This window comes from Eulemur rufifrons, chromosome 3, assembly GCF_041146395.1.
Source record: "Eulemur rufifrons isolate Redbay chromosome 3, OSU_ERuf_1, whole genome shotgun sequence".
NCBI classification, from domain to species: Eukaryota; Metazoa; Chordata; class Mammalia; order Primates; family Lemuridae; genus Eulemur; species Eulemur rufifrons.
The window spans coordinates 56,325,906-57,479,338 of NC_090985.1; the positions used below are offsets into that span (position 1 = coordinate 56,325,906).

At 36.5% G+C, this 1,153,433-nt stretch overlaps 7 protein-coding genes, 1 non-coding gene and 1 pseudogene across 49 annotated transcripts; 2 read left to right on the top strand and 7 right to left on the bottom strand.

The window, feature by feature from the left end:
* Positions 1-29,461: 29,461 nt before the first annotated feature.
* On the bottom strand, positions 29,462-670,099 carry RIMS2 (regulating synaptic membrane exocytosis 2). Of its 36 annotated transcripts, none has more exons than XM_069466111.1 (30): positions 669,644-670,099; positions 558,936-558,968; positions 558,460-558,546; positions 535,892-536,102; positions 508,131-508,142; positions 460,038-460,348; positions 360,482-361,407; positions 337,002-337,210; positions 335,400-335,519; positions 332,942-333,041; positions 332,007-332,130; positions 329,923-329,969; positions 326,545-326,657; positions 316,750-316,880; positions 311,672-311,843; positions 308,752-308,905; positions 279,950-280,018; positions 266,190-266,346; positions 263,690-263,806; positions 240,553-240,732; positions 239,561-239,670; positions 212,847-212,879; positions 187,570-187,670; positions 162,867-163,039; positions 121,635-121,876; positions 39,177-39,318; positions 35,160-35,272; positions 34,739-34,840; positions 33,120-33,259; positions 29,462-32,333 (listed from the first exon to the last, which is right to left on the bottom strand). In XM_069466111.1, the coding sequence occupies exons 1-30, from the start codon at positions 669,817-669,819 to the stop codon at positions 32,115-32,117; spliced, it is 4,824 nt and encodes a 1,607-aa protein (XP_069322212.1). In that variant the 5' UTR covers positions 669,820-670,099; the 3' UTR covers positions 29,462-32,114. The 36 variants fall into 36 exon arrangements, with proteins under 36 accessions (XP_069322212.1, XP_069322217.1, XP_069322222.1 ...); XM_069466116.1 differs by lacking the exons at positions 337,002-337,210; positions 558,460-558,546; positions 558,936-558,968 and adding exons at positions 255,639-255,704; positions 320,397-320,444; positions 337,337-337,404 and having other exon boundaries at positions 32,115-32,333; positions 669,644-669,819; XM_069466121.1 differs by lacking the exons at positions 240,553-240,732; positions 337,002-337,210 and adding exons at positions 238,733-238,765; positions 337,337-337,404 and having other exon boundaries at positions 32,115-32,333; positions 669,644-669,819.
* LOC138382300 (small nucleolar RNA U13) lies at positions 45,912-46,013 on the top strand. Its single transcript, XR_011233387.1, has one exon. It is a non-coding gene; the product is annotated as a small nucleolar RNA U13 (small nucleolar RNA).
* A 13,219-nt stretch (positions 670,100-683,318) lies between the features above and the next one.
* Positions 683,319-723,812, bottom strand: LOC138381376 (ribosomal protein uL30-like; annotated as a pseudogene).
* A 4,436-nt stretch (positions 723,813-728,248) lies between these two features.
* Positions 728,249-756,681, bottom strand: DCAF13 (DDB1 and CUL4 associated factor 13). Of its 3 annotated transcripts, XM_069466151.1 has the most exons (12): positions 756,548-756,649; positions 753,078-753,180; positions 752,408-752,607; positions 751,748-751,855; positions 746,953-747,042; positions 745,954-746,109; positions 742,816-742,893; positions 740,489-740,571; positions 737,258-737,422; positions 731,416-731,551; positions 730,088-730,251; positions 728,421-728,817 (listed from the first exon to the last, which is right to left on the bottom strand). In XM_069466151.1, the coding sequence occupies exons 1-12, from the start codon at positions 756,578-756,580 to the stop codon at positions 728,730-728,732; spliced, it is 1,404 nt and encodes a 467-aa protein (XP_069322252.1). In that variant the 5' UTR covers positions 756,581-756,649; the 3' UTR covers positions 728,421-728,729. The 3 variants fall into 3 exon arrangements, with proteins under 3 accessions (XP_069322253.1, XP_069322254.1, XP_069322252.1); XM_069466152.1 differs by lacking the exon at positions 753,078-753,180 and having other exon boundaries at positions 728,249-728,817; positions 756,548-756,681; XM_069466153.1 differs by lacking the exons at positions 751,748-751,855; positions 752,408-752,607; positions 753,078-753,180 and having other exon boundaries at positions 728,249-728,817; positions 756,548-756,681.
* Positions 756,682-757,142: 461 nt separating this feature from the next.
* SLC25A32 (solute carrier family 25 member 32) lies at positions 757,143-777,264 on the top strand. Its single transcript, XM_069466154.1, has 7 exons — positions 757,143-757,296; positions 761,573-761,723; positions 763,921-764,006; positions 765,502-765,662; positions 774,278-774,391; positions 774,663-774,808; positions 776,093-777,264. Exons 1-7 carry the CDS (start codon positions 757,143-757,145, stop codon positions 776,229-776,231), a joined length of 951 nt encoding a protein of 316 aa, XP_069322255.1. The 3' UTR covers positions 776,232-777,264.
* An 11,826-nt stretch (positions 777,265-789,090) lies between these two features.
* Positions 789,091-800,241, bottom strand: CTHRC1 (collagen triple helix repeat containing 1). Its single transcript, XM_069466155.1, has 4 exons — positions 799,970-800,241; positions 795,857-796,078; positions 793,656-793,872; positions 789,091-789,617 (listed from the first exon to the last, which is right to left on the bottom strand). The coding sequence occupies exons 1-4, from the start codon at positions 800,117-800,119 to the stop codon at positions 789,475-789,477; spliced, it is 732 nt and encodes a 243-aa protein (XP_069322256.1). The 5' UTR covers positions 800,120-800,241; the 3' UTR covers positions 789,091-789,474.
* Positions 800,242-832,223: 31,982 nt separating this feature from the next.
* Positions 832,224-870,975, bottom strand: FZD6 (frizzled class receptor 6). Of its 3 annotated transcripts, XM_069466157.1 has the most exons (8): positions 870,881-870,975; positions 869,629-869,763; positions 869,429-869,513; positions 846,397-846,593; positions 839,205-840,222; positions 836,686-836,834; positions 834,708-835,136; positions 832,224-833,715 (listed from the first exon to the last, which is right to left on the bottom strand). In XM_069466157.1, exons 3-8 carry the CDS (start codon positions 869,507-869,509, stop codon positions 833,547-833,549), a joined length of 2,043 nt encoding a protein of 680 aa, XP_069322258.1. In that variant the 5' UTR covers positions 869,510-869,513; positions 869,629-869,763; positions 870,881-870,975; the 3' UTR covers positions 832,224-833,546. The 3 variants fall into 3 exon arrangements, with proteins under 3 accessions (XP_069322258.1, XP_069322257.1, XP_069322259.1); XM_069466156.1 differs by having other exon boundaries at positions 869,429-869,763; XM_069466158.1 differs by lacking the exon at positions 846,397-846,593 and having other exon boundaries at positions 839,205-839,649; positions 869,429-869,763.
* A 55,781-nt stretch (positions 870,976-926,756) lies between these two features.
* On the bottom strand, positions 926,757-992,269 carry BAALC (BAALC binder of MAP3K1 and KLF4). Of its 2 annotated transcripts, XM_069466159.1 has the most exons (5): positions 992,110-992,269; positions 974,163-974,171; positions 947,922-948,017; positions 938,185-938,351; positions 926,757-926,867 (listed from the first exon to the last, which is right to left on the bottom strand). In XM_069466159.1, the coding sequence occupies exons 1-5, from the start codon at positions 992,267-992,269 to the stop codon at positions 926,757-926,759; spliced, it is 543 nt and encodes a 180-aa protein (XP_069322260.1). The 2 variants fall into 2 exon arrangements, with proteins under 2 accessions (XP_069322260.1, XP_069322261.1); XM_069466160.1 differs by lacking the exons at positions 947,922-948,017; positions 974,163-974,171.
* A 61,977-nt stretch (positions 992,270-1,054,246) lies between these two features.
* On the bottom strand, positions 1,054,247-1,095,972 carry ATP6V1C1 (ATPase H+ transporting V1 subunit C1). Of its 2 annotated transcripts, none has more exons than XM_069466162.1 (13): positions 1,095,838-1,095,972; positions 1,078,713-1,078,881; positions 1,077,625-1,077,692; positions 1,073,298-1,073,383; positions 1,071,480-1,071,574; positions 1,069,922-1,070,013; positions 1,068,739-1,068,837; positions 1,066,668-1,066,736; positions 1,059,557-1,059,649; positions 1,059,379-1,059,472; positions 1,057,810-1,057,907; positions 1,056,750-1,056,876; positions 1,054,247-1,054,617 (listed from the first exon to the last, which is right to left on the bottom strand). In XM_069466162.1, exons 2-13 carry the CDS (start codon positions 1,078,842-1,078,844, stop codon positions 1,054,522-1,054,524), a joined length of 1,149 nt encoding a protein of 382 aa, XP_069322263.1. In that variant the 5' UTR covers positions 1,078,845-1,078,881; positions 1,095,838-1,095,972; the 3' UTR covers positions 1,054,247-1,054,521. The 2 variants fall into 2 exon arrangements, with proteins under 2 accessions (XP_069322263.1, XP_069322264.1); XM_069466163.1 differs by lacking the exon at positions 1,095,838-1,095,972 and adding an exon at positions 1,095,508-1,095,736.
* Positions 1,095,973-1,153,433: the final 57,461 nt, after the last annotated feature.

Here is a 1,153,433-nt window from a genome sequence, read left to right on the forward strand (position 1 = left end):
AAATAAATTTCTGTTCTTTATAAATTATCCAGTCTCAGGGATGCCCACAGCATGGATTAAGATAGGCTTTAAAAAATCCTCCTCACTTCTCATCCCTGGGAACATACCTATGCCCTGTCCTGGGCTGGGTTCCCTGCTTGGCAGTAAAACTTTCCCACTCAGTGCTTAGTTTTTGGTACCTTAGATTTTATTTTCTTTTTACCTGGCTTCACCTTGTTCAGTGTACTTGGAGCAAGATAGTTTACCATAAAAGCAAGACGATGCACACCTCTGATATCTGCACAAAATTGAAAAGAAGATAAATAGGCTTGGAAAATAAGCTCTGCAAGGGCAGGGACCTTTGTTTTGTTCCCGCTGATGAATTCTAAGCACCTGAGTGAATATTTGTTGAGTATGCACTGAATAAAAATTTGTTGCATGAATAATGATTGATAATTGAGAAAACACATATGTATTCTGAGCAGATCTCAAGAATGAATCAGTAAAGTATATAGAACTTGAGCTGTTCAAAGTGGACTGGTAGCATTTCAGATATGGGCAATCTCATTTTAAAGAATGAACTGATATGTTTTAAAATAATTTTTTTTTGCATTTTCCCCTGAATTTACTGCTTGCCCTGCAGCCCTGTTAAGTGGTGGATGCTTTTCCCCAATAGCCCTCACACCACTAAACCTAGAGGTGGGGTAGGAGCCCTCCTATTTCATGACTGTTTTAACTCCGGCTGTGCTATCATTCTCTACAACATGTGCCACTATTAATTTGTGTGGATTTACTTAAAGATGATTCTTCCATCTCCCCAGAGTCTCACTTCTTTGAATTTCTCTACTTCAAAAACCATCTTCCATTCTGCCTTACTTCTTTTTCTTAGATACATTTATGACCAATAATTGACACTACTCATAATCTTACACATCCCACTCGGCCACATTTAATCGCGCCAGTTCACTCCCTCCAGTCCCCCAGTTGCGATAATCCTTAGAGCCCACCAGGATCTTCCATCTATTGACCCTGCCACTTTTCACCACTCCTCGCCCACTTGACATCCTCTTTCGTCACCTTCCCCTGCTCGAATTCCATGATTAGTCATTATACTCACTCCCTTCCTACGTCCTCAACTCTCTTCCCTCTCCATTTGTCATGCTGGCTTGGCAAAGAAGCAATCTTGGTTAAATGGAAATCTCTGTTTCCCTTATGCCTGCTTTTGTGTGGTTGAATATGGTTGGGGAAAAAAAAATACGCAATCTTGCTGGTGGGTCTCACTTTCAATTTATGACCACAAATCTCAAATGGGCCTTCGATGCCCTGGGGCAGTTGTATTGTATTCCCCTAATCCATTCGCCCTTCCACTTTTCTAGATGAGAATTTCAAACTCTTCTTTTCCCCAGACCTCCAGCATCTTCCTCTCATCCTCTTAGCTGATGATCTTGCCTCCTACTCCACTGAGAAAATAGAGCATCAGAGGGGCTTCTACCTACTCTGCGGCCACACCTGCCCACCTGCCAGCGCCTGCACCTGCGCCTCTGTCTCTTCCCGGTTCCCGCAGGAGAACCGTCCGTGCTGCTATCTGAAGTCCCTTCCTCCACTCCTGCCTTCATCCCAGCCCTCTTATCTGCTCAACGGCATCGCTCCATCAGTTCTTTCCTCTCTCTTGCATCAAGAATTTTCCTTACGTATATTTTTCCCATCTGAGGAGGTGGGGGGAAACAAATAAAAACGTGTGACCTGACTGCTCTCAGCAGGCACTGCCTGTTTCTCTGCACCGTCTACACTCACTGCCCCGAGTTCCTTTCCTCCCTGGGTCTCAAATCTCCGGTCAGGTGTTCACCTACACCAACCACCAGAACTGCTCTTGTCAAAGTCGTCGATGTCCCCGTATTGACCTTATGACAGTGTATGACCTGTAGCTCCACCTTTTCAACAATACTTGGTATTGCCAGACTTAAATTTTGCAAATGTAGTGGTGAGAAATTGTATCTGTTTGAAGTTTTAGTTTCAATTTTCTAAGTAGTAACGAGGTTGATCATTTTGTCACGTGATCGTTGGACTATTTGTACTCTCGCTTCCATTATGGGCATGTTCATTACCTTTCCCATTTTTCTATTTAGTTGTTTATCTTTTTCTTATTGATTTGTAGATTTTCATTTTATATTATGGATCCTAATGTTTTATCATTTTATGTGCTACAAATATCTTCTCCCCAAAGAGATTTTTTTTTGAAGCTTGATGGCTTCTTATGAATTGAAAATCTTAATTTTAAGACAAAGTCGCTGTTGTCTATGTTTTCTTTTAAGTTTAGCACTTTTTGTGACTTGCTTAAAACTTCTTTATCCTGAGATCATAAAAATATTGTCTTACTGTAAAACTTGCAATGTTTTATATTTCACATTTTAGTCCTTGATCCATCTGTAACTATCTTTGTGTATGGTGTGAAGTTGGGATAGATTTTCTTTTTTTATATATGAATAATCACTCGTGTTAGCATTTATAGTGCCTATATTTTTCTCTTGGTCTACACTGCCACCACTGGTGTGCATGTCAGTTTTCATATATGTATGGGTCTGTTTCTGAGCTCCCTTTTCAGTTCTGTTGGTCTATTTGTTTATTCTTGCACAAACACCACTCTTTTAATCACTATCGTTTGAAAATTAGTCTTTGTGTCTTGTAGGGAAATCCCTTCTCAACCTTTGTTCTTATTCAAGAGTGTCTTGGCCATGGTATTGATACAGATTTAGAATCAAAAAGGCCCATGAAGTCACCTACTGAGACTGGAGTTATATTTCTTTTATTGGTCAGTTAGGGGAAAAAATGACATCTTTTTATATTTAAGTCACCCTATCCATGAACATATTGTCTTTCTAAATTAGTGTAAACCTTTAATAGCTTTAAGTAAAGTTTTTATCCATGAAGATCTTTCACATCTTTTGTTAGACTCATCCCTAGGTTTCAGTTATTTTTGTAGTATTTTAAATAGTAAGTAGCCTTTGAAAGTTATATTTTCTAAATCTTTGTTGCAAGGTATATAGATTTGCTAAGGATTTTTGCATTTTGAGTAGTAGCAGCAATCTTGATAAACTCTCTTGTTAATTCTCATAATTAGTCTGTAGATTTGGGGGAGTTTTTCATGTAGAAAATCCTACTATAGGAAAATAATGATAGTTTTGTTTCTTCTATTCCAATCATTATGCCTTTTGTTATTTTTTTTTTATTTCAGCTTATTATGGGGGTACAAAAGTTCAAGTTACATACGTTGCCCATGTACCGCCTATCCCCCCGAGTCAGAGATCCAAGCGTGCCCATTCCCCAGACAGTGCGCATTGCACTCATCATGTAGGTATACACCCATCCCCTCCTCCCATCCCCCCTCCCCGAGTCAGCACCTTCAAGCGTGATCATTCCCCAGACGGTGCGCAACGCACTCATCATGTTGGCATACACCCATCCCCTTCCCCCACCCCCCACCTCAGATATTGGCATGGATGTGGAGAGACAGGAACACTCATACACTGCTGGTGGGACTGCAAACTAGTGCAACCCCTGGGGAAAGCATTATGGAGATACCTTAAACAGATTCAAATAGACCTACCATTCAATCCAGCAATCCCATTATTGGGCATCTACCCAAAGGAAAAAAAGTCATTCTATGACAAAGACACCTGTACCCGAATGTTTATAGCATTCAGGTTTATATCATGTTTATAGCAGCACAATTCACAATTGCAAAGATGTGGAAACAACCCAAATGCCCATCAATTCATGAATGGATTAGTAACTTGTGGTATATGTATACCATGGAGTATTACTCAGCTATAAGAAATAACAGTGATACGACATCTCTTTGGTTCTCCTGGAGAGAATTGGAACCCATTATATTAAGTGAAGTATCCCAAGAACGGTTATTTTTATTTTATTATATAGTCAGGGCTACTCTGGATACTGTACAATTGGACCACAGTCGTTATAGCCAGTGCGGGATGGGACAGCATCCTTCTATTTCCAATTTTTCCAAGGAACTAACCGATGAGCACACATGTGCACAAAGGGAAGTAGAACTCAGTGGAGAAGGTGAGGGGTGGGGAGAGGCAAAACCTACCTAACGGGTACAGTGAACACTATTTGGGTGATGGGCACACCTACAGCTGGGGCTCAAGCATTACAAAAATGATCCATGTAATCTAAAACATTTGTACTCCCTAAATATTTTGGGGAAAAAAAGAATAATGAAGGACAAAAAAAAAGATGCTTCCAGTGTTTCACTAATGAACCCTTAGATTTAGATTTAGGATTATGTTTTTATTAGGAGTCCCTTATCAGATTGAGAAAGTTTGTCTCTATTCCAAATTTGCTAAGAGATTTAAAAATTTTTTTTAATCTTAAAGGATGTTAAATTTTATTAGCTATTTTAACTGCATGTACTGGGCATATCCTATTTTCTTTTCCTTTAATCTATTAGTGTGACAGATTACATTATTTGATTTTTAATAGTCAACTACCATTGCATTCTCAGAATAAACCCAGTTCAGTCATGTTTTATTATCTTGTTATATATTGCTGGACTTGATTTGCGAATATTTTGTATAGAACTTCTGCTTTTATGTTCATGTGTAAGATGGGCCTTAATTTCATGTATTGTACTGTCTTATCTGGTCTTGGAATCAATATTTTACTAGCCCCAGAGAAGGAGTTGAGGGAATGTTTCACCTTTTTTATCCTCTGGAAGAGTTTGTGTAAGTTGAAAAAAATTGTTCCTTGAATATTTGATTGAATTTACTTCTAAAAGGATCTGAGTCTAGCGTTTCCTTTTTGGGAAAGTTTGGGAACTTTTTGTTTGTTTTTGTTTTTAATGAGTTTTTTTTTTTTTAGAGCAGTTTTTGGTTCACAGCAAAATTGAGCAGAAGGTACCGAGAGTTCCCATACACTCCCTGCCCCCCCCAACATGCACGGCTTCCCCCATTATCAACACCCCCCCCCCAGAGTGGTGCATTTCTTACAATTGATGAACCTACATTGACACATTGTCACCCAAAGTCTATAGTTTCCATTAAGGCTCACTTTTGGTGTTGTACATTTGATGGATTTGGACAAATTTATAATAAATGTGTATCCACCGTTAAGTATCATACAGTAGTTTCACTGCCCTAAAAATCCTCCGTGCTCCACCTATTCATCCCTCCTTTTAGGGAAGGCATTAAAATACTGATTCCATTGTTCTTCATGAGTTAGTTTTGGTGAATTGTATTTTTCAGATAATTTATCCATTTTTCTAAGTTTGCAAATTTATTTATTCAACAACAGCGAGTCCCCACTGTGTGTGAGACCTGGGGACAGGGTTCTATTACCAGGATGAGCAGGGAGCAAACACAGGTGAAAATCCTATCTCAGCAGGGTTACAGGCCACGCATTACAGTGTTCCTATTATTTTGTCATTATCTTTCATTTCTGTTTTATCCGTAGTTATAGACTCTTTATTTCTAATATTGTTTTTGTATCTTTGTCTCTTCTTCTTTTCCTAGGGAAAACTCACCAGAAGTTTTTCTATTGCATTAACCTTCACAAAGATCTAATGTTATTTTGGCTTCAGAGTTCAACATATCAAGTGCATTACATGTTTTTGCTTATCAATTACTCTTTGTGATTCTATCAAATTTCCTTTCTGTATTCTAAACTTCACTAATAGATTTATACAAATTTAGAATTTTTATATTTTGCTGAACTCAACTTTTTTTATTATATGCTGGCCTTCTGCTATTTGTCTCAAAGTTTTTACTGATATGAGTAGAGCTACAGTGACTTTATTTGGCTTAGTATTTGCCTAAAATATTATTGGCTTTGTCTTTTTATTTTAAACCTGTCTATGATTTTATGTTTTAGGTATGCCATGTCTTAGAATATAGCAGAATATTGTTTTTGATGATTCCTATCTTTTGAGTAGATAATTCAGCCTATTTTCATGTTTTGTGGTTACTGACATTTGAATTTACTTCTAACATTTTTTTATATGCTTTCCCTTTGTTCCAATTTTTTATCTTTTTTTTTTCCATTTGTCCCACTATTTCATCTTTTTTTGGGAACAGATTAAATTTCTCCTTATATTCTAGTCTTGTCTACTTTCCTAACTTGGAAGATATCATACTATTTCTCTTTTTCAAATGGTTATTCTAAAAACTACAACATGCATTCTAAAAGAATGTAGCATTAATATATTTAAGTCTCTTTTCAAATAATACAGGACCTTAGGAAAACTCTAATAAGAAATTATCTGTTGTGCTCTTTTTTTTGACCCCACAATTTAGGTATTATTTTTTATAACATCGATTTTAGATTTTTCAAAATTTACAATTTAAAAAAATTTAGTTACCCTTTTCTCTGTATCTCAGACCTACCTTCTCTATTTTTTGTTTGTTTCTTTTCTCTTTTTTAGTAAAACCTTTAGATTTTCCATTAGTGAGAGTTTGGAGTTCAATTTTCTCAGTGTATCTGAAAATGTCTTCATTTCACCCTTGTTCTTGAGAACTAGTTCTCCTTAGTGTATCAATCCAGGTTGACTTTTGTTAATATTTTACCTCAGCATTTTCAAGATAATTTCCTACTGTTTTCTGACTTCCATCATTGCTGCCAAGTCAGCTGTCAAGCTAATTGTCTGTCACTTGTTTGTAGTTGTCTTTTGTTTCTCACTGGCTGTAGTAAAGATGTTTTGCCTCTGATGACCTTTATAGATTCGAGTTACCACTGTCCCTGTTCCTCTAAGTCGCTCTCCAATGCTCAGAATGAATCTCTTCCTCGCTCTCCTAACAGCCCTTTTCACACATACACCTGCGCATGGGCTGCAGTGTTGACTGCGGACAGCCCAAAGAACAAGACTTCTCTGTTCTTCCTGGGGTCTGTGAGCCCAGCCCAGCCAGGCAGCATGTGGCTAAGGTCTGTCCGGGTGCTCTCTGGGAAGAGGAAGTGGATACCTGTCCCTAAAATGGAGTTAAATGAGAAGAAAATTGCTAACAGGATAAGTGAGTGTGTTTAGGTGTTAATATCTAATGTCTGGGGATACAATGGCATCATATCTTTCTGTGTGAAGAAAAGATGTGTGATTTGATGTCAGCTTGTCTTTGAACGGGGAAGGTCTGAAACATCACTGGAGCTGAAACAAATTCTGTGTTTACTCTGAGCCATCAAGGAATACACATTCAACTCGTTACTGTTGAAAACACTGGATCCCTGTGATAATTAACAAGGCTTCATCGTGGGCAGTGATTAGGAAGCTCTGACATGGTGGCTACGACCCACAGCTTTTGTCTCCACTGATGGCGTCTCAAAGCCGAGGAGACCCTGAAGAACTTGTCCTCTTGTTTCTAGGTCATAATGAGGAAACCCACAGTGTAGGTAACTTCGAAGAGGTAAAATATCTCAAAAGAATAAAATTCTTTATCTCTTTGTAAAAGATTTTACTCAGAGAAAAGTATCTTATTTTATGAAATCACATCATAAAATAGATTATGTTATAATAGAGATAAAAACAGACTAATGGCAATAAAAACACAAGCTTACTTTAAGACACACAATTGGAGATCCCTGGATTAATGATGCTGAGTCCTTTTTGGACTTTAATGATGCTGCATCCAACCATCTAGCCAGCTTGCCCAAGGAACTCACGGTTCACAGGCAGGAGGTTTATCATTTTTGAAATCTTAGCAAAATGAGATTGTCTCAGCAGCAAGTCAACTGACTAGGGCAGGGGTCCTCTTACTTATCCGTCTGTCCTCTGACCATTAGCTAGGTTATAGGCTCCCAGAGAGCAGGGCCCTAGTTCATTCATCTTTGTATGGTGCCCAGCACATAATAGACATGCTCAGGTGAGAACAAATCTAGGCATCTCTGCCCGTGATTACCTAAGTAGCTCTCTGTGTAGGTGAGCAGAGATGTGAGCAGGTTTGTGTATTGATGGTGTATACCCAGGCCTTCCTTACGTGTTTTTTGGCCACTGATGGAGTGAACATCAGCAGATCTTGCAATTATTAATACATGCTGGCTTTAAAAAATATATATATTTAAATTTATATACACACAACTAATATATATTAATTGTAGAAGAAAACTCAGATACAGGTAAGCAAAAAAAAAATTATAACTTTTCAACCCAGAGAAAACTAATAATATTTTGGCTTACATTCTACTAGATTTTTTTCTAGGCACATATATATTTAACTGTACAAATGGGATCCTATTTCACATGCATTGGTAAAATTCACACAACACAGAAATATAGAGAGAGTAAACCGTTCCTGTGCCTTTTACCTTGTCTAATCCGACTCACCCCACAAATCATCTCCTATGCACCTTGCAGTGGGCATCCTTCCTGATTTTGAAAAAGCTCATTTACATACATACATTTATGTATATCCACCACATTCCTGCTTATATATGATCCTTTTGCTTGTAAGAAATGCCAAATTTCATGTACCACTAAGAAAGAAAAAAACATTGCCAATTAATCTATGTCATTGATTTTAAGGTGCATCCAGATTTTAGATGTTCAAAGTGGGGGAAAAAAGTATCTTATAATCAGTGCAATATTTTAAAAGTATACATATGTAAGTGAGACCTTGTGTTGTTCTGTCTTGCTTTTCTCATTTAATGATATATCTTAAAGAACTTTCTGTGTCTTTTTTTTCTTTTAAGGCTCTGCATATGAATAGATCATCATTTGTTTAACCATTCTTCTATAAAGATACTTTAGGTTGTTTTCAAAAAACAAAAGGTTGTTCTCTCAAAAAAGAAAAGCTGCAGCAAACATCATTGTTTATATATAATTTTTATTGTACTTTTATTCTAATTTGGAAAAAATGAACATAAACTTACTGAAAACATAAACATACTGAAAGCATAGAGACCTTTGTCTATACAAAATAAATTGTTAAAATTTTATCCTATTTTCCGCACATTTTTGAAATAAAAGAAAAAGTATACACATAAAGTTACAAACATTTATATGTCCTTTTTGTGTCATTTTTCTCTTTCCCTTTCCCGAGGCAACTGCTTTTCTGAATTTGATACTTATCACTCCATTCTATATTTTTACACTATAGCTACATATATACATGAAAATAACAATCTTGTTGTTTCATTCTGTAAATTTTTTTTTGCATTTTATTTTCATTCTGTAAATTTATATAAATGGTTTATATTACACATATTTCTCCACTTTATATGCAGCAATTTTTTGAAATCTACATGGATAGTTTATTTTTTTTTCTGTTTATACTCTTCTTGGACCCCATACGGAATTAAGGGTAAATTTTAAGAAGTAAAATCCTGAGGAAAGGGTGTGTGCATTTACAGTTGTGTTAGATGTTGTGTGATCATCCTCCCAAAAAGGACCAGCAATTTACACTTTCTCCAACAGTATATGAGGAAATCTTCACAGGCTCACTGACAGTCAACCACTTTAAAATATGTCGAACCTACTGACAAAGAATAGATTTTCCCATGAACACTTGTAAGGGTTCACATTTTTTCATGTATTTATTGGCCATTTGTAGTCTGTAAATTTTCTGTTTATGTCGTTTTATTTATCTTTTTTCTTTTAGATTGCCTTTTTCAAAATTCATTTTTCTTATTGATCTCTATGAGTATCAATAATATTCTCCTACTTGGTGGCTTTTAAAAAAAATACTTCTTTTTCTTTACTAAAGAAGCTTTTGGTTTTATATGCTCAAATCTGTCAATCTTTTTCTTAATGGCTTCTGGGTATTTTTTACTTTCTTAAGAAGGCCTTTCTTACCTCCAGAATGCAAAGAGAAGTTCTATTAGTTATGTTGGTTTTCTTTTTGCATCTTGACTTTTAATCCATCTGGAATTTATATTTGTATGTGGATTGAGACAGAGATCCATTTCCATTCCATTTTTCCCCTTATAAATATCCTTCATTGCTTCTTAATGACCTAACTGGCTGCCTTGGAAAGATACGGCTGGAAATTATCGGCCCACAATGTATTCCCGAGGTCAGCAGTAGGATTGTGTTCTCTTCTAGCTGCATAACTTGTGGGGATTTTTTCAAGTGGAAAAAGTGCAAGTGAAACCATCCAGGAATGCCTGGTTGTCACACACATGAGCGACTCGCTGTTTTTCTCCCAGAAGATGATCTGACTGTAGCACTCTACCTCCGAAAATGCATTTCTTTTCAATTTCAGAAGGAGTGTTCATAGATTTGCTTTATACTCTGCACCTGGTGAATTACCACGGAAGACACAGCGCCTACTCTCAGAGTGCTGAAAGTCTTATGAGAAAACCGAGTCTCATATAATGAACATAAAAGTGTCCGCATGCAGAAGGGGTGAACACTCTAAGGCAGGGTCTGTCAGGGCACTCTAAGTGCTCTGGTGAGTGTTTGTCCCCCCTCCACCTCTCCAAGAGAGTAGGACCTTGTCATTGTCATTTTCCTTTGCTTGTAAAAAAGTAGGGGCTTGGTAGATGTTAACTGAGTGGATGAAATAATAGGCAATGTCAGAGTAGCGAGAGAGAAACCCACAGGGTCAATGAAGGTTAGAAAACGTTTCCCAGAGGTGGGGCTGTGCTGGCCCTAGGATTTGCAGAGACGGCAAACAGGAGGGAGGGCCCGCCAGGTTCATCTGCCCCAAGGATGGACCTTCTGGGAACCAATCTCCGTTCTCACGTGTTGGCTCAGGTTGTCCGGGAGGGAAGGAAAAGCTGCGCACACGGTGTTGATCCCCAGTCATCCTGTTCAAACGCTCCCAGAGCCCCGAGTCTTTGCAGACGCAGGGAAAGCGGGGCTCTGGGAGCCCTTCCCTGGCCACCGGGCCGGCTCCGCGAGGTCCCCCGGCACAGCGCTGAGCCCGACTCTCCTCTCAGAGCCGGTTCGGCGTCCGTCACCAGACAGCAGCAGGTGTTCCGTCCACGCACAAGGGTGACATAGCCGTGAAGGAGCTGACCCTTCCAGTCAGCACTGAGGGGGATAAAGAAATATTTCAAGGTCAAAAACAAAAACAAAAAAAGGACCCCAACCCTGTGCCGGAGCGGCCTGGATTTGCCTCGTGCATCTCCTGGGACCTTGGTACTTGGACGAGGGGGCAGGTGGCGGTGCCATCAGCAGGGAGGATAGGACCGTGGGGACAGGCCCCTCTGCGTTGTTCCTTGCTGCAGAGAACACGTGCGCCCTCCCGGGCGCACAGAAATGCAGAAAAGCCAAACACTCTCCTTGCCGCCGTGAACAAGAGCGTGTTTGATGGCGCTTCAGGGAAAGATGAAAGTGTCATCCTCACACCCAGCTCTGGAGGGAAGGGGTCTTATCTCCAAAATGCCCGTTCATAACTTTTTTGTTTTAAGTTGGAACTAGCTGAGTGGCTTTTGACAAACCACTTGCCCTCCTCTGTTCTCTGTTTTCTGTTTTCTTTTCCTTCGCTCTCAGTGATGGACACTTTGGAGCAGAAAGCACGTCACTGTTGGCAGCGCTTTCTGCCCCTGGGGATGAGTCCCCACAGCTCTGAGATGTTGTTCCTGACTCTTCCGCGACCACGGTGGCTCCGGCCTTTCCTCTCCAGGCCACAACGGCCACCACCAGCTGGAGACCAAACCACCCTCTCTCTACACTGAACTCATCTAGCGCAGGGTGCTTTGGAGCCAGGGTGGCACAGCGTCTGTGAAGCGTGCACCAACTGTGGCCACCTCCCTGAGCTTGTCATCTCACTCAGGCCATTATGATTTGGGCAAGGAAGTTTACAGCCTATGTCAATCAGAATGATAGTCCAACGCTCTGGTCTTGCAGTGCCTTTGGGGACTCGTCTTCCTCCCCTGGCATCCTGCCAGAGACCCCTCCCTGTCTCTGGTGTTGCAGAGACCCAGGCGAGGGCCCTCCCCACTCCTCCTGGCACTGCCCACCTCTGCTGCCCTGAGCCCAGGCTGCTTCTGGGTATCCGGACCAGGGCTTTTGAAGCCTATGGAACAAAGTCTTTAACAAGCCCTCAGACCAGTAATCACAATTCAAACAGGAACCTGGCCACCTTCTCGAGACTGGCTAGAGAGAAAGTCTTGCTTCCTTCCAGGGCCCCATGGCAAGTGGAAGAGACACTAATTCACTGTGTGTTTACTGAGCACCTCTTCCACCCTACACTGGTCTAGAAACTGGGCATATATCCTGGGACAACACAGAGAAATATTCCTGCCCTCTTGGAGCCTGTTAGAGCAGGAGTGGGCAGTGGAGACAATAAACAAATATTATGAATACATCAAAATAAATAACACAAATTAATCTTTTGTTAGATTATCCCACCACATCAGCAAACCCCAAATTTAAAATATATGTACTTTTTCCTAGTGGCAATTTAATTCAGACCATAATGGCCATAATGATTGCTTTCATCTGCTAAGGCTACTGGGGCTGGTCGTAGAGTTCTGCAGAGGTTTAAGTTTCTCTTTTAAAAGCTCACATGGGTAGAAGAGCAGGCCCAGGAAAAGCCTTCCTAAGTCTCACAGTAACATAGGAGAAAGGTCAACCTTATACAAATATATGACTAAATTCTGCAAATCTGAAAATAGGGAGAATGCAAGTAGAAAAGGCATTGCATGTTAAGCCAGTAAGGGCTGGTTCAAAAACTTAAAAAAAAAAAAAACTTAAAAAAATCTAAAACTATGAGAGAAGAATCTACCTCAGCAGCTCTCTACCATGCAGCCACCGTTTCCTGACAACTGAAGGTGGTTCTGTGGCAGGGTTACCGAAAGGAGAAGGCATGTGCTTCCAAACTAATGGATACTATGCATTGAGAACTAAATGCCTTCTAGAACCTTCATTTACTATAGATATTCATACACACACACACACACCCGGCCATTTAATATGTCCTTCCAGTCCCTATTCTCTATGAGAACTTGATCTTGCCATCAGAGGTTTTGCATGCTATAGAACACTCCAGCTCCAAATCTGTGCTTGGCTGAGGTTTCTTGTCCTTTGAGAGTCAACTTATATGTCAGCTCCTGTCGAGAGCCCTTTCCTGACTAGTCTAGCCTATACCCTTCAGCCCATACTCCCCACCCGCCCAGCCACTTCCTTCCAGAAGGCAAGGAAGAACTAAATATAATTTATTTAGTTTTATCTGAACTAAATATAATTGCAAATGATCTCTTCACTCACTCATTTCTTTGCTCACTTGTTTATTGTGTGTCTGCCTCCGCTGGAAGATAAGCTCCATGGGAACAGGAAACTTATCTGGCTTGCTCTCTCCCAGCTCCTAAAACGGGGTTTGGCAAGAGTGAATGCTTGATGAATATTCACTGAATGGACGAAGAAAAAACTGTCAGGTTTTAATTTAACAAAGCAGCTTTGATTTTGCTTTACCTTCAACAACCATCTTGTTTCCTTTCCTTTGTTCCAAAGTCCAGCAGTCTGCCTCCGTTTTGGATGGTTCCCTCCTCAGTCCGGCTTCGTACCCAGCCCCGTGGCCTCGCTGGAGCAGCTCTCTTGAAGGCCAACCGTGTCTCCTTCCAGGTCAGACCCAGTGGCCTTTCTCAGCCTCAGCTTCTTTGACTTCTCTCCAGAGCCAGCACTGGGGAAACGTCTTGAGATGCTTCTCATACTTGTGACCTGAGACCGAACCGAGCCTTTTGCTTTTCTATGTGTTTTTATTTTGCCTTCTTAAGTATGTGTTCTTCCTACTGCCCTGTAAATAAGAGTGTTCTGTGAAGTTCGATCTTTACAGCTTTGCTTTTCCCCCTCTCCTCTTTCCATCAAAGATTTCACCTGCTGCTCTGTCTTCAGCCTCTCTCACGTGGATGATGCCTGTGGAAGTTAGCACAGGCCCTCACAAATGGCTGGTCTTTTTCCTAGGCACAGGTAGAATTATTTGTCTGCATTCATCTGATCTCAGGGGTGATCATGTGACTGACTTTTCCCGAAAAAATGTGATATGTCACTTCTGGGCAGAAGTTTTAGGAGGCAGTGCTTGGTTTGCCCTGTTCTCCTTTCCCTGTCTCTGTCATCAGAGGGAACATGTGGCGATGAGCATGCCTTAAACTGAGTCCCTGAGTGACGAGGATGGACAGAGCCCCCTGCTGAACAGCAATGACCATGGAGCGAGAGTTATAAATAAACAGCATTGTTTCAAGTCCCCAAGATAGTCACGTAGCTTGTGACTGTAGCATAACCTAATCTCTCTCTACTCATACAACATCACATGTCTTTTTTCTGAAGCTCAAGTTCTACTTTTCTAGCTGCCTTCAACATTCCCATCTGAATTTACTTATAGAAGTACAAGCCCAACATACCTATATCTATATTCATTATGTTTCCTCCCTGATTCTGAAACATAGCTCTCTTCTTGATTTTTCTATTTTGGTCAATGATACCAACACTCTTCTGAAAACCTAAGCTTTGTACAGTCTCTTACAGTCATGCCTTGCAAATCAACACTTCAGTCAATGACAGATTGCGTGTGCAACAGTGGTCCCGTAAGATTATAATGGAGCATATATGAGACCGGATATACAGTACTTGACATTGGCATTGCAGGTCAAGTAGAGGAAATGATTGATATTCAGTAATCGTGCTGGAACATTTGGTTTTCCATATGAAAAAACATATAGAAATAAATATATCTGTACCATCACAAATTTGCCTAATGACACATTTCTCAGAAGGCATTCCCATGGTTAAATCATGCATGACTGTACCACATTTTGTCCCTACTTTATTTACAACTTGGCTGTGTGGTACCCACAGGTGCCTCCTTGGTTCTAGCCGTGGTGCCTTCATTCCTGAACTGTTAGACCTCTTGCGTCATTTTGCTGCGTCCATTCTCCTCCCTTTTATCATCAGTGATTCTTACTTTGTCATGAGCCATCCACAAAGGTGATAAAGGTAAATATCTAGATTATATTATTCTTTTGCTCAAAAACTCCAATGTGTCCCCATTGCCTACTGAGTAAACTCTTAACCCTTGATGTGGCATCTAAGATCCTATTTTTTTTCTCACCTCTAATCTCATCTTTCTTACCCCTTTGCATGGATCTTACGGGAGCACTAAACCACTAACTCATTGTAGATAGAATATACCCTGTGATGGTGAATTCAGCCAATTCACAGAAAGGCTGTATGGCTTAGCAAAGAGAATTCATGTGAGAATTTCACATTTTGACAGAGCAGAGGGCTACATCAGGGCTAGGCAATAATTAGTGTTGTTGTTTTAGTTTTGCAACTAATAAAAAATGATCTGCCCTTGGGCTATGAAACTTCATTTTATTTAAGTTAGAAATGTACCTGCTGGTGATAGTAACCACCTAACTATTAGAAACATCTGTAGTTCACCATCATTAGCTTTTCCCAGTACAGTATATTAAAGAATATTACCAGCTCCCAATTGTATACTTATAGTTGTTTATTGACAGCACTCTAAGTTCTGGAAACTCTCAAATCTCCCTGCTATCTCATTTCTTCCAGGGGAAAAAAAAATTATTAATGTAATGGCTTCTTTGTGACTTTCTCCTTGCTCTTGGCTATAATCTTCCAACCTACCCATCTAACCCAGGGAATATGGATGATATAATTTTTGTGAAGTAATGAGTTACCAAGGAGTTGGTGACTCTCTAAAGGTGGGAAGCATAAACACAAACAAACATTAACATAAACTTGCTCTGAGAACTCTCCATATCAGTGGTTTTGAAAGTGGGGTCCCCAAACAGCAATTGTTAGAAATGCAAATTTGGGGGCCCATCCTCAAACCTACTGAATCAGAAACTCTGGCAACGGGGCCCAGACATTTATATTTTAACGAGAACTTCTTGGTGATTCTAATGCACATTCAAGTTTTAGAACCACTGTTTTATATCATCTGTTAATGCCCAAAGTCAAGAACACTCATGTAAATTCCATTATCTAATATGGTCAGAAAATGTCTTTGGGTCTATGGCCATACCACCGTGAACACACTTGTTCTCATCTGATCTCAGAAGCTAAGCAGGGTTGGGCCTGGTTAGTGCTTGGATGGGAGAAAATGTCTCTGGGCTCCTAGTTGCTCATCTGTCCTTAGTATATCATGCCTTTCCTGCTCTGACACAGTGCTCAGATTTCATGCAAGTATTGGTGTCATGGTTTGACAAATATTCTGAATTATAGATTTTGTTACAGTTTTAGCTTGTCTTTTTTGGCTAAATAAACAGACATCTACTCAAGCAAGGGTGGTGGGTGTTTATTGTGAGGAATCACATGACACGATTAGGAGAATCTCTTGGATAGCTAAACAGAGGAGGTCTAAAATAAGGCTGGACCTCACGCAGTCTGAGCTGAAGGATGGTTCAGGATTCATGGTGGTTCTAAACCTTTTGACAGAGAGTTAATGATACACCATGATTGTGATGTAATTACAGTTTTATATGTCTGCTTTTTTCCCCCTGCTGTCAATTCCTCTGTTTAATCTAATCGTGTTTCTGATCCTCCATAATTTCGGGTTGCAGGGCTAATTCTTTAAATGTTTTTCAATGACAGAAAGAGTGTCACAGGTCCAGCTGTATGTTTGGGGTGCCACACTATTGGTATTTGTGTTGATAGTCAAATAGTTAACAATTGATACAGAACAGACATCAACCAATCTGAGTGAGGAACCAACTGATTAGAACAGAGTGTCAACCAATTAGAATGGGTACTGGCTTTACAAACCTAACATGGCCATGCCAATGCATATCTGCTGAATATTGACCTGAAAAAACGGCAGTTTAGGTTTGCCCTTTCAGGAGGGACTATGGGCGCAGCAAAAAGATTTATACAGGCAGAATCTATGATTTTTTTTTTCCTGACATCATATCCATGAAGTTCAAAAGGGTGCATGGCACATAGTAAACACTCATTAAACATTTAACAGGACATATTTTGGAAAACTTATTCAAATATTTGCTAATGTTTAAATAATAACAACAAATATATTTAAACCCCAAGCTCTGAACCAAATTGAATATGTTATCCTCCTCTTGCCCCCACTCCTGCCTCACCACATTCTCGTGGACCATTTCAACAACCTCCTAATTCATCTTCCTGCCTCTAGAGTCTCTTTTTCTAGTGCAGCTTCTATATCATCTCCAAAGCTTCTCTCTATTCCAATGTTTAAGTATTCTGGGTACTTATTCATTCTTCTGTTTGGGGATAAGTTCACGAACAGGAAAAGTAAAAAGGCATACATAAAAGTGGTAAACATAAATACAGGATTAGTGGTTGCCTCTGGGGGTATAAGGAGAAGTCAGAGAAAGGTTTAACTTGGTGGTATAATTCTTTAGATGGTTTTAAATTAAAAATTAATCTTTATAAAATACACAAAAATTGTTATTATGTTACTGTTAGTAGTGTCACCAATAAAAATAAATAAATAAATATCATTTCTGGCAGATTTCTGCTTCTAACCATAAAAAGTAAGTCCTGGACTTACCTTTCTGCTAAAAAACAACTATCAAACTGAATAATACATATGAAGCAATTGTTTTCAGGCATGAAACAGTGCACACAGTTCAGTACTGGGATCCTGGAAGTAGGAAACTCAGGAGGTGAGCCCATGGGCACTCTGGCTTTCTGTCTGGGGACACTTTCCTGGCACAATCTAGGGAGGTGCACACCGGGCAGAGTTGTTATTCTGCTCAGTGAGGAAGTCAGAAGGAAGAGCTCTGGGCTGCCGAAGCAGCTGGAATCCAGAGTATCTGAGAAGGGGGAGCTGTTCAGAGTGGTGATCTCCGAAGTCAGTATTAGAATTCACCTCAGCTGATGAAGGATGAATAGACATCCTCCTGATGTTGGTATTTTTAGGTCCACTCCTTCGGGACAGACTAGGAGTTTATCTCTGGATGAACCACAGCTGGAATTTCTACAACCACTATTACAAGATAGGGACAGACCCTCTAAAGAATATGCCCTTACTGCATAAGATTGTTAGCTAAAGGTCTACAACACCGTTGGTGGAAACGGCATGTATACTTGGGGGACTGTGATCCAAGCAATCTGGGAGGCTCCATTGCAGTTTCCGTGGTTGACGGATGTGACAATGTGTGTGTACAGAGGAAACATGAGTGGTAGCTCAGAGTAATTTTTTTTAAAATAAAAGAGTGTCTTATTAAAAGCTAAAAAAAAAAAAAAAAAAAAAAAAAAAACAAGAATTCACCTCAATTCTTTGGTCAAGGGCTGGACTGTGTATGAAAAGGCTAGACTCCAGAGATCAACTATTTTGAGGATACAAGGTGAAAGGTAATGCTGGGAGATGTTGGAATTCCACACAAGCCAGAGTGGAGACACTTTATTGAGTGCTTCAGATATTCAGATGTGACTCCAGAAAGACCAGGCCTTAGGAATAAGGGCCATGCTCTAAGGCTAAGTTCAAAGCTGAAATAAACCTGCCCTAACAAAGAATGAAACAAACCTGACAGGACCATAAGAACACACCATGAACTTAATAGTAATTTAAATACAAAGAGAAACATACCTATATATAATGTATCAAACCACTGAAAACCAAAGATAAAAGAAAATCTTGAAAGCAGCCATGTATGTTTTTAAAAAGTTATGAAAAGAGAAACAATGGTATGACTGATGGCTGACTTTCATCAGAAATAATGGAGGCCAGAAGACACAAAATTCTTTACCCATTAAAAATAAACTTCAAAAATTCAGTTAAATAAAGATATTTTCAGAATAATAAGTCTACTGAATTTTTTGACAACAGATCTGATTATAAGAAATGCTAAGAGAAATTCTTCAAACTGAAAGGAAATGACACCAGATAGAAACCTGGATCTACAGGAAAGAATGAGAGAATCAGAAAAAGTAAATATTATTAGAAATATAAAAGAATATTTTTCTTCTCTTAATTTCTTTGAAATAGAGTTGATTATTTAAAGCAAAAATAATGCATTGCATTATAGCATTTTATTATTTATGTAGACAAACTAAATGACAACAATAGCAAAAACAAATAGGCAGGATAAATAAGGTTTTGCTGCTGTAAGGTTCTTATATTTTATGTGAACTAATAAAATATTATTTCTAAGTTGACAGTAATAAGTTAAGGATGTACTTTGTAATCTATCTAGAAGCAACCACAAAAAAATAATGAAAAGCAAATAGAGAAATGAAAAAGGAATATGAAAAAATATTAACCCAAAATACAGCAAAAGAAGAACAGGTACACATAAGCAAATACAATAACTTGGAAATAAATACCAAGACGGTAGGCTTAAAACCCAACCATATTAATAATTTCATTAAATGTAAATGAATCAAACATTCCAATTAAAAGGCAGAAACTATCAGACTAGATTAAAAAGCAAAAGCCAATCTGCCTGAAAGAGACAGAAACAATTTAAATACACTGGCACAGATAGGCTTACAGTAAAAGGATGGAAACAGTAAGCATAAGAAGGATGGTAGAAGTGTATCACCAAAAAGTAAACTTCCAGACGAAGAATATTACCAGCAATAAAAGGATACTGAAAATTATAAACAATTCAACAGAAAGATACAGCAATCATATATTTTTTGCAGTTAATAACAAAGGTTCTAGAATACATGAAGAAAAATGCTGAGAGAGCTAAAGGAAGAAATAGACATATTCACAAATATAGTTGTAGATTTAAATAGTTCTCTCTCACTAACTGATAGAATTAGACAATCAGGATATAGAAGATTTTAACAATAATGTCAATCAACTTGACCTAATTAATATTTATAGAACACAGACACTAGACCCAAAGACTGCAAAATGTACATTCTTTTCAAGTATACTTGGAATGCTTGCCAAAATAAGCATTTTGCAAAATAAGTCTCAACAAATATCAAAAAATCAAAATCTTACAAAGTTTTTTTCCTAGCCCAAACATAATTAATTAGAAATTATTAACAATAAGAGCTAGAAAATGCCCAAATATTTGGAATTAGTGCATCTGTACCATAGTTCATGGCCCCAAATAGCAATCACAGGCACGATAAAACATTTTAGCTCAATGATAATGAAAATACAAGTCAACATTTGTTGGATGCAGCTAAAGCAGTGCTTAGAAGGAAATGTATAACTAAAAAGATTACATTAGAAAAGAAGAAAGATTTAAAATCAACGATCTAAGCTTCTACCTTATGAAACTAGAAAAAGAAAAAATCAAACACAAAGTAATTAGAAATAAAGAGTAGAAAAGAAGGAAATAGAAAACAATAGAGAAACATAACAAACCCAAAAATGAGTATGTTGAAAAGATTAATAAAATTGATAAACCCCATAGCAAGACTGATCAGGAAAGAAAGAAAATTACCAGTATCAGGAGTAAAAGAGGGGTCATCATTTCAGATTCTACAGACATTAAAAGGATGATAAAAATATTATAAATGCCTTTATAATGATAAATTTGGTAATATATAAAATTGACAAATTCCTTGAAAAATACAGCCAAAACTGACAGATACTCTAAACCTTTTACTTACTGAACAAATTTAATTGATAGTTGAAATCTTCCCACAAAGAAAACTTCAAGCCTAGGTGTTTTCACTGGTGAATTCTATCAAATATTTAAGGAAGAAATAATTTCAGTCTTAAGTTCATTCAGCAAATAGAGGAGGAAACAATTCCCAACTAGTTTTCTCATGAGGCCATCATTACCCAGTTACCACCCTGACAAACACATTAGAGAAAAGAAAATTGAAAACAAATCTCTGTCATGAATATAGACACAAAAATCCTTAAGAAAATATTATCAAATTGAATCCAGCAATATATAAAGAAGATAATACACCACGATCAAGTTGGGTTTCTTCCCAAATTTTTGAATGGCTTAACGTTGGAAAATCAATCAATGTAATTCATCGTATTAACAGAAGAGAGAAGAAAAAACATACAATCATCCCAATACAAGCAGAAAAAGCATTTGACAAAATTTATGACCCATTCATGATTAAAAAGGAAACTCTCAGCAATTTAAGAATAAAGGTAATTTCTTCAGTATGATAAAGACCATCTATAAAAACCCTGCAGCTAGCATTATACTTAATGGTTAAATATTGAACCACTAATATTTCCCCCCTAAGACTGGACATCTCAAGCAATACTTTCAGGAAAGCTTTAAAGGTAGCTGCCCAGCTGACTGTTTCCCTTTGCTCTTCCCTCTTCCTCTCTCTTTTTTCCTAGGATGTTATGATAGCAGGAGCTGCAGCTACTATCCTGTAACCAGGAAGTAACCTTGAAATAAAAATAAGCCTCTATAATTTTAAGCTACTTTTATGGGGGACCCTATTACCTATGGCTGAATGCCATTCCTGATTGATACAAAAAATAAATTTGATTGAGTACTTGTATGCTGGGCTGTATTGGATTTGATCATTTCTTTTGTCATTTAATTTCCCAAAGTCCTTTGATGTGGGCATTATGTACCCCCATTTTCAGATGAGTAAACTGAAACAGAGGAGTAAACAGGAAACAGAAAAGCCCACTATACTTTTTCCTTGGGGCAGGCTTTCTAAAAAAAAAAATTAACCGATTCTTCTATGCTCCTGTCTAGCAGATCTTATCTAGCAATTGACACATTATATCTTCGGCATAGAAACATACAGCCTGGTCATATTCAAGTAGGCCCTTTATGGTCTGAAACGATGTCTTAGTCACCATGTCATTGTTAGTCCTTGAACAGAATATTTTTAAAAAATATGATTCAGGGAATGTACTGTCTTGCACTGCATTATTCAGAGTTGTCATTATTGAGAAGACCAGTTCCGTACTGGAGATGGGAGCAGTTGTCAATCCGTAGAGAGTTTCACAACTTGGACACCAAGGACTGAAAAGTTCTGGCAGTAGGTGGCTCCTTCCAGGTACTTGCTGGTACCCACCCGTACGCGTTCCTTGGATCCTTGAGCCCTACCCTGTGCTTTATGCCTTCAGATCCTACTTCACAGGTGCCAAATTATGTGTTTGAAATCTAGCTGATTAACTACCCAGACCAACAGATAAGAAAAATATACTTGACTGAGCAGACTAGTACTCTGATACTTCTGTACTGAAAGAAGAGAAAGGAAAAACAATGGACATGTGTTCTGCAATAGATGACTGCAGCAACCACAAGGTGTTCCCATTGCCACTTACCGTGTTCTCAAAGGAAGACCTTTCCATGGCACTATTGCTGTGGGCCTGCTTTCTGTGGGTGTGGTTTGTCTATTCCCAAGCCTATCCTGCCCTAGACTTTAAGTGTCCTCTTAAAGCCATGACCCCTCTCCGTGACATTCAAGGTACCCTCAGTTTTTCAGGAAGACGCTGATATAATCATGTAATTAAAAGCAGCCTCCAAGTGTTTATTTCTGTTTCCATTTTGTCTCTGGTTTTCACCCACATTCACCTCCTCACCTGCCTCACTCTGAGCTAGGTCTGAGAAAACCGGGACCAAATTTGAGACAGGGAGATCAAACCAAATTCTAATTAAGGGGTAGGGTGTTTTGAGACATTTTCTCCCCAATTCCCTCTTTTTCTACACTCTTCTTCCCTCCCTTCTCCTGCCCCCGTTTTCCTCTTTGGAAGATGTAAAAACAGTGATAGTGTTTGGGGTTCAGCTTTGAATATAGAGCCCACAATACTTACATCTGAGAACCAAAAGGTGATCATCCTGAGAACAGAAAATATCTAAGACAGGGAAGATGTGCCTACTAGCTTCTAGACATGGCTACGGAAGGAAGGCCTGTCCATTTGGAAGTAAAATGATTACTCAACATTTTAAAAGCCTGTCTCCTGCATGATTCTAAGACTTCATGCTCTGTTTGTGGTGCCCCATGATTTCTCCTCTCTGAGAAAGCCTTGAAGAACTGGATTTCTGGTTTTTTGAGTTCGGGATTATTTCCCTAACAGTCTTTAGGCACCAGGTTTATAGATAAAGGTTGACTGAATTAACTTTTACTGCTCAGCGCTCGTCAGAACTCAGAACATTCTGAATGAGTAACTTTTACTGCTCACCGCTCGTCAGAACTCAGAACGTTCTGAATGAGTCAACCCCCTTCACCACCCCGATGCCACCAAAGCTTTAGGGGTTTTTTTTTTTTTTTGGCTGTTTGTTTTTTTAATATGTCACAAACAACTTACATAAGTTTTATGGATGTTAGCACTCAAAAGTTCTATAACAAATCAAGAATGAACTGAGCCACATGGACCTTTTCCGACTACTTCCAATATTTCTCCAGCAAGAGCTTGAGATTTGCTAAGAAAAGCCAATGATTGCCTGTCAGACAGTTTCCTGCTGCCATGCTGTTCGTCACCACCCAGACAGGGCCCGATTGCCAGTGGGTCAGGATTTGGGTACCTCCATGTGTCATCAGGGTCCATTGTAGCCCGCAGGGGCTCCACAGTCCTTGGCTGACTATGAGCCCACCCAAGAAGCCTGTTGTCCCCAGCAGCCCACCAGCCAGACCTGAGACACAGGGGAGCCCGGATTCTGGAGGTGAACACTACCCTGACCTAGTTCTTGCTTAGGAAATAACCAGAGAAAGCGCATGATAAGGAACTTCCAGCGGGCTGAGACTTCCTCCCGCATCCCTGGCTCTCTGGGTCGCACAGAGCCAGCCCACATGGAGTGAACCTCCCCAGGGCATTTTTCAAGTCCTATCTTTTGGATGACTGCCAGATATCTGTCTGCCCAGCTGCTCCTTTCTGAGAAGGCCCTAAACTGCCTTGCTATTTGGGATTCCTCACTGGTGCCTTTCTTTTACGTAGCCCTGGGCAGGGGACTGTTGAACCTGTCGGAGATACATTCCTCTCCAGGAAAGGTCTGCTAGGAGGGGCTCAGCAGAACTACTTCCAAATCCAGCAGGGGGTGCCCTAGCTTGGCCCTGAGATGTCCAGAGGGAACTCTGCTTCCTTTGGAGGACTTGTGCCTTAGATGAGAGGGACCAGCAAAGGACAAAATGGCTGGCTTTCAAGACATTCTAACCTGTTACTTATGCCCTTAATAGTTGGCATTTGTGAGCATGAACACTTTTTTTATACTATGCATGGTGCTGTGTATTCTATACACATCATCTCATTCAGTCCCCATGACAGCTCAATGAATAGGGTAGTTTTACGATTCCCATTTTGCACATGGGGGCAGTGAGACTCAGAGAATATAAATGATATTGTTAAGGCTGAACGGTGAATAAATGGCAGTTCAGGGACAAGCCAATAGAGTATAATTCTAAAAGAAACAAAAACCAAAAAACTATTTGTGGTGCAGAAATTAGTCACTTATACACTTGGGAGTAAGTCACCATTTCATTTTATAGTCATGACAGTGAGAAAAATGGATGCTGGTCATTATCAGAAATGTGTCCTAGAGTTTTCATTTGATGTGTTGAAGAATTCAGATGATATAAATATTAGTCCCTGGCAGGAGTCGTAATGACCAAAGAGGCATGGAAAAACCTAGAAAAAAATTAAAATTATCATTTTAAATTTCTAATGAGAAAGAAAAGGGAAACAGGTAAAAAAAAAATGTGTGTGTATAAACAAATACATAAACAAAACCAAAGCGAAATACAGTGTAATTACAGAAAGGCACCACTGATGAACTCAGATTTTAACATATAAGAGGAGGAGGCTGGGCCCATAAGTGGGAGCAGCAAGGACCAGGGCATGTGCCTGTAGGAAGAGAGGCTGGAAGCTGAAGGTTAGATTCCATAAGGCTGGAAAAATGCTGAAGGTAATAAAGATGACCCTTTTAGTTCTTTTGAGTGCAAGGAGTTGTCAAGGAAGGAGCAGATTCCTTCTACTCCTCAGAGGTAATGGTGGGGAGAAAATGCCAAAGCATTTTCTAATTACTTTTTTCTTCTCTTGTCTGCAACTAGAATAGTCTTTAACTGGAAATGGTAAAACAAACTAACTAAACTGAAGAACAGGAGTTGAAGTTCACAATAAGAAAAAGAGCTGTCATTGGTGGGTGACCATTTTATGCTGAGCCCTTATACCTGATCTAGTCAAATCCCAATAATTCAGAAAAATAGGTATTATCATAACCAGCAACTTCTTCCCCCTTCACCACCCTAACCTGCCTCCCATGCTTCCTGTTAGCACCCAAATTGCTCTACAAGGAAAATATAGTAAATGTAGTATATCTGTATTTCAGCAGATTGTTTGAGAACAACCCTAATGAATTCTCTGTGGATAAAGTGGGAAAATGTGGTTGATTACAGTCAAATGAAGTGGTCTCACAATTGACTGAATTGTCAGAAGACATAGGTTTGCATCTGGATATGCCACCTCTCAGATGTGGGACTGTGGTCACATATTTGAACTATATGAACTATAGTTTTCTTATCAGCAAAATAAAGATAATACTGCTACTTATGTCATAAGGTAGTCACAAGGATTAACTTAGATCATGTATATTAAAGTCATTTTGTAAACTATAATGTGTTAGATTATAGTAACCACTATGGATACCAGTATAGAATTACAAAGCTTAGATCTTGGCCCTATTTTAGCCAACATTTTATCAGAGACATGCACGAAGATAGACAAAATGCCCTTATCAGATTTGTAGGTGACACAGAGCTGGCAGTGACAGCTAATATGTTTAATGAATCTTAAGCTTTCAGCATAATTTGGAGTGAATGCCAGGTTTAGTCATAATGATTTTGGCAGGAATCATTGGACAAATGAATATTTGGACTACTGGACAAAACCAAGAAGAAAAAATTTAGCAAGAATGAACTTTTATATCTGTGCTTGGCTAGAAATGAAATTCCACTAGGGCAGAATAAGGAAGCAATTTACGTGGAGGATATGAAGAAGTTAGTGGCCCACCAGCCCAGTCTGAAAAAGCCATGTGAGGTAGCTGCAGAAAAAGGCAGTGGAATCATAGCTTGTGTCTAGACAAGCAGACAGAGTCCATAGTACTCTTCGTGGGCTAGTACCCATCTGGAGTTATTTGCTTAATAACCCTGGAGAAGGTATATAGAAGACGAACAAGATGACATGGTTTCTGGTAAGTGACAGATGGTTGAAGGGATTAGAAGTGGCTGGAAAAGAGAATAAATAGCGGTAGTAATAATTACAATCACCATCACCACAGCAGTAGCTGATACTTATTAATTATATGTCTGGTGTTGTGCTAGTCCCTTATCTATGTTATTTCCGTTAATCCTCTCAAAAATCTTGTGAGTCAGGTGCTATTATTGTCCCCACTTCCCCATTTTACAGATAAGAAAACAAACTTAGAGAGGATAAATGGCTCATTCAATGTTATATAGCCAGTAAGTGAGGGAGCGTATATTTAAATTTAGGCATTCTTACTTAGAATGGGTATTTTTAACAAAGATGCTATTCTGCTTTCTAAAAGTTGGAGATAAATAAGATAGATAACATATTTGAAGGATTATCTTGTGGAAGAGGGATCAGCGCTTTGCTGTATATTTCTAGAAGGTAGTGCTAGTCCCAGGAAGTATAAAACGCTGGAAGGGAGATTTAGGCTAAGTGTTAGGAAGGAGAGTCTAACAGAGACTATGGAATGGGACACATTGCAGGGTTTATTTCTCCATCCACCCAAGCAGAGGTTGGATGGCCACTCATTAGGCTTTCCTTTGATGCTATAAGGTTGCCCTAGGTAACCTCAGTGACTCCTTCAAGACTCTACAGTTTCATTAGACTTGTCCTTGGCCAAATGTATTAATTAGGACTCATGACCTCAAGCAGCAGGAACCCCAACTCACTACAGCTAGAATGTGTGAGCTTTCTTGAAAGAATAAAGATGCAGCTGATCCTCAGTTATATGGAACCAGGAATGTGAAACCTGTAGGACTCTCGCTTCAATTCTTGACTCCACTTGGCTTTGATCACTTTCTTCTCTCTTATTGTAAACCAACTTCCATCATATTAGAAAATAGCTCCCAGCCTTCCAGACTTCCCCCCCCCCCATCCCCGCCACCACTGCCACTGGCATCTAATAGCTTCTGTCGCTGGTCTCAGGCAAGGTACAGATTGACTCAGTTTAAGAATTTACACTTCCTGTACCACCATCCATTGTGGCCAGGGGGAATGGCAGGTCTCCAGAAACAATATGGATGGATCAGAAAAGGAAGCATAGGAAGTGATAGTGTCCTGCCCCAAGGCAAAATGACAGGAAGCTGGTACTCAAAAGGCATTAAGGAAATCCTGGGTTTTGGGTCTTTTTGACTCATCCATATGCAAACTACAAACATAAATTTCAGGACTCAGGAATCTTAGATGTTGATGACAAGTATCTTTCTGAGAATATTTGAGAGGTGCCTTCACTGTTAAGGTGAAGTATTTGGCACCTATAATTGTGCTCAGCACTGAGCGAGGTGCTATGCTGAGTACAGAATTTCAGGCTTTGGTTTCTATTTTCAAAGACCTAACAATTTAATGGGATTAAGGATTCTGTAGCATTCTGAGAACCATTTTAAACATAACTACATAGAGCAGTAGCCTTTATCAATGATCTAATTTACAAATAGATCTCACATCAAATTTAAACCAAAACCAGCTTCTTAACAAAACTCTCAGTGCTTTAGACATAGCCCAGGATGCAGAAATCTATATTCATTCATTCACTCATAAGCACTTCTTATGTGCTCATCACTGTTTTAGACACTATAAGGTAATAAAAGTGGTAATGATTTCTTTCTCTCAAATTTCTTACCTGTTGCTCTCTCTGCCTGGAATATTCTTCATCTTATTCCTGCCTCTCACTGCCAGCATCTCCTTCTATTTAATTCCTGTTCATTTGTTTAGATATCAGCGTTCACCAACTGCGTAGGCTTGGTTCAAACATTTTGCTGTATACTCCCATGGTATCCTGCGGGCTTCATTTTCCGAAAGTTATCACACTTGTAATTTTTTAACCAATGTGTCTTCATTAGTAGAATGAAAGCCCAGGAGGGCAGGGTCATGTTTGTTTTGTTCACTACTATGCCTGAAATAGTGCCTCAAAAATAGCAGGGACTAAATAAACATTCATTGGACAGATATTTATTGACCCTCTATGTGTTTAAACATTGTTCTTGGCATTGAGGATACAAGAGAGGAAAAAAATGGAGCCTACATGTTAGTTAAAGTGTTGATATAATGATAGAAGAGTATCTAGCTTAAACTCTTTATTTCCCAGGTGAGGAAATTAATGCCCCAGAGATTAAGTGACCTGAATCAGTCCACATGGAAAATTTGAGTGGCACAGATTTTGTTTGTTCATTTTTAAAATTTCCCCTTGCATACTACTTCCCAATTCACATTTCACTAACTAAAGGTGGGTGTGTGAACTTCTGTTCATTCAGTCCATGAATGCACACAGAACACTGAGGACATCATGAGCTGAGTGAGCGGAAACAAACATGGAGAGCACATGATTTTTACATGTACAGAATGTGAAAGCTTAAGTCGGTAACAGGTAGACAGCTTTGGTGATTTCTTGCCTGATTCTGTCATAGCCCTTATAAGACCAGCATGTCCTTAATTGTTGCTTGTGGAGCGTTGGCATCAGGAGTCCTTGGGAAAGTGAAGGTGTTGCCATCAACAGCGGCCGCGTTGTCAGGGTTTGGTCAGGAACTGCTGAAAGAACTAAGTCCTGAGCTGGGAGCTGTAAGAAGGGACTAGTATGATCATTCTTGAGAACAGTAGAAGGGCTTTTCAGGAGAGGACATATAAGGAAGGCAAGGGGATTTTTATAATAGGATTGTATTAACATACTAAGGGCAAAGAAATAGCTCACCAGAGTAGGGGGTATATACTGAATGATGAAAAATATTATGGGATAGATATGGGGGATTGGACTGGAGTTGAGTCCTTGGAAATGGGAGAGAGCAGCAGGCTTATATTTCAGTTGGATTACGAACTAAGTGTGAATCCAAACTAGCTCTTAAGTATAGAGCTGGGAGATCTACCATGAGAACTCTTCTTGGGTTCTCTTTCTCTCAGTTTGAGGAACTGCCCCAGAAGGATATGGAGGAGTTCGTTCACCCATTTATACTCACAAAATAGAAGCCAATCTCTGGACAGGTTGTTATAAGTCAGGTTACCGTGTTTCCCCAATTGAAAACGCACCCTCCACTTCCCACGAAGCTGAACTGACCTGAGCAGAAAGACACGTGCAGAAAGCCAACTGCCACCTTTGCCACCTTTGCCCAGGGTCTAGCAGAGCCTGTGCATGAGTCTTTGTGATTCTGCGATCAGTGACAACCATGACTAGCCCAGAAATCTCACTCACATCACACATAAAACTGTGAGTTGCTGAGTCATTTAGTCAGAAAGCACCTCAATCCAAAATAACAGCCTTTTTAAAAAACAGCAACTTTTAATAGTGTGATCAGAAATCCTTTGGCATTTTAAAGAAATGTTTTCTGAGGGCTAATGCTAAGACACAGAGCACTTATGTTACTGAGAGGTAGGAAACAACAATTTTGCTGTCTTTAAATGATATGTGAGTTTAGGGAATGGGCTTGGCACTGTGTGGGGAGAGAGGTCAGAGAAGGCACTGTGGACAACATCTGTAAAGAAAATGTTTTATTTAAAGTGTTAAATACCATCACCAGAATGAATTTGATTTACATTAGTTGGTGTTCATTACAGGAATAATCTGCCCTTTTTTTTTCCGACTGGAATTCCCTTTACTTTTAAAACATACTATGTACAGGGCAGCAATGGTCACTGGCATAGTGCTATTTACATGACGAAACCACAAGTCAAGGTGCAGACATGTGAAAAATAAAAAAAAGAAAACACCAACTTTTAAATAAATACTGCATAATGACAAGTATGTACAAATATTCCATACAGTCATGTCCTTCTTATTAAAATTAGAAATAATTTGTATAGGAATATGCTCAAAAGATTATGTGACTGCATCTTAGTATCAGGAAAATCGTAAACGTTTATTCTAAGGGATAGTATGCTATAGGTCTATGAAATCAATTGTTGCTGGTACACAGGTGTCTAAATGATTTCAATAAAGTTTTATTCATTCTTTTAACAACTTTACCTGGGTCCATCATAGATCTCAGAATGTCAAGACACAGTCTTGGTGTATTTCATATTGCACCACATAAAGAGAAGGCATTTTTAGTGATACTCATTTTAACTTTTGCACTGTATCAAGCATGATAGTTTTTAATAGTCAGCAATGAATTTAGAAAAAATAAAAACAAAGAAAACAATTTTTGTGCATGGCCTTAATTTAAACAAATAGGATGTATGAGGATTTCAAAAGTTGTTGCAAAAAATTAAAATCAATATATATGGATGTGTTATCAAAGTGTACATAAAGAACCAGGAAGTATGGGTGGTTTTTTTATAATAACCAGTGACTTTTCCTCTAAATGGGGGAACTTAAGGGAAATATTTGACCTTGTAGCACCACCCAATGGTAATAACTGTCCATAAAACCAAAGGCAGGGGTTTTGACTTTAGGTGATTTTCATGTAGACTTTTGGTGATGGCATCAAAGAACTATTAATAGGCATAATGACTTTCTTTGAGTCACCTAAAAATTGGAGCTTTAAAATTGTTTGTTGCAAATTCATGTTTACTATATTTCTTTAGAAATATAATTTTGTGAAAAATTGAATTTTACTACAGAAAAATGAATTAATAAACAGCCCTGTGTTTCAAGGCTCCAAATTTTTAGCAGTGCTTCCATTCACATAGTAAATGGAAACTGGCTAAAGAAATTGCTTTAACTAATTAAAAAACAAACAAAACCTAAGACCTTCTACAAATAATACTTTAACCCCTGTATGGATAATGCTGGTGCTAAAAACAAATTTATTAGACATTACAATGGCCACATGATTTTTGGATTTTCCTGTAAACTGAATTTTGAAGGTGAAAAAAATTACCATGCACTGTACAATAAATTGCAAAAGTTCAAATATCTTCTTTGTCAAATACATGCTGACTTACTTTAATGTACTCTCAAGTCATGTTGCAAAATCCTTTTCAACATGCTTGAAATAAAGAAAGCTCGTAGTTGTTTTTTCCCTTGAGAAATTCAGAAGCATCTTACAGCTCTGAATCAAACATGGGGTATAAGAGAGGATCGGATCAAAAACTTGTAATTTTTTAGTATAAGGTTCACTCTGGTGGGAGGAAGGGAGGAAGAAAATAAAAGATTAAAAGAGGGAGAGGAGGAAAAATGTGAAAAATTTGCACATATTGAACTTCATAAGATTTGTATATTTAACATGGAAATAAATTGAATATATCATACTTATTTGTCACATAAAGAGAATTTTAAGTATTTTCTAGAAAGTATTTTCATTTGTAGTGTCTGCCAAAACACAGACTATGATTGGTTTAAAGAATAAACATGGTGTGTCTTTGTATCACCCTGTTGCATTCTCTCCCCTTTTTAAAACCATGCACTAGTGAAATTTATTTTTAAAAATAATATAAATTGTTGAAAATGGCTGATTTTTATTCTTTTTTTTTTTTTGCAAGTTGCAGCCCCAAGAAAATAATTTAAGTATTCAGCTAATCTGTGTCCATGCAAAAAAAGTTTCTTTAATTTCATTCAGTACAGTGTAGCCACAGAATTGTTTTTCAGAGTTCAACACATCTTGGCATTAGTAAATGTCATGCCTGTGGAGCTACGGAAGTCTGACACTCTTCCCGCTGGACTGACTGCTTCCGATCCCTGGCCAGAGGAAGGCTGACGCTTTGTTCCCGACCACTTCTTTGGTCTCCTGCTTTTTACCTGATGCTTCCTAGGACTTCACTCCTTGACCTGTAACATGGCTTAATGGCTGTACAGCTCCATTTCTGTGGCATAACAGGGCTTTGGGGTCAGATAAACGAAGAAAAAGGAACAATAAAAATATAAAGGTGCCATTGAAAAGGGCTTTTGTTGCATGAAACTGACTGGTTCTTTGAGATTAATCCATGGCTTCAGATTGGACAGAAACTCGAGTGTCATTGAACTCCATACCTGATAGTTCTTCATATCTCTGCTCTTTCACCTGAGGGCCTTCTTTAGGGCACAATGTGTGCAACTTCCTCTGAGAACACAGGATCGCTTTGTATCCCTAGAAACAGGCTCAGAAGACACAACATTAAGCATGCAGTGTTACCAGGGTTTGCGACCTGTGATTTTTTTTTTTTTTTTTTTTTGTAACGCTGGTTGCTGTGACAACAGTTTTACAGCTGCTATGAACGGGAGTAAGAAGGTCCGGTTGAACTTTCCAGAGATGACTGGGAAGCTCTTCTTGTTAGAGGGGCCAAGGTTGGATCTACTAGGGAGGAAGGGGGGAAAAGTTTGAACCATCCAATCACCATATTGGATAGCTCCAGTTCATCTAAAAGTATCTGAGCCACTCCCATAAAGGATTTGTGATCCATGCGGCCATAATCTCCCCAGACGATGATCTGTTGGCAAAATAAAAAGTAGAGTAATGTCAGTATAATCATGAAATTATGTACCAATATAATTATGTACCAAAAAACTTACATTAAAATACTAACATACATTCAGTTAATGTTCTTTTTTTTTTTTTGGGAGACAGAGCCTTGCTCTTTTGCCCTGGCTAGAGTGCCATAGCGTCAGCCTAGCTCACAGCAAATCAAACTCCTGGGCTTAAGCAATCCTTCTGCCTCTGCCTCCTGAGTAGCTGGGAATACAGGCATGCACCACCATGCCTGGCTAATTTTCTATGTATTTTTAGTTGTCCAGATAATTTCTTTCTATTTTTTAGTAGAGATGAGGTCTCACTCTTGCTCAGGCTGGTCTCGAACTCCTCACCTCGAGCGATCCTCCTGCCTTGGCCTCCCAGAGTGCTAGGATTACAGGCATGAGCCACCGCGCCCAGCCTCAGTTAATGTTCTGACATCAAAGATCAAGTTAAATAATTGTCTTTGATTAATCTTTAACTACTGGAATTCAAATTTAAATTAGGAAAACTGTACTGGAGAATTAAGATCACAAGCAGTTCAGGGAGATTGGAGTTTATGGGTGATGGGGATTTGCAAGTCTATAATTCACTTTAAAGAAAGTGACAATGTATGTAGTTTTATAGCACTGGCCACTGCTCTGAAGTTTCCAAAGGATTTCAGCTGTGAAGGACATAAAAGAATATAATAAAAAAAGATTTTGGTACAGTGTCTGACTCCATGAAAATACTTTCTTAGGTAAGGGATAAACAATTAAGTAAATACCTGTAAAACCTTTCCTTGGGGACTCTCTTCAAAAGATAATAGCTGCTGGTAAAGGGGTTCCAGCGTTTTTCTTGCCACCTTTGTTTTCTTTTTGGCTATGCAGACTCCATTATCTAGAAGATACACCTTTACGTATGGTGCTTGGGAAAGAAAACAGAGGAGAATAAGTCATGAACTATGGATATGGAATGCCCAACTCACAGTGACATCTGCAACAGCTTGATCTTTGGGTAAAAGAGCTAGCATTCAAGTCACTGGCCTTGCCACATTCTGTGAAAATCACTAGATAATGGATAATTGTCAGTCATTCAGAGAATTTTAGGGGATGCTGATATAGATCTGAGATTATTATTATTTTGCCATCAACTGGTTATACAGATTTAAACATTGTATTAAATAAGGTGAAACGCTTCTATTTCCTAACGCTATTCAAGAAACATGTCTTAGTCTTTCATTTATCAATACTTAAATCTAATTAAACATGCTTGAAACTGTATTGTTTTACCCACTCATCCCCCAAAATCACTCATCATCACCCAAAAGCATTTATATGTTGGTGATGGTGGGGGTATAAGACAGGGGTGGGGTTTGATGTAATATGTATAAATTATAGAGAAGGCAAATGATTATAAATTCTATGGCTTAAAATTTATCTGACAGACACTTCATAAAAAACATTTCATACATGTGCAAATCATAATATTCTTTATAGCAGAGTAAGTCGACTAGCTCCAAGACCTATACAAACACAACTGTTTTAATCATTAGTGCAAGGCTGTACAACAGGTAATATACGAGGGCTGTCGGGAAAGTATCCGGCCATGCACCCACTCTCCTTATATTAACAATGGCTACATACTTTCTGGACAGCTCTGGCATATTATAATTTAAAATTTCTGCAAAGATAGAGAAGTTAAGAGATTCAAAACTACAAGTCAGTCAGTGGAGGTGCTGAGGCTCAAAGCCAAGTTTTCAGAAACCTCAGCAATTGTTTTATACATCTGATCAAAAGGCCCCTAAGTAATGTATTCAGAATCACTGTGTCATTTTCATGGTTTCAAGCACCTTAGATTATAATGTATTTCGGTATAATAAGTATCATAAGAAGTTATAGTGGTGTCTTTCTTTCCTTATATACTACAGGAAGTAAAAGTCATATAATTAGAATATCCAATATACATAGGATTATGCTACTATTGGGACCGTTATCTATTTTTATCCTAATTCCAGAGCTCTAAGAATTCCTAAGGAGAAGCTCTGGATAAACTGAATAATGACACAAAACACTAGCTAACAACAATAAAAAAGGAACTTCTTATATATATATATATTGTGACAAAATGAATTATCTATGTGTGTTGGTTTTTATTTTGCAGTGGTTTCTACTACGTATGTACTTGCTTAACAACTTATATTACCCCTACCAGATCGCCCTCACTGAACACTTCATTCAGGATAAATACGCAAACTGCTTCAGCCCTAGCCCAGTTATAACTGCCTCATCTGTTAGCAACCTCGATTAACTAAAAACAAAGTTTCCAGCATCTAATGAAAAACAGTCTCTAAATGGAAACAATAAGGATTATGGACAATAATAGAAAAATCTCTTCTGTTTTTACCTGGCAGTGTCTTGGAACCTGGTTTTACAACAAGGCCACGGGCCCGGATGATTTCCACCTCCAACTGTCCCTTTTTGTCCATCATTCCTACCTGAATGTCACCTAATGGTGTGTGGGGAAGAAACAAACATGCTTCATTCAATATACAAATGCAATAAGGAAAATGCTTGTGCCACCTTGGTTTAACATCATTTCCTATATATTTTCTTAGATTCAAATATATTTAAAATTTTATTAATGATGTCTTCCTTTAAAGAGCATTAGAAATTAAAATAGAAAAAAATAAAGGGTTTTTTTATTATTAAAATCTAGGATACTTTACTCCTGCTGAAAATATTATTAAAGATTCTATGAAATTTAGAGAATGTAATTTTCAATAATTTAAAAGAAAAACAGTCAAATCATGTGACAGAATCCTTACCCATGGCAGGTGTAGCCAGAGTCTGGCGTCCCACTAGCTGAGCAGGGCCCAGGCCATCCAGAAAATCGCTGAATTGGCTATCAGAGGCTAAGCGGACACCAGGGAAAATCAGACTGAAAGCAAAGTAACATACGGGATTAAATTCTCAACTCCTATTTACTTTCAGGCAAGTTCAAGTCTCCCTCTAGCCTCCTTGACATGGCAGGAGTCTTGGTCCCACTATTTTGCCACTTACATTTATGGGATCCCAACACCCTAGTCCACCTCCCAGGGCTCTTCCTTCAAATTCCCCAGCAGCCCATGGAAGTCTCCAGAGGCAGTGGTCACACGGCACTGCCGGCTTCTGCTCAGGTCTCTTTCTCTTCCTTGGTCTGAGGACAGGGGCTGTGATTTCTATGAACAACACTCAGCACATATCTAGCACTAATTCCATGACAGGCTTTCTCATATTTAATTCTCTTAGCTGCACGATGAGATAGATTCTATCATTTCTACATTTTTATAGATGAAGAAATGCTTCTGGATCATTCTCATCAGCATATAATCAGGCTGTTATTTCTCCCACCTTACCAAAACAAATCTTTTTCTTGACCCCACTTCCTTTTCCAGCTACCACCCCATTTCTCTCCTTGAAAAAGTTGTCTGTATGTGCTGTCTTCAGTTTCTTTCCTCTCATTCTCCCTTGAAAGCACGATCATTTTTTTACTTTCACCACTCCACCAAAATTTCTCTGATCATTTGACACAACTGACCCACCCTCTTCCTTAAAACACTTTCTTCTCTTTGTTTCCTGGACACTCTTATCTCCTGGTTTTCCTCTTTTCTCTTCTGCCACTCTGCCTTGATACCTTCACTGGTTCTGCTTGATCTCTTGACCTCTTATCTTTTCTCTGTCTGAATTTCCTTGGTGATCTAATCCAGTCTCGTGGTTTGAAATGTCATCTATGCTGTTATTCCCTACTTTGACATCTCCAGCTCTCTCTTGGGCCACAGACCTGAACTCCAAATGCTTAGTCTACATATCTGCTAGGATATATAATAGGCACCTGAAACTTAACTTGTCCAAAACTGAACTCCACCCCTTAACTCAACACACAAACAAAAAACCAAACTCTGGTCCTCTCAGAGGATTCCCATCATCACAAATGGCAACTTCACTCTTCCGATTGCTCAACCTTGGAGCCATCTTTCTTCCTTCCTCTCTGTTATGAACTGAGTTGAGTCCCCCTCATTCATATGTTGAAGCTCTAACCTTCAATGTGACTGACTATATTTGGAGACAGGGCCTTTAAAGAGATAAGATTAAATAAGGCCATTAGGGTGGAGCCCTACTCCAATATAACTGGTGTCCTTATAAGAAAAGGAAGAGACAGTAGGCCATGCATGCACCGAGAAAAAGCCATGAGAAGACACACAAGAAGGTGGCCATCTGCAAGCCAAGGAGAGAGGCCTCAGGAGAAACTAAACCTGCTGACATCTTGATCTTGGACTTCTAGCCTCCAGATCTGTGAGAAAATAAATTCCTGTCGTTTAAGCCACTCAGTCTGTGGTATTTTGTTATGGTAGCCCTAGCAAACCAATATATGCTCTTTCTCTCATTACCCACATCAAAGGCATCAGTAAATCTTATTTGCTACATTGTCCAGAATCTGACCTCACTAATGCTACCACTCTGGCCCAAGCCCCAACTATCTAGCTTCTATATCACTGCAGCAGCCTTCTGAAATGTCTCCCTGTCACTGTCCTTGCTGTCCCCACCCCACCAGCAGCCAGACAGATTTGTGAAAATGGGAGTCAGATCACATCAGTTCTCTGCTCAAAACTTGCCAGCAATTTCTCATCCCACTCTGAGTAAAAACGAAGTCCTTACAATCCGTGAAGACTATATAAGCCGTCCACCCCAGTCCACTCCGTAGCTCCTCCTCTGTTGCCCCTCCTGCTCTCACTCCACAGTGTGGCCCTGCTCACTGCTGATGCCAGGCCAGCTCCTGCCTCCGGGCCTCTGCACTGCTTCAGCCTGGAATGTTCTTCTCTCAGATTTCCATCTGTTCGCTAGCTTCCTTCAGACCCTCACTCACATGCATCCTCTCCCTCATCTACCCTGCACAAAATCTTACCCCTACTCTAACATCTCTCTTCCTTGCTTTATTTTTCTCCTTAGCACTTACACTACCTAATCTATTATGTAAGTTACTAATTTTTCTTGTATATGAATTTTAACAATTTTTCTTATTTATTGCCTATCTTCTCTATTAGACTGTAAGTTTGATGAGGTAGAGTTTTTTGTTATTTTTTTTATCTGTTTTGTTCACTGGTGTATCTCTATCACCTAGAATCATGCCTGGAAAATTGTAAGGGTTCAATAAATACTTGTTAAACTCAATCAATTAAAGTGAAGCTTAGAAAAATTAAATAACTTGCCAAAGGTTCTATAGTACCCACCCCCCCCACCCCCGCCAAAGAGCCAAACCAGATGAGAACCTAGGCCTATATGATTTCAAAGCCGATGGTCTTAACCACAGATATTGACTCCCTTGTATGACTTATATCCCCAACTCATGGCACAGAGACCGTAATACTAGCAGGTATGATAATATTTGTTGAATGACTTTATGAACATTCATCCCATTTCTCCAGTAAGACTACAAACATCTGGAGCGGAGCCATAGCTTAAACCTTTTTATATCCCTAACAGTATCTACCACAGTGCTTTATAATGATCATTGCTCAGTGCACATTTATTTTTCAGTTGGTTCTCCCTCTCATTTTAGACTTCCTTGGTGAACACCAAATCTCTTTCTGCCCTCCCACCTCAACTCCCAAATATTCAGTTAATACAAATGTTTTAGTCTATTTCCATAAGTATCCCATATGTTCCTATTTATAAATGTATGGAAACTATATATATATATATATATCTTGTATTTATGTAATTGTGCTAGACAAATTATCCTTATGGCATATGATTCATACTATGCCAACAGCTCCTATGGCCTCACATCCGTGAACTGGCTACACATATATTGTCTGAACATCTAATGCTTCCGTGGTGACAACAGAGTGAGGTCAGTAAACTCCACTTTCCTCTATTACTGTCCCTTACAGTCTCATTTACAAATCTTTACTTGCTAATTACTGTTAATTTGTTGGTGACAGGGGTACATAGCCTTTACAAATGCTTTAAAAATATATCAGAGACAGCTGATTCAAAGGGAAGCTACATGATAACGACATAAGTAAAGGCTACGCTGGGTGCAGTGGCTCACACCTGTAATCCCTGCAATTTGGGGGACTGAGGCAGGAGGATTGCTTGAGGCCAGGAGTTTGAGATGGCCTAGGCAATATAGTAAGTAAGACCCCATTTCTAAAAAAATAAAATTAAAAACTTAGCTGGGTGTGGTGGCATGTGCTACTCAGGAGGCTGAAGTGGGAGGATTGCTTGAGCCCAGGAGTTCCAGGTTGCAATAAGCTTTGATCATGGTACTGCAATCCAGCCTAGGCAACAGAGTGAGACCCTGTCTCTGAAAACTAAATAAAAAAATCCTAAAAGGCTCACCAACTCTTTTGATGGCATTTCTTTTTGGCTATTATATTAAGTAATTATAATTGTTTGTTACAGCATGGAACTAAGTATATATTAACATTCCATGTTTTTTAGTAATAACTCTTAGGGCAAAGATTTTAAAAACTAGCATTGTTCACATGGTATGGCATGTGTGCTTATTATTTCTGTGCTTTTACATATTATTTCAAGCTAGGGCAAAATATTCTATTTGCATGCATTGTGAGAGTTATATTTTAGCATATTACCATTAAAGTAAAACGCTTCATCCCCAAACTATTTCCCTTGATATAAAAAGCTAGATATGCCACATTGCTCAGTGGCAAGTGAGCAAAGTTCTCTTCCCAGGAAATCAGCCAGTGCAAATGAAGAGTGTGTGAGTTAGCTTTTGTGAAAGCAGAGAGAGTGAGGCAGGCAAGGCGAGGAAGATGCACATCATAGGCGGCCTCACTCACTTTCCTTCTGAGCTATAGCTGTTCATGCTGCCATCTGTAGACTCCCGGCTTGCCTGTCGAGTCATCCAGTTCCTCATCTCCACTGCCAGGCCTGTTTCTGTACTTCTCTGGACAGTGCTCCGGAGTTTTTTACCTCCTGCTTCTGCAGAGAGAGAAACAAAAGGTGTGACAGGTTTGTCATCACTACCTAGTAACAAAAAGCATTAGCCAATGCTCTGAGATCCTCAGATGAAAAGAACTGCGTAAATACAAAGTGCTCTTGTTAAGGAGACAGAAAGAAAAGGTGTTTAAAACAATTTTCAACAATGAATGCCTTGTTGAGTGGGATGAAAATTTTCTAAAAATTCTTTAAGAAGCACAAAACATCATTGTTTTATTTCCATTTAAAACAGTGTTCAAGTTGTTAACATAAGAAACAAAAAGACTCAACCTAAGAAAAATGAAATAAGCTTTGCTTTCTTGTAATATTTAAATGCCAGGTTAATTTATATCTATCTTTTTGTTTTCATTGTAATATTTAAATGTCAGATTAATTTCTGCCTACTCTATTTTTCCCTTTCTTTTTCTCATAGTAAGAGAACCAGGCCTTCACACTATTTGCAAAGAAAAGATGGTGAGTAATCCTCATATTCTAGATTTAACCTTCATAAGAAAATCTGTTTTTGTAAGTTGATAGATATTAGAAGGCAGAAGAATCTATACAAAGGAGATAGTCCTGTTTGCCAAGAGCTTCACATCTGCTAGTAACTTTCAGAAAGATTCTCAAAGGGGAATGAAAATCCCAGCAGTATCATGTGAAAAGAGCTTTGTAATTTTTGGTCACAGATAGTCATAACTTCAAGGATCTTCAACAGTGGTGATGAGGTTTACTTACAGAAGCCAGTTAGAAGACCAAACAAGAAACTGAGTGCAGTACTACAGAGGTAGGAAGTGCTATCTGGAGAGGTCAGGGAAGAAGGAGCTTCATAGAAAGCATGGGATTTGAGCAAGCCTTGAAAAATGGGCAGATTGGGATGCAAGAAGAAAGAGAGTGCCTTAGGCAGGGGAAACAGCCTGGGCAAAGGTGCAGACAGGAATGATCATGTGCTTTTAAGCGAGGTGCAATGACCAAAGAATGTGAAGGATTAAGCAGGGGAGGCAGGTTACACAAGAAACTGAGCCCAAATTACAAAGGTCTTCAATGTTGGAATGTGGAATTGAGAGGCTATCAAAGCTGGGGTAATAGGGTAATAGTCCAAATTATTTGCACTTCTTTTCATGCCTAAATATTTATTCACATTGACTGTGCATCATTAACTTTCTGGGATACAACCATATGGTTAGCTCTTTTAGTGCCTGGTATTAATAAGTTCCTTTTAGATCTATAAATATTTGCTCGTATGGCAGTTGGCTTTTTGAAATCTCTTTTCACCAAACCTCTTATATTTGCTCACCATTTTGAAACACTGCTTTAAATTTCATCCATTCTCCACTTCCAACTTTAATGTACAACAAAAAATGCTTTAAAGAGTTTATACAAAATATAAATTATGACTGATCTATATAACTCAGTTCCATAATCTAAGGCTGATATTTTAGACAACTGACAGTAAACATGTTGTACTGATATGAACTTAAGAAAACATAAAGCATACCCCACCCTGTTGATGAGGGAAAGCTATTTTTTACAGAGAAATATTAGTAAAGGTAAAAGAATAACATTTAAAAATTACCAATTAGCATCCTTCAATGGAATAAATGATTTAACCAAGGTTCATCAATGGAGGTTAACACCATTAGATGAAAGATTGGGAAAAGAATATTCATATGAGCCAAATAATCATTCCACAAATTCGTTCTAATTGTTAGAGAAAAAAAACCAGTACTTAATATTGGGAGACCTGGCTACCACCATCTTAAGCGACCAAACTTAGTAGTGCCAACAGCCAGGCAATCATATGTATTGCCTGATATAAAATACACAGTATCACTTATCAAGTTGTTCTAGACAAAAATATACAATTTGGTTTTAATCAGGTCTTTGGAAACAACTTCTAGTTTTCAAAAATACAGGGGATAGAGTAACAAGATAAATTACACACACACACACACACACACACATGCACACCCCCCCCATCAGACAAGCCCAGAACATGAGATATTGTTCAAGAGAATTAGCCTAATCTCTTAAAAAAAGGTTAACATCATGAAAACAAACAAACAAGGTGAGGGAATTGTTCTACATTAAAATATATCAAAGTGATATAACCATCAAATGCTATGAGTGTAGTCTGGCCTCTTGTTTGGGGAAAAAAAAAAAACAAAACAAGAAACTCTACAAGCAAAATAGCATAAAAGTAATTTTAGAACAAGTAGGGAAAATTTGAATTATGTATTGGATATTAGATGGGATTAGGAAATTGTTATTTTTCTTAAGGTAGATAATGGCATGTATTATAAAGAATTTTCTTCTCATTAGGAGATACATGCTAAAGTATTTAGACCTGAAATGTTATATTGTCTGCAATTTATTTTCAAATGGTGTAGCAAAAGCAAGAAAATACACATATATATAAAACAGAGGGAGAATGTTAAAAAAATAAAAGAATAAGGATGCAGAGTAAACCTTGGTATTCATGAATTTAATATTTATAATTTTATTTGAGAGTGATCCTCAAATGACTACATCAAAAAGTAATAAAATTTTCTCCAAATGTGAATTGGAATCATGGACGGTACTAGGCTGGTGTGAGGGACCCAGGCTGAGAGATGAGCCCCTGTCTCTCCATGTAGGCGAAATGTTCACTTCCTGTGAACAATGCCCTTGTGAAAAATTGACATCACGTGAGACATACAACTCCAGTGAAGGCTGAAAATGTGGAATGAGTATATGTACTAAAGACATATGACTTTCAAAGGAAATGAGATTCCTAAAGATCTCAGGACATAGAATTTGCAATGCCAAGGATCTACTGTTTTTTTGTTTAAGATCTGACTCTATCATAGCTAAAATGACTTGAAAATATGCTATTAAAGGGTGATGAGAACCAGCACCATTTGCCAAAGAATAGCAATACAATGAGCATGTAATCCTTTTGTTTACAGATGCTTTTACATGTATCCTCTTCTTAACAACTCTGAAACCCCTGTTTTACAGATATAGGATCTAAGGGCCCCTGGAGATTACATAATTCCCCGAAACCACATAGTAAGTGACAGAATTAGGATTTGTTCATAGTTCCCAGACTCCAAATTTTCTGCTATTCACTAAATTGCTGTTAGAATATAACGACATGGGTTGTTTGTGCAGCTATCTATGGAGACTATACTCTGCTGACTCTCTGACTACATATGCAGGCCCTGTTAGAAGCAGCTTGGTGGGCGGGAAGAGCAGAGCACAGTTAAGAGGTCAAGCCCTGGTGTCAAACTGCTTCTCTTTGAATCCCCACTCTACCATTGACAAGCTGGGTGACACTGAGCAAGTTACATACCCTCTCTGTGACTCACTTTTCTCAGACTGTGAAATGACAATGATAATAATCATGCCCACCTCACAGGCATTAAGGTAAATAATACATTTAAAGTGCTTAGAATAGTGTCTGATACATAGAAAATTTTCAATTAATGGTACTGTTATTATTATTACCAGATAGGGAATCAGAAAACATGTATCCCAGGCCAGCCTCTACCACTACTCACAGATTCTATGGTACCCTTGAGTCATATGCCCTCTCTGAGTCTCTGGCTCCTCATTTATCAAAAAGGCAGGGGGAGGAGGGCAGATAATCTCTGATATCTTTCAGCTTGAAAGGCTATGAGTTCGTGTCATTAGTGTATGACCAAGACCATGATTAACAGCATACATTGAGGAGATATGCTATTCACTGTCATCTGATAGAATCAAAGAGTTCCAGCTAATATACTAAACATTTACAGTAACCCTTTAAAACATGTCTTTTTAAATGTCCCATTATCTGATAGATTTATACACTTATTTAAAAAGTAAATTTACTTTTCAGCACCACAAAACCTCTAGTCACATTCACAATAAAAGTAATCTAACCTAAATGTAATTATGGTGATTCACATTTAATGTTCCAAATGATTTGACATGTTATTCAACCTAAAAACTGAATCTTTTTAATAGTGAAGGTCTAAGTTAGTGTGTTAGGCAGAATTCTAAGATGGCTCCCATGATTATGGTACCTTACATGGCAAAAGGGATTCTGCAGACATAATTAAGGTTACTAACCAGTGGACCCAAAGACAGGGAAATTAGCTGAGTGGGCCTAATTTACCCAAATGAGCCCTTTCACAGTAGAGTGCTTTCTCTGGCTGGTTCCAGAAGAGGCAATCAGAGATATTTGAAATACAGGAAAAAGTCAGTGTACCTTTGCCTGCTTGAAGAGGAAGGGGGCCATGTGGAAAGGCCCTGAGAACAGCCCCTAGCTGCTGACAGCGATGCCTGCTGCCGGGGAACTCAGCCCTGCAACTGCAAGGAAGTAGATTTTGCCAACAACCTGAACGGGCTTAAGCAGATGTTTCCCCCAGAGTCTCTGGAAAAGAACTCAGGCCCAAACAACATCTTGTTTTCAGTCACAAGGAAAAAACCCAGCCACACTGTGCCAGACTTGTGACCCAGAACTGTGAACTAATAAATGGGTGTTGTTTTTAGCTGTTAAATTTGTGATAATTGTTATACTGCAATAGACAACTAATACAGTAAGTTCTGAGTCCTTTTTAGATAATTTTTTTTTAAATGGGGAGACTTATGAAGATATCCTATTATGACCATAGGAGTGGACGAACCAAAATTGTAAAAACTTAGCCATGACAAAAAAAAAAGTGTATATTTTTTAAAAAGTACACACACACATGTAAATATACACATACATACATACATAAATATATGTGTCTAATATATCTACATCTGTGTACATTCAGATGTTCAAAAATACTCGAGTTGCAAGTCATAGAAGTAGAGCCCATATTGTGTGGTTGTTAAGCGCTAACCCCACTCACTCTGGTATCAGGTATTTTAAGCCAAAGTGCATTTGGAGAAGATGCCTGCAGGTAAAAATCAAGTTCTTGAATTGCAAAACATTACAGGCAGAAAGCAGAACATAGGAGGTGTCCTTGTTATTTTGCTCTGGTTAGTCTGATGACTAACTTACTTTGTACCCTCAGTATTCAAAGAAAGCCACTTGACTAAATAAAAGACTAAAGGGTCAGTTTCCCCTAACAATATCTGAAAACCAGAAAACCCTTTGAGTGACTTGACACAAAAGTCAAGAGGTCCTCTCTACTGCTGACTTAGAAACTATCCTAAGCCCCGCATGCAAAGCAGGGCTCACAGTGCAATGTCAAACTCAATGTCATGGTGACCTTTCAAACCTTGGATCCACAGAACCCATGCCTGCTTGCTCCCACCTGGAAGGTCTCATCTATAGCAGACAGACTTACTTTGGATTCAGGATTTTCTCCATGTCAATATGGTAAATGATTTATGGAAATAGATTGAAGGCTGGTTGGCGGACTCTGAAAACTGACTTTAATTTTTAGTTTAGACACAACTTATGTGCTTTAAGTTAATAAGGTGCTATTTTTGCATTCCATTCAAAATTACCATTTTTCAGAGTAAGTATAATTTAGAGAAGCCATTTGCACTACATTTAAAGGATATTAAAATGCATGAAAAATGAAAATTTCTAAAATTATTGGCTCAGATTTTTGGAAGCAATCTTGGGGATCCAGTGTACTTATGTAGTTTATGTACTCTCTCACTGCAGCAATGAGAAAGCTGAGGTCCTGAGTAGCTAGTTCATCTTTGGTAGAGGACTTTTTCATCTTTCAAAACCATTAATTTCAAATAGTACTTTAACTCTTTCACCTTGCTCTTTTAAATTCCTCAAAGAATTGCCTCCAGCACCTTTACCAAACTCCATGGTGGACACTGTTGATATAACATATCATCAGCAGATTTTATATCAAGACATAAAAGAGATTGATTTATTTACTTGTTTGGTCCTGCAAGACCTCAATATGGGGGACATGTCATAAGATTACTATAATTGTGTATAAACATGTGCTTACGTTTGTCAGGTCTTCTTACTATAATAAATATAATTCAAACCTCTGAAAGCCTAAACAAAATAAAGACAAATATCTGAAAATTTCTTTTGGGCTAATCCAGGATTTTCATTAACAATTGAAATAAAATAGAAATTAACAGTTGACTCTTAAATTGTTTAACACAAATCCATTAGTTACAACAGCTTTGTCACAACTATTATGAAAGTTACATAGCTAATAGCTACGGTACAGTAAGCTACAAGCTGAGGTCACACTAACAGTGGATTCTAGGGATATTCAAATATATTCACTTTCCCTCCATTTCTGAAATTGGGTGTGGTCACATGACTTGCATGGCCAGTGAAATGTGAGCAAAAGTAGCCTGTATGTAACTTCAGGGCAGGAAATTCAACAGCTGATGTATGATTCACCGCGTCCCCCTTTCTTTGCTTGGAAGCAGATGGCAACAGGTATCCATCAGCCTGGGTCCCTGAGTATGGCCACATGTATTACTCAGTGGACATGTTGTAGGAGTGAGAGATAAATTTTTTTGTGTTAAGCCACTGATATTTTTCAGTTGTTTGTTATTCTAACCTAACCTACACTGACAGGTATACATACAATAGCCGTAGGACAGTATTCCATTTTCTTGTAAATAAGATTTTAAATTTTCAAAATTTTTTAATCCTTTTGTAGTTTATAAGCATGATTGGGTTTTCACACTCACGTGTGAGATGTGCCTCCCTCAAACCTTGTTACGACATTGGCACATTATCCGTCTTGACATGAAAAAAATATTTTTCTAATTTTTTATTTTCAGTATCATTAAAAAATTAACCATTTTGAATATAGCTCTGTTAAAAAAAACTCCGAGTTTGATATTCTATTTTATAACTGTTTTCATGACCTTTGTCTTATAAGTAAGACATTTTAATCATTGTCCTTAAACTTCAGATTCATATTTTAAACACATTAAAATAATTTTAAATAAACATTTAAATTTAGAATAGTTTTACATTTACAGAAAAATTGCAAAGATAGTACAGAGAATTCTAGTATACCCCACATCCTGTTTCCCCTATTATTAACATCTTTTGTGGGTATGGTAAATTTGTGAGAATTAATGAATTTTTACTGATACATGATTACTGACTAAAGTCTATACTTTATTCCAATCCCCTTAGTTTGTACCTAAAGTGCTTTTTCTGACCCAGGATACCACATTACATTTAGTCATGATGTCTCCTTAGGGTCTTCTTGGAAATAAAATTTTAATGTGTCTAATTCCTGATATTCTTTTACATTTGTAATTACTTCTAGTTTTCCCTTTGCACATGATTCATAATAGTATTCACATACGCATTAATAAAACCACTTATTTTTAGTAAAAGCAATATATAAGTTGAAAATACTTGTCTATAGAAAAATAGAAGATATGTGAAAATGCTACATGTGAGAAAATCAGTTACCAATACGAAATTAATTCATACCATATGACATAATGCAAAGGGACAGAGTTAACACACATTTTTAGTTTATTAAATAAGTTTAATTATGTTTCAGATAAAAATTCAATTAAAATTGCCACTCCCAATGTGATAACTGATTCGTTCATCAGCACCGAAAGTTAAAATTATTGGATGAAAAGTTTCTGTGGACCAGGATATTCACATGATGCCAAAATATCACTCCAGAGATTACTAATTATAAAGGGATAAATATATCTTTTCCACGGAGAAAAACTGGCAGTCATCTCTTAACCATGTGATCAAACATAGCATGCTTAATAATAAGAAATCTTGACATTATATGTGTACTGATGGGATGAATGAAGTTTACATCACCTATGACATTTAACCTGAATCTAATTACATCTCTAGATCTAATATTCAGTTTATAGGAAATAGAGAAAATTATCAGACAAATTCAGAATGTTGGACATTCTATAAGACAATTTTGTTGGAACTCTTCAAAGTCAATGTCATGAAAAACAAAAGTGAAAGTACTGTTTTAGATTAAGCGTAACAACCAAATGCAATGAATGAGCCTTAACTGAATCCTGGATTAAGAAGAAAAACAACAACAACAACAAAGAGCTACAAAAAATAGTTTTTGGAACAACTGAAGAAAATTGAATGTGGAATGAATATTAGAAGTTTTTGGTTAATTTTATGTTTGCGTAAGTTTTTTTAAAAAATTAGGAGATGTATGCTGCAGTACTTATGAATGAGGTGTTGTGACTACTGCAATTTACCTTATTCTCAAATGTTTAGCAAAAATACACACTGTGTGTATGTGTGTGTGAATATTTATGGATATGTGAGTGAAGAAAGAAAAGATAAAGTCAATTAAAAGTTGATCAAGCTATATAGTGGATCTTCATTAATATCATTCTTTATTTGTATGTTTAAAATATTTCAAAATAAAAGTTGGAAAAAAGCTCAATTACTAAATTCAGAACAAAAGAAGGAATGAAAACTCATTAGAAAATAATCAAGTCCTGATCTAAACTTTAGGTACTTAAGAGAACTGCATACCCACCCCCACCTTTTTGGTTTCTTTCTTTCTTCCTTTCTTTTTTTTTTTTTGAGACAGGGCCTCTCTCTGTCTTCTATAGTGCAGTGGCATTATTCTAGCTCACTGCAACCTCAAATTCCCAGGCTCAAGCTGCCTCCTGAGCAGCTGGGACTACACACACATGCCACCACGCCTCACTAATTGTTTTATTTTTTGTAGAGATGGGGTCTCGCTATTGCTCAGGCTGGTCTCAAACTCCTGTGCTCAAGCAATCCTCCTGTCTCAGCCTCCCAAAGTGCTGGGATTATAGGTGTGAGCCACCACACCTCGCTAGCTTTTTGTTTTTTTTTTTAAACTGTCAGATCTGTCCTTTCCTTGGTCATGCACCAGTCCACTGATACCTGTGCCTGTTTCTCTACCCAGAGTGGATGTGAAATACCACCAATCTCTTCAAAACTCTCAAGTTAGATATTTTGAGGCAGTATTTTATGGTGGATGAACATGCCATTTTAGAATCAGAACATATGAGTTCAAGTTCCTAATTGACCATTTGCAAATTTTGTGTAGGTAACTTTTCTTTCTGAAGCTCAGAGTAATTTTGTGCAAACTTGGGATCATACTTAGCCTATGCCATAGAGCAGCAGTCCCCAAACTTTTTGGCACAAGGGACAGGTTTAATGGAAGATAATTTTTCCACGGACTGGAGGGGGATGGGAGGATATGGTTTCAGGATGATTCAAGCTCATTACATTTATTGTGCAGTCAAACCTCTACTAATGATAATCTGTATTTGCAGCCACTCCCCAGAACTCGTACCACTGCTTCAACTCCACCTCAGATCAACAGGCATTAGATTCTCATGATGAGCATGCAACCTAGATCCCTTGCATGTGCAGTTTACAGTAGGATTCAGGTTCCTGCGAGAATCTAATGCTGCCACTGATCTGACTGGAGGCAGAGCTTTTGTGGTGATGCGAGAGATGGGGAATGGCTGTAAATACAGATGAAGCTTTGCTCAGTCGCCTGCCTGTTTACCTCTTGCTATGCAGCCCGGTTCCTAACAGGCCACAGAGCAGTACCAGTCTGTGGCCCAGGGGTTGGGGACCACAGTCATAGAGCATATGACATGTATTCTTCTTAGGTGAAGAATAAGAATCAAATACTATAATCCATGTAAAAAACAATTTTAAAAATTATAAAATGCTATACAAATCCTTATTTGAAAAATGACTGGAATGACATGTGAAATTATCCTAAATTTGCAGAAAGAAAACTATGCATAAATAACTGGGGTCTAGCCATGCAAAGTGAGAAAGCCTGCTAGCCAAATTGGACTAAGGGGTTGCCTTTTCACCCAAACCCATCTTTTTCAAATGATATCAAGGTGGTTGCTGTTGAGAGCAAAGGAAGCGGGGAGAGCACAGAGGCTAGAAACTAAAAGACCAGAATCTTTAGGCTGAAAATCTCTGTCTAATGAGGTGTTTGGCTGGAGTTATACTTGAAGCTGATTGGAAGCAAATAGACTATAAACTTACTGAATTTTTGAAGGACTTATATAGAAAACAAAAAATTACTAGTCTACCTTACAAAATTCTGTCGAACTCCTAAGATAACAACTGAGTTCTCAAATCAGCACTAGCAATAAACAAGCTATGAGAGCTATGGAGCCATCTCTTCAATGCAAACTTTTGTGGCCATGGAGAATAAACAACAAAGAAATACCTTCCAGAAAATAGAACTAGGGTTGCGAGAGCAGTAAACTAAGAAGTAATATTTTACTGTCAATCTTTTGCCAGTCCTACTGAGAGGGATTTGATAATTCCTATGGATGATACATTCTTTAGGTTTCCTATTCTCTCCTTTCTAAATGGGAATTTTTATTTTGGTTATCCTGTTGTTATCATACCATTTAAATTGGATGTATTGGAGCAGATAACTTGTTTTTAGGCTTACAAGTCACCATAACATGAAAAGCCACATCTGAATATGAGAAAGAAGACTATGCATTACTCAAAGATCCTGGATTTCAACTGGCCTGCAGTAAATGGATGAGATTTTAAGGTTGTCTTTCTAGGGAAGGATTGATTATGTTCTATATGCAAATATAAGAGTGTGCATGGATATTTGGATGGCCAAATCTATAGAAAAAGTTAAAACTGAGAAAACCGTATTCTTTACCTTAGATTTCTCCCATAGATTTTCTTCCTTTCGTATCTGCTTATGCTCATTGAACAAAGGGGAAAATAACCAAATGGCAAACTATTATTTAAAAAAATTAAAAACAGCTAATTATATTGAGTTTAATAGCTTTTTTTACTACTGTTAATTTTATATCACAAAGTGGATATTTGTTAATGTTTTTGCCTCATCAGCATTTGAAGCCTTTTCCCCTGTATGAAAAATACCCTCATCCTTCCATTGTAGAAGTTAAAATTGTCAGGTGTCACTGATATAGCCTACTTTGCATTAGGGTATGAGCACACGGTCGAGGCACTGCTTTCTCAAACTTTGAATCTGAAGTTACCCCCGCAAATAAACAGAGACATCATAGGCTTCCATTATAATAAAATGGTGGCCAGAATATATAACTTCCAGGAGCGGTCATGTAGCAGAATGCAGTGATTCACCATCAGTCCTGCAAATGTGCAAGCTGTGATATCTGTGACAAGCAGCAGGGGTAGTTTGGCAGGATTGACTCTGCAGTATAGTTCTGGGCATCATTCCTAGCCCAGTTTCTCCAGCCTTCCTAGAGATTCTATGACCTATCCAGTATCCCTTAGCAAATACCTTTCTTGCCCTACCTAAATTGCCAGAATTGATTTCTGTTGATTGCAACTAGGCACCCTAAATGAAACATATTGCATATGTATGTTTTATTTATAATTTATGATGGAAAAATATGTTCCCAGTATATATGAAGATAAATATACCCAACCCTTAGGTTGAATGCATGCCATTCAAGCACTTTTGTACCTGCAAGAATGAAAAGTCATTTAAACGGTATGTTCCCTTTCAAGCTCCACTAGCTTCTTTCCATTCCATGATATGAACATAAAAACAAACCAAGTACTTGTTCATTTATTCATTTGCTACATATTTGTTAAGAATTATACTTATTAGGTATAAGGTAATGTGGGAAATGAAAATATAACACATGATCATATAATTTCCAATTACATGATCTTTCAATTTAGTAGGTGAAATAAGATAGTACATAAATGACAATACAAGGCAATATGTGCTAAGTGCTTTATAAGTAGTATTAAGTATCTACAGTGTTTTGTCCAGAACTTTCTGTGAATATTAGAAGTGTTTTATAATTCTGCACTATCTGGTAAAGGTAATCACTAAACACATGTAGCTACTGACCACTTGAAATGTGGCTAGTAGAAACGAGGAACTAAATTTTAAATTTAATTTATTTAAATAGCCACATGTGGCTAGGACCTCATATATTGGATAACACATATCTAGAGATTCAGCAAAAGGTAAAAATATTTTAAAATGAGATTATATGGGAATACTAAACATAATAGCACTAGTTCACAGCATTCCTCTAAGATAGGTATTATTATGTACATTTCACATAAAAATGAGAAAACTAAAGCTGAAAGAAATTAAGTATCTTGTTTAGTTCACATAACTAGAAGAGGTGGAGTCAGTATTTCAAATCCAGGTCTAACTCCAAGCCCATGCAGTTTCTCCTCTGCCTACACAAACTCTTATAGCTTCTGAAGACTTCATAGAATAAATGGGATATGAGCTGAGTTTTGAAGGGCAATTAGACAGGATGTACGCACAGTGATAGAAGAAAAATAGAAACGAAGGCATGAATAAGAATTTGGAAGCAAAGAGCAGGAGAGCTTAGTTTTATAGAATTACCAGGCTTGGAAGGTATGGAAGCTAAACTGTACATAAAAACCAGATTATTAAAGACTTTGAATGTTAGGCTAATTATTTAGTAGGAGATGGGATCTCTTGAAGTTTTTGAAGAAAAAGTAGGGTCAAGATCAAGATGGTATTTGAGCTGGGTGCAGTGGCTCATGCCTGTAGTCCCAGCTACTCTGGAGGCTGAAGTGGGAGGATCATTTGAGCCCAGGAGTTCATGACCAGCCTGGGCGATATAGTGAGACCCTGTCTCAAAAAAAGAAACAATAAAAAATCCTCCCCCACAAAAAACCCCAAAAGAAAGGAAGGAAAGAAAGAAACAAAGAGGAGAGGAGAGGAGAGGAGGATCGAGATGGTATTTAAGAGAATTGATATTTAGGGACAGTGAACTTAGATTGGAGTAGAGAGATAGGGAAGGTAGGAAGAGCAGGTTGGGAGGCGATCAATGATTTCAAAGGGAAGCCGATATATACCAAACTGTCAAGGTGACAAAGAGAATGGGAAGGAAGAAAGGGAACTGAGAAAAGTTGGGAAGGAAACATTTCCTTGGCAGAAGTTGAAGATTGGTGGTCTTTGGGCTACATTCTGTCAATAAGAGTGTTTTGCTTGGCCCAAATAATGTTTAAAAGTTTTTATTCAAGTGCCAACATTTTAAAATTTAAAGGTTTTAAATAAACAACCAGATTATAGCTTCTCTTGGGGGAAAAAAGAAGAGTAAATTTGCCAACCTTGGGCTGATATTCAATTTGGCATCACTTAGCTAGAAGTGACTATTCATCATTCCTTTTGGATGGGTAAGCTTTCCCTAGCTCTTCAGAGTCCTTGTCTTTCCCTTTTGTCTTACATCTGTCCTACTTCACTGATGTATGTTAACTTCCTGGCCTCTGATTTACAGGAATGATAAAGGAACCACCAATCACTTTATTTTAAATACATAAGATAAATTTTCCATTCATTGAAGCCTCATTAGACAAGATCTAAATCTTAAAAAATGATACTTCAATTCTATTGTTCTTGATAATCCAGACAAAAGCAGACACCTCTGGCAATGTCTGCAAAGCTCACAGTAACCTCTTTCCTTCCCAGCTGCCCACAGAAATGCATTATTGGCTACTAAATTTATATATATTGTCCTGCCCCCTGGCTGTATTGAATTGAACCAAACTGGGTAAATGAAATCTCATTTTTGGGAACTTGGGATTGGGACTGAGAAAGACAGAAATTTGCAGTGTGGGTGGAACTGTGACAGGTGAACATGGAGGCTGCCGTTTTCCACTGGCCACATTGTCTGGGTAGTAGAGCAAGGGAGAGACCTGGCTGCTGAGAAGGAACAAAGCAGTTATGCAGAGATAGAAGCAATGGCAAGAAATGGAAAGAGTGCTTATGGCTTCCCAACAGCCTTCTGGTTCCTAGTTTAGGCCCACGTGAGGCCTGGTGGGATTTCTGCTCATGGGTTTAGTAAAGCAACTTTGCATAAAGCATTATTTACATTAAAATAAATACCTTGTTTTCATTTTCAGGTGAAAAAAGTATAGAAGACTTCTTCAAAACTAGAATCAATTCTATCATTTTATGTCAGCTTTTCTTCAATTGTTCAAATAATCTTATTTTATATATATATATATATAGCATTAGATAAATCCCCTTTCTTCCCAACCAAAAACCGTTACAATGTGAAACAGAATAAATACATAGAATGATCTTGTCTGATCCATAATAAGGGCCTATTTAACAACAGCAGAGAATATTTACATTAAAACATAGTCCTCAGTAGGAAAGGGATGCTGCTATTTCAACATTCTAGTGGGTTTCCTTTGGAAGTCATTATATATAAGATCTCTCTATAGGGAAACTGGTTTTGAATTTAGTGAACCTACTAAAGGATGAAAGAAAATTAGAATTTGATTTGAACTTAAGTTTTAAATTACTTTAAGGATAATATTTGGACACATAGCAGTGAAAGGTTCTGAATCTTAGATTAATATGTGATAGGCATTGAGTGGAATTGTTCCTTTGTGAATCTGTTTAGAACTCAGGAAAATCAGCAAGAAAAAATCAAACAACCCTATCAAAAAGTGGGCAAACGACATGAATAGAAATTTTTCAAAAGAAGATATAAGAATGGCTAACAAACATATGAAAAAATGCTCAACATCCCTAATCATCAGAGAAATGCAAATCAAAGCCACAATGAGATATCACTTAACTCCAGTGAGAATGGCCTTTATCAAAAAGTCCCAAAACAACACATGTTTGCGTGGATTCGGAGAGACAGGAACACTCATACACTGCTGGTGGGACTGCAAACTAGTGCAATCCCTGTGGAAAGCATTATGGAGATACCTTAAACAGATTCAAATAGACCTACCATTCGATCCAGCAATCCCATTATTGGGCATCTACCCAAAGGAACAAAAGTCATTCTATGACAAAGACACCTGTACCCGAATGTTTATAGCAGCACAATTCACAATCACAAAGATGTGGAAACAACCCAAATGCCCATCAATTCATGAATGGATTAGTAAATTGTGGTATATGTATACCATAGAGTATTACTCAGCGATAAGAAATAACAGCGATAGGACATCTCTTTGGTTCTCCTGGAGAGAACTGGAACCCATTATATTAAGTGAAGTATCCCAAGAATGGAAAAACAAACATCACATGTACTCACCAGAAAATTGGTTTCCCTGATCATCACCTAAATGCACATTTGGGAATGATACCAATCAGATATCAGACTGAGGTGGAGGGTGGGGGGAGGGGATGGGTGTACGCCTACATGATGAGTGAGTTGCACACCCTCTGGGGAATTGTAACGCTTGAAGGTGCTGACTGGGGGGGGGTGGAAGGAGGCGATGGGTGTATACCTATATGATGAGTGCAATGCGCACTGTCTGGGGAATGGACATGCTTGGAGCTCTGACTCGGGGGGATAGGCGGTATATGGGCAACGTATATAACCTGAACTTTTATACCCCCATAATAAGCTGAAATAAAAAAATTAAAAAAAAAAAGATATTCAGCTTTGCCTGATGTATAGTAAGCACAAAAAAAAAAAAATCTTTTGCTTTACTTTATCTGCCTAGAATATAAATCTAATATAAAATATTGTGCTATTATTGGATATGTATGGAATTATTTATGAAATTTGTTACACATAGTCATAATCTAGAAAAAATAATATCCCCTATAAAAAGATCCATAGTCACCTATAACCGTCTGTCCACATCCTGCCTCCATGATGGCTTTATGAAAATATGCAAAAACTACGATTGTTGCATTTTAAGAAGTCTAGATCACATGTTACATTTTAAAAGCAGAATAAATATAATGGATGGATGGCAGTCAGTTATATTGATATTCAGTGTGAAAAGAATGGTAGAATCATATACTGATATTATTAATAGACACTTACTGAATACCTACTGTACTAGGTATGATGTTTGTACTTAGGAGGATTACATTTAAATGTATGGAGAATTTTTTATTTCAGTGGAGTATGGGCAAAGTCCTCATCTATTTTAATCAACTGGAACTGATTATTAAGAATTAAGTATATTATTTACTATACACAAAGATTAAAATAAGATACTGTCTCTTTATACTCTCTTATTGGATGAATAGCCTCTTAAAGAGTAAGGGAGAGTTAAATAGGTCTTTTTATTCCGAGGCTATTTAGTTCACATTTATATTAATTTCTCATAACTTCACTATCACATGCAAAGAATCTATGCTCAGTTTTCTGGTGATTTTAAAACTAGTTCTATTTCTTAGTTTTCCTATAATTTAATTTTTAAGCTAGTGGCATGTAAAAGAAATTATATGAGTTAATTTATTAATTTAAATAGCATTAAGTTGATAGGATTTCTCCTGTATGATTGCCAAACCATATTTGCCATTTTTCTACATTATAGGGCCATAACCGTTTGCCCTTGGATCTGTGGGTGAGAAATTGTGGGGCTGCTTCTCCTATTAAGAATGGTAACATTTCCTTAAAATAGTTCCTTCTTTCTTATAATTGCTTGTAATATTTAAAAATTCTATGCACAGTAATATTCTACATTAGGGAGGCAGACTCAGTGTTGGGGCTAAGTAGTTTATATAGTGAAAATAATTCTTATCTTATAGGATTCAATGATAAAATAAGTAAACATAATTTATAAACTGTTAAATAACATGTAAGGCACAATTTTTATTTTTACTTAAAAAACAAACTCAGATATTTGGAGAACATCTATCTGGAATACACTCCCCAGGGACAAGGATGCCAAACCCCCTCCAAAAAAAAAACAAAAACAAAACTTTAAGTATACAAAAATGATGCCACAAAGACCAGTCAACAATCTTAACTTATTTTGCTCATAGGAATGCCCCTTTCATCTTCACTCAAGTCAGGCCCATTGAGATCTATGATCTGTGGGCAAGTTGTTTAACTTCTCTGAGTTTCAGTTTTCACATGTACAAAACAAGGAAAATAAAGTCCTTGAAGAATTATCATGAAATTAAAGGAACGTGGCACACAGAAGGTGCACAATAAATTACTTTTATTGTTGTAGTTGGTTTTCAAGACCTTAGCACATTAGAAGAAAAGGCAGTATAATAATAAAGAAATAATGCACCGAGTAGTTGGATTATGAATCCCAGAGCCAGATTATGGGTCTAGAATCTGGCTGCACCACTTACTGGCTGTGAACTCTGGGCAAGCTGTGTTTAAAGGTGTGTGGGAGGCTGCTGATACCGGCTGGGCTCATGAGAAACTGAGAGCTATCACTGACATCTGAATCAATGTTTAATTCTCACTTTCTCAAGGCACCCTTCTGTAACTCCTAAATTAGGTTAAATGCTCTGTACTTTGCCTCCCAACACTTCTCACAGTTGTAATTACAACAGTTATTTCCATTTATGTCTATATCTCTATTGAACTGTAAGCTGTAAGAGGGAAGGCAGCATATCCACCTAACTCAGAGACTGCTAGGTACTAACACATCAAACATCATCAATATTTTTGAATGAATGAATGAATGAAAAGAATATGGTCTCTCCATAGACTTCTCAGCACTTTTTGTGTAGAATGGTAATGCCTATGTATGCTGTGTAAGAATGAAATGTGGATATGAACTGGAAGACAGGATACATTTGAAATTATTTAGCTATTGCATATTTCTGAGAAGACCAACAACAAAAAAAAAAAAAAAGACTAGCTTTAAAACCAGACTGGCTTACTGAACTGATTGGTTAATTTATTCAAATCATATTGGTTAATATGAGCAGTGCTCTTCCAAACACGTTGTTCTCAACCAGTATGAAAATCATATGGTGGGATAGATTTACTTTATAAATGATAATGGGTTTCACAGTTATGACTATAATAACATATTCCTGAGTATGTTATCCATATGACTTTCAAGCGTCCTGTGTGGGTGTCTTAATAGAAAAAAAAAATTATAGAGAAGCACTGCTTCGGGCCAATGATTTCTAACTTTTACAATTCTGCAGGGTATGTTGAAATATCTTTAAAAATCTCAGGACTTTCAAAGGTGGTAGGAGAATTGCAAAATCAAAGAAGACAGTTAAAATGTCCTCTCAGGGCTATAAAAATGACTATACACCAGTGGAAAGAGCTCTCATTTATGGAGAGAGTCTTCTCTTTAGTAACTAGTAGAGAACTGTATGGTTAACTTTAAAAATGCTGCCTTCCATATAAAACATTTTGTCTTGGCAACTCAAGAAGCCATATTATGGGACAGAAATCTGTTCCAATTTCCCATTTGTAGATGTAGGAATTTCCTTTGGGATTAGTCTGTATGAGCCAAGGTTAAGCAAATGTACTTTAAAATTTTCACATTTATGTAAGTTTTTCTTGCTTAAAAGGCTCTTGGGCAAGGCTTTTAGGCTGGTATTTTGTAAATCCAACAATCCTAGTTATAATTTAAAGAAAAATGCTATCTGAAGCAAACTCAAGACTGAAGACTTGGTGTAAAAATTAAAAGTTGTGAAATAAGTCCATAATAATGTATGTTTTATTTAAATGAGTATTTTCAGGCACACCTGTTTGAGTTCTAGCCTCACCACTTACTAGGTATGTGAATGTGGCCAAGTATACACCAAAAATAATCTAGCACAGCTTGGGAGCTGAGTGCCTAGGTTGTGTTGCTGACTGCTGGGTACAAATGCCGACTCTATCACCTACCATGTGGGTGACCCTGGGCAAGTTCTGAACCTTTCCCTGACTCCGTTTCCTCACTTGTGAAATGGGTGGGGATAAGAAAAGCGCTGTCTCATTAAGTTGTTGTGGGCATAAAAGAGTCAATACATGTCAAGTTCTTAGAACAGTGTCTGCCTAATAATAATTACTAAAAGTTTTAGCTATAATTATGATCATTTAGTTACTCAATTTAATTTATTAATTTCTTGACTTGCTTACATTTCATAGAGTTTAGTATTTAATTAAGAAAACAAGTGAAATGTAAATGTACAAACAAAAACAGCAAAGGACTAGTATGAAAATTAAGTATTGTTTATATAGGTGAGTATCCTACTGCTAACCCTGTATTGATTTATATCAAACTGAGATTGCAACAATAAGCTAGAAGAAACTCAGGTAGCTCTAACTAATGAATTCGTTTGAAGACCACATTCCAAACATATTATTAATCCTCCATCCTCCACTTCCCCGCCTCCCATCAGGGAAAATAGGGGGAAAAAATTATTTCTACCTATTCTTAAGAGCAAGTAGTTTCTTATAAATTAGGGCTCACCACAGATTTCCTGATAAAGGTCATTGTCACAGAATAAAAGCAAAACAAATCCAATTATATACAATAATAGAGTTAACATCATGATAATTTACTCCGGATATATGTCTAGAGATGAACAATTTGCAACTAGCATATCAATAACTTAACAAATGGTATTTCAAATATTGGGAGGCTATTAATTACCAGTCAATTCTCACTTTGGTTTATAAATTGTATTTTCAGTGTTTGTTGTTAAATCTTATAGGAAAGTTCTTCTTGAATAAAATATATGTTCTGTTATTCAAAACTTCATGAAGGACTCCAAACCACTTGGTGAAAAGTTTAAAAGAGCGAGTCCTCCTCCCGATTTTTTTCATTAACTTAAATACAATGGAATCATTCAAACACCAGAGACAGGCAACCAACAGAGTCATAGTTTTGCGCCTTGTGAACAGAGTTCCAAGTGACCACAGCACAAACTCGCCTTTAGAACTATCAACCCTCGCAGGGGTGGGGCACCTGTGGCCTCAAGGCCACATGTGGCCCTCCAGATCACTCTACCGAATCCAAACGAAATTTGGATTCAGTCAAAAGGCCTCACTCAAGGCTCCAGAAGGCCACATGTGGCCCCGAGGCCGCAGTTTCCCCACGGCGGGAAGATTTCTGTTTCAAAGTTTTGCTTCTGCATTTCCCATTAGTTTTCAAGTATTTCCATCCTTGAGGCCAAACGCTAACACCCAGACAGAGTGGGCTGCACTCAAGAGATGCTGCCTTGCCTCCCCCCAGTCTACACCCTTATTCAACTTCCAAGCACTTGCTAATTCAACTTCACCAGGAGAGCTGTTTCCCAAGTTGGTGCCTGCGGAGCTCTCCAAACAACCCAGTAAACAGAACTCTGAGCAGGTTGCGCGCTCTAGGGGGTGTCTCGCCCGGTGAGACAGCGGAGGGGTTAGAGCACTGCTACGTGGTGGCATTCTCTCTGCCCCTGCCAACCCTCCGGCCACCGACTCTCCGAGACCTAAACAGAGACACCAACTACGGGGCACGGGTGTCTCACCTCCTTCTTCCTCCTCCAGAGAGTTCATGCAGGGAAAGTAGCCGGCCAGTGCCTCGAAAGAAGCAGAGAGGCTGCTCCGGCTCTGGGAGCGCTGCATGGAGCGTCCCGCGGCGCCGGCACCCCCCAAGCCCTGCCGGCCCATCTTGGACGAGGACCCGCTTTTCCCGCGGTACAAGATACGCGGCGTCTTGGCGGCTGGGGCGCGGCGACCGCAGCGGTTCCGGGGCCAGGGGGCCAGGGGCTGGATTGGCGCCGCAGGACCCCGGGACTCTGGTCCCCGTCTCCCTGAGCGGGCCCGCAGGAGACGTGGCTTTCCCGGCTGCTAGGACCCCCACTTTTCTGGGGAAGGGACTCAAGGAGGCGGTGGCGGGCGGAGAAGCGGCTGCTGGCAGTGACGGTCCGAGGTCTCGCCCAGGAGGGAGCTGAGGATCCTGGAGGCTGGAGCTGCGAGTCTCGCCGCCCTCCCCTTGCCCGGAGATGCTGCTGATGCTGTGGTCCCCGCCAATCAGCGGCCCGAAGGGAGGTGGCGGCGGCAGCGGCACCTCGGCGGGGCTGGCAGCTCCGGGGCGCGCGCCTCAGGTTCTGGGCAGCTGCCCTATGTAGCTCCTGCGAGTTCCTCCTCCCTCCGCGTGGTAAAGGCCAGAGAATGGTGACTGACTAGATGCAGTAAGTTAGGCATCTCAGATGCATAATATGTCAGGTAAATTTTTGGTAGACACTTTCCCTTTCCTCAGCTTCACTTAACAATTTGTTAACGCTCCTCAAGCACAGATAAGAAATACTGAAATTTTTTTCAAGTCATAACACAAAAGCTCCCCATTTTTTTAACAGGTTCCATGAAAACCTACAATTAAACTTTCTCTTTTACTCTTTATTAAAAAGTCAACAGAAAGGAAAAAAAGCTTAAAAATATCAAGAACCAATAAACAACACTGAAAAAGCATCATGATGTCTCTCAACTTTGCTTTAATTTCAGGAATTTTTAATGCCTTCTTTCTCCAAGTTAAATAATCTACTACCCATTGTTGCTAGGAATGACAACAAACATTGTAAGGCTTAACATCTAAATAAAAGGTAACATCCTCTTAACATCAATTTGGAAGCAACACATAGTAGAACAAACTAGTTTTCATAAGCAAAATTACATGATGCATTATGCAAATAGAAAATCTCTATCCCAGAACAGAAAGCAACTTTAAATCCATTTTACTAGGGATCAAAATGATTGCCCCACTTTTTGTAAGCTGAGACAAGTCACTCAAACTCTCAGTTCCCCTATCTAGAAAGAAGGGAATGTCAGGTACCAAGATTCCAGTCCTCATCATATCACAGTACGATTACTGGGTGTGTGTAATAGGGGGTTTCAAAGTGTTTTGTAAAATGTAAATTATACAATCTAAAATGGTTCTTTTATTCAATAAATATTTCCTGGGTAGTATATATGTACAAGTCCTTTGCTTGATGTGCTGAAAGATCCAAATGCTCATTCAATTGATATTAATTGAGCTCCTAGTATATGCCAGGTAGATGCTTATAATACACTAGAGATCAAAAACAGCTAAAAATCTCTGCTTTCATTGAACACATTCTAGTAGCGGGGCGGGCGGGGAAGCATCACAATAAACCAGTAAATTATATCTGGTTAAAAGAGCAATAAGTGCAAACAAAAAAATAAAGTTAATGGGCATAGGACACTCTGCAATTTAAAAAAGATTGTCAGGGTGGGTCTCACTGACAACCTGACATTTGAACACAGGTTTGAGGAAGTTAGCTATTCAGATATTCCAGGAAGACAGTAAATCTGGGGCAGAGAGAACCTCTAGTGCAAAGGCCTGAGGTGTGATGTCATGGTGTGACTATGGAACAGCAAAGAGGCCGGGGTGGCTGGAGTGACTGGGAAGGAAAGAAGGTCAGAGAGAGAAAGGGCAAAGAAAGAGACAGGTCATGCAGGGCCTTCTAGGTATGTTAAGGACTCTGGCTATTGGACATCACAATTTAGAAAGTACAAAAAAGGCATACAAGTTAACAATCCTCGTAAATATCCCTAAAAATTAGAAAACTTTCAGTATAAATAAGAGTAACACTGTAACAAAAGTAACAACTTTTGGTTGTTTGGAGTTAGGATCATCCAGGTTTCTGGCTTTTGTTTTTCTGATAGACTTTTGTCCTTTCTCATTAAAGTTCCTACAACTCTCTCCTAGTCCAATTTCCTTTCATTATTCATCTTCCTAAAATACCAGTATTTCAAGAGAATACTCATAAAACCAGAGAACTCCATGAGTACTTTTTCATACCATATTACTTTTATTCAGAGAATAGCAACTTTTTTTATTAAATGAGATTTTCATTATAAGAACAAAGAGAATAAGAATTTTAGAAACTGAAAGGACTTTATTGAAAGTTATCTAATTTTTTAAAAAGTGTGGGTCACAAGTTTGTGAGTCATGAAAATATCTTATTAGGTTTTGCTCAGCATTTTAAAAAATAAAATGAAATACCAATCAGAGTTCAGCCCATGTGGTTAGTGCATGAATTGCAGTATTATTTCATGAATATGTATGTGTGTATGTACACATCATGTATATTGAGTTATGATATATGATGTGTTTCTTACTTTTGAAAAAGTTTGAAAAACATGAATCTAATGTAATAAAATACTTATTTTATATAACAGGAAATTTAAATTAAAGAGTAAACATTTTATTTCCAAGAATATCTGTCATTTTCTCTTGGTTAGAAGGAATGACACTAAGTGGCTTAAAAATCTTTATTATATTTATCTTATTTTTAAAATTAGGATATTTGCCAGAATGAGGCAAGGGATAATAAGAGGAAACAGCTGTTACCATACAAATACAATTATATTTGGAGAAAGTGGGAAGTTCATGAGTCAGATTCTCCTAAGGCATAAGTTAACTTGGTTAGAAAAATTTGAGTACTTTTGATAGGATATTCCTAACTTTCAGATCAGGAAGAAAGTATCAAGAAAGAGGGATTGAGCTGGGAAATCTTAAAGAAATAAATTGGCTAGGAGTGGGTGGAAAACTTTTATTTTGGCACCCATGGACATCATAATTATCATTGAAAGTTACTCTGGAAAGGAATATCTTGGGTTTCTACTAGTGACTACCTGGGGTTAGGAAGTCTGAGAACTGAATCAGTGATTATTAGTCCCGAGTTGCCTAGGACCTGCCTTCTCTGTGTTAATGACCTGGCTTCATGTGCCAACAAGAGGTTAGTCTGGAATAGCCCAGATGCATCTATTTCTACACGAGCATCACTTCTCTCTTGCAGTTTCAGAATAAGGTTGTCCTGTGAAGCTTTATGGTATTTTCCCCCCAAGATCTTAGAGATATAGATGAGTGACAGAAGAGTGGCACAAGGGGAAGTAGAAAGAACGAGAGGGAAAGAAGGAAGAAAATCATCTTATTTAGGAGAAGAGAGCTTTAAAGAAAGAATGTTGGTACATAGGTACCAGAGAGACAGACCACAATAATGGCCAGACACTTCTAGTCTTGAACGATACCTTGTGGAATATACTGAACTTATTGAGAAAATCTAGAATTCTACTTTTTTTGTCCTATGCTCAATTGTTTCCCTATGTATAATAAATATTATCTAAATAATATTTCTGGTTTATATATTTTAATAAGTTGGTTTATTATTCCTTAATCCATTCTGATATAAGTACTATCACCCCTCAAGGAATTTTAAAAATTTATATAAAAAATTACTGATATAAGATTAGAGATGTCATTCCTTCATATCAAAATATACATACAGTAAATGTAATTTTGGATGTATTTCTCTAATAATGGGCCAATATATAGTTCTATTATATAAAACTAAGTATAATTCCAGAATCATCATAATTCAGTATTCCAAATTATTTATACCTTTCTTATTCATCCTAAGATAATTGGAGAAAAACTGAGTCACAAATATACACAATAAATTGCCTTCTAAAAGCAAAATATGGCCTTAAAAAAGATTTTACTATTATATATGAAAACCATCTTTTTGAAGATAAACAGATATAATTGCATATCCTATCATAGTATAGTACATGTATTTGATGAATATGTACTAGCATATTTTATAGATTATGTTAGATTTTTTAAAATAGATATACTATACTTTAGAATTTATAGAACATATTACACAAATTTTGTCACTTAATTCTTACATCAATCCTGAGAGAATGTCATCATTATCTTTTTACAGATGAACAAATAAAGACTCAACAATATTAAATGACTTGCATATCTAGAAATTGGCAGAGCAAGACTCAGATTGTCTGATTTCAGGTTCAGTGCCCTGTATACCATATCACAGATGTCTCTCACCACATATACTTACATAAAAATGGGTGGTATATGTGACTTGAACTAAACAGTAAATTATTTGGTTCAAAATAAATATTTACAATACATCTCTAAAACCACAATGCTTACTTTAACTATACACCAATGTTAAATCTATATTTGTCTTTCTTATAAGAACACATTGGCCGGGCGCGGTGGCTCACGCCTGTAATCCTAGCACTCTGGGAGGCCGAGGTGGGCGGATCGTTTGAGCTCAGGAGTTCGAGACCAGCCTGAGCAAGAGCGAGACCCCATCTCTACTAAAAATAGAAAGAAATTATATGGACAGCTAAAAATATATATATAGAAAAAATTAGCCGGGCATGGTGGTGCATGCCTGTAGTCCCAGCTACTCGGGAGGCTGAGACAGGAGGATCGCTTGAGCTCAGGAGTTTGAGGTTGCTGTGAGCTAGGCTAACGCCACGGCACTCACTCTAGCCTGGGCAACAGAGTGAGACTCTGTCTCAAAAAAAAAAAAAAAAAAAAAAAAAAAAAAAGAACACATCAATATTGCATAGCTATACATGTATTTTGGTCCCATCAATACTAACAGGGCTAGAAAGTTATACATTGATTATGTATCACTTTTTGTAATCGTTTTTTAAAAATCACAAAAGCTTTAAAGTATGTTAAATCAGTTTATTCCTGAAATAGAGGGCTGGCCACTTAGGTAAGTACACAATAAAGTTATTACATTAAGTAGTTTTATGATATCTAGACCACAGATTAGTTCAATCAGGAACATAGTTGCACTTTTGGCAGGCTGACCCTTTTCTGTGCTAGAAATGATATAGGTGATGATGAGGAGAATGCAAACCATTGGTTTGTACCAAGGGAAGGGAAGAGAAATAAGTCCTTCTGGGAAGTAGTGGAAAAAATAAAAAATAGGCAGTGAGGCCCAGAGGTGAATATGCTAAAAAAATTAGAAAATGAAATAGCTCTTTCCGTCACTATTTAAGTGTTTTCCAGTTAACCCAGAAAAGGCTGGTTGCCGAAAGAAAGAATTGCTCAGGATAAGGTTATAAACCATGTTGCAGACTGACCTGACAACCTCCTTCCTGTTGATATACACTTGTTCTTGGTAACATGAGGATTCATTAGTTGTAAAGACTGATGTAAGATATTCTGATATCAATTGCCTTTGTCACTTAAATTATTCTTCTTTACAGCAAATGATTCTATGCTAAATAGAAATATTTGTGGATATATTTTGGTTTGGTTTATTAAAAACCAACTCTCGGAATCATAAATTATTTTACTTTATTTTTATTTTTTGCTGTAACAAACGATCTTTGCACTTAAGTCATGAGAGATAAAAATCCATGAAATTGACATTTTTACACTGACTTAAAATTGCTAAAGGTGTTTAATAGTCTTGGGCAATTACCTTTGACCTAAATAAGAAATCCAAAATATACAATCTTTTTCCTCATCCCAGGCTTTATGTCAATATGGTACAAATAAATTTCAAGCTTTTGTGATTTCAGTTTCTAAAGCATTTTTGGTTTTTACTCAGCAATTTTGAAAGTAAAGAACAGATGTTGCACTTTAGTAGCTGGTCAACCTAAAACTTGCATAAAAGTTGAAAAAGTCAAAAGATAGAGAATGAGAAGATGAAAAAGAAAGATTAAATGATCATTTTCATTATTTCTGCAATTAAATTTATGGTAATATTTGCCTTTATCTCAGAACATGTCAACAGAAGTAAGCAAATAAATGTATTAATTAGGCTAAAAAATAATGATAAGATTTGACTGAAGAATGAAGGGGGGAAAAACCCTAGTGATCAAAGTCATGAGTCATAAAAGCAGAAAAGCTAGATAATAAAGGAGAAGAACAAATATTTGGACTCATATTAATTATGGCCATTAATATATAATAATGATGATAATAGCTAACTTTATGTTCTTCATGTATATTACCTCATTTAATTTTTATAAATACTCTATAAGGTAATTACTCTCATTATTCCCATTTCACAGACCAGAAAAATTATGCATATTCATTCAATAAGTATTTGCTGGGTGGTCAACACATGACAGGCACTATTCTAGTCACTGGGGACAAAGCAGGGAAGAAATATGGAAAGAAACCCCTACCCTCATGGAACTCACACTCTAGTGGAATAATGGATAACACTTTTATCCTAGTTACTATAAGCCAGGACTTTTCCTAAACAACTTTACATAACAGCACATAAACGTATTTAATAAACATAGAACCCTACGAGGGAGATACTAGTATTAATATGCTCATTATATAGATGAGGAAACTGAAGCAAATTAAGGATGTCTCTTGCCCAAGATAACACAGGTTATTAAGAAATAAAACCAGGAATAAACCCATGAAGTTTGATGCATAGTGCTATAGGGTAATTTGTACAATATCATAAGTAGCAAACTCAGGGTTTGAATCCATGCCTTCAAACTCCATAATCCATACTTTTAACTGCTAAGTGCCAGAGTTTAGGAGAACCCACTGATTAGGCAATGGGACTGCCAATAAGAACTGTATTTCCATCCATAATAAGGAACTTTTAGCATGGTAGTTCTATTTTATCATGTGGCATATTTATAATTTACATAAATCTTTATTTGCTATCACCAGGAATCTAAAACTCTTACTGAATGTCTTCAAGAAGTTTTAGGAGTTAGTGTATGGGTATGACTCCAGCCAAACTCACATGAACAACTCAGCCTCCAGAGAACATAGGAAATACACATTCACGAGATTTGCAATTTACTGGTATTTGGTCACCCATAAAAGTATATTTCCAAAAATGAAATAGAGTCAACTGTAAGCCAAACATTTTGGATAAATCCAAAATTTAGAAGAAAAAGAATGCTCATATCTTCCATACACCATCGATGTAAGTTTTGAAATATTGTGAAACATCATTTTTAAAAAATTCTTATAAAAAGGAAACACTTTATTTTGCTGTTAAGATTAAGTATGATCCAATGAAGTTAAAGAACTATAGATTGACTAGAAAAAATGACATTTAGAGAAAACTGTTTAGGGCCAGAAAAAGAGAGGTACATAAAATACCATAATGTTTCAGTAATTTAGATAGTTCCCTTACTAATGTATGATGGCCTACACTTTCCTTCATTTCCTCATTTATTCAGATATTTATTGAGCACCATATGCCAGACCCTTTTCAAGCATCTGTGGGTAAAATAAGCACAAAACATGGGTTTAGCCTTCAAGGACCTCCAAGTCTGGTGGTAGCAGGAAGGGAGGATAACAGACAAGAAAAGCAAATAAATGCAATATTGTGCCATATTAATGATAAGTTCTAGGCACTTCAGTGACATAAAATAGGGAATAATTTAACTCTACTTAGATGGGTGAAGAAGAGATACCTGAGCTGCATCTTGAAGCATGTTTGGTAGGTAAAAAAAATAGGAGTGAAGGAAATTGAAAATAGAAGTCTCTCTACTCTGACCATAATAACTACTATATATGCCTATTTCGGATCTTTGAAAATGGGTAAGGGTTTGGGATTCTCAAGAGAGCTTCTCATTTCCCCAGTCTTTCTAGGGCAGTAGTATTGGCAAGGACAGCTTCCAAGTCTGAGAAGCTCCCTGCTTCAGCGTACTGTTCTACTATTCCAAGCAATGCTCTAGCTTTGTGATAAATTTAGACAAAGTCTTCATAGCAATGTTAGAATAACACCCTCAAACATTTTAGAGCAAAGAAGAAACATTTCTTCTGACTACTATAATTTCTTTCCAATTCTAGATGAACATCTCCTAGAAACTTCTCATAACATTATGAGATGAATAGCACTTTGAGATTTTGTGGGTGTAAGTATTCTACACAAATGTACAGGAAGATCTAAAATTTTATCTAAGTTTCAGGTACCGATGCCAATAACTTTATGCAACATTTGCAAAAAGTGTGTATATTTAAACTTTGCCTTATTCATTCATTATTCATTTATTCATTCACCATTCATTTACTGATTATTCATTTTACTCCTTACAGCACAGTGTGACTCAATTAATATTAGGTATAAATGGAAAATAGAAAGATTCCCTTAATTACAATTGAGTCTAGTTCTTACTTGTTCCTCTTCTTTCTTTTTCTTTGCTGGCTAAGTTTTATATATTTACTTCAACATACATGACAATAAAGACCTTTTGATTACCATTTGTTCAATTAAGTCATATATTGGTTCAATATAAATGGTTATAAGTTGTTATTCTTGATACCACACTGACATAAAAATAGAAAATTTAACATTTTTCATAGATGTTTTGACTGTCCAGTTAACTTTTCAAATTGAAGACATTTTAATTATTTTTCATTTTATGTGAAGACACAAGATTTGTAACAAAACCATCTAAAATTATTAAAGACCAAAGGCAGCAGAGAAGAGTGAGTTTCTGTCAAAGCATTAAAAATCATAGGATTTATAGCATATTGGGGAAAAAAAGAGCCCATGAAAAACATTCATCTTATACAGATCTAGGTCAAACATCACCTAGATTGGGTATAAGTGAACTGCTGCCTGCAGGTAGTTCTATTTGTAGCTCAGTACATTTGGTAAACAGTTAAGATTGTGGGCAAAGCAACTCATCATCAGCTGACTCCTACGTAAGGCACTCTGTGTTACAGATGCCGTCCAGTAACCGTTTGGCTGTCTCATTAATGTGAAAGTTCATAATAGGAAATAACAATACAGATTAAACATGTTTCCCTCCTAAAATCCAATTCAAATGGTTCCAGATAACCTGCTTCATTTATACTTCCACAATGAGGTTAGTAGCTTAGGTCTAACAAGACAGAGGACTATGATCCAGGGGAAATAGTATCAGTAAAAGATAGATTTGTGGTGTAATTCAGAAATTTTCTAATAAATACAAGTAGTTACAAAGAGAGGCAAACCAGTACGTGTTCTAATTAAGGGAATATGCTGTAATGCTTTTTGACCACTGCTTTATAACTTGAATTTCTCTGCGTGGCAACACTTTCTGCAACTCAGCTTTCTAACAGAGCAGCATTTCACATCTGTTTTACATCCCAACCTCCTTCTCCATGCTTCACAACAAACTGAAATGAAAAGACATTTGGGAAGGAGCCAGAAGTCTGATCCACCATATACAGCCTAAAATATAACCAAATTAGCAACCCCAAAAGCCCAAACTTGCTGTGAGTCTTTCACATAATGGTTTGTTCATCCACCCATCCATCTCCCTTCTATGTTTGACAAATATTAATTGAGCACTACTATTTCTCAGACATTTTCTTCAGCCTGAGAGTAAAATAATGAACAAATGGGAATGAGCCCTCTTCTTCATGAAGTTGACAAGATAATAAATAGACAGACATTAACAAATAATCAACAAAATTAACTCATAATCATAAGTATCATGAAAGAAAACTTCACAGTGTAATGAGAGTGAGGACTTAATTTAGATTGCAGTTTGGGAAAGTCATAGAAGGTGGAAGACTTTTCTGAGGAAGTTTCTTTGACCCCGAGACCTGAAGGATAAATAGGAGTTTACAGGTAGAGAGAGAAATGAGTTAAAGGGTTTCCAGGCCTAAGGAACAGCATGTATGAAGGAGAGCTCTAACACCCCTCCATACTCAATCATTTCCATAAGATTAGCTGACAAAGGTTAGTTTTCTGCCATCTAGAGTCATTTAGAAGTGTTTGTCACAGAACCTGAACATTCTGAAGTAAATAACACTATCATAGCAGGGTGAGAACAGTCCCTTGTCACCCTTCTAAGACAGTGTGGCCAGTCCTGCGCAGAGCTGGAGCTCCACTTACCTCCTTATTCTTAGATCTGAGTCCCATCCCAACTTTACTTTCAGTCTCACTCTGTCAATTACTCTGATCCTTGATTACCTGGGACTTACCAAATCATGACCCCCCTTGTGGCTGAACTTTTGACATGAATGACAGAAGGGAGATGTCCTCCTCTAACTTACGTTCCTCTTTACCTCCACATGATTACCTCATTTGTTTTAATACAAATTTTTGTAGAAGAAAATGACCACTTTTTTTCCATCAAGAAAAATGTAAAAGAATATTGGAATCTAAATAACTCTATGAGAATCTATTATCAACATGTATTCATTTCTATAATGATCCTAATAATTATTTTTTTTTTTTTTTTTTTTTTTTTTTTTTTTTTTTTTTTTTGAGACAGAGTCTCACTCTGTTGCCCGGGCTAGAGTGAGTGCCGTGGCGTCAGCCTAGCTCACAGCAACCTCAAACTCCTGGGCTTAAGCGATCCTACTGCCTCAGCCTCCCGAGTAGCTGGGACTACAGGCATGCGCCACCATGCCCGGCTAATTTTTTTTTTGTATATATATCTTTTAGTTGTCCATATAATTTCTTTCTATTTTTAGTAGAGACGGGGTCTCGCTCTTGCTCAGGCTGGTCTCGAACTCCTGACCTTGAGCGATCCACCCGCCTCGGCCTCCCAGAGTGCTAGGATTACAGGCGTGAGCCACCACGCCCGGCCCTAATAATTATTTTAAAATTCTCCAAATTATGTTTTCTATAATGTTCTCTCTATATGTATATATACACAAAAAACTTTAAAAATTATGCCGATGAAATAATTATTGACAGTCATGTCAACAGTAGTATTTAACATATTCTAAAAATCCCTATAAAAACTTCTCTGGTTCCTATACTATGGTTCTGTAGGTACTTCCTATGGCTTAATTTTAAAAGTTTAGATATTACGGCTGTCTAATACCTAAAATTTTGTTTTATACAGTGACTTCTCTCAAGTATTTTTTAAAACCCTTTGTATTCATCTCTAAAACATATCTATGAAACTAGTCTGTACTAGTCCCCATTTCATACGTGCTGTAGTCTAAAGAAGATAAAAGGTTACATCCATTAGTGGGGATCTGAGTGAAGCCTAGATAGTTAAACGGTGGGTTTAAAAACCTCTTACATTTTTGCGCATTGAATAATTTTTTACAAAAATATATGGGAAGGACCAATGAATATATTCCCATCAAAAGGTAATCTATTAAAAGTATTTAATAAAGACAACTGCTCACTTAGAACTTGCTGACTATTCAACCATTCATTACTAAACAATGTTAAACAAATACTTATTGAATACCACCATGCACAAGTGTAGTCCTTAGCAGCAGAAGCAGTAGACAGTATCATTCACTAATTAACTGATCATTGGTTAAATTTATTACTTTCAATCAGTAATTATTATTTAAACTGATAGGTATAGAAAAGCTAAGAAAACAGTCCAAGTGATGCTATGTAATTAAAAATAAAGAGATAATAATGGACCAATGTGTATTTGGAACATTGTGCATGCAGCTCAAAAACATTTCAAATATAGTAGCAAAGCCAAAAGTACTCCTGCTTTGAACATAATAATGCCACACTTTCAAGATCATGAGACATTAATTTTACAAATTGTAGGACTATCACATTCTAACACACAATTTTGGAAAAGCACAGTATTCAACAGGAAAACGGAACTAAAGAGGAAATCTGGAAATAAATTACTTTGGTTATCACAAAATATCATAATTATAGAGGCATAAAATGACTCAGAAAAGGATGAAACAATAAAAATGTAAAAAATTAAAAATAAAACTTCTCCTTAGAAGGTCCAAAGTGATCGCCTTGTTGTCACAGCCAATGGAACTTTCAGGTCCTTATCTTATTGGCTCTCAGAGCAGCATTCTACAGAGTTGATCACTATTGAATCTGAAAATATTATCTTGTCTTGACTTTCAAAGATCACATTCTTCTAGTTTTCTTCTCATTTCTCTAGTATCTTCTTGAAAACCCCCTTGGCTGACTTCAACTCTTCTATCAAATCTATACCTTCAACATCTGTTGTAATGCCTCCTTGGTGTTCAGTCCTGGGCCCTTTTCTCTCATTATACATTCTCTCTCACTAGAGGCTCTCATTTCATTTTCAGTTTTAAAAGCCAAATGTCTTCACTCAAATGTAATTATCTAGTGCACATCTCTCATCTGAGTTTCAGAGCTGATACCTGTCTACTTGACATCTCCACTAGTATCTCTCACAGACCTCTCAATCTACTCTCTTGGTTATTTTCCCACAAAAATCTGCTTCTCTTCTTACCTTCCTTCTCATAATAAATGATACCAGCAATCAAATAGTTGCTTAAACAAACAAACAAAAAATCTAGACATCCTCTTTTATTCCTTACTTTCCCTTATGTTATGTCTTTGGTCATCCAATCATCATCAAATTCTGTTGATCCTACTTCTAAAATAGATCTCATCACTATCCACTTCTCTTAATCCTACTCCAAGACACTTTTACTCTTGCACATTCTTCATAAAGCAGCCAGGATTATCTTTTTAAAATCCACATTGGGTCATGTCACTATCCTCCTAAAAACTCTCAATGCCTTCTCCCTGTAATGACAATAAAATACAAACATGTAGCACAACCTTGGAAGACCTTCATGTCTCTCCAATTTTATCACAAGTCACACTCCTTATTGATCACCAGACTGAAACCACACTGGTTTGCTCCTCAAACAGACCAAATTCTTTTCTGCTTCATGATCTTTTGTTATTGGTTGACTTTCATTGCTTAGGACTCAGCATAAAAGGCCTTTCCTGGCAATCCATCTAAATTAGGAGGCCATTTTTATTCTCTCATGTGGTATCCTATTCTTTTTCTTCATAATATTATTCCAAAGATATGTTTATAATTGTATTTGTTCATATTTTATTCTTTTCCCAATCCTACTCAACTATAACCTCTATTGGAACAAAGACTGTTGTTTTATTCACTACTGCACACTCTCTCCCTACCCAGTGCCTCATATTTAGGAAACATGTAATCTTGTTACTGGAATAAAATGAAATAAAATTTGGCTGTGTGTTTCTAGTTTTGAACTATCTTAAAATCTAGTTCCTCATTTTAAGTAGAAAAATGTCAAACATCCAGAGGAAGGATTTCTTAAGTTTTATTTCAACAGATATTAAGATTGCAAAGTCAATCAGCTTACTCCCAATCCAAAAAATATATGTCAGAGCTGTATTTTCTTCCTGCATAATTGAACTGAGCTCCCTACAAGTTACTTAAAATATTATAATTGTTTCAGGTTGTGCCCTATAATACTGCTCTTGAAAGGTCAATTTCAGTGAAAGAAATAGAATTTGGATTAGAAAAAGAAACGAGCAGCCTAACACTGTAGGTCAGGTGAAAAGACCCTGTGACAGCATCCACACAATAACCCAAAGGTTCATGGGCAAACATGAGTATTATGAATTTTATGTAGATTTATGGCACTTCCAAAAGGATTCTAGAGTGCTATTAAAACAAGATAGGTATGTGTAAATAGGGATCTGGAGAGAAATAAATCCTTTGCACAAATACCTTTTTCAGTTTAAAAGACTCCCCTTTAATTTTCCTGGAGAACATTCTTGCTCAAAGTATAGGGCCCTCATTCCAAAGACCTGGTGACATTTCAAGATACAGAAGAGACGACAGACAGTTTATATTCTATGCAGTGCAGTAGCTCTACCTGCGAACTCTTATTGAACATTTTCATTGCTGCAGAATTACAGTTTTAATTAATAAATAATTATTCTTACTATGATGTCAAAAACACCTTCACTATAAATTCCAGAGATTGGTTCTAGCTGTGCCTTCTGTAATTGCACAGAAGTCCTCTTCCACAGGGAAGCCTTGAAATATTTAAAAGACAGCTATCACTTTCTTCCACAGTTTTCTGTTTCTATTTCTATATCTAATCTTTCTTCTTCTGTATTTTTTTTGGTGGTTCTACCTATGCTAAAAATCTGCAGGTCATTTGGACTTTAGTCTTTCTGGTATTGTACTTAAAATTTTACATCACTTCCTTTCATAATTTGCCTGCGTCTTTTATTGTATGTCTCACTATTTCTCTTTAATTTCTTAGTATTTAAAAATAATGTAGTGATCAGAAGCTCCCTGGCTCAGCCTAAAATGGTTTCTTATATATACTTTCCCCTTTCTTTTTAAAGAGTAGAATCAATTCCATTTCTTACTATATACATCAGAATTGCATTTTTAGGCTTCTTCTATTACTCAAGTCTAATAATTGAGTCAAGATAAGTATAATTGCAACTTTATCACACTTCTAGTCTGTGCCTTTCAGATATATATGCAAGAAATTTAATTCCTCTTCTATAAGATATTTATTTAACAAAATTTTTAGGCACCTACTATCTTAAGTGTCTCAAGTTCTTTGGTATACAAAACAAAGATTCCTGTCCCCTCAAGGTTCACATTCTAGCCGGGGAAACAGACAATAAAAAACAAGCATAATAAATCGGTAAATTATACAGTAAGTAAAAGATAAGTGCTATTGAAAAGAAACAGTATAGCACAGTAAGGGAGTAGTGGGAGGTGACAGGGTGGTTCTTAGCAAGAAGGATATATTTGAGCAAAGTCTTAAAGATCTCATGTCCCTGTGAGCCTATTGCCTTAGCTTCCTTTATTTTATCTTCTTTCTACAGATTTACTTAGCATCTATAATTTGTGAGGCACTATAATAGGTCCTTAAGATTAAAGGATCCAAGGGAGAATCTATTTCCATTATTATCTCACAGCTAGTAGGAGCAGAACCATACAACAGATATCCCTGTGTGTTAAGTGTTACAATAAAGGGGTGAATACAAATTACAGAATGGGAAGTAATTAACTCTGCCTGCTATATTTTGATTGTCTTCAAAAAGATTTTGCAAATATTCAGATAGTTAAAGTTTTCTAACTACCCCATTTTGCTCCTGTAATTTGACTTGTTTTTAAGAAAGCATCTTCTTGACTATTAATTCTGAAAATTATATATTTTTCTTTTCAGCTTAATTTACATGCTCTGTACTTGGCTTCCTTTGTCAAGTTCATGAACTTTCAGGTCCCTTTAAAAGTCTCTTTATCAAATGGCATTTCTGCCTTATTTTTTTCTTTCTATAAGAACTGTTTATATTGAAGAAGATATATTATTTCCTGATAGTTCAGTCCCAAATCTCATCCCTCTAAGTCTCAGTTTTACCTCTAAAATTATATTTACTTCTTCATGTTCAAATTTCAGGTTTCCTTCTTCATTATCCTACAGGACTTCCCTGTGGCATCCAGTTTCTGTTATTTGCTCAAATTACCGAGCAGCTTTGTCCATTGTAGTTTTTCTGGTTATGTCATACTGATAACCCTCCACAGAAAGTATTCTTCAATTTCAAAAACATATTTTTCTTCTTATATTTCAGTTTAAAGAACTATGTAAAGGTCAGCCAATTCCAACCAAACATATTTTCCAGTGTCTCATGAAATATACTATGTCTCTGGCCAGTAATACTTCACAACAGCATCATAATTCAGTGCTTAACACAGCAATCACTTGTTGGAAGAGGGCTTTATCACTTACACCTGCCTCCCTGAAGAACCTGTGACTCATTTATGCAGTAAGGCACTATTACTCATGAGAGTGTATCTTACTTCTGGAATGAAAAGAAGTGAGGGTAGTCTCAGAACCTCAGGATTATGATATGGACAATCAGATACTATTATTTGACTCCATCTATGTAGCCATTAGGAATACATTCAGTTGGATTTAAAACATTTTAAATTTATTTTATTTTAAATTTCATCTCTCATGTCTCCTCCAATAAAACCAGCCAGTCCCTATTTGCTAGCTCTGCAGCTGGACAAAGACCTTGTTTATCTATGAGAGAAAGATGGGCTAGGCCGAGCAGAAATGATCTCTGGCAGGCCCAGCTCTTATTCTTCTTAAAACAAGACAAATTATCTGCAAGGTAGATAAAACCTCCTGTGTCCCTACTTTGGGCCTTTGGCAGACATTTCAAATCTTGTATGTTAAAAGGAAGTCTGTTTTTTTTATACTAGTCTATCATTAACTAGCTATCTCTTTAACAGATGTGTGATTTTAGGCAAGTCATTTAATTTCTCTGTCCCTTGGTTTTTTTTCTAAAAAGAGGTCAGGTGACTTCTCCATATTGTCTTTATAAAAGGTCACTGAGCCCCCTTCCAGCTTTAATAGCTTGTAGTTTAAACTTTCTACTTTCTTCCATACAGAACTAAGACAGTCCCCACTCTCCATCCCCCCTTGTAAAGGACAGGAATACATGAAGCTGCCTGGAAGATAGGATTCTTTACTTCTTGGGATATCCTCCAAACAGCTTGGTCGGATGTTTACTTACCCTTGCTCTGGAGACATTATGGCACAGTGGTTAATGGTGTGAACTCTGGAATCAAGACAGGCTTGGGTATATCCTAGTTGTTACACTTCCTAGCTGTAAGGCACACTTGGGCAATTACTTAAACTCTCTATGCCTCAGTTTTCTCATCTGTAAATGGGAGATAATAACAGTAATAACCTTATAGGTCATTATGAGAATTACCTTATTTAATAGTGAATATGAAGCTTTTAGGGCAATGCATTGTATGCAATGAGAACTCAGTAAACATTAGTATTATCATCACTATTTTTATATTGTTTCAGATGAATAATTAATGGTGTGCTCTTCCCAAATTGACCCAAGGCAACATCTCCTATGTTGGACATCTATCAAAAAGCAAAGAACTCATTTCCATTTAATGCACCCAACATATTAGTGAACAAAGCCTTGGTCATGGTTTGATTTTTTGTTTCTAAAGTTTAGAGAGATGAGAATTTATATTAACTAGAATTCAGACCAGCCAAAAATTATTATCCCTTTTCAACTTTCAGTACAAAGTACTAATGTGATTTCCAAACTCAAGAATAAAATAATTCAATAATACTCTACCATGATTTTTAATATTAATAAACTTTGACTATTATAAAAACCAAATGGATCATGATGCAGCCTAAAATTTTTTGCAGACTACTGAGTCTTTATTATATAGCATTTCTTTTCCTCTTCATAATATAAATAAGCAGTTTTCAATGATGAGTGTGCCTGAGAATCACATGAAGAGCTGGTTCTACTCCAGACGTTTTAATTTTCATAACCAGAAATCTGTATGTTTAACTATCACTTTAAGTGATTGTAATACAAGGTGGACCTAAAAACACAGACTAGTGAACACTGGTATAGAAGGCTCCTATCTCTAAGAGCTCCTAACTTATGACAAACAGGGAGGTAGGCGCACGCAGGGACATGCACACATGCACACATACAGAGGAACATAAAAACATTTTTATTGTGAAAAATCTTTTATATGTTGGCTGTTCATAGCTCATAAAACATTTTCAAAAAAAAAAATAAAGAAAATAAAAATGTAATTCATTTCCTAGGCTGTCTCTGCCAAATATTCAAGACAGAAAGTAATTAAATTATATTTCATATAGTATCAGCTTGTGTTCTGAATCTGGAAACAGGGAGTTAGTTGTATACTACAGGAGGGAGAAAGAGAAGAGGAAGACGAGAAATAAATGCAAAAAAAAAAGTATAGGTTTACTTCCTTACCCTTAGGCACAAAGCAAATCCTAAAAAAAACTTTAAAATGGGGAAAAGGCATAGTTTTCACATTTCTAACAAATTTTCTGCATTGCTTTCCTATCTCCCTCCATCTGAGTGCATCCTCAGACCCCTAAACCTGAAAGGTATTAATTTGTCTTTCACTTTAGTACCTCACCAAGGCTTGACACCCAAAGTCTTCAGAAATTCCAAAATCATCAGCTCTGTATTCTCCCTCCTCCAATGAAGACTTCTATGCCTGAAGTATTGCTAATCTCAGGCTGGTTTTAGCATTAAAATAAACTGGTCTTTCAGAGATTATTTTTATTGTCAAACAATATCCTCAACTAACTAGTAAAATTTCAGGCAGTGTTAAAAGTGAATTTGAAAAATATATATATAGGAAAACTTAAGAAGGGGTTGTAATTTGGAGCTGGTATGTTTCCGCACATACAAACAAGCCTCTTACAGGATTCTTCTCTAGGCTCAGTTCTCCTGAGTTCTAGCTTTATCATAGCTTCTCTCTTTTCTCTAAAAGTAAACATAGTCGTAGATTTGCTAAAAAGACCAAGTAATTTTTTTTTAAGTCAGATATTCTAGAGGTGGAGGTTGAAGAGTTGAGCCCAGTTTTTCAGACAGGTATTTAATATTTCATATTTTATGAGAACTATCTGTGCATATATTTTTAATATATTCAAATTTCATTGGCACTGTCCATAGAAATTTAACACCAGCTTCTGTGCAACATTCCTCCGAGACAAAGGAAGAACACTGTACACAAATATTACACACTAAAATAATAGCGTCATGTTAGACAAGACAGATTCTTGATTAAGTAAAACCAAGCTTGACATATCACCTAGTTCGCATCACTTCATGACTATAATGTACATAACACAATGATTATTAAAATGTAACAGGAACTTACAAAGTTTGGAATTCTCCCGACTTTGCACATACGGACTGGTTCACAACATAAGATACTGCACACTGTATTTATGTATATTTTAAAGTAAATTCATATGTTAATGACTGCCCACATGTTTCATTTATTCAAGTGGCCAGATATACTAAGGACAAATTTATGTTCCCAAATTATTTGAGAATTCAGCCCACAAATATGAGAACTTTATAGACTTAGGAACTGCCAACTTAAAATATTCAAACTATTGGCTTTGCCTCTTCCTTTACTCACTTGAGAAGGAGCTACAGCCATTCTCTATCAAAGTCACCAAAGTAAAAACTCTAAATATGTCAGAAGGGTTTTCTAATTGTTTCAACTATTTTATTTAGTGTAATTAAAATAAAAAGTACGGTGTCTAGTTGCATGTCTAATAATTCTTTTAAAACTTGTGTTGAAAATTCAGTTGGTTTTGCATGATCCTAAATTGTTCTTTACACACTTAAAGTCCATCTGATCATTTGAATAGGTTTCTATATTTGGGCCATAATATAGTTATGAGATATGATACAACTAATAGTTTAAGAAATGTACTGTTTTAAAAACCTTTTCACTCATATTTTCCAATTTAATTCTTTTCTGAATATAATGCATTCCATAATAAAATTTGGGCATTATAAATCACATAAATATATTAATTTTCTATTCCTGCAATTAATTTGTTTCTGGTAAAAGAACCTGATATTTATTTCACATGAAATGTGTTACTACCACAAATGTTTTCTCATTTCTAAGCCTGATAAATCATTCGTATTTGAGGGACTGGGAAGAATGACAATGTCTCAGATTTGCAAGTGTCTCGATAACATACTAGTATAATCTCTAAGTATAAATTCATGTGAAAGGAATCAATTGCACTTTTCTTCTAAATATTTAGGAAAGATACTTCCCACCATCTTATACTTTCAGGGTCATGAAAGTCTTAAAATGGAGACACTCTCCTTTACATTTCATTTCATACTTATTGGAGAAAATCTACTGTGATTCATATCTCTTCACACGTGTTATGGACTCAATTGTGTTCTCCCCAAATTCATATGCTTAAGTTCTAACTCAAGTACCTAGGAATATAACCAGATTTGGAGATAGTCTTTAAACAAGTGATTAAGTTACTATGAGGCCATTAGGGTGGGGCCCTAATCCAGTATAACTGGTGTCCTTATGAGAAGAGGAAGTGACAACAGAGAAAAGACCATGTGAAGAGGCAGCAAAGGAGGAGGCCATCTGCAAGCCAAGGAGAGAGGTCACAGAGGAAAGTTATACTGCTGGCCCCTTGATCTTGGACTTCCAGACTCAAGAACTGTGAAAAAATAAAATTACTATTGTTTTAAGTTACCTAGTCTGTGGTACTTTTTTGTGTGTAATAAATTAAAGTGGCCTATAATCTTCAGCTTTACTTTGCTTTCAAAAGCTTTGACCTGTCTCCTTTCTAAAACTTTAAGTAATTTACTTATGATTTTAATCTATTCTAAGTTTTATTTTTTTAAACATCTTGCACAATTTTGCTGTCCCAATATACCACGTCTCTTTGTATAATACAATTTAGCTGTAAAGTGAATTTCCATAAATCAGATGGTATTTCCTAATTATCAATACTTCTGTTTAAAAAATTGGTGCGTCTATACCAATGTTGAATAGCACAGTTTCAGTTTAAACAAAGGTAAATTATGTATATAGTCTCAAAAAACGTGTCAGTACATTTATATATACATAAGACTTTAAGTTTCCTAAAGACAGAAACTGTATTTTACTGATGATGTTCATTCTAATTACCAGGGCCTAGCTCACTGATTTGCATCCGAGGACTCTATTTTATCTAAACAAATTCTGACAAAGAAACTGTTCATTACCAAGAGGCATACCCTAACTGTTGTTTCATTTTTCTTTTAAAGAAAATATTTTAAAATTAAAACTGTCAATATCAGCTTCTGGAATAGGTCTAAATGAGTCATCTGACTACTATTACTGTGGATTGTGGCTTTTGGAATTAATTTTTCTTCATTAGCATTCTAAATCATTACTTACAAATTCTATTTTTGATACTTAAAAAGCTCTACAAAATTCAATTATAACTCATTCAATTCACAAAAGAAAATGGATGCCCTGAACCCATCTTTTATACCTCTACTTATCAGGAAGCAAATCAAAAGTGAACATATGTTTCTCACTTTCATCATCTGAAGTGTTCAGTAGCGGAAGCCTGGATAATTTTTTAAGCACTGAATACATTAAAGATTAACTGTGTCATTTTCTACTACTTAATTAAATAATAGAAACACAGAATCTTGCATTTCTAAAATGTCTCAATCCACTATCACTTTAACTTATGATGCTGAATTCTTTATACCCCTCAATTGCGCATTTGCTTTTATGACCATATTCTTTTCCTAGATATCATTAAAGACACATATTAAGTTGAAGAGACTTAAAGTTTACTTTGAGAATATTTTGGGAATTTTGTGATAGTTCTGGGAAAACACAGAAACCCTAAGAGTTGTTACTAAATTAGTTTGGGAAGTAATTCTGAGTAGCAAGTAAAAATTCCCATAAATCTAAGTATGTATTTCTGATCCTATATATGTATGTCATATATAAAAAGAATAGGACAAAGCATCTATATTTAATTATATTTTCAAAACTATTTCCTAAATCAATTCTTATGCTAGGATTAAAACTTTGTTTTAGTGCACACTGGCATAGTTTTAAGATAAAAATGACTACTGACCCTGGCACCAACTCAGATTTAAAAATACGTATGGTAAGTATTCCTTCTTTCTAACTTCCAGTCCCTGTGAACTGTCCCTAGACTTTATTACCTTGTGTCTGACTCCTTCACGGCCTGCTCGCTGGCATTCTTGCCTCCAGTTTCTCCCTTCCAATCCATCCTAGATACCTTTGCCAAATTCATTTTCCTACATTTTTTTTAAATTAAGTTTCTTTCTAAGGAAAACAACAAAAACCAAACTCAGTGAGTTGATAAAACAAAATCTAATCTACCAATCTTAGAATTCAGGGCTTCCAACCAAAGATCTTCCCAATTTTATTCCCACTTTTCAAATTCATACAGCTTTAATTAAGCCTTGATACTCTGTGCCCCACAGCATATCTCTTTGATTCTCATTTCTTAACTGCCCTTCATTTGGATCCACTGATAGGACGTAGAAAGCATCGTCTTGCCCAGAGCCTCCTCAGGCCTGCTGTGCCAGAGCTAAGCCCTGGAGCTAGAAGCTATTTGATTCCTCAAAGGATCCCTTCAGGGTCCTTTGCCCCTGGACCCTCAAAATCATGATAGAGCTTCTAGTCTGACTCTGATTATTGCCATTTCTACGTGATTTCTCTTGTCATGCCCCTCCCTACTTCCTTTCCCCAAGCAGGATGCAGGTTCATCACATACCGCTTTAAAGCACACTTTAGACTGCAAGTCAGAGTCCTTAGGAATGGGGCCAAACTCTATAGCATCTCTAGCACCATCCAGTTCAAGTTTCTTTGTTCCCAACCTTAGGCTTATGAATTCCAGGCCCCAGCAGCCTTGCATATATGGAGCTGTTAAAGACATTACTGAGTGCCGCTCACAGAATGCTCTCCTGCATCTCTGCTTATTGGTATAATGCCCATCCTTCAAGATTCAGTTTAATTCCACCAGCTCTCGGGATTCCCTGGAGCATAAGTGATGCCTTCCTACTCTGAAATTCTTTTACCTCACTCACCCTTTGGGTGCTTGTCATAAGACTGCCTGCTGAAGGAGTTAAAAAATACCACTCTGGCATATTGACTATTTAAATTATAGGCACTTGAACAGCAGGTGCAAAAAATTCACTCTAACCTTCATGCTGTTTCTTAAAAGTAGAAGATGAAATTCTCATGTGAAAGATGTTTTCCTTATACATCTTATCATTAAGAATGGGAAACTGAAATCAAGAGAATTCTGTACAGACCTTGTTAAAATAACTTATTTTTTAAGCTTCCTCACATAATTTAGTTGCTTCTTCACAGTTTACTATTCTCTGTCCAATTCATTATGTAAGTAACTGACTCCGACTGCATCTTTGGGTCTTCATTTCCTTATGTGGGCTTTCACACCATGTAAAACTTGTATTCAATAAATTTGTATGCTTTTATCCTATTAATCTACCTTATGTCAATTTAATTCTTGACCCCAGCCAGGACCCTAAGAAGGTGGAGGTAGAAATTTACTGCCCCTACAGTTTCTGGCAATGATAAGAGAACCTAAAAGGCCTCACTCACTCCAGGTCCTACGGATGGGATCCTGGGAGAACTGACAAAAGCTGGCAGCAGAGGAATTTTTTCCTGGATCTCTGCCTGTATTGCCTAGTTGAGAGAGGAAGGTAAAAATTTTTCCTTGCCTTTTCCTTTCCAAATTTGAATTGGCAGGAGAAAAACACTGATAAAAATTAGTTCTTTCAATTGTGACTCTTGTGAATTTGGCGCCAGGTGTCCATTGGTCATTGATCCAAAGCCTCCCAGGAATAATCTTTGTCTTCCTTGTTTCTGTCTTTTGTGTGGTGTGTCATAAGGAGAAAAATCATAAGATGAGATTCTCCTTTTGTCTTATTTATGTCTTGAGAGGTTGACTTTGTGACCAGTGAAAATATTCTCTCTGGTCCCCGCCATTCCAGGGGCACAAGTTGCCAGGGTTGCATCATGAAGCTGGCTAGGAGTCTGAACATGAAGTGTCTCTTTGTCCGACTGTCAGCTCTCAGGGAAATTTATCTTGTCTCAACCTTTGTTGCCTTGCTAACAATGAGGGTCCTTGCTTTCTTAGTAAAAACTTTGGAGAAACTTTAGATTTTGAGGGAAACTGCATCTTTTGCACCATCTTTGGGACACACTTCTTGCATCCATGATTAAGACATAACAGGCTCATTGGACTTTGTATCTTAAATTTCGTTTTTTTTTTTTTTTTTAGAAAGAGCTCTCATTCTAAACAATTGTCACATTGGTACCTATACAAATATCAAATTATTAATAAAAAGGGGACACAAAAAATATAACAGCTAGCTTTAGGGACACCCTTAGCAAGACTAAAGAATAGAAATCAGATTTAGAACAAAAGTTAAAATCCACACCTGCTAAAAATTCTCCTTTTCTACCCTCCTATACTCTCCTTAGCCCCCACCTCTCTGTCCCTCACCACCAACCTCATCAAAGGATCCTCTGGATCTTTGCGGCCCTGGCTTAAAACCACCCCCTCAAAATCCAGTCCTATCTCCTTGGGCCTCAATGAGGAGTTTCAAGTTTTTCAAGGTCATGTGATATTGGATAATCCTTGATAAATGAAAAGCTGGTTTAAGTCTGTTATTCTAATTAAAGCAGGTATATCTTCAGAGTTGTCAACATTAAATATAATGCAGACATACAATTTCTACCTGAGTTTACTAATTAAGAAGCTTATGTAGGTTTAAGATTGTAACATTATAAATTCAACCTGAGAATAAAACGTACAATCAAAATAAATTGCCTGATGTATTTATGAAAATGAAAAAAAAGTTAAAAAGAGCCAGATTTTAATTTTTAGGTTCTTTTCTTCTGTGATATTTTTGATACTTGCCTGATTTATCTATAAGAAAAAATAAGTTAATATAAATAATAATATAAATATAATGTTAAGTATATAATATAAATAACAAAATAACTTAATAAATTAACTTAAAACAACTTAATAATGACTAGGTTTATTTAATGTCTCACGAAGTTTTCATGAATAATTCAAAGATAATTGTTAAAACCAAGTAAATTAAATAAATGTAAATGGATAAAAGTTTACAAATGAAGCTTTCAACAATGATTATGCTTTATCAAATATGTCTACTTAAAAATAGTTCCCAAAATCTTTTTGATAACTTAAACCCTAAAGTTATATTAATAATAAATTAAATTAAGTTAAATTAAATGATGGATATTTGTTCAGTATCTAGATCACTTACAAAGAAGATATAATACTGAAAAATTAATTGCTAAACGTAAGTTTAAGTTTATCTACTTTGGGCTTCTTATTACAAAAGCACAAAGGGTATTTGGATGTGTTAATAAACATATCCTGTGCCACACTGAGAAACTGTACTATGAGAAAACATGTTCCTAGAAATTATAAAATGGTGTTAATATACAGAATGATGGTATATGACATTTGGAAAGAGAAAATAAAAGAGAGAATTTTGTATATCCAAGCTGACTAAATTGAATAAATTCATTATAAGGGTTTTAAAAATGAGCCTTAATATCAGGAGTAAACTCATGCAAAACTAGAATTCGGTCTTCTCTGTTAAAAAGACAAAATGATTTTTAGAGTATTGGTCTGCTCTTGCTAAAAAAAAATCATGAAAGATTTTTCTTTACTTTTAAAATGGTCTACCTTAAAAACAAATATTTTGTGCTTTATCAAAATAATTCCCTGTGCTTTTATATCAGGTCTTCAATTATTTAATAAAAGTAATTGAATCCTATCAATAAAGAGCTAAGGTTTTTCCTATAACTATGTACCTTTCCATATTTGCCTTCAAAGTCTTTTATTTATCACTCTGGTTAAATAACTATTGTTTCACAATGACTTGTGATTCTACTTTAATCAAATATTTAACCCTTTTGACATTTTTGACAACTTCCTTAAATCAAACTCCAAATTAAGTCTTTTTGACCTTAAATTAACTTTGGGGTTTACCAGATGGGCCTCTGGAATATCTTAAAATAATTTATTCTCATTCCTAATAGAAAAGAGAGATATTAATCTAACTAGGCTTATTTGATATGTTAAATTTACATGGAAAACATTATCAAAGAAGAAATGATGCTTAACTTTCTTTGTTATATTTGTTATATATTATTAATATGAATGTTCCAAAATTATGTAAAATTCCTATATGTACGATATACCCTAATATAATATTATCAGCCATAATTCTAGTTATTGACTTAAAATATTATATATCCAAGAAATAACCAATTTTCCTTTTAATTACATTTTAAGGAAGTCTCATCAGACCTTTAACCATAACCATTGTTGAATCTTGTCATTCACAGTTATTGTTTTACTGTGATACTTTCCTAAAAGCTCTTACAGTCCACTACAGACAGAAGTGCTTTGTCTTCAAATTGGTTCATGGCAAAGACTCTGACAAGTACTCTGCAGTACAGGTTTCTGATAACTTTAAGATCCTACCATTGGACTGGGTAAGAATTTCCAGAACTCTGCCTACTCTTGAGAGGCTTTTGGAAGTTCGACCTGAGATTCCTTATTAAAAGTGCCAGTAAAGAAGACTTATGTAAATAATCTGCCAAGTTTAATGAGATTAAATTTACTTTTCAAGCAAATTAGTCTTATTTTTATTATCATTCGATAAAAATGGGAATGATTGTAGGGAGAAAATTTTGTTTCAATAAAAACTATAACACACCCTTATGGGACTGTCAAAAAGCGCCATATTTGCTGACTTAAAGCTTTTTCCTCTTTGTGAACTTGCTCCTGCCATTTTATATATTTCATCATTAATTAACAATACCAATTTTTCTCCTATCTTTCTCACTTGGCTTCACTAAAAACTAAAACCACCATTTTCCTGAAGCTCTAACTAGCCAAAGCCGGATGACTTGATATAGACTTCAGAGAAATGACCACAACAGATCATGTATGGGACAACCTCCATGCATGGTACTATGTAGGTCCCTTGAAAAGTTCACCAGAACTCCTGATCACCAGAGACATCACCAGAAACATTCAAAATACCAGAAAATTCATCAAAATTGTCACTACTTATCCTCACTTCACCATATAAAGGTGCATCAAATCCAACATCTGGAAATCTCAACAGACTGCCCTCTAACTATTAGGTTATTAAGTATGGAATGTCCTATTTCCTTAAGTACTAAATTTGGCAGCTGATATCTCTGACATTTTCACTTTGACACCTCTTGGTTTTTTTTCTTGTTTTATTGGGAAGGCACATCCTCATTCTTTCAAACACACCTTTGGCTTGTGATTATCTTTCAAATTTTTTTTAGAGCAATTTTTGTGAAACCATGGATAAGTCAAAAATTCATGTTACTTTTGTATATGAGTTCCATTGTAGAATCAATGCAGCGTAGACAGCTCGAAATAGCAACAAAGTGTTTGGGAAGGATGTGGCTAATGAACGCACAGTATGTTGATGGTGTGAGAAGCTCCATTCTGGTGATTTGAATCTTGAAAATGAGCCATGTGGGCAACCTGAGACCAAGGTGAATAGTGATGAGCTGAAAGCTGTAGTGGAAGCGAATCCATCTCAATCTAAATGTGAATTAGCAGCAAGGTTTGACGTTACTATTTCAACAATATTAGACCATTTGAAACAAATAGGCAAGGTAAAGAAACTGGATAGAAGGGTACTGCATGAATTAAATGAGCATCAGAAGAGAAATCATCTTGAAGCTTGCCTTTCTTTGCTGTCACGACATAAAGGTGAACTATTTCTGTACTGTATTGTTACATGTGATGAAAAATGGATTCTTTTTGACAATTGCAAGCATTCAGCACAATGGTTGGATAAAGATGAAGTGTTGAAACACAGTCCAAAACTGAATATTTATCAAAAAATTTATCAAAAACCTAATAGTGTCTGTTTGGTGGTCCAGTGCTAATGTTATCCAGTATAGCTTCATGAAACCTGATCAGCTGATTACAGCGGATGTCTACTGTAACCAGTTGGATTAAATCATGAGGTTGCTTGTGATTAAGCATCTGAGATTGGTCAATAGAGACAGGCCAATCCTCTTGCAAGACCACATGTTGCAAAAAAAAAAAAAATATGCTGGTCAAACTACAGAAGCTGGATTTGGAAACTCTCTGTCATCCACCATATTCACCAGACCTTACACCAACTGACTAGCACTTCTTCCAGGCTTTGGATCACTTCTTGCAAGGAAAAATATTCAATTCTCAACAAGCTATGGAAAACGCCTTTCACAATTTCATCGCCACTCACTCTCCAGGCTTCCTTGCTGCTGGCATAAGCGTGCTATCACTAAAATGGCAAAACTGTGTCGACAGTTTAGGCACATACTTTGATTAATTCTGCTGCTTCTTGTTTGAGATATATAGTAAGCTAAACTTTTTATTCAAAATCAGACATTTCATATTTAATGACCTTAATTTAAAAACTAGGTTGATAATTTGGTACAATTAACCTTTGTTTTTCTTTTGTTTCCATAGAAATCCCTCTTATTAAATACCTGTTTGCTCACACCATACAGAGGCCTAACTTAGATGGGAACCCACCTACAACATCACTTCCTAAAATAAGACAAAACTGCTTAACTGGACTGAACTATTCTCATGACTAAGAGAATGATTTAATGAGATATTTGACTATATACTAAAATTTGTTCTTTTCTGCTTGTTTCAATTTATGTTCTTTTCTCTTTTTGCAGATTTCTTGCCACTGAGCTACTAACATAATTCTTCTTTCCACAGCTACCAAAATCCCCTTTTAATATGTGAAAATTCTGTGAAAGTTCCAGATCAGGGAAATGAAGGAGTTAAAAATATACCTTTTTGGCATATTGACTATTTAAATTAAAGGCATTTGAAAAACAGCAGGTGCAAAAAGATCACTCTGACCTTCATGCTGTTTCTTAAAGGTAGAAGATGAAATTCCCATGTGAAAAGTGTCCTCCTTATATATCTTATCATTAAGAATGGGAAATCAAAATCAAGAGAATTCTGTACAGATCTTTTTAAAATAACTCTTATCTTTTAAGCCTCCCCACATAATTTTGTTGCTTCTTCACAGTTTACTATTCTTGGTCCAATTCATTATGTAAGTAACTCACTCTTAACTGCTGCTTTGAGTATTCATTTCCTCATGAGGGTTTCCATGCCATGTAAAACTTGTATTAAATAAATTTATGCCAGGTGTGGTAGCTCGCCCCTGTAATCTCAGCACTTTGGGAGGCTGAGGCAGGAGGATTGCTTAAGCCCAGGGGTTCAAGACCAGCCTGGGCAATATCACAAGACTCTGTCTCTACCAATAATAATTTAAGAAAAAATTAGCCAAGCATGGCAGCTATGATCATGCTGCACCACTGCACTCCAGCCTGGGGAACACAGTGAGACTCTGTCTCTAAAAAATAATTGTATGCTTTTTTTCCTGTTAATCTATCTTATGTTAATTTAATTCCTGGGCCCAGACATGACCCTAAAAAGATGGAAGCAAAATTTTGCCACCCTTTACTGTATTATTATTTAACTTTGCTTATTCAACTGCCTACTGTACATCTTTACTTAAAAGTTCCTGAGGTACCAAAACCTCAAAATATCCCCAAATGCCTTATCTTCTTTGCCAAACTTGCTCCTAATTCTATATTCTCTCACTTAGTAGGTGACAGCACCATTCATTCACTCAGTCACCCAAAGTAGAGAACTGGGAGTCACCTTTGACTTCTTCCTCAACTCCCAATTTGTATCCAATTAATTATCAAGCTGTAATTCATACTTTCTAAATATCTACCAAATTGATTATTCATCATCCCTAATGCAGGACTTCACAGTGTCTCATTTCCATTATTAAGAATATTCCTAATTTGTTGTTCCATCTTCAATCTAAGGTATTTCCAATTCACCCTTCATAAAGCTAGAATGATCTATTTAAAAGGCAACTTAGTCCATGTCATTGATTTGCTTAAAAACCTTTCAGGGGTTTCCCTTACCTTGGCCTAAAAGGCACACCTACTATCATCTTTATCTCTTGCTTCTTTCTGTCTCTCACTCCAACCTTCAAGAATACTGAATTATGTGAGTTGCTCTGCACAGTACAGGTTATTTCTTAGCTCCTATGTGTTTGTGAAGATGGGTGCCTGGAATGTCCTCCTTGCTCCTTTTCTCTTTACCTGGACATGTTATCTTCCAGGGAACAATTCCCAGCCTCTCCAGGTTGGACTAGGTGCACCTTCTCTGAGATTCTGTATCATGTGGAATATGTCTCTACCACACAGTATTAAAAACTATGGTATGATTATGTCCACTCAGTCACTGTATTGATTCATTAAGTACTTATTGAACACTCACTCCGGTGGGTGTTCACGAACTAGATGTTCAACAAATGATTTTTTCTAATGAATGAGTGAATATATCCAACTGAACTTCAAGAGGAACACCGCTATGTTTTATTATTTTGAATTTATTTCCATTTATCTTCATATTCCTACCGTATGTCTAACACAGTATTTTATATGTAGTATAGCTCAAAAAACATTTTTGTTTGATTTATTTTTACATTGTCTTGATTTAAAGATACTTTTGAGAAAAAAATTATCATTGATTATAAATTGCTATGAATATTTTGAAAAGTTATACCATTATACAATGCAAATAATGCCCAATAATATTTATAATCTCTGAAATCTTAACTGCTCTTAATTTGGGTAAACTATTTGCAGAGAGCTTGCACCAAAACAAGAATTTTGGAGCCACAAAGTCTGGAGGAATCACATGCAACAAAGATTCAAGTGTAAAAGGAGACCATAGGAGCATTTTCACAATTCGGGGAAAAACAGAGAAAACTCTCCTAATGCTGGTATTTGCTATGGGAAAGTACTCTAAGCAGGATGAAAAATAATGTAGCCACTATGAAAAAGACCATTTAAAGATCTTTACAGACTCTTGGCACCATGCCTATACTGTCTAATACTTCAGAGTTTTGTTTTGGGGTATTCTGGATTCTTCTAGATTTTATACCATCACATTCCTAATGCAAAACAACAACAGCAAAAACCTTCCAGACAACAGCTAGTGAGAAGATTTTTGTAATATCTCAAATCAAAGAAGAAATTGATATCAGAAAACTTTGAAAACCAAAAAGATAAATATAGAAACCCGAACAAAAAATAAGCAAGGGTTAAGAACAGGAAATTTACATAAAAACAAACTTGGCTAGTATGAAAAGATTTTCAAACTCATTAGTTATCAGAGAAACACAAGTTAATAGAATAATGAGATATCACCCGTTGCTATCACTCATGCTGATATCAGATGTACTGATATTAGCATGTTAAAAATTAGCAAGTAATGCCAATGTTTGGTAAGAATATTGGGAAATAGGGACCCTGATGCATTGCTGAGGGGAAAATAGACTATAGCAAGCAATCTGGTGAAGAAGCTGTCAGAACTTGGCCAAATTAATTAAACACACACTGAATGCTCAACTCAATAAATCTGTTTTTGGGAATATATAGTTATATGTAAAAGACATTCTCACCCCAGCTCATAAGGAGAGATATATGAGGATATTCATCTCAATGTTATTTGTGGTGGCAGGAGTTGGAGTATATCTGGGTGTCCAGCATTGGAAGAACAGAAAGGAAAGATGTGGTGAATGCATACCATGGAGTACTATGCAACAATCATAATAGAAATATAGGACTAAATGTACACATAGACGTCTGAAAACCATAGTGCTCAATCAGAAAGGTAAAAAGAGAATCTAAATTAAAAATGCATGCACAAATACCTATATGTATATAAAAAACAATAATGAATATTTTATAAGAGCACATACACACATTGAAGGTACACATTAAACATATTAGAATAACCATTCTAAAAGATGGGGGAGAATGGGGATAAAGGGAGGTTAAATAAGGAGAGAGAGAGAGAGAAAGAGAAAGAGAGAAAGAAAGAATGAGAAAAAGAAGACAACTCTTCTCTCAGTGTGAAGCCCTCTCTACTCTGTTTCTCTAAATGTTTCCTTGTGCTGCCTCCTTTCATATCAACAGAGAACCTCTCTATAGAGTGATTATACATTAAATATCTCCTTAGCTAGGTTATAATCCGCATGACAATGGGCACCATGTGTCTGTTTTGGTCACTGCTATATCTTCCACAACGGGCACAGTGCTTCCACACAGTACTCAAGCAGTATTTGTTGAAGGAATGAATGAATGCACAATTTTATATTAGGCTTACTCATGCTAAAAGAAAGAAAACAGAAAGCCAAACTTAAGATTTTGAAAAAATATTTCACATGGATCTTTTCAGCATTAAATTCTAGGTTTCATCTCCAGAAAGAAAAGTTCTTACATTTCATTCAAGTGAAGTAAATAGAGCAGCAATTTTGTTTTCAATGATACTCATTTGTGGCACTAGTTGAATCACTTCTGTATTGGCTAACACATTAAAAATGGAGAAAATGGCCGGGCGTGGTGGCTCACGCCTGTAATCCTAGCACTCTGGGAGGCCGAGGTGGGCGGATCGTTTGAGCTCAGGAGTTCGAGACCAGCCTGAGCAAGAGCGAGACCCCATCTCTACTAAAAATAGAAAGAAATTATATGGACAGCTAAAAATATATATAGAAAAAATTAGCCGGGCATGGTGGCACATGCCTGTAGTCCCAGCTACTCGGGAGGCTGAGACAAGGAGGATCCCTTGAGCTCAGGAGTTTGAGGTTGCTGTGAGCTAGGCTGACGCCACGGCACTCACTCTAGCCTGGGCAACAGAGTGAGACTCTGTCTCAAAAAAAATAAATAAATAAAAAAAAAATAAAATAAAAAAAAATGGAGAAAATAAAGATTTTTTTCTTTAGCTTTTTGTATCACAATGATAAAGATTGTATTGCTCAAATAATAAGAAATGTTCTTTTTAAAATAAAATTTAAAATAAACATTAAAACTTTCCTATCAAAATATGATTTTTATGCTTTCTTATAATGGAGTTTCTTAGTCACAAATGCTATTGGTGAGTCTTCCTTCAGAGTTTGTGATGAACATTACAAAATGATTCAGAATAACATTCTACCTCTCAGCTTCACAAAGTATGCATTTTCAAAGTATATCACTTAGCATTAAATAACGTACTGCCAGAGAAATATTATATTGTACTGAAAAATGACCCTATCCTTTCAATGCAGATATGGCTGATACTTGCTTTACATTGATTTTCCTACCAGAATTTACAAATGCTTATTCACTGCTGCCTGCAATTGAAAGAACTCTTACTCATGAACTAACCTGCACCAACACCCTAGCTTTTCTTTTATAGTATTTAATAAATCTACATTTTTTGGCCTATACATATTATAGTAAAAATTTTCACGAGGTTTAATTCCTCTGGGAACAAACATTTTTCTAGGATAACCGCTCTTCTTGGTAAATGAATTTCTTTTCCAAAACATAAGATAATTTACTTAAACAGAATTTTGCTATAGGGCTATGTTGATCAGCTCTAAACTGGCAAATCTTCATCACACCACATAATTGCTTATTAACAGATTTGAAACGGCCACATATTATAGGGTTAAAGACTGGTTAATGCAAGCTAATTTGCACTTGGATAATAGTTTCCTTGAAACTGCTAACATTTCTAAATATCTCTTTAGCTTTTTAATCATGTGTTATTTTCAATACACTTCCTGCTAAACCTCTTTATCTTTTAGTCTTAAACTCAATTGTTTCTTTGAAAAGCACAGAACTCCATTCCACATATGTATGCCTAGTGCCTCACTTTACTAAACTGGATCTGATAAATCAGGGTTCTGAGACCCATATATAAGAAACAGGAGAATAGAGGAAGATTATTTTCACCACAGCTATATTTTATGCAAGTCATATCAAAGGCAGAATCCATGGCATAATCTTTATGAAACTAGAATTTTAAATGATAGGCTTGATGCCCACTGTGCTGAGAATCCCACCATAAATCATCTCGAAATAGATACTACGTTTCAATTTACAGATTGTATTAAAATTTTTGGTAGCATATAATAGAAATCAGATCCTGCTAAAAGAGAGACTCTAAAAAAGCATAACAATTTAGGTAACAAACGCTTTGTCTCCTCTGGCCCTTCTTAAGAAATGACTACACATCTTTGCTTTATCCTATCTTTTACCATCTCTCACTACTGCTCCCCACCCCAGAAGAGAAGAAATTAAAACAAACAAAAAACAAAAAAGGAAGAATTAAATGTAATATTCTTCAATGTTTGTGAAAGAGAGGTATGGGTGGAATGGGCCTTTTAAATATTTGCAACCCATTATCAGCAATTCAAAACCTGATAGTAGTTACTGTATCTTTCTTACTTTTGATGATTTGAAGTTATATATGAAGTGGTAGGGCATTAAGTAGTCACCCAAAAGGTCAATGTGTTCTTAGGCTGCCAAAACAGATGCATACTCTCATATCTACAGGAAAGGAGGTGATAGCTCATTCTGCATCAATGTAGTCATTGCACACCCAGAGCCGCACTTCACTTTTCAGCACTAAACTTAAGGAGCAACACAGGCAAACTTGAATACATTTGGAGGAAATGAACCAAAGTATCTGGAGACTTGAATCACAAAGATAAAAAGTAAACTCAGGCAGGATATCAGAACTTTCTTTTAAAATATGAGAAAGTATTGCATAAGAGCGAAATGCATCCAAAGAGTAGAACTAGACCAATGGATGGAAGTCACAGAGAGCAAGATCCACATCATATTCAAAGCTCTCAGAAAGATGGAGTGAGTATCCTTAAGTAGTAAATTCCCTGTCATTGGAAGTGTTTAGAGAGGCCAATGACCCTTGAAGATGATGTGAGAAGACTCACACAACGAATGGGCAGTTGGATTAGGTGGTTCCTTTCAGCTCTGATATTCTATGATCTCTGAAGCAAAGTGATTACTGAGTTTTTTTCTTTGTCTTCAGAGATTTAGAAGAAAAACTGGTTTATTTCATAACTTAACTAACTAAAATACATACCTCAAATTATAATTTTGTAGCCATTATTCAGCATTTTGTGGAAAATATGTACAATAAAGAATATACATACACATTGGGATATGTATTTGGAATATATTTAGAATATATATTTGTAATCTATATATTCAGAATTTATCTATCTATCTAGTTTAGATAAATTTTCCAGAGTCCATTCTAAGATTTTCTGGTGATTTCACTCTTTTGGGCCTCTAGAGAAATACTAGGTTCAGCCCCACAGTAAGAGTAACAGAGGTAGAGGGAAGCACCTCAGTGAGTGCATAGTTCTGTGCCCTCCCCAGGTCAGGAAGATGGACCAAGGTCCTGATGACAAAGGGCTAACGATTTATTCTCCATCAGAGTCCTAAGTATTTAGGTGCTGGAATGTTTCTCTAGTGCCAAAAGCTTCAAATGTTTTAAGGAAAGAAAAGGTGCTCTTTTCTAGCTCCTTTGTCCCATTCCTTTTGTGAAAGCTCGTTGGAGGCTTCTTTCTCTTTCTCTGATTTCCATAGAAACAGCTATCTTGTAGGATAACTTACAGAAAAAGCTGGCTGTTAATTATTAAGAAGCCAATTCACATTTATTTTTGTAAATACAAAAACATAATTTAATTTACAAAGAGCTATTAAAGTTAAGGAAAGCTGAACAATTTGTAAACATGGGCAAGCCAGGCAGGAGTACTTATGAAGGGCTAATATTTGCAATTCACAAGACTGGTTATGCTCACTAGCAGTCCTAGTCAAACAACTGTTGCTTCTTTCTTTTAAGAGTATAAAAGAATGCATAAGTTAAAAAGTAATGTATGTTTATTGTAGTAAACCTGGAAGATACTGAAAAGTCTAGTGGAATAAATCCCCATACTCTTACTGCTTAATGAAGGAAACCACATTGTGCTTATTTACTACCTGTAATTACATATAATACAAATTGAACACACTCTATAATTTTGTGTCCTTTTTTAACACTTACATATTGTGAGCCATTTCCATGCATACAGAGAAAACTCACATTTGGATATCACACCTCTCCACAATGCCTACTACAAAGTTAATTATTTCACATCTTTAATTTGGCACACATTATATCTAACTTGATAAATTTTGAGTGTTTCACCCATAGGAAATGTATAAATCTTATTTATATTTGGCTACCTAGGACCTTCTATAATCTAGGACTTTCTATAAGTAAGCATACATTAGATATGTTTCTTACACTCTTTTTGAATGGAATACATAGCAATTAAAATTAAACTACTGATTAAAAGAAAAACACTGAAATGGATACTGGCAAATCTTGGGGAATGTTTACCTCTGAATAACTCTAGATAAAAAATTAGGTAGATCAACTTTATGCTTAGATAATTTTTATATATACACACAGGCATACAGTCTCTCTATCTAAACAAACCATTCAAAGTCCCACTTCTTTCATGACACCTTCCCTAACAAATGTGGCCCCTAAGCTGAACTCTTCTTTCTGTAACTTTCCTTATCAACCAATGTAAGCATTGTTCTACTGAACAGAGTGTTAGGCTACATCCATTCCCATCCTATAAATACCATCACTTGTGATGCCTCCTAGATCTCATATATAATATCTGCAGCCCAACTTAATCCCTTAAACTCTAGACTGGTAGGTCAGCTGCTTCCTAAATGTTTACACAGACATTTCAAAATCATTATTCTCAAGATGAAAATGGTATTTCTTTCCTTATCTGCATTCCTATCTCAAATCCCTGTTTTGACAAATGCTTCTACCATTGCTATAGATTGAATTTTATGTTTCCACACAATTCATATGTTAAAGCCCAAATCCCCAATGTGAAAATATTTGCAGATGGGGCCTTTGGGAAGTAGTCAGGTTTAGAAGAGGTCATAAGGGTGGTGCCCTAGTGATGGGAGTAGTGCCTTTCTAAGAAGAGACAACAGAGAGCTTGCTTCCCTTTTTTTTTTTTTTGTTCAGCCATATGAGGACAAAACAAGAAGGTGGCCATCTGCAAGCCAGGTAGAGGGCTCTCACTAAGAATCAAATCTGCTGGCACCTTGATCTTGGACTTCCCAGCCTCTAGAACTGTGAGAAATAAATTCCTATCGTTTAAGCCACCCAGTCTATGGTATTTTATTATGGCAGCCCAAGCTGACTAAGATAACCATCAATTTATCATATTAATATGTCTCAAATATGGAAAACTTTGTAGACTTGCCCTCACACTCATTCATCACTTCTAGGGTCTTTAGTCTAGTTAGTATTATTTAACCAATTTAGATTTTCTGGTTTTGATATCATACTAGAGTTACATAAAATGTTACCACTGGGGGAAGCTAGGTGAAGGGTTCATGAGACTCTCAGTATTAATTCTGCAACTTCCTGTGAGTCCATATATTATTTCACAATTAAATAGTTTTAAAAACCCTTCTCTGTTATTGCAATCTCTAGTAGTGAGAATTTCTGACAAGGAAGTGTGTGTGATATTAAAAAGTATCCACTGTTAAGAAAAGCATTTTTCATACCAACCCTGATAAATTTTATCAAAGTTAAGACTTTAAGAGTTTGGCAGGTCTTACTTCTACAGAATCTCATTATTTCTAAACAATAAATGACATCCTAAAAATGTGATTACATTTTATTCTCATAATTAATCATAAAATCACTTAAAATAATTCAATAAAAATATAAAATTCAAACAAAATAAATTTTATGCCTCCAACTAAAACTTATAAAAATGAAGAGAAATAAAAAGAAATATACAATGTGTTGCTTTTAATATTGAAAGCAAGAGATTTAGTTTTTAAGTAAGTACAGATCTAAATAAAAAGTCACATTTCTATGCTAGATATGAACATAGTGATAGAATAAAAGACTTCAGTTTTGAAATGTTTCAATTTCATCTACAGATATATTTTCTAAAGCTATTTTAACTCCGCATTGATATTTCACTAGCAACAGGAAACTATCTGCCTGTCACATCATTATGTTCCTTGAGATTGATTCTCAAATACACAGCAGATTATAATTATATTGTGCATTTTATAAGCAATGAATTGAAATTCTCACAGTGAAGAGGAACTAACCCAAAACAGCAAACCAAAGGACTAAGTGCCTATACTGGATTCTTTTGGAATTTATAAGAATATACATTTTCCTATTTATATTCCTGCAAAGAGCTTACCTCATGAAATCTACGAAGGAAAGGCAAGAGGCATACAATTACTTTTGCATGGATTCCTTTTTCTCCAAAGGTAACCATAAAATCACGTAACTTGAGACTTGAGACTAGTAACATGGCTTTGTTCCATTTCTGTCCACATTATTCTTCATATCTTCTTTCTTTGTTTTCCCTAGGTCTACCTGTGCAAATAGGTTCTTTCCTCTATTTTTCTTCAAGACACATTTTCCTTTGAACAATCTTCTCCTGTGCTTTGCGAAATCTAGCAGATTCCTTCAATTATACTAGGGGTATGGCCTTTTCAGGCTACAAGGGTATTTTTGACTCCTGACTTGGTCCTAGAAGAGGTAAAAGACCAAGGAAATGGAATATCAAATATTATTTAGTATAAATAAGGAACATAATTTGGCCTTATGTGAGGAGAACCTTCCTGGATTGGAACCCAGCAATCTATGAGTAGAAGAGGTTGGAGGGAGACAACCACATACAGTTGGTGGGAGACATTAATACAGAAGCCCCAACTTTGAATATTAACATGAAAAGCCATAGAGAGCATTGGACTTCTGAGAATGAAGTGACATGGTGGTCAGACCTGTAGACAAAGGGAACTACTAATTCTCTCCAACTGTTTCTGCAAATCCTACCCCTTCCCTGACAATGCAAGAAGTCAAATCCCTGAGAGCAAAGAGTAGTAGAAATATGATAACTAAGAATATATTTAGTGGGGAAGAAAATGAATTTATATTGAACCTTTACATGTTTATTATACCATTTGGAGTTTTAATGACAAATTTCTTTAAGTTCTATTTATATCTCGATAGCTCAAGGCCCTCTTTTAGTATAATATGTATTATTTGCACTGGTGTCTTTCTTAAGGATTTTGGGCTACAGATACCATTGATCCAAGAAAACCTAGAAAGGATAAATGGCCTTTGGCCCTTTAGAAATAATACCTGTATCTTATTTGGGCATGTTGAATGGCTCTGTGAAAGGTTACAGAGATCTGAGATAGTTAAAAATCTGTATGTAGCCCAGTATTATCAAGAAGGAAAAACAAAAAAGTTTAATGAGTCATTTTTGTTTACTATGAATGTAATTAATTACTAGCTTAAGCAAGGTTTTATACCTTATTCTCAGGGGTTATTGAGTTGAAATTAGGTTCCTGGTGTGAAATGAAAATGTAACTGTAAATTTAAACACATTTTCCATTTATTCATTCATTTGCAGAAAAAGATATAATCAACGTAATTATGCTTCACACAAACCAGGTTAACACTGAAAATATTTTATAGCCCACCAGTCAGAACAGATGCTAGCTAGTACTATTGGTACACCCAAAATAATATAAGTGAAACAAAAAAGCATTCCATAGAATATGAATTTCTATTTTTTTCCTTCCCATTATAAACATTTGCTAGAATCTGACTTCTTACTATGATACATATGTGCATACATATTAAAAAGGTTTCCTAGACACAATACTTCTCAAAGGAGTTGGATGAGTCTCAATTGACTTGCTGTTTATTACTTCTAAAAATCAAACTGTGGTTTACTAAGGATTTCTTGGAAGTATATCACATTGTCTTAATTTTTTACTGCATCTTTTAGTATTAACTAAAATAAAATATCATTCAATAGCAACTACTAATAACCATTGAAAACTTCTTTGATCTATTTGAAAATAGTTCTGAACCTTGACATTAAAGAGAAATCAGAGACTTAGGTCCACAGTCAGTGAAAGCTTTTACCTTGATACCATCAGAAGTAATATTTATGGCCAATCAAGAAATATCTTTTACTCTATTCAATAAAAACATTGTTTCAGATACCATGAGGTAGGTAAAAGAGTTATAATAAATGGTGCTTTCTCTAGTAGTTTTTTTATATAGCTGGATAATAAGTAATTCAAATTACATAAAAATGTTTACGCATGAAGTCGAGTGTAGAAGCTTTAAGAGTAATAGTAATTTATACAAAAGATGAAGTCTTTGCTCTTTATAAGCAATGAACCAATTAAGTATAAGCAATTTAAGTACAGTGTGGATATGAGGACTTTGAGAAAACACAGAGCCTCAGAAATATCATACGTCTAAATTTCACATCATAGCACTGTTACCATCTTGTTTCTGGCCATATAGATGACCTGCTTAAAACAAAAATCACGTTATATACCATAAAGTTTCACAGAAATGAGACAGAGTACAAGTTATGACATAGATAACACACTGTTTAGTTATTTTTCTTTTGGACACCTTTCATGCTTTCATAATCTTTATAGATCATGCCCATACCCAAAAGTATGATACTCCAACACCAATTAAAGACACACAGTTTTCTCCTTATAGATCCCTATAATTTAAGACTGCTATCAAATGTTACAGGAAGTTTTAATAAAAATATGTTACTTTTGCAGTTTTTAACTCTAGTCCCCACTTTAAAAGATATATATATATATATATATATATGAAATATCTGTAGAACTTGGACTATTTACTTTTTTCCCCAAAGGCTTCTAATGGTCAAAATACATAAAATTAATGCAACTATCAAATATAAACTATTGAGTTCATGCTACTACACCCCAAATTTACTTATGGCAAAAGTTGTGGATCTCAGCTCTAGGAGATAAAATCATATTCTTTTAAACTCTGATGAGATGTCCAGAATTAATTTTTTTAATGGAATATCTATAGTATTTCCCAATAACTTTAGCTCTACACTCTTTGGTAACTGAGATTTTTCTCTCTAGAAAGAAGTCAAAATTTATTTTTAAAATAATGTTCATTTATTCCCCCCCATTATATTCTGACACTTCTGTATCTTGGGTTTATTGGTATTTTAGAACTCTAAATTATCTAATTTGAATGCCAATCTTATTAACCTTAAACATCTGTAAAATAGCTTGATCTTTGTTTATTTATTCATGGTTTTACAAAATGTATGGATTTAAGAAATGGAAATGGAAAAATAATGGTAAAATAAAGTAGAAAAAGAATGAAAAATAATTAATATGTAAATTAGTAGAAATACACAGACTACAAAACTATTAGAGCTGAACTTCAAATTTAACTTCGAACTTCTTGGCATTCAAAGTCATAAGGAGCACAGAATTAAATAATTAAACAAGAAAATTTCAATTTTTCCACAGTAAGTAATCCTTTTGATGATTTAATTTTTTGGAAAGATAGAGGGCTTAGTAAGTGAAAGTGAATTCTACCAGACAGCAGAACATAGAACAGCAAACAACTTTTAATATGGGGTAAAAGTTTTAGTTACTACTACATTCTCACGGATTTATTTTTAATGTCTTCATTTATTTCCTTTTATCCCATGTGGCTTAAAGAAAAAATATGCTTTTAGCTGCATCTCTGGAATAGCTGCAGCTGTTCTGTGACTTATATTAAAGGTCAATAATCATAAATATTTGTAAAAAATTTATAAGTACCTTCCCATATATTATGTAATTTGATCCTCATATTAACCCATTAAAATAGATATCATATCCATTTTACAGATAAGTAAACTAAGGCTCAAGAAGATGCACACCTACAAAGCGGTGGAATCTAAACCTATGCTGTCCAGTATGGCAACCACAAGCCACACATGGCAATTGAGCACTTGAAATGTGGCTGGTCTGAACTGAATATGCTATAATTATGCTAACTGAAAGAAGCCAGTCACAAAAGACCACATTCTATAAGACGCGATTCATATGAAAGCCTAGAATAGAAAAGTCTATAGAGGCAGAAAGTAGATCAATGGTTACTTAGGACTAGGGGAGGGGAGGATGGGTAATAGCTAAAAGGTATGGAGTTTCTTTTTGAGGGATGAAAATTTCTAAAATTGCAGAGAAGGTTACACATATCTTTGAATATACTAAAACCTATTGGATTGTACATTTTAAATGTGTGCATGTGTGGTATGTGAATTAAATCTCAATGACTTCTGTTAAAAAGAATATTTTCCATATATAATTTTTTTGAAGTACTAGGTTATTTAAATTATATATGACAGATTTTTTGTAGTCAAAATGTTTGTTATAATGTAAGAATATATTTGTATCAAAATATTATGTGGAACATATGCAGAATCAGAATAGTGTCCATCATATAAAAACATGCAAATAGATTAGAAGAAAATATCTCTAATATTAACAGTAGTTTGTAGGATTTAAAGTTTCTGCAGTAATGGTACATTATAATATTTCTCCTTTAAGGTAAAAATTATAACTTTCAAATATAACATTTCCCAAATCATGTAGAATATTTCCATGAGGAAAAAAATCCTAAATGGGTCCAGCATAAAAGCAAAAGTCTACTAGTTAAGATCAGGTTCAAAAAAAAGGACATTTTAGCACACTCAAATTACATCTAACATTTGCCTTGAGTTAGGTATTAATTTTAAGTTGTATAGAATGTATCTCTAACTTTTAAGGGGAAATAAAATGCTATATAAACAAATAAACATCCCTTCAGAAAAAATGACTATAAATGCTGAAGTACAGAAAGAATTATAGTAGACAATGTTACCCAAAAATTAATGCATAAAAATAAAACTTTTTAAAATTGTAATTTGGTACATTTAGTAGTAATATGCTGTCATTTTCATAAAATCCTGGGTTATACCCTGGACTCCCTTTATAGTTCAAAAGCAATAATAATAAAATTCTCTAAAATAAAATTACTTTTAAGAGAAAAACTGGGAATTACAATAACACTTGTGGAATTTTTCTGTTATCTTTGGACATAATTTCTTCCCCAAATTTTACCTTAATGATAGCACCTTTAATGAATTCAGGAGTAGAGTTTGAGTTTTGGATATGTAATATGAAATTACAACAGAAAGGGTGGCAGCTTGGACTAAAGGTTCTACCTACTTAAGGCATTTTGTCATGGCAATTTTTTTTTTTTTTTTGAGACAGAGTCTCACTCTGTTGCCCAGGCTAGAGGGCCATGGCGTCAGCCTAGCTCACAGCAACCTTAAACTCCTGGGCTCAAGCAATCCTACTGCCTCAGCCTCCCAAGTAACTGGGACTACAGGCATGTGTCACCATGCCCGGCTAATTTTTTCTATATATTTTTAGTTGTCCAGCTAACTTTTTCTATTTTTAGTAGAGAAGGGGTCTCGCTCTTGCTCAGGCTGGTCTCAAACTCCTGAGCTCAAACAATCCACCTGCCTTGGCCTCCTAGAGCCACCATGCCCGGCCTGTCATGGCATTCTTAACTGTGAAAAGTCTAGTGTTCTCTATCACCCTACAATGATAAGTAATGTCTGAGAATGCTAAATTAATCAGGGGAAAGTTTTTTTTTTTTTATCTACTTCTTCTAAGTCTATATTTTCTTAAAAACACATGCTGCAACTTAAATTTAAAAATGTTTAGTTGTTTTCCAAAATATTCTAAGGAATATTAATTCCAAGATAAGCCTGAGAATGCTAAATTAATCAGGGGAAAGTTTTTTTTGTCTACTTCTTCTAAGTCTATATTTTCTTAAAAACACATGCTGCAATTTAAATTTAAAAATATTTAGTTGTTTTCCAAAATATTCTAAGGAATATTAATTCCAAGATAAGCTTCATAAACAAAGGGTTATTTGGTCAAAGTGAGTGAGGGAAAAGGTATCTATTCTACCTTTCTTTTTGAGAGTTACAAAGCACCCAAACATAACAAAGGACTTTGTGAAGTCCTGCAATTAAAAAAATAAAATAAAAAAAGATCCAAACTGTTTAACTTATTTTTGTCTATACTAACTTGACCATGAAACCCTGTTTTTTTGCTTAACATCTGTTGGCAACCAAAGACTTATTGCTTTGTGGGATACACTTTGGGAGATGCTGCTTTAGGTAAAAAAGTTTTCTATTTTCATGATATTAAATATTTTCCATTTTTAATTAGTAGCACATTTAAATGAGAAGAGTTAGAATGCCACAGGTATAAAAGCTCTTAATAAATACTGCTTTTGATTACTCTTGCCCTTGCTTTGTTGCTTTGTTAATACATTTGAAAAATGTATTTTCTCATTCCTTTGAAAATACTGATAGCTGAAAATAGATCTTATTTTGGCAAAAGAGCCAATGTCATATTAATAAATTATTTTTTATCAATAATTAATATATTAATAGCACAATGACCTTAAAAAGTAATGAATCATAGATTAAAGTTTATGCATCAAACAACTACAGAGAATACAGTATGATTGAATGCTTAATTTTGCTTTCTTAACAACAAGACTTATATAATGCAGATTTGGAGTTAGGAAAAAATATTGCTTCTTTTTCTCCTTCCCTTTTTTAAAAAGAGTGAGTCATATTGATCCATTTTCCAGAGCAGCAGGGAATGAATACAATATAACTTCTGAATGTATCTCAAGTCACTGCTCCAATTAATCTGTGATAGATCTGAGGAGATGCACCTTGAAAGTATACTTGGAGGAAGAAAGAAAATTGTTTTCAGAAGACCTGATGGTATATTTAGAAAATCTGAAGAGAAAACTAGTAGAATTAATGGGAAAAAAGTATGACAATTAATCAGAGTTCAATACGGTGGCCTGAAACAAGATTTAGAACAACATTAAAATCAATAATTTCCTAAATACAAAAAATAATCAATTAAAAACATAATATAAAAATAGTATTTACAATAGTAATACAAGTTACAAAATACTTAGAAAGAAAATTAACAAGTTATGTCCAGAAGATGTATGATGAAAACTGATGTTACTGAAGGGCATGAGAGCGGGCTTGAATCCATGGATAGCCATACCCTGATTCTGAATAGGAAGAATTAATATGACAAATGTGCCAATTCTCCCCAAATTAGTTTAAATTTTAGTGTAATTTTAACTTTATAATTTACCAAGTAAAGAAAATATGAGAGATTAGCCAAAAGAAATTTGAAGATGAATAATGAGGGTAGCACTGCCCTACCAGTTAGCAGAATGAATTATAAAGCTAGAATAATAATTAAAACATTGTGAAACTGTTTTAACTCCTAAAATTGATGGAACACAACAGAAAATCCAGAAATAGCAAAAATAAGGGTAATTTAGTATATACTAAAGATGGGATTCTATGCCAGTAAAGCTTGAATTATCAAACATTTAGGTCCAACTAATATCCACCTGAAAATAGTAAATTTAGATCCCTATTTTTCACCATCTACAAAAGAAATTCCAGATCCATCAAAAATCTAAACTCATAAAAACTTCATATGTATATTAAAACAAAATATAATAATATTTATATAGTATTAGAGAGAAAAATGCTTTGCTAAATATGACTCAGAATTTGGAAATTGGGCAAAGACTATGAACAAGTATTTCACAGGAACAAAGAAATAAAAATGGTTAACCAGTAAGCACATGGAAGCATTCTTAACCTCACCAATAATCAAACAATACATTCAATAAGTGGTTATTGAGTACTAAATAAAATGAAAATTTGTACCAGATTGGCAAAGATATAAAAAAAATTAACACTAAAAATAATTAACATTACTATGACCAAGAGGGGGCAAAAATGAGCGCTCTCATATTCTCTCAGAGAAAATGTAAATTGTATAATACTTTCTGAGGATAACTTGCAATATTTTTCAAAATTAAAAATATGCATGCCCTCTTAGTTATTCTACTTGGAGAAATTATTCTACAAATAAATCTTACATATACTAGGATCAGTATAAGTATGTTCACTGTAGCATTACATAGAAAAAGCCTAAATATCTTTCAATAGGGCATTAACTTATACCTATGCAATAGGAGAGTATTCAACAGAATTCCCTGTAAGATGAAGTAGATCTATATGTACTGATATGTATAGATTCCAAAATATATATTTAAGTGAAAAACAAATAGCAAATTGCAGTAGAACATGTGAGAGTGTATCCTGCAATATGGATAAAGTTTGGATGATTAAACAATAAAACATTAACAGAGATTATCTCTGGGAGATGAGGTCAAAGTAGAGGAGGTAGGTAAGTGAGGAAGCAATTTTTATTTTCTATTATAGGTGTTTTTATTATTTTTATTTTTATAAAGTAAAAGCAGGTATTGGTTTTATAAATTAAAAACACAGAAAAGGAAATATTTTTGACGCATGTTTTCCTGAAAAGACAACGTAATAGTTATATTTGAACAATAGCCATATCTTCATCACAGAGTTATGGTTTAAAAATAATTTGCTATCATTTTACTACATTTTTCACTTAACTTCAGTTGCTCAGTTTATTAAGCAACAAAATATGTATTAAATAAATTCCAGAGGAGAAAGTTTTATGCAGTAATTACATAAAATTATGCATAAAATCCCATATTTTATTTTATCAAATGAAAATTGACTCTCCTGTGTGCATTATTATTAGTAAAGACCAGTCAGAGCAAAGGAGAAGTCATATTTTCAGTACAAATATAGAAAATGTTTTCTTAGAATCTTTAATAAAATAACAAACACAGGCATGAAGATGCATATAGCTACAGAAATCTGATTATCTCATTGCACGGATATTACATGTAATCACTATTACCAAACTATTAAAATGCCCATTTTGTTGTCCCTGAAGTAAGATTACCAAGAAGATCCTAATTCTTAATTAGCAGGAGACATCTATTTTCGGTCTCTGATCACACCAGGACTATAGTTTAGCAATCAAGCCAATCAGTTTAGGTAAATGTCTAAGAATTACTCTATCTTGATATTCTTTGGCAACTGAAAGATACACTCTTTCTCCTTAATAAGATAAAATCCAGATTTTCCCAATCTAGAAATGGTGTAAGAATTTCTACTTGGAGAAGCACATTTTGAGAATAGTTTCTCTTATTATCCAAGAACTTCTTTGAGATTTTTCTGTTAACTGCTGTTGCCACCACCTGCTGGTACACTCCTCCTCTAAGTATGCATGATTAGTTATAAAACTTTTTTCTTAATTCCCTGAAGCACAGTAGAGAAATAACTGGAACAGTTAAATATGAACTCACTAGAGCTTGTAATACCAACAGCAATAACAAAATCTAGATTTTGATATGAAACTTAATATAATAATCTCATTTATAAAATATGGCTTACTGCTTCTAGGGTTCTGTCGTAGGCAGAATTCTAAAGATGTCCCCTTCCCAAGATCCCATACTGTATTTACGCAGTCAAACACTAATCTAGGTACTGATGTTAAAATTGGGAGCTTGTCCTGGATTATCCACATGGACCTAATATAAATAAGTCCTTAAAAAGCAGAAGAGAAAGGCAGAAGAGTCAGTTACTAGCAGAAGAGGAAAGCAGAGGAGAGATGAGCTGAAGAGGTTAGAGAGGCTAGAAGCATGAGAGGAACTTCACTTGCTGGCTTTGAAAATGGGACCCATGAACCAAGTAATGCAAGCTGACTCTAGGAGCTTACAGCCAGCCAGGAGGTGGGAACTTCAGTCTTTCATTTACAATCACATGAAATAGAATTCTGCCAAAAACCTGAAGGAGCTTGGAAGAAGACTCACCCCCCAGAACCAATAAAAAGGAATATATTCCTGCCAGCACCTTGATTTTGGCCTTCTGAGACTCTAAGCAGAGAAATAGCTGATCCACAGTGTGCCTGGACTTCTGATCTACAGAAAGTAAGAAACAATAAGTTTGTGTTGTTTTGAGCCTCTAAATCTGTAGTAATTTGTTATAGTAGCAATAGAAAACTCATATATAGTCTTCCAGACTTTAGCTCATCCTAGTTTCTCACCTGCTTCCATATGGTAGACACCATCATTAGCGTTCCTTATCTGCAGCTCTGGCATTTTCCTTCAAGTCAAGAACCAAGCCCAAAGAGAAATGCATTATGGAGATAATATTATCAAATACCACTTTCTGTCAGTCTCTTACAGTTATATAATTAGCAAATGTTAATTTAAAGATAGACACTGAGCCATTATTTCATAGTAAAAAGACAGACAAATGTGGCCCCTGTTTTCCAGGGGGCTTACAGTTCAACAATATACAGCCAATACAGCTACTTATATTTTATATGTATATAGTTAGTAGTATATAATAATCTGTGTACTTGTATTTCTCTTACATGATCATTTGAAAATAGCAGACGTCTTATACCTACATATTCAGTGTGTGATTCTTCCTTCTTTGCCTGTGTGACTAATTTGAAGAGATCACCTTTACATATTTAAATTTATTTTACTTTTATAATTATTGAATTATGAAAAATTTTCAGTAGTACTTCATATTGATTGACATATAAAAGCTAGAAATTGGGCATATACTGGTGGGATCTTATTAAGCAAGTGGAAGTCAGCTTAGTTCTGAAAAAAGTAAAGACATTACATATAAAGTATATAAATTTATAATCCTAATGTACTCTCTGTGGAAATAGCTACTATATAAAATGTAGCTATAAGTTTAAAAAGAAACTTTCCTTGTACAAAGGCAAAATTACCACATTATTAAATAGTGAAATAGCTTTTGTCTTTGCTTCATAATATTACTATGAGACCTTGAGAAAGTCACTTAACATATTTTGCTTCAGTTTCACATCCATGAAATGTTCTTATCATTTGTTTTATTCCACTGAGAAAAGTTTTAAAATCTATGGTTATGTCCTTTAGATGCAGATGAAATACAGTATATCATTAATCATAATTATGGTGAATTAAACACACATATATTTAAACATATCTATGAGTTGACTAACTCATAGAAGCTATCTATACATATGTGTCTACTGGCCTTCCACATTTCAACACAAATTCACTTTTTGAATCTGTCATTTTCTTATATCTGTCAAACATGCTGCTTGTACTAAGTAAACATTTTTAAAGGCTGCTAATGATAAAATAAGAGCAGTGCATAAAACTGTGTGCTGTTTCTATCCTTCAGATGCAGGTTCAAAAATATACGTAACTTTAATAGACTATAGAAATATTGAGAAAGTCGGTGGAAATACAATGGCTGCAATTCCATTTATGTTTCCCTTTTTTCTTAAAAAAGAAAATTATCATATAATGTTAACATATATTTTCTTTTTTTCACTATAGAAAGGCTTACTTTGCCTCTCCATAGCTATGGAAATTTACTATCACTGTTACTATGGAAACAGTTACTATAATTTTATAGCGAGAAGAGAATAAATAAACCAATAGCTTAAGCACCAGGATTAAAGCCTGAGAGAATGGAACAATGCCCACCGTGACCTGAAGCCAGGCCAGTATTGGTATACAGGAACATTATACTGGGGAGTATAATGATGTTGATGGTGGTATTAATCATAGTGGTAGGCGGTCAAGGTGATAATCCAATCAGAGGGTTTTAGATTGTTGCTGATTCAGCATGTTTTTATAACCAGAAGAGAAATGTTTAGGAATTCTACTTTTTATCCTAGTTCTTCTGATGAGAATGGATGACAGAAAAAGAAGCTGGATCTGAAGAGCTGGAGATACAGGCAAAGGTATACTAAGGGAGCACATATTGCCAGGACTCAAGGTAAGGTAGCATAGATGCAAGCAAGTCAGAATTACAGATATAAAGCTATGAAACAAACAATGGTGTCAAGGAACTCTGGAAGGTGTTATAATTCCTGTTTCAGATAGAACTATAGATGAACAGGAGGGGAGGGGAGGGGAGGAGAGGGGAGAGGAGAGGAGGGGAGGGGAGAGGAGGGGAGGGAAAATATGAATGTGCCACCTTGAGAGTGGGATTGGTTTTGGACATAGCCATGTCCTGCTATAGCCTGTCCTGGCAGAAGGAAAAGTATGCAGCTTGGCTCAGTTCTTTCTGCTCTTTGAGGAAATGAGTGAAAGAAGAGAACACACATCAGTAGTAACTGGCCACCTCTAGAAACTGTACCACAACCTGGATCTATGGAGATTACTGTGCTTTCTCAGTGATGCAAATTCAACCTTTTCAGAAAGAATTCCTCCAAGGTATGAAAGCTTTATGACTAAGGATGATGCACTTTTCTCTATTTGTTTTTTCTCTTTTTATTTCTATTTTTCAAAATCCACCTTTACAAGTAAGTTTCAACATGGTTTGGGGATTCAATTTTCACTAATGTAAATAGAGACATCTGTGTGTTAATGCAATTTAAAAGTTATGGAAATGTCATTATGCTAAACAATTATATTTTAGCAAGTAATACATCTTTTGGCTTTACAAAAATGGCAGCTCTTCAAAGGTACGCTGGGTATGTGTATAAGAAAGGAGAGTACATATTCATCATAGGGGTGATTTTGGAGATACAGGAAGACCCTCTGCCTCTCTAAACTTCTCTCTCCACTTCTTGATGCCTGAAATCTCACCATTACACATTCACTATTTTGGCTTAAGAATTTCTAATTCTGAAGTTACAAATACTTGAAGATTGAGTACTTAAGCATTTCCAACTATTCTATAGCTTAACAGGAATGAGTTAGTCAACTATTTCCTGAGAAAAGAAAAGGGTGAAAGAATCTGAAAACACTTACGGAAATCAGGTATAGAGAGGAAGGGAGCCCCATTAGAAGCAAACAGAAAGTGAAGAGTGCTGGAGAAAATTCTCCAGCTTCACAATTTTGAGTGAGACTTGCTCAAAATCATTTATTATTTCCCTTCCTTCCTTCTTTCCTCCCATCATCCTTCTTTATATTGCTTTCTTCAGTTTCCTCATAGAAAAAATAAAAATTAGGGATCATAATCTCTACTTCAAAGAGCAAATATGAGGTTTTAGAAAATTAATAAATTAAAAAGTACTTTGCAAAGTACCCAGAACATAGCTGGCATTTCAATACATGTCTATTATTTCTTCTAATTCTCCTGTCTCTTTTTCATTAGTCTTAAGAAATAAAGCACTTTGTCCTCAAATGAACATGGTAGTCAACCAGTATTAAGAAGGTAATATATTACCATTACTTCTGAACTTTTTTTTTTAGCCCTAAGTGCCTTTTTAAGCCCAGAATCTTTCAACCTGCCATTTGGACCATACCCACATCCAGTTATTTAGTTACACTAGCCACATTTCAAGTGCTCAATGGCCACTTTTGACTAGGGCCACCATATTGTATTGGACAGTGCAGATATACTGTTCATTACACTTATTATTTTATTTTTAAAACACAGGTAATTTCATGTATGTAAAATAATTTTTATTTTCCTTGTATTTTGGAAAAAAACTTTCCAAATGAAATAAGTCAAATAAACACCTATTTCTTAAATGGTCTTTGTATTTTAAGAAACTTATTTTAGCATATTTTAGTAGAACTTTATCAAATTAGCATATCCAGTAAGATAGTTTCACAACTGACTGGTTAAATAAAGAGGAACTGGCTGATGGCAAGTCAGAAACCTTTGGTCATTCATCTTCCCTTTAGCTCTAATCCCAGGATAAAATGACTGCTGGCAGCAGGAGGAAGGAGACAAAAGGGGACAAGAAAATGAGATATTTCAAATGCCAGTGGAACTGGAAGGGATATGATAGGAGGCAGGTTGGCCACTATATTTCCTTTGGAAAGGAGGCTGAAAGGTGTAGAAGTAAAAATGCCTCAATATCTCAGTTATGTGCACAGCCCCTGTCCTGGAAGCTCCCTGTGGTTTTTCTGCAATTATTTCCCTGTCTCTACACTCTTCTATTCTTTCTTATGCTTCTGCATTCCATATTGCCTCACCATCAATTTCCTTATCAGAATATTTCTCTACCTCAACTTATACTTTCTATTAACTCTCATCCACCTAAAGCTCAAGTAAAAGCAATGAATTCCTCACATACCATATCAAAAACAAAAACAAAACCACTCTTTGCACTACAAGCTACAGAAATTACATTCTTATGTTAGTGCCAAACTTTAATGCCTAAGAGAAGTACACCAGATTCCACTTTCCTAATATTTCAATCTCAAGCATATTTTAGGTTAGATTAGAATCTATTGCCTCTCTCACTCTTAGTATACATAGCACACAAATTCAGAACCTATACAGTTGCCTTTAAATTAAAAAGTCATTTGGCTTTGTGGATAGAAAAATGAGCCAGAGTAGGTTAGTATCCTCTGTGATACACTCTTATACCACTGGTACTGTTTGTCAAGGCAAGTTTTGTAATTTTGAAAAATTATTACTTTATTTGTTAAGGCCTGTCTTTCCCACTGGAACATATACCGTTTGAGGAGGACCCCAGTTAGCACATGCTGTTTGTCACTTAGTAGAAGTTCAATAAATATTTACTGAATAATAATATACTGTTATATTATAATATTAAAATGTTATAAGGTAGTGAATAATCGAGTGTCAGTTAAAAAAACATTTCATCTTGGAATAATAAAAAGGATTTGCCCACTTATAGCAGCATCAGAGGGGAAACACGGATTCTCCTTAGTGTTCTTCATTCTACAAAGTTTGAAATACCAAATAGCTTTCAAAGCCCAAGGGGACAAGGAGCCAATAGTCCTACCTTTTTATAGACACTGAAAAAATGAGCTATCATTACTCCTGGTATCATTACTCCTGGTTATATTGCTTAGAGCTTTGTTAAATTTCCACCAAATAACTGCAACTGTCTCTTTGGAATCCTTCCTAGTAGGTCACAGGAACAGGACTGAATTGAATAGAAAAGCATCTAGCAGTTCCCTATGCCTTTTTAGAGTGTATGGGAATTTCGTTTAAAATGGACTTTACCTTTAAATTGCATTTCTGTTTATATTCTGATGCTCAAAAATCTTAAAGCATTTAATTCTAATGAAATTAAAAGACTTCTTTTCCTTGTATATATTTCCCAGCTCAGAATTCAACTCTTTATGGCTTAGCTATTTATGGTTACTAGGCCTTTACTGATTACTAACATGGACACTGCCTCTTGGCTATTTACATTTTAAAATATGTCCAGTTAAATTAAATAAAGCCTATACTAAATTACAAGTACCTCCTTGAAGAATTTTTATTTTGAAGAGAAAGTTTTTTCCACCTAATGATATGAAAAGAACTAATTATAAAAAACATACTGTTAACAATAGAGGGATGACATAAAGAGCACTAGCTTTGGAGCTGTACCTGACTATCATAAAACTTCTGAGTATCAGTTTTCTGATGTGCACAATGGGGATGATAATGTACATAACTCAAGTTGTGAAAATTAAACAGCAAATTCATGCTATTGCAAATTATGGTTTTTAGTGACTGATAAATTCCTTTCTAAATTTTATATTAGGAAAAAAGCTTAAATCTTAATAATAATTGATATGTGTTCTTTGGTCAGATAATATAAATTAGGAAAATTAGCTTTTATTTCACTTGCATTGACTCCCAGGAAGCATATAGGATATAAATAACTTTAAAAACATGTCTATGGTATTTCTTGAATTTTCCCACTTTTCCATCTCCATCTACTATTACTATTTGTGGTAGACAGAATGGCCCCCCAAAATGTCCATGCACTATCCCCCAGACTCCATAAATATGATACATCACATGGTAAAGGCCCTTTTTAGATGTAATTAAGGTTATGGATCTTAAAATAGGGAGGTTACCCAAGAGGGCCCAATAGAACTACATGAGCCCTTCAAAGTAGAGAACGTTCTTTGACTGGCGGGCAGGAGAGATGGAGCAGAATGGATAGTCAGAGAAATCAGAAGCACAAAAAAAAAAAAAAATCAATTTTGCCATTGTTAGCTGTCATGTGTCAAGGAAAACGGGAATCTTAATCCTACAACCACAAGGAACTGAATTTTGCCAACAATGGAATGACCCTAGAAATGGAGTCTTTTCTTTGAGACCAGCCTGGATGACATGTCAATTTTGGTCTTGTGAGACACAGAACAGTCAGTCCAGCTCACCTAGACTTATAACAGAATGGTATATTTGCACTATTTTAAGTTGCTAAATTAGTGGTAATTTGTTATGGCCTTAATAGAAAACTAATGCCTGATCTATGGATCAGGCCCTCATCATTTCTACTTTAACAAAATAGTCTCTTTTTCTTGATCTCTAGTCTTTCTTATGGACAAAATATTTCTAACTCATATTGTCATGACCCGGCTCCAAATCCTACAATAGTTCCCTACTGCCAACTCTATGGTTCTAACTCCTCCACCTGACATTATTTGTAACCTGGCCCTAATATCTACTGCTAGTCTCATTTCTTACTGTGTGTCAAATACTGTCTGTCTGCTCACACATAAGCTACATTTCCACTATCTCCAATATTTCCCGTGTCCAAAATATCCATGCCCTATTCTCAGCATCTTCCTAATTTAAACATTATCCATCCTTCAAGACTCAAATCACAAGGAAATATTATTCAGCCTTAAAAGGAAGCAAATTCTGATAAGTAGAGGTATCTAGAGTAGTCAAATTCATACAGACAGAAAGTGGAATGGTGGTTGCTAAGGGCTGGGAAGAGAGGAGAATGGAGAATTATTGCTTAATGGGTATATAGTTTCAGTTTTGTAAGATGAAAAGTTATGGAGATAGATGGTGGTGATGGTTGTACAACAAAATGAATATATTTAACAACACTAACCTGTACACTTAATGATTAAGAGGTAAATTTTATGCCATGTGTATTTTACCACAATTAAAAATATAAAAAAATGTTTTTAGAACAAATAATATGAAGCCCATTTCAAATTTAAGAAATGCTAAATTAATTTCCATTAACAATAAAACTGCTATCTTTCTCAGCTATGTGCTGATCCTAGCTTGCCACATCAGTACTTTAACACAATTCGTGATATGTTAAAAATAGCTTTCATTTACAGGAAATATTTTATTTATCCATCTATAATAATTGAATTACTTAAACTTAATAAGTTACATATAGAAGCATGAATCTCAATATTTTTAATTAATAATGGGTGATAGTATTATAAGGGCTAAAACATTATTAATATCTGTAAAGGTGAGAAATATGCCTAAATTTAATGTTAAAACCATACTGTTTGTTACAATGCTTAACAAGTGATATCCTGTGGGGTTACTTTGAGACTTCTGATAACTGAAAAGATAATACTTATACTTAACATCTCTATTATTCTTCATTATTACTAAGTTCTCTCCACATATGTAATTATATTTAATATATGCTTGTGTATTTATAGGACTTTATTATTGAGTCACTTTCTGTAGGCTTGGTCTGAACACTGTCCTAAGAAATAAGCATTAGGAAGGATGGATTCAGGATTATAAAGAGTTGGTCAGCAATTGGACTTCTCTATGTTAACTGACCTGTAAATGCAGCAGATACCCACTTAGAACTTGACATACTAGACCAGTGGTTTTAAACCTTCAAAAATCTTGCCTGCATTTCAGTAAAAAATTATTTATAACCGATATATTCTACCATACTTTTATAATACATAAAACATATAGAAATATTTTAAAATATTAAAATTCAATAAATATTTGCAAATAATTATTTTTAATGATAAAATACGATATGCTTTCATAAAAAGTTTGAAGTACAGTATCTAATAACTTTTGAAAATATTGGTTTAATGCTATGTGGCAGTATTAGACTGTGGTTTGCTTATCAAATCTGCTTGCTCTTTTTCCCTGGTACTCTCTAGATTACATTTCCCAGAATCTGCCTTGGAATATAAACAGAAGTGACTGTGGTCAATGGAATATAAGCAGAGTGACTTTACCATTTCTAATTCTTGTCAGTAAAAACTTCCCATGTGCTGGCTGAACAGAGAGGGCTCTAAAGTCCTAGAGGAGGGTAAAACCAGAAGATGAAAAAAGCCTCGAACCATGGATGACCACAGGAAAGGCCACCTGTCTACTAGGAATATCTGCATTTGACTGATATTTAATTAATAAACTTCTGATTGAGTTTTCAAGGTTTGTATATATTATAGCAGCTAGCATTATGTTAGGTAAAAAATAAAGCAATTTGAAGGTCTGTTTCCAAATTCAATTTTCTTATACTTAGTTTTAATGATGTCATAGCTGAAAGAGAAACTTCACAAAGACACATCATAGGCCACGTAAAGTATAAACCTAGGGTAAGGTTCACCGTTAATAATACATGTAAACCCATATTTGATTAATCTTGACAACTTAGAATTTCTTGGTGAACTTCTCGTCAGATATTTGAGTGTCACTGTATTTTCTTTATCAGGGGCTGATTAAGAGCTTAACTAAGGGAAGAAGTTGCAATCATGGTATTACAAACAATCTGCAGTTTCCCTGCAGGAATCTTTTTAAGCCACTTGCTCATTTTCTGATTGTTAGTTAAAAGTAACACCTCCAGAAAAACATGAGACAAACAGACCAACTGAGAATACCAGGGAGAAGCCATACATTAAATGTTTGTAAAGCTTATTGGTTTTTGTTTTTTAGATTAAAAAAATAAAAATAAGTTCTACCACTTTTTCCGTTGCCCAGGGAACTGAATTATGTAGCCATGGAGTATATGGGCCTGTTATTGAAGATCACTATATTTGATACTATATTAGACACTGAGAAGGATATATTAAATAAGAAAAACAGTCTAGCCAGGAGACAGGCAAATTAATATTATATAAATGATTACAGTTACTAAATGTTATAGTAAGAATAAACTTAAAGTACTGTGTGAGCTTATACATTATTATGAGATGAAAAAGCATAGATAGATCCCTGACTGACCACAGGTCACAACAGATGATCCCCATTGAAGCTCTAGATCCAAAGCTCTCTTACCTACTCAATTGTCCCATAAGTATTCCCTCTCTTATTAAAAACACAAAACTCTTCTTTGACTGTATCTCCCTAAAGTTACAGTCCTATTTTTTATTTCCTTTTTTATAAAAATTCTAAAAAGAATTGTTTTTACCTGCACTGTCCAATAAAGTATTCACCAGTCACACATGCCTATTTAAATTTAAATTAATTTAATTAAAAATGTTAAAAAATTAAAAATTCAGTTATTTAGTTTCACTAGCCACATTTCAAGTGCTCAATGGCACCTGTCACTAGTGCCACCATATTGTATTGGACAGTGCAGATATACAGAACATTGCCATTATTGCTAACAGTTTTATTGGACAGTGCAGATATACAGAACATTGCCATTATTGCTAACAGTTTTATTGGACAGTGCTGGTCTAGACTGTAACAGAAAAATTAAGAGTGAAGCTTCCAGATCCAGACTGTCTGGATTCAAATCCCAACTTCTACTCTCCACACTAGCTGGGTAAATTTGCGGAAGTTTGTCCCCCTCTCCATACTTTGTTTTCCCCATCTGTAAAACAAGGATAACATTGTTGCTTCAAGGATGCTTCAAGGATAACATTCTCTGCTTCACATTATTGTGAGGTTTAAATTATTTACATGTGAAGTGCTTAGAACAGTGGCTGGCACATAATAAGTGCTCAATAAGTGTTAGGTGTTACTTATTTTTATTCTCACTAACTACCTCACCTCTCCATTTTCTTTACTTGCTCCCATTAGGCTTCGTCCGTTGCTGCAAGGTCTGTCAGGGTTTACCAAATTCCTCCATCCTGCCAAATCCAATGGTAAATTCCCAGTCTTCATCTTACTTGACCTGTCAGAAGCCCTTGACAGAACCTATCATGTTCTGTTTCTTAAAGTCTTTTCTTTATTTGGTTTCTAAGATACAATATTCTTTTTCCCCTCTCCCCCTCTTTAGTGGTTGCTCTTTCTTAAGTTCCCTTTGATAGATTTTCTTCCTCTTCTGACCTCTAAATGTTGGAACATCCCAAGGGTCAGTCTTTAGTTTCCTTCCTGGTTTAAGTTACCCTAGGTATTCTTATCCAGTTCCATGGCTTTATATACTATCTGCTAATTACTCCAAAATTACATCCTTAGCTTTGATCTACTGGGCTCTAAACTCATCTATCCAACCAATCATATAACAACTGCATTTATGTCTAATGGGCATCTCATAATCAAAATCATGTCTAAAATAGAACTCTTGCTTCCCTCCTGGGGCTGAATTGGCTATTTATATCTCACCAAGTGATTTTAAGTTTTTAATGTACTTTCCTATACATTTAAAAGTATTATCTTTACAGAGATTCTGTTAGGACAGCAAGTATCAATTCTATCTGTCAGGTGAACATACTATGACTTGGATCTGTTGGGCAGGTTTTTAAAGAGACCATATTTAATATATTATATAACCCAGAGTAAAAAATAGAATGCAAGTCTCCTTATTCTCTCTCTATGCTTTCTTCTAGATTACAATGTCTATTAAGTCAGACTTAATTCTTTAGAAATGATGATTTTAAAGGTGAGTTCCCAATTAACAGGCAAAAGAGCATATCAAATAGTGTGGCAGAAAAGAGACATGACTTAGTCATTGTGTGTGTTGGCCAACATACTTCATAAATGGTTTCCCTTTTGCCAATTATTATTTATTAATACATATGATTACTAGGGTATCATCTAGAATCATTTCACTATTCTTTAGGAAGATCCCATTTTGCTGAGTTTTCTACCTTTCAGAAGGCAGGTAAATGATCTTGTCTAATCTTGTAATCCACAGTGGTGCAATATTTATTTTTACTATGATAAATACTATATCAAAAATTGAAAAAATGATACATTATTCATTAAATAACTCTTTAACTTAATTACATGCAGATCTCCATATAGAGGCCAGGAAAATCAAGAGAATACTAAATGGATCTTTGAACATGCAACATACTAGCTGGAAACATACATGGCACTTCTTGTTTTTAAATTAAGTTACTCAATATATCTCACATATTTATGTCTGAACAAAGGAGCTATTATAAGATTCAATATTATAAGACTAGTTCATTACTTAAGATAACCATTGTTGCTAATTTAATATCTAAACTGATTATTGATCAAATACTTAAATTTGAAGATTTCAGCTTTAAATACTGTTGGAGGCCGGGCGTGGTGGCTCACGCCTGTAATCCTAGCACTCTGGGAGGCCGAGGTGGGCGGATCGTTTGAGCTCAGGAGTTCGAGACCAGCCTGAGCAAGAGCGAGACCCCATCTCTACTAAAAATAGAAAGAAATTATATGGACAGCTAAAAATATATATAGAAAAAATTAGCCGGGCATGGTGGCACATGCCTGTAGTCCCAGCTACTCGGGAGGCTGAGACAGGAGGATCCCTTGAGCTCAGGAGTTTGAGGTTGCTGTGAGCTAGGCTGACGCCACGGCACTCACTCTAGCCTGGGCAACAGAGTGAGACTCTGTCTCAAAAAATAAATAAATAAATAAATAAATAAATACTGTTGGAGCTTGTGATTGCATTTTTTTCTTAAAAAAACAAAACATAAAAACCTTACCTGAAACATATATACATATACACACAAATATAGAATTTAGAAACCCATTAAAAGTTTGAAGTCTAGCAACTGTAACTGTTGGCTGTGCTACAGTTAAACTCAGGTTTTAAAATGAGGAGTAATCTGGATTCTATTGCCAATAGGCCAAAGCTATTTATTAGGTGAGTAGGTAGGAATTACTGGACATTTTAAGAAAAATTGAAGTTTTAACCATTATAATGCCACTGAATAGTAATGAATAAAACAACAAAGAGGCTTTATTTTCTACTACACAACATATAGGAGAGGAGTAATGATATAGCCGGAAAAAGCCTGCATTTCTTAAATCTGCCAACATCAAAATGTTTTTGAAGATAAAAATCTATAATCATACTTGAAAACCAAATCAGTGTTATTACAGAATCTCAGTGTCTAGTCAACAGATCTATAATTATGTAATAAAAATATTGCCAAAGAAAGATATATGAGATATTTATGCCAAAACTGTAAAGACACAAAATTGATCATTGAGAAATAGTAACCATTCTCTTTTTGAATTCTTCTATACTCTTAGCTTCTGTGACACTATCCTTTCATAGTTTTGGTCCTTTCTTCGTGATCATTCCTTCTTGGTCTTCTTGGACTCCTCTTCCTCTGCTCTATTCCAAAATGTTAATCTTCCACAGGGTACTTTCTTGGCCCAATATTCTTTTATCTGTAGTGATCTTCTTTGGCAATTTCAGACACATTTGTGGTTATAAGTATAACATTATAACTCTCAGATTTATGTTCCTAGTTCTGACACTAGCTTCAGAAGTGTTTTTAAAAATATGTTCTAGACGTTTCCACTTAGAAATTTCCACAGATATCACAAATTCAAAATGTCCTAAATCAAAGACTCATCCCTCTACCTCTTCCCCCAACCTACTTCTTCTCTTTTACTTCCAATGTCCATTAATGGCACTACCATCCACCCAGTGATGCAAGTCAGGAATACGGGATTCATCTTAGAATCTTCTCCCCTTTACCTCCTCATAGCCAACCAGTCACTAAGTCAGGTGACTGACTACTAGTATTGCTCTTTAAAAATTTCCTGAATCTATTACCCCATCTCTGTCTCTATCACAAGTGACTTAGTTCGGGATCTTATCTGTCTGAATTATTGTGTAGTCTGCTAATTCATCCTAAAATGTTCTTTCCCTGATGTGGATTTAAGTTTACTTCTTTATTGTAGTCCCACTAGAACATAAGCCCCAAGAGGAAAAGAATTTCTGTCTTCTCATGTTTTCTTTAGAATAGCTCCTGGCATATGGTAGATGCTCAAAAAATATTTGTCACATAAACAAGTGGCATCCCAAATGGCCTAAAAACTAAGAATATGTAGTTTGTATGCAAATATGACTATATCAATCCTTTACTAAAAGCCTTCTAAAACTTCCTATCACCTATAAATACGATCTACAAGACTCTCCTTGACCTGATCCCTACTTACCTATCAGCCTCAATCTCTAGCCATGCAGTCCAATATTTTATGTTAAAAGTATGTAACTGCTTATCATTCCTGTACACACTATGCCCTATGCCTTGTTCATTATGGTCTCTATCTGGAATACCCTTCTAATTGACTTTTACCTAATTAGCAGTCACCCTAGTCATGATACCTCACATGAGGTATTATCTTCAGGAATTCACTCCTGGAATTCCAGGTTGGGTCAAGTAACCTTCGGAGCATCCAGTATACCTGCTGTGTAATCCTAGTTTAACCACTGGCATATGGCCTTGAAGCAATCTGTTTAAATATCTGTCTCCTACTAGACTGTAAGCAACTTGGGTAGTAAATGATTTTTTTACTCATCTTTGTTCTCTATGTGTCTGGCACATAGTAAGTATTCAATATTTATCAAAACCCCCCTGAATGAATGGAATTAATTATTTAGTTTAACATCACATGCTTTCTAACTTGTAGTCTTATTAATGTCCATTTTCAGTTCCTAATTTCTAAAAAATTAATAGACTTTATTTTTAGAGAAATTTTAGATTTATAGATGTTTGTAAGTTTTAAGGAGAAAAATGCAATAAATAAACTTCTGTTAGAGAAGTATAAAAAATCCTTGATTTCAAAAGGCTAACATCTATCATATTAGCAAAACATAGTTAATTATGTATAAATATTAGCAATTTTCAAAATCATTTCAATATGATCTGTATGCTCATTGTCCATAAATTAAACTTCTATTTCTATATTAAAATGCAAAATAACATTTTAAAACACCAAATGAAAAATTCCTATAACAAAAATCACATCACATTAAATATAGTTGAGTTACAATAAGAATATAAAGAATATCATCAAATAACTATTTCAATATAATATTTTGACATAAGGGTCAGTTTCCAGAATCACTTTTATGGTTTGTAAAATCAAAAGTAGCCGGGTCCAAGACTTAATGTAACTTTAATTTCTTTTGTGCTATAGATTTATGTCCTGACTTCTATGCACAGGAATTCTAGTATTCAAACATAAATTAGACTTAATCTAGTTGCCTATAATTTATTTTGCTATAAAAGAAACACCATATTACATGCTTTTGTTTGTTAAGTAGAAGATATGCTATTATTTCCAAAATACCAAGGATTTAATGTTTAATTATCAACATCCATTTGAAAAAAGACATTGCTTTGACTCACAAATTTCTTAATTGTTAACAGTGGCTTTTCTGAGTAGGAGTGTTGTATCTAATTTATTTTTGCAGATGTGAATTAGAAACTGAATTTTAAAGTAGCAAAGCTTTGAATATCTTCACTGTCAGCAGGAAATTCCTCTATCCCTGCTGCTGGAGAATATCGCTGCTTGAAGTTTTAACAGGAAAATAAAAACCTGAGTGAGAAAATTGATACTGCTGGTAAATGTTGCTTACAAACTGAAAAGGAAGTCAGGTTGTCAGCAATACAAGAACTATATTATTCACAAAAAATATGAGGCATTATCTTCGTGGCAACTTGCTGGGAATGAAAATTAATTTGGCTGGTTCCAACTTGAGGAACCTAAAGAAAAGCAAATATTCCACATATCATAGTACCTTTACAAAGGATCAGCAGCCAGTAATCAGGAGTACCAAGCTTAACTCCTCCCTGAGGAGGAAAGACATTATATACATTTGAAAAACAGTGGCCAAGGTTCACTTTGAATCAGGCTCATTGATTACTGAAAAAAAGTCATTGTTATGTTTTCAGAAAGGTTAATTAGTTCAAACTGCCCTTTTCCCTCTGGAACATGTCATCATCTACACATTACTGCAATAAAATGAGTAAGAGAAAAGAATATAATATTGTCATGACAACTCAAACATGAAGTCAAATGTAACATAAAAATTCCTACCCGTTTGGCTGAGCTGAGAAGCGCTGCGACTTTTCCGTGAGAGACCAACAATAGCTACCATTTTGGCCCCAATGCTAGAACGCCGCTTTTTGCCACTGGTGCCCAAGGCGCCCACTGCCGTGTCAGACTGGCTGCCATCATTCTTCTCCAGCGAGCACATGTCTCCACTGATGCTGGTGCTTTTGGTCATGTTCTTCCCTGACATGCCCACTTGTCTGCTTTGCATTTTGGATGTAAAGACACTGTCAGCCGATGGATCATTAAAAGTGAGGACAAGAGTAAAAAGGAAAAGACAGAAAAGGCATTTTAGATGAAACATCTGGAGTATAATTAAATTATATCATCTATGGAACATAATTAGGATAAAAATGTTCAAATACCATGAATGTGCTTACTATTCAGGGCCAACCTTAATGCAACTCTGCAAAATCAGACTTACGATTTTATTTCTGCTATCAAAGAAGGCACCAGTTTGCATGGTGACAGGAAAGAAAATGCATAAAAAAATCAGTCGACTCATTTAAGAGACTATGCTGTCCTGCAAGTGCAAATATGCTTTTAGGTAGCTATACAAGATAAAGAAGAAATTTCCAAAAGATTCCTCTTTAATTTACTTTACTGTTGCCTTCAAAAAGAAATTTGACAAGTGGGGAAATTTTATAAAAAATGGCAAAAAAAAAAAAAATTGTATCTATTGTTAAGAGTGGTCCTTTAAAATAAGTTTTCTCATTTTTTAAAAAACCTAATAAAGTTTGCCTAAGAATGGTTAAATTTTCTCACAGGGCTTGATATTTTCATTAGCTTTGAATTAAAAAATTTATTTCACTTTACTTAGTTTCGTAATTACTGATATGTCTATATTTCAAAAAAAGATTTCCCTCTTACATGCATTTGAAAGAAAGAAAAATCATTATCAGTTTTCTAGACAATGTGATCAAAAAGCAATCAATGATTCACTGACGCATATGTGCTGATTGACAATTTACTGCAAGACTAATGCTGCAAATGGGTGTAATTAAAGAAAGGATGGTGGGGTGTGGTAGAAGGTAGAGTAGGGGGTGAAGAATCTGGAAGCAGGCTATCCAGCTGACCCCCATAAACGTGGGAGGATGTGAAGGAAACAGCCTGTTTTGGAGAATTGGGAAAACTTATTTACATATCATCTATTTTTGACTCAGTATTAGAAAGTAATAATTTCTGCTTTATTTCGTTCTAATAATGTGTTTAACACATAAATAAAGTAATAAAAAAGAATAAAAATCAAGAAATAGAAATATCTTTAAACATCATTTAAAGGATGAGAATTATTATAGAAAACTGACCTATTGAGGTAAACTCTTATGTCTAATTCAGTATTTTGGTCTTTCCGAAAAAAAATTTTCTATCCTACAGTAAAATCTGCTTAAAGGCTAGGACAGCATATTAATTTTACTAATGTATGTACATTTTCTCCAAGTATTTGAGAGAGAAAAGGTTGAATGTGAAAGTTTTAAAAAATACAGTGAAGTGTACTATTTTATCCCTCACATTAGTGTTAAGAAGAAATGAGGCATACATAGAGAGTGTGTCTGAGAGAGACAGAGAGATCAGAGTATGTTTCCATAATACCCTTAGTTGATAATATTCAAGCTTGTTTGATTTTAATGCTCTTTAATAAGCAACAATAGAATAAAACAGAGAGAGTTTTAGAGGCAAAGAGACACAGGCTTGAATCCCAGCTTTGCTGCTACTTAACTGACCTTTAAGGAATTAGTTTGCTCTACTTTGAGCCTTAGGTTTCTCATTTATAAAACCAGAATACTTTATTTTCCTTTTTTATTCTAAAGACTAGAGATAATGTATCTAAAGTAAAAATTTAATAAGTAGAAATTATAACAGTTATTAGGGGACATAGACAATAAATAGATAAAGGTAAAGCTCTTCAACATGTATTATAAAAATACTTAGCATCAACAGAAATGATATTTGGAATTATAAATTAAAAAGCATTTGAGATGAAAATATCTAAAATAGTTTTAATATAGCCAGCATTACATAATGGAGTGTAGACTGAACTGAGAGTCAGGTCATCTGCGTTTCATATTTGGCTTTACTGACTGTTCATGTAATTTGGGGAGAGTTGTTTTACCTTTTTGGAACTTAGTTTCCTCATTTAATAAGTGAGAAAACATAAGTAAAGCACTAAGCAGAATGCCAGATACATAAAAAGAGCTCCAACAATTTTCTTCTTCCTTCTCATTATCACTACCACCACCATCATCCAGGAGGGTAAGTGCAAATACCCTGAGGCAGGAACAAGCTTGGTCATTAGAGGAAATTTATAGAACTAAATATAAATGGAATGAAGTGGAGGTGAGCATTCTAGATAGGATAAGGCCTGGATGTGTTGGGACAAATGTATGACCTACACGACTTTCTCATTTAATTGCCTATTCTGATATTGCATTAGAGCTGTCCTAAAACTGTGAGTACACAGACTACATGGGTGGTTGTATCAAGAGAACTGGAATCCAATCCAGTATTTATTTCCAAATGTAACATCAAAGGGCATTTTAGAGAGATCATGGCTATATTCCTTAAAAAGTAATAAGTTATGAAGGCTAAATCATTGAGGGAATTAGGAATATTCCTGTATTAATTGAACATTCAAAAATTTATTTAAACTCTTAAGTCTGTCCATATATTAATTCTTTACTATCTCTTGAATTTATATGTTCTCCACCAAATTATTGAATAATAGACCTCCCTCTCCACCACGAGTTTGCAGGAAGTTACTTTAAGGAAAATCTTTAAACTTACTACTTTATATTTCATAAGTATATATTTCTTTCTTTGTTTCTTACATAGTTCCTAATGGTTTATTTTGTACATCCTCATATGATAATTTTTCAATGTCTTTTATTATGTTAGTGTATTTCTCTAGACTCTCTCTCACTGTGTTTTGTTTCCTTAAAAAAATTAAACAGGCTGGGTGTGGTGGCTCACACTTGTAATCCCAGCACTTTGGAGGGCCAGGTGGGAGAACTGCTTGAGGCCAGGAGTTCAAGACCAGCCTGGGCAACATAGCATGACCTCCATCTCTACAAAAAATAAAAAAACAAAAACACCCCAGGAACGGGAGTGTATTCTATTTTTACAAAACGAATTCCTCTCAAATTTGCGTAGCTCTTTCTCTCTTTCTTCTTAATACAGCTTTACCTATTGTTCCCACCATTTTCATAGGTATGTGGTATTTAAGCAATGATATATTCTATCCCTTCAAAAGTTTCCAGAATAGAAAGGGGGAGGGGAGAAAAAAAAAGTTTCCAGAATAAACTTTGTAATTGTAACCCAGCTATATAATGTATGCCAATTTCTTTACATTTTTCTATTGTTTAATCTATACTTTCCAGCTAAACCTGATTATTTCTATATAGGCAGTAGTAGCCTTCCCTCTAACTCATTTTCACTTCAGCTTTTTTTTTTTTACTTTACCACAAGAGCACATAGTATTTCCAGTAACATAAAAAGGTCCATGACAAATTTTCAGAAGGTACACTCACTGGCCTATAACTTCAAGCATCAATTTACATTTTTCACCATTTTTACCATCATTTTTACTATAGTTAAGATTTTGTGAAAATCTAAAAAGAGAACTTTGATTTATTCTTGCTAATCATCCAACTCTATAATCAGTGTATCAAGTTTTTAGATTAATGAATGGTAATATTCTACATTGCTGAAATGATTACACTAAATAAAAATTTACATTATGCCTCCAAACTAATACTGAAGGCTAAGCCACATGACAGTATTCTTGGGCTGTAATTTTTAGCCATATAATACTACTAAATGTTGCATTTCAAAATTTATAAAAATATACAAATGACTATATATTAAGGATATCAATAATATCTCAGGCTATAAAATACAAAACATATTAGTCTCATATTTTTAAAAATAGTATATATTCTGATTGTCCTTGAAAACTTGATTATAAATCAAATCGAAAGTTTAAAAAAATAACAAATCTTATTTGTATAAGCACACTGCATCATTTCAGAGAATAAGAACATGCTTTGAAGTTACATATTTTGGATGAAATCTGATTGTTTACTGTCTATACAACTCTGATATCTATTTAAAATCAATCTTCCAAATTTACATAGAAGAATCCATCAGAATTTCTGGAGTCCCATGGGATTAATAAAAACCTAATTATTTATTCTAGAATTTTTTTGAAATCCAAATATATGGTACCCATACATTATTTCTTTATATTTGGAATCAAAGATGCTTTTATGAAAGTTGTCTTATGTTTTCCTTATATTCGTCTGAAATAACTGAGCAAAGAGAAGTGGTTTCTTGCCCTTCTATGTTTCTTAGCATTGGTTACAGTCAGGTAAAATGGTTTTTAAGACACCAGAAATAACTTCCATTGCTCCCTCAGGGTCCTGAAATTTGCAGCATTATGTCCCATATGACACATTATTCTTCTTAGCTTTGCATTATTGCACTAGTAAAGGCTTTCTTATCAGAAAAGATAGCCATTATTACCATCTATGGTCTTTAACAAATAGTAGAGCTCAAGAGACCAGGCCACAGGATTGGAAATATTAATGAAGGAGAGAACCACATTGTGCTTTCTGAGACCTGGAACCAGGTCTCGCTTGCTTGGGAGTAAATGAGGGCTCTGGGCTCAAGGTAAACAAACAAACAAACCCAAGAAAGGGTAGCACACATTGACAGGCCAATGATTACATATATTCAAAAATATCTAAACAACAAAGCTCCAAGTGAGAATTTTTTATACTTCTTAATTTTAGTGGGCATTAAAAAAATTTCTGTCCAAAGAACATGTGGTTAGTGTGCATGTGTATGTGTGTGCATGCATATATGTATAAAATGACTACACATCTTGTCAAGGACAATAGTTTATAGCCCTAGTTCATAAATTTGGAAAAACAAAATAGTAAGTTAGATGGGATATGAAGCAAAAGTCCCATGGAACTTTACCATGTAAAATACTTTGTGAAGTATAGCATGGTATCTAGGTTAGAACAGGCACATTTAGAATTGATTTCAGGTATCTCATGTGGAAAATAAAATAATTTTTTATAACAGGTAACTTCTTATTCTTTGTTAAAATATTGGATGAATGCTGATAATTTTTCTTTGACTAAATCTGGTATATCAAATATCTGATTTAATGATATTTGCTTAGCTTATATTTTTACACCTAGACAATGTTCCAACCATAATTTCTGAAATATAAGTTTGTTTTATATGTCACTCAGCTATCAACATGAATAAAAAGAATATGACTTCCTTCAATGATTATAATGACAGCAATATTTTGAGAAGATGTCATTGGTCATATATGTATTAAATCCTCCTTGGAGCCATTTTAAGAAAGGCCTTCAGCTGGTTAGAAATTTAAAACTTATATTTTTTCTTCTCAGATTCCAAGTCAATCAGCCCTGCAGAGACTGTGAATTTCTGCTCTGGAATCCTATCTTGGCTTGCATGATGCTAGTCTTTCAAAGTTTGGAGGTCCACTGGAATTGCAGCTGACCTACGGAAGTAAGGTGAAACATTTTTTCATCTAGTGCATGGTGTTTGGAGTTTTCCTGACTATTATAAATCTGAAAGTTAAAAAGAATAACACAATAATAACTATGCAGTAAACAAAAAAGCAGCATTGCCAGATATTTCTGGAGCTAAAGCATGTTTTTCCTAATATTTAGAATTTCTAACATAAGTGTGAAGTATTAAGTATTGCATCATTAAACAAATGCCAACAAAGCAATATATTCAGTGACAAATATATTGAGAATAAAGCTATGCTTCTACTCTAAGTATATCATCTATTTATTATGTACCTTTACACTATTTATTATATGATATCTATTTATTATATGCCTGAATGTAAGCTACATGGGACATGGACTTTCCCTCTTTTGTTCATTGCTAAATCTTAGGTTTTAAAATAATGCCTACCACATGGTAAGTGTTCCGTAAATATTTGTTGAATAAATGAGATAATTAATCTTTACAACAAATATAACTCACAAAGTTGTGATAAAGATTAAATGAAATAACATATACATAGCATTTAGCATAATGTCTGGAATATGGTTAAGGTATGTTAGCTCTATTTCTTATGTATATTTACAATTACATGGGGACACTGAGACTTTACTAAGAATAGAGACCTAAACTTGCTAGATTTATTTGAAGCAGCAGCTGTTTTATATAAAGAGATGTTCTGTAACCTCAAAGAAATGGTCCCTCAGATTTCATATAGACAAATAATTCCCATACCTTTGGTAATTTCAAACTTGAAAAGATGTGATCCAATGAAAAACACTTATAAAATGATCTTGCTACACAAATGATTGATAATTAATAATGTTTATATAAGTAAATTCAATTTAATAAACATTTATTAAAAATAAAATGTCAAAACCTGTGGTTGGCACTGAATAAAAAGTCACATACTTTTGGCACTAAATAAAATGCTATACACAACCCATGCAAATAAATTACTCTTCAGTTTTGTTGGTAAAAAATGATTAAAATTGGAAATTCTCTTAATTCCTTAGGTCATTCCCGAGGAAACACCAAAACTCCAAAACTTAGACTTTCCCATACACCTTCTTTTGCCTGGAAAGAATGATAAATTAAGTGCTATATTATTGCTTTTAGCTAAATGTTAGTTAAGATTAGATAAAAATGCTCAGATTAGAGAGATAAGATAGGGAATGAACAAATCATCAAAAAGGAGTCACCACTGTAACCTGAACACACTTATGGCACAAGTGTTGAACAAAGAATATCTATGATTTGCATATCTAATAAGAAGAATAATCTCTACTGAGAAGCCAACTGAATTTAATTAGGAGACTCACATTCAAGACATAGCTGCACTACTCATGTTGTAACTGAGTAATCAAAGTAGTCTTTGTGCCTCAGTTGCCATATCACGTAAAATGGGAATAAAATACCCCAACCATATCCAGGTTGCTATAAGGCTTTCTATCTCCTTTCCTTCTTGCTCATTTAATCAGGTATCTTTACTCTTCAATATTATAAGAATGATTTATTTATTTTAAAAATACATCAGGTTGTCACTCTGCTGCTAAAATTCTTTAATGTCTTCTCATTGTACCTGGAAAAAATCCAAAATTCATAAAATAGAAGCTTTCAGAAGAAATTCCCTTATCTTCCAACTACCACTCTATAAATCTAATTGTTTAGCACTCTATCCTCTCTTCTCTCTATAAGAAAAAATTGTTCTTCTCTTTGGAAAACCAATTGCTCCACAGTAGCTCAGGATTCCATCTTCTCTACGGTCCTACAAGACTTTGTAGACCTCGCTCCATCTTTCTCTTTCACCTCAGTCTCAAAGCCATTTGTCTTTGTAAACTACTCTTTAGCCCCAGTGGCTTCTTCAAAATTTCTCAAAAATGTTAAGCTGTTGTCCAACTCAGGACTTTGCAAATACGCACTTCACTTGAAATATTTCTCAGAATAACCTTACCAAGTAGGAACTATTATTAATATAAACACAGATGAGGAATGTGAAGGGCAGGAAGGTTAGGTCTCATTGTTAATAAGTAGTGAAGATGGTATTTGAACCCAGCTGTCTGACACCAGAACTCATGCTTTTAGTCACCAACTTTACCAGTAGTATAAGAAGATGAACACAAATTTAGAGCGGGGATTGCCAACTTTAACCTGAATCAGATTCACCTGGAGGGCTTGATAAAACACAGAGCTTTTGGTTCATTAGGTCTGGGGTTGTGCCTGAAAGTGTGCATTTCTAACAAATTCCCAGGTGATTCTGATGCTACAGATCCAGCAACCACATTTTGAGAATTGCTGGCTGAGACTTATATAGTACAACTTGCCATGTGAAAAGACAGTAAGTTTTCATTTGCTATTTAGTAAACAGCATACAGATCACTCCTTTTGTTTTGCTCAATTCTTTCAGACCTGCATTTACTGTCTACCCACATGTAACCACTACTTGACCTCACCGCAGGCATTATGCTACACTGTGGTAATCATGCCTATTCACTCTCATATGCCTTAGACAACAATTTTAGAACCACTACCACCAGAGCTCTCTCTCTGCCTACCTAGTCAACGTATTTGCTTCCATGTCCTCCTGTAATAGCAGGTCAGAGAAGAGTTAGGGTGGAAATTCAAGTGTTTGGCCCATTAGAGGCTAGTTTTTTGCTTTTAAATCATTAGCAAAATTAGGTAATTAAGGACCTAGGCTCATGAGACTAGAATTCCAACTTTAGCACTAGATAGCATATACTTGGAGACATATGATACTGATTTCTCTGGCCTCAATTCTTCAACTGTAAATTTAAGGGAATAGATATTATGGAATGTAATCTAATTTCATTACAAAAGACAAATTCTAAAATTACCCAAAAAGAAAGTCTTTAAAGCAGAATTTTTAATAATAGTTAATAAGCTTAGAGAAATAAAGAACATGAATATTTACCCAAGCAAATAACAAATACACCAAAATGCATTTATCTTACTTCTAATTATATTAACATACAAAACAGGAAAGAAAAATGAATAGCTTCCAAAATTATTTGAATGTATATATGCATTTGATTGCCAGTAAAACAAAATATATGTATTTATCAGTTTAGAAAATTACTAGCTGCAATTAAGAATAGGAATCTTTACCTTCATCTTCTCTTTTCTTCCATCCATTCTACTTCTACAACCACAATAATAAAATAAAATGCCATTTGGATCCCATTACTTATTCTTTTCAAAATCCTGTAGTGCTCGTATTATTCAATATAAATTACTCCTCTTTGGTTTTAAATCAGTCCAATTTACATAAAGGTATCTGTCAGAAACATTCTCCAATAAACCCCAATCCTCAGTTCCTGCCTAAGTCAACTGAGAAGTCTTCCCTAATCTCCCTCCTCTTTAACTTGGACAACTTTGATGTGCTTTCCTTTACGCCAGCTGTACATAATTGAAAACCCTGCAATAACATTCCACAATAATGTGAAATTAGATATAATACTTTTGCCAGTTTGCTCCCATCACCCTCCTAGCACCTGTCGGCAAATAGGGGTGGGTTAAAATTCTTATCTTCTAAGAGGGGTATGTGATGGGGATGGCAAGACTCTCAAGTCCATTTTGAGAAGCATGGAGGTGGAAGTTAGGTCCCCTAATTCTCTTCCATGGGCTTGGGAAATCAATAAGGAAGTGCCTGGACTTCTGCCACTACACTGAAAGTCCTCAGCCACAGGATTCACAATCACCTTTATTTTTGCTATTTTTACTTGAGTTTTGGAAAATTGCCACCAGGTGGCGCCAAATTGCAACTGGAATGTGGGCAGCTGGAATGCAGCAGGACTGCTAGGTGCACAGGCTCACCTAGATAATTTCATGAACCTAAGGATATCTCCACATTGCGCCTGACATCATGAATTTTTAGATGTCAGTTACGGTGTTCTGCCAGGGTTTTACTATATATCCATTATAGAAATTCTTCTATTGCAATTGTTTGCTCTCTTCTCACGGCGCTTGCATAGTTCATTTTGTCAGTTACCTCAGCAGCCTACTACCTGATACGTAGCACTTAATAGCTCCAAAGAGAGAATTTATTGAATAAATGAATTGAATAAATTTACTATTTGAATAAAAAACTTCTGTAATGTAGGGATAATTAAATACTAAGGTTCAAACTGCATTTAGTAAGTTTTGTAAACAATAAATATTTGCTGATAATAAAGTACACAAAATTTCCTAGTGACTTAAAAATGTACAGATGTCAATCAATTAACAAAAATTTATTTGCACATCTACCCTGTGCAAAGCACTGGAATCAATGCTATGCTAATTTAAAAGAAATATAAGATACAGCATTTGTTCTAAAACCACTTATAACCCAGTTTGCTAGGTAAAGCATAAAGACAAAACTATCCAAGGAACAGGATAAGTGCCAAGGAAATGGTAGAGATATCAACTAATAAAGAATTTCAGATAAGAAATTAAAGAATGTCATTAATCTCCTCTGCCCATCTGTACACTTCAGAATAGTCCTCAGTTCTATGTAGGCCATACTCTTGCCTGATGATGAACTCATTTTTGCTTCTATTATGATACAGAAAGCATCACTTAAATTTGAATCAGCTTCCTCCTTCTTCCACTTAAGCTAATCCTTCCATCTTCTAGGAACCACATATTATATTTAGATTATATTCTCAACGATGTGAAAACAATTGAAGCATACAGTGGGATGTCAGCAAATGTTTTTATTGATTTCTGTAACAAAATCTTAAGTCTCAGTTTTGTCCCTACATAAAAACGATCTAGAATGTACCACTTTACATACTATTCAGCCACTTTTTAAAGTAAAGATGTAAGGCATAATTTAAGGAAGGACTTATATTTGAATCCAGTCTAGAGTAACATATGGAATTGCAAATCAGATCACATCTTAGCTCAGCAAGCCTAAGATTCCATAAACAACACATAGATTTTTTCTCTTACAAATTTAAAATATAGTTAGCCTCTCTATTTAAAATAGGTGAAACTATTTAAATTCAGTGTAGCATAGCAAAGAAACAAAAATTTTAATAAAATAAGGCACAGCTGAGAGTTAAACAAATCTTTATTCTGTTATATAGTTCCTCAGAGATTAGAACATAAAACTCATTATTTGGGTAGTTAAAATGTATCTTTTGGTAACCTTTTGGAAAGCCATTGCTCTTAAAAATGTCTTTGGCAATTGTTTGATCAAATATCCAACTCACCAGCACAGAGGAATTTCTAAATATCCCCAACCCCAAACTGCATATACATGTTCTTGTCCATATTAGCTATATGACCCTGCTGATCAGATGGTAGCTGGGAAGAATTTAAATTTAGTGCTAGATCATTCCCATTCCTAAAATTAGCAGATTTGGGAATCTCCCCAGGTACGATGAATTAGCTGCCATTTCATTAGACTCATAAGACCCTCCCCGTTTCAGCTGTTTTAAATTGAATGGCTACTATCTTTTAAATTTATAAGATTAAAAAATTTATTTATTGTTTGTAGCACCTTAGGCTACATGGGTTAAGACATGGTCTGATGTAGCAATTCCTGAGTGTTACTCCAGTCTAGATCCAAACACCCTGCTGGCCTGCATATGGGAAATGAGATGTTGCTTTTGGTCAGTATCAGTCGGTCACAGATTAATTATCAAGCCAATATTTATTCCCAGCAATTTTAAATTAGTAGTACATGATTTTGTAAGTGTATTTCATGCATAAATTTTGTCTTTGAGGGCAAAAGTTATATTTCTATTTCTTTTTTATTGCTTGTTTTAACAAATAATTATCACTGCTTACTATGTGCCACTGTTGTAAATACTTGTTAGTTTTACTTTTGAAACAATCCAATGAAAAATTATTATTATCATCATAATTTTATAGATAAGAAAAGTGGGCGCAGGGAGGCTAAGTGACTTGTCCAAGGTCACATGCACAGACCAGACAGTAAGTGGGAGATCCAAGATTCAAACCCACCTGTCAGGTTCCAGGGCCTGTACTCTTAAACACAATGTTATATACAACACATGTTATTCATTCATTCAGTTACTCATTCATCCTTCCAACATATAGTGAACTCTTACTAGGTACCAGCTCTGGGCTGAATGTTGACACTGAACACAAATGAGTCAGAATCAACACATGTTTGCAGAATTAATGGTTTTACTTCTACTTTATTCCTTTTCTTTGAATCCTTAGGTCACTTCTGAGATAACTATAATTTAAATTTTAAAAAGTACAGCTTTATGGGAGGCCGAGGCAGATGGATCGTTTGAGCTCAGGAGTTCGAGACCAACCTGAGCAAGAGCGAGACCCCGTCTCTACTAAAAATAGAAAGAAATTATATGGACAACCAAAATTACACACGGAAAAAATTAGCCGGGCATGGTGGCACATGCCTGTAGTCCCAGTTACTCAGGAGGCTGAGGCAGGAGGATCACTTGAGCCCAGGAGTTTAAGGTTGCTGTGAGCTAGGCTGATGCCACGGCACTCTAGCCGGGGCAACAGAGGGAGACTTTGTCTCAAAAAAAAAAAAAGAAGGTACAGCTTTAAGTGGCCAAGCTTTTATTTTAGAATAAGATAATTCAGAATATCTTCTTTTAGAATAGCCAGGAGTGGGCACAGTTATGGAAAAATTAACATGAAATAAGTGAATATTCTAGAGAGTTGATATTTAACTAAAATTTAAAAATATCTATGGTAGTATATATTTTTCTGCCTTTTACAAAAGCCACTGAACTAATTTTACTTTTTCTTGACAAAAAGATAATAATTACAAATATTATTTATTATTCTGAGTTTCAGATAATTTAGAACTTAGGGCTGAATGGGTACTAGCCTCAGAGTGGCCCTGATGAAAACTTGCACTTCCTCTTTTAACCTTTACCTCTTGAGGCAAGTGTAGTTGCAGGGATTTTCTGTCTTGAAAAATACTGAGGAAATAAAAGACCAAAGCAGCTTTATAAAAGTTTATTTCTTGCCTTTTAGAAAAATAATTTTTACTAATGCCATCAATGTGCTGAAAGTTTTCAGTTTCATTCCAAATATCTTGATCATACTACATCAAAAACAATAGCTTCTAACTTTGTCTAACAAGTAGGGAATGCTTACCCCATGCTAGGCATTATGTTATAAGCACTTCACATATTCTTTATCTCATTTTACACTCATAACAATCTTTTGGGTAAGCAATTATCCCTATTTTGCTGATGAGGAAACTGAATATCTGGGAAGGTCACAAGCTGATACGTGGTTTTGACTTAAACACAAGTTTACCTGGTTCTGGAGACCATTTATGCTTAAGCGCTGTACTATATAGCAGTACTGATTTCCCCATCAGCAAAACTTCATTGCCCCATAGGTTTTTTTCTTTTTTCTTTTTTCTTTTTTTTTGAGACAGAGTCTCACTCTGTTGCCCCTGGCTAGAGTGCGGTGGCATCAGCCTAGCTCACAGCAACCTCAAACTCCTGGGCTTAAGCGATCCTCCTGCCTCAGCCTCCCGAGTAGCTGGGACTACAGGCATGCGCCACCATGCCTGGCTAATTTTTTTCTATATATATAATTTTAGCTGTCCAGATCATTTTTTTTCTATTTTTAGTAGAGATGGGGTCTCGCTCTTGCTCAGGCTGGTCTCAAACTCCTGAGCTCAAACGATCCGCCCGCCTCGGCCTCCCAGAGTGCTAGGATTACAGGCGTGAGCCACTGCGCCTGGCCCATAGGTTATTTTTAAAATCAGTTTGTACTCATCACTTGATTTTGTGAGAACTATTTGTTATCTAGGCATTGAAGACTCTTGATATCCTAAAGTGAGTTTAGAAAGTATATTTCATTGAAGTTGCAAAGAACTGAAAATTGACCAAAATCCCAACCCCTCCTTGGGAGGAAGGACCCTCTGAATTCTGGGGATTAGAAGTGGATAGAAGTTGGTTTTTATTGGGAAAATACTAGAGTTACAGCACTGAACTAAATCTCATTGTTATCTAGTCCGCCTCCTAGCTTCAATCTCAAGACACCTAAATCAGCCAACACTAAACTTTGCTTCTGAGGAAAAGAAACTTAGTAAACACAAAGAAGGCTGGCAAAGATAAAAGCCTCTTAGTACAATTTCACTTCTTATAAAGTTGGAAGAGACCTTCAGGGATCAACAGCTATTCATTTATTCATCAAATATTTTGGATCTCTGAAAGCTTTTCCCCACAGCTATACAAGTTAGATTTAGCTTTCAGTTTTAGAGTGGTTAAGTATGTGTGACCCTTTTAAAGATCCAGGATTATAATTATCTGTCACCAAGAATAATATACATTTAAGAACAGGTATCAATTCTTATTTGTTTTCAAAGTGGAAACACCTGATTTATTTACACACATTATGGTGTAAGTTGGCCACCATTAATGTATAATTTTTTTATTAGTTCTCTACAATTATTCAAGAGATTTCCTGTGATCCATAAGTATGTTATTTGCTATGCCACAACACCCTTCCAAAGCCTTATGATTTGATGCCATTTTACTCAAGACCTTTGATTTTGTCTCTTAGTTTGAATAATAATAACAATAACCACTTAGATACTAGGCATTATTCTAAGTGGTTTACATATGTTAACTAATTTAAACCTCATAAAGAATCTGATATAAGTACTATTATTATCCAGATTAAAGATGAGAAAACTGAGACGTTATAAAACTTGAGCAAAGTGTTGGAATCAGGGCTTACACAAAAGCAAAATGGCCCCAGAGTTTGCACTGCCTCTCTTGAAGTGAAGAAGCTTACACCTTAAAATACACATTGCTTAGTCAATTGGCATTTAAAAGTGTTCAGATTTTTATCTTGACCAGAAATAAAGACACTTTCTCTTCAGCTATACTAACTCTGAGAGAACATGGTCTAGACGTCCTGAATTGTATGTGTACAGAACATGGTCCTTTACTATGGGCAGCACAACACAATGGTATGTACTGTCTGGATTTCAGTCTCCCTCTGTGCAGATTCTCTCCTCTGGGGGAGAGCCTGAGGCTTACCATCTCCCCATCTCCATTGCTTCAGCTTTGCTGCTGTAGCTACTCACCACTCACCATCTTTTGAACCAATCTCTTCGGCTCTTCTTGTTTTTCATATTTAATGATAAAACATTTATACACATGACAAGTAAGTCAAAGTGCTCCTTGTTCTTCATGGGGCAAACTGACAAATCACAGAATGCTGATTGTAATCTTTGGTTTTCATCTCCTTTTATTGCAGGTTGGACATGTCTGCTTCTCTTCTGGTGAAGCTTTTGGGGATAATTCTAGACCCTTGAAGATCCCCCAAGGCAGTGGGGCAGAAAGACAAGCACTAAATTTTATCCTTGATTTATATTGTCTAATTGGAAGAGTATATGAAGTACACAATTTCCGATGAATTAGAAGATAGTTATCAAATTTTACTATTCACCAGAACCACTTGAAGAGCTTTTTAAGAATACAGTCTGTAGCCTTAGCCTAGAGAATTCTCTTTTGGCACAAGAGCCAGAAATTTGCAATTTGAAGTTTCTCTGGGATATTCTATTGCAAGTGACATGCAAAAACCATTTAAGAAACTCCAGTATAGGCTAATAAAAAGTGACTTTATTAAAACATCCTAGTTGGTTAGTTTTGCCTTTTCTGAGCTTAGATAAGATTTTATGGTGAAATGTCTATGTAAGTCTATCAGCAAGCAGAAAGCAGATATTACTGGATTTCTCCAGCCTGGGTTACCCACATTTTCTTTTAGGCTTTTAGCTAAAAGATGGTCTGCATTATCTTTAGTTCTTAGTATATCTGGAGCCATATTAGCTTCTTTGTGTTATTCTGATAAGCATACACACAAGAATGATTTTGAAGCAAGCAAAATGTTTGTTTTTCTCTCACATACAGATATGATTGCATGTCTTTAAATTTAAAATTTGTTTAGCACTAGCTGCTTTTAAATTCAAGAAAAACAAAACGTTATTTTCAGTACAGTAGTTGGTACAAAGTTGGCACAGATCCACTTTGGTTGTTGATTCCACATACAGGCATACTTGTGCTTTATTGTGCTTCACAAATAGTATAAGAAAATAAACTTTGGAATTTTTCATGTGTTTAAGGAAATTTTATTTGGAAATTTGCTAATTTAACTTGATTCGACATCTTATTAATATTTTGACTTTACTATTCTCTTATTTTCCTGTAAGATTTGAAGTGATTTTTGACTACAGAAGATTTTTAAACACTTGACTATTTGCATTTTGAGCTTTGAAAATAATTTCAACCATCCTTAAGCCTATAGATTAAAATTGGTTAAAAAATATAAGTTAATCATCATTGGCAATATTTTTGTAATCCATCAATATTTTACATTTGGCCATGTTCTCTTCCTACATGGAATGTATTTAAGAAATAATGGAAATATCTACTTTGTACATAAATGTTATTTTTAAAAAATCACCTACTGGTTTACCTCAGACTATTGTCTCCCATTGAAGCACATAATAAAAAATGTAGCGTAAATAATATCTGTTATACTCACATACTCATTGCGTCTTTTTTTTTTTTTTAAGGTAGGGTCTTGCTCTGTTACCTGGGCTAGATAGAGTGCAGTGTCATCATCATAGCTCACTGCAACCTCAAACTCCTGGGCTCAAGAGATTCTCTTGCCTCAGCCTCCTGAGTAGAGGGACTACAGGCATGCGCCACCACAACTGGCTAATTTTTCTGTTTTTAGTAGAGACACGGTCTCACTCTTGCTTAGGCTAGTCTCGAACTCCTGCCCTCAAGCAATCCTCCCACTTCAGCCTTCCAAAGTGCTGGGATTACAGGCATGAGCCACCATGCCCAGCCACTCATTGAGTCTTAAAAACTATTTTACAATAGTGTAAAAATTCATTCTTAGAGGTTTTTATTATTTTTTTATTGAGGAAACTGTTGCCTAAGTAGAATGAACTGGTGCATTTCATACTATACTAAAGGATATAGATGATTTTTCTATGACTCAGACTTTTCAGAATTATTGCCTATAATAATTAGAAATGAAAGCTTTTAGAGTTGTTTAAATATCATAAGATCATTTCCTATAAGTCCACATTAAGTAGAACAAAAAATATACAAATTGAATGAAAGTTAGCATTACAAAACATTTTATAAAAAGTAATTAAATATCTCCTTTAAGATCACAAAAATCTAAACACTTCCATATTCAAATGCAAATGTTTTCTTTGTCTAAAATGCCATTCCACTTCACTCTAATTTATTGAGCATTTTTGGGGAAATTATATTATACAAAAATAATATGGCAACAATGCAATGACCTTAGCAAATTGAAAATTGAGATACCAAAATATAGTGTCTTTTAGTAAATAATATATTATTAACTTTATTTATTTAGCAGTATAAGAAAACTTCCTTTAGGCCGGGCGCGGTGGCTCACGCCTGTAATCCTAGCACTCTGGGAGGCCGAGGCGAGTGGATCGCTCGAGGTCAGGAGTTCGAGACCAGCCTGAGCAAGAGGGAGACCCGTCTCTACGAAAAATAGAAAGAAATTATCTGGCCAACTAAAAATATATATAGAAAAAATTAGCCGGGCCTGGTGGCGCATGCCTGTAGTCCCAGCTACTCGGGAGGCTGAGGCAGTAGGATTGCTTGAGCCCAGGAGTTTGAGGTTGCTGTGAGCTAGACTGACGCCACAGCACTCTAGCCCGGGCAACAGAGCGAGACTCTGTCTCAAAAAAAAAAAAAAAAGAAAGAAAACTTTCTTTAGAATCATGTTTCTTGGGATTCTGAAAAGAACACTTGTTAATTTTCAAGTACTCTATTCAGAAAGTATATATGGTAATAGGAAATTTAAATGTCTGCAGAGTAAATAGTTTAAAATGATTTCAAGGTGGCATAATTAATGCCTTATTTTTATGACCATTGCTTTAGAAGCTGAAGTTAAACATGAAGTTAATAACTATTTCAGTAATAATAACATGGATAGTTCTTATTTCCTTTCAACAGATTAAGTATGAGTGTAAGTAGAAATAGGCAGACCCACTCTCTAATTAGCTTCAGGCCAATTTCAGGCCTTTTATAAAAACAAAATTTCTAAAATCCTTTACTCTTCATCTGCCTAAAATTGCTAACCCTTTCAATATCCCAAATTTTCTTTCAGTAGTCACAGTTACCCAAAATAGGAACACTCAGCTCATTTCTACTTCTTTCTTTCCCTTTGCTTCCTATGTTCAGGTTTAGAAGGAACACCTGAGCTTCAACTGTTTTGTGTGAGATCACCCCTCCATCACCATATGCCTGGGGGACATAAACCTTAGAACTCTGTGCATTCCTGGTAAAAACTAACCCTTACCCTAATCCCAGCATTTACAGCCTCACCTTTCAGATTTCAGATTATCAGTATAGATCTCATTACCTAGCCCCTTCATCCCTGTTAATTTCCATCACCACACAGAGCACAGAACTCTTAAATCTCCATTTGTTTTCAGGATTTCAATCCTAATTGTGCTTTCTAGGCAGTGAGGCAATGCTTTCATCTACTCTGACTGTGGTACACACTATCGCTCTTTCCTATTATCATCATTTACACCCAATATATATTGCATTTCTTTGTCAGTCCCTTCCATCAGAATGTAAACTCCATGATGGCAGGAATTTTGTCTGTTAGTTTACTGCTGTATTCAAAGCATCTAAAATAGGGCCTGGCACTTAATAAGCTCTCAATAGATATTTATTAAATAAATGAATGAAGTAATTCAATCAATCACCAAACCCTATTGATACATTCATTGCAATAGTCTTGGATTTTTCCCTCTCTTATCCCTTTCTTGGTATCACTCCTTATTAAAACCAGCACCTTATTAAAACTGAACTGAAATAATTTTTAGATTAATAGTAACAGTCTGAGATGATATACCATATGCTCAGATATGGCAGAATTAGGGATGTGAATTATTGTCTCAGGACTTCTGCTTTATTGTATTTAAAAATCTTTGGTTCTACTGTGGCTTAACTGGCATCTCCCAAATTTCCTCCTACTTACATTTACTTCCTTACTCAAGGAAAATGTGAAACTATCAGTTATTTGATATATGTAACTATGTAACATTTAATATATGTAACTATGAAATAATTGTTGAATATTCCTTTCTAATAGCAATTATTACAATTGTATTGTAATTATTTAAATGTCCATGTCCTACACTAGCCTTGACCTTCTTAGGGCAAGAACTGTTTTTCATATATCTCAGTATCTCCCTAGAAACCCCCACAATTGCCAATGTATGGCAGCTAGAAAAATGGTTAGAGAAAGAAAGGGAGGGAAAGAGCGAAAGAGAGGAAAGGGTGTGGGAGGAAGGAAGGAAAGAAAAAAGGAAGTTAATTAGTTCATTTTCCTGTGAAATACTGCTAAAAAGAGAGAGTACTCATTTAATCTACATATTCATTTTCTATATTTCAATGATGACTAGAAGGAAAGGTCTGGAACTTTTAGAAAAAGTTCTATATATAATACAATGCTACACCCCAATAGGCAATGGAATTAATTCGGTACATCTTGACATGGAAAAATGTAACATTTTTTTAAGTCTTTTCCTTTCCCCCCTTCTTCTTTGTATTCTTAATTTATAACACTCTAAGTTGTTGTCTAAGATCATTTTTCCTAGAAAACTTGTTTAAGAAGTTTTAAATAAAAATCATCTTAATTTGATCATACATTATGTATTATAAAATAAACCAAAACCATGAATAAGAATAACCTTTATCTTTTTTAGCTAATGAGTTATTTATTTAATCTAAGACAATATGCAATTCTGATGAGAATTACTATTTTGGGTTGATGGATGATGAAATTACTAACATACAAACACAAAGATCAGTCTAGAAACACACCTCAACATTATTCAACAGAGGGAGGAAACACGGAGGAAAAGGTTCCTAAATACTTTTTCAAGAAATTGCTAATAACTAACCTCAGAAATTAAATGGATCATTCAAATAATGATATTATTATTATGTGCTTCGTATTTTTGGGTAAAAAGCAAAAAGTAGTAAGTATTAAATTTTCTAAGTTGCAAACTATGATCTAGCTCATATTCTTCTACAGTTTAGATTAAATGTTCAGTGTTTACATTAGATGTTAAAATCATGATGAGCTAAATCTGAGTTGTAAAAGAGACTTGAAGATCATCAGGTTTGCTCTCTCTATGAGTGAGAAAACGGAAGTCCAAAGAAATGAAAATTCTTTCCCAGGTGTCATAGGGTGTTAAGAGTCAAGATGGAATTAGTGTCTATATAATTCAGTGCTGTTTCCACTATAGCATATGGGAATATGCTAAGAAAAGTATTGAATACTAACTTTAGTTTTTCACAATGTGCTCTACATTTGTCTAAAAATACAAGAGTTTTACTATCTTTAAGTACAAATAGAGTTCTGAAATAATCTTTTATTAAATATGGCAGAATAAATCTCAATCAGTTTTTATCCACACATGCATTTGTTTTTGCTGTTCAAGTAGCAAGTAAGAGTATGCCCCTTTGAAGGCTCTAGTGCAATTTTTCAGTCACTATGGGTTTTGAGTGATACTACAGCAATATGACAGGCAAGAATGGTTAATTGCCTGTACTGAACTTCATCAGGGAGTATTTGATTCATAGGTACCACCAGGTAGAAGTTGAAAATACACAACTAGACCAGACATGTTTTATTTTGCATTGTAAATTTTGCTTCAGAGAGAACATTGAGAAATCAAATTTAGAAGTAAACAAAAGTGAATAACATATCATAATTTTTTAACTTAAAAATAATCTTTTTAAACTTTTAGATAATCTTGCGCTTCTCTAATTAATAAGTGAACATGGGGGCATTTTACACTTATTTGAAAATGTTTAGTTTTCAAACTTATAGGTAAAGTATATCTTGATAAGCATTTTTCTGTAACTGCCATATATATAGATTAAAATAAATCTCTAATTACAGCATGCCTAAAGTACAATAAATTCTGGTTCTATACAGTAATTTAAAAGAGTATGTATTAGGTATACTAAACATATGCAATGCACTGAATGTTTGTGCCCCCCACCCCACCCCAAATTCATATGTTGGTGCCCAATCCCTAAGGTGATGGTATTTGGAGATGGGGCCTTTGGGAGGTAATTAGGTCATGAGGGTGGAGCTCTCCTAATGGGATTACTTCCCTTACACGAAGAGACAGGAGAGAGCTTTCCATAACATAGCAGCCTAAACTGACTAAAACACTGTAAAAACTGTAACATAAGAATTTTGATCATTATCAACTAGAAGTTGACATAATCGTTCTTATTGATTTTTTCCCAATAAATTCTCATACACTTTTCTTATAAGTTCTTCCTTTATAGAAATAACAGTATCTCACACCCCATAAACATTCTAAAATTTTTATATCTTATCTATCATAATAAACAGGTAACATAGAGTTCAAAAAAGGAAACTCCTTTATCATCATGATAACTTTCTTAGTTATTGGAAGTATTTTCACTCGCTTCCTATAATTTACTTCCTATGCTGAAATTTCAGCAGTAAATGCCAATGAAAGTTCATAGCATATTCTGTTCAGAACTGCTATCCAGTTTTATTTATTGAGTTCTTGATATAATTATAAACAATCTTTGTAATTATAACATAAATTTCACTAGTAAGAAATCAATTAAATGGTTTAAGAATTCCCTTAAATTATACATTTAGCTACTTAAATGCATATATGTTGGGTAACCTGCAGGCCACATGACTAATCAATAGAAATGTGAAGATTATATTGTTCACAATTATATTCCCTAGAAATTCTTAAAGAAAAATTTTCTTTCAAAATTATAAATTCTTACACAAATTTTAAAATACCATTACCCTAAATCTATAATTCAGTGTGAATACATTAGATTATAAGATATCCACTAAATACAGAAATATGTGCTAAAATATATACTGTGCACTCAACTATATTGTTCATATAATTTAAAATATTAATATGTACAGTGTGATGAATTTTAAACAAAGCTGAGTTAATCTTATACAAATAAATTTATGAGCTACTAGATCAGAAAAAGGACAAAGCTGTCAGTAGATTTCCAATGCACAATTATTGATATTACCCAGTGTATACAAAATTACTCCAAATTCATACAATATATACTTTATTATATTTAAAGTGATATAAGAAAAGCCCTTTATAATTTAAAATATAAATCTGAGAAATACATAACTATCCTTTATACTTAAGTTAGAATGATAAAGAAAGATGCTTCTTTTAAAGGTATTTTATCTACCTTCCTAAAGAAATCATTGCTGTAATAATGTCATGCTCTTTTGGTTTGTCTAGAACACTTGGTCAGGGTTAAAAACAAAACCAAAATCATCCTCTTTCATGGTAAATTGTATGGTATCTCCCAAATTCTAAAACTATTAGCTGAACGTATAAAATTCAGCCTAAGTCACCTTATACCAATGTAAATCCTAAACCAATTAAGAATATTTAATTTTGTATTTTAAAGAGCTGCTTTTAGTAGAACTACTTCAGAACAGATGTAAGGGTTTTCTATTTTCTAGCAATCTCAATAAAGATGAATTTAATTTCCCCTTAATCTAGGTGGTCATATTATAAATAATAGAAAACATAGTTTTCCACATGGGGCAAGATCATTTATTTATACATATTTAACATTTCTGTAATTAACTCTGCTCTTAGAGGATTAAAAACCAGTACTGTACTTCTTTTTTTTTTTTTTTTTTGAATGCAAGTCGTTTATTTTAGAGGTAATCCCAAAATGAGAAGAGAAGTGAATTAACTTTCTATTGTTGCTATAACAAATTATCACAAATTTAGTGGTTTAAAACAACACACTTTTATTACTTTATAGTTCTGTAGGTCAGAAGTCTGATTGACCACCACTCCCAACACTAGCTAATACTTAAATCTGACTTACTTCAATCACATATGTTACCTGTTTACCCCTTTAGGGCTTTGGGTTTGAGATCCCTTGACCACTATTATAATACTGTAACTGTAGGAGTCACAGGTCATATAGTCTGGAGAAAATCCTGTGAATCTTGCCTTTAGAAGAAATCTCAGTTAACTTGGTGTAGGCAGTTTCTACAGTTTCCTATTTCTGGTAAAACATGGGAGTAAAACATGATTAATAAGAGTTCAAGTTAATTTACTTCTAGTTGGTCAATGCCAGATTGACTGAGTAATTGTTTTTACACTGTTAGGAACAATTAAAGATTTTGTTTGTAATAAGCTTAAAAATCCTTGCTTCCTTCTCACTGAACTATATAAAAATTCATTTTTTGCATGTAATTCTCATTATAAATATACAAATACTGGAACCAGAATATTTAATGACTCAGTAAAGACATCAAGCATGCTATTGTCAATCTAGCACTGAAGAAACTCAACATTTAATAAAACACCTTCTTGAGTAGCAACTATTTCTGAAATTAAAAGAAATGAAGGGTAGCTGTTATTCCTATGCAATTTATTTTGCCAAAAGTTTAAGATTTTAATCACCACCATTACGTTTCAGGGTTTATAATAAATTGAATGCAAATTTAAATACATTTATAGTCTTAGCTTCATATCAGTACTCTTACATTTTGTTATTATAGAACAATTATTATAAATTATTAATATTATGTAGTAATATTCTGAAACAATACATCTAGGTATTTCCAATTCATAAGGAAATAGTGACTTGCAGGTGTTCTCATTCTTATTGGGGTTAAAAATTTGCAATACTTCAATACAAACCTTAAAAGTTAAAGCTTAACAATTTTAAATTAAAATTTTTATAAAGTTATTAGAACTTAACAATTCATGTAAATGAAAAATTTAAACAAGTATAAAAAGAAAAAACTGAACAATAAAAGCATCGTAGGCATGTTGATTTTAGTCTGTCATTCTCTGCAGCGATTATTCAAATGATTAAGATGTGGATATCCATCTAATCTATCAATTCAGAAAAAAGAGAATTGCCAGATTTTTCAAAATAAATGATCTTGTTTCTAGAGTCTTACTTTGGCTAAAGGAATATTAGGTATTAACATTTATGAGCAAACTTCTAATGTGTTTATATACTACTAAGAATAGATTGTATATAATACAATGAAAAGACTAATAAAAATGCTTTATAATACAAGCTGTATGTTCTTTAGGGAAAATATATTAGCTAATCCTTTCAATATTTTAGTTCTCTTCTTCATCTTTTATCTTCTTTTCTCTGTGTTTTCATATCTTGCTTACAAACTGATAATGTTTTTAAATTGCACTAAACAGGCAAAACAACCTTTTAATATAAGATGTATATATGATATATTGACTTAATACCAAATAACCCAAATGGAGAAGCAATTACTATATAGCAAATGAAATATAGATATAAATGGAACATGACAAACACTTAATGCAGAAATAAATACTATTTAAAATTCCAACATAGAATTTCTCTCAGGTGTTGTTTTTGTCTTAAAAATAACAGTAAGAATATTTTAAACCCACCTGGAGAACATGAAAATTACTTTCTAGTAGGAATAAAATTTGACATACACTAGGAATTCCAGTATCAGAACAATTTATTTTCCAGAGACAAATTCAGGTTTATAATTATCTAGATTTATTCAATTTAACTATTCAAGCCATGTAAAAGAAAATTATCTATAAAATAGTTTACTAAACAGATATTTTCCTTATTTTGTGGTTAGTTTTATCTTTTTTCTACTATCCATATATTATTCCATTATCTCACCCTACACAGTAGTAGAAAGACTGAAAACTGGATTTTTTTCTAAAGTCACTGAATTGATTAATGGTCCTTGATAATATTTGGTAGTGGAAGTAGTCTGTTCTATTGAAAAGAACACATAATTTGGGATCAGCAATCTAAGGTTCGAGCATAAAAGCTCTATGAAAAACATGAAGAATTACACCAATAAATGTAGAACTAGTATATATGCATATTTTATATATATTTAACCCACTGGTTATTTTATATATATAAAATCAGTGAGTTAAAATATAACTCGGTCCAATTCCAAAATGATAGTCTCTGACACAATTCTTCCTTCCAATCCTGTCTTCGTGTTTTTAAAATTGTGAAATACAAAGGAATGTATAAGATATATGCCCAATTAAAAGATAATCATTAAGTTAATACCTTTATAGTCACCCTCCAAGTTAAGAAAGCAGATGTGGCTCAATTGGGAAAAGTCTTTTTGATAATTACAAATGTCCAAGAATGTGGACTGTCTCATAAGGTTGAGAGTTCATAACTGTTCAAGCAGATTGGGCAATCAATTATCAGTGATACCACATAGGGTTACTGATCATCACACTTAGATTATACTGGAATAGAATTCTCATTCCAAGGCCAGAAAATTTATGTTTCTGAAAAGCTCCCCCAGTGATTTGTTTATGAGCTTGGCTTGAGAACCACTGATAAAGGAGTCCTACTATAGTTCAGAGTACTAGGTAACGTCTCAAGTCCCTTCCAATAATGGTCTGTGGCTTTCCGTGTGTAATAGTGTAACTATGAAAGAGAAGTACTACTTTAACATGTTAAGAGTGAATCATTAAAAAAAATATAATCAAGAGAGGGAATATGCTGATTACAATATCTCATAGCAATTAAAGGATTAATTAAAGAAAAAGGCACTAAATTTTATCTAATTATTTAATATTTAAAGTCTTTACTTTTAGAATTATCTTTCTCATTCATTGCCTGAGTTCAGCTATTTTAATGAAAAACCACATATTAAAAAAATGACTGAAGCAATCTTAAGCAAAAAGAGCAAATTGGGAGGCATCAATTTACCAGACTTAAAGCTATACAAGGCTGTAGTAACTAAAACAGCATGGTACTGGCACAAGAACAGAGACATAGACCAATGGAACAGAACTGAGAACCCAGATATAAAACTATCCTCATATAGCAATCTAATCTTTGACAAAGCAGACAAAAACATACACTGGGGGAAAGAATCCTTATTCAATAAATGGTGCTGGGAAAATTGGATAGCCACATGTAGAAGACTGAAATGGGATCCACACCTTTCACCTCTCACAAAAACCAACTCACGGTGGATAACAGACTTGAACCTAAGGCATGAAACTATAATAATTCTAAAAGAAAAGGTTGGAAAAACTATTACAGACATTGGCCTAGGCAAAGAATTTATGAAGAGGACCCCAAAGGCAATCACAGCAAAAACAAAAATAAATAAATGGGACAGGATCAAATTAAAAAGCTTCTGTACAGCCAAGGAAACTATCACGAGAGCAAACAGACAACCTACAGAATGGGAGAAAATATTCACATGTTACACACCCAATAAAGGGCTGATAACTAGAATCTCTATAGAACTCAGGAAACTCAGCAGGAAAAAAAATCAAACAACCCTATAAAAAAGTGAGCAAAGATGAATCATGTCCCAGTTACCCTGATTTGATCATTGTATGTTGTGTGCTTGTATCAAGATGTAACATGTACTCCATGAATATGTACAATTATTATGTATCAATAAAAAAATTTTTTTAAAAAGTGAGCAAAGGACATGAACAGAAACTTTTCAAAAGAAGATAGACTAATGGCCAACAAACATGAAAAAATGCTCAACATCGCTAATCAGGGAAGTGCAAATCAAAACCACAATGAGATATCACTTAACTCCAGTGAGAACAGCGTTTATCAAAAAGTCCCAAAACAATAAATATTGGCGTGGATGTGGAGAGATAGGAACACTCATACACTGCTGGTGAGATTGCAAACTAGTAAAATCTCTGTGGAAAGTAATATGGAGATACCTCAAAGAGCTACAAGTAGAACCACCATTTGATCCATCAATCCCATTACTGGGCATCTACTCAAAAGAAAAAAAGACATTCTGTAAAAAAGACACTAGAATGTTTACAGCAGCTATTGCAAAGATGTGGAAACAACCTAAGTGCCCATCAATACATGAGTGGATTAATAAAACATGGTATATGTATACCATGGAGTTCTACTTAGCCACAAAAAACAATGGCGATCTAGTACCTCTTGTATTACCCTGGATAGAGCTGGAGCCCATTCTACCAAGTGAAGTATCACAAGAATGGAAAAACAAGCACCACATGTACTCACCATCAAATTGGTATTAACTGATCAACACTTATATGCACATATAGTAGTAACATTTCATCAGGTGTTGGGCAGGTGGGAACAGGGGGAAAAGGATGGGTATATTCACACCTAATGGGTGCAGTGCACACCATCTGGGGGATGGACATGCTTGAAGCTTTGACTCAGGTGGGGCAAGGGCAATATATATAACTTAAACATTTGTACCCCTATAATATGTTGAAATAAAAAAAATTAAAATTAAAAAGAATGACTGAAATAGGCATTCACTCATTCTTCAACAAATATTTGTTGAGGACCTATGCTATGCTAGGCAGTGTTCTAGCCCCTGGGGATACAGTAGTGCCCAGGATGGATGAAGACTCTGATGCCATGGAGCTAAAATTTTAGTACACCCTAAATATTATTGTTGTCTGAGAGAAGCATGCCTAAAACACAAGTTCTTTTTATTTTTGTAGTTATAATCACTTATACAGATTAAACCTAAATTCTAAATTTATTTCATTAGAGCAATATCAGAATCTTAAACCAGGAGAAGCTTCATCTCAAAATGTAAATAATAAAACCTCCTCTGTAAATCTCTCAAGTTTACTATTAAAATCCAATGACATATACATATATCATATATACATATGTGTCATATAGAAATATGTTTATATGGTGATATCATATATTACACATAAATATATACATATATCATATATGTATATGTATGATATATAGAATCAGTTTTTAACCAGTAGAACACTCTATAAATGAGATACTAATATTATTATTAAAATGATGATTAAAACAAAATAGTGAAGACTTTGAAAGTGTGAAAGGACAAAACAGTAGCTATATATTATCTTAACAAAAGAGTCTATAAATAACTCCCTTATAATATTTACTCATTATTAGATTGATAGATCTTGATAAATATTTTATGTGATAAACATCAGAGCATTTTCTGGTTTCTTTCGTATACTATGTAGAATTAATTCTCTTAATAAAGAGAGTGAATTCAATGCATGGTAGAAATAGTAAAGTTTAATGATACGTTAAAATATTAGATATGGGAGTCACGGACTCATAATCATTAACAAACAATATAAAAACAGCCTGGAAATGAAAATAAGAGAGAAATAAACAGACATCAGGGTAAGAGTAGGATGGAGCAACTCATAATGCAGAAAATTAGGAGAGTCTTCTACTAAGTATGTGCTAGATTAGAGCGTAGTATACATATGTGTCTATACATATACACACACACGCATGCACACTCGTATATATAACATAAATGGAGCTATAGAGCTGTATCTTCTTTGATCTCAGCAGCTAATGGTCTCAAGCCGATGTGTTGGAGGCACAGAGAAAAGGATAGAAAAGATAGAAAATGGGTCACTTGTCAGCTCTCTCTTTACACAATGGCTTAATTGCTTTGTTTGACGTGATTCCCTAAACAAAAGGGTAAATTTAATTTTAAAATTTATTAATATATAAGAAGTCAGCAAAAATGACCAAAATTCATGACATTTATTGAATTATATAAGCTATTTCTATGTATTCCCTCTTCTAGTGTCATTATTGAGAAATAAATCTCATCTCCTACTCCTTGGATAACACTTTTCTTCTTTGTTGGATGTGTTAATTCCTACTTGATTTTATAATTTATGTCCTAGTTCTACCTGTTTGCTTCTTTAAAGACAAGATCAATTCCTATAGCAAGTTTTTTCAGTTCCAAGGATCTCTTCTGGGAAGCCCCAAATTTTGTACCATAACCCTATACTTAAGCTCAGTAAGAATATATGTAATTATTTCACTGGAGGAATAGAGACCAAAGTTAGAAATGGAAAATTAAAGCATGTCATTGAATTTTAAGCACATTCCCTGTATAAGTTTTGAAAGTATTATACTAAAATAGTTTCATCATACAGAAAGCTTGGGAAATGCTGGCTTAAACACAACATTATAATAGGACTTCTCAGGGTGCTCATGTATGCTATGAATCTTGATGAGAAGGACAGTATACGTAGAAGTTCCCAGATTTATTTGGCTATGAAGCTATTTTTAAGTATCAGTTTATGGGACTAATTTTCTGAAAATACACTTAGAAAGCACTAATTTAAAATATTTAATTTCATATTTCCAAGCATTCTTACCTTGTTGACTGATTTCAACTAGAAGCCATTTCAGATTCACATAGTAGGAAGATTAAAAAAAGACTAAACAGAAATCCTATAAGATACATGTGCAAAATAATACATAATAATTATTGTATTTTTTAGATTTTAAAAGCCTTATACTTGAATTTCATCAGAGCTATGAACAACTGTTTAAGCTTCTCAAATATGTTCTTAAGCTATTAATTTAGAAAAAGACTTTTTAATTGTTAGTGGCTATAAGAAATCATGGATTTTCTTTTGAGAATGTTTTTCTACCTTAAATAATGCTCAAAGAGTTTCACTTGTCTCTTCTTGTAATAGTTTATGTCTTCAAAAGGTATTTTATAGTGAAGTGGGAGGAACACATAACTTTGGTATCAAAAGTTATAACTTCAATTTCCTATGAACCTGCACTTCAAAATTAAGAGAGCTTTAAGTGAGATAATTGTTTATTAAAATGTTTTATTAATGGGAAGTATTATCAAATCAACATGATTATTTTTTATACTTTTCCCTCTACGTTGCAATCATTTGTTCACTTACCTACCTCCCCTTAAGTTCTTGGAGGGAAGAAACTAGATTTTGTTAATCATTATTTCCCTATGTTAGCACAGGATCTGGCACATAGATAGTCAAAGTTACTTGCTGAATTAATGAAGGCAACTTAAGGAATAAAATAATTGTAATTCTATGACCATTAAAGGTCAAACAATATCAAACTATGAAACAAACCTTATAAACATTGTCCAGAATCTCTACTGTATTACTTTATGAAATTATAATGAAATTTTTTTGGTACAGCAGAAATTATTTTCTTTTGTACAAAATGCAAGTTGCATATATCTTCTTCTGAATTGTCATTTGGCAGTGTGAGGAAAGTTTCTATGGAATATGCAATTCTAAAAAGTTAAAAAAAACAAAAGTGGGAATTTTATAAATTTATTTTCCCTCTTTCTTTCTCTCTTTTTTTTTTAACCGATCTCTACTATTTATTGAATGCTTGTCATGTGCCAGGAACAGTGTTAAGAGCCTTAAGGGCATTATTTGATTGAGTTCTCATGACAACCCAGTAAGAAAGTTACTGTTATTATCCCCAATATATGAAGAAAATGCTTTTATTTTCCCAAGTTTATATTGTTAGAAACTGGAAGAGCCAGGGCTTAATCTAGTTTTGTCTGAATAGAGTTAACTTTTAAACATTATGGAATATTATCTCTCATGTTACTTTGGAGGACCTAAGGCAGTAATTCTTATAATACTGAAAATAAATTTTGGATGATAAATGATGAAGACTCATTGTATGCTTATTATGAATCACTATAACATGGCATCAAGTTCTCATGCATAACCTAGCAAAACAAGCCAGCTGAATCCCCAGTGTGCCTGATTGGAAGTCTTAAGTCTCTACATGTGACAGGTTTACTGTGTTAGGTAGTAATTCATACTTCATGATAAACAGAAGTAGTAAAATAAAGGTGGGTAATTAATAGAATTTCTAGAAAATACACAGTTGTATTTAGACAACTTCAGTATTAAGTCCTATACATCATCTATTCAAAATATATTGATAAAAAGTTCCAGAAGACTAATTTTATAATTTTTTAAATTTTTGTCATCTCCAAATGATAATCATTATATGTAAAAATCCCTTATGAGGTCTAACAGGAGTGGCAGAAAAACATAAGAAAAGATAACAAAAGAGATCATTAGATAGTATTTAAAAATTAGGCAAACTTCTGCCAATCTAATGTGTGCCCTAAAAGGATAGTGTAAAGTGAATTCTACTGAAAAGTGCAAAGGGAGAAACGATCCAAAGGAGAAATGATCATTAATCGTATATCAAATCAGTGAACCAACCAACCAACTAAATCTTTCCTAAATGGAATTCATATGAGCCATAAAATAAACTACTATGAAGTAAGTTCCACTGCTTTCTGAAATAAATAAGAGATTTATTTCCATTGGAAAAAGAAATGATTTCCTGGACTATCTACAAACTTTTGTCAAAGAAGATGAGGTGAGCATATTGAGTGTGGCATTATGCCAGAAGTACTATGTTGGAAGCTCTATCCTCATGGAGCTAGTCACATCTCAAAACTTTTACTGCTTTATTATAATCTCAATTCATATACAAACTCCTATTGAGTGCCTACTATGTGTGAGGTATCATAGATGTTGAAGACATGACAATGAAAATGTAAAAATTGTAGATACTCTATCCTCAAAAAGCCAACTAATAATCAACCATGATATATTAAACATGTACTTAAATAACTGTATTGCAGGGGATAAAATGAGTGCCATAAAAGAAACTTGTTATTGTAAAAGAATATTGTACAGGCCAGGCATGGTCTGGCACTTTGGGAGGCTAATGGGGAGGGATCACTTCAGCCCAGGAGTTTGAGACCAGCCTGGGCAACAAACATAGTAAGACCTCTTCTTTACAAAAAAAAAAAAAAAAAAAAAAATTAGCTGGGTGTGCTGGGTATGGTGGTACAGGGTAAGGCAGGAAGATTGCTTCAGCCCAGGAGTTTGAGGTTGCAGCAAGCTATGATGATGCCATGTACTCCAGCCTGGGCAACAGAGTGAGACCCTGTTTCAAAAAAAAAAAAAAAAAAGAGGAGGAAGAAGAAGAATATTGTATATAAATTATGAAGGAAGAGAAAAGAAAGTGTGTCATGGATGAATTTATATTTGAGTTGGGTGTTGAAGAATGGGTAGATGCTTTATTCATAAAGAAACCACACTACAGGTACAAGAATCAATGTGAGCATACACATAAAGGAATAAAAAGCAAGAGCCTGCAAGGAGACAATAATACTCATACATGAAAGCTCTTTGATTCAAACTTTTTCTTTTATTATGTCTATAAAAATCAAACTTCTATATGTTAAATTTTATTTATTATGAGGGATAAACATCGTCATGAGGAGTCATTGGTCAGAATGTTACATTTAGTTTAGAACAATAGCTGTGGATTAATTGTCCTTATTGGCTTGTAAAAATAAATATTGAATATGACAGAAGTTACTGCAGCAGTTTTTATCTTCTGCTATTATTTTACATGGTAGAAGCCACTTCAATTTAATGATTTATCTACTCTCATACTAAATTTATTTTATTCCCTAACATACAATCAGTGGGAAAAATGTTAGAAATAAGTGCACAAAAGAGCACAGAAATGCATTTTATCCCTATAGCAGTCAAGTTTATAGAAATATTATTTACCTGTAGATTAATCAACAGTGGTAATGCCAGAAAACACAGTTCAATATATAAATGAATGCTAATGAACATTCTAATGTATATAACCCTAAGTTGCTATTTTATCTATAATGACATTAATTCATCAGTAAAAATTAATCTGTGTAGGCATCTCTGAATAAGATTTTCTATGTGATAACAGGATAGAATAATCAGTCACCACAGAAGTACAAATTAATAGAAATTGCTATGACTACAATACAAAGTCAATTAAACTGTGTAACTTTCAAAAGTTATACAAGATGTGCAAGTAAATTTTAATTAACACTGATCTCCAATTTCATATCAAAGAATAGAAATGTGGTACTGAAGTAGAAATACTATGAGTTAGTGGAAAAGACCACCCTGAAAGTATGGTAACACCAACAGCAAAGCAAACCCTTTCCATTATGCACAATGCAACACTCAATCTTTATCATGTCTTAACTAAATCTGCTACTTCCTTGAATATACTGTTTAACCTGAAGGTTTCTCTAGTGACAAATACTTATTCTTCTTCATAGGTTGTAATATTTCTTGTTAGTGACTACTTTTTCTTAAATATTTCTCTTCTACTTTTAAATTTCTTTGCAGCTTATGACAACTTCTCTCTCTCTTTTTTTTTCTTCCTATCTGATGGTCACTCTCTAAATTTACTGAAGTCCTTGGGAGCTGATTTAGTTTTCTTCTCTGTTCTCAATTTTACCACAATCCTAAGGAATTTAAATATTTATTAAAAAGACCTTACCAACTGCCTCATAATTCCAAAACTTAGGTAACTCCAGTTATGTACATACATATTCTTTCACCCACTCTACTCACTCTAATATCATGTCTTATAATTTGTCAACTAATGGCATAGCTCCACAGTAAAATCTTAAATTTCAATGACATACTCTAACTCAAATCTCTTACTCTCCCAAAACCTTATTTTAACTATTGAATATATCATATAGTTTTCCAATTCTTAGATTTCCTCTATTTTCTCCTACTCTATCAGTTTCCATATGGACTTTTCTTCCTTCTTCTTTAGCACTGATATTTGCATAAACATTCTGAGTTTCTTTCCACTGTCATTTTTCCAACAACCTGCCCATTAAAACTCCCACTTCTCAACAAATATTACAGAGCAACTTCTCTGTTTCTACACTTTCACTGCCACAGTGCCGCTAGAAAAGATCAAACTGCTCTTTCCATGTTGGTGTATCTTGAAATTTTTGGTTTCCAACCTTCAGCTGGATCAACCCTTTAATTTGTCCTTGGTCAGCTACTTCTCATATCTTCTTCAGTGATTACTACAAATCTTCAAATCCCCTAACCCAACTTCTAAACTCTTATACTCTTGCCCCTTGTGTGTTTGAGAAAATTAAGTCCATCAGGCAGTGACAACAAACTTCCCAACTCCTTATCTAATAAGTTATCTATTTCATATTTGTTTTTCCTTTAGTTCAAGCCAAACTATCCAGCTATGCTTCTGATCCCATCTCCTCCTCCATCTTCAGGTTCTTGCTCTAGTAGCTGTGACTTCTCAGTCCTCTACCTTCAGATATACCTTCTCTTCAGACCATATATGTGAGAAAATCTCAAATCTCAAATCTGTCACTTTCAGTATCCCACAAAGAAACTGTAAAGTCACAAGCACACTCACATTTACCACACACGGAAAATAATATGATGGAGCATCAACATTTAACACAGTAATTTTCCTAATGTTTTATGGGAATGGTTTATTTAATTATTAACTGAGAATCTTCAATATATAAAGAGTTTGCAGTTTTAGGCCAATGATTATACTTATGTTCAAAGGATAAATTTTGGGCTGTTAAAAAAAGGGAAAGAAAATCGTCACCTTTTCTTGAGAATAAGGTCTGTGTTTTATTCATTTTCAGTACCCTGGAGACTTAAAATGAATGTAAGAATGGAAAAAAAAAGAAAAAGAAAAAAGAGATGAATAACTATTTTGGGCAAAGGTAGCTCAGAAGGAGTACTGGAATAGAAGAAAAGATGCTTGACAACTAAACCCTAAACAAAGTATCGTTTGCATTTTTTCACCACTATAGTCATAACATTTATTGAAAAAGCAACATAGATTATATATTTTCCCCCTTTTTTCTAGAGATATTCTTTTGGGCATTTTTAAAAGATATAATCCACATACCATAAAAATTCATCCTTTTAAAGTGTATGATTCAGTAATTTTTAGTATATTCACAAAGGTGTACGACTATTACCACTATCTAATTCCACGATATTTTATCATCTCAAAAAGGAAGGCTATACTCATTAGAAGGCACTCTCCATTCTCCCTTCCCCTCAATTCCTGGCAACCACTCATCTACTTTTTGTTTCTATGGATTTTTCTATTCTAGACACCTCATATAAATGGAATAATATAATATATGGTCTTTTGTGCCTATCTTCTTTCATTTAGCATAAGTTTTGAAAGCTTTATCCATTTTGTAGTATGAATCAGTACTTTGATCCTTTTTACAGCTGAATAATATTTATGGATATACCATGGATAGTATTTATGGATATACCACATTTTGTTTATCTATTCACCAGTGCAGAGACCTTTTACTCTGAATTTTTTACAAATTAACTACTTCAGAGAAACTGACTATTCATTTTTTTATGTTACTATCATAATGAGCTTGGATTTATGGGTTATTTTTTAAAGATAAGAATTTCCAACTAAACTAATCTCCATGAGAGCTAAAAGCTTAAATTATGGAAGTAGAAGTGGGTTTAGAGAGAAATCAACAAGACTTGGTGATTTGGAAAGGATTTGTGTCTAGTGGAGAAGAACTAGTAAAGAGTGAGGCTCAGGTTTCTGGTTTGAGCAGGTGTGAGGATACTGGGCCATGCACTAAGGTAAAAAGTACAGAAGAAGGAATGGGTTATTTATTTTGCTTGCTTGTTTGGTGAGGTATATCATGACTTTAATTTTACATGCTGAGTTTAGTATGTCCCTGGGACAGACAAGAAGACAGCCAGAACCTAAGTGGATAGATCTGGCAAATGATTAGGAAGGAGATCTGGGCTGGAAATGAATGAATGAATTAAGGAATGAATGAGAGAGAAAGCAAGCAAGCAAGCAAGCAAGCAAAGGAGGGAAAGAAGGAAGGAAGGAAAGAAGGAAGGAAGGAGGGAAAGAAGGAAAGAAGGAGGGAAAGAAGGAAAGAAGGAGGGAGGGGAAGGGAAGGGAAGAGAGGAAGGAAAGAGGAAGCTATATGAGATCATGGGTATGTTAAGTTGCTCGACTGCAGTACAATATATATTTATCCTATATACTTAGTAATACTTAGAATAAATTTAACAAAGAAGTACAAGATGTGTACACTGAAAACTATAAAATACCACTGCAAGAAAGCAAAGAAAAAATAAATGGAACAATTATTTCACGTTCATGGATTAGAAGACTTGCTATTTTTAAGATGGCAATAACTCAAATTGATCTAATTGAACACATTCTCTATCAACACCCCAGCTGCCTTTTTTTCCCCCACAAATTGACAAGCTGATTTTAAATTTCATTAGGAAATATAAGTAACCCCAAAGAGATGGCCTCTACACGCTGCTTCCATCATAATCACCTGGGGTATTTGTTTTAAAAATGCAAATTCCTGGGCCCCTTCCCAAAATTACATAATCACAAGTGTTCAAGTGTTTTAAGAAAGTTCTCAGTTGAGTATTACACCCAATCATAAAACAGAGCAGAAGTTATTTAGGTTTGTAAGATTCTCAGTGGTCTTAAACAGAAGGTAGCCTTAGTGAGAAAGAAAAAACAAAAGAAAACACAAGCCATAGGTTAATGCTTGGTGGAAGAGCAGTCTATCATGCCCTCTGGGATGAGTTAGCACTGAAGCATACTTCCAGAAAGCCCCTAAAACTGAATTTAATCAATGGAATATTAAATACTGGCCACATAAATTTTGGAAACATCTGCCAAATAATAGAAACTTATGTTGAGATTTTTGTTGTACCACGGTCACAAACAATAATCTCTTGAGTCCATGATAATAAACAAGTCACAGAATCAATTATCTCTTGAGTTCATGATAATAAAATCAAATCATCAGTATAATAGAGGATGTTTACTTTCCTGTTTGGTGAGTACTCTGTTCATCTAAGCTATGGAAAGTAGCGTGAATCACTGAATCATCCATTCCTCTATTTGATAAACTAAAAAGCCCAGACAGATTAAGTGTGTAGGAATACATGACAGAGTCAGGATGAGAATCCAGATATTATAGAGTTCTAGCCCACAATTATTTTCAAGAGACATACTTCTCCCCCTTTAAAGGTCTGTAACATAGGCAAAAATATGCTGTACACATAGAGTTATAATTACATAGGCCTGTAATCTATTTTCCCATTTTAACTCTGATCTAGACATGCCATAGCAGCAATGCCTTTGAATAAGTATTTCATTAACAGTTATTCTGCTTGCCCTTCTAAAGATTATAAGAACTTTTCTGCTGGATAATTTAATGGCTTAGTCTCTTAACAGTTAGTCATGAAAATTTGAATGGATGCCATCATTTTCCTTCAAAAAAGTTTCCTATCTTAAAAAGAGTAACTCTCTTAAAAAAGAGAAAGTATAATTCCATAGCATTTATAGACATGCCTGAGAGCTAAAAGTTTATAATTCAAAAAATTTCAAAGAATTTTTTGATTTTCAAAATTTTGTCTTATGTCTGCAGAATAGAACCTGAAAGAATGAATAGGGTTTAGTTTGAACACAAAGCTACTAACATTGTTGCTTTTGACAATACTATACTTTTCAATAATTGTTTTTCTATCTTTCATTGAAAATTTACTCAAGATTGCCTCTTTCTGCACCAAATTCTTCCGTCAAATACCTTATGAATTTGTTCAGGTATCTTGATGACATTTTTTGGATTTGGAGCTATCCTCAAACATCCACCCACACATGGCTAAGAAACTGCTACAGCCTCAGGCTTAGACGTTTAGAAATGTTTAATTTCATTTTTATCTCCACCTCTTAATACAGTGCTTGAGAAATTTTCTAAATAAATATTGGTTGAATAAATGATTTCTCCCTATGGGTCAATGCTTTTTTTTTTCTAGGCCAGCTTACCAATATATAATATATACAATCAGCAAATGTAAATACATATAAAATTTAAAACACACAAACACAGAAAAAAATATTTTAAGTGGCAAGTATAATTTTGGATTTTCTCGAGTTTGCAATATATAATCATTAATGATATAGGAGAATTTTGCCAGACCTACATATGTGTGTATAAACATAAATAGCTAAGTATGAATGTATTACTCATTAATCAACTTAGGAAAAAATATTATATTTAAACATTTAACAAACCATTTTTGAATTTACTTTTTGCTATTCATTTTCTACTTGTACATTCAGCAGACTACTATAACATGAACAACATAATCATGCAATGAGAGCTGTATCATGCAGTGAAATCTAATTACTGTAATGAAAATAGCAATTACAATGAATTCTGTGCTAATTTTAAGTACTAGCATTGCTACAAATACTTAAAATCTGAAGTCAAAATTTTTTTTCCTTTATAAAACTTGGATTACAAGAGAACAGCATAAAATGTTAATGTTGTACAGACTGAGCATTCCCTAATCCAAAAAGCCAAAATCTAAAACGGTCCAAAATTCAAAACTTTTTGAGAGCTGACATGATACCACAGTGTACCTTTTAATCAAAACACAGCATTGCAGCTGAAGACTAAAATACTGCCATTTGTTGTTGCGATTGTTTAACAGCTGATACAGGTATTCTGGTGAAGCTACTGTGCTACTTAGTTCCCCGAACTTATTACTTTTTCACTATATTAATGGTATGCCATTTTTTTTTTTTTACTGTTAAGTACTTATGTGTGAAGAAGTGTAAGAAAGTGCTTGCTGACAAGTAGCATATAAATTCATAGTCAAGAATGATGGCAATGCCAAACAACCACAGATTGTCTACATGTGTAGCTGAGATACTGACACCTTTGCCATCTGATGGTTCAGTGAACACAGACTTTGTTTCATGCACAAAATTATTTAAAATATGGTATAAAATTATCATTAGGCTATGTTTATGAGCTATCTATGAAATATAAATAAATTTCATGTTTCTTGGGTTCCATCCTCAAGATATCTCATCATGTATATGAAAATATTTCAAAATCTGAAAAAAATCTGAAATCTGAAAAAAATCTGAAATCTGAAACACTTCTGGTCTCAAGCATTTCAGATAAGGAATACTCACCCTGTATTATAGAATAAGATTATTTTCAATAATGTTGTATAAGTACATAAGTTGTTTTTAATGTTTAAACAACCTATGATTGTGTGTATCAGTTACCAAATCGTTACTGGGAATACTTAGACATATATTCCCTTAGAATAAAGATTATTAGATTTATTGTAAGAAATAAAAACAAATTCAAGAGCCTATGTTGCAGTAATTAATAAGTGACACCAACATTTTCTTATAAACAATTGCAGTTGATATTTTTTGCTATCATATGGGATGCACATTCCCTAGAGAGATCAGCTTGGCCTCCTCTAGTTTATAGTTCCAGAAGTATTATACAGTTAAGCTGAATACAGGGCTTTGATGATCCATATAGTTAGGAATATACCATCTTTCCCTTTTCCCTGTAAAATAATATGCTCTTTTCCTAAAGAAAATGATGAAGAAAGTAATATTTTAAAAAATAGGGAACTTAAGGTTACTGTCTTCCCTAAACCTCTGCCTTTCAAGCCAGGTTTATCAATATAGGCAAACACCAATGGATTCATGTGTTCTCATCTATACAGTATATAGAAAAGAAAACACATTAGAGACTCATATTTTGCTCTGCTCCAAGAAGAAAGGAAACTCTATGTCTCTTTTCAAGGACACTTTGGAAAGCTTTTCTCTGTGAATTAGTGATGAAATGATCCTATGCCCAACAAATCAGAAAAATGGTCATCTTTATTAGTTAAACCCATGTAATTATCCAAAGTTAGATAATAAAGTCAGAAGGGAATTTACTAATTTAGACTTGAATCACAAAACGTGCCTTAAGATTCATTTTTATGTTTAATGCCTGCTATACAGAAACTTTCATAGAACACAGATGTAAAGAAATCTGAGACAAAAAGTGAAGTGTCATAGCTAACCCACTGAATTGTAGACATCTGCCCCAATTATTTTTCCCATTAATTATGAGAAAAGCACAAATTGAGATTGGGTTTAGATATAATAATACAAAATTTGGCTTATGAATAGAGTATGCTTCATTAAGAAAACTTTGTACTAACATAAAATCAAATTCCGGACTAATAGAAAACTCGATTTCTTCAAAATGTACATAATTTGCAATTTTCAGTCTCACATAAATGGAGTCAGAACAACCTTATCTCCTCAAGAAGAAGAATAAAGTCTTCCTGCATACTTGTGCTGATTTGACTGTATGCAGTATATGCAGTACTATAAAGATAGCTTCATACTTAATTACTGGCTTGTGTTATAAAAATAAAAATATAATTGTTTTATGCCTTACTGCTTGTGCTTTTTCCCTGCCTTTCTGCCTGCTCGAAGTTCCTTCTCTAGCAGTTTTTCTAACTTAAGGAATTTCAAGAATTGTATAATCCAACATGTTTGCCTTCTAATGAGGCCCGAGGCATCTACCCTTTCTTTTCAGAGTATCAAAAAACACTGCCCTTGCTTCTTCAGGACTCAAATTGCACTTAGAACCTATCTCTAAGAAGAGGCCAGGAATCAGAGTCTAAATGAAGCCTGCTTTTAGCTAGCTATTTTGTCACTCATTATTTTTTTTTTGGTCACTCATTTTTGTCAAGTTTCTTTTTTTATTCATCTTTAGACTTTACCAATGGGGAAGATATACAGTAATTCATACTAAATGAGCCAAAGGAAAATTTAAATTTGATTCAGCTAGTCTTATAGAACTTGGAAACCAAATCAATCAGACTCTCACAGCTAGCGGATACAAATTAAAGACTTAAACAATGTCAATTTATTTGATAATAATTTGCCAACATATTAATTAGTTGTATTAGAAGCTAAATAGATAAAATACAAGAAAATAAAGCAAATATAAATGATAAAGTAATTTTTAGGAAAGTAAAAGATACTACACTACTAATGGAAAATGTATAAAAACAAACATATTTTACCTGGCATCATCTTGTGAGAATCTCCTTTGCAAATCCTCTTTATTCCACTGTTCTTTTTCTTTCCCTTGCTCAGGTAAATCTTGTATTTTTTCCTCGTCTCCTGATTCTCTGTTTTTCTCCTTATTACACATTTTTGTAATCTCTTTCCCTTGCCCATTCTCATTAATTCCTTCTTCTTTTACCTCTTCCTTCTCATGAACTATCTCTTCAAGCTTATCCCTTTCTTTCCCTCCCTCTTCTATGCCCTTTGGTCTTTTGAAAGCAACACAAATTGAAGGCATGCAAATAAACACAAAGAAAAGAAAGAAAAGGAAGAAAGTCAAGAAAAAATGCATACAAAATTAAACATAAATGTAATGAAAACTTTCAAAACATAAGTAAAAATTGTATCTTTTAAACATTGAAAACTTTTTTCAGTGTATACCAGAGAAGAACTGCGTAAGCAAAATCACATTTTCCATTTACAAAATCAGAGGTAAAAAGGCAAAAGTTATGGTCTGTCATAGATTTTTTTTACTTTAATAGGAGTAAAAATATAATTTAGCTTAGGTGTCCATAAAATCTATATGACAATCAAGAAATGCAAATTATACATTTAAAAATTTTCTAGAGAGGATGAAGACTTTTCCATACATTTATAAAAATTTCAGGAGGATGGGAAAAGATCCTACTAAAAAAGTAATATTCTTGTGTTTTCTGAATCACTGAAATGTATTCAGCTAGGAAGAAAAAAAGCCCATCCAAAATATTATTGGTCATATTCCTTGGAATGTTAAAACATTCAAGTCTCACTTAACCATCACTTTAATTTCATCAAGATACGATAACAATATTAATTTTTAAATTATAAACATGAAAAAAATTATTTCAAGTAAACTAGTAAGCAAAATTGTCAACAGTTCCACAAAATTTTTTCTGTGCAAGAAGTCTAAAATGTGGATTAGTGGAGTTCACTGCTAAAGGCCCCTTACCTGATTTTCTTGTTTCCTCTTGGCCGTTCTGATTGGACAGACATGTAGCTTGTGCTGCTGAAACGAGAAGCACTACTAGTCCTTGAAACCGCAGATATATCACTTACATCACTGTCCGAAGATTTAGTGGAAATATTATCTGCCCCTCTATGAGGATCCCATCCTGATCGATACTGTTAACACAGATTGACAAATACGCAGAAGTTGTCAGTATTACCACACAAAGCAATTATTAGCTTTCTCCTATTTCAGCACTTTAATTGTCCACAGAGGATACTGCAAAATCCTACTCAGTTGCATATAAAACAAAAGTGAATGGCAATTATCCTAAAAGAAAAATTTAATTTATATGAAACTCTTGTTTTTAGCAAAGTAATTAGAACATTTTCACCACGCCCCAATGAAGGCCATTAAAATAGTTTCAAAACAGCACTGGCCTTCGGAAAGAACATTTAGCTAAAATCTGGGAAATAAACATTTGGCTTAATATTAGGAAGTAGAATTTTTTATTTTTGAATAAAATTTGGAAAAAAACAGTGACGATAAAGTTGCCATTGTAATTTATAAAAACCAATTCTAGTAGCCATCAGTTTTCTCTTTAATTCATTATGCTTCTCTGAAAACCTAGAGATAATATAAAATCTAATTATTAAAACACTAACTCTTTGTAGAAAATCTAAGAGAAAAAAGAAAGTTTAGTTCCTGAATGGTTGCTGGAATTTTGGTGAATCCTAGAAATACTAGAAAAAGTCATTATTATTTAAAATAGTTCAAACTTCCTGGAATTGAAATAGATAGTTAACGGGCACAGCCAGGGTGCAGGGTATTCTTGAGTGTTCAAATATTCTGGTAAATTGAAAATCATCATAAATGTTTTATGTTAATGACCTACTCTCACAAAATACATTTAATGCAAAAACTAATGCACCAAATTTAATTTAATTGTTGACAACAAGAGATCATTTGCTAAGAGTCCTCATATTAGGATGTAAAAAGTATACACCCTGGAGTCTGGAAAAACTTGAGTAAGGAAAACTCTTGCTAACTAGGTAAATTTGATCAAATTATTTAATACTTAAAAGCCTGCTTATAAAACAATAAGGATAATAATATCTTCCTTGCAAAGTTGTTTTGAAAATTAGAACTAAGACATGTGGTATCTAGCATGATGTAAATAAATGTAGCCAGTATCATTACTGTATTATTACTACCTGGCAGTATAACAGTATTCTTATTATAAACATCAAATATGGCCATTGTTGAGTTAAGAGAATATCTGCTAATAGATTTTTCTTTATTCGTATGCACTTTAAACATAATGCTGAAACATTCTTATCTCATTACTTTTGGAATAGAGAATTTTCTAGATACTGACAAATTTCATAAAGACTTAGAAAGGTAATTATATAAACCACTTGCTGTGATTTGAAGAATCATTACCTCATAAACAATCCTCCATGAATAACAATTCATTGCAAATATTAAATAGGTATAAACATTTTTGCCAAGAAAAATTGGATGGCAGCAGAGCATAATTTAAACATTAGATCCAATTCAAATGATCTGTTGTTTTTTATGTTTTTCTAGGACTTCCCAGTATCTAGCTATATATGTGTTTTGGTTAATAACTGACCCTTTCTTCAAATGTAAGATAAAGGGATTATTTCTAAGGCTCCATAAAATTTTAATCGAATCTATTAATCTTGCAATATACATTCACATTAGGTGAGAATTAGCCTTTCTTAGTCCACTTTAACATTCTACTTTGTTAGATAAACTCTCAATTATCAAAAAGCATACAATGAAACTCTTGTAAAAATTGTTGCCTATTCCCAGAAAGTATCTATTTAACTAGAATTGTAGTGTTTGATTTTAAAGGGAATATTATTTTTTTTACAGTAGATTTACTTGAAGAAAATTTGACTCATGATATTCTTTTACAATTAAAGTCATTTTAAAATACAAAAAAAAAATCACTTTAAATGACAATGTCTTAAGCTGTTTTCTAGAATAGCATTTCAGTGTGTGGAGCCAACATTATCTATGCTATCTACCTGTCTAATATATTGCACATACATAGACATATATAATAAATTCTATGTTTATATATATTTTCACTAAATTTAATGAAATTAAGTTTGATCTCAAGGTGAGACAGATATGAAAGTCTTTCATTTTATTTATATATTTTTCTGGGCATTTTATTTACACAAAAATCAAAGTTTTGAAATTTTTCAAAGCTATAAAATTGTTCAATAGATACTGTACTGTATTTGGAGGACTTTTTCTTTCTTATTCTCAAAACTTAAAACAAAGAAGCAGTCTGCTACTATTTCTTTTAAAATAATTTATAATTGGCTAGAAAAACAGTTTGGGTATTATATTTCTTATTTACTTTTGCTCATGGGACTATTAAGTCCCCTAAATTAACATGAAAAACTGTAAGTTTTGACCATGGAGGCAGGAAGGGTAATAATGTAATCATTAAGAGGCCATGCTCTGGAGGGAGACTGAATCATTGGTCTGAATTCGAGCTACATAAATTATTAGGTTTGTGATCTTGGATCAACTGCTATGAGTCTCAGTTTTTCATCTATTAAATTAAGGACAACAACTGTACCCATCTTCCAGGCTTGCTGCAAGGATTAAACAAGACAATGCATGTAAAGCACTTAGCACAATATCTGACACACAACAAGCATTTAATAAATGACAAATGATGACAACGATGATGATGATGATTAGATAAATCGTAGCTGAATACTGGTTTATATAAATTTCAGGAATATCTTTAGCTAAAGAAATATTAGGCCGGGCGCGGTGGCTCACGCCTGTAATCCTAGCACTCTGGGAGGCCGAGGCGGGTGGATCGCTCAAGGTCAGGAGTTCGAGACCAGCCTGAGTGAGACCCCGTCTCTACTAAAAATAGAAAGACATTATATGGACAACTAAAAATCTATATAGAAAAAATTAGCCGGGCATGGTGGCGCATGCCTGTAGTCCCAGCTACTCGGGAGGCTGAGGCAGTAGGATTGCTTAAGCCGAGGAGTCTGAGGTTGCTGTGAGCTAAGCTGACGCCACGGCACTCACTCTAGCCTGGGCAACAAAGTGAGACTCTGTCTCAACAAAAAAAAAAAAAAAAAAAAGAAATATTAGATAGAAATAGTTAACAATAAATATATAAACCCAGCTTTACCACTGACTCCTAGCATGTTCTCAGGCTGCACCTTCCCCCTTCAGCCAGGTTCATCCACATCCCATCACCTTGTAGGGGAAATACTGATTCCCAACTGCAGGATGAGGAGTAGCTTTAACTCAGCAGGAAATACATATGATACTTCTTGGCTGACACAGAACGTACCTCATTTTCAATATTTGCCGTGGTACCTTTTCCTGTTCAAAGACACTGGTACTTGTGTATCCCATTGCTTTCCTGATTGGTTCTTGTCCAGTCTGCTTTGCCTTCATTTCCAAACCTTAACAGCTTACTTGACTTTTGAATTTCAGTAGTTAGGATTCTGACTTTGCCTGCTCTAGCCATTGTCTTTTTAAGTCTGTCATGACTTTTAGTCCTGTTGCTATAATTCATAGGTTCATACATACAGGCTAGCCTAAGGCTTAAGAATTTGTTTAGTTTTTAAAACACATGCAAGCATGGTGTGCATTGTACATAACTTTGTCTGAGATCTGTCAGATAATCCAGTTTGCTAAGCTAAAACTTTAGATATGCAAAATATAAGGAAAGATAACATTCCCCATGCTATAGTTTTATGCCTTTTATGTACTTCATCATATACTGCCTTGTTATAGGGCTTTATGTGTGTGTGTATGTTTGTGTAAATATGTTCATGTTTAATTTTTAAATCCTTTATTAGAATATAAACTCCAGAAGCCTAGGACAATATCTTCCTCGTCTTTGCATCTCTTTTAGCACTTAAATTTATTTTTAGTTAAATTAAACTTTGAGGTTTAGCCTTCTTACCAGTAAGATAAGGGTAAACCCTATTTTAAGAATTCTTAAGAAATATATATTCAAAATACCCATGTAGCATGCTTAGCAAATAGCAGAGGCTTATTTTCAGTGTCTGCAGCAGAAGGTCATTAAATAAAAACACCAAATGAAGTAGTTTATATAGAGAAAGAATAGAAATTAACTAAAAGCTCTAGTTTGATGATGATTCTGTTATCTACTTAAGGCTTGCACCAAATGTATTTCTCTGTTGACTTCTAAGCAACTAAGCATGTTTACCATTGGGATATAGCTCAGGCTTCCATTACAAATAGACATATAATTAAAAGAATGAGAAATGTGGACTGTGAGGAAGAATATGAAAAATATTTTTATAAATAAAATTTTAGAACATATTTTGAACATATTTAGAATATAACATCTTCACATATACAACTCAAAAAAGCCCCCAGAAATTTAAGTATGAAATGTCCTAGTACTAGAGTTTACATTAAAAATGGTTAAATGTAGTTTTGCTTTATCTAAATTATGAGAAACAAAAGTTCTATACTTTAACAGTGAGATAGAAGTGGCTAAATTATTATTATACCAAGGTAATGAGCTATGAATGTGAATAAGTAAATTCATTTCTTTAGGAAATGGATGGTGCTGTCTTGGTGCTATTCAATACATAATGTTTTAAATAATTAGCATGTACTAGAATACAGTTGACAGCTGAACAATGAATGATATGCATCATTCACTTTAATGGAATAAAAACAAAGATTTATTGTGTAGGATTACATGATCTCAGCTGAAAACTGCTCTGACTAGAGATCATTAAAATCTTGGAAGAGAGTGAAGAAGCTTTTCCCGACAACATTTTGATGTTTTGTACATTACTATTAAGCAGATCATGAACTAGAAAAATTTACAGGAAATGATTATTCTTCAGGATGTTCCAGACTCTAAAAAGTTCCTAAGTGGCCTGGAAAATGTAATGTTCTTCCTCTCTATCTAGCATTAGTGGAAAATAATAGCATATCTGCAAAGCTCTATTGAAAAGAAGGCTATTATTAAAATTCTAGAATGAAATACTTAAGAAAAAGCAAAAGTCAAACTGTTAAAATAAAAATTCCATTTTCTCCAGTATCCTCATTTGAAATTCTTAGGTTAGGTAATTTCCTATTAGATTTCTCCATTGCATCTCAGCAACCCTTGTTGTTTGGGCTTCATGCATGAACTTCTGAGACAAAAGATAGGGGTGGGATTATGAGAGTTTCCTTAAACACTGCATATCTTCAATTTAATAAATCTCACCAGATAACTACAATTTGTTGTCTAAAACATTATCCCCAAAATTGATTGTTTCAAAATACTGGGCATTAAAAAACCCAATTTTGAAGGAAAACAAATTTTATGCTGTCAAGAAGTACTTGGAGGTATATTCATATGTTATTCAGGGAGGAAATACACTGAGTTGATCAAATATAGGGAAAAAAACCAGGGCAAACACAATCTTTGGAAAAGAAAGGGAAGCCTGAGGTTCTGTGCAGGGCTCTTGCTGGGGGTATAGAGGAGACGGCAGAGGCAGAGGGAGACCTGGCACTGCAGTCAGTTAAATAACCATGTGAGTAAGAAGATGCTCTCATTTTTGCCATCCTATTTTTTATTTCATATTATAATTCAAAGAGAATAGTTGTTGTCCTTTGATAATATCACAATTGCAGGTACTCTCTCTTTGAGGAGCTACTTCCAGATAATTGTTTCTTCTGTCAAAGTTTGTATCAGTGCCTGATCTGAATGCTATACTTTACAAAAATGTATTTGTCAGAGATAATTTTGTTTACAAATGACTCCCTAAGAAAGGTATTGTGGATAATGGTCTCTACTTGGGAGGAAGAAGGCAGAGAGAGAAGGCCACAGACATTTGAGGGCTCATTTAAGAGTTACTTTTGTAAACAACATTCTGCAAATGAAATCCCAGCTTGAAAGATTGCTGGTAGCTGCAGAGCTCAAAGGGAAGGAGTCTGGAATAAAGCTGAGATTAATGAATATCGTGCCTCAGTCTGGAATGGAGACAGGATCTAAATTTTTCACTGGAGACTGAGGCACTGAGTTTTCTCTCTTGGTGATCTTCAGGCCTGATGGCATCTTCCCCCTGGTATGGTAATTAAACTAGCTATAATTAATATGTATATATCCTGTGAAAGGCACTGTTCAAAATAGTACATGTGGATCATTTTAGTTCATCCTTCCAAAGCTTGCAAGGTGGCCTTTGTGATAGCTGGAGTCAGGTGAAGTACTGTCAGGTGGGATGAACCATATTCAACACCTTCTTCATGAGATAAGTCTAATCATTCTCCAAGGCACAGTAAAGATGTCACCTCCTTTGTGAGTCTTCCTTAATTACTTCAAGGAGAATTAATCACTACCTTGAGAGTTCCTAAATTACTTTATTCATGCCTTTATTATAGTTTTATCATGTGACCTTTCTCTTCTATTCATCCATCATGTTTTAATTATCAATCTATTTATCTATCTGTAATCTACCCACCCTGCTAGATTAAAAACCTCATGAGGGTAAGAGGGTAATGACTTTTATTCATTTTAAGAATCCTATTATCTGTATCAGTGCCTGGCACATTGTAGGTACTCAATGAATGTTTAATGATCAAGATGAATGGAATGGGCAAGTTTAACCTGGGATATATACTGAAGTATTATCTCTAATATGAAGTAACAAATCAAAGTATAGGAAACTGTGATGATAGCTGCATAGAGTTTAGTCATACAATCATTTCATTCTCTGGGGTAGGTGTAGGTAGTGGTGTTACGGTAAATGTTTAACAACCAGCTTCCCAGGGGAAAATAATTCTGATGTGCAGAGTTTGATGATTTCCCCAATATAAATACTCCCACCATGGCTGGTTTCAAGTTATCAAGTGAACATAGAGTTGGACACACCACTGGGTGGGGGCTTTAGGAAAACAGGCATTGTTTGTAGGATTCACTAAGACTCCTTAGGAGAGAATGAATAAGGAATAAATATTTATTATGTATTAAAATCTGCGATCTCATTTAAAGCTCACATTGGTCCTGTGAATAAGGTATTAATCTCCACTCAATAGATATAGAAACAGACTCTTCCAGTGAAATCTTTAAAACATGGTATGGCAAGAACAGCTTAAGGTAAAAAGCTATAATCAAACAAGGGTAACTCTTAGCACACAGGCCAAGACTTACTAAAGAACTGTGTCCTGGTCTGGAGGAAATTTATGAGGTGAATAATTTTTTCTGAAGAATTTGTAGAGGAAGAATTGTTGCCAGGACTCAATTATGACTTTTCCAAAGGTTTGGCTTTGTGGGAACTCTATTAGTAATCAGCTCCTCCTTGAAAAACATCAACCTTCATTTATTTCCATTGATTTCTCACAATTTTCAGCAATAGAAATGCCAGTTCTGCAATGAAATCCCAGGTTTAGAGATCTCAGGTAGCTTCAGTGCTTATGCTTTTGCCCTTAACAAAAGAATTTAACATTTTTTTCAAGAGAATCTGTAACTCTTAACCCATTCTAATCTACCATTTACTGAAGCTATTCTCAAATAACCCCCCAAAACAAACAAACATAATAACCCAATAACACCCTTATTTACCAGTTAGTGGTGTCCTTTTGGTTTTCTTCTTTCTTCTCTCTTCCTGAAACTTTTCCATTATGGCATCTGAGATAATGTCATTCATGATTTCTCCCCTATTTCCCTGACCATTCCTTCTTAATCTCCTTTCCTGGATTTGCTTTCCCTAAACTGATGTTAAATTATATTGTCTCAAAGTTTCCATCTTTAAGATGCCTCTTTTCTTTCTACTATGTGTATTTCCCCAGGATGATCTAATCCATTACCTATCCATTTTAACTACCACATAATGACTGATAAATCCTTACCTTTTCCCTCACTCTCTCCAATCTTCAGATCTGTGTTTCTAGATGCTAACACGACATCTCTTATATGCTGTGTAGCAGCTACCTCAAATTCAATATAGCCCAAACCAAATTTATTCTCTTTTATTCCATACCAGCTCTTCTTGTATCTCTTATATTCCCTGCACTATTTATTAAGCTCAATGTCCAACTAAAACCCAGAAAACATTTAAATTATCTTTGATTCCTCCTTCCCCCAAATACTCCATTCTAATCAGTCAAGAAATATTGCATACTCATTTAATGGAAACTATTATCATCTCAATATTTAGCTATTTGGGGGTTATGAGTGGGTCTTTGGTTTTTCTTTTTGGTAATTAGAATACTTAACACCTATTTATTTGTGGCAGTTGCTGCTGGATGTCTACCCAATATTCCTTCTCCTCCTTTATATATATATATATTTTTTTTGAGACAGGGTCTTGCTCTGTTGCCCAGGCTAGAGTGCAGTGATATCATTATAGTTCACTGCAGCCTCCAATTCCTGGGCTCAAGCAATCCTCTTGCTTCAGCCTCTTGAGTAGTTGGGACTATAGGCATGCACCACCATGTCCGGCTAATTTTTTTTGTAGAGATGGGGTCTTGCTATTGCCCAATCTAGTCTTGAACTCCTGGGCTCAAGCAATCCTCCCACATGGCCTCCCAAAGTGCTAGGATTACAGGCATGAGCCTCCACACCTGGTCTTTTCGCCTTTGTTCTCTCTTTTTTTTTTTTGAGACAGAGTCTCACTCTGTTGCCCAGGCTAGAGTGCCATGGCATCAGCCTAGCTCACAGCAACCTCAAACTCCTGGGCTCAAGCAATTCTACTGCCTCAGCCTCCCGAGTAGCTGGGACTATAGGCATGTGCCACCATGCCTGTTTAATTTTTTTCTATACATTTTTAGTTGTCCAGCTAATTTCTTTCTATTTTTAGTAGAGATGGGGTCTGGCTCTTGCTCAGATTGGTCTCAAACTCCTGAGCTCAAACTATCCACCCGCCTCGGCCTCCCAGAGTGCTAGGATTACAGGCGTGAGCTACTGTGCCCGGCCCCTTTTATTCTTTATTGAAATAATACATGCTGATTTTAACAACAACAACAAAACATAACAACTTCATTTTCCAGGATCCCTTGTAGCTAAGGTGATCATGTGACATGAATCTGACTTCTGAGGTATCAGCAGGAATCTATAGGGTGGGATTTGGGGAGAGCAAATGGTTTTCTGATTACAGTGGGCTTATCAGCTGGTATGGTCATTTGCCTTTTCTTCTCTTTCTGATTGAAGTTTAAACATAAGTCTACAGGTATAGTAGCCATTCTGTGACAATGGGGATAAATGCCTTACTCTAAGAAAGGGGAGCAAGAAGACAGAGTGCTTGGTTCCTTAAGCAATGGTACCAGCTCTGAGCTGCTGTTTGGATTCCTTGTTATGTGAGGTAAAAAAAAGTTCTTATTTATTCACATTATTTTGTCAGGAGTTTTGTTGTGAATTGTTGAATGCCAACTTGACTGATATACCTTCCTGAATGTAAACTCTTCTTGATCTGTGTCAGAAAAAAACTATTTTCTGACTTCATGGTATAAAGACATATTCTCTAAGAAATAATATTAATGAAGATCATAATGTAGTCATCTAATTTTGATAAGAGGTAATACATCATAATGACCATGGGATTGAGTTGAAAGATACAGATGAGTAACTGCTCTTCCACTTAGTAGTAGCTATGTAATCTCAGGCAAATGTCTTAACTTCTTTGAGTCTCTTTCTAAATCTATAGTGTAGACATAATACCTTCTTCATAGGTCCAATGTGAGCTTTAAATAAGATTACATAATAAATATTTACCATAATAACAACTAGGCATAGTTCATGATGAAACTAAAGAAGCTCTAGATTATGATACTGCATTTTCACCATCATTAAGCTATAATCTCAAATATTTTACCTTGATTTAAAAAAATGTGAAAATGGCTACGAAAACTACATAAATAGGCTATGAAAACTTGTCTCATTAAAAAAAAAAAAGATATTGTCCTTTAACACCAGATAGTTTTTTTTCACTTAGGGTAGGATAACATCAAACCTGACTTGGAAATTCTGGTTTATTCATTCTTGAAACTGTTTAACTTGGGTTAGTTTTTATAATTATGTTTATGTTTGATATTAAGTAAAGTTAAACTAAGGAAAGTAACAACCCATTACCATAACACTAATAATAATTAAAATTCGAATAATTTTATGGTTTACAAACAACTTTAAAATCTTTTATATATTGTTTTCTCTTTCCCAACATCTAATAAGGCAGCTTTTTTTTAAATTTACCGATATGTAATATAATATATTAATACTTAGCCATTTACGATTTAGATGTAACCATATAAGGTAAATGATTTTTTCTTTTTCAACAGCTTTAGTTTTAGATTTATTTGTATGCCCTTTATTACTCAGTAATATCTCAAACTCATGTCATCTGAAATTTCTTTTTTCCTTCTTTCTTTCTTTTTTCTTTTTGTTGAGACAGAGTCTTTCTCTGTCACCCTAGCTAGAGTACAGTGGTGTCATGACAGCTCACTGCAATCTCAAACTCCTGGGCTTAAGTGATCCTCCTGCCTCAGCCTCTCGGGTAGCTGGGACTACACGTGGTTACCACCACTCCCAACTAAGTTTTCTATATTTTGTAGAGACAGGATCTGGTTCTTGCTCAGGCTGGTCTTGAACTCCTGACCTCAAGCAATCCTCCTGCCTTGGCCTCTTCAAAGTGCTGGGATTACAGGTGTGAGCCACCATGCCAGCCTGAAATTTCTGCCTCAGTCAAGAAATGTTCTCAAAGTCTGTTCTTCTCAGACCCTTACATATATTAATAACAATGTCTCATTCTGATACATAATAACATTTCATTTATATCCAAGCCCAAGGGGGTAGCACAAAATGTTTCCTGTTAGTATGAACTAAATGGGCCAATTCATTGTTAAAGTACTTACATCATTTTTATGACTAAATACCTTTCTAAGCCTTCAGATCAGAAATCCATAAGATCTAGCTAGAATTAAGAAAAGTCATATAGAAACCCTCCCTGGCCATAAGAATTTCTGGCACTTGGCCCTTTGTAACTATCTTTAATCATTATATGGCTTATTACATGATTTTTATAAATTTTTAGAGAATATTTATATCCTTTATTAGGGTATAGGATATAGATATTGCAGATGTCAAGTGACAAGATAGCATTCCAAAAGTTGCAACAGAAATAAAACATAAGAACATAGCTATAGGAACAATGCCCTGGGAATGTGAAGCAGGTAGGAACTCAACAAAAATTAATTCAAATATTAGTGCTTTAGAAGGTAACAGAGTAACTCAAGACACTTGTCTCTAAGAGAATCCAGGCTAAATAATAGCCTAAGTACGTATAATGTTGAAAAATGTGAAGGGACCTGAGAATTGCTCTGATCCATCAAATTCAGGCATATGGCAGATATGATTATATTCTGTTCAAAATCCTAGAAAAAGCTCACTATTCTTATTCCCTGTGTGAGAAGACAGAGCAGCATCAACTGGGTTTACATCCCATTTGGGATGGAGCCAACAGTCAAAGCAGGGGCAAAGACGAATAATTACCTCTCGTTTGAACAAAAGCAATAGCCTCTCAATGGGACTCCTTGTCTTTAATCTCCTTTTCAAATACGTCTTAAATATATCATTAAAGTTATATTCCAAAAGCACAAATTTGTTCATACTAGTGACTTCCTCAAAAATCTTAAAATCCATCATTCGATATAAAGATACAGAGAAATAATATGTAACATAAATAAAATCTATATTAAAATAATAAATTGATATTGCTATAGATATTAACATATGATAAGATATTAAATAATATAGATATTTAACATAATAAATAATATAGAAGAACATAAACATAAAATAGAGAGGATTCTATATTGTTAACTGAAGATTCAAAGTTCTCCACAATCCAGTCCTAGCCAACTTTTCTCCTAAAATGTTTCCTAATTTGTTGTATATTTCCATCCTAAAGAACTACTGGCTACTTCTAACACATGGCTTATGCTCATGTACTTTTATAACTTGGTTTAAGCTCTCTCCTCAGCCTGACAAATCCTTCACCTCATGTATTCTATTCCCAGATTTCTCACAGCCAAAGAAATATTTGTTATTATTCTTCCTTTGTGTAGTTTTCTTTTATGATATCACTTAACACAGCCTATTTGTATGGTCATTACTTAGGTACATGTGATTCCCTAATTAGATAGTTTGGAAGGATTATGCTGGCCTGCCTCCTCCCTCCCTGTCTTCCCTTTCTCCTTCCTTTCCTACCAACCTCTCTTCCTTTCTTTTTTTCTCCTCTTCATATCTTCTCCCTTACTTCCTTAATTCCTTCTTCATTCACTCTTTCCTCCATTTTATTGTTACTCATTTGGTCTCTGGCAATTTTTTTTTTCTTTTAATGTTGCAGAACCAGAATCCACAATTACAGTTAATCAGCTTCAGGAACACTCCAGGTATGCAGTTACGAGTTGCAAGTTATAGAAAGATATCAAATTTGTAAAATATGTTCAGATGTAAAAAACAAAAACAAAAATAAAAGCCATGAAAACTCATATAAACACTCTTTATTTAAGAGAAAAGCCCAGGAAAGTTATTTCTTGATGAAATATGCTTTAGGTTATTTACTCATCACCGAGTCATTCAATAATTCACAATGTTTTAAAGTGGAAAGAGATCTCAGAGAGGATCTAGCTTCCTCATTTTACAGATGAGAAAACTGAGAAACAGAGAAGTTAAATGAATCGACTAAGATTATACAGCTTGTTAGTGTTAATGTCTTTCTACTTCTTTTCATTTAAAAATATCTGTTTTCAAAAAAAAATCTGTTTTCACTTTCATCACTATGATAATTTGTATTACTTTTAACAGGACACTGGGCAAGTAAATTTAGAATAGTCATTTATTTTAAAAACATACACATATAGTTTTCTACTTTAGGTATATACTTTAAAATAAAAATTTATTTCCTTTTCTGAAATTTTGAAAAATATGTCTAAAGTGATACGTATAATCAGAATACCAAAACAGCATTAAAATATCATTATTTGTAAGTATAATTCAGTGGATTTTAGCAAAGTAAAACTTTGAAATAATCAAAAACAATATCATATAAACTAACTTGAATAAAAAGATGTTTTATTTCCTGTTGAAATAACCCAATTAAACCTGTTTACGATTCAGGTGATTTCTTTTTTTTTTTTTTTTTTTGGCAGGAAATGGGAAGGGCTGAAGAAGTATCCTGAAAATGGCCAATCATAAAATCATAGCCATTTTCTTTGTTAGGAAGCTGTATTGAGCTAGTAGGTTTTGATTTATCCAACAGAATGGAGTTCAACTCTAAGTTTTTTTCTTATTACTCCTACTTCCCATGTTATAATACAAAATAACTACCATTACTGGGCACTCCCTTGTGCCAGGCCTAGTGCTGTACTCTTTCATATACAATGTTTCTATCCTCTGGAGTTAGCCGCAGCCAAAAGTTCTTTCCTTCATATAAGATACTATTCTAAGATAGGCTATATTATTTCCAGACTTGACTTATCATTTTACGATCTTCAAAACTGATGAAATAGAAATAATAAAATTTCCAAATGTTTAGTAAAATATTAGATTTCTTTTGGTAATAAGTAATATCTGTAATTATTCCAACTGAAGAAAAATTACAACCAATTTTTGTGCTCGTAAACAAAACTGTTACATAACAAAATTATAGATACGTTCATATTATAATTAGCCAAATTAAGTTGAAATTATATTATTAGAAGTGGATAGCTCCACATTGCCTCAGATGACTGTTCTTACTGACTAAAGATTTTGATATAAATGTTGATTCAAAATTGGCTATCATTTATTTTATGTAAAATAATAGGCAAAACATTATACACATAAATTTATTCTCTAAATCATAATTATTATGCCATGTTTCTAAAAAAAATTATATAGATTCAAGCATTCATGAGAATACATCTATTAGAGAGCCTTTCACTGACCAGAGGTTACTGAATCAATGAATGAAACATTAGAACTGAAAAAAGAAAAGTATAGAAAATCTATTTTAAATCTAATTTTAAAAATTAGGTTATGAGATTAAATGATTTCTTAATTAATGAAATTGCTTAAAACCCAAATGTTAATACACAGTAGTTCTGTTCAATGCTCCCTCCAAAGTACCATGTATTTGTATAGTACTTTATAGATTATATGGTTCCCTCAATTTGTAGACAGAAGAAAGTTGGGTTGTGAAGAACTATTGGACAATTTATCCAAAGTCTTATCACTTAAGTTGTGGAATCAAAATTAGAACCCAAATCTTCCCATTCTTTCTCAGTATTCTTTCTACTATGATTATCTATAGATGGAAATCAATATTCATATGCCCATTAGAAAATAAGCTTTTAACTCTTATGCAATAACCTATCTATACCTTCTCCAGAAAATCTTACCATGTCCTTATATTGGTACAAATGCTTAAAATTCACTTCCTCTAAAACCTTTTCCAAACTATCCTACCCCTACCATTTTAACTTCTCCCCCTCATCCATGCCTGTGTTCAGTCACTAAAAATAATCTCATTGAGTGCTTATTATGGCCAAAGCAAAACGCTTGCCACCGGAGAGACTACAAAGATGAATAAATACATTTTGTATAATTTATATATTCTCAAAAAGTATATAGTTTAATGTAAAAGATAAAAAAATCAGCAAATAATCAGTGTCTAAGACAGAACATATGTATTTTATTAGGTAATAAATGCCTTGGTTCAGAAGTTATATATGTTTTCACATATCTGTTAATTTGAATATTCTTATATTTATTATATTTATATATCCATATTTAATCCTTTGGAAAGAATGTGTCTGCCCCATTTCATCACATTTTCTTCCTTCTTTTCCCATATCCTCCCTAATTCTACAAAGAAAGATCTCTCTCCCTTCTGTGGTTCGTTATCATTCATCCTCTTAGGTATCCTGGTTATTAGCAAGCCAGTAACTCTGGAGTCTGGATGAAAGCAAAGATAAAGGCATAAATTTATTTTTTTGCTGGAGGTAAAAGGAAAATGTTTCCCCTATGTATTCTTAGGCAATATATAGGAAGAAATTATGCTCTTGGCAGTAGCAGCCATTGTCTATAGATTGACCCTTTTACCTATAGGTAGCTGGATGTAATTTTTTTAGAATTCTTTCATCAATTTTTAGAAACATAATATTTACTAAAAATGGAAAAGTTAAAATTTCTTCTATAATTCTTTAGTGTTCTTTAAAACATAAGTTGCTCTTGTAGTCATCTCAAATGACTTCTTCATAATAAAAAAATATTCTTTTTATATTTCTTGACCTAAACTATAATTATATATGGTAGCAGGTAGCAATTCACAAATGCCTGTAAAGGAAATGGACCCATGCTTGAATGTCAGAATGAAATTATGGCTAAGAGAACTATATTTAAATGTGGTTTTATGGCTAAGAAAGATAACTTTAAAAATGAATTTGCAAACACAAAACAAAAATATTTTATCTCTTATGATTTAAAAAGGTGGATGAAAAAATAGGAAGAAATAGAAAGAGAATGTAACCAAATAAAAAAAAAAAACCAAAAAAGTTCAAAGCAAAATTGCTACAGTTAGTTGCCTTAAAATCCCTACTCATGTTATAATCAAATATGCTTTAATAATGCATTAAAATGTTAATTTAAAAGATCATTAGCTACTCTGTAGAGATGTGTTATGGACTGAATTGTGTTCCCCCAAAATGCTGAAATCTTAATTTCCAGTGCCTTAAAATGTGACTGTATTTGGAGACAAGTCCTTTAAAGAGGTAATTAAGGTAAAATGAGGTCACATGGGTGGGCCCCAATCCAATCTGACTGGTGTCTTTATAAGAAGAGATTAGGACACAGACTCACACAAAGGGAAGACACAGCAAGAAAGAGGCCATCTGCAAACCAAAGAGAGCCATAGAAAGAACCAACCCTGCTGACACCTTGATCTTAAAATTCTAGCCTCCAAAACTGAGAAAATAAATTTCTGTTCTTTAAACCACTCAGTCTATGGTATTTTGTTATGGCAGCCCTAGTAAACTGATATGAATGTTAAGCAAAAAGGAATGTAAAATTAGAAGCTTTTAAAACCAAAGATTAATCACAAATAAAAATATACAATCTCATTAAAATTATTTGCCATCAAGTTTTTAATTATAGATCTTTTACAAAAAGCAAGGGACAGAGAAGAAATATGAATTTCTTCCTATGAAGAAAGGAAGAAATGAATAGTTGTTGCTTCTGTCAGCTACGACATGGAGGATATAAATTCTTCTCTGGTTCACAGCTTTAGGGGGCGTGTGTATATGTGTTTAGGGCATATGTATATATAGATATATAAATTATGTGTAAATATACTTTTGTATCTAGGTATATCTATACCAATAGATAGATAAGTGAATTAAAGTTGAAGTGCAACCAGCTTGCTAGGGAATAGAAATGTTATGATAATTTTGGGTAGATAAAAACTTGACTAGACTGGCAAAAATAAGACAACTCAAATCAATTTTTAGGCTTTTAAAACTACCATAATTTTTCAACTTTTCATCCCTTTCTCCCCACTTGTTTTTAAGATTATCTTACTCTAGTAGATTTTTGATGGCAGCAAATATAGATTTGAACTCCCAAGGGCTTTGGTAAGAGCAAGTTATCTGTTGGAAATACGATTCTTCTTTTTCTCCTTCTTCCCTACCATTATCATCATCATCATCACCACGATGACCACCATTATCATATCACAGCTAACATTTACTAATTGCTTATTATGTACCCAGCTCTGTCCTAAGAGTTATAATGTATAAAAATAGACTTAATCTTGAAGACAGTTCTCTGAGGTAGGTACTATTATTAGCACACTGTATAGAATAAGAAACTGAGGCACAGGATGTTGAATAACTTGCCCAAGATCATAGAGATAGTGGAAGAAGTAGGTTTGAATCCAGGCAGTTTTGTTCTAGAGTCCACACTTTCAATACTACTTTGTAGTCTACATTTAATCATAATCACCAAAAATAAATTGAAGAGTCTTTAACAAAACTGCTCATATATCTCTATTTCTGTCATCAAGATGTCAGAAATTCTGTTGTGAATGTGGCTGCTACTGTAGTTAATTATAATGTGCATCAATAGCAAGAAATTATACTTCCAATGGCTCCTTCTCCCTTGATAATGTATTGATCACTCCTTCCTTTACTTATCTCATACAGGAAGAAATCATATTAATACATGTAGAAATTTTTTGGTTACTTTCAAATGCTAATTTGATGGATATATAATATAGATATATATACTTTATACATAAAATAAATGTGAAATTTACCCTTACAAAAATGAATAAAAAACTATAGAAGAGAGAAAACAGGACATAAAAGCTTTTAAAATATGATTTTATCCTTTTTCATTTTAATATACAACTTTTAATCAGGCTATATCAGCCATTTGTAATTTCATAAGTGGGACTCAAGTCTTTTTTAATTAGGCCTTGATAAGATTATCACTAACATCTCTTGCACTTCTAAAGCCATATTGTAAATTGCTGCTCCTACTTGCCAGTTTAATAATCTATATTTTAAAATCTACATTTATATTTCTTTATAAATACACTTGGAGAACTAACCCAGAGTGATGTATAAAAAGTACACAGCAAGTGCCTAATAAAAGGCTTGGAGCCTGGCTGGCTTGGACAATCAGCTTAGACAGCTTAGAAGACTGTGGCCTGGTTTGGGGCCAGGAAGCAATCAAAAAGTGTGCAATACTTGATGAAATGTATCCTCAGCTGGCGGAGAGGTAGAAAATGTAAGAGGTGGCAGCAGCAGCCAGGACTCAGCACACTCTTTCAGAGCCCTTGTAGGCAAGTCTGGCAGTAAGAGTGCTCCCATTTAATGTAAGTTGACTTTTTGCTCTGTATGCTCCCATATGAGCAGTTTTACTGATTTCCAGAGTTTCTCTTGATATTTTGCTATAGAACCTGAAGCTATCTGATTTCAGGGGTATGAAGAAATGAACATAATAATAGGTAAATGTGACAAAGTAGAGTAGAAGTTTAGAGAAATGGTGTGTTTCATTGAAGAAATCCAGGTGAAGCCACTAGCATTGCCTCTGGCATCTTCATCAGTAAGTGATAAGATTCCTGGCTTAGGGTGAAAACCATAAATAGGGGATCTTAATTCTGATTAAAAAACATGAAACCATTCTGCTAGATATCCGGTTAGACTAAATCTAGCAGGGATTTTTTGAAAATCTGAAATCTACCTCTGTTCATGAAACAGTAGACTACTCATTCCAAGGAAGGATGCTTAGCAACTTCCAATAAAACATCTTAATGTACTCCTTGAGGACCTTGCAGGGTAGCAATTGGGATACTGAGATAACTCCTTTTAGTATTCTCACTGTATTTATCAGATGATTCCACCTAACACTGGCACAATGACGTCTGTTTTATGTGAATACTAGGTTCTCTTGGTAGCTTGAGAAGTGATCCTGCAGCAGCTATTCCTCTAGCAGGCACAAGGGCTCACTGGACCTTACTATGTTATTGGGCTGTGTTATATGCTACCAGCAAATCAAATCAACTTTTTTGCTTAAGAAAAAAATGTTTTCCCAAGCATTTTATTTCTATCACTGCTATACAATTAAAACATTACCTCTCATTTCTCCACTTCTACATTATATCTAAATTTATGTATTTTCATTAATCTTCTTAGTAATTTGTATAAGGCCATCTAATTTACATTTTAAAATTTGCTTTTTATAAATTTTATCTTTCAGTTTTCATATCCATTTATGTCATCACTATTAATGAGTAATTCTGTATAAACAACCATACCCATAAACATGCCTGTTAATCACTTCATCAAGGACCAGTCACCTTTAATGTCAACCTTGATAGCAAAATTTAAGTTCAGTAATTTGGTTTGTAATTTTTCATCACATATATGTTTCAGTCTCTTTTATTTTATTTTTATTTTTATTTTTTGAGGCAGGATCTTGCTCTCTTGACTAGGCTAAAGTGCAGTGTTGTGGTCATAGCTCGTTGCAGCCTGGAAATCTGGGCTCAAGCAATCCTCCTGCCTTAGCCTCCCAAGTAGCTGGGACTACAGGTGCATGCCACCATGCCTGGCTAATTTTTTAAAAGAATTTTTGTAGATATGAGGGTCTCGGTATGTTGCCCAAGCTGGTCTTGAACTTCTGAACTCAAGCAATCCTCCCACCTAAGCCTCCTAAAATGTTCTTTTTATTTTTTAAATCTCCATATCACTTCAATATTTATAAATTCTTTCTCCCTGAATTTCATTTTTCCTTTTTGATCTCTGCTGCTTGAATCTATTTGAGAATAAAGGAACATTCAATGCTATTTGAGATAAACTAAAATCCTTTTCATTAGCTCAGTTATATCTTTACCATTTCTCTTTGGCCTTATTATATTCATTTCTGCTGCCTATCATTATTTATATTTGCTGTTGTTACCATAAAATACTAACTAATATTATCTGCATTATTTACTGAGCAGTTACTAAGTGCTAAACCATTTATATATGTATATCATCTCATTTAATCCTCACACCACCTGATAAAATAGATATCAAACCCTGTTTAATAGATAAAGAAACTGTGAATAAGAGGCTAAACCTACCCAATACACCCAGGTGGAGTTTGTTTGACTCCAGGCTATGCCCTCATCTACTACACTGTACTTACGCACTGCTGCCACATTCTGATGATTCTTGAGCCTTAAATTATTCTTGACTTGTAAACACCAAATTTTTAAACAGCCCATATATGGTCACTCCTAACCAGCCTCAACCTGTCTTTATTCCTCTGGTATTCCTATTTCCCGTGTCTTGAAAGTCAATGTAAAACACTTAAGACTAACATTGAATGTGTCTTCTCAGTGTTGAGAAGAGAACAAATTCTAATAAGATGAAACAGTGTAGTTAACAGAGGCAATCTACTTGCCAAATATACTTTAACTGTCTGGAATATTTTCTATGGATACTGACTATAATTCTATCAATTTTGGTTTTATTTACACTTACAGGGGCTTTCTAAAAAATGACACTGTGTTGTTATACATATTTTAATATAAACTATTAATAGCTTAATTGAATTGCTTTCCTCCTAATACATCTTTGAGATTTATGAATGGGTGCTTAAAGGACTAGAAAGAAGCCTGGGGAAAAAAGGTGACAGGATGTAGGTGAAGTGCCTAGGGTCAGACATGCATAATTAATGGAGGAAAAACTTTCCTTTCTTTTTACTATGTTGTCCTCTGATTCCTAGAACATTAACTCAATCTATTAGATTATAGGTTAAAGGAATTATTGTAGGCTTCTGGCCTACAGTTGAAAAGATCTGGACAACTCATGGGTTTTATCGCTTCTTAATTCTTGAGAGGCAAATAAGAAAACAGAAAATTATGATATAAGAGCTATAATAGGAGTAAGAAATTTGTGTAATGATTTTGTGGGACCATTACCACAAAATGCTCTTTAAAAAGGACCACTGTTTCTACAGAGAAATAAGCTTTGAATTCTAATAAATACTGTACCAATAAACTGTATAGTATTATCTGTTGAAATGTTCACTCTTTAAAAAAAAATCTTCATAACAATATTGCTTTTGGGAACATTTAAAAATATTAAATATAGCTAATTTTAAAAATAAACATAAGTTTAAATAAACATAAAATTCTACACATTAATTTTCATGTATACATTGTTTAAATTTTAGTTAATAATTATGCTAATTTATGATTATATAACTCACAGAACGGTAGGTGACCTATGCCAAACTATAATTTGCACTGCTAAATTTAATAGACAAATCACATTTTTCTGAGGAGAGAAAATTTGTTTTATATAAAAAGATGTAAGTTGATCCTTAAATTACTGCCAAGAATAGAATAGATGAATCACTTTCAATCTGGGATAAAAAGAGTGCAATTGGAATGAAAAAGTGCATTGAGTACATAGTTAAATTCTATTTTAAGGGAAACGCCCTGAGAAATCATCCACAGATTAACTAGGAATCATGTCTACATATTCCTTTTGCTGCTCTTATTAAAAATAGACTCTTGGCTTTCCAATTTTCTAGTATACTTAAAATATTCTTAGAAAGATAGTAACTTAGTAGGCATTGCTCTATAGATGTTTTCAAAGTGAGTTACTAAAAATTTTTTTTAATTTAATAAGAATTAATTACAGCTATCAATACAGACGTCTTGAGAAATTCAGGGAGATAATGCCATTTAAAATTTAGACTTTATAGATTAAAAAAAAAACAACAGCTAGGCTAACACTCAATTAGATTTCACACAGGACTTCGCAATAGCCTCACTGGAATTTCAGGAATATAGCTCAGAAGTATAGCATATGTTACATGTCTGAGGCTTTGGATTTCCTCTCATTTGTCTCAAATTTGAAAAAACTGTATTAGCTACAAATAATACTTTCCATGACTTAGTGGCTATGTGAACTTGGGTAGATTACTTAACTTTTCTATATCTTAGTTTCCTCATCTGTTAAATGCTTTTTTTCAGGAATCAGATCTAATGTTAGAACACACTGCTTAACAACAGGCTCTATAATTGGCACTTGTTAAACTAAGGAGGTAAAGAATGTAAATATAAGCTAAATATCCCTCATCAAAAAGAGAGGAATGGTGTTAAAAATTTTAATCCAAGGAACTATTACCATGAAAATTAATAATAACTTCAATCTATATATGCCCTTAACTGAAGAAGATTCTTCTGTAATCTTTTTCACACATAAGAGAGTAAGGTCAATCTAAAATGATGGGGAGATAGACAGTCCAGCAAAGACAGTTCCACACCAGGAAATAATCTGTACAAAATAGGGTTGTGTTTTGGACCCTTTTAAAAAGTTGTACGTTGATGATTTGATTATATTTTGGGTAATCTGGCTGCATAATCCTAGTAATAGAAAACATAATGATAAGTATTTGATATTCAATGATAGGATTTGTTAGAAACTACGAGAGGTCTCATAAAGGTACCAGATCATTTATTCTAAAAATAAAGTCTCCATTTTTTGATGACATCATTCACCTCTGGCTTCTAGCTAAAACTCTAATTGAGGAAGTCAACTCATTCAGTTACCTAAAAGTAAATTTTACAATCAGTTCACCTTAGAGCAGTAGTTCTCAAACTTTTGTCTACGCTGGAATCTCCTGATAGACTTGTGAAACACAGGGACTATCCAGAGTTTTGATTCCTTAGGTATATAGGAGGCCCAGAGAATTGCATTTATAAAAGACTTCAGGTGATTGTGATGCTAACACTGCTGGTCTGGGACTATATTTTGAAAACCATTGCCTTGGAGAATACCTAGGAAATTATATTGCTTAGTATAATCAATCTTTTACCAAGACTTAAATTTTTTCTCATCCTAAAATGATTGGTGTCAGATTTATAAAACTTTGAAGCTTTAAGCATTCATTTATTCATAAATTGGAGTGAAATCAAAACTTGTTTTTTTGAAAAAAAAAAAAAAATATATCCTAGCCATGCCTATAGTATTCTTTTGGTCCGTCCTCCTGTAATAAATTTCTGTCAAGTATCCATAACAAGAATCATTGCTATTGCTTCTAGGAACTTGTTTTTATTGTATGAGCAATGTAAATCATACAATTGATCAAGTCTCCCTTTCTGCCTTTGCTGCTTGTTAGGAAGCTCAGAGTCAAAATATATGCCCCTCATGTAGCAAGTATTTAGGATCTCATGCAATGTATTTTGTTCACAAGATGAACTTTTAGAGTTATCTTGTTTTATCCAGTCTTTATTTTCTCTTGATACTCTTTTCTTCATTGATGGTATTATTGAGAGTATTACAAGTATTTTTATAAATCACCTACATTCCCTCCTGAATTACAATATAATATAAACAAACAAATTTGTGTTATCTATAGACATGTTTATAGAAATTTTAATATCCTATGTTATTAGGACTTCATGGCTTCGTCTTTGGGTTACATAAAATAAACAGATGGGAGATTAGAGCATAACAGATGTCACAAAAGTTTGGGTGTATCTATTTAGCCCAAGGCAGAAATATAAAAAAAAAAAAAATACATAGATATCACCTTGATATCTAACTGAAATGGTTAGGGATGTATCTGAAATATTATGTCATCACAGAACTACTTTCTATGAAATTACTGTACCTATTTGAATCTATTCATTTTCTCAGTTTAGTGAAAAATTTCAAGATGTTTAGAACCTACTGAATAAAGCCAAGGCTATTTTTATTTGTCTTAAATTTACTTCTCTCTGGCTTTAGGACTGTGACATTTCTAGTACACCAGAATTCTGTGATGAACAATCTTGTATTCATCATATCAGTATTCATGTAATTTGGGGAAGAGATTTGTAGTTTAGAAGTAGATGCTAATGTAAGAATCTCTGCCTCCTCTAGGTTGTATTTGTGGAGAAGCTAGAACCTGGTGTTACCCGCTAAATATTCGTACCCAACATAATGACTAATGCTTTACTTAATAAGTTCTTGACTTCACCAAGGAATGGAATATAATAGAGAGAAAATGAAGGTTAAGTATGTAAGGATAAAATAGACATAAGTATATAAGAGTCCAAACTGCTTTTCTCTAACATACAGAGACCACAAATATTACAATTGCAATGATTAAATGACTAAGAAAGCACATAGTAGCTGAATGTTATGAGTAAATTTTGCTATTTTCATTCTTTTATTTAAATAGGTACATCAGAACAAAATATTTTCATGATTTTGGCCATGAATAATACCTTGAATCTAAAAATCTCTTGAAAATATAAAGATAATGAAGGACAAGAGCAATGAAATAATACTCTTTACTTCCTACCTTGGTAGAACTCATATTTCAACTTATTTCCAAAAAGTAGTTCAAAAAGATTCATACTAAAAGACCTTTTGAACTCCTCACAACACCTCATGAGTATGTACAGATGCTCCTCAACTTATGATGGAGTTGCATCCCAATGAGTCCCTTGTAACTTGAAAATATCCTAAGTCGAAAATGCATTTAAATACACGTAACATACCAAACATCATAGCTTAGCCTAGCTTGCATCAAACAGTCTCAGAACACTTACCATTAGCCTACAATTGGACAAAATCATCTAACACAAAGCCTATTTGGTAATAAAGTATTGAATAGATCATGTAATTTATTGAATACGTTGAAATGTGAAGTATGATTTCTACTGAATGTGTATTGCTTTTGCACTATCCTAAAGTCAAAAACTCATAACTTGAAACATCATAAACCAAGGAACATTTGTATTTTGTTCTAATAATTCAGTAATAAACTAGGTTCAATTAAAATACTATAAATGGGAGAAATACCTATATGAAAGAAAGCTATAAGAAGATAACAGAAGTTCTTCCTAAACAATTTTGAGGGGTTTTGAGTTTTATAAAATGAAAAATTCTAAAAAATTTGTCCTTCAGATCTTTAATCTCCTATATTATATAATGTTATGTTTTATTTTTAAGTAAGGCAAATTCTATTCCTAAGATCTGGTATATAAACACATTATAAATTTTAGCACTTAGTAATATCATGGGGCCATTGCATTATATGTTTGTGTCTGACTAATCTGCATTTAGCAGTTTAAAAGAATCTGTTTCATATGATTAATTAATTATTTTACAACTTGTAAAAAGAAAAATGTCTTGCCTTCGAATGGTAATCTTGTTCCAGTCTGGGATCTGATCCGGCTACCTGTTTGTATTTGTTAATTTTCATTTGGCGATTTCTCTCCTCTATATCCATAGCACCTATCGAGTAGAAAAAAACCCATAAAATTAATGTTCAGTTCTTATTTCTGAGTCCTACTTACAGGATGTATAAAAGAAATGCTAGGCTGATATATTACTTTCACTCAATGTAGTATGTACAAACTAAATGTCATATTATTTTTAGATTTAAAGTATGCAATTTGGTAAATAAAAGCATGATTATTAATTATGAAAAATAATTTTAAGCTGAATAAATGTAAACAAGTTTAAAGAAAAGACAACAAATCTTCACTAGACTGAAAACACTTTCTGGTACATGTATTATATGTCTAGGAAAATGTATTTGACAGCATAGAAATTTGATAATTGTAATATTGTCAGAGCTTTAACTTTTAATTAATCATGATTTGATTTATTTATTGGTAATAAAGTTGTCAGTGTCAAACATTGCATTTAGAAACTATTATCATAAAATTAGGCTATGTATTAAAGCAGTTTGCCCCAGCATACATCCAGTTATCAGAAACTTTTGAACTTGAATTTTCTGGAACTGGTATCAAGAAAGAAGCTCTTGGAATAAAACTCCTGTTAACATACGGTGCCAGTAAAGGTACAAAGTATTACTAAAATAAATTTTATAAAAAAAATTAGAATGTAAGGATGGAAGAAAGTGAGATGGTAAGCTTCTTACAAAATGAGATTAATGCCAGCTATAGGTACCACTTCAAAACACATCAATTATAGATATTAAAGGGTCTTTAAAAAACCTTAGTTAGAACAAGAACTAAATTCAGTTAGCAAATTCTAGCAAACATAAAAAAGCATTTTAAAAGTATACTGGTGATTTTTATTAGAAGAGATATATATAGGAAAACTCCATTTCTCATAAACATATATACTAAAAAATCTCAATCATATACTATTATATAAATTTACATACTGGGAAAAATAAGCTCAGTGGACTCAAGTGGGCATTCATAATAAAATGCCATCATGTAAATTCACAAGCAATGTGTGTTTAGGTAGAAATGTAAACATACACATATATACCCCCTTAATATCATAACTTCAAAACTATAGTAAAAACATCTAGATAAAAGTGTGCCTATTAAAAATAGTTATTTTAATACTTACCTGATTTTTAAAATAACATAATGGAAAAGGGGACTGAAAATGTACCAGTATAAGAAGTTACAGTATCCTCTCCTGAGCCAATGTTTTAATTTTTGATGTTTTAATTTTTAAATATTACTCTCTGAATTGCAAAAATCTCATTGCATATCAGATAATTCTGGTTAGTAACAAAGTATAAATGAAAACTGGTTAATTAAAATAAGATAAAAAGGGAAGAAAGCATTTCAAAAAAAAGTAAGAAAATCTTGGATAAAATTACATATAAAGAGCTTACACTACATGACCTCTAAATATACGAGCGAATTTAAATCAACTATTCAATAAAGTGAGACAATTTGTTCCTTGTACTAGTCACATTTTAATAATAATTTGTACTAATTGACTCTGTGCCAAATTTTGAAGTGAGGAATATTCATACGTTAATATAAATTGAATGACATACAAAACCAGGTGAATGCCTCCACGATACAAATGTGAGATACAGTCAAGTATAAGTACCTATTAGTCTATTAAAATATAACTTTGGAATTGTTTGTACCTCAAGAGATACTCTTAGGTCAACAAGTTTATTTTCTCCAAAGGCAAGTAAACAACAACAAAAATCAGCCCAGCATCAAAAAATATGTGTACTAATAGAATATTAGCTAAACTGAGTATTTGGGAAGTTTCTAAAAAAAGGTCATGTTGACATTACAGTAGCAAAATAGTATGTTAAATATGAATAGCACCAAGTGACAAGGAAGTTTGAACACATATATAGATATATGGATGTATACACATAGAAACATATGCACTTTCTAATATTTAGACTACTGTCTGGATGACAACCTCCTTTGGAAGCTACATTAAATTCTTTCTGATTACTAGGTAGGAGTAATGTGATACACTGGTAGTAGTTGGCAAACTTTTTCTGTAAAGGGCCCAATAATAAATATAGTAGACTTTGTGGACGACATGCAAACTGTTACTCTGCCACAACTCTGCCACTATAGCATGAAAGCAACTGTAGACAATGCATACACAAATAAGTGTGGCTGTGTTCTAATAAACTTTATTTACAAAATAGGCAGCAGGTTGGATTTGGCTTTTGGCGTATTGGTTTAATATTGCTTGTGAAAGTGCCTTTCTCTTTACTAATGCTGTAAAAATTATGTAGAATCAAATTTGTGTAAAACTATTTATATTTAACAGATCATTGGGAAGTCTATGGAAAATATTAATCTGTATTTGCTGTAAGCAAACAAAGATGCCAATAGAGTGAGATAACCATTTAAATATTAATAGGTTATCATTTAAATTACAATCTCTAATCTCCAACAAATCTCTCATCTCCAGACCCAATCAAATCTCATCATCTATGGATGGTCTCAAAATGGAAAAAATTCTGATTAAAGACTTAACTAATGAAATCTCAATGGATTAATTTAGTCAACAAACTTGAGTAAATGTCCTTTTAACTTATAGCTTTAAATCCTTTTAGGAGAATAATCCTTGGGATAATAACCAAACAGGCCTCTCTTCAAAATTATGACACATAAGAAGTCAGGTAATATGAGTCTGACTCAAATGAAGTCATCTGACTCAAAAGGAATACCTTTTCTACATTTGTATAACCTCTTCCCATAAAGAAAACATTCCATAAAGAATGATATCGTTAGAGAAGAAAGTCTCACATTGATCAAGAGATCCATTATAGAGGATTCTTCACCAGCAAATTGATTTTTCTTTGCCAGTCCTTTGCTCTATCTAAGGAAAACAACCCAGAAATAATATTTTGGTTTCAACCAAACTTAGTCTTTTTTCCTCCTTGGAATGGAAAACAACTTAGAAGAATCAATCAGTGCAAGTAGAAGCGCTGTTCATTGGTTCACGAATGGACCACATAATTTCTAAACTTTTTTTCAATTCTGATATCCTATGCTGTACTCTATAAAAGGAAAATAAGTGAAAGTGACAAAGCAGATTTTTGTTCAATCTCCACCCGCTCTCTCCCCCTCTCTCTGATTGACATAAAAATTTACATATACTAGACCCTCAAAAACATGCAGTAAAGAATAATCATTTGACAACTGAACACTCATCTTATTTCTCCACTCATTATCTGTTAATATCTTGCTGAAATAGTCTCAGAATTTCCAAAATAAAAATTTGGAAGGTAAATTTATCTAGGAATCTCTAAGATTCATGCTTTTATATGTGGTGAACTATGCTTATTATAGAAGACATCTTAGTGGTTTGATTTGATTTTGTAATTTGAGTATGCTTTAAAAATTATAATCATTATATGTTTGAAATCAAATATCAAAGCATTTTCAAATTATAATAAAATTTGACTAAGAGGGTAGTGGGATAATCAGATTTCTTGGAAAAATACATTTACAACAAAAGTTTGCATATGTTTGTGTCTATATATTAAAGTGCAAATCTTTTAAAGTATTAAACTAATATTCAAGTTATCTCAAATTCTATTTGGTATAAGGTTAATTATTAAGTAAACTGAGAAAATATTATTTTCCATTTCATAAATTGTTTCATAAATACCTTATTTCATAACTATCAGAGTTGATTTAAGTTATGCTGGAAATGGCCCTGTATTTTTTTGATATGTGTATATACAAATCCTCTTGAATTTCATCAATTTTAGTATTTCTACTTGATAAATGACATTTTTATCAAAACTTACTGGCTTTCCCAATAATGCATTTAAATCATGCAAGGACTTTTTTTCTAGTTTAAAAATGTTGAGGCAGAGTACAAAGTGGATGTTCTGGAATTCATAAATACCTCAAAATATATGTGTTTTTCAAATTGGAAACTTGTGACCCATTGTCAGATATTTACTTTAAAAAATTCAGTATTTTGTTGATGCTGATTTAACATGTTTCCTAAAATCATACCACATATTCTGTAAGCTATTTATTTTGACACAAGCCATTTAAGAAGTTTACTTGTTCTTAAAATAAAAACTAATTTTGTAGTTATTTTAAACTTAAAAAAAAACCTACTTTATATACAGAGAAAGTTAAAGGCATATTGATAATTTTGCTATGGCATGTAAGCAGATTTTTAACCCAAAGATATAGTTGAACATGACTAAATTAGATGGTAGTAAGCCAGTGGTTGCTTAGGTTTTACTATATACATTTGCACTACAAAAATCATCAATTATGTGGATAAGTTTGAACAGAAAACAGTTTGGGGTTGGGAATACTTCACTCTTAATTAAAACTTCATATTGGCACAAAAACCTTTAATTCTTAAATTTAACTGGAAAACAAACTTGCACTTTTTTAAAGGATACAATTTAGAATTAATTAATTCATAAAAGACAAAAATTTTATCATATCCCATTCATACCCCAAACTTCTTTGAAGTAAGGACACAGATTTAGCAATTCACAATTAAGTCACACAGTGACCAGAATACAGCGGGATTGCAGACTCAATCATCCATCCTGTGATCTTAAATAAACAAAACGCTCAAATCTGGGGATCTTAAGAGGGAAAACACTTAAGCTCAATGTCAAAACTCAAGAAAGAACCTCAAATTTCAGAAAAAAATTAGAAATTTGCAATTACAGACATCATAGATGTCTGTCTTCCAGAAACTGTGTTGTTTAATATTTCAAATTCTTGTGGCTAATTTAACAATTTTAAAACATTCACTCTGCTCCCCATCCCATCCATTTCTTCTATCTTTATATAAATATTTAGCCTCAGGTAAAAAACTGTCTTCCTATAATTGAGAGAAAAAATTTCACTAAGGGATTGTTCCATGAAGGTTTCTGATGAAAATAATCACATTTGTAATTCCTTTATCTTTGATTATTATATGTCTCCACAAAATTAAGACCTGCCTTGAAATAATTTGAGGTTAAAAATAAATTTATGTTGTTTACATTTTAACAAAATAATATATCAAAAACTTGTGGAATGATCATTAAACATTTGCATGTTATAGTTGAATTTATTCTAAATTGTAGCCTTTTAAAAAGTACACTTTAAGTTTGTTTTCCAGTTAGATTTAAGAATTAAAGCTATTTGTGTCAATTTGAAGTTTTTATTAATAGTGAAGATTCCCAGCCCCAAACTGTGTTTTGTTGAAACTAACCAAATAATTGACAACAAAATAGACAAAGATAGCTTTAACAAATTTAATCTATTTTGACAAAATACACAGATATAATAAATGTAATCTGAACATAAATCAAAATATTATCTGAGGCTTTTTTCTAATTGAAGCTAAAAAAGTATATTACTTATATAAAAAAGACATTTTTTAAAATTAAGTATACTTTGCCAAACCATTGAGAGGAGAAAATTATTTTTGATAACTACTCTACTAAATAAACTATACTATATAAACTTTTCTTTTAAGAAAATGTAAACAATGTGGAACAGACACAAAACAAAAGGAGATACAGACAATAATGATAAGAGTGACAGAAATAACATACTTAAAATGAACAAAGCTAAAAGGGCCAATTGTATACTCTCTCAATGTTAAATTCACCATTTAGATATATACCAAATGAAGTACAATGAATGAAAAGGTATATTTGGTGTATATAGCTATTTGCTCACTTCAAGATGACAATTACAGGTGAGAAATCTAGAAATATTTATTTTCTAGATTCAGTGGAAAGACCACAAAAACACTGATTTCTTTCAACAGCCAGAGGACTAAGTATAGAAATCATTAAAACAGCTCATGGGATGAGAATATATAATATTTCATATCATAATTTTATTTTAAAAGGCAGTGCAATTCAAGAAGAAAATATTGTCCTTGGTTTTACTGACTTGCTGAATATTTTAACTATTCTTTCAATATCTAATAACCACGAAAAAAATCTCATTTTTCAGATTGACAATCATATACTAGCTGTTGAAGAAAATTAATTTTCATTTAAATGAATACCTTCCAAAATACCTGATATACAATGATAAAAAGTTCTGACTCGGGGGGTGGGAGGGGGGATGGGGGTGGGGAGAGGGGATGTGTGTATACCTACAAGATGAGTGCAATGTGCCCTGTCTGGGAAATGGACATGCTTGAAGCTCAGACTCGGGGGGATGGGGGGGGGTATGGGCAATATATATAACCTGAACTTTTGTACCCCCATAATAAGCTGAAATAAAATAAATAAATAAATAAAAAGTAAATTACTTAAAAAGTATAACTAGAACACCCCAAAGATTCTGCCAAGAGACTCCTGGAATTGATAAACAAATTCAGCCAAGCAGGTTACTATGTACACAAATCACTGGCATTCCTATACACCAACAACAGTCAAGCTGAAAATCAAATCAAAGACTCAGTACCTTTCAAAATGGCAACAAAGAAAATAAAATACCTACAAATATATTTTACCAAGGAGGGAAAGACCTCTACAAGAGAACTACAAAATAGTGAGGAAGGAAATCACAAAGGATGTAAACAAATGGAAAAACATATCATTTTCATGGATCTGAGGAATCAACATTGTTAAAATGTCTATACTACCCAAAATGATGTACAGATTCAGTGCAATCCCATTAAAATACCAATGTCATTTTTTTGCATATCTAGAAAAAATAATTCTACACTTCGTATGGAACCAGAAAATACCCCAAATAGCCAAAGCAACCTTAAGCAAAAAGAATAAACCAGGGGGCATCAATTTACCAGACTTCAAGCTATACTACAAGGTTATAGTAACCAAAACAGAATGATACCAGTACAAGAACAGAGACATAAACCAATGGAACAGAACTGAGAACACAGATATAAAACCATCCTCATATTGCCATCCGATTTTTGACAAGGTAGACAAAAACATAAAATGGGGAAAAGAATCCCTATTCAATAAATGGTGCTGGGAAAACTGGATAGCCACATGTAGAAGACTGACCAACAGGATCTGTACCTCTTGTCACTCACGAAAATTAATTCACAATGGATAACAGACTTAAACCTGAGGCATGAAACTGTAAGAATTCTAGAAGAAGAGTTTGGAAAAACTCTTATATCAGATATCAGCCTAGGCAAAGAATTTATGAAGTCCCCAAGGCACTCACAGCATCAACAAAAATAAATAAATGGGACTTGATCAAATTAAAAAGCTTCTACACAGGCAAGGAAACAACCAATAGAGCAAATACACAAGCTATAGAATGGGAAAAAATATTCACATGCTACACATTGATAAAGGGCTAATAACCAGAATCACAAAGAACTCAAGAAAATCAGCAAGAAAACATCAAACAACCCCATTAAAAAGTGGGTAAAAGACATGAACAGAAGCTTTTCAAAAGAAGATAGAATAATGGCCAATCAACATATTAAAAAATGTTCAACACCTCTAATCATCAGGGAAATGCAAACCAAAACCACAATGAGATAATACCTAACTTCAGTGAGAATAGCTTTTATCAAAAAGTCCCAAAACAACAGATGCTGGCATGGATGCGGAAAGAAAGGAACACTGACACATTGTTGGTGGGACTGCAAACTAGTTCAACCCTTATGGAAAGTAGTATGGAGATACCTCAAAGAACTAAAAGTAGACCTACCATTTGATCCAACAATTCCACTACTGGGTATTTACCCAAAGGAAAAAAAAGACATTTTATAAAAAAGATACTTGTACTCGAATGTTCATAGCAGCACAATTCACAATAGCAAAGATGTGGAAACAACCCAAGTGCCCATCAATACATGAGTGGATTAATAAAATGTGGTCTATGTATACCATAGAGTATTATTCAGCCATTAAAAAAATGGGGAACTAATATCTTTTTCAAAAACCTGGATGGAACTGGAGACCATCTTCCTAAGTGAAGTATCCCAAGAATGGAACAACCACCACCACATGTATTTACTATTAAAATGGAACTAAATGATCAATACTCATGTATACATATGGTAGTAAAATTCCACAGAAATTCAGCAGGTAGGTGGGAGGAGGAGGGGATGGGTTAATTCACACTTAACAGGTACAATGCACACTATCTGGGTGATGATCACACTTATAACTTTGACTCAAACTGTACAAAAGTAATTCATGTAACCAAAACGTTCGTAACCCCATAATATTCTGAAATAAAAAATATATATAACTTATGGCATTGTGTAACATTTGAAATGGAAGAATATTAATTTGATTTTGTTTATAACGTATTTGTTTAAAAATGATCTTTCCTTTGCTCCCAGTAATACAGGACATCTGAACTCCATATGTGCTTACATGAAAATGGAATGAAATGAAAAATAAATGCTCTATAAACTTACAGAATTGTTGTACTACCTTGAGGCTCACAGTTATGAGCAGTAGTCTTTTAAATTAGGTTGTCAACATTGACAATCTATTTTAGATATTTAGGTTACCTGTTACTGTGTATATTTGTCTGGTGTGTCTCCATTGATTCCCTGCCATATTCCTTGACTAATACTTCAGGGAAGATGCCACAGACAAATTTCACAGGCTCCTTTCCCTATAGTAAAAAAGAAACTGATATTTGAACTACTTTGGGAAATAAGTTAATTAGGAAGAATCTAGTAATCTAAGGAAATAGTGTGTGTTTGTTTTTGGCATCTAAATTCAGTGAACCGACTAACCAAAATTTTATTATTCAAAGGGCTTGGATTTTTGCATCATTTAGGTTTTGACATTACACATCAGGATGCATTTGGCCCATGGGGAAAGATCAGGGTTTTGTGCCTATGGAGTACAGTGGAGGTAACCACCACAGAGTTGATGGGGCCTTGGAACTGCCCAGATTTGGGGTGATGGTTATATTTATGACACAATTAAAGAAAATCTCCTATGATAAGATTAAATAAAATCTTTAAAAAGAGCATTTTTTTTTGAAGATAAGAAGAGACAAGACTTGGGTTCAAGTCTTGGCTTCAAAAGCCCTCAACTACAAATACCTCATTTTGTTTTTCCGGGCACAAAACTCTTCATCTGTAAAATAACTAGTTAACCAAATACTTTTTTTTTTTTTTTTTTTTTTTTTTGAGATAGGGTATCACTCTATTGCTTAGGCTAGAGTGCACTGGCAGCATCATAACTCATTGCAACCTCCAACCCTTGGGTTCAAGCAATCCTCCTGCCTCAGCCTTCCCAGTAGCTGAGACTACAGGCACATGCTATAGCACCCGGCTACTTTTTGTATTTTTGTAGAGACGAGGTCTTGCTATGTTGCTGAGGCTTAGATACTCTTTATGATTCCATCTGATACATGATCCCTTCACTGGTTGATTTTGAAGTCAAATGATGTTTAAGTCTTTGTTGTTTTATATTATCGTACCTATTTCATAAATATAGATAATGTAAAGTGCTCTAGAAACTTTTAATCTGTTTGCACTGGTATTGCATTCATTAAAGTTCCCTTTACAAAGAGTGTGTGTGTGTGTGTGTGTGTGTGTGTGTACAGAAGCAGAGAGAGGAATGGAATAAAGGAAGAAGTGAAGGAAGGAGAGAAACAAGGAAAGAGGGAGGGAGGGAGAGAGAAAATATGAGCTAGAGCCTGGGAGAGACACAGACAGTTACACAGAGACATGGACTACACTGAAAAGTTCATTAAATTGTAACTTTGCTCAGGAAAAAGAATCATAAGGGTGATCTAATCTAGAAGGATATTTTAGGCTAAAATGCAATTGTTTCACTATATACACTTTTTTCCTGATGTACAGTGATGTGTTTAAGAGAAAATTACTTTCTAATAGCAGTTATTTTTAACTTGTTAGTCACAATTCCTATATGTTTGAAAAACAAGATATATTTAAGAGGGTAAACTAAATTTTAAAATGAATGTCCCTCAGAGAAGGAACATAATGGTTATTATAAAAATTGCTTTGAAGAAAAAGTACAATAACCATTAATAAAAGATATAAACATGAGTCAGTTTCATTGGACTAATAAACTATTCCCCATTTGTGTTATGCACTTCAGAATATTCTACCTTTTACCTTATGGCTAAATACCTACATTGAGAGAAATATAATTCACAGAGTAGCAATATTATTACCCTATATAAATGTCTTATTCCCATCTTACTGTGTTTTGACATGATATAATTATCAATACCACTGTATTCCACAACTGGGACATAATTAATGTATCCATAAGTTATATTTCAATTACATCCACTATAATACATATCACAAGCTTGTGTGGAAAGTTGAAAGGAACTTAATAAGGAAATTTAAAAATACATCTTTACATTTATGTTTACTTAGAAATAGAGTTTAAACACACTTAGAATTGTTGACAATGTTAATTTAAAAATGACACAAAAGTAATAATACCCATAATATAAAAACAAAGATCAGGCCCATGCTGGAAAGGAGATCCATACGGTCTTTCTTAAGTATACCAGAAAGTCATGTAGTAAAGAATATTCCTTGTGCTATGATCACTTATCTAAGTGCTCACATGATATTAAAATTGAAATCTCTGCAACTCAACTTTTATTTAGCCTTATTATTAATACTTTAAATTCTTATTTAAAAATTGTCATGGCATCAAACACATAATGAGCTTTTGAAATTTATAATTAGTCAGGCATTTTGCTCAGGAAAGTGTGTCTAATTAAAGTCTGTAGATTGTTTTCCTATCCAAAGAATTTTAAGCAACCTACAAAAATTAGCCTTGTACAGAAAATGAAATGATAATAGTGATTATCAAAATGTTTGGCCTAAGTTATGAAACTAAAAATAAAAACCTAAACACAATAACTCCCCTCGAACTCAATTCTTGTAATATTTCCTGTTGTTTATACTGATTAATCTATACTTTTCATTTCAGTATTTCTAAGACTCCTGTGAGACCTTATTTATAAACTGAATTTAAATTATATTAACTATGGCATTAAAATGATAATATAAAATATTTTTGAGAGTAGTAAAGATATCTTTTACCTTCCAAGTCAGGCAGACAAATAGGCAGATGAAGAATGAGAAATAATTCACTGTAGAACCCTATTATTATATGTATATTCTTAAAGGGATCCAAACACATGTGATCATGTCCCCAAAACCATAATGAAAGTGTGAAATAATGAACCTAGCTTTGTTCCTCCTTCAAGAAGAGCAGAATCATAAAGGGATTCCTATACATAAAGAGGAGTGAAATAAATAGGACAAAATTACCAAATGGAAAATAAATCAGTTTTAGATATGATATTTCACTTTATATTTTCAATGCTGTTGTAGAATATTTAAATTTCCTTTAGGCTAATACTGTGTTGCAAACAACAGGCATGTCAAATAAAGTGATTAAACTGTGTCTGGAAAATTAAACTGAGAAAACTTGTAGAGAGAAATAAAATTTTTGATACTTAAATTAAGGAAACATTACTAAAATAAATTAAATTATGATTATATATTGCAAATGTGGTATAAGCTTCCAAATGCAAGAATAAATAAGAAAGGACTTGTAATAGTAATTTCCTCCCTATATGCATGGTGATCATCCTAGAAAATAATTATATACTTGGGTTATGAATTGAGATAAAATAAGTGAAGTTTATGTAGCAATATTATAATTAAAAGAAATAAATTTTAATTATATCATTTTATCCATGTCATCTAAATAAATATTTTACAGAGTGGTATTTAATATTAACATTTTTATTTTAAATTTTTTTAGATACTAACATTTTTAATCAAAGTAGGATTACCATTAAGTTGGAATAATTATTTTCAATGAGAAAAGGAAATAGATATATGGATTTTAAATAGCACTCATGCTTCAACAACAAATTGTCTTTCTTTTTCTAAAGATGCTGCTGATGCCTGTTATTGGTCAAGGGTTCAAGAATGACCCCACAGAGTAACTAATGTCATGTAGTATAACACTCCCTCAGAATTCAAAGGAATGTATCCCAAATGTTGCACACATAGAGAAATCTCATGAAACGTTCCTGTTCAATACCGAGAATAAAGAGGAATAAAAGTTAGATAGGGTCATTCTCAGAGCAAAAATGATGAGGATTAGGTAAAGAGACATCAGGATAGACTAGCTTAAACTAGAAACTGGACTGAATTTTAACCTTTCAAATGTCACTATGCCAATACTAGTTACATTGAGGACCCTAAATATAATTGCAAACTGGAGTTTAATGGAGTTGGTCTCCATTAAATCTCCCTTTCTGAATTCCTCTCTTCTTGTTCTCCTCTTCTCAGCCCTCTAGTATTGTTCTGCCTTAATATTCTCTGCACACGGTCCTCCTTGGCGTTAACACTTTTACATCCTTCATCTTGTCATAGTAAAGTTTCCATTTCCGATGGTTAAGGACATGGGTTCTGGCACAAAACCAGATTGTTTTGGTTTAAATTCCAGCTTCAAATGGGTTGGGTAAGTCATTTAACTGATCCGTACCTCAATTTTTCAATCTGTAAACTAGAAATAAAAATAGTACCTACATAGAATGATAAATTCAATTATGGATTAAAACAATCTATACTAAGGTGACTTACTTATCCAAAATGTTGACTGAATTTTAAAAGAGTTTATTAACCCAAAGAAATCTTTGATTGAGAAAATGCAGAGTAAAAATTGGTTTTGATCACTGGGTTGTTGTTCCTTAACTACTCTAAACTAAAACGCTCCCAATTCCCTTGTCATAACTAGATCTTATACTGAATTTCCTAGGAGTAAAATCTGTGGAATTAAAATATGTGGAATTAACAACCTGACCATCAATTATTCATCACTATTGCAAGTTTTTTAAGTGGAACCTATTGTATCTAGTATAAAAACAATGAGCTTTTACATGACTTAAGCATTTGGGTTCTTTCAAGTGAGCTTGTATATTTGAGGTATAAAGTAGTACCCCAATGGAGGAAGCCTCTTACTGTATTTCCAATATCGAGTCAAATGCAACATGTTGTTTGGTTACTCCTGGTTCATTTATTAAGAACTCCCTCCCCCTGGAACTCTCTTATTTAATGGTGACTTTACTTAAGGAAAAAACCTCATCATTGAATACTGTAGCTGAGGTAAGTCTGATACCGCAACACTTATCTCTCAAAGGTTACTAGAAAAATCTTATTTGCCAAATAGAGTGATCCCTCTTTAGCACCATTCTACTGGACCTCACTACAACATTTGATAAAATTATTACACTATTCTTGCTATTTTCTCCTTCAACTGTTTGGCCCTGTACTTTTCTGACTTTGTTTTTAGTTCATTCTTTATCAGACTACTTTCTCAGCCCATTTTTCAAATGTACACATTTCCTAAAGTCTTATTAGCTTTCTCTTTTCATTCTATCCCTGAATGATTTCTACCTAATTCGTAGCTTCACCTGTCATTTCAATTCTGAAGGTTCTGACCTTCAGATCCTACCTTTCCTGTAAGCTCTAAGACTCACATTTCCGGTTGTCTCCTAGCCATCTCAAAGTGGACACTCATCAGGACTCAGCTTGCCCAAAACAATTTAAAATTACATTTCATATCTGTCCTTTTCCCTATAATCATTACCAATAAATATCTAGAATATCCAGAATCTTTTTTTTTTTTTTTTTCGGTTAACTGTCTTGTCTGTTCTTGGAACTGTCTGAGAGCCCTAAATACCTTTCTTTCCCTTCATTAATATCTTGCCCACTATTCTATATTCAAAGTCCCTTCTTTGTTTTCCAGCTTGTCCACCTTAGTCATCTCTTCTTTTTCATTGTGTTCTGAAGCTATAGGCTCACCCCATTCATTAATATTCCCCCCACCAAAATTCCATCTTGGGAGGGAATATTGGCTTTTAATTGCTTGAGATGTGTTAGATTAAGTAAATTATTTTCCTATTAACATATATTTAGAACTATTTGAGTAATATATAAAAATCCATTTTAATTGTGTATATTTTCAATAATTTTTAAAGTCAGACTTATTGAGGTATAATTTACATAAAGTAAAATTCACACAACCTAGGTAAAAATTTCCATGACATTTGAAAAATGTATTTAGTCATGCAGCCTCACCACAATCAAGATATAGATTATTCCTTTCACTCTAAGAAGTTCCCTGATGCTGCTCCCTTGTCAATCCTCTCCCCACTAGACCAGGTAACCACTGATCACAATTATGTCTAGCATTTTCTTTTTCTTCAGTAATGTTTTAACTAAAATTTTACTTGCTTGAGGCACAGAAAATGAAATGTAACAAAGCTGCAGAAACGACATAGTTAAAAATCTTAAGTTCTAGAATTTAGTATTACTGGTCTCTATACAAGTAAGTTTTTAACAATAATTATACTTTGTATATGTCAGGTATTGTGCTAAGAGCTTTTATGTTACTTATTCAGCACAACTATATGTTCTAGGACTTATTTTTTTTCTCAATTTTACTTACTAGAAAATTTGAAAAAGGTCATATAACTAGTAGGTTGCAGAGACTGATGTGTCTTTCTCCAAAACTCATGATCTGAAATATTTAGTCATGAAATGACTCTTCTTTCTTCCTCTCCCTCTCTCTCTCATTCTCTTGCTCTCACACAGAGTCAACTTTTATGTTATTCTTTTCTTTTTCCAGCATTTTCCTTTCCTTATGACATTCTCCCCCCTTTCTTTCTGAGCTGCTTCTCATTTTGCTTTGGCCAATTTTTATTTTTTGATAATGTTTCAACTTATTTCCCTATCAGCCCAACTTTAGACTAGATCATAGTCTTGCTTTAATCTTTTTAGAGATTCCTTTCTGATTCTCACTTCTTTATTCTGAACAGTACTGTCAACTTCCTTCATACTTTCCATGATCTATAATTTAAAACTATATTCTCCTCATCAGTTATGCCACATAATCAATTAATCCAATTAATTTTACTCAATATCATTTTGCTTTGCATTATGACCTTCACTGTCACATCCCACACTTGATTACAAAAGACTTATTACACATGTACTCTTTCATTTCAATGCAAACAATTTAACAAATATATTTTAATCATAAATTAACTGCCACCCAGTGTCACACTTTATTCATTCATCTCCCTGCAAAATTTAAATTTTTAAAACTCTCATCCTTCACTGACATTTAAATGACTTTTCACAAAAAACTTCATAGATTAAATTATTCACCTATTCTGAACTTTAATTGCCCTTAGTTTATATTCTGCTTATTGGTCTTAATTATATATATATCTTCTGGCTTCTTCACATAGGTGGTTTCTTCTCAATCTTATGGTTTAGTTCAAATATCACCTTCACAGATAAGACTTCCTGGATTATTCCATCTAAAATATCTCTTTTCCCACTCAAATCCCACTAGGTTACATAAGAAAAAACTTTTTTTTGAGACAGGGTTTCACTCTGTCTCCCCAGCCAGAGTGCAGTGACATCATTACAGCTCACTGCAACCTCATTCTCCTAGGCTTAAGTGACTCTCCTGCCTCAGCCTCCTGAGCAGCTAGGACTACATGCTTACACCACCACATCCAGTTAATTTTTTCTATGTTTGGTAGAGATGGGGTCTCGTTTTTGCTCAGGCTGGTCTCAAACTCCTGACCTCAAGCAATCCTCCTGCCTCATCCTCCCAGAGTGCTAGGATACAGGCATGATCTACCATGCCCAGCCAAGAATTTTAAATAGTATCACGTACAACTATCTAAACTTATCTTGTTTAGGGACTATTTCCCCTCTCAAGAATGTAATTTCTATGAAGGGTGAGATCTTGTATGTCTTTGTCACTGTTAAGTCTTTAGCACTTAAAATAAGGCCTGATAAACATATACTTAGTAGATATTTGTTGAACAAATGAATTTTTAGAATGTGAAATACCTTTAGAGCACCAAAATAAGAATTTAAGAAATGATAAATATCTTCTTTTATGTAGGCCAATTATACTATATCGTAGGTTAATGTGCCATATGATAACTGGGAAATAATTTGAGTCTAGCATAGTCAAATTTGCTGGTTATTTAGCTATAAGGTGATTTTAATAGTCTCTATATTGGCTTTTTATTCCTATATTAACAAAGTTCATACTTTCACTATTAACACATTAAATATATAATTGACTATAATTCTGAACATAAATGTATATTTTGGCATTAGAAAATATTAAAAGAAAGAATTTGAATATTTTGAAAAATTCATGATTTGTATTAATAATATATTTTTGACTACCTGCTAGACACGCGAAAATTTCTCTAATCTTTCACATAACCCTTCAATTCTAAATGAGAAAAACAGAAGCCCACAGTTTTCCTTTTTTGACATTTATTTGCTTTCTTTTGAAATGAAGAATTTTTCATTTTGGCTAGTCATTTATTTTTGTTCTTCTATTGATTAAAAGTATACACACACTTGTGCACGTACATGCAAACTATCAACCTTCAATCCTCCTTTTTAGCAAAGAGAAAACTGGGACTGGGAGAAATCAAGAAACTTGTCTGAGATCACATAGACCTTCAAATTTCATACTTTACTGTTATACCAACATGCCTCTAAATAGGGCAACAGAGAATAAAACATTACTTTTTTTATTGTTCTTAAAAGGAAGCATTTTTTCAAAAAATTAAAATTAAGTAATTAGATTTGTTTCTAATGTTACAGATGAACAACGTAAGTGGTCAATAAGGACAGCCCAATGCTCAGTTCTACTCTTAAATTTTCTTTTTTACTTTTAAACAATCTCAGAAATGAGAATTATCCAAAGTCCTTACTAATTCATTGTTTACAGATTACTGATGTATTAAATTTAGAGTCAAAATCCTATTGCAAACCCTGCTTTAGCTAATAACAAACATAAATCATAAGACTAAGTATATTTGTTAAGTGATGATAATTAAGACCTACTATAATTATCTACTATGGATAAAACTTTGTAACAAGTTCTTTGCAGATACTACTTTCAATTTCTTTCAAATCTCAAAAGAAATAGAAATGTTTCTAGTTTCTATGTGAATTTTTTTTTTTGAGACAGGGTCTCACTCTCTATCCTGGGCTACAGTACAATGGCATCATTGTAGCCCACTGCAACCCCCAATTCCTGGGCTCCAGCAGTCCTCCTGCCTCAACTTCCTGAGCAGCTGGGACTACAGGTCCATGCCACCATGCCCAGCTAATTTTTCCATTTTTTTTGTAGAGACAGGGTCTCACTCTTGTTCAGGCTGGTCTCAAACTCCCGCCCTCAACAGATCCTCCCACCTCGGCCTCTCAAAGTGCTAGGATTACAGGTGCCAATCTCAATAAATGTTTTCATTTAAATAGCTACATATGTATATAGTAATAATTTGTTTAGCCATTGCCTGATTATTTAACATTCATGGTAACATCTTTTTTATTGCTACAGATAATGATTTAGTGAACTTTTTGTACATACATTTTTATTTGAATCTTTATTTCTATCACGTCAAAATCTGTGAACATTTTTAAGGTTCTTGATTTATTTTGCGAAAGTACATTACAGAAAGACTATCCTAAATTATACTGCTACTCTACTATCACACTTTCACCATGGTTTTTTAAATAACTGAAATATAGTATCTTATTTAAAATAATATTCATTTATTTTGTTATGATTGAAATAAATGTTTTTCATATATTTACTTACCACTGTATTTCTTGTTTAGGGAAATATCTGTACATAGCTTTTGGTATCTTTTGTCTATTTTTCTCCTAGAGTTTTACAGAATACATCATTTATTTATAACATTAATAGCTAAAATTATTCAGCTATTAAGGTTTTTAATACCTTGTCTAAGTTGCAGCAAAAGTATTCCCAGTTTGTTGCATGCCTTTTAATTTATCCATGATGATTTTGTTATTCTGATGTTTATACTGCCAAATTGTAGTCAGGGCTCTCTCTCTTTTTAAATTTATTTAATTGCTTTTATTTTTAGGAAGGCTTTCTTTTTTCCCAGAAATGATCTTTTATGCTTTCATTAAAATATAATTAACTCTTACTCCAGCTGGAGTTCAGTGAGATTAATGAGAAGTGTTACACAACCAGCCTAAAGTCATGTCTCTAGGCAGAACCCGGATTAAAATTTACACCAATCTGTTGGGTTGTCTTTGACCTGTTGTCTTCACCTCTTGCCAAAGGAAAATGTTTATGGCAGCACAATTCACTATAGCAAGGACGTGGAAACAACCCAAGTGCCTGTCAATCCATGAGTGCATTAATAAAATATGGCATAGGTATACAATGGGATACTACTCAATTATAAAAAATTACAGTGATCTAGCACCTCCTATATTTTCCTGGATAGAGCTTGAGCCCATCCTCCGAAGTGAGGTATCGAAAGAATGGAAGAATAGGCACCACATGTACTCGCCATCAAATTGGCACTGACTAATCAACACTAAGGTGCTCACACAGTAGTAATATTCTTTGCAGGTTGGGGATGGGTAAACTCACAACTAATGGACGTGGTGAGCATTGTAGCAGGGAGAAAGGGCACGCCTCAAATCAGGATTTGGATGTGGCAAAGTCATAACATGTAACCAAAATGTTTGTACACCCATAATATCCTTGAATGAAAAAAAAAAATTTTGCACCAATCTGATTTCAGTGCTCTTTCTAACACAATCCAACTCTTTTGCCTCAAAAATTATAAAACTCAAGAATACAGGTGAAAAAAAAAAAAAAAGAATACAGGTGTAGTTGTCCTGATGCATCGGCTTGTATGATAGTTATCTCCTAAACTGGCAGCCACAAATTAGTATATTTGTAATACATATAACATAAAAAACTCTAAATCATCTAAATCATAGAAAGAATGCCTACACATCAAAATGCATGGACTTCAGTACAGTTAATTCAAAATAAAAATTGTTTTAAAGTATTTTCATAAAATAATAAAATAATGGCTTCACTTATATATAGTGCTCACTCTGTACTAGACACAGTTTTTAGGTGTTTTGCATATTATATATTAGCTCATATAACCTTCAAATTAACCCTTTGAGGTAGTATTATCCTCATTTTACAGAAAAAGGATCTGAGGCACAGAAAGCAACTTTCACAACATGACGGAGCAAATAAGTGGAGCTGATGAGGCAGTTTAGTTCCAGAGTCTGCGCTCTTATACTACTTCTCAGATTAACATTCCTTACAGGAAAAAATATTTTTCCTAGTAGCTGAAACTTTTAGGACAGAGAGTATGTAGGGGTACTCTATAGGCCTAGGTAAAATTGAATGGTACAGTATTAGGAATGCATGAGTAATATATTAAAAATTTAACAGTAACATTTTAAGTTCAGGATTCATTTTCCAATGCAGATTCAATTTTATATCCATAAAGAACTACAAAACAATGCATTCCAAACCCCCATTTAAAATTAGTTATTTACTCTATAAATGAATAGCTATTTATGCCACAGTTATTTATGCCATGCTTGGGTATTCTTAGTCTTTCAAGTTCCAAGAATTTTCTTAACCCTCTTTCTTTTAGTTGAACATTTATGTGCTTAAGTACTCTAACAATAGGAGTCATCATATAAGATGTGTTCTGTTTTAATATATGTACATATACATATTTTGAGTTTTTTTGGTTAAATATATTACTTAATATGTCAGCTTAAACTTACATAAAATATTCCTATAAACTAGCATCTAAGATATCTAGCACAGTATAGAATATAGAGTTGACACTTTATGCCTCCTTATAAACTGAGTGATTTGCATTTTCTAGTAAGATTTCAAGGTACACAGGTTATGGTTTTCATGACTGAGCCAGTTTTGAGTATCCCTGTCTTAGACTTATATCAATAATACTGAGTTCATCAAATACAGGATGTAATCAATGGACATAGACTATCTATAAAATGGATAGAATGTGTAATACGATTGAATACATTAAGATTTTGAAAAATTTCAAAAACAGCTTATATGTACATTTATATGTGAACATATATACCATATGTTAAATTATCCCTACAATGAATGTTACTTCTCTTTACCTTTCAGGACATAACATGAGTACAACAAAATGTCATATAAAAACACATAGCATAAAAAACATGTCATATATGTCAATCAAATTTGACAAGAATTGAAGTGCAAATTTGAAATGATGTATGCTATGGTTTGAATGTGTACCTGCCCCAAATTTATTACGTTGAAATCTTAACCACCAAGATGAGGATATTAGGAGGTGAGCCTTTGGGAGATGATTAGGTCATGAGGGCTCTGTGGGATTAGTGCCCTGATAAAAGAGGCCCAGGAGAGAGAGACCCATTGCTCCTCTGCCATATGAGGACACAGGGAAGAGATGGCTGTCCGTGAACTACAAAGCAAGCCCCCAGATACAAAATCTGCCTGTGCCTTGGTCTTAAGGCTTCCCAGTCTCCAGAACTGAAACAAATTTTTGTTGTTTATAAGCTATTCAGTCTATGATATTTTGTTATAGCAGTCCAAATACATATCAATGGGTGACCTTCAGAATAATCAGAGAACTAAAACAAACAAAAATACTGTAATTGTATTAATTTTGAAAAACTTCTCTTAGCTAACCCCAAAGAAAGTAAAGTAATTATTTTATTAAGTATTATAATTATAACACAAAAATGTTACTTATTCCCAATTGTATTCTTATTATGAAGTATTTAAAATCCTTTCAACTTGAATTGTTCAACTTTTCAAATTAGCATTAGTATCTGGCAGACCAATGGTTGGTCTGAAGCAGAAATTTTTTACATGTCTTCTAAAACTCTTGAGGTAGCATAGAACCAACTATAATGATAATTTACTAACGTACTAACATAACATAATCATATCACAATATAATAATAATTGACATGAGGAACTGGTGATAACTCTGGCCAATAAAAATGTCTTTTATCTCCTTATGAATAAAATTGATATATTATACAAACATTAAGATTGTCGGACACTCATGACCAGGACTGGAAGTAATTCTGAAAATTTGTGCAGTTGGAACTTGAATTTAGAATTATGATGGGGAGGTGTTGTTTTATGTAACTTACCAAATAGCATTTTTAAAATCTCTTTTGAATTAGACTTAACAATTATCTAAAAAATTAAATTGTCATATGAAATATCATAAGAGTAAGAAGAAAAAGTGCAATACGCTCTAATAAAACACGCTACTTGTCATTTAAGAGAAACTTGATTATGATTTCCAAGTGCTAATCAATGATTTTTGCTGCTTCAAAATGTGTAATCAACTCCATTCCTCCATTTATTGTGTAGAATGATGTTGCAATCACTGTACTTTGACCTAGTAATACAATTAAAGGTCCTATGTAATTGTAGCTTAAAACATAAAACATACATTTTGTTAGGGAATGATTAGACTTATGAAACTATTCTTCCATCATATTTTAGGTTGAAGTATTAATAGGTGGTGTTGATAAAGAAAAATAATCAAGTTGCATATTCATTAGAAATGTGAATGACAGGCTAATAAAGATAATTACCTTTTATTGGTCAAGTACTACAGTTTTTGAAAAGCCTTAACTTTAGCTTACTTTTATTAGAACAGTGAAATTCATTCTGAATTGTTTATCACAAAATTTACTGCTTTCTTTTCTAAAATGAATTCCTTTTTTTCTGAACATTTTCTTATTACCTTCTCTATTATTCTTTCTTTACTCTTTCTTCTTTAGAACAGAATGTCTTAATCTTCATTTCTCTCTAGGCTTAGGTGGGTTTGTGGAATCCTAAATACAATGTTGGTTAATACAGACCATGGCCACACCCAGAGTATTAGGGGTCTATAACAGAAATTCAGAAACCTCAGACTTCAGCTTCCTCACACCAGGAGGAAAGGAGGTGTTATGGACCTATAGCTATAATTGCAGTTTTAAAAGTTCATGCTAAGAAAGACCTCAAATTATGTTAACAATGCAAAGTACTTTAAAACTTAGTATTTGAAGGCAATAAAACATTCTCTTTTCTACATAAATTTATACATTCCACGTATGTCCTAGATACTTAGATTTTTTTTTTGTAAGAAAAGTTGCTTCCATTATCAATCCTCTCCTCTTCAGAATCTTCAAACTTCCTCAATCAAGTCTTTTTCCTCTGCCTTTATAGATATCATGAAGATTCCTTTGCTGAAACTTTAGGTTGCACCTCTGAATTTTCTTCCCCCTCTAAGTTGAAATTCCTTATTTTTGTCATTGTTTTGCCACTACCAAATTACAAGGTTCATTCTTTCGTTTCCCAGTAATCATTCTTTTCTTAACATTTTCCATCCTGTACTGTCAACCCTACTGACCCCGAGCTTCTTTCTCTAATTCTTCCTGCTTTGCTTAGAGACATCCTAATCTTTTCCACTGTGGGCTCTGAAAACCTATTCCTTTTATTTAAAATGAAATATATCCTCAGCCTCATCAGAGAGTGTTCATTTCCTCTCTTACCATAAACAGAATGTTGATCCTTCAACAAGAATACTATGTTACTCAGAAACATTCTGAGGGGAAGCTGTTTAAAATCTTATACTTTATGTAGTATTATAGAAGTCCAGAAGTGGTATCAGTATTCTTCTAGGTGTGCACTGCTGCTTCCACATGTGTACTTTTCTAATTTCACGTAAAATCTACTTCTTTTATGTCCATATCATTATTCTTCCTAGCTGCTATCACCTACATCCCAGGAAATTTTCTTCATTTTCTATCAAGCTTAGGCCCTCAATAACTTCAATAGCTATATAAAAATTCTAGCATCAAAGTTGGTTGCTTTCCTTGTATTCCCAAACTATAATCCATGCTTCAATCTTGGAAACCCATTCCCAGGACAAAACACTGTATTTATTTGGAATTGTCCAACATCTGAAAATTCTAAACACCATTAAATCTATATCTGATAATAATATCAATTTTCCTCCATTGCCTTAGTTTTCACCACAAATTCCAATTGTTTCATTGAACACTCTCTCCCAGTTCATTGAAAATTCTGCATGATTTAACATGACAACACGATTTAATAGGACTAATATCCTCCCCAATCCATTTGAACATTACTTCAACCACTTTCCTTGTCAGCCACCCTCAACATCATTATTCTCTTTTCTACTATACTAGCCCACATATTTCCAACCTTGGATCCAAACAATTGCATCCTAAGTGTGGTAATGAGCCAATCACACAATCTTAGAGAACCAATACCATCACAGATTTAAGGTTTTCACTTAGCTAAACTATAACCATTTTTCTAGATATCTTTGGTGAGCTCCTCGTCTCCCATGGCAGCTACTTTTAATTTTATAAATTCCCCAAGCCATCAAGAAGCCTAGTTAACATTCACTACCTTTATTTTTTTCTTTTCAATCTCCTTTCCTTTCTCCTCAATTTGTCTTTCACTCCCAACAACTTCCCTGAAACCAATCAGGCAAAGATCATTATTGAATAGTTTTATCATTTAACAACATATTTGTTATTCTATGGAATTTGTCTCTGTTGACTATACCCTTTTTTTAAATGCACTCTTTTCTTGAATTCTCTTCTTTCATGGATACCCTACTGTCTTTAAATAATTCTTTTCAACTTAGTTTTCTAGCTTTTGTTCCTTCATCTACTCCTTAAATGTAAATAAATGTTGTTGATCCCCAAAATTTGATTCTTGGCTCTCTTTTTAATCCTCATATGCTACTGGTGATTCCATTCATTCCAATGGCATCACTTGAATGCTGATACTCTATTAGAGGTCTATGACTCTAGCCCAGACTTTTCTCCTGAGTCTAGACCCATAAATCCAATCACCTCTATTAGTTATTTATACTTGAATATTTCAAAGGAAGCTTAAACTCAACCCATCCCCAAAATGAACTCTGTCTTTTCCCTTAACACTTGTACAACCTATTATCCTTATCCTGATAAAATGTACCACCATCTATCCAAACATTTCAGTCACCTGAGATTATCTTATCCCTCCTCTTCCTGAATCAGTAATATTTAATTGGTGACAAAGACTTATAGATTCTACATCTTTAAATAACTTCTCATGTATTGACTGCCTCTATTGATACCTTAATTCAGACCATTATTGTTTCTTAACTGATCATTACAATATCTTCATAAATGATCTCCCTTCTTATATCACTCCAGTCCATCTTTTACATAGCTTCCAAAGTAATCTTTCTAGAAACAAGTATCTGACCTGGTTACTCTGTTACTTTACATGCTTCAATAACCAATACAATCTTCATAAATACAGTCTCTGCCTACTTTTGCTTAAACTTGATGCCATTGGCCATATTGCTTCCTCTACCTGAAATACTCTCTATACAAGAGGCCAACATTTTTCTAGCTTTTACTAATAATATTTAATACAACTGTTCTATGAAGTCTTGGACTAATATTTGTCCTTCCCAGGTGAAAATGATCACACCATCTTTTCTGATTCCACTGTATTCTATTTGTATAAATAGAATTATCTCATAGTGCCTATAATTAATTCTTGCATTTATTTGTTAGACTCACACTAGAAAAACTCCACAAGGATAGGAAGCTATTTGGTGTGCTCAGTTATTTCCAGCACCTAGAACAATACCACATGTGTTTAATAAATGTGTGTTGAATGAATGCTCAAGTGTTAACTCATCTGTGAAGTCTTTTCTGACCATCTAGTTGAAAGAAATTTTATTTCTCTTTATAGCTGTGTAGAATATATTGTTAGAATCACCTGTATTGGTACATAAACATAGTATGTTATACACATCTCTTAACTCCTTAGGGATATTGATAGCTTCTTTAGGGTATGGATTAGGTCTTTGGTATTCTCCACAGTCTAGAACATTGCTGAACTTGTGTTAGAAATAAAAATACTTTTGGAATTATGTTTAAAAAAAACCTGAAAACAGTTTTAAGTCTAAAATAAGTTTGAAAACAAATTATGATTAATTTGTTACTCTAGCTATTATATATATAAAATTTTCAGTTAGTTATCCAGTTATGGAAAAATTGCATATATATACATATTACATAAAAAGTAATAATTTTAATTATATCCATCTAATTGGAGCAATTGTTATTAAAAGTTAAATATATAAATATCTTAAAAATGCTTGTAAGATTTAGCATTTTGTTATATTAGAGAGGAATGAAAAATTATGAAATGAGTAAAAAATGGTAAAATTTCTAGGACAAGTTAGATAAATGAAATCATAACAAAGAAAAGCAGTAGAAGAGACAGACCTGCATATCTTCTCCTTGTGGAGTCCGCTTCTTCTGTGATCACATCGTGTAATGGACAGACATAGACAAAGGAGATGGGTGTGAGTGGATGTACTCAAAAGGTTAAAAAGTGACAGTGAAGGAAAGGGCCTCAAGTCATTTTGAGAAAGAATCCTGTGTACAGTCATAGGGAAGATATAATCAAATGCACACCATAAAAAGGAATACACAAAAACTGATGACAAATTGATTAGCTACCACAACTTAGCAGAATTAGAAAAACAAAGTTAGTGTAGAAATAAAGAGGATTCAAAAGTTTACTATTATTTATACACAGCCAATCCTAAACACTGATGCTGAAGAAAGATACCATTAGTAAAATCAATGTTACTTTTATGACCACACTGTTCAAGACATTAGTGAGTCAATTTAAAATCTGTAAAAATGCTTTAGAATTTTTAATTATCTGGAGAAAAGAATTTAATTGAGTTATCAAAAGAGCAATAGAAATAGTTTAAACTGATTTCTATGCTTCTTATGCTTTGCCCATTAACCAGTGCGCACATGAAAATAAAATATGGCCATCAGGCCAATCATTGAATTACTTCAGTATAGCAAAATATCATCATAAAAATATTATGGAGTAATAAATACAATACAACCCATTACAAGAAGATTAGCTAAAATATATGGCTTTATTTAAATATTAAAAATTCAAATTAACCAATGTAGACAAATTTTCTTTGATCACATTCCCTTATAATGACTATTTATTCAATAGATTCTTATAAATAGCCCATATAGACCATCAAAATTTTTATTAAAATGTATCCATCCAAATCAAACATCTATTATAATACATATGGCACATGTTTTGGAAATAGTTCTTTCCCGAGTGCTAGTAGAAAAGTTCAAATGACATTTTATGTAGTAATTTAAAAGCCGGAAAATATCTGCTAAACTCAATATTTTAAGAAAACATTTCTTCCAAAGCTACTAGTGAGTTAGTGTTAGTATGATTGACACAAATGACCATAACCAAAATCATCTACTTTAAGTACCCACTTAGCTTTAAATTAGATACCAACAAAATTCTTAAATACCACAATCAGTTCTGCAGTAGTTGTATCATGGTTTTTGAGTGAGTTATAGAAAAGCATATTATATCAAAATATACTTGGACTATCAATACATTGAAATTATAGCTCTTGAGAGAATTATTTTCTATAATAAATTTATCTCTTTATATGAAGAGTGAGAAAATGAAAACTTTCCATTAGGAAAAAAGTGCTAAGACAACGAAAACATTTTTTCTTAGAAAAAAGAAAAATCTTAGCATGAATTATAGAAAAATGGAAAAGGAATGACACAAAATTTTGAAACTTAATGTCATTTTTATTTATATGCGCACATTTTTCACCTATTCAAAATCAGACATTAAATGTCATCACAATTAAATTATAAACCAGACTAACAGGATTGTCCACTAGCAAAATTCTTCATATCCACCTGAAATGTACTAATATACATTAAAATGACACATCCCATATTTTCTTTTTTTTTTTTTTTTTTTTTGTTGAGACAGAGTCTCACTTTGTTGCCCAGGCTAGAGTGAGTGCCGTGGCGTCAGCTTAGCTCACAGCAACCTCAGACTCCTCGGCTTAAGCGATCCTACTGCCTCAGCCTCCCGAGTAGCTGGGACTACAGGCATGCGCCACTATGCCCAGCTAATTTTTTCTATATAGATTTTTAGTTATCCATATAATGTCTTTTCTATTTTTTTAGTAGAGACGGGGTCTCGCTCAGGCTGGTCTCGAACTCCTGACCTTTAGCAATCCACCCGCCTCGGCCTCCCAGAGTGCTAGGATTACAGGCGTGAGCCACCACGCCCGGCCAACATCCCATATTTTCTTTTACATCCTCAATCTATCAACTTCTCAAAGAGGATAAGGAAGGAAAATCAGAGATATATTAATAATATAGACTAATGCTGAATTTCATCATATCTTGCATTATTCTTTACATATAAAATTTTCCTAGATACATATTTACCATTTTACTAAAATAGTTTCCTCACAATGTTAAAATGAAATTGATATGAATTGGCTGAAATAATTGTTTACATATATTCCATCTCTAAGAAAAAATTTACATTTTTATAGAAAACAAAAAAAACCTATATAAATAAATGAAGCTTCTTTCTTTGCCTTGTATTTTGCTATATCTTGGATTACTTTATATGGCATTGATGCAATGGTCTTCATATTATATGGATTCAAAACATTAAAAATTCTTCTCAACTCATTCATTCATTTATTTTAGTGAATAATTGTGGCACATAGAGTTCAAGTGACTTACCCAATGTCACAAAACCAGTTCAGTGGCAGACCCAGAAATAGAACAGAGGTCTCCTGATTACCCGGTCAATTTTCTTTCTACTAGATGCTATACGACCCAATAAAAACATGTGATATAAAAAGTCAAACAAGGAAGAAACAAAAAGTTCTTTCATGGTGACACCTGAATTGGATATTTTATTACATACTATTTAATTAGAGATTTTTTAAAAGTGGTACATGCTACAACTGTCAAATAATTCACCAATGCTTTTATTTTTACAAGGAATATGGTAACACTTATTTTAAATTCAATACTTTATAAAAAACTTTAGAAAATGAAATAAAACTTATATTATCCATAAAGGGATAAAAATGAAATATTTTGACAGTGATCTCACTACTAAAATGTCAATTAAGTCATTTTTCCATTGTTTACGTGAATATGATATATTAATAAATAGGGCAAATGAAGCTTATATAAAAACACATAACTTTTATTAGCAGTAGAATACTCATGAAAATCATAAAATCTCAATGTATAACTACAGTTATATCAAATGTATTTAAAACTTATTTTTTGGCTTTCTTGTGGTTAGTTTTATTATGTACTATTTGCATTAAAACAGTCTCATTTTAAAGAGAAACTTATAATCAACTATCTCATTTAAGCAGCCATGTCTTAATGTCAATGGCTATATGCTATTCTTATTTTTGCACACAGTATCGTAATAGTAGACTTCAGTGAACCCTGAAAGAATCTGAGAGTACCCCATTCACTATTCCCATCCTTCTACCTTTTCTTTAATCACTTCTAAGCCACAGTCAAATATTCTACCTTTTAGTGCTGTTAATGGAGGGTTCTAGTGAGAACTTTCTCTTTCATGTAACCAATAACTAATTACCAGACTCTTCTATAACCAGTAAACCAGACTCTTCATTTAATCAATATCGACTTAAGAGTGATTCAGGATTGTGAAACTATACTCTTTCTTAAGTGGCCAATACTGTCACAATTATGGCTGTATCTTATTTTAAAACGACTTAGAAAATATAAACACTTTGCAAGAAAAAAAAAAGAAAAAGAAAAAAAGCACAGCATGTTTTTGTTCATTCCATCATACAAAATATTTTTACAAATTACACTGAAATAAAAGACATTTATAAACTATAATGAATAAACCGATAAGCACCATTTCATCACTTATGGTGAATTATTTTTTAACAAATATTTTAAAATTTAAGGTACCATCAAGTTGCAAACTATAAAAAGGATGCGTTTTTAATCAAGTAAAATAATACTATACACATACACACACGCACTGAAGCTGTCTATACTTCAGTCTTTATATTAAAAAGAAAATCTATTGAAGATATACAATCACACATCTCTTGGCAACAGGGATATGGTCTGAGAAACACATCATTAGTCAGTTTCGTTGCTATGCGATAATCATAATATACTTACACAAACCTAGATGGTATAGCCTATTACACACCTAGGCTATGTGGTATAGCCTATTTCTCCTAGGCTACAAATCTGTATAGCATGTTACTGTACTGAATACTGTAGGCAACTACTAGTATCACAGAACAGTAACTATTTGTGCATCTAAACATATCTAAACATAGAAAAGGTATAGTAAAAATATGGTATTACCTTATGGGACCACTGTTGTATATGCAACCAGCATTGACTGAAACGTCATTATTGTTCACTATACATGTATGTGCATGTGTATAAAATAATTTTCATTTAGCATATTTGGTAAAAAGTTCATGAGAATGAATATGTTAGCTTTTACGTAAAATTTTGTGCAAAATTTCCCAAATTCTTCCCTTGCTAATGTAATGTTTTAACTACTATTATATTTCAATTGAATGCATATCTCAAGTTCAAATAGAAATGATCATTTGTAATCAACTTTATTAAAAAGGCAAACACATGGGGCTTTTTTATCCATAAATGCAGTTTTCACCAAGGGTGTATGACATCTATTTGAAACTTTGTTGAATGGCTACACTTATCACCACTTACAACAGGCTTACACTTGGCTCTGTTATCAGATTTAATTGTATTTCAGTAATATGTGTCTTATATATTATGTTACAAGCATTATATTAACAAGGTTCCTGACACAATGAAACAGAAGCCTGAAGATTTTAAGTGTGTATTAGAACTTACATAGAATTAAAAGCTAACCACAGTATGTGAGCTTATTAAAGGTCACAGTCTTAGAATGTTTCCTTTGGGGGGAAGGAGAGATAAAAAGATACCTGCACCCGAATGTTTATAGCAGCACAATTCGCAATTGTGAAGATGTGGAAACAACCCAAATGCCCACCAATACATGAGTGGATTAGTAAAATGTGGTATATGTATACCATGGAGTATTACTCAGCTATAAGAAATAACGGTGATATAGAATCTCTTTTGTTCTCTTGGAGAGAGTTGGAACCCATTCTATTAAGCGAAGTATCCCAAGAATGGAAAAATAAGCACCACATGTACTCACCAGCAAATTGGTTTCCCTGATCATCACCTAAGTGCACATTTGGGAATAACACCAATTGGGTATCGGACAGATGTGGGGGGTGGGGGGAGAGGATGGGTGTATACCTACATAATGAGTACGATGTGCACTGTCTGGGGAATGGACACGCTTGAAGCTCTGACTCGGAGGGATGGGGGGCATGGGCAATATACATAACCTGAACTTTTGTACCTCCAATAATAAGCTGAAACAAAAAAAAAAAAGGGAAGCCTAAATAAGTATCTCCTTAGTAGAAGGGCCTCAGTAATACAAAGGTCAGGATAGATCTCAATTATAAAAATAAAATATTTACCAAGTTTATAGATGACAAACTAAAACTTCTCCACTATAAATGGCAAAACCTTTTTGAAAAATTCCTCAATTCAAATGATTTGAACTAATTATTCCTAAACTAATTATTTCCCATAATTTTGTCAACCCCCATAAAATTACTGAATATTTACAATAATTTCTACCTATTAAGCAAGGTATAATCTTTTAAAATATTTTGCTATTTTTAAAAACTTATATGAAAAGGTTATCTTTTAAATGTCTTCTTTCTTATTTTGTGCTGTGCTGTTTTTCTCTGATTCTATCTTTGAAATATGAAATGTAATGCAATTTTAAGTACAGGAAAAAAAACAAAATATATATTGAGGGAATTTAAAATAATTTATTTCCAAAATATAGAATGCTATTTATTATAAAAAGGGTGGTTACTGAAGAACAGGTTTGGCCTTATAAACTTATCTGTATGTTCAGAGGAAACTGAATTACCTAAAAATGGCAAACTAAGTTCATAAATCATAAAATTTTTCTTTATCGTTAAGAAAACATGCTTGTTATCAAAGAATGAAGGTGTTAATAATATTTAATTCCAAAATTCTATCAGTTGACATGTTATTTAATTTAATTTAATTTATGTTACATAACTTTTTTCCCATCAGGAATAAAATACACTCATTCTAATCCAGAAATAATCAGAAATTATAAAGATGCTAATAATGATCAAAAACACAACCCCGATTTATTTTTCCAGATTAGATGGATTAAAGTAGCATCTAATAAGCATACTGATTTAGAATGCTACTTTAGACTAAAATAGTTTCTACTTTTAAGAAATCTTAAAATATTCAAGAATAAAAGGAAACAAAAGTACAAAATAACAAAATAAGAAAGAAATTTTACACTATAAAATTCACTAACAAAATACTTCACTGAATATTTACTTTTCCTTAACATAAATTTTATAAAACATAATTCCAAAAATAAAACTAAATAAAAAATCTCTACCTATACCATACTTATAAATTCCATAAAGAATATGATATGGAAATGTCCAGTCAGAAAAAAATTAAAGGTCAATACATTAAGTAAATTGTATAATGCTAAAACCAGGGGTTTATGTACGTATCAAGATGTTATAGTAAGTAGTAAAAATAATTTGTTACATTGAATATTTTCAATTTTCAAAAGGTTGTGTAAACATGCAGTATACTAGCAAAGTGTTTCATTGCCCTCACTTTTACAAAAACCATAGACTTATTTTCCACATAAGATACAACAAGGTATGAGCACTGTCATGGGTTCAGAGGAATTACTATAAGGTCAGCTAAGTCAATTCAAGATTTTCCTAGATATAAAATAGCTTACACTTAGAAAATAACAAATCAAGGCTAATAATCATTTTATGAATGGAATTAATCATCAAACATATCAGAAATCATTTAAAATTATATCTCCAAGTAGATTCTGAACTATATTTTTTCTCTTTTTCTTTCTTTTTTTTTTTTTTTATTTCAGCTTATTATGGGTGTACAAAAGTTCAGGTTATATATATTGCCCATGTCCCGCCCGTCCCCCTGAGTCAGAGCTTCAAGTGTGTCCATTCCCCAGACAGTGCGTATCGCACTCATCATGTATGGGTGTATACCTACACGATGAGTGCATTGCACACTGTCTGGGGAATGGTCACGCTTGAATGTTCTGACTCAGGGGGATGGGGGGTCGGGGGAAGGGATGGGGGTACAACTACAAGATTCTGAACTATTTAAATTTAAAATTAGTCTTTCCAAGACTAGTTTTGGAGAATCTTTGAAATTGTATCAGTTCCAAAACATTCATTAAGCTTGATGAATTTCTAATTTAAGATAGCATTCCCACCACTTTTTTGTGCGATAAGTAAAACATAAAACAAAACTATTTTATATGAATATGCTCTTTTCTCATATACATTACTATAAAAATAAATAAACTCACAAAGTAAAAATTATAAAATTCAATAGTTTAAAGCTGTTTTCAATGTTTAATAGTACTAAATTATTAAAAGCCACAATATTCTTGTCTGGAATCAGATGGTTCATTGAAAAAATAAGCAACAGATTATCCACACTCATGTATCCTTGATTTATATTAAAAATGTTTTGTTAACTTTAAGGCCCAAACAAAATCTAATCCATATTCTGCAGGAAGAAGACATTAAGTGATTTATTCTAAACATTATTGATAAATCCTGGGGCTTAAAATTTTATGTAGAATTTTTATACTTTATTCTCTCACCAAAGATATTAATATGATAAGTATCACTATACTTCCCAGGAATCTTCATCTATACTGCCATCAGTTAAGTCAGAGATACTGAAAGCAAATCACTCCTTTTGCTGATAATCCTTTCAAGATATCCTAGTTCAGAAATGTTAAGATTTTTCTTTAAAAAAAGCAGAGACTAGTCATAATACTTAAAATTTATCCAAATACTTGTTAACTCATTTTCTAGTCTATGTCTTGCCATTTAGTCCTTCAGTTCTATGATCTTACAGTTAAAACAAACATTTTAAGTGTTATTTGTATGGTTAGTATACATCCCAGAAAAGGCAAAATTCCCAGGTACTATAAATTATTGTTGCACAGACTTTCATAAGACAGCAATTGTTATTGATACATAGCTGACTTTCCAGCCATCTCAGGGTTGTGTTCAAGACCTTACAAAGTTTTTCTAACGCCACAAGTTTACCACAATAATCCTTTGGTAAGGAATCTCTGCCATATCATGGAAGATGATCTCTTAGATTTTAGCATGTAAAAAATATGTATTATAATGATTATAATTAATAGATTATTAACATCATAGATGTACTTGAATATAAAATGGCTCCAAACATGACTGCAGTAAAGCTCAGACTCATATAAACATGTCGTTGAAATGTAGTCAGCCCCCTACCTGATATTCCATTACTTTCCTCCCATTTTATCACTCTAAGTTTCAAGAATTAAAAATATTCTCTACATAATCTACTTTCCTTTTAGAAACAAATATTTATAAAACACTAAAATTTAACATTGCTTTTACTGCTTTAGCATATTGCATACTTACTTATGACATTCAGGGTTTGAATTTCCAGGACCAATTTTCCTAGTATACAGGAAAATACACAATTGCCAAAACAGAAAAATCTATAAACATTCTAAACTGTCACATTAAGACACTCTAATTAAATTGATTTCCCACTATTGCACACATGGTTTATATTCAATTAGGGGGCATAAGTGATAAAAAAGTATATATAATACATGTAAGAATAAACCAATTAAAATATTTAAAATAGCTATTTAAAATTTTGTTTTGAGATTTTAAAATATTTGTTAGTTAAACAATTGCATTGTTTCATGATTTCAATATACAATATAATTTATCTATGTAGATGTACATAGCCAAAAACATATTATGTATCAGACATGATGGCAAATAAGACAAATAAATAATTTATAACCAAGGATAACACATATCGCACAATATACAGCAAAGGGAGATTTTTACAGTAATAATTTTTGTTATATAAATAATAACATAAAACATTAAATTTATATTTATTTTGTTTACTTAAAAAAATTCCTTAAATAATATTAAGCTAATCATTATGTTCCTAATAATTCTTAATTGAAGATTTGAAAAAACATATAAGATATTTTTCTTACAACTTTATGAATAAATTTAAATTCCCAATGTGAATTCCAGTTTATTTTACTACATTTTCAGAATGTACATTTTCATTGATATAGAATTCGCAGACTAAATCACTTGCACTATGCCATCTTTCCTTGATCTCCAGACTTATTATGTAACTTGATACTTTTTCTCAAAGTACCTGTCCTTTTCCTTAATAGCACTTATTACACTTGTAATAGCGGAATCATTTGTATGATTGTTTTTTAGTTTATGTACTTTTGCCAGAGGGCACTATTACTCAGCACCAACCATAATGCCTGCATACAACAGGATCACAACAAACACTTATTAATAAATTTGTTTAATTCTTACATTGACATATTTTAAAATACAGGTTTTAGATCTGTAACATGAAATAATGACTCACCACATAAAAATACTTAACACTATTATTACAGACACAGATATTTTTAGTAAAAATATCATTAGTAAAACTGCATTTAAATGTTAAAATTTTCAACAAAAATTTCGATATTCTCTCACCCAATTACTAATTAAAAGTAATAATAATTATCCAGTTAATCAATTATCTCTGCACTTTTCTTTTTTTCCTTTTACTTCTGGTTCAAGTTTTTGTCTTTTACTTAATCACATCTCCCCAAAAATGAGACAAAAGGAAGAGTAAAACAAAAATACTTCATTTCAATTCATTGGTAGAATTAATAGTTTAAAGAGATTCCTTATTGAATTCACATACTATGCTAACCCTCTTCCTTGTTGTTTATGTCAATATTTTATAGCACTAAAAGCTGTAAATAAATCATTACAAATATATGGTAAAAATATGTCAATATTTGCAGTTAAAAATAGGAATAGCTTATAAACACAAACTTTAAATAAGATTGGTGTTGAGTTTTCTACTGTACTTTGTAGGGAAGCAAGTACCTCTTCATTAAGGTACTTTGAGTCAAAATAATCAATTATATAAAGCAGATGACCATTTGTGTTTAAGTTAGCCATTTTTTTTCCCTGAAGGACTAATCTCAATAATAACAAAATACTTATGTTCTTTTCCTAAAATATGTATAATTAGTTTTCTAAACAAATTTTGAAATATTTACCACTGTAATCTAAATGGAATCTACACACTATAAAGTTCACACCAAAATGAGTAAAATGAGGTATAACTGCACACACGCATTTAAAAAGCATGAAATGCAATGTTTGTAGTCTCATGCTTTCATGTGGTTTCCAAACCCTGACAAACCTGGCTCAGATTGGTGTTTCTTTTTCGGTAATGGATTGTCATCACTTATTGTACCATTCACCTTTTTCTGCTGGTCTTCCCATGTAACTTCTAGTATCAATAAAAAAAAAAGAATCAAAGCTTACCAGAAATATTAGATAATGTGCATAGCAAGAACCTAAAAATATTTCAGGGATCTGAGGTTTTTTAAAGACATTTTTCCTAAATTCTCACATAAACTATGTAATATACAGTTAACATTTGAAATATAGGAATGTAACATTATTTGAATTTTTTAATAGATTTAAAAATCTAAAGCACTAAAATTTACTTCCAGTATATTCCAAAATTTATTTTCAATAAAATGAATGGAGCCAAGGTACAAAGAAAATTATAATTAACATGGTTTGACAAAGGTCTTAGTTGATAAATAACACATAGTAATTTATTTTAGAAATAATCATTTTACTAAACGTTGTTTTACTGTGGTGAAATAAAATGTTTATATGGAATTATAACAGAGAAATTTTTATATACATCAAGAGAAAATTCAAAATTCATTTTCTCTTTATATACATCAAGAGAAAATTCATACCAAATATGAATTCAATCATATTTAGTACCTTCATAAAATGACAGAAAAATTTATATGCTATGAGATTATTTCAGTAAAAATCTTGATAAAGGAAGACAAAGACATTTAGTAGTAACAGTTTAGTATCATTGAATATGAGTTACCTGGCTTATCTATGATTGTCTAGAATATTTCTAGTATGGTGTAAAATTCATTCATTCAACAAATATATGTTCAGCACCTCCTATAATCCAAGCATGTTTAGGTACTGGGGATATAACAGCAAATAAAATAGGGAAAAATTCATACTCTCCTAAAGTTTATATTTCAGTGGGAGAAAGGGATTATAAGCAAGATAAATAAGTAAAATATATTGTGACTTAGATATTGATAAGTGCTAAAAAGACAAGAACTTAAGGAAGTTTGGGAGTTAGCCACATGGTTATTTGAAGAGAGCACGTTCCAGGCAGAGTTACAGCATATGCAAATGTCCTGAGGTGGAAGCATGTCTTACATGTTCCAGAAAAGCATAGAGGTCACTATGGCTGGAGCAGAATGAACAAAGGAAAAAGCAGTAGAAAATGAGGTTAAAGTGGTAATAGAGATGAAAGTTGGGGGAATGCAGATCATGTAGGGCCTTGTAGGTCATGTATCAAAAGATTCACAGGCCACCAATTAATCTTATTCTCATAGTAGCATTCATAAATAATTATATATCTTATCACTTATCTTTCTTTACATTAATGTTTCTAAAGCTATACTATGAGTCAAATAAATAGTGACTGTCCATATATATTTTAATCCCCGCAAAGTTTCACCATGCTATATATAACACTCTGGTACCTTATCCACCTTTGGCCATAAATGTTGTAATATGAAAATAGTTAATAATATTAAGCTAAGCAAAATATAACTGGGAAAATAAAACCATTGTCCAAAATGGAAAAAATATGCTATACTGCTACATTAAATAGAGATGATTTGAGATATAATACTATATTTGATTACTTTTAATACTAGAAGTGACTACACAAAGTGGAGTTTTCCAATTCCTAAACATGAAATAAATGCTATTAATAATATGAAATTTTATTCTGGTCCAAGACAAACTGGCCACTGCAATGAAATAAACAACTTGCTTTAGGAGTATTAGTTACACTTGGGTGTATAGTTTATACCCTGAATTTCCAACTGGTAAATAGTCTGATAAAGATATAATGTAGAATACTCAAATGTTAAGCAACCTGAATAAAGATGTTATATTTCAATCAACTAGTAGTGGAAACAGAAATCTTAAAACTCTGAGAGAATATAAAATTTTTTTGATAAATTCCACTTGTTTTCTTTAGTTATAAGAATGAGGGAATCATCTGCTCCTTGATCAAAGTTAATCTGAAGTTCCACAAAAAAACAACAGACTGATTTCCTTATTTGGGATAAATAATAAGTTTATCAATAACAAAGTATCTGTTGGTTCTGAATGACCTGCACTTTTGGTTATTTAACAATAAATAATATGAAAGATTTTATAAGCATTACAGAGCTGTTTCTAAAATAAAATGGTACGAAGTAGTCATTTTAAAAAGCTGTTTCACTTGTCACCATTTGAGAGTTTGTGATGCTCCAAAAAAATAAAACACATGCTATCTTATTAAGCAAGATTGAAATGTGCAGAAAAAGAAACAGCTTATTTTGAAAATGATCAGCATATTTAAACTGGTAGACAGAGTCTTCTGAAGCATGGAGAAAAAAAACCTTAAAATATAATATGTTTAATTTTTAAACACTTTCTTTGAGGTGATTAACATTTTAATTTTAATTGAAGATAATTGTTTATAGAATCACTTGAATTGACAGAGTGAAATAAGGAAGTATTTACTGAAAAGCATTTATGTGCCAGTAACAAAACAATTCCAATAGCCATAAGTTAATAAATTCCAACCAATATAAACAATAAAAGAACAAAATCAAAACTATCATGATTGATAGAAAAGGTAACAGATATATCACCCTACTGACACAGGAAAGATAGCTTTTAGGAACATTTCTGCCACTGATTAGGTGTATAACTTTAGGCAAGTTTCATAACCTCTCTGACCTCTAGATTTGTTATATTTGAAGTGAGAAAGATGGTCTTGAAAATCTCTAAGGTTATTTCCAGCTCTAAAATTACACAGTTGCTCTAGCTTCTTATGATCCTAGATAAGTCAAATTAGATTTTACGAAGAGTACCTATAACGGAGATGACGAGATTGAGGCACTGAGAATTTAGATTTTCTAAAAGTTATAATGGTGGCTACTATTAAACTCTGTATTGAAACCTAAGTGTCTATTCTAAAACAGAATTAAAGTCATAAAAAGAACAGAATTGACTACTGATTCAATAATTCATTTATCACTCAAAGAAACAATGCTAAGAGCTACCTATAGCTATCCTTCTGTGAATTTATAGCTCATATAATTAAAATAAAGCATTTAAACTAATTAAAAACAAACTAGTTCATTATCAGGAAAATGCTAAAATTGTTGGAAAGTTGTTTTAGTTACAATAAACAAAAATACCAAAATAGCAAAAATATGCCTGAGCACACAATGCCCTAAAGAGCCTTTTCTATTAAAGGACTATTATGGTCCTTTATTTTTCTATTGAAAAATAGAATATTCTTCTTAATGTAAAATAGTAAAGACCTTAAAATTGAAACTTAAGTACAAAGTGCTAGCCCATGATATTTCATACCTATTACCAAAAAGTAAAAAGTGAGATGTACAATGTAATTTAATTGCTAAATGTTACTTTGAAAAAATATGTGAATCTGCTCAGATGCAAACTAAGAACAATTCAAGTACAAAAAAGTTTGCTCTAGAAGGATAAATTTTTTTTACCAAAATTCTTACTGAGTATTTAAAATTTTATTGAGAAAATATTCACTTGTAAACCTAAGTTTCTTAAATGTCATATAATTAAAATGGCATATAATCAAAAGTTGTTTATTTTTAAAATTCAACAAAATACAGAGGAATAATCTCTAAGATTTGAAATTCCTAAACTATCATCATATTTACCTCATCTTTGTAGATGAAAGCTTGATGAATGATTTTAAAAATATTAGATAATTTGAAGAATAATTATGCTCATGAAACTTAACTATGAGGTGATTTTTTGTAGGTGATATTTAGGAAACCCACATGTCTACAAAGCGACTATATTCTGGCTAGTCTGCATCATGTAGCCAAGTCTGTATCAGCACTACAATTTAAAGAGCACAGATTCCTATATTAGCAAGATTACATTTGTATAATATTATATGTTCAAATGCACTTTCACATATGGCATCACATTTGACCCTATAAAACACAGAAAGGATCTTCTATCAGGTGGTTATTACAGGTGAAAACATAAAGAGCTGATTGATAAGGATAAGATCTGAAAACTTATCTTAGTTTACAGTTTCACACTCATTACCTCACTTGATTCTCAAAGTAGCATAGTGGGAAATGACAAAAACATGCAAAGATTTCCTTTTCTTAGATGAACTAACTTGAGGGAAGGGCCTAGAGTTACACAGTTAGTACATTGTAAAAACAGACTCTGAGCCAAAGTTCCAAAACCTGTGCTCTTTCTCTTGTACCAAAATCACCTTTCTAAGATTAAGTTACTTTCAACAACAAAGAGAAAAAAATGGCTTAAGGATTGTATTCAGGAAGTCAACAATGAAATGGCTTCCAGCAATGGCTAAATTTGTAGAAAGGTATGAGGTGAAAGGGAGTTATTTCCTAAATCTGATTAGTCACTTGAGACTTTGGAAGTTTAGAATACATAAGTTAAGTAAAAGAGAAAGAAAAGTAAAATAAAGAGGAAAGACCACTAGGAATGAAAGGAAAGTTCAGGAAAAGAAATTAGAAAACATGCATTGACAAGTACTTAACTTCCACAATGGATTCACTTAGGTTTGTGAATTATGTATGGAGAGAGAAAATCTTAAATGCATGCCTTACTCTTTATTCCAGTCCCTGCTCTAGTTTAGGCCATCAAATACAGGGCTACTGAAGCACTTTAAATGGACATACACCCTCAGTCTCTTTTTAAAGTCTGTCCTGCTCCTGTCACCAAGTTACTATTCTATAATACTGATGTGATTGAATGCCCATCTGCTCAAAAACATGTGACAAAATCCTTGCTATTTTAAAGTATCCCTGAATCTCTCTCATATTAATTTTGGACACATGGTTATTTGTCTAAGTTGGGAGAGAATAATGTATTTAGGAAATATCCACCAATTCCACTATAAAATCCATTCCTATCTAGATTTGATCAAATTCTGAAATTAAGATACAAGTACTAATATTCTCCTTGCCCTAAAAGCATTCATGAGAATACAGAGAGGAAGGAAAAGAAAACAAAGCCAAGATCTTCCACCCCTGTCCATACCCTATCACCCTAAATGGTATCCAATACTTAGAATGCCTACAGAAGCACACATCCATTACAGAGACTGTTAAAATTACTTTAGGTTCCTTTGCAACTTGGTTTATAGTTTTTCGTTTTTCTTTTTTCCCCCCTCCATCCTTCTTTTTTTCCCTTCCTCCCTCCCTTCCTGATACATTAAAAACTTTTCTTTCATTGAATTAGTTTCTCCTTCTTTCTTTCCTTATTTCCTTCCCTCTCTCCCCTCTCCTTCTCTTTGCCCCCCTTTCTCACTTCATTCTTTTTTTCCTTTCTTTCTTATTTATAACATTATCTATATTAGAAATAATAGCAGGCAACTACACATTAAAGGAACAAAATATTTTTCTTTCCATCTTATTGTGTAACTTTAAGATGATAGAGTGTAGGCAGGAATGTAGAATTTTGGCTTTGTTTTCCTTCCTCTCTGTATTCACATAAATGCTTCTACCATTTAATCTATAATCCTGACAGTGAATTAATCACTAAGAGCCAATTAGGAGATTGTAACTGTTAAGTTTTCAAAACCAAACAAAATTAACAAACAACAATAACAACATAAACAATAAATTGGAAACAAAACTATTTGAGACTTTAGACTGGAAAACCCACATTTCCAAAACCTGTTATTGTCTGTTATTATAAAAACCTTATAGGATACTTTACTTTACAGAAGAGGAAACTGAGATCCAGAGAAATTAAAAGACTTGCCAAACGTTATAATGCTTGGGAGTAGAACTGAGCTTAAGACCCAATTATCTGACTTCCAGTGCAGTTCTTGAGACACTATGAAACTTTAAAAGTCCTAATAGATTAAATAGTTCTCTGACTTAGAGAAAAGTATTCTAAAATTTTGCATATTGATTTTTACATGTGCATTGAAATATGTACACATACATTAGCACATCATGAAATAACTTATACTGCAATCTAATCCTATGTATTTCCACCCTAGTTTTGTATTATTCTTTATTTGATCAAGAATAGCACCAAAAATAGCACTAAGATTACTAATTTCCAAAAAACTACTAAACTATATACAGTCATGCGTTACTTAACAGCAAGGATACATTCTGGGAAACATCATGCCTTGAGGTGATTTTGTCATTGTGCGAACATCATAAACCATACTTACAAAAACCTAAATGGTCTAGCCTACTCCACATCTAGGACATATGGCGTAGCCTGTTGCACCTAGGCTACAAACCTGTACAGTATGTTACTGTAATGAATACTGTAGGCAACTGTAACAAATGGTAAGTATTTATACATCTAAACATAGAAAAGGTACAGTAAAAATACAGTAATGTAACCTTAAGGGACCACTGTCATATGTGTGGTCTATTGTTGACCGAAATCTCATTATGCAACACACAACTATATATATATTTTGAATAATTGGTTCAGGATGATCATAGTCAGACATAAGATGACTTTAAATCTAAAACTAAATTTTTTAGATTTTATGTTGAAAATACAAAATTATAGCAAGACATTACTAACAAATTATAGTAGTAATAGCTAACATTTATATAGTATGTGACAAGTATTGTTCTAAGTAACATATTTAAATATACCAGATTATTTAAGAAAGTAAATTTATAGCAGATCTATACAGCAAGTAGTATTATTTAGAATGAATAGAATTTTTCATTATCACCCTTCTAAGACTCTACCACATCTTTTAGCATCCTTCTTTCCATACTTAATTTCCTCCATTCACTAGCTTCCTATGAAGATTTGCATGTGATAATAGCTTAGGATAGTGCCCTCAGTGATAGCTGCATTTCAGTGTTCTAGAAAGACTAAAAGCTTTTTATTATTAAAATAAGCCATTAGAGAATAGCAGAATATGAAATACTATGAAAGGTAATGGGAGAAATATTTGGGGCTGAAAACCTACCCAGAACCCCTCAAAACTCATCTCTTTATAAAACTGACCCTGTGTATGTATTACAATCTTAACACACTTTATGTAAATTATACATTATAGAATAATTTTACCAGCTATGTTTTATTTGTTTTCATTATTTTATTTCCTTGACAGCTCTCCAACGCAGAAAATGTATCTTATTCATCTTTGTATCCTCATGACTCCAGCATATCACATTTAAAGCAGCAGGTAATAATAATGTCTAAAACTTTTTAAAAAATGGTTGAAGCCCATGCAAGAAGAACGCTGTTTTATCTGAATGAAGGGTCATGGTACACAAACACATGAGATTGAGAGTCTAGACTAGATATCTACTACTATGTGGGCTAAACAAAGTTGTCTTTTAGAATTCTGCTCTTTTATCTATAAAGGAAAGCATTTTTATTAAAAGATCTATATGGTCCCTTCCAAATCCAAAAGTCTTTGACTAGCAATCTAGGATCTAAGCCACAGTATACTGATAGATATCTTTGTAAAACTACAGGTCGATGGCTCAGGGCCAGGTGGCTCTAGATAGCAAAGTGGAAGACTTAGATATAGGAGACAAAGAGTGAACACAAAGTTTCCCACATATCCTTCATGTATTCTGTTCCCTGAACTCTCCCCTCAGCTCCAGATTTTTATCTCTTCCCTTTACAGACAAACTTGCACTGTCTCCATTTCTCGTCTTTTGAATCCACTCTAATCAGCCTTTTAGCCTTTACCACTCTACCAAAACTGCTCTTAATGAAAGTCAACACGGTAGCTTCCTACTTGTTAAACATGGTCATTGTTTAACACTCTTCATAATTCATAACTCTCCTCCTTCAAGTACTTTCTTAACTTGGATCTGTCCTCCCACTTTTTCAGTCTCTTGCTGCTTCATCTTCCCAACTTCCAAATATCAGAGTGGTTCATCTCATATTCCTGAAACCTCCTCTTGGAGCTATCTACACTTGTCCTATGGTGATAACCAATCTCATGATGGTAAACTGCTTTTTATAGGAATGATTCCCAAACTTATAGCTACAGTCCAAATCTCTAACCTGAAATCCAGACCATATTTACAACTGCCTATTTGACATCTTTACTTGGATATCTAACAGCATAGCATCTCTAACTTATCATATCCAAAACTGAACACCTGATATTCCCACTAAGTCTATTCTCAAGTTTTTCTCCTGTATCAATAGTTAACAGATAAACTAATTTTTTCTAATTACTCTGGTGAAAAATTTGGATGTCATCATTGAATCTCCCTTTTTCTTTTACCCTGCCAGGAAATATTGTTGACTCTATCTTCAATATCCATTCAGAATACAAATACTTTACTCACATCACTCTGGTCTAAGCTGCTATTACCTCTTTCTTGGGTTACTGAAAAACTTCCTAACAATTCTTCGTGTTTCCATTCTTAATTCCCCAAGCTATTCTTAACAATTAAAATGATCTTACTAAAAAAGAAGTGGTGCTGTCACTTTAATCAAAATCTTCCCATTTCACTCAGCAAAAACGAAAATCCTAACAATGATCTGTAAGGTCATAGCCTCAGTTACCTTTCTGACTGCACCTACTACCACTCGCTCACTTCACAGCACCCACACTGACTGACCTCTTCACAGTTCCTTGAACAAGTCAAGCTTGCTTCCATTACAGGGCCTTCACATTTGCTGTTCCCTCTGCCAGGAATACTCTTCTTTCAGACCTTTGTGTGGATCATTCTGTTATTTTACTCAGTGCTCTGCTAAAATATTACCTAGATGGGTGTATTTCTCAAAAATACATTATCAAAAATCATTTACTCTACTCTCTTGAATACTATCTATGCCATTATTCTGACTTATTTTTCTTCTTTGCCCTTGTCAGTCTCTGAAATTATCTTATTTATTCTTTAATTATTTATCTCCTCTGATAAACGTAAGGACAATGAAGGCAGGGACCTTATTTGACATGTACACTGGTCTCCAGCACTCACAACAGAGCCTGGAACATAGTAGGTACTTGAACATTATTTGTAGAAAGAAAGAATAAAGAAATGAAAAAAATTATGGGTGCTAGAAACTCACTAATTATGCTGTTCTTTCAGTTTTAATTTGTAGCAATATGTTTTATGAAATAAGTACAATCTCTTTTTATTGGAGGTGTGAAGAGCCAATGTATCAAAAGGGACTGACTTATGTAGATGCTAATTTGAGAACTCAGCAACCAATTTGATGTACCATAGAATTTGACCTTAATACAAGGTTAATGGAGTTGTCCTGGCTAACTGATCACATACTCATTAATTGAAGAACAATGGATACTATGTCTATTTCAAAATTATATGTGGGTACTTCACAGCAAGATGTAGATTTAAAGCTGCCTTCATTATTTCCTCCCTTTTTATTTTAAATCAGAAGATAGGAAGATGATAAGTCTACCTCTCTACTCAATGCTTGGACATTTCTAGCACATGGTTACATCTGTAATCCGTAGCTATATATTTTTTACCCTGAATATATAAGTAGATGGAAAATAGTAGACCCTTCCAGTATCCCTCTCACCTCTAGAATTTTCTCTGATCCACAAATATGCTTAAACCAATTCAAAAAACTCCTCCTTTATACTTACTCATGAACTATACTGTGATATTTAAAACAAACAGTAAATAAAAAGCCATTCTCCCAAAAAAAGGTAGCAAAAGGAAAAATTATATAACTAGATTTAATTATAGGTAATGATCAATAGATTAAAGTAAATAAAAACGAGTTAGCATATGTAAAATATATACAGATTTCTAATCTTTCAAAATTTTATTCAATAGTATCCTTCTAGGTTCAAGTATATCATTTGTAGGATCAATTTATATAACAATAGTGATGTTTTGCACTGGAGTGGATTTTTATATAAATGATAAAAAAATAAATTTATAATGAATGTGAGTAACTGAGGTTCTGATAATCATTGTCAGGAGAAACCTTTACATGCAAGATCAAAGGAATTAATAACAAAGCAGAGTAGTCTGGAGGTGAAGATTTGACAGTATTCAAGGCCAACTAGAGGTCAGGAAAACAAGAAAACCTACCCAGGATACTTCCTGAGTTAAAATCTTTAGCCTAGTAACTGCATATGAAACAGATACGAGTTTGAAACATTTAATTGCACTTAAATACAAAATGGCATTGCAAGTTCTTAAAACTTGTTGCACTCTAATAACTGACTGAACATTTGGGAAGATATTTTTACGCTTTCAGATCACTGATATATATGTAAGTACCTATCAAAATTTCCTTTCATAGGTATTAAGCAAAAATCATTGAGGTCACCAAATAGATAAAAATTACAAATATGTAAATACACACTGGAGCTCATTTAAATTTGTATTGTTTTATGGATAATATTCATATTTACATATGATTTGATTTTATTTATTTTGTTGTATATTTTCACCTTTTAAATCATATCTTAGCATATGTGTTAATGAATAACACTCCACAGTAAGAAAAACTGTAAATTCATTTTAGTATTAAATAGATCTTACAAATAACATTGTATACATTATTTATAAAGGATGAAGACAGGGAAGAATATATTCAAGACTAGAGGCCATTTCAACTGAAATACTGAAACACAAAACTACTCAATATCCTAATTTGGCCCAAAAACAAGAGCCAAGTTTTATAATATAGAAAAGAATGTTGCTTTTTTTGATGTCACTGTTTTAAAATGCTGACATTCTAAATCAATTTGTGCGGCCATATTTGATAATCAATCACTGCAAAACATATACAGTCCTACTATTTTGATAAAATTTACTTACGGTAGATTACAGAATTAAGTCAGCAATAATTATAGGAAAACCAAATCTAAGTATTAAAATCAATTATTTTTTTATTTTCCCAGGCAATATTCATGTGTATAGAACTATGAAATGTATAAAGACTGTAGAACTATGAAATGTATAAAAGAGTATAGAACTATGAAAAATCCACAACCATAATGTTCATTTAATATTATTGTTGAACTTATAATTAAGTTTGTTTCATTTTCTACTTTAAAATTCTGCTTTAAAACATTTTTAAAATAATACAATGTTAAAACAATTTCTGGATTGAAAAATATCTGTGTTGTGTTTTTCTAAATGCATGACAACATAACCACCACTATCTTCCTCAGATTCTTGCCCCTTAACGTCATCAATAAAGCATATCTTCCAATTTTAATGCCATATATTTCAACAAAATAGGATTGTACCAGGATCATTAAGTATTTTGAAGACTACTTTCATATTCAGAAATTTTAAAAAACCAGAACACACATTTTAAATATTGGATAATTTAAATTGGGACTAATACTTGTATTTATGCTTATTTAAGAAAGCACATTCAAGCACATTACAAATGTCGATATGGAATGTCTAATATATAGAAAGGCAATATTAACTTCATTTTAGACTTGCCTTTTTTCCCATTATTAGGTGGGATTGGTGTTTCTCCCTCATTGTCTTTATAACATTGAAAACAGACAACAGTGATTAATAATTAAGGTCATTAACAACCCAAATAAAAACCAAGCACATCAAAAAAGATGCAATCACACACTAGAAAAACAAATCCATGCACTAAACATGACACCTCACATTAATGAACAAAAGAGTAAAGTATAAACTTCCTATCCTATAGGAAAAGTGATAAAAACAAACATAAGGAATATAAAATATTATAGTATATAATAATACATTGTTTATATTATAGTTATGCTTTTATGCTAATTTAAGAATTGATGCAATTTTGTAATTAATTTTGAGAATAAAACAGGCAACAAACTGGTTCAACAAACGAGCTTTTTTACCTTAATAAATATAAAATAAATAAAAATGATATTAACTATTGCTGAAGTCCCAAAGCTAATGCTATCCTAAAAAATAACTTTACTGTGAAAGCCAACTCATGAACAGTTTTAAAGGTTTCAATATTTGTATGGACTAGTACAAGATACAGAAGAATGAGTGAACAGGAAAACATTAACTGAACAGCTTAATAAAAATGAAATTCATTCCTAAAAATGTTATTCTTATATCACTTCAGGAAAGTGGAAGTTGTGTGACACTCTAGTCATAAGAATACTACATATTTGGAACAGAAATATACTTGTCTATAGATATGCAATTAAACTCGCATTGTTTCCAGTATCAGATGTACTCTGATGATTTTTTTCACTTTTATGACATTTATGACTGATAATTAGCAATTTCAGCTTAAGATGTTTTCAGTTTTAAAACCTGCAAATTCCACTGATAGAATGTATTATACTATGAACATACATCTCATGTACCATATACATAATGGTATTGCTGTCACACCATGGTACGAAGAGAAAAAAGGCACATAACGTACACTCTACTATTCATTAATAAAAAGTGATGATCAGTTAAACACTTGATAAAATTAAAAATATTCTGCATTGTTCCAAGAAAGTTAAAATTTAAAATAAATTGACAGCTGAGATAAGATTAGGATTCAGTTCTGAGTTTCAAATAAAAATAGTGAAAATTTGATAAAAGAAGCATATAAAAACATTTTCTGACTATATAATATTTTAAGCTTTAAAACCTTGCAGGAATATTTGACAAAGAAAATGGCAAACATAATATGTAAACATAATAAAGACTTTATAAATACCAGAAATGAAAGGTCTGCATACCATTTAGAAGGAGGACTCTATTGGTGAGATTATGATTGTCAATAAATGTTAGAGTAATATTGAGTCAGGATGAGGAAGAGTAGTCTATATTTAATTGTTTTATTTTAGAAAAGATATAATGAGAAAAAATTACCATGGTCTCCAAAGGCTTTAATTGGATTTATATTCTGTTCTATATTTCCTTATAATTTGTCTCTACTAGATTCAAAATCCTTGAGAGAAGGGGCTAGAGCTTCAACAAACCTTTACTCAGCATAACATATTGCAAAATATAGTTTTCTATAATAACAGGTATTCAATAAACATTTTTGAATAAATAAATAAATTAACAGAATGTAAAGCTGGGTAAAGGATAAGTATATATCTTGGTCAAAGGCACTATGTATAATTCTAGTTTTATTTAAACATTAAGGAAAATATTCAATCAATTGGGTAAATTAAATATTCTGACAATTTGCCTAGATAGCTTATGTAATATTTATTCATTAATAAATTTATTTTAAAGTTAGTACTGAAAAACAATCTATTCTTTATTGTGCATTTATAAATTTCGAGCCTAAAGTCTTATGTGAAATTGAAAAATCAGACCTGTAAAACATTTATTTATTTACTTTAGACACACAGACAGACCTGCCTTGACCTCTTCTCCCTGCTTTTCTCCCCCCTGCTCTTCCACATGCCCAGTGTCTTCATTAACTTCTATATTTGCATGAGTAAAAGTAAAGAAAAAAATAAGACCAGATAGATATATGTGTTATTCTTCTATGAAACAAAACAAACAGAAAAATTCCAAATTATTCATGATATAATGGGTGATTATAAGGAGGCCAATAGATTATTTTTAATGAGTTTTTGACATGTTATGGAAAAGCAAGTAAATTTACTGTTAATTATCACAATGTCTGCTTTTATGATGATTTTGATATATAAAGGAGAAATTGCGACCTCTAAAATATTTGTAAAATGTAAATAACTGGGTAAAGTAGGCAAAAATACTTAGTCTATATACATAACATATTATTTAAGAAGTTACATAACGTTTCTTCCAGAGAAACAAAAAAGTATATTCTAAACCCTCTTTTATTTTTACAAAATGGCAATACATCAAAGTTAGGAAAAAATAAAATAGTAACAATAAAGCCTTACAGTTGTTTAGTAAACTGCACGTTCTATATTGCCCTTGTTTTATTTCTTGGGTCCTAAGCAAAGAGAAATGACTAAATATAGTAGCATAGTCAGGACCAAATATATATAATTTTAAATTATTTTAATTAACAGACTAAAATACAAAATAATTAATCAAATTCATAAGAGGCAAATTAAGACTGTCATAGTTTAGCTGTTAAAGAGGATTAGAAAATAAATATTTCAATAGTTTGATTCTAAAATAATGCCATTAAATGACAACTTCTGACAACTTTCAGTAGATAATACAAATATACTTTGATTTAGACTGTCAATTGATAGTCTGTTTTGTGTTACTGTACCTTTAATTTCAGTTACAAGTTGAAGACTTCTAAAAGAGATAGTATATATATCTCCTTTTAAACTAAAGAAAATTCCACAATCAGGTATCTGTTGAAGTCTCTAAATAAGCATTTATGAAAATACAGAGAAAAAAACTATACTTTTAAGTAAAACAAAACAAACAAAAATGCTTTTATTTCATACTGAAAAGGATAAGGGAGGTGTTGTCTCCCTTTTCTTTAATGAAATTAAAAAAATGGAAAAATCACAATTGGGAACATTAAAGGAAAATTGAGGTTTTAATGGATTTTATAAGGAAAACTCCAAATAGCAAATAGAATCTTTGTTGACAAGCCCCTTAGAAACTTCATCAACCCTGACTTACAGTATCAACAATGTAATATGGTTGGTTTTCTGATATATTTATTACTACAAAGAATGGAGTTACTCATAATCTCAATAGAATATTGCTATAAAAGATATTAAAATTCAATTTTTTAAAAATTGTGATTTCTGACTTCATAGGCCAATAAATGATGTTGAAACTCTATCTTTAAAAAATTCCATAAATACTACCATTGAACCTTCCTTATGGAAAGTAATTTAAAATTATATACCTTTAATCTTATACAAATAATTGAGAACTATAAAAAAGCTACTGAACTCTTTTTATCAGGCAGCATAATAGACCATTAGTTACAATACCACTGGGTTGTTCAAAATCACGGTAAATACACAGTAAATAGAAAGGACCACAAAACAGAAGTTGATAATCATCTTCAATTCAGTTATAACCAGAACACAACTTATATTAACAATTTATATAAGGCAGTAAAAATATTACTGCTCAAATGCAATGCATTTACAAATTTGTTACAAGTAGGCTATAGAAATATGAATTTTACTATAAATATATATAGAATGACAAGATTATTTTAGTAGTACTTGACATATTATTTGAGGTAGCTTTTCAGTTTTAAAGTAAATATTTCACGCATTCATTCAACAAATATTTATTGAGTGCCTACAATGTGCCAGGCATTATTCTATGTGCTGGAGATTCACTGGTAAATAAAAGTAATGTTTTAAAGTTACAAAGTCAATTTCAGAATTCCAAACTAGCAGAGGATTTTTTTTAATTGTCCTATTAGGTGTATGGTACTCCATATATCACAACTCAATATTTTCTCGAGTCATAATGCAGTGTTTGGTAATAAAACTATGCCATATTTAACTTTGATATACTGTAAGCAGTCTTGCTACAACATGAAAAATGATGTAGGAAATACAAACCACAATCACTATCTAATTCAATGACTTTCTTTTCTAGAAAGTCAAGTTTGATAATTAAAAGATCATCATAAATACAAAATGAAATATATGATGATAAATATAACTAGACTATGTGTACATCCTCAAAGACATAAACACAGACTGCAATTGATATCTTCGGTTAATGTCTTACTCAAAATCTTGAATTCTGCTTTAAAAGTGAAATTAAACTTTTTAAAAAGAGCAAACTTTATCTGGTCATTTAAAAGAAGTTAAACTCTTTGCATTCTTACTTGATGAATCAAAGAAATTTAACTCCTTGGTATAATTTCCAAGTAAAATAAAAGTTTAACACTTTATCAGAAATCATAAAACAAAATCCTTTTACGATAAAGTCTACACAATGGACATCAATTGCAGTTGGGTTTATTTTTGCTTACATAGCCCCCCAAAAAGGCTGTCAGCACAAAACAAACCCTCCTTTATGTACAGACCTTCATAAGGTTCTATCTCCTTGACTCCATTGTCTAGGAAAAACAAAATAAAACAAACAAAACAAAACAAAAAAGGGAACCAAAGCACAGGGGTTAAAAACAACAGAAATTTCCAAAGGCACAGAAAATATCGTCTATTAGAGAAAAGTTAAATGGTGATTTAAATATATATGTATATTTGCAAAGCATATCCAGTTACCAAATAAAAGCATCATTATTAAATGATGTTAAAAATTATTATATTCTGTTATCCATGCTTTTAGAGGTCCCTTATCCAAAAATTTACAGATGTTTGAGAAGTATGTTCATATGTGTGTCAGCAAATAATGCTTTTTAGGCAAAAAATTGAAATTATTAAAAACATCAGTACAACATGCATCTTTCTTTGTATATTTATGATTACCTTTTTCTTGTTCTCCAGTTTTGAGAAGGATCATCATTGTTGTGCATCAGCTAACCAGTCCTTTGCAGTGTGTGAAAATTGATTTGGCTAGTTACTAATAAACTTTATGTAGCTATCAACAATTACATAAACTTAGTTGTAGCAAACAAATATCATCCAACTGCATATTTAAGAGTATTAAGTTTACTTTTTAAAATACATTTATTCAAATTTGAAAAATATGCAAGAGCAATAAAGATAGCTTAATTTACCTCCCAATATTATAAATTTTAAATGAAAAATATATATTTATAACTATTATGAAATGCAGCCAAGGCATACAATTAACAAAAGAAGAAAACTAACACAAAAGTAGTAAGAAAATCTCAATTCACCTTGGCTTCCATGTGTATTTCCTATATGACATAATTAGAAATAAAACTTACTTCTCTCCAACGTTCCCTTTGGTGGAAGCTGTGGAAGCTGTCGACCCCTTCGTCCTGCCACTGGAGTACTTGATGGGCTTGTCTGGACAGACCCAGTACGAGGATGAGACCTACAAGATATACCATTAATATTCATTTTTAGTACAATGATACTTTTAGTACATTTGGTTTATACGACAGCTGTATAAGTGCAATTTTAAAGGAGGTTTAGCTGCTGATTAAAAGGTTAGGAAAGTAGGACAAAATATGGATATTTGAATGATTAAATAGCAAAAGATGTTTATATTTTTGTGTAATATGCATACATACACATACATGCACACAAAGCCCTATAGTAAAATCCATGGAATTATTAATGTAAATTAGCATTTTATCGATATGAAAGCAAGAGGAGAATTTTGCAGCTCAAAAAATAAAAGGTAATACTTTATATTTCTTTCTACCAGATCTCAAACTCTTGATACTAACCTTCCTCCCTTGATCCAAAGAGACTGTTACTCAGGCTTATATTAAATATCCCTTTTTTAAGAAAATATCTCATGACTCTACAAATAAAACCCTGAACAATTCAAAATTCAGCTAAAGAAAATATTTGTTAATACCTGATATTAGTATTGATAGAAAGAAACTAAAAATGTAGTTTTATTTATTTTCATTATGATGATTATTTGGAAAGTGATGTCTAATGAACACAAAGATTTTCACATTCTGTAGGAGAAGAACATGATAGTTATGAGGGGATTTACCCAGGACTCTTGATTAATGAGAAATCACAAAACAAATGCAGTCAGGACAGTTAATAAACAAATTACAATGGTAGCCACACACTATTATATCCACCGAATATAAATAGTGTGTTTACATTGAAAGGGTTAGTATCGATTGTTATTAGTGATCAGCCAAAGATGATAGAAAACCATTTAGCTGCTGGGAAAATAAAATGGTGTGCTGGTGGGCAAAGGGGAAGTGAGTCTGATTGATTTATCTTTCACCTCGATAAGGCAGGTGAAGGAGGGGCAGATCTTCCAGTCATTAATGAAGGCATCGACCTCATGAGGTTTGTATCAGGACGTTCAGTGGATCTGGAGCGGGTGGTGGTCCGCTCAAGGAGAGGCCGTTGTTCTGTTGATCTGGATCTGTGATATGGCTGTCTATCTGCTGCTTCACAATCCCTGAAACGTTAGTCAAAAAGCAGCTCAGTTGATCTGTAGTGCCTTCTGCTATTTGGTCATGATGCATCAAACTGATTTGGAAAAAGGTAACTGTTTAAAATTATTGCATGTGTAAAAATTTTCTTTCCTGCAACATATTCTAAGCAATTTCTCACTAAACTTCTAGGTTTCTAAGGAATCAAAATTCGTCTTTAATAGCAATTCCCAGTGAAGATAATAGGAGTTGCTAGGTTATAATCAACAACGAACAAAACTGCCTGCTTCCCCAAATGAATTCCCTAAATGGAACATGTGAAATATGTGAAGTATTCTACTTTAAAAGAATTCAATTACTTTTCCTAACATTTTCAAAAGAGTGAAGAAAACCATATAAGCATTAATTCTCTAGCCCTTGCTACTGTCTATTAGTATACTAAGATATTAAAAAGGCTTTTGGCACACATTATACACCTAAACATTCAAACAGAAAAAAATGAAAATGACGTTATAAGAAAGAGTGCAACATTGAGGTCCATAGCCATATTTAAACAGGATCCACAAGAAAAATCACTCCATAGAAAACTTAATGAGCCATCTATCTTAGTGCACTTTAGCTATGCCAACCAATACAATTCAGGAGGGGTATTAGTTGATTGAAATAATAAGTCTGAAACAATGTGATCCCATTGACCACAAATAAATCTAATACCAAAACTTAATCCTTATTTAAGGAAGTATACTTAAATTTAAGTAACCCATCATAATTGATTTTTCTATCTCTGGAATCTAGCATAAAGCTTTTACACCTAAGATCAATAAATGTTTTCTAACACTAGCCCCACAATTTGTGAGACAAACCTATAAATACTAGCTTTGGCTCTAGAACTCAAAGGTAATACATAGGTCAAAGTACATTTCAAATCAAATTATTACTTCCCCAACGAGTTGTAACCACGAAAATGTAAATATGAAAACATTAACCTTCCTCAAAAGTAACACAAAAAGGACTTCCACTTTACCTATAAATTCTCTCTATCTTATTTTTGATAATTAAAAACTGCAAGTAATTAAAAACAAATAAGAAAAAAAGGACAAAATTTCCCAAGTGTCATGAACTATATGGCAAACAATTTTGGACTTTAGATGACTTTAGAAAGTAAATAGTGGGTTTACTATATATCATATCTTGTGATTATTTTACACTTTAAAATCACAGGGTTACATACAAGTCAAAGTATTTTAAAATATTTTTAAGTCCATGTACCATAATGTGATTGATTTTCTAAGGTAAGTTTAGTGTTTTTATGTAAGCATATCCAGAATATGTCAAAATTATTGAGATTAAATGTAAATACATATAAAATTTTTAGTTACTGGTCAAAGAGAAACAAAAATGCAACCTCATATTGTAAAACTCCTAGTTTTATTTTTGTTTATGAACAACTATTTTAGAGAGAACACTTTCCTTTAGAAATAAATATGTTCAATAGTTTGTTACATGTTTTTAGTGCAATATCTTTGTGTATCTTCATCATAACCAATAACCAGAAACAAAAGGCATCTCTCTCTCTCTGTCTTTATATATACGTATTTCTTAAATCCCTTAAGACCTATATTTTGAAGAGTACCAATCTTTACATTCATTTTAAAGATTTTTTATCTTAAGTTAATAAACTTATTAAATAACATATGATAAGAAAACTTTGAGAAACATCTATGACTACCCCAACAGAAAGTTAGGTAACTATTTCATTTATTTATCCAAAATCTGATTTATTCTGATCCCATCAAGCAATTTTTCCAAGTAGAAAGTGAAATAAATATTGGGGATATACAGTTTCACTTCTTTGTGAAGAATTATGTTGAATAATTGAAATATATGATTGTAGGTGAAATCCTGAGAATTATTTCAAATGTGCTGTTATGTTCCATGTCCTCAAAAGGGGACTAGTATTTATAAAGCAAAGAGGTCACTCTTTAGGATATATCTCTTATAAAAAATATCTCTTTAGTGAAAAGGTTGTTTGAAAATCATAGAGCGTCTTTTAAATTTTACTTATATTTTTATTTCCACAAATAATATGAAGTATATAATTATCATAGTATGAAATAAAAATAGGTTAATGAATGAATCATGAAAATAATCACAGTAGAAGGTAGAAATTTCCTGAAATGTCTTGCCACAATTAAGAAAAACAGAAAGCTACATTATTTTAAACTTTGATAACACACAGAGAAGCTCAACATAGGATCCTGCTCTCACAACTGAGTAAGAATAGGTCTGATTTGGTAAGACTGAATGTTATTGATAAGAAAAATTTAAAGCAGCAATGCCTAAATTACCTAGTCTCACAGAAGGTTCTTTAAGGGAGTGAGATACAAAACTTGAGAACTTACCCCTAAATGTTGAATGAGTTTTAAATTTAAGATCAAGAATTTACAAATGACTAATTTTGAATAGTAGCAACTGAGAAGTGGGAACTATTAATAATAGACAAGCACTTGCAAAGCTCAAAATATTTTCGCACCTACTTGGGGTTCTTAACTTGGAGTCTGTATTTCAATCTACATAGTTTTCTTTGTAATCCTACTTATTTACCTTATTTTACTCAATATACACAAAACATTATTCAAAAAAGCGTGGCCAGGGTTTTACCAGATTGTCTAAAGGTAAGCCACACAAAAGGTTAGGAACCCCCAATGTATAAATTTAAATCTTTCTTAGATGAATACTTAGATTGTGTTTCAAAAAGTGATTTAATATCTACCATAGTTCCATTTTTAAAATAAATAGTTTATATTTTCTAATCTATATTTAAAATAGTTGCGATTTTTTACCTGAATTGATATAGACTACTGTTCTGCATTACCTAGTGGCCGCTATTCTAAACTGCAAGTATCTGTAAGCATTTGTAACAACCCTGCACTAATTTATATTGATTGACAATATTATAACAGTAGCCACTATTTTTAACAACCCAGCCATAAAGGCATACATTAATATATGCAGATTTTGAAATGAAGATTAACTGATAATAGGCTGCAATAATAAAGAAAACAATTTAGAAGCCTTTTGAATTTAAATGTCAGTGTTTACTCATAAGAAAAGCTAAGAGTATTATATTTTAGTATCTCTTTCCAGTGACTTCTGAGGGAAAAATAATTTTATAACCATCTAGTGAAGTTTTCAGTTTTGAATCATTTTTCTTGTCAGTACATTTGCTTACAAAAGATTTTTAAAATTTCCAAGTATCTGATGTAACTTCCCCCTTATATTAACATTATAACTTATGCTACTTACTTTAGGGTCTCTATTTTCAATGAAAGTACAAGGATTTATGCAAAGTATCAGGGAAGAATAGACCAGTAGGCATTCCTTTCTATAGCCAATTATATATATCCATCCATTCATCCATCCATCACAATGATACAACTAAAGTAAGCTCAATGTAGAGTACCTCAATAGGTATGATAGAAGAATACTAAGAATACTAAATAAATGAATGAATGAATAAAAAAATAAAAGCAACCAGCACAATGAATGTTTCAAAATAATATTCAGAAATGAATGAAATGAATTCCCTAATATGTATCTCAGAACCTGGTCTATATTAAATTGGATAGACTTATTTATGTTTATATTTTAAAGATGTCATGAGTAAATTTAATAGGTTTTCTTGAATAATAAGCTTAAAAAAGTAAAGCTACTTAGGAATTAGTTATTCTTTTCCTTTAGATAGCTGAAATCTTAAATTAAAAAAAATTTTGGTATGCATCTCTGAAAGACAAGTATAGTCTCAGGTTTGGGGGAAGAAGTACCTTCCCTAGATCCATATTGTGTAATATAGTAAGTGGATAAAGAGCAGAAAAATTACCCTTTTGTTAAAATATCTTGAATATCTAGAGATTTTCTGGGCATTAACTATATAATTGAAGTAATAAATACATTATGAAATATACTCAGAAACATTAAAAAATGAGATATTTAGGGTAATTAACATCTTTGCATATTTGTACAACAATTTAAAGTAATTATATGACAGCTTTAAAATTGTAATTTTCATGTTCATCATAACATGTAAGAATAACTTTTTTAAAATTGGTGGTTTATATTATTTTAGCATTGCTTCTAATATTAAGAGAATTGCCAGACACAAAATATTTGCCATGAAAATCATAGCAACTAAGTAAATTTTTATTTGTGCACAAATAGAAATATTTTATTATTTCAGAGGAAGATAGATTAATTTATCCTCGGGCATGGTAGCACTTCTCTACAGAATATTTCTGTTCAGTTAAATGTAAAGACTCTATGTTAGCTAAAAATAAATGAGCTTATTTAAAAATAACAACAATATATAGAGTCAGCCAAGTTAATAACAATCTAAAATGTGAAAATGGTATGATATCTATATTGATGAATGAAAATGAGACATTATTAATATAGAAAAACATATTACTATTACCCACAAGCCCATTTTATCATCAAAAAGAGAAGTAAGGTATTCCCACATCTATGAGGTTTTTTTTAATATAAAAGTCTTTACTGAAAATTACAAGAAGATCACGTCTCAATTTCCTCAAGAAAATTAGGGACAACTATAATAACTGAACAATAAAGATATATTTTATAATATGCACACTCAAAACCATATAAAATATAAATGCCTTTAAGATATTTTGAGTATTATATTAAATATTTATAATTTTTATTATTTAATTTTTATTTCAAAAAACAGAAACAAAACCATAAATAGGCAGATTATTTACCCAGCACAATTAACATGCAACAAATTAATACATCTTTAAATTATAAATTTAAAAAATCCTGAGAGATAATATAAATATCACCTTCTATCTGTAAAATTCTTATTTTATGAAATAGTTTCCATTTTGAGTGAATGTTAGAGAGTAATAATGCTTTGTAAACTGTAAGAGATTCAAATTATTCCACTAACCCATTTAACCTACATTATTCCTTCCCAGATCCTCAAAGATTCCATAAAATAACAAACAATTTAAAGATACATCTCTAAAGGACAGAATTATGAATTGTTATTGTATTACATAAGTGTATGTGATGAAGTATGGTCCTCACACTAGAATATCTGAGTGCTATATTCAACAGTTACACTGATCAACTTTGAACAACTTTGCTATCTTTTCAAGGATAGCAAAACAAATGGGTATAATGCAAATTCCTCATATGCACTGCTGCCTGCTTCCCTTGGCTGTCATTTGATAATGCCAGTCCAAATCTCGTACACAGAGGTAGTAGTCAGAAAACTGATTAATCTCCCACTTCTTCATACACTAACAGAACAAAAGTTGCATTCATTTTCAGGCATAAATACTATCTTCCTCAGTCACTACTAATGACATGATTTCAACATTCAATAAAAAGTACAAAAAAAGAAGAAAAATATGGCCTACTACTGTCAAGAGACAAAGCAATCAACAGAGGCAGACTCAGAGATGAAACAGATGTTGGAACTATCAAATGGGGAATTTAAAATAAATGTGCTTGATATGTTAAAGACTGTAGTAGAAAAGATGGACAACATGCATGAACAGATGAGGACATTTCAGCAGATAGATGGGTAATGGAAGAAAAGTGTCAAATGTAAGAGCTAGAAATAACGGAAAGCAGGATATGAGAAAATGTTAGTTAGAAAATTAGCTCAGAGTCAGTTTATAAAGATCTTAAATGACTAGTTAAGAAGTTTAAACAGGGCTTAATTTAAGTGAGAGTAATCAAAAGCTTCTGAAGAAAGGTAATTTCCAAGTAATGAATTAAGAAAATTAATAAATTAGATTAGGAAAAGGCTCTGACTTATAGTAATAGGGGTTGAAATAGAGAAGGTATATATGATAAACATTACAAACCACAATATACAAAATATACAATATAGTGTATAGAATATGCATAACATACAGAAGCATATAAATAATATTAGGGATAGAAAGAATCTCAGAAGTCATATAGTCCAATCTCTCTCATTCTAGAAATGAACAAATTTGGGTTACAGAAAAAAATGGCTTACGGAAACTTGGACAAATTCACATAATTTGATATTTTCTGTGCTGCAACTTGATTCTGGGCTTTCTGGATTCTAAAGCTTATTAACTTCACCGAACTGTGAATTCTTTGATAGTAGGAATGTTTTTTCTCTCAATAATGTTTGACAAATCACCATATGAACTAAATTTAGAAATAAATAAACCAAAGAAAAACCTTTTAAACCTACAGCCTAAGAAATGAAATGATGATCTATTAATAGAAATAGAAGAATTCTTGTAGCTAAAGACAAGGAATTCAGGTTTGGGCTTAAATTTGTGAGGTGCTAGAAGAATATTCTTGTGCAGATGTCAATCAGATAGAGACATCTGGTCTTCAAGGGAAGGATGTGCATTAGAGATACAGTTTGAGAAATTTCTATTTAGTATTAATATTTCAATATTCACTGAGTAATTCAATCTTTCAGTACCTATATATTAAGTTCATATTATATGACAGGCACTGTACCAGGTACTAGGTAGACATTTTTGTCAAAGCCATAGGCACAGCAAGAGAATATAAAAAAATATGGTCAAAAGGTGAGACTTGAGAAATAGGAAAGAAGTAAAAGATATGGAAGAGCGGTTGAAGGGCAGAATGAAAACCAAGATAGTAACTGCATTACAGAAGCCAGCAACAACAACAACAAAAAGATGATTAATAATGGCAAAAAAAAAAAAAAAAGAAACAAGGTTAAATATGTATAAATGATTTGCCAAATAATGATCATGGAGAAAATCATGTCAATAAAGTGCTGGCGGTAGGTCAAACTGTAGAAGGTTAAGCCTTAGGAGCTGATGAAGGAGTAAAGAGAGCATATATAAAAATACATACTTCAGAAACTTGACCTGAGTGATAGAAAGAAAGACAGAAAGAAAATGAAAAAAAAATGAACCAGTCTCAAGGTAGCTTGAAGGGTGGCAGAAGAAAGAAGGTATCATAAAGGAGACTTCAACAGTAATTTGCAAAGAAATAAAATCAGTAAAGGAAGAGAGATTGAAATACAACAGAAACAAGAAATAATTAATGCAGGTAAATTCCAGATACATGAAGAGAGATTAGAGTCAGAAACACACATAGAAGTTCGTTTTGATGATGAACCAAACAGTTGGTAAGAGGGAAGAAGACTGGTAACCAGAAAAATTAAAGTTAAAAAAGGAGGATATCTGGGAAAATGTGGGTAATTGGCTTAGATGACATATACTAAGAGTTCTCAGTACCACCTTCTAGGGAGGGTATTTACAAAAACACAGTCTGCTTTCCACACAGGAACCTCATCCTTTACCGTGACTTCATTAGTTTTGTCAAAAATCCTTTCTTTAATCAGGGTTCTAGTTGTGGACCCAAATACCTTAAGATAAGACCATGATTGCCCTCTTCAAACTCCATGGCAGTACTCAGAATTAATCTAGATCCAGGTCAAGCCCTTTTAGGGACTCTCATCCAGTTCTAGCACCAAAACAACTAAAGATAATGTTAGAATGTTTGTATTTAATCACTTCTATTCAAGCATCTTATCTTTGTAATTCTTGGCTATCAAGTAAAAGGCAAGCCCTTTTGTCCCTGATATCTTCTCTCTAAATTCTTCATCTCCTATCTACTCTCTTCCATATCATTCTTAATCTCCTCTATTTCTCTGCTGTATTTTCAAGAATTCTTATTTCATTATTAAATTTCCTTACACTATCAACCTTTCTACAGAATGGTTTCTGCATATCCCTGCCTTAAATAATATTTAGCTCAACCAGGCAATCTCTGCTTTCAGTGTAGCTTTCACATGCAGAAGCTACTTATTCTTTCACATTTCACAGTTCATGAATCCAGGAGGGGAGTATGGCTCCCAAGAGACATTTCCGACCATTATTTTCCAACAATAATGGACATAAATCCTTACTTATCTTAAGAATTCCACTTAGCTGTAACATCCATTATTAATTCAGGTTGCTAATATCTATCCAATTTCCAATCACTCTTCCTGAGTCATTGATAATTTTGGGAATTGACTGTCAGCCATCTTCTTTGCCCTAATTCCTATGGTAATGTTAGATTTCAATGCACATGTAGAAAACTGTACAATAACCATGAACTTCAATCCCTAAATTTTCATAACTTCAATGATTGTTACTTTTCTCCTGCATTAGCCCGATCAATTCCTGCCAGTATATATCACCTTCTTTGCCTTTCTTCCTTCTTTACCCACCTTGGACTCTGTAATGGATCATATAAACCACTTCCACACAGCACTCATATTCCCTTCTAACCCAAGTCTTCCTACTCAAACGTTCATTAAAATCCTAACACTGGTTTAAGGCCATAATTTGATTTCTGTCCATTAACATCTTTTTATTTGGCTGCACCTCTCTCATCCATTTTCTTCCTGTCTCAATGGTAAATAATAGCTTCCTTCTGTTCAAAAATTGCATCTGTGTGTTTAGGCCAATTCCCTCCTATCTCCTGTAAGACTTTTCTTCCAATTATCTTCTCTTTTTGTGTATTTTCAACTTAACTTTTTCTAAAGTATCATTTCCTCCAGTTTATAAACACATGGACATATTTCCTCTTCTAAAAGAGACATCCTTTGATATCACATACCCCCTAGCTAATTTTTCTCCGTCACACTTTCTTGATGAGTTCATTTCTTATCTCCTAGTCATGCTCAGGCTACTGCAATCTGCTTTTTTCCCTTTACTACCCTTCTGAAATTATCCTAGCTAACATCACCAAGGATTCCCCACTTGACAAATCCATCAGGCATTTTCCATTCATTATTTTTATTGTTATCATTATTACTTCCTTCTTAAAACTCTCTATTCCTTTGCCTCTATTCATCCAACTTTTCTCACTATTCTTTCTCTATGTCCATCAGAAACTCCCCTTCCTCTATCTGTCACTTAATGTTTCCCAGAGCAGAGGAAACCTTCTTCGTCCTCATTTCATGAGCTGTTTCTCAGGTTGATTTCACTTACATTTTTATGGCTACTTACTATTGGTAGTGAATTTACTCCTAAATTGCTCTATGTAGCCTAGAATTCTTTAAGCTTTAAAATTACTTACTTTACTCCTTGCCAGGTTTCCCTTTAGCCTTCTCAGTAATTACAACACTGAACTTGTCTCACACCTAAACTGATTCCTCCCCTAACAACCTCCTAATTCTTATTAAGGTATCCTATGCACCTAGTTACCCAAGCTATAAAATTGGGAATTTTACTTGACTCTTTGCTCTCCCTCAACATCCAGATCCCATTATTTAGCAAGTATTATTGATTTTAATTTATTAAATCTTTCATCTTCTCCCTGTTACTCCATCTATTACCATAATACAGGGTTTTCTTTCCCATGCCTTTTTCTCTTCAAATCAATCATCCACATAATCTCTAGGGTAGTTATTCTAGGGTGAATAAACTTATAGCTATTACTAATTAAAACTCTTCAAAGTACCTCCAGCACCTATAGTCTTAGATCTAAGTCCCTGAACAGAGTATACAAGGTTCTTCATAATTGGGACCTCCTCTAACATTTTAGATCATTTCTTGCTATTTCCTGCCTTGTGGATAATGTTACAACAGCACTGTGAACATTACTTCTGTGAATTTGTTTATACATTTATTTAAAATGCCACCAACATACCACCTTACCTCCACATGAATCTAAATAATTCCTATTCGTCCTTTAAGATACAGCTGAGTTGTTGTCTCCTCCATGAAATCTTTACATAAAAATCCACCACCAGCTTCCTACCATCTACATTAGTAGTTCCTTAACATGCTGTGTATAGCTCTAAGGAAAGATAAATACTGGGAAAATGTTAATAAGTAAGCATATTTTAAAATATAAAGGTTATATTTATTAAAATAAAGGGCATATCTTATTAAAGGAACATTAATAAAGGGTAACATAATATCCATTATAAAGATTTTTTTAATGTTGAATGTGTTTTAAAATGTATAATGAATTAAAGATAATTTTGTACAGGTCAGTATAATTTGGCCAGAAGAAAAGTGCTTTGATTTCTAATATTAGTTAGAAATCATAGTAATACAAAAGAAGTTTAGCAAACATTATTTAAGTCTCTATTCTTCTGTTCCAATGAGATAGTACTCATTATTTTTTGTGTTATACACTTGGGGTAGAGAGACCAGTGAAAGCTTAGATTGTTTTGATGAACTGGTCATAGACTGGGAATGCCATGTTGCATTTACTACATTCATTCCATTTAGAAAATTCCAGATATCATACAGCCAAACTATGGTCCACTTGGAGCTATTAATACATATTTATTCTTAGAAGAATTCCCAGACAAGAGTATATGCCACCTTGAAACCTAGGCTAGAAAAACGAACATGTAGAGAATGGTGCCATTTTATTTTCTCACATCCCTCAATAAAAAGGTCATCCTCCTTTTAAATGTTCAATTATTTTGACTCAAGTAAGTGAGTTAGGGAGGATTTGGATAATTTAGATTGAAAACCATTCTGTAAGAGAAAGAAATTGATCCAAATTTGAATTTTGTGAAATAGGTAAAAGAAGAACAATGTAGCAAAGGAACTGAGGATATTTCTGAGAATGGATTCAATCTCTTGATGTGTAAATAGGGAAAAAAAGGTGGACTCTAATAGTGAAAAAGTAAAGGGATCAAGAAGAGTAGAGTTCTCTATTGAGATAAAAGAACAAGTAAAGTAGAAGTGGCCTGAAAAAAGAATCAGAAAGGAATGTGTACAGTTCTGGTGTCCATGAGTGGAGTATTTGAATTAATATTTTAAAGATAGAACTATTTCAAGTGATAATAAAATTCAGAGTATGGCCATGGGAGTGACTGGCTGAAGTAGAATTGAGGGTAAAGCTCAGGATACTTGAGACAGTTAAGGAAGTGAATGAGTGCTAAATAGACAATTCAGGTGAATGCTGACATTACTCAGGTTTAATGGCATGAATTGTGATGTAAAGGAAGACTAAAGCCAGGTTCTAAAATCATCAGTGAATAAAATGGCATAACCGAGAAGTTAACAGATGATAGCAACACAGTTGGGTAATGAGTAGTTGTGCTTAGCTGCATTACATACAAAGTCACAGGATTTAAATTAAAGATAATAAACACAAAACATTATGGAAATACATACAGAAGAATGGATGATGTCTAGATAAGCTCTTATATCTTTAATAGATTGTCCAAAAAAAGTCATTCCAAGAATTTCACAGTGGATTGGGATGGAGGTCAGAGGAATGAGAAAATTAGAAAATTTGTAGAATGAATAACAAATGGCATTGAATACTACTCAGCCATAAAAAGGATGAAATAATGCCTTTTGCAACAATTTGGATGGAACTGGAGACCATTATCCTAGGTGAACTATCTAAAGAATGGGAAAACAAACACCACATGTACTCAGTATTAAATTGGAACTAACCAATGAGCACATATGTGCACAAAGTGAAGCAAAACTCAGTGGGAATCAAGCAAGGAGGAGAGGGGGAGGGGATGGGCTAAAACCTACCTAGCAGGTAGAATGAACAGTATCTGGTGATGGGCACACTTATAGCCCTGATTCAAGCATTACAAAAGTGATTCATGTAACCAAAAATATTTCTACCCCCATAATATTTTGAAATAAAAGAAAAAAGAATGTTTAGCGGAAAGATGAAAAAAGTCACTTAAATAAAAGAAGGGTATATTAAACTGAAAAATCAATATAGATTTATTACTTCTGTGGAAGAGGCATAGCGATGTAACAGGCATGGAGAGTATAAGAGATGCAAAATATGTAATTAGATGTTCTGGTTCTCAGTTTGGGTGGTAGATTCATGGATGTTCACGCTATTACTATGCTTTGAAACTTACACACATTCTTTTCTATATACCAAAACAATGATGAAAAGTAATATTAAAAATTGTTTAAAGATACATAATAGTTTTATATATTTATGGGGTACATGGAAGAATTTGATACAATCATACAATGTATAATGATCAAATTTGGGTAATTCAGATATCCATCACCTCAAACATTTATCTTTTCTTTGTGTTGGGAACATTTCAAATCTTCTCTTCTAGTTATTTTATATGTAAGCAAATATTTGCAAATAATTCATCTGATCAGAAATTGATAAGCAATATATATAAGGAAGTCAAACAACAAAATAGCAAATAAACAGAAAAAATCAAATTAAAAAGTTCAAAAGATATGAATAGACATTTCTCAAAAGAAGACATACAAATGGCCAAAAGGTATATATATTTAAAAAGCTCAATATCACTAATTATCAGGGAAATACAAATTAAAAACCACAAGGAGATACTATCTCACCCTAGATAAATGGCTGTTATCAAAAAACCAGAAACCAACAAACTCTGGCAAGGATGAGGAGAAAGGGGAATGCTAGTGCACTGTTGGTAGAGATGTAAATTAGTACGGACACTGTGGAAAACAGTAGGGAGTTTCCTCAAAAAAACTAAAAAATAGAAGTACCATATGATCCAGTAATCCTATTGCTGGGTATATATCCAAAAGAAAGAAAATCAGTATATCAAAGAGAGATCTATACTCCAACGTTTGATGCAGCACAATTCACAATATTCAAGGTATGGAATCAACTGAAGTGTCCATCAAAGGATGAATGGATAAAGAAAAGGTGATATAATGTATACAATGGAATATTATTCAGCCATAAAAAGAAGAAATCCTGCCATTTGCAGCAATATGGATGAAAATAGATGATATTATGTTAAATGAAATAAGCTAGGCACAGAGAGACAAATATTACATGTTTTCATCTATATGTGGCAGTTAAAAAAATTGGTCTCATGGAGGAAGTGAATAGAATGGTGGTTATCAGAAGAAAAGAAGGGTAATAGAGAGGGGAAGATGAAGACTCATTGGTTAATGGGTACAAAAATGTAGTTAGATAATATTTTTAAAGATAACTAAGGAACTTCATACTCATAAAATCTTCCAAAATTGTCTAGGATTAGGTGTACACTAGACTTAGAGCAGGCTCTCATGAGTTTCTGCTACCCTAGACCAAAGCAAATGCCTTAATACATGTAAAATAAATATTACATAAACATGTAAATGTACATAGTAAATCTTACATTTAGACATTTGGCAACTGGCTCTCTGAAACAGATTTCCCTTTGTAATATTTTAATATAAACATTAATGATCTTGTGTTTCCTCACAACAAACCAAACAGTGGCAGAGGAACAATTCATAAATGTGCCCTTCAAAATAGGCAAGTTCAGAGTTTGGGTAAGTACATGAAACTGATAACCAACCTAGAGCTGATCAAGAACTGATTTTTTCTACATTGGTGAATTGAAAAACTAAATAACATGTAACAGACAATCTACTGGTTGATAATAGAGACTTTATACAAAGTATAAAAAGTAATGTGGTACACAATTTTAACTTAAAATGAAATGAAGAGATACCAGAGTAAATAAAATAAACTTATAATCAGTAATGTCCCATTTTATACATGCCACCCACCTTAAAAAAAGTCTTAATCAATTATTAAGATACAGTTATATAACTACTTTTTCACATTTTTGTAAGGTAAATGTATAATCACTGCAATCAAAAAGTAGTCAGAATGTAATATAAGCAACAGTAAAAATAAAAGACAAAACAAAAATAATTATTTAGTACTGAAGCAAAAGAACAGAAACGAGACTGAAAAAATGCAAAAGAAAATTAAATATAGCCATAACCACTATCATATGATTAAAGTGGAAGGCACTAAATTTCAATTATATTTACTGGAAAGATACCACAAAACTTGAATTATTAGGAATTTATTGTTGATGTTATTTCAACAATGCTTCCTCTCACATTTACCCACATGAATTCAATCCTTAGGAATTTATCCATTAGTTTTCAATCACTTTTTCTAAACTCTTTATTATCAACTCTTAATAAACTAATTTACCAGGGATAAATACGGATAATTAACTAATTTAATAAAGGAATCACATGTAACTCCAAATCACTTTGAAACAATAGGGTGACTATGCATAATTCCTAGGCACATAATTCCCAATCTGTACTAGCTGATCCCACCACCACATTATCACGCTGCCTAAAGGGTCTCAAATGTTGTCACTGAACGACTCAAATCCCTAGAGTTACTTAAAGTAGCCTTGAGAACTTTATGAACTTTAGAGACCTTCTTTCTCTTCCCTTTCTAGCTAACCCCTCTTTCTATTATAGTTAATCCCTCTTTCTGTTAAATATCAGGAAATTGATATTTCTCTCCAGTATAAAATGTATTTAAAATATTGTAGCTGTACTATCTATGATTCACTACAAATTCCCACTTTGGAAAGAGGAATGGTGGTAGAGGAGAAATGAACAAGTGTTTCCCACAGACCCAGTGTTCTCCACAGATCAGAATTATCTACTGTGATAAAAGAGTAGATCACAGCAACCTTGACAAGGTAACCACAAACAAATCAGTTCCATGTAAACACATCAAGGACAAACTCCTCTCTACCCTGGAGCAGATAGGTGGAGAAATGGATTGTTAAAACATGTGCCACTTAAATATCTAATTATGAACTCTACTGAGGAAGATGGGCAATTAACTCTAGCTAATTTAAAAAGAATACTGTTATTCTATTTTTCTAGAATAGAGAAAATTTTTAGGATCATCATAGATGATCCTAATTTACCAAAAAGAAGCTGTATTTTTGATGTCCCACTACAATTAAATAGTTTGTGTATGTTTTATTTCATGCCATTTTATAATGGTAATATTTCTATATTTCACTAATAACCATATATGTATATATAAAAAACAAAAGAGTGAATTATATCATATCAATAGACAGGCACATGCAATTCTACAAACAGACTCAATCATAAGAAAAATATACCTGCCATCCCTGTGATGATGCCCACTGGTCTGACTGTATCTGGAGCGAGGTAGAGTAAGAAAATGACTGCAAGCATGTCAGAAACAAGAATATCAATAAGACTCAGGAAAGAAGTGAAAAAAGGAGAGTTTAATTTTAAAAGTGAGATTCAAAAAATAGGCAGATAGTAGGCAAAGAAAATGAAAATTGTTTACTGGAAAGCTTGCCCCCTCCTCCCAATGTCCGTTGCAATAAGGCATGCTAACGGTTAAAATATTCTAAAGTAAAATACAACAAAAATATAACATTGAGATTTTTAGAATTCATATTTCTAAATAAAAATCTTATCAATTATCACTTAAACATATTCAGCACCATCTAGAAAATGTTATTCAATAGAGATGCTTTCCCATTTTCTAGGAAGAAAGATAAGAAGAGAAAAACAATAAAATAACCAGAAAGTTTAAGAAGGAAATAATGAAAGAGGTGATTCCTTATACTTATAATATAAGTTTATATTATAAGAGATTTTATAAGATAATTATTTCTCCCTCATTTATTAATAATTAAAATTAACTACAAGGGGCTTTAGAAATTCCATCTAATAAGGAACAAATTAATTCAAATCATTTTTATTTGGTTATCATATTTATTAGATTTATTGTATGCTATCCATTTCTCCATTCACTATGTTCATTATTTATGTATTACATGCTATTTGCTTTGCTACATTTCATGCCTCATGACTACTATAAGCAATCAAAGCAGCACATTGACCTTTTACCCATCTGTAGTTGACTCTCTTCTTTCCGTAGCACTAATTAAAAATTTTCTACTTTCTTAAAATCTTTAAGGTCAAAACAAATCTTGGCAGATGATCATTATGTTTCAGTAAACAATGAAAATGAACCTTGAACTCTCAACTTCCATAATTCTACCTCTAAATATAGAGTAAATATATATTTATATCTTCACTTGTCCTTGTTTTCTGCACCAAAAGAAGAAATGCCTCTACTTGTAATCCTGCTTCCCACATTACCTTGCTTCATTCATTATTCTCTCTTGCCTTCCCTTCCTCAACTACACTTAATTCTAAAAATAAAACCCTTGCTAATCTTGCCTTCCTCTCAAGCCATTGCATCTTTCTCACTTTCTTTTCAACATAAAATATCTTAAAGACATAGATCTACAATTTTTGCCACTTCTTCCTCACTCTGCATTCATGTTTTCAGTTTACTGTAACTTGACTTCTAACTCTATCAATCTCCTGAAGGTATCTATGAATATTATTTGTGGAATCCTAAAAAATCTTTTAGTCTCCTCTTGATCTTCATCACACTACACTTTTCTATATTAGACACTTTCAAACCTCTATTTCCTAACACTTTCTCCTTTCTTGGTTTCTGAAATACTATTCTCTCTAACTATTAAACATAGTATTTATTCAACATTTAACTATGTGCCAAGTACTCCACTAAATGTTTTGCCTACATTACCTCATTTTCTTCTCTTTAAGGTAGGTTCCAGTCTTCCCACATTCCCATAGAGAAAACTGAGGCTGTATTTGCCCACAACCATATAGTAAGTAGCAGGATTGGGTTTCAAAATAAGGGCATTCTTAATTCAAAGTCAGCCTCTTTAACATTTACACATATGACCTGGTCTTCCACCTATCTGACTACCTCTTTATCTATTTATTTTCTCTGTATTTCTTAAGGGCAGTGGTTTTCCAAGATTCATTTCCTGACCTTATATTCCAACACATTATATCTAGATAATACAATTTGTTTTCATAGTGTAAACTATCACTTTGTTTTAGCCTTGATTTTCCTTTGTGTTTTAGCACATTTCCTGCAGCTTCCTGGACTCTCCATATGATGCGTAAATGTCATAAAGACACTCAGAAAAATACATGTTAATTGTGAGACTTGAACAATATACCTTGCCTGTTGGGACATCAATGCTGCATTTGTGAAATGAAGAGCTTCAAGCAGTGGTTTGAAACTTTCTTTTTTCCAACAGAAGACTATCTGTTTTCAAACAAAATTTGATGTAGCAACAATACATAGGAATCCAATAAAATCAGAATGACATTGGCTAACGAGGGAAAAGCTTAGCTCCCTACCCATTTGGCCTCATGCTTACCTACCACAGTAGTCCTTCAGGTACCTCTTTGGAACCTAGGACTTCACAATCTCTAAAGTCTCTTCTAATTTCCAACAAAATTCTTTAATCCTCCTTTGGAAATTAATATAATACTTCAGCTATTCCTTTTTTGTAATCTCTTGTAATATCACCTTCAACTAGGAATTAAAATATTTACTTAATAAACCAAGATTTACAAACTTAGAATTTACTCCATTTCCTGAATTTTCACATTCAATTGATTTATAAATCTTGCTGGTTATGACACATAAATAACTCAAATTTCTCCCTTCTTTTCCTTTTCTCCTGTCAGTACTTAAAAAAATCAGGCTTACTATGTCTTTTCAAATAACCTTCTCTTAGGTTTCCCTACCTCTAGACCTCTGTCCCTCCTGACCCAATCCATTCTTTACCCTGTCTACAGTGGTATTTTTGCAAATTATGCTTTCTAATCATGTATGTACCTTACTCAAAATCCTTCAATGGCTTCTGATATCAAAAAACAATAAGTACAAATTCCTTAAAAGTTCTAAACTACTTGTAATCTTCATTTCTTGTCACTTTCCATTCCCCACACCACTACTTATCTAGACAGAAAAGACTATCTAAGATTCTCTAAACATATCATGCGCTTTGCTGATTCCAAGACTTTGTTCATGCTTAAGAGTGCCCATCATCCTCCCCCTGTCTCCACCTTTCTGCCTTTCAAAATCCTACCCAGTCTTTAAAGTCCAACTTCTCCCTGAAGCCTTTGCCTAAAGACCAAACCAAGTAAATTTTTCTCTCCAATTGATTCCAATAATATGTTTCTGCCTCACAGTCTTCTACATTTTATAATTAGTTGATATATGATAATTTGTCTATCTAGACCAGGATAATTTTTAAAAAATCATTGTGCATAGTAGCTGACCCACTCAATATATATATTTTGGACTGAACTAAAACAGAAAAAAAAAAAAAACCACCAAAATTACACCATTTTCATGATGAACCTTCTCTCTAAAGAGACCAGTGCTTCATATAATCATAGAAATGTTCTAGAAATGTAAACAGAAGATTGTAAACCTATGTTGTATAAGAAAATTAGGAAGTACCAGAAAAAGCATTCCTGGCTTTATAAAGAATAGAAATAATATTCAACAATTGTGATGTTGGAATTTATTGCTTTAAAAAGGAATATTCTCCAAAAATTACTTAAGAGTAATAGAAAATGTGGAAACTTTGAAGCTTGCTAAAATTTGTAAGTTCATAAAATATATATAATCATAAAATTTCTAATATTTTCCTTGAAGAGTCTTATAGTTAAACTTTGTCCCTAGAAAGCCAAAGGGAATATTAAGCAAGAATCACCTTTATTAAGCATCAATTTGTTTCATCTCTAGTCATGTTAATTCTTAACCTTATGTGGTAGAAGCCCCATTGAGATTCTGCTGAAAACTATGAAAACTCATGTATGAATACAAAATTTACCATTGTGTTTTAGTAAGCTCTCTAAAATCCACCTTAGTTCAATACATGTATCACAGGTCCTTTGCTGCATCTACTTGGTATAATCTAAAAATATTTTACACATCTCCACTGAACCATGCTTGCTTTTCTTCCAAAATTAATGGACATTATAAAATCTGAACAATAAATATGTACAATGTCTTCAATATGCATTAAAGTCATATAAAAATTACATTTAGTCCAATCTGTTTAAAATTAATAAAAATTTGCACAGAGCAATAATCACTATAAAAGAAATACAAAACTAATACAATTACTAAATTCTGAAAAGTAGAAACGAAGTAAAGATGTTACATATTCTAAGGATCATGATAAAAATATTACTATGCAAAAAACTGAACTAGATTACTAATTCAATTTCCAGACACATTGATCTTAAGTAATATCTTTAAAGATCACACAAAATTATATTTATAATGAATTATTCTTCTACTATAGCCTGAATGTCTCCTTTTAGAGATCACTAGACTGCAAAAAGGAGATAAAATATCTCATCCTTAAGTAAACCTATATATTTTGAAAGCTGTTTTTAACAACCCCTATATAATGCAAAAACTTCATGCCCTGTGTCTTTAACATTGCTAATGCTTTGCTTACTTTATAGTTCCTACAATATACTCAGTATAATTTTACTATGTTAAAATGCTTCTAAAACATAATAAATAAAATATTACATTATTTTTGTAAAGTGAATCTTCTTTTTCATTTATTTTCTCTATAATTTTAAACTTTCAGAGATGTGTTCCTTTCATAGGTGATAACTGAAAGGACCAAAGAGACTATTCTTTTTGATGAAGTTGTTATGAATATGTGTTTCACTTTGTGGTCACTGGCTGCCTGATAAGGAATAGAGAAATACCATAGGTGTTTGAGGTATTCCAGAGGTCCACATAATAGGTCATTTTCCTTTTTGGAGTATGAACTTATCATTTGAATATACAAGAGAAAAAAATTTATAAAGTAATTTATCTTTGCCAGTATTAATTTTACTTTTTTCTTATAATGCTAAAAGTATATTCCATGCAAATAAATGCACTCAATATATTTTGGCCCCCACAATAGACATAAAAATGCATACTACAGGAGATCTCTGACATGTTACAGAAATATTATCTAATACTCTACACTTATTCTAATGGTAAACTAACTCAAGTAAACAAAAAGTTCTTAAAATGATTTCTAATACTAACGCCACATAGTCTGCCCCAGAATAAATTAATTATGTTTCTAGTTTTAGTAGTTACCAGGATTTATCAGAAAAACAATGGTACAAAAAGGGGGAAGGATGGGGATGGAAGATGAAAGATATCCTTTATAATTCATTATTTATTCTAATGTCTCTGCCTCCAGGTTTCTGAATTACTTGTAAAGAATTGGATTTTTTTCAAAATATAATATAGGATTTTTCAAAATATAATAGGATTTTGACTAATGATAATAGAGATATACAGAGAAACAAAGATTGAATAAAAATTTTATATATAATTCTTTTTACATTATCTATTAAAAAGGATATGAATACTCTATCTCCTCTTTACCTCACTTAAGTATGACCAAGTATTATAAACTAATGTTAAAGAGCATAGTTTCTCACCCAATGTAGTTAGTGTAAAAGTCATTGTCTTCACAAACAACTTTCAAACATGTCCCCAAATCCTTCATCCTTCGTACTGGGCCTTTGTGATGTATAGATGTGTTTTGCCTCTGTAACTTTGATCTTGTACTTGCCTGAATAAATATGCCCATTTTTCCAGGTCCAATGCATGTTCTATATTCTATATAGAACTTTGAAAAAAAATACCTGAACTGATTTCACTGAGTTTTTTTATTTGTATGTTTGTCTGTTTTTGCTTAATTATTAAGCACACTAAATGCAAATTATTTGCAAGCCAATAGATTCTTTTAAAATGTTAAGGCTAGAGCATATTTTTTGAATACATGCTATACAACTGGAGACACTGTCATTTAATCTACACAACCCTGTAAAGTTGACACTAATATTCTAATTTTATAGATAAGGAAATCAAGTGTCAAAGAGGTTAATTTTCCCACAAAGATATACAGGTAGCATGAGGTAAAACCCTAGATTCAAACGCTAGGCCATTTGGTTGCAAATCCTATGAAAAAGAGTACATTCAATAAAACAGTATTTTAGTCCAGTGAAACAATTCTTACTGATAAGAAAGGTTAATGTACCTCTTAAAATATCTAAATTATTCTTACCACCTCAAAGGAAATTCTCTCTTAGGCTTTTAAATTAACAATATTATTGTTACAAATGCTATTCACAAAAATTCACTCTAAGAGTTCCAGAGTATTCCTACCTCCTAAATAGTTCATAAAAATTAGAAATCCTTCATATGCATTTTATTATCAAAAATCTTTTAGAATATTAGAGTAAAACAGAGATTAAGGATCCACTGTTTAATAATGTCATAGACTACATACATGAATAATATTGTACTTTTTGATTTTTGATTCCTCATGTTAATGAATAATGATTAAACAGATAATCCAAATATTAGAAATGGTTTTATATTCCTAGTTAAATAAAATTCTATTTTACTTATATCAAAAAAGGATTTAATGCAGCTCATGGTTAAGAGTAATTGTAATCTGGCAATCTATAACACTCTCAAAGAGTAATGAAACCACATGGATCAATTTTCCCCAAGACTTCAAGAAACAGTTATTTGAACATTTTTGCTAAACTAAGAGATTCTTTAAGTTTTAAAGCAAAAAACATGTATGACATTTCAATTATTGGCATAAATTGGGATAGAAATAAATATGCATATTGCAGAATATCTCTGACATGTTAGTCATATTAGCTAATACCAAGGATTAATCACCAAGGCTTTAATATCAAATTTTGTTGCCATTAAATTTAGGGCCACTTGTTTTAAAATATTTATGAAATATTATGCATTTGATGTGATAGCAACCATTTCTGTTTGTGAGTATAATTCTAGAGGTTAATTTTATCCTATCTTTTTCTGCAAGATTTAGACCATATTTACTTGTTTTAGAGGAAAATGTAAAGTTCATTTTTCATTAAAAGAAAACTTTACATAAACTTAAAGGAAGCTTAAAGTAATTTCAGGCTTTCTCTTTCATCATTTCCATTAACAAACCTTCAAGGATCAAGGAATTCATAACTTGCTATATAAATAATTTCCAGAAATGATCAATCTCATTAAAATTCTATTAAGTAATCAAAATGCCTATTGATCCACCCTAATATGACTCTTTCCAACTCCTAACCATGCCAACATAGTTATTCTTCTTTCACTATTATACTTGATAAGCATCAATTTCTATAGGTAGCATGTCTATGATTAGCCCTAAAGACTCAGATCACTATGAAATAGTTAAGCAAATTAAAAATAAATAAAATACTACATTAACTTTCATTTGGCATTAATACTAATATTAATTTAACAACTTCCTAATTTCTTCTCAGATCTCAGACACAAAAGGCAATACTTGTTTGTCACTGTTGAAGACTAAGTATATTAAAACATGATGAAAGTATAAGCATGAATTGAGTATAATCCTAGATTTAGATAAAACAATTAAATTTATAAATGTTGACATTAATTTCTCATATCAGCTGATTTAAAAGGCCCCAAGTGCTCTTCCTAAAATGAGTTTAGAAAACATACAAAAGCACTTCTGAGTTCCTTCATTATTTTACTCTATCCTTTGAAAAGTTTGGGAAAACTATAATATCATTTATTTCATACATAAAAAAAGCATGAATTAGAGAGAATCAATTTGCTTAACTTAAAAATGTTAGTAGTAATTAATGTAAGCATTATAACATACCATGTTACTTCCAAGTTTGCCATATATAATGGAGCAAATTCACAGAGTTCTTCTAAACACAACAATCAACAAGCATGATTTTTTAAGATGCTTGAAAGGTTTACTAAAAGCCATGAGGAAAAAACCTCTTCATGAGTCATGATACAATGTTTCCTAAACAAACCAGGCTCTGTCTTAATACTTCTACATGGGAAAAATCACACTGATTTTTCTGATGAACATAAAAGATTTTAAAATTGATTGTATCATGAAGATATTTTATATATAATAATTGGTCATGACAAGGTAAAAATAATAAAACATCTTATTTTCATCATAATTATAATTTCTCATGCAGATTCACAAACTTAACTGGTTTGATTTAATAAAGGACCAAAACTGCAAGAATGAGATGATTGTTTTTTCCTACTAAGGAAAATGTTGCTTTTTATTTATTTTTTTAACAATGTGACAGTCATAAGAATGTGAGTATTATAAAGGAAAAATATTGCTTTACAAACTAAGATAAAGGAATAGATGAAAATATTTTATGGTAACCCCTTCCTGAGGATGGTGATTTGTAAGGTCTAATAGTATTTAATCATATTTACCTGTCTCTATCTGGAGAATAATGGTCATCCATGACACGATGTCTATCCATTCGGCTAATTGTATTATAGTGTCCAGTAGCAGTGCGTGTCCCTCGAAGTCCCTGTTCTACATTCCGGCTAAAATAGCAAGATCCATTAAATATCTTAGTAAACTATAATCATATACTGTACTAAGTAGTGAGATTTATTAATAAAAATAGGAGAAAAAGACAAAGTCACTGTATGGTCAAGTCCAAATTTTTTGTTTTGTTTTAACTAATTGCACTCCTGGCTAAAGGTATAAATTGCAGTTGGAGGTTGACAGATAAGAAGATTGCTGCTATAATAGATACAATACAAAAAGAGCTCAAATTAAACTAACATCAATGGGATATAATAATGAATATCAACCTTATTAATGGATAACTCCCAGGTCTCTAGTAGTGATACTCAATGATATATACAGGAAAAGGAGTAGATTTGTGTGAAGAAAATTACTTTAGTGTTAGACATGTTTGTTTATATACCCTATAGGAATGGATATAGAGATGCCACATGGTCAAATATGAGTCCAAAGCTCAGAAGAACAACTCAAAATCTGTTCACTTCTCACCACCTCCCTTTATACCACTCTAGTCTAAACTATCATCTTTGTGCATATATCATAACAATAACCACCTAAGTAGTCTTTTGCTTCAACCATTACTTCAACTACCATGACACACAGCAGCCCTATAAAACATAATTAAGACCATGACATGTCATATTATTGAATGAAAGGTAGGAATCCAGTTTTTAATTTTATTACATGTGATGAGCTAATTTTTCTATCCTTCCCAACCCATCTTTTCTATATTAATTTGTGTCACCTTATTATCCTGTACCAAGTAAACATAGAAATATAAATGTATATATATTTATATTGCATTATCTATTCTATTCATTATGTCTATTTTGCTGCTATTGTTCAAACTCCATCTTGTTTTTAACTATTAGGGCCTGATAATACATTTTTCTCTTCCTTTTCAAAATGGATTTAATTATTTGTATATGTTTATCCTTCCATATAATTTCTAGAGTGACAAGTTTATAAAAATTGCACATAGAATTATGATTGGTATTGCATTAGATTTATAGATAAATTTGTTGAAATTTGCTATCTTTATTGTATGAAGTAATTCTGCCCATAAATAGGGTACATCTCTCGTTGATTCCTTACCTAAAGTTTATATTTTTCTTTTAGAGGATCTCGTGAATTCTTAGTTGGATGAATTGCTAGATATTAATACTTTATACTTTATGTGGCTTTTGAGCATAGTGCTTTATGTCTTATGGTATTTTCTGATTAGCATTACTACTCATTTTTGTAAGTTGATACATGGCCAGGTGTTTGGCAGCACTCCCATATTAGTTTTAATATTTTGATTATGTTAGGTTTTCTTTGTATATAATCCTATCATCAACAAATGATGGTTTTTCTCACTTCTAAGCCTTCCACCTCTTATTTCTTTTTCTTGTATTTTAACATTTCTCAGGACCCGAAGTACTATTTTAAACAGTGACAATAATAATGAGCACCTTCTGTTATTTCTGATTTAATGTAAATGCCTCTAAAATTTTTCTGTTAAATACAATGCTTACATTAGTAAACTTTTATGAAGTATGGGTCGTTTTCTTAGTTAATTCAACATTTTTAAACATTTTAAACTATGTATATCAACTTAATATATTAGATTTTCTTTTTAATTTCCGTAATTGTTCAAATTATATAAAAACATTTTAGTGCTTCATAGTCTCCTAAAGTAAATAAGTCAAATTCATAAATAAAATAAATCTAAAGTTCTCTCAGCACAATATTCTGTGTAAAATTAAGATTCAATTAAAATTCTAATACTAACTCAATTATTTATTTAAAACAGAAGTTATAAGGGCTGTTACTCTAACTGGTCAAAATTTCTTAAATATTTCAAGTATATAAAGGGTGAATTATGCACATATTTCTTGGTAGTCTCAACTATTATTTCCATGGTTCTTATTCCATTAAGCATATACTTAACGAGGTTGATCAGAGATTTCCACCAGGCATACGACCTGGAACTGCAGACTTTCTGAACCATTCTTCCCACTGCATATGCATTCTTTTGTATTCTTCTGATGATTGTTCCTAATTTTAAAGACCAGTTGTTTATTTTTTCCTATTTCTTCAATTACCAATAGCTACATCATTGATGAGTATAATTAGTTGGTTCTACTATATTTGCTCACACTGATAATGTGACTGAAAGCTGGTTCTTACTTATTTTGAACTCTTACAATAAAATAATGTAGGAGTTGTCCAAAGTTACAGATAATCCATATTTTTTTCACTCTCCTTACATAGGTTATTGAATAGCATCTTGTTTTTCTGTAAATAACTTTTTTCCACAAGAATCACTTATATTTAGAGATAATTAATGATAAATTATGACAAATAGGCCTGCAGTAGCAACAACCTACAAATAAAGGGAGTATGCCATCTTACCTTTGTGGAGGAGGGACACTGGGTGACCACGATCTAGTCCTTCCTATAACATCCACTCGATGAGGAGAGCCTGATGGTGAACAATGGTTTGATGACATTACTTGTTCTGGCACTGATAATGTTGAGCTTTGAAGATCTCGACCATTGTGTCTATAATCTAAAGGTAGAAAGATTAATAAATATTATAGTTATCTACACACTAAGCCTTTCATGTATTCTGTACTTAAAGACATAAAATGTTGATGAAATTGAAAGACTTTTAATATATTAAAATATTAATATATTCATTAAAGTGTAATGAATACAGCATAATATTAAGACTTTATATACAGTCAATTATCTTCAATAAAAGACTCAAATTTATTCTAAAAACATTTTCATCTCTTCAATGACCTAGAAAAGCTTCAAATATTTCTCAACAATTAGTAATATTTACAGTTATTAAGTTCAAAAAGTTCCTAAAGTCTATAGTCATTTCTTTAAAAGATAATATTAGAACCCACTCTGAATACCATTTATAATACATACGTAAACTGCTTTTCTTTTTTTTTTTTAAAGAGAGGGTCTCACTATGTTGCTCATGCTGGCCTTGAGCTACTGGCCTCAAGCAATCTTCCTGCCTCAGCCTTCTGAGTAGCTGGGACTACAGGCATGTGCTATCATTTTTCTTACAGTATTTGACAAGGATGAGATACGGCAAAAGCCTAAGAATAAAAATATGACAAATTTTGACAAAGTATATTAGAAGAGATACAACTCAAATGAGTGCTAGAAAGTAACTGATATGTGGACAAATGGAAGGAAAGTAGAATTCTAAGTTGGGAGAAAAAAATGTCAGTTCAATGTGGGGCAGTAGTGGGAAAATAAGCAGGAAAAGTAAATTTGACTCAAGTTGTATATATCTAAAACATCATGAGGTTTGTAATGTAAAAACCTGAAAATTTCTGAGGAGAGAGTGATATTAGCACCACCACCATTATCTTCAACATGCTCATTATAGCTATTATTAACTGACCTTTTACTATGTGCTAGGATCTCTGCTAGGCACTGTACAAAGTGTTTCCCTACAACATTTGTTTCAGAGATAACTCAGAAAAATGACTGGCTCACATGTGATTTTTTCTAGCATGTTAATGTTTTCCAGTATTAGATTAGATTCCTAGAAACACAGCGAAAGACAAAGATTCAGATGCACATGAATAACTGAAGTAGCGTTCTCAGGAGAATGGAGGAGAACAGAATAATAGGGTAAGGGAAGAAACTAAGCAACAATGTAGCAGCTTGATCTTACTGGAGCCTCTGAAAGATGAATTGGATCAGAGATGCCTTGACTTTGAGACAACAGGGCTGGACTTTTGTACTACGTTAGCCAGTCACTGGCTGAAGACTGCCAGTGGAAGGTGGACAAGGTTTTTAATCTCCTCGGTGAGGTGGTTTCCATTTGCTTAAGGGCAATTCCTGGGACAAAGGGACAGCTGTGAGTTTTTAGTAACCAAACACACAGTAGCAAGGGATAGGTAAACCAGCTGGTAAAGGGGATATGGGTGGAACATCAACAATGTCTATTACAACTACCAAGTAATAGCGGAATGCAAAGTACACTAACACAGAGGATTGCAGTCAACCAGAGAAATACAGAACTGTGTACAATGCCCATACATCCCATGTTCTTTTTCTTGGTTTACTGTGGTCATGAACTCTGCCTTAGAAGTACAAATTGCATGGGCCTTTCTGGTGTTTGCGGATAGTTCCCTTAATGCCATAATTTTGCAGACTTACCCTCCTTTTCATCTAGATATAATCCTTCCATCTAGGTAACTTCATTTTATTTTAGACTCCTATATTTAATATTTTTAATGCTTAAAATTTAACATGATTTTCTATTGTGTTGGTATTTTTATTTTTAGTGTTCTGTTTTCAAAGCTGCATGAGTTTTGAATGGTCTTTCTAACCTTGATTTCCTAGGAAAGCCCTACTGTTTTAATCCATGATTTTGCAGAGCACAAGATTCTTCAGGAATATATATACTGCATAGTAGAAACAACTCTGCCAAAAAGATATTATCTCCATTTTTCATTTGTCAAAATGGAGGCAAAGAAATCTTCATTAAATGTCAAATACCAGGACTGGGACTAAAAACAACATCTTTCTGACTCCAGTGCTCTCACTGTGTTCTAATACTATATTCTACTCTTGTGAAATAAGGAATTATTTAGGAAGATGAAGCCCACAGCAGTATACAATTCAGGCAGAAGGTTACAGAGATTGCAGCAAGAAGATTAATTGCTCTCATAAAACTTAGAACAGTATTGTCCAATAGAACTCTGAAATGAAGGAATATTTTCTATGAGTGCTGCCTAATATGGTAGCCACTAGAATCACATGGCTATTAAGCACTTGAAATTTGGCTAGTGATAATAAGGACATAAATTTTTGTCATATTTATATTAAATTAACTTTAAATAGCCACATATAACTAGTGACACAGCTCTGGAATATAACAATTGGCAGTGGCAACAGACTATACAGAAAGAATCAATACATTTATTCATTTAGCAATTATTTATGAGGGTATGTTCATCTCAGAAAAATTCTTGCCCTTGTGGAGCTTAAATTATAGTTGGGAAGCAACAGAAACAATAAACAGAAAACCCAATAAATAGTTATATGATATTATGTATTTGAAGGTCATTAAACACTATGAGGAAAAAACAGAAGGTAAAGGGGGATCAAAATGCCAGAATATGGGGGCAGTTTGCAACTTTGTATACAGTAGTCAAGGTAGATAGAACACATTGAGAAGGTGACATTTCAGAAAAAATTGAAGGAGGTGAGGTGTTCTGCCAAGTGGATATATGGAGGGGAAGGTTCCAAGACAAGTGTAAAGGCCCGAAGGTAGAAATGGATCTCACATGTGCACAGAACATCAAGGAGCACAGAGTGCTTGGAGCAGAGCAAGTAATGAAGGGAAGACATCAGAGAGATTTGGAGAAAGGGGGAAGATCATGCAGTGGTTTGTACAATATTATACTGGTTAAAAGAAATTGCTGTAATTCATTTGTGGGTTTATACTGGTTAAAAGGAATTGCTGTAACTCACTTGTGGGTTTTCTGAGCAGAAATTGGGCATTATCTAACTTTTGCTTAAAATTAGACAAGGCAATAAGTCATACAAGCGATGACAGGGGCTAGAACCAGGATAGTAACAATGGAGATGATGGCAAGTGGTCAGATTCTGGATATATTTTAAAGGTAGAGCTATCAAAATGATTCTGTGAAAGATTTGATGTTGCACATAAGAGAAACAGAAAGCGTAATAACAAATCTAAAATTTTGACTCACATAAATAAAAGAATGGAGCTGCCATCAAATGACATGGTTTGGTGGGAATGATTACAAGTTCAGTTTCTGACATGTTAAGCTGGAGATATCTACTGCATTTCCAAGTGGAGATGTCAAGTGGGCAGTAGAATATAAAAATTTAGAGAACAAGTAAGTATTCTTGACTAGATACATACATTTGGGAGTTTTATCATATATATACTATTTAAAGGCATGAGACTTCAAATAGATTAGATCACTAGGGGAGTAAGTATAGATAGAAAAAAGGTCCAAGGATAGAGCTCGGGGTAATATAATATGAATCAATAACATTTTGTGACTAGATACAAAAGCAAAAAAGAGCAAGGAATAAATGACTCTGAACTTTTGATTTTAGCCCATTAGGAAGTTAAGAGTATACAACTAAGAGTAGAAGTTTAGTTAGGTGGACTGGTTTGGAGAGGGGGAGATGAGACTACTCTCGTGTATTACTTTGGTCATGTAGGCAAAAAGTTAAATACAAGGAAAAGAGTCTTGAGAAAGATGTTAGGAATGTTAATACAAATGAGACTCATTTATAATAGGATCATCATTGAAATCCAGGGAAACATTACATATGTAGAGAGAAAAGAGATCTGACTACTGAGTTTAAGGGATACTATTGAGCAAAGGAGGAAGAGTTACTATAAGAAAAGAACTCAAATGATGCAGTCACATGGAGATTAAAAAGAAATATACAGCTTTAAAAAATACTAATGATTAATAATGTAAAGTACTACTGAGAAGTGATAAAAAATGAGTACTTGGGGATAGATAATTGACTTACAAATTATAATAGTAAAGGTGACGTTTAAGAGCTAATTATCAAACATCTCCCCACAATCAAGACATAAGTAAATCATTTACTTTTCCAATGGAAAACAGTTTACATTTGTTTGTGTATTGTTTCAGGTCAAAGTAGAAAATAATACTAAAATTGTATGTGGCTACATTTTATATTTTATATATATTCTATTTATTAAAGTTGTGGAGTGAGTCAACAGGATCAAAGAAATGGTTTATAACCAGTTCCATTCTCATTGCTTAGTATATTATGGGGGGCAAATCCATGCCTGGAAATGCTTGCCTGAGAGCCCTAAATTTCTTTATCAATCAAAGTTTCAACTTACTTGGAAGAATATTAACAATGCAGATGTCAAGATTACTTCTGACTTCAGTCAATCAGAATTAGCAAAATAAAGAACACATGGAGGGACTTCTAGACTTCTAGTTTTTGGGTCAGCATGTAGGGAGCTTGGATGTTACTATTCTGTCCTAACAACAAGCAAAAAGCTCAAAAATCAACAACTCTTCTTGGATCTGTAAAAGAGGGAGAACACAGGGCAAACAACTGCCCCAAAGATTGGAGAGACCGACAGGAAAACCCAGGGAGTCACAGCTTACCAGAGTAGAGGTTTATGAGTAGAAACCGATGCCAGAGTAGGAAAACTTGAACTGCCATTTACAAATTGCTGGAGGTTCAGTGAGACTAAGTCTGAGAGTTAAAAAATCCAGAGGAACCCACTCATTGAAGTCTCCCACAATATTATGAGACTTACCTACAGGAGCTCAGCTAGGTTCCAATAGCAAATATTAAAGAAAAATGTCATCATGCTTTGAGCAGGGGGAGGGAAAATGGAACTATTTTGAAATACTCCAGAAGCAGTCTATCCTTCTTAACAAGACTTTGCCCTCAGAGGAAACTGGTTAATCAGAGCCTAACCTGGGAAAAGGGAAATAACCAAATCTAGCCAATTATAGCCTTCCACATAGGAGAAAGGAAATATCCAATTCCAGCCCACTGTAGCCATCCTGTCCCACCTAAGGAGGGGAGGAAAAAAATGAGAAACACTTGTAAAGTCAACCAGAGGCAGAAGCTCACTAAAAGTCTGAAACCTAATCACAGGACCAAAGAATGCTCCCTTCCCACAATTTACCACCACATTATTAAAGGCCTATTTACAGCAATTCCTTTTAACCAGTATATCATGTCTGGCTATTAAGAAAAAATTACCAAGAAAAAAATATTAAATACATACTAAAAGGCAAAAACCACAATTTGAATAGAAACAGTAAGTATCAATTCAGACACAGCCCGGATGCTGGAATTATCAGATTGGGAACTTAAAACCACTGTGATTAATATACTACAGCCTCTAATGGATAAAATAGATAGCATGCAAGAATAGGTGAGCAATGTAAGCAGAGAGATGGAAATTCTAAGAAAGAACTAAAAAGAAATGCTAGAGATTAAAAAAAAAAAAAAAGCACCCTGTAACAAAAGTGAAGAATGCCTTTGATGGGCTTATTAGTAGATTGAACATGGCTGAGAAAAGAATCTGAGCTTGAGAATATATCAATAAAAACTTCACAAACTGAAAAGTAAAGAGAACAAAGACTAAAAAACAGAACAGAACAGAACATCCAAGGACTGTGAGACAACTACACAAAGTGTAGCTGATACCTTATAGTAGTATCAGAAGGAGAAGAAAGAGAAAAAGGAACAGAAGAAACATTTGAAAAACAAAGATTGGCAATATCCCTAAATCAATGTCAGACACCAAACCAATGACCACAGATCCAGGAAGCTCAGAGAATATCAAGCAGGATAAATGCCAAAAAAAGAAAAACCTATACATAAGTGTGTCATTTTCAAACTACAGGAAATCAAAGATTAAAGAAAAAAATCCTGAAAGAAGACAGAGGATAATAATAATAATAATAAAAAAAAGCCTCCATACCTGTAGAAGAACAAAGAAAAGAATTACATATGACTTCTGAGAAATAATGCAAGCAAGAAGAGTGTGGAGTGAAATATTTAAAGTGTTGAGAGAAAAAAAACTACTAACTTAGAATTTTATACACTGTGAAATTACCCTCCAACGTGAAGGAAAAATAAAGAAATTCATAAACAAAAACTGAGGAATTTTATTGTCAGTAGAACTACTATGCAAGAAATGTTAAAAGAGCTTCTTTAGAGAGAAGGAAAATGATATAGGTGAGAATCTTGAAGCTACATATAGAAAGGAAAAGCACTGAAGAAGGAATAAGTGAAGGTAAAATAAAAACTTTTGTTTTTCTTAACCTTAATTGACTTAACAGGTAACGGTTTATTTAAAATAAATAATAGCAACAATGTAGTCAATTATTTATGCTTATATCTGTATTATACATACCATTATATATGCTTAAATTTAAGTGAAATGAATGACAATGATACAAAGAATGGGAGGGAGAAATTAGGATTATTTTATTGTTAAGTATTCATACTATTTGTGAATTATTATTTGAAAGTAGACTTGCATTAATTGTAAATGTATATTGCAAATTCTAGGGTACCTACCAAAAAAATTTTTTAAAAAGAAGTATAACTGATACATTAAGGAAGGAAAGAAAATGGAATCATATAAAAAGCTAAATTAAAAAACAAAATACTGAAAAAAGAATAGAAACAAAGAATAAAGGTAAAAAATATGGTAGGTATTAATCCAACTTTATCAAAATCACTTTGGACAATGAGGTGTAAATGCACAAATAAAAAGGCAGAATATGCCACCATCATTCTTTACAGATTTAGAAAAAATAATTCTACACTTCATATGGAAGTGTAGAGAAGACCTCATATAGCCAATGCAATTTTAAGCAAAAAAGAACAAATTGGGAGGCTTCAGTCTGCCAGACTTCAAACTTTACTATAAGGCTATAGCAATCAAAACAGCATGGTACTGGCACAAGAACAGAAATATAGACCTTTGGAATAGGACAGAGACCCAAGATATAAAACCATCCTCATATTGTCCTCTAATCTTCGACAAAGCAAACAAAAATGTACACTGGGGAAAAGAATTTCTATTCAATAAGTGGTGCTGAAAACTGGATATCCACACCTCTCACCTGTCACAAAAATCAACTCACAATGGATAACAAACTTAAACCTGAGGTGTGAAAGCTTAAGAATTCTGGAAGAAAACGTTGGGAAGACTCTTTCAGACATTGGACTAGGTAAAGGTGCTCTGAGACCACAATGGAATTGAACCAGAAATCAATAACAGAAAGATAAATGGAAAATCCCAAAATATGTGCAGATTAAACAATATACTTCTAAATGATACATGGGTCAAAGAAGAAATCTTAAAAAAATTTAAATATTTTTAAATAAATAAAAATGGAAACACATTTTATCAAAATTGGTGGGATGCAGCAAAAGCAGCTCTTAGAGGGAAATTTATAGTGTTGATTGTATACATTAGAAAAGAAAGACCTAAAATTAATAATCTAAGTTTCCACCTTAGAAAACCAGAAAAAGAAGAAGTAATTAAATCCAAGTAAGCAGTCAGAAAAGAAATAGTAAGAATTAGAGCAAACATCACTGAAACTGAAAACAGTAAATAAATAGAGAAAATCAACAAAATCAAAAGCTGGCTCCGTGGAAAGATCAATAGAATCAATAAGCTTCTAGCAAGGCTAATTAATAAAAATAGAGGGGACACAAATTACTAATATCAGAAATGAAAGAGGGAACATCATTACAGATCCCATGGACATTAATAGGATAGTAAATGAATACTATGAAAAACTCTAAGCCCACAAATTTGACAACTTAGATGAAATGGACCAATTCCTTGAAAGATACAATTTTATAAAACTGACAGAAGAAGAAATGGACAATCTCAATGGGCCTATATCTATTAAAGCAATTAAATCAATAATAAATATACTCCTAAAACAGAAAGCAATAGGCCCAGATGGGTTCACTGGTAACTTTTACCAAACATTTAAGAAAGAAATTATACCAATTCTCTACAATCTCTATCAGAGGACAGAATCACAGAGAACACTTCCTAACTCATTATATGAGACTAACACTACCCTAATACCAATACTAGACAAAAATATTATAAGAAAAAAAAACTATAGACCAATATCTCCCATGAACATGAATACAAAAATCCTCAATAAAATAATTGCACACTGAATCCAACAATATATAAAAAGAATTATACACCACGTGAGTGTATATGCAAAGCTAGTTCCACATTTAAAAATCAATTAATGTAATCCATCATTCATATCAACAGGCTAAAAAAGAAAAATCGCATGATCCTATCAATAAATGGAGAAAAAGCATTTGACAAAATCCAACAAGCATTTATCATAAAAAGTCTCAGTAAACTAGGAATAGAAGTGAACTTCCTCAAGTTTATAAAGAATATCTACCAAAAACCTATAGCTAACAGCATAATTAATGGTGAGAAACTTGAATCTTTCCCACTGAAATCAGGAAAAAAGCAAGGATGTTGCCTCTAACCACTCCTTTTCAACATTGTATTGGAAGTACTGGCTAATGCAACAAACAAAAAAAGTAAATAAAATATATACAGATTGGGAGGAAGAAATAAAACTGGCTTTGTTTGTGATGACATGATTATCTATGACTGTCTATGTAAATAACACAAAAGAATTGACGGGGGGGAAAAAAACCCTCCAGGAACTACTAAGTGATTACAGCAAGGTTAATATTCCAAAGTCAATCATATATACCAGCAATAAACAAGTTGGATTTGAAATGAAAATTGCAATACCATTTACATTAGCACTCCCCAACAATGAAATACTTAGCTATAATCTAACAAAATATGTATGAGATCTATATGAGAAAAACATCAAAACTCCAATAAATGAAATAAAAAAGAGCTAAATATTAATAAATGGACAGATTTTCCATATACAGAACTACTCAATATCAGTTCTTCCCACCTTGATCTACGGATTCAGTGCAATTCCAATAAATCCCAGCATGTTATTTTGTGGATACTGACAAGCTGATTCTAAAGTTTATATGGAGAGGCAAAAAATAGAATAGACAACACAGTACTGAAAGAGAAGAACAAAGTTGGAAGACTGACATTATCTGACTTTTCAAGACTTTCAATGAAGCTATAATAATCAAGACATTGTGGTACTGACTGGACAAGGAATAGACAAATAAATCAATGAATAAAATAGTCCAGAAAAAAAAAAAACCACATAAATATAGTCAATCTATCTCTGACAAAGGAGCAAAGACAATCAAACGGAGCAAAGGTAGTCTTTTCAACAAATGGTGCTGGATAAACTGGACATCCACATGTAAAAAAATCAGTCTAGACACAAACATTATACTCTTCACTAAATTAACTCAAATTCATCATAGAACTAAACATGAAATGAAAAACAATAAAACTCTTAGAAGATGACATAGAAGAAAACCTAGATTACCTGTATATGGTGATAAATTTTTGATATAACACCAAAGGTACAATTCATGGAAGAAATAATTAATAAGCTTGGTTTCATGAAAATAAAAACTGCAAAAGACAATGTCAAGAGAGTAAGAGAAGCCACAGACTGAGAGAAAATATTTGCAAAAGACACATCTGATAAAGAACTATTATTCCAAAAATACACAGAACTTTTAAAACTCAACAAAAACAACCCAATTTAAAAATGGGCCAAATTACTAGACACCTCACCAAAGAAGATAAACATATGGCAAATAAGCATATGAAAAGATGTTTAATCTCAATCATCAGGGAAATGCAAATTAAAACAACGAGATACTTCTATATACCTATTGGAATGGTCAAAATCCAGAACACTGACACCAAATGCTGGTGAGAGTGGAACAATAGGAACGCTCATTCAACAGGAACCCTCATTGATTGCTGGTGGAATGCAAAATGGTACAGACAGTTTGGCAGTTTCTTACAAAACTAAACATAGTCTTACTATACAATCCAGCAATCGTGTTCCTTGGCATTTACCCAAAGGATCTGAAAACTTATATCCACACAAAAACCTGCACATGGATTTTTTTATAGCAGCTTTATTCACGATTGCCAAAACTTGGAAACCACCAAAATGTCCTTGAGTAGGTGAATCAATAAATCAACTGTGGTACATCCAGACAATGGAATATTATTCAGTGCTAAAAAGAAATGAGCTATCAAGCCATGAAAAGACACAGAGGAACCCTGAATAAACATTACTAAGAGAAAGAATTTTGTCTAAAAGGCTACATACTGTATGATTTCAACTATATGACATCTAGAAAGGCAAAACCAGGGTGATAATAAAGATCAATGGTTTCCAGGAGGGGTAGGATAGGGGGGAAAGATGAATTGGCAGAGCACAGAGGATTTTTAGGGCAGTGAAAATACTCTGTGTGATACTGTAATAATGGATACATGTAATTTTACATTTGTCTAAATCCATTGAATGTACAACACGAAGAGTGAGCCCTAATGTAAACTATGGTCTTTGGGTGATTATGATGTGTCAAAGCATCAATTGTAACAAATGTACCCAGTTTGGTAGAGAAGGTTGATAATGAAGAAGCCTATGTGTGGGAGCAGAGAAACATATGAAAAATCTGTGTACCTTCCTCTTAATTTTACTATGGACATAAAACTGATCTTAAAAAATTAAGTCTTAGAAAAAAGAACACGTGAAAAATATTACTTCTGGCATAGTTAATATTCAAGACATCTGGTTTGCAAACTTGGAAAAGTTTAATCAGCAGAAAGAATTATTATTATTATTATTTTTTTAGACAGAGTCTCACTCTGTTGCCCAGGCTAGAGTGCCGTGGTGTCAGCAGCCTAGCTCACAGCAACCTCAGACTCCTGGGCTCAAGCGATCCTCCTGCCTCAACCTCCTGGGTAGCGGAACTACAGGCATGCACCACCATGCCTGGCTAATTTTTTCCATTTTTAGTTGTTTGGCTAATTTCTTTCTATTTTTAGTAGAGATGGGGTCTCGCTCTTGCTCAGGCTGGTCTCCAACTCCTGAGTTCAAGCAATCCTCCCGCCTCGGCCTCCCAGAGTGCTAGGATTACAGGTGTGAGCCACTGCGCCCAGCCGAATTAATTCTTGATAAAAGTTTGATAGCTCAGGTTTAAAAGGATTATGAATGATTGTAACTAATAGTCTGAATTTGACAGATATGCAATCTGCAATTGGAAAACAAATCTCTGCATATAAGTAAAAAAGTATCAACAGACTTGCTGGTATATTGACTTATACTGTGTTTAAAATGTTAGTTAAGGGAGATGGGGGTGTGCATTCAGTATATGTATATATGCAATTGTCATCTGAGATGCCTTAAGAAGAATTTCCTAGAAAATATCATTATTTGCTTGATCAGGTAGTCATTAAATTATTTGCTAAACTATTGACTGAAGCATTTATTCTCTACTGAAACTAGTTTTAATAATGGAGCTTTTAAAAAGGTACAAAGAAAAGAAAATGTGAAAAAAAATACTTAACATAATTAATATATGTTTAAGTCTTAGTTATCATGATTCTCATGTAAATGTAATTGCTACATTTACTAAAGTGATAGACTGTGAAAAGAAACTATATATACCATAATTTCAGAAACTGAGATAAAATAACCCTAATTTTGAAATTTGGAAAAAGGAATATGGAGATCACTTCAAATTTCTAATCGTGACAGAATTCAAGAAGTGCTAAATGGGCCGGGCGCGGTGGCTCACGCCTGTAATCCTAGCACTCTGGGAGGCCGAGGTGGGCGGATCGTTTGAGCTCAGGAGTTCGAGACCAGCCTGAGCAAGAACGAGACCCCAACTCTACTAAAAATAGAAAGAAATTATATGGACAGCTAAAAATATATATATAGAAAAAATTAGCCGGGCATGGTGGTGCATGCCTGTAGTCCCAGCTACTCGGGAGGCTGAGACAGGAGGATCCCTTGAGCTCAGGAGTTTGAGGTTGCTGTGAGCTAGGCTGACGCCACGGCACTCACTCTAGCCTGGGCAACAGAGTGAGACTCTGTCTCAAAAAAAAAAAAAAAAAAAAGAAGTGCTAAATGCATTGTTAAAGTTGTAGAATATTATGAAAAATCTATGTCTCAAAATCACATTGGATTTCAAAATAGTAAAATATAGGTTATTGCATAGCAATCTTTTCTCTTCAATGTATTATTAAATGATTTGCCAGATAGTTTCTGATAACCAAAATAATAACAACAATAATAATAATAACATGGAAAAGGAAAGAATGTTTTTTATCATGATGAAGAAATAATGAATCCAGGGTAAGCACTTTGAACTGGGTAGGTTTTCTAAACATTACCCTGTAATACCAAAAAATTATTCCAGAGAGCATTAGCCCAAATAAGAAAAGAATCTATAATTTTTTTGAAAAATACAACTATTTTGATAGAATAAAAAAATAATAAAATGATCATTTAAAATAAATATTTTGCCATCCTAAAAATAGAAAATGAAAGAATTGAAATGTGCGAAAAATGGCATCAAGATGAAGGGCTTTAATGGCCTGAAGGGAAATATTTTGGATGAAGAAAACCTGTTGTGACTAGATATTTAGAAAAGAAAAGACACAGAATAATCAAATAACAAAGAAATACGATACAAATTGAAAAAAAAAAAAATTACAGCCATTGCCAAGAAAGAGACAATGGGAAATATTTTTCAAAACCACTTTATGAGATTTAATTTATAAACCATACAACATGGAAAGTATTTTTAGTCTTAGCAAGTTAATACATTGTTCACCCTTAGTACAAAAAAAAATTGTCACTGAGTTTTTAAAAAGTGGTACATTAATACAAGCATGCAAATCTATCCACAATCTAACAAAACTTGTCAAACAAAAAATTGTATGTCATTGATGCAACTGTAGCATGTCGTACATATGATAGATCATGTTTTGTTCAAAGTAAAATTAGTAATAATTGTGAAATTTGCTAAGTTATTTAAACTTCAAGAGGAATAGAATAAAAAAATTTATAATATTAAGGGCATTATATATAAACATTTTGTCACAATTTAAAGAAAATATATCTACTTCCCTAAAATATTAAATCATTAGGTAAATTTCTAACCATAACATGAGGCAATACTTTAAGCCACAATACTGTAATTTCAAAATGTAGCTGTATAATAAATGATACTTAATATAAAAATAATTTTTAAAAAATTTTAAATCCCATTAAGTATTTGACATATTTAAGTATGCTGGTGATATAAAAAAGATTTCTTCTTTTTTCCACAATGTTAGTGCAGTATAAATTAGTTTCGATCATGCAATAAACTCCTCTAATTTATAAAAAAATCCTTACTATTTAGTTCTTTTAGAATAGAAAAGTTATAGACATTTACTTATCTGGCATCTTATAAGACTATTCAATCTAATAATTGGTACAGTTGTTCTATCAGTTGGAATTATTTAGGGGTTTAAATTGCCATAGTTTGCCATAAGTTTGTTTTAGAGGAGTAAGGAGGCAAGTTATTTCTTTCTTATTTATTTATTTATTTTTATGGTAAATAATGATGAATTACAATCCTTTAATGCTACAAAAGAATTCTAAAATTCTTACCTGATACTACACCAATTCCATCATCACAGTCATAGTCAGAGACTTCACTATCACTTATTCTCTTTGACCCTAAGAAGAAAATAGCAATAATTAAAAATGTTGATTATTTAAGGGATAAAAAAAAACTCTCAACAACTTGAAAAACAAATGATAGGATTTTGAGTGAATCACTTGACAGTAAAATATATATACAGATGGAAAGTCATTATGAGCTTACCAACACTTATTTTCACACACATTTCATGATGTGAGGATATATGGGTGATGAGGAGTTAATGATTTATACAAGAATTATTCTGGAAACTTATAAGGTAAGTTTTTTAAGTCCTAAGTGGTTTAAAGATTGACATAACATTAAGTACAAGACAATGTTTGTAAATTATTTGACTTAATGAGCTGACTGATAAAATCTAAGTTAATTTTAGATGCTTATGGACAAAGGCACTTAAGTCTAGGTAAATTTCAAAGCACAATGTATTATTTTCAAAAGTATTAATGTGTCTTTTTCTAATATGCATGACTAACAAACTGAATATACTCAAATCTTTATTTTTCACGCTCATGGAGAAGTTCAATTGAGAAAAGTAAACTCACTTAAGACATCTTAAATCTTCTTTTTCAACTATTTAGTTTAGCTACTTCCCTATTGCTTTGAAAAGACAATAATAATGCATTCACAAAACTAACACATCTAAATTGTGGATTTTATTTTCTAAGAAATAGCCTAAGAGCAATAAATTATTATAATTTGAGATATGTATGGTTTCTCTTACAACTCTGTAACAATATTTTAAAATCTTAATCCTACTATGGCAAAAATAGCATAAAATTGAATTAACTAGAACTTTGATGGCTAAAGCATATTATGACTTCACACTTAATTATGAAATACATCACATACAGAAATCAGCTTTTTTTAAACTATTTTCTTCTACCTGTGTCTCAGGAATGGACACACCCTACACGAAAGAATCCTTTATTAAAGCATTTCCTCCTTCCTTGGTATCAGAAAACATTTGATAATGGAGGACTTTTTTGTCTGTCTTCTTAAAATACACGTTATTCATTAAATAGATGGAACTCAGTTTTATTAGAAAATAAGTGCTTTCCTGTGTGGTTTATAAGATACCAAGAGCTCACATTGTATAAGGTGTCTAAATATTACAAGAATGTCCTCCAATATCTGCAATCTACTCTTAGAAATGCTCTATAAATTTTTTCCTTTTGTTTGTTTTAATCCCTGCCCTTTTTGAGGAGGGACAGTCTTGCTTGGTAGAAACCACAGTTTTAGTTTTCTGCTTGTAATGGTTAGGAAGAAGATAACTATCTATTTTTATCATGCAGTCTCACTGAATGGACTTTTACTATTTTCTTTCCAAATGTTTATGTCTTAAAGCTTTAGACACAAACAAATCAGAGGCTTTTATAGATCCAACTGATATTAAAACTAGAATTATCTGACATCCCAACAGACAGGGCACAAAAGGATTTACAGAATTAGAACATACATTCTAAATGGACTTGAGATAGAAGAAGGGTCACACAGGAGAGACTTAAGGAGAATTGCTATCCCGCTTGTAACAAGGCTTTAATTTGCAAATACCCAAACACAGGGTAATGATTAGTTTACTATGCCAGGTATGCTACAGAACATAAAGATTACAAACTTTTGTATTGGTCAAAAGTCAAATCAAGAATGACACCAGCAAATGATGAAATTTACTTTATCAGCTGTTTGTGAGTTGGCCAGTGTGTGTAAGAGTGTGTGTGTACACACTTGGGGGTGTGGTGGCATATGTAGTTCGTAAATTGCTTCTTCCTTCCAAATCTTATTGATTTCTTTCCAGATTGAGACTTATCTGTTTTGATGTTAATCCTATAGAGGTTAAATATATTGGAATTATGTTCCTTCTATTTGGATCTTTTGACACTCTGATGAATTCAAGTTCCTAGGTTTAATATCATTGAATATATCAATCTTTTCTTTTGAAATTAGTGTTTTTAGTGTCTTGTATAAGAACTCTTTCTTGACCTCTGAGCAGAGAGATAGTCTCCTATATTTTCTTCTAAAAGTTTAAAAATTTTGCTTTTTGCATTTATATCCTCATCCATATTGAATTGAGTTTGTGTATAGGGCAATTTTACTTTTTCCGTTTGGATGGCACATATCTCAGGATTGTTTATTTAATATTTCTACTTTTGCTGAATAATCTGTGATGTCACCTCTGCCATAAATAAACGAATACTATCTGCAAGGATCTAATGCAATTTCAATCAAAATCCCAATAGGATGGTCTGGTGCTCTATTTTTTTCCCTTGTACAGGCTGTCTATCTATAAACCAATGACTCTTTGCCTATGTTACTATAACGTTATATATTCAAGAACAGATCTATCTACCTTATTATTCATACCTTGACTCTTTCCCCTTTGCTCTGTCATATAAATTTTAGATTCAGACCACCAACTTGCACAGAAACATTCTATTGGGATTTGATTTGAATTGCACTGAAGCAATACATTAATTTAGGGAGAATTGGCATGTTTTACAGCATTGCTTTGGTAAACATGCACATGGCATTTCGCCCATTTAAGTTTTCCTTAAGGTCTTTTTATAAAATTTTCAATTTTGGCCATTCAAACTTTCCATTATTTGTTTGATTTATTCTTTGTATCTTATAATTTATCTTTATAATAGGATTTACACTGTTATTAAAAATACTGTTAAAAATTATGTTTGCTAACTTAATTGTCAGATGCAGAAATGCAATTTCATTGTAAAGTAATGTTAACTAACAACCTTTAAAGTCTTTCTATCTCTTTACTTCTAATAAAGTGATTGTGATTTACTTTGGATTTTCTATGTCGACAATTTTTTTCCCCAATCCTTACGTGTTTTTCTTTTCTTGCCTTGCTGTGCTAATAAGCACAGTGCTGGAAATAAACAAGGGAATATTACTTTCTTTTAAAATTGTGATTTCAGATACAGTTTTTTTCTAGTATTTTTCCATTAGAAATAGTGTCTGCTGACGTTACACTTTGCCACGTTGAGGACAGTCCCTTTATCACTAATTTGCAAGGGGTAGGATTTGATTTTTATTAAACGTGTTTTCTGTATTTTATTGAATGTACAATTTTTATAATTTAATTTACTACTTTGGTAAATTATGTACATGTATATATAAATTTGACTATGTTAAACCAATCTTGCATTTCTGAGTTCAGTGATATTTCATTTAGGATTTTTGCATTTTTATTTAAAAGTGATTTTGACCTGTTAAATTTCTTTTCTTGTGCTAACTTTTCATTTATACAGTCCTTCCCTCCACCTCCAAAAAACAAATGAGAATTATTCTTTCTTTTTTATTCTTTGGGAGAATCTGTGTAGGATTGTAAAAATCTGTTCTTTGAAATTTTGATAGAACTCATCTATAGGCCGGGCGCGGTGGCTCACGCCTGTAATCCTAGCACTCTGGGCGGCCGAGGCTGGTGGATCGCTCGAGGTCAGGAGTTCGAGACCAGCCTGAGCAAGAGCGAGACCCCGTCTCTACTAAAAATAGAAAGAAATTATATGGACAACTAAAATATATATATACAAAAAAAATTAGCCGGGCATGGTGGCGCATGCCTGTAGTCCCAGCTACTCGGGAGGCTGAGGCAGTAGGATCGCTTAAGCCCAGGAGTTTGAGGTTGCTGTGAGCTAGACTGACGCCACGGCACTCACTCTAGCCTGGGCAACAGAGCGAGACTCTGTCTCAAAAAAAAAAAAAAAAAAAGAACTCATCTATAAAACTACCATGGTTTGGTTTTTCCTTTGTGGGAATATTTTAAATTGCTAATTATATTTTTCAGTAGATGTAGAATGAGTTATTGATTTAGGGTTTAGTAACTAATATTTTTTACAGGAATTTGTTCACTTTGCCTAAGTTTCTGAAGTGTTGCTATAATGTTCACAATTTTATCTTACTATTAAGTATTTTCTGATGTACTGATCATATTTCTATTTGCATCCTGTACCTTTTTACTCTATCAATAAATTTCAGTAAAGGTTTATCTGGATATTCATTTCAAAGGTTTAACTTCTGGGCTCCATGATTCTATCAATTAGTTGTTTTACAGCATTTGTTTCTTACTTTATTGATTTCTGTTCTTATTTTTTATTTCATTCCTTCTACTTTGAATTTATTCACTATTCTTTTCCTAAACTCTTGAATTGGATGGGCACATTATAATTTTTAGCCTTTTAACGTTTTCTAACATAAGCATCCCCTCTGAGTACTTCCCTGTATTACTCAAATATTTATATATAGAATATCGATTAAACTTCTGTTCTAGGTATTTTCTTTTTAGAACTATAAGATATTTACCATACTCATTAAATCTGAGACACAGTTAATTGTGTGGTGCATTATGATTTTGAGATGATAGAGCTTGGAAAAAATGTTTATTACAAGAGAGGTTTCTATTTTTTTTTGAATTTTCAAACATATGGGTGTAATTTATCTTTTTTTACAATTGACATAGTAACATAATATTGGAAAATATTTCCTGTATTATGTTAATTCTTTAAGATGGGTCAAAAATCAATTATGGAATAGTATATTATTAATAATAATTCTTATAAATTTTTCATAGATGTAACAAAAATGTGAATTCATTAATTGTTAGGTTCAAGTTCTTTATCTCATCATTAGAGGAAGCTTTGTAATTGTGTGGTTTGATTTTTTTTTACCTTCCCTAAATTTTGGTTTCTTGATCTATCAATGATGGAGAGCAAATTATATTGGAATCTCCTTCAATGGTGGCAAATTTGTTAATTTTTATCTCTAGTATTATTTTATGTACATTGCAGTTAGTTCATTTAATACATGTAAGTTAAAAAGTACTTCAATAGATGTAGAAAAATCATCTGAAAAAGTTTAACCTACATTCTTTATAGAATGTCTTGGTAAGTAAGACAAGAACTTCCTCATACTGATAAAGGACATCTACCAAAAAACCTACAACTAACAATCGCACTTAATTATGAAATATTAAATGCCCCTAAGACAAAGAACAAGTAAAGGATGTTCACTGCAAGGATGAATCTTCTATTTAACATTTACTGCATGTCCTAGACAGGGCAATACAGCAAGGAAAAGAAATAAAAAGCATACAGATTAGAATGCAAAAAATAACATGTTCACGTAAATAAAAATTTCTAAGGAAGCTATTAAAAACTTATTAAGACTAATAAGTGAACTTAGTAGGATTGGAGGATACATAGTCAATATAAAAATAAATTATATTTCTTAGAGAATAGCAATGTACAATTGGAAAATTGATTTCAAAACCAATATCCTCTGTAAGAATTTCCAAAATCATGAAATATTTAGGAATACACTGAACACAAAATGTGCAAAACATGTACACCTCAAACCATAAAACACAATGCTATCTTAGTTTCCAAGGGCTGCTATAGAAAAATACTAAAAACTGAGTAGTTTAAAACAATAGAAATTTATTGTCTTATAGCTCTAGAGGCTAGAAGTACAAAATCAGGGTTTCAGCAAAGCCATGCTCTCTCTGATGGCTCTAAGAGAAAATCCTTCCTTATCTCTCTGATGTTAGCTTCTTATCTTAGCTTCTGGTGTTTGCCAGTAATCCTTTGTGTTCCTCTGCTTGCAGATGCATCTCTCAAGTCATATGGCCATCTTCTCCCTGTATATCTTCACATTGTCTTCCCTTTGTGCATGGCTATCTCTGTGTCCAAATTTCCCCTTTTATCAAGGACATCACTCATATTGTATTACAGCCCACCTTAATGACCTCAGTTTAACTTATTTACCTTTATAAAGACCATATTTACAAATAAGGTCACATCCTGAGGTACTGGGGGTCAGGACTTCAATCTATCTTTTGTTGGGGATGCAATTCAATTTGAACAACTGCTAACAAATTAAAGAAGATTTAAATAAATGGAGAGACTTTTCTGTAAAATTGAAAGCCAGAGATATTTAAATAACATTACCAGGATGCTGAGAGAAAATAAAAGTCATTCTAGGATTTTACACATAGCTAAACTTTCTGCCAGATATATTCAGGAAACCAAAGCCTGTTTTCAATTCTTCACTGAAAGAAAGTACATTCTTAAAAAATGTACTTCAAAAATAAAGAAATTTATCCCAAAATGAAGCAATGAAAAAAAAGAAAGTGGTAAAAATTCAAGTAAATCTAAACAAACCCTAGGTGCATAAAATGACAATAATTATAATAATAATTAATTTGGTGGCAGAGGTAAAATTCTGGTAGTAATACGTTAGATGATAGGGGAGCGGGTGTGAATCAGATTATAAAATTTTAATATGGTTTGGAAAAAAGACAGAGATGTTAATTTACATTACTTTGTTAATATTTCAAAAGTAACCACTAAAAAATAGAGATTAAAAAGCAGAGCACACAAAATGGTGATAACATGTCCCTATTTCTGTTGAATAAGAAAAAAATTATCTGCATTTGTCTGTGAGTGCATAAAATATTTATAAAACTGCAGAAATTGGTAACAGAGGTTCACTCATGGAAAGAGAACTACATGTTTGAGAAAAGGGGATGGGAGACTTCACTAAATACACTTTTAAATTTGTACCATATGTGCATTATTTCGAAAGTTAACAGCAAAATTGTATAAATGTTTCATTTGTAGATAAAAACAATATATATTTTCTATTTCTTGAGAGCATGTTCTATTAATTCACATTGGTCAACTGTATAGTTCACATTTCTGAGAGATTGTCACTATGATTGTAGTTTTTAAATTTCTCTTTTCAATACTTTCTGATTTTTAAAATAGGTATGATAAAACCAAAGTCTAGGATTTTGGATGCTACTCTGGGTCCTGCTAGATCTCCTCTTGCGCTTTCTCTCAATGTGGGCAAAGCACGTCTGCAGATCCATGATAAAGGACACCAGTTTCTTCTGTAGATTACCCATAAAATCAAAGTTAGAGGGGATTAGAGAGAAACACAGGTTCCAGTTTGTTCTGATAGTTTCTAATTTTCCTTGATTTCCTATTTTGCATGCATTTTTCCTTCTGAACCTGCTCTTCTGTGCCACAGAGACTTCAGGGATCATTACTAGATGAAGAGGCAACAGCCTCCACAAACTTTTTAACTAGCTCCCCTTTGTGGTCTCTGGCAAGTGACTATTCTCAGACTCCTCAACCACTGTCTTCCAAACCTTCTCACAAAGATTTCCAAGTTTCTCCTCTAATTTTGTAAAGTTCAATAAGAAATCTCTTATAAAGAGACAACATAGGAAAGGATATATAAAATAATTTAAAGAAATAAGAGTCTTTTAGGGAATTTCAAAACACAGCAGAAAGCTTCAGTAGCAGACTAGACCTAGCGGAAGAAAGAATTTCAGAGCTTGAAGACAAGGCTCTAGAACTAACCAAGTCAGTCAAAAATGCATAAAGAAGAATAAAGAAGAATGAAAAATCACTCAGAGAAATATGGGACTATGTGAAGCAAACCAATATATGAATTATAGGCATCCTTGAGGGAGAAGAAGAAAAAGCAAAAAACATGGAAAACTTGTTCAAGGGAATTATTGAGGAAAACTTCCCTGGTATCACCAGAGACTCACATATCCAGATTTGAGATGGTCATCGAAGACCAGGAAGATTCATAGCAAATAGGGCATTGCCAAGACACATAGTCATCAACTTGGCCAAAGTCATAATGAAAGAGAAAATTCTACAAGCAGCAAGATGAAAGCAATAACTAACCTACAAAGGAAAACCCATCATGTAAACAGCAGACTTCTCAGCATAAACTTTATAAGCCAGAAGGGATTGGGGCCTGTTTTAGTCTTTTTAAACATAAAAAATGCCAGTTAAGAATTTTGTATACTGCAAAACTAAGTTTCATAAAAGATGGAGAAATAAAGACTTTTCTAGATAAGCAAACACTAAGGGAATTTGTCACTACTAGACCTGCCCTACAGGAAATACTCAGAAATGCATTATATATGGAACAACACAACAGATACCTACCAGTGTGAAAACACCTGAAAGTTAAAGTTTAAAACTCTTAAAGAACAATAGCACTAAAGGGAAAACAAAACAGCAAGGTATCATCCAATATGATGAACAACACAACATCCCACATATCAATACTAACACTGAACATGAATGGTCTTAATACTCCACTTAAAAGACAAGAATGGCTGAATGAATGAAATAATACACTCCAAGAATATACTGTCTCCAAGGAACACATCTAACTTGCAAGGACTCCTACAGACCAAAGGTAAAGGGATGGGAAAAAAAATTTCACACAAATGGAAACCAACAGCAAGCAGGTGTAGCCATTCTAATATCAGATAAAATTGATTTTAAATCAACAATGATAAAAAAAGACAAAGATGGTCATTATATAATGGTAAAGGGAGCAATTCAACAAGAATACATAACGATCCTAAATATATATGTGCCTAACACAGGAGCTCCCAGATTCGTAAAGCAAAACTACTAGACCTAAGCAAAGAAATAGACTAGTAGCATCATAATTGCTGGGAACTTCAACACACTACTGACAGATTTAGAGAGATCACTGAACCAGAAAATCAATAAAGAAACACTGGACTTAAATAGGATTCTTGAACAAATGAACCTAACATGCATTCATAAAACATTCTACCCCCAAACTACTGAATATACAGTTTTCTCATCAGCACACGAGACATTCCCCAAGATTGATCATATCTTAGGCCACAAAACAAGTCTCAGCAAATTCAAAAAAAAATCAAAATTATAACATATATCTTCTCAGATCACAGTGGAATAAAACTAGAAATCAATTCCAAAAGAAACACTCAATTCTATACAGTCACAGAAATTAAACAACTTATTGCCGAATGATCCTTGGGTCAATGATGAAATTAAGATGGAAATCAAAAGATCCCTCAAATTGAATAACAAAAGGGACACAAGCTATCTAAATCTATGGGATACAGAAAAAGAAGTCCTAAGGGGAAAGTTCATACCCATAAATGCCTACATCAAAAAGACAGAAAGATCACAAATTAACAATTTAATGTCATATATCAAGGAACTAGAAAAAGAAGAGCAAATCAAACCCAAAGCCAGCAGAAGAAAAGAAATAACAAAGCCCAGAGCAGAACAAAACAAAAGGGAAACCAAAAACACAACACAAAGGATCAATGAAACAAAAAAGTTGGTTCTTTGAAAAGATAAATAAAATTGACAGACCACTAGCCAAATTAACCAGAAATATTATAGAAGAGAAAGGACTCACATAAACTCAAATAATGTTGTTTGCACTTGGATGGAACTGGAGACCGTTATCCTAAGTGAAGTATCTCAGGAATGGAAAAACAAATACCATGTGTACTCTCTAATAATTGGGAGCTATATAATGAGCACACATGGGCACAATGAGATGTAAAGGCCATTGGAATCAAAGAGGGTGGAGGTGGAAGGGGGGTGCAGGATAAAGACTTACTTATTTGGTACAATGAACACTATTCTGGTGATAGGCACACTAAAAGCCCCCACTTAAGCATTATACAAGGTGTTCATGTAACAAAAACATTTGTACCCTCTTAATATTTTGAAATATTAAAAAATTATAAATTTTATTCATTTGAATTCAAATATTCTAAAACAGTGTACACATAGAATATACTAAAACGTACCTCACTGACTAAAAAGTATCATATTAAAGGAGGTGATATCAGACACACTAAAATCATAAATCACTATATTTCATTTAATGTTTTTTAATACCAAAATAAAAAGATGTAAATATGAACATATGGGAAAAGTTCTATAGGCAGAAAAGGGAAACTACTGACATATTAGTTAGGACTTTACCATATGCACAACAGGCAAACAAAGCACAAAACAACAAAACCAATTAAACTGTGCATATGAAGGCGTGCATTAAACACCGTACATACTAAAATTTACCTGAATTATATGAACATAAGCCTTTATCTGGAAAAAAATTTAAAGTGATGTCAAAAATACATTTAAAAATCTTTACATGCAATAGGGATGTTGAAATGTATAATAATTTTTGTTTTATATTGCAGATTATGTCATTTAGCAATTTTATTTTAAAAGTAAAAAAGGACAAACAAAATAAGAAAGGAAGCTCTATCACATGTGAATTATTAAAAAATTCAAATTATAAATTATATTAATAGAAACTTAGACTAAATGTAAGAATTATAGTCTAAGACAGCAAAAATTAGTAAGAGAATTATATAACATCAAAAATTAATAGACTGCACTATATAATATAGTAATGTTTATCAATTCTATGTTATAATACATAGTCATATAACATACCATGAAATGCAAGAGATAATTGTTAGACAGAAGTTTAGCATGAAAAAAACAACTTGTGAATTTAAATTAAAAGAACCTATACTCTGGTTTCTCTTCAAATCATATAAATCTTTCACCTTTTAAATTAAAAGAAACTTAGGAAAATATCATTTACTTTTAAACTCCAAATTTCTGGAAAAAGTGTATTTTAAAGTTGATATCTTTTTAGGAAGAGGTAAATTTTGAAAATTTATAGTGGAACAATTATTTTCAAATATTAACTTGATAAAAAATATATATGTGAAAAAATATATATGTAGAAATTTTCACAAATTAATAGGATACAAATTAGATTTTTCTATGTATAAACCACAAAGTCTAAAAGGTAGCAAAATATTAAAAATTGCTTTCATATTGAAGGATGAATAAATTATCATCTGAGTGTACATTAGAAATTTAAGGGAGTGTATGAACTAGCATGCCACAAAAGTGCCAGAGGAAAGATGTCATAATATCTGGAAAAATGTAAATGTTTACCCTAACATATCGAAGTTGTTAGCAAAGAGATAGTAAATCACAGGAAATAAAACAATAGATTCATAGATTATTTCAGAAGCTTATTTTCTAGTGTTCAATTATAAGTATTAAAATTTGTATGACATGATTCTGCATTTAACAAATGAAGTAGTACTTTTGGCATCTCACATGATTGATCTGTTCCACTAGTAACCTACACAGTGGTGAAAATATAGAGTTTTGAAAGGAAATAAAAATTTTATTCCAGGCACACTATAGAAGTATATTGTACATATACATATAAAATTGCAGAAATTAAAATAGAAAAAATAGTCTTTTCCTTTTTCTTTTTAATTCTTTTTAAGATGTCTTACTAAATATGTCAGACACCAATTTTCCCCAGAAAGAAGACTCAGAATTACAGGTGAATAATCATAGCTGGAGTGGAGAGTTAAGGTGAGAGTGCTGGAGCCTATAAAGAGCTCAGGACAAGCTACAACAGAAAAAGCAAGCAGCAAGGAGCTGGCAGAGATCGAACACTGAGGGACTTTGCAATCCATGGAAAGGGAAGTTGGGGGTATTTTCAGCTCTCCTCTCCCTTATGGCAGTCTGCTCATTTCTGAACTTAAGGAGAGCTCCTCTACCCTCCTAAACCCAAGTACTGAAGTGGGCACTGACTTGGGGACTTTTTGAGGACATTACACTGGGGCTATAAGCTTGCGCAAAGTTGTTCACTTCCCATTGGACCCGAGCAGTGGTGGCGGACTTTATACTGAGTGCATACGCATTGTGGGACTTTGTACTGCCCAGGGACATTCAGCCTCTGTGTCTTCACATCACTAATCCGCCTGCAGACATTCCCCAGCACCTGCTTGAATTGGGACAGCTACTGAGGGTGGCTACACCCAGGGGAACAGCAGGATTCTACACTTAGAATCTAGCACTCAAAGATTGCCACTCATAAGGAAATGAGGAGCGGAGAGAACCAAGGGAGCACCCCTTAAGACAAAGGAAATCAGAGCATGGGCATTTCTGTATTCCTGAGCTCCCTGCTTGCGGGTAGAGGACTCTGCTTCTTTCAGCAGAGACGTGGGTGCTGTGCTGAGTTCTACGGGGGTTGACTGTGTGGCTCAACCCCAGTGGCCAGCGAGTCCTAGTGCTCGTGATACGGAAAGGGGGACTTCTCCTCCCACCCTCCCTATCCAATGCTGAGGACACAGCTGGGGCTATTCCTACAGGAGCTCAGCGTGTGTGCACATATGCACAGCCGTTCTAGGGCATTTAGGGGTGACTGCGTACCCATGGGAGGTGTGCCGGCCGGGCCCAGGCTGCACAAGGGGGGAAGCCCTTCCCCATCTCTACGCAATGGCAGCCTTCCACAGATAGTGGTGTCTGTCTCATCAGAATATCCTGAGTGGGTATCCCATGGCTGGGACAGGGCCATGTCAGGGAGACAAATCGTCTACCTGACAGCTTGCTAGCGCAGTTGGTATGACTCCCTTTCCCCAACCCCCAGCGGAGACCTCAGTGCATTTCACCAGGAGTTCCCCCTGCGACCCTCATCAAGGCTGGGCTTGTGTCCGCCCATTGGGGTATCACATATATCCATCTGCTTCTGCTGCAGCTGATTCTTACCCATGGGTGACACCTACTGGCCCGCAGACTGAACTGCATAACCCGGTGAAAAATGTACTGACAAAATGCCTAACACTGGGAAACAAGACAGCTTCCTGATACTCCAGCACTCTGGCCCCGCAGGAGGCAGTGAAAGGCCCCGCAGGAGGCCCAATACCTCAGAACTACAACTACCATCTGAGACTGGCACCCCATAAAGGCTGTCTATAACCAAGGGACTCACACAGAGTCTTTGCCATTGAAAGCACCCAGAACGGAAGCCAGGCAATTATACACAACATATAGTCACATCCTCAAGAGGGAAAAAAATCCACCCAATATAAAATAAATTAAAATATAAGAAAACGAGATAGTTTAACCCGATAAGAATAAACCAGAAAAACAAACATGGTAATATGAAAAAATAAGAGTTTTATATTATAATATTCCCAAAGGATCACACTAACTCCCCAGCAATGGATCCAAACCAAAATGAAATCTTTGACATACCAGATAAAGAATTAAACATACCAATTATAAAAGCTCAATGAGATCCAAGGGAAAGTTGAAAACCAACACAAAGAAATCAGAAAAACAATTCAGGATATGAATAAAATATTTCCTAAAGAGATAGATATTTAAAAAAAAAAACAGAACTTCTGGAAATAAAATATTCATTAAAGTAATTACAAAATACAGTGGAAAGTTTTAACAATAGATTAGATCAAACAGAAGAAAGCATATCAGAGCTTGAAGACAAGTCTTTTGAATTAACCTAGTCAGACAAAAATTATAAAAAGAAATTTTACAAATGAACAAAGCTTCGAGAAATATGAAATTATGTAAAGCATTCAAAGCTATGAGTCATAAGTGTTCCTGAGAGAGAAGAAGAAAAAGCAAAAAGTTTGGAAAACATATCTGAGGCAATAACTGAGGAAAATTTCCCTAGTATTGCTAGAGATTTAGACATCCAGATACAAGAAGCTCAATAAACTCCTGAGAGATTAATTGCTAGATGGCCTCCACCAAGGCATATAGTTATCATACTCTCTAAAGTCAATGTGAAGGAAAGAAACCTAAGAGAAGCAAGAGAAAAGTGTTCAATCACCTATAAAGGAAATCTCTAGACCAACAGTAGACTTCTCAGCAGAAACTTTACAACCCAGAAAGGACTGGGATCATATTTTTAGATTTCTTAAACAAAACCTCTGTCAGGCAAGAATTTTGAAGCCTTTTCATAATTTTGTATCCAGTTTCATAAATGAAGGAGAAACACTTTCTCAGACAAGCAAACACTAAGGGAATTTGTTACCACTAGACAAGCCCTACAAGAATGCTCAAAGGAGTTCTAAATATTGATATGGAAGGTTGATACTTGACATTATAAAAACATGTTAAAGTATAAAATTTACAAGTCTTACAAAACAATGACACAATTGAAAATGCAAAGCAAAAATTAACAAAATGACAGGAACAGAACCTCATATCAATATTAACATTGAATATAAATGAACTAAATGTCTCTTAGAAGATATATATTGGCAGAACAGATAAAAATACAGAAACCAAACAAATACTGTCTGCAAGAAACTCATTTAACTGGAAAAGACTTTCATAGACTCAAATTAAAGGAATGGAGAAAGATAATCCACACAAATGGAAACTAAAAGCAAGCAGGAGTAGCTATATTTATATCAGATAAAGAACATTTTAAATCAATATGTAGTAATAAAAGACAAAGAAGGTCAGTGTATGATGAAAAAGGGATCAATTCAACAAGAAGATATAACAATCCTAAATATATATGCAGACAACACTAGGGCACCCAGATTGATAAAATAAATACTGCTAGATCAAAGAAAAGAGATATGCAACAATACAATAATGGGATTTCAACACCCCATTGACACCACTAGACAGATCATCAAGGCAGAAAATCAACAAAGAAACCCTGGACTTGAACTGGCCTCTAGAACAAATGGACCTAACAGATATTTATAGAACATTCTACCAAAAAACTGCAGAATATACATTCTTCTCATCAGTGCATATAACATTTTCCAAGATATAACATATGTTAGGCCACCAAACAAGTCTCAATAAATCTTTAAAAATCGAAATCATATCAAGTATCTTCTCAGACCACAGTAGAATAAAACTAAAAATCAATTCCAAGAAGAGTTCTCAAAACTATACTGATACATGGAAATTAAACAACCTGCTCCTAAAGAATCTTTGGGTTAATGAGAAAATCAAGAGAGAAATGTAAAAATTTTTGAAACAAAGGAAAATAGTTGCACAACATATCAAAACCTCTGGGATAAAGTAAAAGTGGTGTTAAGAAGTAAGTTTATAATGGTAAATGCCTACATCAAAAAGATAGATCACAAATTAACAACCTAACATCACACCTCAAGGAACTAGAAACACAAGAAGAAATCAAACCCTAAATAACAATAACGAGTAGTGACATTGAATCAGTAATAAAGAAAATCTCCAAGCTTAAAAAAAAAAAAAAGCCCCGGATCAGATGGATTCACAGCCAAATTCTATCAAATATAGAAAGAAGAACTGATACTAATCTCACTGAAACCGTTCCAAAAGATAAAAAAGGAGAGAAGCCTCCCTAGCCCATTCTATAAAGGCAATATTGCCCTGATATCAAAGAGAGGAAAGGATACAACAAAAAAAAGAAAACTACAGACCAATATCCCTGATGAACATAGATGCAAAAATCCTTTAAAAAATACTAGCAAACCGAATCAAACAGCACGTGAAATAGATCACACACCACAATCAAATGGGTGTTATTCCAGGGATGCAAGGCTGGTTCAACATATGCAAATCCATAAACATGATCCACCACATAAATAGTATTGAAAACAAAAACCATGTGATCATCTCAATACATGCAGAAAAAACATTTGATAAAATTCAGCATCCCTTCACGATAAAAACCCTCAACAAACTAGGCATAGACAGAATATACTTCAAAATAATTAAAGCCATGAATGACAAACCCATAGCCAACAACATACTGAATAGGGAAAAGCTCAAACATTCCCCTTTAAGAATTGAGACAAGATAAAGATATCACTTTCAGCACTTCTATTCAACACAGTACTGGAAGTCCTAGCCGGAGCAATCAGGCAAAAGGAAGAAATAAAAGGCATCTAAGTTGGAAAAAAGGAAATTAGAATATCTCCGCTCATTAATGATATGACTTTATACCTAGATAACCCTAGAGATTTCTCCAAAAGACTCCTTGATTTAATACATGAATTCAGTAAAGTCTTAGGACACAAAATCAATGTACAGAAATCAGTAACATTTCTATTCACCAACAATGATCAAGTTGAGAACTAAATCAAGAACTCAATCCCATTTACTATAGCTACAAAAACAACAACAAAACTACCAAGGAATATATTTAACCAAGGAGGCTAAAGATCTTTAATCAGGATATATTTTCATAAAGTAAGGATAAACTGAATAAACTAGATTGAGCAAGGATTAAAATAAATAAACAACACAAATCAGGTTTGACTAACACTATAACTTTCATTATTAGGATTCAAATTACCTTACAATATTTTCTTTTAAAATATATTTCATATATTCATTTATATATCTTAAAAATCTATTCATAGTCTTCTCTGAGTTTCCTTCCAATGCTTTCATAGAAAACTTGGTTAAATACTCATGTTTTTCTAGCCCTTTAACAGTTTAAATTTTTACATTTACATTTTGTTATCCTGTGTATATTCCGGATATCAAAAAAAAATTGTTAAATCTGAAATCAATTTTGGTGCATAAGGCAGTGATGTGTTGGTAAAGATGTAACAACTGTCTCTTTGGAAAAAATAAAGCCTTGGTTTGTAACATTTGCCAATTTCCATAGAGTAAATACTCCAATATGGTCAATATCAAGCTACCAGCACAATCTCCTGAATGTGAAGGGAAGCTTTGCACATAATTGGCTCTATCTCCAGTATACTATTGGGTAAAAATTATTGACTGTGCTGAAGTTACACTGTTACAGAACATAATGATCCTAGCAGAAGTTACAAACATAAATTGAAATATAAAAGACTCAGGATGCTTCAAATGGCAAAAACTCTTATTCTACAACATAGTAAATAAAAACTATGAGGGTCACAATAATGAAAAACCTAATCATATCCAAAAAATAAAGAAAATTAAAATAACAATAGAATAGATAAGCAAAGTTATAACAGTCTTCCTAAATAAGAAAAGAATGTAGAACATGAAAGTAAAATGAAGTTTTTCTTCATATGAAAGAAATTAACAATGAAAAATTGTCATTTAAAAGGGAGATCACAAGGTATGTAGCCAGAAATTGTAGGAAAAAGTGTCATAGTGTAAAAGTGTGCTACAAGTTAATAAATAAAAATACATTATTTTAAAAATAGATTTAATAGCTATAATGTATAGAATTTTAAATTGTGATCTCAGTGAATTTTTATATAACAAACTAATCCATTGAACAAAAACATTGAACACAGTTATATATTTATGTAAATATCTATATTATAACAGTATTTTACATTCTGAAACAATGTTATTTAAAAATATTTTTTCTTAGGATTTCAATTATTTTAAAATTCTTCATAGACACAATTGTATTACATTAAGTGCCTTTTTATTAAAATATTTAGAATGATAATTTGCATTCATATTGATTTACCCATACACAAAATATACACTAATACAACTTCAAAAACTTACATTTCAGAATGGATTTATTAATATATGTAGTAAATATTTCTGTTGTGTTCTTCCTATTTTATGTCATTATGCTATTTATGTTCTTTAACAGTAACTTCGAATCATGAAAGTTCATTCTTGCAAATAGTGTTTTCACATGTAATAGTGTGTCTTCAGTAAAACTGAGTATATGCTCATATTGATTATATACATATACATGTATATATAATAATTTTCTTTTTTAAGAACATCAAGATAAAAGTATAATTTCATCTTTTTACATCTTGAATGACATTATGGTTTTGTTGCAGGTTTAACTGATCTAGTTTTATTATGCCTTTTTCTATTCCAAAGGTGTTATTTTAGAAAATTCTGCAAAGTATACAGTTATTAAGCAGACACCAAAGTAGTTTTCTGCAAATAATCTATATTGCTGTATCAGTTTCAAAGTCAGAGGTAGTCTCGTGATTTTCCTATTATTAATGTTTGTCTAATAAATATGTACTTGGAAAATGGCAATGAAAGGAAATAATCAATTCTACCACCAAATAAGTACAAGACATAATTCAGCAGTACAGGTTTTTATTACCAGAAGTTTAGAACAAGACATTTTAATGAGTTTGATTATTAGTCAAAAGATGCACGCCTGGAGCTCTGACTTGGGGGGAAAGGCGGTACATGGGCAACGTATGTAACCTGCAATTCTGTATCCCCCATAACAATAAGATGAAATAAAAAAAAAAAAAAGATGATAGTATTTCTAAAAACTGTTAAGAAAAGAATCACTAAAATCAATAGATAATAAAACAATAAATGACACTAAACTCTTCAAACTGTAGCTCTTTCCTCACAGATATTGTGAAATCCCTAATATGCCACATTTAAAAATGAGATAAGAGGATGAATAAGGGTGTTTTCTATCAGGGATATACAGTTCCTTTGAATTTTTTAAAGTAAAATTTCTGATCATTATTAAAAATTCACAATTATAAAAACGGTTTTTAAATCAGAATAAGAGGTTAGGTGCCAAGCTATTAAGTAAAATTATTTTTCTTACAGGGATTTTAAAAATAAACATTGAAAATATATTCCAGATACATATGTGTGTGTTTATGCTATTTTTAAATAGCAGGTATTTAAAAATATATACATAAGCTATATATATAAACCATATACTAGCTATGATGGTGTAAATTGTTGAAAGAGATTTTGATGAGGGGAGGTAGGGAATTATTTACATATTGTGATACTTACCAATGAGAGACCATTATGGTAATGGCCCACTGAGTACTTGTTATCTAAATGCAAGCAGATAGACAAAAAGAGCAAAGCCATTCCCCCCCTTACTTAATTTTTTTCCATTGCAGTTTGCTGCTGTCACCAGTATTTACTATTAATATTATTTAATGTTCTCCAATTCTAAAATACATGAGGCTTCAACTATAAACAAGAGGCAGTTGTTTATACTGTATAATGAAGGTATCTACACCCACTCCCTCAAGGGACATTTTTTTTTTTTTTTATTTAGCTTGCAGCATATCCAGAAGAGGTAATAAATCATGTTCAGATGTTACTGTGCTATTTTTTTCAGCTTCCTACTCTCAGATCCTATTTAAAAATGAGAAATCTCCTAATCCTAATCTTGACACTCAATGTTCTGCAATAAATCTCACCATACTATTTAAATTTTATGTCTTTAGTCTCACAAATTTTCTATTTACTTTTCTCATCTCCATTTATTGCAAGCCTACTTATTTCAGGCCTCTCTAAAAAGTTTATCACAGCTTGTACTATTCTTTCACACCTCTAAATTACTACAGCACTCAACATAAACTTACAATTTTAATATTTATACCTCTCCTTTCTACAATATGATAAAATTATACAAAGATTATGTTTGGTATGTTCATGTGCTGGGATATAAATTATGTTTTATTATCCCTGTATTTTTCCCTCTCACATTTTAAAAAGATAGCAACACTGTTGTGTTTCTTTGAATTAGGGAGATTTATGTTTCCGGATTGAAAGCAAAGTGACAATTTACTTTCCAAACTCTAGGCTTCTTAATGAGATTATGTATGATAGAGGGGAGAGAGAGAGAAGAATACGATTATTCTAACAGGATGTAGAGGGGGCAGAAAGAGGAGGCAGGCATTGCTAAAGGTCAAGATTCCTCAAAATTAGTAAGGAGACAATGATTAAAGAGTCCTGTGAATAACAAGACCTTTCTGGAGTCCACAATATTTTAGGATCCCAGGATAGTAGCTCCACGATGCAGCCAGGAAGGCTGGATGTTAAGTACCAGAGCAGCCAGCATTAGAAAAATTACTGTGCCCAGACCTGGCATCAAGTGATCACTGAACACTGGGAAATGCCAGTGAGGATAAATCAAGATCAGAAATTAGTGGGCCTTTCCGAAATGTTCTCCCTTTTTTAGGCTTCCTAGAGCCTCTATTGAGAGGTGGGAGTAGATAAAAAGGAGAAATAATGACTGATATTTGTCAGCCCAGAAACAAAGGCACCCCAGAGGCACATTAAATATGATTTTTGAAAAAAATAAAGTGTATTTCACATGTAAGTTTGTGAATAGAGTTTTACTGACCTGAGTATATTTTTGAATCAATTATATCAAATACCATAAACATAACAGGTACTTAAATATTTGTTGATGTAATTGAAATAATGTGTATTTGAAAAGGAAGGAGAAAAAAGAACACACTAAAAACAATACTATGTAAGATATTAAGCCAAATGTATAAAAAATTACTTTAAATGTAAATGTATGAATTACCAGATAAGTCTTGTCAGAGTGGATTTAAAAGACCAACTTTACACTGCTTTCAAAAGACCAACCTTAAATATAAGGATACAGAGAGGTGGAAAGTAAAAGGACTGAAGATACAGCATGCAAAAAACATTAACCAAAAAAACATAAAAGCACCTACAGCAACAGGAACATCAAACTAAGTAGATCTTCAGACAAAAAGCATTCCTAGATACAAAGAAGGACATTATATAATAAAAAAATTATCAGTCTACTAGGAAAAACAAAACAATTCTAGATCCATATATACCTAATAATAAAACTTTAAAATATATAAAGCAAACAGTGACAAAACTAAAGGAGACAATAAATGTCCACAATCATAGAGGAAGATTTTAACACCAATAACTGACGGAATGATAAAACAAAAAGTCAGCAAAAATAGAAGATTTGAAATGAAACTGGACCTTCCCCACATATGTAGAATAGGTAAACAACTATGACAAAATAAACATTCTTTTCAAGAACATTCACCAGAATGATTACATGCACTACCATAAAGCAAACAACATTTAACTAATTTTAAGATTCTAAATTATTCAAAGTATATTCTCTCACAAGAGGAGAATTACACTAGACATCAATATTAAAAAAAAAATCAAACCTAGAAAATCCCTAGAGTTTGGAAATTTAACCATGCAATCCTAAATAGTCTACAGGTTAATGAAAGCACTGCATTAAAAATTATCTTAGTGCCTTTCTGTAGAAATAAGGGGAAAAAAAAAATGAACAAGTTAATACTAAAAACAATATAGAAGAGAAATAACAAAAATAAGAAGAAAAATTAATGGAAATGAAAACAAACATACAACCAGGAAGTAAATAAAACAAATAATTGATAATTTGAAAAGACTAATGAAATTGATAGATCATTAGCAAGTCAGAATAAGAAAGGAGAGAAAAAAATTACTAATATCAGGGAGAAAAGGACATCACTAGACATCCAATAGACATTAAATAAATAACAAAAGGTTATCATGAACAACTTTTTGCAAATAAAATGAAAATATTAGGAGAAATGTTCAAATTCCAAAAAAAAATTAACTTAACAAAACTGACACAGAAGATATAAAATTCTGAATAGTCCTAAATCTAGTGGAAAAATTGAAATTGTAATATAAAATCTACACACACACAAAAAAAACCTGCCAACTCTAATGACTTCAATGGAGAATATTTCCAAACATTTAAAGAAGAAACAATACCAATAATGCACAAATTCTGGCCGGGTGCGGTGGCTCACGCCTGTAATCCTAGCACTCTGGGAGGCCGAGGCGGGTGGATCGCTCAAGGTCAGGAGTTCGAGACCAGCCTGAGCAAGAGCGAGACCCCATCTCTACCAAAAATAGAAAGAAATTATATGGACAACTAAAAATATATATATATATATAGAAAAATTAGCCGGGCATGGTGGCGCATGCCTGTAGTCCCAGCTACTCGGGAGGCTGAGGCAGGAGGATTGCTTAAGCCAAGGAGTCTGAGGTTGCTGTGAGCTAAGCTGACGCCACGGCACTCACTCTAGCCTGGGCAACAAAGTGAGACTCTGTCTCAAAAAAAAAAAAAAAAAAAAAAAAAATGCACAAATTCTTCCAAACAATAGAAAAATGAGGGAATACTTGCAAACATTTTTTCAAGGCCAGTATAACATTGATACCAAAGTCTGATAAAGATATTACAAGAAAGGAAAAGAAAAGACATCAAATAGAAAAAGAAGGAACATTTTCTAACTATTTTAATTTAAGCCAGTATAACATTGATGACAAAAGCTAACAAGATTGTTACCGAAAAAAAGCTACCCCCCCCAAAAAAGGAATATAAAAGACAACCTTTCTCTCTCTCATGTATGAATATAGATTCAAAAATTCTACAGATAACATTTCAAACCCAGAGATAGAGAAAATGATGATGCATCATGAGCTAGCCGAGTTTATTCCAGGTATGCAAGATTATTCCAACATTTGAAAATCAATGCAATTTACCACATTAATACAGTAAAAGAGAAATGTCATACGATTATATCCATACATAGAAAGAACTGATTAAAAAGTTCAACATCCATTCACAACAAAAAATTCTCATCAAACTAGGGCTAAAATAGACCTTTTTGACTCTCTTAGAGTAGCAGAAAAATCTTACAGCAAATATCAAATATAATGGAGAAATATTTAAAGCTTTTCCCAAGGCATGGGGAACAAAACATGGATGTCAATGTGTAGTCAACAATATCACTTTTACATAGCCTGCTATTATAGGACCTAACCAAAGAAGTAAGAAAAAGAAAGAAGCAAGATATACCAATTTGAAAGGAAGAAAAGAAATCATCATTGTTCACAGATAAGATAATATTGTATATTAAAATACAAGATAATGTATGGAAAAGTTATTAGGATTTATTTAATAATAATAAATAAATTTTATTTCTGTATATGAGCATCAACATAATCAAATTCCTAGGTATAGATCTAATAAAGATATAAAAATCTCTCCATTTAAACTTATTAAAATATCTGCCATTTGGACATATACCAGATTATGGGTGGAATTCTCCCCACTCCCTGAAGAGATTTTAGTCTCCTAAAATTGATCAAAGTAATTTGAATCAAAATCCTAAAAAGATACTTATGGAATATGGTAATTTGATACTCAATTTATCTGTAAGTACAAAATGTTAAGAAAAATAACAGGCCAGGTGCGGTGGCTCACGCCTGTAATCCTCGCACTCTGGGAGGCCAAGGCAGGAGGATCACTTGAGATCAGGAGTTTGAGACCAGCCTGAGTAAGAGCAAAAGCCCCATCTCTACTAAAAATAGAAAAATTAGCTGGCCGTGGTGGTGCATGCCTGTAGTGCCAGCTACTGGGGAGGCTGAGGCAGGAGGATCACTTGAGTCCAGAAATATGAGGCTGCATTGAGTCATAATGACACCACTGTACTCTACCAGAGGTGACAAAGAAGACTATCTAAAAAAATTAAAAAAATAATAACAACAAACTTGAAGAAAAACATAGCTGGGTAAATGACACTAACAGATACCACAATTTATTGTACCGCTACATTAATCTAGATAATTTGGTATTGGCACAAGAAGAGAAAAATAGAGTACAATGGAGTTCACTGAATGGAACAGAGTTCAGAAACTTAACCACAGGTTCAATAAATGTGCTGGATCAAGTGGACATCCCTAGCTTTAAGAATGAATTTTGATCCCTACTTCATACCATATACAAAAATCAGATAAATAGTAGATTTAATGAGAAGAGTAAAACAATATTCCAGAAGAAAACATAGGAGCATATCACTATGATCTTAAAAAAGGCAAAAATTTTTAAACAGATCACACAAAGATAGCATTAACCCTAAAGAAAAAAATTGAAAACTAAAATACATCAACTTTAAAAACTTATGTTGATCAAAAGATACCATTAAAGAGTAAAAAGGCAAGCCAAAGAGTAGAATAAATTTAAAGTAAAGATACTCAAAGCATTCAAGTCTGTAATTTTAAAGAACGCACTCATAAATCAACAAAAAAGACAGATAAACTGAAAGTAAAATGGGCAATAAATCTGAGTAGGCACTTCATAAAAGAGTATATATAAATGGTCAGTTAACGTATGAAAAAGTTATTAGGGAAATGCAAATTAAAGCCACAATGAGATAAAATTGCACACACACTTGAATGATTACAATGAAAAGCACTAAAAAGACCATCTATAAGCAATAACGTAGAGTAACTGAAACCCTCATTCAATGCTGTAGAAAGTATAAATTGGGAAACTGTTTAAGAATATCCACTGTAATTGAATATACGCATGCATTAGGCTATTATCCATCGATTCCACTACTAGGTGTATGTTCAGCAAAAAATAAAACATATGATTATCAAAAGGCATGTACAAGAACATCCATAGCAGCAATCTTAAAAATAGCAAAAATCTGCAAACTGTCAATCAACTGTAGAATGCACAAACTGTTGTATATTAATAGAAAGGAATATTATATATCAATGGGAATAAATTAACTGTAATTATACACAACAATATTGATGAATCTCACAAACATATTAGAAAGAAAAAAATGCCAGATGTGAAAGAGTAATATATTGTGGAATTACATTTACATAAAATTCACATATGTGAGTTTTCCATTTATAAGAAGTTCAAAAATAAGCAAAACTATTCTATGGGATTTGAAGTTAGGATAGTTGTCACGCTGTCAGAGGGAATGATTACTTGAAGTTTGCAAGACAGAAGCGGGTGGGATGCTGATGATGGTCTATTTCTTGAGTTGGGCACTAGTTACACGGTGTGGCTTCTTTGTGAAAATATTAATATATTTATGATTTATAAACATTTATACAATTAATGATTTATACAAATTTCTATGTACAAGCTATACTTCAGTAAAAAGTTAGCTTTAAAATGTCAAGTTTTGCTTCTGAGGATAGTTGAGTAGCTTATATCCAACTAATTCTCTTCCCAGTAATAATTAGAAACTCTGCACAAAATATTTTAATGAAAAACATTATCTAAAGACACCAGAGAACAAACAGATGCAGGCAGAAATCAGCAATACACCCCTTGAAATAAGAAAGGCACATATTTAACCAGCTTTTTTCCTGAGGGTATTCCCTATTTGGTTCACTGTAGAGAAGTTAGAGCTCAAACATAAAGCCTCAGTCTTACAAGGCTAAAGAGCCAGAGATCAGCGTTTAGAGTTGCTAGAACACCTAGAATTGAGGAGTAATATAGAAAAGGGAGCCAGAGAAGGCTCCCAAATTCTGGAGATTCAAAATTTACACATAAAGGACCCTTAGGTCCTGGCCTGATTTATAAACCACAAAGAGAAAAACAACAAGAAACACAGCAGAAAATGACAGCTGAAAAGGTAAAAGAGCTGCAAAGAGATTTCAGGAACATTCTGGTTCAGAGGAGACAGAGTTTGGAATTTAAGTCTCATTATATTATAGGTGTTTAGACAACATCTTGGACTTTTCTCCAGAAAGGTCACACCTTAGGAATAAGAACCACAAACTAAACTGAGGACTATGCCTTAGAATTGTGAAAAGAACCAACACAGAACTGCCCTAACATATTTCCTACAGGATTTAGGTAAGCCTTCAGTAATTTTTCTGTGTGCTAAAATAAAATAATACATTATTCAAATTCCAGAGTCTCTAAATTATATTAAACACAATGTCCACTATACAATAAAAGTTAGTAGATACATAAAAAATACAATGTGATCCACAATCGAGGGGAAAAACAAAAATATAAGTACATCCACAGAAGACTAAGATTTTGGAATTATCAGACAGGGACCTTAAAAGTGGTATAAATACATTAAATAATTTACTGGACTACATATATGTCTATACACATACATACACACCTATATCTTTATATAAATATCTGTATCTATCTACCTACCTATCTACCTATATAGAAATGTGTGCAAGCATACACACATACACATACACAAACACACACGACAAAAAAAGAAATTTCAGGAAGGATATAGAAACCTGTAAGGAAACAAGATGCAAATCTTAAAATGAAAAATACATTATCTTTAATAAGACAATTTGTACTATGATTTTCATAGAAGATTGGATACTGTAGAAGAAAAGATGAATCTAAAAAGAGGTGAATAAAAATAATCAAAACTGAGGAAGAGAGGAAAAAAAGAGATTAAAAAACAGAGACTCAATAACATGTGAAACAATGTCAAGAGGTTGTTATACATTTAACTGTAGTCCAAGAAAGAGCGAAATAAGAGTGTAGAGTCAAAAATTGGAAGAATGGTCCCAAATTACCCCAAATAGCTGAAATCCTGGAAAACTCTAATTATGAAATCATGTCTCTTCTATCTATTACCTCTCAACAGCATCGTTTTGGATTTGTTACAATGATTTGCTCCCATCCACTTTTCTTTTAAATTTCATGAGGCTGAATGAAAATATAATAGATATGATGCTCTCTATTTTAAAAAGTGAAATGGGTGATAATATTATTGTTTTACCAAGTAAAGAATTAACATTTGAGAAGTGAAAGAGATAAATCTGGTTGATATGAGAAAAAGAAAAGAATGAAAAATCAAATTAAAACTCTGATTGGATCTTCATAGTTCAATTTGTGATAAGAATAGTTAATAAGATTTCAAGTAATAAACAAATATCTATAAATATAACTTCCATCATGTTAAAAGGGAGATTTTTTTCCTTAAGACACTACAATTTTGCCTGAAAATGGTAAAGAATACATAACAATAAAAACCTCAATATCAAAATACTTGCAAACAATCTCCTTATGCTCCAAAATGGTAATGAATAAAGTTTCTCATTAATGAGTAAAAAAAAAAAATCTAGTGAAAATTTGAGATATTTTTCCATCTCAAAAAGCAACCTGACTTCTCTAATGATGCATTTTTGAGACATTATCAGTAAATATCCATGTACATTCAATAAGCTCATAGTCTTAAGAGTGATTTTCATAGCATCAGAGGTTGAACTAACAAAACATCCTATTGTAGATGTGGGGAATAAATGAGAGTTATTATACACTTTTGATGACTGTTATAGCATTTGTTCCATCAAATATGTTAATAATCATGAGCTTTGACAATACGAAACATACTTACAAATAACTGCAATATATACCCTCTCCAGGGAGAAAACTCTTAAGGAGGTTTCTGTCATCAATGAAGTTTTAAAATTATTAGTATATTTATTCATTCATATCTTGACTTGTACCAGCCATTTATGAGAAATATATCCTTGGCTAATGGTAATGCTTTTAACTTTCTGTCTTTTCTTAAATGTGATTTTCTAGTTTTTGTTTCTTTCTTTTATGTGTATGAACAGCTTTTTATTTATCTTCATGCCTACACATTGTTAATAAAATATTAGATGTTAGTTGGTAGTGACAAAACTGACATGGTACAGCATGGAGCCTTTATATTATCATTAGTATATTAATACTATTAACGTAGTAACAGCAGAGCCATTTTGGGGATAGGAAATATTAAAAGTTTCAAGGCTCATTACATTAAATTATTTGCATGAAAATTCATGACACATACAGCCAACTATAAAGTACTCTAATCTCATTGTTTCTAATATCCACTATTTCTAATTAGCAAAGAGAAAAAATGAAAACTGTTGGTAGATTTAAGAATTTCTTGTATTGAGTGTCCCCAAACCTACCAGTTTTTGCAAAAAAACTGAAGTAAGTGGAGAAAAGGCCAACTCTATAAGGGGAATGCTGGCTAGCATTAGTAGCCTATAAACGTAAACTAATAAGAATTAGTACATAATGAATTATATTAGGTTACTACATATATTATTAATCATCACATAGTAACCCACCATTCTACACTGTAATTTGGAGTGAATGTTCTGAATAGATTATAGTGGTCAGAAAGAATAAAATTAGTTCACATAAAATTCATTGTAATGCTGTAATTATTATCACAAAGGATGTTGTAAGGGTTTTGCAAATAGAGATGTGTTGGTGTTTTCCGTGTGGGAAGGCTGAAAAAAATAAATGCTCTAGAATTAGTGTTCAATTAATACCATCTAGTGTACAAGATGGTATTTAGGGGAAATAAAATTCCAGTCATTAGAGAGATTATTTTTTAAAAAAGTGAAGATAATTCTGTAGGCTTACCTATTACTAACTAAACATCCTTTGCTCTAATTCTCTACTCATCAAACAGCCTTCCAACATACAATTTAGCCCGCCTTCAGCAGGAATGGTATGATCCACATAGACAATAGTTATTTGTTGTGCTGCCAGGTATACTTCCCATGATTAATAAGTGACACAGCATTTGTGCTTATAAATTTACGCTTCTAAAATTTGGTTAATGTCAATCAGTCCTATAATACTTGACAAAAATATTGCTTAATCTAGAACATGCTGACTCCATAAAGAAAGAACTACCCCATGAATACTATCTGAAACGGCAAGCATCCATCTAACCTTCCAATAATAGATTCATCAGGAAAAAAAAAAAAAAAAAAGACCTGAGTTGTAAGAGCAAAGAGCCAACAATTTCACGTATCAATCTGGAAAATATTTCTGAGTTTACTTTAAGCTTCTCTGGATTGATCTAATTCCATTTTACAGTTCAAACTATGTATTTATATAATCCAGGGTAAAATGCAAATGTTGACAAAAGCAAGAACAACAATAACAAAATCAATTTATATTCTTGAGATTAATTAATTCTTATAACCACCCTGGAATATAGGTATTAAAATTTCCATCTTATAAATGAGGGGAAAAAATGAGACACAGAGAGATGATCTGCCTCAAGTCATACAGCTCTCTAAAGTGAAAGAATCAAAATTTAAACTCAAGTTAGTCTGAGATTACATTTTATTGTTTCAATCACTATGCTATCCTTGCTAACTACATATTCATAAAATACTTAGATAATGAAGGTGGAAATCATAATTTTGGGTATCTTTAGCTATCTGACCAAACTCTACTATATTAGCTATCACATTCCCATATTTAGGATTCTAAGCACTAAGATTTAAACATAACGGTGCTTATTTGGGGTCACATCATCCAAAATACAATCATAAAACACTTTAACATTGTGATCAGTGCTAGGGGTATGACACTATTCCAGTGTATCAAACATTTCAAATGCTTCCATAATAGCTATGGAAAGACTAACAGATGCCTGTTGATACCACAGTGGTATCTTCAAATTCTGTGTTAGATATATCACTCAAGATTAGGAAATTCAATAAAAACATGACAAATTTTAATGAAAACTTACTTTGCAACCTCCGTGTGGGGCTCTCTCCATGGAGTTGTCTTCGTGGCATATATGGAGAAGGGTGGGGAAGTGGCAATGAAGAGACATCATGGGTCTGAAGTTTGTACCAGTGTGGTTCATCATCTAATAATGCTGTTTCTAATTCAATTAAAATCTACAAACCCAAGGTACAAAGGACTGTTATAACACTAATAAAGAAAGTCTGGTAAATGGTCTTATATTAATAACTTTTGTAGTAATAATTATGACAGCAATGCTATTAGATCAAAACAAGGTCATTTAGATGTTGCAAAATGGTCTATATGTTTTGAAAATAACTAAATAAAAGATAAATTTTACAACTTCCTGGTGATTTAATAGTTTTAAATATCTAAGATATTTTGTTAGCCCTTGACCATCCAACTAATAAAGGCAATTAAACTTACCACTACAGAAATAATACTTTTTATTAAAAAATGACTATGATAATACCTAATATCTACATATCATTTTATAACGTATAAAGTACCTTTATTTACAGTCACAAATTTAACCTTTACATGCAACAACCTGAATGAAACTAGAGACCATTATCCTAAGTGAAGTGTTTAAAGAATGGAAAAACAAACACCACATGCACTCACTATTAAATTGAAACTAACCAATGAACACACATGTGCACACAGGGAGATAAAACTCAGTGGAAATCAAGTAGGGGAAGAGGGGAGGAGAAGAGGGGCAAAAACCTACCTAACGGATACAAATGAACACTATTTGGGTGGTAGGCACACATAGCTGTGACTTTACAAAAATGATCCACTTAACAAAAACATGTGTACCCCTTAATATTTTGAAATAAAAAAACTTTTTAAAAAGAACTTTTAAATAGGGAGAGAAAAACAAATTTGAAGTGCTTACTGTGTATTTCAAACCATGTCATGTTATTTATCATAATTATCAGAAGAATACTACTAGTTTTGTCTTATTATTTAATATCCATAAATAAGGATATCAAGACTAAAAAGGTTAAAAGAATTTGTGTAAGGTCACACAAGCTTGTAAGTGAGAGAACTGTAATATGAATCAGTCTCTTATTTAAAATTCCATGTTCACCATACCATGCTGCCAATGATTTAAAACACAAAAGGGGGCATGGTGGCTCGTGCCTGTAATCCCAGCACTCTGGGAGGCTAAGGCAGGAAGATATCTTGAGCCAAGGGAGTTCGAGGCTGCAGTGAGCTATGATTGCACCACTGCACTCCAGCTTGGGCACCACAGTGAGACCCTGTTTCAAAGATAGATAGATAGATAGATAAATCAGAAAGGGGAAAAAAGGATGGACTTTTAATGTGAACCATATTATAATATGGATTTTATGATATGAATATTTAAAAATTTACAAAAGAAATCACTCTGTAAACATAAATTACTATTTTCTTTTAGGATGTTGTGCAAGTATTAAAGTGTTTGTGCTTGTGTTTATAAAAACTGCTATAAAAAGATAAATTACTATTCAGCTACACGAGGTAAAGAAGCAAAACAGCTAAGTTGTTATTTCATTCTTTGTAAACTTTCCCCAGTCATTTTCAAAATTACAGGCACTATGTTCCCAATGTTTACTCTCTCTCTCTCTCTCTCTCTCTCTCTCACACACACACACACAGACACACACAACTCACTTATTTAATCCTCATATTAACCCTGAATTGCATAGTAGTACTATTTCCAGTTGGCTAAAGAGGAAACTGAAGCACAGTTGGGTTAAATAACTTGCTCAAAGACACAAGGCTAGGAAGTGGTAGTGCCAGGAATGTAGAGCCAGGCAGCTGACTCCAGTCTCTGTTTCTAACAATTGTGTTACCCATCTTCCCAAATGATTTTTAGGTTTATCGCTCTTTGGTTCCTTAACTGACAACATTCAGTTCAATATTTCTACATATTGTTGTTTTTCCCATGAGATACCATTTAATTTACTCAGGAAAACCAACCATACTGAAAAAGGCTGAAAGTGGATAACTTAGTATACTAATAGCTGGATAATTGCTTCCCATCTTGCCCCTCTCCAATTCATTCTCCACATTAGAGCTGGAAATACTTTTCTCAAGTACAAATGCAAACAAACCATTCTCTTATTAAAGAGAATTGGTTATTGGTCATTGGTTCTCATTATCCACAGGATAAATCCAAATTTCTTAATCTTATTAACAGCATGATCTAGAGTCAGTTTAACCCTCAAATCTCATTTCTTACCTCTTTCTCTTCCAATTTCAATGCAGTTGTCCAATATCCATCACCCATGATGTCTTGTTATTTTACTCTACAGGAATTTCATTTCTCTTGAGTTTGCTAAATTCCTCTTTCTTTGTGGAGATTTCTCTTAACCACCACCCCCTCCCTTGTATAGCAATTATGTATTCCTATTGCATTTTCCCCTTTATAGTAAGGGGTATGCCATATTATAATTGCTATTCACTTGTCTGTATCACCAGTGGATTTTAAATTCCTTGAAGTAAGTACTATGCCTTATTCACCTTTGAAGCCTCAGTTCCTAGCACAGTGCCTGGTACATTATAGAGTTTAAAAAATCCATGAATAAATAAGTGAACTACTTACTAGTAGTTCAGTTGGTTCGGTAAACTAAGATATATGCAACACTATAAAACAAAACGATATATTTGTGAAATAGAAAGCAACCTTTTATCATTCAACAGTGAAATTTCTATATTAAGAATAATCATGTAAAATTGTCAGAGTATTTAGAACCATTGTTTTCTCTGGTATCAATAAGTTTTCTCTTAAAGCAGTAGCTAAATTCATCCTGTTAAAGAAATTATGCCTACCTTTTCAGATATACTAAATATAAAATTTCACTGATAGTAATATGAACAAAAAGTATTCCGGATGACATGAATAGTGTAAACTTTAAAATAATTCCAGATACCTCTCCTAAGAATTCACTTTCTTCCTCCCGAACCCGAGCTTGATCCCAAAGGGTAATCTCTAGCATTCGTTCCCGAAATTCTCTTCGGTGGACTGGAGAATAAATGAATGTTTGGTTCCATTTGGGTTCCAATGTTTTCTTTACTGTTTTAGTTCTTCTCTTGTTTTTATCACTATGAAAAAAATAAGAATATATGATCTTACATAAAACTTTAAGTTTTGTCCTAAAATTAATTAATTTAAAATTTCTCAGACAAGTGAAGTTTTACCACAAATGTATCATAGATTGCAAATATTATGATCTTTAAAATTACTATTAAAATTCTAAAAGGGTCTAATTATATCATATTTTTTTTCTCAAGAAACAGAGTCTCACTCTGTTGTCCAGGCTAGAGTGCAATGGCATGATCATAGCTCATTGCAGACTCAAACTCCTGGCCTCAAGTGATCCTCCAATCTCAGCCTCCCAAAGTACTGGGATTACAGGTATGAACCACCATGCCCGGCCAATTATATCATACTCTATAAGTATGACTTATACTAATATTTCAATAAATCTTAAATTTTTTCAATGATAGAGAATTTAAAAGTTAATCTTTCTAAAAATCTAACTAAAACCAGGCTTGAGAATCTTAACTTTAAAATTTTTAACATATTGCCATATTGAAAGGCTTCAAAATGATAATTAACCAGTAACATTACACATACCATTCACTGAAACTACAGAAGTCTTTTTTTTTTTTTTTTTTTTTTTTGAGACAGAGTGTCGCTTTGTTGCCCTGGCTAGAATGAGTGCCGTGGCGTCAGCCTAGCTCACAGCAACCTCAAACTCCTGGGCTTAAGCAATCCTACTGCCTCAGCCTCCCAAGTAGCTGGGACTACAGGCATGCGCCACCATGCCCGGCTAATTTTTTCTATATATATTTTTAGTTGGCCATATAATTTCTTTCTATTTTTAGTAGAGACGGGGTCTCGCTCTTGCTCAGGCTGGTCTTGAACTCCTGACCTCAAGCGATCCACCCGCCTCGGCCTCCCATAGTGCTAGGATTACAGGCGTGAGCCACCGCGCCCGGCCAACAGAAGTCTTAATGTACAAGAAAATGAACAAATTGTGATGTTCACAACTTCATATCCATATAGTTTAGCTAATGAGCAATTGCAATTTACATATTATGAAGTTATTATATATACTTATATACTTACATATACTTACATATAAAAAACACATATTTGCTTATTTGACGTATATCAGGTCTTTAAAAACATTGTAAAATTATTTCTATATTAAGTAGCCACTACAACTTGTGCTGGAAATGCAAGATGGCCATTTGACAGATATGACTTCCAGCTCAAAGGTTTTCATACTCTTTTTGATTGCATATCTATATCAAGTGAATTTTTAAATTATGCATTTCATTATATGCACATATATTTATGAATTATATACTTGTATTATCATACTGTTGTACTAACATATTGTGTACATTACGAAATATACTAAAATAGAAATTTAAAATAATGAGATAAAAAATTCTAAAAATTCAAATATTTCTTCCTGAATTCTAATGGATTATCCTACATATCTCGTAGAGGGTACATCCATCCTACTTGTAGATTGCTACTCTAGCTTATTAGAGAGGATCACTTGCTGGATAGGAATAAAGAAAATCATCTAGGACGTAAATTTTAAGCTATCTAGGAGACTACTTAAAGTGAAAGTGGGCCTGGCACAATGGCTCACACCTGTAATCCCAGCACTTTGGGAGGCTGAGGCAAGAGGATCGCTTGGGGCCAGGAGTTCAAGACCAGCTTGGGCAACATAGCAAGATCCGTCTCTGCAAAAAATTTAAAAATTAGCTGGGCATGGCGGTGCACACCTGCAGTCCCAGCACTTTGGGAGGCTGAGGTGGGAAGATCACTTGAGCCCAGGAGTTGGAGGCTACAGTGATCTATGATGACATTACTTCACTTTAGCCCAGAGGACAGAGTGAGATTCTGTCTCAAAAAATAATTAAATAAAAGTGAAAAGTAGACAGACAATGAACAATATTAACTGCTACAAATTCTTCCAGCATAGCACAGTTCCAAAAGTGTTGAGAAATAGGGAGGAGCGAGAACAGGAAAAGGGTTAGGGTGTCTCTGAAATGGGGAAGCTATGAGACTTCTTCTCCTAGGAATGTTAATGTTTAACATAGATTTGACTTGAGTAACCAAGAGGCATTGTATGTTTCCAGAGCACACAGATTTAATGTGGCAGAAAGCTGCCTTTAAATAGACTAACTGATAATGAATTTTGCTAATACACATCGAAAAGATAACATGCACTGTATCTTTATTAATTTTGAAAGCATTAGTAGGAATATAACTTTGCAAAACCATGTAGGAGACTTTATATATGGAAAAGAAGTGATACTGTATATATGGATAACTCACTAAACAACAGACATAATAACGTGAACTATGATTCACGATCCTTCTCTCTCCCTCCCTTCTTTTAAAATTTTAACAAATATTTCTTTAGCATCTACTTATATTCCATCAATGAAGAATGAATTCTGAGACTCTGTCAAGAGATAAAGTTCCTTCCATGAAAGCCAGGAAGAAAGTATATACCAGGAGCTTTGCTATCTAATTCAAGAATGGTTTATACCTAAATCTGAAAGGAAACAGAAGAATAAACGATGAACTTCCTCTTAAGGACTAAAATAAGTTCTCAGACAAAAACATGACAATTTTAGAAGAGTTTGGATAGGAAGAGGACTAGATAATCTACATTAGACAGAAAGGGGAGTGGATAATTTCTGACGTTCCTTATAAAGCCAACATATATGAATACAATTTAATAAGGCAATTTAATGTGTATCAAAGCATCATTTCATAAAAAGAACCATGAAAAGTAATCTTATCTTCAGCAAGTTAAAAAAAAAAGAGTTTTATTTTTTCTAGAAGTCTAACCAAAGGCTAGAATCAGAGCATTCTATATAAGTCAAACAGTGAAAAGTTGCTAATAGTATTTAAAAACTAAGATCAATAAGCATGCTATAGAGCTATTTTTAAAACAGCAGCCTAATGATAATAAAATAGTGATCTTTAAAAGCAACATTAAATTGTTCAGAATGCAGTTAACTTTTTCTAAAATTAAAATCCAACCTAAATCTTTTCTATTTATTTTCATGTTACGAGTACTTTTGGTTTCCATTTAATTTCACTAAGAACATGCAAAGACTTGATGTTTTTATGCAAAACAAAAAAAAGAAAGAAATATATTTTGATTGGTAACCAACTTGACTTCAAAATATGAAAAAGAGTGTACAGCATGCCCAGTTATTTTTTAGAGTACACAGTATATTACCTAGAAAATAATTTTCCACATGACTTAACTAACATTCTAGACTAGATCTCTTCTATGCAGTTTCACTTGCCTGTCCGGGAAGTCTTATTGATAAAAAGGCACCAATCATTTTCTATGTTTACCTGTTCAAGGATTTCTTCCAGAAAAATTGTTAAGAAAAATGAAATATTCCATAACAAAAGCACAGTCCTTTATGTGTTAAAAACTTGTGTCAACAGCAAAAAAAAAATTATTGGGCTGATAATGTCACTTTCTGAGTTAAGCAGAGAATTATTTTCACAATTAGAGATAAAAATCCTGACACAACCTAATCAACAAAGTAAGCTACAAAATTTACACAAATAGTGTAAATTCAAATTCCTGATAACTGAGAAGGAACTTAGCCGAAAAATAATCTCAGAAAAAATTATTCAAATGCCTCCAACATTCTTTGGTGTTGAAAAAAGATAAAAAGAATTACATCTGGAATATAAAGGATTCATAAGAGCTTCCCTTCCATTTTAGCTCTATCTGCTCAGAACCCAAGGAGAGGGGTTATTTAAAAATAAAACTAAACAAAAATAGTCAATCAAGAAAGAAATTCGGTAATTTGCAGAACTTTCATCATCTAACAAATAAGTGTTTCTCTTCAAAGGTTTGAATATATAGAAACTTAAGTCATGTATGTGCATAAACACATAGATGATTATGGATGTCCTCTCCTTCCCTTGCATTTCAACATGAATCTCTCTCCAAAAGTCAAACTAAGTTGTTAGAGAACAACTTTCTTCAAGTAAACTTTATAAGATAAAATTCTATAGCAGTTTCTACTAACTTTAGAGGTTGTGGCATCTTGACATATTCTGAGGAACTGGTTATACAACTTTCACTTCAAAATATGTACTAAATAAAATATGAGGCCTTTGTCAATTGTCTACTTCCTTTCTTCTGTCCTTTCCTTTGCTGATGTTGTTGTTCAGGTCTTAATTTGGCACCCAACTCAGCCTTGATGCTTGAACTAAGTAAGAGTAACTAAGTAACTGAGGGTCCAAAAGTGTGTAAACATGTTTAAGATCACATCTGTGCCCAGACACTTCCAACCTGAGAAAAAATGACCAGACCTTGAGAGGTCTTGCTTTGGGAGACAGGGATGCAGATAGCAGGGGTAAAGGTAATTGGTGCTGTTACTTTCTTCTTTTTTCATGATAGTCTCATTTTTATATGCCTAAAATTAAGAGTGATTAAGTTATTTTTGATATTTCTCCAATCCTAATTCCTCTATTTAAGTCAGAGTAGAACAAAAACATTTATGTGAATTAGAATACACATAAAACAAAAATTCTTGGGAAAGCTGATTCTGGTAAAGTTTTCTTGATGATATGGGGTGATGAAGTACAAAGCACACTTGTTAATTTTATAGAAGAGAGAAATATTATCTTGGTAAGGAGGTAAAAATTTTTAATTTTTAATGATTTTGATAAATGAAAACATATATTATTAAAGAAATAATCCACACATGCCTAAAGTTAATATTCAATAATATATACAATAAATATTTAATGTAAGCTTTGAAACAATCTTAAATATTTACTGTCACTATTTTGATTTCTAAGAATCATGGTAAGCTTCACAAGTATCTGACTGGTATGATACAGAAAAATAAATGATACAGGAAATTAAAATATTCATTGCTATTAACATTTTCCCACTTATTTTCAAGAACATTTATTTTTGTTTTATATCCCTACCTTCTGTCTGGAAGAAAGTAAATTTTAACATAAGGATTCCTTGGCCTCCCATCTTCCCTCGAAGGGAGATCCTTTGCTCCCAAAATTGTAACTATTAATTGGTGACCAACCTTGTCAAACCACAGTTTTATCTGAAAAGCAAAAATATTTACTTATCAGCTGAAACATTTAATCCCAAACATAACATTTACATTTCAAATCCACCCCATTCTCTTACACTGATATTGGCACAGAATATAAACTTTACTCAGTAAATTGTGGTTAGTTTAAATAAAAGGATATACTATAATAACTTCAATGAATAAAAGAATGATTCAGATATTTCAATTTTAATGATAAATCACTTGGGCTTTTTATTCTTAATATGATTGCTTATTAACATGCACATAATAATTATATTATCATAATTAAGGACTTTATACACAATGATTGCTCTGTATCTTTCCTTATGCAAGAATCACTGTAGTTCATTTTGGTTCCCCTACAATAGTGACCTCAGAATAAGTGCTCAAAATTAATTGAGTGGATAGTAACTTGTTTACATAACATTCATAGGGAATTTTCAAGTAAATGTTTTATGTTATTCTATAGCAAAAGACACTTAAAAGATTATAAACAAAGGGGATTTACTAGTAGCTTTAGTCAATAGATTACTTCAGTTTGTACTTAAATCTATAATAAATTCATCTTTTTAAATTTTCTTGCTCAGTGCTCGCTTCGGCAGCACATATACTAAATTTTCTTGCTCAGACATAAAGTCTCTAAAATTTTGTGAAGCAAATGTATCACATTCTTAAATAATAAGAGTTCATTTTATTATTTGAGATAAGAAAATGTGAATAATTTCCCTGTGCCATAATTAGGGATTGGAACTTCACATTCAGCTTCTGAATTCATTTGATTTAACAGTTAACATCTCCCACACACATACCTCACACCCTCACACCTAGCTAGCAGATTCTATGTCAGGATTTATAACTATGGCTCTCATCTACATCTTGGTTCAGAATTCTGCATATTTGTAACCACTGTCTGGAAACTGAAATGGAATCAGAAATTTGGGACTTGGGAATAACGGGTAAAATCAATTCTGGTTACACAGGAAACACTGGTAGTTCAGTTCCAAGTCCAGTATGGCTTTTTTGACTCTCTCACTCCATTTTAGAGAATGAGAGACTAAGCAACTCAGAAGAGGTGGACTGACACCCCAAAAGAGTATATAAAATTATTTCTATCCTTTTGTTTCTTTGGTGAATGGAATTAGTCCTCTTAGGGGAATAAGTAAGAAATATCCAAATTTTAAAACTTATAATTACTAATCTATATGTTGTGTTAAGTCTTTATGCTTAATGCAGGTATTATCTTATTGTATAAGTTTTTCTAATAGAGCTGCTAAGTACAAAAATAGACCCTAGACAAATGTTTCTCTAACTATGGTTAAGAAACCTCCCATGTCAGTATTAACTGGCTTATTTACTAAAAAGTTACAAATTCCTGGGCCCCAACTCTCACTTACAGAATCAAAATGAGGCCTTGGAATTTGAATTTTAACAAGTCCACCAGGTGATCCTCATGTGCATTAAAATTTGAGAACCACTGCCTTACATTAAGAGATGAACAAACTGAAGAAAAATGTTTTCAATATTTGAAAGGAAAAAGTTCAAATATTTGCTTGCCTAACAATATTAGAACACACATATAGATAAAGATAAGGAGGAATAAGAGACTAAACTATTCTTCTGGCAAAAAACATGAGAGGAAAGCAAAGAAAGAAAGAAATGTGGGAGTGTCTAATTGCATATGAGATGATAGAGATGTTATAGATAGCATCATGGTTCCTCCTAAATGTGTGACCAAACCCAGATTAGTTTCTATGGTATTCTGTTTTCACCAGTAATAAAAGAGTTTATGACTAATTTTTCCAAGACACTAAAAATCTTTCTCTGAGGCTCATGACATGAATATTAGGTACCTCAAAGAGAAAAAGATTTAACAAGGGTAAAAAATTTCTTTTCCAATAAACTTTACACTTAAGAAACAAAGAAACAATAATTATTATGAGACTAGGCTTAAAATTATTAGAGGAAATTACTGACTTCTTTGGGAATTTTTTGAGGGGTTGAGACTAAGCACTTGTTGCCATCTCCACAGATAATATTTTTGCTCCTTTAAAATCATTAGAACTAACATTTGAGATATATATTTCAAGAGTCTGATAGAGTATTCTTTTCATATTTCCTTATGCCATGGAAAACCAAAAAATATCACTTACTACCATTTCTCATACAAATAGATGGTAAACACATGGCTTCCTTATTTTTATATTATATAGTTTATTAAATTATACTTTATAAATATACAAATATTAAAATGATTTAGATAGGAACATTTTAATTTTACTGATTATTTGATCAAAATTATATTCTTTAATAAACTGCCTTAAACTGAGTGTCTGATTAATACTCCTGATTTTTATATTTATTTATATCATAAATTTTTATTTATATTGCAGGACTTACATTGAAGTTTTTAATAGATATCCAGTTCTTATCACCAAAACAGAATTATTTTATAACTAGACTATTTTATCACATTCCTAAATTTCTTATCTGTGCTTTTTAAATATATGGCTAAGATACAGCTGCTTATTCCCCAAAATATAACAAATATATCTTCATAATTCTAGTCCTGACATATTTCTTATTCTGCTTCAATTTCATTAATAAAAATATTGGTATCATTTTAATTATTTTAATAAATTATCATTCCAGCTTTAACATGTAACCATTTTTAATATTCCTAAGTAGAACCTGAGCAGCACAGGTAAATATTTTATATTGTATAATATTAGCTACAGTAAATTTAATTTTTAAAATTTAAACAAAATAAGTACTACTCAAAGCCAAAAAATTTTTTAAAAACATGCACCAAAGCTAGGAAAGCATAATACTACTTTTTTAAAAAAACTGTGCTGACATTACTTTACCATATAAGGGTTTCCTAATGAAAAGAGGCAAACAACTTGTACCCAAATATTGCAGTAAAATTAAATGAAATTACAATGACAAAATATAAACAAAATAAACCCAATACATTTTATTTGGATTGTAATTTTGTTCTTTCAAAGTAATATACTTCCCAAAAATTGAACCTTACATATAATATGCATAAAATTAAATTTTAAACAAGGTACAAATTTATTTGCCAATCTCCTCAAGGAGTTATTGCTTGGAAAATGCACGAGAATGTAGATGTTAAGTGATATAATGAATGATTTAAAGAGACAGCAAACAGTGTCATAAAGGAAAATATCAACAGTATAAAATTAGCTATTTCTGTAAATGTTACATATGTAAGTGGAATCTACATTAAAACTATATTAAATGCTATGTTGAAACCTATAAGTTTTATTTAGTATTTAGTTCATCACATAAAATCAGTAACAAAGATTGTCTCTTTAAATTTTTATTCAGTATTCTAATCCCCATGCAGAATTTTACAAGCTGGCTCATAAAATGGTTTGGAAGTCAATAATATGGTTTGGAGCAACATACCAAAAAAAGTTTTCCTACTACGCATTTTCCAAAAACATACAAATAAGGGTTAAAACACAACTTTAGATTCTATCAGGCAGACAAGGCCTTTACCTGAACCCTAGGAACAAAAGGCGTTGTTCTTCTACTAAGGCTTTGGCTCTGGTAAGCAAAATTAAAGAAAAAAGCAATAAAACAAAACCAAAAAGGACAACACGCTGGAACTAAAAGACCAAAAGTAAAAACAAACACATACAACTATCCCTTAAATACAATTTTCCATGACAATATTTATCTAAATTAAGTGCTTCAATGTAATGAACTTTATATTTGCCCAATGCTAAAATACATATTATACAAAATATTAAAATTTGTTTAATCAGATTTTTAAAATATAGTCAACATAACAGGAATTAAGACTGGATATAAAATAACATATTTGAACTTGTATGTTCTGAAAGATAGATTGTAAGCATAACTCAAGAATCAAGAAATTGCAGATTTTACCCTTAAATATACTACACAGAAAAAAAGCATAGTCCAAAAAGAAGTTAGATCAAAATGTATTAGAGAGTTATTAGTGAAAAGCCATCTGTGGAAGTAATTGTGTAACTTCTCCAAAGTAATACAAATCTAACCAAAGTCCAACAAACATTAGCCAAGTTGGCTTTAGAATTTCTTAAAAGAATAAACACATTAAGATAAAAGTGTGCTGGAATGCACTGGATTAATTAATTGATTCATACTTGAAGAATCTATACCAGGTTCTAGTATTGGACCATCATCTTCAGACATCTATTTTGTACCACTTGAGATAACACTGTTTATTGCTAATCACACCTATAAATGACAGTATCTCATTTCTTTTTACTTACAGAGTTCTTTATATTTTTCCAAGCCTTTACTGACAGTTTATTGCAAGTTTATTGCCTCATGGTATTCCCAACAACCCTAGGAGGTAGCTGATTTTATCCTCAACTTGCAGATGAGGAAATAAATATAAAGAGGGCTATAACATACTTGCCTGTACTCAAACAAAAAGCAATATAGTGTAAAGACAGAAAACAGAGCCCAGTTGCGATTAAATCACTCTATTTCAAATTCTCAGAATAAAATTAAATTTCTTTTCTCTTCTAACTTTCTTTGTTTTCATTTCGAAATAGTTTTCAAAATACACCACAATAATTAGAAAGTTGTGCCTTTATTCAGGTATTCCAACAGTTAAATCAGGAACGAAATCAGATGCGTGTCTACAGATTTGGGAATGGATTTCATGGGATTTCATTCTGCTTCTCTTACCAACATTCCACCCCATTCCTCACACTTTTTGTGGATGTTTCTCTTGTCTACATCAAAGTTATAAATAGTTCAAGGCTTCTGTCTTTTCCATTGCTATATGGAAAGATAACCAGTACCAGGAGGACTGTTGCCCAATTCAACTATCACTGGACAGACACTGTTTAAGATACAAATCTAAAACCCAAAGGAAAGCAGACTATCATTCAATCATGAGTTATCTTTCTTTCTCTCTCTCTCTCTCTCTCTCTCTCTCTCTCTGTAAAAACCAAGACAGTCTCAAATCTAAGTCGTCTTCCTTTTGGTATGGACATATTCTCAAAGGAAGAAATAAATGTTCAGATATGGAGTGTGTTACTGATGTCTGTCTACATATTCTACATGGATAATTCTTTAGCAAATAGGGGAGAGGATGCATGAAATTCATAGAGATTAAATAATCATCCTGAGGAAAGGGACTAACAAGGTACTCTAGAAACAGATTTTATTTTCCCTGCCCTCCTACCTGGTCTGTTTTAGAACAAAAATATCAAGGTAACAGAATATTTTTACAAATAAATATTACCTCAAAAAATGAAAGATGCACTTTAAAAGGAATTAGTACTTTCAAATTAATTAATCTTTTAAAGCAAACATTTTTCCATGTTCTTTTAAAGCACTTTTCCATGTTCTAAAATGACCTTATAAAAGCAACTCATAGACTTCTGAAAATAGAACTTCTAAAATCTATGACAATTTAAACCTAATCTTCACTCATAAGTTTGTACTTTAAAAATGGCTATGAAAACATATTTTTGGTAGTTTTAAAAAAATTGAGGTAAAATTCACAAAACATACCATTAACTATTTTAAAATATACAATTCAGTGGCAATTAATGCGTTAAGAATGCTGTGGAATCACTACCTCTCTCTGGTATCAAAACTATTTCATCACCCCAAAAGAATACCCTGTACTTCAAATAATCACTCCCATTCTTCTATAATATCTCGCTTTCCCTTGGCAACCACTTAGCTGCTTTCTGTCTCTATGGATTTTATGTCTCTATGGATATTACAAATAGGAATGATAAAGTACTATGTGCCTTATTGTAATGTGTACTTAATATTAATTCATTTATTTTAAGCATGAAAAATCTGATAGTATCTATAACAATTCAGGCTTCATACAAATGAAGAATTTGAATTTGTACGCCACAATTTATTTTGCATTTTTAATATCACTTCCTACTCTTTGCTGCACTACTATCTTAAGGCCATTGTTTCATGCAATTCTTCTAGAATAACAAAGTTATAATAATGACGTGTAAAAAATGAAAGTTCAAAGAAAAAAACTTCCATTTATAGAAAGTTTTTTAAAGGCTATAGAGTTTCTAAGGAAACAGAAAGGACACATACCTATTCTTAAATTACTTATTCCTTTTAAATGGGCATATAAAATGGATACTTAAAATATTTACTAAAAATGGAGTCAGAAAAATTTCAAAACAAAGTAACTTGGAAAAATATTGCAACCATAAATCACTTCTCCCTGAAGTGAAATAAAATATGACTCTCAATAGAATCAACTGTGTAATGCATTCCTACAGAAAGAATTCTGAGCCTCTTTTCAAAGAATTGAAAGCTATATTTTGTTTTAACACCGTATTGAAAAACTAGCTAAAGGCTATAAATTAATTTTTAAATATTAATAATTATAAAAGTAATCCACTGAAGGAAGAAACTGCTATTAATAAATTCTGGAAGGACATATAAAAATGGAATCAAACTAAGAGAGTGGTGTCACTCAAAAGGCTATCATACAGTCCAGGAACCATAAATCCGACCTCATGCTGATTTTCTCACCAAATAAATTAATGGTACTTTCATAGTTATGCCTAATAAGCAGCAGCACAATTCAAGCATGGAGAGAAAATAAATTGCATATTTTTTTTAAAACAATCAACAGCCTCGAGTATGAAAATGTAAACAACAAATTTGCATTACAATGTGTATTTTCTATTTGAGAAAATACCAGTCCATGAACTGACATAAAATATTAGGAAGGTCAGCTCACTCACTATACAAATTATCTTTGTTCTCAGGCATTAGTAATGTCATGATTTTGTTAGTGAGGTACGAGCCCTAGTAGAATCTCCCCCAAAGCAAAAATGCCTAAAGGTATAACAGAAGTAAATAGGAATTATTATGTTGCCTTGTGACTTCCTAGGGTTTTCCCAAGGAGTGATATATGTAGACATGTATTTTTCCAACCTCTACATTATTAGAGCAAACAAAAATTATCTACAGGCTGGTACAGATAGGATTAAATATAACAGTAAATATTGTATTCAGCAGAGGATCTTACTTATGTTTTCCTGGATGTAAAGAATGAGAATAAAATAAAAGTTACATGAAGGTAAAAACCATTCTATCATGTTCACTTGTGTTCCCAGTGACTAGCACTATGCCTGACCAGGGTTCAGAACTTAACAAATATTTCTTAAATAGATGATTGAAGTTTAACATTTGTGGACACAAAATTGGAAATAGATTGCAAGAATCTTAAAATTTCACTTTGCGCTTCATATTATAATTTTACTTCTGGAAAGTTATCCTGACAAAGAATTTTGTCCTAACATAAATATGCAAGGTTTATATTCAAGATTTCTATGGCATCATTATTTATAATAATATAAATTAAAAACAAGCAAGGTATCCTATAATAGTAAATTAAGTTAAAATGAAATCTTAAATAGCTATTAAAATGGTTTTAGGAGGAATTTTTAAAGACAGGAAAAAGTTCACAATATTACTAAGTGAAAAAAGGATTCAAAATAGTATGTACAGATCTTTTCCAGTTTTGTTTAAAAATTTATATGTATGTGAATGGTCATATTTTAGTGTCTGGATTATAGCTGATTTCAATTTTTTGTTTACATTTCTGTACTTTCCATATTTCCCCAAGATAATTATATTTATAACCAATATCTTTTATATGTGTGGTGGGGATGTGTGTGTATATGTGTATAATTTCAAGACATACGCAGTTAAAAGTTTTACTACCAGCAACGCAGTGCAACATATATCCCTTCTAAGTCATAAGAAAATGGTACAGATTTTAAATTACAATTACATAGATTTCAAACCAACGTTATTTATAAATCTAAAGACTGTAATTTTACATCATTATACATATATTTAGAAATCAAATTTTTAAGTTTATATTTCTCCCAAATATTTAACAATTTAATTTTTGTACCATAATAATTTTGAACCATGAGGAAAAACAGTTGAATTTGAAATTTGTCTAAATCCCTGAACTGTGCTCCTCACCCTCAACTCGTAGTCCAATTTATAATAGGACCTTGGGATTCAAATGAGATAGCAAAGTGGTGCTTAACTTATTATACTTTGGAAATCTAACTTCTGTTCCCTTCACCAACTCAAGCCAACTAAACACACACACACACACACGCGCGCACACACACACACACACACACACATTTATGTACTGGCACTGTCCAGCCCCCAGAACATTATTTAAACATGAGTTGTTTCAATGGAGTCATAATAAAAAATAACAGCTAACATTTATAAGTGTTTTCTAAGATGGTAGAAGAAAATACATATACCTTTGTAACTATAAGTGACAACATATGTGCTGTCAATATACGTAAGAGAGTAAGTAGAAAGATGCTACTTATTGTGGAGAATGGAAAAAAGACCACTGTCCTCAAATGAAAAAGTTCGTTCTGTTTATAAAATATAAAGGAAAAGAAAATAATAAAGGGCTGAAATACATTTTAGTATAACATTTACAATCTCCTAGTAGTATCTCATCTTCTTTCTTGCAGAACTTTTCTGTTATTGTCTCCTTTGTGGTCAAAATAGTTCCAGAAAAGACATATCTAATGACTTTTTCAATAACACGTAATATCTTAATCTTGCATATACTTCCTATAACTTCTTTCAATTAATGAAAATACTTCAGAAAAAAACCAAACACTACTTTCCCCCAGAAAAGGGAAAATTTCATGATTTAACAAAAAGCTATTTCTATTGCTCTTAAAATATTAGCCCAATATAGTTTTGTTTTTAGCTTAAAACAAAACATTTGATCCAAAATTGAATGTCTGGATTTTAAGAACCTACATAGCTCTATAACACTCATGGAATTTCAAGTTTAGTAATCACCAGCACTACTGGCAATATTAAAGACTATGTTTCAAAAATATAAATGAGTAAATTTAAATATATTAATTAATATTTTAAATGGTTTAATAAGAGAATGACAACTGAACAAATGAATAAAAAGTGAGGACTTGAATTTGCAAAGTTCTTTAATATGAACATAATATAAAATGCATAACTTAATTTCTAATTTTTATTATAATATGTTCAAATCAGGGAGCACCTAATGTGAAGTCCACCTAGAGTATTCAGTAATCTATTATGTATCTCCCTACTTATTTGGCTTTGGATGTTGACAAACACATCTCAAGTATCCTTATATTTCATAGAAATTTTAGTGCTTAAATGATTACTATGAAATTCACCCCAAATTTCCTTAGAGTTGAAAAGCAGTGAAGAATATACAAATATTTACTTTTCTCTTAAGTACCATCTTTGTATAGTACAACACTTTCATTTCTCTTAAAAACCTATGACAATTTATAGTCATTTTAAGATATAGAGCAAAATTCATGACTTTGAATTTTGAAATAATTACTAAGGTAAAAATGTTTAGATATCTTCACAAAATCTAACTGTCATTAAATTCCAGAAAATCTAACTTTAATAAATAAAGTACCATGATAAATAATCAAATTGAATTTCAACCAATTAAAATTATTAAAAGTGAGAAAGTTGATGGTTAAAAGCACAATTATGTTCTTTTAAGAAGAACTTAGTTCCTAAAAACTAGCACCATATTTTAAAAACACTATTTGATATTCCAAAAAGAAAAATTAATCTAGTGATTACATACTGAAAGTTGTCCTGATAAGAACTGCGGAACATCCCTCAACATGCCAGGACTCATGGGAGAGGTAACAGAAATAGAAGGACGATCCATTTTTTGAGATTCGAATGAGCTAGAACCTGAAACGATAATTATACATAAAGAATGATAATAATGGCTCTCCCCTGGTATTTAATAACCATTATGATATATATCTCATATTATTTATTTTTAAATGTTCACAAAATGTCATTATACAGACCATCAACCACAACATTCCAAATATACTTAGAGGTTATTTTTTTGGAAGCATAAATCCATAAACATAAAGGATTTTCTTAAGACCAACAGTGAACCATTTTCTGTGCAAATGATAGTAGAGACAGACCTCTACTTCAGAACTTAGTTACTTTTTATGTTATTAAAAATAGAAACAAGGAGGAATAACCAAAACACAAATCAATAAAGCGATGTAAAGACAGGCTGAACTTGCAATTCTAAGAACATAAGTGCTAGAATGTCCAAAATTATTAAATGTTTCTAGGAGGTGATTTTTTAAACTATATCTAGAAGGATATAACAGACTGGCAGAAAGGAAGTGAGAGACTATGTAAAAAGATACAGAACAGCAGAAAAAGCAGAATTACTGTACCCAGAAGGTATATGTATGAGTTTATTTCTATGGAGGGGAAGGGACAAGTTGCAAAGTGAATAGGAATAAAAGCTAATGGGATACTGTGGGAATTGTGTCCCTGGAATTCTGGGCTATTCACTTTGGCACTAATATATCCACAGTAAGTTTTATGAGTGAGATCAAAACTGCATTTGAGGAAGATGACTTCACCAGCTATTTAAAATGTGGATTGGAAGGGAGAGGGATAGAAAACAGTTAAGAGCAAATAGAATTGAATAAGATAATATTAGTACAGGTAGTGGAAATAGAATGGAAGGAAGGAAATCAGGCAATTTCATGAAAAAAGAAAATGAGGACTCAGAAACTAATTAAATGTGAGAGATAAAAGAAAGAGAAAGGAAAACAAGATTCCAAGCATAGTAACCAGACATGGGGTTAAGAAAGTTCTCTGTGTCTGTGGTTTTCTCTGGATAGGACAATGGTGAAATTCATTGGGATTTAGAACACTGTGGAAGATCTGTGTTTAAGGGAATGGGTGGATAAGAACTTAGTTTGGAACATAGTTACCCTACAACACATCTGAGATATCCAAGAGGAGATATGAGCAGGTAACTGGAAATACAGATAGGACCAAATCCAAATGTTGGGATAGAGGCTAGTGTTAGAAATTAAACTGCAGAGTTTGATGTCTAATTGGAGATACAGGTGGGTAAAGTTTACTTCCACAGAGAGTATAGTGTAAAATGAAGGGGAAACTGCAAGCCTTGGGATCAGAAGTAACGGTGAAAACTATTAAATTATTTAGCAAGTAGAAAGAATGATGCCTTTATTCTAAGAAATAAGCTGTTTTCTTACTCTAAAGCTTGCTAAGCTTCAGGTAGCAGTAAGACACTTAACAGAATGTATTCGTTAAACATAAAGGGATGAAGGAATAACGATAAAGCCTAGCTGGCAATTAAAACCATAAGAAGAAAAGAATTTACTGAGGAACCAGGAAACGAGAGTTAAGGACTGGGCTTGGAGAAACAGATTCTTCAATGTTTAAAAAATAAAAGATTGGATCTAATTTAAGAAAGGACTCTTGTCTCCACAGGAACAATTTCAAAATTGTAGCCTAGGTGCTTTTTATAATAAATAGCTAAAATAAGATAAAGGGTTACACACTGCTCATACAATATCTGAGTGATATAATAAAGGTGCATACAAGTTTTCCCTACCCCATAGGATTGTTGTAAGAATTCAGTGTGATAATATTGGTACAACATCAAGTGCAGGTGCAAGTATTAAATAAAATGGGGGTATGGAGAATGATGATAATATCATTTTATAATAATAATTGTATTATTTATTTATTGTGTTATGGGTTTATGTGATCATGATATTATTTTGGATAAAACAATTTAGCACTTAGCCAAAGGTGCTAAATCAAATAGGTCATGTGGCCATGTTTTAGGGTATAGAGTGATAGCATTCCAAAAAGACTTCACTTTTCTGGTGAAAATTTTAAAGAAATTTATACTTATAACCATAAATATGAAACTAAAAATCTATTTTGATAGTATATTCTCAATTATTGTGGTATATAGAGAATCTGACCACTTCTCACCACCTCCATTGCTACCACCATGATCTAAGTCACCACTATCTTGGCATCAGGTTATTAAGCTAGTACTCTCACTGGCCTCTTTGCTTCTATCCTTGACTCTATTTATTTTCAACATAGTAGCCTGATTTGAAGACTATCACTTCCAAACCATCCTATAAAGCTCCCAATTTCCTAAAAGTAAAAGCCAAAGTCCTTGGAGTGGCTTATACAGCCCATGCCATTTGACTGTCCATAATTCCTCTATCCTGACTCCTACCATTCTCCCCCTTGCTCACTCCATTCAGCCACAATGGCCTCCTTGCGTTTCCTTAAATGCACCCTAGGCTTTCCTGCCTTAGAGCCACTGCACTGGCTGGACCTGGTACCTGGAAAGATCTTCCCCCAGGTAACCACTCTTTCAAATTTTTGCTCCAATCCTTCCTCGTCAATGTGATCTATCCTGGTAAATGTATTCCAAATTGCAACCCCTGTCCTCCTTTCTCTAATATCACTAACTTTATTCTCAGTCAATCAAGAAATTTAGCTCTCTGGGAAAAATTCATTTGTTTAACATTTAAAATAGTACTCAAAAACAACTAGTAAAAAGTATTTATTTATTTGACATTATTTAAACGTATATGTCTACTGTTCCATTACCTCATAGACGTTAAATCAGAACTGTTATACCACTTTCCAAAAATATAAATCAGAATAAATTTAATTATTAGCTAGTTTGTTCCAAGCATTTCTCTCTACTTACTGAGGGTGAGATTACAAAATAGTAAATATTTTAAATGGGGGAGACTTGTAGGATGAAACTTTGGAAAGAGATATATTCATAATTTTTTATTGTGATGATGGTATATATGCTATATAGGTATTCCAAAACTTACCTAATAATGCAATTTAATTATGTACAGTTTACTGTAGTATAATTTAATAGTGGTATCTAAAAATCCATCGTAAAGATAACATGGTTAAAAAAATCTTAAAATATTACAGAATTTTGTAACTTTTTTCGCAGTGACATGAAATAATGCTAAATTTTCCATCTTTATGAGATTGTATACTTAACAACAAGATTAACATTTCTTATTTCACATTAATAGATAAAATACTTCATTTGACTTCTGATGAATGGATTAAATCATTAATAACATTTTCTTCTAGAATAAATGAGACTTACTGGACTCCAGTTGTGCATGTGTGCTATCAGGTATTCTAGGTATATCTCTGAAATGATAGAACAAAGAACACAAGAAACTATTTCAAAAATTAATGCAGCTACCATTTTGATTATTATCAACCTATATTATAAAAGGACAGTGTGAAATGAAGAAAACTATATGGTAGCAGGGTTATATAAACAAGAAACAAATAAGCCTTAGTACTTACTGCTAAGTAAAGTATTCTGGGCTAACCTCAACTACTTAAAAATAATTAAAATTGACATGAATTTGTAGCAGATTTACAAAAACATAGACTTTATTTTCTATGTGCCTCACTACACAAAAATTATAAAAAAATTTTATATTCAACAAGATAAGTTTTACAGATACATTTTAATTCTATTCTACTCCATTTTTACCTGCTGTTCTAACTCAATAACATTGAAGTACAAATAAAATATCATTAAGACAAAAATTAAAATATTCAGATTGTGATTGAAACTTTTTAAATGTAATAACATCATTGAAAAATGGCAAACATATTTCTTATTTGGACCCTCAAATTTACCTTGTAACTATATTTATACTAAAAATAAGTGTACATTTTTTAATATTAATGGTTAAGGTCATTCAGAAAATTACATAAAAGACTACAAATTATTAATATTTAAAATATTAAAGAAAAATATTTTTTGAGGATCCTTTAACACCAAGAAACACATTTGATAAACACATTAAGCTGGTACAGTGAAGTTTTACCAAAGTATAAAACTATGAGGACACAAAATTAAAAAAAAAATGGATACAACTGCATGTGCCACATTCATTACTTTGAAAGGAATATTTCAGTAAAACTAAGCTACAAACCTGAGTCATTTTCTCCAGTATTTTTAAAAAGAGATAAAAAAAAAAGAAAGCCTAATCATCTCCTGAATGAATGAAACTGGGCATTATTATTCTACAACAAGGAAGAATTTCTGTAGGCTACACCCCAAATAGGCATTTAATAATTCACTCTGTTTATATATTTTTCTATTACTTTTATTTATTTTTTTGTTTGTTTATTTAATTTTTCTTTTTTGAGACAGAGTCTCACTCTGTCACCCTGGCTAGAGTGTGGTGGCATCATCATAGCTCACTGCAACTTCAAAATCCTAGGCCCAAGTGATTCTCCTGCTCAGCCTCCTCAGGAGCTGGGACTACCTACAGGGGCATGCCACTAGAACCAGTAAATTTTTCTATTTTTTTGTAGAGATGGAGTCTCATTCTAGCTCAGGCTGGTCTTGAACTCCTGGCCTCAAGCAATCCTCGCATCTCAGCCTCCCAAAATACTAGGATTACAGGCATGAGCCACCGCGCTGAGGCTATTGCTTTTATTTAGGTATAAGTATATCTTATACATTGGCAAAGAATATAAGCTTCTATAAAGGAACTACTGCTGGGATATTTAATGAGTAATTTTCATAATTTAGGTGAAAGGATTATATTTATTACCTTTTGGAAATTGTCGATTTAATCTATAGAGATTATGTTTAATTAATAGGCATTATAAATTATAGTTATAAATTACAAAGCCAAAGAGTACTTTGGTGTTTGCTTATTTTTGGTCTGTTTACTCACCTATCTTAAAAGATGTCATGTTTTTCCTTAAACTATTCTATCTGGGAATTGTATGCCCTTTGGTTCTTTCTTTCCTATGTTGAAATCTCCATTTTGAAAAAATTAAGTGAAATTTGTAGACTATAGCTGATTGTCATTTCTACTATGTAGACGACCATACATAGTTCATGCAATTTATATTAAAAAAGTAATTATTACTATAATCCCCTTTCCCTAATGCCTTTAGCATCTACTAAGGTTCTACAATAATAAAAATAATAAACACCTAAATATTTCTTCTTCTTTTGTAATTAACTATATATTCTATCATGATCAGATAGAGATGTCATAAATTTTGGTAAGGTGTTTTTGGTAAAGAAGGAGAAAAAAGTGTTGTCTACAGAATAATTTATTTTCATAAAGCAGACATTTTGGGATTGCACATTATGAACTTTAATAGCAATCAATTTTACATGCATATAAAATACTGAAACCAACTTACCCAATAGGCCTTGAAACAACAAGCTCCACTTGTGGTTCGGGTTTGGATTCCAAAATGATGTTGTATACTTCCTCAAATGTGGCTCCTTGCAATAGCCTTCCATTCCATTCTAATACTTCATCACCTGTCATGTGTGTCAGTAATAATAATCTTAGAAAAAAAGTCTAATCCCATAAATGCACTCAAAACAAAAGCAATCTTAAACTTCAACAAACTCCATAAAATGAAATCACCATTGTGGAATGAGAAACATACTGAGAACACAGTTCTGGTGGCACAATATTTGATGATCAGGATAATTAGTATATTTCACTGACAAGGACAATGGTCAGAGGACAAAAAATTACGTAAAAGTTCTCTCTATGTGATTTATTAATAGAAATTCTCATTCTAGACAAGTATCAAAATCAGTTGCTTCTTTGAATATTTTATATGACTGTTTACTCCAGGTTTCTCAATATATACACAACTGAGCACCTTGTTTTCTTTAAAGGATTTCCATTGTCTAAGTTCTCTTGTAAAAAGCTCAATAATAGCATCTCTTGAAGGCACTCAAGTATCTCTCCAACAATATCCATTACTCAAGAGATAAGGGGTGACACATTTTAGGAAGTATGTATTTATCCATGAAGTTTGTTTCCAAAACTATGTTGGAATTTTTTCAAAAGAAAAATAAGGCTACAGGGAACAAAATAGGTTATAGATACAGATTAGAATATCCATTAGTAAAAAAATAAGATTAGTAAATACAAAAATTATTTTATCTACTATGGCTCAAGAAATAATGTTGTAACTTTTCACTAAAGAACAAAGATTTACATCTAAGTTAAATGAGCTCTTTGTTACTGGTAAAATCACTTCTAAATGAAGATAACTATTTCATAATTACTCAAGTTTAACAGTTTCTATGTAAATAATCAAAGGTAAAAACCTACCTGGTCTAAGATGTCCTACAGTATCAGCTAAACTTCCTTTTTTTACTTTGGTAATAAATGCACAGAGCCGACCTGATTCAGTCATCTTTCCTCCTACAACCTGTTTAAAAGAGGAAAGTATTAAAACAGGCATATTATTAAAATGAACATAGTTGAAGATTCAAGTAAAAAATACCTAGAACAATTTGTAGCATCTAAAACTATAATTTAATGTACTGAAGATCATTTCTTAAATAATTTATTGTTGCAATTAGGAACTGAGTATGTGTCCTATGAGCTCTTTTTTACCTATTTCAAACGTTCTGCATTTTAATTCATTATATGTTGAAAATATTCCACACCTCAGAAAAAACTTACCAATTTGTAATTCTGTCCTTATTATAGAATTCTAACTTTTGTCATTTCCAAAACTATATTACTGTAGTACTATATAGTTATATAAACATATCTAGTTCTATACTTAAAATATTATAACACAAAACATTTGTTTCTTTTACTATAATTCTGATATAGTACCAAATTGTCATTAGTTAGTAATCTTTTAGGCACATTAATAATGTAAACAATTATGATGTATCTTCCTTAAGAAAATTATAAAATTTACTTAATCTCACCATGAGTAATATAAACTTTAGACCATCTGCACCCCAATTCTTCTATTTTTATGTTTCTATTAAAATATATCTTTTAGAAAAAGAAAAATATTAGGAATAATGTTATGAAGTCTTATATATATACTTGTAAGATACTGGTCTCTTCCAAAATTAATGCTTTCATTCTGATCAACTGCCATTCAATCAATATCTCAACTTTATACCAAGTCAAGTAAACAATAGTAACTAATTTCACTGACTAAAATGAATTGGTTTGTCTCTTCTACATTGAATGAAAAGAATATGAATTCAAAAATCACTAATTTATTCTATGAATTTATTCTATAATTACAGTGAATTACACTCAACAATTCAGTTAATATTAACTAATTAGTCCTATGTTTGATTCTGCAAATTAAATATATAGATTTTAAGGACACACATCCCTATGTAAGTATTATAAAACTTTCTTGGCTTAACAAACTTTAATAATAATAATTAATTGTACTGACCATAATTATTATTGAAATCTTATACTTTGTCAGGCACTGTACTAATGTTTGTATATTGATTTATTTAACAATGGGCAACTAAACTTCAATTATCCCCATTGAACAGATAAGCCATCTGAGGCTAAGAAAAGTTTAGTTGCCCAACGTCATGTAGCTAGTAACTGCTGCAACTGGAATTCGAGGCCAGACTTCCTAACCTCTACATCACAGTTCTAACACTATACTGGGTAGATCTGGCTTTTGAAAAAAAAAAATTTGAGAGATGGGGTCTTGCTATATTGCCCAGGCTGCACATGAACTTCTGGGCTCAAGCCATGCTCCAGCCTCAGCATTCCGAGTAGCTGGGATGACAGGTGAACAACACTGCATCCATCAATGGGCAGATCTGGATTTAAATCCCACCATCATCACCCATCTTGTTGATACTGTGGGCAAGTTATGATACCTCTCCAAGCCTATTTCTCATCTGTTGTGAGTGTTAAATAAGATGACAGATGTAAAATGCTCAAATGAGAGCCTGCCACATGGTTGCTACCCAATAAATCTCAAAGTACACTTCCATCTTTCAGATGCTTATTTAATAAAATACAATAATTCCACACATACTCAAAGTTTCTTAATATCTCTTACTTACTATATTTTACAGGACAACTTCTGTAGCAATGGTCGAATTCTAAAAAATTTACTCTTTTTCAATTTCAATTTTTAATTGGCTATACCAAATCCACAAAAACCAAACAGAGCTCTATCTGGTGTTTACCAAATAATTTTCAGGTATTTTACAGTAAAATATAAATTAATATTTATATTTAATCTAACAATTATTTTTGAGTTTTCACACTTCCCCAGAGTATTCTCTCTCTTAGGTTCGTGCATGTACATACACACATTTTACTACATTAATATAAATTTATATTCCTATGTAATGCACATAGTATATTTCCCAAGTTTGCAAATTAAGTAATTGTATAAAACTATCATTTTAATAGAATATAAACATAGGCATAGACTTAAAGGACAAACTCTATAGGTAAAATGAACACAGTATTTAAGATTCAAATTGTTCCTAATCAGGTTACTTTCAATATCTTCCAAAATTACTTATATGAATATTATTGTGAAATAATTGCAACTTCCAAAATTACATATATGAATATTATTGTGAAATAATTGCAACTTCTTACTGGGAAAATGAAAAGTTTTGGATGATGAGCACAAATATTTGCAAATCTTGAAAAAGGAAAAATACCTCCACTAAATTGGTATAGGCAGAAAGAGTTATTAGATCCTTTGCCTTTCTGGTAAATCTGTAAAGGAGCATAGAGCCAAAATCTCAGACATTTTATCACATACCTTCAAGCCAAGCATTGCTCCTGAATCCCGAGGTACACTTCCATCTTTCAAACGCTTATTTAATAAAATGCGACCAATTAAACGATCTCCATCTTTAGATGGCTGCCAGGTCACAGGGTGCTGATATATTGCATCAATAAACATAAAAATTAATGTTTTTATCAATCATTTTATGACAAAAGATCTCTGTACATTCTCTTTAAACTGCAGAAATCCAAACCGTTATGATTACACAAACCAGTTTCTTCCTTTCCAAAGCACTGATCAAAAGGGTTTACTATATTATGCTTATTTCAAAATATGATTACTTCAAATTTTTACAATTTTATGACACAATACTGAAGTTACATAGCTCTACAAAATCTGAGAAATCTTGAAAATGTATGCAAACCCTAATTATCTACATGCTAAAGATTAATTAAAAATTCACAGGCAGAAAAAATAGATTGAAATTATGCAGTTGAACTCATTTAAAAATAAAAATTTCCTCTTCAGTTTTGAAAAATTTTGAAAGATGTATTACAGCAAAAATTAAAAGGTCAAATCGTATTAAAACATGAAATTTAAACCTATGATGAGGGCTTTCTTGAATAGATTTTTATATTAAAATAATAAAAAGTACACAAGCCCCAATAACTTTCCAGTTGAATCTGAATGGGAAAAATAGCTTTATTTAAAGATGAGGATAGACTACATTTCTCATTTCTTGGAGGTTCTTTTCTGATTCTTTCAGGACTTTGATCTATTTAGCAAATTACCCTTACTAGATAATTCAATGGTATCTATTGTTAAATAACCTTGACAACATTAGTAGTTTCTTTCTTTCTCAGGGTAGAACCAAGGCCTTTATAAATAATGACACCATTACATTATGAACGATATGCTAAATAGCAAAGTAAAGGATTTGTGTAATCATAGTAGTTTCACAGTTATCTAAAAGTAACATGCATATCTTCATGCAAAATTTAGCAGGCAAAAGACAAGTTCCAGTCAATCATATCTATATGGTAAAAAGATTTCAAAAGTCCCACTACACTAAAAGCAAAAATAATAAATATAAAAGCAGATGGCAATGGCTCTAATACTAATTAATACTACATTAATATGCTATGACAATAAAACAAAAGAGCAAAATGACAGTGAAAGGGAAAAAAGAAAAACAACTTTTTCTGTGCAAACAGACCCAATTATCTCCCTTTTGCCTGGGATTCAAACTATTAATAATTTAATTTTCATCCCAAGGAAAATATATGCAAGCAATCAAATAAGCCAATCCAAAAAATTATTCATTATTTGTGGTTTATAGTAACATTACAAAGTTCTCTCATGCGACCGTAGATAAAACATTCCTTTGTTCCTAAGTTTTATTTTTATTTACTTATTTTTTGGTATGCTGTCAACAATAAAAACAGCAAAGCAAGTAAGAGGTTTTTTGGTTTGGTTTGGTTTGGTTTGTTTTGTTTTTCTTTTCTGCACCTTAAGAAATGCTACATTGACCCTTGAAATGCCCTGTCCTTTTATTATGTTCTGTTTTAATGAGTGACAGAGAGCAAACGAAGACCAAATGAGCAGATTAAAAGGCAGGCTCCACAATCTCAGTACCTTATCACTATGGCTATGCTCCTCGTTAAGGGTTGTGCTACTACACGTATCTACCCCAGAGTCCTTAATCTGAGGCTCAGACCATTCCAAATCCTCTTCCAAAGAGTGGCCACCAAAGTACATCATTTTCTTTTGTCTCTCAGACCTGGTGTTAGAGTCCGACAAAACTGCCTGCTCACTAGTTTTTCTTTTTCCCTTTTGACTGTCCCCTACAGGTGTGGGATAAAAAAAAAAAAAAAAAAAAGATACAAAAAAGAAAACATGCAAAGGTGTAAATAAAAAAGGAAAAGTGAAATGATAACAAAAATTAAATAGTAAGGCTCCACATGTCTCACCAAAGACATTGGGGATGCCTCACTGCTATGCCAAGACGTATGATCCAACCAGTTGTAATCCATGTCTCCTGTGAGTCAGACAAAAGAGTGCAGTAAAGGAGACGGCGAAAGAAAGGACAGACAGAGACATTATAAACATTTTAAACTGTGATCCTGTCTGGTTTCAAGAGCTTTGTGTGTAGCACTCATTATATATATCAAAAGAAAGCTAAGATTCCAAATGAGTAAAATTTATAGAATGCAGAATATAAGGTTTATGTCCTCTAAACAGACGCTACAGAAGAAAAGTCCTGCAAGAAGAGAAAAGGCTAATAATAAACGGAATAGAAACAAAAATAATTGTATATGCTGAAAAAGAAAAAGACTATCACCTATGTCTCTAACTCATTCTATTTTTCTTTCATGCTGGACTAAAGACGTAAGTTTGTTCTCCAAAGATTAAGGAACATTTAAAAAGTAAACTGGTTTGCCAATAACCACTATTTTAAAAAGCCAAATAACTAATGTTGTTCCTACAATGCTGTATGATATTCTTTATAAAGTTGAAACCTCCTAAGAAATGTGAGTGGTTAAAAAAAGAACTGGTTACACAAAAGATTAATTTTGTATGAAAATGACAAAACAGATATATTCAATTTCTACTAGTAAAAATAAAATAAAATTTACTTAAATATAATGAATTTAATATTACTTTGAAACAATTTTTCAATTTTTTTCAGAAATCACATTTTATTAAGGGTAAATTTAAAACTTTTGTCAATTTATGTAATTGGCAACTAAGAATGTATATTCATTTACTAAACTTACATGCTTCTTATTGGTTTATATTTGGAAAAAAAAAACCAAACTTCTTTTTAGTCTATATGTACACATCTATTTTTTTAATTCAACTTATACTTTCATCTATTTAAAAATCTTTACTGAACACCTTCCATTTACTATGTATCGTGCTAATCCCTAGTGTAAGGGTTAAAACAATGAAACATGCTTACAACAGAGTAGGGATAAACACAATAAATCATCAGTGCCATATAAAATAGAACAAAACACTGTGAGAGAGTATAATAAGGCCTAATTCAGATTTGGGGGTCAACAAACATCTCCCAAGTAATTATGTTTAAAATGAGAACTCAAAGATGTGACCTAACAGGCAAGTAAGGAGACAGAAAGATGAAAAGGGGAGAAAAGAACTTTCCGGGAAGAAGTAACAACACGTGGTACTGTAAAAAAACTAAAGGAACACCAGCATATCTGACCACAAAGAATGAGGGAGAATACAGTGCTAAATGAAACTGGTGAGGCAGCACAGAGCAGCTTAGATAGGTCTCCTTTTGCCATATTAAAAATTATGAATTTCAACCTTGAAAAATTTTAAGTAAAATGGTGACATGATTTGACTAACATTTTTAAAAGATGAATCTAAGTATTATATTGCAACCGAGTTGGAAGACATCAAGAGTTAAGAGGCATTTGCAATAATCCTTGGGAAAGGTGTTTATGGTTTGAACAAAGGGGATGCTAATTGCCATGGTAGGAAAAGAGGGAATTGAGAGCTGTTTTTGAAGTAGAAATTACAGTGTTAATAAATAATGAAGACTCAAGGTTAACTCCCAGGTTTCTGGCATTAACAAGTGAATGAAAGAAAAGGCAATTTATGAGATGGAGAAGACTGGAGAAATAGTATCTTTCGGTAAGGAAGGAGTAAAAGCAAATTATTCTATTCATAGACTCTAAGATGCCATTGACTGTAAGAGTCATAAATTTCAGGACACTAAAATGATAAAAATATGCATCTTAGAATTTATTAAATATGGTGGTTGCCTTTGGATATATTATTTGAAACAAGTGGGCATACAAGAAAGCAATGAGTTAAGCTGTAATAAAACTTAGAAGTTTTGATCTGTACACATAAATTGAGAATTATGATTAATAGCATACAGACAAAAATGAGTGAGATCATTTAGGAACAGAGGGTAAAATAAGGACCCAGATCAAAGTCTAACATTTAGAGTCTGATTTGACAGGGAGAAAAAAAAAATGAGAAAGAGCATGCAGAGGCCTGGCAGTGGCTCACCCCTAGAAGCCTAGCATTCTGGGAGGCGGAGGCAGGAGAACTGCTTGAGGCCAGGAGTTTGAGACCAGTCTGAGCAAGAGCAAGATGCCATTTCTACAAAAAATAGAAAAATTAGCCAGGCAGGGTAGTGCACACCTGTAGTCCCAGCCACTTGGGAGGCTGAGGCAGGAGAATCACTTGAGCCTAGAAGTTTGAGGTTGCAATGAGCTATGATGACACCACTGCACTCTAGCCCAGGTGACAGATGAGACTCTGTTTCAAACACAAACAAAAAAAAGAGCATGCAGAGAAAAAACAGGAAGAAGGGAGGGAGATAGAGGAATATCTCCAAACCAAAGAGAAGAGAATTTCCTAAAAAAGAGGGGAAATCAAATATATTGAATGATTTCTTTATATCAAATAAGATGAGCTGAAAAGTGTGCATTTGATTTGGGAACCATGAAGATCAGTAAAGATGTTAGAAAGAGCATACTGAGTAGAATGATGAAAATTGAAATCAGATTGAAAGTTATCGAAGAACCAAAGGGAGGTGAGGAAGTAGAAAAATTGTGTGTAGACAAACGCCCCTCACAGTGAAATCTTCAGAATAGCATTATCAGAATCACCTGGGAACATGTTAGACATGCAGATTCTTGGGTGCCACCCTACACCTAATGAATTAAAAATTATGTTGGTGGGGCCTAGCAATCTATGTTTTAATAACCCTTCCAGTTGATTATGATCTCACTAATGTTTGAAAATTATGGGAGACAATTCTTTTAAGAAATTTATTCATGAAGGAGGATGAATATTATCCAACACACATAAAATACAATTTATAGAAAGAATTGCATTCTTTAAGCTGTTACTAGAGAAGTGCTTCCCAAACTTTTTCATGCCACAAATAAACAATTACAGTATTATTAAAACACACCAGGGTAAATGGAGATGACCAGCTCAGCGGATACTTATGCTCGTGCCTGGGTGGCTAGCCAAAAACTTAAGAGTATTTGTTTCTTAGAAAACCTGTAACCCTTTCAAAATACATTATTGTTCCACAATAAAGCATAAAAAATCTGTAAATTAGAGAAAAAAATAGTAGGGAGCCTGTAAATCAAAATTCTTGACTGGTTTATGTGAAGTTAGGAGAATTCAGCTCACAATCTATCTTCTGTCCCTATGCTTGTAACCTATCAGAAAGGCAGAAATACAGTTCTTCGGTAAATAAAGGAAATAACCTATTTAAGTATTTGAGGCCAAAGTAAAAACATCTGATTGACCAAAAAAAGGTGTCATATATGATAGGCACTAAGTAAATACTTGTTGGATAAGTAAAAATTAGTGTCACTGTAAGAATTAAATAAGATATTGAATATAAATCATTAGTTCCCTTAGTATAGAAATATTAATACCTATCCCTTAATATTCTTATTTTGTGTAGTTTCGAAGGGCAGAACTAAGACAATAAGATGTTTTCCTTTAGTAACAGTACAAAAATGTATTGCTAGGCTTTCTAGTTCTAGAACAAGAACTAGAAGACACAAAAAGAACCAAATGGAAATATTAGAATTTAACAATAACTGAAATAGAAAAAGCAAATGTATGGGCTCAACCACAGAATGAAGAGGACAAATGAATGACACAATGAACTTCAAAATAGTACAACAGGAATTATCAAATCTGAAAAACAGACAGAAAATAGACTAAAAGATAAAATAAAATGAACAGAACCTCAGGAATCTGAGGGACTATAAGAAAAGGTCTAACAATCGCAGGTCCAGAAGGAGAGAAGAAAGTGAATCTGGCTAAAACAGTATTCAAAGAAATAATGGCTGAAAATATCCCAAATTTGGCAAAAGATATAAGCCTATGGATTCAAGAAAGCTATGTAAAACCCTAAAAAAGAAATACCCAAAGAAATCTGTACCAAGATACAAAATAATCAAATTAAAAACTAAAAACTAAATATCCTGAAACCTTCAAGAAAAAAACACCACCTTACCTAAACTTAGGGGGAAAACAATTCAAATGACAGCAGGTTTCTCATCAGAAACCTTGGGGATCAGAAGAAAATGGCACAATATTTTTCAACTGCTGAGATAAAAGAAATGTCAATCTGAATTCTAAATATGATGAAATTATCTTTCAGGAATGAATGAGAAATAAAAACATTCTCAGACAAGAGAAAACTAAGATAATTTGCCATCAGCACACCTACCCTACAAGAATGGCTGAAGGAAGTTCTGGAAACAAAAGGGAAACCAAAAAGAAGGAACATGGAAATATTGAGAACAAATAAAGAACATGATAATCAAAAATATGGATAAATACAATAGACTTTCCTTCTTCCCCTGAGTTTTCTAAATTATGTTTCATGTTTGAAGTGCAAAGTATACATTGATGTTGTTTTCAATGTATATGGAAGAAATATTTAAGATAATTCCATTATGAGATAAAAGGGAAGATAAAGGAACTTAGAAGATGGAAAGTTAAGGTTTCTACACTTCACTCTAACTAGTTAACTGTCAACACCAATAGAGTATGCTAAGTTGTACACATGTAATATATTATCTAGAACAACCACTACAAAAAAATCCCTCAAAACAAACAAACAAAAAGAGATACACTTACAAAACACTATGGGTAAATCAAAACACAATTTAAAAAATATACAAATAATCCATATGAAGGCAAGGAAAAGGAAATAGAGAAATGAAAAACAAAATGAACAAACAGAAAACAAAAAAGAAAATGGCAAATAGCAATAGAACTGCAGACCAATATCCCTCATGAATGTAGATACAGAAATCCTTAACAAAACATTAGCAAATAGAATTCAGCAATATGTAAAAAAAAATATACACTATGAACAAGTGGAGTTTATTCCTGGAATGCAAAAGTGGTTGAATACTTGAAAATCAAACGTAATCCACCATATTAATAAGTTAAAGTGGAAAAATCACATGATTCTATCCATTGATCATTGATACAGAAAAAGCATTCATGGTTAAAAAAAAACTCTCAGAAAATAAGGAATAGAAGGGAACTTGCTCAAATTAATAAAGGACAACAATTAAAACCCTACAACTAAGATCATACTTAATGATGAAAGGCTGAATGCTTTATAGGAACAGAAATTTCACCAAATAGGATATCTTTGTTTGCCAACAGCCAAAAAGTGGAAACAACCATGTCCTTCAATAGGTGAATGGCTAAACAAACTGTGGTTAAACCATGGAATGCTACTTAGACATTGAAAGGAAAAAATTATTGATCTATACAACATGAATTGACCTCAAGGGCCTTATGATGGGTGGAAAAAAAATCTCAATATGTCATACTGTATGATTTCTTTCAAGTAACATTCTCTACATGATAAAATTATAGGGAGGAAGAACAAATAAGTGGTTAGCAGAGGTTAGGGCTGGTGGAAGGATTTACTATAAAGAGATAGCATAAGGAAGATCTTTGTGGTGGTAGAGTAGTTCTGTATCTTTATGGAAGTGGTGGTTACATGAATCCATACATGTGATAAGATGTCCTAGAACTAAACACACACATTGGTCCAATGTCACGTTCCTGGTTTTGATATTATATTATAGCTATGCAAGATACAACTGGAGGAAACTGGATGAAGTACACATGAGATCTCACTGTACTATCTTTGAAACTTCCTGTAAATATACAATTATTCCAAAGTAAAAAGTTAAAAATAATGTTTTGCTGCCGTAATAGACAGTTATCAAACCCATCATAGGAGGTGTTCAAAGAAAAAGATAAAGCACCACTTGTCATCATGATGTAGCAATAATGAATGTTTCCGTTGGAAGTTACACAAAAAGCACACTAAATCCTATTTAACTCTGATGTTTAATGATTCTATTAGAACAAGTTAAACATATTTAAATATGAGAACTTGGTTAAAAATAATTGAAAGAGTCAGATCTAGACTAAAATTTCTTCCTTTACTTACCTGTACTGTAAAATACAAACTAACCCAATTGGGATATGTGCGTGTGTGTTCTACACATAAAAAAGTTAAGATATTTTATTTACAACATGTTTTGTACAGTCAATAAATTAAAGCAGGAGTTTATTAACTGTTTTATATAATTTTTTCCTTATAGGTTAACAAAAATTTAAAAATTAAATCACATAATTTATAAATGCACTTTTCAACATCCTCATTTTTAACTTAACCATGTTTATAAAGTCACAGCATGTTGTGACAGAAAGAGTTTTATAGGTGAAGATAGAAAAATCAATGCTAAAGTATTAACTCCATCCCTTATCAATTTTATGACTTGAGCAAGTCTTTTAATACATTAGGCCTCATTTGCTCATCTGTATAAAAAGAGATTGTGATATCTCACAGATTGCTGAATTTAAAGAAGATAATAGTCATGAAAGTGCTTTGCAAATTATAGAGTCAAATCAATGTTGATGGTATCATGATCTTCAATATTATTTAAAAAAATATTCTAACTTTCATTCTAAATAGGTAGAGAAATTTCAGCTTATGACTATTTTATTTTTCCTCTCATTTCTCTTGATTTTTACCTTGCTCCTCAATTTATCAGGCTATGTATGTTTGCATTTCCCAGTGTATTCCACGGAACACTGATTCTGCAAAATGTTAACAGGCTTGTTAATAGGCTTGAGTAATTTAAAGGTTCTCTAGTAAAATAAGGCTGGAAAACTCTGTATTAAACATAATTAAATAAATTTTTTGAGTGCAGGATTTTTTCTTATATTAATAGTAATGACAATATGCTCCATTAAGAGGATTATAGAATATACAGTTCCCACAAACTTCATTGAAACAGAAACGCAGAAACCTGCTCAGAGAACAAGTGTCTCAGGAACTACATGTATTTTTTTTTAAGAGACAACATCTTACTACGTTGCCCAAAGTAACATAGCCTTGAACTCTTGAGCTCAAGCAATCCTCCCACATCAGTCTCCCCCGAGTAGCTGTGACTACAGGTCAGGAACTGTATTTTGAGACATAATGCTGAAACTTTCCTAGAAGTTCATCTTAACTCATAAGATAGTCATTAAAACTAATAATAAAGCTTAAGTCTTGGCTGGGCGCAGTGGCTCACGTCTGTAATCCTAATACTCTGGCAGGAGGATTGCTTAAGGTCAGGAGTTCGAGACCAGCCTGAGAAAGAGCGAGACCCCCCCCCCATCTCTACTAAAAATAGAAAAAATTGGCCGGGCATAGTGGTATGTGCCTGTAATCCCAGCTACTCAGGAGGCTGAGGCAGGAGATGGCTTGAGCCCAGGAGTTTGAGGTTGCTCTGAGCTGTGATGAGGCCTCAGTACTCTAGCCTGGGTGACAGAGCAAGACTGTCTCAAAAAAAAAAAAAAAAAAAAAATGCTTAAGTCTTTCCCATTCCCAGGAAAATGTTCACTGTTAAGGAAACTCAAAGCCCAACTTAAAAAAGTCATATAGAAGGAATATTATCTAAGGCAATGGTTTTCAAATTATATTCCATGGAGTTGCTTCTGAGACAACTGTTGGAGAGTGTATGGCAGACTGATTCTAAGGTAGTGCCCTATAATCCTCACCTCATGGTCTTCATGTCTTTTGGGGACCTATGACTTGCTCCTAACCAGGTGGCAAGATGGCAAGGTGATGGGATGTTACTTCCATGATATTGCTAAGTTTTCTAAGACTCTGCCTTGCTAGTCAGGAGCCTTGCTAGTCAGCATGCTCTAGACACATTCTTTGCTGGCTTAGTGAGTAAGGAGCCATGATTTAAAGCCCATGTGACAAGGAACTGCAGGCACCCTCTAGGAACTGTGGGCAACCTGTAGGAATTGCAAGCAGCCTCTAGGAGCTGTGCGGGAGCTGAGGGCAGCTTCTAGTCACAAGGAAACGAATTTTGCCAACAATCTTATTGAACTTGGAATCAGATTCTTCCACTATTAAGTGTACAGATAAAAATGTAGCCCAACCAACACCTTGATTGTAGCCGTGCCAAACCATGCTAAGACTCCTGACCAATAGAAACTGTGATATAGTAAATGTGTATTGTTTTAAGGCACTAAGTTTTTGGTAATCTGCTCTTAATTCATTGCCAGCTCTGAAAGTAGCAATTTTTAAGGATAGGGACCAAACCATAAAAGTCAGTAGATCTAAAGGGCCAGATATGCTTAGACCAAGTCTCAAGCTCCAATACAAAAGCAAGGCTAGCTAAAATACAATGGTATTTGAAAGACAAAAATAAACATTATCCATAATTAGCTTATTTTTTAAAAAATCTTGCTCCTTTGGTATTTCCAATGTATTCTTCTTTAACAACATGTAATTGACTAAATGATTATATATATTACATACATTAAAATTAATCTTAATAATTGCACACTGTGAAACTGTTCTAGGTTCTATGGATATACTATAAATAAGAACTCAAGAAATTCACATTCTAGAAAGGTAAAATATATAGTGTGTGTATGTATATGTGTGTGTGTATATATGTATATACCATAGCATAGTATAACATAATATATATCCATGCTATCCTATTTCATTACATCTAAGTTGCTATCAATTGTAGCATGTACCATTATTTTATGTATCACTAGGAATCCTGTCATTAAATGATTAAATGACAAGCATTTGATTGTGAGAAGTAGCCCTTAAAAAAATTAAAGTGTGAAAAAATTTGCTTCTTAGAATAAAAAAATTATGGCATTTCATGAAAAGAATATTAACTAATCAGAAAGGGGAAGAGATTAATAGGAAATGCTTCAAAATAGAGGTGATATTTAAGCTGCACCTTGAAGAATTCAGTAAGATATTTATCAAGAGGAAAACAAGTACAATCCTTACGGAGAAAAGAGAATCATCAAACTATGGCTGCTATATGAATACAGCTGTACAAAAATATTTTTTCTTTATAGCCTTATTCTATAAGCATCTTTCTATTTTAAAAATTTTTTGTTTTACTTTTTACACTTTTTTGTTAAAATTGAAACACAAATACATACATTAGCCTAGGCCTGCACAGGATCAGGATCATCAATATTACTGTCTTCCACCTCCCTATTTTGTCACACTGGAAAGTCTTCAGGGGCAACAAATCACAAGGAGCTATCAGCTCCTATGATAACAATGCCTTCTTCTGGAATGCCTCCTGAAGGACCTGCCTGAGGCTGTTTTACAGTTAGCTATTTTTTTTTTATAAGTAGAAGGAGTACACTCTAAAATAGCAATAAAAAGTATAGTAAATACATAAACCTGTAGCCAAGTCATTCATAATCATTACCAAGTATTATGTACAGTGCATAATTGTATGTGTTATTCTTTTATAAGACTGACACACAGTTAGGTTTGCTTACACCAGCATCACCACAAACACCTGAATAATGCATTATGCTATGATATTATACAATAACTATGACATCACTAGGTGATAGGAATTTTTCAGCTCCATTATAATCTTATAGGACCACCATAGTCTATATGGCCCATTATTGATTGAAATCTTGTTATATGGTGCATGACTGTACTTAAATGAGAAGGAAAGGAGAGGAGTAAAACTACCACAAAAAATTACAAACAGCCTATAGAATATGACCTGAGTGTGACTTATATATAACTCTGTAAAAAATGTTTGGGAATTGTTGATCTTTATTATCAATTCACGTAACTAATTTCATCAAATGTGAAACAACATTATTCTATGTATTGCCAAAAGAGAAAAATCAAATACTGCCCATTATAACTGAAAGATGCCATTAATTATAGGACTTGCCCTAATTTCAGAAGTGATAAAACAGGAAAAATGTGTCTTAGATTTGATAAAATACTGTACTTTGTTCATGGGAGTCACTCAAGGAGAATTAGGAATCAGAAGATAAGAAATCAGAATCTACCTTGTCCATGAAATGGCTGATAATCTTAAGCCAATCATTTTATGAAGTAAATTATTTTGCAAAGATCCCACTCTTCTAATACAATGTGATTAATAATAAATGGCTGATCGATACCTACACATTATAACCTACTATGAAATCATTATCAACCTAGAATAATAATCTTGAATTGAGGCCCTCTTTCAGGTTCTATAAAATAATAATGGCATTTATTGGCTGCTTACTTACTCTGTGCTAGGGAATGGGATAAACAATAGGACAGACTGTGTTTTCCAAAGACAGCTACACCATTACATACCCCATTCCACGTGCTCTAGCTACGATGTTAAAATGACACTAAGAGGTGGGTGTCTATATTGAACTCTGGAAGATTTTGAACCAGTAAAATTCAGAAAGTAACACTGTTTTGTCTTCTGAGGCTATGTTTAAAAGGACAGCATCATTTCTTCTTGACTCTCTCAGGACATGTACCTTAAGAGGTATGAACCAATATATAAGAAATCTGTTTCTCTGAAATTGTTATGCTACAGAAATCACACGGAGAGGAGGAGGGGAGAGATCACTTGATCCACAGATACCATGAGGATATTAAACATTTTATTTAATAAATAAAGCAAATAAAGTTTTTATTTAACATAAAATATAGTTTTATGACACTAAGTTTTAGGGATAATTTGTAGTAGCTAGGATATACACTCTACATGATTATCTTATTTAACTATGACAAAAACCATTTGAGCTAGATAATGTATCCATTTTACACATGAAGAAACTGAGAGATTAAAATAAGTTGCCAAAGGTCACATTATTAGGATATAATAGAGCCAGGATTAAAAACCCATGTAGTCTGTCTCCAAAATCCACATTCTTAAATCCTATGCTAAAACTAAATTCTATGCTAAAAATAAACTCTGTGGCATTATTATCCTACATATTTGATCCTATTTAATAACTCAAAGGTCACATAATACAAATAGCCTTTAATTTGTGACATTAAAAGTAATTCTTTTACTAAGTAATTAAGTACTTTGCAATGGATATAAAACAATTTTCAAGAGCCACATAAAATGGCTAAAAATAAAATTAATCTAATATCAGTAAGCAGGAATAACCATTAGGAAATTCATAACTTGGGGACTGAGCACAGTGGCTCATGCCTATAAACTCAGCACTTTGGGAGGCAAAGGCAGGGTTGTTTGAAGCCAGAAGTTTGAAATCAGCCTGGGCAACGTAGCAAGATCTCATCTCTATAAAACATTTTTTAAGAAAAATTAGCCAGGTGCACAGGCCTGTAGTCCTAGCTACCTAGGAGCCAGAGGCAGGAGGATCGCCTGAGCCCAGGAGTTCAAAGTTACACTGAGACATGATTGCGCCACTGCACTCCAGCCTGGGTGACAGAGATCCTCCTTAAAAACAAATTCATCACTTGGGTTTTAGTAAATAGTCCTCTTAGCAATTTGAATATATTAATTTAATCTAAACTGAGGTAACCTGAAAATCTTACAATCAGGAGTAGGCCCATGAGAATGTGTTTTCACAAGTATGTGAGAAGTCTACTAAGTTATTATTACGAAGTTGCATTCATATACAGTTCTAATTTCTTTTCCTTAATAGTTCTTTCATTTGTTTTAATTAGTACTAGTTAATGCATTCTGAGCCTTATAACCAAAGTAAAAGAAAGAGTTTTCTTAAGCTAAGATATAACTGACATAATTCATACAATGTTAGAGCAGAAAGAAATTGAATACCTGCTCTTGATTGCTGAAAAAATTAAAAAAAGAAATTTAAAAATATTTTTCATTCATTCAACTCATTGTTATATACATTCATCCATTTATTCTAAAAATATTTGTTGATAGCCTACCATGTGCCAGGTTTCAGGCTAATTGCTGGGATAAAACAGAGAAGGAGAGAAATAAGATCCCTACCTTCAAGAAGTTATATGTAATAGAAAAGGACAATTAAGAAGCTCATTCCCTATAGTGCCCTAACTTAAATAATTCTTCTAACATACTGAGATTTACAATCCATAGAACCTATCACCATTTTGTTTTTTGGTCTTTTTTTTTTCCTCACCTCTTTTAAGTTTTCCTTATTTCTATCTATACACAGTTTAAATTCCATGGTCCATCATTAAAATCTCACACTTACAAATATTTTTAATTCTTTTGCCTTCTGTCCTTTCTTGGTATTCACTTGGCAAAACCCAAATAATGGCTAAACTGAGTTTGCAATCTACTTATTGTTTTCCCCCAGGTAGCTGAATATATCTAGAGAAAAATATAAAACCACGCTAACTAGTCTCCATTAAAATTTATAATTATCAATCCCAAATCAGCTCTTATTATAGCTCTTCACTACAATTGCTACATTTCATTGGTTTGTTATCTCCCCCACTCACCAAGATAAGCATTTAATATTTTCTCTATCTATAGAACTCATAAAGATAGAGAGTAGACCGGTGGTTACCAGAGGCTGGGAAGAGGAGCAGGAAGGAATGTATGAAAGGAAAAAAAAGAATATGACTGTATTTATTACCACTGAACTGTACAATTGATAATGGTAAAGATGATAGATTATATGTGTATATTTTACCACAATAAAAAATAAATGTTAAAAAAATCCTAGTCTCACAGAACATTCATTTATTTTAAAAAAATAAAATTGCTTATTACATTAGAGAACTTAGTATGTATCAGACACCACTGTAGATGCTTCAGTATGCTATTTAATCCTTACTGTAAGCTTATCATACAAATACTACTATCTCCATTTTACAGATGAGAAAAGTAAATATTACAAAGACAAAATGACCAAGGTTACATAGCTAATAAATATTTGAACATACATTTAAAACCAGACCTATTTACCTTTACCTTTAAATTGTCTTATCACTGACAGCAAAAATGCTCAAAAACTAAATCCTACCTTGAGAGTGTATGGGTAATTTGATTTCATGAAATAAATTACATTGCTTAAAAAGTGAAGCAAGGTAACTTAAATTCTGAAGAAAATAAATGGCCATAAGAAAAAAAGGAAAATGAATTATAACAAATTTTTAAAAGTTAAACTTTTTTTAGTTAAAAGTTTTTAAAGTTAAAGTATTAATGACAATTTACTCATCTTTAGAAAATATCATTAACTGATCTCAAGATAATTTAAAATGAACAATGAGTACTATACTATAAATCAGGAGCCAGCAAACTTTTCCTCTAAAGAGGCAGATGGTAAATATTTCAGGCTGTGTGGCAAAGAGCAAAATTAAGGATATTATGTAGGTCTTAAATAATAGTGAAGACAATTTTCCACAATTTTTATTGATGAAATTTAAACTATAAAAATAATAATTGAGTATAATTTTTCAAAACACAGGCCTACACATTTTTGGGGATAACATTTCATTTAATTGGGGTTCAGATTTAGTGTTTCCTATCATCAAAATTAGTTGCAAATGTTAATCTGTTGATGCTGATCTGTAAAAAGATATATTTCATCTTCAAAAATTGTCTGCATACAGATAGGTACTGGAAAACACTGACATCAATTGACAAGCATATGATCCTAATTGAACATATCCATTATTTGTAAGACATTCATAGATTTTTACTAGATTCTTCTTTCTTATAACATAGCAGATTAGTTATTTCTTGTTGAAGGTTAGGTGGAAGGTACTCAATTTTACAGTTAAATGGATTTTGAATATGGAAAGTTTCTTTGCATTCACACTGGGGCCCAATAAACACTGCTAGAACTGTAATTTGAGCTTAGAAAATATTTCTATTGTAAATTTCTGTAGTAACAGAGATGTGGGTTTTTTATTTTATCTTTTGACACCAAGAAAAGTAAATAAAGCAACTTGACATCACTTATGATTCAAACAACATTAGTGGTTGAAATAACTTTACCACAGTATAAGTTTGTCTTATAACCATTGTTTTCTGTCTTGTAATTTTAGGTTAAATTCATTGGGAAAAATAATCACATCTGGAGCAAAAGCTAATTGTGAAAGCCATTCACTGTTTAATAATAGCAGTTGAGGGAAGTTCTCATTCAGGAAACTTTCAATATCAATCCTGGGCTTGAAAAAAATGTAATTAAACTCTACCACTGATCTAAGACAACAAACTACTGTGGAGGGGAAAATCAGGATACTCAGCTTCTATTTCTCACAAAAATTGATAAAAATTAAGTGCACAAGAGCAAATAAAGCTCACCATTGACACTACTGCTTCAATAACACATGACGGATTAAAATATTTACTGCTGAGTACCTGGTGGTAAATAATACACTCAATAACTACAGATTTTTACCATCACATGCTTTAGATATTTGCCAAATAAACCTTACATCTGTTGACTCATTCATAGCTAAGAAAAATGACCTCAAATCATTTGCCTTATTTTTTTAATTAACCAACATCCTTAAATCTTCAAGCAGCTGTCTCATGAAAAGCCTAATAGTCTTAAGCAAGTATATTTTCCCTGGGCATATTACTTCAGCTGCTGCATTCAAAAATGATTTAATTAACTTGCTATTGGTAAATGGTTTTCTTGGCTTGCTAATAAATGAGCTACTTGGAAACTTACTTTGGTGTTAGTCTCATTTTCACTTATTTTTGTGAAGAAATTCTGCTATGATAACACTCCATTTTAAATTTTCAAGTTTTTCTGTCCTTTGCTTTCCTGTGAGTTGGTAATAGCAGTGTGTATATAGTGTCATTGTACAATAAGCACAATGCTTTGCCATTGAATTTGATAACAAAGTGATCCACACTCCATAATGCCTTAAAACCATGACATTCAAAGTCTACTTTCCTTATCCTTTCTTAGCATGACATGATGAGTATGAGCAGGTAATAAAAAATAAATAAAATGGTGCAGTATGGCAGTATACATGGCACTCAAAACACTGTGGAGTTACAAACGTGGCACTATAATTTGTAGCGTGCTGAGCAGCACTGCAAAGCAATGAAAGCACCACATGTGGTCTGTCTCAACTACTCCACTTTGTTGTAGTACAAAAGCAGCAGCAAGCAAAACATAAATGAATGGGTGTGGCTGTGTTTAAAACTTTGTTTATAGACACTAAAATTTTAATTTCATATAATTTTCATGTCCCAAAATATTTTTTAGGTTTTTTTCAACTATCTAAAAATTTTTTTAAAAATTCCCATCTGAAAAAACAAGAGGCATATAGAAACAGGTGGTAGACTGAATTAGACTCCCCAAGCCACAGTTTAACAATCCCTGCTCTAAACTGTGTATTATCTGATCATTTTCTCAACTGGCACTTTCTAATAAATGGACAATCTCCCACATGCAGTGAAATTATATTGTATACCCTAAATGTTGAGGCTTATATAAGAAGTCAGGCTCTCCTGGTGCTAAACAAAGTCTAGAAACCTTACACTTATCTAACATATCTAGCACAGGCTAACACAAATGGAAAGCCTATTCCAGGTGCAATTTTCTTAGACGACTCAGCTACCATACATACATGCAGTGAAATTTGCAGCCCGAGTTCTTACTCCTGTACCACAAAGCTGAAATTCTAGGGCAAAATAAAATGTTATCTTATTTCGTTCTTTATACTCTCTAGTACCATAGATTATTGACATTTGATATATTTTAGTTGAAAGAAATAAAGTTTGAATAAATGAGTGAATGAATGTATGTATTGTACATTTCTTGAAATACTGAATTAGGCTTAGACCCAACTTGTCTGCTATTTCAATGCTTTTTCAACTCAAATACAAATGGCCTATGCAGCATTTGTAACACCATTCGGGCATTTGCTCTGATATGCCTCTTATCAACTAATAATAATATGTTCTTCACAAAATTATATATTTTCTATCCTTTGAACAAATTTCATCATCAAATTTTTAAAGCTGTACTCGGTACCAAAATCTAAGCCTCATCTACTGAATTCTAATCCAATATAACAGAGACTTCATTTTAAGTTAAAAATTAACATTTTCTATAATCCAAATTTGCTTGAACAACTAGTCTATAATTTAATTTTGCTTTTAATTTTCCATTCATTTAGCTAAGAACCCTCTCACATATCTCCCACACACTGAAATCTGTAAGGTTGTTTTTCATGGTACCTACTTGGGTACTAAGTTTTCTATTAAAAAAAAGTCCTTTTCTTGTAGGCAAATGCTTTATATGGTATTTTACCCACAATTAATAAGGCAATATTTATGCAAAAGGATGGAATTACTATCATAAAAATTTTAAATGCTGCAACATTTTTTTTACGAAACCAAAAATTATCCTTTATTCCCATTTGTAAATTTATCTTCTTGCTGTGCACTGTACAAATGAACTTTGAGTTTAGCCTACTAATCTGCTTATATTTATGTTATATAATTTCAAGTCCCAAATTAGATTCATAATATGTATTTTAACTTGATTTCTCATGAATTGAAAGTATGCTATTTTTATAAAAGACATGATGAAATAATTTCATAATGTTGCCTAATATAGCAACAGAGTAATTAATTATATACACGTAACTTTGATGTGATTGATTTCTTTTTATTCAAGAGTGAAGTTTTGAAACTCATGTTACAATTGGAATAACTATTTAGCATAAAATTATTTTACCAACATATGGAGTGAATATACAAGATAGTAATCATTCTTTGACATTTACAAAATTTCACTTGTGAAAGTCTTAGTAATAAAATAGCTACATAAATATTTTTAAAATGTTCTCATTATGATTTATTCTAAAAATTTTTGAGTCTACTTGGTTTACAATTCCTTACATGTTTAATTGGTCTCAAATACCATAAATTAATATTTCTCTCCAATTGCTAATATATATTATCTATCACTTTATAGCCTATTTTCTTTACAAACAAAACATATATAGTAAATTCATTACTTAAAAATTATAATAAATGTGAGATTATGTAAGGTGATAAATTTCACTATTGATACTGACAACTAAACTCAGACAAAATATAAAGCTGACATCTTTAGGGTTTGTTTTTAATACCTTAAGAGTCATGCTTCTATCTGGAGTGTGTACAGTATATCTATTTTTCTTCCCAAGCTAGATCTTTTCTGCAAATTTCCCCAACCCCACCTCCATTCACCCTCCTCTGCAAAATAAGTAAAATTGTGTTGTCCTACTTTAAAGATTCTAATATTATAATTGAATCAAATATTTCACATTTTATAGCTAGAAGACTGCCATATGCATGTATTCTTGAATTTGCTAGCCCAATCTCTACTCAAGATTTTAAAGAGAAAGAAAAAACACCTGCAACAACCTGGTAAAATCACTCAGATTAGGCGCTGGAACACAAAGGAAGCTAAAACTCTCTCTCCACAATAAATAGCTTTAAAAAGATCAAACCAGTTATCTTTTGTGCAGTTGAGCAAATGGTTGACAATATGACTATGTAATTAAAGTTTAAAAAGTTGCTTTATAATATTAAGATAAAAATATATCTAATAAGGAAAGTATAGCACCTACAATGTATCAATTAGCCACTGAACATAATTTCTCCAGGTCTAAAGCAGATGAGGGAGGTAGGAAACACTACAATCAAGTGGTTCACAAAATTCTAATGTAAGGGAGTAGCTTTAAAATATTTTTGGCCAGGGGCCGGGCACGGTGGCTCACGCCTGTAATCCTAGCACTCTGGGAGGCCGAGGCGGGTGGATCGCTCGAGGTCAGGAGTTCGAGACCAGCCTGAGGAGGAGCGAGACCCCCGTCTCTACTGAAAATAGAAAGAAATTATCTGGCCAACTAAAAACTATATATAGGAAAAAAATTAGCCGGGCATGGTGGCGTGTGCCTGTAGTCCTAGCTACTCGGGAGGCTGAGGCAGTAGGATCGCTTAAGCCCAGGAGTTTGAGGTTGCTGTGAGCTAAGCTGACGCCATGGCACTCACTCTAGCCCAGGCAACAGAGCGAGACTCTGTCTCAAAAAAAAAAAAAAAAAAAAATATATATATATATATATATATATATATATATATTTTGGCCATGATTCACAGTAATAAGTATATATTAATGTTTTATATTATGAGACTATAGAATACACACACGTAATTAAACAAAAGTTTTACAAAACAATTACCCTTCCTATGTAGACTTCACTTTGATATTTTCTACTTTATTCTAGTCCACTGTTTTAAAAAATTTTTTTTACAGACAGAGTCTCACTCTGTCATCCAGTCTACAGTGCCGTGGCGCAATCATAGCTTAAACTCCTGGGCTCATTCCTTTCTACATTCTCCATTGGATCCAATCCAACACCTTGCATATAATAGGCACTGAAAAAGTACTTGGAAGAAAAATGAGTAAATAGATGTTTAGTATTTAGTGAGATATTGAATTACATCTCAAAATGACATCTCAACAAGTTAAAAAGTATATTCTTCTTTAGACTAGAAATATGAGCCTCATTCAGTGTAGCACAGATCTTGAAAGAGGTGAAACTAACACAAATAACCACAATCCGTATGTCCACAATTATATTTCATTCAAAAATCTTGAGCGTTGTCCTGTAGAAGTCTTAACTATTATTGAACATTAAGTCATCTAAAAATAATTTGAATACCTATTGCTTGACAAGTGTTATATATATATAGTCTCATTTGATCCCTACAATTACCAAACAGTAAAAATAGTATTATTCTGATTTATAAATGTATAGGTAAGGAAACAGACCAAGAGTGGTTAAAATTAGGTAGGAAAAGCTCATGTAGTCAGTGAATGACACACCCAGGATTTGATCTCTTCGACTCCAAAACTGGTACTCTTCCAATTAAACCTCCCTGTTACTATTATACAAATAATAGCCCAGTCACTTATGAATTGCAATTATCAGCATTACTTGCCAGAATATAATGAGTGAAATGACATATATTACAAATATGAGTAAAATTCTGTATATTTAAAATCATTAAATCTATCCAAAGTGACAAATGAGTAAGAGAAGAGCCAAAGCCACCAACACTAATAAAGGTAAAGATTTTTTAGAAAGAAAAAACAGACTAGTGGAGGAAAAAATGTTTGTTTTTTTTTTTTTGAGACAGAGTCTTGCTTTGTTGCCCGGGCTAGAGTGAGTGCTGTGGCGTCAGCCTAGCTCACAGCAACCTCAAACTCCTGGGCTTAAGCAATCCTACTGCCTCAGCCTCTCAAGTAGCTGGGACTACAGGCATGTGCCACCATGCCTGGCTAATTTTTTTCTATATATATTTTAGTTGGCCAGATAATTTCTTTCTATTTTTAGTAGAGATGGGGGTCTCGCTCTTGCTCAGGCTGGTCTCGAACTCCTGACCTCGAGCGATCCACTCGCCTCGGCCTCCCAGAGTGCTAGGATTACAGGCGTGAGCCACCACGCCCGGCCTGAAAAAATGTTAAAGTAGAATGAAGTATAAGCTTGCTGTACATTGCCAAGAAATTTTGTTATTTAAAGAGCAAGAAAGATCCTCTATGTAGTTGAAGCTATGATGTACTAGGGCCTGGAAAGAATTTTTCTGCAATAATAATGTTGCCTGGTGCTATCTATAGTGTTGGTTAACACTTTAAAATTAGATAACTTGACCCAAATTTGCCTTGCACATTTTTGAAAAGTTATACACAAAAATGAAAAGCAACAGAAAAGTAAAGACAATGAGAAAGAGATCTGAGATACTTGGAGTTATTTATCCTAGGGATAAAAAAGCAAAGGGGTGATGATCTTTTAAAAGTTGCTTGGTCTTCATCAAAGTGCATATCCACATATAAACATACAGGAAAAAATATGTCTAAATGCCACTAATATAACTTCTTTAACTATTAGGAAGATCTTTCAAACATTAGTTTAACTACCAAGGATGAATCACAATGTTAGATATGTTTGAAAGTAGCTCATTCACAAATCAGATTGACACTTTTTCCACAAATAATCAAAAATACAACTTTAATAACAAAAAGTCAAAATACGACACAGATCAATCTCTTTCCTATGATATCCCAGTCTCTCAACAGCTACAATTTCTCCTCACTGAATTCTACTAGTAGGGTAATACCAAACAAGAAAAGATTTTATTCATATTTCTTCCTCCAAATCATATTAAAGTGTGATTGTCTATAGGAAATGTTAGCAGGAACTGCACTCTGCAAAACAAATTATTAAATAGATGAGAAGGAGGACTATCTTTAAGAATGTCTACTAGTAGTTCAAGTTAGGGAAGAATACAGATGTTAGTGAAATGTTTCTTTCTATATTTGATAAATGTTTTAGCTTTGATAAATAGTATCACACAGGACTTTAACTTTTAGAAAGGTACAAAAATCTCACATAAATAAGGATACTACATATAAAAAGCTTTCAAGCATTATATTGATGCATTTCTGGGTTTTTTTATATTTTTATACTGTAAAAGTAAAGACATTACTTCAGCAGAGAATAATAGAAGTACCTACCAAATAGAATCTAAACCAAACCACAAAAGATAACAAAATTATCCTTTTCTTATCTTTTAGTATTATGATATACTCTGGCAAATGAGAAAAATAACCAAACTAAAGAATATTAAATATAATTAAGTGTTACAGCTTAGAGAAAATAAAATTTCTATATATGCTATTATACAATTGATTAAGATCAACAGTTTCTCTTGATAGGTAATTATATTTCAATAAACACAATTTTCTTAGAAATTTATCTTTTTTTTTTTAAAGAGACAGGATCCGGCTCTCACCAAGGCTGGGGTGCAGTGGTGTAATGATATCTCATTATAACCTCGTGCTCCTAGCCTCAAGCAATCATCCCCCTTGCCTCCCAAAGCACTGGGATGGTGATGGCCATCTTGAATGCAATCAATATGAAGTAAGTCTCTAACTTGATTTTTTCAACTACACATGCATTTTCCCCAAGCCTATTTGTTGAATAATTTATTTCTGCCCCCTTGTAGTGCATTTTATATTTTTATCATTTACTAGTTTTATATACTATATTACAATTCTAGGCTGGGCGTGGTGGCTCACGCCTATACTCCTAACACTCTGGGAGGCCGAGGCAGGAGGATCGCTTGCGCTCAGGAGTTTGAGACCAGCCTGAGCAAGAGCAAGACCCCTGTCTCTACTAACAATAGAAAAAATTAGCTGGGTGTGGTGGTGGGTCCCAGCCATTCCGGGGGCTGAAGCAGGAGGATCAGGAGGATCACTTGAGCCCAGGAGTTTGAGATTGCAGTGAGCTACCATAATGCCACTGCACTCTACCCAGAGTGACAGAAAGAGAGTCTGTCTGAAAAAAAAAATTTCTACTGATCTATTTATCAAATTTTCTATCATTACCACACTATCAATCATTGCCATTTCACTAATACCTGGTTAAGTGAGTTCTCCCTCCCTACTAATGGCTATTCTCACTAGTGTTTTTTCTTTCAGATTAAGTTCAGAAATAAGACACTCCGAGTCCAGCTGGGATTATGTCTACAATGTTATTAACACCAAGAAAGTATCTGGAAAGAACATGCATCTTTATGGTATTTAGCCTTCCTAAAATTAGGAACATGAAATGAACTGCTACTCACATCTTTCTTTATGTTATGCAGTAAAATTTTGTAGCTCTTCCTGTAGGCTTCCTCATTTCTTGTTAGTTGTTTTTAAATCATGTTTTCTATATTTAGTTCAGAATGGGAACCACTCTTAATTTATATTTTCTAACTAACTATTTTGGTATATTATAAAATGATTCTATAGTAATTTCACACCTAGCTGCCTTCTTGAATTCCCTTGTTGATTCCTGTTGATTCTTATAAACAAGAAATGGACTATTCAACAAATGGTACGAGAAAATGAAAGAGAGGGTGTTGGCATGATACTTACCAATCTGGTGTATTTTGTCATACACCAAAATAAATTCCAGAAAGATTAAAAAGTTAATGGTTAAAAGAGTAAATAATAAAACTGAGAAAATATAAAGTCAAATATTTAACTGATTGGGGATTAATAAAGAATTTTTAAGGATGAAAGTAATTTTAAAAAATTACCAAAGATACAAAGGTATACCTATATTAAATTCAGTATTTCCAAATAATCAAGGAAAATTAGTAGATAAACATCAAAATGAGAATATATTTGGCACAAGTAACAGTTAAATAGAGTAAAATCCTAAATACATAGAAAGTTCTTACAAATCAGTAAGAGGAAAAACTAATACTCATAGGAAGGTAGGCAGAATAAATAAAAGGAATGAACAGATAATTCATAGAAGAAGATATCAAATGCCAATAAACATAAAAATATTCAATGTCACAACAAAATTAAGATTAAAATGACAAAGATAGCATTTTTATGGCCTATTCAATTGGCAAAGAGTTAGCGTATTGAGATCAAAAGCTCAGGCACATATGACAGGAATAAAGCATGTTATAACCTTTCTGGGAAGCAAGTGGGTAATCTGAATTAAAGTTAAAAAAAATCTAAAGTACAAATATATATTTTTGAAATACTCAGAGGTGTAAGCAAAAATTGTGTATAAAGATAACCATTATAATATTATTTACATTAGCAATTGGAAGCAACCACAGTGCCCCAAATAGCGAAGTATTTAGTTTGTAGCATATTCTTAAGATAGAACATTAGTGCAGTTATTTAAAACATATTTCTAAAGAACATCTAAGGGCTTGGAAAAAAAAAGCTGATGATATGATATTAACTGAAAAAATCAGGATACAAAATTATAAATAGTATGATACCAATTTTATAAATCTGTAAACTATACATGCATAGGAAAAAAGAAAGAAAAGATAAGAACAGGTTAACAATGGTTATATTTGGGTGAAAAGAATATGGATAGTTTATATTTCATTCTTCACACTTTAAGAAATTTTTCAGATGTTCTATAGTGAACATATTATTACTTTTATAAGGAGATACAAAAAACAAAAGTTATTTCTAAAACTATAGCTAATAGATATTTTAAAAATATGCCAACAAATGATGCAGGAAAGCTTTCCAAAACAAAGTAATTTTAAAAAATCAATAGACTTTTCTTATACATGAACAACAGAAGATACTTTTTTCATAAGTTGAAATTTTCTTCACATGACCACCACCACTAAAAATTTTAAAAATAAAGGTAGCAATATCTATTAAATGTTTACTCACAAAACAACCTGAAAAAAAAAAAGAAAAAAAAACCTTAACTAATCAATTACAGCAACATGGGTGATTAGAGAGCTTACCTTTTTCACTTACACTCTCACTTTCAATCTCAACATCATCACAACTTGTATACTCAGGTGTGGAAGCCAATTCCTCCTCTGAACTGCTCAATGAAACCTGGCGCATTTTACCTCCTTTCTTTGATTTATGAGGCTTTGGGGGTGGAGGCCTCACTGACTCAGACTGGTCTGAACTGAGAGAATCATTCCTTAACATCGTTTCCATTTTTTCTCGTTTCGTTTTCCTTACAGCAGAGCTAGGATCTAAGTGGTGTTGTTTCCTTAGTGAGTCAGTACGCCTCATGTCTGCTCTATCAATGGGTATTGGACTCCTCCGGGGGGTAGGAGGACTATGGTTTGTGGTCCTTTGTGGGTAAGGACTTGGTCCCTGAGCCTCTCGAGTTCTTTCCATTGAATAAGATCGCTGATTTTCCATGGCAGCTCTACGTTCAGATACAGATCTTTGCCTCGATGGTCGGTCCTTCCTTAGCATTGAAATCCTGGAATCTTCCAATTCGGCATTTGCCAAAGAAACATCACTATGCCTTCTCTCGTGCCGTGCTCGGGATACTTCAGCATGGATACGCATTTGCTCTTCATAGGGTTGTGGCTTGACTGGATAACGGGCCAAATTCGGATCACTTCGGTAGCGGGCCTGGTACTCCTCCTCTCTCCTTTGTCTCTCATACTCATCTCTGCTTTCCACATCCTCATCATCTACAATATATTCTTTGGAATGCCTATGACTTCTCCTGTTGGAGTCCCTGTAATTTAAATGATCAGATTCTTCATAAAACTGAGGTTCACGTTGTGATCGCCTATCAGCATAATCGGATGGAGATCTAGGCATTGCGCTATCTGAAGTAGCATACTGTGAATACTCCTCTCTTTCTTCCTGCTGGTCGTATCTTCTATTCTGATCTCTGGACACTGATGGACTCCTTTTCCTAAGTAAGCAAAGGAAAAGAACAATGAGAAGAGAAAAATTTAAACATTTTTCCATTTCACTGATTTGCTGGCAGGTTGATGGATAAATTCAAATGGTTCTTTTGCCATTTTTTTCCATTTCATTTTGAAGGTATACAATAATGGTTTTAGAAATATTGATTTTATTCAGTTCAAATAAGTAATTTAAAAGGTACTTTTGTTGTAGTTTTTTAAATGCCTAAAACACTATATACAGAATATACTCCAAAATTACATAATCAACATCATATTCTGCTGCTGTAAAATGGCCTTTATTCTAATTTCCTTGCTTGGCTTCTTATACTTGTGCTGTCTTCGAACTGTTATTCAGTAGCTTAGAAAAATACCTCCTTCCATTTGCTCTATTCCTGACACCTTGATAGGAAAGTTACTTGAAAAAGTCATGAAGTCAAACTGACTTGGCTCAAGAGTTGAATACTTTCTGACTGAAACTAAGTGCTGCCTTTTTAAAAATTAATTTTCATTCATCATCTATCTAGATCACTCCTAGTATTGGTTCATCTAAATCTTTGTTTTATCATTATGTCTCCAACCTTTTTTACTGATCAAACTTGAGATAAGCACTGTAAATAAACACCAACAATAATTTATGGATCACAAAAATTCTAGAAGTCAGAAAGGGTTGCTATTTTTATTCAATCTTCATTAAGATTAAGGCCAGGTTGGTGATATTTTTCTACTGAATTTTCACATCTGATCCCTCATATTTCCTTACAGTCTCAGAGGGAAAAAAAAATGCTTATTGAGTTCTCAACCTGCCCTTCTAACACTAGTATAATCTAGTGGAACTTGTAATCACTTATAATGCTCTGTTAACAAACAGTCACACTGTCTTCTTCTCTGGAAAGAACTCAGATAAAGTGAACTATTAGTCATGGGAAGCAATAGGATTGGAATGCTGAAGACAATACAAAAGGTTTAAAATAACTGCTATGGGGATTTTGTCCAGACATGACCAGGAGATAACGTAAGAGTGGGGTCAGTTATAGTTAAAGATGACCAAGATTCAACAGCTTAGTAGTAAATTTCTTACACTATATATATGTATATATTTTTTTTTGGCGGGGGGGGGGGGGAGCAAAAGCAAGATGGCCCACTTCAGCAAAATCATCATTCTACTCTAAAATATCCCCTGTGTCACTGAATCCCCTTTCCCACATATCTGGAATATAGTCAGCCAATTTATCAATTAGGGTTCACTAATAAAAACAGAAGTCACCCTACGTTTTCCAGGTAAGAAGTATTTTAATACAGGAATCAGAAGCTACACAACAGTTGACGAGGCTAGAAGAATGAAGGCCAGGGAAGTTAGTGCCACTGCTCTTAGCCTGTAGAACCAAGGACAAGGTTTCTCAAAATGGAAGTTAAGCTGCTGTGAATCTCAAGAATCTCTGGGAATTTGCCATCAATTATCTCAGCTGCCTATAGCATCAGGGTGGCCAATTAACAGGAGCTTGCCCAGGAGCCACTAAGACTTTTATATCTGTCTATCTGTCTGCCAACAACTACTGCTTGACAATAAAGGCTTCTGTATCTCTTCCACCTTGCAAGTCTCACACAAGTGGAAAACCAAGATAGACTCTAACCTGGAATTGTAAAGGGAAAGTATTGTAGTAAATGAAGGAACTAGTCTGTCCCCTAAATTTTTTATAATTAAGCAAGTAGATGTGGGTATTTTTAGCATTTACATGTACATATAAAACATTTAGGACTTAAATGACAAATTTATATGTTACAATTGTCACATAAAACCATAGCCTCATACAGTTTAAAATTTACAATCAAAACAGGGCACTCAAATGGTGTATCATACATCATTCATTTTACTTTTGTCATTATTTTTATACATATGACTAAAGAAAAAATACTCTAGAACAATAGTGGTGTATCATTAAAAGAACGCTAGAGTTAAGGTATTTTCATTTCTTACTCCTACTTTTGCTATTAACCAGCTATTTGAACCTATATAACCATTTAATTTGGGGGAGTCTGTGCTATAAAATGAGAGGCATAGATTGTACACATCAACTCATATTTTTTTAGCAAACATGTATTAAGAACTAAATACCACATACTACAATATAGACTAGGAATACAGAAATTAATAAGACAATCCTTATTCTTAAGAAGCTGAATGATTCTAAACCCTCTTCAATTTCTTAGGGACTATGATCTTATAATATGTATACCACAACTTCATCAAGTTAATGTGCCTAAATGAAAGCTTAAAGCATTAAGGACTTCCAGTAATATATTTAACATCAAAGTGGGTATTAAAGGATAGAAATGGGGGGGGGGGGAAAGGAACACTTCATTGCTACTCTCAGGAATTAACAAGAATTTTTGAAAGTAAAGTAAGTACAGTATAAATAAAGTGAATATAGTGAGTCTTTATAACATAGTATTATATTCTATTTCATTGATAAACAAGAATACTTACTTCCTATAATAGAATTCAGTTCCAAAAGAAAGGCTATTAATAATTAGTCCCTAGCAAGCCATCTAAGTGCTTTTTAAAATTCATACCTTAGGAAAATTGAATTCAATATTAAATCCTGCAATCACTTTGTTCTAGAGATTATGAAATTTGCCTGAAGCATGTGAATCATACTGTAGATGCTGATTTGTATTGGATTTAAGTAAAAATAGAATAGTGGTTATAATCTGAAATTGAGATGACTATTGTCACTGTTACTTTACCTGGACTTAGGTTTTTAAAAATATACCTTAAGGTACAGGACCTTATAGTATATTATTAAAGCTATGCTAGAAAAAAGGCAAGATTTCATTCTAAGAATACTCTTAACAATGAAGAATCTGATGTTAATTACTCCAAAATATTACAATACTCTGTCAAAATAATTTTTACCAACTGTATCAGTAATTATTTCATATATACTCTCCTTTACAATTTAAAAACCTCTATATTTCTTAGATATTATATTCTTTACAGGAACTGAAGAAAGTCTATGAAAACTCAATTACTGTATCTAGTCTATATTTTCACTACTGGCCATTATAAGCAAGCCTTATCATTTATGATTATCAGGTAGAAAACATTTAATAGGCAAAAGAATATAATGATAACTATAAACTTCTCTAAAGAATCATAAAGCACTTGATAGTACTTAACCCATCAGTTATAATTCAAAGAAATGGAGCAATGCATCTAGGATATTATATTTCACTTAATCCTTCAAAGATCCTGAAAAAGTAAGAGGCAAAATCTGAAATTATGCCTTTCTTTAGAATAAAAGATAGTAATTTAATTTTAACTCCTATATATCCTATTAATCCTTATTTCTGATATAACAATACCAGTATATATTTATTTTCACTTTATATTCACCTAATGTCTACTCATCTTGCTTTCCTTTATTGAAAGCTAGGCTGTTACAATTATTTTCTCTTTCACCATATTATACTGCTTTTAACTAGAAGCAGTTCATAGAACATCACATTTTAGACATCCTAAATCTACCTTAATGGGTGTCATTTCTATTCATGGCTTATAATCTTTTGTCATATGGACCAACTATTCAATCCGTATCTAAATATTCTAGCTACGTAACACACCTGGTGCTCCATTGTAAATGTTATTCTGACTGTGCATAATAGCTTGACTAAGAAACCCTACCAATTAGACTCTTTAAAATTCCATGTCCAAAAATTATTCAGACTGAAGAGAATACTCCAAATAAGAAGATTTTTTTTCCCAATTAAAAGCACTTTCCTAATTTCCCAAAGGTAGTCTCCGTTTACATACTGTATATTAATTCATCATGTTTCTACCCTAATTTCCATTTTAATATTATAAACTTTACCATCACGTGTGGTTTGTGTTACTATACTACCTACATTACTGATCATATACTATTTTTTATATACTATAAAATAATCAAGTATTTGAAAATATAATCCAGTAAACATTTGAAAACATTTATAAGGACAGTGAAAGATTACCTGGAAACTTGTAATATTCACATATTTTTAACTCAATTGAAGACATATGCAATTTTTAAGACTTATAATGACACAGAGTGAAGAACCTGAAGATTACTAATTTCTGTAAATTCAAATTTTATATTATTACAATTAAGCACTACTTATATGAAAAGCTCTTATAATCTTTATTAGTAGAAGTCATTAAAAAATTGTCATTTTAAAAATAAAAGGACATAAATGACACTTAAAGAATCGATAATCTGAAAAAATATCTCCGTCTTTTTAAAAGCTTTATAAAGCATGGATATTGTTAAATAAACTAACATAATACTTCATTAATACAATTACACAATGCCAACCAAAAAGTTTAAACATAACATTTCAATCAAATTCTAAAATTCTAAGCTGTTCAAATACATTAAATCAAGTATTTAACAGAAGTATACTATCCTGTAAAACATGAAATATATAGGTTCCATTCCTGAAATTCCTACAAACAGCTTTTAACAAATCAATTTATATTTATCAAAAACCATAAAATAGATAAATTTTTCTATATCACAATTAATATTTAATATATTTTTATTGTTTTACCTTTTGTTCAACCAATGCACATCTGTCGAGCATGAAGCATCATGTTGACAAAAATACATCAATATTGTGCCAGGCAGTGCTTTCATTTAATCCTTCTAACCCTGGCAAAATCATAGGAGCCATCCTTAATCAGATGATTTGAAAGTCTCTACTTGTTTACAATCATTTTATTTGAAAACTCAATTACTAAAAAGTTACACATAAAGCAACTCTCATTCAAGGATGAGCTCATAAAATCCTCTAGTGATGGACCTGTTAAGGAAAAGGTTATTATTTAATGCTGTTACTATGTAGCTGTATATAGCTCCAGGTCAAGTAAGAATGTACCCTGTAAGGAGGATTATGGTACTTAGCTGATTAGTGCCTCACAATACTGAACACCAAATGCAACCTACATCCAAAGCATTTCTGGGCACTATACTTAAAACTGGCAGATTTAGAAATTTAGAAATCACATTCTCCTATATGAATTACAGTACTTCTAAAATAACAGAGTTCAATGTTTGTTATTGATAATTGTGCTGCTCAGCTTTCACCATAAAATGTATAGTGATGGCTTAACAGGCATATTTTGTAACTTCTTTTCAATTATTCAATGTCAAGTTTCTTAATCTTTACCAAACAGGCAATGCTTCCCCAAAGGTTCAGCAAGCAGCAGTTTCTGTAGAAATTTAATTAAAAAATAATGTGCTCCATGAACTGAGAAGTTGGTTAGACACTAAGTTTAAATCAAGCTTTGCTCACTTTATCACTTAACATTTCAATGCCTCCATCTAGTCATTCAACAAAAAGAAAAGAAAAAAGATAGTAACACCACAGATGCCTTCCCATCAAAAGCCAATTCCCCAGATGTTAATATTACATCTCTCAGAATTATATTTAAATGATTATAAATAAACTTATATAAAAATGAGAAAAGGCCAGTGTTTGCAGAGTAGGGAGAGATGTAAAAGTACTGTGCTTTTTGGTTTTACAAATATGAAGTTTAAATGAGGGTCCAGGAATATGTGATAGCACCATTCAACTATTAAGTACAGTATTCATCTATAGAATTTTCTTCTAGAAGTAAATGTAGGTCTTGAAGAGATTGTGGGAGAAGTGGGGACAGAGAAAGTAATTTTTTACTTTGAGATTCCTAATAAAGACCTGTAGATTATTCAAAGAGAACAGTAATAAAAATTCTAAATAATTCATTTTTCATAGGCATATAAAACCATAATAAAATTCAACCATTTGGACCCTCACCCTCAAAGTTCATATCAAACTGAAAAAAAATATTCCCACAGATTATTTTGATTCTTTCAGGCTGGTAAATTCAGAAAATTTCAGAAACAACATTGCAATTGATGCTATAAATCGCACACCTTCTTTGTCTTTACTTTTCTTTCTATTCACTTTGACCACATCACTGAGTTCTCTTGGTGGTGGTCCTCCAACTGTAAAGCACACTCTGATGCCGATGTCTTTCTCTACCATTCACCTTGTTTCTATCTCCTCTTACTCGCCCACCCCAGACTTTTCATTTATATCACCTCTAATACCACTACTGTTTTCCCTTCACTCTCTACTGATCTTTCTAGGGCTCCAATTTCCTTCTCCCTTTCCCTCCATATGTTTATTCTCCTTTTAGGACTATTTTCTCCATTTTTAACTCTTTACTTTTACAAGTTTTGTTTATTCCCTTTGTAAGTACTTCCCATGCATTCAAATTTAAGAGGATCCAAACTGGAGTCTAAAAAGTTTTCATGAGAATTGTAATTTTAGTATCCATTTACTGAAGCAGTACAAAATAACAAAAGATTCTTTGTATCAGATATCAGTTTAAATTAATTTTTATTTTATTCATGACAATATCTTCAACTTACACTTGAAAGATGAAGTCTTTAAATATTCAAATCTCTACAAAATGTGCAAATGATGCTCCCCTATAGTAACGCATTATGCCACTTCCCTCTCCCCACCATCTCTCCCAAAATTGCCATGTCAAAAATAAGCACAAAGATTGGAAACCATTCTATACTGGAAGATAATTTAAACTTATAATAGTTTTATTTCCCTTCTTTAAGGTGTTCTATCTGAGTCTGTGGCAGCCTTAGGCACAAATTTCAATGAAAAAAGATTCATTGAGAACAATACCAAGAAACACAATGAGCAAGACAGGAGAAATGGAAGAGGAAAAAAGTGCAAGTTAGCCAATAACTACCTTCCATGTTCGTCAATAATAGTGCTTGTCACCATTATATTCTTTTAGTATTGCAGTTCCTTTATTGAACTCCAATTCCATTTTTCCCTTCTTCTTCTATTTGCTCCAAAGAGACGACTTATAGATTTTTAGGTTAGGGCCTAAATCCAAGGTTATTCAGAGAGAGAAATCTCTTCCTATAAAAGGACACAAACACATCTAGAAGTATATACCAAAGAAAAACAGTTGCTTCTTAACTGCAAGCCAAACATGTGTATAAATAATTTTCATCTTAGGTATTTCCTTCCTGGGGAAAAAAAATCTTACAGTGTTTTAAAATATAGGAAATATAGATAAGTGGATTGAAGTAGAAGCAGGAGTCTCTCAGTTAATGGTAATTCTTTCCTTCCAGTTGCTCATCCAATTCATGAGGAAATCTTGTTAGATCTACCATCAGAATATATCAGAGTCCAAACACTTCTCACCACCTTCATTGGTACAAACCTGGTGAAGTCACCATAATTTCTTGTGTGAATTCTCACAAAAGTTTCCCAACCTGTCTCCCTGCTTCTACCCGATCCCCCTAAAGCCCAGTCTCAACACAGCTGCAAGAATGTAAGTCAGACTGTGCCACTAAAAAGCTGGAAACCTTCCAGTCACTCCTTATTTTGCTTATGATAAAGACCAAATTCCTTACAAGGTCTATGGGATCTGACGCCTGTTACTCTCTGGTGCCCTCTCCTACTGCTCGCTCCTTGTTCCCTCAGATCCAACCACACTGGCTTCCTCACCTGCATGCTCTCACCTTAGGACCACTGCTTTAGCAGCTCCCTCTGCCTGAAATGCTGTTCTTCCAAGTAGCAGCAGAGACATCATCTTGTATTCTAGTCACTAGAGACTTTCTTCAAGTCTACCCTCCAATCTCACTGTATAAAGGAGTCCTGCCATGACCACTCTATTTCATACTTCAGTCTCCTCCTGTCCCGCTCTGCACTCTCAATCTCAATCTCCTTTACCTGATGTACATTTTTATCTTTTCTTAACACATCACCTTCTAATTATGATTTTTTATTTATGTTTAGTGTTTTTGTCCACATGCAAAGTTTAAATTTTATAAGCATGGACCAGCATTTTGGCCACTTTATCCCAATGCCTAGCACACAGAAGGTACTCAATAACTATTTACTAAATAAGTAAATAAAGATACATAAACATGGAAATTTTTAGACTATATTAAAGGTAGATTTTATTGGCCTAATTACACAGCTATCTATGATATAAACTTAATAGTATTAGCCAAAACTCACAAATATAAATTCACAAATTACCCAAAATACAACTCTGACGTGAATTAGCAAAAGACATGCCTCCAATGCATCCGTCTCAGGAATATCAACCTCTTAATTCTCCCTGCTACTGGAATATTCTGTTGTTTTGTACCAGTGATTTGAGAATTTAAATGATTTTTTTCCAGAGATGTGGAGAAAACTTCATCACTTGAGATAGGGAGAGGTGAGGAGTTAAAGAAAAACTGATTCTTGATTATAGAACAGAAAGAATCTTTGAAAAACAGAACTACAGCTCTGTCAATTAGCCTGCCACTAATCTGCCTAAACTAAATTCTCCTAGAGAATGGCAGTACAAAGAAAGCACTTGCTAAACAGCATTTTTCTTGGAAGAGAATTCATAATGACCAAATCATACAGTAGTATCTGGAGCACTTAGCTGAACAACAACAAAAAAATCTTATTTAAATGTGAGAACCTTCACTGTACCAGTATTTGTACAGTGAAGTAATAGAATGTTTCTTATATAACTCTTATATGTTATATAAATATACACATAGTATGTTATATATCTCCAAACAAAGCTGAAAAAAGTGACACAAATTATTTCTACATGATCTTCACATTCAGGTCTGACTCAACTAAATTAAAGAAACCCAATTTATCTTTCAGTTAACAGAAAGTTCTTTCTCACACAGAGAAAACAGCACCTAACATCTGCATGTCAGCATGATATGTAGGTTGTTCCTTAGCTATCAATGCCAATACTGCATTGCTTCAAATTATACTGCAATCAACCCCACTGTTTACATATGCAATGTATTTTTTGGAAGATAGATACTCTTATTCCTTAATTCATTAAGACCAGTAAAATACTATAAAGTAGACTCCAGCAGATTGTCTTCAAAGGTGGCTGAAATTTATAATTATAGTTGACTCCTGAACAGCAGGGGTTTGAACTGTGAAGGTCCACTTACATGTAAATTTTATTCAATAAATATATTGGAAAACGTTTTGGAGATTTGTGACAATTTAAAAAAACTCTCAGATGAACCAGGTAGACCTGAAATATCAAAAAAATTAAGAAAAAGTTATATATGTCATGAATGTATAAAATATTTGCAGACATTGGTCTACTTTATCACTTAATGCCATAAAATATACACAAATTTATTATAAAAATTTGAAACTTATGCACACAAACACAGGTGCCATTTGCAGTCAGGACAACTACAAGCAAACATAAAGATGCAGTATTAAATCATAACTGCATAAAATTAACTGTGGCACATACCATACTACTGTAATAATTTCAAAGCCACCTCCTGTTGCTATTGTAGGAGCTCAAGTGTTGCAAGTAGTCACTTAAAACACTGTGATGATAATCATCTCTGTGTGAACAATTTGTCTCTCCAGGAAATTGTGTCTCACAGTAAAATGTGATCACAGGCCCTTCTCAACATATTCTTTATCATGTTTTTAGTGCAATATCATAAACCCTGAATAAACACCATGGGACCCACATGAATTGACACTAGTGATGCTGGAAGTGCTCTCAAGAAACAGAGAAAAATCATGACATTACAAGAAAAAGTTGAATTGCTTTATATGTACCATAGATTGAGGGCTGCATCTATGGTTGCTTGCCATTTCAAGGTAAATGAACCCAGTATATGAACCATTGTAATAAAAAAAAAAGGAAATTTGTGAAATTGTCACTGTAGCTATGCCAGCAGACATGAAAACCCTGTACATTTTGTGAAATAACTTTTTATCTCATATTGAAAATGTACCTTATGTGGGTGCAAGATTGCTATAAGAAAGGCATACCTATAGACTCATATGATTTCAGAAAAAGTGAAGTCATTATATGACAACTTATAGCAAAAGGAAGGTGAAGGATCTAAAGCTGGAGAACTTAATACCAGCAAAGGATGGTTTAATAATTTTAAAAAGAAGTTTGGCTTAAAAAATGTCAAGGTAAATGGAGAAGCAGCTTCTGTTGACCAAAAGGCAGGAGAAAAGTTCCCAGGTGCCATTAAGAAAATCATTGAGGAGAGAGTTATTTGCCTGAACAGGTTTTTAAGGCAGATAAAAGTGCTCTATTCTGGGGAGAAAAAAGTAACAAAGGACATTTATTAGTAAGGAAGAGAACTGAGCATCAGGATTTAAGGCAGGAAGATTCAATAGGCTAACTCTACTGTCTTGTGCAAATGAAGTCAAGTTTATGATCTGGACTACTCTTATCTGTAAAGATGCTAACCCTGGATGCTTGAAGGGAAAAAATAAACAATAGCTGCCAGTCTTTTGGTTGGACAAGAAAACCCTTTTCCCAGATTGGTTCCATTGATGCTTTGTTTCTGAAGTCAGGAAGTATTTTGTTAGCAAGAGATTTCTTTTTAAAATTCTTTTGATATTGAACAATGCCATTGGCCACCCAGAATCCCATGAGCTCAACATCAGAGATGTTGGTCTACTTGCCCCAAAACACAATGCTTCTAATTCAGCCTATAGATCATGGGTCGTAAAGATTTTTGAGTCTCGTTACACAGGGTACTCTATGGAAAGGATTGTCTATGCTATAGAAGAGAATCCTGATAGAGAGGACATAATGAAAGTCTAGAATGATTACACCACTGAAGATGCCATCATTATTATAGAAAAAGCCATCAAGCTCGAAACAATAAATTCCTGCTGGAGAAAACTGTGTCCAGACGTTGTGCATGACTTCACAGAATTTACAACAGAGGCACTGAAGAAAATCATGAAAGAAATTGTGGAGATGACAAAAAAGGTGGGAGGTGAAGGGTTTCAAGATATTGATTTTGGAGAAATTCAAGAGCTAATAAACACCACACCAGAGGAATTAACAGAACATGATGTGATGGAGATGAGTGCTTCCGAACCAATGCCAGTTGATGAGGAAGAAGACATAGATGAAGTGGTGCCAGAAAACAAACTGCCATTAGACAATCTGGCAGAAGGGTTCCGATTATTCAAGACAGCTTTTGATTTGTTTTATGATATCGACCCTTCTATCATCCAGGCACTGAAATGAAAGCAAATGGTGGAAGAAGGATTGGTATCAAACAGAAACACTTTTAGGGAAATGAAAAAGCAAAAAGTCAGACAGAAATTATAATGTATTTCCGTAAAGTTATATCAAATGTGCCTGCCTCTCCTGCCTTCCCTTCCACCTCCTCCATTCTTCCACCTCAGCCATCCCTGAGACAAGACCAACTCCTCCTCTTCCTTCTCTTCCTCAGCCTACTCAATGTGAAGAAGACAAGGATAAAGACCTTTATGATGATCTACTTCCACTTAATGAATAGTAAATATATTTTTTTCTTCCTTATGATTTTCTTAATAACATATTCTTTTGTCTAGTTTACTTTATTGCATGAATATAGTATATAATACACATAACATAAAAAATAAGTGTTAATTGACTGTTTATGTTATCAGTAAGACTTCCAGTCAACGGTAGGCTATTAGTACCTGTGTTTTGGGGGAGTCAAAAGTTACACCTGGATTTTCAACTGCACAGTGGGTCAGCACCTCTAACCTACTAATTGTTCAAGGGTCAACTGAATATCTTGGGGTGCCGTTGTTTTCACTCTATTCCCAGTCTCAGAAAGTCTTCCCCAAATCCATGTATCTACAGTACCAAAAAAGCACTGAAACATAATGGAAATTGCAAGGAAGGTTCCCTGAGGAGGTGAAGAAGCACTTCACAGCTTTAAGCAAAACTTCTATAAAATACCTCTTTTAACAATTCTACTCTTTCCTTGAAGTAAATCTTTCTTCAATAAAGTCTCTTAGGGCTGGACGCGTGCTTCACACCTGTAATCCTAACATTCTGGGAGGCCGAGGTGAGAGTATGGCATGAGGTCAAGAGTTCGAGAATAGCCTGAGCAAGAGAGAGGCCCCATCTCTACTAAAAATAGAAAATTTAGCCTAGCATAGTGACACGTGCCTGTAGTCCCAGCTACTCGGGAGGCTGAGGCAAGAGAGGATTGCTTGAGTCCAGGAGTTTGAGGTTGCTGTGAGCTAGGCTGATGCCATGGCACTCTAGCCCGGGCAACAGGGCAAGACACTGTCTCAAAATATAAAAAATAAAGAAATAAAGTGCTGGAGTTTTTGTGTGTGTGTGTGTGTATGTGTGTTTAAAAAAAAAAAAAAAGAAAATCTCTTAGCCTCTTACCAGTGTCTTCCCCCACACTCCTCTACAAATTTCCTCTGCCAGTGATGTATTAGAAAAAGAAAAAAAAAAAAAAAAAAATTGTGACGCTTGCTGGAGCTAGGCCCCAAGTAAGATGAAGAGGCAGAATGTAATCGAAGACACTGTTGGGGCTGAGCTCTGTAGAAAAATGTTGTTAAATTTCATTAAGTATTTCTGGGTAATCTGATAATATTTTAAACATGGTGTTCTTTTTTTAAACACCACATTAAAAGAGGAGTATCAACTAAGAGGCATGCCTAAGACCATGAGGATGGTGAATCACCACATTAGTCAAGAGAGTTAGGATTTTCTTTTAAATGTGGATATGTAACTGATAGAAAATAATATCACACTATGAAATGATTTGTTTACCCTTTAATTTATATCTGTTCTCTGAAAATGTGTTAGGTAACAAGCTAAAAATATGTGAATTTGGGGGTTATTTAAAGTCTTCTAGATGAAGAAAATAGGAAATACACTCTGGAAGTAACTAGTGAATATCTGCTGTTGGCTCTCTGTCATCTATTTCTCTTCCTTCTTGGAATGGAAGAAACGTCTCCTTCATTCTAAGCTTTATGGTTTGGATTGAACTGGCCTCGCCTACTCCAGGAATGAGCCATAATTAGCAGAGCTAATGTGAATGTACCATTTCTGTTCAGGATGGCTAAGCTCGTCCAATCACAGTGACTCTAAAGAACATTGGTCTGACACTACAGAGACACAGATTTCCTGTTTCATGACTGAAGATTCATTCATGTAACTCTCAGAGTTACTAAAAGATAATTCAAGGCCATGAGTTGAGGGGAGCCTTCCCCAAATATAGTTAACATCCAGTTAGTGACAATTAAAAATAGAAAGAAAGAAATTGGGTCCTGAGTCACATTATATGAGATTCAGGATCAAACCTCACCTGAATCAACATATACCTGTGAAGTTTCCAATCAGGTGAACAAATAAATTCTCTTTATTTTTAAGCCAGCCTCAGCGACGTTTTCTATTACTTGCAAGTAAAATCTTCTTGGCTGACACAAAATGTTTGATACAGACCCTAAAGTCTGTATGTTACTTTATCATAAGCTGTCATGATATTTATGAACTCTCTTTCTATGAAAATTGGTTTTTCCTTTGTGAAAAGTTAAGTATTCTGGGACCATTATACATGCTGTTGTCATATGGTTTCTTTAAAGTATTTCTAGTTTTATAGCAAAAACAGCCATTTAATGAGATCAAAATCTCTTTTGAGATAAAAAAATCAAAAGATTATATATTTAACATTAAATTTCACATGATAATTATATTAGGCTTGTTCTATTTAAAACTAGAAAGAGATAACAAATCATAACCAATATGTCTCAAACAACAGAAACAAGCTGCTTTAAGTAATTCACATTAAACTACTCCCATCCAACTGCTAAGCTAATTCAGAAATAGAAAGAAGAGGTATTATGGTACATGAAATATTACCTCTGTTACTGACAAAACTGAAATTGAAGAATTGATCTGTATATACACAAAAAGTGGGCTTCCGAATACCATGCCTCAGAATCAGACCAACATACCCATCCAGGCATAAACAACACTGCTCTGATACTATTTTATGGCCTGTTCCTATAAAACTTGTAGCAAGAACAGGAGAGAATGTATGCTCTCTGTGAGCAGCTTGTTCCCAAGAGAAAGAGAAAAGACAAAGAATTTGCTACTTATGCTCACTTCGTTATCCTGAAGAACAGAGCAGAAGAGGGAGTAGAAGAAGGTCAGGAACATTATTCTAGTGCACATGAGAGGAAACATAGCAGTAAAGAAAGAGGGTACCCAACCTATCAAAACCCTAGAACATTTAAGTCTAGAATTGTATTCAGTTAAAGCAACTGTATTGCACACAGGACTTCATGATTTAGGATTCAAAATAACACTTTGCTTAAACTGAGAGTTGATCACGTAGCAGTAAGAATTAATAGTTTTATAGAATTCATAGGGTTGAACTAGGACCTAAGGCAAAAGAGACGTGTCAAACACAGACGGTTGCCTAGTGAGTAATCTCTCTAACTTTCTAAAAATAGAATCCTAATTTTATTCAAGGCAGCAGTATGTCTAGTCTAAAAGATTTCTTTTCCAGGCTCTCTTGTGGCTAGTAGGTGGTCATTTGACATAGTTCAGGCAAATAAGATTTAGATAGAAGTTTATTAGGTACAGCTTCTACAAAAGCTATTTATTCTTAATGAAAAGAGATAGACCTAGCTGGCATACACAAGTCTATCTTCTTGACTGCAATGTGGTCCTCCTGCCTGTAACTCAACAGCCCTCTTATAATCTTGAGTTTGAGAGCCACACACTATGGGTAACAGAGCATTAAGCAAAAGGAGCGTATGTCTCTGTTGACTTCCTTAAGCGGTAGTATCATCCTTGAGCTATCTACCTCCAGACTTCTTTTTACATGAGAAAAACATAAACTCCTTCTCTATTTAAGCATTGTGGTTATGTTATATATAGCTAAACATAATGCTGAGACAGGAGAGACACTCGTCTCAAGTGAAAATTCTAAGACAAGTAGGGTCATAAGTAACATGGCTGCTATTTCAGTAGAAGATAAACAAAAAGTAAAGAAAAGGTTAGCATACGTGAAAAGGGTCTAGGAACAGAAAATATGTGTAGGTTGTCTAATGGAGTATAAGCTAAGGGTAGAATGATTTCAAATGAAAGAGGCAGAAGAATATAGGACAGGTTGTAATTCCTTATTCAGTGGTTGCTGGAGTCCATTCTGAACACCTCCTCCCAATTCTGTATTCGGTGATGTCACGTTGGTAGCTTAAAATCAGCCATGGAATACTGACACCATGGAAATAAGCAAATGCTGCAAATCAGGTCTTTTTTCCTTTGGAAAGCTGATTATCAAATATTTACCAGCACACCACTGCTTATACCCCACTGCTTAGCTAAACAATAGCATAGGAGGGGAAAGTGCAATCATTAGATAAACAGCTAACACTCTTCATCCAGAGACATCAATTCATTAGTCAAAGAATACCCTATCAGGAGCTCAGTCACTTTTTGAGAAAGAAAGAGAGTAATGGAGAAAAGAGGAATTCTTTACCCATCATTATAACAATCAAGTTAATTTTACATCTCAAAAGAACTAAATGTAGAAAAACATCTTAGGTTTTAACTTAGTGACACCTGAAAATCTCTGCAATTCCTTGAATATGTCATTCTACCCCTGATCCCACATACTTTTGTTTGAGTTGCATATTGTGACAGAGTTTAAGTATATTTATGAAATCAAAACATGTCAGAGCTTTAAAAAAATCTCTATGAATATGACTTCCAAAGATCCACCATGGCCAGTAAATTGACAGTAGACACGAAAAGAGGGTGTCAGACTGTATTTAAAGTTCTCCAGTGCGCCATATAGGAAAAACAAAAACAAAAATCTGAAAATAGTCACCACTAGATGGCACTAGGTTATAAAACTGAATTGACATCTTGAGGTATCCACTATGAAGAACTACTATTCTAGACGTTTTTATTATACAAAATCCCTTTTACTTTTTCTATACATTGGAATTATTTATATCACAGTTCTTTTCACAAAGAATTCAAAATGGCACAAAAGGTAAGATGCAGAAAATAGTTAATAAAGTATAAACAGAAAATAGGGATCAAAATCAGGAGTGGCAGGAGAAGCCAGAAATGAAAGTTGAGTGAAAATTGAAAAAGGCTTATAAAACCATGCCAAGAATTTGAACTTTTATCCTGTAGACAAAAGGACATCATCAAATTTTTTGTATTAGCAGATAGTCTGGTTACAATAGTCTGGTTAACCAAGGGACCAGGAGCAAGTCTGGTAGCAGGAAGATCAATGATCTAACTAAGAAATTTTGAAGTCCTGAACTAAGGCAGTGGAAAAGGAAGAAACAAAATATATTTAGAATGTTAAATATGTGAAACTTAGATGTAGGAGGTAAGAAAAAACATCAAAAGTGTTAATGTTTTTTTTTTCTTGAGGGGTTAAATGAATAAGATTTGAAATAGAGGAAAAGGAAAAGGTTTGTAGGAAAATATATATTCTATTGTCCAATGAATAAATAAATTTCATAAACAACATTGAATAGTAAGAATTTGACAGTGTTTCTCCATCATAATGAAAGAGAAGATGTACTGACTAGCCAACAAGAGTATTTTTGTCTACTTGATAGATTATATTTCTATAATGGGTATGAGGGCTTGAAGACAGTATGCCTTAAGTTAATGTATGCGATAAAGAGTATTAAAAATTATTCTTGTTATTATTGCAGTAGTGTGGTGGCGGTGGTAATAGTGATAGTGAGAGTGGTTTAGCTAAACTGAACATGTAACAGGTTAGATTGTGGGCACTTTACATGTATCTACTAATTGATTTTTCAAAGTAATCTATGAAGAAGTTACTACTATCATCATCCTCATTTTCCAGATGTATAAATTGAGCACAAAGTTATTTATCTTTCCTAAAATCACATAGCAAGTAAATAGCAGAAGAGGAATTTTAAACTAGTGAAAGAAAAAGCTGCCCTTACAGTTATCGTCTGGTAGCTGGCCTAGTTGCTACCAGTTGGGCACTAGTATCCCCCTTGTAAAACGGTTTCACATAGTATCAACATCAGCCAAGGGCCCACTGTGAGCATTATGGAACAAGTCAAAATCCAACACCACTCCATCATCATGTCTGAACAGAGATAAAACAAAGACATTATGCAACTAAATGTCCCCTACCCTAGCTGCCATAAGTGACTATCATTTCTTCTCCAGTAACAATTCTACCACTGATTCCTCCTACCTCTTAGATAAAAATTAAGATACTCAAACTGCCCCTGCTTTCTAACAGCATCAAATTCAACACAAACCCCATTTTTAAAATTCTTCCCCCAAATCACCTAATACAAGCCCAACTCATGTAACAAGTTTCCCTTAACCCCTTCTAACTGAGATTCCCCAAAATTTCAGAGCCTCCCTTGCTATAGCAAACTTTAACTAGAGATGTGTTCCTGGTTGTCTTTGGCTGGTAGACATCAACACCAGCTCTTCAGGCTCCAAGGCTTATGCTCTTAAAACAATATGCTTTGTGTGAACACTCCTTATACATGAAATGCACATATCAAGAAAACTATCCATCCTAAAGTCAATTAAAGAGCTGGGGAAACTAACAAATAAAAAGGAGAAGCTAAAAAATAATGGATTTGGTTAAAAAAAATAAGTTACTTGATATTAAATGCTTAACCTATATGCGAAATTAGTAATGATAATGCATTAGATGTTATATTAATAATACGTATGTTACATTAGTTTTTCTATGTCTTATTCCAAAATAAGACTATACTATATTCATATGTGCTTACAGAGAATAAAAATCTGATCTCCAGTTTAACAAAATTAGAGGGAAATATGGTCAGTTTCCTCATGAATTATATCAACTGAACATACCAAATAGATTCAAATAAACATTTTTCATATCTTAATGAGTGATAGAAGTTTTATAAAGAAAAAATGAAATCTATATACAACCATAATTTTTGCATACTTAATTTGAATAATCCTGTCTGAAAAAAACCATGAAATAATTTAATCAAACTTGTTTTTAAAAGTGCATTTAATCTAAATGCATGGGAATTTACTCATGCAATTATCATTAATAATGAATACTAAATACATATTCCTAAACTTCAAGAGACTTTTTTTAAAAAGATGCCACATAGAATCATGATCTTTTTATAACTTAAGCAAAGAAATAAAAAAAATTTTACTGTTCAGGAATGATAAAGAAAAAAATCCAGAAAGTAAACAATTTACATTATATTTTATTTTTAAAATGATAAAAACAGAATCAGGGACAAGAAGGAATTGACATGTTCGTTCTGGGCTAGTCAAAAAAATACAAGTTAAAAAATATGATGATTTCTAGTTCTTGGATTTGCAGTTAAAACATCACCATTAGTAAGTTAAAACAACGTTTCAAATAAAAATTTCATCATCACTGATAAAGTAAAACGATGCTTCAAATAAAAATTTAATAATACTAGAAACTTGGCTAGTTAACTAATTTATGTGTATGTCTCCAAGCAAGATTACTAAAAAAAAATAGTGAACTATTTAGTCTTTACAATCTCTGTGATTCCAATTGTTGAAAAGTATCCCTAGCACTAGAAAAGATGTGCAATAAATATTGTCTACATGATGCACAAATAATGAATAAGCAAATGAACCAATAAACAAATTCATAACAGACCATTACTCCACATGACGTGCTTATAATTATAATCCTCATTTTAAAAATTATTAGGAAGACATAATAATAATGGTAATTATTATTTGGGTACATAAAACTTTTGGTAGCAGGCATTTCCAGAAAGTGTTGTATACTGATCAAAGTAAATAGCATCTACCTCTGACCTTTCCATTGACTCATCTGTTAGTCTCATTATTTCTTAGCCTAAATCACTCTAATCAGTGAAGTTCCTTGTTTTGCACAAAAATGGAATTTTATTGTTTATTTAATTTGTTCTTTCTACAGATTTTTCTAACATTGAAGATATATGTTATTTTTGTTGAGGTTATTGTTTTCATAATTGTTATTATCTGACAGTATAGGAGCATAAGTAGAACAACTAATTTTGTAGTTTTAAAAATTGTTACTTTTGCATTTATTGTATTTATTTATTCATTATTATTTTACCTTAACTACCAATCAAAGACTAATTAATTCCTCACAATGCTTTATAACAAATTATTTGCTTCAGAAAACAAAAAAGATTATATCTGATGACAAAAAGTAATTGAATATAATTTATTTAAGCTAATTTGTTAAAATGAATTATAAACATCTAGGCTTCAAAATTGATTGCTCAAAATAGTCATATCATAATAAGAAAATATTTATATTCTATGAACATTTCAGAATGTTAATTATTATATTAAATGAAAGTTATTTCAATACTTTCTATTTTGCTTACTACATGCTTAGTTTTCAGTTGACACAATTTATAAAACCTTAAGAATATAGACAACCTTAGTGATTGTCTGAAGCTATAACTGACTACTATCACCTTAAATACTTCATTATAAAATACATTTAATTTTTATTAAATTAAAATTTTAATTAAAGTTTAATTATTTAATTAAAAACTTTTAAAACTATAATAAAAAATTTTAATTAAGCAATTTAGTAAAGATTATATCACATTTTTTAACATGTGCCCAATAATTCTTCCCTTCCTTAAAATGTCTTTCCAATTAAATCAATGGTGCTCAGTAAATGACACAGAACCTTACAATAAAACATTCATCTTATACAAACTAGATCTACCAGATTTAAATATTATAAAGCACCTGAAAATGCAAAAGACAAAAATAAAAAATAAAAGAGAAGAGACACAAAAGTATCAGATTGCTCAAAAAGGTGGTTATAAGGTTACACAATTATTAATAAAGGTCAAAATGCCTCCTACAATTACAGGAGGCAATCCTGTATAATAATGGTCAATGTTGAGAGGTCTCTCCTTTGAAAAACATTAGTAAACATATTACCATGTCAGATTACACACAGATTATGCACAAAGTCCAAAAGTCTATGAAAGCAAAACTCTTCTTTGCCAGTTGATGGATCTACTGACATTAGTACCTATACTAAGTTAGTAGCAAACTGGAGTCTCTGAAGAGGAATGACTGTTAGACCATGATTTTGTTTTGCGAAGAAGTACCAAAATAAATTACCGAAAAGGAAAAATCCAAGGTTGTAAATGAATACTTTGAAACAAATAAGGTATTAAGGAAATACAGGGAAAATCTATATATTTGTGCAATGACAGGAAGGTCTAAAGGTGCAGATTCATTCTGAAAACCTTTGAGAGTTAATTAACAGTTTCATTCTCAGAGAAGCTCTTATATGTAGATCCGAATTCCACATTTAGTGATATTATCAAAATATTGACTTAATAAAATCCAAGCCACTTTAGTCCCGCTGTTGTCAGCTTTTTACAAAGAAATGAGATCAGAATATTACTCACTTTCTGCTGCTACATTATGAATGCCTTCCTTGTTTGCAAAAAGTTCTGTCAAGAATTTAGGACATAAAACAAGATATTTTAAAATATTTTGTTAATCATGCACATTAATATGGCATTTTGGAGCACCAGAATGAATGAATTTCTAAGGAAATTTTAATGACCAAATGAAAATAAATATTAGTGTGTTCTGAGAAAGTTTACAAATTTAAAACAAAAAATTTAATTCGGGTAAAGTAAAATTAAAGTTATGAAATTTGTCATTTGAGTCTTAAAGAACAACATCCAGATATACTGGAAGAAAAGTGATGTAACTGAAACACTTGTAAGAAAAAGTTGAAATGGATGCTAAACCCATTTGCATTATATTTAAAGACTGAAATATTACATTATTACACTTTAATTACAATTTAAAGAAAATATCCAAATTCTGGTTAATGGAAAGACCAGTACTTCTGTTAATCAGGGGGAAAAAAAACGTCATCTATTAATATTTCTAGCCCCTTTTTTATACAAAGTTTCTTTCTGATAGTGAACATAAAGAATTTAAAGACATCACCTTTAAAAACACCAAGTGATCAGGACTTGGAGGTAACAATCCGAAACATGAAAGCTGATATTGAAAAGTTACATTCACAAAGGCAAGCTCAAATTTCTCATTAAAAATTTAAAAAATAGTTGGGGAAAACTTACACAAATTCATGAGATTTTGTATTTTATTTTTCTTATAATAATGTAGTAAATAAAAATATAATGAAAATTGTTATCAAGTCACATATAAACACATCCAAATTCTATCAGTTTACTCCAGTATACTGTGTATAGTAACATTTTTTATGTGTGCCATGATGGAAAATAGTTTGGGAAGCACGAAGCTGTATGGTTGGTTAAGAAAGTATAGCATGGTTAGCATAAATCCATGTTGAAAATAGAGCTCAAATCATATGCCTTACTGATGATGAGACAGAACATAATTTATCTATGATAGACAGTAGCTTTTTAAAATTAAGTTCCCTCAAGGAGTTTGTTTTGCTGTTTAAAAGTGACTTTTAAACAATAAATAGAATATTTAATTACACAAGCCATAGGCTCTAGAGTCAGGCACACTTGGTTTTAAACCTAACTCTGTGATTATTAGTTGTGTGACTTCAGTTTACTAATCTATTATTGTGAATAAGAAACATAATAAAGATTAAGTGAGACGATATATGTGCAGTGCTTAACACAATGCCTAGCACACAGCAAGTGCACAATAATGAAAACTATTATTTTTTAATATTTCTGTTCACTATGAATATAGAGACCACGTAGTATGAAAAGCAAGTTTCCTTTCTTTTACTTGACTCTAGAAGAAATGCTGAATAAGAAAATATTGTCAAACATATTTCCCTACATCTTTTTCTTTAACCCTAATTTACCTCCTTAGTGCACACTTTCCCTAAGCCCCCAAATGTCTAATAGTAACAATGCCTGTTAACATTTATTGAATATTTACTCTCTGTTAAATACTGTGTACGGTGATTTACTGCACTATCTTACTTAATTCTTACAAACAACTCTATGAAGAAGGTTCTATTACAATATCATTTGTATAAATAAGGAAAGTGAAACTTAGTTTAAGTAAAACAATTAAGGAGTGATAGAGCCTGAATTTGAACCGAGTTTGCTTTACTGCAGAACCTGCACTCTCAAAACACTCCATTCCCTATATGTGCAGATTAGTGAGCTATCTCAGATCAGTAGGGAATAAATATGAAAATATTATTATTTTCTCCAATCTGTGCGTTCAACTATGTTTTGCTGAATCTCCCATTTCCAACCCATAATGATATCTATTAATAGAATAGCTCAAGCTTGGCCACCTTCAAAGATGTCAATTAAACTTATAGGAAATGCATTGCAGTAGCTATTATTAGAGTCCTGTGATATCAAATTTTCCTCCCCTTCTGGGCACAAAGAATGCACTTTTCATCTCCATCCAGTTGGGAGGGGCTAAGTGATTGTTCCTGTCCTACGAGTTCTGAGAGAAAGTGTATTATTTCTGGGTTGAGGTAGTAAAAACCTCATGCCCTATTCCCCAGTCTCGTACTAGATAGTGCAAGATTTTGGAGCTGAATCATATGGGAAATAATTGCTATGGAGAGTCACCCTTACCCATAGTGAACTATACAAGAACAAGAACAACGCTTTTGTATGTTAAGCATGGACATTTTAGAGTTACTTGTCACTACTACATAACCTTTCCACCCTGCAAATGAAAATAGACACTGCTCTCTGCCCACCCATCCATCTACCTCCACTCTCTTTTCAATAATCTTTTTCTGTGCTGAAATAGGCACCAGAATAGACAGATCAATAAGTTCACTGCTTAAGTAGATGGCTAACCAGGGAATAGAATGCTATCACCCCTTTCTGTTAACACCTCTAATTGCCACAAATAACTCTTGTTGGAGACTCCTTCATTTGGCTTTTGAGTGGGGGATTATAGGAGGGAAGATAGTACATCCCTTCCAAAAGTGGTGAAAAGGGGAGGAGAAAGCCCTTGTATTCCCCACTAACCTCAAAACTGAATATTTAAATTTTTCTCTTACCCCTTTCCCTTTCCCCAGTCTTCTTTTATATTATGGAAAGTGAAGAATCCACTGGTTATAATGGCTGAAAGTAGCAGCCAGTTTATTTCCTTTTATTATAGAAAACCCTGATAGAAGTATTGGGTCCCAATTATCGGCAGAATTTTTGTTTAATGATGGAGTACTTAATGCTTTTTTTGCACATATTTGGTTTCAGTCTGTAATTCCAAAGCAACAGAAAAAGACCCACTCCATATGCTATTATATTAATAATTACTTAGTGTCTCATGTTATCCTAACCTATCATTTGTAGCCCTTACTTAAGTTTATTTGCTCTTGAAAATTTCTTCAAACCACAATTATCTATTTCAATTGTATATTATAAAGAACCACTCAACCAGCCTGAGCAACATAGTGAGAACTTGTCTCCACAAAAAAAAAAAAAAAAAAAAAATTAAAATTGGCCCGGTATGGTGGCACATTCCGATAGTCCCACGTGGGAGGCTGAGGCAAGAGGATCACTTAAGCCCAGGAGTTAGAGGCTGCAGTGAGCTAAGATTGTGCTTGGGTGACAGAGAAAGACACTGTCTCAATAAAAAAAAAAGAGGCAGCAGCAACAGAAGCAGCAGCAGAACCAGATTGTATAAGTGACAAAAATACCCTTCCTGAGAGCTTCTATTTCCCCTTCTCTGTAAAATGAAGATTCAGACTAGAAAATGAAGATCCTCTCTAGTTCTACCCTAACATGATCCCATAATACTGTATACTATATTTTTGTTTATTATGATCTCATAATATTACAGATATTTTTTAGAGTTTTCCTACACTACACAGCTAGGAAAAATAAACCATGATAACTTTAGGTAACTAGGTTCTGAGTTAGATAAGCTCAGTTAATCTCTGTGCTAAGGGAAGTTTTCTAATTTTACATGAAAATCCAATGCTTTTCTGTATACTGACATTTAAACAAATTGGAAAGTATGTTTTATGCCTTAATATTTAAAATTGAAGGAGCATTTTCCTTTATGATTGAATAGAGGTGCACAGGATCCAATGATTACTAACAAAATGAATCTAAAATCTTATAGATACATAACATAAAGAAATTTTGTTAATGGATATTAGTAACTAATAAACATAATAACATCAAGAGCAATTTTCATTTCTTCAAGGGTTTTTAAACTTCCTACTTTGGAGTAGGGGTTGGCAATTTTACAAATTAATATTCTCTTGGCTGTGTTGAAATAGGGTCTTGGATTTTTTGGTCTTCTAAAAACAAAACATTTTTACAAATATAAAAAGAATGACTACATTATTTGGAGTCTTTAAAAACTACTCTTCCAGAATTTAAAATTTTTATTAATAATATTTTATATAAAAATACACTGATATAAATAATAAATGTTACCTATGTTTTAATATAAATCTATACCAAAAGAATTTTAACAAAACTAAATGAATGAATACAACTTTTTGATCCTTCAACCACATTAGGTTTAACCCCTTCTAATCATTCCTCACAGTTTTTCCTTAGTTTTTGTGGCTTGGCTAGATCTCTTGAAACCAGAATGAAATACTAGAAATTGGTAGATTTTGGGATAGTAACATATTCTCAATCATTTGATAGGGCCTATATTTTGTTTTCTTAGTACAAACCATCAACAAGCATTGAAAATTTTCACTTCTAATTTTTTCCAATAAAATAGCAGTACAATAAAATAAACCATCTAGCTTAATATAGGAATATTTCAATGACTTAATTAGCAAGCCTATAAAGTATTTTCTTAACAATTTTTAAATGTATAAAGTAATTTCATTTAAAAAATGTACTATAGAGTCTAATCTGGATAAAAAATTATAAAGGCAAATTTACCCTCAATGTTAAAAATTAAAATCAGAAAGTATATGCTAATAAAATTGATTATAAGCAGTCTCAATAATTTATAAATTCTGTTTCCCTCAATTTTTTATTCCTTCATATATATCTTAATCTCCTACTAGCTACAAAGCATTATACCAGACATGATTGGGATTTAAAATGTTAATAAAATAGTTTTCACTGTGCCCTAAATGTTTGCTGAAGAGATACAGAAGAAGGTTACACAGGCCTACCCAGAACAATATCTCATGCCTGTGTTAGCAATAATGTGCAAATGTTTTTGAAGCTCATCTCGAAAAGCTAATCTAATTATCAGTAAAGCCTACATTTGGCTGCAAGTTCCAGAAAATCTACCTAACAGCATTTTAAACAAGAGAAGTGTTTTTTTATACAAGAAATCAGTCCAGGCCTGGTGCAGCACTAAATGATGCCAACAAGGCATCCAACTCTCTTATTGCACTACAATCCTGGACTTTGGATACTGAAGCTCAGACATTTCTCACATGTGCCAGAAAAGAGAAAGGTAGAAGCCAGAAAGGCTGCACTAGATGACCATGTTCTCTTTGTCTACAATTGAGTCACAAGGCCACCTGAGGCCACCTGAAAAAGAAGTTTTATGCTTTACGGCTTCTATAATAGAGGAAAGTATGTAGTAAAGGAATAAAATGAGAAGAGAAAGTTATAATGGACATAGTGAGATCACATAGAGTATATTATGATCTAGTGAATATTATTTTGTTTTTCCAACAAAGTGTAATTCTAAAAATAATAAATTGATTAGAATGAAATAATAATTGTATAGTAAAATTCAAAATAGTAAATATTTCGGTATCTAGTGGGAAAATGATGATCAACAAATACTATGAGATAAAACTAAAAAGCCAGAATGATTCTAAGGTACTAGCCAAGTCCTCAGAGTCTTCATTAAATGCAGCATATATTTGTAAACCTGGATTTATATTATCAGTAAATAACCCCTTATCTGATTTCTTCTCCATCAATTTTGGTAACTCATGAATCTCCCTGAGTAAAACTTTATACAACACTGGGTCCTCCCTGGTGGCCTAGTGGTTAGGATTTGGCATTCTTGCCCCCACAGCCTGGATTTGATTCCCGGTTAGGGAAGAAAAGTTTTTTTTATCCCTTCAAAACTTCTAATAAAAAAGTCAGAATGACTCTCTTTCACTTAAAAAGAAAGAAAGAATGTAGTCCTGGCTTGGGCGAGACAAACGCATTACATGTAACCCAAAAAAATGTTTGTACCCCTATAATATCCTGAACTTAAAAAAAAATTTATATAACAGTATATACTCTCTCAGCTATTATCAAAATTGAAGAAGAAATACTGCAAATTTGGAGGGGAAAAACTCAAAGTTTAGTGTAATGATATTGAATGTCTCTGCCAATACACGAATGTCTGAAAGAAAAATAAAACTTAGCCTAAACTTCTTTGGAAAGCTTTTTAAAGATAACCAAGTTATCTATACTATCCCACCAGGACTTAAAAGTGATAAATCAAATAAATAATTAAAATATTTAATTCATATTAAATTAATATTTAATAGCTAGTATTACATATGTCATACTTATCACAAGTAGAATCAGTGCTTTTGTTGTTTAAAAAAAAATGAATAGTTTTGGGTATATCTGGATAAACTGTGAAAGGTCTCCAACTTTCCTCTTTTCTTATCACCTTTTTAATCCCTTCTTTTTAAATTGCTATGTGAACTTGTTCTTAACAAATTAATTAATTAATTAGAACTGAAAAATCAATTTAGCATAGCAAATATGAAAGCTTCTTCTGAATAAAAAAAAAAAATACAACACAGAAGTTTTGTATTCTATGTACCATGTTAGTAGTTAAAACTTGTATGTAAAAGTTCTTTGTAAACTGCAAAGTTTAATTACTAATGTAATATTACTATGACCTTAATTTCAAAATTCAAATAAAGGAGATCATTTTTAAAATGTATTTAATTCATTGAAGATTGAATTGTTAAAATCAGCTCCCAAGTCCCTGTAGGAGTCTGTTGTTATTATATCCATGCTACATTCTGTTTGCTACTTGCCTGTTTCTTAGTTCTATTAGTGCACATTCCCCTAAGGAAAACCAGTTACCATGACATAAGGGAAACCACAGGATCCAATCTTGCTGGAAGTTGAACCACAGACCTATTGTCAAAATAGCCTTTTTACTCTCTAAGATAATGTTTTGGGGAAAAAAGTCATTATTATAGTATCTACCCTATCTTGGAGTAAGGGGAAGAATATAGAAATTGCAGTGGAGGATTGATCTAAATGCCTATTGCCTAAACATCATTTGCAGCATCTACACAGGAGAGATTTAGGGAGGTGCAATTTAGCTATCTCTGATTTTATTGTTGTTGTTGTTGTTGTTGTTGTTCTTTACAGTGTGAATCATGAAATAATTAACAATTTTCCTAAAAGTGCAATTACATTTTCATGTTGTATATGTCTTTGTAGTACAATCCATAATATAAACATGAAATGAAATCATAACATGAATAGAATCCCATTTTACATATTACTGCATGTAATTTGTTTGGTTTTATTTATTTAAGTGCAAAAGTATGACACCCTTTTAATTTTAAACTTTTGAGTTGCCTTTGTATATATATGTGTGTGTGTGTGTGTGTGTGTGTATATATATGTATACACATACAAGCATACATACTTATATATACACAACTGCAGCTAGCAATTGTAAGAATATCGACATCAAACTATTTTGGAAAATAAAAGAAAATATACTATACTCTTAGTCACATATTTGAAAGCTCATTGTTCTAACTATAGGGAATATAATTTTTACATTTGCATTATTTTTCTTAGATTATTCTATTCTTATTTTGAGGAATCATCCCCACATTATCAGATTTTTTTCCCATTTTATCAACATTATAAATATTTCTGAAATATTTAAATTAAAAGGCAACTTGATAGATAACTAGCAAAACATATAAAAAACAAATAGCCTATAATCTTTATTATAAATACACTACACATACTAATAGAAAATTCCCAACCATTTTAAAACCAGTTCCCTGGCTCTAAAAATTATTAAAAAGAAAACTGTTATGTAACTATTTAACTATGACTAGTCACTTTTCATTTCCTTTTTGATCTTCCATATAACTTCATAAAGTTTAAGTGAATATTAAAAGTTGTTCTCTGAGCATCCTTCCAATTATGCTTGAATGTAAAAATTCATATCAGATGTGACAGAAAACAATTTATAATGTAAAACTATAAATTATGAGTTTTAAAGTTAATTTTCCAAAACTCTGACAAAGTGAATGAGTAATGAGGATGTTCCTTAAATTTATCTAAAAGTTACAAAAAGCTCTTCCCACTCAAAGACATCATGGATTTAATACAGGAAAACAAATATTTAATACACCTTATACTCAACAATTAGTTGTCTTACCCAGTAGTGGATACTGGATAAGGAAAAAATATAGGATTCTAAGTATACTTTCAGATAAAGAAGATCATGTCCAACAGAACAGACCCAGTACATTTCAATCACTCACATTAAAAATATATGACTTACCTACTAAACCCCAAGCCTATTTCTTAGTTCTGTTCCATAGAGTTGTTACACAGAAATACAAGTACAAGGTAGAAGTAGGAAGCCATAGTTATGCAAAAAGAATATGTGGCCACAAAAGATAGGAAGATCTGAACTAGGATGCTTCCAGTTTCTTCACCCTTAACCAAAAACCAGAGCATTTGGTCTCTAGCATTCACTGGAGAACTAAATAGGCACCAGGGAGCTACACTGGAAGATGATCCTTCCTCCAAGATAGCGTACTTAGAAGCCTCTGTAACAGGACTCCAAATAGCACAAGCACCAGAGGAAATCTACTGAGCTGTCAATGACTTAGGGACCCTGCGGCGTGATGGAATAAGAATTTTGTTTGACAATGTATTGCCAATACCAAGTATATATTACATTTTAAAGCTGAATACCCATTTCATAAAAATAATGTTTTCTTAGGATGGAATAGTATTTCATTCTTTTGTTCTATAAAGAGAAGTTATAGATACAAATCTTGGAAATTTTTTCATGTGCGTAATATATAGTCATATGTGGTTCAAAAACTATATTTAAACAGTAAGCACTAAATCAAGAATGTTATCCTCAACTATAATATAAAGGACAATTTCTGGAGTGAAGAAAAAGTGAGTGAAAAGAAAATGTTAAGATATTGGCAAATTTCCCAATATTAAAATATTTTTATCTTTCCATGTTATGGAATTCTATGTTATGCAATTCATTCAATAATTGTCTTTTTCTACATCCATTCGCTTTAGCAAAGTTATAGGTAAATATTTACATTAAGATCATTTTTCTTTTCAACATTTTTCCTCATAAACTACTCTATGCAATATATCCATTCTTCCCTTCCTAGACAAAAAAGCTAGTTCTTATGATACGGTAAAACACTGAAATCTGTAGATAGTTCCCAAGTCTCTTTATTCCAAGAAAATATACATAATATTTTGTTTCTCCTTATGGCAGACACTGTTAGTGTTCTTCCCAGATAACTCTTACCAGGCTTATGAATCCCTCCTCCAGCTGCTATTAGTGCTAGCTGGCTGCTATAATGGTAAACATTTTCCCCTCTCCAGCAAACTGCCTTCCTCAACTAACAGAAGTCACCTCCACAGGAAAGTAGCACTGCCATTCCCTCCCGAGGTGTGGCCCAGAGCTAATGAACTATGAATATGGGGATACCACAGTCTGTATCCTTACTTCAAAGGAGAAAACACTGGTTTGCAATTTATATGCAAGATTTAACCCTCCAATACACCTGCCCCTGCACACACAGCCAGAACCAGCCAAGGCTAGGCTTTATCAGAGACTACATGCTTCCTCAGCTCTTCTCCCTTCCCTATCCTGCTTCCATCACCTCCTTAAAGATTTTTCCTGAAGAACACTCCTGCAATAAATCATGTGCACAGAAATCCCTGTCTTAGGCTCTGTTTATAATGAACCTGACCTAAAACAATTAATACCAGGAATGATCCTAGGAAATTCTGGAGTTGTATCACTTGCTGGTAAACTAGAAATGCCCCATTACAGTTTTAAGTGGAGTATCCATGGCTCCTGACATACAGTGTTAATGAAAACATTAAGATTTTCACCTGTGGTTAATGCAATATCTTTATCATTCAGAGGTATGAGAAAAACAGTAATTGTAAAGACTGGAATTGGATGGTTGTTGCTGAATGCCAAACTGATGCACTGAAAATTAAAAATGACAAGCTCAGGGCAGTCAGTCACTAATATAAAGCAAAGTGTGAAAGTCAAATGGCCTCCCTAGCCTTATTTAAAAGGTTCTCATCTCTTAAGGCCAGAGAGAACACAGAGTTGAAGAACACAGAATTTAATTATAAAAGTGAAAGAACTTCAGAGAAGGCTAAATTCTCAGCCTCGGCAAATCTTCTATAATAAAGTAAGGGTCCTGTCAGAGCAGCAATAGGAACATGAGACTTATGGACTATCTGAAACCCAGATTACTCTTGACTCTACTAGGCCTATAGAAGTGAAGTCTACTCTCCCTTGCTGGAAAACAGAAGACCTCCCTTAATTGAAGACTATACAAAAGCTCAAAAAAGCTTAGGTGCCTTAAAAAACTATGCTAGCCTCCCTCATGATCTGCCTCCACCTTTTCTCTTGACCACCTGACCAATAAAGGGTCAAATTTTTAATAAGTATTTATTTATTTATTTATTTTAGAGACAGGGTCTCACTATGTTGCCTAGGCTGGTCTCAGGCTCCTATCTTCAAGCAATCCTTCCACCTCAGCCTCCCAAAATGCTGAGATTACAGGTGTGAGCCACCAAGCCCAGCCCAGGATCAAATCAAACCCAACTGAAAAAGTACTGGGTTTGCTGAGAATGAACAAAGCAGAATCTGACCAACACATAACACATAACAGAGAGAATATGTCTGGCAGAGGATTGTAAAGATGCTGGGATAAAACTGGATTAAGAGAAGCTGTCAATCTGTGAGACAGGATTTAGCACTCTAGCAAGAGCCACAAAAGATGGTATTAATATGGGACTAGAATAGCTCCTGGAAGCTTAAAAAATGTGACGGTCTGCATTAAATGAAGTAGAGATGCCAGTATTCTCCTGGAACATTGTGGAGGGAAAGATCAAAAGACATCGAGAAGTATATATGCTTGAAAGGTTTTGCTGCATAAGACTGGAAAACACACTGGGCTGACTACATTCCTTAGGAGAATTCAGAGGACATTCTATTGACCAAGATGGTACAAATATACTGGTGAGGGTAACATGAGCATAGCTGAGAAAGTAGGGGTGGTGGGCTGTACTCGGTAGGCCCAAAGTAAGGGTAGGAAACCAGGCTTCCTAGTATCAGTGGGGATGACAGGACTTCAGAATAGCAGAAGTCAGGTTAAAGCACTTAAACCTGTCAGAAGCAAGAAGGAAATAAGAAAGGTAGCAAAGTTGGAACAGCAGCCCTGACCCACAGGTGTCTAGGGAAATGGCTAAAAGAACATAGTGTTCCTACCTTCTTTGATATAAAACAGATATTCAGAAGAAATTAAAAGTGAATGAGCTGAAGACTGAAATAAGCAACTTCAAAGAAAAGTCACAACCTCATACCCAGTTGTACAGACCTAGGCCAACTAAAGGAGATACCATATACCCAGAGAAAAATATTTTACAACACCACAGCAAGTTTATACAGTAGTGAGTCTCCCAGTCCTTCCCAAAGGGAACTATGCCATTTACTCAGGTAACTATACACTGAGGAAAGGGGAATATACAGATCTTTCAAGGGTTGGATACAGGATCCAAGTAGACACAAATATGCAGGGACTAGGGCACCATCATGTTCTCCCACTCTCAATTAGCATAGGGGCAGAGAGGGTCACACAATAAATGAAGTCCTAGCCCATGTCTATCTCACATTGGACCCACCCAGGGGCCATTTCCTGATTCCCAAATATAGAATGGACTAACACGGTAATTAGCAGAACTATAACACTGGTTTTTTGACCTGGAGATTACCTACCACCACCACCAAGAGTAAATGAAAAACAATTTGCATCCTGGGGGAAATGGCAGTTATTAGTGTCATCCTCAAAGTGCCATGTTGGTGGCCCCTACAATATCCCCATTTAATCCATCAGTCTATCCTTTACAGATCCAAATGGACTATGTCAAATGATGATGTACTGCTATAAATTTAACCAAGCAGTAGTAGCCCCAGGTGCAACTACAATGCCAAATGCAGTATCTTTTACTAGAGTTGATGAACACAGCTTTGCACATATGGTAGGCTGTTACTTATTTGATGAAGTATTCTTTTCTATTTTCATCAGAAAAAAAGATTAGAAGCAATTTTTCACATTCACATAGGTAGGCCAAACAACTGGGTATATTCACGGACTTGCTCGAAGGATATGTTAATTCCCCTGCTCTCTAACGAAATATAGTCAGAAGGAATCTTGCTATCTAACTTTCACAGAACATCACTATTGTTCATTATATTGATAAGAACACGTCAACTAGACCTGAATAGCAATGGGAGAGTAAGGCACATGCACTCCAGAAAGTAAAGTAAAAGATAAACCTAAAAAGGTTTAAGTTTTTAGGGTTTCAGAGGTATGGAACATGGCAGAACATCTCCTCTAGCAAAAAAGAATGTTTATTCCATCTTGTTTATTCCATCCTCCTAACACTAAGAAAAAAAGTCTACATTCTGTTAAAACTCTTTGGGTTTTGAATATTCTGTACTTGAGAATACTGCCCTAACCTATTTTGGAAAACAAAAAAGCTACTTGTTTTGAGTAGGTCCCAGAGCAGAAAAAGAGATCTGTAGTGGGTCCAAGACATGATACAATCCCATATAAACCATGGTACTTGAGATATCTGTTGTAGAACTACAACATAAACTCATAAAGTTCTAGAACAGAGTATACTGTCAAAGCAAAGACCCATTCAAAACACTGCTTCTGTCAGGTAGTCCGAATAGATACAGAGCATCAGACCTGGAGACATCAAGTGACCATGAATTCAGAAGTGCCCATCATGAGACCAACCAAATCATAAGACCAGACAGACTCAACAGCATTCCATAATAAAATAGAAGTAGTCGATCTGAGTCTGGGGTTGAGCAGATCCACAGAACACAAGGAAGCTGCCCAAAAAGATAGCTCAGACTATTGTATCATTGCCTCTTCTGAAGTTTAGACCCACATACAACCAGTTCAAGAAGAAAGAAAAATGTCAAGCTTTGATAATGAATGGGCCAGCTCAGCATGTGAGTGTAAACTAAAAATGGAGTGCTTCTTCATCCCAGCCCCATTCACTGTTGGGCCTAAAAGACAGTAATGAGAAGAAATCTTCCCAATAGGCAAGCTTCAAGCAGCACACTTGGTTATCCATTTTGTGTAAAGAGAAAAGAAGCCTGAGGTAAGAATGTATATAGACTCAAAGATTGCAGTGAATAGCTTAGCTGATTGATTAGGGGCCAGAAATAAAGCAAGATTGGAAGATCAAGAACAAAGAGTTCTGATACATAAAGTGGCATGTGGATGGACCTATGGGAGTGGATTGAATATGTTTGTATCTTTGTACTATACATTAATGTGTACCAGAAAACATCTGCTACAAAAGAAGCATTAAATAATCAAGAAGATCAATGAACTGGTTATGAGATGTCAGTTGGCCAGTGTCCTTGTCAACTCCACCCACCTTCTAAGTGGAATAAAGCCACAGTGGCAGATACACAGACTATGCAAGTGCTCAACAATATACTCTACTGCCAATATGACTGATACAGCTCCTGCTCCTGATGAATGACCTACCAACCACAGAACACCCCCAAATCAACATGATTCCATCCTTTAAGGAAGCCAACTGGACTTTGGTGACAAGTTGGCTTTACTGGACACCTTCCACCCTATAAGGGCCAATAATTGATTCACACAGACATAAATATGCAATCCAGGGATGGCTTTGCCTTTACTAACCAAAGTGCCTCAGCAAGTACTATTATGCATGTGCTCATAAAGTGCCTGATTTACCTTCATGGGATACCACATATTTCAGACCAAGCAAAGGAGATATGTCTCCTTTGTAACGTTAATGCAGAGAGGACGTTAATTATGAGATCCACTGATCCTACCACATACTGTGCCATCCAGAATCTTTTCAGCCTCATAGAGTGGTAGAATGCCCTATGAAACATGTAGCTGAAATTCCAGCTTGGAGTGGACACCTTACAAGAATGGCTTATTATCCCCTTCAGGATATAGTGCACTGCTTAAATCAATAGCTACCATACGCTGCTATGCTCCCAACCGGTAGAATTCACAGATGCAGGAAGCAAGGGGTAGAAGTAGGAGTGACTCCACTAACCATTACTGCCAGTTACCCAATTAGTAAATTTGTACCACACTGCTGCTTTGGGCTCTGTGAATCTAGAGATCTTGGTTCCAAAAGTGGGGAATGCTGCAACAGGGGATGATAAAGCCATTCATTCAGTGATCTATATGCTAGAAAAAATTAACCATAGTGGCTGGAGTAATTGATCCTGATCACTATGAAAAAGTAACATGGCTACAAAACAGGTATAGGAGGATATGTTTGACATTCGGGTTATCCACTGGAATGACTCATTATTCACAAGTCATGTATAAATGGGAAACTATGATAAGGACATAATGACAAGGGGATCAGACTAAGCAGAGATGAGAGTCTAAGTCAACCTACCAGGCAAGTCACCTAGACCAATAAAAGCAGGAAAAAAATAGCAATAAGTATTAGTTATCACCACAAGATCAACTGCAATGATAGGGGACATCATACTCATATAAGTTTTTAAAGAAATTGTGAACATAGAATCCTGTAGGACCTGTGCCTGAATGGAGTAAACTTAATTTTCAGAGGCAATTGGGTCCAAATAGTGTAAGGTGTACCATAAATAGCAGTCCCCAACATTTTTGGCACCAGGGACCGGTTTCATGGAAGACAATTTTTCCACGGACCAGGGTTGGGGGATGGGATGTCAATACGGGGAAGGTGAGGAGATCAAGTGGTAATACAGCCCATTTCCTAACAGGCCACGGACCAGTACCAGGCCGCGGCCTGGGGGGTGGGGACTGCAGCCCTAAAGTACACACTTTTGGTGTCCTAATCAAATCCTTTTTAACTGGGCAGTGTACTCATCTTTCAGCTGCTGTGAGTATTGGCTGCTAATTGCACATAGTACTCCTGTTCTCCAAAGAAATAACCTCAAATGACGACAGCCATATCACATAAGAGGTTACCCTCATTTCAGGGATAGCTCAGATAGGTATAGATAGATGGGAGGAAGAACTGAGGAATAATTTTCTCGAGTCTTTCACCCCTACAGCTAGACTTAACCTGAGATCACATCCTCGACTAGCTCCTCATTCACTTCTAGTATCTTCCTGAAGAGCATTCCCACAATTAAACATATGCACATGAATTCCAGTCCCAGGCTCTGCTTCTAGGCAACTTACAACAAGACACTCCTCTTTTTTTTTTCTTTCTCTGTTAGCATAAATTCTAATGGTTGGAATTTTCAAGTGCAAGGCAATAAGAAGAAAATAGACTTCAAGATAAATATTAATTAAACATCAAGATTCTGACTTCTAGCCCTCAGGCCCCACACTTCACATAAACTTAATTTTTTAAAAAAGTGACAAAGTCGGTCATCTGTAAGTGACTTTTCAATTAGGCCAGAATCAAGGTGAGACCAAAGGCCTAGTTTAAGAATGGTTCTTTTGAATACAAGTTTTCCCTGTAGTGAGTTGAAATGCTACAGATAAGTTTTATAAGTTCTCCAAGATTAGAGACTCTGGCTATCTTTTTCACCATATTCTCCCTCAGTGACTTTAAAGTGCTTGGTAAATCATAGTTACTTAAAAAATATTAGTTGAAAGAATAAATGTAAAGTACTTGGTAGCTGCCTTTGTTTAAAATATATGCTTTTTAATTTGTCCAGGAAGAAAATTGTGCGCACTCAGTGTCCTAGACAGGACTTATAAAATTTAATTCCTATACCAGGGTCAAGGTGCTCAATTAGAATTAGAGGATATAGCCAAGTTTTTGTCTAAGGTTGTGCTAGTCTCAACAAAGGTGGAAAAACAGAAGAGACAATCAGCACAAAAACAGTTGTGGAAGAAAAAGGCAGATACCACTTCACATAGTGCATAAGACAAAACAAATTAGGAAAAAAAGAAAAAAGAGCAAAGCAGTACAAGATATCATGAAAGAAAATATCAAAAACTCTGATGTAAAGTGCAGGTAATATTTATGTCTCTTGATTTAATCAAATCCCTCTATTACTCTTTCTATAAGGAAACCATACCTAGGATCCAGGGCTGCCTCAATGCAGTTAAAAGCAGGAAAACAATTACCAAACATCTTTGCAAAGTCCATGAATTCCTCTCTGACTATGACCTTGCTTTCTCTTTCTTGAATTTTTGTTGTTTTAGTTGGGTGTGTGCACATTAAGATCCACAACGTCTACTTACTCCTCTTTAACTTAACTAACCATTATGGTTCCTTCTGGCCAGCGTTATTGCACTAATACCAACCTACTAGCATAAGAGTACCTTCCATAGTAGAAACATCTGAATTAAAAATAGAAGGCCAGGTGCTCATATCTGTAATCCTAGCATTCTGGGAGGCTGAGGCAGGAGGATTATTTGAGTTCAGGAGTTCAAGACCAGCCTGAGCAAGAGCAAGAACCATACCCCCTAAAAATAAAAAAAAGTAGCCGGGCATGGTGGCACTCATAGTCCCAGCTACTCAGGGGGTTGAGGTAAGAGGATCCCTTGAGCCCTGGAGTTTGAGGTTGTAGTGAGCTATCTTGATGCCACTGCACTCTAGCCTGGGCAACAGAGTGAGACTCTGTCTTGAAAAAAAAATAGATTAAAAAAGGAAAAAAGGTATTTCAAGAGAAATTAGAAGGGTCAGATAAAAAAAAAAATAAGGACATTACTTTAACTAAAAAAAGTACCCAAGATCTAGTTAGGAACTATAAGAAACGGCAAAGCTGGCAAATAAGAGCATAGAACAAGAGCAAAAGAAAAGTGTTAGGGAAGGTAACTGATATAAATCCTTAAAAATATGACATTACATTTTCTTATACACAACTCACAGCAAATTAGGAATATAAAATTGATGTTGCCATAACACATAAGAAATAAATAGTCTTTGGGACCAGGTATTAGCCTAACAAAAGACTAAACTGAATGCAAAGACTTCACACCTAGGAATGAATGTGGGGCTTACCCTACAGGTCATTCGAATTTATGTCAGAGGGAAATTCTTGTTTAATAAATACAGAATAACAAGGAAATACAAAAGCGAAAAATTTCACCTATGATTATATATGACAAGGGATTCATATGTAAAAGAAAGGAATTAAATTATAAAAGAATGTAGCCCTTACAAAAAGTAAAGTTTTTGAAAGAAATTGTCACTTCCCCATCTCGATGGCAGAAAGCCTATGTCTCTATAAATATTTGTAAGCAAATATTCATAGCAACTTTATTTGTAACAGCCAAAAATGTAGAAAAAATCCAGATACCCATCAACAGGTGTACAGATATATAAATTTTGATATATACATGCAATGGAGTACTACTCAGTAATGGATTTTAAATAGAAGGAAAGAGGAATGAATTACACATAACAAAATGGATGAATCCCAAAATCATCATGCTAAGTGAAAGCAGTCAAACTTTAAAAAGAGTGTATACTGTATAATTTCTTTTATATAAAATTCTATAAAACTCCTACTAATCTATTACGACACAAAACAGATCCGTGGTTGCTCAGGTACAGGGCAGGGCAGAGATGGATGGGAAGCAGGGATTACCAAGGGTTCAAAGAAACTTTGGGCAGTGGTATTGATGTTATGTTATCTTTATTGTGGAGATGGTTTCACAGATGCATACTTGTGTATATTAATACTTACACACTTTAAATATGTGCAGTTTACTGTAGGTCAATTATACCTCAATAAGCTATTTTAAAAATCCAGGTCTCTAATATCAAATTTCATGCTCTTAACCTATATAATACACTACCTAAGTGATCAGCAAACTTGCATGGAAAGTCAAAGATGCTCAACAAATATAATTCCTCTTCACCTGTTTCTTATCTCAGAGAAGGGTCGGCCATAATACAGTAATCCATTATGTCATTTGGTATTAAGACCTGTGGAACCCATGATCTTCCTATCCTACTTGAGTATGAACTACCATCACAAACTGAAGATATGCTGTTTTAGGCTGTTACTCTTCCCAGTCTTCACCCTGTATATGCTAATTTCCTAGAGGGCAGGGACTTTCAAGACATTTCTCCTATACCCAGCTAAAAATATATCTGATGTGCAGTAATGATCTACGATGCTTTTTAAAAATTATGCAATGTAAATCAGAGAACCAGGGTTTCGGTCCTAGTTTCTGCCAGTTGTGAAATTATCAGCCTGTTACCTATCTGAATGTAATTTCCAAAATCTGTACAATGAGGATATTATATTAATATTACATGATTTAGAAAGACAGTAATGATCAACTAAGATAAGTGAAAGTATTAATTATAAAGTATCATGGAAATATTAGCAAGCATTCCCTTTTATTGTTATTTTTGTTTTGTTTTGTTTTTTGAGATGGGGTCTCATTATGTTGCCCAGGCTGGTCCCAAATTTCTGGCCTCAAGTGATCTTCCCACCTCAACCTCCCAAAATGCTGGGATTACATGCATAAGCCACCACACCCAGCCTCTTTTATTGTTTTCAAATCATTTTCAGTAGAAATAGTAGGTAGCACTAGTAATAATTAATGGTGGCAGTTTCCTAATAACAACAGTATTAGAGATCTGGCTTCCAGAATTTTTCTTGTGGTTTTCCTACTACCACTGGCTATGGAAATCAAGTATATTCATGAAAAAAGGAGAATAGCACAATGTGATATAAAAAAAGTGACATACAAATGAAAGATTATGGATGTGTAAAAAACATATTGAAATACGCCTATAATCCTAGCTACTTGGAAAATTGAGGCGGGAAGATTGCTTGAGCCCAGGAACTCAAGGCTAGCTTGGCGACATAGCAAGACCCTGTCTCTTAAAAAAAATAAAAAATAAAAGAAGAGTGATCATGAAGTCATAAGTCTATTAAGAGCTAGAAAATGTTTAAATGTTGAAGTGTGTTGAATGGAATTTTTAAAAAGCACCCAAGTGAACAGATAAAGCAAAATTCTCTTTAAAAAATGGAATATGTGGCTGGTACCCCCTTCTCCTTCTTTGGCATGCCACCATTTCTCTGCTCTCCCTCTCTTTCCTCTCTCTCTCTCTCTCCCCTAAAAGGATAAAATAAACTGTTCACCTTTATATCTTTAAAAAAATGGAATATGTATACTGAATCTTTGGCAAAGAGAAAGAATAGCCAAGGTAGAAGGGAAAGGTAAGAGGATGAGGCAGAAAAAAAAAAAAATAAGAAGGTAGATTATTTCAGTCTATAAACGAGTGAAAAAAAGACTGGAGAATAATGTCTTTCTCTCTCTCTCTCTTTTTTACCAAAAAAGCACTGCAAAATGCTTTAAAAAAATGAAAGTATTGGCAGGTTTACCATTTTTGAGGAACAAAACAAATGAAGAAGACCCCAAAAGCAATCACAGCATCAACAAAAATAATGGAACCTGATCGAATTAAAAAGCTTCTGCACAGCCCAGGAAACTATCATGAGAGCAAACAGATAACTTAACAGAATGGGAGAAAATATTCACGTGCTACACATCCATAGATAACTAGAATCTATATAGAACTCAGGAAAATCAGCAAGAAAAAAATCAAACAACCCCATTAAAAAGTGGGCAAACGACATGAATAGAAACTTTTCAAAAGAAGACAGAATAATGGCCAACAAACATATGAAAAAATGCTCAACATCTCTAATCATCAGGGAAATGCAAATCAAAACCACAATGAGATATCACTTAACTTCAGTGAGAATGGTTTTTACCAAAAATTCCCAAAACAACAAATGTTGGCATATATGTGGAGAGATAGGAACACTCATACACAGCTGGTGGGACTGCAAACTAGTACAACCTCTGTGGAAAGTAATATGGAGATACCTCAAAGAGCTACAAGTAGAACTACCATTTGATCCACCAATCCCATTACTGGGCATCTACCCAAAGGAAAAAAAGACATTCTATAAAAAAGACATCTGCACTAGAATGTTATAGCAGCACAATTCACAATTGCAAAGATGTGGAAACAATCCAAGTGCCCATCAATACATGAGTGGACTAATAAAATGTTGTGTATGTATACATGGAGTACTATTCAGCCACAAAAAACAATGGTGATCTAGCACCTCTTGTATTTTCCTGGATAGAGCTGGAGCCCATTCTACTAAGTGAAGTATCACAAGAATGGAAAAACAAGCACCACATGTACTCACCATCAAGTTGGTATTAACTGATCAACACTTATGTGTACATATAGTAGTAACATTCATCAGGTGTGGAGCAAGTGGCAGAGGGGAAGAGGGGGTGGGTATAATGGTGTGGTGTGAGCCGTCTGGGGGATGGACATGCTTGAAGCTCTGACTCAGGCAGGGCAAAGGCAATACATGTAATCTAAACATTTGTACACCCATAATATGCTGAAATAAATAAACAAATTTACAAAAAATACAAAGAAAAATTACTAACAAAGAAGCTTTATTTTTATATGATGACTTTATGAGCCAAAGGGGAGTCAGCCTGGGATAAAACTTAGAAAGATTTTAAAAGGAGAGGATTTGTAAACTAAATACAGTTCAAGAAAAGAACCATAATCAAGCTTTAAGAGTGATGAACCATATCTGGGACTGGCAGTTCAATTTGAAGATAGCTGAAGTTAATCTCTCAAAACCTTTAATAAAATAAGAAAACAGAAAAAGACTAAACTGACTGCAGTATTTTCCTCTTTTCCTTTTCAAAATACTAGGAACCAGAGGCTGCTAGGCATTCTGAAAAAACATCATACTTATAGACATTACTTTACAAAAACTGATGAAAGTAACCAAAGACACACAAATAAGTATGTCATAAAAGGAATGAGAATTCAAATCATGCCAAAATAGTTATTTTACTTATAACAATCAAATTTTTATATGATTTTATAAAATTACAAAATAAGACAAATGATTATTAACAGACATGCTATGGTATAACTCATTGCTGTAGAGAAATAAGGTAGGTTTTACCATAGTGATGATAAGCTATTATAGACAGGCAATATGCACTATTTCACCAATATCCTTCCTTTAAAAATTACCAAAAGCATTCACTGTTCCAGTGAAAAATAAATTATATTTAAGAAATCAAAAACAGCAGCACACTGGTGTATACCTATAGTCCCAGCTACTGGGGAGGTTGAAGCAGGAGGATTGCCTAAGCTTAGGAATTCATATCTAGCCTGGACAACATAGGAGACAAAAAGAAAGAAATCAAGAACAATGTAATTGTTGTGGTTAAGAACTATAGAAAGCAGGCCAGAAATAAAAGCATTAAATTCTCATGAAAAGAATAACATGTATTGATTTACCCTTGATTGATAATTAAATGATATTATGAGCTGAATTATATCCACCCAAAATTCATATATTAAAGCCAGAACTCATAGTATCCTGGAATGTGACTGTATTTGGTGATTGGATATTTAAAGAGGTGATTAATTAAAAGACCATTAGGCTAGGCCTTAATCCAATCTGACTGGTATCATTATAAGAAGGGGAAAATTTGGACACACAGAGAGACACTAGGAATTGTGCACACAGAAGAAAGACCATGTGAAGATACAGCAAGAAGGAGACCATTTGCAAGCCAAGGAGAGAGGCCTCAGAAGAAACCAAACTCCTAACACTTTGATCTTGGACTTCTGGCCTCCAGAATTGTAAGAAATAAATTTCTGTTGTTTATGCCACCCAGTGTATGGTACTTTGTTATGGCAGCCCCAGCAAACTAATACAGATGAATAAACTCTTTTAAAATTTTTAAAAACTTTTATAACAACCAATTAAATTAAAAATAGGACAATATGAAAGCAATCAATGCCAATGATGAAAGGCAGTTTTATGTGTTCACAGTGGAAATGTAATTAGTTTACCTTTTGGGAAAACAATTTGGCAATAACAGAAGTCTTAGAAAAGTTGATACATTTCAACCTACTAATTGGATATCAGGAAATCTTTCGGAGTAAATCCTGAATACAAGAAATGGTACAATCAATAAAAGCAATAATAATAGTTTAATAATAATGTTATTATTATTTACTCACTGTTTCTTATTTGCCAAGCCATGTTTTAAATGCTTTACATATTTTAACTAATTTAGTCTTCATAAAATTCACTGCTACACTGTTTTTTAGCTATACTTAATATTATAAAACCCAAAGCATTTGTTAATAATTTGGCATAATTTCTTCAATTCTTTTTTCTATGCCTTTTTTTCTTATTTTTAAAACAAAATCAGAAACTACATCTCTCCATATTCTTTTTTTCACTTGACATAGATGAAGGAAGTCAAAAAGCATTATTCTAATATCAAATAACTGAAAGTATAATGGAAGTCAACAGAAAACTAGGATTTTGCTTTAGGTACAAGATTTTATGAACACATATACAGTGAAGTTAAGCTCTATTCTTTTGAATACACTAATCTCATACATATTTGGTTATGTTTTTGTTTATTTTTCATTTCAATTATAGTTGCACTAAAAGTAATGTTAGTACTGGATAAGTTTAAGACATAAAGCTATTTCTTAATGCCAATCCTCAAATGTCTACAGATGTGTAATCAAGTGTAACCACAAATAGGATTCAAACAAATTTGGTAAAAGCAGTTTGAGAATTTTAAACAGATGCTAAGAGACTCCTAAAACATCAGAACCATCTGTAAGATTTATGGAGAAAGATAACTAGCTGATTGGGTTAACAAGGCTCCCCTGCATTTCTGTAGCTACAGGCAGAGTAGGCAGAGCACCATCAGGCTGTAAAAACTGAAAATTTTACTATGATTCACTTGCTTGTATCTTGCTGATAATGCAGATTTACATCAAGAAAGGAAATCAACTCTAGATTTTTCAATATTTAACAATAAAGATGAGAGAGAAAGAGAGGTATGGAAACTCATTCTTCTGAGCTATTAATAGTAAGAAAGCAAGCAACAGTTTGAGATGTTGAAACAAATTTTAGATATTTAGCATTTATTATTTCTAGAGATAAAGTCAAAAAGGAATTAATTTTCTGATACAGTTGTGTGTACAGGGAGGGAGGAAGTGTAGCAAATAATTAAGTAAAAGAATGAATAAGTAAATAAATAAGTAAAAGAATTCCCGAATAGCAGCATTACGTACCCAGATGAGCTCAGAGAGCCTAATCGTTTTCACTACAGAAAATAAGATTTTCTCTGGTAATAGAAATCTGGAGATTTTATGCATGAAAATGCTAGACCCTGTGTTCTTTAAGCCCTGCTCTTAAAAACTACACCTATCATTCCTACCTATTTCAAAGTTCTTACACTGATGTGGAAGGTTTTACACATTGTTTTGGTATTTTAAAAAAATAATAAAAGAAAGAAAATTTCTGGTATGAGCAAATTAATTTAAAAGACAGCTATCCCAATTTGGGAGCCTGGGGTGAGAGGATCGCAGGAGGCCAGGAGTTCAAGACCGGCCTGGCAACATGGCGAGAACTCGTTTCTACAAAAAAAGTTTAAAAACTGGCCGGGCACAGGGGCCCATTCCTGTAGTTCTAGCTACTTAGGAGGCTGAGGTAAGAGGATCACTTCAGCCCAGGAGTTTAAAGTTGCAGTGAGCTATGATCACACCATTGCACTCCCACCTGGGTGACAGGGTAAGACCCCATTTTAAAAAAATAAAAAATAAAAATACATTTATTCTACAGTTGTATTTTTGTCAAATTAACAAGCATACCTCACTGGGCGTGGTGGCTCACGCCTGTAATCCTAGCACTCTGGGAGGCCGAGGCAGGAGGATTGCTCGAGGTCAGGAGTTCGAGACCAGCCTGAGCAAGAACCAGATCCTGTCTCTACTAAAAATAGAAAGAAATTAGCTGGACAACTAAAAATATATAGAAAATATTAGCCGGGCATGGTGGCACATGCCTGTAGTCCCAGCTATTCGGGAGGCTGAGGCAGAAGGATTGCTTGAGCCCAGGAGTTTGAGGTTGCTGTGAGCGAGGCTGACGCCATGGCACTCTAGCCCGGGGAACAGAACAAGACTCTGTCTCCCCCACCCCAAAAAAAACAAAACAAAAACAAACAAACAAACAAACAAAAAAACCAAGTGTACCTTTCTATAGCAGCTCTAGTTTAAATTATCGGCTTTTTTATTAAGGTTTTGCTCTTGAACCATTTCATTGCCACAGTGTAAAGTGAGTACACTAAACTGTCATTGCCTAAAAAACTAGTTGGAAAATACCTTGGCATTATTTCCTGATGTCGAACATATGAATGGAATATATCTAAGAGACATACACAACAGGAGACATATACAAAAGTGTTAACAGCACCACTTTGACAATAGCAAAAGTATGGAAACAATCCAAAAGCCCATCAGTGGGAAAGTGGATTAAAAACTGTGACATAGTCACAATATAAAATATTATACAGCAATAAAAATAAATAAATTACCACAACCCATACAATATGGATGCAGTGGGAAAAATAGACCAATACCTTTTTATAAAGATGAAACTACTAATGCTTTTTAGGAATACATATATAAGAAATCTATATAAAAGGAAAAACAAAGGAATAAACTTGTGGCTCAATAGAATTATAGAGACAAACTGGAGGAGTCAAGGAAATGGGATGCGGTAAACAAATGATTAGATGTAAATGATTTCCAAAGTTCTAGCTCTTATTTGGGATGGTAGGTTCATGGATATTTATTACAGTATTCTAAAATAATTAACAATTTCCTGAGTAGCTAGTATAAGGTTTGCCTTCTTGCCATAAACAACTATAAAATTGGGCAGAATATATAAAACAATCACTTTAAGGCACTGGACAAGACTCAACACAAGGCTGAGATTCTTGAGAAAGGGGTGAGCTTCACAATAGCTTTCTGCCTGGAAACAATTTCCCAACTGTAGCATGAGGAATTGGAGCCCAAATGGAAAGCTTTGGTTTTACTGAGCATAAGAAACATAATCCAATGTTAAAAACAGAGATTAGAATTCAGGCTGGCTAAGGTAACTAAAATTTTTGTTGCAGGATAATAGACAGAAGAGACCCTAAGTGAATAAGCTCCCAAAATAGGCACAGAACTTTTACTCAGGCTTCTGCCCAAATCCTAAGCAGTACATAGACAGGTTATCTGGAGCCTGATATTCTACACCTGCTGAGGGCTCAAAGTTGAAGAGACATTTCAGAAGTCATATTGTACTATGAAACTCTCTGATCAGGCAAGCTTGGAGACATATTTGTGAAAAATCCCAGAGCATTCAGTTGAGACCTCACAAAGGTCATGCATTAAGAATAAAAAAAAAAAAAAAAAAAAAAAAAAACCACACTCTAGAAGTAAGGACTGTGCCCTATGACAAAGGAAAAAAGGAAAAAGTACTGTCCAAATAAAGCCTTTAACCAAGCTCTGACAAGATCAAGGTGATCCTCCTTAATTTAACTGCCAGACATAATATAAATCAGCATTCTTAAGAAGGAATCATGATATAGAATTTCTACAATACATAATTTGCAGTGTTCAGCCTACAATGAAATGTTACAAGACACGCAAAGAGGCAAGAAAATGAATCCATAACCATAAGAACAAAAGTCGATAGAGACATCCGAAACCATCCTACAGATGACCAGGATATTGCAACCAGCAGAAAAGAACTTTAAAATAACTACAATGAATATGTAGAATATGTAAAAGGAATCAGTGGAAAGGCGGATACAGTAGGGAAACAGATGGGAGAATTTCAGCAAACTAATGAAAGCTTTAAAAAAAATGGCAATTCTAGAACTGAAACATGAAATAACAGAAATGTAGAATACATTGCACATGATTAACAATAGAATGGAATAAAAACTGAGGTTTCTTCTCCTATACCTCTGCTTGTCCAAAATATACGTAATTTTTGGTAAGTACTAGAATGGCAGACATTCTGACATTGTTAGGTGGTAAAGAGAGAGATGTCTTGGTATGGGAGACTGATAACTGTTTTTACAAATCACATAATTAAGACAACAAAAGATTCCTAATAGAGAGTCTAGCTCTGTTGAAACCAATATAGAAAACACATAATGCTGATAGGCAGGAAATACTGCTTTAAAATGGGGCCTATATTCTTTGGCTTCCCTTTTTGCTACAATGGTATAGGGCCCGGTGCCTCAGACAAACACCTGTATAAATTTTAACTAACAGCTTTTGCTTAGTAAGGTAATTAAACCTCTATGCATTATATAACATCACGCATATTATATAATAAGCAATACATACATATATGTGGAATTAAAATGGACAAATTCTTAAAAAATGTACTTTCTAAATCTCATCCAAATGTAAATTACTACAATGGTCTAGGTAATATGTATCATGGGAGAGGGAGAATTTTTTTTAATCAGAAATTTATTTAATAGAAATATATCATAATCCCTACAAGATTCTAATAAAGACAAACATGAATAATTGGATAGCTTTCAAATAAGCTGCTCTATTTCTGTTAAAAATGAATATGTAAAAATGGAGTTTCCTAATTTTAAATTCACAATTTAAGGTGGACTATACTTAGCAATGTTGGTAAAGAAATATGTATTTAAATATCGTTATCAATTCTTAAAATTTAATTCTGATTGACATTAATAGTAGCATATGGGGCTAAAGTATTGGCAATCTTTTTTGATTAAATGAAAAGGCTTCATGGAGGTAAAATTTTCTGACAGATGTAAAGACAAAAGTAGCACTTCACATAATTTGGGAGATAAGGGATTAACTTTGAGGGATGAAGTAACCAACTTCCAAAGGATAATTATTACTAATTATTAATTAATAATAAGCTGGTTTTTGGACACAAACATTAGTAATTCAGGATTACAGATAATACTGTAATTTTCTGTTCATCTCAACATCCAATTTATATTTGTTTTTGGTGTGGTTTTCCACTGTATTTGAATAAACTTTTAAATTTTTCTTCTAACATTTGATATGCAGAGTTCTAAAAATGTCCTGCCTCCCTTACCCCTCCCCCAAGATTTCCAATCCATGAATATATTATACCTGTGATTACATTATGTTACTTGGTAAAAGAAGTTTTTTTTGTAGATGCATTAAAGCTATTAATTAGTTGACTTTGGGTTAATAGAATGAAAAACAATCAGGGTAGGCCCAATCTAATCCCATGAGCCCTTTAAAAGCAGAGAATGTTTTCTTGCTGGTCGCAGAAAAGGAAGTAAGAAAGATTACAAGCGGGAGAAGGATTTGACATGCCATTGCTGGCTTTGAAAATGGAGGAGACCATGAAGCAGGTAATGCAAGAGGCCTCTAAAAGCTGACAGCAGCCCCCAGCTGACAGCCAGCAAGGAAGGAAACAGGGACCTCAGTCCACAACCTCAAAGAATTGGATTCTGCCAACAATGTGAATGAAGCTGAAAGTGGATTCTTCCCAAGAGATTTCAAATAAGAGTCAACACCTTGATCTCAGCCTTGTAAGACCCTAAGCAGAGAATTCAGCCAAACATATCTGGACTTTTGACCTACAGAACTGCAAGATAATAAAGACGGTGTTGTTTTAACACACTAAGCTTGTGTTAATTTCTTATACAACAATAGAAAATTAATACATCATGCATTTATATTAAGGGTTTTATAAAATAATAAATCTTCTTTGCATTAAACAACATTTAAAAAACGCAGAAAGAGAATTAAAATATTCAAATGCTCATGCAGGTGAACAATTCCATATAATTTTTGGACTGTATTATCATATTGTCATACTGCTTTTCATTAAAACTGCTCATCTATATATTTGTTGTAATGCCAACAGTAAAGAATATAAATAAACATTTCCTTAGCTATGTATGCTTCATGGGAAATATGGTAATATTCTTTAAAGCACATATTGCTCTAAGTATATTTTCATCATCAGATTTACATTTTGTGCAAATAGTTTTTATAACAAGCTGTTCAATTTCTCCAGAAAAGGTAGTGTGTCCTATTTTTATGTTGGTCATGTTTTGTTTCAAAATTATGATATAACTCAGAAGTACCAAAAAAATTATGTTCAGAAATCTGCAAAAAGCCATTGTGGCCTTGGAAAATTTATTCATTTAAAAGACTGGCCATGATTAAAAATAATTATCACCAAATTTGCAGCACACACTTTTCATTTCTTGGACTGTGATTAACACTAGTTGAAGGATCAATTGGTGACTACTCTAACAAAGCCTAATTTCATCTTAGCATATTCATTCTCATTACAAACATCATCAAATTTCCTTTAAAAATTCCTCGTGGAAATTATCGTTGAAATGGATGTCCATCCAATTAGAAGACAAAGAAGTTTGATGACTTTTATCTCTTAATTGTATCTGATCAGACATTTTCTCTTAAAATTAAATCAGTCATACTAATCTTGTGTTTACCGTGAAGAAAGCCTCTGCACATTTTGCTCATGTTTTGCCATTAGCAAAAGTCATTAGAATTTAGATGAAGTAGAGTAGTAAGGAAAGACTACTTAAAAGTTATATATTCTCAGCTGGCACTATGGCTCAGGCCTGTAGCCACAGCTACTCAGGAGGATGAGGCAGGATGATCGCTTGAGCCCAGGGTTTGAGGTTACAGTGAGTTGTGATCAGCCACTGCACTCCAGCCTGGGCAACAGAGTGAGACCCTGTTTTTGTTTTTGTTTTTGTTAAAAAAAAAAAAAAAAGTGATATATTCTCTATATATTCTGATGATATACAATGATAATTTAATTAGGACACAAGGTTCTCAATTAGCCACTGGACAATGGGCTATCCAGTGATTTTGGAAAAGCACAATAAATTACAAAGAATGAAGTCAGGGATTATAAAAGAAGCTACATACTTAATTCCTCCCAGTATAGTGTTTAGCCAATACAATTTTAAGAGAACAGATTTCTCCTTTGATAATGAGGGGCCAAGCAGCTACCCTCAAGCTAACCTTCTCACAGATAATAAGTATTAATTCTGGACAAAATATGAACAACTATTTGAAGGCCCTAGAGAGTATCAAAAAGAAGAAAGATACTAGGGAGCAACTGATTCTTGGAAGAAGATGATACTAAGTGAATTTCCCATTTTTATGACTTTTAACCAAATGTAATCAATGCCTGGATGCTAATAGAAAACTCAAGAGTCTTATTGGCTTGAAAAAACAAAGGAAGGAGTTGGAGGTAAGATGGATATGACCAAAAAGAAACAGAAAATTATCTTTGCTTTTTCTCTTGAGTAAAGGAAAAATCAAATTCTGTGTATAAAAAGCAGTGCCAAAATTTCATGCATGCACAAGACGACTTCAAGAAGCTCAGATAAAATTAATTAAATTAAATTAACATTACCTCAAGGGAAACTAAGTTTGTAGCTAAAGCTAAACCAAATTAACTTCCTGTTTTCAAAATAATCAGCACTCTTCAGAGGGACAAACTTCAGTCTTTATAAAGCATTGTTAATCATGTCCAAATTACATTCAAAATTACCTCATATTATAAGAAATAGAATAACATGACCCATACTCAACAGAAAAAGCAATTAATGGAGACTCAGAGATAACCTGGATGTTTAAATTAGCAGCAGAAGATTTTAAAACCACTATATTATAGTGGTTTCATAAATAAATAAATAAATTTGTTTTTATTCTATGTTCAAAGAAATAAAGGTAACATGCTCAAAATGAGTAAAAAGATAGGATATTTCAACAGAGAAATAGGACTATAAAAAAGAACCAAATGGAAATTTTAGAATAAAAACTAAAATATCTGAAATAAAAAAGTCACAAGATGAGCTTTTCATCATCAGAGAAGGTTATGAAAGCAAAATAATCAATGAAATTGAAAATTAATCTGAAGAACAGAGAAAAAAGTTGAAAAAAATTACAGGAATCAGGGGATAATATATAAAAGGTCTAAAATACAATAACTAAAGAATCAGAAAGAAAATAGAGAGAAAATGTGGTAGAAAAAATTGTTAAAACAATGGCCAAAAAATTATTCAAATTAGGTGAAAAAATTCAAATTAGGTAAAGGACATAAATTTACAAACTTACAAGGCACAGAAGACCCAAGCAAAATAAATACAATAAAAACCATTTGTAAGTACATTACAATAAAACTGATACAAGCAAAAAATAAAGAAAAAATTTAAAATCAACCAGAGAAAACACATTAAACACAAAAAACGATTTAAAGTGTCAATGACTTGTCATCATGAACTACTGACTTCTTATCAGAAATGATGAAGGCCACTTTAAACTGCAGAAATTTAAATTTTTTATAAAAGGACTGTAACATAGAATTCTATATTCCAGAAAAGTATCACAAAGAATGAAGACTAAATAGATTTTTTTCAGATAAGAGCAAATGGAGACATCATGAATACCTACACTTCAAGAAATACCAAAGGAATTTCTCCAGGCTAAAGAGAAAGTCTATCAAATGGAAACCTGGGCCTTCAGAAAGAGAAACTATTAAATTGGGGAATAGGTGATTAAATATAAAAGACTACTTGTTCTTCTTAATCTATTTAAAATACATAAGACTGTTTGAAGCATTTTATATAAAATGGTACGCTACAAGCACTAAATAGATTGTTAATAGATTATGAAAGTGCAATTAATAAAAATTAATGGTAAAAAATATATATAGCAAATAGATAAATTAAAATTGGATTATAAAGTATATTTACATACACCCAAAAAAGGACAGGAAAGCAAAATGAAAGTGGAACAAAATCCATAAAACAAATACCTAAATTCAAATATATTAATAATTATATTAAATGTTAATCAACTAAATACTCCAAGTAAAAGAGGAAAATTATCAAAATGGATTTTAAAAAGACTTGACTATTCAATACTTATAAAAGATATACTTTATATAAAGCCACAGATACATTGAAAGTAAATGACTAGGAAAAAAATCCACAATGAAAGCAAAAAGCAAAGGAAACACAGCAGGGTGTGGGACTCTTTGGAGCCCCTCTGTGTCCAATGGGCTGAGGTCAGTGCTCAGTGAAGGCTGGCGGCTGGCTGGACTGTCCAGAATTATTCAACTGGAGAGGAGGATTGACCTCTTGAGTCACTTGGGGCCTGAGTCACTTTGAGATTATGGCTGTTCTCCAATGAGTGTCCCCTGACACTGTGTGTTATTATCCATGCAGAAAGAAAAGAAAAGCCTTCTTTCAGTTCAAAGATGAGGCTTCTCACCCTTTTTCTCTTTACATTGACAATTATGTATGTCTTTTTAAAAATCATTGTATATTCATTTTTGGAAGTATGAGGTGGGGGTAAATGTTGCAAACAAAGAATAAACACAGAAACACTACCACAAAAAAAAAAAAAAAAAGAGAGAGAAACTTGTAGACAGAGAGTATTACCAAGGAAAAGATGGACAATTCACAAAGATTTTTTTAAGTCAATTAACCAAGAAAACATTAACATGAATGTGTAGGTACTCAGTAACAGAGCTTTAAGACACATAGAGCAAAAACTGACAAAATTTTAAAAAGAAACAATAAATTCTATAATCATACTTAAAATTTTTAACACCTTTCTCTCAGCAATTGAGAGAAAAAATAGGATAAAAATCATTACAGAGAATAAAATTACATCATAAAAAATAAGTAAGATATTTTAATAAGATGTTTAGAAATTAACACATTTTAAATAAATTACGTATCAGAAAAACCACAAGGTTCCACCTTAGGAAACTTGAAAAAGTAAAGGAAATTAAAACCACAGTAAGTCAAAACAAGGGAATAATTAAGATAGGAACAGTAATCAGTGAAATAGTAAGTAAACAAGAGTAAATTATCAAAATAAAAAGAAAAAAGGATAATATAATCCTAGGAAAACTGATAAGCAAAATAGAGAAAAATCACAAATTACAAAATACCAATATCAGAACAAAAAAAAGGTTATCACTATAGATTCCCTAGACAGCAAAAGGATAATAAAGAAATATAATGAAATTTTAACAACAAATTAGTCAGCTTAGATAAAATAAAAAATTTCTTGAAAAACACAACTTGAAAAATGCACTGGGAAAGATTAAACAGAAAATCTAAATAGCTCTATTTATCTTAAAGAAATTGAATTCTTCTTCAAAACTGTCACAAAAGAAAACCAGATGGTTTGCTGGTGAATTCTATCAAATTTTTAGGGGGAAATAACAGCAATCTTACACCAACTGTTCATAAAATAGAGGAGAAGTAAATACCAAACTCATTTTATGAGGTCAGAATAACCCTAATGCCAAAATCTGTCAAGGACATTTCAATAAAAGGAAACTATACAATATCTCTCATAAACACAGATGCAAAAAAAGCTTATCAAAATCAGAGAAAATCTAAACCAGCAATATATAAAATGATAATATACCATGACTACATGTGATTTAACCAATTAAACCAATGCAAACTTGGTTTAATATTTAAAACTAAATTAATATAATTAGCAATATTAACAGAACAAGGGGGAAGGATTATATAATTTCAATAACTGCAGAAAAAGCACTTGACAAAATGCAAACCCATTCATGATTTTTTTTAAAAAACTATTACTAAACTCTCACAACTTGTGTCTGACATTATACTTGGGACACAGTCCTAAACATTATAATAAGAAAAGAAAAAAAATAAAAAGCATAAGTATTGAAAAAGAAGTAAACTGTCTGTGTTTACCTAGAATATCATAACAAATCTACAAAACAACTACTAGGACTAGTAAATGAATTCAGCAAGGTCAAAAGATACAAAGTTAATATTAAAAATAAATTAGATTTTTATATTCTAACAGCAAACAACTGACACTGAAATTTTTAAAAGAATTCCACTTATAACAAGATCAAAAACTTAAAATACTTATGAAAAAAATTTCACAAAAGTCATCCAAGGCTTGTACCCTAAAAACAACATAGCATTGCTTAGATAAATTAAAGATGACCTAAATAAATGAAGAGCTATAACACTGGAAGACTCAACGTTAAGATGTTAATTTTCCCCAAATCAATCTACAAAAATATCAAGTAGTCCCAAAATTAATCCCAGCAAACTTTTCAAATCAAAATTAACAAAGTGATTATAAAACATACATGAAAACACAAAAGATCTAGACTATTCAACCTACTGACAAAGAAGAACAAAGATGGAAGATTTACACTATGAGACTTCAAGATTACTATAAAGTAAGATTGAGGTGTTGTGTAAGGATAGACAAATAGATCAATAAAGTAGACAGCCCAGAAATAAAACCACACTTATACAATTATTCAATTTACTACAAAGGTGACAAAGCAATCCAATAGGGAGTAAAAAGCCTTTAAGTCTTTTCAGCAAATGGTAATGGAACAACTGGATATCCATCTGGAAAAATATGAATCTTGACCCCTACCTCACACTATAGACACAGAAATTAGTTTGTAATGGATCATATAACTAAACCAAAAAGCTAAAACTCAAACTTCTGGAAGATATATAGAAAGATAGTTTCATGACTTAGGGGTTGGTGAAGGATTTTCAGATTGCACACAGAAAATAAAAACTATAAGAAGAAAAAAATTGATGTTAGATTTCATCAGAATTAAAACTCCTGCTCATCAAAACACATTGTTAAGTAAATGAACAGGCAAGCCACAGAATGGGGGAAAATATACATAAAACATAACTGACAAAGGACTGACTTCAGGTTAAACATCTATAATTTATAAATAAAAACACAAACAACCTAATGTTTAAAAAATTAGACACTTCTCAAAGGAAGATACTCAAATGGCCAATAAGCATATGAAAAGTGTTTGATGTTGTTAGTCAACAGGCAAACATAAAACCATATCACAAGAAGATGCCATTATAAAGCTACCAGGATGACAAAAATTAAAAAGACTTACATCTCAAATGATGCAAAGTATGTGGAACCAATGAAACTCTCAAACATGGTCAGCGGAAGTTTAAATGTAACAACCACCTTTTTAAATGATCTGGCATTATAAAACTAATATACACCTACTCTATGATCCATAAATTCCTCTTCTAGATGTTCACTCAAGAAAAATAAAAATATATGTCCACAAAAATATTTATATGAGTGTGGCATATTCACAAAATGAAATATTATTCAGCAATGAAAAGAAAAAAATCTACTCATACATGCAATAACATGTATTTTTTTAATTATGCAGAGTAAAAAGCTTTACAAAGAGAGTACATTCTATGTGGTTTCAATTATATGAAGACAGAGAACAGGCAAAGCTATTCTATACTAGGAAACTTAAAGAGCAGTACAATATTTGGTTCTGGAGGCTGAGGGGAATGGATATTTACTAGGAAGTAGTGTGAAGGATATAATGTGGAAATTCAGAGATTAATAAATATATAGTCCCTAACTGAAGGAGCTCACAGTATAGTAACTTTACGCATAACATATAGCCAGTAAGCAGCAGACCCTAGATATGAACTCAACTCCTATGTTCAACACTAACCAACATAACCTACGATATATAATAAAATCAGGCATAAATTAATCCTTACTTAAACATGGCAGTTCTCTTTGCCATTTTCTATTACTTCTATCTCCGACATTTAAAAGGACACACAGTAAGATGAGAAGTTTAAAGAAGTATAAGTGAATGTAAGTCAGTTTGAGTTTGAGTTTGATTAAAGTAAGCAGAGGGACTTAATTTGTTCAAGAGTAAAATGACAGTGGTAGAATAGAGAAGTCTTCAAATTATGTTTCTTAGAACCCAACATGGGACCTACGTCCCACTTTCTAAACCAGAGCTGTTCCACTTCTATTTGCTTTACATATTGAGCTAGAATTTGAAAGAAATGTAAAAAAAACAAAGAGCATAATTTGAAAAACATTAGGCAAAATAAAGAGCATACTCACATTTGAAGATAATACAATATTAATGTGCAATGGTTCTTTTCATTTTGCCTTGTAAGAAATGTTCACACACATTTCTGAGATACTTAAAATTTATCAAATTTAGAAGCTAAACTAAAATTGTAGGTTTTAGTCCTTGGAATTATTTTGTTGGGATCATGAATTTTTGAGTAATTCACAAATGAATATAAACATAACTCACAGCACCATAGCATTTATGAAATGAATTCATTTTACTATTCAGTGAATAGTGCTGGAATTAAAGAAGTTTACTAGTAATTATCTTCTTTTACTTTTCTAAAATCCTTTATGATCATATAGAAGTTGACAATAAAAAAGTATAGTTAATATTAACCTGTCAATCATCACCAAAATCAGTGGTTTTACAAAAGTTTTTTCAATAAAGAAAATACTTAAAGACTGCAGATCTAAGGATCTATACTAATAACTGTGGTATATTGCTAGGGTCCATAGTAAATATTCTGGTAAAAATATTAATGATAAACATATCTAAATCAAAAGTCATTTTGATTAGAAATCTAAACACAATTGTGTTAAGGTCTTACGCCTATGATAAATAATAATTTATAGTCATAAAATTATTTTATAATATTTAATAACATTTATACATGTGCATAAATGTATATAAGACTATTGAGTGCTTTATACCTCATAATATAGACTTTTCAGGCAATTGAGAAATCAATTGTGTTGGGATCATACCAAGTCCAAACAATGCACACTGTGCAGACTGCACCCTCAGAGCTATGAAAAGTAAGCATGCTGTTCTTTCAATATCAAAGTAGGCATTACTGTGCCATGATGAATAACAAGTGTCTGTGCCAAAATTCCTGGACACAAATTAATGGTTTCACTATAAACCAAAGCAATAGTAAATGCTATGTAAATGACAACTACTTCTGCCTAAAAATATTACCAGACTAAATAGACATTTATTCTGCAAAATAAGATTTTATTTAAAATCTCTAACGTTTAGAACTATGGTAATGTTTCAATGGAATAAAATCCATTTACACTAGGTGAATTTGAGCTTTTCATTCCATTTTTATAATTAGAGTAGCCCTGTAAATTTACTGTCAAATCACAACACTTTCGAGAGAGAAAAGTGGTATGAATAATAATCACTGGAGGACAGCAGGCACAAACAAACTGAGACTACCCCGGACAAACTAAATCATACAGTTACTTATAATTGAAAACACCAAGAAATTCAAGTGTGCTTTCATTTACTAAATTTTTTCTTAATCTTACTTTTAAATATGAAAATCTGCATATCTCATATATATATGTATATATGTATATATGTATATATATATATGGAAAGGAGAGAAAGACTTTTTAATATCTATTCTGAATAAATGCTAGTTATATTATGCCCCTGTGTGGCCAGACAGCACAACAAATTCACTGTCACACATTTAGTGACAAGGAAAAAAATTACATCTAGAGGAAAATACAGATCTCATTGTATAAAAAAGATGGCTAAAAATCAGAAAATGGGAAAATTTAGAGGATATTTATTAAGTGCATTTTTCTATAAATTTTATCACAAAAGATAGTCATTATTAGCATATTTATTTGAATACTGCCCAAAGCAATTGCTAACTCAATACAGTGAACCCTGCTAAAAAATATATCTTCTAGCATCCCAATATTTATATTTGCTTCCAAAGACAAGATCACAAAAATCAGATTTCATAATGAATTCAGTACTTGAGGACTTTCTTTACTGAGGACAAAAGCAATTATGTTTGTGTTCTGATTAAATAATTTAATTTGGCAAAAATGAGTTAACAGAAGACTTGATAACAAAAATTTAAATTAAAGTGCATTTCATCAAAACATATCAAATGAATTTATGTAAGCTGTAGACACATTTTTTTTTCTTGCTGGACCTTCAGTTGTTTCATGTCAGCTATAAAAGAACAGAGGATCCTGCCACTTCCTTTATGCACTAAAATGGTACACAAGAACCAAAATGGTAAGAGAATACGCTAAGAACTTTCTGTCTGAGGCATAAGGGTCAAGCTATATGGTTTCCAACAAAAAGTTAGTCTAAAATAGTCTAATGATTTTTATTCATAAATAAATTTCAATTATTAATAATGTAATAAAATAGTTTAACAATCTATATTAATCTCCAGTTTAGTGATTTACGTTACATGTAATATTATTGCTGTATTTAAAATCTTTCCTCTTTTGACAAGCTGAACTTGGAAATGTTTCTGGAGCAAGTATTATGGGAGATTTTCATTCTTTAACCTTTTATTGATAATATGTCATAGAAGTCAATTGCCCACCATGTAAAAACCTGATGAAAGTTGAACTGCAGATTTAGGGATAAGATTAGTTACCTAAGAAAAGATTAGTTACCTAAGAAAAGTCTTAGTTTAAAAATTACTAGAAGGGGTCCCCTTTTAATAATATAGTCTCTACAAGTGATACATAGTACTATTCTAGCAATTTCTACTAGAAAGCAATTCAAAATAAAATATAATACAATTGTCCAAGTCTATGATGTTCTTTTTCCATCAGTTTAAAGATAACAGTTAATGTCACAATACAAACACTGAATATTCCATGTCAACTAGTCTAAATAATTAAATAACTATTCAAAACTGTTCTTTCCAGAGGTGACAGTTATAAAACTGATGCTTAAAATCTCAAGACCATTAATGTCCAGTCCATAAAGTTAAAAGACCCATTATTTTGAAAAAAAATTTAAGTTCTCCTAAGATCACATCTTCTGATGGCATACTCAGGTCATTCTTCTTTCATGATTTTTTCCTTCAAGAATGATTTTTCACTCTATACCTTTACTATCTGCTTCACTGTTAACTGAAATGTTAATGCCTAAACATTTGTATCTTTTTAAAGAATATAAGTAGAATAAAAAATCTGAAATATCCTTAAATCTAATCTGAACACAAAACCTAACCAAAAAATTAAAATATGTGTAAGCTTAATTATGAACTCATGTACTTATTTTAAACTCTTCATACTTTTAAAATAATAACTATGTAACTGGTTTTTATTGATATTAAAAGTAAATCAAACAGTTGATTGTGAAGATCAGTAGATCTATTTGTGAAATAATGTTACATGTTTTTTAAAGACTAAGAAGTTAAAAACATATACAGGCAGGGATTTTTTTCCCAAGGCAGGATAAATTATTTATTGATTAACTGGTAGTTCTGGATAATTTTAGATAAGAATCAAAATAAGTTAAATAAGATTTTTCTTATGAGCATTAAAAACTTCATAATTTAATATTGAATTGCAGTCGCATTAAATTCCGGATTTTAATGAGAGCATTGAAATTATAGGCATGCCAACAACAAAAGCAACTTGAAGCCAAAGCAAATGCATATAATGATGGCGATGCACACAATTCCTTCAAAAAATAGATATTCTCATATTTTCAAACTAATATACTTACTTTAAAACCAATTCCTTACTATGTTGTTAATAGCATAATTCCTATAGTGAATATATACCCGACCTTAATATTAGTACTTTTAAGCACTATAAATTCTTGGCATTAAAAAAAGAGATGGAATAAAACAAGGAAAAGATTTATAAGGGATGAGTACAAATCCTAAAATTCTGATAGCTTCAGGTCATGGAAATTTTTTGAAACCTGCTTCTTTTATTTAAATATAACATGCAATACATATTATCATAAATTACAAACACTAACATAATATATTACTAAATAAAGAGAAAAAATACCTTAATACATAGCTAGCCTATTATAGAATACCCTAATACTTCATATACTGTTATATATTTTCAGTCTGAAAATAAACTATGAAAAACTCAAATTAGTTTATTGGATAGAACTACATTGAAAAAGAGTAAAATTTTATAAGAAATAGATATGTGATTCCATATTCAAGGAAAAGGTCATAAATATATTTATCATCAGTAAACATTTTAAATGCCAACAAATTTTAAAAGCCTCCTTTTCATTTGCTAAATTAAGATACATATTGTATAACAGGTATTTTTTTAATCCCTAAAATAGGTTGCCTCACATGGTTCCGAGATCCTAAAAGGAAGAGACCCAGCAATACCATTCGATATTTTATGCACTATTAGTTTCCCATCAGTTTCCAGAAGGTTTCAGTGCATTATCATGTTCACAAAATTTCTTTCTCAGTCTTTCTCCAGATACATTTAGTTAAAATGGGAGCTTTTTATACAAGGTATATAACATGAAAAATTCTCAAAAGCCAAACAGCTTAAATGAGGGAAGAACTGTATGAAAAAAACTGCATTTTAAAAGCATTCTTTAATAGAATGTCTGTTTTAATGTAAGCCAGAGAAACCATCTAAAACATATGTTCATAATTTAACAATCCTCATTACAAAAAAATGATCATGCTGAAAAACAATTAGAATTTATAACAAAGAATCCTGCCAACCTAGCCAACCTAATACAAAGCATTATTAGCAGTTCCACAAACACAGCTTGTTTAAAAGTGATTATTGATCTACCCTGCATAGAGAAATGTCTTAGACCTAGAAAACATCTTCCACATGTTTTACAACAGCATGCATGATTGCTAACTCACATTTTCCAACAAATCACATATGATTGTATAGCCCCATCCCTATATATACAATGTAATCATTGCCATGATCACAAAGAAAACATCTATTAGGCATTTTATAAGTTAATCATTTTATTTATTAGGAAACAAAATAATGAAACAGTCTTGTATCTGTATTATGTTTCAGAGGTCAAGCTAGTTAAATTTAAGATGCTTATTGTGCTTTGAAATAAGCTTATTTTCCTTCTTAAAATCAAATTAAGAATACTACATAAAATTTTATGTTTATGGTAAAAAGAAAACACCCTTATTATATTAACACAAATATAAAACAAGTTTTATAGACATACAAGATTATTCTAAAAATAACAATATTAAAAGAAAATATAGTTTAGCTCTACTCACCTTGCATTGTTCAGCGTTTGTCCAAAAAGCTCATTTTGTAAAATATTTGGTGGGGATGAAAAAACCCCATGAAAATGAGATAAAACAGAATTGCAGACCTGGCGCAATGTCTCAAATTGCATTTTCTTTCTTTTTTTTTTTTTCTTTCTTCTCTTATTTTTCCTTACCACCTGTCTTTAAAATCATCTATTTGCTGACACCATCAAATAAAAACATGCCAATCAAGTTCCATATTTCTCTTGATCTCTGTAAAAACTGTGCTTAAATGAGCAGAGGCCGATAGTTAATTGTACAGTCATTATTCTTCTAATTCAGTCGTAGAAGATTCAGTACCCGTGCAGCTTTCGGCTTTCTCCTGACTGTAGCAAGAATTCTAAACAGCAGTAAGCTTTTTGGGCATTCCCAGCTGAAGTGTGAAGCTGAGCTGCTTTCATGTACTCTACTCATATTTCTCTAAGCCTATTAAAAACACGCAATGAATAGATGCTGTCGTCAGGAGTTTCAGCACATCTGGCTGCCAGCAATAAAATCTCAGAAGTAATAAAAATGGGGGCAAGGTATCTTCTCAATGTTATTACTGGGTAAAAGTAAGAGAAATTATGCATTTCCCCAACGCTTTTCTCTTTTCCTGAAAAACTAGTACTCCAGCAATAGAGTATATCTCCTCAATGTGCAAGCTGCTGCATACGACCAGAACACTCTAAAAATAAATGGTATATCCTTCTTTTGATGTCATGAAGCAATAAAAATATGACAGACTAAAATAGACTTTTTATTACCTGCATTTATAATGCCATACTTCTAAAGAGAAGTACATTTGGAAAACATGTACTTAGTTGTCTTAATTTCCTCTTTAATTTTAAAATGTCTTCATTAATTTTAAAGAAAAGTGCATAATGTTCAATCTGGTCTCCTTCTAAAGGCTATACTAATCGACTACGATTATTCAAGCAATTTTTGAAAAGAACTATACCCTAACAATTAAAATTCACCTAAACAGCACACATTAAATAAAAACTTTCCACAAATCCAAAAAAGAAAAAAAAATACTACAACCAAGGCCAGAGGCACTTTATCAACTAACATTAATTTATTTCAGTAGTGTTGATCATAGCATTTAAGAAGAGAATATTTCCTGAAGGTTCCTACAGTCTTAGAGAATCCTCCACATCCATTCTCAGTGAATAATTCTGTTTCAGTTAAAATTTTAGGTTATTCTATTTCCAGGTGCATCCATCTTTCTTTAAAAAATCTCTGAGAGTAGCGTATAAACCAAATTTTAAATATCAACTCACTTATAGAGATGTTTCATATTTTTATTGATCTTTAATTGCTCCTAATCCTTGATGTTTCTTTAACAGATCCAGCCCTTTTAGCCCTTTTTTCCTCTACTCTTAGCCCTAACCCTCTTTATCCCCTTCCACATACATATTATTAATACTATTAATAAATAGGCACTTAAATACACTAAGTTTTTAAAAACTAGTGAATTATTTTTGACATAAATACCATGTCACATAAGAATAATACAAAATAAACATGTAATAATGTAAATTTTAAACAACTAATTTATTTCTTTTTAAACTATTAATAAAATGTTCAATTAAGGGTTGGTCCTCAAGTAAGAGTGCCCCATTTTGACTATTATTTATAATTTCAGATTTTTATAGGTGCACATCAATCTATTTGTCAAGCCCACACACATATATATAAATCATAAAGTATTTTTAGTTTATAAAACACTTCTATATTTACTTTTTTTTAATAGCCAGAAAATGTTGTATGTGTTAATGCTACCATCATTTTATAGATGAAAAGAAACTGAGTCTTCAATGGATTAAAGATCACATTTTGTAAAATACAGAAAAAATATTTGGAATGAAGTTGTTTGCTTTGGACTCCATTTCCTACCCTCCTTCCCTAAGTCTATTTTCTACCTATGTGCACACATGTGCATGTGCACACACATACAAATGTACACCTATTATAAATAGGCCCATTTCTATAGATGAATAGGAAAACTACCTGCCAGTGGCCTAATCAAGGATATTTCAGTTAGAGCAAACATCTCAAATGTTTTAACTTACAAGTAACTTCAAATAGATTTCTTCCATTTACCTCAAACAGAAACAACTTGATGAGCTTTACATTTTTAAGCTTCTGATCGTAAATTGATTTTTTTTCACATCTATAAAAGGTCAGTTTCTACAAGCATAAACATAAAGATTTTTAAAATTCATATTACCAAGTAAATTGCATAGTTCATATTATTTATAATGAAAAAATGTAAATTTGCCCCTTGTGGGTAGATTTAATTTTTATAAATAATCAAAAGCCCTTTAGAAGCAAATCATCTAAATAAGAAAGTAATTATATTGCGACACACTCTTTGTTGTTAAAAAATGTTTTTCTTTTGTATTTAAAAATTAGATATGAAAGCAAGGTCATAGAAAGAGTTTCAAACATGTTTAGAGTAAGCCTTAAAAATGGCTCCTTTGAAAGAGTCAATATATCAACTGCCTTCCTCACAGATTTATTTTCCAACTCTCACTATACAACATTCACACTACTGAGCAGCTTCCTCTTAGTTCCCTCACTACCCCAAAAGTGATTTATTCTACCTTCCTTCCCCATTACCACCTTCACCTGTTCCTACTCATCGTTAAGGGCTCACAAGTCATTCTCTTAGGTAGACTTTCTCTTGTGCACTTTCATTATACCTTGCACTTGTTCTTCACATAATTTGAGGTAAGTGTTAACTATATATCTACTTGAAAAAAATGTTTAATATTTTTCACCCTCAGTTCCATAAGGTTAAGTGCTGCATTCTGTCTTATTCACTTAGCACAATGCCTAGTACGAAGCAGGTGTTCAATAAACACTTGTTGAACAAACGAGTGCATAAATTTTATCAAAAAGTTAATTATTTTTTAGTCACATCCATAGATAGGATACGAAACCAGCTCAAGGCTTCATTTGGTTCCTAGTTTCTATAGATTTTTTGCCTGTTTATTTTTAGCCTTCTACATCATGTTATAAGGTTCATAAATACAAGAGCCACCAATATTTGCAATCAAAAACATTGTGCTTTGGATGGACTTTGTAATTTGTTATGAATACCCTGAGCATTATAAAGAATGTTTATAGATAATATTTGCTTTAAATTTTCTATATAGTGCAAGCTCATGAATAATATAAATATTGGAGACTTCTATGAGAACAGAAAGAATATCGTACGTTGAGTCAAGTGGCTTGGGTTTAAGTACTGACTCCAACCCTAACTGGTTATATTACCTCAGGATGCGAACTTTCTATATCTGAGCTATGGTTTCTTCAAGTGTAAACTTAGGCATATCACTTACTTCACAGGATTATTGCATCAAATATAATATGTATAAATGCATTTTATAAATTGTAAAGTACATAGTGTTTGGAAGTAATCTTACTATGAACTATGTAAGGAATCAAATTACTGGTACGTGAATTCTAATAATTATGTTCAGGTATCTTTTATTTATCATATTTATTAATATGTCACATATTTATAGTTTCTTTGCACAAGTCTCTACCCGTTTATCTATTGGATGCTGATGGGATGTAATGCTTATGATTATACTTTTCTAGAAAATTATATATACTAAGAATGACTTGGGTAAGATTAGCTCCATATTTACACTGAGTCCAACAGACAGGGATTAACTTTCACAAATGGTATAGATGGTGGCAATTGGTTTCTCTACGGATGTTCTATTAGAATCTTTATCATTTTACTGGAAATTACAGTGCTAATAAGAGTGCTAACAGAAGAAGCAAAAGCAGTTAAAGAAGATATCTAAAAAGTTAACCAACAAAATTCAAATAAAAGTAATAAGATAATATACTTTTGCCTATTAAATTAACAAAATATTGGCCAGAGGATCAAAAATGGTCAGTCACACCATATTTATTGGTAGGAGTGTACACTGGTAAAACCTTTTGAAGAAATGTTTAGTAATAAGTCGAAAAAGATTTTTCAAATGTTCAAAATCTGAAAGAACACTAGAAAAATATACAGCAAAATGTTAAGATTGATTATCTCTGGGTGAGAAACATCACAGATCTTTTTTCTATATACTTTTTGATATATTAGCAGCAAAAATACTGAAGTACAAGCTCTTAAATTAAAATTATTTAAGAGTCTTTGTTTGCAAATGTCTACAGGCCGTTAAGCTAAATGTCTTTAAAAAATTAACACAAACTAAAGAATTGGATAAAAAAATCATAATTGGAAAATTATACCCTTCTAAACTAATAACAACACAAGCTTCTTACCTGATAAGGTATGTTCACTCATGATATATTAATATTTAAACTGTATAGTTTTAAAAATGCCTGGGTTTAGTTTTAAACAGTACCTAAGTGTTTCTGTTAAAGTGCAGCATACATGAAAATAACTAAACATATATCTAAACATACCTAATGAATTATTAAAATCATATGATCTACATTATGTATAATCCATTACAAAAAATCCCTGACACACTAAAGGAATTTTTCATTTTCTTAAAATGTATATCTGTATATCTGTAGTCCTATCTATATAAGTGAAACAGCTGCATCATCTCATCTGTTGCATTATTCTTAGTCCCTTGACTATCTGATGCATCTCACTGATAAAAACCTAAGAGTTAAAAGAAAGATGGTCCAGAGAACAAACATTTTGAAAAATGGTGTCTTCATATGTTTTGCAAATTAAAGTCTTCTTCTGTAAATATATCCCTGAGGTATAAGGATCATAGAACCATTCATGTCATGAGTAAAAAATAAGCAAAGAAACAAAAGATAGATGATGGAATTCCTAACAAAAGGAGGAAGAAGAAGGCATTCAGAAAAAGTAATTTGGCCCACGCTTCAATTTAGGATGAACCATAATACATATTCAGGGATGGAAGAGAGGAAGAATAGCCCAGACCTAAATAAGCACATTACCAATGTAAAGATGACTAGTACATTTCTACTCAGAAAACTTCAGACAAAAATCAGAAAACAATTCAAAATCCTTACATCAGTTTTCATAATAAGTTTTTAAAAATTTGTGATGCTCAGTTATTTTCTGATATAGAAAAAAATTTTATACTATTTCTTAGAGATTGTCCCTAGCTCTGACCACTGCTATAGAACAGACTCATCATACAAGCAGTTTCTACCATTTAATTCAGAAAGGAAAGGGAAAGCACAGTGAAAACCACTACAGATGTGTAAAGCCCCACCATCATTATCATCTCTCTCACTCTTCTTTCTAGAAAGGCCAGAAATATAAGGGCTAATCCTACTGTACTTTGGCTAGAGCCGCATTATTATGAGAAGTACTACTAGGCTGTTTCAATAGTCCAGTGCCAGAGCAGCTCTTGCGAGTTTAATTCTCACATCTAAAAACTGGCAACAGCAGAAATCTCTTCTTCACTGGATGCAAGAGTTAGGTTACAGAGTACCAAACCTGGATTTAAGCTCCAGAACAAGAATGTCAGGAGCGACACCTAGAGATTCTACCAATTAGAAGAAAGAGAACCAATGTCTCTGAAAACAATTTAGTAAGTCCCTCCAATATTAGGACTGCTAGTTCCAAGTATATATTCCCTTGATAACTATCAAGAGAACCATTGGAAGCTACACTACAATTTCAGGAAGCTACATCAACATGAATAAAAGTCAACTCTATCTCTAATAGCTACATTCACCAGGAGCCACAATATAAGAGATGTTTATAGCCTTGAGGCTTCAAGGACTCACACTAAAGCTTGCAAACTGCCTCCACAAGGCACCTCTGCTACCTTATAACTTCCAAATACACCTAGATTCTTCAAGAAATAACTACTACTGCACATTTTTATTGTATAAAAATATTAGAAATAATCATTGGCACAACTATAGGCATGTTTAGGCAAAATATGGGAACAATGAAATACTATGCAAAAATATTGGCTTCCAAGGGTTTCCCTTTGTAATTCCTTTCTTTCACACAACTCCACTCTACTGATTATATTATGAAAAGAGGGAGAGGAAGTCTTTTCTCCCAAAGGCTACCTATTCCATAAATACAAATATTTGTTTCAGCTTTGACAACAGCTGTCAAAAAGTGCCTTAAAAGCTTTAAGAACATCAGAATATGTTTATTTCCTTGACTATAGTAACCTTTTCACTATCTATATCAAGGCATTGTGCTGTAGACCTTAAATATATACAATAAAATTTTTTAAAAAGAACATTATTTAGGTTCAATACTGAAGAATAGTTATTCACATAAAAGTATAACAATAAAGTTTAAAGTAATTTGTTTTCACTAGAACTTGTACATTACAGAACACTTCTCATAAACTAGAATATATTATGTCCTTGCCAGCTATAGAATACATTCAATTAAATATGCAGCAAGTAGTAACAAGCTGCTTGCCACTGACTGGTGTAAATGGGAAACAGTGAGTTGGAACTTATTTAACTCTTTTCCATTGGCTACCTTCTCCTTGCCTTCTTTTTATCTTTCCCTGTCCACTTTCTTCATCTGTCAACATAGCCCCGGAGGCCACTACAGAACTACTATGACTGCCTCTAAAGAGGGTCAGCTTAGAGGGAATATTGATGTTGATTCCAAGGTTTTGGTCTTTTGTTGTTGTTGTTGTTGTTGTTGTTATGATTTTAATATAGGCAGAAGTATTTGGAGAGCTACTGAAGAGTGAACTGGTTAGAATCAGTCCTGTGACGAAGGATTAAGCAACTACTGTAAATTCCACCTTGCTGTCCTTAAAAGCATTCAAGCAGAGGAAATAAAGGATTTGTGTAAAGGAAGATTGAATTATGCATAAGATAAGATTAGTTGACTTGTAAAGTTCCTTCAAAATTTTATGCTGAATCCCAAATGCCTTCTGCTCCCATCATGCTACAGTTACAAAAGGGATTACATCAAGAGTAATAATCACAAATCTCCCTGGATCTTTGCCCCCATCTGTAATTTAGTAGGACTTTAGCTTCCTGTCAGATGCCCTCCTATGTATGTGGAAGTACTCAGGCATATCAAATATGCCTTCCCTGTCCTCTAACTCATACACACATCCTCTTCAGTAGTGTGTGTTGATTATAGAGATACCTGAGGATGGAGCCTCGCCACCTCTGGTGCCCTCAATCTGAATTCCAGCTCCCAGGTGGATTTATAGGTGGTGAATCTCAAGGCTACAACGATTCAAGGTACTTTGTTTTATGCAAGCATTGGGAGAATGAATCACTCTTCAAATTCATTCATTCATTCATTCCAGAAGTATTAAGTACAGACTAAAGTCTAATAGGTAGTTAAGTGCTAAAGGGCTTATAGGAAAGAAAGAAAAAGAGATGGGGGGAGGAAGGAGGGTGGAAAGAGAAAGGGAAGGAGGGAAGAAGTAAAGGAGGTAAGGAGGACATCCTCCCAGCCCTTATGGGAGTTTTGATCAATAGTCTAGCAGGGAAGATAGGTACTAAATAAGTAATTGTATGCATTATTAAAAATTATGATTAAAATGTAAAAAGAATTTACAACAGGTAGCCTCGAAGTAGTCTTGGAATTCAGAGACTTCAGAGGAACTTCTCCTGGAAAAAGTACCATTCAAGATGAAAACCATGGAATGATAAGTGTTAGCCAAGCCCAGCGTGAGAAAAAGGAATATTCCAGATATGGAGTACAGCATTATGCAAAGGTCAAGAGATGACACCAATTATGGCATAATTCAAGAACCAGAAGAGGCCAATTCAGGGAGGAATCAAGTAGCTGGAGAAGAAAGATGAACCACATCCTACAGGGCATTGAAAACTGTTGAGTATTTTGATTTTTAATCAAATCCATGAATAATTGTGTGTTTTGCTGTAACAACCCTCTTTGAGTCAACAGATACATCAAGTCCTAGTAGTTAGAATGGAGAAGGTTCAGGAGTTAACAAGAAACACATAGGAGAAAATACAACAATAAACACACCAAAATATTATCCCACTACATGTGGATGCAGGAAAATCAATTAGAAAGCTAACGTGATAGTTCAAGTATGACTTTAATTGGCTTGGACTAAAGTGATCATAAGATTGAGAAAAAAGAATAGACTAAAAAAGGTAAATATTCAATCAACAGGACTTAGTGATTGGCCAAGGGGATGAGAGATGGTGTATGAAGGTCAAGAGAGGAGTCAAAAATAACTCTCAGATTTCTCTCTTAAGTAACCAAGCAGACAGTCTTAAAATTTGCTGAGACAGAGAGCTAAAGAAGGAGCAGGCTGAGATAGAAGGAAGGGGAAAATGATGATTTGTTGAATTTGAAGTGCATGCAAGATAGCTAAAAAGACAGGTAAGTAAACAATTGGATATGTCACTCTGGAGTTCAGAAGAGTTTTCTCAGCTGAAGATACAACTTCAGGAAGCATCACCATGTTGGTAATAATTTCAACCAAGATAAGTGGACGAGACCTCCCAGAGAGAAAATTCAAAATGAAAAAAGACAAGAGGTCTAAGACAGAGCACCAAGGAACTAAGTTCTTCATTAAGTTGTCAGGTAATGAAGGAAAAGCCAGTAAAGGAAACAGAGGAGAAGCAGCCGCAGAGGCAAGAGAAAAACCAACAGAGTGGTGGCCTAGAAGCCAATAAAAAACAAGTGCTTTAAGAAGAAGAATAGTAAGATCAACTCTGTGTTATATATTTTGCCATCTGGAATTTGAAGAATTGCTGCTTGTTACCCTGTGCTTCAAAACAGTTCTCCTGAAAATAGCTCTTTTGGCCTAAGATCACTCACTCTGTAGGATCCAGATCTAGCCTGTGAAAATGGTCTGAGAACAGACATCTTCTTAGCTTCTTTCATCAACCCCCCTCTCCTCCCTTGTTGAAAAGTAAGGAAATAAAATTTTTTGTCTTTTTTATTAAAGGTAGAGTTTTGTTCTGTTGCCCATGCTAAAGTGCAGTGGCGTCATCATAGCTCACTGCAACCTCAAGCTCTTGGGCTCAAGCAATCCTCCTGCCTCAGCCTCCCCAGTAGCTGGGACTACATGCAAGGTGTGCATCAACATGCCCGGCTAATTTTTTCTATTTTTAGTACAGACGGGGTCTTGCTCTTACTCAGGCTGGTCTCCAACTCCTGACCTCAAGCGATCTGGCCTTGGCCTCCCAGAGGGCTAGGATTACAGGTGTGAGCCACTGTACCCAGCCCAAATTTTTAGTCTTTGTTCAGCCAAAACAGAACATTTTATGTAAATAAATGTATGCAAATGTACATGAATTTCAACCCAATCCTATCAATTTAAAAAATATAATTTGGCTGACCCTTAGAAATGGACAAATATCAGGATTAATCAGAGATCCTCGCTATTTACAGTTGAAGGTGATTAAGTACCAAATTTGAAAATAGAAAAGTATAATGTAAACAAGAGCTATTCTATCAATTTTCCATCTGGCTTACTCTTTTCTTACCAGCTCCTTCCTAAAATACCTAGTTTATTTGCTATTGAATCTATTTTAGAAATCCCTTGGTTCTGACAATACTTATTATAACAAATAAATAACATTTATCCAAGGTGGGAGGATCGCTTGGGGTCAGGAGTTCAAGACCAGCCTGAACAATAGTGAGACCCCATCCATATAAAAAATTTAAAATTAGCCGGGCATAGGACATTGTGGCACACGCCTATAGTCCTAGCTACTTGGGAAGCTGAGGCAAGATGATCAATTGAGCCTAGGAGTTTGAGCTGTGAGTTATGACACTACTGCACTCTAGCCAGGGTAACAGAGCAAGACTCTGTCTCAAAAAAAAAAAACATTTATTTTATGTGTGCATCAAGTCACCAGTGATTTTGTTACTATATTATTTCCTATCTTAAAAGAACTTGACCCCCACATTCCCTTCTAGGTACTACCCCATTTTTCTGCTCCTCCTAAGAGCAAAATTTCTTGAAAAGGTTATCTATAGTTGCTATGTTCACTTTCTCATTTCACATTCTCTTTTCAATCTATAGTAATCAAGTTTCCAACACTTAATAGTCTATTGAGATAGCTCTCATTAATGACTTCCATGTTGCTAAATTCAACAGACAATTCTCTGTTCTTTTCTTAACATGGCTTCCTGTAGAATTTGACACTAATGCTAATGCTATCTATGACTCGTAACTACTTTTCCTCTTCAGTCCTAAGAAAACTTCTCCTGATTTTCTTCTTGCTCAGTGGCAAATTTTTCCTAGTGTCTTTTGCTGGCTTTTACTCCTTTCTTAGATCTTTAAATGTTGGAAATGCCCAAGGCCCTGTTGTTGCTATATTGTGGGCCCCTTCTGTTCTTTTATTTACAGGCTCTCCCTAAATGACTTAGATCCCATAGCTATAAATATCTTCTGTATGTTATATCTTTGCCCTTATGTTCCCTGAAAGCTCTAGACTCATTTAACCACCTGTCAATTTGGAATCCCAAAATTGAAGTGAAAAGAGCATTTAAAACATAACAGTCCCAAACATAATTCCTGATTTCCTCACTTAAACCTGTTTCTCCCCAGTTTTTCCTATTTTAGAACAACACCATGATTTATCTAAGAGTTATCCTTGATTCCTCTTTTTCTTTCACACTCCACTGCACGTATCTATCAGTAGGTTCCATCAACTTTATCTTTAAAACAGAAGACAAATCCATCAATATTTTCCATCTCACTACTAACAATTCTAGTTCAAGCTACTAACACAGCAGTCTCCAACCTTTTGGCACCAAGGACCAGTTTCATGGAAGACAATTTTTCCCCAGAGACAGGGAGCCAGGGGTAGGGTGTGGAGGGACAGATGGCAAGCAATGGGGAATGGCTGTTAATAGAGATGAAGGATCCCTCACTCGCTCACCGGAGCTCACTTGCCTGCCACTTAACCCCTGAAGTGCCAACATTTCCCTCATGGACTCCTTCAATGGTCTCCTAACTTCTCTCTGCATCAGTCTTGTCCCCTACAACCTAATCTCCACAGAAAGATTGACCATACAAAAAAACAAATAATATCATGTTCCTTCCATGCTTAAATCCTACAGTGATATCCTACCACTTTTAAAATAGACTCTAAACCCCTCCATTTTACAGAAAGAGGTGAGATGCATTGTTTCATCCAAGGTTTTTTCATTCTCCAAATGGTTTGTGGTAAAGTTAAAACTAGTATCCCGATCTCTTGAGTCACAGTTCAGTAGTCCTTACATAGTACTACCAAGTACTACCATCAACTTCTTATGGATGCTCTCAGTTAAAATGTAAGTTAATGTTGTAGTTTATAAGTGTCCTGGGCATTTAAAAAAGAAAAGATTATGTAAAATTACAATTAAAAAGACCAAATTAAGCCCTGGACATAAACATAACTCTCAAATCTCATATTTTCTGAGAGAATGAAACACTAAAGCATAGATCAAAATATGTTTAGGCAGAAAGGGGAAATACCACAAAAACAAAAATCAAATTTTCACAATCTTCCCCACTCTCATGACTCTAATTCTTATTAAGGAAAGTCAAATAGAAGAAACACTTTTCTTACCACCTTCCAAAAATGAGTTTTAAATCATAACTCAAAACTTTCAACTATGCCATCAATTTATATAAGTGAGTTTCAGATATATATTACAGAAGTGAAAAACAGTTATTTCGCTTCACAGCAATTTTGATTCTCTACACTCTATAGTCTTGCCATCTTGGTTGTATGAAAAATATTATAAGCTTTTTCTGAGAGATATAAGTAAAATTTGTTAATCTTGCTCTATCAACACAAATTAATTTTTAGGCAGAGAAAAGGAAGATTAAAGTGGTTAAAGAGATTGGATAAATAGAAAATTCAATAAGAATTTGAAAACATTAAGGAGGAAAAATAAGGTAAAAGCTGACATCTAAGAAACTGACGAAGAAAAAATGTTCAGGTGGAAATATAATAAGAGAAAGAAGAAATGAAAAGAAAAAGTGGAAGGAAGATGCATTAGTAGGGATGGGGACGTAAACCTAAAGTTTAGTTTTCCAGTTCAAGCACTTTGTAATTAGGTAAGCACAGTGAGAACTGTTCCACCAATAACCTTCAAACCAACCTTGAAAGACCTTCTTTCCAGATAAAGAGTTCCAAATCAGACCTCAAAACTTCCAACTGTGTCGAATAATATATACAAGCAACCCTCAAGTATATCACAAAAATAAAAATAGTAGATTATAAGTGACAATAATTTTGATTCACTATACTGTTTATTTCTGCTGATTTAGTTATCTGAAAAAACTAGAGTAGCCACAGATTACTAAAGAAGCAATCCACATTATATATTAATGTTCATAACAATAAATTGCATACCAAATATTAGGACAATAGAAAATTTATTATATATTGATCTATCTTGAGATGAATGGGATTAACTCATTCTTCAGAATTCCTAGGGATAAAAAAGATTACACAAAACTAAAACAAAACGCTTAAGGGACATAGGCAATAGTACCATTATTATTACAATACATAAACACACATACATAAAAATGGATGCACATAATTTTTTTTAAATGAGACAATTCTATAAATTTCTTACAAGGGAAAAAAAGTTTATAAACTCCTCCTGAGTTTTAAACCAAATCTCAATAGCTACACCACCTTTGCAGGTAAATGCTAGAGTCAAAACATGCCAGATGATTTCGAGGAAAACTCTGTCCCAATCTACTACATAATAAACATATTCCTACCTATTCTTCCTAAAAACTAGAGTCAGCAGCACAGATCTTATACATTTTCTTGACATGAGGAGCAGAGGAAATAAACCACGTAGACAAACCCAAGGACAAAAGCAGAAACCAACTGACAAATAGGCAATGAAGCTGAGAGTTCCATATAGTTTAGGATACCTTACATAATCCTGTCCATATACAATTAAATACTCTACTGGTGACGGAAGAGGAAACTGCTGAAAACTCAAATCTCAAATCGAGCAGTTCTCACTCAGTGGGGTCTCCAAACCCCTTTCAGAGGATCTGCAGGGTCAAAACTATATTCATAATACTAAAATTATATTTGTCTTTTTGATTCTCATTCTTTTATGGGTATATAATAGTGGAGTTTTCCAGAGGCTAAATCATGTGTGCTATCTCAATATATTGAATGCAGAAACTGTTATTAATTTCCCAAAAATGTAAAATAATCCACTTTTCTCACTAAATTTTTCCTTTCTTTTTTTTTCTTTGAACTATCCTTTCTTAATTTTCCATTGCTGCAAAACAAATCACCATATTTTTAGTGGCTTAAAAAAGCATACATTGATTATCTTACAGTTTCCATAAGTTGGGAGTGCAAGTACGGGTTAAATGGGTTTTCTGCTCAGGGTCTCACAAGGATACAATCAAGGTGTCAGCTAGACCATGCTCAGGATCCTTTTCCAAGCTCATGTGATTGCTGGCAGAATTCAGTTCCTTGTGGCTATGGGATTGAGGTCCCCACTTTCTTGCTGGCTGTCAGCCAGCTGCTATTCAGCTTCTAGAGGCCCCCCACAGATTCCTGCCACATGGCCCTCTTACAAAGCCAACAGAAGAATCTCTTGCTCCAATTTAAGATATTGTCTAATATAATATAATATAATCACATAATTGGCTATCCCATCATCTTTGGGATACTCTACTAACTAGAAGCAAGTCATAGGTTTTGTACATACCCGAAGGAAAGGTAGGTCACTGCAGGTCAACTTAGAATTCTGTCTACTACATATGGTTACTTATGCAGTGAGTTCACTATTATTTTTAAATTAATTAATAAATGTATTTTAAAATTTTTTCTCATATTTCTAATATAGTAAACATTGATAAACATAATGCATATAAACAAAAGGTCTCTGAAGTACTCAGACATTTTTAAGATAGTGATGAGGCTCCAGGACCCAAAATGTTTGAGAACAACCACTCTAATCTACATTATTTCTTACATTTGACACATGATAAAAGATAAGAAATACTACTTTCTCTAAATAGTATTACTACTACTGCTTATTTGTTTTAAAACCCTTAGTCAAGCCCCCAGTATAAAATGAAATTATTCAAATTATTTAGCTTTTCATATCACTTAGCATAAAAATTTGAACTATGATAATTATTTTTGTAAATGTTTAAACATTCCCCACCCAATTCCATACTTTATTTCAGAGAATTGTAGGAGATGTGTCTTTGAGTAGACAAAAATAGGGTAGGTTCTACATACAGTTAGAGCAGGGATGTTTATCTATAGTAACAAGCAGGAAGGCAGCGAATATGAGGGCAGATGCTTCAGTATAAATGTGTATAAAAAATTCAAAGGCTCCACCATGATGCTGACTTCATGGTATTATGAATGATAAATTTAAATGTCTGAATCTTTGAACAGTTTAAGATAGGCAATAAGGAAATGTATCTTTATCTTCATTAAAAGCTTTGACTCCAACTTTCTATTTTTTTTTTTTTTTTAACTCTAGTGAAGTGGCTAGACCTTATGTGAGCCTTGAAAAAACTATTCTTGCTCCTTAAGCTTTAGTACTAGACAAGACAAATCTAGTGGCTGGCTCCTTGGTCTCATCCTTCTTCCCCTTTGATCTTCCAGAGGGTATTTTCCAACTGGTTCATCCCAGTTGGAATGATAGGCACACATAGATAGGCACACATCCAACTGTGCCTATCTTAACACATTGGCTGTAAGAAAAGAAAGTATCCAGTGAAGCAAAGGAAAGAAGGAATTTACTTTAAACCAGTTTCATTTATTACCACTTTATTCACTTTGCTAAAAGATCTACATAAACACTTCTACACTCACCAGCCCATTTTCTTGCTTCGCCTCAGTAAGACAGCCCAATTTTAGAGCCCTTATCCTTTACACCCTTGACCAATATCAGAACTACTTCACTGGTGTGTATTGGGAGAGCCAAAAGGTAAGGAAAGAGGTGGGCTGAGATACCCTAGAAGTCAGTATATAGCATTAATATTGCTATAAAAGCCCAACTAGAGTCAATATACTCCCACAGTCCACTGTGCAGACTCACACTTACACTTCTACCAATATATCTGCAAAATATTTGTGGAAAAGGATTATATAAGCACATATGCAAATATTGGTTAAGAATTAATAGCAATTTACTAAATTTTGTATTTCCATGCATGAGAGACTTGAGTAATCTAAGATGCACATTAGTGTTGGAATGAATTAAAAAGTCTCAAAAATGGCCATTTTAGTGTTAACCTACAATTTTCTCAGCAACAGCTTCAAAAAGATTGCTGCTGGCTAACAAAACCACCACCACTGGCTAAAAAATTACCCCCACTTTAATGTTTTTCTAGCTTTCCTTTCCTTTGCTTCTCATTTCATTACTAAAGCATTTTCCTTGACACTATTATCAATACCAAAATGATGTATTACAAGTGAATATATAGCACTCAATAAAAGTTGTTAAAAATGAATCTATAGACACTGTCAAGAAGTAGCAAGTAATAAGTAGTATCTCAGTTAGTCAAATGTCACTGATTCAGAGAATGGATATTGGTTTATAGTAGTTGAAGTACAACTGAAAGCAGCTACTTCAAAAGTGAACAATCTGGTCAAGTCATACTCTAAAGAAAGTAGATAATGTTCCTTGACTTTTAATAAGAAGAACAAAACAAGTGGGCAGTAGACTACAAGGCAAGGCTTCTCTAAGGCAAAGGAAAATAATTATGATTGAATGTTTTTAGATGAAAAGCAAGAAGACATCAACTCCAGCCAGAGACAAAGAGGGATGATCAATGAAATTATCCCAAAGGTACTGGCAGATATAAAGATGAGTTGAAATTGGAATGAAATATAGGTATAGGATATAGATCAGTATGGAACATGGAAAAGGTTACTTTGAAAAGGAGTACTCTATCAAGATGTCTTATTCTGTCTCCATCATTTTAAAAGGCAGGGGGGGGACAGTTTTCAAATTATTAGTGAGACACCCCCAGAATGAATATAGATATCATGGCTTATAAAACTAGCCTGTAAAAATATCCATGTGCTCAGGCTGGACACAGTAGCTCACACCTATAATCCCAGCACTTTGGCAGGCCAAGACAAGAGAACAGCTTGAGGTCAAGAGTTCAAGACCAGCCTAAGCAACATAGCAAGACCTCATCTCTACAAAGTATAAAAAAGTTAGCCAGGTGTGGTGGCACACACCTGTAGTAGTCCCAGCTACTAAGGAGGCCGAGGTGGGAGGATTGTTTGAGCCTAGGAGTTTGAGGTTGCTGTGAACTACAATTGTGCCACTGCAATCTAGCCTGGGAAACAGAGCAAGACTCTGCCTCTAAATAAATATCCATATACTCAAGAATATGTGAGTGACCTGAATAGCTCTACATCCAATGAAGAAAATGAACTCATAGTCTTAAAAAACCTAGGTACAAGAAAACTCCTGGCCCAAATGGTATCACAGGCAAATTCTACCAAACATTTAAAGAAGAAATAATAACAGCTCTATACAAACTTCCAGAAAATTGAAGATAGAAGATTTCTACCTAACTCATCTTATGAGGCCAGCATACCTCTGATAACAAAACCAAGGATGTTACAAGGAAACTATATATATTTAAATATATGCGTGCGTGTATATATATATGTGTGTGTATATATAACACACACACACCACTCTTCCTCATGAAGAAAATTTTTTTTAAATTTCCTAACAAAATATTAGTAAATCAAATCCCACAATATATAAATAGAATAATACCATCATGGGGTATCCTAGGAATGCAAGGTTGGCACAACATTTGGAAACAATCAGTGTAATTCACCATATAAACAGACTAAAAAAGAAAAACCATGTTATCATCTCAATAGAGGCAGAAAAAAAGCACTTGACAAAATTCCACAACCATTCATAAAAAAATTCTCAGCAAGCTAGTAATAGAAGAGAATCTTCTCAATCTGATAAAGGACATCTATGAAAAACCTACAGCTGACATCACATTTGATTGTGAAGACTCAAAACCTTCACCCTAAGATTGGAAGCAAAGCAAAGATGTCACTCTCATCCCTTCTATTTAACATTGTTAGTAGAGGCACTAGCCAGTAAAGCATGACAAGAAAGGGAAATTTATTGCTTACAACTTGAAAAGTAAGTAGTAAGACTTTCTTCATTATAGGTGCCATAATCATTTATGTAAAAAAAATCCCAAAAATCTAAAAAAAAAAAAAAAATCCAAGTGTGGTACTGTCACAGAATAGATAAATAGACCAATGGAACAGAAGAGAGAGCTCAAAAATGTCCCAATTATATATAGGAGAACATTTTAAACAGAGGTGGTAGGTACCAAAACCCAGTGGTGTGAAAATAGGTTAATAGATGCTGCTGGGAACAATAGCTCACTATATGGCAAAAAATAAGCTTGAATTCATACTCCGTCATATCTATAAGTGAATTCAAAATTGATTTAAGATATACATGAGAAAGGTAAAACTATAAAGCTAATATAAAAGTGTAATCTAGAGATTTTAAGTGAGGACTGCCTTCTTAATCATGACTAAAAGACCACAAACTATAAAGTTAGAAAAGTAATGAATTTTACTGCATCAAAATTAAAATGTCCACCCAACAAATACACAATAGACAAAAACAATGGGAAGCTAATTTTTTCAAATGGGCAAATAATATAAATAAACAATTCACAGTAATGGCAACCCAAATAGCTAATACATATATGAAGGGATGTTTGGCTTCAATGCAACCAGGAAATTGCAAATTAATAAAAATGTACCCCCTTCATATGTGCCAGATTGGCAAAAAGCAAAAATCTCAAGAAGATCAAATATTAGTAATGACATGGGAAATCCTTAAGCACTACAAGTAGGAAGGTGGACAGTGCCATTCTTGAGAACAACACTACTGAAATAAAGTATATATAACCTATGTCACATTAGTTATACAGAGTACAGAAAAAGTCTTACATAGATCCATAAGGAGACATATATAAGGATGTTCACTGACTCACTCTTTGTATAATAGTAATAAGGAGTTTTGACAAAGCCTAGATTGTCCATCACTAGTGGATTGTCAAATAAAATACAGTAGATACACACTAGGGAGTATGTAGTAGTTTTCTATTGTTGCTGAAAAAAAATATCACAAATTTAGTTGTTTATAACACCAGTTTGTTGTCTTACAGTTCCGTAGGTCAGAAAGTCTGGTATAAGCATCATGTGACTAAAATTAAAGTGTTGACTGAGTTCTTTTTTCTAGGTTTTGGTGAAAACCCATTTGTTGCTCATTCAAGTTGCTGGCAGAATTCAATTCCTTGTAGTTGCAGAACTAAGGTCCCCATATTCTTGCTGACTATAAAAGGAAGATACTTCCAACTTCTAGAGGCTGCCAAATTCTTTGACTCATGGCTCTCTTCCTCCATCTTCAAACTCAACAATAGCCTGTCAATTCCCTCTCCTGCTTTGAATTTCTCTTGGTCAAGGGTCCACACTTGGAGATCTGGATGGCCACATGTGGCCTTGAGGCCGCAGGTTCCCTACCCCGCTTTTGCCATATAAGGTAACATATTTACAGGAGTTGTTCCAGGAATCAGGAGGTGGACATTTTTAGAGACCATTATTCTGTCTACCACAGACAGCAGTCTGGAACAATTAACTGATAATCCCACATGAATAAATCTTTTCAAATGTAAGATATAAAGCATATCATTTATGTAATTTAAAACACATACACAAAGCTACACTATATTACTATATTATGCAAAGATATTAACTTGGGGGAAAAAAATACAATAGAGGGATCTTACACAGATCACTGAAGTGCCATAAACTGATAAATCTGATTAACAAAATGCACTGCATCTGAGAACCAAAATAAAATAAGAGTGGCAGAAGAAACACTGATAATCTAGGAACTTCTGCATTACACAAGTTTGATTTCCTACTACTTTTATACCATGCTGTATCTCTTGCTTTTAAAATTCCTTTGTTAAAATTTTGTTGCAAGTTTTAACAAATCTATAAACTTCCCCCACACTGTCCTATTTGGTTCCACCATTTAAATCTGTTCATTTAACTCTGACTACTTTTATATATATTTTGTTACATTTATATTTGTTAGTCTCCCATATTTGTTTATATAACTACATTATTAATCCTGCCTCACTTAGATTATAAATTCATATGGCACAGAGCATCTTCTACTATCTCTGTATTTCTCTGTATAAACTGTGTTACAAATCAAATACATACTCAATAAATACTGTAGACTAAGTACCCTGAGTAATATTTGCTACAGTTAGTTCCATTGGAAACTTTCAGTAAATCTAACAGGTACTGTGCAGTATTGTGTACTATTAATAGATATCACAGAAGGAGTAGGAAGACCATGTAATTCATTGTCCACACCAGGATACATGTGACAGTAAAAAGGGTGCTCTTAATAATTATGCTAGAACAACATGTGTAAGTCAAGACTGCCTGTGACAAACTGGGACTTAGGTCTCCCTACCCAAAAATAGAACAGCACGGGACATAGTAAGATATTAAAGCATATTCTTTAATATCAAAGCAAATAGGTACAAGAATTTCTTTAAAAAACATGCTAATGCACTTAAAATGCTCCATCATCGTTGCCGGTTTCTAAGAAACAATAGAAATAAGACTGATCTAGAAATCAATCCTATATGTAGCGACCAGTAGTTTAATTCTATTATGCATGTTAACAGGATTTTACAAAGACATTAGGGGAAAAATAAGGCTATTAGGCAGAGAAAATTACCAAATCTTTAAATAAATTCAATTTTTTAAACAAAAGATAATGATAACAGGTATGGAAAAGATATGGAAAAGATAACTGATTACTAGTTTTTTCAATAATTCAATTTATTTCAATTCATTCCAATTCAATTAACATTCAGTGAGTACCTACTATTTCTAGAATTTGAACTAGGTATGTATGGACACAAAGATGTAAAAGACAGTATTCTCTCAAGTTGCTCAAAATTAAGTAAGAAAACACAGAAACATTGGCAATAAATGTACTAAGGTCAGACAGTGGCAAGTGCTTTAATAAAGGTATCCTTTATAAGCAAAAATATAATTCTTGCTGAAAAAAATACAGGAAGGGTACATGTAACTATGGACACTTGAGCTTGGCTTTGAAGAAAAAACTAAGATTTAGGCAGACGTTCCAAGTCACACTCTCACTTAAGGATCTTCGTGCTTATTATTTCTCTGCCTGGAGCGCCCTTCCCTCAGAGAGCCATAGGTCTTACTTCTTCACCTCCTTCAATCTTAACTCAGTGTTAACCAAGGCCTTCCAAAGCCCTTGTTTAAAATTAACCGTCCCCCCACCCTCCCCCGAAAAAATCTCTTTCCCTCTGCCCATGACTTAATATGTTCCTCCACAGCACTTGTCACTAGGACTTCAGTACAGAACGCCAGGCGTGGCACTCACATCTAAGTGAATGGCGCCCCCTGGAGTTCTGCTATGCATAGTCTATGCAAAGGCCTGAAAAATTATACCGCTATTCAACACACTAGTTATTTCTTTTTTTTGTTTGTTTGTTTTTCCCAACTAAAAAGTAATTTGTGTGAGGAATTTTATGTATTTTGTCCACTGCTCTACCCTCAGCACCTAGAAATCTATCTGACACACAATCAACACTCAACAAATATTTGTTGAATTAATACATGCATAGCTAGAACAGAATTCGAGATAAGAGGAACGAACAGCAGGGGCAAATACTTGAAATTTTAAGAATAAAATTTTTTAATTCATTAGTTATCTGCTATAGCTAGATTATAAGTTGCTTGGGGGAAAGGAAAAAAGTGGTCGGAGACGAGGTGAGAAAGCATAGACAATAGTAAACCTCAAAAAGTGGAATGACAAGCTTTTAAGTCAGAAAAACCTATGTTTTGATTGAAACTCTACCTCTAATTCGGGGATCTTGAGAAATTATTTCAGTATAAAAAAAGTATCTTAAATACCACCTTCTACATTATGGAAATTAAAATTAAATACCTTAAATTTTTTTCTCACAAAGCCTAGAACCATTTTAGGTACTCAATAAATATTCACTTCACATAGAAAGCTAAAAATTTGAACTTTAAGTGCAAAATGGGGAGGCATCAAAAGTGAGCAAATGAATGACTTCACCACATTTGTACTTTGACATCATGGCTCAGGAAACAAAGTAGAATATGCAGAGAAGTAAACAAAGCCGAGAAGTAGGAGGCCAGAAAGGAAACAAAACAAAGTTAATGCCTAAACAAGTGCAGTGACAATATCTCTACTGGAAAGGAAGGGCTGGATACAAGATATATTGCAGGGATGAAACTGACCAAAAACATAAATAAATATAATATGAAAGTCAAGAGGAAGAGGATTAGAAAATGGTACCTAAGTATCTTTACTTGGGCAGGAGGATGAGTGATGGTGCAATCAGCAGGGCTAGCAAATGACAAAGAAGGTGCTACTTTGGGAGGGAATACACACTTAGATTCTGAACATTTTGATTTTGGAGTACTTGTGGAACAAGACGTAAGACTGTTAAACTTGCATTTGTAAATATAAGTGTGATACATAGAGATCTCAGAACTAGAGATAAACAATTGGGAATAAATGTCATATTTGAATATGAAAGGCAATGATACATATGAAGTCCTGTTTTCCACAATCTCAAATGTCAACTTAACTCCCCCTCCTCCTTCCTGCAACCAACCAGCCCCCTCCGAGAGGGACATGTATAACAATTTTCAACTTTTCAGTTTTCTATGGATATGAAGATATATTCCTAGTCATCAGCGGGACCCCATGACGTCAGCCAGAAAGCCTATGTCCAACTTATGTAACTTGTCTGGATTTTTTAATGTATGTGCAAAACACATTGTACTTACCTACTCATTAAACAACTATGAATCAGCAAAAAAAAAAAAAAGTCAACTTAATTCACTTATAAGTCTAAACCATCTCTGCAACTAATTCAGGTGGAATAACAGAATTTTAAATTGTTTGCTTTCAGGGTGCACCTTCGCCATCTGGTGGGAGAAATAATAAATACAGCCTTATTCTTAAAAGCTGAAATGGACACGCTTGAAGCTCTGATGGGGGCGGGGGCAAGGGCAATATACGTAAACTAAACTTTTATACCCCCATAATACGCTGAAATAAAAAAAAAGCTGAAATGATCCCTTTCTTGTCTTTCTGCTTATCAGTGCCATTTCCATCAATACAATACAGAGAAAGGCTCTTCCATTCTTCAAATCTATCACAGTTTCTATTTCTCTTACCACTTTCTACTCTGGCTACTAATATAGTCAAACTATATAACTGAAAAAAGTATTACTGGAAAAACATAACTTTCCCACTCCCCCAGGACCTTCCCACTTCTTCATAATTCATTCATTGCATAATCCAGTGTGCACTACAAGAAAGCTATTTAAATATATATAAATTTAAATGCATTAATAAAGCTCATATTGCCAAGTTTCTTGCCTTCAATAACTAATAATTCAAATTGATTAAGTAATGGAAATGGGTTTTTATTTAAACTAGATACCATTCTTTGAACAGATTGATCAATATAAGAGAACAGGACATCTATAAATATACCCTAACATACAATAATCCCACCTAACATCATATTCTAATAAATTTCAAATAGATCAGTGTTTTACAATGTAAAAGTAAAATCGTAACAGTATTAGAAGAAATCATAGGAATATTTTTCATTCTTAGTGAAGAAAGGCCCCTTTAAAAATAATCCCAACAAATGATTTGACCAGAAATTTCTCCAAAGAAGATATATAAATGGCCAATGAGCACAAGAAAAGATGTTCAACATCATTAGTCATTACAGAAATACAAATCAAAACCACTTCACACTCACTGGCATGACTACAATAAAAAATATAGACAAGAGAATTAAAAACATATGTCCACACAAAACTTATACACTAATATTTATATTAATAGCAGCAGTATTCAAAATACCCAAAAAGTGGAAACAAACTCAAATGTCCAACAAGTGATGAATGAATAAACAAAATGTGGTATATCCACATGATGAAATATTATTCAGTAATAAAAAGGAATGAATTACTGAATCATGCTACATAATAGATGAACTTGGAAAACATTATGCTAAGTGAAAAAGTCAAGAACAAAAGGCCACATATTGTATACTATTTCTATGCATATTGTATACTATTCCTATGAAATATCTAGAATAGGCAAATCCGTAGCGACATAAAGTAGATTAGTGGTTGCCAGAAGGCTGATGGAAGAAGAGAGTGAGGAATAACTGCTAATGGGCATAGAGTTTCTTTTTAGGGTTATGGAAATATTCTGGAATTAGATAGTGATGATGGTTGCACAAATTTAAATATATGCTCAAAACCACTGACTTATGTATTTTATTAATAAAAGTGTTAATTTTATGGGAAATGACTATCTCCATTTACAAAGAAAGAGCAAGTCAACAGCCATAGAACAAAAAAAAATACATTCCACCATGACATGTTTGTGTTTATGCATTGAAAAAAAATAACATAAGCAAAGTCAAAAGATAATAAGTTGGGGGAAAGTATTTGCAATCTCAGGTAAGCAGAATTCTAAATTGGCACCTACAATTCCCACCACTTCGTATACATACCTTGTGTCATCCTTTTTCTTACTGTGGGCAGGATCTGTAAAGATGATGTGATATCTTGCCCATGATTAGGTTACATTATAAGATAAAAAGTGAGGCAATTCTGCTTATGTGATTAAGGTCTCTCCTTGGTTGACTTTAAATTAATCAAAAGGGAGATTATCCTGGGTGGGCATGATTAATCATGTTAGTCCCTTAAAAGAGAATTTACAGGTCAAAGGCAGAAGTCAGAAAGATCCCAAGTAACATAGACACTCTCCTGCTGGCTTTTAAAGAAACAATGCTGGTGAGGATGTGGAGAGATAGGAACACTCTTACACTGCTGGTGGGACTGCAAATTAATGCAACCTCTGTGGAAAAGAATTTGGAGATACCTCAAAGAGCTAAAAATAGAAATACCATTTGATCCAGCAATAGCACTATTAGGCATCTACCTAAAAGAACAAAAGACATTCTATAATAAGGACATCTGCACCTGAATGTTTATGGCAGCACAATTCACTATTGCAAGGATGTGGAAACAACCCAAGAGCCCGTCAATACATGAGTGGATTAATAAAATTTGGTGTATGTATACAATGGAATATTACTCAATTATAAGAAATGATGGTGATCTAGCACCTCTTATATTTTCCTGGATAGAACTTGAGCCCATCCTCCGAAGTGAGGTATCACAAGAATGGAAGAATAGGCTCCACATGTACTCACCATCAAATGGGCACTAACTGATCAACACTATGGTACTCACACAGTAATAATATTCTTCAAGGATTGGGGGGTTGGGGGTGGGTAAACTCACAACTCATGGATGCGGTGAGTGTTGTAGGGAGGAAAAGGCATGCCTCAAATCTGGTTTGGGTGTGGCAAAGTCATAACATAACCAAAATGTTTGTACCCCCATAATATCCTGAAATAAATAAATAAATAAATAATAACTATATAAAAAGAAACAAAGGGCCATGCTATGGAGAAGGCCACTTGGTAGGGAACAGTGGGTGGCTTCTAAGAGCTGAGGACCTATCATACAACTGCAAGGCAATGAATTTTGCCAGCATCCAGTGAGCTTGGAAGAGGACACTGAGCATCAGATGACAACTTGATTTCAGCCTGGTGAAAGACCCTGAGCAGAGGACGCAGCTAATTTATACCCTGATAATGACTGAAGCAGTAATAATCAAATTCTCAAAGGTCAAGGCAAAGAAAGGATCCTAAAAGCAGCAAGAGAAAAGAAGCAAATAATATAGAAAGAAGCTCCAATTTGGCAACAGACTTCTCAATGGAAACCACATAGGCAAGGAGGGAGTGGGATGACATTTTCAAAGTACTGAAAGAAAAAAACTGCCACCCAAAATTCTGTATCCAGAAAAGCTATCCCTCAAATACGAAGGAGAAATAAAGTTTTCCCCAGACAAACAAAAGCTGAGAGAATTCACCATTACCAGGCCCATCTTACAAGATGGAAGTTCTTCAATCTGAAAGAAAAAAACAGTAATGTGCAAAAAGAAAGCATCTGCAGATACCATAGCACCCCAGTTAAAATGACTTTTTCAAAAAGACAGGGAAAAATGAATGCTGGTGAGGATGTGGAAAAAGGGAAACTTTCATACACTGTTGATGGTCCAAAAAGACAGGGAAAAAATGAATTCTGGTGAGGATGTAGAAAAAGGGAAACCTTTATACACTGTTGGTGGGAATGTAAATTAGTATGGTCACTATAGAAAACTATATAAAGGTTCCTCAAAACAATAAAAATAGAACTACCAACAATTCAACAATTCCACTATTGACTATATACCCAAAAGAATGGAAATACATATATCAAAGAAATATCAGCATTCTCATGTTTATTGTAGCACTATTCACAATAGCCAAAATAGGGAATCAACCAAAGTGCCCATCAGTGAATGAATGGATAAAGAAAATGTGCATATACGCAATGGAATATTATTCAGCCATAAAAAAGAATGAAATCCTCTCATTTGCAACAGAAGAAATAAGACCTAGTGTTCAATAGATTAGTAGGGTGACTATAATTAACGAAAATCTATTGTACGTTTCAAAATAGCTAGAAGATAATAAGTCGAATGTTCCCAGCATTAAGATAAATATTTAAGGTAACGAATACCCCAATTACCCTGATTTGATCTTTAGACACTATCTGAATGTATCAAAATGTCACATATATCCCTAAAATGTGTGTACATCTATTATGTATTAATAAAAAATTTTTAAATTAAAATATGTTACTTCATTTTTTACTTCCAACCTATGAAGAAAAGTAACAAACTTTTAAAAAATGTTTAAGTTGTGGTAAGCTTTAACACCAGAAAAGAAAGGATAATTCAGAATTATAAGCTATGAATGAGTTCAGAAGTTGTTACTCTTGTCTTTGTACCCACTTTAAGGGGCATGAAACAAAATATTACTTACATCCTTTTTAGAGAGGATTTTTTATGGTCCACTGGCAAGATCAATTTTGGTATTCAATGTTAGACCAAAATGCATACAGCCCATGCTAAATATATACTTAAATGTGTACCATTATGTAATAAAATTGTGAGACATTTTAACAGCTTTCATATGGCAGAGTTTATATTTGTGTTTTATCTATCTCAACCCTAATTAGCATAAATCCCAATTCAACTATGTGTTATCTCAGATCTTAACTGTATTTTCATAGCAAAGTTTTGTTTCTCTATTACTGAATCTTTCTAAATAGCTTTTATTTAAGTTAACTTATATCAATTCCCGAGCAGAATGTATTATACATACACATATGTACTGATTTTCAATATGAAGTCTACTACAAACAACTCTTTTCATTCTTTTATTTGACAAATTTCTATTGGTGGTCATTTTTCACACCATGCAAAACAGCTGAACAGTGAAAACTGTTTTGGAGAGACACAAGAGAACAGACACAAGAGAACACATTGAAAAATAGAGACAAGATACTGTGACAGAGTTCACAGTATTTGAGTCCGTAACTCTAACTGTTTGTAAGGTCTATCCTCAATCTTTTCTTAAGGTTCTATCAGACATTCAAAATCCTTACAATTCATCCACCTTTTTCCTTAAGCTATTTTAATTATCCATTCATTCAGTCTTTCAATAACTATTCAATGAGCTCCATATGTATAAATTACTGTGTGAGGTGCTAGGAATACATTGATGAAGAAGCTACACATGACTCTTGCATCATGAAATTTGTTTAATCTGTTCAATTACTCCCTTACTTTTGTAAAGAAAATTTTCAATGTCTTAGTGTTGAAAAGCATTGGTTTTAAAATACTTTTTAAGATGTCAACATTTACTGGTGTGGTGAAGTTGTTTTGTTAATGGAGCCAATAGTTTACTCTTGAGTGCACCAAAAAAAAAAAAAAAAACCAACTTGGAATTGAAATTGACTGAAATTGAAAACAACAGCCATTTAATCTAAAAGAAAAGTCGTACTTCACAGAATAATATGTAAAATACACCTTCTGCATCTGTAAATTGCACTTATCTTAAAGTTTTCTTAAAACAACTCTGCTAAATGTGTTGCTTCTTCACCATATATTTTTTTCTTTTTGCATGCATATGTTCAGTGACTGTGAGCCCCCTAGTGGATGGCAGATGTCGACAAAAATTTTGCACAAGTTACATATTCATCAGTAAAAATGCATTTGCATTTTTAGCACCTTGCTGATAAATATTTATTGCAAAATTAAAAAAAATTACCAAATAATAAAACACATAAATAACTATAAATTTACACTATACAATATATGACCAAAAGCACTGTAGAAAAAATATCCGGACTATTTTCTGTAAATTCTACAACAGGATTTTTTAGCCTCTATTTCCTGCACATACGTCACATATACCCCATCTATAATCACGAAAGTCGCCCACCAATCTTGTGTCCTGCATCTCAAATGCTAAAGAATGAGTCATGACTAAACTGGCCAAAACACCACATGGAAGTGGGACAGCAGTGTTAAACACTCCTATTAATACCAGAGACTGTTCTATCTCACTTTGTTTTATCAGTGGGCATCTTGTATCTTATCCTTAAAACAGAAATGTTAGCTATCTTGTGTTTGAAAAGTTGGAAAAAAGATGGATTATTGCTGGTTGTATTTCAGTCGAGAATTCTTCACTCCACATGCACTCCACATGGTTAGAAATCATGGCAGGAGCTGCATTTAAGTACAAAGCAGAGACCTACTAAACACACTCAGCTTATTCTAATGCAACTCTTAATAAAATATTTCATGTAAAAAATCCAGAACAAATGCCAATCTATGCAGAATGGCAGGGCAGCAGGTATAAACTAGGACTGTTCTGAGCAAACTGGCACATATTAAAACTCTATTTATAGGTTGCTTAAATGAAGGAAACTTGAGAATGGTTCAAGTTTTATTCAGATCAAAATGGAAATAAAGATTCTTTTTTTCACCTAAATATTGACATTAAGTATATTTACATTACTTATTCCAAGAGAACAGACTGACTTCTATAGAGTCAAACCAATTATCATAACATATTAAACATCCTTTTTAAAAGAGACACCATCTTTCAGAGCTCATATCATACTCTTACAAATAAGGCAGTCTCTTAAGCATTGGGTATAGGGGAACAGGTTATTATATATCTTCAAGTCTATATATGGATGATCGATGGATCGATCATTCTGTCAATAAAAGATAAATATACTGCAGAAAAGACATCAGTCATGTTAAAGACATTAGTATTAAATATTACAGCTTTCACTCATTCATCATGTCTACCAAGCATTTATTGAATGTGCATAATTCACTGAAAGTGGCACCAAATACATAACCATTTTTGGTGCCTTTTTGTTTCATCTGATATTCTAAAAATTATAAAAAGATATATCTGGAAATAAAGGTTATAAGGCCAATTGCTTCCAAGTTATTAAGATTCTTTTTTCTCCTAAGGCAACCATCAGAGTTTTATCTTTTCTAGTTCCTTAGCTCTTTATAGTTTAATCTTTCTTAACTATATTTTAATTCCCTTTAAAACATCATTTACATCTTTTTATCTTATTTCACTCATGTTCATGCTATTTTTTCTCACTACGTATCTCAGATAACCACTTAGAATAAGATTCATGAGAATTATGTAACAGTTTCATAGGACAGCTCATGGAAATATGAAGCATAAACCATACATAATCCACACTTAGTAAATTCTAAATACAAATAGTTTGGTTCTAGCTACGCTACCAGCATTCTATAAATATAGGCATCTCTGAATCTACTGAAAAGAGCCGTGGTTAAAATGCTGATTATGAAGAAAATGTCATTATTTCTGATCCAATTTCACAATAAGTCTTAAACATTTAGTACCAATAAAATTTCAATAAAACCAGAAATTCTAAAATGCAGCAAAAATTATGTACATAATTCCCTTTTAATTTTTTTACTGAAATTTAATTTACATGCATTAAAAAGTGCACAAATCTTAAGTGTTAACACTGCAATAGCTATTGACAAATACATGAACTAGTAATCCATATCCCTATGAAGATACAGAATATTCCCGTCACCCCAAAAGTTCCCTTAAGAGAAGCATCATTATGATTTCTTCTTTATAGATTTGTTTTGTCTCTTCTTGACCTTCATATAAATGTACTCTTTTGTGTCTCCTTCCTTCCACTGAGCACAATAATTTTTAGATTTTTCCATGTTTCTGTGCATATAAATAGTTCCCTCATTTTACTGATGAATAATACATTTATTTGAATGCACCATTCTCTTGTTGATGGACATACGGGAAGCTTCCATTTTGGTGGTCCTATATATAAATCTGCTATAAACATTAATATACAAGATTTTATAGTCATATGATTTCATTTCTATTAAGTAAATTCCTAGGAGTAGAACTGTTAGGTCACAGGGTTAAGTGTATATTAATTTTATAAGAATCTGTCAAACACTTCTCTAACATGCTTATCCCATTTTACATGTTTTATACCCTGACTAGCAAGTTATTAGAAGTCAAAGTCCTCTGAATCCTCATAAACAATGAAGTGTTGTGATGTTTGTTGTTGTTTCAAACCATAGCCTTCCTAGTGGGTGCATCAAAGTATCTCACTGTGGTCTCGATTTGTACTTCTTAAATAACTAAATACACAGGACACTTCTCCTTGTGTTTATTAGCCATTCATATATTTTTCTGTGAACAGTCTATTCCAATTTTTTTTGCATTTTAGAGTTAAATTATTGTATTTTAAGGGTCCTTTGTATTCCTTTTCAAGCGCATTTTAAGCAATAAGCAAATATTTTTTTCTTAAAATTTTTTGAAATATAACTTGGTTATACAGTTTCTTAACAGTGTCCTTTGATGAACAAAGGTTTTATTTTGATGAAATCTATTATAATTAGTTGGTTTTTTTTTCTTTTATGATTAGTGTCTTCTTTAATCATTGCTTATCCTAAAGTCTGAAAGATGTTCTCCTCTAGCTCCTCCTAAAAGCTTTATAGTTTTTGCCTAAACCAAGGTTAAAGATCAAACAATTTTTTTTTTTTTTTTTTTTTTTTGAGACAGAGTCTCACTCCACTACCCTGAGTAGAATGCCATGGTATCAGCCTAACTCACGGCAACCTCAAACTCCTGGGCTCAAGTGATCCTCCTGACTCAGCCTCCGGAGTAGCTGGGACTACAGGTGCACACCACGATGCCCAGCTAATTTTTTTTCTATTTTTAGTAGAGACGGGGTCTCACTCTTGCTCAGGCTGGTCTCAAACTCCTGAGCTCAAGGGGATCCTCCTGCCTCGGCCTCCCAGAGTGCTAGGATTACAGACACGAGCCACTGCACCCAGCCTCTCCTATATTTTCTTCAATAAGTTTTATACTTTTAGGTTTTATATTTAGGTCTATGATCCATTTTCAGTTAATATTTTATATGGTAAAAAAAGTAAGCTTCAAACTGTTTTTTTCATAGTAACATTAAATTGTTCCAGTACCATTCATTGAGAACACTATCCTTTCTGTGTTGAATTGCCTTTGCACCTTTGTCAAAAATTAGTTGTCAATATACAAATGGGTCTATATATAGACTCTCCATTCTGTTGCACTAATCTATTTGTCTGTCTTTATGCCAATATCATATTGTTTTGATTACTGTAGACTGATACAAGTATTCAAATCAGGTAGCTCTAACTTTGTTCTTTCTACATGCTGTTTTGGTTATTTCAAACATTTCTATTTGAATTTTAGAACCTGTACATATAGATCAAATTAGGAAGAAATGACATGTTAACAAAATTGAGTCCTGTAATCCATGAACACAGTTTATCTTTCCATTTATTCAAACTTTCATTTATTTCTTAAACCAGTATACAGACCCTGTGCATATTATGTTAGATTTATACCTAAGTACTTCATTTTTTGGCGCTAGTGCAAATGTATTTTGTATTTTTAACGCTCTTAAAAATGTTTTTGTTAATTTCCATTTCCAAATTGTTCCTTACTAGTATTTATAAATACAAATGGTTATCAGATATTGACCTTATATCCTATAACCTTGCTAAACTCAATTATTCTGATAATTTTATAGATTCTTTTCATTTTTATATAAACAATCATGTTCTCTGTGAATATGGTATTATTTCTTTCTTTTCTATCTGGATGCCTTTTATTTTATGTTATTTATTTATGCCTTATTTCATAAGGGTAAATCCAGGCACTATTGTTACATCTGTATTAGAAGCAAAAGTATTAAGCACATATTTTAATTATTACTTTTATGTTAAAATAATCAAATGTCACAAAGAGACTTGGAAAGTCATAAGTATCAGGCAATAAGGAAATGATGGTCCTTATCAAACTGCTAAATATTTATCATACTTAACCTGCCTTACAACTTTACAGTTTAGATCTAAGATAATCACTTTATATTTCTATAACTCTCAGTACTTTCAGTGTCATAATTTAAACAGTAAAATGTAAAAACAAATACTATATTGAAATTCAATAAATATCTGTTGAATAAATGATTTATAACAATTATTACAATGCAAATGAAGATAACCCTGTATTAATTTAACACAATACTACTAAATATAAGAGAGGAGAAAATAGTGGAGGAAAATACTTTTAAGTGTATCCCATAGCAGAGGACCTTAAAATACAACATAACAAAGAATTTTAAAACTAGAAGTCTTTGCAAGATCTTGTAGGCTACCTTTTCTATGTCAAAAATGAGAAAACTGGGGGACAGAGAAAAGATATACATCTACAAATGATAACAGTATGGAGAAGAGATAAGAACAGGGACTAGGTCTTCTGACTTCCAGCTCTTTCTTTCTCTTCCAGCATACAAATTAGCCATGATATTTCTTATTAACTTCTTCAAATGTTCTATGAAGTACTAAATAAATAAACAGTAAAATTTTGCATAAAAAAACCTTTCCTAAATTTTATTAATTTTCAATTATGAATATTATGAAGCATCCAGTGTTAAATAATTTCAGATGTAAGAAACATCAACTAAATGTTTTTCAACATTTAAACATCTTACTTTAGTTTTTCATTAATTTTATTTTCTCCATCAAAAAATACAGTTTTAAAAATGTATTTCACAAGTTATTTTGAAATAAAAAGCATATTTGAAACTCAACAATATTTTGCGTCTAAGTTGATAAAAGATTTGCAATTTTTATAAATAAATTAATTAAGTAAACACTCACTCACTCTAAGCTAAGATCTAGGGCCAATCTGATATTCATTCATTCAACAAGGGCCTATCTGTAAAGCACTGTGCTAAGACCTGTGAGAGAAGTAACAAGTCATATAACAGGTCAAACTACTATAGCATGTAGTTATAGATTAAAGCTCCTCGAAAGAAACATGTAACATACTTTTCTATTTATCAAATATAGATCTAGATCCATAGAGATTTAAATTTAATTGAACTGAATATTCTCTTTTTGAGGCCATTGATTTCTGAATGGTATTGACGACACAAATTATTAATACTTTAAACTGAACTTAAATTCCTTATCATTAGCTCCACTTCACCATTCAATTCAAATACTACTAGGAGACTCATTCTGATATGAAAGAAGAGAGAGAGAGAGAGAGAGAGAGACGAGAAAAAGAAGACTCGAAGCTGAGAGAAAAGGTAGGAGAGAGGAGAACAAGAAAACAGGCTTAACTGAAATAATTTAAATGGTGACAAAAGACAAAGAAAGGAGAAATTTCCATAGCACAAAGAGAACTAACTTCTCTCTAGGGCAGAGATTGGCAAACTTTTTCTCTAAAAGGTCAGAGAGTGAATATTTTGGGCTTTGAGGCCCATATGATCTCTTATAACAACTTACCTACGGAACTGCAGCCAAAAGCAACCACAGACAATAAGTAAATGAATAGATATGGCTGTGTTCCAGTAAAACTTTACTTACCAAAAAAAAGTGGGGGCAGCCAAGCCAAATTTGGCTCATGGGCATAGTTTGCTGACCCCTTGCTGTAGGGGAAAGAGTTATTGGCTATAGGCACATGACACATAAATTACTGTAGAATCTGTATTTAAAATTAAAACAAATGTTCTTTTTTGCTTATGAAAAGGAGAATTAAATTATTCTTGAAGAGAAAGTATTTCCTAAATGAAAGTTTATACAAATTATAACCAATTTTATTTTCTAGGCATAACTATCAAATCTGATGTTAAACTCTAACTTCTTCTCTACTAAAAGTAATTTTTATAAACAAAAGGAGCTGTTGGTTTGACTTTTGTGAGGTTCAGAAAGGAAGAATATAATTACAGGATACTTCGAGTTATTAAATACGCATTTATTAGTAACAGCAGCCAGGCAAAAGAAAATTTTTTTATTTTTATAGATTAAAGGGGGTACAAGTGCAGTTTTCTTACATGGATATATGTGCACAGGGGTGAAGTCTGGACTTTTAGTGTAGTGTACATTGTACTCATTAGGTAATTTTTCTTTCTTCACATCCCTCCCACTCTCTCACTCCCTCACCCTTCTGAGTCTCCAATGTCTGTTATTCTATTCTCTATGTCTATGTGTACACATTATTTAGCTCCCTCTTATAAGTGAGAAATGTGGTATTTGACTTTCTTTCTCTATTAGTAAGTTATTTCACTTAAGATAATGGCCTCCAGTTCCATCCATTTTGCTACAAATGACATGATTCCATCTGATTTTATGGCTGAGTAGCATTCCATGGTGTGTGTGTGTGTGTGTGTGTGTGTGTGTATGTGTGTGTGTATATATATATACATATATATATACACATATACATATATATATATATATATATATATGTTGCATTTTCTTTACCCAATCACCCAATGATGTACACTTGGTTGATTCCATATCTTTCCTACTGTGAATACAGTACTGCAATAAACATACGATCACAGGTATCTTTTTGATATAATGATTTCTTTTCCTTTGGGTAGATACCCAGATTGCTGGATCAAATGGTAATTCCTGTTACAATGTTCTTGCCATAATGTTAATTGTTATCTAGTTGCTTTGTAGCCTCATTTGTGTAATTGTTTTGTAAGACTTGCAAGTTTCAATGTTCTGTTAGCCTCTTGCATCTGTATGTCTAAGTTTCTAGCAAGACTAGGGAGGTTTTCCTCAGTATTTCCTCAAATAGGTTTTCCAAACTTTTTGCGTTTTCTTCTCCCTTGGGAATACCTATGGTTTGTAGGTTTAAACATTTTAAGTAAACCCATATTTCTTGAAAGCTTTGCTCATTTTTTAAATTTCTTTTTCTTTATTTTTGTCTGACTAGATTAATTTGAAAGACTTGTCTTCAAATTCTGAGATTCTTTCTTCTCCTTGGTCTAGACTATTGGTAAAGCTTTCAACTGTATATTGTAATTTTTTCAATGAATTTTTCATTTCCAGAAGTTTATTTAAAATATCTATACCTTTTTGGTAAATTTTTCATTCATAGCCTGAATTGATTTTCTGATTTGTTGTATTGGTTTTCAAATTTCTCTTGGGCCTCTTTAAAATCATTATTTTAAATTTTGTATCTGACATTTCAAAAGTTTCAATTTAGTTACCACCCTTTTTTTTTTTTTTTTTTAAGGGACAGGATCTCACTCTGTTGCCCAGGTTGGAGTGCAGTGGCACGATCACAGCTCACTGCAACCTCAAATGCCTGGGCTCCAGTGATCATCCTGCCTCAGCTTCCCAAGCAGCGGGGACTACAGGCACGTGCCAACATACCCAGTTAAATTTTTTAAAATATATTTTGTAAAGACAGGGTATCACTATGTTGCCCAGGCTGTTCTAGAACTCTTGGCTTCATGTGGTCCTCCTGCCTCAGCCTCTCAAAGTGCTGGGATTATAGGTGTAAGCCATCACACATGGCCAGGTTAAGATCCATTGACAGAGAGTTAGTATGATCCATTGGGGTGTCATCACACTGTTTTTTCATACTTCCAGAATTGTTACGCTGGTTCCTTCTCATCTGGAGAAATTAAATCTTCTGCTTATTTTTGAATTTACTTTCATTTGGACAGGATTTTTTTTTCCCTTGAGGATGTGACTATATTGTATGTTATGTAGGGTTGTTTGACTTTGCTTCGGGTGCTTTCAGTGACAAAGACTCTGTATGAATTCCTTGGTTACAGATAGCCTTAGTGTGGTAGTTTTCTCAAATGCTGATTGTAGTAGCAGTGTCCTGGTCATATGAGTATGCTCACGGCCTCCTGAGGGGCCAGCAAAGGTCTCAAGTAGTTTTTCTTGCTCCTAAGCCCTGTGTACTTGTGTCAGCCGATTTTGTATTGGGTTGTGCAGTTCAACCTTCGGCCAAGTGGCTATGGCAGTAATAGTTGGGTTTGTGCTTGATCTTTGTTTACCAGAAGAAGTTCTCAATTGTTTCAGGCAATGGGCTGGGCTGTACAATGCACAGTGAGCTCCTTGCTCATCCAGGGGTTAGGTTAGGGGCAGAAGCTGGGCGGACCTGGACCAGGCAAGCCTATCTTGGGGTCCTCCAGTGGCATGAGCAAGCTCTAGCCCCTGACACGGGTGGTGGGAGATCTCCTGGTGAAATGCACCAAGGTCTCAGCATGGCAGGGAGGGAACTGCCACAGCACCATAGCCAGCAGGCAGGAACGCAATTCGTTTCCATCACACCTGTCACAACCCCGTCCCAGCACTCAGGGTGCTCAGTTCAATCAGACACTGCTGTCTATCTCTACGCTGCAATGTCATAAAAGTCATAAAAGATGCCTGCCCTGTGGCTCACTGCCGAAATAGCTACGGTGCAAAACCTCCTCCCTCAGCCAAAAATACAAAGCTCTCCTGCTCGCCACTGCAGGAACACTGCCACTCAGTGCAGAGGTGGGATGGGGGCCCTGCCTTTCCACAAGCCCGGGCCAGGTGACCACATTGCCAGTGGGGATGCAATCACCCCTATGGGGCCCAGAAAGGCTATCCAGCGTGCCTGTGCCAACTTTCCAGTGGGATCGGCCACAGATGTGTCTGCACCAGAGGGAGGTACCCTGGTCCACATCTGGGCCTAAGCACTGAGGCCACTTGGCTGCTGAGATGGAATTATACTCTTCCCTTGCAGAGCCAAGTACAGCATTTGTGTCTCTGATGGAAGCGGCACTGCCATTCCCAGCCCACAAGCAGGAAGTTCTCCACTCAAGAAAGCACACACTCTGGTTTCCTTAGTTCCAGGGGGTGTTTCCTTGGTTTGCTGCACTCTCCCTTCCCTTAGGAGAAGTACTCCCTGAGGGCTAGACCACAGGCAACACTGCAGCTCCCTTGAGTCCATCCAGCCCTGTGCAGATGCCACCCTCCATGCAGGCACTGGAGAATGTCAGTGGGGACACCTGTGATGTAGACACACAAGGGCTGAGACTTCCTGGGCAGGATACAATCCCCTGATGGCTGCATCCCAAGTATGGCGCCCTGCTGCCGATGCTCAAATCCAGGGGGCGTTTGAGCCACCTGGCCTAAGTTTGCAGTCTGGTACAATGCCCTCAAGATGTCCCCAAATTGCTGCCCACATCAGTTTGGTTTTTTGAGGGCAGAGGAGCTCTCCAACAGTTCAGATACCACCAGTCCACCATGGGTGAAAGGAGAGCCAAAACAATCCCACAAAGTACCAAGTCCCCAGGGTTCCCACCTGATCTTTGCCAGCCTCTGGCTTTCTTCTTTTTCTGTGCCCCAGTTTCTTCCCATGAATTCTCTGCTATGCTCTAGCACTCTCCTCTTGATATTCTATTCAAGTTATGATTATTCACTTGTAACTTTAGTTCTTCCTGAGGAGAACTGGCATCTGATGTCTCTAGTCAGACATTTTCTACTGAATTTATTTTTAATATAAACAACCTCCTAAAGAAATGCATTCCAAAAATTAATATTCTATTATGTGACCTAACATTTTAGTATTTCCTTTTCTTCTTCCTAAACCTGACTCTCTAAGCTCCAAAAAAGCCATGTCATACAGCTACCTAGTTTTTAAAGAATGGGTCTATGTTCCCATTATCCATTTATTCATTCATTTTTTTAAAATTCTATCTCCACTGGTTATTACCTTTCCATTTTATTTCATATACTTTGACCATTATAGTTGTCATTTTAGGGACTTCCAGTAGCCGATACTGCCGGCATCCATCCCATCCACATTGCTGAATCGTTCACCATTTCCTATATATCAGTCTTCTTACTGTAAGCATTTGTGACAGACACTCAGTGTCTGAGTACTTTCTCTGGCACGGGAACATGCATGGCCGGTGAGTCCCAGAGAATTAACAACCCCTGCACCAATATCAAAGGAGAGTTGATGGATAAATACTCTAGCTTCCTTGCCCATCATGTGGGTTAACTCTGAGGTCATTCTACCTTGTCTCCCAGAAGCCCCCTTAAGATTAAGACAATTGCCAAAAGAGGTAACCAGTTCTTGAATGTACCCAGTATTGTGTTTTCTGTTAACTGAATTGTTTTATTCTTCCCCTATAGGTGGTACCTGGGATTGCCTTCAAGATAAAACTGCACTCAAATGTTTTTCAGCTTAAGATGGATCTCAATTTAAGATAGACCTCTAACCTTAAAATCTTGAGTTCCTGATATACTATCCTGAGATGTGTAAACAGTACTCCAGCCATGAAACCACCACTGTTTTCCCCAAAGATAGGATTAAATGTTCTCTTTTACTACTTTGCAAAAGAACTGGTGCAGTCATCATTTTATTATTCTCTCAAGATATAGCAACACATCAAGGTAATGACTTTAGGAACTATCTAAAGTAACTTCCAATTGTCTTTCTTGTTATAACTGATAACACTATGCTGTAAGTACAACTTATATTTGTTTTTACAGAAATGCATGACTTTTGTACTTATTCACATAGAAATGCACCTGCCACTTCTGAGCAATAGAAATAGTATAAATCAGATTTTTAAAAGATATTGTATTCAACAGAGGAATAGGTATAGAAAAATAATCTTCCCATGAAAATCTTTCCTTTCCCCCACTTCCAAAGGAAGAAATTAAGAACTCTATATACTATTTTTAAGAGTCTTACCCTTTAAACATACACAAAATCATAGAACTGAGCCAAAATAGTTACAACAGAGTTAGCCCATGGATATATCCATCTTATGAAACTCTTCACTATAAGCCTGATGTTTCATATGCATTTACTTGCTTCAAAATCCACATCACCCTTCAGCCCAGGGTAGAACCTTTGGAGGTATCGTTTACCTCCCCTATTCTCTTAATTCCCACTTCCAGTTAGTCCCATCAATCCAAGCTGCATAGAGTGTCTTAAAACCAACTCTTCTTCATTCCCAGTGCTTCTATCCCAGTTTGTCTTTCCTATGACAATAACCTCCTATCTAAGTTCCTTGTTTTATTTCACTTGTTTATTCTGGGAAATCTATCTGATAACCTAACATTCCCATATCAAACTTAAGATAGTTCAAACCTATAACAGCTCTAAGTCCTGGACATCACATATGGCATTTACAAAAAACATATGAAAATTTACATTACATTTAGGCTGCTCACTGTTGCCTAAACATTTCATGTATTTTTATTTCAGTTTGGAATGAAGAAAAAAGAATACATTTACCTAAAGAGTAAACAAAATGTTTACCTGTCTGAAGCTATGTCACTGGCAATTTGGTGCTTCACGCCTGACCCATTTTTAATAGAATCCTGTCTTGTGAGCCCATGAGATCGACTTTTCTCCACTGCAGGTACAGATAAGTCACCTGAGGGTCCTTGGAACTGGGCCTGCTCATGTAGTTTTGCTTTCTTCTCCTGAGGAGCCTCCTCATTTCTCAGTCCTCGAAGAACCTTTTGATCAGGTTGCTGTGGTGTATTAGATCCACTATTATAAAACCATGCTCCTGATTTAGTGAGGATTTCTTGTTGTTTTCGGCACAAATTACATACCCACATAACCTGTACATGAAGACATAGGGAAAAGAAATTAGTGTTCCCAAAAGTTAAAAACAAACAAAAAGAGAGACAAAAATTCAAGCCAACAAAAAATTATATGGTTATCCTTCTGAAGTAATCCAAATTATCTACTGCCATACATTAAATAATTTATCCTTTCCTTTAATTTTGCCAGAATAATTCTAATGAAATAAACAACATTTACTGACAGTAGAAATACCAAACTAGAGTGACAAATTACTGATTGCTCATTTGTATTCTTTATTTTTTATTTAAATTAGAGGCATGGTGTAATATACAGAAAATGGATTTTGAAGCTGGACAGTTGGCTTTAAATACCAACTGCAAGATTAGAAACTTTGCACTCTTCAATAAAGTACTGAACCTTCATAGCTATAAAACTTAGTTTCCTTAATGATAAAATAGGGAAATAATGGCCGAGTGCAATGGGTCACGCCTGTAATCCTAGCATTCTGGGAGGCTGAGGCAGGAGGATTGCTTGAGGCCAGGAGTTCAAGATCAGCCTGAGCAAGAGTGAGACCCCATCTCTACTAAAAATAGAAAAGTTAGCCAGGTGTGATGGGCAACCGCCTGTAGTCCCAGCTACTCTGGAGGCTGAGACAGGAGGATCACTTGAGCCCATGAGTTTGAGGTTGCAGTGAGCTACGATGGCGCCACTGCACTCTAGAGCGACAGAGCAAGACCTTGTCCCAAAAAAAGGAGGGGGGGAGGAAATAAAGATGATGATACCTATTTTCCTGTATTGTTTTGAGGACTGAAGATTAGAAATAATTTATATAAAATGTCTAGTGCATTACCTGGCATATATTAAACTTCTAGCAAATTAGCTGTTAATATTAGGTTAATTTTATATTGCATGCTTAAAGGGGTTTTTATTTCTTTTAAGTAGCTCCTAAGGGCTACTTAACATTGTTGATCCTCAATAAAAACCTATTAATTGTTCATAATTTGTAGTAAGACACTTGATTTTTTTTATTGTGGTACAAAACATATAACACAAAATTTACCATCTTAACCATTTTTAAGTACACACTTCAGTAGTGTTATTCACATTGTTGTGAATATTCACATTGTTGTGAAACATCTCCAAAACATTTCTTGCAAAACAGAAACTTTGTACACCCATTAAAAAGCATCACCCTTTTTCCCTTCCCGCAGCCCCTGTTAATGGCCATTCTACTTTTGATTTTTTAATAGATATGTTTTTAAGACTCCAGAAATCTAAGTATATTATAATTAATGTCTTTGTGACCAGAAAACCCTTCATCCTCTTCTGAAAAACCCTTTTTAATGAATCAGGGAAAAAAATCATATTATCATGAAATAAAATGTGAGTTCATGTTTCAAGATTGTTTGCTGAAATTTTATGTCAAGCAATGAATCTTACAAAGCCCTCCAGATTGATAAACAGTTTCTCACATTTAAATAAATTATAACAGTATAGGTAATCACAGTAAAAGAAAGGTTCAACAATGTGTTTTCAACTGAGACAAGGATATTTTTGTAAAATACCATTTAAATTTTTTCTTTAACTCCCCATCATTCCAGTTCACATTGTTTGTACAGATCTTATCACACAACATTGTACTTGATGACTTTTTAATTATTTTGTCCTCTCACTGAATTGTATATACATTTCTGTTTTCCTCAACTAAATTTGAAACTTGGAGGCATGGACTATATGTTATACTAGCACAGTAAGACTTTATAGATCATAGAATAGTAAGATCTCCTAAATGTTTGCTAAATTGAATTTGTTTGAAGTTCTTCTGGGAAAAATACAATAAGATATTTGATACTATTACACCAATATTTGTTTCATCAGTTTACAAAAGAATTGGTCATCAATAACATCAATGTAGTGCCTATTTTTACAAGTAAATAAGAAAGTATTTTTGACATGAAAATACCAGTATCTCACTTAAATCTAGTAAAAATAAATACCTCATAGTTCAAATTTCTTTTTCTATGATTGGTTGGAATAGATATAAAATATAAACATATCTAACCCAACAGTAGTCTCAAAAATCAAATGTCAACCAAAATCTTCAGCCTTTTGATGCCATCTTGTGACAAATGTAGGTATTGCAGATCTCCTTTAAAAGGGAAAGGCACACACTATAATAGAACCACAAATACATGAAGTTTGAATTTCAATTTTTCTGTTTTAAAGAAATTACTATCCATGCTTCAGTGATACTCTATGTTAGATGCTTCTAAGATATGAATCTATCTAGAATAAGTCACAGAGCATTGAAAAAATGTCATCCTATTGAGCATGATCATTAACAATGAAATAGAAATGAGTTTGTGAGACAGACAATTATCTAATCATTATCATCTCAGAAACAATCTTTTGCTGCTTTGTTATTTGTCACGAGGTAATCAGGTTACTTAACCTCTTTTAGAGAGCAGAGATTCTCAAAGAAGAACTCTGAGACAGTAGCATCAATTTCACTTGGGAACTCAACTAAAAGTGCAAATTCCCACGTCCCACCTCAGACCTACTGAATCAGAAACTCTGGGACAGGGCCCAGCAATTGTGATTGATTGACTGATTGATTGATTTGGGGGGGCCAAATATTCCAGGTAATTCTGATGTTTGCTAAAGTTTGAGAACCACTAGCCTAGGACAGAGATTCCCAATTCAGTATGTTAAATGGGTTACAAGCGTACTCCTAAGAGTAGCTAGGGAAGGACAAAGGAGTCCAACAGCAAGCAGCCTGTCAGTTTACTTTTATGTGAACTATTGATTGTACAAACAGTATCATTTCTGTGTAGCCCAAAATGAGAAAAAGGCTTGGAAGCACTATGGGCTTTGTTTTCCTCATGTGTTCTCCTCTGTTTTCCTCATAGTTCCTGGACTAGCCACATTGGTTGCTCTTTTTCTGACTAGATTATTTGTTGCCTCCTAAACTGCTAGCTCCTACTATCTTCATATTCACATTCTAAACCCAAGTTACCTTTCTGTTCTTTTTTAACTATCTCTTCCCACTCGTGGATTAATTATTAATCTTTAAATCTCAGGAATCCTAAATCCATTCATATCAAGTACAGTCACGTACTTCATAATGACGATTTGGTCAGCAACAGACCATATATACAACAGTGGTCCCATTAAGATTATAATACCTTTTTTTTACTATACCTTTTCTATGGTTAGGTATATTTAGATACACAAATACTTACCATTGTGTTACAACTGCCTATAGTATTCAGTACAGTAACACACTGTATAGGTTCGTAGTCTAGGAGCAATAGGCTTTACCATACAGCCTAGGTGTGTAGCAGGCTGTACTGTCTAGGTTTGTGTAAGTACATTCTATGATGTTTGCAGGATGAAATCGCCTAATTATGCATTTCTCAGACTGTATCTCCATCATTAAGCTATGCATGACTATAGTGTAGAAGAATTGACACTTTTACTTGCAGCCCTTTACACACATAGCAACTTAACTTACAAATTAATGACACTGAACTACCTCTCACAAACACACACACATACACATATACATGCTGTGAGATGACTTTTTTTAATTGGCTATGAAATAATTAATGTCTATAACTAATTTGGGAATAAAATCACAGGACATTTGCTAAAGGAACCCTTTAACCAATAAAGTTAACACTCAACTGTATTTTGTGATGAATACTGTTAAAAATATCTCAGAAATATTTATGCCTATAAATCTCCATGGCTAGAGCCTATTATAATAGTTTTGTTAATCCTCATAATTAGCAAAAACATCTAGGCCCTGAGAATACAAAGACATATAGGATTCAAAATTATAAGGTGTTATTACATTCTGTCCTAAATATGCCAAGTTTTTTAAAGTAATATAGCAATATTAAGAGAGGGAATAATCTCTAATGACCCAAATTTATCAATTATTACCATATGTTTCATTCCATAACCATCCTATTGAGGTTGACAGAGAGGGAAAAAAATAAGGAAAATACAAATATTTTTTTAAAACCACAAAAATGATAAGCACAACAATTACACTGAATAGTCAAAGAAAGCAAAAAAAAGTTATGTTAGATATATACAATAATTTAAATAGATCCAAAGGTCTCCAAAATTCTGTGATTTTCTTCTTAACAGGGATAAAAAATAATAGAGTAATACAAAGAAGGGAAGGATTACGGACTGGTGCTAATGAGACCATAGGCCAAGCTCATATGATCCAGCTAACTCTGCACAGTAAAGAGAATTTATTAGACTCCACCTCTAACCATTGTCAACCAGCTTATAAGCATATGCATTTGTCAGAGAGGAAATAAAGTGAAAGAGTGTAAATTGATCAATATAACTAGCACATAACTAGAAAATTGTGGAAGATTCTGGTTATTCAACAAACTTATTTCTTTTCCTCTTACAAAACTACATTTCCCATATAATTAGGTGCAGCTATGGCCATACAACTATATTCTATCCATTAGATTATAAGTAGAAAGATGTGTGCCAATTCCATGACCTTTAAATCTCTCTCTCTCTCTTTTTTTTTTTTTTTTTTTTTTTTTTAGTAAAGAGATTTCATGCTCTTTACTCAAGACGTTAGAGATAAAGAAGTCACAGAAAAAAAGGAGCCTGGGAACCTAACTGAGCTCTTTGAAGGAGAACTCTCAACTGATCAGCTACACCAGTGTAGACTTCACATAGGTCAAAAACTTCTATTATGTTGAGCTTCAAAGATTTTTTGAGTTTATCATTTGTAATTGATAGCATTGCCTTTAGTAATTCACAATCTTTTTAAAGTACATCTTTATACTCTGGTTTCTCTTCAGATCGAATAAATCTTTCGCCTTTTTTAAAGTACATCTTCTACTGAATGTGTATCATGAGCACAATATTTGTATGTGAAGAACAACGCATTACTAGAACATGGATATTAAAGAACTTCAGTGTTGTTCACTGACTCACTAGAACCAATTTTGCACACTTCTTCCCAACTCCACATTCCATGAAGTAATATGAGTTAGCTTGAAATCAGCCACAGTGGGTGTATTTAGACAAAGGAAATTGGAAAACGCCACAAATCAGAGCTTTTTCTAACAGAGAACTGGTTGTTAGCATTTGTAAGCACACCACTGAATATAATATATTCACTACCTTCTACTAAAAGGATAATATTACATTCAGTATTAGTAAACTTGGATGGAGCTGTAATTCACCATAAAAATTAATTCAGATCATAAAATTTCAATTTATTTATAGATGGGCAAATAAATATTAATATTAATTCATTCATTATTGATTCATTCAGAATATATTCACTAGTACATGCCAGACACTATGCTAAGAGCTGGTGAATAAAGCTCAACAGATATAGATTTTGCTATAGAGTTTAAAGTATAGTAGGGGAGACAATAAGAAAACAAATAATTGCACAAATATTATTTATATTATAATTATGATAAATGCCACAAAAGGAATGCATTTGCACCATAGATCCCTTGATGCCTTCTCCTCCTGCCCAGGATGTATTTGGAATAAAACAAGGATGCAGAGGAGATCTGCAAGGGGCCTAGAAATCCAGAAGGACTCAACCACAGCATTACCCTAAAGTGTTTGCATCATCAAGTCCATGGTGTCTCTGTCTCTCAAAAGGCAGACTTCAAGGGCAGTTTGTGCTACTAACCTACAAGTCCCTCCCCCAGCACTGCCATGGTGGATTTGGAAAGTTGATGCAGTGGCCCAGGCTGTGTTCTGGACTTTTTCTGTAAAATTTAGATTCAGTCAAAAGACCACACTCAAGCATCCAGAAGGCTACATGTGGCCCCACCCCCTCATCTGATACCACTGAGGCAAGAAGCAAGGCTCTGCAAGATTCCCCATGATTCCAAGATCTGTAAGCATGGCATCTCTAACTATAGTCACATTTGTAGGATAAAACAAGAAAGCATGATGATATATTCCATAAATCTCTTAGGAGGTAACAGCAGTACAGAAGAAGCTTTAACCTTGAGCATTTCCAAGTCTTAGTTGTTACAAACTCTTCTCTGTTGGCTGTTGTGGCTTTGAAAAATTACTCACACACAAATGTACCTTGTTTTATTTCTCTATTTTTGATCTGATTTTCCTCAACAGTACACTTGCCAGATTTTTCTTTAAAGCCACCCACTAAATTTTAGTCTGATAAATAGCTCCTTTGGATAAATCCTCTATCTCTGCTATTTCTACACCTTTCTTTGCTGTTCTCCAAGAAAGTATCTAGGTGTTCTATAGGGCTTCTGCTGCTACAAACTACAGCTCATCTAATGCAGTCTGGTTCTTCTCAACTTAGACAGGACTGTGCTCCACTACTAAACTTGATCTCACTTCAGTTCCCACAAGCACTGTTGACTCCTCTTAGTCTCTTAAAAATCCTCTATTCAGCTATGGCACAAGCTGTCTATTCTGCAGGCTCTTCTGCAAAGTCACCTCATCCCTCACTATAGGTGGGTGTCATGGCAGGGACATGTAGTTATTTTTATGTCCTTCATGCCACCCTGGAACAAAGGATAGTTCTGGAAGCTAAGACTGGCGTTTTCTTGGCCTTTCTTATCATGATGCAGTACTAGTTCACGCTGAAGTACCTATGCCCACAGGGCACCATAAGGGGTAATTTCCTTCCAAGAATCTCAAATATTAAGAAGGATAAAAGCTGCCATTCAATTTAACCAAAACACATCCTCCTCCTGGGTCAAAACCCAAAAAGAAGAAATTGGAACATACCTCTGATCATCCCTTACCTCTATCTTCTTTCTCCTCCCTCACAATATACAAGGATAGAAGGGACAAGATTTTCCTTGACCCCTCTTTTCTGTATACCTAATACTTGCCCTGAGTGCCCTCAGGCTTGAAGTAATGAGCTGCAGTCTTCCCATATGATCCATTCATAGCTTCCCTTATGCCATTCATTGCCTTAATGGCAAAAAGGAAAAAAGAAGCCAGTTTAATGATAAAAGAATCTAAACTGGAAGGCTCTTAAGATATAACTATTGCATGGTGATTTGAACATTGTCAGCTATGTTCAGAGATTAATATTTGCCTAGTACCAAGTACGGACCAGATCCACCAGAGAAAGAAGTCCTGGGAGCTGCTGGTTTCTAATAAAATGGTTGATTTCCAAAATGCTTTGAATAGTAGTTGTGGGATGAGAAGAGGCAGGCTAAAGAGGATATAAGGAAATTCTGAGATAATACTTAAAGGATTTTGAAAGTGCCAAGTTTTGAATATAGGAAAATTAACTGAAGACAGTGATCTAAAACAGTAGCACAACAGTTCAAAGGTAGGGCCTAAGGTAAATATCAGAAATTAGATAACAGAGATGGTTTGGCAAGTCATAGGAACAAAGCATGTGATAGCTGAAAACAAGAAACTGCCACTAAGGTTTAACTTTAACATGCTATTTAAAGCAAGTTATTAATAAGCTATTTCCTTTGAGGAAAAAACACAGCACTATCAGAATTATTGAGGGATTCATTCACTATGTGAGTATGCTCCAAAGAGAGGGATATCAAATATAATGAAAACTGACTTCAACCAATTAAATTAGAGAAATGAGACAATCAGATAATTATGTAGAAATTTCAACAGCTTTATAATTAAAAATTTTTTAATTATATGGACTTTGGGGTCCATCTCCCAAGTTTTGACAATTTGAAATGCCAAATAGTAATTAAAGGATAGGAAATGGTAATAAAAACAAAAGACAAGCTGAAAATACAATCATACATTATATTGCCATGTAGTTAGTATTACTAAAAATTTTAGATATCTGCAATACTATTTATCAAAACAAAATACAGAACTGCAAAAAAAAACACAAAATTTAACTTACACTTAAAGCCTCAGAGAAATTATAAAGAATTAAAAATTATAGTGAGCTCTACCATTCTGTCTACACTTAAACTTTAACTCCTCTCTCTACTTTCCCCAAACCATATTTTTATCTCTAAACACTAAAGTATTTAATTTCATGCCACACTATAAACCTGAACTTTTAACATGTTTTTGCTAAAAACAGAGATGGCTTTCAATAGAAAGGTTTTTGTTTCTACACACAGAACTTTAGCTTATAAATAAAAATAAAACAGAAATGAAAGAAAAGATGAGCAGAGCAAAAGCCTCAGGCCTACTGTGCTCCCAGCCCAAAAGTAGGTATCAGTGGTTGAGAGCACAGTTGTTGTGGGATAACGAACCAAAAGTGCTCCATGTGAAATGAGAAACTGGAATTTAGATTCGTTTCTTGATGGCTGGCCCCTTCTTTATTAATAAAAGAGTCTGAAAATATGCTGTGGAAAGCTTCTCAAGCTACAGCTTCCATGAAGCTGTGGGCTTAGTCAAGTGAGACAGTCTTGTAACTTCGACACTGAACAAAGCCATCCACAGACTTGGTTTGTATATGTGAATTTGCAAGATCACTAATTTAAAATATCAGTAATATATTCATTTACAATATCACTAAATATCAAGATTGAGGCAAGACCCCAGCTCACTAATAAATACCTGGCTCTGAATTAGAGATCCCAGAGACTTCACGAAAGCAATGATGAAAGGCAATGATGAAACTATTAACAAGGAAGAGGTAACTTCAGGGGGAAGGAGGAAGAGAGCAGAAGAGAAGGAAAGAGAGGGGAGGTCCTAGATGGTTTTATACTTGACTCTTATCAAACATTGAAGGAATAGATATCTCAAATTATTCAAAATATTATAGAGGGGGATAGAAGGAAAGTTCCCCAATGCAATTTATGAGAAATTTTTAATGGCAAAATAAGAAAATGGCAGTGAATCAGTTTCCTGAATTAGCTGTAACAAACTACCACAAACTGGTGGCTTAAAACAACAGAAATTTATTCCCCCACAGTTCTGGAACCACATGTCCAATTTCAGTATCACCTAACCAAAATCAACATGTCAACAGTGCCATGCTGTTTCAGAAGGCTCTAGGGAAAATCAGTTCCTTGTCTCTTTTAGCAATCAGCTTCTGGTGACTACCAGCATTCCTTGGCTTGTGACCACATCAATCCAGTATTCAAGGTCAAAATCTTCAAACTCTGTTACATCTTCACATTGCTTTTCTCTCTCTGCCTCCACCTTATGGTGATACAAGTGATTGCATTTAGGGCCCACCTGGATAATCTCCCCACCTCAAGATCCTTACTGAATCACATCTGTGGGGGTGGGAGCAGGGAGAGCTGGAAGGCCAAATAAGGAAACATTCACAGGTTTTAGGGATTTAGGACATTGATTTTTTTGAGGGCCATTTCAGCCTACTACAAGCAACATAAAAATAAAATTATAGGCCAACAGCATAAGTGAAAATGGATGCATAATTCTTAACAAACCAAATCCTAAATTTTATATAGCAAATGTATATGAATGAACATAGAAAAAAATGAACAAAGAATGTATCAATACAAAGGGGGATTACACCAAAAATACATGAATAGTTTGATTTAAGAAAATATATTGATGTAATTTACATTAACAGATGAAAATAGAAAAAATGGTTATATCAATAGATACAGAAAAATCATTCAGCATTCATAAAATGAAAGATTCGTTTGTGTAAAAATAATATAAAATCTAACAAACAAGAAAAAGAAAGTAGCAATACTTTAATCTGACAAAGGATAATTATGAAAACCCTAAATCCTATTTTATATTTAAGAATCAAAGGTAAGAGCATTCTCTTTAAAGTCAGGAATGAGCTGCAGATTCCCAGTATCACCACTTCTATTCAACACTGTTCTGGAGGCACTAGCCTAGTAAGTCAACCTCAATATCTATCTCTCTCTCTTTCTCTCCCCCTCTCTCTCTCATGCGTGTGCGCTTGTGCTAACACACACAAGAAAAGATGAAATAAAACTGTCCTTATTTGAACATTATTTGATTATGAAAGAAAATTCAAAAAAATCTACAGCCAAACTAGTAAAAGAGCTCAATGAATTTCCTAGATCAAAGATGAATAAACAAAATAAACAGTATTCCTATATACTGCTAATAACCAATTATAAAACATCAAATAAAAATTTAAAGATACCTGTTAGAAAGAAAAATAATACATAAGAGTCCTGAAAATAAACCTTAAAAAAAAGAGAAAGACCCTCCCATTAAAAATATAAAACTTCATTAAAAGACCTAAAAGAGGAATTAATTACATAAGTGGAGAGATTTACTATTTGAGGATGAATAGAACAAATACCACAAGGATGTCAGTCTGCCCAAATTAAATCTAAAACGTTCAGTGCAATTTTAATCAAAACTCCTACAATGTTTTCCATGGATTTTATCAAGCTGAATCTAAAATGCATGTGGAAGAGCCAAAGATAAGGAGAATCAAAATAATTCTGGAGAGAAGTAACAGTTTAAGGTAGACTCATTCTACTCATTATAAAGTGACAGAAATTAAGACAGTGTGGCATTAGTAGAGAGATGCTAACTAGAACATGGAGGATAACAGAAGCTCTAGAAACAGACTCCTCCATATGTTGACCTTACAAATCAGTGGAGGAAGGTTGCACTATTCAATTAATATAGCTGAAACAACTGGTCATCACATTTTAGGGGGAAAAAATCAGATTCCCACCTCACACCATATACAAAAAAATCCATTCCAAATGGATTAAACACTAAAATGTGAAAGCCAAAACTTTAAAACTTTTAAAACAAATGTCAAGAAAAACTTTATGAAACAATTACCTACAACCAACTCACCTTTGACAAAGCAGACAACATAAACTGAGGAAAAGAAACCTTATTCAATAAATGCTGCTGGGAAAAATTGGATAGCCACATGCAGAAGAATGAAAGAGGACCCCCTATCTCTTACCACTCACAAAAATTAATTCCGGATGGATTAAAGACTTAAATGTTAAGGCATGAAACAATAAAAATTGTAGAAGAAAATGAAGGAAAAACTCTTCCAGATATTGGTCTAGGCAAATAATTTATAACTAAGACCCCAAAGGCAATTAAACTATTAAAAAATGATAAATCTGACTATATTAAGAATTTTTTAACACCTGTGAATAGTAAAATAAGATAAACAAAGTAAAAAGAGAAACCACAGTCTGGAGAAATTTTATTGCAATGTGTATAGTTAACAAAAGATATGCATTCAGAATACATAAAGAACTCCTTTAGTTTAATAAGAAAAAGACAAAACATCACAGTAATATACGCAATTCCACAAAGAAACCCAACGGGACATTAAACAGATGCTCAATAAATAAGTGCTTAACTTCATCAGTCATAAAATGCAAAATTAAAACAATGAGTAACCATTTCACAACCATCAGTCAAGAAACATTTAAAAGTCTGACAATTCCAAGCATTGCAGAAGAGGTAAAGCAACCAATACATTCCTCTCAGGATTGTAAATCATTTCAACCAGTTTGGAGAGCCATTCTGAAGTATCTAGTGAACTGAAAATGGCTATCTATACTCTATCACCCAGAAGTTTTACTTCTACCCTAGAGAAATTCTCAAGCAGGCACAAGAAGCCATGAAGAGAGATGTCCACTGAGCACTGTTAACACTGGAAAAAATTTAGATAAACTAAATCAACACAACAATGGATAAACTATAAAATATCCATGCAACAGAATTATAGTTAACAGTCAAAATGAATAAAATTAGATTTAAACGAATCTAAATTTTGACAGAACTCTCAAAATACAGGGTTAAAAAAAAGAAAGCAAGTTTCAGAAAAATAAATACGGATGATACAATGATATAATGTTAAAAACCTTGCAAAACAATATTACATATGGTTTAGCAGTATATAAGTATAAACTATACAAATAAAAACATACATGAAAAAGTAATCAAAATAATTGCCATATCTCTAAGAAATGTAAAACAAATGCTATAGCAAATGTTAAGATTTGTATAATTGGATGGTAAATTCTCTAAACTTTTTGACATGTTTGAAATATTTAAAATTTAAAAAGAGGGGTAAAGAAAAACAGTAGGAGGAGATAAGTATATGTAACTAGGAATGTTGTCTGTCCTTTCCTTCCCTCCCTGTTCCCTCTGTCCCCCTAAAAAAAAAAAAAAAAAAAACTAGGAACGTCAAACTAGGAACCAATAAAGCTCACTTGGACTAGGAAAATATTTATTGATATAATCACAGTGGAGGTAAATATACATGTATTTAACATAAATATTTACTTGATAACTAATTACTGAATGTTCATACAAATATAATTTTTTAAATATAACATAGCTTACTTTCAGGAGTTTTTTTTTTTCAGGAGTAGTGGAAGTAAAGGGGTCAGATAATTATATCAAAGATAATTAATTCTCTTTATATATTTTCTGGTTTAAATGAAATTTTGAATCTCTTTTGTTCTCCTGGAGAGAGTTGGAACCCATTCTACTAAGGGAAGTATCCCAAGAATGGAAAAATAAGCACCACATGTACTCACCAGCAAATTGGTTTCTCTGATCATCACCTAAGTGCACATTTGGGAATAACACCAACTGGGGGTCAGACAGATGTGGGGGCTGGGGGGAGGGTATGGGTGCATACCTACATAATGAGTGCGATGCGCACTGTCTGGGGAATGGACACGCTTGAAGCTCTGACTCAGGGGGGATGGGGGGGCATGGGCAATATACATAACCTAAACTTTTGTACACCCATAATAAGCTGAAATTAAAAAAAAAAAAAAAAAAAGAGGAGAAAAAGAAAAACTAGGGTATGATTTCCAAAGTAAATTAGTCATTGAGAAGCATTTAACTGCATATTGATTATAAGAATAGCTCATTGCTGCCTTCATAATAAATATACAACTTTAAAATCTCATTTTAATTTAGAAAAGCATTTTAAGTTTAAATTTCTCCGCATAATTTTTAAAGAGGAGACAACTGTTAAAACAGTTAAAGAAACTGAACATTTCTGCAGTTAATAAGTTTTCCCACTAGTCTGTGCTATAGCACTTTGTTCAATCTGGCCCAACTGCTTTCACTGCATATTGGTACAACATTGTTAACCTACTTTTTCCTCTGAGAAATAAATTAAATTTCCATTAAAAATATAGTAACTTTAGTAAAATAAAAAGGAATAAAGCAAAGTGAGTTGAAAGAGTACTCTTACTCCACATTACAAAATATAATATTAATTAGAATAATTATTTTCTATTATATATTGACTGATTCAAAGATTCAGTACGGTAAATGCAAAACATACTTAGTTGACAGTTTCCTTTTCATCACTTAAAAGAACTTACAAATTATAATGCTTAAATTATAAACTATAAATCACTTCAATAATATCAGAGTAAATTTATGGTTTACAATGGGGGAAAGAAAGGAAGTTTAGTTTTTCTTAAAATACAAAGCATATTGACATAGACAGTTTCATTTAGAATGATAACCAGAACATGAAAATTTCTGAGGAGTAAATCTTATAAAATGAAGGGGATCAGATATAATTATATGAAAGTTAACAGATAGTAAAAAAGATAATGCTTTATCCAAATTGAAGAAAATGGAAGTATAAACTAGACACCATGATGATGAAATATTAAGGAAAAATGGTGATACTGAAATCACTAGAATGCTCTTGGGGACAGAAAATTTTAAAAGTTGAAAGTATAAAGATTCAGTCACCTGTTTCTCAGATTCCCATTAGTAATTCTTTGAAACGTAAAGGTTAATGGGATTCTCATAGTTTCTTGCAAATAAATTTCCAGAAGCCATGCACTGGTATATAGATTTCCCATTGCAAAGTGTGCTTCTTGCTCCTGTACTGCTAAAAAGGCAATAACAACAGTAATCACATATAGTCATCTGACCTACTCCAAATGTAAGGCCAGTCCAATTTGGCCCACCCAAAGGAGATTTACTATGCTAAGAAAGATATACTATCTTTATCACAACACTATTGTAGTTCAAAATTAAGAGCACAGCCTTATATCCAAGCTTCAGTGCATTTGTATTTTGATTCATCTCAAAACTAACAAGTCCAAAACTGAATTCCAGCTCTTCACCCCAAATCTGCTCCATCCACAGTCTTACCCATAGCAATTAATGGTAACCTTCCACGCTTTCAGTTTGCCTCAGGGTAAAAATCTTGGTGTAATCGTTTACTCTCATATCCCACATATGTTCCACCAGAAAATCTTTTGGTTCTACTTTTAAAATATATCTACAGAGATGACATCTCACCACCTCCACCACAATTACTCTAGCCTACCTAAGTCACCATCATCTTGCACATAAATTCTTGCAATAACCTCACAACTAGTCTCCCAGTTTCCATCCTTTTTCCACTCCCCCCATTAATCAATCTCAACAAAATTGTCAAAGTAAGCCTTTTAAGGCAACCAAAACAAAAAAGGACAAATGAGATCACATCAAGCTAAAAAACTGCACAGTAAAGGAAACAATCAATAAAATGAAGACACAACCCACAGAATGGGAGAAAGTATTTGCCAACTACCCATCTGACAAGGAATTAATAACGAGAATATATAAAGAGCTCAAACAAACCAACAGAACAAAAACAATAATCTGATTTAAAAATAGGCAAAAGATCTTAATAGACATTTCTCAAAAGAAGACATACAAATGACCAACAGGCATATGAAAAATGCTCAACATCACAAATCATCAGAGAAATGCAAATCAAAACCACAATGAGATATCACCTCATTCCAGTTAAAATGGATTTTATCCAAAAGACAAGCAATAAGGAATGCTGGCAACGATGTGGAGAAAGGGGAACCTTCATACACTGTTGGCGGGAATGTAAATTAGTTCAGTCACTATGGAGAACACTTTGGAGGTTCCTCAAAAAACTAAAAATAGAACCATCATTTGATACAGCAATCCCACTGCTGGGTATATATCCAAAAGAAAGGAAATCAGTATATTGAAGAGATAAATGCAAATAAAAACCACAATGAGATATCATCTTACCTTAGTTAAAATGGCTTTTATCCATTTTAACAGGAATAACAGATGCTGGCCAGGATGTGGAGAAGGGGAAACCCTCACACACTGTTGGTGGGAATGTAAATTAGTACAGCCACTATGGGAAACTGTACGGAGGTTCCTCAAAAAACTAAAAATAGAACTGTCATATGATTTAGCCATTTCACTAGTGGGCATATATCCAAAAGAAAGGCAATCAATATATCAAAGAGATATCTGCACTCTCATGTTTATTGCAGCACTATTCACAACAGCCAAAATGGAATCAACCTAAGTACCTCAACAGATGAATGGGTAAAGAAAATGTGGTACATATGCATAATGGAATATTATTCAGCCATAAGAAAGAATAAAATCCTATCATGTGCAACAACATAGATGGAACTGGAGGACATAATGTTAAGTGAAATAATCCAGGCACAGAAAGACAAATATTGCAAGTTCTCACTCATATGTAAGAGCTAAAAAAAAAAAAAATTGAACTAATGAAGATAAAGAGTAGAATGATTGTTACTAACAGCTGAGAAAGGTAGTGGGGAGGGAAAGGGGAAAGAGAATATGGTTAATGGGTACAAAAATACAGTTAGATAGAATGTGTAAGATCTAGTAGTCAGTAGCACAATGGGGTGACTATAGTTAATAGATAACAATTTATTGTATATTTTTAAATAACTAAAAGAGTGGAACTGGAATGTTTCTAACACAAAGAAATGATAAGTGCTGAGGTGCTAGGTATCCCAATTACCCTAATTTGTTCATTACACACTGTATAACTGTATCATGTTACATCACAATTACCCCATAAATACTCCATAAATATATACAGCTACTATGTATCCATAATAATTAAAAATAAAACTTTTTAAAAAATAGATAAAATTTTTAAAAAAGAAAGTAGATTAGTGGTTGCTGGGGTGTGGAGGGAGATGGGAGTGACTACTAATGGATACAGGGGTTTCTTGCAGGAGTGATAGAAGTATTCTGGAATTACATAATGGTGATGCTTGCACAACATTGTTAACTAACTTGTATACTTTAAAATGGTAAATTTTATTATATGACTACTTCAATTTAAAATTTTTTTAAAATATATCTCCTCTATAGAAAATCTCAGGCCCATATAGTTTTTATCTTATTTTGGGCTTCTTCACAAGCAGATCCTGAGCCCAAGATTTGGATGCAAAGTAGTGTATTTGAAAGATGATCCCCAAACGTACAGTGAAAGAGTGGGAGAGTAAAACATGAAAGAGAGGAAAGCCAATAAATTGGCTTTAATTGACATCAAAGAATAGATTATTTCTGGGGGAAAATGGAGTTTGGCCAACGTGGAACCCTCTCAGAATCATTACACTCAGATTACATTACTCTCAGATCAAGGAGGCTGGGGCATTTATATTAGCTGATTGGCGCTCCTGACTCTCTCCGCTTTAGGTTAGGCCTATTCCCTTGGCCATAAAATGCCCTTAGGCATAGAGGGGCAGGAAGTTATTGGTATGTTCAGGAATCATTTGCAGGTATCATCTGGAGTGGGCTGAAGGCATATTAGTAGGGTACCTATAGCAATTGGTACGGTTTTACAGGTAAATCCTATCAAATTTTTAAGGAACCATTAATTCATATCTTATATAAATTGTTCCCTAAAATCAAAATTTTCAAAATAATAAAATCTATACAGCTCATTTTATGAAACTAATACAATTTTGACAGACCACAAGCACTGTACAGGCCAATTCCACTCACAATATATTTGTAGCCAAAACATACACTGAAACTTAATTAACAAAATATCTAGACAACTAGAAAACATGTCATATCACAACCAATACCATTTAACTCTATGAAAGTAAGGATGATGCAACATCAGAAAATCTAGTTATGTAATTCAACATATTAACAGACTAAAGGAGAAAAAAGTCATAGGATTATCTCAATCAATGAAGAAAAAGCATTTAATAAAGTGCAACACCCATTTTATGGGTTAAATTAACTCTTAGAAACTAGGAATACCAGTGTATCTCTTTAGCTTGGTAATAGAAGTAGGAATAAAAGGACATGTCCTTAGGTTGGTAAAGATTATATGTCAAAAAACCTTGGCAAAGATTATACTTAATAGAGGAACTTTAGATCCATTCCCTTTTAGTTTGCATAATAACTGACCAAGTAAAATCAGCCTTTCTCAAACACTTCCTTAGAGCATAAAGTTGTATATGTTTACAAGATAAAAGTAAACAGAAGAATCTGAGATATCAATAAAACGTTAAGACAAATAATCAAGAAATAGAGATTACGATTGTATATAGGAGATAAAAAAGAGACTCAGTTATGTCATGCTGTTAATAATCTTGAAAGCTGGGTAAGTTATATATAAACTACAATGTGGGTTTTTTCATCCTAATAATCCAGAGTTACCAATTTCAGAGAATATTTTCAAATCAGACACTACCATCAAGTCAATGGAATAGAAACTAGATAAACAAATTTACCTGGCAGTCATTCTGCAAGTAATCATAATTTTCTTAGTTTCTCAATACATCTGTAAAGTATTCAATGTAGACAATTGGCAAATGTCTTGAGAAGAAAGAAATATGTGGCTGCTTCCTGTTATATACATGAAATTACAATGGATTTGTAGGTGAGATATTGATATAAATGGAGCCGTGTCAACAGGTAACACCAATACTTGCATATTAAATGTGGAGAGTTTTCTTCTGTGTTCAGAGAACATTAGGGAAGCTACAGTTTTACACCTATGACTAAAACAAGTCAGTGGCTAAACAAGTTTTCAGAAAAAAGCATAGAAAGAACTTAATTCTAATCGCACTAATACGGGAAAATATCATAATTTGAGAGTAAGGAGCAGTTGAGATTATCATTTTTAACTGATGTTCTTTATAAAAAATATCTTAGTTGCTAGTAGAGCATATCTTAAAAAGCTTGTTTGTGATACGCTATCTTTTAATAAACTAATGCTATTTAATAACTTGTTAAAATTCTTACAGACCTAGGAAGGAAGATATGAGGTTATGAAAGATAATGTCCTCAGACATATAACTCTTCTAGAAAAGTGACTCCTAATTTGAAAGAATGCATTGCTCCAGAAAGTCCCTGAGAGACTCTGCTCTTGAGACACTGTTGTCAAAACAACAGTAAGAAACCATCTTTCTTGAAGCATTTATTTGCAAAATACTCAAACCCTAAAGAAATGTTACAAGGAGAAAATTGAGCGTATGAGCAACTTACAATTAGTTAATCAAGACCAGCTTTGGAAAACTGTTATAAATTAATATTGCTCACTGCTAAAGCTAGGTATCTTACATGACCAATAATAAAAGGATATTATACCTGCTCCACAAGTGAATAGCTAAAAAAATGTTGGTTGATAAGTCCACCAGTGCAACTTTATTACAGCCTTACAGATACCATTACATTTTACAGAGTTTATAAAATTGCAAGAGGCATTGTTCAGATTGTGGCAAAACGGTAAACAGAAGATATTACTTGCAGACTCATTATCTATAAATGTTTCCAGTTATGTCCAATCAGAATGAAAATGACATCACTGATGAAACTGTGGCACATACAAGAGATTTACTCAGGAATCAACTAGTAAAGAAATTTCAAAACTGTGAATACTCACATTCATGTTGTTTTGTTTTTAATTGGCCATAAGGATCTTCAAGATCCTTATATCCATCTCAAGGATGGAGCTGATTCAGTAAGTAACCACAAGAAATAGCCTTAGGGATAACACCTATACTTTAAAGCCTACACTGAAAACACTCATATTCAAAAAGAAATTGTTCTTAAAAATTCGAGTCCTGTTTGAGTATCAGATGCTACCACTAAAATGGGAATTATTATTAATATAGTATTAATATATATAACAGATTTTTTCAAGTGATGCATGAGTAAATGAGGTCCATCATATATAGCTTTTGTCACTTTATGAAATCTCATTAAGATCACATTAAGAAATCACATTAAGATTATCAAAGGATGTATATTAACATTTATTTAAACTAAAAAGTAAAGTGAGATTCGCTGACAGAAAATTTCATTGGACTGTCTTGATAACAGGGCTGGTTTTGCCTATTAGCTCACATGTTCCATACTTTCTATAAACTGAAAGCTAAATATGCAGTTCTAAGATACTTATAAAAATAATTTAAACACGTGAAAAGGCAAAATAATGTTATCAATATAAATTGTATTTGGCAGGGATACTAAAATTAACATTTTCCGAATTCTTTTTAGTATATTGCCTTAAACAAAATTTCTCTAAGTGAAAGAGTAATAAGTTTAAATAGTCAGTGATTAAGTCTTGGTAAAGACTTTTTGGTATAACTCCCAGAAATTGACAAAATAAATCACCAATTGGGTAACAAATAATTTTGCAAGCCTGTGTTTTCAATTCTTTGTTTTCAACAAATTGAAGCAAAACCTAAATTAGTGGTCAGCTGATATAATTAAAAATAATTTTCAATAATATATTATTATGTTTTTTTGTCAAATAACTTGAAAAGAGTTCAAAGAATTGAGTGAATTGTTATAACCAAACTCTTTCTAGTCACATTTAGTCATTAATGCGAACATACTTCCTCAGCACTTGCTACAATAATGAAAGAAGTAGAAACAGAATTGATGCTGAATTCTACCTGGGTCTATAATAAGTAATATTTATCCATGGACTTGTGAACAACTTTCAAAAAACCAGTCTCTTCCATCCCATTAAGAAATAAATTTACAGTAAAATTTTATTTCTTACATTTAATAATTTATAATCAAATTTGTTATTTTAATCAATTATGCATTAATAATTATCATAATTAAACTCACTCCAGTAGAAATTTTTCAAAGCTTTAACCCTATTGTCATTAAAATTTTTAAATGTTTAATTTCTATTTATATACATATTTTGTTGAAATAGAGTCTAAAAGAGTGATTTTTTAAAAGATTTCTAGCAAAAAATATATTACATGTGGATAAAATCCTGTGGGGGAGGTAGAATATAAATACAAATTCATTGTTCAGGGAAAATAAGGAAAGAAAATTTATAACTGTTAAAAAAGAGTTTGTGCATGCATTTGTATGATTTTTAAGGCTATCAGAAGTTATTAAACTGTTATGGCTAATTAGATTTCACTGGATACATTTTTAAAGAGACTGTAACAGTTTTACCGTAAAATGTCAGTTTTGGTAAATGCTAGAATTTGTACCCTTTGCAACAACTTAAACATATGATGAAAATGTTAAATATCATCTTTAAAATATGTGAAGAGGTAAAATGTTTTTAAGGATTAAATTAGTGGCTCAAAATAAACACATTTCAAGATCAATGGATGAACTGCCATCTTAGCTACTGCTTATAACATTCGGATTCCCCACCCCCAACCCCTAGCCTAAGCAAGTTCCCCAATCCATAATCATCTTACGTTAAGCTAATGTGTACGATATTTTCTGAGCAGAGTCATGTAGACCATATAAATCTCCATCCTCTACAAGAAGCCCTATACGTCAGGCCTTGCCTACTAAGGTATTTTTTCTCTTCCCTACCAACTGACTGCCAAGAAGTCAGCAGGCATCTAAGTTAGTTAAGTCAGCAAGGTTTATCCAATAATACCTACTAATATTCATTTAAGCATCACTTACTAAATTGTTTCTGTGGGAAAATACATTCAGAGTTCCAATTTGACATGTTAAGCATGTATATTCTTCCCCTCTTTTCTTGTTACTTCTCCACAATCTTAATAACAGTACCTATTCTAAAAGATAAAAATCTATATATTCCTGAACTCTAACAGAACGTTAACCTGCTATGCTGACAAAAAACAACACTTATAAAAACCAATCATTTCCCACCATTCTAAATTAAGGTACAAAGGGTGGATATGCTCTCTGGCCGGGGACAATGTTGATAATTATGAATCATTTCTTGCCTAAAGGTTTAAGCCATGACTAACTGCACATAATTTTATTCTTCATGTATATTGTATCTCTGGAAATCTAGGATTCCTGACATGTTGATTTATGAGAGCATGAACACTGAGAGAAAGGCAATGCTTCAAGTTTTAAAAAGAATGATCTTTTGGAGCTGGAGAAAGAAGAACAGAACAACCCCAAACCCAGCAGAAGGCGAGAAATTACTAAGATCAAATCAGAATTAAATGAAAAGGACAACAAAGAAACTATAAGGGAAATTAATAAAACAAAAAGTTGGTTCTTTGAAAAGATAAACAAAATAGACACATCTCTGGCTAGACTAACCAAGAGCACAAAAGTAAAATCTCTAATAACCTCCATTAGGAACATGAAAGGAGAAATCACAACTGATGCCACAGAGATACAAGATATCATCTATGAATTCTACAAGAATATGCACACAAACTGGAGAATGCGGAGGAAATGGACAAATTTTTAGAAACACATAGTCTTCCCAGGCTCAACCAGGAAGAAACAGAGTACCTGAACAGACCAATATCAAGAACTGAAATCGAAACAGCAATAAAAAACCTTCCCAAAAAGAAAAGCCCTGGTCCAGATGGGTTCACACCTGAATTTTACCATACATACAAAGAAGAACTGGTGCCCATCCTACATAAACTATTCTCCAATATTGAGAAGGATGCAATTCTCCCCTACACGTTCTACCAAGCCAATATAACATTGATACCAAAACCAGGAAAGGACGCAACAAAAATAGAGAATTACAGACCAATTTCTCTCATGAATATAGATGCAAAAATTTTCAATAAAATACTAGCAAATCGAATCCAAGTACTTATCAAAAAAATAATCCACCATGACCAAGTGGGCTTCATCCCAGAGAGGCAGGGTGGTTCAACATACGTAAATCTATAAATGTAATTCACCACATAAATAGAAGCAAAAACAAAAACCATATGATACTCTCATTAGATGCAGAAAAAGCATTTGACAAAATGCAACACCCTTTTATGATAAAAAACGCTTAACAAAATAGGCGTAGATGGAACCTACCTAAAATTGATACGAGCCATATATGACAAACCCACAGCCAACATCATTCTGAACGGGGAAAAATTGAAAGCACTCCCACTTAGAACTGGAACCAGACAGGGCTGCCCACTGTCCCCATTACTTTTCAACATAGTATTCGAAGTCCTTGCGAGAGCTATCAGGCAAGAGAGCAGAATCAAGGGAGTCCAAATAGGGAAGGAAGAGATCAAACTCTCACATTTTGCTGATGATATGATGTTATATCTGGAAAACCCCCAGGATTCAACCATGAGACTCCTGGAATTGATTAACGAATATAGCAAAGTCTCTGGCTACAAAATTAATATACACAAATCATAGGCATTTATATATGCCAATAACAGTCAATCGGAAAACCAAATTAAAGACTCAATACCCTTCAAAATAGCAACAAAGAAAATAAAATATCTAGGTATATACCTAACTAAAGAGGTAAAGGACCTCTATAAGGAAAACTATGAAACACTGAGAAAAGAAATAGCAGAACTTGCAAATAGATGGAAAAATATACCATGCTCGTGGATCGGATGAATCAACATTGTTAAAATGTCTATACTACCCAAAGTGATCTACAGATTCAATGCAATCCCTATTAAATTACCAACATCATTCTTCACAGACGTAGAGAAAATAATTATACACTTTGTATGGAACCAGAGAAGACCCCGTATAGCAAAAGCAATTTTAAGCAACAAAAACAAAATGGGAGGTATTAATTTGCCAGACCTCAAACTATACTACAAGGCTGTAGTTCTTAAAACAGCCTGGTACTGGCACAAGTACAGGGACACAGACCAGTGGAACACAACAGAAAATCCAAATATAGAACCATCCTCATATAGTCACCTAATTTTTGACAAAGCAGGAAAGAATATACTCTGGGGACAAGAATCCCTATTCAATAAATGGTGCTGGGAGAATTGGTTAGCCACTTGTAGAAGACTGCAACAGGACCCATAGCTTTCACCTCTCACAAAAATCAAATCACGGTGGATAACAGACTTAAACCTTAGGCGTGATACAATCAGAATTCTAGAAGAAAATGTAGGAAAGACTCTTACAGACATTGGCCTAGGCAAAGAATTTATAAAGAAGACCCCCAAGGCAATCACAGCAGCAACAAAAATTAATGAATGGGACATGATTAAATTAAAAAGCTTCTGCACAGCCAAAGAAACAGTCCAGAGAATAAACAGACCACCTACAGAATGGGAAAAAATTTTTGCATACTACACATCAGATAAAGGACTGATAACAAGAATCTATTTAGAACTCAGGAAAATCAGCAAGAAAAAATCAAACAACCCTATCAAAAAGTGGGCAAATGACATGAATAGAAACTTCTCAAAAGAAGATATAAGAATGGCTAACAAACATATGAAAAAATGCTCAACATCCCTAATCATCAGAGAAATGCAAATCAAACCACAATGAGATATCACTTAACCCCAGTGAGAATGGCCTTTATCAAAAAAACCCAAAACAACAAATGTTGGCGTGGATGTGGAGAGACAGGAACACTCATACACTGCTGGTGGGACTGCAAACTAGTGAACCCCTGTGGAAAGCATTATGGAGGTATCTTAAACAGATTCAAGTAGACCTGCCATTCGATCCAGCAATCCCATTATTGGGCATATACCCAAAGGAAAAAAGGTCATTCTGTAACAAAGACATATGTACCCGAATGTTTATAGCAGCACAATTCACAATAGCAAAGATGTGGAAACAACCCAAATGCCCATCAATACATGATTGGATTAGTAAGCTGTGGTATATGTATACCATGGAATATTACTCAGCTATAAGAAATAATGAAGATACGACATCTCTATGGTTCTCCTGGAGAGAGTTGGAACCCATTATATTAAGTGAAGTATCCCAAGAATGGAAAAACAAGCATCACATGTACTCACCAGAAAATTGGTTTCCCTGAACATCACCTAAATACACATCTGGGAACGACACCAATCGGATATCAGACTGAGGTGGGGGGTGGGGGAGGGGATGGGTGTATGCCTACACAATGAGTGCATTGTGCACCGTTTGGGGAATGGTAACGCTTGAAGGTGCTGACTCGGGAAGGGGGGTTGGGGAAGGGAGGGATATATACCTACATGATGGGTGCATCGCGCACTATCTGGGGATCAGACACGCCTGGAGCTCTGACTTGGGGGGAAAGGCGGTACATGGACAACATAGGTAACCTGCAATTCTGTATCCCCCATAACAATAAGATGAAATAAAAAAAATAAAAAAATAAAAAAAATAAAAAAAAAGAATTTTAAACCGAGTAAGCATATTTCAAATTATTCTATTACATCCTGCATATACTTTCTGTTTTACTATAAATTCTAAATAGATTTTCCCCAAAATGTTCATAAATTTTAGGTACATTCCAAATACATTTGAAATTTATTCCTATACTTTTAGATGTATATCTTGATACTATTTTTTGATGGCTGATGGCACATTTTCTACCTTCACTGAATTAGTCATTATCCCTACCATAATGCTGTGTATTCAGAAAGTATTTAGTAAATAGTCTATATTTTTCCTCAAAGAAAATAAAGCAATAGCTCTACCTATTTTACTCTCAGGTACTACTAAATAGTTTAATGCATTAAATTGTGATTTTAGAGATTATTTTCACAAAATAAATATTGTTCAACCAAATGAAAAAGTATTAAAAGTGCTTTCTAGCAATACCTGTAAAATATACAACACCAACAGTGACTCTTAATGTAAATTTTGGAATTTACATTATTATGATGCGCCAGTATGTATAGATGCATTAATTGTAACAAATGTACGACTCTGTTGGGGGAATGTTTATAATGGGACAGGCTATGCATGTGTAGGAGCACATGGTATATGCAAAAATCTCTGTACTTTCTGTTCAATAAATTTTGCAAAGTAAAAACTGCTCTAAACTATAAAGTCTGTAAAAAATGCTGCCCAGTAATTATAATCATTGTTAATATGTTTAACACTTGAGGTAAATTTTATTAGAAAAGTATAAAAATAAACATTTATTTGAAATATGCCAAATATAAATATGTCTAAGAAAATCACAGTAGGAAATTTGTTTATAAGGTAAATTTAGCTATCAATAAAATTAAACACTATAATTTAAATGCGTTATATAAAGAATTTCTATGTGAATAAAATTTTACCAGTATAAATACAAAAAAAAAGAATGATCTTTTGAGTCAGAGAAAACAGTGATATCTAAACCCAACTATGCATTAGAATAATCTGAGCAACTATATAAAAATAAAGATTCTTGGCCATCATCCTCAGATATTCTAACTCAGTCCAGAGTGCATGGAAATATGTAATTTTTTAAAAAGCTCCCCCAGGTAATTCTGATAGAACCCATCTAAGGGTGAGCATATTAAGGAATTCCTGAGATAAATCATCCCAGATCTGACACTTATTAGCTGTGGGACTTTGGGCAAATTATTTAATCTGTTATATTTGAGGCTCTGTTTTCTATATATAAAATGAAGATAATTGAGTTTCTTGAAGAAGAAAGACTGTGTCTTATTCAGTTCTGTAATCTCTGCACACAGTACCAGGTAGTTAGTAGCTTCTAAATAAGTGCTGTTGATATATTGTATGTTTAGGTATTCCTAAATACAAGTACATTCAATGTTTATTGCTTTCTATAAAAGAATATCTGCTTATTCTTTGGGAATTTAAAATTCATAGGATAAATTTTTAAAACATAGCATAAAATTCTCAGTTTACGAAAATTTGTTTATCTGATGTTTTCACCTACCAATGCTTATCAACTGGCCCAAAAGAGCAGCAACAGTGTGTGTGTGTTATGTAAGCATAAGGGCTGTGGTAGTATTGATTACAATATCTACACTATTAGGAACCCTAAAAATAGAAATACATCTATTTTTAATAAAAACCACTAGAAAATGATTTGATATATGCAATTCTGCTTTGAAGATAGTTTTTCAAGAATACTGTCATCCTTCAGTATCCATGGGGAATTGGTTCCAGCACCTGTCAAGCATACCAAAATCTGCAGATGCTCAAGTGTCTTATATTAATATAAAATAGCATGGTATTTGCATATAACATATGCACATTCTCCCATATACCTTAAATCATTTCTAGGTTACCTATAATATCTAATACAATATAAATTATATGTAAATAGTTATACTATATTTTTTATTTGTATTATTTTTCATGGTTGTGATGTTATTTTTATTGTTTTTTGTTTTTCCAAAGATTTTCCATCTGCAGTTGGTTGACTCTATGGATGCAGAACTCGGCCGACTGTATGTCCTTTTTTATCTTTTCAGAAGTACTCATGTTACGCAATTTGAAAAAAGTACATCTTGGTATTAATACAATGTTGAAGGGTTAGATCTAACTGGCTGTCTTTATAAGCAGATAGGGACACCTCTATTTCCTAGAACATTGAGAGAGGGGTGAGAAGGCAAGCCAAAGTATTCATTTAATCTAAAAGCAGCTCTTTAATGTGGGATTGATGCTATTATATAGTTGAATTTAAGGTAGAAGGGAGGACAAAATATTAGTTTCTTTTATTCTATAATCTTGTACAAATTAAGATGATATGGGTTATAAACAACTCCAGCATGTTAGTAGCTTAATAGAACACAAGTTTATCTCTCATTCTTGCATGGCCTGCTATCTTGGTGATTCTCCTGAGCACTGCATTCAAAACGTGCTTTCATAATGGCTATGAAAGAAGAAGAAAAGTCTATGGAGTTAAGCACTAGCTTGGAAACATGCACTAAAGTAATACATATCACTTTATTCCTTATACAAGTTGCATCAAAAAAGTTTTTTTCTTATTAAAGAAACAGTTAAAAATATTCCTTTGCAGAAGTCTAACTTAACCTCTTTTTATATATATGTATATCTGCCATATAGTTACATATATGTTTTGTATATATTTTCTATGTGGATTTAAATATGGAATATTCTTAAACAAATTTTCATTTTTCTTAATTCTAAATTGTCCTTATTAAGCAAGAATGTGAAAAATACATAACAATTCATATTCATATAGTGTAATACTATACTCATTTTAAAGGGATTTTGGTAGTGGTATTTAATGCAGCAACAATCTGACAAGTTTACGAATAAATTGGCTTCCTCATATCTGCTTTATTGCTTAACATCTCCCACTCCTCAGAAAGGACTCATACCTAAATAGGGCCATACTTTCATCCCGAAAGTTGAATGTATATATGGCATGATGAGGCAGTGATATGTTTATTTTGTTTTGACTTGTTTTTGTTCTTTTAGAGGCAGAGTCTTGCTCTGTTACCCAGGCTGGAACCTCAAACTTCCGGGCTCAAGGGATCCTCCCACCTCAGCCTCCCAAGCCTCTGGGATTGCAGGTATGAGCCACCACACCTGGCTCTTATTCTGTTTTTTAATTGTGTAAAATGACTTTACTCATGGTCAAGTCAAAATAAGGATGGCAATATTAAACCTCTTTTCCTTACAGCTCCTATAGAACATGATCAGTTATAAAATAAGTAAACAGAAAAAGAAGGAATTAAGAAATTAAAACTTTTTCCATTAAAGTAAAAAATATTATTCCTCTTAGCTTATTCCCCTCTATTAATTTCAAAACAACATTAAGGAAGAGGGACAATATCTTACACTCATTCAGGAGGACCAACAATCATACATAAACACTACAAAAATAAAAGGAAAAAAAGCTCTTGCCCATTTATCATTCATTCAGTCTACAAACATTGACTAAGCACCCAGGACTAATATACAGCCAGTAGATGAGGTATGGAATAGTAGCCAATGTCTATTCTAATTAGTCAGTTATATATTCTGATTGGTTGGTGCCTGCTGATTGTTAAATAGTTTGAATATCAAACATGTAAGTATATCTTATTTTTTAGTATTTATGTTGGATGCTTATGATAAAGAAATTAATAAAATATAATTTCTGTCCTCAGGAAACCAACACTCAAGACATATAAGTAAACAAATCACAGTACAATCTGATAAAGACAGTAATAACAACACATAGAAGATACTAAGAGTCGATAGAGCCTCTTAGGGTTTCTGAAGGCAGGAATATCTAGGATGGATTTGGAAGAATCTGTGTGAGTTTGTTAAATGGACAAAATAGAGAAGGGGACTGTGGACAGAGGAAACAATGTGTGAAAAGGCACAGAAGTAGTAAAGAGAATAGTGTCCCCTTGATAAAAGATGCAGTTTAAAAATGTTGAATTTTAAAATTTAAAAGGCAGAGTAGAAGAATTGAGGTAGAGAATTTGGTAAAAAATCCCCTATATGCCAGGGTAACCAAATCCCAATAGCAAATAATACCTTTCTCTTTACCCTGTCCTCTCCCCAAAACAAATATATTTAATTAAGTCAATTATTCTTGGATTTTCATGGACTCTGTCTAGCTCTTGTATGGGCTACTTTCAGCACATCCTAGTAAACATTATCTTACTTTTAATTGGCCATTTCCTTGTTTTTTCAACATCACAATAAATTCTAGTACTATGTTGTTAACACCAACCTCACTTGGTACCATCTTCTACTAAATAAGTTTACCCTCAATTCCAAGAAGAACAATAAGGCACACAAACAACTCAGCAATTTCTGTTATGATAAATACTTAAACTGTGGACAAAAAGTTAAGCCTGCTACCAATGCACATCCTCCCTAGCAGACAAAGTCCCTGAGGAATCACTACCTATTCACTGAAATCCCAGGCCAGTTATCCTGTGAATGGCTGTAGTTAATGCAAAGCTATTCTTAGAGATCCAATTTGGTCAGCTCCCAGGATGATTAACTGTAGTGGGCTCTCAGATAGTTTGGATCCACAGAGTCTGTTGTATGGAAGCAATGAACCTGAATTCGTATTACAGGTTAAATTTACTTATATCTACTAGGAAGACTCCAGACCAAAGCATACCTTTCTCACCTATGCATATTTTAATATAGTTCCACCATCCAATATAATAAGAACAACCCTCAAAAGTGGAACAGATCTCAAGATATACGATGATGACACTTAAAGACCTAGTCTATGTCACAAAGAAATACACTTTGAGACAGTGAGCACTCTATTAGACTTAAGGAAAGTACTATATTTTGTTCCTAGAGATTATTGGTCCTTGGGACAGAAAAAGATTCCTTGGAATTCACACTAATGAGTGGGGAATATATAATAAAGACACAATTGTCACAATATCTAATTGAACTATTCACTTTTATTTTCAAAGTTCTCTTAATTTCACATGACCGGATCAAAAGTTGGAAAACTCATCTAAACAGGGGAAATACCACCTGACCTGACACAGCATCATTACTATCTAAGTCCCTTTAATATGCCTGACACAATTTTTTAAATTTTAAATAATATGGAAGTTTAAATCAAAGTGATTGAAATTTAAAATCTTTCCAAAAAAATAAAATATAATAAAATCTTTCCACTTCAATTTTGATTTTATGATGCCGTTACTTCTTAAGAATAATAAAATAATGGTCTCATTTTATGTCTTTTTTTATTATTTTACCTGCTCATTTTGGGTTGAAGGCAGGGAATAAAATTAGTGATATCATGAAATATCTATTTCATTCAATCACTTAATATTTACATATCCATAAATGGTTATTAAACACATATTTCTATGTGCCAAGCCTTATCCTACTTACTAGAGTATTAAAGAAGATCAACAAGTTCTTGTTTTCATAGGACTTACATTCTAGTGGGGAAGATAAACAATAAACAAGTAAACAGATATATAAACAAAATAATTATACAAGCATGCTTTAAAGAAAATTCATAAAGTGATATGATGAGAGTAAGAGATGTTGAAAGAGAGTAACACCATATAGACAGTAGTCAGAGAAGGCTCCTGTAAAGTAATGACATGTGAACTGATACCAAAGATGAGGATGAGTCTGCCATGTAAAAACCTGGTGAAGTGCATTCCTGGTGTAAGAAACAACATATGTAAATGCCTTTAGGTAGGAAAGGGCTTGGTTGCATCAGGGACAGATATGCCTGAGGAGTAGATTCGTATGAGATAATGTTAGAGAGATAGTCAGAAGCCAGACTGTGTTTTGCCTTCCCTGTATGCCCCAGTAAGAAGTTATATCAAAAAGCACTAAACAGAGAAATGACACAATCTGGTTACATACTGAAAAAGTTCATCCTACCAGATGTACGGAGGATTGGAGAAAGGAAGCAGAAAAACCAATTGGGAAGTTATTGCAGGAGTCCAACTGAGAGATAATAGTGGCTTAGACTAGGGTGATAGCAACAGAAATGTAAAGATATGTTTTAGAGAGAGAAGCCAACAGAACTTGACCATAAATTCAAATTGTTGAGTAAGGAAAGGGACCTAGAGGTTTTAGGTTCAAGGAACAGTGTATCCAATGATGCTATTTCGAGGATGCATATTAAATTTGAGATGCACATTATATATCCAAGGAAAGATGTCAAGTAGAGAGTTGGATATATTAATATGACTCTATAGTGCAGGTCAGGACTAGAATATACCCTTAGAAAACATCAGCATACAGATGATATTTAAAACCATGGTAGTGTCCCATATTTTATTCTTTTTCTTTTAAAACTTTCAAAAAAGACCAAAACAGATTGAAAGTAAAAGGTTGGAAAAAGATTTACCATGAAAACACTAAGCATAAGAAAGTTGATGTGGCTATATTAATATAAGCCAAAGTAGATGTCAAAATTAAGAGTATTAGCAAAGATAAAGAGAGGCACTTCATAATAATAAAAAGGTCAACTCATTAAGAAAACAAAAAATCTTAAATGTGAGTGACCTAATAACAAAGTTCTCAAACAGGAAAGCAATTGAAAGTATTAAAGAGAAAAGTAGGCAAATCCACAGAGTTAGAAGACTTTAACACCTCTCCCTAAGTAACTGATAAAACAAGTGCACAAAAAAGTCAGTAAGGATATAGAACTCTTCAACCATGCCATTCACCAACTTGATCTAATTAACATATATGAAAAAGTACAATCAACATCAAAAATCACATTATGCTCCAGTGCACGTGGAACATTCACCAAGAAAGACCACACACTATCGCAATAAATTTCAAAGAATCAAAATCTCACCAAGTATGTTCTCTGGCTGCAATGGCATTTAAATTAGAAATTAATATAATATCTAGAAAATACACAAATATTTGTAAGTAAAAAAACACACTTTTAAATAATGACAGGTCAAATTTTAAAAATCACAAAGGGAAATGTTTAAATAGTTAAACTTGATGATAAAATTTAAGCACATATATCAAAATTTATGTGATATAGCTAAAGCAGTCCTTAGTGGGAAATTTTTATTAGAAAAAAAGAACAGTATAAAACTAATAATGTATGCTTCTACTACAAAATGCTAGAAAAACAAAATAAACTCAAAGTAAGTAGAAGGAAGGAGATAATGAAGATAAGAATATAAAAACCAACTAAATAAAAAGTAAACAAAAGAGAAAACAATAAAACCGAAATTGTTTCACCCCTACCAAGACTGATCATGAAGAAAGACAGAGACAGAGACAGAGAGAGAGAACATAAATTACCAGTATCAAGCAAGAAAGAGGGGACATCACTGTAGATCATAACAACATTAACGGTTAATAAGTGGATATGACAAATAGCTTAAGGCAATAAATTCGACAACTTAGATAAAATAGAAAAATACCTTCAAAAACATAACATACCAAAAAACACAACAAGAACTAATCTGTATGGCCCTATATATATTTAAAAATTTGAACACAAAATTTTATAACTTCCCACAAAAAGAACTCTCAACCCAAATAGCCTCAGTGGTGAATTCTATCATATGTTTAAGGAAGAAATAATACAAACCCTTTCAGAAAAATAAAGAAGGAATAAAACCACTCATTTTCTGAAGTCAGCATAACCTTGAAACCAAAACCAGAAAAGAACATCAGAAAAGTGGAAAATTACAGATCAATGTCCTTCATGAACACAGATGGAGAAACATTTAACAAAATACTAGCAAACCACATTCAGAAATATATATATAGAATACTATGTCATAACCAAGTGGGTTTTATCCCAAGGATGCAAAGCTGCTTCTGCATTTAATTTACCACAATAATAGATTAAAGGAGAATAATCATGTGATGATATCAATAAATAAAGAAAAAACAATACACAAAATTCAATACTGCTTCATGACAAAAAAATTAACAACAGTATGGCATTATTGTGCAATAAATAACTTATACAGATAAGAACACTCAATACCATAGATGATATTTCTCTTTAAATTAATCTAAAAGAGAAATGCTTATCCAAACAAAACTCCAGAGTTTTCTAAGAAACTTAACGAGCTAATCCTAAAATTCACAGAGTAAGGACCACGAATAAAAATGATAATTTTGAAAGAAAACATAAAGATGTCTTATATTGCCAGATAGGTACGAAATTTTATTCTTAAATGATAGCAATTAAAACTATGTTATTTTATTAAAGAGATAAACAGATAGACCAATGAAACTGAATAAGTTCTCCAAAAACAAATCCATACATCTATGATAGTTTAATATATGACAGATACAATCAGAAATCAGCAGGAAAAAGAATGATATATTCAATAAGTAGTGCTCACACAATTTTTGATACCCTCAATGGTGTACATAAATAAAAAATTTTAAAACTTCTGAACAATTAAGTATAGCAAAAAAGTCATTAATATATAAGTCACAGTCTGGAAAAAGACATGTGCTATAAATAAAACCTAAAGGATTAGTTTCCAGAACATATGCAGAACTCTTACAGATCAATAAGAAAAGAGAAAGAACTTAATAAATGTTAGAATGATGTGAGCAAGCAATTCACTGAAAAAATCCAAAGAACAATAACAATAGAAAACAGTGCTCAACTAGCTCACCAATAATATGGACTACAAAAAAATACAAACAAAAATGACCATTTCACATCCATTAGACTGGCAAAGTATTAAAAACAGGTTATTAGACAATTGTTAGAGAAGATGATAAGAAAATTAACTCTCATAAACTGCTGGTGGGAGTATAAATTGGTACAAATACTTTGAAGGAAAATTTGGCAATATTTAGTGAAAATGAAGATGACCATAGCCTATGATCCAGCAATTCCACTTTTGTCTACCCTAGATAATATTCCATAAACACACAAGGAGACATGTCCAAGAATATGCATTATAGTACTGTCTGTACCAACAAAAAAGTAGGTGTTATCTCAACGTTCATTACTGAGAGAATGAGTGATTTAACTGTAGATAAGTCACATGATACAATACTGTAGAATAGTTAAAAAGAGGCAGATCTTCATGTATAAAAAAGGAGAAAAGATTCATTTTAGCTGCTTTATACTATTCTACTATAGATTCCACTGAATCTATAGGGCAAATGAAAGTTATCCAATAAAATGCTCATTCATCAACATTTGAAATTATAGTAAACTTCCAAACTAGCCTCCATTTACTGCTATGTAAAGTGGAACTAGAGTCCCAGCCCAATGATGTGGAACAGTGATTTAATACTTTAAAATCCTTCATTACACAGTTTCATTAAAATACCACAGATAATTGAGAATGCATTTATTAAATAAATCTATGGTGCATATAAATTAGTTGTTCAGCTATGTTAAAAGAATATAAACATAAATGACAATCATTTATAGTTAATCAATTTTCTTTGTCCAATCTATAAATTTTCACAATTCTAGTTACAGAGTTCTTAGGTGAAAAAGACAAATACACCTTTTTCTGAATTTAAAAAATTAGCAACATATAAATAAACTATTTAAGGTTCACTTGGGTTTATTTGCTTCTTTACTTATTTTTATCTTAAATATACACATATATCTATAAACACATATTGGTTTAAATTAGCAAATCAAAAAGTATATATTTTCTTATTAAATCTAATCTTATAGACAAAATCAATACAAAAACTATTTATGACTTATTTTCAGTCATCTTGGTCTCTACATGAATTTTACGTGAGGCTAAAAAAAATAATCTGCCTGTTTATTCCCATACTTCAACCTATTTTAACCACTCTTAACCACTTCCCCATTAAGTGGCCAAAGATTCCTATAGCTGACATGTCTCAGTGACTACCCCTAGAATTGGAGCTGGCCAAAAGACAGCAAAAGACAAGAAAGGGAGTTGGATGATTTGTAACCTTTAGGGACCATGATGCAGGAAATCATTAGTATTAAGAAACCTCTAAACAAAACTGAGATAAATCTGCAACAGAAATGGAAACCATGTTTGTATGAGGGTTTGGGGGACAGAGAAAGAGAAGAACTTAAAACTAAGCACACAATTGTCAAGTAAAATTTAAAATAGAACAAAATGACAAGTTACATAAATTATTTTAATTACATAAGTAAATATCTTTTCATTTCACATTATTCTAAAGATTCTAGCTAATGCAATTAAATAAGAGAAATAAATGAGAAAAGAGGAGATAAATTACTACTATTTTCAGATCATAGGGTTGCATATTATTAAAAGTCAAGAGAGACAACTGAAAAACAATAATAAATAATATCATTCAGGAAGATGGCTGTGTACATGAATAACACAAAAATCAGTATCATTCCTATATAAAAATTAGTAGAAAAAGTAGTAAAAATATTTTATTTATAATTTCATAAGAAAATTATTGAGAAATATATAAAATTATAAATAAGTGATGCTATTGAGGGACATAAAGGAAGATGAACAAATCAAAACACATATTCTAATTTTGAATATGAAGACTTAATATCATGAAGATGACAATTCTTCCCAAATTTATCCATAAATTAAATTTGATCTCAGTAAAAGATACCTATGTGATCTATTTAGGACTAAACAAATTGATTCTCAAATAAAAAAGGAAAAATAAATAAGGAAGCATAACCAAGACAGTATCTTTGCATCCTTAGGGTAGGGAAAGATTTTTTAGGCTAAAAAACACTAACCATAAAAGAAAAAGTTAATAAATTGGACTTCAACAAAATTAAAATGTTCTGTTCCCCAAAATACACCACTAAGAAAATGAAAAGCCAATCCACAGACTGAGAGAAAATAGTCTTAATATATATACAGGTGCTCCTTAACTTACAATGGAGTTATGTCCTGAAAAACTCATCAATAAATTGAAAATATCTTAAGTCAAAAGTTCATTTCACACTTAAAATATTTTCAGCACGCTGATGGGCTTATTCAGATGTAACCCCATCATAAGTCGAGGAGCATAATGAATGCATATCTCTTTCACACCATCAAAAAGTCAAAAAATCATAAGTTGAGTCATCATAAATTAGGGACCATCTATATCTGCTATTTGTCCAGAATATATAGAACAAGAACGTCTACAATCAATAATAAAAAGACAAACAACCCAATTTTAAAATGGGCAAAAGATTTAAGCAGACATTTCACAAAAAGTAATATGAATGGCCAATAAACACAAATGATGCTCAATATCATTAGTCCTTAGGGAAATGGATATAAAAACCAAACCAGTAATCACACCAAATGCTGGTAAAGTTATGAAGCAATGAGAATTTTCATATTTTGCTGATGAGAATATAGAATTGTACATGAGCTTTGGAAAACTGTTTGCAAAAAAAGTTGAACTTAATTTTTTGATCCAGCAATTCTCCATCTAGGTATTTACTAAAAAGAAATAAATATATCTCACAAAAGACCTGTAACATAAATGTTTATAGCAGCTTTATTTTTTATAGCCAAAAAAAGCTGGAAACAATCCACACATTCTACAACAAGAAAATGGATAAACAAATTGAGGAATATTCATACAATAAAGTAGTATCAGCAATAAAAAGGAACAAACTATGGATATAGGCAACATGATGGATTAATCTCAGAGATCTTGAATAGACAAAAAGAAGACAGTACTTACTATGTGATTCTATTTATATGAAGTTCAAAAACAGGCAAAACTATCTATGGTAGTAGTGATTGCCTCTTGGGAGAGGGAAGTAAGAAACTGACAGGGAAAAGACATGCATAAACTTCATACGATAATGTAAATAATATAAAACTTGATGTGGTAATACTTACACAGGAATATATGTATCTTTCAAAACTCATCAAACCTTAATTAAATCTGGTGCATTTTATTATTAGGTTATGAAGTATGAAATGTCTGATTTCCTTAAGTACTAAGTTTGAGTTGATATCTCTGTCATATATGGAAGCTATACTTCAAATTTTTAAAAAAGGAAATAAAAGAGTATATCCAGGAAATTTCTGAAAAGAAGAGTAATATGAGGAAACTACAATAGCTTCAGTGCTGTAACAAATGCAGGGGTTGAGGAGATAGGATTTGATGTATCTGCCTCAGTGTCACTTTTACTATATTCATAATATTCTTTAGAGACAATTCACCCAGCCCATATTGCCTGTAACCAGAGTGGTCCACTCCCACAGCCACTCCCTTCACATGCCATTGAGCTATGCTATAAGGTACTAGTAACACACATTAAAAAAGCACAGTCATTAAACTAAGTGGTACTTGGTACTGGCACAAAAATAGACAAATCAATTGGTAGATTAAAGAGATCAGAAATGTACTACAGTGGATATGGGAATTCCATACATGAAAAAGGTGGCTATGAACATTAGTAGATAAAAAACAGATTACTCATTATGCGATGCGCACCGTCTAGGGGATGGACATGCTTGAAGCTCTGATTCGGGGCGGCGGGCGGGGGGGGCAAGGGCAATATACGTAACCTAAACTTTTGTACCCCCACAATATGCTGAAATTAAAAAAAAAAAACATAAAAAAATTTTAAAAAAAGATTACTTAATAAATAGTATTATGGCAAATGAATAAAAATATGAAATAAAGTTGGATCCATACCTTATATCCTACATAAAAATAAATTATGAATAAATCAAAGCCTTAAATACTTCTAAAAACTGAACAAAAAAATGACAACATATGGGAAATTTATTTTTATAATATTAAAGTAAGAAACTTTTACTAGATGTGACAAAATTCAAATGCTAAAAGTACTAATAAATTTGAAAGCAATTAAATGTTTTTATATATGAAGAAAACAAAAGAAAAAAGAAAACCTGGAATATTTGCAGCATATGTCATAAAGAATTGTATTCTGAAGCAAATAAACAACCCATATTAAAAATAAAAAACAGTCATATAAATGAGCAAGAAATAGTATACAATAAGAAAAATACAAAGTGATGTCAACAAGATGGCAAAATAGGACTTTCTTGCCCTCATCCCCTCACAGAAATATCAATTTAAATAAGCATCCATGCACAAAAATACATTCACAAGAGCCAATGGATTAGGTTAGAGACTACAGCACCCGGATAGAGTGCAGAAATAAGAATAGATGCATTGAAGGGGCTAGGAAGGACAGTTTCACATAATCCATGTCATTCCTCCCTCAAGTCTGTGCAGTGCACAGAGAGAGAATTTCTGTGTGGTGGCAAAAACAGTGAAGTACGCACCCAACTTCATCACGTGCCCCAGTACCAGGCCTGCCCCAGCGAATGCCAGCACCAGGCCAGCCCTCACAGCCCCAGGCTCACCCAGTGAACCCAGGCTCTAAGCTCATCTCAGCATGCATATACCCACATATACCAAAGTTCCTGTCTTGCTCCAGTGCCAGGCCAGTACCATAGCCCAAGATTCTAAGTCAGCACCTACAGATCTAAACTTCAGGCTAGCCCCCGGTTCTAGACCAGCACCTGCAGACACAAACTTCATGTCAGGACCCACAGCACCAGGCTCCAGATCCACCCCAGTTCCAGGGCAGCCCACACAGCCACACGCTCCAGGCCAGCCCTTTGAGCCTACGAGTCAGGCTCACTCACCCACTGACACATGCACCAAATCAGCCCATCCAAAGACAACAGCAGCAAGCCTGCCCATGGACCTTGAAGTCAGCCAGCCCAGAATCTCTGGACAGGCTGACTGGTGAAGCACTTTCTTTGCCAAAGCTAGTCTGTAAAGACTAGAAAAAGTGCCTACTTCAACACAAGTCCACAGGGTCATGAGTAATCAAGGAAACATGATTTTATCAAAGGAACAAAATAAAACACCAGTGACTGACACTAAAGAAATGAAGATCTATAAACTGCCTGGCAAAGAATTCAAAATAATCATCTTAACGAAGCTCAGTGAGCTACAGCAGAACACAGAAGACTAAATAAAATCAAAATAACAACGCACGAACAAAATGAAAAGTTCAATCATGAGATAGAAACCATGTAAAAGAGCCAAGAGATATTCTGGAGCACAAGAACACAATGTCTAAAATGACTAAACTGAAAAATTCCAGAAAGTTTCCATACAAGCTTCAATCAAGCAGAAGAAAAAATCAGGGAGCTTGATGACAGGTCATTTGAAATTACTCAGTCAGAGGAACAAAGAGAAAAAAAAAAAAAGAAAAATAGTGAAAAAAGCCTCAGGACTAATGGTATACCATCAAGTGAAAACCAACATATACATTATGGGGGTCCTAGAAGGAGCAGAGAAAGAGATAGGGCCAAGAAGCTTATTTAAAGAAGTAATAACAGAAAACTTCCCAAATCTGAACAGAGAAATGAACATCCAGATCCATAAAGCCCAAAGAATCTAAAATAGATTAAACATAAAGAGATCTTCATCAAGATACATTATAGCCAAATTCTCAAAAATAAAAGGCAAAGAGAAAATTTTAAAAGCCGCCAGAGAAAAGCAGCTCATCACAGACATGGGAATTCCCATGAAACTACCAGATTTCTCAGAAGAAGCTCTGCAGACCAGGAGAGAGTTAAACGATATATTGAAAGTGCCACAGAAAAAAAAAAAATAAAAAAATTTAAAAAAAGCCTGCCAACAAAAAATACTACAATCAGCAAAGCTGTCCTTCAAAAAGGACAAATAAGACTTTTACAGACAAACAAAAGCTGAAGGAGTTCACTAGATCAGCCTTTGAAGAAATACTAAAGGGAGTCCCTCAAGTTGAAATTAAAGAACACTAACAACATGAAAATATATGAAAGTATAAAATACACTAAAAAGTTACGACTACAGTCAAATTCAGAATACTCAAAACTATAGTGGTAGTATGCAAATCACTCTAACTCTAGTACAAAAGTTAAAAGAGAAAGGTATTAAAAATCTTTATAGCTATAATAATTTGTTAATGGATACACAATATAAGTAAATGGTGTCATCAATAACATTAAATATCAGGAAATTTAAAGTGTACAATTTCTGTATATGTTCCAAGTTAAGTTGTTATTGGCTTAAAATAGACTTATAATTTGTAAGATGCTTTATAGTAATCACATAGTAATCACAAAGATACTAATTTATGATCACCACATATACAGGGTATATATCCAAAGAAAATGAAATCAATATGTCAGAGATAGCTGTAAAGACCATCTTCATTGCATCCACAATTGTAAATTGGCATTCACAATAGCCAAGATATGGAATCAACTTAATTATCCATTAACAGTTGAAAGGATAATCCAAATATGGTATTTATATACAATGGGATATTACTCAGCCTTAAAAAAGAAAGAAATCTTGTCATTTGCAACAACATAGATAAACCTAGAGAACATTAGGTTAAGTGAAATATACCAGGCACAGAAAGACAAACACTGCATGATCTTACTTATATGTAAAAATCTAAAAAAGTCAAACTCATAGAAGCGCAGAGTAGAATGCTGGTCGCCAGGGACTGGGAGATAGGAGAAATGATAAGTTGTTGGTCAAAGAGTATAAAGTTTCAGTTATGCAGGACAAATAAAATCTGGAGATCTAATGTACAGCATGGTAACTATAATTAATAATACTATATTGTATACTTGAAATTTACTCAGAAAGTAGATCTTAGCTCTTACCACACATTAAGGTAACTATGAGGTGATGAATATGTTAATTAGCTTGATTGTGGTCACCATTTCACAAGGTATAGATATATCAGAACATCAATCACATTGTATGCCTTAAATATAAACAATTTTTTTATGTCAGTGATACCCTTAAAAAGCTGGGAGAAAACATAAAAATAAAAATGTAAACTCCTACTTAATAAGAAAAAATATAAAATCAGAGCTAGTCTCCTCTTTAATAAAGAAATCAAATTTTGATTCAAGGAACCCTAAGAAACATTCACTAGGACATAATATATACATACATAATATAAAGATCTATTTTTTGAGCCCATTGGACTAAAATCAAATGTCTCAATTCAAAGAGATTTTCCTATACCTTACTTCCATCATGGGTATCATCCTCTCTGTATTTCCTGACACTTAGTATCCAAGAAGAAAACATTTCTTCCAAATGTACTACAGAACATTACTTTATCTTTAAAAACATAAATCCCATTTCTACATTTGTATATACTTTTAAGGTTTTGGAAATATTTGAATTAGCATTTTAAAAATACATGCATGGTTCAGGTATGGTGGCTCATGCCTATATTCCTAGCACTTTGGGAGGTTAAGGCAGGAGGATCACTTGAGGTCAGTTCAAGACCTGAGCAAGAGTGAGACCCTGTCTTTACAAAAATAAAAATAGAAAAATTAGCCAGGCATGGTGGTGCACACCTGTAGTCCCAGCTACATGGAAGGCTGAGGCAAGAGGATCACTCAAAACCAGGAGTTTTAGGTTACAGTGGGCTATGATGACAGCCACTGCACTCTAGCCCAGGAGACAGAGCAAGACCCTATCTCAAAAAAAGAAAAAAAAAAAAAAAAAGCATGATGTCATAAAAAATAATTAGTATGGCTAACAGTGATAAATTATATTTGTTAATCATATAAATATAAATTATTTTGTAGTGAACTTCCTATACAGACTGTCCAAATGGTCTTATATTAAAATATACATGCAAAATTTTCATAAAATTTTCAAAAAGGGGGTAAAACTATGAAATTTTTTAATTTCTTTTCTCCCTTATTCTAGCCCCTTTGTTCTTAGACCCTATGTTTAAAAACAGTGAAACTTCTAGGGTTTGAGAAAGCATCTTGCTTCTGTATAAGAGGCATATATTAATAAAGTATTTTCTATGATTTCAGAACCTAAACACAATGTAGACCTTTGCTCTTTTTTGAAGACATGAACAGATATTACAAAGACAATTAAACACAAATGGCTTCTAAACATGAAAAGATGTTCAACATCACTCATAGTAAGATGAATGCAAATTAAAATTACAACGTAACTGGTAAAGATTAAAAAGTTAGATATATTGTGTAGTCGGGACATGGGAGGAAGCACTCTCATATCCTGTTAGTAGAGGTACAAGTTAATATACCTTTAGAGAGGGCAATTTGGCATACTAATCAAAATGTGAAATGCCCAGCAATTCCACCTCAAGGAATTTATCCTACAGCTATACTTGCACATATGCAATGTGACATACGTACAAAAATATTCATTGAAATAATGTTTATAATAGCAAAAGATTAGATATAATCTAGTTAAATAAATTATAGCATATTCATACAAATAATACTGAATTTATTGAGATTAACATAACTATATATGTAACAATACAGAAAATTTTCTAAGATATTCAAGTAAGAGATATAATTAAGGTACAGATCATTTGCGTCAAACTTGTGTGTCACCTAATAGCTCTCAGAATATATTTAAAAAATGATATTAATAATTTGCCTGTGGGAAACTGGAAAACTGGGTGGCTGAGAGCCAAGGATAGAGAAGAGAGTTAGTTTTTGCTATACATACTTGTGTACCTTTTGAATTTTGTATGATGACTTTAAATTACTTATCCAAATACATATTAATATTCTTTAAAATAAGCATAAATATTTTCTATATACTATAACTTGGCAGTAATGAAGAACTGTATTATAGGGGGACATAGGAATTGGAGGTAGGATAGGACCAGAGGAAGGAGTTAATGGAACTAAAAGTGTCATTTTGGTAAGAAAAACATTGAGAACAGAGACTGCTATAAAGGAAGAAGAGAAATGAGAGACAGAAAACGAAAATAAGAAATGAGTTTATTATGCTAGGGATGAGAACTCACAAGCAGCTCCATACCAAAAAAAAACCTAGTCCATAACAAGTTCTCCCCTGGCTCTGTCCTAGTCATACTAATTAAGCCAAGACTCTGGGATATCCAGCAAAGCCAAAAGGAGAAAAATACATGCATATCCTGTCAGATCATCACTGGACACAATCACTAAGAATATCACAGTAAAATCTCCAAAGCAAAACCATATATCATATTTTTCTATTTTATCTTTTCTGTTAAAATGTAAAAAAATCTCCTGTTTATTTTTAAAAACAAGATGGCGAGTTTTACTATCCTTTTTGGCACTTAAGAAAGAGGGTCCTCAGAGTCCTGGGGAAAGAATCAATAATTGAACACGACAATCCTATGAGCTAGGATTACTACACACTTGTTTGTTACCTCCACTTCAGAGATGAGGAAAGTGAGGCTTAAAGTGGTAATATAATTGGCCCAAATAATACAGTTAGCAAAGTGATAGAGGCTGGCTTCAAACTCAGGCATTTTTAGGGTAGAGTTTGTGTTCTTAAACATTTCATGTTGCATCCCACCTCAGCCCCCCTTAGGCCTTCCCTTAAGGTTCAATGTTGCATAGAACTTGGCATGAGAATGAAATAAAACAGTGGTCTTTACACATAATGATTGATTAATAAAGGTTAGCTGTTAATAGTAATAGATATCTATTCCTTGGTTTCCTGAAAACTCTTCAAACTCAATTTCTCTATTAAATCATTGTATTCCCCTACTCCCCCAAATAGGAACCTCCATCATCCAAACACTGGCTTCAGCATAAATATCTTCATTCAATGCAAAAATCTCATCGTCATCCTTGACTCCTCTATCATTTTATCCTCTTTATCCAACCACCAAACTTCTCAACTCTCACAAACAGAACCCTATATAGCCACTGACATCTTCTCCTACTTCAGGAGTCCATAAACTCCCACCTATGGCATTTTATAGTTACAGGAATCCCATACAGAATAAGGAAATGGATATCACTTTTACTTATAGATCAGATGGAATGGTATTCGCAATTGGAACAATTTGCTCAAAGCAAAATGTATCTAAAAGATGGAAAAGTACTAAATATATAATCAAAATGTATGACTTATGCCTGCTCACAAGAAGTTAGCTATGCTGCAATTGTAAATATTCTTTGTCATTTCTGCAACTTCCTGTGAACATTATCATAGCCACACTGAAAGTCACTTTAAATCAGTGCTTAGTAATAACATCAAGTTCTATAAAACTTTTTTTTTTTTTAATTTTTTGAGACAGAGTCTCACTCTGTTGCCTGGGCTAGAGTGCTGTGGCGTCAGCCTAGCTAACAGCAACCTCAAACTCCTGACCTCAAGCGATCCTCCCTCCTTGGCCTCCCAGAGAGCTAGGATTACAGGCATGAGCCACCACACCCAGCCTAAAACCTCAAAATATTCTCTTTGCCAGTATTTTCAGTTGTCATAAACATTTTTTATTATTTACCTGTAGGATATTTTATTTCACAGATATTTTATTGCACAGAATTTTCACATTGCGAGTGTTTAATCCCTTTTTATAAGAGACCTGAATCATATTTTCAAAGTTCACTTGCCCACCTATTGTAAATATGCAAATAACCAGGTAAATGGTCAATAAAATGATAAAATTTTTCTAAACTTAGAATGTATAATATATTCAAACATTCAGTAGTCCCTGTATGTCTCTTAATTTACTCCAAATTCTTCTAGCCTCCTATTAATAGATTCATTTTGGTATATATTCTTTTTGAATGGTATGTTGTCTAAATAATACAGTCCAAAATACTTCTATATTGCTGATGAAAAACTCTGAATTTTTGTCTAGTTTCTCTGTTGAACAATATAAGAATCCTGGTCTTTATCAGGCTTACAATATAATAAACAGAATGGTAGTAATAAAATCCTAACTTATGATTTTATTAGAAGAGTTGGTCATAACAACTGTTATATTCAGTATCTAGAACAACTTTTGTAAGGTCCTATACATGTTACTGTATTAATAAATAGAAATGCAGAAGCAAATAAATTAATCTGCTACTGTTAAGTCAGTATTTACTGGAATGCAGCTCCTCACAGCCATTGCCCAGATGAGATGGGCTCATCAAAATTAGTATAACTTGAAAAACACTTTTAAGTATATGCCAAATTGCAACTACAAATGAGAATAATAATCAGCAGCTAGAAGAATACATAGGGCATAGAGGCATGAATAATGTGCTTAAGTATCAGACTGCAGTGTAAACAAAGAACACCTTCCTCTGAATATCACAGGGGCAGGTGCAACCCAACAGATAACCTGTATGCTTCTGAAATGTAACAAATACTACAGGTCACATATCACCCTTCCACACCCTACATTTCAATAACGGTAACTATTAATAACATTTTTTTTACAATAAAGGTTAATAACCTATTAATAACAAGTACAATTTTTATTTATATTGTCTCAAGAAATACTGATATCCTAAGAAAACTAATAACTTTTGTAAAATGAGAAAAAGGAATAATTTAAGACCCATATTAAAGTGGTCTTTATATAAACAAATGAACGAATGATATAGTCTCTAGACAGTGTCATCATTTTGTTCCCAAAACTGTACTTTCTTCATGATGCTCTCACTAGACATGCATACGTCAGTATTTATTAATAGATGAAAAATTAGATATATGTTCTGGCCTATAGGCAAATAATTTACCATAGAGCTTAAGTTTATTTGCTCCATGCATCCTAAAAAGTATGGGAAACATAAAATTACTTAAAAAACAATTCAATCTCCTTTACTTTGATTCTATGTGAAACAGAATAAGTTCATAATTACAAAAAAATTTAATCTCTAAGACCAAACATTTCACATTAATTTACTATTAATAGCCTGAGGTAACTTATATGTAATAAATGAGCAAATGTGTTAAATGGTCCTAATTCTTAAAGCATTTCTAGAGGAAAGAACATATAGATAAGTATCTGAGCAATGATCAACATGCACTTTTTTTTATTCCACTTCTATATTTCTGAGGAAAATCAAACCTAGATGTTTGTATGGGTTCTCTGCTGCACACTTCATCTCTACTAGTGTTTCCATTAGGAAAAATTTTAGGTATAAGAAACAAAATAATTTGACTACTCATGACAGAAACAAATTTGGGAAGGGAGTATTTTTCTCACATTGGAGAAAGGTATCTGATCAGTGGCTCAACGACATCAAGACTAGTGACTCTAATGCTCTTGGCCTTTCTATCACCTTCACAAACGGCTGGTCAAGTCAAGACATTACTTTTGCATTAAAAGGTTGTGCCAGCTACATCTTTTATTTATCATGACTTCCAGAAGCCCTCAGATATTTTCTTATATCCCATTTGCTAGAACTGTGTCACACAGCCATTTCCAGTTGCAAGGAAGCTCAGAAATCCCCAGTCTCTCTAGTGGGGATTGCAAGAGAGAAGGAAGTTAAATACGTCTGTTGGTGTAAACATTAGGCAGGGTCTACAACAGTCAATTCTTTCAACTAACTACTCAACATTCTGTACATACATTTTACATGTAACACATTCACCTTCTCCCAGAGGGAGGTAATCCCAAAGTCTCATCTAGTTATAAAATCTAAGTCTGAATCCAGGATCTCCAAGGAAAAACCAATCTTTCCAACATGTCCCAGTGTAGATCACTGTGAACCACTGACCTATATACTTAAAGACAAATTATCTGCTCTCAACACACCCAATATACAATGACTGAGAAAAAAACAGGTAACTGTAATAAAAATTCTCATTCAGAAACACGAAGAATGAGAAATATGCAGTGGCAATTTTCCATGGTACATAACAGTCCCTATATGAATGATGGTTTAGTTTCCTTGTTTACCCTATTTGGCTGACCCTGATACAGCTATCTAGGAGGTTTTCCCTTGACCAATGCCATTCATATCCCCTGGTTCTACCTTTTGGGAGGATGTCCCTTGTCCATTATCTTCCTTGGCTTTATATGAGATTGACTTGTATAGCTTTCACATCCACTGCTAGTATACACATCACACTGCTAATACAAGTAAACAGGCTTGTATATTGCCTTAGTGGTTAAGTCATAGAATATTTGCTATCTAGAGTTAGGATTTCTTTGGCCACTAGCCACATGTAACTATTTAAATTTAAATCAATTAAAATTAAGTGAAATTTAAAAACTCAATTTCTCAGTCACACTAGCAACTTTTCAAGTGCTCAATAGCTATATATGACTAGAACCTACAGTATTGGATAGTGGAAATATGAAACATTTTCATTATTGCTGAAAGATCCATTGAACAGTGCTAGATAAAAAGATATCATAAAAAGGCCTGTTGAATCTTATTTGCCATCTTCCAAATCCACACAAAATTAGCATACTTTTATCTGTTAGTCAATTCTTAGTTTAAAAAATGGACTGTTAAATTATGAAATCTCATCAGTATATCAAAGTCATTTCTGTAGTTGAGTAATCATCAAGTGCCTCATTGCTGGGATAGGTGTCAAAATTCATCATAGAAACCACAGACAATAACTAGACCATTGTACCTCCTGTGTTAACTCTGGACACAAAAGTAGAACTAGAGATCCTAAAGGTTATAAACTGACTGAATCGTAGGACTTGTGAATCAGCTAATAAGGTGGACTCGTAGAAAGCTTATAGATTCTCCAGGGAACCTTCCCTGGACTAAAAATGATGCACAATCTGGGATGTGTCTACAGAAATTGATCTGTATATCTTCAAAAATGTCTCTAAAATTTGGTAGGATTCCTATAGGTTAAAACAAAAATGAAGAAAATTGCAGTATCCTTTCTTCTGTCAGAGATGTTATTCTAAATCCATATTCAATATTTGCCACAACCTACACCATCCCTAACTGAGTAACTGAAGACTATAAGGGGAAAAAAAGGCTCGAACTAATAAAAAAAAAAAAAGTGGGGGGCACAGTTTAGAAGACCTCAGCTATGATCTTTGGATGCCAATTTGAAATTAGAAAATTTGAAAAATACATTCAAGTCTGATTCATCAAAAGGAATCAGAATAGAAGGATTTTATTTGTATTTGCAGGGAGTCGCCAGTCTCCAGAGCAGATCCAAATACAAATCAGACCACTAAGGACAGACATTGCGAGATTATTAAAATCTAGCCTGTAATGTAGTCTTATCCACCTGAGTATTTTTAAATTATAACTATATCCAATATTCAACATGAGGATAGAAGATAGACATTTTATCAACTTCTAAGACATATTGTTAAGAAAAATAAAAATGCATTAAATACTTATAATTAACAGCAAAATATGTACTTCAGAAAATCCATATCCAGTGTTATTGTAATTCATTATTACAAAAATTTAATCTTTATATTTAAGAAAGATAAGATTTTAAAACCTTAGTACAATGATGAGTTTAGAATAACATAAGATTAAAGGAATTCTTGTCACAATGAGAAATGCTACGAGATCTCCTTGAAAATTCTAAAAAAGCAAGCCTCTTTAAAAAAACAAATCAATTTTTATCTATAACACAATAAAATGTAAATAATTTAATGCAAGTTTTTTCAGTAAAATCAGATAACATGCTTAAATATGCCATAGTGTTTAGCAATTATCATGCACTACAACTGTAACAAAACACTTAAAAGTGTATTAATTAAATACAGCTATAAAATTAAAATTGGCAATAACAGCAATAAGGAAAAAAAATAATATTAGACAGAAAAAAGACTCTAACCACTTTGTCCTCCTGGGGTGAATATCCACGAAAGCAAGTTAGAAAAGACAGAAGAGACAAAACAAAAAAATAATTAATTCCATTCTTAAAACAATAAGAGTTTTTTAAAGTTTTTTAATGAAATTAAAATTCTGAAAATGTCTAAATTACATTTTGACTGAAACTTAAAATTTTAGATTTTAAATTAAAAATTCTAAGGAGAAAAATTTTTGCATACATTTCATTGAATTCAAGCAAGAATATGCTACATATTAAAATATATTAAGATACATAAATAATTGTCATAAAAGTAATTAAAGGAGAATGCTCTTTCTATAAATAAAATCCTAATTAAACATGAAACTCAAAGGAAAAAAACTGAAAAATGTTTAGGAAAAAAGCTTTTATATACAAAGACAATAAAATATACCATCACTGTTTATCTTAATTTCATCAGATACTATCAAAAGTAGACAAAATGTAATTCTAAATGAATTATGCACATTGCTTTTAAAAGTTATTTCTGTCCCATTAATTTAGAAGTCTTTTAAACATTGTTATTGAAAAGAAAAAATGTAATTAGAACAAGTCACTAAAGATATTATTGATTACAATTAATAATTTGGGGTCATACTTTCCCAATATTATAAATGTGGGAAAAAAATGGTAAGACATATAATTTGGTCAAAAGAGCTCATTTCGATACACTGAAAGTAAACTCAATTGCTGCATTTCTCTATTCTTTAACATAAAATAATGATAATAATAGTGATTACACAATAATAATGACCTGTTATGAGAATTTACTTGAATTAAAAATCAAAATCATATTTTTGAGGCATTGCTGTTTCTTTGAAATATGGTGGTAGTATAACATTTATGACTAACAGGAAAGACAATCACCCAGTCCTATTTTAAAATCGTGCATTTTTAAACATCTCTAAATGCCAGGCGTGTGGCTCACGCCCGTAATCCTAGCACTCTGGGAGGCCGAGGCGGGAGGATCACTCGAGGTCAGGAGTTCGAGACCAGCCTGAGCAAAAGTGAGACGCCGTCTCTACTAATAAAAATAGAAAGAAATTATATGGACAACTAAAAATATATATAGAAAAAATTAGCCGGGCATGGTGGTACATGCCTGTACTCCCAGCTACTCGGGAGGCTGAGGCAGGAGGATTACCTGACCCAGGAGTTTGAGGTTGCTGTGAGGTAGGCTGACGCCACAGCACTCTAACCTGGGCAACAGAGTGAGACTCTGTCTCAAAAACAAAAACAAACAAAAAAAACAACATCTCTAGCTGTATATCTTGTGCAATTTCCTTCAGCTTAGAGAGCTTTACTTTCTATCTGAAAATAGAGAATTATTTACTTTATAGGGTTTTTTATAACGTTATAAAAAAATCTTATTAAAATAATATTATAAAATATTTATATATAATATTTATATTATATTATATTAATAAGAAGTAGTCAAGAACACAGTGATGTAAAGAATGCAGTCCTATCCCATTTCTACAAAATCCTATCTTTTAACAGGCTAGAATATCAGATATAGAACTGTGTGCCAGGCAATATACTGACAGATGTTCATGTCATTTTAATTCTTTAAAAAAATACTATGAAATAATTTTAATAATATTTTAATACTATTTTATACTAATATATACATATATAATGTAATACTATGTGTTATATATGTTATATTTTATTATACATAGTATGTAATATATTTATATATTACATATATTTTATATTATATATAATACATGATATATTATATATTATACACAATACATATTATATACAATGTATACTATATATTATATATTACATATATTTCACATTAGCTATATTACATATCATATAATGTATACATTATATATAATACACACATATGACATGCACATACATAAGATATATTATATATTATATATACTTCATATATAATACATTATACATGTTATATATTATCATACATTATAATGTAATATATTATGTATCATATAATATACAAATCATATGTTACATATTATACATTATATAACTAATGTGTCATATTATACATCATATATAATACATTATACATATATAATATATATAACATATTGTATATGTAATATAAAATATCTTTCTAATACATAATATGTATCATATATTATATATGCAATATTTACTATATTGATGCTATATGCAATAATATATTATATAAGTTATATATCCAATATGTAATGTATATTATATGTGATATGTAATATATAATACACTATGTATGTAATATGTAACATATATATGTGTTATGTAATAATCACATATATTATCAATGTAATATGTTACATATCATATACATTATGTAATATATAACGTTATATGTGATATGTAATGATATATTATACATATGCCTGCAATATGTAATTTACAATGCATGAAATACATCATACATGCAATATACATTATATATGTGATATGCAATATATTATATATGATGTACACAATATACTTTATATACGTGATATATACTGTGATACATTATATATGCGACATATGCTATGATACATTATATATGATATGCGATATATACCTTACATATTATATATGTAACATAATATATCTGCAATGTGATATATATGTGACATGTGATCTATGACGTATGTAATATATGATATATGTAACATATGATATATCCTATATATGATATATTATCTGTGATATGCAACACATATATATCATATATATGAGATATATAACATTATAGCTGTGGCATGTAATATACAGTATATTATGTGTGTGATATGTGACATAGTATATAGTACATAGGTGATATGTACTATATATGTGATATATATTTTATATGCAATACATACTACATTATATTATAAATGTGCTATATTATATGTAATATTTGATATATGTAATATATCACATATTACATGTCATATATGTTGCGCGTGTAACATTACATGTTGCATATATGATATATGACATATTGCATATACAGTATGCGATATAGCACATATATAATATATGCAGTATATGATATATTGCACATGTGATACATGGCGTGTGATACATATGATATATTATGCATGTTGAATATCATATGTGCTATATGTGATGTATTGCACATAACGTGTGCTATATGATATCTTGCACATGTAATACATTATATATTGCATATGTAATATGTGGTATGCCACATGTGTAATGTATAGCATTCAGTATGTGAACATGCGTAGTATATTGCATATTGCATATGTAGTACACCATATATCACATGTATCATATATTGCATATGTGATATGCACTGTTTTGTGTGTGTGCTATGCTATATGTGATATGCAATATATTGTATGCTACATATGTGATATGGACTGCGTTGTAGATTATGTACAATGTATGTGATATGTAGTTTATTATCTATGTAATACACGATATATGATATACATGTGATATATGACGTGATATATAATATAGCATATATGTGTTATATGTAATTTATTTTGATATATTACAATTATATATGTGATATGTAATACATGATGCATTGTATATGTGATGTATGTAATGTACAATATGTGTGATATATAACATTACATGTATAATATAGATGATAGAGAATATGTGTAATGTATGGTAAGATGGTATATGTGTAATATATCATGTATGTAATATCTGATATGACATAGATGTAAAATAATATGTAATGTGTTATATATTATATATGTGATGTGATGATAAATTATATGTTGTATGTGTAATGTATAATATATGTGTATAATATATATAATGTATATGTGAAATATAGTGTATTATGTAATGTGTGATAGTATATATTATATATGTAATATATGTAATGTGTGTGATATATGATATATTGTATATGTGATATGTGATGTATGTGGTATGTAATATATAATCTATTATGTTACATGTAATGTGATATAGGTTATATGTTTATAATGTGATATATATTATATATATGTTATATAGTATGTGTGATATGTGATGATATAAATATATTTTTATGTGATATATATTACACATATTACATGTATATTTCATATATATGAAATATATATTACACATGTATTACATATTATATGTATGATATATATTATATAATATTGTATGATATATCATGTCTAATATATACATTATATAACATATGTTACATAATATATGACCTATATGATACATATATATTATACATGTAACACATAGAATATATGTGATATTATGTAACATATTACATATATTATATAATACATGTCATATATTATATGATACCTAATATATAATATAAAATGTTATATATTTTATAGTATATAATTATATGACATATAATTATATATTAATAATTATAAAATATTAATGTAATATATGTATAAAATATATATTATAAAATATTAAAGTTATTTTATAGGGTTTTTTAAAGAATTAAGTAAAATGACATGAACAGCTCTCAGTATATTGCCTGGCACACAGTTCTATATCTGATAGTCTAGCCTGTTAAAACATAGGATATTGTAGAAATGGGATAGGACTGCGTTCTTTACATCACTGTGTTCTTGAGTACTTCCTTTGGTAAATGCTAAAGGTAACGATGATATAAAAGCTATTATACACAATCAGGGACAACTATTGCCAATCATTTATCAACAAAAATCATTTACAGAGCACTCATCGTATATGTATCAGGTACTATACTAGATGTCTGAGACATAAAAAATCAGTAAAGAGAGTTTCCTCCTTAATGAATCAAATGTATATTAGAGAAATAAACAAATCATTGCACAACAGAGAGATGTTCTGAAAGCAAGGGAACAAGAGAGCACTATGGAAACATAAAGGATCATAGGACTTGGAGAAAGAAGTAAAAAGGTTTCTGAGATATGAACAGGGTTTTAAAGAATAATGACTAGAAACTCAGAAAGACCAGTGAGGGAGAGTATTTCATGCAAAGAACACAGCATATGCAAAAAGTGCAAAAACACAAACAAGAGTGGCATATTTGGAACTATAAGTAATCTGAAATGACTAGATTATAACTCATGTATTTGAACTAACATCTCCATGGTTATAACTATATTAATATCTGTCAAAAACTCAGAAGCATAACACTTTCACAAGACAACTCACATTGCAGAAAATAAAAACAAGAAAGAAAATGAAGTCATAATTGATGAGTCTACTAAAAGTTATTAGTCTTAACAGATAAAAGTTCAATGTTAGCTATAACAAATACATGAAACACTTAGCTATAATATATACATGAAATATTACTGCTATGATATCTTTATTGTCTTTCAATAGAAAGAAAAAGTCATAAAATCTACAATATGATTTCTATATAAGATATTATATAGCTATTATAATTGAGTGTTCATTATGCTACAATGTACAGACTGAATTAGATGGAGGCAAGTCCACCAGCGGGGAGAACAATTAGGAAGTTGTTACAATATTTTGGGTAAGAAAAAATGTGAGCGTGGTAAGAACTATACTAATAGCATGAGGAACAGAGAGAATAATACTGATTTAGGAGGTACTGAGAAGTAAGGCCCCATAAGACTTGATTGAGAAATAGGAAAAAGTGGAAAAGAAACCCCCAGAGTCTGATTTGGGCAAGTGGAAAGATAAGAGGACAATTTTACTTGAAAGATAAAATAAAAAAGAAGTAGGTTAGAGGAAATAATGAATTAAGATATACAAGATAAATTTGAACTTATAAATGCCTATAATACATTTAAGCAAAGATCTTCAGTAGGCAGCTATATAGATGGATCTGGAGCTCAGAATAATATTACTGGTGAAATCCTGTTTGTAAATTATCGGCATATATAGAGTACAAACAACCCCTGATTTATAATGGTTGGACTTAAGATTTTCCGACTTTACAACAGTGCAAAGCAATACACATTCCGCAGAAATTGTACTTCAAATTTTGAATTTTGATCTCTTCCCAGGCTAGTGATATACAGTTGTTGAGCCTAAGAATACTGAATTATAGAAATGCCCCCTGTATTTCTGGAGACAAGATTTGATTTCAGAGGTCAAATAAGGCTTTGCCTTAAAGAAAAAATAAATGTGTTAGTTCAAAAGCTGCCCCGTCTCAGGAGGGCATCTCGTTGGTCAGTAATAGCTGCACTTCAAAGAGACAGCTGTAAACTGGGCCTATGGTTCTCACCTGCTTTGAAAGACAAAGCTGGCCTCCCTTAGAACCAAAAGGTTGCCAGAGCTGACAGGGGAAGACCCCTGGAGATGAGAGCTGATCAGATAGATATGCTAATGCCCAAGTGGGCCCAGATGGAACCATGCGTTAAAGTAATTAACACAAAGCACAGCTCATGTTGACTTCTGAGATCATCTCTGTCTCCAAGAACACAATCACCGGAGTCAAGATGTCTCTGTTTTTTGCTTAAAGTAATAGCCTTATCATAAAACTTAGAAGTTTGCCCCAAGAAGATTTTATAACTCATTGTTCCCCTAGTTAGAGTTCGTTAAAGGATCTGTAGTAGCCTTTTAGAAGACTTTGACCCTAAAGCAAACTGCCTGTTAGTATGTAAATCCCATTGCCCTTGGCAACGGGACCTGTATCTACCCTATAAAATACCTGTGTGGAGTTTCAGTCTTGGATATATTTTATGTGGGAAGAAATATATCCATCCGGATACCCTCCTTTTATCTACTTTCATAAACTATGAAAGTAGTTGCTTTATAAACTATATCTTTGGCTCTGTGTACTATTATCATTATTTTACTTTTATTTCTGTTTCCTACTATTTTTTCATCCTTTGTGATGACCCCTGCCTGAGAGACCTGATAGGAAGAAAAAAACCTCTTTGCGGGGAGCGTAGCTAACTGCCCGCACACAGTATGATACTGTCTTGCAATGCTGGACAGCAGTAACAAGCTCCAGCTCCCAGTGAGCCACACCGTCACAAGGATAAACAACTGATAGACAATCACCAGGGTAACCAACTGATACTCTGCAGTATACTGTGTTGCCAGATGATTTTGCCCAATTGTAGGCCAATATAAGTGTTCTCAGCATGTTTAAGATAGGATACGCTCTGTATGACATTCAGTAGGTTAGGTCTATTAAAGGCATTTTTTAACTAAGATATTTTCAACTTTCAATTGGCTAACTGGGACAAAACCCCATCATAAGTTGAGGAACATTTGTATTTGAAACTATCAGAGTGAACCAAATCTCCCATGGAGATTGTTAAAGGAAAAAGGAAGAATGAAGATGGTGACCCCTAATTAAAATGGTTCTTTTTGACTTGGCAAGCATTCTCTGAAGGAAAAAAAAAAAAAAAACACAAAGCAAAAAGACTTGCTATGTCTTCTAATCAGATTTTAGTAGTTCAATTATGTCAGATGTCTCACTGTAATTGTCAAAAGTGATATTAATCTCATTAATATTCAAATTGGAATTGAGTTACTTGAAAATCAAAGATAATGTATAAATATAAAATATTATCAACAAAGCCTAGTTAAAATGCCATAAAAAATACAAAAAAAAAAACTCACTATAGGGGAATACTTTTATTTTAAACATATGGATGGTTTGGATTTTAAGATATTGTTTAAAAAGTGAATTTCCAAACTGAGTCATCTGGATATTTACCTTGGCTTTACACTTAGTCTATTGTTTAAAAAAAAAGAAGAAGAAGACCAAATGAATGAATTCAAAGATTAAATATCTTTGAATTGCTTTATATTAAAATTAAAATTAGGTTAGATTAAAATTGCTTTATATTATATATATTAATTATGGCAGACTTAATTTATATATGCAATAAGGAATACACTGATCCAATATATACATATGATTATCTAATTGAATAAGCTAACATATGTGAAAACAACTAGCATAGTGCCTGACATACAGTAGGTAAGAAGAAATCTACTAGCATAAAAATCATTGCAAAACACTTCTACAGCATTCACTGTGTGCCAGGTACATATCTATGTGCTTCACAAATATTAATTCATTTTATCTTTACAATAGCCTTGTGAGACAGATACTATTATTATATCTAGTTGCAGATGAAGAAACTGAGGCACAGAGAGATTAAGCGTTTTATACAAGATCACAAAGCTAAAAAGTGATACAGTGATAAAGTGGAGATTCAAACTTATTCTCACTTCAGAGCTTGTGCTGTAGCTGAAAGTATGGCACTGCTAATAAACTATCTAATAGAAGGGAAAAAGAGGGAAAAAATAACAATACACAACTGCCCCTTTGTTTGCTGAACCACCTATGGTTTAATTTGTTGTCTTTAGGAGTACGTTTTACAGCACTTAAAGAGTACTAAGCAGACAGGAGGGTGACCCTCCCCCACATCTGCCAGAATCACATTCTGAAAAGTCCCATAAAGCCAACCTAGCAGAGAAAAAGAAACAAACACAGCCACCTCCTGTTATAATTTTACAGCAATAACCACTTTTTTGCCCTTTATAACCCCAATGAAAAGCCCAAATCCCTCACCCTCGGGGCCAGCACTCCTTCTTTCTTTCATGCCATGCCCTTTCCTCTCTTGGAGGAAACTTTTTGCTTCAAACCTACCTTAATCTTTGATAGAGAGTTCTTTCTCAGACTGTGGTGTGAGTTTCCCCCCAACAGTAGCCACTACACAATGTGCCTCTATATAATGCCAGTGTCCTTTGTTGGTTTTATATTTATTTTCTCTATAATTTAATTGATCAATTAATTATTTTAGGTCATAATTACTAGACCTGGAAACTCTAATTATAACTTAAAGTATGCCCAAAAATATTTATTAAAAGTTTAATAGTACAAATATATGTTAAATTTTCTTTTGGATAGTTAACATTTTATCATATTTTATTTTCTAAAATAATTTTACACCAACTATTTTTTTTCTCATAATTGACCATCCCTATGGCCGTCCTTACTATCTTACCACTTCTACTAGTAACCAATCACCCTGTCTCTCCCCAAGATCAATTTACTTTTAAGTATTATTCACAAATCTTCCTTCTCATTATCACTTATATCACTGATTCTATCATTATTTCTCCCCTCTGATATTTACACTTGATAGCCAAGGCACCATTTCAGACTAAATATGGCAATTTCATCTACCAACATTTATTCTTTGTGCAACTTTCCATGATTAAGTTCTCCAGTCTCCTAGGAAACTAATGTTAGTTTCCCCTCTGAATCCTCTAGATACAGGTATTCAATCTTTCTCCTACCACTTCCTCCTATGCATTGCTAAAAAGATAGATCCCTCCCTCTATATCAATGCTCTTTATTCGCTGTAGTTATACTAGCATCACTTGCCTCTTTTGCCTGACTTCTCTGATCAATCCAAAACTACCTCTCTTTCATACCACTACAATAAGTCTCTCTCCGGCATGGTCTCTTTGTCAAGAATAACAACAATTAAATTCTGCTATAGAGTTTATCTTTTTTATTCACCTACAAGTTTCAGTTGCCATCTTTAAGAAAACATTATCACGTGCTGAGCTGCAGCAAGGAGCTGGATCAAAAGACAATGCCTATCCCAAAATAATATGCCCGTGATAAGGACACCACATTTCTTTCTTCCATTCATTCACTTGACAAGTAATACACTGATCTATTATGAGCCAAATACATAGAAACCTACAGTAGCCAACCGGAATTAAAGAGACCTATCAGTTAAAAATAATAAAATGTTAAGTGTGGTAGATTAGAAGTCTGTAGAATCCGGTGTGGCACAAAAGAGTGAGTGGTTAATTGACATGGCATATCCAAAGAAACCATCATGAAGGAGATGATCCTTAAGTCCAGAAAAATAAGTACATCTTCATCGAGTGGGTAAGGATTTGGGGGAGGGGCTGTAAGGATTCTAGAGGGAAAAAGAGAAGTATGCCAGATTAAAGTAGCAGAATGAATAAAAGCATAACCAATAAAAGGCAGAGATAATTTAACAGGAGTACAAGTAGTGTAGTTTAGTTAAGTCATATAGAATGGAGTAAAGTTCGTGCCTAGCAGTAGGCAGGTAATAAATCATAGAGGACTCTTTATGACATTTTAGAAACTTCACTCAGGAAATGAGAAGTCACTGAATCATTTTTAAGCCGAAGATAAAAAAAAATCAGGTTTGCATTTTACAAATATAACTACAGCAGTGTGTTATGGATGTGTTTGACAGGCCAAGACTGGAGCAGACAGATCAGTTAGAAGACTGGCATTAGGCTAGGTGATAGAAGATGAGAGCCTAAAAAGGACAGTATTAGTAGTTTACATAGGTACAGAGGAAATGATAAAATCAGAAAATTGTGGAGAAACTGGCAAAGGACAGAAACCTGAGATGATTACTGGCTTTCTGGTTTAGATGACAAAGTGGATAGTTGAAAATTATAGGAATAGATCTGGGGGTTCTTCTAGTAATAGAAAATTCAAGAAAGTCTGTTCTGGACTAGGTGAGATTCACTAGTATTGTAATGTATTTGTTGAAAGGGAGCTAGAAACACAAGACTTCAAAAGAATTCAATGTCCTATTCTTTTTATGGATCCAAATTACTTTAACTTAAAATAAGTTAAAAATAAGTATTATGAATAAGTTTCTATTTTAACTTAAAAAACACTGTTTAATTGTTCATTATTTTATGCTTGTTTGAAGTTAAAGATTTTTGTTATGAATGCTTACAAAGGAATTGAGTGAGATTCATTGGGTATTCCACTGAAAAGGAATAAAAGCATTCATGACCAAAGTCTAACCCACCTTACATGCCTTGCCTGCATTCCACTTCCTTTGTGCTCCCACATCTAGAGTCTGTTTTACCATCCTGCCATTTTGGTGATATTTTTTATATCTTAAACTATTGTATAGTCTCCTATTAGGATTCATTACAGATGCTATAATTAACCTTCCTCATATATGCTAAGTAAAATCTATTTAACGTGGTACTCACCTTACCTACTTATAAGCAGCTTATCTACTGGCGAGGACATTAGGTACAGAACAGTACCCCTGACACAAAGTTAGTAACAAGTAAATACCAAAAGTAGCTTTCAAAGGCAGATAAACAAGCACACCTCGTCCCTGCTATGTATACAGTGGTCTACAAATATTTTTTTTATCTTCTCTAAAATAAATCTCTAAAACCATGTACCCCTTGTATGTGTTTAAGTTAACATTTAAAGTTTAAATCGTTAAGATACATTTTCAGATGTATTGTTTATTGAACATGTGCCCTGAATATATTTTCATCACATCTTGGAACTGCATACTTAGTTTATTTGATATATGGAAAGTATCTACTATATAACCTATTTGACAAACCCATCCACACTGTCAAACTATCAGCCAAATCTGACTTTCTGCAACTTCATATTTAAATTCAAGTAAGTGCTATAAATTGGTCACCGTGGCAATCATCTCACATCCAAATTCTAATTCTGAAAACAACAGATGAGGCAACAGAATCTTGCCAAAAGTCTGTTGCCTCAGTGAAATAAGGTGCTACGCCCTTCTATATTTCTTAGAAATCCTCTCATTGCTTTGCCTCAGGGACTCTCCTGAGGATAATGCACTCTAGAATTGTCACTTCTTTGGTGCCTCAGAGATTTCCTCATCTGGAGGCAATGTACTATATAAAGACTAAATTCAGATTAGGCAAGGTTGAGGAGCATGCTTTTCTTTTGAAAAGTGAAAGAGCGATTGTAAAAGTGAGTTGGAAAAGAAAAATTCACAACACAAAATGTTCTCAGGTAGATCAATTTCAACAATACCTATGGACATCTCTGCCCATAAAGTTATTCACACCATCTACTCCCAGAAAGCTTTCCTTCCACAGCATGGATATACTATTTCACTTTCAAGACTACTTGTATAAAGGACCCATGGACTCACTCAGAGATTACTAAAGAGAAACAATGCCAAATTGGTAGCTACAATAATAGCATTTGTAGGCTCACTTGATATGGTTGATGCATAGGTAATGGGAGCCAAGGCTGCACCAGGTGAAAACCGTATAAAAGATGTTGCAATATGGAGAGGGGCTGAGCTCATGTAAACTATAGTAAATGTTTTCCTTTATGCTTGGCTTAAAACTTTATTTTGCCTCCTTCCATGGTGCCGATATACATCAAAAGATATAAAATATCCTAAGATTCTGCAAGTGAGATTGTTTTTCATAGTCACTATGTTATCCTTCACCATTGAAGAGGATAACATTAATGAAAGGAAACCATTCTATTTCTTCCTTTTAAATTCTATAACTATTTATTAGTAGTATTCTCACACATTATAGGCTATTCCCCCTCGAAGCTCAAAGTGAAGATCCATCTGACTCAACCATGACCTTAATAGTGGTCCTGTAAATTCTGTATATCATTCTGATAAGCTTACCTGCTTTATTCATTCCTCAAATTCATGTAAATACAGTTTTCAAAAATTATAGTGTCCTCAATATCATCATGTTATATAAAATGTGAAGGATGAAAACTAAAGCTTAACACACAATACACTACATATAGTAACTTAAGAGAATTAATGAAGCATCTCAATTACTTTTAAAAAATTATTTAAGCAGCAGATATATTTGGCTATATGAATATATTTCTCAGGTATTTCAAGAATTACATGAGTAATCTAGTATAAATTTTAAAATCATAAAATATTAAACCCAGAAGAGATCTTAGAAATTACTTACATCAATGCTTTCATTTTATAGATTTTAGAAACACTAAGAGATAAGGTGACATGCCAAACAAAGTCAAACAAAACCAGAGCAGGAACAGAACTTGGACGTTCTGAACTTTCTCAACTTATGCTGCACTCTCCCTGAAGAATGTTCAATTCTTTCCAAGGTACTTAGTATGTGTTAATTCTATGAAGTCTTAAAAAATATTTATATATGATGTCGCTTACCTTGGCTATATGGAGACTAACTGCCTATTGCACTAGCATACTGTCTAAGAATTTGAGGTCATCACAGTGCCTTGAAATTAAAAAAAAAACTACCTAGAGGATTGCAAAAATAATCATTATTTGGTCTCTCAGTGTATTGTTTAACTAAGTGTTAAAACCACTTGTGTAAATGATATTAATGACTTGGTTATACCACAGGATGTCAATATTGTCATTGCATCTGATGTATTGAACACATGTATCCCAATACATTTGAAAGGACTTGCTTAAGAATCGCTTCCATATAATAGAATAAAATATTTTAAAAATCACTTTCTTTTATAACCATTATAAAGTTATAATTCATTCTGCTTCAAATCCAATAATTCATAAAGTGAAAAGATTCATATCTGTTAAATTTTAAGCTCAAAAATGCAATTCTACAAAATGAATATTTATTTTTTTCAAAATCAGATTAGCAATTAAGCAAATGGTAATCTATTTTTCCTACCAAAAAAGTTGCCACTTTGAAGCTTAAAATAATCCCCATTGTAAATTATTTTTAATATCTTTCCAATGTCACCATCAAATGATTACAAAATAATTTCTTCCTTATAGTCATTAGTTTTTCATTTGACTAAATATACAGCTTTTATTTATTAAGGGGTTTCATTTTAAAAGGAAATAAATGGAATCAATATTTCATAAAATCTGGTTGAACTGGTACTTTCATATGTCCTATACTTCATTTATTCTTTCTGTAACCTAAATGTGCCTCAAGAGACTTAATTAATTGTTAAGGATGGCTTCACATGAAAAACCTTCAAAATTAAAACAAAAAGTTATTTTATTGTGTTTTCTTAGGAGGTTACTACAATGATTTTTAAAATAGCTTTATAATTAAATTTTAAGCTATAAAATATTTGGGTTCTCTCAGGAAAATCAGCAAGAAAAAAATCAAACAACCCTATCAAAAAGTGGGCAAAGAACACGAATAGAAATTTTCCAAAAGAAGATAGAAGAATGGCCAACAAACATATGAAAAAATGCTCAGCATCTCTAATCATCAGGGAAATGCAAATCAAAACCACAATGAGATATCACTTAACTCCAGAGAGAATGGCCTTTATCAAAAAGTCCCATAACAATAAATGTTGACGTGGATGCGGACAGACAGGAACACTCATACACTGCTGGTGGGACTGCAGACTAGTGCAACCTCTGTGGAAAGCAATACAGAGATACCTTAAACAGATTCAAGTAGACCTACCATTCGATCCAGCAATCCCATTATTGGGCATCTACCCAAAAGAACAAAAATCATTCTATAAAAAAGACATCTGCATCCAAATGTTAGCACAATTTGCAATCGCAAAGATGTGGAAACAACCCAAGTGCCCATCAATACATGAATGGATTAGTAAAATGTGGTATATGTATACCACGGAGTATTACTCAGCATAAGAAATAATGGTGATATAGAATCTCTTATGTTCTCCTGGATAGAGTTGGAACCCATTCTACTAAGTGAAGTATCCCAGGAATGGAAAAATAAGCACATGTACTCACCAGCAAATTGGTTTCCCTGATCATCACCTAAGTGCACATTTGGGAATAACACTAATCTGGTGTTGGGCAGATGTTGGGGGGGGGTGGGTGTTTACCTACATAATGAGTGCCATGCACATTGTCTGGGGAATGGACACGCTTGAAGCTCTGACTCGGGGGGGGGGGGGGGGGGAGCAAGGGCATTATACATAACCTAAACCTTTGTACCCCCATAATATGCTGAAATAAAAATAAATAAATAAATAAAATAAAATAAAATAAATATTTGGGTTCTCATGATTCTACTTCATAAGTTTAGTTGCACCAAGTTTCACTGAGTTTAATCCTTTGGGACTGTGATAAGTCAAAGAAATGTATTTATTACCTATTGAGAGCAAAAGCCCTCTATTACATAAGGAAGTGACCACACTCATGATAACCAAATTTGAATAAAGAAATTAAACTCAATAGTCATTTTATTTAGAATATAGAGAACCTCTATACATTCAATTCAAAGTAACACTTTGCCATGTAAATTATGATGCTCCTATGACAGGTCTCTTACCTAAATAAAATGTAGAAAACTATTAAAAGAAACTCCAAGGCTGAATTTCTTGGGTTAAAAATCTAGATTATTTTTTATTATCTTTTATTCCCCTGACATTTCCTCAGATTAAAGAAAAATATGAGAACAGTGGGGAGTACTGCCTTGGCTTCTTCCTTATTCCATAAATCATCCTCATCAGCCTAATCCATCCCATATAAAGAGATTTAGAGTTGATCACAATACAACACATTTTCGAAGGGTGTTCCAGCTTTTCACAGCTTTTCCAGCTTTTTTAATCTATTAATTACAATTTTCCTTGGCATAAAGAGATTATACATTAGAAACTGAACGATATATTTTCAAGCAGTTAAACAATAATCCATTGTCATTAAGACTTCTGTTTCTGGTCTATATGTGGTAACAAGAACCAGATTTCTCCTACTACATGAAACACACAAGCATAAAACAATATATGTCAAAGAATGGTTTTTAAGACCCTTGACGTCAGGCAACAAAGGACAGTAATAGCTACAAGATTGGGAACAAGGTAAGTTCTACAATTGCTCCCGACTTTCCAGCAAACAGGCAGTAAGAGGGATTTGAGGTGGAACCTGTCAGATAAACTTGAAGTGAAAAAGCTGAGAGTCCAGGGAGGCCAGCACAGCTAGATTTCATAGGACTAGTTACCAGAAAAGAGAAAGCTGCACAGAGAGGAAATCCAAGAGATCTCCAGAGGGTCCCTTCAAGTATTCAGCTCAACACTGACTAGTGAATGTGCATGTGAGAAAAATACACAAGAGAATGGGAATAAAAGTCTTCAGAAAATTCTTCAGGATTAGAAAGAACAGTGGTTGTTCTCACCAGTGAGATTAGAAAAACTCTAATTCACAGGATATTAGTTAAAAAGAAAAGTCTGTCCTCAGAAGAGAATAATTGATGCTAAACCAAGCACCGCTCCAGATCCACCCAACAAATCATAAAAGAAAATGTAAAAATATCAAATTGTTTTTGCAGAACGTAACTATGTCCTGAAAAAAGCTCAAGAAAATAGAAACATAGAAATGCAAAAATAGCCAACACCAAACAAGGTAAAATTTACAATGTCTGGCATCCAACCTAAAATACCAAACATGCAAAGAGTCAGAAAAACACACACCATAATGAGAACAATCAGTTGAGACCAACCCAGAACTGACAGAGAGGTTAGAATTAGCAATAGAGGACATCAAAACAGTTATTACACCTGAATTCTATATATTCAAAACATATAGCATGGAATATATTTCTTTAAGTCCTAAATTAAAATTATAGTCATAAAAACTATATTGTCTGAGATTTTAAAAAGAAATACACTGAATGGTATAATTAGCACATTTGACACTGCAGAAGGAAAGATCAGTAAACTTGAATACACAGTAATAGTATACAAAACAAAACAGGGAAAAAGTAAAATCAGGTTTAAAGGAAAGAAAATAAGTGAGCAGTAGGATAACTTCAAGCAACCTAATATATAGGTAGCAGGAGTTACCGAAGGAAAGTAGAGAAAGAAGGGAACAGGAAAAATATTTGAAAAACCAATGGCCAAAATTCTTCCAAATGCTATGAAAACTATAACCTCATATATGCAAATAGCTCTACAAATTGCAAACACAAGAGAAATGAATAAAAATACACCAAAAACTGTAATTAAATTGTACAAAACTAGTGATTTTAAAAAAAATTTTAGGCAGCCAGAGAAAAAGGACACATTACACAGAAAAAAACAGTAAGAATGAGATCACATTTCTCATTGGAAACAGTGAGAGGGAGAAGGCAGTGAAGCAACACCTTTAAAATATTGAAAGAAAGAATAATTTAGGGGAGGCAGAGCAAGATGGAAGAATAGAACGCTCCAGCAATCATAACCCCACAAGAACATCAAAATTGAACAACTATCAAGCCAGAAAGCACCTTCACAAGAACTGAAACATCAGGAGAGTGACCATAGTACCTAGTTTTAAAACAACAACAAGAAAAGACACATTGAAGAGAAGGGGAAGGACTGTCTGGCATTGCCTACACCACCTCTCCCTAAACCCCAGGCAGCACAGCCAAGACAAAGAATCTGTATGCTTGGGAAAGGAGAGCAAAGTGAGTATGGAACTATGCACTGGAACTCGGTTCTGTCCTATCACAGTGGAACACAGTACCAGGCAGAATTCCACCAAGGCCTACAAAAGTAGTCTTTAGACTGGCCCTTTGCCAGAGAGGAATGCACCACCCCAGCAGTAGAAAATTAATCCTGGTCCATTTCAACACCACCTGACAAAATTGGGTTGAGCCTTGAATAAATTTCAGTAGCAGCCAAGCCATACTGACTGTGGTCATTGGATGATCCAGTGCTGTACTGGTCTCAGAGGCTGTGCACGTGGGGCGCAACCCAGTATAACACCAACTTCAATACCCATAGAACTGTCTGCATCACCCTTGCCCCACCTTCAGGCAGTAAAATTCAGAGAGAGAGAGACTCCTTCCCCTTGGAGGAAGGAGAGGAAAGAGTACAAGGTACTTTGTCTTGCAACCAGGTACCAGGCAGCTACAGTGCACAAAGCACCAGGCAGAATCCCCAAGCCTCCAATTCCAGGCTGTTGCTCTTGGATGGCCTTCTAGATGCATCATGAGCCAGAAAGGAATCCACTGCCCTGGCAGAACCCACGTCCCAGTAGGCTTTACCACCTGCTGACTACAGTGGCATTGGGCCTTGAATAAACATCAGTGGCAATCAGGCAGTAGTGGCCATGAGCCTTAGGCAAGTCCAAGTACGGTACTAATCTGAGAAGCCATGGCCTTAAGGAGAAACCCAGCATCATTACATATGTAGAGGCCCTGAAAATGCCCACGTCACCCCTCCCTGAATTCCAGGCAGCACAGAACAGAGAGAAATTCCTTTTGTTTGTGGGAAAGAGAAGGAAAAGAGTGAGGGAATACTCCAGGAAGCCCAAAGAATTCTCCCTTGTCTTCCCCAAGTCAATCAGGGCTGGGTATCTAGGAGCCTACAAGAGTTGCAACATACCTGGACTTAGGGCACCCTCTAGTGCTGAAACAGCGGCAGTGACCACAAGTATAGGTAACTACACTCAATACCCTTTGAATTCTTGAGAGGGCCTCTGAAGAAGGACTGCACCAAACAAAGCCAGACTGCAAAGACTGGAATAAATACCTCCTAACTCTTCAAGGACTGGACATCGACAAACATCCACAAGTATCAAGAACATTCAAGAAAATATGACATCAGTAAATGGACTAAATGAGGCACCAGTGACCAAACAAGGAGTGATAGATATGTGACCTCTCAGACAGGAAATTGAACATAGTTGTTATGAGAAAGTTCAACTAAACTTCAAGAAAATGCAGGAAAGGAATTCAGAAAATTATCAGAGAAATGTAGCAAAGAGATTAAAATGATGAAAAAAATCAAACAAATCCTGCAGCTAAAAAACTTAATTGACAAAGTGAAAATTGCATCAAGAGCGTCTCAAGAGCAGAAATGACCTAGCAGAAGAAACAAGTAGTGAGCCTGAAGACAGACTATTTGAAAATGCACACAGGATAAAAATGAAAAAGAACAAAGCACATTTATAAGATCTAGAAAATAGCTTCAAAAGGGCAAATGTAAGAGGGACTGGCCTTAAAAAGGAAATAGAGAAAGAGAATAGGATATAAAATTTATTCAAAAAAAAAGAACAAAGAACATTCCAAACCTAGAGAAAGATATGAATATTCGGGTACAAGAAAGTCAAAGAACACCAAGCAGATTCAATTTAAATAAGACCATCTCGAGACATATAATAAGCTCTCAAAGGTCAAGGACAAAGAAAGGATCCTAAAAGCAACAAGAGAATAAAAGCAAGTAACATATAATGGAGCTCCAATATGTCTGGCAACAGATATCTCAGCAGAAATTTCACAGGTCGGGAGAAAGTGAGATGACATATTCAAAGCAAGGAATAAAACTTTGAACTGAGAATATTGTACCTAACACAAAGCTATCCTTCAAACATGAAGGATAAATAAAGACTTTCCTAGACAAAAAAAAAACCTCAGGGAATTCATCACCACCAGACCTGCCTTGCAAGGAATGTCAAAGGCGATTATTCAGAATGGAAAAAAAAATACAATTGTGTGACAAGAAATCATCTCAAGGTATAAAACTCACTAACAAAAGTATAACTACACAAACAAATTCAGACTACACTAACATTGTGATTGTGGTATGTATCACATATCTTGAATATGAAGATTAAAAGACAAATCTGTCAGAAATAATAACTATAACAATTTAAGAAATTAGAAATATTAAAAGATAAAAGCTGAGACAACAAAAAGTCAAAAACTAGGGTAGCAAAGAGTTATAGAGTTTTTGGTTTTTTCCTTGCTCATTTGTTTCTTTTCTTTTCTTTGTGATCAAAGTTAAGTAATCATCAGTTCACAATAACTTATTACAACTATAAGATGTTTTTATAAGCTAATGATAACCAAAAGAAAAGCCCATAGTAGATACACCAAAAATAAAAAGCAAGGAATTAAAACATTCTACCAGAAAAAAAATCACTTATCCAATAAGGAAGACAGTAAAAAAGAAAGAAAGGAAGAGAGGACTTACAAAACAACCAGGAAACAAATATTTTAAATGGTAGTTTTAAGTCCTTGCCTATGAATAATAACAATGAATGTAAAAGGACTAATTCTCAAATTAAAAGACAGGCTGAATGGATAAAAAAAATAAGAGCCAACTATATTCACAAGAAACTCACTTCACCTATAAAGATAGATATAGACTGAAAGTAAAAAGCTGGAAAAAGACATTTCATGAAAATTGAAACCAAAAAACAACAGGAGAAGTTATACTTATATCAAATAAAACAGATGTCAAGTCAAAAACTGTAAAAAGAGACAAAAAAAAGGTCATTATATAATGATAACGGGTCAATTCATCAAGAGATATAACAATAAGAAATATATATGCAACCAACAGCATATAAAGAGCAACCAAACACATAAAGCAAATATTAAATCGAAAGGGAGAGATAGTCTGCAATAGAAAAACAGCAGGATATTTCAACACCCCATGTTCAGGAATGGACAGATGATCCTGACAAAATGAACAAAGAAACAATGAAATTAAACTAGACTTTAGAACAAATGGACTGAATTGACGTTAACAGAATATTTCAACCAACTGCTTCAGAATGCACAATTTTCTTATCAACACGTGGAATATTCTCCAAGACAGACCATACCTTAGGCCCCAAAACAAGTCTCAAGTTCAAAAAAGTAAAAATCATATCAAGTATCTCTTCTGACCAGAATGGAATAAAACTAGAAATCAATAACAAGAGAAACTTGGAAAACTATACATATACATGGAAATTAAACAACATGCTCCTGAATGACCAATGGGTCAAGGAAGAAATTAAGATGGAATCTTAAAAATTTCTTTAAACAGATGTAAATGGAAACACAACATACCAAAACTGATGTTATACAGCAAATATATATATATATATATACACACTAATATGGAAGTTTATATCAACAAAGTCCTAAATCAAAAAAACAGAAATACTTCCAATAACATAACGATATACCTTAAAGAACTAGAAAAGCAAGAACCAACCTAACCCAAAATTAGTAAAAGGAAAAAAAATAATAAAGATCAGAGAAGAAATAATTAAAATTGAGACAAAAAAATACAAAAGACCAACAAAACAAAAAGTTGGTTTTTTGAAAGGATAAACAAAATCGACAAACCTAAATAAGAAAAAAAGAGACAACCCAAATAAAATCAGAGGCAAAAAAAGAAGATATTACAAAAGATACCACAGAAATACAAAGGATCATTATAGGCAACTACATCCTAATAAATTGGAAAATAAAGAAGAATGGATAAATTCCTAGTCACATAAAACCTACCAAGATTGAACCATGGAAAAAAACAGAAAACCCAAACAGACCAATAATGAGTAATGAGATCCAAGCTGTAATAAAGTGTTTCCCATAAAAGAGAATCGCAGGACCTGATGGATTAACTGCTGTATTCTACCAAACATTTAAAGAACTAATAATACCAATTCTACTCAAACTCCTCAAAAAAACTTGAAGAGGAGAAGAATACTTACAACTCATTCTATGAGGTCAGTATTACCCTTATAAAACCAGACAAGAACACAACAACAACAACAACAAAAAGAAAACTACACGCCAATATTACTGATGAAGAAAGATACAGAAATACTCAATAAAATAATAGAAAACTGAATTCAACAACAGATTAAAAAGATCATCCACCGTGATCAAGTGGGATTCATCTCAGGGATGTAAGGAAGGTTCAACACATGATACACCACAGTAATAGAAACAAGGACAAAAGCCATATGATCTCTCTACGTATGCTGAAAAAGCATTTGATAAAATTCAGCATCCCTGCATGATATAAAAAAACACTCAAAAAACTAGGTATAGAAGGAACGTACTTCAAAATGATAAGGGCATATATTACAAACCCACAGCTAGCATCACACCAAACAGGGAAAAATTGAAAGCCTTTCCTCTAAGATCTGGAACAAGAAAAAGAAGCCCACTTTCACCACTTTCATTCAAGATAGTACTAGAAGTTCTAGCATGAGCAATTAGACAAGAGAAAGAAATAAAGGACATTGAAATTGGAAAGTAATAAGTCAAACTGTTCTTGTTTGCAGATGAAATGATCTAATACATAGAAAACCCTAAAGACTCCACCAAAAACTGTAAAAACTCATAAATGAACTCAGTAAAGTTACAAGATACAAAATCAACATACAAAAATCAGTAGCACTTCTATATGCCAACAGCAAAAAATCTAAAAGAGGAAAAATCAAGAAAGCAATCTCATTTACAATAGCTAATAAAATAAAATAGCCCAGGTGTGGTGACTCACGTCTGTCATCCCAACTCTTTGGGAGGCCAAGGCAGGATGATCACTTGAGCCTGAGCAACATAGTGAGACCCTTCCTCTACAAAAAATAAAAAAATTATCCAGGCATGGTGGCACACACCTGTAGTAATCCTAGCTACTCAGGAGGCTAAGGCAGAAGGATCATTTGAGCCCAGGAGTTTGAGGTTGCAGTGAGCTATGATGACACCACTGCACTCTAGCCCAAGCAACAGAGTGAGAAAACTAAACAAAATTAAAATAAAATAAAATATCTAGGAATAAACTTAAGAGTAAAAACTCTCTACAATGAAAACTATAAAACATGGATAAAAGAAACTGAAGAGAATACAAAAAGATTCAAAGATATCCCAATCACATAGAAATGAAGAATTAATATTGTTAAAATGTCCATACTACCCAAAGCAATCTTATAGATTCAATGCAATCTCTATCAAAACACCAATGACATTCTTCACAGATATATAAAAAGCAATCCTAAAATTCATATGGAACTACAAACACCCTGAATAGCCAAAGAAATTCTGAGCAAAAAAAAAAAGCTGGAGGCATCACATTACCTGATTTCAAAATAAACTACAAAGTTATAGTAATCAAAATGGCATAGCACTGGCATGAAAACAGACACATAGACCCAGGGAACAGAATAGAGAACCCAGAAATAAATCCACACGTTCATAGCCAACTCATTTTTGACAAAGGTGCCAAGAATATACATTAGAGAAAGGACAGTCTCTTCAATAAATGGTGCTAGGAAAATTGGATATCTAAATATAGAAGAATAAAACAAGACCTCTATCTCTCACCATATACAAAAATCAAACCAAAAGGGATTAAAGACTTAAATCCAACATTGGAAACTATAACACCACTACAAGAAAAAAAAATTGGAGAAATGTTTCAGAACATTGTTCTGAGCACATATGTCTTGAATAAGACCTCAAAAGCACAGGCAACCAAAGCAAAAATTGACAAGTGGAATTACATCAGGTAAACAGCTTCTGCACAGCAAAAGAAACAATCAACAAAGGGAAGAGGCAACCCACAGAATGGGAGAAAACACTTCCAAACTATCCATCCAACACAAGGATGGTTAATAATCAGAATATAGGGAATGCAAACAACTCAAAAAAATAAATAATTAGATTTAAAAATGGGCAAAAGATCTGAATAGACATTTCTCAAAAGAAGACATACAAATGGCCAACAGTTATATGAAAAAATGTTCAACATTAGTCATCAGAGAAATGCAAATCAAAGCCACAATGAGATATCAACTCACCTCAATTAAAATCACAATTATCAAAAGGAAAATAAATGCTGGTGAGAATGGGGAGAAAGAGGAACACTCATACACTATGTGTGGGAATGTAAATTAATACAGCCACTACGGATAACAGTATGGAGGTTCCTCAAAAAACCAAAAACAGAACTACTATATGATCTAGCAATTCCAATGCTAGGTACATTTCCAAAAGAAAGGCAATCAATACATCTAAGAGATATCTGCACTCCCATGTTTATTGCAACATATTCACAATAGGCAAGGTATGGAATCAACCTATGTGTCAATCAACACATGAACTGATAAAGAAAATATGCTATAGATAAACAATGGAATATTAATCAGCCATAAAGGAGAATAAAATCCTGTCACTTACAGCAATGTGGATGGAACTGAAGGACACTATGTTAAGTGAAATAAACCAGGCATAGAAAGACAAATATCGCAAATTCTCACTCATATGTGGGATCTAAAAAAAAAAGATCTCATGCAGGTATTGAATAGAATGGTAGGTACCAGAGGCGAGGAAGAGTAGAGGGAAGAAGAGATGAAGAGGGGTTGAGAAATGGGAACAAAAATACAGTTAGATAAAAGGAAAAATTTTTAGTGTTCAGTAGTATAATAGGGTGACTAAAATTAGCAATAATTTATTATATATTTCAAAATAGCTAGAAGATTTGGAATACTCCCAACACAAAAACATGATAAATGTTTGAAGTGATGGATATCACAATTACCCACATTTTATAATTACACATTGCATGCTTATTATCATATGCACCACATTATTAGGTACAACTATTATGTATCCATAAAAATTAAAAATAAAAAAAATTTTAACACTAAGAAAAAACCCTGTCAAACTAAGCCCTACATGCAGGAAAAATATATTTTTAAAAAATGAAGGCAAAATTTTTAGTATAAAAAATTGAAAGCATTCATCACATACATCCTTGCAGAACAAGAAATATTCAAGAAAATTTCAGACAGACAAAATACGATACCAGATATGAATACAGATCTACACAGAGAAATGACTGGTACCGGAAATGTTAACTACAAAAGTAAATATATATTTTCCCTTATCATTTAAACTCATTAAAGATAAACTTTTTATACAAAAATAACAATGTATTATGGGGTTAATAAAATAGGTCAAAGTAAAATATGACACCAATAACAGAATTCAAAAAGGAAATATGGAAGTATACTATTGTAAGCTTCTTATACTATAAATGAAATGGTGTAGTATCAGTTGAAGGCTGACTATAATAATTTAAACATATATTCTACAAATCCTGAAGCAATTAATAAAATAACAAAACAGAATTATAGCTATTGAGCCAACAAAGGAGAAAATATGAATCATAAAAAATACTTGATAAATCCCAAAGAAGGCTGAAAAAGAAATATAAGAACAAATAAAAGATGAGACAAATAAAAAATACACAAAGCAAGATGATATAATCAAACCAAATATATCAAAAATCACATGAAATGTAAATTGTATAAACATCCAACTAAAAGATTGTCAGATTGCATAATAAAGCAAGACTCAACTATATGCTGCCTATTAGGAAAGTATTTTAAATATAAGACACAAATAAGTTTTAAGTAAAAGAATAGTAAAGCATATACTATGTTAATACCACCCAATGGTATTAGCTATATTAATATTAGACAAAGTGGATTTCGGAGCAAAGAATATTACCAAGAATCAAGAAGGTCACTTAATATGATGAAGGAGTCAATTAAATAAGAGAACATAGGAATCCTAATATTCATGCACCTAAAAACAGTGCCTAAAAATACATAAAATAAAAATTAATGGAACTTCAAGGAGAAATAGACAAATCGAAGTTCTGTTATATACTTCAATACCCTTCTCTTAATAATTGATAGAATAGGCAGAAAATCAACAATGATATAGTAGACTTAAATAATTCTATCAATCAACTTGGCCTAATGGGCATTTAAAAATACTCTGGCCAAAATATAAATATTCTTCTATAAGTAGAAGAATATACATCCTTCTCAAGTAGAAATGGAACATTTACTAAAATAAACTATATTCTGGGCTATAAAATAAGTATCAATAAATTTCAAAGGAGGCAAGGCATGCAAAGTATATTCTGGGACTACCACAGAATTAAATTAGAAATCATTAACAGAAAGAGTACTGATAATCCCCTAATATTTGAAAAGTAAATAACATACTTCTAAACTGTCCATTTGTCAAAGAAGAAAAGGAAAATTAGAAAGTATTTTTAACTTATGAAATGACAACATTTCATAAAAGACAACATTTCATGTTGTCTTTCATGAAAAGACAACATTTAAAAATTTGGGAGATGACACTAACATAGTACTTAGGGAAAATTTATAGCAGATGAAACCCATATTAGAAAAGAAGAAAAGTCACAAAGGCTTTCTTCTAACATAAGAAATTAGAAAAATAGAAAATTAAACCCGTGTAAGCAGAAGAAAAGAAATAATAAAGACCAAAGCAAAAATCAACAATGAGAAAATTAATAAAACCAAAAGTTGGTTGTTTGAGAAGACCAATAAAATTAATAAAAATCTAGCCAGACTGAAAAGGAAAAAGAGAAAGAAGACCCCAAATTACCTATATGGGTAATAGAATGAAAGAGGTAGCATCACTAGATTCCACAGATGTTAAAAGAATAATAACATAATACTATGAACAACTTTATGCCAATAAATTTAACAACTTATAAGGAACTGGATAAATTCCTTGAAAGATATAACTATGAAACCTATTCAAGGAAAAAATAGATAACCCAAATAATCCTAGCTCTATTAAGGAAATTGAAAGTCTACTTAAAAACATTCCCAACAAAAAAAAACTGCATGCTTCACTGGTGAAGACTTCCAAACTTCACCAAATTATTAAAGGATAAAATAATACCAGTTCCTTATAATCTCCCAAAACATTAAAGAGGAGGAAGTAATTCCCAACTCATTTTATCAGATGAGATTTTCCTAACCAAAACCAAGGAAAAACATTACAAAAAAAGAAAACTACAGAACTATGCCTCATGAACATAGAAAAAAAATGTTAAACAAAATTTTATCAAATCATCTGGGTGTGCTGGTAAGTGCCTGTAATTCCAACCAGCTACTCAGGAAGCTGAGGTGGGAGGATCACCCAAGCCCAAGAGTTCAAGTCCCGCCTGGGAAACATAGTAAGGCCTCTACATTTAAAAAAAAAAAAAAATTAATATTATCAAATCAAATCCATTAACATATAAAATGAATAATCCATCATAAACAAATGGGATTTATCTGAGGAATACAAAGTTGGTTTAATATTAAAAAATCAATCAATGTACTTTACCATATTAACAAAGAAAGAAAAAACATAATTAATCTCAATAAATAGAGAAAAAGCATTTTACAAAATCCAACATCTATTCCTGATGTAAAAAAAACACCAAAAAACTCAGCAAATTAGGAATAGATGGCATCTATGAAAAGCTTACAGTTAACATTGTACTTAACAGTGAAAGACTGAATGCTTTCCCTCTAAGATTATGAACAATACAAGGATGCCTGCTTTTACCATTTTTATCCAAAATTACACTGCAGTTTCTAGCCAATGCACTTACTCAAGAAGAAAAAATATATATACAATCAGGTAAGCCAGGGGGAAAGATAAGAAGAAATAAGTGATTAGTTCTGAGCAAAAAAAAACAATGAAAAAGGAGGAAAAATGAGAAAATGAAAAAATAAATCACATCAGGGAACTGATTCCCACAATTATGTTTAAGTAATGTATGTAAAGATATCAGCTTCCATTTAAAAACTACCTAAGAAAATAACTAGGTGATAAAATACTGATGAATAGATAAATTCAAATTTGAAAGAACTTACTGAGACAAACATTTTTAAAATATTGCTTTTGCTAATTTCAACAAAGCATTCTTTGAGTAGCATTAATACATTCTCTAAAGTGAATAGAGAAACTACAGTAATCTCATATAAATATGAAACAAATCCTCAACATTTTCTCTTTAAATTCCATAGTCAAATGCTTATTCCATTAATGTTAAAAACAAAGGGGAATGTAGCTTCAAAAGTTATAAAATTATGAAACAGAAATTTAAACCTGGAAAGGGCTTCTTTCAGGACAGGAAATGGGCCAAAGGAAGAACAGATCTACAAAGTTTGTAAAAGTATGTGTGGTATAGGGAAAGCTGTATCAAAACTCTGACATTAATCATTTGTGTGGCTTTAAGAATAAACTTTAGTCTTTCTGAATCTCAGATTTTTGCACCGAAAAAATAAAAGAGTGAGACCAATTGAAAGTCCAAGATCCTATAATTCTAAACAAAATCATAAGCTAACTTACAAGAAATAATGAAACAAATATCTTTTTAATTCAGTAAAAAAAATTTAAAACAACTTTTATCTAAAATAAAGACAATATAGAAGGTTTAGGTTTTTGGTTATTCTGAATATCAATTTCAGTTATCTCTATTTTATTCACAATAAGCTTAACTATAAGAGAATTGCCATGTGTAATTTTCACTTCTGTACCTTGTTTGAGCGTAATGACACTCGACCTCCACAACGAGCACAGAACTTTGTTTGGCAATATGAACAGTTATGGCCACATCCATCAGCAAACTTTGTTTTGTGGCATATACCACAGGTTGGGGCATCACCCTTCTGTTCTTGCTGTTGTTGTGATTCTTCCCCCATCTTCTTTACCTGTTCCTTATACATTTCAAACTGCTGATGCAGTTTTCTGCAGAGAAAACAGAGATAAGAAAAAATTGGTTTCCTGATATTATCTAAAAAAAAAAAATTACCATAGTCTATAGGCACAATTTTATAACGAAAAAATACTTAGGATGAGACTAAAACAAGTAAAATTTAATTTTCTTATGACAGATTAACATCTTATGTGATACATTACATCATAAAAGTGTTACAACTATTATAGTTCTACCTTCTGATATACATATCAATTTAAGAACCAATTAATGCAATATATGATTATAGAGATATTTCTTTGAATTATAATGATAAATTTCTATCTACCATTTGCCATATATTTTCAATCATATGCTGTCACATATTCACAATGTTATTTTTCTACAATTCAGCTTTAGAAATATAGACATCTAATTTCACTTACACAGTGAAGCCAAGGCCTATAACTTCAAATCATTAAGACACAGTCTCCACTGGATTGATATGAAGAAACCAAACAGAGGGTAAAACACTGGATGAGTGCTCTCACTAATTATTTAAATCTGTTCAACAGTCTGGACATTAGTTGGCTGTAGAAACACTGTGAAATATTAGCAGCCTAGCAAATTAGGTTGTGCAAATAAAAAGCCAAGTTTTATTTTAAAAATAAAACAGCAGAATAAGAAAAAAAGATGCCTAGAAAAAGTATATTATTTGCTCTAATTAAAAATAAATGCTGATAAGTGGTCTGAAGTTATCTCAGTTGATGGTTCACAGCCAATTATGGATCAAACTCTTTGTTCTATTCATTCCCATCTCCTCACTACTGTGCTTGACTAGTCTTAGAGAGAGAGAGAGATATTGATAAAACTTTTCTATTATCTTTAAGGAAAATTTTTAAAACTATAATTAGTTTAGCTTATGTTTAGGAAACCACAAATATACCTCCCATCCTAACAATGACAAAGGACTGAATAATCTAAAAAATCTTAGCTTTTCTGGAACTCATCAAAGACTAGAGGTTATAAGGCAAACAAACTGAATTCCAAAGAGTGACAAGGCTCTCCAAGGAAAAACAGAACACACTAACAGTTTCACCTTTGGCAGAATACAGGAGAATGAGGTGGCTACAGTCAAAATTTAAATAAATTATTAAAGGCCAAGAGTGGGCTTCAGATGACAGTCTGAAATAGCTTAAGGGACCCAGACTCAAAGGAAGTTTATATTTACTCATAAGGACTTTCCCATAGGCCTCCCCTGGGTGCTCATAAGTAAGACTGTGAGCAGGGCATGAAAGCAAAAGAAGTCTGTCCTTTTGTTCTGGAAGAGCACATGTGCAAGTATAATAAAGGTGACTAGTGGCTTCTGGGACACGGGCACAATTTCCCAGAACTTTTCTCCTAAAAAAACAAAAGCTTTAAAAAACTGAAAAAGAAAGTAAATTCTGTCATTCCCAGGGAAGAGACAAAAATCTACTGCAGTTAGCAAAAAGGTTGAAGAAAAAAAAACCTCTACCCATGGAAAAGGGGCAAGAAAGAAGCTTGAGCCCAAAATCCTACCCAAATACAAATCAGAGGGTTTTTATCACTAAGACAGGGGAGGAAACTCCTGCCCCAAACCAGTCAGGAAGATTTGTTTCCATGGGAGGGAGAGACTGAGAAATCTGAGCAAGCCCCATTATCAAGGCTCAGGGAGACAGGGCTGTCAAAGACAGAGGGTGAAAAAAACATAATAGAGAACACCCTTGCTCCTATGACATGCCTAGCATCAAACAATAAGCACCAGTAATCTAATCCTAGGAAGCGATGAGAGCATGGCACAGATGGGTGGGAATGGCCAAGAGAACAGCAAAAATATTGAAATAACTTCTGCTACACCAACATCCATCCTAAGCAAAAGGCAATAGGAGCCCTCTGTTAGAAAAATTTGAAGGTTGTGATGCACTAAAGATGCACCACAGACCCAGCCTCCAGGACAGCACCTGCAGATACAAGGTCCAGGCACACCCAGCACCAGGCCAGCCCCTGTGGCCCTAGGCTGTAGGCCCACCTCAGCTTTCAGACCAACCTAGTACCAGGTAGGCCCATCCAACTCCAGGTTTCAGCCCAACACAGCAACAGGTTAGCACCCCTGGCCACAGACACCAGGTCAGCACCAGAGAAACAGATTCCAGGTATGTCCATTGTTATGCTGTTCCCCAGGACTCTACCCTCCAGGCCAGCCATAACAACCCCTCACTCCACCAGACCCAGGGTCCAGGACCATCAAAACAGCACCCTTTGCCAGTATAACCCACATGGACAGATATTTCATGTCGACCCCTATAGACCCAGGACCTAGGTCCACCCTGGTAGACTCAGGCCTCAGAACCAGCCAAGCATCAGGCCATACCCCATGAACTCAAGTTTCAGGTGCATTCCAGTAGACCTGGGCACTAGGCCCATCTCAGCACTTGGTCAGCCCCTGAAGACACAGGCTCAAGGCCAACCTCAAAGCCAGGCCGCCCCTGACGACCCAGGCTTACAGTCAGTTCCACAGATACAGGCTCCAGGACCAAACACACAGACCCAATCAATAGGTCCACCACAGTGGACCCAGGCTCAAGGCCCAACCCATTGAACCCAGGGACCAGGATAATGCACTTGATTACCCAGGCACTAAAACAGCCTGCCTGAGGATTTCAGAAGCAAGCCCAACCACTAACCACTCCAAACAACCTGCCCAGAATTTCTGCATGGGCTGACTGGTAAAGAAGGGCTTTCCCAGACAAAGACAGTCTGCAAAGACTGGAATAAGGCCCTACTACTCAAATGCACAAACTTTAACATAAGGCAAAAAGAATCATGAAAAACAAAGTAGCTATACCACCACCAAAAAACACAATAATTTCCCAGTAGCTAACCCAAAGAAATGGAGCAACCTGAACTGCCTAATGAAGAATTCAAAACAATGGTTTTTAAGTAAGTTCATCAAAACTCACGAAAATAAAAACAACAAAGTGAAATCAACAAAACAATAAAAAATGAAGAATACAAGAAAGAGTAAAAATTATTTAAGAAATCAAACAGAAGGCCAGGCACGGTGGCTCATGCCTGTAATCCTAGCACTCTGGGAGGCCGAGGCAGGATGATTGCTTGAGTTCAGCAGTTCAAGACCAGCCTGAACAAGAGCAAGACCGTGTCTCTACTAAAAATATATATATAGAAAAATTAGCTGGGTATTGTGGTGTGCACCTGTAGTCCCAGCTACTTGGGAGGCTGAGGCAGGCGGATCGCTTGAGCCCAGGAATTTGAGGTTGCTGTGAGCTAGGAGGACGCCACGGCACTCTACTCAGGGCAACAAAGTGAGACTCTGTCTCAAAAAAAAAAAAAAGAGAGAGAGAGAGAGAGAAATCAAACAGAAATTCTGCAACTGAAAAATGCAATAAATGAAGTAAAAACTTCAGTGGGGGGAGCAACAGCAAAATCAATAAAACAAAAGAAACAATCTATGAACTCAATGACAGGTTATTTGAAAATATACAGTCAGAGGATAAATAAAAGAATGAAAAGAAATAAAGAAAGCTTACAGGATTTATGGGACAACATCAAAAGAGCAAACCTTCAAATTAAAGGAGTTCAAGAAGGAGAAGAGAGAAAAAAAGGGGCAGAAAGTTTATTAAAGAAATAATAGCAGAGAACTTTCCACATCTGGGAAAAGATGTAAATAGCTAGAAACAGGAAGGTCAAAGTTTTCCAATCAGATTCAATCTAAACAAGACTACATCAAGACATATTATGACCAATCTATCTAAAATCAAAGACAAAGAAAGGATCCTGAAAGCCTCAAGAAAAAATCATTTATAAGGGAGTTATAAACAAATCATTTATAAGGGAGTTCCAATAAGGCTAGCAGTGGACTGCTCAGCAGAAACATTACAGGCCAAGAGAGAGTGAGACAATATATTCAAAGTGCTGAAAGAATAAGAACTGTCAAACAAGAATACTTTACCTAACAAAGCTTATTTCCTCAGAAATAAGAAAAGATAAAGAATTTCTGAGACAAATAAAAGTTGAGGGCGTTCATCATCACCAGATTCTTTTTACAAGAAATGCTAAAGGAAGTTTGTCAAGCTAAAAGAAAACAAAAAATACTAAAAGCAGTTCTTCAAGTCAAAAGATAAACATGCTAATTATAACACAAAGATATATGAAAGTATAAAACTCATTGGTAAAAGTACATAGTCATATTCAGAATATTCTAATACTGTAAGGTTGGTGTGTAAATCACCTATCATGTGTAACGTGAAGATTAAATGACAAAGCTATTGAAAATAAAAACAGCTACAATTATTTGTTAAGAGATACACAATATAAAAATGTAAATTGTAACATCAAAACCACAAAATTTGGGTGGAGTAAGAGTGCAGTTTTTGTAATGATCAAAATTAGTTGCTACTAGCTCAAAATGGCTCATTACAACTATAGCATGCTTTATGTAAGCCTCATAGTAAGCACAAAGAGAAACCTGTAGTAAATATACAAAAGGAAAAATACAAGGAGTCGAAGCTTACCACTACAGAAAATCAACTAATCTCAAAGGAAAACAGCAAAAGAGGAAGAAAGGAGCACAGTATCTATAAAACAACCAGAAAAAAATATTATCAAAATGGCAGTAGTAAGTCCTGCCATTATCAAGAATTACCTTGAGTATAAATGGATTAAAGTCTCCAATCAAAAGACATAGAATGGATAAATGGATTAAAGAAATACCAAACTATATGCTGCCCACAACAGACACACTTCACATTTAAGGACACACATGAGACTGCAGATGAGGAGACAGAAAAAGATATTCATGAAAATACAAACATCACAGAGAGAAAGGGTAGCTAAACCACATAAAATTGACATTAAATCAAAAACTGCAAAACGAGACAAAGAAGGTCATTATATAATGATAAGATCAATTCATAAAGAAGATATAACAATTATAAATATATAGGCACCCAACATCAAAACACCTAACTATATAAAAGCAAGAGACACCAACACAATACCAGTAGGAGACTTCAGTATCCCACTTTCAACAAGTCGACAAGTCATCCAGACAGGAAACCAGTAAGAAAACAATGAACTTAAACTATACTTTAGACCAAATAGACCTAACAGACATATAAAGAACATTTCATACAATAGCAACAAAATGCATTCTTCTCAAGTATATGCAGAACATTCTCTAGGATAGATAATGTGTTAGTCCATAAAATAAGTAGTAATAAATTTTTAAATATTAATGTCATATCAAAGTATCTTTTCCAACCACAATAGTATTAAACTAGAAATCAATAATAGAGGGAACTTTGGAAAATTCACAAAAATGTAAAAATTAAACAACATGCTCATCAACAACCAATGGGTCAAAGAAGAAATTAAAAGAGGATATTAAAAACTATCTTGAGACAAACAAAAATGGAAACAACATACAAAAATTTATGGGATGCAGCAATGGCAATTCTAAAGACGTAAGTTACAGCAATAAATGTCTACATCAAAAAGAAGGAGGACGCACGGCACTCTACTCAGGGCAACAAAGTGAGACTCTGTCTCAAAAAAAAAAAAAAAAGAAAGAGAGAAATCAAACAGAAATCAAACAGAGATCCCAAATAAATAGGCTGATATTGCAAGTGAAGAAACTATAAAAAGAACAAAGCCCAAAGTTAGTAGAAGGAATATCAGGGCAGAAATAAGTGAAATGGAGAATAAAAATCAATAGAAAAGAGCAACAAAACTAAGAGTTGTTTTGTTGTAAAGATAAACAAAATCCACAAACCCTTACCTAGACTAAGTAAAAAAAAAAGGGAAGACTCCACTAAATAAAATCAGAAAGTAGAGACATTACAGTTGATATTGCAGAAATATAAAGGATAAGAGACTAATATGAACAAGTATACATCAAAAAAACTGGATAACCTAGAAAAATAGATAACTTCCTTGTCACATACAATCTATCAGGACTGAATTACGAAGAATAGAAAATCTAAACAGATCATTAATGAGGAAGGAGACTGAATCAGTAACAAAGTCTCCCATCAAAGCAAAGCCCAGGACCTGATGGCTTCGTTGCTGAATTCCACCCAACATTTAAAGAACTCACACCAATTCTTCTCAAACTCTTTCAAAAAACTGAAGAAGAGAGAATACTTCCAAACTCATTTTATAAGACCAACTTTACCTTGATACCAAAGTCAGACAAAAACACTACAAGAAAATAAAATTACAGGCCAATATCCCTGATGAACATACTAATAGATTCAGAAATCCGTAAATACTAGCAAATTGAACTCAAAAGCACATTAAAGATCAAGTGGTATTTATCCCAGGGATGCAAGGGTAGTTCAGCATAAACAGTTTTATAAATGTGATACACCACATTAACAGGATAAAGGACAAAAATCATGTGATTGTCTCAACAGATGCAAAAAAAGCATTTGACAAAATTCAGCATCCTTCCATGATCAAAAAAAATTCTTAAAATAATAGGTATAGAAAGAATATACATCAATACAATAAAAAGCCTTATATGATAAACCTACCTCTAACCTCATACTCAGTGGTAAAAAGTTGAAAGTTTTTCCTCTAAGATTAGGAACAAGACAAGGATACTGATTCTTGCCACTTATATTCAACATAATACTGGAAGTCCTAGTCAGAGCCATTAGGCAAAAGAAAGAAAGAAAAGGCATCCAAATTGAAAAAGAAGTTTGTCTCTGTTTGTAGACAACATAATCTTAACTACAGTAAATCCTAAAGACTTCAGTATGTTGAGGAAATGTCCACACTACCATGTTTATCATAGCATTATTCCTAACAGCCATGATATGAATCCGCCTAAGTGTCCATCAATGATGAATGGATAAGGAAAATGTGGTACATATACACAATGGAATATTATTCAGCCTTACAAAAATAAAAGGAAATCCTGTCTTTTGCAACAACACAGATGAACTTGGAGGACATTATGTTGAGAGAAGTAAGCCAACCACAAAAAAATATATATCAGATGATCCCATTTATATGTAAAATCTAAAAAAGTTGAACTCATAAAGTATAGAATGAAAGGTTACTGGGGGCTTGGATGTGGGAGGATGGGGAGATGTTGGTCAAAGGATACAAAATTTCAGTTAGATAGAAGGAATAAGTTCAAATGATTGATTGCAACGGTCCCCAACATTTTTGGCACCAGGGACCAGCATATGGAAGACAATCCTTCCACATATGGGGTTGGGGAGTATGGGGGCCTTTGTCCCTGGAATGATCCAAGAGCACCATATTCATTAAGCAGTCAAACCTCTCTGCCAATGACAATCTGCACTTGCACCAGCACCACCGCCCCAACTCCACCCTAGATCATCAGGCACCAGACTCTCACAAGGAGCAGGCAACCTAGATCCCTCATATGCACAGTCCAAACCGAGGTTCTGGCTCCTATAAGAATCCAATGCCACCGCTAATCTGACAGGAGGCCACGTGGTGATGCCAGCCATGGGGAGCAGCCACAGATTAAGCCTCCCTTGCTGGCCCACCACCCACACCTACCTCCCGCTGCTTGGTGGGTAGCTAAGGGGCACCGAACAGGCCACGGATCAGAACAGGTCTGAGGCCCAGAGGTTGGGGACCGCAGATCTATTGTACAACATGGTGACTATAGTTAGTAACAATGTATTGTGTTTTGAAAATCACAAGAGGGTAGATTTTAAGTATTCTCACCACAAAAAATAAGTGAGGAAATACATATGTTAATTAGCTGGATTGAGTCATTCTACGTTGCATACATTTTTCAAGTCATCATGTTGTACAAGTATATATAATTTTTGTCAATTTAAAAATTAAACTTTAAAATGAAAAACCTTTAAAAAGACTATTAAAATTGATATACCTTGAAACATAATGATGAAGAAAAAAAGAAAAGACATAAATTACCTACATCAAGAATGACAGAGGAGCTATTACTACAGACCTCACATTTAATCTGAATTAAATTTAAAAGAATATAAGGAAATATTACAAACAACTCTAGGCCTATAAATTCTACCACTTACATGCAATACGGGCTATGTCTTTGAAAAACAGAAATTAGCACACCTCATTTAAGAAAAAATAGATAGCCTGACAAGTCCTATATCTACTAAATAAATTTAATTCATAGTTTAAAAACCTTTCAAATATAACACTCTGGTTCTCGATGGTTTCATTGTTGAATTCCACCAAATATTTAAGGAAGAAATAATACCAGTTCTACATAATCTTTTCTAGATAATAGAAGAAGAAGGAACATTTCCCAACTAATGTCATAAGGCCAGCACTAGTCTGATACCAAAACCATACAAAGATATCACAAGAAAAGAAAATTACAGACCAATATTCCTTATAAGGAGATACAAAAATACTCATCACAATATTAGCAACCCAAATCCAGAAATGTGCTAAAGGACAATAAATCACAAAAAGGTGATGTTTGTCTTGGGAATACAAGGTTGGTTCCATATTCTAAAGTCAAGCAATATAATTCATCACATTAACAAACTAAGGGGAAAAACATATCTTAATATATGCTGAGAAAGAACTTCACATACTGCTCAGCAAGTTAGGAACTGATGGAAACTTCCTTAACACAATAAAGGCATCTACAAAAATGCCTACAGCTAACATCATATTGCATAGTGAAAAACTGAATGCTTTCCTGTAAAATAAGTAACAAGGCAAGGAGTCCTCTCTCAACTACTTCTAATCAACATTGAACTGGAAATCCTAGCCAGTGTATTAGGTAAGAAAAGGAAATGAAAATAAAAAGCAAACAGATTAGAAAGGTAAATAGAAAACTTTGTGCAGTTGCCATAATTATCTATGTATAAAATCCCAAAGAAACTACAAAAAAAGATCTCTTATGACAAATAAATGACTTTAGCAAGGTCACAGGATACAAGATCAATATACAACAAACCATATTTTTATATACCAACCATGAACAAATGGGAAGTCAATGTTTTTACAAACAATCTGCAATAGCACCAAAAAAAGAAAAAGGAAAGGCTCAGGTATAAATCTAACAAAACATGTACAGGCTTTCTCTGGTGAAAACTATAAAACACTAATAAAAGAATCAAATGAGATATAAATAGTAAGAGAAGTATACTGTATTCGTCAATGAGAGGACTTAATATTATTTTCTCCAGACTGATCTATTGACTCAATGTCATTCCCAATCCAAATCCCAGCATGATTTTTTTTATAAAAATTAACTAGCTAACTCTAAAAGTTATATGGAAAAGCAAAAGCCCTAGAATAGACAAAATAGTTTTTAAAAAAAAGAAAGCTGAAAGACTCACCCACCTGATTTCAAGACTTACTATGAAAGCTTCAATGATTAAGTCAGTATGGTATTAACAAAGGATAAAGACATATACCAATAGAACACAATTCAGAGTAAAGAAATACACCAGCACTTAATTGATCATTAATTATTTTTACAAAGGTACCAAAGTAATTCAATGAAGAAAGAATAGTCTCTTAAGCAAAGAGAAATTTATGTGTAAAAATAGTAACTGAAAGGCCACGTGTAAGAAAAAATAAACCTCAACTCATACCTCACCTTATACAAAAATTAACTAAAAATGGATTACAAAACTGAATATAATGACTAAAACTATAAAACTTCTAGAAGAAAATATTCAAGAAAATCTTTGTGACCTTGGGCTAAGCAAAGATTTCTTAGGTAGCTTACTTAGGCAAAGATTTCTTTGATGAGCTGTAAAAAGCATGAATGAGAAACCAGGCATTAACAATATATAAATGAATGAGCATGGCTGTGTTCCAATAAAGTTTTATGTATAGACACTGAAATTTGAATTTAATGTCATTTTTAACACTACAAAATATCACCATTTTTTAAAATTACAACTATTTAAAAATGTAAAAACCATTCTTAACTCACTGGTTATACAAAAACTGTGGACAGATTTGGCTTGTATGCCATAGGTTGCCACTTCTATATATGATTTCATTTATATAACATTCTGAAAAAGGCAAACTCAGATCCAATTCCTAGAAGCTGTAGTAGAATGAGAGATTATCTAGAAATGGACACAAGGAACTTTTTGGAGTGAAGGAAATAGTCTATGGCTTGATTGGGGTGGTGGATTGTATGTTTGAAGTATATACTTCAAAAGGGTGAATTTTACTGTAAATAAATTATACCTTGGAAAACCTGACTTCAAAAAAAGTTAGGTTTCAAAGTGTTAACCTAAAGTCAGCCAACAAATTAAAAGTAGAACTCCAGGAGTCCTTATATCTACTTAATCACTAAAATGTACTTCCTTTTTTACATCTAATATCAGAGGTCTCCATACCAGTTTTACTAACTTTTTCTATAACTTCAAATAATTCACTGTTTTTCCCTGATGATCTCCCACCAGGTTTCAGTGAAGCTTTGCTAACAAAAAATAAGTACCACTACAGGAGGTTTAAGCCCACAAAACATGTACCATAACAGGCATAACTGTAAGTGAACTATTGAATGAGCTCTGCATCAGAGCTTCTCCCACTATTCAGAAAAATCTGAATAGTTTGGAAATCTGACACATATTTGTACATTTGTTCCATATTGTACATTTCCAGTGCGTCCCTGTTGATACACTTCTTATCTCTGGGGTACTTGTCCGTAAATGGCTGAACCCCATTGGGAGAAAATACAAGAAGATAGAAAAAGGAAAATTAGAAAGCAATACTTTCTTTCAGTTCTAGAGGCATTAGAGTACTAGACAACTTACCAAGTGCTATGGTTTGGATGTGGTTTGACTCCACTAAAACTTATATGGAAATTTGATTCTAAATGTGGTAGTTTTGGGAGGTTGGGCCTAGTAGGTGACATTTGGGTCATGGGGAGTGGGGGACTCCCTCATGAATAAATTAATGCCCTCCCTTGCGGGTGAGTGAGTTCTAGAACTGTAATGGATTAGACTCCATTAGAGAGTGGGGTTGTTAAATAGAGTCTGGCTTCCTCCCTCTCCATGTGAACTCTTTGCACCTGCCCACTGGCCTTCAGCTTTCTTCCATGGGTAGAAACAGCATGAGGTCCTCACCAGAAGTTAAGCAGATGCCAGTGACATGCTTCTTGACCTTCCCAGCCTACAGAAACATAAGCTAAATAATAAACTTCTTTTCTTTATAAATTACCCAGGCTCAGGTATTCTGTTACACAAATAGACTAAAATATCAAGGCACACCGGAAAAGAGTCCAAAAATCCAGGTAAGTGAAATGTGCTTTAATAGAATATAGTAACTGTGCCTCAAAGAAAGTGGAAGCCCCATTTCACACATGGAGAGAAGGCCAGTCAAATCCACAGCAGAGTTAGTAACTATATATCCCCAAGTGTGAGATCAGAACTATTTAAAACTTTTGGCTGGGTACAGTGGCTCACACCTATAATCCTAGCACTCTGGGAAGCTGAGGCAGGAGGATTGCTTGAGCTCAGGAGTTTGAGACCAGCCTGAGGAAGAGTGAGACCCAGTCTCTACAAAAAAGAAAAAGAAAAATTAGCCAGGTGTGGTATCACACGCCTGTAGTCCCAGCTACTCTGGGAGGCAGAGGCAGGAGGATGGCTTCAGCTCTGGAGTTTGAGGTTGCAGTGAACTATGATGATGACACTACACTCTAAAGATCCTGTCTCCAGGGGAAAAAAAAAAACCAAAACTCTCTTACTGTAATGATCCCAGAGACCACAGCACTATTAAGGCTGAAGAACAGGATCAAATGGTCCCAGTTGTACGGAGAACAGAGAAAGAAGCTACTATTCAGTTAGGACCTGACTATAATAGTTTGACGTAGTAAGAGAAAATGTTTAGAGAAATTTTATTCATCCTACAGTTCCATAAAATGAGACACTACTAGACAAAGAGGTGGTGGTATACAGGCAGATTCAGGGACTAAGCTACACTCCTTACCAAGAAGAGCACATCCTTCCTTCCCACTTACAAGTATACATAAGCAAAATTCTCTCTCTGCTTCCTCATCCCAGTCATTTTTCAATCCAATCTAATTTAGATTCCAGTCCACTTCTTAATTCTCACTAAATTTATCAATTGTCTCCATGTGTCTGAAATTAATGAACAAAGTTTTTCATCTTTCTCTTACTTGAGCTCTCAATAGTATTTGAAACTGTGTGTCACTGCCTTCAAGACCCAGTGGCTTTCATAACGCTCTCTTGGTTTTCTTCCTCTATCTATGGCCTTTCATTTTCTTTCTCTTTTGAAGGTCAAGGCTCAGGCCCTCTTCTCCTTTTATTATATAGAGTTTTCCTAGGCATTTTCAGCCATACCTAAGGCTTCAACTTCCACCTAGATGTAAGTGACTTATAAACGTGTTATACCCAGGTCAGACTTCTCCTCTGAGCTTCAATATTTAATTGTTTAAGTATTTGGATCTCTAAGTGCCACCTCAAATTTAAGATGTGCAAAACTGAATTTGTAACTTTCCTTGGCAAACTAGATTCCTTGGCAGTGTTCCCTTACTTCAGTAAATGGTGCTGCTATGAAATTATACAGGCCTGAAATCTAGAATTATTCTAGATATGTCTCTCTCCCTGAAATCCACAATTTATCACTAACTCCTTCAATTTTACCTCCTGCATGTGTTTTGAAGTCTTCCACTTCTCTCCATATCCACTGCCAATACTATAGGCCTTGCTAACATCAATTCCACCTAATCCTGAGAATAGTCCCCTAGCTAAGCTACTCATATCCACACTTCTCCCCTTCAATCTATTCTGTACACTACAGGAAAAAGATCTTTCCTAAAAAAAAAAAAAAAAAACTGTTATCTCACTGCTGATTGGTCTTAAGGAGAAGAAAAATCTTACAAGGATCTACAAAGCCTTAAATGTACTGAAGCACATCCATGTCTTTAACCTCATTTTTTCACTGTTTCTTTTCCTTCCTTCTACTAAGGCCTTTCTGACTTTCTTTCAATCGTTTTCCTTTCATCTCATTACAGAGTCTTAGTATTTTATACATGCTCTTGCCTCTGCCTAGAATGGATTCCTATGCACACCTTTTTTTTTCACTCTATCTTTTTTGTTAAACTTAAGTACCCAGAATAGAATTGATCATAACTTTGATAGCACTGATCCATGCTTGGTTCCTGTTTTAATTAACTATTTTCCCTTACCCAATTTGATTTCCTTTCCCTCAGGTAACCAGTTTTGTATGTTTACATATATGACATTGTGCCATTTACTTATTTTTACTTATTTTTGTCCCTTTACTTTACATTTTTATATTAAACTCTGAATAGATAAACTATAGCTAATGTACATGGTGTTTACTATGTATCAGGTAGATAGACACTATTATTATTATTCCTGTTCTACAGACAAGTTATATGGTTCATAGTTGCACCACTGATCCAAATTCAGTGTTGCTCCAGAGTCCATGCCATTCACCACTATAGTTGTTGCATCTACTTCATTCATTTTAATAGCTGTATAATATTTCTATTTGCATAATCACATTTTATTCATCTATTTATTTAAGTTGGCCCTTTATAATTCATTACAATATTTCTACAACATATTTCTAAACCCACATAAAGTTTTCTCCCGGGTATATATGCAGGAGTATAATGCACATACTCAAGTTCACTAAATATTTTTAAACCACTCTCACAAATGGCTTAACCCAGTTAGCACACCTGCAAGCAGGATATGACAGTTTCAGTTTTGTCTCTTCCTTGCCAATGTGTATAATTCAACTCTTAAAATTTTTCCAGCTTTGATAGATATTAATTGATGTCCTATTTTTCAGTTCACATTTTCTGATTTCTAAGTCCAGCCAGTTGGATTGCCCCTCCTATGTACTGCCTTCATATCCTTTACCCAATACTCTGGAGTTAGATTTCCTATATTTTTCTTCCTGATTTGCAAAAGTACCCTATATATCCTATATGTTAATCCTTTATAAGTTAGATATAGGAAATATCTTCTCCCAGTCTGTTAACTGCTAATGTTGTACATGGTATACTTTGCTAAACAGAAATCTTTAATTTTAAGGTAGTCAAAACACATCAATTTTCCCTTCATCATTTGTAGCTTTGGTGGCTGGCTACTAAAAAATAAAAATTTTTAAAAAAAAGAAAACCTTACTTATGCTAAAACAGTCTCAAAAAATTCTACCCAGTAGCTTCTATTACCTTTATAATTCTTTCTCTCACATGTAGGCTTTTAATAGATCTGAAGTTTATTTTTATATGTAATGTGATGCAGGGATTTAATTTCAATTTTCTCCATATAGAAATTCCATTTTCCCAGCATCATTTATTAAATAGTTCCTCCTTTCTTCCACTGATTTGTGATGTCAATCTATCATATACTAAGTTCCTACATGTACATAGGTCTGTTTGTGGACTCTGAATTCTATGTCATTGGTGTTTGTCTGGTTTTACTCCAGACTAACACTGTCATAATCAAACTGCAAATAAAATGAAAGATCCAAAAGTCTTTAAAATATATAAACTTGAATATGTAACTTTCTAGTGATGTTGATTAGAGGTCACCAAAGTTATTCTGTAAAGGATCAGACAGTAGGTATTTTAAGCCTTGTGGGCCATACAGTCTCTGTCAAAACTACTCAGTTCTGCTGCTGGGATGAGGGGGCAGCCATAAACAACAAAAAAACAAATGAGCTTGACTGTAGTCCAATAAAACTTCATGTACAAAAACAGACACCAGGTTGGATTTGGCCCACAGGCCATATTTTAGGGATCTCTAATGTAGATAAAGAGATAAAAAATATAAAATTTTTATTATAAATAAATATTTAAAAGACAAATACAATAATATATCAATTTTGAAATATTACTTTTTCCATTTTCTTATCTCATAAGCTATTTTATCCAAATTTTTCATGTGTATCTTCTCCATCAATGTCACTATCATCACTAAAGAAACTCAATGAAGTCAGTGTTTTCCAAAATAAATTTTTTCACTTCTGTGTGAAGATAATGGAACTTTTTTAATCCATATTTACAGCTGTTCCTGGAAATTTTATCCCCAGCCACATAGTTTTGTTTTTGTTGTTGTTTTCCCATTCATCTTATAGGTGTGTTTTCATGCCCTCCACAAGCTAATTACTTACATTACTCCTTTTTAAAGTAATCTTTAAAAGGTTTGTTTACTGGAATTTCCAGTGCTTGTCAGGTATGTGAGGGCATACCACTGTGCGAATTTCTAGACTGTTGTTAAATTTCTTTCATCTTTATAGGCATAGCTATCCAAAACTAGAATTATTTGTTTAAGGTCCTTTCAGGATTAATATGTTTTCTCCAAGCAGTGCTTTATAGTTCCAAATAAAGAAATTGAGAGCTCCTCATACAGTAAGATTAATAAGGACTCAAACAGAGCAACTTCCTTTTATTAGAGGGATGATTTCTTGGGGAAAAATCCATATATTTCAGGATATTTTGGCTTTGTAACTTGTTTTGATATCTGGCAAAATGGATTTGCCTTTTTGCTCTTCCTTGTGGAAGCTGTTTTACTATCGGTACAGCTTTTTTCTTCAATATAAATATTATAATCCTTTTATACAACTTCCTTGAAAATCCTTTTGGGACTTTTATTGAAATTACATTATAAATATAGGCTAGTTTTAGGAGAACTGACATCTTTACAATGATGAGTCTTACTACCTACAAACATGGTGAGTATCTCCATGTATTGCCAATCCTCAAAAAATAGCAACCACATGTATGATTTTATAGGTGATTTTTTAAACTCAAACTTTTCTGCCTTAAATTGTGATTCACCCTCAAGTAGTCCATGGATAGATCTGTATTTCAATTTTACTGGCTTCCTTTGTAATTGTTTGTATTATCTTTTATATACTTAAAAATATTTTGAGAAAGAGTCTATAGGCATCACCAGATCATCAAAGGGATCTATATAAAATCAGGTTAAGGACTTCTACAAGATATTTCCATGTTCTATATGTTGTTTCAGAAAAAAAGAAAAAGCAAGATGCCCAACAATTTCATAAAACTAATATAACCATGATACTTTCTACTCTTCACTTCCGTAACTCTTCATTATTCTCACTGCACTTCAAAATCACTTCCTTGAGAAGGTATTATTTAACATCCTTGACTAGGTCAAATCTCTCCATCAAATATTCTCAGAACACAACAGTATACTGCATCAACCACAGTTGCTCCTTTTGTTCATGTGTGTGATTATTTGATTAATCCCTACACCTCTAATTAGAAAATCCACGAGGACTCCCTTATCTGTTTCTGTTCTCCATTTATCCCAGTGACTAGCATAGTACATGGCCCATACCCAAGTTCTCAATAAATATTTACTGAATGTTCAAATTATACTATTTGACAGGTGACAGAGAAAATATAAAGTTGGATATGACCCAGTTCTTGTCATCAGTAGACATACATGGACATGTATAGATATGAGACAGATACAGAAACAAACTATAATTAAGTCAATTGAAACATATGCTAAATAAATATATAAGGAAAAATGGTACTGGAACACAAAGAAAAGAGGCATTAATTGTGAATGGTGTTGGCATAACTTCATAGAAGAGGGGCCTTTTTTAGTTTTTAAACATTCTGCCCTCGTAGGACATACAAAACTGTGATAGGCAAAATGTGAAGAATACATTTCAGCCTGAAATGTATGCAAAGTATGAAAGCACATGGAGAATTCAGGAGGTTGAAAGTATTCTCATTTGTAATAAAGTACACATGGGGGAACAGGAGGAAGGGAAATACAGTTGAAGAAGCTGGAAAGCAGCTTGAGGGAGAATACCTTGATTTCTATGCTTAGGAATATTTCTCACATTATCTGATATCCAATTTAGTTTTTGACAACATAAGTTATAGAAATCAGTAGGACAATGCTGAGAAATACTATAGAACTATCTCAAATAAATCAGATATTTGGTTCATACTTTTTAGACTAACAATATATCTCAAAACCATTTTTGAACTATTACCAAAAAAAAGAAACACACTGAAAGACTGTATATTAAAAGTCACATGAAGTTCTCTAGCAATATTAACCCTTTACCTTTAATACATATCTTTAATACATATGGCTTTGCCTCCCTGTTTTATAATGCCACCATAACAAACACTGTATCCAAAAGACAATTAAATTGAGAAAGTCACTTTCATCAAAAAACATATATATATAATAATCAGATGTAGAATCTTGGAATTGAAATTATTATTCCATTCACAAAATAAAACAATCTTGATGCTAGAGACTGAGATTAAAAATTTACTTAAGTACAAGCACAGCTTGTTATTGACACTAGGGAATGATTCATCCTCAATATATAGATACCCTTTTCCTGACTCTGAAGGGAAAATGTGTTCATTGCTTCTCTGAAATTTGCTTCCTGAAGAAAAGTATTTAACAAACTCAACTCTGAAAAAAAAGATAATGAGAAAAAGAAAAATCATTAATTCCATTATAAACATGGTAACTTCACTGTCTTCTGCTTAACCAAAATAAAGTACTTCTTTGAAAAAGACATTAGAGACTAAAACACTTTTATTCATTGTTGCTTGGGTAAAAGACCATGTAATCTTGATATAAAAATATAAAAAGACCACATTATTTGCATTTTTTACAAATTGTGTGAACTTCATTGTAGTTAATCTCAGCTGATGTAGTTAACTGTAAACTTTGAACTATTGCATAATGCACAGAGTTATAAGATACAAATCAAATCATATCACTCCTCTGTGGTGCTCCTCTGCTTAGAATGCCTTTTCTCCCCTTTTGGGCCAGATGCAGAGGCACCAAAATATCAAATGGTAAGGCATGCTCAAGAAACAGCACCTACAGCATTACCAAATAAATAAACTGGGAAACCAGAGACATAATACCCTGACATAGTAACTACCTTTAATATTTTCAAATATTTTAAGTAGCTGAAGTACTTTACTTTCACAAATAACTACAAAATTCTCCTCCAAAGTGACAGGGAAAAAATAATACCATAGAATGTATATAGCAGTGGTCAAAAATTGGAAATAAATCCAATACACATCAATAGTGAAATAGATAAATTAAATGTGGCATATTCAGATATTGGAATACTATACAGCAACGAGAATAAATGCAATGCAATTATATAGATGAATCTCACAAACGTTATGTTGAGCAAACAGATCCAACAGAATAGAAATTGTATTATTCCATTTGTGTAAAGTCTAAATTAAAAAAGGCAAAAATAATGGCAGTGCTACATAGTAAATAATGGTGCTAGATATAAGTTACCCTTGGGGATGGAAGGTAGTCCTCCCTGGAAGCGAGCATGAGGAGATCCTAGAGGGCTGGTAATGTTCTGCTTCTTACTGTAAGGATGACAGTGACAACTTCCAAGCCTTTACACATCAAAGGGCAAACTAGAAGTCTTCATAATATTGTTTTTAATTGCCTATCAGCATATATTTTTTCCCACTTGACTGTGAACTATTTGAAAGCAGGAACCATAGCTCTTTTATCTCAGGATTCCCAGGACCCAGCACAGTATGAGAATTCTTCAGGGCTCAATCACAGACCTTATCTGCTCCTCATCACACACTCTCTCTCTAGGTATTTTATGCATTTTTCTACTTTTATGTACTTCACTGACAGCTCCCAAAAAGGTATCTCCAGCTTGTCCATATCTCTCCTTCAATGTTGGCTAATTTATAGGCATCTTAAATCTAAAAAGTTCAAAATTTAAGTTTAGTTTCTACTCCAAAGCTGTTCATCTTCTCCCTTTCTTGATCATATTTAATAATATCACCACCAAATTAGTTCTTACAACCAGAAATCTAGAAGTTATCTTTGGTTCTTTTTCTCTTCCTTAATAACTTCTTCTAAATCTCCGCTGACAAATCATGTCATTTCAACCTCCAAATATAAGAGACAGAGTCTCACTCTGTCTATCACCTAAGCTAGAGTGCAGTGGCACAATATAGCTCACTGTAGCCTCAAACTCCTCAGCTCAGCCTCCCAAGTAGCTGGGATTACAGGTGCAAGCCACCACACTCAGCTCCACATTGGTCTTCTTTGTGTCCATCAAACCCCTTGCTCCTTAAAGACTTTCATATATTATGTTCCCTATGCTTAAAACATTTTTCCCCTTAACATTTTAATCCTATTAAAAGACCTCACAATCAAAGAAGATTACTATATTAGGTGGTTATCTGATTCCAATGATTCAAATTTTAGATTTTCCTAGGATTTAAAAAATATATTTACTAATTATAACATAACATAAATAAAACTATTACATGAAGATTCAAAACAAACCAATTCAACTGATTAGTGTATTTGCATTTAAAAATTTCTTACTTACCTTTGATATTATGCTAGGTATGGGAATGAAAAGTTAAAATAATAGTTGCATTACAAAGCATTTATCACTTTTTCCTAGTATCACCATTGTTAATTATCCAGAGGTTTGTTCTGTACCTTACACATAACCTATATTGTTTTTGTACACAACTTTCCTTCATTTTGATGCTGACACAAAAAAAGTAAAATTAAGATTATTTAATTTGTATATTAAACAGTTTCTACAAAGGTTGAATGAACTACCACTAAAACAAATGACTCAATCAATTTTCTGTGCCTCAAAGTCAAAGTTAGATATAGTGTTCTACTTATACCTATAATTTCACATCAATTACCCAAATCAAAATTAGTAAATCTTCCTGTTATGCTAAAGAATATGAAATAAACAAACTCCAATAATACAGACCTCAAGAAACCTACATTATTAGAGATTTGGACAACTACAAAATGGGATTTATATAAATTGATTAAAATAGAATTACTGTTCAAGAAATATAACAGATTTTTAATACTGGCTATTATTCTACTATGAAAATATTTCCACAGAATATGAAAAACACAAGTCTCACTTTTTGACATTTAAATTTTAAAATGAATGCCTGGAATTTAGCTCTCAGAACTAATTTTATGGATGAATAGTAGAAGGTAAGCAGATAGAAGTTATCCCACTCATATGGTAGTCAGAGTAAGAAACAAATGAGATGACCCAGAAAGAAGTCTTAGAATTTTGAACGAAAAGAAAGTGAATTAAAGAGAATTCAGAAGTAACCCTGGTCTGTGGTTCAGAAAGATAAAAGGAAAGCTCCTAAAAAATGATAAACCAGAAATCTTCAGTGTAACAAGAATGTAAGAAGAAGAAGGTAACTATTAAGAGAATCTATTGATTTGGAATTTTTAAAACTGCATAAATCACAGAGAAAGAAGAATGAATTAGTTGTCAAAGAAGCCTTAATGGAAATAATGTTTTAAAACATCCAAAAGTGCCCATCTTTTCTCCCACCATCTTCTTATCCAAAACTCAAAGCACATTGATTATATTTATTATTGAAGTAAAGCTATTATATCTCTTTAAACTTGCCTTGATGTGTATTTATGCTAATCAAATGTCACTTTATTGCAATAATCTAAAGCACTTTTTAACATTACTCATAAATACATAATAGGATACAATCTTGATTATTTTCTAAAACTCACATAAGATTCATGACCGAAGTCATTTAAAACCAAGGCAAAATTAAAACTAGCTATGTTTTGTTATTGATTTCTCTATTTTATTTTAAACTTCAGTGCTTTAGAGAAAAATCAGCAAAGCAATAACATTGTGTAGTGTTTTAATATAATGCTTGCTGATTAGAAAAGGAATTATGAAATTTAATATTATTCCTTATATCATAATATTCTTATATCACACAAGGAAAAAAACTTTAAAAACCATTTGTGAAGAAATATTTATTGATTTCCTACTATGTATCAGGCATTCTGCTAGATGCCAGGGATAAAACAGTAAATAAGACAAACACGGGCTCTGACTTTATCTTAAATACAGCAAAAGTTCCAATTTTAGAACTACATATTACCTATCACATTACAGTTTTACTTCAGTTGAAACTGAAACATTGACAAAATGTAAAACAAAATCCATGCAAGTTAGCATAAAATGGATGAGGGGATAATCCTCATTAACAGCAACAAGACAAAAAGATATTTATCTTTTAGTTTGCATTAAAGGCAAAATGGGAATTTTTTCTCAGTGTTTCATCCTATTAATCATTCTCTTTTTCTCCTAAAATGTATGTCACTTCTCAATTTGCCCATCCTTACAACCAAACCATTTTCTCCAAAGACATAATTTCAACTTAAAAGAAGCACAAAGGCTGAGTGGTTAGAACATTTCTGAGAATGATGTCAATAGTCAGGGGAAGACTGGAGTTTAAATATATGCGGTCTTTCTCACATTCCCAGTTACTTCTACTTCACAACAGAATTAATATTGTATGCACAAAGTTAAAACAATACAAATCTGAACTTTTTAAAGAATGCTTTTTAATCTGATAACAACTAAAAGAAATGGAATCACCACTTTTTCAATGTTTCAGGTCAATGTGAGAATAAATTGCTGCATTTCCCAAATTATGTTTCAAAACCTAATGAAATGTTCAGTGAAAACAGGATTCAGTGGTCAAAGAAGGTTAGTAAACAATATATGTTTTGGGGGCCACGCGCAGTGGCTCACGCCTGTAATCCTAGCACTCTGCAAGGCCAAGGCAGGTGGATCCTTTGAGCTCAGGAGTTCGAGACCAGCCTGAGCAAGAGCAAGATCCCGTCTCTACCAAAAAATAAAAAGAAATTAGCTGGACAACTAAAAGTATATAGAAAAAATTAGCCGGGCATGATGGCACATGCCTGTAGTCCCAGCTACTTGGGAGGCTGAGGCAGAAGGGTCACTTGAGCCCAGGAGTTTGAGGTTGCTGTGAGCTAGGCTGACGCCAGGGCACTCTAGCCAGGGTGACAGAGTGGGACTCTGCCAAAAAAAAAAAAAACAATATATGTTTTAATACCCTTCAAGTATATTTAGGCTTTCAGAATTGTTATTACAATAAAGAAACCTGCTTAACCTTTTTTAAAACAACCTTTCCAAACCTATTAGAGCAAAGATTGAATTTAGGGATTAATATCTTTTAGTATCCTCTGAAACTACTGTTGAAAGAAATACACTTGATATATATTGCATTATTGGAGAGAGAGATTTTAGTAGAAAAAATATGGCTTAAATTATTTATTCTAAAATTGGGAGAGGGCGAAAATTACTTCTTTTTTTACTACCCTATTAATTATCCTTCTTTTCTTTTTAGATTTCCATGGGATGATTAAAGGTAATAGTATCAAAACCTAACCTAACAATTTTCCTTTCTGAGGGCATACTAATCCAAGGGCAGTATTTTAATACATACTCTTCAGTATGTTATACTATTAGAGATAATATTTAGTCTATATAGATCAGCTTACTTACGTCTGGGGCTCCTTTTCATTTTGTTGTTTTTGCTGGGGCTGAAGAACGTTATTTACCAGTTCAGTGATCCCACTAAAGGGAAACCACCTGTTTAAATAAGCAAATAATGTGACTGAATAACAATGTAGGTTACATGTTTTCTTATCTATAATAATAGAAATACACAGGCACAAAAGCTACAGCCAATGGAAATGTGAGCTCCAATTACCATCCAGGCAGTCAGAATGTAGGGAAATTAAGTTTGAACACTTAACCAGTCCACAAGCAGGCAGCAAAAAACTACATCCAGTCACTATGTGGATGAAGTAAGAAGCTGCAGGCAGCTCTCTTACAAGCTAGAGAGTCAGAAAGCAGAAGACACACTAGCTGCAGCCTATCCAGTATTAGTGTAAGCTAATACCATCAAAGGTGCAGAAAGCAGAATGTGGCAAAGGTACAGAAGTCAAGCCTACTGCACTCTTAATACATTTACTTACTGTGTCGGTTGTGGTTTGTGTTCTTCTTTGAGCCTAAAAAGATAAGTTTGCACAACTGAGTGCACTGTACTTGGAAGAGATTTCTATCTACAGATTTGTGGTCACAGAAAATGGACACAAAAAATAAAGAATTGTTAAGCTTATTGCTTTGCCATATATTGGAATTATACATTTCAATCAATTTTACATACACAATAAAAGAAGATGGATAATTTGTTCTTAACAGAGGACTTTACTTCTGTTTTAAAGCCATAATTTGGTTCTGAAGTTTTCTACATATTTTTATTGATATTGATGCTTTTAAAATGATCACTTTAAGTTACCATATTAAACAGTCACATTTGGTTAAGTGAAAATAAATAAATTCCATTTTTATTTATTAAAATTTATTTATTAATATAAATTGAAGTAAAGGCTTAAAGTATTTTAAATAAAACATATAGGGTTTTATTTATGTATTTTTAAACACCTTACATTTGAATTTCTTTATGCTTAAAGTAGATAAAGGAATTGAGGGATTATGTATTCAATCTTTCTAAAAATAGCTATTATGATAACTGTGTATATTAAATTTAAAAATTTCAAAAGTTAAAGTAGACTAGTCATATAACTATTCCAGACTGAAAATGAAATAAATACTATGTAAGTAATTATAATCAAGTCAGTGCTTCACTTCTAGTTCTGCAGAGTTCAATAAAGTCTTATCTCAAAGTCTTGTGTGTACAGAAAGAAATCCGACTTTCCAATTCTGAGATGAGAAGTTAATTTTTATATTACAAAAATCTATAAATTCATGGTCAGAAACTGATTTAAAAGTGAACAATCAATTCATGATGGATATAATGGGAAAGATTAGGTACACCTAACTAAAGAAAAAAAAAATTCCCACCTTATGTGGCACCCTTAGTGAGTCATTCTTGGGATCAGTATTATTCATTTCTCATTATATTCCTTTATTAAAATTAAATTTTTTTCTGCAGACTTATTAGTGTATATTGCTTTCATAATATTCAGGAAATTAAAGAGAGACTGGCCCAATCAGATCACTGAATATCAAAATGAAATAAGACTAGCTATTTAAAAGGCAGAGAAAGATTATACACAAGGGTAGTGAAAGCCTTTGAAATCTGGCTTCTCATGGTTTGCCTAGGATTGATCCTGAGAGATAAATTTATGACTCAATGATCAGTTGATTAGTTTTTACCTTCTCAGAGGAAGGCTAAGAATTGGTAACTAAAACTAGTCGCCAAAATCTAGGACTTTCATTAGAAACTTATACCCAACACTGTAAATTAAATTCTGTTCAGATCAAATGGATTTACTTTTACACTGCGTTTGTTTTTTAATGACATAGGTAATAAATAAAAAGCATAGTCTGAAACATTTTTGTGTCCAAATGAATGAATATAATTGGCAATTACATATCTCTATAGTTAACCATAAAAGAATATCCTTTGTTCTCTACATAAACACCAAAGACTGTAATATCTTTATTTGCTAGAGCTAAAGTCACATAATTTAGTATTTAAATATAATGGATTAATATTTAAAGGATTGTATTGTAACATCAAATATCACATAAACAAACACAAGCAAAGTATAGTGACAGTGGATTCTATATTAAAAACTTGTATTTCTTTGAGAATAAGATAAAAATCTTTTTAGAACAAAAAATTCACAAATAGATTAAGATGACAAGATTATGATATCAGTTCATCAAAAAGGAGAACAATTAAAATATTCACTATGTTAAAAACAACAAATATTGAAATAAATATGTAAATGAGAAGATATTTGTTAAAGAAGTCCTGAATGAGAATCTGTAACTCATGTTACTCTTAATCAATGACAAAAGCTTTCATCATAAACATATTGATATTAATCTATAAATCAATTTCCAATTTTAAAATCTTTACTTGAAAAAAATAGACATAAAAATCTATAGTACCAAAACAGGAATTATTTCTGGGCTTTGTAAAAATATCTGCATATGAAATATACAACATATGTATCATCTTCCCAAATAAAATATGCATTTTATATACTGCAGAATAAATATTTAAAATATCTTTAAACATAATCAAAAGTATATAATTATTCTTTTTACCATTTTTTTAAATTTTTTATTTTTAATTGTTATGGGTACATAATAGTTGTATATCTTTATAGGGTACATGTGATGTTTTGATATAGGCATGCAATGTGAATTAATCAAATCAGGATAATTGGGGTACCATCACTTCAGGCATTTAACACTTCTTTGTGTTAGGAACATTCCAATTCTGCTCTTTTAATTATTTTAAAATATACCCTAACTTATTGTTGATTATAGTCACATTGTTGTGGTATCAAATATTGTTCATTCTAATTATCTAACTATATTTTTGTACCCATTAACCATCCCTACTTTATTGCCCTTCCCCATTACCCTTCCAGCCTCTAGTAACCATCATTCTACTCTCTGTCTCCATGAGATCAATTGCTTTTAATATTTAGTCCCCACATATGACTGAGAACATGTGAGTTTTGTCTTCCTGTGCTTGGCTTATTTCGTTTAACATAATGTCTTCCAGTTCTATCCATGGTGTTGCAAAAGGCAGGACTTCATTCTTTTTTGTTTGCCAATATTTTAGATAAAATCAAACTTCAAAGTATCTGACCAAAATTAAAATTCATGTTGAGATAATAAATTAAGAAATTGGTAATATGAAGAAGTAATTATATCACATATTTCTCTAACAATACTCTAACATTATTGATAGTAAAGTCCTATGTTTGTATATTTCAAAAAGCATATGAGGGGCTTCTAGTTTACAGTCTGAGATATAAAGAGCTTGGAAATTGTCACTCCCATCCTCACAACAAGTAAAAATGCTGAACAAACTGAAAATCATCAGAGAATTAAAGTGACAAGACAAATTGCTGTCACAAAAATTAGACAAACAGACAGGCAAATACAGTTTCACAGTTTACCAGAAGCAGAGGCCTGGGAGCAAAAGCCTGCAGGTGAAACTAGTAATTGCACAAATACTTTAAACTATAATTAATTGCTGAAGGCTCAGTATGGACTACCTTTTAAGTTTCAAATTCCAAACCTTAGGTCTCAGTCTTAGGAGTGCCACCACACTTTCATAAGTTTTATCTCCCAAGTCTACCAGGTTTTCCTGCAAAAATCAGAGAAAAATCCTCTCCTACATCTAGCACGGGGAGGAAAAAAGTAACCAGTTTGAAATACACCCAGAGCTCTCTGTTCTCTTTAACAAGGCCTTCCCTTAAGGGAGACTATTTTACCAAAGACTAACTGACTGGGGTTTTACCAAAATCTAACAGTCCTGGAGAAGATAAATACCCAACTCCATCCTCCTCTAGCCTTGAATGTAGGGAATGGAAAATACCCAACTCCATCCTTCTTTAGCCTTCAGAGTAGGGAAAGGGAAATACTCAACTCCAGCTCATTGAAAGACTGAGGCCAAATTATAGGCCTATCAAATGCTTCTTGTCCCTCTACACCTACCATCAAATTAATAGACTTCTTAGATAATAACATGCAAATACAATTAAAAGAACTGAAAGTCTCAGAAACTATTTAATATAGAGTCTCTAGGGAAATACAAAACAGCGAGGGAGACAAACACAAAGACAAATAGATGAAATTTTAGTCTCTGACACCACAGCTACACTAAACAGTAAACACAACCCAACTCTTAGCCAGCTAAACATAAAACTTCACATTAAAGGCTTATCTACCTAAGGTCCTTTTACTCAATAAACCATGTCCAGCTTTCAATAAAAAATTACATGAGGCAAGAAAGAGTCTGAAGAGACAAAGCAAGCATCAGATATAACTCAGATATAACAGAAATTTTAGAATTATCAAAACTCAGCAAAATAACAATGGTTAATATGCTAAGGGTTCCAATATAAAAAGCCAACAACATGTAAGAACAGATGGGTAGTAAGAGCAAAGAGAGGGAAACTCTAAGAAAGAATCAAAAGGAAATGCTAAAAATCAAAAACAATGTAACAGAAATGAAGAATGCCTCTTATGGACTCATCAGTAAAATGGACTTGACCAAGGAAAGAAAAAATAAGCTTGAAGATATATCAATACAAACTACCAAAATTGGAAAACAAAGAAACGAAAAAGTGAAAAATATGGAACAGAATACCCAAGAACTGTAGGACAATTACAAAAGCTATAACATATGTATAACAGGAATAGTAGGAGAAGAAATGAACAGAAGAAATATTTTAAGTAATAATGGATAAGAATTTTCTAAAATTAATGATAGACCAAAGCACAGATCCAGGAAGCTCTCAGAGAACACCAAGCAGGATAAATACCCCCCAAAAATTTATACCTGAGTATATCCCATTCAAACTGAGGAATACCAAAGACAAAGAGGAAATTCTGAAAGTTGCCAGGGGGAAAACAAATGCCTAATCTAAAGAGAAACAGTATAAGAATGACATCAAATTTGCTGTAATGCAGGCAAGAAGAAAGTAGAGTGAAATATTTAAAGTGTTTAATGAAAAATCCACCAACCTATAATTCTATACCCAGTGAAATTATCCTTCAAGAGTGAATGAAAAAGAAATACTTTCTAAAACAAATAAAAATTGAGGAAGTTTGTCACTAGTAGATCTGCCTTGCAAGGGATGTTAAAAAGAAGTTCTCCTGAGACAGGGAAAGTATATAGGTCAGATCTACATTTTTAAAAAGGAAAAGCAATAGGGAAGGAACAAATGAAACTAAAATAAAATCTTTTTCTTTTTCTTAACTGATCTAAGTTCTCAGTTTGTCAAAATAATAATAGTGACACTGTATTCTACAATTACAGCTTATGGATAAGTGAAATGAATGACAACAATATTACAAGGTACAGGAGGGAAGAAATGGGAATACTCTCTTACACTTCCTGTGAAATGGTAGAGTGTTATTTAAAAGAGGACTTACATTAGTTGTAAACATACAGTGCAAACTCTTAAGCAACCACTAAAAAAATATTTTGAAACAAAGTATAATTGATGTGCTAAGGGATGAGAGAAAACAGAATCATATCAAATGCTAAAATAAAACCAGAAAAGGGAGAGAAAACGTAGAAAACAAAAAAATAAAAGACCACGGCAATGAACAGAAGACAGTTACAAATATAGTCGCCATTAATCCAACTATAAATAATCACTTTAACTGTGAATGGTCTAAATAAACCAATTAAAAGGCAAAAACTGTCACAATGGATTTTAAAAACAAGACCCAATGTCTTAGTCCATTTGTATTGCTATAAGGGAATACCTTAGGCTTGGTAATTTATAAAGAAAAGAAGTTTGTTTCGCTCACAGTTCTTCAGACTGCTCAAGAAGCACAGCACCAGCATCTGCATCAGCTGAGGGCCTTAGGTTGCTTCCACTCCTGGTGGAAGGTGAAGAGGAGCCAGAGTGTGCAGAAACACATGGCAAGGGAGGAAGGAGGGGGAGGTGGGGAGGTGCCAGGCTCTTTTTAACAGCCAGCTCTCAAGGGAACTAACAGAGTGATAACTTACTCATCTCTGCCAAGGATAGCATTAATCTATTTACGAGACCCAATTTCATGACCCAAACACCTTGCATTATGCCCCACATCCCAACACTGGCGCACTGGGAATCAAATTTCAACATGCAATTTGGTAAAGGCAAACAAATCGTATCCAAACTGGAGTACCATGGGAGGGAGTGATGAAGAGAGGTTAATTAATGGGTGTAAATATACAGTCTGATAGAAGAAATAAGACCTTGTGTTTGGTAGATTAGTAGGGTAACTATAGTTTACAATAAACTATTATATATTTTGAAATAGCTAGAAGAGAATAATTCAAATGTTTCTAGCATAAAGACAAATATTTAAGGTGATGGATATCCCAATGACACTGATAATATCTTTATAAAATATATGAATGTATTAAATTATCACATGTACCCGCAAAACTTGTAAATCTATTCTGTATCAATTTTAAAAGAAAACTAAAAAAATAAACTACAGCACCCAACAATATGCTGTCTACAAGAAGCCTACTTTAAATATGAAGATACAAACAGACTAAAAGTAAAGGGATGAAGAAAGATATACCAGGCTTATACTAATAAAAAGAAAGCTCGAGTAGCTACACTAATTTCAAACAATGCCAACTTCAGAACAAGAAAAATTATCAGGGATAAGGAGAAGTATTTCATAATGATAATCAGATGAATTCCCCAAGAAGACAAAACGATCCTTAATGAATATGCACTTAACAACAAGTGTCAAAATACATGAGGCAATAATTGATAGACATGCAACAATAGATGAATCCACTGTTACAGATGAACTCTTCACACCTCTATCAGTAATTGACATAGCTAGCTGGCAGAAAATCAGCAAAAATATAGTTGTAATGAAACAACACCATCAATAAAATCCACCTAATTAATATTCTATAATACTTCATCCAACAACAGCACAACACATATTCTTCTCAAGTTCATGTGAAACACTGAGCAAGACAGACCACATTCTAAGTCATAAAACACACTTTAATAAATTTGAAAGAATACAAATTATTTAAAGTATGTTCTGAGTTCATAATAGAATTAAACGAGAAATCAATAACAAAACTATAGTGGAAAATCCCAAAATATCCAGAGATTAAATACTTCTAAATAATACATGGGCCAAAGAAGAAGTCTCAAAAGAAATTAAAAATATTTTGAACCAAGTGAAAATGAAAATACAACCTATCAAAATTTGTGAGATGCAGCTAAGGCAGTACGTTAGATGAAAATTTCTAGGATTTGAATGTATATATTATAGAACAGATCTAAAAATCAATAAATTAAGCTTCTGCCTTACTAAACTAGAAAACGAAGAAACGACTGAATCTAAAGTAAGCAGAAGAAAATAAATAATAAAAATTAGAGCAGAAATCAATGAAATTGAAAATAGAGAATCAATAGACAAAAATCAACAAAACCAAAAACTACTCTGAAAAGACCAATAAATTGATAAAGCCCTAGCTAGGCTATTCAAGAAAAAAAGAGAAAAGACACAAATTACTAATATCAAAAATGAAAAACAGTCCATTGCTACTGATCCCATGACATTAAAAAGATAATAAAGAAATATTAAGAACAACTCTATGCTACAAATTCGATACCTTTGATGAAATAGACCATTACCTTGAGAGACACAATCCGCCAAAGCTCACACAAGGAAAAACAGGTAATCTGAATGTATCTAAATCTATTAAATAAATTGAATTAATAATTAATAACTTCTCAAAACAGAAATCACCAGGCCCAGATGGTTCCAGTGGTGAATTCCACCAAACAGAGGAAATGATACCAATCCTCTACAATCTTTTCCAGAAAAAGAATGTCAGGGATCACTTCCTTCCACCGAACAGAGGAAATGATACCAATCCTCTACAACCTTTTCCAGAAAAAGAATGTCAGGGATCACTTCCTAATTTGTTCTATTGGAGCAGTATCACCTTAATACCAAAAACAGAAAAAGACATTAAAAGAAATGAAAATTACAGACCAATGTCTCATGAACACAAATGCAAATATAGTCAACAAAATATTAGCAAATAAAATACAACAATGTATAAAAACAATTATACACCATGGCCAAGTCGGATTGATCCCAAGTATGCTGAGTCCAGTATCAAAAAATCAGTTTGTGTAATTCATCAAATCAACAGGTTAAGGAAGAAAAATCAGGTGAAGAAAAGGCGTTTCACAAAATCCAACACCCACTCATGATAAAAACTATCAGCAAAAAGAAAAAGAGAAAACTTCTTCAATTTGATAAACAAAAGAACTACAGCTAACATAATACTTAATGTGAGGAACTAGAAGTTTTCCCCTTAAGGGAACAGCGCAGGGCATTCCGCTGGGGACAACCCACAACCCACTGACCCACCAGTCGGCTCCATTCTCATGTGTGCCATGTCTGGTTCCTCCAGTGATGCTACTATGAACCAACTGGTTCAACAGCTCAGGCTGGAGGCCCAGCTCAACCCCCTGAAAGTTTCCCAGCTGGAGACTGGAAACAATTTTGTCTGCAGAATGATCAAGTATCCTCAAGTACAAATTCCTTTGGACCCCAGAAAGTCTGTTACTTTTTGTAATAAAAGGAATCTTTCAAAAGTTTCCCAAACCACTTCTCATGAATCAGTGAATATTCACAAGACAGCTAAATTTAAAGCCTGTATAAATGCTTATCCCTATAACACAGGTGCCACGATATACTTTTGTCAGTCCTTAACATCAACCTCTCTGAATTTCCATGAATTTCTACTTCACAAGGGTAATTATTTTATAAACATTGGTATCAACATACAATAAAACACTTAGTATTAAAAAAAAATCAATGAACAATGCAAGAATGTCCTCTTTCACAGCTCCTGTTCAACATCATCTTGAAAGTAATACTACCTAATGCAGTAAGACAAGAACAGGAAATAAAAGGAATACAGAATAGGATGGAAGAAATAGAACTATATTTGTTGACAAATAAGATGAATGTCTACATAAAAAAATCCCTATGAATTAACTAAACTCTTGTGAAACTAATTAACACTTTTAGGAAGTTTGCAGGATAGAATTGCTTTCCTATATGCCAGCAATGAACAGCAATTTGTGATTTAAAACATAACACCATTTACATTAGCAAAAACAAATAGTATTAAATGGTATAAATCTAACAAAATATATACAAAATCTATAAAAGAAAAACTACAAAACTTGATGAAAGAAATCAAAGAAGATCTAAATACATGGAGAAGCATGTCATGTTCCAGGATAAGAAGTCAATATTTTTAGGTTGCCAGTTCTCACTGATTAGATCTATAGATTCAAATCAATCCCAATCAAAATCTCAGCAAGTTCTTTTGTAGATGTTGACAACGATTCTAAAGATTATATAAAAAGGGGAAAGACCCACCAATCCCATGTCCTAGCCATTTAGTAGAATAAACTGAAAACTTACATTTACACAAAAACCTATAAATGTTTATAGCAGCTTTATTCATAATTTTTTAAAAAATGGAAACAACCAGGATATTGTTAAACAGGTGAATTAATAAACTATGGAAAATCTATACAATGGAATGCAACCCTGCAATAAAACGGAATGAACTACTGACTCATCAACAGCATGGCTGAATCTTAAATACATTTTGCTAAGAGAAAGAAGTAAGAACTAAAAGGCTACATAATGCTTGATTCAATTTATATGACATTCGGAGAAAGGAAAAACTATAGGGACAGAAAACAGATGAGTAGCTACCAGGCATCAGTGAAAGGGTGAGGTGTTAACTACAAAGAGGTCACACAAGGGGATTTTTTGGGTGTTGGAACTCTTCTATATGATGTGTGTTGCTGGAACCTGACTATGTATTTGTTAAAACACAGATAATCATACATCACAAAAATTAAATCTTAGGGTCTGCCAATTTTGTAAAAACCCTAGAATGTAATGCAGAATGTGACAAATTTATCTAACTGTATGAAAATGTACAATATAACCTCACTGGCAGGGATTGGGAAAAAAAGGAGCTGCCATAAGGAACATTAGGAAAGAATATTTTAACTAGATAATTGTAATATAATGCCAAAGACAAAAAAGAACTATACATAAATATTGTACTCTAATTGGTAAATTTGCTTTCACATTGTACAGCTTAGCAATTCTGAAACTATTCTATTTGTGTACTAGGGTTGAACAATAAGTAAATAAATTATAAATAATGAGAGCCCAGGTTTCTCACTATCAGAGAAAGAAGTTACAGATAAGCAAACAGAGAAGGCTAGAATGAATGCTGCCTGGGGTGCTGGATTTACAATCAGAGATATCAGTCTGAAATCACACATATTTACATATTTTAGATTATAGACAGGTAAATAGATAAAGATACAGAAATACATATAGATATGTATATCTACACAGGTTAGTATATGCACATATATTTCCATGTTTTGTCTACTGAGAGACCCTAGAAACAGTGACATCCCAGTAGCAATGAGTACATCTGACAGACAGATCTTGGTTCCTAAATACCATTCTCCAATCAAAGGAAACAAGGCTACCTAGAGAAATGGCTGATTTTCCAGCTAGGCAGCAAAATACAAGCTGAACCTTTCTTGTAATGCCAGAAAGTGCTTAAAAAAAAAAAAAAAAGATGGAGCATATAAAAAAGACACAAAAACTAACCTAAAAGAGCTTCCAATGGCCAACACTGGAACAATTTAAGGGTGAAAAAAATAATAGTACTTATATAATGCCCCCTCAAAGCAATAAATATTCATGAATACACATTGATAAAAATAAATAAATAATTAGAGCACAGGCATACCTTCCTTGCAAAAGAATTCCAAATGATAAATGTAAAAAGTATTCTCATAAAAAGTATGAGAGAAATAGAAAAACACCATTGATCATCACAGTAATAACTGCTGCAGACAAGATATACTGATAAATGCTCATATTAGTGGTTAAAACTTAAATAAGGAACAGAATATTTGCATAGTTTCAAGTATCTCCCCCAAATATCTATTAATTACTGTGGTTTTCATATATGTCTAAAAGTTATTTTATATCCTCTCTCCAGGTGGTAGAACTTGAGTACTCTCCCCTTAAATAGGGACTGGAATTAGTGACTTACTTATAACCAACAAAGAATGGAAAGCAGAAAAAAATGTAACTTTACGATGGAGAAACCTGACAGACACCACCATAACCATGTGATCAAAATTAACACCCTAATATGATGTGATACCACTGTGGTATTCTTCTGAAAAATTCATAACCCCCCCAGGCTAATCATGAGAAAACATCAATACAAACTCAAACTGAGAGACATGCTACAGAAACCCAAACTGAGGGACATTCTCCTTCCTTGTTTTCATGATTTTCACCAGCACTCTTCACAAGTGTCAAAATGATGAAAACAAGGAAAGTGAATGTCCCTCAATGTGGTATCCTAAATTGAATCCTGAAACAGAAAAAGGACATTAGTGGGAAAAGGTGGTAAAATCTGAATAAAGCCTATAGTTTAGTTAACAATATTGTACAAATGCTATTTGCTATTTTCTTTGTTTTGATAAATACACCAGAGTTGTGTAAATTGTTTTGTTTTGGTTTGGTTGGGTTTGGTTTTTTGGAGACAGGGTCTCACTTTCTCATCCAGGCTGGAGTGCAGTGGCACAATCAGCTCACTGCAGAATTCCTGGGCTCAAGTGATCCACCTGTCTCAGCCTCCCAGGCTTGAGCCACCATGCCTGGCTAATTTTTCCTATTTGTAGAGACGGGGTCCCACTATATTGCCCTAGCTGATCTCGAACTCCTGCCTCAAGCAATCCTCCCACTTCAGCCTCCCAAAGTGTGGGATTATAGGCATGAGCCACCATGCCCAACTATAAATTGTTAACATTGCAGAAAGCCAGGTGAATGGGATATAGGAACCCCTTCTGTACCAGCTTTGCAGCTCTTCTATAAATGTAAAATTATTTCAAAATAAAAAATTAAAACAAACAAGAAAAACTTCCCACATAAAAAAACAAGACTCCAGGCCTACATGGCTTCAATGGTGAATTCTACCAAACATTTAAGGAATAAATAATACTCATTTTTCACAAACACTTCTCTTTAAAGAAAGCTAAAATCGCACTTATCTTTCAAGAAATAGAAGACAGAACACATTCCAACTCATTTTGTGAAAAGAGCATTATTACTCTCATACCAAAACCAGAAAAAGTAAATTCAAGAAAAATATCGCAATGAACAAAGATGCAAACACCCTTAACACAACACTAGCAAACTGAATCCTAAAATACATAAAATGGATCCTACATCATGACTGTGGAAAACTAACACTAAGATGTCCTACAACTTGAAAAAGAGCAACAAACTGAAAAACATGTACCATCTAAGCAGAATTCTGAAACGGGTAAGTTGTACAAGTTAAGTTATTGTTTCTCAGCTCCAACCCTACCCTTCTACACTTGCGTCTCTGACTCCAGTGGTGGGACAATGCTGACCACATTTCTGCTTTGCCAGCTGGCTCTATATTAGGCTCTGCCAATGAGGTGCTAGTTGGAGACTGTAAGGTTGGAGAACAAAAAAGGAACTTGTTCCTTATTGTTTGTTTCCTGTGTACTTTCTGATTGTTTTCTTCCTGTTTCATGTTCCTGTAACATACTAGTAACATCTCTTCACCAAGGCAGCAGCAGTTCCTCTCCCTATCAGTACATGAATAGCTTCTGCAGTTTTTCCAACATTTGCAGGGGCACCAGCCCTAGCCAGTGCCCCTTTTCAGAGATCTGGATCCCAGTCACATGAGATCCATCCTCCAAACTCCTAAACTTTAGTAATTCCAACTTCTTCTCTTTATTTCCCCAGTCCTAGAGGTGGCAGCTGTTTCCAATAATTGCTACTCCTGTGATAATTCAGTGTTCTTTCTTTGCATTTTCAATTATATACACTCCTACTTAATTTTTTACATTACTTTTTATGTTCATATTACTGGTGTACTTTCTGTCTCCTGGCTGGTCCCTTACTGATATAATGATTACGTTTTTTAAATAACAATGATAAAAATACTTATGGAAAAAAAAGAAGATAATAGGAATACAAACCAAAAACAAAAAGAAAAGGAACACATGGAAACATTAGATAAGAAAAACGTAACAGCTAAAGAACAAATAAAATAAAATAGTATGAACAAATCAGTTCATTGAAAATGTAGATTGAGGAACTCTCTCTGAAGTTGTCAGGAGAGAGAATAAAAAAGTAAAGGTGAAAATATTTGGCCAGTGGGAGTCACAGAGGAGAGAAAATTTTAAAATGGAGGTAAAAACATTTGAAGAAATAATGGGGATAAATTTACCAGAACAAAAGCTGAACCTGCCCGGGTGTGGTGGCTCAAGCCTGTAATCCTAGTACTCTGGAAGGTCGAGGCAGGAGGATCCCTTGAGCTCAGGAGTTCGAGACCAGCCTGAGCAAGAGCAAGATCCCACTCAGGGATAAAAATAAATAAAAATAAAATATAATCCTGAAAAAAATAAAAATAAAATAATTTTTAGAAAAGAAATATTGCACGGCCGGGCGCGGTGGCTCATGCCTGTAATCCTAGCACTCTGGGAGGCCAAGGTGGGCGGATCGTTTGAGCTCAGGAGTTCGAGACCAGCCTGAGCAAGAGCGAGACCTCATCTCTACTAAAAATAGAAAGAAATTATATGGACAGCTAAAAAATATATATAGAAAAAATTAGCCGGGCATGGTGGTGCATGCCTGTAGTCCCAGCTACTCAGGAGGCTGAGACAGGAGGATCGCTTGAGCTCAGGAGTTTGAGGTTGCTGTGAGCTAGGCTGACGCCACGGCACTCACTCTAGCCTGGGCAACAGAGTGAGACTCTGTCTCAAAAAAAAAAACAAAAAAAAAAAAGAAAAGAAATATTGCAGTAAGAGTGATCAAATATCTTAATAAAATGTATTATTATCCATTTTGTAAAAACTGTCTATTTGGGGGAAAAAAGCAAAACTGTATTTGTTTTTAAAACTAGACTAAAATTCTAGACAAAATCAACATTGGTTTGGGGAGAAGGGGCTGTACACCAAAGGATCTTGAAAGTATATTAAAATATTTGTTTCATTAGAGAGATTATATGGATACTGAGCAGGATGGGTGGACATGAGAAAAAAAGATTATATATTGATATATTAATAAGTCAAGAGATAAGTAAACATGAGTTTGGATCTTAGATTAAGGAAAAATACTCTAAGAACAAAATTAGAATATAACTTTTAAGCAGCAGGAAAAAACTCATCCATCCAAGATTGGTAAACAGTGGGGAAGAAAAGAAAGAGCAGTAAATTAAACAGAACTACAAAAGTGGGGGTGGGGGTGGGAGGGACAAAGAAAACAGATCCCCTAGAGAAAGACTTAGACTCTCAATTGTAAATATAAACATAAATGAAAGACGGAACAAACACCAAACACTTTCTCACTGTCTTTACCTCTACCATCAGTACTCAGAATTACTATTACCGCTTGCCCATAGGATTCTCCCTTTAATCTGTACTTCAGCAACTCTAGTTTCATCACAGTTCCTAAAAAGGGCCATGCACCTTTCTGCCACAAGGTCTATATATATACCCAGAAATGCTCAGAGGGAAAATATGAACATTTCCATGAAACCACATAATTTCCTGTATAATGCCAAATATTTTAACATTTGTGTACATCTATAAATGGACTGATTTTTGCATTAAAGCCACAACAGACTAGTATTTTAGAGACTACTGTCCCTAAGCTCTAGCTGTCACCACCTTTGCCTATGAGAATGAACCACTATACCTATGAATAATGGAAGAAAACACTTGTCAAACTGTCAGTCAATGAAAAAGTAGTCAATGAATCCTGAAGTCTTTTCTATTAATATATTAAAAGTAGTCAATAAATGGTACAATAATCAATGCAAGTTACATATGTGGCAACTCTCCAAGGTCAAATTGTTTTCCCCCAGACACCAAAGATGTTCCTTCGCTGCCAGACAATATTTGCTCAGGGAATGAAAGCTTAAATTTTTTCTAAGTTAAGCATATATATGACAATAAATGTAAATGCAAGACCAAGTTCTTGTTTTATATGAGTATGAGCAACTAAATACTGACTGCATCATGCAAAAACTATAATTTTTATATATCTTTTCATAAATTTCTTTGATTACTTACTAAAAGTTATCATTATTAGTGTGAGGTAAAAACCTGTTTTTTAACCATTTTCTGAGGGAAAAATAACAGCACCTTTTAATGTAAAACTCAGCTGGAATTCCAAAGCATAAATTATGTGTAAGATAGCTGAGTGTGAAGCAAATGGACTCAGAAGGAATTTAGACAGATTTAGTTCCTATTTTTAGTTATTTTATTTGGTATTTATGTGATCATCATCAACTTACATTATTTCACTGAACCTCTGTTGGTAATTAATAAAATTGTGATTAATAGCAGACAAAGGATATTAAGTGGATTAAATAAAATATGGAAAATGCCTGGCATGTAGTTTCAAAACTAAATTTTCTTTCCAGAACCAAATTTTAAAAAATTAATTATCCCTTTAAATTATTTACATTTCATTTCTGTGAACATATTCTCCTAAGGGGAGGAGAATAGGTAGATAGGAAAAAGGTGTGGAAAGGAAACTTTTCACTACATACTTTTCATTGCTTTTGAATGTATTATATACTTGAAAATAAATGAATGAAATTCAAATTAAAATAATAAATCCAAAAATATTAATCAAATAAATGTAGCATATGAAGTCCTAATAATTTTATGTTAAGTGAGCCCCTGAAAGTAGGAATTATGTCTTATTCATCCTGGGACTCAAGAATTCTAAACAATGCTTGGCACGTAGTAAACGTTCAAAAACAGCAGAAGGAATGGATGTATTGTTGAGATTTCTGTGTACATTTTGGCATATATATACATTTAAAAGGGATAATTTTTTAAAATTTAGTTTTGAAAAGAGTACTCTTATGTATTAAGTTACTACATGCCAGGGCCAGGCACATTCCATATTTTATTTAATCCGCTTAATATCCTTTATCTGGTATTGTCACAATTTTATTAATTACCAACAAAGGCTCGTGTGTGTGTGTGTGTGTGTGGCCATATATATACTTCTATTTTCCTTTTGGCCATATATATATGGTAGGAAAAATAAAACTGAAAATGTCTCTCTATAGTTTCTAACCACCTAAATTATACAATGGAATGTAAGTACAGTGATTTAATTAACTATACTAACAGGGCAACCAAAAATAACTTATCCCCAAATGACACATTTAATGTCTATATATGTAGAGATGATCCAAGAAATATGGTGATTTTCCTCAATATAAAACATTTTTTTAATTATCATTAATTTCTAGAGATTTGTAAAAAAAAAATACAATTCTAAAAAATAGGGTCATTATTTTTTGCAGTTGAGAAAAATAATAAAGAAAGAAAAACTATTTTTTCAGTAGTCAATTACAAGAATTAATAATTCAAAGTGAACAGAGCAACAAATTACTCATGTTAGAGTTTCTATATGATTAAATAAATACAAACAATGACACATACATGCATACTTTGAAATTCTTTGGCATCAGCACTATAACTCATATAACCTTGGGTCCAGAAGAAATGTTAATATATCATCTGGAAGATTAGCTCTAAGTTGTTTTTTAAATTCCAAAAGACTAAAAAAAAGACAAATACAAAATACATCAAAATGTTAATAATATTTCCATTAAAATGTCAAGATTGTGGATAATTTTATCTTTCCTGCCTCTATGTTCTGAATTTACTCATAATTATATACATAGTAATATTTTTAAGATGCCATCTGATTTAAAAAAAAAAAAAAGAAATCATCCAGTGTACTCTATGGTTATAGGCAGTTTATCAGATTAAGCAATCACACACATATAGATGTAAATTCTGTTTTCAGAGTCCCCAGAGGGATTTGCAATTAGCACCACCTATTCAGCAAGGGTGATATGGTTCAGTATACTTATCTTATTTGAGGAACCTAATTTGTTCTCCTATCTTCTCTTTCCTGCTATCAAATGCAGCACTAACCACGGGCAGTTGGCCAAGTGGCCAGGGAACTGCTCTAGTCACTCAGGCATTTGCACATGTCTAAAACATTTTATATCCTTTTATGATAAAATTACTCAAAACATAAAGAAAGGAAGTAGCAGCAATAAATCATGCTGGCATAGCACAAGTTATTTATTCTGAACAGGATGGCTGACAAAGGAACCTGCTGTCACAACATATGAGAGCACTTAAAATAATGAGGTTTTCTGAAATAACTTGAAAGGAATAAAGACACTAAGTGTCTGTATTCCATCCATAAGGCATTCTCAAAGAAAGTGGGGGTGATGAGAGATTTGACCTGACATATTGGAGGTTAATAAAGAAACAACATGATCCCCTAATTTTATTTTGTTAGTTTTATGTAGAAAAGTATGGGCTTTGGAGTCAAACAGACTGAGGTTCGAATACCGGCTCTAACGTTCACTACCTGGTAAGTTATTTAACCATTTTATAATCCGTTTGTAAAAGTGCGGTCTAAAATAGCTACCTCACAGAGTGGTAATTAAGATTAAGTAAAATAATTGATGAAAATGCACAGCACATATTTTATTACTTTAAATTTTTCTACATGTTTGAAATATTTTCTAATTATAAAAATATATAATGCAAGCTGCACATAATTGGCACTTGATAAATGTTGATTCATTTCCTTGTTACCGCCATGAAAATTAAACTACAGTTTCTTTAGCTTTAAAAAAAAAAAAAGGAACTAGAGGTCAACATGTATCAAGTTCAGACCTCTACCTCTAGGCAGATTTATCACATTAAATAAACATCATCTGATGACCTTCAGCACAAGGGTGGTAAGAGGAACTTTTCTCAATGCCTTAGAGAAATGGGTCTTACAAGGGAAAATAATGACCAATTAAATCTAGAATAGACAAAGTTGATGCTACTGTAAAAAGTAACTCATTTCTAAAGACCTCTCTAGTTAAGGCTAAAAAGCTACAAAGCCATAGTGATTAAAACAAACACAAACAAAACCCATTGTGGCAGTTAATTTTATGTGTCAACTTTACTGGCCAAAAGAGTGCTCAAATTACACATTATTTTGGGGTGCGTATGTAAGGGTGTTTCAGGACGAGATTAGCATTTGAATGGGTGGACTAAGTAAAGTAGATTGCCCTCCCCAGTGTGGGTGGGCATTATACAATCAGTTGAAGACCTGAATAAAATCAAAGGTAGAGGAAGGAGGAAATCTTCCTTTTTGCTGACTGCCTGCCTGCCTGCTCAAGCTAGGACATCTCATCTCATCTCATCTTCTCAGGCCCTCGGACTGAGATTAACACAATCCGCTCCCCTACTTCTCTGGCCTTTTGTACTGAATTACACCACTAGATCTCCTAGAACTCTAGCTTGCAGATAGCAGACCTTGGGACTTCTCAGCCTCCATAATCTCATGAACCAATTCTTCATAATAAATCTTCCTTTTTATATACGACAAGGCTCATTATCAGAATTTCTTTTCCTTACTGTTATTATGACAATTCTTGAAGGAATAATCTAACCCCTGGTATAAATATGTATGTATAATATTACTAGTGGATGTGATTCACTTGTGGGATTTTATTTTATTTAATACACAAATGTTTATATAACAATTTACTAAGTACCAGTCACTGTTCTAATTAATTCACAAATATTAACACATTTAATTCTCTTAACTCTATAAGGTTAGAGGTACTATTATTATCCTCACTTAAAAGATAATGCACTTAAGACAAAGCAAAAAGAATTATGGTGCCCTTTTTATTTCTACACTTAAAACACCATTTTATATTCTTTCACTCATTCTGGCCCAAGAAAGACATTACATGTAGTTATGAAATCTGTGAGGGAATAGGGTTGAAATTGGAGGTCAGACTTTAAAAATTCAGTCTGACAAAAATCAGGATGAGAGGAAGTAGAACTAAAATCTCAATAACTATTAAAAGAATGAACATAGAGAACAGACAACAAGGAAATTTTATTTAAGTTTAAGGAGACAAATTGAGGATAAACATGAAGAAGTACTACCTTATATGTCAAGAATTGAAAGTAACAAATAGGCACTGACTGCCCTATCACAACCATATCCCACTGCATGATAATTTTTTAGCAGGATTCTCTCTATTTACAGATAGATCTTGAGACATCAAGTGAAAATAAGTTTCTCATTAGAAAACCTAGGTACTCTTCCCACAAAATGTGATGTAGAATATTTTTTAAAAGGATTTTAAAAGATGACCAATGCCTTGTAAGAAATGTTAACAACTGGGAAAGGAGGTGTCATCCCTTACTTTTTGAGATTAGCATTATGAAGGATAACTCTGAGCTCCAACAAATCATCCAAGGATATCACTGTTAAAAGCAATGTTTTAGGCTCAAAGCAATGTTTTAGAGCTGGGATTGACCCAACATGGCAAGTCTTCTGTTTTTCTTAACTATTGACCAATTGAGTAACACACACACAAATGAGTATTTCCATCTCCACTTAACGTAAATTGACAGAAATGAAGAAATTACATCACATGAGCAAGTGTGTTCTAGTATCAACTGACACTATAATTCTGTTCTTCTAACATCAATTAAAAAGAGGCAAGACTCGTGACCATCACATTACCAAGCATAACACATATGGCTAAGTAGTAAGTTATTAATATCCCCCTGACTTTACCAGTAACCTCTAATTCAATCATCTCGTTGATAGCATAAAAACAGGTTTGACATACACTGGGGAAAACATTCCTTATTCAATAAACGTTGGGAAAACTGGATAGCCACATGTAGAAGACTGAAACAAGACCCACACCTTTCACCTCTCACAAAAATCAAATCACGGTGGATAACAGACTTAAACCTAAGGTGTGAAACTATTAGAATTCTAGAAGAAAACGTGGGAAAAACTCTTATAGACATTGTCCTAGGCAAAGAATTTATGAAGAAAACTCCAAAGGCAATCACAGCAACAACAAAAATAAATGGGGCCTGATTAAATTAAAAAGCTTCTGCACAGCCAAAACTGTCATGAAAGCAAACAGACATCCTACAGAATGGGAAAAAATTTTCGCATGCTACACATAGGATAAAGGGCTGATAACTATAATCTATTTAGAACTCAGGAAAATCAGCAAGAAAAAATCAAACAACCCTATCAAAAAGTGGGCAAAGGACACGAATAGAAATTTTTCAAAAGAAGACAGAAGAATGACCAACAAACATATGAAAAAATGCTCAACACCTCTAATCATCAGGGAAATGCAAATCAAAACCACAATGAGATATCACTTATCTCCAGTGAGAATGGTCTTTATCAAAAAGTCCCAAAACAATAAACGTTGGTGTGGATGCGGAGAGACAGGAACACTCATACACTGCTGGTGGGACTGCAAACTAGTGCAACCTCTGTGGAAAGTAATATGGAGATACCTTAAACAGATACAAGTAGACCTACCATTTGATCCAGCAATCCCATTATTGGGCATCTACCCAAAAGAACAAAAGACATTCTATAAAAAAGACATCTGCATTCGAATGTTTACAGCAGCACAATTCACAATCGCAAAGATATGGAAACAACCCAAGTGCCCATCAATACATGAGTGGATTCATAAAATGTGGTATATGTATACCGTAGAGTACTACTCAGCTATAACAAACAATGGTGATATAGCACCTCTTGTATTTTCCTGGATAGAGCTGGAACCCATTCTACTAAGTGAAATATCCCAAGAATGGAAAAATAAGCACCACATGTACTCACCATCAAATTGGTTTCCCTGATCATCACCTAAGAGCACATTTAGGAATAACATTAATCAGGTGTCAAGCGGATGTGGGGGGGGGAGGGGATGGGTGTATACATACATAATGAGTGCGATGCGCACCATCTAGGGGATGGACATGCTTGAAGTTCTGATTGGGGGGATGGGGGGATGGGGGGAGGAGGGCAAGGGCAATATATGTAACCTAAAGTTTTGTACCCCCATAATATGCTGAAATAAAAAAATAATAATAAATAATAAAAAATATATAAAAAAGAGATAAGTGAAATCTTTAAGAGATAAGTAAAATATCCCAGATGATCTTAATTTATAGCATCTAAAAATATTATCTGAAGCTTAGACATTGACAGGGGAAAAAAAAAAAAAAAAAAACAGGTTTGAGCTCCCAGACCTCTAAATCCATTGTAAACAAACGTAAAATAAAAACAGATGTACTGATATAAGTTTCTGATATAAGCTGTATTAGGACCATCAAAGTGCCACAATAATATTTTAAACTATTACTTTAAAAATCATAACAAATCTAATAATATCTACACTCAAAGGGGGAAGGCAGCTTAACAGAGGCAGACTAAAATGCCTAGTATCCCAAGCCTACTTAGAATGTTCTCCTATACTTCATAAAAGAAAAAAAATTAACAATATTACTTTTTTTCATTAATCAAACTAGTATTTATTGAGCACACATGAAAGTGTTTCTCCATATTACCTTATTTGTCTGCTTTATATATACTCATTTATTTATACTTTTTCTTCCTTTTTTTTTTTTTTTAGAAACAGAGACTTGCTCTGTTTCTTTCATCCAAGTTAGAGTGTAGTGGCACAATCATAGCTCACTGCAGCCTCAAGCGATCCTCCTGCCTCTGCCTCCTAAAGTGTTAGGATTACAGGCTTTAGCCACCATGCCTGGCCACCTTTTTCAAAAAGGTATTGAATTGGTTTAAAATAAAAGTGCGTTGAAGTGCTTTACAATAAAATTTAATGGTAAGAGTACATATATAGGCTTTGGGATCTCTTAATTCCAAGAAGGAAGCCTACTGCCAACACATTCTAGTTGTGTGATCTTGGGCAAAAAATTTAACTTAGTTTCATCTTTCAAATGTCGCTAATAATATTGTCCATGTGAAATGGTTGCAAGGAATAAAAATAACATGTATTGTAGTATTGTGTCAAAACATAAGAGTTGGAGTCAAAGAGACATGAATTCTAATACAGTCTCTGCCATAGTTTATTATGGTAACTATTAGCCAGTAAGTGCAAATAATGTAAAATAAATTTTAAAAAACAGCTAATTATTATTTTATGTGAAAGAGAGAAATGCAATGAGATACCAGGTTCTCCAAATAATGCCAGTTCACCTGTAAAATCAAGAGTTTCTAATCTCTGTTAAAAATTTGCCAAAAAGTTTTTCATATAAAGGGCAAATGACATATTAAGAAATATTCTCAATAACTTTATCCCAAAACATGAAGAAATAGGACACAGTTATTAATTTTATGGGACTTTTGCAGTTTTTGTTTTGTTTGGAGACAGGGTCTTGCTCTGTTGCCTGGAGTAGAGTGCAGTGGTACCATCATATCTCACTGCAGCCTCAAACTCCTGGGCTCAAGTGATCCTCCCACCTCAGCCTCCCAGGTAGCAGGGGCCAACAGGCATGGGCCGCCATACATGGCTAATTTTTATATTTTTTTGCACAGACAGGTTCTCAAAGTCCTGGCCTCAAGCAGTCCCTCCCATCTCGCCCTCCCAAAGTGCTAGGATTACAGGAGTGAGAAACTGCACCAGGGAGGGACTTTTGCAATTGTTAAGAGCATAATATTGAATCCTTTTTATGGGAGGTAGAAAGATATACTTAGATATACAGCTTTCTGGTGATCTGTCTCATTATAAGAATCAATTTTGGAAACGTGAGAAGAAATGGGAGTTGCTGTAATCACCATGATTTAAGAATACAAGCTCTAGAGTCAAACATGCTAGGTTTGTATCCTGATTTCACCACTAACTACCTATGGTACCTTGGACAGCTCCTTTCTCTCTCTGAGCCTGAATTTCCTCGTTTGTATGGGAATTATTACAAAAACAATATCTATCTCAAAAAGTGGATATTTGAATAAAATACAAATACAAATTGAAAGGTCCCTGGTTCACATATTAGGTACCCAATAATTATTAGTAATAGCAGCAGTAATTGTTGTCCTTAAGAAGTGTGAAATAAGGGCTGGGCGTGGTGGCTCACTCCTGTAATCCTACCACTCTGGGAGGCCGTGGCAGGAGAATCGCTTGAGCTCAGGAGTTTGAGACCAGCCTGAGCAAGAGCGAGACCCCTTCTCTATTAAAAATAGAAAAAATTAGCCAGGCATGGTGGCACGCCTTTATTCCCAGCTACTCCAGAGGCTGAGGCATGAGGATCACTTGAGCCCAGGAGTTTGAGGTTGCTGTGAGCTAGGCTGACGCCACAGCACCTTAGCCCAGAAAACAGAATGAGACTCTGTCTCAAAAAAAAAAAAAAAAAGAAGTGTGAGATAAAACTGTAAAATAAGACCCTAAACTCTCAGAGGAAATGGACTCCCTGTGGCCAACAGAGATATTCTAAATTTAAAAGCAGAACCAGGTGGCCATAGCAGGGTAAGAAAATGCAGCCATGCACCTTGGGTTCTCCAAAACAGCAGCTGTAGACAAACATCCTGCTTTATACCCCTGATCCTGTACAGTTCCTGTAACCAGAGCCAAGATAATTTGCAACAGGAACCCCCACCCACTACCTGTCAGATGATTCTGGTTTTGGGCTTGGAAACCACCCAGTCAGGGCTCAATTATTTTAACCAATTGGAACTGAACAATTATGAATCCTTTATTTGCATAAACAGACCTAATTGAGAACAGAGGTGACAACTTTCCCTATTTAAGCCACACCTTCCCTTTTTTCTCTGGAGAGCACACTTAGAACTGGAGGCTGTGCCTCCCTAACCTGCAGTTTCTTTTTTTATAGAAAACAAAGGCCTCCCTTTTTCCTCTGCAGAACTCTTGGTCTTTTGTTAACAGAAAAAATAATAAAACTAAAGAGAGGAAAAGAAGAGTTTTAACATGCCTTTACGACAACTCTTGCATATCAGCGGTCTCCCAGCTCTGGGCAAAAATTGGGAAAACAAAATAGTCAAAGTTGAGGTGGCTAAGAATAAGTCCTTCTATGTTAATTGAAAGATCAATACAGTTTAGATATAGATAGTAAACATAATAACTTATCATAAAAAATAAAGATCCTATCTTTATCAACCCACTTATGTATTGAAGCCACAGATCATAGAACTACCTGTTGGCAAAGACAGGACTTTTCTTAAAAAGAAGTTCTATCAACTTTCAAGTTTTAAAACAAGTATTTACTTGAAACCTCAAAATTCTGTACCTTAACACATTAACTGCCACACTATAAAAAAAATTTTTTTCCTTGGGGCCACAGTGTTTCATCATGAAAATAGAGTAACAACTATGAAAACAAAATGATCCTTTCTAATTTAATGAAAAATTTGTTACTGACTTCTAGTCATTTAATCCATGTTTGTAGAATTAAATTGTCAATAATCATTCTAACAATAAGAATATCAACAAGTAAGATTTTCATGAACCAACTGCAGGGTTTTGCCCAGGTTTTGCTTCAAGAGGCCCTGGGCTCAAAACTAGCATAAGTTAAATACAACTCACATGGCAGTTAATGTGTTAAACTACAGGAAGAAATGCTTTTGGTCTGGGAGATTTGGGGAACAGGACTTTCTGCTGAAAATCATTCTATTAGAATGTCAAAGAACACTCCCCAATCAAGCAGGTGACAAATAATGTCCCAGTACCCAGATAGAGTATAAGAATAAAGTTTTGCTTCTAACATTATTTGTTCTTGATTTGTTGGCAACTGACTGCCACCTGTATCAGCCAAATTTCTCATCCTAACACAGTATACAATCTCCTACTGCATATTTTTCTGACAAAGGAAATCATTATCTCAATGAATTCTTCAATTTTCGTAAGATTATGAATAGGAAGATGAATAAGGATTTCAACATATTGGCATCTTTCAATTTGTTTCTCTTTGCCATCCTAGCCTACTCACTTCTAAACATAGCATAGGACCAAAGGAGTTGCAACAGAACTTAAAATGTCCATGTACTACCGAATTACTTTGAAATTCCAGTTTTCACAGTGGTTTTACCAAATTAAGTGCTGAGCTAAGCACCTCAGAGAGAGTAATGTTCTGGGGGTCATGTAAAGGTTATGATAGAATTCAAGAACTTCTATAGTAAATCTGATTTAGTACAGATCCACTCTTCCAAAGCTTTGTATGTATGTTTTTAAAGTCGATCACAACCATATGGAGTGGTCTATTTGAATAAGTATATTTTGGAAGCAGCCAAGGCTAAAACCGTAATGTTCTACACCATGATATTCAAACTTTTTTGAACCTGACCCATAGCAAGGAATACATCTTACATGTAGTATATACGTATACATAAATGCACATAACTAAAATAAAACACCCTGAAACAATACTTACTAAGTGCAATACATAATGATATAAACTATTCTTTTCAATTTACATCTTTGTTCTTAATTTCTAGTTCTACTAAATTGATTTCATGAACCACAGCTTTAAAAACACTATAATAATTACAGATAGATTATAACTTATAACCCTGGCCAAATCCACATCTTCTGAGAGTTCTTCATGACTTTCAGAATATTCCACATGCTTTGAGAGCAGGTTAAAACTTAAAAATAGCCAAATAACATGAGGTCCCTTTATATACACAGATATGGTAGGTTGTTGGGTCTCCCTATAGGTTTCACTCATTGTAATTCTATGTATAAAGGGGTCCATAGGAGAGAGAAGTTTATTAGGGACAGAAGGGAAGGATAAACATTGAGCAGAGAAAAGGAAATGAACATCAAATAGGAGAGAAGCAGGAGGTGTGAGACCTACTGGGCTGACAAAGGAAGCAGAGACTGGAAGATAAACACAGCCAGAGCCAGGAAAACAAGTCGAACCTGAAGCAGGAGGCTAAATGGAGCCAGAGCCAGAAGGAAACGCAGAAATAGGCACACAAGAGGAAACAAGGCCAACAGAAAATAATGTGCCACATGCCAGGAAGGAAAAAAAGGCTGATGGCATTTGGCTGCCTTATGCATGAGAGCAGAAAAGCCTGGAACTATTATGTGTATTCTCTCAGGCTATCAGAGAAGTAGAACTTTATGTACCCCAAAAACTCACTGTAGTTAAAGAAAATGTGGTCACTGTTTATTATGCTCTATTAATTAGCACTTCTTTCCTACCAATAATTTTGGCCTATTTTTATTAGAATGCTCAACTGAAAAAATAAACATATGCTCTTTATCTGTTTGATAATTTTCTACTGCCAGAATTTAGAATCAAATTTAATTTCTACAACATTGTTTTATAATTTTTCACAGATCCAAATTGTTTTCTGGTTTCTTTCATACTTCATGCACACAACTGAGCAATGGAAATAACTATGTTCTTTTAGTGAAAAAAATATTAAGATTCATATTACATGGAAGCTATCTTTTTATTGTTTTCTTATTCTTTACCAATAAAAAATAATTTCCAACAGAATTCAACCAATTAGTGATTCAATTATTACCAAATAAATGCCATATGGCAAAATGCTTAAGTCATGTCTTTGAAAAATGACTGGATAGTTTTGTTCTTTTGCTTTCTTTTTAAATATTTTTTTAGAAAAAAATAAGAATAGGTAAAAAATTAAAGTTTAAACTGAAGTCAAATTTAAATTTATCAGAATCAGCCAGACATTTACATTTATAAGCAGAGCTAATTCACTCCTTCGTAATTCACTAAAGCCTGTTTAATCCAGTTCATCATCAAGCAAATATACTCCCTCAAACCAACTAATAAACAAACAAACAAAAGGCCTATATAGCATTTGAGTATTTTCTGTCATCTTAATATTGGTGAACACCTAAATTAACTGGTGAAGTATTATTTGCAATTAATTTCAATAGCAAGCAAGTTCACAACATGTAAACAAAAACCAATTTAGATAATTAAATATTTCATAAAATAAAACTTACATAGCACTAATAATATCCTGAAGAATTTTGAAATTTAAAAATTGTCTCCATTCAACTGACTTATTTAAGAAGTACATAGGACAAGTTTTTTGTAAAAGAAAAAAATATGAAAATAAGTGCAATTAAAAAATAAATTTAAGAAGAGCAATTTAGAAAAACTAAAGGAGTAAAAGGTACATAAATAAGCAATCGTGTTCACTACAACATGGTTTGTAAGATAGAAATATGGAAAATAACCTATCAACAGAAGAAAGGGTTACCAAAAACAACAAGAAGAACAAAAACCTCCCATTGTCTATTCATGCAATAGTGGGATAGGAAGATGGAAGATATTTTCTGATGGGATGGGATAGGAGACGAAAAAGCCCTCATGTCTTCCTGAAATTATACTATGCCTAAATACCATAGTAGCTGAAGGATTGCGGTAAAGCACTAAGGTTAGCAGGGACTACATTTCTTTCATTGAGATGCTCTATTTCTCCCCAAGAAGAAAAACTGACTGACCCAGCTGCTAAGTATAGAAAATTATATCCTTCTATTGCAATTACTAAATTTGAAGTTTGCCATGTCTATGCATAAATCCAAATGATTACCTGGATCTCCCCCCGGCTTGGAATCTTTCCTAGTCTCAACACTTCCCTTCCCTGATGAAGCATTGAGTCTATCCTTTTCCAAATCTTTTTTTTATTATTTCAGAATATTACTATGGTACAAATATTTTGGTTACATAAATTCCTTTTGTACCATTTGAGTCAAAGTTATAGTGTGCCCATCCCCCTGATAGTGTGCATTGTACTTCTAAATCTTAACCCTTCTTACCTCCCCCTGCCAAGACTCAGATACCGAGGCTCCAGAGCCCATTATTACTATTAAACTTTCTTCCAGCTTAGGAATCTGTATGAAAAACTTGAGGGTGAAGGACAAGAAACTGTATTTCTGGATATTGTGATGTAAGTATGGCAAATAAAATGAAGAAATTTTACCTTTTAATATATTTGTAAGGAAATATGCATAAACTTAGATATGTGCCTATGAAATATAGATTTAAACATAAAAGCTAAACCTATAAAGGTTTTAAAAGAAAATATAGAATATCTTTGCAATTTAGAGGCAAGCAAAGGTATTCTAGACAGGATACAGAAACAATAATCATAAAATTTAAAAAGTGGTAAGTCCAATTTCATCGAAATTTTAAACTTACTTTCATCATAAGACATTAATAAGAAAATGAAAAGACAAGCCACAGACTGGGAAAAAAATACTTGTGAAACACAGATTAGATAATAAATTTATATCCAGAATCAATAAAAAACTTTCAAGGCCGGGCGCGGTGGCTCACGCCTGTAATCCTAGCACTCTGGGAGGCCGAGGTGGGCGGATCATTTGAGCTCAGGAGTTCGAGACCAGCCTGAGCAAGAGCGAGACCCCACCTCTACTAAAAATAGAAAGAAATTATATGGACAGCTAAAAATATATATAGAAAAAATTAGCCGGGCATGGTGGCGCATGCCTGTAGTCCCAGCTACTCGGGAGGCTGAGACAGGAGGATCGCTTGAGCTCAGGAGTTTGAGGTTGCTGTGAGCTAGGCTGACGCCACGGCACTCACTCTAGCCTGGGCAACAGAGAGAGACTCTGTCTCAAAAAAAAAAAAAAAAAAAAAAAAAAAAAAACTTTCAAAACTCACTGATAAAAAAATTTCATACAAAAAAATGAGCCAAATATTTTAATAGACACTTCGTGAAGGAACATATATGAATGAATATATATATAAGCACGTGAAAAAGCTTAATGTCATTATTCATCAAGGACATGCAAATTAAAACCACAATGATAAATCACTACATATTAAAAAGGGACACAAAATGTTCATGAAGATATGGAGCCACCAGAACTCATACCTTTTTGATGGGAGTGTGAAATACTGCAAGCACTTAGGGGAAAGGCTTGGCAAGTTCGTAGAAAATAAACATAAACCTGCCCTTCACCAAAGCAAATTCACTCCTAGATATTTATCCAAAAGAAATGAAAACATGTCTACAAAAAGACTTCAACAAGAACTGGAAACTAGAGATCTACCTGATACATGCAACAACATGAATGAATCTCAAAAACATTACCCTGAGTGAAATAAGCCTTATACAAAAGAATATATTCTACTTAGCATTAATATGAAATTTTACCATAAGCAAAACTAATTTATTGTACATGTAAAAATATTTACAATAGATTCCTGAATATACAGATGGGTATGATAAAGCAAGTATAACAAAATGTTAATTGTAAACTCTAGTGTTGGGTATATGAGTGTTCACTACAAAATTCAACTTTTCTGTATGCTTAAAGTTTTTCATAATACATTTGTGAAAAAAATAAGAGATTATGACAGATGTAAGGATCTGCAATCTGCTGAAAGAAACAATGAAGAGAGAACAATATTAAGGCACAGAAACATGAGATCTTCTCAAAGGTGTGCAGATACCTGGGGATCCATGGATGTAGTCTAAGATACAGAGAAATTCTCTATGAGAGTTTGTTTTATACTACATGGTTTTATTTTAATAAATATCTAAAAATAATAATATTATAATACTACAAGGATATTTTATATCATTAAAATCAAAATGAAGTACAAGATTTCAGTGCCTTCCTTCACATTTGTATTTATGATTGCACTGGTGCCTAATAACAGCATATTATTGATAGTACACTTAAGAAAAAAGAACAAAAATATTGTGGATATATAGCATTTCTTGTCAAGAGAAATGCAAATGCTCTTCAGATACTCCAATACCAAAACCAGACAAGGACACAACAAAAAAAGAAAACTACAGACCAATATCCCTGATGAACATAAACACAAAAATCCTCAACAAAATATCAGCAAATCAGATCCCACAGCACATCAAAAAGATAATACAACATTAACGAGTGGGATTTATACCAGGAATGCAGGGATGACTCAACATACACAAATAAATAAATGTGATATATCACATAAACAGAATTAAGGACAAAAACCATATGATAATCTCAATAGACACAGAAAAAGCATTCGATAAAATTCAACATCCCTTCATAATAAAAATCCTCAACAAACTAGGCATTGAACGAAAAAACCCCAAAATAATAAAGCCCTTATATGACAAACCCACAGCCAACATCATACTTAATGGGGAAAAGTTGAAAGCATTTCCCTTAGGACCTGAAACAAGACAAGGATGCCCACTTTTACCACTCTTATTCAACATAGCACAAGAAGTCCTTGCCAAAGTAATCAGGCAACAGAAAAAAATACAGAGTATACAAATTGGAAAAGAGGAAGTTAAGTTTTCCCTGTTCACTATTGATATGATCTTATATCTAGAAAATTTTAAATACTCTACCAAAGAACTCTTAGATTTGATAAGTGAATTCAATAATGTTTCAGGATACAAAATCAATGTACAGAAGTCAGTAGCATTTCTATACACCAACTACAATCTAGCCGAGAACCAAATCAAGAGGACAATACCATTGGCAATAGCTACACACATGCATACACACACACACACACACACACACACTACTTAGGAATGTATTTAGCCAAGGAAGAGAAAAATCTCTACAGGGAAAACTACAAAACACTGATAAAGGAAATTGTAGATGACAAAACACATACCAAATTGCAAATCCAGTCCCATACTCGTGGATCAGAATAATTAATATTGTTAAAATGACCATGTCTAAAGCAATTTTCAGGTTCAATACAATCCCTATCAAAATACCAATGTCATTCTTCACAGAATTAGAAAAAACAATTCTAAAGTTCATATGGAACTCAAAAAGAACCTGAATAGCCAAAGCAATCTTGAGCAAAAAGAACAAAGCTGGGCCAGGTACAGTGACTCACGCCTGTAATCGTAGCATTCTGGGAGGCCAAGACAAGGGAATTGCTTGAGGTCAGGAGTTTGAGACTAGACTGAGCAAGAGTGAGACCCTGTCTCCACAAAAAAATAGAAAAATTAGCTGGGTGTGGTGGCACACACCTGTAGTACCAGCTACTTGGGAGGCTGAGGCAGGAGGATCACTTGGGCCCAGGAGTTTGAGGTTGCAGTGAGCTATGATGACGCCACTGTACTCTAGCCCAAGTGACAGAGTGAGGTTCTCTCTCAAAAACAACAACAAAAAAAATGCTGGAGGCATCATATTGCCTGACTTCAAATTACACTACAAGGCTAAAAGAGCATGGTACTGATATAAAAACAGACACATAGATCAACAAAACAAAATAGTGAATCCAGAAATAAAACTACACACTTTCAGCCAAGTGATCTTTGGCAAAGTTGATAAGAGCATAAACTGGGGAAATGACACCCTTTTCGATAAATGGTGCTAAGAAAATTGGATTGCCATATACAGAAGAATGAAACTGGACCCCCCTCACCATATATAAAAATCAACTCAAGATGGATTAAAGCGTTGAATGTAAGACCTGAAATTATGAAAGTACTAGAAGAAAACATAGGGAAATCAGCTCTAGACATTGGTCTAGGCAAAGAATTCATGACTAAGACCTCAAGAGGACAGGCAACAAAAATAAATAAATGAAACTTAATTAAATTACAAAGCTTCTGCACAGCAGAAGAAATAGTCAACAGAGTGAACAGACAACCTGCAGAATGGGAGAAAATATTTGCAAACTATATATCTAATAGGGGACTAATTTCCAGAATTTACAAGGAACTTAAATAGCTCAACAACAACAACAAAACCAATTAACCCCATTAAAAAGTGGGCTAAAGACATGAATAGAAATTTTTCAAAAGAACACAAGCATATGAAAAAAATGTTCAACATCATACATTACATAGGTAAAAAAAAAAGTCACCAGTCATCAGAGAAATGCAAATTAAAACCACAAAAAATGCAATTAAAACCTTCTTACACCAATCAGAATGATTATTATTAAAAAGACAAAAAATAATAGATGTTGGTAAGGATGTGAAGAAAAGGGAACTCTTTACTATTGATGGAAATGTAAACCTCTATGTGAAATTATGGAGATTTCTGGGAAAGAACTAAAAATAGAACTACTATATGATCCAGCAATACCATTTCTAGGTATCTACTCAAAGGGAAAGAAATGAATATATAAAAAAGATACCTACTCTTGTATGTTTATCGCAGCACTATTCACAATAGCAAACACATGGAATTAACCAAAGTGTCCATCAACAAAGGAATGGATAAAGAAAACGTAGTACATACACATGTATAATGGAATACTATTGAGCTGTAAAAAAATGAAATCATGTCTTTTGCAGCAACATGGATGGAACTGGAGGCTATCTTCTTGAGTGTCAGATATAGAAAAGCAAATACCATGTTTTCACTTATAAGTGGGAGCTAAATAATGTGTACACATGGAAGTAGAGTGTGGAATGATGGACAATGGAGACTTCGAGGGGTAGAGCGAGTTGGGGAGGTGATAAATGACAGAAGCTTGCATGGTGGGTACAATGTGTGTTGCTTCAGTGAAGTACACGCTGAAGGCTCTGACTTCAGCACAATGCACTATATCAATGTATCAAAATTGCACTTGTGCCCACAAATATATACAAATAAAAAATAAATGTTTCTCTTTTTTTAAAAAAAGAGAAATATAAATATTAGTCCATTGAATAAGTAAAAGACTTTAAATTGGTCCAAATAGCTAAAAAGTTGTGGAAATGAATCATTATTTAACACATGGGTGTTTATGTATGCCCAACTTAAATTTCATATGGACCAATAATCAAGTGCCACTGTTACATACATATTATTGATTTGAATGTCACTGGATTTGCAATTTGGTTTGTAATCAATTCATAACATTTTATAGTTGTATAAAAACCACAAGCATGAGTACATATCTAGTTTATGTTTCTACATATTTAAGTAGAATATATATAATAAATATAGTAAACCAAATTTAAGTCTTTGTGTTAAAAATTTAAGAAAGTTTGATAGAGAATGACAGCAACAGCAAAAGTCATAAAGACTAAATGCAGGCTGGGTGCGGTGGCTCACGCCTGTAATCCTAGCACTCTGGGAGGCCAAGGCGAGTGGATCACTCGAGGTCAGGAGTTCGATACCAGCCTGAACAAGAGTGAGACCCCCGTCTCTACTAAAAAAGAAAAAAATTAGCGGGCCAACTAAAAATATATAGAAAAAAATTAGCTGGGCGTGGTGGCACATGCCTGTAGTCCCAGCTACCCGGGAGGCTGAGGCAGAAGAATCGCTTGAGCCCAGGAGTTTGAGGTTGCTGTGAGCGAGGCTGACGCCACGGCACTCTAGCCCGGGCAACAGAGACTCTGTCTCAAAAAAAAAGACTAAATGCAATCATTTAAGCAAAAAAAAAAAAGAAAAGAAAAAATCAGTGACACTGGTAATGAAGTGAAAAAAAATGGAAAGATATTAACAGGTAGACTCAAAAGGCTTTCAATTACATAGAAAAGTATCATAAGCATCCTCATAAATTGGACGGCCAAGAAACAAAGAGGCCATATAAATTGCACACTAGAATCCAGACCAAAACCTTCCCAAGATGATGGTGATATCCTCTGATATGGCTAGAAACAACAGAGTAAAAAGACCCTTTTCTTACTTTTCTCATCACACTATATTCCAAGATCTCCTAGATACCTCTTAGTAGAGATATTAAGGGAGCTTAAGATTCCCCATGTGGATCCTCTAGCAACTTCAGACAGACAATAAGTCAGTTGAAAAATGTTTATTGGGCACCCATAAAGTGCCAGCACTATCCTAAGATCCTGGGGATATACTGGTGGAAATAGAAGCATTGTCTTAAGAAGCATACATTTAGATTGAAAAGACTGACAACAAATAAATTAACAAATAAGTCATTTATTTTTCTTAAGATATTAAGAAAAAATAGTAAGATAAGGCAAGAAAGAATCATTCAGGTTGGGGAGATGGTGCTGCTTTAGCTTAGGTTGTCAGGATAGGCCCCCTTTAGAAGATGACAGTGGAGTTAATACCTGAATAAGAATAACAGCCAGGGGGCAAGAGCTTTTGAGCAGAAGGAATAAATTTAGTATGTTCACAGGATAGAAAGACCAGGAGCACAGAGAACAATGAATATTGGAGGAAGGTGAGGTAAGACTAGAGAAATGGCAGGGGTCATGGTGTGTAGGTCCTTGAGGCCATGATAAAAAAAAAAAAAAAGAGGGTTTCTGTTTGTTTGTTTTTTCCCATGAGCAATAGGAAGCAACTATTTTCAACAAAGAAGTGACATTCAATTTACTTTTTAGAAAAATCTGACTGCTGAAGGGAGAATAGACTTGGGAGAAAACAGGGAAAGAGTAAAGAAGACCAATAAAAAGATTGTTGAGATAGTGGACTAGAAAGTGGATTACATTATTGTTCTAGCAGTGAAGATGGTAGGTTTTCAGATTCATATTATATTTTGTAGGTAAAACCTTTAAAGACTTACTGATGATGAGATATAAATGTGAGGAAAAGACAGAAATCAGGAATTCCTTGTTTAGGAGTCTGGGCAACCAGGTGAACCCTAGTGCCAATTTCAAAAATGGCAGAAAGAGGGAATAGAGACAGATTATGGAGTGGAGAAAGCAAGAGTTCTGTTTAAGCCATAACAAATTAGATATCTAATATATATTTCAAGTAAGCAATTATATACACGATCAAAGCTAGAGATGCAAATTTGAGATTAATCAGAATATCAGTGACATTTTAATCTATGGAATTAGATGAATTCACCTATAGAATACAAAGACAAAAGAGAAGACTGCAGAGAATGAACCCCCCTACCCCAAACAAAGTTAAGAAAGGCAGGTGGTCAGATGTACCAAATGCCACTGAAAATTTAAATATATTAAGGATAGAAAATTGATCACTGGCTTTGGCAAAATGAGACTCTGATAAACTGTTAACTCAACGGAGTAATGCAAAGGAAAGCCTGACTAGAGTGGGCCGAGGAGATTAAAGGGTAAGGAAGTGGAGACACTGAATATAGGCAACCCTTGCAAGAAACTGTACTGTAAAGAGGATCAGAAAAATGGAGTAATAACTGGAGAGATCAAAGAAAAAAATCGTTACCATGGGGTAATATTAAAACAGAATGACATGGCTATGGAAATGGTCCAGTACACAGAGAGAATGCAGGAAAGACAAAGGATAATGTAGGGACAACGTTTTTTGGAAAGTGAGAGATAAAGGGATCCAAAGCACAAGTGAAGGGGATGTCTTTAGACAGAAGTAGGAACAATTTTTCCACAGTAACAGTAACAAAGACAAGGTATGTGCAGGTAGGTTAGTAGAATTAGTGTGGAAAATAAGGCAGTTCTCATCTGATTGCTATTATTTTCTCTAGGAAATATGAAGAGGTATCCGAAGGGAAGAGGGGCGTCAAGAGATTTGAAGAGAAAGAAATATCATAGAAAGTGGGAAAGTGAATTACCAAGAGATATAGTAGTATTATCTAATAATGGTGAATCCTCACCCTTGAAATTTGGGGTTGTAAATACAAAGTGAATACCAGCTCAGCTGTATGATTTTCTCCAGCAAGTTTCAGCTGGAGATTGCTAATTCAAAAAGATAACAATTAGATCTAGCCAGAGTTGGGATTTTGCCTATTCAGAATGAAAGAGGGGTAGTGGCAAAGGAGTAAAAGTGGTTACCATGCTAAGACAAGGAATCTAAACTGCATAAAGAGGAAAGTGAGGACATAAGGAAGGTTAAGGAATACAAAAAAAAAAAAAAAAAGTCAGTGGTTGATATGTCTATGAGGTAAAAATTGCTGCAGTAGAAAAAGTGCTAGGGTAAGTGAGCTGGCAAAATAGGAAGTAATGATTACAGAATAATTAAGCAAAAGCATGGGATACACAGGAAACCTGGTTTAGCAGCAGATTATGAGAAGACCTGGGGGTGGTAGTTAATTTACAGTATATGCTATATAAACCAATAGAGTGACACTGTTGCTGAAAGGGCTAACACAACTTTACATGAATAGAAACACGGTGTCCAAACCAAGGAAGAAAATTTCACTTCTGGGCTCACAACATTACATAAAAGACTATTATTTTAAAAAGCCATTGATAAACCAGAATATGTCAAAAAAAAAAAAAACTAGAAGGACAAATGTTCTTAAAAGATACTTTATAATTGTATATTTGATGAGTTACATCAGAAATATAAATCATGCTTTAATTTTGTTCATCGAGTATAGCTTTACTTTTTATAGATGTATCTTTTACAGTTCTATTGGCATGGCCCCAAAATTTCCTTTTTCTTTGTCTCATGAAAGATGCATGGTTTGATAAATTAATTTTCAAAAACCAAATTACGGGAGAAACATGAACTTTGTAATATTAATTAGGTTAAAGACCAGACTTTGGGAGATAATAATCATCTTTAAAATTATTAAGACCATCTTGTGGAAGAAAGATTAGACATATGTGTGTACATATATGCTCATATTCATACATATAGAAAGGAGAGAGAGAGAGAGAGAGAGAAACTGGATAGAGTTACAGAAGATGAACTAGTAGAAATGAATGGCAGTAAGGGGGAAAAGAGGCTTGGGGTCAATTTGAAGAAAAACAACTACAGAAAAGTGCACAAATCACATGTGTGCAGCACAATTAAGTTTCACAAAGTGAATGTACCTGTGTAATCAGCACTGAACTCAAAAAATAGACTACTACAGTATCCCAAAATGCCTCTTTCAGTCTTTAACACTTCCTAGAGTCAATAACCTTACTGACTTCAACAACCATATGTTAATTCTGTTTGTTGTTGAACTTTATAAAAAGAGAATCACAAAGTATATATTCTTTTGTATCTAGCTTCTTTTTAAAAACTTTACATTTGTGAGTGGTTTATCCATGTTTCTGGGTTTAGCAGCAGTTTCTTCATTTATATTAATATTATTGTTTACTATCCAATTATATAAATATACCACTGTGTATTTATCCATTCTATTCTTAATGAACATATGAGTTGTTTCCAGTTTGGAAACAGACTAAATAATAACCCTCAAAGATGTCTACATCCCGCTGGGTGCGGTGGCTCACGCCTGTAATACTAGCAACTCTGGGAGGCCAAGGTGGGTGGATCACTTGAGCTCAGGAGTTCCAGACCAGCCTGAGCAAGAGTGAGACCCCATCTCTACACTAAAAATAGAAAAATTAGCTGGGCGTGGATGCGTGACCCTGTAGTCCCAGCTACTTGGGAGCTGAGGTTGGAGGATCACTTGAGCCCAGGAGTTTGAGACTACAGTGAGCTACTATGATGCCACTGCACTCTACCCAGGGCAATGGAGTGAGATTCTGTCTCAAAAAAAACAAAAGAAACGAAATTGAACACCCCTCCTCACTCCCCCGCTTTCATATAAATAAAAAAAAATTTTAATGAAAAATAAAAAAGGCCGGGTGCGGTGGCTCACGCCTGTGGTCCTAGCACTCTGGGAGGCTGAGGCGGGTGGATCGCTCGAGGTCAGGAGTTCGAGACCAGCCTGAGCAAGAGCGAGACCCCATCTCTACCAAAAATAGAAAGAAATTATATAGACAACTAAAAATCTATATAGAAAAAATTAGCCGGGCATAGTGGCGCATGCCTGTAGTCCCAGCTACTCAGGAGGCTGAGGCAGTAGGATCGCTTAAGCCGAGGAGTCTGAGGTTGCTATGAGCTAAGCTGACGCCATGGCACTCACTCTAGCCTGGGCAACAAAGTGAGACTCTGTCTCAACAAAAAAATAAAAAAATAAAAATAAAATAAAAAAAAATAAAAAAGATGTCTATAGCCTAATGATCAGAATCTGTGAATGTATTACCTTAATTGGCAAAAGAAGACTTCACCAATATAATTAAGGATCTTAAGATGAGAAGATAATTCTAGAGTATCCAAGTGGGCCAAATGTAATCAAAAGGGGCCATATTAAAGGGATGCAAGAAAGTCAGAGAAGGCCATGTGATGACAGAAGCAAAAGGAGAAAAGGCAATGTAATGCAAGGCCACAAGACAAGGAATGAGAACTAGAAAAAGCAAGAAAACAGATTCTCCTCTATAGCCTCCAAAAGGAAGCATCCCTACTGACAGCTTGATTTTAGCTCAAAGACACCCATTTCAGATTTTGACCTCCAGAATTAAAAGAGAATAAATTTGTGTTTTTCTTAGCCACTAAATATGTGGCAATTTGTGTTTTTTAATTTTTTTAAATTGCTACATAACAATTTGGGGGTACATGTAATGTATAAGTGTACTTGGCATATCCATCACCTTTAATATTTGTCTTTTCTTTATGCCAGAAACATTCGAATTATTCTCTTCTAACTATTTTGAAATATAGAAATATACAGTAGATTACACTAGGTCTTATTTCTTCCATCAGACTGTATGTTTGTACTGTTTAATCAACCTCTCTTTATCCCTGCTCCCCACTACTATTCCCTGGCTCTAGTCATCACAAATCTACTTTCTCTCTTAACGAGATCACTTTTTTAGCCCCCACATATGAGTGAGAATATGCCATAAATGCCTTTCTGTGGTTGCCTTATTTCACTTACATAAATAACCCCCAGTTCTATCCATGTTGCTGCAAATGACAAAATTTCATTTGTTTATATGGATGAATAATATTCCACCATGTATATATACCACATTTTCCTTATCCATTCATCCATCAACAGGCACTTGGGTTGATTCCCAAGTTTTCGCTATTGTGAATAGTGCTGCAATAAACATGAGTGTACAGGTATCTCTCTGATACACTGATTGCCTTTCTTTTGGATATATACCCACTAGTGAAATTGCTAAATCATATGAAGTTTCTAGTTTTAGTTTTTTGAGGAAACTCCATAGTTTTCTCTAGTGGTTGTACTAATTTACATTCCCACAGTGTAGAAGGGTTCCCCTTTATCCATATCCTCACCAGCATACATTACTCTCTTTTTGATAAAAGCCATTTTAATTAAGGTAAGATATCTCATGTTTTTTATTTGTACTTCTCTGATGATTAGTGATATTAAGCATTTTTTTATATATCTGTTAGCCATTTGTATGTCTTCTTTGAAAAATATCTATTCAGATCTTTGGCCAATTTTTTAATTGAATTTTTTTTCCTGTTGAGTTATTTGAACTATGTATATCTTCTGGTTATTAATCCCTTGTTTGCAAATATTTTCTCCCATACTATCTCTTTGCTTTGTTGATTGTTGACTGTGTAGAATCTTTTTAGTTTGATGTAATCCCATTTGTCTACTTTTGGTTTGAATGCCTGTGTTTTTAAGGTCTTACACAAAAAATATTTGCCCAGACCAATATCCTGGGGCATTACTCAATGTTTTCTTGTAGGAGTTTATAGTTTCATTTCTTCGATTTAAATCTTTAATCCATTTTAACTTGATTTTTGTATATGGTGAGAGATAGAGGTCTAGTTTCATTCTTCTGAATATGGATATTCAGCTTTCCCAGCACCATTTACTGAAGAGACTGTCCTTTTCCCGATTTCTGTTCTTGGCACCTTTGTAGAAAAGGAGTTGGCTGTAAATGCACAGATTTAAATGTGGGTTTTCTATTCTGTTCCATTGGTCAGAATAGAATTATGGTATGTTATATTTCCACTTTCATTTGTTTCAAGAAATTTTAAGTTTCCTTCTTTTTTCTTAGTCTACCTAAAGGTTTGTCAATTTTGTTTATCTTTTAAAAAAACCAACTTTTATTGCATTGATTTTCTGTATGTTTTTTTTAGTCTCAACTTCATTTACTTCTGTTCTGATATTTATTATTTCTTTTCTTCTACTTTGGGTTGGTTCATTCTTACTTCCCTTATTCCTTGAGAGGCATTGTTAGGTTGTTTATTTGAAGTCTTTCTACTTTTTTATGCATGCATTTATTGCTATAAAATTCCCCCTTTTTACTATTATATGCACAAATTGTGGTATGTTGTATTTCCATTTTCATTTGTTTCAAGAAATTTTAAATTTTCCTTCTTAATTTCTTCATTGAACCATTTGTCATTCAAGAGCATGTTGTTTAATTTCCATGGGTTTGTCTATTTTCCAAGGTTCCTCTTGTTACTGATCTCCAGTTTCATTCCATTGTGGTCAGAAAAGATGCTTGATACAATTTCTACTTTTTTGAATTTGTTGAGGTTTGTTTTGTAGCCTAATTAATATATGATCTAATTTGGATAATGATGCTGTGCTGATGAAAAGAGCGTAAATTCTGCAATTATTGGGTGAAATGCTCTGTAAATGTCAGTTAGGCCTAAAATAGCCTAGTGTGTAGTTAAACTCCAATGTTTCTTTGTTGATTTGCTGTGTGGATGATCTGTCCATTACTGAGAGTGGGGAGTTGAATTCCCCTACTATTATTATATTTCAGTCTATCTCTACCCTTAAATTGATTAATGTTTTCTTTAAATCCTTGGGAGCTCCAGCATTGAGCACACAGAAATTTATAATTGTTATATCCTCTTGCTGAATTGACTCTTTTATCATTATGTAGTGAATTTCTTTGTGTCTTTTTACAGCCTTTGATTTATAGTCTATTTTCTATAGCTATTCCTGTTCTTTTCTGGTTTCCACTTGGATGGAATAGCTTCTTCTATCCTACACTTTGAGTCTATGTCTGTCTTCATAGATGAGGTAGGTTTCTTCTAGGCAGGATATAGTTAGGTCTTGTTTCTTTATCCATGCAGCCACCATATGTTTTTTAACTAGAGAATTAAGTCAATTTACTTTCAGTGTTATTATTGGTAAGTAAGGACTTACAAGTAGAATTTTGGTGCTTGTTTTCTGGTTTTGTAACACCTCTCTTCCTTTCTGGTTAAGTGATTTTCTCTGGTAGTATGTTTTAATTCATTGCTTTTTATTTATGGCAAATCTGTTACAGGTTTTTGCATTGTGGTATCAAAAGGCTTACAAAAAACATCTTATAACAAGTTATTTTAAAGAGATGACAACCTACCTTAGAATATAAAGAAAATAGAAACAAAAAATTTTAAAAAACTCTACGCTTTAATTCTATTCTCTCACATTTGACTTTATGTTGCCTCAATTTACATATTTTTACACTGACTATCTCTTAATAGGTCGCTGTGTCTATTATTGTTTTTAATAGATTCTTCTTTTAGGCTTCCTACCAGTGTTATGAGTGGACTGTTAACCACAATTACAGTAGCATTTAATTATACCAGTGGGTTTTACACCTTCAAATGTTTTCTTTTTGCACATTAGTGTTTTTTTCTTTCAGATTGAAGTACTCCCTTTAGCATTTCTTATAAGATGGGTCTGAAAGTGAATTTTCTCAGCTTTTGTTTGTCTAAGAAAGATGTTATCTTTCCTTCATATTAGAAGGATAGCTTTACTGAATACAATATTCTTAAATGGCAAGGCTTTTTTTCTTTCAGTTCTTTGAAAATGTCATCACACTCCCTCCTCCTGGCCTAGTCGTTTCTGTTGACAAGTTCTGTTGCCAATTTGTAGATTCTTCATGTTATTTGCTTCTTTTCTCTTGATGCTTTTAGGATATTCTCTTTGTCCTTGACCTTTGAGAATTTGATTATTATATACCTTGGGTAGTCTTATTTTTTAAAGACAGAGGGACTCAGATTTTGTTGTGGTTTTTGGTTTTTTTTTAAGGGACAGAGTCTCACTCTGTCACGAAGGCTGGAGTGCAACAGTAGAGCAATCACAGCTCACTGCAGCTTTAAACTCCTGGGCTGGGTAAAGGGTAAACTCCTTTACCCTCCTTTTGAGGGTAATTTTCTATCTCTTATAGACAATCTTCATTCATTTTCATTCTATTTTTTTTCCTCCTCTGATTGTGTATTTTCAAATAGCCTGTCTTCAAGTTCACTGATTTTTTTTTTTTTCCTGTGCTTGATCCATTCTACTGTTAAGACCCTCTAATGAATTTGTTCGGGTCAGCAAATGTATTTCTCAGTTCCAAGAGTTCTGTTTGATTTTTTAATTATTATTTCAATCTCCTAATTTCTCTAATAAATTTCTGAATTGCTTTTCTGTGTTATCTTGCAGATCACACAGTTTCCTACTCTTTTGAACATTTGCTCAGAGAGTTCACATATTGCCATCTCATAAGGGTCAGTCACTTGTTCCTTTCCTTGTCCATTTAGAGAGGTCATAATTCTCTCTTTGCTGTTGTTTTCTATGGTGGTCCATCTATGACTTTGCACTGAAAGATTATTTATTCCAATCTTCTCTGTCTGGCTTATTTTGGTTTTACTGAATATGTTTGCTTAGAGATTCTCTGCAATTTGCCCATTGAATTTCCTCTCCCCTCACCCCCACCAGATGGTACCTTAAGCTCAGGTTTGTCTCAGCTCCAGTAAATGATGGTATTGCTGCTCATCCTGTATGTTCAAGTTCTCAAAGGGGATATCCTAACAGTGTGTGAAGACTGGCTAGGTGTTCATGCCCAGGGAACCTGTGGAACAAACCTCCTACTGTGTCGTGCTGCTCAACAGCCACTCTGATTTGACATCTTCTTTGGCCAAGTTACAGAGCAGAGTTTCTAGGGCTGGGGATGGTGGTCTCACCTCCCTACTTTTTTTCTAGTTCCCCTCAGAAATATTTTTCCCTTTGGGCATTCCTGATGTTTCCCACGCATTGAGGCAGGTATAGGTTCTCCTGCTAGGGAACCAAAGATGGTGAAGAAGTTGAGAGTCTGACTCAATTTCACTTTTTCCAATGTAGAAACCATGAGTTGGGGGTACACTTGGTACCGGGCAAATTGGACGGAGGGGCATTGCAGATATGGAAGTCTAATTCTCTTATTGTCTGCTTGAGGCTTTTTCACTTCTCTGTGGCCCCAGGAACTGTCTTTCTCATATTTGAGTTCTTAGATATTGCTGGTGATAATCTCAGTGCTATATATTTGTTTTTGATTTTCTATAAGGGAAAGTGAAGCCAGCTTGCTTCTATGCTGCCATTTTGGAACAAGAATTTGTGATAATTTGTTACAAAAATAATGGAAAGCTAATAGAGGATTATAAATAATATTGCAATGAACATTCTCAACTTTTGGTGAGTGCATGCACTCATTTCTGTTGGGTATAGACTTAGGAATGGAATTGCTGGGTCATAGAGTTATCACATGTTCATCTTTTTTTTGCTTGTTTGTTTGTTTTGTTTTAAAGAAAAGCTCTGTCACCAGGCTGGAGTACAGTGGTACAATCAAAGCTCTGTTCAGTTTTAGTAGATACTTCCAGTTTTCCAAAGTGGTTGAATTAACATTTAAACTGCCAAAAGCAGTGTATCAGAGTTGCAATTGTTCCATAGCTTCATAACACCTAGTATTATCTTTTTTTTAGCCACCATAGTGGGTGCACAGTAGTGTTTTGTTGCAGTTTTAATCTGTATTTCCATGTGACTAGTGATGCTGAGCACTTTTCACATTTATTGATAATTTGAATAACCTATTTGATCTAGTACTTTCATAGGTGTCTTGCCCTTTTATTAATTGTGTCATTTGTTGTTTCATTGATCTGTGTGAGTTCTATATATTCTGGATATGAATCCATTGTTAGATAAATTAGGAGAGTAAAAAAAAAAGCATTCCAATGGCTCTGCCCAGGATCCTTCCTCGAAAAAAAAAAAAAAAAAAAAACTTTGATAGCTACAATGCTGATATTATGATTTGTTATAAGCACTCAGTGTTATCTGGTTGAGTCTTGATTAAAAGGTACTTGGTAACAAGAGTGAGAAACATCCCCTCTGTATCTTCTACAGATCCTAAGCACTAAGTACACATTTAGTGTACACGCATACATTTAAATGAAACAGTGCCTTAAGGTAAACAGAATTAGTTTATCTTCCAAAGTAAGGGCTTCTGGTAAACAGCCAGTTACAATTACTAAAGTTCATGAAAATATATAACAGCCAAATACCACTCATAAGGCTGAGACAACGTAGGGAGTCCGAGAAACCAGAAAGAACCAAGAAGCATCTTTATAAAGGGCAATCAAAGACATCTTAGAAAGAGAGAATGAAATTGCAGTGAATCCCAACATTGTAGGTAGGCACAGAACGACTTCATCAGAATAGTTACATATCAGAGAAGTAAAATGAAGAAATAAACAAGAGAAGTTAATCTCTAAAAATAGAAGAAAGTCAACCATAATAAACTAGAGCAAGGAGTTTAGGATAAGGCTATGAACAATATTAGGCTGTGAGGCATGCTTGCTTTTATGTGACAAAGCTTAGAGATAAATACAAAAAGGAAGGCTGGTATCAGGGAGTATTGTCTGAAGATTCACCAGTATAAGAATGGCAAAAGCACTCCATGCCAGAATTGTTACGGTTTTTAGAAATCCCTTTTGTCCAAATATCTTTTATTTATTAAATTGGGGGGTACAGGGCAAATATAATATCCAATTTTTCTTTTAATAGCATCCAGTAAGTGCTGTCTCTCAGATAGTTTCAAATAGATTATAAGTAAGCAGTGCAACTTACAAAAGAATGAAGCATACATATACTAGTCAGATGAAAGACTTAGATGAGGGGGAAAAAACAGATTACTGGAGTCAACGGCCAACAGAGGAAATTTAAGATACAAAAACCTGAAACATGTAAACACAATATTGACATTTCAGTGAAAATAATACAAATATCTAAAAATCTTTATTTTTGCCTTTTATTTAAAGGCAAAAGACAAACTCTGCCTTAATCATTAAGGTTATTCTAGTCATTTGCTTTAACAAGCTTGATCTTACCTGGATTAAATTTCAAGACTTTTTAAAAAAATAGTCTAAATAATATTTTTAAAAGTATCTTTTGTCATTATTTTATCTACTTCATTTTCCTTTTTTCCATTTAAGACTTTTTAAGATTATTATAAATCAAATTTCTTTTAAAATATAAATGGCTTTAAAAGATTTTGAAACTGCACAAAGTGATTTGTTTTTAAAAGTTCATTAAGTTTTGCATATTTTACCAAACAATGTACTACTAACAAATGATCCCACCTAAGAAACACAACACATTTAATTAATCTATAATCAAAACCGATGGATGCTACTCTCTGCCTCTGACAGATACCACTGAGCTTTCAGTGTTTAATATAGAACTCTTTGTTGCTAAACAGCGTGGTCAACAAAATGTTTATTTAGTGGATATATGTGGGAGTTTTTCCCTTCCTTCTTCCTTCCCTCCTTCCTTCCTCCCTCCCTCCTTCCTTTGTTCTTTCCTCCCTCCCTTCCTTCTTTCCTCCCTCTCTGCCTTCCTCCTTCTCTTCCATCTTACTCCCTCCCTTTCTCCTTCCTTCCTCCCTCCCTCCCTCTGTCCCTTCCTTCTTTCCTTCTTCCTTCCTTACCCCTACCCTTCTTTCTTCTTTGTTCCTTTGTTCCTTCCTCCTTCCCTCTTTCCTTCCTTCCTCACTTCCTCCTTTCCTTTTTCTTTCCTCCTTTCTTCCTTCTCTCCCTCCTTCCTTTCTCTCTCCCTCCTTCTTCCTTTCTTCCTTCCTTCCTCCCTCTCTGTGAGTTTTTTTTAATATGCCCAAGATTAGTTTCCTTAGGGAAACACTCTCCTCCATGCCATGTGGTTCTAATAAGACTGCCAATGAGGCTAGGCAGATGACCCAGCTCTGGGTAAACATGGTACCATTACTTCCCTGCATAGAGGGACTGGTCTGAGAACAGGCATGTGAAGCAGAGATGAGAAGAATTCTTCCCTGGGCAGACAATATGGTATAGTGGACACACAGTCTGCCTGTATTTTAATTCTTGGCTCCATCACTAACTAGCTAAATGATCAAGCAAGTAATTTAATTAGTTCGTATCTCTATTTCCTCTTTTAAAATGTAGCTACTGGGGGGCGGGGTCAAAAAATGTAGCTACTAATAATAACTTCCTTATAGAGCTATTATGAAGATAAAACACAGTCAAACATATTTAGACTTAGCATAGTAATTGGAACATTAAAATCATTAAGTACATTTCAATACTAGCTATTAATACCTTTACTATTGCTGTTGCTAGTGCTTTTGTTATCGGCATAATATATAGATAATGGAGTTGCTAAATTTGGACTATGCAATCTAAATATGCAAGCAGGCTGCCTTTGCCAGTTGCAGAGCAGACAGAAGAAAATTTTTGAAGCCAACAAATAAAAGGAAGCAGAACCAAGAGACCAAGGGAGAAAACGAGTCCTAAAGACATTTTTTGAGCCCCTGGATCCAATCACCTCCTAAACTTCCCTAGTATGTGAACCAATAATATCTTTTTTTTGCCTAAGCTACTTGAGTTGGGGTTTTTTTGTTTGTTTGTTTACTCAAAGCAAAAAGTACTAACTAATGTAACATCTTATGCCTATAAATCACAAAATGAGTGGAAATGCATATAAACATATTTAGAGTGTGTATATATACATACACATACATACACACAAACATACAAATAATGACATATATGACTTATATAAGACATTTATGTGTCAAACGGTTGGTTCTTTACTATTTGTTGTCACAGTATCCACACCAAAAAAATAAAAAAAGTAAAGCGGCTTTATTCTGTAAATAAAGATGATAAATTAATATCCCATCTCTGTTAACTTCCTTTTACATATTTTCAGGGAACCTCAAGCAGGCTGGTGTGGGTTAGTTAAGGCAAGCAATGTAAATGGGGTTGGAAAGGTAAATTGATCAGATTGTCATAAATTTTATATGTCATATTAATAGTTTTAAAATTTTATTTTGTTGAAAATAGAGAACCATGATGTTTTTAAGATATTTGACATCATTTACTCTTCCAATAAACACTTAATGAATACCTACTATGTACTAAACCCTATACTGAAGCATATACACATGACAGCTGCTCTTGTGGTATTTACACTCTAATAAACAGGTCTGTGTTCTCTAAAACTAACACTAATGACGTAAGAACAGATATTGGATAAGAATAGATACAGATAGATAGGAAAAAGGAAAAAACAGAAGTAGACCAGCTAGTCATTAGGACAGTATGAGAGCAGTCAAAGGTGACTCCAAATTATTTTGAGTAACTGGTATAGGAAAAACAGTAAAAGGCAATAGCTCTGGTCAATAAATACCATGAACCTGATTTGGAAATTCTGAGTTTGAGTTCTCCCTGATTTGGAAATTTTGAGTTTGAGTTACCTACTAGAAGGTTAAGTTCCGTGAAAGTTGTAATCACTATTTAAACCCAGGGACTAGAATGGTGTCTGGCACTTAATAGGTGCTCAATAAATGTATTATTTTTTTTAAAAAAACTATCTTTAAGATTTACAGGTAGGAATAATCAATAATGAATTTATTAATAACTATCATGTTATCATGGGACCATACTAATAATTAGGGACCATGCTTAACAATAAACAAAACACAATTCCTTGCCCTTAAAATACTCATAGTCTGCTGGAACATTTTCAACCTTTTCTATCCCTAAACACATTTACATTCTGCAAAAATTTTTTCTTGGAAAAATGTTTGGAGAAGCAAAGCATCAGAGAATTAATGCAGTGGGACAGTGTTATTCATAAAAACACTTGTTATACACGTGAGTTTAGTTAACTAATTTAAGAACTAAAAAAACTGCCATTTTATAATGAAGAAATAAGTAATGAAGAATAAGGAATGATTCGTTTTTTTCAATTCTAAACTATTTTTTCAAAATTGGTCTTATTTTTCCAAAACTCCACTATTTGTGGAATATGTAAAGTTCGTGACATCTGTATTGAAAACCAACCTAATAATTTAGATGAGAAGACTAGAAAGAAATAAACCTACAGTAATAAAATAGTATAGAAATACATTGCATACTGAGGGTATGGGTAGGAATTTAGAGCAACATTAAGAAGGGTTGCCTAATTCAGTCCAAAAGGGTCTGTGAAAACTTCCCAGAGCACACAATATTTGACAACAATCTTAAGAACTGAGTAGATTAGAACAAATTGTAGGATATAAGAGCAATATTCAAAAATCAATTGTATTTCTAGACACTAGCAATGAACATTCCCAAAATCAAATTAAGAAAACAACTGCATTTTTAAAATAGCATCAAAAAGAATAAAATACATAGGTATAAACTTTGTAAATTAGTGTAAGACTTGTTGTACACTGAAAACTACAAATCATTGTTGGAAAAAATTAAAGAGGATTTAAATAAATGAAAGACATCCCATGTCTAAGGATCAGAAGACTTAATATTATTAAGTGGCAATATTTCCTAAATTGATTTACAGATTCAATGCAATCACTGTCAACATTTAAGTTAGGTTTTTTAGCAGATATTGATGAGCTGATCCTAAAATTCAAATGAAAATGCAAAAGACTCAAAGTAGCCAAAACAATCTTGAAAAAGAACAAGTTTGTTCACTTCTCAGTTCTAAAATTACTACAAAGCTATAATAATCAAAACTGTGGTGCTAGCATAAAGAGAGATATTTATATTAATAGATCAATAGAATAGAACTGAATTCCAGAAATAAATATTTACATCAATGATGTAAATATCATGTTGAAATATCTTCAACAAAGGTGGAAAGATATTCAATAGGGAAAGAATAGTCTTTTCAACAAATGATGCTGGGAAAACCGTATATCCATATGTAAGAGAATAAAGTTAGACACCTACCTCACACAATATAGAAGTAACTCAAAATGGATCAAAGACCTAAATATCAAAGCTAAAACTACAAAACTCATGGAAGAAAATATATAAGTAATTTTCATGACCTTGAGTTAGGCAACGGTTACCTTAGATATGATACTAAAGTACAACCAACAAAAGAACAAAAAAGATAAATTGAACTACACCCAAAATTAAAAACTTGTACATCAAAGGATACCATGAAGAAAATAAAAAGATATCCCACAGAACGGAAGAAAATGTTTGCAAATCATATTAAATATATCTGATAAGAAATCTGTATACAAAATACACCACTCTTAAAACTCAATAGTAAAAAGATAACTCGATTTAAAATTGGGTGAAAGATTTGAGTAGATATTTCTTCAATTTCTTCTATTCTTCAAATAGAAGATAAAAATGGCCAATGAGCAATGAAAAGATGCTCAACTTCATTGTCATTAGATAAATGCAAGTTAAACCCACAATGAGATAATAAGTGTTGGGAAGGATGTGGAGAAATTAAAACCCTCATACATTGCTAGTGAAAACATAAAATGGTGCAGCTACTTTGGAAAAGTTTAGCAGTTACCATATGACCCAGCAATTCCACTCCTAGGGATATATCCAAGAACAAAAGAAACACACATACACACAAAAACTTATACATGAATGTCCACGGCAGCGTTAGTCATAATAGCCAAAAAAGTTCAAATAACTCAAATGTTTATCAACTGATGAATGGATAAATAAAATGTGGCATATCCATACAATGGAGTATGACTTGGCCATAAAAGAAAAAAAAAGGACTATGCATGCTATGAAATGAATCAATCTTGAAAACATTATTTTAAGTGAAAGAAGACAGGCACAAAAAAACTACATACTGTACGATTCCATTTATATGAAATACTTAGAATAGACAAATCCATAGAGACAGAAAACAGATTAGTGGCTGGGGTGGGGTGTAGTGGGGAGTGACTGCTTAATGGGAATAGGGTTTCCTTTTGGGGTGATAAAAAGTTTTTTGAACTAGATGGTGGTGATACTTGCACAGCACTGCAAATGTACTAAATGCCATTAAATTGTACACTTTAAAATGTTAAAATTTTATATGTATATTTTACCACAATAAAAAAAGAAATGGGCAGGGCACAGTAGATCACGCCTGTAATCTTGGCAATTTGGGACGCTAAGGCAGAAGGATCACTTGAGCCCAGGTGTTTGAGACCAGCCTGAGCAACATACCAAGACCTTGTTTCTACAAAAAAAAAAAAAAAAAAAAAAAGTTTTTAATTAACTAGGCATGGTAGTATGCACCTGTAATCATAGCTATTCAAGAGGCTAAGGCAGGAAAATTGCTTGAGCCCAGAAGTAGGAGATTGCAGTGAGCTGTGATTGTGCCACTGTACTCTAGCATGAGAGACAGCACAAGATACTGTCTGGAAAAAAAAAAAAAAAGAAGAAGAAGAAGAGAAATGAAATACTGATACAAGTTACAATACATATGGCCCTGGAAAACATTATGCTAAGTGAAAGAAGCAGTCACAAAAGACAACATATTGTATGGTTCTGTTTATATGAACTTTCCAGAATAGACTAATCTATAGAAAGTTGATAGGATGGGGGAAAGGGGAAAGGAGGAGTGAGTGCTAATGGGTACAGGGTTTCTTTTAGGTGGAACAAAAGAACAAAAATATTCTAAAATTAAATTATGGTTATGGTTGCATAACCCTGAGAATATATTAAAAAGCACTGAATTGTACAATTTGAAAGGCTGAATTGTATATGGAAACTCTATCTCAATGAAAGAGGAGGGAGAGAAAGAGAGATAACTAAGAATTAGCCAGGAAAATGAAGGGTTAGTAAGAGATAGGAATAATTAGTACAGAGATAAAGAACAAGATCACTTTTGCTCTTGAACATTCCTACAGCTTGCTTTAGAGTAATTACCACCTGAACTATATGACTAGGAAAGTAAGGATAGTGTTAAATAGGAGGAACAAGAATATATCCTGGGAGAAGTAACCAACAAATTCACTACAAAATATAAGTACAAGTAAATATATCAAAACAAGTATTTCAGTATCAAATAGGAAGTAGAAAAATTGAGAGAGTTCATATGTTATGGACTCCACTTTCCCAATGAAGTAGAAAGTCAGGTCACCAGTTGAGAGTGAAGAATATCAGAAAGGTGTTAAAGTTTAAAGAAAATGATAAAAGTTTGGAAGTACCCCTGAAACAACTGGGAAAAAGAGCCCTCTTCTTGCTTCCTGATACTACATAAGACTACAGCACCAGTCTTAACAGTACAGTAGACCTATTCTTGACCTTCACCTTTAGTAAACTTCTACATCTCATTCTTCTCAACTTACTCTTTTTTAGAGTTAAATAATTGTATGTAACTCTATAGAGTCAAAATATCTGTTGAAAAACTAAACAACAGCACAAAATGAGAACCAGGATTTCCTTCTCTCTCCTTCATTCACTTTAGTAGCCTTATATCTAACAAAGACCACTGGAGGTAGAGAGTTGCTGGAAGGCAGCTTTGTGAAAATGTACTATTGTGTCACTAATCAGCGCACTGATAATATGTAGTTCTTATGCTAGGTGTAAATCTTAATGAGAAACAACAAACAACTGTACACATACATGTCTTTAGCCCATATGTCTTGTCAAGTCTCATATGACAGCACAAATAGGACCCAGCCAAAGGCCCCAATATGAGGCTTCTCTAAAGGTGTGGCTGCAAATCTGAAGACAGAGCTATGTCACATAACATTCAGTCTCTTTCCCCCTCACTCTCACTCTTACATAAAGATGACCATGCCTAATCTCTAAAAAATGATAACAGCAGTGACAGGATAGTTGGAATAAACCCATAGTGTCCCAAGGTAACCACTTTAAAAGAGATAATATTCATTCAAAGGTATATAATATGATGTGTTTTTTTAAAAATCAGTTAAATTTTTCCCTGTAATCCTATTTCAGATAAACATACACACACTTGAGATGACAGCTGAATGGAGATATTAACTTTAATGCACGTGTTACAAAGTTATGTTCCTCCCTCAGGCAGGAGAATTAGGACCAAGAGTATGCAACAGACCTAGATATTGTAGTGCCACAGTATGAACTGTGATTTAAGGCCATAAAAACAGAGACCAGGAAAAAAAAGACTTGCCCATATAAAGATCCTGAGTAACCCATTCAGGTAGGCACTAACTCATTTGTATGGCTGTCAAGAAACTAATATTTATTAACTCAAGATATAATGGGAGCATGCCTTTTTGTTTTGTTGCCGTAGTATTACTGCTGTTGCTAATGTGAGAAAGGAAGCAGGGTTGTGGGGTGTTTTTATGAGAAATGCCTTTCAATGGGTGAGGACTGGTAATTTGTTAATGCATCTCTTGACTACCACCACAATCATACTAAATAAATAATTTTAATCATTACAGAAGCAATAAATCAGATGTCAAGACATAGTGATTAGGCTATACACCAAGTGTTAAAGTAGCTATTTCTATATGAAAGGAGTACTTCTTTTGTATGCCTGAATTTTCTAAATTGATTCAATGTGCATATTTTTCTTATTTTTAAAATACATAGTCATTTGGAATTCCTATGATTTTTATCTATCCAGATCAAGTGTCTAAAATAAAAACTATGAAAACTGCTCTTCATAAAGCCTATACTAGATTGTTATTCTTAAATATGAACAATTGAGATAATCTGTTAAGATATATATATTTCAGATTCTTGATCACAGAGAGGAAAAAAATGGCAGGAAGCTGCACTCTGTTAGATTAAGCCAGATAGTATAAAAAGCTCATGACCAATTACTTGGAACAGCTGCAACTGAGTCATTGAGCTAAATTTTAAAGCCAACCTAACTTTGTCAAACAAATTCCAAAGAGCACTTAGGAATTTAAAGATACAGATAGTAATTTTAGTTGTTGCTTTGTTTTCATTGGTCTCTGGTTTGCAGGTTTTGTTGTTGGTTTTTGTTGTGTGTTTGTTTATAAGCACTACTTGTCAAGTTGTTAACAATTCCTACTTAACATAAAAAGAACATCTATATTTATTAACACAACTTCAAAATAGCATAAATATGGTATCTGGGGCTTCATTTTCAATTAAGGAATTTGATAAAATACAAGAAAGTCTTGAAATAAACTTACTCTTAAAATTTATAAACACACATCTTAAATTTCAAATGACTGTACAATATGTTTACCTTGTGTTTTTGAATAATCTCTGAATCCCCAGACATTGACATGCAACCTAATTACTTTATATGTAAAACACTTGATTATATGAGCTACCTTTCCAACCTTTCCTTGATTTGATGAGTAAGTGTAGTCAAATATTTGATCTGTATATTCAGCAAGATTCCAGAATTTACTTATGTGTAACATTCAGAGTGTACTCCTTTCTGAAGACTGTTTATATAAAGGGAATATGTTTATCAGCTTCTAATATTTTATTTGATAGATAAGATGAAATCTAAACTTGCTCTTTTTGTTAGGAGACAATTCATGGATATCTATTGTTGCTGCATGTATTGTGAACAAAGGCACTGACTTATTGTTCTGAACTATCTTCTGGTTTGTTTGCACAGCAAACAGACTTGGAAGATAAGCTCTGCCTCCAAAGGCAAGGGCAGATTTGCTGACAGCTTTGGAAAATAAAGATAGTGTCTCCTTCTAGAGCAAAGGGCAGGCATGCTTACTATATGTTATAAAAGATTTGGAGTCCCTAGGCTCAGAGTTTCTCTCCTCTAACTCAACCCACTAAATGTGCAGGTATAATCTGGCCTTCTTCATGTCATGTCCATGTTTCCCTGTGGAAATAGGAGTTCAGAGAGTCGGCACAAATGATAACACTCTGGCTACTGCTATTATTGTGAGTAATCAAGCGTTCTTCATCTCTGACCCAGAGTCTTGTTCCTTCTACTAGCATCCTGAAACCAAGGCAGGCTAACTTGTTAGCTTGTAAATAGAATAAAATCTCAGACCTTTCATAGTTCTTGACAATCTAATGAATTGATATAATTTCAAGAAGTATTTATTGAATGTCTTCTGTGTGCTTAGCACTATGCTAGGTGCTTCAGTTTTGAATTAGAATAACGCTTGAATTCTGGATCCTCGATGGGTTGACAGTGCCATTAGGAAAAGAGCACATTCTATAGAGAAGGTAGATTATACACCTTTCTTTAAAACTTTAGAAACACTGAAATTTTTACAGCCGAAGGAACCTTGGAGACAACCCAATCGTAAATGTTAATTTTACACATGGTTGGAAGAGTTTATGTAACCTGCCCAAGGTTGCACATTCAATTAGAAGAGAGTTGGAATTGGAGCAGAGATTACCTATTTTCAGTACTCTTCCTATAATACCAGAAACTATTATAGTTAGTGATGATTGATTTTATGTACATTTTCAAAATTGTGGCTGGCTATGCACTTAGTTATGACTCAAAAAAAGTTATAATTCACTTAGTTATAACTGAAAAAGTATAGAATAAAAACAAAAATGTATACAAACCAGAAGATTGTTGCAGTCATTATTATGGAAATAGCACTGATATGGAACTTCTCCTGTACTTCTCCTGTATGGAATTTCTCCTGTATGATAGAAATTATCAATGGGTTTATTTGATGGTTTTATTTACTGCAGTGTCCCAAATTTCTAGAACAGTGCCTGGACCACAATAGGTGATAAATAGATATTTGTTGAATGATATATAAATCATGTTGTTTTAAAATATCACCATGTCTAACACCAATATACAACTACGTTTATTCTTAGTGTTTTGACTAAAGGTGGGAATGAATATAAGAAAATCAGAATGAACACAACATGGACATTTTTCCTAACTGAGGATGCCAAGAAAGACAAATAAGGCTATAAAACTATTAGAAGTTAACAACATATTCAAAGTGAGTAGAAAATTTGATGCCAGCAGTTAGGTAGAGCTTTGAAAGAACTTGTGATAACATACTGGCTAGCAGTCTAGTGTTAAGATAAGGTAGTTCTATCCTAGCCAGGAGATAGAATGGAGATTACATTAAGCAGTGTTACTAATTGTTAAGGATAAGTAATATGGATTAAAAGAAGAGAGGAAAGGAGCTATCATTTTTTGAGACTCTACTAGTATTTCTTGAGGTAAGCACTCTGTTAAAGTCCATCATATACCGTATTCCATTTAATTCTCACCAATCCTCTAAGGTAATGTTTTCCCCTTTCTACAGAAGATTTCTATTTACATTTGTATTTCCTATACCACTGATCCAAACTATATTTGTCCAGATCCAACTTCCAAATGGATCATATACCAAAATTATCCTTCTCAAAACACTTGTTTGTAACCTAGATAACCTAGAATGCATATTCCCATAAAAGTATCTTTAGGTCCCCAAGCTGATCCATAGAAGCTAAAATATAGCTGAAACACTACATTTTTGCAACGAATGAAAGAGTTGAAATCCTGCTAAAAAAAAAAAACAACACATTATTTGTTAGGTAAGGAACCTAACCTTTATCAATAACATTTTTTTCCTGTAGAAATATGTGTGCAATATGTGAAGTAAACACAGAAATACTAAGGACAAATTCAACTCCCTGGTAGTGGCTTGTCAACATCATAAAGAAAAGATGGCCGGGCGCGGTGGCTCACGCCTGTAATCCTAGCACTCTGGGAGGCCGAGGTGGGCGGATCGTTTGAGCTCAGGAGTTAGAGACCAGCCTGAGCAAGAGCGAGACCCCACCTCTACTAAAAATAGAAAGAAATTATATGGACAGCTAAAAATATATATAGAAAAAATTAGCCGGGCATGGTGGCGCATGCCTGTAGTCCCAGCTACTCGGGAGGCTGAGGCAGGAGGATCGCTTGAGCTCAGGAGTTTGAGGTTGCTGTGAGCTAGGCTGACGCCACGGCACTCACTCTAGCCTGGGCAACAGAGTGAGACTCTGTCTCAAAAAAAAAAAAAAAAAAAAAAGAAAAGAAAAGATGATAACTTGCAAAATATTCTTTGAGTTTTATGGGTAAATTGATCTGAACGTAGCATATGCTGGCCTTAGCTATTACCTAAACTTTCCTTCCTATGGAAAAGGGGTAGGTATAAACTCAAAAGACTGATATCAAGTTCTGGCTATCTACCCCAATATAACTTTGAATGTCACCTAACTTAAGTTTCAATTTCCTCATCTGTAATAGAAGAATAATATTATTTCCTCTGCATTGAGGAATTATTGCCAGTATAAGATGAGATAATTTGTAAAAGTACTTTTGAGCTATAAAGAACATTAGAAAGTGATGTTATTTTACATTTGAATAGCTACTATGGATCATGTTTTACAAGAATTTTATTTTTATTTATTTTTTAATTGATAAGTAGTATAAATTGTATACATTTATGGTATACATGTTTTGATATATGTATATATTGTAGCATGGTTACATCCAGCTATACAACAAATGCATTATCTCACATACTTTTTTCTTATGGTGACAACACTGAAAATCTACTGTTAGTAATTTTCAAGTGTGAAATACATTGTTATTACCTATAGTAACCATGCTGTACAACAGATCTCTTGAACTTATACCTCCTATCCAACTGAAATTTTGTGTCCTTTCACCAACATCTCTCCAATCCTCTCATTCAACCCCACCCTAAAACACACGGTAAACTCAATTCTAGTCTCTGTTTCTACAAATTTGACTTTTTTAGATAGCACAGAGGTAAGATTATGGTATTTGTCTTTCTGTGCCTGACTTATTTCACTTAACATAACATCCTCCAAGTTCACACATGTTGTACAAATGATGGGATTTCTTTATTATTAAAGGCTAAATAGTACCCCATTGTGTGCATATGGCACTTTTCTTTATCTGTTTATCCAGCAATGGACACTTAAGTTGATTCCATAACTTGGCTATTATGAATAATATAGCAATGTACATGGGAGGAAAGACATCTTTGACATATTGATTTCATATCCTTTGGATATATACTCAGTAGTTGGATTGCTGTATCAAATGGTAATTCTCTTTTTAATTTTTTGAGGAACCTCCATGCTGTTTTCCATAATAACTATGCTAACATACATTCCCGTGGACAGTGTATAAGGGTTACCTTTTCTCTACATCCTCTCTTTTGTCTTTTTAGTAATAGCCATTCTAACAGGTGTGAGGTGATATCTTGTGTAGTTAATTTGCATTTCTCTGATGATTGAAGTTGAACATTTTTGCATATACCTATTGGCCATCACTATGTCTTCTTTTGAGAAATGTCTATTCAAGTCTTTTGTCCATTTTTTAATCATTTTTTTGTTTGTTTGTTTTGTTTTAGTTTGGTCTGGTTTATTTAGAGACAGAGTCTCACTCTGTCATCCAGGCTGCAGCGTTGGGGCATCATGATAGTTCACTGTAACCTCAAATGCCACAGCTCAGGTGATCCTCCTGCCACAGCCTCTTGAGTAACTGGGACTACAGGCATGTGCCATCACACCCAGCTAATTTTTTTATACATTGTAGACAGGATCTCACTATTGCCAGGCTGGTCTCGAACTCCTGGCCTCAAGCGATCCTTCCATCTTGGCCTCCCAAAGTGCTGGGATTACAGGTGTGAACCACTACACCCAGCCACAAATTACATTGTATTCTTGCTATTGAATTGTTTGACTTCCTAATATATTTTGGATATTAACCCCTTATCAGATGTACAGCTTGCAAATATCTTCTCCCATCCCATAGGTTGTCTCTTCACTAAGTTTATTATTAATATTTCCTTTGCTGTGCAGAAGCTTTTTAGTTTCATATAATCCCATTGGTCTACTTTTGCTTTTGTTGCCTATAATTTTGGGGTCATATCCAAAAAATCACTGCCTAGACCAATGTGATGGAGCTTTTCCCCTATGTTGTCTCCTAATAATTCAAGTCTTACATTTAAGTCTTTAATTAATTTGGAGTTAATTTTTGTATGTGGTATGAGATAAGGATCTAATTTCATTCTTCTGCATGCGGATATCCAGTTTTCCAAACATTTATTAAAGAGACTATCCTTTCTCCATTGTGTATTCTTGGCATCTTTGTCAAGAATCAATTGTCTAGAAATTGCATGGATTTCCTTCTGGGCTGTCTATTCTATTCCATTGGTCTATATGTCTGTTCTTATGCCAATATCATGCTGTTTTGATACTATAGCTTCGTGGTAGATTTTAAGATCAGGTAATGTGATGCCTCTGGCTTTGTTCTTTTTGCTCAAAACTACTTGAGTTATTCAGGGTCTTTTGTGGTTCCATACAAATTTTGGGATCATTTCTTCTATTTCTGTGAAAAATATCATTGAAATTTTCATAGCAATTGCATTAAAGCTATGGATAGTTTTGGACAGTATGGACATTTAAACAATATTAATTCTTCCAAATGATTAATATGGTGTACCTTTCCATTTATTTTTATCGACTTCAATTTCTTTCATCAATGTTTTATACCTTTCGTTGTACAAATCTTTCGCCTTCTCGTTAAATTTATTCCTAGATATTTATCTTTTGTGTAGCTATTGTAAACAGGATGGTTTTCTTGATTTCTTTTTCAGATACATTGTTGTTAGTATACAGAAATGCAACTGATTTTTGTAAGTTGATTTTATATTTTTCAACTTTATTGATTTATTTGTTGGTTTTAACAGTTTTTTGGTGGAGTCTTTAGGGTTTTCAATATATAACATCATGTTGTCTGCAAATACTGGTAATTTAGCTTCTTTTTTTCCAATCTGGATGCCTTTATTTCTTTCTCTTGCTTAACTGCTCTAGATAGGACTTCCAGAGCAGTGAGAGTGTGCATCTTTGTTTTGTTCCTGATCTTAGAGGAAAAGCTTTCAACTTTCACCATTGGCATCATAATGTTAGCTGTGAGTATGTCATATATGGCCTTTATTGTGTTTAGCTAAATTCCTTCTACACCAAATTTGTTAAAGAGTTTTTATCATGAAAGTATGTTGAATTTTGTCAAATGCTTTTTCCGCATCTATTGAGATAATCATATAGTTTTTGTCCTTCATTCTGTTGATGTGGTATACCACATTTATAAAATTGTGTATGTTGAAAGATCCCTGCATCCCTGGGATGAATCTCACTTGATCATAATGGATGATCCTTTTAATATGCTGTTGAATTCAGTTTGCTAGTATTTGATTAAGGATTTCTTCATCTATGTTCATCAGGGATATTGGCCTGCAATTTTATTTTCTTATACTGTCCTCGTCTGGCTTTGGTATCAGGGTAATGCTGACCTTATAAAATGAGTTTAGAAGTGTTCTCTCCTCTTCACTATTTCAGTAGAGTTTGAGAAGGACTGGTATTAGGGGGTTTTTTGGGTTTTGGGGGGTTTTCTTGAAGATACAAGATACTCTGTCACCAAAGCTAGAATGGCAGTGGCACAATCATAGCTCACCACAGCCTTTAATTCCTGGCCTCAAGCAATTCTCCTGCCTGGGCCTCAGAGAATGCTGGGATGACAGGCATGAGCCACCATGCCCAGGCTTAGTTCTTCTTTAAGTATTTGGGGAAATTCAGCAGTGAAGCCATCAGGTCCTAGGTTTTGTTTCAATGGGAGACTTTTATTACTGATTCAATCTCCTTACTTATTATTGGTCTGTTTAGATTTTCTATTTCTTCATAATTCAGTCTTGGTAAATTGTATGTGTCAAAGAATTTACTTTTTCTAGGTTATCCAGTTTTGCAGTGTGTAATTGTTCATAATAGTCTCTTATGATCCTATGTGTATCTGTGATTCTCAGTTGTAATGACTCCTCTTTAATTTCTGATTTTATTTATTGGAGTCTTCTCATTTTTTTTTTTTTAGTCTAGCTAAAGGTTTTTTATTTTATTTTTTATTTTATATTTTAGTATCAATGTAGAAAACCAACTCTTACTTCATTGCTCTTTTCTACTTTTTTATGTCTCTATTTCATTTATATTCTGCTCTGATCTTTTGTAAGACAAATCTGGTGGTGATGAACATCCTTAACTTTTGTCTGGGAAAGTCTTTATTGCTCCTTCATTTCTGAAGAGCAGATTTGCTGGGTAAAGTATTCTTGTTTGACAGGTTTTGGGGGTTTTTGTTTTTGTTTTTGTTTTAATTTAGCCCGTTAACTATACCATTGCACTCTCTTCTGGCCTGTAAGGTTACTGTTGAGAAGTCCACTGATAGCCTAATTGGAACTCCCTCTTATGTGATTTCCTTCTTTTCTCTTGCTAACTTCAGAATCCCCTCTTTGTCTTTGGATTTTTGACAGTTTGATCATAACATGTCTTGATGTAGTCTTATTTGGATTGAATATGATTGGAAACTTCTCACCTTTCTGTACCTGAATATTTATATCTTTCCTCCTGCAATGGTGCTTGCTGGGTGGGGTACAGTGGTTCTGGCACCAGTGACGGCACAGATGTGTAGTCTCTGTGCAGCTCTATCAGCTGAGTTTGGTGTTGATGAAGATTGCAGGGATGCTCAGCAGTCAACATTGTGCATGTCTGCAGTGGTGGTGAGGGTTGGGGTCTTTGATAGTGATGACTGCTAATGTCCAATCATCTCTTTTTCTCCCACTAAGAAAGTTGTGGCTGAGGGCATCCCTCTTAGCATTGGTTTGGCTCATGGGCTCACTCAGTGGTGGCATCAGTGCCTGATAAGTGGCTCCTGTACAGTCGCCTCAGACCTGAGGCCTAAAGCATGGGTGCATGGAGTGCCTATGGCTCTGGGATCCAGGGTGGTAATGACACTGGTGCCTGGGGCACAGGTACCCCCCACTGCCATGCTGGTAACAATATGTGAGGTGCAGATGCTTCTGAAACATCCAGGCAGCCAAGAATGGTAGCACAGATGTTAACATGGCTCTGGGGGCGGGGCAGTCTCTAGTTCTGTATGGCAGGTGAGCTAGTGCCTGGAACACTGGCATGCACAGTGAAAGCTTGGCTTTGTGGCCCAGTATGCAAACTAGCTCACTATCGCAATGACTTCAGTGTCATGTGGGTGCACAATGCAGCCACAGAGCCCAAGTCTAGAGAATGCGCACTTTCAGGGCAACTGCACACCCACAACTCACAGGATGAAAGAGAGTGCAGCTTCTTTCCTGAAACGACTCAACAGTAGCTGCTACTTGGGCAGGGGAGGGATCTGCAGCAGCATCTCCCTTTAGGACTCCCTGGAGGGAATGGCTGTTAGTTACCACAGTGGTAAAAGATGCTGGCATGCTCTGTGGAGTAGGCTGCTGGAACCATGGTGATTCCTGCCATGTAGCTGATACCAATAGCCTCTGTCTTTCTTCTCTGCCCCTAGACATCTCCTGGCATCTCAGATATATACTGATCTCACCTGTGATCCTTTCTATGTGGATACGCTCCATGTTTTTTGCTCCACTTTGTTGCTTCAGACTCTATATTGGGCCCTTGAGCCCTCTCAGAGCTATTCTGGTTTATGCACAGCTATCTATACTTGGTGAAATGCAGCCTGGTATCTCCTACTCTGCCATCTTGATGAGGCCTTAAATGATTTTAAATGCCAGTCAGAAGTGTTTGAACTTTTTTTTTTTCATTGAAGAATGATGAAGAGACATCAAGGATTTTTTAGTAGGAGAATAATGTTATTATTTTTTTTTTTTTAGAGACAAAGTCTCACTATATTGCCCAGGCTGGAGTCCAGTGGCTATTCATAGGCATGATCATAACATACTATAGCCCCAAACTCTTAGATTTAAGTGATCCTTCTGCCTCAGCCTCCTGAGGGACTACAGGCACACACTACCATGCCCAGGTCATTTTTTTAAAAAAATACTTTTAAGGAAAATTAACCTAGATACAATATATAAAGAATAAAAATTGGATACAAGGAAACCTATTAGAAGATAACTGCAATAATCCCAAAATGAGATAATAAGATTGTTAATTAGAATATTAACAGAAGGAACAGAAAGAAAAGCAATATTACAGAAAGGAAGAAGCAACAGGACTTTGTAGTTAATTGAGTCTCAGTCCTTATCAAGTAACCTAACTATACCATACAGATACACATCGTTTTAAAGGCCACAGAAAAGATTTTATATCAATTCTAGAATTATATCAGGAAATTCTACTTAATGTTTATCTTAAATGTCTCACACTACAAAAAACCTAATTTCATATATTTTCTATAAAACAAAAATTGGCCATGTTGGCCATAAAGTCATCTTTTTTTACAAATAACAAAAATATATCAGATAGCCCTCCACAGAGGCACAGGGTTACCTATGTATTGGTAAACATCTCCCATTCCCATCATTTGATAGAAAAAATATGCCACAGAAAACTAACTTTCCATTTTCCCCTTAGTTTGAAAGGTTAAAGAAAAATGCCAAAGCAAAGACTACAATAAAGCAGCAATCCAGGAGTATTTTTCTACTACTAAGTACTACTACCATTATTAAAAATAATAATTATAATTTCCTTTTACTGACCATTTACCATGTTAGACATGGGTAAGTACTACCCTATGAGGTAAGCACTGTTATCCCCATTTTATATGAGCAGGCTGAGGCAAAAGAAATTAAGTAATTTGCTCAGGGTCAGATGCTTAAAAACCAGGCTTAGAATGCAAATCCCAAAGTCTCAAATTGCTGCACTAGTAGAGCAGAAAACTTGGAGAACTACTCCTTCATAAAAATATTAGACTTACCAAAACTGTCATATCCTCAAGAATATCTCTGAATAAAGTAGGAGTTTGGCAAGACACATTTTGAACTATTCTGAGTTTTCACTTCCAAAAATCAACTTTTTTCTGATTCTGTTCAGCTTTCTTCAAAATTCAATGCCAACTGCTCTGAAGAGTTATCCCTATAGCATATGTATTAATACAAACTTCAATTACAATATAATCACTGTTAATTTGTCAGTCTCCTTAACCAGACTATTGTATTAATTGAGCTCCCACTATATACCCAAGTGCTTTGTAAGAATTTAATGTATTCTCTTATTTAAACATCACAAACACAAAACAATACTTGGAGTTAAGTATTATAAACTGTTTTATGGATGAGAAAACTGTGCTTAGAGCAATTAAGACAAAGACCATGTTTTGTTCATTTTGTATTCCCAGTGCCTGGCAATGATGCTGTCACAGAGTGGACTGAAAATCTGAACAGATCAGTAAATTATTTTATCAGTTGTTACTTTGGTTTTTGTTTTAAAGCCTACTCTCAACTTTTGAGGCTTTCCTTTGGTGTATTTCTTGTCATCTTTTTCAACTTTACAATCCAAAAATAGACATTACTCAAAGTCTTACCAATGTATATCTTAAGATTATTTCGGTTTCTACACTCTATATTAATACTCCTTCTTTCTTATTGCTTCTTCTTAGGTCCATGGAGAACCTTAAAGTCTTCTTTACCATAAAGCACATTTATAAAAATATTTAAATAAACTTTATATTTTTTCTTTTATAAAATCTCTCTTCAATCCCAGACCCACAAAAGTGCTTGTGTGTTTCTGCCAAGACAAAATCAAGAGAGCTTCTTCCTGTAGCTTCTTAACAACCAAATAAACTACCAGGATATCCCTGCAGGTCAATTCCCAGAAAAGAAGTTTGAACCAAACACACTGGTTTCCCCAATAAAACACAATATGATGAAGCTGAAGTCAGAAGTGACCCAAAATACTGTTTTATTATTGGCTTTTTCTACTTTTGCTACAGTCTCTACTTGTGTCAACTGCATCATTAGAGTACAAGTACTAAAAACAAATGGACTTGGCTTTTTTTTTTTAAGAGACAGGGTCTTGCTGTTGCACAGACTGGAGTGCAGTGAACTGATCATAGCTCACTAGGCTCAAGCCATCCTCCTACCTAAGTCTCTCCAGGAGCTAGGACTATAGGCACAAGCCACCGCCCCCGGCTAATTTTTAAAAATCTTTTGTAGAGATGGGTTCTTACTATGTTGCCCAGGCTGGTCTCAAATTCCTCGCCTCAAGCTATCCTCCCACCTTGGCCTTCCAAAGTGTTGGGATTACAGGTGTGAGCCACCACCCCCGGCCAGACTCAGCTTTTAATGGACTACTTACTATTGTGAATTACTTGATCTCTGAGTATTATCTATAAAATAAGCATGGTAGTACCTTCCTCCTAGATTTTTTTTTGCTATAGTTTAATAAAATGATACACATAAAGCACCCAGCACAGTGCCTACTGCCTAAATTTTAGTCCTTTCTGAACTTTATTCCTCATGTCATTTCACATTCTCTTCATCACTCCAAGTTTAGAGTACTCAGAAGTTTGTTCAGTTGAGCCCTGCTCATCTTGTCACATTTAGCTATCTGAAAGCCTAACCCATCACTAATTGCTAAACCTATCATTAATCAAAATATGTCAAATTATTGCCCCATTGTTTGGCAAGAAGGAGAGGAAGCACACCAGATGGCAAAGTTCACCACTGGCTCCTGGAACCTAGCCGAAAGCTAATGTTGAATTCTGGCAAAGCTCTACAGGTATTCAAATCAGTTCTTTTGGCTGTAATCAACTAAATAATGTGGTTAAACCTTATAGTATTAAAATCCTGGAGACATATTTGAACCTGATCTGTCACTTTATGAAATGAATAATAATTCTAAACAAGGCTCCTAGTAGTTCCTAACATCAGAGTCAAAAGTTTAGAATATGGGTGTAGTAAGGCTTGTCTAGGAGCATAACTCATTGCTAAACTATGTAGAAATAATTAAGGGCAACTGATAGGCTGCATAGCAAGGGAAGAGGAAGCACTTATACTACACCTCCACACTTACTCTACTCCTGCTAGCCTAATCTCTACTACAGCTAATTCACTTGACTAGGATAAAACTTCACTGAAAGAAAGGAGTTCTGACACTCAAAGGTGAGGATGAAGGTAGTTGTTGAAAATAACCATATGTAACCACATTCTGAAATTGTAAATAACAATGTATATTCAAAATTTCCTCAAAAAACACTTTTTTAGCCAGAAGAAGGCAATAGTAAATTGGATAGTTCAAGCTAAAGAGAAATAAATTCCTCTTAATTATTCAAAGAAGAAAACCAATATAACGTATAGATTTCAGATTAAGTCTCTATTGGTATTTGGCCTAAAGCAAGTGTTGGCAAACTTTCTTTTCTGTAAAGGGCTAGACAGTAAATATTTCAGGCTTTGTGGGTCAAAAGGCAAAATTAGGGATGGTAGGCAGTACTATTAGAACAAGAAAAAACAAATTTCCACAAATTCTTATTGACAAAATTCAAATAATTGAGTGTAATAATACAGATGCTCTAATGAGAATATTGGAATTCTTTTAGAGGGGATAGCATTTTACTTAACTGGTATTCAAAATTAGTATTCCAAATTATCCAAACCAATTGCAAATGTTCATTTGTTAATTCTAATATGTAATAGGACTTTATGTATTTTGCCTTAGGAACATCTTTTTACACAGATAAGAAATATCTACTGATATCAATCCATTAGAATATATTCTTAATTGACAATATTCATTGCTTAGAGGACTTTTATAGAATTGAATTTTAGTCTTCTCTTGATATTTGCCTTTTGGCATGTAATTATATTGCAAATTACAGTTGTGTGGTAGCTCTTCAACTACACAGTAAAACAAATTTTTGAAATATGTAAATTTCCTTTGTATTTGCCTCAAAGTCTGAAAAAATTCCATTTAAATCATAGTTTGAGTTGGGAAAAAATATGCACTGAAAATGTATGTGGGAATTGAGACCTCACTACTTCTTGCAACTACAGACAGCATGAGAAGCAAATGAAGTGGCTTGAAATTATTTGTGATAAACACTAGTTGTCACCAAAATGACTTTACCATAGTCATGCTAAACTAAGTTCCCTGGTAGAACTTATAAGTTCCACATATAAGCACAGTTTTGCCTTATATGTGACTGACAGGTTGAACACAGAAACTTTACCAGTTCTGTATCAACAGCAAACTTCCAAGGCCATTCCATGTTTAATAAAAGTGGCTAAGGGTGTTTTTCTCATTCAGAAATCATTCAGTGTTTGGCCTTGAGCTCAAAAAATTGCAATAAAATTCTACCATTATTAAGCCATCAAACTTCTATGTGGTAAGAGTAAGTCATGATATTCAGTTTTCTATTTCTGACAAAAATGCCCATAACTGATGATAGTTAAGTCTCCAACAGGGAATGAAGTTCACTATTGACACTACCGATTCAATAACACATAATGATTCAAATATTTTCTGCAGAATATCTATTCATAAACTACACAATGAATAACCATGAGCTTTAAATAGCTTACATTTTCACAAGCTTTGTAAATTTGTCCAACTAAGCCTTTTGTCTACTCCATACATATTTTTTAACTTTATCAGTTTTAATACATCTTAGAAGGTTCCACTTCAGACTGTACCGAATTAATGTCTTCTGAAATTCTTTGAAAATGTTTTTGCCTCTAGCTGTTCCACAGTTTATAGAAACTTATTCAAATTGAATACTAACTCCTCAAATAATCAACAACAGAAAAATATTAACATCTCTTAACTTTGCAAAAGCCAAGGAAAACCACTCAAAATCACTTGCCTTTTTTAATTGCCTTTTTTAAATTTAATCCATAGATATGACTCCCCACATCCTCAACTCCTTGAGAAATTTTTCTCACCAAAAGGCTTAATAATCTTAAGCAGGTTTATTTTCTCTAGACACATTTTTTTCAGCTGCTGCAATCAAATATGATTTAATTAACTCACCATGGTAAATGGATTTTCTTGCCTGGCTAATAAATGAACCATTCATAAACTTACTTTGGCTACAGCCTCATTTTCATTTTTACTTTTGTAAAGAAATTCTGCTGTAATGATATATTCCATTTTAAATTTTCTAATTTTCCTAGTTTAGAATATTGCAGTGGATGTTTAGTCTGGTAATGTCAACATACATTATATCCTTTTAGTATAAGATAATAAATACATAATAAATCAATACATAATAAATACAATGTTTTGTTATCAAATTTGACAACAAAATAATCCACACTCCATTGTGCTTTAAAAACATTTGAAGTCCATTTTCCCTTCTTTCATTGTTTTGACATGATCCGTATTCCCTAAGTAAAAAACAAATAGAACTAAATGTCACAGAGCAGCTATACTCATGGCACTCAAAATGCTGTTGAGTTACAACTGCATCACTGTAATTTGTAGTGGACCCAGCAGCAGTGCAAAGTGAAGAGTGTGCCAATATAGTCACTGTCCCAACTACTCAATTCTACTATTAGAGTACAAAAGTAGCCATAGACAATACATATATAAATGAGCATGGCTTTGCTCCATTAACATTGGAATTTGAATTCCACAGTTTTCATAGTCATATTCTTCTTTTGATTTTTTAGAAACATTTAAAAGTGTAAACATCATTTTTAACTCATAGGTCTACAAAACCAGAGAGTGGATCAGATTTGGCCCATGGGTAGTATTTGCTGACCCCTGGCCAAAACCAATCAATAGAATGAGAGATGGAAAAATCACAACATCCTAGAAAACGTTTTCCTTCATTCCTAGGATCACATCTCAGACTTATTGAATCATTATTCTGTGATGTAATGAGTGAAAAGTAGATTTGAATGAAGCAAAGGATCATATTTGTGAACAATGGAGAGCCAGAAAATAAAAGATGAACTGGCTGGGACCATAACAAAGCTAGTTCCTTCATCTATACCTGGCTCAGCATTTTACTATAACTTAATGAGGAAGAATTGGAAATTAACACTAGAAGCACACAATAGTTATATCTGCATATTATTGTACTTTATTGTATATATTGCCTAAATCAACTGTAATTATTTAACATTTAAATAAATTAATTTAATTCATTATTGAACATTGCAGTGTGTCATTTCTAACTATTTTTCTTATCTTTATGTATGTAGCCTCAGGTACAGAGCTTCCCTGGGATATTGTTAAAGAGATAATAGGAGAGAAAATAAAGAATTAGAAACTGCAAATACTATGGTTGCACACTGTATTATGCACTTCATATGTTTTCTCACTTAATTCTCACAATGCTATAAGTTAGATATTATTATCCCAAATTACAGTCCCTCAGAGCAAATAACTTATTAAAGGCCACATTAATAAATGGCAGAAGAAATATTCCAAGCCAATTTTGTCTGCTTCCAAAACTTATCCTGTTCATCTGAATCCAATAAAACTAACCAGTGTAAACTAACCATAGTAAATATGCTGTTATTCAAATTGTGACCAATTTTCTTAAGAGTTTTTTACATAATTTTAAATGGCATTAAGAATTGATTCTAAGTGTATCACCTACAGCAGGTACAATTTTAAAGTCATAATCATGGAACAGAGAATGTTACAATAATTAACAAATATTGGGCCGGGCGCGGTGGCTCGTAATCCTAGCACTCTGGGAGGCCGAGGTGGGCGGATCGTTTGAGCTCAGGAGTTCGAGACCAGCCTGAGCAAGAGCGAGACCCCATCTCTACTAAAAATAGAAAGAAATTATATGGACAGCTAAAAATATATATAGAAAAAATTAGCCGGGCATGGTGGTGCATGCCTGTAGTCCCAGCTACTCGGGAGGCTGAGACAGGAGGATCGCTTGAGCTCAGGAGTTTGAGGTTGCTGTGAGCTAGGCTGACGCCACGGCACTCACTCTAGCCTGGGCAACAGAGTGAGACTCTGTCTCAAAAAAAAAAAAAAAAAAAAACAAATATTGGACATGTACTGTTCCAGCTCTTCTTAAAAGTGCTATATTTCAATAATCATGTAAAATCTAAAGTAAAAGTCATTTGCTTCATATGCAACAAGTGGGTAAAAATTAAATGTTCTTATAATAGAATAATAGCACATTAAAAGTGAGAAAAAGCCATAGAGAAAATGTAGCCCAGCCTCTTAATTTACAAACAAAGGTATGAAACTTTGTTAACAAAGACCACAGAACTAACAGATGGAAGAGGTAGATAATCTGACCCCTAGCACAATGCTCACGTCTATTTTTCATTTACCATCAAATATAACTCTCAGGGGAGATAGAGAAAACCTTTCATATTTTCTGACTTTATATTCACTGACTTTTAATATATGAGTAAATTGAATTTGGTTAACCAGAAACGGCCCATATTTCTCTTTTGTGACATCATAAAATAATCTTGTGTTTATAGCTTGCCACTAATGGTTATCATCACCAACCTAAATAAGTAACATTCATTTATTCATTTACCCACCAAACAATAATGAATTCAAACTATATAATAAATATGACAGAGCAAATATCTAAAATAGATCAGAACCAAATGGAGAGACGGACACAAATCATTGCATTATAGTGTAATAAGCAGAATACAGACAAATGCACAGTTCCTGTGGACTAAATATATTAACTTACTTAAAATAATAATTAAATTACATCCTGTACATGCAAGATAAAACTTTAGATGATCCTATGCGAGCAACCATATTAAAGAACACAAAAAATAGCTCATTAGAGAAAGTATCTGCTTCAATGCCTACTATATCTACATTTAAAAGACAGTATGAGTGTATTTCTAGCCACATTATGATTTTTACCCAAATTCTCAAATATCTTCAACTCTCTAACTTTGTGCTCTCTAAACAATATCTTTCGATGAACAGAAGTTTTTTCCAATATAATATAATTAATCACTTTGCAAATGGTTACTGCTTTTTCTCCTGTTTAAGAATTCTTTCCCTACTCCAAAGTCACTAAGATATTCTCCTAAATTATCTTCTAGAAGCTTTATTGGCTTTCACATTTATTAATAGATCTGGAATTGATATTTGGTTATAGTGTAAGACAGGTGTTAAAATATAAATTTTTCCACTAGGATATCCAGTTGACCCTGCACCATTTATTGAAAAGAGTCTCTCACCATTGCTCTGCTGTATTCTTTTGTCATAAATCCAAATGTCCATATTACAGTTTTGTTTCTGGATTCTCTAGTCTGTACCACTGTCTCTTTGCCTACCTTTCCATCATTACCTCAAAGTCTTAATTACAGTAGAATCCTAATAATTCTTAATATCCGGTAAAGCAATTTCTTTCACTTTGTTCTTCTAAGACTGCAGTCCCCAACCCCCGGGGCCACGGACCAGTACCATTCTGTGGTCCCTGGCCTGGAACCCAGCTGCACAGCAGGAGGTGAGCAGAGGGTGAGCAAGCAAAGCTTCATCTGTATTTACAGCCACTCCTCATTGCTTGCATCACTGCCTGAGCTCCGCCTCCTGTCAGATCAGCAGTGGCATTAGATTCTCATAGGACAAGAACCCTACTGTAAACTGCACCTGTGAGGGATCTAGGTTGTGTGCTCCTTATGAGGATCTAATGCCTGATGATCTGAGGTGGAGCTGAGGAGGTGATGCTAGTGCTGGAGAGGGGCTGCAAATACAGATTATCATTAGCAGAGAGGTTAACAATGTAACAATAATAGAAATAAAGAGCACAATAAATGTAATGTGCTTGAATCACCCCGAAACCATGCCCACCCCACCCCCTGTCCATGGAAAAACTGTCTTCCATGAAACCAGTCCCTGATGCCAAAAAGGTTGGGGACTGCTGTATAATCTAAGAGAATGTCTTAACTATTCTTGGGCCTTTGCATTTCCATATAAATTTCAAAATTAGCCTATCAGTTTATTTAAAAATAAAAACTAAAAAACAGCTGGAATTTTCATTGGGATGGCACTGAATCTATAGATCAACTTGGGCAGTGCTATGGTTTGGATATTTGACCCTCCAAACCTCATGCTGAAATTTGATCCCAATGTTGGAGGTGGGGCCTAGTGGGAGCTGTTTGAGTCAAGGGGGCATCCTTGTGGTAATGAGTGAGGTAATGAGTGAGTTCTCGATCTATTAGTTCCCTTGAGAGCTGGTTGTTAAAAAGAGCCTGGCACCCCCTTCCCGTATCTCTTGCTTATTGTCTCACCATGTTATCTCTGCACACCAGCTCCCCTTTGCCTTCTGGCATGAGTGGAAGCAGCCAGAAGCCCTCACAAGACACAGATGCTGGCACCATGCTTCTTGTACAACCTGTAGAATCGTGAACCAAAAAACCTCTTTTCTTCATAAATTACCCACCATCAGGTATTCCTTTATAGCAACACAAAAATGGACTATGGGAGAATTAGCATTCACTAACATTGAGCCTTCCAATCTATCAACATTATTTAATTCTTCTTTAATTTGTCTAAATAATGTATCATAGTTCTCAGTGTAGATGAACACTTGCACATCTTTCCTTAGATTTATTTATACTTATTTAATGCAAATCATGTCATATTTTAAATTTATTTTCAGGTGTTGCTTTTATATGGAAATATACTCTATTTCTATAATATATAGTATATTAACTGTATCCAGAAATTTGACTAAAATCCTTAACTCTAAAAGTATATCTAAATTTTTTTTTAATTCTCCACATATCAATACTCATAAATAAAGGTTTTTCTTCCCAAGCTCTGTATAATGTATTTCTTTTTCTTACTTTATTATACTGGCTAGGACTCAACAGAAGTGGTGAGATTACAATATCTTTCCACCATTTTTTATCAAATTAACTATTTTCCTTTCAATTCCTAATTTGCCAACACTTTTTAAAAGAAAAATGGATAATGGATTTTATAAAATACATTTTCTGCTTCTAATGACATTATCATGGTTTTTTTACTCCTTTATTCTGTTAATGCTATGAATTACACTGATCTTCAAAAGCTTAGCTAACCTTATATTCCTGGAATATATACAATTTAGTCATGTTCTATTATACTTTTTATATCTTGATATATTTCTGCTAATTCCTTTTTTATAATTTTTGCATCCACATTCCTGAGTAAAATCTAGCCTATAATTTTTCTTTATTGTAATTTCAGGTTTGGTACCAAAGTTTTGCTGATGTTATAAAATAAATTTTAAATTGTTGGCCGGGTGCGGTGGCTCACCCCTGTAATCCTAGCACTCTGGGAGGCCGAGGCGGGTGGATTGATCGAGGTCAGGAGTTCGAGACCAGCATGAGCAAGAGCGACACCCCATCTCTACTATAAATAGAAAGAAATGATCTGGCCAACTAAAAGTATATATAGAAAAAAATTAGCCGGGCATGGTGGCGCATGCCTGTAGTCCCAGCTACTGGGGAGGCTGAGGCAGTAGGATTGCTTAAGCCCAGGAGTTTGAGGTTGCTGAGAGCTAGGCTGACGCCACGGCACTCACTCTAGCCCGGGCAACAGAGCAAGACTCTGTCTCAAAAAAAAAAAAAAAACTATAAAAACAATAAATTGTTCTCATTTTTTCTATTCTGAGTTAAACATCAACATTATTTCCTTCTTACATGTTCAGTGAGCCATCTGGTCTTAAAATTTTCTCTGTGGGAAGAATATTAAATTAGAGATTTAATTTCATGAAGAGTTACAGGATAATTCAAGTTTTCTATTTCTCCTTGTAACAATTTGCGTAAGTTATACTTTTCTAGGAATTTGCCCACATAAATTAATTTCAAACACTAATATTTACATTTATCTCTTCCTGGCAACATAACTTAAAACCGTTTAATTCTTTTTACTCTGTCCCAATGTATATGTTATTATCATGTATTTTTAATTCATCACATATTTTAAACACCATAATATGTCAATTTATTTGTTTTACAGTCAACATTAATTTCCATTTATCTTTCCACCTTTTTTCATTTCTTCTTCCACTTCTTGCCTTCCATCTGACACCATTTTCTTTCTATCTGAAGAATATTCTTTAGTATGGTCAGCCGTCCATATTCATGAGTTCTGCTTCCATAGAGTCAACCAACCACAGATCAAACATATTCAAAAAAACTTAAAAATAATAATACAATAATAAAAATAATACACATTTTAAATATAGTATAATAACTATTTACATAGCACTTGCATTGTATTATGTGTTAAAAGTAATCTAGAGATGACTTAAAGTATTCAGGAGGATGTGCATATATAAATTTTATTAATATAGAAATATATATACATAGATAATTTATATCAATAATATATAAATTAATATTTAAATATGTAATGATGTAATATATAACGAACTTGAGCATTCACAAATTTTAGTATTCACATAGGGTAACAGAACAAATTCCCACCAATACCAAAGGAAAGCTGAATTACCATTAAGTGTGGGAAGCTGATGACGTATTTCAGTTTTTATATGTCTGCAATGTCCTTTATTTTGCCTTTATTTCTGAGAGATATTTTCACTGGACATAAAATTCTAAGTTATTTTTTCTTCAGTACTTTGAAGACATCAATCCATTCTCTTATGCTTTCCATTGTTTCTGTTGAGAATTAGCTGTAAATGTTATTGGGGCTACTTGAAAATAGCCAGTTTTTTCCTCTGGATACTTTTAGGATTTTGTTGGTTTGGATTTTTGGAAGTTATTGTGATATGCTTAGTTGTAGTTTTCTTTGTATTTATTTTTTCTGGTTTTGTAGCACTTTTTGAATTTACGTCTTGGTGTCTTTCATCAGTACTGGAAAAAATCTCAGCCATTATCTCTTCAAATATTGTGTCTGTTCCATTCTATTTCTCCTCTCCTTCTGAAACTCCAGCTGTACCTATCCCCTATGTCTCTCATTCTTTGTTTTCTTTTTTCTCCATCCTGTCACATTTCTATGTTTTATTATACATAATTTCTCCTATTCTATCTTCCAGTTAACTATTTTTTTCTTCACCTTTACCTAATGTTGTTAAATACATTCAATGAGTTTTTAATTTCATTTATTGCTTTTTTCAGTTCTATGCTTTTTACTTTATATTTTTTATTTTTATGATGTCCAATGATCTGCCAAAACCCTCACTCTTGCATTTTGCTACTTTCAACATACTCATTTTTTAAAGCCAGTGTCTGAAAACTCCATTATTTGAATCTCCTGTGGGTCTGTTGCTGTGGTCTGTTGTTTCTCTTGGTTTCAGTTATATGATCTTGTCTCTTGCATGCCTGATTATTTTGTGTGCATGCAAGATATTCAAAGTAATAACTGTAGAAAGTATTGAAAGCCTTTCTGCCAGAAAGGATTTACTTTTGCTCTAACAGGTGGCTAGAATCATTAATAATCTTGAATGTCCTTAATGGAATCAATGACTAAGATGATTCTAAACTGGTTTTATTCTGTAAGTAGACCACCCAACATCCCTTCAGATCTCAATCCAAAGTCTGGGGAATTTAGCAGGCAATATCCCTGTTTAGTGGACCCTGAATTCAAACTCCTGCTCCATTAGCCCCACCCCATGAATGTGTCAAATCTCTTCTTAACTTCTCAGCCTCTCAGCCACTTCTACTGGAAACAGTAGATTCCCCTAGAGGAAAGAAGCCTCAAATGCCCAGCTCATCTTTTGAGTTTCCTTCTTCTCCACGATCTTGTCTCCACGGTCTTCACTGATGTGTTAGCTCCCTGATACTTTGAAACAGATGATGTTTATATTTGATTCAGCTTTTCTAGTTGTTCTCACTGGAAGGGTTAGTCCAAATTGCCTAATCAACCATCAGCAGAAGTGTACCTGTCAATTTTTCTCATCTGTAAAATGAGGATAATAATGACAACTTCCTCAAAGATATTATTAAAAGAGATCAGAGTGCCTATTACATATTAAGTGCTCAAGAACTTTTGACTATGGTTTTGACCTACCTACTGCTAATCCAAAACAAGCCTCAATTAATAGATATCTTGTGTGTTTTACCTGACTGGTATCTATTCTTCTCTTGTATCTCTAAATTTCTTTGACAAACTAGTCTTCAATTATTGAATACAGTTTTAATGTAGTTGTCAATCAAGGTGCCATACCTTCATCTGTTCAAGGATGGGTAACTAACTCAGGCTAAGCCAGACTGCCTCCTTCCTGGTAATGTAATGTTAACCGGCAAATGGTGAAGCTGATCCATACTAACTGCAGGCAACATATTAAACAGGCCATCCATTAGTTTCTGCAAACTAGCTATCCAGAGCTAATCTAATTTCTGTCTTTTCCAGGGACTAGTTATTCATCTTTTCTAAGTGCTATCCATTGGCCTTATACTAAATTTATTTTCTGCTTAAGTTCACAAGGGTCCATTTTTGTTGCTTGAAACAAAAATACCCTAAACAATACCTCAATGGAGAACTATCTCACTTTCAAAGTTTTTCTACCAGCCCTTATAACTTAATCATTTCTTTTACCCAGGAGAAAAAAAATGAAGAAAAGGTGTTGATGATGTTCAGAAGAATTGCAAAAACTGTTTCTAATTAAAAAATAAGTATTTTATAACTTCTCCCTGTGCTTGTTCTTTGTTGGCTCTCATCTCCATTCCTGCCCTTCTATATTCTCCTTTGTATTTCAGGGGGCTAGACGCCTACAGACTACAGTTTTCGTATGCCTTTGACAGTTGATTTCCAATTATGGTCTGCCACTGGGAAACACTGATGAAAACTGAATGGCAGGAAAAGATAAATCATTTTATTTTCTTCCTGCTGTTTCTGGTTCCTGCAAGGGCAGTAGCAGTGTCCCAAGAAACCCAGTAGAAGATTGCTCATGGGCTCTGGTTCTAGCAGCAGTAGTAGTACCAGATAACTACAATGCAAATGCTGGCTACTGCAATAGCAGTAGAGTTCTGGCAGGGGTAACAGTGACTGCAGGCTCCAGCATCCTCTAAGGTGAGTCTACCATCATCAACAGGACTACACACTTTCTGGATCAATAGAAGTGCAGGCTCCTGGCTTCCTGCAAAACAACAGCAGCTTCAAGGACAGCAGTAGTACACCAACAAGCTTAGCATCATAGCACTTACCAGCTCAGTTTAACACCATTTTCCTTTTTTCTCTCCCAGCCCTAAGAGTAGTAATGTCTTTCTGTGGTTGCTGATCTTTTAATAAATTCATCATCCATTTTTTGCTTCTCCAGCCCTACCAATACTTTCTGTAATTAATTCACTATATTAAATTTTCTTTGCTTAAAATATTCAGTGTGGCTTTTGTTTTCCTAATTACACAACTTTGGTGGCATGGACCTCTTCTTTTTCAATTTTGTCATTTTTTTATATCTTGTTCATTCTTCCTCTTTGTCATTCAACCACTCCAATTCTCTATACTCTCTCTTTTCAATTCCTTTTTTCTTCTTGGCCTATTTCTCAAGTATGCCAATTATACCTATGCCATTATTTTAATGACACTAAGGGCAAAAAAGAAGTTGGACCATTTTCAACTTAAATAATCAGCAGTCCAAGTACAAAAACAAAAAATCCTTCAGTAACTATAACTATATTAAAATAAAATCCAATTTTTATTATAATAACAATTGTCAATATTTAGAAAATATTTTCCATAAACACTACTATAATTCACCACTTAAGTAGCAAAACCACATTAACCCTAAAGACTCAAGGCAAGTAACAATTTTAATTAAAAGAGAAATTATAATTCATACCTTTGGGTTATACCTCATGTATCATTTCAATTGTGATTTCTTTACCAGATTATTAGAAGTGTATTTAGTGCACTGCAGCCTCGAACTCCTCGGCTTAGTGCATCCTCCTCCCTCAGTCTCTGACTAGCTTTGACCACAGGCATGTACCACATACCTGGCTACACCATTTCAAATGTATCAGCACTATCCCATAAGCAAAAGGAGAAGCCTAGTAAATGTTTTGGAAGATAGCAACAAGACAATGTCTAGATATCTTAACTCATCTGAAAATAGAAAAAACATCTGCTAGTTGAAGACACAACTTCATCTATTTACTGAGGACCACAAAAAAAACTTCACATTTGTTCAAAACTGAACTGTTGTTGAGCCAGAAACCTGGACCTCTCTTCCCCTACTCTAAAACACTCTCCACCACTACTTTCCCCCACACCATACCACTTGACCTGCCCCCTTAAATTGTCATTATAGCAATATAACGAGATCCTCATCTATAGAAAATAAAAAACGTTAGCCACGTGTGGTGGCACACACCTGTAGTCCTAGCTGAGGCAGGAGGTTCACTTGAGCCCAGAAGCTCAAGGTTACAGTGAGCTATTAGCGTGCCACTGCACTACTGGCTAGGTGGCAGAGTGAGACCTTGTCTTAAAAAAAAAAAAAAAATCATTATAAAAAGAATAAAACCAAACTCTTTGCCATATCATATAAGCCTCTGCCTTACCTGGTTCCTACTATGACCCATCTTCAACTTATTTACTTTCCTTACTCGAGACAGATATAAGGAAAAAAATCAATGATCACAGAATGACTCCATCCTAACTCACCATAAACAAACACACACACACACACACACACACACACACACAATCCCTTTCAGTCCTTGGGCAAGACCCAGTTATGCACCTATGCTCCTCACATACTTTCTTGTCTCCTATCTTCCTTCTTCCTCCAGAGAAGTGGCTGGAGTCAAAGCAAATCACATCTTTCCTAAGCAAATAATAGGTGGCAAGTGAACTGATGCTCAATCCAAAATTGAAGGAATAGAATTGGCACAGTTTGGCAGGTAATACATTAACATAGAATGGATACTGAAGACGCAAGACATCCACTCTTTCTCCTGTATAGTCAAAAGTAAACCACCTCCCATATGTTTCTCCCATCTCTCTCTGTCTCTCTCTTTCTCTCTCTCTCTCTCTGTCTCTCTCACACACACACACACACAAGCACACACATCCCATCCTCATTCCTGGTCACACCAAAATGATTAATTATAGTTTACATTCAAGGTCAGCTTTTAAAGTATTTTTAATATGATCCTAACATTCCATGTCATTGTACCTCTTCATTTCTTCTATCAATCTCTTGAAACTCTTTAAACAAGGTGTTTTTAATTCCTTCATTAAGTCATTACAGAACACCTACAATGTGTCAGGCCTGGTGTTAAGCTCAAGGAGGAATAGAGCAATATTTTACACATAATTCCTGCTCTCAGTCTCCACATAAATGTAAGTTATCAATAACTGGCTTAACTTTTAAATAAAGATCTGTTTAAGGTTATAACTTCATTGTTAGCCATTTGGAAAATCTAAGGTTATTGTATTATTATTTGCCATCTGAAAAAATTTATTTTTTAATGTGCTAGGGACTGAGGTGAGATTAAAGAGTAGAACAGTAAATGCCCAAAGGAAAAAGTCATTTGTAAGTGGTGAAAAGGTATCAAATGGGAAAACTAGGAAGACCACAAGATAGGTTCAACCAAGTTCACTACTTTACCTTGGCCCAGCCCTCTTTATCATCAAACTTGGGCAGATAAATAGAAACTGCACCGTCATTAGTAACATTCTCTTAGGGTCACAAGAATCAAAACAACCTTGTTTCTCATGCCTAATGATTTTTTTTTTTCTATTTTACTGAGGCTATTATATAGGAACTATATCCTCAAAGGATTTATTAATCAAAGTCTGGCTCTATTCTATATGAACTTAAGAAAAAAAAAATTGCTGGAATCTAATTGTTATATCAATCTAATGTCCCTTAACCTTTTTCTTAAGTAGATGCAGTAAAACCCTCACCCAAATCTTAATACTATTCAGGTCTACTTCGAACCTAAGTCTGAAGAAATCCCCTAAAGACCAGCCAAACTCAACTGAACGACAATTTATAGAAAAGCCTATGCAGCAGAATGGAGGGAAAATACTTTACCAAATGATGTAAACGATTTTTTTAGAAAGAAACTGTGTTCATTTAGGAAAGTACCTTGATAAGTTACTTCAGAGTTGAAGGGGAACTCCAACACGTAATAGATTGGAAAAAAAAATAGCTAAACTGATATGTACAAAAATTAATATAGTAGAAATTAGAGAGTAAAGAAGAAATAGAAGAGAGAAGGAAAGTAGAGCAAGAAGAAGGGGGGGCTAACAACATAGCCATAGGTGAGCAGAAATGCTCAAAGAGATTTTTCTTAAGAATGGGAAAGACGGGCCGGGCACGGTGGCTCACACCTGTAATCCTAGCACTCTGGGAGGCCGAGGTGGGCGGATCGTTTGAGCTCAGGAGTTCGAGACCAGCCTGAGCAAGAGCGAGACCCCATCTCTACTAAAAATAGAAAGAAATTATATGGACAGCTAAAAATATATATAGAAAAAATTAGCCAGGCATGGTGGTGCATGCCTGTAGTCCCAGCTAGTCGGGAGGCTGAGACAGGAGGATCCCTTGAGCTCAGGAGTTTGAGGTTGCTGTGAGCTAGGCTAACACCACGGCACTCACTCTAGCCCGGGCAACAGAGTGAGACTCTGTCTCAAAAAAAAAAAAAAAAAAGAATGGGAAAGACTAATTTAATTTTGAATTATCCACTGTGTGGAAAGCTCATCATCATTATCCCCAAATCTCCAGAGAAATGCTACTAACACAGCAGTCCAGTACCAGTAAAATTTTAGAATCCAGGAAATAGGGCTGTGTCCCACATTTGGCTTGACACCAGAGCAAAGATGAAGGCAAAACATATAGCAAAAATGAATAGTGTAATGCTGAACTTTTTTTTTTAAATTTTCTTCAAGTATTGAAAACTAGAATGGAGGAGAATTCATTTATTTGAATATACCTGGCATGTGACAGATGCTGAGGTAGACTGTTGAGAAAACATATTGATGGAAAAAACATTTATGATATCCTATTAAGTAAAAAACACTTATAATAAATTAATAAGCAAAATATAAAACCGTACATACACTATAACTGCATCTACATAAAATATGATGCATATACATAAAAACTACAAGATGTAAAAATTAATAGTTTTATAGGGTGGTGAGATTATACATAATTTTTTCATTTAAAAAATGTCTATTATTAATTTTTTATAATAAAAATTGAAATAAGATGAATAGTCTTTCAACTTTCTATTTCTATATAATGTAATTAGAGCCGTAGGTGAAAATATTTGAAAGAAAGTGATTTCAGTGCCTAGGACAGCAAGCAGAGAATTAATATAAATTTAAGAATACTACTATTTGGATCAAATTTGAAAAAGTAATAAACAGCCTTGAAATATACATTTGTCAAACTGCATGATAAGGCCACAGTAAGGTTTACTTTAGGATAAGCTTTGCAGAATTTTAAAAACAAATAATTTTTTAATTATTACTATTCTTAAATAGTTATAAAAAGACTTTTAAAATGTAATTGTCAGGTTACTCATGGCAAGAGTACAGCAAAGATGAGATTCTGTTAAACTATTTTCAGCATGTTTTTTATAAAAAAAATTTAAACAAACAAAAAAACACCTTCTGGCCTCAAGAGAGCAATTTGCTGTTAACAATCTCAAAAATGTTTAGTAAAGAAGACGTTCAAGGACAAATACCCAGATTAATTTCATCTGTGTTCTTCTTACTTCCTCTCACTTTAGTTTCATCTTCTAACCCTCAAGGCTGACCTTCATATAAACCAATGAATCTAATCTCAGATGAGGATGGAGAGCACAGAATGGTAGCAGAAAAAGTAGCCTAAAATGCATAGTGCCTATTTTCCTATTAACATTTATTACATGCCTTTTGTGTGCCAGCTGCATTATATTTGCAACTCACCACAACTCTATGAAATAGGCATTAATGTACTCAATTTATAGGTAAAGAGACACAGAGTCCAAGAGATTAAGTGACCTGCTCAAAGTCACACAACTAGTAACTGGCAAACTAGGATATGCTCCAGAGTTGACTAATGTCAAAGCCTTTGCTTGGAATATGTTGTTTATACACACTATGCTGCCTTGACTCCTTGAACCAGCTAAGAAAACATAGGATTAGGAGGAAATAAGCAGAAAAGCAATATTTGCAATCATAAAGATCCAGCTACTTATCTAAAGCCATCTTAACTGATTAGATTTAGACTACAGAAATTCCCCAAAGCTCTAACCAGATAATACCGGGTTTAAATGAATGTGGATGAATAAGAGGGAAGTTTTTACTGGGACCGCTATCTTACATTGTTACAGTAGCTAGCCTGACTCCAAACCATAATGTTTCTGGCTCTGGTAAATTTAAACAGAGGTAAAAGGACAAGCCCAAAGTCCTAAAAACATGTACTGAGAACAATGCAGAACCTAGGCCAGGAATCATGAGTTCTAAATTGAGGATTAAGCACTGCTTACGTTAATAGCCTAGAAAAGGGTCCCAAAAAGAGAACCTGTATAGAACTAACTCCAAACTAGAAGGCTATAACAGAGATTATCTATGAATCAGGGAAATGAATGAGAATTGTGGGGTAAGAGCCAGGACAAAGCTGAGAAATGTGAACTGGAAGGGGTGGGAAAGAGAGGAGAGTGTTTGAAAACATTGGAAATATTGAAACATATGGTAAATTATGAGACAGTTTGAGCTATGGCATGATTATATAAATCCCTGCTGCAAAATCTGGTGGCAGATTGGAAGCATGTGTTCCAACACAATCCCATAAGATTTCCTATTGAAGTTGAAGAAAATGAGTAATGAGAGTTTTATGTCCTTAATGATACCTGAGTTTCTTCCAAAGGTGATTTTAAAGAAACTCTTTAAATGAAAGCAACACTGATTTGTTCCCAATCTCAAATATTTTAGGATATATACTACATATAATACATAAATTCAGTGAATTGTTTATTCCATATATATCCTCCTTATGAGAAGGTCTCCTTTTCTCCTTCAATGCTCCAAACAGTGAAAAAATTTATTATAGCTAAAAGGAAAGTTACATGAAAGGGAGAAGTGGAAGATGAAGCTGAAAAGAAAGATTGGAGAGGGACTGTGAAGGACATTATGTGCAAAATTAAAGAGTTTGAATTTTATTCAAAGCAATAGGAAGCCTAAAGAGATCTTTAAGCCAAGGAATGAATGACTCAAACTTGATTTTTAACAAGCTACTTTGCAGTAATACAGAGCAAAAACCCAGGATAGAGACACAAGATCCCAGAATACAAGGCAGTGGTGGTACCGGTGAAAATACACTGGCAAGAATTCTCACACTAGTGAGATCTTCTGACATTAAATCAATAGGATTTGTTGACACATTTGTTGACAGAGGTGCTCTGTCACCCTCTTATTCCAAAATCTTTCACTGCAGATCAAACATGCCAATAGATAAATTCAAATTTCTTAGTATGGTATACAAACATAGGTGATTTTAACTAAATATTTAACAACTGATACAACAATATAAAATTAATATACAGATCAATATATAAATTAACATTAAAAATAAATCTTTCTTTTTTCCAAATAAACTATACATGTACATATATAGATATCTGCTTTCCATATCACAAGCATTATAGCATAAATTATTTATGTAGTCATTCTAATAATTTATAATTTGAATTTTAGAAAAGGTTGGTTTAATCTCTTAAATAGGGTTATGATTTCATATTTAGAACTATATCAAACTTTTCCTGACATCTTCTACATCTTCTTCATTAAAATGACAATGATTAGGTCCCTGCTACCTAGCACTTTGTTTCAACTATAAGGCAACTAGGCAGGCTGCCTACATGTCATAGTCACATAAGCACTTAGATGCTAGTGTTTCCCACAGGGCCTCAAAGCCCTGTGCCTCGGGATACCCCTTCCCAAAATATGGAGATGCCACAAAACCACCTGTACCACATGCAGCCTTTTCCACTGCCTGCACCAACAGGACTCTTATAAGTATCGGGCAGGAGGCACTGACACTCTAGCCAGTACGTGTCTTCTAAGGACCACGTTAATCCACACCACTAAAGTATTTATATTTTTTATATATATATATATTTTAGAGACAGGGGTCTCGTTCTGTGACCAGGTTGGAGTGCAGTGGGCTCATGATAGCTCACTGCAACCTCAAACACCTGGGCACAAGTGATCCTCCTGCCTCAGTTTCCCAAGTAGCTGGGACTACAGGTGCACGCCACCATACCCAGCTAATTTTTTCATTTTTTGTAGTAACAGGGTCTCACTATGTTCCTCAGTCTGGTATCAAACTTCCGGTCTCAAGCAATCCTCCTGCCTCAGCCTACCAAAGTGCTGGGATTACAGGTGTGAGCCAGGATGCCTGGCCTATGATTCAATATTTTAAAAACTAGTATGTCTGTACTGGTGCATAACAGTTGAATACCAATCGCACATATGAGGCCCTTTACAACTGACTCCTACAAACTAGCTTTATCTTCCACCATTCCATCCCTTCTTTCCATCTTCCATGCACCTAGCAATACAGGAATATTAGCCATTCCTCAAAGACACTATGCTCTTTCATGGTCCATGCTTTGCACATGTCTAAAATCTTTCTCCATAAACTAAATTATAATTTTCCTGCAAGGCCAGTTTGAATATTATCTTTGGTTATTAAGCCTTCCTTAAATCTTCCATGTTCCTATATTCACCCATTTGTCTGTGTCTGTTCAACACTTGGTACATAACTATTTTAAAGCATTTGTTACATATTTCAATTATTTACATGACTCTTTCCCACTAGATAGTGAGCACCTCAAGTGCAGAGACTATGTCCTAGTCCTGTTTTCTGAATTAGTATAGTGGTATATAGCAGACACTCAAAACACGTAAAGGAACGATAAATAAGTACCTAAGCCAAAAATAATAACTATCTTTAATTTTCTATACTTTATGCTTTACTGGAATATTTTAGATGCAAACTTAAATATGTACAAGGGGATACATATTTTTTAAAAATTCTTTTAGAGAGTAGAGTATACATAGCTTTGTAGAAGAGCACCAGGTAGCACCACTCTTGATGCTCCCACTGGATCATCTTATGTAGTCTAATTATTACCTTTGTCACAACTGGGTTACTATAAGTGAAATTCTGTTTTATAGACACATGTAAAATATTTATTTTTAATTTAATTTGGCCATGCTTTCATATTTTCCTAACATATAAAGTACATATGATTGCTACCATTATCCTCATCAGCAGCAGCATCTAGTATTAAATGTCCCTAAATAGAACATAAATTGTTATGTCTATTTTTTTTGTTTTCCCTTCTTTCTTTCCATCTTTCCTACTTGCCTTCTTCCTTTCTTTCTTTTTTTCTTTTTATCTTTTTTTGATGTTAACAATCAGCAAGAGACTCATTCATGACAGAATTTCATAATGGATTATTTTAATCTTAGAAATAACTCATGTAACATAATTTAATTAAATAAATTCAGTAAAGGGACTGCAAACTTCTTTGCAAATATATTTAACCAAGCATGAATACAATAGCGAAATTTTCAAAACTTTATTGAAGTAAAAGTTCAAATCATTACTTAAGCAATATGTTTCTCAAATTTAGATTCCTGCAATTCTTCTCTTCCTCAAACTAAATGTCTTATTTGCATGAAAAAGGTATCACATAAAGCAATGGGTTCACCTAAAGAGCATCTTACCATAATGCAATATTTTTTTGTTTTTTTGAGACAGGGTCTTGCCCTGCCACAGAGCAAGATTTTAACTTTTTAAACTATCTGCAAGTGAAAAGCACAGTACAGAACCTCTCATTTACCAGTTTGCATGGAAACTGCCAATACTATATTTGAAATCAATGAACCAGAGATCAAAGATGGCGGAGTGGTGGTGACGGCCTGAATCTGCGCTCCCGGGAAGGAAGGCATCGATCCGGACCTGCCACAACGCTAGAAGACCGCTCCCACACAGGAACAGCGGTGTGAATCCACGGAGAATCAGCGTGGGACAAACAGAGCGAGTGAGGTCTGAGGTGAACGAAAATTGGGAACGCGGGACAGACACTAGCCAGCGGAGCGCGGGTCGGATACACCCGCCCCCAGCCGAGGCGGGTGCAGCCTCTCGGGAAAGCGGCTAGCCCTCCGCTCCCAATTGAATAGAGCCCTGACCCAGGCCAGCGCAGAATCACTGAGGGATACGTGGCGCATTGGAGACAGGAGGCTTTTTTGCGAAATTATCTTAGAACCTGGGGGATCTCAGCTGAGACAGCGCTTGGCGAGGAGGGACGGATCTGCCCCAGGGCGGAAAAACACAAAAGACTCCCGGACAGCAAATAGCGTCGTACCCCGTGCTGCCTTTTTCGGCAGTTCTCCAGCCGGTCACCCCTGGTGCGTGTCCTTGCTCACCAGCCCCCGGGCAGTGGTGGTCTCTGCTTGCCGGGGAGCCGGTCCCCTCCAGCCCCGGAGCTCGGCAGGCGCCATCTTGAAAGCGAAGGCAAAACCGCTCGGGAGCCAAAAAGTGCCCAGCAGCTCTTTCTGCCCGTGCTGCCTTTTTCGGCGGTTCTCCAGCCGGTGACCCCCTGGTGCGCGTCCTTGCTCGCCAGCCCCTAGGCAGTGGCGGTCTCTGCCTGCCGGGGAGCCGGCCCCCTTCAGCCCCGGAGCTCGGCAGGCGCCATCTTGAAAGCGAGGGCGAAACCGCTCGGGAGCCAAAAAGTGCCCAGCAGCTCTTTCTGCCCGTGCTGCCTTTTTCGGCGGTTCTCCAGCCGGTGACCCCCAGTGCGCGTCCTTGCTCGCCAGCCCCCGGGCAGTGGCGGTCTCTGCCTGCCAAGGAGCCGGCCCCCTCCAGCCCCGGAGCTCTGCAGGCGCCATCTTGAAAGCGAGGGCGAAACCGCTTGGGAGCCATAAAGTGCCCAGCGGCTCTCTCTGCCCGGCGCCCTCCGCTGGTCTCTGAACCAACGCCAGGAGTGCCGGATATGCCGGGGCCGCGCTCGGGGTGAAGGGGCAGAGCTGCGCTAAGGCAAAAAAAAAAAAAAAAAACCACGAACAAGAAGAATAGGCTCGCCGAACTGTATATTTTATTCTTGGGAAATTTCTTCTGGGTTTTGTTTGTTTGTGTTTGTGTTTGTTTTTGTTTTCTTTTTTTTTTTCCTTTTCTTTTCTTTTTCTTTTTTTTTCCGGCGGCTGACGAGCCGGACAGCCTCGGCGGGCACCTTTGCCCTCTGGGCCTCTGGCTGCCACGCCTTTTTGAGCGCGGAGGTTGGATCCCCACCACCCTCGGAGCTGTGCAGGCGCACAGACGCCATCTTGAAATCCACTGCGAAACCGCCCGGGACCCAGCCGGGCGGGCGTGAAGGGGCGGAGCTGTGCTAAGGCGTAAAAACAAAAACATCTAATGGCCCCTCCGGACCCAGCCAACCGGAAGTGAAGGGGCGGAGCTGTGCTAAGGTGTAAAAACAAAAACATCTAATGGCCGCTCCGGACCCAACCGAGCGGAAGTGAAGGGGCAGAGCTGTGCTAAGGCGTAAAACAAACAAACAAACAAAAAAACATTGAGTCACTGAATTATATACTTCAGATTTGTGTATCTTTCTGCCTTGAGGTGTGGTGAGGTGCTATGTAGTTTGTTTTTGTTCATTTTTGTTGGCATTTTTGGTGTTTTTTGGTTTGGCTTTTTGCGTTTCTTTTCTTTTTTTTTCTTTTTTTTTTTTCTTTTTCTTTCTTTCTTTTTCTTCTTTTTTTTATTTTCTCTTTCGTTTTCTCCTCTTTCTTTTCTTTCTTTCCTTTTCTTTTTTTTTTTTTCTTCTCTTTCTCCTCTCTTTTCGCCTTCTAACTGGGGACCCACGGTGAGCTTCGGAACGGGCCAGGTCCCTGGCTCTGGTACATACCGGATCCTGAGCAGTCACCCCCAGGGCCGGAGATCTGCGGGCACGCAATCGCCATTCTAGGGCCCACAGCCAAGTCACTGCGGAGCAATAGGGTACCAAGAGGCTCCCTGGACGGCCCTCTCCCCTGGTCCACGGACCTTATATAGGATCCCTGCCCAAGTGTAAACATTGAATACTTCTCCAGAAGCGAGAGTGTGGAACCTGATCCCTGGGGACATTGGGCCAAGACAGACTTTTGCCCGTGGGAGCTACAGCAACTGGGGCGCTGAGCAAGCGAGGTCACCGTCCTCTCCCCATAGCTAGTATCTTGCCTGCAGATAGAGTCAGAAACCTCCCCTATAGAGGAAGAACCAAAGGGAAACAAACAAACAAAGAGAATTTCAGTCTACTATTAATGTGGACCCTGCCTGCCTTCTGAAAGACCACAACACAGTGTTCTAACTCACCAAAGCGGTCTTGGATCACTCCAATCCTCTGGGATTGGACCCATCGGAAGCAGTCCCCCAACAGAAACAGAAAAATCTCTAAACAATACACAACAGTCTCCCCCTCTTGCCAAAAGAAGCAACATACCTAGACTGTTTCACAGCCTAAGAATAGAGCACAAAGAGTCCTGTTAACCAGACTAAATCTATAAGTAAAGATCCAACGATAAATCTAGATGGGAAGGGCCCAGCGAAAAAACACGGAGAGCACAAAGAATCAAATGGAAAGCTCATCCCCAAAGAGAAATACCAGCTCCCAACCATTTGACACAAACCAGACTCAAAACACCAACATGTCACAGGAAGAATTCCAATTATGGATTATAAACAAGCTGAATAATATACAAGAATCAATGGATAAACAACACAAGGAAAACGCAAAAAAAAATATAGGATTTGGAGGAAAAATTCACTAAAGAAATTGAAATATTGAAGAAAAACCAAACTGAACTCCTAGAAGTGAAGAATTCACTCAGAGAGCTACAAAACACTGTGGAAAGTCTCAAGAGCAGGGTAGATCAAACAGAGGAAAGAATCTCAGAAATTGAAGATAACTCCTTCCAACTAAATAAGTCAGTCACAGAGATAGATCGAAAAAGTAAGAGAAATGATCTGAGTCTTCAAGAAATGTGGGATTATGTGAAGAAACCTAACTTGAGAGTTATTGGCATTCCTGAGGGTGAAGAAGATAATAAGCAAGGGTTGGACAAGCTATTTGAAGACATAATCGAGGAAAATTTTCCAGGCCTTGCCAATACTCTAGACATACAGATTCAAGAAGCTCAAAGGACCCCTGGGAGATTCATAGCAAATAGGAAAACACCACGCCACGTAGTCATCAGGCTGACCAAAATATCTACTAAAGAGTCACTTCTCCGAGCTGTAAGGAGAAAGAAACAAGTAACTTACAAAGGAAAACCCATCAGAATTACGCCAGATTTCTCAGCTGAAACCTTACAAGCAAGAAGAGGTTGGGGCCCCATTTTCACGCTTCTGAAACAGAATAATGCCCAGCCTAGAATCTTGTACCCAGCTAAGCTAAGTTTTCTATACGAAGGAGAAATCAAGACATTCTCAGATAAACAAAGGTTGAGGGAATTCACCAAGACAAGACCAGCCCTCCAAGAAGTACTCAAAAGAGAATTACACACGGATCAGCACAAGAAAGATCCACGAATGTAAAACTACTCAAGAGCTAAAGATCAAATTCCAGATACCACAATGGCCCAGGAGAGAAAACATCACAATGAAGTTCTACCCAACAAGCTGAACAAAAAACTGTCTCACCTATCAGTTTTCTCAATAAATATGAATGGCTTGAACTCCCCGCTCAAGAGACATAGACTGGCCCAATGGATAAAAAAATACAATCCAAGTATCTGCTGTCTTCAAGAAACTCACCTAACCTGCAAAGATGCATTTAGACTGAAAATAAAAGGATGGAAATCGATATTTCAAGCAAATGGTAACCAAAAGAAAGCTGGTGTGGCAATCTTAATTTCCAATAACTTAGCTTTCAAACCAACAAAAATAATAAAAGACAAAGATGGCTACTACATACTGATTAAAGGCACAATTCATCAAGAAGCCATCACTATACTCAATATATATGCACCCAACCTAGGTGCACCTAGATTCATAAAGCAAACCCTACTAGATCTGAACCAAATGATAGGTAACAATACTGTAATAGCTGGAGACTTTAACACCCCACTGACAGTACAGGACAGATCCTCTAAACAGAAAATAAACAAAGACATAATGGACCTAAATAGAATGCTAGAACAAATGGGCATGGCTGACATCTATAGAACATTCTACCAAAGTCCACAGAATATACATTCTTCTCATCAGCTCACGGGACATTCTCTAAGATTGACCATGTCCTGGGACATAAATCATGTCTTCAAAAATTCAAAAAAATAGAAATTATACCATGCATCTTCTCAGATCACAGCGGAATAAAAGTAACAATGATCACAAACAGAAACCCTCACCCTTACTCAAAGTCATGGAAACTAAATAACCTTCTCCTGAATAATTATTCTATAAAAGAAGAAATCAAGATGGAAATCAAAAATTTCTTTGAATTAAATGACAATGGAGATACAACTTATCAAAATCTATGGGATGCAGCTAAAGCAGTCCTGAGAGGAAAATTCATATCCATAAATGCCTATATCAAAAAGACAGAAAACATGCAAATAGACAACCTAACGAACAGACTCAAAGAGCTGGAGAAAGAAGAACAGAACGATCCCAAACCCAGCAGAAGGCGAGAAATTACTAAGATCAAATCAGAACTAAATGAAAAGGACAACAAAGAAACTATAAGGGAAATTAATAAAACAAAAAGTTGGTTCTTTGAAAAGATAAACAAAATAGACACACCTCTGGCTAGACTAACCAAGAGCACAAAAGTAAAATCTCTAATAACCTCCATTAGGAACATGAAAGGAGAAATCACAACCGATGCTACAGAGATACAAGATAGCATCTATGAATTCTATAAAAATCTTTATGCACACAAACTGGAGAACGTGGAGGAAATGGACAAATTTTTAGAAACACATAGTCTTCCCAGGCTCAAGAAATAGAGTACCTGAACAGACCAATATCAAGAACTGAAATCGAAACAGCAATAAAAAACCTTCCCAAAAAGAAAAGCCCTGGTCCAGATGGGTTCACACCTGAATTTTACCATACATACAAAGAAGAACTGGTGCCCATCCTACATAAACTATTCTCCAATATTGAGAAGGATGGAGTTCTCCCCAACACGTTCTACCAAGCCAATATAACATTAATACCAAAACCTGGAAAGGACACAACAAAAATAGAGAACTACAGACCAATTTCCCTCATGAATATAGATGCAAAAATTTTCAATAAAATACTAGCAAATCGAATCCAAGTACTTATCAAAAAAGTAATCCACCACGACCAAGTGGGCTTCATCCCCGAGATGCAGGGGTGGTTCAACATACGTAAATCTATAAATGTAATTCACCACATAAATAGAAGTAAAAACAAAAACCATGTGATACTCTCATTAGATGCAGAAAAAGCATTTGACAAAATTCAACACCCTTTTATGATAAAAACGCTTAACAAAATAGGCATTGATGGAACCTACCTAAAAATGATACAAGCCATATATGACAAACCCACAGCCCACATCATACTGAATGGGGAAAAACTGAAAGCACTCCCACTTAGAACTGGAACCAGACAGGGCTGCCCATTGTCTCCATTACTTTTCAACATAGTATTGGAAGTCCTTGCGAGAGCTATCAGGCAAGAGAGCAGAATCAAGGGAGTCCAAATAGGGAAGGAAGAGATCAAACTCTCACTTTTTCCTGATGATATGATGTTATATCTGGAAAACCCCCAGGATTCAACCAAGAGACTCCTGGAATTGATTAACGAATACAGCAAAGTCTCAGGCTACAAAATTAATATACACAAATCAGAGGCATTTATATATGCCAATAACAGTCAATCGGAAAACCAAATTAAAGACTCAATACCCTTCAAAATAGCAACAAAGAAAATAAAATATCTAGGTATATATCTAACTAAAGAGGTAAAGGACCTCTATAAGGAAAACTATGAAACACTGAGAAAAGAAATAGCAGAATTTGCAAATAGATGGAAAAATATACCATGCTCGTGGATCGGAAGAATCAACATTGTTAAAATGTCTACACTACCCAAAGTGATCTACAGATTCAATGCAATCCCTATTAAATTACCAACATCATTCTTTACAGACATAGAGAAAATAATTATACACTTTGTATGGAATCAAAGAAGACCCCGTATAGCAAAAGCAATTTTAAGCAACAAACACAAAATGGGAGGTATTAATTTGCCAGACCTCAAACTATACTACAAGGCTGTGGTTCTTAAAACAGCCTGGTATTGGCACAAGTGCAGGGACACAGACCAGTGGAACACAACAGAAAATCCAAATATAGAACCATCCTCATATAGTCACCTAATTTTTGACAAAGCGGGAAAGAATATACTCTGGGGACAAGAATCCCTATTCAACAAATGGTGCTGGGAGAATTGGTTAGCCACTTGTAGAGGACTGAAACAGGACCCACAGCTTTCACCTCTCACAAAAATCAAATCACGGTGGATAACAGACTTAAACCTTAGGCGTGATACAATCAGAATTCTAGAAGAAAATGTAGGAAAGACTCTTACAGACATTGGCCTAGGCAAAGAATTTATGAAGAAGACCCCCAAGGCAATCACAGCAGCAACAAAAATTAATGAATGGGACATGATTAAATTAAAAAGCTTCTGCACAGCCAAAGAAACAGTCACGAGAATAAACAGACCACCTACAGAATGGGAAAAAATTTTTGCATACTACACATCAGATAAAGGACTGATAACAAGAATCTATTTAGAACTCAGGAAAATCAGCAAGAAAAAATCAAGCAACCCTATCAAAAAGTGGGCAAAGGACATGAATAGAAATTTTTCAAAAGAAGATATAAAAATGGCTAACAAACATATGAAAAAGTGTTCAACATCTCTAATCATCAGGGAAATGCAAATCAAAACCACAATGAGGTATCACTTAACCCCAGTGAGAATGGCCTTTATCAAAAAAACCCAAAACAACACATGTTGGCGTGGGTGTGGAGAGACAGGAACACTAATACACTGCTGGTGGGACTGCAAACTAGTGCAACCCCTGTGGAAAGCATTATGGAGGTATCTTAAACAGATTCAAGTAGACCTGCCATTTGACCCAGCAATCCCATTACTGGGCATATACCCAAAGGAAAAAAGGTCATTCTGTAACAAAGGCACATGTACCCAAATGTTTATAGCAGCACAATTCACAATAGCAAAGATGTGGAAACAACCCAAATGCCCATCAATACATGATTGGATTAGTAAACTGTCGTATATGTATACCATGGAATATTACTCAGCTATAAGGAATGATGAAGATACGATATCTCTATGGTTCTCCTGGAGAGAGTTGGAACCCATTATATTAAGTGAAGTATCCCAAGAATGGAAAAACAAGCATCACATGTACTCACCAGAAAATTGGTTTCCCTGATCATCACCTAAATACAAATCTGGGAACGACACCAATTGGACATCAGACTGAGGTGGGGGGTGGGGGAGGGGATGGGGGTTTGCCTACACAATGAGTGCATTGCGCACCGTTTGGGGAGTGGTAACACTTGAAGGTGCTGACTCGGGAAAGGGGGGGGTGGGGAAAAAAATATGAAACTATTGTTAAAAAAAAAAAAACTTTTTCTGTATTTCAAATACATCTATCAACGACAGTACTTCAAAATAATGAAACTTAAAACTGTTTACACCCTTCTTTAGACAACAAATGACAGGATAATAAAGATTCATGCTCATTTAAAAAAAAAAGAAAAAAGAAGAAATCAATGAACCAAAAAGAAAGAGACAGAAAGAATAAGTGACACATTCAACTATATTGGTAAGTGTACTGATGGCACGTGGGAGGATAGAGACAACACTAATCAAGATTACTAACTAAAGTTGTCATTGCAGATTAATGAATCTACAGTTAGTAACAGAATTTAATTAACAGCTGACATTACAGGCCCTGAAGAGGAATAATGAAAAAAAATTATTTGTCCTGCAAAGATGTACCAAAAACAAATAAAATATTAAAATTGGTAAATTAAAATTTTGAATTATAGAAGACTATTTTGAAATATTAAGATTTATAAAACATTATAATATACATTAAAATAGAAAGGCTCTACAACCTGAATTCATTCTGAAAAACATGAAATTAAAGTAATAAAATATTTTATTCCCAAAGCTCTTGAATGTAAAATTTTGCCTTTAGTATGAATTCCACATGAAATAATGTTATCAAAATGAAGAATTTAATCAATCCCAAGATGCTACAATCCCAACTACTTCAGCTTTATACAAAGACATGGGAACAGAATACTACTACTCATTGTCCCATATCTCAGTATTATCTACTCAAAGGAAAAGCTTTTATTTTAAAGTTTATGAGTTAAAGATATCATTGAAATTGTGAATGATTCTCACCGTATGGATTTGCTAAAATGTAGTTATTGACTGCAAAAAATATCTAACTGATAGTTTTGAACACCTGAATGAATTTAATCAAAAACTTCCATGAACCATGTGAAAGTATATTAATGAGTATGACAAGGTTTACATATTCGAAGCAAAAATTCAACTTCAGAAAAAAAGAAGTTAAAGTGATTCACCAATGATAGTCAAAATCATAATTTAAATCCTAAAGAAATTATTAAGACTAGCAGAGCATTGTGTATGCTTGAGGAAGAATACCAACATATTTTTAAGTACTTGGTATTTTTTAAAAGTTCAAATGTATTAGAAATCCATTCACATTATCAGAAGAAATTTCAACATTACATTTGTCAATGGAAAGGAAAGGAAGAGCAGCTAAACAATATTACTACCTTTGAAGTAAAGTTTAAAGAGGATGAATTTTCAAAATTCTAATAGAAGTTTCTATCAATCAGAGAAAAAGAAGTAAGTTATTTCCTGCAATTTTATGCCAACTATTTGTATAGAGTTTCTTGACAATGGTGAAATGAACTTGAAGATACCATCATTAAACAGTCTTGGAATTATGTGTATCTGTTTCAAAAATAAAGAAATAAACATGATACAAAAAAAGTATGCTCACAGAAGCCAGCTAAGTATCTCATTTTAGGTGTTGAAAAGATTTTATTTGAAAGTTTTTCAATTCATCATTTACTATCTTCCATAATACCTTGCATTTTGTTTTGCTTACAAGTATATAATAAAAAAGTGATTAATTTTTTCACCAAGTCCTATATAGATGCCCCCAAATCTTTTCCATTTTACCCCAATATGACATACACATCCATTATTGTTTCCTATGTATGGCATGACATGAAAAAAGTTAGGAGGCACTAGTTAAAGGACTGTAACTATTTAGCTAAAATATACAGTGAAAGGGAAGAAGTCTAAAAATGATAAACAAATCAAGGAAAGATCATGAAGGACCTTGTTTGCCATGCTAAGAATTTTATATTAATATTTTTTCTAGCCTCTGTCAACCAAAGGTCTGGAAGAAAATTAAGCTCTAATGTCCTAAGGCATCCATTGTTGATAAATTATTTCTTATGCATCTAGAATGGTACTGTTTATGTTCCCATTCCTGGTAGAAGTAAAATGATTACTTAATATTTTGTGCGTTCCATAGTTCAGAGGACTCCACTCAAAGGCTGCATGCAGTTGGCAATAGGAAGGCACTCATATTTTAAACAAAAGTGTTATATCACCAGATTTTTCATGTTTAAGCTCTTTCTGGCAGCACCATAATTTAGTTTTTTTAAATAAAAATTCAAATGATTTGGGATCAAGAGGACCCTAATATTGATCTATGTAAAATCCTATGGCAGCAAAATATAATTTTCGATTCTTTCCTTTAAACATTATTTTAAATCGCTCGTGATAATGATAACATCAATGGCAATGATGATTATGATAATTAACATATTATAACAATTTATAGCTCACAGGCACTTTCACTTATATAGTGTCACTTTACCCCTATGATAAAGATACCACAGGCCCATAATTCCTTAACCACGATTACAAAATCCAAAAAGCTCTGAAAACAAGAACTTTTTTTGTAAATCTGGGCGAAAATTCCTGACCTGAATTGGCATGGCGCTATATATGGCCTTTATTTAAGCCATTTGTAAATATTCATATGTTTCACTAAATAAATATTAATGTGTTTCATTAGGGGCTGCTATCCTGACCCTGGTAAGAGTTACATACCCTATGGTGTATGCACCTTTATATTTCTAAAGTCCAAAATACTTCAATTTCCAAACATCTGGCACCACAAGTTTCAGTTATGAGATTATGGACCTGTGTTTTCAATCTTCATTTCATAGAATTTAAGTAATTTAATTGACTACTTCAAGATAACATAATTTGTAAATGATGAAGGTGTGACTCTCATCTAGTTATCTAAACCTTGTTTTCTATCCCTTATCCAAAACTGACCATAAATGAAAAAGGTTTTTCATCATAAATAGACATTTCATATTTCATGTAATATCACGTAAGCATAAGTTAATGAAAATTTTTCAAAATGCAAAATTAAAAAATAAAAGTCTTATTTGTACATAACCTTTAAAAAATATTGCCTACTGCTTGTTTGTTCTCAGCTTCATTGTTTTACACAAATGACTAAGCCTCATTGTCTAATTTAAGTTCACTGCCCCGGGGAAATTAAAAGCTATTTTTCACAAAAAATTCATAAAAACTACAAATAGGACAAAAATTTAAAGGGGGAATCATAAGTAATTATCCAGTTCGCAAATTTTCTAATGCCAGTCATATCAATCCTGGGGCAGTTATATTTTTCAACAAATATTTCTGGTTCTCCCTTCATTGTTGGTAGGATTGCACTTCTCTACTTTGAGTTAGGCATGATCGTGTAATTTTCTTGGGCCAATGAAATGCCAGCAGAAGTTGTATGCGTACTTCTAAGAGAAAACTGTAAGAGACAACTTGCGATTCACCAGTCTCCCGTTTCAGCTGCTCACAATGTTCCAGACAGCAGCTTCTCCATCAGCCTGTGTCCCAGAATGAGGATAACCTGGAGTAGAGACTCCAAGTGACCCAGAGAAAACATGTAGCATGAACAAGAAATAAACCTTTATTGTTTTAAGATAGATACTGATATTTGGGGACAGCACAGTCTACTATAAATTTATACCTCTCAGCTCCAGGTCCACCCTTCTTTGCCCTGCTTTGTGATAGTGGATCTGGACTCAACTGTTACCTTTTCCCCTTTGCCAACTGGCACAATGTTAAGCTTTGTCAGTAGAGGGAGCCATAGTGATATCAAAAGAAGAAAGGGATTCTCTTCCAGGTGCTGCTGGGTGTTTTGTTGTTTTTGCTATAGCGCATGGGTGCCAGTGGTAGTCAACCTCCTATCACGTTTCACCAGCACCCCACCCCACCCACCACCCTGGGGCATCTATCCACCAAGTTTCAGCAGCACTCCAGATAATTTCTCAACAAGTATTGCTGGCTTCCCAATAGTGGCTTCCCAATAGGTGACTTCCCAATGAGTGTCCTGAGCACCCCAGCCAGTCCCATGAACACCCCCACAGATGATTTCCTGCTTGCCCGCCCCAGTCTGGCAGCTCGGTGGGCCACAGCCATAACCTGCAGTGAGGGGGGAATCTCAGCCACAGCCATGGAAGAAGGGGCCTTTTGGGGCTCTTCCAAGTTTACTCCTTTTTGTTTTGTTTTGTTTTTTTAAGAACTAGGGTCTCACTCTGTCACTCAGGCTAGAATGTAGTGACACAATTATAGCTCACTGCAGCCTCAAACTCCTGGGCTCAAGCTAAGCAATCCTTCTGCCTCAGCCTCTCAAGTTGCTGGGACTACAGGCACACACCAACATGCCTGGTTTAAGTTTGCTTCTTTTCGGGCCAGGCGCGGTGGCTCACGCCTGTAATCCTAGCACTCTGGGAGGCCGAGGCGGGTGGATCGCTTGAGGTCAGGAGTTCGAGACCAGCCTGAGCAAGAGCGAGACCCTGTCTCTACTAAAAATAGAAAGAAACTATATGGCCAACTAAAAATATATATAGAAAAAATTAGCCGGGCATGGTGGCACATGCCTGTAGTCCCAGCTACTTGGGAGGCTGAGGCAGTAGGATCACTTAAGCCCAGAAGTCTGAGGTTGCTGTGAGCTAGGCTGACGCCAGGGCACTCACTCTAGCCCAGGTAACAGAGTGAGACTCTGTCTCAAAAAAAAAAATTTGCTTCTTTTCTGGGTACTCTACCTCAGCCCTAGAAGAGATGTCTGTGGCTGCTCCCTGCTACAGGTTAATAATCCTTTACATTAAAATGTCCCTGTTCTTTCAACATATGAATTGGGGGGCAGAGGAATAAAATAATAAAATAAAGAGGCAAATCAATAAAAACTAAAAAAAGAAAAGAAAAAATGTCCCTATTCAAATTACCATCATAGTTTCTGTCTCCTGGCAGAAGTAGTAGCAGTTTATCCTAACATAAAACTATAAACTGCAACATAAATTTATATTAGTAGTTTTGAAGAACAATTTTGGATTCCTTTTTTTCTACTTTATTTCATAGTTACTTTTAATGTTTATATACCTAAGTTAAAACAATTGATTATATTTTAAACACTGTCATGATGTTTAAGTTGTAATCCACACTACTGTACATCTTTTCTTTAAACCAGACTCGTGGCTAGAAATTACAAAAAGGAAAAATAATATATGAAGGTACACATATTGCGGAATAAGAAATGGCTCTTCAACCAAACGTACTAAAAGAAATTATATTCTTGTGAAGAGATTAAATTCAAATCTTTGCTTACTCATACTGCAATATAAAGTTTATGTGGAGTCTGTTAAAATGACCATCAGACGATGAAAATACTACATGTAGAAATATTTCAATGACTCTTCACTATAATTAGTCATGTGGTAAAATTGCTTATTCATCCCTCTATAAAAATAAATATAATTATTAACTAAAATGAATACTTAGGAATAGTACTTAATCTTTACATGCAAAGCACAAAACAATTCATACTTCTTGCCTCCAGTCCCTCCACCCTATCCCCAGTTAGACCAACACTTTAATTCAGGAGGAAATAAAAAGTGAAGAGTAGATTGGTAGTAATTTGAGGGCAATATAGTATTATAGACCCCTGGAAAAGTACACAGTAAAGTATTATTTCAGAGCGGTCGTTCTGGAATTTGTATCTCTGAATACAAAATACATTTTTTAAAAAAAGTAACACAGTATCTATATTATAAAAAATACATATCCAAGCTTATATATAAATATATATCCACTACTTTGCTAAAGAATGTGGCAATGTCCTTTCAATTGGTATTTTAAAAATGGAGTTTCATAAAAGTATTTATTGATGAAATTGATATTCTCTATAGTTATCAATGTTTTCCACTCCTCCTAATTAACTTCTTTATTTAACAAACATATGGTGTTTATTATGTGCTAGGTACTCTTCTAAGGGCTTTACAAGTATAAACTCAATCCTCATAACAGCTTCTGAATTTGGTATTATTATTACCCTCATTTTACAAATAAACACACCAAGGTACATAGCCACCAAATAACAACTACTGGTAAAACTAGGCTGTGAGATTCCAGGCACTTAAGCACTATGCTCTTACTGTTTTCCATAAGACTAAATGGCAATGTGATGAATTGAAGTCAGAAAGATCTAGGTTCAAATCAGTGTTCCTCTACTTACAAGCTTTATGACCTGGATCCTAGCACATAGTAGACGCTGAACAAATGTTAGTTCCTTCATTCAATTCCTGCTTCAAGTCTACAAATACATTCAAATTCAAAATAAACCCTATGTGCAACAGGCTTAAGACCTGAAAAGTAGTCTCATGCTTCTGAATTTCCACTTCTCTTTCTTCCATTTCTACATTTTCCTTTCCTCAGCTGAGACAAACCTTTGGTACTACAACAAGACTGTCTCTAGCGGTACTATAAGGTCTCATTATATCAACAAAAATAGACTGGAATTTTACTATCAGAACTTTACTATGACACTAAGAGGGAAAAAATTTTAAAGAAATTAAACATGAGGTATAAGTGTTGCAAAGCATCTTTGCCTTAAGTAACCTTAGCCATAGATAACATGAGACAAAACAGTTTATTATACACACTGGTTCCTTTCTTTGGATCCAAGTTGTTACCATGTTACCTTGTTCTCATTAACATACCTGAAGACCCATTTGCATATGGGTCAGTGCCCCTATGCAAATATTCTGTATATCCTTTATCACCCAGAAATTCAACTTTATCACCTTGTATTACATACATCGCACCAGATCTTAAAGGTTCTATGTCCTCAAAGGTGCATACCCTCAGCACTAGCTAACCATTTAAATGTCTATACTTGAGTTTCTTGAATTTTAAATTTGTTCTCTTCTGAAGCATACTTACAAGATGACCCAATTCCACACATTTCTCTCTTAAGATCCATTTATCTTTCTACCCCTGCAATATCACCATCATTATTGTCCAGGGAATTTTGTTGTTGGTGTTAGTTTCGAAAATGCTAACAACTGCTATCTCACATAGAAAAATACTCCACACAATAGCAAAACATAATAGCTACCACCAGCAAGATGGCCTAATCCCTCCTATACTTAAACAAACAATAATTAAATGAAAAGTTTTTTAATAGAAATAATATTTATTAAATATATTTTGTTCATTTGTTGCCTACTAGCTGATAGTTTAATTAATACCATGCACTATAACCAATAGCTCTTATGCCCAAGAGAAGTAACAATGAAACTCCTTGCAAATATGACCATCAAATCCCAAAGATAAACATTTCTTGAGGTATCAGCTGACATCCACTCTGTATTCAATAATGTTGGCTATTAATATTAATGAGGTAGGAGCTATGATAGAGGTATGTAGTAAGAGTTATGGGAGCATAAGAGAGTCACCTACCCCAGTTTTTAACAGGTTGAAAACCTGAGATGACTCCACTGAGAATTAGGAGTCAGCCAGAAAGAAGAGTGGGTAGGGCTTCTAGGCATAGAGAACAGTATATGCTAAACTATACAAGCAAAAAATTTTTTTTAATTAGAGAACTCATTTCAAATAGTTTGATACAATCAAATCAGGTGATGCCCATGAAAGACTACCAGGAGATAATGACTGATAAAACATCACAAAGGGCCTTAGATGACATGCTAGAGGTTTGGACTTTATATAATACTAAAAGAAATGGGAAGGGACTGAAGAATATTAAGGATTTTAAAACATGTTTCTGTCTTAGAGAGTTGAAGTATTCTGGAGATTGAATCAGAGGAGGTGAACATGAAAGCAAAGAAGATGTGTGTAGGAATGAATAGAGTAATTAAGCAAAATATAATAAAGGCATGAAACAAGGCAATGACAATGAAGATGGTGAGAAGGAGACTAATTTCAAAAACATTTAAGAGACACAACTAAGAAGATTTTGTAATTGATTATATTTGAGGGCTGAAAGAGAGGAAGGAAATTAGGGCGTCCCCCATCAGCACCAGGTTTTATTTAACAAATGTTTATTGACTGACAACTATGTGCCTGGTGCTACCCTGAGCATTAAAAAAATGATTAAAACTTAGTCCATAACGTCAAAGAAACCAGATATCCTAAGGAAAACATAGAGATTAGTAACTGCGATTGAATATCAGAAACATTAAAGTAAGTATATACGAAATGCTATGGAAGTTGAGAGAAGACACCCCTAACTGGAAAAAATGCATCAAAAAGAGAATCTGCACACAAAAGAGCTCATCAGGTAAACAGTAAGGCCATGTACATAATCAAAGAATGAAAGAAAATGATGTAGAGAGGGACCAATAAGAAGAGTACTGTGGTTGTACTGAAGAGTCCATGGGGTGAATTGGATCCTGAATATCTAAAATCATGGTCCCACACCCACAATCCCAATAATTTTTTACTAAACCAGACTGCATATTCAAACTGAAAACTAAGGAGAGTTTAATAAAGGGATTATTTTACAAAGGTATGGCTAGGGATTCAGGAAACTAAGACGGAGGTGGTATGGTACCTCGGCCTAGTGATATTGGAAAGGAATTTCCAAAACCAGAAGAGAGTAGCTATACGAAGAGGTCCACCTGTGGTTTTTAGCACAGAGACACAGCCAACTGCCAACATCTTGTATGGAGGAGGCCTGGGAACAAATAATCTGACCTCATTCTCTTCCTTCCCTTCAATCTGCCAGTGTCTCACATTGACAGAACCTAACTGGCAACCAGAGAATAAAGGAGCCCCCCTGGTGCAATCCATAGAGGTCAGCCTCCCATAGTATACAGCAGAATACAAAAAAAGCAGAATAGATTTGGAAGAGTAAATGGAAAAATATATAATATGCAGTGATAAAGTTCAACAACATTCAATTGCATGTCCCTCTAGTCACATAAAATTCACCTTCACTTTCTGTAAACCTTTCTAACTTTTATTTAGAGATGGAGTTTAATCATTAGCATTAAACCTGCTAAACTGAATAGGAATGGTGGCTCACACCTGTAATCCTAGCATTCTGGGATGCTGAGGTGGGAGGATTGCTTGAGCTCAGAAGTTCGAGACCAGCCTGAACAAGAATAAGACCCCAGCTCTGCAAAAAATAGAACAGTTAGGCATGGCAGCACGAACTTGTAGTCCCAGCTACTTGGGAGGCTGAGGCAGGAGGATCACATGGGCCCAGGAGTTTGAGGTTGCAGTGAGCTATGATGATGCCACTGCACTCTACCCAGGGCAATCGAGTGAGACCTTGTCTCAAAAAAAAAAAAAAAACCCTGCTGAATTTCTTACATGAGGCTTTAATTTGTCCTAAAATGGATCCTTAGAATTGCAAATTTTTCTGTCTCACCATTAAGTCTGCTTCCAAAGCAAATATCTCTGTCAATATTTAGTATATGTACTTTCAACAACAAATCCCCAGCTGGAGTATGTTATAAACTGTTTGTGTCCCCTCAGAATTCATATGTTGAAATCTAGTCCCCCAATGTGATGGTATTTGGAGGCAGAGCTCTGCCCTCATGAATGAGATTACTGCCCTTATAAAAGAAACACCAGAGAGCTCCTTTTCTCTTCCACCATGTGAGGTTATAGCCAAAAGACAGCCACCTACGAACTAGGAAAAGGGCCCTCACCAGAGACAGAATCTGCCGCCACCTTGATCTTGGACTTCCCAGCCTTCAGAACTGTGAAAATAAGTTTCTGTTCTTTGTAAGCTCTTCATTTTATGGTAGTATGTTATAGCAGCCCAAACAGACTAAGACAAGACAATGTACAGCACATTTGTCACCAAGCAGATGGAAAAGACCATTCCTGATAAATTCTGTTTTTAAGACTCTTACAGCTGACTTAAGACTTAGGTTAGTTTAGAGCAGATGATCACTGAAGAGAGATCAACCTATGGTAAGAAAATTCAGCATCATCAAAGTACTTCTGGAGCCAACCAGTGCACAGATACGACTTTAAAAGCTTTTTCCAAAGTCAAATAAATAACAGAAAATAATAAGAGCATTTGTATTAATTAAGGTGATATAAGCCACAGTAGCAGATACACCCCCAAAATCACAGTGACTTAACAAAGAGTTAAGTATATCTCTTATTCATGTAAAGTCTAATGGGTGTGGGGGAGGGCAGTCATCAGCCAAAACTCAATTACATCGACCCATCTAGATACAAGGGGAGCTGGAAAAGGTAGTCCAAGGCCAAGCAGCTGCTGCCAAGCAACATCTCTATGAAAGAGGAATACAAAGCTTTGATGAACACTTAGCCATCTCCACCACAAAATTCATTTTTGACACACAAAAAAATTGTGCTAATGAAAGCATTAATTAATTCTTTCAGGCTAAAGACAGCTTTTGGTTAAAAAGAATTATGTGTGATAAAACAGATTTTTCATCTATATGCCTGGGAAGCAAACTATTAAAAAATGATAACAGACACCTCAAATACCAACAAAACAAGATGGATGTGGGCATCATCTCCATCTGTCAACTAAACAATACCAATGCACTAAACACCACTGTGGCTATTCTGCTATCTAGCTATAATGTTTATTTAGTGAATTCTTTTTTCCCAGCTTTAGTAGCCTGGAATCCTAGTTACGGGATACAAGGATCTGCCAATCTGTTTTCCTCTTCCAGCTGAACATAAGCTTAGTTGGAAGAAAAAGTGCTGAAGGGCATAGAGAATTCCATCTTCCTGTTGTGCCTAAAAGAGTATTTACTCAGACCCTCTTTTTAGCAGTCTACCAAATTATATGTGTGTTACATAAAACTACTAAATGTTTATAATGTACAAACTATTAATCTATGTAAGTTGTTGATTCTAGATGCCTTTAAAAAAGCATTTAGCTAGCACTATGTTCTATGGAAAATACAAATCAGTGCTTTTGACAGGTATATATAATATCGATATAATAAATGTTCATAATACATAAACTGCATAAAAGTTGTTACTTCTTGGCCAGGTAACTAACTTAGACTATCTAGTTGCCTTCAATTTTGTATGTACAAGTACTAGAAAGAAAGCAGGCAAAATGATATTGTATCACTCCTGGGTCTAAACCATTTCTTAACTTTTCCTTTTCCATAACCCTGCATCCAATCCTATTTATCGAACTTCTCATCACAAAACGCAATAAAATTTATCTCCCTTTCATAATACAAACACTTTCTAAATTCCTGCAATAAACCAATATAAAGAGGTACAGAATCTTCACAACTTTAACATTTCATTCCCATAACTAATCTCCCCTCTATATTTTCCTAAAATACACTCACATTTCCAAAATTCCCTTAGAGGTGATGCAGGAATACATACAGGGAAGGAAATTTGTCCTAGTTAAGCCTAACATATAAAACAAAGATTGTGTGATAGTTTAAAATACTCAAAGAATCAAACAAAACCAAAGGGTGAGAAATTGACTAAGTTATCAATGGGAGTAAAGAATGTTCAGTAAAAGGATGACAGATCAAGAGTTATGAAAAAAAAATCACACAGTGTAAATATATCCAGTAGAAAACATTTTACAAGCTATTAAATAGGGTTCCTTCTAATTATGGATGGATTCAAAGATCATTAGTCATTCCCTTTCTCCCCCTTTTTCTTTGTCCTCTCTTCTTCTTTCCCTTTTTGCCTGTTTTACTATAGCTCTATTATTTTCCACTCACCCCACTATATCCCAAGTTGTAGTCACTTCTAGTACTCATATTCATGTTATGAAATTCTCTAGAATAACTAAAACAATAAAAAAAAAAGCCACTTCACAACTACTCCTACAAGAGAACACTGGTCCTGAAACCAGATGAATTCACAGAGCTAACCATCAGTGAGATGAGCAGACACACACAGACATATATTATGTATAGTAGTTAGTTGAGCAAGTGGTTAAGCAAGTTAGTTAAGCAAGTCAGGCTTAAGAGCTTACCTGACCCTTGTCAAACCCTGGCAATTTGGGGGCCTAAATTTTTCAAAAATCTGTCTTGACTCTCCACCCCCACTGCCTTATTTCATATCTTCATCATTTATCACCTGGATTACTATAAGAATCTCCTAACCAGTGCCCTTGTCTCTATTATTACACCTTCTCATCAATCCATTGTAAGAGTGCTCTTTTTTCAACAAAAATCTGATTACATTTGTGTCATGCTTAAAATCTCTCCAAATTCAAAGAATAGCATATAAGGTTTTTTAAGCTCTAACCCTTGCCATCTCTCCGGTATCCTCTACTGACTTGCCTCCATTTAAACCCTATGGTATTCTGAACCACTTCAAATGAGTTTCTTGACCATGCCCTGCCTCTCTTTTAAAAATGAAGGGTTTTGAGGGAAAGGGTAACTTGGGAGTTTTAGGATTTTTGCTTGGAACATCTTTATCTGCCCAGCTAGTATCTACTCATCCTTTGAGACTCAGTCCAGACGTAATCTCCCCAAGACTGGATCAGGTGCTCTGGCTTGCATGAATATACCTATGCTACACTGTGCACAGTGGTCTCCTAGTACTCACCATGCAATATTTTAATTGTGGTTTATCATGCTTCTTACAATGACCTCCTTAAGGGTTAGCTGATAATGGTTAAAAGTATTTCAACACCCAGAGATACTTGCATTTCATTAGGTGACTAGAGAATACAAAAATCTTTAATATCTAGGATATTCCAGAGATTTTAACAGGAGAAACTGTCTCACACTGTCATACAATACCACAGAGACAACAAAGTACTCATAAGATTAGCCTGACATATTTTTACGATAATTAAAATGTACTAAAAACACCTTTACAGTATTTTTTTCATGATACTTCACATTTTTATGTGTTCACATGATTATGGTTGGCTTTAGATTGTCTACCCCCAGAGGACATGAACTATTTCTATCAAAAGCATTCTGTGCATTACTTATCACTCAGCTCTGCTAAACACAAAGGAAATTTTTAAATGCTGTGAAAGTAAACATTTTTAATGCAAAATATTCCTTAATTCCTAAAATTCTTTAAATTTAAAAATGATATAATATCACAAGGTTGTTATAGTTTCTGGTAAAAAAAGAAATGGTCTTAGTCCAAAAAAACGATGAGTTGAGATCATACACAAATACTACAATTTGCTTCCAGGTAAAATAAGCAAAGTTGGGTAATGTCTAAAAATTACATTTGATTTCAAAAATAAAGGCACTACTGCATAAGCACACCTTTCTCTTTTGGATTATTGCCTTTCACCTTAAAAGTAACCACCTAAGTGAACATAGTATTTCATTCCCAATGTTTCTTTCACTCACCCAACTAATATTTTTGAGTATACTATGTATAAGGCATTATATTATTAATAAATCAGAAGGCGAGTCTGCACTAATGAACAAGACAGACATTGTATGTGCTCTCTTGGAGTTTATAATCTAGCAGGGTAGACTGAACATAAACAAATAAATAAACAAATCACTGTAAATTTTGATAAGCATAATTAGGGAAATGCAAAAGATGCTATGATAAATAAAAGAGAAAGCCTACTTAAGAAAGCGTGGTCAGAAAAGAGCTCTCTAAAGATGCAAATTTGAAGTTAAGGCCAGAAGGACAACAAAGAGAAAGATGCAAATTTGAAGTTAAGGCCAGAAGGACAACAAAGAGACAGTCATACAAAGCTTGAGTATATCTGAAGGGCAATGTGAAGATGAGCATATCTTCAGAATTAGCTTAACCTAATAATGTTCTCTAGGTTCTCAGATATGATATGTGTAAGACAAATAAGTAAATACATATTTTGGTTCAATGATAGAGTAAAAAATTGAGCCCAGGCAAATCTTTGCAAGGACAATTACAAAGTAGTTTCCACAAATTAGTCCCCTCACATTGACCTGTGACAATCAATATTATGCCAGTAACTAATAATTTGGTGTCAGTATTTTTTTTATTGCTATGCCTCAGTTATGAGACTCCCTAAGAATGGTTTGTGCTGAGGAAACTGCTCCCAAGTCCTTACCCTCTTTCTCCCCATCCCTAGTCTTCTAGACAAATAATGAAGTCATTAAAAAGCCATCTGGACATATTCTGGTTTTCTAGTAGACAAGGGGGAAAAAATTGCTCAGTGTTTAGAAAGTGAGAAGAAGATGTCGCCCAGGAACACTATGATAATATTAAGGTTAAAAGAGTGCTGTCTATAACCAGGTAACAGTAACAATCACTTAAACAACTACTTGTGCCAGGACACTTAGTCTATAATGATCACAACAATCCTTCAAGATAGGTGTTATTACTCAGTATAAATGAGGAAACTCAAAGAGTTTAAAAACATAAACAAGATACTACAGTTATTAATTAGTAAAGCAAGTTTTCACTTCCAAATTCATCTGGTCCATCACACTTCCTTCCACTACCTCTTTCTTCATCACACAGTATAATTAGTGCTTTATCAAAATGTATCATCAAAAAAAAGATATTTAATTGTCCTTATTTACTTTAAAATATACTATATATATAAAGAATGTATTAAGAACTTTCTCATGAAATGTCAATTTTTTAGAATGCATTTTGAATCCAAAAAAGTCACATTTTGGCAATGTTGATCTACATGTACAATAATCACTTTTGTTGAAAAGTATTCATGATTCAATTGCATCATTTATCTGACATGCCAGGTAAGAAGAAAATATGGTAGGTATTTTTTGAACATTAAAATGGAGAAGGCCATTCTAAGTAGATCACAAATCCAAAAACCATAAAACAAAAATATAATAAATGCAAATACATTGTTTCAAAATCCTGACCAGTAAAAAAGGCACAAGCAAGATCCTAAATCAAGTAACATACAAAGAGCTTCTACAAACCACTAAAAATTACTAACCAAAAAGGAAATACAAATGGCTCTAAACAAATGTAAAAATCTCTCAATCTCACCAATAAGAAAATTGCAAATTAAGTCTACAGTAGCATATTTTTCACTGAAAAACTGGCAAAGATTATCACACACTTAGTTGGCAAGAATGTTGAAAAATCTCCTCTTAATACATGCCACTTATACATACTTCCTCTACAAAAATAAATTTGGCAATATTTATTAAAATGTAAAATATACCAACCCTTTGACCCAACAATTTTGTTTCCAGGAATTTGTCCATTATTCATACATGTGGGAAATGATATTTGTACAAAGATATTTATCATAGTATTGTTTCTAATGACAAAACACTTAGAAACAACTGAAATATCCATGATACTAAAGAAATTACGGAACATTCATCAAATGGGATAGGATACAGCCATTAAAGTGAATGAAGCGGTTATACATTAACAGATGTGGAACTGATCTTCTAAAAAGCAAACCGCAGGCCACATTTATGTTTTTATGTTTACATCCATACATTCATACGTGTGTGTGCACACACACATATTCAAGAAAATACAATATTGGATATCTATTCTTATGCACAGACTATTTCTGAAGGAGTATACAATATACTGGTAACAGTAGTTGCTTCTGGGTGGAGGAAACAGGTAGCTACGAAATTTTGTACTCTGTGTGTGTGCGTGTGTGTGTGTATAAAACATGTTAAATAAATAACTTTATAAATTGACTTTGGAAACTACTTTTAAAATCGAATTATTAAAAAAATTTAGAACTGTTCATCTATGTGTTAATATAAACTAATTGTTACCTTAATCTATCATGGAAATTTGTACTTAACACCTTCCTTTGTTTGGGGAGCAAATTATCCCCTTTAACAAAAACTCTAAACTGAGAATGAAAAGTTAATATATACATCAAGAAACATATAATTTTTAATTTGTAGTATAAAAACAGTTTATATGTACATAATAGAAACTCAATAAATATTTACTAAATGAATGCATTTTATTAATTTCAATGGGTTTGCTTTCCTCATATATTTTTTCACAATACAATACACACACAAAAACTCACTAGAAATTCAACTTTTAATAAATTATGTTTTTCTTTCAAAAAATGTCACACAGAATTGATAAACTACCTCATTAACATTACCACAATTCAAATCAACATTATTTATTAGTTATCTATCATGTGCAGGTGCAAAACATAAACTAAAAAAAAGAGTAAATTTTGATTCTTGCCCTCAAGAAGTTGACAGTCTTGAGAGATAAGGCTTAAAAACAACAATCAGCAAAATGACTTTATAAATTTTACTGATAGACTGAATTACCCAAATTAAAACTGCTACAGAAATTCATGTAAGGATAAAAAAAATTAATTACTGACCAAGTATATCTAATGAAATGTAAAAATGCTTCCAAAATTATAATATCCCACTCACATGTAAAATGGTATTAGTTGATGATGACAGAAGACTTCCTGACTATGTGGATGTTCAGCTGGCTTTGAAGAAATTACTAATAATTAAGTATAAATAGTTTTTCACTGTTCAGGCTCCTAAGGAGAGAGATTAGTGGTTCACTCTGTTTTGATAGCTCTCATTAAAAATATCTCAGGCATGAATCTTTTAATATACGCATATTTATTTATAAATTATGTGCACTGTAGTATTGTTGATCCATACATTAATATTAATAAAGTTTAATTTCTTTCATTTTCTATAAATAGAAATATAAGTCTTAACATTTTCTTCCTATATCCCAATATATCATCTTGTGGTGCTACTGAGCATACACACTCCACTTTGCATGAATACTTAATATAAACACTGAAACTCACAGATCATGCAAAAATATTTTCATCCAATGGTTTCAACTTTTTCAACCATCAAACTTATTAACATAGTTGTTAAAAGGCAGCAGACATGAATTTAAATTTCAATTTATTTCTCTCTACCCATGACCCTCTCTCAGAATAGAAGTTAACATGCAATTAAATGGACATCACCAAAGAGAAACAAAGGATAGCACAGTCATAAACAGAGAAATGGGCCCTAAAACTATACGGGAAGTAGTAATTGTTGAAGAATATTAGTATTATCTTTTCTTATATGTTATATTTGTCATTTAATAACCTTATTGATAACATATTATTTAATAAACTATCAAATTCTTCAAATGGTTTGTCTTCCATTACTATAATTCTATTATAAAGTCTACTCTTTTCCTCATTTTCCTTGCCTACTCTTATGTTATTAAAAAAATTTTAAAGAACATGTAAAACTAAATTTCCAAAATATTATGTTTTAACCTCCATATAACTTCTTGTTAGAGTGAATATAAAAATAATTCTGAAACCATGTAGGCCATTTTGAGGTAAGACTCCTTTCTAAGACTAAGTTAGGGAGAAATGCAAATAAATATTTTAAAAAATCTGGATATATACTTTTCATCAGTGTAATCTTTAGAAGCATGAATCAATGTTTAAAAATGTTGTTTCTACCTAACCTATGCAAATATAAATATAAAAATATTACATGTTTACATATAGATGTAATATATACACATGAAGCTACCTGAAAAACCCTTTTACATTTTCCTAATACAATATACTGTTCGAGTAATCCTAACTCAATAAAGTTTCTATTTAAATTTCCATATAGTACAACAGTAAATAGACTATATTTGCTATAATCTATTTATAAACTATATAAACTATAGTGAACGACCCAATAAACACTATGATTAACATACTATTAAAAAATTATATTTAAATATGTAGGTCAAAGAAATAAAACTACAATTTATTTGAGCATCATTTTGGCAATACCGATTTAGCAATTATAGTAAAAAGTATAAATTCATATGTGTAAATGTCAAACTGTAAGTCATCAATAGCTTGGCATTGTTATTATATATAATAAAGTTAAGCAAAGTTAGGAGTATGCTCAAAAAGCTTTTTGAAATAATGCTTTCTCCCTCCATTAGTTAGAATAAACTGCTTAAATCTCTTAATTTTTTTCATACCCCAAGTCTGTTAGTAAATAACATTTCCAAATAAGTATTCAAACCCAGAAGTTAGTTTTGAAGAAGAAATTCTTAATTTCAGTTACTATGTCAGGAATACATTTGCTATTTTAGTCCTTCAATATTTTGTGAGAAGTAGTATACTTCTCTAAGATTTATAGATATTTGATATGTTTGTCACCATAAATTATTTAAAGTAGTGTTTTTCATTAAAATATGAAAATATACACCTATAGACAGAGAAAATTGTTACTTTATAAAGTGCATGAAAGACTACTAAATTCAACAACCTGTTTTTAAAATTTACTTGAGTAGAGTTCAGTGTGTTAGTTCCTTCATAGAGAAACTCTACACTCTCAATTGTGTACTTCTGCGGAAAATATAGGAAAAGTATATTTGATGATATGCAAAAGAACTGTCCCCACCTTTGCAATATAAACTGTAACAAGTTAATCTCTCAGTAAATAACTGATTTCAAGTAAACAGAAAAAAGTTGAGTTGGAAAAACAAAAAGGTTATATATCTTCTGCACAATCTCTTTCACGCAGTAACTGAGAAATGAAGTAACCATAAAACATTTAAAAGCAAACCTGTAGAAACAAAGCTCTTTGCTATACTGACGAGAAAAGGATCTTCTAAGCGAAATAAAACCCTGTCTGGACAGTTCCCTGGTGCTGAAGTTAAACAGGCGCTAAACCGATGCCTGGGTGCTGCTTTCACTCCTCCCACCCTTGGAAAAACCCCAGCTGCCTAGACTGTGTGCACGAATAGTAGAACTTCACAAGGTAGGAAGGATCCCAAACTGCAGTAATGATGGGAACCGGAGTCTCTTCAGGATTAAACAGATTTACTATTATAGTTGCAAACAGGAAGAGCGGCAGAGTGCAGGGTGTTAGCACCCGCCTAGGGGGAGGGGCTGGAAGATGGCGGCGGCCGCACACCCACCCGAGACGCGACAGAGCTTAGGCCCCTCGCCCGTGCCGCCGCCCGCCTGCCCGCGGCGATCGTGGGCAGCTCTGCTGTTCTCAGCGTTGAGGGAAGAGCCTCCCTGCGGAGGCGCCGTACTAGGAGCCCCTGGCGGCGTCCGCAACCCGGGCCGGCGCGCCTTTGCCCAGGTCCGGCCAGGGAGCACCTGTGCACGGCCATATTGGATTCCTTGCCCCAGTCACTGCCTCCGCATGGGGGCGGAGGGAAAAGAGAAGGGACGCGCAGACCCTGGGTTCAGCCCCAGCCCCGCCGGGGTCCCGGATCCGAGCTGAGCCTCGGGGAAAGCCCGGGGGGCGCCGGGGGAAATTACACCAACCAAAGGTTCGCCATCCTCACCTCAGCCGGCCTGGGCGCCCTCCCTCCCTGACACACACCCCCGCGCTCAAACACCCAGAAAACAGTCCCGGCGGCCGGCGCTGGCCGCAGCCCTCGTGGCCCTGGCGCCGCCGGCGGAGAGGGAGGGCGGCGATTCGGGGTGTGCAGGCGGCCGCAAGGCAGCGGCCGAGGGGGCGGAGGGCAGGGAGAGAGGCGGGAATATGGAGCCGTGTCCTTACTTGAGCACGGACTGCTCCTTCTCCTCTTCTTTCTTCTGCCGGTCCATGACGGCCAGTATGATTTTCCTCTCCTCCTCCGTGAGGTGGCTGAGGTCCGGCATTTCGGGCTGCAGGGGCGGCTGACAGGCCGCCGGGGTGGGAGCCGGACGGCCCCGGGGCCCGACAGGAGCCGACATGTTTGGTGGAGCCGAACCACCCTAGGGAAGCAGGGAGGCAACTCCACTGGAAGCGGTGGCACCGGCGCGGGCGGCTGGGGCAGCCTCCGGCGCTGGGACAAATACATACAAATCAATGGCCTTCAATCCGAGGCGACGGGCCCCCCTCCCCCAAGAAAGAGCGGGGGGAGGGGAGGGCGAGAGCGGGGGGAGGGAGGGCTGAGGAGTGCGCTCCGGGAAATGTTTCTTCTTCCCGGGGGCGAAGGGCTGGCAAGTGAGCGGTTAGGGGGAAAGAGGAGCTGAAGGCCGGGACGCGGAGTGCGCGGAGCGGCGGGGGAGGGTGGTGGAGTAAGGTGGCGGGGACAGCTAAGGGTGGGGTGACTGGAGGGAGCAGGCGGGAGGGCGGCGCGCGGGCCGGGGCGCGAGTGTGTCCGGCGGGGATGGGGGCGCGCGCCGCCTCTGAGGGGAAAAGGGTGCCTGCGAGCCAGGCTCCCGGAGGAGTCCCGGGAACTCGCTTGGAGCGCCTGGAGGCGGCGTCCAGCTGGCCGGAGGGGCACCCAGGCGGGAACGGGGAGGATAGTGGGGAAGCAGGGACGATTTCCCAGACAAGCAGCTCGGCAGTCCCGCCAGCTGACGCGTCACGGGGCTCCCGCGCGCCGCGGATGGAGAACCCCGGAAAAGGGTCGTGGGTCCGGAGACTGCCGCGGGAGACCCCGCCCCCACCCCCTACCCGGGGCTAGAGTGGGGAAGCGAAAGCCGGGAAGGAATGACGGGGACTAGTGGCGGAGAGCCCCGGGGCCAGGGCCTCTAGGCTGCCAACGCCCGAATCCAAGCGAGCTCTGACCCGTAGCAGGGTCGGGCACCGGCCCCTCCTCAGCACGCGCCCGCCCGGGGTCGCTCAGCCGCCGCCGCCACCGCCCCTAGGGTCCATGGAGTCGGCGCTCCCCGCGCCGCCGCCGCTCGGTGCCGCCGCCCGCGCCTTCTCCGCCCCTCCGCCTCCCCGGCTCTTCCCGCGGGGACCGCGTCACCTCCCAGCTGCCCAGGCCGGGCACGGCGGGCGCCCCGCGAGCGGCTGCCACCCCTCCCGAGCACGGTGTCAGGGCTGGGGCCGGGCGGGGCATGGGGAAATGTAAGCGTAGGGGGAGGGGCGCCCGAGTTTTCAGGGACGAAGGTGTGGAGACTGTGAGCGTCTGAGGGGGCGCCCGAGGGGTCAGGAATCGGGAAAACGGGGGGAGTGCCAGGTGTGGCAGGGGGAAGATAAAGGAGTACGTGAAGGGGCGCCTGAGGTATTGGGGGCGGGGCGGGAAGCTTGTGAGAGTGGTGAAGCGCCAGAGTGTCAGGTCTGAAGACAAAGGTGTGTGACGGGGGGGGGGGGGGGGGGGGTCAGGCCCCGAGGTGAGAGTGTGCACGCACGGTGGGCAGAGAGGGGTCCGGGGAAGAGGACGTGAGCCTGGGGGCGGGGTCCCCTGGGGGAGGTCAGGGATGGGGGTCCAGGAAGGGGAAGAGCGTAGAGGGGCCTCAAGGGATTATCTGAGGGGAAAGGGAGGTGTGAGCGAGTGGGGAGCGCAGCTGGTCCTGCGGGCTAGGACCGGGCTAGGGGCCCCGGAGTGAGGAAGTTCTGGAAGACCGTGCTGGTGGCAGAGAATGTGCGGAGAAGTGCTGAGGGGAGGACGGAAGAGAGATTGAGATTGAGAGTTAGGCTTGTAGGGGAAGAGGTGTGAAAATGAAAAGACTACGAGAGGCTGTAAGGGTGAAAGGACTTAAGTATCATCCGGAGAGCTATCCGCCTGGGCCAAGGGGTTCCGTCTGTTGGAGATGGGGTTAGAGTCAGAGTCTGATTTTCGAAGCACAATGATGGACTCAGCGAAAGAGGACGAGGGTAGACGAAAAACCAGCTCCTGGAGAACAGAGGTAGCTGCCGCCGGCTTCGGCTCTGCGTGGAGCTGGGCGCCGCCCAGACAACCCTCCGGGTTGGGGCGGGACAGGGAGCGGGCAGGAGGCGAAGGGTGAGGCCCGGACGGCCCGAGCTGGGGGTGGATCGCCTGGGATCACCACTTCTAACGGGCTCCCTGGACAAGCACTGCGGTGACAGAGAGTTGGAGAGGGGGGCGGCTGTGCACACACCCCTACCCAGCCTTCCACTCTCAGGCTGTGTAGTACCAAGCCAGATTACAGTCTGATGAGTAATGTAAAGCCTTTGGGGTTTGTATTATATTTACCTTCTTGGTGTGTAGTAAGCTCTCTCCCTCCTCCCTCTGTTCCCCAGGTACCATCTGACTAGTTCCCAATTTAAGAGAGCTGGGGACAGAGAAAGCAGCCCCAGAAGTCTCTTGTGCTTTCTAAGCTTAAATTTCTATTTTTCTTTACTCCCATGCCTTGTAATTGGGAAGAGGAAAAAGTTTACTCAAGTGCTTTTATTATCATTATAATTTTTATTACGTACCTGTTTCAGACCAGACTCATACTCCAAATAATTGGGTTTTCATCTCTTTGGAGCTAAGCAAACCAGGTGAGATCATATGAATCCCAATTTATTTAATTGCATTTTAGAGTTAAAGAATTTTTATAAATCTCTAATCCAACTCATTATCCTGTGGGAAATCGAAGAGAAAGAATAGCCAGCTAGTAAACTGCAGAGCTGAAACTATTAATAGAACCTAGATATTTTTACTCCAATTTGAACCATAATGATTTTTGACCCTAGCTCAACATTAAAATTACCTGGGTCACTTTTTTAAAATACTACCTGGGCCCAAGCCTAGATCAAATGAATCAGTCTCTGGGGTTAGGACCCTGGTTGTGGATGTAGTTTGAAAGTTCTTCAAGTGACTAATGTAAAGTAAAGGTTGAGAATTACACCATGTGCATTGTAAAACAGATAATGGAGGAGGAAAAAAAAATCACAACTAATAAGTAGAAAACAAGCAAAAAGAACACTTCTAAAGACAAATATATTTTTTACCTAAAATTGAAATGTTGAATTTTACTATCCACACTTTCCTCTCATATGCAGTGACGGGTACCAGTAAATACAGATATCTTCAACTTTACCTTAGGAAACCCTAGTGTTACTAAAATACACTAAGTGCCCCTTTAAATGAGAGGAGAGCAGAACTAAAAATAATCAAAAGGAATAAATGGAAAACTCTACCTTATTCAACTATTTCTGAGCCAAATTTGAAAATAATACCACCTCCCACCCCCATCAACCGAAGCAGAACCAGAAGCCAGAATACACACACTGCTTTGAGGTTGAAACTTCAATGTTAAAAGAGCTTCAGTTATTTTGAGTATATAAAATGTGAGCTTAAAAGTATTTTTCCAAATTGGACAATTTTGGCTTCCTTTACAGTAAAAGGTCACCTCCTGGGCCCTACACTGTTTTCTACCAGTCACATAGCATGCTGGGGGCCTAAGGCTGTTTCTCCCTACAACCCTCCCCTCCCTGCCCCCTGCCTCTCACCTGCCTGGAGATGGTGCCAGCTAATGAAATATAATGGGCATGAGCCCTATCACTGGGACACCTGACTTTTTATAGGATTGAAGCAGAAGTGAGTGGGCTTACTGTGTTTCCTTTTTACAGTCTACTACAACTAGATGTCTTTTTCCTATTAAAGAGAATTCTTAGGAGTGGTAGTATATTAAAATCATCTTCCATGGTTATGCACATAATTTTATGAAATACAAATTTGTCACAGTATTTGTGTACTATGTATTTGTGTACACAAATATTGTGTGTACACAATACATACAGTATTTGTGCATGTATGTTCATATAGATTGAACATACATCATATTGAATTTTTCAATGGGCTTTAGCCTAAATAGCTACTTTTCAAAATACTTGCCCCAATTTAACATAACATTGCTAGGCTCAGAACTAAAGAAAGTAAAGTATCTTCACAAGATCTCTATCTTTTTGTCCTTCTACAATATGGATCTTAGAGGTGTTCTGTTTTGTTTGTTCTGGTTTGGTGTCTTACTTAAAATGTTTATCACATCTCACTGTGTCCTGTATGACATTATATTTTTCTTGGGCATGTCCCTCAGTATAGGAACACATTTGAAAGTTGAGTCAAAACTACAATATCATGTTTAACTTTAGAAGTAACTGGCCATCTTCATCACTGAATTTTCAAAGTCTTTACAGGTCATAAACTAATCCCAAAATGCAAGTCCTTTCTGCAGTCCTATAGGCTTGTGAAGCCTATAAGTTTATGAACTTCCATTTTTACACGTGAATAAGGGCTACTTGTAATCTATGAAATATATCTAAAGTCATAAACTGAAATAGTCACCTCACTAGAGTTTACTGAGGACTTAGTACTTTGCTGAGAAAGGTGGCTGCTTCACAATGCTCAGAATCTTTGCAGCATTCCTACTACACACAAATATATTTACATGGTTGGCATTTCTACAGTTTCTCCTAACAGATCTCTATGTTTCTATGCTTGTGGTTGTATAAGCTTTTCTCAGCACAGCATTAAGGTCAAGCCTAGTCCAGACACAGTGGCTCATGCCTGTAACCCTTACTCTTTGGGATGCTGAGGCAGGAGGATCACTTGATGCCAGGAGTTTGAGAACAGCCTGAGCAACATAGTGAGACCTCGTGTCTACATAGAAAAATGAGCCAGGCATGGTGGCCTGCACCTGTAGTCCCAGCTGTTCGGGAGGCTGAGGCAGGAGGATCCCTTGAGCCCAGGAATTTGAGGTTGCAGTGAACTATGATGACAACACTGTACTCTAGCCCAGGAACAGAGTGAGATCCTATCTCAAAAAAAAGCAAGAGCAAGCTTACTAAAACATTAGTCAGATCATAATACTCCACTGGTCAAAATCCTGAGGTGGCTTCCAACTTTATTCATAAGAGTTAAACTCCTTTTGGGTTTACAAGTCCCACATGATCTCTGCTTTCTTTTAGGCTTCCTTCGAGCTGTTCTCTCTGCCTAGAACATGTTTCACTAAGATATTCGCTTGGCTAACTCCCTCTTCTTCAAATTTTTGCTCAATTTTCTATCTATTTAATACTGTAGCCTGCCCCACACCTTCCCTGTCACTGAAATCTCCTTTACCCTACCCTACTTTTTTTTTTCCATAGCACTTGCCACTCTCTGACAACTATATTTTTACTTCGAAGTAAATAATATACCAGTTTATTGTGTTTACCATTGATCATCTATTTCTCCCTACTAGAATATAAGCACAAGGACAGAGCAGGAATTTTACTCATGTATCCCAAGGACCTAAAACAGTACACAGCACATGGTAGGTGTTCCAAGAAATATTTGTTCAATGAATTTCTGGGAAGAGGATTTGTCATTATTATTGGTTTAAGTTGGATAGGAAAAAGGGAAAAGGCATTCTCAAAAGAGGGAAAAGTGGGTGCAAAGAAGTAAGATCTAAACTGTTTGCAAGCTAAACAGACTCCTTTAGCATTCAGCTCTTGTCTACTTCTCTAGCCTTGCCTCCCGCCTATCCTACAAACATATCCCCCTCTTCAGCCATGACACTCTACTTGTGCTTTACCGAATATGCAAAGTTTCTCATCTCTGTGACTTAATATTCCCTCAGCTTAGATCACCTTTCTACTCTCTCTCCCTTAACCTTCTTTTCAGTCAGTTAACTTCTTCATTGTCTTCACCATATGTTCATCCTTCCGTTTTTCCTCCTTCTACCTGTTTGCCACAGGCTCTTTTACCATTGTTCATACTTTGCTCACAGATAGCACTTGTCACAGTGTGTTGTAGCTGTTTATTTCCTTGTCTGTCTCAACTGGACTATGAATTCTTTAAGATCAAGGAATGTGCCTTTCACTCCAATTTCCCTAGGGCCTATCAGAGTGTCTCATACATTATAGGTGCTTAATAAATATATACTGAATACATGAGCAGTCACAAAATAATGGGAAAAACACTTATGATTATGAAGTATGAAATATGAAGAAAGGGTATTTATGAAGAAAGAGAGGCAGGAAATTGTAGCAAAACATAAAGCTAGAGAAATAAGTTGTGGCAAGATTATTCTACAGCCTTATATGCTATGCTAAAGAATTTGCACTTGTCTTATAATCATTACACAGGCAGTGAAGATTTTTTAGCTAGAGAACTGACATGGTTGGCTTTGATATTCAGGAGGCTATCCTGCCTTCAGTTCATCCATGTCTAAAACACCTGCTAATAGAATTACTCAAAGGACATAGATACACTGGGCTTTGTGTCTAGAAGACACAAATAGCAGGATTTTTTACTTCCTGTTTTCACTATTTATTTTTGTAGCCGTTTTGCTCAGTAGATTATAACAGCATGATAATGAGGCCAAGGTCATGATTTAAATCCCTGAGTGAGTCAGTCAGTGCAGTGGCCACAGCTGACTGTTAATCTTTGCCAGTTGTCAGATGACAACATGTTATTTCTTGACCAGGAATTGGGTGGAAGAATATGACTGGTTCATCCCAAGTTAATCAGCATTATTGTAGAAGCAACTCAAAGTACATGGCTACTGGTTATAGGACCATAATTTCATTTTAAAATAATAGTATTATATTAGTGATGACCAAAGAGCACAGAATCAGAGAAAGAATACATTGTTTGTTCCTGGAAAATAAGCTAGATATTAGTACAATTTAATTATTGGAATTCAAGGCCAAGAAGTAATGAAAAATTTAGTGGATGTTAGTCTAGATAAGCTTTATTACTCTTTGTGTATTTAACAATATAGGAGGTTATTTGTTAATTATTATGTCATAAAACTCATAGAGCTATTTATATTAAAAGGACCTGGGAAAATAATATTCTAATTGTCTTTCATTTATGTCATTATAATGTTTCTATTTTGCTCCCTCCTAGCAATTGATAAGCACATCTGTAATGTGAAATAGCACAATGTTAGAGGTTGGGACATGTAGGCATAACTGATGTTACTCTTTTCTTAATTACGTCTTTATCTTAATTACAACTCTGACCACTTACAGAACTTAAAAAGGTGAATTTTATGTGATCAGAAATAAATTTAAAACCCCTAATAAGCAAATAGATCTAGACATTGAATACTAATTAAATAACAACAGCTGCTAACATCATAATTAAAGTTTTTACAAAGAGAATAAGTCTCTAACTTCCATTCTGGTTGCCTTTCATTAAACTGGAATATCAGCAAACTCAGATAACCTTTTATCAAGCATTCATTATTTGACAGATACTATATTAGGTGCTTTCTCGTTTTATTTTCAGGGACAGAGTCTCACTATGTTGCCCACACTGGTGTCAAACTCCTGGGCTCAAGTGATCCTCCTGCCTTCAGCATCCCAAGTAGTGAATACTACAGGGAAGGGCCGCCACTCCCAGCTTCACATTTTTTACCACCTTCTCCCACTATCCTATGAAGAATTAATATCCTTCCATTTTACAGGTAAGAAAACTGAGCCTCAGAGCGGTTAAATGATTTGAGCAAAGAGAGTGATTGAATTTCAAGGCTAATTTTTTAATCTAGGTCTCCTGACTCTCTGTCCAGTATTCATTCCACTATACATATTTGCTTAATATGATTATATGTACATATTCTGTTTCTCTAACTAAAATCTGACCACACATTTATTGTAGTACCTGACATATAATAGGCATCATAAAATAGTTATATTTAACCCAGTGTGCTCCCTAATTACTATCATACTTACAAATGTGAAAATACAAGTATAACAGAAAGTGATATTTAATTAAGGTGACCATATGTTCCAGTTTGCCTGACATTATTCCAGTTTTCCCAGGACAGTCCTTGTTTAACCTGTTGATCAGGTATGATAAATTACAACTCCTTTCAGTACCCAAAGTATCCCAGTTTGCACCTGACATTATACGGTCATGCTAAATTTAGTGTAACATGAATTCGGCTCAGAGGTACAATATGTAATGGATATAGGAAACCTTTAAAATTTAAACCATGTTCCTAAAGTGAAGGCCTATCATAACCATCCTGTAATTGCAATCCTACATGTTAGATATTTAATAAGTGTTGGTCAAAATTAAGTTAATGGATTCTGCAATGGAAAAGAATAAATCATTCTGATTATATTATATTCTCCCCGCAAACAAGATTTTGACCACAGCTGGAATCCAGAAATAACTAAAACAAATACCAAGCCCATCTTCTAATTAAGATTCGTGGCAAAAAAAAAAAAATAAAAGGATCAAACTACTCAGGAATGTGTAAGACAAGTATTATAATTGATGTAGAAGTCATTAACATAAGTGTGAAATATAGTGCAAGAAGATAAAATCATAGCAAGCTTCCCAAGTGGAAGAAAAGATAATATCTATTTATTTTAAAGCATGTAGAAGGTGACTATAGAAGTTTTGTCCAAAATCTAAGAAATTAGGAATAACTTGCAATCCAAGATTTCCCACAAAATCATGGCTTTCAGAGACAAAGGGTGGGTAAGACAAAGGGTGGATTTATTTTCCATGATGTCACTGGCTGCTGTATACTTCAGATATCTCCCTCTACATAGGAGGATTGCTTTAGTCTTATCTAGATGGTGCCTGATCCAACTGCTTTCCTCCACATTCTTCGCTCTGCCAGACACTGTGAAATTCAAGAAACCACATCCTAGATCTGATGAAAGGAGATGCAAAGCTTACTATCAGCTGTGTACTGATGGCACTGCATCCCTAATTACTTCACTATCTTTTTGATTAGCATCATATAACATTAACTGAAAGGAAGATAGAAAAGAGCCCTGTCATTTCCCACAAGGGAAAGGTGAAGAAAGGATTAGCAGAAGAAATCAAGAATAACCCAGGTTTATTAAAGTCTTTACCTTACTAGTAGAGGGAAATTTAATTCAACTCAATACCAGAGAGAGAAAAATAAGTGTACCATGTTTATTAGCTGCATATTTTATGGGGTGCCTAGTGCATATTGAGAAAATGTTACCATGCCAATAATTTTGGAAAAGTCATTCAACTTTGGAGGCTTCAGTTTTCCTCTTGTACTTGTAAAATAAAAATACTTCACAAGGTGATCAGTAAGATTCTTTTTAACTTTCAAATATAATGATTCTATGAAATACTACCATTATCTAATATGCACTTTTGAAACATATCATTCATCTAGCAAGCATGTATTGGAAACTATTGAGAACAACACAACTGTATAAGAAATAATGCCTCTCCTCAAAAAGTTCACAGTCTAGTATAAAGAGACACACAAATACTTACAATCTATTGTGTTATGTGCTATAAGAACAGTATCTATAAAAGTCTATGGAAGTACCAAGAGGATATACTTGACTCTTGTGAAGAAATGCAGAAGATAAGTTTTCAATTGGGTCTTTTTTTTTTTTTTTTTTTTTTTGAGACAGAGTCTCACTCTGTTGCCCAGGCTAGAGTGAGTGCCGTGGAGTTAGCCTAGCTCACAGCAACCTCAAATTCCTGAGCTCAAGCGATCCTCCTGTCACAGCCTCCCGAGTAGCTGGGACTACAGGCATGTACCACCATGCCCGGCTAATTTTTTCTATATATATTTTTAGCTGTCCATATAATTTCTTTCTATTTTTAGTAGAGATGGGGTCTCGCTCTTGCTCAGGCTGGTCTCGAACTCCTGAGCTCAAACGATCCGCCCACCTCGGCCTCCCAGAGTGCTAGGATTACAGGCGTGAGCCACCGCGCCCGGCCTCAATTGGGTCTTGATGACCTGGAAGAAAAGGTTATTTAGACAGAGGAACAAAAATGGATACACAGAATTACAAATTATTTTGTATGACTTTGAGTGTAGGTTTTAAGAGGTTCAGAAAGGGCAGATGCTGGAGATGAGGCTGGAAACTGAGCTGGACCAAATAATGTAGACTCTTCAAGATACGCTAAGGAGTTTGGGCTTCATCCTACAGCAATGCTTCTCAAACTCGGATGCACATAAAAATTGCCTTTGTAGATCCCATTAAGTGCAGCTTCAGATTTAGTTTGGGATGAAGTCTGAGATTCTGCATTTCTAATGAGCTCAAAGTGATGCCTATAAGGCTGATCATGGTCCACATTTTAGTGGAAAGTGTATTCTATAGCAGGGAAGTGATATGGTGAGATTGTTTTTAGGAAGGTCACTCAATGAACAGGTAGGAAGTAAAATAGAAAGAGGCAAGAGTGGTAATAAAGAGAAAAATTAGGAAGCTATTAAAATAATAAAGGTCAAACAAGACCTAAACAGCGGTAAGGGAGATGGAAAGGAGAGGGGGATATCTTTAAGGTATATTTAAGAGGTAGGATGAATAAGACTTCGTGACCAGTTAGCTGTGATGAGTTAGGGAGAGAGAAGAATCCACACAATAATCCAATAAAGCGAGGCACAGTGGCTCACACCCATAATCCCAGTACTTCGGGAGTGTGGTGATGCACACCTGTAGTCCTAGCTACTTGTGAAGCTGAGGCAGGAGGATCCCTCTAGCCCAGACAAGGTTACAGTGAGCTATGAACATGCTACTATACTCCAGCTTGGGCAACAGAGTGAGACCTTGCCTCAAAAAAAAAAATCCAGTAGTCTCAATTTGATTTAAATGAATAAAATCTCATTAAATAAACTGGGTACACTGCCCACCTGTAGTCCCAGATACTTGGGAAGCTGAGGCAGGAAGATCACTTAAGTTCAGCCTGGGCAACATGGTGAGTTGAGACTCCACCTCTTAAAAAAAGAAACTCATTAAGTAAATGTTGAACTACATCCCAAGGATAAGAAAAGACTATAAAAATACACTTGTTAGGCTAAAGCATTCTTTTGCCATTTGTTCTATTTAACCCTATAATATTCTAAGGTTGATCTACTGCTATGCTATCTAATATGGTAACACTAGCCAGATGTGGCTATTTGAATTTAAATTTACATTAGTTTATTATATTAATTAATATTAACATTAAAAATTCAGTTCCTTAGTTACACTAGTCACATTTCAAGTGCTCAATAGCTATATGTGGCCAGCAGCTACCATTTTGTACAGTGTGAATATAGAACATTTCTACCTTGAAAGAAATTACTATTGGACAGCACTAATAGAAGATCAGTTAGGCATCTGTTTTACAAGCAACCAACATTACAAAAAACATCCTATTGCCTTTTTTCTTTGTTTATGTCTTTTAAAATGTATGTTTTTCTTTTTGTAAGATATTTTAAGACTTTTTAAAAATGTGCTGATCAATGAATTAAGAAATGGAAATGTTTGTAAAACAGATTGAAAGTGGGAATATTTTGGCAGGCTCAACAACATCATTTTCCTTCGAGAAACAACAGCAAGGTTTGGAAATTCCAGAAGATCATGACATCCCTAAGGAAATGAGCTCATTTGTAAGAAAGTCTATGAGAATGATAACAGACACTCCTTGCATGTAAGCAGTGGATAAATAAGGCTCAATTTCAAAGCCTTGTGCAACTGCCATGAGTAGTTTAGTCAAGAAGGAATTGCTGAGTACAGAGGTGTCAAGATAGTGTATGTAGGGCTTTTCCCTGTAACAACAGTTAGCTTACCAATAGAGAAAGAAAGCTCTACCTCTTAGGATACCTACAGTAATATATAAAGGAAAATTCAACACAGAAAGACAAACAATAAGGAAATTTATTGGCTCATATGAGTAGAAAATTCAGAAATAGATAAGATTTCAGGATTGGTTGATCCAGCAGCCTAGTTGTTTTGTCAGAAAACTTTCATTCTGGACTTGAGCTTCACTGTCCATGGTGTTGACTTAATAATAATTTCTTTCACTGACATAATATGGCTGACAAAAACAATCGAGGCCTTTGCGTATCTGAGCTGGTCTCCTCTTATATCCATTCAACGGAAGTCCTGAACTGTGCACTGATTAGAATACCTTTTATTCAACCCTGTGGCCACCAGGGCAGGCCATGCTCTGATGACTTAGGTCTGACTAACCTGAACCTATCACTGTACCAAGAGAGTGGGATTACCTGATAGGCGTGACCCCACAAAACCACACAGTTGCCACATAATGGGGTGTGGGTGAAACAGATGTAGGGAAGTAACCCTAACATTTACTATGTGAGCAGAAAAAGAATGTTGACTGTTCTTTAGCTTTCGTTAATGTCAACTAATTTTTGAAATCTTTACATTTTAAATGACTTTTTCATGATAAGAAATATACTGTGAAATGAAAAAGTGAGCAAATAATGTTGATTTCCAATTCACAGATGAATGTCACATAGAGATGTCATAAGTAAGAAAATGGTGGCATGAAAATAGTAAATTTTATATTTTCAGCATAGCCGTAAAAAGTGAGGGGACATAGACTTAAAAATAATTGATGTTATAAAGAGATGATTGGGATATACCTAGATTTTACCCTAAAACTATAGACGAGAATCTTTGATAAAATAGAAGCAGTACCAAAAGTGATATAGAGGAATCTGGCCACCCCATTGTTAAAATATACACGCACAGGAATTAATTACTTTATAAATAGAGTTCCTAATATACAAATGTGTATTGAATTGATGACCTTGATAAAGTATAACCTTAAGCATATTATTTCTTATCTTTTCTTCACTCATCAGAGGATTTTTATCCAAGCCCAAGCATTACAAAAGTTTTTTCAAGTGACTGAAAGTTTATCCCCCTAAAGTTTTTTCAAGTAACTAAAAGGACTCCAGGTAGATTCAGTAAATTTAAAAAGTAATAATAATGATTGCCTTCACTTTGTTTTATTCTCACTAAGATTAATGATAAAATTATGGTTTCAACTATCACTTCAATGAAACTAATATCTAAGCTGTATTTCCAGTTTTATTCATTCGTTCCCAGCTATCTATATAGCATTTATACTGGAGGGTTTTGCTATCACCTCAAACTGAATGTATCTAAAACAGAGTTTATCCCCTATCCCCTTCTCCAACAAAAAAAAAACAATTCTTTCTCCGACTTCCATTTTTCTGTCATTGGTGTCATCATTCCCCACAAATCTTCCAGGGAAGGAATGTCAAAAACATCTGTGATTATTCCTTATGTTTTTCTTACTTCTAATCAGCTCCTACATACTATCAATTGTCAAATATCAATACTATCAATTATTTCTTTTTTTTTTTCTTTTCTTTTTTTTTTTTTGCATTCTCCTTTCTAATTGTATTTCAAGTCTTTTCAAAACAAAGCCCTGGGAATACCCAGATTCAAGTATGCCCCTGGGCTTGGTCCACTGTTGCAGGAGTCTTAGGGATCCTCATACATACACATGCTTGAGTCATTCATTCATCAACGTTTAACCGCAGGATAGAAGATCTGACAAAGCAGGATTCGTTTCTCCGTGGCATGTGATTTCAGAGGTGGCAGCAGCCAAAGTGGAAAACACTGGAATTTTTCCTTGGAACTGGACTGTGATGAGAGGTTCCAGCCATGAGCATAACCAACTGTCTTTTCCCTGACCCTTCCCTTCGTTTTTGAAGACAGAGCAGAAAATGATCTTCTCTGAAGATACTTGGTAATTCCAAAACCCAAAGACACATGCTCCCAATGCACTGTGCTTTCAGATATTCTGGGTCTAGTTCAGCTGGCAGATGAGCTGATTAATGCTTTCACCTCGATAGCCAGGTGAGCCCATCACCTTGAGGAAGCCCACTTTATTCTTGGTAGCATGACGGGCCACTGAGAGTTGGAAAGGACACAAGAACCATGAGATCTCCTGGAAATGCTTCCCTGGGAAGACAATTTCATGAATGAGGTCTTCCAAGCAAATGACACCAAACTTCCGCAGGTGCTCTTTTATCACTGTGTTATCTGTTAGAGGGATGGTCTTATTCTTGACCTTGGCTTGTCTACGTTTCAAGATGAGTTCGCGGATGGACTTCAGATTTGGAAATCCCCAGGTCACATAAGGTTCCACCATATGCAGCAATTTTAGGCTCTGCGGGGTGACTCTAACAAAGACGCCACTGAAAATTTTCTTTAGGCAAAGTCTTGCGATGGTGTTTTGCACCAGTTAACTCACCCCATTAATCCTTTGGATGTGTACAACAAAAGCCAAGGAATGTTTATCTGGCAATTCCAAGGCATGAGGTTTCACTTCTAGTCTCCTGACACGCACCCTGTCGCGTTGCTGCCGCCAGGAATCATGTAGAAATGATTCCAGTCGCTTAAACCTGGGTCCTTTTCCTTTCCTCTGCTCTTTCTTTGCCAAAAGTGCTTGCTTTGCCTGGGTGGCTTTGAGGGCTTGGTAAGCCTTCCTCTTTTTCAGGAGATTTTCTGGAACCGAAGGGATTTTTTTTCCTTTCCTTTTGCTCCTCCATCTTTCTAGGGTTGCAGCTACTCTATTTCTTTATAATATTTCAGACATACTAAAATTTTGTGCCAAAACTATTTTCCCTTGAGATTAACCTCTTTATTAGCACCATGCTATAACCAACTGAGCTAACTGGCCACCTCAGATTAACCTTTTAAAACACCACTTTTACTATGATATGAAGAAGGCAGACTAAAGTATTAGTTAAGAGTGCCTTCTCTGAGGTCAGAATGCAAGGGTTTTAATCGCAGCTCTACCACTTAATAACCATGTTACTAAGCATGTTCCTTGTCTGTGAAACAGGAAAAATGATAGTACTTGGTTAAAGATTTTAATAACTAAATGAAATAAATATATAATGCCAGCACATAAGTGCTCAATAAATGTTTGTTATTATCCTTACATTTATCAGTCAAAACCCATTTATTGACCTTGCCTACAAAAAGCCCAAAATCCGTGGCCTAAGTTTTAAATTTGTCTACATCTCTGAACCATTTTTTTATACTTGCCCTCCTATTACATTGTATACACTCTCCACCCCCAAAATATTGGTCTACTCTTTATCTTCCGGGGCTTCTGACTTATTTGCATCTCTTCAGTATCACCTGTTTCTGGAATACCCTAGCCTCTTTATTTATTTGAAATGTACCCATCTAAATCAGAAGACTTCAGCTACATGAAACAAACAAACAAAAAAACTTAAACTGGGTTAAACAGTAAGAAAATGCATTAGTCTAGCAGTAAGACAGGCTTCACATTGACTTGATCCAGGGGCTCTACCTCTGTTTCTTTGCAGATGTCTTGGCAGTACCCTCCTCTGTATATTGTATTGGCCCTGGGGCTTATATCTGGCAAAATGACTCTAGTGGTGCCAGGCTTCACATCCATGCAATATGATATTGGAGGAAGAAAGAGACTCTTCCCAGCATTCCAAACAAGAATCTTGAAATTCACCCTGATTGGGTCATATCCTCCCTTTCTATCCTCTACTCCCATCCCCAACTGAACAGGGGAAAGAGAATGTACCAATGATTGGATTAATCTAACCATGGTTTCCCCCGAAGTACTTGAGCTTGTACTGAGGGATATATGTTATCCAAGTTAAAGACTGGATGCTGTTAGTAATGGGAAAGCAGGTAGTGAATGTTGGCTGCTGAGCCAACAATATCTACTCCATTGTCCTCAAGGCCCAACTAAAGACAATCTCTTTGACAACATCGGTTTCTATAAACACAGCCTTGACTTGCCTTATGCTGTATTTTTTATGCATATGTGTCTTTCCTCCCTAAGTAAATTATGAGCTCTTAGAAGTTAAAGACATTATATTCCTACTCAGCACTGAGCTGCATACAGAGAGCACTCAATGAAGGATAAAATACTTTTATCATACATTCAGTGCTATATATTTCTAAAGTAAAACTAAGTGGTTGAAAGAAGTGTCATGGGTGGAAAAGAATATCACATCTCTTAGAACCGCCCTAGGGAGAGAGTAATAAGTTAAGCAATGAATCCCTGGGTTCACTCAAGCATCTTCACTCCCTACAACAGGAGCCCACAGAACCCAATTTCTGCTTTCAGAATGAGTTTGAAACTTTTGTACCCCCACAATATGCTGAAATAAGAATAAAAAAAAAGACTTAAAAAAAAAAAGGACAAGAAGGAAAAAAAAAAATGAGTTTGAAACCAGTATGATTTTCTAATAGCTGTGTTTGATGATTATATTTATGCCTCCATAAGTGACTTTCTCAGCCTTGACAATCTCCATTTCAGTTTCTTATTTCTTTTGGCTCTATCAAAGTGTTTTTCCCTCAAGTGGAACCTGGGAAAACATATTCTATAAATGTCTTTCATAACTGCTCCTTTGACCTCTTTATTGCTTCCCTAACTATTACAACCTAAGATGCTCTTACAAACAGAACTTAATATTGACAGTCTTCATCCTTTGCAAATGGAAGTGATGACAGACCCGATACTTTGTATAAAAATATTTTGCTATTTCTATTCAAAATATTTTATTAATGGAAACCACACATTATGTATTTTACTGAAATGTTATGACTTGAAATTTGGGTATTTGATATTTCTCTAATAATAAAGGCTTCACAGTGCAACTGTTGTTTGTAGATTTGCAGCTGGCTGGCATTTTAATTCTTTAATTCAAATATGATTGATCTGAAATATTAAGAAAAATTTCCCTTGAATCATTACACTGCAAAAGGAGAAAGCAAAACCAGCTACCTATGATGCAATCTTTTATTTATAAATTGATATCATTAGCACTCACCTATCGCTTTTTTTCTCTCTACTAAATGTACTCCTAATAATGCTAAATGAAGGGAAGGCTCTTTATAAAGTTAAATTCATTAGCATGACATAGCAAAGTATAGAGATGAGAATTATTAACATGTTAAGGGAAAAAACTCATTTCTAAAAAGAGATTCAATAAACAATAAGTGGGCACATAATTACTGCAGTTTCTCTTTCTTAAACCTTAAAAAATGAATTTCTAGATAATAGTTCTAATAGTTGTTCTGTCTCCTCCACTGGATTATGAACTCCTTGAAAGTAATGTGAAATGCCTTATTCCTCTTTATATTCACCTATTTTCTAGCATAATGTCTTCTACCTCACTGACTATTTCTTGAATTTAATTTAAAATCAATTGATTTTAAATCAGTTTTAACCAACAATTGATAGGCAATGTTTTGACTCTAAAATCTTGACAGTAGAAAGAAAAATATCTAAGTATAAGAATATGATTTTCTTCATTTAAAATGTTGAAGAATATTTTCCTTTTGCTTTTAGCTGTTATTGTTAATATAAATGTTGAAAAATTTTTGAATTTATCTGCTTAGGTGAATTGATGAAACATTACTTCACATACTAACTCACCTGCAAACAAACATTTTAATTTGATTTAATTTTTTTAGAAAAAAATGAAAAATGATTAAGTACTTTTCTTACTTAGACAGTAGGAGGTAATGACTTTCTACCCCAGGATTGATGACATTTTTTTCCTTCTTCATTCTTTATGTGTTTCTATGAGAAGACTACTCTGTTGTTACTGTGTATGTGTTATGGCAATAATATTAAATAATATTATTTAATTCAAGATATTTTGTGTTGGTGATGATGATGACAGTCCTTTAGGTCACTGTCTCACAGAATGCTCAAAAAGTTGACAGATCTGTTAACGTCAGTGAGAAAGTTTTGGGTAACTTATTGTGTCAATTTTCATAATTTTCATAATCCATTGTGGTGAGGTACATACTTCAGGCTAGAAACCTGAACTGGGTGAGAAGACCTTAGTTAGCCTGAGAAGTTTAAACCAGGATCCTAAACCAAGAATAAGTCAGTATGTCAAGAGAACAGCTCTTTTGTGATGGTACAGGAGATGCCCTGTCATATGGAAGCATGGAAATGAAAGGGAAGGAGGCCAGGCCTGCAAAATTGAACTAATCCTTTTGGTTTGCTGTATGGTTATAATTATCTCATCATCAAATATTTGTATCTTTTATGCTTTTTTTCTACTTTTAAAAATTTTTGTTCCATTTTAATATTTAGTAAAGTTTTCAAAATAACCACCTATTTCTTCTAAGGGGAGCCAATGAAGAGAATACTGTTCATATTTGGATCAGAGATTAGTACCCAGTATAATTCAAAGTGGGACAGCACAGATCTTCCCAAGGGAAGATGAATAAAGGTGGAAAAATTAGGGTAATTTAGTCAGCTTCTCCTCCTAGAGATTTTCCTTCCAGAACTTTCACGGAATAAACCTCAGGAGGTTTTATGTGTTAGCTTGTATAAGAAAAGGACATTGCTTTATGGCTCAGCATATAATATTTTTACAAAGTTTATCAGATAATTCTTAAGCATATCAACTCATTTGGTTTCCCTAAGAGACAGAGGTGGCAGAAATAGGAAAATCTCAGAAAAACAAGACTAAAGATGTGGGGACATCTTTGACTATTATCATCATTATCAATTTAATTATAGATCCCCATGGTGCCTGATGATTAACTTCTCCTCCACATGGTGCTGTGCTGGGTTGGTACAAAGATAACTCCCTAATGGCTTCAAGTATTTAGTAATAATTGGGAGTATGAGATTTACAGAGTTAAAATAATATCGGGAGATAGAAAAAGAAGATATAAAAATGTAATTAGGGGAAAGTTTAGAGAAGTTAAAAACAAAAGAGAAACAGCATTGAGATCTGGGGGAATTTGGTATTGATTCTTTACAAATATAAATGAGAAAAAAATGACAAAATAAATGGCGAGGGCAAGAAATCCTAATGTATATAAAATGTTCTTGAATTTGAAGGGAAGAGGATACACAGCAGGTACATATAGGGTGGAGAAATATGGTTCTCATTAGCTTCAATCAACCAATTAACAGTGTCTTGTGGAGCAGGGGTCCCCAACCTATGATGAGTTGTATAATTATTTCATTATATATTATAATGTAATAATAGAAATAAAGTGCACAATAAATGTAATGCGCTTGAATCATCCTGAAACCATCTCCACCTCCCACCCCCCCACCTCCGGTCCATGGAAAAATTGTCTTCCATTAAAACAGTCCCTGGTGCCAAAAAGGTTGGGGACCACTGTTGTACAGCATTATCAAGTTTATCAATTCTGTTAGGCTTGTAGGCTAGAGAAACAGAGAGGCACCTTTGACTCCGTCCTCCACTTCATCCCCTATACTGTTCCTAAGTCCTTCTGTTTTAACCATTGTCTCTACTTTCACTTTTTTTCTTTCCTTCTCCACTGTTATTACTCCAGTACAGGTCACCCTGCTCTAATCTATTTTATATATGCCTACCCGATTAATCTTTCTAATAATTAAGAAAGACATAATTTTCATCATGTCACTGCTCATTCTGCTCAAGAATCTACATTGCCTAGAGTATCAAAGCCAAGCTTTACTCTCTGAGAAGCTAGATCTCTACAAAATCTAACTCCATTCTACTTGTATAAATTTTATCTCCCATTGCTGCCTAGAACATACTCTTAATTCAGGCAGAGACATCTACCTAGGTACTTTCCCACAATACCAAGCATATTCTTCCTTTAATGACTGTACAAGTGCTAGTATATTGCTGAAAGGACCTTGATGATTCCCTCCTCTCTGAATTCTCTCATCTTCAAAGTTGAGACCTGACCCAGTGGTTTACACCTGTAATCCTGGCACTTTGGGAGGCCGAGGCAGGAAGATCACTTGAGGTCTCCACAAAAAAATTTAAAAAAAAAATTAGCCATGATGGCATATAACTGTAGTCCTGGCTACTCTGGAGGCTGTGACAGGAGGATTGGTTGAGCTCAGGAATTCAGTCTGGGCAACAGAGCAACATCCTGGCTCTTAAAAAAAAAAAAAAAAAATTTAAAAATTAAAAAAAAAATTTTTTTTAATCTAAGTTCACTTCAAGTCCCATTGCCCAGAATGAGGCTTTTTCCAGTTTCTCCAACTCTTAAAACAATATAGATGCCTTCTATTTCTGAAATCATTCTGGCCTTAAAGTTAGTGCAGAGAATTACTTTTTTTTAATGCCTTTGCTGGGAAGACTATAAGCTACTTGATGACATAGGCCATGTTTTTAACTTCTTTTTTCTCCAATAGTGTGCAAAACATGCTGGGCCTTTGTTTATTCTTAGTGCTTTGACTAACAGGAAAAAACCTGAAATTTAAATTTGAAGACTAGGATTTAGGAAAAATCTTTAGGGATTCGTGCAAATTTAGAAATATACATGGTGTAAGTTTTTACAATTTATATAAAATAGATTTTAAAAAAAAAAAAACTATTCTCAATGGCAAAAAAACAATTCAAAAGTTTTCCTGTTTATCCCCAGCAACCGTATCCCAGGTCTCACTCTCCAGAGGTAACCATTGTTAATAATTTCTTCCAAAATCATTCAGAAATTTGCCATGTAAATACAACATGTAATTTTTAAGTCAAATGAGATGATAATATACACACTTTTCTACCAATTTGCATTTTTACTTTAAAATATATCTTGGAACTCTTCCCAATATTAGTACTATAGGATTACATCACTCTTAATGTTTTGCATACTGTGGCATTTATGTCGTTGTACCATAGTTTATTTCACCAATCCCCTATTGATAGTCATTAAAGTTGTTTCCAGTTTTCTTGCTATGACAAATAATGCCACAATGAACATTTTATTTTATAATCAATTCAAACATTTATTTGGCAAGTGATGATTGAATTCAGTCATTAATTGGTTGCTTTAAGGTTACATAATTGTTAGACAAATTTTAACTCTGTTTTTTACCTTCGTAATGGTGTAGGGCTACCCCAGTAGTACATATTCTTATGCAGTTATATTTTAGTGACTATTTTATGATATCTATTGGTGAGAAAGGTTTCTCTCTCAACCCTCATCCAGTCTTTCAGCAAGAATTGCCAACTCTTGTCTTCAAAATATGTTCTGAATACAATCACTTTTTGCCATTTCCACAACTTCCAGCTTGGCCTAGGGGCTATTGTCATCATTTGCCTGGACTATAGCAACAGCCTTCACACTGATCTTCCTCCTTTCAATGTTGTCTCCCATAGGATCTCTTCCCCACACAGATGCCAAAGTGATGTTTTCAAAATGTAGCCCGAATCATGTTGCTTTTCTGCTCCAAAGGCTCCAAAAGTTGTCTGAAAAATTCAGAGTACAATCTGAACTACAAAACCATTTCTATATGATTTGGGTCCTGACTACAGCTCTCCCCATCTCTTACTCTACTCTAACCATGCTTGACTTCTCACTGTTCCTCATGTATAATGTATGAAGCTAGCTAGCTGTGTCTCAGGAATATTGTATGCATTCCATCCTGTGCCTGGAAGCTTCTTTCCTTGTAGAGTCATATGTCTCAGGTGTTCAATGTTACCTCCTTTGAGAGACCTTCCTTTTCTGTATTTTCTGATTAGGTCACCTACCTTTTGTCATTTTCAATGTCTTTAATCTGCTTCATTATTCTTTCTGGAACTTTTCACTACCTGAATTTATATTATAGGTTGAGTATCCCTTATCTGAAATGCAACCAGAAGTGTTGCAAATTTCAGATTTTTTCAGATGTTGGAATATTCATGTATACATAATGAGGTATCTTGGAGACAGGGCCAAAGACTAAACACAAAATTCATGTATGTTTCCTATACACCTTATACATATAACCCAAAGGTAATTTTATACAATATTTTAAATACTTTTGTGAATGAAACAAAGTTTTGGTATGTTTTGATTGTGTATGAGGTCCAGTGTGGAATTTTCCACTTGTCACATCATGTTGCCCTGCAACACATTTCAAATTTTAAAGCATTTTGAATTTTGGATTTTCAGATTAGGAATGGTCAACCTGTACATAATGTTTCTATTTATAGCTTGTTATTTATCTCAGCTACCAGCATGTAATCTTTCTGAGAGAAGAAATTTTGTTTGTCTTGTGCATTGATGTATCCCCAGCACTTAAATTGGTCTGGTATATAGTATGTACTCAATAAATACCTTTTCGCTTAAAAAATGCCTCCAGGTTCACTAATATAGGACCTTGGCTCTCTAGATTTATATCACTCCATTGTACTGCTCTGGGTTTGCAGAATTATCACAGCAACATATATACATTCTTAGAGGTACAATTATCAGCAAATAATGTTTCCTGAACAAACCACTTGAAGTCTAATAATATTAGAATATTGAATTAGATCATCACCAAGTGATCAATTACCTGATTTTTTTTTTTCAGCTGTGATGATCATTTCTGCCAGGTGACCTGTACTTGGGTCCTGTTGGCTTACAGAATGTCTGGAGTCAAATGTCCTATCCATGGAATGTGACTTGGACACTCACTCTGTGTTACTAGGGCTTGTTTTCCTTTCTTTCTTGGTTTACCTCACAAATCATTTAATATTCTATGTCATGGAATTTCCTATGTTGTTTTTAGTTAATATTTTTAATTGGCAAATCATAATTGTATACATTTATAGGGTACTATGTGATGTTTTTATATATGTATACAATGTAGAATGATTAAATCAAGCTAATTAATATGTTTGTCACCTCACTTACCTATCATTTTTTGTGGTGAGACATTTGAAATTTACTGTTAGTTATATTGGAATATACAATACATCATTATTGAGTGTAGTCATGCTGCTGTGCAATAGATCTCACAACTTATTCCTCCTGTCTGTCTGAAATTTTGTACTCTTGAGCAAAATGAACAAAGCTGGAGACATCACACTCCCTGATTTCCAGACATATTATAAATCAATTCTAATCAAAACAGCACAGTACTGGCATAAAAATATATACCTCAACCAATGTAACAAGAAAGCCCAGAATAAATGCACACATTTACAGTCAACTGATTTTTGACAAAGGTGCCAAGAACACACAGTGGAGAAAGGAGAAAGGACAGTTTCCTCAACAAATGGTGTTGGGACAACTGGATATCTATCTACATGCAGAAGAATGAAAGTGGATCCTTATCTCACATCATATACAAAAATCAAATCAAAATGGATTAAAGACTTAAATATAAAGTCTGAAACTGTAAAACTACTATACAAAAACATAGGGAAAAAGCTCCATGACATTGGTCTGGGCAGTGACTTTTTGGATATGCCCCTGAAAGCACAGGCAACAAACCCAAAAACAGACAAATGAGATCTCATCAAACTAAAAAGCTTTCTTGCATAGCAAAGGAAACAATTAATAAAGTGAAGAGACAACCCAAAGGGTGGTAGAAAATATTTTCAAACCATACATGTGATAAGAGGTTAATATCCAAAATATCTAAGGAACCCAAATAACTCAATAGTAAGAAAACAACAACCCTGATTAAAATATGGGCAAAGGAGCTGAATAGACATTTCCCAAATGGAGACATACAAATGGCTAACCAGGCACATGAAAAAGTGCTCAACATCCCTAATAATTAGGAAAATGCAAAATAAAACCACAATGAAATATCACCTAAACCTGTTAGAATGGCTTTTATCAAAAATATGAAAGATACCAAGTGTTGACAAGGACGTAGAAAAAAGAGAACTCTTGGCCGGGTGCGGTGGCTCATGCCTGTAATCCTAGCACTCTGGGAGGCTGAGGCGGGTGGATCGCTCAAGGTCAGGAGTTCGAGACCAGCCTGAGCAAGAGCGAGACCCCGTCTCTACTAAAAAAAATAGAAAGAAATTATATGGACAACTAAAATATATATAGAAAAAATTAGCCGGGCATGGTGGAGCGTGCCTGTAGTCCCAGCTACTCGGGAGGCTGAGGCAGTAGGATCGCTTAAGCCCAGGAGTTTGAGGTTGCTGTGAGCTAGGCTGACGCCATGGCACTCACTCTAGCCTGGGCAACAAAGTGAGACTCTGTCTCAAAAAAAAAAAAAAAAAAAAAAAAAAGAGAACTCTTATACATTATTGGTGGGAATGTAAATTAGTATACCCATTATGGAAAATGGTACTGAACTTACTAAAAAAAACTAAAACTAGAAATACCATATGATCCAGTAATCCCACTTCTGGTTTATACCCCCCAAAATTGAAATCAATATGTCAAAGGGATATCTGCACCCCTTTGTTCATTGCAGCATTAATCACAATAGCCAAGATAGGGAATCAACCTAAGTGTCCATCAACAGATAATGGATAAAGAAAATGTAGTATATATACACAATGAAATCTTGTCATTTGTGACAAAATGGATGGATCTAGAAGACATTAGGCTAAGTTAAATAAGTCAGACACTGAAAGACGAATACCACATGATCTCACTTATATGTGGAATCTAAAAAAGTTGAACTCACATAGGTAGAGAGTAGAATGATGGTTATCAGAGGCTGGGGGTAGGAGAGGAAGGGAATGGGGAGTTGCTTTTCAAATGAACATCTTTCTACATCTTCATGTACTCATGAAAGCATATTCCAGAAAAGAAATTGCTAGGTCAAATGGTAGATGCATTTCACATTTTTAAATGAGTGCCAAATACTATCCTCTAATAAAGGTTACACAATCTTAACCTCCTACCAACTGTGCAAGAGCTCTATTTCCCACACCCTTACCAGCATGGATATTACAACTATTTTTGTTTCCAATCTAGTAGAGGAAAAATAATGTCTTCTTGCTATTTTAATGTCCAGCCATTTAATTGCAAATGACAAATACTTACTGGCCAATTGTGGGGAAAGGGGATTACTGCAAAATATCTGTTTCTCTCCTTTATTGCCTTTTTACTACTGATTTTGAAAAATTCTTTGTATTTGATGGAAATTGGTCTTTTGTCTGTCCCATGTGTTGAGAATATTATATTTTCCAGTTTGCTCTTTTTTTAAATTTTTGACCATTTTTGTGGTGTATCTTTCCATATAAATGTTTAAATTTTTTATGTTGTCAACTTTATCATTATTCTTTTGCTATGTAGTGTCTGCAATTTTTATCATAGTTTAAAAGGCCTTCTCATCTCCAAAAGCATTTTTAAAAATTTATCTATTTTCCCATTGGCCTTTTCATGGTTTCATTTCCTTTTTTTATTAAATATTTTATACATCTGAATTGGAGAGGGAGACATTGTAAAAAATGAGGCAGAGAGGTAGAGTTTTTCCTAAATACCTAGCCAGTTTTTCTCACATAATTTCTTGATTAATCCAACTTTTTCTGGCTTATTTAAGATGTATATATAGATTAACAACGTTTGTTATTAGCTGTTTTATTATTGTCAAGCACAAAGCAAGTGCTGACTGACAGATTTGGCCAATAAGGAAACAAGAAGTCCTTTTAATATTCAGACAGTTTATTACTTACATAGATAACAAAAGAAAGAGTATCCAAAGGTGCCAGCTTATTACTTACATAGATAACAAAAGAAAGAGTATCCAAAGGTGCCAGCTCCTTGTGGCCCTTGGGCATGGCGACACCAAAACAAGGGGTCAGATGACTGCCATACAAATGATGGGACAACCTATTGCTGAGAAGTCAATGCCATGCTGCAGCTGAGCAGTTTTACAAGCTGCAGCTGTGCCCTAAAGGGGTGAGGACAAGGTAGAAATTGTCATGCTTTATCAGAACCCAGGAGGTGATTAGAAACTGTTTTAAGACACCCTTTTTAGTATATAGGTAGGGAGGCAAGTGGGAAGTGGCCTTGTAAAAACTCACAAGCTTCCCATGCTCCCGTGTTCTGGAAAAATCACAAGCATTCTATCAAGTTAGCTGCAGTTCAATCTTGCCTACTTGGCATGTGTGGATACATGCAAGCTCATCAAGTGCCAGCATGGAGCTGTTCCTATACAACTCTTAATCTATTCTTACTGTTGTCATATGAAACCCAAAGCCCCGATATATAGAATTAATGAACCCGTAATAGGCAACTAAAATTTGTTTGAGAGAGATTTGTATAATATGATCAAATAAGAATATTATTTGGCCTAAACAGAGAGAAGGAAAGAGAGAAATGAGGAAGGATGGAAAAATGGTAACAGAATTAGCAGACTGGATTAGACCAAAACCTACATCCTTTCTGGAAGTGGAGCTGAGAGGGAATATTAAAGAAAAGGAAGCAGACTTAACCCCAAAATCATGGAAAGACTTCATCTTGAAGCCCCAAGGTACAGCAAATGGCAGAGGTGAGGTTCGGAGCTGAAAGGAGTGGATGAAAAATATGGACAGAGAAGGATTAGATCATCAAGTTCCCTTCTCAACCCCATACACTTTGTGATTTCACACCGCCAGTCCCCTCCCTCCACTCCAATGATATACCAGAACACTTTCACCAAGACAGTATAGATATATGGGGACCTTAACCGGAAAGGCTCTGGACTTGAGTTCCCAGGCCTGGGAGTAAAGTAGGAAGACGGAAGGTCAAAGAGGAGATTAAGAAAATCTAATGAACGTCTTCTTCTGCCCTGGTTCCAGAACATAGGCATCAGTATCTGTTGTAGTGAAAAACATATCCTTCAAAAATTTGTATTTACCCATAATCTCAGAAAATGACCTTATTTGGAAATAGAATCTTTGCAGACATAATTAAATTAAGACATCATATTGATAGAGATTAGAAAAGATCAATATCTTTGAGATCAAAGGTTTCCTACAAAACTTTAGCTAGACTAAGAAGAAAAGGAAGAAGACTCAAATAAATAAAATCAGAAATTCAGGAGGAGACATTTTAACTGATACCACAGAAATACAAAAGATCATAAAAGACTACTATAAATAATTATACACCAACAAACTTGATAACCTAGAAGAAATGGATAAATTCCCAGACACATATACCTAACCAAGACTGAATCAGGAAGAAATAGAAAATTTGAACATTCCAGTAATGAGTAAGGAGATTGAATCAGTAATAAAAATCCTCTCACCAAAGAAAAGCTCAGGACCTAATGGCTTCACTACTGAATTCTACCAAACTTTTAAGGACAAAATTATACCAATCATTCTCAAAGTTTTCCAAAAAATTGAAGAAGAGGGACTACTTCCAAACTCATTTATGAGGCCAGCATTACCCAATACTGATGTGAGTCAAGGACACTCACTATAGGAAAAGAAAATTATAGGCCAATCCCTGATGAACACAGATGCAGAAATCCTCAAAAAAAATACTAGCAAACCGAAATCAATGACACATTAAAAGTATTGTTCATGATTAAGTGGGATTTATCCCAGGTATACAAGGATGGCTCAATATACACAAACCAATAAATGTGAAACACCACATTAACCTAATGAAAGACAAAAGCCATATGATAATCTCAGTAGCTATAAAAAAGCATTTGACAAAATTCAACATACTTTCATGATAAAAACGAAAACTCTCATTAGGTATAGAAGTAATGTACTTCAGCACAATAAAGGGCATATATGACAAACACAGGTATCATCATAGTCAACTGAAAAGTGGAATGCTTTTCCTCTAAGATCAGGAATAAGATAAGGATGCCCACTCTCACCACTACTATTCAACATAGTACTGGAAGTCTTAGCCAGAGCAATTAGGCAAGAGAAAGAAATAAAGGCATCCTAATTGCATAGAAAGAAGTTAAATTGTCCCTGTTAGTAGACAACATGATCTTATATATAGAAAACCCTAAAGACTCCACCAAAAAACTGTTAAAACTAATAAACAGATTGAGTAAAGTTGCAGGATACAAAATAAACACAAAAATCAGCATTTCTATACACTAACACTGAACTATCTGAAAAAGAAATCAAGAAAACAATTCCATTCACAATAGCTAAAATAAATAAATGAATAAATTATTTAGGAATAAATCTAACCAGGAAGGTGAAAGACTTGTACACTGAAAACTATAAAACATTGATGAAAGAAATTGAAGGAGACACAAATAAATGAAAAGATATACCATATTCATGAATTGGAAGAATTCTTAAAATTTCCATACTACCCAAAGCAATCTGTAGGTTCAATGTAATCTCTATCAAAATTCCAATGACATTTTTCATAGCAATTGTAAAAACAATTCTAAAATTATATGAAACCACAGAAGACTGTCAATAGTAAAGCAGTCTTGACCATAAAGAACAAAGCTGGTTGCGTCACATTACCTGACTTCAAAATATACAAAGCTATAGTAATCAAAACAGCATGATATTGGCATAAAAACAGATACCCAGACCAATGGCACAGAATAGAGAGCCCAGAAATAAATCCATGCATTTATAGTGAGGTGATTTTTGACAATGGTGCCAAGAACACACAAAAAGCACAGGCTCTTCAATAAATGCGACAACTTGATAGCCACATGTGAAAGAATGAAATTGGACCCTTGTCTCACACCATATACAAAAATAAACTCGAAATGGACTAAAGACTTAACATAGAATCTGAAATTCTAAAACTACCAGAAGACAACATAGGGGAAAAGCTCCATGACATTGGCCTGGGTGACAATTTTTTGGATACGATCCCAAAGGCATAGGTAACAAAAGACAAACAGGATTATGTCAAACTAAAAGCTTCTTCGGGGCAAAGGAAATAATCAACAGAGTGAAAAGACAGCCTACAGAATGGGAGAAAATATTTGCAAACCATATATATGATAAGGGGTTAATATCCAAAATATACAAGAAGCTTAAATGCAGGTGAACAAATAACCCATTCAAAATATGGGCAAAGGACCTAAATAGACACATCTCAAAAGAAAACATACAAATGACCAATAGGTACATGAAAAAATACTCAGCATCACTAATCATTAGGAAAATGCAAACTTAAAACTACATTGAGATATCACCTCACACCTGTTAGAATAACTATTATCAAAAAGATGAAAGAATAAGTGTTGGTGAAAATATGGAAAAAGGATACCCTTGCACATTATTGGAAGGAATGTAAATTAGAATAGCCATTATAGAAAATAGTGGGGAGTTTCCTTGAAAAATTAAAAATAAAACTACCATATAATCCAGCAATCCCACTTCTGTGTATATAGCCAAAGAAAATAAAACTAGTATGTTGAAGAAATATCTGCACTCCCATATTCATTGCAGCATTATTCACAATGGCCAAGATGTATAATAAACCTAAGTGATGATGAATGGATTAAAAAAAATAGCAGGAGGCTGAGGTGGGAGGATCACCTGAGCCAGGGAGTTCAAGGCTACAGTGAACACTGCACTCCAGCCTGGGCAACAGAGCCAGACCCTGTCTCAAAAAAAAAAAAAAAGAAAGAAAGAAAGAGGGTGGGCGTGGTGGCTCACTCCTGTAATCCTAGCACTCTGGGAGACTGAGGCGGGAGGATCTCTTGAGGTCCGGAGTTCGAGACTAGCCTGAGCAAGATCAAGACTGTCTCTACTAAAAATAGAAAAATTAGCCAGGTGTGGGAATGCACGCTTGTAATCATAGCTACTTAGGAGGCTGAGGCAGGAGGATTGCTTGAGCCCAGGAGTTTGAGGGTGATGTGAGCTAGGCTGATGCCACAGCACTCTAGCCCAGGTGACAGAGCGAGACTCTGTCTAAAAAAAAAAAGAAAGAAAGAAAGAAAGAAAATAAATGTGGCATATGTACACAATGGAATACTATTCAGCCTTAAGAAAGAAGGAAATCCTGTCATTTGCAACAACATGTCCCCTGGGGGGACATTATGTTAAGTGAAATAAACCAGACAAATGCCCCACGGTCTCACTCATATGTGAAATCTAAAAATGTTGAACTCATAGAAGTAGAGAATAGAGTGGTGGTTACCAGGGACTGGGGATGTCTGGTAGGGGAAATGTTGGTCAAAGAATACAAAATTTCATTTAGGAGGAATTTCTGTTATCAACCATGGTGACTGTAGTTAATAACAATATATTCTTGAAAATGGTTACGAGTAGTTTTAAGGGTTCTCACCACAAAAAAATGGTAAGTATGTGAGGTAATATATATATTAATTAGCTCAATTTAGCCATTCCACAATGTATACATATTTCAAAACATCATGTTATACATAATAACTATATATAATTTTTACTTGTCAATTAAAATAAATAAATCAATTTTTATTAAGACACAATATTGGATTAGGGTGGGCCCTAAATCCAGTGATTAGTGTCCTTATAGGAGGAAAAGACACACAGGGACACACAAAGAAGGCCATGCAAAGATGGAGGCAGGCTTGGAGTGATGGCAGCTACAAACAAGGAGTGTCAAGGGTTGCTAGGGGGGCCATAGAAGCGAGGAAGTCTAGAGACTCACAGCATGGCCCTGCCAACATCTTGATTTCAGACTTCTGGTCTCCAGAGTTGTGAGAGAACAAATTTCTCATGTTTCAAGCCATACAATTTGTGGTACTTCGTTACAGGAGCTCTAGGAAAATAATATCCTTGTCCTTAGGTAGAATCTGGAAAAACTTCACAGTCCCAGAAAAAAAGACCTATGAATATTAACATTCAGGAATTTCACACATATGATGAAAAAACTGACTGTCAAATTGAACCAACAGGGAAGACTGATTCTCCCCAAATTAGTCTTCAGATTAGTTTCTTAGTGCCTCATTCTTAAATAAGAATCCATAGCCAAGAATCATCAGATGTTTGAGGAAAGCCTTGAAGTACCTGAGAGAAAGATTATTAGTTGCCTCCAATACACATTCTTCCATTTTTCCTTTTGGTAATAAAACCTCTGAAATTTATTCTGGCATGGGGCTGTTCAGCTAAAGACTATATTTCCCAACCTTTCTTTTAGTTAAAATGGTCAACGAGATGTGGAAAGAGAAGCACTGATACTTCCAATTTAAGTTCTTAAAAGGAAGCTGCTTAGTGTTCATTTCCTCTTCCTTCAGGCTAGAATATGGGTTAATTGGTGGTGAGCCAGTTTCAACAACGATGAAAAGGAAAAGAGTTTAGGGGACGTGGGAGTAACATGATAGACATAACAGGGTCCCTGGATGACCCTTTGGAGCAGAGCTGCCCATTCTCCTGGATTGTTAAATGAGAGAATAAATTTCTATTTCACTTGAGTCATTGTATTTCGGGGTATCTTTGTTATAATAGCTTGACTTCTCTCCTACTAATCTAGTACTATTTGGTTTTTTAAAATTACTTTGATAGAAATAAAACAATTTTAAAACCAAATATTGACTTAAAAATTTTTAATAAAAGATGTCTCTCCTATAGTCAGGGAGTAATGTGTCCCTTCAGTTTCCAGATAATAATATCTGAGTCTTCAACATGTTTGATTATAGGAAATTTTATCTTTAATGGATTACTTTCTCTGGCATTTCCAGAAGTCCTTAAGGATGCTTGTATCTTCTACCATAACTGGAACATAGCAGGGGATCAATAAATATTTGTTAACTAAATGAAAAAATTATTTGATTCACAAAAATTGACCTGGCACCATGCATAACTTTCTTTTTAAAAAATAGACTTTATTTTTCAGTACTGTTTTAGGTTCAGTGTTACATGAACAGAAAGTACACAGAATTGCCATATACCCACTACCACTGCCCCCACAATGTCTACATCGCAGACCAGAGTGCTTTGTTTGTTACAATCAATGAACCTACACTGACATGTCATTATTACCTAAAGTCCATAGTTTACATTAGGGTTCACTGTTGGTGTTGTACATTCTATGAGTTTGGACAAATGTATAATGATGTGTATCCACCACTATAGTATAATATAGAATAGTTTCACTGCCCTAAAAATCCTCTGTACTACACCTATTCATCTCTTCTTCCTCACAACTCCTGTGTACAACTTTTTAATATGAATTTTGGGAAAATTAAATTCACCTGATTTTTTTCTCCTATTCAATTTCCAACATATTCTTTCTCAATTTCAGTGTTAAGAAAATAAGGCACAGTTACAATCTGATGATTTTGTATTGTATCCTGGGAAAGAAAAAAAGGCATTTTATTGTATTTTTAAAAATAAATTTAATATTTTGCATTCCATTTAAATATTACTTGGAGAGAAGATAATTATGCTATAAAAGGCATAATTGGGGTTCTCTTGTACATTAGAAGAAAATTAATGCAATGTAATGGAAAATGTGTTTACCAAGTATTTTTCCACCTTAAGCAATTTATTTTATTTAGTTGAATTACATCATACATGGGCATTAAGATCTAAAGTCAGCACAAAATCCAAAAATTTTAATTAAGTTTTTAATTAAAATGACTCTGAAGTTGCCACTTTCAAGACTGTGGAAGAGATGGCTAGTTGTCCCCCGATCCCAACATCCATTTTTCTTGTTTAAAGGTTATTAGAATGTTCAGCTAGGGCATGTAGCCTCCCAGAATAAAGACTGCATTTTCCATTCTCATTTGCACCTTCTGTGGCCAGTGTGGCTAGGTTCTGGGCAATGAAATGTAAGTGAAAATGTTGCATGGCAGCTTCTGGGAACCTTTCTTAAAAGAGAGAGCTGGCGCTTACCCTTGGTTTTTTTTCCTAAAAGCCTTCCTGCATCCTGCTATGTGAAATATGGATGCCCCTTAGACCCTGAGGATGAGGGGCTACAGCTACATCCTAAGGTTGGTCAAGCTTCAAGCTGTAAAGAGACTGGATCTGCAGGGTTTTCATAGAAAAGAACTGGTCTACCCGCCCTGGACTTCACACCTCTGTACTTCTCACATGGAGAAAAATAAACTTTCTATCTTGTTTAAGTCAGTGTTATTTAGGGTTTCTCTGTTCCAGCTGAGCCTAGTCCTATCTAAAACAGAGACCGGCCGGGCGCGGTGGCTCACGCCTGTAATCCTAGCACTCTGGGAGGCCGAGGTGGGCGGATCGTTTGAGCTCAGGAGTTCGAGACCAGCCTGAGCAAGAGCGAGACCCCATCTCTACTAAAAATAGAAAGAAGTTATATGGACAGCTAAAAATATATATAGAAAAAATTAGCCGGGCATGGTGGCGCATGCCTGTAGTCCCAGCTACTCAGGAGGCTGAGACAGGAGGATCGCTTGAGCTCAGGAGTTTGAGGTTGCTGTGAGCTAGGCTGACGCCACGGCACTCACTCTAGCCTGGGCAACAGAGTGAGACTCTGTCTCAAAAAAAAAATAAATAAATAAAAAAAAATAAAAAAATAAAAATAAATAAAACAGAGACCAACATCTCTTGTCCAAAGAAGAACACTGCCAGCTTTTGTTCTCCAGTATTTCTTTGTTTGAGAACCAAATGAAATAGTTGGTTTGGATAGGGATCACCTTGTACAAAACAGTGTCTTCAAACACCAAGCATAGATGCGTGCCCTACAGGAGGCACATGGAAACTGAGATGGACTACTGAGACAGCAGATTCATGTCTCCTGTCACATGCACTTTCTGAAGCCTACCATTTAGTCATGAAATGGTGGATAGAATTTCCAATTCTTTATATTTGCTTCTTTTACTCTCACTTTTGTTTGTTCTTCTTTTGTTTTTTGTTAGTGTTTTGTTAATATATGTAAAATAAACATACAAATAATGTGCTTTCAGTGATAATTCATCATATTAAAATAATTCAATTCTTGTTACTAACATCTCAGTATATTCATAATCCTATTTATTATATAGCTCAAACACAATTTAAAATATTTCAATTTTTCAGGTGAAATTATTTAATGGTGTTACTTAGGTATTTGTGATTTAAAATTTTTTGGGAACTTACATGGTGATAATACTAGATCCATTTATTTAATCATTCATATGTTCAACAAATATTAATGAAGTATCTACTATATCCAAGTTCACTTGAGCTAAAAAGTAAATGCTTTGCCTTCAAAGAATTCACTATTAGAATTGTGGTAGTATCAATAAATTTACATGATAAAAACTATCCCAAGAGAAAATTTTAATATTGTAAGTACCATCTCTTATTTTTTAAATCCTCACTAATATCTCTAAAATTATTCTAAAATATTAAAAATGTATATTTATATATTATAAAATATAATCTATATGAATATTTCAAGCTGGTCATGAGTTTGGTAAATGCATTAATAAATATATTACAAATCAACATAGATTATTCAATCCAGTACCCTAAAGTAGTAAACCAGCAAAACACTTGATTATGTAAAACCCTTAGGGAAATCTTTTATAATAAGCCAAAAACTCCTGCGACAATGCCTTGTAGACCTTTATTCTTCTCATGAGAAACAGATGGGATAAGCAAACCCCGTGACTATTGTCACCTACTATTTAGCAAACAAGGTACATTAAATTTTCTGTGCCCCTTCCAAAAAAAGAATAAGCTATATATCTGACTAAGATAGATAAACAGGTAAGACCTACAAATTCCCTAAATCTTCTTTGTTTACAAATCCTGCTTGCTTGGTCTTTTGATATACATATTTCTTGGTAAATAAATTGAGGACCAGATGAGAGTGTGTGCTCCAAGCCCAGCCTTTCCCTAGCAGTGCCAGCGTCTACACCAACAACCTCCTGGCAGCGGGACCTGTCAGTACGTGGCCATTGTGGGCTGCAAGGACTCGCCCTGAGACTGGGTCGCCATTCACAAGAACATCACACCAGCTGAGGTTAGTGTCCTGGTTGGCAAAGTCCAGTCAAGTTTTTTTGGTGAACAGGCTGACACTTTTGGGCCAGAAATGTTGTGTGACCTGGGGCTCACTGCTGCGGGATAGGGAATGTACCACGGATCTTCATACCAAGAGCACAGGCGGAGCCCCCACCTTCAATGTCACTGTTACTATGACTGCCAAGACGCTAGTCCTGCTGATGGGCAAAGAAGGTGGTCACGGCCGTCTGATCAACAAGAAATGTTATGAAATGGCCTCCCCACTGTGGGGTTCCCAATACTGACTTAATTTGTCCCTTTTCCATCACCACTGCCCACAACTTTTTCACCCCTCTTTTACCACACATACATACACCATTTTTTTATTTTCGGGGCCATTACCCCACATCGTTTATTGTTGCCAAAACCAAATGGGCTGGGACCCAGGCTTTTTGGACACCTTCCCCTACCCATACCCCTCCTGTGTGTGGCTGGAAAAAAAAAATTTTTTTTTCTGAATAAAGAAGATTCTACTAACTAAAGGAGAAATTAAGGCCAGGCACAGTGGCTCATGCCTGTAATCCTAGTAATCTGTGAGGCAAAGGAAGGAGGATTGCTTGAGAGCAGGAGTTTGGAACCAGCCTAAGCAACAGCAAGACCTGTCTCTACTAAGAATAGAAAAAATTAGCTGGGCATGGTGGCACATACCTACAGTCCCAGCTACTCAGGAGGCAGAGGCAGGAGGATCTCTTGAGCCCAGGAGTTTGAGGTTACAGTGAGCTGTGATGATACCACTGTACTCTAGCCAGGATGACAGAGCAAGACTCTGTCTCAAAATAAAAGGAGAAATGAATCTCTTAGGATCTCCAAATAAGGATAAACAAAGTTTTATCAAATTTAAAAACTCCCAGCAAGGGATTTGTGGCCTTCTTCTCTCCCTACAATTTTTCTGGTATCTAGTCACCTTCTGTATTAGAGTTAGGCAACGGGAGTAAATGAACAGGCATACAAGGAATCTCTACTAAGGATCCTCTTCTTAGGAACACTCTGAGAGCAGGGTGGCATATTTCAGGCAGTGGTCTATACATGCCTGCTGCTCCCACCTCACTGCAATTGCTACTTGAGCTCTTAGGGAGCCACAGCCCTCAGAGCACAATCAGTAATAGTAGTAAGAATAATAATATCTGAGTGTATGACAGGCACTAGGCTAGGTGCTTTAAATACCTTTTCCCGTTTAATTCTCAAAGAACTCTAATATGTAGGTATTGTTACTGAGGGAGGATATAGCATAATGATTATGATTGTGGGCTTTAGAACTAAACTTGCCTGGGATTGTATCTCAGCACTACCATTAGTTAGCTGTGTAATCTTGGTCAAATTACCTAACCTCTCTCACCTATAGAATGGGGATAATGATAGTACTTATTTCATAGGGCTTATTGGTGAGCATTTAATGAGTTAATATATGTGAAGTTCTCAGAATAGGACTGGTTTAAAATGTGGACAGAATGCTTGAGTTTATACCCTAGGTCTAACACTAACTAGCTGTGTGGTCCGGGGCAAGTTACCAGCTTATCATTGCCTTGGTTTCCTCATCTATAAAATGGATGTGGCAAGAATAGTACCTACCTCAGAGAGTTTTTGTGAGGATTAAATGACATATATTTGTAAAGTACTTACAGCTTTGTCTGGCAAATAATAAGCTTCTCTGCATTCTTTCTCATCTCCTTCTGGGACTCCAGCTGCACATGTGTTAAACCTGTTCACCGTGTCCCATTTATCTTTTACTTTCTTTTCTGTGTATTCCATCCCTTTTCGTGCTTAAGTCTAATATTTCCTTCTGACTCATCTTTTAATTTGTTAAATCAACAATAAATGAATGAATATTCTGGGCATAGTATATATTCAATGAATATTAGCTGTGATTATTAATCTTACATTAGAGGAAACTGAAACTTGGGGGAATCAAATACCTCTTCAAGGTTTATACAGCTAGTGGGTGGTACAGCCAGGTTTTAAACTCAGAGTCTGTAGCCTTAATTACCTTAATTATCAACTATGCTACTATTGCCAGAAAACTAGTTGGACACTGCAGATGTTTGGTGATTTATTTTGTTCCTGAGGGTAGATACTGGCTTTGTTATGTGTGTGTGTGTGTGTGTGTGTGTGTATGTGTGTGTATTTTAAAGGCTTTGTCAGAATGGGGATCATTTCAACCTAATCTGCCCTGCCCACACCATCCTTAATGTTGCTCAAAATACCTAACTTCCAAATAGAAAGCCTAATTCTCATCTGTTACTCTTCAAATGCAATCAGTGGGAGCTGTCTACCCAAAGGAGATGAGCAGTGAAGCTAACAGTTCTCAAGTAAGCAGCCTAAGATTCCAGAATTAACCTCCTGCTGCTGCCATTCTGAACCCTTAGGCTGAGATGTGGCTCTGGTGCAGGAAATAATTGAATCACCATTTGGTTTTTTTAATTGGTCTTTATTTGGAGCAGCACCACTTTAAATAATTAAAGGAATTTGAAGGAAAAAATAAAAGAAATATTAATTTCTTTCTTTGATGATAAAGCCAGGATGCATCAATATTAATTTGCTGAGGAATAAGAGAGGAAAAACTTTCAGATGATTCTCTAGAAATAGTTCTGCTTAACTAAAAGGCACAGGTATCAGGAAATCAGATATAAAATTGGGATGAGAGCAGACTATAAGGAAATATAATTATTATTTGTCCAACTATCCGTTTCCCATCAAACACACAATACACACAAATATTATCCTTTTTTACAGTAAGTTCAATGATTTAATTCTGAATCTTCAACCATCAGTTCTTTTTATTTTTTTCCTAAAATATTATCTATTCTATCTGCTTTAATGATCACATCTACAGATGACACCTGAATTTTTATATCTTTTGTCTCACATTTGCAACTATTTCTTAGAAATATCTACTTACTTGCTTATCCTGCCATGAGCAGAAATCAATTCTATTAATATTTAAAAGTGAACATAATTCCACTTCCATTTGGAATGTAGAAAGCTGGAAAAAATGTTGCTTCCATCCCAACAAAAAGAAAAAGCAGATAATCAACATAATGATAACTTTCTTAAACCCATGAAGGAGCTGACATCATAGGGCAACAAAGTATACTGAACTCCAAAGAAAGAGAGAAACTTCCAAGGAATGATAAATTGGGAATATTGACTCAGTTGTGTCAAAGCATAGGATGAAGAAACCCCAGGTTTCATACAAGCAGGTAAGAGGAACACAACTAATTTTTTGATGAATTGCTAAAAGATGAGTGTGGGCTAGTGAGAGTTTAGAATCCCTGGAAGCTGCAGACACAAGGGGAAATCATACCCACTTGCAGGCTCTTCTCTATGAATATCCAATGGGTGTGTATAATAGCTGCTCAAAATATGTGTAGTGGAGAACATTCCATTCCATAGGGACAGGGCCATTCCATAGGGACAGGAAACATTTACAAATGAACACCAGGGACACCTTAGTGGGAAAAAAAGTCACAGAGGACTACATACAGTATGAACATCATAGGCATATATGGGTTTGTGTTTGGGAAAGAAGATGAAGGAGGCAGGTAGGAAACATAAATTTTCACTTAATTTCCCTTGGAGATGAGTTTTAGGTGTCAACCATACTGTGTCTCTTCTTCAACAATTTTCCAACATGAGACATGGCAGTTGTTAATGCCATAATGGGAAAATGTAGAGGAAGCAGTGTGAAATCAAGACTGATAAATGGTAGGGAAGGAAGACAAAGTGTGGCAGATTTTCAATGTGGTTGTTCCTTTCCAGAAAAACTTTTATCTATCACCCCCACCCACCCCACTTGCCTCCCCAGGCTTGCATGTGCAAATGTCAAATTCTGCCTACACTCTGACACCAAGTTTATGTTTACAAAATTCTCATCTTATCACCTACAATTTGGATCATTTCTTTCTCCCCTTGCCTGAATGCCTCCCCCAAGTTTTTACCCCATAGAAGTGCATGGGGTCAGAGCACAAAATAAAGAGCCCAGGAGAGTATCCCCAGGTTTGTCCCATCTGGTTGGTGACTGTCCCTGAGCCAGATACAAGCTATTACTAACACTTGACACGGGTCTCCCATTTCTAAGATGGGAGTGTCATATGCCATGCTTTCCTTTGTTGTTACAGGTCTGAGTCTACCTCCCAAGTCATTTCATTTTAATAAACTTTCCACATTCCACATCAACATTTTGTGCTGCCTATGTTAACCGCTGGGATCAAGTAGCAGCTTGGTTTTAAAAACTAGAAGAAAAAAAACCTGTTGTACAATATAATTGATCTTTTTGGGAGAAAAGGTCTGAGAAAAATGTTTGGAATTTTATCAAATCCAAAATAAAACAAGTTAAAAGTAGCAAATCATATGCAATCAAAAACATATCATTGCTCATCAAACTTAAATAATAACATGAATCTTTGCCTGTAGGGAAGAGTAAAGCAATTGTGGTAGAAAATAAAGACTAGGCCAGGCGCGGTGGCTCACGCCTGTAATCCTAGCACTCTGGGAGGCCGAGGTGGGTGGATCCCTCAAGGTCAGGAGTTCGAGACCAGCCTGAGGAAGAGCGAGACCCCATCTCTACTAAAAATAGAAATTATCTGGCCAACTAAAAATATATATAGAAAAAATTAGCCGGGCATGGTGGCACAGGCCTGTAGTCCCAGCTACTCGGGAGGCTGAGGCAGTAGGATCGCTTGAGCCCAGGAGTTTGAGGTTGCTGTGAGCTAGGCTGACGCCACGGCACTCACTCTAGCCCAGGTAACAGAGCAAGACTCTGCCTTAAAAAGAAAACCAAAAAACAAACAAAAAAGAAAAGAAAGACTAAAGAATTTAGCCATGTGTTTCATTGATTAACTTCTAATATAGGGAAAATTTGATTTGAATGAAAATGTGCATTAAAGTATTTCACTTATGTTTTGGTTATACATTGGATTTCTTTGTGCATTTTTTAAAGTGCATTTTGACCCACCTCAGGTCATTCTCAGGACTAGACATGCCATGATTTGAAGTGTACTAGAAATATCCCACACCTCAAAATAATTATTTTTATTTTATTTTATTTTTTTATTTTTATTTTTATTTATTTTTTTTTTTTGAGACAGAGTCTCACTCTGTTGCTCAGGCTAGAGTGAGTGCCGTGGCGTCAGCCTAGCTCACAGCAACCTCAAACTCCTGAGCTCAAGCGATCCTCCTGTCTCAGCCTCCCGAGTAGCTGGGACTACAGGCATGCGCCACCATGCCCGGCTAATTTTTTCTATATATATTTTTAGCTGTCCATATAATTTCTTTCTATTTTTAGTAGAGGTGGGGTCTCGCTCTTGCTCAGGCTGGTCTCGAACTCCTGAGCTCAAACGATCCGCCCACCTCGGCCTCCCAGAGTGCTAGGATTACAGGCGTGAGCCACCGCGCCCGGCCTAAAATAATTATTTTTATACTTGGGACAAAAACATATCAGAGCAACACCTAGAGAGAATCTTCCTGGAATTCCATCACTGGTAAGTTTCCCCATCACCCACCATATGGACTATGGCCTGCTTTCTGGTTCTTGTTATCTCAGCCCAGTCAGTGAGTCACTTAGGTTTCAATGTGACATTGTTCTGCAGTGAAAAAATTTCAGAATCTCCAGAGTGGCAGGAACACAGTTAAACAAACTGGCTACATAAACCAGCTTGATTCTTCTTAACTCACTAAACCCAATTTTAACAGATTTTTACTCAAAATTCACTGCCAGATCAGCTGGTAGTTCAGCTTGGTCCTAGCCACCAGGTAGTGTCCTTGGGCCCAATTGAATACAGCTTCTTTTCTGCAACCTCCAGATACTGCTTGTGCTTGGGCAGTTATATTTGGATTCCATCCTAAATCTCTTTATCAAATGTTTCATCCCAAGATCGCTTCAGTCTGTTTAGATGAAGTCATCTAAGCTGCTGCTTCTTCTTTTCAAGGCTTTTCTATATAACTTATCTGTACAAAGCTAATGCGCTTCTCTTACTGGACTCTCTGTGCACACTTACAACCTACTATCCCTGTTCTAGTTTCCCATGCTTCCTGAACTTTCCCCAAGTGTTCCTCTAAGAAACATCTCTATTTAATGTTATCCATCTTTTTCTCTCACAGTTACACCTCTGGTCATCTCTGTCCAGTATTTCTAGAACTTTCTTCCTATCCCTCTTGATAAAAAATAAAGCCCATTTATACTTCAATTATTCTTGATTACATATAGACAGGAGTACTACATCCTAAAATCCACACATTCACTGGGGAAGAGTTATCTTTTTTATTTTTATTTTTAATTTATTTCTTAGAGACAGGGTCTCACTCGGGCACCCAGGCTGGAGTGCAGTGGCACAATCACAGCTCATTGTTAACCTTGTGCTCCAGAGCTCAAGTGATCCTCCTGCCTTGGCTTTCCGAGTAGCTGGGACTGTAGGCATAAGCCACCATGCCCAGCTAATTTTTTTTATTTTTGTAGAAACAAGGTCTCACTATGTTGCCCAGACTGGTCTTGAACTTCTGAGCTCAAGCAATCCTCCTGACTCAGCCTCCAAAAATGCTGGGATTACAGGAATAAGCCACTGCACCCGGCCCTGAGTTATCTTTTTTTAATCAACCAAAACCTGGTTAACAACAACCAGCAACAACAATTGCTTTACAATTGGGCACTTGATTCAGGTAGAGAGATCTTATTGTAGGGCACAGACTAGGGCCTGGAAATAGACATGCCGAGGAACTGCATGGAAGAGTGCAGTAATTCATGAAGACTCCAAATAGGATATAGCTCTAACATCTGAGGATGAGGTTAAGGAAAAGTTAGCTTCTGACATTAAAGCTAATAAAACTTAGATAAGACTGCATCTGCAGAAATAACTCACATTAAGTGGTTTATATAGAAGTCCAAGTAAAGCAACTATTTCTTAGTCCAATTAAGAAAGTCACTGGGTTTCTTAAAAAACTGTAGCCTACTCAGTGGTATTGTCAAATGCTTCCAATTATTGTTTTGCTGTCACATAGAAGGCTTGGAAGTTGGCCTTGGTCCTAAGAAAAGCAAAGCAAGAGAGCAAGCTGATACTAGTTTTTATTCAGCCTCTCCAGATGGAAGGACACTTTCACTTTGGAAGACCAATGTCAATTATTTAGTAAGGATATATGTAGAATACAGCAGGGACAAGCTACACTTAATTTTGTAAAAATAGCCAGTAATTACATCTGACTCTTTGTGTTGTAATTATTTTCATCCAGTGTTGCAGTAGGCAGAAAGAACTAGGAAGAGGAGTGGATAGGAATGTCATGGATGAGGAAAATAATGTACATTTAGTGCCAGATAGAAACATAAATTGCCAAATGGAAGTTTCAGGAGAGATGCAGCTCAGGAGTGGGTGAACAGAAAGAAAGGCTAGGAAGAAGGCAAGGCTGACCCTGCTGATAAGAGAAAGTTAGGATGAGACATAATCATAAGTGCATTTATAGGTAAATGCTGAGTCTGAATGCTTGAATAAAGAGGAAAATTGGGAGAAGACGCCCATATGGAGGTTGCCATAGTAAGCATTTTAACAAATGAAGCTGATACTTTGTAATGTCAAGAGATAGAGATAACCAGTCAAATGAATTAGAAGAATGTGACTAGTTGGATGTGTCAAATCAGGTATCAAGACATATTGTATAAATTCTGGTAAAACTTTGTTACTTAAGATGAGAAATAAATCTAGTAGTTCCCAAATTTTAGTCTTGGAATATTACTTTCATCATCTTTGCCATATCTTCATACCACCTATACTCTTATCTGCTCACTGTAATTGTTTAAAACAATTTTTTAAAAATCTTCACACTTTAGCTTCATCCTAAGCAATAGCATCTTATGACATCATGAGTTTGATAAGCTAGTTAGGTCTTTTTGCTAAAACACATATATGCATAACCTTAAAAATAAAAGCTTTTTAAATGGGTAACAGCTGAAATCAACCTATGTACTACCAGTGATACACAGATCCCATTCTGAGAAACCCTGAGATAGATAGTGTTTGTCCGCAGTAATGTTGTTTGGAGAGCATGAGGGAAGTGCTAAATGCACTTAAGACCCACTGTTTCTTCAGGCTCCTTGCTTTTTGAGAGAAAAAAAGCAGGAGAAAATAAAGTATCATTAACTTCCTCCTACTTGGGTGACTCAGGGGCTTGTAAATTACTGAAACTACTGAATTACAGCAAGTATAAGCCAAAGGAGTGGCTATTTGGTAAGAGGACTTTAGACTAAGAGAAGAGCAAGATCTTCTCTGGTATGGAACTGTAGGTCTCCTGATAGATTCCAGAGACTCTGAATATACTTTTATCCAGGCTATAAAACAGAGAGGCCATATATGGGAACGAATAGTGTACCTGTTGAAAGACAGAACCTCTTTGGGGAAAATCAACTAATATTTACGCAAGTACCCTCATACTGTGCGTGAAGAGGGGCAGATGAAGATCCATACTACCTGGACCTGTCAGACACAATTTTACTGAGTTTCTACCATATTGTAGCAGCAACAATTTGTTCTCCCAAGTGGATTTACTACTAAGACAGAGAAGTTGAAGCAAATAGCCAATGTTGGCATCTGGGCATATAAATTCTGCCCACTATAAATTCTGAAATTGGCCTCCTAACTTATAAAGCAGCCTCTTGTGAGTTAAGTTATTACAGAATGAATGAGTTCCCCCTAGACTTGAATATGTTGTAAGAAATAAAAAAAGAAATAGTTTTTCAACCTGAAAAGCTAAAAATCAATGATTACTCTATCAATAAAATCACTTATATTTGGGGCCCAGCTTAGTCAGAGGCTTGTCCTTTTTTTTTTTTTTTTTTTTTTGAAACTTTTGTAGGTATAACAGTTTGTACTATAGACAAACTTAATCTTTAGTTTTCCAAAGGCTAGCCTTGTTTGTTGGATAGCATTATGAGGGTGTCCTGCTACTCATTTCAAAGTGTGTCTAAGATCTTACTGGTGGAGGCACTGCCTTGCTATTCAGTGAAAGATATTCACTAATGGAGCTATTTACAAAATAAAATCAGTTTATGTGATAGGTAGAGTATTTCCAACTGTAGCAAAGATAGATTTGTGCTACAAGTCTTCATTTGGTAAGAAGCTTGGCATCTTGTCACTGAACCATCTGCCTGTCTTCCAAGAGTTATGCTGACCTTCTTGTTAAATTGTCTTTTTCTCTCTTAGCTCATTAGTTAACAATCTCTGTTAATTAGATGGTAAGAGGACAATGTGACATCTAGGTAGCAGAATGCAAGACCAACATCTAATTATACAGTACTAAAAACAAAAAGCACTAGGTAAGCTCTCTCTGGACCAAGTTAGTGCATAAACTATATTCCTTCTTAACTTTTCTTTTCAGTCAGTTGTGTTGTGCTAACTTCACAAAAGTATTGATGCCATAAAACTCTTAGAAGAAAACATAATGGTAAATCTTTGTAATCTTGGATTTGACAATGGATTCTTAGATATGACACCAAAATCATGAGCAATGAAGAGAAAAAAATAATTGGATTTTATCAAAATCTAAAAATTTTGTGCCTCAAGGGACATTATCATGAAATTGAAAAGATAGCCCACATAATAGGAGAGAATATTTGCAAACCATGTATCTGATAAGGGACTTATATCCAGAATATATAAGGAACTCAACAACAGAAAGATAAACAACCCGATTAAAAATAGGCAAAGAACTTGTATAGACATTTCTCTAAAGGAGATATGCAAATGGCCAACAAACATGAAAAGATGCTCAGCATTATTAGTCATTAGGGAAATGCAAGTCAAAACCACAGTAAGATACAACTTTGTACTTACTAGGATGGCTATAAGTGTTTTAAAAAAGGAAAATGAGTATTGGTAAGGATGTGAACAAATTGGAACACTTATACATTGTTGGTGGGAATGTAAAATGGTACAGTTGCTGTGGAAAGCAGTGTAGTGGTTCCTCAAAAGGCTAAACATAAAATTACTATATGACCCAACAATTCCATTCCTGGGTATATACCCAAAAGAATTTAAAACAAATAGTACTCTAACAAATACATGTATTTGAATGTCTACAGTGATACTATACACAATAGTCCAAAATGAAAACCACCTAAATGTCCATGAATGGATAAACAAACTTTAGTATATAAATACAATGGAATATTATTCAGCCATAAAAAGAAATGAAGTACTGATACATGCTATGATATAGGTGAACCTCAAAAACATTATGCTATAGAAAAGAAGCCAAACACAAAAGCTTACATATCGTATGATTCCATTTATGTGAGATATCCAGAATAGGTAAATCCATAGAGACAGAATGCAGATTAGTGGTTGCTCTAGGCTGGAGGGAAAGGAGAATGGTAAGTGACTGCTTAATAGGTATGGGATTTTCTTTTGGGGTGATGAAAATGTTTTGAAACTTGGTAAGGTGGTGGTAGAACATTGTGAATGTACGAAATGACATTGAATTGTAGACTTTAAACTGGATAATTTTATGTTATGTGAATTTAACCTCAGTTTAAAACAAACAGCAGTTGATGATTGTTATTGAATGATCTGATGTACAAATTTGAAGCCAGAATCAGTGAAGCATCTGATGGACAATTGGTTTAGAACAGCTGACATTAACTTAAATGTGACTGGCTATCTGAAGTGACTGCAAGATCACAGGGAACTTGATAGTGTCAGATGATGAAGCAGATAGATACACGGCATTGCAGCTGACAGTTTAGAAACTATAGAAGTACATCTACTGTTCTGTGGAGTGCTAATTAGGACCAGGCGGAGTCCACAGGAGAAGTGTTTTAAGCTGTATGTCATTCTACTAAAAACAGGTAAGTCTGTCAGGAAAGCAAGTTCTATTTCTGGAGACACAAAATTTAGGTAGAAGAACTAAGAATCCTTATGGGGGGATGTGCTTTCCACTTTATGGGAGTTAGTTTCATTAACTTCCACAGAAAATGCCTTGATATGATAAGCTACCTGAACCCTGATTAAAAGGTATTGAACTTTAAATTATCCCCTTCATAGTCTGTAATTGGCCTCATTTCCAAACTGGTTAAAAGTTATTATCACCCTAAGGATGATTCTTGAACTCCATCATGTGCGCATCTTTGATGATGTGCTAATGTTTGCATAACACCAAACTCATTTCTCTTCCACCCTTTGGAAAAGTCCAGCTTACTTACTGAATCAAAAAAAGTTTATAATGATTACTACAGATGGAACAATCTCACAAAATAGATAAGAAATAAAATAGAAAATATTCACGTATCCTTTGGGGTGGGGAGTGGTTTTTAGACTGAAAATTAAACCAAGTCTTGTATCCATTAGGATGTTTTCTTGGCTATAAATATTCAGAAAATAAAATTAACAGTGGCTTAAGCCAAAACTAATTTATTTGTCTCAGAAGATAGGAGACAGGAGGTTGGAGCTCCTGTTGAATGATGCCATCAAAGACCTTGGCCTTCTCTATCTTTTCATTCCATCATCCTTAGGCTTACATTTTTGGACTCATGGTCACAAAATGGCCACTGCAGTACCTACCAGTATCATGTTCACATTTAAGGCATAAAGAAGGAGTAGGAGTGGGGGAAGAGGTGGGACCAAGCACATCTGTTCCTTTATTAGTAAAGAAAAGCTTTCCCAGAAACCTCAGTAGACTTCTGCTTATGCCACATTGGCCAGGACAAGTTCACATGGCCACCCCTAGCTGCAAGGGAGGTAGAAATAAAATATTCAGCACTTCCAGCCTCTCCACTGGAAGGCTGGGAATGGAGAAAAGGGTTGGGAATGGGTTTCAGGCTATCCAGCTTTCACTGTTTGCCACATTTTTCCTTGCACAAACGTAAAAGAGATTCTTAGATGAAGAAATAAAATAACTGATTTTGTGCCTAATAAGCAAGAACATGAAAAATGTAAGACTTTTCTTTCAGTTCTCTTAATCTAGGAAGTGTGTGGTGGCTTAAGTTTCACCACATTGCAGGCAAAAAGAAAACTGACATTCTATCCTTAATGATTTGTGGCCTTTCTTTTCAGGTCCTAAAAGATCTTGATGCATATTGACTCATTCAGTTTTAATACATTTAGAGAAAGACATTGGGGGCTGAGGATATGGGGAAGATGGGAAACAAGCTATACGATCATTTACTCACCCAAATTTAGAACTTTAAGGGGTCATGGCTTAGAGTTTAGGACACCTGGCAAAGCACTTTTTCTCTACTGTTCTCCTTCCCTTTAAATGCCCAATTAAACACATACACACACACACACACACACACACACTCCAGCGTGCACACAAAACGATACAAATATAAATAGCCACCACCAGCATAGGGGAAGGAAGCAATTATCTCAACCTTGGCCTGGGCAAAGGAAGGTCGTGACTGAATCCCCAATGCCAGGAAAAGAGGGAATTATTATTTCCCTGTGGAATACAAATCTCTTTTTAAGTTATCATGCCTAAAAAATAGATTTATACAGCAATATTTTAGGGAACAGTGGTCAGATTTACGATGACATAAAATTCATCCAATTTACAAAAAAAATCCAGCTTCCTCTTTGTTATCCGCAAAACCTATCTTACCCAACCAGACAAAATAAGCTTAACCTTGACAAATTTTCTCCCTGCAGCAAATGCTTGCATCAACTGGCAGATTTTGCCAGCTGTGTATTTGTAATTACTTTCTGAATTTTGAAGAACAGATTAAATGACTACATAAGGATCTGAATATTACCATCCACAAATCTTTCTGCTAACTGATTACTATGAGTTATTATTAAATGGGTTTTCCATGTTTCATAAGCGGTTCCTGTGCTAGTGCATCTTTTGAGATACTATATATTGAGACAAATGATTCAAAAAATAAAATATGAGCTTTAAAGAAAATGAAGCCAACTACGTAGTAGAATAGATTTCAAGGAAGATTTTTATAATATCCTAGGGGGAAGAACTTTAAAAACACATTTTCCAAGGCAAAAAGATAGCACATAAATGTTAAAGCAAGTTTTATCAAAGGAACAAAAGTTTTCATAAAGTTCAATGTTTATAGGTTTACCATTTGAGCTTTAATAACTGGGGTTACAACTGTGACAGAAATAATCTGTAAATATCACTTGCAGGCAAAATACATTCTCTTATAATAGGTTGAAATGGACTTATAATCTGCTAGCCAAAGGGCATAGTTTAACTATCTCTATGGCAACCATCTTTTTCATTTATCACAGCATCTAAAGAAAGAACATAATGTGTACAGCTGGGTAATGTCCTAGACCTAGACTTTAATAAATTTGCTTTTACATGCTATTTACAGATTTCTATCATATCTATAATCTTAGTCATTAAAGTTGAGATATACACAGGGTCTTCATAAAATTCTTCTACAGATATGTGGTAATATTAATCCCCTTTGGCAAACTCCTATCATACAGTGTTTTGTGTTTAGAAAGTACATTCTAATCATTTTCCATTTATCTTCTCAATATCCGTAAGGATGAAATAACCTCTGGACAGGGAAAGTGTCAGTTAATATGGAAGGCAGAGAAGCCTGTTGCCTTTCATAGAGATTTCAAAACAATGATCAGAGATTGAGAAGACAGAGTATCTTGTTGCAAATGCCATAATAAAGGGGACAGCCAAGGTGGCAGAACTGAGAACCTAATATTGGAATATGGGGAAACAGTCCTACTAACTTCCAAAAAATTCAGAGACTAATAATGGCCCACAACTGGTGAGCTGAATGTGCTGGGCACTGGCATAAGTAGTTTACATACTTTTTTGTCGCTGAAACTCACAACAGTTCTGTAAGGAAGATATTATTAGCCCCATTTTTCAGGACAGGAGGTTTATGGACATTTCTTAATAAAGGTTAGGTACCTTTTCTGCTGTTCTCCACTATGATTTGATGTTTAATGAATGATGACCATTCATTCAGTCATCCTTGTATTCATGCTATAAATATTTAATGTACGACTACTTAGTGCTAGGCACTGTGCTAGTCATTGAGCAAACCAAAATAAACAACACCAACATAGGCCCCACACTCACAGAATTAACTTTTCTAGTCTATGTGGCACAGAGTCCATGTTCAAGAAATGATAGCAAATACTTCCATAGCATGCATTATTATATACAGGCACTGTTTAGTTTGTCATATATTAATTCATTTAATTCTTCCAACAACCCTATAAGGCAAGTATTACTACTATTTTTCAAATGAGGAAAGTCTGTTGAGGTCAGAGGTTGAACAATTTACCCAAAGTAACACTCCTTGTCATTGGCAAAGCCAGGATTTGAACGTAAGGTCCAGCTTGAGGGACCGTGATCTTAACCACAACACTGATCTGCCTCTCTGAAATGGCTTGTTGAATAGGTTGATTAGAGACCTCTCTTATTGACTCCCAGGTCTGTAGGATGTTAAATGTGGGATACATTTCTCCAAGAGAGAATTTGAAATGAGAAAAGAATGACATAACAACATCTATTCCTCAGGGTACCGGGAAAGGGGGGGTTGGGATGGATGTGATAGAGCAGAGAGGTCAGGGTGAAGAGTACAGATGGGGATAAGACAGGGATGGTTCGCGTCCTCTTAGAGCTTGCAGTTAGCAGAGAAGTGCTGTGGGATAATGTAACAAGGGAAATGCCTGCCCTATGGGGTCAAGAGAGTTTTCTCTGAGGAAATGATGTTTGAGCAAACCTGAAGAATGTGGGACAAGTCCTGAGGGCAGAGAAGACAATTTGTGGAAGGTCTCTGGGTGGGAGGAAGTACAATGTGGTCAGAGAACTGAGAGAAGCCCACCATTGGCTGAGCCTGAGATGGAGCCACATGATGATGTCTGGAGAGGAGAGGGTAGAGCTTTGTAAGACATGTTAAGAACTTTAGACTTTATTCTAGTAACAACAATAGCAAGCCAATGAAAGGGTTTTTGGCACAGAAGAGTTGCGGTGAAATTTGTTTTTTAAAAAGATCACTTTGAATAAAGAATGGAGAACAAATTAAAGGGGGAAAAATTTACATAAAAAGACCCACTAGGAGGCCATTGCTGTAATCTGAGTGAGAGATGATAGTGAGCTAGATTGGGGTGTTGGCAGTGGTGGTGAAGAGAAGAGGGAAGATTCGAAGATAATTAGGAAACATTTATGACTTTATGACTGATGAAAGGATGGCCAAAGACATCCAAAGGTAGAAGTCTAGTGGCTAGATAGTGACCAAAAGGATTAGTAGAGCAATGCTGTGTGGTTGCAGGACAGGTAAGAGAAGCCAAGCAGTGGGATGTAGAATGTGGTGGCTAGAGGAGAAGGCAGGGATTGAGGGCCTGGGATGACAGCAGGAAGAAGAGTTGTGGGCAGAGTCTGCAAACTGGGGAGGCCCTAGAAGCTTCGTTGGCACTTTCAAAAATATTCCGTAAATGTTTTACTGAAATTCATTTCAGCTATCTGGTGCAGATTTACTGCTTAAGACAGAATATAAGCAAATATTTTAAAATGGAGAACAGTTATCAGTAAATTGGTATCAACTCAAATCAGCTTTGAGCTGAAGTCTTCTTTACTTATTAAGTCATCACTGCCAGCATAAGCACTCTCCACTTGACTTCCTCTGGAAGGCAGTCCCCAGCCTACCTGAAACTGCCTTACACAAGTTTATTTATAAGGCCACTGTTTGACTCCTGGAATATATTTTCTAATAGACAAGTTATAAATTGTGGATAAATTGCCAAATTAGCTCATAAGAACTTATTTTAAGCCTTAATGTAGCTAGAATAGGAATTTATATAAATCATGTTGAAAAGATCCATCACAATTATTCAATAAATCAATTGAGCACTTTTGATGTGGTAGATACTGTTTATGTGCTGAGAAATTAACAATAAGCAACACTGTCCCTTGCAGTCTAGTGGGAAATAGGGGACTGAGGGTAGAATGTTGTGACAAGGTGGTTTTCTTTCCTCTTCAGCTTTCCTCCCTTTCTCATTCCTCTATCCCAAGAGTGGAAAGCAGAAACAGTGCAGAGAATATAGGAAACTGAAGTTTACTAAAATAAAAATGTAATAGGCTTTTGTTCCTGCCCCTTCTCCCCTTCCCAGATGCCAACTGAAGTTCTCCCTTCCTTTGCAATCCTTCTCCCTGCAGAATCCTCCTTCCTTGACCAACTGAGGCTAACCAGTGGTAGGAATGAGAGGGGTTGGGAGATGAGACAAAATGGTCTTGAGAAGAGCAAGACAGGGTTACAAAAGAAAAGAGAGAAGGGAATGTACGGCCCTAATAGGAGAAAATAATTCCTATCCAAACCAGAAAAGGAAGCAGATCATATACAAAATACCCAGATAGATAAACAAATTGTATAGGACCTACCATTCTCTGTGGAGTTCCTCATCAATTATTATTTTTTTAAAGGAAAATAATTTTCAGGAGGGTAAGATTTACTTAAGAAAAGCTAATAAATTAGAATCCTTTCTAATGTAACTACTAAAAGATAGTTTTGTAATTAATTAATTGGCCAAGGGCTATATGCTTGTTCTTGGTTACAGCAACAGAAACTGACTTTTATTAACTTCAGCAGAAATTAATTTGTTGGAAAGGTATAGGATGGCTCACAGATTGGACAGCAAGGCTGGATTCCAAGGCTGGAAATTTGAAAGGAGCCAAGGTAGGGAGCAGGAACCAGGACAAAGTCCCACTGCAGGAATGGTCTATTTGGAATGTCTCAGTGGACATGATTGCCACTGCTGTACCCAGGTGCTGCTAGACGCACCTCCATATGTCACTTCAAAACGATCCCTGCACAATAGCTTCACTAACCCCAGCTTCAAAGTCCTGGGCAGGAACACCCAAGTAGCTTTGCCCATAAGGAAGTGGGGAGAGGGAGCCTCTGGTTCCACCACTTCCAAGAATCATACAGTGTGGATTCCATCAAAATAGATGCTGAGCAGCCATGAAAAGGACAAATGTCCAGTGCACACTGCTTATGATAATTTATTAAAGTGTTATTGTAATCAAGTGCTAGAATTTTAGCCAGGGATTTCAGAAATATATGTTAGGGCAGCAAAAGAACTCTGTCCAAGACATCTTCACTGGCCAACTCAAATAACAAACACCACTCAGGCCTACCTTTGACGTTGACTCTTAGATATTGAAGCAGACATCTTTGTCAAGATTGTTACTTGCCTACAGTATGGCATTGTCTCAGAAATCCTCAGTTCTGTGAAGGTGTAGGTATACCCACCTCAATATACTCATTTTGCATATGACAAGACAATCTCAGAGGAGGTAAGTGTTTTGGCCTACAATCACATACTATAGGCATAATTGGTTATTATGGAGTACAAACAGATTTGGAGCAATTAATTTCTTCTCCCTTATTTATTCTAACTTAAGCAAACTATGATTAATAGAATTATTTAAAAATACATATTTCCCTTAGGAAATATTTCAGATTTTTTCCTCATACAGTGAATGATAGGGATTTGAAAGTCCCAGATGAATGAATAAGAAATTTCTTTTTTACACCAGAAATTGAATTCATTATCAATCAGATTGGATAATACTATTGAAAGCTTCACATTTCACCTGGAAGAGATCTAATTAACAAGATTGCATTTACAAATTAATTTCCTGACCTATTTCCTTATACAATTGAAACTAGACTCAAATATATTTGTTCTAGTTACTTAGCAGTTACATTTGAGCTTGAAACTTTTATATTTGGGATTCTATATACTATGATAGCACATATAAATCCAAATGAATTTTTAAATTAAAACTAGAAATATTGCGAATAGCTTTGATGAACATGTGTTACCATCATACCAAGCTCAATATTTGGGCTTATATTCCCTCCCAATTCTAACTGCTTAAGGGAACTTTTTAATATATCTAATATTGTGATATTGTGATTAAAAAATCCTTGGGGGAAATCAGTTTCTTTATGAGAAAGTTCAAGGTGTTAAAGCCAACAAAAACCTTCATAAATGATGCAAAACAAGGCTTCCTGAATGTGTTAGCCGGACAACAACACCTCTATATAGAGCTTCTATTTTATCCCTGCTAAGGTGATAAAATTCCCTTTGAGATAATTATGAAGTCTGCAAAATTTGTGTTCTTCTTGGATGCAAAGCATGCTGGGACCTCATCTCTTGCCTGTTCAAATAAGGGCTGCAGTCATTGGGAATGGCTGCAGTGCTCTGGTTTAGCAAGCCTTGGCAGAATTTAGGGGTGCATCAGTGGCTGGCCAGAGCCCAGAGGGAACATTTCTGTGTGGCGGTTCAGTTTAGGAGCCAGACAAGGCATGTACCAAAGTGTCCATTATGCTAGTAAGCAGGGCATGACTAGCGGCTATGAGGAAGCAGATTTGGTAGGGGCTAGTTAGGGTTCCATGGCACTACCCACCACGGGTGTTCAGGGTGGAGTTTCATGGAGAAAGGATGGCAATGGGGGTCTCCATCCACGCTGAGGGTCTCTACATCCACACTGAGGGTCTACAGAACTTAACTGAAGCCCAAGACCCCATTATACTTCCCACTTCGGTCAGGAGCAACAGAGCCAAGACTGAGTCTAGGAGGGTTTTGGAGAGACCCCAGGATTATGGAGCTAGGAAAATAGGCAGTCAAAATGAGTTAAGTTTGACATTTTACCTCCTCTTCCCATGTCCTTTTATTGACTCAGGAGCAATATGTCCCAAATCCTTCCTCGTTTTTTCACCTCCTTCCCCATATCAAAATACTGATATGATATTGCTATTTATTTTGATTAACTGAAATGTACTCAGCATTGTAGGGGCTTTCCTACCCACAGCTCATTCTGAAGACACCCTACCTTCAGTCCATGCTAAGCCAGTGGTCAAGGGCAGACATCCAAAAGCTGTTAACCAGGGCCTCTGATGGGACACTGCTACAAAAGACCCTGAACCTAAACAGATGATCCCAGAGAGGAGTTTTCCTCTCTCAGGAACCAACATTGAAAGACAGAGAGGTAAGTGGCCAGTTGATGGGGCACTGGAACTACAAAGTCATGTCAAATCAGGCTGGGGCAGCCATTTTAGGACACGAAGAGCTGAAGTTATGGAAGCACAGACATTATGAGCAAGGAGAAGCCAGTTGGTAGGGAATGGACAGAGCAGGAGCACAAGAAGTCTCATTTTTTGGTGGCCATCTAAAACCCAGCTCCAGAGCCCTGGATATCTGGCTCAACTGTACTGGGGGTCCTGTACTTGGGTGTCTGTGACTCCTCCCCACAAATTTCTTGAATGGTCTTGAGGAAAATAATGTTCCCTGCAACAAAAATGACCCTCAATCTATAACAAAATATAATGTGTATAAATCAATGTATTAACTCTATCAAAAATTGTATTTTTAATCTTTGTGTTTAGTTGTAGTAAAGATGTTTTATTTAGTGGGGGCAGAAGAGAGAATCATATCACTCAGGCTTATTTTTAAAGCTGGCCCTAAAAGTAAAACTGATTTTTCTCCTTTGGTTGGGTGAATTATGGCATACAAGATCAGAAGGGATGTCTTTTCTTTCTTTCTTTCTTTCTTTCTTTCCTTTCTTTCTTTTTTTTTTTTTTTTCTGCTAGCCTTCTCTCTGCTTCTTTGTGTAAGTGTGAGTGTGTGTGTGCGCGCGCGCGTGCGCGCACGCACGCCTGCTGGAAGCTTATTTCCTGTTGCTGCTGGCTGATCTTGCGGGGCCCATCCATCCACCAGGATCTGCAGCACACCCAGCTCCGGCTCGGTGCCTCCACTTCTCACACCCACCATCATTTTTACCTAACGCTTTCTGCCCTTTCTGCCCTAAGACCCCTAGATATATATTTGGTGCTTTCTGATCAATTAGTCTTTAGTACTCTAATGAAACTTCTATCCCATAACTCTCTTATCTCTCTGGTGAATATTAGCCCAAACCTTATACAGTTGACCCTTGAACAACACAGGTTTGAACAGCACAGTTTCACTTATATGCAGATCGAAAATACAGTATTTGCAGGATGCAAAACCTGAGTATACTAAGGGCTGACTTTTCTTATACATGGGTTCCCCAGAGCTGACTGCAGGAACTTGAATATGTGAGGATTTTGGTGTGAGCAGGGGGTCCTGGAACCAATCCCCCACGTGTACCAAGGAAAGACTGTATATTATTTGTACTAGATAGAGTAATAAGTTTGTGGTAATACAGCATTGCTTGAATAATAGTGCCATATCTGAATGAGGGATCACAGTTTTGTTTTGAAAACAGCTCTACTTGTATTTCTAGGATTTACTAATGGCAATATGCTGGAACCAAATAGCATTTGATAAATACTGTTCATCTCCAAAGGGCTGCTTCTTTCACCAGCAGGAAGTTAGGCTTTTCCTCTTGGGTGCTACTATAGGATCCTGCTAAGACATCATAACGTACTTCAATTACTTATTTTCATGTTTATTTCCTTTGAGACTGAACTCCCTTAGAATCTTTTATAGACTGAATACAGAGTACAGAGACTAAATATGGATTATAATAGGGCCTTCCTTTTGGGGTTCTTAAAGAGAATTAAAAGTATGTTAACATAAGCGTGTGCAAAGCATTTGCAGTGCTGAGTGTTCAATAAACATTAGCTGCTATTATTACTAGTATTAATTTAATAAAACTTGTGCCCTTACACCCAGGTTTCTGTCTTGGGTGTCTCTGTGGGTGGTGTGACATTCAGAGATAGGGCATAAAGGAGATGAAATTTGGGGGTTGGAGTAAAATAATGAGTTCATTTCTGGACATTGGCTTCAGTGCTTGTGAGAGATCCAGGCATGAAGCTGGTACTGGCTTCGACTTAAAAAAAAAATGCACACATAGCTAGAATCAATACATGTTGACTAAATCAAAGAATGCTCATCCAATAAATCATTCATTTCTTTGATCAGTGAAGAGTTCTTGGCCTTGACTTAACTGTAGCTATTTAATAACTTTAAAGGAAGGGATCAGAGCAAACTTAGATGTTTACTTTAAAATGTATGTACCATTAGCACTATTAGGAGTATCACGATACCAAAAAACTGGAAAACACTGATCTAGTATGTTTCAAAATCCCTGTCTTCCTAATCAAATACTTATTTGGTACCTTCTAATATGGGACTTTGAGGCTCTGTATGAATCACCAATGTTTGCTGGGTTGCAACCAATTTTGGATTCATTGCTCAAACATCCAAGCTGACCATGAAAGTTCTCTAAAGTCAAGATGTCTTGATTTCCTGATTATCCCTTCTTGCCCATGGCAGTTCTGAAGTCTTTTCCTCTCCTTTTTTTCTGAAAATAAGATGATGAAAGGGGATTATGAAAGAATAGATTGAATAGCAATCTGCTTTCTCTGGTTCCATCAAAGAAAAGGGTCATAACAGGGACCAAGTGGCAAGACTTAACAGCAAGGCATTTGATACCACTTTTCTTTCCCGAGGGGCTATGATAAATCTTTTATATTTACTTATGTTTCTTTATCTCCTTAAGTAACCCTTTCACACTGCCACCATCCTTATTTCCTTCATCAGGGTTCTGCCCTAACAACCTCAGTTCTTAAAACACATCTGTGCATTTTATTTCTTAAGATTTTGACTGGTAAAGTTACATTTCAAAATGGTCAAAATGATGCTCCCATTTCTAGATGAGTAAAAGGCTTGAATTATAGAAAATTGCTCATGTCTTTAACCAGTCAGGTTCTGTTGTGTGCAAGTCACTGAGATGTCACTATGGAAACCACAGGTTGTAGCAGGAGGTAGTGCCAGTGACTCAGCAGGTGGCACTTCTCAAGGCAGTACTACCAAATGCCCTGACAAGATGCCAGGCAAATACCATACTATGGTTGTTTCATTTTTTAGGTGGTACATAAATTGATATTTCACTGGGCTAAGGTGCAACCAAATTTTAGATCAACCAAAACATAAGAAGAAAATACAGAGAAAGAAAAAGATCAGAATCAAGCGGTGAAAGGGAAAGAAAAAAAAAGTTAAGTAAACTTCTATTCTACTCCACTTTGTAAATCACTTGAAAACTGGCCTTAGTAACTGGAATTGATTATGCAGGGAAAGCTGTAAGAGAAGGGCTCTTTCCTGTTAGGCTCACTCGGTGCCTGTGAAGGTATAACAACATATTGCTAGACAAGGAAATAGCTTTCCTACCTGGAATTTTTTTCCCCTTAAGTAATTATAAACTGCAATAGAAGACAGAGTCCAAGTATCTGTTGTGGCACTTCAGAGAAAAGAGCTACTGATCAGATGACCAACCTCCACCTTCTAAAAGGCATACATGGCAATTGTGGAGGAGCTGCTCCCCAAACATGCAGGACAGGTGGATCTATGCGCTGCAAAGGGTGGACCTTGGCACCTATAGAAATGCTCCGCTCAGAATGCCTTCAAGAAAATGGCTGCAGGAAAACAAAGCTGACAGCCCTAGCTGCCACCCCTCTGTATTCACCACTGCATTCACAGCAAGGCCGGGATGCTCCCTGTCACTGAGCACAGTGAGGGTATTAGTGCTGGCCCATCCTTGCACAACATGGGGCTTCTCTGACTGGCAACTTTGGCTTGAGGGCTCCCATGAGCCTGACCCAAACTTTTCTAGAAATGCACTACAGTCTGAGATTCTTCCTGCCCAATCCTCCTTCCTTCCCTTTCGTCGCAGGCATCAGCCCTACAGTACAGTCTGAAGGCTCTCCCTGCCTACTCCCACTCCCTCCTTTTTATTCTTCGCAAGTGATTCCCTCCAATAAATGTCTTGCATGTCTAATGCCACCTAGGCATCTGCTTCTTGAGGGACTCAAACTGATATAAAAGCTCATGTTTATGGACCAGTATTTGCATATTTTCTTTGAAATCATACTCAAACTAACAGCAATACAGGTGCACAAGAGAGAGAACTTGGTTCACATTAAAAATCAAGTAATCTGAGGCCTGCAATAGATCATTAGAATTAAAAGACAGATGGTCAATCTCTTACCAGCCTTAAGAAAAATACGATGATGTCACCTCAAGTCAGATTCCAGGAATTCATTTCCAATTCAAGTTATGCTACTTAAAAATCTATGTTTTTAAAAATCCAGTCATTTTAAAAAAAATCCAGGGTTAAAAAACATTCATCTGAGGTAATGATGTATCAATATGCAAGACTATTAATATCTCAACTATAAATGGCTTTTATAACTTATTAATTATAGCATTCTCATAAAAAATCATTTACTTAAACAATTTCCTTTTAATGCTAATTGCCATCTTGGGAATACCAGCAAGTATTGATTTAGGAGAAAATATACAAAGCCATTTTACTGAGGGCTGAGGGAAATATGTTCCTTATATTGTTTTAATGCTACTTAATCCCACACTGGGCTATATTGTTTGATAGAGCCCCTTGTCTTAAAGGATCCTGGACTGTTGTTTGATATGGTAGCCAATAGCTACATGTGTCTATTAAGCAATAGAAATCTGGCTAGCCAGAATTTAGACGTGCTGTAAAAGAAAAATACACATCAGATTTTAAAGACTCGGTATGTAAAAAAAGAATGTAAAATATCTCAACAATAATTTTTATATAAATTATATGTTGAAATTATAAAATTTTGGACATAAGAGGTTCAATAACCAATTATTGAAATAAAAAAAAGAAAAATATGATGAAATATTTCAGATATCTAAGAAAGCATAAAAAACACAATGGATACACAGCCTAAGAAATAAAATACTACCAAAATAGTTGAAATCTCCTGTGTACCCCACCCTGACTGCATCCTCCTCCCTCTCTCCAGATTTTAATCTTCATCATTCCCAAGAATACTTTATATTTTACTACAAATATTATGTATAGTTAGCCCTCTGTATCTGTGGGTTCCTCATTAATGGATTCAACTAACTATGGACCAAAAATATTTGGAAAAAAGAAACTGCATCTGTACTGAACAGGTAGACTCTTTTTTGTCATTATTCCCTAAACAATACAACAACTATTTACATAGCATTTACATTGTATTAGGCATTACAAGTAATCTAGAGATGCTTTAAAGTATATGGGAGTATGTGCATAGCTTATATGCAGTATTACACCATTTTATATCAAGGACTTGACCATCCTTGGATTTTGGTATCTGTGGGATTTCCTGAAACCAATCACCCATAGACACAGAGCGACGACTATATTTTAAACAACACATTCTTGTTTTTGGATTTTCAAATCTCTTCTTTACTTAAAATATAAAAAAAGCCCTAGAAACAAATTTAATAAAAAAAAGCTCTGACATAGTTCTTCTAAATGTTATGTGGAATCATAGGAAGAAACATTATTGCAATCATTATCCCAAGTAGTATTAAAGATAACACAAAAAATAGTTGGTCTTATAATATGTATTTAATAAATTCAAATGTACAGTGTCTGTAATAATAGGTCAGAGAGAAAGCATATCTGTAATTTCTAATGGGAAACTATAAGTTAGTTGCAAATATTGTATTCTTCAATGAAAGAAGAAAATAGATTAAGGATAAAACAGTCTTATCAACCAGGCTGCCTTTATGGATAATTTTATAGGGTAGGTAAAATGAGCAACAATAAAGCTCTACACATATAATTGAAATGTTTGCAATTAAACTAGACCCAGTACTTTTATTTGTAGAGAGTTCTCAAATCAAAAGTAGCAAATAATTATATATCAGGATTGTTAGGAGTATCAAATATTATTTCACAACTGCCACTACGTGTTTCTTCTTCTCTGACACAATTGGTACAGATCCAGGTTTGCTGTGTTTAAGACGATTTATTTCCCTAGAAATAAATAAAACATACAAAATATAAGCAAGTTTATGAGAAATCACCTTAACCAAAGAAAACTTTCTCAGAAAAATTAAACCATTTTCTTTCACTGAAAAAACACCTATTGAAAAAAATATTTTCACAATGAGACTAGGTATTAATAAAAGGTGGCTGGCTACTAACCAGAAATCAACCTTAGTTACTTATTTAATTACTTCTCACCCTATTACCTATCAGTGTCTTTTACTAACTTTAAAAACCTATCACAGTTATTAAAACATTTAAAAGGGATTCTATCCCAACATCTACCCAAAGACAGCAAAATAATAGTCATTTGTAATGTCTAATTGGAAATTTAAGAAAGAGACCTCTGACTTAGCATTTCATGCATGAATTCAAGTGTTCCAGAAAGAAGCATATTTCATAAGGGAAATGGTGGTGTGGGGAGCTCTGCTCTAGATCCAAAATGTTAGATCTCAAATGTTATGATAAAGCATATTAGAAAAATTTTTACTTAAGAATGAGCATTACTGATGAGTTCTTTGCATTTTTTTTTTTTTTTTTTTTTTTGAGACAGAGTCTCACTCTGTTGCCCAGGCTACAGTGCCATGGCGTCAGTCTAGCTCACAGCAACCTCAAACTCCTGGGCTTAAGCAATCCTTCTGCCTCAGCCTCCCAAATAGCTGGGACTACAGGCATGCGCCACCATGCCCGGCTAATTTTTTTCTATATATTATTTTTAGTTGTTCAGCTAATTTCTTTCTATTTTTAGTAGAGACGGGGTCTCGCTCTTGCTCAGGCTGGTCTCGAACTCCTGACCTCAAGCGATCTTCCCGCCTTGGCCTCCCAGAGTGCTAGGATTACAGGTGTGAGCCACTGCACCCAGCCAAGTTCTTTGCATTCTTTAACTTGGAAAATGTATAGTATCTCTTACTTCCAGCTATATCAAAAATCATTTTTTAAACATTATCTATTTACAATAGTTTTAAAATATGAGCATTTAAGTGTTTTATTTTGATAATTCATTGTCATTTTTTGTCCTTTAAATATATTCTCAAAAATAGGTAATGGAAATTCTCATTCTCAGATGATCACTGCTTTCCCCTCTACTGGGAAAAAGGGGGAAAAAAGCCCTCTAGAGAAGTATTCTAACACATCCCTAATGTACAACAGCAACACATAAACTACTCCCCTGAATGGCAGTTTTTTGTTTGTTTTTGGTGAGATGAGAGGGGAAGTCAGGAAAGGGTACTGAGATAGAGTCAAATGTTTCAAAACATACTTTCGTCGACGAGCTTCTTTCATGATGCGCTGTTCCTGAATCTGGCTGTAGATAGATTTTGGTAGATGTCGATGACGAGCTATTCGTTTTATATGAGGATGATGTCGAAATTTCTCCTTCAACTTCTGGTTATAATCCTTGGCTGCTTTTTCTCGTGATGTAAGCTGAAAATATGCATTTTGGTATCTTAATGAATAGCATATTGCTCTGTTTCAGTATAACAAAGCTGGAAAGCACCCTTTCCCCCCAAAACTAAACTTTCATGACATGCAACCAAAATTGCCAATGTCATTCTGCCCTGTACAAGATCATTATATATTAGTAACATCAGCTCCGGAAGCATCAAATTTCCTTTTAGGCAGCACACCCACCACGTAGATAGATGCCACTACGTAGAAAACAGCAGTGCTGAAGGAGGGGGGCTATGTAGACCACTGAGTTGGACTTTCCCTAGGCATAAGTAACATATAAAAAGCACCTAAAACAATTACATAAATTTTGGGGGGATAAAAATAACCAATGAAACAAAATTTGAAAACATATTCAATTCCATAAGAACTAGCCTTTGTCTAACAAATGTTAAGAATGATATGACTTAGAAGAACATTTAATAATGAACCTAGGCATATGCAATACTTCCCCATCATTAAACTTAATTACTGCTTATTATACCTTGATTTTCCTATCAGGGTTAAGTGGAAAGTAATGCACACTTAACCCTTTCCTTCTTAAACTTGATATTTGTTTCTGATATAAACATTGACATGTTTTTTATAGAAAATATGGGACATTTAGAAAAGCATCAAGAATAAAACAAAAATCAACTTTAATCCTACATCCCAGAAGTGGCTAGACAATAATATTTGCTATATTTTCAATAAATCTGTTTTACTCTGAAGCTTCCTGTATTTATTTTTTTATTTAAATCTTTTACTGTGTCTTTGATAATAAAGGACCTCACAGGGACTTGCAGCCTTTGATCTACCAGATGGCTGTGTCTCTAACAGAAGAGATAAGCATTCTAAGTTCTAAGCTTCTTGTCCCTGCATCTTCTGTCCCTACCGCAAGGGAAACACAAAGAACCATGAAAGCTCAAATATTATCAAACATCTGAATCAACAAAGGCACTCTGAAGATACTCTCAACATGAAACAAATAATTATCAATAAGTCTTATCTGTTTTGCTGCTAATTTATTTCTTTTTATCACATCTATATCCATTTGATCAAAATACCTAAAAGTACTTCAAATAAATTTTTATGATATAATGATATCCAATAAAATTAGAAACTAGCTTTATAACAATGAAAGAAAATGGGTTCTCTTACCACACCCAATTTTTCAGAAGCATTAGCTTTCCACAGACGAATGTTCATTTCATCAGATCCACACATAATGTACTTGCTGTCAGAAGTCCATTTTACGCAGATAACATGTTGCATTCGCTTTGTGTGATAGACTTCCCTACAGAAGAGGAATTGGGTTAAAACCCTTTGGCTTTTGGTACAGATTTTCTTTAACTAACCACTGTCTATTAATTATCAGGACAGCATTTTTTTTAGTCCTAAGGCACTGTAAGAGGGAACTCCAAAGTCATTTCAATGTATTTTTATTGAACCCAACTAACAAGGTTCTATGCTAAGTGCTGAGGAATTAAAAAAAAATTCCTGCCCTCAGAGAACTTATTATCCAGTAAGAAAAATAAATATAAACAAACTAAGCAAAACCAGATGTACAGAAAAGTTCACAAAATAACTGAAAGCATAAAATGCAAATAAAAAACAATGTTAAAACTGGAGTAATTTTGTAACAGTAAGAAATAGCTTACTCTTAAGAAGCCCCTTTTTCACCCCCAAATCAATTCAGGTCAACACATTTTTTTCTACTTTATTTTACTGGAAAATAAAATAAACACAATAACCTTCAAAGATCACATCCTGATAAGTTGTTCTTACTGTCTGATTTTTGTTTTGGTCAAATTGTTTAAAAAGCTTAATTAATCGAAGTGAGAGTTGATGACTTACATGTGTGAAAAGAAAGAGGGGGCTACAGAAGTGTCTGATAAGTTGAGGTAAGAATCATTTAATAAATGGAGATGTCAAACATCATACCTATTTGGAAAGGGTGTGAAACATGCTAAGTGAATTCACAGAAGATACTATATTGGGAAGTGTTAAGAAAGGCACTAAAAAGCAAGTAAAAGACAAAGTTAGAAAAACTAAGATGATGAAACTTCTGGAGAAATAAATTTTCCACATCTGGATTAAATGATTCAAAATGCCTAATCTGCTGTGGGATTAATTAAAAAAGAAAAAAACAAAAACAAAATGCAGACTACATGAGAGAAAGAAATTAGGCTCAAGAAACTATGCACAGTAAAAGAAAACCCATACAGGATGACTAAATTGTATAAAAATCATATCTATAAAAATATCTCTAAAGTATACTCACAAAACTAGTCTTTTACATTGTTTCTGACAGATATGCTTTAAGCACTTAGATAAACCATAAGAAATTTTTAAAAGAGGATGATTAGAAAGAACATCCTACTAAAATGAAAACTAGATGAGACAGATTGCTCCTGCTTCTCCCCTTCAATGCTTCCTTTTAAAGACTCATTTCTGGCCGGGCGCGGTGGCTCACGCCTGTAATCCTAGCTCTCTGGGAGGCCGAGGCGGGTGGATCGCTTGAGGTCAGGAGTTCGAGACCAGCCTGAGCAAGAGCGAGACCCTGTCTCTACTAAAAATAGAAAGAAATTATATGGATAACTAAAAATCTATATAGAAAAAATTAGCCGGGCATAGTGGCGCATGCCTGTAGTCCCAGCTACTCGGGAGGCTGAGGCAGTAGGATCGCTTAAGCCCAGGGGTCTGAGGTTGCTGTGAGCTAAGCTGACGCCACGGCACTCACTCTAGCCTGGGCAACAAAGTGAGACTCTGTCTCAACAAAAAAAAAAAAAAAAAAAAAAAAGACTCATTTCTTATAATCTCTACATACTTGAGAGGCCCTTTCCCCAAAACAATATAATGAGCTTAAATGTAAGGATTTCAATCAGGCTTCCATAACCATGAAAAATAACCTGTTCATAGAATCCTCCTTAATGGTAAACTATGCAAAGTTCTTAACTTCTAGTTATGTTTATGTTCACACGCATGCTAGATTTACAAAGCTCACTAACAGTCATACTATTAGAAGATAAATACATTTTAAAAACTTAAATTCTTTATATACATAGTCAAACTAATTTTCCCACATGAATATTATTGATTTATTTGTTTGCTTAATAAATATTGAATGAAAACCCAATAGAAGCCTACTTTTTTTTTTTAGTGAAGATAAACTTTTTTTTTTTTTTAATTTCATCTTATTGTTATGGGGGATACAGAATTGCAGGTTACATACGTTGCCCATGTACCGCCTTTCCCCCCAAGTCAGAGCTCCAGGTGTGTCTGTTCCCCAGATAGTGCGCATTGCACCCATCATGTAGGTATATATCCCTCCCTTCCCCAGCCCCCTTCTTGAGTCAGCACCTTCAAGCTTTACCATTCCCCAATGAGCGCAATGCACTCATTGTGTAGGCATACCCCCCATCCCCTCCCCCACCCCCCACGTCAGTCTGATATCCGATTGGTGTCGTTCCCAGATGTGTATTTAGGTGATGATCAGGGAAACCAATTTTCTGGTGAGTACATGTGATGCTTGTTTTTCTATTCTTGGGATACTTCACTTAATATAATGGGTTCCAACTCTCTCCAGGAGAACCACAGAGATGTCGTATCTTCATTATTTCTTATAGCTGAGTAATATTCCATGGTACACACATACCACAGCTTACTAATCCAATCATGTATTGATGGGCATTTGGGTTGTTTCCACCTCTTTGCTATTGTGAATTGTGCTGCTATAAACGGGTACATGTGTCTTTGTTACAGAATGACCTTTTTTCCTTTGGGTATATGCCCAATAATGGGATTGCTGGGTCAAATGGCAGGTCTACTTGAATCTGTTTAAGATACCTCCATAATGCTTTCCACAGGGGTTGCACTAGTTTGCAGTCCCACCAGCAGTGTATGAGTGTTCCTGTCTCTCCACATTCACGCCAACATGTGTTGTTTTGGGTTTTTTTGATAAAGGCCATTCTCACTGGGGTTAAGGGATACCTCATTGTGGTTTTGATTTGCATTTTTCTGATGATTAGGAATGTTGAGCATTTTTTCATATGTTTGTTAGCCATTCTTATATCTTCTTTTGAGAAGTTTCTATTCATGTCCTTTGCCCACTTTTTGATAGGGTTGCTTGATTTTTTCTTGCTGATTTTCCTGAGTTCTAAATAGATTCTTGTTATCAGTCCTTTATCTGATGTGTAGTATGCAAAAATTTTTTCCCATTCTGTAGGTGGTCTGTTTATTATCGTGACTATTTCTTTGGCTGTGCAGAAGCTTTTTAATTTAATCATGTCCCATTGATTTATTTTTGTTGCTGCTGTGATTGCCTTGGGGGTCTTCTTCATAAATTCTTTGCCTAGGCCAATGTCTATAAGAGTCTTTCCTACATTTTCTTCTAGAATTCTGATTGTATCACGCCAAGGTTTAAGTCTGTTATCCACCGTGATTTGATTTTTGTGAGAGGTGAAAGCTGTGGGTCCTGTTTCAGTAGAAGCCTACTTATAAATACTGAATTAACTGTAGTTTCAAAAGGAAAATATTTTAAAAATACCGATTATTTAAAGCACTGTCCAAACATGAGTTATTTGATGTTTGTAATAATAAGAAACTAGAAAAAACCATGGAAACAAACCAGAACTAGTTCTCAAGCAGATGAAGGCAAAGGTCAGAGGGAATACCATTTATATCTAAATATAACAGGAAGTAACACATATTAAGATTGTGATATGAAACCTCTAGAAGACATCAGGGGACAATTCCCTGAAAATGAAATGTAAGAACTCCTTTATACAATTTTGAAATAACTTGAGCTCTCTAGCTCCTGCAGCTAGTTGTCCATGCTAGCTTTGGGATAATTCAGCCTGAACTCAGCTGCTGGGCCCTTGGAACCACAGGTACCTACACATTCCCATTTCTTTTCTTTTTTTCTTTGTTCTCTTCCCATTCTTTGTATCTGCTTATGCACCATGTTAGAAAAGTACTGTCCTACTACCTTCGGAAGTTCTGGTGTCAGGAAATAATGAAGGGCCATATTCTCTTGATTCTCCACATTTTCCAGAGATGTGAGAAAAATGGAAACTATCAGCCTTTCCTTCAGTTTGACTGAATAATCCCAATAATTCCATAAATATTCATGACAATTTGTAGAATATCAAGGCAGCTGGAAAGAAAGCAACAGCCACATAGGAACAAACACTAGTTCTACAATAGCAATGATGGAATAAAGATCAAAGTCATCAGAACACTCCTGTCAGTGTGTTTCTGATGCAAGCACCTTCGTATTCAGACAGTGGTGATGACAATTATCTGCTGGCAATCAATGAAGATACAATGTTTAGGAATCAATAGAGCTTCCTTAAATTAGAGTGGAGAAAGATGCAATATTACAACTAAAAACACTGAAGAGATAGGCAGATTGGCTGTGACCGTAATCCTTTAATTAGCATAATTTTTTATGAGAAAAATTACTTCAATTTTATTGGATTTGCATTATGCATGCTTCTAGGAACACATCTAAGGCATTACTAAGGAACAATGAGAAAGTGCTCTGTAAACCATAACACACTAAACATAACCATAACACACTAAAACATAACACACACAGGAAGTTAGGTTTCAAAGGCAGCCTATAAAGCAAAAAATCAAGTACAAAATTACCTTTGCAAACCCCTTAAAATGCTATGGTTTCTGTAAACCACCTCAATAAAAAATGTAAGACATAATATAATAAAATACATATGTACAGATATATACTATATTTAGTAACATAGTATTAGAGGGCCAAGCTGTATGAAACAACATAAATCTTTTTTTTTTTTTTTTTTTGAGACAGAGTCTCGCTTTGTTGCCCGGGCTAGAGTGAGTGCCGTGGCGTCAGCCTAGCTCACAGCAACCTCAAACTCCTGGGCTTAAGCAATCCTACTGCCTCAGCCTCCCGAGTAGCTGGGACTACAGGCATGTGCCACCATGCCCGGCTAATTTTTTCTGTATATATTTTAGTTGGCCAGATAATTTCTTTCTATTTTTAGTAGAGACGGGGTCTCGCTCTTGCTCAGGCTGGTCTCGAACTCCTGACCTCGAGCGATCCACCCGCCTCGGCCTCCCAGAGTGCTAGGATTACAGGCGTGAGCCACCGCGCCTGGCCTGAAACAACATAAATCTTAAACACTAGAATCACATTCATTATGCTTATAGAATGAGAAAAACACAAATGAAACGGTGGGACAGGTAAGAATTCAAATCTCCTATGTCCCAATCAACTAGGGCATATATCTACTAAAGTGGAATGGAGGGAGAACGGTCATTATAATTGAAACTTCTTTTTTTCTTTTTGCCTTGGTGCAGAGTTGGACTTGAATAAGTAAAAAATAACAAATATAAGGTATTATCATTATTGTCCTTAAACTGTAAGAGGGCAAAAAGCTTATCAAAGCTTTTCATTATCAAATTAAAAAAATTTTAAAGTTCATTATAAAACATTAAAAAATAATTCTAAAATTAAAAGGCCTTGTTGTTAGGCAAACATGGAGATTTCACACCAACAAATTATATAAATATCCTGTTCAATGAAAGAAACCTCTTGGTAGGCTAATGCTTTGCCCATACATGATACAGTGAGAGTCAGAATTCCAAGTAACAATCCTGGATGTGAGTCCCATCATACACATATAACCAGCCACCTTCCCAGAAAAGATAAATAATGATCAGGACAAAGAAAAATAAAACAAAAATACAGTCATGCACCACATAAAGATATTTCGGTCAATAATGACCAAATATACAATAGTAGTCCCATAAGATTACAACACTGTTTTTTACTGTACCTTTTCTATGTTTAGATACACAAATACCAAGTGTTACAATTGCCTACAGTATTCAGCACAGCAATATGCTATATAGGTTTGTAGTCTAGAACAAACAACGAAACTGCCTAACAACCCAGTTTTCAGAATGTACCCCCATCGTTAAGTGATGCACGACTGTAAATGGCTTACTGGTCACATACCTGCTTCGACTCTTGTCCACAGGAAAGATTCGAATAGATTTATCAAAACTAGCAGACACAAACTCTTTCCCAGTAGGAGAGTAATCCACATCAAGCACTGCAGATACATGATCCATATGAACCATTACAGGAGTGTCCAGTGCACGCATATCAAAAGTATATAAGCTGTAAAAGAATTTTTAAATATTTGATATAAATTTTTAGAAAAAGGCCATATGCAGTACTAAAAGATAATAGTGAAAATAAGATCCACTAGCTAAGTAATGCTAAATAAACATCTAAATAGACATCAACTCTGTACATATGCAGGTGAGGAAAAAGGAAAAAATCAAATTTTTATTATGCCTTAAGATTATACTTACACATACACTTTCCTCCTTATAAATGTAAATCTCATTATAGAAGATGTAGAAATTTCAAAGAAGTACAAGGAGTATAAAAATTACCTTTAATTCAACTACCAGAGAAAGTCGGTTAGTACAGTGCAATTAAAAAAAAACTTTTCACCTTGATATTTAAATCTATATTTTTAATAAAATTGAAATACTACATAAACCTTTATGTTCTGATATTTCATATAGCATATCATGAGCACTTACCCATATCATTAAATAATCTTTGAAAAGATTTTAATTGACTTTGTATTTAAAAATGAGTTCAAAAAATTTATTTTCCAGTTCTTTAATAGTTTCCTACATTTTATTATTATAAATAATGCTTAAATAAAATCTGGATATTTGAATTTTTGACATTCACTCTTGAATTGAATGGGACAGATTCAATTAAATCTGGACAGATTCCTACAAGCAGGATTGTTAGGTTCAAAAGCATAAACATTTTTGGTTGGGTGGTTCATCCCAGTACTTTGGGAGGCTGAGGCCAGGAGTTCAAGACCAGCCTGGGAAACATAGCGAGACCCTGTCTCTACAAAACATTAGCCAGGAGTTCTGGTGTTGTGCACCTGCAATCCCAGCTACTGGGGAGGCTGGGGAGGGAGGATTGCTTAAGCCCAGGAATTCAAGGTTACAGTGAGCTATGATTATGCCACTGCACTTCAGCCTGCGTGACAGAGTGAGACACTCTTAAAAACAAAAACTCCAAAGGCATGAGCATTTTTTAAGGCTTGATTTAAGCTGCCAAATCATTTCCAACAAAGTTGAACTAATTTATATTCCTGTCAGTGATATAGAAGAGTGAACACAGCTTTTCAAGGGGTGTACCAAAATTAGAAAACTATACTTTATGCACAATTGGTAAAAACTATTTTTATGAGTTTCAAGATTTAAAAATTCTTAATCTAACAGCTAAAAAAACAGTGCTCCAAATGAGCCAACATGAACAATGGACAGAGTAATATAACATTATTATAACCAAATTCCTAATATCAAAATACTTCAAGATGCTAAGATTAGTAAGTGGAAGTTTGAGGAGAAAGAGGGTATCTACACAGTTTCAAAGTATCTCTCTGAAGATACGCAATAATTACAAAAGGAAAAAAATAGTATCTCTGTAGTGGACAAACCTGGCAGACACTACCCTAAATAAATGATCAAGGTTATCATTATCAGTACTAAGATATATTGACAACTGCTTTATAATCCCTGTCTAGAGCAGTGGTTCTCAATCACGTTTGTTTTATTTTAGCAAATTAGTTTTTAGTAAATTGCCTTATTTTTACATAGGGAAAAGGATAAGAATTTATTCAAATTCTAAGCAAATTGATTCATTTGGATGGAAAATAATAAATAAAAAAAGTTCCAAGTTATTGGATTCTTTAGTCATCATCTATTCTAACCCTCTTATCTTACAGACAATGAACCTAGAGTACAGAGTTAGCTTAAATGACTTGCCCAACTTTTTACAATAATTACCTGTTGGCCTAAGACTTGAAATTGGGTTTCTAATTCAGAATGATTATTTAAAAGTCAATAAAAGGAAGAAAATATTTACAATTATAGAGAAGGGATACCAAAGCAAGATCATTTTCAAGTTAGAGCAATATGGTACTCTAAAAGTCACTTCTTACGAGGGATATGCTCAGGTGCCATGTGTAATTAATCCCAAAGCAAGAAATGGGAAATTCCAGGGACACTCTGAAAAAAGTTATCTTGCTAAAATAGCTGATTAGAAGGTACTTTAGAAACCTTAATAAGGTTGATCACAATAATGCTATATTACTCTTATCTTTTCTTTTATTGCCTTTAACTGGAACAATGTCATTTAATTTCAAAACATCAATCAATAAAGGCAAAAAAGGCTTCAATTAATGTGGTGTAGTACTGTTAGTTAATGAGAGTCCAACTGAGCTTCTTTTTAGTATAGAAAGTCTTAAGAGATAGTTGGTACCACTAAAACATCATGTAATCCCACTATGAGCTAATACTACTACTATTTATGCTTTCAGATCTATATAGTGGAAAACAGAACTTATATATAGAAGATTTAAAGTTCAACCCATCAACAAACTTCCACCTTCTCAAAAAAACATGTATTAAGACTCTACCATATACATAGCACTATAATAAATGCTTTGGATAAAAAAAGATGAATAAGACACTCTTTCCTTACTGGGAGATTAATCTCCCTGCTTCAGTATCTGAAAAAGGAGATAACATACATGTCCTACCCACCTTATAAGGATACTGAAAAGATAACTATAATTTTCCTTTTGTGTTACTGAAGCAATAGTGATAGCTGATATGACTACATGAGTATCAGCTACCTGAAAAGCCACAAATATGGTAGGCAGATATTTTCATTTCCATTAAAACACGTATGGTTCAGCCATTATTTATAAGATTTACATCAGAGATCAGCCAACTTCTTCTGTAAAGGGCCAAACAGTAAATGTTTTTGGCCAAGTGGGCTATAAGGTCTTTGCTACAACTATTCAACTTAGGCATTATAGCACAAAAGCAGCCATATCCAATATATTAATAAATGGGTGTGGCTATATTCCAATAAAACTTTATAAAGACAGACAGCAGACAAGATTTGACCCACTAGTTGTCATTTACTGTCTCTGGTCTATATCATTCTGAGAACTGCGAAAATAAGTACTTTTCTAAGATGTTCTTCTCCAATTTTGAAAATTTTTTTAAGCTAAACAAATGACAATTTTCTTACTTATATATAATAAGATATACTGACCTAGTGATACATATTTTATTTAAGACTTATACAATTAAGCCATTTGTGATAGAAATAAGTTTCTAAAAGAGGGAAACTTACTTGTAATCTTCATTTGCTGCAGTAAAAATGAAAGCTTCCATAGGGTTCCAACAGATTGTATTTGTTCTCATATCTAAGATAACCTGAGAAAGGAAGCATATACCATGAAATTACCATAAAATGAATTACCTCTAAAATGGGTAAATTTCCCACTTTATTTCCTTTCCTTTCCTTTTCATTGATTTAAACAAATATTATTTAGTAACCACCTATCATGTGCACAGTGCTTAGCTCAGTGCAATGGGAAAAGAAATCAATCAGTAAGTGTTTCCTGAATATACAAGCAGAGTGGTAAATATAACAAATAGAAAAATGCTTAGTTTCTGGTCCCTTGACCACAAATAACTTATAGTTTGGTCAGAAAAATAAGACATACATAAAAAAAACTGGAAATACAAACAATAAAGTTATAAATGACTCAGTATCAAAATTAAAATTAATGGTGAACTTAAGGTTAAAGTAGAGAAGAAATGTTTCAAAAGACAAGCAATGATTTGAACTGATCTGTGAAGGATTAGTGATTGAGTGTTTCTCAAAGAGAACACTATTGGTATTTGGGGTAGGGTAATCTTTTGTTGTGTGCAATTGTCCATTGTAGGATGTTTAGCCTCTCAGGCACCTCCACGCTAAATGCCCCTTTTACATTCCAAATACTGTACCGGTGGGGGAGTACAACCCCTGACTGAGAACTACTACATTTAGGAGAGAAAAGATAGAAAAAACATTGATAGTCTAGTACACAGAACAAAGAAACAACAGGAAGTAACAGTGTCTAATAATCTCTGCATCTATCAAAGTGACCTGCATGTAACCCCAATTAACAAAGTGACCCCAATTAACACACTGACTGCCACACTAGAAAAAGATTTTTTTCCCCTAGGGTCATGGTGTTTTAATAAAACAAAATGATTCTTTCTAATGTGCTATTTTTTATTGTTTTCTGTGTGGGAGTTACATGTAACGCAATCCACGTTTTTAGAATTAAATTGTCACATTAATTGTAACAAAAAGAACATCAACCAAGTAAGATTTTCATGAACCAACTGCACGGTTTTGCTTCACAAGGCCCTAGGCTCAAAACTAGCCTGAGTTAAATACAACTCACAAGGCAGTCAATGTATTAAATGTTATTTTACTGACTGAAACAAATAAATAAATAGATTGCAAACTGGAACCAGATTTTGGAGAGCCTTGAAAGCTAAGCTATAGTTTTCTTCAACCTAAAAGTAATGGAGCACCATTAAAAGAGAGAGAGGGGGGGTGGGTAGGTGGTAAGGAGCAGATTACCATTTATTAAAACAGTACTTCATGTTAGCATTCTGCTAAATGCTTAAAGTATCATATTTTATTCTCACTAATATGCTGCAAAGTAGTTATTACCATCACCATTTTACAGGAGAAAAACAGATTAAGTTACTTACTTCAAGTCTAAGACCAAAGTTCACATAGGACCTTCCCACTGTATCACATGAATGAGTACAATGATTAAAGCTGTACTTTGGAAAGATTATCATATTTATCTATTTCAAACTTCAACGAATGTACTTTTACTTCTAATATTTCTGAGTTTATTACATGTTACAAAAAATGACTTACGAATAACAAAAGCAAGTATTAAACGCATTTCTTTTATATGTGGATTATGACAATGGACTGGTGGCACCTGAATAATGTCTGGCCCTTCCTGTGCCCTTGAAATCAACTTTATACTCTTTTACTTAAAATATAATAGCACTCCTCTCTCTACCTACAGACAGTGTTTCTCTCCCTCTTGAAAGTCAGCTTGATTTAGCTTCGACATCTAAGTCCTAGAACGACAATGACCACTTTAGAACTGTTAAGAAATTCGTTACCTTGAACAGGACAGTGTTTCTTTAAACAAAACGTCAAACTAGTACCTATCAGCATGTAACAAAACAAATAAAGTTGGTCATGTGAATGAGTTCTAAAATTTTCTAGAATAAAATACTGTGCGTGCCATATGATAATCATAGGGTCTGAAGTATTATTACACTGTTAAGTGGTGGGATGCAATACTTTTAATTTAAGAACTTTCAATTCATTAAGTACTAATTAGATGTCTAAAATTTACTAGTATCATGAAGACACAAAGATGACTAGGATACAATACCTAGTGAAAATTTAGGGTCTCTAAAAAGCAAGAGGGAGCTAAGAGAATGCCACTATCATCACTTTGGGCTTAAAGAATACCTCTATGAAAAAAAAATCTTCAATTCTGAAAAAATTTATTCCATATTTTCAGTTACTCAATTTACAGAGGAATGTATTACCAATTGTATAAAGCAAATTATAAAACTGAAACTCACCTTTTTCAGAGGAGTAGATTGCCTCATATCATATAGTACTATATTTCTGTCAGAAGCACAGCTTCCCAAAAGAAATGTCTAAAATTAAATATAAGAATCATCAGTTAAAAGCAAGGCTTGGCAGCAAACCATGTCCACTCAGTGAACAAATGATTTAATTACCCTTAATATTTATGTTAAAAAACAAAGTTGTACCATTAAAGTTCATTTTAAGAGGGTACAATAATCCATAATCTCAGCAACCCAAGTCAAATCTGTCCACTGTTAAACCTCCACGCACATATTTTAGATGCCAGTGATGATAGTGTATAGATTACACTGTCTTCTAATTTATAATAAAACATACTTTATCCATTCTTCAACTTAGACTTGTTTCCTGGTTTTTACTATTGTAAGTAATACTTCAATGAACATTTTCATACATTTAGCTCTTCTTTTGAATTCATTTCCTTAGGATAAAATTTCACGAGTGATATTATTAAATTAAAAGGTATGAACAATTTTACAGCTTTTGATATTTAGGACAAACTATTTTCCAAAGAGTTGTACCAATATACACTGTAATGTGTCAATTTTAATGCAATTGGGCAGCATTAGGTAATGTCATTTAAAAATTAGTATCTGGGTGACAATAGTCTCTAATTACACAAATTTATTGCTTTATTTATTTATTTTTAAATAAACATATCCATTTTATTAATTCCTTAAAAATTTAATTTAATTAATTAATTTGTTTTTGAGACAGAGTCTCACTCTGATACCCCGGGTAGAGTGCAGTGGCATCATCTTAGCTACAGCCTCAAACTCCTGGCCTCAAATGACTCTCCTGCCTCAGCCTCCCAAATAGCTGGGACTACAGGTGTGCACCATGACACCCAGCTAATTTTTCTATTTTCAGTAGAGATGGGGTCACACTCTTGCTCAGGCTGGTCTTAAATACCTGAGCTCAAGCAATCGTCCTGCCTCGGCCTCCCAGAGTGCTAGGATTACAGGCATGAGCCACTGCACCCGGCCAATTTATTGCTTTACTAATAGTTAAACGTTTGCTTATGTTTGTTAACTCTGTATAAATCAGGTCTGTCCTTTGTCCAGCTGTTTTAAGGTGCTTCAAATATTTATCTGTAAGTCAGTTATACATGTGCGAGGTACTTATATAACCCTTGGCATTAAGTGAAAAGAAGCCCTCTACCATCCAGTGGATCTCTGAATCCCATTCTTTGTAGCACCATTCCTCCTAACTCCTAGTTCCTGACACTCACAACTCTTGGCTCCTACCTACTATTATTTTCTATTGTAAGTATAGGGGGAACAAGTGTAAGTATAGGGGGAACAAGAAGACTTATTTACCTGCATGGCCAGCTAACTCCTACTACTGGTTCTAAGCAGTTCAAATAAAACATCATAAAGCTAATGTTACCATCATGATCTCTTCTCAGGCCTTTCTGAAAGCCTACTGTCTTAATTGCTGCCCCTGAGACTTCCCTAGTGATGCCTCTCAACCTTTCTTGGCTTCTCATTATGTCACCCCAGGGTCTGACCAGGTTCCATTTCTAAAAACAAACACTTTGATCTGAGCAAAGCAAAAAATTCTACCTAGACCAAATGCCAACTTTCACGCTGTAAAATATGGCAATGGTCAGCATAAACTTTTGGCTTTACCAGAATTCTAGACTTCAATATTTTAACATAAAATTAATCATTAATGATTAGAGGAGATAAATACACTCTGTTTCTTCACAGCAACATGCTCTTTCCATTAAGTTTAATATAGGATAAGAGACATGCACACCATTTGCTTTTACCACTAAGTCAGTTCATAAGGGTAATTATAATAATGATAATAAAACCACATCCAAACAAACACAGCTGTTATACAGGGAAGTCTAACAAACGTGGTCACTAGGTCATCACTAGTAATTAATTATGATTTTAGAATTGGCCATCAGCTTTTCTGAGACAAGTGTTCACCAAAGTAGAGAAGCAAAAGATTTTGTTGGTTTCTTAAAAATGTAGGAATCAACATCTGTCTGGGTTCTTTTTTTATATATATATGGTAATAATATCACCATCTTGAATTTGGGTAGCACTTTTTAAAAATGCTCACATATATTTTACACTCACTACAAACCTATGCAGTACACAAAGAGATATAATTACTCTCATTTTAAAAGTAACCAAATATAGAGAAGAACTGTGGCTATCTGACTTCTTGGCAATATCTCAAGGCCAAGCTCACATCACAATGCAGCACTTCATCTTCCAATACATTATACAAACATTTTTTATATCCTGCTACTTTGACTTCATCTTTCTTCCTTTTATCAGGTTGGATCTCTGAAAGTATAAAACTTGCATATTATGATTTTCTCTTATACCATCTAAAATGACAGCCTTCTAAAATCTGCTTATACATGCAGTGATTTCCTTTTCTTTCCGCAGGGAAGGGCATCTCTATTGAGTCTTCTGGATAATGAGTTTATCTATTGTTATGAATTCAGAAAAAGCTCAGAGAAAGGTCTAAGGGGTAGCTTAGCCTTCAGGGCAGCCTTCATTTCTAAGTTCAGACCTGACTAGACAACAATAGTGGCCAATCTCCAACTCTTCCCTTAGACCTGGAAGGAATTAGGAATCACAATTCAGACTCTGAGCAACGAAAAATATAACTATAACTACCATGCAGTAAAATAATCACACATGTTATTACAAAGCATTGGCACCCTTATCAATTACAAATAGACAAAACAATGCTCAATGCTCCTCCTTCTGGCCTCCAAGGGGGTTAAGAAAAATTAATGTCTTTCTAAATGTACAATAATATAATGTGTGGAACATGAGTGTTGAAAGCATGAGTAAAACTGAAGTGAAATAGTTCTGTATTTTGCTTGGATTCTACCTCCATGGGCACATGCAGACACCCCTCCTCTAATGATGCTTAACACTGGTAACTGGGACTAAACTGCTGGCAGACATGTTGAGATTCAACCAAGGGTATGAGAACTCAGATACAATCTGGAAAATTGATGAAATCCCATTAAAATTCAGAAAATTCTTGTATCACACATTCAAAAGTTTCCTAAACAGAGAGTATTAAACAATAAGGAAACAATAAGCAGAACATATTTTAAAAAGAAATATTACCTCAATTGGGTTAAATTTAACACTACTTATACTGTCAAATCCCCAGGTCATTGAACATATAGGACTGGTTCTTTGCTCATCCCAAATATCCACTTGCTGTCCACATGTGGCAAAAACAGCTTCTTTCCAGTGATGATCAATTCCAGTATACACTGTCTTTAAAAGAAAAAAGGTTGTTACAGATAAGTTTCTTCATTACTACCTCAAATCTGTAGAATAATATTTTAAATATATTTATCTACATTCTCCTTTTTTGGGGGGAGAAAATCCTGTTCATAAAGAAACTTCTTTGAAGCCCTTACTTAAAGGGGAAAATAGTACCATGAAGACACAAGACATTTTACAGGAATGAAATCAAATTTTGGGGGGTTTCCTTCTAAATATATATGTGCCTAAATACATACTGAAATGACAAAGTAATTTTTTAAATGCATGTTTAAAGATTAAATCTAACTTTAGAATCTTGTCTGCTTAATATAGTATTATAAAATATGGGTAGGTCAAAGTTCTGAATTATAATTAAGCTATAACTAAACCATATCATCTGATTTGCAGAACAATTTGGTAGAAACATAAACAAGCTTTATATAAGAAGCATCAATTATTACATTTCTTCCTTTCCTAAAGGATTCTTTCAATTAAGAAATTCTGAGTTTTGTGTATGATGATATAAACTACACAGAAGCTGAAACATTATTTTTTCTGAATTTCTACTTATAGATTTACCTCCATGGCCTTGGTATAAGAAATGTTTCATTGCATCCTGTAGCTAAAAACAGAAATCAACCTACTAAAATGAACACCAAAAAATTGTTAAAATTCTTTAGCTTTAAAAGACCTTAATTGCATTAAATATTACTTAAATAGGTTAATAACTACAGTCGAAAGTCTTTCACTTTTTACTTACATCTTTTTTTTTTGAAATTATAACTGTGAAATAATTTTATGTAAAAGTGAAGAATTTTAATAGGCAAAGTATGAGTCAATGTATTTTTATACCTTTCCTAATATTGTATGCAATGGCTCTTCCTCTTCTCCATAGGCTGGTGCATCCATTTTCCACTGCTTCACTGTTTTGTCATCACCAACCTAGAAATATTTGTTTTATTATTATGATGATAATGAACAACAGTTATAAATTAAAACTTACCAACAAATATATCAAATTATAAGCATCTTGTTAAAAAAATCACATACTATATGCTTCTAACATTATATTAATATTAAATGATGCATTTATAGCTCACCGTGTTATAGTAAAGATTTGTGACAAATACATAAAGTACATAAAATTAAATATAAAATAGTATGAGTAGAGCAAAAGAAAAACAACAGAAGCAAAGTCAGGTCATGCACATTGTAATAAGGATGGCATTTCAAACTAGGGAAAAAAATGGATCATAATAAAATGGTATGATAACATCAGCTTAGTCATTTAAAAAGTTTGAGCCAATCTGATGTCTTACATGATAATAAAATTTCAGATAGTTTTAAATGTAAAAAGTAAAATAAAAAACATGAAAATACTAGAGAGGAGTCATTTTTAAAATACTGGAATAGATAAAGCCCTTCTCTGCATGCTACAGAACTCCACAAACAGTTAGTCAGCGGTTTCAAACCATGAACTACAAGCCTCTGGAGAACCCTTATGACTTTTCGGGGATCCACAAGGTCAAAACTATTTTCACAGTGTTAGTAAATACATAAATTTGTCTTCTCACTGTGCTGACAGGTGCACAGATAGTGAAAAAGCAATGATGGGTAGAACTGTTGACACACTAGCTCAAACCAAGGAGAAGCAACTATGGTAATTTAGATATGAGTATTTGGCAGATGTACTCAAGGCATCATGTGAAATAAACTGCAAAACAGAATGTATGATATAATGTGGTCTGGGGTTGAAAACATAAAATAATCATACATGTGATACTGCATAATTGCATATTTACCAAACTGCTAGTTTTAACTTTATATTTCTATATTAGATAGAAATCTACATCCACTTTTTAATGAAAACATTAACAAAGATACATATCTATCTATGGGAGGAGCATGAATTTAATTCTTTTCTTGCAGCAAATTCAAAAAGAGAAACACTTCCTGCAAAACACCTCACAGTATTCATGAGATTAGAATAGATAAGCCATTAGAAGTGAGATTTTAGTACTAAGATCAGATAGGAATTTCTTTTGTTGAGAATGCTAATCAATAGAATCCTTAACATCCTTATAATAGACAAAACGGGCTACATCTTATAAACAACTCTGAAGCTGAGCTACTGGCACTATACCAAAACTCAATTCTAGAAACCCAATTCTACTGGAGCTAGTAAGAGGTAATCTGGGTACCCAGGTCTTGGCTGATCTGGGTTGACCCAATGGGATCTTTTAGCATTTATAGAAAACAGGATAAACTGTGTCCTGAGCAAACTCTCCCTCAAGACAGTTTCTTTCAGTCAAGCTTCTGATAAATAGTGTCTGCAAACTCAAGAATGAACTTCCTAATAAATGACTAAGCTGCTCTACACAGTCCGTTGAGTACAAGCCTCAGCTGACCATCAACCCTGAGAAAAGTTTAACATTTTGTAGAAATGAGTAACCAAACAAGAATATTCGCCTGGCTAGAATAACACCTCATCTTTGGGCTGGTCAAGCTGAAGAAGGACCTGTTGGTATTACAAATTGGGATTATTTTAGATACTGTAAAATTCAGGAAATAAAAGTTTATCTTTTACAACATTGTGTACTAAGTTTTTTTAAAAGATTAAGTGCTAAAATTTATGCCAGCAAGTAGTTTTCATGTGCCTTATATCTGACAAAGCGAACATTATAAAATATCTTTAAAAAGGGGGAGAAATGAGTTGTGAATATAAACCATTTTCACTCTTTATTCATTTAAAAAAATTTTTAATTATTTAATTTTTTAACTGACAAAAATTGTATATATTTATGGTGTACACAATGATGTTCTGATGTATGTATACCTTGTGGAATGACTAAATCAAGCCAATTAACATACCCATTACCTCACATACTTACCATTTTTTGTGGTGAGAACATTTAATCTACTCTCTTGGCAAATTTTCAAGAATATAGTACATTGTTATTAGTTATAATCATCATGTTGTACAACAGATTTCTTGAACTTATTCCTCCTATCTGAAATTTTGTTAACTTTTGACCAGTATTTCCCCAATCCTCCTCCCCCAAAAACCCTGGTAACCACCATTCTACTCTCTGTTTCTATGGGTTCAACTTTTTTAGATTCCACGTGGTGAGATCACGAAGTATTTGTCTTTCTGTGTCTGGCTTACTTCACTTAGCATAATGTTCTCCAGGTTCATCCATGTTGTCACAAATGATAGGATTTGCTTCTTAATGAAGGCTGAATAGTATTTCATAGTGTATATATGCCACATTTTCTTTATCCATTCATTTATTGCTGGACACTTAGGTTGACTCTGTATCTTGGCCATTTATTAAAAAAATAAACCAGCCTTTATTTTAAGCATTTAACCATATAAAATAAACCAGCCTTTAAGCATTTAAAAAAACATACAGTAAATCCTCTGGCTGGGATATTAAATTAATCAACATATCCAGAAGAATAACCCACTGGAAGAAGCCTTAGTTGATGTTTGCTCCAACTTGCCACCCAATTTCTTCTACAACATATGGTTAAAAAGGATCATGTAGCTTGTCTGCACTCTTCTAGTGAAAAGTAACTAAATGCTTTGCAAAGTAGCCTATTCTGGTTTTTTGATAGCAATTTAAGTTCTTCCTTAAACCAAAACCAAACCTTTTAACACTAACACTTACTCCTAATGCTCCTTTATGGAGAAACAGATAAGTCTATTTCCTCTTTCACATGACAATCTTTCAAATATTTAAAGGTTTCTCAGAAGTCATATTTTCCCTTTCTTATTTTCTTGCAAACTGGCTTTTGCACCCAGGCAACGTGGGTTCAAACCTGGGTTTTATACCTAACTCAACCTGTTTTTTAAAAAGTCACCAGCAAATATCGAATAAAGAAAATCTATCTGGTTGATTTGTATATACACACAAACAATTGTATATGTAGGTCAAAACATTTGAAAAGATACACACCAAATTAACAGTGTTAGAAGTGAAAGAGCAGAATTACAGGATCTTAAACTTTCTACTTTTTACATGTCCACATTCCTGAGATGTTTTTCTCAGTCTTCATCTTTCATCCTTTGCAGCTCAATCAATTGTATGAAGGGATTCCAGGAATCCCTTCTTCCTGGAACTCTGTCCTCTTCACAGGCTTTCTGAGCTACTCTCAGAGTTTTCCCACTTCCTAGAGGTAAGCATTCCCCAGGTTTCTTCCCTGACATCTTTGTATTTCTATATTTTTCCCTTTCACTTCCTCTCAATAATGCCATACTATGGCTTCAATCATTAATTCTACATTGATGATGCCAAGTTTAGCTCTGACTTCCATCCTGAGCTCCAGACCTGCACCTGTAAAGGTCTGATAGACATCTTCACTTGCATAAGCCATTAGCAGTCCAGCTCATCACACCATATCCTTCCCATTCCCACCCTCCTCTGAACTTGCTGATACTCTTGACTTCCCCATTTCTGTAACAGGAACCAACATCTTCCTAGGCACTTTTCAGTTGTCAAGCATCCAAAATGTTTCTGAATCAACCACTACTTTCTACTGTTTTCCCTCCCCAGTATAGCCTCTTATTATTGCCTACCCAGACTATTAAAACAGCCTCCGAAGTGATCACTCACTGCTGTAGAATTAATAGATTCAAAGCACAGCTCAGATTCTGTTGTTCCCCTGTTTAAAAACCTTCAAGGAACTTGAACTCGTATTTGTACACCAACATTCATAGCAGCAGTATTCACAATAGCCAAAAGGTAGAAAATCAAATGTCTACTGAATGAATGGATAAACAAAACATGGTCTATATTGCCTTGGCAATGTGGCAAGATTCCATCTCTACAAAAACAATTATTAATACATACAATGGAATGTTATTCAGCCTTAACAAGGACATGTGCTACAACATGGATGAGTCCTGAAGACATTATGCTAAGTGAAATAAGCCAGACATGAAAGGCTTATTTCAAAAAAAATTTTAGGCTGGGTGTGGTGGCTCATAATCCTGGCACTTTGGGAGACCAATTTTAAAAGGCCTATTTCACACACAAAAAAATATAGAATTCTACTTATATGAGGTACCCAGAATAGTCAAATTCATAGAGGCAGAAAGTAGAATAGTGGTTACCAGAGATGAAGGGGAATGAGGAGGTATTGTTTAATGAATACAATTTCAGTTTGGGAAGATGAAAATGTTCTGGGGATGGATGGTGGTGACGATTGCACAATGATGTGAATGTGCTTAATGCCACCCAACTGTATACTTAAAAACAGTTATATGGTAAATTTTACGTTATGTATATTTTTACCCACTCCCCGTAAAACTTCAACGATTCTTTCCTATCTGACAAATGAAAATCCTCCAGAGTAAGCCAAACTACCTTTCTAGCTTGAATTTCCATTAATCCTACTTCTCAGTGTAGAATACTGGTTCAAAAATGTTAAGTCATTATTTATAAAAAGTCAAAAAGTATGGGGAAGGCTGGATTACATAAAGAAAACTAGGGCTTTTCAAGATTTAATAAGCTATTTTACATTGTAAAATTCTAAAAGGGCTTTGGAGCAAATAAATGAACCTGAAAATAACTTATTCAATTAGATCATTCTCACACATGTTAATAAAACTTAATGATTTAAAGTTTAATGGCATTATACTTACAGTAAAAAAAGAAGTCCCACAAAAGCGAGTACACATTCCTCGTACAAAACCTTCATGTGCTTGTATTGCACGGATACATTTTTGTTTAGTCAGGTTCCAAATTCTAACCTATGATAAAATATACCAGGAAATTTCAGTGAACTATAAATGTAAAATGTTCAGACACAGGGGTACTACATTTGAAGAAAAGTAAATTTAACATTGAAAAGGCTATGAATCACTCTACCAGGCAGCTAAAATCAAAACTCTTTGGATGAAAACAAGTCAATGCATATGGGTAAGTATATTAACAAGCAGAAAATTCAATCATCAAATACTCTGTTGATTCTAGTTTAAAGAGTTTCAAAACTTTTTTCCTCGCCAGAGTGGAAATTGTGTTAAATTGTTAATAACATCCTCTGTGACAAAACTCACATTAATATTTTAATTATAAACATGATTTATTATTTTATTTACTGTCAAATTGACCCTGAAGCTACTGCATTAACTGTTTCTTAGGTTTAGGTAAGAAACTACTAAATTTACTATTTCAAACAGAATTTAGTCTTGAGAATCAAATTGAAATCAAAGCAAAACCTACAGTAACTAAAAACTAAAGGAAAAACATTTGTAATACAATAATTTTTAGTTCAAAGTATCAACGTGTAGAGTGACACTTGCCTCTCCATCACATGCCCCAGAAAGGACAGTAGCCAGGCTCTTCGGATGCTTTGCTAAGCAATTGACTCCATCTCGGTGACCATCCAGGGAAGCAAGGAATGGTTTGGCAAATACCCGTTCCAGTTTGGTAGCATTTAAAGCTCTTACGTATTCTCGTGGGACCTCAAAAGGATGTAAAGTAGGATCATAGTTTCTTGGAACTGAAATAAGAATGATTCCTCTCAATGAAATACTTCACATTTAATATTTCCTGTAGTGTTCCTCAGCTAATCACTCAACTTGTTATTCAATAAACATGTAGTTAAGGACATTGTTCTACACCTAGCACTATGTATTTGGTGGCAGTTTACACTATCATCAGATCAATCATCCTAAAACAGAGCTTTTTACATGTCATTCTCATGCTCAAAACTTTCAAAGGCTCCCTTACAGTAGTAGTCTTCAACCTCTTTTAATTGTGTGCCCCATCAGTAACAGAGTTTTTGAGCAGGTCAATTCCCTTCAATATATGTCTATTTACTTAGTAAGAGTATGTAATTAAAGATGCTTGTTTTTTTTTTTTTTAATCTTGATTTAACGCTGTGATATAGAGATATTCAAAGGTTCTAATTTCAGTTTAATTCAACTACTGGTTTTAATGGCTACTGGAAAAGATTCAGGCAGTACTCACTTTTGCATGGTACTGTGTCAACAGGATCACATGCATACTGGAACCAATTCCTCATTTTGCACAGTTCTGTAGTAACAGATGTGACTTCAGTCACTGTGAACCTCTAAAAGAGTGAGATTGGTTCAGTTACTATGGTACTGTGCAAAGTGAGGACTGCTTATATACTTCACAAAGACAAGCAGATTCAAAGAGGTAATGTGTATAGTTAGCTACATTTAGTATATTTTATTTTCAGTCCCATTCACCAGTTTTGCAAAGGTTATTTTTGAAAAATTTTTGAAGTATGTTTAGAAAAGTTCCATCTACTCTGATGTCCACAGCTGTTACAACAATTAAAATTGGTATTTTAATAATTTTAACAGTAAAAAACTCCGATGACATAAACCATTGTTTCTAAATCTTTTCATGTAGGCAAATGTAAGTTTTTATAAATGTCAGACACTTTTATCATTTTCAGTACAAAAATTTTAAAATGATAGAAACATTTGCAAGAATACATTTTCAGAACAATCTCTTCAGTAATCACTTCCTCACTCATTAAAATGGACTTTGAAGGAGCAGGTTATGTGCTTTATTTTTTCTAAAAAAAGAAAAAATCAAAACCAAAAAGTCCTGGTTAATATCCATAGCCACAGAAGTCTGGCAAATTTTAAAAATGCTTAATTCATTATTATGTTCCACAACTCTTCTAAGAACTTTGCCATGACATAACCAAGGAACTTCTGCATGAAAAAAGGCTTTCGTGGTCGTCTCCATCACTCTACAAATTATTATAAAAATCCTATTATATAGGATAAGTCCCCAATAAACGTAAACTATAATGTGCTGCAATATTCCAAAGGTAGAAGGAAGCACACTTCTGCCAATCCTTCATTCTTTTCTTGGGATACTTGAATTACCACATACAGCATGTGACCAACACATGGCTAAAATGAGCATGTCAGTGTCAATCCAAGTATTACATAAATAAAGACTAATTTGTTTTTTTAAGATAAAAAATATAAATTGAAGTTCTAATTGTTTTTCCAACATTGCAATGGATCACCCAGCACACCCATTTTAAAGACCTCTGACTTAAAGAATGAAATTCAAGCTCCTTTCTGGTCTTCCACAATCTAGTCCCAACCTACCTCATCAGCTTCAAGTTCTTTTTGAAACTCAGCTCCAGCCAAATTGGTTTATTCACTGTCACTGAAAACTGCCTTGCACTTTTCCACTCTTGAGTCCCTGTACACATGCCATTTCTTCCACCAAGAATGTACTGCAACTTTCATCCTAAACTATCTAAACCCTATGTATCACTTAAAAATACTCAGTTTAAAACTTGTGTCTTCTATAAAGTTTTTCAGATCACCATGATCATACCCACCTCTAAATTCACACATCCCGTCAACAACAAACATTCAACAAATACTGATGAAGTACCTGCCATATACCACAAGCACTGAGGATATCACAGTTCATAAATTCATGGCACATATTTACATAAGGTGTTTTCTTTTCTTTTTTTTTTTTTTTTTTGAGACAGAGTCTCACTCTGTTGCCCAGGCTAGAGTGAGTGCTGTGGCGTCAGCCTAGCTCACAGCAACCTCAAACTCCTGAGCTCAAGGGATCCTCCTGTCTCAGCCTCCCGAGTAGCTGGGACTACAGGCATGCACCACCATGCCCGGCTAATTTTTTCTATATATATATATTTTTTAGCTGTCCATATAATTTCTTTCTATTTTTAGTAGAGATGGGGTCTCGCTCTTGCTCAGGCTGGTCTCGAACTCCTGAGCTCAAACGATCCGCCCACCTCGGCCTCCCAGAGTGCTAGGATTACAGGCGTGAGCCACCTCGCCCGGCCAACATAAGGTGTTTTCAAACATCTGTATGTTAACCAGCTGCATCAGAATTACCCAGAGTTTTAAAACTACAGATTCCTGGGTGCCCATCCCAGCAATTGAACACTGCATAACATTTACAAGGAAATAACACACAACAAAAAAACAAATGAATAAAGGAACATAACACATGTATACAGAGCTCCAAAACGTCTATTTTTTCCATTTTGCTATCTATTAACACTTACATCAGAAAGTATAATGAAATGGGGAGATGTGGTAGAAAAAAGACCTTAGTAACAAGATCAGATGATTAATAACCTTCTAACATTGAGATTGTATAACCAGTCAGTCACCCACTCATTCATTCATTCATTCGGACATTTATAAAGCAACTATTATAATATTATGTGCCCGGTGCTGTCTAAACACAGTGCATACACAAACATGATTCTTCCCCTCTCTGCAAGCTAAGACTTCTGAAGGTAAAGACTGTTAATCAAAATAATAATCATGACACAATGTGATAAACACTCTGATAGAAGTATAGACGATAGAAGAATAGAAGAGGGGTGCTTGGGGGAGTACATGCAAGGGATAAATATGGAAAGATTATTGTTCAGAGAAAGCTTTCCAGAGGAAGCGCTAAAATGGGTAAGGGTCCGTGCCAAAGGAAGCCCAAAAGAGGATGCTTGAAATGCACTTAGGTTGGCCACGGTGAACGGTAAGCTACTTCTGGAAAAGTAGTGACAGTTGAAAATGGAGATGAAGATGAGACCAGAGGTTCAAGGATTAGCAATGATGTCAAGTCCAAGTGATAAATTTAATTCACATTTTAGAAACATTACTGCCTTGTTAACCTGTAAACATCTTGTAAGCAAAGACCCTATATTTGCTTTTTTAGTAGTGCTCATATACATGTTGATAATCGCTACTACTCAATCAAAATGGTGAAATATTGCTCCAGCCTCATCTTGTGTCGCTTACCCCTCATTCAAACTTTGATGGCACAGGCATTCTCTCTATGCCTAGGTTTATTCCTGCCTTAAGGCCTTTGCACCTGTTATTCTCTTCATTTAGAAAGATCCGTTTACACATGGTTGGTCCCTTATCATTTAGGTATCACGAACTGTAATAATTATATAATTATAATTCATAAACAGACCCGTAAGGATAAATAAAATTCATTGATTTCATTTTAACCATTCTACCATCGAACTTCTCCACAAGAGTTAATAAAAGAAAACTGATGGCTTTAAATTTCATCTTTGTCTCTTCTTACATCCAGAAGTACGTAATATAAAGTAGTAAAGTGGCCGGAAGTTACAGCAACAAGAAGGTTTAAAATGTCTGTTTAGCTTTCAAACCCTTCAACCCACGAGTATGGCTCATTCAAGTTTCACTTTTCCACTGTAAGAACCTGAGGACAATCCAAGAGCAGCAGCTGGAAGGGGTAAGGCAGAAGAGACGTTACCTGCTACCCAGTTCCCCAACGACCCCATCTGCACAAAGTTTGCCTTGGCGAAAGGGAACTGGGAAAGAACCACACTGGAGCACTAGGCTCCCCACAGCTTTCCTCCGTGTAAGTCCAGGCTAGACCGAAGGACTCGCGGAAGGCGTCCCTTTCTCCCCACCAAGTTGTCTTACCTCTCTGTAAATCCAACTTGGTTTCGCGGACATAGTTGTCCGGATTCCGGCTCAGCATCTTCACCTTCATCTTGGCAGCTCTTCCTCCCTGACTCCACGATCTTTTCGCTCCGGTTGGGTTCCCCGCCGCCGCCTTCCTCACAAGCGACTTCCGCCTCTCGCGGACTACTTCCTGTCACGTGACACACGGAGAGGCGGGCGCCTGCTCAGTTACATCGGCGGCGCTCCATAGTTTTGCGAGCAAAAGCTGGCCGGGGGCGGTTCTTAAGCTGTGTGGTCTTTCCCACGTCTTTTGGTCTGAGTCGGCTGTAGTCGTGGACGAGGCAAGGCGGCGAGTCGGCGGAGGCGGGTAATCCGCCTACATCGCGCTTTCCGCAAGCGTGACGTTTGGCTGCCCCTCTCACGCCCCTTCTGCGCCGGCGTCTCTCGGCTTCGCTCCCGCGCCCAGGGCGTCGGTCATATTGCCGGTCCTGGAAGTGATCTCGCGCCCTGCGGTTCCTGCTGCTGGGTGGCGACAGTCGCCACGGTGGCGGCCACTGCATCTCGTCCAACCTCCACGGCTCTGGGCGCCGTGGTGTCGGCGGGCCCAGAGCCTATGACCACCCAGGGCCAGCCGGCGCCCGGATCGTCAGTGTGTAGCACGGTTTTCCGCCACGTCCGGTATGAGAACCTGGTAGCGGGTGTGAGCGGAGGGGTCTTGTCCAACCTCGCGCTGCACCCGCTCGACCTCGTGAAGATCCGCTTCGCCGGTAAGAGCCTACCCAGATACCGGGCCGCTTCTTTCACTGTCAGCCTGAACTGGGTGGTAAAGACTCAAAAAGAAGCTTTGGTCTCTTCTGCCTTTTCCATACTATGAGGAGAGCTTTGAACGATATGCTGCCTGCCTTGGCTTATCTGGAACTAGATTTGAGGAAGGGGGCCTGGTAAAGGGGTCTGGCCGCGGTCATTCCTGCTCCCCAAGACAAAGGGATGGAGCGTGTGGGTAGAAAAGTCTGAGAAAAAAAATCTTCATTGAGTAAGTGGGATTCAAAACCTAATTTGTAAAATAAAGGATTGTCACTTTTCCTGCCTTAGTCCTTACACGTGCAAATTATTCACCTTGGAGGTACTTTGAAATCTCAGAGTAGCCACGTGTTCGGCAGCGCCACTGAAAGGAAAAATGCAAGTTCTTGGGATAGTGCAGTAATCCTCAACGGATCGTTGGGAGTAGGTTTGGAATAGAATTCTCTTGAAGATTTCCTTGTTTTTTTGACATTTATAGTGTGGTACAAAATCCTGTGAAATAATAGGTAGTTAGAATCTAAATATGATTTTAAGCGTATTGACTGAATTGAGTATGTTGAAGTTAAAGCACTTTAGAAGTTAAACTCAACACTAAAGTCTGGAAAAAGTTTCAAAGATGATCTTTGATAACTTTATTTGGGAACTTTTTTGGCATTTCAGTTATCTCATTACAAGTTCTGCCTTGAGAATTAAATCCGCAGAAGTGGTTTATCTTAATAATTCTATTGAATTCACTTGATGTATGTTCTCAATATTTGTAGACTGCTGAATGGGCTACAGAAGTATCTAACAAAGTTCTTGCCCTTGGGGAAACTTACAATCTAATTGTAGGCTTGAGACTTATATAAAAGATAATTTTAGACAAAATAAAATGAAGGACAAAGTGGAATAAATCCAAATACAAAATATGAGTGATAGACTATCAAAAAAATTATAGATTGCTGATGGACATATGTACTATAAAGGTACACAGAAGATTAGATCTTGAGGTTCCCTATAGAAGGACTAATATTTTCACAGCCAGAGAGGAGGCAAGAAGGCATTCTATGAAGGAAAATCGTTGAAAATTATGGCTTATAATGCCTGAAAAAACACCACAAAGGCATGTGTTTTCATGAACATTATGATGCATGCACAAATAATGATTATTACTATTGACAAGTAACATTTATTGAGCATTTACTGGGAGCAAGGCAGTGTGCTAAGAACTTAGATGCATTATCTCATTCACTATCCTGTGAATTTATGATCCCCACTATCCAAATGAGGATAACAGAAGTTAACTAACTTACCCAAGTCACAAGTTTATAAAGATGGATCTGGGATTTGAACCCAGGCAGTCTAATTCTAGAATCCTCTGGCACTTAACTACCAACCATACTACTTCTACTAGTCCCTGGTATCCAGTGGCTCAACATGAAGAGAAGAATTTTGGATTTGGCTGTAGGTACAGGCCTGTGTGATTTGTTTCTCTTTGGCAGCATTTCGTCTAGGAGTAGAAGATGTGACAGTTGAGATGATTACTGAGGAGTAGCATGGTTGGCCTGGTGAGTTTACAGCAGTGCTGTGGAGATCATGCCTGAAGAAAGGGAATTCTTGGTACCTGAGAAGATTGGTAGTGTGATGAAATGAGCAGAGTATTGGGAGACTAATAGGGTTGAGGTGACAGATAAAGGCATTAAGACTGAATGGGAGGCCTAAATTAAAGGTCTGGGAGTCAAAAGCAGAACTTTGTAATAGTAATATCTAGTACTGGGGGTAGGGGAAGGCTTAGTCCTGAATGCATGTACTATTAAGTCAAACCTGGAATTTTTCAGTGAGTTCAAGTGTAAATTGGAACTCGGAGGTGTTCAGAGTGGTAGAAAGATTAGAAATCATTTCATATGAGAAATGACTAGAGGAACTAGTTTAGCTTGGATAGTGCTAGGTAATAATTTTTTAAAAGGTCTTTATGTGTCTTTCCTCAAAAATGAACTTAAAGTTAGCATTCTTTGTCTTGGCTTCCTCCCCTGCACGAAACTTTATCTTCAGCTTGTGCCTACTGGCATCTTTTAGTGCTATGTTGTAACAGTTATTTGAGAGTTACTTCGATCTATATATTAATTCTTCAATGGCAAGTGTTTTTAAGACAATTGCGAGGTCATTTAGACCAAAAAAAGTCACTGTATTTTATCTATATAGCAATTTTGTTTTTCCCTGAGACAGGGTCTCCCTCTATTGCCTGGGCTAGAGTGCATTGGCATCATCGTACTGCACTACAACCTCAAACTCCTGGGGTCAAGCAGTCCTCCTGCTTCAGCCTGCTGAGTAGCTGGGACAATTTTTTGTAGAGCTGGGTCTCGCTCTTCCACAGGCTGGTCTCAAAGTCCTGGCCTCAAGCAGTCCTCCTGCCTCAGCCTCCCAAAGGTCTAGGATTACAGTTGTGAGCCACAGCGCCTAGCCTATATAGCAATTTTAATTGACATTAGGGAGGCTCTAGTTCAGGTCCTCTTCTTCTCAGTAACTTTATAATAATCTCTTAACTTTCCTTCCTTCCAGGTTTTCTCCCTCCAAAGTCATTCTCCTTGGAGGCCACTAGAATTTCCTTTCTAAAACACATATTTGATTATCTTAGATACACTTGGACCCAAGTTTGAGCAATTTGAAGCTTTGAGATCATAGACAAACTCTCACGTGTGATTTTCAAGAACCTTTGCAGTTAGGCTTGCTGTAACAAAAAGCCACAGTCAGTGTGCTTTAAACATTAGGAATTTATTTTCTCATAGTTCTAGGGTCTGGGACGTCCAAAATAAAGGTGCTAGCAGTTGACTTCTGATGAGACCTCTCTCCTTGGCTTACAGGTGGCTTTTTTTCTGTGCTTGTGATCTCCTGGTGTCTCTTCCTCTTCTTACAGGGACACCAATCCTAACTGATCTAGGGCCTCACATGACCTCATTTAACCTTAAAGGCCTTGTCTGTAGGTAGTCACATTGGGAGTTGGTACTTCAAGATAAGAATTTTGGGAGAGACAATTCAGTCCCCATAACAGGCCCTTGCCCGTCTTTCCAGCCTAATTCCCTACTATCTCTTCTCTCCACCAGCCAGGTACTTCAGTTATACCCGTTCCCCAGTGCTGCCCTCAGACGGTGCCAGGTACTATGATGCTGCCATGTGAACAGCACCACCTGTTTTGCCTATCTAGAGATAAACTTTCTCCCCTTCTGAAGACATGCTCCTAATCATTCTTGCCTATTTCTGAGACACTTAATACTCTTATAAGATTAAGTGACTTCTCAAAACAATAAAGAAAGCATTGATTTATGCCTATGAACAGCAAAGGTGGTGTTTTTGTGGTTTGTTTTGCTTTTACCTCAAGAGAGAAATTATGTTGTGAGTTTATTATTGAGAGGAAAATGGAAAGATACTTAGAAGAAATGTATACAGGAGAATCAGAGACACAGAATTCAAGAGAAGCATCAGAAAGATTGTAAAGTACATAGGAAAACATTTCTCAAGAGCCCATCACTCTGCTACCTGCTTTTAAATTTGTTACCTTGTGTAAACCTTATAAACTCTGCAAAGTAGATGATATTTATCTCCATTTTATAAATGAGGATGCTGAACCTCAGAAAGGTTAAGACCATGTAGATAACTTCCCTAAGTTGGATATCAAACCCAGGTCTTCTGACAAACCTAGTGTACTTTAATCTTACTTCATGCTGTAACACTGGCAGGGTAATGATGAAAGAAATTGACTTTTCCCCCTTTGCCTCGCATGTGAAACAGTCAGTGCTTGTTCTTTGCCAGGCTTCGTTGTACACAATCAAGCAGTGGCAAGGGGACAGTGAACTGGGCCTGCTCATGTATGGCTGGTGCACTCCTCAGGTCTTGCCAGCACTGCTGATGTCATTGAGGTGCCTAGCTAGTTTATTGTTTGAGTAATATTTTTGAACATTTGACTCCTTAATCTTGGAGCTAAAACAAAACTTGTGTTGAAACCTATTTACCTAAGGGACTTTTGGATTATTTAAGAGCCAGTCTAACCTTCCTAAAATATTATTTGAGTGCTTAATATGCCCTCAATAAATACTTGGATTGATTCATGAATATATTAATTTTAAGTATAAAGCAATCCTGGAAAATAATTTTCTCTGCCTTCTGAATTTCTCTCCGTTGTATAACTGATAGTGTGATAGTTATGTGTATATGTGATTCAGAGCTAGAACTTTGTTTTCACCTAACTTTGTGTATCCTTTAATGCAGTGAGTGATGGATTGGAACTGAGACCGAAATATAAAGGAATTTTACATTGCTTGACTACCATTTGGAAACTTGATGGACTACGGGGACTTTATCAAGGAGTAACCCCAAATGTCTGGGGTGCAGGTTTATCCTGGGGACTCTACTTTTTCTTGTGAGTGGAACTGGGAGGTTTTATAATATTAAATAAAAAGGAATTTTTGTTTTTATTGATTTTTACATATCAGATGATGAAACAAGATGAGTTATTTAATTGGTTTCTCTGAATTGGAAGGATCAGAAAGAGCAAAATGGCTTATTAGTTTCATTTCCAATCAGCTATTATCAGGGGCTTTTTTCTGTAAGAAAGTTCTTAATAGAAAGAAGGTGAAGGGGTGAGTTGGAGAAATACTCTAACAGAAGCCATTTTTGTGAGGTGGATTGAGGAAGGTGAAATGTAAATTGATTACTTTTGTAAGGTGAATACTCGCACGTTAGAAAAGAGCTTTTTATTTTAGTTAAAGCCATTTAAAAAACAGCTACCTCCAGATAATTCTCAATGAAATTGTAGAGCTCCTTCAGTATTTATTTTTGAGGTGTTTTGACATATGAGTGCATATTCTTGAGCATTTCTAGCAGTCAAAATAGAATAGAAAAAGTTGGATTGGCCAGTTTGTTATTTCGTAGTAGTTTTGTAAAGTGTTGTAGAGACTGGAGGAGCCTGAAATTGTTGTCTAAAATGAATCCTATCAATTTCAGTTCTCTTTGTATCCAGTTATGATAAAGGAAGATTGTTTAAACAAATAAGTTATTTTCTCCATTTATAGGGAGATTAGTTCCAGAGTGCCCCCAAAATAGAAAATTTCATAAATGCTGAAGTATCATTAGATAGTTATTTATTAATCTCAACCAGATTCCCAAAATATTTGAGATGGCTTACATAGATACATTTCATTCATAATGAAGTTGGAAAAGCAGGAGAAAGCAGACCTTGGGGTCCTCGTATGAGCATGTACCACAGGCGATCCCTATTGAGAACAGAAAGCAAAATCCAGTGCATGGCTGAAAGGGTTTGAAGCACATTGCTTCTTATGTTTTATTCGACCTACCATCATCTTCCCAGCTCAATCATGTCCTTACTCCTTCCCCTGTCAGATATCAGCACCCCATTTGAAATAACTGTTCTCACATGCCTCCTGAAGAAGCCACAGAAAGTGCCTATGGCAGGCACATTCAGCTTATTGAATGTACGAGAACGTGTAACAAAGCATCGTGGCAATGCATTGGAGGAGCGTGTGCTGCTCTGAGCATGCCTCTGATATTTGAAACTGAAACTAAGAATGGGGAAGCTTTTTTTTGTTTGTTTTATTATTTTCAGTCTTAAAACATACACATATATGTGTGTGTGTATATGTGTATATATATACACATACATATATATAAATGCTTTATGAATTGAGTTGAATAGATTTTCCAAGAGAGGGTTTCTAAGGACAAGCCATATGAATATAAGGTTTATGTGAAGAATTTCTTACAATAAAAGAGTTTACTTGTTTCATGTTAGAATGGTACTGCTAAAGTTTGAAAAGATTTATTCTACTGAAGTCTTCCAAGAGGAAGGGAGAATTTGTTGTTGAAGAAAATAGGCTAATTTGACTCCCCTGTTCAGAAACATTTAGTGGCTATTTTCTGGTAAAGAAAACCAAGTCTCAGTCTATTGCTCAAGTGTGATTCAATTTTCTCTATCTTCCCATCCACCCTCATTACTTTTCGCATGCTCATCTCTTTCCCTGTTGAAACTGTGTCTGTCTCTCAATATCCAGCTCAATGCCACCTGCTATAAAAAGGTTTCTGTGATCTCAGTCATAGTTTCTGAATGTCTATGTTACTGTCTGCGTTGTCTTTTATTATGATTATTTGTGTACCTCTTAAGGTCCTTGTTAGTCTGTTAAGAAAAATCCATCATGTGTTTATCTAAATAGCTATCAGGATGGTACCTGAACATAGGTGCTCAGCACATATTTGTTAGGTGCCCCTTCTTTGTTCTCTTGTGCCTTTTCTGCTAAGTCTCTGCACTACCAAACACCCTTCCTCCACCCCCCACCCCCCACCCCCCGGTTTTTCTGTTGTTTGTTACTAGTTGATTAAAACATTTTACATATGTGTTTGTAGCCATATACATTGGGAGGGAGGGGTGATATGATCTTTCAATGAACCATTTCTAGCAAATCTGTTCTGGAAAAAGTTCTCATTTTGTGGTTGCATTATGCATTTACTTTTACTTGTGGGTACTGTTGTTGTACACACTTTATAACAGACCTTACTCTTATGATACCTATTCAAATTAAACTGCTTATGTTGAATTCTTTTAGTTACAATGCCATCAAATCATATAAGACAGAGGGAAGAGCTGAACGGTTAGAGGCAGCAGAATACCTCATCTCAGCTGCTGAAGCTGGTAAGAGAATGTATGAAATACAAAATATCACCTTCCAAACTTAATTTTAATTTTTGTTTTCTGTTTTATTTGCCTTTTTTCCTTTGAACATGCTAATCTAACTCTATTAATCAATTATTACATGGAATTTATTAGAAAGCAGGTATTCTTATTGATTAAAGTATAATTTCAGTTTTCAAATTATATGATTTAGTGGCCATGTTTGATTGTCTCATATATGTATACTATCCAGAAGGAAAAACAAAGTAAGACCCATAAGTCTTCATAAGGCCTACTTTGGTACCTTGCATACATAAGTTTCTTAATATTTATGGACTGTTTCTTTAGGCCAGAACCATCTTACTCATTTCTGAATACCTAGTCACTAGCAGAGATTGGAATCATAACAATAAATATTTGTTGAATGAAGGACTACTTAGGAAACCCAGCAAATGAGAAACCAGATGAAATTTTTTACAAAATTGTCACTTTCTATAAAGAATGTAAATGTGGGCCGGGCGCGGTGGCTCACGCCTGTAATCCTAGCACTCTGGGAGGCCGAGGTGGGCGGATCGTTTGAGCTCAGGAGTTCGAGACCAGCCTGAGCAAGAGCGAGACCCCACCTCTACTAAAAATAGAAAGAAATTATATGGACAGCTAAAAATATATATAGAAAAAATTAGCCGGGCATGGTGGTGCATGCCTGTAGTCCCAGCTACTCGGGAGGCTGAGACAGGAGGATCCCTTGAGCTCAGGAGTTTGAGGTTGCTGTGAGCTAGGCTGACGCCACGGCACTCACTCTAGCCTGGGTAACAGAGTGAGACTCTGTCTCAAAAAAAAAGAAAAAAGAAAAAGAATGTAAATGTGACTTACTACATTACATAGTTATTTAATTTTTGAGGGGTATTTGCTACTTTGGATTTGAGGAAGATTATGATGAAGTTGGGGCGGCTGTGTGTTGCACAAGCACAGGTTATTGAGGTATGTTAGGTTCCTGGTCCTTTTCTTCTAATCTTTACCCCCTCTGGTTTATACTGTCTCCTGCTCCTAACATCTGTATCTCCTTACTAACTATTCTCTACACCAGGCCTCATTGTTAGGAATCTGGATATCTTTGCTGTCCTTATACCTCAAAGGGAAAGTGTTTGACATTTTCATCTCCTTTTTAATTTACTTCTCACTAACTGCATGAGGAACTTTTTACGACTACCAAAAACCGTGTTTACTCTTTGACCCTAAGACTCTCCTCAAAGACCACGTTTAACAATAAATACTCAACCACAATAAATATTTTATAGGCTAATGCCATGTAAATGTTAAAAATAGAACCCCTTTAAGATCCATTTAGATGTTTTTTCTATATAATTCTTACTTGTATATATTTTTTAAAAATCCTGTTTCAGATACAGCCCCTGTGAGATCTCATTATTTATATGCATGGTCTGTTCTTAATTTGGATTGTCATAAGTGAGGAAGTACCTGTATGCGTAGTAATCTTATTTAAATCTCATTTTAGGAGCCATGACTCTCTGCATTACAAACCCATTATGGGTGACAAAAACTCGCTTGATGTTACAATATGATGGTGTTGTTAACTCTCCACAGCGGCAATATAAAGGAATGTTTGATACACTTGTGAAAATATATAAATATGAAGGTGTGCGTGGATTGTATAAGGTAACAAATTATTATAATGTATTTTGAATAACTGAAAATTGTAATTTCTGTTGGCTCTGTTGTCTTGGTTCTGAATGACCTGTAGTCAGTTCTAAAAAGAAGCCAACTTAGGCAAGAAAGAATTTAATGAAAACTGAAATCTAGTTTATTTTATTTTTTTAGGTTTAACTAGTTTTTTTTTTTTTTTTTTTTTTTTTTTTTTTGAGACAGAGTCTCACTCTGTTGCCCAGGCTAGAGTGAGTGCCGTGGCGTCAGCCTAGCTCACAGCAACCTCAAACTCCTGAGCTCAAGCGATCTTCCTGTCTCAGCCTCCCGAGTAGCTGGGACTACAGGCATGCACCACCATCCCCGGCTAATTTTTTCTATATATATTTTTAGCTGTCCATATAATTTCTTTCTATTTTTTAGTAGAGATGGGGTCTCGCTCTTGCTCAGGCTGGTCTCGAACTCCTGAGCTCAAACGATCCGCCCACCTCGGCCTCCCAGAGTGGTAGGATTACAGGCGTGAGCCACCGCGCCCGGCCTTTAACTAGTTTTTAATGAGAATAATTTTTTTTTTATTTCATCTTATTGTTATGGGGGATACAGAATTGCAGGTTACATACGTTGCCCATGTACCTCCTTTCCCCCCAAGTCAGAGCTCCAGGCGTGTCTGTTCCCCAGGTAGTGCGCGTTGCACCCCTCATGTAGGTATATATCCCTCCCTTCCCTAACCCCCCTTCCCGAGTCAGCACCTTCAAGCTTTACCATTCCCCAAACGGTGCGCAATGCACTCTTTGCGTAGGCATACCCCCATCCCCTCCCCCACCCCCCACGTCAGTCTGATATCCGATTGGTGTCGTTCCCAGATGTGTATTTAGGTGATGTTCAGGGAAACCAATCTTCTGGTGAGTACATGTGATGCTTGTTTTTCCATTCTTGGGATACTTCACTTAATATAATGGGTTCCAACTCTCCAGGAGAACCACAGAGATGTCGTATCTTCGTTATTTCTTATAGCTGAGTAATATTCCATGGTACACATATACCACAGCTTACTAATCCAATCATGTATTGATGGGCATTTGGGTTGTTTCACATCTTTGCTATTGTGAATTGTGCTGCTATAAACATTCGGGTACATGTGTCTTTGTTACAGAATGACCTTTTTTCCTTTGGGTATATGCCCAATAATGGGATTGCTGGGTCAAATGGCAGGTCTACTTGAATCTGTTTAAGATACCTCCATAATGCTTTGTCCACAGGGGTTGCACTAGTTTGCAGTCCCACCAGCAGTGTATAAGTGTTCCTGTCTCTCCACACCCACGCCAACATGTGTTGTTTTGGGTTTTTTTGATAAAGGCCATTCTCACTGGGGTTAAGTGATACCTCATTGTGGTTTTGATTTGCATTTCTCTGATGATTAGGGATGTTGAGCATTTTTTCATATGTTTGTTAGCCATTCTTATATCTTCTGTTGAGAAGTTTCTATTCATGTCATTTGCCCACTTTTTGATAGGGTTGCTTGATTTTTTTCTTGCTGATTTTCCTGAGTTCTAAATAGATTCTTGTTATCAGTCCTTTATCTGATGTGTAGTATGCAAAAATTTTTTCCCATTCTGTAGGTGGTCTGTTTATTCTCGTGACTGTTTCTTTGGCTGTGCAGAAGCTTTTTAATTTAATCATGTCCCATTGATTTATTTTTGTTGCTGCTGTGATTGCCTTGGGGGTCTTCTTCATAAATTCTTTGCCTAGGCCAATGTCTATAAGAGTCTTTCCTACATTTTCTTCTAGAATTCTGATTGTATCACGCCTAAGGTTTAAGTCTGTTATCCACCGTGATTTGATTTTTGTGAGAGGTGAAAGCTGTGGGTCCTGTTTCAGTCTTCTACAAGTGGCTAACCAATTCTCCCAGCACCATTTATTGAATAGGGATTCTTGTCCCCAGTGTATATTCTTTCCCGCTTTGTCAAAAATTAGGTGACTATATGAGGATGGTTCTATATTTGGATTTTCTGTTGTGTTCCACTGGTCTGTGTCCCTGTACTTGTGCCAGTATCAGGCTGTTTTAAGAACCACGGCCTTGTAGTATAGTTTGAGGTCTGGCAAATTAATACCTCCCATTTTGTTTTTGTTGCTTAAAACTGCTTTTGCTATACGGGGTCTTTTTTGATTCCATACAAAGTGTATAATTAATTATTTTCTCTACGTCTGTAAAGAATGATGTTGGTAATTTAATAGGGATTGCATTGAATCTGTAGATCACTTTGGGTAGTATAGACATTTTAACAATGTTGATTCTTCCGATCCACGAGCATGGTATATTTTTCCATCTATTTGTAAGTTCTGCTATTTCTTTTCTCAGTGTTTCATAGTTTTCCTTATAGAGGTCCTTTACCTCTTTAGTTAGGTATATACCTAGATATTTTATTTTCTTTGTTGCTATTTTGAAGGGTATTGAGTCTTTAATTTGGTTTTCCGATTGACTGTTATTGGCATATATAAATGCCTCTGATTTGTGTATATTAATTTTGTAGCCTGAGACTTTGCTATATTCGTTAATCAATTCCAGGAGTCTCATGGTTGAATCCTGGGGGTTTTCCAGATATAACATCATATCATCAGGAAAAAGTGAGAGTTTGATCTCTTCCTTCCCTATTTGGACTCCCTTGATTCTGCTCTCTTGCCTGATAGCTCTTGCAAGGACTTCCAATACTATGTTGAAAAGTAATGGGGACAGTGGGCAGCCCTGTCTGGTTCCAGTTCTAAGTGGGAGTGCTTTCAATTTTTCCCCGTTCAGAATGATGTTGGCTGTGGGTTTGTCATATATGGCTTGTATCATTTTTAGGTAGGTTCCATCAATTCCTATTTTGTTAAGCGTTTTTATCATAAAAGGGTGTTGAATTTTGTCAAATGCTTTTTGTGTATCTAATGAGAATATCATATGGTTTTTGTTTTTGCTTCTATTTATGTGGTGAATTACATTTATAGATTTACGTATGTTGAACCACCCCTGCATCTCTGGGATGAAGCCCACTTGATCGTGGTGGATTATTTTTTTTGATAAGTACTTGGATTCGATTTGCTAGATTTTATTGAAAATTTTTGCATCTATATTCATGAGAGAAATTGGTCTGTAGTTCTCTATTTTTGTTGCGTCCTTTCCTGGTTTTGGTATCAATGTTATAATGGCTTGGTAGAACGTGTTGGGGAGAATTGCATCCTTCTCAATATTGGAGAATAGTTTATGTAGGATGGGCACCAGTTCTTCTTTGTATGTATGGTAAAATTCAGGTGTGAACCCATCTGGACCAGGGCTTTTCTTTTTGGGAAGGTTTTTTATTGCTGTTTCGATTTCAGTTCTTGATATTGGTCTGTTCGGGTACTCTATTTCTTCCTGGTTGAGCCTGGGAAGACTATGTGTTTCTAAAAATTTGTCCATTTCCTCCGCATTCTCCAGTTTGTGTGCATAAAGATTCTTGTAGAATTCATAGATGATATCTTGTATCTCTGTAGCATCAGTTGTGATTTCTCCTTTCATGTTCCTAATGGAGGTTATTAGAGATTTTACTTTTGTGCTCTTGGTTAGTCTAGCCAGAGGTGTGTCTGTTTTGTTTATCTTTTCAAAGAACCAACTTTTTGTTTTATTAATTTCCTTTATAGTTTCTTTGTTGTCCTTTTCATTTAATTCTGATTTGATCTTAGTAATTTCTCGCCTTCTGCTGGGTTTGGGGTCATTCTGTTCTTCTTTCTCCAGCTCTTTGAGTCTATTCGTTAGGTTGTCTATTTGCAGGTTTTCTGTCTTTTTGATATAGGCATTTATGGATATGAATTTTCCTCTCAGGACTGCTTTAGCTGCGTCCCATAGATTTTGATAAGTTGTATCTCCATTGTCATTTAATTCAAAGAAACTTTTGATTTCCATCTTGATTTCTTCCTTTATAGTATGATTATTCAGGAGAAAGTTATTTAGCTTCCATGACTTTGAGTAAGAGTGAGGGTTTCTGTTTGTGTTCATTGTTACTTTTATTCCACTGTGATCTGAGAAGATGCATGGTATAATTTCTATTTTTTTTGAATTTTTTAAGACATGCTTTATGTCCTAGGACATGGTCAATCTTAGAGAATGTCCCGTCAGCTGATGAGAAGAATGTATATTCTGTGGACTTTGGGTAGAATGTCCTATAGATGTCAGCCATGCCCATTTGTTCTAGCATTCTATTTAGGTCCATTATGTCTTTGTTTATTTTCTATTTAGAGGATCTGTCCTGTACTGTCAGTGGGGTGTTAAAGTCTCCAGCTATTACAGTATTGTTACCTATCATTTGGTTCAGATCTAGTAGGGTTTGCTTTATGAATCTAGGTGCACCTAGGTTGGGTGCATATATATTGAGTATAGTCATGGCTTCTTGTTTGAATTGTGCCTTTAACCAGTATGTAGTAGCCATCTTTGTCTTTTATTATTTTTGTTGGTTTGAAAGCTAAGTTATTGGAAATTAAGATCGCCACACCAGCTTTCTTTTGGCTACCGTTTGCTTGAAATATCGAGTTCCATCCTTTTATTTTCAGTCTAAATGCATCTTTGCAGGTTAGGTGAGTTTCTTGAAGACAGCAGATACTTGGATTGTGTTTTTTTATCCATTGGGCCAGTCTATGTCTCTTGAGCGGGGAATTCAAGCCATTCACATTTATTGAGAAAACTGATAAGTGAGACAGTTTGTTGTTCAGCTTGTTGGGTAGAACTTCATTGCGATGTTTTCTCTCCTGAGCCATTGTGGTATCTGGAATTTGATCTTTAGCTCTTGAGTAGTTTTACTTTCGTGGGTCTTTCTTGTGCTGATCCGTGTGTAACTCTCTTTTGAGTACTTCTTGGAGGGCTGGTCTTGTCTTGGTGAATTCCCTCAACCTTTGTTTATCTGAGAATGTCTTAATTTCTCCTTCGTATAGAAAACTTAGCTTAGCTGGGTACAAGATTCTAGGCTGGGCATTATTCTGTTTCAGAAGCGTAAAAATGGGGCCCCAACCTCTTCTTGCTTGTAAGGTTTCAGCTGAGAAATCTGGCATAATTCTGATGGGTTTTCCTTTGTAAGTTACTTGTTTCTTTCTCCCTACGGCTCGGAGAAGGGACTCTTTAGTGGATATTTTGGTCAGCCTGATGACTACGTGGCGTGGTGTTTTCCTATTTGCTATGAATCTCCCAGGGGTCCTTTGAGCTTCTTGAATCTGTATGTCTAGAGCATTGGCAAGGCCTGGAAAATTTTCCTCGATTATGTCTTCAAATAGCTTGTCCAACCCTTGCTTATTATCTTCTTCACCCTCAGGAATGCCAGTAACTCCCAAGTTAGGTTTCTTCACATAATCCCACATTTCTTGAAGACTCAGATCATTTCTCTTACTTTTTTGATCTATCTCTGTGACTGACTTATTTAGTTTGAAAGAGTTATCTTCAACTTCTGAGATTCTTCCTCTGTTTGATCTACCCTGCTCTTGAGACTTTCCACAGTGTTTTGTAGCTCTCTGAGTGAATTCTTCATTTCTAGGAGTTCAGTTTGGTTTTTCTTCAATATTTCAATTTCTTTAGTGATTTTTTCCTCCAAATCCTGTATTTTTTTTTGTGCTTTCCTTGTGTTGATTATCCATTGATTCTTGTGTATTATTCAGCTTATTTATGATCCATAATTGGAATTCTTCCTGTGACATGTTGGTGTTTTGAGTCTGGTTTGTGTCAAATGGTTGAGAGCTGGTATTTCTCTTTGGGGATGAGCTTTCCATTTGATTCTTTGTGCTCCCCGTGTTTTTTCGCTCAGCCCTTCCCATCTAGATTTATCGTTGGATCTTTTCTTATAGATTTAGTCTGGTTAACAGCGCTCTTTGTGCTCTGTTCTTAGGCTGTGAAGCAGTCTAGGTATGTTGCTTCTTTTGGCAAGAGGGAGAGACTGTTGTGTATTGTTTAGAGATTTTTCTATTTCAGTTGGGAGACTGCTTCTGATGGGTCCAATCCTAGAGGATTGGAGTGATCCAAGACCGCTTTGGCGAGTTAGGACACTGTGTTGTGGTTTTTCAGAAGGCAGGCAGGGTCCACACTAGTAGTAGACCGAAATTCTCTTTGTTTGTTTGTTTCCCTTTGGTTCTTCCTCTATAGGGCAGGTTTCTGTCTATCCGCAGGAAAGATACTAGCTATGGGGAGTGGACGGTGCCCTTGCTCGCTCAGTGCCCCAGCTGCTGCAGCTCCCACGGGCAAAAGTCTGCCTTGGCCCAATGTCCCCAGGGATCAGGTTCCACACTCTCGCTTCTGGAGAAGTATTCAGTGTTTACACATGGGCGGGGCCCCTATATAAGGACTGTGGACCAGGGGAGGGGGCCGTCCAGGGAGCCTCTTGGTACCCTATTGCTCCGCAGTGACTTGGCTGTGGGCCCTAAGATGACGATTGCGTGCCCGCAGATCGCCGGTGCTGGGGGTGACTGCTCAGGATCTGGTATGTACCACAGCCAGGGGCCTGGCCCGTTCCAAATCTCACCGTGGGTCCCCAGTTAGAAGGCGAAAAGAGAGAAGAAAGAAAAAAAAAAAGGAAAGAAAAGAAAAGAAGAGGAAAGAAAGAAAAGAAAGAGAAGAAAAAGAAAGAGAAAAGAAAAGAAAAGAAACACAAAAACCAAACCAAAAACACCAACAAAACCAAAACTACACAGCACCACACCACACAGCAAAAAGATATACAAATTTGAAGTATATAGTTCAGCGACTCAAAGTTTTTGTTTTTACACCTTAGCGCAGCTCCGCCCCTTCACGCCCACCCGGCTGGGTCCCCAGCAGTTTCACGGTCGATTTCAAGATGGCATCTGTGTGTCTGCAGAGCTCCTGGGGTGGTGGGGATCCAGCCTCCGCGCTCAAAATGTCGCGGCAGCCAGAGGCCCAGAGGGCAAAGGTGCCCGCCGAGGCTGTCCGGCTCGTGAGCCGCCACAAAAAAACCCAGTAAAAATTCACCAAGAATAAAATATATAGTTCGGCGAGCCTATTCTTCTTCTTCTTTTTTTTTTTTTTTACGCCTTAGCACAGCTCCGCCCCTTCATGCTGAGCGCGTCCCGGGCGGAGATTCCCCCAGGGTCCATGCTGTTCACCCTTTATTGCTACCCAGCGTGCTCATGCATATCCCGCCCTCTTGGCGTTGGTTCAGAGATCAGCGGAGGGCGCCGGGCAGAGAGAGCCGCTCGGCACTTTATGGCTCCCCAGCGGTTTCGCCTTCGCTTTCAAGATGGCGCCTGCAGAGCTCCGGGGCTGGAGGGGACCGGCTCCCCGGCAGGCAGAGACCGCCACTGCCCGGGGGCTGGCGAGCAAGGACGCGCACTGGGGGTCACCAGCTGGAGAACCGCCGCAAAAGGCAGCACGGGGTACAACGCTATTTGCTGTCCGGGGATGTTTTGTGTTTTTCCGCCCTGGTGCAGATCGGTCCCTCCTCGCCAAGCGCTGTCTCAGCTGAGAGCCCCCAGGTTCTAAGGTATTTTCCCGAAAAAGCCTCCTGTCTGCAATGCCCCACGTCTCCCTCGGTGATTCTGCCCTGGCTTGAGGCAGGGCTCTAATCAATTGGGAGCGGAGGTCGTTGAGGAGAGCAAGCCGCTGTCCCAAGAGGCTGCACCCGCCCCACCTAAGGGCGGGTGTAGCTGACCCGCGCTCCGCAGAATCCTGAGATCCTAATTTTCGTTCACCTTAGACCTCACTCGCTCTGTTTTGTCCCATGTTGATTTTCCGTGGATTCACACCGCTGTTCCTGTGTGGGAGTGGTCCTCTAGCGTTGTGGCAGGTCCGGATCGATGACTTCCTCACCGGGAGCGCAGATCCAGGCAGTCACCACCACTCCGCCATCTTTCCCCTCCGTGAAATCTAGTTTGTAATGTTGAAATTGTACTTTAAGCTGTTTACTTTCATTACCATAAAATATATCATCATGATAGGGATGATGTGAGCACTATTGAAAACTTTTGTGAAGTATCTTTTGGATAAGTCACACAACCAGGTTGCCTATTTCTTACTCCACTCCTTGGAAGCTCATCTTTTGGGAACTTGGGATAACATAGTATGGAGAAGAGATTAGCAGATCTAACAGAATCTTATTTTATTGAGACTTAAACACAGCCCCTTGCCTGTTATAGTATTTAAAAAATTTCTTCCTTGTGGCAATAAGATAGATCTGTTTTCTGATTTTATAACTCGTTTTCTCTTTATTTCCCACTTCTTTACCTTCCACTCTCACCTCTTGTTTATCCCCATGAAATTTTTTTTGGCGTACAGTTTAAAATCAAAATTAGGTACATGGAATTTTACTTTGTTTTCTAAGAACTGTGTAATAGCTTTTAAAATCATTAACGTTATAAGGTTGGTGTGGATTACTGACTTATGGGCAAAAACTTTAGAAATATATCATTTAATTCTGTGTTCTTTTTCATCACTTCTTACCTTGTTCATTTAGAATACCTATGCTCAGTCCATTGAATTAATATTACCTTTACTTTCTTAACTTTCCAGAATTTAATCTCCCATTCACACCCCAGTTCTTGATAGTGTAGGTCTTCTTTATGTTTATATGTATACTATTTATAGAAAAACTATTATGAAAATATAAACCTTAACCATTCCCTTTTAGGGATTTATTCCTGGGCTGTTTGGAACATCCCATGGTGCCCTTCAGTTTATGGCATATGAATTGCTAAAGTTGAAGTACAACCAGCACATCAGTAGATTACCGGAAGCCCAGTTGGTAAGATAATTCTTATAAAAATGTTATCATTTACTTTTATTTGCATTTAATAGGTGGAAATTTTGTTATGCATATTTTGTTAGTATTACTAAGTACTGACTGCCGCTAAAGTAATTAATAGTTGAGTATTTTATGTGCTAATGCCATGCAAATGTTAAAAATAGAACCCCTTAAAGATTCATTAAAATGTTTTCTATATAATTTTTACTTATATATTTTTAAAGAAATCCTGTCTAAAGAAAAATATAAATGTTTTATGTTGTCATTTTAGAGCACAGTAGAATATATATCTGTTGCAGCACTATCCAAAATATTTGCTGTAGCAGCAACATACCCATATCAAGTCGTGAGAGCTCGTCTTCAGGATCAACACAGGTTTTACAGTGGTGTAATGGATGTAATTACAAAGACATGGAGGTGAGAACATGTGATATATCAAAATTGTTTGGATGAGGTGCCTTGCATAGCTTAGACTGTCTAGTTTTATAGCAAAGGCCAGTTTGCTGTGGTGAAAGCATGGCTGGTGGTCCCTGCTTTCCCATTTACTCCATATATGACTGTAGACTTGAATCTTTCTGAAGTTTGATTCATTCATTTGTAAAATTAGACTATCTGAGCTAACAAAGTTGTTACAAACATCAAATGAGTTGTGAAAATATTTTGAAAAATTAATTAAACAAAATTTAGGTGTTATAAAATATTTGAATGGCATTGAATATAAGAAGTTATAAACCTAGTTTAATACATTCGAGGAGGCCCTACACCTGCTACTGACACCATAACTTTTGCAAATACTTGTCTCCATGTATGGAAGAGATGCTTGTTCTTCAGTATGAGACTAGTTAAACTGTTACAGGTAGACATCCTTATATTTCCCTTTAATTCTCACAGGCCAAAGCAGAATATTTAGAATTTTAAATCTAGTTCAATTCAACATTTAATGAGAACCTAAGTGACAACCTTCTAGGTGGTATCCCCTATTCTAGGCATTAAGGAAATAAAGTTTTCTTTTTCTGTGTGCTATAGTGTTGTCAAGCATTTATATAAGCAATGAGATTTTTATTACATTTTATTTTTATAGACAGGGTCTTCCTAGGTTGTGCAGGCTGGAGTTCAGTGGTACAAATATAGCTAACTGTAATGTCAAACTCCCGGGCTCAAGTGATCCTCCCAGCCTCAGCCTCCCAAGTAGCTGGGACTATAAGCCCACACCACCAAGCCTGGCTAATTTAAAACAATTTTTTTTTTTTTTTCCTGTAGAGACAAGGTCTCACTATGTTGCTTAGGCTGGTTTGAACTCCTGGTTTCAAGCTATCCTCCTACCTCAGCCTCCCAAAGTGCTGGGGTTACAGGCAAGAGCCACTGCACCCAGCCAACTATGAGATTTTCAGTGCCTACATGAAATCAGTTAAAACTCCTGTATGTTCATACATTTAAAAGCATTTGAAAGATGGTTAATTTAAAGCACTTTTTAGTTCAGTTTTGAGGTATTCCTATTCTTTTTTCCTCAGTCAGTCCATAAAAGGAATGTAAGCCTCTGCAAATGGCTAGTAAACTACATTTTTTCAGGACATTGAAAACATGGACTTTAAATCAGAGTGAGGTTTGACTGCTCGCTCCATGCCTTTTGTCAGTTAAATTTTTGTGTTTTCAAGCTAACTATTTAGGAAATTAAACATTTGTCTATTTTTCTTTCTAAAGGAAAGAAGGCCTCGGTGGATTTTACAAAGGAATTGCCCCCAATTTGATTAGAGTGACTCCAGCCTGCTGTATTACCTTTGTGGTATATGAAAATGTCTCACATTTTTTACTTGACCTGAGGGAAAAGAAAGTAAGCTAAGAGAAGATAATTACAATATATCTGCTCAAGGTGGCAACAAGCTCCTTTGTGTTTGAGGCATAAACTCAGAAGAATGCTGCATAGCAACTTGGTTCATAATCAAAATTGGTCTGTAATTTTTAGAAGTCAAAAAACTGCTAAGTCCTTGCAATGTTTTTCTGCTTTTTGCCCTTGGCTACCTCTGCCTGAAATGACTGCCATCAGCACAATGCTAAAACTGACAGCAAATGTAGAGTTTTACAAATTTCTCCATTTCACTGTTCAAGTAGAATCTGATTTGCAACATTTGATAAATGGATTAAATGGACATGCTGCCTTTTCTGAACTTATTTGCCTGGATTGGCTTTAAAATTAACCTTTGTGCAATAGCAAGAAAATGGCTTCTTACAAGAATGTCATTGTGTGTTTCCAGGGTAAATTAAACTTTAAGAATTTACTTTAAGGATAAGATGTTGTCCATCCAGACCATCTTATAATTGAGAGATTATAGTGAGAAAAAAATTCACTTTAAATGTGCTTTAGTTTTAATTCAATTGGGATGCACTAACTAGAAAAATTTGAGAAGTTATGTACTTCTCTGAGAAATATGACATCTGTTGTCATTATTGCTAATTTTTTTCCCCCAGAGACTTCGATAATTCAAAATATAATCCTGGATCCAGTATTTTTGGGGGAGGGGAGGAGAATAGGTACTTAGTTTTTTTTCAATTTTTAAAATCTACTTCTAGGATCCAGCTGTGTCAGCCTTTATTTACCATATATGGCTATAAATCACTTACTGAAGATGCTAAATAAATCACCTTTTGGAGATGCTGGAATGTTTGGGATGTGTTTGTTGAAAACTGAGTGGAAATGAAAAACTTTAACTTGCTACTTAAATTTTCAGATATGTGGGCCTAGATAACAAATGAATGGTTAATCTACGTTGGTTGCTCAAATTCAGGTTGAAATAAAAATTATATTAATGGCCATTATTGATTGTACTTTTAAAAGTCATTATAGATATCTGTAAATATAAAGGCCTACCCCTACGGGGATGCCAGAATAATACTAGTATTTTTATTTATCAGAAGCATCTATGAGTGCTGTTACACTATCATCTATTTGATGTAAATAAAACATCGAGGTTTTCAAAGCCGTATTTAAATAGGTCTTTGAAAATAGGTCTATTTTTGATATTTTGGAAATGGCATTGTTTTTAAAATAAAGATGAAATGATAAGTACCTAATTGTATTTACTATAATATCTTGGAACATGCATAGGAATGCTTTATGTATTAAATGTGATATGTTTTTTTCATACTTCCAGATTATACTATAATTCATATGAAATCCTGATATTAATCCCCAACACACAAACTGCTGTTGCTATTTGGAGTTTTAGAGATAGCAACATTATTTGAATACCGCCTATATATTCCCAAATTAGTAACACATAATTCTTGTCCTTTAAGAGCATACAAGCTTGCATAATAAATAAATATGCATTAAGTAACCTCAGTTCTATATTAAGAACGTGCAAGGAAACTTCTACAGAGCCCTGTAAATTCTGAGTAAAGAGAACTCATTTTGCTCATTCAACAACAAATAGTAACTGGACTCCTGCTCTCTGCCAAGTGTGTCACTGAGCATTGAGGATGTAGCAGTAAATAAGCTAGACAATATTGCTGGCCTCAGGGAATTTTCATTTTAATGTGAGTGACAGAAAAATATATGTATATTATAGTTTCAGGCATTAAATGCTGTAAATAAAACTAAAGCAGAGTTGGGGATAGTGTTGTTATTTTAAGTAGTGTGGTTGAGTCAGGAAAAGGCTCTATGAGGAGGGCGTATTTGAAACATTTTCAAAGAGGAAGCAAGCCACAATGAGATAGAAGAAACATATTCTAGGCAGAGAGAATAGGGAGAACAAAGTCCCCGAGGCAGGAGTTAAACTTAGCTAGAGGAGATGAGTCAGGGGAGAGAGGAGGTTGGTGAAGAGGCCACTATAGTATGGTGGGAAAGAGCTCAGGTTGGACAACCAGACTGCCTGGCTTCAAATTTCAGGTTTCCTACTTTCTCTTTGATGTTAGGCAAATCATTTCACCTCTCTTTGTCTTAAGTTTCTTCATCTGTAAAATGGTGTCTTAGATCAGTTCCTGTGTAGCAATGCTTGAGATGGGGATTCTTGGTTAAGTGATTAAGAGAGTGCTCTTAGGAGAAATCAGGAACGGAGTATAAAAAACGGGGTAAGGCAAGGGAAGAAGAGTTTCAGGAGTAGTGTAGCCTCACCGTGACCCTGCAGGGCACTCTGCAGAATGAACTGTACTGGAGTAGCTTTCCTGCCCAGAGGTGAGGAGGGTGGGCCATTAGGTTCCCATATCATGAAGTCATTGACTGCCAGCTATGGGAAGAAGGGCTAGAGGAGTGACTTGTTGCCGCTCCTCAGCCCAGGGCAATCTTCTAAATAAGGGTGGAGGTGTGAGCTGTTAGCAGCCAACACCTAGAGCAGCTAGGGTATGAGTGCACTGTCTCTGTAAAAGGGATCTGGCTGAGTGAGTCACCAATAGCATGTGCGAAAAAGGAGGATATTAAAAGTACATAGCTGTAGGGTTATTAAGAGGATTAAATGAATTCATTTAAATAAACACTTAGCACAGTACCTGGGCCAAACATTAGCAGAAGCCGGATCTTGTCATGCCTTAGAGTCCATGGTGAGAAGTGAGAGATCATTTTGGTGATTGTATGGAGAAACAGTTAGGGAACAGGAAGCAGGGTACTAGTTAAGCAGTTTTTATTATACAAAAGTCTAGTCAAGAACTAATGGTAGCTTGGACCTGGTTGATGGAGTTAGAAGTTGTGATTTACAGCTTGGGGGGAACTAGAGCAGGGTTCCTGGAGGGGAAAGCATTTAAGGTGGGTCTTGAAGGAAGAGATTCCAAAGGGAACCTTGAGGGGGCCATGGAAAAAAAGAAAGCACAGGTGACCTGTCTTGAGCAGTGAATTTTCAATCAATGTGGTAATGAAAGGATGAAATGGAAGGGAAAGCTGAAAGGTTGGGGCCAGAACAAGGAGCCTTACTAAATTTGTCTAGGTATTGAGTAGAAGAGAAGTGAGAGTGATTAGAATAGAAAGACATGGCTACTTAGGGGTGACAGGAAGACCAATCAGGTAAGAGGAGCAAACTGAAAAAAGGTTGTTATCAACCATGTAAATATTTCAGTAGGATAAAGATTGATGCCACTGATAACTTGAAGCAGATTCAAATTATAGTGGCTAACGACAGATTGCAGGCAGCTTAGGAGGTGGGCTGACTACAAGTATTCATTTCACTATGGGTGCTTCTTTCCTGGATTTTGGCAGATAAAAGAAAGCTAAAGAACTTCAGCTAGAAAAAATACTGCAAGCCTAGGAAGTGGTAGAGGTGGGGGAGGTTGGCAAAAGGAAAGCCAGAACTGTAAGGAGAACTCTTAAAATATACAGTCCAAAAAACAAAATAAATCAAAAACCCAAAAACAAAAAGTTGTGACTTGGTGAAACTATGCACCAGAGAACGTGATTACAGACAATGATGGGTGCTGCACCTTGTGAAAAGAAGGCTATGACGTTTAAATAGTGCTTTTGTGGTCTGACAGGATTTAGGAAGTCATGTTTTTTAAACACCACAATAAAAAAGGGATATCAACTAAAAAGTATGCTTGAGTTTATGAGTCATCAGAGTTAGGATTTTCTTTTGAATGTGGACATTTTACTGAGTAAAATCTTCCAGATAAAGCATGTATTATTACCACTTTCATAGCAAGGTCTTCTTAGTGAGACAAAATAACAGAAATAAAAATACTGTGAAATGACTTAATTAATCCTTATGTCTGTTTTCTAAAAATGTGTTAGGTAACATGCAGAAAATGTGTGAAGTTTGGGTTAACGTCTTAAGTTTCTTTCTAAAGGAGTAAGTGGGAAGTAGACTCTGGAAATATCTGCATTGAATACCTGTTACTGGCTGCCCACTGTCCATTTCTCTTCCTTCTTGAAGTAGTAGCCAGAATTTCTTTGGGGAACCTACCCCCTCTCTCCATGCTGGGCTTTGTGATTTAGATGGGATCAGCCTCACCTGCCCCAGAGATGGGCTCTGATTAGCAGAGCCAATCTGAATACACCACCTCTGTTCATATGGAATGGTTTGGGATTGGCACAGTTGGTCCAAAGTGACTCTAAAGTCTTTTTTGTTTTTGTTTTTTGAAGACAGGGTCTTGCTCTTTTGCCCAGGTGGGCTCAAAGTCTCCATGCCTCCTGCCTCAGCCTCCTTAGTGGTTGGGACTAACAGGTGCGTGTCACTATGCCTGGTACAACTTTTTTTTTCCTTGAATACACTAACATAGATTCTCTCTTTGCTGTTTCATGAATGAGGATTCTTGTAACTATTGGAGCTCCTCAAAGCCAATTTAGGATCATGAAATGGGTAGAGTTCATCCAAAATGCAGTCAGCTCAAGGGAAGTAACAATAAGAAATTGAAGAGAAAGAAACTACATTCTAAGTCACCTTATTTGGGGTTCTGATCAACCTTCACCCCTAGCAACATGTATCTCTGGGGATTTCAATTGGGTGAACCAATAAATTTCCTTTATTTGTTAAGCCAGTCTCAGTTTGGTTTTTCTATTAACTTGCAACTGAAAGCTTCCTGGATGACGCAGGATCTGAGGTACAGACTCTAAGTTCAGTATGTCACTTTCCCATCAACTGTCATGTTGGTGGACTCTTGTTTCTATGGCACTTAATGTCACCTTTATGAAAAGTGAGCATTTGGGGAACATAGTTTTTTAAAAATATTTCTAGTTTTGTAGAAAAACATTATTTAATATTCATATAAACTAAACAGATGACCGAACACATGAAAAGCATGAAGGAAGAAGGTTGATAGACTTAGAAAAATGACTAAAAATCTGTTTATAGTGGAAGGCCCAATGTACAAAGGTTGAATGATTTGAAACTTCTCCCTAGTGTATTTTCTGAGATCAAATATTACAGGATTGTATGTTTAGTGTTAAATTTCAGTATATGTTAATTATGACATTAGGCTTGTTCTACTCAAGGCTAGGAAGTTATAAAACCAATTCATGATTAACATATCAAAAGGAAAAGCAACAAGCTGCTTTTGTTAAGTGATTCACATCTCTTTCCCACCCAAGTTCTAAACTAATTCAGACATGGACAAGAGGTAAATGGAGCATGGAATATTGTTTTTATTAATGATAAGGCTGAAATTAGAGAATGAAGCTTAAATCTACATAAAAGTGGGCTTCCTTCTTCTAAGCCCCAGAACCATACTGGCATGCCCATCTAACTACAGACAACACTGGACCAAGACAATTTTACAGCCTGCTCTTGTGAAACCGTGACAAGGAGGCATGGGGCAGAATGCATGCTCTCTGTGAGTAACTTATTCCCCGAGAGAGAGGAGGGGGGAAAACGTGCTATTCATGCTCACTTCCTTATCCCAAATTTATCAATCAAGTAATGGTTCCTCGTCAATCTAAGTCCAACTAGGAGACAGAACACAACAGTAATTTAAATAGGCAAAGTTTAAAGAATTGTTACGCTATCATAGAATAATATAAATATGTTAAGAGAACTCCAAATGGTACTCTAGGGCTAAGGGGGCAGTACCCCAGGAAGGACAAACTACTTGGACGAGGCCCCCCTCTGGCATTCAGACTTCATTGGAGAAGTGGTTGTAGACCGCTGGGTGGTGAGGAAGTTTGCTGGCTTGCCAGAGCCAGAGCTGGTTTAGAATTGTCTGTTGTTACACATGGAGTTAGGACATTCTGTAGGTGCAAAGCCAGGGGCAGGCCTTGTTTGCATTGAAAGGGTCTCAGGAACTAACCTGTAGGGAAGCAGAAAGCCAAAGCTGATGGGTGCAGAGGGCGTCAGGGCACTGCTACAGGCATGAGGCCAGGAACATGTAGCGTCCGTCTCAAGAGGGCTGCAGCCAGGTGGGCACCAGGCCTCCTGGGCTGGGACTGCAAGGTAGACTGCATTTTGCGTGCAACTGGAGCAAAGCACCACAAGATACAGACCCACTCCCTCACTAACAGACCAGATAGCAGGAGTAAGAAAAAGCAAATTTCAGCACACTGAAACCAAGAGGAGAAACTCCTTTCCTCCCTCAATGTTCCTCTAGCATCCTCTACTTAATATGCTCATTCTAAAGGAGAAATGACAATAGTCATCTGTTATCACAGAGTATGTACTAAAGGATGAATTTAGAGCTAAGAAGCGGCTCAGCCAGTCCCTTTGACTACTCAGCTTACACTTGCACCCTCCTACACACATTTGAACAGCACAACAACAAGCAACTAACTATATTTCGGCCTAGCAAGATACAGTTACCCTCATGATAAGTGAAGTTCTTGCCCTTTCCCAAAATGAGAAGACACAAAGTCTCTACAGTCATTGAATCCATTGCTGGCTATATTAGTTACTCCTCAAATTCAGTCATTGCCCCATGTAATATTCTGTTAACTAAATTGTGAAGTTGACCTTCAACAACTGTATATAAAATAAAAATAGGAAGGAGAGGAAAATAGAAATAAACACATGCATATAACAAGCAAAGAGAAAATATGCCGAGTTACTACAGTCCTTGTTTGTGTAATTGGTCACAAGGTCATAGTTAATATCTACAGCTTCCACCTTGAAATACCCATTCCATATTTCCCATCCTCACAGCCAGAATCTCAGCTGCTCTGGGTTCTTTACCTGGTGGAGTGATCCAAACCTTCCTTCCTGAAGGGTCTGAATCCTCAATTCTGCCCTTTTCTGATTCCTGCGGTTTCCCGTTAACCTTCCCTGTTGGATGTGCAAATGCTAAGGGGCACCTCAGAAAGTCTTCTGGGTTCCAGATATAGTTCCCCTTGCTTCTGTTGCAGCAGCAAACCAATTTCCCTTGGAATTGGAATCAATCAGTATGGCCAGTAAATTAACCCCCTCTTTTTCACTTGTTGGCTAAGTGGTGTAAGGAGTATAAAAAGGCCAGGTGGCAGTCTATGATAGGCAGAATTCTAAGATGGACTTCATGATTCCTTCCCCCTGTTGTACACACCCTGCATAATTTCCCCTTGAACATGGTTGAGACCTGTAAATATAACTGGATATCAGCTCCACGATTATGCTGTATGGCAAAAGGGGTTTTGCAGGTGTAATTAAAGTTCCTAATGAGTTGACTATACTCCAAAGGGAGATTATCCTGGGTGGGTGTGACCCAATCAGGCAAGTCTTTTAAAAGCAGAAGAATTTCCCTGGTCTGGAGGAAGAACAGCCGTGTTGTGAGAGTAGGTGCCCTGGGTATCCTCTGGGAGCTGAGTCCTCAACTGACAAACAGAAAATGGAGCGTTTAATCACACAGCTGCTGGGAATTGAATTTGGCTAACAATCACATGGTCTACAAATAGGATCCTAATCTCAGATGAGATCACAGCCCCATCCAACGCTTTGATTTCAGCCTGGTGACACCCTGAGCAGAGGACTCGGCTAACCTGTACTCTCAGACCCTTGACCCACAGAAACTGTGAGTTAAATTTGCGTTGTTTTAAGTTACTAAATGTGTGGTAATTTGTTATACAGCCAATAGAAAACTAATACACCTTGTACCGCAGCCTGAATTTGCTTCAGAGACTCCTCTTGCTCTGGTTCTCACTAAAAACTGGCAAGCTTGACTGGGGGGGATGGGGAGGCATGGGTAATATATATAAACTGAATGTTTGTACCCCCATAACGAGCTGAAATTAAAAAAAAAAAAAACCTGGCAAGCTGTAGGGGTGACTGGACACATAGATTGAAGTGACACACTCAAATGTGTTATATATTGCCTCTAAAATCCATGAAGGCCTACCAAGTGTTAGTTAGGCCTTTTTGTCATTGTAGGTAGCAAAAGGTACGGCAATCTGTCTTTCACCTTGGAGAATATATATCGACATGCTTCAGATTAATAACCCCCTAGAAACTTCACTGAGGTGGCAGGCCCCTGAATTTTTGTGGGATGTGTTTCCCATCATCTAGTTCACATTATGTCTGTGAAGTATCTTTTCATGTTTTTTGCCCATTTTTCTGTTGGGTTTCTTGATTTCTGGAGCTTTTTACAAATGAAAGAGATGGGCCTTTGGGCTGTGATATGAATTGCTAGTATTGTGACAGTTTTTCATTTGTATTTCAACTTTGCTTATGATCTTTTTCACCTTAAAGAATTTATCTTTATATTGAGTGTGATGTGCACTGTCTAGGGGATGGACATGTTTGAAGCTCTGACTCGGGGGGGGGGGGTGTCAGGGGGGCAAGGGCAATATACGTAACCTAAACTTTTGTACCCCCACAATATGCTGAAAGAAGAATAAAAAAAAGGAAAAAAAATTATTTTTATGTAATTGATGTAGTTGGTTGATCACATGTCTCTTTAATGACTTCTAGATTTTGAGTTATAATTAGAAAAGCCTTCTCCATTTCCCCCAGGTGATGGTGATATAATATGTAGCTAAGGCTGAGAAGCACTAGATTAGGAGAAGCAATTATAAATTCAAGGAAAGGAATAGAATTGCCACTGTGAAATGTCTTCTGGTGGTAAAGCATGATATGATGAATCCATAATGAATTTAAGTCAGTGTGATTCATACCTTCTGCTGTAGGTTGATGGCAGCAGTGAAGAAAGCAACTAGTGTGGATTATTCAGGGCTAGAAATTTCTGTAACAGGCTGAATGTAATGAATGAGGTCATTTACTCATTCGTCTTTTCATTCAACAAATGCCAGAGGCCTGCCATTAACAAACCAACAGTGTTGTCCAGTGGTGTGTCGGTAAATGTTTAACAATCAGCTGCTGGTGGGGTTTCACAATCAGCTCTATAGTGTTTGTTGATTTCTAATTTCCGTAGTGTGACTAGTCACATCGCAGTCTATTTCAAGCCACCAATGTGATATCACTGAGTGTGAAGTTGGGAAGAGATATGCACAATCAGCTTTACTCAGTTGGTACCAGCCAGCTGTAACACATCACTGCTTGTTGTCTCAGTCTTCGACCTCTTTAGCATTTGTACAGTATCTAATATTGGTAACCATCCCTTTCTCATGAAATTCCTACATCATTGACTTCAGGGATATTTTACTGTCTTTGGATTCCTTTACTTCTATCCACTAAACTTCCTTAATATAAAATCTTCTTTTTTCTTTTTCTTGCACTTGTCTTTATCTTCTTTTTCCTTGTTTGCAATCTGATCTCTTCTCATAGCTTTAACTGGCATTTCTATGCTAAAAACTTGCAAATATCCATGTCCACCCCCAAACTTTCCTCTGAGCTCCAGACTTTCAATTCCAACCTCCTGTTGGGCAACTCTGCTAGAATGTCCTATTAATAATGCAAACTCGGCATGTTCAAAGCCACCATCTTGTCTCCAAATCATCTCCTCCCGACTTCCCTACTTCTGTTTCTCCCAGTGTCCCAGGATGAAAATCTTGAAATGATATTTGATTCTCCTTCTACTCCATTTTCCCATATCCAGTTGGAAGTCCTTGTGATTCTCCTTTGACATTTCTCAAATCTGTTCTCTCTTTTATTCCTATGGTTATCATCAAAGCCCATGCCATTCCAGTAGCTTCTTTTTTATTGTAGGTAAAATACATAACATAAATTTGCCACTTTAGCCACTTTAAATTGCATAATTCAGTGGCATTTAGTGTGTTCACAATGTTTTGCAACCGTCACTACTATGATAGTTATAGAATATTTTCATTGCTCCAAAAGGACACCTCATACCTAATGAGCAATCACTTCCCATTCTGCCCCCCCGCCCCCAGCCCCTAGCAACCACTAATCTGCTTTCTGTTTCTATGAATTTGCCTTGTCTGTATATTTCATAAAAATGGAATCATATAACATGTAGTCTTTTGTGTCTGGGTTCTTTCACTAAGTATAATATTTTCAAGGTTTATCCATGTTATAAGAATGTATCAGCACTTCATTCCTTTTTATGGCTGAATAGTATTCATATACTGCATTTTTTAAATTTTTTTTTGGACATTTGGCTTGTTTCAATCTTTTGGCTATTGTGAATAGTGCTGCTATGAACATTAATGTTCAAGATTTCATTTGTAGTTGTTTTCAGTACTTTTGGATACTGTGGCTGCACCGAGTTTATCATCCCACTAGCAACGTATCAGAGTTCCAGTTTCTCCATATCCTTGCCAACAGCTGTTATGTTCTTTTTTTTTTTTTTTTTTTTTTTGATTATAGCTATCCTGGTGGATATAAAGTAGTATCCCATTGTGGTTTTAATTTGCATTTTCCAAATAGCTAATGAAGTTGAGCATCTTTTCATGTGTTTGTGGGATATTTGTATATTTTCTTTGGAGAAATGCCTATCCATTTCTTTTGCCCATTTTTTGATTAGGTGATTTGTCTTTTTGTTGTCTTAGCCTCTTAATCCAGCCTTCCTCCACTCTCTGCACTTCTCATTTTTGGTTTTTCACTCAACTGTCAAGATGAGTTTTTGTTATGATATTCTTCTGTGCTAAACTGTCAACAGCTCTCCACTGCTCTACAGATAACCCTGTAGAGGGTTTTTTGTTTTATTGTGACCTCCACAGTAATTTTTCAACCACCTTTACCAGGTTTGCCTCTTACTGTTCCTACACATTTGCCTTAAGCTCGACCCACCTATTCTCTGAACATGATTTCTTTTCTACCCTAGAGTCTTAACTAATACTCTAGCCCCCACCCAAAATATCCTTAACACCTGTACCCATTTGTCAAAAATTTTAACCACAGGGACCTTCAATATTATTTCAGCTAGATCCTCCCCACCCACTTCCCATTTCCAGATTATTCTGAAGCAAACTCAAGACATCATATTACTTTATCTTAAATATTTCAGTATCTCTAAAAGATAAGCACTATTTAAAAACAACCACAATACCATTATCACATCCAAATAATAATTATTTAATATCATCAAATATCCAACGTTCAAATATCCCCAACTATCTTAAGGAAGTTTTATTTTTGTTTTGTGTTTGTAGTTTGCTTGAATCGGTGCCCAAATAAAGTCCACACATTGCAATTGGTTGATTTGATCTTAAGCCTCTTTTAATTCATACATTTTTTTCTGTATCATTTTTCTTGCAATTTGTATGTTAAAGAAACCAAGTTGTCTTCCAAGTTTCCTACAGTCTGGATTTTGCTGATTATATCTCTGTGGTGTCAATGAACATGTTGTCCTATCCTCTGTGTTAACTACAAATTAATGGTTAGGAGGCTAAATCAGATCCAGGTTTGATTGTTTCTTGGCAAAACTACTTCTTGGATGGTATTATATACTTTCATTAGGAAGCACATTGTCTGGTCTGTCTCTTTTAAGAATGTTATCAGTCATTGATGATCATTGCTGAATCTTTAATTCATGAGGGGTTGAAAAAAGGCAATATTCTAATTCTATCACTCTTTCTTCATTTGTAAGCTGTACCAACATATGATGTTACTATATTATAAGATATATAATATTATATGTATATATACTTTTATAAAGAGAAATTTCCCTTCATCAATCATTTGGTTATAGTTCATATAGGGAAAGCAAAAGAAATGCCTTGTTCTTTCTGTTTACCAATTTTCAAACTAACAAGTTGGTTCACTGGCATCCTGTACGTTGACCAGTGAATTTTAATGTATTATGAACTCATGCATTTAAACATATTTGATGTGTTTCAAACCATTGTAGTTTTTGTCTTTATAGATGCTTAAATTGTATCATCTTTGCCAGTGGGAACCAATTCAACTTGGGTCTTAGATCCTTTTGCGTTGTCTTTCACAGTTGCCTTGTTTTCCAGTATGACAAAATGTTCCATGCTCGTATTGTACATTTCCTGCCCATAGCTGAAATTGCCCATTTCTTCAAGGATTCTTAGTTCCTTTTAGTAGAAAATGGTATGTAGAGATCACAATCTGGGCATTACTGGACTGGTCATTGTTTCCACGCCTTTTCAGAAACCAAAGCTAGGAGAATTTGTTGGTTTTTTTTGTTTTTTAATTTTTTTTTTTATTTCAGCATATTACAGGGGTACAAATGTTTAGGTTGCATATATTGCCTTTGCCCCACCCAAGTCAGAGCTTCAAGCGTGTCCATCCCCCAGATAGTGCATACCGCACCCATTAGGTGTGAATATACTCATCCCCTCTTCCCCACTCCCATCTGCCCAATACCTGATGAATGTTTTTATTATATATGCACTTAGTATTGATCAGTTAATACCAATTTTTTCCATTCTTGGGATACTTCACTTAGTAGAATGGGTTCCAGCTCTATCCAGGATAATACTTGTTGTGTTGTAGCTTTATTTCATATAAAGTACTTTATGAGTTCATATTGATATTTCCAATTCAAGCCCAGAATTTATTTAACTTCATCAATCTTCCATGTATATTGCCTTCATGAATTTTTTCTGATCACCTCAGCCCAAAGTGATCACGCTTCGTTTAATTCCACCAACCTTTTCAACACTTTTATGGTAATCAACATATTAATTGTTGATTTACTGTTATTTTTATGTTTGTCTGATCCTCTCTATCAAATGATAAGCAGTTTGAGACCAGAATCTACATCTTTTTACTCTTTGTTAAATAAAGATAAAATTCCTAAAGTGCTGGTATATTTGGTATATTTCCTGACACATATATACCATTTCCTCTTTGTATTCCTCAAAATATGGAACCATACTATATATGTACTAAAAACTAATATATGATTGTTAAATGAATAAATACAAAATTAGATTTATACTCAACTTTTCAGATATAAAGTACTAGAAACTCCAATTTCGGTGTCAATTAAAGATATTAAAGTTGTTGGAAATAAGTTTTATTTAACAGATATAAAACAATTCTGAACATTTACAACTTGTACAAAGACTGGTAGCTTTTATATTTAAAAAAAATACTATACTAAGAGAATACGAAAAACTAAAGACCATGACATTGCAAATTATAGGTTCAGAGAATGTAAATATGATGAAGGTATTCTAATCAATGGAAAAATCCTGAAACCATTTTTGATTGAAGTACAATGAATAATACTAGATTTTAAAACAGTGTGAAATCACACTTTGGTCTGTAAACATGCTTAGCTTTTTCATTCAGATGTATACATAAAAATTATTAAAAATGTCATTTAAATGAGCCATTCAAAGGTATAATAAAAAAAGAGGTAGGAAATGAAAAGTAAAGGATTTATTTTGGTAATTCTTCAATAATGATGCGAGACACTGAATTCCATCCAGTGGAAGCATCTCCTTTTGGGTAATCTGAACAAGTTCCAACCCAGATAGCAACATCCACTAATCCAGCACCAATTCCTTCACAAAGTCCTTCCACTGTAAAATAAAGATGAAAGTTACATCTTTCTCTGGAACACAGAACAAAACCTTTAGCTAAATGTTATTACTTTAGAAAGCTAGATTATAATTCTAATTTATTATATTAAAAATTCTAATACTTGGTAAGGGTTTCATGGTAAAGTTCTCTATAAGTTGGTACATAAGTACTTGAAAAATATGTAGACATATTCATTCTATGATATAAGCTTAACAGGCAGTATTCTTACAGGTTTCAACCATAAAATCAGAATTTGTTTAGTTATAGAGATAGCTTAAAACAAAACAGCAATTTATTTGATTAAACAAAGAAAGCCTGTATATACTTTTAAAAGCCAAACATTTGATTTGATATGAAAGTATTTTTTTTTTAAAGAAAGCCCTTTTCAACACTTATCTGTTGGTAAGTGATGCCATTCAAGTAGAAGAAAGGACTTTTAGAACATTAAAAGAAATTCTAGGCCGGGCGCGGTGGCTCACGCCTGTAATCCTAGCACTCTGGGAGGCCGAGGCGGGTGGATTGCTCAAGGTCAGGAGTTCGAGACCAGCCTGAGCGAGACCCCGTCTCTACTAAAAATAGAAAGACATTATATGGACGACTAAAAATCTATATAGAAAAAATTAGCCGGGCATAGTGGCGCATGCCTGTAGTCCCAGCTACTTGGGAGGCTGAGGCAGTAGGATCGCTTAAGCCGAGGAGTCTGAGGTTGCTGTGAGCTAAGCTGACGCCACGGCACTCACTCTAGCCTGGGCAACAAAGTGAGACTCTGTCTCAACGAAAAAAAAAAAAAAAAAGAAATTCTAGCATAATCACTATTACCAGTCCTTCAATCTGGGAATTCCATTTTATACAGAATTTCTTCATAGTGAAAAAAACAAAAACAACCCCCGTGCTTTCCCTCTGTGTTCTTATGCTTTGTAAGTATGCACCTTTTCACATGTCCTCTGGATTTTCACATACTAACATATAACTTGTATTCCATCTTACCAAAGTCTTCTCTTACATTTAAAAAAAAAATTCCCCAGTGGTTATTTTAAGAGGCAAAAAGATATGGTACCTTTGATGTATGTGTAAAAAGGGAAAAGGAATTGTAGTTCGGCAGATTCTTTAAGAAAATGAATCCTGACATATAAGTAGTGTGTGGATGACCTCATGTGACTGGTTGGGTTTCCTATTTGGTTGAGGTTGGTGCGTTCCAGCTGAGCCCCAGGGATGTAGACATGAAGCAATCTGCTTCCATTAGCTATCGCATCAGTAAATCTAGGGCAAGTCCCTCAGAATCCAGGGACCTGGCTCTGGTTCAGGCCCCTTCCAAAGTTGGGAGAACTAAGCAGCTGGCCCACAATTCATTTAATCTGATACTCTTAGTACCATGCCAAGTGAAAATGCCCAGAAGTACTCATGTTTTCCCAAAGTGGTGACATCCATGGCCTAGAAATTTGTTCATTTCACCCCACAACCTCAGATTGTCAGACAAGCTTGGGTCTAGCATCAGTTTCACAGGAGCAGAGTCACTTCATTGTCTTAAACAAATGAAAATAATGGCTTTTGAACAAATGAACTTTACATTTTCACTATGATAAATGTAGTAGGACAGCTGATGTGCAAAAGATATGTTGGATTAGGAGTTCTCAACCTGTTTTCCTCTGAGACCCATGTAACAGATGACATTCAAAGGTTTGTCAAACTCCCATGGACATAGCCAAGGCTTTAAGTCATTCTCTAATGTGCTATTAGTGCATCCCTTCCCTTTCCCTCCAGAAAGAGTATCAGTGTGCAAGAGAAGTGATGTTAATGTAGAGGTAACCTTTAATTCACAATAATACAAAAACTGTTACTAATAACAAACTACTTGTGACACTCCACCCAATGATCGCACCAAATGAGTTTCCACATCATGGTTGGGAAATCCTGTGCCTAAGGGCTTATAGCAAGATATTAGCACACACCTTCAAGATAATACGATAGAATGTGAGTTGCTTATTTCAACTACGGTCTAAACATACCACTTCCTAATCAAATTTTATATTTTATAACTAGATTCTTCTTATTTTAGAGACAGCACTTCTTCCTTTCCAGCACATATATCTAAGGACTTAGTGAATAGGCTTTTAAATATGATTAAAAAGAGGTCTGGGGAGGCAGGAGGAAAACAGGGCCTTGGTTTCTGCTCTCCTGAGCACTGAATCTACCGTCCTGGGTAAGACACTGTATTTCCCTGGGTTTCTCAATATGCAAAGAGAGGGAGATAAAATATCTTCTTTATATTTTGAGGATATTGTGGGGATTTGAGGGAAAACATGGAAGGGATGCCCTTGATTTCTTAGGAATAAATGTGGTATATAAGTTTATGGGTTCAGTGTCTGACTTGGATCCCAAAATGCTGAAAGATTATTTCTTCCGGTTAGCATTGGGGGGATCTCTTCCCTTCCTTTGACCACTTTGAAGTACAAGCTTAGTGAGAAATTCCTTCAAGAAACCAGGGAAATGAAGCTAGAGATATGTACGCTTTCTGATTCTGCCAGGCTTGGGCTGTCATCGTGTGCCACCCCTACAGTAACTCAAGAAGCCAAAAGGGCTGACAGCCAAATATTGATAATGATGTCTCTGGGTGAAGAGATCAGTAGATAATTTTTTACCCTTCTACTTTTTGGTATTTTCTAAACTTACTTTAATGAACCTTAAAATAGAACACAAACCAATAATATTTTTCCAACAGCGTAAGTGATGGCTGGTTTAATTGAATGTCTTTTCTCTAATATTAGGTAGAAACAGACTGCAGAAACAACATAGAAATTTGCTATTTTAGAAATTCAGCAGACAGTATTTACCCTCTTAAAAGACAAGGCAGAGAAATCAGTCATCCTCTTTATCAATCTAAGCTAGTGGTTTTCAACCTTGGCTGAACATTAGAACAACCAGGAGAACAGAAGTGGTAAAAGTGGTCATCCTTGTCTTGTTCCAGTTCTTAGAGGAAATGCTTGTGATAAAAAGTAAAAATAGAACTACCATTCAATCCAGCAATCCCACTACTGGTATCTACCCAAAGGAAAATAAGTTTATATCAAAAGGATGCCTACATGCAAATGTTTATCACAATACTATTCACAATAGCAAAGATATGGAATCAACCTAAGTGTCCATCAATGATGAATGGGTAAAGAAAATGTGGAGTATATATACAATGGAATACTATTTAGCCAAGAAAAAGAATGAAATCATGTCTTCTGTAGCAACATCAATGAAACTGGAGGTCATTGTCTTAACGAAACAAACCAGGCACAGAAAGTGAAATATCGTGTGTTCGTATTCATAAATGGATGCTAAAAAATGTGTATACGTGTATGGAGAGAGTGGAATGATAGTGGAGATTTGGAAGAGTGAGAGGGTGGAGGGGGGTGGATGATGAGAAATTAGTTAATGGACAGAATGCATGTCATTCAGGTGATGTATATCCTAAAAGCCCTGACTTGGCCACTATGCAATCTATGCATATACCAAAATTGCACTTATATCCCATAAATTTGTACAAATTAAAAGAATAATCAGTAGATATTTTTAAAGTCCCATCGCCTAGGCTGAACCCAGATCCATTAAATCTGACTCCCCGGAGGGGTGGTACCCAGGCACAGGTATTTTTAAAAGTTCCTAAAGTTCTCCAAGTGAGCCCAATATGTAGCCAAGGTTGAGAACCCCTGCTCTGTGGCATTACTGGCTGTTTTGCCATTTTATCCAACTCATCAATTTTCAACCCTGGGGCACATGAGAGTCATCAGGGGATCTCTTAAAAAATACAGATGCTAGGGTCTTACCCCTAGAGATTGTGAGTCAGTTGGTCAGAGGTAGGGCCCAGGTATCCATATATTTTTTTAAAAATCTGTAGGTAATGACGAAGTGCAACTCAGGGTGGAGAATCATGCACTGAAAACTTGTTAGAGGTCATTTTATATCAGGCTAGTGACCCAACATGATAGTGGGATGCAAAACTAATCTTATTTAGATCTGAGGCATATCAGCAATGTCACTATTTTACATACCAGAAGAAGTGCGATGAATATTAATTGTTGAATTCAGTTCAGGGCTTCCTTGGTCCAAATAAATTATGGCTTCAATGGGAAGAGGCCCTGAACATTCAGCTCCATTGAATGTGAAATACCAACGCTGACAGCATGCATTTCTGCATTTTAGCCGAAGTGAGCCGCTGAACAGAACTCTTAGAGCACTGTTGGAACGCATCTTTGTAAATGTACATTCCTGCCACAAACACAAAAACAGGGTTGAATTAACATGTTCTATTTTAATTAACAAGAGGCTTTAAAACTAGCCGGGGGTTATGGTGTGCACCTGTAGGCCCAGCTACTCGGGAGACTTAGGCAGGAGGATCACCCGAGCCCAGGAGTGGGAGGCTGCAGTGAGCTATGATTACGCCACTGCACTCTACTCAGGGCGACAGAGCCTGAGGCTTTCAGATTGTATTGTGAATTTTACTTAACTATCATTTTCCCCAAACTGTATTTCAAAAGCTTAACTTTGATAGAAGGAGAGAGATTTTCTGTAAGGCAGATAAGAGATTTTGATATAGGAACTGTAAGAAAATCAAATTATCGCTTTCTTAGAATTATTTGTCTGACTAAGGTTATCTTTCAATTTTAGCAAAAAACAACAAAACAAAACAAAATAAAACAAAACTAGTCGTCAGTACTCTTGACCAAAACAATCTATATCTTTCCTTTTTTCTTTCATTCAAAAAATATTTACTGACCCCAACTATGTGATAGATGGTACAGATACAATAGTTAATAAAACAGAATTCCTGCCCTTGTGGAACTTACAATCTACACTAGTACTGTCTATACATGTTTGCTCTTGACCTGTTTCTTTTCAAGCAGTAGCAAACAGTATGAGGGAGAGAAGCATTGGCGGAGTTTTTAGTCTTTACCCGTATAACACAATGATAAGGCCCAGGTTTCTTGTGTTTGTGTTTTTTTTTTTTCCCCAAATTGGTCTTTGCAAAATCTCTCTATTATTGGCTCAGGGTCCTACTATCTATTACTTGCACAAGTTTTCCATACTCATTCTGACCACTGCTAAACAGAACTTGAAAACATATTAATAATTCAGAATCTGTAAGGATAGCTTTTAGAAGAATTCAGCAACTTTTGATAAACAACCATAAATAAGCAACCAGTCTATCAATGTCAGATGTTTAAATAAGTAGGCACTATTTTAACAAAATGCTTTCTAAGAAATCACATATGAACATAGAAAAAGTCACAGTCACCAATATTACGAAAGCTATATGAAAAGTCTATCACATAAAAATCAAATCAAGACAGTCTCAAACTCTTTTATAGATAATAGAGCAGAAAGAGCTAAGATGAGCAGGAATAATGCACAAAGTGCATCTTAAAACTTTAGAGTTTTATGAAAATAAAGTATCTTCTATTTGCTTTGTGGGTGGTGGTAGTTAAAATCATGCAATACTATTAATATGTTGTGGCCATAGAACCATGTACAAAGTTGGTTAACAAGGGGACAGGGGCTTATAAATAGCACCTTCTTCAGCTGTAGCCCATCCCAGCGGACTTGCCAATTACTTTTGAAGCAAACACTAATAAAGGTGAAATGAATCATTAGCCAAAATACATTACCAGACAGGCTCTTTTGAGTAATTTCCCCCACTGAATGCTGTAGAATAATTTAAAATAATCACTGTAGTATACTTCTCTTAGGTTTAGCAATTTTAAGGCGGGCATGCTACCCAGGATAAGGACAAATATCCTTATCTCAGGATAAGAACTTCCCAGTTCCAGATAATTGCTACGTTGTGGTGATTTCTTGAAAATTTCTTCCCACCTTTATGCCTGAAGCCAGAGAAGAATTTCTTAGACTACTTTAAATTTAAATTTGCTTTAGGTCAAGACTGAGAAGTTGCTACCATCCAACACAGACACTTATGTTCTCCTTTTTTGTTTGCATTAAAAACATGAGTACTATAGATACTATGGTTAAAGTGATGTGGTAATTTGTCTTAGAAATATCTTTATGAAAGTTAACTGAAATGTTACCAACTTTTTCCATTAATTTTATGTTGAAAGTCATATGCTACCTACTCCTCTTTTTTTTCCTTGTCTTTTGGTTTAAAAAACAACAACAAAATCTCACCTAAAAATTAACACTCAAATATGAAAACCCTTAAATTTTGCTTCAATTTAAAAATAATTCAGAGTTTACTTACTGCGATTTTTCCAAGATCTATGCCGTAATTCAGAGAACTCCATGAACACTGCTTGTAGTTGGGTGTCCAAGACTCCTCAAAGCTTTCCCTCAAGCATTCTCCCTTTTCTCCTTTGAATCCATCCCGACCTGGGATCCCAGGGGTACCGGGAATGCCATTGGCCCCAGGGTTCCCATCTCGACCAGGCACCCCAGCTGGCCCTTGTAAGCACATTCCATTGTACTATAGTAAGAAAGGAACGGGGAAAAAAACTCTCACTGACTATGATTAGAATTGCATTTATTTTGAGCCCTTAGAGTCAAGAATCCCTTCGTACCACTTGTCCATGCTCTAGATACATTATTATAAAGAATTCATTTTAAAATTATTTCTAAAATATTGTGATTTCTTTCATCTTTTTTATTGCACAAACTTTACACATACACACAAATCAAAGAGAAGGACAAAATATTTTCATGTGCCTGCTCTTTTCCACTGCTCATTATTATAAGCACATATGATTTTAAATAGCTGTATTCCAAGGAGGACATTTATTTTGCTTTCTTCTTCTTGTAAAAGGACTTGAATTTCATAATTATACTTCTAAAATTTTATGCAAACATTCCACCAATTTGGGTGCTTAGTTTATTTCTATATTTTTCTTCTATTAATATAACAAAAATCTTTATCTTCATAGCCTATTTCTTCTTTTTAATTATTTCCCTAAGTTAAATTCCAAGGGACATAATTATCAAATAAAATCTTAACAGTCAATAATTATCTTGTACTGGCAACATCTCTAACTTGGATATGCATGTCCCTGCTGCTTCTCCTCCCTGTTTTTGAGTGAGGGAAGTGGCCCTAGGGTACTACTTTTGGCCTCCACTCCCAACTTTCTTCCCCAAGGAAAAGGAGTAAGCGATCTAGTTTTGGGTGACTATCAGTCCTAAAAAGAGGGCAATAATCTATCAGAGCTTCTGAAAGGGTTAGTATTCTCTGTATTTGTTTTAGGGGAGGGTACCTTGCAGAGTTTAAACACATGGCTTCTAGAGCCAGTTTCTCTGGATTTTATTCCTGCTCCACCCATTATTATCTCTGTGAGATGCGGCAAGTTACTGAACATTTTAGTGCCTGTTTCCTTATCTGTAAAATGGAGATAATAATAAAGATTCTTACCTTCTACGGTTTGTATGGGATTTAAGTGAATAATCTGCAAAATGTGAACAATGCCTGGATCATAGTAAACACTGCATATGTCAGCCATTATTATTCTTATCCCCCAAGACCAGTGTGAGGCAATGACTCTGGGCAAGTTTGTCCACTCCCTTGGGGTGGACCATAGAGGGTCTAGACCTGGGGAAGAGAGCATTGGCAAACCTTCCGGCTAGCACACGTAGGCTGTACACACCAATGTCATCTGATCAGTGGTAAAGGTGATATTTTGAGCTCCATCTGTACAACTCCTGTGTCTACTCCTGAGTTGGTTCCATTTATTACACCTTCCAAAGGTACCTCCAAACCTCAATACAATCCACTTAAATTTTTACTCTAATATTTCCCCTTTTGTGTAAATTGCCCAGTTCTATCATTCTATATAAATATCCTTTCCAGTGAGAACAAAAACCAAGATTCCTTATATATTAAAATAACTTCAAAGCTTATCTTTTGACTTTAGTATCTGGGATTGAACATGATCAGATTGTAAAACCCAATGATAACAGTCTAGGAAGGATCCTATGTAATTAGGCTAATGTTTGTCAATCAATTTGCTTCTGACATTACCAGTTTGATCTTTGTTTTGATAAATGATTTTTTATGACTCTGACATTGCCATTTTCCTGAATGTAAGAAACAAAAAACCTGCTATTTATTTGGTGTCAGAGAAATAGTAAGAAAAAATTTAACAATTGCAAAAGTATTCAAAGATGTACTAAAGTACAAAATATTTTAAAATAGTTTGGTGCATTTTAGACTTATTTTCATTTTAGTAATTTCATTCACTTTCATTAGCAGAGGTATGCAATGTTTGGACATATATTTCAAATGGGTATAAGACTTGTTCTGGCATTCTTTGATTTTCTTTTCCCCACTATTATTCCCCTTAGGACAAGATGTTACACAGACTAAGTTTCATTTTCCTATATATCAGTGGTTCTCAACTGGGGACAATTTTGTCCCTCGGGGGATACTTGGCAATGTCTGCAGACATTTTTGGTATGACAACTTGGGAAGGAGGATTGCTACTGGCATTTAGGGAGTAGAGACTGGGGATGCTGCTAAACATGCTACAATGCACAGGACAGTCCCCACAACAAAAGAGTTACCTGGTCCCAATACCACTAGTGCCATGGTTGAGAATTTTTATTTACCTTTTCATCTAAAAGCTGCATTCCAAAGACCACATAACTTTATTGGATTTTTTTTGACAGGTGTTAGATCTGCCTTCTTCCACTTTAAAATCTAATTCAACACATGCTTTGTACCCTCAAAAAATGTGGAATGAACAAAAAAGTGAATGGAAGGTCAAACTTTTCTTTAGCCGTTCCTTTCACCGGCCACCAGGGGGCAGAGCTTGGTGGAAGCTTGAAAGGAAGGCTTTGAAAGATCCTATACAAAGAAGTTGCTTTATAGAATCTGTTGAAACCTTCTCAATGGCTATGTGGACTTTCTCTGTCAGCAAAACCAAATCCAATGTACAGGATGCACCTGAGCCTGGCTGCACACGAAGCTTTTCCAAGTCTTGCTAGAGTCGTAGGAAACCACAAGTACCGTAAATCCGTGGAGGGGGGAAAAATGGCCAGCTTTATGGGGAAAGGGGGTATTTTGTGTATCATAACTACGAATTCATAAAATGCAAACTGCACATGAACCACATTCATTTGGTACAATTTTAACAATTTAGATACTTAAAATAGAACTGTAGCCCGTAACACATAATCTGCTCAGCATATCACCAAGAAGTGCTCTCTGAAATGGGAGGAATTTTTTTTTCCCCCAGCGTTTTTGAATCCAGCATAGAGCCAGCTGCCAGGGAGCTTGGTTTATTAGCTAAGTTTAGAATGTCAGCTTAACAAATTTAAAACTTTTTTAAAATAAATGCCCCGTGTCTTATGTTCTGCAATGCCTGTAAACTATGTTTGTTTGCAAATGAGACTGGCTTAAGAATTGAAGTTTACAATGTGCCCAGGACTATGGTAGCTGTAAAAGGCTGGCTCTTGCCACAGGGCAGAGAACCTCTCGCCCTCCACTGGGTTTGTTGACTTTCAGAGGGAAACAGTTTGAAGCAAACAGACTTTCCCACAGATTAGCCCCTCAGAAAGCACTTGGGCTATTTATTTACTCTCCTGGAAACTGTCTTCTCCCTTAGCTAGACTGTGACACTCCTACCTGGTGGCCACAGGCTGAAAACCCAGGGTGTCTAGAAGGACTGACTGCTTATTTGGTCTAAACAGAACAAACGAAACGGGTCCTTGGAGGGTTAGTGCTGGGCCCTTCATTTCCCTTTCCGGCCTTAAACCCTCTGAACCATTCCTGGCCGGCCCCAGCTGTGGTTGTCCAACAAAGTAAATTGCAGCCCATACTCCCTAGGAAGATGACCCAACGTGACTCATAGTCTTCAAGTGACAAAGAGTTGGACGGATGCTTTGTGGGGGTGGTTATTCTCTCTTGCAGGCAGACGTGGCCACCAGCCGCAACAAAGGACACGTTGCACGGCCCTGGCCCAGGCCCAGGGGATTAGGGAGTCTAAGGTCTTTCCCAGGCCCATGTTCTGACCCACCCAAGCTCCTCATTGCCACCCTAACCCTCTCCACCCCTCCCAAGGGCTCCCCCTGAAGCCAGAAATTGTTGGGTGACTCCCTGTACTTCGGGGAGACCCACCCGACCCACACTGCATCTCCGCTCCACACTGGTCTCCCCTCTGAGTTCCAAGACTCCACTGCATGCATAACCCAGGTCCTTCTTTACACGTAGACACGAACAAAGCGTGACACCCGGGCGGGCGCAGCCAGACACGGGCCACACAGCTGTACAGACTTACACCCTCCTAACAGCTAGACTGATGCCCTCCCCGTGCGGCTCGCTGCTCTGTCCCCTCTGCCAGCGCAGCGCACCGGCTCGGCGCCCCGGACTCACCAGGTCCACCACCTCCCTCGGCCGGAGCAGCGCCTTTTGCTTCCCCTTGGGGGTCTCGGAGGCGCTCGACGGCGCCGGCAGCTGCAGCAGCAGAAGCAGCAGGAGGCCGAGGAGCCGCTGCGGGGAGGCGGCGGGGCCCTGGGGGCGCATGGCGCGGGGCGGCTGGGGACACGGAGCAGGAGGCGGAGGAGGAGACCGGGGAGCCGGGACGTGGTCAGCGTCTGGCCCCGCCGCGCTCCGAGGCCGCCGCGGGCTGCATCAATGTGCCTTTCAGCCGCGCGCCTCCCTCCCTCCCTCTTTCCCTCCCGCCCCCCTGGACACCCGGAGCCTTCATCCCGTAATAGGCCGGAGCCCCCACCCCGAGCCCGACGGGGGCGGGCCGAGAGCCGGGCCCGCCCCTCCTGCAGCCGCTGTGCAGCCGCCAGGACCCTCGAGGGGCTGGCAGGCCCCGCGGAGAGCCCGCCCGCAGAGTCGGGGTTGGGTGGCAGTGGTCGGGAGCCGCAGGTGGAGGCTTCGCAGAGGGAAGTGGAGAGAGCACCGCCTAAATGAACATTTTAGAGACACGTGTCTTAACTTGGGTCCAGGAACCGCCTTCGAGGGTCGTCAATCCATGGCATGGGTCGGCGAGCCTTTTGGGGGGAGTTAACATTTTGGGGGGCTAGGAGGGGGAACCATAGGAATCATCAGGTTCTCCAAGAGTCCCATGACCAAAATGATTAAAACACGTTATTTTAATAAGTGCTAACACTTACTAAGCTCTGGGACCAAGCAAAGCTTTGTACACATACTCAGTCCTTTAGACAGTCCTTCGGGATTGGATACCTCCTAAGCTCGCCCCATTCGCGGATGAGGAAACTGAGGCCCAAGGAAGCTAGTCATCGTGCAATGGTAGTGGTAGAAGTTCATTTTTGAGTACACTTCACCTCTGATTGATATTATCTTTTTCTGACCTGTCCTGTTCTCCTTTTGTTTGTTCTCTTTTGTCCATTCTGGAAGAAAGCATTCTCGGAGACCAGGCTGCCCACCAGGTAGGGCCAGATCGGAGTAGGAGCTGCTTTGCACACCACTGGCTGGAATCAGGCAGAACAGAAGTCTTGCCACACCCTAACAACACGGGGTCGTGACAGTCAAATCTCACTCAGCAAGGTTCTCTTTAGAGACCCAGCCAGTTTCCCCAGAGTTACAGTGAGTCCAGCTGAGGGATGTTAAAGAGAAGGAACACTCTGGCAGGGGAGCAGGTCAGGGCAGTTCCAGGAATGCTCACTCCTGGGCTAGTGCCTAACTACAAGTAAATTTCATTCCCGTTTTTCAGAAGAAGCAAAAATCCAAATGAGCTCTAATGCCAGGACTGGTTCCATAATAAGCCGCACCCAGTGCAAAATGAAAATGCAGGGCCTTTTGTTAAAAAAAATCAAGAATTGCAAAATGGTGCCAACAGAGCAATAAACCACATGTGGGGCCCTGTGTGACTGCACAGGTCACAGCCTGTGAAACTGGCCCTGTATAAAGTTGACTGAAGTCCCAGCTGACGCCTGTTCGCAGCCAAACCACTGTGGTGGCAGCAGTCTACGGGCTGGAAAGGAGAGCAGGGAATCACCAGAGACTCTGTCTTCTATCCAATTCCAATTCCAATTCCTGCCGCTGTTGCTGTCACCCTATGACTTCAGACAGTCCCTCTCTGTGTAAATTTGGGGTCCAGGCTGAGGTTTCAGCAAAGAGCTAATCCTGCGTTAACAACCAGGCATTTTAAAGCTATACATTCACAGAATTAATCAAATCACGCCATAAGATAAGTAGGCCAGATATCATTACTTATATTGAAAGATAATAAATAATAATGTATAAGTGCTTTACAGTGTTAAAGAGGACTTTCATTTATCCTGTCCCCCAGATCCTAAAATTAGCACAAAAGTACTACCACTATGGGTTTGATTAACTTCATCTCTGGAATCTACTAACTTAGTCCAGCTGAGTTTTCTTAGTTTAAAACTTAGGCCCATTCTACCATTATAGATTTTAGTTCCATTTAAAGATTACGAATTAGCTTAGGGTCCTGAGTGCTGTTTCTGAGTGATCCTTCCCCAGCCACAGATTAACAAACTGAGCCTTTTGCAGATTCCAATTTTGAAGCCAATGTTAGGAATAAGTCTTGTAACAATTATGATGATGTGTTTTAGTTAGTTAAATATTAACATTTGAATGTTATTGAAACATTTAAGAAACTTTAACACATTAGATTTCTGATGTTAATTTGAAATTAATAACAGAATTTAATCAAGTTTGTGAAGGTTTTAAATGTTTAATAAAACAGTTACTACATTTATAAGCTTGATTTATTAGATTTAAAAGAAGTGCTTGAGTGCTTTAAGAGATTCTTCTTATTAGATTTCTAAGTTTGCCCTGATAGGCATTTGGCATTTGAAAGAAATCAAATATATTAAATTTGTAAATGTAGTTTAAAGTATGTAAAATAATTCAACTCAGTTTTTTAATAGAGGTAAATTAAATATCTTAAATTTATGAATCTTCTATGTTAAGCTTAAAAACTTAAGAAAAACTTGATTTTTAAATTTAAATACTTAAGTAGTTAATAATTAAAATAGAAGTAGCTGCAAATAGTATTTTCCATGCACATACAACACCCATTCTCAAACAAACAACTCTATTGAAAGAAATTAGGAAGGGAAGTGAATGTGTTAATATTGTTGGGTGTAGCTTATCCCGCTTAGTTTATGTGATACAAGTTCTAACACCATTGATCTCTTCGGCAGAGTGGAACCATAGGCCTTTAGAGTTGGCGAGAATTTTAGAAATCATCTAAATCAATCCAGGTGTTTTATGGTTGAGGAACATAATTAAAGGTAACTCAGAGAGCTCAAGACCTTTCCAAAGGCCATGTAGTAAGTAGGTGTCAAAGCAGGGTTGTTCTGAGGTTGGAGAATTCTTAGTTCATGGATAGTATTTAATAATATTCCTCTTGAGTATTCTGGCCTTCCACAGCCTAGCTACTGGAAATTGAGGAAAGAACTGTCTATACTTCAGCCAGAGGTTTAAAGGCAGAGAAGTGCCACTAAGAGTCAGGTGTCATAAGGGCAGGAAGGGATCAAAGTGAGAGGACCCCAAGGGAATGGTAAAGCCAGAGTCAGGAAGCTCGACCAGCAAGCTGCACTTTGAAGGTGGCTTGGTTGTGATTAACCAAGGAAACTGTTCCCTTAAGTAACTCCATGTAGTTTTGATCCATATGCCCTGGTTTTGCTCCCTAGGACCACCCATAGCAAGTCCATTCACTTGTGCCCTTGACAAAGGGACAGTTGTGAAATTTGGAGTCAGTAGACTCAAGTTTGAATCTTAAATCCATCACTACTGCTGGATTGATTCATGCATTCATTGAACAAATACTTATGGAGACCCTATTACGTGCTCAGATCTGTTCAAGGGTACAGGCATTTGTCAATGAATAATAAAGATGAACACCCCAGCCTTCATAGAACTTACAAGTCAGTTTGTCATGATAGTGAACAATAAACATAATAAATGGATTACAAATTACACTAGGTGATAAATTTTATGGGAAATCATAGAAGATGGTAAGAGGGGCTAATAGCGTCAGTGTCCTCATAGAGGAAGCTGATGGTGATTTTGCATAGGGTGGTAAGGCCAGGTCTCTTGAGTAGGTGGCATTTGAGCAAAGGCTTAAAGAAGATGAGGAAGGAAGCTATGCAAATACCTATGAGAAGACTATTCCAGGCAGAGGGTGTCTCCAACACAAAAGCCCTGAGGCAAGAGAGTGCCTAGGTCTTTCCATCCCTCTGCTCTGCCATCTTCAATGGGTCAGTTTTCTCTCTGGCTTTCTCTCCTTGTGACAGTCAGATGACCTCAGACACCACATTAAGGCACAGACATGTCCAGAAAAAAATTAGCTAGAGTCTCCTCTCTCTGTCATTTTTAGGGGCAAGCAGCCTTCTCCAAAGTTACCTTACAAACCTTGGCATGTCTTCTGCCAGGATTGGATCACATATTAGTTTCTAGACCAATTGTTACCCAGGGGAATGACTGTAGTTTGGCTTAGACGAATCATTTGAAGTAGAGTAGATGTTGGAAATTTTACTACCATGGGTTATTTTCAACTTGTAAATAATACTGCATTGAATATCATTCTACAAAATTACTTTGTACACATATCATTATTTCCTATCAGTAGATTATTATTAATTAATAGAAGTAGAATTACTACATCAGAAAGGATGAGCATTTAAAGGCTCTTGACATATAACCTAAAATTATATTTTATGAAAATCATACCACTTTATACACATACTGCAGTATATGAGGGCTCACATCTCTTGCACCCTTATCAACCTTAAATGTTATTGTATTAAACATTTTTGGCCAGGTGTGGTGGCTCACACCTATAATCCCAGCACTTTGGGAGGCTGAGACAGGGATGGTCATTTGAGGCCAGGAGTTTGAGACCAGCCTGGGCAACACAGTGAAATCTTGTCTCTACAAAAAGTGAAAAATAAAAAAATTTGTCAGTTTTAAAATTGATCATGTTTATTGGTCATTTCCAAGTCTTCCAACATTTCTGTTCAAATTCTTTACTTTTTTTCCTATTGGGCTATCAATGCATTTCTCATTTGTCATAAAAATTCTTTAAAGTTAGACATCTTTAAAACATTTAATCTTTCATCCTAGGAATAAAATATGTCTCCTTCTTTTTCCAAATCCTCTTTTATGCATCAATAAAGTTTTATAATCTTGCGCCATCTGAGAATTCCACCTACTGTATTAGATGATGAGCTATGGCTAGAAGTTTTTGATTTTCATCATTTGTCTTCTCATAACACAAAATGTTATCAAGCTTGGTCAAGAAGGTCAAGATGGTCAGTAAAAGTATAGCTGAAGTGGAGATAGAAATAAACGGTCTGAAAGGGCTAATTTTGGGGGATCAATGGGACAGTCACTGATACTAAGATAGAAAAACCTGTGTAGTCAGAGTAACATAAACCGTACTAGACATTTCAACCGGAGAAGATTTAATACAGGACATTGGTTACCCAGATGTTGGAAAGCCAAGATCCTCAGGTGAACCAGATAGGTACCGATGTGAGCAGCTACCACCCATAGGGCAGGAGAAACAAAAGGGAAGTGTCTGTGGAGAGGTCCCAGCAGCTTGAACTTGGAGGAAGCCGCACCCCTACCCTGGTTGGTGCATAGTCGGTTCTTAGCTTTCTCAGCTTCTCATTGGAATGCTCAGGGTTTGAACTACCAAGGGGGTCAAAACACAGGTGGTGCTGGAACCAGCAAGAGAAGCTGGAGGCTGCAGCTGTGGCTGTCCTCTGCTGTCGGCGGGAAGCTGGAAGGAAGCAGTAACAAGAAGTTCTTTTTCCCCTCCTTGTGCCTTTCTATCTCTTTCTAGTGCCTCCTTTTGTCTTATCAGTAGACCATACCAGGAAGCCAGCTGGTGAGAACATCTGGGAAGTGTAGTTTTTAGCCTCCAGACCTAGCCTTTCAGAGCAGGGCACAGAGGGAGGGCTCAGAGCTGAAACAAAATAGAAAATAACCATGTGCATGACAATACGAAACCTAACCAACCTGTGCAAATTGAGGAAAATATATTTCAAATATTATTTATAAAAAGTGGGAAATAACTAGGGAATTCATTATATTTCTGATGTCAAGAAGGGATATGAACTCTCCTCTTGTGAACAACCCTTGCCTTTGTCCTTTCAGAACCACCACTTCAATTTCTTCTGGTGACAGAATCCTTCCTTAGAGTAAGCAACCCATTCCCATTCCATGTGGGCCAAGTAGGGCTTTGACCCACCACCACTGAGGCATATTATCCAGGTCCCAACAATTATAGGGCCCCATTCTCTTGGCCATAGTAATTGTTCAGAGATGAGCAGATGGTCTAAGCCAGGCCAATCAGGGTTTTCCCTAGGATTTTTTTTTTTTTTTTTTTAAACCATTCACAACAAATACTGCCTCTTTCTGCTGGCCTTGCTAAGCTGGCAGAATCTGAGTTTGGGGTCACCAGTTACTGTTTTGTCTATCCCTGGAGAGACCTCTTCTAAAAGATAGAAAAGCCCCAAACATCATTTGAACCCTGTCCTGCAGTGAGCAGGACATATACTTTTTAGTTATATGATTCAGTAATTCTTTTTTGCTTATAGCATATGAATTGGTTTCAATTTTAAGATATTTGACTGTTATCTACATTTTTCATGAATATAATATGCTCAAAGTCAATAGAATACAGTGATTAAAAATGAAAGCACTGGAATTACATAGACCTTCGTTAAATTCTGATTCAGCCACTTGATGAGCATGACCTTGGATAAGTTACTTAAAATCTATTTGAACCTCAAGTTTCTCAAATGAGGATAGTAATAGTATCTTCTTCATCTGACTGTGTGAAGATCAGTTGGGAGAATGCTGGTTTAGCACAGGACCTGGTTCTTAGAGAGTGCTGAAGACATAGTAGCTATTATTATTTTTATTAGATAATCAGGGATTCCATATAGAATGAAAGGAAGTCATGATTCAATAGATGGCACTTAACCTATACATCAGTTGTATCATGCAGGGTCCAATTGGGAAACAGAAACAACTCTGAGTATTTAAATTAGAGGTAATTTAATACAATAAATTGGCTACCCACCCAGGCTGTAAACTAAACAGAGGAAAGTTAGGCATCCGCTGTAAACTGCTATCACCCTTAAGCTGAAGAGACTTAAGGTGTTCAGTCAAAGCTGGAACCACATTGGGCTTGTCCATTGGAAGCTGGAGTCACAAAAGAGATGAAGCCACTGCCAGAAGAACCACCCGTGGCAGAGAAGGAAGATGAGCAGTACCCTGGCTTCTCTCTTATTCCCACCCTCTAATCTCTGATTGGCCAAACCCAGCTGGAGGCCCCTGAAACAGGAGCCTGGGAAACGGCCTGCAGAGGTCAGAGCAGGGCTGGGGAAGCACAAAGAATGGATCTGAGGGCAAACAGCACGGATCAGTCCCGAGAGGGGGGTACTGAATTCCTCCCCGCACCGGCTCGTGTTCCTATGTACACACATGGCCCTAAGCCCCAACAGTGTGGTGGCTGCACCCACATTCCTTAGTATCTAGGTTACCAGGCTGTTCGGATTGGAATTAAATGGTTAATCTACCCACACTCTGTACTGATAAACATTAAGTATACAGCACTGGCTCACAAGTGATTGGAATTGTCATAGTCCTAAGAGAATACAAGTTGATAGAAAATTATAGAACCTAAATTATTGGTGAAAGATGACCAAAAGTCCCCGGCCTGTAATTATGGTGTTCTACATGCATCCTTTTTTGTTTCTGTGTATTTATACAACTGGAACCTGACAGCCTTTGCAGTGCTTGAGGGCAAGCGCTGGTCTGTTAGATGTGGGAGAATTCCATTTCATTTATTCTGAATCATAACATGCTACATGCTTTCGACTTGGGTAGTCTTTCATTTCCAGACGAATTTTCTTCCTTTTTATTAAGTTACCTTAAGCTATGCACTTTCTCCCCCTCCTCATTATACCTTGTGGACAGAGGTTTTAAAATCAGCGTCCTCTGAACAGACTCTGCATTGTAAGAATTCCTCAGAAAATTGTTCACCATGGAGCTCTGTGTTTGAAAATGGTCAAGATTAAAGACATTTCTGGGCAGTTCAGATGACTCTTTGCAGCCTGTATGTCTCTTTCAAGGTACAAAGAACCGCCTGTTTTGCGATAAAAGGAAGCCAAAGTAAGCAGGATTTTTGAAATTGCATCTCAAAACATTTAGGTTTACAAAATACATCTAGTTCTGCAATCTCCCTCCACAAATCTCCGACCCCATCAGCTGAGCCATGGTTTCTTGTTATTCTTCCCCCAGCTCCTCCAGTTAGACATGTGATTGCTTTGTTAATAAAAAGTCAGGCCATTGTAATGGAAATTGAAATAAGCCAATAATATTAATCTTCCCCACCTTGAAGGGTTTTTAGCAAATGACAAAAGAAGCTGAATACAGTTTCACCTCTCCCCAAACTGTCACATAGAGAATGATAAAAAGTGGACTGTGGGCAGTGGCTCATGCCTGTAATCCCCAGCACTTTGGGAGGCTGAGGGGGGAGGGGGGAGAATCCTTTGAGCCCAGAAGCTTGAGACCAGCCACAGCAAGAGCGAGACCTCGTCTCTACAAAAAATAGAAAAATTGTCTGGGTGTGGTGGCACGCATCTGTAGTCCCAGCTCCTCAGGAGGCTGAGGCAAGAGGATTGCTTGAGCCCAGGAGTTTGAGATTTCAGTGAGCTATGATGACACCAATGCATTCTAGCCCTGGTGACAGACAAAGATCCTGCCTCAAAAAAGAAAGAAAGAAAGAAAGAAAGAAAGAAGGCCGGGCGCGGTGGCTCACGCCTGTAATCCTAGCACTCTGGGAGGCCGAGGTGGGCGGATCGTTTGAGCTCAGGAGTTCGAGACCAGCCTGAGCAAGAGCGAGACCCCATCTCTACTAAAAAATAGAAAGAAATTATATGGACAGCTAAAAATATATATAGAAAAAATTAGCCGGGCATGGTGGTGCATGCCTGTAGTCCCAACTACTCGGGAGGCTGAGACAGGAGGATCCCTTGAGCCCAGGAGTTTGAGGTTGCTGTGAGCTAGGCTGACGCCATGGCACTCACTCTAGCCTGGGCAACAAAGTGAGACTCTGTCTCAAAAAAAAAAAAAGAAAGAAGAAAGAAAGAAAGAAGGAAGGAAGGAAGGAAAGAAGGAAAGAAAGGAAGGAAGGAAGGAAGGAAGGAAAAAAAACATGCTGAAAAGTTACAAAATGGGAATTGACTGGTGACAAGAGGAGAAAGGTCAAGGGATTTGGATACAAAACAAGAAATGGGTAATTGTCCAAAGAAAAAAAAACAAGAATTAATGGAATAATTCATCGTCATCATCAATTATGGCAAAAAGAGATTACCGGTTGTAAGATTTGCTAACCACTGTGTAGAAAATTAAAGTTAAGTCTAGGCAAACTCCCTTCCCATGTTTCTTATCATGATTTGAAAATAGGCCGGGCGCGGTGGCTCACGCCTGTAATCCTAGCACTCTGGGAGGCCGAGGTGGGCGGATCGTTTGAGCTCAGGAGTTCGAGACCAGCCTGAGCAAGAGCGAGACCCCATCTCTACTAAAAATAGAAAGAAATTATATGGACAGCTAAAAATATATATAGAAAAAATTAGCCGGGCATGGTGGTGCATGCCTGTAGTCCCAGCTACTCAGGAGGCTGAGACAGGAGGATCGCTCAAGCTCAGGAGTTTGAGGTTGCTGTGAGCTAGGCTGATGCCACGGAACTCACCCTAGCCTGGGCAACAGAGTGAGACTCTGTCTCAAAAAAAAAAAAAAAAAAAAAAAAAAAAAGATTTGAAAATAACCCTTTGGCTATATTATCAGATACTTTGGCAGTATTATCAGAAACATCCTCTTAACACCTCTTCCTTCTAACTCTTGGCTAGATTAATGATTCCTATTTTTATGAACACTGTCAACCCCTCATTTATGAATTCTATAGAAGCATGCTTCAAAATTTATAGATGACCCAAAGCTGGAAGAGACAGCTAAAACAATGCTCCAGCTGCTTGCACCAGGCAAGAAAAAGGTCAGGTGGATAGGTAGCAGGTAGGGAAGAGAAGCAGCGTGGAGATTGGATCAGTCACTTGCTAAATGAAAACCAATGAGTTTGTTAGACAGAGGAAAGTCACCTGGAATTGAATAAGGAAATATAGTGAAAATTACCACTTATCCATTAAACAGATATAAACACCTACGGATCCCAACTATATACAAATTTTCTTTTGGAATGTAAATGTCCTGGGCTAGATGTTACCACTGGATGTATGTGACTCTCATACTAGGGGTAACAAGGGACGACCTGGAGCTTGACCCCTTCATGGTTTCATTGTGAAATCTCTTTATCAGGTAACTGGAGTCCTTGGCATTGTCCTTAATTTTCAAAGTAATTTCTCCCTTGGGCATGACGGGAGATTTGCAACCTTGTCTTACTCCCTCCTCCCCTTTCTTTTAGGTAGAATTCTTTTAAGAGCCAGGCTGCATCCTCAGCATCTGCTTAAACAATGTCTCCAGGAAATTCTCTGCCTCTTGTAACTCTTTACTAAGTGTCTGATGACATTTCAAGGTTATGGCTGGAATATTACATTCCTGGGCTATCTCCAAGTCGCTCTACCTTGATACCCCATATTAATGCACATAGACAAGGCAAAGTCCTGTGTCTGTACTCTGATTATAAGTATGTTGCTCCATATTTCACATTTGTCAAGGTTGGGATGATATGGCTACTGAAATCCAAGGTAATCGTAGTGACATTATAACCATTATAAGAAATAAATACACTGACAGACTAAACTGTTCTGCATGCTTAAGAAGAGTGCTGGAGTACTGGGGTCTATTCTAGGCCATGTGGTTTAAGAGGAACATTTGTGAATATAGCACAGGAATGTTTCTAAGTAGACTGAGCATGATTGTGGAGGGGTTTAGAAACCATCTAAGAAGGAATGTTGAAAAATTGGAGAAGGCTAGATAAGGGAAGCAAGATGTAAAAATTTGAAGGACTGTCACAAAGAGGAGAGAAGGGCCTTGGTCTACTGTGCTCAAGAGGATCATGTAAACATCCCTAAGATGATCTTCTGCCTTCTGGGAAGTGCCAAGAGTGGAAGCGATCATTTGGGCCTGATGTTTGCATTGCAATAAAAGTTCAGTTGCCCTGGTGATAAGTAGGCAGGAGTGCAGATCTTGTCTGAATGGGCAGTGGTACCGCTGAGAGGCCTCCTATTTGGGGGTAGTTTGCATTTGCAATTGATCTTGGAAGACAAAGATTACAATCTAGAAATGAGATATGAATCAGCAATGTCTAAATCCCTGAAACTGAGCTCAGAAATTGGATGACTATTCTTGAAACAGTCTTGAAGCATAGCCAATTTAAGAGAGGCAGGTAGTGGTGGGGTGGGGGATGGACACCATGCTTTAAAAAGCAGGGCTTAGGCATGCCATTTTTCTGTCAACTTTATCTCAGGACTTTTCATTGTGAGACTATCCCACCCAGCCCCAACTTAGGCCTAGCAACTATGTTCACCATCTTGTGCCCTTTGAATTCTCTCTGACATATGGTACCCTGCTGGCTCTGTCACGTGAGGTGTCTCCATTATTCCTGGAAGTCATTCATTCTTTCACTAACGTAATGTGAATTAGGATCCTGTGCTAGACATTGAGGATATAAACATGGTCTCTGTACTCAGAACTCTGAGCTTAGTGAAAAAGACAGATTTCTAAAGAGATGAGTGTAGAGTGGGGTGGTTAATGCAATGGTAGAGGTGAGTACAGGTTGCCTGAGATGGGGAGACTGAAGAGAGGGAGAGGTCATGGAAGGCTTCCTGAAGGAGGTCTGTTTCCTCGCTATTATAAAGAGCAGTTTGGAGTTAGCCAGGCAAAGTGTAGACACTGGGATTTGGAGGATTCAACATGGAGAGTAATGAAAGGAAGGGCATTTGGTTAAGGTGGGAGCATAAGGACAGGCATAGAGGTAAGGAATGGCCTTGTGTTCAGGGAACTGCATAGTTGGGGTTGCCACAGCTTGTGGTGCAAGGCAGGGAATGTCCAAAGAGGAGGCTGGAGAGGCTAGCAGGGGTTACAGCACGGTGATCTCTGTGTTCCCCGTGAAGGTGACTGTGTTTTTGTCCTGTAGTCTGTGGGAAGATTTGGATGGTTGGTAACCAGGACTGGCTTGGGCAAGTTTGTTTAGGCAGAGACTTCTGGCTGCATGTCGATGCTGGACTTGAGGGAGCCAGGCTATATCCAGGAAGATCGTTTAGAAAGCTATTGCTGTCATGCAAGCTAGGGGCTCTCAGCCACAGTGCTAGTGCTGACCAATGTGAGGACAGTCCCTAGGGATCCGAGGCCCATTGTACCAATGCTGCATGGCCATGGCCATGGGAAGTCTGCACACCACTGCTGTGATTATGCATGAATATTTGTTTCTCAGAAGCAAAAAGATTAGGCTCACTGGTATAGATAAGAGATGGGATCTGAGTGGAGTGATGAGAAAAATCTAGACAAGCAATCAGAGAATTTAATGATTGAATTTAGGGGGTGGTGCGAGAGAGTGAGAAGACAACAATGATCTTCTTCCCTCTCTGGATTTCTAGCTTGTGTAACAATTCATGGATTATGATACTATAAACTGGGATATAAAGTACAGCAGAAGGAATCATTTCCAGGGCATAAATAAACAAATGGAATTTTGGACTTGTCAGGTTTAAGCTGCCTTTACAGCTGTCCTGTAGGCAGTTGGAAACATAACTCTGAAGCTTGGGGGAGGACTCATCAGCACAGAGGTGACCATCAAGCCACAAAGAGAAAGGTGGCTGAGGAAGACAGGCCAGAAGGGACACTGAGGCTACAGAGTCTGATTAGATGCTTCATCCCAGAGATTGGAGGCCCAAGCATGGAAGTATGCCATTTTGGTATGGATACAAGCCACCATGCAAATAGTGCCATAGTTTTGGGATGATGGAAATTTAATAAATGCACTCATAGATGTTCTGGCCAATGGGAATTGGGAGCTCAGAATGGGAGATAGAAACCTTTGCATTTCAAGACTTGGTCCTGTCTGGGAATGCATGTGTCATGCAAAGTCCAACTCCATTCTACAACTGTGGTCTAGGAAGACATGAAGGACCCAGTTTAATCATCTTTTGTGGAGAAGGGGAATGGAGGAGCAAGAGAGGAGTAGACTTTCCATGGGAAAGCCTTCTTCAGGCTGTGATGAAGTGGCAGAGAAGATGGCGAGGATGTGGGCCTATTGGGCTTCTGTCACTGTCATTTCCAGTGGGTTTGGCCAGTTGTCTGGCATACTGGCACTGGGTTTTCAGCAGTGTTCAGGAACAGAAGGTGCTTCAGTAAGCTGGCTTTTGTCCAATCTGCATTCTCCAATCCTGCTTTACAATTAATAAGCTGACATTTTGCTCCCATTAGTTTTAGAATCTGGGAGCAGGGTGATTAGGGACCACCCCCCCGCCCCCCGCAGTAAGGGCCGTGATTCTATATAACATTCACTCACCCCTCCCCCTCTCCTTCTAAAAACCTACTGTATCAGTTCATTACGTGCCCAATCTCACATCTCCTCCCCTCTGTGGAAACAACTGGAAAACCCAAGCCAACTGCCCTCATTGCTGCCCTTTCTCCTGTGCCACAGTGATCTAGCCAACGAGCCCAAATAGTCCCTCTGAGGTTTTCCCACCTCCGCCTCAGGGATCCCTTCCACAGTGTCCATGAAGTCTCTCCACCCCATCCCCAAATTGCCATCACAAATTACTGGCTTTATTCTAGTTTACAGCTCACATCAAGCCCTAATTCCTAGCTCCTTAGCCTCAATCTCAGCCAGAGAGAAGGCAATGTGATTATATGGGAAAAGCAGTTGATGTTAATTCTTCCCAGGAATGTTTGTATTTGAACACAGCAAACTGTAAACTTAAGTGCTCTGTGACTAGGAGGAGATTTCTGAGCAGGGTGTTTCTAGAGCCTATGTAGTTTCCCAGATGGTTCCTTCATGCATAGCAAAAAAATGATATTCACAGTTAGGTGCTTTTATGGGCTGATTTCTCTCCCCTCCTCTGGCCCCTAACTTGCATGTTGAAGCCCTAACCCCCAGTACCTCACAACGTGGCTGTGTTTGGAGATAGGGCCTTTAAAAAGGTGATTAAGTTAAAATGAGGCCATTGGGCTGGGCCCTAGTCCACCATGACTGATGTCCTTACAAGAAGAGGAAATTTGGACAAACAAAGAGACATCAGAGATGCGTGTGCACAGAGAAAAGACCATGTGAGCACACAACAAGAAGGCGGCCATCTGCAAGCCAAGGAGAGATGCCTCAGGAGAAACCAAACCTGCTGACACCTTGACCTTGGACTTCTAGCCTCCAGAACTATAAGAAAAGAAGTTTCTGAAGTTCAAGACACCCAGTCTGAGGTACTTTGTTATGGCAGCCCTGGCATTCTAACACACGTGTATAATCCAGAACGGAGCCACAACTTCTCCAGGCCTTGTATTCAGAAGACGTGGGAATGTGTTTCTGCTCACCTCGGAGAGGGGGTGGGGGATCGATGTATTACAGCAGTGGCCCTCAACCTTCCATGTGCTTGAGCATCACCTGGGGGCTTGTCAAACAGGATTGCTGGGCCCTCCAAGGCCTCTGAGTCAATAGGTCTGGGGAAGGGCCCAAGAACCTGCATTTCTAATAAGCTCTGATGCTGCTGGTCCAGGGAGCATACATTAAAAATTGAAACTGAGAAGTTTAAAAAATACTTTTATTAGTTCTTTTTAAAATAGGATTAACCTATTGTATGTTAGAATAAATAACATATTTTAATGAAAAATAGCTATATTTTCCAAAAGAAAAAATTTAGTGAGAAAAATGACATTATTTTGCATTTTTATACATCTCTTTAACACTTGGCTTGATAAAAGACAGTAGAATTCTCATATCTCTTTCTATATTTAATCTGTTGCCATTTCACATGTCATGTAGCCTCTTGGAAACTCTACCGTGCATGTGTGAGAGAATGAGAGTGAAAACATCAAATGACATCTTAGTATTATTATGAAAATAGCTTAAATGTCACATTCTTCCTGAAAGTGTCTAAGGAACCCCCAAGGGTCCCTGGACCACACTTTGAGAACAGATGACGGTGGGATGGGCAGAAGAAGGAAAGAGCTCCATAGATGAGGCCAGAGAATTAGGAGAAAAACCAGAAGAGGGCCCTGTAATAGGAGCAGAACCCTGATGTAATCAGGATTCCTCCACCTAGGTAGGACTCAGATTTTCTCTTACACATGTACACAGATAAGCACACACGTGACTGTGCAATGAAGTTAAAATCATGGCAGAGAGCAAGTATCCTTAGCATGAGATTAGAAGTTCCACCCCATTGAAGCACCTATTGGTCTTCCTAGATTCTTGGACTATTAATTCCTTTCCTCAGTCCAGGATTCGGCACAGCATCCTCCTCTGAATCTTTGGTGATCTCCTGGGCTTTGGAGTTGGTTTTCTGGGAACCCTGGTGCTGTTCTTCCTCCCAGCTCCTTGCCTCTTAGTCTTTGTCCACAGCATGAACTTCCTCCTTCCTGACCTCCCCAAAACATGAAATGACTCTGTTGTACGTCCCCTTTCAAAAGTGACAAAATTCTTCCCAGAGTCCTCACTGCAGACTTCCCTTCTGTCTCATTGGTCAGGATTGTCTCACATGCCTGTTGCCCAAAACAAATCACTTGGCAAGGAACATTAGTCCCATGGGGCTAGAAAGAGACAATGGCTCCCATGAAGGGCATGGCTACTTGGAGGATGGTGAACAACATTTGGGTTCTACTAGCAAGGAAGAAGGGCGAGTGGCGGCATGGTGGTTGACTGCTAGGCACACAACTTAGAGTGTCTGCCACAAAACACAGTATTAGCAGTGACCATCTTACCATTTCCCCCTTGCTGTCAACCACAGGAAAGTCTTTGGTTTGTTTATCCAACCTCCCATCAGTTATTTCAGTTCTCGGTATCTTTTGGAAATGGACGATCTGTAGGAGGCAGGCTTTGGCTAAAGAGCCAGTCCCTAAGTTCAATGGATGTATCACAAAGCGCCATTCATAGATGTTAACCCAGGTACCCACTCTCTTCTGGTACCAGTAGGTTTTCTAGTACACAAAAGCTAATCGGAGAACTCAGCTCTGCTTTTAGCTAAGTAACCCTGGGTTATTTGTGGTTATAATGGAATGTTCCAGAGAAGATCCATTTTTATGCATTTTTTATGCCAAGTCCAAGAAGCTTGCATAAATTTCTCCACTTACTCAGTGTCTTGTCCATGATATGCTTGTTTTCTGCCTCCCCAGAATTCTAGTCTTGATGGAATGTGCTTTTGTTCCTCCTGGGATGATCACATGTGGGGCCCCACTTACAGAGAAGCCTTGTGTACATCTGGAAAATGTCACTGGTAGGTTGGATTTTCTGGTCAGTCATTCCACAAGCATTTCGTTATCTCTTGTTAATTCCTCAGATGAACTTAGGCTCTCTCACAATGCTCATAGTCTTTCCTAGCCTCATTATAATCTTCAGGTTCCTGAAGTATTGGTCTGTTGGCAGAAACTCAATTATTAGGCTATTAAGTATGATTTCCTTAAGTACTAAGTTTGACAGTTGATATCTCTGACCTTTAGGCATTTGCTTCCAAATTGCTATTCATGATTGCTACTGTACCTCTATTATAATAATAATTATTGCACTTTAGCTCATGGGCTGTTTATTTCCACCCTGGACTTTTTTCCAGTGGTCTGCTCTTTATTTCCACACTAAAGATGGAAGTGTGAGTCCTTGTGATAAATCCTCTCCACATACATGGCCTCCACCAGTTTATCTATTCAGATGAAGTGTACGATGATTGTTCCATCCTTTCTTACATTCTTCCTGCTGCAGTTCAGTACACCAGTAAAAATGAAATGCGTATGCAGTTTATAAGTTTATAGATCAACAGTTCTAGAGAATATCTTAGTGGTTTACCTGTCTAATTTCTCATCATCTTTCATAAAAATAACTTTTAAAACATAGGTGTGCAGAAAATTTGAGTTTTAAGTAGATTTAAAAGAGTTTTGTGGTAAATACTTAAAAGGGCTACAACATATTTGACAATAAACTTTTTATGTCCTTTAGTGTCTAATTTTTCTTCATTATGATATTTTTGTTTTCCCCAAAGATTGCCAAGATGGCAGGGACCATATCTGACATTTCTTTTTGTCTTCTACCAATACTTAAAACAATATTGTGGGCACATAATAGATATTAAATAATGTGTATTGCATTGAACTCAAATTCTAGTCCATCTTTATAGATGGTTCAGAGCATCTAGAACAGATGGGTAGAATTGGGATAGAAAGAGGTCAATCTCTTTTGAAATCTGACACCAAAATGAAGTTAAAAGTTTAGTTCAACAATAAGAAAACGAACAACCTGATTGAAAAATTGGCAAAAAATTTGAACAGTTCCTTATCAAAGAAGGTATACGGGTAGCAAATAAGCATATGAAAATATGCTCAATATCATATGTCATTATGGAATTAAAAATTAAAACAATGAAAAAATTAGCCAGGCATAGTGATGCACACCTGTAGTCCCAGCTACTCAGGAGGCTGAGGCAGGAGGATCGCTTGAGCCCAGGAGTTTGAGGTTACAGTGAGCTATAATCAGGCCACTGCACTCCAGCCTGGGTGACAGAGCAAGATCCTGCCTCTTAAAAAAAAAAAAGTTAAAACAATGTGATACCACTACACACCTTTTAGAATGGCCCAAATCCAAAAAACTGACAACACCAAATGCTAACAAGGATGTGCAGCAACAGAAACTCTCACTTATTGCTAGTGGAAATGCAAAATAGTACAGTCACTTTGGAAGACAGTTTGGAGGTTTATTGCAAAACTAAACATACTCTTACTGTATGATTCAGCAATTGTGCTTCTTGGTATTTACCCAAAGGAGTTGAAAACTTAGTCCACACAAAAATCTGCACACAGGTGTTTACAGCAGCTTTATTTATAATTGCCCAAACTTGGAAGCAACCAAGATGCCCTTCACTAGGTGACTGGATAAATTAACTGTGGTATATCCAGACAATAAAACAGTATTCAGTGCTAAAAAGAAATGAGCTACCAAGCCATGAAAAGACACGGAGGAAACTTAAAAGCATATGACTAAGTGAAAGAAGCCAATATGAAAAAGCTACATACTATAATATGATTCCAACTAGTTGACATTCTGGAAAAGACAAAACTGTGGGGAAGTAAAAAAAATCAGTGGTTGGTGGGGGGTGGAGGGGGGAAGGGATGGACAAACAGGCAGAGCACAGAGGATTTTCAGGGCAGTGAAACTATTCTGTATGAAACTACTCTGTGTGATACTATAATGGTAGATATATATGATTGTACATTTGTCCAAACCCAAAGAACAGCAGTCCCCAACATTTTTGGCACCAGGGACTGCTTTCATGGAAGACAATTTTCCCATGGGCAGTGATAGCGGGAATGGTTTCAGGATGATTCAAGTGCATTACATATATTGTGCAGTCAGACCTCTCTGCTAATGATAATCTGTATTTGCAGCCACTCCCCAACACTAGCATCACTGCCTCAGCTCCACCTCAGATCATCAGGCATTAGATTCTCATAAGGAGCACATAACCCGGATCCCTCACACGTGCAGTTTACAGTAGGGTTCATGCTCCTATGAGAATCTAATGTGCTGCTGATCTGACAGGAGGTGGAGTTTATGCGGTAATGCAAGCGATGGGGAGCAGCTGTAAATACTGATGAAGCTTTGCTTACTTGCTGCCGCTCACCCCCTGCTGTGCGGCCTGGTTCCTAACAGGCCATGGACTGGTACCTGTCTGCGGCCCAGGGGTTGGGGACCACAGCCACAGAATGTACATCAAGAATAAACCCTGATATACACTATGAACTTTGGGTGACTAGTGTCAATGTCAGTTCATCAGTTGTAACAAATGCATCACTCTGGTGGGGGGTGAGAGCACGTGTGGGAGCAGGGGGCATGTGGGAACTCTTTGCATCTTCCGCTTGATTTTTCTGTGAACCTAAAACTGCTCTAAAAATAAAGTCTATTTAAAAACCATGGGTATGATTAGATTGGGTGGCAGAGTACAGTGATGACTAAGGTCCCCATGAAACCATGGCTCTGGGATATCTTCTGAAAAGACTTCCCGGAATTGCCATTTCCCCATTGCAAAAACCACTTTGGCTGTGGCAATATGCAAAGCAGATGGCGGCATTTCTCTAAGCAGCAAAGAGTAGAGGAACTCAGGGCATAATGCAAAGGCTTTCAACCTTTTGTTCTAGAGGCTCAGTGTCTGTTTCATTGTCTTCAGCCCTCAGATTGGAAAAAGCTTTCAGTTTATCGCTTACACCCTGCTCTGCCATTGTTCTCCCATGTTTATAACAGAATTTTCCAGGATTTCATACAGAGGGTTGAAGTTCCTGTAGGTATAAATCATGTTTCCCCAGCCAGGTGGCTACCGTTGCTTTCCCTGCTACTCCTGACCTCCCCAGATGTCCTCACTCCACATAAATCCTACCATGTCCTTTTACTTTGCTACTCATCTTGCAGTATAAATAAGCTGACATTCAGGCTTGCTTGGATGGAATGATGCACCTGTATTTGAGGTCATCAGAGGGTCTGACATATACATTCTTATACTATTTCAACAAACATTTGTTGTCTTGTATGCGGTACACACTCTACTCTGTATCGGGGGATATGTATCACCTTCAAGGAGCTGATTGTTAAGTCACTTAAGATGCTTTCAGCAGCAAGTAATAGAAAATCCAACTCACTGTGGCTTAAACAATAAGGAAATTTATTTTCTCTCTTCACAAGAAGTTCAGAAGGAGGGTTGCTCCAGGATTAGTTAATTCAGAACTCAACCACGTAATCAAGGGTTCAGATTTTTTCCCCCATCTTTATGTCCTGTCATTCTTAGGGTTTGGGCTTTGTCCTCACATCATCATCCTATCTGGGGAGACAGCCAGTCCAGGTGTCCCTGCTGGATGCAATAATGTCCATCTCTTGCATTGTCTCTTTCATAAGAGGAAGAGAATCTTTCCCAGAAGCCCCCTGCTCTCTTCACATCTTGTTGGCAAGACGGTAATCACAGACTTGACTTTAAAATAATACTTACCTGGGGGAATGCGATAACCAGAATAGACTTAGGCAAATCAAGAAGAAACTCCAGGGAGCAATTTCCCCATGTAGAATAGAATTGCTACTTAAGTAAACTGGGGTTTTGCAATGGAAAAGGATGTGGGAATGGACATTGAGTTGGCAACCAACAGCTTCCAGTTGAGGACACACATATGTTAAAGATGACTGTTTCTTTTTCTTCAGAATTTTGGATGAAGCCCACATAGGTGACGTATACCCACACATCATACATAGAGATGCTAGACATGCCTGTACAACCGCTGGACCCTTAGCAGGCCTACCCATGACTCACCCACTTCTAGACCGCGTACTTTGCGTGTACTTATTTGTGTCTGGTTTCATTTGTTTAGCATAATATTTTTGAGATTCATCTATTATTGCATGTATCAGTATTTTGTTTCTTTTTGTCACTGAGCAAAATTCCATAGTTTGTTTATCCGTGTATCTGAGAAGATCACACTGTATCAGTATTTATGGTTTAAGGTGAATGAGCGTATCAGCTTGTTTCCAGAGAGTAGGGTTTGGCCCTGGGGGCCTGCAACTCTGGTGTGCTCCCACTGCAGAGCGGTGACTCCTGCGGTCAGGAAATGCTGAGAGAAAATGACAGTGTGACAGTGGGCACCCCTCTGCTGCTTCCACTGCTGGAGGAGGAGGCCCAGATACAAGTTGGATTATCCTAGGGGGTCTTGGGGATTCCCTAAGAAGGCAAGAAAGTACAGCTTTTTCTCCCCTACAGCTTATCATCAAGATTCTTTTATGTTTTTTTTGGAGACAGGGTCTCCCTCTGTTTCCCAGGAGTGCAGTGGCTATTCACAGGTGCGATCATTGTGCACTGCAGTCTCAAACTCCTGGGCAAAAGCAATCCTCCTGTCCCAGCCTCCAAAGTAGCTGGGACTACAGGCACGTGCCACTGAGCCTGGCTAAGGGCTTCTTTTGTTCTGAGATTTTTGGACTTTTCATCTGATGTAAGAGTCCAAATCACATCATGGGCTGCTGCAAAGATATTTTCCCCTCCTGCCTGACAGAGTCCTGGAAAACAGAAGGCAGAGGGAGACGGGGAGGTTCCCCTCCTGTTTGAGCCCTACAGGGTGCATTATTAGCAAAATCTTGGCCTTGAAGTTAGGAGTCAGGTCCAGTATATCCAATTCAATCCCGATTTTCTGCTGGAATTACAGTAATCCTAGACTTTAGCACACCCAGAACTATGAGCTAAACACTTAATTCCTCGGTATATTTAACTCATGTGGTTATGAGTCATTGTTAATACGTTCAACAGATATGCTGGTTTCCAAGATGCCTATCCAAAGTAAGGGTTTTAATTATTTTTCTTAGTGATTTGCTCATGTCTGCATACCAGCAGTCAGGCTTGGCTGACCAAAGCCATCTTGAAATATTTAACTTAGAATTCAGTATAGGTCTAAAATATGTCAAATATTTCTAAGATCTCTATCCAGAGACATAGGGCACTCATCGAAGTTAAGTTCTAAACCAAGTTACAGTAGAAGGTAAAACCAACTATGTATTTTGTACATTAAGATCATATATGCAATGAATGAAATTTTATATGTCATGTTCCAGAAACAATTTTGTCTTTTACAAAATTGAAAAAAATTGAAATGTTTATCTGGTAAGAAATAATTTTGAAAATTCCAGAATAATATTGAAGTTAATGAAATTCATAGAGCTGCTTATGTTCATTTATATCTTGATATACATCTTGAACTGTACTATGTCTTGATTTACTTGAAATGTCAAATTAAACAAGTAATATAAATTTGTAGAACAGGCTGTTCTTTCTTACCACTTTGAGCTACCACTCTCCTTCTTTGTCCCCATTTTGGGGGTGGGTGGGGAATAGCATATGCTCATTTTGAAATCAAACAGTATAGAAATGTATAAGGCAGAAAGTAAAAGTTTTCCCTGCTATAAACCTCTACCATAATCCCACTCCTCTAAAATAATAATTGTCCACATAGTTTGGTATATATGTATATTTCTAGTCATTATACATATACACACATACACACGTGACAGTATTTGAATATAAACTAAATACGATTATCACATACATATTATACCATAACTTGCTTTTATTCACTAACAATGCATCCTGGACACTTTTCCCTATGAACACTTACGGTTCCTCCTTGTGTTTTTATAATATTTCACAGTATTCCATTGAATGGAATAAATTATATAATTAGTCACATATGTTAGATGCTTCCATTAATACCAATAAATAATATTCTTGTATAATGCTAATCCCTATCTGAACTTATCTTGTTTGTTTATTCAGTACCTTGTTTATTGTCAGACGTCACCTAGACTACAAGCTTCATGAAAGCAGGGTCCTGTCCCGTGTTTCCCATTATATCCTTAGCCCTGGGACAGTGCCTGGCAGATACTATCATTTGTTGATGCTGGGAGCACTTGGTTATTTCTAGATCCCATCAATGACACAGGGAGTCAAGGGGCACTTGGGGGAAAGGGGCTGCTTCTGGCCTCGTCCCCTTGTCCCCTCACTCAGCCCTTAGAGCTCCTTCTTGCCTAAGCAGGTCCCATTGGAGTGCCTGCTTCTCTGCTGCCATGGAATCTTCTCAGGCTGAACACTAGAAGCCTTTCAGGTCTTAGGAACTCCTCACCCTGGCTCCTTTTGTCTTGCAACTTCTCTGGCTGTACGGGGTGGGTGGGGAGCCAGGACACCTTTGGTCACTTGCATCCCCTGACCCCTTTGCCCTTGGTTGTATCTGATGTTCCCCTGACGAGACGAATGCCCTTGATCGATCCAATGTGTTGTACTTGATATAAAAATACTTTAAAATAGTCATTTTTCTTTTAGATAAGAGTAACAAAAATTCTTTACCTAATCACCATTACTGTTGTAGTAATGCTTAAACTCCCCAAACCTAAAACTTAAAACAGCCACCACCAATGCTTTTAATCTACGTAGTGGTGGAAAGCAGGGAAAGTTCTGAGGCCGAAGCTGATGTCCTGGCTGCCTTCTTCCCTCACCCCACCCGCGACCCCCTCGCCCTCCGTCAGCCCTTCATCACGTTGCAGCTTTTTTCCCAGGGGTGACCCAAACTGTCATTCCTACCTGGTTGGGTTCTTGGTGGCCCTGTTGTTACTGGGTTGCCACAGTTTTTCAATGACAGGACTATTGCATAAGGGAGTTCTCTTACTAGATATTTTGTATGTTCCATTATTTTAGGTATTTTCTTTGGGAACTCTAGTTATGCAAATGCTAATTTCCTCAATTTCCTTTGTCTTCTATAACTATCTCTTTCAACCCTTTTAGCTTTTATTTATTTTTATTTTACTTACTGTTTTCAGTGCTGCTCTCTGTGTCTTTTACTGTGTTATGGGCAGCGTTTGTTATCCTCTGTGCTGCTTCTAGTTTTTTTCTATTTTTCTTTCCTGAGTTTTGGCAGCAATTCATGTTTTGTCTCCTTGTATCTTTCCTCTTGAGCTTTTTAAAAAAATCTCTTTTGTGTATTTCCTTTATAGTGTTGTTTCACTGATTTTTAAAACTTGTAAAAATGAAACATTTGGTCAAAAATTTTATCTGCTCTGTAACAATGTTTTCTGGGGAATATTCTATGTCTGCCATTTGTCTTGTTTCTTTCTTTCTTTCTTTTTTTTTTTTTCTTGTAGCTTCAGTCTATAGCTTCTGGGTTAATTCTGCTTTAAAATTGCTACTCATTTTTTGATAAGGTGAATTGTTTCTGGACCAAATATTTGTAAGAGTTCATATGAGTGAGAAGCCATAGCATGGTTTCAGGTTAACAGGAATTATTTTTTTATTTTGTTTTTGTTTTTTGAGATAGAGTCTTGCTCTATTGCCTGGGATAATCACAGCTCACTGCAGCCTCAAACTCCTGGGCTCCAGCAATCCTCCTGCCTCAGCTGCCTGAGTAGCTGGGACTACAGGCGCACACCACCATGTCCGGCTATTTTTTTAATTTTTTTTGTAGAGACCGGGTATTGCTCTTGCTTAGACTAGTCTCGAACTCTTTTTTTTTTTTTTTTTTTTTTGAGACAGAGTCCAGGCTAGAGTGAGTGCCGTGGCGTCAGCCTAGCTCACAGCAACCTCAAACTCCTGGGCTCAAGCGATCCCCCTGCCTCAGCCTCCCGAGTAGCTGGGACTACAGGCATGCGCCACTATGCCCGGCTAATTTTTCTATATATATATATTTTTAGTTGTCCATATAATTTCTTTCTATTTTTAGTAGAGACGGGGTCTCGTTCTTGCTCAGGCTGGTCTCGAACTCCTGACCTTGAGCGATCCACCCGCCTCAGCCTCCCAGAGTGCTAGGGTTACAGGCGTGAGCCACCGCGCCCGGCCAAGTCTCGAACTCTTGACCTCAAGAAATCCTCTGGCCTCAGCCTCCCAAAGTGCTAGGATTATAGGCGTGAGCCACCACACCCAGCCAGGAATTTTTATGTTGACACAAGATTGTATATGTGAACCCTTTCAGTATTTACTTTTCCCCAACCAATTCTGATTAGCAACACAGGGTGGAGAAGAAAACATAACTTCTCTTTTCAATGTGTTTACCAAATACCTCTATGGCTTGTCTCAGTGAGTCCTCATTTAGTTACACCTCCCCTGACTTTTGAGAGTGTATGCTAAATGTTTGTGTTTGAGAGTCCCTAATAAATGACACCTGTATTTGAAAGCATTTGAGAGCTTGATATAGGAGTCAGACAGATGCAGATAAAAATCTTACTTTTGTTGATGTTAAACCTCTTACTGGAGAATGTGGCTATTGTGAGAGTCCAGTGGATTTGCTTGTGCTTCTGGCCTCCTAATCTTCCCATGTTTAGACCTTAGATCAGATCACCTATAGGAAAATCTGGTCTGCAGAACAGACCCATTTACTTGGGTGTGTATTACAGAGGCTTGATGTGGGGTTTTCTTAGATGTTCCTAAGTGGTGTTCCAAAAGCTTAGCGCGCACACACACACACACACACACATACGAATATGCACTTGCTATTTATCAATTTTAAAACCCAGGATGCCAATTACAGCTTTCAGTTTATCTTAGTAAATGGGCCTTTATAACCAGGAAATAGCCCTGTTTCCAAGTCCAAAGCAATATGGCATCAAGTGTCTTAGTAAAATATAAAAAAAACCCATAAGGTTGTATTATTTTCATGGGTCTCTGTTTTCATATGGGATACATTATTTTAACTTCTTGGTATGTCTTGAGTTCCATGCCTACAGCTTGAAGTACAGACAAAAGCTAATTTTATCACTTCCTTCCACCCCCAAAAAATGATGAGAAGGGATCATAGTACATCCCTTCGCTCATAGCAGGAAGACAATCCAATTTGAACACCAGCCTCTAGTTCTGCAAAAACTGTAAAACCAACCCAAAATATGCCAAAAGAAAAAAAAGTATTCAGAGTCACTAAGTCCCAGGTCCATAGTGTATATGTTATCTTGACAAACTGTAACGTACATTTTCTTCTTGGCTGTATTATAGAGGTTGAATGGCAGATCCAGCAGTGATAGGAGAATTTCTTTAGGAAGCTCTAGTAGTCTCCTAGGCTGCAACTGGGCCTTGTCTTTGGCTGATGTATATATAGCATTCCTACTGGAATATTTGGTTAAAAATAATGACTTTTTGGTTTAAGTGTCAGGTGGTTAAGAATGTTATTTTTGCCCTTGGCAAAGATTTAAGAGGCAAAGTTGACTCACTTGGTCTGGTGGGAAAGGACTAGGTCAAATTCTAAAATCACATCCTAATTTCCTGGCAGGTTAGGCAGTAGGCAGGTACAGACAAGAAGTTTACTCCCTTCACAGTTCAGCAGTTCAGTTTATGTTTGGAACTATCCATCAGGTTGGGAACTGTTGATCAAAACTGGGTGGTCCTCAAGAACACCTAGCATGGATATGAGGAGAGAGCCAACTGTAAACAGCTCATTTTCTTCTTAGATCCATGGGCTGCTATGCCTTCATCCAGAACTGAAGGGCCTGGGCCAACTGCATGGCTCTAAGGGGTGTGGGTGAATATGCTGGTGGAGTTTCTAGAGAAGAACAGTGGTCTGCCTTCTGCAGAAAGCCATGAATGCCTTAGATGCTCCCTGACTTCAAATCTCATACCCTTGCATTCACTTTTGAGCAGTTTCTCAATTTACGGTTGCAGAATATAGAAGCAAATTGAGATGTTGCTAGTGTGGGGAGGGAGGTGGATAGGAAAAATTTGCCATCACTGGTGTTCTGCTGAATGTAGCCTACTGCGGCCTTGCTTGCTTTGTTTGTGTCCCCAATATCACACCCTGGGAGTCTCCTCTGTCCTCCTCATACTGGGATCAAGTCAGCAGGTGAAGGCCTTATTTGTAGTGATGGGAGTGGAGTCTGGGGAAGGGACTGAAGAAAAAGGAGTGGGCACAGGAGTTTGTAATAAACATGTGATTGCCAGCTAAAGAGAATGTGTTTTCAGGGAAGGAAGAGAAGCACAGGAACAAGGACTGAGAGCAGTTTGAATTGGATGAACTGGTGTCGCTTCCCGGCCTCAGCGGTGTGGGCTGCTGCTCCCTGGCCTGCAGGTGTGGGGCTCACACCCACTGATGCCACGACCACTTTCAGGCCCAGCCTCTCTCAGGCAGACGTGGCTGGATCCAAAGTGTCACCACTAGCTAGATAGGTGCTTTAGCAGATTTTGTTTTTTACAAAACGATTTCTTAATTACACCATGTGATAGATTCCCCTTGTAAAAATTTAAATATGACAGATCAGGCTACAGTCTGCTTTAGTCATCACCTACAATGCTGATCCCTCAACAGGGCTAATCAATGCTACTGCATTTTCTTCTCCTGTGCATTTTCATACATATATATGTAACCACAGAAAACATGTAGTATTGTTCTGTGGGGTGAGCGTTAACACACACATTATTATGCATTTAGGTACATGTATATGTAACAAAGAAAATATATAGTACAGTTCTGTGGGGTGGGGGCTCTTTACATATGTGTTATTATTCCGTAAGTATAATTCTGCAACTTTTGTTTTGCACTTAAAAATTCCTTGGAAGGTCTTCATATCAGTGCAAGATTTCATACTGTTTAACCGCTAATTCCTTAAATGTACTTACGCTTTGCAAGCGTGAATTCAGGATCTTCTATCACACTATAACTTGTGGATTGGAGACAAGATGTTTTACATTGTGTTTGGTCTCTTCAGAGGGTCCAGACTCTGCCCTGCCTCAAAGCCCTGAGACACCCTCCTCGCAGTTTTGGTTGTGTTGAACACCCCTTCCGTGGTCTTTGCTTTCATAAAAGAACATCTTTGAGGGGCTCGGTGTCTGTGTGGTAAGTCTGGAAAGCCCAGAGTCTGAGGACCTGTGACAAAGAGGCAGTGATGGCTGTCGGTGGAGGAAACACAGTCCCCCTGTTTTGTCTTACTGTACTTTTTATTTGCCCGCAGCCTGCCAACACAGCCAGCACAGAGGGCCACTCTTCTGTACTAATGGAGGTGGCAGTTGAGAGGCTGGAAATGCCAGCAGGGGCTTTGCCAGTGGTCAGCTGTGTTTATAGGCATGGAGGTTTCTGTTTTATGAATGTTTTCATGGGGGCCAGTGGACTGGCCATTAGGAAGGACTAAAACCACTAGGGAAGCTCTTAGTTTGCTGGTGAATTTTTCTAGATAGTGTGGAGTCTATATACTCGTATTTATGTAGTTCCTGGCAGCGAAACTAATTAGATCCTGGAATAGGCCCCTAAGGAAATAAACTCACAAACTAGGCAGTTTTACCCTAGTTAGCATTTGGAAAAAAGATGAAGAAGATATTAATATATTTCCTTTCCGTCTGACTTTAGAAATTTTTTCCTTAATCTCTATTGGTTTTGTGTCTCTCCTCTCAACATATTCTAAATGTAATAGTATAATAGTATATTTATAAACATAGGTATCAAATGTGGGGTTTAACAGACTCTTTACACTAGTTATATTAAAACACAGTGTAAGTGAAAAGAAGTAGGAAATATTTTAAGTGTGTCTAATGTATTTAATAAATGATGAACTATGACATGCTTTTGGAAAATAATTTATTTGAAAAACGGAGACGTTTCTATCAAGACTTAAGTATGTTCACCCTCCCTCACATCTTCCTTTTATGGTGGAAAATTAGAAAACCTACTCTTCAAAATTTTTCCTGGTTTTCCCTTTTTTCCTTCTAAGGATGGAAAATAAAAACCTCAGAGTCGGGCCACTAAATTTACTCATCTTAGCAATAATTTTCCATTTATTTTTATTTCTAAATGGTATTTACAACTAGACGTTTGCCTTCCTTTCACTTCATTGTATTTCTTTCCATACTGCTCCCTTCTGGTTCCCTCCAGTAATATTCATAATGAACTTTACTACAGCACTGCCCACTGCCTCCTAGCTCTCAGTCCCAATGTCTTTGATAATTTCAGATTAGCCTTTTAATCTTTTCTTGCTCCCTTTGTGGACACATTGCAACTGTGAGTTAATGAAAGCTTGTTTCTTTTGCACTTGACGGATCACAGAGGCCACTATTCAAGCCTTTGCCATCTGGAATTTAAGTCTTTGGCTTGTGCTGTGTGGACAGTGAGGTATTAAAGATTATGCTTTCCATGCAGAAAAGTAACAGCGAGGCTTCTTATGGTTATTGCAAATTACACCTTTCATTTCCCGAGAGCACCAGCCCTGCCTTGGCAATGTTCAAACTTTACAGCAGTAGTACCTGGAAGGGCACACCAGTGGTCCATTTCTGAGAAGATGAGGGTTAAGGAAGGATCGAAACTGTGATTTTGATGATGGGTAGCAATTAGGATCTATTTTTGGTCTTGTTTTGCCAGGAAAGTTTAGAGAAGATCCCTTTACAACCATGAATAGCACAGCATGATGGATTCCAATGGGCATTCTGCGTCTTTTTGAAAGAAGGCATTCCATAAAATTCTGTTGAGGGTTTGTAGCAGACTTTCAAAGTGAGAGTTTGTGGCAGACTTCACTGCAGTTGGGTTTAGCTGCATGCTGCTCATGCCAACCTTGTTATTGTAAATGTTAATATGTAATTTAAGTCAACTTTCTTGGTTGAAAATGCTATGTAATTCTTAAGAAAATTAATGTCACCTCTTCTGAGACAGCAAACTGCTGTTTTCTCTTTAATTAGATAATGCTTTTGAAGTTTGCTATTGAAAATTCTTTTAATACTCACATTTACTGATGACAAATATTATGTCTAGGGTTGACAAATCATTTAGAATAGGTAGATCTAAATGTAATTTTTTATCCTAAATAAAGCACTAACAAATCAAATCTAGCAGTACATTAAATGATACATCATGATCCAGTGAAGTTATTCGAAGAACTAAAAGATGGCATTATTGGCATTATAGTAGGAAAGTTATTTAACACAGCGCATTAGTAGATTGAAATGCTGGCCAGTGGCTCACTAAACCATTTTAGTTTCTTCTCCCTGCCAGGCAGACATCTAGACTACATTTCTCAGCCTCCCTTGCTGTTAGGTATGGATTTGTGTCTGAGTTCTGGCAAATGGAATGTAGCTGGAAATGTTGTGTGTCACTTCCAACTCTGGCCCACGAAACTTTTTCCTGTGCAATAATTTACTCTCTCATTTCCTCTGTGAGAGACATGACAGAGCTACAAGATGGAAGTGGTGGTTGCTTGAATTTGGAAAACTACCTCAAAAACATTTGCACCTGTCACACGAATAAGTTTCTTAAGCTACCAAGATTTAGAGGATTGTTACAGCAGTTAGCCACATGCTAATCCTGATAGCAAAAAGGCATTTGATAAATTCAATACCTATTGTGAATCCTTAAAAAAATTATAAAATGGAACAGGATTCTTTATTAATTAAAAATACCTATCTTATATCAAATACCAACATTGTTCTTCCTGATGAAGTAATATAGGATTTTTTTTTTTTTTTTTTGAGACAGATCCTCCTGCCTCAAACAGGGCCAGGCATGATGGCTCATGCCTGTGGGAGGCTGAGACAGGAGGATTGCTTGAGGCTGGGAGTTCAAGACTGGCCTGGGGCAACACAGCGAGATCCCATCTCTACAAAAAAGTTTTAAAAATTAGCTGAACATAGTGGCATGCTACTATAGTCCCAGTTTGGGACGCTGAGGCAGGAGGATGGCTTGATCCTAGCAGTTTGAGGCTGCAGTGAACTATGATCATGCCACTGCACTAACAGCCTGGGTGACAGAAAAAAAATCCTTCTCTCTCTCTCTCTCTCTCTCTCTCTCTCACACACACACACACACACACATACACACACAAAATAACTTGCTAGAAGTTCTAGCTAATAGATGAGAAATGAAATTACCATTATTTAAGATAAAAAGATCATCTACCTAGAAAATCCAGGAAAAATCAATCGCAAAATTATTAGAGTGACTAAGGGACTTTAATAAAGTCATCTGCTACAAAATAAATATTAAAAATTAATGTTTTATATATGACCTTTAAAAAGTAAATTCATGTTTTCAAATACAATATATAAAAGAATCATAGGACAGAAGATACTATAAAAACATTAAAAGGCTCTGTGAAATTAAAAAATGACAGGCAAAACAAAAATTCAATAGAAATTTTAAAAATAAGTTTGATAAATTTTCTAAGAGAAGAAAAATTCAAAGAGAGGAGAGCTGAGAATATTAAAGGATCCATTCAGGAAGTTCAATATCTGACTAAAAAGGAGTTCCAGTGAGAAAAAGCAAGCAGAAGGAAGAAAATTACCACACACATAATTAAAGAGCATTTCACTGAATTGAATGACTAAGCTAAATGATTAAACTTAAACCCATGCTTTATTCAGATCTGCTTAGTTTTTATTGAACGTGCTTTTTCTTTTCCATGATACTACACTACATTTAGTTGTCATATTTTCTTCAGCTCCTCTTGCTGTGACAGTTTCTCAGACTTTTTGTTTTTGATGATTTTTGAATACTTTTGAGGAATACTGGCCGGGTATTTTGTATGTTCATCTGTTGGGATTTACCTGGTATTTCCCTCCGACTAGAGTGAGGTTATGAGTTTGGGGAAGATCATGTAGGTAATCTGCCATTTTCATCAGAGCATACAAAGGGTGCATAATCTCAACATGCACTGTTGATGTTGACCTTGATTTTCTTCTGCGTAGTGAGTTAACTCAGGCTGAGATAGTGTTTGTCAGGCTTCTCCACACACCCCTGTACTGTATTCATTTTAAGAAAGGCTCTTTGTGCTGCCCAGAAATAAGGAGTGGAGAGTTATGTTCCACGCTGAGAGCAGATTATCTACATAAACCAATTGGATAATTACCTAGGAGCGCAATTGCTGGGTCATATGGTAAGGCGTTTAGCTGTATAACAAAGTGCCAAACTGTTTTCCAAAGTGGCTGTACCATTTTGCATTTCCACCAGCAGTGAACATGCTCCTGTTGCTCTGCATTCTCACTGGAAATGGGTATTGTTTTGCTTTTTGGATTTTAACTATTTTAATAGGTGTATAGTATCTTTATTGTTGTTTTCCTTACAGATATTGTTAAATTATATGATGTGTGTCTGGTAATTCAGGAGTACCTATGGATCTTTTCCTCTTGTTTGTGCCAATCTTGTTCATTTTTTGATGAGGAAAAAAACTGTCTTTTTGGCATGTCTGATTGTTTGATTATATGATGGACATTGTATTTTAAAAAGTACTTGTAGATTATATAAAACAACATTTTCCTCCTCCAGAAATTTTCATTTGCTTCTGTCTGGTGCCTGAGGGTATTATTGGTCCACATCTACCTTCATCAAATTTCAAGGTTTGGGCTTTTTCTTGGCCACCTAGATAACTTGAAGCAGGATTGCTTTATTTACAGTTCAAACTTAATTCCTAGGATGCAACCCTTTGAGGTAACAATTCTAAGTGTAGGATGGTTGCAGACTCCCCTCCCCTTATCTTCCAGACCTTTGAGGCTGTCAACAGCACTGGTCAACTTCTCAGCTGCCTTTTCCAAATCACCAAATGCTCGATGGGCAAAAGAGTTTCCAAATGTTGGGCTTAGCAGTATGAATTTCTTTCTTCTTTCAGATCTCAACCTGGCAATTCCTCACTATAAAAAATGTTTAGGAGATGATATTGTTTTATTTCATCCATGTATTTCAGTTTAATTTTTTGGAAGGTTTGTCTAAATAAACTAATCCACTGTTAGGAGTCAAAGTAGGATCCTGGGTTCCCTTTGCTTCACTGCCCAGCCCCCCAACCCCAGGTCTTCCAGTGGCTTTGAAAAGGTATAGTAAATATGGCTGTATAATTTACACTTTTTAGAAGAAACTGTGAAAAAAACAGAGTCCTGTCTTTTCCTTCCCCAGTTAAAGAGAAGTTCCTGAATTATTAGTCATGAAATTATTTATCTGAAAACTTATACTACTTCTTGGGCCAGGACTACTATAAACTAACCATGTAATACTCCAAAATCTTTTATACAAAGAAAATTTTATTAATGAAAAGATAACACAAAACAAAGTTTTTGTATATAAAGTTATCTGCTTAAAAATGTGGAAAAGTTAATATTTACAACATTTTCCATACAGTACATGATAATTTTCTTTTTATGGTGTAACAGAAAGTAGAAGAAAAAAACCAAAAAAAAAACCAAAAAGGAAGATACTAGAGAAAAAGTCCAAAGTGTCAGAAAACCTTGTTCAAGGAATAATACTTAATGGGAAACAAAATTAAGAAAAATTTGTTAATATTTAAAAGGCTGTTGTACAAAATACATATTGTTTTAACAGGACTACATTTTTTTTCTATTTCATTGGCACTATTTTGAATGTTCAGCAAAATCCTACTGAGCTGCAGAAATAAATTCTACATAATGTTTGAGAAAGACATTGTACAATACAAAGTGTTATAGTATTCTAAAAAAACAAAAGCCAAAACAAAGGAAAAGTATAATCAACTGTAAGTGGTTATAATGCAATCTTGGGTGGTTATGAAACATTAAAAAAAAGGAAATCAATTGCACTTGGCTTAATTTACAAAAGACTAACATTTCATCTACTAATCCTTCAGGACATTTTATTTTAAAATGCAGAAGAATCAGTGAGCAGCACAATACATTTGACGTTGGACACTTCCAGTAAGCACCTTATTTCAGCTGCATAATCTGTGAAATTCCTAAAACAATACATGTTGGATGGTAAGGTAGGAGTAAAAAGGTTTTTAAAGTTGAATTCCTATTATACAATCTTTTGGTGTGTCAAATATTTTTTATACTATAAAAGAATACTATTTTCCAGTTTTCTTAGAAATTCAGTGTAAAAGCTACCAAAGTAGGCTAAAATATCAGAGTAACATAATAAAAATATTTGAGTAGATTTTCCAGGATTTCCCAAAAAAGTTCAAATACATATAAGCTTATTTTCAAATATATATAAAAACATATGTTTTAAATACTTCAGCAAAGAAAAATCTTGATTTTATATCAAAAAAGTAAAATAGTATATCTTAAAATACTTTCAACAAGAGTAGAATCTTCATAAATAGAAAAGGAAGATTCCTCTGTCTCCTCCCACACAATTTAAAAAATATTATTAACCTACACATTTCTGTTTTCAGGTATGCTGCTGTCATTAACCTTTATGTGAAATGAATTGTATTCATGAAATCTATTTTTTCCAGTATAATAGCAGGCAATGCAGCTTTAAGTGCAAAAGAAAGTAACTGATTCTTACAAAACAGTGCATTGGTCATCTCCAGTGTAATACAAATTTGATTCTAAGTAACAGGATAAAATGTTTTTCAAGTATCTGAATGACTACCACCTCCCTGTTCTTTTCTCACTCCTGAAACTGAGTGGACAAGCAGAGATGTGGAACCTTTGAGGCTGCTTGGCTCTGAAGAACTGGGGACCTGCAAATTGTTGCTCTGCACCAGGCCAGTTTCAGCAACATCACTCTTTGGGCTTACCCTAGGCAAAAGAAAAAAAGTTGACATACATACATCCACAAGCACAAATATGATGCCAGATGGCCTTAGAATTGCTACCCATTTTTCAGGAGTTTTACCCCCAAACCAGTGTCCACCTTTATCAGAGGATAATTAAGTAAAACTCTTCTGGTATACTTTAACACTTCAAAAGACAATTTTTTTAACACAATTTTTGCTGACTTCAGAAAATTCATCAAGCACTACCCATTTTGAGGCTAAGCATGGTATCTTGTGAAGAATACAATTAATAAGGCAGGACTCCTGCCCTCAGCTTAGCAAGTATTTTATTGATTTCCCACCATGGATCAGACACTGTGTAAGAGGTTGGGAACACAAATGTAAGACTTCGGCTCTGTCTCTGAGGAGTTTATAAATGTAGCAGAGGATAAAAGCATGTACCTAATTACAATCCTGATACATGAAAGCTGACGAGGGAACACAGGGTACACTTAGCCTAGTTTGAGAGGGCTAGGTAAGATAGCCTTGGGACCTTAATCAGCTTCACAGCATGCTGGTCAATTTGATGTTTACCTATGATCCATGTTTTGGTCACCTATGACCATTTGGGAAAATTCCTTAAAGATAATGTCAATATCCTTTCATGTTCAGAAAATAGAATAATTTTATACTTATCTTTGTTTAAAATGACACTTTTTACACAGTACCATAATGTAGTATTAATTAAAACTTAGCCCATATTTCAGATGAATCACAAACATTTACCTAAATGTATGAGCAACTCTTTACAGTTACCATAGACATGAACATTACTTTTGTACTTGAACAATATATATTAAGGCTCTTTTCAAAGCTAAGAATTAAACTACTAAATAGCACTTTTATAGGCTGAACCCAAACTTCCTTGGTTACACGTATAGACATATCATATCATAAAATGCTTTCTTTCCAGATGTGTTATGCTTTAATAAGTATTTAAAATAGTGATTTTTAGATAACAAAGTTAAATCTCACCTTCCTTCACTCCGAGCACTTTCAGACACACTGCTCCTATCGTTCACACTGCCTGCCTGGCCCTTCCTGTTGGCCTGTTCCCCAGAGAGTTTGGAGCTGGATGCTGCTGGGAAGGCAGGTCCTCCACAGTCCTGTTCTCTTAACTTGGGGGTGCTTGCTCTGTCTGCTTGCCCCTCTCTCACTGACGTTTCTGGAGAGGTTGGGATTTCTGTCAGAGTTTCTTGTCCTAAGTAATCATGGTTAGTGATCGCTACTGCAGAAGTGCCATGATTTGTGGTAGCTCCAGTGCTGGTTCCCATGGATTTGGAAATGACCTTCAGCTTGTGTGAACTTGGTTTGTAGTGCTTCTTTTTGTGTTTAACTTTAGAATTGTGCTTTAAGAAAAACTCACATGACTCCTGTAGCACTCTTCGACTTTCACTGATTGGACTGTAAAAAAAATCCAAGAGAGGACTTACTCAATAAATTTTAAGTGTTGTAGCAGAAGCCATAAAAAAAATCACATATCTTTTGCCAAAAATCCTCATTCATTAAAGTTAAAAATTCTATGATTTATATTATTTATAAAATCTGGGATTATAAATACTATGATACAAGTAGATATCCATAAAGTGAAATCTTTTATACATATACTCTTAGTTGATTTTGTTAGCATAAATAGTAAACTGGTAATAAATTAAATAGGCAAAAATCAAAGGATATGACAAGGAAAGTCAAGTCAGCTTAAAGTAAGGGACCAGATGTATTTGTATCACATATAAATATGTCAAACAGAAAAGTAAACCAGAAGAAAAAGAATATAGAATGTAATTAATGGTTTCTGTTTAAATGTATTAATAATTCTTTTCTAACAATAAAGTTAGCAGTTACATTGATGAGTATAACAAATATGGGATAGACACACAATAATAGTGGAAAATAAAGTCCAGTTAAAGGCAATTCTTCAGACTTCAAAAACTTATTTGTGAAAAGGTCTACAGTTCTGAAATTTGTACCACAGAGAGTTCACTAATGAAATCAATGGGAAACAATTTTTAAAAACTCTATAGTATGTTGTATTCAATATATATATAACTAAAATGAATACATTATTCATAAATGTAAATCTTTATTGTTATAGAATACTCCTTAAGTTTGAATTTTTTACCATCTCAGGCAAGGCAAATAAGTGAAATTTTAGGTCAGAACTGTAATAAAATTTTAATGTAGTTAATAATGATAATACATCACTTATATATGAATCATGCTTTTAGATTTCCTTACATATATTTGATCTCATTTCATCTTTTATCATTGATATAAAGGGATAAAATTATTAAAAATGCTGCACCCAAAATAATGAATCTAGGCCGGGCGCGGTGGCTCACGCCTGTAATCCTAGCACTCTGGGAGGCCGAGGTGGGTGGATTGCTCAAGGTCAGGAGTTCGAGACCAGCCTGAGCGAGACCCCGTCTCTACTAAAAATAGAAAGACATTATATGGACAACTAAAAATCTATATAGAAAAAATTAGCCGGGCATAGTGGCGCATGCCTGTAGTCCCAGCTACTCGGGAGGCTGAGGCAGTAGGATCGCTTAAGCCGAGGAGTCTGAGGTTGCTGTGAGCTAAGCTGACGCCACGGCACTCACTCTAGCCTGGGCAACAAAGTGAGACTCTGTCTCAACAAAAAAAAATAATGAATCTAATGGTAGCAGTAATAATATTGGGTATATAATAATAAATCATGGAAATAAAATGTGCATTTCATAAATCTTTCATTCTTATTTCAAATAGAATAGTATGCGTCAAAGACTATTATAGCAAATGCCAAAATAAAGCAAGTTTCTTTCATAAAAAGATTTCCAAACTTCATTTGGCTCATCAAATTGAAATAATAGTTGATATAATGAAACTCCAGTAAAGTGATAATTTGAATAGTTGTTTGGTATTTTGATATATTTATTTTAAAACAATGTCAAATAATTCAATAGGTACTTACTCTCTCTTGCGATTTCGTTTAAAAAACCCAGCCCATTCTGTGCATGTCTTTTTGCTTCCAACCCAGAAGACAGCAGAGATGCCAACAATTAAAGTCATAAGGTATTTTATCATAAATAAAGCCAATTCTGGTCTAGCGTCTGTTTTTGCCTACAAAGAGTGAATTTTCAGTGATATACTTAAAATGGAAAGAAAAGTCTACATTGTCTATGTAAAATTTGAGCAAAAATGATAAATCTTCAACTATTTTATCATAAAACATTTGAAATAACATAATAAAATGAATACTGCTTTAAGTGCAACACAGTTTTTACCTAAGTTCTAAACAAAGAAACTTTACCTGTATATCAAAATGTCTAGAAAGGGAAAAATACTGAACTATTAAATATATTTAGAACCAATCTCCTAAATCTTCACGATTTCCTGGTATTTTTTCCCTATAGGTAGAGCAGCCTCTAACAACTGGTATTAATAAAACATTTGCCTCCAAATATTTACCTATTTTCCTTCCATATAATCTACCACACAAATACATTTAAACTCATAACAACACATATTTTACAGTCTTTATGCATTGTTAATGTTTATATGTTATAAAAACTTGGCCGGTTAGAGTACAATAAATATCAGTAAAATGTGAAAATGTAGAAATCTCATAAAAATTAAATCATACTTTTAAGTATAAACTTTCAAATAACTATTTTTAAAAGTTGCACAAGTGTCAAAATATTATATATTCTGCATATCTTGCTTTTTGCACTTATTATTTCTTGGAGACCATTCTCTATCAGTACAAATAGAGCTCTTCATTCTTTTTAAAGGCTGTTCCATTGTGTGGATTTACTTCCAACCTATTGCCATTTGCAAATAATGCTGCAGTGACTGTCTTTCTCACATTTGTGAGCAGATCTGTCTATAAATTCCCAGAAGGGCAGGATTATTAGGTACGTGCATCTTAAATCTGATATGTATTGTCAAATTGCTTTCCACAGAAGGTTGAACTAACTGAAACTCTTAATAGCAAAGTCTGGGAATGTGTATATTGCCAGTTTCACTGACAGAGTGGTTATAAAACCTTTAGATGTTTGCCATGTTATAAACAGAAATATAATTTTAATTTATATTTTCTTACTGTAACATTTTCCACGTTTAAGGATAGTTCTTTTATTTTTATTTTCTGTGAACCCTCTTTCTTTCCTTTTCTCATTTTTATATCAGATTGTTGGTTTTGTTCCTATTGGTCTGTAGGAACTCTATAAATTAAAGAAATTAGCCCTTCAACTACAATGTGACATGCAAATAAACTTTCCCAGTTGGTCTTTTGACTTATGGGTTTTTTTTTTTAATTTACCATGCAGAATCTTGAAAAATTTTTTTACTTAATCATATTAGCAATATTTTCTTTTATATTTACTGAATTTTACATCATACTTATAAAGTCTCTACTTGAAGATTATAATTTTCTCATTCTATCTTCTACTATTTTATAGTTTCTTGCATGATTACATGAAACATAATTTTTAAAAACCATAGATCTTTAGTTTTTTAGCAGTATGTAATAGTTGTCCCCCACCCCTTTGCCGAAAAGACTGAGGACTCTAGCAGACATTTAATATAACAAGATCACGTTAAGACACAGCTCTTTTGTTAAGTGTTTAGTAAAAACAGACTATGGATGATAGACTATGGACAACGTGTAAGGCAAGGAAAACTATTATCCTCACATATCAGTATAAAAAATAGGTCCCATCATGTTATATAGCAGTAACTTTCTAGAATATAAATTAAGTAAAATAATTCAGTCCTCGCTTGATTTGATACACTGATGGCAGCACTCGCGTTCCATACAGTTAATACTATACGTGGTCAAAATAACATATAAATCTATTAAAACAAAACAAACTTCCTATTACAAAAACTTCAACTAAAATGCTTTAAATTTTATATTTTCAGAAGTTTACATTTTTAATCTTAAAAACACTACCATTATACTGATCATAAATGTCAGAAACAAAAAAAACATATTTTGTTTCAATAGTCTTTCAGTTAAGAAATTACAGAATGAGTTTAGCAAAAAATCAAATTGTTTTTGTAAGTATAGTTTATACAAAAAGTTATAATATGATCAAATTAAATATACCCGAATAAGGTTTTTTCCCTACTAACTAAAGAATTAAAAACAATCTCCAGTTCAGCAGAAATTACTTCTCTTTTTCTCCCTATGAGAAGGCCTGTTCTTCTGACCCTGCTCTTCATTACTACTGATCTGCCTTTGCAACTCAATTTAATTTTTACAGGAATAAAGGAGGCACTTTACTATTGTAAATGAAGCTAAAGCTTGAGGAAAGAACTCTTAGGACATTTACGCCAGTTTCAACTGATGTGTACGAAATCATTCCCTATGTCTGTTGGATTTTCTCACCTGAAATCTAATTTTATATCTATGACTAATGCAAGTATATTTCTAGGGAACATTTTCTATGTTAAAAGTAGTGACATAATCCAAATGATAGCTTTTACCTGATAAGGACATGGGATATGGTATTGACGACAATGATCAGAGACCCATGTTATCTCCCACGTAATCCTGTTCACTTGCTCATAGACGTAACATCCAAGAAGTATCACTAATGGCACAAGATACAGGCCACTGAAGACTCCAATTCGAATCATAAATTTCTTTAGTTTTTCTTGGTTCCGGCCATCATGTTGTATAACTTGTCGAACGTGATTTAAGGAAATAATGCCAGCTAAAAGAAGAGACAGCCCAACAAACACACAAAGGCACAGTGGCAAGAGTACAAAGTAGCGAGAAGCATCAAGGTCATAAAGGCCAACAAAGCAAACTCCACTAATGTTGTCTCCTTCAACTTTGTTCATAGCAAGAAGCATAACAGTCAGAAAGCCTGGTATTCCCCATGCCACAGCATGAAACCACACTGCTTTTTGTTCAATGGCTTCACAACTCCATTTTCTTCCTGCAGCTAAGAACCAAGTAATGGTAAGAATCACCCACCACACGGTGCCAGCCATTGTAAAAAAATACAAAAACATAAACAAAATAGTGCAAGCCTTATTTTGAGAACCTAGAACAACTGTGTCACCAAGTTCTAGCTTATCATCTGCCTTATTGCAGGCTGTGCTATTGCCTAGCAAAAATCCAATAAAGTACATAAGTGATACGATGCTGTAACAGACAGAGTAATATATAATCGGTCTCTCTGGGTATCTGAATCTTTTAACATCAATTAAAAAAGTAAGGAATGTGAACAGAGTTGCACAAAGACAAAATATTGAAACTATTCCAATAAAACTTTTTGCAAACTCTAGCTCATCACTTTTAAAATACATGTTGGGGCATGGAGGTGCACACTGATCAATTCCCAGAAACTTATAGCCTTGTCCCCCAGAAGTCTTTAGATGCCTTGGACACCAAAATCCAATGTCTCTTTGGACTTGTTCTGTTTCCTTTTGAGGACCAAGAAACTCTGTGTGTGGATCAAAAGTTACAGGAACAGTCTCATCACAGTTTTGTAATCTGTAAAGATTATAAAAATTAAATATATGAAGTCAACACTTTTATTGATTCGCTATTTTAATACTATGCTTTCCAACTATAAAATATTACCTTATGCATTCATACCTGATGGGAAGACGTACAAACCTAAATGGATTACAGGTTAGAGTTGAGTAGAAATTTTTGAAGTTGACTAAAAACTTGTGGCTGTTAATGAGCCCCAACACAATAATATATGTTAAATACAAGACAGGTAAACATGAAAATTCACTTATTTGGAAAACAATTAATTTCAAAATGGTTTCTGCTTTTAAGACTCAATATTTAAGAATGAATTTATCTTAATTGGCAGTCTCCAGACAAAAAAGTGCTGGCTTGTCTGTTTATAGTACAAGAAATATAAGTCTTGGAGAAATTAACTTTTATTTTCTAATGCCCATAAGAAAAGTAAATCAAAACATATGACTAAGGTGATAGCAATTACAATGACTGAAATGAGATCCTTCTTGATTGATAGGGTGGAGTTCAAGTTTTTAAAGAAGGGCAACAATACCACACAAGAGGTAGGCTGAGGACCAGCTGAACTCACATCACCATTGTGTTTAGGTTTGGCTGTTTGCCTCCCTTATTTATGGATAGACCTAAGTGGTACACAGATATATTTCTGTCTTGTGCAGAACTTTATCACTTAGTTGAGTTTGAATATGCCAGTATTATTTTGGAGGAACTACATGGTTTATAAAATAGTGGAGGTTTTTAAGAAAGCATTTTAAATATACCTTAGATAAGAACAGAGAACAATAAATGTCCATAAAATGAAATATATAAAATCATGTATCTATCAGCATTACTAAAACATAGTATTATGTCAGTTTTGCTCTATATATTTTAAAATAAAGCAATAGAGCATTACAAATAGAGTTGGAACCCCTTTCTGGTCTCACTCCTCTTCCTCTCCTCAGAAGTATTCATTACTACAAATTCAGTTTTTATTCTCAAGCATTTAAAAAATATTTTTACTATGGTTTTTATTAATCATAACCTTACATATCATTGTTTCACTTTATATAATGTTTGAACTTTATATAAATGACACCATGTTGTATATATCATGCTGTAACTTCCATTTTTTAACTCAACACTATGTTTTTTAGATTTATCCATGTTGACAGATGTGGGTCAACTGCATTCATTTTATCAACTGTATGGCAGTATTCCAGTGTATATCACAATTTACATTCTTCTATGATGGACTTTTAGACTTTTTCCTATTTAAAATTAGAAATAATCTACAATCAATATTCTTGTGGATGCCTCCTTATTTGTGTAAGTTTCTATAGAAAGGGATTGTAGGAAGTAGGTATTAACATCTGCATCTTTATTATATGTCACTCAATTTATTATATATCACTCAATTCTTCCTAAAAATGATTATGCATCTACCAGAAGTATGTGAATTCCACAAAGGTTCTATAGTTTCTTCAGCCTAGAAATAAAAAAATCAAAAAGCTAGCTAGCTTCCTTTCCCCATTACTGTATGAGGTCTCACTGTATCAGCAGAATATTTAAAATTACAACCCCCTACTATCTAGAGAATAGGGGGGAAAAGTAATTAATCGGGACTAATGTGCAAAAGGTGAGTGAACTGATAACATTAATTCATGAGTCAATTGTGCCTAAAATCCTATTTTCTCCATATGTACTGTAATTGCAAATGATCAAGCAAACCAGTATTTACCATGTTTATTCACTATTACAGAAAGGTCCAGATGGAAAAAATATTTAAGAGAAAATAAATATATGCCTGAGACTTATCTTTTCCCCTTTGGAGAAGGGGGTCTTCCTATGTTACTTGGGCTAGTCTCAAACTCCTGGACTCAAGACATCCTCCTGAGTAGCTGGATCTACAGGCATGTGCCACTGCACCTAGCTTACACCTGAGATTTTTATATCCAATAAAGACTATTCACCTTGCCAAAATATTACATTAACACTGGTCTGAAGGTATATGTAAAAAGTATAATCAGCATTTTGGCCTTACCACAGAATATTTCATGTTATAAAAACATCTGTTAAGCACTTTTGCATCATTTTCATTTTGAACTGCACTTATTAATGTAAAAATCTGTCATAGTTGAGAGGGTGAGGTGTGGAAGGGCCTGATGATCAATCACATCAGTTTTATACAGGGATACAAATTTAATATAGGGATACAGTTTAATATAGGGCTTAAATAATTTTTAAAAAGATTCTACTTCCCAATTCAATGTATCAAGCATTCTCAAACATGAAATAAATTTGGCTTAATTATTAAAAAAGTAAAAATATGCTTTCATGAAAGCAAGGCAGGTATACCTTTGAAGGGAAAAAGTTGGAATATCATAATAAAGACAGGAAAATGAGTAAAAGAAAAACAGTATAACAGAAGACGGCAAGATTCCATAGATGCTCTGGTGGCATGCTGGATAGGCACTGCCGTGGGACAAGAAGAGTGAGAAAAGGAAAGGGAAGTGCAGCTGGTCATTATAAGAGGGATTAATCTATTGGCAAGCTACCAGAGGATAGCTGGAGCCAGAGCTGAAAAGCAAGCCCAGTTTGCCACAAAACTCCTCACCTACAAAAGTGTGCCTGTGCTCCGAGACAACCTGAGGAACCTGTAGGCCTCAAAGAATGAATGCACCTTTTTACTTTACTTTCAAGGCAAAGGCAGTGGAATGGCAAAGTCATTTTCCTGGGTAACCAAGAGCTGCCTTAATGTATGCCATAACCACACCATAACCACACTGCCATTTCTCAAATAATATAAGCTGCCTTCACGCTTTTACCACAAAGCTAAACATGTTAAACCTTTCATTATGCTAGAAACCTTTTGAAAGCTAGAATTTGGGTTTGCTACTTTGTGTGTGTTTTCAAAGTAAATAAGATACCATAAGAGCCTGAAGGTCTTATTTATAGAAATGAAGAAAATTTATCCGGTATAGAACACACCAGAATTATTACTATTTTTTAAAGATGGGGTCTCACTATGTTGCCTAGGTTGACCTCAAAATCCGGGCTCAAGTAATCCTCCCTCCTCAGCCTCTCAACTATCTGGGACTACACACATGCACCACCACACCTGGCCCAGAATTATTATGTGCAACTGAGTCAATTAACATTTTACAAAGGGATGTTTATGGGTTTGTTTTATATCAGTGGGATTCAGTTTAATATACAGCTTAAATAATTTAAAATAATAGATTCTACTCCCCAATTCAATGCATTGAGCATTCTCAAACAAAATCAACTTGATTTGGTTTAATTATAAAAAAGTATTAGTTTCTCAAAAAAAATCAAACTACAAAGATCAAAAATTCCAGAAGAGTTGAGAATTACCGCATAGTTGCCAGTGTAAATTTTTGTGAGTTATAACCTCCTCTGCTCTGAAATTGAGTAGGCAATCCCATAAGATCAAGTATTTTCTCCACAGGTCTTATTATCTTCTAATACAAATATAACTAATTTATTTCATCTTCTCTCTCTCTCCGTTATAAGATCCACAACAGCAGGAATTTTTGCCTGTTATAGCTCTAGTGCCTAGAACAGTCCTGGCACATGGTAGGAGTGCAATAAAAATTTGTTGAATGAGCCCCAGTTTTTGCTGTCATCTTCCTTGGTGACTTTGCCAAGGACAAGCCATTGATACTCTGGCTTCTCAGCTCCTTAACCTCATCTCCAGTGACTATCTCTCCCACATACTTTGGACACCTGGAACTCTGCCACAACCTGTAAGTGTACAAAAATCAACTCAGGGCCGGGTGCAGAGTCTCATGCCTATAATCCCAGCACATTGGGAGGCTGAGGCAGGAAGATTGCTTGAGACCAGGAGTTAGAGACTAGCCTGGGCATTAAAAAAAAAAAAAAGAAAGAAAGAAAGAAAAAAAAATCAACTCAAGCATTCTGCCCTTGGTCTGCTAACTCCTATCTTTGCAGCTCATTTATTAAAACATTCTCACTATGCTTTTTTTTTTTTAAGAGACAGGGTCTTGCTCCAGGCTGGAGTGCAGTGGCCTGATTAAAGCTCACTGTAATCATGAACTCCTGAGCTCAAGCGATTCCTGTGCATCTGCCTCCTGAGTAGCTGAGACTACAGGCATGCTCCACCATATCTATTTTTTTTTTTTTTTTTTGAGACAGGGTCTTGTTATGTTGCCCAGGCTGGTCTCAAACTCCTGGGCTCAAGGGAACCTCGTGCTTTGGCTTCCCAAAGTGCTAGAATTATAGGTCTGAGCCACTGTGCCCGGCCTATGCCTTTTTTTAAAACCTCACTGGAATCTCCTCCAGCTTATTTCCATATACCAGTCCTTTCCTTTCTTCATTTCAGTCCTCATCCAGTTAGACTTTCATAGGCTATTGTTTCAGTAACACTCTTCTTGTCATTACCTTTCATTTTTTACTGCTCCTTTATATTTGGACTGAATCCATTGGACAAAACCCCACACACAGATGCAAAGATCTGCTTTCTCTGCCTAGCCCTAAGCATCCCACCACTGCTGAAGAAGGTCCCAACAGGTCACATGAAATCCACTACAGATTCAGGCTCACTTGATTTACTTAAAATGTTATGAAGCTTCTCCAGTCTACTCACTCTCCATAACTACCACTTCTCTCAAACTTACATCCTTGCTCCCAGACTCTCACCAGAAGACCTTATTACCTCACAAAGGAAACAGAAACCATCAGACAGAAATTCTTGCAACAACCGTTACTGAACACACAAACCCACCTACATCCACAGCAATTCCATCCTCTTATGGAGAGCCTCCTACCCACAGCCAACATTTTATCTGTGCTTGGGATCCTACCTCTTTCTCAGAAAACTTCCTTTGATTATTTCTCTTCTACCTCATGAATGCTTGCCTCTTCCTTTTTCCTAGGAGTTTAAAAAGTATTCAGTTCTTTCCCATTAAACTTGTACACTTTCCTCTTTTGTAGCCAAATTTCCTGAGAACATTATGTGTCTTGCTTCAATTTCTACTTAACTCCTTTACCAACTGCAATCTGTCCTTTGTCTCCATCACTCCACTGAAACAGTATGAGATGTTCTTTCCGACTGGCAGCACCTGACAACATTCTCTGACTTGACACACATCTCTTCTGGACACATATTTCCCATGTTCTCTCTTAGTTCAGTTGTGACCACATAACTGATATCTTGCCAACAGGAATGAAAATGGAAAAGGTATGATACTTCCAGTTTGAGGTAGTCAAGAAAAGGTGTGGGTTCTCTACTATCTGTCTCCCCCATCTACACGGCTGTCAGAGTTGCACAACGGAAGCAGCCTGGATTCCTAAAAGGACCTGCCAAGGAGCCCCGCCCCACCCTCAGTAGACTGTGACACGAGCGCCAAGCTCCACACAGAAGCTGACAGGATCATGCTACCCATTCCTATCTTAAAATACCTGAAGACCTTCTCATTGCTTTTAGCATAAAAACATGCAAGATGAGCCCTGAATGGTCTGCTGCTGCTCTCTCCTTATCTTACATCACATTCTTACTCTCATCACTCCAGCCACATGGTTTTTTTTTTCTTATTCTTATTTCAGCATATTGTGGGGGTAAAAAAGTTTAGGTTACATATATTGCCCTTGCCCCCCCAACCCCCGAGTCAGAGCTTCAAGCGTGTCCATCCCCTAGACAGTGCGCATCGCACTCATTATGTATGTATACACCCATCCCCTCCCCCACCCACACACGGGCTTTTTAATTCCGTGAACATACCACGTGCCCTCATGTCACACGGTCTCCGAACAAGCTATTCCCACTACCCAAAATGTTCTTCCCTCCTCTCCTTGCCTAATTATCTCTGTCTTACCCTTCATACTTTAGCTCAATAGCCATTTCCTTCCCTTTTCCCCAGTTTGGGTCAAAGGCACCATACCTCCGCTTTGTTGTATCTACCACAGTGGTAATTTTGCATTTATTTGATGAGTATTTATCTGTCCCACCTTACTGCAAGTTCCCTGAGAGCAAGAACCAAGTCTGTTTTTTGCTCACCTTTGTGTCTGCAATAATTTACCACCACAATGTCCAGCACATATTAAGTATACAATAAAAATTTACTGAATTAAATGAAAGCCTGTTGCTAATATTCTGAAGAGCTAATGCCAATATTAAAGTATCATGAATAGCTTTCTGTGAGAAACATAATTTACCTGTCACATTCAAGTTCCTCAGGCCATCGGATCCCAAAAGTGTCAATTATTTTCTTGCAATCAGAATATACTTTCTCACAAAATTTACGACAAGGTTGAACCACATGAATTTGCTCTGTGCAGGCTGGTACAAAAGCTTTGCAAAGGAAAGTTTCAACATTTGGTGAACATTCCAGATTTGCAAGAGGAAGAAAATGCTATTAAGAAAAAACAGATAAGGTTAGAAAACATTTTAATAACAAATGAACAAAATTAATTCACTTAATGCTTTTACACTCTAAAAGAATCTTTAAATCTCCCTCTATCGGACTAATGAACCCTTCATACACAGTGGAATACCATTATTTTATTCAATTATACATTTTTCCAGAAGCCATGGATTACTCCAGTGAAACAACTTGTCAGAGTCACCAATCACCAATGAACTCCACAGTCACATCTGATGGTATATTTTCTTTATGTTTAGTAATATACAGGTTTATTAATATCTCAGCAACACATTTTATAGACACAAACAGCTTATTCTAAAATTTACATGGAAAGGTACACCCCCTAAAATAGCTAAAACAATTTTGAGAAATAAGAATAAAGTGGGAGGAATTACTCTACCCAATATTAAGGCAGAGTATGTCTGATGGTATATTCTAAGTCTTCCTTCTACTCAACTTTTAACAAAACAACTGACACAGTGGATCCTATCTTCATCTTGAGGTATTTTTTTCACTTGTCTTCTAGGACATGAATTCTCCTGGATTTCTATCTATTTCACTGGCTATTCCTTTTCTGATGCTCTTCCACTTCCCAATTCTAAATATTGAAATGCTCCACAGCTCAGGCCCCAGACCTCTTCTCTATCTACGTTCGCTGTTCAGAGGAAACTTGTCCGACCCCAATGCTCCAGTGACCCCTAGACTTGAATGAACATCTGCTTCCTGGCATCTCAAACCAATGTATCCAAAACACAACTCAATTCCACTGCATCCCTATCCCCAAAGACTCCCTCAGTCTTCCCTGTCTCAGTAAATGATGCCATCCTCACCAAGTCGCTCAGGACAAGAATCTTAAGATTCATTCTTTGGGGAAAAATTGAAAGCATTCCCACTTAGAACTGGAACCAGCCAAGGTTGCCCACTATCCCCACTGCTATTCAACATAGTGCTGAAAGTCCTTGCGAGAGCAATCAGGCAAGAGAGCAGAATCAAGGGTGTCCAAATAGGGACAGAAGAGATCAAACTCTCACTCTTTGCTGATGATATGATATTGTATCTAGAAAACCCCAAGTATTCAACCAAGAGACCTCTGGAATTGATAAATGAATTCAGTAAAGCCTCAGGATACAAAATCAATACACACAACCAATAACAGTCAAACTGAGAGGCAAATTAAGGACTCAATACCTTTTAAAATAGCAACAAAGAAAATAAAGTACCTAGAAATATATTTAAGGAAATAAAAGACCTATATAGGGAGAACTATGAAACACTGAGGAAGGAAATTGCAGAGCACGTAAACAGGTGGAAAACCATACCACGCTCGTGGATCAGAAGAATCAACATTGTTAAAATGTCTATACTACCCAAAGTGATCTACAGATTCAATGCAATCCCTATTAAATTACCAACATCATTCTTTACAGACGTAGAGAAAATAATTAATTATACACTTTGTATGGAATCAAAAAAGACCCCGTATAGCAAAAGCAGTTTTAAGCAACAAAAACAAAATGGGAGGTATTAATTTGCCAGACCTCAAACTATACTACAAGGCCGTGGTTCTTAAAACAGCCTGGTACTGGCACAAGTACAGGGACACAGACCAGTGGAACACAACAGAAAATCCAAATATAGAACCATCCTCATATAGTCACCTAATTTTTGACAAAGCGGGAAAGAATATACTCTGGGGACAAGAATCCCTATTCAATAAATGGTGCTGGGAAAACTGGATAGCCACATGTAGAAGACTGAAACAGGACCCACAGCTTTCACCTCTCACAAAAATCAAATCACGGTGAATAACAGACTTACACCTAAGGTGTGAAACTATTAGAATTCTAGAAGAAAATGTGGGAAAAACTCTTATAGACATTGGCCTAGGCAAAGAATTTATGAAGACGACCCCAAAGGCAATCACAGCAACAACAAAAATAAATAAATGGGACCTGATTAAATTAAAAAGCTTCTGCACAGCCAAAGAAACTATCACGAGAGCAGACAGACAACCTACAGAATGGGGAAAAAAATTTTCACATGCTACACATCCGACAAAGGGCTGATAACTAGAATCTATTTAGAACTCAGGAAAATCAGCAAGAAAAAAATCAAACAACCCCATCAAAAAGTGGGCAAAGGACATGAATAGAAATTTTTCAAAAGAAGACAGAAGAATGGCCAACAAACATGTGAAAAAATGCTCAACATCTCTAATCATCAGGGAAATGCAAATCAAAACCACAATGAGATATCACTTAACTCCAGTGAGAATGGCCTTTATCAAAAACTCCCAAAACAATAAACGTTGGCGTGGATGCAGAGAGACAGGAACACTCTGCTGGTGGGACTGCAAACTAGCGCAACCTCTGTGGAAAGCAATATGGAGATACCTTAAACAGATACAAGTAGACCTACCATTTGATCCAGCAATCCCATTATTGGGCATTTACCCAAAAGAACAAAAGACATTCTATAACAAAGACATCTGCACCCGAATGTTTACAGCAGCACAATTCACAATTGCAAAGATGTGGAAACAACCCAAGTGCCCATCAATACATGAGTGGATTCATAAAATGTGGTATATGTATACCATGGAGTACTACTCAGCTATAAGGAACAATGGTGATATAGCACCTCTTACATTTTCCTGGATAGAGCTGGAACCCATTCTACTAAGTGAAGTATCCCAAGAATGGAAAAATAAGCACCACATGTACTCACCATCAAATTAGTTTCACTGATCATCACCTAAGAGCACATTTAGGCATAACATTAATCCAGTGTTGGGCAGGTGTGGAGGAGGAAGTGATGGGTGTATACATACACAATGAGTGCGATGTGCACCGTCTAGGGGATGGACACGCTTGAAACTCTGACTCTGGGGGGTGGTGCGCGGCAAGGGCAATATACGTAACCTAAACTTTTGTACCCCGGTAATATGCTGAAATTAAAAAAAAAAGATTCATTCTTTACTCCTGTCTTCTTCCACCCCATTTCCAATCCATTAGCAAATCCTGTTGGCTTTCCCTTCAAAATATATTCCAAATCTGACCATTTCCCACTATTACCACTCAGTCTAAGCCATTGTATCTCTCACCTAGCCTACTGAAATGATCTCCTAACAGGTCTTACTATTTCCCACTCTTGCTAACCTTACAATCAATTTTCCATATCAATCTATACTCTCTCCAATGTGATTCTTTAAAATGTAAGTTTATCCTTGTTCAAAGACTTCAATAAAATAAATTCCAAAGTCTCTACCAACTTCTAGGAGGCCTTCAATTTCTTGGTCCTGGACTATGTCTCCAATTTCATTTCCTACCCCTCTTTCTCTTTTTCACTCCATTGCCACTAAAGGGGACTTTTGCTTCTCCTCATTCCACGTATATTTCTGACTCAGAATCTTTGCATTTGCTGTTCCCCTCAGCTTTTCTCCCAGCCAGCCACATGGCTTATGTCCTCATTTACTTGTGTCTCCATTCAACTATCACCTCAGACAGGCAGTCTCTGCCCACCCTGTCCAAAAATTATCCGTCGTTCTCTATCCCATTACCCTGGTTTATATTTCTTTTAAGCCCTTATCACTATCTGACATTTCATTATATATTAGTTTATTTAATTTCTGCCTTTACCACTAGAATGTAAATTCCATGAGGGGAAGACACTTTGTCTATTTTGTTCACTATTATATCTCCAGTGCCTAAAACAGTGTCTGCTACATAGTGATTTCTCTATAAATATTTATAGAATAAATGAATGACTCTCCAGAACAATGAATGAACAATGACATGTCATGTCAATAAAACATTTCAGAGTGTTAAGATAACATAAATGTTTCCAGAGGGGGGAAAAACTCTGGACATATGCAAAGATACTAAATTCTGAATATGTGATAATATCAGATGTTAGAAGACAATGAAGAAATAACTATAAAATTCTGAAGGAAGATTTCTTTTGGTTTTAAACAATTAATCTTTTTGTTTTTAATTTTATTTTTTAGAGTCTCTTTCTTTCACGCAGGCTGGAAAAGTGCAGTGACATGATCATAGCTCAATGCACACTTGAACTGCTTGGGCTCACGGGAAGCCATCCTCCTGACTCAGCCTCCCTAGTAGCTAGGACTACAGGCACCCACCACCACACCCGGCTAATGAAGGAAAATTACTTTCAACCTAGAATTCTATACCCAGCATTTAATTGAGGGTAAAATAATGACATTTTGGGCCCTGTATGGAATAAAAAAGTTTAACTTTCAAGCATCCCTTTTTAGGAAGCAACTAGAAGATACAGTATTCCCGAAACATATTGAAGGAATATATGAATAAGCCAGAAAGGGAAATGATATGGGACCCTGGAATTAGTTAATTCAACACTGGAGAATGGCAAGAGAAATCCTCAGCGTGACAACTAAGAATCTAGTCCAGAAAGCAATCAGAACATACTTGACAGAAGGACAAATGGCTGAAAGAGAAAGGTCTCCAAGAGATGGAAGTGGAGGATTGGAATTTACGGATTATATGATACTTTGATCATCTGGGAAAATTGCTGCTAGGTGTCTGAAAAGTCTGTTAGCACATCTGAAAAAAGCTACACATACATAAAAAAACAAAGCAAATGAGGAAAATGCAATTACTGCACTAACTGTTGGGGGGAAGGTATTACAGAAATAAATACAATCAAAGTACGCCACTTCACTCAGCAGTGAACAATATTTAATAATCCTAGCAATGCTAGCATTGACTATTGATTTAACTAAAAATTGTACTAGGAGGTTAAGAGAAGTAAAAGGGGCAGAGTGAGAGAAATGAATGATCAACTACCAGGATAACAGGAAAAACTAAACAGATACTGCCTGAAGTTCAAATTGATGAATCAATAAATGACAGAATTAGCATATTAGAGTATGGCTTACATACATACCAGAAGAACACATAAAAGAGTTCAAAGTGGCTGCCTCTGAGGAGCAGGACTGGGATGGGGACGCAGGGTGGGCAAGGCCTATTGTGTTTCTGTTAAAAGCCTTTTAGTACTAAGGGCTTTTTTTCTCTCAGCTTTATTCAGGAAAGACTGATATCCACCAAACTGAATATGTACAAAATGTACATTTTGATAAGTTTTGAAATCATTACCACAATTAAGGTAATATTCATCACCACCAAAAGTTTCCTCTTGCCTCTTTGTAATTCCTCCCTCTCTTCCATCCTCTTCTTCATCTCCTCAGTAACCTGTCATCCCCTGGCAACCATCGATCTGCTTTCTGTCACTACAGAGTAGTATTTTCTATAATTTTATATAAGTGGAATCACATAATATGTTTTTTTTTGTCTGGCTTCTTTCAATCAACATTATTATTTTGGGATTCATCCACATTATTCCACATATCAGTAGTTAGTTCCTTTTAATTGCTGAGTAGTATCTGTTTATCCATTCACTAGTTAATGGACAGTCAGTCTGAAGAGCCCATGGAACATCTGAGTGTGAATATCTACTATTAGGAGGTTAAATAAACAGAGCTATGCAGGTGAGAGACCCTAGGTTAAGGATGAATTAGAAAGTCATCATTATAAGAATGGTCATTGAAATAACTGATTGAAATCACCTAAAGAAAACATGTAGTGTAAGAGAAGGAAATTCTGATTCAAGAGGAGTGTGCTGAATCTACATAGCTGCGGTCCATGGCCTGTTAGGGATCTGGCTGCAGAGCCCTGCCACTGCACCCCCCAACCCTCACCCCCTACCCCACCCGTGGAAAAATTGTCTTTCATGAAACTTAGGAAGCGGGTCTTAGGGGTGGCACACAGCAGGAGGTGAGCGGTGGGCCAGCAAAGCTTCATCTGTATTTACAGCTGCTACCCATCACAGGCTTCACCGCCTGAACTCTGTCTCCCCCCACCCCCTCGATGAAATTGGTCCCTGGTGCCAAAAAGGCTGGGGACTGCTACTATATATATTAGCATCTCCTTCCTTTCCAGATGCCATTGAAATGAGAGAAAAGGTTTAAAAATTAAAAAAAAAAAATCCATAGATGCATTAAAAAAAAAAACAAAAAAAACCAAGAGAAGTTCCTCTGAATGAACTATCAACTTTCAGAAATTTCTGGAAGATAGAAGGAATGAGGAGTTCTTTCAGCAGTATGGCCAACTAAATAGCTCCTGCCACAACACATTCAGGTTCTGGATAAATTGCAACAAACATACTGTAAAATGCATTGCTGAGCACTGTATACACTGCACAAAATCACCTTAAAATACATAAAGCAAAAAGCAACAAAACTACAAGGAGAAATGTATGATTCCATAGTAATAATGAGAAATATCAATACATCTTTCTTAGTAAATGAAAGGTCAAGCAGACAAATTAATAAGTAAATATAAGATTTGATTAGAGCACTGCAATTAATAAGCCCTATTTAAAAGGCACATACAGAAACCACACCCAACAATTAGATGGTACCTTTGGAGGATGTTGGGCCAGTGGAAAGTTCATCCTGTCCTGATGGGGCAATGTGACTGAGCAAAGACAGGGCTGCCACAGTTGGTACACTGCATCTCTCTTATTTGAATGATGCCTGACCCTTTGCCACCTAATAGGAACTTGTTGGAGAGCAAACAGCATAGTACTTTTCAAAATTTCCTCTATCCTAAGAGGGAGAATGCCCATATAGTGGGAGAATCCTCCTCTGAGACTCAGGTGAGAGAAGGGGAGCCATGGACAACTGGTAGCATTTACTTCTTTGTTGACTTGCCCCCAAAAACCTAAATATTCCTAAATATTTTGTATGTCTGGTAATCAGATCCTTTCAGGGAAAGAATTAAAATGCACCATATTTAGTTCTAACTCAGAAGCCATTTTGCAACAGCCATGATAAACTGATGGTCAGCACTTAAGAACGAATGATCCAGTTCAAGGGCAGGCAAAATGAAAGTAATACATGTACTTTTGCTATATAAAAACAATTTTCTTTTCTTACAGGGCAAACACAACAAGTCACTTCCCTCATTTAATTCTTCTACAGTGCCAACGATGCTTAATCCAATAATGCTGATGTTCCTGTACTGTGTAAAGGATAAACTGAATGTTGAAAACTCAAATACTTCCAGAGGCCAGAGAGGTAAATTCAAGACAATAGGCAGTAGTTAAGTAAGTAGCAGCTGCTACTCAACTCCAGCAGACTATTATTTGCAAATGTGGACAAAGAATTGTCAAGTATATCAATTTTTCACAAGAAAAGAGAACCTAGAGTTTTGTGTGAAATCTCCCAAATTTTGGATTGTAACACTTTAATATATACATTTAAAACACTGTGTAGGACAAACGTCTTCAGGTCAGATCCAGCATGGGCCACCAACTTCCAAGTTCTGTTACAGCCTAATAGACTTAAAGAATTTTAGATTCAGAAGGGACCTGAAAGAACCTTTAAGTTAATTATTTTCAAAGTGTATGTGCCTGTTCACTCACCTGTGTACATTTTGCCAAGCAACATTTTCTTTAGATAGGAGGTTACAAAGAAGCTCGATATGCTAAATAAATAAAGGCACGGCCTCTCTGGTGGAAAAGGAAGCCCTCCCTGCTGAGATACCTCGCATAGCTCCCTTTCACTACCATGACCTCAACCACCTCCAGAGATCAGTTTGAAAACCACTGACCTGATTCAAACCCTCAGCTCACAAGCAAGAAAACTGAAGCCAATTTCTTATAGAAATTGTTACTGAAATTCTAAAATCTGCCCTGGATTAGAATCTAGGTGTCCTTATTCTTGATCAAATGCTACTTTTACCAATATTATAGCTACTGATAATAAATCAGAGCTTTGATTTATTCAGCACTTACCATAAGCTAGGCACTGTGCTTTTTCATATACTTTCATATACCATTGACCTTTACAATAACCCTGTTCTCATCTCTACCTTACAGATGAGGTAACTGAAGCTTTGAGAGATTAAGCAATAGTAGTAAGAAGCAGAACTAGGATATGAACTTGGGTCCCTGTGACTCCAGAGTATGTCCTCATTAGCCTTTATACCATGCTGCTATCCAATTCTCCCTGAAAATTACCATTTCCCAAAGCACTAAGACAGGCAAAAATGCTGACACGGATAAAAGGAAGAAAAGAAATCAAAAGAGTACTGGGACTCTTCTACATGAAAGAAACTCTTCAGTTTGAAAAAAAAAATGTTCACAGGGCACATATCAAAGACTGTAAAACCTCAAGCTATGTTTATCAAATTCCAAATGATGTTATGTACCTCCTGAAACAGGTAATTTTAGAACAAATAATAACAATTTAAATAATGGGTAGTCAGCCAAGCGTGGTGGCTCATGCCTATAATCCCAGTACTTTGGGAAGCCGAGACCAGGAGTTTGACATCAGCTTGGGCAACATAGTGAGACCCCATCTCCAAAAAAATAATAATAATGGATAGCCTATTAATGAACTAATACCCATCATTTGAGAACATAAACAGGATGAGCATATTTCCTTCATCTTACGAAATAAAAATTTTGATAGGAATCTTTAATGTTCTTCTACAAAATGTCCTGAGTACCATTCCCAGAAACCAAACCTTGAGATGGAAAGACTACTAACCTGACCCACTGTGATATTTCTTATATCCTTAATTTTATGTTCTAAATCCCATCACATTGTTAAACTAATATTAAGTGCAGTAAGTGCCAAATCTGTTAATTAAACCCACGAATTAAAGTGTAAATCCGTGAATTAAGCAAATATTCAAACTTCCTGGTCTGTTCAGTCTGTTCCCTTTCCTCCCCCTTAGCGACACACTTTCTTCAAATCTCTTAGTAACCGAGTGCCTTTATGATCTCATTATGAATTTCTCCTTTTCAAATTTCATTCCCAAAAAACTCATCTAATAACCACAACAAAGTATCAATAATTCTTTTGAGATTCACCATTCAATAATATTCAAAATAGTTAATTATAATTTTGACACTCAGAGAAATAAAAAGTAGGGTTCTTTAAGGAAATGGTCAGTGTCTGGCAAAAACCCCTAGAAATATTAATAGCAGTATATTAGTACTGGAAGAAGAGGACAATTAAGAAGGCAATTCACACCTCTATTCTGAAAAACAGCCTGAGCCAAACTCTAAGATACATGGATAATGGGAACCAAAATACATGTAGTATCTTATATAATCCTTTGCTGGAAATAATGCCAGCATTTTAATTCTAACTAAATTTTAACTACTATTTAATTCTAATAGTTTAACTCTATCTAATTAGCTACCTGTGCCACCTCTGCCTCTGAGTCTCAGTATCCATCAGTAAAATGAGAGCAATGAACTATGGATGATCTCTAAGGACACTTATGGCTCAAAAGTTTATAAAGAGGGTAACAAAGACTTGAGTAGCAGATCTGGAGATAAACTGCAAAACAACTGTAGCTACTACAGTGAAATTTTCTCCTTGGTAGGTAACTCTGTCTTACATTGAGCTGTGCAGTGAATATTTACTGTTTTTGTCTGCCCAGGAGTCCTATTTTTGGGAATCCCAAAGTAAGTGACATGCTACAGAAGCTAAGGAGGGATGCAGGGATGCAACCTGGCAACAGAAACATAGGCAGCTAATCTAAGCTTGGCCATTTGGATGTTCCAGGCAATGTGATTCTTGGGGAGAGGGTTGTGAAAAAGAAAATATAGTCAGAATATTTGAGGCAGCTGCAGTGGGATCTATAATCCTTGTAGCGCCAAATTAAGTTTCCACTGACAATAGTTCAGGAAGTGTCCAATGACTTCAGCTCTGGTAACATACTGATCCTGTGACATGATCTTAGCTATTCCCTGGTTCCCTTTCCTTCTCCCTCTATTCTGAACCTGGTTCTCTAGCCTCCCCATTGATTCTACAAGCTGTCCAATATCCACACATTTTCTGCTTAGTCAGAGTTGGTTCTATTGTTTATAACCAAGAAGACTGACTAGTACAGAAATTACACAAAGAATGGGTTGCAAGTGACCTAAGCAACATGGGAGGAATTCTAGAACTAGGTTACTGGCCAAAAGCAGTGAATATCCTATTAGTATTTGGAGATGTAAATCTGGCAATCCATGGCATATAGCAGCAAAACAGCGGAGTTATCCTTGTGATCACTTAGATTCTAAGTGTATCTTAGGAAGATGTATCCAGCAAAGGTATGGAGAGATAAAATGGCTGCTGCCAGACAACCAAAAAATAGTATGAAGAGCATGAGTTATTCAAAGATTGTGGGGTGAGGTGAGGGCTTCTAATAGCATTGTTTGGTTTAGAAACGAAATAACAGGCATCTCTCAATTCTTGACTCAAGATGTGGAGTGAAACACAGGACCAAAAGGACTTAAGGCTCAAGAAGTTGAAACCCAAAGTTTGATCCTGTAAATTGCCAAATTATATCAGTTTAATTCACTTCCATTCATATAAGAGACCTGGTGATACTGTCATTAGGAAGCAGTGGGACCCAGAGCTCTGAAGTGGGGATATGTGATGAGGTTCAGAATACTCAGCGCTCTGAACCAGCAGCCCTCAAGACAGATCCTCCTCATCTCAGAGATTTACTTTTTAAGAAGAAAATAAATAGCCTCATGCTCTATCCCCACCATTCTTCAATGTCTCAACCTACAACTAGAGTTCTACCCCAGCATGCCCTGGGAAGGTCAAGTCAAAAATCACATCTGGAAAAAAGGCTTTTAAATTAGTTCCACGACACCTTTAATTTATATTGGATTCTGAGGGTTCTAGATTAAGGGGAAAATAACACAATTTTAGATGGGGCTAAGAACACTGAAATGGGGTTATTTCTCAGAGATTCTGGATTCAGTGCTAGCTTCAGAGATTGGGCTTTTTGGACATTAGATGATAAATGGGCTTTTGATGAGTGAGACCCCAAACCTAACCCACTGTAATTTCCCAAGTCTATGTGTATATACCTAAAATAACTGTATTTAGCAAAAGCACAATCACAATATTGGTTTCCTGGATAAACCTTATTATGGTAGGAGGGGCCAAACAGAAACCATTAGAGGTTTCCTTCTCTACAATGATAAAATATCTAAAGCACTACTGCAGATCAAGGGCATTTTCAGAGATCAGTGACACCATCAAAAACATATTCGGGGTAGTAATTCCTATCACTTTACCATTTTAACTTTCCAGGGCAACTGGATATGGTTTTGTTTGTTTATTTTTTGAGACAGAGTCTCGCTCTGTTGTCTGGGTTAGAGTGCAGTGGCATCACCACAGCTCCCTGCAACCTCAAACTCCTGGGCTCAAGCAATTCTCCTGCCTCAGCCTCCCCAGTAGCTGGGACTACAGGTGATTGCCACTATGCTCGGCTAATTTTTTCTATTTTTTTTTTTTTTGTAGAGATGGGGTCTCGCTCTTGCTCAGGCTAGTCTCGAACTCCTGGCCTCAAACAATCCTCCCACCTTGGCCTTTCAGAGTGCTAGGATTACAGGCATTAGCCACTGTGTCTGGCCTGGATGTATTCTTAATAGATTGTCTTAAGCAACCTTCATCAAATGGTTAAGGTACTTTTCAAGATGTGGTCTCTTTGCTGCAGCAAATCAGCATAGCCTTGGCACCTGGTATGTAGCTCTAATCTGGTCAATTCTTTTTTCTCCAAAAGCAATTTGCTTTTACCCAGCAGAGGCAGAAGCGTATCTTCACCAACTTGCCTTAAAGCAGTGGTTCTCAGAGAGTGGTTCCTGAATCAGCAGCAGTGGTATCCTTTAGGAACTTGTTAGAAATGAAAATTCTCTATCTCATCCCAGACCTACTGATTCAGGAACTCTGGGGTGAGGCCAGTGATCTGTGTTTTATCAAGCCCTTCAGATGATTCTGGTGCACACCAAAGTGTGAGAACCATTGCCTTACACCAACATCGGCTCTTCAGATCTGTGCCTCAATTTCACTGTCAGAGACCCTAACCATCACAAGGCATCACAGTGCTCCATCATATTGAGGACGTAAAGCTGATGAAGCCATATACCTATACCCTAGATGCCATAGTAAAACATAAATGCAAATGAGATTAACCCTACATAAAAAAATGAAAGGGACCTTTCACCTTGGGTTTGCTACTAGCTCTAGGTAGAGACTGGAGGTAAGGAGGGAACATCTAGAGATCACCAACCGAAATTACCTCTCATGAACTGAGTGTTATCAAACTCACCTACTCATGAAGTCAGGTGTACCCAATACCATTCCATCTTCAAGCTGCCTGAGCAGATCTTAAAGACATGAGCATATTACTCACACTCTTAGAAGGCCTACCTCTGCCATATTACTATCCATTCCTTAAAACACGCCTATGACTTGATGGGGAGTTCCCTCTGACCAAATGACGCCTGAGGAAACAATTATAGCCCGGTTTACATGAGCTAGTCTTAGCCAAGAGTGAAGTGCTATAGGATTATAACTCCACTCAGAGGTGGCGCTAGTAGGCAGAACTTTAATCACTATGTCTTGTCTAGGTTTATCAATAGAAAAGATGGTCTGAGGTTACACTGATTCATGGGGTATAGTTAATGGTATAACCAGATAGGAACCTATAAGAAGCAAGACTGGAGAACTGGCAATTGAGAGTCTGAAAAACGAGTAGGTGGCTGGACTTCTCCAAAATGAGCCCATGATGTGAAAATACCTTTGATGTATGTGAATGCAACCAAAAGGCCCCAGTACAGAGGAAGCTCTTAAACATGTGGACTAAATAATCCACTGTGTAGATGTCAATCAGCCTTTTCTCTAGCTATACCAGTATTTGCTCAATAGGCTCAGAAACAAAAGGGCCATGGTGGCAGAGAGGAGTGCCCAGATTCAACAGCATCGACCTCTCCTCCCTGAGGCTGATCTGGCTGTTGCTGAGTAGTTAATTTGCCAGAAGCAGCAACAATTCTTAAGCCCTCAATATGGTACCATGTCCCAGAGTGATCATCCATCTTGTGTCAGGTTAAGTACCCCAGATCCCTTCCATCCAAGATTTGTCCTTGCTGAAATTCCCTGCTCACAACACTCCCATGTAGACCATTCCTGTGTCATCGTCTTAGCTGTAGCTTGTTTTCTTAGAGCCTGAGCTTGAATTCTAGCCTACCTGTTGATTCTGTGAGCTACCTGATACTCTTCTAATCAATTCCTTTTCTGCTTAACCAGTCTGGGTACTCTATATGAGGTGGAAAGGACACAGAAAAAGAAGAAAATTAGTCTGAAAAAGGAAGCTCTTTTTCCAGAGTTAAAAGAATTAAAGAGCTATATAAGATAAATGGAGGAATGAACAAAGCAAAATAATAAGATAGGTCTAAAAGTGTTTTTGGAAATGAGTAGACAAGGGCAAAAAAGTAATCTAAGAAAACAAGCCTTTGCCAAAAACTAGAACTAAAAGTAAAATGACAAAAGCAGATGGGTTGTCTTACATTTCTACACCAGAATATAAATTCCATGAGGGCAAAGAGTTCTGTTTGGTTCATTATTGTATGCTTTGTACCTGAATAGTGCCTCAAATATCTAATTATTTAGGTACTCAAATACCTGTAGAATAAACAAACACTAGTTGGTCTCAGTAAGATACACAGGGAAAGGACCAGCTAGCTCCCATGCTATAATGATATGATAATGAAAGGAACCATGATATGGGTCTGAGGCTGATGGCACTGTAAGATCCTGAAGAGAACATCTGGGCTAGAATTTTAATTGAGAGAGAACAAAAGAGAAAGGTATTTGATTTTTTTAAATAAATATATAAAGCTAAGCCTAAGCAGAGTGGTCCTATAGCAATATCTTGGTTGTGCCTTGCTTCCCTTAGTACTGAAAATACAGAATATATAAACATTTGTCACTTTTCTGAAGCATCAATCAGAATCTCATTGGTACAGGGAAGTAAGCCACTTTACCAGTAAACAAGACCAAGCTATTGCCAAGCATCTGATTCTCAGCTCAGGATTTGTGCTTTCTACTCATAGTAACATACACAGTAACTCCCATGAAGTGATACAAGCTTTATTTCTTGCTTTAAAATGGCACCAAAAAGAAAGTCAACTTCTAGTGATGGTGATGAAACCTGAGTGAAAGTCAAGAAATCTAAAAAGTGATTGGGAAAAAAAAAGTGATGGACCTTAGGACAATAAGACTAAAGGCTAAAGGGCTCCATACATGTTTTCAATTACACCTTGCAGAGCAAATACTGTCAAAGTGGTTACAAGGGTCTTGAGTAAATTCTTTGAGACTGTCATTGGACTACTGTATAAGAAAGTGGTGCACATTTTACTGCTTATTTTCATGAATGTGATCAATCTCAGGCAAGTCACCTTCTTTAAAAAATGTAAAGTGAAGACTAGAATACAAGAGAAGAATAAAAAGCAGGAATTTGAATTATTTCCATCATGGAAAACTTGTTATTTTTAAACTATGTCTTGGCAGGAGGAATGAAAAATTTTAAACTATTTCTCCAAAAAAGCTTTCCTTTGGAAATTATGCAAATGTACATATTAACTGGTTGATACTAGAAAGGATCTGTATAGTAAAGAATTAATTAATCTTTTAATTTAAAACTTATAACTTTAACCTAAAGACTCCACAAAAAAACTATTAGAACTGATAAACAAATTCAGTAAACTTACAGGATACAAAATCAACATACCAAAATGAGTAGCATTTCTATATATCAACAGTAAACAATCTAAAAAAGAAACACAGAAAATAATCTCATTTTTAATAGCTACAATACCTAGGAATAAATTTAACCAAAGAAGTGAGAGATCTCCATAATGAAAACTATAAAACATTGATGAAAGAAATCAAAGAAGACACAAAAAATGGAAAGATATTCCATCCTCATGGACTGGAAGAATCAATATTGTTAAAATGTCCATACTACCCAAAGCAATCTACAGATTAAATGCAATCTCTTCACAGAAATAGAAAAAATAATCCTAAAATTTATATGGAACCACAAAAGACCCAGAATAGCCTGAGCAAAAAGAACAAAACTGGAGGAATCACATTACCTGACCTCAGTTTATACTACAGAGCTGTACTAACCAAAACAGCATGGTACTGGCATAAAAACAGACACACAGACCAATGGAACAGAATAGAGAACCCAGAAACAAATCCACACATCTGTAGTGAACTTATCTTCAACAAAGGTGCCAAGAACACACAGTGGGCAAAGGACAGCCTCTTCAATAAAGGGTGCTGGGAAAACTGGACATATATATACAGAAGAATGAAACTAGACCCGTTATCTCTCGCCATATACAAAAATCAAATCAAAATGGATTAAAGACTTAAAACTAAGACCTGAAACTACTAAAAGAAAACATTGGAGAAATGCTTCGGGGCATTGGTCTTGGCAAGGATTTCTTCAGTAATACCCCCAGAGCACAGGCAATCAAAGCAAACTTGGACAAATGGGATCACATCAAGCTATAAAGCTTCTGCACAGCAAAGGAAACAATCAACAAAGTGAAGAGACAACTTGTAGAATGGGAGAAAATATTTGCAAACTACCCATCTGACAAAAGATTAAATAACTAGAATATATAAGGAGCTCCAACAACTCAATAGGAAAAAAATCAAATAATCCGATTAAAAAATTGGCAAAGGATCTGAATAGATATTTCTCAAAAGAAGACACACAAATGGCCAACAGGTATATGAAAAAATGCTCAACATCATTAGTCATCAGAGAAATGCAAATCCAAACTACTATAAGATATTATCTCACCCCAGTTAAAATGGCTTTTGTCCAAAAGACAGGCAATAACGAATGCTGGCAAGGATGTGGAAAAAGGGGAACCCTTGTACACTGTTGGTGGGAATGTAAATTAGTGCAACCACTATGGAGAACAGTATGGAGTTTCCTCAAAAAACTAAAAATAGAACTACCATATGACCCAGCAATCCCACTGCTGGATATATATCCAAAGGAGGGTAATCAGTATATGGAAAAGATACCTGCACTCCCATGTTTACTGCAGCACTACTCACAACAGCCAAGATTTGGAATCGGCCTAAGTGTCCATCAATGGATGCATAAAGAAATTGTGGTACATGTACACAATGATATATTATAAAGCCACAAAAAAGAATGGAATCCTGGCATTTGCAACAACAGGGATAGAATTGGAGAACATTATGTTAAGTGAAGGAAGCCATGCGTAGAAAGACAAGTCTCGCATATCCTCACTCATTCATGGGAGCAAAATATTAAAAACAATTGATCTCATGGAGACAGAGAGTAGGATGATGGTTATCAGAGGCTGGGAAAGGCAGCAGGGAGGGAGGGACAAGGTGAGAATGGTTAATGGGTATAAAAATATAGTTAGATAGATAGAATGAACACTATTTCATAGCACAACAAAGTGATTATAATCAACAATACGTTAGGGCAGCAGTCCCCAGCCTTTTTGGCACCAGGGACTGATTTCACGGAAGACAATTTTTCCACAGACCGGGGCCAGGACTTCCGGGGGATGGTTTCAGGGTGATTTAAGTACATTACATTTATTGTGCAGTCAAACCTCTCTGCTAATGATAATCTGTATTTGCAGCTACTCCCCAACACTAGCATCACCACCTCAGATAATCAGGCATTAGAGTCTCATAAGGAGCATGCAACCTAGATCCTTCACATGCACAGTTTACCGTAGAGTTTGCACTCCTATGAGAATCTAATGCCCCTGATGATCTAACAGGAGGCAGAGCTTATGCAGTGATGGGGAGCAGCTGTAAATACGGATGTAACTTCCCTTGCTTGCCAGCTGATGATCTCCTGCTGTGCAGCCAGCTCTTAACAAGCTACGAAACTGGCGGTCTGCAGCCTGGTGGTTGGGAACTGCAGTCCTAACACAAAGAAATGATAAATGCCTGAGGTGATGGATACCCCAATCACCCTGATTTGATTAATTTACATAGTATGCTTGTATCAAAAAAATCACATGTACTCTGTAAAGATATATAACTATTATGTATATACTAATTAAAAATAAAAAAAACTTGTAACTTTAAAAACTGTAATTCTGGGAAAGGTACACATTTGACAAACATTAATGAATGAACACATGACAAATGTACAAACTAAAATAACAATGCTTCATTATCTACATGCCACATTTTCAAGGAAAGGAAATAATAACAACACAAGTCTTCCTATGGTCTGAAAGAACCATGCCCCTTGTGGACAGGCTCCTCTGAGAGCATAACTAATAATGTCCTAGTCTGCGGAATACCAAAGAATGGAATAGGAACTTTGTGCCTATCAGCAGAGCCTCCCAGGAGAAATATTATCCTTTCTGTTCAAATACAAAACTGCCCTTATTCTGCAGATCCAGAAGCAGTCAAGATACTTTCTCTGCTACCTCAACATAACATCACAAAGGAAGGTTTCTACATGTAAAGCACAATTGTAGCCATTATATATGCAACTGACTTTGAACATTTTTCAGTATGTATTTCATTTTATATGATTAATATCTTACTTTCAGGTAGTCTTCCCTGAAAAACAAAGAGGTTAATCACACTAAACATTGTCTTTCCTTGTATAAGAGGGATAAAAGGCAGAGAATATGGAGGAAAGGTGATAGCAGGAAGGGGTCCACTGAACTCTTCTAAAAGCAGAAAAATGAAAATGTTTAACACACTGACTGCCACATTAGAAAATTTTTTTTTCCTTGAGGCCACAGTGTTTTATTATGAAAACAGAATAAAAACTTCAAAAACAAAATGATCCTTTCTAATTTAATGAAAAATTTAGTGGAAAATGAAATTTATTGAATTGCATTCATCTAGTCCACGTTTTCAGAAATAAATTATCAATATTAATTGTAACAATAAGAACACCAACAAGTAAGATTTTCACGGTTTTGACCAGGTTTTGCTTCACAAGGCCCCAGGCTCAAAACGAGCATGAATTAAATACAACTCACATGGCAGTTAATGTGGTAAAAACCACTGCACAATAGAAACGGATTTTTTTCCTTAAAAGTCTGTTATCCAGTTTTTCTCCATCCTCTTATTTTTAATTAAATACAGACATTTTAATAGTACATATTAACAGGTGGAAAGGAAAGGTTTTTTTTTGGTTCACTTCCCTTTAGCAGTTTAAAAGTGGAATGACCACATGCTGTTCCAAACACAATATATGACTTTCCCTTAGCCTAGACCTCAATGAAGGCAATTCAAAAAGAAAAATACAATATTCCTGTTTCCATTTTCCCTAGATCAGTCTCAGCTCTTTCTGGATGAAATCAGTCTCTCAAGGGACATCGACCTCACAATTGAGAAACAATGCTTTAGATTTGAAACAAAAGGAACACAATGGAAAACCAGCAGCCATTCCTGTTTTTTTTTTTTCCACTTGGAAGAGTGAGACTGTACAACATCCTTTTCATTATAAAGCCAAGTCACTATTCAGAATTGTAATTAACTCTTTGTAGTACAAATGATTCAGTTTCAGATAGTAAAATAAGGAAAGAACTGAAGTCCCTTATTTTAGGCAATCTCTGAGACAAAACTAAAAAACCAGGATATCCCAGTTAGATCCTTCTGGTTTGTATAAATTTGACTTTAAAAAAGTATATGGAAATTAAATAACATATAACTTGGGTAACATATTAGGAAGAATGCACAATGTTTATTATGTGCTCTCCTATTCTTAAAACACTTTCAAGTATTTAAACCAAGGTTCTGCAAACGACAGCCCATGGGCCAGATATGGTCCACTGCCTGTTTTTGTAAATAAAGTTTTATTGAAACACAGCCACACTCACGTTGACACATTATCTATGATGGCCTTTGTGCTACAACTGTAGAGTACAATAGCTGCAACAGAAACTGTATGGTCTGCAAAACCAAAAATATTTGACCCTTTACAGAAAAAATTTGCAATCCCTGCTCTAAACCAGTAGGTCTTGAACTTTAACATTCATAAAAAACACCTGGACAGCTTGTTAAACCACAGGTGGGCTCTTTCTTCAGAGAACATGGTTCAGGAGGTTGGGGTGAGGGGTCCACAAATTTGCATTTCTAACAAACTCACAAGCGGCTGGTCTATGAACTAAACTTTGAGAACCACTGCTCTAAATCATCTCATATAATCACAGACTGACAATGACCATAAATGCCTAAATTCTACAAAACAGGATAGCTGTCATAAAATAAAAACTGAGGCATAAATGGGGAGATAGATTTATTGACTTATATGGAATTCTTGATGGCTAAGAAAGTATAATTGGTTGCCATAATCATCAGGCAATTCTTCTCATCCTAACACTTCAATTCAGTGAACACTGGAAACTCAACAGCGACCAGCAGGAACCAAAGGCAGTTGGGTCGGAAGTATAAAACCCCATATGATCTTTAGAGAAAGTATAAAACACGTTTTTAGTAAAAGCCAAGGTACATGCAGCTTAATTTAGTGCTCGACTGTACTATAACCTCAAGTACTAAAGTATGTTAGAAAAAAATATGACAGGTATAATTTATAATCCAGAAGTCCAATCAAAAGAATCCCTTCACTTCATATAAATAAATAGAATGGTTAAAAATCAAATTCTTTAAACATATTCTAATAAATATGTGTAGAGCTAATAAGGGAAAGAAAATAGAGGGTTTCAACTGATACATTTCTACTCAGGTAGAACAAAAGAGGATGATCTGTAAACCACCTAAAAATATTAGAATGCCTTTCACTCAGACACTGTAGAAGATAGATGTGGAAAGTAAAGATTGGAAGGGAAAATTCTCTTTGCTGATTTATTGGGCCAGGAAACATCACCTTTTTCTTTATTTAGCTTTTATTGAGCATCTACCATGCTCAGAGGCACTGTACTAGGCATTAGGGATACAGATGAATAAACACCATCCCTACCTTCAACAAGTTCACAACCTAGTGAGAGAAACATGTAAATAATCACAACACAGCATATGTGTAAGGACAGTTACATATATTAAGTACTGTAAGAGTGTAGAGAGTCAGCTGATTAAATATGCTTGGGAGAAAGGTGAAAGAAGGTTTCACTAAAAACAAGAATTATTCCTTGAACTGAGACCTGTAGGTATTGAGCAGGTACAGAAAGGTAGTAGAGGGCCCAGCAGGGTATATAATATATGCAAAGGTAGAGAGGCGAGAAAGAGTAATACGGATTTGAGTTCTACAAACAGGTCAGCTGGCTGAAGCAGACTGTACAATGTGGGAAGGGACAAGATGGGAGGCTGGAAGGCAGGGTCCCACATAAAGAGCTTTGGGTGCTACTCTAGAATCAAGTCTTTTATTTCTCCAGCTTTAGGGAAATGGTGAAGAATTTTAACCCCAAGGTGGACTGCATGGATTTGCACTTTAATAAAATCCTTTGGCATCACTAGATGGGAGAGACTGAAGTTAGGGATTTTATTTTTGACCTAACAAAACCCTGTATTCAAGGCACTGATGAGAGGAAAAAAGAGAGGCAGAGCTAAACAGAGGTTAAAAAAATCATCCAGTTTAGTTTTTATCCAAGTGAAGTTTAGAAAGAGGTAGCAAAGGACTGAAATTTACATGTTGCCTTCCAAATCATAGGAAATATTATCTTGTTTATCCAGTAAGGTCAAGGGCCTTAAGAAAAAGTTTTAAAAAAAGTCTTCTCTGTCTACATGATGGTCCATGTAGACAGAGAAGACCGTGTCAGATCATAGTTTTCAAACCTTGGACAAATCATAACTTGTCTGGGCTTCAGTTTCTTCACCCATATAATGACGGGTTCAGGGGTTCTTAACCTGAGCAATACACAGAAGTATATTTCAATATCAATGGTTTCCTCTGTAATCTTACCCATTTTATTTACTTAAATTTTAAAACATTTCTCTTATTCTGAGAAGGGGTTAATGGCACAAAAATGGTTAAGAAACTCGGCATGACCTTTAGGGTCACATACAACTCTCAGATTACAGGATTTTGAATATTCAATCCAGGAACTAATAGAGAATGTTGCTTAGCCACAAGGACAAATAGGATTGGGGCGGTAGGAAAAGCATAATACTATAGACTAAAAAAAATTATATATAGGGATTAAAAGTCTGACCCAGGTTGATATTATTTTTGCCTTTCCATTTACCCTTCCTTCCCTTTTTCCTTTTTGTAGACTTAGGTTAATGCTAGTATTAAGCAACTGCTTGATGGCTTTCTTCTTTTGTATCCTTAAACTTACTGAAGTATGACTTATAGAACAAAACTTCATTAGTAAATGCTATGAGAAAGTTTCGTATATGAGAAAGATATATAATGAAGAGACTGGCAATGTTAGCAATCAAATAAGGGAGGTAAGAACAAAAAACCTTCTTGATAATAGCCAGACACAAACTACCTGAGAAAGAAGCTAGCTAAATAAAAAATCTTTTTTTTTTTTTTCTTTAGACAGAAACGATTGGTTTTAAAAAGATGTGTGTGGAACAAAGCTAGTTGTTACCATCTTACAATTACAGGCATTTAATAGCAGGGATGCATTTCTCACCTACATTTATAATAGTACTCCATGATAAGGAACTCAAGTCTAAATAATATGAATTCATAAGGTCATTGTTAGCATTCAAACTTAAAATGTATTTATTTACTACACAGAAAGGAAACCAGATTTTTAAAAAAATTTAATAACACTATTAAAACATGACTTACAAAGCATGATGAGAGAAAATGTGAATGAATGATGTAATTATTGCCTGGTGGTATTCCCACTATATATTCTAATCAGATTAAACCATCAAAATGATTCTTATCAAACAATGAAAGTGTTACCACATCATTTGTTCAGTGTTCAATCTTGCAGTGGTTTGAAAAACCACCGAAAAATTACAATAATATAATTTGTAATATCCTTTTAAATTACATCTACTTAGTATTTAAAAGCCTTTCTATTCTAGACATGAGTCCACAATGAGGCAGACAACTATTCAATTGAAAAACAATGGAAGACTTTCAAAGCTACAAAATCAAATCTAATCAGTTTTAAAAACTGTATTATATTAAATTTGTAGGGGGTTCATCTCTTAGCAACTATCAGAGGAAAAAAGCTTTTGTCATCTTCAGACAGTTTTTCTGAAGAAAAACTACAAAAACGACACATTTGTCTTCTTTCCTTCAAGAGACTTATCAACCTGACAAATCTTATGGGAAGGCAGGTTCCTGTCTCTACAGGTAGCTATTTCTTCCCACACCTCCCTAGTAATTTGCGTATCTCTAAACCAGAGGCAGGTAACTGAGGAGGCACCTAAGGCAATCTTTAGTGTCACTGTACTCCTCCCTGGACAAGTGGTTTCTTTTAACAAGTATCTTATAAAGAATATTTAAGTGCTATGCTTAACAAACAAAGTCCCTTTTTAGTACAACACTGTCTATAGCCCAAAATATTCCAATAACTTATTTGCTTCAGGAGAACTGTGCCAAGTGAAAACATTACAACTACTTATAAAAACACGGAGATTTCTTCACTTTTAGTCCAGGCAATATAGATTATATGTTCAGTGAATTTAAAAAAATTTAGAATTTCTAGGGGGACTACCATATTTGATTCAGGAAAATAAAATATTTTCCAGGCACAAGATATTTAGAAATCATTTGTAACCATAATTCATTATAAGACAAACCCTATCTTAAGCAAATCCACTAAACAGGGCCCCAAATGTCCACAAAACATAAGTCAGTGGGGGGGGGGGAGGTTAATTTTCAAAAGGATTTTTTGAAATATGACTGTATACAACTTAAATCTCCTGCTGTGTTTAAAAATAAAAGTCATATTTACAATTTATTCTAGAACAGAACATAAACTATTTTTCAATAAAGGTATGAAGCATTACTCACCTCCATTTCCACAGCAGCAATACCCTGATCATAGTGACCCATCAGATTAGGGAAAAATGTCGTGTTGTAGGCCATTTTCATACATCTGGGAACAGTAATTGGTTCACAGGTGAAGAGACTGTGCCCTCTTATGAGGGGCAGAAAAATACATGTCAACAAAAATGAAAACATTTCCATGTTCTTCAAATTCCTGATTTTACCACATGGCTTGTTTTAATCTCTATTTTCATGCTCAGAAGATTTTCATCCAACGATAAAATGTTCAAACTCCTCATTTCATTATTTTATCATTTTGAAGGAAGCTGTTTTCCTGAAAATGGGTCCTGGGTCAATTACTGTAAAAACAATCAAGAGGATGTATCAGCAACATTTGTCATAAACTCAAATGCAGATGTCAAAGTGCAGAGTTAAGATTTTCACCCTAGGTAACTAACACTGGAAAAACAATGGAAAATTCTGTCCTAGCGAGATATTCTTCACCTGCCAAGGCATAGAATATATCACTTGCTGAGGAAGTCTCATCTCTAGGGAACTAATGATGGAAGGCAGGTGCTGAATGGAACGCAGTGTTAAAAGGGGGCCTAGGACTGCGGTCCCCAAACCCCAGGCCGCGAACCAGTCGCGGCATGTTAGGAACCGGGCCGCAGAGCTCCGCCGTCCCCCGCCCCACCACACCACGTCCGTGGAAAAAAATTGTCTTCCATGAAACCGGTCCCTGGTGCCAAAAAGGTTGGGGACCGCTGGCATGAGTAAAATGGAAGATAAATAGGAATGCTGGTGCTTAGGAAGAAGTTAAAAACGATTGGTACAATCTGAAAATCTAAGGGCCCTTGTTGGAAAGCTTATTTCGCACAGAATACTGAGGCCCTGGGAAATTCCTTGAGACCTAAAGAGTTCTTAAACAAGACTCTAGAGCGCCAGTTTTTGTTGCAGTCTTCTGGGGATATACTTTTCCTGTTTTTCAAAGGGCCAACTAAAGAGAGACTTTTAGGATTTCCTCCAGCGGAGGACAAAATCGTAGTTTTCACGGGCTAGAGGGAATAGGGATGCCGTCGAAAAGGAAAATGAGCACATCTGTCCCGGGAAGGCGACGGAGGTTCCCTGCTGGGGGAAGGCCGTGGGCCCCGAATTACAATAAACCACCCGCCGCCCCAGCCCACGCCGGTGCCCAGCCTTCTTCCAGCGCCCAACACCCGAGCACCTGCCCCAGGCCTAGATCCCGGCAGCAGTGTCCCGGGCCTGCTCGGCGCCGCGGGGACCCAGCATCGCCTTTCGGCAGCTGGCTCCTACTCCGGAGCAAACTTCAGCTGGTGCGGGCTGTCCCGACGCCGCCTGCCCGCACCTGTGGCTCCCAGCGCGCGGCCCCAGCACGCCCGGCACCCCTCGAGGCCCGCTCCGCTACCCCCGGGACCCACCCGGCCGCTTGCCCAGTCGGGGCCCGGGGAACCTCACCTTGGGCGACAGTCGAAGGCCACTTTACCTCCCCGTCCCTGTTCAGCCTACCGTCCCCCCGCGACCTCAGACGGCTCCGGGGAGCGTCCCGGACTTGAGCCGCCGCCAGAGCCGCACGGGGAGCGAGAGCTGAGCGATCCCGCGAGACTGCGCCGCCAGGTCGGGCGGGCAGGTCCGGGCTCGCGGCGGCGGCGGCGGTGGGACTGGCCCTCTGCCCGGCCCCGCCCGTGCTCCGTCGGCCCAGCCTGGCTCCGCCGCCGGCCAGGGCCCGCCCGGCGAACCCTATCGGGGTGCCGAGGTCCGGCCGTGGGGCCGGGACCTCACTTTGCAGTCTGTTAAGGTACCTGAGGCACAGGGCTGTGCCCTATCTCGCCCTCCAGGTGCCGAGGGCTTCGCCCTAGAAGGATTTTTTTTTGAAGCTCTGGGTGATCCTCAAAATAAGGCTCACTTTAAAAAGTACCCACTTCATTGCGGATTTCAGGAGCCAAGAACCCTAAAACGGGCCCAAATTGCTACGTAATCTCAATTGCACAAAGGACCTGAGTTAGAAAGGGGATAACTTCCTTGATAACTGTTCTAAAAAAAAAAAACAAAACCCTTTTATTAATTCAGGGAATCTGGTCACCAACTTGAAGCGCAGGTGGAAGTGGGATTTCAGCCCTGGCGGGTCCTGCAGTTTTATTGATGCAAACTCTTAACAGAAGGTTGAACTGCTTTGGAAGTCAACCTAGTTTTCAGTACCAACTCTGCCACACATCTGAGATAAATTACCTAATCTTTCAGGGGCTTAGTAGTTTCTTCACAGTACAGCAATGATAATAATTACAATGATCGTTAACGTTTTCTTGAGCATGGGCTGTGAGTCAGATATTGCCAAGTTCTTGACTTGTATTTACATCTAATCTGTAGGACCTTCCTATGAAGTAGACAGAATTATATGAGAAGCAAATGAACCTGGAGAAGCACAAGTTTCTTGTTGCATTTGAAAAATGCAAAGTGACTTTTACATGGAGATATTCTTGTTAGATAAATCATCCTGTTGAAGAAAGTGAATGTCAGATTTCAGTACCTGGGATGAAGGATACCACTGAATAATAACCCGAGTAAGAGTACTGAAATCTGTGGGGAAAGGGTTGAATTAGGCGAGGGGAATTCCTTCCCAGTTTTATTAAAAGCTTAGGACCGATGTTGGGGGAGAAGTAGTAATGAAGAAATATTAACATCATTTAAGAGCTGGACAATTTATGTATTGCAGAATAAGTTTCTATATAGGAAGTTTCTGTGTAGGAAGAATATTTTCCCCTAAATTTCTAAGTCTCTACGTAGGAAAATTATTTCTTTCCAGTTCTGACAAATTTAATGAACCTTCCTATGATCAGGCTTGAATACCAGGCAGTGACATTTTAAAATGATAGTTTTGACATTCAAATGAACACATGTTACGGGATTTGGAGGGGAAATGGTCCAAGTTGATTTATACAGAAGTAAAGCCCATTTGATTTTTAATTGCATTTAATTACATAGTGAGCAGTGATGAATGATTTTTTTTTTGGTCAGGGTAGATTTGGAACATTTAGGCAACTATCTATGTCATCACTTGTCTTTTAATATAAAAAGTTCAACCCAATGGTATGAGATTAAGAACACAAACTTTGGAGTTCAAAATCCTTGGGTTCAAAGCCTAGCTCCAGCCTTACCAGATGTGTGAACTTGAGCAAATTACTCAGCCCCTCTTTACCTTAGTTTTACCCATTTCCCGTCTCTTTCTTTTTCTGTTTTTCCTCTGGGGTTATGCTAGTGGATAGTGGTAACCCAAAGTAGAAGAAGCAGACTTTCACTTTTACTTTTGAAAGATAATTTTGCAAGGTACAGAATTCTAGGTTGGTAGTGTTTTCTCTCAACATTTGAAATATTTCACTCCACTGTCTTCTTGTTTGAAAGGTTTCTGAGAAGTTGGATATAATTCTTATCTTTGTTCCTCTATAGATAAGTTTCTCATCATTAAGTATGATGTTACCTGTAGGTTTTTTGTAGATGTTCTTTAGCAAGTAAGGAAGTACCTATTTCTAGTTTGCTTAGAGTTTTTATCAAGAATGGGTGTTGGATTTTGTCAAATGCTTTTTCTGCATCTATTGATATGATCGTGTGATTTTCTTTAGAAGAAAAATATTTTTTTTAGAGGAAATATATGCTGCATGAATTAATATGGTGGATTACATGAATTGATTTTGATGTGGTGGATTGCCTGAATTGATTTTCAAATGTTGAACCAGCTTTGTATATCTAGGATAAATCTCAGTCATGATGTAAAATTCTTTTTATGCATTGTTGGATTAAATTTGCTAATATTTTGTTGAGGATTTTTACATCTTTGTTCATGAGAGATATTTGTTCTGTAGTTTTCTTGTAATGGTTTTGTCTGCTTTTGGCATTAGGGCAATGCTGCTAGGAAGTATTCCCTCTGCTTCTGTCTTCTGGAAGAGATTTTAGAGAATTGATCTAACATTGTTGATGTCTGACATTAATTTGGGGAAATTTTCAGTCATTGCTTCAAATATTTTTTCTGTTCCTTTTTTCTCTTTCTTCTCCTTGTAGTATTCCTATTATACATATGTTATACTTTTGTAGTCATCCCACAGTTCTTGTATATTATATTCCATTTTTTTCAGTATTTTTTCTCTTTGCCTTTCAGTTTTGGAAACTTCTATTGACATATCCTTAAGCTCAGAGATTCTTTTCTCAACAATGCCCAGTAATGAACCCATCAAAGGCATTTTTCATTTCTGTTATAGTGTTTTTGAACTCTAGCAATTATTATTTATTCCATAGAATTTCCATGTCTCTGCGTACATTACCCATCTGTTTTTGCATGTTGTCTACTTTTCCCTTTATAGCCTTTTGCATATTAATCATAGTTATTTTAAGCTCCTGGTATGATAATTCCACCCCTGCCATATCTAAGTTTGGTTCGGATGCTTGCTCTGTCTCTTCTAACTGTGTTTTTTGCTTTATAGTGTGTCTTGTAATTTTTTGTTGAAAGCCAGACATGATGTACTTGGGTGGAACATGCTAGGGTAAATAGGGCTTTAGTGAGTGGTGTTAAAGTGTGGCAGGAGGGAGAACATTCTGTAAACCTGTGATTAGGCCTTAGTTTTATTGAGCCTATACCCCTGGGCTATGAACTTTACAAGTGCCTCTCAGCTTTTACCACCCTCCCCTCCTTAGGCAGGACAGGATGGCTAGAGGGACTGGGGTTGGATATTTCCCTTTCCCCAGGTTGGTTAGGCTCTGGTAAAACTGCTACAAGCTAGGCTCTGGTGAAGTAGTTTCTCTTGAGGGCAAGTCTTGTTAAGAAGAACAGAATGTTTTGATAATTTCAAAATGGTTACTTTCAAAATGGTTCCCTTCTCCCTGCTGGATGTAGGAGGCGATTTTTCTCTAATCTTTATTTAGAGAACCTGGAAGAGCTCCTGGAGGTAAAACTCACAGAAATGTGGGTGTGTCCCCCAAAGACCAGACCTCCTGGATTTTAACCTCTCAGACTTGTCCACATTGAGCCTCCAGGAATCATAGTCGTAGTTCTGGTTTTCTATCCTGTACTAATTTCCCTGGAGAGTTCTGCTGGTGGGTTTCTGCTCTGGTAAGTTGTAAATCTCTGTAACTGCCTGTTTGTCTCTCCAATTTTGGGACAGTGGCTTGCCCTGTGACCTCACTTCTCTAACATTTCCAAGAAGAGTTATTGATTTTCAGTTTGTTCAACTTTTTACTTGTTAGGACAGAGTAACAACTTCTAAGCTCCTTACATGCCAGACTGGAAACCTTAATTTCTCATTTTTAAAAATAGGTATTACTTTAAGAATTTAATTGACAATTTCAGTTGCTATTGCCTTAGTAGAACAAATTTTCTCCAAGTTAAAATCAAACTGAAAAATTCCAACAGCTACAATACCTCAGGAAAGTTATGGAATTCACCATATTGTTCATAGAATACTGATTATATGAAAATCTTGGTTACAACAACATAATTAAATGATTTTGCTGACATGGAGGGAAGAAAATAAATTTTATGGACTAAATATATGGATTATAAATTGTATAAGTTTTTATTTTATTGCTTATCTCAACATCTCTAGCTCATTACCAGACTATGCAGACATATGCAATTATAATTGAATTGATTCATCTTCCATATTTTGCCTACTCATTAAAACATGACTTTACACATTTAAAATTTTTTTTTTTGTTTTTATAAAGGTACATTTTTTTTCAAGACAGGAGGATAGAGCATATTTTATGTAACAGTTGGTTAGTTTGATATATGACTTTTAGCTATGTAGACATACAGTATGGTGTCCTCCTTTCTACTCTTATTTGGGTCTTGCACACATACTGGGGGTAGGCCTGTACCACTGACCTGATGCTGAGACATTAGGGGCTTGAGGGGAAAACAGCAGTGAGGGGACCCCAACTGGAGGAGGCTGGACTGAGCAGAGGCATAGATGAGACCAGAGGGAAAGAGAGGCATTTGGGAGGAAAGCAGTTAGAACAGCAGCATGGGTCCCTTTGCTCCTGAAGTTCTCTGTCAAATCTTTCTTTCCCTAGCCCTTAAAAGCTCTACTTATGGCTACAGTCCTTCCAAGTGACATTTGCAAATTTGATCACACATTGCCTGAATTTAGGGGAGTCTATGAACATGACATAGAGGATAGCCTCTACTTACAAACTAACTTTCACTTGCAGTACATTACCTGTCACTCCCTGCTCTAAAAGCTAATTGCTGCAGTGTTTGTGGCATAGCAATTAACCTTTGGGTTGTGTCCATTATGGTTCATATCTATTGTGGTTGGCCAGAAATAATAGACCTTCTGATTATTACCTCCAGTATTACTGGAAAAATAAAATTTTCAGTGCAGTAGTAACATGACACTGCAGGAAAAGCCACATATTTTAATGACAGTTTGATGTATAAGATTGCCTCTTTGGAGCTCTGGTATTATCATTGCAAAGAAAGAGATTCATAATGCTAAATAAAAACAGCCTCAGCTCTACTAATGTTTTAAGTTACATTTTGTGCCTATGAATCTATCCTGCTGAGTTTTGTTTTTAGTGGCTTCAATATTTACCATCTGGTCATCTTTCATATTTAATATCTTATCCTTTTTTCTAGCAAAGTGGCCATGTTAAGTCAAATATTAGAAATAGGATTTTTTTCCTAAGGCTTTTAGCTTAGCATCTAGAAAAGGGTTTCTTGCCAGAAATTTAGTGATTTAGACAATAACTAAATTAATTCCCTTTGATGTGGAAAACTAATTTTATATCAAATTGTGTATCATGAGCTGCTAATAATATCATGTGATTTTAAAAATTGCATTAAAAACAAATGAGATAAGTTCATGTGTTAGAAGAATTAATATTATTAAAATGTCCATACTACCCAAAACAATCTTACAGATTCAATGCAATTTATATCAAAATTCCAATGGCATTTTTCATAGAAATAGAAAAAATAATCTTAAAAGTTATATGGAACCACAGAAGACCCTGAAGAACCAAAGCAATCTTGAGAAAAAGGAATGAAATTAAAGGCATCACACTTCTGATTTCAAACTGAATTGCAAAGCTATTATAATCAAAGCAGGGTATACTGGTATAAAAATAGATACACAGACCAAAGGAACAATAGAGAGAGCCCAGGAATAAGCCCACCCATATACAGTCAACTAATCTTTTGACAATGGCACCAAGAATATACAATGGGGAAAGGATAGTTTTTCAATAAATGATATAGGAAAAACTGGATATCCACATGCAAAAGAATGAAATTGGACCCTTATCGTATACCATATAAAAATAAACTTGAAAAAAATTTTTTTTCATAGAGACAATGGTCTCACTATGTTGCTCAGGCTGATCTCCAACTCCTGGCCTCAAGCAATCTTCTCAAAGTGCTAGCATTAGAGTAAAAATTAACTTCAAATTTATTAAAGACTTAAATATAAGACCTGAACTATAAAAATCCTAAAAGAAAACATAGGGGAAAAGCTCCTTGACATTGGTCTTGGCAATGATTTTTTTTTTTTTTTTTTTTTTGGATATGACACCAAAAGCACAGGCAACAAAAGCAAAAATAAATAAGTGGGACTATATCAAACTAAAAAGCTTCTACACAGCAAAGGAAGCAATCAACGGAATAAAATGGCAACCTACAAATAGGGAGAAAATATTTGCAAACTATATGTCTGATAAGGAGATAATATCCAAAATATATAAGGTACTCATACAACTTAATAACAAAAGCAAGCAAGCAAACCAACCCAAATAACCCAAATTAAAAATGGGCAAAGGACTTAAACAGACATTTTTCCAAAGAGAAGAAAACATACAAAGACTCTTACAGACATTGGCCTAGGCAAAGAATTTATGAAGAAGACCCCTAAGGCAATCACAGCAACAACAAAAATAAATAAATGGGACCTGATCAAATTAAAAAGCTTCTGCACAGCCAAAGAAACAGTCACGAGAGTAAACAAACAACCTACAGAATGGGAAAAAATTTTCGCATACTACACATCAGATAAAGGACTGATAACAAGAATCTATTTAGAACTCAGGAAAATCAGTAAGAAAAAATCGAACAACCCTATCAAAAAGTGGGCAAAGGACATGAATAGAAATTTTTCAAAAGAAGATAAAAAATGGCTAACAAACATATGAAAAAATGTTCAACATCTCTAATCATCAGGGAAATGCAAATCAAAACCACAATGAGATATCACTTAACCCAAGTGAGAATGGCCTTTATCAAAAAGTCCCAAAAAATACATGTTGGCGTGGATGCAGAGAGACAGGAACACTGATACACTGCTGATGGGACTGTAAACTAGTGCAACCCCTGTGGAAAGCAATATGGAGATACCTTAAACAGATTCAAGTAGATCTATCATTCAATCCAGCAATCCCAATATTGGGCATCTACCCAGAAGAACAAAAGTCATTCTATAAAAAAGGCACCTGCACCCGAATGTTTATAGCAGCACAATTCACAATTGCAAAGATGTGGAAACAACCCAAATGCCCGTCAATTCATGAATGGATTAGCAAAATGTGGTATATATATGCCATGGAATATTATTCAGCTATTAGAAATAATGGCAATATGGCATCTCTTTGGTTCTCCTGGAGAGAGTTGGAACCCATTCTATTAAGTGAAGTATCCCAAGAATGGAAAAATAAGCACCACATGTACTCACCAGAAAACTGGTTTCCCTGAGTGCACATTTGGGAATAACACCAATTGTGTATTGGACAGAGGTGGGGTCTGGGGGGAAAGGATGGGTGTATACCTACTTGATGAGTGCGATGCGCACTGCCTAGGGAATGGACATGCTTGAAGTTCTGACTGGGGGGGATGGGGTGGGGGAAGGGGATGGGTGCATACCTACATGATGAGTGCGATGTGCACTGTCTAGGGAATGGACACGCTTGAAGCTCAGACTCAGGGGGACGGTGAGGGGGGCATGGATAATATATATAACCTGAACTTTTGTACCCCCATAATGAGCTGAAATTTAAAAAAAAGGAAAAATAAAATAGAAAAAAAAAGAAAAGAAAAAAGAAAAATAAATAAATAAATAAATGACCAACAGATATATGAAAAGGTACTTAACATCACCAGTCATCTGGGAAATGCAAATGAAAACCGCAATGAGATACCACCTTATACGTTTTAGGATGGTTTTAATCACAAGACAAGATGTAAGTATTGGCAATAGTGTGGACAAAAGGGAACCTTGCAAACTGTTCATGGGAATGTAACTTAGTACAGGCATACCTCATTTTATTGTATGTTGTTTTATTATGCTTTGCAGATACTGTGCTTTTTACAAATTGAAGGTTTGTGGCAATCCTGCATTGAGCAAGTCTATCAGTGCCATTTTCCAACAATCTGTGCTCACTTTGTGTCTCTGTGTCACATTTTGTTGATTCTCACAATATTTCAAACTTTTGCATAATTATTATATCTGTTATGGTGATCTGTGATTAGTGATCTTTGATGTTACTATTTGTTTTGGGGCACCATGAACCATGTCCATAGAAGGTGGCAAACTTAACTGATAAATGTTGAGTGTATTCTGAGTCTCTATTGACTGGCCATTCCCTGACCTCTCTCCCTTTCCTCAGGCCTCCCTATTCCCTGAAACACAACAATATTGAAATTAGGCCATATAATAACCTTACAGTGGCATCTGTTCAAGTGAAAGGAAGAGTGGCATGTCTCTCACTTTAAATCAAAAGCTAGAAATTATTAAGCTTAGTGAGGAAGGCATGTTGAAAGCCAAGATAGGTTGAATGTTAGGCCTCTTGCACCAAATGGTTAACCAAGTTGTGAATGCAAAGGAAAAGTTCTTGAATGAAATTAAAAGTGCTACTCCAGTGAACACACAAATAATAAGAAAGCAAAACAGGCTTATTGCTGATATGGAGAAAGTTTTAGTAGTTTGGGTAGAAGATCAAATCCTGCTACAACGTTCCCTTAAGCCAAAGCCTAATCCAGAGCAAGTCCCTAACTCACTTTAATTCATGAGAGGCTGAGAGAGGTGAGGAAGCTACAGAAGAAAATTGGAAGCTAGCAGAGATTCGTTGATGAGGTTTAAGGAAAGAAACTGTCTCCCTGACATAAAAGCGCAAGGTGAAGCAGCAAATGCTGATGGAGAAGCTGCAGCAAGTTATCCAGAAGATCTAGCTAGAATCACTGACAAAGTTGGCTCCACTAAACAACAGATTTTCAATGGAGATGAAACAACGTTATGTTGGAAGAAGATGCCATTTAGGACTTTCATAGCCAGAGAGGAGAAGTCAATGCTTGACTTCAAAGCTTCAAAGGATAGGTTGAGTCTCTTGTCAGGGGCTAATACAGCTAGAGTCTTCAAGTTGAAGTCAATGCTCATTGAACATTCTGAAATTCCTAGGACCCATAAGAATTATGCTAAATCTACTCTGCCTGTGCTCTATAAATGGAAGAACAAAGCCTGAGTGACTGCATGTCTGTTTGCAGCATGGTTTACTGAATACTTTAAGCCTACTGTTGAGACATACTACTCAGAAAAAAAGATTCCTTTCAAAATATTACTGCTCATTGACAATTCACGTGGTCACCCAAGAACTCTGATGGAGATATACAAGGAGATTAATATTGTTTTCATGCCTGCTAACACATCATCTGTGTTGTAGCACATGGATTAAGATGTAATTTTGACCTTCAAGTCATATTGTTTAAGAAATACATTTTGTAAGGCTATAGCTGTCAGAAATAGTGATTCCTCTGACAGATCTGGGCAAAGTCAATTGAAAACCTTCTGGAAAGGATTCACCATTCTAGAAGCCATTAAGAACATACATAATTCATGGGAGGTCAAACTTCAACATTAACAAGAGTTTGGAAGAAGTTGATTCCAACTCTTATGGATGACTTTGAGAAGTTCAAGACTTCAGTGGATGAAGTAACTGCAGATGTGGTGGAAATAGCAAGAGAACTAGAATTAGAAGTGGAGCCTAAAGATGTGACTGAATTGCTGCAATCTCATAATCAAACTTGAACAGATGAGGAGTTATTTCTTATGGATGAGCAAAGAAATGGTTCCTTAAGATGGAATCTATTCATGGTAAAGATGGTGTGATATTGTTGAAATGACAACAAAATATTTGGAATATTCCATAAACTTAGGTGATAAAGCAATGGCAGGGTTTTAGAGGATCAACTCCAATTTTGAAAGAAGTTCCACTGTAGGTAAAGTGCTATCAAACAGTATTGCATGCTACAGAGATATCTTTCATGAAAGGAAGTCAATAGATGCAGCACACTTCATTGTTGTCTTATTTTAAGAAATTGCTACAGCCACTCCAACCTTCATCAACCACCACCTTGATCAGTCAGCAGTTATCCACATCAAGGCAAGAACCTTGCTTAGCAAAAAGATTATGACTCGCTAAAGGCTCAGATAGCAATAAGGTATTTTTAAATTAAGGTATGTAACTTTGTTTTTTAGGCATAATTCTGTTGTACACTTAATAGACTGCAGTATAGTATAAACATAACTTTTATATGCATTGGGAAACCAAAAAATTTGTATGACTTGCTATATTCCAAAATTCACTTTATTGTGGTGGTCTGGAGCAATACCCCCAGTATCTCCAAGGTGTGCCTGTACAGGCATATGGAAAATAGTGTGGAGGTTCTTCAATAAAAACAGAGCTACCATATAATCTAGCAATACCACTTCAAGGTATATATACAAAGGAAATAAAATCAGTATGTTGAAAAGATACATGCACTCTCATGTTCATTACAGCATTATTCACACAAGCCAAAGTATGGAAACAACCTAAGCGTGTGTGGATGGATGAATGGATAAAAAAAATGTGTGGTATAGGTATATAATGGAAAAAATATCTATTCAGGTCTTTTTCCCATTTTTATTTAGGTTATTTGGGTTTGTTTGGTTGCTTGTTTTTGCTATTAAGCTTTATGGGTTCATTTCTACTCTCTGCTTCAATGAGTTTGACTTTGTTATATTACAAATATAAGTGAGATTATACAGAATTTTTATTTTTGTGTCTGACTTGTTTCACTTATAATAATGTACCCCAAGTTCAGCCATGCCAAGGGCTGGGGGATGAGGGAAATGGGCAGTTGTTGGTCAAAGGAAACAAACTTTCAATTATAAGACGAATAAGTTCTGAGGATCTAATGTATAGCATGTTCACAATAGTTAATAACACTGTATTGTGTACTTGAAATTTGCTAAGAGAGTAGCTCTTAAGTATCCTCACTACCCCCGCCACAGGGTGATAAGTGTGTTAATTGACTGTAGTAATCATTTCACAATGTATATGTATATCAAATCATCACATCGTATACCTTGAATATACACAATTTTTATTTGTAAATTTTACCTCAATAAAGCTGAGGGGGAAAAGAAATACAAAAAAAAATCACAAATGGGATAAGCATGTATTATAGACTGATAAATGAAGGAAAACATGGAATTAAATTTTTAGAGAAAGTGGAATTAAGAAATACTACTATTTTGCAGTTGGAAAAAAAAAAAAAAAAGATTCCATAGAGGAGGTAGGCTTTGGGAGCAACTTGAATGTAAAATTATTGAGAGATTTGGTGTTCCTGACATAGTACGTGGACTGGGAGACAGTTTGTAGGTAGCAATGGGATAATTTAATACAATGGATCTTGTGTGTTTTCACTTGAAGGCAGAAGCAAATTTACTATGACTAATAAAGCTTAAGCTTCAGGGACCTTTCCAAGGCTCTGTCTAATTTGATATTTGAAATCTTACATTCTTTTTCTTTAAAAATGTCCCTGTAGGCTTCTATTACTTGGGTTATGTAAAAAAAAAAAAAAAAAAGTATCCCTAAAATTATGTAGCTTTAAGAACCTCACAATCAAAATTCACTCCTTGTGAAAAGAGGAAAATAATATAATGGAGACCAGGGAAATGGAGTAATTTAGGTGGGTTTTGAGGCAGTTAATAACATTTAGAAGAGTATAATTGGTTTCCCCTAGGAGAGGGAGAATAGCAGAAGGGGAGATTGCTGACCTATGTTTTTATTAATAATAAACCTTGTAGAACTAGTTAGCTTTTGTTTGTATAAATTTGACAAAATGTAAAGTTTTTTGTTTGAGAGGAGATGGAACACCGGGCAACCCATTCACATGCAAGTTCTTTGTTGCAGAGATCTTCAAACCAGGGTGACCCTCTTAGTCTCTGTCCCTCCACTCATTCCTCCCATCTGGAGAGTGTTGCTGCCGAAGGAAGAGCTCATGGGAAGATGAAATTCATCTCTCATGTTTGTTGGTGTGGCCTTTCGCTTTCTCCATTAATGATGAGGAATTTCTTTTCATCAAGGAGTCTTGTTCATTATCCTCTCCCATAGGTTGGAGTTCCCCACACCACGATGTGTGAAAGTAGAATTGAATTATCCTCAATGTGGATTCAGCCTTCAAACAATTCTACTAATGAAGAACTAAAACCACAATAAAAACTTGGGTCAATTTTTGTCCTTTTTAAAATATAATTTTGGATGATCACTTTCATTTTTAATTTTAAAACATGGCTCTTAAATCACTATACTTTTACTCAAATTGGATGGATTATAATCTTAAGGATAATATTTTATTTAAAAAGTGATTTAAACAGGAATCTTATGAATAAAACATTTCCATTTTAGTAAAAACTTCAGAAAGAATAACTTTAATTTGATTTAACAAATCTATTCTAGCATAAATGACAATAAGAGAATTACATGGGAACTTCAACAACTAGAGACATCTAAGACTGTAAAAGCCATTCTATGGGATTAGGATAGTTATAAGACAAATATGAAAGTCATAGGTTTTCCTAAATAAATTTAATTGGTCAAAAAACCTCACAATTGGCAGGACTAGGCTTGTGTTGGGCAAGACCCAGATATGGTGGGAGGGATAGAGAGAGAGAGGAGAGACAAAAGATACATTTCCAAGGAAACATAAGAAATTGTTGACTTTGGGTTCTTGTGGCTGACTGAAATAAGTGGAGTCTAAGGCACAGTCTGATGTGCAAAAGGGACTTACTTTTTATTTCCACATCAAGTATGCATTATTTTTGTTAAAACACTTCGAAGGAAAATAGGAAAATTTCAGTGTAGTATAGGTACAAGAGCAAAAAGGAAAAATGAAGTAAAAACGTAAACATAAAAACACTGAGATACAACTATACATCTATTAAAGTGGCAAAAATACAAAACATTGACAACACCAATTGCTGGCAAGAATGTACAGTAACAGGAACACTCATTTATTGGTGGTGGGAATGCAAAATGGTATAGCCACATTGGAAGACAGTTTGGTGGTTTTGTACAAAACTAGACATACTATCATTATACAATCCAACAATTGCACTTTTGGCATTTACCCAAAGGAGTTGAAAATTTATATTAACACTAAAACCTGCACATAAGTATTTGTAGCAGCTTTACTAATAATTGCCAAAACTTGGAGGTAACCAAGATGTCCTTCAATAGGTGAATGGATAAACTGTGGTACATCCAGACAATGGATCTTATTTGGTACTAAAAAGAGATGAACTATCAAGCCATGAAAAGACACAGAGGAAACATAAATGCACATTACTAGTGAAAGAAGCCAATCCAAAAAGACTACATACTATACTATTATTCTAACTATGTGAGATTCTGAAAATATACAAAACTATGGAAACAGTAAAGATTGGTGGTTGCCAGGGGTTAGGAGGTAGATTGGGATAAATAGGCAGAGCACAGAGGATTTTTAGGGCAGTGAAACTACTTCACTGGATACTATTTATAATGGTGGATACACATCATTGTGCATTTGTCAAAACCCACAGAATGTACAACACAAAGAGTGAACCCTAATGTAGACTATGGACTTTGGGTGATAATGACATGTCAATTTAGGTTTGTTGATTGTAACAAATGTACCACTCTGGTGGGAGGTGTTGATAGTTGGGGAGGCTCACGTGTGTGAGGTCAAGGGAGATATGGCAAATCTCCATATTTTCTGCTCAGTTTTGCTGTGAACCTAAAACTGCTCTAAAAAATAAAGTCCATTAAAAAGAAAAGGAAGGAAGGGAGGGAGGGAGGGAGAAAAGGGTTCTGTGAAAACTTCTCAGAGTAAGACAGGTATCTTTCCTTTGAGAGCCCAGTGGTTAATGTTAAGGGGGTGGGATGGGGTTGGGGGTCCCAATCAGGGCCTTAAAAAGCTATCGGTAACAAAGAGTTGAGCTTACAGAAGTGCCCTAAAACATGATTTAGGACAATGGGTGAAATAAAAGGAAGGTCTGTATGCAGATACACAGGCATTTACACTACTCTGCCTAGAAGCAGTGGTCAAATGCATAACAGTGGGTTGGGGGCAGGAGTGATAGGGGATTCCCTCTGTCCGACATTAATTAAGTCAATAATTACTAAACTATACTCTGTATATGGGTGTATGTGTGTAGGGGGCACTGTACCAGGACTTCCAGGAGGTGTCTGGAAAACAACAACAACAATACAATGGTAGGTAAATGAGTAATACTGCCTACTCTAACGGGAAAATTAGATAAGGCAGAAGAAATTTCTAGAGAAAATTTAGTCACGTTTCATCCAGTTTGGCAAATGGAATTCTCATTTAAGAGCTCTCATAGCAGAGAGCTCTATACTACCAGACTGTGCAGAAAATGTTGGAACAGACACATTCCTTGGCTTTTTTCCTGTTGGACTGGTTTAACTATGGTTTAAGTGTTGGCAGTCCCTTGTATTAAATAAGAAAAACAGTGATTTTAGACATTTTGCAATTATCTTCAGCTGTAGGAAAACTATAATCTCAGAGAAAAAAACTGACCTGTCTGGGACATTAGGCATGATTATTAAATCTGCTTTTATCATTTTATTTAATGTTTGATTCCCTGCTTAAGCCTTTTGCATAAGCCCATGCCATATGTTTTTCTAAACCTGATTTACAGATATTTCCAATTATGGATAGGATGGAAACTCATACTGGAGAATTAGTCCTCTTTTGGAAAAGGAGTGTTTCTTCTACTTTTTCCCATGTTTTTGGTAATGAGTTTTTTAAAACATTTCTCCTGATAATAGGTTCTAGGTTTCAAGCTTAATAGTGAGAATCCCCAGAAACAGGCAGTAAGAAAAATGACGTTCAGGTGGGAGAAACCCACTTTCAGGTGGGAGAAATGAATGAGGTATTTGGTGACATCCCAGGCTCTGTAAAGGGAGCCAGGTGAAAATCATCAGGAAATACTTACAACTACTAGATTTTGTGCTTGTAAGTAAAGTCCCTGCACACAGTCTTCCCTTTTAGGCCAGACAGCAAGAGGTATTGTACTGTGGCTAACAGTAAGGTCTGTAGCTTTAGACTTTCTGGGTTCCAATCCTAGGTTGGACATTTACCAACTCTTTCCCTAGGTAAGTTCCTTAAGTTCTCTGCCAAGTGTCAATGAAAAGAAACCAAACTCTATAAAATAATTTAAAGAGGTTATTCTGAGCTAAATATGGGCTACCATGGCCCAGAGAGCCACGCCCAAGAAGCCTTGAGCAAGTGCTTCTGCTGTGGTTGTTACAGTTTGGTTTTATACATTTTAGGGAGATGGGAATTACATGTAAAATCATCATCAATCAAGACATGGAAGGTGCACATCACCTTTTTGGCCCAAAAAGGCAGGACATCTCAAAGCAGGGGCTTACAGGTTATAGATGGGTTTAAAGATTCTTTGATTTGCAATTGGTTAAAGAAATGAAGCTTTCTCTAAAGGACTGGAATGTTTTAAGTTAAGATGAAGAAGTCTGTTATAATGAGAGACAAGCCACCAGACATATACTGAGACTCAAGTGATCCATTAAGTAAATTGATGACCTGCAGGTGTGATTTAACCTTTGTCTTACATGGCCTTAGGCCTGTTAATGATTTTGTATCTTATTGTTAGGAAGATTAACTCCGAGAGGGACAGGGTGCAACTAGATGTATCTGATATCCCTTCTCACTGCCCTGGCAACTCAGCTTTAAGTTTTGGGGCAATCTCCGTGGCCAAGAGAGTCCATTCAGTTGGCTGAGAGGCTTAACATTTTATTTTAGTTTACACATGATTTCTACGTCTGTCAAATCAGTTCAGTGATAATAATACATTTCTCACTGGTTGTTGCGAGGTTTAAGAATTAATTTATGTAAAGCATTAAGACTATCATCCAGCAAGTATTAAGATGCCCAATTAATGTTGGCCGTTACTATGTCCATTGAGGAAAGTCCTGGAGGCCTTTTGGGAAATACAGGCAGATGACAATGGCATAAGCTATTCTGATTGGGACATCAGGCATTCACTATCTCTACCCTCAGAGGTGTTTTTGAGGATCACATGGCAACTATTTATTTATTATTGCCCATGAGCTTACAGTTCAACTGGTTGATTTTTCTGGTCTCTGCTGAGCTTTCTCATGAATCTGTGGTCAGCTACAGGTCAGCTGGGGGGCTCTGCTTCTAGAAATCGGCTGGCTGTTGGCTGGGACACTTCCCTTCTTCTCCATGTTGTTTCTCGTCCTCTAGCAGGCTGGTCTCGCTAGAGTTCACTCACTTGGTAATCTCAAGTTTTCTGGAAGGAGATTCAAACTATGCAAGGCCTTTTGAAACCTAGACTCAGAACTGGGGTAATATTGTTTCTGCTGCATTCTTTTGGCCAAAGCAAGTCACCAGACCAGCCCAGATTCAAGGGGTGGGGAAATGCCATCTCTCAATGGGAGGAGCTTCAAAGTCATCTTGCAAAGGGGAATGGATAAAGGGAAGGGAATAATAAGTGCAGCCATTTTTATAAACAATCTTTTACACTACCCAATTTAATAATTTCTTCCACAGCATTCCCAGCAGGTGGTCAGGTACCTGGAACATCTTAAAAAACAGGCAGGTCATTGTTTTACTAGGCAACTCTCTTTGTGGGAATGTTCTTACTTATTGTGCCTCTGTGGAGAAACCGACTCTCATAGAATCTTTGAATCACAGAACTGAAGGTCATTCAGGCAATGGACTTTTTGAAGCCAGATTCCTGTACAGGAAGCCACAGGAAGTCTGCAATTTCCACTGATTTGTCCCAGTTCTACCTTTTAGAGCAAAACAAAACATTGTGTATTTGTTATTCATTTGGTGTTTTTATTTTTTTCACTTTTAACAAAGTAATTTTCTTTACTTTTTTCCCATTTATTTTTTACTTGTATACATTTATGGAGTATAAGTGCAATGTTGCTGCATTGGTATATTGCATTGTGGTGAAGTCAGGGCCTTCAGTGCATCCATCACTGAAGCAACACACATTGTACCCACCCAGCAACCTCCCATCATCCACCCCTCCTGCCCACTCCCTCCATTCTGAGTCTCCATTGTCCATTGTTCCACATTCTGCTTCCATGTGTACACATTAGTTAACTCCAACTTTTTCTAGGTTGTTCCCTTACTCCTTTTGTCAGAAATGGAATTAGGTAAGAGTGTTGGGGTAACTGTAGAACGTGCATGAAAATAGAAATTCAGGGCCTTTCCAGATTAAATAATCCCATAATTGTGAGAGTCACAGCTCCCCAAGAATGTGCCAGGCCACTCTGTCCTGGATGATCAAGTATGACTATCTGGAAAGTGGAAGCTGGGGAGAAATTGCCCTCTTTGTCCAGGTATTATGCCAGGAGTTTTATATGGTGTTAGAGTAGGAGACTTCATAGCAGCTGTAACTGAAAGGATAGGCAAGTAGATAGTCTGATTTTTGAAAGCACTAACTCATGACCTGGGGCTTATTTCCTTTCATCAACATACGTATTGTTCAGGAGTGGAAAGGAAGATTGGAGCAAATTATTCACTTCCATTTTCTAGTGCCTTAGAATGTTTTTTAAAAAATTAATCCAAGTCTTGGCAAATGATTCCCTTGTAGAGAACTCCCCAGACATGAGTAGATCTAATACGAGAGGGAGAGGATTGCAGAACAATTGTAGGCCTTATGTGTTTGGTTTTTTTTTTTTTTTTTTTTTTTTTAATGTAAAGAGCTCCCACTAGTGTTAATAGCATATCCACGGGAAAAATTCAGAGCCATACACGATGTTGCCTGGCTTTGTTGTAAGATTTGATATGCCATCACATGTTACTAACAGCAGTTCATTGTAGCTACGTGCAGGCTAATCTTGTTATTGCTATGTTCTGTTTAGGACTCAGCATTTATGTATTTATTTATTTATTTATTTTGAAACAGTCTCATTCTTTCACCCAGGCTGGAGTGCAGTGGTGTCATCATAGCTCACTGTAGCCTCAAACTCCTGGGCTCAAGTGATTCTCCTGTCTCAGTCTCCTGAGTAGCTGGGACTACAAGCACACACCACCATGCCTGGCTAATTTTTTCTGTTTTTGGTAGAGATGGGGGTCTTGCTCTTGGTCAGGCTGGCCTTGAACTGACTTCAAGCAATCCTCCTACCTCGGCTTCCCAGAGTGAGGCCATGATTACAGGTGTGAGCCACCACACTTGGCCTCAGCATTTCTTTTATGTTTACACTGTCCTCAAAAGGCTCCCTTATAAGTTATCTAAGAAATGTACCATGTCCAACAATGTAGTTGAGCAATGAAAATATCTGGTTGTTGTTTTTTTATCCCCATGAGAGAATTATTTCACTCCCAGGTGTGTCTCATTAGCAGTTTCTGACTTGAACCAAGATAAGATGCTCCTGCTATGCAGTTGCAAGAATGGTTCTGTCTTGTGAAATTCCTGTCATTTCAATTGGAATATTGTTCTTTACGCAGCCAACAATATATAGGCTGTATCAACATTATATGCATAAGAGATAAGTCTCCACATGCTAGTTTGCTCTGCTAAACCGTCAAAACAGCAGAAGAGATGGTGGGAGAGATGGCTAGGTTTGGCACAAAATATTACATTTCATAATACATTAAGCCTATGAATTGTATTACAAGTATTATAAAATATTTGTAAACATTTGTAAATCTTTCTTATCTTTAAGAATATGATAAGGAAAAGTCAGACATAAGCATATAGTGCAATACATTGTGGCTGAAGCCTCTTAGCATGTCAAAGTGGTATCAGAAAAATCACCCTGGGAACAAAACAGTAAATAGCAAAAAAAACTTGTATCACAGCATAAAGTCCAACAAACATGATTTTGACATAATTGAACTTCCATTGCATATGATAATTAAGTAAGTCTTCCATAATAGTATGGCTATAACAGTATGATAGTTAAGTCAAGTAAAAAAAAAGTCCATACTATAAGAAGAATAAAGAGACACTGAAATCACTTGCTAGACAAAGAGACAAAGAATAACATAGAAAAGAGGGAGAAAGAAAATGTTTCTCAAATATATTCACAGAATTATAGCTAAAAGAAACAAAGTGGACTACTATTTCTCCATAGACTTTCTACATCTTATTCCTCACCCTGAAAAGTTCTGGAAATATTTATTTTAGATGACAATTATAATGGACATTTACTGAACACTTACCATGAGTCAGGCATTTGCTGAATGGTTGCATCATCTCATTTAGTTCTGACAATAACTCCATAATCCTAAGAGGTAAGTTTTCTTATCATTGTCATTTTTACAAATGGCTTCCAGAGATAGAGTAACTAGCTCAAGGTGACACAGCTGGTGAGTGACAGAGCCAGGGTGGGAACCAAGTCTGTCCGAGCATTGATTGTCTACCAGTCTGCTTGAGGATTGCCTGCTTGCTTTTAGCTCCAATATAGCCCTTCTATGATCTGCTGTGCATTGTAGGCACAAATCTCTTCTGTCCAATATGGAAACAACTCACTACATGTGCATCTTCAGATTAAACTAATTTAAAATTAAATAAAATTTACAATTCAGTTGCTAGTCTCCCAGATGCATTTCAAATACTCAATAGTCCCCATGTAACTAATGGCTATTATGTCAGATGACACAGATTATAGAGCATTTCCATGACTGCAGAAAATTCCACCAGACAGGGCTAAATTCTAGATCCTATAAACAACATTTTCTTTCAATAAGCTCCAGTGCCAGTGGGAAGCACTGATGGGACAACAAAAAATTATGAGACATGCAAAGACACAGGAAGTGTTACCCATATACAGGGAAAAAAATAGCAGAAATAGAAATTGCCTTTGAAGGGACCCAGATGATAGACTAAACAAAGACTTCAAAGCAGCTACTATAAATATGTTCAAAATGCTAAAGGAAAACATATCTTTAAAGAATTAAAGGAAGGCATGATGACAATGCCTTATCAAATAGAGAATATCAGTAAAAATATAGACATTAAGAAGAACTAAGTGGAAATTCTGGAGTTGAAAATTACAATAACTGAAATAAAAAAAATTTACTAGAGGAGTTCAACAGTAGCTTTGAGCTAGTAGAAGAAAGAATCATTTAACTTAAAGATATATCTTTTGAGAGTTTACAATCTGAAGAATGGCGAGCATAAAGAAAAAAGAAAAAGAAACAGAACTTCAAAAAAATGTGGGACAAAATTAAGGACACCCACATATACATTATTGTGAGTCCAAGAATCAGAGGAGAGAAAGGACAGAAAAAAATATTTTAAAAAATAATGGCTGAAAATATCCCAAATTTGACAGAAAACATTCACATTCCAGAAGGTCAATGAATTCCAAGTAAGATAAACACAATCACTTTACACTTTTAAAATGTGGAGAGACAAAGAGAAAATCTTACAAACAGCATGAGAAAAATAACTCATCACATACAAGGAAATTCTAATAAGATTAACAGCCAACTTTTCACTAAAACAATGGATGCCAGAAGGCAATGGGACAACATTACTCAAAATGCTGAAAGTAAAAACAAACAAACAAAAAAATCTCCTGTCAACCAAAAATCTTATCTCAGCCAAAGCTATTATTCAAAAATGAAGATGAAATAAAGACATTCCCAGATAAACAAAAACTGAGGAAATTTGTTACAAGAAATAAGTAATTTGGTACAAGAAATAAGTAATTTCTTCAGGCTAGAATCAAGTGACACAAAATAATAATTCAAATCCACATAAAAAAGAAAAGTCTCCAATAGAGGTAATTATGTAATCAATTACAAAAGATAATATAATTGCATATTTCATCCCCTCTTTTTTCTTGACTGACTTAAAAAGAAATTGCATGAAACAATTTGTATGTAATTGTATTTGGGGGACTATAATATTAATAAATGTAATATATATGACAATTACAGCACAGAGAAGGCAGGTGGGAACAAAGTTGTATTGGAGTAAGACAATGGTACCAGATAGTAACTCAAATACACAGGAAAAAATGAAGAGAATCAGACAGAGCAATATGAAAGTTAAGGTAACAAACTCTATAAGGTTATACTTGTTTTCTTTTCATCTCTCAGCTTCTTTAAAATACATAAAATTAAAATAGTAATAATTTTATCCATTTATTGTTTGTTTAAGGGGCAGGGGGTTGTGAGGAGGGATGTTCAGTTGCCTTGCTTGTGTTGAGACAAAGCCTCCCTCTGTAGCCCTGGGTAGAGTGCAGTGGTGTCATTGTAGCTCACAGCAACCTCAGACTCCTGGGCTCAAGCAATCCTCTGCCTCAGCCTCCCAGGCAGCTGGAACTATAGGCACTCGCCACAATGCCCAGCTGGTTTTTTGTGTTGTTGTTGTTGTTTTTTCCTTTCTTTTGGGTAGAAACAGGGTCTCACTGTGCTCAGGCTGGTCTCAAACTCCTGAGCTCAAACAATCCTCCCGCCTCAGCCTCCCAGAGTGCTAGGATTACAATGTGAGCCACTGCACCTGGCCCCCATTTATTGTTGAGTTTGTAGCATATGTAGACATAATAGTTATAACAGCAATAACACAAAAATATGGAGAAGGATTAGAGCTCTATCTGAGTAAAGTTTCTGTATTTTCTTAGAATCAAGTCAGTATAAATTTAAAGTAGATTCTGATAAGTCAAGATGTATATTGTAAGCTGTAAAGCAATCACTGAAAACACAGCTTTAGAAAGAAACTAAAAAATTTATTGAAGAAATTAAAACATGAATATATTAAGTAATCCAAGCAAAAAAACAAAAGGCAGAAATTGGCAGATTGAATACAAAACAAGATACAGTTATATTCTATCTACTGGAGACACACACACTAGATTCAAAGATACAAATAGCTAAAAGTATGAGAATAAAAATATACCATAAAAACAGCAACCATAAAGGAACTGGAGTGGCTGGCTATACTATTATCAGACAAAATAGACTTTCAAACAAAAAGGTATTACTAGAGAAAAAGGGAGACATTACATAATGATAAAAGGGTCAATCTATTAAGAAGCTACAACAATTATAAACATACCCAACCAACAACAGAATATCAAAATACATAAAGCAAAAACTGACAACTGGATATCCACATGCAAAAGAATGAATTTGGACCCCTATTCACACCATACGTAAAAATTAACTCAAAATGGATCAAGGACCTAAGTGTTAGAGCTAAAGACATAAAACTCTTAGAAGAAAGCATTGTAGTAAATCTTTATGAACATAGGTTAGGCAATGGTTTTTAGATATGATACCTAAAGCACAAGAAACCAAAGAAAAAGAGATAAGTTGGACTATGGTAAAATTAAAACCTGTTGTGCTTCAAAGACAACTTTAAGAAATGAAAAATAACTCACAGAATGGGAGAAAATATCTGCAAATCATATATTTGATAAGGGTCTCATATCAAGAACATATAGAGAACTCTTACAATTCAACAATACAAGTAACCCAATTAAAAATGGGCAAAGAACTTGAATAAGCATTTCTCCAAAGAAGATATATAAATGGCCAACATGCACGTGAAAAGATGCTCAACATCATTAGCCATTAGGAAAACACAAATAAATACCATAAGGACATACCACTTCACACATGCTAATACGGCTATAAGAAAAAAGACAGACGATAACAAATGTTGGTGAGGATATAGAGAAATTGCAACCCTCATTTTTGCTGTGAGAATGCAAAACATAGCAATTGCTTTTGAAAACAATTTGGCAATTTTTCAAAGAATTAAACATAGGGTTATCATAATTCTATTCTTGGGTATATATCTAAGAGAAATAAAAACCTATACTCACAAAAAAACTTGTAAACAAATGTTCATAGCAACATTATTCAGAATAGCCAAAAAGTAGGAACAACCCAAATATCCATCAACTGATGAATGTATAAATAAAATTTTGAATATTCATACAATGGAATATTATTTGGCCATAAAAAGACACGAAGTTCTGATACATACTGTAACACAGACAGTCCTTAAAAACATTATGCTAAGTGAATTTATATGAAATGTCCAGAATAGGAAAATTTACAATGACAGAACATATATTAGCATTTGCTTAGAGTTGGGGGAGGATCTAACGGGGGAATGGAGTTGATTGCTAAGGGGCATTGGGTTTCTTTTAGCAGAGATAAAAATGTTCTAAAATTAGATTGTGATGATGGTTGCACAATCTTGTGATAACACTAAAACATTTAAGTGGGTGAATTATGTCATATGTGAATTATATTTTAATAAAGGTATTAAAACATAAGTAATGGATAATGAGAAAATTGGATGTATTACATCATATTCCAGGTTCAAGGAATGTGTATAAGACCTCTAGTAATTTAGAGAATAAGAATTTCTTATTCCTCAGTTAGCAGGCACATACATCTCTTTGCCCCTGAAGTCTCTGAGTGTTGTGTCCTTTATCTCAATTACCAGAGTGGAACAAGTGGTGCCGCAGATTGGGAATTGATGAGTGTTAGGGCATGAAACCAACGCAGATCATGTTGGGCAGTGTAGCTCCATGGAGATCTGAGAGTTCCCCTAATCTGAGCATCTTTTCCCTGGACTGCTGCCAACAGGTGCTGGGAAAGGTTCAGGAAATGGTCATGACCCAGTTGACAGTTTCCATGAACTCTGCAAGCAGGGATGTGTGGAAGGTAGGAGTCAAAAGCCAATAAAAATGGTCTCGACAACAGTACTAAAAAGATCTCCTTTCCTAGAAAACAATAGCATTTTAGGAGGCCTAGGGACAACTCTGGGCCAATAAAAATAATAACAATAATAATTACCACCACCACCATTATTTACTGAGCCCAAGTACCAGATAAAAAATTATGTTATCTGATATAAAATGATTAAATTGCTGGTAGTTACTGAATTCTTATTATATGCCCAGCTCTGTGCTAAATGCTTTATCAATTATTAAGACAACTTTATGAGGTAACCATTATTACTTTTACTGTATTTATTAGGGAACTGAGGCTAAAGAGTTTAGTGTTCTGCTAAGGCCAGTTAATAGCTACAAAGCAGGGATCCAAACTCACAGCTATCAGAAACTTAAGCCCATGTGCTGAAATGTGAATGCTATTTTTACCTCATTTAAGCCTCACAGCAACTCTGTCAGGTAAGTAGGATTATCCCTATTGAAAAGGATGACTGCTTATTCCTGCTACTACTCCTATCTCCAGGTGGAGAAGCTCCCATTAGTACAATATGCCTGATGACTTTGTATTCTCTAACACACTGCTCCCATAGGAGGAGTTTGGAAGAAAGATCTTCATGAGCACTGTTGGTCCATTTCTTTCTTTCTCTCTCTCTCTCTCTCTCTCCTTCTGCCAGATCTGCCCACTGGCAGACAACACGCATTTACTCTTGTTTCTCCATGCCTGAAGGAAGGAATGGGGAGGGCTCTGCTATCCATCTGGGCCAGTGACTGGGTGAGTGTGCCTGTCCTATACTGGGATGCAGTATTAGGAAGCCCATTGTCGCTGTGCACCTAAGCCATGTTTTCCAGTATCAGCTCTTTTAGTGATAAAGTTAATGTTGTAGTTCCTAGCTACCTGACCCCTTTTCTGTCTCATGATCAGCTTTGGACTTGAATGGGAAACATGGATGCCACTCAGAAGGCCCACTATAGCCCCAATATCTGTTTTATATATGAAGTAACCACAGCTTCAGAGAGTTTATGTGACTTGTTTATTTTTCATAGAGGAATACTTCAGATCCTTAGGTCAGAGACATAATTATTATTGAGGATCTCAAAGTGGTTTGACTCAAAGAAGAACCACAGACTTCACCTTGCACTCTTAGTGCCTGAGTGTTCTATTACTGCTCATCTCCCATTCTCCTCTACTCCATTAAAGGAGGCTCGTGCTGATCCAGCATCACTTCCTTGGGCAAAAGAACTCATCTCTCACTTTTAGAGATTCATCTACATCCACTGTCAGTGCATGTACCCTTGATGTTCAGTACACATGAAAGGAACTGTCAACTTTCTTAATGAAACCACACCCTTATCCTGTAAAGTTGGCAGTGGATGAAAAATTGACACTAAAGGGCAGCTGGATGCTAGAGCCCCATCTCCTGTCCTCTGAGATCTTCCTTCCCCTTATGAATCTCACACCCATCACTGCTGTCATTGCCACTGTGCCCCCAGGGAACTCTGACTCTCTTTTCCCACAAGCATGAACTATCTGTTCTCTTGGTTTCCCATAGCTCAGCTAAGATTTTCTTTACAACTCAGGGACTCCAGGAGGGAATTGCTATAGAATAACTGTCTCCTAGCATAACTACTCCCATGAGCTCCCCTGCAGGCTGTCTCCACTAGGCTATAATCTGGGGGCAGACAAGATTTTCAGCATGTCTAAAATTATACCAAAAAGATAAAACATGGAAACAGCTTTGGAACTGCCCTACCCACAGTGAGGTGGGACAGGTTGTAATATAGCTCAAATCATCTGGAGCGAAGTGGAATAAATTAATTGCAGAAAACTCTACCCCATGCAGAAAGAGAGCTACTATGGGGGCAACCATGGGTAGTCCAAACCGTGCTGAACTATTACAGAAAACAATGTCGCACGAAGGCATGCTGGGACACAGTGGCAGAGCAAGCTGATGGAGAGTCCATTTCCAAGACATGAGTTCAGCAGGCTTGTAAGGCTTAGTCCACAAGCACATCTCTATAAAGACACATCTCTATAAAAACTGCTTCAATAGAAAGGATGCAAGATGTAACTATTTAATAATAGGACTGATTTTTAAAAAATGAATATAATAGAAGACTAGATAGATGTGCTTCTCAAAGTAATCTCCTCGGGAGGCTCCAGCCTCACTCTAGATTTCTTGCCTATAGTAGATGCTGTTGATCACCCACCCACAGCCTATTCATACTCATCTGTTGGTCCTTTACATACCACTGACATCCTATAGTAAGCACCTGTGACCCTCTGAGGGCTTTCTCTTGGCCCAAGTATCGGGAGGCCGGCAGTGCTGAGAAGTTAACAGTCCTGGAAACACTGGCCCTCCACCAATGACAAATGGGAGATGTAAGATAAATACTCCAGCTTCCTTGCTCCTTGAATGGGTCAACTCTGTGGCATGTTCTACCTATTTCCCAGAAGTTCCCCATGGCTTTAAACCTAGTAGCTCATAGCAGTGACCTGATCATTCATGCATTCTGTACAGGATAATTTTTATTTTATTTTTTTCACCAGCAATCGTTTATTTATTTATTTATTTTTTATTTTGTTGAGACAGAGTCTCACTCTGTCACCCTGGGTACAGTGCAATGGCATCGTTATAGCTCACTGCAACCTCAAACTCCTGGGCTCAAGTGATCCTCCTACCTTAGCCTCCCAAGTAGCTAGGACTACAGGCTCAAGCACCACAATGCCGCGTTAATTTTTCTATTTTTAGTAGAGATGGGGGGTCTCACTCTTGCTTAGACTGGTGTTGAACTCCTGAACTCAAGCAATCCTCCTGCCTCGGCCACCCGAAGTGCTAGGATTACAGGAGTGAGCCACTGTACCTGGCCCTAATTTTTAAATAATATGGGAAATGCTCAAAATATAATACCAAAAGAAAAAAATCAGATACAAAAATTGTATATACAAAATGCAATTATTAATATTAAATTTATGCAAGTGTGTACATACACACACATCAAAAGAAATATGGAAAGAGAGATATCAAACATTTGCAGTGGTTATTTCTAGGTGCTGAGACTTCAAGTAATTTATATTTTCTTCTTTATTATTGTCTCTGTTTTCCAAATTTTTCAGTGTCCTCCTGTATTATTCTTTAAACCAGAACACAAACCATCATATTATTTTAAGTGCTTATAAAACTGATGAATATTTTGCCTTTGTTTCCTTTAGGTTTATGTTACCATAATCTAAAGCAGTGGTTCTCAAGAGTGGTCCCTGGACGAGCAGCATCAGCAGCCCCTGGGAACTTGTTAGAAATTCAAGTTCTCAGACCCTGCCCAGGACCTTCTGAAAGAGAAACTCTGGGGCTGGGGCCCAGCAAGCTGTGTTTTAAGAAGCTCTCCAGCCTGCAGGTGATTTTGACACACACTAAAGTTTGAGAACCACTGATAGAAAGGTAACTTTCATTACACATACCTGTAAGTCTCCACTGCAGTTCCATAAGTGGGGTTCAAAAATTTCAGTCATGTAAAATGCAGGATTGCATTGTGGGGTTCGTAAACTGATAGGGGGTGAGTCTGCTGAGGAAGACGAAAGCTCATCACAGTTGTCTGATGTCTGAATTCATCATGGAGCAAATTATGTTGGGGCTTTATCATAAATAACTCTATATTGAAATCTACAGTGCACTTAATAGACAGAAGGCTGGACTACACTGAATCTGATGATCATGAGACCACTTGACACGCCTGGTGTTTCACGGGATTGGAGAAAGCTTGGTTTTCTTTATTCCTACTCTACTTGCCTGATGGCTTCACTTCCACAAGTTTGATTTTTCTTCAGAATGTTCCCTTCTCCTCCACTTCTGCAAAGATGGTGGATTTCAGTATTTTGTTGAAAAGATCACTACCTCTGGATTGGAGAGGCCCCTGCTGAGTTCCCCTCATGAAGCTTTTGTTTTCCAAAGCATTACATTTAATTGAATCTGTCTTCTCCACCACCAAATGGAGGACCCAGACCCCTTGCAAGGAGGGTTAGTGACTTACACCTCCTTGCATGCCTGGTTTTTAGCACAGAGCCTGGCAGACAGCAGGAGCTCAAAACATATTGGTTGAATAAATGAATGAATGCTATAATTCATGAAACACATTAATTTATTCAGCATTACAATGTTTTATATAGGAAATTTTAACAGAAGAAATGCATGCCAGGAACTTTATCTACATTAATTTTAATTTATGACGAATATATATACTTAGAATACATATACTTAAAATACAATGTGCTATGCTGTTTATCATTTTGTTCATCTTAACCTCATTAATTTTTCAGGAACTTCCAGCAGATGGCACCAATAAATACTGTCATGGGACTGAATTAGAAACTGGTTAATATTTTTGAGCATGAGCTTAAAAGTTAAAATGAATAAAACTTCCTTAGTTCAATTCATAATAGTAACTGGAATTTATTTGGCATTTTCTCATTAACAAAGTGCTTTGAAATCCTTGTCTCGGTTCTGTCTCAAATTCTGTTCACATATTGAGAACGTTGTACTTCAGACTTTTGCTGACATGTTTAGTCACAGTAGCTGAATCATTTATGCTAACTAATGACAGTACTATAATTTTATATTTGTAATACACCAATCTTTCAAAGACCAAAATTCTCTATGGAAACTTTGGGCATGATCCTACACGTGAGAACTGAGCAGTAACTCAGATCACTAATAATTTAATGAACTGCTTCTCTGGCTCATTAAACAGTAATGATTCCTCTCGTTTGTATGGTGTACTATGGATACAAAGCACTTGCACAGACACAACCTCCTTTGATCCTTGCAATAGCTCTATGATGCGGGTAAACAAGTTATTATTTTGTGGATGAAAAGAAAGTGGTTCTTCTCCTCTCCTTCTTTTCCATTCCTCATCCCTCCTCCCAGGCCCCATCACTGCCCTTCCCAGCTTGGTTGACCCAGGATTAATATCTCATAAGTCTTAACAAAACTCTGGTGACACATGAATGGCAATTAACGTAGTTTAACTTAGCAAGTTACAAGGGAATACTTAGAAAGGTTAAAAATCATTTCTAAGGGCATAGATGTATTCTGATAATAGGGTCCCAGATAGGAATGTCCTTTTCTCCTCCCTTCCCAGCTAAACAGAGTCATGAGCCAGGAAAACTTTGTGTCCCATTCTTTGCCCATTCTCTGGGGGCTAAAATCCTCTCACATGAAGGAAATAGAGATTTTTTGAGGCAATTACCCTCAAAGCAATTGATACATATTTTAAAAGAGGACCCAGGGACATGGCAATATTTAATACAAAGAAATGAATTGATAATGGAGCAACATCATGCATCTTGAAGGATACATGGTACATTTCTAGATAATTCACAAGTGACATAGCTAAAGCGGGGTTAAGACACAAAATTACTGACTCCTAACTTAATATCATTTTTATTAATTGAGATTTAATTCACATATCACAAAATTCACCCCTTTGAAGTGTACAATTTAGTTGGTTTTAGTATATTTCAAATGTTGTGCAAACATCACCATTACCAAATTCCAGAACATTTTTATCACCCCTGAAAGCAACCCTATACCTACTAGCAGTCACTCCCCATTTCTCCCTTCCTATGGCTCATCTACTTTCTGTCTCTATGGATTTGCCTGTTCTGAACAATTTATATAAATTGAATCATACAACATGTGATGTTTTGTGATTAACTTATTTCATTTAGCATAGTGTTTTCAAGGTTCATCCATGTCTCTTAGGTCTAGTTGGTTTATAGTGTTATTCAAGTACTCTATTTCCTTGTTGATTTTATTCCTGGTCATTCTATTATTAAAAGTGGGGTATTGATGTCTCCAACTATTATTGTTAAATTATTTTTGTTTCTTTTCAATTCTGACAGTTTTTGCTTCATGTATTTGGGACTCTGTTCTTAGGTGCACATAAATTTATATTGTTATATCTTTTTGTTGGGTTAACTATTTTACCATAATATATTGTTCTTTTTGTCTCTAGTAACAATTTTTGTTTTAAAGTCTATTTTGTGTAATATTGGTATACCTACTTCAGCTCTCTTTTTGTTACTGTTTATATGGTATATCTTGTCCCATTTTTTTTTTTACTTTCAACTTATTTGTGTCTTTGAATCTAAAGTGAGTCCCTTGTACACAGCATAAAGCTGGATTATGTTTTTTTAAAATATATATATATTCTGTGAAGTTCTGTCTTTTAATTGAGATGTTCAATTGATTTACACTCAATGTAATTACTGATAAGGTAAGATTTATGTCTGATATTTTGCTGTTTGTTTTATGTATATCTTATTTTTTTATTCCTTTATTTATCTATTAATGCCTTTTTGGTGTTAAATATATATTTTCTGGTGTATAATTTTAATTCTCTTATCATTTATTTTACTATACATATTTTTTGGTTACATTCATAATAATTGTTCTGGAGATTAAAATTAATATCTTAATTTATAACAATATAGTTAGGATCAATATCAACTTGATTTCAATTGCAAAAATGCAATATATAATGATTTTATACCCTGTATATAGTCCTACAGGTGAACAGTTTCTATTGGGGTAAGAATTCAAGTTTTAAAAGGAGGACAAAAAAAATTATGCTGATTTCCTTGGCCTTATAAGAATGGGCCCTTACAGAATACTCGTCAGGTTTGCACAAAGAGGGTCAGTTGCAATTATTTTGCAAGTCAGCAGAGAATTCTAAAAATGAGTCAGAGATGCTGTAAGTTTCCTACAATGTCATAGGAGAATCAGACAAGTGCACTGTGCGGTACTTCCCTGAGTGCATTGGCTCCACGGCTGTGGGATGGGGTTGTCAGTGTGCGCTGACCAACTCTCCGGGTCCTAGCAGAAGTGCTGCTTCGTCAGCAGAAATATTAGCTTTAACATCTAACACTGGTTCCTTACACACGCGTAATCCAATTTCAAGAATTTAATTGGCATGTTTGAATTAAAATCAAGGGCTGTCTACATTGAATTTCATGGTTTACTTTTCCCCCTTCCATGCTTGATTTAGCAAATTAGCAACCTCATAGTGGAGAGAGTGTGTCTTCCATCTCTTTTTTCTCTCTACCTTATGTGATGAATTAATTTTTTAAGGCTTAAATAAAAATTCAGAAGGAATGGCTTTGAAGTTGATTTCTTTAGAGATATGCGAAAATTTGGGGACTCCTTTCTTCTAGATTGTACTTAAACCTCTTACTATGCCAGGACCTGGGTCTCTGGTTCTGGGAGTCTTCACTGGGCTCATGGGGTTTCACTGTGTTTAGTTGTGTTCGCATTTGCAATTTTCCGGGGTAAGATATTTGTACTGGGAGAGGCTCTTTAGACCACAGAAAGATTACTATCAGCTTCAAGCCTATTCATTTCCCTGTTGGAGAAACACATTTTGCTTTTGTTGTTTATAGGGTTAAAGCCAGGCTTATTGTTCTGATCAGAAAGGGGATGATGTCATCTCTCTGCTGACCACAGTAATTGTTCAGGAATGTATTGATACGGTTTTCTACAGCCAGGTTTGTGTTTTCCTTGTAAACAGCCAGCCTGAAGTGGGCAGGGGCATCTTTGTCTAGACAGGCCTCCACACTCATAGGAAATCTTTGCTTTTTCTTCCCCTCTCATCCCTGAAATGTCCTTTCCCCTTTCCTCTATCATTTCTCAAACCCTATGTCCCAGTGTCCCATGATGTGTGTCAGCCAGGATTCAGATACAGATAACAGAACAGTCTTTTGCTGGCTTTAACAGAAAGGGGTTTAATATAAAAAATTAGGTGCTTATAGAACTTCTGAAAGGGCTAAGGGCCAGGTTCTAGTCTTAACAGTCCCTCCTACACAGCTGGCCCATCCAGGGAACTCCTGTAAACGAAGAGGAGGAGAAAAACTTGAGATCTTGGTCAGAGCTTTTGCTAAGAATCTGTCATTGATTTGTCACTGTTATGTTGATTACAGACCAACACAAGCTTTATTGTTTTATGTTAATGTTGGGGAAACACCTGTGACCCGTGCCTTAGGCCGGTGCAGCGTGGTCCATAGACCGGTAGCCTGGGAGCTTGTTGCAAATACAAGCTTGAGTCCCACCCCGACCCTTACTGAATTAGAAGCTCTGGGGGTGTGTCCCAGGAATCTCTGTGTAAACAAGCTTTCCAGGTGATTCTGATGCAGTGAGGCTGACCAACCATCCTGGTTTGTCTGGGATTGTTGAAAAGATTCCTGGGATACTGGACTTTTATTGCTAAGACCAGAAAAGTCCTGAGCAAGCTAGGATGAACTGGTCACTTTAGATACAGCTACAGTTTGGGAAATACAACCTTCACTTGTATTTGTTGTATAAGCACAACAAAGCCCTGCTTGTGGGCAAGGGCTGGAGAGGGTGTTTGTGGTTTGTGAGTCATAGTTATGAGGTACAATATTATCGAAGCAATGTGACATGAAGCTCTGCTCACTCAAAATAACTTTAGATGAGACAGCGAAATGCTCATTTGTCACTACTTTTCATACGCCATTGAAGAAAGAATGTGCCCAAGTTCTGAGCTTTCAAAAGTGACTTTCAAAATTGCCATCTGACAAATCGAGAAAGCATGTTTTGCAGATGGAAGTTTCACAATTCATACACTCAGCTGTATAAAAAAATTTTTTCTATGACTGAATTTTAATCTTAAACCCCCATTCTGCCTGGTAGCGTGACTTAATCCTAGCCATTTTAAAGAAAATGCAGTCATATCAGAATTTTCCCCTCAAATCAGGATTTTATTTCCAGTCAGTTCAGAGTTTTTGCTATCCCCTGTTCCCTGGATCATGTTTGAATTCTGAGGAGTTTTCATGAGCTACAGTGTTGGGGGAGGGAGCATCTGTCCCTGCTGGCCTCTATGGAGATGCACATCATCCCCAAAGGAAATTTCTAGGACATCTGGGTTCTCCATCTGGTCTCTGGTAGTTGGTCCAGGAAGATCACCCTGCATTCTTCTCGTGTCAGTCTCAGTCTTCAGACCTGCTGGCCTCTCTCAGCTACTTTTGAGCCCCTCAGAATGGAGTGTGAAGGGCTTGGGACATTTTGGATGCTCTTCCACCTGACTGTAGGGTCACAGGTCCTCTCATAGCGTTGTCTCAGGCTCTGCCTGCCTAGACATGCAGGCTGCCATTTCCATTATGGGTGTCTCACCAGGCAGGTCTGGGGAAATGCCACGGGGCTTGTTACCTCCTAGGTCTTCATCAAGGAGCAAGACACAGGGCTTCTCTGCTTTTGGTCTGCCACTCTATCTCGAGTTTCTGGTAACCCTCTGGAGGTTCTGGTGATGAATCTTAGGGCACAGGAACCTGCTTGAGGACCCACAACTTCCATTTCCTCCTCACTTCCTTTCTGTTCCTTCCTTCATTTCCCAGTCCAAAGGATGTTTTCTCATCTGGGGCTGGAAAATTTGCTCTTGCATAATCAAGGATTATTCTCAATTTATATTTGTATAGTAGTATCAACTTTATGCCTTGGGTTTTTCAGGGATGTGGTAGAGACTGCTATTTGCAACCCTACATCCATTCTCCCTTTCTGCTTCAGTAACAGGGTGCTGATTTAGTTTGGATCAGTTTTGTGCCCTACAAAAAGATGATATTTTCCAGCCTCCCTTGCAGCCAAGCTTGGCCACATGGCTACATTCTGACAACTGAGATATAAGCATAATTGTTGTATAGTACTTCTGAGATGGCTTTGTAAGTGATCTGACTCAGTGGGGAGGGTTACTCTTTGCCTTTCCCTAGTTCCCCTTGCCTCAGATATGGATATAACTGTTGGAGCTCTAGGAACCATCTTGTGCCAGGAGGAAATCTTGAGGCTGCAAGTCAGCACCGAGAAGGAACCGAAATACAGAAGGAGTCTGATTCTCTGATGACCACACTGGCTCTAGCCTGTCTACCGATTTCTTCTACAAGAAAGAGAAACTGTATTTAAGCCATTTATTTCATTTTCTCTTTTATGCAGTTTAACTAACTCCAAAAGGGATTTATTCAGCATTAGTTCTTGAAAACCCTTTTCTTTCAAGCTGTTTTCTCTGCCATGAGTTTCAAAGATCTGCACTGAAACTGAAAAGCTAAACTTGGACCTCTTTTTGTTTCTCTGCATTTATATTATAACAACCCTTTTCTAAGAGCCATGAGGAGGACATCTTGTTGCCTGAGAGAGCAGAGAGAAAGAAACAAATGCTAGTATTTCAAAATATTCTATCCTCACCTTGAAGTTTATCCAAGCAATTTCCATGCCTCAGGTTAAAGTCTGGACTTTAGGGCGTTAAAGATCTAAGAGAGGCCACATAGAGAAATTAAAAGTTATCAATAAATTTGATGATGTCTGCAAGCAGCTCCACAAACATTTGTTTTAAAACAGCAGCTGCAAATACCATACTCTGAACTGCTTCTCCCAGCTCCTTCTCAACACCTGAGCTTTCTCCCGCAACAGTTGCAAGGTCACATTTCTTTGTATCTTCTACTGTATTTCACAGTGTGTCCTTAGTTAACACTTGCTTCTTGATCTGGCGCTTGTTGGGTTGACCCTTCAATGAATAGTATAAGTAACCAACTTCATGAATAACTTACTGCTCCTCTGTGTTGACAATTATAGCAAATTCGATTTCCTGTTCAGTAAGTGATGGTTCAACCATGGATAACTAAATTAAGTTTCCTGAAATAGGTATATATCACAGGGCATGTCTGTCTTAATTTTACTTTTCTGCAAGGTTGTGATTAATTTGATTATTGAATTTGATGGTATTGACATTGATTTAGCTTGACAATCTACAGAAAGTATAATTAATTCCAATAAAACTTCACCAAAGGCATTTATGTTCTATTTTCAAGAATATATCCCCTATTTGTAGATCTACTCCTTTCCTTTTATTAGATGTGCTTAAACCATAATTTCAAGTTTTAGAACATCAATTTTAAGAAATTAAATTGATTCTTTGATCAGATACCACAGGTATGAACATGTTGACAAGAGGCCATGTGACTTGTATTTTTCAGTCAGTCTTGATTTTCATGTAATGAATTTGTTTATGCTTCACTCCATTCCACAAATAATATCATATTACTCACAAGAACATACACAATAATAACAAATAAAACTCAAATACAAGCACATGTATACCCTTGACTCAAGCCATGTATCAAAAACATCTGTACCCCCTTAATATTCTGAAATTTAAAAAAAAACTTCAAATACAGAATTGGGACAAGAAAAATCAAGGCCAAATTTTAAATAAAAATGTAAATACATAAAACCTAGAATCCTAAGCTGGTAATTGTTTCCCATTTGTTACTGTCTTCCAGAAAGCCGAAGCAAAGGGAAAGCACAGTAAGTCACATAATTCCCATTATTCGAAAAAAGGAAGCAGACAACTTCCTCAGGAGGTGCATATTTTGTCCTGGCACCAAATTCTTAAAGAAATTTATCATTTGGGACTTCATAGGGGACCATGAATTGCATGGTGGACAATATTGTTAGTGACTCACATTTCATCTACTTTAAACCAAAGCTGAGGAAATAACACTTAAAATTCAGTGAGTGATCTCCCAAATTGGTGTTCTAGGGAACAGTGTTCTGAAAGATATTAATAGGAATGTCATTTTTAAAAAATGTGTTTCATGCTCCAATAAGGTTGGGAACCACCAAATTAATCAAAGTCAAGCAGGTTTCTTTGTTGTAGGATTTTTGGAAACTTTGACGTGTTGATGTGCATCGTGGTTCTCTACAAAAAGGGGATGCACAAATCAGTGTCTAGAACTTATTTTGCCATGTAAGCCTTTCTCCTGAGGTTCGCCTATTAATCACCTCTGAGTTCTATGACACATGGTTTGGAAAGGATAAGCCAGGGCAAACTGATGCAAATGCAATGGTGAGAGGACAGTGAGGCTGCCTTTGTGATTAACAGCATGTGTGTTGGTGGGAAGATTTGGGTACAAATCCTGTCTCTAGCACCTACTGGTCACATTACTTTGGAAATGTTACCCAAACTCACTGAGCTTTAGTTTCCTCATTCATAAAATGAAGTGCATCAATTAGAAATGTGTTTGGTTCAAGGAATAACAACAGAAATCTACCAGAGTTACTTAGGGGTTTATTTTTCTGATACAATAGCAAGTTCAGGGTTGGGCCATCCAGAACCAATGCAGCTGTTCATGGATGTTGTCTGGGTCCAGGCTTTTTCTGTCTTTCTGCTTTGCCATCCTTACTTAGCTTGAAGGCCTCTGTCTTTATGCTTGTTGCCTTATGGTTGCAAAATGGCTGCTGCACCCACACCTTCACATCAGCATTTCAGTCAATGAAGGAGGAAAGGGATGTACATTACTCTTGAGTAGCCAATCCACAGTGTCAGCCATAGGGGGTTCCTAAGAGACTCTCCCTCAAAGAATTATTTTGAGGGTTAGATAATGAAAGCGCTTATATAGTGCCAGGCACTAATTAGTGCTCAATAAACATCAGTTATTAATATGTATAGATTCAGTGAGATACAAATTAGCATTTAAAGTACCTAGAAAGATGAAGTACTGCACTTTCTTCAGTCAATTGCCAGTATATATCTCTTTTCTCAGTGAGGCTTTTGATAGCAGCAGATCAGACTGTTTGATGCTACCCACTCTCACAAGGCTCTAAAATACAGGCAGGTAGAGATGCTGTTTGTGAGCAGATGGTCTAGAAACCAGACAAACAGGAGGAAGGTTGGCATCCCATTGCACCATTCAGGAACCTACCAGGACTCTCCCCAAGAAGAGACCCACCCCATTTTTGCATAGAGGCATGCTGCGGAGTTCCTAGATCAGAATTTGATTAGGAAGCAGTTTTGAGGACAAAGCTCAATCAAGACCAATAAATTTCTATATCATTAAATGTAGTCAAGATGAGTTAGGAAAATCTCAATTCTAAATGTTCTGTTCCATTGTCAGACCATGAATATAATGGTGTATCCTGACTTTGGGGTTACAAAATATAGTAACAGTATATAGAGATAACATCTTGAAATATTAATTAACAAATAGATATTGAGAATTTTTCATGAATCCAGTATTGTCTCGTGGTTATATGAAGCTGATTAACAATTTTTTGAGCCATTTTTGGAAATATTTATATATATATATATATTACTCATCTTAGGAGAAATTCATTGGCAATTAGAGGGAAAAGAAAGAAAGGTATCACAAAAATAACTTGGACTAAACATCATCATAGGAAGTGAAATCCAGGCCAGTATGCTGATGAAGAGGAAGAAGAGGGCAATGACACTGATGATAATGGCTAAGGCTTAATCAGCACCTAATATGTGCCAGACACTGTTCTAAGTGCTTGACATACCATATGTCATCAATTCAAATGTGCAATTTTTTTTCTATATTTTTAACACCAATAGCTCGCTTGGAGTGATTGCTTTATCCTTACATCAAATCTATGAGGTAGACAATATTATTATTCTCATTCCATAGATGAGGAAACTGAGGCTTAGCAAGATAGCTGCATAGCTAGTAATTGGGAAGCTGAGATTTGAATACACATTTGTGCTACTCCTGAGCCCAGGTTCTTAAACTATACTATAGGACATAAAATATATATGTGTATTTACACAATGACTTTTGTAAGAAAAATTTAACCCATTTTCTTTTTAAAATATTTATATGAATTGGAAATTTCTCCAATTGAAATTGAGCATTGCTCTGCTGAGAGACAAAATCTGGAATAAATTGACCCAGATTCCCTTCTAGGTACATTTTTTTAAATTGTAGTGCCTAATATCTATATACTTAAGAAGTGGGTAGAGAAAACAATACGATGAGTCATTCTCTGTGCTAGGCTAGCTTCTTATTCTTTAGCGCTACGAGGAAAAAGAACTGACCCAGAATCACCAAACCATTAGACTTTCAGCTCTGCTGATTTCCAACAAAACAATCCACAGGGCCATGTTCCATATTAGCTGATTATCTCACACACCTGATCATTTTCTTTTTTTCCATTCTCCCCAACTTGCTCTTTCTCATTCCTCCGCCCTTTTGAATTCCTTGTTCCTACTGCCCTGAGCATGTCCAGGGGAGTTTCTGGCATCTCAAGTTTATTACCAGAGAAGGTCACATTGAACCTTCAAAGACGTAACAGGGAGCATGAGTCACATTCTTGCTCACAGGGTTTTTGTTATTTACTGATGGCCTTGACAGCATTATCTGTCTTCACAGCTTTCATTTTAACACATTTAGAGAGTAATCTCAGGGCTGTTTCTAGGCAGGTGGACAAAGCAAGCATTTAGAGGGAATAGGTGAAGTATCTTGGATAAATTGTTTTTCGCCAAAATAAAAGAACTCAAGTTCTCTTGTTCTACTGGGTGTTTTCATGTAGTGTTGTAAATATGACTGTAAAGTTGTAAATTTCCCACTGATAGCCAACATTAGAGAACAAGGAAATAATAAAGCACACGGGGAAGAATGTCCAAGTAATTTATCATATCTGTAATAAAAACACCTCAGAAAAAGTTTATTAGGCATTAAATTTAAAATAGAGATTCTATAGTATGGCACCACAAGGCTTGAGTAAGCAAACAAACAAAGCAAACCGTACCAGAATGTTCTGCGACCTGTGATTATGGAGCTGTGATTTGCAACCCTCATAATGATTATTCATCACAGGGCAAACTGCAATTTGACCTCATCCTCCTTACTGTCTGCTCTGATTAACACCAAATCTGCCTTTATTTCCATTCTGAACAGAAGGTCTTTAGGGCTCACCCCTCATTCTCTAAAGGATTGTCACTGGAATCTTTAAAATGATCAAGTACAAAAGGGGAGGATGAGCACAAACATTCGTAGCATACCTAGTCTGTGCCAGGCAATTTCATGTTTTACATAGGCTAGTTATCTCATCTAATCTTTAATACAAGCCCCTTAAGATATACCCCATCTTCCTTTTGACAGAGGAGGAAATTTAGGCATAAAATTATTAAGTAATTCACCCAAAATTATACAACCAGCAAGTGGTAGAGTCAGGATTTGAACCAAAGTCTGTCCAACTCCAAACCCTATGTTATTTCTTCTCTACCAGTGGTCCCGTACCCCAGTGTCAGATTGGAATCCCTTGGGGAGCTTTTAAAATAATGCTGACAGTTTGACTTCTACCCCAAAGCAATTAAGTCAGAATCTCTGGGATTGAGCCTGGCTTAAATATTTTTTTTTTTTTTTTTTTTGTTGAGACAGAGTCTCACTTTGTTGCCCAGGCTAGAGTGAGTGCCGTGGCGTCAGCTTAGCTCACAGCAACCTCAGACTCCTCGGCTTAAGCGATCCTACTGCCTCAGCCTCCCGAGTAGCTGGGACTACAGGCATGCGCCACCATGCCCGGCTAATTTTTTCTATATAGATTTTTAGTTGTCCATATAATGTCTTTCTATTTTTAGTAGAGACGGGGTCTCACTCAGGCTGGTCTCGAACTCCTGACCTTGAGCGATCCACCCGCCTCGGCCTCCCAGAGTGCTAGGATTACAGGCGTGAGCCACCGCGCCCGGCCATGGCTTAAATATTTTTTAAAGATCCCCAGATTATTCTAATGTGCAGCTAAGGTTGAGAATCTCTGCGGTATACTAATATTAAATTTCAAAGTTGGAGAATGAACAAATTGTTACAGACTAATGTGTGACAACCCAATTGTTGATGATAAAAAATTGCTTTGACACATACCAAAAGAGCTTTACTTCCAATTTTATTTTCTGCTGCTAGAAATGCAATCAACATTGTTCTCTCCAACTTGAACCCAGAGTAGGAAGCTGAGCCAAAGACTCAAACTATCTTCTCTGGGTTACTTCATGAGTAAATGGAGAATTTGTAAGAACTTTGTTTTTTATGTATTCCCTGGAGAGTGCATCTTAAAACTAGAGTGAGTCAGAAATCATTTCCCAACAAAAAGTGAAAATTATCTTCAGCACTGTATTTCAACACCGATATTTCTGAAAGCTGGGGAAATTATGCCCCAGCTTATACCTAAAATTTACTGAGAAGGAAGGACTAGCTAATAGGTTCTACCAATTTTGGATGCATGGAGTTGAAGGCTGGTCACAAAAAAGAAAAATTGTGCCATGCACGAAGCGTCGGAGGTAGGGAGGCACTGAAATTTCTCACGTGTCATCTTTCTGTCTCAGGATCTTCTATAGGTGTTAGGATTGAAGAGTCAAAGACCCTTGTGGTGAGACAGCTCTGCAACATGCAGACATTGGGCAATGAGGGCTCAGAAGAGGACTTACTATGGGGAAGAGAAGAGAGATGGGAAGATTCTTTCTGAATGGATGGAGAACCCTCTGCAAACATCCCAGCTCCTTAGACTGCCCTTCAGGCTGCAGGTGCCAAGAAGAGACAGAAGGCATCTGGAAGGGCTTTCTGTCTACATGGAGTCAAGGCAGGGTCTTTGAACTTACGTCTTCTAAACCAAGGAAGTAACACTGATGAAACAAAGTTTCCCCAGAGGAAGGGGAGAGCCAACAAAAGCAGGCTGGTGAGGAAGATGTCTAGAGCAGGTGGGGCCTTGAACTTGCCATGAAATCATGTAAATAGGGTCACCTCCTTTGCCTCCTTGTGCAGCCGGGTCTGTTACCAGATTAGGATCATGGGGCCGCTGTCTTCCCTGTGCTTGGGAGGCATCATGCCAGAGCCTGGGGCCAGAAAGAACTGATATTCCAGGTATGCGAGATTGCAGCCATTCATCCTGTCTTAGAGTACAAGGAAAATGTGCCCCCGCCCCACTGAGTTTGTGTCCCCATATGATAGACTGCCTCCCTCCCTCATCCTCAGCATAAACATCCCAGTGACTCAAAAGTTAACATCTGGTTTCCCAGAGAGAAAATTAGTATTTGTAAATGTCAGAAATATGACAGGTCATAAAAAGCTCAATGAATTGGGCTAGGAACATTTTGATTTATGTCTCTGTAATTAAAAAAAAAAAGCCAAACACACTTTTTGTTCATTTTTGGGTAAGAGGGTCATTTAGACTCAACAGCAAAACAGAAAACTATGAGTGCCATTTTGGGACAAAACCTACCTAGTCTTTTCTCTAGTATGTTCCCCTACCCTTCGGTCACACGCTATCTTCCTGGCTTTGGAGTTTTAAAGGTATAGTCATAAGAGGAAGAGGGGCAAGAGAACCCCCATTTAGATTTGTAGGATTGGGGTGAGATGATGTGGGGACTAGAGGCTCTTTCCCAAGTGAGTCCCCAGAAGAGAGGAAAAGCAGCAGTTGGGGAGAGGCCTGACCAGCCCCCAGAGGCTACCGCAGCCCTGCACAGCACAGAACAACAGAATGACGTCATGGGACCCCAAGCTGCACAGAAGCAAAGAGGGTCTTATTATAGCACAGAGTTGCTTTCCTGGACCCAGCATGGCCTGGAAACCAGAAAACGTTTCCTATGCACACAAAAGAGTGTAAGAAAACCACTGGGTAGGAAAAGACCTCGCAGACCGGAATGAGGCTTCTCCAAACCAAAGTCCAGAAGGAGCGATGCGCACGTTATCTATCCGCATAAATGGCAAAATGGGTCAATGACGACAGATGTCCAAATGCTCTCTCACATGCACCCTCACCCTGCCTTTTGGCATTCTTTGTATGTAAAAATAACTTTTAGGCCAGGTGGGAACACTAAATAGTCTAAGATTAAGTTTATTTCACCTGGAAGAATGAAGACTATAATAGATTTTGATTTATAGAACTCAAAAAAATTTGTTACATTTCTTGAACACCTAAGTCTATGATGTTAGCACCAGCTGCAGAAATAAGCACAGTCCTCACCATTCTTCCATTTGAACTTGGAATGAGTCCTGCCTAGCCACAGCTCTGCTCTCCCTGCAATGTAAAATATAACTTTAGTGGAATTTAGAGGTTTTTGGGTAAAGATAGAAAAATAACAAAGTCTGGGCCAAGCATGGTGGCTCACACCTATAATCCCAACACTCTGGGAGGCCAAGGCAGGAGGATTGCTTGAGGCTAGGAGTTGTTGACCAGCCTGGGCAACATAGAGAGAGCCCTGTCTCTAAAAAAAATAAAATGAAATGAAAAACTAACAGGGAGTAGTGGCACGTGACTGTGGACCTAGTTACTAGGGAGGCTAGGGCAGGAGGATGGCCCGAGCCCGGGAATTCAAGGTTACAGTTAGCTACGATCTTGCCATGGCACTCTAGCCCAGACAACAGAGTGAGACCCTGTCTCTGAAAAAAAAAAAAAAAGAAGAAGAAGAAGAAAAGAAAAATAACAAAGTCTGCTCTTTACCACCTCACTTTTTTGTACAAAAATTTGAAAACATTTTCAAATTTATAATTTAATTTGCTTCTATCTTATTTATGGCAAAAATATCTGTTATAGGAATTGTTACATTTTATTTCCGGAATGCTGTCTTCATAATCTTTCCACAAAGTCTTGAGAATGTAGCTTCTTTTTCTAAATTCTGGAAAATTCTGGTGTGGAGTCTTTCTGACAGTACTCAAGACGTCGCCATCCTACGCTTACGGTCTCCCTGCATTCCATCGCTCTGACGAGATGGGCGAGTGGAAGCTGAGGTTAGTAGATAAAAACCTAGACCAGGATCAGCCCTTGGATCCTTTCTCAGGCCCCTGGGAGATGCTTCAAAAGAGGTGAGTTTTCAAAGGGAGAACATTTTGTGTTCAGACTTCAAAATGGCAATTCTTTCCTGAGTTGTCACCTGTGATATCTCACCATGTTTCCTGGTTCAATGATTCCTCTAAATCTTGCCCTCTTCACACCAAATATCCCTGGTTCTTTTGATGTCTAAATCAAGAGGCAAATTCCCTTAGCTCCAAATCAATAGCTCAAGTTTCTAGAACAGACACTTGGGCGACATACAGGCTCCCCACAGGCCCTCAGGTTGCTGTCTGATTGTTGTCTAAAACGTCAATATCACAGGCCAGTTGACATCAGAGAGTCTTGGGCTTAAAAACGGCTCAGAACTTCTAACTGCATGACCTTACGCAAGTTATGTGATGACTCTTAACCTAAGTTTTCTCATCTATAAAGTGGGGATTATAACAATATCCCACAACAGCTCTGACAATGATGTAATGTGTATACACTGCTTGGCACCTAATAGCCATTCAACCAGTCATAACTCCCTGCTCCCCTTTCCTAAGCAGACATGGAGAGGTTTATGTATCTAAATTGTGGGATTTTACAAAGACTAAACGGAAGCTGATAAGGCATTTCACTGTAGTCAGTCATACAGTATTTGTACTCATGTTCATTTACCTGCTGATTTTCTATTACATATTTATCACATTATATTTCAGCTATCTGATTATGTTATGAGATCATTCAGGATTGGAACTCTGTCTAAAATTCTCTATATACCCCCAGGACTTAAAAAGCACTCAGTGAATGCTTGATAAATGAACAAATGAATTAATGCATTTCTAATTAAGCATTTAGGTGATGGATTTTGCTAATGCCTTATGTCCCATGAGTAATTTAAATTTAATAAATATTTGTTGAGCATATAGAACGCTACAGAGTTGAGGTCCTTACAATAAAGTGAAAGATCCTAATCACTAGATCAGCACAAGAACTTGTGTAACATGAATAGATTACTATGGTAAACTATGTGTAGAGAGCTGGGGTGTTCAGTGGAGGGAGAGATTACATTTTGTTGAGGGATTAAGAAAAGTTCCATGGAGGAATGTGGTAGCAATGGAACAGAACATGGAAGATGCATAATAATCCAACAGCAGTGCAGAGAAGAATGCTGGAGTAGAGATTTGTGCCTAAGGCAGACAGTGTGATGGGCATTCAAAGGGGTTGCAAGCAGCTTGATTTGTGGCACAAAGTATGTGCAACCTGATTCGAGCTGCAGAGACTGGGAGGGTTTTGAAACCCAGCCAGACTGAGAAATTGGTTCTCAAGCCAGGCAATGAGAGCCGCTGAAAATTTAGAGCAAGGAAGGTTCAGATGTAATTAACAGTGATTGAGTGTCTCCATTTTACAGATTAGGCAAATGAGGCTCAGACAGGTTAAATGACATAGCCAGGTTGCAGGGATTGAAAGTGGCAGAGCTGGAATTCTATCACAGTCCCTTGACTCTAAGATCAATACTCCCAGCACACCACAGACGCTCCTTTGGCAGATTCGCCGTGCAGCAGGGAAGGCTGAACTGCACAGAGGGAGACTGAAGCCCGGGATCCTGGCTGAGAGGAAATGAGAGATGTACCCTTCACACTCATTCATCAAATCACTGCCACAGATAAAGCAACCTCAAACACTAGGCAATCCTCCATTTTCCCAACGAGAAGATCCAAAAAGATCTGACCCAGTATAGAAACTGACTGAAGGTGATGGAAGGAGATGCATTTTGATGCAAATATTAACTAAACCAGTCTTGTTAAAGCCTAAATTTTAAGGGGTACACAAATATAGTTAGATAGAAGGAATAAGTTCTAGTATTTGATGGTACAGTAGGGGAATCATAGCTAACATAATTTATTGTATATTTTAAAATAGCTAGAAGAAAAGAATTGTAATGTTCCCAATACAAAGAAAACATAAATGTTTGACGTGACGGACATCCCAATTACCCTGATCTCACACAGGGGTGGGGAACCTGTGGCCTCGGGGCCACATGTGGCCTTCTGGCTCTGTAAGTGCGGCCTTTTGACTGAATCCAAATTTTACAGAACAAATCCTTTTAATAAAGGGATTTGTTCTGTGAAGTTTGGATGTAGTTGAGGGACTGCACTTGGGGATCTGAGGGCCACATTGTAGCCTCGAGGCTGCAGGTTCCCCACCAAGGCAAGTGCTATGATTGGATTTGCCTTTTAGAAAGAGAATTTTGTCAGCAGTGTGGAGCCCGGATCAGAGGCAAAGAGGGAGGCAGAGAAGTGAGAAGACATCTACAGAAATCTAAGCGATTTGGTGGCCTGGGCTAAGGTGGTGGTTGTGAGAGGAAAAGACGGACGTAAGAGGCATTTGGGAAGTATATGAGATAGGATTTAATAACACGGGGAAGGGACAGTCAAGGGTGACTCCAGAGTTCCTGTTTTGAGCAGTTATGTATATAGTGGGTCATTGAGTGTCAGATGCAAAGCACATTGATGAGGACAAATTTATAGAGCTAGGAAATTGAAGTGGTATCAGGAAGAGAGAGATAAAGTCAAAAGAATGGGAGAGAAAGGGTGTGATAGCAATATAAAAACAGAAGAGTCAGGAGGAGTAGCTAGTCAGGAGGAGTAGCTGGCTGGGAGGAGTAGCTAAATTGAGGGAGGCTTGAATTTCAACTTTGTCTTGAGAATTAACCATGTGGTGCCATCAGAAAGATTGTCTCTCTTGCTTTGATTATTCCAGGAGGAGCAAGAAAACATGGTCATTACCAGTCTGTAATTTCCTGTTGGGAAAAGCTAAATCTTCTTCAAAATGAACATAATATTTCATTGACATAGAAAAAATGAACATAATGAAAACAATCTTCCTTTGAAGACAAGAATAAACAATGTCACTCGCTGTAATCACTTCCGCCTCAGCTGCTGTCACCAAAGGACATCTCCTCTCCAGTGTTTAAAGCATGAAACACCCAATGCCCAACCAGAACTCTGGATTTTCTTTCCCAAACCTCTTCTTCCACCCATCTTCTCTCTCAGTAAGTGACTCCATCAACCAGCCAATTGCTTGAACCAAAAATCTAGGAGTCATCTTTGATTTCCTCATCTGCTCTCTCAACCAATTCCAGGTCAAGAAACCAAGAAACTAACCTCTAAAATGTATCTCAATTCATCTACTTCTAAAAACAGTAGCCAGAGGCACCTTTTAAAAATACAAACCCTAATTCCCTGCCATGACCCATGGAGCCCTCCTGATCTGGCCTCTGTCTCACTCTCCCATCTCTCCTCCCACCCTGGCCCCTCTCTCCCTCTGCCCCAGCCACACTCAGAGCCTCCGCACTTGTCCTTCATGTTCCTGGACTCCTTTCTGCCCAAGTCTTTGCATAACTGGCTCCTTCTGATCACTCGGGACTTGGCTCACATGTCCCCTGTGCAGAGAGGCCTATTCTGATCACCCACCCTACACAGGGGTAGATGCCACCTAGGGGAGTGAGAGCTGGGCTGGAGCCATGTGGACTCCTGCCCCAGAGGTCAGATTGGGAGGGTGACAGGCTTCAGCAGAGGAGTCTGTATGGGGTGGACCACTGGAGCCCAGGGCAGAGCAGGGAACAGTCACCATATTGCCCTGTCACAGGAGTTACGGCCAGAGAGGTCCAGCGGGGGAGTTTATGAGGATACAAAAAAATATCCAGGCAAAACACCACAGAAGCAAATACACAAGAATGTTAAGTATCAGAGGACCCTGAGAACTGGCAGCAAGCATTTAACTGTCAAGTGAGAACTCTTGGCTTCCTTTTTCTCATCCTGTGGCAAACTCCAAATTGGAGGAAAGAGAGGAGGTGAGCAAAGAAGGATTAGGAGCAATCACGCCTCCTTCCCGACAGCAGGTTGTCCAGCTCCTACAGGCCCTACCCAGGGACAGGGGAGGAGAGAACTCTTACTGTTGGGTGAAGACTGACATGCTGATTGATGTCCAGGACTTGCCATTCTCATTTCTGAATTGAGACCACGTTTATGACTTTCAGGAACTGTAGGGATTTCTGTTAACCACGAGTGTCTAGAAACATCCTAGGGATGCTGGAGATGGCAGGGGGAAACTTCCCTTGTAGAATACATTCTAAAGGGACAGTTAGAGACAAAAATAAAGGTTACTGTGATCATGTCCCATGAGCTGTGCTCGAGCTGTGTGTCCAAGTAGCTCAGCTTGGAGCTGAGCCAGATCTGTCTGAATCCCAAGACCTGGGCTGGTGCTGGGAGAGTGATCAAGGCATCAGTGTGAAGTGTAGACTCACCAGGGTCTCTTTCATTCTGTCTTTTTTGCTCAGAAGATTTCCTTTGTCTCAAAAATGAGCCTTGATTTTGCTCAAGAATTAGCGGGTGAATAGTCTCTGTTCTTCTTCTCTCAAGGATCTCAGATAAAGCTGTTTTAGAAGGATGTGTTCTTTAAAGGGATTTAATTTTCTGTGCCCATTCAACTGATGTATTTGGATATACATATTTACTCGGGTCTTTTCTGGATCTACAGGAGGTGTTGCCGACCTCGTCACACTGCCGGCCTGGGTATTCTACCTGCCTGGAGAACATTGCACATTTGAAGCTAGGTTCTAGACGATTTACCTGTACAAAAGAAAAATGTGAAAGCCCCAAATCCATTGCCCTACAACTCCTCACACAAGACTCCTTTATATCCAAAGTCATTTCTCACTTGCTAGTTACCAATTTGGGGAAAACCACTCAATAGAGAGTCTGCAAATGAAAGGCCTGTCAAGTTTAAAGGTACAACATAAAGTCCTTGGAGTCTAAACCAACTAAAGAGTTTTCTTTTTCTGCATTGTCCGGAGCCTGTGCTTCTGCCCAGAGCAGAGCACATGCTTTCTGGGAACATTTCTTGAAGATGTTTACTTTCCTCATCACAGGGGTGCCCAGGGTATATTTTGTATTAGACAAGAAGAGCTTATCTTAAAAAAAATGTTCATGTTGTGGTGCATGAGAGCAAAGTGCTGAAATAAAGAGCCAGCCCTCTGGTACATTTACTCATAACAGCTGAATTTTATATACCAGGCCTTGCCCATGTCCTGGAAATTTCAGGACTGGATCAGAGTTCAACAGTAAACAAAACAAAACAAAACAAAAAACCAATCTTGTGTTTATCTTCATAGGCTAGGGACTGCGCTAAGTGTTTCAGCTGTATTTCCTTACTTAATCCTCCTGATAACATGAGACGCTGTGAGCCCCTTTTACAAATGGGCAAACAGGAGCGTGGAGAAGTTAAATGACTTACCCAAGGTCACAAAGCTAGTAAGTGGTGAAGCTGGCACTCAAACCTAGGGAGTCTGATTTCACATCCCCTCATGGAGGTTTTTTGCGTTCTGTTGCTGAGGCTGGAATGCAGTGGTGTGATCACAGCTCACTGCAGCCTGGATCTTCTGGGCTCAAGTGATCCTTCTGCCTCAACCTCCCAAGTAGCTCAGACTTGTACAGGTGCACACACAATGCCCTGCTAATTTTTTTATTTGTTTTTGTAGAGACGGGGGCGGGGGTGTCTCACTATGTTGCCCAGGCTGGTCTCCAACTCCTGGTCTCAAGCGAATCCCTCCTAAAGTGCTAGGATTATAGGCATGAGCCACCTTGCCGGCCTGCTCATGGAGTTTTTAAGACACTAATTCTGTCTGTGATCTGCTAAGCCAGTGATTCGCAACCCTGGCTGCACATTAGAACCCTCAGGTGGTGGAGAGGTGGGGTTAAACCTCGTGATTCCAGATTCCACCCCAGACCAATAAGACGAGACTCTCTGGGGGTGGGACCCAAGCATCAATAGGTTTTAAAGCTCCCCAGGTGATTCCGATGTGCACCCATGTTGCCAGTGTGCCACGCAATCATAATTCTTTCCACCTGTTCCTTTTTTAAAAAACTAGAAAACAGTTCTATTCCATCTCAGCAATGGCTGAGAGGCCAGTGAGTGTAAGACACGGTGCTACCCTCTGTACTCACTCATATTTCCTTTCTCCTGGGGGACCCATCCAGCTCAGGCCTTCACTTTCCTATTCTAGAACAAAGAGGAGGAGTGATTACTATGATAGATCTACAGTGTTTAGGTTTGCAATGCATTTTAGAAAGTGTTAGGTTTGTTCCAGGTGGGTGGAATGTGGTTAATGGAAAACTGAGGTTAGTGAAACAATAGCCGCAGGAGTCTGGAGAGTCCCTGGAGGGTGTAAAATCTAACAGACAGCTGCGGCATTCCTATCCCCTATCCCCGCTGATAAGGACAGAACTACCCTCCTCCCTTATCTCTACAGGATGAGACTGGCCCAGGAGTCCCAGAAATTGGTTGTTTAAAAAAAAATTTTTTATTGCAACGGCTGTTCTGGCCCAGGTACTCACTCCCCGCTAAGAAACCCTCTATAAAACCCAAGGCTTTCCCCTCCCTCAGTGTGGACGCTTTTTCACCTCCACCCATCTGTACACAGATGCTCAAAATAAATAGCATTTTGCTACACATGAGGCTTCGTGTCTCTCTCTCTCTCTGGGCTCCAGACCTAACAGAAAGACCCCCCCCCCAAATTTATTAGTGTTACCTTCAAAGGAATTTTAATATTGTGGCACAACTCAAAAGACTGCTACTGCTTTGTTGCTGCTAAGAAAAAAAGTTAAACGAAACAAAGTGAAATTTCACAGAGTGCCATAATTGATCCAGGATCGGCACGGACAGCGCTTGGAAGTGCTGAGATACTGATGCTATAAAAAGGGCTGTGAGGTTACTTGCCATCCATCATGACAGGAAGGAAGGAACATTTACTGAGCACTTACTCATGGTGCTGTGGACAGAGCATGGGTTTTTATAGACAGGCAGACCTGGGTTCAAATCCCAACTGTGCCATTTAGTAGCTGTGTGACCTTGGACCTTTCAGTCTGTTTCCTCATCTGCAAAGTGTTCACCTGGCAGGACTGTGTGCTTGATTAGAGATGGTGTGTGAAGCGTCTAGACACATGGCAACAGTTATGATCACGTGGCAGACACGAGTTATCTGCATTTGTTATCTCCCCTAAGCCTCACAATACACCCTCAGAAAGATGCTGTTATTTATTTCCATTGACAGGAGTGAGCCTCGCCCCAGGGCACACAGCTGTAAGATGTCAAGTTAGGATTTGTGTCCTGCACTGGAAGCCTGTGTTCCCTGTGTTTTTCCAGGTTGCCTGCCACCCTGGCTCCTCTGGCCATCTCCTGGCTGATTTAGCTATTAGAACAGAAGGAGATACTTTCTGGATAATGCAATAAAATTAAAAAGGCAAATCAATTTTCAGTGACCTTCTAGGCACATGGCAATGTTATGAAAAGGGACATTTGGGTCAGAAAGGGCAATATTATTTACCGCTTTTCCTTTTAAAGTGGAGTTCCACCTGGAGATCACCTAGCTCAGAAACTAAAACTGCAAAGTTCACCCTGACATAAGTGCCTAGACTTAGCTCTCTGCTGAGCTAAAAAAAACCCTGGGAGATCCACTCTCTGATCATGCCAGTTCCTTTAACAGTTCCATACTCCCAGGAGAATTAAGCATAAAGATCCCTTGGGACACCATAATATCAATAATTCCAATTGTGGAAACAATTTGAAGTAATTTAAGGGGTTAAATATTGATGAAATAGTTGAGGAGCTCATTGTAAGTGAGGCTGGGAAATATGGCCCAGGAAGGAAGGGGATGGGTTTGGAGACTGGTAGCAAATCCCTGCCACGCAGGTTGTCCAGGTGGAGGTTTCCAGTGGTCATTTGGAAATATGGTTTTGGTGCTTGGGATAGAGAGTGGATCTGGGCTATAAACTGTTGAGGCCATGGGATCACAGGAACTTGTCCAGGAAAATTGGGTACAGTCTAAAGAGGAAAAGTTGAAAAGGGAACCTTGAGGAATATCAACATTTAAGGAGCAGATGGAGAAAGAGAAACCTGCAGAGGAGACTGATGAACAGAAGAATCAGAAAGTTGGGGGTGACCAAAAGGCAGAGTAGCATCTCCAAACGCAAAGGTTGATAGAAATTTTGTGAAGGACATTGACAAGAAAGAGATGCAGAGAGGTGGGGCGGGATATGAAATTACATGATGTCATTGAATTTTGCAAGCAGATTATTGGTGAACCTAGAGAGTAGCTGCAGTTGGAGTAGTGGGATCAGAGGCGAGATGGTAGAGGCCTGGGAAGGAAATGTGAAGTGATGAAACGGAGCTGGCCAGCAGACCCCGCTCACTGACAACTGAAGACTTTTCTGGCATTCTAAGCATCGACTAATTATGAAGTCTCGTATTTCCTGTCAAACTAATGCAAATGGCTTTCTTCACTGGGGAGAGTGAGACGTGGCCCTTGAATGGCCCACTGCGTAGTGCCCTTGTTTTCCCTGGAATCCATTCCTTCCCTGTGCTTGCTATGGGATCCTCACAGGAGCACATGAGTCAGGGGCGGGCACACACATTTAAGGAGAGGAGTGGAACAAGTCCAAATAGCAAAAGCACTTTGGCAAAACCAATTATAAGAGTTATCAAATATCACCACTTGGGAATCTGCAAACGTTCTCTGAACAAGCCCAATTGTGAACCTATAGAATGGGTCACAAAATCTTGGTGCAATTGTTTGTCCTGCCACGCTTATTTTTTTCCCCAAGCTGTAGTGCCCTTAAGTGTGACATGCATGTTCCCTCTCATCCCAGGTCCCACTATTCCCAGTGGTCTACAAAATTTATTTGTATCACTCACCTGTCCCTTGAAAGCACATAGTTTGTGACTTCTGTTAAGATATCTTTTGGGGCTCCTTTCCAAGTTACTTCTTATATCTAGGATATATCAGAGAGTCCCTCTGAAGGAAAACAGAACATGTATTTATTTATTTATTGTTCTTAAAGTCTTTTTTAAAATTGTGTTACAATATACATAAACAGAACAGTTAGTTATAAATCGGGGGCAGCAGAATGGATACCCCATGCTAGGGAGAAGGAGGAGGACTGTCTACTGGTAAAAACAAAACCAGGTTTGGGAAAATATGATGTTTGACTATGATAATAAAAAAGAGAGGAACAAGGATACTTTCCTACTGAAGCCTTCGACGACAGCAAGGTATCAACCCTAGAAATTAATCAGAGACTCATCCAGTAAATAAACCAGCTACTCGCTGGGTAACTGGAGCTCAACATAGCTGGGAAAACTCTAGGAGCTCGTAGAAAGCACATATCTGAGCATTACCCCACCCAAGATCCAGGGAGCTCCCAGCAGTCACTGACTGACAGGTGTTGGGATGGAGAGAGGGGTGAATGAGCATCACTAGCACCAATGCCCTGGCCACGCCTGCCCTGGGAGTGGCAAGATAAAGCCCCAGGCCAAGGAGGTGCTGTGGTGGTCAGATGGGTGACTAAAGGGGTGAGGGGAAGGTAGATGCAGCGTAGTGTCTGCTGCAGTCCTGTGTTCTTTTGTCCTCTGTCATTCTGGCTCCCACGAAACAAGTTCTAAAAGTCTGAGTACTGTTCCACAAATACCTGCTTTATAAAAATGTGCAAGTTATTTTTCTAGGGCCTTGTATTAGTTCGTTAGGGGCTGCCATAACAAAACACCATCAACTGATTGGCTTAAAAAACAGAAATTTATTTTCTCACAGTCCTGGAGGCTAGAAGTCTGAGTTTCTTCCGAGGCCTCTCTCCTTGTCCTGTAGATGCCTGTTTTCTCCTTGTGTCTTCCCTCTGTGTGTCCTAATTAAGGACAACAGTCATACTGAATTAGGGCCCACCCAGATGACCTCTGTGACCACCCTTCCACTGGAATTGCTCTTGTCAAGGTCACCAGTAAGCTTCTTGGTGCTAGTTGTAGTCACATCTCTGTTCTCACATGATTTAGCCTGTGGGCGGCACTCACCACGACTGACCATTTCTCCTTCCTGAAACATTTTTCTATCTTGGCTTCAGTGCACGAGCTCCAGTTTTCTTCCTAACTCTCTCACCACTTCTCAGTATCCTCTGCTGACTCTTCCTCCACCACTAACTCCCTGAATGTTGGTGTGTCTCCTGGCACAGTCCTGGGACAAATTATTAATGATTCCCGTGCCATTAAATACCTTCTGTGTGTTGACGACTCCCAAATTCCTTTCTCCATCTCTGACCAACCCCCGACATTTATACAGATGTGTCCAGCTGTCTACTAGACACCTCCACTTGGATATTTCATACTTAATGGGTCCAAAATGGTTCTCTTGATTGGCACTAACCCCCCCCAAAAAAACTTTTTCAACCCTGTCTTACCCTTGTAGCCAAGCACTCAGTTGTAAAACCCAAAAAATTTAAGAATCATCCTGATTTCTGCTAGCTTCAAGGGAGGCTGGAAAGTGTAATCTTTATTCCAAGTGGACACGTGCCCAGCTAAGGAAGAAGGGGAGTGTGGCTATTGGAGTTCTAAACTAGGAGTCTCTGCCAGAGCTGACTTTTTATGTGACATTCCTGAGTGTTAACACGAGGACAGACAAACCAAGCAGGTCTGCCATCTGGTTTCAGTGGAGTAGCTGCCAGTGTTATAATCCCTGCCTAGAGGAACAAGGAGGGATGGGATGCATTTCTGTGGGCAGCCCGCAAGTGGAGCTGGTGAGGATCATAAACAGATGAAGGTTAGCCGGGCTTAGGCAGGGCCTGCAGGAAGGAGTGTGTTCAGGGAGCTTGGGACCTGGGGGCGGGGCATGGGGAGCACTGTGGAGGTGGGCAGCAGGCAAAGGGGAAGGGGTGCAGTCCTTTACTTCCACATCCATGAGTGTTCAGGGCATAGCAGCCTCAGAGGTGGTCTCTGTCTTTCCCCATCTTTAGGTCTAAGCAGTTATTCCAAAGGGTGCGGCTTCCATCTCCTCTGAATTGTAAAGTCCCTCTGCGTGCTCAGACCTCCACTGAAGTTGCCCTCTCACACCAGGTCAGGATCACCCTCTCTGAAGGGACAGGTGAGCCTGGACCAGCCCCAAATTCCCTGAGAGCTCACCAGCCCTCTCCAATCTCTGCTAGCTCTGTCCAATTTTCTCTGTGGTCTTCTCCAGTTACCCAAATTGCCCTCCAAGACTTGAGCTCGGCCCAATCTCTGGCTCCATCACATTCCCCTGCAAATGGCTTAGGCTCCCAGCACGCCAGACCATCCTGCCATGGAGACGTGTGTGCGGGGGAAGCACCTGACTTGCAGGCAGGATGCGCTCGCTTGAATCCCTGTACCACACTTACTAGCTGAGTGGACTATATATAGATACTTCCACAAGTGTAAATGGGACTAATCACATTCTCCTTACCTACTTCTCAAGGCAGTATCACTTATGTAAAAGGCCTTCTTTAAAAAAAAAAAAAAAAAGAAAAAAAAAGAGTCTAAACAGCTCTACACACAAATTTAAGTTTCCAGTAAAAATTCTCTGTAACCACCCAGGTATGTTTGAAATTAATGACTTTTATTGACACAAACTTTGCAATGAAAAGTGTTATCCTAATAGGATAGTAAGACTCAGTTTCTGTCTCATACATACATGAAAAAATTGCCAGATGAATTTTCAGTAACATGGTTTAACTTCTGGTCACTGTCTCGGTGAAATCCAGGTTGTTCCGGGGAGGGCCAGATCCTGTGCCCTTGGCACTTCCTTCTCCCCCAGAAGTGGGAAACTGTTTCTATATAAAACAGAGACACCTTTTCAAGGTGATAAATTCCAAACAACATGCAGCAGTGAACTGATGCAGAAACAAAGCTGTAAAGAGAAGCCAGGCCCAGTACCTGGCAAAGGAACATCTGGCACTAAAGAACGCACATGCCCTGGGAGAAAGAGCCCTTGAACTTGCAGGATCATTGCCAACCACTAGCAGTTGGAGGCTCCTGCTAAGCAATGCCAGTGGGGCCATAGGAGTCACAGGTTTTGCTTTTATTTTATTTTATTATTATTAAAAACAGTTTTTAGAACATTAAGTTCCCCAAAAGCCCTTTCTAAAGGAATCACAAAATGATAAAAGTTTAGGAAAACTGTAGTTATGTGTATGGTAAAGGCTTATCCAGTGACTAGGAGAACACTCGGTTTAAGATAAACCTTCCATGAATATAAAAATTAGATTCCACTGCAGAGCAATTCACAAAACACGCTATCCCCTAGGGTCTAAGTCAGTCTCCTAGTTATAAAGTCATTGTTAGATCAGGATGTAGAGTGATGACTGACCAGACTCCAAACCCCTCAACATCTGCATAGTACCTGGCACAGGATGGGCATTTATAGTTTAATGAATAAATATACAATCTACCCATGGAAGGAAGAAAGGAAGGAATGGGGGAAGGAAAGAAGGAGGGAAAGAAAGAGGTAGAGAGGGAAGGAAGGAAGGAAGGAAAAAAAGAAGACACTAATCACTTGTGTTGGAGGAATAACTGAGCTAGCAGATAAGGAGGTTATGTATCTGACTTTCAACCTGCATGTCAGTTCTCTGGACTATGTTGTATAAACACACACCATCAGGATGCCTATTTCTGCTAGACATGGAGTTTATTGGTATAGTTTGGTACAACTTTAGTCCTACCTTTCCCAACCCCAGGCATGTTAACAGTCCTTTAAAAATCATGCTATATTATTTTGGAAGAAAATACTTCCAGTTGAACATGTTTAAAGAAAATGCTAGAAAATTATTTCTATTAAAACATCCTTTTTCTGTGTCAGCTACCTGATTTCTAATTCAGTACACATCAATCCAACGTCAATGTGAATACACATCAACTGGGTACTGACTTTCTAAAGTGATTTTGTTGCAGGTGCCAAAATGACACAGTCCTCAGGCTGTGTACAGACAGGCCAAGGGGAAGCTGCGCGCTGCCACACGTTCCCGGTTATCTCCCTCTCGCAAGCGGTGTCCAGTCTTTGACTGACAATTGCAAATGGCCCAAGTGGAGAGGGAGAACGCTCAAGAAGACAAGCACAGGGAACAGGAAAGCTATGAAAAACTGCAATGTCTGGCTGAGCCTTGACGGATATCCTAGTTTGGCCACAAGGATGGTGACATTATGGTCTGGAGGCCAACATGGTGCCAGCTTGGAGGACTTTCCAGGCAGATAAGGAGCAGGGGTGACTGCATCACAGAGACCTCCCAAAGACACGCCATGGGTGTGGCAGGGTTAGTGCATGAGGAACTGGATCTGATCTCATACCAAGATCTAAGAAAACAAGGATAACGGGAAGTTTTCCTGTTCTTGACTTCTTGTATATCTGTATTTAGAGTTGGGTAAAAGCCAGCTTTTTAGTGAACATGGTAAGTTTTGGGATAGTGGTATTTAAAAAGAAAAAAGGAAAGAATAAGCTTGCCTGAAACCGAACACACTTTTGTGGCCAGGAGAGCTTAGTGCTAAGGTGCGGATCTTTCACCCAGGAGACCCACTCCTCCTGCTTTTCTCCACCTCATAAACTGATCTGTAGCATTAGCTCTTTTACACCAGACCCTGTCATAGGAGTTGCAAAGAGGCAAACTGAACTGCATGTCTGCAGTTCATTAGCAAACGTGAGCTCTGTGCCAATATATTTACATGATAAACAGGAGGCTCAGAAGGTCCCCACAACTCAGGCAGCTGTTTGCTGCCAGGTAAGACGGTCTCTCAAGGCACTCAGCAGCGTTCAGGTTGAGCAAGGGGCATCTGCTTTCTTGTCAAGCTTCCTTGATTGGATCCAGGATTGTGAAGGGCAACAAAGAAGTCCATCCACTTGCTATTTGGACACTCTGCTAGTTGACACAGTTCTTTGTGATTCTTCGACTTTTGTCCATCTGTCGGATGCTGTCTGTAACATTAATGGTGACTTCTTTTGCAGACATTCTCTTAGTATCTCTTTTAGCCTGTTGGAAAGTTCAAAACAGTGCATGGAGTCACTAGGAAATATCCAAAGGTCCTTGAATTTGCATTAATCTTTTGAGGTTGTTGCGTACACACACACACACACACACACACAGGCAGGAAGAATGACCCACAAGAACACATACACATAAGCTCTGTTTCAGAGGTTTCTCTGATGGATCTCTAATACCAACCCAACACAGAGCCTGGCTTAAAACATTATCAAATGAATGAATTAATTATTAATAGCTAAGAAAGTACATCAAAGAGTAATGTGAAAGGTTTCATAGTTGGCTTTAGCAGAGTAGTTAAGGTTTGAGCTTTGAAGTCAGACAGACTTTGGTTCACATACTGGCTATATAATTTCACTATGGGCAAGTTTTTTCTAACCTCTCTAATGCTCATTTATAAAATGGGGAATAATAATACTATCCACCTTATAAGGTTATTTTAAGGATTAAATAGGGTAATGCCTGTCACTAAACAAAAATGGAAAAAAAAAAAACCACTTAATAAAGGAAAGACTATCCACTTCTAAGTAAAGATAAACCAACGATAAAGGTCCAGAATTAATATTAAATATTAAAGCATATGTGCCCAATCCCCACCCCCGCCCTCCCCAAATAGAAAACGACTTTAGCTAGTGAGGGGCAATCTCGCACCCCTTCCACTCAAGGACTGTGCGCTGGGAATGAGCACACGGTGAGCTCGTGTCCACCAGTGGCTGGACTGCCAATACCCACTGCAGGGAGAACAGTCAGCAAACAGCCTCCAGTTGTCCCTTCAAGGGTGGCCTCAGCTGCAGAGAGCCACCTCACCCGAGCTCCTGAGGTGGTAAATGGAGGGGCATAAGGCACGACCATTTAGGCCCCAAACAGGTCCCACAAGCGGTTTAGCTCCAGAGCGCCCCCTGGGGCGGGCGGCTGTGGCAGTTGTCAGCAGGGTCGTGGCTCAGCTTCTCCCTCTGCCCTCTCCTGCTGCCCTGGGTTGACCCCAAGGGCCCTTCCTACTAAACAGCGGGTATAGTGACAGCTCTCAGTCTGCTTCCGGGAAACAGAGTCCGTCTCAGGTCCTGCAGGAGCAACCCTTACGGTGTGAGCATCTTCCCGTGCTGGGTGTCGGGAGATGCGTATTTTTCATACACCCTGACGCCCGAACACAAGCCAACTACTTCCACTGTCGTGCACCCACAGAAATGGTGGCCTCTGGCACCACTGGAGAAAAATAAATTGTTCTTCTGTATTTGTTAACAATTGCTCTGTAGGTTTCTAGTATGTCACATAAATCCTGTGTGCCAGTGTAGCTGCTGGTGTTGCCCCTCCCCATATGCCCCAGACTTTGCCAAGCAGAGTCAGTGGCTCTGAACGTTGGCTGCTAACTGCTCACACAGCAACCTGCTTTGGAGAACTGCCCTCATCTGATTGGAGCCACCTCCGCCAGGGATGCCAATAGGTTACACCCTATTCCTGGAGAGGCCCACAGCCAATGACTGATTTTTAGGGAAACAAAAGTCTGGCCCTTTTGCCTCAAGGAGTATAAGTCTATGATGCCAGGCGTGCTCCAGAGCTCCCTGTGGGATCAGGCCGAGGCCAGACTGCAGCTGTTCAGCTGAGTTCATGTATCTGCTGGACTTGGTCCCCTGCCCTGCCCTGCCCTGCCCTGCCTCCTCCACTACCGTGCAGATTTCACCTGAGAGTACATTTTCAATACTTCTACAAGAATCCTCATCTCAGGCTCTGCTTCTGGGGAACCTGCTCTAAGATAATACTTTGTGGGTGATTTGAGGAATGTCCAAGGATAATTTTGACTCTGTGCCTCATCTATTGATTTCATGAACTAGGATTTCATTGTTTTCCTCCTTGGGTTCCCAGTGCCTAGAGCGGTTCTGAGACAGAGTAGGTTCTCAGTTTAACTTTGGTGGAATAAATGGATGAATGAATGAATAAGCACACTGCATTTGTCAGCGGACTCTTGCTTTAATGACCAGTAAGCAACACTGCTTAGGGTTCAGTCTTACACTCAGATTTTCCATGCCTGAACTGGCACCAGGGCTGGCAAAGATTCTTAGGAGTTTATTTTTTCCCCAAAGCAGAGAGCTCACAGAGTCTCACAACCTTCAAACTAGATATCTCTGGTTATCCATCCACAACCAACTCCTCATGTCCTTTAAGGAATTTTTCCTAAGAGTAGTTACTTCATCTTCCCACCTCACATTGGACTTCCTTATGCGTGCTAATCTCACACACACACAGACGAAAAAAAAAAGCAACGATTCTGTTTCCTAAAGAAAAGTGTGGCCACTGTGAGGCCAGTTCCATCTGACTTCCACCCTAGGCGTTATTACATACAAGCTCCGAGGACTGAGGCAGGGGAGAGAGACACAGAGGCCATCTTTGACGGGAGCAAGGTTGACAGCAGCACGTCCCTCAAAGTAGCGGGAAGTGGTGGAACTTTCCAGAATAGAAATGTAAACTTTCCAGACTGCAGAAATGCTTTTCTTCAGAAAAGATTGTTGGCAAGATGTCACAAAAGGTTATTAAAGATGACATACTGTTCTCTATTCCAGTCTGCATTTCTAAGCTTAAAAATCTAAGAAAAAATTCAGTAGTTGGATTTCCAAGCTCATTAAATAAAGAGTCAAACGCTACAAAATTCCTGGAACAGTCATAGAATATATATGATTGTAATCCCAGTCACAATGTGGCAATTTCTTAAACCTGTGTATCACAAGCCTGCACAATGGAAATTTCAGAGCACAAGCTTTGGGGCCAGACAGACCTGGATTTAGAGCAAGCCTTTGCCACCAGGTAGCTGTAACAAGACATGTTGCTTTAACCTTTGAGTCTCAGTTCCATTAACCGAAAAATGGGAAAATAATGCCTGCTTTTTCGTTTTTTTTTTTTTTTTTTTTGGTAGAATTAAGTATGTCACATAGCATTCATAAGGTGACCAACTTTTCTCCCTGTTTATCCAGGACTGATACATTTTGAAACTAAAAGTCTCACATCCCAGAAACCACCTCAGGCCCCAGCAAACCAGGATGATTAGTCACCCCAATTACAGCTATTAGCATCAATTTTATTTGCCAAAAGATGATGTCAGTCAAACACAGAAAACTGAAATCTAAAACCTCATTCTACTGAAACTATGACTACTGCTCCTTCTAAATAGCATCAACAACAACTCTGAAAGAGATGATTATGGATACAGCAACAAACCAGAGTTTTATACTCCAGTTATGGGCGCAGACGATTCCAAAGTGTAAACAAATCCACTTTCAAATAATTACATTGCATTAAATTTAGCAAATTAAACAATTTATTAATAGAATGACAATGTAAATTAAACAATTAGAACAACAATGCATTTTCTTGGAAACATTTTATAAAAGAGAAGCTTTTGAATCTGAGACATTAACCAAAAGGCACCCACCCCTTTGACAGCTGTGAGAATATTCAGGAGGTTGGAAGTTGCTGCAATTTAGTTATGACTTGGAAACCTTAGATTCCAAGCCCAAATGAGAGAGAGAAAAAGAAGGTGAAAAAGAAAACTGAAGTGCCAGATATTTTCTCTAGAAGTTCTGAGAAGTTAGTTTCTTTGCCCTCCTGTGAGGAAAGAGCTATGTAAATACAAAGAACAATTACACTATTTCGTCCCTCAGTGGCTGTGACACTTTATACAACATAGATATTTTCCCCTCTGATGTGATTTTCAGCTAGCAAGACCTTTTAACACCCCACTCCCTTTTTTTAATGACAGGAAAAGAAAATGTGTCCCTATTGCAATTACTAGCTTTAAAAAAAATCCTATGGTTCCCAATCCGATGATGAGAGAAGCCTATTTGGCACTTTTTTCTTATGCAGCTGTCTGTGAATTCAATCCTTCCTCTACTTCTAATATTCTTGTTTTGTGAGTTTTATCACCATTGACTCTTGTTAATGGGCCACCTCTTGTTTCTCACCTAGTTTCACAGTTTTTCTATTCTTTCCTTGCCTCATTTTAATTTTTGCAGTTTTAGTACCCTGTGAATCATAGATTTTAGTCCTCTTGGTACTGACTCTTAATTAAAAGTAATGTATTGCTTGCCATTTCTCAAGGGTAACCAGATTGACTGTGATAATTTCTTGGCAGTCTCTAACCCGGATGGACTTGTTTCTCCTGGGGTTCAGAAGTCAATGATCCAGCCTGTTCCCCGTGGAGGTGGGGACAGCTTGGCTGCTCCACAGAGACCTGGATTCAAGATTGCAGCTACATTTTGTTTAGCCTTTTCTCACTTTCCCCCCAAATGGAAACAGAAATGTTCTTGGCTTTGTTGGACTCCACAAATATATTTGTACCTGACATGGGATTGTATGAACCTTTTCACAGTTCTTTGCAGAAAACAAAGAAAAGCAAGGCTTACTGAGACACTAATGCAAACATTAAGCAAGAATTAATGATTTATGAGACACCAAGTTTTCCATATAATTAGTATTTTTTAATTATAAAGGCAATATAATTATGATAAAAAGAAATTTGCAGAGTTCCTAGAGAAGGCCACATTGAAAAGTAACACTTGCTTCCTGGCTCCTGGATTTTCTGCCTTCCCCACAGGCAATCACAGCTAATAATTTCTTAAGGAGCGTTGCAGGGGTTTTCTGATCATATATAAGCATGGGGTCCTGTTAGTCTCTCTCCCTATACTCTTTCCTTCCTGGCCTTTAACTACAGTTTCAACTATACATTTATCTGTTTGTTTGCTTATTTTCTACTTTCTCATCAGATTATAAACTTCAAGAAGGTAGAGACCTAGCCTATCCCATAACAGACATTCAGTAAATAATTTGATGATGAATACATGTGTGAAGATAAGTCTAAAGAACAGAAAGAAAGGAGAGAGAAATCCCTGGGAACAGAAATTGTTTGCATTGTCCTGCCTAAATGTCCTAGGGCTTCCCTATAGGATGTCAGTCATGTTCATGATTGATTGTTCCTTGCACCATCCCTGAGAGACAAGTGGGAATGTTATTGTGGTCACTTTCCCAACAAGGCAGCTGAAATCACTCAGGCTAATGCAATTTGCCCAAGGCCAATGTCAATACAGGTGGTGAGTCAAACTAAAGATGGTGGCCCCAGGTCCTACATCCAGCCTCCCACAACTCTGCTGAAGCTCACTCTAAATTCTCCATTGTGTTTCAAGTAATGGGAAGGAAGAACATGGGGTTTGGAGGCAGACAGACCTGGGTTTGAATTCTAACACAGCCAAATCACTACTTCCTGGGCCATGTTGGCCAAATCCCTAGTTTCTGAGCCTCTATTTTCCCAAGTGGAGAACAATGCCTCTTACCTTTTGGAGTTGTGAGGGTTAAAGACAATGTTATATATAGTGTGCCTGGAACATAGTAGGGACTCCAAAAATGTTGGTTTCCTCCTCTCCTTCTTCCCCAAAGATTAAAGACCAGAGCTTTGTCAGCTGCAACTCAACTCATTTGACTTCTTTTCAGTCAGGTCCCACTAAAGGGAGAAGGACAATAACAAACCTCTAGTTGTTCCAAAATTCCATGAATTTATTTGCTGCTGCTTTGTGAATTTTTATGGCATCAATGTGAGGTCAGTCAGGGAACATTCGATCTTAGCAACTCCTCCAAGGGCCAGCTGCTAGCCTGGGAAGGCAATGCCAGACCATGCTTCAGGCAAAACTCTCAAGAATCCTCCAAGCCTGGAGCAAATTCTGTGCAGACCACTGTCCTATGCCCAGTTATCATGTAGACTCACTCAGCCTAGGGGTTTTAGCAAGTGCCAAAAGGGATTGTTGCTTTTCAACTTGAATCTCAGATAGAAGATCAACATTAGGAAGGCAGCAGAACCTGCTTTAGAAAAGCAACTGAGAAAACAGTCATCCTATGATGGTGGTGCAGAGCCAGGATGGGTGGGGTCCGAGCCATGGGAAACCTTTTCTAATCTGAGCCAAGTATGAGGCTGTTTCATTCAATCAACACATAGTTATCGAGTACCTGTCAGGTGCATAACCCTGAAGTGGGCTCAGGGGTCAAGGGAAGAATGTAAAGAAGAAGGAGGGCTCTGCCCTGAGAGCCTTTTAACTGAACTGGTTTTCCCGCAGACTTTTAGACAAATAGTGTATCTTGCAAATCTCTACAATAAATAGGTGCGTATCCCTGTACTGCTAAATACCTTCCTTTCTCCCAGTCTTGAGCTAGTGAGTGCACCAAAGTGCTTCTTCTTTTATTTCAAAATATTAAGAGTGTACAAATTTTTGTTACATGGATACGTTGTATAATGTTTAGGAGCTTTTAGTGTGTCTGTCACCAGAAGAGTGTTCCTTGTACCCAATAGGTAAACAAAGTGCCCTTCTAACAGCTTTCCCTCTCTTTAGTTTTGTCCAGTGGTTTCTTTTGTTCTTTGCCTCTGTTTAATGTCTTGTTTTTATTTTTCTAGGAGAGACTCATATTTGCTTTCTAAACTCTTCCCTGATATGTCTCATGGTATTGTTGTCCAGGAGAAATTCTGGGCTGGTCCTATCCTGCTTTGTTGATCGGGTCTCCCATCTCAGTGGGGCTGCCCCGTCTCTCCTAGGCTGGGCCAGACACTGGGGGTGGGGGAAGGGCAGAGGGAGGAAGCTCCTTAGCTGAGAATCAGTCCATTGGCTGATTCCTTTAGCACGGTCTGGTCACTTTGCCAAGAATAATAAAGCAACTCGAAAATATGCAGCTTCTGAAGGCATGAAGGCTCCTTGGGAGGTCAGCCATATATTTGGAGCTTTTTGTCTGCATAGAGCTCTATCTACACACACATTTCTACTCTAGCTGAATACTTGAGGAGGTAGTTTAGGAGGGGAAAAAAAAAAAACGAGACCTAAGCCCAAGGACATGGCACATTTGGTGAATGTTTGGAGGCAGCCCAGAGTTCCTGAACAACGATGGGCAGCAGGAGACAGGCAGCTACAGATCTGCCTCTCGAGCTGCTTGTGGAGCTCAGACCAGGAGCTGGGCGGAGGAGACTGAGCCAGTGATCTGCCAGACCCTGCAGAGTCAATAAGGCCCCAAATGATCGAGGAAATCAAGATGCAATAAAGAAAGCGAAAGAGCTCCCCACAGAGACAGTCAGTTTCAATTTGTGAAAGATCATCTTTGCCACAATCTTTTTGCCAGTTAGCACCTATTAACACCAGGCATAAGGCAGGGGCCAGAGGGAATTGAAAAAAAAGGAAGACAGTTTGTTTATGAAGCTATGAAGTGGAGAAAGGCCCAGAACATGAGCTGTTGCTGCTCACAGTCATTAGTGACATTAGGTGCTCCCCACACACCCTCCAGAAAGCGCTTTGAACTGTGGGACGGCATCTGTGTTAGATGGAGTAGTTTCTACCCCCTAGAGACTTTCTTTTTCCTTCCTAGTACCATTTGGAGACAGTAAGTGCTTTGCTTATTTATTCTATATTATCTGACTCTCCACCCTCACCCCCATTACAAGTGGCAGCGGCTTCAGAGCAAAAACCATGTCTGCTTCTTCCCCTCCTGGATCCCTGGCACTAGCACAGTGCCTGGCACCTCGACAGCACTCCGTGAACACTTGATGAATGAATCTTAAGAGCAGTTATAGGAACTGATGAGGAAATTTTCCAGGCCTAAGGATTGCCTTAAACACACAGACTTGTTTTGTAAATCTGAATGGGAAACTGCAGCAGGCATGTGACTGAGGATGCATGCTTCACGAAATGGGGTCTTCTGGAGAAGGAAAGCTTAGAAAAATGCCAAAGAATGATGCACAAAGGGATTGCTGTGAAATGCTACTAGGCCATCTTGGGGGTACAAAGGAAGACCAGAAGAGGCAAGTGGATACGGAGCTTTGGCCCAGAATATAAGAGACAAACTAGGAGGAGACAGTATATCAAAGGCCCAGGAGGGGATAGGAAGAAAATTATTTTCTTTTGGCAGATTCTAGGCAGATGAGAGGCTGCTGAGTGTCGGTATGAGATAGCTCTGCTACAGAAGCTTTAATCAGAGGGAAACTTGCCTTGTAAACTTATACCTTAGACACCTTTAGATGGAAAACCTTTGCCTTGGCCTTTGAGGGACTCAGGGTGTCTGATGGCTGTTGAGGTCTCAGGATTTAAAGACCACTGATAAACTTCAGCAATTGTCTGAACACTGAAAACTGAAGTTATCTGCTCCTTGGTCTTATTTTGGTTCATTGAACTGCAAAAACAAAAGCTGCCTGGACTGCTTATGGATGTGATCATCCACTCAGTGGAGCCGTGTTGGTCAGAGGTATGGTCGTCATTTCCCTGTGACACAGTTTCTGCAGCTGCTGGAGCCCTGTGGAGGCTGGCTTTGCCTGTCCCCACTTCAGCTGTCCCAGGAGCTCCCAGATTGTGTGTGCGGTGTGGGGGCATGCTTTCCTTAGCTCTGTTTGAGTCTCAATTCTCTTCTCTAACCTGGAGACCACAATATCAACATTTTAGAGGTATTGTGAGGATTAAGTGAGATAATATAACAAAGCATTTAGTGTGCTATGTTGTACCTAGAACACACAATTATTACTATTACAGGTCTCAGGAAGACACGCTAAGCACAACTTACTGATTTTAAATTCTTGTCTTCCATAGCTGGGACTCATCCACTGCTGGTTAGAGTGTAAAGTGGTGTAACCACTTTAGAAAACTATTTGTCAATATCTAGAGTCAAATATATTCCTTTCCTATGACCCAGCAACTCTACTCCTAGGTATATGCTCAAAAGAAGGGAATGTCTGCCAAAGGGCACACACAAGAATGTTAACAGCTATATTGTTCACGATAGCTCCAAACTGGAAACAGCCCAAATACTCATCCAGTAAAATGGTTAAATTGTGGTGAATTCATATAATGAAAAATACATAACAATGAAAATGATAAAATTATCCCAACTCACAACAACATGGATGATTTTCACAAGGATAATGCCGAGCAAAACAAGCCACACACAAAAAGGCACACACTGTGTTATTCCATTTATAAAAGTCCCAAGAATAAACCAAACTGATCTACAATGCTAGCAGTCAGAAGCGTGGTTACATTGTAGAGGATGGATGGTGGCTGGGAAGAGTGCATAGGGGACTTCTGGGCGAGTGATAACGTTCTACATTTTCACCTGCACGATGGTTCTGTGGGTGTGTCAGCTCATTAAAATTCATTGAACTTGTGACTTCTGCCTTTTTCTGTATGCGTGTTATTTGTTGTAGACTGCACTATTGCTCCTAATTTTTTGCTGTCTCTCTACTTTGGATGGAGTGTGCCTCTTTGCTTAATGTTGGGCTTGTTCATTTGACTTGCTTTGACCAACAGGACGTTAGTGGGTATGGTGTGAGTAGAGTCATGAACTGTGTTCAAGCAGTCTGGCTTTGCCCTCTGTAGTTTCTGCCATAGTCATGAGAAGAATATACCTATGAGAGCTGCTGCTCTCTCTGCCCGATTCCCAGAATAATGCACATGAAATAAACCGAGCCCGGAGCCAAAATCAGGCCTGGCCTATTTGAGTTGCAGCTCACCGTGAGAAGGGAAAACAGTGGTTGTTTTAAGCCACAGAATGTTGATGTGCTTTGTTATGCAGCACTGTTGAGGCAATAGTTGACTAATACATAATTCTTCTAAAACAAGTACTTTAGGATCTCATGCTCCACCTTTCTGACAGCAACCTTTTACAATTTAAATTTACTGACAATTATCTCCAACACATATGTGGCCTTATTCATGTCACACAACCAAATGAGCCTCAGTTTCCTTGTGCACAAAATGGGGGTGATGCTTACTTCACAATGCTCTAGGAAGGACTTACTGAGCCAGCAAACCCAAAAGCACCTTTTCAGCTGCGAAACACAATTTTAAAGTGATAAATGACAGTGGCAGGAAATGAGGTAACGTGTGTGGATCACGCCATCCACCAGGAAAGCTGCCTCCTCCCTACCGAGGCCCATCCTGGCTCAACACACAGGGCACATGTGTGGGGAGGAGACTAGAGGACAAGTGTCAGGGCCTGCACTAGAGCAGTCACCAAGCTCTACACACAGTTCCGTGAGACCCAGATGGCCCTGGAAGACGGCAATGAGTAGACAACACAGGACCCACAACGCAGGAAGGTCACCATTAGCCTCCTGTCTACCCACCTCTTACACTAGCCGCTGCTAGTGTCTCATTTAAGTGGTTGTGGAGGCCGTGTGCCTAACTCTCCCCTGTAAATCCTTCCTGCCATTCTTAAGTACGCCTCAGGGAGCAGGCCCATCTGTTCACTCATGTTGGTATTATGGCCATTGTGTGGATAAGGAACCTGAGATTCTGAGAGATTAAGTGATTTCTGTAAAGTCCTTAGTTATGAGCTTTAGAGCTGAATTTGCAATAGGTTTTCTGGCCAAAGCTTAGAAACGCAACTCATTGATGTGAGCAAGAATTCCATCATTAGATAATGAGTTTTACCCTCAGGAAACACATGGCATTGGCCTGAAGGGATAGACAGGACCAGCAAGTTTTGACAGAGGAGATGGGAGAAAACCGGTTTGGAGCTCAGACAAGGAAGCAGGTGGAGCTTGGGGAGGGTGAGGAAGTTGGAGGGAGGATCTGAGCAGGAGAAAGAGATTGCAGACCCGAGAGCCCGGCCTACTGAGAGCATTCATTCTGGTCTGTGCCTTCCTACACCCATGGGAGAAGCCAAGGGCAGCAGGATGAACACTTCCACAATAGCTCTAGGAGAAAAGAAAGGACCAGAAAGATTGCCAGCCAGGTACAGGAACTCCACTGCCCTGCCCCCTCTCCAACAAATAGTCTTGGATGATGCTGTCACCACATTCTGCTATGAGAGCCACCCTTGGGGACCCTTCCAGTGCCCACCTGGTTGGAGGGTCTGAGACAAAATGCCAGGCTTGTCTCCTACCACTCTGGTCTCTCTCCTTCCTTTGCCTACTCCCCACTCGGCCACCCCTGCGAGTGGCCAGCTCTCTGGCCTAAGCCTGGTTCCTCTAAACAGCACAATCCTCACATCAAGACAGTAAGAGCTGCCACGGAAAAGGAGATCCTTCAACAAAGCTGTACTTAAGCAAACACACTTCCTTTAGAGTGCAAATATCAAGGACCTGTTTCCCCAGAGTGAACAAAAAACAGCAACCCTCAGGCAGGGGAAAGGCTGGGGTTGGGGTGGGGTTTGCAGCAATTTTATATAGCAGGGTGGAGAATTTCCATTGCCAAGCTGAGTCATCCTGCCTGGGACACAGCCTCTGGGTGGCTCAACCCTGAAGCAATCCCCCTCCTGCCCCCAATTCTCTAATCCCTAGGCAATTCTGTGGCTGGGAACTTACCTCTGTGGTCCGAAGGCCATTCTGTTTCTGGGTCAGAGGGCCTGAGCTGAAGTTCTGGGGATTTGGGCACTGAGTCCCACAGTTTGTCTTCTTCTCTGGGTTGGATATTCCACCTGGGGCTGTAGATCGGGGCACACCATTGGAGGATAGTCCATCTTCCAGCACACCTGGGGAAGGTAAGTGGAGAATGGCACCACAGGCTGGTACATGGCAGTTTTTGCAAACAATCCCAAGATTGTGGACAAAAAGATAGTCAAAAAGAAAGAACAAAAGTTACCAGAAATCCCAACGTCCATAGCTATGCTTTTCTACGAGAACATGTGTACTTTTTCCAAAAGTTAGATTTTAAAGTAATTTTATAACCTGAAATTTTCACTTAGTGATAACCTGATGACATGTTTTCATGCCATCAAATATTCTGCCATATTGTTTTTCACACACGTCTGCTGTGTATGGATATGTCACCGTTTATTTAACTAATCCCATCTGATTGGATACTTGTTTCCACCTTTTCATGATAACTGTTACTGTGATGAAACTCCTTGTGGTTAAAGTTTTATTTTTAGTTACTTCCTGGGGATAAATTCCTAGAAGTGGGATTACTAGCTTGAAGGTTATACAGAGAGTTTTGCATTATTCCACCTCAAAGTATAGGACTGAACATGTGTGCCTCACAGAGCAAATGCCAAGAACTGATAGAGGTTTAAATAGCCTCACTTAAACACAATGGGAGGAATTAATGAAGGATGAAAATATCTCATTGGAAAGAGAAAAGATGACGCAGGAAGGGGAGTGCCAAGTGGGAGGCAAGAAGCAGGCAGAGGCTCTGCTGTAGCCACAGGGAGGCCAGGAGCTGCCACATGGCTCGGTCGTTCCACCTCTCAACCAGCTGAGGCCACACGGCAACGATGCAGGAGTCTGTGAAGGGGTGTGTCTCAGAGGCTGGAGACACCTGAGAAAAAGAGGAAACCCTGGCTTTCTGAAAACAGTGCCAAGAGTCAGGTCAATAGTAGTCCCTGCCTCTGGGGCTTCTCAGATAGGTGCAGACAACATTCAAGTAGGAAATTTCAGTTACAAAAATTAGTACAAGAACAAGCAAACATTTGGGGAAGGCCAACACTATTAAAGAGAAACAACTAACTCTCTGTTAGAGACCCAAAGGAAATGGAGTTAGTATGGTATACAGAAGAGAATTTTAGAGAAGTGTAACCAGTCTGCTCAGAAAAATGAAGGAAGATATTATAACCACAAACTGAGGACATGAGCGACTCAAAAAGGTTCAGAAATGTTCAAATAATAATCTTCACTGTTGAGATGAGAGAGAGGAAAAAAAAATCTCATTAGAGAAGCTAAATAGGGGGATAGACATAGTTGAAGAGCAATGTAGTGAGCTGAAAGGGCAAGCTAAGGAATTCTCCTGGAAAGTAGCACAAAACAGTGAGTGTGTGGAAAACATATTAGGAAACATAGGATAGAAATCTAGAAATTAAACTTTGATCTAACAACAGTTTTAGAAGGAGAGGCTAGAGAAGATTGAGGGGAAGCAATATTCCCAGAAATAATACAAAAGGATTTCTCAGAACTGAAGAAAGATGTGAAACCCAAACTTGAAATAGTCTACCAAATACTTGGCAAGATAATTATCCTAGTGAAATTTCAGAATATCAGTGACAACAAGAACAGCCCCAGAAGAGGAAAAAAGTCAAGATTGAGACTGACAACTTTTCATCAGCAACCAATGAAAGAAAACTATGGAACAATGTCTTCTAGATTTCAAAGGATATCATATTTTCCAGTCTTTTACAAGATATTCCCAAACTTACCTCTATAAATCTTTCTCCTTATTGCCCTTCTGCCACCAGTAGACAAAACAGCAATATTCCCTAAACCTCACAAATACTGAATATTCTTCTTTCTCATCTCTGCCAATTTAGCAGGCAAAATAAAGTATCTCATTGCTTGGATTTATGCTTTTTGATTTACTAGAAATATTATATTATTTATATGTCTATTGGCAAATTGTGTAGCTTTTTAAAAAATTGTCATTTGTTTCTCTTTCCTTTGGGGTGTTCGCCTGGGCTTGCTTTTAATCAAACTTAAGGAAGATAAACAAAATCCTTTTCCTGGGTGTCGGGAAAGGACTTGCCATGAGGCAGGCGTCAGAAGCACAGTGCACTCGAGCTACTGGGCGCTGGAGGAGTGGTTGACGGAGCAGGGCTGATGACGCTGCAGCTCCCAGCCGAGGAGGCAGCCGTCCATGGGACACCAAGCCACACGTCGCCCATCTGCTCTGCCAGATGCTAAAGGGCTCTCGCTGTGACCGTGGGATAGAAATCAGAATTCAAAACACCAGAAGTCACAGTAGAAATGCATGGTCCAGGGCTTCCTGACTGGCAGGCTTCAGCATACTGGGGTGCCGTGGGTGGATTCTAGGTGAGATTCCTTCACAGGGGTTTGCCCCAAGTCTCTGTGGCCCCCTTCCTCTGCCAGCCGCAGCCTGTTCCTTTCTCTTCTCATCCCCTTCCCCTCCATCCTGCCCCAAAGGGGCCTGAAACGCATGTGTATGGACACCCCAGCACACACATCTCATCTCTGCCCCTGTCCTCCCTGCAAACAGCATGGGCCCAGGGGAGTGCACGCCTGCAGCACGGGTCAGGAGAAGAGACCTATGAAGACCCCGGAAGCAGGATTAGTGTGATTCGGATTTGGTGGGATTTAGATTGCATTCTAGAGTCCCAGCACCTGTAGAAGAGTCTAGAACAGAGCTACTCAACGTGGCCCAGGGACCAAACTGTTGTCACTGGTCTGCTGTGGGATAAGTATGAAAAACTGAGTGCAAGCATTTAGAAATTTCTATAGCAACTTGACATTGCCAGAACATCCAAGAGCAAACTTGTCTGATTGAACTTCTCTGATTAAACAGGGCATAGACTACTTTGGGTGCTGTCAAGCTCATGTGGTGAGTCACAAGGGGTGTGAGCTGGGTATTAGTCACACACAGCAGGACCATATATTCGTCTGTGATGAATTGGGGGGTAGAAAAGCAATTAGTCCTGAAGGAGGGCTGGGGCTTTGGTAGGTACGTCCCTTTGTCCCCTGGATAACTCAGGCCCTGTCGGGAAGGGTGGGGCTGTTGAGGTAGGAGGGGCAGGGGCCTTTAAAGCACAAGACTGAGGGAGAGATCCCACTTCCCTGAGCTAGGGTAGGGCTGCTTCAGCCCCCGGGGCTACTGAGTGGGATCCAAGGCTAGCCGGCGCTACCTTTGCCGTTTGCCAGTGTGCCACACAGATGTTGCCATTTCCTATGTGTGTCACGACCCCGGCCTGGGTTGAAGGGGAGGGGAGGCCCCTTCTGAACCACCCACTGAATGCACCATGTGCTGCCAGCCTAACTGGAGGTGGCCACCCCCTTGTCCCACCCTGAGGCACTTTAAGGTGTACACCTGACCCTAATCCTCCCCACACCCACAGCCAGGTCCCTGCAGGGGTGGAAGGAAGGGAAACACAGCACCCTTCTCCCTCGTCCCAGGAGGAGAGAAGCAGGGGAGGAGGGAAGGAGGGGGAGGCCCAGGCACAGGGTCTAGAGCAGGCAGCAGAGGACACATCCCAGGGAGGCAACAGCAAGTGGGGCCGAACATGAGTCAGAGCTCCAAGTTCCAGCACATGCTCCACTGTCCACTGGATTTACTTACAAAACACCAAGTCAAAGATAAAATTATTAAGGATTTCAAGATTGTGCCTGCAGAGCACTAGACCCTGAGCACTGGGCCCCTGTGAGCCCTGCAGGCTCCGTGTGGCCGCACAGCTGTAGACACACCCTGCCAAAGTGGAACACAGACCCAGGCGGAGCCGCTGTGGCCAGGTGCAATGGCCAGCGCTTCCCTCTCAGCAGCCCTCCTTTCCCCGGCATCTTTGCTGAGCCTTGGGGCTCCTAGAAACACCGTCTTAAAATCCATCATTTGGCCCAGAGTTTTCACTTTTCATTGGTGGCTAAACAAAAATTGCAGCTCTGGTTTCTTAACCCGCGACGCAGGGACTTCCTCATCTATTAAATGGGAATAACGATTCTACCTTTATGGGGCTAAAAAGACCACATAGATGAAGGTTCTAACGGTGCCTGGCACACACGTTGTACTGATTATCGATGGCCCAGCACCAGCTGCCAAGTTCCCCGCTGCGCCCTGTCCATTAGTCACATTAGTTACATTGTTGACCCATGAGTCACACAGTCAGCCAAGTGCTAAACCACTGGCCCACCAAGTCTGATAAATTAGCAAAGCTCTGAGGACAAGCAGAGCCAGCTTGGGGACTGGCATTGCCAGACAGTGAGCAGGGATCACCTGCCCAGCATGGTTAAGAGGTCACCCCAGGGGTCCGGAATATGGGGTCATTTATTGTTACTTTTGCTTGCAACAAACCAGGTACTTTTGCTGCACAGATTTAATTTAACTAGTATTTTTCTAGTTCCAAAAAAATAGACTCAATCTTAGAAAACTTTTAAAACATGGAAAAACACAAAGGAAAACTATTTTTTTACTTCATCACCCAGAGGTATGCTCTGTGTAGGAGATCAAAATATGCCACTTTGGTGTAAGGATTATTTTGAGCTGAAGGCAACAGAGTAGCAGATACAAGAAAGTTCTCTGCCTCCACACTCCCCCGCATTTGCCTAAAAGTAGGGCGTAAATTTACTTTTCACAGGTGGCTACACACAAGAGGCCAGGGCTACTCCCTCTCTACCACGGAAGAAAGACTGATCACCAAAGACAACTTTAGACCCTTATCTCCTGGAGGGGGCACCAGAGGAATGCGCATTGACAAGCTTTACTCACCAGGCTGTGTCTATTCATACTATTTATTTGCCTTCCCACAATTTGCCATCCCTGGACACTCCAAGTCCTGTGCCTTTCTTATCAGTTCTCTAAAAATTCACTGTTGTTTGTTGAAGATGCTGTATAAGCTGGAATTCTAAGCCACTTCTTTGAGATTTATTCGTTCTCTAGATATCTCTCATGTATCTGTGAAATACACATGTAAATAAACTTGTTTATGTTTGTCTTATTAATCTGTCTTTTGTTACAGGGCCCTTCCCAGCTAAGAACTAAGAGTAGAAGGGAAATTATTTTTTTCTTCCCGTACACCTGACATTGGTCAGATGCCATTGGTGCCCACCCAGATCCATGCACCCAACCCTGCACCCATCCCCCAGCAGCAGCTAATGGCTCAACCCTGCCCCTCCTCCTGAGGTTTGCCCTTGGCTGAAGGGAACCCCCTCACCAGGAGAAGCCTGGCCTGGCCGGTGACATCAGTTATGGTCCATGGCCAATGACCAACTAAAAGTATGTGTGGCAGGGGAGCATCGGGGGGAGTGGGTAAAACAGCCTCACCCCTTTGCCTCTAATTTCTGTACCTCTCTCCAAAGCAACCTATGGATCAGGCTGAAGCTAGACCAATCCTGAAACTACATCTTTCAGGATGTAGTTTGCCCAGCTCCTTCTCCTGCCCCCTCCTGCTTCTTTCTCTCTTTCCCTTACATGGGGCTCCTCCCAGAAGTGTCCCCAGGAGTCACTTGTGCAAAATCCCCATCTCAGGCTCTGTTTCTAGGGAACCAAACCTAAGACAGCATGTATACCCTGCTTGCTGGATACACTTCTTCTGCCCCTCCAGACTCACACTCCCCTTCTCTCTACCCTGCTCTGTGTCCCGGGAGACTGACCCGAATGCACCTGTCAACAGGCTCCCTTGCCCGCTGGCTTCTGGTTGGGTTTGGCCAGTGGGAGGCACTAACGGTGGCACATTGAGCCAGGTCTTAATTCCCCGTGCACCCTCCAAGCAGGCAGTCATGGGTGGACTGTGTCCTCTACACTCTCCTCCCCAAGAAGAGGATACAGAAGCAAGAAAACGCAAGAGGCTGTGCAGTTAAGTCTACTGATCACTTCAGGGAGAGCTCAGGGAAGTGGTGGGAACAGAAGACAGATGGCAAGTTGTTGAGTAGGGAGTTACAGGTGCTGTATCAGTCAGAGTTCTTAGCTGCATGCAACAGACATTGACTGCAGAATTAAAGTTAAAAAGGGATTTATTAAGTGATCTAGGAAGCTCATAGAGTTTCTGGGAAGGCTGGAGCTTGGGCATGGAGGCCACTGAGGGACAACTTTCCAAATCCAGCCATAGAGTTTGTCCCACCATCCCCAAGACCCCAGAAACTGCCCTCAGCACTGCTGCCACACTTATAATAAAAAATTATTGTTGTTTTTCTGAGATTCAGGTTTAACTGGGCATTCTGAATTTTATCTGGCAGCCCTACTGGGCATCAAGTGCCCCAGACTCGGGGGACAGTGTTGTGAAGGCTGCATTGTCCTAGACCTTGGGCTCCATCTGCATGTCTGCTCCACACCACCCCTCGCAAGCCTGGGAGCTGGGAGAATTACTCTTATTCTGCAGGAGAAGCAATTGAAGTTTAACACGGGTTCTATATGTTTCAAACCTTGTGGTATTAGCAAGTATTCCCATCCAGGAAAAACTCCCAAGTAAACAGTTCTCAAATTTTAGTGTGCATGAGACTCACCTGGGGTGTCTATTAAACTGTGGATCCTACATTCATTCCCCCAGAACTTCTGATTCAGTAAAGGCCAGGAATATGTATTTTAACAAGTTCCCTCCACCCCAGGGACTTGGGACAGGGGATTCTAAAGACCGTAGAGGCTCATCTGTATTATACACATAGATACATACAGATCTATCGATAGATATGTATATCTGATATAGAGATCAACACTAGGGCTAGTTTTGAGGGTTGCATACAAAATGCTCATCTGTATTTTTTCCACAGTGAATTCTGTAGCAGTAAATTAAGAGACATTTGAGTGTCCCTCGAGTATGTCTTTTTGACACCCTTCACAAAATTTTCATTCCACCCAGAAGACAAGCCAAATTGCTGACTTTACCAAAAGATGGAAAACAGCTGTGTCCAAAGCTTGCTGATGAATTGCAAGCAATGACTTCTTGCCAAAGCTCCTTGCTATTTTGGAAATGGAGCTGGGCAGGAGGGCAGAGTATGGAAATGTAAAACGGTAGCTGGATGCCATGGGGAGAGCAGGCCAAGGGGCAGTTTCTCCTTAGCTGGAGCATCTGGCTTTCCTTGGTGAAGGTGATCACCGAGAGTCTGTCCAAAATCATCAGAAACAACCTGCAAGTCATTCCCCTCAATAACAGAAAACCAAAATATAAGACATTAGCAAACTATCTGGGAAGAATCTCCTAAAGTCACATCAGATGAAACTGGTTCATCAAACACTCTCTGGGCTCAGGTCCTGAACATATGGCTGATGATAATTTTGTCTGAACTGAGGTATAAATTAAATAAATTGTGATTAATGAGCCACTTACTGAGAATTTATCTTTCAAAATGGGAGAGTGTCTATCATTTCTTCAATCTGATAAGTAATCATTGATCACATACCATGTATAATATGACATGTGATCTTTTGCATGGCTATTATAAAATCATTCTTAGAAAATACTGAGCAACCCTTACATTTATGGTCAGTTGATTTTGGACAAGGGTGCCAAGACGATTCAATGGGGAAAGAATAGTTGTTCAATAAACGTGCTGGGACAACCGAATATCTACATGCAAGAGTGTATACACACCATCTACAAAAATAAAGTCAAAAAGGATCAAAGATCTAAATGTAAGAGCTAAAACTATACAACACTTAAAAGAAAACATAGGTGTAAATCTTCATAACCTTGGATCAGGTAATTGCTTCTTAGAAATGACCCCAAAAATATAAGCAACAACAACAAAAAGTGAATAAACTGATCATCTTCAAAACTGAAAACTTTTGTGCTTCCAAGAATGCCATGAAGAAAGTGAAAAGACAATCCATAGAATGGGAGAAAATTTTTGCAAATTATATATCTGACAAGAAACTCTTACTCTCAAAGACCTCTTACCACTCAAAAGAGACAAGTAACTCAATTAAAACATGGGCAAAGAATATGAATAGACATTTCTCCATAGAAGATATATAAATGGTCAATAAATACATGAAAAGATACTCAGCATAATTAGCTATAAGGTAAATGCTTATCAAAACCCACAAGGAGCTACTACTTCACACTCAGGAGGATGGCTAGTGAGTGCTGGGGAAAATGTGGAGAATTTGGAACCTTCATGGGAATGTAATATGGTGCAGGTGCTTTCAGCCTGACAAGTCCTCAAAAGGTTAGACATAGAGTTTCCATGATCCAGAAATTCCATTTGTGTGTATATACCCAAGGGAAATGAAAACCTATATCCACACAAAAACTTGAACATGAGTGTTCATAGCAGCATTACTTATAATTGGCAAAAAGTAAAAGAAACCCAAATATTCATCAATTGATGAATAGATAAATAAAATATGGTATATACATACAATAGAATGTTATTTGGCAATACAAAAAAATGAAGTACTGACACATGCTACAACAGTGATGAACCTTGAAAATACCATGCTGAGTGACAGAAGCCAGTTACAGGAGCCCACATATTGTATGATTCCATTTATATGAAATATGTGAAATAGGCAATTCTATAGGTAGAAAAGTAGATCAGTGGTTGCCTAGGGCTGAGGATATGGAGGAAAATGAGAGTGACTGTTCATAGGTATGAAGTTTCTTTTTGATGCCATGAAAATGTTCTAAAATTGACTGTGGGGATGGTTGTACAACTCTGAGAATGAAGAAAAATCACGTAATTGTATGCTTGAAATGGGTCAATTGTATGGTATGTGAATTATAGCTCAACGAAGCTGTTATTTTTAAAGTGGTGAGCAACACATTTCCGAATGCTGTATTGACCAAAGAAAATAAAGCAGCATATTTGGACTTGAACAGCAACGGGTGGGGAGAGAGATTGACTGGTGGACTGACACAGTCCTTAAGGACAACTGCAGTACAACCAACAGTCCCCAAAGGACATGGGTCCTGACCGAGAGGGCCCTGGAAGACAACTGTTCCCTGAGATAAACCACCAGCCTGTCACATCTGCCCTTGGCCATGGGGTTTGGAGATGGAGGCGGCTCCCCCATGGTACCCAGCAGCATGCAAGGAAGACACCGCTGAGAACTACAGCTGGAACTGAAAGGACAGCAAGCAGAAGCAAGGAGAGTCCTGTTTGTCTTTGGTGAAGTAGACCCGGATTCTTCTCTCCCCAAAGAGACTCCCAGGAAACAACAAACAAGCTAATGAACTGGGAGGCAGCCAAAAGGAAAAGTCACAATCTTACTTTTCTTCTCCCTACTGCTACCCTTGGGACCTGTCAGTGTTCTCCGAAGCTTGCTTACTTGTCTGTCTCCCTTTGATCCTCTCAGTGGTACCTTCCTTCTCTGAAGGTTCATCAGTGCTCCAAAAGCACTGCAGAGAAGATTCAGCAGGACAGTTTAAGGTGACACCCCTAAACTGCTCCAAAGGTGCCTGGCACCATGCTAGACTTGATGGCCTGCAGTTTAGACTCTTTTCCTTAGTCACTGAAATTTTTCTTTAGGGAAAGATTCTTCTAATGCAATTTTCCTCCCTGTTATAGTCTGAATGTTGGTGTCACCCGAGAATTCATATGTATAAATCTAACCCCCAATAAAATAGTAGCAAGAGGTGGGACCTCTGGAAGGCGATTAAGTCATGAGGGTTCCTCCCTTATGAACAGGATTAATGTCCTTGTGAAAAAGGCTAAAGGGAGCTTCTTGACTCTTCCACCACATGAAGATACAGCAAGAGGTACCATCTTTGGAGCAGAGAGCAAGCCCTCATCAAATGCTGAATCTGCTGGTGCCTTGATCTTGGACTTCCAGCCTTCAGAACTGTGAGCAATAACCTTCTATTGCTTATAAATTACCCAGTCTAAGGTACTTGTTATAGCAGCCCAAACAGATTAAGATGATCCTTGTTTTCCTGGTTCAATCGCTTTTGGGGTGGTAAGCCTTTTAAGGAAGTCGCAGCTAGTTTCTCGGTTTTTTTGTTTTATTTTTTAACTCCTTGACATTTTCTGAGCTTAGTACAACCAGCTCCTTCATTAGGCTCTTTCCACACCGGCTGTAGCTGGCACTAAATTGTTCTCTGAAGTGGACATTGGAAATTAGATGATATATCTCTATTGTAGCTAAGAAATATATTTGGGTCAATCAAAATTAGGAGAATTTGATCAATTGAATTGTTTTAATTCTTGTAATTTTTAAACCACCCAAAGCAATCAATCAATTCCCTGGCGTCCCTTGGGTGCTCACTTTGTGCATAGCCCTGTGCTGTTAGGAGGGGATATATTAATAAAGCTTTTACTTACCTGAACCCTTTATGCTCCTGTCATTTAACTGGGAACTTACGGATTATGTAAGAATTATTGAAAAATGGAGCCACGAAAAATTTAAATATGTATCGTTTCTTACCCATCAGAGTAACAAAAGTTAAAAAGTGATAACATTAAATGTTGAAAGGGTATGGGCAAATGGGTTCTCTCATACACTGTTGGTAGGAGTGCAAATAGAACTATCCTGAAGGGCATTTGGCAGAATCTATTAAAGTTTAAACTGTGCGCCATTATGACTCAGCGACTTCTGTCCTCAGCATCTACTTTAGAAGACCTCTGACCACTGCGCAAAGAGGCTTGTTGAGGATGTTCCTTATACCTCTGTAATAGTGAAAAATGTAATCAACATAGTCATTCACTAGCTGGATAATTACTAAAATAAATTGTATACCTGTACTATGGAATTCTATACAACAAAAGTATGATGAAGTGGATGTATATAAATAGAAGCTTAATATATAATATAATAATGAATGGAAAAGCAAGTAGAGCATAAATGTGCACAAATGACAGCTTTGATGTTGACAAAACTAGGTTACAGACTGTGTTATTATGATGGTTTTGTACAGGAATACGTACACACACATATCTGTGTGTGAGTGTGTGTAAACACAGAAAAGGGTGCGTTGGGATGTCTAACAAACAGATAACAGTGTTTATCTCTGGGGAAAAAGCAGAGGAGCAGGATCGGGGTGGTCAAAGTGTCTTATAACATTTCTACATTTTTTCATTTAGTATGTATGGAACAAAAATGATTTTTAAGAAATAGAGCTATGTCATAGTCTACCTTTTCTCATGAGTAATAGCTTCGGACCCATGCAGAATATTTGCCTATTTATTTTTTGGTCATTATGTCACATTTAATCAACAAAAGTACTGTAAAAATAGTAATGAAATATAAAACACATAAGGATAAGGACAACACACAGGAATTAAGACATTGCTACATCAGCCTATTCCACAAAGTTCAACCCTTTTAGAATCAGAGGGTGAGCTGTCCAGCTCCCTGTAGGACAGTCAGACAGTACCATTCCTTGAGGCGCCCTAACAGTACATGTGGGTGGAACAAATGACAGCTGTTCTAAGAACCTGTGGGTTACTGACGTGACTCAAATCAGGCACGGTTAGACCTCATAGAGTAGAGGATTCCTGAGCAGTGTTTAAAAGGAAAGACTGGGCATTGCTGGCATGCAGGCTAATAGAAGAAATGAACTAAAACTCACATTTGTGGTCTCATGCCAGGCCCATGCTCAGAGCTAAGGAAACAAAGATAGAAAGACTCCTGAAACAATTCGTAGCTAAGAACATGGGTTGGAATTTGATTCCCAACTCTACTTCATTGTCACAGCAATCTTGCAGGTAGATGTTAAGATACCCCACTTTTTTTTCAGAAGGGGAAACAGAGGTTCAGGCAGGTTAAGTAACTTGCCTGAGGTCCCACAGCCAGTGCCAGGGCAAGGCTGCCACCCTAGATCTGCCAGACTCGAAAACCTCCTCTGCTTTCACGTGCCCTTGTGTTTGTTCACATCGTTTGAAAAAATCTGCAATGAATCATATTCTCCCATTTCAGGGCTGGGCAATAACTAGTGGATGTATGGTGTCATCAGAATAAACGAAAGGCTTTTGTTTGTTGCTTTAAGGATAATCCAGAGCTCAAATGTCTTATTCCTCGAGGGTGAAGCAGATCTTTAGAATCCAAAAACCTTGCCTTCAGAATTGAAGTGCAGCCAGTGAGAAGATGAGTGTATTTAATTAAACTACCCTGGTATGTTTCCTCCTCCTCAGATCCATGACATTGTCTCCTGCCAGGCGCTCAGCCCTCTGGGTCACCCACTGAAGATTAGACACTGATTCCCTGACACCCAGGAGCCACTGTCAGGCTTGTTTTCTGCACACGACAGTTCCTGTGTCAGGGGTGCGGCCGGCGAGCCTTGGGCAATCTCTGCTCCAGGCAGGACCATGACTAGCTGCTCTGGGGTGGAAAATAATCCCAGGGAAGCTCACCCAGACAGGGTGCTGCAGACATCTGGCGATCCAATCAAGGGGGCAGAAAGAGGCTGCCAAACTGAGAAGGGGCGGACTCCATTGTCCCCTGGGCAGCCAGTGCAACTTCTTGGAACCATGAATCTGACCCCAGCCCAGCCCTTCATTGACTTCTCAGTGACCTTAGGATAAAGACACCAATCCTCACGTGCCCTGCAAGGCTCTTTGTGTGTCTCCTGCCTCTTCCGGCCTCATAGGTTTACGCTGTCCCCTCTGTCCTCTATGTTCCAGCCTATGGGACAACACTATACCTTCTACTCAGAAGGCTCTCCCCTTGGCCTGGCTAATTCTCCATCTCACCTTAAACATGACTTCTCAGGAGGCTTTCTCAGACTCCTCCCCCACACGGGTTGGGCCCCCTGGCCCCCTCCCACAGTGCGGCACTTCCTCCTGGAGCACTCGTCACTGCTGGTATTATTTGTCCCCCGCTTGCCTGCCCCACTAGTCTGGGAGTTCCACGAAGACTAGGACCATGCCTGTCTTGTTCATGACCAGGCCTGGCATACATTACATACATTAAACACTCAAGAAATGTTTGTTGAAAGAGTCTTGAACCGTTGGACAGGTTGCCAGAGTGGGTAAGATCGCTGCAGGAGGACGCTGCCATATGGCCCTTTATGTTTTAAAGTGTTTTTTCCCTTGCTGTACCACACAGCTGAAATTCCAAAGGAAGCAAGTACAAACATGAATCATGCTTGCATTCAGATTCCTGTGGAGGTATCAGGAAAGGAATCGTTCACATGAATGGTGAGATTGGCCTTGACAGAGACCTCTCTCACAGCCCCCCATCCACTCGTCCCCCACTCTGCAGTCCCGTGGGGCTCCCAGTGCAGGCTGGTGTCTTTCCAGGATTTGGGGCTGAGATCAGACTTGAGGACAGTGCTGGCAGTCTTTTCCAGATCCCCCCTAAAGTCCTGAGCAATCGCATTGGCCCTTTGGGGGTTCTTGCTGCAGGAAGGATAGCTTCTCCTCGAGAACATCAGAGCTCTCTGATAACAGCAGTTCTCCAACAACCTCGGCTTGATAAAGGTCACCCTGAACTCAGCGTACAGGAAGTGCTGGTGACAGGGCTGGGAAAGGCTGCATGGGGGCTGGGGAGGGGACATATGCCTTCACCGGACATTGAAACTGTTGGCATCTTGATCTTAAACTTCCCAGCCTCCAGAACTGTGCAAAATAAATTTCTGTTCTTTATAAATTGCCCAGTCTCAAGTATTTTGTGTTACAACACAAATGGACTGACACCATGGAACAGTATCTTTCATACTATGATTAGCGCTAAGGTTTAAACTTTAGCTCACTCCAGCAGAGGGAATATGGTAAACTTTAATTCACCTCTCTCTACCTCTCCCAATTTTTTAAAGACAGAGGATTCTTGACCTCACAGCTTGCTTCTGCATTGAAGAAAGAGAGGGAACACAATACCTTAAATTCACATTCTTCTGTGACAAGGATTAAATAAAAGATTGCATTATATTATATATATTTGCAACTTTTCTCTACCTCCTCCAATCTTCTAAAGGCACAGGATTCTTGTTTGCTAGAATGATCTCACGGCTTGCTTCTGGGTTGAGGAATTCAGGTAATTAACCAGTGGAAAGAGAGTCAAAGAGAGACATTAAATTAATTTATGTAAGAGCAGTTTGATGGAAAATGGATGAAGAGGCAGAAGAGCGGTATCAGGGAAAGAAGATTTGGAGAAAATCTCTGCCTGGCTTGTAAGAAAGTCTGAGAGCAAGGGAATTTCAAAGAAGTTTTATTGTGCATCAAAAGAAAACTCCTTCCTTTTTGATATTTTTCTCGTGGGACAGAGCAGGATTTGAGTTGCTTTTCTTCCTTCGTTGCCATGTCTCTGCATTTGACTCCATTTTGAGACTGAATCTGTTGGGGCCCTACGTACCTGTGAGCTCATGGCTTAAATTCATGTTCATCCTACAAGCATCATTGATAGTTGGCTCACTGTGTCCTGGTAAGAGTGTGCTACAGTGGGGCAGGTACCGGCGTTGGAGTCAGGCAGACCTGGGTTCAAATCCCAGCTCTGCCCCTTGCAAGCAATGTGACCTTTCAGAAGAAACTAAATAATAATACCTACCATATGTTTTTGTGTAGCAAGTGTCAAATATACTGCGATGTGCAGTATTTACTTCTGGAAGTAAGTGTTGTCATTCCCATTTTATAGACCAGGACAGAGTGGCTCAGAGAGGCCAAATAACTTGCTCAAACACAGCCAGCCGGCCAGTGGTGGAGCCAGCACTCAAAACCCAGATCTGTGCTGCTCCAAAGACAGCCTGCTCCCTCTACTGTCTCTGTCATTGCTCTACTACTTAGCATCCCCAAGCCTTTATTTCCTTGGGTATAAAATGACAGTCATGATGTCTGCATCAAAGGTTGTTGATCAAAGAAAAAAGAGCAGGCGAGCTGGCAGACAGTCAGGGCTAATTTCACAGCTGCCCACACCCAGGCCAATGTGCAAATGGCTGATGTCAGATCCTTCCTGAGAGCAAGGGAGAGTGCTGAGCGGGTGAAAGAAAGGAAAGAATATCACCAAAGATCAACTTTGCCAAGTCCACAACTTTGTCCCTGATCTGGTCAGGGTGTAGCAGCAACTTCTAAAGGGACTAAGACCCAGAGATTAAGAGGCCCCAGGAGGCCAACCAGCAGGTCAGAGATGGAGCTGAAGTGGGAGATCTGGATCTAGGGAGCAGATGCTGTTTACTGCACATTATCAGAGGGCTGAAAAGTGACACCTGTGACAGAGATAAAGCGTAATGTTCACAGGCTGTTTCTGTGCCTCACCTTCTTAGAAGGACAGATAATTTGGGGCTTGTCTAGCTACTGGGACTTGGTCGCTGAACAGAAATGGACAGAGCCAGAGAAAGACAGACCGTGGAGGGGGGCGGATCATGGAGTTCTGCACCAAATACTTACTGTGCCTCTCTGACAGGCCCTGCTCTGATCCAGACTGGGGATGCAGAGGGAGGGAGAGAGGCTCAGCCTTGCCCTGTGGGGGTGATATTTGGGATGCTGGGAAGAGAGAAGTCCAAGAGGTATTGCTGGTGGCAAAGCACAGGACAGGCCAAATAGTGGCAGAGGCCAAATCACAGGAGGCCTTGGGTACCGTGTTAGGAGTTTGGATGTGTCCTACAGCCATGGCAGCCTTAGAACATGTGGAGGATCCATCTGAAGGGCTCAAGCCTGGAAGCAGGGAGACGAGCCAGGGAGCCTTGCCTGTGGGGCTCTAGCTCCTCCCAGAGTTTGCTTGGCCATCTGAGTGTATTTCTGAGATGATTGTCTTCCCAGCTGGACTCCCCAAATTAGAAACCACTCTCAGAAGGCTGTGACCGGAAATTACCCCACTTCAGAAAGATGGTCTTTGCCAAAAAAACTCACCTGATGAGTGCAACTGAATATTTAGAAAGAAAGAGGGGGAAAAAGCCAAACGATAGTAAATTAATTAGGATAATCATTTATCTATAACCACACTCTAGATAAAAAGGGTTTCAGTAAGAATTTCAAAAGGACATAGTCAGAATCAACAGGTGCAAACTTATTTCTTTAATCTGAGAGATCAAGTTCAAGGCCCACCCCACTCTTGACAAGTTCCTGAAAGGGTCTGAGAGCAGGTGCAGTTGGCTTTGCTTGAATCATATTAGCATTCTTGATATTTATAAGGAGTTGGCTTTTCCAATAGAAGGGTTTGCCCATCATTATCTACATTGTCAGCAACCTGCTTGGTGATCTGATCCCAACCTAAATGTAGATTCCACCTTGAAAAAGTAGTTCTGCTTGGTTCAGCATAATAGAACCAGGGGGTGTGAAGACTAAGAAAAATCAAAATCCTTTGTAGGTATTTTCCTACAAGAAGTTTTTCTTCAGTATAAAATAACATTTCTTCAAGTTTCCCCTTCAAAATATCTGGATCGGAACTCAGGGATATACAAGAAGGTCGGCAGCCATGCGGAAAACCTCATGAGCCCAAGGTCATGCAGAGACTTAGATGCAGTACTAGGACTGGTTTATCCAGGCCCCACACTACTGACCCATGGCTTTATAGTTTCTGTCCAGGAAAATCAGCACATGTGGCTCCTACCACACTGAGAAAACAGACACCCTAAGAATCTCCTTCCCCCCCCCCCATTCTGACATATTCCTCTCTCAGAAACCACACTGTTTTAACTCACATCTGATACCCAACTCTCTGTTCCTGTAAGTTCATCTCAACTGTATTGCTGTACCCTTACACATACCAGACATTTCACCAGGCCCTGGTGACACACAGAGGCATAAGTTAGTTACTGTCGGTACTGAGTACTACTGGTACTCACATCTAGGGAGAGAGTTGAAAATATCATTCAATTCAGGCCTTATAAATCAAGTCATCCTTGTGGTCCAGTATCAGAGTGCCATTAGATTAAAGGAAACAATTTCAACACTCTTATGTTTTTAGAAAGTAGTCTAAATCCTTTACTTGCTTTTTTTGGAAGAAAAGCAAAGGAAGCTCATTCATAATCCATTGCAACACTTTATAATATCCCTAGACAAATAGTGAATTAGTAATCAGGAAAACAAAGTTATAGGCTTAATGAAAACATGAGAGAAAAGTCCAAAGACACAGACTTGAAGGGGATGAGCCAAGAGGAAGGAAAGGACTGTAACGACACAGAGGCAGAAGGTGGTGAGGGCCTCGCTCACACAGTGGGGTGGGGCAGAGTTGAACAGGGGGGATTCAAGGCACAATTAAGGGAGAAGGGAGGGAAAGATTCAGAAAGTGACGCCGACAGCCCTGCAGGACCAGCTGCAATATAGCTTTTCCACATGGAGGTCTCTCAAGTAACTTTAGACTCATTATGTCCAAACTGACCTTCCCAAGTTACCCTCAAGCCAGTTCCCATTTCTGACGCTGCTATTGCTGTCAGACATGCCACCATTTTTCTAGCCTCTGGCCTTAAACATTTGCGCGCTATCATTTCCCTTCCCTTCTCTTCATTCCCTACAATCAAGTCTGACACTAATCCCTGTGCATCTCCTCAAACAGCTCTTTGCTCTCCACTTATGCTCCCATTGGAAAGGCCCCGTTCACCTCACCTCACCTCTAGATTATTGCAATAACCTCCAGCTGGCCTCCCTGACGCTCCCCACGGCCCAGCACATCCTGACCGTGACAGGGAGATGGATCTACCCAAAGCACGACTCTTGCTCACGCCATGTTGCCCCACGGCATCAGATCCAACACCTCTTCCTGGCTTGCAAGTGCTCCCTGCTGTGGGCTCTTGGGTCTAATGTCAGGCCTTGCCCTCCAGTCAGGCTGGTGTCCTTGTGTTCCCCAGGAGGGCCAGGCTCGGGACGATCCCCCACCTGCAGTGTTGGTCCGTCCTCCTTTGCCTTCTAATCTGGTGAGGTGCCACCGACCAGCACCCTGCTCCCCGGCGTCTGCCATCTGCAGTCAGCATCACACGATCCAGCTCTAAATCATTCCTTGCTTATTCCAAGCGCCCGAGTTTTCTCTCCCCAGCTAGGTTGTTCATTCCTTCAGGAGCAAAGTCTCTCACTTTGCCCAGCCACCTCTGCTAAGCTGGGGAAAAGAAAGATCTCAAGGGAGCAGTGTATTTGCATGAGGGACTAAGGGACCCTCGGAAAATAACTCACTCTGAGGGACGAAGACTCTACAGGGGAGGAGCAATTTTAAAGAGAATCAGCATTTGTCCCTCAAATCTGTCTCTGTTCACAATCTGACCCCATGGAGATGAGGGGGCCACAAGAAAAAACGAGAAAGGTGTTTGCTGAAAAATTATCTAAGACATAGGGTACAAACAACACTAGTTGGAGGTTCCTCTAAGATTATAGCCTACCATAAAACAAGGAGAGAGGCCTTCCCTCCTACCTTACAACGTAACTCTGCTTGTGCTACGTAAGTGCACATACGCTGCCAGCACCCACCAGTCTGTCCTGACACATCGCACTCCAGTGTAGCTCCCGGCTTACACGCAAACAAGGTAGAGAATCTGTTGTGAATTGGTGTCCAAGCAGTGCAGAACGTGGAGGGGTGCTACTGAAGATCAGGCTTGTGCTTTAGACTGTGTGTCAGTTGGGACTCTTGGTGGCAAGAAATAAATAAACAAACAAACCAACGCCCAAAACACAAAATAAAACTGGATCTGGAGCAGGGTTTCTCAACCTCAGCAATATTGACATTTGGTGACAGATAATTCTTTATCGCAGGGGGCCATCCTGAGCATTATAGGATGTTTAGCAGCACCCCTGGCCTCTACCCACTAGATGCCAATGGCATTCCCCAATGCTTGTGACAACCAAAATGTCTCCAGACGTTGCCAAATTTCCCCCAAGGGGCGAAGCCACCCAGTTGAGAACCACTGCTATAAAGCATTGGTGGCTGTGGCAGTACCTAAGAGGGCACTTCAGTGCCCACTGGAAGTGGCCGTCTTGCCCAGCCATAACAAGAAATGTGCCTGGAAGGTATGACAGCGCCTAGGATGTGTGCATGAGGTGGGAGGGAGAACGATGAGTGTGGGAGGAGTTTCTAAAGCAGAAAGTGAAAAAACAAAAAGCAAAAACAGGACCCCATGGTAGCAGAACAGCACCTGGCCAGAATTATTTGTCAGAGACAGCCCAAGGACCCCCTAAAATACTTTGGGAGATTTTGCAAAGGTCTAGGGTCCTGAGAGAGCACGTGGCAGCAAGAAACAGTGACATATAGCACATTGCTTCTCGTGTGAGCTCACTGGTACCCAGAGACCAGTGAGACCTGATGACATTTGGAATGACCTTGGAAAATTCCACAACCTGGAGCTGTATCAGACAGCTTGGCTCAAGATTACCCAGCACCATTCTCTCTGTCACAAGTACATTTACTTACAGCTACAGGACAATGGGCTCCAGGGACCACTGCTTAAGCTCAGCGTGCTCTCCATTTCTGGGGTGTGGACACTGCAGTGTGTGAAGTGGGGATACGCATTAAAACAAAGCAGGAGGGTGTTTCCTGGGCAAATTTAATCAAGAGACTACAGGGCAGCAGGAAGACCAGCTTGGATGAAGAGGCCTTCAGGCAGACAGAAAACAGGCCCTACGGGAACAGGAGTGGAGCTTATTGACAAGAAACAGGGAGGGCCCTTTGGAATTTTCAAAAGGAACCAGGTCCCTTTATTCACCGCAGTTTTACTGACCTCTCACGGCTCACGCTGAAGGGCTGTGGTATCATGAGAACTGGCTTTGCCATCAAACAGAGCAGGGGTCCAATCCCCTCACCACCACCTGCTTGTCATATGACCTTAGACAAGTTTCTTCTCTAAGTCTCAGTTTCCTCATCTAATAAAGCAGAGCTCATAGTTCCCACCTCCCAGGAAGACGGTCAGGGTGGCCGAGAGACTGGCTGGAGCACGCCTGACACTTGGTAGGTGTCTTACCGCCTGCTAGGGGACCACAAAGGGAAGCAGGAAGTGACTCCTGGACACCACTCAGTGGACAGATGTTCACTGGCTGCTGTTACCTGACAGGCCCTGAGGGAGCCCCACAGATGAGCGAGCCCTGGGCTCGGCCCTGAAGCTGCTCAGCGTCTCATTCTTGGTTCTGCTCAACAAACGTGCAGACTGTGTGCAAGGACAGAAATGGGCACGCGGCTACAGTGAGGACTAACACCCTGGCAACAAGGAGAGAGGAGAAATGAGATTTCACGTGAAAAAAGAAATGGAAGGCTGAGCTCCAGCTCCCTGGACACATTTTAAGTAAGTGGATAAGGAGGCAAAGAAGTAACCCAGGGTCCCCACAAGTGCCTGTGCCCACAGTGCCTTGTATTTCAAGTTCAAAGCCCTTTTGCACACTTGTGACTATTTTATTAATGATTTGGTTACTGTTTGTCTTTAATGCTAGACAATAATCCTTTCTCAAATGACAGATGCCACTGTTTCGGGGTGTGGGAAGGAAGCACAGCACCACACACACTCCAGTTTGCAATCCCAACGCCTCTAATCTCCCCAGATCACTTGCTGTTGTGTCATTGGTCACAGTTTCTTAGGAGTCACTTATCTGCAAGTCTGGGCCAGAGCCCCATGTGTTACTTAGAAGCCCCAGTGTCTTTTTTTATAGGAAAGAATTAAATTGACACAGGAACAGGGAAAGATAATGATATCTTTAGACTTTGATCAACTATGTATGTAAAAACTTTAGGATAACTAAAGGATAAAAGATTCCAAACTAAATAGTATAGAGAAAAAATTAGAAATTGGGGGAAAGATCCAAAAGAAAATGAAAACTTAGGGGGAAAAAAATAGAAAAGTTGGGAGGAGAAAATTTGAAGAATTTCATGGTTCCATTTCTTCACAGAAGTAGGAAGTGCTGTGCTCCTCAGAGAGGGTGGAGGAGGTTCAGAATGGTTAACGAAGGGAATGAGAAGAGGCCAATCTAGATGGAGTCAAATAACCATCTTGCAGCAACCACGGGCCTGGCTGAGGTTTACAATTATGGTTTTGCAATAGATGCAATCAGCTATCAAGATAGCAAATCAAGCTGAAAGCTGCTTGGTGAGTACAGAATCAGTGAACAAAGAATTAGGTTTTGAGGCTATTCTACCCACAGGCTTGGGAGTGTGAAGCCAGAGATAGGAATACCACTCTACTATCCGTCACGACATTGTGCCCAAGGACACGTCTCTCCTTAACAGAGCGCTGGGTAAAAACCAAGACATTCTTATTACCCAGTTCCCACACTGATCAGACTCCAAAGATACCCCTGCATCAGGCAACTTATAAACCGAGTAAATGACAGCTCTCTGTGCTTTAGTCCACGTAGGTCTCTTGAGCCTGCATCCTGATGGCCTTCTGTTGTCAGCAGTCAAACAGTCACCAATTATCCCTTGGGTAAATCACCACTTCTGGTTGTCACTCCCATCTATTTTAAGTTGATTCTCCTTAGCTTCAAGTTCAGGAAATGACTTCTTACTATGATTTTTCCCTCACTCCCATATACTTGTACGTGTGCTGACATACATTTTGAAGACTCTGGGTCTATTTGGGAGGAAACAAAGGGTTACACAAGGCAGAATGGAATGGAGGACATATGGACTGAATTCCATCATCACCAGCTGTGTAACTTTGGGTGACTCACTAAGCCTCTCTGAGCCAGTATTTTCTCACTTGTAAATTAGGGTTCAAATGTTGGGGAATTAAATGAAATAATCTGTAAAGCACCTAACACTGTCTGACACCTAGTAGGTGCTCAATAAATGGCAGCTCTCTATGTATTAAGCACAACTCTGGTGATGTGGTATATTAGGCAGAATAATGCCCCACCTACAGATATTCACTCCTAATCACCAGCACCTGTGAATATGTTAGGTTCCATGGCAAAAGGGAATTAAGGTTATAAATGGCATTAAGGTTGATAATCAGCTGGCCTTAAAATAGATTATCCTGGAATATCTGGGTGAGCCCAGTGTAATCACCAGAGTCCTTAAAAGTGGAAGAGGGATTCAGAAGATAGAGAATTGAGGATGTGACTACTGAAGAAAGGCACAGAGAGCTGCAGTGTTGCTAGTTTTGAAGATGGAGGAAGGAGCCATGGACCAGGGAATGCAGGCTGCCTCTAGAAGCTGGAAGGGGCAAGCAAGTGGATTCTCCCAAGGAACCTCCAGTAAGGAATGCAGCCCTGCTGATACCTTAGCCCAGCGAGAGCGTGTCAGACTTCTAACCTACAGAACTGGAAGATAATAAATTTGTGTTGTTCAAGCTACTGAGTCTGTGGTCATTTGTTATAGCAGCGACAGGAAACTAGCACACGTGACATGGGAGTTTTTCCATCCTGCTTTTAGGGACCATGCACAGAAATTCAGTCAGTACCCAACAGTGCTCAAACTTAGGTATTCCAGTGACACAACTATGACTTCTATGCCTGTGCCAGTTTCAGAAATTAATGTGCTGAGGTTCGTGGGCAGATATGGAACAGAGGTGGTGGGGCTAGATAATTACTCACTGCAGCCTCTTTGTTAGAAAAGAACTGATCACTGTTAGCAATTCCAGGGCAGCTATGCTGAAGCCTAAATGTCCCCACCTAGCAGGGAAACATGCCTCATGACACCTGGGCCAGAGAGATCTCCCAGGGTGTGAATCACTTGGTCCTTGTACTGCTGGCCCATGTGCACCTGCCCAGATCTGGTCCTCCCATGCCCTCTCTCACCTGGCCATGCTGCCTGAGCAGTCCTTGATCCAGCAGAGCCCTTAGACTATTGTCCCTCTATGCAAGTGCGAGGCAGGAGGGTAACGGGCTGATGGGCAAAACCAGGGGGATGTGGACAATGGGATTTGGTGATGGAAATGGTTAGGACCTAAAAGAGAAATAAGACTTTCCCTGTTAGCCTCTACTTCCCATCACTTTGGCCTTCTCACGAAGAACTCTTGGCCATATTGCTGGTTGGCCACCCAACAGCCATCCTCTCCCTTCTTGAAGACCCCATCTTCAGTAACAAAGGCAGAAATACCAACCCTGGCTCTCCCAGCCTCTGGCAGCTCCTCCCCCAGCCCGAGGGGATGAAGCATGACTGGTTTGAGATAATCATGATAACATCTTCTCCTTTCTCAGTAATTTGTTCTGTGGTGAGCACCAGATTTAATCACATCCCATGAGATGTCAAGGTCATCTTCCAAGGGGCTTCTGGGAAAGAGACAAAGAGGGAACCTGCCTTTCCTCCCTCTGAATGGTGTTGCCTGAGAATGAATGAAGACCTGTCGTCACGGGGCAGGTGCCCTGGGAGCCAGCCTCGCTGTGCCATGCAGTTAGCTCACCGGAGCCGCCCTGCCTCCGAGCTGCTTGCTATGGAGACGACACATTCCTTACTGGTCAGCGGCCCCAGTGGGGCATTCTGTCCCTTGCAGCAGAAAGCTCTCTCACTGACAAGCACTTTGGGACTCACGCAGACCTCAGGAACCCCTGCTCAGTTGGCTCCCTCCCGATGGAGACATGTGGACTAAGTGGGCAACAAGTAATCAGAAAGTGTTCTGCCCTTAGAGCTCCACGCAGTCTAATGCTGTTACAGAAACCGCTTCCTACCTGCTCCTACCTCTGCATTCCAGAAGTCACGAAAATGGTGTGTGAGTTCTGTCACTGCGTGTTTAACCCACATTTAAATCTCACTAAAGATGATCGATTTTCAGATGGCAAATTTGCTCTCTTAAAAGCCCGGGTGTTCCATCTATAACCACATGCCAAGCCTCTCCATCCTTTCAGAGCCCCCAGAATGAGGCAGAGAGCAAGAAAGCCATTTGGGTGGCTGAAGCAGGCACGTTGCAGAGTCCACATCAAATGGGTGTAAATATTCAAAAATTCTACCATTTTGTGGATTTAAACAATAGGATACTGGGAAGGGTGCTGGTTGGAGCCTCAGGAAATGTAGCCGGAGTGGAGATGTTGCACGCTTGCGCAGGAAGAAGCGTAGACCTCTTGGATATTGACTGATTCTGTGGCAAACCAGTGTGGGCTAGGAAACGGCAAAAGATACAAAATAACAAGGCCAAAAGAAGAAACAGCTCTGGACAAAGCAGAAAAGAAATTTCATGTTTCAGGCCCAACTATTAATAGTGCTTCACCCAAAATTCTCGTGGGGAGGGATCAGGAGTCAGCCCCGGAATGACAATGCCACATCTATCCAGTGTGTGAAGTGTGGTTATGCATATTCATGGTTAGTGGTCAGCATAAAGTTTACTCTATAATGCAGGTTTGGCGTTCTCAACTTCACTTTAGTGGCAAAGTACCAGGTCAAAGGAAACCAGCTTTTCACCCGTTACCTAAGCGGGCACCACCACCAGTAGGCCGCAGCTCGCCTCACAGGGCAATGCCCATTAGTTTTTATATTAGCTATTAACCAAGTTCTCAAAGGTGGGAAATGACAGCACACTTCAAACATTACATCTCACAGATTTAAAACGGTGCCAATTGATGAGATGGGCAAGAGGCAGCCAGAAATGCCAGGATGCCCCTTTTGGTGGAGGAACCGCAGGAAAGCAAGTGGTATGGTCCCAGTCACTGGCCGTTCTGTGGACTCCAGAGCCTGGGGATGGACCCAGGCTTGGAAATGTCCTCAGTGTTGCACTGTGGGTCAGTCATCCATGAATTCATCTCAAGTGCTGTTTTCCAGAGTGGATTACTCAGAGCATTAAGTTTATAGAATGATAGATGGTGTCTGTGAAAAAAGTTGCAATAGATTTATAAGTTTGGGTAACTCCGAGTGAAACAAAAGCGTATTTGGTTTCTGAGGCCACTATAACAAATTACCACAATCTTGGTGACTTAAAACAACAGAACTTTATTCTATCATGGTTCTGAAGGCTGGAAGTATGAATTCAAGGTGGCAGCAGGGGGCTGCCTCCTTCTGGCGTTCCTTGCCTCGTCTAGCTCCTGGTGGCTGCCAGCAGTCCTTGCCATTCCTTGGCTGGTGGCCGCATCACCCCAATCTCTGCCTCCATCTTCCATTGCCTTCTCTGTGTGTGAGGTAGTGCTGAAATGCCTCTGCCTGTCTCTTACAAGGTCACATGTGATTGCATTTAGAGCCCATCCTGATGACAGGAGTTCAGGGCACACTACCCTACAATATGGCATCTTGGCATATTGAAGAACAGCAGAAGCAGGAAGGTCTCTCTGATATTCTTCCTGTCCTTCCTTCCTGAAGCAGGTCAAAAAACCTAGGAAGGATTTTTCAGACTTTCCCTTGAAGCAGGCCATAAGACCCTTTTGGGAGAAGTGCCCTCCTTGTACCCAGATGAAAGGAATATCCTTATCTCTGAAGATAAAAGGACACAGAGAAGAATCTGCACAAAGAGCCTCACTAAGATCCCCCCCAGAACCATCAGATCACAGTCCTTTTGTCCTGTCATATTTTTCCACGGCTATCCACTCCTCAGCAACCCTAGCATAAAGATATACAGGTTTAACCATTTCTTCAGGTCTCCATTTCCTTACAGGGGCTCCATGTCACATAAAATTTATACTAAATAAATTTGTGTGTGCTTTTTTCTTGTTTAATATGTCTTTAGTGATAGGGCCTCAGCCATAAACCTAGGAGAGATCAATAAAAAAATATTCCTCGCCCCCCTACTGATAATCCAGGATAAACTACTACTTTCAAGGTCTTTAACTCAATCCCATCTTTGTTATATAAGATAACGTTCACTCTTTTGCCATGGAAAGTATTATTCACAGGTTCTGGGGATTAGGACTGTTGTCCTAGCTTTGGGACCACTACACACAGTAAATAGGTTTATTTACTATAGGATTCCTCAAATATGCACACATACGTTGTGGCCCTCTGAGAGGAGTCCGTGGAATGGAGCATTTCCAAGCTTATCTAACCACAGGACGTGGCCCAGGTGCCATCCTGGAGAGAGTCTAAAACGGTGGCTAGAAAGCCATCATCTGTGAATCGTCCTTTGCACAGTATATATTTCCAAATGCATTCATCCGGGGTGTCCTCTGCCACTCGTCCACTTCTTTGCAGTTTGCAAGGTGAGCCCAGAAAATCAGCTAGCTGGCACGCCTGCAGCAGAGGCCCACTGTTTGGCTAGAAGAGCAGCGGCCGTGCCGTCAGCCCGCGAGGGAAGCCCTTCCCAGGACCTGGCGCGCAGTTTGCTTTGCTGTCGGGCCCCTGGCTGTGCCCGATGCGAGGCGCTCCAGTCTCTTCTCAGTTCTTTCTCAGCAAACACATAAATTACTTTCCCCTTTATTGCCAGGTTCCCAGAACATACTGGCTCGCTCTTTGTTTCTGGTGACGTGCCAGAGGGGTTTCCCTGACAACCACAGTGGAACTTGTGTATCTGTCCCTTCCTGCTCGAAGTCCATCTTGATGGAGGAGGCTGGAGGGATGAATTCACAATCCAACCCCCTTTCAGAGCCTTATTAACCATCAGCTTCTGTGATCTGAATCTTCCGAAAGCTGCTCTGCATGCTGGCCCCGTAATCTGCCTTCTCTGGATTGTTTACAGATCAAGGCCATCAGTGTTCTCTACAAGGACACCTTGCTCGTTGCGAGAATGGGTGTCCTTTCCATAGCCTCTTCCTATTTCATGTGACAGGTTTTAAAAGTAATTTCTTCAGGGCCTTCTGGTTTGTATGTACACTGTAGGCCTATGGTCAAGGATCATAACTTTTAAATAATTTTGCATGTGCAGATCAGTTTGTTCACTTCTGGCACCACTGTTACCAGTTACTTAGATTCAAATTCAACTTTGTCAAGGCTTAAGTTGAGTAACATTTTCCCTAATCCCTTTCAATTTTTTGAAACATGGAATCAATGAAGTCCAGTTGACTTAACTTTAAAGTTTGGAAATTTCTGCCCTTACTGGATGGTTTTGGCATAAATTTCATCAAAACTTTTCTTTATCAAGTGCCTACTACATGCTGGATGCTTTCCTACATTTTTTGTCAATTTGCCTAAAAATGCGGTGGTCAGCAAATTCCTGGAGGTCTAAAGATACACTATTATTCTCCCATTTGGATGGTAATTGTGAAAAAAAAAATATTATAAGCAAATTTGGAATCATCCAAATGATGGTTAGCCACAAAAATAAGACACATCAGATGTGTGCTTCACAATGACAATTTTATAGTGTGGAAGAAAAATTAAGGCACTTACTCAATGAAACTGCTAGATAAGAAATGATACAGAAGACAAATTTCTGCTTCAGGGAAAATCACCTTCCATTTCTCACAGCACTTTCATTTCTTGTGGTTCTTTTTTTTTTTTTTTTTTTTGAGACAAGGTTTTGCTCTGTCACCCCAGGTAGAGTGCAGTGGCTCAAACTCCTGGGCTCACGCAATCCTACCACCTCAGCCGCCGGAGTAGCTGGGACTACAGGTGTGTACCCAGCTAATTTTTCTATTTTTAGTAGAGACCAGGTCTCGCTCTTGCTCAGGCTGGTCTTGAACTCCTGACCTCAAGCAATCCTCCTGCCTTGGCCTCCCAGAGTGCTAGGATTACAGGCGTGAGTCACTGTGCCTGGCCAGCACTTTCTATTTCTAAGAACACTGGAAGTTTCTCAAAGTACTTCCATTTCTAAGAACACTAAATCACTTAATACCCATCTGTAATAGTTTCATAGGGCTGTCATAACAAAGAGCCAAATACTGGGTAGTTTAAAACAACAGAAATTTATTGTCTCACGGTTCTGGAAGCTAGTCTGAAATCAAAGTGTTGGCAGGGCTGGTTCCTTGAGGAGGCCCTGGGAAAGAATCAGTTCCATACCTCCCTCCAGCTTCTGGTGGTTGCCAGCAATCCTTGGTGTTCTTTGGTTTATAGATGAATCACTCCAGTCTCTGCCTCTATCTGCACATAACGTTCTCCTCCCTGTCAAAACTTTCTTCCTCTTATAAGAACATCAGTCACTGGATTAGGGCTCACCTTAATCCAGTATAATCTCATCTTAACTTGATTGTATCTGAAAAGACCCTCCAAATGAGCTCACATTCACAGGTACTAGGAGTGAGGACTTTAACTCGTCTTTTTGGGAGATACAATTCTATCCACTACACCATACAATACAAAATCATGAGAAACAACGAAATCCATTTTCTACACTATAACCAAGGTGCCTAAAAAAAAAAAAAAAAAATAGGCTCATTGAATGCCAGTTTTTAAATGTCAAATTTTATAATTGCAAATGCAATTAGCTCTGTTCCACCCCCAAATCCCACTAAAGCAAATGTAAGAGCACTTTTAACGGCATAAACCCATAAGAACAAAGAGAAGAGAAGAAGAAGATATACTACAAAATTATGGAAGCTGGAAAGGAGGTGAGCAAGTGCTTACTATTTCAGCAGTCCGGGAAAGCTGAATCCTAAGCAGAAAAGGAGAAACTTGAGGCCGGGCACAGCAGTTCATGCCTGTAATCCTAGCACTCTGGGAGGCCAAGGTGGGAGGATCACTTGAGCTCAAGAGTTTGAGACCAGCCTGAGCAACAGCAAGACCCCATCTCTACTAAAAATAGGAAAATTAGCCAGGCACAGTGGTGCACACCTATAGTCTCAGCTACTCGGGAGGCTGAGGCAGGAGGATTGCTTGAGCCCAGGAGTTGGGGGCTGCAGTGAGCTACAGTGATGCCACTGTACTCTATCTGGGGCAACAGAGGGAGACTCTGTCTTAAAAAAAAAAAAAAAAAAGAAAGAAATTTTTGAAGCAAAGTCTCAAAAAATGTCACCTTCTACACAGAAATCTACTTAAGAATGTTCTTGGCCAAACAAGAGAACAAATCAAGAAAGAGAAGACACAGAATACGGGAACCATGAGAGGAAATACGGGATACAGTCAACATGAGAGAGGCCAAGGGAACTCTCAGGTCAATATTGAGGAGTGATTCTGGGCCGAGAAGTCAGCAGTAGCCTGGGGAGCAACCAGCCCAGACTGGGGCAGCTCAGAAAGCTCCAAGGGCAATTTCCTCAAAAAGAAAAAACTGGATACAATTTCTAATGTGCTTCAACATGGTGAAAGGAGATTTTACACAATGAGAGGAAGGTTTGATGTGAATTAATGATGAGTGCAAATAAAAAACATATTTAATGAAGCAAAAATAAACTAGTGTGTGTGAAAGGAAAAGTAATCAGTCTATTATATGGTGTTAACAAAGTCATACCAACAATGAACATTGATCTAACCAAATTATGTCACAGCTATATTGGCAGTGGTTACAGGGAGGTGAAAGAGTGAAATCCTCACCTTTCATGTGGGTAATCAATAGATCAGGCTTTAGGCAAGAAAGAGTAAGACTTGTGTATTATTTAGAGACAAGGAAATAAATACCAAGAGAATCAGCTTAAAGAGGGAAAAGTGGTTACCTCAAGAGAACTGAAAAACTGGGAAACCCAACAGGGGATTGTTGATTTTCATAGCAAGTCTTGTAGACCTATTTGACTTTAAATTTTGTGCCTGTATCACTATGAAAAATATTTTTAAAAATTTTCAATGTAATTGGATCATGTTATCTTCCTGCTCAAAACCCTTCCAAGGCTTTTCATTGCTGTTAGGATAAAGCCCAAGCTCCTTAGCATGGCCTGGGTCCTATGCAGCCAGCCTGCCTGCTCCCAGTCATGCCTCACCTCACTCCCAGCTTCCGTGATGCTCAGTCACGTTGGCTGTCCTTCAATATCTGGGAAGTGCCAAACTCTGCCTGCCTCAAGGCCTTTGCACATGCTGTTCCTTTTGCTAGAAATGTTCCCCACACCAACCCCAACCTAACGAATCTCAACCATTCTTCAGTTTTTAGCACAAATGTCAAAATTTCAAAGACACCTTAGCTGACTCTTAGATTAGGTTACATTTCCCAGTTTTATTTTCCCATAGCATTTGACTTCTCTTTTGTGGCATTTACAACAATTATAATTAATTAATTGTGTGAGTTGGTTTGTTACCTATCTCTTTTTCTATCTGTGCTATCCAGTATGGTGGCCACTAGGTACACTGGGCTATGTAAATTTCAATTAACATTAAATAATATGACAAATTCAGTTCCTCAGCTGCATTAGCCCCATTTTCAAATGATCCACAGTCACAGCTACTGTATTGGACAGTACAAACATAGAACCTTCCTACCATCACAGAAAGCTCCATTGGACAGTGCTGCTCTAGACTATAAGGTCCATGAGGGCTCCTCCTAGATCTACCCTGAGTGCCTAGAACTATGTCGTGCACTTTGAAAGTGCTCTCTAAATAACTTTTGAGTAAATACATTCATTCATTCATTCCTTTAGGGTAAAAACTAAGGCCACTGCCCTGAGAGCACATTAATGTTTGGTGTATCTCAGTCTCTTGAGCTATTCAATAGTGACCATTTCTATATCATCCCAAAGGCAAAGCCCACACAAGAGAAAATTAAAGCTTAGGTAACAAAATAAATAAATACTCATGGCACCATTGGGGGCATAATAGTGGACTTAAGTGACTCATGAAAGCAAAAGCATTACATTTTGCCCCGGTTATCACGCTTAGAATTAGCTTTCCCATTTGCCTTATGAACCAATCATTAGAATTAACCTGGAAGATGTGTATTCTCAGGGTCCATTTAGATTTAAAGCATCCCAATGTGTCCTTTGTGCCCAGCGAAGTCACTTTGGGCACTGTGGATTATAAATTCAATTTAGATACTGTATTTAGTATTTCACACAAAGAAAGAGATTAAATAGGTACAATTTCCTTTTAAGAGGATTATTACAGGGCTTTCCAAAGAAACACAAGCACCTCATTAATGGTTAATGTGTTCATTGGGTTTGAACAAATTCAATAGCCCAGAGATGCATTCAAATATATTTATTTAAGCACCCCAGAGATTTTTCTTTTTAAATAAAAAGAAAAGCCAGTCAAAGGGTCTTTCAGGACAATAGTAAAATCGCTATCTCCCTCGCCCAACTATGGGAGAATCTCCTCACATTCCAGATAATGGTATCTGCCCTCTCCCCACCCACACATTTGCTCCACCTCACGCTCTGATCCAAAGAGGTCACTGAAAACAGAGAAAATATTCCTGAGGCCTAAAAAAAAGTGTGGAGGAAGCAGGGTTCTCTGCAGCTCTCATTTTCAATGATGGATATTTATTTGTTTCTCTTCCCTCTCATTCTTCCACTTTCTGGAACAAAACAACCAAAGGGCAGACCTGCTGCATTTCAGCCGCAGACAGTGGCAGAAACAAAGGTTACAGAAGCAAGTGGACTCTACAAATCAAGTAAGACATGAAGTGGCAGAAGATTAAATTCTGAGTCTGTAAAGGACCTTGGGCCAAGACGACCTCCTCTCCCCAAGACAGGGCCTCATCCCACACTGACCGCGTGCAGCCATTTCAGGGAACGCAGACAATGGAGAGAGAACCTGCTCAGGTGACAGTGAGACCCAGGACAACTGAAAGGATTGAACTTGTACATCTAGAAGCAAGGGATTACGTTGAGAGGAACACAGGCCAACACAGTCACAGTCTTGATAAATGGTGGCATTTATCGAGCACTTGCTGAGTCCTCGACATACATCACATCACACATTTAGTCTGTACTTCACGTTCTTAGGGTGCGTTTTGTAGGAAAACTGTGGCACAAATGAGATAGTATAGAAGGTGGACTTTGGCTACTCGCCTGAGCTTAAGTCTGCTTACAATACCGAACAGAAACTTTGAAAATGATTCACACCCAGGTTCAACAGAGGGTAGTTCTGGTTCCTTAACAGGACGAGGCAACCATTGGAGCAGGGGTCTGCTGGCCCCAGTCAGAGCCAGCACAAAATGGTTACTGCCAAGATGAAGCCCAAAGTCGACTGCTCATAGACCTTTTCCTTCAGTTTAATGCTAAAAATCATGTGCAAGGGTGGAGATTTAACATGCTAACGAGACATGTGATATATGAAGACGCATGACAGCTGGATGGGCAACTGACAACCAAATCCCACCTCTACATGCTATGACTCCAGTGCTGGCACTAAACTTTCTTTCTCTCTCCCATTTAAAAGTTCCTCAGCCCTGTGTTTGGAGAGCCTGTCTGGTCGCTTCTTAACCAGCACTGTTTCCCTCGTATTCGAACACGAGCCTCCACTAAAGCCTTGCCTGTGATTCCCATTCAGCCTCTGGCTAATTTCTATTGCATAGAGAGCCCAACAGCCTGTGGCGGTAACACAAAGAGGGGAAGTGTCATACCAGCTGTGTGGCTTCATCTGCAAAGTGGGGGTAATCTGACCCCATACAGTTGCCTCAAGTATTCAATGAGTTTTTGTGATACAGTTAGAGTGATGTCAGGCCAAAGTAAGTAAAATATACAAGCAGTTGTTATACAGAAACAAGTAAGTCCCCATTTTACTAATGAGAAAATGCATTCTGGTTGTGGTTCTGTTGCTGACAAACTGGGACATCAGGCAAGGCACTGAAGCTCCTGGGTCTTGATGTCACAAAAACATCAGGGTCTGTACTTGGTTATTGGGATCCCTTTCAGCTATAAGCTTCTTCTGATGAACAGAAGAACACAATTTCTACACAAATTTTCCCTCACCTTACTCCCCGTGTGCTCATAATCTAGGGGTCTTAACAGGTGGGGAGAGGTGGAGTTTGGAAAGGAAGAGGGGCATTTTTGGTTGTCTTGATAAGGGAGCCATTTGGTACTGCCATTTGGTGCCAGAGTCAAGGGATGCTTAATGTTTAGCAGTGCATGCCGCAGTCCCACCCAAGATCCCAATGGCTCGTCTTTGGAAAATACAATCAACTTCAGAAATCACAATGCAACTCACAGGAAAGGAAAGGGAAGGTTTTCCATCAAAGCTAAGGAGCCGCCCAGCCAGAGCCCCGTAAGCTGTGGCCAGACAGCTGCGCTTCTATATACTCATGCAGCTAAACAGCTATTCGATTGTGCAGCCATGCAACCACACAGATAAATCTCCATGGAGCCATGCCCCAAAGCCCAGAGTTTTGTAGCCAAGCAACAACCCATTGTGTTTTCAAGGGCAAGATGGGTAACAAAGTAGGTGTGTGCCTAGCTCGCCAATCTCAGACAACAGTAGTGGAGCTCCTATCTCGTGCAGGCCTTCACAGGAGATCAATGATGAGCAAGACACAATCTCTGCCCCCAACAAACACTCATTTCTGGAGAAGGGCACGCCTGTGCACATGCACACAAGGCTGACCATACAGCTGTGGAAATAATGATAAGAAGAACAGAGATATGGTGGAATAGATTAGTTCCACTTGGGGAGAGCCCAGGGAGGTTTTGCAAAGGGGGTGGCTTTGGGGTTAGGCTTGCAAAATGAGTAAGTGTGAAGGTAAAATGTTCCATCTGAGGAAACTACAAGACTAAAGACAGAGAAGGAAGGAAGGGGCAGGCCTAGGAAACAGTGGGGACTCAAGAGTGGAACTGGTAGGGATAGAGGGCTCAGGCCAGATGGCCAAAGGCCCTGGAATGACATGCTGAGAATGTCATAATTCATCTAGTAGGAAATAGGGGTCATGAAACCTTTTGGGCATGAGAGTGATAGGATCACATCCATGGCTCCAGAAAGACTCTCTGGTGGGAGAGTGAGATATGGTCTGAAGAAAGGAAAGGTCAAAAGTAAATAGGAGTTTAGAGGTTCCAGAAGGGGCACTTAATCCTGTCTCTGCTTCCCTCTGTCACAGAAATGAAGCTTAAATCCTGCCCATCACTCACAGGGCCCTATATGTCCCCCTCCCCCAAATATACCCTCTCCTACCCCACATCCCTCTCTTGGTTCCCTTCCATCACTGTCACCTCATTCCTGCCTCAGGGCCTTTGCACTTGCTGGTGGCTCTTCCTAGAGCACTGTATCCACTAATGTTTACAAGGCTACACCTGCTCTTCATGCATAATTTAACTCAAATATCACTTCCTCAAAAAGGCCAGCCCTGACCACCTAATCTGCTACGCTTCCCCCAGCTCCAGTTACTCTCTACTTCATTACTTTGGTTTTCTTCATGCTGCTTACTGACACCTGAAGTTACCTTGGTTATTTATTTCGCTGCCCACCACCATTACCCTCAACCTGAATATAAGCTCCGAGAGCAGGGTCCCATCAGTCTTGTTCATTGCTACAACACCAGCATCTAAAACAGTGCCCACCCCAGAGTGGGTGCTGAAGAATATTTGTGGAAGGGAAGGAAGGGAGGGAGGAAAGAAGGGCATTTTCTATGTGAGAAATGCATAAAATTCAACTGGGCTTGTGATTTTGTAAGAGACAAGCATGGAGCAATGAGGGGGAAAGGGAACACTTGCCAAGCCACCAAGATGCCCCAACATCTGGGAAGGTCAGTGGGAGGTGATTTGAAGGGGAGCATTAACGAGGGCCTCAACTAGGGCAGTACTGCTGGGACAGGAAGGGAGGGAACAATTCACTGCCACCATTCATTTCGAAGGCAGTCTGCAGGATCTGGCTCCTCACTGGATGTCCAGAGAGAGAAAGACAGGAATAAAACGAAAAGAACCCCCGAATCTTGCACCTGGACAACCAAAGATGATTCCGGTGACCTGAGAGGGACGAAGGCACAGTAGGACGGGCAGGTGTGTGGGAAAAGAGGTTAATTTAGTTTTGGACAAGTTGAATGTGAGGTACTCAGCTGACAGCAGTCAGATGTCCTCGAAAGTAGGCAAGGTGGGTCTGGAATGAGGAAGGGGAACTGTGGAGGCATCCACGAGGCGGATGAAGTCAGCAGGGGATGAGCCCTCAGACAGGGACTGGACCGGGAAAGAGAGCCGGGAAGTGGGGTGAGACTTGGGCAGGGTGGGGGTGAACCAGGAAAGAGACAAAAAATGAGGATGAGGCCGAGAAGATAGTAATCAGAGGTGGAAGAGAAGCAGTGGTTGAAACGAGGGACAAGGTTATTTTCCAAAGTGGGGAGGAGGGGACAGGCAGAGGAGATTGGCCAGATCAATGGTTCAGAAAAGTCAAGGGACATGAGCTCTGACCCTCCATGTACAAGGCCTTTGGTACCCTTTGGGAGAAGAGATTTGGTAGATTAGCAGAAACAGAAGTCTGTAACACATGTGCGAGATCCATCTGGACCCATCTGCTTCTCCCGAGTGAGACATAGGGAAAGGGAGCTCATGCAAATACGCCAATAATGCTCACGTTTGCTATGCCATAGTAACAAAGCCTCTTGTTTCTGACCTAGAGGTCTCACGTCTTATCAGCATCCAAGAAACTGTGACAGGCTAACTTGAAGGGTAAAATCTCGGATCCTTCACAGTTCTTAAAACTGTCGTGCTCTTCTATAATAGAAACCTGCCAAGCCTCCATCAAGGGGGTGAGTCTAATCCTCCTTCCTCTGAATCTAAGCAGGCTTGTGACTCACTTGTAACCAACAGAATACAGGAGAAGTGACACCGTATGTCTTCCAAGACTAGGACATAAAAGGCAACACAGCTTCTGCCTGGCTAGCTGGGACACTCTGGAGCTCTGGGAAGTTACATAAACAGCCTGACTGTGCTCACGCTGTGAGGAAGCCCAAACCAGCCCTTGTGAAAAGACCATATGGACCAGCCCTAGGACTGCACCTCAGCTGCTCCATCCCATAGCAAAAACCCAGCAATTTATTCACCAAATAACTTTAGAGATTTTTTTTCTTTTCAAAGTATCTCAGTCATTCTCAAAGGATGAAAATTTGCAACCAGTAAATGTGATCAAAAGAACAGGTCTAGAGATGTGGACAGATCTGTATACAGGGGAAAAAGGCAATTTGTCCGTGATTGTATGAAGATAGCAACCTCACTCATAGAGATGCACACTAAATCCAACTGAGCTATAATTTCTCACCTATTAAAGTGATAAAAATGCCTAAGTTTGACAATATATTCTCTTGGCAAGGCTACAGGGAAACAGGAACTCTCATGCACTGCTGATGGGAATGCAAAACGGTACAAGCCCTACGAAGGGGAATTTGGCAATATCTAGCAAAATTACATTTGCATTCAGCCTTTGGCCCAGGCATCCCACTTTCGGGAATCTATCTAAATATACACTGGCCTAAGTGAAAAGACACATGGACAAGACTATTTTTTACTGCGAAAGACTGGAAATAATCCCAACAGCCATCAGTAGGAGGCTGGTTTAATAAACTAGGACACATCCACACAATGGAGCACTATGTGGCTATAAAAAAAATGAAGAATTTATATAGTGCTTTGAAGTGATCTCTGGGATATAGTGTTAAGTGAAAAGCCAAGTACAGAACAGTGGGTATAGTATGCTGTTTTTATCTTAAAAAGAGAGGCATATAAATATAGATATAATTTGTGTGTATGTGTGTTCATTTGCTTATTAAAAAAAATGATAACCCAAAAACTAATAAAATCATTATTTATAAGATAAAGGAAACAGAGCAGAGGGGGCAGAGATAAAAGTTAGACATCTTAAATTGTAGCTTGTTTTATAAATTTGTCATTGGAAACTTGTAAATGTTTAACCAATGTAAAACAAAATTAAACAGAAATGAAAGAAACAGCAGTTTTGCCTGAAAAACAAAAGCAACATGAAACAAATGAACCTACGTTTATAGCAAGTTGACGGCTTAATCACACAGCAAGAAATTATTTCAAGTGACTCTAAAACACAATAATCTAACTGTATGTATGTCCCTATTGGGATATACCCTGAAGACAGAAAAAAAAAAAAAAAAACCTTAGAAAATATTTTCAGTAATCATATTGCTAGGTATGTAAGACAAAGCAAATAAGCACTTATAATGTTGTTGGGAACCAAGATTTTCAGCATCTGAAAAAAAAGAACAAATATAAAATTTTAAAAGGATGAAAATTTGAATAGATCAATACCAATACATTGTTTGTTGTTTTTTGTTTGTTTTGTTTTTGGTGTTTTTTTTTTTTTTGAGACAGGGTCTCATTCTGTCACCCAGGCTAGAGTACAGTGGCATGGTCATAGCTTAGTGCAGCCTCAAACTCCTGGGTCCAAGGGATCCTCCCACTTTGGCCTCCCAAGTAGCTGGGACTACAGATGCACACCACCATGCCTGGTTATTTTTTAATTTTTTGTAGAGCTAGGGGTCTCCCTTTGTTGCCCAGGCTGATCTCCAACTCTCAGCCTCAAGCGACCCTTCCACCTTGGCCTCCCAAAGTGCTGGGATAACAGACGTGAGCCACCACACCCAGCCACCACATTGTCTCTTTAAAAAGAAAATAAATAATTCCTAGCTCTGTCCACTGAAAAGGCATAAAAACAACAACCAACCCAGAAGCAACAAGCAGCCTAAGTGCCCAGGCTATAGTCTCTAAATATTATATTTCAATTAAAGGAACCAGGGCTCCTTAGAGAAATGGCTAGTTCCAAGTTTAGTCCAGAAAAATACAAGATAAGCCTAGAAAAAATGTATCATACCAGAAAGCAAAGACTATCAAAGACCATTGGAGTTGTATGAGGGGGAGTCAAGAGATAAACTGAGGAGCTCCCACTAGCCAAAGAGGGGACAGTTTGAGCACACACACACAAAATAAGTGCAACGAATTAAAACTCATCAAATATGTTAAAAATCCATGAACTCATGGTGATACTTTAAAAAATACTCAATTGTTCACCTTTGGAAGATATTAGGAAAGAAAGTGAGAACTGACCATTAAAAGAAAAAAATTAGGCATTTACTCAGCCTTCTCAAGGAAACCAAATGGGCAATGAGGAAAGGTTATTCTTTATAAAAGAATCCCAGCTAATAAATATTGAAGCAATGTTAGAATATCGCCATTTTGTGATTCTTAATGAAATAATTGATACAGGCAACGGTTATCAACAGCTGCTAGAACCATTAGGTAGAAAGCTGATGAGAAACTTTATTACAGATGGATCAGGTTGCCTAAGCTGATCTTCACATCACAAAAAATGAGCGATAACCAGATATTGTGTGGTTCTGATGTGTCACAATGGAAAGAGTCCATCATCACTTACTAAGTATTCTTGCCAAAAAATACCAATCCTGAACCCCATCAAGCCCGTCGTTCTAATTACAGTTTATAAGAAATATAGAAACATTTTTTTCAATGAACTTAACTGACAAATGAAAATTGTATATATTTATGGTATATGACATGATGTGTGGATATATGCATACATTCTGGTATGGCTAAATCAAGCTAATTAACATATCTTACCTCACATATCATTTTTTGTGAAGAAATTATTTAAAATCTACTCTTTTAGTAATTTTCAAGTACAGTAGGCACCCCCCTTTTCTGCAGTTTCAGTTTCCACGATTTCAGGTACCTGTGCTAAACCAGAGTTTGAAAATATTGAATGGAAAATTCCAGAAATAAACAATTCATAAGTTTTAAATTGCACACTGCTCTTAGTAGCATGAGGAAATCTCTCACCATCCCCTTCCATCAGGTCTGGGATGTGAATCATCCCTTTGTCCAGCATATCCATAGCGTAGATACTACCGGCCCCTTAGGCACTTCATAGCCATCTCGGTGATCAGATCGACTGTGTATGGCAGTGCTTATGTTTGAGGAACCCTTCTTTTACTTAACAACAGTCCAGACATCAAGAGTAGTGACGCTGGCAATTTTCATATGCCAAAGAAAAGCCATAAAGAGCTTCCTTTAAGTGAAAGGTGAAAGTTTTTGACTTCATAAGGAGAGAGAAAACATAGCATATATAGCATTCAGTACTACCAGTGGTTTCAGGCATCCCCTCGGGGTCCTGGAACCCATCCACATGGATGGGGGAACTTCCGCACACTATGCGTTGTTATAAACTACAGGCACCATGTTGTACAATAGATTACCTGAACTTTTTGCTTCTGTCTAACTCAATACAGGAACATTTTAAACAACACCATAGGGATGCAATCCACAAAATCCAAAAATTGGGAGACTCAACAAGACAAAAACCCCAGTTTCCTCAACAAATAAATTGAAGGGGGAGGGAGGAAATGGGAAACCTATACTTTAAAAGAAACTTAAGAAAGATACCAACCAAATACAATGTGTGTGTGTTATTTGTATCTTGATTCAGACAAACCAATTATAGAAAAACATTTATGAGACCATTGGAGAAATTTGGACACTCACTGAGTTTTTATTATATTAGAGACTTAAGGAATTTTCACTAATTTTTAAGTATGATAATGGTATTATGGTTATATATTAAGTTGAAGCATATGGAGAATGTCCAATATTATGGTATTTCAACCTGAAAAAAAATGACAATTTCATATGGTCCAATCTTATATATTTTAGAGTCCTTATTTCTAAGAGATTCATACTAAAGTATTTATGGATGAAGTTACTTGAGTTCTAGAATTTGCTTCAGAATTATCCAATTGGTGAAGAGGAATAGAGGCAGAAATGAAGCAAGATTTGTAATGTGCTGATAATCGTTAAAGCCAGGTAATGGGTACTTGGGGTTCATTATGCTATTCTCCAAATTTATATATAGGAGGGTATACAGGTTGAGATATGTGTGTATAGTTTTACAGTTTTAAACTTTTAGATATCTTTGAAATGCTCTGCAAAGAATGCCTGCGGCTACAACTAAAGGGTTCCAGAATTGGTTTTGAGCAATCACAATCAGATGGTGTCTGCTGCTCAATTGAAGATACACTCTCTGGGTGTGTGTGTGTGTGTGTGTGCGCGTGCGCATATGTATGCATGTGTCTCTGCACATGTTTAAATCACTTTTTGGTACATTTCCCATTGATTTTTTACTTATTGCTATGGGGTTTTGGAGTCCCAGGAATAGTCAGTGTTTGAATTTTGAATTCATGTGCAAAAGAAAAAATATGGCTAAAGAGCACACTCTCTGGGTCCCTTTGTTAACATTTTTAGTAGCTTCTATTTAAATGATGTCTTTTCTCTAAGAAGTTCACTGGGTGTTTTCTGAAGCCTTATGTAATGGCTGGAAGCCCCCCTGCCTCTGCAAAGAAACACCTGATTCAGAAAACTAAACATCACAACAGCAACCCATTCATTAGCTGCCCAGACGCACAACCAAGCAGACGTGCAGAGACTTTCTAAAAACCCTCAACTCTGGCATTAGGGCCTGTGGCAATAACTAAGAGTCAAGGAGAGGTGAGCGAAGTGCAGAGAGACACAAGGAGAGGATTATTCCTCATACCTAGAAGAGCAATCCACACTCTTTGAAGTGCTTTCTGAATCAGAGTCCGCTGGGAAAGCAACTCAGGCCACAGCAGCTGCTCTGGAAACTGATTCAACAGTGACCTGTGCTGAAGGGACAGGAGGGTCCCCACGTTGCTGTGAGCCCAAGGCAAGGAGAGCTCCTTTGAGAACTGGGAAGGAGATAAAATTCATCTTCAGGTACCCCTGCCTTGCTCTGGGTAACACCATGATGTTCTTCCCAAATCGCACCCAACTCAAGAACATTATTTGCATAACAAACTCTATAATACCTTAATGAGATAATCAGAGAGCCTTTAAAAACTGCCTTCAAGGTAAGGAATAAGCTTAATCCCATGAATTCATTCTTTCTTCATTCCACACAGTTTGCGTATACGCCGAGCATATTTGGAGGTGTATTTGAGGGCTGGCGCTCGTAACTGCACATCCTTTGCTCTTTTCTCCCCTCTACACTGCCTTCCACGTTACAGACGGTGGCTCTTAAACCTGGCCGTGCCTCAGAACCACCTAGCACAGGAGGCACTGGAATGCGGACGCGCTCATTCAGGTATGTATATTGTTCATGGCTGCTTTAGCACTAAAAACAGAGAAGCTGAGTAGTTGCAAAAGAAACCAGGTGGCCCTCAAAGCCTAAAATGTTTACCATCTGTCCCTTTACAGAAAAAGTTTGCCAATCTCTGATCTAGGACCTCTGGTCTGAGTTGTCCCTTGACCAGCAGCAGCAGCATCATTTGGGAACTTGGTAAAAATGCAGAATCTCAGACCTACCAAATTCCACCCTACACTGACTGAGAGAACTTGTTAAGCAGGCAGGCTTTCTGGCCTCACCGTACCCTACTAAGTCAGAAGAAGCCCCGGGGTCGGGCTTTCTTTTAGGTTCCCCGGGTAAATCTGGTGTGTGGCCACTAGGGAAGCAGAAAGATGGGTAAAGTGAATGCGGTCCCTGCCTGTAGGGGTCGCTGTTGGTGGCCCGCCGGGTCTACCAGCTGGATGGCCACACCAGAGCCTCCAGCTGCGTGCCTTTCCAGGAAATGGCCCCACCCAAGGTCACGTGCCCGTGCTGGGAGCAGCCAGCACCCAATGCCTGGTAGATAGAGGGTAAGAAGGCCTGGCCTTCTCATCTCAATCGCTGAAGGCCATCTCAATCGCTGAAGGCCATCCCAGCCCCAGAGCTCCCCAGGGGATCAGCTGAGCTCCTGCTGCAACAGCCATTCAACTTCTCCCTCCGCTGGCCGCAGCCCACACCCCTCACAGGTGGTGTTCCCTAGCTCTCTCCCCAGCAAGAGTCCAGCTCAGAGTCTGTTTCCTGGCTCTGTCTTTATGAGCACACAGTATGATAGCAGAGACAAGTCCCAGCCATAAATAAAAAAAATTCAAAACAGAGTTAAGTGTCCTAAAAGGTGTGCGTTAGCAGGGAACGCATGACTGGGGCAGAAGGACAGTGGGATCAGGCCTTCAGGCACAGGGCAGCCTGCCCCGCTGAGAGCAGAGGACGTGTGGATAGCTGGTGGAAGATGAGCTGGCCTTAAATGCCACGCTGAGACATTTGCATTCGGTGGGCAATGGGAAATCATGAACGGTTTTGAGCAGAAGAATAACACCATAATGATCCCAGCTATGCATCAGGACTATTCACCTGGCAATATGTGAAAAGGACTGGAGTGGGAGTGACTGAGGGTAGAGCCACCACTCCCCAAGCTGTTGCAAATGTCCAGGTAAGAGAAAGGCAGTGAGGACCAGAGTTAGCAATTGTCCAAGGGGCTGGCGTAGTGGGAAGAGTCTGACCCTAGGTTCCAAACCCCACCCAGCTGCTTACAACCTGTGCACACTTAGGTCATCTCGCCAGTCTGACTCCCCTCATCTGTAAAACGGAGATAACAGAGTTAGGTCATAAATCTGCAATGCCTGGCACATGCTGGGCACCCCATTAATGAAAGTCACACTCATGAGATCCTGGCTGTGTTCATCTGTGTTTGCATAGACATCACTTATCACCCCAGCAAGAAAGTCCAAGTCTGACTGCTATGAAGACTGCCCTTGCAAAGTGATTCTTGGAGGTAATAAGTTAATGAGGCCTCGGTTTCAAACATGACTGTCATTTACTGAGGTGCTTAAACTTGAATCATTCCTCTTCTGAAGGGTGCTCGGGCCATCCGCTTCCATTGTAACTGCTGCCGTGCCCTGTTGTTATGGCAACCAGTTTCCCAAACAGCCATGCTGTTTTCTACAGACCTTTTTGGTTTCCTCATGCCCTAAAGTCCACAAGCCCTGAAGACGGCAGCAGGGGGATTTTTTTGAACTTCCGCAGGAAGAGGCACTGTCAACTCTTTAAAGGTGCCAGCTGGCTGTGTGCTGCTTCACCCCTGGAAACCCCCAGCCTGAGCATTACACGGGCCTGCCCAGCAAAGTTTCATGAATGTTCCCACTAATTGGACATCAGTGCCCTGGGATATCAGCTGGCACATCAGTTTCTGGCTGGCATTGACCTTGCGGGAAAATGAAGCAGCAAACAAAGGAATGTCCACCATGCATTTCATGCACACAGCACAGCATGTTTAGGGTACTGTGGCATTATGTAAAAAATTTTTTCAATATTAGCACATACAGCTTTTCCAGCAAATGTTCACCTTATGAACTCACCTGACACATGAAAATATTTAAAAACAATGTTATTGTTATGGCAAAATCTTAATCATGTCTCCTTGGTTTCCAGCAGAACTCCTCTCCCTCTTCTTCCTTCCCCCCCCCCCCCCCAGAGACAGAGTCTCACTTTGTCACCTGGGTAGAGTACAGTGGCATCATCATGGCTCACTGCAACCTCCAACACAAGCTATCCTCCCGACTCACCCTCCAGAGTAGCTGTGACTACAAGCATACCACAATGCCCAGCTAATGTTTCTATTTTAGTAGAGATGGGGGTCTCGCTCTTGCTCAGGCTGGTCTCGAACCCCTGAGTTCAGGTGATCCTCCCTCCTCTGCCTCACCAGAGTGCTAGGATTACAGGTGTGAGCCACCACACCTGGCCTTTCCTTTCTTCTCTCTTCCTCCTACTAATCTCTCCTCTCTGACCACAGCCTTAGGAGAAAGATGCAGCCACCTGCTGGCAGCCTGCCCAGTATCTGGCCTCCCCTATTTTCCTTTGCCAAAAGGCCCCTGACACTTTTATGGTGGCATGTCCCCAGCTAAAAGTCTTGGTTTCCTAGATTCCCGTGCAGCCAGGGATACCCACATCACACAGTTCTGGCCAATGAGACCCAGCGAAGCTTACTGGGTTCTGGGAAAGCTGTCATTTTAAAGATAAGGAACAGATCAGGCAGAATGCTCCTTTCCGCCCTTTTCCTTCTTCCTATCTAAAATAAGAAGGCACAGCATCTTGCAGCCATGAGGATGAAATGCACACACTAAAGGCTGGCAGAGCAATAAACCCAAAGGAGCCCAGGCCCTTGGCAGCACCCTGGAATGAGCACGGCTGCCCAACTCCAGACTTCAGTGCAAACCCTCTACTTGCTAAATCCCATTACTGTGGTCAGTTTCTGTGCAGGCAGCCAGACACAATAATTCCTGACTGGTACAAAAGGTGAGGAGGGTTCCCCTCATTCCATAAATAACCCCTGGATGCCTGCTGTCTGCCAGGCACTGTGCAGAGCACTTGGGCTACCACAGGGAGTGATTCAGTCAGCCCCTTGACCTCATGGAGTGAGGGAGTCAAGAAATCAATGATAAATGAACAAGACAATGGCAGGCTGTGGTGTTAGGAAGGAAATGACCAGGCAGCCACTGGAGAAGGCTGGTCTCTCTGGAGGAGGTGACATCTGAACTGAGAGCTGAAGGGGGAAGTGGAGTTAACCATGGAAAGGGGGGTGGGTGGGAGGAAGCACATTCCAGAGAGTGTGAAGCCTTGGTGACAGGAAGGGGCTCAGTGTAGTCAAAGAGCAGAGAGGAATCCAGGAATTCACCCTGAGTGAAAGAGCGAAAGGGTAAACAATGCAGGAGAAGCTGCAGGGACTGGAGGCCAAGGAAAGGGACTGGGGTTTTATTCTACGTGTAGGAGAAAGGGAAGCTATTAGAAGGCATTGAACAAGAGAAGGACGGGACCTGAAATGTGTTTTTAAAAGATTGTTCTGCCTATGACGTGAAGAATGAATTGTCAAGGGCAAGAACAAAAGGAGGCTATTGTAGAGGTTCAGGTGAACGATGACGGGGATCGGGCCCGGGGAGGGCCAACGAGAGGCAGGGCAGACCTTCACCCAAGCCGAGCTGCCTGGGAGGGCCTCGAGTATGGTTACCTCGTCACTGCACTTAGAATCCCAGCAGGCAGATTAGAGGACAGGATGGCCAAAACTCTGAGGTGGCAAGAAGGACAGGTGATGACTGGAAAGAAAAATAGGAGAACTCACAGCAAGTCTTTGAGGTCTTTTTTTTTTTTTTTCTGGTGTTCAGAGGGAAAGATTAGGACAGTTTTGGGGGATAGTATAAGGGGACTGTCACAGAGTATTAATAAGGAATTATTAATACTAGAACTGCCAAGAGGTGGTGACATCACTGAGGTTCTAGTATGTGAATTGCTAGTAGGTGCAATCACCAACACCCATGGTTTTCTCCAGCAGTGTGGGGCAGCTCCGAAACTGGGATGTAAGGAGAGAGGGGAAGGGTGACCCAAGGCTTGAGACTGGCATGACAACGAGCCTGGTGCAAGCTTGAGGACGTGAGGGGATCCTCATTGCCAGGGTGGGCAGCACTGAAACACAAGGCCCTTCATATTTGTGAATGCATTAATTCTCCAATGATCCCATCGTCGATACTACAACCCAGAGAGGCTAAGAAACTTGCTCAAGGTCACACAGCAGATAAATGTCTGTTGTTAAAGTAAAATTTGCTAACCACTGAGCTGTATTATCTTCCAAAGTAACAGGCAAGGTGATGGATGAAGAAAGCAGGTTGAGGTCCAATGACTGGAGGTCATGATGCACATGAAAAGCTAGCTCGTTAGTAGGGGAGGAAGCACATGAAATTGTAAAGGGAGAGACCAGGCCATGCCCTGTGAGTTGGCTGTATCAGAGTATGCATGGGGCAGTGGCTTAGAGAAGACAGCCAAAGGCTCTGGGTTAGATTTCCAGACCAAAAGGCATCTGGCTGGCAGCCATTGACTCAGCTTTGCCTAACTGCCCATTAAAATGCCCATGGACATAGAAAAAGTCCAAGACTCAACATCACCGCAAGTGAAGATTAATAAGCAACCTAACCCCAGATTGTAGGAGAAATTGCCACCAATCGTGAACAGATCAGATTAGATTAAGAAAAACCTACTCACTTCTGGCTTTGCTTCATCACCCGAAAGCCACCTGTTGAGATGTAGGCAGACACTCCACACCTATCCCATCTGACACAGAGCCCCAGAGCCATATCTGGAGTGGTACCAGCCAGAACACTTGGCAGACAACCTGCCTGACCTGTGGGCATTTGAGACTCAGAGAGCTGGTCCCTCCACACATGCACACACACAGGCCATGTTTCTGCATGCATAAAGAGACTGAAAATCCCAGAATATAAAGCAGCATGCTCAGCCTGAGCCTGTTGTAGGGGAATGCAGAGGAGGTAGGCAGGGAACGTGGAGGAATTACGTACAGTGGAGTCACAATATGCATTTGCCTGGTATGTAATTTGCCTGAATTCAACTACACTTGCTCAGTATTGAAAGAAAAACAAGAGAAAAATCCCTTCCCTTATCCATAGCCTTTACCTCTGGCTCTTTCTCTATTCAAACTAGACTCTGACTCCTACTACCTCCAGATATTTTCCTGAACACAAAGAGGAACATGCATTGCATTTGAAACCAGGAAAATATATTATTCTGTGCAAGACTGTTCATCTTGAATGGGCCCATCAGGTGACTGGGATGCAGGTGATTCTCGGAGCACCCCCTGCAGCCCTGCTCTGCAAAGACGGGCACAGGGCACTCACCGCAGGGAGGGGCCACAGAGCTGCAGGGCTCAGCCTTGTAAACGCTGGCAGGAGGCTCCCACTTCAAATGGTTCATATTTTCAAATAAGTCCAAGGCAGATGGGGTGGAGGAGGGTTCTAAACTCGTGCTTAGCAGTACAGCACAATGGACACTGCCCTGCATTTAGAAACCAGAGACCTGAATTCCCATCCTGGCTCTCCCATTTCCTAGCTGGGTGACCTTGCTGAATCTCAATCTCACTGCATCTCACTTTCCTGGCATGGCAAATGGTGATAACAATGGTTTATGAGGTTATTTCAGAGAGTGATGTGAACTAATGTCCAAAAGTGAAGTTCTCACACATAGTAGATGTTCAATAAATGCTACTTAAAATCTAAATGCCAAGGAAATAGGCCCGGTCTGAGAAGAAAGAGTAAGGAACAGTGAAAATCCTCTTTTTCTCCAAATGTTCACAATGTTTGTGCTCACAAACACATTTATAGTAGTTTGCAAGGACTGCCGTAGCAAAGTACCACAAATTGCACGGTTTAGACAACAGAAATCTGTTGTCTCCTGGTTCTGGAGGCTAAAGTCCAAGGTCAAGGTGTTGCAGGGTTGGTTTCTTCTGGACGACCTGAGAGAGAATCTGTCCCACTCCTCTATTCTAGCTTCTGGTGACTTGCTGCAGTCTTTGGTGCTCCTGGGCTTGCAAGCGTCACCCCATCTCTGCCTTCATCTTCATATGGAATTCTCCCTGTATAGTTGTCTCTCTCCAAATTCCCCCTTTTCATAATGACACCAGTCATATTGGATTAGGACCCACCCTAATGATCTCATTTTAACTTGATTACCTCTCTAAAGGCCTTCTGAGGGACTGGGGGTTAGGACTTCAAAATGAATTTTGAGGGGACACAATTCAGTCCGTAACCACATTTCACAAGAGCTTTATCTTGAGAGGGATGGAAGCGGTCGGGCATGGGCAGAGTGGGAGGAGAGCACGTGAGGAAGTAAGGGCTCCTGGCAGCCAGGCTAGCAGGGGCTAGATCACAATGTAGGCTCAGGAGACACCCATCAAGTCTGCTCTGCAGAGGAGAGCCAACACAGCTTTCAGACTGTCCAGGGAAGCTCTGAAGGATCCCCGACAGGGGTAGGATTTTGCAGCAGAAACCCAATGGTCTGCTGAGAGTGGCTGGAGCCTGAAGGCCTGACATAGAAAGACTCCTGGGATGAATGGCCAGGCTCCATCATCCAAAAGCAGTGCAGATGCCCAACTTCACTAAAAGGTGGAACGGCTGTATCAGCGGGAAGATACTGTGGGTCACAGGTGCACAGATCCCAAGACAAAGGCAGGACTTTTAGGGGTCTGAGCTGGAGGGATTGCCAAGTGCAGGATGAGCCAGGAAAAGACCCCTTGCTGACTGAGAGAAGACTACCTTTTTCCCACTGAGGCCTAAAAAATCAGGAGAAAAAAAGCAAGAGGCGATTCTGGAATGCACTTAGGGTGCTACTACGTCTAGCAGTGGAGCCACCGTAAATTTATCTCTGGTTAGAGTTGAAATTGCTTTATCTAGTGTCCAGCAAAGACAAGGTTCAATGGACTGATGTCTAAGACGAAAGTATCTAAGATGAGACTCAGGAAAGAAGTTACAAGAAAGACAGACTGAGCTTCATTTGCACAGCTAGATCATTTATCCACTCATTCATTTTCACAGTCATTCAACAATCATGTGGTAGATGCCAGGCATGCAAACGTCAACAATGTGGTCCCCACCTGGAAGAGCTCATGGACTAACTGGAGAAACAGAGTCACGAACAAGCCCCGGCAATGCAATATGGCAGGTGCTATCACTGGGCTCTCAAAGAACCTGGAGAGCCAGGAGCGGGGCCTGATACTCTGCCCAGTAGACAAGGGCCATGAGAACGTGGGACTTCTAGACCTTTATAAACTACCTAGGTTTGTTACCAACTGTGTCTCATAGTGATTTTTGCAAAACAACCTTTGTGGCAAAGAGGCTTGTGTTTGACAAAAAGGTCGTGAGGAAGGTGGGGATGTTTTCTTACTCTGCAACCAATCAGGTAGACACGAACCCCAAAACAATGAGGAGATGGAACTGATGAGGAAAGAGAACATCATGTCTGGGGCCTACAAGAATAAGCAGGCACATAGAAGTTTTAGGAGATTTATTCATTCAAGAGAGATCACTTGAGGGCCTCCTACAGCCATACACAGTGTTAGGCACAGGGAAAGAATGGTGAGTGTGAAGATCCCTTACCCAACCAGGGTTCCTCGTATCAAGAGGAGCTTTGACAGTCATCCTTGAAAGGGGCAGACATTAGTCAAAAATTATTTGAAAATATAACCACAAGTTGTAACAGGTATGTAGAGGGAGCTGGGGTTGGGGGAGAGGGGGCTTATCCACCAGGAATAAGCCCCAGCTGGGCTCTCCGCAGCTGCTCTCCTTTCAGGGGAGGAATCAGGACAGCCGGGCACCTCCTTCCTGTGCCTCTCCCGGCTGGAGGGCCTGCGGGAAGTCTTGTCTCCTCCGCTGGGCGCCTGCAGAGGTCTGTACACACACTGACCCCTCCCCTGGCAGAACAAACCGCTCAGTTCCCTGAACTCCTTCAACACTTCCTTCATGCCCTTCCAGTAGGGACCATGCTGATCTGAAGTGTGTCCCCTTTTATGTCTGTTTCCCTTATCATATTCTTTAGGTCAGGGAAGAGAGCTTACTCATCTTTGTGCCAAATGTCTACTGAATGAACAAAAGAGCAAATAAATGTCTTTTATCTTTAGTCTGTCAACATAGGGAAACAAAGATCTAGAACACTGTCTTCGTAGCACTATCAAAATGAATCAAGATCAGCAAATTTAAACATTAAACTGAAATCAACAAGATGATTTTTAATAGCAATAAATGCAAAGATCCCAAATTTGGGTTACCGAAATAAAAAGTATAATTCAGGATTCATGGGGGAAAAAAACTCATTCATTCAACAAAGATTTATTGAGTGCCACCTATATTCCAGGTACTGAGTACATAGCAGAGAAAATATAGACAATGTCCCTGATGTCATAGAACTTAAATTTGATTAGAAAAAAAGATCTAAGGGTTTTAACTAATCACAAGCTTACTGTGAGTCACCAAGGTAATATAGCAACAACAACAGCAGAAGAAATAAATCCTAAACTGATTTTACCTGCACCAGGAGAGCTTTGTTCAGTGGCCATATCAAAGCATGCCTCGTGTTGCCCTGTGCTGTTCGGCTGACATCTGTAGTGTGGAGCTAACCATAGGTCCCTCATATCAAAAGGAGCTTTGACAAACCTAATAATGTGTTTAGAGGAATCTGGTCAGGCCTACAAGAAGTGTGAGAATGATTGAAGGAATTACATGTGTTTGGCCTGGAGGCCCAGTGCTAAGGGGAGATGTGAGAGCCAAGGATTGAAAGAGCTCTCTGTGCAAGACTTGATCACCCGGGTCCAGAACCCCTCGGGTAGAAATTACAAGGGAGCCGGAAGAGGCTCAAAGGGGAGCTGCCCCACAAAGGTATGGGAAGGCTTCCTTCCCTGGGGAAGAGATATTCCATCCTCAGGGATGGTGCCAAAGAAAATTGTGCTGTCCAAGAGCAAACTAGACTGTCAAGAGATCAGACTGGACTTTGGGTCTTATAAACTATCAAATGAAGAATTCTATAGCTAATCCCCCATTAACCAGAAAGACAGTATCAAGAAATACAGGCTTTAGAATCAGATAGAGCTGGATTCCACGCCTGAAATGGCAAGAGTCACTAACACACTTCAAGCCTCATTCCCTTGCTTGTAAAAGGAGGATGGTAATAGTTCTCACCTCATTCCGGAAGCTGGGATTAAATGAGATAATTTACATAAAGTGCCCTGCCAGGCCCTTTGTAAATCATCAATAGATGTTAGCAAATGGTAATGTGAAGTGCTCTCCATTTTATTTGACTATCTTTCAGTTTATTTAGGCAAATCGTTTTGTCTTGAGTCTCTAATTCTGCAAACTTCTATTATACTGAAGCAATTATTTAGCAATTTAAAACTAAAAACAATAAGTACTTTAGAGAAATTTGAAATGCTTTATTCTCTAGAAAAATTAGCAAAAAAAAAAACACCCTAACAGTCCAAAAGGGGGTGTTTAAGGGTGCAACTTAAAGGACTTGTGATTGCATCAAGGTGACACTAGGAAGTTATTAATGTATGGACTGGCTGAGCTAGGCTGGGTCGTGGCAACCTCAGAGCCTCCCTTTCTCCTTGGAGACCCTCATCAGACAACAAAAGTAAAAATCAATCCAGCAAACCGATTTCTATGAGGATGAAATCATTCCAGACCAATTTAATTTCCTTCTGTGACAGAGAGAGAGACTTTGGTGACTCAGGGAAGCAACAGATATCAGATACTGTGGCTTCAGCTAAGTCTTAAATTCTAGCCTCCATAATAATCAAATCTAAAAACTGAATTCAATTCTGCTGGCTGGTGCATATGATCTCCAAAAACAAGAACCAGAGACTCAAGATCACTTTTTGAGTAAGAAAGAAAAGAAAGAAACTCTCTCCTTTGTGAATCTGGCAGAAAAACATGCCCCCTTCCTACCCACAGTGAGATGCAGAATTCATTCAACAAATATGTACTGTAATGTGACACACCCTCAATCTGGATGGGCTAAGAGAAATTGGAGTGAGCTTTAACATATTAACTGCCATTATGAGTTGTATTTGACTGACACTAGTTTTGAGACCAGTGCCTTATGAAGCATATGTAACTCACACGTCTCTTCACCTTGAAGCTGTGAGAACTATTTTTCAAGTTGCATATAACTCACGCGCAGAAAATAATTAAAAAAAAAAACAAATTTTTCATTAAATTAGAAGAATCGTTTTGTTTTCGAAGTTTTTTTCTTCTATTTTCCTAATAAAACACTGTGGCTCCAAGGAAAAAAATTTTTTCTAGTGTGGTAATGTGTTAAAAGCAGGTATGCTTAAATGGGGCTTTTCGGTAGATGTGGTTATGGAGTTGAGGTGTGGGACAGCCACAGGACAAATGGCATCTTTGGGCCAGGCCAAGTGTTTCAGTGGGGTAGGGTAAAGTCAGGGGGAATTTTAAAAGGGAAGCTATGGGATCAGAAAGGCACTTTGGAGAATCTAGGTTAAACTGATTCAAGTGGGACAATGTCAATAGCAAGGACGGCAAGAAAGAGAAAAGGAGAAGGGAGTCTAGGAAGAGCTGACAGGAATGGAGGGCAGGCCCAGAGTGCCCATTCATTCAGAAAACTGTCATTATGCCCCAACTTTGTGTCACACATACGCTGCACAGTGTACTCAGCTCAGAAGAGACAAAGATGAAGTAGGTCCACTCCCTGCCCTCAAAGGTTCCCAGGACGAGATAGCCAGGAGAAAAGGTGGCTTCAATTTGACGCTAAAGGGGAGTGAGCAGGGTCCCAAAAGAAAGGATTCTTGAGACTGAGGGAATGAGGATGAGAACTGCGAAGTCGTTGCAGAAGTTTCCACACTGAGACAACTGGGAGGCTCATTTGCCTTGGATAACTGAACCGACGTCCAGAGAGCATCTCCAGCTCTAGAATTCTAGCAATAAAGACGGTTTTTGTTGATTTTGCAATCTGGACTCTCCTGAATCCAGCTTTTTCGTTTACCCTCCCCCCATCAGAAAAAGATTGCTATAAACAGGGAAAAAGTGGCATTCTGGCTTCCTGTCACAACACAGCCACCGTGGGCCATCGGGTGTCCTCCAGCAGCTTGGTGTTGAATCCATGGGTAAAGCACTGGCAGAGGGTGGATGAGGTGGGGGGCTCAGGGAGGAAGAAAAGTATAAAGAATTCTGGCTAATCTCCCAGGGTGGCTGAAACCCAGGAGATCCGTAGCTTTCTCAGATGACTCACTCTGACTAAATATGACCAGTCCCCAGTCTGAAAAAAATCCATGGGAATCAAGCCACACTCCAAAACCCCTAGGGAATGTCAATACACTCCAAGGGAAGCCTTGATTCCATCTTGATTTTTGGAAATGTCCCTCTCTCTGAGACTAATAGGAATTTCTAAGGAATTGAAATGACTCTGCCCAAAAAGCATCTTGCTGATTTCAGGGTGCTGTCCCAGGGCTGAAGGATGCAGGTCTTCAGGACCACCTGCCTGGCAGGGTTGTCCCACGTTTGGCAGGGGACCATGACTGAGTGTGCCTGTCCCAGGCTCCACCTGGTACAGGGACCAGATTTCATGATAGATGGGATGTGAGTTAGGATGGTAGAATAATAAATGAATTAAATGTTTGAAAAGATGTGAGAAACATATATGTACATATTTAGCCATCCATAATAACTGTTACATTCACACACACACACACCCACCCACCCATATACTCTCAGTCACCAAGGTAACCATTCCATAAAGCTGTACTTAGGAGTTTATTTCATGCTAGATCTTTTTACCCTTACTTCCTTGGAGTGCAGCTCTGAGCTTTGACTCTGCTGAGAAGTACCACACTTGCTTGGGAAATCCTGTTACATCTAACATTTACCAGGTCCCTTTAGAAGGCTCGTGTCTTATCCTCATTCTGACACTGAATTCAGTCAGCACATCACTTGGTAACTTGCTGAAAGCACCAGCAACACAAAATAACCAATGTGATTTCCACCATGAGTCAGAAAAATTAGAGACAAATACAGTCTTATGCCTTGTACAGCTTTCACAGACAGGTCTCAATTTAAAAAAAAAAAAAAAAAAACAAGTCACAAAGTTCATGTGAAAACGGTGCCAGCTTTGGTCCTAGAAGATGGACAAACTTATTCTCAAGATTACAGTGATAGCTCTTATTGAGGAGTCATGGATTTAGGATTATTAATCTTTTAAAAGTACTTCACATTTCTTTCTTCCTCCATATATACACATTATGCTTCAAATCTATCTTATTTTCTATTTTAGATTTTATTATTCAAAAATGCCAACAACATAAAGAGGTCAGGAAACAGTTAAAACATTTTTATCTAAATATTGATACAGCTTTTGACAACATCCATGTAATAAGTAGTGAGGTTGTTTTTCCTTTTAATGTCACCAGCATGTCTATAGTCAGTCTATGGGCACAGTTTTCATCTCTATGCCATAATTTTTAGTGTCTGCTTTCAAAAAGAAAAAAAGTCCTGAGCTGTGGCTGGACCAGAAAGTTCTTTGCATCTCATTCTATTAGATTTCTGCTGGGTGGGGTATGACCCAGGTAAGAGTATTTAATTTATAGTCAAAACCCACTTTCATGCTCTGCCTCATATAAAGCACTAAGGCACCACGGGGTAGGGAGGGAAGTGTTTTACTGTGAAACAACTGCTTGCAAAGTAAGCTAAAGTGCAGAACTAGCGATGGGACCGGTGTGCATTTATTTTGCCCTGAACTAGGGTTCTGGTTTTTGAAGTCCGCAAGGGGGCTCCTTTCCGAGAGGTAGAAAGGGGGAAGTGACAGGGAAGACTCCACCCAGGCAATCCCAGTCACGTGCCTAGTCTATAAACCGAGGGAGAAAGATGCCAGGTGGCCTGTGGATGGAGAAGTCACCCGACCGGTGGCCACGCAGGCGGCCAGAGGGAAGATGGACCAAAGCAGGGCGGAGGCGAACCTGGGGGGACCGGGGGCATAGGGTGGCTGAGGGACAGGTGTGTGGTGGAGGTGGGCTGTCCTCCTACCCATCCATCCGTGGCCAGTGAGCAACCAATGGCCAAGGCAAAGAAGTGAAGGGTTTCCCCGAAGCTCAGGGGACTAGCTCAGCCCTCTGCAAGGGGGTCTCATCGACCCGGCTCGCTGAGCTTGGGTCTGTCTGCCCATCAGCGGGCAGGTCCGGTCTCTGTCTCTGTCTCTGCTCCCCCCACCCTGCCCCATCAATTCTTTGGGGGAATGGGCTGCAGGCTGTCCCCGGCGCCCGCAGCCCTCCCGCGCTCCTGTCGCTGTGGCCCGGGTCTGCGGGAGCCGGGCTCACTCACCGGCATGCAGGCCGCCCGCTTCGGGGCCGCTGTCCGGGCCGGCGGCGCTGGGCAGCGCGTCAGAGTCGGTGTAGGTGAGCCAGGTGGACTCGGTCTCCCGGGTCCAGCTCTCGTAGTAGCGGGGCTCGATGGCATCCGCCCGGCTCCCACCGCAGCCCATCCTCCCGCGCTGCGGGCACGCCCGGCGGCCTCTCGACTCACGGCTCGGTGGTGGCTCAGCCCCGGCGGCGCAGCCCCGGCCCACGAGGAGGCGGCGGCAGCGACATTGCGTCCCCGCGCCTGCCCGCGCTGCAGCCGGCGCTGAGCTCCCGCCGCGCCCGCCCGCCCGCCGCCCCTCCGAGGGGCCCTGTCCCCGACAGCCACTCCTCTCCGCCTCCAAGGCCCTCCCGCTCCCCACTTCTGGGTCCTCAGCTCCCCTCGCCCTCGCAGCTGCCCCCACCCCGACCAAGTCCTCCTCTCTCCTGCACCCTCCCTTAGCGCGCCGCAGCTGGCCGGGGCACAGGGGCCGCTGCTCCGAAGCCGGAGGAGGACGGTGCGTCCCGCCGGCCCGGATTACCGTTTCCAGTGCCTTGCCCATCTACCCATCCATCTACCCATCCACTCACCCACCCATCCATCCATTCATCCATCCAGTCACCCGTCTTTCCTCTCTCCCTCCCTCCCTTCCCTCCGTCCCTCCATTCATCCTGGGGAGAACTGAAACGCTTAGAAAGGGACCCCAAGCTTTCTGGCCACCTGTTCCAAAAGCGATGAGGCTGGGGTTGTTGGGAATAACCCGGTAAAACTGGGGAGGGAATGTTGCCCCCAAGAATCAAGGAGCAGTCAGAGCCCGTGCCTGTCTTATCTGATCTGGGAAGTAGGGAGTAGGGCCTGTGATTTCAGAGAGGGTTGGGCTAGACACTCTGTCACCAACACCCCTTTCAGTTCTGGGACTTCATGATCCTCTGAACTTTGTTCTCCAGAAAGCAAAAGATCACCAGGAACCTGGCAGCATCCCAGACACCCTCTCTGGGTGGGGCTTGGAGGCCTGGCGGACTTTCCTTTAGGTCCAGGGGTGGCCTTGACATCCCAGGGCTCCACTGCCCAGTTGTCAGCCTTTCTTTCCCTGGGGCACACTCAGGTCTCTGTGTGTTCAGACCTAGAACTCAGACTTGGGTAGGCCAATGAATTTACCTGTCCCAAAAACCCACACAGGTGGTAAAAGAAGGAAAACACCCCTAAAGACAGGGCTAGGAAAGGGGAAGAGTTTGGAAGAGTAAATCCTCGATAACAATACTCTGCTAGAATATAATATGGTGTTGAATAAGTATTATATTCATTCAATGTATGTTTACTAAATATGGCAAAACACTGTTTTAGTATACATATTACTCGTATAATATATTATGTGTATTATCTAGTGACTATAGACTGTAGTGTATAATGTTTAACAAACATATAAAGGATAGAGAATATAGGTATGGTACTCATTATATCCTGTATAATGTATAGAATGTACATTGTCTATAAAATTTAGTAAGTAGCATCCAGTAGGTAAGCCAAGTCCAGAGCATTGCCTGGCACTTAGTAGGCCCTCAATAAATGTCCACTGAATGAATGATAAAGTATCTTTTTGTAGCAATTCAATTTGCTTTAATTATTACAATTTGGGCTAACGAGGATTCAGTTTAGGGTGGAGCTGTCAGATGTGCCTCTGGAAGGCACCAACCAGAGTCCATAGACAGAAGGGAGCAGAGACTCCCAGTGCCAAGACTAGGCCTCCTCCTCCCTGACAGGCCTGTTTGACCTCGTCCCAGCATGTGAGGTGGAGGCGGTGCAGTTATCCAGGATCTGGTAGCTTCCCTAGTCCTTTGGAACTCAGATACCCTGTGCCCCTTTTTTCTTCCCCCCTGAATATTTTGGTTGGAGAAGAACCAGCTCTCAGGGAAAGAGAATGCTCAATATCCATAACGGAGCCTGTGTTTCCCTCAATTCTATGGCAAAGTGCTCTTTTCATAACCAGCTGCTTTGTAATGTTAGCACCCAAAGAGCAGTCAGGCTAGAAAGAGTGCCTGAGTTGGAAGGTGTTGGGTGAAAGGTGGTCCTCCTAGTAACCTATCTAACAACACAAAATAAACTATCAAACAGAAAGTCAGAGAAATAAACTCACAACACAACTACCCTTTGTTTAATTAAAACATGTGTGGCCTAACTTGTTATCTCTGAGTTCTTTCTCAGCCTTGAAAAAGTTGCTGAGTGGACAGTAGGACTGCGAGCTTCCCCTGCTTCCTAGAGAAGAGACAGTACCAGATGCCTCCCGCTGTCAAGAAGAAAGAAGAAACTAAGTCTGCTATCAATCTCTACGTGAGAAACAGAAAAACCAACACAGCAGCTTCATAGCCGCTTTTGTTATCAGTCCCCTGAAGCAGAGAGAGGGGGAGAAAAAGCCATTTCTACCCTTTGAAAGCACCAAGCAACTTTCCTCGCTGCCCAACATTTCTTTCCTCCCTCTGTGTCATGGCCTCTCTCTGTTTCATTCTTTCTTTCTCAGAAAAATAAATAAACTTTTACTTTTGTATATCCTAATCACTGTCAGAATTCTTTCTCTCCTCACATATGGACTTCACTCCCTAACACTGGGATGTTCTAAAAAATGAAAGAAAGTCCTGGAGCTGGAGCTTGGTAAGCAGAAGAAACAAGGTAAACATGAGATGAGGCGAAGGAGTAGGCCAGGGCCAGACAGGGGTGGGAAGACCACAGAAAGGGATTTGGACTTTATCCTAAAAGCAGCGGGCAACACTGGAGGACTTTAAGCTTTACACTGCCAGCATCAGATCTGCTTCAGGAAACAGTCACTCTGGAGGCAGATGGAGAATGGGTGGGCAGAGAGGCCAGAGGAGTTTCTGGAGGGCATTAGGCAGCTCCCACACAGAAGCGATGATGGAGGATTTGCAGAGTTTGGGGACAGGTTTGCCAATTCATCACTGAGGAAGGGAACACTGGAGGTGAACGTGGTGGGGCAGAGAGGTCTGGGAATGGCAGGTAGAGAAGGAACACTGTTTTGGGTGGATTTGAGATATAACTTTGAAACACTATGAGACATAACTTAAGTGAAGCACTCAGCTTAGCTAACTAGGACATGGTAAGAGTCACTTTATAAATGCTAGCTTTCATTATCACACGGCTCCCAGTCTGGAACTCAAGAGAGAGGTCTCAGCTAGAAAACTAAATTTAGGAGGCATCAGCATATAAAAGATACCTGAAAAGAAAGTCTCTTGCAGGATGCAGTGGCTCACGCCTGTAATCCTAGCACTTTGGGAGGCTGAGGTGGAAGTATTGCTGAGGCCAGGAGTTCAAGACCAGCCTGAGCAAGAGTGAGACCCCGTTTCTACAAAACAGAAAAATTATCCAGCCATGGTGGTGCGCACCTGTAGTCCCAGCTACTCGGGAGGGTGAGGCAGGAAAATGGCTTGAGCCCAGGAGCTTAAGGTTGTAGTGAGCTATGATGATTCCACTGCACTCTAGCTTGGGTGACAGAGCGAGACTCTGTTTCAAAAAAAGAAAGAAAGAAAGAAAGAAAAGTATCTTTTCCCAAATATCTTGGCTTTTCCTGCTTTTGTTTTTCAGTGCTCAACTTCCCATCTCCCGCCCACCCACTCTCCAGCACAACCTCTAGAAATGTGCGTCTGTCCCAGCATCTGACCCCAAGTCTGATATTCCAACTGCTGCTGACCAACGGTCTTCAAGTATGTCAAAGCCTTGAAGGATGAAGATATCATCCACATTCAGCATTGAAAGATCCTCTGTCAGCAGGAGAGGAGTAAATAATCATTTTTTTTCTTGTCATGTATCCAAATTCAAATAAGGTATTTACTACATGTACCAACTGGGAATGCCACTCGTTGCCATTTGGCCAGTTACAGGAAACAGGAGTGGAAATCTGGGCAAACTTGCCCCCGTTTCTGATTCATTCCAAGATGCTTCAGCACCCCTTGTGGACTGGCGCCTCTAACAGTTGCACTTCTGGAGGCTCTGGGAGGAGGACAGTGGAAATAATGTGGAACTGGAGTGCTACGGAAGAAAAGAGGGGCTGTCAGGAGACTGTGGCATCATCACAGCCAGGACAGGGAGACGGCACAGTTAAATTCTGATTATGTTGACTTTGGGCTGCCCAAGTGACATACAAATAAGGACAATGTCACATAGGTAGTTAGAGAAATCTAAAGTTGGAACACGAAGAGCAGTGTGGACTGGACCGCAGGAGTAACAGCCCAGGGCCAGCGAGTAAGAAGGGACAACAGCTGAGAGCAAGCCCCGGGGGACATTCAGCATTCGGAGACTGAGTGGAGGGAAAAGAGCCAGAAAAGGGAATTGAGGCTTAACCCTTGGGCGAAAGCCAGGAGAATGGCGTGTCGAAAACTCTGCGAGAGAAGAGTTTCAGCCACATGTACACGATGCAGATTGCCTAACACGGGACTGAAAAGTGTCCGGCGGGATCCAACATCAGGGAGGTCAGGTTCCAGTGGGATGCTGGCAGCGGAAGTCACACTGGACTAGAGAGCGAAGGCGGATGGGCAGGAATCAGATGGCAGGGAGCGGCTGGAGAGAAAGTTCAAGGAAGAAGTTTGTTTGTTTTTTCAAATTGAAGAAACTAGAGCACTTTTAGGGCTGAGGGAGGGGTTGAGGATGCTGAACCACGGAGGTAGGAGAGGGAGAGGTGCAGAAATGCCCCCTCTGCCTGCACCGCAGTGACCAGGCACAGGAGGGGGCTGCGGTGAGGCTGCCTGGAGGTTTGCAGATTTAGAACTAGGACGTTGAGCCTTTTCCAAAGGGTTGGCTTTTATGTTCTCTGAGAAGTAAGAAGCAAGGTTAGCTATTGGGAGTGAGGTGGGGAGAGGGTTTTAGAGATTTGAGGCAGTAGAAAAGGATCCAACCATTATTCCAGAGATTGGGAGATGAGGTTGTAAGACTTAGGGTGTAGTCCAGTTGAGGCTGGTGACTTTATTCTACCAACAGTGAAGACTCCTCAGCCACCCAAGTGCAAGCTACCCAGGTGCAGCCATGGCAGGGAGAAGGCAACGTGCAAAGACAGAGGGGAGCAAGAAAGGGGCAGGAATGTGGCGGTAGAACTCTGGCCAGGTGCCAGGGAGCTGATAGAGGAGAAGGACATCGTGAGATCCATGACCCTGAGGCCCCCAGGAGGTCAAGGAGCCATGACTGTGGGGCCCCTTGGGCCAAAAAGCTGGGAGAAGAGGGAGCAATGGTTGGAGATAACAGCTGGGGGAATTTGAAACCCCAGTAAGAAGGAGCCCTAAAAAGTGCTGAGATAAGGCAACTACTCATTCAGTACCTGGGGACAGGCCTGAGGGGCCTGGACAAGAGTACAGATGGAAACCCACATGCCTGTATGTCTACATTGCAAAAGCTGTAAACCAAGTTGGCAAGCTTAAGTAAAATATGTTCTATCCTCCTGCCTTGACAAGCTTTATCTTCGTAACGACCTGAAAGGCCAGGTTCTAACATAAGTTCTCTGAATCTTTGGAGTTCTGCAATGAGCATGGCAGAACAGGCAGAGGTGGCCCACCCACTCCTCTTTCTACCCCCAGTGCAGCCCTGTTCCACAAGGGTCCTTGTGGCCCCATAAATCCAAGCTCTGTCCACACTCCTCTCCCACAAATAGTTGCCCTTGGCGGTTCCTCTGGCTGAGGAGTGTGCTCGGGTGATGCAGTCTGCTCTCATGGGGCTTGCTTCCAATGCAAGCCCTGGAAGTAGCTTCAGGGCATTTGGAGAAGAGAATTTCAAGGTCTCAGGTACCTAGAAGGGAGATTAGAAGGGGCTGGGACTCAGGCTCCAGGTGGACTCATCCTATGGCCCCTGGATTCCTTGACCAGGGCCAGAGAACCAGAGTGGGGCCCCTGGAGCAGAGATCCAGAGTAGAGATCCCTCTTGCCAGGCACTGTCTACTGATTTGAGTGGAGTTATGAACATTTTCAGACTGCAGGAGATGGTTATCAAGTACCGCCTGGCTTAGGTTGAGTGTGGTCACTTATTCCACGAACATTTCTGAGCATCTATCATGTACATTTTAAGCTTTTCAAGGACAAGAACATTGTTCCATTCAGCTTGGAATCCTCAGAAGGGATTAATTCCATGCCTTCATAGAGTTGGTGCTCATCAAATATTTGCTCAGTGAATAAATGACAAGATGCAATGTGGGAATGTGGTTGAGAGCGTAGGTTCTGGAGCCTAACTTTCTCAGTTTGAACCTTGGCTCTGCCATTAAGTGGACGGCCTTGGGCAAGTTACTTAACCTCTCTGTCCCTCAGTTTCCTCATCTGTAAATGGGAATTACAATTAATTGCATCAGTATGTGTAAAGTCCTTAGAAGAGGGCCTGGCACATAGAAAGCACTCAATCAATGTTTCCATCACCGCACTTGAGGGGCCAAGGAGCCACAATGCCCTCTCTCCCTTAAGGAGGAAATCCCCAAAATTATTAGGTGTTTTCACATGAGATAATATTTGTGAATTTCCTTAGCACACTGCAGAAGTTTGGTAAATGGTAGTCTTTTTTTCTTTTCCCTCCTTCCCTTTTCCTCTTATGATATCACTGCTAACAACCTTCCTGCAAATAAAATTTCTTCCCACCATTCCTATTAATGCATGATCATTTCTGACAGACCAATGTGCTATTTTTTCCACAGAATAGATTCGGAGAATTTTTGAACTCAGAAAAACTTAGAAAGCAGCTGACCCAGTCCTTTGATTTTACTGACTAGGAAATCATAGCTCAGAAAATTTTGTGCAATTGCCCAAAGTCACATTGTAACCGTTATCTCTGGCAGAGCTGAAGTTTCAGCCGGAGCTCTGGGCCTCTGACTACTGGCTCTGTGCTCTGTTAATTACAACTCTCTAGTTGGGACTGAATTTCCTCCTAACCCTTTAGGAATCAACATAATAAATGTAATGAATTTTGATAAATTAAATGTAAATATGTAAAATGTAATACATGTAGTACATTATCTTAAACCACCTGTTCAGAATCTATAGCTTCCCTGGCATGGCTTAGTCATTGTTTTTCATCAACTTTGAAAGCAACAAAAAAAAGAATCCATCTAAAGGGAGAGGTTGCAACAGGGAATTGGAAAGCCTTGGTCAAAGCCATCCTGAGAAATGAAGCAAATCATGCCTGTAAAAGCTATTGCAGAGTGGTATTTGTTACATGATGGGATTGTCAAAATAATGTATCTGTGGCTTTAAGACTCCCTGTGGCAGGTACCACCCCTGACTTGTTTCTAAGGAAACCAGAGCAGAGGGCTTCCACTTCCAAAGTCCCATTTCTGTGGCCCAGCATCTCTGGGCTCTACCCAACTATTGCGAGCCAGAGAAAGGAGACCTTCAGTAAGGACGGAACAGAAGGCCTTCAGAACCAGTCATCTGAAAAGGAATAAAGACAGATTCACTGCCTTACAAGTTCCAATGTTTCCATGTGAAAAAGCAGTACAAATGAAGAACAATAGTAGCAATAATTCTAGTCATCGGGGTACAGACTGTAGGTAAATCTCTTTAGTCACAAATACCAAATCTCAGCAAGTACCTTCTCTGCTCCAGAACTGGGGGCTCATGCCCTCCCTCTGGAGGATTTTAAAGCAGTTTCTACTGAACACCTTTCCAGGTCCCCAATCTTGGCTAGCTGACACATCCTCATTGATCTACAAATCGCAATTTAATTGTGAAGGAAGAGAGCTCATAGTTAGCAATCCAAGGCGCAAAATCTGATTCCACTGCCCACACGTGGGGAAAAAGTCAGAAAGTGTCATTTCACAAGAGCCCATTCTTGCATCTCTTGCCTTTGAAGAATGACTGCATCCCCCAAGGAAACAAACGGTATGCCTGGAATTCAGGTGATGCAGACAGATGGGGTAAACATTATCTCAAACAGAGTGAAAACAAGAAAGGGGAACTGAAATATTAACACAACAGGAAGGCAAATGGATTTTTGATTTGTTTTAAGAAGTTAGAAAAGGTAAAAAAGAGAATTTTTCAAAACAACAAAAAAGGAAGCACTTGGAAACGTTACAACAAAATATTTATATAGGAAATTAAATTTAAATGTGGAACTAAATACTGTGGAGTTAATTCTCCCTCCACTAATCTTTAGAACAAATAGTTCTTATGAGAAGAGAGGCCAGTTCTTTGGGGTAATTCTAGAGAGATTCAGCAAGTTCTTTAAATGACTGTAAAACTCTTCAGAATCTATCTCAGTGCCTGGATTAATGTTCTGTGGCACTTTATCATACCCCAAATTAAAACACAGGACAAAGCAGTTTCTGATGTTTCCCAGTTTCTGATTTCTGTATTTCTTTCTGGTGTAGTACTAGCTCGTTGATAAAATGTAATGAATAACCAATTTGTTCTCTCACAGGGGATATGAACCACATTCTATTGGAAATGGCCCAAAGAGGACAATCTGGTAATCATGAGATATTTGGATGTCTTTTTTTTTTTTTATGACAGAACAGCTTCAAATTGTAGATTGTGATAGTTAGAAGAAAAGGAAACTGAATTAGAACTGAGTATAGATCCAGAAAGGCATATTCCCACAGGACTAATTCCAAAGAGAATTCTGAAAACCCAGGGAAGGTTTTGATAAAACATCCACATAGCATTATATATTTTTAAAGACCTTTTGAGTCATGATTATCTACTTTTTCTAACGTTACACTGGGCAAGTTAATAAGACTGTCCTCTGCACTTTCTCTTCACCTGGAACAAAGAAAGTTTGAGTAATTTGCCAAAGATTACTATAAATGTCACGAAGAGAGAGATTGGAGCCTAGATCTCTTAGTCCATAAACATGGACGCTTATCTTTAGAAAAAGGGAAAGTAGATCATAACTTCTTTCCAGGCTTGGAGAAAGAGCATTTTCTATAGATTGAAATAGTGCATTTTGCAGTGCTGATTAAGACCGATGGTTCCATGTGCATATGTCAGATCTCTCTCATTGTATCTTTACCTTTATCGCGTGAAGATTTTTACAGCATGTGTCTTAGTCCATCCCCAATGCTATAATAAAATACCTTACACTGGGTAATTTACAAACAACATAAATTTACTTCTCATAGTTCCTGAGTCTGGGAAGTCCAAGGTCAAGATTTGGTGTCTGGTGAGGGCTGCTCTCTGCTTCCAAGATGGTGCCCTCTTGCTGCATCCTCACATGACAAAAGGGACAAATGCCGTGTCCTCGCAGGGCAGCAGAGATGGAAGGGCTAGCTAGGGCTGTCATTATAAGGGCTCTAATAGCATTCATGAGGGCTCCACTCTTACTTCCCCAAAGATCCCACCTCTTAATACTATCACATTGAAGATTAATTTTCCACCTATGAATTTTGAGGGACCACACACATTCAGACCATGGCAGTAAGTGAATCTGAGGGGTAGTGTGGGAATCAGTAGGTGCTTGTAAAAAAATATAAACTGATGAAAGGAAAAGAACTGAAATAGAGTAGATTTTGGCTGATGCTTTTGGCAGAAGATTGCTAGTTTACCATGCCAGGCAACCAGGAGTGTAGAGCTTGGGTTTCCAAGGCAGAGCTGGAGGAGTGGAACAGAATGTTCTCTTCACCCCTGTCCATGGCCTAAGCATGGAGGCACACTGTTTCCTGGGGCTTTTGAAGGCTCCCAGAAATGTTCACATAGCACAAAGTGGGCCAGATAATTGAGATTCTTTCCCTGCAAGAAATTTGGAACATTTTTGTTTGCTGTTTAATTATACCACAGTTAAATTAACCTGGACCTCCAATCATCAAAGAGATGTGGTTTATCTTTTGTGTTTGTTATTTTTTTATTTTTGTTGAGACAGAGTTCCACTCTTGTCATCCTGGGCTAGAGTGCAGTGACATCATCATAGCTCACTGCAACCTCCAACTCCTGGGCTCAAGTGATCCCCCCGAGTAGCTGAGACTACAATCATGTGCCACTATGCCCAGCCAATTTTTCCATTTTTAGCAGAGACAGGGTCTCACTCTTGCTCAGGCTGATCTCAAACTCCTGACTTCAAGAGATCCTCCCACCTCAGCCTCCCGAGGTGCTAGGATTACAGCCATGAGCCACGCACCTGGCTGATGTGGTCTACCTTATTCATTTCCCTTTGCAAAGAGTGGCTTGCCTACTGAGTCAAAGCAGAAAAAACAAGTCCTTTTCATGTTTATTCTACTGCTTCTCAGGATGGGGCAGGCTGATAATTGTGCCACACCACAGCAAAGCGCAGGGAAGCAATGGCGACTTTTTCTCATCATTTCCCAGATGAGGGAGAGTGACCATAGTCATTTACTCCATCAGTGCCATTTTGGTTGTTGCTATTGTGGTTGATGCTTTTGTCAGAGAAGATACAGATCTAGACGAGAGCAGATGAGACCCGGGAAGTCAGGCCACCTCTCAATCCTGTCCCCATTACACGAATGTGGAAATGAGGCTCCATTTGCTTTTTGCTAGTCTTCAGTCAACAGAGGAGTAATTGCCTTATCCTAAATGAAAAACATGACTTCCTGATTATAGTAAATAGAGGAAAGGGGGAAAAATGAACAGGACAGACAATCGGGTCTTTCACTGTAATTACTCAGAAAACGCTGCCTCCAGAGAGAGCTGGCAGCTCAGGAGCTGATGGAAAAGCAGCCCAGGTGGCCTGCAGGGCATTTTGAAGGCCAAAGTCATCCCTATGCATGAAGCTCCTGGTACACTACCTGTTAGGGTGGGTTGATCAGACTCTGCCTGAATTTTGGGGTAATTAAATCAAGGATTAGAATGATTATTACATTTTTTTCCCTCAAATAAACCTGTGTTCAAATAACCATAATATCTACTTCACAGTGATTGAGGGGAGTAAGGTAGTGCATGGAAAATGTTTAAGGCAAGTCCTAACACATAGCGAGTGTTCAACAGATGGTAGCTAGTATTTCAATCTTTAAAAATGTTTTATTCTGTGATTGCTTCTCCTTGACTAACTGGGACAGTTGGGTCTTCTTTCTGTCCTGCCTTTGATATTGTGGGGCCAATCTTACATGCTCATTGACAATGTCCTCAAAGTTCTGGCATCCTCAGAGCAAGACAAAGAGTGAGAACAAGCTAAAGCAACCCCCATGGGCTCTGAAAGTATGGAGGTCCCTCTCTCTTTGTGTCTCCACCTCTGGCCAGTGAGGCAGAACTCACAGCAAGGCCTGGTTTCTGCACACATGCAGCTGCATTTTGTACTTGGAGGTGAGTGTGGAAACTGATTGGAGACACAGATGTATCTTTCCCTGCAAGAGCACCCTTTCTGGTACAATGAGTCAGATGGGCCTTTGGAACAGGAGGCTTCCCAGGCTGGGAACAAGTACATTCAGAGGGAGGCAGCAGTCCTCTCCCCAGCTCTGATGACAAATAAAAGCTAATATTTATGCAGCACTTGCACGTCCCAGTCCCTGTGTAATAAGCACTTTGAGTAAGGATTATCTCATCCAACCATCACAGCCATGCTAGGAGCCAGGTACCATTAAGAACTCCATTTTCATAATGAGAATACTGAGACTTAGGGAGGTTAAATGACTTGTCCAATGTCATCCACAAACATTGAACACAGGATTTAAACCCAGGTTGTATGACACCAAAGTCCACACTCTTGATCCCAATGCCAATCTCCCATTTTAGAGTTGTCCCCACTGGGCTTTCGACCTGCAAATACCCAAGGAGCTGCTTATGTCACAGTCCCAGGTGGAGAGAGGGAGGTCCTCTTGAAGAACAACCCCATTGTGCAAAAGCTACATGTGCTCCCCTACGGTTCATGGGAGGAAAATCAAGAATTATTAAGGGCCTTAAGAGAAATTTTCCAGTTCCAAGCAGTGTCTAAGCTGTGAGTAATCCTATCTGAAATTCAGAAAATAGAACAGTTACTGAAAATAGGGTGAAAAATACTCCCTCCTCAGTTTAGAACTCCCTCAAACAGTCATATGACCAAATCCAGGAACAAGCCATGAATATAAGAATGGTAATTTGATTTTGTTTATTATCTGTGTTGCATGGGGTGTTATCCTGGCAGCACTGGGGAGAGATGAGCTAGTGAGAATTATACGTGGGCTGGTAGAATGTTTGACTTATCTTCTGATAATTCTTTCATAAGGCTGAATTAACTGATGTGCATTTCAAGTTCTCAGCTACTGGCACGTAACTCACTTAATGAACTGCGGCTATCACACAGGTCAGAAAGCAGGTAGTTTTGCTGTTATCAAAGAATAGAACTCCTTACTGAATAAGCCCTATATAGAAAGAACAGTGTACCCCTTTGGGTCCCTCAAGAATGCATGCAGATATTCTAAGGGGAAAGAAGTCATGATTAGAGAATTAAAGAAAAGTAGATGGTGGTGGTAGGGAACAGGTTAAAGCTAAAATTGTTCAAATATATCTGAAGGTATCCGGAGAAAGGCTCGGGTGGGCTCCATTTGCTCGAGAGACTGAGAATCCTCCTGGGAGCAAGATTCCGGGAAAGCAATTCGGTCACAACGCAAGGCCTTAGCTGTCAGGAGGGGGAGGGTTCTTAGTGCAGCCTAGTGCTGGACACTCACAATCACCCTCTGCCCCACCCAAGCCCCCAGTCCACAGACTCCCTTCCTCCATGAACTTGTGCCCAAATCCTACAGAAAGGAGGCAGCTATAAGCAAAACTTAGAAAATAATTTCACTCAAAGCTGTTTGATTTTGAGGCATAGATTTCACTCCTTTGGCACTCTTCTAACCAGATGGAGCATGTACAAAAATAGGAGAGAGATGTGCTTTGGCACTTCTAGGGCTCCATGTCCTAGCAGGAGACTGTGGTACCCATAAGTGGTGGCACCAGGGAAATGACAAGGGTGCCCAGCAGAAAAGCCATGGCATCTGATGCAGACCATGGTAACAAACTTGGATTTTGTTTTAAGAGCAATGAAAAGTATTTTTTATCAGCAGAGGGAATAATCTGGTTTTCAGTTTTTAAAAGATCACTTACTTATATGGAGAACTCATTTTAGGTAGCCAAGAGAAAAAGTAGGGAGATCAGTTTGAAGACTGTTGCAATAGACAAGGCAAGAGATGACAGTGGTTTTGAGACTAAGGTGGTGGCAATGAAGATGGAGAAAATGGATAGATTCAAGACACGTCGTGGAGGTAGAGGTAAGAAAGACACATTTATATGGCAGGGGTAAGAAAGAGAGATAAAACAAGAATGACTTTCTGATTTCTGCTTGCATATCTGGGTAGGTGAGGAGACTTAATGAGGAATAAATTTGGACCAAAAAAACCAGGGTTTCTGGTTTGCATACTTTGAGTTAAGTATGACTGGAAGACAAGTAGGCAAATGGATAGAGAAGATAGGAAATCAAAGGAAGATCGGTGTCAGAGCTGTGAACAAAAATGTGAGATTCCCTAAGGAGAGAGTCGTGAGTACATAGAGACAGGGTGGCCTGAGATCATGCTTTGAGGAACCCACTTCTTAGAGGACTGGTAGAGGAGAGTGAACTTGAGAAGAAAAACAGGAAGAAGAAATCAGAGAAGTAGGAGAAAAACTAAAAGATGTGGTGTCACAGAAGCCAAGAGAAGAGAATCTGTCAGGAAGAAAGTGTTCCGTTTTGATTAAGGCTGCTGAGGGGTGTGTGAGTCGGGGATGACAAACAGCCCACTGGATTTGAGAACATGGAGGTCACTGGTGAACTTGGCCAGAGTGGTTACCAGGGGAGGGGGGAGTCAGAGCCAGAGTGAGTGGGTAATGAGTTGCTGACAGCCCACAACACAACACCAAAGTGATTGTCTTCAATATAAATTCATAGGGATGGTAAGAAGTGGGGAAGGCAAAACAGCCACAAAATTCTGAAAGCTGGCAACCACCTAAGTCTTAACTGATTTAGCAGACTGAAGAAAGCACTCATAAGTCAGTAGTGAGGCAACTTAAAACTGACACAATTTATACCTCAAAATCCTTCAAGGTCTCAGGAATTGGTGGCACCAGGAAACTTTAAAAGTGGAGATAAGGCAAAGGTGTGGGAATTGACGTTAAAATAAGGAGAATTGGTTGAAAGCATTTTAAACGGTAGTTATACTTGCAGAACCTCTTACCCTACCCTCAATAGTCTTTTAACTGCCCTTCCCCTATCCTGGCAGAAGACTGATTTATTCTCTGGAAAAGATCAAACAATGAGCCCCTCGACTGGGGTACCAGGTAGGAAGAGTAAGAGGCTGCATGCTTACTTGCGCTGGGACACTCAGGCATCTTCCCCTTCTCACCTTCCAGAACACAGGCAGGGAAGATTCTCTTGGAAATCAACCAGTCCTGAGGAAAGGCCTAAAGATGACATCAGGGCTGGCCAAGGAAATAGTTGAGCCAGATTGTCCTACTGTGAAGCTCACAGTTGCTAAGCTCCACTCATGTGAACAAGGCTTCAAATCAGCTTTTCCATCCCCATTGTCAAATATAAGCAGACAGCAGGCATTAAAACATACATGAAGAAAGCTTTTAAAGTGAAAGAGCTACTTGGAGAAAATAGACTATACAAGAGGATGAAAACTTCCAAAAACTATATTTAATATCCTCAAAGAGAGCAGAGGAGATATTGTAACCATGAAAAAGGAACAGAATGCAAGTAAAATAGGACCTCAGAGAACAATCAACAGCAACAAGAAAAAGCTCTTGGAAATTAAATATATGATGGCAGAAGTGAGAACTCAATAGAAGGGCTGGAAATATAAAACTGAGGGGGGGGGGGGGAAGCCAAAAGCCAAAGAGATAGAATATAAAAAAGAAAATTAGAGGATCAATCAAGAAGGTCCAATAGCCTTAGAAACTCCAAAAAGAGGCAAGAGAACACAGAGGGGAGAAAATCATCAAAAAAATAATTCAAGAAAATTTTCTAGAATTAAACTGTCAAAATAGGTGAATGTAAATCCCTCCCTAAAGCACATCAGCATAAAATTTCAGAACACTGGAGGCAAGGAGAAGATCCTATACATTTCCAAAAAGAAAAATAGGTCACATACAGAGGTTTAAGAATCATGCTGGCCAGGTACAGAGGTACACACTTGTAGTCCCAGCTACCTGGGAGGCTGAGGTGGGAGGATCCTTTGAGCTCAAAAGTTCAAATCCAGCCTGGGCAACATAGCAAGACCCCATCTTTAAAAAGAATTTTTTTTAATTTAAATAAAGAATCATAATGTCTTTAGACTTCTTAATCACAACAGTGGAGGCTAGAACACAGTGGAATATTGCCTTTGAATTCCAAATAAATTATTTTAAACCTAGATTTTTTTATTCCCAGACCAACCATCAATCAAGTGAAAAGTCAGGATTTCATTTGCAAGGTCTCAAAAATTTTACCTCACATACACTTCTCAAGAAGTAACCAGGCCGGGTGCGGTGGCTCACACCTATAATCCTAGCACTCTGGGAGGCTGAGGCGGGAAGATTGCTTGAGCTCAGGAGTTTGAGACCAGCCTGAGCAAGAGCGAGACCCTGTCTCTACTATAAATAGAAAGCAATTAGCCAAACAACTAAAAATAGAAAAAAAATTAGCCAGGCATGGTGGCACATGCCTGTAGTCCCAGCTACCCAGGAGGCTGAGGCAGAAGGATCGCTTGAGTCCAGGAGTTTGAGGTTGCTGTGAGCTAGCTGATGCCACGGCACTCTAGTCCAGGCAAGAGAGTGAGACTCGTCTCAAAAAAAAAAAAAAAAAAAAAAAAAAAAGTAACCAGAAGCTGTGTTCCATCCAAAATAGGAAAGAAAAGTTTGCAGCCATGGCCCAGGGAAAAGATAAGGAGAATCTCCAAGATGATGGTCAAGGGACAGGACAGTGCTACACCAGATCGGGAGGGAAGACTGGAGAAGGTCCAAATGGAGAAAGAGGCTCTGGAAGAGATTTCTTCAAGAGGATAAAACAAATAGCATAAATGTAGATGTTTTTAGAGGAGAGTTAAATAATGGTGGTTTGAGGTGGAATTGGTAATTAGTAGAACAGAACACTAAGCAAATAAAAAGTTATTCCCATGGAAAACCAAAAGTTGTATAGGAAAGAGAAAGTAGTCTAGCTTTACTACCTGGCTTAGCTCTCAATATCACTATATAATCAAAATAAGATAAACATTGATTATTGAATCAAGCAAAATTATGATGTAAGCATACAGGAAGGGTAGGAGGATGGGAAGAGTTTGTGTGTGTGCTGTGGGACAGGGAGAGAATGAGAATTAAATGCTCACCCTAGGGGAAGTCAGTAGATACTGCTCACAACTGAGGGATCAAGAATTACAACACCAGCATTTTATTTAGAAACTCAGAGCCAAGTGCCAAAAAGAAAAAGCAGCTAAAAGAGTTATAAGTAGTTGTCTTTAATGGGGGGAGCCCAACAGGGGATTGCTGTTCTTACTAACAAATCTTGTTAATCTATAGGACTACTTGAGTCTTGAAAATGTGTGCGAATAAAAAAATTAATAACATGTGTGTGAATGACCTTGCTAAAAATAGAAAGCAAATAAAAACAAATGCAAATGGAAAGCGAAGAAGTGAAGGTGGCATGTGTACACACGTTTGGGGGGATTTGGTTCTTTTTTTTGGTTTTAAAGGAGAATTTAAAAGTGCTTTAGGGTAGCTTGGGTCAAGGGTGGGTTTTTTAAAGTTGGGAAATTGAGCTCATCGAGATGGAACTGTCTACCTGAGAGGAAGAACTTGATGGTGCAGCAGAGGGAAGATTCCAATGGAGCAAGGTACTTGGGAGAATTACAGGGGTAGAATGCAAAACCCACAGTGTGGGGCTGGGCTGTAATACAAGAGAGACGCCCCTTCACTGAAACAAAAGGGAACAAAAAGGTAATTACGGACACAAGTGGCATTGTAGAATTTGTCATGATATTTTTTTCGTATCAGGCCTGAGAGACACCCAGAGCAGAACACATTGCAATACACTGCACTTCTATGAGAAATAACACACAGACTGTACTCAGACATGTGTTCCTTCAACCCTCTTACGTGTGGAATGCCAAACTGCATATGCGTGATGGATATCTCTCCCACAATAGATGTGTTATCCTTTATCTCGTAGAAATAATATATACATTTTTTAAAAGAAGACTTCCACTGGTAACATGTTGGACCAAATATGTTGGTGGGCCTTCCTGCTCCAAAACAACCGAAGTGTACACCTAGTATTACACCCTAGATAAAGCATACTTACTGATGCAATTTTGGGCTTGTAGGAAAGAGAGGAAATTACCAAGGGACTTCTCCCCACAAAAATCAGCAAACTATAAATAGAAATTAGAGCAGGAAGCAGAGCAAGTAGGGAGGAACAGAACTACCCTAAGAGCAAATTATGGTAGAAGTGCTATGATCCAGATACTAACTCTTGGGCCAGCAGAGAGGAGGGGGAGCCAAACCTAAGACTCCTTCATTAAGCCAGAATGCTGGAAAAGCTCTAAGTGGTTCCAAGTTTGCAATGCCCTCTGGCTCTTGGAAGAAGCAGGTGCAAATCTTCCCTAAAGAGAGCAGTCCCCACTTAAGCCTGGAAGATTCCTACCAATGAAGATCTAACAAATACGTCTACACACTCAGATACTGGCAGGCCCAGGAGGGACCATGCCACCATGAGTGAGAGTCAGCAGACACAATGTTAAAGGAAAGATAGGAGAAGCAAATGAAAAAAGGAAATAAAAAACCTATTTGTTGCTCTCCAGATCTGGACTTTGGAACACTCATGTCACTACTACCTGAGTGCTTACTAAAATGCACATTCCTGGGTCCCATTCCAGTCTTACTGAGCCTCAGCTTTGAGAATTGAGCCTGGGGATCTGCCTTAACACTCACTCCCTACAGAGGGAAAACCGGACAGCTGGACACACACCTGGCTTTCCTTTTCACAATCATATTCCTGTACCTTTTACTGTACATTCAGGGAGATATAAATGCAGCATGCCCATCCATTCAAAGGCTAAAACAAAACTGAGAAAAATAGCTGAACAAGACAGTACCCTCTAGTGTCAGGAAGGTAGGGACTGCCTTAGCTTGGGTGGTGCCTGTCCTCTGTTGGAACACAGCATGAGCCCTAGTCAGTCCAGCCCATGAACCCTGGGGCCATCACTGTGCTGGAATGAAATCCTGCTCACACTTCATCCTGTGATTGAAGATGGTAGGCAGTGGGTGCCGTGATACTAACTAATGTCTTAATGGCTTACTATAAACTGTGTTCACCAGGATTTTAGAGGTGCCTAGAGAATCCATAGGGCGGGATGTCAGGGGACTCTTTGCAGGAGGAATCAAGAAGGAGCTTGGAAAAGAACTCACTCTAAAGGAAGAGAGAGTCAGGCATAGTGTAACAGAGGGAATGGCCTGAAAAAAAAAAAAATGGAAAAAATATTTTCTGTCTCTTTAAAACATCCTCCACTCCTTTTTGGGAACTAAACCATGAATCCCTGACTCAGGCCAGTGGTTGGGAGGAGCAAGTTAAGTCTTTTGATTTTGTGCTACAGGAGATTGCTCAGCCACCTGGTAGGGGGAGGTCCTGGGTGGAGGTCACGGGATTGTCTTCGGAGAGATGGGCTAATCAGAATTATCAACTGTAGTTGAACAGCAATTGCCTGAAGCTGAGAACCCATCCTTTAGAGCTCTGTACTTCACTTACTATTAGGACAATGGCATTTTTCAGACAGAAGTCTCCATCCTCCTCCTTTAAATTTTCTCTTTTCTTCTCCTAAAAACCACTTATTCTTGTTCTTATGAGGACAAGGGCCCAGCTTTTCATAACAATAGGCTGGGTCCAAAGACAATGAGCCCATTTCAAACAGAAGAGCTAATTTTGAGAATAGCAGAGGGTGGTTCTAATTTACCTGGCCCAACCTCCATGGCCCTTATACTAGTGAGAGCATGGAACAACAACAACAAAAAATAGCAAAAATGCAAACAGAAGATAGCACTGCTCTACAGTTATGTAGTTTAAGGAGCACAATACAGGCTAAGAGTGAGATAGGAAATGGAAAATGTGAAAGGGGTGGCCTTGCAAAAATAACAGGAAAATACCTAATCCCACAATTTGCCAGTAATGGTTAAAGATCAATCCTATGAGTCTTCTCACTAACAGGTACACTGCAGGAGTTGTTTTGCACAACTTCTGAAAAAAGCTGAATGAACAGAAAAGAGATGTAAATCTCTTTCAAATTTTATTTTATTTATTTATTTTTATTTTTTTTTTTTTGAGAATCTGCTTTTTACAGCCTAAACAGTTCCTGAGCAAACAGCAGGGTGTGACCCCCAATCCTCAACCGTATCTTGGGGACAGAGTCACATCTCCTGTAATAATCCCTTCTCCAAGGAAGAGCAGGAGAGCCAACTCTTGGACTTTGACAGCCTTGCAGGTTTGTGGTTTTTTTAGGTTGTGTTTTTTTTTTTTTTTGTTTGTCTGTTTGTTTTTTATCTACCTGCCTCCGAGAAGAAAGGAAGGAGTGGATGTAGCAGTTTCTCATCTATACCCTGCCATTTTTACAACCCCCTTTAAAAGCACATTCTTCCCTTTCCACCTCCTTGCTGGTCCTTTTCCCTCCCCGCTGCCACGGAAAAGTAAATAAACCTCTTCTTTCTATCCCAAAGATTTCTGGAGAAATCTTTCCCAAAACCCTCATACACGAGCATCTCCACCATAATAAAATGCCTTGTGGGAAAACTGGTAATGACAACAATAGCCAATCAAAGTTGGATGGCTATTCTGTGCCAGGCAGGGTGGACTATACCAACAGTCCTATCAGGCAGGTATTCTGTTATGTTACAGATGAACAAAATGAGTTCAGAAAGGTTAAGTTGCTCAACATCACACAGCAATAAACTGTGGAGTCAAACTGGAACTTAGGACTGCTTGACTTTATAGGCCATGTCCTTAAAATATTTTTTCTAATTTGATTGTTTAAACAGGTGATTAATTTCATAATTCTAGACTTAGAAAAAATATTATAGAATGTTTAGTGAAAATTACATCTCCTATCACTGCCCACAGCCCCCCAGCACTTCTCCTCATAGATGACCAGTGTCATCAGATTCTGTGTGATATTCCAGACAGAGTTTATGAATTTCATTTTGCTATACCATTCTGAACCTCACATTTTTCGCAGAGGAAAATATCTTGCAGATTACTCCTTATCAGTACATAAGGAGCTTCTTGTTCTGTTTTCCAGCTGCAGGATGGCGTTGTTGTGTGGAGGTGCCATGACCCTGTTTACCAGTCCGCAGTCAGCAGACATTAACCACAGGTGAGGCTCTTTACTCTGAGCAAACCCTCCCTACTCCCTTCGGAAGAATCTTGTGATTCTCCCCTGACAATTAGGCTTCTATAAGCTGCAAGACACAGCAACATTCTCCGGTTACCTTGACTCACGGCTGGGGAAACTGCGGCCTTCTAGGTCGTTAAGTATGGCCTTTTGACTGAATCCAAATTTTATAGAACAAATCCTTTTATTTTTATTAATACATTTTTGTTCATCTTTTATATTTTTATTTTTAAAATGAACATACTTAAAATACCAAAGAATAAATTTCAACGAAATAATCCTCCCAGATTGACTGGCACAATTAGAACATTAGGAAGCCATAAGAGCTAAATTGACAGCTGCTACAGTCGTGATTTAGTTCTAACTTCTCCCACCACCTGACTGGTGCCACTACTGCACAAGGCTGGCTGGCAAGACTTTACAGGGTCGAGTGCACCAGTCTGTTATCAGCTTGTGACACAGTGCACTGTGTTTCTATTTGAAGGGGAATTTGTGAATAGTTGCACAGCTCGACAGCATTTTTAAATTTTGTCTGCTTAACAGCCTCCTGTCAAAAAAGACCAAGAGAATACTGAAGGAAGAAGACAGATTTTTAAATGAGGATTGGGAATTGCAATATTATCTTATTTCTGCTAAAAACATGATGATTTGCTTGCTTTGTGATATTGCAATATCAATATCGAAGAAATTCAATGCTCATCAGCATTATAACACTCATAAGGACAACAGATGTTTTTAATTACAGGGAGAGGCATGGAAGATTGTATTACAGAAATGAAAAGATGAAAAGCAAAAGCAAAGACAGTTATTTCAAGCAGCAATAAGACCTGGAAACAATGCCACTGAAGCAACTTATAAAGTAGCTTATATACTCAGGCAAAAAGGGAAGCCATTCAGTAATGTAGAAATTGTGAAAGAATGCATTGTCGAAGTTGTAGGATGCTTAGACCCTGATAACATTTCAAAGTACAAACAACTGCCTCTTTCAACGAGAACCATAACTGATCAACAGCATGAATTAGCCTTTGACTTAACAGGACAACTTCATGCAATACTTGAAAAGGAAAATATGTATTATTCAATTGCTTTGGATGAATCAACTGATAGTACTGACTTGGCATAGGTTTTATACTTCATTCAGGTTATAACAGAAGATTTTCTTTGCTATGAAGTGTTATTCACTTTGGGCACTCTTGTGAACAGAACATGGGGAATAGATATCTTCAACAACTTTCAAGATAAATGTCATGAAGTTAGACTGAATTTGGTAAGTTTAATGAGTATGTATAGATGGTACACCTTCCATGATAGGAAAACACGAAGGGTTTATTACACAGATTTTTAAAAAGTATTAACAAATCCAGGCCGGGCGCGGTGGCTCACGCCTGTAATCCTAGCACTCTGGGAGGCCGAGGCGGGTGGATCGCTCAAGGTCAGGAGTTCGAGACCAGCCTGAGCAATGAGCGAGACCTTGTCTCTACTAAAAATAGAAAGAAATTATCTGGCCAACTAAAATATATATAGAAAAAAAAATTAGCCGGGCATGGTGGTGCATGCCTGTAGTCCCGGCTACTCGGGAGGCTGAGGCAGTAGGATCGCTTAAGCCCAGGCGTTTGAGGTTGCTGTGTGCTAGGCTGACGCCAGGGCACTCACTCTAGCCTGGGCAACAAAGCGACACTCTGTCTCAAAAAAAAAAAAAAAAAAAAAGTATTAACAAATCCAAATGATCTCATTTGTTTTCATTGTATCTTGCATCAGCGAAATCTCTGTGCTAAGGCTACTATTTTAAGTGACACTTTGCAACAAGTTATAAGGTATTGTTAACTATATTCATGCAAATGCAACACAGCATCATCAGTTTAATAACATGCTATAGTTGAATGATGAGGTGTTCAGTGTGGATTTGCCATGTCATTCTAAAGTATGTTGGCTATCTCGGGGATAGGTATTGGCCAAAAGTTTATCTCTGCAAGAACAGATAGTTAAATTTTATGAAGAACAGAGTCAGCAATGTGAATTATTGAAAGAAGATTTGTATAGGAACGCAGCGTTTCTGTGTGATATCATGTCAAATCAAAATAGATTGAATATTTCTTTGCAAGTTAAAACGAAGTCTATATATGATATGTGGCAAAAAATCCAAGCATTTTGGAAAAAGCTATCTTTTTTCAAAACCTTCTTCAAAAGGAGATTTTGGATGAACATTTTTCTCAGTTAGCAAAGGTCATTGATGAGCAGGATGATATATGCAAATCATTTGACGAATATGCAGCTGTTACAGACCTAATAATTAGAGAATACAATGAAAGATTCACTGACTTTAGGAATCATGACATCACACTCAAATTAGCATTTCAGCCTCACCTGATTGATATCACCAAGGCACCTAAAGAACTACAGATGGAATTGATCGAGTTCTCAGTAGATGACATTTTAAAGTCATTGATGCTAAGAAAGATCCAGTTGAAATATGGACAGGCCTTCAGCAACATGCCCCAAAAATGCTTTCTTGCTTTTCAACCACTTATTGCTGCGAATCTACATTCTCCTACCTAACCCAAATCAAGATGCCCTTAAAGTCACAAATGACTGATATTAATACCATTTATAAGATCAACTGAAACTGTGGACCTCCATGCTGCAACCAAATATTCAAATGTTTTGCAACAGAAAGTAGACACGACAAAGCCATTAAAAGGTTAACTTTAAAATAAATAGTTTTCATTTTTGAAATTATTAAGTACTTAGTAGTTAGATTTTTACAAAATAAGGTACATTTTTATCTAATTGAAGTTTCTTGATTACAGCTAAATGAATGCAGCCTTCCAACATGAAGAGTTTCCCCGCCCCTGCCTTACCCAGTGGGAGTGTACTCTGAAGGCTCACAAGACGACAAAAATGGAAACTGGAAAGCAGCTTGAGAAAGCAGAAGGCAGAGCAGCTTTGCCTTTGATACCTCTCCCCACTTCACCCTGCAACTGTGAGGGGCTCCGAGAGCTACCCAGACTGTCTAACACCAAGGCTCCCACCCCCATCAGTTACCGGGCTCCCTCTGGGTGCACCTGAGTCCCAATGTCCACACAGGAGAGCCACAGGGTCCCTGGGCAGGCTGGGGGAGCTGCTGGCTGGTCAGCTGCCCTGGGAGCAGGCCCATCCCTCATCCCACCAGGTGTAGCCGGGGTGCTGGGGTTGAGTGGAGAGAACTTGAGACTATGCAGAAGTAGGGGCTTGGGGCACTCAGAGCAAAATAGCCTCCTGGGCATTAAGGATGTACCTCCTGCCCAGGAACCCCAGATCTGCCTGGAAGAATTTGAGCAGGCCAGAATTCCTGCTGAGCAAGAGAAGCCAGACTCTCAAAGACCCTCTTAAGGTGACCTTGTTTTTAGATTCAGGCTAATTCAGTCTGGGGGGAAAAATGACCACATGGAACCACTTAAAAGGCTCTCTACCTTAAACAGCAATTTCACATACCATAGCCCCCAGATCAAAGTCTTAGCTTAGACCAAAGCCTCCTGCGGTAGACACCACCAGCAGCACTCCCATTTTACAGATGAAGAAAGTAAGACTCGGAAACATTGACTTACTTGTGCAAGGCCATAGTACCAAGTAGCTGACAGAGCTCAGTTTGAGCTCTATTCGGCATTATTCCTGCTGTACTAGGCTGCCTGGGGATTGTGGGGCCACAGCCCTTCACTGTTGCACAAGCTGGAAGTCATGGGCTGTCCTTCACTGCCCCTACACCACCGTCACCCCCACGGCTGCTTCAGAGCCAAGTCAGTCCATTCCACCTTCTAGATGATTCTCAGGCTGTGCCTTCTCTTCATTCCTATTGTCACTTCCTTAGTTTAGCCCCTAAATTATTCCCCCCCATTACAGAAATAGCTTCCTGTGGTGTTATAAAATACATATTGTTTTTCATGCACGGTCCTGGCACACATCTCCCATCGCCCTTGTAACAGTCTCTTGTTATATGTTGGGTGTGTTGGGCCTCAGGAAACAATCTCTCTGGCCGAGTCTTGCCCTCCATTTACCTCCTCAAGACAGGGCTCTAATATTCCCCTGCTTTTCTGATTGTGGGTTGAGTAAGACCCTCATTGCAGAGAGGTCCTGCCCCATACGTTGGAGATGACACGGTTGTCCATAAAAACCCAAGAGGACTGGGTTCGGAGAGCTTCCAGATGGCTGAACAGCCGCGGTTCCTGGAGGGTGACCCCTGGGGATGGCAGGGAAGCTCCTCCCCCCCCCCACCCCTATAAGCCTTCCCCTACGTAACTCTCTTCACCTGTATCCCTTATAATAATCCAGTAAACACAAGTGTTTCCCTGAATTTTGTGAGCCGCTCCAGCAAATCAATCAAGTCCAAAGGCGGGGGCGGTCTTGGGGACTGAGCCCTCAAATCCGTGGGATCCGACACTATTGAATTAGAGGACACCCAGGTGGTGTCTGCTACTTGTTGTGTATGCGAAAACCCCCCACACGTTTGGTCACAGAAGTCTTCTGTGTTGATGATTGCTGCGGTGTGAAAGCAGAGGAAAAACGCGGTTGGCGTTTTCCCAAAACTGCCTAAATAGTTTCTTTGTCCCTAGCAACAACCTCATTTCAAATTCTCTCTCCCTATGAATGAGCTTCTAAAATACACCTGATCATTGCACTCCCCTTGTTAAGAACCTCCAAAGGCTTCCTCCAGGATTAAATCCCAACTTCTGTGCCTGCTGCCGCCTATCCATGCAGGCAATCTCTTGCTGGGTCTCTGAAATGCCCGAAGCATAGCTAATAAAAATGGGCTCATCTCTTCAAGGTTTCCATTAACTGAGACAATTTAGTACTCTCCTTGCACACTGCACTGATCCAGACCATCTCCGCTGTGTTCCAATGAACTACAGAATAAAGCCTGAGCAAGAGCCATTCATATGCAAAACAGAGAAAGGCTGAATTATGCAGGAACTATTGATAAGTCTAATCTATTGCGCAACTGTTTACCCAATAGATTGTGTTTATATTGTCTTCGGGTACCACGTAATTTGTTTTCTTGTCAGTGTAGCTAATTAGACCTAGGATGGCAGGACTTATGTGTTACTGAATCATTTATTACTCCACACCTCATTGAAGAGAGCTTCATAAACTTTCCAAAACTATACAACAGAGAGAGCATAATTTGTGCTCTGCAGACAAAGGATTCTGTTGTTGGGTGAATATTAGCATACTAAAGGCTTGAGAAAACCAGCAATGCAGAAACTAGAGCAATTTTGTTCTCAGGAGATGGTTTTCTTCTGCACATCTACCTATTAACATCTTCTGAAAGACTTTTCCCTCAACAGAAGATTGGGGAAGCACTGGACTAAAATGCAGAGGCCCTGAAGACTTCTGGAATTTCTCCTAGTCTGACATCAGGATGCAAACGCAGACCTGCCACTGTCTGTCTGGAACGCCTTTGGTTAACTCCTGCTGGCCTTTCAAGATTCAGTTCAGGTGGCACTCTCTCCTACTGCCCTCTCTCTCTCTCTCTCTCACACACGCACTCACTTGCGTGACATGTAATTGTATGTGATTCCCTAACACCCTCCTCATGATATCTCTGTATTTTCTATTGGTTGATAGAAAATTCAGCCCATACTGGCTAGAGCTGAAGGAGGAATTTACAGGCCAGTTCTCGAAGACCTGCAGCAGCGGCAGCAGCCCCACTTCACCTCCTCCCAGGCTTTTTCAGCAGGAAAGCACGTTCTCTCCTAGGTCACGTGCCCAATCCTGACCCAATCACTGTGGCTGAGGAAATGCGTGCAGTATCATCAAAACCTGTGGCCTAGACCACAGGTGCCACCTCTGAAGTTGGGAGTAAGCAGCCTTCAAGAGAACAGGTCGGGGGATGGGTTCAGGACCGCCCCAAACAACCATCACGGCACAGCCCAGAGCAAACACGGCCCATGAATCTTCGCTACTTCCCTGTCTCCCCAGACTCCCCAGACAGTGAACTCCCTGAAGGTGGGCCAGGGTCTCCACCTCCATATTCTAGCACCTTCCCTGGCACAACTTATTTTCAACAAATGATAAAAGGGGACATGAAATGTTGAAAGCAAGACTCCTACCTTGAAGGAGTTTATAGTCTAGTCCAAGAGTCAGCATTTATACAACAAAAATCAATTAACCATACAAAGTCACATGATATAAGTGCTAAATGAGCGATCTGGGTATTAAATGTCAAAGAGATTCAAAGAAAGTACAGTTCTGGAAGTTAATAAATAAGATATGTATGCTGAACTAGAGAAACTCAGTCTCTAGTGGGAAAGAAAGATATGTTACACGGAAAATGCCAACAAGAGTGTTAGGTCCTGGGGGAGGAGTGTTAATCAGGACGTTCTGGTCGGTTCTAGAAATCTTTTCTTTCTTTCCCAAATGATTCAAAGAATAGCAGCCTTGTTTTTCTTGGTTTTCTTGGTTTTATTTTCGTAATAAATATTCCAAGAGAAGAATAGGGGATTCCCTGTGTTAGGGTGTGGCGGACTCCGGACACTGGCGCCCACATCCCAGCCTGACGTTGGAGCAGCTCTTGCCCATTTCACTTTACTGCAGCGTCACGGTTCTCAACAACTTCGCCTTTCAACTGAGCATTTATCTGCTGTTAAGGTTGACTAAGCCCTGCCCCTAGAAGCGTGCTGCTGGTAGCAGCAATAACACTCCTGCAGGGAGAACACCCAGCCGGGCTTGTTGATCTCATGGAATTAGAGCTGCAGGTGCTGTGGGGAAGTTTTCCTCACTCTGATGGACCATTTTCTCCTCTGGTTTTGCCACCAGAATTTGAGCAAATTTTGGTTTTGGTGGGGGAATTCACTGACTTTGTAGACACAAGCCTTCCAAAATCACCATGGATTTCAGGATGACGGGGTGGAGGATGACCTTGGAGGGCCTTGAGGTGTCCCTGGTAGCAGCTCCTCAGTCCGGGAAGATCCATGTTGGCCACCACAAACTCACTGCTGCCTCTGCCCCTCACATCCTCTTCTCAACTCTCTTACTCCTGGAGTTACTGGAAGAGCATTCAGATCACTTGCCAGCCCAGGGTTTCTGAACTGGGAATATCTAGTCTGAGTCACGTTTTTCCCTCGAGCCTTCAAGGAAGCCTACACTTAAGGTGGATAGAAATATGATTAGCCTACAAAGAACTCTTTAACAATCTCTCTTGGGTCCCATTCTGATATCTGCCAATTTTATGATGTCTATTTTTTTCATTTTTTTATTGATACATAATATTTGTATATATTTATGAGGGTACCTGTGAGATTCTGATATATGCATACAATGTGTAATGATCAAGTCAAGGTAATTAGCATATCCATCACCTCAGACATTTATCATTGTGTTGGGAACATTTCAAATCTTCTCTTGTAGCTATTTTGAAACATACAATATATTGTTGCTAATTGTAGTTACTCTACTGTGCTACCAAACACCAGAACTTATTCCTTCTATCTAACTGTGTGTTTGCTCCTGTTAACCACCTGCTCCTCCTCCCCACCCTCTTCCCAGCCTCTGGTGACTAGGGTGTCTATTTTAAAACACTGAATTGCATTCAGGCCCACGTCCCTCTGCCCAATCCCTTGTTGAGTGTTAGGAAACCAATCACCTCTCAGCCCATGGCACAATGTTAGCAGGAGCAATGGGTCACACGACAAAGAGAGAAGCAGGTTTTCTCTCCACGTTTAGAAACACTGACAAGAGTTAGGTGATTTTCCTCCACCCTACACTGTCTTTTTCTGAGAAAGGATTTGACTTAACCAAATACAAAGGCTGACAGCTATTTCTCCCAAATGAATAGTGGGGAGGAGCCAAAGTGACATTGTTTTAAAAAGAAATGAAATATTTAAAGAAAGAGTTTTCTGTTTTTCCCCCTGGGGAAGGGAGCCCTTAATATTCCCATCAACATTGATGCGTGTGAATCACAGCCCTTTCGTTCCTATAAAAGCAGGGTGATTCATCACGAATCCCTCCAGCTGTGGGCTGCACGTGATTCTGACAGTGCAGGCTTTCCTGGGAGAAGAACTCTGGGAACACACTGCTCCCAGCTGCGTGTTATTAGGAACCAGCCCTCTGTTTACATCTTTCCAGAGGTTGGGGATGGACTAGGGGTAATCCGAATGCCAGCTTCGGGCTTGCGATGCATTCAAAGGCTCTGTGGAAGGGTCACTCTCCTGTTATCAAATGAATCAGGCCACATTGGCTGAGAAAGCCAACTGCATTTTGGTTTTTTATTTCAAATTCTGTGCATAAACAAAAATTTATAATTGCTTCTTGAATAAACTTTACTGAAGTATAATTTATACACAATCGACTACACCCATTGCTATGGATTGAATATTTGTGGTCCCCCTCAAAATTCGTATGTTGAAACCTGAGCCCTAATGTGACGGCATGAGGAGGCGGAGCCTTTGGGAGGTGAGTAGGTCATGAAGGTGGAGCCCTCAGGAATGAGATTAGTGCCCTTATAAAAGGGACCCCAGAGAGCTCCCTGGCCTCTTCCACCATGAGGGGACCCAGTGAGGAGCTGGCTAGAGGACCCTCACTAGAACCTGGCCATGTTGACATCCTGATCTTGGACTTCCAGCCTCCAGCACTGTGAGAAGCAAATTTCTTTTGTTAATAAACTACCCAGTTTGTGATATTTTGGTATAGCAGCCTGAAGGGACTAAGACACCCATTTTATGTGTACAGTTCAAGTTTTGACAAATGATATGAATGTGCATCCTCCATCCTAATCAAGAGATAGAACATTTCCATCATCCCACCCTGGACAAACACTGAGCGGCTTTCTGTCACTATAGATTAGTTTGCCTATTATAGAATTTTACATAAATGGATTCATACAGTATGTAGTCTTTTGTGTCTGGCTTCTTTAGGTAGCCTAATGTTTTTGAGATTCACTAATGTTGCATGTACCAGTAGTTTATTTTAATGGCTGAGTAGTATTCCATTGTATGGATATACCACAATTGGTTTATCCATTCACCTGTTGATAGATATTTGAGTTGTTTCAGGTTTTGGCTATCATAACAGTGAATAAAACCACTATGAACATTAATGTGTATGTCTTTCTGTGGACATGTGCACTCATTTGTCTTGCACACCTACTAGGAGTGGAGCAAACTGCATTTTTAAGAATGTGTCAAATGTGATGATACAGACCAGGACCAAGAATTTAGGGGAAATGTAAATATTGCAGGTGATTAGAAAATTATAATACTATAATAAAGTGAAAATCCAAATGATGTGAGTTCCAGTGGGATGGGCAATATGACAGCAGGCATGGAGTGTCCTGGAGCACAGGGATTTAACAATTAACAAAATAATTTAAAGAAGTTTATTCTGAGCTGACTATATGTGACCATGGTCCAGAGAGCCACACCCAAGAAGCCTTGAGCAAGTAGTCTCACCGTGATTGGGTTGCAGGTTGGATTTATACATTCCAGGGAGACAGGAATTACACATAAAGTCATAAATCAATACATGGAAGGTGTACATTGGTTTGGCCTAAGAAGGCAGGACATCTCAAAGCAAGGCATTACATGTTATAGGTGGGCTTAAAGATTCTTTGATTTGTAATTGGTTAAAGAAATGAAGCTTTGTCTAAAGGCTTGAAATGTTTTAAGATAAGGAAGTCTGTTAATCAGAGACAAGCCACCGGACATATACTGAACATATACCCAGACTCAAGTGATCTATTAAGTAAATCAATGACCTGCAAGTGAGGTCTAAGCTTTGTCTTGTATAGGCCTAGGCCTTTAATGAGTTACCAAGGATATCTCCAAGAAGGGAAGGGGGCATGATGAGGCACGCCTGACCTCTCTTCTCATGGCCAGCAACTCAGCTTTGGGGCATTTCTGGGGTCCCCTTGGCCAAAAGGGGGTGCATTCGGGCAGCTGGGCGGGGGAGTCTTAAGATTTTATGTTAGTTCGCACACCACAAAATGAAAGTAGTAATATCTGATCCTTACTTCACCAAGCTTTGAGATCATCTCTTGGAAAATGTTTGAGTCCTTTAAGGGAACTGTAGCTATAAAAAGCCAAAGTGACATACATTGTACTTACAAATATGGATTGAGTGTGGAAGGCCAGGCACAGAATAGGCACATGGCAGGAACTGTTGGGGAAATATAATTAGAAACAAAATCTTCTCCCAACCCAGAAATCCTCTCCTCAAAGGTAGTAGAGAACAAAAACACTTTTATTATTGAGTAGGCATTAAACCGGAATGCAATGCACATCACAGGCAATGTGCTGACAGACTGCAAAGACAGGAATCTCACCCCTTTATAGAGTCAAGCAGGCACAACCCGCACACACATGTTTTCAAGGTCAGCAATAACTAGTCCTTGGGTAGGAGGACTTGACAGCCCCATTGGTGACACATAGTTCATACTGACTTTACCTGGTAATTGGGGTGACCATCTGTGTTAGCTAATTGGCTTTACTCAGAGGAAAAACAAACTTCTACCTTTACGAGGGAAGGTAGTTTTGCAACTCGGACCAAGGTGCCCACTGAAGTTGGGCCCCAGCCTCCCTCAGAAACGGGGAGATAAGGCTGCTGTCTCTCTTGGCTTTTATGTTTCAAACAGATGGCTCCCGTCCTTGAGAGAGACATCCCTACTTCAAAAAGCTGACAAAATGCCAATGTAGTCTTCCAAAGGACTCATTCATATACATTTCAAAGAGAGAAGAAAGTATTTACAATTCCAAGTTTTCTAAAGTAAATGCTCAAAGAAAAAGGAGGGGCAGGAAATCTCATTTTCAACAAAGGAGAATGAAGCCTCTTATTTTAAATTTGTATTTGTCCTTATAGTACACAATGGATGTTTCTTAAAATAATGTACTCAGGCCAGTTGTAGTGGCTCACATCTATAATCCCAGCACTTTGAGAGGCTGGTGGGGTAGGGATTGCTTAAGACCAGTTCAAGTCCAGCCTGGGCAACATAGCAAGACCCCGCATCTACAAAAAATAGTTTTTTAATAAAATAAATTAGTCAGGGATGGTGACACATGCCTGTAGTCCTAGCTACTCAGAAGGCTGAGGCAGGAGAATCACTTGTACCCAGGAGTTCAAGACTGCATTGAGCTATGATCATGCCACTGCACTCTAGCCTGGGCGACACAGCAAGACCTTGTCTTTAAAAAAAAAAAAAAAAATGATGCACAGAAAATAAATCATTTCTGTTCCCAGTTTTCAGCCTGGAGCCTCAGGCTTTGGGATGAGCAAAGATGAGTGATGAAATTGAAGGCTTCCACCCCCTGCAAACTTTGGGTCATACAATGGACTCTGCATTTCTTTTCTGATCCAACTCTTTCTATCTCTGCCTCATTTTTATTCATGAGGAGGCTGCTCCTAGGAAACCACCCTTCTCTTTCCCCCACTCCTGGATCCTGGGCTTTGATTTTTTGGGGTCACTGCAATCCTTCAGAAGCCCCAGCAAAGTGCTTAACCTACCCCTCACCTCTGGAGGCCCCCAGTTCAGAACATTAGACCCACCCCTGTGCCAGGCATTGTTTGGGTTCCAGGATTCAGCCGCTGTGCTGGGCACTTATTAGATCTAAACATGGCCGTGACCTGTGCCCTCTTTCCTGAGCTGGTTGCCCTATTGTTCTGTCTGAAAAGAGGTGTCTGTAAGCTGCCTGATCCAATTACTGCAGCTTCTTTCTCTCTAAAACGCTACCAATTTCTAAATGTTTTTAACTGAAATTGGGTGGCTTCTCTCTCTAATTAACTCAAGTGATCTCTTCCTTGATGGTAGTGACTGTAATTATGCCTCACCTCCAAGAGGACTGTTTAAAACTTGGGGATATACAAGGTGACCTTTTCAAAATCACACTCTGTTTACCTGAGTTTGGCTTCCGGAGAAGAGAAGGACGTTGGCCAGCAGATGCATTGCTTACACCGTTGCTCAGAGAACCGCGCGTGTGTGCTCTCCATTTGTTTCAGCCCCGTGGAGAGGAGCTGAGTCAGTGGGTTCAGGGCCAGGGAGCGTGTGTTTGGTGATGTGTGGCACCGTGGGAGAAGGGAGATGGTGATACTGTCATTATTTAAAACCACTTCCACCCACTGGGCTGAGTCACAGGAACGTCACTGCTTGGGATTTTGCATCAGTCTCGAAAATATACCTCTGCAAAGCCTTCCGCTCTCAGTGGCGTGCCTGTTCTCTCACTCAGGCCCTCCTTAAAAGGAAGGCTGCGTGCGTGTTCTACATCAAGTGCCTAAATTCCCCCACTGTGTTGTCCTGGCCACAGTGATGTGGCACTTTTGTGCAACATTTGGTGTTGAGCTCTGAGAGAGGCAGTGCCACGATCCCCACTTTACATGCAAAAACCCTGCAGATTCTAGGAGGCTAAGGACTTGACCCAAGCTGAGGAGAGAGGCCTGGGCTAGAATCCAGGTTTCCTGCCTCCTGGCCTAATCCTGACTCGACAGGAGAGGAAAAAGAACATTGGGTCTGAAAACATGGACCTCTGCAAAAACGCACCAGCATTGGGGCAAGTGAACACAGACAAAATCCCACTTTGGCTGCATGATTCTACCCCCTTACATTCAGTTTCAGATTTCAGAACAAATCGGACCATTTCTTTTCTTTCCCTTTTATTTCAGATCATGATAAATGTCTTCTTCCCGTCCCTCAAAATCCAAAACAAGAGCTTTCCTATAAAGGCTTGGCTGGTTTCCAGAACACTAGTAACTGTTCATAAGAAAAAGAATGATTTCCCGGGCACTGGGGCAGTGTGGCCTAGCAGTTCTAAGAACACAGCTTTGGGGCCATGCAGGCTTGAGGAAAAGTGCTGGGTGACTTTGGGCAGGGGACTGTCACTCTGCATCTAGTTTCTCGTGGTTATTATCATCAAAGAGTTGTTACAACAATTGAATAAGGTGATGATTATAAAGCACTTAGTACAGGGCCTGACCCTTAGAGAGCCCTCTAGAAATGTTGGTGACAATGATATCATGAACATTAATAATTATCTCATGCTACATATCTGGTAGATACTGGATACTATAAGGGGTGGCTCTGGTCTCACTCTTTAAGCGCCTTCTGTAATGACTGTTTTTGGATTTCCTCTGTAAAAGATTTTTAAGCACATATGTTAAACTCTAAGTCCAATCATGCTACCAAAACAAACTTCCTATAATGAAAACATTTATTTTACATTTATCATATGGGTGACTGGAGCCCCCTACTGTCAGGGAAGCCCCGGTTACCTGCCTTTGGAGTTTTGTTTTGTTTTTAATCCAATTTCCAGACAAGCTCTCATTTGGTTAACCCATCAGAACAGGCCCGACACCAGCAAGAACGTGAGAACACCTGCCCTCTCCATGGTAACGGGGCATCCTCTCCAAGAGCAGGTAAGTTGAGATTTCTTGCTGCTTTCTGAGCATTGCAGAGTCCGCCCTCCTCATAAAGCATTGAGAATGCTCTTGCGGCTCCTCTGTACTGGGGGTATCCTTAGGGCTCTTTGCTAGTGCAAAGAACCAGAACTACCATGGCAGATGTCTCATTGCCCCCTCCGCCCTGCTCTGAGGGAGCGGTGGGGCCTGGGAGCCTCCCCCAGCCTCCCACCTCCCAAGGTAAGTTCTAAACAAAGCAGAAGAGGGGAGTGGTCACGTGACATTGGCGAGGGTTGGCGCAGAGATGTGCCATGTGCACAGAATTGGGACCCGCACTCCTACTGTTGCGGAGCCACTCACATGAAGGCCCAGGTCCGTATGCTTGGTCATTTGGAACAGTAACCACAGCATAACAAGAAACAGACATTCTACAGCACTCTGTGCCAGGCACGGTTCTATGCTCATTATGTGTATTAACACTTGAGTTCTGTCTTCAAGCCCCACAGTGGACAGAGTCCGAATTCCTCCTGGGCCCTGGGGTGAGGAAGCATGCCACGTAAGAGGAGCTGGGGAAGGAGAGAGCTTGCTCTTTTCTGGAGCCTCTGCAGGCTTGGAGCCTCCCTAGCCACCTCCTCTGAGATGTTCCTGCTTCCCAGCAATTCAGCCCTTCCTCCACTGCTGCACGCAGACATCTTCAAACTCCTTTTCCCTGCAGTGCCTGGGCTCCCGCCCCAAATCAGCAGCAGGCCACCAGGTCGCCCTGAGGTGGCACTTGCTTTCTCCGGGAGCCTCGCTGTTGTCTAGGTCATTGTCAGCAGCCCTAACCTAAGCTGCTGCCCTTCATGTCCTCTGGCCCCAGCAGGACACAAAGACCCTCAGTGAGCAAATAAAGGATCCAAAGGGACCCCTGGTCTGGAGGGTGAGTCCTTTCAATATTGCTAAAGAAAAAGCCCCATGAGCTTCTCCAGAGTTAGAATGTTCTCTTTGTGTCTCCCATAGTTACCAAGGACCCCACGGAGCGGGCGCTGTCTATGTGTCTACTCAGGAATCGAATAAATGACAGAATCAGCACCCGCAGATCTCCCTTCAGAGCGTCAGCATTCCCACGTGGAGGTGATGACCAGCTGGTGGGCATTTCTAACGAGAACACAGTGCAGATAATTAAGAAGATGTTAATGAGTAGAAAGATTGTGAAAAAGAAATACATTGACATGGTGGAATAATTAAATCCGTTGTCCATCTGCCAAGGACAGTTTGACGGCACATGTATTGATGATAAGGGCAGAATCAGGCTGTCAGTTCAAAGATTTCCCACCAGGTCACAGGTGGAGTCAATATGAGGACATAGGAGAAGAAATGTAGCTCCACCTGTTCCCAGTGTCATCAAACCTGGGAAACTCCCCAGAGGGACTCCTCCCAGCACGGAGCCCACCTCCTGCAGCCAGTGTCCCCAGGTGTCACCACCTTACCCAAGGGAAAGGCCCAGCGTGACAAAATGCAAAGAGAGAGATGAACCAACGTAGGGAGCAACAGGGTTACCTGCTAAATCTGTTCGTCCACAAGAGAAGAAGAATTACGCAGAGGGAGACTGGTGTAGGTGATGGAGATGCCACATCAAGGCACAGCAAGTGGAGGTGCTGGACAGGCCAGCTGAAGTGGTATGCTTTTTAAATAACTGGTGAGAAATGTATAGTTTTGATAAAATATTATTTTGCCAAGACTTTGTAATGCAAACTTTGGGTTCCTTTTATCTGTAACAGCAAAACATAAATTTTGGGGGGCATATATTTCATGTCACTGTTGCCTTTGGGGAAGGAGAGATATCACGGACAGAAATGTGCCAGAGGCTGAGTTCAAATGAAGTAAAACAAAATCCCATTGCCTAGTCCTTGAGGGAGTGCCTTTTGAATTTTCAGACTTTTCCAGAAATTCCTACATATCAGCTACATGATGTGCAAGTAACTTGAAAAGCAACTCTCTTCTGCTTTTCTGTCTACCCATAGCATAGAATACATGCAGAGGCAGGTGGGACCTCTGGTGACCAATTATACTGGATGCTGCCTCAGCCAGCCCGGTGTTCAGAGGGACATCCACGGAGAGGCATTTCTCTAAGCTTCCCTTGTCCAGGGCAGGGGCCCTCTGCAATCTGGCTGCCTGTCAGCTCTGGAAGCCGGTCTCCTCCTAGTGCCCCCTTGCTCACTGCACTATAGACACATCAACGCACGCTGTGCACAGCCCTGCAAGGAGGTCTCCTGCCTCCGGGTGTTCGCACTAGCTGTTCTCCTGTCAGATGCTCCCACTCCAGGAATCTGTGTGGCTTCCTCCTTCATCTCCTTTGCTCCACTTTCTCACTTTCTCAGGAACTCTGACATCCTATTTAAAACTACAACCCCTTCCCCCATCTCCTAGCACTTCCTGGTTTGTGTTTTTCTCTCTCTCTCTCTCTCTCTCTCTCTCTGTTTTACTTTGTTCCTTGTCTGGCCCCTCTAGAATGTAAACTCCTTGAGGGCAAAGATTTCCTTCTGTTTGGTACACTGCTGTATCCCTAGCACCTAGACCCCTGGTACTCAGTAGGCTCTGAAAATAAACAAATGGATCAAATGAAAATTATTTATTGGGTTTGAAAATGGCTTTACCTTTTTGACAGATCACAAAGGGGCAAAGTTTAAAAGTTTTAAAATGTTATTTGTGATTTTTACTCATGTCCTCCTCTAAATGTTAATATTATGGGGCCGGGTGTGGTGGCTCATGCCTATAGTTCTAGCACTTTGAGAGGCCAAAGGGGAGGATCGCTTGAGCCCAGGAGTTTGAGGCTACAGTGAGCTGTGATCCTGCCACTGCGCTCCAGCCTGGGCAACGGAGCAAGACCCTGGTTCTAAAAGTAAAAAAAATACTATGAATGTTTATGACAAACATCTCTAAAAAGGGTAGAGTTTGAAAAATGTAAACAAGCCTTAAAATATTCACTGACACTGTTTTCTTTCTGGTTTTTCTTCCATCTGCCTTATTCTGTCCACCACCACCACAACCGCCCCCCACCCCACCCAACCACAGCGTTTGCACATCCTCTTGGCTTTTTCCCCCATTTAAGCATCTGTACTATTTTGTAAATTGAAAAATGCTATAGTCGGGGAAAAGAGGGCTCTATTTTTAGTTTCAAAAGCCTAGGCCCTGAGAAAATTCAGAGCACAGAAAAATTATGATGAATAGGGGCCAGATATTTATACCATCAGACAAGAAAAAGATTTCCCAGGCTGTTGCAGATAGAGACCAGGAGGGCAACAGGAATGAGGGGTAGAAAGGGAGAGGTCAGTGGAGCCCAAGACAAGGGACCTTATTCCTGAAAAAGTTATCAGTTCAGGAGCTAATTCAGCATCCTCAGTCTCCACACCAGTGAGCACCAACCATCACCAAAGCCGAGGAGTTTTCTGGAGGTCTTTCCCACTGACTTCTTGTTACAGCACTTAGCTGCAAGAACACATCTGTCTAAACATAGTTAAATAACAGAGATAATTATCTCATATGAGGTCTTAAGAAAGAAGTCGTAAGGTTGGTTTGGCAGCTTACTGTCATCAAGGACCCAGGCTCTATCTTCTGCTATCTCAGAGGGTTGAACTTTCTCTTAGGTTTGTCACCTCATGGATGCAGGATGGCTGCCACAGCTCCAAGCATCACATCCTCCTATAACTGCATCCAAACACAGAAACACAGGAGGTAGGGAAGAAGTGCTCTTCTTTTTTTTTTTTTTTTTTAGCAAGGAGGAAAATCTTTCCTAGAAGCTATCTGCAGACTTCCCCTTACATCTCATTGGTTAAGACTGGGTCACATGCCCTCCCCTAGCTGCAGTGGAGGCCAGAAATATCTGGCATATTCAGTCTCTATGGTGGGAATTGAGCTCTACCAACAGGGATGAAGGGAAAAGGAATATGGACTGCTCTATTGAATAGAAAACCAACAGTGTATGCCACAACCTCTCTGACACCAGGGTGTCTGTCATCCATTAGCCAGCCTCCAAGAGTGGCACCTGTCTATAACCCAAGACCTAGTCCCTTTCTGACTTACCTTTTAATGTCCCAGGACATGCATAAAACCTCCTAGACAAGAAGAGGTCCCTAGGCACCTATCAAGGTGATGGCATTGGGGAGGGAAATGTCCCACACCTGTACTCAGACAAGGCTAACCAGAGCCTGATCTGGATTTAACTCCTTGATACCCCTTCAAGCGAAAGAAGTGGGGCACTCCCCACCTGCCTCTATACAAGCAAACAGTCTTCCTAGAATATCGAAGGTTCTTAGCCTCTCCAGGCCCTGCCACCAACATGATAACTAGCAAAGTACCATGCAAAGTGTGAATTCAGAATTCAAGGTTTTCCCATCACCAGTCTAAGTAGAATATCCCAAGGAATAATATGGATTGAAAATAGAACTCGATTCTGAGAACGCCGGTAGGCAGGATTTAGCTCAGTAGTAAATAAGGCAAGACTGGTTGTTGTTTTTCTAAGACTCACTGCTTCTTAGAGCAAACAGCAGGAGCACTGCTTCTATAAGTAAAAATGGATTTGAATAACATGATCATCTATATCTGGTGCCATTTCCTTTTCTATTAAAAGGAAACAGTCCAAACACTTGCAGTAAAATGAAGAGTGGATAATTAAGCTCACTAAATAAGATTGCACTAGATAAGTGAAAACAGACTACCAAATATGACATAAAAAATTACAACTACCCTACATATACACACACTATATGTATATATACAACACTGTATACATATATAATAAAATGTATTGTAAAAATAACCTAGTTGTGTGGGAGTATGAATCATTTAAACTGTTCTCTTTTGTGGGAAACAGAAATGCCAGATAATTAAATTAATTTGGCTTTAGACATATTGAAGTGAGATTTTCTTTTTCTTTCTTTCTTTTTTTTTTCTTTCACAGCTTCTCAGACAGCAGAAGCGAGATTTCCTTAGTGCCTCGTTTACTGTCTCCCACTGGGGCTTCTCCAAGCCGAATAATTAAGAATCCTGCACGGCTGCAAACACTTCAACAGCTAACGCAACTCCAGCTCCAAGAGAGGCTGGGTGAGGTGAGCTGGTTGGGATCAGGGCAAGAAGAAAAGAGAATAAAGTTCCCATGTTTAAATGTATGTCATGTGTTCTGCTCAGAAATTTCTCTTACTAAATATATTCTATGTGATTAATACAATTTACTAGATTCACACAGATAACTCAATCATTGCACAAAAAAGATGAGTTGTATGCCTATCCTAGGCAGCATGACTTCAGAAAATTCACCTTTTAAATTTCTCCATCTAAAAAACGTGGCTTACTTCTGGATCCTTTATTGGCAAATCTGAAATACTTGTGCTTCTAAATGTATCTCTTTGATATTTTGCAATAGGAAATCTAGGCTAAAAGAAATTCTCAAGAGGTTACCTAGTTGCTGGCTCGTTTCCTCATTAAGTTACGAAAGAATGGTGCACTTTAGAACCCAGGAGAAGCTTCTTGAAAGCCTTACTTTGAAGGATTCTTTGACTATGCTAATGAGCCTGGGTAAGACAAGTTCATACAACATTTACAATTGCTTTTGGTTCTGCTTTTCAAAGTTGAACTTAATGAGAAAATGGCAAGAATCAGCAAGAATAAACCTGCAGTGCTTGTTTTTTTAATCAATGTTTAATTATTCAAGATGATGCAAATACACAAAAGAAAACAATTTGCTCTTGTGTAGCCGTCTCACAAAGTCAAGAAGAAAATAGGTTAAGTCGGTGAGTTTCAGACGTTTTGTGCCACAACCCACAGCTAAAAATACATTTTGCATCACAAGGTTTCTCAAAACAATGTTTGCTCTTATGACTTGTGTAGCACACTGATGCCTTTTATTATACGTTATCCTATTCTGTTCCACCCTGCTGTCTTCTTACCGATTTATTCCCTCCCTTTGGTCCTTCTTTCCTTTCTTTTCTATGAAAAAAGCCCTGAGGGAAACCCCCTACACTGGCTTCACAACCCCCAAATAAATCTTAGTTGGCAGCTTGAAAAACACTGGATTAAATGGTAATTATAAATTAATGAAGATTAACACAAAGAATATGTTATAGTCAGTTGTAATAATCATGCTAGGGGAACAAAATTAATTCCCATGTTATAGACTATAATAGCAGGCTTTTGTGGAATTTTATTACTTCTTCCTTTACTTAAGAGAAAAATCTGTTTTAATTAAGAGACTAATACTGCACCTGAATATGGTCTCACTGTAGAAAATGCACACGGTACAGCCAAGGTGGAAGTCCTTGCGGACCACTCCTCACCCCCACCGTGGGAGGGGGCCTCTTCCCAGCAGAGGCTGCTTTCTATGCCCTTCCTAGGCATTTACATACATGTAGGTCTATATAGGAAGATGAATTTCTGGTCTATGTTTTAATATTATAAATAGTTGATGGGGTTCAGGATACACTACCCCAAAATATGGCACCTTGGCACTTGGAAAAACAGTGGAAGCAGACAGGTCACTCTTACCTTCCTCTACTCTTCTCCCCTGTAGCAGGTCATAAAAACCAAGGAAGAATTTTCTGACCTTCTCCGAAGTAGGTCATAAGACTCTCATGTGAGAGGTGCCTTCCCTAAACCCGGAGAGAAGGAACATCCTTATCCCTGAAGATAAAGGGACACGAAAATTAATCTGAGCAGGTCTTGCTAAGTTTCCCCCAGCTTATTACCGTTAGGCCTGTTGTAGGGATTATGTAAGAATCCAAGACTGCTCCTAGTGATAAAACAGTGGAAACGCGCTATGACGTGTGTATTGTGAAGGATGAGTTAGCTAATACAATTCCTGCTGGGTCTCTAACTGTAAATAAAAAGCTCATAATGTAGCTAGAGATCTTTCAATGTTACCTCCAGACAGGGTTGCCAGTCAGCTAAATACCTTAACTTGTGCGAGAATAACAATGATTACAGTCGCTGATGTAAAACATGCTCGGGTGTCAACATCTACTCCTATTGTACGTATCTGTTGAGCTCATACAATAAAGCCTAGGAAACCAATTGATATTATAGCTCACATCATTCCTACATGACCAAACGGTTCTTTTTTCCCCGAATAATAGATTGAGGGATTATTTCAAAGCCTAGCAAGGTAACAATATGTAAGTTCTGGGTGGCCATAAAATTAGAATCGATGCTGATACAAGATTAGATCTTCTTCTCCACCTGGACAAAAAAAATTGGTATTAGGGTTTCAGTCTATTAATAGCATGGTAATGCTGGATGCTAGTATATGGAGCAGTAGTGTCTGATACTGGGATGTAGCTGGTGGTTTCATGTTAATAATTGTCGTAATATAGTTAATAGCTCCTAAGATCGATGAGACACTTGCTAGGTGTAATGAGAAATTGGGAAGATCTACAAAGCCTCCTGCATGTGTGAGATTCTCAGCTACAGGTGGATAATCTCTTCACCCTGTGCCAGTTTCCACCACCGAGGAAGCAAGCAGGAGCGGAAATGATGGAGGGAGAAGTCAGAAACTTGTTATTTATTTGGGGAAATGCTATATTGGGGCTTTGATTATTAAGGAGAATAATCAGTTATTGAATCCTTTGATTTTAACAAGCAAAATTATTAAAAAGATAATTACAAATGCATGGGCAGTGACAATGACATAAATTTGATTATCACCTAATGGGGATCCTGGTTGACCTAATTCTGCTTGGGTTAAAAGACTAGAGCAGTTCCTACTATTCTGGCTCAAGCAACAAATAGTAAATACAATGTGCCAATATCTTTGTGGTTTGTTGAGAATAATCAACGATTAATGAACATAGATAGAAGGTAAAATGGCTGAGCAAGCATTAGACTGTAAATGTAAAGACAGAGGTTGAACCCTTTTTTTAGCCAGCCTTGAGGTGAATATTCACATTGAATTGCAAATCCAAGGGAGCAGCTTCAATTCTCCCTGGGCTTCTGCACTTTTCTTCTCAACGGGCAGAATTAGCTTGAAGCCAGTCAATTGGGGTATGTATCTGTTCATTGAATTTTTGTGGGGTTAGATCTCACCCATCTAGTAAGGATTTCACTTAATTAAAGAGCTTGATTTGCATTCAATTGGTATAAGATAGAGTCTTGCTATCCTTATTTTTCAAGAATTAAGAATAGGGTACTTAGCCTGAGCAAGAACGAGACCCCATCTCTACAAAAAAAAATAGGAAAATTAGTCAGGCATGGTGGCATGTGCCTGTAGTACCAGCAACTCAGGAGGCTGAGGCAGGAGGCTAACTTGAGCCCAGGAGTTTGAGGTTACAGTGAGCTATGATGACACCACTCCAGCCTGTGTGACAGAGTGAGACCCTGTCTCCAAAAAAAAAAAAAAGACACTCTAGCCCAGGCAACAGAGTGAGACTCTGTCTCAAAAAAAAAAAAAAAAAAGAAAGAAAGAAAAGAAAAGAAAAGAATAGGGTACTAGCTTAGGGCTTTGAAGGTTCTTGGTCTATCTATTATTATAATAATTTAAACTCCTAGTCCAATGTTGAGAATATTGGTGAAAATGGGAGGGAAAACGTTCATAGTATACCAAGCGATGGTAGAAAGGATGTTTTTTTTATATTTTCAATTTGGCATTTTGTTTTTATGTTGTTGGTGGTTAGAAATATAGTTAATGATGTAGATTAATCATATATAAAAATAAGTTGAGTAATACTATAATACCTATAAATGTCGGCACAATAATGCTGCTATTTTTTAATTCCTGAATGATAATTCATTTGGGTAGAAAGCCTGTAGGTAAGGGTAAGTCTCCTAAGCATAATAGGGTCATAAGGATTGTAGAAGTTATTAGTGGTAGTTTATTTCATGTGTGTGATAGTGATAGTGTTGTGATATTTATGTTTAAACTAAATATTATAAATATGGTAACTGCCAGAATGATATAAATTAGTAAATTTAAGATTATTGTGGGGAGATTACAAATGAAGATAGCTATTATTCAGCCTATATGTACAACTGATGAATAGGCTAAAATTTTTAATAGTTGTGTTTGATTAAGCTCTCCTCATCCTCTTATTAGAATAAATAATATGGTGTTTATTTGTATTATATTTAATCAATTGATGATGATACCAGAAATATAATTAAACTTGGTCCCAGTTTTCCTCATGTTGATAGGATTGTCCCTGATATTAGTGAAATTCTTTGTGTTACTTCTGGGATTCAGAAATGGAATGGAGAAGAGTCCAAGTTCTATAATTGGTGCTATTATAACTATAAGGGATGCTGTTTAGTTGGGCATTTTTATGATTGTTCATTGCCCAGAGTATGATATGTTAATGATGATGGCTATTATTAGGAGTATAGGTGTGGTTGCTTGTGTTAAGAATATTTGTGAGCTATTAATATTTCTGTGGATCATGTATTTGCTTTTTTAATCAAAATGGGTGCAAGGGCCAATATGTTTATTTCTAATCCCATTCAGATTATTAATCAGTGTGAGCTAAGTATCATGATTATGTTTCCTATGAAGAGGATAAGTAGAATGGTGGAAAATTTAGGGCACTAATTAGTATAGGAAGACTATAAACCAACAGTTTTGTGGTATGGGCCTGACAGCTTATTTAGCTGACCTTACTATAGAATATGGTGAATTAGGTAGCCCAGAGATTTTTTAATTTTTAAGAGTAGGTTCAATTCTTATAATTCTAGAAATAAGAGGGCTTAGACCTCTATTATTTACTATCAAAGTAACTCTTTTATCAGAAATATTTCTGATGTTTGTGATGGAATATGCAATAGTAAAATAGGTATTAAGATGTGTCATATGCAAAAGGCTTGTGTGAGTGGGAAAGAAACTTTGCATATTAGGTGCATGTGTTGGTCATACTAGAATCATGGGTGGGTATGATCCTCAAACTCATAAGAATTAGATAGGAAAAGCATTTTTTTCTTTTTCTCTGTTTTTCTTTACTGTTTTAGAGAGGGGGGGGTCTCACTGTGTTGCCCAGGCTGGAGTGCAGTGGCTATTCACAGGCCTGATCCCACTACTGATCAGCGCGGGAGTTTTGACCTGCTCTGTTGCCAACTTGGTTCACCCCTCCTTAGGCAACCTGGTGGTCCCTGCTCCCAAGCGGTGACCGTACTGATGCCAACTTAGTGTGGACACCTGATCGGCATAGCGCACTACAGCCCAGAACTCCTGATCTCAAGCCACCCTCCTGCCTCAGCCTCCCGAGTAGCTGGGACTACAGGCACGCTGTCACCGCACCTGGCAGGAGAAGCGGTTTTAATGATGAAGTTAATTGTGTAAATTTCTGGTATCTGAATATCATGGTGTGCTCCTAGGAGAAGAATAGTGGTGAGGGCATTTATTACAATGATGTTGTACTCCGCTTTGAAATATCGGGCAAATGGGCCTGCCGTGTGTTCAGCGTTAAAGCCTGATACAAGTTCTGACTTACCTTCTGTCAATTTGAATTAGACTCGATTAGCTTCTGCTAATGTTGAAATAAATCATATTATGGCTAAGGATCGTGACGGAAAAATTAGTCATATGTATTCTTGAGTAGTAATTAAAGTTGATAATGTCAATGATTTGTCTATTAAGAGAACTGATAATAGGATAATGGCCAGGATAACTTCATATGAAATCATTCTGTTACTGCTTTTAGTGTACCAATTAATGTGTATTTCCAATGTGATGCTCATCCTGATCAAAGCATACATAGCTAGGCTCTATGTGGCTACAATGCATAATATCCCTATATTCATGTTAATTAGTGGATACGACATTAACAGTGGAATTCACGTGGTCAGGGCAAAGGCCAGGGCTAGGGTAAGTGCAATGGTATATGACAGTACGGAAGGTGTTAGTGGTCATATCACATCAGTGAAGGGATCAAGAAGGCCACGGCGGCCTACAATATTAGGTCCTTCGAGGAGCTGTATGTAACCTAATACTTTTCATTCAGCTAACATTAGGGATGCTATTGCAAGGACAGAAGGGAAGATAAGCAGAGAGTAACTATAAACATGCTGTTAAGAAGAGAAGTTCAGCCTCTGATTGTCAAGTTTTAAGTTTTACATAATTATTGGGCTCTGCCATCTTAACAAGCCCCGTTTTGGGGCAGAGTGTGTAACAATATGTTAGATTGAGATTATATCATCTAGTAAAATTGAGTGAAGTGGGCTCTATTTCTCTTGTCCTTTTGTACTGGGAGATTGAATAGATAGAAACTGACCTGGATTGCTCTGGTCTGAGCTCAGACCATGTAGGACTTTAATAGTTGAACAATTAATGAATCATTCATAGTATATATACATTGGAATGTCCTGACCCAACTTTGAGATTGTAAACCCTATTGTCGACACAAACTCTAAAACAGAGTTATCCTTACGGTAACTTATTCCGTTGATCAAATTGCTTAGGTCAATAAATGATTATGTTACTTTGACTAGTCTAATCAAGGTTTTAATCATTCGGAGGTTGTATTGTGCTCCATGGTCACCCCAACGGAAATATTTAGTCCAGTAGATTAAGTGTTATTCCTTTGAATAGTTAAGTTTAAGTTGTTTTATGTGGACTAATTAATTTAAGCTCCATAGAGTCTTCTTGTCTTATTTTGATATTCCTGCCTCTTTACAGGGATGGGAGGGTCAATTTCACTGATTGAGAAAGTAAGAGACAGTTAAACCCTCTTATGGCCATTCATACAAGTCCCTGTCTAGGGAACAAATGATTATGCTACCTCTGCATGGTCAAGATACTGAAGATATGTCACTAAGCAAACAACACACTACTCTAATACTATTTTATTTTAGAAATAATATTTTTGGTAAACAGGTGGGGTTTGTATTTGCTGAGTTCCTTTTACTTTGTTTAATCTTTCCTCAGGTGCATGCCTAGGTTGGATTCACAATCGTTTAAATGAACAGTCAATTAACTGGTTTAATTTTAGTTGGTAACTATCAGTGGCCATTTACTCTGATACAAGCTTACACAAAAAGAAAATTGTTTCTTGTTACTTATATTAACAGTATCTCTTCTATTTATAAATAGATTAACCCAGTAAAATATAAGTTTACATAAACACTTGGAATTAAGATATTTTGATTGGGCCGGGCGTGGTGGCTCACGCCTGTAATCCTAGCACTCTGGGAGGCCGAGGTGGGCGGATCGTTTGAGCTCAGGAGTTCGAGACCAGCCTGAGCAAGAGCGAGACCCCATCTCTACTAAAAATAGAAAGAAATTATATGGACAGCTAAATATATATATAGAAAAAATTAGCCGGGCATGGTGGTGCATGCCTGTAGTCCCAACTACTCGGGAGGCTGAGACAGCAGGATCCCTTGAGCTCAGGAGTTTGAGGTTGCTGTGAGCTAGGCTGACGCCATGGCACTCACTCTAGCCTGGGCAACAAAGTGAGACTCTGTCTCAAAAAAAAAAAAAAAAAAGATATTTTGATTGTTGAACTTGGACATTTTCTTAATCGGTGGCTACTTTTAAGCCAACTATGGGAATTTAATAGTTTACTCTCCACAAAAGGTTGTTTCCTATTTCCAAAGAGCTGTCCCTCTTTAGATTAACATTTAAATTTACATTGGAATTAAATATTTCTTTAGATAAATTTAAAGTTGAAATTCTCTTCTGGATAACCAGCTATCGCCAGGCTCAATGGGCTTTTGACCTCGAATCAAGCATTTGCTCACTATTTTGCCACATAGACAAGTTCGTTCTCGTAACTGTCCATGAATAGCTTGTCTGGTTTGGGGGTTTTTAGCTAAAGTTCTCTTTGTAAAATTGTTCCAGTTAATTCATCATGCAAAAAGTATAAGGAATAAACTTTGACTTGTTTGTACTTTATTCTTTCATTTTTCCCTACGGTACTTTTTCTATAGTGGCTAAATACATTTCCATCTCCTATACTTTTTGTTGTGAATAAATGTTTTGGTTTAAATATGTATGTAATTGTTAAGTTTTGTTAGTTTTAGGCTAGTTTTGGTTCAAAGTGGTCAGATTAATATGAACTCTCCCAGGTGTAAGCTGGGTGCTTTGGGTTAAGCTACACTGGTTTATCCAAGCACACTTTCCTTACACACTTAGCTCCTCTTATATGTGGATGTGTTGATTATAAATTTGGGTTTAGTGAAGTATTGGAAGAGGGTGATGGGCAGAGTGTGTGTGCTTCATGGCCCTATTCAACTAAGCTCTCTAGTCTTAATTTACTACTAAATCCTCCTTTGGCCCTTAGTTTCATACAGGTTATTGTGGGTTGGGTGTTCTTGAACTCCTGGCCTCAAGTGATCCTCCTGCCTCAGCCTCCCAAAGTACTAGGATTATAGGCATGAGCCACCAGGCCTGGCCATTTTAAAATATTTTATTTTATTTTTTATTTTAATTTTTTTCAAGACAGAGTCTCACTCTGTTGCTATTTTGCCCAGGTGGGCCTTAAACTCCCAGCCTTCACACCCAGCTGGATATTATTTAATTAGAAAATGTAGCCCATTTCTTCCCATCTCATAAGCTACGCCTTGACCTAATGTTTTTATGTAAGTGCTTGTGCTTGCTTAAAAGACCTTTTTAGGGTTTGCTGAAATGGCAACAGATCATGAGGTTTATCGGGGTTTATTGACTATAGAACAGGCTCCTCTAAGGGGATATAAAGCTCTCTGACTTTCAAGCTGTTGCTGATAGGAGCACCCTGGCAAATAGCTTTATTTAGTTATTTACATTTATGGCTAAACAGAGTGAGGCATCTAATCCCAGTTTGGGTCTTAATCTAATGTGTATTCAGAACATATTAAAATCACTTCCATAGTTTATTTTTATTTTAACTGTGGTTTTTTATGACTTAAAGTTTAGCTCCACTTGTGTATAATCTCTAACACAAATATGCTTTATGGCCAGTTTTATTAATTTGGGTTAATCGTATGACCATGGTGGCCAGCATAATATTTACCAACCCTAAGGAAAACTAGTATAGCTTAGCCAAACTTTCGCTTAATCGCTCACTTTTTATCACTGCTGTTTCCCGTGGGGGTGCAGTTGAGCGAGACATGAGCTCCTGGTGATCAGGGTGCTCGATGCCTGCCCCTGCTGATGTTTTGCTGAGCTAGAGAGCGTTCTCACTGGCATTCGGATACTTGCATGTGTAGTCTTACTACGAATCAGTACTATAGAACAGAAAGCCAGGACCGAACCTGTGTTTATGGAGTTACATGAACTCATCTGGGCATTTTCAGTGGCTTGCTCTAATGGATTAAGCTACAACTCATACCTAGAAAATTCTCTAGGTTAGTACTGGGGGCGTTTTTGGCAATCTTAGTAAGAAAAAAAAAATGATTTTAGCCTAGAAAGCTTAATTTTTTTTTTTTTTACTCTAGAAATAGGTCCTACAGAGAAAGACTAATTCTTAATGGACCTTTGAATTTATGAAAAATGCTTTATTCAGAGTTGGGCTAAAATTAGATGAACTTATAATTGGATTTAATATTATAACATGTAAGTACATGTATGAGCCTTAGCTTATAGTGTAGATATAAGATTTCTCGTTTGGGGGTGGTTGGCAAGAATAGAAGACTTATGCAGATATTCTTACAGCTTAAGGTGGAGGGTGGGGGATTTGCAAAGTTAATCATACATGGTGAGAATTGTGTGTAGGTGTACATGTATATGTCTGGATCTTGTTTTCATTATGTCCACTGGGCATGCATTAATTAGCACCTTATGGTTTTTGTGTGAGTAAAGAATATTCAATTTAAGCTCAGTCAGGTTGACTGAGGCAGTGCCTTGACAGTCATGCTGGATCATAGCATCCCCCAAATTAAAAAATGTGTGACATCATAGTTATGTGTGATCCTGGGTTGATTATGTTAGTCCATTGAGATGTCTGTCTTACGGGGAACAAATGAGTAGTTTTAAGTCTGTGGCCCTCAAGTAAGAACCAAATGCTAAGTATAGTTTCAAGTCCAAGAAGCCCCCAGGTTTTATGGGCCCAGAGTGACAAGAGGGACACTTCCTGAGCTGGTTGTGGGTTTCTCAAAGACTGGTAGTAAAGAAATTCTATTGGAGGTGATAAGTGTGTGTTGAGGGTTGATGTAACTTAATGTGCCATTATAACTAATGATACTATGTCCTATGTAAAATAAGGGAATTAATGTACTGGATGATATCCATGTGTTGAATCTATTTTATGTAAGCTTGTAATTTAATGTGCTATGCACTGTAATTAGTGTACTGTACATGCTTACATGCATGTGAAATGAAACTTAATGCACAAAAAAACACTTATGTACGATATATGATTAAGCATATATAGCACCAGTCCATTATTAATGGGGTAAGGCGCACAATGCAAGTTGAGGGCCTCTTTGGAGGTTAAAAAGAACAAGGAATGTGGAGTGAGAGGAACAGGAAAGTTAGGTAGTAGCTCAGGAGAGACACAGGGTCAAGGGAGAGGGGTTTTTGAACGAAAGAAACAGAACTATGTTTATAAAATATTAATGCAAACGTAAAGGGGGGAAATAAACAGGAAAGAGGAGAAAATTAAGCAAAGTGCTAAAGACCTGTGCTCAGAGGGGCAGGCCCTGGTGAGATCAGGGAAGCGCGGTGCCTGCAGGAGGGGCAGGGTGTGCTGGCGGGAAGAGGACATACCTTCCCAGAAATGGGAAGGACGGGCAGAGGGAAGTCAGGGGTGATTAGCACCCAGCACCCAACAGCTTCCTAGGACTAACAAGATCAGTTGCTTCAAATTAAATCCCAGTTCGACCATTCAGTAGCTGTGTGTGACCTTAGCCAGGTAACTAGCCTCTCCTATCTGTGAAGGGGCCAGATCTTAAGCCGCGAGCAAAGGGGCAGAAGTTCTGGGAAGGGATCCTGTGAAAAGGGGAGAAGATTTGGAGCAATTCCTGTGAAGAATGGGAGACAGTTGAGCGGAGACCAGTAAAAAGAACATGCAGGCCAGGCGAGGTGGCTCACGCCTGTAATCCTAGCACTCTGGGAAGCCGAGGCGGGTGGATCGCTCGAGGTCAGGAGTTCGAGACCAGCCTGAGCAAGAGCGAGACCCCATCTCTACTAAAAATAGAAAGAAATTATATGGCCAACTAAAAATCTATATAGAAAAAATTAGCCGGGCATGGTGGCGCATGCCTGTAGTCCCAGCTGCTCGGGAGGCTGAGGCAGTAGGATCGCTTAAGCCCAGGAGTTTGAGGTTGCTGTGAGCTAGGCTGACGCCAGGGCACTCACTCTAGCCTGGGCAACAAAGTGAGACTCTGTCTCAAAAAAAAAAAAGCCAAAAAAAAAAAAAAAACCCTAAACATTCAGAAAACATGGTGAAAGGGTACCAGAGTGGTATAACACTTGAAAAATAATGTCGCAGTTAGGAACTGAGATTTCAATCCTTTTTCTCTTGGTTTAATTTCTGTATATACCAAACAACAAATAACCCCAAGCCCAGGATTGGGCTGTGTGGTAACAGAGAGAGCAAGAGCTGCCTGAAATGGTTCATTTTCTGTACCAATTTGACAGGGCCATGGGTGCCCAGATAGTCAGTCAAACATTATTCTGGATGTTTCCATGAGGATGTTAATTTGTGGCCTTGAGTAAATCAGATTGCCCTCCATAATGTGGGTGGGCCTCCTTCCATCAGTCGAAGGCCTGAATAGAACAAAAGCTGGGCCCTAGCGAGAGGGAACTCTCCTGCCCGATGCCCTCAAACTGGGACAGTGGCCCTTCTGGCTTCTACAGCAGCTTCCAGCCTTCTTGCTCAAACAGGGACATCAGCTCTGCAGATTTTGGACTTGCCAGTCTTCTTCATGTGAGCCCAATTCCTTATTATAAATCTCTTTATATATACACTGACTAACTGCATGAGTTTTATCATTCATTCAACTTCAGGAAGGGTTTGAAATGGCTGCTTAGCTACATGAAGTTTCAGGCAAATAGGGGCTTTTAAACTATAGTCCTTAGAAGGGAAAAAAGGCAGGTTCGTTGAAAAGGGGTCCTGACTGAAGCGAGCAAAAAGAAAGAAAGAATAAATAGAAGAATAGGAAATGGTCAAAGTGGAACTAGAATGTTAAAAGGAAGATTTTAACCATATACAAATAAGAAGCAAAGAACAAGGGCAAAACTAAAAAAGGCAAGAAAAATAAACAATGGCATTGAAAAAGAAAAAAAAAAGAGGAGTCTAATAAACGTCATTGTCCCCTTACAATTCTAATGCGGGATTTAATGAGTTTCCAGAAGCCCATGAAACAGCGACAACATTGTGTACCATACATATTGTGGCTGACGAGTTAACTTTCCCAGCCAGGAGGAACTGAGGCTGTGGGTCTGGTTGTGCAGATAAGAGCCATTCAAAACATTTATTTTAGAAAAGAAAGTCTGACACAAGGGCAAGCAGCCAATTACAATCTGGAAAGCTGTGGCTATGGAAAATTTTACAATTTCTTTCAACATAAGTACCTAATTACACAGGCCCCCATTCCAGAACTAACACGAACACTTCTCAAGCAATCAAGTCATACATTCCAGTGTTCGCATCTCTCCAAAGTCACTGTATTTCCCCTGGAAGAATGGGAGGGGTCTGAGATAGCTACCCAAACAAATGCCTTAAATGACCTAAGAGGCAGAGCCAAGAGGGAAGTTAGAGCAGCAAGTTACACGATAGACTTACACTTCTTATACTGAGTGGAGATCAAAGTCTCTGGTCTTCCAGCAAAACGCTATAACAGTTTGAAGCAAAAAGACAACATTCCCCTCTAAGGAAAGTGGAAGTGAGAAATACAGACATATTGGAAAAATGAAAAGGAAACCACAGTGGCCTCCCCGCCCCCAAAAAACCCTGTTGTCACATGTTGGCTATTATCAAAAGACTATTGTGTGACTAATTCAGAGCTGTGGAGTCAGCCAGTTAATGTGTCAAATATTATTTAGAATACCAACCAATTTTATAAACAGGTGATGATTATGTCTTTGAAGAAATCAAAGCAGCTGCAAAAGAATTTAGTAATAAAGTTTACAAATTACTAAATTCTGCCTGGATCTTCATGGGCATTTGCAGGAGAGCATTAAGTATATTTATTTGCAAAACATTCTTTTTTATTTATTTATTTATTTTTTGAGACAGAGTCTTGCTCTGTTGCCCAGGCTAGAGTGAGTGTCGTGGTGTCAGCTTAGCTCACGGCAACCTCAAACTCCTGGGCTTAAGCAATCCTACTGCCTCAGCCTCCCGAGTAGCTGGGACTACAGGCATGCGCCACTATGCCCGGCTAATTTTTTCTATATAGATTTTTAGTTGGCCATATAATTTCTTTCTATTTTTAGTAGAGACGGGGTCTCGCTCTTGCTCAGGCTGGTCTCGAACTCCTGACCTCGAGCGATCCACCCGCCTCGGCCTCCCAGAGTGCTAGAATTACAGGCGTCAGCCACCACGCCCGGGTCGCAAAACATTCTTAAAGAGTGAGAAGATGGAGAGAACGTTCGAGTGCAGAGTCCGGCACACTTCTGGTGTAGCGTATACTCAATACATTCATCCACTGGAGAAGCAGAACCCAGTGCCCACTATGAATGTGCCACACACAAGGGAAGAAATTGGGGTTAACAAACACAATAAGACCACTGCCAGGGTGATCCTTGAAAAATGCAAATGAGACCCTAAAATATGTTCTCTTTGTCATTAGAATAAAATCTTAAATTCTTCGCCATGGTCTGGAAGACCCTGCATCACACTCTTGGCGATTGCCTGCTGTTACCCGACTTCTGTGAGCTAGCTTTTTCCCCTAGGTCTTCATGCGGCTGATATCTTCTGGGGTACCACTAGCCACCCCGTCTGAAGCAGCTCTTTCCACCCATCCCCAGCCCAGGTCAGTCCTCTGTCACCTCACAAGTTTACAGAATGCAAGTCTTACCTTGTTTACTATGTGTTTATGCCTGTCACCCACTGGCAGGTAAGCTCCATGCAGACAGGGTCCTTTTTCTCACTCAATTGCTTTGGCCCCAGCACCCATTCAGCAACTACTAAATATTTGCTAAGTGAATGAAGATTCTGCCCTCAGTAAATGGTTGTTGAATGAATGAATGAGCTGTCAGCACTTTTACCTAGGCACCTTATCAGTGACACAAATATTGGAGAAACAGAAAGATACCATCAGACCAGTAAAGTCTCAGACAGTTTATCCTCAGCCAGCTAGCTGTCTTTTCTTCACAGACTGCTGAGAACGAATGATGGCTGCTAAAGTGATAACCAGCGATAGGAGCTAGCCTGGGACAGATTTATAATTTAGCCCTGGAAGTGGAGGAGGGGTTTGCAGACTGCTGCAGCCAAGTCTAACTGAGATAATGACTGGACCAAATGAACACACACCAAAAAAGGCAAACTGACAGAATAAATAGCAAGAGCATTGAATGGAGTGAAACCTTAAAGTGCAAAACTCCTTATCTTTCACAAAAAAGAATTCAAGTTAATTTTTTTTTTTTTGTTGTTGTTGTTGTTGTTGTTGTTGAGACAGAGTCTCACTTTGTTGCCCAGGCTAGAGTGAGTGCCGTGGCGTCAGCTTAGCTCACAGCAACCTCAGACTCCTCGGCTTAAGCGATCCTACTGCCTCAGCCTCCCAAGTAGCTGGGACTACAGGCATGCGCCACTATGCCCGGCTAATTTTTTTATATAGATTTTTAGTTGTCCATATAATATCTTTCTATTTTTAGTAGAGACGGGGTCTCGCTCAGGCTGGTCTCGAACTCCTGACCTTGAGCGATCCACCCGCCTCGGCCTCCCAGAGTGCTAGGATTACAGGCGTGAGCCACCGCGCCCGGCCTCAAGTTAATTTTTTAAAAATACTTTGATATAAACATATAAGCAAAGAATTAAGAGAATTTGTAGAAAATCTGAAATAATCCCTGGTAGGTTTTTTTTAAATTGAGAAATAATTCACATACCATAAAATTCACCCGTTAAAAATGCACAATTCACAGTGGTTTTTAGTATATTCACAAAGCTGTGCAATCATCACCCCTAATTCCAGAACATTATCACCCCAAAAAGAAACACCGTACCCATCAGCAGTCACTACCAAACCCCTCCCCCATCCTGGTCCCTGACAACCACCAATCTTCTTTCAGTATGGATTTGCCTATTCCTGACATTTCTTATAAATGAAATCATGTGAGCTTTCATATCTGGCTTCTTTCACTTAGCATAATGTTTTCAAGGTGCATCCATGTGGCGGCATAGATCAGTACTTCACTCTTTTTTATGGCTGAATAATATTCCATTGTATGGGTTTACCACATTTTGTTTTATCCATTCATTCATCAGTTGATGGGCACTTAGGTTGTGTCCACTCTAGGGCTATTACAAATAATGCTACTATGACGTTTTGTGTACAAATTTTGTGTGAACATATGGTTTCAATTCTCTTTAGTATATATACCTAGCAGTGAAATTGCTGGTCATGTGATCCTGGTAGGTTTTTAATGGAGAAGCTGTCATCTAAATAGATGTAGTTAAAGGGAAACTAATTTCAATTCACATATGAAGCAAGAAGCAAACAAGAAACAAAAATCAAGTAGTGAGAAAAAGGATAACACAAAAATAAGTCAGTTAATAATGTTGAATCCCTTCTCTGTGCCATGTCCCTTGCTAGAAAATTTGTACCTAACATTTAATCCTCATCCTCACAATAGTCCTATAGTGTTATCCTAATTATCCCTCTGCTACAAAAGAAGAAACGGTTCAGACTCCAGGATGTTAGGCTGCCCAAGATCACACTCCGGGAGAGCAGTGGCCAGCTCAGAGAGGGCAGGAGAGAAAAGCAGACTGCTGGAACATTCATAATAAACATCTATGGTCTAAATTTTCCTTTCAAAGAGGCTCCCATCAAATTAAAAAACAAACATTAAACAATATTCTGTTTTCAGAAAATACATAGAGAAGCCAATTTTAAAAGAGGGGAAAATCCAATTTGAACAAAGGGACTTTATTCTTTGGGCAAATGAGGAGCTCTTCAGGATCTTGAGCAGGGACGTGCGTGCCGGCTCTCTGGCAGCAGAGCTAGGGTGGACTGAAGGTGAGCGGAGACCGGGGACGAGGTGGCCAGTTAGGAGGCTGTCAGAATAGACTGGGGAAAGAAATATGGCCAGCGCAGTGGAGGATGGGGAGGGGGCTGAAAAGGGGAAAGAGACACAAAGTGTCTCTACCGTGAGACAGTGGTGGGAGTTGCAGCACAGGAGCCCCACGGCGCTCAAGAGGGAGGTAAGAGCCATGTCACATGTCATGGATGGAAAATGAGCCACTGACAGAGGGCTCTCACTTTCCTATATAATTTGCCTCTTTCCAAGGGCAACTGTAAGTTGTTAGACTTCTTATGAGAGGCCTTAACTGCTTCAACATTTTATGAACTTCTTAAATTCCTCAGAGAGTCAATAGAGACGAATAATGTCATTCCAAAGCACGTGCTGAGCAGCTCCGATGCCTCCCCACAGAGCCCGGCGTAGTGAATGCCCTGCACACAATGGCTGCTAAGTGTGCACTGATTGACAGAAGAAATTATATCCCCATTCGAACACACAGCTGTGTTTTCAATTCTGCTGATTCAATATTTCCCACCAGAAACAGCTTTTGGTCTTTCAATATTGCAACTGGTTTACCCTCATGCACATAAAGGCACAAAGTATATGTAGTTGTCTTTTGTGATCAAAGAGAACGCTGTGTAGCAATCTGAGGCACATCAACAATGACTAAGAGAGCAATACTTTCCTCTCCTTGTTTCTCAGACTTGTGGGGAAATTAAATCTGGCAAGCAAAGTGAATAGAAGATAGGCTGGCTCTTCCAGTTATAGAAACCAAAAAAAAAAAAAAAAAAGAGGCCAAAGGATACGGGACACATTGGAAACTTAAGGGCAAAAGGACTCATTGCCCAGGTGTGACCACCTAGACCTGTCTGTCCAGCACAGTAGGCGCCAGCCACATGTAGCTATTTCATTAAAATTAAATAAGATTAAAAATTCAGTTCTTCCGTCACACCAGCCACATTTCAAGTGATCTACAGCCAGGTGTGGCTGGGGGTTACTACACTGGTAGCACAGGTACAGAAGGTCCATCATCACAGAAAATTCTTTTGGACAATGCTAAACCAGACGGACAGTGTGGTCAGATTTGGAAAAAAAGCCTTTTTACCCACTAACTGATACTATGGGTTGACTGTTCTGGACAGTCAGTATGTTTTTAGACTTTGGATTTCACAGATCAGTAAAATCCTTCTTCTAATTTGGTGTTGCCAAGTTTGTATTTTTCCAAGTCAAGCTGCCACCAGATTACTAGTCTGCACACCCTACGGAGGCCTTCTGACCGCTCAGCATTATATGCCTGTGCCTAAGACAGCTCCTGGTTCACGGCATGTGCTCACCAACTATCTGCTGAATAAGTGTATGTGCACACACACACAGAGCCTTACCTTTTTCACTTTATTTTTGGTGAAAACTTTGTCACTGAATAGCACCAGTCTGATGAAAGGTGTTTGGATTTGTCTGGGGTTTTTTTTTTTCCCATTTTTTTTTTAATATCAGAGTATTATGGGGGTGTTTGGGTTTTACACACACACACACAGAGGCTGGAGTAAGTCAAAATGAATGAGTCATCTAACACTTTCTGAGAACTCTATATTAACAAATACTTGTAACAGGAGTCCAAAGCAGAATGCTGCCAAGTGTGGGCTTCTCTAAATTGACTATATATTTCAGAACCAACCACAAGGAGGCAGGGCGGCCGGGGCGGGGAACTGTTTGCTTTTCAATGGCACCAGAGTGCCCTCTTGTGGTAAAATATAGTACCGGTGTAGTCACAATTTTTATTCAAAAGACAAGTGACTTTATGCTTCTAGCAATGCATGAAACATGCACTGACCTACAACTACTCTGAGAATCAGTCCAAACATGCACCTAAATAGTTAAATATAAAATATGAAAAGCTGTATTCCTAAAAAAGATAATTAAGAATGATCTGTCACAGGACTATCCAGTGAGGTCATCCAAATACCTAGGAAATGGTGAAATACATGAAAGCTGCTCTTGGGATTTAATATTCTCTATAGTTTCTCTTCTTCTAGCAAAAAAAAAAAAAAAAAAAAAAAAAAAAACTACTTTCAAGTTCAAGGTATCATACATTCAGTTTATTCCTTCCTTTGTCTAACTGCAACAATAAACTTTGCTGCCTCCAGCCTTCTTCACTTTCATCTTAACATCTTTGTTTCCTCACATAAACAAACCACTTTGAGAATGAGAACTGTTTTAGTTGTTCTTTTACACTATATAAACAGTGATAAATCATGTCCACATGTCCCGGGGGGAAGGGTTGTCTCAATGAAAAGATGAAAATGTGACCTGGATCCTTTTAGGCAGTTTTTACAAATCTCAGCTTGATATTCTGCGGCCTTGCAAGAGTAAAGGACGCCGTCATTGATCAGTTCCTGTTAAGGTAGAACTCTCTGGTTCTATTGAGTAATGATACCGGATCCTTCTTCAGGTGACAGAGTAGAAAACGCTGATTTGCCCATAATGATCCTATTAGATGTGGTCTCTGTGAAGCAGAAGAATCACTACTGGAATGAGACCTCAAAATGCTCACAAACCATAAGCCAGTGCCCAGTCTGGAGGTTCAGAGGCAGAATCTTTAGAAGGCAGTCTCAGACTGTAATGGTGGCCACCAGCATCCGATTCTCCTGGGTGTGTGTTAAAAATGTAGATTGTTCCTCAGATCTACTCAAGACTATAAACCACATTTCTGTGGAGTTTGGTAATGAATCTGCATTTTTATTAAACTCCCTAAGTAGGAACCCCTGTGGGTATTAACAGCCAATTTCAGTGCTGAGCAACTACCAGGAAGCATCCCCTTTGTGGTGGTTTTTTTTTTAAAATTTCACAATATTATGGGGCTAAAAATGTTTTGGTTACATGGATTGCTTTTGTACTGCTTGAGGCAAAGTTGTAAGTGCGCCCACCACCCAGGTAGTGTACATCGTGCCTCCACCCCCTTCCCACCTGCTTGCTTTCTGTTGAGTTTTACTTCCATCTGGGCACCAGTCCTGATTGGTTAGTTTCAATTTAATAGTGAGTGTATGTGTTTGTTTTTCCATTTTTTGCAACACTTCACTCCAGTTCCATCCAGACTGTTAGAAAAGGTATTAATTCTTTTTATGGCTGAGTAGTACTCCATGGTATACACGTACCGCATTTTATTAACCTACTTGTCAATTGATGGGCACTTGGGTTGATTCCACGTCTTTATCATTGTGAATTATGCTGCAATAAACATTCAAGTGCAAGTGTCTTTTTGATTAAATAACTTTTTTTCCCTTTAGGTAGATACCCAGTAGTGGGATTCCTGGATCAAACGGTAGATCTTTTAGTTCTTTGAGGAATCTCCATACTATTTTCCATAGAGGTCGTACTGGTTTGCAATCTGACCAACAGTGTATCTTTTTCTCTGCATTCACACCAGCATCTGTTGTCTTTTGACTTTTTAATTAATGGCCATTCTCACTGGGGTTAGGTGATATCTCATTGTGGTTTTGATTTGCATTTCCCTGATCCCCTTGTGTTTGTTGACTGCCTCGGTTTTGTTTTAAACCTTTTTTTTTCTTGCATTATCTTGGCCACTCCTGGTGTGAAGGACGTTGTCTTGTTTCTCTTCAGTTTTATCTTCTTCTGCAGAGCTCAACAATCTGGGGAGGTAATCTCTTACTGTTCAGGACTTCTAGGATTCTACTCTGTTCCCTTTTTCTCTCACAGGTCATGGGGCTCATATCTAAAAATATTTTAAGAGTAAATCCACTGGTGAATCAAATGGTTCCAATGTGTTGTATTCCTTTTTTTAGTGAGGATTACATCCATACATTAATCTAAATAATCTAATGCTATCAATGTTAGGAAAATAAAGACCATGAATAAATTTACATTATTGAAATGGGTGAACTTCAATGTAGAGACAAGTACTAAATTTGCTGTTTCTTCTAGAATTGATACTGTTATAGACCTTCTAGGACAAACCATCTTTTATTGATGTCAACAGAAAACAATCACATTTTTTCCAAAAGCAGACAAGGTTTTCATTATATGCTGTTCTGTAATATTTGCATATGTGGTTTTTAACCTTGTGCATATGTTACTTTGATTTCTTTTTAAACTAAAAAGATAGTTGAGAATAAAGGAGAAAAACCTCATTACTAGATCAATTTCTTATATTTTATTAGCAACACTTGTGACTAATTTTGAAGCAAGAGCAAATAAAAGTTCACATTTGCTGAGTATTTATGTACAAAGTATTACTTTAAAGATACTACTTGATAAGCACTGGTTCAAAAAGCTGTGTGGAGTATGTTCCACAAAAAGTTTCTGCTTAACAGCAACTTCAGCAGGGTAGTAGACGAGGTAGAAAAATCTCCTAGGGTGAGCAACTCAGGCTACTGATATTAGCATTAAACAACTAGACACATCATCACCCATCACTGATGAAATGTTCTGGACTCCTGGGTTCCTACCAAATACCAACACAATTTAATATCTGATTATCCATAGCTATTACCTTTTCTATAGTATTGTCTATCTTAGACCAAGGTTAAGGAATGTGTTTGGTTCACTCATACAGTGCCTAGTGGAGGGTGGGAAGTATGATACCCAGCAGTCAGAAATCTCAAGTTCAAATCCTGACTGATTCAACAATTGTGACTTAACATAGAAATCACTTAAATTCTTTGACCCTGAATCTCTACATATGTAAAATGGGGACTGCCAGTCTTCCCATCACGAATACCACAGGGAAGGGCTGAGGTGACAGATGTGAATGGTCTCTAAAGGATACTCAATAAATGTTTAATGAACCTCAACGTAATCTGAGCTCTATCCTAGTGGAGAAACAGTAGACTCCTGAGCGAGGCAAGTGACAGGAGCAGTCCTTTCCCAGGAATGGTACCTGCCATCAACAACGTAGATAACCCAACACAGACTGAAGCTAGCTCAGTGATGCTCAACCTGCTTTAATGTTATGTTACAGACACGAACTCTATTACTCGCCCCCACACCCTACCACACAATTACTTCCTTCTAACCTTCAGATACAATGATGTGTATCTTAAATTTCCCAAAGAAAACACAGTGAAAAAGGAGGTACATGTACTCCTCAAGGATTAAAAGTACACGTACCAACTTCTCACCAGGTACTCTAAACACTTTCTGTGCACATGAGGTCTCATTTTCTTATCACCCAGCCCTAATGAGGCGGGCACTCTAATTACGCACAATCTACAGAGAAGGGACTGGGATGCAGAGACCACTCTGAGCCCAGACCACAGAGCCCATGAGCAGAGAGCTAGGGTCTGGCTCCAGAGCCACATGCTCAGCCACTCTGCGGTACTGCATCCTTGATACAAAGTATAGTGAAAGTCCCATAGTTTCAAACATATGCTGGGATTTTGTTGTTGTTGCTAAGAGACAGGGTCTCTATGTTGTCCAGGCTGGAGTGTAGGAGCTACTCAATGGCATGATCAGAGCAAACTACGGCCTCTAACTCCTGGACTCAAGCAATCCTCCCACCTCAGTCTCCCAAGTAGTGGGGACTACAGGAGCACACTGGGATTTTAAATTTTAAATTACTGACAATCAAAACATATCCCCCTATGATAGAGAGATTATTCTCAATTTACAGATACTAAGACTCAAAGAACACATGAAAAGACACAGAACCAGAATTTTCTGACATCAAAACCAAAAATTTTTACAGCTTCCTCTTGTCCAAAGGAAAATTGAAATTAAATCCACATTCCAAGCATGTATTGAATTTAGAATTCTGACAATTGGGCAGTATGTGCCCAAATTTTAAATACATATGTATATACTTCTATATATGACCCTGCAAATTCCACTTCAAGGATCTCTCTTACAGAAGTACTAATACAAGTATACAAAGAGAACCGTGCAAGGCTGCTTACTGCAGCAGTGTTTGTTAAGAGCAAAAACTAAAAACCACCTGAATATCCCTCCATTCATCTAGAGCACATATGGCACAGACACATGATGGAACACCCATGGAGCTGGTTAAGAGAAGGAGATGGCTCTAGCTACGCTGTAAAAATTATCTTGGATATACTATTAAGCAAAAAAGCAAGTGACAGAATGTGTGTAGTATGATCCCATTTTTATTAAAATAAACTGTGTGTGTATGGTGAGAGCTATATTTTGTAGAGATATAGAAAAGGGCCTGGAGGAATACATAAATGTCCCTTGGGAGGTAGAAATTGGGAGGTGCGGGGGGCGAGTGTCTCTCAAGTTCCACTTTGTAGATGGCTGTATTTGTTTGAAATTGATTAAGAAATAACTACACACAATTTTGAAATAAAAAGAATTTTGGAGGCTAATTTTTTTAAAGGGAATAGAATAATAATGACATGCCCCCAAAATAAAATGTAAACTTCTTTCTCCCATTTGCAAACCTGTGAGTACATAGTAAGGACAGCATTGCCACAAATTCCTCTTTCAAAAGCTCATTCAGGACACTAAGGCATTCATTTCAGAGAGCTTTTTTTCTTTCTTCTTTTTTGAGACAGGGTCTTGCTCTGTTGCACAGGTGAGAGTGCAGTGGTATCACCTTATCTCACGGCAACCTCAAAGTCCTGCACTCAAGGGATCCTCCTGCCTCAGCCTCCCAAGTACCTGGGACTACAGGTGCATATGCCAAACACACTCAGCTAACTTATCTATTTTTTGTAAAGATGGGGTCTCTAACTCCTGGCCTGAAGCAATCCTCTCACCTCAGCCTCCCAAACTGCTAGGATTATAGGCATGAGTCACCATGCCCAGCCTCATTTCAGAAATTTCAAAGGCTAGCAATGCCTCTATTTTCGGACTGTGTCATAAATGACATAAACATCAAAATGAAGGCTTCTATATAATTATAGATCTTAAAAAGGAAGCATGTAAAATAAAGACTTAGACAAAACAAATGACTAAAGCTGCATAGTTTTGCTACACTTTACTCAAAACTGGCTCTACTTCTTCATTATTTGAGAGAACTAAAAGTCTACTGTTAAAATGTAAATATTCATCATATGTTGAAAAATAATCTTCGAATTTGTGTTCTGACCCAAGTTTGGCACAATTAAATCATAAGAAAGTCAGATGACACAAATGGTCACACCTCAGCATATAACAAAATCCTGAAAGTAGCATAGCAGTTAGCTATGACGTCATTTATTAAACTCTCAAACTGAATTGTAATTTTAACTTACACAAACCACAATACACCTTTGCACAGGTAATTTTATTCTTTCCTGTGGGTGTCAACAGTGCTCATAGATTGTAATTTGAAACATTCAAAAAGCACATACCTGAATATTGTCACATTTCTTTACATCACAATTCAAGAACTATTGAACAATTATGTCTACTAAATACAGTGAACAAAATGGTATAAATGTTTACACCATTCCCTTGTAAACAAGGTTTTTGTGCACAATAGTAACAAATGGAATTAATGCATACCACGATATCAATAAGGAAAAGACCTTTTCTTTAAATAAACTATTCTGTTTATAAATAAACTCTGATTTTTTTTAGTACACATTTACAGACCTGATCAATAAAAAGAAACAATATATATATTTTCCTTTAAAAAGAAAATGTTGGACCACTATGGGAGAACTAACCTAGGAAAAGGGGTAAGCAAGCAAAGGATAAGAGAGAGTTAAAAGCACTACCATACGGCAACCTAGTTCTGTTACACACACCAACACAAGGACAGGATTGTCTGGGGAGGAGCTCATATTTACTTGAATTCCAGCAAGTTGCAATCAATCTTGTAGTACACATAGGGGTAATATTCCTGTTGACTCAGGTTTAAACCTGGAATATCCATAGGAGCCTATGGAAAAACAAGACAATTATTCAATCACATACTTAACATAAGAAAAAGGTATTACCATTTACCTTTTTACTGAACACCTAATCTGGGCTAAATGTATGCACATATGCTAATTTAATCTGAGTTAGGCATTATCTCCATTTTGCAAACGAGGAAAGATCTCTGAAAGGTTGACTTGCTCTAGGAAACACAGAGAGTAGCAAAGCCAAATTCAAGCATTCTGACTTCAAAACCTGCTGTATTTCTACCATGACCCTACAATCCCTTTTTGGAGGCTTGGGATATTGAGTTTATGGGATACAAGGCTTACGAAATGTTGAATGAAAATAAACCAAATATGGTTTTAAAGATAACACTTACTAGATGTGCATGTTACAAGAATTTACTGGTAGGAAATTATGTATCAAATAGACCTCTTATTTCATCTGCAATTCTATAAAAATGTAGCAAGTCATTTCCTGCATTTTCTTCTATCAAGAAAAACTGATTTTTCAGTTCTAACTAATGCCTATGTGAGATACTACCACCCTAAAGACAAAAAAAAAATCAGCAAGATATCTGAAATCAAGGCTGGGCATGGTGCCTCATGCCTGTAATCCTAGCACTATGGGAGGCCGAGGCAGGAGGATCACTTGAGGCCAGGAGTTCAAGATCAGCCTGAGCAACACGGCGAAATCCTATGTCTATAGGAAAAAAAATAAAAGTTAGCCATGCATGTTGGCATGTGGCCTCCCAGGTACTCGGGAGGCTGAGGCAGGAGGATCCCTTGAGCCCAGGAATTTGAGGTTGCAGTGAGCTATCATGACACCACTGCACTCTAGCCCCAGCAACAGAACAAGACTCTATTACCAAAAAAAAAAAAAAAAATTTGAAATCTAAAATATAGGCCGGGCGCAGTGGCTCACGCCTGTAATCCTAGCACTCTGGGAGGCCGAGGTGGGCGGATCATTTGAGCTCAGAAGTTCGAGACCAGCCTGAGCAAGAGCGAGACCCCATCTCTACTAAAAATAGAAAGAAATTATATGGACAGCTAAAAATATATATAGAAAAAAAAAAAATTAGCCGGGCATGGTGGTGCATGCCTGTAGTCCCAGCTACTCGGGAGGCTGAGACAGGAGGATCGCTTGAGCTCAGGAGTTTGAGGTTGCTGTGAGCTAGGCTAACGCCACGGCACTCACTCTAGCCTGGGCAACAGAATGAGACTCTGTCTCAAAAAAAAAAAAAAAAAAAAAAAGAAATCTAAAATATAAAATAAAAGCCTACTACAATTTTAAAGACCAGCAACAAAAAGCACATGTAATCTGTTTATATCTTCTTTTCAGTAAAAGAAGATATAAACATGTACCATTTTAGAAAAATCATAGCTCCTTTCAAAATGCTCATCTATTGACTCCATTACCTCTGCCAAATAAAATTAAAATAACTACTTATTTTCTTCCTCTCTGCAATTTACAGTGTTTATAAACAACTAGTATCACTGGTTTTTCTGTGTATCTGCAGCTATAAACATCTGATAGACAGCAGGATAATGACTGGCTTTTAGAAATATCAAGAAGCAAAAGCAACCAATGGCGGTGGCTCACGCCTGTAATCCTAGCACTCTGGGAGGCCGAGGCGGGTGGATCGCTCGAGGTCAGGAGTTCAAGACCAGCCTGAGCAAGAGCGAGACCCCGTCTCTACTAAAAATAGAAAGAAATTATCTGGCCAACTAAAATATATATAGAAAAAAAAAAAAAATTAGCCGGGCATGGTGGCGCAGGCCTGTAGTCCCAGCTACTCGGGAGGCTGAGGCAGTAGGATCGCTTAAGCCCAGGAGTTTGAGGTTGCTGTGAGCTAGGCTGATGCCACGGCACTCACTCTAGCCTGGGCAACAAAGCAAGACCCTGTCTCAAAAAAAAACAAACAAAAAACAAAAAAAAGAAGCAAAAGCACAGCTACAACTAACTAGTATAAACCAGGGTCAACAATGTAAATAACTTGCTACATTTATCTAACAAACTGAGAACCTCAAAGTAATAAAAAATGATTAAGTATCATGATACTTACTATCCCTTTTCTACCTTCTTCCAATCATTTTTTTCCTGAAATTCACTCCAATTCCTACTCTACCAGGCTATCTAATAAGTACTTACATCAATAATGGCTGCTGCACTGCTGTCTAGATGTTTATACAATTCATATAACACTTCTCTCAGTTTCTTCATTGTTTTCTTATTGGGCTGAAGTAGCATTGCTTGGAAGTTCACTGGCAAGCCGTACCTTAGAAAGAAGCAGAAATACAGTATGCAACACAAGCAGGCACATGAAGAGATTTGTTTTTAAAAACAAGTATTTTCAAACTCTTTGGTCGTGATTAACAGGGAAAGGGTATCTCATTTTAATGACTACCTTCACAAGTTCAACTAATATGCACCGAACCTTAAACTAATCTACATAAAAAACTTAAAACTAACATACATAGAAACATAAACCTCTGGTCCCCACTGCCCACTAGAAATCTCTCTTTAAAATGAGCCAATTACTAGGAATGACTTTAACTATTAATACTATCCAATTTTTAAAGTAATACATGAATAGCCTCAGGAAATAATTATAACATGTAAAGTTAATAGATAATAAACAATATGAGATTACCCACATCTACACTGAAAATTTGAAGAAATTTAAAAATAGTAAGCATAGCCACACACAGGTTTTAAAAAACTATTTCTAACATAGTTAGAGCAACATGTACAGAGGAGGACAAGATGAATAAAATTTTAAGTATTTCAAAATATTAAGATATTTTAGGATAATATGAGATGATTTCAATAAGCCATTAGTATACTACATACCAAACTATTAATACATGTAAAATATTTGAAAGATCTTCCTTTCAATCAAACATTGGCTAATATTTTACAATCTACTTTTAACTTAAATAACTACATAAGCAAAGAACCTGAGAGCATACCAGCATGGATCTTCCTCTAAACCTGGTGTTAAAGGACAAGACTGATACATACTTTATAAGCTGTGCGATACTGACAATCTCTCCTTCATGATTGGCCCTTTAGTTTCTCCAAATCAATTTCATATTGCTAGACTGTGTTATAAATAAAGAGGTCCAGTGTAAAAGAATCTTCACTTACAAGTTCAAGTTTTGCAACTTGTAACTCTTCAGTTACAAGTTTTGCAATTAACTTTCTTTACCTTAAAACAGACTCAACAAAAACTCTTAAAGCTTTCACGTGAATCCATGCAATAAATGCCTCACTGAAATTCACTTTCAGCCACCGCACAAGAGGTCCCTATAAAACGAAAAAAAAAAAAAAAAATTACTACAAATTTGGTCTTAGAAAAGACAATTTGACAGACCAACTATTTTTAAAGAAGTAACTATCCACTAGGAATCTCTAGGAGAATTAAGTCACATAGGTCACTTTTTAAATGTTTTAAGTGTTATTCTCATTATCTTGGATACGTCACCTTAAATTAGATTAAAAGGTTAGCCACTACTGGGTAACCTCAACAGACACTAAACTGCACTGAACCAATACACTAATATAAAAAAAAGACATGTATTTTAATGAAAGTGGTACAAAACATAGGAGTGCCCTGTTTGAAAACCAAAATATTAAAATCTGAATTTCCTACACAATACTCTCAAACATTTAATACATTTAAAATAGAATTCTACCTACAAACAACTTCTCAGAAACAAAAGTAAATATTGTAGTTATGCAGGCAAGTGATTTAATAGCCTTAGCTCTTAGTTTTCTCATCTGTAAAATAAGGGAGTTGATATAGATCTCTAAAACCTCTTTACATTCTAAATTTTTAATGATATTCTATTATGTAGTATGAAGTTCTTAAAATATCTGGTAGAATTAAATACCTTTTTAAAGAAACAAATTTCAAATAATACAGCCTCTCCATATTCAAAAGACATACACATGCATTACCAATTCAGCCAACACTTACTTGGATAACGTTAATAGGCTCATTTGATGTATCAATCAATTAATTTAAGCAATAAGGATAACAAAACAAAGTGAAAATCTTTGGTCAAAATATTTGTTCTTTAAAGGGTTTTGGGTCTTCCCCAACAAGTTGGTTACACTGGATATTACTTGGTTAGGGTTAATTTTCTCCCAGTTGAGATGATATGGTTTATAAAGTACTCAGAAATAATTTTTAAGAGAATTTGCCTTTATTTCTCCCCCATATTACAAGAGAAATACATTATCATTCATTGCATGTTTCCCTTTCCATACAAGCTTTTGGTCTTCACAGTAATCCTACACTTGAAGATGGCAAGAAAGTCAATGCCGTCTTTCATTTTCACAGTTCCATCCCTGTTCCCCATGATGCCTACAACATACCAACTCTTCAATAGTTTAAATACAAATTGCTTCAATAGGAGATTGAAGCATTGGAAAAATCTGCCGTAAGAAAATGAAAATTCTTACTGAAAAGAGAGAACTTTATTAAGTAGAATCACCCTTTACTACAAGGACATTAACCAAAATTCTGCATTTAAAATTAATCTCTGATATGGATCTAGGTGGAATAATTAATTTTTAGGTATGTATTTTAAGATAACTATTCATAGATCTAAGCTTTGGAGGAAATTCATTCTGACTACTCAACAGAAAAAACTAAAATCAAATTTCTTAAAAGCAAAGTCAGAGAAGTTTTGCTTTCTTTTAAATCAAAGCAAGCAACACCCACTTCTTCTTCTGCTTATCACTGATAATACTAAATATTAAAAACACATACAAATTGTTTTTTCTTGTCAGTAGAAAGCCTGTTCATTTCTTCTTTATCTGCTCTCATTTCCTCTTCATTATACTGGAAGTCACGAACGATGAATCTGAATTTGGGGAATAAAACAAAATTGTCCACACTGCATACAAATGAACTAACAAAATAAAAAAAATAATAATGATAATCTTACTTGTTTTCCCTGGCTTTGTGTCGGAAGTCATCAACTGCCTTCCTAAATAAGGTGACATTACAAAGGTAACTGTCTTGGTCCTCTGAGAGAACACTACGGAAAAAAAGAAAAAGTCCACTTAAAGCTTTATACTTACTGCTTCCTTCATAGTAAGGGCAGAATTCGGAAACAGGAGGAAGAGAAGGAATAGTAGGGTATAACGGCCCTTCCTAAATCACCTCAATGCTATGCATCTGAATTGCCTCAAACACTAAAGACAATGAATGTTTGTTTATTACGTTTTTTGTTTATGATGCCTTAACATGCTATGTTACATTTACTTCTTACTAACCAAAAAAAGTAAACATTAACTCAAGTAAAGCAACCAAACTCTAAGAACCATGCCTTTCAATCTACATCAGTGCCAAGCTGGTTTGTTTCCAGGGTCTCCCTGCTAAGCACTCTCTTCTTTTCTGGAAGCCTAATTCTCTCTTCCCCTCCCCAGTCCAACCCAGCTCTGCTGAGGCCCCGCTCAGCCTCTCTGCTCAGCCTCCCTGCGCTGCCAGCACCTCATACCTCAGATTTTTCCATTTCTCCCATCACGCCTCCTAAGTCAAAAACGACAAACACAACTGTCTAAATAACCTCTGAATAAATGCGCTTGTATGCATCTCAGCATCCCTTTTAGGCTTTAGAAGATCCCAGTGAAGTCAGAAGTTCTATTCAGTCACAGCTCCATGGTTATCACTGGAAAGACCTTTCCAGACACAACTGCCAAGAAATTTTACCTGTCATAGAAATTTATAATGCCCTGGGGAAAGGCAAAGTGCATAGCACATGTATAGTACAGGGTCCTAATGTGGCTTTCAGAATTTTACCTGTTATGTACAGAATCCCTTAGAGGTCTACAAGGCTGCACACTTAACTGTTCAACAGTGATGACCTGGGGGCGAGGGAATATTACTGTGGGGTTTTTTTTGTTTTTTAATGTTCAGTTTTTATTTATAGTGTGGTACTTCTGAAACTGGAAAAAAATAGTAAGTTTTACAAAACTGAGGGAGGCTGGGCACAGTGGCTCAGTAACCCCAGTGCTTTGGGAGGCTGAGGCAGGAAGATTGTCTGAGGCCAGGAGTTCAAGATCAGCCTGGGGAACATAATGAGATCCTGTAGCTACAAAAAAATTAGCTGGGCATGGTGCTGTGCGCCTGTAGTCCCAGCTACTTGGGAGGCTGAGAAAAGACGTCCACTTGACCCCAGGAGTTGAAGGCTGCAGTGAGCTATGATTGTGCCATTGCACTCTAGCCTGGGCGACAGAGCAAGACCCCATCTCCTCAAGAAAAACAAAAAACCAAAAAACGAGAGGGAGTGCTTATGGAATTCAAAGATACTTTATTAAATTTTTTTTTAAAAGCAAGCGTAGTTTTCCCTGAAGCCTAAGAACTGCCTGGTTAGCCAAGTAAATTCAGAAAGCAGATACAATGCTTAATCACAAAATGGCTTTAAGAACTGAACTTACCATGGCCCCTGGTCAGCCAGCCAGCAGGGGCCACCTCCCTAGCGTATGAGCAGCACACACACTTCTGGGAGTCCTGATCACTGTGATAACTGACATTTAGAGAAAACTCAACTACTTCAAATTTGCAATGTTTAAATCTTTTAAATTGTACCTTCTCAAAGTTATTACCCTTAGTTCTTACTCCTTATGCCTACCAAACCTAAAACAAGGCAGCTAGCCAGCGGACAGAGCTCAATAAAAACATCTTTAATGATCTTTTGCTCTGCCAAGATTGACTCAGCGCAGTGATGTACAAAATGGCTGAGATCAAAATAAATCCAAATCTAACTCGACAAGCTACTTCAGAGACATAAACAATATATCCCACCACTGTCATATTAATCTTTTAAACTCATACAACACTTTGCTCTTTTGAAGGCCCTTTCAAAAGCATTTGATGCTTGACATGCCCTGTGTCAATGAGCAGGGTGTCTATCAGGCAGGTTCCCACCTATCCGTGTAGAGGCCTGGGACACAGCCAAGTCGCACGGCTTACTCAAAATCCTGACGGTGAAAGATGACAAGATAAAAACTCAGTCTTGTTTTATGACTAAATCCTACTGTGCCACTTTATTAAGAAAAAAATAAATAAAAGCCATTTGCTTTCTTTCCCTCCCCCAGGAAAGGTATTTCCAAAAAATAAATATATTTTACTATAATGGACTTTTAGTCATTTAACACGTACTGAGACTCTATAATGCGCCAAGCTCTTGCCAGATATTAGGAATAAAACCATTAAGACATCGTTCCCTGACTGCAAGGAATGCGTCCAGGGAGTATATAAACTGGTAACTACAACACAGAGCTGTAAGTGCTACAACAGAAGCTATATATATACTACACTGGGGAATGAGGAACTTTACCTGAGGGCATTCAAAAGAGTTTCACAAAAGAAGTGATGTCAAGTGGAAGTCTGAAAGACAGGCAAAAGAGGCCAAGAGTGGTGGCTTACACCTGTAATCCTAGCATTCTGGGAGGCTGAGGTGGGAGGCTAACTTAAGCTCAGGAAGTCGAGACCAGCCTGAGCAAGAGCGACCTCATCTGTACAATAAATAGAAAAATTAGCCAGACAAGGTGGCACACACCTGTAGTCCTAGCTACTCAGGAGGCTGAGGCAGGAGAATTGTTTGAGCCCAGGAGTTTGAGGTTGCAGTTAGCTATGATGATGCCACTAGCCAGGGTCACAGAGCAAGACGCCATCTCAAAAAAAAAAAGAAAGATAGGCAAAAGAGGGAATGTGCCAGGTAGAACACTAATATGCAAATGAACATTTCATATGGTTCAACCAAGTACTATGGAAGGAAGAAATGATACAACTGATTAGATGGGGGAGGGGGGAGTTTGAAGGAGAAGTAAGAGTCCAAAATGACTGACCACCGTGCTTCTGGTTCAGATCACTAGGTAGACGTTGCTACCATATACAAGGAAACCAGAGAGTTTGAGTCTGAGATTGGGGTAATAACGTTGGTTACCTAGGGAATATCACGTGGAGTGGTCCAGTATGAACCTGGGTGTGTGAGTCTGAAGCTGGGGGTTAAGGCAGGATACAGATGGAGATTTAGGGGTCCTAAAACTACAGGTAAGGTTAGAGCCATAGGTGTGGTTGAAACAGCACTGATAGAACAGACTATGTCCCCCTGAGACAGAATAGCCTAAGTCTGGAGCGGCCAATATTCAGGGCTACCAGAGTCTCTCCTGCTCACTCAAGCAATTTAGGTATAGAAGCCAGGAGATTGCATATAGATTGATTTGGACTATGAGTTTGCAGAAGGTCACAGGGGCCAGAGCCAATAGTACTGGCAAAAGAATGGCTGCAGTGATGACTAGAGTCCAGGCTCATCAGGAGAGGATGTGTGATTGGAGGAAATCACCAAAGTCGATGCAAACAAAGGGTTGGGGGACTGGAGAGGTGAACACCGGCAAGGGGCAGGTTCAGTGAGAATGAGAAAGATGGAGGGGAGGTCTGGGAAAGAGTTGGATTATAGATCTAAGGTTCTAGAGGTAGATTCTTTCTGGAGGGTGAGGCCAAGAGAACAAGGGAACAGCCTGCAGAAACTGAGTGGTGGTGATGATCCACCATGAGATCGCCAGGGAGGTGCAAAGGCAGATGAGGGATGGACTTGAAACAGTAGTGACCTTAAGTGGCAAGTGAGACCAAGGTAAAGAAACAAAACAAAAGCCAGGAGAAGAGGCAAGAGGTAAGAAAGTCACATCTTTTCATGATTAAACATGGACTTGACCTCTCCCCAGATATGCTGTTGGTCAGGAACTGTGCCTGCAAGGGGACTTGGTTTAGTCTAACCCAACTCTCAAAAAGTTCTACTGGGTTCAAATAAATGAGCCAAACTCACTCTCTCCAATTATTAATAGTTCTACTGTTATGTAGAAGTAGCAACACTATCTCCTCATAAGTGTAATCGGGCCTAGAGGAAACTAAAAGTCAATTCTAGTCCATGTTTTTCAGCTGTTTCATGACATTTTCAGCAACCCATGAGAGTGGCAGTGCTTTCTGGAGCTTAGAAGCTCTTCCTGCTGCATCTGATTTCTTACCTCTCTCCTAAGACTCTCTGCTCCCTAATCAATCCACCTGTTTCTTCCCTGCCTTTCTTCACAAAAGTTACCTTTGCAACCCTGCTCCAAAACACAAAAGAAACTTCTCTTCACAATGGCTAGTATCACTTTTTCTGCACTTCCTAGCCAGGCTCCTCTGCTTCATTTGGAACTCCAGCTCCCTGAACAAAAACCTCTGTGAAGCACCAGTGTGTTTGTGGTGCTGCTTCCAATGGCAGAAAAAAGGCAAAAGTTAACCAGTAATCTGACCCAATCAGACAATTTTAACACAAGTAGACAGATTAAAAAAACAAAAAAGGAAAGTGGTGATTCTGAAAGTACATGTGAAAAGTGCATGTTCTTTCTGAACAGCATTCGAACAAAGAAAAGCGGAACAGCAGCCTGGCCTACTCTTCTCTGGCCATAACCTTGACGTGGCATTTATACACATCCTGCATTTAGCCACACAATAATGGCAGTATTTCAAATTGTCCAATCTTTTAATATATAGATAGACTATTTTGCAAATACATAGATTTTGTGTTTTTTAAAAAATAAATTATTGCTTAGGGTTTGAGGATGGTATTTTTCAATCCGTTCTTCTATCTCAAAATTCCACTTATCTTCACTGCTCCCAGGAGTAATCACTCAAGTATCATGCCAAAAAGTAACAAGTGTTACCACCTATAATTAATTGACTAAATTTGTGTCGAGCACTTAGAACAATGACTAGCACATAGTAATTACTCAAAAGTTAGTTATATTGAGAAGCCAAAAATTCAACATCAAGTCATAGAGATCTTTCCTAAATAGCAGAAAAAATTCCACACTAACCCACTAAAGGCCTATTTGTTCTACAGGGACTACACATACTCTTAACAGCGGTATTTGAGTGATTTCTATGTTCTCTATGATTGAATTTACATAGGTATGTTTGAGTCAGCAATTCCAAATGTCCTCTGAACTGAGAAACACACAGAATAGATGTTTTCACTGATGAGGAGGGGCTGGGAACTCTCAGAGAGTTAGTGTGCACTTACGGATCATTCAGAGACAACGCATCAAACTGTTCCTGCCTAACATTTCCCTTTAAACTACTAACGTGACCTGTCAAAAGACCTAAATCCCTAAAGTAATATTTTTAAAGTTTTAATCCTTTCAGGCTGGGCAAAGTGGCTCATACCTGTATTCCCAGCACTTTGGGAGGCCAAGGTGGGAGGACTGGTTGAGGCCAGGAGTTTGAGACCAGCCTGGCAACATAGCGAGACCCTGTCTCTACAAAAAATAAAAAAAAATCAGCCAGGCATGATGGTGCACACCTGTAGTATTAGTTACTCAAGAGGCTGAGGTGGGAGGATCGCTTGAGCCCACGAGTTAGAGGTTACAATAAGCTATGATTGTGCCACTGCACTCCAGCCTAGGTGACAGAGTTAAGACCCTGTCTTTAAAATAAAGAAAGAACTACTTCTTTCAGAGTAAATCAGGGCCTACTTAACCAGCCTCCACATCACTCCCTAGAAATCTGGCTTGGAATATGCCACCTTTGGAGGACATTCTGTGTGTGCCAGGTCCTCACCCTCCTCCTCCAACTGCCTCCTAAAGTCCACCTCTACAATTTTAATGCCTTCCAGATAAGAAGGTGTTATCTGCCAAGATAAACAGCCTGAGTGAGAAACTAAGTTTACCCATTTTACCAGGTGAAGGGCTGGTTTCAATGGAAGGTATTCCCCCAAATGAAAAAAAAAAAAAAAAATTCATGATGAGCACAGGTTTGTGGTTTAGTTCCCAAAGGGCAACATTTGTGAAACTATATTAATCTTACCTCATATTTTGTATACTCTAACAAGCCTTAAAATAACTTCATAACATATACAGGGAAGGTGCTATGCTCACTTTACAGACAAAGAAAATGAGGCCCAGAGAAGTTAAAAGACTTACCCAAGTCACACAGCAAGTTGGTAGCAGAACCAGCAATAGAACTCAGATCCCTGGGTCCAGGACTCTTTCCATTATACTAAGCTACCTCCCATATGACACAATGAAACTGGAAAAGAAAATATTTCATGGGCCTGACCTTACTAATTCCACTTCTGTACTCTCTCCTATACCTTTCTCTCACAAGGTCACCTTCTCTAGAAGCACATATATACAAAGAGAATACTTTGGGGTGTATATACACTGTATTTAACATTTTGTCAAAGAACATCTTACGTGGCAATGGCAGAATACAGGGGAAAATGACATGGAATAGTGTGAAAAGAGTACAAGACCTAGAGTTAAAAGACTTGAGTTCTAGCCCTAATTTAGCCACTGGACACTTATGCAGCCATATGCCTTAGGCAACTATTTAAGCATTCTGACTTCCTCTTCCATGAGAATAAGAATTATAATTGCCTACACTCCTTCACAGAATTATTGTAAATATCAGATTATGTTAAATCTATAAATTTAAAAAGTGCTTAATAAAAAAATTATGTGTGTGTGTGTGTGTGTGTGTGTGTGTGGTTTTTTTAAGGAACATATACATTAGGTAAAATCTATGCTCAAAGTGATGGCAAACATTTGGAGATCAGCACTGCAGTCTAGCAGTCATCCGGGTATACTTCCTTTGCCAGGAAAAATGAGGAATAACAGACACATAGTAGGTATGTAACAAATAGTGAATGAAGAATTTTCAGAAGGCAGCACAGTGCAGCAGAAAGAGTGCCACACCAAAGACCTGGGCTCTAGTTGCAGGCCCTGCCACGCATGAGACGTGTGACTCTGGGCAAACTATTTCACCTCACTGGCCTCAAACTTCTACATCATAAACATGAGAGGGTCAAACAGACTGTGCCAAGTTCCTTCCAGGTTCCTTCTAAAATTATGATAACTAGAGTTAACGGAACTCATTTATAAAATAAAAGTATGGTTTTAAAACTGTAAATTTATCACAAAGGAAAGACAGCAAAGACATTTCCTAATCCAACATCCAAACTATAAAAGGAATTCTAGGGAATAAATGGTTGTACAAAGACTACTACTTACTTGCTAGATCTTGGAACTACCATTTCAGCTAGTGTTTCATACTGCTTAATCCAGTCGTTGTGGTTTAACCTGAAGAAAAGGTACAATAAGCATTGGAAAAGAAAAACAAGTCCTACTTCCTTCCTTATGCAGAAGAGAAAAAAAAAAAAATGAGACAAATAGGAAATTTGGCTACAGTATGTGGGCTTTTGTATTTTTCTTTGCACATGGAGAAAGGTTTAAAGGATTTGGCTCCAGAAGTTTTATTTTGTGTTTCAGTTACATAACTCCCCTACTATACTGAAACTCCGATTAAGTATATCTCAAATCTATTTAGCCAAAAAAAATTCAAGTTTCCTACTGGGAATGAATTTCAAATATCTTGAGTAATGCAGGAAATACAGATCACCATCCTCTTACATCCAGTAACTATTGCAAAAGAGGCACATTCTAGAACTAGGTTTGGAAATGAAGTAAAGCACAGTATAGATTCTAAATTATTTTCAAACTGTATGGCCAATATATATTATGCTTCATTAAAAAAAGAAAAGAAAAACGCTATGCTGAAATCACTTATCATTTCGATTCAGTGGGTATTATGATGGGCTGAATAAAACTCTATTTACAGAAAGCACAGAGTACCAGGAAGCAATGAGTAAGTGAAGTGACAGTAAACTATGTTGCCACAGAACCTTGTGCAACAAACTTCTCTCCAGGCCACCGGCTTCTGGCGGTATGGGGAGAGACAACTATGTTTGAGATTTAAAATAAAGAATTATAGTGTTTGTAGGCCAAGACAGAAAATAATTCATTATGTGAGGTGCCCTAGGGACAATGTTTCAATTACAGGGGACTGAAAATTTCTGGTTTTGAATGCAAGTTTTAAACAACGGTTAAATGAAACAAATCTTTTATCTGGGCAAAGGTTATTTTCCTACATAGTATAAAAGCACAGATGCACAGAACTTTGCTATAAATAACCAGAGTTTCAGTACAGCATGGGAGTTATGTAAGTAAAATACAAAATAAAACTTTTGGAGCCAAATCCTTTAAGCTCGTCTTCATGTCCAAAGAAAAATCCAAAAGCCCACATACTTACAGTAAAGGGGAAAAAATGCACAAGTCAGATATTGTAGCCACTGTAAATTCTACAGAGGTATTTTCCCTCCATTTTCCAAGAGACATCATTTTCCAGTATTCCCAGTCTCCTATGCAGATGAAAATGCAGAGCACAGCAAGGAAGGCTTCATGCAATGATACTCTGAAAAGGACCCAAATCTCCTACCTCAGTTTGGAACCCCCAAGATTCCCTGATAATAAGACTTCAGTGTAAGTCAAGAGTGAAGACACACGCGATTCTAATCTTCCTATGAGGGTCCAAAGGTTTCATTTTACCAGGATTAACTATGATCAAATATTCAATATTAGTAACACAGAAGGCTTAATCTAAGGAGGGTTATCTAATTCAGGCATCAGGAAACTATGTCCATAGCCAAGCCTGTTTTTGCAAATAAGTTTTACTGAAACACAGCCACATCTGTTTGTTTACATATTATCTATGGCTGCATTAGCTATAACCACAAAGTTGACGAAGCAGAGTTCAGTAGTTGTGACAGAGATCATACAGCTCGCAAAGCCTAAAATACTTACTCTCTGGCCCTTTACAGAAAAGAATTTGCTCAACTCTGTTCTAATCCCATTCGTTGTTTCTTGTAGGGCTTAATTCATCCTAACCAGTCATAAAGATTTTTCAAAAAAACAAATCCAAAGACCTTTCTATTTTGAAAAATCTAAAATCTGTATTTTTAAAAAATACAATAACTTAACATTACTTAATGTTTGAATGAGCCAACTCTACCAAGCTGCTAAATTTGATTTGGAATCTCAATTTATAATTGATGTCTCTGTTACCAGGTTATGATCTAAATTCTACTTCATGTGCCACATGAGTAAATGCTGATTGACAGAATGAATGACAAGGTTATATTCCTTTTACACTTGGATTTTATGAAAAATTTCAATTGCAATCCTAGTCACTAACATTTTTCTTGTATTTTAACAAGTAACATCTTTTGTAATAGTTACAACTTACTTGGGAACTACGACCAGTAATGTGACAAGATACTCTGAATCAAGAACAAAGTCATCCTTCTTCACAATTTCTGCTAGACTTCTAGTTAGCAAACTTCCTCTAAGGAATAAGAAAAAAATCATTTGGCTGATAATTATGTGCTTCTGTAACACAAGTAAAAAAACAGCAGGCTAACCAAATTCACATATACTACCTACACATCTTAAGGCAGGGATTAGTCTCTCTACTTTGTACATTTCTACTTCGTAAGAAGTCAACATTTAGGTGAACATATCCCACTCTTACAAGCAACAAAATGTTAACATTTATTGAATTTGCCTCTAGTGTCTACCTTTAATTATTATAACTCTGCTTTAATTATTATAACTCTGCTCTTCTCTTGATTACATGTATAACATCTTGCCTGAGAAAGTGCTATTCATCAGGTATCAATTAAAGTCCATTTCACCATAATTACGAAATCATGTCATCTAAGCACAACACCTTTAGTGTTCCCCCCTCTCCTTGGGTATCATTTGATACCAGGTAATTTTGGTTAGTTAACCCAATGATCAACTCTTTCAAATCAATCTTCATTGGTCTTCCAGTAATCACATCTTCCCATACTAAAAACACCTTGCCCTGTTGGTATCACTGATAGAATTCAACCAACCTTCCCTCTGGGAGTTGAATGTACAATTTGAATAGTTGCATGCCCACCACTGTACTTGTAACAGTCATACTATAAGATCAACCAAAACAATTGTGCCCTATTTTTAAAAAACTTTATGTGTGAAAAACCTAAACTCAGCAAACAGATAAATAAGAGAATAATTACTACATCATAAGAGCCTTCTTCTATAAAATCCTTTTAAGCAGCAGCAACTGCTATGTAATTAAACTGTTTTGGTTTAAAACAATTAATTTTAGATAATTTTCAGTGAAATATCAAATGGATACAGGGACATTATTTATGAAACAAGCGTAATAAATCAGCCTCACATCTGTTCTGACTAGTCTGAATTCTGTAAACTTACCTTAATGAACTTTTCTCCATGAATTAAAAAAAAAAAAAAACCACCATTTTGATTACACAAATAGCATAAATTGGAACTTACTAAACCAAATCCCAACAAAATCTCATGCAGTGCACACTAATGTGCTTCCCCAGTTCTTAACATTCACATATACTTGATACGCTTACGCATTCTTTCGCTCCAGATTCTGGAGATTTCCTTTCAGGTTATTGTATGCAGATGCTCGAGATTTCAGGTCATTATCAATCTGAGTTACTCCCTTCAATAAAGAAAAATAAGCAAAATTTTCCTAAATATACCTCTACTAATACAATTAAAGTAGGTAAACTTTAATTTCTATTAAAAAATACCACTAGTTTCTGATGTAAGACTATTCTAACATTTTAAAAGCACAACTTTAAAAGGTCATTTTAAAAATAACCTATTTCATGTTTAATATAATTTTGATACGAAACTTTTCTACTAAAGACAATGTTTTAGTCCACATGTATTTTAAGTACTATGACTCTTAATTCTTAAACCATGGAAATGGAATCTAGGATTCCTAATTAAAAGGCTTCAGTTCACAAGGCTGAAGGAACTAAATTGCTAGAGTTTCATTGTTACAAATACAATATTACACAAAATATTTTTTCAATAAAATTACAATTATTTTTCAAAAGAGGATGAAACTACTAACTATTTACACAGAAAATGCAAAGTAGACTTAACATGTGAAGAACTGGTTTTAGCTTAGCTTTACCATTTTTAGCTGTGTAGCACTAATACAAGTCATTTCACCTCTCTAAGTCTATATCCTTATCACAACAGTAAAAGAAAGCAGATGATTAAATTTTTGATAAGTGCCAAGAAAATAAAGCTCAGTTATAGTAAGAGCACCACCTCATATTATCAAACTGCTCATTTTCTTTCAATTCTATGATGACTTTAGTTAAAATCTTTGATAGTTTACTCCTTCACATTTAACTATACAGCACACTGTACAACTAAAGTTGCTGGGAACTAAGGGAAGTCTGTCCAATAATTTAAACCACACTTTTCACCCCATCCAGGTCATTAAGAATGCTGGAAAACAATTAATAGGTTGTCTATTTGCCTCATTACAGTTCCTGTTACGACTTTTATAATTTCTCTCAAGCTCAGAGATTTCTCAATATAAAAGGAGCTCTTAACTTGGTGAGTTCATGGACGGGCTTCAGGGTCCATGTACTCCTGGAAACTGTACATAAAACCATGTGGTATATGAATATGAGCATTTTTCTGGGCAGGGGATCAATATTAAATAGTCAGAAGGCATCAGAGAATCCATAAAGTTTAATGTTTGAACAAGTACTGTACATAAACATACTTAAGTGAACATTATCACCTACTACAAATCTTTAATAGATTCCAATTTCCTATTCTACATGATCTGTTACCCTTAAAATTTATGTAAATAATAATTATAGAATTTTAAATGTTCTTTAACATCATCAATTTAAGTTAACCACATAAATAAGTAAGCAATGTATGTAATCCACACATGAAAGTGTTATACTTTTTAACATCTTTAACACCTAAACATCTAACATCTAAATTGTAGTAAGGATAGCTTCTGTTTATATCTGTGACACATAATTAAGCTGCCTTGTCAAAAACCTAAAAAGTACTTCATAGCTAAATTATAAAATAAAATAAAGCCACTATGAATCAATGTGTCCTACCGTGTCTCAATTCTTATCTTACCTTGGCAATTATTTCAGAAATATTTTTCAGGGACTGCTTGATTGGATATTTGGCCATATCCCACTGGAACCTTGTTATATAAGTAACCAAGTCAACTGAAACAGGGAAATAAATTAATTACTGAAGAGAAGCAATAGAATTTTTTAATAGTTTTTTTACATACCAATACAATTTAATGCTGAAATTGGCATTGAGAAAATCAACAAAGATATCATTTCTGAAGAGTCCTGATTAAATAAATGTGGAACTATTTTAAGTAACATGGATTAATCAAAATTTCTATCTTGTAATCTCTTCTCCTTACTCAAAATTTAATATATATATTAAGATGCTCCTTCTAACTGGATGACTTAATGAAAAATGTACATATCCAAATAATATACCTCATACGTAGAAGAAACACTAAGATTAAAAAAGGACTTCAAATTGCCTCCTCAAAAGGAGGCAGCAAAAGTATGTTCTTTCTTTGATAACTTACCCAAACAAATTGAAAATAAACTTGTCTGTTAAAACCACGTGATGATTCTTTCTAAAAGTATACACCTTCAACAATTTTCAAAACATAGACCCTTTCACTTTCAAATGGAAAGGACAAAAAATGTAGAGCCAAAGAGGCCTCAACTAACTCCTCGGAAGTTTAGTAATCAAAATGACTTTATACCTCACATCTAATAGGATCAAGGTCAGTGAAACCAAATATCAAGTATGGCAAAGCTAACTGACAAAAGTAATTCACATCAAAATATCTTTCTCTCCTCAATTTCTCCTTACCTAATACCAACAAGTCAACACCACAGATGATATTTCCAAAAGCATCTCTAGATCCATTGCCCCCCAGTGCATTCCACCTACTAGACTGATGTCCTAGTTTGTGAAATACTTAGAAGATAAGTTAAGGGGCCATAAATTAATATATTTACTTTCTGTTCTGTCTCAAAACACAAATTAACATAAATAGTAAACAATCAGATCAGAATTACTATTATAACAAAGAGCAAGAATTACTACATTTTTAACTGATTAAATAAATATTTAGTAAACATCTATTATTTGCAAGGAGAAGAAATAAGATTAGAGAAACACTGAATATAAAATACAGTGACCTTATTGGAACAGGCAATACAGTATAGAATGAAAGGAGAGGGTTATATCCTATTATAATGAGATATCATTAAAGGTGGACCTAATTTTAAATGAAGCAAATGCTAAAGTGACATTTTATAAGAAAACAAAAATGAAAGTACAAATGATAACAATGAGGTCAAAGCTATCTTTATAAAGCCACTATTATACAGAGCAAATTCTATGTAAATATTGGCTTCTAGCTCGCGAGAAGTCAGTAGACTATTTTATGGACATTAAGTAAAGAAATGCCATATTCAAATTTGAGGGGAAGAGGTATTACACTGCAATAAATTTCGCAGTTGTATGCTATTAAATACAAAAAGCTAGAGAAGACAGCAGGTATTCAACTGGAACAATGCAGAGATATATATATTGGAAACTTACTTATGAGTTAACAGAAAGATCCCAGAAAGAGCTAAGGTAAATCTCTGTAATATTGCTTCTGCAGAGGACTCAACATCATATCATAAGCTACATCATATATTATGTAAGACGATCTTACATGAGATTGTGTTTCAGGAGATAGGATGTAACTGGCAGCATTACCAAATTCAGTAATAATAACTGTATTTTTTAAAGGCTTTCAATTGTATTTAATGTCCATAGGTATATATTTCTTTACATTCTTTTTTGTAGCTAAGTCATTCACTTTATGAGAGTTAATAATGATCAAATCATGTAACATTAGCTTACCTCCATTGGCTAACAGATTCTCTTGAACTTTATCTTTACTATCCTCCAGTACATCAGCCATGTATTGAGCCACTTTCTTAACCACCCTGGGGAGGGGAAAAAAAAACAACCACCATTTTTAGGAAAAAGACTTAAATTCCATGCTACACAATGAAAATATTACATTAAAACATGAATTTTACTATATATGCTCCCATTATACCTATCTTTATGTTATAGAACAAATGGGTCTCACCTTATAAATAATGTTTTAAGGATAAAATTTTGTTATATGCAAAAATAAACTGAATAACTATAGGGTTTTAAGGAGACTACATACAATGTATATTGTAGTCTACAAAGAAAGTAGTGAGAAGCTACTGAGAAACAGGTCTGTAAATAGGCATATACTGATATGCCAAGAAACTGAACAACAGATCTGTCCACAAGGACCAAGAACAAAGGAGGAGGCAGGAAACTAGCATTCACCATGTTCCTATTACGTGCCAGACTTTGTGCTTTCACTCAGGACGAAAGGGATCTGACAGGCAACAGAACATAAGCAACAGTCATGATGAAGAATGAGGTCCTACGTTATTTATTCATTAACTATTTATCAAGCATCTACTATTGGTAAGGAGCTATGCTATAGTGGAAACTTCTATAACGCCAAAACGACCAAGGCACCTAACTATGACCTTGTCAATCCCTTCATTTCTAAGACACTGAGGTGCAGAATAAGTGACTTATCCAATGTCACAAGACCAGATAATGGCAAACCAGTGACTAGAAACATGGTGTCTTGATTTTGGGGTCCAGCATTCTTTTCCCCATTCCACATCTGCTTCTAGGCCCTGGGTCAGATTCAAAATTATACAAGACAAAATCACCACCTTTGCATTGCTTAAAATCTCATTGGATACATAGGAAAATATATAAATGACTAAACAAACAAGCAATCTGAGGTGAGTGCCAGCTGAGCTTACCGGGTTACAGAGAGGCATAAAGGAAAAAGGGATCACTTCCAGCTACTATAATAAAGAAAGCCTACCAGCTCATGAGTAGGATAATGAAGGGATAGGAATGTTTTGGAAAGGATGATTACAAGGGAAGAAAGTATATTCTTGCCAGTGGACATCATATGATTCAAGGTAAGAAGAGGTGAAAAAGCAGTGGGCACTCAGAGAATGTGAGAGTCCAGACTGAGCAGAGTGGCAGGCTGAGCAGTGGGGGAGCTTAGTATAGGAAGGGGGTGGGGGGCAGACTGCAGACAGATAGCCTCTGATGTCAGACTCCGGACAGGGATGGAACGCGGTCGTCAAAACAGGGCTTAGGACAATTGCTCTGATAACTATATGCTCAACAGCTGGGAGGGGAAACTAAAGGACAATTAAGAAACTCCTGTAACAGTTTAAACATGAACTAGTAAGGGCTGGAAAAAGGTAACAGAAGGGCTAAATTTAAACGACAATCCTATGCTGAGTGATCTCAAGCCTAAAAAAGTGGAACAATTTCAGAAACAATGATGTAAGCCGTAAGTCCTCAGCATGATTAATTTGGGGATTGTATATACACTTAACTGTGTCTCCAAAATTCATCCATTCCTTCAAGGAGACAAAGCATTATTCCCATGTAACTTGATAAGCATCTTGTAAAAAGAACCATTTGCTATGAACATTCTAAAATGTGCACGTTTACCACAGAAATATTTCAGGGTGTAGAATCTCCTGGTGTCAAATTTATAAATGTAACATTACATAAACCAGAACTTCATGATCTCCCTGTGCATCTCTGTAACAGTATTTATGTCAATGTACACACTGTCACCTCAAAAAAAATCTGCTCTAGTGATTAGAATATTGAGAAAATATAAGCTATGCTTTACCTCATATGCCATATACCACAATGTTCAGACTTTAAAAGTTGGAGCATACAAATCATTAAACTATCAGCTGTCAATTCTACCAGAGTCTTACAACATGATTTTTAAATTCCTCGTATCTTTCAGGAAGACTACACAAGATGGGCTTGCAGAGCAGTATAGAACGAATAGCTGAAAAACTGCACAACTTTCAGTTTTACAGACCAGACTAATTACATTTGCCCTAAATACTTTTTAGATTCCATCCCTAAAAAATTTGAGCAAACTTTAAACCATATTCAAAAGTGACAAAAACTGTAGTTTAGAAAAACTCCTCTAATATAACTAGATTTTGAAGACAAAAGCATCACCATCTTCAAATAAACATCCAATGTTCATGGATCAAAGACAATATGTTAGGATAGTAATACTTCTCAAATTCACTGAGAGACTCAACATTATCCTCATCAAAACTCCAGCTGATTTCTTTGCAAAATTTGACACTTGCATTCATATGGAAATGCAAGAACCCAGAATAGCCAAACAATCTTGAAAAAGAAAAATAAAGTTGGAGAATTCACACTTTCCAATTTTAAAACTCACTACAAAGCTACAGTAATCAAGACAATGTGGTACTGGCATAAGGACAGAAGTAGCAATGAAACAAAACTGAGAGTCCAGAAATAAACCCTCACGCTTACATTCAAGTGATTTTCAGCAAGGGTGCTAAGAATTCAATGGCGAAAGAATAGTCTATGCAACGAATGGGGCTGGGACAACTGGATATTCGCATGCTAAAGAACAAAGCTGGATCCTTACCTCTCAACATATACAAAAATTTGAGTATATACAACATATACTCAAAATAAATCAAAGAACTCAATGTAAAAGCTAAAACTATAAAACTCTTAGAAAAAAATATAGACATAAAACTGTGTGATCCTGGATTAGGCAATGGTGTCAGATACCATACCAAAAACGCAAGCAACAGAAGAAAAAACAGACAAACTGGATTTCATCAAAATTAAAAACTGGCCAGGCATGGTGGCTCATGCCTATATTCCCAGCATTTTAAGAGGCCAAGGCAAGAGGTTCACTTGAGCCCAGGAGTTTGAGATCAGCTTAGGTAACATGGAGAATCCCCGTCTCTATAAAAAAATTTTAAAATTAAACAGGCATGGCGGCACACGAGTAGTACCAGCTATTCGAGAGGCTGAGATGGGAGGATCACTTGAACCTGGGAGTTCAAGGCTGCAGTGAACTGTGATCACGCCACTGCACCCCAGCCTGGGGGACAGAGTGAAATCTTGTCTCTACAAAAAAAAAAATTGTTTAAACTTTTGTGCTTCAAGGTCACAATTAAGAAAGTAAAGACCACCCATGGAATGGGAGAAAACATTTGCTAGTCAGATCTGGTAAGGAACTTATATCTTGAATATACTGTATAAAGAACTCTTACAACTCAATAATAAAAAGACAAATAAGCCAATTAAAAATGGGCAAAAGATCCAAATAGACATTACTCTAAAAAAGAAAAACAAGTAGCTAACAAACACAAGAAAAGATACTCCACATATCATTAGGTATCAAGGAAATACAAATCAAAAACAGAATGAGATACTGCTTTATACCCACTGGGATGGCTATAATCAAAAAGACAGATAGTAACAAGTGCTGCCAAAGATGTAGAGAAATTCAAATCCTCATACACTGCTGTTGGGAATATTAAATTGTGTAGCCACTCTGGAAAAGTCTGTCAGCTCCTCAAAAAGCTAAACATAGAGTTACCATATGATCCAGCAATTCCACTCCTAGGAGCATACCCAAGAGAAATAAAAACATACGAGCACATAAAAATTTGTACAGAAATGTTCATAGCAGCATTATTTATATAAGACAAAAACTAGAAACAAACTAAATACGCATAAACTGATGAATGGATTAATAAAATGTGGTATATCTATATAATGGAATATTATTTGGTAATAAAAAGAAATGAAATACTGATACATGCTACAGCATGGATGAACTTTGAAAAGAGCATGCTAAGCAAAAGAAGCCAGTCACAAAAGACCACATATTGTATTCCATTTATATGAAAGATTAGTGGGTGTAGGGAATAGGAAGTGACTGCTAATGGGAACAGAAACAGGGGGATGATGAAAATGTTCTAAAATTGATTGTGGCAATGGTTGCACAACTCCACGAATATACTAAAACTTAATGAATTGCATACTTTTAATAGGTGAATTGTATGGCATGTAAATTCTATCTCAATAAAGATTTTAAAAAGAGAATCACTATTTTCACACTTCAAATAGGTGCATTTTATTGTATGTAAAGTATACCTTCATAAAGTTAACTTATAATCATTTCCTAAAGCCATTCCAATAAGCAGAGTATACAAGTGATAATAAACACAATGTCCAGGAAGCCTGACAACGCTGTCTCCCATTTTGCTCTACTCCATGTATATAAGTACATTACCCTTCTACAAATGCATCCAGTTTAGCCAGTTCATCAGACAAGCCAACCAGGACATCCAGTGTGCCAACCTGAAAGGGAAATATAGCATTCTGTTACTTAGGTTTTATCGTTTTTTTTTAATAAGATGATACATCTTGACTTGAAGGTCCCATAAATCTCAGGCTGCCGTATTTTATTTCATAATGTGCTAGTGTGGTTAAAAGACGTTTGCCAGACATTTCAAAGCTATTTACATGTACAGGATAATCCTCTAATTCATGGGTACAAGCAGCATTTAAGATGTGACGACTTCTCAAAGACAGGCCTGTGCTCGCACTGTTCACTGACAGTCGGTCATTTGAAGTCCTGCTTTATGACATGGGCTCTCAAGCAGGAGGTCCATGGATGTGCATTAGAGGGTCGGTCTGTAAGTGAATTTGTATGCAAAACTATGCATAAATGAGCATGTTTTGGAGGAAATATCCTGTCTCGAAAGCATCCGTAACTCCAAAAATATTAAGAAATGGTAATTTTAAGTATTTCTTCAATGAATGTTGCCTATGACTGCCTCACTTAGTTAACCAGCAAAATGTAAACATCATGATCTTTCCATTCTTTACAAAAGTTCAGTCAACTGATTACTGGCAGCCTGTTTCGCTTTGAGGCTACTAGAATCTTTAATAAATGTTAAACAGATTGTCTAGATTAAATAACCAGGTTAGATTGACAAGTATGATTAGGTAGGTACTATGGTAATATATATACAATGTTAACACAATATGAATTTAATAACAGAAAAATTCACTATATTTAAGAATATATATAAGATTTTCCACTTCTGAAAATATTTGTGAATGTAATATATCAAATATTTTCATAATATTTCTCATTATTTATAAAATAACAAAAAAGTCTAAATAGAAAAAGATACTATTTCATTTTGGCAGTTTAGTCCTAAAATTTCAAAAAATAAGATACATTTTAAATTATGCCAATTGCTAGAGAGGAGGTTTTCTTCTAAAAGAAAGTGGGTGTCTCATTTCTACTAAAAGAAAGAATGGACCCTCCCTGATGATGAACTCATACACTCTTGCACAGTGCCACTTCACCTTTAAGTCAGGAATGTTGAACTTGGAAGTGACAGCAAGATTATTGTTCTTTGTAGTAGCAGCATGCAGTTTCTCCCATGTTTGCTGGCAGGTTTTCTCCCCAGGAGCAGATATAAGCCAGAACTCAGTCATGTTTGTTACCAGGTATTCCTTCAGAAATCAAGAGACTCTGAAATGGACAACAAACAAACAAAAAAATACACTTAATATCATTTGTTTCTAAAGTGTTTCAGAGTCACAGGATAAGTGATAAAATATAACCTGTTTCAAAATTAATCAAAATTAATACCAGCATACCATCCCAAGCAAAGCCAAATTTACTTACCTGGAAGTAAATCCATCTCAATGGTAAAAGGTGATTTATTTATGATACAAGGAAAAAAAGAAAATAAAAACTTAATACTGGAAAGTACCTAATTTTAAAAAATTATAAAACAACCTCAGAATGGGAATTATTCAGAAGTGGGATTATCCAAAATATCAGCCACCAATAGTTTCATTCAACCAAAGAAGTTGGACAGTCACAAATTTATAGGTTTATCTTAAACTTTTAAAACATACACCCAAAATAGGAAATTTTAAAAAATATATAACTTGTGCATTTGAGAAAGACTTTAGTTGAATTAACACATTTGAACAGTAGTCACCAAATCTCAAATCCTTGCTGTATTACTAAGTTGCCATCAAACATTTACAAATTTGTAAAAAAAAAAAAAAAGAAAAACAACAAAAAGAAAAACTTGCCCATCTGCCTGATTATTTTAAAATACCAACATTATTAGATCTGAGTGAGAGAAAGGCTGCGGATCTCCCTTTCCAAACAGTCCCATTAAGATACATTTAATCCTCTTCTACAATCTTTTTTCCTCCTCCTCCTCTTCCCCTCCCCATACACGCACAGGGGCAAAAAAGTACAGGGACAAATCTATTCAGAATCTAAGTAGGTAAAGCACACAAACACAAAATAACTTATAAAAATTAAAATACTACAGTATCATTATTTCCAATTTAATGTGTCTTCATAAGAGCCACCTTTCTACTCTCACTATTCATTTAACTTCTCCTGAAACTGGGATTCCATGCCTATAAATTAAATAAAAATTTCTTACAGAGAAGTGGTCCTGAGAACAAAATCAGATAACGAATGTAAAAAAAACTTTGAAAATGTTAATTTCCTTTAAAATGTGAAGTATTATTAATCATAATGGACTTTCCCAATTTCAGTAGCCCATTTTAATTAAAGTAATCCTACCTACTCATTATAATACCATTTAAAATGAACTTAACATAGATGCCATCCCATGTACCTGTTATTTTTTCTAATTATTGTTTATAGAGCATCTACCATATACAAAGTACTGCTCTAGATGTTTTGTACATTATCATCTCAATTAATCTTCCCAACACCTCAATTAGATAAATAACATCTTCCCATTTGCACATAAGAAACTGAAAATACAGAGAGGTTAAACTGGTATAAAATATAGTAGCATTAAATGAGTATCTCAAGAAATTGTCCTTTACAATGACTTTTCTAACATTACTAACAAAGTTACACTTTTATCAGCTTTTAGTGATGAAGATCTACACTTAGAGCACCAAGCTCTAATGGGGCCAAAGATAAGCTTTGATTTAAAAGCAAAAGCAAAATCTTCATTAGTCTGCCTGAGAAACTTCAAATATTAAAATTTAGGACTATTGTTATTATATATTACATATTATTATCATACTACCCATATTCTTTTCCAACCTGATTTTTTTCAATCTATTTTTAGAATTATCCATGGTGATCCATGTGTAGTTCACTCATTTTAATTGCTACATGGTATCCCATTATATGAATAAACTAAAATTTATTATCTATATTTTCCCTGGAAGGACTGTTAAACTGTTTTTACTTTTTTCCTATTATAAACAATTCCACTGTGAACAACTTTGTACATGTCTCTGTTTTTGTGATAGTTTCTCTAGGACAGATGGGAGTAAACTACCTGAATTGCAGGGTATGATCCTGTGGTACATTGTTTTCAAAGATGAAGGCAACATGTCTTTCCATGCCCCTATGCAATGTGACTGCCACTCCTTCCATCAAAAGGTGGAGCTGGCCTTGAGATTTGCTCTGACAAATAAAATGCATGGAAGCCACCCTTGTGTTGGTTCAGGTCCCGGACATCAATTTCCACTTCTGTTTTTAGACCACTGCCCTCAGACTACTACATGAGTAAGCCAGTCTAGCTAGCCTACTGGAAGAGAAGAGGCCACATGGCAGAGAAACCAATGAGCAAAAACTGCCAGCCGTGTGAGTGAGACCATCTTGAACCTTCCAGCCCAACCAATCTCCCAGCTGAATGCAGCTGCCTCAATGAGCCCAGGCAAAACATATAGAGGGACCACCCTGACAACTCACAGAATAAGGAGAAATAAGAAATCACTGTTTTAAGCCACTAAGTTTGGGGGTGGTTTGTTATGCAGCATGACAAAACTGACACAGACCAATGTCAACTCTATTGAGTATTCCCAAACCATTCTCCAAAGCCCATTACCAATCTAAGTTCCCACTCGCAGAATAAGAACTTCTACTCCAAGTTAAAAAGACACACAATGGTATATATTGTTCATCATTATATACTTACAAAAAATACAAAAACATGCATAGGAGAAAGAAGCTTCAGTTTTATATAGAAGATTTTTTATTTAAGTCTTGGGCAAATATGGCAAAACGTTAATACTAAATCTGGGTTGTGGGTAGATGGATGTCTATTAATCTGTAGTATTTGAATTTTTCTATCTGAAACATTTCAAAATTAAATATTTTTAGAACTGTTACAAGAATGTACTTCATTTATAAGTTAAAATATAACACTGCATAGCAAATTTATAAAAAATAAAATTTTAGTGAATTTTCAAATGCTACATTCAGAGAATAATCTAGTTACCAAATTCATCCTCCAAGCACAACTTCTCTGTTTTACCTCTAGCAGAAATGCTTTCTAGTCTGTTTACAATCTATTATGATCAAGTATTAATATTTGAACACAAACCTTTTTGAAGTTTGGGGATTTTTTCTTAAAAAGTATTTTGGGGTCAATATATTCAACAATTCTAATTGTATAATACTGCAAGGGCAGGAGCTCAGGTTACACCTATACTAACTCCAGAACCCATCTCAGGAAGTTGCTTTTTAAAATAAATTCCTGATGAAATACTGTGGGTCTATCTCCTGCCTCCTTGTCATTCTGTTTGCTCTCCACTGCACCCTGGATCGCTTCACCCAAGATGCTCCAACACTTGCTATTCTTTTCACTTTCCTTTGGCCACTTCAGCCTTGGCTATTTCCCTATCTCTGATATCCTCCAGCTAATACTCTTATACTTACCAAATCTAGATTTTTTTTTTTTTAAGAGAAACAGGAGAAAAGAATCTAGTTTTTTTAGCCCAAACACCAATCACAAGGCTACCCTGAACTTTAAAATTCCAAGTTTATTAGAGAATCCAACAGCATCTCTAAACCTTTTTTAGTAATCCAGATCTTCTAAGTGATGGCAGTTCTTGAAAAATTGAGGTTTTATTATAATTATTTTATACAAGTGGCTCTGTTAAAGTATATTTGACACATTTTTATACCTTCTCACATTTTATACCCAAAATGGCAGCTAATGAAATCAATTGTTAAATTCTTCCTGATGATAGTGTTATATTATCTAAACTGCGGCTTCTTCAAAGACTGTAATAATATGAGCTATTACAGTAGATGTCACTATCATACCATTTAGAGTTCCAGACAACCTTTTTAACCAAAATCTTTTCTAAAGGATTTCAAGAAACAGGAAAGAGGACCCAATTTCTCTGTAAATAATACCTGCCCTATCTACTTCACTGAGCTTTTATTGAGATCAAAAGAAATACCATTATGATAAATTCTAAACAAAACTATAGTCCAGAAATGTCTGGGAAAATTAAAGAACATTCTCTAATTCTAGCTTTTAACTGGAGCCCTCTGAAGAGCCTAAGTGTTGGGAGATGAGGAGAAAAGAAGAGGTGCCTTCTGTTTGGCACTGTGCTTTTAACTGTTTATCCAGTATCTTATTTAATTCTCATGACAACCCCATGAGATAGGGCGTAATACCCACAGAGGTTAGGAGTTTACCTAAGGTCACACAACTGGTGGATGGGATTCAAACCTAGTTGTGTTTGACTTTAAAGGCCACACTGTCTCTATTGTGCCATGCCAGGAGAAAAGAACGTTCTGCACTCAGGTGCACCTGAACTCTGCTATGCCAACAGACATCCGCGTGTAAGCTCGAACACCTTTACCCTACGTTTAATTCCAGGCTCAGAGCACCCTATAGGTCCAATTCATTCTGCTGGATAAAGGGTTCTGAGCCTCACTTCCTTTCCCTTTTCATTCAGGATTGTCACAGTTTCTAAAACAGCACCACCCAGCACCTAAACGTGTCCTTCCTCCTAGAAAGAACAATGATTACTCCAAACAAAAAGACCAAAAATTAGAGATTCAAGGGGCCTGCCAGGTCACAGAGGAAAGAACACAAACTCTGGAGTCTCACAACTTAACACCCTAACTCTACCCCCTTTCCAGTTTCCTCATTTGTATAAAGTGGAAATTACACACATCTCTTCAACACAGCTGTTGGAAGGAAGGAATAAAATAATGTACCAAGATCTTCCCTTTTCCATTCGGCCACCTTTCCTAGGGGTGACTATATTTATTAGCTGCTGCCTCACCCCATCCTACCTCCCAAGGCCCTCCCCAGTGCCGCAGGTGGGAAATATCCTGTTTACTTATACCTAATAAGTGCCACTATTATACACTTACCATGCTATCCTCATATGTATAATGTATCTTCCTCCTCACCTTACTGGGAAATCCTGAAGGGCTAGACTCATCTCCTTCTCTGTGAAACCCTAAGATCCAGCATACACAATGCCTTGTAACAGCAGGGACTTAATAATAAATGCTTGTTGGATGAATAAATGAAATGCAAATGTAACAGTGACCCTGAAGCACTCAAAGCGCCTGATTAGAGGAAAAAAGGCAGGCCAAGAAAAATATTCAAATCATATTTTTAAAGTGTTTTTATTAATTTTTTTTATTTAGAGTCTTTCAGGAAACAAATGCTTATTTTACAGTAGTTTATAAATTAAAAATTGGTAAAGTTGCAGTTTCCTAAGTAAACCTCTGTGTTTCATTTCAATGGTGAAGACAGTCAAAAAATATAAAAGAGAGGGCTTGAGAAAGAACCTATCTGTACTGCAGGCAAAGCCTACTGCCTCAGTTCTTCCACCCATAGTCAAAGCAAACTAACTCTAACAAGAGCCTGATGGGAAAAACAAGGTACTTAAGTACCTAAGAAGGAATGGAAGAACTGCCCACAACAGCATCAATAAATCTTTCGCAAAATCTGTTTTTTCCAACTTTAAGCAATGTCCACTGTCAACCTGTCACTTACACAAGTCACACACAAAAAATTTCTCCTTGGAACTGAGTAACAATTTAAGCTTAGTTCCAAACAAAATGTATCTCTGCAGATGAATATGTATGCTTTTGGGGGTCAGAAGATGAAATCCATGTTGCTAAACACATTTCCTCTTTCTCCCTGCTGCAAGGAAAAAAATTTTTCAAAATTGGTGGCCACTAGTTATCAACTCACCAAGACTCTGGACTCGTCTACCTCCTTCACTGCTTCAAATAACTTCCATTTTTATTCCTAATTATTTTCCTTTGTTTAATCTTGTATACTGAAAGTCAGGCATAAATGTAAGCAAATCATATGCTGAGCAGAGGAGAAAATTATTAAAAAGGCACATCGATTTAAATGTTGGCATTCCTCAAGACTCAGATCCAGGTATGCCCCTCTGTGTGTGTGTGTATACAGATATCTCTTGTATGAAGATATCTCTTGATGATCTCCTCTACACTTGAGGCAATCCAGTCTAGACGCCAGGCACTTCCCCAAATTTGTATCTCCAGCCCAGGCCCCTCTGCAGCATCTACAGTTGTACCCAACCAGTATCCACATCTGACTACGAGACATTTCCACTTGGATGTTTCAAAAGCAGCTAAAACCCAACACTTCTAGTAAAATTCGTCACCTCTTCCCAATATGTGGTCCTACTCCAGTGTCCCCAGAGTGAGCACAGCTGTGCCCCTGCAGCAGTAGACAATTTGGATTGTCAAATGTTCTCAAGAAAGCAGCCAACTTACCGGGCACTTTCTTCTGACCAGGACCAGGCAAAGCACTTCATGTATATTAATTCATTTAGTGGTAAAAAACCAACCCTATTAGAGGGGTAGTATTTATCCTGCTTGGAGTTTGTTGAGCTTCTTGAATCTGTGCTTACAGTTTTCATCAAATCTGAAAATTTTCTCAGCCATTATTTTTCCTCAAAAAAGTTGTTTTGTTCCCCCTCTTCCTTCTTTTGAGACAAAAATCACATGTATGTTAAACCATTTGATGTTGTCCCACAGGTCACTGAGTTTTCGTTCTTTTTTAGTTGTTTTTCTCTGTGCTTTAGTTTGGACGGTCTCTTGCTATATCTTCTAGTTTACTAACCTTTCCTTCAGAGTATCTAATCTGCTATTCTTCTCATCCAGTGAATGCCTCCCTTCAGATGTACTTTTCTGCTTTAAGTTCTATTTTTTAAAATCTTCCATTTCTTTCATTATGTTCATGTTTTCTGTTAAATCACTGAGCATATTTATAATCCACAATGTTACACTTGGATTCTGCTGTCTTTCTTTTAAGAGTGTTTTGTTTCAGTACTTTGTTCTGGCAAGCAGTTGTGTAAGGATCAACTTGATCCACTCAAGGCTTGTTTTAAAACCTTGCTAGGATGGGTCTAAGGCTTTACTCTAGAGCTAATTTAGTTCCTATTACTAAGGTCTGACCTTTTGGGGATGCTACTGAATGCCCCATGTATTCAATAAGGTTTCTCCCCCTATCTGGTCAGAATTCAAATGCCTCCCAGCCCTGTGAGCTCTGGCAATTGTTCAAATTAAAGCTCTCTGGTCATTCTCCCTTAGACCTCCTGCAGAGATCCCTACGTAGGTTTCCAGTGTTTATTTCTCCGCCTAGCTCCCTCTCTCTGCCAATCTGACCTGCAAATCGCAGCCACACAAGCATTCCCCAAAATCTCATTTCCTCAACTCAGCAAGACCAACTTGCTCTGCTTGGATTTCCCTTCCTAAACCATGTTCCTAAAACATGCAGAATGTCTATAGGGAGAAAGCCAGAGGGATTATACAACTAACTTCGTTTGTTTCCTTTCTCTCAATTCTCATATTGCCTGTTGCCCACTGTCTGTGGAAGCAGTCTTTCATATATCTTGTCCAAGTCTGTGGCAGTTTACGGAGGGAAAGCAAGTCTGGTATCAGTTACTCCCTTATAGCCAGAAATTGAAGTCTCGCCTAGTTTTGTTGTATTATTCATGAGTTTTTCATTTTGCTAGCTAATTAGTGTTTGTTTCTATATAAGGATTCAGCTACAACCTCCCAGCCTCTCTCAACCCTATGTTTCAACATTTAATAGAAAAAGGATTAACAACAATGAACACCAAAAATTTAACACATCTAGGCTAAAAGACTGAAGTAATACTGTGTTTGTGAAGAATGGAGCACAACAGCAAACAGGCACTGCCTTAGTAATAAGGGAGAAAAAGATCAATTTTGTTTAAAAAAAAAATAAAATATATGCAGCTTGACTAAATGAATATCTTCAACATTCATATAAATGCCAATGATTTACAAATGTACAGCATGTTATCTTGATAGGTAAAATAAAAAGTCATTTAAAAGCATTAATAAAGCTATGGTAATTTGTCATCATTAATAAAATATCTAAAATATATTTTAGATATATTACATCGTCTATATCTAAAATACTCATATACACATGAGATCCCAAGAAAATTCTATGAATTAAAAAAAAAAAAAGGCAATTTCTGGAATGCAATTTGGCAATATTTATCAAAAGCCATAAAAACTATGGCTATGCCAACTTTAAGAAAGGATATAGGTATAGACATTAAATCAGCAGCCCCCAACCTTTTTGGCACCATGGACCAGTTTCATGGAAGATAATTTTTCCACAGACAGTGGCTGGGGTGGGAGGGGGGATGGCTTCAGGATGATTCAAGCACATTACATTTATCGTGCAGTCAAACCTCTCTGCTAATGATAATCTGTATTTGCAGCCACTCCCCAGCGCTCGCATCACCACCTCAGCTCCACCTCAGCTCATCAGGCATTAGATTCTCACGAGGAGCACGCAACCTAGATCCTTCGCATGCACAGTTTACAGTAGGGTTTGTGCTCCTATGGGAATTTAATGCCCCCTCTGCTGATCTGACAGGAGGAGGAGCTTATGCAGTGATGTGAGCAATGAGGAGTGGCTGCAAATACAGATGAAGCTTCACTTGCTTACTGCCGCTCACCTCCTGCTGTGTAGCCCAGTTCCTAACAGGCCACGGATCAGTAACAGTCTGTGGCTCATGGGTTGGGGACCTCAGCATTAAACTATAAAAAATCTGTTGATGATTGCCTCTTGGGAGGAGATTATGAATGTTTACTTTCATTCTTTCTATATATTGTTATTCTCTAATTTTTAAATAATGAACTACTACTACATGTAAACACACACAAAAAAAAACATACCCCTATGAGGGCAGTATCTTCATACTTGAAAATATTGAAAAGTTCTGAGACCATTAAATGACATCATGACAAAGAACCCTGGAGATAATACAAAAGAGAAGGGCAAAGCCAGTTAAAAGCAGCTATGTCTGAAGCATGAGATCAAGATTGGTAAAGAGCCTTTTTATCTCACTTGGAGTTACGGCCAGAGAAAACCTAAATGCCAACTTCAGGAAGCACGGTGTAATGGCCAGAGCACTGCACTGAGAATACAAAGACTTGGAATCTAATCTCAGTTCTGCATATCATTGTCTGCATAAACTTCTTCATTTGTAAAATGAGAGGATTGGATTATGACATCTGGAATCCTTTTCTGCTCCTATACTCATTCCCTGAATCTATACTGAGTGAGGCCCAGGAGTCTTTTTTCCTATTTTCTTATTAAGCCCCTCAAGTAATTCAGTCAAATTTCAGAACCACTATACTAAAATAGGCATTTCTAAGATTATATAGTGAGTTCAATGTTATAAGAAATGGCAATACTCTTTAATAAGAGGGTTAAATGCCATAGTGTCATTAACAAGAACCACACAGTAATACAGAAATGATTTTTGAGGCCGGGCGTGGTGGCTCACGCCTGTAATCCTAGCACTCTGGGAGGCCGAGGTGGGTGGATCGCTTGAGCTCAGGAGTTCAAGACCAGCCTGAGCAAGAGCGAGACCCCATCTCTACAAAAAATAGAAAGAAATGATCTGGACAGCTAAAATTATATATATAGAAAAAAATTAGCCGGGCATGGTGGCGCATCCCTGTGTAGTCCCAGCTACTCGGGAGGCTGAGGCAGAAGGATTGCTTGAGCCCGGGAGTTTGAGGTTGCTGTGAGCTAGGCTGACGCTACGGCACTCTAGCCCGGGGAACACAGCGAGACTCTGTCTCAAAAAAAAAAAAAAAAAAAAAAAGAAATGATTTTTGCTTGGTAGAGCTTAGAAACCTTGAATATATCAATGCACTTTTTGCAAGCTTTCAATGGCAACTTACAAACTTAAAAAATAAGTGAATAGCGATATGAAATCAAGTATAGAACAAAATGAAATCTGGGTAAACTCTTACTTTGCTCAAGAAATACACAATTTTATTTAATTTATGAAGAGCAGAATATAAAGGATATAAATGCCCTAAGTAACAGGTGGCTTTGTGACCACAGTGTAGAGTCCTAATTAATGCCCAAGACTTTTCCTCAAAAAGCTTTTCCTCACCAGTTGACAGAAGGCTAAATAATTCACAAAAGGTGTGTGCCCCTACTCCTGCTTCTTTATGGAAATAAAGCTCAAATCTGCCACTTTTCATAGTCATCACTGCTAGTGTCCTGGTCTGGGTTTTCCTGCCTCATACTCACAATGCTCCCGAACTCGCTTTACCCACCTTGGCTTCAGGCTTGCCCTCTGTTCTCTTACCTACTCTGCCTCTGCTCAGTCCATTTTACACAAAATCTCTTTCTTCCTGTTTATACCAACTGAGGCTTCTCTTAACAAAATAATTCCCCCAACTAAGCCCATCCATGCACCAAACCCATGAATATAATCCCAACTATTTCTTCCTCAACCCACATGTCCATTTAAACTCAAGTAATTAACTGCATTAAAGCAGATATCTATTTCATGTTCTGTCACACATCTCTTATTTGACTGTAATTGTTTTCCATTTAGGGTCGTATCATTCATCTCACAAAATGTTTTAGGTGCTTAAGTCCCCAGATCTGTGGTAGGCTCTGAGAAGCAAAACAAATAAAATGTAGTCCCTGTCCTCAAGGAGCTTACTCTGGATTGTAAGGTGGCAGGTCTACATGGGCAGATAGGTCTGTGTGTGCATGGAGGGATGAGGAGACCACGCAGATGCCAAGAAAGAAAACAAATCTCAGCAGAATACAGTGGAAGCACAAGGGAAACACTCATCAAATTTTTAAAACATTTCTGTCTCCTCTGCAATAAGTGCGCTGCTAAAAAAAAAAAAAAAAAAAGCAGTAACAATTCTTCTTCAACAAGGAATGAAGAAAAAGTGGGAGGAAAGGAGAAAAGATAGGTAAACCTGGGTCCAAAGCTCTGGAACTGTTTATTTACTTTATCTCCCACTTTTGGTAGTTTGAAGGCTGTGGATTATTTTCCTACCACAATTGAGTTGAAAATAAAATAAAAACGATAAAGCAATAACTATTACAACAGTGCAAAAGGTGGGAGCGATAAGCCTGAACAGGAGATCTGCTAGCACGACTTCTGTAAATGGAAAATACGAGTCTGACCCAAGATAGGGGCGACCACAGAAAACAGTACAGTACTCCACTAAGAGCTCCAACACTTAACTGATTTTAATGCTTTCAAGAAACCAATACTGTAGTCTCTGAAATGCAATCACCTTTCACAGTAAATTAAATTGCACAATAAATTAATCCTGAAAGGTGGTCTACATGCAAAACAACTTCCTTTTCAGTCCTTGAAAATGCCAACTTTACTAATGTGGCTTATTTGAACAAGCACAGGAAGACAGTGGCACGCCTTAGATCTATCAGTGAAGTATCACACAGCCTTCCTAATGTACACATCAACTTTTAACAAAATTGATTCATTCATTTTAAAAAGTTGCCACATCCTACCCTAGAAATCAACTATTAACCCCATACAAATAAAAAGAATAACTGTTTCCTTTTTGAATGTAAAAATTCTATTCTTCAGCACAGAAACATCTTAATTGGGATTGTGAGGGGGGCTTGCTCACAATATAACTTGTTTAAATGTTTCCAATAACTAAAAAGAGGATTTTACCTTGCAAGGAATACTTCCATGATTCATATGTAATGAGATTATAAAACTGTCAGAACATATACCTTCAGTTAAATAAATCTTAATTTTTGCATGGCCGGGCGTGGTGGCTCACGCCTGTAATCCTAGCACTCTGGGAGGCCGAGGTGGGCGGATCGTTTGAGCTCAGGAGTTCGAGACCAGCCTGAGCAAGAGCGAGACCCCATCTCTACTAAAAATAGAAAGAAATTATATGGACAGCTAAAAATATATATAGAAAAAATTAGCCGGGCATGGTGGCTCATGCCTGTAGTCCCAGCTACTCGGGAGGCTGAGACAGGAGGATCGCTTGAGCTCAGGAGTTTGAGGTTGCTGTGAGCTAGGCTGACGCCACGGCACTCACTCTAGCCTGGGCAACAGAGTGAGACTCTGTCTCAAAAAAAAAAAAAAAAAAAATCTTAATTTTTGCATGTTTTGTTTTCAACTGAAACAATACTTTATAAATGCTCTATAATCCTATTGAAGACTACCTGAATTTCTTTTTTTTTTTTTTTCTTGAGACAGAGTCTCACTCTGTTGCCCGGGCTAGAGTGTCTTAGCATCAGCCTAGCTCATAGCAACCTCAAACTCCTGGGCTCAAGCAATGCTTCTACCTCAGCCTCCCGAGTAGCTGGGACTACAGGCATACACCACCATGCCCGGCTGATTTTTTCTATATATATTTTTAGTTGTCCGTATAATTTCTTTCTGTTTTTAGTAGAGACAGGGTCTCACTCTTGCTCAGGCTGGTCTCGAACTCCTGAGCTCAAACAGTCCACCCGCCTCAGCCTCCCAGAGTGCTAGGATTACAGGTGTGAGCCACAGTGCCCGCCTGACTACCTGAATTTCATGCCATACATATACTTAAATATGAAAGGCAATTTAATCTTTAACAGATGTATTTTATAAGCAACTAGCATCTTTTTATTCCATAATTAGCTAGAAATTAATTTATGAAAGCAAAGCCCTACTTTTACACGGATAATTGTAACAAAATCTGGAAATATGTTTGGGGGGCTTGGGGAGGTAATAACACATAATACAAGGATGGAAAATTTCTAGAAATTTCTGGTAAAGCTGTCTGAATTGGCAGGAGGGCACTGTAGTACACTTATTACTGAAAGTAATCATGAGAACCTTCTCAGCTTCCAGAGACTCCCTTTCCACACAGAAAACTCAGCAGTGACCCAGAGAGCAAACAATTCCTTCCATGCCAGGGGATTCCCTGAATCTACACTCATGCCTCCCAAGACACTACTTCCCTTTTCTTTTGGGATGGCAGTTTATAATAGTGACTGGACCACAATACCACATTCTGCTAGAAGGTGATGATATCTCTAATACAATGTATTCCAGCCTGAAATGCATCAATTTGAAGACTTAAGATAGGCTAATTTTCCCCAGCTCACGGTTCTAGTAAGCATGAGATTCTCTCTACTGGTAACAACCACTGCTTATTGAATATGTACCATGTTCTGTGTCCAGTGATAAGCACTTCTACATGCTAAGCAATTCTGCACTTAAATTTCTTCAAAGTAGATGTTATCATCACCCCCACCTGCAGATGAAGGAACAGTTAATGAAATTACATGCCCCAAGTCACACAGCTAGTGACTACATTTTATTGGGACTGAGGTGAGCCCATTTGAGTTATTCATGCAGTTTTTGCAAAAGACAAGTTCCTCAAAGAAATATTAGAATGTAGTTTCTGTGGTTTTGTACTAAAGGAGTTACATTAAAACATCAAAAACTGAATTTTAAATGACTTGAATTCAATTATATGCTAATTTATTAAAATACTATTCTTAACCTCAGTATCCCCAACAAACAACATCTGACCAAAAAGTAAATGATGACAACACACGCATGTTTTGCAACCAAATGGAACCCCTCTCCTCCAGGAGTTTGGACACGTATGGGAACATTTTCAGTTGTTCGAATGTGGGGGTTACTAAGCAGCATTTAGTAGATGGGGACTAAACAAGGGATAGTCTTGTCCAAAATGCCAATGGTACCCATGCAGAAACCCTAAACTATAGGAAGGCTCAAAAGAAAGCCTTTCATAGTAAAGTTAATCCACCTGTTACCTAAATTTACAAATAACTTCCTATTCATTAACAGCCTGTTTAAAATACCTTAGAAGATATTAACTTCTATAAAACACCATTTTTGGATTTAGTTGGCATTTTATTTTCAAACACATACACACACACACACACACACACACACACAGTTCAGACATATAGTTAATGCTGTCTTTTTGCCCCTGGTATAACCAAAGCAGCTCTCCTCCACTGCCTACCTCGTTCATTTTTGAACTCAATAAATATATAGCACATTTGCACAATGGTAGAATATTAGAAGTAGATCTCCCACTGGAAAAGAATTTTGTTTCATTATCAAGAATACAGTTTGAAATTTCTGGTTCCAAGGATCACTTGTGTCAGTAGGAAATTTTAGACTGCCCTGGTTCATTTCATTGCCTGAGTCCTTTCCAAGGGTACTATGCTAATGGTTTCTACTATGTCTTAAAAACACTGATGAACTGAAAATCTAACACGAATTACTTTATAAATAAAATGATAAATAATTCCACATCCAAAGAGTGAAAAAGATGTCTCCCACAGATAGATCAGAATGCATACTAGAGCAAAATTTACGTAGGCGGTACTTAGTCAAAACTGTAGTTACTCCTAAGCAGAATCAAGTTCAGAAGGAAGACTTACTTCTTAGGGGCTAGCAGACTTACAAGGAGACCCTTTTGCAAATGTTTATTTTGGCAGTCCAGTCTTGCTCTTTAGCCAATGGAATTATTTCACAAGTTATGACAATAATCACAGAATCAGATTCCTGACACCCAAAAGTTTCTTTTTAATTGTAAAAACTAATGTACATAAGGCTCCTAAGACTAATATATAAAAAAATAAAAATGAGTACTTTCTGCCCAGTTTTAAAAGCTGAATTACACTACCTAGCTCTCAGCATTTAGTGAGATCCTGACTACTGTTTCTTTAGATTTTATCTAGTCCCTGCAAGGTATACCAGAAGAGAAAAAGATCCGGTAGTTCTGAGACACAACCCTGAGGCTCGGTCTTCAGCACAATTTGAGACCCACTTGTTGCCAAAGAACTGTGATTGACAACCTGAGCACTTTCAGTTCACCTTTTTTGCTCATAATCTCCTCTAGCTGAACTGTAAATCCAATAGCTTTACCCAAGATTATAAAGAATCAGTTTCAAAAGTATAGAGCACCATTGCCAAATCCCTTTGAAACTGTCCTGCTAGAAAAAGTCCACTAAAAGTGCTAAATCAAAGATTACGATGCATTTCAAAAAACTTATCCTTCTCTCTAGATGTGACTGTGGTAAGTACTGTGTAGGTAATCAGGAGGAACAATACATCAGCAGTCAGAAAACTGTCGAAGTCACACCACAGTAACTTAGACAAATCACTTTACCTCTCTGTTTCTAGTTCCCAGGGTCTACAATTCTAGATAGGTTCCTATCCGTACAATGAATACCATTTTCATCTACTGTCTTTCAAAGACCTGTGAGAACAAAATAAACATGAAAAATAATTGATCCCTCCCTGTAACCAACTATATTTCAGTGAAAGATGTTCTGAAATAGATGGCATTACAAAAGGATAAATTTGAAAGGTCAAAACAAATTTTTGCAAAGAAGCCTCTCCTATTTACTTCAAGACTACTAGGGGTGGAGGTAGTTACAACTACGCTCAGTGAAGGGTGCAAACAGAATCTAATCATTCTTTCCCTTCCCCAAATCCGTATTACCTCTAGAGGTGAGTACAGGTAAACATTCTCCTTAAGTCTTCAGTGGAGAGGGAAGGTTTTCTGTCTTCAAATTCTTCAGTGGATTACAATGCCCTGCCACCGCGCACGTACACACACACACACACACACACACACACACGCTGGTCTTCCCTCATTCACTTGGGCCACTCTCGATGTTCTCTTCTCCACAAAATTATACTTTTAAAAGCCATAGTCTGACTCACGCCACTGCCTATGACCTGGCTTCCCTTTGCTTTTAGGATATTATAAATGCCCTGCTGGGCCTGACCCCAGCTTTCCCTACTTGTCTCTGTCACACCATTCCCTTCCGGCTTCAGCCATGTTAGCCCTCCTATAACTTCTTGAAAGCTTTATTCCTCCTCATATCTCAGGGCCTTGACTGATGCTGTTCTCTCAGCCTGGAATGTTCTTTTCACTCACACCTTCACATCTTCTTTTCAGATCTCAGGTCAAAAGTTATATCCTCAGCAATGCCTTCTTTGAATCTTCCATAATGGTCATGACCCTGGTAAACTCTTTCACACAACTCTCTGCTATTCCTTCAAAGCACATTTCACACTTGCATGATTATTATGAAAATCCATCTCCTCCACTTGACTGTATGCTGTGAGGGCAGAGACCCTATTTCCTAAACCCTAGCATCACAACAATAACTGATACATAGTTTGCACTCAATACATCTTAGTTTAATAAATAAGGTAAATGAATATTATTCAAAAGTCCTTGCTACCTGACCTCAACTTTATTTCTCACTTCTCCACAATGCAATCCACCACAAATCTAGACTTTTGCTCCCTCCAGAAACCCTCTTCTCCCTTCATCTTCAGGCTTTCAAATCCTGTGTCTTTCCCTGCCTGTAAAGTTATCCCCATTTCTCTCAATCTGTTTAAATCCCACAGGCTTGCCAAGACTCAGTTTTCTTTCCTCCAGGCTGTTTTTCCATAGTGCCAGTTCATACATCTGTCCTTGTTCCACGCTTTCAAAGCACTTCACATTCTCTTTCTGATAATTATATATAACTTTATAGTACTTTAATGTGTTCTGTGTGTGACTTTTCTCCCCAACATTGGTGCAAACTCCTAAGGCTGTGTACACCCCACTCCTCCACTCCCCGAGCAATACAAAATATTTCATTTTTCCCTAACATATCAGATTTTTCCTCTGAAAAGAATATTAGCTCCCTCTTTCCTCCTGTTTCTCGGATAATTCAATTTGCCTCATGCGACTCTCTCCCAAGTTCCCTTTCAGGGTTTTTTCTTCTTTTTGCCTATCCTTCCCCCATTTTAATAAATCGTTGCGTTCTCTAGATTCCTGTTCCTTCCTCTTCCTAGAAGGACCATGCATCCTCTGGGAGGATCCCCTGCCTGCAGTAAGGGCTCCTAGGCCCTTTAAACTGCCTTCCCCTTAATCCCACACAAGCGCGTACACCAGTGAAGGCTCTTGCGCTGGCTGTGACCTCACACACACCACCCCAGAGCCTCACCTGGGCCACTCTCTCACCTTTCATCCCCCTCGATCAGGCGGCGTGGATTCACTGTGACCCCTCCCCAAGAAGAAAGGTCCCGGACCGCTGCGTCTCTCCTTCCTGCCTCTGTCATTGAGTACCCCCAGGGCTCGTTCTCTTTTTCCCTCTTTCCTCTTCCTTAGGGACGGAACCTAGGCCCCAGGCTGCAGTGAAGCGGCGCCGAGAAATCAGACACAGCTACCCGGCCAGCTCCAACGCCACGGCCTGGGCCCCCGCGCCCGCCCCCATCCCTCCCAGGCGGCGACCGCAGCGCAAGCTTCGGCCTGGCCAGGACTCCCCATCCGGGAGGGCCATCGCTCACTGACCCAGAAAGGTGTCAAACGAGGAAGTGGCAGCAGCAACAGGTACGGAGGCAGACAGCCTGGCAGACGTTAACGGCTCAGCGCTCCATCCCTCCCCGACCTAAGCTCCGGCCTCACGGCTTCCTCGACCCCAGCGCCCACAGCGCAAGTCACGTGCCAGCCGGAACAGTCAGCTGACAGTGGCGCGCGCCGCTCCGCCCACGCGCGCGCCACTGCGCAGCCGCAGCCGCTACCGGCCTCCGGAGAGGGGCGGGGCTGGGAGGCTCCGGGAGTGGATGGGGGGCTGGGGAGGCGGGGCCGTTCCGGGGAGGGTGGGGTCTGCCGCTGCTCGCAGTGTGGCGGGCGGCGTGTCGTGGGCCACGTGGGAACGTCATCGCCACCATGCCTAACGAGACCCCAGTGCAGGTTTCTGCGGATCAGACTTTGTCTCCAGCCTCCTACACGGGCTTCTCCACTCGGGGTTTTTCTTCGTCACCCCCTTTTCTGAGTCATAGCCTTAATAGTGCATTTCACCTGATTCACTTTTCCGTTTGCAGCCCACTTCAGCTTAATTCCATAAATGTCCATGGAGCATTGCTGTGCGCCAGGCATGTGCTCTTTCTTCTTAGGATTACATACTGGAGCGAATCACTCTTTGCCACGAGAACTGGTCATAAGCAGTTCAAACCACATTAGATAATGGGAAAGCAAGGAAGGTTTCGGACAGGCTGACAGGGGAAAGCATGTCCTTTGGGGAAAAGTAAGCTGCAAGCCGCTCTTCGGAACCTTGCATATTTCATTAGCTTGGGAAAATAGGTGGTATTATTCTAACTTAGAACATGGAGTTTTGGAAACGGTAGAGAATTTTGAGATTTTCTGATTTAATCGTTTTAGATTTACAGATGAGGAAAGTGAAGAACCAGAGGGCACAGAGTTGTCTAGCTCAAGGGAAGAGACACACCTGGTGTTAAATCGGGGCTTGCCTACTTGGTAGCTGTGTGACCTTACACCTCTAAACTTCAGCTGCTTCACCTGCAAAATAGTGGCAATAATGCATACCGTAGAGAGGTATTGTGAGGATTAAATGAAGTATGTGTTTAGCACAGTGCCTGGCACCTAGGAAACACCTGGTAAGTGGTCACCATTATTACTATATATTATAGGACCCAGATTTTCTAACCTGTCCTATGCCTTTTCTGCTGTGAGTCCCTGTAGAAAAATTCACAGCAGTTTCTCTTAGAGCTGCAGGTATTAGGTTGAACAGGAAGTAACAACCAACCAAACTGACCCCAACCTGATGCTTTCCACCAGTTTTGGATGAAGTTCAGGCAATTCCAATAACCAGTTCTGTAACACAGTTTTAGAATTCCGGAGGCTTTATCTGCCATCACAAAATGAGCCTAAAGGCAACTTTTTGTTAGATCAGTGCTGTCCAATAAAACTTTATGCAAAGATGGAAATGTTATTGTGTGTTGACTGTAACAGTATCCACTAGCCACTACTGAGCACTTGAAATATGGCCAGTGTGACTTAAGAACTGAATTTTAAAATTGATTTCACCTTAATTAAAATTTAAATAACCACATGAGACTAGTGACAACAGCTTTGCACAATGCAATTTTAAGGTCTGCATTTGAAACCTCTTGGTTTCTTCGTGCTTGTGTGTGGTCCTGAAGCAGACTTCTCATCTCAGATTCTTAATTTCTGAACCGAAGTTCACCTACTTCTGACCTTGCATCACTTTCCAATGTTTTCATTACCATGTTATACTTGAGAGGCAGTACAGTAGAGTGCTTGGTAAATGTTAGCTCTAACTATTATTAGGCCTAGTGTATCTCATTTAAAAATCTAGCAAATAGGTTGGGGAGGATAAAAAATAAGGAAAAAAAGAAAAGAAAAATCTAGCAAATGTATTTAACATAAGCAGGGAATGATTGCTCTTTAATGGTTTTTAATTGTAAAAGAATGTGTTTTTATAAAGAAAGAGGAAGCTAACTTTTCTATACTGTACTGTATATAGGAGCATACTAGGTCTGTAAGTATGTAATGGGCATGCTACACCTTTCCCTCTATTCCCAACTGTTTAAATACTACCTACCCATCTGGAAGCATCATCTAAGCTGAAAGTACTCATAAGATGCATAGAGAAGATTTTTTTTTTTCCTGACAACTTTTTTTTAATTTAAAATCTACAGTACTCAGTATTTCCAGGCAGTCTCCCATCCAAGTACTAACCAAGCCCAACCCTGCTTAGCTTCCAAGATGAGACAAGATCAAGCAAATTCAAGGTGGTATGGCTATAGACACAACTTTTTTAAGGGGAAAAAATGAAATTTTTGTTTCATTTATTTTTTACCTAATTGAAATAGTGAACTTACTTCACTTGTATATTTTTGTCTTCCTACCATTTCCATTTATCTGACCACTGCTACTATATCATATTATCCTGTCATAACATTCCATACATACTTAAAACCAAGCAAAGGGTGGAGTTCCATCTTTAAAAACTAAAGTGGCATCTTGGACAACACATTTGTGGCAATAGAACCTGGACAATATTTATCCAACACGGTAGGGAAGTTCTCACTCTGCATTATAAAAAGGACAGCCAGATATCAACTGTTACAAAAATGAAATAAGACAGTAATTTTTAACAAATTGTTCCATTTCTTAAAGAGACTTCTTCTGCCAGAGATTTTTTTTTGAAATTTTTATTTGTATATATTCGTGGGGTACAAGTGCTATTTTGAGTTACATTGATACATGCATTGTGGTGACGTCAGGGCCTTCAGTGCATCCATCACTGGAGCAACACACATTGTACCCACCAAGCAACCTCCCATCATTGACTCCCTCATCCCCCCCACCCCTTCGAGTCTCCTGAGTCTTCTGACTCTGCATATTCCTCCACAGCTATTAAGTGCTGTCCACTAACGTGCAGAGGTGCTGACCCACAGTTCAACCATTAGGCCACTAGTAGTGTTATTTCAAAGCCCCCAAGGGAAACCGTTCTCTGTCCAGACATTTTCAAAGTTGCCAGTGTTACTTTATTTGGACTGCCTTCATAATTCATTGCCTCTGCTTCAACAATGTGCAATTCATCCTTTGTACCAGCCCCTAATCCAACCATTCTTAAAGATAACTGGTGCTCATTTTCATCATTATCCACCCTAAAATGATAAGCTTTATTGGCCTTTAGTTCACAACCAAAAGATAGCTCTGGGGTCTTAGGAGGTTCATGTCCTTGTCGTTTGAATCTTCAATGGGGTGGTGGCACACTCTTAGGTGGGAGAGAAGTTGGACAGAGCTAAATGACCACATTCCAGAGAACAGCTACACAGGATGGAATCACACCAGCAATAAAATTTTTAAATTAAACAAAGTGGGAAAATAGTTGAAACAAATAGGGCAATAGGATTTGTAACCCTTTTTCACTCCCATATAATATTAAAGATATCTTGAAAGTTGTTAATGGTATTCCCCCTAGGAAAATTAGTGTCTTTGTTTAGGAAAATACCTTGATAAACTAGTAGGATGGAAGATAAACTGAGAGCTTGGGTAGAAGAGGCAAAGAAATCAAAGAGATAACTAGTCTCCACTGGAAAGGAATGGAAATTGGGAGTGAAGAGGTGGGAGGAAGGCATAGGGAAGAGAAGGAAAGAGGAAAGAAAATGACAAATGATGAAGGATTTGTAAAAAGAGAAGTGTTCAGAATTCCCTTTGAGATTGCTTCAATTGCTGTTATGTAAATCCTTTGCCATCTGCCCAAACCTTTGATAAAGTCTAAGCTCATATGCTTTATGTGAACTGTTTTTTTGTAGAAATTTATGCTATCCAGTTTACATTATAAAAAGAGCTTGGACAAATTTTTATATACATATATATATATATATATATTTTTTTTTTTTTTTTTTTTTTTGAGACAGAGTCTCGCTTTTTTGCCCAGGCTAGAGTGAGTGCTGTGGCGTCAGCCTAGCTCACAGCAACCTCAAACTCCCGGGTTCAAGCAATCCTCCTGCCTCAGCCTCCCGAGTAGCTGGTACTACAGGCATGTGCCACCATGCCTGGCTAATATTTTCTATATATTTTTAGTTGTCCAGATAATTTCTTTCTATTTTTAGTAGAGACGGAGTCTCACTCTTGCACAGGCTGGTCTCGAATTCCTGACCTCGAGTGATCCACCCGCCTCGGCCTCCCAGAGTGTGTAGGATTACAGGCGTGAGCCACCGCGCCTGGCTGTGCTTGGACAAATTGATAACAATACTAAGGCCCCAAAAGAAACATGAGAAAAAAGCACAAACAATTGAGAAAAGAAGAAAGACCACTGGCTAAAACATGGAGAATGTTCTCATTATTTTTTTGAGACAGGGTCTTGCTCTGTCAACCTGGCTAGAGTGCAGTGGCGTCATCATAGCTCACTGCAACCTCAAACTCCTGGGTTCAAGCAATCCTCCTGCCTCAGCCTCCTGAGTAGCTGTGACTACAGGTGCACAACACCACGCTCAGCAAATTTTTCTATTTTTCATAGAGACAGGTCTCACTCTTACTCAGGCTAGTCTCAAACTCCCGGCCTCAAGCAATCTTCCTGCCTCAGCCTTCTAAAGTGCTGGGATTACAGGTGTGAGCCACAGTGCCCAGCCATATTTGTTTTTTAAAAATGTTTATTTTATTTATTTTTAGAGATAGGGTCTTGCTCTGTTGCCCAGGCTAAAGTGCAGTGGCATGATCATAGCTCACTGCAGCCTGGAACTCCTGGGCTCAAGCGATCCTCCCTCCTCAGCCTCCCTATTAGCTAGGACAACAGGCATGTACTACCATGCCCAGCTAATTTTTTTTTTTAGAGAGACAGGGTCTCGCTGTGTTTCCCAGGCTAGTCTCAAATTGCTGGCCTCAAAAGATCCTCTCACCTTGGCCTTCCAAAGTGCTGGGATTATAGGTGTGAGCTACAGTGCCAGGTCCCTTCGAGAATATTTCTATTCATAAGTTTGCACATATGCAGCCTGTGCCATGGTCTCAGTAAGTTAATAAGTGACAGATATGAATTCTGATCTAGGCTGTCTGACTCCTAGGTCCATGCTCTTAATGTGAACCCATGTCCTCTGCAGTTTAAAGCCTCTTGTCACACCGTCTCTTCAACACACTCCATACTCTGAATTTTCACAGCAGTCTTATGGCATTTAGCTAGTTTCATTTATATTACATTTTATCAGCCTTACCAGGACCACCTTTTACACAGAGTCTTGAATATGCATTGTACACGGTAAGCATTCAATAGCTGAATAGATTTCACAACCAAATGAAAGGCCAGATTTCAAACATTTTATGACAGAGGGTGGGGAAGGGAAGAGATACTGTGTTATCTGAGTAATTAAGCCTGTCATTTCCTTTCTTCTGTTCCCTGTATTCTTGGTCCCTGAACTAATAGAAATTGTCATCTTTGTCATTATCTCCTTAGAAATGTTATAAAATCTTCTTAGGAGCAGCAAATGTTCGTGGAAATAGGAAGTTAATTTTTTTAAATTAGTTCTGCCCTCCCACCTTCATTTCAGGATTTTGTTCCCTTTATTACTACTTTCCAATTTGCTCAATCCAGCTTTATATGACACAGTGGGAAAGGTTTTGAACAACCACTGTGCTGTACTAGGAGTGGTTGCCTATGGACTAAATCTATTTAATTTTCATCTTATTTATGCTGAATAGTCAAAAAATGATAGCACAGGAAGCAAGTATTCAGTAGTTATAATGTATCAATCCAATTAGGAAAAAACCAGATGTACTGTATTTAATAATTATGAACAGCATCTCTTTAGTACCCTATTTATTGTTACACCTAATTCCTGAATTTAAAAATATATGTCTTTCAAAATAGTTAGTAATACATAGGGCAACTGAATGAGGGTGGTGTGGATAAAAAATTATCATCAGAGGGGCCGGATGTGGTGGCTCATGCCTGTAATCCCAGCACTTTGGGAGGCCAAGGTGGGAGGATTGCCTGAAGCCAGAAGTTCAAGACCAGCCTGGGCAACATAGTGAGACCCCATCTCTACAAAAAAATTTAAAAATTAGCCAGTCAATCATGGTGGTATATGCCTGTAGACCCAGCTACTTCGAAGGCTGAGGCTGGAGAATTGCTTGAGCCCAGGATTTGGAGGTTGCAGTGAGCTGTGATCACACCATTGGATGCCAGCCTGGGTAACAGAGTGAAACCATGTCTCTTAAAAAATATATGTTTATCAAACAGGACCCACAGCTTTCACCTCTCACAAAAATCAAATCACGGTGGCTAACAGACTTAAACCTTAGGTGTGAAACGATTAGAATTCTAGAAGAAAATGTAGGAAAGACTCTTACAGACTCTTACAGACATAGGCAAAGAATTTATGAAGAAGACCCCCAAGGCAATCACAGCAACAACAAAAATAAATGAATGGGACCTGATTAAATTAAAAAGATTCTGTACAGCCAAAGAAACAGTCAGGAGAATAAACAGACCACCCACAGAATGGGAAAAAATTTTTGCATACTACACATCAGATAAAGGACTGATAACAAGAATCTATTTAGAACTCAGGAAAATCAGCAAGAAAAAAACAAACAACCCTATCAAAAAGTGGGCAAATGACATGAATAGAAACTTCTCAAAAGAAGATATAAGAATGGCTAACAAACATATGAAAAAATGCTCAACATCCCTAATCATCAGGGAAATGCAAATCAAAACCACAATGAGCTATCACTTAACCCCAGTGAGAATGGCCTTTATCAAAAAGTCCCAAAACAACACATGTTGGCGTGGATGTGGAGAGACAGGAACACTCATACACTGCTGGTGGGACTGCAAACTAGTGCAACCCCTGTGGAAAGCATTATGGAGATATCTTAAACAGATTCAAGTAGACCTACCATTTGATCCAGCAATCCCATTATTGGGCATATACCCAAAGGAAAAAAGGTCATTCTGTAACAAAGACACATGTACCCGAATGTTTATAGCAGCACAATTCACAATAGCAAAGATGTGGAAACAACCCAAATGCCCATCAATACATGATTGGATTAGTAAACTGTGGTATATGTATACCATGGAATATTACTCAGCTATAAGAAATAACGAAGATACGACATCTCTGTGGTTCTCCTGGAGAGAGTTGGAACCCATTATATTAAGTGAAGTATCCAAAGAATGGAAAAACAAGCATCACATGTATTCACCAGAAAATTGGTTTCCCTGATCATCACCTAAATACACATCTGGGAACGACACCAATTGGATATCAGACTGAGGTGGGGGGTGGGGGAGAGGATGGGTGTATGCCTACATAATGAGTGCATTGCACACCGTTTGGGGAATGGTCACGCTTGAAGGTGCTGACTCGGGGAGGGGGTGGTGGGGAGGGGAGGGACATATACCTACATGATGGGTGCAACGAGCACTGTCTGGGGAACGGACACGCCTGGAGCTTTGACTTGGGGGGACAGGCGGTACATGGGCAATGTATGTAACCTGAAATTCTGTATCCCCCATAATAAGATGAAATAAAAAATAAATAAATACATAAGTTGAGAACAGAAAAAATATATATATGTTTATCAACAGAAGTGATGAACATTCATCTTACGTGTCCTTTGAATGCTTCTATCTCAGTTCTTACTATTTTATTGAATGTCTTTATTTATGTGACTACTGTTGGGAAACAATTCTTTATGGCTCTCTCACATTTCTGCATGTCTCGTGACCAAAGGTACTGAATGCCTTTGTTCCAGACTATCTTTTCAAGAATATTTATATTGCAAACACAATGATGTTTGGGTTGCAAACAGCATTGGAAAATAGAGATAATATCTCCCTCTGGAGCAACGGACAGCCACACTTACGTACAGTACAAAGGGTTGGATTCTCTAAGTCAAGATTACTCTGCTATAATGAAACCAACTGTGTGTCCAGGCCATTCCCCATGGGAACACAAGGGGAACTGATGCTCTGCTGATGCTCACGCTGCTGGCCGTGCTGTGAGTAAAAGTCCTCTGTCTCTGACCCAGGGGTCTCGTGTCTGCTACCAGCCTCCATGAAACTGTGAAAGGCCAGGCTAATTTATAGGGTAAAATCTCAGACCCTTCCCAGTTCTCGACTGTGGTGATGGCAAAGGTGTACATCAAAGACATAGCTTTCTGGAAGAGAAAGGATAAGGAGCTCATAGACCAATTAATGGAATTTGAGGGAAGAACATGGGAGTTGATAGTAAGCCAAATTGTATGGTCCCTGGGAATCACTTGTAGGCAAGTTATGTGGTCTGCTGAGCAATAAATGGTCCTCTGCTTCACTGCCTATTAATGAGGAGGAATGAGGGGTTGGTTGCAAGCCACATAGTCTCAAAGACTCCAAACGGGGCCATGGTTGTACTAACTCTTCTCCAGGCAGAAGCACGTGCTTGTCATTCTGGCAATCAACTGCAAGTCCATCCCTTGTTATGACTAGTACTTTATAATGACTACTCATAGGTAGGCAGAAGTCCCACCTCCATCAAACAACAGTCACAAAGATCATAAGAATAATGACCAGGCCGGGCGCGGTGGCTCATGCCTGTAATCCTAGCACTCTGGGAGGCCGAGGCGGGTGGATCGCTCAAGGTCAGGAGTTCGAGACCAGCCTGAGCAAGAGCGAGACCCCGTCTCTACTAAAAATAGAAAGAAATTATATGGACAACTAAAATATATATAGAAAAAATTAGCCGGGCATGGTGGCACGTGCCTGTAGTCCCAGCTACTCGGGAGGCTGAGGCAGTAGGATCGCTTGACCCCAGGAGTTTGAAGTTGCTGTGAGCTAGGCTGACGCCATGGCACTCACTCTAGCCCGGGCAACAAAGTGAGACTCTGTCTCAAAAAAAAAAAAAAAAAAAAAAGAATAATGACCACTTAGTGAATACACTACTCGCCAAGTCCCCCTACAGGAGCCCTTGGGGGCCAAAGTGGGGTCATAATAGTTTGCTGTTAGTTTACAAAAATGCCCTTGTCCCTCTCATATGACTCTTCCAGATGAAAAGTCTGGGGGCCAGTAGGGAATGATTGGAAAAAAGGTGAAGTTATAGCTACTGAACTCAGGGACACACTGATCTGATGGTGGAGGGAGAACAGCCACCCAGCACCTGGGGAATTAACACCTTAGACCTCAGCAGGTGTTGGGGAGGGAGGGACCTGAATGACCTGTGGCTTTTAGAATCATCCCTGAGGCCTTCTCAGGAAGGAAAACATCTTAGTGTGATCCTCCTAAACTGTTGCATGCACCTTAAATTTAACTAATGGCTGGGTCTGCCATCCCCTGCCAGGTGGCTGTGACCACAGTTTGATTATCATTCCCTTTATCCTTACTGAGAACTCTATCTGCAACAGCAGGAGGTAGCCCCAGCTCCTGCACCACCCACACAAAATACCTGTCAACACCTCTGGATGTCTTCCTCAGCCCCATTCTATAGCCATTGCTCATTCATTCCATGGGGTGGATAAATGTCACCTGGCTGGTGACATGGACAAACAGGAGTGTTTGGGCTGACTGCCCATAGGCAGGTCCTCCATAAAGGAGTACTAGACTCGATTATGCAAAGTGACCTGAGAACTCTGAGATTTGACAACTGGATGGGAGGCCATGTTGGTGGCCTGTCTACCTGTCCCCACTGAATGGTGTAGGTCCCATTTTGGGGGTCCCAACAATCTCTCTTTTCAGGACTGCCATGTGCACCCCCAGGAATGCATGGAAGCCAGGTACTATCTTGAGTCTCTCCTCAAAACCTGGTGACTTGCACCTTAGGTGTGAGCATAAGAGACCTTCAAGTGCACACCACTAGTAGGTCACATAGCTCTCAGATGACTGTGGAGATTTCTCCAAAATGAAGCTTCCATTAATTGCCTGGAGGAACTCCCCCAAAGGGATTACTGACTCATTATTTATGAATAATCAGCAGCCAGTTATTGCTACGATGGAAGTCATCCAATTAGGAAAAGTAGTACAAAATCTATTTCTGACTTTAGCAGAAGTGAGCAATGATACCACCATGGCCCTAGAAGGCCAAGGTTAGCCTCAACTTACTGACAAGCTGTAATAGCATTTCGGGCCAAGGCACAGTCATCTGTACAATTGTTAATACAGCTTGTTGTGCATACATTCATGCCTTGGACCAAGGGGAAAGATCAATTCAGACACTTAAGGAGTGATGCCTCCCCCTGACTCTTCTTAAGTCAGACCCTGATGGTTTATGGTATTTGTTCAATGAATTGATTCTGAGACCCTGAGGGGCATATTTGAGGTCGATGCTACAGGATGGTTTCCTCCTGCTGCTTGAACTCCTGTTGATAGTAGCCTTGATAAGATGCTGCCTGTGACAAATTGAACAGACTTGGTCCCAGCCTCTGTCAGGTTAATCAGAGTAGCCAGTGGAGTGGCATATTTATGGGAAAATTCACCAGAAGCAAGACAGTGTAGAAACCAGGGGTGGATGTTATTGGAGACAATACTCCATTTTCTTGCATTTCTGCCTTTCTTCTGGGCTCTTTTCAAGGATGTTTGTATAACAAACAGTGTTGGAAGAGAGAGATGGTATCTCCCTCCAGAACAAAGGAAAGAAGATTTTTTTTTTAAAAAAAATGAATATTTGTTTTAGAATAGTTTTAGATTTACAGACAAGTTATGAAGGTAGCAGAGAGTTCTTATATACCCTGCACTCAGTTTCCACTATTAACATCTTATATTAGCATGGCATATTTATCTAGGTCAGCTTTTATAATGTGTGGTCTGAAAGATTCAAGTTCCCTAAGCCCAGGGTTCCTCTCCTGTAATGCAACCCACTGTGTGTCGACGCATCCAATCGGGTGGCAAGGGGACTTCAACCCTGAGGGACTCGGTGGCAAGGGGAGCTGACGAAAATACGATTATCCTCATGCTGCCATGGCATGAGTAATAAAGTCCTTTTTCTCTGTCCCAGGAGACGTGTGTCTTATACCAGCATCCATTAAAATATGGCAGACTAACTTGTTAGCTTGCACAACGGGTAAAATCCCAAACCCTTCACACTTTTTGACAATCACCCCACCACCACTACCAACTCCCCACATGACTCTAAGCTCCTTGAAGGCATGGAGCAAGTTTCTGTTCAATAAATACATATTGAATTGAACTGAACTAAAATGAGCTAATAATTTATTTTGACAACTGTGTAGAATGAATTTGAGGCGGAGGTCAGGTTGATTTCTGCATAGAACTTGGTCATATCAATAGGTCTTTGCTTATTCAATTGAAGGGGAATGGAACATGCTATACAGGCCCATGGGAGTAAAGTGATCATTAGTAGGGGTGAAAATGAGAGAAAAGTGGAGCGTTGGGGGAGTGGGACAGTTCAGAGCTATCTTCAGGGTATAAGAGAAGTCTAGAGTGACTAGAGCGATTAATAAAACCTGGTATCCAAAGGATGCAGGAACAAACCTCAGGTATTGCAGTCATGTAGTCATGAGCATACATAAGGCGGATGCAACTCACAGTAAGTCATGCCAACATAGCACAGCACCAGGCAGTCCTGGCAGGTGCTGAGTGAGGTCCATGAGCCATTAGGAGGACTCTGGCTCCTGGCATGGAGTCCAGCAGTGGGATTCTAGTCCTGAGCTAAACAGTATCAAAAGGTATGCAGGATGCAGGACCCAGATTCTAGAGTAAGGATCCTTAAACACAGTGAGGATGTACTTTCCAAAGTAAAATTAATATAAGATCACTTGGGGAAAGGGTTAGACAGAGTGTGTTTAATACAAATTATAGATATTAACACCTGACAAAATATTCCTGGCATAACTGATTCTCTGGAGACATGAGAGTTTTATGATTGTGGAGAGGAAGCATAGATTCAATGCAGAGAAGGACGGCTGTAAAGCACTCTCTCCGCGGGACTGTGGGGAGGCAGAGACCCTGCAATGAGTAGGGTGGGCCTGGCTCTGCCACTTGCTAATGTGTATGAATCACAATTTTTTCATCTGTAACCCTCCCTCATTGGGCTCATTAGGATTGAATGAGATAGTGCCCATAATGCATTTAAGCAAGCACCTGGCACCCAATGACTCCCCACAGAACACTAGCCATACTGATGATCACTTTCATGAATAGAATTAGAATGCAAGAAAGGGAATGGAATCTCAAGAAGGCAGTAGCCAGGTTACCAGAACAGAGGCAGCTGGTCAGCCAGACACATGATGATCAGGAATCGCCATGTGTTAAGCTATCGGCTCACATCTCTGCTCCAAAGGGTAGGTCTCAGACATGAGAACAGAGCCCTGAGCCCCAGGAAAAAAGTTGCTGCAGAAACTAAACACAAGCAGTGCTTAAAGAGCTACAGGAACAATCACAACCTATTTTCTGTTACAACACACACTTTTAAAACCTTTTTTAATGGAGATAGGATCTTGCTATGTTGCCCAGGCTGGTCTGGAACTCCTGACCTCAAGTGATCCTCCCACCTTGGCCTCCCAAAGTGCTGGGATTAAAGGCATGAGACACTGCACTTGGCCTGAAACTTCTTTTTTAGCTTTAGTTTTTCAAAGCTAAAGTATCATTAAATACCCAGCACTAAAACAATTCCTGATATTAAGAACACCCTAAAAAATCAACTTACTTAAAGAATATCTATATATAGCTAATACTGTATAAAAGCATATGAGATAATCTTCTACATTTAAAAAATAATCCCTCAAAATTAAATCCAGTGTATATGGTGTATATGACACTTCTGAATCCACCATTACACAAAAACAAACAAACAAAAAACTTCCCTGGCTCCACTATTTACTAGCTACATGATCCTGAGAAAATGCCAAGATTGTAACCTGTTAAATGGTGTTAATATTAGCACTTCATGAGTTTTGGGGTCTGAGATAATAGAATTGAGAGTGCTTTGAAATCAAAATTGTGATATATTTTTAATTATGATATGATTATAAAATACATTCTCCAGCTAGGCTTTAGAAATATCCAATCCAAAATGGTTTATCAATGCCAGTGGGTTCATAGAGAAAATAAAATAGATACATATACATACCCACGCACTGAGCAAAGGGAATGACTATAGTCCAGAAGTAAAAGAGTGAATTAAGAGAGGGGGAAAATAGGGCTGGGCACTGTGGCTCACATCTATAATCCCAGCACTTTGGGAGGCTGAGGCAAGAAGATCACTTGAGCTCAGAAGTTTGAGGTTGCAGTGAGCTGTGCTTGTGCCATTGCATTCCAGCCTGGGTGACAGAGCAAGACTCTGTCTCTTTAAAAAAAAAAGAAAGAAAGAAAGAAAGAGAGAAAACAAAACAAAACATTAATTTTGCAATCAAGAAGGAAATAATAGTCTTTCTCTACACCTATAAGTTTACTGAGTACCATAAACTATAAAGCAATCCAACGGAATAAATTGGTGTTAGGGAAAGATAAACATGAGCTAACGTTTCCCATTCATTTTCAAAAAGCAGCCTCATAATTTTATAGGATTGTATTCTAAAATAAAACAAATATCTTTCAACTTGAAAACATTGTTTAATTGTTAAGACATAATTCACCTTTTCTTCAGCAATCAATAACTTTAGGCCCAGAAGGGAAGAGTTGCACAATCCTTTGAACATATGGTTCTTTGGTAAGAACTACAAAACACTGTTTTGTGGATCTCAGCAATCACTTTACAAATACCAAAAGGTAAACCTCTAGTTCTTTAATCTGATGATTCATTAAATGATTTTGGGAGGGATGGGAAATTACACCTACCTACCTCAACCATACCCTACTACTGCCTTCCCTAATATCGATGGAACTTGTACTGGAATCCCCTGAAATTCTTGTGAAAAATGCAGATAACTGTGGCCCATGCATCTAAGTTTTGGAGGTTGTGGCCGGGATATCTGCATTTTAATAGGACCTCACTAGATTTCATACATCATTGCTCTAGAACTTGTTGAGCAGTTGTTATTCTGAACCTCTGTGGCATGACTGTGTTATTCACTTAGTATCTAGGGTGTAGTAGTATGTATTCATTCATCCAGTGGTTTTATGTTTGTTTGTTTGTTTGTTTGTTTTTTGAGACAGAGCCTCACTCTGTTGCCTGGGTAGAACGCTGTGACGTCAGCCTAGCTCACAGCAACCTCAGACTCCTGGGCTTAAGCGATCCTCCTGCCTCAGCCTCCCGAGTAGCTAGAACTACAGGCGCAGGCCACCACGCCCAGCTAGTTTTTCTGTTTTTAGTAGAGATGGGGTCTCACTCTTGCTCAGACTGGTCTTGAACTCCTGAGCTGAAGCAATCCTCCCACCTCGGCCTCCCAGAGTGCTAGGATTACGGGCGTGAGCCACCACGCCCGGCCTCAATGGATATTTTTAGATGCCTACTGTGTGTCCAGCACTATACTAAAAACTCTTTGTCATTTTTTTGATGTGTCTACCAGCAACTAGATTAAAAGGCCCTTTCTGATAGGGACCCTACGTAAACATTTCTCTGTAGTCCCAGAGACTGATAACAAAGGTACCCTCCACCCAGGGTCCCACGTAGGGTCCAGTTCCCTCTTCTTCCTGTCTAACAGAATCACAGTTTTGTTCAGAGACCCATCTGTCTAGCCAAGTATTTCAGAGGAAACTGTCAGGAACGGTTCTGCTGTAGGAGGGCAATGCCGTTTCCCTTGCCAGTGATTGCCTCAGGTATTTGCACATGACCTAATTCCGACAGATGAGCCACGAGGGGAAATCTGCCTGGAGGCTTCTCCGAAGTTTCCCTACTCCTGGGAGAGAGCGACAGGAAGAGGTGGTCTCTCTTTTTCCCCCAGAGAGTCAGTCCTGCTTCTGTTGTGATCTGGAACTGCCGCAGCCACCTTGCTGCCTGCCTGAGGATGAGGCTTCTACTGCAGATAACAGAGAGGAGAAATGGAAATCAATCAACTGCAACATCTGCGCTACCTCAGGACTCCCAATTTATTGTTAGCACCAGCTTGAGACTGTTTTTGTGTTTGCATCCAAAGCATCCTAACTAAGGCTCAGAAAATGTCGGTTCAAGATGCTGACAATGACGTGAAAATAAAATGACACAATCGCCGTCCTCAAAGATGTTGCTGCTGACCGTGGTTAAGATGTTAAATCAATTCCAATGATTTAATCAATAGTGTCATAATGAAACCTTCATACAAACCCTAAATGAAGGGGTTTGGGTGTTGTGAGAGCTTCTGGGTTGGTGAACGCATCCGTGTGCTGGGAGGCTGGCACATCCCAAACTCCACAGGGTCAAAAGCTTCTGTCCTCAGAACCTTTCCCAACCTCACCTATGTACCTCTTCATCTGGCTGTTTATTTGTATCCTTTGTAATATCCTTTATAATCAACTAGTAACAGTAAGTAGCATGCCTTTCCAAGTTCTGTGAGCCATTCTAGCAAATTATCAAACACAAAGTGGGGTTGTGGGAATGAACCCTCTGACTTATAACTGGTTGGTTAGCAGTACAGGTGGCCCAGACTTTTGATTGGCATCAGCAGTGGGGGCACTCTTTTGGGAATGAGACCTTAACCTGTGGAGTCTGCGCTAACTATTGGGTAATTAGTGTTAGAATTAAATTGTAGGACACCCAGTTGGGGTCTGGAATGTTGGAGAATTGGTTGGTGGCAGGGGGTGGAGAATGGAGAATTGCACACACATTTGGAGTCAAAATTAGTGTGGTGTTATAAAAACACATCATAGTCATAGTACCTTCTTATATACCACCCAGAAGCAGAGAGGTCGGGAGAAGGTGAGTGGCCTCACAGATGTTCTAGTGGCCAAAGCTGTCCTCTTCCTTTTTGACCACTCCCTGTCCCCTGGCTTACATCTGTCTCTTCTCTTGACTTATGTGATACTACTTTCTATGTCGTTTCTCTTCCCACATATCGAACCTCTCCTCCTCCTTCAATGGCTCCCTTTCTCCTCTACCCACAAAAGATGAGTCTTTCCAAAGAATGGATCCTCCATTATTCTGTTCTACTGGAGTTTAAAGTAGTTAGCCATTCTCCATTTGCAATTGCTTAGTAGATGGTTTCACCGACATGGTCCAGTCTAACAAAAATCAATGTGTTCAAAATCAGACCAATTTATATCTAAAAACCATCCCCTTTTTCTGAAAATGGTACTCCAGTACTTTCTCAAGATCAAGACCTTGGGATCCTCTTTGATTTCTCCATCTTCCTCATAATCTTCACCTGGCTCCAAGTCCTAACAACTCCTCTTTCGCAATTTCTTTCACACATACCCCTTCCTCTCTGTCCTTACAGCCAATATCCTGGTTCAGGCTCTGATTTTATCACGTTAAACCTGGAATACTGCAATCTGTAAAATGCATTCCTCTCCTTGTCCTCCCCCTCCCCCGCCACGCCCCTCCGCTGCCACCCAATCCTTCCAGCAAACTCCAGAACAGCTCCCCACTCAGAAACCTTAATGTGAGTTCCCACTGCCTTTAAATTCATGTCCAAGCTCCCTGGCCTAGCAAGCCTCCAAAATTAGACCCAAAGTTATCTTGTTTGGCATGACTCCAAATAAGCCTGGATACAAACCCTTCAAATTCAGACGCACACACGTTTGCTCCCAATCACCCACACAGTCCTTTGAGTTTTCTACCTTCAGCCTGGGCTCTATATTAGATTGCTCTTTGCCTCTTTTCTACCTTCATTTACTAAAACAGAACCTATTGTCCAAGACCCAAGTCAAAATCTGAAATTTTCCTGTCACCTCATATGGAAGTTATTCATAAAAGTAATAATGTTGATTAAAAACAATAGCCACTGTAAAACCCATTCTGTAAAACGTGGGTGATAAAACCTACCCAGTGGAGTCATTGTGAGGAGTCAATGAGCCCATGTACCTAAAGGGCTGAGCCCAGACCCTGGGGTATGTGGAAGGTGCCCAACATAAATTGGCTGAATTGTCACTAATTACGCCATTGAGTTGTCATAATGACATTTTGGGAGCAGTCAAAATGCCGTATCTTGGCCACTTGAAAGAGAATGAGGACCGGATGTGATGTGGGGAAGGAAGGACCCAACCAGTTCCTCCCAGCATCCCCTGGCACGACATTCTGAACCTTACACAATAAAAATGTCTTTGTTCCCAGTTATATCTATTGTCTGCTGATACGCTTTGTTCTTTACATTTCTATTATATGTGTCTCTTACATGTCCCCTTCACTTCCTTGTTCTGGGCACCAAAATGTAGAACTCAAACAGCATTAGGAAAAAAGAAGTTCTTTCCAATGTGATCAATGGCAAAAAAAAAAAAAATCATGTGGGGAACCAAAGAGAAAGCTCTTTCCTGGTGGCAGAGGCTCTTCAAAAATTTTCATTCCCTTTAAAATTAACAACAAAGTTTCCCCCTAGTGCTGAATTTGCTCTTGCTGTTTCTCAAACCAAAATGCAATTTAAGAGACAGTTATTACATAGGAATGTTAAATACACAGCTTTCATGCTAAATCTGTGACAATCTTTCCTCACATTCCAGGGCTGGGAAATTAGCAATTTAAATCTCTCTTTGAACCAGACTGTGGATTTACTCCTCAGAGCTCCTATAAAAGAAACTCTGAAAAACTGTATTCAGTTATACTAATGTTAGAATGTTGTGATTTACATAATAAGCATCAGCTAATAAGTAAATATCTCACTCTTTATAAAATGGGGACAGGAAGTATAATTAGAACTTACACCTATTCAAAAAGATTCATCTAGTCCAAGGAAAAGCCCTAACCTGAGGCTTTGAAAAATATGGCACCATATATTAATGAAAGACACAGGAATTAAAATTCCTGCGGGTGAAAGGTCCACCTGCCCCAGTAGGGGACTGTGTTATCACCCAGGAGGAATTGCAATTTTCATTTCTTAGGAATTCAGGTACAAATTAGCATGTCACCGATAGCTGAGTTGTTACATGGAAAACTGGAGCATTTTCTTCTACCCCGACATTCTTATATGGACAAGACTCCATACTTAGGCTTTATCCTCAAATCACAGGGGTGCTTGTTAAAAATACAGATTCCCACGTTCTACCCCAGGCCTGGGAATCGTTTTTTTTGTTTGTTTGTTTTTGTTTTTGTTTTTTTTTTTTACAAATACCTAGGTTTTGGTTGATTCAATCCTCAATCCACAGTCACTTTGCAGAAAGAGGGTTGTTTTTAGTTTGTTTGTTTGTTGTGTTTTGGTACCAGATCCTCTGCCTTTCTCTTTCTGAAGCATAGCCTTCCAGGGTGCTGACGATTCGCCATGCATGGTGCCAAGGCCCAACTCAGTCATCCACACATAATCTTCACCTTCTCTTTCTCTCATCAGAATTGACCTTTTGTGTTGGACCCTTTCTTCCTGGTCATGAGCAGATGAAGTTCATCCTACAGAGCGCTAAAGGGAAACTATTACTCACATGAGATTATGTCTGTGAACTTCTACGCCTTAATCATTTTTTTACTTCCATGATTCCTTTTCGGAATGATGGTTTTAAACGCATAAAAAAGGAAACTGGGTAGGCGTGGTGGCTCAATCCGGTAATCCTAGCACTCTGGAAGGCCAAGGCGGGAGGATCACTTCAGCTCAGGAATTCAAGACCAGTCTGAGCAAGAGCAAGACCCCATCTCTACTAAAAATAGAAAAATTAGCCAGGCATGGTGGTGCATGCCTGTAGTCCCAGCTACTCAGGAGGCTGAGGCAGGAGGATCACTTGAGCCCAGGAGTTTGAGGTTGCTGTGAGCTAGGCTGATGCCATGGCACTCTACTCAGGGCAACAGACTGAAACTCTGTCTCAAAAAACAGAAAGGAAACCAATTATATTGAAATACTGCTATCAAAAATGTTTGAAAATATTAAATAATAATATAAATAAAATATAAATAATACATTAAAAATCAAGATTTAGAGGTAGGTCTGGTTTTCTTAATTTCAAAACATGATCAGTATAAATATTTTTAAATATCCATAGCAAGTTCAATGTTATATGAAAATAGCTGGGATTTCTCTTGGTGACAAAGTTTTAGATAGTGCTAAGTTTTGTCGACTACATTCATAATTAAAATTTCAGTTAGATGATGGTGAAAATAAAGATATAATTTCTTCCCCATCCAAGTTCACAGACCCCCTGAATTCAAGGTCTTTGGACGTTAAGAAATCTTGCCTTAAAGATCAAATGGCTTGATTAATTGTGGGAATTCCAGGCATTGTGGCTTGTCAATACAAGCTCTGTGTTGTGGGTTTTTTAGCCATAAGTCTCTGACCCTTACAAGCCACTTTGCCTGGCAGTTATTAATAGTAAGAGATGAAAAAGCTTCTCTTTCTTGGGTGTTCTTGTGTCCCCATCCAGTTTCACCTATTCCAATTATGCCTTCATGCCATTGCACCCCCATCACCATCCTCCTTTCCTGGAATCTTCAGCTGCTCCCAAGGACCTCAGTGGATCAGGTCCATTTTCCCCTCCACATACCAGGCTTGATGTTCTCATTTGTGCCTGTTCTATTCCCTCCCCTTCAGGGTCTTCTTCCTCTTCTCCCCACCACAGCTCCCCAATTCCCTAGAATGCTCCTGTCTCCTCTGGGAGCTCACTTGGCCATAATCACCAGTCGGCCAACAAATGCTTGCAAAATACTTCGGTGCTCTAGTCCCATGAGGGATAGAGAGATACAGGGGAATGCTATTTCTCTTGCCCCAGTGATCAGCAAAGTTTGGAATATAATTTTTTTCTCAGTGGATCACAGATATCAGTGATAGACACTTGGGCAAGTTATCAAGGCAAGGCACCAACCTGGCCTTCCTGTCTAATGGAGCGCCAAGCCCTCCACACACACCCACATAAAAACATGCATTTACTATGCCCGAGAGATATTACTTTCCATGTTTTATAAGGAAACTTAGATACAAGAGGCTCAATAACATCCAAAGTCAAATAATGGGTCAGTAGTGGATCCAGGATTTTAACTGAAGTTTTCTGATGCCCAGATCCATACAGTAGGTGTTCAGGAAAGGGCGGTCGTCAGAAAGGGGAATGCTCCCACACTGTTGGTAGGAACGTGAAGTAGTACAGCCACTATGGGGAACAGTAGGGAGGTTCCTCAAAAAACTGAAAATAGAACTACTATATGATCCAGCAATCGCACTTTTGGGTATTTATCCAAAAGAAAGGAAATCAGTATATGGAAGAGATATCTGCACTCCGATGTTTATTGCAGCAGTATTCACAATAGCCAAGATATGGAATCAACGTAACTGTCCATCAACAGATGAACGGATAAAGAAAAGGTCTTATATATATATATGCAGTGGAATACTATTAAGCCATGAAAAAGAATAAAATCCTACCATTTACAGCAACATGGATGGAAATGGAGGTCATTACGTTAAGTGAAATAAGCCAGGCACAGAAAGACAAATGTTCTCACTCATAGGGAGCTAAAAAAGTGACTCTCATGGAAGTAGACAGTAGAATGATGGTTACCAGCATCTGGGAAGGGAAGGAGGGAGCCAGGGAGGAAGAGAAATTGAGAAATAGACACTAAAATACAGTTAGATAGAATAAGTTCTAGTATTTGATACTACCGTAGGGAAATTATAGTTAACAATAATTGATTGTATATTTCAAAATAGCTAGAAGGCAAAAATTTTAATGTTCCCAACACAAAGAAAAGATAAATGTTTGAGGTTACTGATATCCCAATTACCTCGATTTGATCATTACCCATTTTATACCGGTATTAAAATCTCATATATACCCCCCAAATATGTATAACTATATCAATTAAAAAAAGAAAAGAAAAAAAAGAGGGTGGTTGTAATAATAATAAGAAATTCAGAGTTGGTAGCTTTTTCACTTGGATTCTTGAGAAGCAGATTTAAGGCAAGAATTCATGTGAAAATGATTTATTAGGTAGTGTTCCCAGGAAAAATCATTAGGGGAATAAGGAAGTAGGGCAGAAAAAGGAAGAGGCCAAGAGAAGGGGGTGATAGCAAGCAGAATTGGCTTGGGACAGGGTAGGTAGGTCTCAGAGCTGTCCCCTCAGAGGAAAGGGAATAGGAATATGTATATCCCCATACCCCCCAGTCATTGACTAAGGGCCACCCCTAGGGGCTGGGGACAGGGCTAATCCCCAGGCACATCTTATGATCACAGGCGATGTGGGCTCTGGCAGAGAAGGTGTGGCCATGGGAGGAAAGCACACCCAGAGCCAGTGCACACTGACAGCATCTGATACAGTGATCTTGAAATTGGAGAAGCATCATAAAAAGAAGCAAAGCCGGGCAGTGTGACATTTCTGGCTGGCAATCAGATGCTGGCCCTGCAGGCGTTCAAGAGAACAGCACATTAGTTCCAGGAGAAGGATGGAAATTCTGAAAACTGAAATGAATGTTGAGAAAAGGAGTCGAGAACAATTCACAGTGTGAAAAGAGAAATTAAACAAACTTTATTTAAGAAGAAGAAAGTCGAGATTGTGGTTATACTTTGGCTTGTTGTTTTTCAATTTCCCCAACACAGAGCAGATACCTGTGAGCCCAGATAGTCTCTTTCTTTGGCCTGGTGCCCCAGCAAGGTGCTGTGAATTTTCCTAACTTACCCAGTTGTTGCATTTGAAAAGTTGAAATCTGTAATTAGTCTGTTTTGGAATAAAGAGAATGATACTAGGAAAATAAAAAAAAGAAGCAAAGCCACACTTTTGCTTTGTTTTCTATGTGTACATATACCAAACAGACCATTTACTGCCGAAGAGAAGGCAACCTGAAGGGAGAAACATGCACCATACTATGAATCAGGAGGGCTGGGCTTTGGCCACAGTTTTGCCGGAAAGGAGCAACATGCCCTTGGGGGAGTCATTTAGTCCCTGCAGTCCCCAGCGTCCCCTCAGGACCTGTGGAACCTTAGAGGCAACATTGAAGATACTAATTGAACACTTGTCAGTGGACTGAAATAATTTTATTAGCATAGCACATTAGGAATTCAGGTCATAGCTAACCTCCAAGCTCCCTTCCTACTGCATCTCTAACAGTGAGACTTCCTCTCATTTTCCATGTTTCTGTTATTCTTCTAGGGGAGTTTGCTTTTATATATGTGATTCAGCTCTTCGGAGGGAACCCAAGACAGTCATGTGAGATGCGTTTAATTTTATGCAATTTAACTGTGTATTAGTAACACGGTTTACCAGATGACTCTACTTTCCCAATGATACTGGAAAGGAAAAAAATCATTTGAGACTTCTTTTCTAGAAGATTTAAAAGAATGGAATATAAATGACTATTCTTTGTGAGTATCCATGTTGTAATAAAGAAATAGCAAAGCAGTTTTTTTCTTCAAAAAAATGTATGAATAAATGACCCTTTCTTTTCTGCTCAGGATGAGATTTGTGCTGTTACATTTGTACTCTAGTTTTAGGGTATCCTACAGTTGGTTTGCAACCGGAATGCACTTTTGCTATTTGAGGCGCAGCTGGGTGTGAGGAGTGTGACTCCCAAAATATGGTAGACACAAAGATGTGTTACCCCAATTGTCCTTCAAGGAGGGCATGCTGCCCAGCTGCAAGGAGTGTGGTCAGCAAATAGCCTTCAGCTGTCAGCTCCTTCAAGGTCAGCCTCAGCCCATGAGCTGCTTCATCTGAGCTTATGCCCTTCTGAGGTCACCCCAGGACAGCCTGAGGCCAGTGATGGAAGGAAGTGAGGATACAAAGGCACAGCCACTGGGGCCTAACTGGGGGAACTCTGACAAGCAATACTCGCTCCAGGTCTCACTGCTGTGTTGTTGGTAACTGGAGGCCATGATGGATGCCTTCTGAAATTGAGCTCCATGAGTTGTGTTTTGAGCTCTCCATACTTTATTTGAGCAATTCTTAGACTGGACAGGGTTCAGGATCAGATTGGATTTGATAATTAACTGGTTTGGATCCAGTTAGAGGCCTGGGGGGGGGGGGGGGTCAGTACCTTTTAGCAGTGGGTCCATCTGAATCAAAGGAGTCTGACACTCCACCTTCTGGGAATCCAGCAAATTTCATGCATACAAGTTATGGACCCAGGACTTGCACATTTTTAGAAAAATGGGTTAATATTACAAAGATAACTTAGAGTGGCCACAATGGGGAAGTTTGAACCTAGATAAAATTGTTCACTTGTGAGGTGCATTAGGAAAGAAAGAATCCAAAATGCCTCAAAAGCAACAGGATGCACAGAAGCATCTTGAAGATAAAAATGAATCAAAAATTGCTTCCCAGCTGGGTGTGGTGGCTCACGCCTGTAATCCTAGCACTCTGGGAGGCTGAGGCGGGAGGATTGCTCAGGGTCAGGAGTTCGAGACTAGCCTGAGCAAGAGCAAGACCCCGTCTCTACTAAAAATAGAAAGAAATTATTTGGACAGCTAAAAATATATATAGAAAAAAAAATTACCTGGGCATGGTGGTGCATGCCTGTAGTCCCAGCTACTTGGGAGGCTGAGGCAGGAGAATTGCTTGAGCCCAGGAGTTTGAGGTTGCTGTGAGCTAGGCTGATGCCACAGCACTCTACCCTGGGGGGCAACAGAGGGAGACTCTGTCTCAAAAAAAAAAAAAAGAAAAAAATTGCTTCCCTAAAAATTTCCTTAAGAAGGCAAATGAAAATCTTAAGCAACAAACTGAGGATATTGGCTAGGTGTAGTAGTTCATGCCTATAATGCTAGTCCTTTCAGAGGCTGAGGTGGAAGGATCGCTTGAGGCCAGGCGTTTAAGGTTGCAGTGAGCTATGATCACACCACTGCACTCTAGTCTGGACAACAAGACCCCGTCTCTTAAAGAAAACAAAACAAAACAAAAACTGAGGATGTCTCAAAAAAGGACTGTTCTTTGAATTAACCCCAACTGTTCCTCCTCTTTATCTGTCCTTACCTAAATACTCTGAGTCACTAACACTTTTGCTCAGCTACACTTTCACACTGAAGATAATGAAAAAAGAGAAATTAGGCAAATACTTGCAAAGTGAGACCCTCTGGGGAGCCAGGCCTGCCTGCCCTAACGACCTTTACTCCACGGTCTAAAACTGAGCTTAGGGCCATCATAAAAGACTTCCCTAACCCAATGAAAAGCCCCAGAAATTTACTGAGGAATTTAGAAAACTTACTGGAGCATTTGATCTAGGGCTCCCTGATCTTTACCAATTTATTCGTTCTTATATTGGGACCTGATGAAGCTTGAAAATGGATGGCAGCAGTGGAACAGGAAACACCTGAGGAAGATATCAAAGACCCCTCCAAAACCTCCTCAAGAGAAAAGACAAGAGGAGCCAGAAGAATTGCCACAAATCTTTTAAATTCGATTCCTAAGATTTTTCCATAAAAAATTGATTGGTCCATCATACAATCTTGTAGACAAAAAAAGATGAACCAGTTTCAGATTACAGAGGCTGTTTAGAGATACTATTTATAAAACATTCTGGACTTGAAATACCACAAGGGTTGCTTCCTGCAGGGACTGAAATGGCATTAACTGCTCTATCTGTAAATGGACTTCATCTTGAACTTAGTAGCTTAATTAGAAAACATAAACCAGAGTGGAAAGTTCCAGATATGACTGAATTGGTGGCCCCAGTTGAACATCCTGAGAGGACTCAGAACAAAAGAAAAATCAGAAGGCAAAGAGGCTCATGTGCTTACAGTTACAACAGCTATAGGGACCAAGGTCCTCCTCTCCTGTGTATTTTAAATCAAAACCAGGAGGTCTCAAACTATAGAAACCTGTGCCTTGAGGTGTCTGCCTTTATTGTAAACAGCCAATGTTGGAAACAAAACTGTCAGCTCTTACAGTAGCCACCTGCTGGACCCACTCCCTTTGGCCTGGGCTGTTTCCCCGCTGGAGGAAGTGCCCCAAGGGTTTGCCTCCCAGAATAACTGTCAACACCGAGGAGGCTCCAAGGGCTCCTCTGCTAAACTGCTTCCCATAATGCCTTTAAATGAACAAGGGGAAACACAAAAAGATTAAGCTTAATGGGAAACCTTATACAGTATTGGTGGATACCAGAGCCACCTTATCTAGAACACTTTAAACTCACCCTCATAAATCAATAAATCCCTCAGAGTAAAACGAATATATTTGTGGTGGGGGTTTCAAATCAAGTCCAAAATGTCCCCGGGGTCTAAACCTATCCAATTGACACTTGGACCATTTTCAGAAAAACATGCTTTCTCTTTTGGAACAAGATTTGCTCTCTAAATTAAGAGGTCACATACAATTCTCTTCAGAAGCAGAGATAATCTTAGAATTTCCCGACTCTCCTGAAGCTGAACTGCTCTGTTCCCTACAGGCAAAAGTTGATAACATTGAAACTCAAGCCTATAAAAACCCTGACCTTTCTGAAGCCTAAATATTTGTGGGCTTCCTCATCAACTAACATAGAAAAAATTTAAAGTGCTGAACCTATAAAAAACCAAATAGATCGTTTGAAGTCACTGCCTAAACTAGAGGCCATTCAGGGACTCTCACCAACTGTAGAGAACCTAATTATATGAAGACTTCTAATTTTTTGCACTAGCCCTTGTAACACTCCAATATACCAGTTAAAAAACCCAATGGATGAGGTTGGAGATCTGTTCAAGACCTACATGCAGTAAATAATATTGTAATACCAAGGTTTCCAGTAGCTCCAAACTCTAATACTTTGTTATCTAATGTACCCACAAATTCAAAGTGGTTCACTGTGATGGACCTTTGCTCAGCTTTCTTCAGCATTCTAGTTGATAAAGAGAGTCAATACTTACCTGTCTTTACATGGAAAAATCAACAATATGCTTGGACTGTAAACCCACAGAGGTTTGCTGAAGCCCCATCTCTTCTTTCTCAGACATTGCATCAGGATGTGGCAAATTCACAATTCCCTAGGAATTCTGCTCTTACTCAGTATGTTGATGACCTACTGCTATGTTCTCTTAGTAAGGATTCAGCAGTAGATTCAATTTATCTCTTACAACTAGCTTACAAAAGCCATAAGACTTCCATGGAAAAACTCCAGTTTCCCAGAGAAAAGGTCCATTATTGGGGACATGATCTGACTACAGAGGGAATTTTCCTCTCACCTGAAAGAATAAAAACCATTCAAAGTTTCCCTTACATCCATGACTAAAAGACAATTAAGAGGTTTCCTTGGACTTGCAGGATATTGTAGGTCTTAGGGCCCAAAATTCTTTTTTCTACCATCTCCCTTGTCTGAATTTATTTAAAAATTCTGTCTCAGAGCCCTCATCTTGGGAGGACAACCATGAACAAGGCTTCAGCCAACTAAAACTGGCCCTACAACAACCTCCAGCCTTAGGAGTCCCAAATTATATCAAACCCTTCATGAACATGACAACCAGGCTTTAAGAGTTGTTTTGTTTTTTCTCCTTGAGACAGGATCTCGCTCTGTCACCCTGGCTAGAGTGCAGTGGCATTGTCGTAGCTCACTGCAACCTCCAACTCCTGAGCTCAATCGATCCCCTGCTTCAGCCTCCTGAGTAGCTGGGACAACAGAAATGCGACACAACATCAGGCTAATTTTTCAAAGAGACAGGGTCTCATTCTTGCTCAGGCTGGTCTTGAACTCCTGACCTCAACTTATCCTACTGCCTTTGCCGCTCAGAGTGCTAGGATTACAGTCATGAGCCACCACACCCAGCCAGGAGTTCTTACTTAAGAACCTGGAGAAAAACATAGGCCCACCACTTATTAGCCTGCAATTAGACCCAGAAGCTAAGGTATTTCACAATTATTTAAAGGCAGTTGCAGCAGCATCCAGATTGGTAGAGGTTTCATCTGAGCTGCTTTTAGGAAATTAACTTTATTTGCAAGTTCTACATGCTGTGGCAAGTCAATTAAATTCCAGTCAAACTCAACATTTCTCAGCAAATAAACTAACATCTTATGAAATTCTTCTCCTGTCTCCTAATCTCCATCTAAAATACTGAAATCTGCTTAACTCTGCTACTCTACTACACTTCCCTGACTATGGTGAGGACCACAACTGTGTAAATGTCATAACACATCTATTGAGCCCTGACACTGATCTATAAGATGCTCCATTAGACAATCTTGAGAGAGGGTCTTGCTCTGTCACCCATGCTGGAGTGATGTGGCACAATCATAGCTCACTGCAACCTTGAACTCCTGGGCTCAAGCAATCCTCTCGCCTCAGTCTCCTGAGTAGCTGGGACTACAGGCATGAACCACCACACCCAGCTAATTTTTAAATTTTTTTGCTATGTTGCCCAGGCTGGCCTCAAACTCTTGCCCTCAAGCGATCCTCCTGCCCCAGCTTCCCAAAGTGCTGGGATTGCAAATGTGAGCCACCATGCCCAGCCTGTGAGATAATACTCTATATTGATAGATCTTATGCTAAAAATGCAGAAGAAAAATACCAAGCAGGGTAGACTATGACTACCCAATATGAACTAATAGATCTCTACCTCAATTTAGGTCAGCCTAACCAGCAGAGCTACATGCTCTCTCACAAGCCTGTCAAATATCTAAGGAAATCAGACAACATTTATACAGATAGTAAATAAGCCTTTGCAGTAGTCCATGATTTTGGCATGTTTTGGAAACAAAGAGCGTTCCACTTTTCTAGTGGGACCACCATCAAAAATGAACCCCAAGTGAATGAACTTCTTTCTGCTATTTTGTTGCCTTCACAAGCTGCTATTATTAAAATTGGAGTTTACACTCATAAAACTGAACGTGAATATCAAGAAGATGCCCTGGGCCGGGCGTGGTGGCTCACGCCTGTAATCCTAGCACTCTGGGAGGCCGAGGCGGGTGGATCGTTTGAGCTCAGGAGTTCAAGACCAGCCTGAGCAAGAGCGAGACCCTGTCTCTACTAAAAATAGAAAGAAATTATATGGACAACTAAAAATATATACAGAAAAAATTAGCCAGGCATGGTGGCACATGCCTGTAGTCCCAGCTACTCGGGAGGCTGAGGCAGGAGGATCGCTTGAGCCCAGGAGTTTGAGGTTGCTGTGAGCGAGGCTGATGCCACGGCACTCTAGCCTGGGCAACAGAGTGAGACGCTGTCTCAAAAAAAAAAAAAAAAAAAAAAAAAGAAGATGCCCTAATCATCACCTTGCACGTTTGGGAATAACAGTAATTGGGTGTCGGGCAGATGTGGGGGGGCGGGGAGGGGATGGGTGCATACCTACATGATGAATGCGATGCACACTGTCTGGGGAATGGACACGCTTGAAGCTCTGACTCGGGGCGGGGGGCAAGGGCAATATATATAACCTAAACTTTTGTACCCCCATAATATGCTGAAATAAAAAAAAATAAAAAAATAAAATATAAATATCATGAAAAAAAGGAAATAAAAGAAGATGCCCTAGTGGACTTCCATGCTAAGTTAGCAAGCACTAAAAGTGTTAGGATATGCAATTTGAATGAATGAACTCTACAAGATTAATTCAGATCAAATAATCTATTTGATAATTTATTCAATAAAAATATTAATGCTATGCACCTAAATTAGAAAAACAAAATTGTCACTTAAATGGGTGCAAATTTAATATTAAATGTGTACTCACTGAAAGCCTGGACAGCTAGCTGGTCCTCCCTGAGTCCTTAAAATGATCATTATTAAAGTCTCTACACTCCACACCTCACCATAGTGTAGACAAATGGTCCAAATTGTGAATAAGTATTGGTGGGGTAATTGTTCTGATTTGCAAAAATAATTTATAACCAATGTCTGATTTGTCAGATTCATAATCCTGGGAAAAATCCTGGGTACATTTCCACCACCTGGTGGGCCATGTGAACACCTATAAATGAACTTTATTTCCCACCCTCAATACGCTGTCAGTATGTTCTTGTAATTGTATGCCTGTTCTCAGAATGTATTGAGGCCTTTCCATGCAGGAAGGCTGATGCCAGAACAGTAGCAAAAAAATTATCAGAGAATGTGTTGCCTTTCTGGGGCATCCCTGAAGAGATTTCCAGTGATAAAGAAATTCATTTTACTGGACAAATTATTAAACAATTAAATAAGGCACTACCTTTGTCTTATCATCCCTAGTCTTCTGGAAAGGTTGAATGGACAAATGGTATCCTAAAACTAAAGTTGGCTAAAATAATGGAATCCACTGGATTGCCCTGGCCAAAAGTTTTACCCTGGGCTTTAAGAGAAATGAGATCTATCTACCCCCTATTGCTGGAAAGCACAAGCTGACACCTTCTGAAATAGTACTAGAAGACCTATGCCCTTAATAATAGAACCTCATGTATCTTCCGTACTTGTAACCCCTGATATGACTCAATATCACCAGGCCTTGACAAGTTATGCCAAATCATGCAATAAGTCCTCACCTAATGTCACCATAGGTTCTTGGAAACTGAGACTTTAAGGGAAACAATGTACAAGGGCTGTCCTGAAAGTAGCCATCGTTGATATAACAAGAATGGTTAACACGACATCCATGTAACCTGGCAGGCCAGGAGAGTGGACTGTAATGTGCATGTGTGAACAATGACACCTTCACTCTACTAGTGGGGCTCTAGACGTCGTTGGGTGAGCATGTGTACCATGTGGCTGTCGCATTCAAAATGACTGAGTAGAGCAATGCATCTGCATCAAATTTTGCGTTAAGCTTGAACATTCCTCCGAGGAAACTATTCGGATGATGCAATGAGTGTAGCACAAATAAAAGTGTGGCACAAATGCTTCAAAGATGGTCGAGAATCCATTGAAAGTGATCCACATTCTAGAAGGCCTGCAACAAACAGAACACCTGAGAATGTTGAATGTGTACAGATTAGGTTAAGAGACACTGGGAGAACTGTGTGAGTTCCCAAGGTGCCCACTTTGAAAGGGACTGAGATGTCATTGTTCTATACAATTACAATGTTACTTATATCTTGTATCCTCAATAAATGTCTCTATTTTTCATATTACATGGCTGGATACTTCCCCAACAGACCTCCCATAGCAGTCCTTTGAGTAATATGTTTCATTCAATGTTGTTTCATTATAACATTGATGAGAAAAATAAAATTTGTTTTGTTATACATTGTTTCACTTAAAGTTGCAGTTCCTAAAAACCTAACAATGGCATTAGGTGAGGACTTACTGTATTTCCACCAGGTAAAAGAAGCTTACTACGACCCACCAATTGATGACTGGGATTTTCATGGCCTAGAACTTGGAGCCTGGGTTTTTTGGAATTGATACCAAAGAAAGACTGCCCTTGAGCCTCGCTGGAAGGGACCGTACCAAGTTCTTCTCACCACTTACACTGCAGCAAAGCTTCGGGGCCTGGAATTTTGGATCTGTGCCTTTCAACTCAAGAGGGCCCCTCCAGATTCTTGGAACTGTACACTAGTTGAAGATCTCAAAGTAAAGCAGACCAGGGCAATCTCTCCCCAGAAGCAGATGGCATCTTGAATATAGACAGCTTTCCCAAGATCACAGATCAAGGATCTCCTTTCCCTATCATGAAGCCCTATTCTTATTTCTCTTCTATTTTTTATACTTCCTTTCTATCTGTGCATGCATGATAATGCCATAATTAGAATCTCACAGTCAATAGCTTCTGCATGAAATTTAACTGAATTCTGGATTTGCCACCCTAAGCCAAAATCTTTGTGTGACTTTTAGAGATCTTTTAGTCCACCTTGTGACTGAATTTGCTAGAATCCAAAGTGCAACCATCTGTTTAGATTGTATAGCTGGTCCCTTCTATAGAGTTAAACTTCTGGACTCATTCATTCTTACTCATTGTTTAACCCAGCCATGGAATGGGATGGCCATGTCTGCTGATAATATTGCAAGGAGGCTATGAAGCAAAAGGAAATCTTAAATAGTTATTTGCAAGTTATTTGCAAGAATGCTTTTCTACCTATGTATTTTATTAGCCTTCCAGTGTGTAATAACTCAGCATCAGTCTCTTGGTTAGAAATTGACCATGCATCTATTCCAACTAATGACTCCATAATGAAATCGCCCAAGGAGGAGCCTTTTGTGCACTCCCAGGGTACATCTTTATCTGTGGAAGATTTAACTGTCAGCCATATGCTTGGGCCACCCCATACCTTGATGGGTGGAAAATGAAAAGCCATGGGTACTAGGGATTTGATGGTGCCATTGTTACTCCATAACCAGTCAGAGGCTAAACATTGGTCCATCCCTCTAAACCTGAATCACAGATTTAAAAGAAACTTATCAGCAGGTGCCAACCCTGCCAGATGAACGTCTTATGTTAGTTCCCATTTCCTGTAGGTTGGGGTAAGTACAAATGAAATGATGATCAAAAAATTATCTTTGACATTAGCGATATTGCTGGATCTACAGCTAAGGCTCTAGTTGCCCAACAAAAATCTCTAAATTTTCCTTCTTAAGTAGTTTTAGAGAATAGGATTGCATTGGACTATCTATTGGCTAAACAAAGAGGAGTCTGTGCAATAACTCTGATTTATCCTATTTCTCCTATTGTACCTGGATAAACACCTCTTGCATTAGAAACTCAATTATAAGAAATTAACAAACAGGCCACCTGGTCAAGACAGGTTGAATCCCTCTCTGTTTCGTCCCTTGATTTATGTGATTTTAGCTGGTTTGGTTAGTGGGCACCTTGGCTAAGGAACATATTCTAGTCTCTTGGTATTATCCTTCTCATAGTTGTCATTGCAATCTCCCTGGCTCACTGTATTCTATCAAGAGTCTTAAATGCATGTTTGTAGCCATCAACAGTACATAAGATGGGCTTACCTAGACTAGAGAGATAAAAACGATATGAACAACAAAAGCAATCTTTCTTCAATGAGCCTAACATCATGACTTATGAATGCCATACGGAGACAAAGACAATCTACCTGTGATAGTGACAGGGAGTGGTGCTTGTGCTTAAATTTTGGTCAATCTCTCATAAGTGAGAGGCTGACAAAAAGAGGGGAATAATTGCTTTTAAAAAAATCCTAACTGGGAGGGCATTTGCTGGGGACAGAGCCAGTATTCTAGATTTCTATGGAAGCAGACTGGAGCCCAGTGTAAAAATTAAAACAATCCTAGAGACTTTGCCAAGAAGAAACCACCAACTGACCTCAAACTAGGGTTTTTCCACTCTAAACCAATCAAGTACATTTTCTTTATCTTTCGTCTGCATAGCTCACTGTCCATGCTGCTGTAGCAAAGCATTCGAATTTCTTTTGATTCTGAGCGCTACCTGAGTTATGAATTATTCTTTGCTCAAATAAGCTATTAAATTATTAATTTTATATTATCTAAAGTTTTTTGTTTGTTTGATTGTTTTTGGAGACAGAGTCTCTCTCTGTCACCCCAGGTAGAGCACAATGGCATCCTTCTAGTTCACTGCAACCTCAAACTCCTGGGCTCAAGCGATCCTCCTGCCTCAGCCTCTCAAATAGCTGGGACTATGCCACCACTCAGCTAATTCTTCTATTTTTTGTAGAGATGGGGGTCTCATTCTTGCTCAGGCTGGTCTCAAACTCCTGGAGTCAAACAATCCTCCCTCCTCAGCCTCCCATAATGCTAGAATTATAGGAGTGTGAATGTGCCTGGCTATCTAAAAAATTTTTTAACATTAGTAATTTGAGCACCAGAAAAATTAAATTTCTATGTAAATAAACTTAGCAAGAGTTGTTTGGACAGTGCTTACCTTCTTGTTGCGTAACTTAGGATATAGAGAGGGCATCTTTTCTATGACTTGGTGAATTTGACTCCTTTCTAAGGCTTTAGATCAGCTTCTAACATTTTATCCTTTGTGCTTTCAATGTCATGAAAAATCGCCAAGAGTTGCTTCAATATGAAGTTTTTGCCAGGACCCCCTCCTCTGAGACAGCATCCTTTCACCACACTCTGTTCCTCACTCATGTTGATAAAAATTTGCCTTCACGAAGTTCCTCTGGCTACACATCTAAGATCTCTCCAATGGTGCACTATCCACATTCCCACAGTAGCTGGTTTTTCTATGACTTGTTATCACTTTTTGGATTTTTTGCTGTACTTTCATCTTTGATAGCCAATTCTCTCTTTTGAGTATCCATTATTGTAAGCCATCATGTGGCTTTATTCACAGGGAAATCAGGCAACACAACCACATGCTTTACTATCTGTGTGTGAACTGAACATAGTGCAGTGGCCAATCACCAATAGATTTTGAAAGGAGTAACATGACTGGTTGCTGATCATAATATGCATCTGTTACTTATGTAGCGGTTTGTGGACTAAGGAGCTAACAGCAGAATTTGTACTTCGTGCAATTGTGCACAGTTAATAACACTGTTGTAACTGAAATTGGAACTGTGCTGTCGGGGTTCTCATGTGATTTGACTAAATCATGGTGACTAAAATACGTGCATGTTAGAATCAATCAAAGTGAGGACTAACTGTATTTCTAGCACTTACCAAAACTGATCTTGCTACTGCCACTGTTAAATGTCCAAAATGTCTGCAACAGAGACCAACACTGAGCCCCCGAAGTGCCTGATGTAACACCATTCTTCAATGAGACCAACTGGTCACTTGACGGAAGTTGACTACCTTAGGCCCCTTCCATCCTGGAAGAGTCAGCGATTTAATCCCACAAGTCATATTCAGAATGTGAGTTTTCCTTTCCTGTCTATAAAACCTCAGCCAGCACCACTATCTGAGGCCTTGTGGAGTGTTTAACACACCAGCATGAGATCCCACATAGCATTGAGTCAAACCAGACACCAACTTAACAGGAAAGGAGGTGCCGAAATGGGCCGTGACCGTGGTATCTGTTGATGACATTACACGCTGCTCCATTCAGAAGCTGCCAGCCTGAAAATGTCAGAACAGCCTGCTGAAGACAGAGCTGAAGTACCAGCTCAGAAACAATACTCAGTTAGAATGCATCCTCCAGAGCACAGTATGTGCATCTAACCAAAGTCTTTTATGTGACCCTGTGCCCCCAGCAGGAAGAATTAATAAGCCCAGCGACCAAAGAGTCGAAGAAGGAGTAGCCCCACAAACTGTCACTCTCGATAACCCACTTCTGAGGCACTGCGTATTTCCTGTCCCCACATCTCTGGGCTCTGCAGGGTTTAGAAGTCCTGGGCCCCAAAGAGGACTTGCCTTTGCCAGGGAATCCAGCAGGTGTCCATTGAATTATAAGCTATAGCTGCTGCCTGGGCACTTGGGGCTCCTTGTGTCCAGAGGCAAAAAGAGGAGTCACCATTTTGGCAGGAGTAATTGATCCTGTGGGGATAAGAAGAGATCATCAGGAGGGGGCAGGGCTACTATTACACAATGGAGGCAGGGAGGAATATGTGTAGAACTCAGGTGACCTACTTGGGTGTGTCTTGGTGTTCCCTTGCCCAGTATGCCTGTAAATGGACAGGTATAGCACCCTGGCCTGAGAGGGGCATGGTGGTCGGGTCTGAGACCCTTCACCAGTGAGACCTTAGGTCAAGCCAACCAGGAAAGACTCCAAGGCCAGAAGAAATGTAGCCAAGGGTGAGGGGAATCTAGAGTAGATAGCATACAGCTGACAGTCATTACCTGGAAGAAAAAATAAAATAAAATAAAAATAAAATAAATAAATAAATAAATAATAAAAATAGAGTAGATAGCAAAGGAGGAAAATGATGTGGGTCAATTATGGCCCTAAGACCAACTGCAGAGATGGGGACAATAGTTTGTCCCTCGGAAAGTGTATCCATAGAAAAGAGGCCCATGGGGATCCTCAAGAAGCTGCTTTCTAAATTTCCAGAGAGAAAGGACCCAACAGCATCAGGGCTGGATTGTGGTAGCCATGCAGATACTATGTAGGAGGGGATAGGTGGTCCCAAGACCTCCCTTCAGAGAAGGACGGACCTGCTGCCCAGCCACAGGGAAAAGAGTCAACAAACAGCCTCTAGATGTTGTTTTTTTCAGGGCTGCCACAGCTGCAAAAAAACCTCTTTACCTGAATTTGCACCTTTCCTCTGCTGAGGATTATAAAGACCCAGCCAGTCCTTTCGACCTGATGGGCAATACTCACTCAGGGCTCTCCACCACACTGAAGTCTTTGCAGGGGCTTAAATCATAGTTCAGCTTCTTCTACCTAATCCTGCCTTTTCCCCATCCTTTTATAGGTGTTGAGCCCTAATAAACGTACCCCAAATTCCATCTCAGTGTCTACTTCTGGAGATTCCAACCTGCAGCAATGTGCGTCCATATCCTTGAGATCTTGTTAGGTAAAACAAACAACCTATCATGAAATCTTTGTATCTCAATTTTATTTTAGAGGTAATTTTTAGAAATTTTACTCTGGGATGGTGAAGATGTTATCTTTGAAAGAAAGTTGATAGTCCTCTAAAATATATCTTGTCAGAGAGCTCCAGTAACCCAGATTACAAAGATCACTTTACTAAGTTGTAAAGCTTGCTGTATATTTGTACAATGTGTCACAATTGAGAAGGTGATTTTATACTTACAAGGATACTTATTCTTCCCAGCCATTCCATGCACTAGGCAGATATTTGTGTTTTCTCTTTAGAGAAAAAAAGTTAAGATAGACTGCAAAATTTCTAGATATAAACCCCATAAAAAATATTCCATTTGTGCTCAAAGAGAAAATACAAGGTTATTTATATAAGATTTTTAATAGTAAAAAATTAGAACAATCTAGATGCTCCTCAATAGAGGAATGGATAAATAAAATGTGACATATTCATAAATTAGAATACCATACAGCAGTTAAAACAGATGACACATATATAATATATAATTTATAAATATATACCAAACATAAATATAAATGTCTAAATATAATATTGAGTCATCAAATAGAAAGTTTCAGAATATATATACTATGATATCATTTAGGAAAAATTTTAAATAATGTACAAACAATACTAAATATTGACACACATAGAACTTTAAAAGCATTTTTTAATAAACTGTTTAGAGGGTCAGGCGAGGTGGCTCATGCCTGTAATCCTAACACTCTGGGAGGCTGAGGCGGGAGGATCGCTCAAGGTCAGGAGTTCGAGACCAGCCTGAGCAAGAGTGAGACACCGTCTCTACTAAAAATAGAAAGAAATTAGCTGGACAACTAAAAATATATATAGAAAAAATTAGCTGGGCATGGTAGTGCATGCCTGTAGTCCCAGCTACTCGGGAGGCTGAGGCAGAAGGATTGCTTAAGCCCAGGAGTTTGAGGTTGCTGTGAGCTAGGCTGACGCCACGGCACTCTAGCCAGGGCAACAGAGCGAGACTCTGTCTCAAAAAACAAAAACAAAAACTGATTAGATATACACTCCACTCCCTGCAAGAGTTCCAGCAGCAAAGAGTAAAGGCAGGAAAGATCCCTTGCTTTGTAGGAATTTTTTCTTGGATTACAGATACTTTTAAGGCTGTACTGGAAGCTGGCAAAGATCCCAGCAAATCCTGGTTGGTTAGTAAACACAGCCTAATTTTTTGGCTTCCAGCTCTTTTCAAAGAACCATGATCCTCATTTTCCTTTCTCCACGGCTAACCCACTTCCTCCTACGCTCAGATTTCTTTGTGGAATACAAAATGTGCACTGTGAAAGCCTGAGGGAAGGGAATGCCCCCCAACCCCTCCTTTCGCTCAGCCCCCATCGCCATCACAATTAGGTTTAGTTCTGGGGTTACTCGCAGTGGCAGTGAATACCCAGCCTGACACTGTGCACTCGGGCAAGTTTAGGACCCTCTGTCTGCAAGTGGGTGGGGACCCACCAACTCTTTCTTGTTGGAAGGAGCTTAGTCAGCACAGGAGGCCTACTGCAAACCAACTATTAAGTGAGGCATGGGCATGCTCACGGTGGCCCACTGGTGCCTGGTGTGTGGGTTACTGCCTTTATTCCTCCACGCTGTTCAGTGTGGGCTGAGCACTGAGCTCAGGGAGGAGCAAGAAGGTGCAAAAACTTTTATCTCTTCCTGTTTGGACAAGGAAAGGGAAGACTGTCTCAATGCTTGCTTGGGAAAGAACAGGCCCTCTCTTTTTGCATAAACTGCTGAAGCATGCAGCTCTGTAGGAGTACCCAGAATTTACTCTAAACTTTCCAAGATTTTCCACTCAATAGTGTGTATTTTTTGCTAATTTTATTTTTTTTTACTCCTGTCCTAACCAGAGTCCTTTTGAGTTGCCCCTGTTTTCTCATAGGTTGAAATTATCAAGGAGTCTGAGATCTCCCCGTTTGTAAGGGTTTGCAACCCAGAGAACAAAGGGAGCGAAGAATTTCAAAAAGTGATTATTTGAGATATTTGAGACACTAATGTGTTCTTTACACCAACCAAAGAGATCACAGACAGCAGAGAATATCATTTCATCATTGAGAATAAAGACCAACTCTATTGCACAAAACTAGGATGTTTGAGTATTAAGTAATAAAACAAGGTTTGCAAAGCACTTGGTAATTTGCTTGGCACATGGAAGGTGCTTAATAAACTCAGCTGTCATTATGTTTTCTACCTACCATATTAACTCTTTGGTACAGTTTAGGACAACTTCTGCTCTCTCTAACACAACCCTTCTCATAGGTTAATGGGCAAGTAAATTACCTGGGATTTTATTAAATAGCTGATTCTGATTCAGTGGGTCTGAGCTGAGGCCTGAAAGTGCCATTTCTAACAAGCTCCTAGGTGTTCATAACTGGGCACCTGCATCTGGCCAGAGCCTCAGGCTTCTTCCACTCATGGCAGAAAGTAAAGGGGAGCCAGCCTGTGCAGAGATCTCATGGCAAGAGAGAGAGAGACAGGAGGTGCCAGTCTCTTTTTAGCAACCAACTGTCATGGGAACTAATAGAGCAAGAATGCGCTCACCCCAAGGGAGGGTATTAATCTATTCATGAGGGATCTGCCCCATGACACAAACATCTCCCATTAGGCCCTACCTCTCACACTGGGGGTCAAATTTCAGCATGAGCTTTGACGGGGACAAATATTCAAATCATAGCAATGATGATAGAAGCAAGAGGTTGGAGTGACACCAAGAAGAAAGCCAAGGAATGCTGGCAGCCTCTAGAAGCCGAGGAAGGCAAGGAAACAGACTTTCCTTCAGACCTCCAGAAGGAAGTAGCTTGGCCAACACCTTGACTTTAGCTCACTGAGCCTGATTTTGGACTTCTGAGCTCCAGAACTGTAAGATAATAAAAGTGTGTTGCTTTAAGTCATTATGTTTGTGGGAATCTGCTACCGCAACCAAAGGAAACTGATACAGGACCCACGTGTCCTGCTCCCCAGAGGTACCCAAAGTGCAGTGTGGTACTGAGGGAATGTGTTGCCAACTACAGTAAGTGAGGGGGGATTTAAAGCACTTCTACTGAAATTAATCTGGAACTGTATGTTTGCCAACTAATTCTTTTGTATGTCTTACCAAACACATGGCAAGTTCTTCTAGGGCATCAACATGGTTTTTTGCTGACTTTGCATCTTGAGAGACAGCATTTTAAAATTGCAACTAATCACTTGAGGTATTTATAATTTAAAAATAGTCTATGTGGAATTTTTGTGGCTTAACCTTTTAGTATGGTTAAGGGTTTTATTTTTTCCTCTGTCAAAACAATTGGATTCTCTGCTGTGCTAAAAAAAATCTTTTGTGGGAAAATATAAAGTGAAAGTTAATTCTGTCTTTGTAAGACACACACTAAAAAAAAAAACCCTTTAATTTATAAGATGTGAGATGGAGAAACGCAGCAAAGGTTTTGGAGCAATACTGGTCTGCATTCTGCAATCACCCACTCTGTGGCCTTGGACCTACTGGGGAACTTCTCCAACCTTAATTCCATCTGATGTAAAATGAGGACTGTACTGGTACTGACTTAATTTGTTCCTGCTGCTATAATAAAATACCATAAACTGAGTCACTTATAAATAAGAGAAATTTAAATCTCACAGTTCTGGAGGCTGGGAAGTCCAGGATCGTGGTGCAGGTAGATTCAGTGCCTGGTAAGGGCTTTCTGGTTCAGAGATGGTGCCTTCTCACTGTGTTCTCACATGGTAGAAGGGACAAGCAAGCTCTCTGGAGTATTTCTTTTTGTTTTTGTTTTCTTTTGGAGACAGGGTCTCGCTCTATTGCCCAGGTTAGAGTGTAGTGGCATCATCAAAGTTCACTGCAACCTCAAACTCCTGGGCTCAAGTGATCCTCCTGCCTAGGCCTCCCCAAGTGCCAGGATTACAGGTGTGAGCCACTGCGCTGGGCCTGGGGTCTCTTTTGTAAGGGCACTAAATCCATCCTCGTGACCTAATCACCTCCTGAAAGCTCTACCTCCTAAATACCATCACCTTGAGGGTTAGGACTTCACCATATAAATTTGGGAGGGGGGCCATAAACATTCAGACCATAGCAAGTACCCACCTAATAGGCTTGTGGGAGGAATGAATAAAGTCCATAGGCACCCCAAAGCCATAGTGATTCTTACCATCACATTGTTGATTGAGGCAAGGCACTAGAGTGGTGCGGAGGAGTAACAGACACTGACAGCAACAGGGAAGATCTGACCTTTCACATCTTAAAACCAGAGGGACTCTCAAAGACTATCTAGAATAGGGGTTGGCTTTTCAGTCCTTGCACAGAAGGGGACAGGGTGGTGAAAACAGGAGGACTTTGTGTAGTACTGCCATTCCTTCGTCTTCCAACATTGCCGTGCTGGGTCAGAGCATTGGAACATCACAGCCTCTGTGGTGTGCAGGTGCCACTGTGAGGGGGGCCCAGAGAAGAATTTGCCATTGTTGATGGAAAACAGTGGCAGTTACTAATTATGATGACTGTGGACTTTGGATCTGGATTTGCTGCACTTTTATAGTTAGACACCAACTGCTTAAGAAATAAGGATGCTTTTCATCTTTTAACAGATATGAAGAGTGTTTTAAGAAGAATAATCTCTTTGTTTTTTGGGGTTTTTTTTTAAGTGTTGGCCCTATTTTATTAGATGACTGGAAAACTAGACAATCCACCAGCCCAGGAGGGGATGGATGGGCTCGAACCTCTTCCTCTTCTCAGCTCCAGCCCCACCCTGGCTCTTCTTCACCACCCTTCCTCTTCACCCAGTCTGCTGGCCACCCCAGTATGCAGAGCAAAGGAAGTCTATGCACTCCTGGGAGTCCAGGAGGACAGTGTAGGTGGGCATGTTCACCACGCACTTGCGACCTTGACATGGCGCCAGCCGATCAGTACAGGGCGTGATGGATGGACTTGGCCAAGCCCAGCTCGAAGGCCTGTGTCTGCAGGTGCCTCTCCAAGAAACCCTGGATCTTCAGACCCAGGATATGATCCAGCGCCATCTCACCCTCATCCAGCACCCCACGCAGGACACAGTGACACTGTGGGTCCTTCTCATCAAGCAGCAGCAGCTCCCAGCAGCCTTGAGGATATTGGCCAGGGTAAATCTGACCCCCCAGACCTCATGTTTGTTCCGGAGCTCATACATGCCAATCAGCTTCATTTCTTGGTTGAGGCAGGATTTCTCAAAGGGTCTCCACAGGGTCACATAGGTTTTGGGCAAAACCTAGCTCTGGCCCATGGGCATGTTGGCTCTGCTTGCTGGGCTCTGCCTAAGCACAAGCCCTGGTAACTGGGAAAGAGCAGAGATACAAGCTCTTTGAAAAATGGATGAAACTATTGAACTCCTATAGCATACTAGATATGTTTGTAAATAAACTTAGGAATGGAAGAAAAGAAAGAAAAAAAGATGAAAGGTTGGCAGACTAGGCTCCACAGGCCAAATCTGAGGCCTGCTGTTTTCATAAATACAGTTTTGCTGGAACACAGCTATGCCCATTTGTTTACCTATTGTCTATGGCTGATTTCATGCTATGATGGCAGAGTTGAGTAGCTGTGACAGAGACCTTATGGCCTCAAAGTCTAAAATGCTTACCATTTATCCTTTTACATTAAAAAAAAATTGACCACCCCTGATCTAGAACACCTAATTTCACAGATAAGAAAAAAGCCCCAAATAAGATAAGTGACTTTGTCCACAGTCACATGGCTAGTTAGGGACAGAACCAGGACAAAAATTTAGATAGCTTGACTCCCAGCTCAAAGCCTGAATGAGGCAGAGAAAATGATAGTTCTCCTCTGAGTTCAGTTCAAAATGGCGTCCGTTGGTGAGGTTCAGCTCTGATCTTGATTCTAGGAAAGAGCTGCCAAATGCTTTCCCCAGATACCCATAGTTTAGTTTTCGTAGGTTGGTTCACACTTCCTTGTCCTGACGTGTGCAACTTATAGACCTACCCTATAAGAAATACTAAAGGGTGGGGCGTGGTGGCTCATGCCTGTAATCCCAGCACTTTGGGAGGCCAAGGCAGGAGGATTGTTTGAGGCCAGGAGTTCGAGACCAGCCTGGGCAATATATTGAGACCCATCTCCACCAAAAATAGAAAAATTAGCCAGTCATGGTGGCTCGGGAGCCTGAGACAGGAGGACCACTTGAGCCCAAGAGTTTGAGGTTGCAGTGAGCTATCATGAGGCCACTGCACTCTAGCCCAGGCAACAGTGGGAGATCTTGTCTAAAAAAAAAAGGAAAAAGTAAAAGAAAGACTAAAGGGAGTCCTTTAGGAGGAAATGAAAGGACAGTAGATAGTATCTTGAAGCCATATGAAGAAATAAAGAGCACTGGTAAATGTCACTACCTAGGTAAGTACAAAGCCAGTATTATTGTATTTTTAGTTTGTAATTCCTTCCTCCCCAACATGATTTGCACAAAAATGCATAAGCAATAATTATAGCTCTCCATTAATGGGCACAGAATGTATAAAGATGTAACTTGTGACAGCAACAATAACATGGAAGGGGCTGGAGCTGTATAGGAGCAGAGTTTTTGTATACTATTGGAGCTAGGTGACATGAATGCAAAATAGACTGTTATAAGTTTAAGAGTTGAATTGCAACCTCCAGGCTAACCACTAAGAATGTCACTAACAAAATACAGAAAAGGAACTAACAGAATTCAAACAATGCACTACAAAAAATCAATTAAACACAAAAAAAGCAGAAGGAGTTGAGGAACACTGATTTCCTTCCTAGGTTCTTCTTTTGCCTTAACCTCTCTGTCATGTTCATGACTGCAAAAAATAAAGATGAAAATGAGATACTACCCGTTTAAGAATATTTGGCAATGCTTGTCAAGCAATCGAGTCATAGAACAGGAGCCATCATTGGTTCTTCTTCGCCTTCCGGGGTTTCCTAAGTTGGCGTGGGCTCTCTCGGTGGACTCCTGGGCTGCTGGTTTCTTCCAGTGCTTCCGCAGAGCAATGCTGGCACTGATTTTACTCATTTCTTCAGGTTGCAGTGTGCTGTTTGAAAGATTTTCGAGTTACTGTTTTTTGTATTATTTTTGACCAAGTTCTTACATGTACATATTGTATAAAGGATTCAAAATACCTGAAGCAGCTCAGGTAGACCGTACAAACGAAGGGAAAGTGCCTTGTCACGTCAGGGTATACAGGATATTATAATGTGAGCATTTGAGATTATTGTGTCCTTTTTAATAACATTGAGTGTTACTAAAACAAAATTTGGAAGGTAGGGCTCTTTCTGCATGTGACAGAAAACCCAACCTAATTTAGGCCATGAAGAAAGCTACTGGTTCAAGCAACTGAAAAGTCCAAGGCTTCAGGCATTCCAATTATGCCAAGGATCTTCTTTCTGTTTCTCCGACTCTTGGCTCTACTTTGTCTGTGTTGGCTCCTTTCTGAGACAGACACTCCCCTGTGGTGATAAGGTGGTTACAGCACTTCCAGCTCCATACACTTCTGGGTTCAGGTAGGAAGCCAGAGTCTCTTCCTGAGAGAACAGAAGTGCTGGGATACACTCTGATTGGACCAATCATGGGTCCTGGGGCATTTGGGGCACTGATTGGCCTGGGCTGGCCTGGAGTCTGGGTCAGAACCTCCCCACCCCAAGCACATTGGGGGGAGGTGACTCCCCTAAAGGAACGCAGAGTAATGTTACCAATGGAAGGGAGCATGGATGCCGGGCAGTCTCTATGCTCCTTTCCTCACTTAGAATGCCAGATGGCAAGAAGACCACCAACGTGCACACATTTTTCACTCAGATGGCTCTGAGTGGGAAGATGGTGGGGAAGGGAGTCAGAGTCCCAGAATGTTAGCAGTAGCCACATCTTCAGGGGTCCTTTAATCTTGCAGTCCCCAATCCCCAGGCTATGGACCAGTACCAGTTGATGGCCTGTTAGGGACTGGGCCCCAGAGCTCCACACCCCCCAATCCATGGAAAAATTGTCTTCCATGAAACTTAGGAAAGGTGGGACAGGTGGCGGGGAGCACACAGCAGGAGGTGAGTGTTGGCCAATGATGGAAGCTTCATCTGCATTTACAGCTGCTCCCTGTCGAGGCCTGCATCACAGCCCCGCCCCCCTTCAATGTCTGTGGAAAAATTGTCTTCCGTGAAACCAGTCCCTGGTGCCAAAAAAGGCTGGGGACCGCTACAGTCTAGTCCATTGTGCAACTGAAGAAATGGAATCCAGAGAAGTTAGTGATTTTCCCAAGGTTACAATTTCTTTGTAGCACTGCGGGGAGGAACATCCAGGTATCCTGAGCCTCGTGCAGACCATCCCACCAAGTAATCCTAGCAGAAAGGGTTAATTAGTAGAACTTCCTAAGGGACTTAGATCAAAAATCTTTCTCAGAAATGGACAAAGATCATAACTTATATTTTCTCTACCTCCTCATATATCCAGTAAGATGTTGATAGGTATATATATTTATGTATGTGTATTAGGTATGTATATAGATATATGTGTGTATGTGTATATAGTGAGAGAGAAAGAGAGAGAGAGAGAGAGAGAGAGAGAGGTTGATTGCATTTTAGACTCAAGTCTGACTAGAAACACTTTTTTAAAAAGGTTTTTTTTCCCCCCCCTTCAAAACGTGGAGAGTTACAGGATAATTATTGCTCGACACCAGGGAGTAGAATTGATTAGCTTGAAGTTCGCTCCCCCATCTGTGTTATTTGTATTGATTTTTCTAAAGCTCATTTCCAAACATCTCAGTAAATACACAAAATAAATATCCTTCTGAAGTCATTACTATTGTTGCTGGTGCTGGAAGCCAGGCCCTTGCATATGTGTGTTTTCCCACATGCATCAGCAAAGTGCCAAGTGAACAGATGGATTGTGTGCTCTGCGGAAACATCTGGCAAGCTTGGACTGCATTCAGCTAGATTCATACACATGGCCGGGTGCTGCCTCACACCAGAGGCCAGCCCAGGCACAGCTTCATTGGACTATATCATACCGGGACAGAGCAAAAGACCCAGCCAGAACTGAGGATGTGAACATGGAAATCTCACACTTGAGACAGGGGTGTGTTTTTTCCTGTGATTTAAGAGACACTGTATCAATCTAATCCAATAATCAAATATTAGTACTAAGCCCAACATTTAGCTTTTCCTTCCCTAGGACAATCCAACATGCAACAGATTCTGCCAAAAATAAGCCTTGTTAAGACCTCCATATATAAACTGGTGACTCACCTGGCCTCTTCCCTGTGGTCTGTAGTCTTGACTATAATTTGTAGGTGTGGTTTGCATAATAGGTATCTAAAGAGGTTCTTTGGCTTACAGCTTTCTAAATGTATGTAATAAAATGAACTCTATACAATATTCACCAATTTAAGTTACTTATATTCAAAAAACACTTGCTTAGTATGTCTTATGTTCCAGGGACTGAGAAGCCAAACACAGGGCAGGAAACACTACAGATAATATAATGTTACTGTGATGTAATCTCATCCTTCTCCTATAGTGAATTGGTAAAAACCCTTGGACATTCTCATCCAGAAGTCTCTCTGTGGTTCTACTCATCTCCTTTTCTTATGCTGTCCAGCAAACCTTTTCTGCCTCTTTTAAGAGTTTGTGATATCTATGGTTTTTAATTCCAATTATAGAAAATTCTAAGTCTCTCCTTTTGACATACACAAAATTCATTCTCTAAAGTCCACTGTCTCTTTGTCAATAATATTCGTGAACATTGGTTATGGTGGGAATCCACATAATACTGGAATTTAAGAAATTTATTTTTTTTCTTAGAGTGAGGGTCTCACTCTGTCACCCAGGCTGGAGTGCAGTGGTGTGACCATAGCTCATTGCAATCTCTAGCTCCTAGACTCAAGCGATCCTCCTGCTTCAGCCTCCTGAGTAGCTGGGACTATAGGCATGCGCCACCATGCCTGGCTAATTTTTATTTTTTATAGAGATGTATTCTCTCTATGTTGCCCAGGCTGGCCTGGAACTTCTGAACTCAAGTGATCCTCCCGCCTCAGCCTCCCAAAGTGCTGGGATTGCAGGCGCGAGCCACCGCTGCTGGCCTTTTATTCCACATGCATTTTTCACAGTTGGGGCTACAACCAGCCAGGCGTCCTGTCATCCCCTTCGCCTGGAAACACAGCTCTCCACTGTCCATCTAAACTGCAGGAGAGTATTAAAAAGGGTTTCGCAATCACACACTCTTTGAAGGAAGTGAAGAACTTCCAAGTTGAGAACAAGTTCCAGGTACTTTCATTCCCTGGAAGAGTTTCCTCTATTCCTCAGAAGTTCTTGAACTCTGTGAAACTTCCTGTTCAACACCATTAGATGTTTCCTCGGAGGTTGGCATTCCTCTTGACGCCCCCAAATTGCCATGATTCTCATTCCTAGTTACTGCCTGAAGCAGAGTATTCCTGGTATTAAATTGTTTGCTTAGCCCTCTAAACAGGAGGTGTGTGGTCCTGGGGGTGGATACATGGGAGAAGGTCAACATGTCTCCTTAGGAAGATCCCATGAGACTCTGGGGCCTTGTGCCAACCCCCTTCCGCCCTGACCTGCTCAACTGGACAGACTGCTCCAGCCCAGCTTGAGGCCACTTGCCATAGGTCCTTTCTTTTCCTTTCTGCATTTTCAAGAAAATGTTATATTTTCAAAACAGTCATACTTTAAGGCCAAGAGCACAATTTTGAAAATTGCATAAAAATGACAGTTTTGCATGACAGATTTGGACCATCTGAGCCAAGTGATATTTAGTCCCTGCTCTAGCAAATTATCTGAAGGCTGCTCCTTCTGAAATTCACTCTTCATCATTCATAGGACTTGACCAGGTTGGCTTGCCAAAATCGGCCAGGTTATTTATTTATTTATTGAATAGAAGAAAATTATTCAACCTCTTTATCCAATAGATATAACTATCTTCTGTTCTGGTGCCCCAATTTCAAGATCCCCCAATGCCACCAAACTTGGCATCCACTAGTGGAGGAAAAGAGGAATACAGTGGGTGGGCTGCATATTGTAGAATCTTGTGCAGCAATAGAAACAGCAAATGAGATGAATGCACAAGTTTAGTTTTTTAAAACATAGCACTGAGTGAGGAAAAAAACTAAGAAAGAATAAAATTGATAGCACAGACACATAAAACAATATACTTTATTTTATAAGATAAAGGCATATTTAAGGAAATATATGAAAGTGGATATTTATGTTAGGGAGTAGGGGTTAGGGATAAGAGGAAAACAATGAAATAAAATCAAATAACAAGAGCCCTGCAAAAATGTGATGATGAGGTAATATCAACCGAGGAGTAAGATGAACTCTTTTGAGGTCTCAAAAAATGCACAAATAATACCAGTAAGAGGCCGGGCGTGGTGGCTCACGCCTGTAATCCTAGCACTCTGGGAGGCCGAGTTGGGCAGATCGTTTGAGCTCAGGAGTTCGAGACCAGCCTGAGCAAGAGCGAGACCCTGTCTCTACTAAAAAAAATAGAAAGAAATTAGCTGGACAACTAAAAATACATATAGAAAAAAATTAGCCAAGCATGGTGGCACATGCCTGTAGTCCCAGCTACTCAGGAGGCTGAGGCCATAGGATCGCTTAAGCCCAGGAGTTTGAGGTTGCTATGAGCTAGGCTGATGCCACGGCACTCTAGCCCAGGCAACAGAGTGAGACTCTTGTCTCAAAAAAAAAATAATAGTAGTAATACTAGTAAGAAACATCACGCTATAAATTAGTGCTTCCCGACAGTATCCCATGGAACATGAACATTCTGAAAGATGTTAATAAGTATTCCCAAAAAGCAGATTTTATGATTAAGCACATTTGGGAAACCCAGCTTAAACAAAGCTAACCAGGTTTCTTCACTTCAGGTCTTCTCAGAGTCTATAAATCTAATCCAAGATGGATAGACACAGTATTTCCCAAACTTCTTTGCCCTCCAGACAGTCTTTGCCAAATGCTGCTTTGCAACTAAATGTTTACCCCCGTTACTTTCTTCCCTCAGGACAACCTCCATGCTCCATTCCTACCTGTCCGCCAGGTCTCATCTCTTCCAGGAAGTCCCCTTTGCAGCCCCCAATAAATTTCTTTCCTGATCTTACTGCTGCAACTTTCTGGCCAATAAGCAATAATCAGAATATTTTACTGTTGCTGCAGAAAAGTTATTATTGCAGCAGAAGGTTCAAAATACAACACACATACTTTACTGTTGCTTCTGTACATGCTATTGCATTCATAAGGATGAGTGTGACATCGTTTTTTACCTACACCCTAACTTTTGGTTGAGTTGACCTGAATAAATTACATGGAAGAACGTTTCAGCCAATCATTTCACAGCATCTATTCAAATCAGGTTAAATTAATATTTACTGTCTGCCTCTCCCTGGGAGGTGAGGATGGTTGAGTCATATTTACAAAGCATCCGAACAACCACAGAAAACAACTTTCTTCATAATGTTTGATGCTTTAATACATTTAAGGAAAAGTGACAGGGTGAAACCAGGAGAATTGCAAGCTTCTCAAAACAGGTTTAAGTCAGTTGAATGGTGTCTTAGCTTTGCGAAGCCCAGTATTTGATGGTGATGATGAACCACAAGGAAGAGGAGGAGGAGGGGGAGAACAAAAAGGTGGTGGAGGTGGCAGTGACAGCTACCTTTATAAAGTCTACATTTCAGGGTAGGTACTATGCTAAATACTCCTCTATGCTCACAGGTTTAAAAGAGTGGTCAGCTAAAAGCCCCTCTTTTTAACCAGCTTCCATAGACCTAAAATTTCCATCTTTATACATCAGTTCCTACAGCCCCTTTTACATCTCTAAAGCCAGAAGCATTATGCTGGTAATACCTTGGTATGAATTTGTTTATTGTAGTTTTTTTTTTTTTTTTTAAGTCACCCATCAGAAGACCCTGGGAGAATATTCAGCACTGCTTGTGGTGTGTGGGGTGCTCTCTCAGAGAACAGAGAGGGAGGAGACAAAGCAATAAAGTTTCTCCTCCTAGTTCCTACTTAATTAAACACTGTGACCTTCACTAAGAACCCACTATTTACAAGATAACTTGAAGGCCCCTGGGGTTTTAAAGATCAATATAGATTGCAATCTTTGCCCTTAGAGATTATCAGGAAGACAATCACAAACAAATACTTATAATAATGATGTAACTGTTTTAATAGAGGCATGAGAATTACATAAATAAAGCAGCCAGCCCAGCTGCTTAGCACAGAAGAGTGCTAAGCTTTTTTCTCCCTGTTCCTCTGGGGGAATCCAAGAAAGCTTCAGAGAAGCACTCTGTCTTGGAGGATAAGTAGGAATCTTCCAGGCAAAGAGCAGGAGGGAGATGACAAAGGTGTGCTGGTAAATGTTTAACAACAGGCATTCCAGGAGGGGAGAACTGAGCCCTGATGTGTAGCATTTGCCAATTTCTGTGGTATAAATACTTCTACCACAGCAGATTTCAAGCTCTAAAGGCAAAGCCGTCAAACACGGAACTGGGACTAGATGTGCATGAGCTGGTAAGAGCAGCTCCAGAGCACCACCGGAGGGGCCAGAGGAAAGAAGCAGCACATGCAAAGTCACGGAGGGTGAAAAACGTCAGGTGATTAGTTGGCTATTGTCCTGCATAGTGTGAGATAGGGGCTGGGAGATGAAAACAGGGAAACATGCAAAGTCTGAACCACATATTCACAACAAGAAGATAGCTATAGCTTGTGATAATCTCGGAAAAAGATCTAAGCTGACAATGCTTGGTATCTTTGGGCCGGAACTCAGCCATTTCTGTACTACTTTTGTATATCCCTCCTCAAGGGGCCCTTAGAAAACAATAAAAGAAATAATATAAATAATTCTAAAAAACACTGCTAAATATAAACTATATAAGCCTGGGCAACATAGTGAGACTGTGTCTCTACAAAAAATTAAAAAATTAGCCAGACATGGTGGCGCATGCCTGTAGTCCCAGCTACTCAGGAGGCTGAGGCAGGAGGATCGCTTGAGCCCAGGAGTTCGAGGCTACTGTAAGCTATGATGATGTAACTGTACTTTAGCCTGAGTGACAGAGTGAGACCCTGTCTCTAAGATTAAATAAACAAACCGTACAGTATAGTGTATATCTTTACCAAGCATAAATGAGCATGTGTACATTTTTATATACGGTGAATTCTTCTATGAATCCCTGTTCCTCCACAACAGGGAATAGTTTCTTTGTTTCTGCTTATCTTCTTATTGGTAATTCTTATTGCCACTTCCTGAGTATCACATTGGTCCCATTAAGCTGTCAGCTCTGATCTGTATTTGCTTGATGTTCAGTTGCACAAGTGTGCTCCCCTGTACCACGGGAGGGTTTGTTTCTGCAGCTGCAGTGCCCTGCTGCTCGCTGTGCTAAACCAGATATCCACGGCTGAAGTATTGCCGCTGAACGCAACACCTAGCCCGGAGCTGCCATACTTTCTCAGGCCTCCTGCATCTCTAAGGGACACGCTGGCCGCATGGCCATGTGACTGATGGCCCCTGGGTCTATGTTAGTTTACTGGTCTGAAGGATCCCTGACAGGTTCTGGTTCCCTGGCCAATCGCAGCCCGCAAGATGGTCACATAACTGCAGCTGCTGTGGTTTCGCCACAGGTTTCTGTGATTGTTTTTGTAGGTACATGCATCTACCCCTCTGGGAGGTCCTGTGATTTATACAGGAAGGTCTACGTGTGACAATGTTGCAGAATCCTATACTGACGTTCTTATTTTTTCCTGTTTTCCTCTTCCTTCTGTTCTTGGCATCAGAACAGAGCATTTGTTACCAAAGGCTGGGACTGCATAGCCCAGGGCCTTTATCTCTTCTACCACCAGCAGGTGGGGGTAGCCTAGCATCCACTGAGCACTGGAGAAGAGGGAGGCGTGGAAGCGCCATTTCTCCTTACTCCTCAACCTAAGCTCAGATGCAAGAAGGCAAGCCCACTCACTTCCTCCCACGTGTGCTGGTGTGACTGCCCACCCTTCGTCTCCAGCCAATGGAATGTGGTCCTTGTGAGTGTGGGCCTTACAATCACACCACCTGATTCAAACCTCGCTTTTCAGGCTGACCTCAGTAAGATTGCCAAATTTAGCAAAAACAAATAAATGCAAACAGGACACCTATTTAAATTTGAGTGTCAGATAAACAATGGAATAATTTTGAGAAGTACAACCCATGCAATATTTATACTAACAGATTATTCATCTATCAAATTTAACTAGGTGTCCTGTATTTTATCTGGCAACCTAGACCTCGGGCAAGTTATTTAACCTCTCTAGGTCCACATATCCTCATCCAGAACTTGAAAATAATGGGACTGCCTCCCTGGAAGTGTTGTCTTGAGGATTAAATGACATAATGTAAAATGTTACGAAAGTGCCTGCCTGGCACACATTTAATAAGTGTTAAGTGGATATTCAATACAGTAGGATGGCCATTCAGCATAGTATAGCATATGCATGGCCTTAGGAGTCATACAGGCCAGGTTCAAATCCCTCCGTTTTCATCCACCTGCATTGTGACCTTGGGCAAGTTATTTAACTTCTCCGTGACTCAATATTGTCATCTACAGAATGGGAATAATTAGAGTTCTTACCTTACACTGTTGGTGGGAGGAGTAAATAAGATAATACATGGAAATTGGCACAATGCCTGGCTCACAGTAAATGTGACAGACAGTATTCTATGTAACAGTCATAAGAACATCGCATGAACTGTTCACTTCCTCCAAGACCTTCCTCACCCCTCCATGAGCTGTCTTTGTTGTGAAGCTTCTCCATCCTATTCCGGGGGGCACTGATTTTCCTTCCTCTGAATTTCTGCAGTCCTTGCTGATTTTACCATCAGCTGAGCCCTGGGTTATACTCTGTCCTGCACTGTTGTCTGACCGTCCCATTTATGGAGGCCTCGCCTCACTGGCAGACCCTGGAGGCCTCAGGCTTCTTCTCAGCTCCTCCCTCAGGCCCTGGGCACCATTTTCAGTAGATATCTGTTGACTAACTTTTTAGTGCCATTGTCATGGATTTACGGGCCAAGAGAAAGAGTCAAACCTGTACATTCAAGGACCTACTTTCAGAAATCTACCGGCAGGGAGGGAAGGTCCCTTTTAAAATGTCAGTGTAGGCTTGCAATGCATGTGGAACCCTGGAGAAATGATACCAATTGTTGGGCCTGTCACTGTCCTGAGCATGGCAAGCAAATAATTAAGGGGCTGGCCTTCCCCAGGCCTGTCTTAGTCTCCTTGCCTGGTAGGTCCCTTTCCCCAAATCCTGCTGTTGGTGCTTGAGACATTAAGATGTGGTCAGCACAGCGTTACTGAATTGATCAATGACAACACATTGGAAACACAGCCTCACTTTTACAAGGTACAAAAATGGGATTTTCTGGTACATGCAAAACAGGATAACAATAGTTAAATCTCTATACCAGGGACTCAGCTTTGGCTATTAGAATCACCTGGGGACTTTAAAAATACCAAGATTCTGATTTCTTTGCTCTGGGGTGGGACGGGTGCTGGCTCTTAGAAGTTTTAAAGTTGATTCTGATGTGCAGCCAAAGCTGAGAACTTCTGCTCATACTGCTTTAAATTTTCAGCCTAAAATAATAAAAAAGTTCAGAATCTAGTATAAAGCTCAAAGGTTGAGGACTGAAGCCCGGGACTCACTTCCAAGTTGCCTTGGGAAGGGCTCTGAAAAACAAGAGAGACTTAACTTTTTAAAGAAAAAAAGACAATGAGGAGTGGGGGTAATTATCAAGTTGTTCCTCAGCAATTCTCATTGGCTTACAGAAATAACAGTGGTCAGTGACTGGCTGTACATTGTTGAGGGTGTATGTTATAGGGTGTAGGGCACTTCATGGCTGCTTGGCGTCAGTGAGTCTAGAGCCCCTCAGCACATGGCTTCAAGAGGTAATTATTTAGCTCAAGGGAGAGTGAGGACGTGACTGCTGTTACATTTTAAATGCCCTTATGGGCCGGATCATTTAAAGGGGCTCGCATTCCTCAGATAAAAGGTTTTCTTTCTCAAAATGTAAACCCGGATGGACTGCCTGACATGTGATTTTTGCAAAGTACAGAATGCTTCAAAATTGGCTATAGGTCAAGACCTAAATGCCAGTTTTTCTTTCTTTCTTTTTTTTTTTTTTTTGCTTCTGGACAGTAGGTAAAACAACTCCAAAATGACTTGATGTTCTTCCAAATTACTGTGTAATTAACTATCACTGAACAAACTTCTTGTAAGGCTTTGCGATGGCATATTCCTACATCCTGTTCAGTCAGCAAACTGAGAGCCAATTTTCCAATGTGGGGCAAACTTTGTGGGAACTGATTACTAAAATCACCTGGTGTCGCATACAGGAAGGAGCAGAGGACACAAAACTAGACGGTTAGACCTTGGAGCAGAACCTTCCAAATTTTAATGTGTCTGCAAATCACCTGGGGGCGCGTCTTGTGAGTACCCAGATGCTGATTCAGGTTTGGGGAGGGTCTGAGAGTCTGCAGTTCTATTAATAACAAGCTCCCAGGTAGACCGATTCTGCTGGTCCAGGGATCACATCTGGATAGCAAGGCCTTGGAGAACATCTGGTTTGTAAAGCTTTAAAAATTTTACTATGACTGAGCCCCACCCCAAATCAAGTGAATTAGAATATCTGGGGGTGGGGCCTGTGCATTAATGTTTCTTCAAAGTTCCCAGACTGACTCTAAGTGTGGCCAAGACTGAGAGCACCCATCTAGTAAACGAGGAAACTGAGACCCACAGCGGTGGAGAAGTGAAAGAGGCAGCTGGTGGTCCCACATTTTGAAACCAGCACCCAGGCTTCTGGCTACAAAAAACCTTCTTCCTTGATTCCGTAGACAGAAAGTAGATTCGTGGTTGCCAGCGGCTGGGGAGAGGGTGGAAACGGAGAGTGACTGCTCATGGGCATGGGGTTTCTTTTTGGGGTGATGAAAATGATATAAAATTAGACAGGTGTGATGATTGCACAACTCTGTGAATGTACTAATGCCACCGGGTTGTACACTTTAAACGGGTAAATTGTATGCTATGTGAATTATGTCTTAATAAAACTAATTTTTAAAAAACTATCTCTTCCTTGTTCTCTATCACTTTTCTTTCATCTGATTAAAGAAGTACTAGGAAGGCCAGTGGATGGGGTGGAGCAGGGAGTCGGGTACAGGGTACAAAGAGGCTGACACCTGATTGGATGTGGGCTAATCTAGGGGTGTTTCCAGCTCACTTTCCTTATCCCTTAAATGCCACCCTCCTCCCCATACAATTAACTACCATAGGATTATGGCCTCCTGGGACACCCCATTCTGTATGGGTTTTAAGTTGCAGGGTGAGATTTAGGGTAGGGTTAGTGTTCCAGTCACTGTCAGGTTATTTGAATCTCAAAAGCAGACCACCTACATTTAGGGCTAGAAGACTTTTCTCCTATGCAAATTGGGGCTACAATAAGATAATTTCCTTGAGATGGCTTTTCACTTCAAGGAAACAGGAAGTGAAACTTTTTTTCTATAGAACCCATCAGTATCATTGTAATGTGCTTAAGGTTCACGCATATTTATATTTCACAATATTAAGCAGATCCCAATAATAACTAGGTTTAAGGTGATAAACACTCAGCAATCTGTAGGTGATTGGCAGCCAAAAGTATTTAAAAGAACAGCTTTTTTATTTTTTTGGACAGAATCTCGCTCTGTCGCCCTGGCTAGAGTGTAGTAGTGTCATCATAGCTCACTGCAACCTCAAACTTCTGGGCTCAGGGTCAGTAGCTGGGACTACAGGCCTGTGCCACCATGCCTGGCTAAGTTTTCTATTTTTTGGAGAAATAGGGTCTCGCTTTTACTCAGGCTGGCCTCAAACTCCTGATCTCAAGGGGTACTCCCGCCTCAGCCTCCCAGAGTGCTGGGATTACAGGCATAAACCACCACGCCCGGCCAGAACAGCGTATTTCTAATCCATCATCCTAACGATGAGATGAAGTAAAGAGAATCTGAAATTCCACGTTCTTAATCCTCTTCATAGCAAAGGGTGAAGTTAGGGATAAAATGTCTGTGTAGAATCAGGTTGTGTCTCCCTTTTCAACTTTACCTAAAAGGGGTTTCAAAAGGCTCAGGCTGACAGATATCAGAGCATTCCATGCCTGGAAGGACATTCTATTCCTTCTAGTTAATTCCTAAAGTGCAACCGTAGCCAGTTAGGGAAGCATTTCCCCCCAGTCACTGGATTCAGACCAATTGGTGATCCACACACAATTTAAAGGTCGTTAACCAACAGAAGATTTCTTTATACACACTCCTCAAAAACTTTCTCCAAGAATGGGAGGGTGAAAGGAGAAAGCTGTAATCATTCTTTCATTGCTTCAGCAAACATGGGAAGTCTTAATGGATTGATGTTAGGACAGCTATTCAAAACCATTTGTTTTCTGGGAAAAGATCAAAATCCCTTTCAACATACAAGGTGATCCTAAGGCCACTGAGGTCGCTTAAGAAGTCCATGATATGAGCCACATTGGTTCTGTGGCATCTTTTAACTTCTCTGTAAGAGAAGATAAAAAGACATATGGAAAGGTTTCTCTTTTGCCCTCTCTTTCTAGGACAGGCTAGGCTAGATCCTTGTTACTCAAAGTGTGGTCCATGGACCAGCAGACTGGCATCCCCACAGGGAGCTTATTAAAAATGCTAATCCCAGGCCCCTCCATAGAACTACTAAATCAGAATCTGCATTTTAACAAGCCCCCAGGTGATTTATATCACATTGAAGTTTGAGAAGCAATAGTCTAGGTCAGCTGTTATTGAACTTGGCTGCACATGTTAATCGCTGAAGAGTGTTTAAAAGTCCCAGTGTTTAGATCAAATTAATCAGAATGTCTGAGCCCAGGGATCAGTAGCATCCGTATTTTATCCGTATTTTTTAAAGTTTTCCAAATGATTCCAATGTGCCGCCAAATTTGAAACTAATGGTATAGGTCAGACATCAGCAAACTTATTCTGTAAAGAACCAGATAGTAATAAATATTTTAGGCATCACAGGCCATACTGTCTCTATCACAACCACTCAGGCTCTGCCATTGCAGGAAGAGAGTACCAAAAACAACATATAAACGAATGAGTGTGGCTGTATGCCAATAAAGCTGGCTAAAATTTCAATTTCACATAATTTCGTGTGCCAAAGAAAAATTTTTTTATTGCTTCAGCCATTTAAATGTGTAAAAATAATTCTTAGCTCAAAGGCTGTACAAAAACAAGTAGCAGGGCTATACTTGGCCCTAAATCTGTAGTTTACTGACCCCTTAACCAGGTCTCAAAGAAAAAAATAAAATAAAATAAAAAAAATAAAGGCCCTGAAGTTTTCCACTTTAATTTAGGCTGATGTGTAAGACGCACTCAATGCCAGCCACCAGAGATATCAATTAGCGTTTTAATGCAGCACGTCACTCTGCAGAGAGACTTTACTGCTCCCGGGCTGACTCCGGTGGATAAAGGAACCTATGTGGGCAGTGCTCCCTCTCAACTGCCACTTCCCACTTGGCTTTGAAGATTTGGGTCAATACAACGAGGTATTAATCTAGTACTCATCATCTGCAGGACATTTCGCTGGTTGTTTCAAGGAATTTCAAAGGAACTAGAAAAAGCTATCCGTCTGCCCTTGAGGATTTTGTAAGGTAATGGGTGATATAAGACAGGAAACTGTAGGAAGCTGGACATATATCCCAATCAATTATGCTTGCCTATTTTTTCTGGCTGACATTTTCATTCCAAATAGGGAAACAGTTACGTGAGCATCTAGATCATGTCCTCTGCCAGATTAGCAATGTGCTCTAATTGGATATTTCCGTGCCTGTTTTCTAAAGTGATTCACACAGTTACATGGCAGTCAAGGGGAATAAGGGTCATTTAATTTTCTCCTTTCCTTCAGCCTTAATACTGTGGTTGTGTGCGTGTGTGTGCGTGCGCGCGAGCGCGCGCGGGGGCGAGCGCGCATACACTTGTGCTTTTCGAATAATTGAAACTTGTGCATTGTCTAGCATTTCCCTTTCCTTTGAGATTTAGATTCGATGTGTGCTGTCCCTATTCCCAGCATGCTCCATCTATCAACTGCCCCACCAGGAGGGCACCAGAGTAACCCCACCCCCTTCCCCATTCTGCAGGTTGCCTCAGCAGCTTTCTTTTAACACATTAACTGCCATGAGAGTTGTATTTAACTCACTCTAGTTTTGACCCTGGGGCCTCGTGTTGCATATATAAAATCTTGATGTTCTTATTGTTAAAATTAATACTGAAAATTTAATTCTAAAAACGTGGATTACATGAATAGAAGTCAATAAATTTCATTTTTCTATTTATTTTTACCTTTAAATTACAGTCCAAGTTTTTATTCTATTTTCATAATAAAACGTTGGCCCCAAAGAAAAGTTCCTGTTTTGTTTTGTTTTTTGTGGTAGTCAATGTGTTAAATTTCCTTTTAACCCTTTTCTGATTATTTCAAGAAGGACGTCTCTATTAGACACTAGTTTGCCCTTAAGACTTCTCACTTGCTACTCTTTTTCTTTTTTTAAACAAAACACAGTCTTGGAGCTCAGAGCCTACAGTTGGCAATGATATTTAGCTGGAATTTAATGACATTATTTTGTCTTTATTGTACTACTTATCTTTACAGTTAGCTGTAACTGTGTTATCCATGTAGAGCAGTGACAAAGTTTTCTTTTCAAAACAAATGCATTTTACACTAACAAAATGCAGGCAAAATAAACTAATGTAATAATAGCACAGATGTATTAAAGTTTATAAAAGTCAACTTATTTAAATAAAAACATCATGTAAATATTCTGTATCTACTTACAGAAGATATGTACAGATCACAAATTGTGACATGGTATGAGAATAACTGACATATAGGGAAATGATCCTGGGGAAGAAGGAACAGGCAGCTACTGCAGCCCCAGGACAAAGAGATGAAAGAACCTGGGGGCACCAACCGGCTGCCTTTCAAGGGAGGGAGTGGGTAGATGAAGATAAAGAAGGGGGGATGAGAGCTGGCCAGGCAGGTTGAGAGGTCAGTACTGATTGTCATCATTCCAACCTGGATCAGAAGGCCAACAAAGGTTAACTCCGTAATTACCCACAAAAAGTATTAAGATTCCAGGAGCCTTTTTGGTAGTTGCTGTTTCAAAAAAGAGGAAAAAGATAAAGCAGCAAAGAAAATATTTTTTAGTTTCTTTTTAAATCAGTCAGAAGAAGGCAAGTACATGCTCAAGGAGTTAAATACATGTTTGAAGATGGGATTAAAAATAACATTTGTAAAGTATTTTTATAATCAATAGTTAAATACAGGAGTGCGCATGGTGGCTCACGTAAGGTGGGAGGGTTGCTTGAGGCCAGGAATTCGAGTCCAGCCTGAGCGATATAATGAGACCCCCATATCTCTAA

Coding starts and splice junctions, on each gene's coding strand:
- RIMS2 (XM_069466111.1), bottom strand. CDS start 669,819: ATGTCGGCTCCTGTCGGGCCCCGGGGCCGTCCGGCTCCCACCCCGGCG. Junction 536,103..558,459: donor AATGAAAAGGAGCCCCAGAC/GTAAGTAAGCTG, acceptor TTTTCTCTGCAG/AAAACTGCATCAGCAGTTTG. Junction 308,906..311,671: donor AAAGTGAATTCTTAGGAGAG/GTATCTGGAATT, acceptor TTGGGTTTGTAG/ATTTTAATTGAATTAGAAAC.
- DCAF13 (XM_069466151.1), bottom strand. CDS start 756,580: ATGTCCGCGAAACCAAGTTGGATTTACAGAGAG. Junction 742,894..745,953: donor TTAAATTTAACCCAATTGAG/GTAATATTTCTT, acceptor ATTTAATTTTAG/ACATTTCTTTTGGGAAGCTG. Junction 730,252..731,415: donor CTTCTGAAAAATTGGGTGTG/GTAAGAGAACCC, acceptor GCATATTTTCAG/CTTACATCACGAGAAAAAGC.
- SLC25A32 (XM_069466154.1), top strand. CDS start 757,143: ATGACCACCCAGGGCCAGCCGGCGCCCGGATCGTCAGTGTGTAGCACG. Junction 757,297..761,572: donor CGTGAAGATCCGCTTCGCCG/GTAAGAGCCTAC, acceptor CCTTTAATGCAG/TGAGTGATGGATTGGAACTG. Junction 761,724..763,920: donor TGGGGACTCTACTTTTTCTT/GTGAGTGGAACT, acceptor GAATTCTTTTAG/TTACAATGCCATCAAATCAT.
- CTHRC1 (XM_069466155.1), bottom strand. CDS start 800,119: ATGCGCCCCCAGGGCCCCGCCGCCTCCCCGCAGCGGCTCCTCGGCCTC. Junction 796,079..799,969: donor CGAGGGAGGTGGTGGACCTG/GTGAGTCCGGGG, acceptor TTCTTACTATAG/TACAATGGAATGTGCTTACA. Junction 789,618..793,655: donor TATTCATCGCACTTCTTCTG/GTATGTAAAATA, acceptor TTTATTTTACAG/TGGAAGGACTTTGTGAAGGA.
- FZD6 (XM_069466156.1), bottom strand. CDS start 869,605: ATGGAAATGTTTTCATTTTTGTTGACATGTATTTTTCTGCCCCTCATA. Junction 836,835..839,204: donor ATATCCCATGTCCTTATCAG/GTAAAAGCTATC, acceptor CACTCTTTGTAG/GCAAAAACAGACGCTAGACC. Junction 833,716..834,707: donor AGTGCTCGGAGTGAAGGAAG/GTGAGATTTAAC, acceptor TCTTTTGCCTAG/GGTAAGCCCAAAGAGTGATG.
- BAALC (XM_069466159.1), bottom strand. CDS start 992,269: ATGGGCTGCGGTGGGAGCCGGGCGGATGCCATCGAGCCCCGCTACTAC. Junction 938,352..947,921: donor TCTTGCTGTATCTTCATGTG/GTGGAAGAGTCA, acceptor TACCTTCCCCAG/GTGTGCTGGAAGATGGACTA. Junction 926,868..938,184: donor ATGGCCTTCGGACCACAGAG/GTAAGTTCCCAG, acceptor ACTTTCCAACAG/GCTAAAAGAGATACTAAGAG.
- ATP6V1C1 (XM_069466162.1), bottom strand. CDS start 1,078,844: ATGACTGAGTTCTGGCTTATATCTGCTCCTGGGGAGAAAACCTGCCAG. Junction 1,077,693..1,078,712: donor TCAACATTCCTGACTTAAAG/GTGAAGTGGCAC, acceptor TTTCCCTTTCAG/GTTGGCACACTGGATGTCCT. Junction 1,071,575..1,073,297: donor GAATCTGTTAGCCAATGGAG/GTAAGCTAATGT, acceptor TCCCTGTTTCAG/TTGACTTGGTTACTTATATA.